This window comes from Homo sapiens, chromosome 15 (assembly GCF_000001405.40).
Source record: "Homo sapiens chromosome 15, GRCh38.p14 Primary Assembly".
Lineage (NCBI taxonomy): Eukaryota > Metazoa > Chordata > Mammalia > Primates > Hominidae > Homo > Homo sapiens.
This window is the reverse complement of record NC_000015.10, coordinates 45,356,861-46,510,293: the sequence shown is the minus strand read 5'-3', so window position 1 is coordinate 46,510,293 and position 1,153,433 is coordinate 45,356,861. Positions and strand designations below refer to the sequence as shown.

General features: G+C 39.9%; 7 protein-coding genes, 5 long non-coding RNA genes, 5 other non-coding genes and 5 pseudogenes across 56 annotated transcripts, besides 41 other annotated features; 8 read left to right on the top strand and 14 right to left on the bottom strand.

Moving 5' to 3' along the window:
• Positions 46,059–46,584: an enhancer, noted in NCBI's record as "OCT4-NANOG hESC enhancer chr15:46755908-46756433 (GRCh37/hg19 assembly coordinates)". NCBI's record gives its function as "activates a minimal SCP1, AML or CMV promoter by ChIP-STARR-seq in primed H9 embryonic stem cells {active_cell/tissue: H9 hESC(primed)}" and the evidence as "EXISTENCE:reporter gene assay evidence [ECO:0000049][PMID:30033119]".
• LOC124900371 (small nucleolar RNA SNORD11) lies at positions 158,549–158,632 on the top strand. Its single transcript, XR_007064823.1, has one exon. It is a non-coding gene; the product is annotated as a small nucleolar RNA SNORD11 (small nucleolar RNA).
• MTND5P40 (MT-ND5 pseudogene 40) lies at positions 168,595–169,040 on the bottom strand (annotated as a pseudogene).
• Positions 364,192–364,693: an enhancer, noted in NCBI's record as "H3K4me1 hESC enhancer chr15:46437799-46438300 (GRCh37/hg19 assembly coordinates)". NCBI's record gives its function as "activates a minimal SCP1, AML or CMV promoter by ChIP-STARR-seq in primed H9 embryonic stem cells {active_cell/tissue: H9 hESC(primed)}" and the evidence as "EXISTENCE:reporter gene assay evidence [ECO:0000049][PMID:30033119]".
• Positions 404,897–405,397: an enhancer, noted in NCBI's record as "H3K4me1 hESC enhancer chr15:46397095-46397595 (GRCh37/hg19 assembly coordinates)". NCBI's record gives its function as "activates a minimal SCP1, AML or CMV promoter by ChIP-STARR-seq in primed H9 embryonic stem cells {active_cell/tissue: H9 hESC(primed)}" and the evidence as "EXISTENCE:reporter gene assay evidence [ECO:0000049][PMID:30033119]".
• LOC100419366 (phosphodiesterase 8B pseudogene) lies at positions 409,920–411,091 on the top strand (annotated as a pseudogene).
• Positions 415,089–415,383: a silencer, noted in NCBI's record as "tiled region #14673; HepG2 Repressive non-DNase unmatched - State 24:Quies". NCBI's record gives its function as "represses a minimal TATA promoter and a strong SV40 promoter by Sharpr-MPRA in HepG2 cells {active_cell/tissue: HepG2}" and the evidence as "EXISTENCE:reporter gene assay evidence [ECO:0000049][PMID:27701403]".
• Positions 495,229–495,523: a silencer, noted in NCBI's record as "tiled region #1940; K562 Repressive non-DNase unmatched - State 24:Quies". NCBI's record gives its function as "represses a minimal TATA promoter and a strong SV40 promoter by Sharpr-MPRA in K562 cells {active_cell/tissue: K562}" and the evidence as "EXISTENCE:reporter gene assay evidence [ECO:0000049][PMID:27701403]".
• Positions 561,435–562,181: an enhancer, noted in NCBI's record as "NANOG hESC enhancer chr15:46240311-46241057 (GRCh37/hg19 assembly coordinates)". NCBI's record gives its function as "activates a minimal SCP1, AML or CMV promoter by ChIP-STARR-seq in naive and primed H9 embryonic stem cells {active_cell/tissue: H9 hESC(naive and primed)}" and the evidence as "EXISTENCE:reporter gene assay evidence [ECO:0000049][PMID:30033119]".
• Positions 579,225–805,099, bottom strand: LOC105370802 (uncharacterized). The gene is made up of 5 exons (NR_135680.1): positions 805,005–805,099; positions 661,563–661,713; positions 583,313–583,465; positions 582,230–582,363; positions 579,225–579,346 (listed from the first exon to the last, which is right to left on the bottom strand). It is a non-coding gene; the product is annotated as an uncharacterized LOC105370802 (long non-coding RNA).
• Positions 589,534–590,733: an enhancer, noted in NCBI's record as "BRD4-independent group 4 enhancer chr15:46211759-46212958 (GRCh37/hg19 assembly coordinates)". NCBI's record gives its function as "activates an origin of replication core promoter dependent on BRD2, P300/CBP, MED14 and CDK7 cofactors, and independent of BRD4, by STARR-seq in HCT116 cells {active_cell/tissue: HCT116}" and the evidence as "EXISTENCE:reporter gene assay evidence [ECO:0000049][PMID:35650434]".
• On the bottom strand, positions 637,844–646,277 carry LOC107984794 (uncharacterized). Its single transcript, XR_001751511.2, has 3 exons — positions 646,063–646,277; positions 643,958–644,063; positions 637,844–639,358 (listed from the first exon to the last, which is right to left on the bottom strand). It is a non-coding gene; the product is annotated as an uncharacterized LOC107984794 (long non-coding RNA).
• Positions 688,444–688,987: an enhancer, noted in NCBI's record as "NANOG hESC enhancer chr15:46113505-46114048 (GRCh37/hg19 assembly coordinates)". NCBI's record gives its function as "activates a minimal SCP1, AML or CMV promoter by ChIP-STARR-seq in naive H9 embryonic stem cells {active_cell/tissue: H9 hESC(naive)}" and the evidence as "EXISTENCE:reporter gene assay evidence [ECO:0000049][PMID:30033119]".
• Positions 795,089–795,383: an enhancer, noted in NCBI's record as "tiled region #13517; K562 Activating DNase matched - State 13:Ctcf". NCBI's record gives its function as "activates a minimal TATA promoter and a strong SV40 promoter by Sharpr-MPRA in K562 cells {active_cell/tissue: K562}" and the evidence as "EXISTENCE:reporter gene assay evidence [ECO:0000049][PMID:27701403]".
• LOC124900365 (small nucleolar RNA SNORD71) lies at positions 799,421–799,479 on the bottom strand. The gene has a single exon (XR_007064816.1). It is a non-coding gene; the product is annotated as a small nucleolar RNA SNORD71 (small nucleolar RNA).
• Positions 805,100–807,110: 2,011 nt separating the features above from the next.
• Positions 807,111–812,434, bottom strand: LOC124903484 (uncharacterized). Its single transcript, XR_007064617.1, has 2 exons — positions 810,659–812,434; positions 807,111–808,858 (listed from the first exon to the last, which is right to left on the bottom strand). It is a non-coding gene; the product is annotated as an uncharacterized LOC124903484 (long non-coding RNA).
• A 6,578-nt stretch (positions 812,435–819,012) lies between these two features.
• SQOR (sulfide quinone oxidoreductase) lies at positions 819,013–879,146 on the bottom strand. Of its 2 annotated transcripts, NM_001271213.2 has the most exons (11): positions 879,064–879,146; positions 878,275–878,367; positions 851,137–851,387; positions 848,169–848,339; positions 840,313–840,366; positions 836,493–836,687; positions 833,984–834,193; positions 827,633–827,816; positions 821,890–821,957; positions 821,077–821,255; positions 819,013–819,321 (listed from the first exon to the last, which is right to left on the bottom strand). In NM_001271213.2, exons 3-11 carry the CDS (start codon positions 851,368–851,370, stop codon positions 819,264–819,266), a joined length of 1,353 nt encoding a protein of 450 aa, NP_001258142.1. In that variant the 5' UTR covers positions 851,371–851,387; positions 878,275–878,367; positions 879,064–879,146; the 3' UTR covers positions 819,013–819,263. The 2 variants fall into 2 exon arrangements, with proteins under 2 accessions (NP_001258142.1, NP_067022.1); NM_021199.4 differs by lacking the exons at positions 878,275–878,367; positions 879,064–879,146 and adding an exon at positions 875,186–875,265.
• Positions 868,457–868,506: an enhancer, noted in NCBI's record as "active region_9369". NCBI's record gives its function as "activates an Ori minimal core promoter by ATAC-STARR-seq in GM12878 lymphoblastoid cells {active_cell/tissue: GM12878}" and the evidence as "EXISTENCE:reporter gene assay evidence [ECO:0000049][PMID:35858748]".
• Positions 872,495–872,554: an enhancer, noted in NCBI's record as "active region_9368". NCBI's record gives its function as "activates an Ori minimal core promoter by ATAC-STARR-seq in GM12878 lymphoblastoid cells {active_cell/tissue: GM12878}" and the evidence as "EXISTENCE:reporter gene assay evidence [ECO:0000049][PMID:35858748]".
• Positions 872,585–872,664: an enhancer, noted in NCBI's record as "active region_9367". NCBI's record gives its function as "activates an Ori minimal core promoter by ATAC-STARR-seq in GM12878 lymphoblastoid cells {active_cell/tissue: GM12878}" and the evidence as "EXISTENCE:reporter gene assay evidence [ECO:0000049][PMID:35858748]".
• Positions 874,494–874,543: an enhancer, noted in NCBI's record as "active region_9366". NCBI's record gives its function as "activates an Ori minimal core promoter by ATAC-STARR-seq in GM12878 lymphoblastoid cells {active_cell/tissue: GM12878}" and the evidence as "EXISTENCE:reporter gene assay evidence [ECO:0000049][PMID:35858748]".
• Positions 874,574–874,663: an enhancer, noted in NCBI's record as "active region_9365". NCBI's record gives its function as "activates an Ori minimal core promoter by ATAC-STARR-seq in GM12878 lymphoblastoid cells {active_cell/tissue: GM12878}" and the evidence as "EXISTENCE:reporter gene assay evidence [ECO:0000049][PMID:35858748]".
• Positions 875,126–876,121: an enhancer, noted in NCBI's record as "H3K4me1 hESC enhancer chr15:45926371-45927366 (GRCh37/hg19 assembly coordinates)". NCBI's record gives its function as "activates a minimal SCP1, AML or CMV promoter by ChIP-STARR-seq in primed H9 embryonic stem cells {active_cell/tissue: H9 hESC(primed)}" and the evidence as "EXISTENCE:reporter gene assay evidence [ECO:0000049][PMID:30033119]".
• Positions 875,144–875,313: a silencer, noted in NCBI's record as "silent region_6411". NCBI's record gives its function as "represses an Ori minimal core promoter by ATAC-STARR-seq in GM12878 lymphoblastoid cells {active_cell/tissue: GM12878}" and the evidence as "EXISTENCE:reporter gene assay evidence [ECO:0000049][PMID:35858748]".
• Positions 895,623–895,742: an enhancer, noted in NCBI's record as "active region_9364". NCBI's record gives its function as "activates an Ori minimal core promoter by ATAC-STARR-seq in GM12878 lymphoblastoid cells {active_cell/tissue: GM12878}" and the evidence as "EXISTENCE:reporter gene assay evidence [ECO:0000049][PMID:35858748]".
• BLOC1S6 (biogenesis of lysosomal organelles complex 1 subunit 6) lies at positions 900,578–923,171 on the bottom strand. 13 transcript variants are annotated; one of them, NR_132350.1, is made up of 6 exons: positions 922,498–922,734; positions 918,018–918,159; positions 908,887–909,060; positions 907,107–907,194; positions 904,780–904,866; positions 900,578–903,899 (listed from the first exon to the last, which is right to left on the bottom strand). NR_132350.1 is itself a non-coding variant. In NM_001311255.1 (5 exons), exons 1-5 carry the CDS (start codon positions 922,592–922,594, stop codon positions 903,780–903,782), a joined length of 534 nt encoding a protein of 177 aa, NP_001298184.1. In that variant the 5' UTR covers positions 922,595–922,734; the 3' UTR covers positions 900,578–903,779. The 13 variants fall into 13 exon arrangements, 3 of the variants coding, with proteins under 3 accessions (NP_001298184.1, NP_001298185.1, NP_036520.1); NM_001311255.1 differs by lacking the exon at positions 908,887–909,060; NR_132351.2 differs by lacking the exons at positions 908,887–909,060; positions 922,498–922,734 and adding an exon at positions 922,769–922,915 and having other exon boundaries at positions 900,586–903,899; positions 907,107–907,190.
• Positions 921,769–922,389: an enhancer, noted in NCBI's record as "H3K27ac hESC enhancer chr15:45880103-45880723 (GRCh37/hg19 assembly coordinates)". NCBI's record gives its function as "activates a minimal SCP1, AML or CMV promoter by ChIP-STARR-seq in primed H9 embryonic stem cells {active_cell/tissue: H9 hESC(primed)}" and the evidence as "EXISTENCE:reporter gene assay evidence [ECO:0000049][PMID:30033119]".
• Positions 922,856–923,115: an enhancer, noted in NCBI's record as "active region_9363". NCBI's record gives its function as "activates an Ori minimal core promoter by ATAC-STARR-seq in GM12878 lymphoblastoid cells {active_cell/tissue: GM12878}" and the evidence as "EXISTENCE:reporter gene assay evidence [ECO:0000049][PMID:35858748]".
• Positions 923,176–923,275: an enhancer, noted in NCBI's record as "active region_9362". NCBI's record gives its function as "activates an Ori minimal core promoter by ATAC-STARR-seq in GM12878 lymphoblastoid cells {active_cell/tissue: GM12878}" and the evidence as "EXISTENCE:reporter gene assay evidence [ECO:0000049][PMID:35858748]".
• Positions 930,316–930,516: a silencer, noted in NCBI's record as "peak2326 fragment used in MPRA reporter construct". NCBI's record gives its function as "represses an SCP1 promoter by STARR-seq MPRAs in K562 erythroleukemia cells {active_cell/tissue: K562}" and the evidence as "EXISTENCE:reporter gene assay evidence [ECO:0000049][PMID:32103011]".
• On the bottom strand, positions 943,251–943,520 carry DPPA5P2 (developmental pluripotency associated 5 pseudogene 2; annotated as a pseudogene).
• HMGN2P46 (high mobility group nucleosomal binding domain 2 pseudogene 46) lies at positions 953,564–999,158 on the bottom strand (annotated as a pseudogene). Its single transcript, NR_022014.1, has 6 exons — positions 999,089–999,158; positions 996,331–996,596; positions 994,402–994,521; positions 974,085–974,209; positions 963,127–963,214; positions 953,564–954,821 (listed from the first exon to the last, which is right to left on the bottom strand). The product of NR_022014.1 is annotated as a high mobility group nucleosomal binding domain 2 pseudogene 46 (transcript).
• Positions 960,640–961,839: an enhancer, noted in NCBI's record as "BRD4-independent group 4 enhancer chr15:45840653-45841852 (GRCh37/hg19 assembly coordinates)". NCBI's record gives its function as "activates an origin of replication core promoter dependent on BRD2, P300/CBP, MED14 and CDK7 cofactors, and independent of BRD4, by STARR-seq in HCT116 cells {active_cell/tissue: HCT116}" and the evidence as "EXISTENCE:reporter gene assay evidence [ECO:0000049][PMID:35650434]".
• Positions 961,156–961,464: a silencer, noted in NCBI's record as "fragment chr15:45841028-45841336 (GRCh37/hg19 assembly coordinates)". NCBI's record gives its function as "represses an EF-1alpha promoter that drives an FKBP-Casp9 reporter gene in an ReSE screen in K562 erythroleukemia cells {active_cell/tissue: K562}" and the evidence as "EXISTENCE:reporter gene assay evidence [ECO:0000049][PMID:32094911]".
• Positions 962,444–962,943: an enhancer, noted in NCBI's record as "H3K4me1 hESC enhancer chr15:45839549-45840048 (GRCh37/hg19 assembly coordinates)". NCBI's record gives its function as "activates a minimal SCP1, AML or CMV promoter by ChIP-STARR-seq in naive H9 embryonic stem cells {active_cell/tissue: H9 hESC(naive)}" and the evidence as "EXISTENCE:reporter gene assay evidence [ECO:0000049][PMID:30033119]".
• Positions 962,944–963,445: an enhancer, noted in NCBI's record as "H3K4me1 hESC enhancer chr15:45839047-45839548 (GRCh37/hg19 assembly coordinates)". NCBI's record gives its function as "activates a minimal SCP1, AML or CMV promoter by ChIP-STARR-seq in naive H9 embryonic stem cells {active_cell/tissue: H9 hESC(naive)}" and the evidence as "EXISTENCE:reporter gene assay evidence [ECO:0000049][PMID:30033119]".
• SNORA41B (small nucleolar RNA, H/ACA box 41B) lies at positions 972,915–973,043 on the bottom strand. Its single transcript, NR_145777.1, has one exon. It is a non-coding gene; the product is annotated as a small nucleolar RNA, H/ACA box 41B (small nucleolar RNA).
• Positions 987,347–987,836: a silencer, noted in NCBI's record as "silent region_6410". NCBI's record gives its function as "represses an Ori minimal core promoter by ATAC-STARR-seq in GM12878 lymphoblastoid cells {active_cell/tissue: GM12878}" and the evidence as "EXISTENCE:reporter gene assay evidence [ECO:0000049][PMID:35858748]".
• On the top strand, positions 987,539–1,030,688 carry SLC30A4 (solute carrier family 30 member 4). 5 transcript variants are annotated; one of them, NM_013309.6, is made up of 8 exons: positions 987,539–987,687; positions 987,826–988,330; positions 999,010–999,156; positions 1,019,413–1,019,566; positions 1,021,252–1,021,453; positions 1,022,662–1,022,767; positions 1,023,549–1,023,683; positions 1,024,977–1,030,688. In NM_013309.6, exons 2-8 carry the CDS (start codon positions 987,940–987,942, stop codon positions 1,025,129–1,025,131), a joined length of 1,290 nt encoding a protein of 429 aa, NP_037441.2. In that variant the 5' UTR covers positions 987,539–987,687; positions 987,826–987,939; the 3' UTR covers positions 1,025,132–1,030,688. The 5 variants fall into 5 exon arrangements, with proteins under 5 accessions (NP_037441.2, XP_016878049.1, NP_001307965.1 ...); XM_017022560.3 differs by having other exon boundaries at positions 987,539–988,330; NM_001321036.2 differs by lacking the exons at positions 1,019,413–1,019,566; positions 1,021,252–1,021,453; positions 1,022,662–1,022,767; positions 1,023,549–1,023,683; positions 1,024,977–1,030,688 and adding an exon at positions 1,007,328–1,008,246.
• SLC30A4-AS1 (SLC30A4 antisense RNA 1) lies at positions 1,010,246–1,061,940 on the bottom strand. 10 transcript variants are annotated; one of them, XR_007064611.1, is made up of 4 exons: positions 1,060,004–1,061,534; positions 1,033,985–1,034,215; positions 1,033,742–1,033,892; positions 1,010,246–1,013,181 (listed from the first exon to the last, which is right to left on the bottom strand). XR_007064611.1 is itself a non-coding variant. In XM_047433408.1 (4 exons), exons 1-3 carry the CDS (start codon positions 1,061,693–1,061,695, stop codon positions 1,033,751–1,033,753), a joined length of 528 nt encoding a protein of 175 aa, XP_047289364.1. In that variant the 5' UTR covers positions 1,061,696–1,061,940; the 3' UTR covers positions 1,031,715–1,032,198; positions 1,033,742–1,033,750. The 10 variants fall into 10 exon arrangements, 4 of the variants coding, with proteins under 4 accessions (XP_047289364.1, XP_047289363.1, XP_047289366.1 ...); XR_007064610.1 differs by lacking the exon at positions 1,010,246–1,013,181 and adding an exon at positions 1,028,767–1,032,525; XM_047433408.1 differs by lacking the exons at positions 1,010,246–1,013,181; positions 1,033,985–1,034,215 and adding an exon at positions 1,031,715–1,032,198 and having other exon boundaries at positions 1,060,004–1,060,186; positions 1,061,493–1,061,940.
• LOC124903596 (small nucleolar RNA U13) lies at positions 1,018,607–1,018,710 on the top strand. The gene has a single exon (XR_007064824.1). It is a non-coding gene; the product is annotated as a small nucleolar RNA U13 (small nucleolar RNA).
• Positions 1,037,562–1,038,251: an enhancer, noted in NCBI's record as "OCT4-NANOG hESC enhancer chr15:45764241-45764930 (GRCh37/hg19 assembly coordinates)". NCBI's record gives its function as "activates a minimal SCP1, AML or CMV promoter by ChIP-STARR-seq in naive and primed H9 embryonic stem cells {active_cell/tissue: H9 hESC(naive and primed)}" and the evidence as "EXISTENCE:reporter gene assay evidence [ECO:0000049][PMID:30033119]".
• Positions 1,050,687–1,051,265: an enhancer, noted in NCBI's record as "NANOG hESC enhancer chr15:45751227-45751805 (GRCh37/hg19 assembly coordinates)". NCBI's record gives its function as "activates a minimal SCP1, AML or CMV promoter by ChIP-STARR-seq in naive H9 embryonic stem cells {active_cell/tissue: H9 hESC(naive)}" and the evidence as "EXISTENCE:reporter gene assay evidence [ECO:0000049][PMID:30033119]".
• Positions 1,053,531–1,053,580: an enhancer, noted in NCBI's record as "active region_9361". NCBI's record gives its function as "activates an Ori minimal core promoter by ATAC-STARR-seq in GM12878 lymphoblastoid cells {active_cell/tissue: GM12878}" and the evidence as "EXISTENCE:reporter gene assay evidence [ECO:0000049][PMID:35858748]".
• Positions 1,053,786–1,060,593, top strand: LOC124903483 (uncharacterized). Its single transcript, XR_007064616.1, has 4 exons — positions 1,053,786–1,053,855; positions 1,055,170–1,055,277; positions 1,055,834–1,055,926; positions 1,059,743–1,060,593. It is a non-coding gene; the product is annotated as an uncharacterized LOC124903483 (long non-coding RNA).
• Positions 1,055,426–1,055,926: an enhancer, noted in NCBI's record as "H3K4me1 hESC enhancer chr15:45746566-45747066 (GRCh37/hg19 assembly coordinates)". NCBI's record gives its function as "activates a minimal SCP1, AML or CMV promoter by ChIP-STARR-seq in naive H9 embryonic stem cells {active_cell/tissue: H9 hESC(naive)}" and the evidence as "EXISTENCE:reporter gene assay evidence [ECO:0000049][PMID:30033119]".
• Positions 1,059,832–1,060,762: an enhancer, noted in NCBI's record as "H3K4me1 hESC enhancer chr15:45741730-45742660 (GRCh37/hg19 assembly coordinates)". NCBI's record gives its function as "activates a minimal SCP1, AML or CMV promoter by ChIP-STARR-seq in primed H9 embryonic stem cells {active_cell/tissue: H9 hESC(primed)}" and the evidence as "EXISTENCE:reporter gene assay evidence [ECO:0000049][PMID:30033119]".
• Positions 1,063,770–1,063,829, top strand: RNU7-5P (RNA, U7 small nuclear 5 pseudogene; annotated as a pseudogene).
• On the top strand, positions 1,068,416–1,076,825 carry LOC107987223 (uncharacterized). The gene is made up of 2 exons (XR_001751510.2): positions 1,068,416–1,068,513; positions 1,076,144–1,076,825. It is a non-coding gene; the product is annotated as an uncharacterized LOC107987223 (long non-coding RNA).
• Positions 1,076,826–1,076,953: 128 nt separating this feature from the next.
• COXFA4L3 (cytochrome c oxidase associated subunit FA4L3) lies at positions 1,076,954–1,079,684 on the bottom strand. Of its 2 annotated transcripts, NM_197955.3 has the most exons (5): positions 1,079,639–1,079,684; positions 1,079,462–1,079,524; positions 1,079,208–1,079,293; positions 1,078,162–1,078,222; positions 1,076,954–1,077,346 (listed from the first exon to the last, which is right to left on the bottom strand). In NM_197955.3, exons 2-5 carry the CDS (start codon positions 1,079,495–1,079,497, stop codon positions 1,077,278–1,077,280), a joined length of 252 nt encoding a protein of 83 aa, NP_922946.1. In that variant the 5' UTR covers positions 1,079,498–1,079,524; positions 1,079,639–1,079,684; the 3' UTR covers positions 1,076,954–1,077,277. The 2 variants fall into 2 exon arrangements, with proteins under 2 accessions (NP_922946.1, NP_115789.1); NM_032413.4 differs by having other exon boundaries at positions 1,079,462–1,079,684.
• MIR147B (microRNA 147b) lies at positions 1,077,165–1,077,244 on the bottom strand. The gene has a single exon (NR_030599.1). It is a non-coding gene; the product is annotated as a microRNA 147b (primary transcript).
• Positions 1,079,662–1,079,741: a silencer, noted in NCBI's record as "silent region_6409". NCBI's record gives its function as "represses an Ori minimal core promoter by ATAC-STARR-seq in GM12878 lymphoblastoid cells {active_cell/tissue: GM12878}" and the evidence as "EXISTENCE:reporter gene assay evidence [ECO:0000049][PMID:35858748]".
• Positions 1,085,194–1,085,693: an enhancer, noted in NCBI's record as "H3K4me1 hESC enhancer chr15:45716799-45717298 (GRCh37/hg19 assembly coordinates)". NCBI's record gives its function as "activates a minimal SCP1, AML or CMV promoter by ChIP-STARR-seq in naive H9 embryonic stem cells {active_cell/tissue: H9 hESC(naive)}" and the evidence as "EXISTENCE:reporter gene assay evidence [ECO:0000049][PMID:30033119]".
• Positions 1,088,879–1,107,958, bottom strand: AFG2B (AAA ATPase AFG2B). 7 transcript variants are annotated; one of them, NR_136646.2, is made up of 9 exons: positions 1,106,776–1,107,958; positions 1,104,789–1,104,974; positions 1,103,071–1,103,265; positions 1,099,764–1,099,922; positions 1,095,514–1,095,723; positions 1,094,485–1,094,707; positions 1,092,895–1,093,025; positions 1,091,612–1,091,737; positions 1,088,879–1,089,251 (listed from the first exon to the last, which is right to left on the bottom strand). NR_136646.2 is itself a non-coding variant. In NM_024063.3 (8 exons), exons 1-8 carry the CDS (start codon positions 1,107,862–1,107,864, stop codon positions 1,089,084–1,089,086), a joined length of 2,262 nt encoding a protein of 753 aa, NP_076968.2. In that variant the 5' UTR covers positions 1,107,865–1,107,958; the 3' UTR covers positions 1,088,879–1,089,083. The 7 variants fall into 7 exon arrangements, 2 of the variants coding, with proteins under 2 accessions (NP_076968.2, NP_001310569.1); NR_136648.2 differs by having other exon boundaries at positions 1,094,515–1,094,707; NR_136647.2 differs by having other exon boundaries at positions 1,103,071–1,103,232.
• Positions 1,107,126–1,107,275: a silencer, noted in NCBI's record as "silent region_6408". NCBI's record gives its function as "represses an Ori minimal core promoter by ATAC-STARR-seq in GM12878 lymphoblastoid cells {active_cell/tissue: GM12878}" and the evidence as "EXISTENCE:reporter gene assay evidence [ECO:0000049][PMID:35858748]".
• Positions 1,107,666–1,107,745: a silencer, noted in NCBI's record as "silent region_6407". NCBI's record gives its function as "represses an Ori minimal core promoter by ATAC-STARR-seq in GM12878 lymphoblastoid cells {active_cell/tissue: GM12878}" and the evidence as "EXISTENCE:reporter gene assay evidence [ECO:0000049][PMID:35858748]".
• Positions 1,107,826–1,107,985: an enhancer, noted in NCBI's record as "active region_9360". NCBI's record gives its function as "activates an Ori minimal core promoter by ATAC-STARR-seq in GM12878 lymphoblastoid cells {active_cell/tissue: GM12878}" and the evidence as "EXISTENCE:reporter gene assay evidence [ECO:0000049][PMID:35858748]".
• Positions 1,108,067–1,149,170, top strand: GATM (glycine amidinotransferase). 6 transcript variants are annotated; one of them, XM_047432385.1, is made up of 13 exons: positions 1,108,067–1,108,395; positions 1,110,699–1,110,748; positions 1,113,212–1,113,372; positions 1,129,735–1,129,810; positions 1,130,702–1,131,909; positions 1,133,475–1,133,693; positions 1,140,773–1,140,968; positions 1,142,034–1,142,224; positions 1,143,786–1,143,923; positions 1,144,084–1,144,248; positions 1,145,434–1,145,497; positions 1,146,278–1,146,394; positions 1,148,073–1,149,170. In XM_047432385.1, exons 5-13 carry the CDS (start codon positions 1,131,682–1,131,684, stop codon positions 1,148,183–1,148,185), a joined length of 1,431 nt encoding a protein of 476 aa, XP_047288341.1. In that variant the 5' UTR covers positions 1,108,067–1,108,395; positions 1,110,699–1,110,748; positions 1,113,212–1,113,372; positions 1,129,735–1,129,810; positions 1,130,702–1,131,681; the 3' UTR covers positions 1,148,186–1,149,170. The 6 variants fall into 6 exon arrangements, with proteins under 6 accessions (XP_047288341.1, XP_047288343.1, NP_001307944.1 ...); XM_047432387.1 differs by lacking the exon at positions 1,130,702–1,131,909 and having other exon boundaries at positions 1,108,067–1,108,355; positions 1,129,725–1,129,810; NM_001321015.2 differs by lacking the exon at positions 1,130,702–1,131,909.
• Positions 1,108,376–1,108,445: an enhancer, noted in NCBI's record as "active region_9359". NCBI's record gives its function as "activates an Ori minimal core promoter by ATAC-STARR-seq in GM12878 lymphoblastoid cells {active_cell/tissue: GM12878}" and the evidence as "EXISTENCE:reporter gene assay evidence [ECO:0000049][PMID:35858748]".
• Positions 1,108,456–1,108,505: an enhancer, noted in NCBI's record as "active region_9358". NCBI's record gives its function as "activates an Ori minimal core promoter by ATAC-STARR-seq in GM12878 lymphoblastoid cells {active_cell/tissue: GM12878}" and the evidence as "EXISTENCE:reporter gene assay evidence [ECO:0000049][PMID:35858748]".
• Positions 1,118,134–1,118,403: an enhancer, noted in NCBI's record as "active region_9357". NCBI's record gives its function as "activates an Ori minimal core promoter by ATAC-STARR-seq in GM12878 lymphoblastoid cells {active_cell/tissue: GM12878}" and the evidence as "EXISTENCE:reporter gene assay evidence [ECO:0000049][PMID:35858748]".
• Positions 1,131,402–1,131,481: an enhancer, noted in NCBI's record as "active region_9356". NCBI's record gives its function as "activates an Ori minimal core promoter by ATAC-STARR-seq in GM12878 lymphoblastoid cells {active_cell/tissue: GM12878}" and the evidence as "EXISTENCE:reporter gene assay evidence [ECO:0000049][PMID:35858748]".
• Positions 1,131,622–1,131,951: a silencer, noted in NCBI's record as "silent region_6406". NCBI's record gives its function as "represses an Ori minimal core promoter by ATAC-STARR-seq in GM12878 lymphoblastoid cells {active_cell/tissue: GM12878}" and the evidence as "EXISTENCE:reporter gene assay evidence [ECO:0000049][PMID:35858748]".

The window sequence follows — 1,153,433 nt, the reverse complement described above, 5'->3', positions numbered from 1 at the left end:
GTCATTCTTAGCATTCTTGTTCTTAGACAGTACTTATCTTTTTTTGACAAATAATTCTAGTTAGCAACCTGATTTTAGTATTCCATTCCCCTTTACAGAGAGAAATCCTATTTTATTTTTTGCTGACAATAAACCACAAGGTAAAAAAAAAAAAAAAAAGAATACTACATATTAGCAGCTTTATTCTTGTTCAGGGTGGTCCGTAAAATATAAGCAGTAGTCATTGAGAACATTTATTAAGAAAGCTCTTTAAAGATTATTTATATGCAAGTTTTTGTTAATACAGAGCTAAAAGGCTAGTCAAAAATTTCAGGAGCATTGGCCGGGCGCGGTGGCTCAAGCCTGTAATCCCAGCACTTTGGGAGGCCTAGGTGGGTGGATCATGAGATCGGGAGATTGAGACCATCCTGGCTAACACAGTGAAACCCCGTCTCTACTAAAAATACAAAAAATTAGCCGGGCATGGTGGCAGGTGCCTGTAATCCCACCTACTCTGGAGGCTGAGGCAGGAGAATGGTGTGAACCCTGGAGGTGGAGCTTGCATTGAGCCGAGATCGCACCACTGCACTTCAGCCTGGGCGACAGAGCGAGACTCCATCTCAAAAAAAAAAAAAAAAAAAAATTGAGGCGCATTTATATGCTGATTTTAGAATTCCCTCCTATTTGTGGCTACCTTTAGTTATCTTCCTTGTGATTATTGAGTAACTAGCACTTTTATTTATCAGTTTTCAGATCTGCTCCCCCTATTGCAGTTTTCCTACTCGAGGTGTAATTCTCTCTGTTGTTGAATTATCTTGTTTTGCTATGGTTACATTGTTTCCTGAACTCCTATTTTCTTCGTAGTCCTCAGCTGCAACTGCATTTTCAGTCTTTTGATAGAAGGAGGTCCCATATTGCTTTTCTTCCCTTCTTTCAGTCTGAGAGATCCAGCATCCCTCTTAGACCAAAGGTCCAATATAGCTACTCACATGGTTGGTCCCTTGTTTGGGAAGGCTGAAAACGTAAACTCCTGTGTGACCCGTCCCTCTTCATTTGGTTTCAGGCCCTCTCCACAAGTTCCCTCCAGGTGAGTAGTCAGATTTCTTATATGGAGACTAAAGGGTCCAAGAAGGAATGTTTTAAGAGGTCCAGGCAGAAGTTGCAAGACTTAGTATGATCTACCCTCAGGACTTCGTAAAATTACTTCTGCAGTATCCACTGGTTAATAAGTCCATAAGCTAGGCCAGATTCAAGGGGAGCATGATTAGATTCCACACCTAAATTGGAGGAATAGCAAAGTATTTGCAACCAACCATCTTTAATCGACCACAGATGTTTTGTTTTAGTTTCACAAATCCTGAAAAGGGTAAACATGTATATACGATAGATGGATTTGAAAATGAACTACAGAAGAGCTCTAACTAAAGGTGAAAGAGGTCCAGCTGTAAAAAGGGGAACAAAGCAATCATTTAAACTCTCCAAAGGCACTATTGTTGAGGTAGGATGGACCTGGGAGGAGAGACAGGCTTTTATATCCTTAATAGAGACCTCAGAGCTCATGTTCTTCAGGAATCATAAAAATAAGCAAGTCATGCAGTGACTTATGCCTGTAATCCCAGCACATTGGGAGGCTGAGGCAGGTGGATCACCTGAGATCAGGAGTTCGAGACCAGCTTGGCCAACATGGAGAAATCCTGTCTCTATTAAAAGTAGAAAAAATTAGCTGAGTGTGGTGGTGGGCACCTGTAATCCCAGCTACTTGGGAGGCTGAGGCACGAGAATCACTTGAACCCAGGAGGTGGAGGTTGCAGTGAGCTGAGATCGTGTCATTGCACTCCAGCCTGGGCAACAAAGCGAGACTCTGTCTCAATAAATAAATAAAAAAGCAAACAAGCAAGTCAGTCATATCCAAACCAAGAATAATGAGATCCATTAAAGGTTCCCCACATCTCTGAGGAATATCTCTTTTGTTTATCACATTATGGCCAACAGAAACCCAGGGACTCCACACAGCATGGACCCTACTAGTACTGAGACACCCAAACCCTATTGACTAAACACAGGTGCTGGCTGTTTTCCTACCAAATTTCATATTCTAGCACAGAACTTACTTTCAAATTTTTGAAATTTTGAAGTTTCCCTGCTCAGGGAACTCTGATTAAGTAGATATCTCATGTTATGTTACTTATACCTTGGAAGAATTATAGTTTTCTCTTTAGAGAGGAGGAGTAGAATAAAAATTTTAAGAAAGTAAAATAGAATAGATTAAGTCCCTTTTATCTGTAAGTTCTTCACGGCCTTTCCTCATTTCTGCTAAATGTGCTGTCCATACAAGAAAAATAAAACATTGGCCCACCTTCCAAGGAACTTTTCTTCCTATGTGGTTCTGACAATGACCCACATGCCCTCTCTTGAGCCCCACAGGGCAGGGCTGCAAATCTTTGTGAGACTGTAATTGATAGGAGAATATGAAGCTATACAGTATTAGCCCTTGTGATTCAAAATAATGCCCTTTACTTCACTGACATGATTTTGCTTGATTAAATACGTGAAACATGATTCATTTAATCATCTTAATATAAGGGACTCCAGCTTACATTCCTTCATTAGATTCTTAAAATATTCTCTGTAACAATAGATTTTACTCTGCCTGAAGAATCAATCACTAATTACTCTTTTTTTTCCTCATGGTAAATAAATATCCTAAATTTTTTTAAAAATCAATGCTCAAAATATTTTTAAAAACTAATTATATTGATCTTCTCCTATATGTTTTCATTAAAAATATTTTCATTTGAATTCCATTATTCCTTCAAGGCATTTTTTAATCTACTTTTAATGGTTTCTCACATGATGCATGTCACTGGTTTATACTAACATTCTGTCATTAGCTAAATAAATAGCTTCTCTTTGGTATAATTTGTTTTTCTGTAGTTAAAATCACATCCATAAATGCACCCTTTTCGGAGTTCAGAATTAGGTATTTTTAAAATAGTCAATATAAGAAAAGCAAATGGAAATTTATAGAACATTATCAATAGTCTATAACTTTACCCCCAAAAAATTCACTGTCAGAGAATATATTGGGTCCTAGATTTGGTTATGAGTCCTTCAAGTGATCTAGATGAAAATTCTGGAAGCTGTCTATTCAGTACTGAGACAAATGTTTCTAGGTTGTCATTAAGAAGTCCTTGACCTGCTAGAACCCCTTACACTCTGCCAATGGAGAGGTTAGTATATTAAAATCACACACAGAAGAAAGAGTTAAAAATTATGTTTTAGACTTTGAAATAGCTCTTAAAACTTATTTTTAATGGTAAAGTAAGAGGTTCAATCATTCTTGGACATTTTTACTCCATTCATAATCCATGATGTGATTTTCCTTTTCTGTCTGTTCATCTAAAATAAGCATAGCCCTTAGTTATGTGCACAAAGTGTTTTACTGAAGTGTAAGGAAGCTATCCAGGGAGACAATTTACAGGCATGCAACTTAGTTACAGATTTTAGCATGATATGGATCAGACAAATATGTCTTCTCAGTTTCAACTTACTTACTTAAATACTGGCTGGACAATTCATTCAAATATCCAACACATGATATTGGGGGCTTATTCTTGAGAACACTGTCTATATGCCTTGTGACATGGCAGAGAATAAGAGGGACCCTACATCCTCATGGAGCTTTCACATAGCACCTTTTAAAAGAAAGAAAACATTCCCCAGAAGCACTGCATACTCTAAATTTGACTTATCCTCAGATTCTGCAACCATAAACTGCTGGCCTTTAATACAGATAATCTCCCACTAACTACTGTTTCTTACCTTTTTTAAAAAAATTAAGTCTCTCCTTAACTTCAATTTATTTCCTCATATTTGACCAGACTGTAGTTTTCATCATATACCTTCTACTTATCCATTCTCTTTGGTTCATACCTTCTGCTTACAAGCTGTCTTTAAAGTCAAGCAGGGGAGTTCAAACAGCTACTAGTGTCATCCAGGTATAAGCTGAAATGTAGTTTCCTTTCTTACTCTTCCAGTTCAAACTAGGTGGTCCTTCTATACTTTACTGTAGTAACACAGAAAGGTATGGTGTGTCTAAAGCTTCTCAATAAATCATTTGGGGTACACAGGCAATAACCTAGGTCTCCTAATTCTAGCCTAACTCTTTATCAGATTTCATCTTCAAATTGGACATAATTTTTAAATCAACAGTTACATGTTTACATTTCAAACAAAACTATAAGCTCCCTCAAGCAAAAATGTTTTCATATATGACAAAAGGAACATAATGACAGCACACATATGATATGAGAGGGGAGTTTCTTCCAAACACCATTTTAACATCATGAGTTTTGTGATTGGCAAACTGATTAAGTGAAAGCTGATAAGCCCCAAACTGGAAATGCAACAAGGATACCCATTTGTGATTGGTTCATGTGTCAATTATATGTGTATGAACAGAAGCAAATAGCAACTCTATGACCTTCCTTCCCTTCCCCTCCTCCAAAAGAAAGAAAAGGTAAGGAAAAAGTTCCAATTCCAGAGAAATAGGAACTTCTAACTTATTAGTTCTATATGACAGGGGAAAGTAAGTCACAAGGAAAAACCTAATGTGGATGGCTCTACTGAAAATGTGTCTTATTAACTAAACTGGTTAATCATACTCCTCACCCCCATAAATATTGTAAATATCACTTACTCATCATATTCAGTAATATATTTTCAAGAAAAAATTGATTAATTATAGCTTATAATGACAGACACAGCAGTGGCCACCACTCTACTAGGTATTGCTGAGTTGACTTGTGTCTAGGATTCTACTTGACAGCTGTCAGGTACTCAGGGACTTTGGGTGACAGAAGACAGTTTTTACCTAAAACTTTCAGTATTTTCAAAAGTAATGAAGTTGTATAGAATATGTGACCTTGGCCCAAGGTATATTTTTCAAAAGTTCATCAATTCATTTGTCCCCAAGGATTTAATTTGTTTTCCCATAAGACAATGATGGCTGTATCTTATAAAAAAATCAAGTAGAAATTACTCATAGTAGTAGTATATTAAACTTGTTAATATTGAGTGCTATTATGGGATAGGAACAATTAGAGTTGGTGCAGAAGTATTTGCGGTTTTTACCATTACTTTCAATGGAAAAAACCGCAATGCAATTACTTTTGCACCGACCTAATAAAAAACTTCTCTTTTAAAACATTGGATAAATTGTTAACTTATATCACTGAAAAAAAATTTAGTGTGGAGATCTATATATGTAAAGTTTTCTTAGTTACAAATGAATGTAATCACAATAATGGAATCAGTACCAGCTACATAATTTCTGGGGTATGGCAAAATAAAAATTTTGGGTGCCTTATTCAAAAATTATTAATTTTCAATGCAGTGGCAGCTGACTCTTAAACCAAGCACAGGACACTGTGTGACTCTACAGTTTGCATGCCATGACTGTAATTTAGAGTTAAGTACCTTGCTATATACATGCAATTACAAGTAAAAATCTTTCATCTAATAGAAAAGTAGACACAGCTACTGACATTTGCACATGAAGAAATTATAGCACAGAAGAGCATAATATGTTTAGCTAAAGCTTCCCAGAAAGTCAGCACAAGTACTCAGACAATAACCTAGGTCTCCAAACACCAGTGCAACTTTCCGTTTACTTTATCAGATTTCATCTCCAAATCGAACTCCAATTTCAACAAATGGCAAAGACATTGTATGACCAATATACTCTGTTTCCCCTCAAAACATCACCTCTGGAGTCAATTCCAAGAATTTAATTGTATGAGACAAACAACAACTGTTGCTTTTGTGAATTACTTTTTGCCCCATTCAGAGTCCAAAACATTGCAGGATTGGGGAAATGAGAAAACTCATAAAGCACCAGCTCCTTTCTATCCAGTGCAGCTGAGAGTTGTAATTAATAACTATAGAGAGACTCACAGTCCAGCAGCACCTAAAGTAATAACTACTTTTATGAATATGAGACACAGGTCTCAGGGGATCTTGAGGAAAGTTTCTGCTCTATTGATAACATTGTCAGACAACAAATTTCATATTACTGAACATGTCCTATTTCAGGATATGCTGGAAAGGGACACTGTAGGAAACATAAATGTCAGAGGAAATAGGAATGCCTGTGATGCTCCATACACATTTCTTTGAGCAATAAAGGTGATCTGGCTTGGGATGTCATTCTTGGAGTGACAAGAAATTAGAAAAGCACCCATACCTGGGGAAGAACTTGAACATGTGCTAAGTACAGACAACATTACAAGAAAGCCCAAGCTATTGAAAGTATCGATTTCCTGGTAACTACCCAGTATGCTATCCATTCCTCATTCTTTCTTTCATATATCAGCAAATATTTGTGTGTCAGATCAGCTACTTAGCCACACAGACCTTTATAATAAAAGTCATGTGATTCATTGTACACAGGTATAGACTGAATGCAATTGTCATGTTATTTCATGCACTATCTCCGCAAATTCTGTCTTTCATTAATCTTACCAGCAAGTTAAAACTGCTAGTCAAGAGTTTTTTTAATAGATACTCATTAGAAAGGGAAGATTTCTTGACACGTAATCACATTCTTTTCAATACTCAATAAGCATTCTTTTCATCCTTTTCCCGTTTGCCCCAAGAATACTAGCTGGTGGTGCTTGTGGCTGTGGTGTTTATGCTGAGATAATTTTGCCACGAATAATCTTGCTTTCATTATTATTTTCACATCACTCTGGTATATCGACTTTGGAAACAAGACATCAGTCTATTTAAGCCATTCTGGTTTTAGTAGTGGTCTTTCCATGTATAAAATATAGTAATTCTCGATAGCTGAAAACGTCAAATCCTAGAAAACGTAGCATTTTCTACACATGATGTTAACATCATTCTCGAACAGTTGTTGGCCAAAGATTCATCCTAAATAGGTGATTCTGATGATTCAGACGATTTTATGCTCTCTGTTAAGAAGTAAAGAAAGAACTTCAGGAACAGTTTTTATATTTTATTTTCACATTGAAAATCAGATTTGCTTCAGCCTCAATGAGCGTGTTTATCTAAAATTAAATGAGCTCTGGTAGCGAGCTGCACTTTTTTTTCCGAATAGGAAAGGGGTTAAACTAGCCAACAGAAAGCTCCCACATTCTCCACCCCTTGTGTCTACTGCCCCTAACCAAGTTGTTTGCCCAACCCCCAGCTACACCCTCTATTTTCTTGACTGAAAGGCAAGAAGGGCATTTGCAGAAGCACAAGCATCTCTAACCAAGCCTTTCCAGCTGGAAATATCTCTTTGTCATTCAGAGAACCTATTAGTTTGATGATGTTCCTTCAGTGCTCAGTGTATGGAACACCAGCTAGGTGCTTTATGTACATTATTTCTGGATGTTTATAAACACCACACAAGGAAATGTCATTCATTCTTTAAAAGCTAGGTGGGGATAGAGATAGGCTTTGAACATAAAGATGTGAAACAACAGATATGTTTCGCAGCTTGGGGGAAAAACCTGAATTGTCAGTGTCGTTTCCTGGATGGGTGAAATTACAGGTAAGACTCTTTTTATGTATACGGATTTAGAGATTAAAATAGAATTTCAAAATTGTTAATTTTTTCTTATTGAGTTAAATTAGGTAAAATTTGTGACTTCCTCTATAAAACATCTCCTGACAGGTAACATATTCAGTAAAGATGTCAATTACTGAACAAGTGTTATTCTGTTGTTCTAATTTCATTTTATGTCTGTCTTCTACTAGGTTGTATATCTTTTGCTGTAAAAGCATATGCTAATTCTTGTTTTGTGCCTGAATCTGACCATATTGTATGGCTAATCAAATCCATAACAATAGCAATTTTAATAATGTGCTGACTCCTTTATTTAAAAACTTTTATTTTAGGTTCAGGAGTACATGTGCAGGTTTTTCAACTCGTGTCATGGGGATTTGTTATACAGATTATTTTGTCACCCAGGTATTAAGCCTAGCACCCAATAGTTACTTTCCCTGATCCTCTCCCTCCTCCCACCCTCAAACCTCTGGTAGGCCCCAGTGTCTCTTGTTTCCACCTTTCTGTCCATGTGTTTTCATGATTTAGCTCCCACTTATAAATGAGAACATGTAGTATTTGGTTTTCTGTTCCTGCCTTAGTTTGCTAAGGATAATGACCTCAAGCTCCATCCATGTTCCTGCAAAGGATCTTGTAATTTTTTATGGCTGTGTAGTATTCCATAATGTATATGTACCACATTTTTTTATCCAATCTACTATTTATGGGCATTTAGGTTGCTTCTATGTCATTGCTATCGTGGATAGTGCTGCAAAGAACTTACCCATGCATATGTCTTTATGACAGAACAATTTTTATTCTTTGAGGTATATTCCCAGTAATGGGATTGTCAGATTGAATGGTAGTTCTGTTTTTAGGTCTTTGAGAAATTTCCATACTGCATTCCACAATGGTTGAACTAGTTTACACTCTCACCAACCGTGTATATATATGCATTCCCTTTTCTCCACAATTCTGCCAGCATCTGTTATTTTTGACTTGTTAATAGTAGCCATTCTTACCAATGTCAGATGGTATCTCATTGTGGTTTTGATTTGCATTTCTCTAATGATCAGTGATACTGAATTTTTTTCATGTGCTTGTTGGCTGTATGTATATCTTCTTTTGAAAAGTGTTTGTTCATGTCCTTTGCCCACTTTTTAATAGATTTTTTCTTGTAAAATTGTTTAAGTTCCTTATGGATGCTGGATATTAGACCTTCGTCAGATACATAGCTTGCAAATATTTTCTCCCATTCTTTAGTTTTCTATTTACTCTGCTGATAGTTTCTTTTGCTGCTCAAAAGCTTTTAACTAGATCCCATTTGTCCATTTTTGCTTTTGTTATGATTGCTTTCGATGTCTTCACCATAAAATCTTTGCTAGTTCTTATGTCAAGGATGGTATTACCTAGGGTTTTTATAATTTTGGGTCTAACATTTAAGTCTTTAGTCCATCTTGAGTTGATTTTTGTATATGGTGTAATAAAGGGGTCCAGCTTCAATCCTCTGCATATGGCTAGCCAGCTATCCCAGCATCATTTATTGAATAGGGATTCCTTTGTCTATTGCTTGTTTTTGTCAGCCTTGTTGAAGATCAGATAATTATAGGTGTATGGCCTTATTCTGGGCTCTCTATTCTGTTCCACTGGTCTATGTGTCTGTTATTGTACCAGTACCATGCTGCTTTGGCTGCTTTAGCCCTGTAGTATAGTTTGAAGTTGGTTAATGTGATTCCTCCAGCTTTGCTCTTTTTGCTTAGGATTGCTTTGGCTGTTTGGGCTCTTTTTTGGTTCCATGTGGTTTTAAAATAGTTTTCTCTAGTTCTGTGAAGAATGTCATTGGTAGTTTGATAGAAATAGTATTGAATCTGTAAATTGCTTTAGGCAGTATGGCCATATTAACGATACTGACTCTTCCTATCCATGAGTATGGGATCTTTTTTCATTTTTTTGTGTCATCTCTGATTCCTTTCAGTAGTGTTTTGTAATTCTTGTTGTGGAGATATTTCACTTCCCTGATTAGCTGTATACCTAGGTATTTTATTCTTTTTGTGACAATTGTGAATGAGATTGTGTTTCTGATTTGACTCTCAGCTTGGCTGTTGTTGGTGTATAGGAATACCAGTGAGTTTTGTACATTGATTTTATGTCCTGAAACTTTGCTGATATTGTTTATCAACTGAAGTATTTTTGGGACTGAGACTATGGGGTTTTCTAGATATAGAATCAAGTCATCTTCAGAAAGGGATAGTTTGATTTCCTCTTCTCCTACTTGGATGCCCTTTATTTCTCTCTCTTCCCTGATTGCTCTGGCTGGGACTTCCAATACTATGTTGAACAGGAGTGATGTGAGAAGGCATTCTTTTCCAGGGCTGGTTTTCAAGCAGAATGCTTCCAGCTTTTGCCCATTCGGTATGGTGTTGACTGTGGGTTTGTCAGAGATGGGTCTTATTATTTAGAATATGTTCCTTCAATACCCAGTTTACTGAGAGTTTTTAACATAAAGGAATGGTAAATTTTATCAAAAAAAAGTGTTGAATTCTCACATCATATAAGACATTGTGTTCCCTCTTGGCATTTATGATGCTAATTCATCTTCATAATAACCCAATGGTTTGAATACTTATTATTTTCATTTTACTAATGGGAAAACTGAGACTTACAATTACATGCACACTAAATTTAGACTCTGCTTTCTGAGTTGATAAACCTTCAGAAGCGCCTTCCCTTTAAAAGCCTATGTTAGCTTCCCTCCGATTCCAGCAGCAGCAGAACTGAGACATAAATAGAAGGAAAGACTCAGGGACTTGTGAGGGTTCCCAGATACAATCCTTAGGGCTAAGTATACATCAGCAGGTCAAGTAATGTATTTGTGACTTGAGCACCAGCCTCTCTTGAGCTGTAGGATATCAAAAAAGCCCTGACCACGATGGTGGCTTGCAGCAGGGAGCTCTTCATCCCGCTTAAAAAGCAATATACTTGGACCATAAATTCTTAACATCCAGATTTTGTTTGCTACTTTTTTTTTTTTTTTTTTTTTTGAGACGGAGTTTCGCTCTGTCGCCCAGGCTAGAGTGCAGTGGCGCGATCTCGACTCACTGCAAGCTCCGCCTCCCGGGTTCACGCCATTCTCCTGCCTCATCCTCCCGTGTAGCTGGGACTACAGGCGTGCGCCACCATGCCCGGCTAATTTTTGTATTTTTTTTTTTTAGTAGAGACGGGGTTTCACCGTGTTGCCAGGATGGTCTCGATCTCCTGACCTCGTGATCCGCCCGTCTCGGCCTCCCAAAGTGCTGGGATTACAGGCGTGAGCCACCGCGCCCGGCCTTGTTTGCTACTTTAAAATGTCTCTTCTTCTTGCTATGTGGCAGAACAGTATGAAAGATGTGTTTCCATCTTTGTGTCTTGTTGTCTTTAGATTGCTACCACGTGTAGAATCATATCTGGGCCTGTCTATTTTATGTTATCCTAAGGTCTTTTGGTTTTAAACATTTCTCTTTGAATTACCACTTTAGCAGAGAAGGGCCAATCACCCAGTGGATGGATGGCTCAGTTTTGTTGTACTCTTTTCTATACAGTATTATGTTCTAGTCTTATTTTAACACTTCAACCTGAAAAGAAGGAAAAAATATGCCTTTACTACTTCTTTCTTTCTTTATCCTTTACTACTTCCCCAAAGGAAGGAGAGGCTGAAGTGACTGGTCAGAACTCAGTATTGAATGTCATTTAAAAGGCATCCAATCATCAGTGGGATTTTGCTTCCAGCTTTTGCCCCCGGGTGCAGCATTCACTCTTCTGTGTCGGTGATGCAGGTGCAGGCATACCCTGAGCAGAGCCACCAGCCTCCTCACACTTGCAGTTCCATCTCAGATTGGGGGATGGTGTGTGATGCATACTTCCCAATCTTGTCCATGTGACCTGTAGGGGAAGTAGATTCAGAGTCGTCTCCACAAACTGCACAAATGGAAAGGAGTAGGGCCATCTACTTTGGCTTACAGGCTCATTGTCTCTGAAGGAAAAAAAAACATGTATATATACATATATCTCTCTAGAAAAGTCCTACACCTACACCTGTTTGTATAAAAGATGTTAGGGCCAGGCACAGTGGCTTACGCCTGTAATGCCAGCACTTTGGGAAGCCAAGGCAGGGGGATCATTTGAGTCTCTACAAAAAAAATTAAAATAGAAGGTGTGGCTGGTAAAAAATAAGGTTGGTCCTTTATTTCCCACTTGCTTATTTTTCATTTTCTTTTGTTGTTGTTGTTGTTGGTGGTGTGTGTGTGACTATCAACCCCAGAAAGCTGTAATGATATATAATAGGATTTCAGTGTCAAAACTCCACCTTTGCATGCATAACAACTCATATTTCTTTTCTCTATCTTGTAACACTCCAGAGATAGAGGGAAGAGGAGAGGTATTCAGAAAAAGGGCAGGGATTTGAAGAGACAGAGGGTAATTCTCAACTCAGCCTTTAAACCAAGATGTTTCCTTCAGCTCAGCCACCCAGGTTCCTTCCTTCCCTTGGCAGATGTGGCAGATATTGCTAGTTGCCCACCAAAGTCTTTGCTCTCCAAAGTCTTAGCTGACCCCTGTGCAGTTAACTAGAGACTCCACCTCTTCCAGCCCCGCTGTGGCCAGGTGATGGAGCCCTATGGCATATGGGCCACTTCTGGATCTTGCTCTTATGTGGAGCAAGTCTGCTTTCTCCTTGTCACTCTCCTCTGCCACTGGCTGGCATGCAGGTATGATGGCAGAGGGAGGTGCCTGGGATCCAGAGATCAAGCGTATTTTGAGAAGAATAGAGCTTCCCTGGCAGCCTTGAACTTCTTATGTTTAAATATTATGTGAAAAAAGTAAGTTTTTATAATCTTTAAGCCATTGTGTCTTGTATTTTTTTTTGTTGCATTAGTTTGGAGTCTACCCCAACTAGTACAAGTAAAGGGGTTCTTCAGTAACCTGGCCTACTCTTTTTCCTTGCATTTCCTTTACCCCAGTCCCACATTACACAGATTCTAGTTCACAACATAGTTTTCAAGATGCTTTTGACCATGATACAATTTGAGGGCTAAATCCCGTTTTATATCTAGTCATAAAGAGATATGTATCCCTTCCTCTTTACTGATGTTCTTCTAAGCTGATGATGCCTTCCCATCATTATAAAAACAGAGCTACTCATTCAATTTTAGCCACTTTATTTTTAATCCTTACCAAAAGTAAATAAAATCTTCTGGATGTTTATGAGTTCACCTTTGCAAATAAAAGTACAGAGTGATGGATGGTACTTAACTCTCATCCGTTAATAATTTGAACATTTTCTTTTTGTCTGTCGTGGCTGCCTTCATCAGTTTCTCTGTGGTAAATACATGTGCTCTTCTGGAAGATTTTTCACTACAGTGCATAGCAAACACTTTTCCAAAGAGAATGCCAAAGGAAAAAAATCCACAATATAAATTTCCAGACATTGCAGAAACTGTGGAAGGTAGGGTTTGGAATTCAGAGACTCGAGTATTTTAAATTTGGCAGATCTGTGTTTAAATATCACTTATTATCTATGAATATGGATCACGTTTACCTCTCCAGACCTCAGCTTCTTATCTGTGAAAGAGAAAAGCAATAGCGCCTTATGCAGATCAAACGACCTAATACAGGTAATGTGTGCTTTGTAGAGCAGATGGCCCCTGGCTGATACATGATAGCCACCTTCTTACTGTTAGTTCCTCTCTCTGTAGTTAATGTCTTGATTATTTTTTAAATTTGTCTTCACAGATAATTGACAGTCCATGTATTTGGAATCAGTGTCTGAAGCCAAAATGTTTGCCTGATTTAGGGAGAGTGAATGTTTTGTCAAGTCATTGGGGCCAACTCCAAATTCACAAAAACAACACAAAATGCTTTCTGAATTGTAAAGTGCTAATTATGCACCCTATTTATGATAATCTTACAAAGTCTCATTACCTACAGCAGTCACAAAGCATTCATCTCATTTCCGTTTAGGCTGGGAGAATTACAGGAAGGCCTTTTCACTCTTTCTGGAGTTTTCTGTATTTGATGACATTTCCCTATCTTGCTGCAAAACAGCAGCTGCAATTAATTACTTTTTGAATCAACTAGAGGAAAGTTTGTAAGTTTTCTGCTGCCCTCTGTCAATTCTGGCACAATGAATTCTTTTTTAGAGTTTCCATACAACTTGCATTTTAAGCATGTCAAAGAGAACAGGGCCTGAACATAAAATGGTAGGATGGGTGACCATTTTCTATTTAATATTTTTCCCAGAAAATGCAGCACTATAATAATCAACTTGGGATCCTAATGTTTGCAATTAACAGATTTTTTTCACTTTTAAGAGAAGTCTGAAACTTTGTAGAATTTGTTAAGATGACATCGTTTTATGCATCTAAGAGGATAATAAAAATCTCAACCACTTTGGGCTTGCCTATACTGACCTCATCATTTTCCAAAGTTTCAATCATCTGAAAGTGAAATACAATTAGCAAGGAAAATCCCAACCTGAAAGTTCTTGTCAGTTCCATTTAGTCAATAGTTGCAAACAAATACTGCTTCCCTGTTTGGAGGCTGTGTTAAGTGAAATGTCTTGCATTTATTATCTTTTCAAGTATTCAAGTGATAGAGAATGTGTCTGTCTGTGAATGAACACTTGAAAAGAAAACTTAACAGATGTTGCTTGAGCCTATTGTCATAATAGACACTGGAGCAAGGTGGAGGTAATTCTGCCAAAATTTATATAACCCTAATCAGGCAATCATTCCCTAGTTGATAATTTATAAACTTTTTCAGTTGATATTTTTGAATATAGGCTTTATGTAGGAAATCTAGTATTCTACAAATTCACTTTCAACAAAGTGATGTTATATATATTTTATTGAGTATATATATGTATTTCAATAGTTTGGGGGAAGAGGTGATTTTTGGTTACATGAATAAGTTCTTTAGTGGTGATTTCTGATATTTTGATGTACCCATCACCCGAGCAGTGTTAACTGTACCCAATATGTAGTTTTTTATTTCTCACCCCACTCCCACTCTTCCCCCCAAGTCCCCAAAGTCCATTATGTCATTCTTATGCCTTTGCATCTTCATAGCTTAACTCCCACTTATAAGTGAGAGAAAACATACAATATTTGGTTTTCCATTCTTGAGTTACTTCACTTAGAATAATGGCCTCCAGCTCCAGCCAAGTTGCTGCAAAGGCCATTATTTTGTTCTGTTTTTTTGACTGAGTAGTATTCCATGGTGTATATATATACCACATTTTCTTTATCCACTGGTTGGTTGATGGGCATTTAGGTTGATTCTATATTTTGGCAAGTGGGAATTGTGCTGCTGTAAACATGTGTGTGCATGTGTCTTTTCCATATAACTTCTTTTTCTTTTGGTAGATACGCTGTAGTGGGATTGCTGGATCGAACGGTAGTTCTCCTTTTAGTTCTTTAAGGAATCACCATACATTCCCACCAGCAGTGTAAAAGAGTTCCCTTTTTACCACATCCATGTCAACATCTATTATTTTTTTATTTTTAAGTTACGGTCATCCTTGCAAGAGCAAGGTGGTATCTCATTGCGGTTTTAATTTGCATTTATCTGATAATTAGTGATGTTGAGCATTTTTTCATGTTTGTTGACCATTTGTATATCTTCTCTTGATAATTGTCTATTCATGTTCTTTGCCCACTTCTTGATGGGATTATATGTTTTTTTTCATGCTAATTTGTTTGAGTTCCTTGTAGATTCTGGATATTAGTCCTTTGTCAGATACATAGTTTGTGAATATTTTCTCCTACTTCCTGGGTTGTCTGTTTACTCTGCTGATTATTATTATTATTATTATTATTATTATTATTATTATTATTATTTTTGGCTGTGAAAAAGTTTTTTAGTTTAGTTATGTCCCATCTATTTATTTTTGTTTTTATTGCTTTTGCTTTTGGGTTTTGTCATGAATTCTTTGCCTAAGTCAATATCTGTAAGAGTTTTTCTGATGTTATCTTCTAGAATATTTATGGCTTCAGGTCTTTGACCCATCTTGATTTGATTTGTCTATAAGGTGAGAGATGAGCATCCAGTTTCGTTCTTCTACATGTGGCTTACTGTTATCCCAGCACCATTTATTGAATGGTGTGTCCTTTCCTCCCTTTATATTTTTGTATGCTTTATCGAAGATCAGTTAGCTGTATTTGGCTTTATTTTTGGGGTCTCTGTTCTATTCCATTGGTGTATATTCCTATTTTTCTGCCAGTACCATATTGTTTTGGTAACTATAGTCTTGTAGAATAATTAGAAGTCGGGTAATGTGATGCCTCCAGATGTTTGTTTGTTTGTTTGTTTGAGATGGAGTCTCCCTCTGTCGCCCAGGCTGGAGTGCAGTGGCGCCATCTTGGCTCACTGAAACCTCTGCCTCCTGGGTTCACGCCATTCTCCTGCCTCAGCCTCTCGAGTAGCTGGAACTGCAGGTACATGCCACCACACCCGGCTAATTTTTTGTATTTTTAGTAGAGACGGGGTTTTACCGTGTGAGCCAGGATGGTCTCGATCTCCAGACCTCTTGATCTGCCTGCCTTGGCATCCTAAAGTGTTGGGATTACAGACGTGTGCCACTGTGCCTGGCCCAGATTTGTTATTTTTGCTTGGTATTGCTTTGTCTCTGTGGGCCCTTTGTTGGTTCCAAATGGATTTTAGGATTGTTTTAACTAGTTCTGTGAAGAATGATGATGGCATTTTGAATTGCAATGAATCTATAGCTTGCTTTTGGCAGTATGGTCATTTTCACAATATTTATTCTACCCATCCATGAGCATGGGATATGTTTTTGTTTGTTTGTGTCATCTAAAATTTCTTTCAGCAGTCTTTTGTAGTTGTCCTTGTAGAGATCTTTGACCTCTTTGACTAAATGTGTTTCTAAGTATTTCTTTTTATTTTTTCACAGCTGTTGTGAAAGAGACTGAGTTATTGATTGATGTCAGTTTGGTCATTGTTGGTGTATAGCAGTGCTACTCATTTTATACATTGATTTGGTATCCTGAAATTTAACTGAATTCATTGATCAGGTCTAGAAGCTTTTTGGACGAGTCTTTAGGATTTTCTAGGTATACAGTTATATGATTGTCAAATAGAAACACTTTGACTTTTCCAGTTTGGATGCCCTTTATTTCTTTCTCTTGTCTGATTGCTCTGGCTAGGACTTCCAGTAATATGTTTAATAGAAGTGGTGAAAGTGGGTATCCTTGTCTTGTTCCAGTTCTTGGGGGGAATGCTTTCAAATTTTCCCCATTCAGTATGATGTTCATTGTGGGTTTGTCATACATGGCTTTTATTAATTTAAAGTATGTCCTTTCTATGACAATTTTGTTGAGGGTTTTTATTTTTAAGATGCTGGATTTTGTCAAATGCTTTTTCTGTGTCAATTAAGATGATCATATGATTCTTGTTTTTAATTCTGTTTATGGGATAGATCACATTTATTGACTTGTATGTGTTAAACCATCCTTGCATCCCTGATATTAAACCCACTGGATCATGATGTATTTTATTGTCTTTTTGATATGCTGCTGGATTCAGTTAGCTAATATTTTGTTGAGGATTTTTGCATCTATGTTCATCAGGGATATTGATCTGTAGTTTCCTTTTTTTTTGTTTGTTTTATTATGACCTTTCCTCATTTTGGTATTAGGGTGATACTGGCTTCATAGAATGATTTAAGAAGAATTCCCTCTTTATCTGTCTTTTGAAGTAGTTTCAGTAGGATTGGTACCAATTTTTTTTTTTAATGTTTGATGTAATTCAGCTGTGAATCTGTCTGGTCCAGGAACTTTTTTGTTGGCTTTTTTTTTAATTACTGATTCAGTCTTGCTGCTTGTTATTGGTCTGTTCAGAGTTTGTATCTTCCTAATTTAATCTAGAAGGGCTGTATATTTCCAGGAATTTATTCATCTCCTGTAGATTTTCTATTTTATGCATATAAAGGTGTTCATAGTATCCTTGAATGATCTTTTGTATTTCTGTGGTATTGGTTATAAGATCTCCCATTTCATTTCTAATTGAGCTTATTTGAAACATCTCTCCTCTTGTCTTGGTTAATCTCACTGGTGATTTACCAGTATTGTTTATCTTCTTTTTTCATTTTTTTCATTTTTTTTTATTTTTTGAGACAGAGTCTCACTCTGTCACTCAGGCTGGAGTGCAGGAGTGCAGTGGCGCAATCTCTGCTCACTGCAACCTCCACCTCCTGGGTTCAAGCGATTCTTCTGCCTCAGCCTCCCAAGTAGCTGGAACTACAGGCACACACCACCATGCCTGGCTAATTTTTGTATTTTTAGTAGAATCGGAGTTTCACCATATTGGCCAGGCTGATCTCAAACTCCGGACCTCGTGATCCGCCCACCTTGGCCTCCCAAAGTGCTAGGATTACAGGCATGAGCCACCATGCCCAGTCTTGTTTATCTTTTCAAAGAACCAGATTTTTGTTTCATTTATCTTTTGTATTTTTCTGTTTCGATTTCATTAAGTTCTGCTCTGATCTTTGTTATTACTTTTCTTCTGCTGGTTTGGTTAAGTTTATTATTGCTTCTCTAGTCCTTTGAGGTGTTACATGCAATTGTTTATTTGTGCTCTTTCAGACCTTTTGATGTAGGCATTTAATGCTATGAACTTTCCTCTTAGCACCACTTTTGCTGTGTCCGAGAGGTTTTGATAAGATGTGTCACTATTATCATTGAATTCAAATAATTTTTAAAATTTCCATCTTGGCTTCATTGTTAACGCAAAGATTACTCAAGAGCAGATTATTTAATTTCCTTGTATTTGCATAGTTTTGAGGGTTACTTTTGGAGTTTATTTCCAGTTTTATTCCACTGTGGTCTGAAAAGATACTTAATTTAAATCTCTTAAATTTATTGAGATTTGTTTTGTGGCCCATCAAATGGTTTCTCCTGGAGAATGTTCCATATGCTGATGAGAAGAATGTATATTCTGCAGTTGTTAGACAGAATGTTCTGTAAATATCTGTGAAGTCCATTTGTTCTAGGGTGTAGTTAAGTCCATTATTTCTTTGTTGATTTTTTGTCTTGATGATCTGTCTAGTGCTGTGAGTGGAATATTGAAATCCCCTGCTATTATTGTGTTGCTATATCATTTTTTATATCTAGTAATAATTGTTTTATAAATTTGGGAGCTCCAATGTTAGGTGTATATATATTTAGGATTATAATATCTTCCTGTTGGACTAATCCTTTTGTGATTATATAATGTCCTTCTTTTTTTGTCATTACTGTTTTTGCTTTAAAGCCTGTTTTGTCTGATACTGTTGTTTTTTGTCATTACTGTTTTTGCTTTAAAGCCTGTTTTGGTTTCCATTTGTGTGGAATATCTTTTTCCACCCCCTTTACTTTAAGTTTATCTGACTTCTTATGTGTTAGGTGAGTCTCTTGAAGATAGCACATACTTGGTTGGTGGATTTTTATCCATTCTGCTCTTCTGTATCTTTTAAATGGAGCATTTAGGCCATTTATATTCAATGTAATTATTGAGATGTGAGCTTTGAGCTTCTTGTATTTGGATATCTAGATCTCTAGCAAGGCTAGGAAAGTTTTCCTCAATTATTCCCTCAAATAGGTTTTCCAAACTTCTAGATTTCTCTTATTCCTCAAGAACACCAATTATTCTTAGGTTTTTAACATAATTCCATATTTCTTGAAGACTTTGTTCATTTTTAGAATTTTTTTCTTGTCTTTGCCTGACTGGGTTACTTTGAAAGCCTTGTCTTCTAGTTCTGAAGTTCTTTCTTCTACTTTTTCTAGCCTATTGTTGAAACTTTTCACTGCATTTTGCATTTCCCTAAGTGTGTCTTTCATTTTCAAAAGTTGTGATTGTTTTTTCTTTATGATATCTATTTCTCTGAAAAGTGTTTTTTGTATTTTTTTTAATTTTCTACATCTTGTGTTGGTTTTATGAATTTCTTTAAGTTGGTTTTCACCTTTACCTGATTTCTCCTCAAGTGGCTTAATAATCAACCTTCCGAGAATTATTTTTCTCGCAATTCAGAGATTTCTCCTTCCTGCTTTCCTGGCAGGGGAGCTGAGGTAACTCCCACTCTTAAACTTGACAAAACTTTAGCACATCTAATTGAGAGCTCCCCCAGACACCCTCATTAAGGCTGGGACCTTGGCCCATCACTGAGTATCACTATACCCAACTGCCTTAGCTACAACCAGTGCCTACCCAGGGATACCTCCCCTATTGGCCTGAAGTCTGAATTGTCAACTCAGTAAATAAAACACTGGGAAAAAAATAAGTAAATAGACAAAGCATACACCATGAGAGAATGAGATAAGCTTCAAGAGACTCCTGCCATTCCAACTTCATAGGAGACAGTGAATTCACCCACATACCAAGAACATAACTACTGCAACCATTATTGGGGGATACCAGTGCACAGAGACTCTCTATAACTAAGGAACTCATATACAGACTTCAACCCTATAAGCACCAAGAATAAAGTTAGGCTAAAATAAACGTTAAATATCCTTAATAGGGGCCGGACTTGGTGGCTCACACCTGGAATCCCAGCACATTGGGAGGCCAAGGCAGGCCGATCATGAGGTCAGGAGTTCAAGACCAGCCTGGCCAATATGGTGAAACCCCATCTCTACTAAAAATATAAAAATTAGCCGGGCATGGTGGCACACACCTGTAGTCCCAGCTACTCTGGAGGCTGAGGCAGAAGAATGAGGCGGAGGTTGCAGTGAGCAGAGATCACACCACTGCACTCCAGCCTGGGCGATAGAGCGATACTCCATCTAAAAAAAAACAAAACAAACAAGCAAACAAAAAAACCCACACAGTCCATTCAAGAACAATTTGAAGAAATACACTATTCAGATGAGAAGGAACTAGAAAAGTAATTCTGGTAATATTACAAAATGGGGTTCTATAACATCTTCAAAAGATCATACTAGCTTCCCAGTGATTATGTTATATATTTAAGAAGGCAACAGTTGAGGTGAAGTCACTTTCTCTAATATAGTCCCTTCCTTAGCATGCATCTTGTACCAGCTCCACATTAACAGAGAACATTTTTTAGCTTCCTAGGTAATAGAGGCTGGGCCAATCCAAATTTCTAGACAATAATATTGTGAAAATGTGAAGTCCTAAGAATAGTATGGCTGAGTCCACATAGAAAAAGGAAGTATTATATAAAAAGGGGTTGCAAGTATAAAACCTTAGTTTCCTACAAGTGAGTCAGAACTTAAAAATAGTCATGTTTACCTTTGTTCTTTCAATTTGTTCTTTCACTTTAATAGTAGTAAAACAAGATGCCAGAAGATGACTTAATGAGTCTCAGATTGACTGAGGTGTAAATACTATGGTTTATCAGGGAGCCAAACTTGAATGAGACAAAACCCGTCTAAATGCTGATTTTCAATGAAAGTGATTCAAAATCTGTTCCAGAAATCCTGGAACACTTCATGAATATAATAAGAGATCAGAGTGTTAGGAAAGGACTTTGTGAAAGAGATTTGTGAATACAGTCCTTTAAAGGACCTGTTGCCTTGGTGAACTCTCAAATGGCCACCTTCAGTGTAGGAGAAGCAAGGTGTCACTTTCTAACTTCAAGCTTAGAAAGGGAGCCTCGAAGGCATCAAAAGATAATTTGCAGAAAATTAACTCTCACTCAAATGTATAGTGTGTCAATAATTTATTTAACTCACTAATGAGTAAACCCACCTAATGACAAACCTGGTTCAAAGAAAAATACGTATATATCTACATACATATAAAACACACACACATATATTTTTTCAGTAGAGAAGCAAATGCCAGAATAATATTTTAAAGTTAGACGGAATATTATATAGTGTCCTATAGGGCAAAAGTGTCATAATCATAAATCATCTTCTCTACGAAAAAATCTCATTTGCATTCCTACTGATTAAAAATAATTTGCAACTGATCAATATTCTATAAGTTAATATCTGACTTTTTAGAGCCTGAGTCCTACTTATCAGCAAATGGTAAGTCAAAAATATTATCTTTATCTAGAGTGACAGATGACCTTTGGACAGGTTGGTCAGACATTCCTCTGATATAAATTTGAAAGGGCACATGGTAATCTTTTTGCCTTATTTATAAGTTTTAGATAACGTTCCTTGATAAGATGATCACTCAGAGTGCTTTGTAATATATTCCCTACAGTTAAAAGATAGAGTTATATCTCTACAGTTAAAAGATAGTGTCTGATTCCTGCCTGAAGAAGCTAAAGTGAATTAGGGATGGGGTTTGATCTCATCTCTGAAAATCCAGAAGGCAATCATCAGGTAGACTAATATTGGTGGCAGAACCAGTTTAGTGCTACTGCACTAAGAGGGTCCTGAACCCCCAAGTGCTGCAGATGTGTTTTCCACCATCTAGAGTAGGTCTTGTGGTGGAAGGAGTAAGTGCAGCATCCTCTTGGTTCTGATCATATAATCTTCTGGATGGGCTAAGGGGCATTAGGAGAAAGGCTGAGGTTGTGCTGCTGAATGCTCAGGGACTCAATTAGAGGTTACAAGAGGCCATCTGAGAGACAGATACATCTGGCTGATCATGGCAACTACAGCAAGGGGGACCAAGCAGGCTACCATGGCAGTGCCACAAGAGCACCCACAAGATAAAGATCATCATTGGCTGGGCATACCCAGGGTCACTAACTTTAGGCATTTGCCAGGCTAAATATTATATAAATAGTTAATGAATATTCTTGACAAGACAAGTAAGAACCGGCCTACTGACTCACCAGCATCAACCACCTCCCTGGAAGGAAAATAGAGAATGTGAATATGAAGAAATTAGAGAACAGAAGTACCTTACACTCCTGCTCTTGGAGACTTTCAGCCTGAAGTGGGTTCAATCAAATCTTTAACACTAAGTCAAGTTTCAAATTTTAACTTTTATGTGAGACTGGACATTAATTTTATTTAACTTCTGCATTTTGACTTTTGTGATTAAAAATGGCTAGATTTTTTGTTTGTTCATCCTTAATATAAATGGGAAGAGTAAAGTCATAGGTATGCCCAAATTTTCATCTAGAGGAAGGGCTAGATTATATACCTCTAAATAAAATTTAAAAGAGATAATGGGAAGTAGAAATAAAAGTGCATTGTGGTTACCATCTACATGTTACACATTTTAATGTAAATGTTATACTTAAGAACTGGTGAACAGTTTTTCCTTCTAAGCTTATATGGAGGCTTTAGACTTGAACCTCAAACTCATATGCCTTCCCATTTCCCATATGGCTCTGCACCTGGGACCACCAGTGAGTCATTTGTCTTCCTCAGAGCTCTGTCTGGCTCCAGCAAGTAACCCTTAGACTCTAAAGCCAAGCTTTACTCCCGATCCTCAAATAATAATTAAGAGTAGAGTTGGTTTTGAAAATCTATAAATAATTTAAGCCCTGGGAATGCTAATTTCAAAAGTCAACTGGTTTGAATGTCCAATCTCTGAAGGCACAACAATTACTATAGAGCTATGTATAAACTTAAATGCCAGATTGCTGTGAAATTTTGAGATACAACAAAGATCATTTGGAAAGAGGATTATAAAAAAGATGACTGTAGATTACTCTGATGTCCTTGTCAGAACTCATTGAGAAGAGGTGGTGGATGCCACCAAGGTCCAGAACAACACTGACATTCCTGGGTCTCCATAGACACTACCTGGGAGTGAGGAGTAAGAACTAGCCCTGTCATTGTTTGAAAAACAATTCTGAGAATGAATCTGGAGACAGTCCAATAAAAGGTGAGAATGAAGTGTGGAGGTCAGCTGATTAGTTGACAAAGGGCAAAAGGATCCTCAGTACAGTGCAGGATAAACCATTCTGACACATTCTATATCTGAGGATGCAGCATTCACTACTACAGTTAATTTTCTACAGACCAGACCCAGTTAATTGATTTAAGAAGTACTGGGCCTTTTCAATGTGAATGTGAACACCTTGGTCAAGACAGCTGGGAAAATGGGCTACATTCACTATTGTATAGTGCTTAGTGGAGCCAATGGTGCACTCTATATATGAGTGAGTTCAATAGTTCAGCCATCAAGGATAGACCAAAGGATTTATTCATTAGTTCTGGACCCCAGTGGATGAAAGTTATCCCCAGAGACATTAACTCCCTGTATTCCAGGTTGTAAATGCCTGTTTGATGGATGGGTACCACAAAGACTGCAGCATGAGAGAAGATCAGGGATAAAATAAACTACTCCTAGAGGGAAGACACTGTCATCATGAAGTGAATGGCTGAAATCAGAGGGGAGCTGTCAGGATATCTGTCTGGACATGGGAGGTATACAATGAAGCCACAGCTAACAGTTTAATGGGAGAGTAGATATTAGACAAACTTAAAAAAATTTGAAGTCACCAATTATAATAAAGGTTAGAAAGGAAAATAAATAGGGTCTATGATAAAGAAACTAGAAGAGAGGGAGACCTAATTTTGATGGAAAAAGTCAGAAAAAGACCTTGCTGAGAAACCAGCCTATACCCTGAGTTCAAATTACAATAGTGACAGAGGTCATCTAAAGGCTCTTCCAGTTTACAGTCTATAAGCTATGAGAGGAAGCAGGATGTGCAAGGTTAAAACCTTTTTCCAGCTGCAGGGACAAATATAGGATGCCATTAAATAGTGTCTAGGAGTGCCAAATGGGCCCCCTGATACAGATCAGACCCCTCAGTGCCTGTCATAGTATCTAGAATTTTAGCATTATTTCATTCTCCCTAGTTCTGTGTGACACAGTAGAAAACTTATTTTAAAAAACCAATTTCAGTGCAGTTTATTAGTATAATTCCATATGTAGGGTGGGAGGTTCCTATAACTTTCTCTGTTACTATTCCTGGAGATAAGAAATATATTAACAGATTATTCTGGTTCAAGACAAGACAGAACTCCACATCTCAAACCACTCAATTCCTTACAGTTCTTCCCAAGAAACTCAGAAAAAGGAATACTTTTCCTCAATTTTGCCAAGCATCATAACAGATTTTCAATTATTTTGCTTTTGGAAAGATCTAACATAAAGTTTTCCAAATGCATTTCCTCTATTACTTAAAATATGTTTTTAATTTATTTATATTCAACTCAACATGTTGCTTAATAAAAGCCATTTGATGTCCAAGCCAAATTTTGAAGATTATTGTATTTTTCCTCAAAAAGCTTTGAAGAGGAAATTTTGTTCTGCCAGAACAAAATAGAACTGGACTATTGAATAAAGGTAAATTTGGTTCTATTATCTCTCAAGAACAAGAGAATTGAGGGGTTAAAGATAATTAAAAAATAACTGCCCTTGATTACTGGCTATAGGAACTTGCAGGGTCTTTTAAACTCAAAGGAAAAAACATTTAAAAAAAAAAAACTAGTGAAAAACTATGCTAATTTTAGGGAAGTCAAAAGCTTAGCTTTAGAAAAACGTATTAGTGACTGAATTCAGTTTACACATTTAGATTTTTGAAAAACAGGTGAAAGACTTTAGTTCCAGCCAACTGGCTTACTTCTTATGCCCTGAGGAAGAACAGATAGATGGAAGAGTCTAAAGGTGTTCACTGGCCAAGGAGAAAATAGACCTTGAAATAGATCACTTAGTCAGACCTCTCATTATTTTAACTACTACTCAGCATAGAATGGCACAACACAGATAATAAAGTATTATGTTCCCAAAGGCAACTTCTTGAAAGGCTAGCTTGGCAGTTGTTCATTTCACCTGGAGACTTCAATTCAACATTACAACAAATGGAGTCTGGCATGGAGCTGTGAGAGGTCGCTAATTTATTAACATCAAGAGGCAAGTTTTAAAGGGACAGTTGTCCTTTCTGCTCATAATACTTCCGGAAAGGTCAGAATCATTTACAGTCCCAAAAATGTGCAAGCAAATAACTTGGATTACACAGTAATGTAATTCCTCACATTGATTTGGTGAGCCCAAGAAAATCCAAATAACAGAGCAGTCACAAAATTGTGAGATATTTTTTCATTCAGTATCATTCTGCCTGAAGGTTCCAATGTATCTCATTATCCCTTCATCCCCAAACATTTTTCTAGATGTCTCAATAGTGAAGGACCACTGATGCTTAAAATATATGCCCCAAGATTGTGTTGTCCAAAATTATTTGTTAATAGTAAATATTTATTATTTAAGCTACCCCCAAGCTACCTCAGCAATAATTTTTCCAACATATGAGCCTACAGAAAAAGTTTGTTCTCTAAGGTTTAGATCTGTAGTTTCAACTTCAACTTAAAAAAAATCAGAAATAAACCTCTAAAGTGAAAGTCTAATAAATGTGAAAAATTATCTTACTGTGGATAGATTTATTGTGTTCAGATTTATTGAATTTTAAAGGCACAGAACTCTACAGATTAGATGCCATTGGGATTATTCTTGGCGCTTTAAGAAAAACGCTGGGTCGGGATTAACTCAGGGAAAATAAGCACAATGTTCTAGATTTTGAGAACACTGACAGTATTCTTATGAGGGTTAAGCCAAGGTAATTCATAGGCTAGCATCACATAAAAAGATCATATTTCTGGATTTTCAAGGATGCTGTGGGGGCTGAAAATTGGCTAAAAGGAAATTCACTGATTCCTCAATTTTCTGCCAATTTCTAGCTCCACTCTTTCCCAAGTTTCCTCTTTTGCATTATTTCAATAATATTCTTAGCCACACCATAAACACTGTTGTTTGTCTTTTCATCATACTTCATCACACTTTGTAAGGCAAAACTGCATCCCTCATGCAGCCCACTCTTTGCTTTCTCTCTCTTTCTACTCAAGTGATCAAGTGCCCCACAATGCAGCCTATTGATATTATTAGAAATTTTAGTTCAGTGGCCTCAAAGGAGCCATCAAAGCTGTTTGGCAATCCTACCCAGTTCTCTGATCTCTTGCTGTCTCAATTCTCTACCATCTTCCCTCTGCACACCATATAAACGCATGCATGCACACACACACCCACATGCACAAACACACCTTTTTCTGTCTTATTGGTACAATGGAAATAATAATAGTTCTTCCTAGCTTTCTTGGAAGAATTAAATGAATTGTTACATGAAGCTTTCAGAACATTACCCAGAAAAAATAAGTGCTACATTGTGTTACTTGTTGTTAAGACTACTATTATGATTATATACAGTTGCTTACTCTACATTTCTATTGTCAGGTGGATTAAACTCGAGGCAACATATACTGGCTGAATTTATGAAATTTCCCAATAAACATTCCACATGCTCCTAGTTCAATGAATTGCACCAGATATTTTTGATCCTCTCTTCTCTCTCATAAATCCTCACCCTGATAGACATTCCATTATGATAGCAGTAGTGTGGTATCTTAGATATTAGACTACCTCTCAAAGACTCCTTACCTTCTCCATATTCCAGCCTCATTTTTCTCCTTCCAGATCCTTGCACAATCAAAGCTTTTGCAAATACTGCATCTTCTGTTTATGATGTTATTTCTCTACCTGCTCAGATCTGATCTTAACTTCTTCTTCTCTTTTCTTCCACTAGAGCATAATCTTTGTCCTTTCTCTAAGTCCAGTATCTTTTTTATATCTTCTCTTAAAAGCATGCTGTTTTTCTTAAGAATATTGTTGGTCTTAAGTTAAGCATTTGTTGGTCTCATAATGTGATTATCTTTTATCTAGACTATAATATCTGTAGATTGGACACCATATCTGTTTTTGCTCACCATAATATATGCAGAGCCTAGTACAGCTCCTAGTGCTCAGTTGAAGATTAAAATATATATTTTTAATAAATGAAATAAGGACTGTTTGGAATAAGAAAATGGAAAGCCTTTTAGGCATCATAAAAACCAGAAAATATATGCAATAGAGAATAGAAACAAAAATAAAATCAATGAAGCCAAAAGTTGGTTCTTTGAAAAGAATAACAAAATGGTAGCATCTTTAGCTAAAATAAGCATGAAAAAAGGGAAGAGACCCAAATACTAACCTGAGGAATGAAAGAGGGAATATCACTACCAACTTTATAAAGTAAAAAAGAATTCTAAGAAATTACTTGCGTTGTATGGCAACATATCAATTTATGTAGATGAAACTTTACAATTTCTAGAAAGACACAAACTCCAAAATTGGCTTAAATAAAAATAGAAAATCAGAATGCATATAACAAAAGAATGAATTAGTAATTTAGAAACCTTTCTCCAAAAAGCCCAGGCCCAGATGGGCTTCAATGATAAATTCTAGCAAATATTTAAGAATTAAACAAATATGTAAACAACTCCTGCAAAATATAAAAGAGAAAAGAGTACTTCCCAACTCTTATTGTTATTATTGCCATAGTACTTACTAGACAAAGACATTTAAAAAAGAAAACCGTAGAGCACTATATACCTTATGAACACAGCTGCAACAATCCTCAACAAATACTAGCAAATTGATTCCAGAAGCATATAAAAAAGATTACTCAGGGACAAATGTATACCCAGATGTGAAAGAATAAATTTGGGCCCTCTACCTCATGTCATATAAAAATTAAATGGATCAAAGACCTAAATGTAAAAGGCAAAATGTTATAATTATTTGAAGAAAACATAGGTGTAAATCTTTGACCTTGATTAAGCAATGATTTCTTAGTTATGATACCCGTTTTAGTCCATTTGTGCTGCTAGAACAGAATGCCTAGGATAGGGTAATTTATAATGAACAGAAGTTTGTTGGCTTATGGTTCTGGAGGCTGGGAAGTCAAAGATCAAGGCTGTGGTATCTGACAAGGGCCTTCTTGCTGTATCATCACATGGTGGAAGGTGGAAGGGGATGCAGGGACAATCTTTGTGTCCTCACATGGCAGAAGAACAAAAATCAAAAAGGTAAAAGAGGGCCATTTTTATAATGACATTAGTCTCGCCCATGAGTGAGAACCCCTCATGGCCAATCACCTTCCAAGGCCCCCACCTTCTAACACTGCCACAGTGGCAACCAAATTTTGATGTGAGTGTTGGAGGGGACAAACATTCAACGCATAGGAATACCCAAAACACAAGCAAACGAGAAAAAAAAAGTAGATAAATAACACATAAAAATGGAAAACTTTGGTGCTTCAATTAACACCATCAAGAAAATGAAGACAATCTACAAAAGTGAAGAAAATATCTGTAAATAATATATCTGACAAGAGACATACACAGCATATAGAAAGAATTCTTACAAATTAACCATAAAAAGACAATTGCAATTTCAAAATGAGCAAAAGACCTGAATACACAGTTCTCCAAAACTATATACAAATATCCAGTAAACACATGAAAAGATGTTCAACATCATCAGTTGTTAGCAAAATGTAAATCAAAACTATAATGAGATGCCACTTTATAACCATTAGCATGCTTAAAATAAAAAAAAATACATGCAATAAGAAGTGTTAGAAAAAAGAGGGAAAAATTGGAACCCTCATGGGTTGTTGATGGGAATTTCAAGTGGCACAGGCACCGTGAAAAACAGGCAGTTCCTCAAAACTTTAAACATAGAATTTTCTTATGACCCAGCAGTTTCACTCCTAAATATATGATCAAGAGAATTGTAAGCATATGTTTACATAAAGAGTTGTACACAAAATTTTGTAGCACCATTATTCATAATAGCCAAAAAGTAGAAACAGTTCAAATCTCCATCTCCTGGTAAATAGATGAGCAAACTGTTGCATATACACACAATGTATATTTAAATTTTAAAGATATCAATTGAACAAAGTGTAAAAGGGAACATAATAATGATTCCCCCACAAAACTGCATAGTTGTTTTTTAAGTACTCGGTAATGCTTGGATGTCTGGATGTCAAGGATGTCTGCTATTACTACTTCTATTTAAGATAGTAGTGAAGGTTCTAGCCAGCAAAACAAGGCAAAAAATAAAAAATAAAATCATCCATATTGGAAAAAAATAACTAAAACTTTCTTTACATATGACATAATTATCTATGAAAAGAAACTCACAGAATCTACAAAAATGTTACTAGAACCAATAAGTAAATTAGAAAATTTATATTGATACAATGTCAATATAAATCAGTATAATCCTGTGCTTTCAACAAAACTGAAGAAATGCTTAATTGAGTTAATAGCTGATAGATCATCAGAAAACAGACTGGTGAAGTTAACAGTAATGGACCAGTGTTGATTTCTTCATTGTGACCATGTGTACCACAGTTATGTGAGATGTTAACAATGGGGAAACTGGGTAAGGGATATTCAAGATCTCTCTGTACTATCTTTGTAACCCTATGTAAATCTAACACTATTCTAAAATAAAACGTTTATTAAAACAAAAAAATCAATATAAATCAAGTAGAGAATAGAACAATAGAAAACATAAAAATAAAACTGAGTATGTTTAATGACAAAATTGGCAAACTTTTAGCTAGACAAACTAAGGAATAAAGAGAGAGAACTCAAATACCTAAAATCCAAAGCAAAAGAGGCGATATTACAACAGATGCCTCAGGATCATAAGGGACTGTTATGAAAAATTAAATGACAACAAATTAAATACTCTCAAAGAAATGAAAACATTTCTAGAAACATGCAAGCTACCAAGACAATCAAAAAGAAAGTTTGAACAGACCAGTAACAAACAAGATTGTAGTAGTAGTCAAAAACAACCCAACAGAGAAAAGCCCAAGACCAGATGGCTTCATAGCTGAATTCTACCGAACATTTAATTCCAAACTCATTTTATGAAGCCAGCATCACCCTACTACCAAAACCAGACAAATACACTACAAGAAAAGAAAACTACAGGCCAATTTCTGTGATAAATATAGATGCAAAAATTCTCAATAAAATACAAGGAAATGTAATTCAACAACACATCAAAAGATTATACATTACAACCAAGTGAGATTTATCTCTGTGATGCAAGGTTGGTTTAACATATGCCAATAAATAAATATAATACACCATATTAACAGAATGAAAGATGAAAACCACATAATCATTTTAATACATACATAAAAAGCATTTGAGAAAGTTCAACAGTTATTATAAAAATTCAACAAAATACGTATAGAAAGAAATTTCCTCAACACAATAAAGGCCATTTATGAAAATCCCACAGCTAACACTATAGTCAATGGAAAAAAACTAAAAACTTTTCTTCTAGATTCGGAATGCGGCAAAGATGACCTCTGTCACCATTTCTACCCAACTTAATACTGGAAGTACTAGCAAAAACAATCAGAAAAGAGAAAGAAAGTAAAGGCATTCAACTCAAAAAGGAAGAAAATAAAGTAATATTTTCATTTGTAAATGATATAATCCCGTATATAGAAGACTTTAAAGAATCCACATATACACACACAGAGACACAAGTACACAAACTGTTAGAACTCATAAACAAGCTCAATAAAGTTGCAAAATACAAAGTCAACAAACAAAAATAAGTTGCATTTCTTTACATCAACAGTGTTCTACATGAAAGGAAATTGTAAAAATTGTACAATAGCATCAAAAAATTGTAAAAATTTAAAGAGCTGAACCTGCAATATCTTCAAGGTATGCCTGTATGTATGTGTGTGTGTGTGTGTGTGTGTGTGTGCCTGCGCGTGTGTATATATACACAACATATATATATAATATATATAGTATATGTATATATGTTATTCAGCCTTAAAACAGGATATTCTGCCATTTGTGACAATATAGATGAACTTAAAGGACATTATGCTAAGTGAAATAAGCAAGACACAGAAAAAAAGCACTGAATAATCTCACTTATATATGGAACCTATAAAAGTGAAATGCATAGAAATAGAGAATAGAACAATGGTTACCAAGGGTGGGAAGGTGGGGTAAATAGGATGATATGAGTCAAAGGGTACAGAGTTGCAGTTATATAGAATAAATAAGACTGCTGGGAGTTAATAATGTACAGCATGATGACTATAGTTAATAATATTGTGTTGTATACCAGAAATTTACTAAGAGATTTCACGTGTTCTCACCCTACATGCATGCATGCACACACACACACATGCAAACACACACAAAGGTAACTGTGAGGAGATGAGTATGTTAATTTATTTGGCTGTTGTAATCATTTCAGTGAGTATATATATATTAAAATATGTTATACAATTTAAAATACAATTTTTATTTAAAAAACAATGCATGCTTGAAATTTGGTAACCAAGTAGACCTTAAGCATTCTCGTCACACACAAAAAAGGTAACTATATGAAGTGATGTGTTAATTAGCTTATTGTGATAATCATTTCACAATGTTTATGTACATCAAAACATCACATTGTAAACCTAAATGAATGCATCCTAATCAAATATATAATTTTTATTTTCAATTATACTCAATATAACTGGGAAAAATTAAATCCCATTTTTTATCAGTGACCAAAAATTTGATATTGAAGTGAAAAAAATGCCACTTAAAAAATATCAAAAATGTAAAATATCTAGGAAGAAATTTGATAGATGATGTGAAAGAACTGACTGATATAAGCTAAAAAACATTTATGAAAGCAACTGAAAATCTAAACAAATTAAGAGACGTGTTCATGGGTTGGAAAACTTAATATTATTAATACATCACTTCTACCATATTGATATATAGAGTCAAAGCAATGAAAATTAAAATTCCAGCAGGTATTTTTTTAAAGTTGACAAGCTAATTCTAAAATGCAAAAGAAATGCAAAGAATTTAGAATTACCAAAACTTTAAAAATAAGAAATTTGTGACACTTTTATTATTTATGATATAGTTAGAGTATCAAGGCAGTTTGATCCTGATATAAAGACAAATAGACCAATATAATAGAATAATAATCCAGGAATAAACCTATGAATATATTATCAAGTAATTTTCCACAAAGACTCACAGGTAATTTAGTAGAGAAAGGATACTTGTTCCAATAAATGATAATGGAAAAATTAGATATCAATATGCACAAAAATTAACTTGGATCCACACCTCACACCATTGTCAAAGAAAACCAAAGCTGGAAACTAAAGGGATAAACAGCTTTTATTCAAGAACTATAGTAGGTCCTCACTTAACTTTATTGATAGGTTCTTGGAAACTGTGATTTTAAATGAAACAACATAGAGCAGCTCCTCAAATGTCATTTTTTTCAAGTTGATGAGAGAAAAATCTGGTTTCATAATATGTCCATAGGTCCTTTTGCTTAAAGGTGCAGTTTCCAAGAACCTATTAACAATGTAAGTGAGGATTTACTATATTGCCATAGAGAAAAAGAGACCTCGATGTAGAACTGAGTTCAATTCTGAATACAACATTGACAAATGGAGCCAAGGAGTCAGGGTGTGGCTCAGTGGATGGAAAATTACTAAGGGAAAATTACTAGGGGATGGTTGGGGATGAGGAATTTAGTCACTTATCAAGGGTGATCAGAAATTGAGAGTGGGGGATTTTCACTAACCTGACTTGGCAGGATTCTTACTAAAACTGGGTGATTTGGATTTCGGCCCAATAGATGTACACCAAGGTCAAGGCCTAGAGATCCTGAATAAAGTTTGGTCAAGAGAGCATCTTTGTTGCCATATAGAAAAATTAACTAAAAATGGATTATATTTCTAAATGTAAAAACTAAAGTTATAAAATGTGCAGTAGTAACACATAAGAAAAAATATTTTTGACCTTGTGATAAACAGTGATTTCTTACATACACCAACAAAAGCACTCTGTAAAAAGTAAAAAAAGATAATAAATTGAACTTCATCAAAATTGTGAACTTCTGCTCTTTGAAAAAAAAATGAAAAGGCTATTCACAGACTTGGAGAAAATATTTGCTGATCACTTATCTGATGGAGGATATATATATATATATATATATATATATAAAACCTTTTTTATATACATATCCTATACATAGTGTATAATACACTACATAATACACTATATAACTTACAGTATATTATACACTATGTAACTTATAGTATATTACATAAATTATATATTTAAAAACTCTTAAAACTCAATAGACTGTACAAATTATAATACAATAAATTGGAAAAAAATATTGTATGTCAGAAAAGAAATATACCCAGCTTCAGATAAGCATATGACAAGATGCTCAGCATAATTTAGCATTTGGGAAATGCTAATTGAGACCATAATATAATACCAGTGCATATTATTAGAATGTCTAAAATTTAAAAGACAAATCATATTAAGTATTGGAGAGAATATGAAGAAACTAGAACTCATAGACACTGTTGGTGGAAATACAAAATGGTATGACTACTTTGGAAGACAATTTGGCAGCTTCTTAAAAAGCTAAACATACATCTACTATATGACCTGATCATTTCACTCCTAGGTGTTTATCCAAGAGAAATAAAAGGATATGACCGCAAATGACCAGTACCCAAATTTCCATAGCAGCTTTATTTGCAATATCCACACACTTAAAACAACTCAAATGTCCATCAGCATGTGAATGGATAAGGAATGTAAGTGGATATCCATAATATAAAATAATATCCTGCAACTAAAAGGCATAAGCTATTGCTGTATGTAATAACTTGGATGTATTTCAGAATAATTATTCTTAGTGAAAGAAGCCAGAGAAAAAATACCTGCTGTATGATTCCACTAATACAAATTCTAGAAATTCAAACTGCCTATAGTGACAGAAAGCAACACAGTGTTTGTCTTAGGATGAATGTGGATATGAAGTGGTGAAAGGGAGGCACCGTAGGGTCACAAGGAAATGATTGGAATGTGTTCATGATCTTGATTTTGGTGATGGTTTCACAGTTGTATGTGTGTGTCAGAACTTATCAGACTGTATACTCTAAACATGTTCAGTTTATTGCACATTAATTATACATCAATAAAATGGCTTAAAAACTATTATGAAGGATTTGCTAGAAGGTTATACTGAGGATGATTGTATCAGACAGAGGCGTCATTTCTAGTTATGTAGCTGTACATTTCAAAAAGGTCCAATAAACTCTTGCTTTGGTGAAGATCTTTTTTTTTTGGCCTGAATTCTGGGGTTTATTTGTGTTAATGGCTGCTGTTTTTGATAATATGTTATCATTTTGTGCTTATTTTATTTGTATATTGTTGACATTATTTTAATTATACTTACATAGTTGTATACTTAAAATATAATTGTACAACTGTGTTATTTCTCCAACTTGTAACATGGTAGATAGAAGTATACTAAATGTCAACATGGCAGTGGGAGAGGCAGGAGATGTGGTGATGATCAGATCTCTTTGTTTGTAATCTCAAAGCCAGAACTTTAACACTATTGAGTGGGCAAGAAAATCCTGTAGGAGGATTACAACTTCATGTTATTGGGGGCTGAAAGTTTCTGTCATACTTCTGTTTTTTTTTTTTTTTAATTATACTTTAAGTCCTGGAGTACATGTTCAGAACGTGCAGGTTTGTTACATAGGTATACACGTGCCATGGTGGTTTGCTGCACCCAACAACCCGTCACCTACATTAGGTATTTCTCCTAATGCTATCCCTCCCCTAGCCCCCCAACCCCAACAAGCCTGGTGTGTGATGCTCCCCTCCCTGTGTCCATGTGTTCTCCTTGTTGAACACCCACTTTTGAGTGAGAACATGCGGTGTTTGGTTTTCTGTTCCTGTGGTAGTTTGCTGAGGATGATTTCTAGTTTCATCCATGTCCCTGCAAAGGACATGAACCCATCCTTTATTATGACTGCATAGTATTTCATGGTGTATATGTGCCACATTTTCTTTATCTAGTCTATCATAGATGGACATTTAGGTTGGTTCCAAGTCTTTGCAATTATGAATAGTGCCACAATAAACATACGTGTGCATGTGTTTTTATAGTAGAATGATTTATAATCCTTTGGGCATATACCCAGTAATGAGATTGCTGGGTCAAATGGTATTTCTAGTTCTAGATCCTTGAGGAATCTCCACACTATCTTCCATAATGGTTGAACTAATTTACACTCCCACCAACAGTGTAAAAGTGTTCCGATTTCTCCACATCCTCTCCAGCATCTGTTGTTTCCTGACTTTTTAATGATCGCCATTCTAACTAGCATGAGATGGTATCTCATTGTGGTTTTGATTTGCATTTCTCTAATTACCAGTGATGATGAGCTTTTTACCACATGTTTGTTGGCTGCATAAATGTCTTCTTTTGAGAAGTGTCTGTTCATATCCTTTGCCCACTTTTCTATGGGGTTGTTTCTTTTTTTCTTGTAAATTTGTTTAAGTTCTTTGTAGATTCTGGATATTAGCCCTTTGTCAGATGGATAGATTGCGAACATTTTCTCCCATTCTGTAGGTTGCCTGTTCACTCTGATGGTAGTTTCTTTTGCTGTGCAGAAGCTCTTTAGTTTAATTAGATCCCATTTGTCAATTTTGGCTTTTGTTGCCATTGCTTTTGGTGTTTTGGACATGAAGTCTTTGCCCATGCCTATGTCTTGAATTATATTCCCCAGGTTTTCTTCTAGGATTTTTATGGTCCTGGGTTTTACGTTTAAGTCTCTGAACCATCTTGAGTTGATTTTTGTATCAAGTATAAGAAAGGGGTCCAGTTTCAGTTTTCTGAATATGGCTAGCCAGTTTTCCCAACACCATTTATTAAATAGGAAATCTTTTCCCCATTGCTTGTTTTTGTCAGGTTTGTCAAAGATCAGATGGTTGTAGATGTGTGGTGGTATTTCTGAGGCCTCTGTTCTGTTCCATTGGTCTATATATCTGTTTTGGTACCAGTACCATGCTGTTTTGGTTACTGTAGCCTTGTAGTATAGTTTGAAGTAAGGTAGCATAATGCCTCCAGCTTTGTTCTTTCTGCTTAGGATTGACTTGGCTATGCGGGCTCTTTTTGGTTCCATATGAAGTTTAAATTAGTTTTTTCCAATTCTGTGAAGAAAGTCCATGGTAGCTTGATGGGGATAGCATTGAATCTCTAAATTACTTTCGGCAATGTGGCCATTTTCACTATTGATTCTTCCTATCCATGGGCATGGAATGTTTTTTGATTTGTTTGTGTCCTCTCTTATTTCCTTGAGCAGTGGTTTCAAGAGGCTTATAGGAACCTAACCCTGTATTTCCTCTAGGAGCAGTGATTCAATGTTTGCTAATTCAGTGTTTGTGACAATTTTATAGAACCAAAGTAATATGAATAATGAGAATCAACTGTATGCATATATACAAAGATTTATAATTGACTTTACATACACACACGTATGACACATATTCATATACATGTATAAATGTACATATATTGTGTGTGTGTGTGTGTCCAACCACACACACATGTATATATAATAACTGACACCACAAAAAGTGACTTTGTTTTTTTTAATCCCTGAATCAGTTTACATGCTGTAAATTGCATGGATAAGTTTATGAGAGACAAAGAAACACTCTTTGACATTGGTATTTTCCCAGGAAATCTAGCCCTCACGAACACTGCTTAATGATACCAATTCCAACTGAAGGAGCAGTGAGGTGTTATTAAAACAAAGAATTGAGGATGGAGAATTCTGCCTGCTTGGCTCAGCATCAGCATTCTGGCCAAAGAATGTTTATCAGTGCCTGAGTGAAGGGGTTAGAAAAATAAAAGGAATGACTGCCAAGGAAAAAAATAATAATTAAAACCTCTTAGTACAATTATACCCCCCATTCCCCAAATCAGAATATTTTTACATCTTTCTCATTATTTTTGGTATGTATTGGTGCCCTTCCTTATGGCCCTCAGCTTTTCATATTTCAGATTAATTTAACTGAATTCCCTGAGGTAAAAAGCAAAATTCTAAGAAGATTTCACAAATAAAGTTGTTTTCCTGAGTCAAATGAAAACAGGACATAGAAAGAACTAAAGATGAGATACAGTAAGAAGTATATAGCTTAGACTTTGGGCAAATAAACTAGAAAATAAAAGAGATATTGCAAGCCGAAGTTACATGGTTTTCCTTCCATTCAGAGGAGGATCCTGGCCAAATTTGGATTTTTATTGAAATTGTCTTTTAGATTTTCTATGCTATCTTCCCTAGATAACTACTGCTTTGTGAAGTGATGTGTGAGTGAGGACTCAAAATGTTTAGCCTTAGAATTATGCAGTTCAGTGTGGAAGTCACATGTATATTCTTCAGGCTGATCGCTAATCTTTGTCCAATTCCCATGTAAAAATGTAGTCCCACACCAAGGCCATACTCTGGACTTTAGGAGAGTTGTTAAATGTAAACAATAACTGCCAAAAGAGTGCTGTAAATCTATTCCTTACCTCTTTAGAGAATGAGGACAGCCATCTATCTTTTTTAAATTATATATTCAGGAATTTGATTTTAATTTCAACTACCAAGAGCACTTGCAAAATTGCAGTCCTGCAGTACAACCATTCTCAGCTACATTAAGTGGCAAGAACAAAAGTGCACTCAGTGTGCATAGATACTCCTAGTCCCATGACAAGCTCTGCATACTAACAGGGTTGTCCCTGCCTCTGCAGACATAAGAGGACTCATGACAAATGATGTGCACCAAGAGACTGACAGCTCATCTTCTCCCATGCTTGCCGGCTGCACTACACTGAAGAGCTGGCTAGCAAGCTGGTAACACACACGATGCCTCCTCTCCCCATAACATGTTCCCCATCATTCCTCTGATTCCTTCTTTTGTAGCAATTGACCTTGTCCAATATTCAAAGCTCTTTTAAAGTTAATGATGTTGGACTCTGGAAATAGTCTTCAAACATATGAAAGATTATTACAAAGAGAATGATGGCCAGTTGCTTCCCATCTCACTGGAGGATAGAGCTTGGGCTGCTGCCATTCACTGCAGAAGGACTGAATAAATGTTTCTTTATCATGAAGATGATGATGGTTATGATGATAAAACCACAAAAGGCATAAAGAAAACCTGGACTGCAATTGGAGGAACCTCATTTTGATGAAATAAATGTCCTGACATCGAAAATTCTGAATCTAGTTGCTGATTCAAATTTACTCTGAATTCATTCAACAAGACTTTGCAAGGCATCAACTGGTGAGACCCAAGGAGCACTGTGATAGAATGCAAGGAGTACCTAAAATTATGTATCAAAAATCTGTCTTTGCCAAATTGATTTACAACTTATTTTAAGAAACGGACTTTTACACGTGAAATCGTTAAGCCATGTTTAAAAATAACGTGTAATTACTGCACAAACTATATATGAGTTGAGGCAGTTTGAACAATTAACAGAGACTTCATTAATGAGGTGAAGCTTTAACTAGGCCTTGTACATAGAATTAGGTAGTAACTTAAAAATATGTATTCATTTGATAAATATTTATTGTATATCTATGATGTTCTGACACTACAAGAAACAGAATGAATAATATAGTCAAAAGGTGTGTTTGAGATAATAAAATACTCTTTCATTACACAATTAAGGAAATGCTGTCTGACCCTTATCCTCTCTGGGTAGGCACTTGTAGCAAATTGTGATAGAACCGGAAACAGTATCAGTTTCTACATCAGCTCAGTACTTCTCTATGAAAACCATATCATTTGCCTTGCCTTTGTTTTTCATCCACCATAACTATCAACCTGAAGACAAAACAAAACAGGAAATATTTTCATTCTTAAGAGATTAATTCCTATTCAGCAGACTTTTAAAAACTTGTTTTCTTGAAAAAAGAATACTATGTTGTGCATTTCCTATGTATGGTTAAGAACTTTTTATGTTTTTTAAGTGTATTATCTTGGCAAAATGTGTACAACGAATCTTTAGTGTGCTTGCCTGGTTTGTTTATTAGTTACAATTGTTAAATTCCAAGTTATTTTATACTAACTTTACTGACCTCAGGAACTCTTAGGTTATACTTTGTAATAAGTTGTATTTTTTTCTTTCTGCTCAATAGTGAAAGCAAAGAAAAGAAGCTAAGTATGAGGTATTTTATTGAGAGCTAGCATACATAGGGGTTAAGAGCTTAATCTCTTGAAGTCAGACTGATTTGTCGTCAAATTCCAGTCATAGGACTTTCACAACTGTGGGCAAGTTAATCTAGGTGGGCCTCAAATCTCTGTTCTGTTAAATAGAAAAAGAGTGTACCTAATTCATGGGATAGTTACAAAGATTAAAGTAGCTAATGCATGCAAAATAATTAACAATGTCTAGCCTAAAGTATATTCTCAGTAAATGCTAGTTATTAAGAGCCTTGAAAATGGAGATAACTTATGTCCATGTTTGGCTGCTAAATTGGTGTTGGGATTATCGGCCAGGTAATTACAGTCAGGCTTATGACAAAGGCCATCAGTTGTGCATGAAGTTATATATGCATCTAATTGAGCACGCATCTGTCAGGAAAGAAAGATGAGTAGGAGACTATCAAGAACTGCTCTAACTTGAACATCTGTTAATTACATATAAAGCAATTGAGACTTTCGCTAGATTTTTTTCTCTAATCCTGAAACTAATTAATGCTCATAATAAAAATCTTAGAAAACACAAAAATATAAAGAAGTCAACAAAAATCAACCATAATAACAGTATTCAAAATCAACAAGTGTGATGAATTAACATTGATATTTTCCTGTGCATACATATATAATTTTTGTGCATATAATTTATAAAATTTATATTTTAAACAAACATTAAGGAATTCAGCTGCAGAAACACATTTTATATTCTGCTTTTTTATATATTATATACTTAGATATTAAATAGTACTCAAAAGTACAATTGATTACATAATACCCCATTGAATGATTTTGATATTAACATTTTTATACATCATTTCTCATGATTTTCTATAAAGAATGCTAAAATAAATATTCTTGAAAATAAATTATATGCATACAGGTAAACCTCTCTCCAGAAAATGTATGCCAATTCTCTCATTACTGAATAAGCAAGTGTTTTTTCCCTAACTCACTGTCCTCCACACCACAGCTCATCTTCATTCATCATAGCTGTAATAATAATTATTGACAACCACTAGGGACTTACCCTGTGGCAGGCCCTATTCTAACTGCTCTATAGGCATTATATTTTTAAATCTTCTCAACAACACTGTAAGGCATATTCTAATCATTCCTGTTTTACAGGTTAAGAAGCTATGGCTTAACCAGATTAAGTCCAAGATTCCACAATTAGAAATAAAGTTGGGATGTAAGTCCCCAGGCAGTGTGACTTCCATAGACTGTGATTTTCACCAAAACACAGTATTATTTTTCCATAGCATTCATCAATATTATCCACTAAAATGTTTCTATTAATGTGAAAGACAAAAAAAATATTGTTTTTACTTTACGTAATTTTATTAATAAGGCCAATATTTTTTCATAATTTTATTTTTTAATTTGTTTATATTTTGGATATTTCATGTGAATTTTTTATTTATGTTCCTTGGTGTCTTCATCATTTAATTATGAGGAGTACTTTCCTCTGAAGGCTAGATTCTAAAATTACATATTGAATGACTCTCTTTGAGGTAATAATAAATATGGATTTTCAAGATGGTGACACATTCAGTTGCATTAATTAGGAAAAAATTTTGCTAATTGCATTCTCTGGTGAGCATTGGACTTCCTGTCTGCCAATGTGTATTCCATTTTATAGGTCTTTTTAGATGTTCTCTTTGGTTTGTAATTGATGGATTTCTTGGAAGCAAAAAGCCACTGGAGATTTAGTGAGTGTGAAGTGGTGAATATTGAAAGCATTTTAAATATTGATATGAAAATAAATCTCCTAGCAGGATATCTTTTTGTTCTGCTGTTTCTGGAATGAATATATTAGTTTAAAAATTGTGAGCATTTAACAGATGTGAAAGTGCTAGTCTTTGGGCTGTTAACAGACTGTACTCTGCCAGATTTGTTGGTAGCCTTTCCATATTCTGAAAATATTAGAGATATTTATAACCATAGTGATATTTCCAAATGCTTTAAATAATTATGTGAGTATACTCACATAATTATTTTCAACTGCAGCAATACTCCCAAAATAGAAGAAATTACTACTCTTAACGGGGTATGTGGAATAACAGTTTTATTTGAGAGCAACAATGAAGAGCATGGCCATGAAATTTGGATGCAATAAACAAAAGAAAAGAAGTCATGCCCTAAGTATCTTGGGGCAGCAACTTGTGAGAAGGCAAATCAATGGCAGGTAGAGGCTATTTAGCAAAGCTTGCTAATATAGATTCCTCTGGTACCATCACTAGGATGATAAGGGCCTAAAGTTGTCTTCAGTGGTTAACCTTTATTCTTCTTGGTAGGGATTGAGGTGAAGGGACAGGATACCTTTTTTATTTTTAAATCTATGTCCTGCTTTCAGAAAAATAGAAGGAGAATGGGGACCTTTTTTGTACTTGCTTCTTAATTGCCTTTGCCTCAACAATCCTTCATATTTTAGAGTAAATATTTAAAAAGGAACAATTATTCATATGTTACGGTTTTTCACTCCATAAATTTCCTGATACTCTAGTGGGCTGGTACTTCTGCATGGGGAAAAAATTCAAATTTTGGGGGGAACTAAAAATCAAATTTTGAGAGAAGAATAATAAAACAAGAATGGCAGAAACTCAGATCTGAGACCTAAGCAAAAAATTATTTCATAGAACTCTACTCAGTAACTTATTATACAGAATTTCCATATACACAGGCAGCGGTATGCTGCTCAATTTTTAAAAAGAAACTTTGTGGAGAAGAAAATAAAATTACTTATACTGTTTGCTGATTTCCATGGTATAAACTGTCACATCATGGCAGATCTCAAGCTATCATCGTGATGTCACTGAACTGAAGTTAGGAAGACATATAAGCATTTGTCTCTCACAAAGTTGGTAGAAACTTGCTTTAGCACACCACTGAGCAGAGACCACCATGAAATAGAGACTGAGCACAGAGAAGCCCCAGTTAGAAAAGTGCACCAGTTCTTCCCATCAACCATTTACTGTGGATAGTTCCTTCAGGAGGAAAACATCTATATCTAGTATTCACTTTATCCCGTTGTAGCCACTTATCCTGCAAATTAGAGAAAACAGCAACACAAGTGACATGAGTTCTTGGACCCAGAGCAGCTGTACAACCAAAGTCTGGTTCAATCCTTGACAGGGCAACGTACAGTTTACTGCTAGCTGCCTCTTTGTAATGAATCAGCAAAAGCAGTTCTCGAAAACCTAGCATCTTTCATGTTGCAAACCCACACACCAGAAAGAGATGTAAAACCAACATCCATGGGTATTATACCGGATATCTTCCATGTATATCTCCAGAGTCACTCTACCTCTCTTCTTTCCCTATGATTCAGACCTGTGTGAACTCCACCAACAGGCTCCGTTGCTCTCTGGCTTACCATTGGGTTGGGCCAATGGTGAAGGTGACAAGATTTCTTAGGGAGAAGAGTGACATCGTAATATTCCCCTGACTCCCTCCCAGGGGTTCCCTTAGGCTAATTACATCTTTCTTCCAAAGGTCACAAGTCCTATCAAGTACACTTCTGTACATAGCTGCTGTGTCCCCAGATTCTGATAATGGCTCCTTGTTCTCCCTTCTTCAGGCTAAAAACTAGTAAGAGATCCTCATTGTTATTTGTACTAATCCTTTTGGTTTTTATTCAGCATGCCCTAAACCTTGATCAGAATACCCATAGTTCACTCAATAGTTTTTGAATACACTATTTTTTTGTTTTGGCCAGGACTCTAGCTGATGCTGATAGGAAGTGTGGAATTATGATGCAAGTAGTAAGCAATTGTATGTATACTAGGCACAGCAACCTAAAAGAGAAAGTCCTTCTTATAGACCTGTTGATCCCATATATATCTTTATAGTTATCTGAATTTAATCTACTCCCAGGGGTGACCTGGCAAATGGTCCACAATCAGCTCTTAAGGAGAAAAAAAAAAAAAAAAAAAAAAAAAAGCCCTGATTTGTAACAGTTCCCACATGCAGCGGTGTAATATTCCTACTATGGTGAGTTTCAATTTACCAAAATAACTTTCTGAAGGAGAGATGGGAACAGATATGTAATGCTGTTTCTCACAACCTGACAAGAGCAAACTGCCAACTCCAGCTCTTTGGGGCCTATTCCCATCTGTGGTCTTATCTTTTTTGGTTCTGCAATACAATACCATATAGTACAATACAATACAATACAATTCTGGTTTGGGCTTTCCTGTTTTATCTTACTTCCTGTTTTTTTTTTTTTTTCTCCAAGTATGGACCAGGTTATATGAGGAAAAACAAATCAAGGCTTCATCTACCATAACTCCTCATGTATCTGATATGCTAACTCCTGCCTTCCTGTCTTCTAACTCCTCATGTATCTGATATGCTAAGTCCTGCCTTCGTTTCTTCTTCTAACTCCCCATTGCCTCTGACTATACTCTTTTGATCACTGGGATATCTGAGATATTGTCTCCCCCATGAGCACCAGAGACAAACACTTTATAAATCCCAACCAATGAAAAGATAACAACCATAAAACTTGGCATCTGATTTTGCACTTGATAGAGGGTACAATGGGTGGCTATTATATACTCAGGCTAATGCAATAGAGAAATTTTAGCTTCAGCCCGTTAATAGTTCCTTTATGAAGCAAGTCTCAGAGAAGAAAAGCAGAGCCCAAAGCATCTTCTCTCCCCTTTGCCTGAACAAGAGCTTGGCACCCTCCTGAAGGGACAGAAATAGAAATGTATAAGCTGTGGTTCATTTCCCAAAGGTCATGGGACCGTAGAGACTGGCTTTTAAAGTCTAGTTTGAGACACCTCCCTCCCCTTACCCCACACAATATAATTTACAGACCTGCAGGCTGCAATAAAGGTTAGAATCTCTGAGGGATTGTGGAGGCAGGGTCACAAAGTACCCAGGGAATATTCACTGTACCTTTATGAATAAGAAAATAATAGGTTGTTAATTCACAATGGAAATAATAATCCTGAATATTACAGGGAAATAATGTGTATTGTCCTCCAAATTCTTTCACAATAGTCAGAAAACTGAACCCATCCTAGAAAAATTTGTTATTTATTTTATAGGTAATTCTTTTCTCCAGTTGCATCAGTTCTGAAAATCATAGTTAAAAATTGTATTGGCAAATACGCCGACCCTCATCATCATTGTGATTCTTCTAGTGGTTCCCTGTGATCCAAATGATCAAGACATGATAAAGACAAGCCATTGTTTTTGGGGGGTGGGGTGGGGGAAAGACCCAGTCTAAAATAAATGTAGTCCAAAATACTAAACACTGAGAAGAAGAATACACCTTGACTCTTAGTCTTCAAAAAGTAGAGATATAATGAAATAGATTGTAGCCTAATGAGATATTAGGACACAGTTTGATTCACATGGAAATGGAACAGGCATGAAATACAGAGAAGGAAAGAGGAAAATCTTTTTTTTTTTTTTTGAGATGGAGACTTGCCCTGTCGCCAAGGTGGAGTGCAGTGGAGCCATCTCAGCTCACGGCAACCTCCACCTCCTGGGTTCAAGCGATTCTCCTGCCTCAGCTTCCCGAGTAGCTGGGACTACAGGTGTGTGCCACCACACCCAGCTAATTTTTGTATTTTTAGTAGAGATGGGATTTCATCATGTTGGCCAGGATGGTTTCAATCTCTTGACCTCAAGTGATCCACCCACCTCAGCTTCCCAAAGTGTAGAAAATCTTAATGGAAGAAAGGACACCTGAACTGGGCTTTCAAGGAAGAGAAGACCTCTCAATCAGTAAAAGAAGAAAGAAAACTCCAGATGGATGGAAAAGCATTTATACAGGAGAGGATCTGTGAAATATCAAGATGTATGTGGTGAGTTATCAGTAGTTTGGTATTGTGAACATGTAAACTCAAAGCTGAGTCTAGAAAGGAAGGAACCAGAAGGATTTATATCCTGTAGGTCAGTTTATTTTAAATGGAGTTTATAATCTCTAATAGGGGATACAAGGATCAGTTGAGTGTTTAAACTTCAAGTCATGTTTTCTAAATATCTATTCACAAGGAAGTCATAGGTCAGCTGTCACTTGAAGTATTTAACCCTGAATGAAGAGACAATGCTCCTGAACATAAAGAGAGGGCAAGAGGAATTGAAGCCTCAGTCATTCTTTTATCTTAAGTGATTATGTAACTTACATGTACCTAGTTACGTAGATTTACTACATAAATATCTGATAGTAGTGAAATACTTAAAAAATGAAGTGATTAGAAAGAAGATTCCTGCAGAGAAACTAGGTTGAAGATAATACTAATCATGCATGTACTTGTATGAAACAGTAAAAGGAGAGAACTGACACATTTTCTATTTCTAAAAAAACTGTCAGCCATATATCAAATTGAAAAAGCATATTCTAATCAGCTTGCACAAAATAGGGCCTAGAAACAAAAATTATCAATAAAAGTGTCACTGGTAGAGGTTCATGACTGCAAGCTGTCCAGGTTCTTGGCATTTGGAACAAAGAATTGGACAAAACGCCCAGCAAAGCAAAGAAAGAATGAAGCAACACAGGAACGAAAGCAGGGATTTATTGAAAATGAAAGTACACTCCACAGTGTGGAGTGGACCCCAGCAGCAGCTCAAGAGCCCAGATACAGAATCTTCTTGGGTCCAAATATCCCCAAGAAGTTTTCCATTGGCCACTTCATGCTCACCTCATGTAAATGAAGTGGTAGCCGGCAATCAGTCTGATTGGTTGCAGAAAGCAGCCAACCAGAGGCTGAAGTGAAGTTACAAATTTATACTTATATGCAAATGAAGACTCTGTGGTCAATCAGTCTGATTGGTTGTGGACAACAACCATTCAGAGGCTGGAGTAAAGTTACAAAGTTGCAAACGAAGACTCCACCCGCACTCAGTATGATTTTTTGCGGACAGCCAATTTCCCATCTGCAACGCAGAAAAGGTCAAATGGACTTGAAAGCCCCTGATCTTTTTGTTACTTAGGAATGCAGAGTTAGGTTTTTCCTTTCAATTTAGTTCTAGGAAGTCAGCATGAAACAGCCTTAGGTTCCCTGCCTCCGGACCCTATTCTCCTCCCTCAAAAGGATTTGAAACATGGATTTACATTATTATACGTGAAGAGCCTCGTCCCAACTGCCTGTTTTCCCTCACTGGATTAGCTCATGGATACTATGAAAACATCCTGATAGGCACCAAAACATTTACTAACTACGCACCTGGATCATGGGACACATTATACTTGTTTTCTTGGTAACAGAAGTCATTTATACTCAAGCCAGTATTTACAAAGTTTTACTAACATTTCATAAGGAATAAGGCCTGTAGGTTGTACTGATGCCAATTTCCCAGTTTTGATATTTTACGTTATACTAGAGTTATGTTAGATGTTACCTCTGAGGGAAGCTGGGTGAAAGGTACCTGGAACGTCTTTAGACTATTTTTGTAAATGCCTGTGAGTCTATAATTATTTCAATACTAATTTTCTAATGGTTGATATATATGTGTATATATATAAAAATATGAATATATAGGTGTGTATATATAATATGTATGATTTATATATGTGTATGTATAATGTGATTTATATATGTGTATATATGTAATATTTGTGATTTATGTATATATGAAAGCTGACTTTAAGTTTTCTTACTTAATGGCAAAAAAAAACAAAAAACAAAACAAGAAGCCATATACCATTGGAGTAAATAGCTGTTTTTCTCTTTATAGTAAAAATGACTGAAATAAAACATGAAAAGCAATATGGAAATAAACTCAAATGTGTTGCTCTATCAGCAAAGATGTTGAGAAGACACAGACAAAATACTGCTGAAGGTTTGAAGGAAAAAAATGCAATAAATTATGCAGTGAGTAAGGTTTCCTATAGAGTTGCAAAAAAATGCAGATGTTTCTAACAAGTCTCCGATTTGGCATTTGTTGCATTCTATTTCGATAATTAAATACATGAAAAAATTTAGATACAAAAGAAACTCAAACTAGGGCATATAAATTCTCAACAAGAGATTTTTTATTTAATAGTAATAATAATAGTACACAATAGGAAAATCTGTTATAAGTAACCACCAATATAGTCATTGTTTTGAATGGAATTCTTAAAAATTCCAAGATTATTTATAAAATTAAAGAAGACATTTAAATATAGTAGAATCTTGTAATTCTTCTAATGTATGGGAATGTCCTTATACTGGCCTGTCCTGATGTCAAAATGACAATTGTCCTGCACAGCTATATAGTCACCACAGGACATATAATACTTATATGTAGGTCAAACTCAAGAACCTGAGCTATAGCACAGAGTATTCATAACATGACAGTCGATTGGATTTTAGCAAAACAGATTTTTCCATCACATTAAATTAATGTTGTTAATTTGACTTTTATTGATTTTATAGCTTTTCTTTGTATTTAATATATAAATTTTTTTGGTCGTATTTTTGTATAACAGTTATAAACAGATGAAGATTATACCTAGCTTTATGCTCATACATACTTAAGTAGCAAAAATCATTACAGTTAATTTTCAAGATCTGGAAGTATTTTGTTTTACTCTTTAAAAGGAAACACATATTACTCAAGTTTGAGAAACACAACTCAAGTCCTTATGAATGCTCCTAAGCCCCAGGTTAGGTTTTGTTGGAATCAAGCAACAGGTAGCAACTTGAGTGGAAGGCAAGAGACAGGTAGGGGTTAGGGAGGGAAGGAAACACAGAGCCCCTTCAAAAGCAGAAGCAGCACTAAAAAGGTAGAATGATACCAATGGGAAATTTTACCAACTACACTCCTTTGTCGTGATCCAGTGCTAAAGACAGGGTAAGTATAGCTGAGACCCACAACGGCACCAGTCACACAGATACTTGAGCAGTATACAAAGACAGACAAAACAATGACCTCTTCTATGACATTGGGTGCAGTTCCATTATAGGCCCACCTTGTGTGAAAACTCAGTGGCCTGTATTAAGCCTTCCAAACTGAGAAGTAAGACAGTCTCATCTTGAGGCAAGTAAAATGGATGCCTCTTAGAACCCAAGACTCCAGTGCTTAAAACACCAACTGTGCAAGAGTTGCAGTACAATGGCACCTCCCTGTATCTGTGGTTTCAGTTACACATGGGCAACCCTGATCTGAAAATATCAAATGGAAAATTCTAGAAATAAACAATTCATAAGCTTCACATTTCACACTGTACTGAGTAGTGTGATGAAATCTCCCGCTGCCCCACTCTGTCCCTCCAGGGATGTGAATCCTCCCATTGTCTAGTGGATCCACACGGCATTTGCTTCCTTCCTGCCTGTTAGTCATTTAGTAACCATCTTGGCTATCAGATTTTTTTTTAAAAAGCCATGGTATCTCTAGAGTTTGATACTATGTGTGGCTTTAGGCCTCTATTGGGGGTATGGAAACATATCCCTCATGGATAAGGGAGGACTACTGTTGTGACTTTAATACATTTCTAAGTGAAAATCATAATTATTTCAGGATGGTAAATACAGTGAAGCTTTTTTATTACAGGCTGAGATGAGGTCAGGATTAGGATGTCTCAAACAGAAATTTCTTCCCTCGTGTTCTCTCCAAAAAAGAAGGGTGTGCAAATATTATTACAAGGGAGATACTTATACACATAAAGAGTGTAATAACCACTACAAAATGCCTGAGAAATATTGAAGTTTTTATGATTTCTAAAGCAAGACTCTTATCCAATTGGCCGAGAGACAGTAGAATTTCCTCTCATTTGTCAGAGCTTCAACATAAGTCTTTGTCTCCTTTGTGCTCTTCTGATGTGGTCCTTTTCATTATCATGCTTGATGTGCTCCCAGTCTCTTTCCCAGTGCAGCATTCAGCAATCTTCCAAATGCCATTCCCGGGTTCTGTTCTGCCTTTCAATGACTGACACCTGGGTGGCAGATGGCACAAATAGCCCACTATATATTTCCTGGATTGATGAAGAAATCTGTCAGGAACCTGACTGCATTGGCCTGGTGCCTCGTGACAAAAATGTCTGCTCGGGGGAGTGACAGTGACTGGAAATAAGTTTGATGAAAATGATCTGGAGCTCGTTGAGTTTCAAATGTTGCTTTTATTCCTTCCCTTCCTTACATTTACACATCCTTGGATTTTTGCCTTGAAAACACATTATAAATAAATTGGACACCACAGTGTCTTAAAGCTCGGACATAATCCACTTTTTCCGGGCACGCATTTTGCCTGGGACAGATGCACTTCTTAATTCGCCATGTCCTTCTGCGTACCAGGCTTGTCTGACCATATGTGGACATGGATTTTCACATCTCTATCATGAGCTCGATTGCTCTAGAGTGGCGAGGAAAACTGATCTGGCAGGCTGGATACCGAGAATGATCACAAAGTCAAAGTCCTAGCCTCATATTTAAAATAAATACAGAGTTTTAAAAAATAGTTTAATTTAAAATATCCAAATGTTACTAAAGAAGAACCAATTCATTGGCTCATTAGATCAGAAAAATCTACCTGTGAGACCTGTCAAGGAAATCCTCTGTGCTCGTTTTCTTAGTCAATAAACACATAACATTTGCTGCCAGATGCCAGGTATATGATAGAGCCTGAGTATTGCCTTCTCCTGGAGATTCGTATGCCCTTCCCTTTACCCACCTCCCTCCCAGCACTCTGAGGATGTCTCAAGTTCTCTCTGGTTCTGAAACAGATATTAGTATACCTGTGTCATGATGCCTTTCTTCTATGAAGGACTAGCATTACCCCACGGAGGCTGAGATTATCTGCATCATGAAGCTATTGGAGTTTAAGTTTCCCAGGGGTGCCTGCATGGGCCTCTTCCTAAGATCTGGAAGGGGCCTTAGCAATGTGTACCTGTTTTAAAAATGGAAGGTATTTCTGTATTACATTTCTTAAAAAGGGATTGCCAAGTTGTATGAGTTTTTAGCCCCACAAAAGCTGGATATAGCCTCATGTAGCAGAGAATGGTCATGAAAGAGTAAAACACCCACACTTTCCCCCAAGCTGCTTGTAACTAGAATATTGGAAATAACAGGAAGAAGAGCCCACTTTAGTGTACGGGAGAATGTCTTCCTTTCAGACGAGTTAATGCCTATAGTGCCTTACTAGGAAGATGGTAAATCCCACAAAGCTGAAAAAATAAGCATTTCTAGGTAGACAGTATTTACTGGGGGCATTCCAGATTGAAGGAAACATGAAATGGTTCATATTTCCTAAAATCCCTGTCAGCTGTTGTTACACGCAATAGCATTTGGGAACAGAATAAAAAATGCAGGTGAGTTCTGAATAGCTGGGGAAGAAGGGGCTGAAATTAAAGTCTGACTTTTGAACAATAACAATTGTCAAAAGAGAGCTTGAGAACTTCTATGATTAGTCTGACGGTATCAGCACCTAGATGTTCCCTGATCAGCAAGATCCTGTGTGGGCCTTAGAGAGATCATTTGTCCCTCCAGAATAAGGTTTTCCACAATGTCCTATGAGGACACATTATGTAGCACTTAAAAGCACTGGTTTAGTATTCGACTGAAGTTCAGATCTTGGATCTTCCACTTAGCTTTGTGATACAGCACAACTTAATTTCTTAAAGCCTCAATTTTCTCATCTGAAAAGTTACAGTTATAACAAAAAGTCATAACACCTACCCCAGTGAAAGGTTAAGAAGACTAAATGAGATAATGTATGACACATGGAATATCCCTAAGGAATGTTTATGATGGCATGTTTAAGGCTTTCTAACAATAGAGCTGTTTCTGTGTGGCCTCTGTCACTCACTGAAAATATTTATGCTTATATTGGCTTTATGTAATCTGTACTTAGTACACACCACAATGTAAAGAATTAATTTGTATTAACAATTTTTTTAATGTTTTGTAAAACCCAAAGATAGAAGCAAACTTCCAGGTATTTAGAATAAGAGAAAACTGTACAGTGTGGAGAAAATTACTTGTAGTGACCATTCTGGTTCATGACTGAGTACACTAGGTAGCATGCCACACACAGCAGTGCTCCAGAAATCTACCCTCTTGGATTCTGAAAGTCCCTCACTGTTGAAGATGATACTAACGATGCACGCACTCAAGTAAAACACTAAAAGGAGAGCACTGAGATGACTTATAATTCTTTTTTTTTTTTATTATTATACTTTAAGTTTTGAGGAACATGTTCAGAACGTGCAGTTTCGTTACATAGGTATACATATGCCATGGTGGTTTGCTGCACCCAGTAACCCGTCATTTACATTATGTATTTCTCCTAATGCTGTCCCTCCCCTAGGCCCCCACCCCACAAAAAGCCCCAGTGTATGATATTCCCCTCCCTGTGTCCATGTGTTCTCCTTGTTCAGCTTCCACTTATGAGTGAGAACATGCGGTGTTTGGTTTTCTGTTCCTGTGTTAGTTTGCTGAGAATAATGGTTTCCAGCTTCATCCATGTCCCTGCAAAGAACATGAATTCATCCTTTTTTTATGGACACATAGTATTCCATAGTGTATATGTGCCACATTTTCTTTATCCAGTCTATCATTGATGGGCATTTGGGTTGGCTCCAAGTCTTTGCTATGGTGAATAGTGCCACAATAAACATACGTGTGCATATGTCTTTAAGGTAGAATGATTTATAATCCTTTGGGTATATATGCAGTAATGGGATTGCTGGGTCAAATGGTATTTCTAGTTCTGGATCCTTGAGGAATCTCCACACTGTCTTCCACAATGGTTGAACTAATTACACTCCCACCAACAGTGTAAAAGCGTTCCTATTTTTCCACATGCTCTCCAGCACCTGTTGTTTCCTGACTTTTTAATGATCGACATTCTAACTAGCATGAGATAGTATCTCATTGTGGTTTTGATTTGCATTTCTCTAATGACTAGTGATGATGAGCTTGTTTTCATACATTTGTTGGCCACATAAATGTCTTCTTTTGAGAAGTATCTCTTCATATCCTTTGCCCACTTTTTGATGGGGTTGTTTTTTTCTTGTAAATTTGTTTGGGTTCCTTGTAGATTCTGCATATTAGCCCTTTGTCAGATGGATAGATAGCAAAAATTTATTCTAAGAAAGCTGTTAGATCTCATTTTTTAAAAAAAATTGTTATCAGATTGCATAAGATGGCAGCCTAAAAACACAAAATTATCAGTGAGATCCTTTAAAAGATAGATTTATAATTATTATTATAAATGAAGAACCTTGTTTAAGAGCATATTTTCTATTGGCTGATTAACTAAGGGGTAGTATCCAGGCATTAGGAATCAAAACATTTAAAAGCCAAGCAGCCAGAATGTAATACATGCAATTATGTTTTGAGATTTTTTTTTCTTTACTCAAGCTAGTATTTACAAAGTCTCATGACAATGTAATAATGGAGAAGGTCTGTTTTGATATTTGATGTCATACTAGAGGTTTATGTTAGATAGTAGCTTTGAGGGAAGCTAAGTGCAGGATATATGAGACCTATCTGTACTATTTTTACAAATTTCTATGAGTCTATAATGATTTTAAAATAGTAAGTTTTAAAAACTCAGCTTTTTTATGTATTATATATTTGGGTTTCTAATAACATTTCAGTTGAGAAAAGAATTTTAATCTAGCCAGAAATCCACTCTGTACAGAACAGTGCTAGTCTTCTATGTAGCAGCGGCACTGCCCCATGGTATTTACATGTAATTGGAACTCGATTTGACTATAGCCAGGCAGAGCAGAGTCATTCAAACCAAGGCCTAGAGTGATTTGTAAATCGCTAATTGTATTTAGGGCTGTTTGTTCTCAGATATCATTTCTTTAGGAAAAAGCACAGTTAGTCAGTAGTCCAATGTCTAGAGTCTTTGTTTTGTTCTTGACACCAAAATAAAATATTTAGCCAAATAACCTATTCTGCTCTTCTCCATGACTATAACATTGGCCACAGGCAAACGTATGGAGTAATTAAAGGCTTTCCTTAGTGCTCCTCTCCCAGATGCTCTATGCTTGCTTGTGCTTAAGCATATGCTATTGCAAAAGAGAGAAGAGCAAAGGAAATCTTGTAAGTCACCATGTTGAACAGCAAAGCCTCAGACCCTCAGTGGCTGGGAGCAGTGCCTTCTCCCAGTTCAGTGGACTTAGGTTATGGCAGCTATTGCTATAGTTACTGTCAGTGAAGTTACTAGGAAATCTGTATTGAAGTGTGGGGGTGGGGATGAACTCTAGCAACTCATGTTTTTGACAATCACTGCAAATCAAGGCATTGTAACCTGACAGCAAGAATTAGCCTGTGGGATGTTAGTTCCGCACCATGCTCTCTGCTCTGTGTTTCCTTAAGAAGCTCACAGAACATTTTCCACATGGCATCCTTCTGTGTGGCTTCTTTTTCTGCTGTATCTATAACTGGTTGATATAGCTCATGCCTTTCAATTTGCGGCTGCTACTTGCTTTATAATAAAAATTGTAGCTTTTTGCTTGGTTAGGTTCCTGATCTTGTGTTATTCCCACAGGTTTTTGGCATCTCATGGTTAAAGCCCACATTTCTTGGATTCTTCCAAGTTATTTCTGCTCCAAATTCACAGCTAAGTGGGTGCGAAGTCACTCATATAGAGACAGGCTGCTCCTTTATTATCAGGAGGAAACAACACTGGAAGAACGGGGTGGCTTTGCTGGGATTCAATAACCATTCTCTCCATATATCACCCACCTACACTGCAACCTTCGAATTCAGAAATTACTTCTCTGCATAGGCCTGCCTTTGGGGGTTCAGGAGTATACCTCTGCAGACATGTACTTGGTGTAATGTTTCCCAGATTTCTCCCAGTGCTTCAATAAGGTGAGCAGACTACCAATTCTTATTAGGATTTTGGTAATTGATAGGAATAAATGTGCTATCAGTGCCTTGTCAGGTGCCTCCTAAATTTTTTCAGTTTTCTTTTTCCTTGGAACTCATTTAACACACTAGCTGAGGCTGGTGTAACAGGTAATTTTAGTCAACAAGATTCTCTCTGATATATTTCCAATAATAGCAACCTGTTCCACATTAGTGCAGTCTTTCCCCAGACAGCCCTGTTGTAGTGTGGCAGGAAAACCCAGCACTGGGAAGAGCAACCAGGACCACAGTCTTCCATGTCTTCAGTCTTACTTGTGAAACCTGCATTCCTGGAGGCTAGCAAGAGGGAAAGAACCACATGCATAGATCTACCATAAGGTGAGATTTACTTTGTCATTTAAGTCCTCACAGTAAAATATTTTAATGGATGTGAGACGGCACATAGGGCTGGAACTGAAAAACATATTTCAGCAAAGTGTTCTTCAACCTCAGAGTCCTAAGGGATTTCAAATTCAGGGGCCACAAGGCTGCAGTGGCATTGCACACACAAAGTAGTATCTTACCAGACCTGAAATGCTCTGCTCTTGATTCCCCAGTCTTTTATACTTGAGGTTTGCATCTCCATCCAGAAGAAATTATGAAATACATTTATTCACTACATCTAAAGAAATGTTTTTAAACATTGGATTCTTACATTTCTTTGAACACATCCAAAGGCAGCAAGGCTTTATCTAGAGCTGAGGTGTGAACACAGATTCAGTGTGCAAGTATTTCTGAATATACCTATGCCTCCAGTTCTTCAGCACTGGGGAAACTCTATTTCCCCAAGAGAGGAAAAACTCTCCCACGTGCACATGTTGACTGTGTGATTTCTGCAATACCACTGTGCTTGCCAAGTTCTCAGGGAGTTATACATTCGGCTTTTCATTTATCGTTACAAAACTAAAGGAAGGGGATACACCCATAGTCTCTTGGTGCCACTCTCAGTCATGCTAGTGCTGAGGAACTCAGATTAAAGTAGAATATCTAGAAGCACCAAGGTGGGGTGGAGGAATAATTTCATATAAGCAAAATACAAGGTAGAATGGATGATGAATTCTACAGAGAACTATAAATTTACACCCTAGGTTCACCAGGAAAAATGCCTCAGTTCCATGACTTTCCCCATGGATATTCTTGCTTTCTTTTCCCTTTCCTCTTTCTCTTTCCTGCTTCCATATATTGAAGAATATTTTGTCAATATGTACTAGAAAACTTCTGCAAAAGCTTACTACTCTTTTTTTAAGGTAAAGTTATCTAAAAGATGATGCTCTACTTCTTTTAGAGGTATACTGGAACAAGTCTCCATATATTGAAGATTATTTCATCAACACTTACTAGTAAACTTCTACAAAAACTTACTAGCTCTTTTCTTTTAAAGAAGGTCTCTAAAAGATGATGTTCACTTATTTGAGAGGTATCTTGGAACAAGTGAGGACTGGCTCTGTCAGAGCCCTTGCCCCATTTTCCTTGAGAGAAGCACCCCAATTACTTCAGAGCCACGGTATTCATGGCCCTGGGCAGTGGCTCATGCATCAGTCTCCTTCTCTTCTTTTCTAGCCTCCATTACAGTAAGGAATGGCCACAAGATCTAGTTCTATCAAATGACATGTCTGCTGGGATGACAGTGGGTAGGGGTGGGGTAGGGTTGTTTGGGGAAAGTGCTTGCTTATAGTTTCCTAATTAAAGGGGGGAAAAGTTCCAGGTATAATTTTTTCTCTCTTCCCCTTCTTTCTGCTTGAGTGCAGACATAAAGCTAAGTCTACAGAAGTCATCTTGTGGTCATGATGTGGAAAGATAAAATGATGGCCAGATTAATCACAGAGATGCCAGCTCTGATGTCATAGGTCACCAATATAGTGCAATCAGCTGCATCCCTTGAGACATTTTGTATATAGAAACACCCTTTATTATTTAATGTTAGCAGTCAATGGTTTCTAAATCATATAAGATACCTTCTCTTAAAGGGTCAACAGTTGGGAGGCCAGTCCAGATATTCAATAATTTACACCCATTTGTGGACATTTAGATTAGATAAGAGTAAACTTCATCAGAAACTGACCAACTCAAAATCATCTCAAGAAAGTCTGAATTTTAAAAAATTAAAAGTGAATTACCTGTCTACTTTTCTATCCCATAATTCACTTGTCTTAGAATGGGCTTTTGGAGGTAATTATTGCCCGAAGTGGGCACTTGAATATTATATAATTTTGGAACTAGCCCACAAAGATCCCACAGTTTCCTAGTATTGGGGAGGAAAGGTAATATTAGGCAGTGTGCCCAGCTTAATATTTCAAGGACTCATGACCCCCTGCATTTTAATAAACTCAATGGAAGAGAAGAAAAGAGAAGGGATTATCACTGGGAATTTTATTCTTTTTTTTCTTCATGTCTCTCCTACACCACAGGTAAGGAGCTGAAATACACCCTTCTCATGTTTCTCATCATGATTTCCTTGAATTATCATTCCTGCCCTTTCATAACCATTTGCAAAAAAAATCATCACTTAGAGATGAATATGGCAAAAAGGAGAACATTCATTGTCTGCTTCCCTGCCTTTTATCCTTTGCCCAAGAAGTGGATGGAGACAGATGATGAAGAGAAGGGTAAGAATAGACTGAGGACAGAAGATAAACTATAATTCCCTGAGGACTAAGAAAGGCAGCACATGAATCTCTGTAGGAAATGAAATAATTAAGAGAAATTGATAGGAGGAAGAGAGGAAGTGAGGGATTAAAAGGTTCTTCTGCACTTGGAGGAGGGAGAGTCTGCAGAGTTTATGAAGATAGAGAGGTGTAGAAAGAACAAGGGATGTTAAAAAAATATTTCTGTGCACTATTTGGAGAAATTTTTTAGTCTTAAGGATTTCAAGAAAACATTTGAGTTACTTGTAATCTCTGTTTTCCTCAGTGCAACACCATCTGAAATTGCTCTCACAGCAATGCATCCATATTTAATATTTAATACATAGATTCACAAAATGCAATTAATAGCCTAGACCAATAATTAAGTGTACATGTAAGAAAATGTTTTAAACAATTCACTAAGAAATGCAGAAACTAACCATTAATAAAAAACATCAACAAGAGCTAGAATCCCAAGATGTCATAGTGGAAAGGATGATACAGATTAACATGTGCACTCTACCGATAAAGAAGCTGAGGCCAAAACAGGTTAACGGACTTGTCCACAGTTATTCCCAAGGTTTGCCCTCAGTTCCATGGCATGATCTTACTGATCTGGTTTTTGTAACATCCACACATCAGCTATCAGTTCAGGACTGAGGGTTGCATTTTATACACATTAGGCCAATGGCAGCTACAAGAAACTATGAGTGACATTTACTTCAAGAAGAATGGAAGAAGTAAATTACAGGGAAAATGCAGTTGAATTTGGGTATGACACCTGTCAACAGCAAAGGAAACATGCACCCATCTTCCATGACACCAGGAAATGAAACTAAAATGAAAGACAAAGCTGTTCTCTAGGTGCTGTCATCCAGCCTGGTTTTCCAAGGCACGTAAATGCTGACTGCACAATCTGTGAATGCAAACAGTTGTGCAGAGTTGCAGAGTAGGCCTCTATTGCCTTTCTCTTACAGATCCTCAACCTTGAACCCTTTATAAATCTCTAGATGCAGTAAAATGCAGGCTAAGGTGAAAATATGGCATTTACTTGCTGAAAAAGATAATGGTAGATGATGAGGGAACTCCTAGGTCTTTACATCCAGACATAGAGCACCACGCTGTATGTGCTTTAACCCTCAAATAAAAAACAAGGAGAATGGAAAACCCACAAGCACTAAAACCACTTTAGTTACATGGTGCTAGGCAAGATGAATAAGGCAAAACTCCCTCACTCAAAATTATGTTAGGAAGCTATGAGCATTAAAGAAAGTTAAGATCTGTCTAGCACTGATGGCATTATGAGAGCAGAGGCCTAATTTTCATAGAATGAGAAAGAGGGTATCTCCATTTGCCATACATGCAAGCAATTCCAATGACAGCTCAGGAGCACTCCCTTGTTGGATTTTGCAACTCATGGATTCTTGATATTTTGCACAGAGACTTCTGTAGAGTGCTACATTTTATAATTTTACAATTTAACCAACATTTACTAATCACCTCCTATGTGTCAGGCACTGTGTTAGATTCTGGAAAATTTCAATTATTGTTCAGACAATATCTTGTCTGAATAGCATATTTAGGACAGCTGCATTTAGACTGGCGAATTTGAACTTCTGTTCTCTGCAATATGGAGAACCAGACAACCTCAAAGCTTTCCGAGAACAAAATACCTAGAAGTACAGGCTAACACCCATTAAATACTTAGCTGAGCTCACAAGGACAAAAAAGAGGGAATGGAAAACCAGAGCATTGAGCTTATGTGTAATACAAGAATTATACTGTGGTTTTTCTGTCAAAATATGGCAGAAACTATTAGTGTTTATCCATAGTCACGTGTTTTTGTATATTTCTCAGCCTCCCTTGCAGTTAGGTTGACCATGCGAGTGAGTTCTGGCCAATGGATGGTGGGTAGGAGGGATTATCCCTAAATATAGCCTATTCACACTTCTACACGCTCTCTCCTTCATCCATGTTTCTGGAAACAAATGAAAATAGGGAAGCTATGTCTTGGAAGGCATCTAAACCCCCAATTGCTACTTAGAGAAAAGTATCCAAAAGAGATGCTCAATCTTTATTGAATGATATGTGAACAATCAACTTATGTTGTGTTAAGCCTGTAAGATATTGGGGTAATTTGTTACATCAGCTGGCATTAATTACTAAAAGATAAGGTTACCTAAATTTGCAATTTAATTATCCCACAAAAATAGGAATTGAGACTCTGAGCCTTTGTGAGAAAGTGATGCCAAGCTATAACCCCTGAATAATGTTCATATAATCTAGAAAAGGTAGAGATTCACAAAAATTCATCACAAGGCGACAATAATGAAGCTTTTTGTTCTCCACCTGAGCTGTGGCTGGAGGAATAATGACAAAAACATCAAAGGCTTTCTCTAAACTTTGATATCCTGGGCCTGAATCTCACATGGGTTTGGAGTTAAAATGTAACCATGTGGTACAGGAATATCCCAGTTAAAATTTAACATGAAAGAAAAACCTATGAAAACCTAGAGCAGAGAAAATGATAAACACTCTAGAAAGTGTTTATAATTTTCTAGAAAGTAATTTTCTAGAAAGTAAATATAAGCTACAGAGAACTTCCACAGTTAAATTCCCACAGGAAAGAATTACTCATGCACACTTACAAAATACACCAGGAAAAGCAGTTCTTGTGTCATTCACATCAGCCGAAGTCAGTAGACACAATAAACCACACAATCAGACATTCAAAAAATTAGGTAGCTAAGCTATAAGATAAAGCTTATTAACCATTTATGATCAAAATAAATAAAGGCATGCAAGAAAGAGAAGAAAAAATAACGTGTGGTGGTTGCTGCGAGGGACTACTCAGATTCTCCTTTGGAAGTAACATACTTATATTTCCCCAGCTGCTATGAGGGCTTCCAGAGTAGGACTTTGAGCTATGAGTCCTCTTTGTAGGTTGCCTCAAATAAATAAAACTGCGTCACTCAAGGTCACACCACCTTCTAGGGGTGCCCTACTTCCAGTGATTTATCAGACAGATGATAACCTAACCCCCTGGTCCAATTCAGTATAAATCTGAAAAGCCATTCCATCTCCAGAGCTCCCCGTGGCATCAGCTAAGCTTTCGTTGGGACTGTCATGTAGTTCATCTTCTCACTCTTTTCAAACTCTGTTTTGTATCTCTCCCTTTTGCAGATGTTGGTCCCAACCACTACTTAGCAAATGTCCTGCTTGCTCATCTAATTCCGAGAGTCTGCTTCTTGGAGAACCCAATCTGAGATACCATGGAACCATTAAAAAAAAAAAAGAATAAACAAACATACATTAGCCAATTTGAAAAATCATGAAACAGAAATCGTATAAAAGAAAAATAGGGCACAAAAAAAATCAAAGGAAAGGTTAAATGACATGCCATACACAACTAAAGGGAGAAGTAAAATTTTAAAATTTTACTAATTAGAGAATTAGTGATATTTTTAAAAATTAAGAATTAGGAAAATGGATATGAAAACATTGTCAAGACCATGTGTGTTAAATACCTTCTATCTGTCCCTCTCAATCCACTTTACACCCTTCTTCACCCTGTTTTTTACCCTGAGATGCTGACCTATACTGTAGGATGACCAACTATCCTGGACACAGGACTTTCATTGCAAAGACTAGAGCAGTCTCAGGCAAACTTGGATGCTTTCTTTTCCTACCTGTATGAACTATATGAATGAGCTCCCTTGCCCTCTTGCTTTGGGTTGGAAAAAAAGAGAGAGGCATATTACCTATGAATAAATGACAAATGCACTGACAGTAAATTTCACAATGGCAGTAAGTTCATAAAATAATACATGCAAAAATTATTAAAGAAAACAATCAATCACTCAAGACTAAAGACAGAGTTGTAGATGTTTGCTCCCAGCCATGATGATGTAACGAGGAATGCCTTAACCTTCCTGACTTAAACAACAACAGAGCTAGAAAAAAATACATAAAATAATGGTCTCCAGACATTTCACAAGAAGCAGCACATGACTAGGATCCTTAGTACTAAAGAAGGAAAGCAAATGAGAGGAGCCTGACAACTGCCCCACTTTCTGCTTGGAGGCAGTTTCTAGGCTACAGCGCGGGGAGAAGTGGCCCCAAGAAGAGCTTGGTAGTATTTGTGATTTGAAAAGATACAGATTAGAGTTTGTGGAGGCCAAGGAGGCTCAAATTGAGGGGCAATGGAGAGGAGGTTGCTTCATAGAAAGCGGCAAGCTACAGAGAATCTGTAGAAATGGCCCTTCAGTCCTCTTTGAGTACTGATACGCACATACATTAGGTCTTGGAAAGAAACAGCAAAAAGCAGCAGACTAAACAATTCTTGAAATTCTCAGGAGGCTGGAAATAAATCATGTTCTGACCAGTCAACAGAAAAAGATCCCATAATATAAGCGGCTTCAGGTAGAGTCTCCACAGAGGTATCACCCTACTAGTGAGACTAAATTAACCTGAAAAGAAAGATGGCATTGCAACTTCGCTAATATAACTTAAAAGCAAATGTATGAATGACCCAAGTGATTTCAAGTAGTTGTGTGCCAGAATACAGACAAATACTACTTAAAGGAATACATCAAAATCTATCACCCAACAATGCAAAATTCAAAATATATGCTATTCAATAAAAAATTACAAGGCAGACCAAAAAAGCAGAATAAAAGAACCAAAAGCAGGAAAAAATATCAATCAATAGAAAAATGTCTCCAAACGGTAGAAGTGATGGAGTTAGTAGAAAAGAATATTGAAATGGAGACTCTAAATATGACTCACAAGTTTAATAATATAGAAGACAACATTAAATTAAAAAAGAAAGAAATTGAAGATATAAAAATAATTTCTGGAGGTAAAAATTAATATTTTTATTTCTTGAAAAAATAATTGATTCCTTAAAGCAAAAATAGTAACTATCTATTAGGGAGTATATCCAAAAATGCTCTGGTAGAAATAAAAATTATGTATAAAATTATTTGCAACTGGACTCTGGACTACACAGTGTATGAACCTCTAAGAGTCTAAGCTTTTTTAGCTTAAGACCTAGAAAAGAGACTGACTGTATTTATTTAGGCTAGGCTTCCTTTTTCATTGGGCCTAACCAAGTCCTGTTTAGTATCTTCATATTTTATTTATTTTACAGTTAAAAAATGGAGAGTCCATTTCTCTAAAGCTTAGCAGTTATTAACAGCTGTCATTATTGAATGCTTAGAGTGTGCCAATCAAGAGATTTTCATGATTTTCTAATTTAATACTCACTCATCTAGTGAGATGTACACGTAAACTTATCTTCACTTAGGAAGCCAACGCTAAGAGCTGTTAAGGCATTTATTCAAGATTTCACATATAGGCAGTAAAACATAGGCCTCTCTGGTTGTACAGCTGTGCTTTTGCAACCACTCTGCTGTGCTAACCCCTAAGAGGAGAACTGACCTAAGCCATTCACTGTGTGTGACCGAATTTCCTCTTTGCCTCAACTGATGACGGGTTTCCAGAAGGTGGGCAATCCTTAAGAAGAAAGTTTTCAGGTGTCTGGGCCTACTCTATTGTCCACAGAGAATGAGAAAAAAGAATGAGTATCTATTAGAAAAGAGTGAGTATATTTTAGAAACCTAAGTTGTATATAATTTAGAGTTTCATATGTTCTTCAACCCAACAGAGCTATTTTTCTTGGTGTGAAATGAGGATGAAGACCATAAATTCAAAATGTGGGACTAACCTTTATTCTGTTTCTGTTTATTTTTATTTTCCCATCTATGTTTTAAATCTGTATCCTGTATTATTTTGAATCATCCACTCTGTATAATACAGAACTAGACATTAAAGAGAAGCCACAGAAACTTAAAAAATATATATGTGCCCATCAAAAAGTGGGCAAAGGACATGAACAGACACTTCTCAAAAGAAGACATTTATGCAGCCAAAAAACACATGAAAAAATGCTCACCATCACTGGCCATCAGAGAAATGCAAATCAAAACCACAATGAGACACCATCTCACACCAGTTAGAATGGCAATCATTAAAAAGTCAGGAAACAACAGGTGCTGGAGAGGATGTGGAGAAACAGGAACACTGTTACACTGTTGGTGGGACTGTAAACTAGTTCAACCCTTGTGGAAGTCAGTGTGGCGATTCCTCAGGGATCTAGAACTAGAAATACCATTTGACCCAGCCATCCCATTACTGGGTATATACCCAAAGGACTATAAATCATGCTGCTATAAAGACACATGCACACGTATGTTTATTGCGGCACTATTCACAATAGCAAAGACTTGGAACCAACCCAAATGTCCAACAATGATAGACTGGATTAAGAAAATGTGGCACATATACACCATGGAATACTATGCAGCCGTAAAAAATGATGAGTTCATGTCCTTTTTAGTGACATGGATGAAATTGGAAATCATCATTCTCAGTAAACTATAGCAAGAACAAAAAACCAAACACTGCATATTCTCACTCATAGGTGGGAATTGAACAATGAGAACACATGGACACAGGAAGGGGAACATCACACTCTGGGGACTGTTGTGGGGTGGGGGGAGTGGGGAGGGATAGCATTGGGAGATATACCTAATGCTAGATGACGAGTTAGTGGGTGCAGCGCACCAGCATGGCACATGTATTCATATGTAACTAACCTGCACATTGTGCCCATGTACCCTAAAACTTAAAGTATAATAATAATAAATGAAATAAAAGCCAGCTTGAAAAAGAAAGAAAAAAAAGGAAAAAGGTTTGAAAACTTTAAAAAAAAAAAAAAAAAAAAAAATATATATATATATATATGTGTGTGTGTGTGTGAATTATTTTTGTAAGTTATTCAGAGTGTTGTAAAAGTAGGGCAATATTTACTCTTAAGACTAAATATTCAGAAAATATACTGATACTTGTCAACTAAGGTAGAATGTAATTGTGGTAATAATGGCTTCCGCATTTTCAGAGCACCTTTTAGTTTCTGAAACCTATGACTTATTTCATCTGATTTCTCCCTTACAATAGGCTAGTGAAGCCTAGATAAAAAATATTAATATCTTAATATCTCTACTTGGTAAATGAGAAAACTAAGTCACAAAAGATCAAGAGACTTGTTCCAAGTGACACAATTAGTAAAGTGTTGTCTGGCTGGAATTCAAATCCATGTCTCTTAGTCCACATCTGAGTTTCTCTCAAAGCACTGTACTGCTTTCTTGGTGGCTGAGGTAACTTTGGATTCTGAGCTTGTTTAGATTTTCTGATGGGTTGATTACATTCACATTGGTTAACCTACTCATTTTCAACTCGGTATTAATGGATTATCCATAATTAGTAGCATGTTCATTTTCATAAACTTCCTTATGACCTGAAAAATATTTTAAATTCATGTCTTTTGCCCACTTTTTAATGGGGTTATTTTCTCTTTGCTTGCCGATTTAAGTTTCTAATAGACTCTGGATATTAGACGTTTGTCAGATGCATAGTTTGTGAATATTTTCTCCCATTCTGTAAGTTGTCTGTTTACTCTCTTGATAGTTTCTGTTGCTTTGCAGAACATCTTTAGTTTAATTAGGTCCCCCTTGTCAAGTTTGGTTTTTGTTGCAGTTGCTTTTGAGAACCTAGCTATAAATTATTTGCCAAGGCCAATATTCAGAAGAATATTTCTTAGGTTTACTTCTAGGATTTTTATAGTTTGAGGTATTACATTTAAGTCTTTAACCCATCTTGAGTTTATTTTATGTGGTGATAGGTAGTTCATTCTTTCTGCATATGAATAGCCAGTTATCCCAGCACCGTTTATTGAATAGACAGTCTTCTCTCCACTGCTTATTTTTGTTGAATTTGTCAAAGATCAGGTGGTTGTAGATGTGTGGCTTTATTTCTGGATTCTCTATTTTGTCCTATTTGTCTATGTGTCTGTTTTTGTACCAGTATCATGCTGTTTTGGTTACCACAGCTTTGTAACATAGTTTGAAGTTGGCTAATGTGATGCCTCTGGCTTTGTTCTTTTGCTTAGGATTGCATTGGCTATTGCGCACTTCTTTGGTTCCATATGAATTTTAGAACAGACACTTCTCAAAAGAAGACATACAAGTATCCCATAAACATATGAAAAAAATGCTCATTATCTCTAGTCATCAGTGAAATGCAAATCAAAACCACAATGAGACACCATCTCACACTAGTCAGAATGGCTTCTTTTAAAGTAAAAAAATAACAGATGTTGGTAAGGCTACAGAAAAAAAAGAGACAATTATACACAGTTGGTAGGAATGTAAATTAGTCTAGCCACTGTAAAGAGAAGTTTGGAAATTTCTCAAAGAACTAAGAGTTGAACTACAGTTTGACTCAGCAATCCCATTACTGGGTATATACCCAAAGGAAAATAAATTGTTGTACCTAAAGGACACATGCACCCATATGTTCATCATAGTACTATTCACAATAGCAAAAACATGGAATCAACCCAAGTGCCCATCAACAGTGGATTGGATAAAGAAAATGTGGTACATATACACCATGAAATATTATGCAGCCATAAAAAAGAATGAAATCTTGCCCTGTGCAGCAACATAGATGTAGCTGGAGGCTATTGTCCTAAGGGAAATAATACAGAAAGATAAGGCAAAATACTACATGTTCTCCCAAGTAGGAGCTAAGCATTGAGTAAACATGGACATAAAGATGGAAATAATAGACACTGGGTACTACTAGAGGGATGAGAAAGGGAGGTGGGGGAAGGGCTAAAAAACTACCTATGGGTATTATGCTCACTATCTGGGTGACGGATTCAGTCATACCCCAAATCTCAGCATCATGCAATATCCCTTTTTAACAAACCTGCACATGCATCCCCTGATTTGCAAATAAAAGTTGATACAGAAAAAAAACATTAAATTGCTTTCTGCAAGCAATTTCAAGGTAATCAAAATGTCTTTGATGAATAATAAGTGACAATGAGAAGAAACTACTATATTTTTGATAAATTGTATGTGTTAATAAGTGAGGTAATTCACCCACCACCTGGGAGGTGGTGCTGTCATCCCCACCCCATGGGCAAGGCTGGGAATCCAGAGTCCTTCAGTAGTTGCCTAGGATAAATCCCCTTTGCAAACATATATCTGGATTCAACATATTCTTGCTGGATTCCTGAGCCCATGTTCTTCTCATTCTACCACAAGGGGGTTAGAATTGAATTTTAGACATGGTATTTTGTGACTATGATGCTTATTTTTCAATAAATGTTGTACACATTCTTTGACTCTATTTTTAGAATTGGTTCTAACTTCTGCTATTTTAAATGAAACAATAAAGCTTGTCAGGAGGTATTAGTCTTCTTAAATGTGGGAGTGTTATAATATTTTAATACAAGAATCTACTCACTTGACAACTTCATTTATCTGAAATATTTTTAGTACAAATTAGCAGAAATGGTACTAAATGTACAATACAAAAGCATGCTATTCATAACACACTAAGTCATTTCATTATCTAGAACTCATTGACAGTTTGTGCGCATTTATAGCAAGTACAGTGATTTTTACTTTCCAACACGTAGAAGGTTAGAAACCTTAAACTGGCAAACAGAAAAAAGCTATAAAAAGTGAGCTGAGAGTCATATAAAGATGTAAATAATTGCTGAATAAGAAGGTTAAAAAATTGCCAAGATTGATACAAGTATTTTACATACGGTAGCATATTGGTTTCATTTATGGAGGGTCATGTATCTATTTATTTCTTTATTGAAAAGTTTTATTTCATAAACCCTAGGCCTGAATGTATCACTATAATAATAACTGATGTTCATAATAACCATGAACAATTTAAACAGAAAAGTTAAAATTGAATCACAGACTAGCAAGGCTGGAAGAGATCTTAGAAATGCATCATGGAGCTAAAGCTCTCATTTTTCACATGAAGCTACTTAGTCTCAGAGAAGTGAAGTAACTTCCCAAACCTTCCTAGCTTGTCCCTGGAGAGTTTGGCAGAGCTAAACTCAGATAAATTCAGATAGCCAGAATGCTCACCACACTGCCTCCCTTTTCCAGTGGCATTATGTATTGAGGTTGCTGTTTAGAAAGTGCATTCCACAGTGATCAGTCTTCACAAAGACTTCCATTTAAGAAAAAGTTATTTCTTTTGAATATTGGAGCCTGATATTCAAAAGAAATATCTACTGAGTTCCTGTTATTTCTAAAAATCACTTCCATGGAACACCCCATACCCTCAGGAAATGAGGTAAATGTGCTGTTGCTGTATGTTAAATTTTTAACTACCAGGGACAAATAGGTCACCCATTTCTTGCTCCTTTTGACTAATCTCTATGGGCCTCTGTTACAGGAGAAAATGAGATGGAGAATTTGTGACTGAGCAATACACACTTTGGTCCTCTGAAATGGATGGACGTGACTTAATTTTCTCACAGCAGTCTGAGGGCATCAACTAGAAATGAAGGAAAGGTCAAGATGAGAAAGCAGAAATAATTAAAATAAAGGGAAAATTAACCTGAGTGCCAGGGACTCATCACTGAAGTTGAAAAAGAAAGCAGGCAGAGTAGAGGAGAAGCAGGATTGGAATCACATTAATATTAAATAGGAAGGAGATACAGGAGGGGAGCATGAGGGAGGAAATGAATTCCAAGAAGTATAAAACACATTTAAAAAGCTTAGATTATTTTCTGACTATGGTTAGTTATTATAAAGGCTTTGGTAATTTAAAAAGAGAGAGAAAGAGAAGAATGAGAGAAAAGGAAAAGATGAACTAGTTGCTGCTCTGCCTTTGAAGGCTAAATTTTCTAGATCTTCATCTGAACACATATTCCCTGTTCCAATCTGTCTGTCTCCAAGCTCCAAACCTCCTGACCTGAGGCAAGACCTAGATTTCAGGAGTTAGAGAAATGGCTCCCAGCCAAAAATGCCATCAGAGGTAGGCACATCCTGCTCAAGTGCTCTGGCTCAGATCAGCACTCCTAAGTTTTCCGCAGCACTTATTTCAGTAAAGTGTCACGTACCAACAACTCAAGCGGTGGCCAGAGCCACAGGCATTTCTGATGGAGATCAGGCTGAGTCAGAGCACATAAATCCTAAAGGAAAGTGACACGCTCTCGGCACTCAGAGGTTGCAGTGCTAGTATTAATACTACACAGAGAGACAGACAGTATTAATACTACACAGGAGAGAAAGAAGAGAGCATAGGTAGGAACCCAGATTCTACACCACTTCAGTTTATAGGGATGGTCTGAATGTTCAAATATGTGAGGTAAATTCAATTAAAATTACCCGGCTGTTTAAAATGGCCTAGCTGTTCAAGTTGGTTACAGTTCTATAATCTCTCTTCTTTCGTGACTTCATCACTTCTACCCATAGGTTTTTCTCACCCTGAATTATTCCCTATACAAAAAACAAAGAAAAGGAATAACAACTTTACTTAGCTACTTTTCTTCCTCTGCTCCACTGGAAAACTCTCTGAAAATGTACTTAGCTTCTCCTACGGTCTCCTTACACAGTCTAATGCCTCTCCTATCTCTCAAGCCTTAGCTCTCGGGTTTCAGCACCATTATTCCACTGCAACTGCTTTTGCTTCAGACTGTCTAGTCTCTGCTCAGACCTTACCTAACAAGCCCCTTCAACAGCAGAATGATATTGGCCATGACATTTTTCTTGAAGTTCTTTCTTTTTTAATTTCTCTATTATTCTGGTTCATCTTCTGTCTCTTTGATTGATATTTCTCTTTTCTGAAATTCCTCTTTTCACGCCACCTACCAGGTGTTGAAGTTCTCTAGAGTCCAGCCCTTTGCCTTCTTCCTCTCCACCCATTCACTTCCATCTGTCAATGCTGAAGGAACACTTTGGAATGACTTCATCCACAAGCTGATAGGAAGATGATTCAGAAATTCCAGGTTCCACATTCAGACAGGACAATGTCCAGAGGAGAAAAGAAACTGTTTTTTTCTTGTAATTTTTTTATGAGTCAATACACATTTCTTCAGAAGCTAGTCAACAGAATTCTAACCTCATTTAATGGCCAGAATGGAATCACATGACAACAAATATTTATTGAACCAATGACAGACAAGAAGAATGGAGCTTCTACGGTGGCTAATACTGCCCATCTTGAGAAGGAATTATATTTGTCACCGTCCTAGTCGGAGAGTTTAATAAATGATGTTTTACATAAGTACAGTTTAAGTATAGGAAAACCACAAGAGATAGTAGAGTTTTCTGGTTGTAAGGGCACCCTTGAAGTGGGCAGGGAGGTTTGCCACCCTTAGATGTGAAGGAGAAAAAGGGAGACAGTTGTGTGAGGACATTCCCTGAGTGGAAATTTGGTCTTTGGCACAATTTCTTTTTGGTTCAATTTGTGGATCTTTTGTGTGTTGATTTGTAATATAATCTTGTATCCAGCATATTGATAGATTTGGTTTGAATTTTAATAGTTTGTCTATAGATTTTTACGTGTGTGTGTGTTTGCGTGTGTGTTCCTGTATCTCATCATATCTGCAAACAATCACATATTTATTATTGCTTCCAATCTGTATACACCTTATTTATTCTTCAAAATTTTCTGAATTGGACAGAATTCCTGTGCTATATCGAAAAGTATACCTCATAGCAGGCACCCATGCCTTGTTCCAACTTTAAACAGAATGCATCTAATCTTTCCCCATTATGTTTGTTACTTTCTGTGGGTTTTTATTAGATAACCTCATCATCTCCTTGCTATTCCCAATGGCTCTTCTTAGTTTAATCCCTCGTTATCTCTCCCTGGGAATATTGCAATAGTCTCCTAACTAATTTGTCTGCCTCCAGCCTCATACCCCACACATTCGTCTCCTGCATTGTGATCAAGGTAATATTTATGAAATGCAAATCTGATCATGACTCTACATGCTTACAATTTCTTATTAGCCTTGCAAGATGTATATAACACACAAGTCCAGGTTCCTGAGGAAAAAAAAGCCAACCCTCCCATATCAGTTAGAACTTCATCTCACGTAACTTCCTGCTAGAGAGAAGAATATAAGGTCTCTACAAAATAAGAACACCTTAATGTTTACCAGAAAAAGCTTCTGCCTCTTTCAAGCCTAAGTTGTCACTACTCTTCACAAACAGCCTTCTGAAAATGGTGTTTTGTAAGATATCTCTCCTCTATTTTTACCCCGAGTTCTCCTCCCTTAGTTTTCACAAGGTATACCCTCATCACCTGTGATCATAAAATCTCCACTCCATTACCAACAAAATTTGATTCTCAAATGGGTTTTAAGTTGTACCCTTATATGTCAGGAAGCCTAAGATTTTGATATGCAAAGGAATTGAAATGTGACAGCAACACAGACACAACTAACTAGTGAGAATTCTACCTTTCCTTTCTTGGTAAGCAGTATGGTTTTAGATTAAATGTTAAGGTTTTGGTTTTGGTCTTTTTTCCACAACACTCTCCTTCTAACTTAAGCTGTTTTCACAACCCCCTTTGGCATGTTAAGCTTCTATAATATCAACATATGGACATTTCCATAATAAGCTATACTAGGTCAAGCCTCCTCTGTTTTCACATGTGTGTTCCTATGCCTGCCTGAATTATCCTTTCTCTGAAAGCCTATTCTCTTACAAACCTCACTTTATGTCATTTCTTCCTGGAAACTTTCTCTTCCACCCCAAGGAGTAGGGGATCCTTTTCTCTGTATCATTTCTATACATTTTACATATTTTACTGTACTTTTTATACTATATTATAACTTCTTTACTGGGATTGTTACACACAATTTGACCCAAAGGGAACTTTCAACCCTTTTGATGAATGAATTAATGAGTGCATAAATGAATGCATGAATATCTTAATGAGTTTTTTTGAGGCACAGATCTGGCAGAGTTCTTGGCACTAATTCAATATTCTATATATGTTTCTTCTTCATTGGTTCACTGGGCAACAGCAGCAGGTCTCTCCCATGCAAAGCCATACCAATACCACCAAGAAGACCTTCAGAAGCATAGCAGCCTCAGTCACTCAGGGACATACCAAACTGAGTCCTGGAAACATTCAACTTCTCTTCAGTCTTTGCATTGCCAGCAGCTTTATTATTCTGGGAAATTAGAAAACTGATGCCTTAACCACTGCTGAGGAGCTCCCATTTTAGAATAATCTAACTGGAGAAGATGAAAGCCCAGAGCAGAAAATGCCACCTGTCCTGACTGTGGGGTGGGGGACTGTCCTAAACAACAATACTGTTTAGATGATTGGGAGCAGGTGTGCTAGGGAAGCTACCAATAACTAAGAGCTGAAGTTTCTAACTCTACACTAGCTTTGGAAGAGGAGAAGCCAGACACTGTACTAGAAGAAGTGTGCCAGTCTCATTTAATTATCACAACAGGCCTGCAAAGTCAATATTATTCCCATTTTATAGATGAGGACCCTACAGCTGAGTGAAATGAGCTCATTTAATGAAGGTTATGTAGATAGTAACTTTCTAAGCCAAGTTACAAAATTAGGTCTGGTCTTATTCCAAAGAATTCTTTGTTTTATTGATGTTATTTTCTTAACCCTTTACTACGAAACACTTTTATCTGAAAGCAGAAGTGGCTTCAGCCCTCACCGTCCTCACAACCACCCCACTCCCCAGCATACCTAAGCTGGCAGCCTGCTTCAATACATCAAATTATTTCTATAAAAGAGAGAACTCAGCAAGCATTAAATGCCAGATGTCATCAAACTGACCACCCACCTCTATGTATCAAGAAGCAAGAACCAGAACAATTAGATTATGGTGATTGATGTCAGACTGAAAAAAGAGGCAAGAAGATGATACTTTTAAAAGAGGGAAGCTCTAGTTTAAAAACAACATGAATCAGAATTTAAGCTAAACTATAATTTCTGTAATTTAGTGAATAAAAAAGAAATTAAACTTCTATTCATGTCTAGCTCCAAAAGGTTTTGATTGTCATATTACATTTTCTGTTGCATAGAAATACAAAATGAGGGATTCATTCTAGATTTGTAATAGTAATTCAAGGCTATCATGTGAAAGAAGTATTTGAAAAAAAAAAGAGTATTTGTATTTTTGCTGGATCGCAGTGGCAGAACTAAAAACAATAAATGGAAGCTTCAGGGATCATAATAAAAGAAAACACTCTACTACGAACAGAGCTGTCCAAAGGTGAAATGAGTTACTTCAATGAGACTGCCTCTGCAGAGATTTTCAAGGGTAACTGGGACAGCACTTAACTGGGGCATTTCAAAAAGGTAAAAGTCTCCAGTTGGGTAGGATTACATGATGTCTAAGGACTTTTCCCAATTTGTTATTCTTTTGTTTTAGAACAGGTGAAAAGATTTCCACTTTCTCTGCTATTGTTTACACATCTTATATTTATTTGGAAATGATGTACTACCATATTAGCCATTTATTTTTGCATGTACTTGATTTGTGCCTATAGCCTCTATGTTGCCTCTCATTAATGTTGAATGTTAGGAGAAGGTGTTTATCAGTGTTAACTAGCTGCACTTGACTTATTCTGTATTATAGTGGGCATCACACATCTTGAGTAAGTCTATTGCTAGGCTTAATTAAATATTTATAATATATAAAATAAAACTTGTATCATTCTGAGCAAACTATCACAAGGACAGAAAACCAAACACCACATGTTCTCACTCATAGGTGGGAATCGAACAATGAGAACACTTGGACACAGGGCGGGGAACATCACACACCGGGGCCTGTCGTGGGGTGAGGGAAGAGGGGAGGGATAGCATTAGGAGATATACCTAATGTAAATGACAAGTTAATCGGTGCAGCACACCAACATGGCACATGTATACACATGTAACAAACCTGCACGTTGTGCACATGTACCATAGAACTTAAAGTATAATAAAAATAAATAATAATAAAAATAAAACCTGAAGAATCCAGGAATAAAATTGTTCTTTAAAAAAAAAAACTCATGCCATAATATTTATTTTTGAAAAAAATATAAAATCCATTTCTACTGACATATCATTGGACATTACCCTAGTTCTTACCTTGCTTTTGAAAAATCTCTGTTTACACTTGGCAATTAATAAGCCTCTTGGTTGCTTATTTTCATAGATTCACATAAATACTAAGGAGCATAAAACTTTCTTCATCTTATATCTTCTTCATAAAAATGATAAAATTTAAATCAAGTATTTAAGTGCTACATATAAAGCCACATTCTGCTTTTTAAGGACAGAATTTTATTTAAAACTCTGTTTCCTGGTTCTTAACTATCCCCCTTTCCCATTTCTCTGTCTCTTACTTTTTTCTCTCTCATGCAGGCATACCTATGAGATATTGTGAGTTCAGCTCCAGACCACTACAATGAAGTGAGAGTATCTCAATAGAGCAAGTCACACAAACTTCTTTAGCTTCCCAATGCATATAAAAGTTTGTGCTATCCTGTAGTCTACTAAGTGTGCAATAGCATGTGTCTAAAAATAATGTACATACCTTAATTTTAAAATAGTTTATGGCTAAAATAAGCTAAGGATTATCTGAGCCTTCAGAACGTGATAATCTTTCTGCTGGTAAAGAGTCTTGCTTCATTGTTGATGGCAGCTGACGATCACAGTGGAGACTGCTGAAGTTTGGGATGGCTGTGGCAATTTCTTAAAATAGGACAACAATAAAGTATGCTGCAGCAATTGACTCTTCCTTTCACACACATAAAAAATTTCTCTGTAGCATGTGATGCTGTTTGGTAGCATTTTACCCACAGTAGAACTTCTTTGAAATTGGGGTCAACCTTCTCAAACCCCGTTGCTGCTTTATCAGCTACGTTTATGCACAATTTAAAATCCTTTGTTGTCATTTCAACAATGTTCACAGCATCTGCACCAGGAGTAGACTTCATCTTAAGAAATCACATTCTTTGCTCATCCATAAGAAGCAACTCCTCATCTTTTCAAGGTTTATCATGAGATTGCAGCAATTCAGTCACATCTTCAGGCTCCATTTCTAATTCTAGTTTGCTTTCTATTAATATTTCTACCACATCTGTAGTTACTTCCTCTAGTGACAACATCTTGAACCCCTCAAAGTTATCAATGAGAGTTGGAACTCCTTCCAAACTCCTGTTTATATAGATCTTCTGACCTTCTGCCATGAATCACAAATGTTCTTAATGGCATCTAGAATGCTGAATCCTTCCCAAAAGGTTTTTAGTTTACTTTGCCCAGATCCATTGGATAAATCACTACCATGGCACATATACGATGAAATGTATTTCTTAAATAGTCAAAGTTGAAAGTCAAATTACTCCTTGATCCATGGGCTGCAGAAGGGATGCTGTGGAAGCAGGCATGAAAACAGCATTCATCTCCTCGTACATCTCCATCAGAACTCTTGGGTGACTAGGTGCATTGTCACCAAGCAGCAATATTTTGAAAGGAATCCTTTGGTCTGAGAACTAGGGCTCAACAGTGGGCTTAAATTATTCAGTAAACTACTCAGTAAACAGATTTGCTGTCATCCACACTTTGTGATTCCATTGATATAGCACAGGCAGAGTACATTTAGCATAATTCTTAAGGACCCTGGGATTTTCAAAATGGTAAATAAGCATTGGCTTAACTCAAAGTCACCAGTTGAATTAGTCCTTAATGAGAGAGTCAGTCTGTCCTTTGAAGCTTTGAAGAAAGGCATTGAGTTGTCCTCTCTAGCTACAAAAGTCTTAGATATCATCTTCTTCCAATAGAAGGCTGTTTCATCTACATTGAAAATCTATTGTTTCACTGTAGCCACCTTTATCAGTTATTTTAACTAGATTTTCTGAATAACGCTATAGCTTCTACATCAGCACTTGGCTGCTTTACCTTGCCCTTTTATGTTATGGAGATTACTTATTTCCTTAAACCTTATAAACCAACCTCTGCTAGCTTCAAACTTTTCTTCTGAAGCTTCCTCACCTCTCTCAGCCTACACTGAATTGAGGAGAATTATGGCTTGCTCTGGATTAGGCTTTGACTTTAGGAAGATAATGTTGTAGCTGATTTGATTTTCTTTCCAGACCAATAAAACTTTTTCCCTATCAGTAATAAGACTGTTCATTTTCTTATTAGTTGTGTGTTCACTGGAGTAGCACTTTCAATTTTCTTCAAGAATTTTACCTTTACATTCACAACGTGACTAAATGTTTGACACAAGAGGCCTAGTTTTGGCCTATCTCAGCTTTTGACATGCCTTCTTCACTAAGCTTCATCGTTTCTAGCTTTTTACTTCAAATCAGAAATGAGCAACTCTACCTTTCACTTGAACACTTACAGGTCATTGTAGGTTTATTAGTTGGCCTAATTTCAATAATGCTGTTCTCAGGAAATAGGCAGTCTGAAGTAGAGAGAGAGAGAGAGAGAGAAGGAAAGTGGAGCAGTCAGACACACATGACATTTATCAAGTAAGTTCATTGTTACAGCACCCCAAAACAATTGCAATGGTAACATCAGAAATCACTGATCACAGATCACCATAGCAGATATAATAATAATAAAAATGTTAGCAATATTGTGAGAATTACCAAACTGTGACAGAGACACAAAGTGAGCACATGCTGTTGGGAAAATGGTACCAACAGACTTGCTTGATGCAGGGTTGCCACAAACTTTCAATTTATATTAAAAAAAAACACACAATATCTTCAAGGTGCTATAAAGCAAAAGGCAATACATTGAATTAATTATTGTATGTGTGTTTATGTGTTTGTATATATATGTGTACATGATATAGTTTGGATGTTTGTCCCTTCCAAATCTCATGTTAAAATCTCCCATCCCAGTGTTGGAGGTGGGACCCTGTGGAAGTGTTTGGGTCTGTGGGTGGACCCCTCATGAATAGCTTGGTTCCTTCCCCACAGTAATGAGTGAGTTTTGCTCTATTAGTTCACAAGATAGCTGATTGAAGAGCCTGGCATTTCTTCACTTCTTTCTCTTATTCTCTCTCTTATGTGGCACACCTGCGGAACATGAGGAAAAGCTTCCTGAGGTCCCAACCTGAAGCAGATGCTGGCACCATGCTTCTTGTACAGTTAGCAGAAGTGTGAGCCAAATAAACCTCTTTTCTTATAAATTACCCAGTTTTAGGTATTCCTTTATAGGAATGCAGAATGGACTAATACAGTACATGAGTACATATACATACATGTGCATACATATATGGCTATATAATATGTAATTATATTCCTATGAATATATGCATTTCATATATCACTTATGAATTATAATTTATGTAAATTAAGACATACATTATAATGAATACAAAGAGTCAGAATTGGGATATCTTTGTATGTTTTAATTTTTTTTAAGTTTAATATATAATTTTTAAAATATTCACTTCCATTAACACGTATTTAACTTTTATTGTGATCTTTGGGCTTAATTATTGACAAGGCAAATTTTTTTGTCTTATTAGAGCTTACGATATTGAGATGAAGAGAGACAATTAAAAGTCCAGTATTCGTATTGGTGATAATTCCTCCAATAAGGGAAGTCAAAGTATATTAGAGAATTACCTAACTTGGGCCCTGAGAGGTTGGAAATGGTGCCAGTAAGGTTTCTAGGGGAAGGGAGGCTCAATGGAAACCTGAAGGGTGAATGGCAATGAGTGAAGGCAAGAGGCCTAGAAACTCACATGCGGAAGTCACAAAAGAAAGATAAAGCAAAGAGTATTCAAGGAACTGAAAGAAACTAAGTATAAATGTGCTAGAAGATTGAGAGAGCAAAGTAAGTGGGCATGAAAGAGTATAGACAGTTATATCAAATATTAAACAAGCAAACAATAAAGCCACAAGATTCACTCCACAGTTTAAGATTCTTGGTGAATTTTCACATGTATCCTTTACATGCCTATGCTCTCCAATTTCCCCAAATTCAGCTAGCAACATTTTCTGTTTCATTAGCTCCGAGAATGGTGTTGCCCTCCACCCAGTTGCCCCTGCTTAATTTCTACACCTCATCAGGTCTGCAAGACCTTCCAATTTTTCCTCCTAAATGTCTCCTGTATCTTCAACTTTCTCACACGTTCATAATTACTGCTTACTTTGTTTATCCTTGTTTATTGCAACAGCCAAGAAGCCTTCTTGCTTTTGGTTTATCCTTTCCCTTGCCAATTCATGCCTATGGTAACATCTACTCAACTGGAGGCAGAATGGTGCATTGTGGAGAGCACTGGGATTGAAGAGGAGAAAATGAGAGGTCTCCCACCAAAATTCTGATGTGTGACTAAGAGTCAGACTTCCTAAATGTGGTTGACATACCCAGCCGAATATGGTATGGAAAACATGAAGACAACATCTCTCCAATGTCTCTTTTCCTACATTCAACACCACTACCACCACTCCCCCCACCCCACCCCCACCCCCACCCCCACCACACACACATACATATTTTGGTTTCTAGGAATAGCTGTTCCTGGGACACAGCCCTGATAAGAAGTCCAAGAATGGTGAGTTTTGGCATTGAGTTTAGCAGCAGGCACACTCTAGATCTTCTCTGTCAGCTTTTTCCTGTGATGTTGACAAACCTTTCTAATGGGTGTAAACACAGTTAGGAAACTGTTGGCAGCCTCGGAATTGGCAGCTTTCTATAAGTGAGACTTTATAAAAATCATTACTTGGTTTACTAAAACCAAGTGATGCCCATTGTCCCTTCTGCATTTCTGCATTCTATGACTTATGGTACCAAAAAAGGCAACTAGAAACTTAAACAAGGGAATTGTCGGCCAAAGGATATAAAATTCTGGCTGGACGGGAGGAATAAGTTCAACAGATGGAGCGTACATCATTGTAATTATTATCACAATATACTTATGCTTGAAAATTGCTGAAAGTAGGTTTTAAGTGTTCTCACTACAAAAAGAAAAGCATGCAAGGTAATGCATATGCTAAATAGATTGATTTAGCCATTCCACAATGTATGCATATATCGAAACATCACATTTTACACCATAAATATATATGATTTTCATCTGACAAATAAAAACGATACAAAAATGCAAAAGACGGTATCAGGAAGGTTATTCACATTCTGAGTTACTAGGAATGTTACTTAGATACATTGTGAATTTTTCATCCTTAAGACAATCGCAAACCACCACAACAAAAATCTTTGTGGATGGGCTGATACCACCACTAGTCTCAAATGATTGCCTTTTTAGCTCCATTTGTCTCCCAATATAGACAAAGTTATTTTCTGTGTTTCATTTTTCCCCCTTTAATTCTCAACTGAGCTCTCCTTCTCTGGCTCAGAAGAAGGACAGAAGACTGTGAAATAACACTACGCAACAACTTCTCAGAGAAGCACTTGGTGACCATAAGGCATAGCCAGCAAGTAGGATAGCACATAAAAAGTTGGCCTTTACTTAGAACTGATTTGAAGACGATGTATTTAAAATCACACAGTTCGTTAGCATTTCAGAGGGATAGCTTTTTACTATGACTGAGTCATAAGACTGAGTCTAAGTAGAGCATAGTGTTTCCTGAGCCTTTTAGTGCCTGTGCTAAAGTGTAAGCCTGGTTTCCATTCTGCATCTTCATGTTTCATGTGATTTTCTGCGATCATACTGGCTGTTCTTTCAGAAACAGTACCAGGAAAAAAAATTAAACTTCTCATGGAAGATAGATTCTGTGTATGTAGAAGCATGTTCCAATCCACTTTTTAAATGGCAAAATCTGCCCTTTTAACTTGTTCAATTCCATGGGTTTTGTCAAATGTACACAGTGATGTTACTTCTGCTACAATCATGATAGGAAATATTTCCATCATCCCAGAAAGTTCTCACATGCCGCTTTGCAGTCAGTTGCCTCCTTCCACCCATGGAACCCTGGCAACCACTGATTTCTTTTCCCCTTTGCTAGCATTTCATATAAGCAAAATTATAGAATATGTAACATTTTGTTACTGGCTTATTTTATGCTTTATACGATGCTTTTGAGTTTCAATCATGATGTGAATATAAAGAGTTTGTTCCTTTTTATTGCTGAATTGAATTCTGTAGTATATGTAATCCAAAATTTGTCTCTTCTGAAGTTGGTCAACACGTGGATTGTTTCCAGTTTTTTATTATTATGACTAAAACTGCTATCTGTGAACGTTCCTTCACAAATCTTTGTGTGAAATTTCTAGGTAATTTGGTAAGTGTGTTGAATTTTGTATTCACACTAGTTGTTCTGCATCGTTGCCAACACTTAGAATTGTCAATCTCTTTTATTTTAGCTATTGTAGTGAATATATAGTGACATTTTATTGTGGTTTGAATTTTTATTTTTCTAGTGACAAATGATGCTAAGCAGCTTTTCATATGCTTATTTTCCATCTGTATCTTTTAGTAAAATGTCTATTTCTTTTTTTCTTTTTTTATACTTTAAGTTCTAGGGTACATGTGTACAACAAGCAGGTTTGTTACATATGTATACATGTGCCATGTTGGTGTGCTGCACACATGAACTCGTCATTTATGTTAGGTATATCTCCTAATGCTATCCCTCCCGCTTACCCCCACCTGGCAACAGACCCTGGTGTGTGATGTTCCCCATCCTGCGTCCAAGTGTTCTCATTGTTCAATTCGACCTGAGTGAGAACATGTGGTGTTTGGTTTTCTGTCCTTGTGACAGTTTGCTCAGAATGATGGCTTCCAGCTTCATCCATGTCCCTACAAAGGACATGAAGTCACCCTGTTTTATGGCTGCATAGTATTCCATGGTGTATATGTGCCACATTTTCTTAATCCAGTCTATCACTGATGGACATTTGGGTTGGTTCCATGTCTTTGCTATTGTGAATAGTGCCGCAGTAAACATACGTGTGCATGTGCCTTTATAGCAGCATGATTTATAACCCTTTGAGTATATACCTAGTAATGGGATGGCTGGGTCAAATGGTACTTCTAGTTCTAGATCCTTGAAGAATCTCCAGACTATCTTCCACAATGGTTGAACTAGTTTACAGTCCCACCAACAGTGTAAAAGTGTTCCTATTTCTCCACATCCTCTCCAGCACAGGTTGTTTCCTGACTTTTTAATGATCGCCATTCTAACTGGTGTGAGATGGTATCTCATTGTGGTTTTGATTTGTATTTCTCTGATGGCCAGTGATGATGAGCATTTTTTCATGTGTCTGTTGGCTGCATCAATGTCTTCTTTTGAGAAGTGGCTGCTCATATCCTTCACCCACTTTTTGATGGGGTTGTTTGATTTTTTCTTGTAAATTTGTTTAAGCTCTTTGTAGATTCTGGATATTAGCCCTTTGTCAGATGGGTAGATTGCAAAAATTTTTTCCCATTCTATAGGTTGCCTGTTCACTCCAATGGTAGTTTCTTTTGCTGTGCAGAGGCTCTTTAGTTTAATTAGATCCCATTTGTCAATTTTGGATTTTGTTGCCATTGCTTTTGGTGTTTTAGACATGAAGTCCTTGCCCATGCCTATGTCCTGAATGGTATTGCCTAGGTTTTCTACTAGGATTTTTATGGTTTTAGGTCCAACATTTAAGTCTTTAATCCATCTTGAATTAATTTTTGTATAAGGTGTAAGGAAGGGATCCAGTTTCAGCTTTCTACATATGGCTAGCCAGTTTTCCCAGCACTATTTATTAAATAGTGAATCCTTACCCCATTTCTTGTGTTTGTCAGGTTTGTCAAAGATCAGATGGTTGTAGATGTGTGGTATTATTTCTGAGGGCTCTGTTCTGTTCCATTGGTCTATATCTCTGTTTTGGTACCAGTACCCTGCTGTTTTGGTTACTGTAGCCTTGTAGTATAGTTTGAAGTCAGGTAGCGTGATGCCTCCAGCTTTGTTCTTTTGGCTTAGGTTTGACTTGGCGATGCGGGCTCTTTTTTGGTTCCATATGAACTTTAAAGTAGTTTTTTCCAATTCTGTGAAGAAAGTCATTGGTATCTTGATGGGGATAGCATTGAGTCTATAAATTACCTTGGGCAGTATGGCCATTTTCACAATATTGATTCTTCCTATCCATGAGCACGGAATGTTCTTCCATTTGTTTGTGTCCTCTTTTATTTTGTTGAGCAGTGGTTTGTAGTTCTTCTTGAAGGAGTCCTTCACATCCCTTGTAATTTGGATTCCTAGGTATTTTATTCTCTTTGAAGCAATTGGGAATGGGAGTTCACTCATGGTTTGGCTCTCTGTTTCTGTTTTTGGTGTATAGGAATGCTTGTGATTTTTGTACATTCATTTTGTATCCTGAGACTTTGCTGAATTGCTTATCAGCTTAAGGAGATTTTGGGCTGAGATGATGGGTTTTCTAAATATACAATCATGTCATCTGCAAAAAGGGACAATTTGACTTCCTCTTTTCCTAATTGAATACCCTTTATGTCTTTCTCCTGCCTGATTGCCCTGGCCAGAACTTCCAACACTATGTTGAATAGGAGTGGTGAGAGAGGGCATCACTGTCTTGTGCCAGTTTTCAAAGGGAATGCTTCCAGTTTTTGCCCATTCAGTATGATATTGGCTGTGGGTTGGTCATAAATAGCTCTTATTATTTTGAGATATGTCCTATCAATACCTAATTTATTGAGAGTTTTTAGCATGAAGGACTGTTGAATTTTGTCAAAGGCCTTTTCTAAATCTATTGAGATAATCATGTGGTGTTTGATTTGGTTCTTTTATATGCTGGATTACGTTTATTGATTAGCGTATGTTGAACCAGTCTTGCATCCCAGGGATGAAGCCCACTTGATCGTGGTGGATAAACTTTTTGATGTGCTGCTGGATTCGGTTTGCCAGCATTTTATTGAAGATTTTTGCATTGATGTTCATCAGGGATATTGGTCTAAAATTCTCCTTTTTTGTCATGTCTCTGCCAGGCTTTGGTATCAGGATGATGCTGGCCTCATAAAATGAGTTAGGGAGGATTCTCTCTTTTTCTGTTGATTGGAATAGTTTCAGAAAGAATGGTACCAGCTCCTCTGTGTACCTCTGGTAGAATTTGGCTGTGAGTCTGTCTGGTCCTGGACTTTTTTTTGTTGGTAGGCTATTAATTATTGTCTCAATTTCAGAGCCTGTTATTGGTCTAGTCAGGGATTCAGCTTCTTCGTGGTTTAGTCTTGGGAGGATGTATGTGTCAAGGAATTTATCCATTTCTTCTAGATTTTCTAGTTTATTTGATTAGAGGTGTGTATAGTATTCTCTGAAGGTAGTTTGTATTTCTGGGGGATCGATGGGGATATCCCCTTTATCATTTTGTATTGCGTCTATTTGATTTTTCTCTCTTTTCTTATTAGTCTTGCTAGCGGTCTATCAATTTTGTTGATCTTTTCAAAAACCAGCTCCTGGATTCGTTGATTTTTTTAAGGGATTTTGAGTCTCTATCTCCTTCAGTTCTGCTCTGATCTTAGTTATTTCTTGCCTTCTGCTAGCTTTGGAATGTGTTCGCTCTTGCTTCTCTAGTTCTTTTAATTGTGATGTTAGAGTGTCAGTTTTAGATCTTTCCTGCTTTCTCTTGTGGGCATTTAGTGCTATATATTTCCCTCTACAAACTGCTTTAAATGTGTCCCAGAGATTCTGTATGTCATGTCTTTGTTCTCATTGGTTTCAAAGAACATCTTTATGTCTGCCTTCATTTCATTATGTACCCAGTAGTCATTCAGGAGCAGGTTGTTCAGTTTCCATGTAGTTGAGTGGTTTTGAGTGAGTTTCTTAATCCTGAGTTCTAGTTTGATTGCATTGTGGTCTGAGAGACAGTTTATTATAATCTCTGTTCTTTTACATTTGCTGAGGAGTGCTTTACTTCCAACTATATGGTCAATTTTGGAAAAAGTGTGATGTGGTGCTGAGAAGAATGTATAATCTGTTGATTTGGGGTGGAGAGTTCTGTAGATATCTATTAGGTCCGCTTGGTGCAGAGCTGAGTTAAATTCCATGGATATCCTTGTTAACTTCCTGTCTCATTGATCTAATGTTGACAGTGGGATGTTAAAGTCTCCCATTATTATTGTGTGGGAGTCTAACCCTCTTTGTAGGTCTCTAAGGACTTGCTTTATGAATCTGGGTGCTCCTGTATTGGGTGCATATATATTTGGAATAGTTAGCTCTTCTTCTTGAATTGATCCCTTTACCATTATGTAATGGCCTTCTTTGTCTCTTCTGATCTTTGTTGGTTTAAAGTCTGCTTTATCAGAGACTAGGATTGAGACCCCTGCATTTTTTTGTTTTCATTTGCTTGGTAGATCTTCCTCCATCTCTTTATTTTGAGCTTATGTGTGTCTCTGCACGTGAGATGGGTCTCCTGAATACAGCACACTAATGGGTCTTGACTCATTATCCAATTTGCCAGTCTGTGTCTTTTAATTGGAGCACTTAGCCCATTTACATTTAAGGTTAATATTGTTATGTATGAATTTGATCCTGTCATTATGATGTTAGCTGGTTATTTTGCTCGTTAGTTGATGCAGTTTCTTCCTAGCCTCAATGGTCTTTACAAGTCGGCATGTTTTTGCAGTGGCTGGTACCAGTTGTTCCTTTCCATGTTTAGTGCTTGCTTCAGGAGCTCTTGTAAGGCAGGCCTGGTGGTGACAAAATCTCTCAGCATTTGCTTGTCTGTAAAGGATTTTATTTCTCCTTCACTTATGAAGCTTAGTTTGGCTGGATATGAAATTCTGGGTTGAAAATTCTTTTCTTTAAGAATGTTGCTTATCGGCCCCCACTCTCTTCTGGCTTGTAGCGTTTCTGCCGTGAGATCTGCTATTACTCTGATGGGCTTCCCTTTGTGGGTAAGCTGACCTTTCTCTGTGGCTGCCCTTAACATTTTTTCCTTTATTTCAACTTTGGTGAATCTGACAATTATGTGTCTTGGAGTTGCTCTTCTTGAGGTGTATCTTTGTGGTGTTCTCTGTATTTCCTGAATTAATTTCAGTGTTGGCCTGCCTTGCTAGGTTGGGGAAGTTCTCCTGGATAATATCCTGCAGAGTGTTTTCCAACTTGGTTCCATTCTCCCCATCACTTTCAGGTACACCAATCAGACGTAGATTTGGTCGTTTCACATAGTCCCATATTTCTTGGAGGCTTTATTCATTTCTCTTTACTCTTTTTTCTCTAAACTTTCCTTCTCACTTCATTTCATTCATTTGATCTTCAGTCACTGATACCCTTTCTTCCAGTTGATTGAATCGGCTACTGAAGCTTGTGCATGTGTCACATAGTTCTCTTGCCATGGTTTTCAGCTCCATCAGGTCATTTAAGGTCTTCTCTATACTGTTTATTCTAGTTAGCCATTCGTCTTAATCTTTTTTCAAGGCTTTTAGCTTCTTTGTGATGGGTTCGAACTTCCTCTTTTAGCTCAGAGAAATTTGTTATTATTGATTGTCTGAAGACTTCTTCTCTCAATTCGTCAAAGTCATTCTCTGTCCAGCTTTGTTCCATTGCTGGCGAGGAGCTGCATTCCTCTGGAGGAGAAGAGGCACTCTGATTTTTAGAATTTTCAGCTTTTCTGCTCTGTTTTCTCCCCATCTTTGTGGTTTTATCTACTTTTGATCATTGATGATGGTGACGTACAGATGGGGTTTTGGTGTGGATGTCCTTTCTGTTTGTTAGTTTTCCTTCTAACAGTCAGGACCCTCAGCTGCAGGTCTGTTGGAGTTTGCTGGAGGTCCACCCTGTTTGCCTGGGTATCACCAGCGGAGGCTGCAGAACAGCAAATATTGCAGAATGGCAAATGTTGCTGTCTAATCGTTCCTCTGGAAGCTTTGTCTCAGCGGGGCACCTGGCTGTAGGAGGTGTCAGTTGGCCCCTACTGGGAGGTGCCTCCCAGCTAGGCTACTCGGGGGTCAGGGACCCACTTGAGGAGTCAGTCTGTCTGTTCTCAGATATCAAACTCCATGCTGGGAGACCCACTACTTTCTTCAAATCTGTCAGTCAGGGACGTTTAAGTCTGCAGAAGTTTCTGCTGCCTTTTGTTCAGCTATACCCTGCCCCTAGAGGTGGCGTCTACAGAGGCAGGCAGGCCTCCTTGAGCTGCAATGGGCTCCACCCAGTTCGAGCTTCCTGGCTGCTTTATTTACCTACTCAAGCCTCAGCAATGGCAGGCGCCCCTCCCCTAGCCTCGCTGCCGCCTTGCAGGTCTATCTCAGACTGCTGTGCCAGCAGTGAGCAAGCTCAGTGGGCATGGGACTCTCTCAGCCAGGCACAGGATATAATCTCCTGGTGTGCCATTTGCTAAGACCATTGGAAAAGTACAGTATTAGGGTGGGAGTGACCCGATTTTCCAGGTGCCATCTGTCATGGCTTCCCTTGGCTAGGAAAGGGAATTCCCTGACCCCTTGTGCTCCCCAGGTGAGGTGATGCCTTGCCCTGCTTCGGTTCATGCTCCGTGGGCTGCACCCACTGTCCTGCACCTATTCTCCGACAGGCCCCAGTGAGATGAACTCAGTACCTCAGTTGGAAATGCAGAAATCACCTGTCTTCTCCATCGCTCACACTGGGAGCTATAGACTGGAGCTATTTCTATTCGGCCGTCTTGGAACCTCCTCTTAAATTTCTCATAAATATTTAATTGGGTTGTTTGTTCCATTTGATTTTTAAGTTACAAAAGTTATTTATGTGTGTGAGCAATTAGATTTAATTGTTTTAGATAAAATCTAATACAAATTTGAGTTTTAAATAACTACTGAATAATGCCATTTTCCAATAATTGTCATGTTACTATTTGTATTGCAAATCAAATTATTATTATTTTGTTTTATTTTGTTTTTTGAGATGAAGTTTTGCTCTTGTTGCCCAGGCTGGGGTGCAGTGGCATGATCTTGGCTCACTGCAACCTCCGCCTTCCAATTTCAAGCGATTCTCCTGCCTCAGCCTCCTGAGTAGCTGGGATTACAGGCACCCGCCACCACGCCTGGCTAATTTTTGTATTTTTAGCAGAGATGGGTTTCATCATGTTGGCCAGGCTGGTCTCAAACTGGATCCGCCTGCCTCAGCCTCCCAAAGTGCTGGGATTACAGGTGTGAGCCACCGCGCCCAGCTGACACACCAAATTATTTTTAACTTTTTGTTATAAATTTTCTAAAATAAAGGCATAAAAAGTAAGTAAAATAGTACACGGAAACCCCACGGACCTATCATTCAGATTTTACAAATATCAACATTCTGCCATTTGTGTTTTTCCTATGCTTTCCACTATTTTGTATCTACAGTTTGAATATCATTAGTAGTATTAGTGACTTTAATTTTTTTATTAAGGTAAAATTCACCTATAATAAAATATGCAAACATGAAATGTACACTTCAAAAAACTGAATAGAACTGAGTAACCCACAATCCACACCTCATCATAACCTAGGGCCTTCTTGCCTCTCCTGAAAGCTTTGTTGTATTCCATTCCACTCGTACCCCCTTATCCCAAACCAGATAACCAGTATTCTGATTTTCTTTTTGCCTTGGATAAGGTTTTCTTGTTGTAAAACTTTACAAAAATGAAATCATTCAGCATGTACTCTTCTTGTCTTTCTTTCCCCCTACACATTATTTGTGAGAATAATCCAGGTTGTGGAGTGATTCAACAGGTCAGTCATTGTTGGGTAGTATTCTGTTTTATGACTATACAATAGCTTGTTTATCCATTTTTCTGTAGATGTGCATTTGAATTGTTTCCAGTTTGGGGCTGTAATTGTTAAAGCTGCTGTGAATATTCTGCTCTAAGTATTTGTGTAGACATATCTTTTCATTTTTCTTATATATATATACCTAGGAAAATAAAACTGGGTCAAAGGATAGGCAATTTAAGAGAAATTGTCAAACTCTTTTGTGAATATGGTTACATGCAATCCTACATTCTTACAGTGTGACCGTTCCAGTTGTTCACATCTTTGCAATATCACTGTTGTTAGTCCTTGGCATTCTAGCCATTTTATAGGAATTCAGTGATATATCATTTTAATTTGCTGAGTAATTTTTCATGTGTTTATTGGCCATGTATATAACTTAATTTGTGACTTGTCTGTTCATGTCTTCTGCCCATATTTTGAACTGTGGGAATTATGAATCTATTCTGGAAACAAGTCCTTTGTCAAATATATGTTTTATAAATACATATTTTTGAATATTTCTTACACTCTGGCTTGCCTATTTATTTGTTTAATGTTTGTAATATTAATAAAAATATTCTTATATGCTATTGTCTAAGGGCATTATAGATTTGGACTTTCTGTTTAGGCTTCTGAGCTATCACAAATTAATTTTTGTGCATGATGTGACTAGGAGCTGAACATTTTTGTTTTTATATGGATATTCCTTTGATCCAGCACCATTTATTGACAAGACTGTCATTTTCTTATTGAACTAAATTGACATCTTTATTGAGACTGAATTTGCCATTAAACATGGGTTCATTTGGACACTCCATTCTGTTTTGTTGATTTATTTGTTTATCTTTGTGATGGTGCTATGTTGTCTTGATTAAATTAACCTAGAGTAATTCTTAGAGTCAAATAGTGCAAGCCTTGCAGGTTTTTTCCTTTTTGTTTTCTCTAAGATTGTTTTGCAAATACTAGGTTCTTTGCATATTCATGTACATTTTAATACAAGCTTATCGGTTTCTATAAAAATGGCTGTTGGAATATGATTGAGATTAAAATTTAATGTTAATTTGGTGAAAATGAATATTTTTAAAAATTATATCTTCCAAAGTATAATTGATGTTTTTCAGCACCTTTGAGAAGTTTCCAGCCATCATTTCCTCAAGTTGTTGTTGTTCTGCTCCATTCTCTCTTGTCTTGACTTCTGGAACTCAAATTACATGTACATTAAACTTCTTGTTATTGTCCCACAGATCTCTGAAGCTCTGTTCAAGTTTCTTCCATTTTTCATTTCTTTGTTCTTTTGATTAGATAATTTCTACTGATATATCTTCAAGTTTACCAATTCCTTCTTCTGCTATCTGAAATTTGTTTTAAGCCCCTCCAGTGAATTTTTCATTTCAATTACTGTATTTTGGGGGTCTATAATTCCCACTTTGCTCTTTTTTTATAGTTTTTATTTCTGTGCTGAGATTCCCCATCTGTTCATCTATTACACACATATTTCCCTTTAAGAACTTAAACATATTTGTAAGAGCTGTTTGAAGTATTTGTCTGCTCACTGCAACACCTGGTTTACCTGGAGGTTTGTTTCTATTAATTGTTTCATGAGTGAGGGTCACATTTTCCTTTATTTTTACATAGCTAATGATTTTTATTTGGATCTAGGACATTACGAATGATGCATTTTAAAGATTCTGGATTTTGCTGTGTTTATCTGGGGGGGAATGATTTTAAAAAAATATTCTAGTAGGCAGTTAATTTGATAGTCAAACTCTGTCTCTTACACTGGTATTAGCTGACTCTCTACGCAGTAATTTTAGCCTCCACCTGCTGCTTTTATTCTGGCCCCCAAGGATCTTCCCTGTAAATATATAGTTTACTGGTTAGCCAAGAGTCTGGGTAAATTTTGGACGCTTGTTTTAGGGATCATCTCCTTAGTCCCTTCACTTTCCAGATTTCCTTCCCAAGCATTCTGACCCCTCTGACAACCCAGAACTATATTCTGTGAGACCTCAAGCATATAGAGTTTTGTGTCTTTCTACTGTATTTTTTTTTTTTAGGCAAATAGCCACAAAATGGTATGTTTCACCTATTGCAGCTTATCTTTCAAAAGCAGTCTTCTCTAGTTTCTGCTTGTTTTTGGTCACTGCAATACCTTCAAATAGTTGTTTGTTTGCTACTGTTTTTGTTTAGGTTTAATTATTGTTACTTATGGGAGGGTTGACATGATCAAGCTAATCCATAGAGGCCAAAACCCTAAAACCTTTATTTTTGAACCTAAAGGCTAGCAATTCAGGATCGTAAGGGTCACAGGGTTTAACAAAATGTGTTTAACAAGCATTTAACACATTTTACAAAACACGAATAACACAGGAAGAGTCAGAGGGACTTGTTTGCCTTTTTTTGTGTGTGAATTTTCTTCAACCATGCACAGAAGAAATTTTCTTGGTTATCCTGTGTACTTTTCCTGAGGCATTTTGCTAAAGAATTAGGACAAATCTGATGAGGACACACTTTGTTTGGAAATAAGATTATGGCAACGTATTAAACCCTGCCAAACACCAGTTATTCCCCACCCTCTGTTTCTCAGGCATAGAGAACTAAAAGAAACAAGGTTATATGAATTCAAGTCTGCTATTGTAATTGACAGGCATGACCTAGCTCACCATTTTAAGTCCCCAAGCATGTGAAAAACTGACATAGAAAAGATTGAGACCAGCTGTTCTTTTTGCTGAAGACCTAAAAAGAAGAAATAGACAAACTGCTACATTAGAGATTAACATCATCTATGTAAGAAAATACTTCTCAGTGTTGGAAATGATTACATTCCTCAGTGTATAACCAAAGGCACTGTCTGAAAGAGAGAGGAGAGAGAGAGAGAGAATGTTATTTCTCTGAAGGGAGACATCTGTGCTTTAAAATGACAGCATATGCTTTTATCTTTTTTGAGTTTTTAATCAACACTGTCATAAAAACTTGTGCCAAAATTTTTAAAGATATTATTTTCAAATGGGCCTTATTTTCCAAGATGCATAAGGAGCACTCAGCATAATAACGTGACTAGATGACACATCTCAGTTATTTAGAATTTTGGACCCCCAGATTTCCTCAAGAAAAAGGGTATCAATAATCTCTCAGATCTACTTCCACTCCCCAAAGCACAGTATAAATATATAACATATAATTAGAATTTAATAAATACTTGAATGCCAGTATGTTCTAAACATTTTTAAGCCTATATGCTGGAAAAGTAAAGACTTGGCATCAAGATAACTAATTTCAAGACCCAACTATGCCATGGAAAGGCAGGGCAATTAAAAGATATTTCTCTGTGCTGTTACTGCTCTGTGCTGTTACTGCTCTGTGCTGCACTGTGGATGGAACTACAGATGCCCATGGTCATGGGATGCTACAATTTCCAGTAGTTCCTAGGATTGAGGAACACAAAATGCTGCTTAGTCAGATCTGTAAATATCACCATTCCTCTGCTAGACACTTCCCATAGGCTCTCAGTAGTATATACTAAATCACCAGGGTTAAATTACTTATGTACATGTGGTCTAAGTCTGACTGGCCATTTTTGACATGTGTTCTAAAGGCTTATCAAGACTTGCTTTTTCCTTAATACAAGTTTATTTTAGCGAATTAAAGGGGAAATGGTTAAATGAAAAACAGCTAAAGCCTGCATTTTGCTCTATACTGTGTTAGTTTGCTAGGGCTGCCATAACAAAATACCACAGATTGGATGGCTTTCACAACAGAAATTTACTTCCTCGTAAGTCTGGAGGCTGGAAGTCCAAGGTGAAGATGCTGGCAGGGTATGATTACCTCTGAGGCCTTTAGCTTGCAGATAGCGTCATTCTTGCTGCCTCTTCACATAGTCATCCCTCTGTGTGTGGCTCCAGTGTCTCCCTCAGAACCGAATTTCCTCTTATAAGCACACCAGTCAGATTGGCTTAGGGGCCTGCCCTAACGGCTTTGTTTAAATTTAATCACGTCTTTGAGAGCCCTATCTCTAAATACAGTCTCATGGGTTAGGGTCCACCTATATGACCTCCTTTAACCTTAATCTTGTAAAAGCCCTATCTCTAAATATAGTCATATTCTGGGGTACTGAAGATTAGGACTTGAACATATACATTTTGGGGGGCTGGGGGACACAGTTCAGTCCATACCAGGCACCAAATCTATCATTAGCCATTTTGGCACAGTCGAAAACGTAACTACTGCTCTATCAAAGAAAAGGTACACAACTCAATTGACTCCATTAAGAAACTACAATAAAATCTATGCTCATCCTTTACTCATCCCCTATTATATCTTCTGAATCTTCTCTGGCCTTTCTTGGCAAAGAGGAAACTTCCAAGCCAAGTTTGTGATGAGTGAATGAAGTCATAGATCACGTAAATGATGAAAGCCAACAGCTTTTACATATCAAATGGAAAGAAATGATACAGGAAAATTCAAACAAAACAACACTAAGTAAAATAGTAGTAGAGAAAACTATTTACATATCGTAGTCCTATACATTACCTTATAGGATTGAGGTGAGGATTAAATGAGTTAATACATGTAGAACACTTAGAAAATCAGCTGGCAGAAAGTAAGTGTTCCATATACAATAGCTTATTATTCCTGGTATCATATAAAAATATTTTAAGATTTTTACCATTTACCTGACTGTCTTTCTCTGTACCACAGTACCTGACCTTTCTCTGTCATTCATCCTCCAGATTTCCTTGTACAGCCTCCTCTTTGGAATTCAACATCTCTATTGAGGCAGGGGTGTTACAGGTGAGCCTGATATTCTAAGTCCAGCCTATTTATGAGACTTGAGAATTTCCTTAGAGGTTGCTTTGTGATTGAAATTGAGAGGAATACTTCCCTTCAGCGAAGCTATTGACCAGTCTGTCAGATACACACCAGACACAAAGGACTTGAATTACACAATTGTTTGGGGAATGCTCCTGCAGCCTGTAGTATCATTAGTTAGGAGGAAGAAGTTCTTATATTAATCAAGTCCCCTAAGGATGTTGACAAGGATAATAATTCTTTCCCAATGTACTGTTGTAACTCTCAATTGTTCCATATTAAAACAAGAGAGCAAAAAGGCTTTGGGAAAGGATACACATTTTTAATAGAAGCTATAATTCTGTGTGAAGGGTTATCTGAATAGTTTGCCCAAGAAATGAAATTATAGCACTTCTTCTATTGATATAGCAATTGAGGGAATGAAGCCAAAGTCCTATCATCCCTTTCCATAGAGGTTTGTAAGGTTACAGTTAACCCTGTGTAATTTCTGTCCGTAAGTCCAAAGGCTTTTTCTTTTCTCTGAAAAGAACAAACTGATGCTATTACCCTTTGCTTAATCTGACTACACAGCCTTATACAAAATAAAAGGCATTGTAGCCAGTGAATCCTTGCAGATATTAATATTTTTAAATAAATGACAAGTTATAAACCTAAAGAATATATAGCCTCATGAGTAAACTTAGCTGGGTTGGATAGTACAGTTAATACAGTTTATCTGGCATCATCCTAACTCTATGAGATACATAAAATGGTGCTTCAGTTTAGTTAAACATATCAGAAATGTCTAATTGCCTGGGTAATTTTTGGTCTCTTCATCCTCTAGAAAATTACCAGAGGCTTAAGTAGGAATGAAGTTGGTTTTAGTTTGATCCCTCCAGAGAGCAGGACTATGCTTCCTTGTTTAACAATAACTTCTTTTGAGTACCTAGCCACTGCTGAATCTCACGGAGAAATACAAAATCCCTAATCAATTTTGAAGAAGACTTAGACCCAGAAGATAGCCAATTAATGCATTTCAACTTTCCAGAAAGCCTGAGTACAAGCAAGTAGCCCCCAAGGCCGCAAATAATGATTGCTATTTCCATCTTCATCCAGGAGAGAAAAAGCTAGAAACAGCCTCCATTTCAATAGTGTGTTGGGCCACTGGTTTTTATCACCTACGTAAGAGTCACTTGCAATTCATGTACAGGATCATAACCTCTTATAGCTATAAGGATCCATAGAGAAAAATCTAATCCAGTCCTCTCATTTTACAGATGAGCAGACTGAGGCCTGTAGAGGTTTAGAGACTCGTTCAAGGTCACATGCTTATTAATGGCTCAGGAGGGATATTGATCAAATGTACTATTGCTAAAAGATGTGGAAAACAGCTGATTCTGCTTAGGAGCTGTATTAGTTTGTTCTTATACTGCTATAAATATACTGCCAGAGACTGAGTAATTTATAAAGAAAAGAGGTTTAATTGACTCACGGTTGGTTCTACATGGCTGGGGAGGCCTCAGGAAACTTACAATCATGGCAGAATGGGAAGGGGAAGCAAGTCACATCTTCCCACGGCAGCAGGAGAGAGAGAGAGCAAGGAAGCTGCCACTTATAAGACCGCCAGATCACCTGAGGTCAGGAGTTCGAGACCAGCCTGGCCAACATGGTGAAACCCCGTCTCTACTAAAAATACAAAAATTAGCCAGGCGTGGTGGTGGGTGCCTGTAATGCCAGCTACTCAGGAGGCTGAGGTGGGAGAATCGCTTGAACCTGGGAGGCAGAGGTTGCTGTGAGCCGAGATCGCGCTATTGCACTCCAGCCTGGGTGACGAGAGAAACTCTGTCTCAAAAAAAAAAACAAAAAAAAACACCAACATGTCTCATGAGAATTCAAACTCACTATCATGAGAACAGTGTGGGGGAACCACCCCCATGATTCCATCGCCTCCCCCCCAGGTCCCTCCCTCAACACACGCGGATTATAGTTTCAGATGAGAATTAGGTGGGGACATACAGCCAAACCGTATCAGCAGCATAAATATTTCCTCTTCAATGTTACTTACACTGTTGTTTGTAGAAAGTATAAAATTATATTTTAGCCCAGCTGCCACCAGAAATAAACTAAAAATTAAAATTAAAACCCACAGATTTTTGTTTAGAATTTGATGCTGTTTTAAGCAAAACAGTATTTAAAATGACTCTGCTAATAAGTGTGTCATGCTTTCTTCTATGAGCAGGAAGAGTGGGAGTGGGGAGAAAAATGCTTGCCAAGTTCATGGAGAAAAGAGATTGCTGGGCCTGGTGTGTTTTCCCCTCCAAGGCAGAGAGAGCCACTTTCTCATTTTGAAGAGGATTAGTGTTTCCTGGCTTTCTAGACTTGAGGCTGCATTCTCCCTACTCTGTGGCTACAGCAGATTTGGGACACTGGCTGGTGTCCAGAATTCCAGTCCCTTCTTGTTTGTATCCCTGTTTAGGTTGGAGAATAGGAAGGATGCAGCAAGACAGAGGGAAACGTTGACTTGACTGTTACAGCCAAATAAATAACTATCATATCTGCAGTGATTGCAGTGAAATACTCAGGCAAAATTAAAAAGATGTACATATATATTTATATTGTAAAAACCAGCATCTCGCACACAGAGCAGCATTACAAATTAATTGAGCCAGTTTGTTTTTTGGTATCATGTTAGTAATGAGGATAGCAGGATATTCTACAGATTTAGAGAATGTTGATGAAGTGGAGACCTTGTAGAAAAGCAACGTGCTGCAGAGTAATAGAGTCTTGGCTTCTCTGTTCCTTCCTTAATTAAATTAGAACTTTCATTTAAGAAGAAAGAGAATCTCAGTCTCATGTTTGGTCTCAAGTAAGCATGGAGGTTGGAATGGTACTATGAAGGTGAAATCTTACCTTCATTGTTGCCATGTCCACTGCCCCTGTGCATATGCTGCCATTGATCAGCTGGAGGAAATCTTCTCTGTGGGGAGAGGTCAGCAGTTGGCAGAGCACAGGTCAGTGCGGAAAAAGCAGGACATTATTGCAGTTGCTCCATTGCATTACTTTTTCAACTATAAATGAGGCTCCTCATTAATGAATCATGCACACAGATTGCTAGGGTCTCAGCATTAATTGGCACTAATGGGAACATCTTATGGTTGAAGGAAGAAGCTGTGGGAGCCATTTTCAGTCTGATTTGATTTGGAAGAAAACTCAGGCAATTTACATTTTCCATGAAATTTTAGGGCAGCCTTATACACCACATTTTCACTCCAGACACCAAATAGTTTGCTGAATATCTGCAGAAAAGTCTACCGAATTCTTCATGAGAAAGAAGGATTACCAACAAGTGCTTCAATGAGATTTGCCTTCCCCTGCCAGGCAGGGCACCTACAGAGTGTTTGAATCTCCTTGTGATGGTACTATGCGTGCTAAGGCCTAATGCAGTGTATATAATTTGTTTTATTCATTTGAGATCATTCAGCAGGGATTCAGTGCAAGTTAGCCTGGAGGATGTTTTGTCCAATACATTTCATTTAAAAATGTGTTCTCCCATGATAATGTACTGTTATTCCAACAAGATAGGTGATGCAAAAGTTTAATCTCAGCTGTCTTGGAATGTTTTGCCCCTTAAGAGGAACTGATATGTAACATCTCTTTTTTAATCGCAGAGTCTCTTGTAATTGGTTTTGTGATATATGTTCAGCATTGGAGAATCAATGCTAATAGTGTTGGTATATTTCAGACCTTTTCAGATCATAGAACAAATGGGTGAATCTCACTTTTCAGAATACCCTAAGCCAATACCCTAGAGTGGGATTAGCAATAGCATGCCTGCCTTCAGGTGGATGCATCTACCCAAGGCACCCTGCTTGCAGCTCCCACTTGCTCCTTCAGTTGGGTACCCTTGTGCAGTATACAATCTGGATAAGATACATAATAGCCTTAGAATCATCCTCGTGATCACTAATACCTCTCTAATCCAACACTGAGTCTGTGGGAGGAAACTGGAAGCAAGATAATCTTATAAAGAAAAATGTAGGGCTCAGAGAAAAAAGATATGGAGCAAGCCTATGAGGCAGACACAATGATGATATAATTTTCAGTAGAGGAGAATGTGATAGAAAACTTGAGATTCATGTCAGTACTACAGTTGATCTACTGTTAGAAGTAAATATTTGCTTTAGGATCACATAATTTCTTGCTGGAAAAGAACTTAGGAATCATCATTTAATCCTACCCGATCATTTTACAGGTAAGAAGTCATGTGTATAGCTCAGTGCTACATAGCTAGCTAATGATGGAGACTGTGCTAGAATCCAGCTCTTAGGACAAGAGGTGTAATTTACATTCTATCCTGCCAAGCTAAATGCCACAAGCACAAACCCACCTCTCAGCTTCAAGAAGTGCCTTTAAGCCTGACTTTCTGCTAATAGGTGACTAAATCCATGCTTACCCTATCTTTAGCCTTCCCAACTGTTAACTGAAAATTAATAGTTTCAATTCTTCTTTCTCTGTCTTTGTGTTTGCAAAATAAATAATAATCTTTTAATATAGACTTTCAAGGATAGTTGATATTCACTGATGACAATGAAATGGCATTCCCCATCAAGTAAGAAGTTGTGTTAACTGACCTCTCAGTTTCCTAACATCTCAAGATCTAGTTTTACTAGCATGGCGACCTCTTTCTCTTTTGCTTATTTAGTTACCCTTCCCTTTTATACTCAGGTCTTTCTTCAGGGGCAGTACCAAGACCTATCTGATATAGTACAAAAGCAAGGTTAAAGATGTCTTCAGCCCACCAACCTGCACCCACATCGCCCTCCCCTCTACCATATACATCACATGCACACACACACACAGATACATACTTGTGATTACATATAACGTTGTGTTGATATTTTGGATGTCACAGTACATCGTTGTTCATCCACTCTAGCTCCTTAAATTAAGTCTGGTAGGCCCAATTAGAATTTGATGCTGTTTAAGTAAAGCTGAGCCTAAAATAACTCTACTGATGGGGGTCTTATGCTTATCTCTGGGAGCATCTTCTACACATGACTGAAGCAGTGATGAAATTCTGAGCAATTGTCAGACTCACAGTCACCAGGAAATGCCAAACCAGTTACTGTATCTAAGAGGTGTATAAAAGATGGCTGCTGTGTCTCTGCATGCTGAAAAGAGAGGAACTGTGTCTGGTTGGCAAAATTAAAAGAAGATGCCTATCATCAAGAAAACAAAAGCTTTCCTCCAACACCATCTGGCATAAGAAAAGTCTGAGTTAATAGTAAAATAGCATCTTGTGCATTTTAGCTTTCTTTCTAATGTTTCCTATGTTTCCCCGCTTTTAGATGAGACCAAAATGATAATATTAGCTGCATTCATCTATCCATTCATCCAAATCCTCACTCTCTGTAAAGTACGCCATATGTGAAAGAAAAGTTTAAAAATACATAAGACTTCTGTTTTCATCTACTTCCATAAATAAGCACTATAAATTATGGCTAACCACCAAGTAATATTATTGAGCATCTGCTCATGGCATTTAAATGTCTAAAGGGGCTAAGGTTGTTTAGCCAAGAAAGGAGGAAACCAGAAGTAGCATTTGTGACAGTCCATTATTCAAAAGGCAGTAAACAACTGTTTATCATGCCCTCTTAGAAAGACATAAGAGAAAAGAAGCTTGCAAGCATAAGAATTTCTTGAATATGAAGTGTCCAATAAAACAATGAAAGGACTCTTTCTACTTCTCTATATTTACATCTGTAACTATAACCATTTCTATGATTACATACATATATCCATATAAAATCATAAAATCAGGATGCTCCAAAAGAAAAATTTGGGTAGGATAATCAGAGAGCTGTCTGAGGATGATGTTACATATATATAAGTTATCTAGTAACCCAATTTCTCAATCAATTATTCATGGGGTAACTAGCATGTTATTAGGCCAAGTGCTTTAAAGGATTATAAAAAGTTCAAAGTGTAATACCTGAACTGAAAGAGTTTATAGTCTGGTTGGGAGACAAATTGAGTGGTTAAAGCAGTGGGCAATACAATGTTATTCATAGTTATGTCATCTATCAGTTGTATAGTGTAGGTGGCAATATTGCAGGTGTTCTGAAAATAGCAGGCTTAGATTCATTTTCACTTCTTAGAATAGTCTGAGGGCAGAAAAATATGAACTGATTTTTGAAGGATCATATTTTTGTATGTGAGAAGAGGGAGAAGAGACAACAGAAAAGAGGGAAACTGAGAAAAGGTGGTAAAGTAGAAATTAATAAGGTATTTTTATAGAGTCAGTAAACATGTAGATTTAACCAGATGAGAAGGAATGCATTAAGGGATAGTGGGGCATAAGTTCTAGCAGGTAGAGTGGGAGAATCCACCATAGTGCCCTCCCCACTTTTTGGCTGGGACAATGCCCACACATGATGCTACCTCTCACTTCCAGTCATTTATACTCTTAACTGAACAATCTGCACTACCCAACTTATTCCTTACCTTTAATCTCTCAGAACAACAAATATCTAACCAGATGGTCCACATAGGAGGGCACTGGAATCAAAATCAATTTAATTGTTGTATAAGACTGTGCTTTGTATTCTCAAGGTAAAGGCAGAGGACTGCTTTTCAACCCGTTCTTGCCATTATCTGCTACTCTCTCCTTTCCATTTCTTCCTGTTTTTGTTGTTGCTCCTTCATTCATTATTAATTCAACAGGTATGTTAGCTTCTATTTTGTCTCATGCTCTGGGCTAGGCATTGAGAGTACAGAGCTGTGTAAGACACTCTTTTTACCTTCAAGATGCTTTTAGTCTAGCAAGTCAAACATGCAACTCCAGTAGAGTCGGATGCATGTTATGTGTTGCAGCACCTCACCAAGCTCCTGAGGAGGGTCATCTAAATGTAATGCTGAAAGAAGCAAGGAAGTAAAGGTGGTTAGAGAGTGGAGTCTGCTCCAGTCAGGCAGCACAGTGGTGAAACCTAAAGTGAGAAAACACAGTGCACATAGAGAACCACCAGAACTACACTGTGGGCTATAGTGTGATAGAGGACAGATATGCGAACAGGAGGTTCCTGCAATCAGAATCCCATTACCATAAGTCTTTGATAATTGTGTTCAGTCATTGACTCACAGGGCACATATTTAATGAGTACTTCTTGTGTGTCAGGAATTATGCTAGAGGCTAGACATAGAGCTCCACACAAGACACAGAGCTACCTTAAAGAAGCTTTCGTTCTAGCTATCACGCAGAAAATGACAGTTATTGATGATTCTGATGGACATGAAGGGCCACATGATTCATCTCAAATTCATTCTATAACAATCTCTCTGCCTCTGATCTCCATTACTCCTATTCCAGACTCATTTTTTTATTTTAATTTTCTTTTGAAGTTCATAGGAGGTCTGTAGAGTTCTATTATTCTATAATCTACTCTTTATTTTATTCATAATCTTTGTATGGTTTAAACAACCAAAATGAACATATTTCCATTAATGTTCAGAAATATCTTCTTCCAAATAAATTACATAGATGCATGTACTGAGGTTCATTTTATTTTTAAACTTGCAGAGAAGTCTGTAAAATTAAGCCTAATATTCAATAATTTTTAATGAAATAGAGAGCAAAACATTAAAAATAGATGTTTAAAAAGATAGTGTAGCTATTGTTTGTTATCCTTCAGTCTATTTCCCATCATCCAACGCCCAAAATAAAATGTAAAAATACAAAAATAAATATAAAATTAAGAAAATAACCTTAATAATAGAAAAAAATTTACAAGAACATAAAGGATTTATCTCAACAATTTAATTCAGCATTTCTTCAAGGAGGCAGGAATTTGTCAGTAAGCAAGTCTTTGCTAACAGTAAGTTCCTGGAGAAGGATGACAAGCTGGCTGAAACAAATAAAACAGTAATAACACGACTGAGAAAAGGGAAATAGAATTCTGGAGCAAACAGTAGTAAAAATGAATGAGATAGTGAAGACTAAATAATAGAAATGCTGAGAAAGCAATGTTTTGGGATCGAATGCAACAAGGAAATTAAATTCAGAGAGAGATAAGAAATGAGAAAGAGAACAAGTACAAGTTGTCTTTTTTTCCTCTTGTTCCTTTATCCAAGAGAAATAACTGTCAGCTACAGGTCATAAAACTTTATAGACTAATGCCCTCTGACCTCTGACCCTGTGCTTTATTTCCTCTGAACAGAAGTCTAGTCCTCCCTCCTCCTGAGAAAAATGAGGCAACATGGCTGGGTGGCTTCTCCCATCCATCAGGCAATGAGATGTGTCTCCAGGTCTCAATTTGCCATCAGCAGTCTTGCTCCAGGCCAAGTCAGGACTGGTTTATACACCAATACAAAGATTCAACAGACGCATTTTCCTTTAAAAAAAAAACCCACCATATATAAGATATATATAAGGCATGTATGTCTTATAAATCCTTTCCACTGCACCACAGAAAGGAAGCAGTTTCCAATTTAATTAACAGTCTTGAATTGCTGAGAGTCAGCAGAACAAGTTCATAATTGGGCAGAGGTGATCTGTCCCACTTGGAAAAAATAAAAAAAAAGTTTCCTAAATGTAAAGGAAGAGTTCTTTCATTTGCATTGAACTGTTCTACTTGGCAAATGGAAGCATCCATTTGTAAATTAGCACATTTCTACACACAGGCCATCAAAGAAGTATTTCCAGAAGAGCAAGTGATAATTAAACAAAGTATACATACCCTCTTTGATGCCACTTGAAGCTGCAGGGAGACTGACTGGAGTCTGGGATGGAACCAGGGTAAATTGTTCTTTTGTGGAGCCAAGACTGCTGGTAGCCAGAGTTGGCTCTTGCTTTCGGGGGCAAAGGAGACTGAGTCATCTCCCTTCATCGAGCTGATTTGTTCAAAAGGCACAAGAAGTTCCCAGGGATTTCATGCTTCTTTGAGGCAACCTGTATTTCAGATGGATGGGAAAGGGGGTGGGGGCAGTGAATTTTGTTGCTAGGTCTCCCAGTGACTTGCCAAAATTTTGCCTGTTTCTTTGTGAACCTGGTAACCACCCCAGCTGGGCTCCCCATTACTCTAAGCAGGAAAGGGATGAATATGCCCAGTCTTTTTCAGCTTGCAAATGTGCCCTGGTGAGGGTAAACATGGCTGTGTTTGTTCACCCTGGGGAACAAGTCAGGCACGAAGTCCCTTTTGTTCAGCCTAAGAATGATCTCCCTTCATCTCAAGTTCCAGACGGACTGGTGATTTAATCTGGAAATGTGAAAATGAATCCTACCTGAGAAGGACAGCGCTTTCTAAAGTTGCCCGGGAGTTGGCAAGGTCTGTCTGAAGACCTTGGGAAACACAGGGATGCAGGTGATGCCTGGGAGAGACCCACTTTGGTCTGTGTAAAGTTCCATAAAGGGAGTCTCCCAAATACGCAGGACAGCAAGCAGCTGGTCCAGTAGCACCTCTGGTTTGAAATAGTTTTAAAAAGATCATGAGCTGCAGGAATGAGATATATCTTAGATGCCCTAGGAATAAAAAAAAGTATAGCCATGATTAGTATTTCAGTGTATGTTTCCTGAATGATAGATGCAGAAAAAAGAGCAGAGCAATGGGTGTTTCTCTTTTCTTCATGATGATAGAGAGTACATGAGCCTTGTACATTGTTGTGTGTGTGTAATGTGTGTGTGCATCCATGTACAGAGTTATATCTGGTGCCGGGGTGAGTTGATAAAAAAATAAGCTATCACTCCTAACTTCAGTGGATTTTCAGGAAGAGAAAAAGAGTATTAGAGTTGTATGACTATAGTAAGGGGCAAATACAAATTTCGTACTGATGAGTACCATGTAAGAGAAACAAAGCGCTCTGGGGGTTTAACCCTGGAGGAGATCATATTTCATCAAGTGAAATGAGGAAAGGCTTTATGGTAGACATGGACTCTATGCTCAACCTAGATGTGTGGGGAGGATTTCAACATATGGAGAAAGGGGATGGAAAAAGGGCATTCCACTAATCGGGCAGAGGGAGGACAAACATGTCCATGTGGGAAAGTGCAGAACATGCTGGTAGAACAATGTGGATTAACTGAAGCATCCCATTCTTATAGAAAAATAGTAAAAGATAAGAATGAACAGTCATCTTGGGGCCATATTAGGAAAAGCCTTAAATGTTAGGCTGAGTGTTTGGTTTTTAACTAAATAGAGAGTAAAGAATCTTTGAAGATTTTTAACATAAGAAGTGATATAATTGAAAATGCATTTTTCAGAAATAATGGGATATATTAGAAGGAGATTGGAAGCTGAAACCCATGAGACTAACTTTTCTAGTCATCTAATCAAAATGTAACAAATCTCTTATATTAGGATTGTAGAAGTGGAAATAGTAAAAAAAGAAAAAGTTTGCAGAAACTCTGAAAGTAGAATCTACAGACTTGACCACTCGTCGGATGTGCCTGGCAAGAGGGAGAAAATAGTCAGAGATGGTGCCTGGATTTCAGGCCCAGGAGATTAGAATAATAATGTTGTCATGGAGAGACAAGAAAGTCTGGAGTCTTGGAAAATGTTGAGTTTATTTTGGAGTGCATTTGGAGTGTACTAGCTAGAAACAATTAGAAATGCTCAGCAGGCAGCTAAATTACAGGAAATAGGCCAGGGCTAAGATATGGAATTGGGAGTCCTTTACTTAGCAAATTGTTAGCAAGTCATTTATTTAGAAAATCCACTATGTGCCAGGCATTGTATGATGTACTGGGATTACAAAGGTAAACAAGATTCATGGCTTCTGATATCTAAGAGCACTTACAGTCTGCTGAGTGATGCAGACAGGTGAACCCACCAGTCTCCTGCAAACTGATAATTGTTTGGGGTAAGAGAGATAAACACAGGGTGTTATGGCATCCAGAGGAGTTTCAGAACATGTTACTTACACTGTGGGGTCAGGGAATGATCCCAGAGACAAGTGACCTCTAAGTGGCAGGAGATCGAGGCAGTGAATTGGGAAGAGCATCCCCATGCAGTGTGGAAGCTCAGCTTAGAGTGACAGCAAGGTACAAATGGGCAGAAAATAGAAGATGAAAAATAGTAAGAGAGAAGGCTGGAAAGATGAAGCCAATTATTCAGAGCCTTAAGGTTACATTAAGGAATGTAGACTCTATCCAGAGAATCATAGGAAGTCGCTGACTGGTGTTATCCTAGTTTAATTTTGTAAAAATTGCTCTGCAACAATGTAGGAATAGAAAGAAGGAGGAAAAACACAGGGCAGTGAGATTCAGGAGACCTGGTCTTGAATAGTATCAATGTGGACTGAGAAATATGAATTGACTCAAAAGATAGAGGTACAAGTCTTCATGATTTCTTTTGTGGAGTAGGGGTAGTGGGAGAGAAGGGTCAAGAAAAACATCTAGTTTCTTCTTGGCTACAAGGTGGTTGGTGTTACCATTCACTAAGTAACGAATACAAAAGTAGCTAGGAATAGTGTTTGTGTGTGTGTATGGGTGTGTGTTTAATTTGATTTGTAGGAAGAGACCCGGTCTTGTGATGCTAAATTAGAGATTATATTTAAAGGGAGATGTCCAGTGGGCAGTTGAATATGTGTTTGATGGGTATAAGAGAGGTCAAGTCTGAGGCTACAAATTTTGAAGGCATTATCATATAAATGAAAAGTGGAACCTCAGAAGAGTATGTACTTACTAGACACATTCCCAGGCAAATACAGGAAAGTGCCAAGATATATCCCTGAAGAATATCCATATTTAAGGGATAGGATGAGAAGGAAGAGACAACAACAAAGGCTGGGACACTTTTACCAGAGAGGTAGGGGGAAACCAGAAGACAGTCTGTGTTCTAAAATACAAAGAAGGAATGTATCAACTAGGACAATGGGTTAACTGTAGTAAACATTGCCAAGAGGTCAGTGGAGAAGCCTGTATTGAATATAATGGAAAGGAATCATTAGTGTCTTAGGCAAGAGCAGTTTCTGTGGGCAGGGAGGAGAGAGGTCAAGATGTAGTAGGTTGCCACAGTGAAGATTCTAAAAGGTCAGGGAGCTTCAGTGGGACTGGTCTATTAGCTATGCCAGAAAGTTGAGTGGTGAGAACATAGGCCAGACAGCAAGGGTGAGAACTGAGCAAGTTGGTGGGGTGAGAAGGAGGTGGAAGAAAGGTGTGGGGACCACTTGCTCTAGAAATTCCGGGGGGAAAACAAGGACAAAAACTTTACTTAGAAGATCCATGGAACATGTTTGTAGGCAAAGAAGAAAGGGTCAGTAGAGGTGGAAAAATGGAAAGTACAAAGGAGAAACAGAGAGGAAGAAGCATTAGGCAGGCAGTTGGCGGGAACTCAGGTTTTAATGAGACCTCTCTCCTTGCCCCCTCATTCCACTGTCACACACACACACACACACACATACACACACACACATATACACACACACACCGAAGTCAGGAAGTCAGGGCCTTAATGTAGTGATGCTGTGGATATTTCCTTTTTTTAATCTCCTAAATACTTAAAATTTAAGAGGAATAACAAGCAGCACAGTCTGTGGAATAGACAGGAAGCATCAGAGAGTTGAGCCTAAAATACCCTAGCATAATACACCCATTGGAAAGGCATTAGCAAACGTTTTTTTGAGAATGCAAATGTCCTTTTGAAGGGTTAAGGTCCTTGGACTCTGAATCATGTACTTCTTTATATAAATGATATCAGCTTTGATGAAAGAAATACTCTTGGTCATGGTTATGGGAATGGGAGCCATGGGAGAGTGAAGAGTGATTTAAGAAAATTTGGGCAGGGTAAGAAGAGAGGAAAGATTATATCAGTACAGTTCAGCTGTGCCTCCCACCCAGGTAAACACCCTTCTCTCCTCTTCCTAAAGCTCCTCTTGCCTTCCGGTAATAATCTTTCTTTCCATTTTCATTGTCATTTACTGACTAGCATCCAGGTTATTAAAAACAAAACTGTTCACAAAATGTTTCAAATAGCCTAGTAGCAGAAGCAGCTCAGTATCCAGGACTATCAGTGGGATCTGGATTCTGACATTTGGTTAAGCTCCCTGAAAGTAGCTAGCACAATGGACATACTTTATGCCCATCATGGCAAAACAACCAGAAAGATACCTGGCTTCAACCTAGGCTCACCACAGGGTAACTGTAGAGCTTCAATATGGATATTATGATAGGTAAGGAGGTTAAATATTTTGACTATCTTTTCTCGGGGGTTGGGGGGCAGGGAAGAAACACTGGCTGGGTGCTGTGGGTCACACCTGTAGTCCCAGCATTTTGGGAGGCTGAGGTGGGCAGATCACTGGAGTTGGAGACCAGCCTGGGCAACATGGCAAAAGCCCGCTTCTAGAAAAATGCAACAAATTAGCTTGGCCTGATGGTGCACACCTGCAGTCCCAGCTGTTCAGGAGGATGAAGTGGGAGCATCTCTTGAGCCTGGGAGGTCAAGGCTGCAGTGAGCTGAGATCGCACCGGTTGCACTCCAGCCTGGGCGTTGGAGTGAGACCCTGTCTCAAAAAAAAAAAAAAAAAAAAGAAAAAGAGGAAGAGCATGCAGCGTTCTTTCTTTTAAATGTAAATAAATAGCTAATTAATCCCAATAGTTTCTTTTTCTTTCATGATTAGCTCCAGGGACAGGAAGCAAGGTGTCTTAGTTTTCAGAACTTTTCACATTTTGAATGCTCAGTAAATACTAAGAAAGCAATCCAATATGTGAAAATAAAAAGCTAGAATAAATCTGTCTCCTTTCTTGAATGTTGAGCCTTTAAGCACTCAGCAGGGAAGAAGCATTTATTCTAATATAGAGACAAAGCGTTGTTTGTTACAAACAGGGGGGAAAATCGAATTAAAAGTGGGATTTATGAAGCCCCTGCTTTGGCATGAGCAAGATAGCAGAGTTGATACATCCGCCCTAATGCCAAAGGCATGGAGGCCTGATATTGGTGATCATAAGCCAGTTTCTAGTCTATTGGCTTTCTCATCAGAGGAGGTAGTTTAATGTCCTAAATTCAGCAGTAAATATTAGTGAATAAACTTAAGTAATAAGGCCTGAACTTCTTTTGCCTTCAATGCTTACATAAAAATGTCTAAAACTTGCCAAAGTAATCAACTGAAAAATGAAAAACTTCAGTCATACTGGTTGTATCATGCAGAACGAAAACAACCAATTGGCTGAGTGATCTGACATTTAAGCCTAGCACCTAATAATCAGATCCAGTCAGACTATTTCTAATGACATCCATGTCATTCTTTAAAGGAAATGAAATCGTGTAATGACATATTCTCCTAGATCTCTTTGTTGTTGTTCTGTACACCTCCCCCAGAGTGTGCAGGCTCTGAATGGCCTGCACACGTGTCCCTTTGTTTGACAGCTACCCTGAGTCTATGGGTCCTGCTTTGTCTGGGTTGAGAGCCACAGGTGCCCTGCTAATAATACCTAATGTTTACTGAGTGCTTACTAGATGCTGAACTCAGTATTAAGCACTTTAACTCTGTTATCCTTTTTTTTTTTTTTTTTTTAAGACAGAGTTTCACTCTTGTCGCCCAGGCTGGAGTGCAGTGGCAGGATCTCGGCTCACTGCAACCTCCACCTCCTGGCTTCAAGCGATTCTCCTGCCTCAGCCTCCCCAGTAGCTGCGACTGCAGACGTGGGCCACCATGCCCGGCTAATTTTTGTATTTTTAGCAGAGACGGGGTTTCTCCATGTTGGCCAGGCTGTCTCGAACTCCTGACCTCAGGTGATCCACCCGCCTTGGCCTCCCAAAATGCTGGGATTACAGGCATGAGCCACCATGCACAGCCTCCGTTATCTCATTCAGTTCTCACAGTATCTCTGCATGGTATAAATTAAGAAATTATTGATGAAGAAATTATTGACTCAATAATTTCCCTTTTATAAAGTTATTATACTGATATTACTACACATATTATGCACTACAATATGTGTACAGAGACGTTTACCAACCTGGCCAATATGGTGAAACCCCATCTCTTCTAAAAATACAAATATTAGCCGGGCGTGGTGGCACGTGCCTGTAATCCTAGCTACTCAGGAGGCTGAGGCAGGAGAATCTCTTGAACCTGGGAGACAGAGGTTGCAGTGAGCAGAGATCATGCCACTGCAGTCCAGCCTGGCGACAGAGCAAGACACCATCTCAAAAAATAAAAATAAAAATAAATGTTTACAGTAATAATGTTTGTGGAAAAAAGGCATACTGAAGGCCTAAATTTTCGTCAACAGAAGACAGGTCAAATCAATGTTGGCAAAAGAATGAGTAAGCAGCTGGGAAAAGAATGAGGCAGTTCTATATGCACTTTAATGGAACCATTTCTAAGACTTATTATGTGAAAAAACAAGGTGCTGAATATACATAGATATGTCAAGTGTGCATTGACTATTTCTGTGAAGAGACAAAGCAGCTAGAAGAATTTGATAGGAAGGTGTAACTCCAGAGATGGTGCACCAAGGGTCTGATACATGAGAGAAACTTATCTTTATTTTATATAAATATATTTATATATATGTGTATATATATAATATATATGTGTGTGTGAGTGTGTGTGTGTGTGTGTGTGTGTGTGTATATATATATATATATATATATATATATATATATATAAAATCGATATTATTTACCCAACCTCAGAAATGGGTGTTTTTATTTCCATTCTAAGGAAAAGTAGCTGAGTCTCTTAGAATTCACTGAATTGTTCAAATGCACACAGCTAGTGAATAGCAGAGCCAGGATTTGAATCGAAGACAGTTTGATATATAAGCCTTACATTTTTATAGTATATTATTTTTCTTTCGAAATCCACAATGGAATAAGAAAGCATTTTAGTTATGTTACAAAAATAAACTAAATTTTAACAACAAAGAATCCCAATTTTAAATTTGTTCTTTATGATAAAATCTGCCTGCTTCAATGATTAAATATGAATATAAATTCAACCATAGAAAAATTTTTCTCCACTAAATAGTAAAACATATATATATAAAAGAATTTTTTTCTGAAAACCCCAACTATTAGGTTTCAACTAAAACCATTTCTAAAATCAAGTCGTAAAACCAAAGAAGCAGAGAAAGGCAGAACCAGTTGTGTGCTGGAGGTGGTTCATACTGGCTCAAGAGAGCCAACCACTAAATTTTGAGAGTCGATTATTAGAGACTGACATTATTTTAAAACCAGTTATATAAACCTACAAGTAAGTAAATTATATTATAAACAAAGGTAATAAAAATTCATTACATCTTAATTAATTTAATATTATCTATGCTCTTTAGGTTATTTACATCTAACCAATCACTATGGTAGAAGTATTATATAACGGCATACTGCTGTGAATCTCTTCCCAATTCTCCCTTCAGTGATGTCACATTGAGAACTCAAAATCAGACTTGATGATAATATTTACACTGAGGAAAGCAGCAAAGGCTAAAAATTAGAGCTTTTCTTTCTCCAGAAAGCTGATTGTTAAATAATTATGAAGCACACCACTGGACTCACTCCTCCTTAATAGCGTAAGTGTATAACTTTTGCAATTTTCAGCCTTGTAATGAGGGAAAAGAAAAACAAACTTGTGACTATTGCAGTAAAAGATGACTACTAAAAAAATCTAGCAATAGAAAATTGGCCAATGACTTCTGTGGTTGATTCTGGAAACTATGTTTCCATCTATCTTTTATCAAATATACCCGTGTAGGTTCTTTTAAAAAAAGAAATGAAAAAAGAAAAAAAAGGCAATTATTTTTATTTTTATTTATTGATTTTTTTTGAGGCGGAGTCTCGCTCTGTCGCCCAGGCTGGAGTGCAGTGGCGCAATCTCGGCTCACCGCAAGCTCCGCCTCCCGGGTTCAAGCCATTCTCCTGCCTCAGCCTCCCAAGTAGCTGGGATTACAGGGGTCTGCCACCACGCCCGGCTAATTTTTTGTACTTTTAGTAGAGACGGGGTTTCACCATATTAGCCAGGACGGTCTCGATCTCCTGACCTCGTGATCCACGCACCTCGGCCTCCCAAAGTGCTGAGATTACAGGCACTAGCCACCGCACCCAGCCAGCTTCTCTTCTTAGGACTCATTGTTGGCAGTCACTTTTATTGGCATGTACTGATGATATATCTTGATGGAGGTGGGCAAACGAGTGAGAGGAACTGGGAGCACAATAGTTTCATTAGCAAACACTAAAATGGCTACCAATTCTCCCTTTAACACTTCTGGCACTGGGTGGCAAGTCCGTCATCATGACACATTAGCTGAAGAAGCTCATCACTGTGGGGCAGTGCCCGGCCTTTTTTTTTTCTTTTTTTTTGAGAGGGAGTCTTGCCCTGTTGCCCAGGCTGGAGTGCAGTGGTGCGATCTCAGCTCACTGCAACATCCGCCTCTGGGGTTCAAGCGATTCTCCTGCCTCAGCCTCCCAAGTAGCTGGGATTACAGGCGCCCGCCAAAACGCCCAGCTAATTTTTGTATTTTTAGCAGAGACTGGGTTTCACCATGTTGGCCAGGCTTGTCTTGAACTCTTGAGCTCAGATAACCCACCCATCTTGGCCTAGCAAAGTGCTGGGCTTACAAGCATGAGCCACCATGCTCAGCCTAAATATTTCATTCCTAAATAAAGATTGTACTTCTAATTTATAATCTCTTCTCAAGAAATTACGTGTGGGGTCCACAGAATGGAGGTTTTGTAGATGGATGTATTCTCTGTGTTATCCACATTTGCAGACTTTAAACCAAAACAAAAAAAAGAATAAGACAAAGGAGGAATAAAAATGTTTTTTTCCCTCATAATAAAGGCAAACTTCTTATTTTCTGGAACACAATGGTAAATAAAGACTTCAAAGATTAAAATAATTTGCAACCCAGAAAGCAATCATAATGGAAACCAGTTTCAATGGAATTACTAAATGAGAAATAAATCTGCAAAGACAGTTCTCTATAAGATGTAGTAATGCGTGGCTATCGCACCTGCGAGGAATATGGGGAAATTTTCTAATGGACTATGGGATAAAGGCTTGGAATCGTAAAATATTTATAAAAGGTCAAAAGAAAAAAAGCCTAAAAACATGTTAAAAACTTAGTGAGTGTCGGCTGGTCATGGTGGCTCACGCCTGTAATCCCAGCACTTTGGGAGGCCCAGGCGGGAGGATCACGAGGTCAAGAGATCAAGACCATACTGGCCAACATAGTGAAACCCCGTCTCTGCTAAAAATACAAAAATTAGCTGGGCGTGGTGGTGTGTGCCTGTAGTCCCAGCTACTCGGGAGGCTGAGGCGGGAGAATTGCTTGAACCCAGGAGGCTGAGATTGCAGTGAGCCAAGATCACACCACTGCAATGCAGCCTGGTGACAGAGCGAGACTCCGTCTGAAAAAAAAAAAAAGAAAGAAAAAGAAAAAGAAAAAAAAAATAGTGGGTATTAAGTACATAAGACAAATGGTCTTATTGATAAACCTCAGGCTTCAACATTATTCTTTTTTTTTATTGTACTTTAAGTTCTGGGGTACATGTGCACAACGTGCACATTTGTTACATAGGTATACATGTGCCATGTTGGTTTGCTGCACCCATCAACTCGTCATTTACATTAGGTGTTTCTAATGCTATCCCTCCTCCAGCCCCCCACCCCCCAACAGGCCCTCCCTGTGTCCCTGTGTCCATGTGTTCTCATTATTCAGCTCCCACTTGAGTGAGAACATGCAGTATTTGGTTTTCTCTTCTCATGTTACTTTGCTGAGAATGATGGTTTCCAGCTTCGTCCATGTCCCTGCAAAGGACATGAGCTCATCCTTTTTTTGTGGCTGCATATTATTCCATGGTGTGTATGTGTCACATTTTCTTTATCCAGTCTATCATTGATGGGCATTTGGGTTGGTTCCAAGACTTTGCTATTGTGAACAGTGCTGCAATATACATACATGTGCATGTCTTTATAGTAGAATGATTTATATGATCTTTGACAAACCTGACAAAAACAAGCAATGGGGAAAGGATTCCCTATTTAATAAATGGTGCTGGGAAAACTGGCTAGCCATATGCAGAAAGCTGAAACTGGATCCCTTCCTTACACCTTATACAAAAATTAACTCAAGATGGATTAAAGACTTAAATGTAAGACCTAAAACCATAAAAACCCTAGAAGAAAATCTAGGCAATACTATTCAGGACATAGGGATGGGCAAGGACTTCATGACAAAAACACCAAAAGCAATGGCAATAAAAGCCAAAATTGACAAATGGGATCTAATTAAACTACAGAGCTTCTGCACAGCAAAAGAAACTATCAGCAGAGTGAACAGGCAACCTACAGAATGGGAGAAAATTTTTGCAATCTATCCATCTGACAAAGGGCTAATATCCAGAATCTACAAAGAGCTTCAACATTATTCTTAGAAAAAAAAATTAAGTTTGGTAAATGAAGGGGCTTGGTTTCATCTCTGTAGAATCAGCTTTCATCAACTCCCTGCTGGTATGTCATTTGCTTTAAAGAAGAAATGTTACATATATTTATACATATTTTAATCCATTCTGGCCTTTCACATCCTCAAAAGGGAGGTTTTTCAGTTAGGGTATTTGATTGCTCTCCAAGGACAATAGCATGTATTGAGAGACATAATTAGGAGATACCAGATCAAGCTGATAGCATCGAAGGATAACTCCCTAGTCACACAGTCACGTTTTTAGAAGTTGTTCTGCTGACTGAGGTTCACTGATGGCCTTACTAAACAGAAATCTAACTTTTTAATTTATAAGACAGCCTTAAAGGAGCGTAGGTGAAGTTTCTTAACTCAGAAAAGCACTTGTTCTTGATTACTAGGCATGATAGCTCAGGGACAATTACATTTGTACTATGTATGCAAAGCCTGCCCCAACCTCTAGGCAGCCTAGTCACACATGTTATGTGATTTCAAAGAATCCAAAAGAATCCTCTCACTTTAAAAGAACTGATACAGACTTCAGTCTGTTATTCTTAAAATCCACACTATTTAAATTACTGCACTGAATGAATTATTGCCTCCAAGAAAAAGTCTTGAAACCAAGATAGAGCCTTAAATGTGTTATTTATTTTGTAATTGACATATTGTTATTTTACATATTTATGGGGTACAATTTGATGTTTCAGTACATGTATATGTTATATAATGAGCAAGTCAGGGTAGTTAGCATATCCTTCATCTCATGAATTTATTATGTCTTTGTGGTAAGAACATTAAAAAGCCTCTCTTCTAGCTGTCTTGTAATAAACAATACTCTACTGTTAGCTAGGCACCCTGCTGTGCAAAAGTACAGTAGAATGTATTCATCCTGTCTAACAATAACTTTCTTGGGGTTTTTTTTTTGTTTGTTTTTTTTTTGTTTTGCTTTGTTTTTTGTTTTTTGAGATGGAGTCTTGCTCTGTCGCCCAGGCTGGAGTGCAGTGGCACAATCTCGGCTCACTGCAGCCTCTGCCCACTGGGTTCCAGTGATTCTCCTGCCTCAGCCTCCTGGGTAGTTGGGATTATATGCACATGCCACCACACCTGGCTAATTTTTGTATTTTTAGTAGAGATGGGGTTTCGCCATGTAGGCCAGGCTGGTCTTCAACTCCTGACCTCGGGTGATCTGCCCACCTCAGCCTCCCAAAGTGCTGGGATTACAGGCGTGAGCCACCGCACCCAGCCTATCCTATCTAATAGTAACTTTCTACCCATTGACAAACATTTCCTGATTCTCCTCTCCTTCTCCCCCTCCCTAGTCTCTGGTAACCACTCTTCTACTATCTTTTATGCAATAAACTTTTCAAAAAAATATTTTACATAAGAGTGATATCATGCAGTATTTGTTTCTCTGCCTGGCTTATTTAACAGAACATAATGTCCTCCATATTTATCCATGTTGTTGCAAATGACAGGATTTTATTCTTTTTATGACTGGATAATATTCCATTGTGTATATATACCTCATTTTCTCTATCCATTTATCCATTATTGGAAACAGGTATATTCCATGTCCGGGCTATTGAGAACAGTGCTTCAGTAAACATAAGAATGCAGGTATCTCTTCAACATACTGATTTCGTTTCCTTTGAACATATACCCAGGAGTGGGATTGCTAAATCATTTGGTAGTTCTATTTTGTATTTTTTAAGGAAACTCTAGACTGTTTTTCATAATAGCTCTACTAATTTACATTCCCACCAACGATGTATAAGTGCTCTCTCTTCTCCATGTCTTTGCCAACATTTGTTTTCTTCTTTTTGACAATACCATTCCAACTGAAATGAAGTAGTATCTCATCATGGTTTTCATTTGCATTTCCCTACTGATTACTGATGTAGAGCATTTTTTCATATACCTGTTGGCCATTTGTATTTCTTCTTCTGAGAAATGTTTATTAAGGTCTTTTGCCCAGTTTTTAATTGAGTCATTGGGGTTTTCTTGCTGTTGGGTTATTTAATATATATTCTGGATATTAATCCCTTGTCGGATATACAGTTTGCAAATATTTTTGCCCATTCTGTGGTTGTCTCTTTGTTAATTGTTTTCTTCACTATGCAAAATAGTTTCTTTTATATATTATTATTGTCTGTATTTGCTTTTGTTGCCTGTACTTTTGAGATCTTATTAAAATATCCTTGCCCAGCCCAATGTTGCAAAGCATTTTGCCTATGTTTTCTTCTAGTAGTATCATAGTTTCAGGCTTTACATTTAAGTCTTCAATCCATTTTGAGTTGATTCTTATATATGATGAGACATAAGGGTCTTGTCTCATTCTTCTACAGGTACATATCCAATTATTCCAGCACCGTTTATTCAAGAGACTGTCTTTTCATCAATATGTGTTCTTGGCACCTTCATCAAAAATCAGTTGGCTGTAGGTGCATGAATTTATTTCTTGGCCCTCTTTCTGTTACATTGGACTATGTGTCTGGTTTGCTTTTTGTTTGTTTGTTTGTTTTTGCCAGTACCAAACTTTTTTTCTTTCTATAGCCTGTAGTATGTATATATTTTGAAGTCAGGTGGTGTGATGCCTCCAGCTTTGTTGTTTGCTCAAGATTGCTTTGACTATTTAGAGTCGTTTGTAGTTTCATATTAATTTTAGAAGTTTTTTTTTTCTATTTCTGTGAAGAATGTCATTGGTATTTTGACAGGGATTCCATTAAACCTATAGCTCTTTTTGGGTAATATGGCCATTTTAACTATTAATTATTTCAATCCATGAACATGGGATATCATTCATTTGTACCCTGTTTAATTTCTTTCATCAATGTTTTATAGTTTTCACTATAGTGATCTTTCACATCCTTTGTTAAGTTTATTTCTAGGTATCTTATTTTGAGGAGTAGCTATTGTAAATGAAATGGTTTCATTGATTTCTTTTTTCATATAGTGCACTATTAGTGTGTGGAAACAACACTGATTTTTGTATGCTGAATTTGTATCTATCCTGGAACTTTACTGAATTTATTATTTCCAACAGTGTTTTCATGGAGTCTGTATAACTTTCTACATGTGTAATCATGTTCTCTGCAAACAGGGACAATTTGACCCTCTACTTTCCAATTTGGATGCCCTCTATTTATTTGTCTTGCTTCATTGCTTTGGCTAGGACTTCCAGTACTTTGTTGAATAGAAATAGTGAAATTGTGCAACCTTGTCTTGTTCCTGGTCTTAGAGAGAAACTTTCATCTTTTCCTCATTCAGTATGATGTTGGCTGTGGGTTCATTATTCATGGCCTTTATTATGGTGAAGTTCATACCTTCTATACCTCATTTGTTGAAAGTTTTTACCTTTAAGAAACGTTAAGTTTTGTCACTTGCTTTTTCTGCACATGTTGAAAAGATAATATGGTTTTTATCTTTTTAAATTTATTTTTTTAAGTTTCAGGGAATGTGTGCAGGATGTGCAGGTTTGTTACATAGGTCAACATGTAAACATGTGCCATGGTGGTTTGGTGCACCTATCAAACCATCACCTAGGTATTAAGCCCAGCATGCATTAGCTCTTTTTCCTAATGCTGTCCCTCCTGCCCTCCCCCAAGAAGCCCCAGTATGTGTTGTTCCCCTCCCTGCGTCTATGTGTTCTCATTGTTCAGCTCCCACTTGTAAGTGACAGCATGTGGTGTTTGGCTTTCTGTTCCTGTGTTAGTTGCCTGAGAGTAATGGCTTCCATTTTCATCTATGTCCTTGCAAAGGACATGTTCTTGTTCCTTTTTATGGCTGCATAGTATTCCATAGTGTATATGTATCACATTTTTTTTTATATCCAATCTATCATTGATGGGCGTTTGGGTTGATTCCTTGTCTTTGCTATTGTGAATAGTGCTGCAATGAACATACACATGCATGTATCTTTATAATTGAATGATTTATATTCCTCTGGTTATATACACAGTAATGGGATTGCTGTGTCAAATGGTTTTTCTGGTTCTAAATCTTTGAGGAATCGCCACACTGTCTTCCATAATGGCTGAACTAATTTACATTCCCACACCAACAATCTAAAAGCGTTTCTATTTCTTCACAGCCTCATCAGCATCTGTTGTTTCTTGACTTTTTAACAATCACCATTCTGACTAGCTTGAGATGGTATCTCATTGTGGTTTTGATTTGCATTTCTCTAATGATCAGTGATGTTGAGATTTTTTTCATATGTTTGTTGGCTGCATGAATGTCTTCTTTTGAGGAGTGCCTGTTCATGTCCTTTGCCTACTTTTTAATGGGGTTGTTTGCTTGTTTCTTGTAAATCTGCTTAAATTTCTTATAGATTCTGAATATTAGACCTTTGTCAGATAGATTGCAAAAATTGTCTTTCATTCTGTAGGTTGTCTGTTCACTCTGATGATAGTTTCTTTTGCTGCACAGAAGCTCTTTAGTTTAATTAGATTCCATCTGTCAATTTTTGCTTTTGTTGCAATTGCTTTTGGTGGTTGCATCATAAAATATTTGCCCATACCTATGTTCTATATGGTATTATCTAGATTTTCTTCTGGGTTTTTATAGTTTGGGGTTTTACATTTAAGTCTTTAATGCATCTTGAGTTAATTTTTGCGTATTTGGGTATCACCTGGTTATCACCAGTGGAGGCTGCAGAACAGCAAAGCTTGCTGTCTGCTCCTTCCTCTGGAAGCTTCATCCCAGATGGGCACTGACCTAATGCCAGCTGGAACTCTCCTGTATGAGGTGTCTGGTGACCCCTGTTGGGAGGTCTCACCCAGTCAGGAGGCACGGATCAGGGACACACTTAAGGAAGCAGTCTGACTGTCTCTTAGCGGAGCTGGTGCAGTGTTCTGGGGGAAGCCCCCCTTGTCAGGATCACCCAGACTCTTCAGAGCCAGTAGACAGGAAAGATTAAGTCCACTGAAACTGAGACTTTGGCCACCCCTCCCCACAGGTGCTCTGTCCTAGGGAGATGAGAGTTCTGTCTGAAAGCCCCTGGCTGGAGTTGCTGGAATTCCTGTAGGGAGGCCCTGCCCAGTGAGAAGGGATGGATCTGGGTCCTACCTAAAGAAGCAGTCTGGCAACAATTAGCCACAACCACTGTGCTATGCTCTGAGGATTAATGCCCAGTCCAAACCTCCCGGTCTCTCTAGCACTGGCTGGGGAAACTGCTCACTAGAGCCACAGTAATGGTGGTCTGGTTTTTGTCTTTTTCCTGTTAATGTGGTATGTCGCATTCATTGAATTGCATATGCTGAAGCATCCTTTTATCCCTCCAATGAATCCCACTTAATCATTGTGAATAATCTTTTCACTATGTTGTTGAATGCAGTTTGCTAGTATCATGTCAAGAATTTTTGTATCTATGTTCATCAGGGATGTTGGCTTTTAATTTTTGTTGTTGTGTTATGTCCTTCACTGGTTTTGTAATCAGGGGAATGCTGGCTTTGTAAGATGAGTTTGGAGGCATTCCTTCTCTTTAACTTTCTGTAATAGTTTGAGGAGAATTGTTATTACTTCCTTTTAATTGGTAGAATTCATCAGTGAAACCATCAGATTCCGAGTTTTTCTTTGACGAAAGACTTTATTACTGATTCAAGTTCCTCACTCATTATTAGTCTGTTTTGATTTTCTGTTTCTTCATAATATACTTTTGGTAGGTTGGATCTGAGAATTTATCAGCTTCTCTATGTTAACAACTTTCTTCGTGTGTAGTTCATAATACTTAAACAACAATGGTATAGTTGCTAATAATAGTCTCAGGATTCTTTGTAATTTTTGTGATGTCAGTTGTAATGTCTTCTATAATTTCTAATTTTATTTATTTAAGTCTCTCCTCGTTTTTAGGTCTTGCTAAAGGTTTGTCATTTTTATCTTTTCAAAAAAAAACTCTTCATTTTATCGCGCCTTTGGATTACTTTTGTAGTCTATATTTCCTTTATTTCTTCTCTGAGCTTTACTACTTTCTTGTACCAGTTTTGTGGTATTCTTTTTTAGTTTCTTGAAGTGCCACATTAGGTTGTTTATTAGAAATCATTCTACATTTTTGAAGTAGTCATTTATTTCTATGAATTTCCTCAGCTGCTTTTGCTGTGTCTCATAGGTTTTGGTGTGATGTGTTTCTATTCTCATTTGTCTCAAAAAACTTTCAAGTTTTCCTCTTAATTTTGCTATTTACCCATTGATTATTTATGAGCATGTTTTCTAATTTTCATGTATTTGTAAACTTTCTGAAACTTTTCCTGTTGATTTTGTTTTATACCATTGTGGTTAGAAAAAAAATACTTGATAGGATCTTTGTTTCTTAAATTTGTTGAGATTTGTTTTGTGAACTAACATATGTATCCTAGTGAATGATCCATGTGCAGTGGAGAATAATGCATATTCTGCAACTGTTGGATGAAATTTGCAAATGTCTCTTAGGTAAATTTAGCCTATACTGCCATTTAAGTTTGAATTTATTTGTTGATTTTCTCTCTGGATGATCTGTCTCTTACTGAAACAGGTTTCAAAGCTCCCTAGTATTATTGTATTGCAATGTATTTCTTCCACGGAATCTAATAATATTTGCTTTATATATTTGGGTGCTCCAGTTCTGTTTGGGTGCATGTATGTTTAAATTATTATATCATCATTAAATTGATCTCTTAAAGTTTATTTTGTCTGATATAAGTGTGGCTATTCCTTCTTGCTTTTAGTTTTTGTTTGCAAAGAATATCTTTTTCCATTTCAACACTTTCAGTCTGTCTTTAATGGTGAGGTGAATCTCATATACGCAGCATACAGTGGGGTATTTTTTTCTTTTTAATCCATTCATCCATGCTATATCTTTTAATAGGAATTAATTCAATGATATTATTGATAGGCAGGAAATTACTTGTACCATTTTATTGTGTTCTGGTTGATTTGTAGATCTTCTGTTCCTTTCTTTCTCTCATTGTTTACCTGTTTGGTTTGGTTTTCTGTGATGCTAAGCTTTGTCTTCTTTTTGTTCTTGTTTCTATATTTGCTGTCATTTTTTTTTGTTACCAGAACAGAAAGAGTTGTGTGTTTATAATAAACTATTTTAGGCTGGGTGCCATGGCTCACACCTGTAATCCCAGCACTTTGGGAGGCTGAGGCAGGCAGATCACAAAGTCAGGAGTTCGGGACCAGCCTGGCCAATATGGCGAAACCCTGTCTCTACTAAAAATACAAAAATTAGCCAGGTGTGGTGGTGTTCGCCTGTAGTCCCAGCTACTCGGGAGGCTGAGGTAGAAGAATCGCTTGAACCCAGGAGGTGGAGGTTGCAGTGAGCCAAGATTGCACCACTGCACTCCACCCTGGGTGACAGAGCGAGACTCCTCTGTCTCAAATAATAATAATAATAATAATAGACTATTTTAAGCTGATAGCAACCTAACTTTGATTGCATAAAAATACTATAGACATTCACCCTCTATCACCAACAATTTATATTTTGGTTGTATTAATTTACATATCTATTGTGTGTTCATTTGCCACTAATTGTAGCTATTGTTAATTTGGCCTTTATTCTTCATACTAGAGGATTGAAAGCTTTACATAGCACCATTACGGCACTGGAGTATTCTGAGTTTGATTATAAATTTACCTTTAAATGTAAGTTTTATACAATTACATGTTTTGCAATAGTAATTATTTTCTTTCTACTGTTAGTTGTAGCACTCCCTTAAGCATTTATTGTATGGCCAGTCTTGCAGCAGTGAAGTTCCTCAACTTTTGCTTATCTGAGAAGGTGTTTATTTCTCCTTCTTTGCTGTACAATAGCTTTGCTGAATATATTATTTGTGGCTTAGAGGTTTATTCTTTCTTTCTTTCACAGCTCTGAATATATTATCTCATTCTCTCCTGGCTTGCAAGATTTCTGCTGAAAAATCTACCCAGTGTAATGAGGATTCCTTATATGTGACTTGATGCATTTCTCTTGTCACTTTTAGAATTCTCCCTTTATATTTGATGTTTTTATTATAATGTGCTCTGGAGGGATATTTTGAGGTTGAATATAATTGGAGATTTTTGAGCTTCGTGGATCTAGTTGTTCATATCTCTCCCCAGGTTTGGGAAGTTTTCAGCTTTCATTTCATTAAATATGTTTTCTGTGTTAAATATTTTTCTTTTTCTATCTCTTCTCCCTCTGACATTTCTATAATGCAAATATTTTTTTCACTTAATGGTGTCTCATAAGTCCTGTAGTGTTCTCCATTCTTTTTTATTCTTACTTCCTTTTTAGCTCTGTGACTGGGTTATTTCAAAAGACCTCTCAAGTTCAAAAAATCTTTCCTCTGCTCAATCCAGTCTGTTATTGTAGGTTTCAATTGCATTTTTTATTTTATCCATTGACATCTTCAACTCTGAGATTTATGTTTCATTCTTTATTATCTCTGTCTCTTTGTTGAACTTTTCATTCAGATCGTGAATGGTTTTCCTGATTCTTTCGAATTGCTTGTCAGTATTCTGTTGTATCTTGCTGCATTTCCTTAGGATTATTATTTTGAATTCCTTTTCAGGCATTTGTAAATAACCTTTTCTTTGGGGTCTGTTAATGGAGAATTATTGTTCTCCAAAATTATTATTCCTTTGGAGGTGTCAGGTTTCCTTGCTTTTTCATGTTTCTTGTATCCCTATATTGATGTGTGTGCATTTAGTAGAACAGTTACTTTTTTCAATTTTATAGAGTAGCTTCAGTAGGGAGAGAATGTTTTTTCTGTATATGGGTGTTAGGGTGTTGGTTAGGTATGGTGGTACATTGGCTTTGGTTTGGGTGGATTCAGTCATGTGGCTCTGTACAGCTTCTTCAGCCATAATCCTCATCGGTGATGTCTGTAGTTGCTTCAGTGGCCTAAGCTATGGGAGTTTGTGATGGTGGTGGCACAGTTTTGCAAAGAATTTGGGCACTGGACTGATTGCCAGGCCAGGCATGAGTGTAGCAGGATGGCCGGCTGTGCAACAGGCTCTCTGTGGGACATATGTAGGCACAACCAGCTGTCTGGCTGTGCAGTTGATTCTGTGGTGAGTGGGGCTGCTGCCACATTGTCTGTCAGGCTGGGCAAGAATTGCGGACCCAATGGTCTAGCCGTCTGTGTGGCAGTTTCTCTGGGGGGTGGGACCACCATTGCATTGACTGTGAGGCTGATGTGGGTGTGTATGAATGCAGTGGGCCAGCAGCTGTGTGGCAGCTTCCCCACTGTGCAGGTGCACATGTGCCCCAGGAGTTTGGGTGCCACTTGGATTTGGGGTCTTGGTTATTCCCTCAAGCCAGGAAGCTGGGGTCACGAGGCTGCAGCCACCCACATGAACATGGTGGAATGATGGCAGGATCTTTGGGATGGAGAGAGAGTTAGCAGCTACTGGCCTCGAGGGCAGGACACATTCTAGCAGTGGGTCTCTCGATATGGCAGTGTGTCATAGGAGCTTAGGTCATGGGAGTGGGAGATGTAAAATGGGCTCTTACTCTCAGGCAGTGCAGCCACACACACTGTCATCAACTCTCCAAACAGGATTCAGGGCCTGTAAAAACTGGGGGATTCTCCCGTAGCAAGTATTCTTAGCACCTGTGACAGTAATGGGGACCACTGACAGTCTCCAGCTTAGCTTTTCCTCATACGATGTACTCCTTGGCTCAAGTCAATCCTAGTGGAGAAAGAATGTGGCAGAAGCAGGCTGCTTTGTGCTCCTCGCTATGGTGCTATCCTGCACTTCCACATCCTATGGGGACTTTGCTGTTCCTCTGGTGCTTTTCAACAGGCTTTTTCAGTCACCTACTCAAAATATAGTTGTTTATTCATTGTTTTGTTCCTTTTATGGGAAAGGGGATGAGCGCCAGGCAACTTTTCAGCTATCTTGCTGACATCATTCTTTTAAATGTGTATTTAAAGAAAGAAAAAATAAATAAAGGCTGCGGAAAAAAGAATTAAGAATTCACTTTAAGAAGCCGGAGAAAAAGGACACAAGAGTAAACAAAGAAAACAGATAGGAAGAAAGTATAAATAAAAGAGCCAAAATTAATAAAGAAAAAAGGTCTAAAAGACACTGTAAGCAAAGAATAAAGACAAATGATAAATTAGAAAATATTTGGAATTCATGTTACAAAAGGCTTTATTGGCAATCACAAAAGCGCAAATTAAAACAAAAAAATTAACTTATTATTTCACATCTTTCGCATTGACAAAATTTTAAAAGTCCCACAGTAACAAACTTTGGTAAGGTTATGGGATAATGAGAAATTCACATACCACAATTTAAATTGTACAAACACAATAGAAAGCAATTTGGTGACCTTATAAAGTCAAAAATGCCATTCCCAGAAACTCAACAATTCTACCTTTGGTCAAGTTCTATAGCATATATGTTCAACAGAAATGTGCAAGGATAATCATTTCTTAATTAGAAGTACAAAAGAATTGGAAATAAATGTTTATCAATTTAAGAAGACAAAAATAATGTGTTATACTTTCACAGTAAATATTACATAGCAGTTAAAACAAATTCACTATTGCTATCAATGCAAATGTATATTAATACAGATAATTTTCAAAAATGTAATTTTCAGGGAAGAAAGAAAAATATGGAATGTATTTACAATAGGATGTAATTTCCATAAGGTGTAAAAACGTGCACCCTCTGTTTATTAAAAGTACAAAATCATGGACAGGAAGATATAAAACTCCAGAACAGTACTTACTTTATGGGGAAGGGAAAAAGAAAATGGCTTTGTAAAGGGATATACAGGAACTTCTATTAAATGTGGCACATTTTTCTTTAGTAAATAGGGCAAAATGGTAGATTTAAATAAAACTGGCAGTGGTTTCAGGATATTTGTTTTAATTTTCTCTAGACATGTCATGTGAGTTGTAAATATGTCATAATAAAAATTAATAAGAGAATAAAATGTACTCTTTAGAGCATCTTCTAAAGTTATTTTAATAAGAAATCTTTCCTTACTCCTTTGAATAGAGATTAATAATAGAATTTTATCTGATTTGGTCATGAATTTCTATATTTTGTTAAGTTCATAGTTTTAGAAACAACTATTTGATGTTAACAAATCATATTTTTATCGTTTTTTTTTTTTAATTAGAAATGGAGTCTTGCTCTGTCAGCCAGGCTGGTGTGCAATGGTGCGATTTTGGCTCACTGCAACCTCCACCTCCCAGGTTCAAGTGATTCTTCTGCCTCAGCCTCCTGAGTAGCTGGGATTACAGACACCTGCCACCATGCCCAGGTAATTTTTGTATTTTTAGTAGAGACGGGTTTTCACCATGTTGGCCAGGCTAGTCTTGAACTCCTGACCTCGTGTTCTGCCCACCTCATCCTCCCAAAGTGCTGGCATTACAGGTGTGAACTACCGTGCCTGGCCACTTTTGTCTTTAAAACAACTTCAAGCAAGTTGCCTTTCCCTCCAGAGAAAAATATTTATTTTATTTATAGAAGAATAACAAGAACACGCTTAAACACACAAACAGCCTCACACCTACATAAACAAAACATACTCACATATACACACATATGTGAACACATATGCACATGCCTACCCACCTATATACATGTTCATCCACACACATACACATATTCCTAATTTCTCTATAGCAATGTGGTATTTACTGCACATTATTTTACATAAAATTGTATAACTATTGTCCTTTAAAAAAACACAAACAAAAAAACCTTTTTTATCTTAGGTTCAGGAGTATATGTCCAGGTTTGTCTTAGGTAAACTTGTGTCAGAGGGGTTCGTTGTATAGATTATTTTGTCACCTAACTACTAAGCCTAGTATCCAGTAGTTGTTTTTTCTGATCCTCTCCCTCCTCCCACCCTCCAGTGTCAAGTAGGCCCCAGTGTCTGTTGTTCCTCTCTTCGTATCCATTTGCTCTATTTACCTGCATCTAGAAGTGAGAACATGTGGCATTTGGTTTTCTGTTCCCGTGTTATTTTGCTAAGGATAATGGCCTCCAGCTCCATCCATGTTCCTGCAATGGACATGTTCTCATTCTTTTTTGTTGATGTATACATATCTGAGTGAGTTTGATTCTGTTTGTACTGCAGAATCGTAAGACAGTTGTGATGAGGTATGTCTGTGGTATTGCTGGATCATGTGCTCACAGCTAGAACACCATTGGTTTCTTTCACAATTCTACATTCATTTTGAAATTTAATTCGTTTTACCTCAAAACCTCTTAGATCTGAAAGTTTTGAAGGTCATCCGAGCTGCCAATTCTGTGATAAGTGCTTTGTCTCCTGACATTTCAATTTACTCACTTTTAGTAATGTCTATAGGCTGCATTCATTTTAGCATTAACATACACTTCCTTTTCAGGGAGGAAGGAAACAAACTACCCCTAATGATTTATGACTTAGAAGTTTGCATATGCTGCATTGGGAATCAGTTTTAATAATAATCTTCATGATACTATTTCATTTATGGTTCACATATAATATGGCAATAGCTCAATTCCTGTATGTAAACAAAATTTGGCATTTAACAGAAAATTAAAGTATTAGGAAATGAGCTTTTTCTTTTTAAAAATGGGCCATCTAATAAGATCTATTTGTTGAGCTGATATTGCTTCTAGTGATTAAGTTAAAAGTTTTGTGTTGCCTAAAGTGTTTCTCTTGTGGCGAATGATTGAGAAAATAATTATAATGAGCTATGTCTTTGACAGAGTCTATAAACACTGAGATGGCACCACATGATTAAATTTATGTTCAGATTGTAGAAATCGTTGCTGCTTAAGAAGAGAACAAGCATATTGATCTTCGAGAGTGAAATAAGGCAAGATGAAAGGAATAATTAAATCTGGCGGTATTGGTGTTCCCATCCATAGCAATACAATTATACAAATTACATCTCTCCTCACCTTGCCCCTCCTTCTCCTCCTCTTTAAGTTTAAACTCAAGACCTCCTAATCAAATGTTTGTTGTAAAAAAGATTTTGTTTTTATTTGCCTTGCTAAATCAGTCTGTTTTCAACAGAAAAAGGTTTTGGTGTAGTCCCTGAAAAATTTTTTCTTGTAATTCCTGTTTGAGGTGGAAACATGAAGAATGCTTAAGCCTGTTTTAATCATTTTGCATGACTCCTCTTTGGTCCTGAAACCTTATGACTAATATAGGCACTTGGGGAGGTAAACAATGAACTCATTTAGGCCAGTAGGGTACAATTTAACGCCAAGGCAGTCACTGAGCTACTGTAGGGTGGTAGGTGAACATCTGAGGTTGTGAATTCTTCAAGATAAAAAAAATAATAGTAATAATAAAGAAAGCCCTATGGGTCTAAGCCAAGCTTTGAGATGAAAAATTCAGAATGCCTCTCTAGTAACTCTCATGTACTAGATTTCACCTAAAATGTCTAGGAATGACTCAGAATGTATAAGAAATTCTGGGAGATAGATAGATCCTTTTTAAAAAAATCTAGGCTTCCCTTTGATTGGGAAAATGACTCAATTTAGAGGGAGTTACCATCCCTTCTAGAGGCAGTGGGTTGGAGGGTCCTTCTGTTTGAACACCAGGATCTCCCTTGTAAAGCTGTTCTGCTCGCTAGTCTTTTACTCTGAGAACTACTCACTCTCTTGTCTTGTTAATATTGCAATTTCATGTTTCTTCTGCCTGCTCAGCAGTTAATTCAGTTGAATGTCAATCTGCTCCTTCGTATAGGTAGATCTACCAAGGTATGATACCAGTGTGATGCTAAGTTAATGTTCACAGTAACCATGACGCAAGCCTTCATTTTTACTCAGATCTCATACATTGATGGCACTTTCCATATCCTCATTTCTCTTGCATCTGGAAATTTCTCCATTGGTCCCCTTCATACATCACTGTTTGTTCATCACTGTTTCTGGAACATGATCCCTTAATATGCTCCATGAAAAGTAAACTAACTATGGAAAAGTAAATTTGAGAAATAGTGCAGTCCAGTCAGTCCTGCACTGTTAAATGTGGTAGCCACTCACTATGCACAGCCACTGAGTGCTTGAAATGTGGCTAGTTTGAATTGAGATGTGCTGCAACTTCAAACTACACACTGATTTTGAACACCTGCTATGCAGAAAAATATAAAATGTCTCAATAATTTTTACATTGATTAAATGTTAAAATAACATTTTTGATATACCAGGTTAAGAAAATATTATTAAAATAAATTTATAATTTTTTTATTTTGCCTTCTGGAAAATGTGGCTCACATTGTAAATAACTGAGAAATCTCCAGAATGGCACCACTGTGGTCTCTTTTGGAAATCTACAATGTATAATTACATAATAAGAGTTCTGAGAGGTCTCACAATAATAAATTCTGTTTAACTTGGTTAAAACCTGTATTTCCTGTACCTCATTGACCATGGGATTTATTTTAACATAAGAATTATACATACTCTCCAACAGCTAGTAGTTTAAATAAACCCACTTTGGAAAACAGTGTTTAAGGCTCAATGCATGAGAAACCTTGATTCTATTTTTCCTATTTGGCATGCTTCCTGATTCTCAGTAAGATACAGAGGGCAGGGGTTTGACAGTACAAATGCCTGTCTGTTTAGTCCAGATATCACAAATACGCCTGGTATTCCTGATATTAATATAAATTAGTTACTTATACTTTCACAGTTATTTTTGTCAATAAAGCTAAGTGGAATTCAAATTCATAAATGTGCTAATGGCTCTTCTCCATCATGAACATTAACCTTCATTTGGGATTTGGCAGGGTTGAATACATATGTAAATGTAATGATTTGATAGCATAAGAGAATGGAATTTCTACTATCTTCATAATCATAATAGGCACTTAAAACCTTGTCTGTAGTTATCCTGAATCATAGGAAGAAGTGAAATAGTCAAGAGCATGGTAAAGAGGACTAAAGAAGTAATAATCATAAAATATTAATTTTGAAACAATTTTCATATCCCAGCACTTTGCTGAGTACTTTATTAGCCCCATCTCAATTAATTCTTACAATAACTTTATTAGTTAGAGATACATTCTCTCCATTTCACAGACAAGGAAACTGAAGTTTGGAAAAGTTAAGTAAATTGATCAGAGTTTCATAGCCAATAAATTATGGAGCCGTGAACTCGGAGCCTATATCTTAATTGCTGTGACAATTATATGGTAGCATATGCATGTATAAACCTCCTTCCAGGGAAAACCCCCAAGGACTGAAAGGGAGCAAGCTGTGTGTATGTGGCCAGGGGGAGAAGGGGGACTTTCAATTTCTTTTTCTCCTTTATAAAAATCTGTGCAATATTACCACAAATATGTCTTCATGTTGGTTAGGAGAAGGCCAAAAAATATTTATTTGTAACCCTTAGACTTTTTTTTTTTCCTGGAACCTCCCCATTAATATTAAACAATCTTTATCTACACAGGCTACATTTTCCCCAGACAGACCAGTGTTCGTGTACATTAGATGAGAAAAATGGCTGATTTCAAAACTTGCAGTACAGTGAATATGCCTTGTCTTCTCTCACCGTATTGCTTTGACAAATGCTGCTCTCTCAGCTGAGAATGAGTAAGGAGATAAAAAAAGAAGCAAAGACAAACTGTTTCCACGAATCCCATCCCAGATGTCACTGCCTTCAGGGACCTTTACCTAAATCAAATCATCCTCTACTCCAAGCTGGCTTACATGAGCCACCATCACCACAATGGGTATCTTTAACCTGATGTATTTTGCCTTATGAAAAAAAACCTATCAATCATACTATTTTGAAATGTAACAGTAAGATGGGCCTAGTAGTAGTGTATTTGTCACCTGCATCTAAGCTCTCTTTTAATGTTTAAGAAATGTTTTTCACATAGTCACTTATAAGAGTAGGTAAAAAGTAGAGCTTGCTTCTTTACGATACATTACACCAGTTGTGTTTGGTGTCTTTGGAAGATTTGGATGTGCCCAGACAGAGTGGTAAGCCTCAACAGAGAATTTCAAATAAGGTCTGCAATGTTTGAGACAGAAGTCATGCCCATTTGAAAAAGTTACAAGACTTTGTTAGAGTCAGCTCTTCCCCTTGTAACTAGACATATGATTATGGGTTAATTGATGATTTTATGTACTGGGCAATTCACTGTAAACTAGATTTCATCTATACACTAGCCAGCAAGTCAGGGCATCCCTGAATCACTCCATCATCATATGAAAGCGGTACAAAGAAGGCCTGGCTTAGGCAAGTCCTGAAAGCATAATTAGTTTGCATGAGCAGAAAGCTTTTGACCCAGTGCAACTGACCTTACCACATAACCAAACCTCCTTCAGCCCCTACCTGTTGGTTATTCCCTAGACTAGTTGATTGAGAAAAAAACATTTCAACCCAATTTACATGTGATATCACAGGTTAGGTTCTCCAGAAGTAGATGCTGAGATGGAGTCTGGAATGCAGAATGTCTATTAAGAATCAATACCTGCTAAAGGGAGAGATGAAAAGCAGGACTGAGCACAGGAAGAAGTCAAATCGTGATACAAGATACACAAAACTTGGTCAACCCCATGGAGAACTTAAAAGCATATTCATCACCATTACCCTGCTTTGGGCCCAGATAATGAGGCCTTTATATTTCTACTTCAATCAGTCATTGAACATGGGCTGCTCTGGAGAAAGTTAGTTTTGTCGTTGGACAAGATGGCTCTTGCACTTGAGGCAAACCCCGAAGGAAGTGACAACTGAAGCCTGTCTGATGATAGGTGAGGCAACTGATTTTTTTCTTAAAAGATAATGAAATAAATCCTTCTGATGAGGCTGAACTTTGAATAGTATATCTGATTGTTCACTCTTCCTTGAAAGAATTAAGGCCTCAGTGAAGACTCTGCATCCTGAGATAGATAACAAAATTGAAATATTGGTGTCAAAGTGGCTTAGTGGAGCATGGATGGACCTCTTGGAATGGGCTAAAAAATGGAAGAAACTTTGTTCTGATATGACTGTTCATTAGAAGGCCTTCTTGGTGGTGAAGGCTTTCAATAATTAGGCGGCTTTCAATAATCAACATCACTCTCCTTGTGAATGTTGGTCAGCCTCTTTCCATAATCTCTTTTACCCCTAATCAATAGGCTCAGAAACAAAGCAGCCTTGGTGTCAAGGATAAAAGTGATGTAGGAGCCTAACATTATAGGCCTCATCTCCCTAAGGCTGACCTGTTTACTTCCACTCATAAGTAATCAGTCAGTGAGTAGCAGAAACCAATGTGGAGTGGCCTCCCTTACACTCCCCCTTCAATATGGGATACTGTCTCAAAGGAGCCAGGCATTTATTGAATTTCAGTTACACTGGATCCTTGACATGGAAGGGATGGAAACTGGGTATTTGGTGACTGTTTTGTTTTCTCTACACACGATACTAAAAAGACATATCACCAAGTGAAGAATCACAGAATGCCCTATTAAACATTGTGGTACATCACAAACATTGCTTCTAACCAAGGAACACTCACTTTACAGGAAATGAGGTAAAGACGGTAGACTTAGAACTGCATTCTCTAAAAGCAGCTGGGCATGGAAAACAATGGGATGGCCTATTAAAAGACTCAGGCGCTATACCAGCAGTAAATTCTCTGAATGATTGATTACCTGGTATATAATGCTATTTCTCCCATCACCAGAATATATGGGTCTTGGAACCAGAAGTTGGAAGTGGGAGAGGTCCTTCTTACTATTAGATCCAGTGAGCTAATGATTTCCTTCAAAAAATTAGCTTCCCTTGCCCTGTGACTTTGGCTAAAGTTCTCAATTCTCAAAGACAAAATGTTTCTTTCCATCATGGATCTCTTATCTTGGCTGACAATAAACAGGAAATAGGTTTGCTGCTACAAAACGGAAAAGAGAGGAGAATGAATAGGACATATAAAATCCCCATAATTTTTTTTCTAGTGGTAAAATTGAATGGAAGGCAACAGTAAATCTATACAAGCAATACCACAAGGCATTCGGATACTTTAGTGATAACAGCTTGGTCAGAGAACCCTAACCAACAGAAGAAGTGGCTGAAAGCAAAGGGAATGTAGAATTGGTGATAAAAGAAGGAAATCGTGGCAATCAATTATTGCCTCTAGACCAACTTCAGAAATGAAGACTACAGCTCTTACTCATATTTCTTTCTTGCTCTGGTATATAATTAGAAATTTTAACTTATTTTTCTCTCTCCCTTTCCCCTCTGTCTTATACAGTGTTTTGGATGGTAGTAAACTTTCCAGTCTAGTCCATAATATCTGGACTTGTGACAGAACTAAAGGAGAATGGACATCAGCCAGTGATCTTTGCTTGTTGCTAGAAGCAAAAATCGTGAATTTTAGTTCTGGAAAGAGAGTAATATGCTTTATGGCTGTAGGAGAGATTTTTGCATCATTTTGCTGAAAGCACTTTTTTAAAAGTCCAAGTGTTCTTATTGTAACAGATTGACATGTTCCTGGAAAACTCATGTCCTGAAAAATCATTTTCAAATAAATACAGGATTTATCAAAAATAGTTTGCGACAAACACTGAAAACCTATGCCATTTGTAACCAAAGCAATCACAATCAAAATAAGTATCCTAGTCCAATTTAAAAAGAAAGATGTTATAATTCTTAATAAAATTTTTAACTAGAGAAAATCTTATACTGTTTTAAGAAAGTTACATATAAAAAAGGATCAAGTTTGCTAACTTATAAAGGCATGGGCAAAATGCACAAATGTTGAGCAAAACCATTCAATAAGCACTTGATGAGCACAATACATGTCCAGAATAAAAGAAAAGGGAGTAATCGGAATGGACACTGTGTATAATTATAATATTGTGCTCCTCCACAGTCTTCTGTGTTCAACTGTGTTACTTGATGGCACAAAACATTTGTATGGTGAGAAAAATCATAAATAGATCAATGAAACTTTTGTATTATACTGACATCATTCCCATATCAACCAATCGTGTAAGCTTATTTCTTTATAGACATACATGTTATCAAAGCAGGCTGTGTAAGGAAAGAAGAGTGCACATTGATTTAGAATAACCAAAATCAGAGATGTACTGGATATTTGTCACTGTGATGGTCCTATACCATTTTTAAGTTTGGAGAACTCTACAGAAGCTGAAAATTTCAGCTTCTGTAAAATTTCATTTTCCTAGCTTCTCTTGGACCTAGAGCAAGGCACATTACCTAGGCTCACCAGCAAACAGACCCACACTAACTTTTAAAGCAAGACTCAGGAGCAGGTTGTTCAGTTTCCATGTAGTTGAGCGGTTTTGAGTGAGTTTCTTAATCCTGAGTTCTAGTTTGGTTGCACTGTGGTCTGAGAGACAGTTTCTTTTACATTTGCTGAGGAGTGCTTTACTTCCAACTATGTGGTCAATTTTGGAATAAGTGCAGCGTGGTGCTGAGAAGAATGTATATTCTGTTGATTTGGGGTGGAGAGTTCTGTAGATGTCTATTAGGTCCACTTGGTGCAGAGCTGAGTTCAATTCCTGATATCCTTGCTAACTTTCTGTCTCATTGATCTGTCTAATGTTGACAGTGGGGTGTTAAAGTCTCCCATTATTGATGTGTGGGAGTCTAAGTCTCTTTGTAGGTCTCCAGGGACTTGCTTTATGAATCTGGGTACTCCTGTACTGAGTGCATACATATGTAAGACAGTTAGCTCTTCTTGTTGAACTGATCCCTTTACCATCATGTAATGGCCTTCTTTGTCTCTTTTGATCTTTGTTGGTTTAAAGTCTGTTTTATCAGAGACTAAGATTGCAACCCCTGCCTTTTTTTGTTTTCCATTTGCTTGGTAGATCTTTCTCCATCTCTTTATTTTGAGCCTATATGTGTCTCTTTGCGTGAGATGGGTATCCTGAATACAACACACTGATGGGTCTTGACTCTTTATCCAATTTGCCAGTCTGTGTCTTTTAATTGCAGCATTTAGCCCATTTACATTTAAGCTTAATATTGTTATGTGTGAATTTGATCCTGTCATTATGATGTTAGCTGGTTATTTTGCTCATTAGTTGATGCAGTTTCTTCCTAGCATCAATGGTCTTTACAATTTGTCATGTTTTTGCAGTGGCTGGTAGCAGTTGTTCTTTTCCATGTTTAGTGCTTCCTTCAGGAGCTCTTGTAGGGCAGGCCTGGTGGTGACAAAATCTCTCAGCATTTGCTTGTCTGTAAAGGATTTTATTTCTCCTTCACTTATGAAGTTTAGTTTGGCTGGATATGAAATTCTAGGTTGAAAATTCTTTAAGAATGTTGAATATTGGCCCCCACTCTCTTCTGGCTTGTAGAGTTTCTGCACAGAGATCTGCTGTTAGTCTGATGGGTTTCCCTTTGGGGGTAAGCCGACCTTTCTGTCTGGCTGCCCTTAACATTTTTTTCCTTCATTTCGACTTCGGTGAATCTGACAATTATGTGTCTTGGAGTTGCTCTTCTCGAGGAGTATCTTTGTGGCGTTCTCTGTATTTCCTGAATTTGAATACATAATTAAATGAAGGCAGAAATAAAGATGTTCTTTGAAACCAATGAGAACAAAGACACAACATACCAGAATCTCTGGGACACATTTAAAGCAGCGTGTAGAGGGAAATTTATAGCACTAAATGCCCACAAGAGAAAGCAGGAAAGATCTAAAATTGACACTCTAACATCACAATTAAAAGAACTAGAGAAGCAAGAGCAAACACATTCAAAAGCTAGCAGAAGGCAAGAAATAACTAAGATCAGAGAAGAACTGAAGGAGAGAGAGACACAAAAAACCCTTAAAAAATCAATGAATCCAGGAGCTGGTTTTCTGAAATGATCAACAAAATAGATAGACCACTAGCAAGACTAATAAAGAAGAAAAGAGAGAAAAATCAAATAGATGCAATAAAAAATGATAAAGGGGATATCACAACCAATCCCACAGAAATACAAACTACCATCGGAGAATACTACAAACATCTCTATTCAAATAAACTAGAAAATCTAGAAGAAATGGATAAATTCCTCGACACATACACCCTCCCAAGACTAAACCAGGAAGGACTTGAATCCCTGAATAGACCAATAACAAGCTATGAAATTGAGGCAATAATTAATAGCCTTCCAACCAAAATAGTCCAGGACCAGACGGATTCACAGCGGAATTCTACCAAAGGTACAAGGAGGAGCTGGTACCATTCCTTCTGAAACTATTCCAATCAATAGAAAAAGAGGGAATCCTCCCTAACTCATTTTATGAGGCCAGCATCATCCTGATACCAAAGCCTGGAAGAGACACAACCAAAAAAGAGAATTTTAGCCCAATATCCTTGATGAACATTGATGCAAAAATCCTGAATAAAATACTGGCAAACCAAATCCAGCAGCACATCAAAAAGCTTATCCACCATGATCAAGTGGGCTTCATCCCTGGGATGCAAGGCTGGTTCAACATACATACAGAAATCAATAAATGTAATCCAGCATATAAAAGAACCAAATCAAACACCACATGATTATCTCAATAGATGCAGAAAAGGCCTTTGACAAAATTCAACAGCGCTTCATGCTAAAACTCTCAATAAATTAGATATTGATGGGATATATCTCAAAATAATAAGAGCTATCTATGACAAACCCACAGCCAATATCATACTGAATGGGCAAAAACTGAAAGCATTCCCTTTGAAAACTGGCACAAGACAGGGATGCCCTCTCTCACCACTCCTATTTAACATAGTGTTGGAAGTTCTGGCCAGGGCAATCAGGCAGAAGAAGGAAATAAAGGGTATTCAATTAGGAAAAGAGAAAGTCAAATTGTCCCTGTTTGCAGATGACATGATTGTATATCTAGAAAACCCCACTGTCTCAGCCCAAAATCTCCTTAAGCTGATAAGCAACTTCAGCAAAGTCTCAGGATACAAAATCAATGTACAAAAATCACAAGCATTCTTATACACCAATAACAGACAAACAGAGAGCCAAATCACGAGTGAATTCCCATTCACAATTGCTTCAAAGATAATAAAATATCTAGGAATCCCATTTACAAGGGATGTGAAGGACCTCTTCAAGGAGAACTACAAACTACTGCTCAAGGAAATAAAAGAGGATATAAACAAATGGAATAACATTCCATGCTCATGGATAGGAAGAATCAATATCGTGAAAATGGCCATACTGCCCAAGGTAATTTATAGATTCAATGCCATCCCCATCAAGCTACCAATGACTTTCTTCACAGAATTGGAAAAAACTACTTTAAGTTCATATGGAACCAAAAAAGAGCCTGCATTGCCAAGACAATCCTAAGCCAAAAGAACAAAGCTGGAGGCATCACGCTACCTAACTTCAAACGATACCGCAAGTCTACAGTAACCAAAACAGCATGGTACTGGTACCAAAACAGAGATATAGACCAATGGAACAGAACAGAGCCCTCAGAAATAATACCACACATCTACAACCATCTGATCTTTGACAAACCTGACAAAAACAAGAAATGGGGAAAGGATTATGTATTTAATAAACGGTGCTGGGAAAACTGGCTAGCTATATATAGAAAGCCGAAACTGGATCCCTTCCTTACCCCTTATACAAAAATTAATTCAAGATGGATTAAAGACTTACATGTTAGACCTAAAACCATAAAAACCCTAGAAGACAACCTAGGCAATACCAATCGGGACATAGGCATGGGCAAAGAGTTCATGTCTAAAACACCAAAAGCAATGGCAACAAAAGCCAAAATTGACAAATGGGATCTAATTAAACTCAAGAGCTTCTGCACAGCAAAAGAAACTACCATCAAAGTGAACAGGCAACCTACAGAATGGGAGAAAATTTTTGCAACCTACTCATCTGACAAAGGGCTAATATCCAGAATCTACAAAGAACTCAAACAAATTTACAAGAAAAAAACAACCCCATCAAAAAGTGGGCAAAGGACATGAACAGACACTTCTCAAAAGAAGACATTTATGCAGCCAAAAGACACTTGAGAAAATGCTCATCATCACTGACCATCAGAGAAATGCAAATCAAAACCACAATGAGATACCATCTCACACCAGTTAGAAAGGCAATCATTAAAAAGTCAGGAAACAACAGGTGCTGGAGAGGATGTGGAGAAATAGGAACACTTTTACACTGTTAGTGGGACTGTAAACTAGTTCAATCATTGTGGAAGTCAGTGTGGCGATTCCTCAGGGATCTAGAACTAGAAATATCATTTGACCCAGCCAACCCATTACTGGGTATATACCCAAAGGTTTATAAATCATGCTGCTATAAAGACACATGCACACGTATGTTTATTGCAGCACTATTCACAATAGCAAAGACTTGGAACCAACCCAAATATCCATCAATGACAGACTGGATTAAGAAAATGTGGCACATATACACCATGGAATACTATGCGGCCATAAAAAATGATGAGTTCATGTCCTTTGTAGGGACACGGATGAAGCTGGAAACCATCATTCTCAGCAAACTATGGCAAGGACAAAAAACCAAACACCGCATGTTCTCACTCATAGGTGGGAATTGAACAATGAGAACACCTGGACACAGGAAGGGGAACATCACACACCGGGGCCTGTTGTGGGGTGGGGGGAGGGGGGAGGGAAAGCATTAGGAGATATACCTAATGTAAATGACGAGTTAATGGGTGTAGCACACCAACATGGCACATGTATACATATGTATCAAACCTGCACGTTGTGCACATGTACCCCGGAACTTAAAGTATCATAATAATAATAATACAAAGCAAGACTCCTAATGCAAGAAAGCAGAAATGGGGAGGAACTCTTTCAGATGATGTCAGCAGTTGCAGCAAGATCAGGTTGCTTAGGGTAGCAGAGGCAGAGGTGAAAGTAGCAGTCTCCAGTGACCAATACCAGATGTATCTCCAGGATAAGACACAGGGTCTACTGCTTGTGTTCACAACATTGATGTTCTTGCTGCTTCTACAGTGATGTCATTTTGGACTTGTTTTTTGGTGTTTTGACCTGAATCTGATTCTCTTGTTATTTGGTAGATTCTTTGAGCTACTTCATGTCCTCTAGTAAATTTTTTCCCACTTATCTTAGACAGCATAGCTTTTGTAGCTTGCAACTAAGAGCTTTTACTGTTACAGTCATCTAGACTCTGAAGGATTTTAGAGGAAGGGTTGTGCCTCTTATCACAAGAGTACATACTGTTGTACCTGGAAGGCAGAAACCACACAATATAATGCTCGTCTCACAAGTAAATGAATAGATGACATTGATATGAGAAATATATTTGCCATAAAACCAATGAGATTCAGTAATTACAATAACAACTAGTACATCAGACTTGGAAGAGCATTAAGATATTAATATAATCCTAATAAGAGGTATTCTAATAATTTTTCTAAATATTTCTACAAATAGTAAACCTTTGCACAAACAACAGAAAGTATTATCTTAGATAAACATTTGCTGTTAGAAAATGTATTTTAATACATTTTATAAGAAAATAAAACTGACTGGTTATTTGATTTTTCTGCCTGATGCTAAGATGTTTGTCATAGTTACCTTCATTATGGTTTGAACTCCCCAATATATTCTGCTGCCATTTTTGGAAGTTTTAATTAATTTATCAGATTTTAACCCCTATCAACTAAAGAATAGTGACTCCCTCATAACTGCATAACCTTAGCATTCCATGGAAAATTATATGGACTCTAATGTTCTTAACACTTGAAACTTACTTCTGATATTCTCATTTCTGTGGGTAAAACAACTAAAAAAATAAGAGAGTTCAGCCAGGTGCAGTGGCTCACACCTGTAATCCCAGCACTTTGGGAGGCCAAGGTGGGTGGATCACTTGAAGTCAGGAATTTGAGAACAGCCTGACCAACATGATGAAACCCTATCTCTATTAAAAATACAAAATGAGCCGGACATGGTGGTGCACACCTATAATCCCAGCTACTTGGGAGGCTGAGGCAGGAGAATTGCTGGAACCTGGAAGGCAGAGGTTGCAGTAAGCCGAACTCATGCCATTGCACTCCAGCCTGGGTGACGAGAGTGAAACTCCATCTCAACAAATAATAAATAAATAAGTTCATGATTGTAGCAGAAAGTAAGAGGAATTAGTGAGATTATTTATAGGTTATTGAGGGTTGACATTTACACGCAGAATTTCCTTGTATTTTAATTTTGATGATTGAAAAGCAGATTGTATCTAATCGGGATCAGATGGCTTCTGCAGTCTTCCTTCAGTATTCCAGCCGGAGGAGTTTGGACAAGCATTAAGAAGTCAGTATCTCAAATCTCTAAAACAGAAATGGTTCAAGGTAAGAAGACAGGTTAGGGAGGAATATGAAAGAAGTTGGGCTACAAGGGTACATGCTGAGCTGCTCTAAGCTGCTCTTTTGCACTCTAGCAGATAGCAGATGCCTATATGCTCCCGAATTAGCTCTTTGTTTCACACAACACAAAAAATAAGATGCTATTATTGTCATTTTAATCTTGACAGCAGATAAAAGGGAAGATTGTATATAAGCAACACACTTTTCTCTAAGCTTTTTTTCCCCCTCAAAAAGGTAAAGTAAGAGAGAACATATATGCATTAATACAATATATTCATTTTGGAATTGGATTAAGAAAAATCACTGGACATCACTTTGTTCCTACCAGTGTAGGTTGGAAGGTGCTTTAGTTAAGAAATTTCCCAGGCTTCATTCTACAGGTAAATGTCTTAGATTGCTATGCCTCCATGAAAAATAGAGAAATGAAAGAAAGAACAGACCTACTGTCTCCACACATGGCTGACAGTCAATTTTCTACTATACTTTTCATTTTAAAGTGTGCATATTGAGATAGTTTCCAATGCATTTCTGGGAGAGCTATTACATTTGATCAGGTTCCATGCTGGCAAACTGCAGTTTGGAGCCACCAAGGATCCCTCAACACTTTACCATCAGCTGATTAAATTGGTCTCAATTTCTACGGTTTTATACTTGAATTGATGGACATATTATCTCACACTTGTGAACTCTAGGAGTCATTATAGACTCTGAGGAATAACATAGGGTTCATATAAAGAGTGAAATGGGTACAAGGGCCCACTTAAGCTGATATTCATCCTATAAGGGTCTTCCCAGGACTTTGGTTGATTCCTCAGATTTGGAAATATCTGAAGGAGGCAAACTGGTTTGAAATTCTTCCTAGATATCCAAAACTACTTGGGACCAAATGCTTTTGTTCTATATGCAGTAAGCTAGGCACCAAGGGACACCCCAAAGAAGCACAGGTTCAGTAGCACAGGTTTGTCTGAGTGGCAGACAAAATAATTCAGAAACTTTAGAGGACGTACTAGTCTGGCTGAAGCAGAGGAGGAGAGCCTGTTTGACCCCGTCATTGCTCCATCCAGATGCTCTAGAATCCCTTTTACCCATTCTGTGTATCCAGCGCCAAGGTTGGGTGTGCTTTAATTATAATGCTTTTCACCTGCAACTGTCTTCAATGGCCTAGCCTTAGACAGCTAAAACAGCTTTGCCTGCAGTGTAAAGAATCAAAAATATACAGTAATTTGCACTGCCAATAACTTCTTCCTGGGAGAAGCCAACAGTCAATGATTGACTCATGTGGGAGTATAAAAGCTCAGCCTCCTTCTATGAAGACAGGACAAATTTGAGGTATAATTTATATTCCAGAGCTCCCCACAGGATCAAGTGGGGTGTGGAACTCGTTTGCCCTCTTCCTCTTCCCTCTACTGCTTCCCCACTTTCTTACCAGTTTTCCTGAGAACACTTCTTAACAAATCATGTGCTCAGGAATCCTTGTCTTAAGGCTTGCTTCTGGAGACTCTGACATAATGCACCTTACTGGGGAGTTGGGACTTGCTCTGGAGCCTGAATAAGAAATAGGATTGGATTTGGAAGGGAGAAAGGAGAAGAGCCCTATTCCTGAGAAGGTAAAATGAACAACATGAGAAAAGGAACAAAAAGGCTTCAGTCCAAACTGGTGTGGTGTACTGGAATACAGTGAAGAGAACATTACACTGGATTATAATTGGGTGGTTGTGAAGTCTGGCCTTTTAGTGTAGCCATCACGCAAATAGTGAATATTTTACCCCATGGGTAATTTTTCACTCTTCTCCCACTCTCTCCCCTTCTGGAGTCTCCATTTCTATATTTATATCCATGTATACCCATTGTTTAGTTTCCACTTACAAGTGAGAACATGTGGTGTGTGACTTTCTGAGTTATTTTCCTTAAGATAATGGCCTCCATTTCCATCCATGTTGATAAATAGATGTTCCATTCTTTTTTATGGCTGCATAGTATTCCATGTTGTGTATGTACCACATTTTCTTTTTATCCAGTTCTCCATTGATGGACATTTAAGTTGATTACATATCTTTGCTATTGTAAATAGTGCTGCAAGAAACATATGAGTACAGGTATCTTTTTGATAGAATAATTTCTTTCCCTTTGGGTATATAGTACTGGAGATTGCTGGATTAAATAGTAATTCTATTTTAGTTCTTTGAAAAACCTTTATACTGTAGTTTAATCTGCATTTCTCTGATGATTAGTGATGCTGAGCTTTTTTTTTATATGTTTGTTGGCTGCTTGTATGTCATCTTTTGAGAAATGTCTGTTCATGTCCTTTGCCCACTTTTTGATGGGGTTGTTTTTTCCTTGTTGAATTGTTTGATGCCTTTTAGATTCTGGATATTAGCCCTTTTTCAGAGCACAGTTTGCAACTATTTTTTTCATTCTGTAGATTGTCTGTTTACTTTGTTGATTGTTTCTTTTCCTGTGCAGAACCTTTTTAGTTTAATTAAGTCCCATTTGTCTACTTTTATTTTTGTTACATTTGCTTTTGAGGACTTGGTCATAAATTATTTGCTTAGGCCAGTGTCCAGAAACATAAAACTCATGATTTAATCTGTTTTACTTTCTTCCAGAAAACTGGGGAGTCAAAATTCTAAGTACTCAAGTTGTAAAGATGTCCAAAATTAATCGTATTAGTAGACCTAGATGAGAGAATTTCTCTTTGGGCCTTACTGCAGTCTAGAGAAGAGATTGCTCTACAGCCAAGGGGCATGGTCAAATTAAAGTTTGCTACATTTTTTTTTGTCTTGCACATAACTGGAAGTGAATGCTAAAAACAAAATAAATTTTTAAAAAACTGTTTAATCTTTAGCAAGGCAAGCAAGTACGTTTATAAGTCTAGCCCCATGCTACATTTTAAACCTTTCTGTTTAACTACTCTTCTCCATGCACATAATTGGTTCATCCTTCACTGAGCTCCTTGTCAGTATTTGAACATACTTTACTACTTCACACCCTCATGCTGCTCCTCAAAATGTCCTTCTATCCCTTCTCTGCCTGACACACTTCTGTTCATTTTTCAATACCCAGCTCAAATGGCACATTTTCTACCTTATCGTACCTTTTCACGTAGTTTTTTTTTTATTTCTATCTTTATGGGGTTTTGTTTTTTTGTTTTTTGTTTTTTTTGAAATAGGGTCTCACTGTGTTTGCCTAGGCTGGAGTGCAGTGTGTGATCTTGGCTCAATGCAACCTAGAGCCTGGGATCAAGCAATCTTCCCACTTCAGTATCCCAAGTACCTGGGACCATAGGCACACAGCACCATGCTCCACAAATTTTTTATTTGTAGTAGACGTGAGGCCTCACTTTGTTGCCCATGCTAGTTTTTGTGTTTTATTAGCACTTGGCATGTTCTTTAATATAACACTTACATTGCCTTTAAAAGTTAACAAGTCCCTAGGATTCTAGGAAAAAAATGTACTTATTTTTGTTTTGTTTCTCCTCCCTATTGTAGTGCCTGGTACACTCCTAGAGCTCCATAGGTATCTGTGGGTTTTGAAATGAACTGTATAAATTTGGATTAATAAAGTGGGGCCAAATTACAAAAGCTCTTGGACAGTAAACTAATTTGAATTATAGCCTAAAAATATGATGAGACACTTAGGATTAAGTGAGTGAGAAAATGTGCTGAATATTTGGGGAGAGCGATAAAGCCATCACGATCTGCTCCCTGTCTTCAGCCTCCCCTAACACACAACTAGATCTAAACAGCGATGGTGTAGTGTGTTGGTAACAGTATTAGCCAGAGAAGTGGTTGTGCAAACTGGTCAATACAATTCTGATTAAGCATTGGTTATTTCACATATTTATTAACATATTTGAGAAGTGGTTTCCTGAAAGCATAATGGTTAAGAACAAGGAGTTTTAATATGAGAGATTTAGAGTGAAATATAGACATTGCCAATTACAACTGTGTGACTTTGGACAAGCTATTTTTCATTGGTGAAATAAAGATAAAGGCACTGACCTCATATGTTTGTTGCGAAGAACAACAAACACTTTGCCTCAAATATTAGGTACTATAAGTCACAATATGATTGAGGCTTTCTCTGACAAGTATACTCCATTTTATCAGGGGCCCCCAGGATATCCCATTCAAAATATACCAGCATTAGGTTATTCCATATGCAGTTAAAAATGGGAATTCCAGATTAAGGGATAAACCACATAGAGGCATAAAATACATGGCATGCTCAAACAATGAGTATCATGACTCCTTCATCTACTCCTATCTCCACATCCCTTCCCATAGATTGAAGCAGTGGCTAATCTAGGCCTAAACTCCTCAAACTTCACTCTCCCCTTAAAATACTATGGGATTTCTGGGTCTCACTGAAATATGAGAATATCCCCAAGTCACTAACTTGTTTTCAAGTGTTCTCTGTTAATGTCCAGCAACATGGTAAAGTAGTTTCTCCTGCTTCTTTCTGATCAGAAATTTTACCTGGGATCATGGAGATCCACACCCTCGATTTCTTCAACTCTTCTTCAGCCAGCCCATTCTACACTACAAGGATTGTACTCATAACTGCTGTAGAGGCCAACTTCACCTTGCAGGTTCTCCATCTGGGATTTCTAACTTCCTATTGCACAGCACACACCCATGCACAAGTATTAATCACACGTGACTGATCCCTCGGGTAGAATTTTTTCTATTCTCTGCTACCGTTAATGTAGGATTCACAACAATTTTTTATGCATACAAAAGAAACCTCTACCATACTTAATGAGAAATACATATGTTATTCAAAATCCTTAGGGATAATAGGGACATATATGAAATAATTGTTACATAACACATATGTAGCATTTCACTCAAAAATTAATCACTAGTCGTTCAATGTTTGTGCCCAAGATTCCTCACTTTCCACTACCAGCACTTAACTCTGTCTACTAACAATAGCTTCTAGTTCCTCCTTGTACCTCTGGTAGAATTCGGCTGTGAATCCATCTGGTCCTGGACTCTTTTTGGTTGGTAAACTATTGATTATTGCCACAATTTCAGCTCCTGTTATTGGTCTATTCAGAGATTCAACTTCTTCCTGGTTTAGTCTTGGGAGAGTGTATGTGTCGAGGAATTTATCCATTTCTTCTAGATTTTCTAGTTTATTTGCGTAGAGGTGTTTGTAGTATTCTCTGATGGTAGTTTGTATTTCTGTGGGATCGGTGGCGATAGCCCCTTTATCATTTTTTATTGTGTCTATTTGATTCTTCTCTCTTTTTTTCTTTATTAGTCTTGCTAGCGGTCTATCAGTTTTGTTGATCTTTTCAAAAAACCAGCTCCTGGATTCATTGATTTTTTGAAGGGTTTTTTGTGTCTCAATTTCCTTCAGTTCTGCTCTGATTTTAGTTATTTCTTGCCTTCTGCTAGCTTTTGAATGTGTTTGCTCTTGCTTTTCTAGTTCTTTTAATTGTGATGTTAGGGTGTCAATTTTGGATCTTTCCTGCTTTCTCTTGTGGGCATTTAGTGCTATAAATTTCCCTCTACACACTGCTTTGAATGCGTCCCAGAGATTCTGGTATGTTGTGTCTTTGTTCTCGTTGGTTTCAAAGAACATCTTTATTTCTGCCTTCATTTCGTTATGTACCCAGTAGTCATTCAGGAGCAGGTTGTTCAGTTTCCATGTAGTTGAGCGGCTTTGAGTGAGATTCTTAATCCTGAGTTCTAGTTTGATTGCACTGTGGTCTGAGAGATAGTTTGTTATAATTTCTGTTCTTTTACATTTGCTGAGGAGAGCTTTACTTCCAACTATGTGGTCAATTTTGGAATGGGTGTGGTGTGGTGCTGAAAAAAATGTATATTCTGTTGAATTGGGGTGGAGAGTTCTGTAGATGTCTATTAGGTCCGCTTGGTGCAGAGCTGAGTTCAATTCCTGGGTATGTGTGGCGATTCCTCAGGGATCTAGAACTGGAAATACCATTTGACTCAGCCATCCCATTACTGGGTATATACCCAAATGACTATAAATCATGCTGCTATAAAGACACATGCACACGTATGTTTATTGCGGCATTATTCACAATAGCAAAGACTTGGAACCAACCCAAATGTCCAACAATGATAGACTGGATTAAGAAAATGTGGCACATATACACCATGGAATACTATGCAGCCATAAAAAATGATGAGTTCATGTCCTTTGTAGGGACATGGATGAAATTGGAAATCATCATTCTCAGTAAACTATCGCAAGAAAAAAAACCAAACACCACATATTCTCACTCATAGGTGGGAATTGAACAATGAGATCACATGGACACAGGAAGGGGAATATCACACTCTGAGGACTGTTGTGGGGTGGGGGGAGGGGGGAGGGATAGCATTGGGAGATATACCTAATGCTAGATGACGAGTTAGTGGGTGCAGTGCACCAGCATGGCACATGTATACATATGTATGTAACCTGCACAATGTGCACATGTACCCTAAAACTTAAATAATAAAAAAAACAAAAAACAAAAAAAAAAACAATAGCTTCTATAGCTGCCCTGACCACAGTCCTATGCACCTTTCTTACTTTCTGGTTTCTCTGTAGCATTCACTATTTATTACTCACGTGTTTCTTTCCTTCAAACAGGCATCTTCAAACCCTTGTTTAAGAAAATATTTAAGTTTGTAAAAGATCCTCCAGTTACCAGGATCCACCTGCCTCAGAAAACAGACAAGGACTTGTAATTGGCACTTTTTTGAATTAGCATTATTGTTTTCTGATCACACAAAGACAGATAAATAATAATGCAGGGATATTAATGGGTAAGCTATCAAGAAGTTCAGGGACTATATGTCAACAAGCCCCTGAGGTGCTTTTAGTCTGTTTGAATTTGCTCAATTTCTCCAACTCTCAGAAAATTTTCCAAATTGATTAGGTCATTTCTACCTATAAGTAGTTTCATAACATGAAAAGCAATATGCCTAAAACTGAATTTACCTTGAACTGAATTTACCTTACCCAACTTGCTCTCCTGATCAGTTCTCATTTCTAACACTTCTATTTTTCCTTAGTAGTTCATGTTTGAAAGCTAAAAACAATCCTTGACATACTTCTATACTTTATTTTTCATATCCAGTATGTCATTGGTTAATTCTTTTTCCTGAATGCCTCTCAATGTGAAGTCCTTTCCACAGTCGCTCTGCTAACCTATTCAAAACCCTCTATACCTTCTGCCTGAGTACTACAAACTCTGCTAATGAGTCTACCATCTTGCAGTTCTTCCTGCCCATCATTGACAGATGATTCTTAATATCATTTCCCTTTTCAAGAATCTCCAATGGCTCCCATTGCTTAATTGTTGAATTAGTAAGAAGAGTTAGTATCATTAATTATTGTTTAATGACTGATTCAAACAAGCAAGAAAAATGATATTGGAAGTGGGTTTGGCCCATCACAGGAATGTTGAGGTATCAGTATGTTGTACATATAATTAATCATCTTCTAGAAGTACTTGGTCAAACAAGAAGAAAAATAAGAAGTATGAGAAGAGGAGGAGGAAAGAGAAGAAAAATAATGAATAGATTGGGGAGAAGAAGAGGAAGGGAAGGATGGAGACAGAACGGATGAAAGAAACTCATCTAAGGCTATTATATAATTGCCTCTTTCCAGATTGCTTACTTCCTTTGAACATCTGGATTTCTCTTTTTGTGTAAGTCCAATTTTTAAGAAAAAACAAGTTCGTTCTAAGTAAAAACAAAAAGTAAAATTTATAAAACTAAAGAAAAAGCAAATCACTTGGCTTGACTTTAATGCTTTCCTGGAAAATATTAAACTAAGATAGCTCTATTCCAATTTTCCAATTTAGAAACAGGAAATAGAAAAATATTTTGTGGCTTTCTCATAAAAGACAGAACATTCTGTATATTTGAACCCTGCATGGCTCAGATGTGGTGCTTAACATGTTTTCTTTTTTCTAAGATTTGTTTCTACTACCTTTGCTTATGTGTGTTGATTAGTATGTCAAAAAGAATATCAAGACTGAAGAATGGTAGTCTCTATTTAAGGCATCTTATTGGTGCAAGAAAAAGAAAGTAAACAACTTTAAAAGTGAAAAGCAAGCTTTCTCAACTAATCTGTGTTTTTAGGAGTGAATGCAGAAGCATGATTGAGAGTGAAATTAATGGTCAGAATTCTTCAACCAAAAATAATTTTGTTTTAAAGAATAAAAAGTAATAACTGCTGCTGCTTTTAATATTGAGCTTGGCTCTTTAAGTCGCCCAGTAGGAAATCCATCGGGATATAGACCCTAATGTGAAGGAGTTGAGTTAAGGTCGTTTAATTAAATTTAAAGATTTTCTTACCCATGGGAAAGGGCATAATTAGCTGTTTTCTAATGCATTTGACGTGAAGATGCTTGAATCAGCACATAATTGAATGTATTAATAGAAGTAGCAAATTCTAATTATGAGACTTAGTTGTTGGGGTAGGGGAAAAAAGAAGTTATTCATTATTTATTCGAGAGAGTTCATACAAGTGTAGAAGAGGAGGAGGAAAAGAGGCAATTACCAACTGTCCCAGGTCCACAATCGTGCAGCCTCACATCGTGGTTCTTAGGAGAATCGGGCAGCTGAAGGCGTGAGTCATTTTGTTATTCCCACGAAAGATCTCAATCTGCATGCCAAATAAATTACCACTAAAAATAGAGTGAAGCACTCACAGCAGAATGTACCAGCTGGACTGATGCCTGCATCACAGATTAACTCTGATATATTGGGCTTTGGTATGTTGCTGTGATGTTTCTGAGGGCACATATATCCAAATCTACACACTAACAAGCTGTTCTCAAATGGAGTTCTACTGAGAAAGTACTTGGGTTGTGTGGTGCTTATGCAAGTTTGAGTAAGACGTGGTTTCTTTTTAAAGGAAAACAAGTCTCATGAACTCTCCAAAATTATTTTAATATGTTAAATACTTACACACAGGTAAAAACTATGCACTTAAATATAAATTCTTATACTTATCAGCTCTTGTACAATTAAAACCACGAAGAAATTTATAAAATAAACAATGAACCAGTAAAATTCAAATCAACAAATTTGTGTGATAGATGATACTATTTTGTTGATCTCCACTCAAAACCCAGATAATGATATTGGCTACTACGATAGAGATTCTGCTGAGTTTATCATGCCCAACCCACTGTGTTCCTTGTGGTGACTCAATTCTCAATCACTCTTTTTTATTTGAACTAATGCAAAACTGACCCTTTTATTATATGGCATGAGGGCATTTGGCTTTCATTTGCATTAACATGACATTTAAATATTAAGCAAGCTTTTTTTCTTATTACTCCTAGGTAATTAATGTAGTATTACTGATCAAAATAAACTAAAACATAAACTCAGATGCTGAGTATAGTGATAGTATGTTACATTATTTTGCTTTCTTAGCAGATATAGAAACTACTATTTTGTTTCTTCTGATTCATACATGCATTCATTGACTCAACAAAAAAAAGAGTGTTTTCTATGTATTAACTACTGCAAATAATGATCATGCTGATTATGATCAATGCTGCACAATCCCTGGTCAAGGAAAATTTTTAAAACTTTAAACTTGAATGTTCAGCAATAAATTATATATCCAAAGAGCTACAATTTGTGGCTACATTAATAGGGTTAAGAAAGTATGAAAGTAGCAGAGCACATCTCACTGGACTGGGAAGTGAAGCCCAAATTAAAAATAATTACAGACACAAAAAAACCCTTCAAAAAATTAATGAATCCAGGAGCTGGTTTTTTGAAAAGATCAACAAAATTGATAGACCACTAGCAAGACTAATAAAGAAGAAAAGAGAGAAGAATCAAATAGACGCAATAAAAAATGATAAAGAGGATATCACCACCGATCCCACAGAAATACAAACTACCATCAGAGAATACTACAAACACCTCTATGCAAATAAACTAGAAAATCTAGAAGAAATGGATAAATTCCTCAACACATACACCCTCCCAAGACTAAACCAGGAAGAAGTTGAATCTCTGAATAGACCAATAACAGGCTCTGAAATTGTGGCAATAATCAATTGCTTACCAATCAAAAAGAGTCCAGGACCAGATGGATTCACAGCCGAATTGTACCAGAGGTACAAGGAGGAACTGGTACCATTCCTTCTGAAACTATTCCAATCAACAGAAAAAGAGGGAATCCTCCCTAACTCATTTTATGAGGCCAGCATCATCCTGATACCAAAGCCAGGCAGAGACACAACCAAAAAAGAGAATTTTAGACCAATATCCTTGATGAACATTGATGCAAAAATCCTCAATAAAATACTGGCAAACCGAATCCAGCAGCACATCGAAAAGCTTATCCACCATGATCAAGTGGGCTTCATCCCTGGGACGCAAGGCTGGTTCAATGTACGCAAATCAATAAATGTAATCCAGCATACAAACAGAACCAAAGACAAAAACCACATGATTACCTCAATAGATGCAGAAAAGGTCTTTGACAAAATTCAACAACATTTCATGCTAAAAACTCTCAATAAATTAGGTATTGATGGGACATATCTCAAAATAATAAGAGCTATCTATGACAAACCCACAGCCAATATCATACTGAATGGGCAAAAACTGAAAGCATTCCCTTTGGAAACTGGCACAAGACAGGGATGGCCTCTCTCACCACTCTTATTCAACATAGTGTTGGAACTTCTGGCCAGGGCAATTAGGCAGGAGAAGGAAATAAAGGGTATTCAGTTAGGAAAAGAGGAAGTCAAATTGTCCCTGTTTGCAGATGACATGATTGTATATCTAGAAAACCCCACTGTCTCAGCCCAAAATCTCCTTAAGCTGATAAGCAACTTCAGCAAAGTCTCAGGATACAAAATCAATGTACAAAAATCACAAGCATTCTTATACACCAATAACAGACAAACAGAGAGCCAAATCATGAGTGAACTCCCATTCACAATTGCTTCAAAGAGAATAAAATACCTAGGAATCCAACTTACAAGGGATGTGAAGGACCTCTTCAAGGAGAACTACAAACTACTGCTCAAGGAAATAAAAGAGGATACAAACAAATGGCAGAACATTCCATGCTCATGGGTAGAAAGAATCAATATCGTGAAAATGGCCATACTGCCCAAGGTAATTTATAGATTCAATGCCATCCCCATCAAGCTACCAATGACTTTCTTCACAGAATTGGAAAAAACTACTTTAAAGTTCATATGGAACCAAAAAAGAGCCCGCATCGCCAAGTCAATCCTAAGCCAAAAGAACAAAGCTGGAGGCATCACCCTACCTGACTTCAAACTATACTGCAAGGCTACAGTAACCAAAACAGCATGGTACTGGTACCGAAACAGAGATATAGATCAATGGAACATAACAGAGCCCTCAGAAATAATGCCGCATATCTACAACTATCTGATCTTTGACAAACCTGAGAAAAACAAGCAATGGGGAAAGGATTACCTATTTAATAAATAGTGCTGGGAAAACTGGCTAGCCATATGTAGAAAGCTGAAACTGGATCCCTTCCTTACACCTTATACAAAAATTAATTCGAGATGGATTAAAGACTTAAACGTTAGACCTAAAACCATAAAAACCCTAGAAGAAAACCTAGGCATTACCATTCAGGACATAGGCATGGGCAAGGACTTCATGTCTAAAACACCAAAAGCAATGGCAACAAAAGCCAAAATTGACAAATGGGATCTAATTAAACTCAAGAGCTTCTGCACAGCAAAAGAAACTACCATCAGAGTGAACAGGCAACCTACAAAATGGGAGAAAATTTTTGCAACCTACTCATCTGACAAAGGGCTAATATCCAGAATCTACAAAGAACTCAAACAAATTTACAAGAAAAACAAAACAACCCCATCAAAAAGTGGGCAAAGGACATGAACAGACACTTCTCAAAAGAAGACATTTATGCAGCCAAAAAACACATGAAAAAATGCTCACCATCACTGGCCATCAGAGAAATGCAAATCAAAACCACAATGAGACACCATCTCACACCAGTTAGAATGGCAATCATTAAAAAGTCAGGAAACAACAGGTGCTGGGGAGGATGTGGAGAAATAGGAACACTTTTACACTGTTGGTGGGACTGTAAACTAGTTCAACCCTTGTGGAAGTCAGTGTGGCGATTCCTCAGGGATCTAGAACTAGAAATACCATTTGACCCAGCCATCCCATTACTGGATATATACCCAAAGGACTATAAATCATGCGGCTATAAAGACACATGCACACGTATGTTTATTGTGGCACTGTTCACAATAGCAAAGACTTGGAACCAACCCAAATGTCCAACAATGATAGACTGGATTAAGAAAACGTGGTACATATACACCACGGAATACTATGCAGCCATAAAAAATGATGAGTTCATGTCCTTTTTAGTGACATGGATGAAACTGGAAATCATCATTCTCAGTAAACTATCGCAACAACAAAAAACCAAACACTGCATATTCTCACTCATAGGTGGGAATTGAACAATGAGAACACATGGACACAGGAAGGGGAACATCACACTCTGGGGACTGTTGTGGGGTGGGGGGAGGGAGGAGGGATAGCTTTAGGAGATATACCTAATGCTAAATGACGAGTTAATGGGTGCAGCACACCAGCATGGCACACGTATACATATGTAACTAACCTGCACATTGTGCACATGTACCCTAAAACTTAAAGTATAATAATAATAAAAATAAAAAAATAAAAATAATTACAACAAAATAATGATGATTCTTATTACATTTCACTCATACTCTTGAGTGCCTGATACGTGCAAGTCATTGGTTGGGTGTTATCTTGTTGAATCTTCACAACAAACTAATGAGATAGTTATTATTTTCATCATTTTATAGATCAGGCAATTGAGATGCAAAGGCATGCAATTAGTATTAATAGAGCTAAAACTGTAATGGAAGCAGAACAGCTCCAAAATATGTGTGTTTAATTACACTTATACATCAAAGAGTTGATATTTGAATTCTTTATAATTAACAAATAGAGAATTGAGCACATACAATATATCAAGTGGTCTTGGATGCTAAGCCTAGTGGCTCACACAGTAATAATGCATTATATAACATGATGTATAATAAATTATATCCCCTATACATGTATATGTTATAAAACTACTGATACATATTGTTATAAATTTAATAATACTGTGGTTAATTTTATGTGATATTTGTAACTTGGCAATGCAGGCCTGGACTTTAATCCTTATGGTAGAATTGGAAATGGAAGAAGGATGAGATATTCCTATGTATTTTACTTATTTATGTAGTCATTTGTGTCATTTACTTTAATAATTAATGCCACTTTGGAAAATTTTGTTTAATATTTCTTCTACTTCCCCTTGTAACCCTGTTAATTGGGAAATATGAAAACTTAAGAAAACTTATATTTCTGCTCCGAGATCAAATGGTATTTTATTTAAAAGAACAGCATGAAATATGTCTTTGTGTCTATCATATCCTTCCATACTACTAGACTTTAGACTACTATGAAGAATTTGCTAGCACCCTTGAGGATCAGCACTGGCCCTACTCCTTGAAGGCCATATATAAGTATAATGTCAGAGTAGATTTGGCAGGCTTTCTTACACAGTAATTGGGGGTTATAATTTAACTGATGCTTGATTTTGATATAAACTGTGTAATCTAAAAGAATAACATACATATATACATACACAGACATATCTATATCCTGAGCATGCCAATTTCAACTTACCAACACACACCCACACACATAGATATAATAAACAGTGAGCAAGTAAAATTCAAATCAAATTTGTGTGATAGATACTATTTTGTTGATCTCCACTCAAAACCCAGATATGATATACATATATATCATATATATGTCAATTTCAACTTACCAACACATACATACACACATATGTACATATGCATGTATACATATACATTCATGTACATATATACAAGTATATACATGTACATATATACAAGTATATATATACAAGTATATATGTACATATATACATATATAAACACATGCATATATATGCATATATACATATATGTATACATGTATATAGACACATACCTGTATATGTAGACATATATATATATATATACACACACACACACACACACGTACCAACATGTACATGTATATATATATACAGGTATGTGTCTATACACATATGAGATATGTGTGTGTATATATACATATATGTGTGTATATGTGTATATAGACACATACCTGTATATATACATGTACATGTTGGTATATACACACACACATACATACATATATATATCTCTCTCTCAGTGGACTTGGTTCTTTGGTGTCTCATAGATTCCCAAGATCACTGTTTCACAAAGTTTGATCTAACATTGGTGGATGATGTGCCTTCATTTTATCTATTGGCCTATAACAAAGAATGTAAAAGAAATAGTGCGTTATTTCACATGGAAGTCAATATAAGGTGTAATTTGGTTAATATAAGGTGTAATTTTATAATGTAGTTGGCATTCTAATAAAAAAACTTCATCATATTCTTTAACTTTTAGGTTCAGGGGTACATGTGCAGGTTTGTTAAATAGGTAAATTGCATGTCACAAGGGTTTGGTGTACAGATTATTTTATCACCCAGGTAATAAGCATAGTACCTGCTAGGTAGTTTTTCAATCCTTTCCCTCCTCCCACTCTCCACCCTCAAGTAGGTCCCGGTGTCTATTTCTGTCTTTGTGTGAATGTGTTCTCAATGTTTAGCTCCCACTAATAAATTAGAACATGTGGTATTTGGTTTTCTGTTCCTATGTTAATTCACTTGGGGTACTAGCCTCTAGCTGCATCCATGTTGCAGCAAAGAAAATGATATTGTACTTTCTTATGCCCACATGGTATTCCATGGTGTATATATACCACATTTTTTTATCCAGTCTACCGTTGATGAATATGTAGACTGATTCCATGTCTTTGCTATTGTGAATAGTGCTGCGATGAACATACTCACACATGTATCTTTATGGTAGAATGGTTTATATTTCTTTGGATATATACCCTATAAGGGATTGCTGGTTGGAATGGTAACTCTGTTTTAAGTTGAGAAATCATGACGCTGCTTGTGACAATGGTTGAACTAAGTTACATTCCTATCAGCAGTTTGTAAGTATTTCCTTTCTCTGAACCTCACCAGCAACTATTATTTTTTGACTTTTTTGTAATAGCCATTCTGACTGGTGTGAGACAGTATCTCATTGTGGTTTTAGTCTATATTTCTAACGATTAGTGATGTTGACATTTTTTCAAATGCTTGTTGACTACCTGTATGTCTTTTTTATTTTGTAAAGTTTCTGTTTATGTTCTTTACCCACTTTTTTAATGGGGTTGTTTTCACTTGTTAATTTAAGTCCAGAATAGTATTTCCTAGGCTATCTTCTAGGTGTTTTCATAGTTTTAGGTTTTATATTTAGGCTTTAATCCATCTCAAATTGAGTTTTTAACGTGGTGTAAGGGGTCCAATTTCTATTTCTACATATGACTAACCGGTTATCCTACCACCGTTTATTGATAGAGTGTCCTTTCCCCATTGCTTGTTTTTCCATTTGTTTGTTTCCTCTCTGATTTCTTTGAATAGTGTGTGTAATTCTCATTGCAGAGATCTTTCACCTTTCTGGATAGCTATATTCCTAAGTATTTTATTATTTTTGTGTCTATTGTGAATGAGAATGTGTTCTTGATTTCACTCAGTGTGGATGTTGTTGGTGTACAGGAATGCTACTAATCTTTATAGATGGATTTTGTATCCTGAACTGTTGCTGTAGTTGTTTATCAGATCTAGGAGCTTTGGGCAGAGACTATCAGGTTTTCTAGGTATAGAATCATATCATCTGTTAACAGGCATAGTTTAACTTCCTCTCTTCCTATTTGGATGCCTTTTATCTTTCTCCTACTTGATAGCTCCGGTTAGGACTTCCAGGACTGTGTTGAATAATAATGGTGAGAGAGGGCAACCTTGTGTTGTTCCAGTTTTTGAGGGGAATGTTTCCAGCTTTTGCCTATTCGGTATGATATTGGCTGTGGGTTTTTCATAGATGGCTCTTCTTATTTTGAAGTATGTTCCTTCAATGCCAATTTGATAAGGGTTTTTAACATGAAAGGATGTCGAATTTTATGGAAAGCCTTTCTGCATCTATTCAGATGATCAAGTGATTTTTGTTTTAGTTCTGTTTTGTGATGAATCACATTTATTGATTTGTGTTTATTGAACCAACCTTGCATCCCAGGGTAATGCCTATGTGATCATAGTGGGTTAGCTTGTTGAAGTGCTCCTGGCTTGAGTTTGCCAGTATTTTGCATCAACGCTTATCAACAATATTGGCCCGAAGTTTTCTTTCCTTCCTTGTGTCTCTGCCAGGTTTTGGTGTCAGAATTACGCTGGCCTCATAGAATGAATTAGGAAGGACTTCCTCTTCAATTTTTTGGAATACTTTCAGTAGAAATGGTGCCAACTCCTCTTTATCTATCTGGTAGAATTTGGCTGTGATTACATCTGGTCCTGGGCTTTTTCTGGCTGGTAGGCTTTTTATTACTGTTTCAACTTCAGGACTCATTATTGGTCTGTTCAGGGATTCAGTTTCTTCCTGGTTCACTCTTGGGACATTGTAGGTTTCTAGGAATGTATCCCTTTCTTCTAAGGTTTTCTAGCTTGTGTGCAGAGAGGTGTTTGTAGTAGTCTCTCAGGATGTTTTGTATTTCTGTAACATCAGTGGTAATGTCCTCTTTGCCATTTCTGATTGTGTTTATTCAGATCATCTTTTATTCTTTATTAATCTAGCTAGTGGTCTATCTTATTTGTTCTTTAAAAAAACAGCTCCTGGAATCACTGATCTTTTGTTTTTTTTGCATCTCAATTCCTATCAGTTCAGCTCTGATTTTGGTTATTTTTTTTCCATTGCTAGCTTTGGGATTGGTTTTGTCTTGTTTCTCTAGTTCCTCTAGGTATGATGTTGTTAATTTGAGATCTTTCTAACTTTTTGATGGGGACATTTAGTACTATAAACTTCCCTTTTAACACCATTTTAGCTGTGTGCCAGAGATTCTGATATGTTGCATCTTTGTTCTCATTTGTTTCCAAAAATTTCGTGATTTATGCCTTAATTTCATTGTTTACCCAAAAGTTACACAGGAGCAGGTTGTTTAATTTCCATGTAATTCTATGGTTTTGAGCAATTTTCTCAGTATTGATTTCTATTTTTATTGCATTGTAGTCTCAGAGTGGTGGTTGGTATGATTTCGATTTTCTTTGAATTTGATGCAGATTGTGTTATGACCACTTGTGTGGTCGATTTTAGAGTATGTGCCATGTTCAGATGAGAAGAATGTATATTCTGTTGTTTGCGGTGAAGAGTTCTGTAGATGTCTTTTAGGTTCAGTTGTTCAAGTGTCAAGTTAAGGTCCTGAGTATCTTTGTTGGTTTTCTCCTTTGATGATCTATCTAGTACTTTCAGTGGGGTGTTGAAGTCTCCCACTATTATTGTGTGGTTATCTAAGTCTCTTTATAGATCTCTAAGAACTTGCTTCATGAATTTTGGTGCTCCTGTTTTGGGTGTATATAAATTTAGAACAGTTAGGTCTTCTTGTTGAATTGAACCATTTACCACTGTGAAATGCCCTTTCCTTGTCTTTTTGGTCTGTGTTGGTTTAAAGTCTGTTTTGTTTGAAATTAGAATAGCAACCCTTGTATTTTTTTTGTTTTTCATTTGCTTGGCAGATTATTTGCTATCTCTTTACTTTGAACCTATTCCCTATTCGTGTCAATGCATGTGAGATGGTTCTCTTGAAGGCAGCACACCATTGGTTCTCACTTATTTATCCAACTTGCCACTCTGTGTCTTTTAATTGGGTATTTAACTAATTTACTTACAAGGTTAATATTCATATGTGTGGATTTGATCCTGTCATCGTGTTGTTAATGGTCAATGTCTTAGTGTCAATGGTCTATGTACTTAGGTGTGTTTTGGTAATGACTAGTATCAGTCTTTCCTTTCCATATTTAGCACTCCATTCAAGATCTCTTGTAAGTCAGATCTGGTGGTAACAAATTCCCTTAGCATTTGCTTGCCTGAAGAGAATCTTATTTCTCCTTCACTTAAGAAACTTAGTTTAGCTGAATATGAAATTCTTGGTTGGAATTTCTTTTTTTTTTTTTTTTTTTAACAATGCTGAATATAGGCCCAATCTCTTCTGGCTTGTGGGGTTTCTGCTGAAAGATCTTCTGTAGCCTGATGTGGTTCCCTTTGTAGGTGACTTGCTCCTCCTGTGTAGCTGTATTTAACATTTATTCTTTCATTTCAACCTTGGAGAAATCTGATGACTACATGTCTTAGGGATGATCTTAACACAGTATCTCATAGAGGTTCTCTGTATTTCATGAATTTGAATGTTGGCCTCTCTAGTGAGGTTGGGGAAATTTTCACAAATAATATCCTCAAATATGTTTTCCAACTTTGTTTCATCTTCTTTCAGTGATATTACTGAGTTGTAGATTTGGTCTCTTTATATAATCTCATACTTTTCAAAAGTTTTGTTCATTATTTTTATTTTAAATTCCTTTTTTATTTTTGTCTGACTTAGATCAGAGATCCAGTCTTTGAGCGCTGAGAATCTTTCCTCAACTTCATCTATCCTGCTATTAATACTTCCAGTTATATTATAAAATTCTCTATCAGTTCAGTTTGGTTATTTCTTATAATGCTCATTTCATCTCGCAGATTCTGCATCATTTTATTGTAATTCTTAGATTCATTGGATTAGGTTTTGACTGTGTTCTGAATCTCGAGGATCTTTGTTCCTAGCCATATTCTGAATTCTATTTCTGTCATTTCAGCCATATCAGCCTGGTTAAGAACCCTTGCTGGGAAACTAATAGTCATTAGGAGGAAAAAAGACATTCTGACATTCTGGCTGTTTGAGTTGCCAGAGTTTTTGAGCTAGTCCTTTCTCATTTGTGTGCGTAATGTTCCTTTAACTGTGGTGAAATTTGAGTATGGTCAGTTGACTTCTATTCTGTAGGTTTTCAGAAGCGCAAGGCTTTGTGCAGGGTCTTTGTAGCTGAATTCTTGTCCTTTGTTTCAAAGGGCACTATATTAGCAAAGTATTTTTAGTGCTGACATTTAGGCTGTGAATAGTAGATGGCACTTAAGTGTAATTACCAGTAGGTAGGTTTTTGCTTAGCCATATGGCTCCTCTGTATTTCCTCAGGGCTGCAGCCATGCTCCGTCTCAATGTTCTGAAAGTGGGGACTTCTTTCTCAATCAAGTGCTGCCTGCAGATCTTGGCTTGGCACTTTTGTGCTGCATGCCACTGTCCTGGGGTATGCTTAGGCTTTATGTTTCCTCTCCAACTTGGAGGCAGCAGGGGAAGATAGTTTGCTAGTGGCTGTGGCAGAGGGTCTTTCATTTGTCTCTTGGGATTCCAGCCCAGAGAAATTCACAGCTGCTACCAATCAGTGCAATCAACACACAGGTAGGGCAGCTGTGTTGTGGACCCAAGATGGTCAGCGGGGAGGACCTGCCTACTAATAAGCAGGGGTAATGGGGGACTCATCGGGGAGACAGACTGGCCTCTTCTTCTTAGGCCAGCTGCAGCTTGCTAGAGGTATGGATAAAGCACTCAGGGTCTTTGTTCCTTCCCCAGTCTGAGGGCAACCAGGGCAATACCAGTACAGAGGGACTTTCAGTTGACTCTGGGAGCTCCACCTCAGAGAAACATACAGCCACTGCTACTGACAATATTCAGCCAGGAGGTGGGGCAGCTGTGTTGCTGGCCAGAGCCAGGGACCCCACTTGGTGAAAAGCAGGTAGTCGCGGGCTTATGGGAGAAGAGACTGGACTCCTTTCCTTATGGTGACTATACTGGAAGCACGAGTAAAGCCCTCAGTCTCTTTCCCTAGTCCAAGTGCAGCAGAGGAAGATCTGCTGCCATAGCAATAGCAGAGGGGCTGTTGGTTGCCTCTGGGAGTACCACCCCAGACAAAGACAGAGGCACTACCAGTGGGAATCCTCATCTGAGGGTAGGGCAGCTGTTCTGTGTTCTGAGCCAGGGGTCCCGTCTAGTGTAGAGTTGGGAATAGGGGCTCATTGGGAAGAGAGCCTGGGCTCCTCTCCATATGGTGGCTGTGGTGTGCTGGAGGTGCCACCATAGCAACCAGGGCCTTTATTCCTCCCCCAGCCCAAGGGCAGCAACGATGGTACCACTGCAGCTGCAATGGCAGAGGGGCTGTGGGTTGTCTCTGGGATAAAGACAGAGCCACCACCAACTGAAGTGTTCAGGAGGAGGCAGGGTAGCCGTGCTGGAAACCCAAGTCGAGAGGCACTGTCCAGGGAGGAGTAGCAGGATTGGAGATCCATGTGGAAAATAGTCTGGCTGCTTTTCCATAAGGTAGCTGTGATGTGCTAGAGGTCCACATTAGTTCCTAATCACCGAACTCTCTTCCAAGCTTAAGGGCAACAGGAGTGAGGGCTGCAGTAAAATAGTGACCTGCCTGCTCACTCTGAAAGCGTCATCCCAGGGAAGTGCAGAGCTGCTACCCTACAAGAGCCCAGGGTGAGGATGGCTGGGATCTCAGCCTGGGAGGCCCCACCCAGGTATCCTTTCAACATAAAAATCATCTTTCAGCTCTCAACTTCCATATGCATATTCAAGGATTCACAGAGAAAGCAGAGTATTGCTAGTAGTCAGGATCTCAAATCCATGTTGGAAAATAATTGTACAACTTCAGAACAGGGAATTTGCTATGCTAGACTTATCAGAGAAGTATTCAGGACATAGGTAGGATTTGAAATAGGCCCTGAAGTAAGAAATATGATGGAAAAACAAATTTCATTTACTGATCATAAATGTACTGTGAAAAAGATCATACAAACAAATGGAAAAACATTCCCTGCTCATGGATTGGAAGAATCAATATCATTAAAATGGTCATGCTGCCCAAAGCAATCTAAAAATTCAATGTTATTCCTACCAAACTACCAAAGTCATTTTTTTCACAGAATTGTAAAAAACTATTCTAAAACTCAGATGAAACCAAAAAGCCTGAATAGCCATAGCAATTCTAAGTAAAAAGAACAAAGGCAGACACATTATACTACCTGATTTCAAACTATACTAATAGGCTACATAACAGAAATAAAAATGGACATACAAAACAGACATATAAACCAATAAAACAGGACAGAGAACCCAGAAATAAAGCCACACCTACAGCCATCTAATCTTTGACAAAGTTAGCACAAATAAGCAATGAGGAAAGGACTTCCTATTCAATAAATGGTGCTGGGACAGCTGGCTAGCCATATACAGATGATTAAAACTGAACCCCTTCCTTTCACCATATATAAAAATCAACTTGAAACAAGTTAAATATTTAAATATAAGACCTCAAACTATAAGAATCCAAGAAGAAAACCTAGGAAACACCAGTCTGGACAGCAGTCTTGGGAAAGAATTTATGATTAACTTTTCAAAAGGAATTGCAGCAAAAACAAAAATGGACAAGTGGGACTTAATTAAAGAGCTTCTGCACAGCAAAAGAAATTATCAACAGAGTAAACAGACAACCTTCAGAATGGGAGAAAATATTTGTCAATAGTGCATCCAACAAAGATCTAACACCCAGAATCTATTAGGAACTTCAAGAAAACAAGCAAAAAACAACCGCATTAAAAAAATGGGCAGAAGACATGAACAGAAACTTCTCAAAAGGAGACATACCAGTGGCCAACAAACATATGAAAAATATGCTTATCATCGTCAGAGAAATGCAAACAAAAACCACAAGATACCGTCTCACAATAGTCAGAATGACCATTTTAAAAAAGTCAAATACCAACAGATGTTGGTGAGGCTGTAGAGAAAAGGGAACACATACATTTTTGGTGGGAATGTAAATTAGTTCCACTACTATGGAAAGCAGTGTGAAGATTTCTCCAACTACTTAAAACAGAACTACCATTGGACCCAGCAATCCCATTACTCGGTATATACTTAGAGGAATAGAAATCATTCTACCATAAAGATACATGCGTGCAAATGCTCATTGCAGCACTATTCACAATAGCAAAGTCATGGAATCAACCTAGGTGCCCATCAACAGTGAATTGGATAAAGAAAATATAGTATATATACACCATAGCATACTATGCAGGCCTAGAAAAAGAATGAATTTTTGTCCTTTGGAGCGACATGGATGCAGCTGGAGGCCATTATCCTAAGCAAATTAATGCAGGAACAGAAAACCAAGTACCATACATTCTCACTTACAATGGGATCTAGACATAAGTATTCATGGACATAAATATGGCAATGATAGATACGGGGACTCGTAGAAGGGGGAGGGAGGGAGGTAAGCAAGGGTTAAAAAACTCACTGTTGGGTACTATGATCAGTACCTGGGTGACAGGATCATTCATACCCCAACCTCAGTATCATGCAATATACTCATGTACCAAACCTGCATATGTACCCCCTGAATCCAAAATAAAAGTTGAAAAAGAAAAAAAATAAATAAATAACAAATGAATGTACTATGAAGAAGAGAAATAAATTCACTTTCTTTGGCTAGAAATTAATAGTAGAACTAATAATAAATATCTGAACTTGTACATTTTATCTCAATCACAATAAGATTGGCTCTTAAGAATAGGGTCCTGATTCAACTATGATTTTTATTTGTTTGACTGATTTCCTTTTGGATAATGAAGGTATCTTTAGTCACCATATCTTCTGAGACATTTGTGGAAAAAAAATTTTAACAAAAGAATAATGGAAATCTGAAGGCCTGGCATGGTAGCTCATTCCTGTAATCTCAGTTCTTTGGAAGGCTGAGACAGGAGGATCGCTTGAGGTCAGGAGTTCAAGACCAGCCTGGGCAATACAATGAGACCTCGTCTCTGCAAAAATAAAAAATAAAAACTATCCAGGTGAGGTAGCACACATCTGTAGTCCCAGCTCCTTGGAAAGTTGAAGCAGGAGGCTTGCTTGAGCCCAGGGCTTTGAGGGGTGACCTGAGACAGGATTAATGGCATCAAACTGAATATAACCTGTTTGGAAAACAGAACGTTTTAGCATTTCCTCTCACTTTATACTTTACCACAATTAGAGGATGCAAGTTGGGAAATCTGCATCATAGTTTCCCTGGAGAAGCAAAAGGATATAAAGAATGAAACAACTTACATAGTGAGATGATTAGAAGAGTAAGAAAACCATGCAGAAGCCCTGAAGTATCAGAGCTACATCTTCGCAAAATGGCATGGCATTATACTCTAAGAAAATTTTGAGGCTTAATTTCACCCATTATCAGGTAAAATCAAAATTATTTTAAGCAGTGATTATCAACATATACAATTAATAAGATTAACAATTAATATTTGGGTGTCTTTATTTTGTTCTAGTCTTTCCCCCAGAACAGTATCACTATTCATTATAAATGGTTCAAGGATATAATTTGTCATTTTAACATGTAATTTTTTGTTGTATTTATAAAATTTGAAAGTATGAGGAAGTGTGGATTCTAACACTAGTCTCAGTTAACTATGGTTATAACCATATCCATTCATTTGGACCATGAAGTGTTGTAAAGCTATCACTATGCACCTGTTGATAATTTATCTGAATTGCAGACACAGCTTGTGGGAAGAGGAAAAGTATCCATATTTATTTGCTTGGCAAACCCAAAACTCAGAAAAAATACCGATAGTCCTTATAGAAATGCTATGGCTGTATGTCTAGCATGATACTATAAACAAATAGGTGATTACCTAAAGCCCCCATGGCCAACAGGACTGTGAGAAATAAATTTGGAGGTGAGATTACATGGCTGACTTGGATCCGCTAGGGAACATACAACTCTCGCAAAATTATGCAGTGAGACTTTGAGTGGTAGCTTTGGAATAACTAGTACTTCCATTTTCGACATTTGGCTATTTTAAACCTAGCTTTCTCTGATACCAAATGCCTGAAGGGTTCTACAAAAACATTTAACATATTTTAAATGCAGTAGCTTTACAAATACTTGATAATTTTTTACAAATACTTGATAATTTAAATTATAAACTTCAGATACACTTCATAACTCCTTCACAGCTCTGAATTCCATACTGTATCTGGTTTTGTTTTATATATCATCTGAAATTTAAAGACACTTTCATCATGTTTGAAGTAAAATAATTAATGAAATGTACACAAACAGTATTCTCTAAGGCATTTCTAACCAATCATCAAGGATGGCATACAACATGTTTCTTAAAAGTGTTATGATAGCATATTATTCTAAATTTGGTTACTCCCAGAGAGTCTAAAGGAACATTACCAAAGGATATAGCTCAATGAGTATGCAGCCTTAAATAACTGAATAATTTAGTTATGATTTAACCCAATAAAATCACTGTCCTAAATTACCATATACTATGTGGCTTTTCTACCAAGAAGTTCTAAGGTGCATGGGATAAGTGTGAAGAAGCAGTCTTACGTACGGCATATTGTCCCAGACCTCTAAGCCCAATTTGCCCCCAAATTCAGTACTTAACTCTGATGAAGTATACTGAATCCAAAATATTGACATCCTCATTTTAAAAATCCCCATAACTTAATATCAATAAGCACATATGATGAGTTATGAGATAGCAATCTAGTAATTCCAAGGCCAAATTCTTATAGCAAGCTATGCATATTTCTAATGCTGATACTCACTCCTGTGTTTTGCATGCTTGACCTTGTGCAGTAACTCCTTAGTGCAAGGTCAAGCACCTCACTATGTTGTTTCAAAAGAAGAATCCATTAGGCAAATTGGGCAAAAATTTGTTGGAGGAAACAAACAGAAGCAGAGTCTGAGAATGGTCTGAATGGAGGAGTCATGGTTGGAGTCAGAGAGCAATGAGAAAACCCAGAGATCATGAAAAGGGCTGTGCCTACTCTGATCTAAATAAAAAGAGATTTCCTGACTTTTAAGAAAATCTGCATTTTTAACACCATTATTTTATCCTCATAATACTACATTCTAGATTCTTAAGGAGGAATGAACAATACTCCTCTCCCAATTTTCCTATCTGTATAACTCACCAACTTGACATAATATACATCAAGGAATTATTTTTTCAAACAGTAAATTATTGATCCAGTGACCAAAAGAAGTTCCTAAAAGAGTTTAACATTCACCCAAGGAGTAATTTGTTATACTGGAGAACCATGGAAGAACTTTCTAAATCAGTGTGATTTACAGAAATACATATTTTGTATTTATATTACATGAGCTGAAAGTACCACGCTGGCAATTCACAGAAGCTGTCTTTATAAACAAAGTGAAGTGTCTCCCATCAATTCCTGCTAATGCACAGTAATGAGAAGCAAATCACTCAATCACCAGCACAGAAAAATAGAGTACCATGGTCCATATTCAATAGCCCCAGAACAAATTATAAAGGGCTAAGTAGGGTGGGGTGAGGCTCAGTATTGGGAGGTTTGTTTTTCATGAACAGAAGGTTTCATCACTATTTGGGGTGCCAACTAAAACTTGTGTGGCTGAGAGGCAGAGATCATTTCCTGTCCAGCCACTATTCTATTCTGCAATTCCATCCATTTCAGGAACCTCTCCTAGCAAGCTGTGAGCCTTTCTTCTCCTGGCTATGATGTATCCTAGCGTTGATAACAAATTGCAGCTCTTTCACAACCCATAATATCTTTTCAATGACCAAAGCAAATCCATACTCATGTAAGTGTGCCTCTTCCTAGGTAGATGCTGAAGTAAGGTACACACAGTTAGTTATACCAAAGTCTCACCTACACAGTTAGAAGCCGCCATTATTATCTCCTCAGACTGCTCCAAACTCAACAACCTCAATAAGTTCTGTTTCCCAGTCAACCCTCTAATTGCTTTTGTTGTTGTTGTTGTTTTATCTCATTTCCTCTGGATCCCATCCAAGTTCTCTATTTCTTAGCTCAATAATAGGGTTAAAATGAGTCTCACTACAATAGCAGTCAAAAGCAACATGAACTATGCTGGAGGAATCACTTCATATTTCCAAAGCCTGCCTTTTAGAGCTTGGATTGAATGGCGGGCATGTGTTATTGACTGTTACCTCATATTTTAGACCTTATACAACCATGTTTATATATAACTTGACTGAAAGAATCACATAAGCTTGCATTCAAGTTCCATTTGCCAACCCCAAAATGTTTTTTCAAATTCTTCCTTAATGAATTATACTTTACATGTCAATTGCAATATCAAGCTTAATAATGTATTCAGTTTCTAAGGATATTTAAATTTTAATTAATTTGTGTAGGGTCCTAGTCTAAGTTGGTATTATGCACATTAAGGAATATATATGTCTCATTTATACATATACCTAGTTGTATAAAATATAATAATTCATTTTTAAAAACTAGAAGTAGCCAAAAATCAGACTCATGGAATCTTATAGGTGGAAGAACAGTACGTCATATTGTATTCTTTCAGAGACTTCAGTCTAGTTGCCTTAGTTTTCAAACAGGGAAGACAGTAAACTCTGTGATTTTAGAGCATATAATTCAACCCACCTTGACACAGATACTATAAGCTTGACACAGATACTGTAATAAGAAAATAATTAAAAATATAGTCAAAGATTACTCAAATTGTGCATTAAACATATTCATCACATAATTACAAAGGAAAAAATTATAAATCCCCTAACTAAAATTTCCAACTGGAGTCAGCCACTTTTTAAAACTTAACGGAAGGAAATCTTCCATATGCAAATATTCAGTGGATTGAATATTGTATATCACATGGACTACAGTGGAAAAACCTGAAAGTATGACCTCAGTCAGATAATCAAGGTTGGCATCAATAGTGATAACTCATGTTGATAGCATGTACACCTGATGTGATGAAAATGTCACTTTACCTGTTTGGTCTTCTTCCCCAAAACCCATAACCTCAGTCTACTCATGAGAAAAACACTATGCAAATCACACTTAGGAGGCATTCTTCAAAATATCTGACCATTAATCCTCAAAACTGTCAAGGTCATGAAAAACAAGAAAAGTTTAAGAAACTGTCATAGCCAAGAGGGGCCTAAAAAGATAAGATCACTAAATGTAATGTGGTATTTTGGATGAGTTGGAACAGAGAAAAAATTAAGACAAAAAAATTTGAACATAGTATAGACTTTAACAATAGTGTATCAATATTGGTTTCATCAGCTTTAATATGTACATGATAATGCAATATGTTAATAATAGGGGAAATTGGGTGTAGGGTATATTGAAAGTCTCAGTACTATCTTCACAACTATCCTATAAATCTAAATATATTCTAAAATGAAAAGTTTATTGAAATATTAAACATGTGCACGCACGTGCACACACACAGTGCATTTCACCACTGCTACAGATTGACATCGACACCTCTCCTCGACAACAAACCGTTGAAGTAAGAATGTTGTTTTATTCATCTTTGTATCTCCTACAGATATTTAGGCCATGCCTATTAATACTTACAGAATAAATGTCCATGGAATTGAAAGAGAAGATGATCTAATGTCCAGGGTCAAACTGACTGCACAGTAAGAAAACAAAAATTTCTGTTAAGATGCACTTTTCCCACTCCTAGCAATTATTGCAGAATTTATTCTTACCTTGAGAGAAAGACCCATAATGGTGGATTGAAATTGGGGGAAAAAAAGAAGAAAGAATGAACACAGGGTAGCAGCCACACCACTAACAAATGAGACATATAGGAATCTGTCTCCTAACTTACAAAATTACCTTAAACTCCATCACTTAGTGCTTCAAAGTCAAAAGAAGAAAAACATCTTAAAGAAGATAACACATATACTTACATTTGAAGGTTGTTCTGAGGATTAGGTGAGAAAAATATACGTGAACGCCCTTTGAAAACCACCACACGATCAAAAAGCAATTCCTAAATTTCCCCAGAGGTGGAGCACCTGAAAGTCATAGTGGTCCTTGGAGACCAAAATGAATACTGATGTACTGAATTGCATTAGAGGAACCATTTTATGGTAAAAAATATAACAATGTGATGCAGAATGATATAACCATTAGTATAATGCACATGCACACACACACACACACAAATTAAACTTAGTTCAATTGTCTCCTAGTAATTTTTGCCATTATTATGCACCTGCTATTTTGTGATCCTGTTTTCTTGTATCCTCTTAATTGTGTGTCTTCCCCACTAAACTATTACCAAGTACCCGTGTCTTGTTAATTCTTGTATCTTGAGAAAAATAGATTTGGGCACATAATAGACATTTATTCAACAAATATTCCTGGAGCACTTACTGGAAATCATGAGATCTAGTAAACAAAAGATTAAGATTCTCATTCTTAAAGTACTTACATGCTAATTCTAGCAGGCTAAAAGGCTAGAAGGTGATAGATGCAATGGAGAGAAGCAGAGCAGGATAAGGGGGAATGGGAGTTAGAAACAGGTTGTAGAATTAAGCAGAGTGGTTGCACTGTGAATGTGAGGTTTGAGCAAAAACTTGAAAAAACTAATGATTTCAACAAACCACATATCTGGGTGCTAAACATTCCAGGCAGAAAAATAGGGCACTATCCCTAGGTGCAAGCTTGCCTGTCATGTCAAAAAGCAGCCAGGGAGCCAAGGTGCCTGGGGCAGTGTGAGTGCAAGCAAGAGGAGTAGGCAAGGCCAGGATGACCAGGCCAGGGAGGGCCTTGCAAGCTATGATAAAGACTTGTGCTTCCCTCCACAGTGAAATGGGGAGCCACTGTAGAGTTTTGAACGAGAGCCACATCATCTGAGCTACATTTTTACAGGCTCACTCTGGCTGCCATGTGGCCACTACATGGTGGCAAACACAGAAGCAGTAAAGAGACCTGTTCGGGGTGGTTGCCATAATCTGGTGGCTCAGACCAAGGTAGTAGGTGTGGCCATGATGGAAATTAGTTGGATGATAAATATATCGAAGTACAGCCAAAAAATTTTATGATGGATTCAACAAATACTTTAAATGGATAAATATTGGGCAATATTCATTAGCAGGCAATCATCATCAAGTACCAAAGGCTTAATAACAATTTATGGGCAAAAAAAAACACTTAAAACAAAAACCATATTTGTTAAATTAGCATGATATGTATTAAACTTATATTATGTAGACAATGACTATTTTATTTCAGCCTCAGAACATTGACACCCAGCTTACTGACTCAGGGTTTTTCGGGGAGAGAGTTTGGTAACCACTAAGCTACCTACATGTGTGAATGTTGATACTGATACTGAAACTAATTTATGACAGGTGCTGTGAGGGAGTATCTCACCTGTTCAAAAAAATATCATTATCTGATTTCAGCCTTACACTGGAGAGTACGTCAGAGCCAGCCAGGTGGAAAGGCTTGCCGTGCTAAGCCCTGGAGTTGGCTCTGCTTAGTAATTGATACCATTTTCTGGCACTAGTTATTTTTATAAAGATATTAGCAAAGAAACAGTAAAATTAAAGGGCTTCATAATCCTCAGCACTCATCATCAACTTCTGAAATATGATTGCATGTTAGCTCTTACTGTTACTGTACAAAAGCACTTACTCAAAGGTAGGGAGGACAAACTCTGTTAATAGTAGTAAAGGGGAGGACTATTGCCTCTTTCGAGACTGTGGCATCCCTTTTCCCAAAGCAACAGGAGTTATAGAAATCTCCTGAATCTCCTTTTTGCTGAATTTGGCAAGAAACGGGTAGGTATCTTCCAGGGTGTGTGAGCAAAATATGTCCCTAGAAAGGTTAACAAATGAGTGAGAGGTGACTCCTGTATTCCTTCCTCATTCTTCTCCTTTTACATATTTCTTCCCCCTGCTTCCAGTGGCCTCCCAGGGATCCAAGCCTGCTCATAGGAAATTAAATGAGGTTAGTGATTAACATTTCAAAGTGAATTTCAGTCACTACTTGCCCTCCATCTGGGGAATGCACGTTACAAGCTTAATTTGTGGAATAGCAGACTTTGTATCCCTCTTAGCCATCAGGTAAGGGTGCTGTTTTATTTACCCAGGGGATCTGGGGAGCATAGCATGTTTCCTCAGGGGAGAGGAGGAGGATTTTGCTAGTTGAGGCATGTCCAAGCTCCCCAGATGAGCTGCCTAGCAGCAGCAGCCTTCCCTGCCTCATTCCAGGTCATGCTGTGAATATGAGGACACCAGTCCCATGACAGAGCTAAATCAGAAATCAAGAGACTAGTAATGCTTGCTAGACCCCTAATTTTCTCTTTATAAAATAGTATCACTCTATAGACACCCTGCCTCACAGGGCCTTTTTGAAGACAAATGAAATAATGTCATCTCTTCAATGCAAGCCTGTCCCCCAACAACTCAATGAAAGGTGCTATGTATAATGACCAAGTTCTCTTTTCAGCTGAATTTAGAAACTCCAGATTACAGTGCTTCCTATGTTTATTCACAGTGGCGTCTAATTTTGCACAGGAAAGTAAGGCCTAGGCATTTGCATTTTTCCTCTTGGTTCCACTCTCCCGGCCAAGAAACACATGAAGAAGGGTCTTCACTGGCCCAGAGCCCCTGATAGGATTCCATTCATGCCCGCCACTCACTGACAGAGAAAGCCCCCCACCAGAAGGCTCCGCTCTCATAAAGAGCTCTGCCTGATTCAGGAAGACGTGGCTTTTTGTTCAGTACCATAGGACCTTGTGTGACACTCCACGGCCCGGGCTAGGGGCTGTCACAGCAGTCTTTCACAATTCAAAGAGCAAAAGAGAATAGCCTGCCTTTGAGTGTCAGAAATGTGGGAGAGGCAGGAATCAAATCATGAATAAATAAACAAAAACACCAACAGCTGTGATATTTAAAACAGACAATCACTATAACAGCAAATGACAACCCTGCAGCCTACAGAATCTGCTAATAAATTGTCTGCTGTGAATGTTATTAAAGATAAACTTATGAGCCATGATTATTCAACCATTAAACCTAAGTGGAAATCAAAGGAAGATGTGTGTCAGATGATGTTTTTGGTGCCACGTAGCCTAGGAAAATTACTCATCAAATCTGAATCCTGATATCTCTGTCCTCCAAGGATTGGTCCCTTGAATTTTTGGCACTGTGTGCAGAAGCTGTCTTTTCTTTTTTTCCTTTAATTATAATTTTAGTTTCAAATGTGTGGCTTTTTTATTTCCAATAAGCTGTTGTGATAAACACATCTCATTATCCATGGAATAAAGGGAGTGCCATTCAATTCAGCAGGGGCGTATCTACAAGAAGGAAAGAAAATAAGACTTTCCCCACAGCCAACGTGCTGATGAGACAACTTTTGGCCCTGAGGGACTGATGCTGAACAAGCTCTCAAGAAGTCTAGATTGTGGGGAGCTTAGTCAATATATTAGCTAATTTAACTGAACCAGAATTTAATTTCAATTCAGCAGTCATCATATTCACACTTCACTTTAATCTCAAGCTCTATTATTAATATTACAGTCAGCAACACAGTTAATAGGAAGAGTGGGTCTGATACGGTGGTTCATGCCTATAATCCTAGCACTTTGGAAAGCCAAAGTGGGAGAATCTCTTCAGGCCAGGAGTTCAAGACCAGCGTGGGCAACATAGCAAGACCTCTATCTCTACAAAAAAGTTAAAAAAAAAAAAATGCAGCTGTAGTTCCAGCTCTTCAGGAGGCTGAGTTAGGAAGATTTCTTGAGCCCAGATCTGAATTCAAGGCTGCAGTGAGCCATGATTGCAACACTGCAGTCCAGCCTGGGTGACAGAGAAAGACCCTGTCTCAAAGAAAAAAAAAAATAGGAAGAGTGGCATATTACGGAAGAAACAAAATTATACAATAAGATTCCTATCTGAGCATTCTATTTTGAAGACATAAAAGGATGACTTAAATTGAAAATAATTTTCAGTTAATGTCCTGAAGAATATAATTATATGCAGGATGCAGAACATAGTGAAGTCAGAGCTACTCAGTCTGGTAGTTTTTAAGGAATGACCTCCAAATGTCTGCTTGATATTAATATTTCCCAGGCATTTTGAATTAGGAATTTGAAATAAACTTCAATAATGAAGGTGACAGTTTTTTAAAAAAAATAAGAAATACAACATTAACTGGTGAATATGTACAACCTATACTGGTAAGAGGTTAAGGGGATAAAGAATGTGTAAGAGGTTAAGGGGATCAAGAATGAATAAGATACCTTTCTGTCATCCGGCATTTATTGTTTTGGGTTTGGTTTTTAGTTGATTTTTATCCCCTTTCTACCTTGCCCACTTTAACATCTCTGTGTGATGTAGAAGAGATTTGCTGATGTTGGGTGTCTCCTCCTCCGCATTCTCATGTATGTAATAAATGTACCTGCTGGAATACATATTATGTACTTGACAGACTTTGAAAGAACAAATTAATAAGTGGACTAAGTACTTGGATGCTGGCCTAAATCTCAAATTCTTCCATGCTACATCATAATTGGGAAAAATAAATACGGTATTTATAACACAAATGAAAAGGAAGTGAAGAGACCAAGCAACAGCTGTGTACAAATACGGGGTACCATGGTACTGTGTACAAGTACCATGTCCAGGTAGGAAAGAAGCCCACATAAAGCCCAGACTGGGCATTCAGAACATTGACGTTGGAACTGCAGGGTAACACAGAAACTACACAGAGTGACATTGGCCCTGAATCTAGGAGGCCTTCAAGAAACTAAGGCAGTAATTCTCACATGTGGCTTGATATCAGAACCACCTGAAAAGATTTTGTTGATAACATTTTGTGTTATAGCACAGATTACTATAAATAATCTCAATTACTACCCCTATGTCTAGGGTTAGTAATAGCCCCTAGACATAATGTGAAGGTTTGGATTGATAGTTTATTTTATATTAAAGGGTAGAAGTGGATGAGCAGGAAAACTCCTGCTACAACTATAGCGCTGGAGTGGAGTAGATCTGAGACTGGGGTTGGGCCTTCTGTGGCTGATGGAAGTCAGGGATGGAGGCTGAATTGAGCTGACTTTCCTGCTGCTGGTAAGAGAAGGCTAATTAATGGAAGGGAATTGGGGTTTTTTTTCTTTAAATTCAAACTCCCAGATCACCTCCCCAACCAGTTAAATAATATGGGAGAGCCCCAATAAATCTGCTTCTGTATTTGAGAATGACTGCTGAACAAGCAACATAGCCTCCACTTGACTGTCATCTACTCTATGAGCTGCTTTGTGAGGGGAATGAAGTCCCTTGGAGTGGCCCTGCTACCATTATTTCTGCAAAAACAAGGTTAGCCTAAACACCCACCTAGTAACATAATTAAAAGAATATGCAGAATGAAGAACTCTGCTCAATCTCTGAATATCATAAAATGAAAGTGGAGCCAAAATAAACCTCTTCAGTTTCAATGCATAAATGCTACAATATGGTTGAGGAAATAATCAAGAGCTTTTCTTTTATACGCTGGGTATCTTTATAATGAAAGTTGACTTGAAAGAACTAGAGCTATATGCTGTATCTAAAAAGACTCTCCTGCTCCCAAGTATCCAGCAAGCAATCTGAAATGTTTTCATTTTTGTGACTTTAGAGTAGAGTGTGCCCTGGTCTTATGACAGATGTGTTTCTTAAAATCCGTGCAAACTTGGAATCTTTTCATTAGTTGAAATGATGGGCTTGCTATCTAAAGAAGACATAAAATAGCTTATTTTTTGAATTAAAAAATATTTAAAGATCCTAAAACCACCTCCAAATGTGTCTGTTTTCACGGGCTTTTACATTGTAGAACTGCATAATGGCTATCATGTTATTATGCTATTCTCAAACACAAAATCAAATACAGCAAAAGTCTGCTGCAACCTAGAAGTTATTTAAAAATGGTTGCACTGAAATTTTGGAAATAAGAATACATCTGATTTATGAGAAAGCCAAGTTGCTAAAAATGTAATTTAACAACTGCTATTATGTGCTAAAATCAATAATTTTTAATGTGGACACATTAACATTTTGAAAATGAAAAAGAGTGATTTATATTTTGTAACAAATATGACAAAAATTTAAACAAATATTTATAACAAATATTTATATAAATATAATTTTCAGAAATATGTTTATCATAAAAACTTCCATTTATATGAAATTAACTGAGCAACTTAATTGCATCCTTCTCACTACTGACTTTTTAAAAAAAATCATATATAGTAAACTGTGCAATGAAGCAAATATTTACAAGATCATTGTCCCCATTTTACAGGTAGAGGAAGTAACTTCAGGGAACTTAGGAGTTCTCTCTAAGATTACACACAAAATCAATAACAGAGGTAGAAATTCATTTCACATTTTCTGGCTCCCAAGTCATTTCCATCAGACCGTGGATGCAAAGAAACTGCTTGCAAATGTTAATGAAGTATTTGTTTTTGCTCCATAGAAAGTAGAGCCAAAAATGTCATTTTGTAGGTCCCAGAAGTGAATTCTCAGCTAAAAATAGAATTGCCATGAATTTTCATCCAAAATTTAGAGTATATTTAGTTCAAACAGTCAGCAATAATGTCCTTTGCCTACAGTGGTTTAAGAAAAAAATAAGTTTCCTAACAAAGTTCTCCTTTGCTTTGAGCACATGGCAAGTCAATTGCTCATTGGGTGAAAGGAAAGAAGGACACATCACCTGAGGTGACTGTTTGTACAAAAAGCATTACAATGAAGAAACAATTGTAGCATGTGTATTCATCCGTTACTATAAAGAACTGCCTGAGGCCGGATGCGGTGGCTCACACCTGTAATCTGGCACTTTGTGAGGCCAAGGTGGGTGGCTCATTTGAAATCAGGAGTTTGAAACTAGCCTGGCCAACATGGTGAAACCCCATCTCTATTAAAAATACAAAATTTAGGCTGGGCGCAGTGGCTCACACCTGTAATCCCAGCACTTTGGAAGGCCGAGGCGGATGGATCACGAGGTCAGGAGATCGTGACCATCCTGACCAACACGGTGAAACCCCGTCTCTACTAAAAATACAAAAAAATTAGCTGGGCGTGGTGGCGGGCGCCTGTAGTCCCAGCTACTCGGGAGGCTGAGGCAGGAGAATGGCCTGAACCCAGGAGGTGGGGCTTGCAGTGAGCCGAGATCGTGCCACTGCACTCCAGCCTGGGCAACAGAGCAAGACTCTGTCTCAAAAAAAAAAAAAAAAAAAAAAAAAAAAAAAAAACCCCAAAATTTAGCTGGGCATAATGGTGTACGCCTATAATCACAGCTATTCAGGAGGCTGAGGCACGAGAATTGCTTGAACCCAGGAGGCAGAGGTTGCAGTGAGCAGAGATTGTGCCACTGCACTCTAGCCTGGGTGATAGAGACTCTGTCTCAACAAAAACTGCCCGACACTAGGTGATTTATAAAGGAAAAAGTTTTAATTGACCATAGTTCAACCTGGCTGTGGAGGCCTCAGGAAACTTACAGTTGTGGTGGAAGGCAAAGGAGAAGCAAGGCACCTTCTTCACGAGGTGGCAGGAAGAAGAATGAATGCAGGAGGAACTACCAAACACTTATAAAACCATCAGATCTCATAAGAACTCACTCACTTTCATGAAACGAGCTTGGGGAAAATCACCCCCATGATTCAATTACCTCCACCTGGTCTCTCCCTTGACACATGGAGATTATGGGGATTATAATTCAAGGTGAGATTTGGGTGGGGACACAAAGCCTAACTCTGTCAGTGTGTTTGTGGGAATCCCTCATCTTAACATCATAGGTGAACAAGATGGGTGTCAGATTGTTCTTACTGAATAATCTGTATTCAGTACAGATTTTTCTGTACTGGAGTGCAGAGTACTCCAGTACTCTGGAGTGGAGAGGTGGGCAGGAAAAAATTAAGACCTGCACCAGAGCCTGCCACCTTGCCTGAGGTATTTGGTACATGATTTAGGGAACGTGCTTATTCTCTACCTCTTATGTTTCCTTTTATACAAGAGATTATCTGTTAGCATTACAATCCTGGTCTCCCTCCAATCTTCCACTCTACTCTTGGTGATTTTGGAAGGAGAAACAGGACAGGCATAGCTGAAGCCTTCCTCTCCTCTTCATCTTCTGAGTGGGCCTGCCACAGAGATGATGGGCTCCTAATTGTGCTTGACCATGTCTAAGCCTGTCCACTGAGAGGTCCTATCCCCTCACTGGAGATGTCTCAGGTTGATTCTCTGAGAACCAAATGCTGAAAGAGAGATTATTAGCCTTTGGGATTTTAATAGGGGTCTTCTTTCCTAGTTGCAGACAAGGCCAAATTTCTTATGTCAATTTCTAAGGCCACATAAGTTACATACAAGAAATTAATGCATCCATGTTTCTCATAAACTTTCACTTGGAAAATAGTATACTTAATGTAAAACTTATGAAAGAATTTGGTAAAGGGTAAGTATCTGCTCAAACAGGTATGGTGACCATTAAATATATAATCACATCTGTAGAGCCACAACAATTCATCCATGGTGCTGGAACAGCTAGATAAAAATATGTAAACGAGTAAATTTGGACCTGATCTCACAAGAAAACTTAAGTGGAAATGGATCATAGACCTAAATTTAAGATCTAAAACTTATAAAACTCTCATAAGAAAACATAAATCTTTATAGCCTTAAGTTAGGCAATGGGTTCTTAGATATGACACCAAAAGCAAAAGCGACAAAGGAGAAATAAATAAATGTTCTCGGCAACACCATTTATAATAGTCAAAAAGTGAAACCCAAGTGTCTATCAACCAATGAATGAATAAAATGTGGCATATTGATTCAATGAAATATTATTTAACCATAAAAAGGAATGCAATACAGATACACGCTATAACATGGACGAACTTTAAAAACATGATGCTAAGAAAGAGGCCAGACACAAATGGCCATATATCATATAATTCTACATAATTCTTATCATATAAAAATATTCTATATTTAATATAATTCCATCATGTATTCTATTATATGAAATGTCCGGAATAGGCAAAGCCATAGAGACAATACAGATTAGCGGTATCCATGGATTGGGGGTACTAAGAATGGATATGTGATAGCCAATAGATATGAAATTTCTTTTGGGTGTGGTAAAAAAGTGTTCTAAAAGTAGATAATGGTGAGGGTACCACAACTCTGTAAATGTACAAAAAACAATTGAATTATACAACTTAAAAAGGTGAATTTTTGTGTATGTGAATTATATAATATTTCAATAAAACTGTTTTTAAAAACTGCATTCATAAGTATTTGTAAAGTGTGTCACTGAAACAACATGTGAAGGTTTGTTGCAGGGATATATTGCATGATGCTGAGGTTTAGGCTTCTATTGAACCCATAACCCAAATAGTGAAGATGGTACTCAACAGGGAGTTTCTCAACCCTTCTCCTCTCACTCTCTCCTTCCTTTTAGAGTCCCCACTGCCTATTGTTGCCATCTTTATGTCTGTGTGTACCCAATTTTTAGCACCCATAAGTGAGAACATGTGGTATTTTGTTTTCTACTTCTTTGTTAATTCACTTAGAATAATGGCCTCCAGCTACATCCATGTTGCTGCAAAGGACATGATTTCATTCCTTTTTATGGTTGCATAGTATTCCATGATGTATATGTAGCAAATTTTCTTTACCCAATCCACTGCTGATGGACACCTAGGTTGATTCCATGACCTTGCTATTGTGAATAGTGCTGTAATAAACATGCAAGTGCAGATGTCTTTTTGGTAGAATGATTTATTTTTCCTTGGGTATACACCCAGTAATGCAATTGCTGGCTCAAATGGTAATTCTATTTTTGGTTCTTTGAGGAATCTCCAAACTGCTTTCCACAGGGGCTGAATTAATGTACAATCTCACCAACAGTATATAAGTGTTCCCTTTTCTCTGCAATATCACCAAAAAAAACTGGCTTTAAAAAAAATTTAATAATAACCATTCTGACTGGTATAAGATGGTATCTCATTGTGGTTTTAATTTGCATTTCTCTGATGATTAGTGATGTTGAGCATTTTTAAAATATGTCTCTTGGCTTTGTGTAAGTCTTCTTTTGAGAAGTGTCTGCCTTTTTTTTTAAATAGAGACAGAGTCTCGCTATGTTGGCCAGGCTGATCTTGAACTCCTCAGCTCAAGTGATCCTCCTGCCTTGGCCTCCCAAAGTTAAGGGTGCTATTTAAGTTCATTATTGATTCTGGATATTAGACCATTGTCGGATAGTTTGTAAATATTTTTCCCCATTCTGTAAGTTGTCTGTTTATTCTGTTGATAGTTTCTTTTGCTGTGCAGAAGCTCTTTAGTTTAATTGGGTTCTAATTGTCAATTTTTGTGTTTTTTTTTTTTGCATTTGTTTTTGAGGACTTAATCATAAATTCTTTGCCTAGGCCGATGTCCAGAAGAGCACTGCCTAGGTTTTCTTCCAGGATTTTTAGTTTGAGATCTTACATTTGAGTCTTTAATCCATCTTGAGTTAATTTTTTTACGTGGTGACAGGTAGGGGTTGAATTTCATTCTTCTGCATATGGCTAGCCAGATTTCCTAGCACCATTTATTGAATAAAGTGTTCTTTCCTCATTGTTTACTTTTGTAGACTTCATCAAATATCAGTTGGTTGTAGATGTGAAGCTTTATTTTGGGGTTCTCTGTTTTGTTCCAAAATCATCATACAAAAAGCAGTAGCATTTCAATACGCAAATAAAATTCAACCTGAGAACCAAATAAAGAATGTAATTTCATTTACAGTAGCTGCAAAATAAATAAAAGACCTAGGAATACACCTAACCAAAGAGGTAAAAGATCTCTATAAGGGAAACTACAAAACACTGCTGAAAGAAATCACAGATGACACAGAAAAAATAGAAACACATTCCATGATCATGGATTGAAAGAATCAATATTGTTAAAATGTCCAAACTGCCCAAAGCAATCTACAGATTCGACAAATTTATATCAAATTACCAATGTCATTTTTCATAGAATTAGAAAAAACTATTATAAAATTCACATGGAACAAAAATGGAGCACAAATAGCCAAAGCAATCCTAAACAAAAAGAACAAAGCCAAAGACATCACGTTTCCCAACTTCAAACTCTATTACAAGACTACAGTAACCAAAATAGCATGGTAGTGGTACAAAAATAGACACAGACCAATGAACCAACTGTTGAATAGGACATAAATCAGCAAGGAAAGAAATAATTCACCTGAATGCATTTAAGAATACTAATAACCCATGGAAACCTGATCATACACATCTCCTAGCTTTTTGGTAAAAGCTCTGACACCTGAACCATTTGTACTCAAAAATGACTTTGAGAGTCTCTGGTTTAGGGCAAATTGCATGATAAAACAAGTATGTTTTACATACAAGGCATACAAAAGCCTTAGTCTGTCATTCAATGTCTTACCGTGTTAAGCCCATCTACCCAAGCTTATCTACCAATTTCCCTATTTAATATTCTTTGTTTAGAACTGTATGCCTCAGTATTTCCCATCCATCTCATTATTTACCACCTGTTTGTTTTTCTTATGCTGCTATAGTCCCTGAAACACCCTATCTTATGGTCACTTCTACTTATCTTTCAAAGCCCTTCTTAAATGCCATCAACTCTATGGAGCCATTGCTCATTTTCTTCAATGAAATGTGTTTCCCTTCTACTTTGCTTCACAGTTTACTGTTTCATATTAATTATTTGTAAGTGTATATAATATTTTCTCTCTTTTTTTCTCAAGTTCTAATATTTTAATACATCTTCTGTGTTGGGATCTAAGTACTTTCACATATATTACTTGTAATTTAATATCAAGTGAAAATTAATTTGTTTTGCCTTAGGTTCTTCTTTGACATCTTTCAGTACTTAATTCCTTAGTTTGTATATGTTTGTATTTGGCATACCGGTTTGTAAGACTTCATCCATTCACGTAGTCCTTCATTCAGGCTTTGTAGTCAGACAGATCTAATTTATATTCTATATTGGCTGTGACAATTTCTTAAAATAAGACAATAGTGTATATTGCATTTTGGAAATATATGTAACCTAAATAATTATTTTAACAGATATTCCCAATTGTTTATACATTTCTTTTTTTTAATTTTATTATTATTATACTTTCAGTTTTAGGGTACATGTGCACAATGTACAGGTTAGTTACATATGTATACACGTGCCATGCTGGTGTGCTGCACCCATTAACTCGTCATTTAGCATTAGGTGTATCTCCTAAAGCTATCCCTCCCCCCTCCCCCCACCCCACAACAGTCCCCAGAGTGTGATGTTCCCCTTCCTGTGTCCATGTGTTCTCATTGTTCAATTCCCACCTATGAGTGAGAATATGCAGTGTTTGGTTTTTTGTTCTTGCGATAGTTTACTGAGAATGATGATTTCCAATTTCATCCATGTCCCTACAAAGGACATGAACTCATCACTTTTTATGGCTGCATAGTATTCCATGGTGTATATGTGCCACATTCTCTTAATCCAGTCTATCATTGTTGGACATTTGGGTTGGTTCCAAGTCTTTGCTGTTGTGAATAGTGCCGCAATAAACATACGTGTGCATGTGTCTTTATAGCAGCATGATTTGTAGTCCTTTGGGTATATACCCAGTAATGGGATGGCTGGGTCAACCGGTATTTCTAGTTCTAGATCCCTGAGGAATCACCACAAAAAATCTAGAAGAAATGGATAAATTCCTCAACACATACACCCTCCCAAGACTAAACCAGGAAGAAGTTGAACTCTGAATAGACCAATAACAGGCTCTGAAACTGTGGCAATAATCAATAGCTTACCAATCAAAAAGAGTCCAGGACCAGATGGGTTCACAGCCGAATTCTACCAGAGGTACAAGGAGGAACTGGTACCATTCCTTCTGAAACTATTCCAATCAATAGAAAAAGAGGAACTCCTCCCTAACTCATTTTATGAGGCCAGCATCATCCTGATACCAAAGCCGAGCAAAGACACAACCAAAAAAGAGAGTTTTAGACCAATATCCTTGATGAACATTGATGCAAAAATCCTCAATAAAATACTGGCAAAACGAATCCAGCAGCACATCAAAAAGCTTATCCACCATGATCAAGTGGGCTTCATCCCTGGGATGCAAGCCTGGTTCAATATACGCAAATCAATAAATGTAATCCAGCATATAAACAGAACCAAAGACAAAAACCACATGATTATCTCAATAGATGCAGAAAAGGCCTTTGACAAAATTCAACAACCCTTCATGCTAAAAACTCTCAGTAAATTAGGTATTGATGGGACGTATCTCAAAATAATAAGAGCTATCTATGACCAACCCACAGCCAATATCATACTGAATGGGCAAAAACTGGAAGCATTCCCTTTGAAAACTGGCACAAGACAGGGATGCCCTCTCTCACCACTCCTATTCAACATAGTATTGGAGGTTCTGGCCAGGACAGTTAGGCAGGAGAAGGAAATAAAGGGTATTCAATTAGGAAAAGAGGAAGTCATATTTTCTCTTTTTCTAGAAATATCTCAGTGGTTGTCCAATGAGTGAGTCAGTGAGGATGGAGATTGCCCTTTACTCTATGGCATTTGGAGCATTCAAACTTGCTAAGGCAGGCATACAAATGTTTGTTGATTAGACTGGACTACCTGAAATTTAGTTTTTCATCTTCATTTACATGTGTGGAGATGGAACATTATGTTTAATTATTTGACATTTTAAAAAATCAGTACTTTAACCTATTGAATTGTCCCTTCATACTGAATTTACTAAACAGGAACATTATGTATATTTATATTATATATAAATATATTAAATTTATATTTATGAAAATATAAATTTTCATACATTCATATTTATGAAATTTTAGGGTGGAAGATAAAACATGTTTCCTACTATAGCAACATTCAATTTATTCAGCATCGTGCTGAAAGAGAATCTTCCAGGTAAGCTTCCATAAAAGCTTACCTCTTTGAGTTCCAGAATTTTAAATTACTTTTATACATTTAGAAATGAGAATTTTATGAAATTGCAGTGCATGTATTGATATGTAGCAAGAGAACTATTGAATTGGAACAATTTGACCTTAAGCTACCCTTTTATTGAGGAGTTATCCTCAAAATCATTGTACTATATTAAGCATAGAACCACAATGATCACTTATCACCTACGTTGACTGGCAAACCTTTGAACTGAAAGGTAAGTCCACTGAGCTCCCTGCCCATGACCTATATGTCTTTATATCCCATTTGCCACATATTTCTTCATAGAATGTCATGTCTCTGAGACCAGGGGAGGCAACTTCCATTTCTCTGTGCCAGTTTCATCGTGCTTCCATGTGTGCAGAACACCAGTTTTTGCTGACTTTCATTTTATAAAAAGAAACAAATTACCCATTAAAAGGAAAATCCTGCTTTTCAAAAGGTTGAATAATATAGATTTTTTAAATTTTAAATAAAAATCCAGCTGGTTAAACTGAAGCCATTGAAAAGAAGCTTAATTGAGGAATATTTTTTGGCTCTGAGCCCATCATCTTTTCATTTGATTGTAAATTGGATACAATTTTATTCACTTCAAACTCTTGTCTTTCAGTATTTTATTCCACTGAGACCAGTAAATAAGTGTTAATAGTCATGTTGAGCTCAGTTAGACTACTTCCTTCATTTAAATTACCCATTTTGGTTGTTGTATTATTGCCAGCCAGCATTTTGCTTGTTGACATTTTTATTGAATGATTGTGCAATAAATGTTGATAACTTCATATACTGTTTTGACCCTTCACCAATCTTTTTTTATCTGTCATTTTCTTCACCTGAAATATGCTCTTCTTCCCCCATGCTTTTATCATCCATCCATGAAAGCATGCCCTTTTATTCTCCTATAAAATTATGTCAACTTGTGTCCTTTAAGAATCTTTCCAGAGGATGTAACCTCTTATCTTTAAGGTAATATAAGCCAAGCAGATGCTGTGATTCCTTGATGGAAGAGAGCTTTATCTTCTTTCTTTGTCAAACATTGTTTTGTTTTTCAAAGGGAGTGGAAGACAAAATTGTTGAGGTGTGGAAATGTTCAAAAGCAATAAATAATTGCTTGTAGAAAAACCTGCATTTTCTAAGCTTTATGCTTTGTCAATTTAAAGCATTTGCTAAGGAAAGCAGCTGTTAAGTAATATCAACAATTGAGATCTGTTTTTCATGCCCACATTCTTTTCCGTCCAATTTCCAACTGCATTTCTATCTAAGTTTAGGACTTGGAGTCATGCTCACAATTCAACTCCTTTATTGCCCTCAAAGAGTCTTTATTCATATGAAATATTCAGAATTTATTTTGTCATATACTATATGTAGGGAAACAATGTGGAGAAACAATGATGAACATATTGGAGATACTTTCAATAGGTTGAATAGAAGAGGAATACAACACAAGAGTGGGCCTGGGTAGAGAGAGGATGTGCCTATCTTGTGGAACCTGGGGTTTCTCTCGGGTATCCAAATGGAGAGATCCAAAATGCAGATAGACATACAAATTTTTCTCTTAGAAAAAATAAATTTTGGTAGACATATAATAACAAACATGTATTGATTACTTAGCATATACCAGGTACTGTTATAAATATTTTATGTCTATTAACTCATTTGATCTGTACAATATCACTGTTAGTTTAGAAGACATAATTATCTTTGTTTTCAAATTATGAAACTAATCTGAAACTCAGAAAAGTTTAACAATTTGCTGAATGTCACTGATAGCTAGTGATCTAGTTGACATTCTAAGTTAGGCAGTCTCCAGAGTGCACACTATACTGTGCATTTTCTCTGTTTCACGTAAGAATTATTATATAAGCATATAGAGAATAGTTGACATTGTTGCAATGAATGTGATCACTGGAATAGTGAAAAAAGTGTATGTCAGACAGAAACTAAGGAACACCCAATCTACTGATGGTTCCCTGTAGTCTTTAGGTTTACCTTCCATTCTGGCAGCTCCTAGTCATTGATGTCTGCTCTCCAGGACCATCCATCTGGGCAGCTTTTCCTTGTACAAGTACCTTACAAACAAATCCAGGAACTATCTCCAAGCCTGCTTTTGAGAACCTGAATGGACTTGAATTTGCACTCTAAACCACATAAATTAACCCTTATGATAAACTTTAAGTTGACTATTAATGGAACTTTCTTCCCTTTCCTACTTTCCATTGTATAGCCTTTTCCAGACACGCAAAAACAATGAATGTGATCAAGGTCACACATCTCTCTCTAAACTATCTCTTTTCTGGGATGCTTTCCCCCACTTTCATCTTCCTATGCACCAAAACACCTCTTGCCTCTCCTGAAAAACATACTCTTCAGATAGCCTTTTTACATAAATCCCTAATCTACTTCCATCTTACTCTCATTATAAATCACTATGATTGCACAATACACATAACCAATTCTGTGCAGATGCTGGAAACAAATGTTTATCTGTTTCTCTAATTTTGTTTACAAATGATCAGAGAATGGTGTACTCTAGTTCATCACTGGTTCAAGTTACTAGAAATAAGAAGTCTATCCCATGCATGAATGGACAATTGTCTAGTATTAAAGTTCAATATAGTCTCAAACTTAAACTAGACTGAAAATAATTTAACCTTCCTTTATTTGATTCCGAAAACACTTTAGGGTTTTGCAGAGTTCCAAGGTTATCATTATCATGGTCTTATATATGTATAAGTAATAAAGATTTCCAGCCCATAAGTTATCAGATTAATCAACTTTTACTGCATTTCTTTAGGTTTGCCTCACCTTTTCCATTATATTGTAAGATCTTTAAGAGTCAGAATTATGCCTATTTATATTGCACTTCACATAGGACTTTGCCCAAATAGGTGCACAATTCATATTTTTATCGTGTGGACTGGAGCTTAAAGTGCACGGCAAGATTCTAATTTTAATTTTTTATCTTCCTCTTTACTATATATGTCAGAATTTAACCTACTTTTCCAATCCATAACTATAAGAAAATAACAAGCAGTGACCACTGTCACTGACTAGTGAGTAATACTTAAGTATACCTCTACTATACATCATACAGTAGAAACTAGCACTTTTCACTAACATGAAATTCTCCTCTATTTATAGTCACATAGGGTGGTTGTATAGTCCTGAGGCAAAATTAAGCATGGCTATACAACGTGCTTGGGCAATGAAATATGGATAGAAGTGCCAAATGTCACTTCCTGTTAGAATATTTAATTCTGATGCCCTACTCTTCAGCTCTTCCCTAGACATGAGGATTCTGAAATTACCTGTTGATGTAGGATTGTTACAAAATTGAAGCAGCTGGAACAAGAAACATATGGAGAATACTTGCCTTCTAGAGACACTCAGACTGAAAGCAGGCAATGCGTAAGCAAAAAGATAAAAATTTGTTATGTAAAGCCACTTAGATTTTGAGGTTACTGTGTTATCACTGCATAACTTAGCATAACCTGATATAGTACTTACTTTATAAATGTCTTATGTATCTTTCCATAAACAGTACATTCCTTCAGGTCAGGGACCATGTCTGAAGCATTTCTTTACTCTCAATATTATAAAAAGATAGTTTTTACTAGGCTGTCAAATAGTATTTGTGGAATAAATAAATGAAAAGCAAATAATCTTTGTTCCTATAGAAAATGTGATATTATCCATTTGACCATTTCTTTCATTTTATCCTGTAGAATTAGAGTTTAGCCTTAGAAATTGGCAGGCCTACTACAGTTTTGTCAGTAAAAAGTTTTTCTTAAAGCTGCTTATTAAATGTATTCCCAACTATTTTGTATTTTTAAATTTTTTTGTTTTATATATTTGTATGTTTTTAAATGTTATTTTTAAATTTTAATTATTAGACTAAATATTGTAATCAAAAGGCAGATATTGTTAAACTAGCTCAAAAAGCAAGACCAGCTGTATTCTGTCTGGAAGAAATATACTTTAAGTAGAAGGATACAATAAGTTGAAAATAAAAGGAAGAAAATAAGTGTGTACAGTCAAAATAAGAATATTGGATGGGTTATATAAAGAAAAGAAAAATAAGCCGGATGCAGTGGCTCACGCCTGTAATCCCAGCACTTTGGGAGGCTGAGGCAGGTGGATCACAAGGTCAGCAGATCGAGACCATCCTGGCTAACTCAGTGAAACCCCGTCTCTACTAAAAATACAAAAAAAAAAAAAAAAAAAAAAATCAGCCGGGCATGGTGGCGGGCACGTGTAGTCCCAGCTACCCGGGAGGCTGAGGCAGGAGAATGCTGTGAACCCGGGAGGCGGAGCTTGCAGTGAGCCGAGATCACGCCACTGCACTCCAGTCTGGGCGACACAGCAAGACTCCGTCTCAAAAAAAAAAAAAAGAAAAAAGAAAAAGGAAAGAAAAATGTGTTCAATAAATTGTGCTAGAAAAAACTAAATATCTTTATGGAAAAAACTGAACTTTAATAGTTACCTTATACCATAAACAAAAATTTTCTAAAAATAGAGGTAAATGTGAAACTAAACCTCTAATACTACTAGAAGAAAATATAGGAGAAACTCTTTATGAGATTACAATAGGCAAATTATTTAGATAAAAGCTAAAAAATCATGAATCATAAATTGGGTAAAGTGAACTTCATCAAAATTGAAAAATTCTGCTTTTTGAATTCCCTGGTTAAGTAATTGAAATGTCAAGCAAAATGATGAAAAAATAAATAACAATCTCTATATATAACAGTAAGCTGGCATCCAAAATATATAAATTATTATTTCAACTCAATAAGAAGTAACAAATTAAAAATGAGTAAAATATTCGACCATACACGTCACAAAAGATGACACTCAAATGTTCAATAAACACGGAAAATATGTTCAACATCATTAGGGATAAGGGAAATGAAAATTAAAATCACAATGAATGATCACTGTCAAATTGTTAAAATAGATGAAACTAAAAAGACTGATAATAGCAAGTGTCAGTGAAGATATGGAAAAACTGGAACTCATAAAATTTTGGTAGGAATGTAAAATAATATCTGCTTTTGAAGAAGTTTGGTGGCTTCTTATAAAGTTAAATGTATGCTTAATATATGACCTAGAAGTTCTACTCCTAGGTAGAGGGATTTATTGAAACATATCAGCAGAAATGAACCATATGTCTACACAAGACATGTACAAGAATGTTCATGGCAACTTTTTTATAATAGCCCAAAACTGGAAACTACATAAATTTCAATAAACTGAGGAATTAATAAACAAATTATGATATATTTATACAGTAGAATAATACTCAAAAGAAGAATGAACTTCTAACATATATACAAAAACATGGATAAATCTTTTTTAAAAAATCTTTCTGAGTGAAAAAGGTCAGATACCAATGAGTAAATGGTCTATGGTCCATTTTAATGAATTACAGAAAATACAAGGATAATCTATATTGACATAAAGTAGATCCGTGGTTGCCTGGGGTCAGGGTTTGGGGGAATTGGCAGGAAGGGTGCATAAGAGAACTTTTCAGGAAAGAAAAAGTGATGAAAAGTGCTCTATATTTTGATGGTAGGAGTTGCCACACAGTGTATACATTTGTAAAAACATCAAAACATATACTTAAAATCTATGTGTTTTATTGCATATAAGTAATACATCCATAAAGTTAAATAAATAAAAATACCTCTCAGAAATAAATATTTAGGAATATGTACTGTTAATATTTCTGGAAATTAAGGATAAAATGGGAGTGTCTCCTCTCATTCCTAGTGATGAGCTAGCAACGTATTTTCACCCCAAACTCACAAGTTTGGGTTTGCTAGTCCAACGACCTTATCTCCCAAGGGAAGAATCCCCTAACCATGGTTTCATTAAAACTGAAATCTGATACTGCCACCAGGCCACTTTGGGGTTCTCATGCCAACAAATAAGCAAAGAAGGGGGTTACCTTGCCAGCTAGACTGATGGATCTTGACTTTCAAAAGTGAAATTAAATTGCCCCTACAGGTGATACACTGAGGAACATCTTAATAATTCCATGTCTTATGGTAAAAGTTAATGTAGAACTACACAATGCAATAAATGTTAGACTGTCAAAGGTCCACACCTTTCTGGAGTGAAGTCTTGGGTTACCACACCAGGCAATAAAACATTAACATCTGAGGCCCTTGCTGAGAACAAAGGGAACATGAAATGGACAGTGAAAGAAGATAGTTTTAAATACCAGCTATGACTATGTGACCAGTAATAGAAATGAGAAGTGTAATAGTTATTAATGTCTTCTATATTTTGATATAAACAAATTGTGAATATATTAATCATTTGTTTTTCCCTTTTCCATTTCCCATAAGATATGTTAATAGTAGTTAACTTTATATCTCAGTAATTAAATGCAAATATGCTCATGTAGAAGATTAATGAACATCTCCCAAAGATTGATAAAAGGACTTTGTATCTTATTTTGGAAGAGGGTTGGTGAAGAGATTAATAATAAACAACAAAGCTGTTTTTGGATGCCATGTTAACAAAGAATGGAACATCATGGCTTTCCCTGTGTTAATTTAGCTAAACTGGAACTAAGTGTCCCAGACTTTTCTTACCCGTATAACAATGGTTTAGAATTGGCCATTCACCTTGTCTGCAGGATTTGGAAGGCAGAAGTGAAGAAACAATGAATTTTTTGCTCTGAAGGCTAGTGCAGGACACTAGGCACTGTGACTGCTCATGTAGACTTTTATTGATCTACTGGCTCACTTTATTGACGTGGACAGAACCCAAATCCACAACTACTGTAGCTACCTCCAAAATCTTTTCCCTCAGCTTCTCCAAATTCTGATCCAGAAACACATGGCAAACTGTGTAAAAAGACATTAGCTAATTCCACAGGTTACCAGCATTATTGAGGCTGAAGGTGATGAGAGACAGATGTGGACTCTAGATTGTCTTTCTGTGTTCCTGCTGGTTTTTGCTCCCCACTTCACAACAAGCTTTCCTTCCTGGCTACTTACCCAGTTTACCTAATGCCTCTCTCTACCATGAATATATTTATGATTTTCTAGAAATCTGCTATTAATAATGTAAAAGCTATATTAATTTAATAATACTGTATAGTAAAAGCAACAATTAGTAGCTAGGAAGAGATTTCACAACTCTCTGATGTCATTTATCATTTGAAAAGTTAGCATGTATTTCATGTGTTGCAATACAACCATTGGATAAAGACCTCATTTTTCAGGAAAGGCTAGAAAAGGAGAGAGGGAGTGTGGAAGAGTACTTGATACCTGTTCTAAAGATGGGAGACATAGGACAAATGTAAGTGTCACTAGGAAGAGTGATCACAGGGCTAGGACTATGGTGAAACACATAGAAATCAAATCACTAGATGCTATATAAATTGGTATTGCATTTGCCATGTTTATATAGTTAATGGTATTTACCAATACATTACTCAATAACCATTTGAGAAGATCCCCTTAAGAACTATAATTCATACCAAAGTCCAAAGGAAAAATGTTTCTCCAAAAAAACTGATAGAACTTTTTTTTTGTATTATGAATAAAACTTATATAATCAATTATATCTCATTCTCTTTTACTCTGGCCACTTGGAAGCTCTATATCATTTTAAAAATTTAATTATATAAACTATTTTTCTTTCTGTTCTATATTTTCTTGGCCTTTTGTCAATAAAGTTTTGAAATTATGACATATAGTTTTATAAGATACCTAAAATATTAAAAATAAGAAAATTAATTCATGAATGAATGGATTAAAAGCAAATTTAATAGACATTTTTGAAATAAATATACCAATATAAATAATTAAATTAATATTGTTAATACTAAGTGTATATCTGCTTAATTCATTTTTTATTAGTAAAGCATCTTAGTCATTTGAGACCATTTTAGCTAATCTATTTCACTTAGAGTAATGCATTCTACAAGACATATTAAAAATTACATTTAATGGTAGCTAAGTTTGACACTCAATCTTTTCCCCTATGTCTACAGTTTCTTTCTTGTAGGCATATAATAGAATTATTTCAAACCAATAGATTACTTTCAGGGAGGTCAATCCTAGGCACTGACAACTTATGGCATGGTAGCCCTTTTTTTATTTACAGAACATTTAATATATTTTAATTTTTAGATGTTATTCAGTGTTTGGGTTTTTATTGTATGATACGGTTAAGACAAGATCTGAAATTGAGGAAAATATTAAGATGTAGACTACAGTCTTATAGACAGTTCATTTCAATCCACATATGATGGCAGTTGTCTGTTCCACTGTAAAATTATTGTGTTTTCCACATCAGTGTTACTTTAATACGTGAGCTCTAAAAGGAGTGATATCATAGTGATTCCTGATTCGACATGTCCTAGCACCATTAGCATTCATACTAAATGAGTGCTATTTAACTTAATGAGAAGTTCATTTCCTCTGTCCATTTACTGCCCCTTTAAGTGCCTATCTTCCTTCCTAAGCCTGCTGCAAGGCATGTAGGTAGCTAGCAAATTGAGAAGTTAAGAAGATTTGTATTTTATATGCCTTGAACTGAATTGCTCTTTACTGGCATTCTAAAAGCAGAGGGACCTACAGTCGTGTCATATTTTCAGTCTTCTTTTCTCATATCTTAGCAACTTCCATAATATTCCTACCAAAGTGGTTTATTCAGTAATATATAATAACTTAATTGTCAACTTTCCAGCCTCATTTGTGTTTTGATGAATTATTCGAGTTTTTTAAAGGAATGAATGTTTGGGTACCATTGTTATGGCTGAAAGGAAACCATGGTACTTTGTCACATCTCAGGTAGATGTTGTATTGCAAGTGTTTGAATACTTTTTAATATTGAGATGATTGAAGCTCACAATAAGAAAGCACAAATTCTAAGAAATTATATAGCTATTGAGATGAAGCTGCCATTTTCCAAAGCAGAACACCCATTTCTTGTCATGAAATTTTATTCAAGATGCTGAACTGCACACCACAGAGAATGAGATATCGGCAAAGGAGATGCTATAGAAAACATAACAACAAAAAATCCCGATGGTCTCCTTAATCATATAAGCCACTGGTGAACAAAAAAGCACTGTTAAGATTGCTTCAGAAATTAGGTCGTGACCTGACTTTTTGAAAAATAGCGCAAAGTAAATTGAAAACATAAATGGATACATGTTTCTGAGAGAGGCTGGGAGAACTGCCTTTCAGTATAAAGAAGATGAAGGATGTTTGTTCCATCGAAGACAAACATTAAAATTAACGACAACAGTCCTAAAAAGGATGAATTATTTTAGAGTATATATCATATATTCATCTCATCAGTATGTATGTAAAGAGTGTGACTCTACTCACAAAATAATTTGACTGAAATGGGGAAAATCAAGCCAGGAGCGCATACAGTTCATTCAGAGGTGCGTGTCTGCCCTGACAATGTGAGGACCTGAAGGAGATGTGGTATGTCCATGACAGCTTGCACACATAGCAGTGTTATCCTATTGTGCCTTACCAGATGACTTTGTTTTTCTCTCGAGGGTCTTTGCTCTATTCTAGCTTGATGGCTCAGCTTTCTTTCACTGATGCTGGCCCTCCCCTTTTTGGCCTTTTTCACCACCTGTCTGGCTCCAGATTTATGGATATTTTTCCCCAGCTCCAGCCTGAGACTGCTGAATTAGCACAAGGCATAGCCCAACTAAAAGAAAACTCCCTGGCCTTCAGCCTCAGGTGTCAGGATTCAGCACTGCTTACAACAGGAGCCAACTACTGTATTGTTTATTAACGTTTTGACCGTTTTTGTGCTTATTGTTATCTAAAGTTTCAGCAGCCTAACTGGGAAAACAATGCCTGATCCCTTGAATGTCGCTGTCACCAGGTGCCAGGCAAGAGCCAGGTGCTTCAGTAGCAGTAATAGAGCAGCCTGGTGACTTTGGCATTTGCATGAACTAGACTCATTAAGAAAATAGGAATTAAAGATAATAGTTTCAGTCAACTACAAAGGTTAGAGAATTTACAAACCAATATTCTAGTCCACATGATAATAATTAAACCTAAAATATTGACTAAAAAGAATCACAAAGTTTCCTGATACACAGGATGTTTATAAAGTTTGCACTGTTTAAATTCTGGATGATTCAGTATTGTGCCAAGTAGTTTTTGTTCTGTTTTGTTTTGCTTTTAATCAGACCGAGCTCAGAACTGTGACCCTACCTTAGGACTCTGCCACTTAGAGCTGGCTTCATTAAGGGACTTAAGCTCCCTGAGCTGTAGTTTCTACATCTCTGAAGTTGAAATAATATCTATTTTTTAGAGTTGTTTTCAGTATTCAAGATAATATTGATAAACTAGCACACATTAGACACTAAATAATACATTTAGTTTTAAGAAACTAAAATTACTGTAGCACACCATATATTTAAGCATGCATATACGTAACATTTTTATGTCTCTGACATATGTAACACATAAATGCTTAATACTTTTAAAAGGCTTCAAATATAATAATGGGCTTGCCCCGAACAGCCACACTCTCTGATGTTTTGTCACTTTGCATCTTTCTCCCTTCTCCTCTCAGCTGATGAGAAGTCTCTCTAGGTTCCCTAGGATAAGGAAGCTTAAAGCCTCAATTCTTATGAAGAAAGAGAAGGAAAATAGGAAAACCTCTACATTCTTTAATACATCCTATAAAGGATAAATAATTTTTAAACGTGGTATTGTCTTTTCCAATCTGATTTATTCAACCTGAAGTGACATTAACATAGAAAGATCAGAGAGCAGTATGATTTAATGTAAAAACCAGCTTTCACCCCAGACTAGTCTTCACTTGAAATACTACTCTCTTTCTTGCTTGCTGTTTCAAACTTTCGTCTGCCTTTATAGCGTTCGACACATGGTGCTGCCCTGGGGATGACTGCGTTCATGTAAATTGTGTCACATTGGCTGAATTCCTTTCATGACATAGCCTCCATCATAAAATTGGAATAACCAGATAAAAGTCATCCTCATTTTCCTTGTGCTGATAAATGCTTTGATTTCACAAACCTATTGTTAACTGCCAGCCTCTTTACGTTTTCCTTAAGAAGTCTTTTGTCCCCTCAATTTCCCTGTATATGCTGGAATTGCTTACTTAACTAACATCATTTTTAAGGCTTTTTTAGTTTAATATTTTATTGTTTTAAATGTATTTTAGATACTTAATATACTGATTATCAGTATATTTGCATAGTTTGAACTTACTCTGCATACAAATAGACCTCAATTATTAAAAGGTGGTTATGCAAATTGACTTGTTTCCAAGATAGTCTGTCTAGGATCCCTTTGGTATTTCCCAGACAAAAAGAAGTATATCTCCATGTGTAAAAAGCCCCCTAAATCCAGATATGATCAGACAAGCTAGAAAAACTGACTATATCAAATGAGAATTTCAGCTTTAGGAGTTGAAGCTCCTCGTGTGTGTGTGTGCACGCGTACCTCTCTCTACAACCCTTAACATAACAGCCGTTCCCTTCACAGCTCCTCCTTCTCCTCAAATACTCAATGAGAGCCTCAAGCTTTCTCAATCCAAGAAGACCTCAGTACTTCAGACTTCATGTCATTTATTCTTTACGATAACTGTGAGATAGGTTATATGATCCTCATTTTAGAGATGTGAAAACAAGGCTCAGAAAGTTAAAACACTTGCTTAGGTGAAATAATTATCATGTAGCAAAGATTTTAACTGAGATTTATCTAGAATTGAAGCTCACATTAACTCCATAAAATAGTATTTATCCAGGAAAGATCATACAAATGTTGGTTATTTTCATTTAGGGAAGCCAAAAAGTGGGAAATGAACTTTAAAGAGAATAGAATATGGACATTCACAAATGGGGAAAAATACATCTTAAAAAAGAAAGCATGTAAGCACAAAAACTAATGTGGAAATGTTTGAGTCATAAATGAAGAATAGCAACCCTTCTATCTGGTTATTTTTTCTAGTGTGAAGAAGAAAATTAGAGACATTTTTGGGAAAGAATGCTTGGGACAACCCAGAAGCCTTAAAATGACAGGCTGAGGAGTTTGAACTTTATTCCACGGGCCATTGGGAACCCGTGGAGGCATTTGAGAAGATGGGTACATTTCAAGAAAAGCTATGCGGAAGAGTTTCATAACGAAGAAATATAGGAAAAGAGACTCAAGCTGGGGAGACCATCTATCCAGTTATCAGAGTGGTTAGAGAATAATAATGGGATGGAGATCATGGAAAAGAAGGGAAGGAACACTTGCAATGTTAGAGAAGGGTTAAACATGGAGTAGAAGGTTATTCTAAACAACCCTCCCCACTATGTTTTCCTCAATTGCCCATGATTTGTGTGCAAGTCCTAGACATTATTTAGCAGTTGTAAAAAGTAAAAACTAAATTTTGATCAAGAAGCACTTAGAAAGTTTGGGCAAATACTGTAAGGAGATAGCACCGTTCTAGCTCAAAGTGACTTATATTAAAAATACATATTATCTTCCTGGAAATATGGGGTAAAGGTAAGCAAAAATGAAGTTGACAGGTGAATCTATACAATTAGCTTGATATATTTTAAGCTGAAGTTTCATCATTGGAAAGAAAAAGATGTTCAGTGGAAAACTTAGAGGGCTATTATTGAGTGAGATATTTGGAAGGACATAGAGTCCAATACTCTCAGTTAGGCTAAGGGTTTCTCTCCAGCTGATCACCTCATGCCTGTACTTTCTTTCGCCATTAAAGATAAAATAAAGTGTGAATAAAATTGAAACCACACATGTAAAGCAAACACAATTTAGATAAAAGGCAATAATGTAGTATAAAATAAAAAAGATAAAATAGCAATCTAAAAATTCAGAATAGATAAAATATAGTAAGAAAGGCAAGAATAAAACAAAAAAGATTAAAGAAGATTAAAGTAAATAAGCAAATACTGACTAAAAGAGTATAAGAAGAAGATAAGCTATTTAAGGTTGACAAATTTAGCTAAAAGAATATCCTTTTTAAAAGGATAGGAAAAGTACTACAGAGTTCGGACTTCACCCTTGGGACAGACTGACCTATCAGTTTCCAGCAGTCACCCTGACACATATCCTCCTTCTGAGCCTGAGCTTGGCTCTAAAGGGTCCACCGCCAAGAGACAGAGGCCCCTGAGAGATTGTCCTTTAGAAAGAAGCCTTTCATTTCCAACACCTGGGCTCCTTTACATATTTGGCAAACTGTTTTAATAAGCACAATTCCAGCCAATTTTTTCTACCCAGGTTCTGCAAGTTAGCACAGTCTCTCTTACACGTAACACAGAGATAAGACAGATGGATTGAGAATATTCACCAGTTAATTTAACATGGGAAACAAAGGAACGGTAGCATTGGTGAGAGGCCCAACATTAGAAGTGTCCATCCACGGCTATTGCTGGTACCAAGATTTTAAAATGTGAGATATGTTCCCTTCTTATGTGTGAAGCCATTAATACTGAAAGAGCAGCTTACAGATAAATCACATGGAGACAAATCAGCAAGAACCACTACTAGAAAAACATTTGTGTCTCTAGTCAATTTGATTGTTGGAGAAAACAATACTTACGTTTTATGAATTTCACTAGTAAATTCCACATAGTCATTGAGGAGCCATGACTCAAAAATTCTGGTTGATTACCAATCATACGATAAGGCTGGAACTCTTATTTGGTCAAAGAAATACTAAAAGCGATCAACTTGGTGGCTGGTTGTAGTTACAGCAGAGAGTGAGGTGTGCCTCTGGAGCCAGCCTGCAGACCTGGCCTGTGATTCTGCCATTTCCTGGCTGGATAATCCCTGGCAAGATCCTTCACCCTTCATATACTCAAGTTCTTCATCTGTTACATGGGGATAATGCTATAGGGTTTTTACAAGGAACAGATGCATTAATCCATGCAAAGTGGTAATGTGCATAAAGCCTGGCACATAAAATGTGCTCGTAAACATTTGAGATTATTGTTATTATTCTGATAGCAAGGGCTTGCTTGATGTTTGGAAAAGATGATAGCCAAAATACCTGGATTTCCTCAAAGAAATGTCAAAATGCAGAGCAGCTAAAACTAATGAGAAAAACAAAAACAAAAAACAAAACAAAACAAAAACCACCTCAAACCGCACACAAAGCTTCTAACACCAACACCTGACTTTTCTTAAGAAAATTTTGACAAAATGTCTGCAAAAGATAAAAGGTACACAAATAATAAGAACTAGCACTTATGGCATACTTACTTTGATCCAGATGCTGTTTAAGCATTTTACATTCAGCTTACTGCTCCTAATAATAATATCATAATGTAGGTGTTACTATAACCTATTTACTGATGAAAAGCACAGGGCGGTTAAGTAACTTGCCCAAGGCCAAACAACCAGTTTGCAGAGGAGCCAGGAATCAAATACAGGCATGAGGCTGCAGTGACTGCTTAATTAAAACTTCTGAGAGAATTCTATTATTCCAATGAAGTAAAATTAAATTTTCTCCTCTTCCCAGAAGCCCACATCTATTGCATGGATAGCCATGCTTTTCTATAGCTTAATTTCCTCTAGGATTCTTTAGTTGAAACTTACATTTCTATGAGCTTTAATGGTGTGACCCTTGGTTTCTTTCTTCTCTCTCATTCTCCCTTCCTGGGCTATGTGTGAGTCATAGCTAGAGCTAGAAGCCAAAGGGAGAGAAAAAAGACTAAATCTCGATTAAGATCTGTATACCAAAAACAGATCATCTTTATTTCAAAGCCTGTTAGCTTAGAGTTTTGTTAACTTTAGAAATGTATTTGGATTAAATATATGTATAATACTTACACATTATTGAACAAGATTATTCTGCAATCAACATCATTCTGTTTATAACATATATTTTCAATATTGTTTAAAAATGAATTCCGACTAGTCAGCTCCAGACTTCACCTCACATTTTCTCTGTCTCAATTTAATTGACATTTGTAATAATTAAATCCATTTGCTTTTCAGCAATCCCCACCCTCTCCTGACATCCATTCTGCAGACATAAAACTATAAAACAAAACCTTCTGGAACAAAACATGAGGGAAATAATGGATCCAGGTTAAGCAATCAGCTATGAGCAAGATACCTTTGAGAAGTGTAAAGAAAAACCAGGTAAGCAGAGAATACACCAATTTGGAATGGGATAAGATGGTGACATCACATAGAGGGGCTACGGCACAGAGGTAGCAACAGAATATTAATCACCATTCCTTCCCATTGATGTATGGGCCAAGGTTCCAGGGGCCCCACAGAACTAGAATTGCAAAAGCACAATGCAGCACTCCCTAATCAATTCATAGGGTGACCTCACAGCATCAGTCAATGGAGGTTAGTGGTCATTTTCAATTCACTGTGAAAGAAGAGCTTTTAAGGAAGACCTTAATCAAATGTAATTAGTCTGGAGGGTGATGGACGATCCATTTAGCCAAGCCTATGTGAAGTAATATAAAGTAACCTTAAGTAGGGTTGGCCTTGGGGCATCTTATTTACCAAACCAAATTCAGTTTGATTTTATGCTTTGTTCAAAATGATGTTGGAGCAATTTCTCTCCTTTACTTACCTAATGTGATCCTGACCCATTGCAGTGACCAAAGACGTCCCTTGGTTTTTCTCTCCACACTCTACCTTATAGTTTACAAAGTGAACTAAAGCACAATTACTCTAACAACTCATATCATTTTCTTTCTGATGCCTTGTTTCTGATAAAAAGTAAATTTGGAAAATACAGAGAATCCCATAGAAAACAAACACCACCACCCAGAAATAACTCCTGTTACTATTTTGATATATGGCCTTTCAGGTAGTTTTCTTTGCCTTTTTATAGGTTAACAATATAATGAGGTTTTCTTTCCTGTGCTGTCTTATTTTGAGTCTTTCCCCACTTAGAGAAATCCACAGGCCTCCAGGAGAATTGGAGTTCTTAGAGCAGGAAGGCAAAGACACAGTAAACTAGCAAACTTTAGTCAGCTTGATCTACTAAATAGGCAGTTAAGATGAAAGCAGAAGACTCCAAGGGGAGCTAGCCATACGATTTAAGACAAAATAATGGATTGGAAAGAGAATAGGAGATGTGAGTTGTCCTCCCCTTAGGAGATGGATTGAGGGTCACTGGGGAGTTGGGACCTGCAGATGACCAGACTAAAGGGACCATGTGCAGGACAGTCATGTCAGGATCAAGGGAATACTAAGCCACTCTTCCCCCTCCTCCTCCTCTTGTTCTAGCACCTCATAGAAGCTGAGCCCATATGTGCTGGCTTCCTGTGCCTGCAAGCCATGACCTTGTCATGTGTGCTGAGTAGACCTTTTGGCCAGCCTTCTTACTTTTGAGATAAGGTCTTCCAATTATAGTAGAAATCAGTTTTGCTAGCCAACAGTGTCCCCAAAAAGAAACATACAAAGCCTGCATTTTCAATTCCCAGACAAGGGGGAATAACTGACATTTTAATATCGGGTTGTGATTTTTATGATGCTAACTGGATGTCTTTTTTGTTACTGTAAAAGGACTTTAATTTCCTTTGAGTTCCTCAGAAAAAGCAAATCCTGAGGCATCCCTTTATATCTGAAGTATTTTGAGATCTATATTTTTTTTCATTTAAACCTAAGATCACTGGATTATGACTTTAATCAAAATGAGACAGATGAACCACTCAGAACTTCACAGTGTTTCTGCCATCACCATCACATTGTGCCTAAGCATATTATTCTGAGATCTGCAAAAGATTTTGAATGTGTTTGACATACAGTAACAAACATCAGGTTGACAGACATATGGTAAAAGGTATGTATGGTTGCACATGGAGAGAGTTAACAGCATCATTTGCTCAGCCCCACACCCCTTGGGAAACAGTCAGTTCAGTTCTCCTTACAGCTCAGGCAAATTGGTGCTCCATGCGAGAGAAGAGCTCCCTTCACCCTGACCCACGTTGCTGCAGTAATCACAGTAATCACATCCATCAGCTCCCGTGCATTTCCCTGTAGGGTGCCCATGGGAGTGGAGGGTGCTGGCTTATTGCCTCTCTGCTGCTTCCCCAAGGGGCAGCCTGGCAGTGGTTGCTGCCTAGCCAGATGGGAGCTTGCTCCTGGGAAAGTAAACAAACTTATTTTCTACCTTGAAAAAGAGAGGGTCAGGCTTTATTTTTCTAATCTGTACTGGAAAACAAATGCTACTGTTTCTACTTTATCAATGATGGTGTAATACCACCAAATGTGTAAGACTTGTCCACATAGCCTACAGAGCATTAGAGTCTGAATTCAGAAATTCCCAAAGCCTGATTTCTGGTGAGCATCTTGAATCCTCCTGCCAGTTATATCCATGGTCACCATTCCTTATTTCCTTCATTCACATTTTATTCCTCTGCATAACCCCTGCACAGGGCAGCTGCTTTATTAATTTTCATTGACTAAATAATAAATCCAAGTGTGGCCCTGGACGTGCTACTGTCTCTCTGGGACTTATTTCCCATCAGTAAATAAGGGGTTGGACTAGATAATTTCTAAGTTGCCTTGAAGCTTCAAAATCTTCTAAGGTTCTGCCACTAGCAGTTTACCTGTACTGCCTGGTTTTCTGCCTGAGCTTGCTGTCTTCCCTGAACCAGTACAGGTGGGCACTTATAGTGTGTGGCCCCCAAACCTTGGGCTTCATCTATAATACTGTACATTCAGAGAGAGAATTTTCCAACTGAGGGAGGGGAGCAGGGCAGGACACGGAAGTCTGAGAGCAAATCAGGACAGCATAAGCAAGACCAGAGCAGAGGAGAGAAGCCATCACTCGCAGGAGCCATCCCAACCCGAGGGGTTGCTGTGGTCAGGGGTGCTTCATCAGGGCTCTGTCTGGCTCATACAAAATTCATTCTCTAGTTTCCAAATCACTTGCTGATACTAATTTGACTTTCCAATACCAAGAAAGAGATTAGGCTGTGTAATCAATGGAACAACATATTTTATTTCATCAATTAAAATTATGGTTTAAACTTTGTGGTAGGCTAATTGGCCCCCAAAGATATTCAGGCCTTAATCCTTAAAACCTGTGAATATTACCTTTTATAGAAAAAGTGGCTTCGTGGATGTGACTAAGGATATTGAGACAGACAGAGAGATTATCCTTCCTTATCAGGGTGGGAGCTAGGGAGAGGGATATTTGACACAGAAGATGAAGGCAATGAAAGCATCTTACAACACAAGTAAGATGCTACACCGGTGGCTTCAAAAATGGAGGAAAGTCTGGGCGCAGTGGCTCACACCTGTAATGCTGGCACTTTGGGAGGCTGAGGTGGGCAGATCACCTGAGGTCAGGAGTTCGAGACCAGCCTGGCCCACATGGTGAAACCCTGCCTCCACTAAAAATACAAAAATTAGCCAGGTGTGGTTACACATGCCTATAATCCCAGATACCTGAGAGGCTGAGGCAGGAGAATCACCGGAACCCGAGAGGCAGAGACTGCAGTGAGCTGAGATCACACCACTGCACTCCAGCCTGGGTAACAGAGCAAGACTCTATCTCAAAAAAAAAAAAGAAAAAAAATGGAGGAAAAGTCCAGGAGTCAGAGAAGGAAATTAATTTTGGCAGCAGCCTCTAGAAGTTGGAAGAGTCAAGGAATAAATTCTTCTCTGGATCCTCCAGAAAGAACAAGCCCTGCTGGCACCTTGACTGTAGCCCAGTGACACTGATTTTGGGCTGCTGGACTCCAGGATTGTAAGAGAATAAATTTGTGTTGTTTTAAGCCTCTAAATTTGTGTTAGTTTATTACAACAACAATAATAAACTAATACAAACATAAACTCCCTTGTGATATTAGTACCAATAGTCCTTTGTCTAAGGGTCTAATTGCTTTGAGTTAGCCTAAAAATGTTTTAAAAATCTAGTTTCTGGACACACAGACCCCGGACCATACACAGCGGAAACCTTCTAAGAAACCCACTGCCCTCCCAAGCAACACCTTTAATTTGGATTCACACTTTCTTTCAAACTGCAGTAGGATGCAGTTTCCCCTACTGTGGCCTCTGAAAAATACATCAGTTGGTTGATTTTGCATGTAACTATAAGGCATCTAGTAGGGTTTGAAAAAAATAAGCCAAAATAAAGTATCGAGTTCACATACTATTAATGGCTGCAGCTACTGTCATTCAAATGCAGCTATTCTCCCTCACTTTCTTATTACAGAATGCCCTTACTAATCTTCTACAGGTATCAATGCCACCCAGCCCTGTCTGGACTGGATGCTAGTCTGCTGTTTCTTAAACCTTAATATGCATTATATGCAGTGAAATCACCTGGGGATCTTGTTAAAATGCAAATTCTGATTCTGTAGGTCTGAGGCAGGACCTGAGATTCTCAATTGTAATAAGCTCCCAAGCAATGCCAGGACTGCTGGTCTACAGACCACACTTTTAAGTAGCAAGGTGCTAGATCATACTCTGGAAGTTTTAGCCTAAGGTGGATTTAAATTGGCACTACCAACAAAGCCTTGTGATATTCCCAAACCCTTGCAGAACTTACCTTGAAATACTTTTGCTGGATGCCGCACTCTACCTAGTGCACCGTCTCTGGTCCTGGCCTGCACGTTAAGTACTTCCTTTGCATGCCTCTATTCAACATAACACCCTTGAATCCCATCCTGGTCTTCAGAGAATTTTTTCCTTATGATGTGGGCACTGAACTTGTAAGAATCTCTTCTGCTTTTCCTGAATGTCAGTGTTTCTTCAGTCCCCTGAAATCTTACTCTAAAATGTTTCCTTTATCCTGTTCACCTGCACCCCTAGGTTGCAAAGACTTGCTCAGTCCTTAAATAAAGGCTTTTTCTACTGGTTTGGGTCCACGTCTAATGAATCTATGCCTAGACAGGGCCAGTGTCTCAGGAGCTATCAGGGGCCCAACATCCTGCCATAGCTGGCTTACCTTTGGTGGCTCCCAGCAATATCTTAGAGCCTATTTCCATCCCTTCCTGTTTTAAAACTACCACTCCCTGTGGCATCCCCTGTTGATTTCAGTTTCTGATCTGAGTAATGACTATAGTCTTTGGTTAATTTATGAAGGACACACAACTGGCATACCCTGCACCCCATAAAAGATCAAGTATTTTCTCCTCCACCTGCTACATACAGGTTCTCCCATTTGGTTCACTTCCTCTAGCCTCTATCAAAGGGCTTCCCAGCTCTCTGCTGCCCTCTCCTGGCATTCTTTAGCACTGTGCTCACATCAGCGCTTGAAGAGCCAAACCAATGGAATCACAGACCCTTGATCTGCAAAGACCTAGAAAGGTAATCTAACTAGCAAGCTGAACTGGGCATCTACTACTTTTATCAGCATTTTCTAAGTAAGAATTTCAACAGAAATATAGAAGGATCACATCCTTAACAGAGTTTCATTTCTAACAGAATGAAAATCACAAGAATAAGAATAGAGGAGAGAAACTTTAGAGTAAATTTAAAGAAGAAAGAGGACCCCAGTTTGGCTAAACTAGTGGTTCCCAGGTCTAGCTGGAAAGATTTCAAGAAATATTGTCCTCTGGGTCCTACTCCAGTTCATTCCTGATTACTTATATTTTTGATAATCTTCCTAGTGATTCTAATGACTGTTAAGAGCTCCTTGTTTAGACTATAAAATATGAGATATGAATTAAAATCTGTCATATTATGGAAAATATTAAATGACACACTTACATTTTATAGACAATTTTTGAATATTTGTAAAGAGCAGCAGACCTCACATAAAAGGGTGCTTTGGTTTATACTTTCAGAGTACAGATCCTCCTGACCAGACTTTGTTCTCTGGCCTACCGCCATCCTTCTGTGCTTGTCCAGCCTCCTGCCTCATTAAGTGTTTTGCACTATATCTTTAATGCTGACCCCCACAGAGGATCCATGGCTCCTCCTGACTAGGCACTGCCCCTTCACCCTAGTACTACAGTCTTAGCCCACTCAGGGAAGCCCCCTACCACTTCATGCCCTCCAAGCAACACACCCTTCCCTCTCGGACTGTGCTGCCCCCTGTTCTGTGGGCAGACCCAGATGGTGAAGGCCTGGGGTGGGGGAGACAAGTGGAGCTACACTAACAAATGATACAATGAGGCTCTCTAATACTGTTTTCTCGGATACTCCTAATGTTGCTTCTATCTAATAATATGTTCTGATTCTATAAAAGCTATTGTCTCTCGCCTTGGCTGGAGTCTTTCCCATCCTATCCTACTTATCATAAGTACCACCCTTTCCCAAAAGACTTTCCTGACTGCTCCACCTCTCCCTAGTCAGAGTCCACTTGTACTTGTCTTGTGTACCATTATTTCGCATTTAACATGCTTTAATTTTCTTTCCTTCAAGATATTCAAGTTCTCTATCTTACTTAACATGTTGTATTTTTAGTTGTTACACTGCAAGTCTCTCTCATCTTTATACTGCTTTATTGCGCTGGAAAGGCAGACCACGATGCCTTGCACACAGTGGGTGTTCAGTTAGTATTTACTGATTGGATTTCTTCCAAGCGTCACTGGCTCAATCCTTAGAAATAAAACCCCAATCCTGGTAAATCTGTCTTTCTTGGCCACTTGGCTTTTTCCCTTCCAATTCACCAGTGCTTACCCAATAATCTCTTATTCCTCAGAGGCTAGACTCCACGTTTCTTACCTCCTTTGGCACCCATTTCTTACTTCTTTTGGATGATCATTTCTATCCTTTAGCGAACCTCAGTGTGCTTTTTCTCCTTTCCAGTGTTTACTCTGCTTAGCTAGAAGATCACTGGCAACTTTGAATTTGCATTTTTAATCAGGCATTGCATCATATTTTTACTCTATTATTCTTAGTTCCTGTTGCATTTAAGCTACTGCGGGGTATATGGGTGAGAGCATAAACATAAATAAGAAAGCAATTTGCCTTACTTCATCTTCTAAAATCTCTAAGCGTTAATTTTACATAAAGCAATATCACTTTGTCTTCCTTTCATAGAAACGTTGCCTGCTATTTTTAAGGTAAAAATAAAGGCTCTCTTAGGGCAAAACCTACCTATTCCAAAGCCCCTTCTGGAAACAAATATTATTTAAATTCAGTTAGACCTTTTGCCCAAGGTACACCTTCCAGAGGAAATGAAAGCAGTACACTTCATTTGGCTCTGCTCCCCATATCCCTATCCTATAATTCTTGTCCATTACAGCTTATTTCTGACCCTGGGATGTTGTGTGTGCTTCGTACATAGAGAAATCTGATCCTCACTAAGCTGTCCAACTCCAGGCAAACCCCAGCTCTGTGATTATGGCAGGGAACTGCTATAGCCTGCCAGGTTTCTCTGTTGCAGGTTTACTTCCTGTGCAGTGGAGTCCCCCTCTCCCAGGTGTCCACACAACCAACTGAACACCCTCAAAGTTCCCTGCATTTAGGGTCTTTGCTGCCCTCTCCTGTTGTCCTTTGACAGACACACCAACCCAGGAACATCAGAAGTGAGCTTTCGTCTCTCTCTTCTCACTGCTGTCTCACTCCCATGTCTGACAGCCACTGAGTGATCTCCAAACGAATCTGAAAATGTGATCGTCTGAAATGGAATTCAAATTCTCTCTGCTCTTCAAATTAGCTGAGAATATGAAATGACCTCCCAAATCCTAAACAGAAAGGCAATGGGATGCCCAACAATGTGGTTAGTTGTTAGGGGTTTGCAGGGAGCTGAGAGAGGCAATGAGTATTAAGGCACAGGCTCCTCCAGCTCTGCCAGTTACTAGCAGGATTTCCTTCTGCCAAGTTGTTTTGGCCACTTATGCTCCATGTCCCACATCCACAAAATGAATATAACATTACCTCTGGGCCATTTCAGTAAGCAAAATCCCAAAATAGTTAGCACTCAGATGATGCTTATTATTGTGTCAGGCACCGTGCTGAGAATTTGGTGCATTCCGTCTCTTAATCTTCATAACATCCACGAGAGATAGAGACTACCCCAATCTCATTTTACAAATGGAAAGACTGGCTATGGGGGTACTTTTTTAAAATGTTGCAGTGTGTTGTATTTGACTGAGATTTTGACTTAATACAACAGAAGCCGAAGCCAAGAAAAATAGCCACATAGTGAATATCTAGCCAAGACGTCAGGGACACAGCGGGGTGACTGGTGAGGTGGAAGGGGAATGAGCAGCAGTGGGAGTCACATAGGGAAGGGCTTGGATGGGGCATTGAAGAGCACAGCTGGCCTCAGCCTTCCTACATCTGAATCTTATTTGGCCAATTATTAGCTAACCTCAGGCACTTAACCTTTCTGACCTTTGTAAACTGGAGATAATAAACAAAACCTGCCTCACTGGAACTATTACAGGTAAAACACCTAGCAGAATGCTGGGTAGACAGTAAGTGCTCAATTAAAGGCTAGCTATTGGCTTAATCACTTATGAATCTGCACAGTTTTTCTCTCAGTAAGGAAGATCAAAAGTTGCAATCCTAGCAAGTTATTTAATGTATGAATAAAACTGGCCTGTGTGGTATGATATTTTTAAGGATCCAAGGAAACTAGCAGTTGGCTGGAAGCATAGTTCAGGGTTCCTAGAATGTAGAATGACAGAGTCCAGGACTGTGGCAGGTGGCTCCCAGGAAGACCAGGGACTAGGAGATGAGTCGAAGGGAAGAAAGATAGAAAACTGCAGTTTCCTTTCTTTTATGTCCCTTTACTTACTGTACACACACACACACACACACACACACACACACACACACACACAAAACGCATATGTGTGTCTCCTTCTATGGCTGAACAGATTAGCTTTTAGCCTCATCCCTCAGATCTGCTGCATGTTCTGGACAGCACTTTAACCTTCAGCACTACCCCTAGCACATGCCTGGGTCCTTCTTGCCTTGCCAGCGCGGCAACACAGAAGGTGCCAAACAGCTAATAACAGCAGGTATTGCCACTTCACTGGGGGACATGAGAGTCAATAATCAGCAGTTGCAACAGTGCATGACCCTGGATGAGGACCATCTGTCTGGCAGGTACGGTTTAATTGAACTAATTCTTAAATCAAAAATTAGCACATATTGGATGGCTGAAGGCCAGCTAGCCAGCTCCCTCCATGTCTCACTTCAGAACAGGGACAGAGAAGGAGGACTTGAAGCCTTCTTGAGCCATTAACTTTACCAGAAGTTATTTTTCTTAATCCGTTTTTCTGTAGTGTTCCTTAAACAGATGAGGAACAGTGTGCTTATTTCACATGTATAAAGGAAGAGAGAGAGTGGTGCTTTTTTATCTACTTCACAGACTCTCCACTACTAAATGGAATTCCTTAGAAAACATCTAGGTCCACTATCCAGAATGGAGGACGATCCTGTTGGCTGACTTAACTTTCCTGAAGAAGAATGGGAACATGGGAATAAAGGGCTCAAGAGAATAATGTCTCTGGACTTTAATAGGAAATATGCAGTTGAGTGACCTTCCTCTGGCCATAGTTCAAAGTACCACCAAATTGGACGCTATTTTCCTGCGTACTGTTTTCATTTTTTAATCCAGATGGGCAGGCACTGTGGTCTTGAGGAAACAGTTCTTCATTCTAGATTTCTGCCAAATTGGAGCTGAACCAGCAGCTTGAAATTTGCATCATCTCTATCAGTCTTCTCTGACACCTTCCTCAGAAACTTTTGGAATCATTGCCTCTAACTCACGTCCTATATTTTGGCTGGAACTTCATTTTAGAAAAGACCATCGCCTCTCATGAACACCAGACTTTGTTCTTTCTGTGTGTGGCTTTTTTACATTTCCTGGCTGAACAACCTATGCTTGACAGGAAGACTTCATCTTCCCTCCAGCTAAGTTAAATCATTAGAGCAATGTCAAATTTAGAAGCCTCCATTTCTTACCATTTTTAAAAGATGTATTTGTTTTAACTGTTCTGACTAAAATAATTTTTTTCTCATTCAAGTTTTATTAATTCAGAAGTGTTTCTCTGATTTTATGGTTCTTAAACTACATTGGACTAAACACACAGCTCCAGGATTCGATACATCTTAAATATTAAGGGCAATTTCCCACTTCAGAGCAAAGAGAGAGCCCTGAGTCAGATCCTTGCCTTTCTCACTTTCTGGAGGCCCAGAGATTGTCTTTATTCCTAACAGTAACTGTGACTGAGTCCCATCTGTGAGCCAAACTAGGCATTCATTCATTCATTTATTTATGAGACTGAGTCTCGTGCTATTGCCCAGGCTGGAGTGCAATGGCAAGATCTCAGCTCACTGATACCTCTACCTCCCGGGTTCAAGCGATTCTCATGCCTCAACCTCCCACGTAGCTGGGATTACAGACACCCGCCACCACACCCAGTTAGTTTTTGTATTTTTATTAGAGGCAGGGTTTCACCATGTTAGCCAGACTGGTCTTGAACTCCTGCCCTCAATTGATCCACCCTCCTCTGCCTCCCAAAGTGCTGGGATTACAGGCGTGAGCCACCACGCCTGGCCCGAACTAAGTATTTTAATCCTTTCAGGTTGCTATAGCACAATTCCATAGACTGGATAGCCTATAAACAACAGCAACTTATTTCTCACATTTCTGGAGACGGAAGTCCAAGGTAATGGCACCAACAGATTAAGTGTATGGTGAGGACCCATTTCCTGATTCATAAGTGGTGTCTTCTTGCTATGTCCTCACATGTGGAAGGAGCTAGCTAGCTCTCTGGGTTCTCTTTTATAGAGACACTAAGCTCATTCATGAGGGCAGAGCCATCATGACTTGATCACCTCTGCATCTCCTAATACCTTCTAATACCATTATCTTGGGGGTTAGGATTTCAACATATGAATTTGGGGGGTACAAACATTCAGAACATAGTATTCCACTCCTGACTCCCCCCAAAAATCTCATGTCCCTCTCATATTAAAAATATGTTCATTCCATCTTAATAGCCCCTGAAGTCTTAACTTGTTCCAGCATCAATTCAAACAACTTAAATCCAGAGTGTCATATAAATATCATCTAAATCAGAAATGGGTGAGACTCAAGGTATGATTCATCCTGAGGCAAACTGCTCTCCAGTTTTAATACTGTGAAATCAAACAAATTATGTGTTTCCAAAATAAAACGACAGACACAAGACAGACATTCCGATTCCAACAAGGAAAAACAGGAAAGAAGGAAATTGTGATAGGTCCCAAGCAAGTCCCAAACCCAACTGGGCAAGCAACATTAAATCTTAAGACTTGAGAATAATCTTCCTTGCTTTCATGTGTTGTCTTCTGGACACACTTGGACAGAAGTTAGTCTCCTCTGGCTTAGCTGGGCACAGCCCACACTTCTCCTTTTATGGCTTCCAGTTGGGTGGCTTGCAGTTGGGTGCCTGTATCTCTCCCAGGCTGGAATCCCAAGCAAGTGGCTCTTCCAGTCTGGGGTCTCTGGGGTAGCACTTCCCTCATGGCTATACTAGGCACTGTCATAGTTGAAGACTCTCTGCAGGGGCCCTGCCCTCTCAGCAGCCCTCTGCCTTAGTTTAGTGCTTGAGGCTCTGAGAGCTCCATCCTTTGAAATCTAGATGGAGATAGCCATGTCTTGCCAGCTCATGCACTGTGTGAAATGGCACCACATGGGTGTTACCAAGGTTTTCTGCCTGTACTGTCCTGAGGGGCAACCACCACTGCACCTAGGCCAGCTGGAGCTGGAGCTGAGATAGTGAAGAAGTGCTTGGTGGAAATCAGGAAGCAGAACTTTAAAAAAGCACTGGACAGTGAGTCCAAGGTTCCATGGGCCCCTCCTTTGAAACTGTTCTGCCCCCAAGGCTCTTGCACATTCGTCCTTTGATGGGACTGGTGGCCTCAAAGATCTCTGAAATGTCTTTGGGGTCATTCTTCCAGTGTCCTGATGACTAGCACTTGGACAATCTACACTAATTTCCTTATCAAACAGTTGTTTGCCCACACCTATGGGTTACTAGCTGGGTTATTCATCCACTGGCTCTTGTTTAACTTTGGCCAAGGGCTGTTCCTAGGAGGTTAATTCCTGACACTTCTGAACTGTTCTGTGCATGAGCCACATGCACTCCTGTAATCCAGTAAAGCTCTTGAGCTGAGAGTTGCAGGTCCTTTCATAGGAAGCCAGAGTCATGTAGAAGATGGGGATGGCAGTGGGAGATGGGCGGGACGATACCAGCACCTGCTTGACACTCCCCTGCCTAAGATCCTTCCGTAGGTTTTCCACCAACTTAAGATTTAGCTAAGCTCCTTCTCTTTGCTTACAAATTCTGTCTCCTGTCTAACCTTGTAAGATTATCTTCTACCCGACTCCCAGACAGCGATACCCACTGACAATGTCACACTCTGTCACACCTTCACTCATCTGTCTAGGTGGTTGCTTCCACCTGGGTTACCCTCGTTAGGCCTAATGAACACATTTTCTCCTTCAAGACTCCGTTCATGAGCTCTCTCTTCTCTGACGCATTTCCAGCAGTTAGTCTCCTCTATTCCCTGTGCCTGCATGTTAACATGTACTGCATTGTAACAATGGTCTTTCATATTTTTGAAATATATATATGTATTTGAAATATATATGGTTATATATATTACATATAATTACTTATATATTATATATTATCATATATATTATAAAACAAGTACTTCTTAAGTTTAAACAGAACAAAAATGAACAAAAAAATGCACTGAAACTCTACCTCAGAGAGATAAATATCTTTAATAATTTGGCAAACATGCTACCAGACAATTATGTATTTCTTCACAAACACATGCTCACATACACAATCACATAAATTTATTCAAATATGATTTTCTACTATTTTTGTAATTTACTTTTATTTTTTACTCAACAGTATGTCACCCTCATCTTTTGAAGACAGTAAATGTAGATCCACACCTTCATGTGTAATGGTTGGATGTATTTGTTAATATATGCTGTAGTTTGTTTATCCAAGTCTCTATTTATGAGTCGCGTAAGCTATTGTCTGTTGTCAAAAGTCCCGTAATAGGTGGACCTAGCAGGGAAATTGCTTAGTTACCTGTATGTCTCCCCCTGTTGGCAGCTCCAGGATGGTGTCTTTGACTGCTCACACCCGCTTTCTTCTAAGGAAAGATCTTTCACTTTGGCTTAGCAGTTTCTGTGTCTTTTAAAAATCCTTTTCTATAAGGCAGAAGTATCCATTAAATCATATACTTCATCACCTATTACCTAATTAAATCAAGGAAAGCCTCACAACACCTTAGAACAATGGGTTTTAAACACATTTGATCATGACTCGCTTTAAGAAACATATTTTTATCATGAATCAGTATGTGCTTTTACACAAATAAAAGTTTACAAAATGATGCTCTTACAGCACACAATGTATTCTGATATTTTCCATTCTATCTCATTTTAAATATATATTTTTAGTGAATATGGTATTGTATTTATTTATTTAAATGTGGATATAACTTTCTAAATTGACTTCATGAGTCACTATCGGGTTGCAACCACAGTGTGTAAGACACTCATGTAGGATGCCAGGTGGAAGACTGCTGAGGCTTGTTATTACTGCTGCCATTTTTTTTTTTTTGGCCTTACAGATTCACTATAAGCATACAACCCTGAAATAATATTTTCTTCTCCTAGCTGCCCAAGGTTTTATATTTTAAACACCAATCTCACTATCACCACTACCACTAGGTAACCACATACACATCTATTCTCGTTGACAGAAATGGCTTCCAGCAATGAACTTTTGAGGGATTATACTCATGTGCCAAATAAAATTATGACATTGTATGTGTGAGTATGTACACATACACACAGAGGTGGTCCAGGTGAGGCAGAAACTGAAACATAGGAAATAGAGTCCCTATTCATAAAGTGAGTGCAGTCTAATGAAAAAGGGATAATACAGTTTCAGATAGATTGAAACTCCTAACACGGTTCTGGGTCTGTGATTTGTGATGATGTCAGAGGCCTCAAGTCAGGATCCAAGCATTCTAAGAAGGCAAAGCTACCCTCTATCCAGCACAAAGGACAAACTGTCCAGGTCCAGTTTTCTTCATTATTGGGAATTCACCTCACCTCCCATCCACACTTCCAGCATAAGAAAGCAAATCTTCTATCAATTCCCCTTCATGAGGACCAAGGGGTCTCCGTGGGATACCTCCTTTCCCCTACCAACTACGTGAACCTCTGACAGGACTCTGCCCACTTAAATCATGAGCCACTCCCCTGCTTTCCTTTGTTACCCGAACCTACCTATCAGAAATTACTTTCCAGAAAAGACATTTGGAAGAATTATAAGAGTGACAATCACATTTTCTTTTTGGCCCTTTTAGCTTTATTTTCGAATGACAGCCCTGAGAAGTAGGGGTTACAGGTGAATTTATCATTTTTGTTGATGTTACTCTATTAGATAACAGCACCAACCAACCATCTGATATCTCACATATCCCTTTTTTATCCTAGCCACCTATAAGTCCTCAAAAAAAAAAAAAAAAAAAAAGCACTAGGATTCAGATCTTGGGTTCCATGCCAGCAGAAGCACTGAAACTTTGGGAGAAAAAGTACTATTCCAGAATCGGAGCTTTTAAAATGTATTTATTGCTGACTTATGCAGCTTCTTGGTTTTTCCTATTTTAATCAGGTACATAGCTGATATGTTTGTATAAATGTATCATTTTATGTAATCAGTTGATAATTGAGTATGCTGTGCTTCTCAGATGGCAGGGCACAATTCAAGGTTCTGTGAGGAATATAAAAAAGAATGTATTCTTGGCTCTCAAGAAAAAGTACTGCAGGAAGAACAGGGTGCATGTATATGAAAAGAGAATGTACAGCAATTAGCACTAACTACAAAATAAGTCATTTAGAAAATATGTTCTCTAGGAGTTCAAAGCAGGTTTTATAAATGTGGGCTCTAGCTAGAGAGGTAAAATTTGATGTAGATCTGCAAGATAGGTAGCATTCAAATAGTCTGTTGCCTGAAGAATAGATCCTGGACTGCTAAATACAACAAAATAACCATGAGGTAATATGGTAGGGTTTGGGCAGCAGTGAGTAAATCCTTCAGGGTTCCAGAGCTACCCTGGAGGTCAAGTTTAGGACTGGACCAAATCAGTCTATTCAAGACCCAATATTACTGCATGCTTAGATCATAAACACATAAATAAATCCTTCGATTTGCAGTTTGTCACCTTGTCCCCCATTTTTGATGAATTTTTTGAATGCCACCTCTAAGCATGTATTTCCAAAAGCTCTCCAGACAGCAATCTATGTTGGGTTGGCTCAGTGCAGAGCATTCTGTGGAATCCACAGCTAATGAGTGATTGGAGAGCAAATGTGAACAGTGATTGAATGGTAGTCACGTACAAGCTCACTTGATACTGCTTCAGGGACCTGCAATGTTGTTTTTAAATCCCTCGGCTTTTCCTTGATAAATTAGTTACAGTATTTGTAATATGCAGCCAATAGTCTAATTATAAGAATGTTTATCTCTTGCATGCGGAAGGCAGGATAATGTGAAGGAAAGCACATTGGTTTCGAAATTGGAACAGACCTCGATTTTGCAGTTAACTCCCTGTGGAAACTTGGGCAACTCACTTATTCTCCCTGAGCAAAATTATCTCATCTACAAAATGGAGGTAATACTTTTCAATTCGCAGTGAGTGTGAGGATCAATTTGAGGACACTATATACAAAAGGATTTTATAAACTCTAAATCACTGTATAAGCCTAGAGTATGACTGTTTTTCCTCATCACTACCAGACTAATTTATTAAACTGCTAATTGGTGATGTTACAGAAATTCATCATTAACATTTTGTTTCATCAAGTTCTAGAGCAGTGAATCTGAACTTTATTTGATTGTAAATGTAAATGAAGATAACAAAAAAGAACAATGATGATGACAGCTATTACTTATTCGTGCTAACTATATGGCAGGCACTATCATAAAAGTTTCACACATACTATATCACTAATTTTCATAACGCCATGAGGTAGGTTCTACTATTATTTCCACTTAGCAGACAGGGATGGCAAGACACAGAGAAGTCATCCAGTAAATAGAGGAGCTGGACGGATTCCAACCCAGGCAGTTTGGCACTAAAATCTATGTTTTAAACAACATCCTCATCCCTGAGTAAACAGACGCTCAAATTTCATAGTTTCCCTGAAGATCTGTGGATTACAAATTTAAAGCTCCCACTTTGCAGGAAAATAATTGTCCACAGTTAGTTTTCTTCAGAATGTATGGTTCAGTTACACATATTTTTTTTTTCGTAACACTGCAGCTGTATTTCAGGAGAAACACACATATAGAGACCTAAAATGGAATTTCCTATTCCTCACTTCTACCTTCCCTCCTTTTTATCCTGATTATATGTGAACGCCTGTGTTTGAAAATGTGAACACTAGAGATCAATGTGCTCCACTCTTTCCTGCCAGCCTATGAGGTTCTCTTCTATCAAGCTGGCCAGGTAACTCCTTGCTGAGAACAGCATGAATGTTCACAATGCACTGCTGCTCAGTCCTTAAAAGTGAATATTGTTTGGATGAACGTCGTCCTACTTCAGAAATCAAAGAGCCTCCTCCAGAGTTGGCAGCCCATAGCTCTTAGGAAATCTAAACAGCTTCCCTAACTCACAGGGAAACCTGCTACCAAAAGAAGTACATATGGAGCAAATGTACAGTGTTGCTCAAAACGGCCATCCTAGATAACAATTTTCAGTTGGCAAACTCCTTCCCAAAATGTTCACTCCAGGAAAGAGATGCTTAAGAAGGCAGATACGTGAAACCACCACTGTATGCCAAGGTGCCCTGGAAGATGTGTGAGGCCTCTGACGCCGGGAGGCCCCAGCTAGAACAGGGATTCTGAGGTCACAACTTTCATTCCAGAAGTCTTTCTTTGGATTGCACGTAGCTCATTCTTATATATATTTTGTGGAATGAGAAAAGAGAAGATTTCAGCAGCATATAGCTCAACACTCCTATGAAGTCATTATGGAAGAATTACCACACTCCAGAGTGTCGGCTTTTTACCTTGACAACATTTCCCTAGGTAACATTAAAAATATATCATCTATAAAATTAAATCACATTTGTTTTAAATGTTCTTTCTTGTTCTCACTTTTTCTCATGAAAAATAGAGTGCATTTAATTGTTTGTGGGGAAGTTGGGAAAGAGATGGCAGATATACCCAACAAGAATGAGGATTAGGAAAGCTAACATCATCATCATTGTGTTAACATTTGCACACATTATGTTATTTTATCCTCCACATAACCTTACTGGGGGGACACTATTATTTTCTTATCATGAGAAAACTGAATCACAGACAGTCTGAATATCTTGCCCAAGGTCACGTAGCTGGTTATTAAGAGTGTTTGAACCTAGGCATTCTGGCTCCACAGCTACTACACTCTACTCTCAAAACCAACATACTGCTTCTTTTTTGAGATGGAGTCTTGCTCTGTCACCCAGGCTGGAGTGCAGTGGCATGATCTCATCTCACTGCAACCTCCACCTCCCAGGTTCAAGCAATTCTCCTGCCTCAGCCTCATGAGTAGCTGGGATTACCAGTGTGTGCCACCACGCCTGGCTAATTTTTTTTTATATTTTCAGTAGAGACGGGGTTTCACCATGTTGGTCAGTCTGGTCTTGAACTTCTGACCTTGGGATCCGCCACCTCAGCCTCCCAAAGTGCTGGGATTACAGGCGTGAGGCACCGCACCTGGCCAACATACTGTTTCTAAACAAATATTTATAAATTACTTACTCTGAGCATGTGAATCGGAGGAGGAAAGAAACAAATCCTTATTGCATACTGACCTAAATTTAACATTAAGTTGAATGACATAGATAGTTTTATCCCTATTTTAATTCCAGTTTCATTGTTTTCTTTGCAGAAATAAAAAGCAGAGGTTAAAGAATGTGCTCAAGGTTACTCTGTAAGGAAGTAATGGAGCCAGAATGCACGGACCATCTGGAACCCTGATACCATCAGGAACACAAAAATGGATGCTAATCAAAGAAGCCTCTTGATCTCTTGATCTTCCTGCTGCCTCATTTCTTTATTTAATAGCAGGTGGACATCCACCTCAGAGAGGGCTGAGATACAGGCAGCTGTGGCAGAGCCATCTGGCAAGATTCTGCATGGCCCTCTGTTTCATGCCCTTATTTTTATTTATTTATGTTTTCTGAAACAGAGTCTCGCTCTGTCGTCCCAGCTGGAGTGCAGTGGCACTATCTCAGCTCACTGCAACCTCCATCTCCCCAGCTCAAACAATTCTCCTGCCCCAGCCTCCTGAGTAGCTGGGATTACAGGCATGTGCCACCACGCCTGGCTAATTTTTATATTTTTTTTAGTAGAGATGGGGTTTCATTATGTTGGCCAGGGTGGTCTCAAACTCCTGACCTCAGGTAATCCACCTGCCTCGGCCTCCCAAAGTGCTGGGATTACAGGCATGAGCCACTGTGCCTGGACTTCATGCCCTTATTCTTACTGTAACTTTAAACTGGCCTCTGAATTTGGACTTGCTTGGACCTCCAAGCTCCTCCTTGTCTTCCCGGCCAATCCAGCCCTCAGAATTGCTAGCTGGGTTTGTTCTCCAGTCATTTCCTAGTTTCCAGATATCTATTCTCATACTGCTGTGGACTCCAGTCCAGCACTAGGCCACTCCCTCATATTCTCTTCCCACTTACAAGGCAGGGTAGAGAACATGGAATCTGAAAGTTGATCTCCTCCCCTGGAAGCTCACAGCATAACCAGAAATTCAAAACGCAGATTTGCGAAACAACAGATCACAATACCAAGACAGCTTGTAAACATTGAGAATGTGTGAAGATTGAACAAAGAAGCAGAGAGTTCAAAGGAATTCAACATAAATCTAGGCTATTTTCTAGGAGCCTGGTGACAGCTGAGCTTTCCTCTTACTGACAAGTCCAGAGCAATGCAACCTCCCCAGTGGCCAGAGTTTTGACTTTCAATACAGATTAGCTAACTACCGACCAATGAACAAGCCCATATGCTTTTAGCAGGTAGTATGCAAAAGAAGCCCACAGGGCTTCTTTATTTATTTAGCTGGATAATGCGTCTCCCTAGGATCTGTGCAGGGAGGATAGCTACTTCTGAGGATGCAATGACATGGCTTTTAGCTCAAACCTTGACATGCCACCCCTCCCTCATTCCTTTTCTTACCCCACAATCATTACCTTAAAAAGAATTTTCACTTTAGAAAGTGACCTTGCTGGGCTGAAGCTTGAAGTTTTAAAAGCCCCCTAAGGTTTCATTTTGAAAAGTCATCATGGACTTTAGATTGACTTTCTCTTGAAGGCAGCTTAAACCTTGTTCATTTGGGAGCACAAAAGAGAAGGTTTAGGAATCCCAAGGCTTTAATTGCCAGCTGTCTTATTTCTCTGTTCACATTTTTTTTCTTCTCTCCAGGAAGACTAAGATGAGTGAAATAATTTCTTTCTTTTTAGTTATCATTGTAACATTCAGGTTTTCCATTACTGTCAATTTCTTGAAACTTGTCTCATTAGCATTTTCAGAAGAGTTTAAAAAAACCTTTCATCAAGGAAAAAAACGTGCATGATATCTAAATGCAAGTAAGTTGTCACGGGATTTCATTGACATAAATTTGTCCTCTCTTGTCTTCATTTCTGCTTTCTCAGTTCCTCTTTTGATATCTTACAGCAAGCTTGTCCAACGCAGCCCAGAATGGCTTTGAATGAGGCCCAACAAAAATTCACAAACTTTCTTAAGAACATTATGAGATTGCTTTTTGGGATTTTTTTTTTTTTAAGCTCCATCAGCTATCGTTAGTGTTAATGTATTTTAATGTATTTTATGTGTGGCCCAAGACAATTCTTCTTCCAATGTGGCTCAGGGAAGCCAAAAGATTGGACACCTCTGTTTAGAGCCTAGGAACCATACCCATGGCTCTTTACAGACTTGGAAATAAGTGCCCTAGATTAACAAATAAAGCATCTTAGAAGCAAGGTGTAAAGACGGACTGTGGGGCTTTTATACCCCCTAAAACTTCTAAGAACAAAGAAAGAAATGCCAAAAAGCCCAATAGAAGCAACAATATAAATAACAAAATAACATTCTAGAGGAAATCAACCCATGACTACAGGGTTTTCTGCAAGCTTCACATATTTTGTGTGTTTTTAAAAGAAGGAGAGCTGGGTTAGTGAGCAAACCTAAGGAGTCCTTATTGCCAATACAACTAGCAGGTAAGAGCTCCCTGGTGTTACACCTCAGTGATGGAGATTAATCAACTCTTTATTTCTCCTAACCCAAAAGTGCTTTTGTAAATGCACATGGATTAGCACTAAGGAGCTAATTATCTTATAAGCTGAGATCACTTTTCCAAAGAGACAAACTCTCCCAGGATCTAGAGCAGCAGCCTCTTTTATAGCATTTCCTGGAAATGGAGACATTGACTTGGAAGTTGCATCAGCAAATTGAGCATGCATTCTCCTGTGGGAACATTGCAAGTTAGGAAATGTGGGTCTCGTATGTGGCCACAGAGAGAGAAGACATGCAGACTGAATGGTTTTCAAGCCAAAAATGCAGAATTGGCAAAATCTAGAGTTGCTCACTCCTTATCTCCTAGGTGATGTTTTCTTCCAGCTCCATTTGTTAGAAATTGTGTAGTACCCACAGGACATAGAAAGTATTGTTTTAAGAGAGCCAGCATTTTTGAAACAGGAAAGGTTCCCTTGTCCCCCTTGCAGGGCATGCAATGGGGGTGTGGCTCACTTCTTCAGTGCCCCGCTGCTCAAACCTCTAGGGGAGCATACAGATGGGCAGGCTGTGGGGCTCCAATCCCACGGCAGTGTCTCGGGGTGAAAGTTTACAGGTGAAGCCCCAGTGGGCATGTATTATAAGATGCTCTTTTAGTTTGTCGTCTATAGGCGGCTTGTATTAACCAGCTCAGTTAGACCCTCTACCTTGTCACAAGGACAGAAGGTTTTCTGTATCCCGGGTTCTTGCCTTGGTGTACTGGAAGAATCGGATCACATGTGGGCTTGGAGAATGAGTGCAAAGTTTTATTAAGTGGAAGTAGCTCTTAGCCAATGGGGGAGCCAGAAGGGAGATGGTTTTCCCCTGGATTTGGGCCACTCAGCAGCCCCGGCTCGCCTCGGACTGCCCTGGCCGAACTCTTCCTCATCCTGCCAGCTGATGGCCTGTCAGTGGGCCAGCCTCTGTCAGTGTGTTCTTCTGCTCACTAGCTTCTCTCGACGTCCTCTCGACGACCACTTGTTTCTTCTTCCACAGATGTGTTCCTCTGGACATCTGGCCTCCTGTGTGAGTGCTTGCTAGGGTTTCATGTTTTTATAGGCCCAGGATGCGGATGTGGCCCACCAGGGTGATCTTGGGAAATACAACATTTGGGCAGGAAATTCCTGTCCTCACCTAGGCCCGTAGGGGTGGAACCCTAGCCAGGGGCCCGCCTTTCTCTACCCAGCACTTCCCTTCCCCCTCTTCCTTATTATTTAAAGGGACCATGCTCTTCCCTTCCCAGTACTCTCGTATCATTTTGACTGGAAATTTCTGCTCTACCACTCTACTGCAAGAGAGAAGGTAGAACCTAGAGTACGAGTTGCTCACAATCTGAGATGAGCAGCTTCCTAGGCAGGGCTTTCTAAATGTGGTGAAAACAGACATTGAAGAGGGCACCTGGTTTTAAGCCTCTGTCATTTCACATACCCTTTATTTACAAACTCTACTTTTTGTATGCCCATTGAAGTTTTACCTTGTTTTGTGAAAGAAATTATTTTGTCTAATGAGGTTTAAAAAATCCATCTTCTGCAATCCATCATAGGCTTCTAAATTTTTTCCCCTAATTCAAAAAATATTCATTGACTACTTGCTATGCTCCAGGCATAGTTCTAGACACTGAGGAATCATTCATGAACAAAATTAACCAAATCTCTGCCTTCAGGGAGTTTCCAGGCAAGGACAAATTACAAAACAAATAAATTATTAAGTTATTTGATGTATTAGAAGGTGATAAACATTATGGGAATAAATGAATCCTAAAAGGAGGTTAGAGAGTTGAGGAAGGGGAAGGTTTCATTTCAAATGGGGTGAACAAGACAGTTTCACTATAATGATGACATTTGAAGAAGGAGAGGGAATGAGACATGTGGCTACCTGGGGAAGGTGGGGTGCGGGGCAGTGCGGGAAATGATCTAAGCAGAGGGAAAAGTACAAGCAAGCACCCTGAGAAGAGTTCATGCCTGTAGAACAATGCATGAGGGGGAGATGCATAAGGGGTCACATTGAACTTGGTAGCTCACTGTGAAGGTTTTGACTTTTTATGTGAAGTAGGATGGGACTCCTTGGAGAGTTTTCATCAGAAGAGTAACATGATCTGACTTAATATTTTTAAAAGAGCTTCTGGCTCTAATGTTAAAGCTAGACGCTAAGACGATAGAGGTCAAAACATGATTTTGTATTTTTCTGGCAATTAAGATAAAATACATTAGGTAAAATAAATTGGGTGGGCAGGCATGCAGGGTTACATCTATATAATCTGTCTTCAAATGCTTGTCTTGACTTCCCAGATGCAAATCTTTTTATAAAGTCACCCTTCCCTCTTAAATTTCCCAGAGTTTGAACCTGGATCATTCTTTATCAGAATAATATAGTTGTACTTTTTATTGCTCTTGAAAAATTAAAAGAGCCTATAACCTTAAGGCCTTTTTCTTAATGCAGAAAAGTAGAAGTTTTAACTAGTTTCTCTAAATGCCTAAGAATATAAGAAGCATTTTGAGACAGCTAATGACCTGTATAAGATAAGATATCTTAAGTGTTCTGGCACAGATATTCCTAAGAACCCAATTTGCTAACAAATACAGCAGTGGCCATAATTCTATAAATGGGAATAGTGGTAGGGAACCTAGTGGTCACCATCCCATTTTACAGATGGAGAAGCAGCCCAAGCTCACACAACTAAGAAGTGGCAGAGTTGAACTTCAACTCTGCTCTGTCTAGCTAAAAGCCTTTCACCAGTGGTTTCTGGCTAGAGTATTCTGCAGCTTCTTTTGTAGGAAGCTTATTTTAAAGCATGTCAAGAATCTAAATTAGCTTCTTATTCCACATTCTACACTTCCTTAGGAAACAAACTTTTATTTCTCCCTTTAAATAAAAAAAGCAAAACAAAAAGACAAGGGGTATCATTGGCCATCATAATGGGGAGAGAAGTTGGAGACAGAAAGGCTAAAATCAATCAAGCTGAGAGGCCTGAAAACTAATGCCTGTCCCATGGTCCCCTCTTAAATTGTCTAGTCACAGCACAGGACAGGCACCACATGCCAAGTAACATTACCCAAAGATGAACCAAACCTGAAAAGGCAGCTGACTTTGCCTTCCCCAGTGCTAAAACTTGTTAAAGGAATTTACTAAGTCTCAGAGGGTGTGAACTGAAATAATCTCCTTCATCCTGAACTGAAAGAAGTGATAAAAACCAAGAGACAGCCAATGGCCTGGGTAGGGAGCAGTTGGCTTTCAGAAAATAAATTGAACACGTACAGACAACTCACACTTCCAACAATTCCCCTCTGAAGATGCAGGTGTCCTTCTGGGTAAAGTCCATCAAACCTGACCTTTAAAAAAACAGAATGATTGGCTAATTATCATCAACTGTTTTTTAAATCAATCTGTCAGAATTCAAATAGAGCAATTTTCAGGGTATTCTAAAAACTGAATTTAAATAAAAAATAGCAATTATTTCAGAATGACGGTAGGAGTCATGGTGGCCCTTGCAGTACCTGTTGCAACCTTGTGTGGGAATCATTCCTGAGCCTGACTTTCCCGCTTGGGACACAGAGAATGCAAGACCAGGCAGGCAGCTGCTGATTTGGTACCAGTCACTTCAGGAAATCAAAGAAAGCTGGAAAGTTGTTGGGAGCTAGTTTTGCTGGAGAGCTCTCAGAAAGAGGCGCCCATCATGACTGCCCTGGGGTTTGCTTGAGAAGTAACCAGACTCCCAGAGCAGGGGGAAAAGAGGCACCTGACCTGAAAATAAAGATTTGAGGCTCTGAGGAACAGTTTCAGGTGCTGTAGAAGGGAGCAGCAGGTTCTAGGGGAACCAAAGGGTTCAGAGAAGCAACCTCCTCTTCCTGCTACTGCCACAAAGACTCACCTTCAAGGGAATGTCTTGCACTGCCTGAACATAAAAATTACTCTAAGTAGGAAAAAGTGTGTTTATTCTCTGAAAAAAGAAAATTCACAATATTGAGTGCTCAGATTTCTCCCTCTCAGGCTGTCATCTATATGCACAAAGTGTTTTGACTTTACAGTTAAAAGAAAATCCCAAGGGTAAAATAGTTTTTACTTTTTTAAGACACGTGTTTTCTATTTTTTTCTCTTTTCTTGTGTTAAAGTTGGAAATGAGTTACGAAAAAAAGAAGTACTTGTTTATTTCCAGATGGAGTGGGTTAAAGAGAGAAAGGGAGGAGCTCACCAGGATTGATATGGGGACACTGGGTAGCCTCCGGACACCTCCAGAAGAAGGGATTATTGAGAAAGTATATTATATATTTAAAAACATTTTCTTAAACACCATGGGGGAAGGGGATGAGGTTGGGGAATACGTTTTTACTTCTAAACAACCATGTATTCCAGAGTTGTCAAATAAACATTATTTTTATTTCACTCAAATCAGGTGATTTTTTCTGTATTGTCTAATATAATTTTATGTATACATAGGCAAATTTAGAAAACAGAATTTTTCAAGCTTAAAAGCTTTTTTAAGCACAAATAACTTTTGAGACAACAAAGATACATTTTTGTTTTCAAAGACAATTCGTTATCAAATTAGCAAATATAAAATATTAACAATAACATCAACTATTGATGAGGCTACAGAGCACTGTCATTTTTATTGATGATCATGTAAATTGGTAGAACCCTTTAGAAAAGCGCTTTTGTGAAGTATATCAACAGACATAAAAACATGCATCTCTTTTGGCCATGTTCCACAAGCAATTTATCCTATGAAAATAACTTTAAACATATAAAGAGCATTATTTAAAAATGTGTTTATAGCAGGACTTAAAAATAGTAAATAAATGCAAAAAATATATAACTCTGAGGGAATTGTTAAGTACTTCAACTTGTTACTGTAATGCTCACGAATCTTATGTGAAATACTTTTGATATGATGTTCAGTAATTTTTTTTAAAGCTGACTTCTGATTTGACTTTTGATTCTGGCAGTATAGTGCAACAGACCTCCTCAATAACCATTCAGTAATCACTGAAAACAACAAAAAGTCTAAATATTCTTTTTTAATTTTAATGATTCTTCAGAGACCAAAAACAAGTAAAAGAGGCAATCCCTGCTAAGTAAGCCAGTATGTAGCCCAGCATTTACTCTAATTGCATCTGCCAAATCCTGGTGACCTTGAGCTTCTGATTTAAGAGCTGCCCAGGGTCACAGAGTATGGGAGACAGGAGATACAGCCTATGACCCACTGATGGAAGAGAATCTAATGGGAGATTCCAACATTAATCTGTAATCCCAAAGGTCTACACTCTTATCTCAGTGTAAGAGTAAATGAGAAACAGACTCATTCTGCAGAAAAGTAAACAGCAAGATGAGGATAAATAAATCTCCCTTCAAAATATATAACCACAAGCCAGTTTTCACACAGGTTTATGGTCAGAAGTTATTTGAGTTATGAACTGGCAATACACCAGTCAACATGAGAAGCAAAGAAAAACTCTTCTCTGAAGGGACTCAATCTCAAACCAATTCTTAGACAATTTCTACAAATAAAGATTCAAGGAATATGCACTTACAGCAAAATATCACAAAATATCATGAGGAATTTCCAACCAGAAACAACTAACTTCAGACTCAATCTTGCAAGGAATTAAGATATTATCAAACAAAATATACAAAAAGAATGCTAACATATCCAAAGAAAAAAAGAAGCTTAAAAATATAAGCAAGAAAGAAAAAAATAATACAAGTCATCTAAACAGATGTGACTATAACTAAATTGAAATTTCCAGAAATAAAAATGTAATCACAAAAATGAAAACTCCAGTGGATGGGATAACTGATCAGATGTGACTAAGGGGAAAAAAATCAGTGAAATAGAATACAGACCTGAATGAATTATGCAAAATGCAATAGAGTAATAAAAGTAGAAAATGTGGAAAGGGATTAAGAGACACCGAAGACAGAGTGAGAATTTCTAATGTATGTCTAATTAAAGTTTCAGAAGGAAATAATAAAGAGAATTTGGAACAAGAAATAGTTTCAGAAATAATGACCGAAAGTTCTCATAACTTTTAAATAAACAGTGATCCTCACCTTTGGGAAGTTCAAAAAATCCCAGGCAACATAAGTAAAAAGAATTCCTTTTCTAGATATAAATCATAGTGAAACTGAAAAACTTCAAAGGCAAAGAGAGGATCTGTAAATCAGCTAGAAAGTAAAGACATTTCTACAAAGGCCCTGTAAACAGCCTTATTGTGTGATTTTTCTATATAAGTAATAAAAAACAGAAGACAAATGGTATCTTTAAAATGCTGAGTGAAAATAATTCTCAACCAACAATAAAATATGTCTTTAAATTATCTTTCAAGAATAGGAAGTAAAAATAACATACCCAGGTTAACAGAAAGTAACAGAATTGACTACCAACAGGTTTTACTAAACATAATTCTCAAAGATGAGCTTCATGTCGAAGTTACAGCAAATGAAAAGCCTCCAATATGGAAAGAAATGGTAGGCAAGTATTTCTGTAAGTATGTAGCTAAATCAGAACAAATACTGATTGTATAAAATGACATCTCCTTTTCAAATTAAAGAAAAATCAAACCAACTACTGGCAACAATAGCATATAATTTGAGAGAAGATCGACTAGATCTGAAGCATTCTAATGTCTTCTTATTGGGGAAAGAGTTAAAAACACTCGTTAGCCTTCGATTTTTTTTAAGTATCCATGTTAAAATACCTGGGGTGGATTATGGAAAAAGATGGCCAACTAGATGCTACCAGGAGAAACATCTGCCACCAGGGGACTGAGACATCAGGAAGACTGGTACACTCTGAGCAGATCTTTGGAAGGAAGGAGGGAGGACACAGACATTGGGCTGAAGGGAGAGAGAGCTGGGAGGCCTGCATGGGGTACTTTGCACTGGGACTCATTCCTGGACCCTAATGACGCCTGGGGAAGGAGTGACTTGAACAATCAAGGAGTGACCTGCCCTCATATGAACCTCTGGAATCCTACCAGCAAGAGACCCCCACAACCCCCACGGAAAATTGAGCTGGCAGGGAGAGCTGCTGAGAGAGGTGGTAGGGGCAGGACTCCAGCCTGTGCAGAGCCCAGAGGGTTTGGTACAGGAATGTCTGTAGAGGAGCACAGCCAGTGATGCACATCCCCCAAAGCTTGACATGTTCCTCTAGGAGACTCGCCTTGGGGGCACTGTTGGACCTGAACAGAGCAGGGTGGTCTTACCTATGAGATGGGACCAGACTGATCTGAGTGACCTCCTGTCTGCTGGACTCTTCCAGGGACTCAGCCTGTCCAAGCCTTGCTGAAGCGCAGCCTTGGATGCCCAACCAGGATGCCTCCTGAGGTCATGCATCATAGGTCCTTTGCCAATGTACTGCGGCTGACCATCACAAAGTTCCAGCAGAGTGGCCCCCACTGATGCATACCAGGCCACCCACACCCTCCCTCTTCCCATTGCAACCTCCCCCATACTGCTTTGCTGGCATGCATTTGCCCATGGATACTCCCCAACAAGAAGAAGGACCTTGCCTCCCCTCCCATGCCAGCGTGCATGTGCACCCTACCATGCCACTGCTGCAGGCATGAGCTCACCTTTCCCCTGCTGGGTCCCTATTACTGGCACAGACATGTACATGGACACCAGTGGCCTCATCCCCTGACCTGCACTGCCACCACAAATGTGAGCATGAAGGCTGGTAGCCCTACACCTGCCAGCATCCCACCATCACACAACACTGCCACTGGTGCAAACATGCACACAAAGGCCAGCGGCCTCACCACTAACCCAATCTTGGCCCCTCCAGTACCAGGTTCCTAATCTCAAGCCAACAAAGATAGAGGCCTAATACTAGCCACTCGGAATTAGAGAATGCAGCCCAAGAGGGCTGAGCTGAGCCTGGGCCCCCTAAAATCTTCTAGAAATGAAGCCACTCAACTGAACCCACCTTATACCACAATCAAACCTTGAGGATATCAAATAAGATAAAAGAAAATACAAAAATCCATCCAAAGGACAGCAATTTCAAAGACTTCAGGAACATCATCCCACAAAGATAAGAAATAAATAGTCCAATAACTCTGGAAACTGTGGAAGTCATAGTGGCTAATTACCTCCAAACACCCGCACTAGTTCCATAGCAATGGTTCTTAAAAAGGCTGAAATGGCTGAAAAGACAGAAATAGAATTTAAAACATGGACAGGAATGAAGATCATAAAGATTCAGGAGAAAGTCAAACCAATCCAATGATTCTAATGAATACAATAAGAGTATACAGGAGATGAAAGATGAAATGGCCATTTTAAGAAAGAACTGATCTGATAGACCTGAAAAACTCCAAGAATTTCAGAATACAATCGCAAGTATTAACAGCAGAATCAACCAGTCTGAGGAAAGAATCTCAGAGCTTGATAACTGGTTGTCTGAAATAACTCTGTCAGACAAAAATTAAAAAAAAAATTTTAATGAAGAATGAGCGAAACCTCCAAGAAACATGGAATTACGTAAAGATATGAACTATATGACTCATTGGCATCCTTGAAAGAGAGGAAGAGAAAGCAACTTGGAAAACAAATTTTAGGATATCATCTATGAAAATTTCCTCCACCTCTCTTGAGAAGCCAACATTGAAATTCAGGAAATACAGAGAACCGTTGGGAGATACTACACAAGATAAGCACCCCCAAGAAACACAGTCATCAGATTCTCCAAGGTCAAAATGAAAGAAAAAATGTTAAAGGCAGCTAGAGAAAAGGAGCAGGTAACCTACAAAGGGAACTCCATCAGGCTACCAGTGGAACTTGCAACAGAAATCCTACAAGCCAGAAGAGACTGGGTGCCTATATTCAGCATTTTAAAACAAAAGAAATTCCAAGTAAGAATTTCATCCATATCAAACTAAGCTTTCTAAGCAAAGGATAAATAAGATCCTTTTCAGACAAGCAAATGCTAAGGGAATTCATTACCAAAAGACCTATCTTACAAAAGGTCCTGAAGGAAGTGCTAAATGTGGAAAGGAATGACTGTTACCAGCCACAAAAAAAATCACAACTAAGTACATAGACCATCAACACAATAAAGCAACCACACAAACAAGTGTGTATAATAACCGGCTAACAGCATGATGACAGGATCAAATTTGCACATAACAATATTAAGCTTGTATGTCAACAAGCTAAATGCACAATTAAAAGGCCCAGAGTGGCAAGTTCGATAAAGGAGCACAACCAAATAGTATGCTGTCTTGAAAAGCTCCATCTCACATGCAACAACACTCATAGGCTCAAAGTAAAGAGATAGAGAACAATCTACCAAACAAATGGAAAACAGCAAAAAGCATGGGTTGCTATTCTAATTTTAGATAGAACAGACTTTAAACCAACAATGTTCAAAAAGGACAAAGAATAGCAATATATAATGGTAAAGCGTTAAATTCAACAAGAAGACCTAACTATCCTAAATGTACATGCACCCAAAACAGGAGCACCCATATTCATAAAGTAAGTTCCTAGAGACCTATGAAAACACTTGGATAACCACAAAGTAACAGTGGGAGACTTCAACATCCCTCTGACAGTGTTAGACAGATTATCAAAGCAAAAAGCTAACAAAGATATTCAGGACCTGAACTTGACACTTGACCAAATGGACCTAAAGACATTTACAAAAACTTCCCACCCAAAATCAACAGCATGTACATCTTCTCATCTGCACGTGGCACACACTCTAAAATTGACCACACAATCAGCCATAAAACAAGCCAAATAATCCCCAGCAAATTAAAAAAAATCAAAGCAAGCACACTTGGATCACAGAACAATAAAAATAGACATCAATACTAAAAATAAAATCACTCAAAACTATACAATTACATAGAAACTAAACAGCCTGCTCCTGAATGACTCTTGAGTAAACTTTTACTGTTTCATTGAAGTAATTCTTTGAAACATATGAGCACAAAAATACAACATACCAGAATCTTTGGGACACAGCTAAAGCGGTGTTAAGAGGGAGGTTTAGAGTGCTAAATGCCCACATCAAACAGTTAGAAAGATCTCAAATTAATAATGTAACATCACACCTAGGGGAACTGAGAAACAGAAGCAAAACAACTCCAAAAGGTAGGATAAGACAGGAAGTAACCAAAATCAGTTAAACTGAAGAAAATTGAGACATGAGAGAACAAAAAACCAACAAATCCAGGGGTTGGTTTTTTTGAAAGACTACTACTAGACCACTAGCTAGACTGATAAGAGAGAAGATCAAAATAAACACAATAAGAAAAGACAAAGGGGACATTACTACCACCCCATAGAAACAAAAAAAACCCTCAGAGACTACTATAATTACTTCTATACACACAAGTTAGAAAACTTGGAAGAAATGTATAAATTCCTGGACTCATATAACCTCCCAAGATTGAACCAGGAAGCAACTGAATCACTGAACAGATCGATCAATAACAAGTTCCAAAATTGAATCAGTAATAAAAATTCTACCATCCAGAAAAAAATCCTAGGACGAGAATGATTCAAAGTCAAATTTTACCAAATGTATAAAGAGGAGCTAGTACCATTCCTACTGAAACTAAAGAAAAATTGAGAAGGAGAGACTCCTCCCTAACTCATTCATTGAGACCAGCATTACCCTGATACCAAAACCTGGCAGAGACACACATTAAAAAAAAAAAATTTAGGCCAATATCCTTGATGACCATAGATGCAGAAATCCTCAACAAAATACTAGCAAACTGAATCCAGCAGCACTTCAAAAAGTTGATCTGCCATGTTCAAGTAGGCTTTATTACTGAGAAGCAAGGTTGGTTCAACATATGCGAATCAGTAAATGTGATTCATTATGCAAATCAGTAAGTGTGATTCATTGTACAGACAAAAATAAAAATACAAACTACATGATCATCTCAATAAACGCAGAAAAGACTTTCAATAATATTCAACATTGCTCCATGTTAAAAACTGTCAACAAACTAAGCATGAAGGAACATACTTCAAAATAATAAGAGCCATTTATGAAAAACCCACAGTTAACATCATACTGAATGGGCAAAAGCTGGAAGCATTTCTCTTGAAAACCAGAACAGGACAAAGAGGCCCTCTTTTACCACTACTATTCAGCACAGTACTGAAAGTCCTGGCCAGAGCAATCAGACAAGAGAAAGAAATAAAAGGCATCCAAATAGGAAGAGGGGAAGTTAAACCATCTCTCTTTACAGATGATGGTATGATTTTATGCCTAGAAAATCCCATAGTCTCTACCTAAAAGCTCCTTGATCTGATACACAACTTCAGCACAGTTTCAAGATACAAAGTCACTATACAAAACTCAGTGGCATTCCTATACACCAACAACATCCACGCTGAGAGTCAAATCAAACACACAATCTCATTCACAATAACCACAAAAAAAGAATAAAATACCTAGGAATATAGCTAACCAGGGAGGTGAAAGATCTTTACAATAAGAATTACAAAACACTGCTCAAAGAAACCACAGATGACACAAACAAATGGAAAAGCATTGCATGCTCATGGATAGGAAGAATCAAGATTGTTTTTTTTTTTTCTTTTGAGATGGAGTCTCGCTCTGTCGCCCAGACTGGAGTGCAGTGGCACCATCTCAGCTCACTGCAAGCTCCGCCTCCCGGGTTCACACCATTCTCCTGCCTCAGCCTCCCGAGTAGCTGGGACTACAGGCGCCCGCCACCATGCCTGGCTAATTTTTTATATTTTTAGTAGAGACGGGGTTTCACCATGTTAGCCAGGATGGTCTCTATCTCCTGACTGTGTGATCCGCCCACCTCGGCCTCCCAAAGTGCTGGGATTACAGGCGTGAGCCACCGCGCCTGGCCAGGAAAGAATCAAGATTGTTAAAATGGCCATACTTCCCACAGCAATTTACAGATTCTATCAAACTGCCAGTGACATTCTTCACAGAATTAGGAAAAACTATTTAAAAATTCATATGGAACCAAAAGAGCCTGAATAGCTGGAGGCATCACATTACCTGACTTCAAACTATACTACAAGGCTACAGTAACCAAAACAGCATAATACTGGTACAAAAACAGAAACACAGACCAATGGAACAAAATGGAGAGCCCAGAAATAATGCTGCATGTCTACAACCATGTGATCTTGAACAAAGTCAACAAAAACAAACAATGGGAAAAGGACTCCCCATTCAATGAATGGTGTTGGGATAACTGTCTAATCATATGCAGAAGATTGAAACTGGACCCTTTCCTTTCACCATATATAAAAATATATGCAAGATGGATTAATGACTTAAATGAAAAAGCTAAAACTATTATAAAAAGCCCTGGAAGATAACTTAGGAAATACCATTCTGGACATAGGTGCCAAAAGCAATTGCAGCAAAAACAAAAATTGATGAATGAAATCTAACCAAAGAGCTTCTGCACAGCAAAGTAAACTATCAACAGAGTAAAAAGACAACCCACAGAATGGAAGAAAATTTTTTCAAAGTATGCATCCGACAATGGTCTAATATCCAGAATCTATCTAAAAATTAAACAAATTAACAAGCAAAAACAATCCCATTAAAAAATGGGCAAAGGACATGAAGACACTTTCCCAAATAAGACATGTACATGGCCAACAAGCATATGAAAAAAACACTCAACATCATGAATCATTAGAGAAATGCAAATCTAAACCACAGTGAGATACCATCTCACACCAGTAAAATGGTCATTATTAAAAAGTCCAAAAATAACATATGCTGGTGAGGTTGCAGAGAAAAAGGGAATGCACACATACTGTCGGTGGGGCTGTAAATTAGTTTAGCCATTGTGGAAAGTAGTTTGTTTATTTCTCAAAGAACTCAGAATTACCATTCAACCCAGCAATCCCATTGGATATACACCCAAAGGAATATAAATTATTCCACCATAAGGATACATGCACTTGTATGTTCATTACAGTACTATTCACAATAGCAAAAACATGGAGTCAATCTAAATGCCCATCAACATAGACTAGATAAAGAAAATATGGTACATATACACCATGGAATACTACACAGCTATAAAACATAATGAGATCATGTCGTTTGCAGCAACATGGATGGAAAGGACATGTGAAGGCCACTGTCCTAAGTGAACGAATCCAGCAACACAAAACCTAACACTGCATGTTCACCCTTATAAGTGGGAACTAAACATTGAGTACATATGGACACCAAAAAGGGAATAGATACTAGGGCCTACTTGAGGGTAGAGGGCCGGAGGAGGGTGAGATCCTACAGTATCTCCTAGTCAGGATGGTAGGTACATATTCTTTGAGTTATTACTATCCTTTAAAACCTTCAAAAGACCATGAATATTATGAGTATTTAATACTTAATTAAAGTAAGTATAGTTTAACCCTTTTCCTGTTTGCCCTGAGAACACTTGCCAGTGATACTTGCAGCTGCAGCATTTACCCCAAGATAACTTTGCCACAAAATATCTCACTTTTATGATTATTTTTGCATTATTCTAGTATATCAACTTTGAAAACAAAAGACATCATTCTATTTAGAGCATTTTGTTTTTAGTAGTGGTATTTACACTTACAAAATATAATTTTCAATCACTGAAAATGTCAAATCTTAGAAAACGTCGCATTCTTACACGTGATGTTAACATTGTTCTCGAACAGTTGTTGGCCAAAGATTCATTTGATGAATCTGATTTTTCCGAAATAGATGATTCTGATGATTCAGACAATTATGATGCTAGTTCTGTTTAGAAATAACTCCCATTACAGTTTTTGTCTTTTCACATTGAAAATCAGTCAGATTTGCTACAGCCTCAAAGAGTGTGTTTATGTAAAAATAAATGAGCTCTGGCAGTGAGCTGCACTTATTTTTTTTTTCTAAACAGGAAAAGGGTTAAAGCCTGTATAGAAAATTGTATATACAATAGAAATACAATTACATAACCCAAATAGACAAAGAGGAAAGACTGAAGAAATTTGCCAAAATGCCCAAAAGAAAAAAATCAATTAAGGGGTAAGGCCAAATGGGAATTTTCCCTTGATCTATTTTTCCTGTTTTACAAATTTCATATAATACATTAATTTTATGATGACAAAGTAAAATATTGTTTTAGTTCATTCTATAGTTATATTACATGATGTCACTAAATCTGATGTTTTTTAAAAAAGCATTTATTTTCTAGCCACCATAAAATGTTTAGAAGAATAGCAAATTTATTAGTAGCACCTCTGAGTAGCCCTTCTGAGGATCAAGGATGCTACATGCTCCTGCTCCATAACTGAAGGGTAAATAACTCCACTAGCATCCCATGAAATGTTGTTCTTGAAAGTTCCTGCTCCTTGCGGCCCACAACCAACCACTTATCTTGGCAAGTCTGACAGTTCATCTTTTGTAATACCTCCTGCCTCCATTCCTCCTTCCCCATCATTAATGAATTCTACCCCGAGTAACCAGGTTGTTCTCCCTACCCACCTGCCTGAAATCATGCTATGTTCCTTAATGCTTCCTAACCCTGAAAACAGCTTGGCTTATTCACTGATTCCAAATACATGCACAGAACCTCTCCACCACCCCAAGGGCTGTGCCGTGCTTTTCTTACTGGCTCCTCTCCACACTTCTGTCCTTCCAGGATTGGCACAAACTTCACCTTCTCTGTAAGTTTTTAGACCAACCCAGACTCCACTAGATTTTCCCTTCTTGAAACTTCCATTTTTGGCCTTTATCTTTTGGTGCTTTGTATTAAAATTACCAATATTTGCTCGAACCTGTTTTTTAATGTACTTTTTGTACTTAATTTTGGCTCTCAAGTTCTAAGCATTCAATGCCATTCATCTATTCACAATTCTCAGCCTAGCTAACCTATGAGCACCCATCTTTCATGCTTTAGCATGGTATTTCTACACTTATCAGAAGTTTTGAAATTCTGAGGTTTTCTCTATGATGTAGTTCAACTCCAGGCTAACCTTTACGAATCAGTTGCAAACTGTTTACACTGAAGACAAGTATAGGGGGCATATCTTTAACTCATCTAGGGAGTGAGGACTGCAGGAGAACATCCCCAAAAACGATGCTACAGAAAAAAAAATGTAGGAGAATAAGGATTTGATTTCAGGATGAGGATGTAGTCCCTCATTCAGATTCCCACAAAACATACCTACTCACTGAACTAACTACCCCTCCTAGGCAAAAAAAAAAAAGAAAAAGAAAAAAAAGAAGAAAGAAAGAAAAGAAAGAAAAGAAAAGGAGAAAGAGAAAACAGTAGCTTCCCCCATTAGAGTAAGCCCTGAGCAGTTGGCTCTTTTGCCTAATTGATAGCAGGAATTGGCTTGAAGTCCCATGGAAGAACAAATTTATCACATCTCTTTAATCCCTTAATTGTTGTCAAATTTCTGAAACAAAAATACTGTAAATACTGTCCAGAAATCTAGCTAGCTCAATTTGGAGTTCACTTACAGCTAAGCAGACTGAAGGTACTTGCTTGACCATAGCTTAAACTACTGATCTTTCACCAGACACTGGACTTTGGTGGTAGCCAGCTAACCAAACTCTAAGTGTCTATCATCTGAAGCAAGACAAATCAATGAATTTCTATAAAATCTCTTTAGGCAACCAGATAAACATTTTAATTCAATGATCAAATGGAACATTTGGTTATAGAATAACCTATTTGGGGAAAAGCCAATGGTTCTCAAGGGTATTGTACTCGGACCTATTTAATACCACCTTCATATACAGCTGCACACCAAGGGAATGCACAGATCCTTAGGGGAAAAAATAAATTCCTCTCTTTTCCATTTGTCAAAGAACAAATAAGAGTAGCTATGAGGGGCAGAGTCTTTTACCATTCTCTTTTAAATAATTAATGGCATAAATGCAGCTGCTATTCCTGGATGACCCTAGTCAGAAGCATCTCAGTCACTGCCTTTTACTGCTCCGTCACCTGAAAGGGGTGGAGCTGAGAAGTCATTAGCTGTCATGCATCTGAAACCACCTGGAGCTGTCAAGCCAGCAGCTCTCCATCACAGCTCTACAGTAAGGACACAGCTATTTTTGTCCATTAGAGATCATTTTAGTTCTTGTCTGTAGTTCAGGATAACTGAACTATAAAATATTATTTTATCTTGATATAATATATGACCTTGTCAAATTGTTCTACATAGGTAAGTTGCCTTTTAAAATAACGAAAACCAGAAGAGAAATCTTTGCATGGACTTGCAATCTATCCAAGTCTCCTTATAGACACAAAGCCTGCCTGCTTCCTGCATATAAAGGACTGGGGCTGAGTACTCTTCCCTCTGCTGGTCTTGTACCTAAGTCACTGCATAGGACATTAATTTTCACTGATGCTTGGAGTCAAAACGAGGGCCAGGGGGCAGTACTACACTATGGTTAGGTATGAGAAATACCTTGATGTCCATTTTGCATGCCCTCTACTCTTCACCAAAAGCACTGTTTATAAATTTAAGAGTGGGCTTTAAAAGGCAAGGTAACAGGACTAGTTTGGTGGGAAGATAATGTCGAACTTTCTATATTCAGTCTCAAGGCATGTGTGTTTGCTAATGAGAAGTTTATTAAGTCTTTTACGTCCATTGCCCCCTTTAATCATCCTGTAAAATAGACAGGTCATCTCCTTTTCTGCAGATGAGAAAACTAAGGTAAAGTAACTTGCTCAAAGTCAGACAAAACAGTTGCTGATGAAGGCAGATTCAATCCTAAATTTTCTGACTCTCAAACCAGTGCTTTTTGCACTAGAGTATCCTACCCCTCTGTACCTTATATTGTCTCAATAATGCATGTGGACCTGCCATCCACCATCCATGAATTTATGCAGACACTTTTATAATTTTCAGACTTACAACATAACCAACTCATACCAACTTGGAGTAACTAGTTCCATAAGACTGGAAAAATGGAAAGCAAAATTTTTCTCCTCCCTCCCTCCCTCCCCTTCCCTCATTCCCTCCTTTCCTTCTTTTATTTTATTTGAGGGGGTGTTAATGTATTGCTCAAAGGAAACCTTCCTATTTCTAGCACTTCCCCATTTCTCCATTTGAGAAAAATGTTTGTGCTCACTCACTCCACTTTTTATAAATTTTTATCACATCCCTTCTCAGCCTTTGACTCTTCACACTGTTCAAGTTTTCGCTCAACCATACCTTGCCACCTCTAGCCCAGGGCAGATGCAGCTTAGATTGGCAAAACCTATGTGACAGGTCATTATCACTGACTGCTCTACTCTAAGAAACTTGGAGTTAGCTCAACACAAACAGCATTTCTGTTTCCAGCTCCTTCATTTAATCCCATGGGTTCTTTAGGTATATATAAGGCTTTTCTCTGTTTAAGCGTAAACCTCTTTCGGGTTAAGGTAAAGTTGTATTCCTTTCTGCCTCTTCTTACAGCATCTAGTCTAGTGTCTAAAAACTCAGCCGCTAAAGAGTAAATATTTACAAAATGAACAATTATCCCTTTGGTTGCACTAGGTTCTCCCATCTCTTTGGCCATTTTAACATCTTTTTTCAGAAATTCTTTGATTTCAAGGTCGGAAGCTTTAGAGAGACTTTGAGGTGTCGATTGTTGTTGTTTTGTCCACAGGTATGGGTGCTATATTCCAGCTTACTTCTAAGCCCTGACTGACAGTGTCTGGCATCTTACTGGACTTTATGACCACACGGCTTAGATAGGTTCATAGTGACAGGATTAATTCTCTGGTGCATGGTTAATAGATCAGAACGTTTTGGTCCGTAACACATATCTACACAAATAAGTATTTTCAAAAGTGTTTTTTCATATTTCTCTCACAGACATTTGTATGCTATTTTTCTTCCCATTTCCATAGCCTGTGAGATGTTCCTACCGTGTATTCCAGCATCCCGCTGTTTCACTTCATCAATAGAGTGTCACACATAAACATATAGATCACAAGACATTCCCTTCTACAGATAATTTATCACACTCTCTACAGAGAAAAAAATCCATATTCCATTTAACACCAGGGCTCACATTTCCTTCCCTAAATAACCCATTTGCCTCTCCATTTGCCTGAGACTAAAAAAGATGGGTTGGCTCTTACCCTTCAATAAGTTGTAACTTCAACCTATCTTCATTTAAATTACCCAAATAGAGCAGGCCTATCATTTTATCCTCACATTAAGAGGGTTATCATTTTTATTGTCTTGAGTAAAAATATATAGTACTATCGACCTGGATTTGTAGAAAGTTCTTCTCAAGTCACTCAAATCCAAATATTCATGATAGAAAATGCATCTGATAATTGTTAGTGCCATTTTTGACAGATGTTCAATAGGTAATAATGATCTGCTGCTTTGACTAATCCAGCCAAATCAGCAGCTTTAGACAGAATCCAAAGGCCAGTTTGGGAGCTCTGCCAATATTTATTCCAAGGGATTTTAACAATATAAATCTTCAACTAAAGAGAGAGTGAGAGAGACGTGAATTATCAGACTCTTTTGCCAATAACTGAGCATAGCATACCTAAAAAAAAGAAAAAAGCTGGACAGAAAACAAAAGCAAAACAAAAAAAAAATATGGCCAGCATAATCATCCGTAGGCTCAATATTTACCAGTTTGTGTGCCATCTGAGCGATTTCCTTTCATCGACCATGCACATGGCATTTTTATTCTCAGGGGACATTATCGCCATGACAACTTTATCAGACTAAACAGTGAAATGCAGCTCTTGGAGTGATCTCAATTTGGGCATGGTTTAGAATATTATTTATGTTATTCTTTTATCAACATCCTTGGTGTGCCCAACAGGGATGAGGACATTTTTTAAATGACTATTAAAATCACAATAAAAAATGTAAAAACTTTACAAAGAGAAAAGAAATAAGCCATTAGGCTGAAAAATGGGCAATCAAAGGAGCTATTGTGCCTGGCAGATGGAGAAGCAGCAGGTGCTGTGGTGTGACGGGACCTTGCTTCCCATCATGTACGCTCTACAATGATGCAGGCTGACAGGGAAGGGAATTAATGTGTCGGAGCAGGTACTTTCTGTCCATTAGCTGATTCCCAATATGTCCTCACAGACTGCTACCAGTGGCTCTTTGATAAAATGGCTTACAATGCACGGCTCCAAAAGTTGTATTGGGAAGGACAGCTGTGAGCGACTCTCCCTTCAATGCCTCAGCTTAACAGAGTGTGAGTGACCAAGTAAACACTTCTCCACCCCAAACTGGGATTAGTGATTTCAGTCCATGAATAAATTATTTGACTACAGCTGCTATGAATACATTATTGTGACCAAGGGCCACAAGCTCTCAGTGTGGGCGATGGATGGGGACACTGATGAGGAGAATTCTCAAGGTAACAAATTAGCTTTCAAACAAATGAGACTTGGAAAGGCCTGAGAGAATGCTCACCTCTCTGCTTTCAGAGAAAAAAAAAAGCCAAATTATGAAGCAGCCACGTGAATTGGAGGGTCAGTTTAGACAGACATAACACATTAAATGTGGTAAACTCAGATACTCTGAGGCTTTGTCATGTGTCAGGCTGGTTTCCTATCTTTTTTTTCTTTTTATCTTCCCATTTTTTTCTTTCCTTTTTAATCTTGAGCTTATGTTCCAGTTCTGCACACAGTCACCTGTGAAAACTCAAAATGAGACTGAAATAGAAACAGGTTAAAATAAAATGTGTACAGTTGATAAGATTAGCTCTTTCCATATCTTTGTCCAATAAACTAACTGAATTGCCAAATTGTTTATTAGCTTTGGCTAAGACAACCAAGACAACTGGATTAAGAAATGATAGACTTTTTGCTTTCTTTCCATTTTCCAATCTGAATTGAAAAGCCAGGGCTAGCTATCCCACTCATGATGTTTAGTTATCAAAGGAAAGATGAGCATGGATTGGCATTTATGTTAAAACGTTGGAAATTACGTACACATCAAAGGAATGTTAGCAATCTAAGGACTCAAATCTAGCCTTCCTCATCCCCTAATATAAATAAGGGACATGTTATTCTACCTCAAAAAATCCTGTATTTTTTCTGCATAGCACTTATTACCTTGTCATGAATAAATACTTTTCATTTAATATCTGTCAAACCCCACTAAATTCTGACATGAAGAGGAAAAAGATGTATATATCTTGCTTACCATTGTATACTCAGCACTTAGCAAAATACTGGTCCCCTGGTAAAAGCTCAGTAAATATTTGTGGAAAGAAAAAAAAGAATAAAGGAAGAAGATGAATAAAGTGAGAAAAAAAAAAAAAGGAAAGAGACCAAGGGAGGACCCAAAGGATGAGGAACAATCTTCAGCATCTCTCTATTTTTGCATGTCTTCTTTAGCACCCTCTATAAAAGCCTTCAACTCCTTGAGATGCCTAAACAAATTCTACATTTTTTAAGGAGGAAGAAGAGAAAAGGAAGAGGAAGAAAATACATCTAAGTTGACAATGATAGGATAGATATCATTGAATGGCATCCAAGGACATTTGGCAGTTCAAAGACAATAGCCAGGTATTTACAGCCTTGGTCTTGAAATCAATTTCATAAAGAGATGATGGAAATCAGAATATTTTAGTCAGACTGGAGTGGGTTTTAGCCTATTCAGAGACCATACCCAGAAAGTTTAAAATTATCCTTGGATGTCTTGTGGTTCTTATCACATATGTTTGGAATGAACATCCACATTTTATACTGCAGGACATTTTATTCAGATCAGATCACTCTTATTCACGTCCCTACTTAAATCAAATATGAGTGTATTGACTACATAGGATTATACAATGATAACCCATGTTTTAAGAGACAGGGTCCTGCTGTGTTGCCCAGGTTTGAGCGCAGTGGCTATTCACAGGCAAGTAGTGATAACATATTTTAAGTGTTGAAGTAAAACAGTGGATACTATGAATCTGGTGGGAATTGTGCTACCAATGATAACAACATCTAAACTTCACAGCACCTCATAGTTTCCAGAATGACTTAATATTATTTTACTTAAACCTTATTAAATCTTTGAGTGAGCACTTACTAGCCATGTCACACAGGTAATTACTTAACCTCTCTGTCCCTTAGTTTCCTCTTCTAAAATTATATTAGGTTGATCAAAGATTAAGATAATGCATGAAAAATACTGTGCTCAATACATGCTAACCATTATTATTATCATTAGTAAGTAGCACAGATATCACCAACTCCATTTTATAGATCATAAAAGAGCCTCAAAACGTTAAATGATTTCACTGCCTGTTAAGTGGTGGCCTCAGAACCTTCATTTCAAATTCTGAAACCATCTCACTTTGTACTATGCCAATTTGACTCTGAACTCTACTTGACTTTAAGACCTAAGTTTGAGGATATGTGGCCCCATTGGAACAGCCTTCATTACAGGATCCCAGGGACAGCAACTTGGTATGGAGCCAATGCATCATGCCAGCAGTGACAGGGTCCTGGAAAGCCAGGCCTGCTAAAGAGGTCACTCAGTATCAAGCGCTTCCCAAAGCCTCCAGAGAACCTGACACTTTGGCTTTCCTTCTTTTTACTTTCTGTCAGTTTCAAAAGAGACAAGCTTCTAGGGCTGAAATTGATGTGCCTGTGTGACTATTCCATGCTGCTGAAATTGACAGAGGCTGAAACTGATGAAAGTAACCAATTTGCCAATTTCAGCAAAGGGACCACTTTGAAGGCAGAGATTGACTAAATCTACATCTTTCCACTTGATCAGAAAATTTGATTTTTTCCTCACTTTACAAAAAGTTTTGTGTTTACTCTCAAAAATTATTTTGGACTGTTCTCTAGACACAATTTGAATTGGCCTGATAATTGAAGCAGAAGGTCAATTCCATCAAAATTCAATCCAATGTATTGTTTTGCAGAACTATGTTTTACATTGGATTGATTAATCATTTTATCCAAAATCGTTTTTAAAAAGTTGCAAAATGCGGAATCTAAGTCCTGCTGCTTGTGAGTTTTGATACATTCCATGAAAACCACATAGATTTGATTTGCCAGTCAAAAACCCAGTCAAATCACTCCAAAAATCACTATTGCATTTTTCAAATATCTGATTTTGATAGATATTTTTTATTTTAACTGACATATCCTAATTGTATATATTTATGGGATGCATAATAATATTTCAATATATGTATGCATTGTATAATGATCAAATCGGGGTAATTAGCAAATCCATCATCTCAAACATTTATCATTTCTTGTGGTGAGAGCATTCAAAATCCTCTCTTCTAGCTGTTTTGATATATACATTATTGTTAACTGTAGTCACCCTACTATGCAATAGAACAGAGAACTTATTCCTCCTAACTGTAACTTTGTGCCTCTTGACCAATCTCTCCTTCTCCCCACCTTGAGAGATTTTTGATTGATTAAATCAAAATGATTTGTAGAGGTTTAGAAATATACTAGGGGAAGCAGGTTCTATTTACCAGTTGTATGACATTGTCCAAGTTACCAGCCTTTGATTCTTAGCCTTTTCCCCTGTAAAATGAGAAGGTTGGACTACAGCTGCATTTTCCAAAGTGTGTTCCTTAGAAAAGTACTTTCATGAGACATTAATAGGTATAACAAAAGAAATCATGGGTGAGTAGCTTTGGAAAACACTAGTTTAATATGTCTGTTGACAGGAAGACTTTCTAGAGCCTGTATTATCTCAACCTGTTTCATGGATATGAATCTCAGTCACAAACTCTGATGCATAATAAAATTAACTATGCTATCTAGATCTCAACCTGCCAAAGGTGATAATCTTCTCTTCAGTAATGTTGGGGTCTTGATTCCAGAATCTTCACAGATATGGGTAGCCTATCCTGTCCTAAGTCATCAGTCCACCAAGTTTGTTTCTAGAGTGGTCTACATTAGGGATCAGCAAGCTTTTACTGTAAAGGACAAGACAGAAAATCGTTTAGGCTCTGCAGGCCATTTAGACTGTTGTAACTATCTGCTACTTCTCAGTTCTATCATTGTTTTGTAAAAGTAGCCATATACAATATGTAATATGCACAAAACTTTTTAAAACAGTTTTAAGATATAAAAACTAACCTTAGCTTGTGTCCTATAGAAAAACAAATTCTGGGCTGGATTTGACCTGCAAGCTGCAGTTTGCCAGCCTCTGGTCTACATGGTTGGTTCCAAGACGCTCTGTGCCATGCTTGCAAGATTTCACATGGTCTCATCTACCGGAACATACCCACAGCCATTCCTTCTTAGAGGTCCTACCACCACATCATCTCTATTCAGGGAATAGGGTACAGGCTTGTTTTCTTCTAAGACCTCCAGACTTCTCTAAGTGTTCACTACCTTTCACCTCCTTCTCAAGTGTCAATTAATTCACAGAGAAATTAGTCTCCTTTCACATTTTGACAATAACTCCAAACCTTCCTCTCTCTTTGGATTATCTCTGCTTTCCATCCTTCATAAATCTCCCTGAGACAGTGATAACAGGACCTAATTCCATGGGAGGAACTGGAAGCTACAGGATAGAAAAAAGTAGATTAAGTGTCTTAAAATGCCATCCGTATCGTTAGGATGTATTATGAATCCTCAAGGCAATGCGACATTTTCCAAATGGTTTTCACCATGTAACTATTTTTCAGGTAATCTTTTGGAAGAGTTTTCCAATGGCTGCACTTTGGGAAACAATGGCTTACAGTGTATTTAACGTTCCACATAGCCTTATTACTCTCACTAGGACCCAGTGCCCTGCAGGAAGAAAGGATCACAGATTAGATGTGGGCTGATGTTGCTATAAATCTAGGAACAGTATTTTATCTCCAGCCTTTTATTTTTCTACAATAACCCAAAATTATCTCATGTATAACAACTTTGGCATATTTGGGAATATGTTTTGGTATAACAAATGTCAAGATGTTCATAGTTATTACTCTCTTATTGCCTCTTATGTGTTATATTATAGCTAGATGGTTGGAGGTATGGATGGTTGGACGATGAATAAACAGGATTTCTCCACTTTTACTGCTTTTGTCTTCAACTTCTTTTGTAAGTCACTGCTTGATTTAGCACAATTGTCAAATATTTCTTTCTGAAGGAAATTAATTGTCTCCAACTAGATATCCTATATGGTCATTGTGACTTCTTTATAAACCCTTAATCTGCACTCAGAAGAATGCCTTTAAAATGCATGTTCCCTGAACCTTTGGGTAGGAATACAAGAAACCTAGAAGCAATCTCATTCTTGAGATTACTTCTTTGTTTTCTGAGGCATGATTTATTTCGGTTATCCTATCTTCTGATCCCTATTCTCTCTCCTAGTCATGTCTCCCCTTCCCACCACCTATATATAGAAACAAAGCATCTGTGTCTCTCTCTACTTCCTTATAGAACTCAAAGAGCTCTCTACATCCTACAACCGCAACTTTGTGTAGCTGACTCCAAATGTAAATTTATTTTTCTGAACTCCCAGCATCTAGTTTTTTGATTCATTCATTTAATATTTATTGAGTACCTACTAAGTGTCTGGCTCTATGAGAGATATAGAGTACACGATGTGAGCAAAAAAAGACGTGGTCTTCTACTCCATGGACCTTAGTGCCTAATAGAAGAGGTAGATATTCCACAAGTAAACAAAAATATACTTAAAAATAGTTCAAAATAAGTAAGTTCTATGAGTAGAATAACCAGCCATTCTTTTTTGCATATTGCTATCCTAGATTTAGTTCTGAAAGAACTGCATCCCAGACAACCCCCCAGTCCTGGGCAAACAGGAATAGTTTATCACTCTAAATGGGTAAAAACTAGGTGCTATGAAAGAGAGTAACAAATAGCATATACTTTCATGCCTAAAAAACCTTTCTAAGGAATTATCATTTAAGCTGAGAACTGAAAGTTAGGAAAAAACAAAACCAAATAAATAAATAAATAAAGTCATACGAAGAAAGAAAGGAAAGGAAAATCCAAGCAAAAGGAATAGTTTATTTGCCAAAAGCTTGGGATATTTAGAAAACTGAAAATAAAAAGCTATTTTAGCTAATGCATATTGATCACGGTAGATGGCAAGTTGAAATAAAAAGTGAGAGGCGGGAATGACTTACATCATAGATCCTGCTAAGAAGTCTGGGTCGTATCTAAATGTAGTAGAAAACCATTGCCTAATTTTAAAAGAAGACTTTCGAAATATTTACTGAGCCCCTGTTTTTAGCCTAGCCCATGGCCACTCATGGATACCCCAAAATATTAATAATTCTTGCTTCAAGATATACACAGGCTATCAGATGAGACCATTCTTGACGTAACCAACTGTAATAGGGGGAATCGAGTGCTAAAGCAGGATCAACAGTGAGAAAGGAATTCCTAAGTGAAGTAAATGGCTTCACCTATTCTTTCCACCTAAGGAATTTTTCAGGCTCTTCCTCTGAACTTCTGCTTCAAATTCTCCAACAGTCGTTTAGTTTTTCCATTTGCGTACAATGTTCTCATATGTTTGTCTGCTTAATCTGAGGCCAATGGAGTGGTAACCTGGGTTGATAATCTCTCTAGTTAATTTACAGTTCTCTCCAGATACAGGCTTTTGGTTGGCTTCTCTTGACCCCACCCACTATATCCAGCGCAGTAAGAGATCCTCTTTCTACACACTCCAGGACCTCATCGAATACTGCAGGCCATGTTCCTCCAGGAAGGGAAAGACAGTCTAAGGCAATAACCCAAGGCATGCATTTTACATCTGCAGGTGCAGTCACAGCCCATCTACATGTCGATGTTTGAAACTTTAAAGAAAGTCCAGTATCCCTTCATGAAAACCTGTAAGAGATGCTATAGACTTTGACTTCTGGCTCAGGTCTTATCTAGGAATGATGCATTTCATCAGCCTGCATAAGCAACTCTGCAAAAGAGAATGGAGTTTTTGACAGACATTTTCATGCCATGGAGTGAATACTCCATCATAATGAGGCAGAGTGTGGTTGTTAACTGCTGTGTTATTAGCACAGGGAAATCAAAATTACTTCTCATCATTTGTCCCATGTGAAAAATACCCTCATTTTAAATGTCCCGTGATTGCTCCCAACCAAGTCCAAGGATCAGAATTGGTCTACAAATTTGCCTTTAGTTAGTATGATAATGAGACTTCAACTGCACACCAAATAATTGTATTTATTAAAATGTATGATTGTGCATTAGTGAGTTCAGTACTATTCAGGAGGTCTTGAAGCCATAACTTACAGCCTCAACTTCACCTTCTTCTATACATTTTACTTTTAGAAACTGTAATTTAAATGCAGATAGCTATATAAATTTCAACTCCTGACCTGAAATATTTTCACCAATGTATGCTATGATTAATTGGCACTTCAGAGCTCTGTTTGTTCCCTGGGGATCCTCTGTTTTGTAGCCGGTGAGACAGAATGATAGCCTCTTCTCTACCAATACACACTCTCTGCAGCATTCAAAAAGTAACATCTCACAGCAATGGTGGGCATTTAATCTTGATTCTCTATCACAGCTTGTTTTTAAGTTATATCCAACAGCCAGCGAAGCTCTCGCTTTGTGAAGGCCACTCTCTCTGAGTTTCGAGTTTCTCAGTCACTTTCCTTTTTATTTTTAAAGGTGAAACTCAGAATCCCTATGTCCATCACTGCTGAGTGTTGACAAGCCACAAACACTGACAGTGACACTGACAGTAGTTAAAATGCAGCTGGTTTAATGCTGACATATTGCTGTCTTTGAGGGCTGGTTGATATGTGTTCATTTATAATCTAATTGCATGTCCACTTTTAAAAATCAGCTCCCAGTGTGGAATGGATAAAAATACAATTACCAAATGATATGCGTAATCATTCAGTGCTGTTAGTCCTGAAAGGTGATATTGCAGTGACATTGAGAAAATTAGATCTATTCTTCATACAATTATATAGATACACTTTCACTCTAATGCCATTCTAATTGGGAAGGAGCATTGAAATGTGAAGCTGGGTGCATTTCACTCTCTAATCATCACTGAGGAACTCATTCTTAAGATAGGTTTCTGGAAAAACACAGTTGCCAGAAAGCTTTGATAATCCCAAATGTTCATCATTGATTTCGTGGTAGGTAAAGCTTGTTTTCCTCCTATAAAACCTAGATTGCTACTGAAAGCTCACTAGACATAGAGATTTGAGTGAATGCTTGCAATATATTTAATATATTTCTATTTTTGCAAAGAAAAAATCCATATGAAAATGCTCCCCTTATTTTTACTTCTGCATGTACTCTCAGAATGTGAATAATTGCTGCCATATTTTACAGGTTGGTTGGAAGGCTCAAGTTTTATAATAAAATGTGTAAGCTCTTTTGTAAAAGTAACATCTAAACATATCCGTTATTAGGTTGGTGCAAAAGTAATTGCACCAGTTACAAAAGTAATTGCACCTAATTACTATTATCAGTTATTAATATTATTGCTGTGATGATGGTCATGATCATGATGATTGCTCAACAGGTGTGAGGACCTAACTTTATCAATTTGTTGGCTTTGTGGACCATGCCTATAGAAAATTTGAAGTCAAATCATATCTCCAGCCTTAATTCAATTGGGTCCCTGTTGTACAAGGCAAGAATGTCTGGACATATGTGTATTTATGAAGAATTCTCCTTCATTCCTTATTTTTGAAATCATATATTTATAGAACCATATTATACCCCATTAATTATTCTACTATTAAATTATACACTCTAAGAAGGCAAGAACTGTGTCTCTTCAAAGGCATTGAAAAGCATAGCCACAGACTATCTGAACAAATGAGTTAACACCTTTATAACTTTTCATTCTTTATGAGCTTATATTGCTTTATGTCACTGAGCACAGCTATAATAACTGCTTTAAAATCCTTGTCTACAAATCCCAACATCTGAGTTTTCATCATGGTATAGGTCTCCATTACTTGTCTTCCTTCTTGAAAATGAATATCTTTTCCAGATTTCTAAATTTTAAATTATATTCTGGCTAACTATGAGAGCTTTTGTGGAGACTCTGGATTATATTATGTTCTTGCAAAGATTATTGATTGTTTTTGTTGCTTTGGCGAGTAACTTGACTTGCCTCAAACTAAAATAAAACTCTCTCTTCGGCAGCAACTCAAATATCAGTTCAGTTCTCTTATTCGTAGACTGGCTGTTTGCAGTCTTCCCTGTGAATGTATAGTTCAAAAGTCAGTTAGAGATTTCCACAGACTACACACAGAATGTGTTGCTTACCTTCTCTAGGGCTCTTTTCTTTTCCAGGACTTCCCCTACCTACCCTTTGTATGACTGTGGTTGCCCCAATTCTGTCTTTTGGTTCTTTATGCCAGAAATACCAAGGATTTCTATAGAAGTTGTTAGCTGCTCCATGTATGCTGGCTTCATCCTACTCTCAGGCTAAAAGCAACAAAAAATAGGAAACTCATGCTATGTCATTTCCTTCATGCAAATGTTAACATCTCTTCAGAATCTGTCTACTCTTTTTCACTCTACAGGGTCTTGTATTTTCCAGAGTTTAATCTGTAGGAGGGTTTCTTTTGTAATATACATGATAGAAATTAAATTCAAAAAGGTAATAATGACTTGTCAAACTCCACAGAGCTGATTTTAATGCTGTAGTCATAACCATAAAAACAAACATAGCAGCCAGGCACAGTGGCTCACACCTGTAATCCCAGCACTTTGGGGGACCAAGGTGGATGGATTACTTGAGGTCAGGAGTTTGAGAACAGCCTGGCCAACATGGAAAAACCCCATCTCTACCAAAAAAAAAAAAAAATACAAAAATTATCCAGACATGATGGCATGTAGCTATAATTTCAGCTACTTGGGAAGCTGAGGCATAAGAATGGCTTGAACCCAGAAGGTGGAGGTTGCAGTGAGCTGAGATCGTGCCACTGCACTCCAGCCGGGGTGATGAAGTGAGACTCTGTCTCAAAAAAAAAAAAATAGCCATGTATTAATAGATATTATCACTTTTATTCTAATGTAAGATTTCTTTTACCCCAGATTACTACCTTCTCAGTCAATGCAGCTTATTGTGAGTGGCTTCCTCAGTTTAAGCATACACTAGAATAAACTTTAAAGATGTTCCAATGAGGTCCAACTGCCTGAAAAATGCTTCCTTTTGTTACTGAGGCTTAAATTCAAAGTTTATTCAGTGACACAGTAGTAACTCCTAAACACCTAACCAACAGTTAGTGGCCACCAATTATGAACATATAGTGATATTAGATGTGATAGATCACTATATGTGAACATACAGTGATATTAAACCAAAACAACAAGCACCAACAATAAAATAATTTACACCCACTTCTCAATTTTTAAAAAAGTACTGGCCTATGAAATCTAAAAATCGAGGAATCACTGCATATGATCTTAGTGAGAAATTTTACCGACTTAATTTCCTTTCTTTATAAATTGAAATGTTAGATTAAATCATCCTCTTGGGCTCTCAGAGCTCACTGATTTTATTCTACTGTGTTCACAACGACACAGATTACCATTTGGATTGCCCTATCCAGCTTGCAAGTCTAGAAAAGACAAAGAAAAAGAGACAGCAAAACTGAAAGTTTGTGAATCCATTGAAAAGTATCCTTAGCTTTTAGGATAATCATCAAATAATCTTTTCCTAATTTTTCTGTTTTCAAAATGCTATGGGGCTGCTGTGTATATACAGTCATAATCATTGTCTTCACTTTTGGTTTTCTAGGAATAAATTTTCCTGTATTGGTGATTGGTTCATTGCATGGGGGTTTAAGTAACTGATGTTTTTCATTAGGAGATGGCTTCTTGGTTCTTCCTTTTCTGCTAGTTTCTTGCATTCTCTGAGCATCTGGTCAACAAATACATATCAGTCATTGGATTGAAAAAAAACTAATGATGTAGGATTTTTTTTTCTCTGTCACTTTGCAAGCGAGGAACCCCCAGCCAGCGACACCCCCCACCCAGGCCTCACTAGGCCATACCGGTGTGCCCCAGCTCGCCTGTGTTATAGCTTGTACCTGAATTCGGCAGTTCCTGAGCTCTTGTACCACACCCAAGAAGCATGAGGAAACATGGGACGTTGAAGGATGAGGAAGGCAGAGAAGAATTTTACTGGGTGATGAAAACAGCTTTCAATGGAGATGGGATGTGAGGTTTATATTCATACACGAAGGTGGGAAAGGGTCTGGGGCCTTTTATGGACTCAGAATGGGGAGTGTGTGCTGATTAGTTTGTGAATATGCAAAAAAGGTTAAAGCAAAGACACCACTCAAAGGTGGACATGACAGTGTAGAAAACCAATGAGGAAAGGGGAGTTATATGTAAAATAGGTGAAGGGTGGGGATAAATCAGAGGAAAGTGCACCAAACAGGAAGGCAAGTTCTCAATCTGGTCCAAGGATTTCAGCTGTAGCTTGGCTTTCAGGCTTTAAACTGTCTTCAGCTTGGAGGCGGAGTTTTACCAGGGACCCGCACCATCTGCCTAGGCATTTGGCTGCCTCCTGCCACTCTCACTAAGAGCCATGCTGATAAAAGAATAATACATTTGCCAAATCCTAGGATTAGACTGATCACTCTAATTTATAGCCATGTACTTAGAGGGATATAGTAAAATACTCTCATAACTTGTAGACAATGGTATCCCTTTGAGAGTCAAATTATAAGTTCAACATTTAGTGGATGAGTCAGGCTATTCTCAGAAAGAGCAAAACTAGTATATATTTTCTAAAAGATGTAATTTTTAAAACAAATCTAGCCTTACAGTAAACACTATTTATTGAAAGCATATTCTTTGCTTGGGATTTTAGAAATATTATTCTCAAATAACTTTTTGAATTAAAGGGTAGTTTAATCTCTGTTTTTCCAGTAAAAAACTGAATCTCAGAGAGGATTTGTAATTTGTCCAAGGTCATTTGTCTGGCCAGCATCAAAGTCAGAATTAAATGTCACTTTGTTTCTACTCCTAAGTTCATATACTCTTTTTGGTTGTTACAAGGGCTCTCAGAAAGGGGCATTTTTGCCCCCAAAGTAAAGTGACAACATTGAGGCCTGATTTCTATGAATCTAGAAAAGGAAGAGCCAAATGAGCTTATGAGAGTTTATCAGGCTTTTTTATGGCCTCAATATCACTCAAGTTTATTCAATCTTCTTTGCACTGATCTCTTGCATTTCAACTCTGGACCTCCAAACTATAGGCCAAGCCCTTTTTCACATCATAGGCAAAAGTCATAAAACACTATGTCCTTGGCATTCTTACTTTGTAGGCACTGGTATTCATCCTATAACTTCTTCTAGCCTTGGAATCTATTTCTCAGAAGGTTGCTTATCTTATCTGTGGCATCTTTTTTAACTGCTTTCTGGAACTGTTGCCAGACTCTGCCTCTTTTGTCTAAACCTGAGCTTCAAGTCACAGTCATTCTTCAGATGACATGCACTTCCAACCAATGGAGAAACAACTCATTCTGAACCAAGTTTACCTAGACCAACCCCTGAGACTATAGCCGCAGTGTCTCGTCCATGCTGCCAGACTAATCTTTCTTAAACGTAAATCTTATCTTGACCTCTAGGCCTGTATCCTCATTTGCAACACAGGATGGTTGAAATAGATTATCTCTAGGATTACTTCATGCTCTAAAATTGCATAAACTCCTCTCATGTGTAAGTGTGCATCTTATTCTAGTATTGTCTAAAGAGTGGGTGAGACAAGCTATGTTCTTTTAACAGGCTTTCTTTGCAGAAAAGTTTTACAGAAAAAAAAAAACACTTTTCACTCAAGGTGTCAATTAAAATCTGTCACAATACAATTTCAATATAGACTATTTAATCACAGAAGTTCTTTTAAGTGACCTTGTCATTCCCACTCCATTTGATTTGTTATAATTTACATCTTTTGTACTAGAAAAGAGAAGTGTTTTTCTCTGAAGATGTTTTCTGAGCTTAGTGGACCCATGGGAAATGTAGAATTCCTTGTGAAATGCAAACACTGTTCAATTTTATTTCCATTTTTAAGGTTACTGTAGTGACAGAATGCCCCAAAATCTTGCTGTTATGGCATTTTATTTCAAGGAGTAATGCTACAGGAAGATAATTTCAGAAAAGTGATACGAACGTGATATCAAAGTTTCCCAGAAGTTGTCTATCCTTCCTTGAGAGTGAAGTTATCCCACATTATCATCTCTTCAGCTGAGGATTTTCTCCCAGGAACCGTGCATTGTTGGATAGGTTTAAACTTATTCAACTTGGTACAGAAGACAGTTTACCATGAGTTGATTCAGGCATCCCAAGTAACTATTTTTTTTATAATTTATTTCATCCTAATGCCAGGGTTCTTCCTTGATTTATTATATATGATTCAGTCATAGCATAGAGCAAACATCAACTAGTCAATCTGATTAATAACCCTATGTTTTCATAGTTGACAAACCCAGCCCTCACACGTGTGTATAACATTAATATATGTCTAACTTTACTATATATAACATTAATAATATGAAGAATCATTTTCAATCACTTGACATAACCCATTCCCTAAATAGACTCGATGAACATCCCCTCATATAGAATTCAATTTGTGAATATAATTTTTAAGTATCATCATCTCTACCATCTGGATTAGGTATTACAAATTAAATTTTAGAGAATTGTGATGTCAGTATTTAAGAGATAACTTATGAAATTTAAAAATACTATATAAATAAGGGCTGGCTTAAAGAATAGGAAAAAATTAAGTCAGCTTTCAAAACTGTGTTTCCCTCCTCAAAAGACCAAATTGCTTGGCTGAATGCAATGTTTATCTTTATTTCATTGGTTTGCTTATTTTTGCTAAATTATTTTTTCTTTCCTATTCTTTTTCCTCATCTCATTCTTGTTTCTTAAACCCTCAGTGCCCTTTGTCCACCCCTTAGTCTGCTGTAGTTCTATTTGATTGAACTAAAATACCACCTTTTTAATCAAGTTTCTCTTGCCAAAAGGTAGAAACTTCCCATGCTGTCATTCGGTATTTACCACTTCCTAGTGGTTTAGGTACTTTTGTCATGTTTCTATATTTTCTCTAATTAGGCTATAAACTCCTCAGACAGTCCCACTTCATATTGCCACATAATACAAAGCACAATGGTTGTGTATCTGAGGGGTATCTAGAGAAATTAGCATATGCAAAGAGGTAGATGTGGGAGCTGGAGGCTTATCCTACATTTTCTTAATGCAATCACATCAACCAATTGTATCAGGTTCTGAACTCTAGGGTCTTAAAAATAATGAAGAGGCCTATTATTTAGGTCCATTGAGTAAAGACAAACTCCTAGACCCAAATGAGAATATTCGTACTGTTCACATTAAATCTCTTATGGGTCCCCTTATCTTGCCCAACCTTATTTAGGCTGATGCCATCCGAAGTGGAATCTCACTTAGCATTAGTTTATTTAATCTAAGGCACACTCATATCAAGAAGGGTTCAACTGTGATGAGAAAATCTTGCTAGCATTAGTAATTAAAATATTACTATGGTCAGGGTTTTAGGGTTTTCAGATTAATGTAACATAGTTACCTTTGCTGAGTTTACTCTGCTGCACATTTACAAACAAACTGGGCTTTTTGTTCCCTTCTTTTCTCATTTACTAAGGCATATTAACCTCAAATAAGACTTCACGAAATTTCCTAAAGACCTTAGCACATAGTATGTGCTCCGTAATATGTAGTCATTAATTAATTTACACTATTTTTCTTGTTATTTGTTACATATGCATTCAATAGTTCTTATATTACTCACTTGGTGCAAAAATAGAATGAGGGGAGTGGCCAAGATGGCCGACTAGAAGCAGCTAACGTGTGTGTCTCTCACGCAGAGGAAGGGAAGGGGCGAGTAAATACACCTTCAATGGAAACATCCATTGACTCGCATTGGGACTAATCAAGGAAACAGCTTGACCCACGGAGAACAGAGAAAAGCAAGACAAGACGATGGCCGACCTAGGGGCGACATGGAGCCAAGGGAAGCTCCCCACCAACCCAGGGAAGTGGTGAGTGAATGTGTGACCCCGGGATCCCACGCTTCTCCCACGGATCTTTGCAATCCTCAGGTCAGGGGATCCCTTTGTGAACCCTCTCCACCAGGGCCTTCAGTCTGACATAAAGAGTTGCATGGAGTCTCGGCAGAGCAGCAGCTCAGGTACGTGCAGAAACCCAGGAGTTCTAAATTCAGAAACCCAGGAGTTCTACTTCCAGGCATCCTGGCAAAAGTAGCTGCAACTACAGCAAGGCAGGAGGTTAGATCCTGGTACATACCTCTAGGAAACAGGCTGAATCCAGGGGGCTGAGCAGCAAAGGTCTGCAGGCACCACTTCCATGGCACCTCATAGGATAAGACCACTGGCTTGGAATTCCAGCTAGCAAACCAGTGTTGCGCCTCTCTGAGATGGAGCTCCAGGGGGAGGGATGAGCTGCCATCTCTGCTCTTTGTACAATTTAGCCATTACAGCCTTGGGCTTTGGGAGTCCAAACCAACCAGGGGTGAAAGGAATCTCCTAGCACATCACAGCTGCTCTACCGCAGTCTGTTCTACATGGTCAGACTGCTTCTTTAAGTGGGCCCTTAATCCTGTTCCTCCTCACAGGGCAGGACCTCCAAACTGGGATATCCAGCTACCCCTACCAGTGTTCTCCAGCCAACAGGGATCTAAATTCCTCCTGGGACAGAACTCCCAGAGGGAGGGGAAGGCTGTTTGGGTGCCTTAGTCATTTCAGCCTTCAGGCTTCAGAGTGTCCAAGGCAACCTTGGGCTGAAGCAGACCCCCAGCATAGCACAGCTGCAAAAATTTGGCCAGGCTACTTTTTTAAGCCAGTCCTCAATCCTATTCCTCCTAACTGAGTGAGACCTCCCAACTAGGGTCTCCAGCCACCTCCTACAGGTGCATTAGGGCTGGCAACAGGCCCATACCTCCCTGGGACGAAGCTGCCAGAGGGAGGAGCAGGCTGCCATATTTGCTGTTTCTCAGCCTTCACTGGTGACACCTCCAGGTACTGGAAAATCCGAGGCAACTAGGGACTAAAGCGGGCCCCCAGCATAGCACAGAAGCCCTATGGAAAAGTGGCCAGACTGTTACATGGGTACCCATTCCCATATCTCTTCACTGGGCAGGTCCTCCAGGCCTGATCTTCTAGCTACCCCCCTCACCAGAGCTACTGAACAAGTAGCAACCTGGCAACTCCCTGGACAGAGCCTCCAGGGGCACCTGAAAACCTCTCTGCCACTGCCTCTGCAGTGGAACTGTCCTTGCTACCCTCAGACTAACAAAGGAGCAAAGACCCTAAGTGCCTTATCCATACCTCCAAAAAGCTGCAGTTGACCCAAGGAGAGGTGGTGAGTCTGTCTCCCATGGCTCCAACACACCCCCTACTACTTGTCACCAGACAGGGAACCCCTGGCTTACAGCACAGACCCTCCACCATGGGTTGATTGCACTGAACAACTGCTAACCCACATGTCTGTGGGGTGGAACCCCCAGGAAACAAGCAAAGTGGTGGAGCAGCAAGCCAGCTGATGTGCAGATCAGAGGGTTTGGTGCAGGAGCATCCGTAACAGAGTGTGGCCAGGGACAGCCATCCCTCTAGGCTTGACTTGCTCATGTAAGAGACTTTAGCCCTAGGGGAATTATTGGACCCTTGTCTCTGCAAGACAGTCTTGTATATCAGACAGGGCTGTTCTGACCCGAGCACTCTTTGGTCTGCTGGTCTCACCCAGGACTCCAGCCTGGCCACACCTGCTTATGGGGCAGTCTCAATGCCCTGGGGACCTACACCCTAGCTTCTGTGCCAGTAGACTGTGCCTGACCAGTGGAGATCTCCAGCGAGGAGGCCTCTACAGTCACACACCAGCCTGCACATTCCCTCCCCATACTGCAGCTTCCCCAAAGCCCATGGCAACTCCCTACATCACTTTGCTAGCACATGTCTGCCCAGGCAGGTTTTACTTTACTTTCCCCGCCAGCACGCGGAAGTGCAGTATGCCCCCAACCGCCGCTGACCACCATTGCAGATGGAGCTTTGGCGAACACAGAGCCAGCAAGCCCCCACTAGCACCCTGCTCTTCTACTAACACTGACAGGGGATCATCTCACAACTTGAGCAATCACTCCTGCTTGTGGGGCACAGAGAAGGCATCCAGACCTGCATTGGCCAGCACCCTGCCCCAAACCAACACTACCTCCAGTGCAACGGCACACACAGTATCCAGCAGGGGTCCTCCACTCCCCTTACAACTGCCTTGCCTCAGCCAGTGTGGTGAATGTCCACAGAGAGGCAGGAATCCCTGCATTCACTAGCAGTCAGCTGCAGCTGCCACACCTCGGTCCCCCTTGTGCAGTAGACTGCAAAACTCAAGGAGCCAGAGAACAAAGTCAGGGCCCAATACAAGTCCCCCAGAGTTAGAATTAGAAATCAAGACTAAGAAATTCACTCAAAACCATACAATTACATGGAAATTGAATAACCTGCTCCTGAATGACTTTTGGGTAAATAGTGAAATTAAGGAAGAAATCAAGAAGCTCTTTGAAACTAATGAGAACAAAGATACAACATACCTGAATCTCAGGGACACAGCTAAAGCAGTGTTAAGAGGGAAATTTGTAGCACTAAATGTCCACATCAAAAAGCTAGAAAGATCTCAAGTTAACAACCTAACATAAGAGCTAAAAGAACTGGAAAACCAAGAGCAAACAAATCCCAAAGCCAGTAGAAGACAAGAAATAACCCAAATTAGGGCTAAACTGAAGAAGACTGAGACATGAAAAACCATTCAAAATATCAACAAATCCAGGAGATTTTTTTGAAAACATTAATAAAAGACCACTAACTAGACTAATAATGAATAAGATACCATCTCATGCCAGTCAGAATGGTGATTATTAAAATGTCAAGAAACAACAGATGCTGATAAGGCTGGGAAGAATTAGGAACACTTTTACACTGTTGGTGGGAATGTAGATTAGTTCAACCATTGTGGAAGACAGTGTGGCAATTCCTCAAATACCTAGAGGCAGAAACACCATTTGACCCAGCAATCCCGTTGCTGGGTATTATATCCAAGGGAATATAAATAATTCTATTATAAAGATACATGCACATGTATGTTCATTGCAGCACTATTCACAATAGCAAAGACGTAGAATCAACCCAAATGCCCATCAATGATAGACTGGATAAAGAAAATGTGGTACATATACACCATGGAATACTATGCAGCCATAAAAAGGAATGAGATAATATCATTTTCAGGAACATTGATGGAGCTGGAAGCCATTATCCTCAGCAAACTATTGCAGGAACAGAAAATCAAACACCACATGGTCTCACTTACAAGTGAGAGCTGAACAATGAAAACACATGGACACATGGCAGGGGAACAACACATGCTGGGGCCTGTGGGGGGAGTGGGGGAGGGAGAGCACCAGGAAGAATAGCTAATAAATGCTGGGCTTAATTCCTGGGCGATGAGTTGATCTGGGCAGCAAACTACCATGGCACACATTTACCTATGTAACAAACTGGCACATCCTGCACATACCACGGAACTTAAAAGTTGAAGGAAAAAAATAGAAGAAAACACAGAGATCCAAATAAACACAGTCAGAAATGACAAGGTGAATATTATCACCAACTCCACAGAAAAACAAACAACCATCAGAGGATACTATAAACACTTCTACGCACATAAACAAGAAAATCTAGAAAAAATTGATACATTCCTGGACACATATACCCTCTTAAGACTGAACCAGGAAGAAATTGAATCCCTGAACAGACCAATAATGAGCTCTGAAATTGAGGCAGTAATACATAGCCCACCAACCTAAAAAAACTCAGGACTAGACATTCACAGCTGAATTTTACCAGATGTACAAAGAGCTGGTGCCATTCCTACTGAAATTATTTAAAAAAATTGAGATGGGATTTCTACCTAACTCTTTTATGAGGCAAGCAGCATCCTGATACCAAAACCTGGCAGATACAAAAAAAAAAAAAAAGTAAACTTCAGGCAACTATTCTTGATGAACATCAGTACAAAAATCCTCAACAAAATACTGGCAAACCAAATTCAGCAGCACACCAAAAAGCTTATGCACCACGATCTAGTAGGCTTTATTCCTGGGATGCAAGGCTGGTGCAACATACACAAATCAATAAATGTGATTCATCACATAAGCAGAACTAAAGACAAAAGCCACATGATTATCTCAATAGATGCAGAGAAGGCTTTTGATAAAATTCAACATCCATTTATGGTAAAAAAAAAAAAAAAAAAAACTCTCAATAAACTAGGTATTGAAGGAACATACCTCAAAATAATAAGAGTCACATATGACAAATGCACAACCAATATCATACTGAATGGGCAAACGCTGGAAGCATTGCCTTTGAAAACCAGCACAGGACAAGGTTGTCCTCACTTACCACTCCTATTCAACATAGTATTGGAAGTTCTGGCCAGGGCAATCAGGCAAGAGAAAGAAATAAAGGGCATCCAAATAGGAAGAGGGAAAGATAAACTATCCCTGTTTGCAGATGACACGATCCTGTATTTAGAAAACTCCATCATCTCAGCCCAAAAGCTTTTTTTTTTTTTAATTTTCTTTTTTTTTTTATTTTGAGGCTGAGTCTCACTCTGTCACCCAGGCTGGAGTACAATGGAGCGATCTCAGCTCACTGCAACCTCTGCCTCCTGGATTCAAGCGATTCTCCTGCCTCAGCCTCCCAAAAGCTTCTTAAGGAGATAAACAACCTCAACAATGTCTCAGGATACAAAATCAATGTGCAAAAATCACTAGCATTTGGCCAGGCATGGGGGCTCACGCCTGTAATCCCAGCACTTTGGGAGGCCAAGGCGGGCGGATCACCTGAGGTCAGGAGTTCAAGATTAGCTTGGACAACATGGCAAAACCCTGTCTCCACTAAAAATACAAAAAATTAGCCAGGCATGGTGATAAAGAAAATGTAGACTGATAAAGAAAATGTGGTACATATACACCATGGAATACTTTGCAGCCATAACAAAAGAATGAGATCATGTACTTTGCTGGGACATGGACGGAGCTGGAAGTCATTATCTTTAGCAAGCTAAGACGGTCAAAAAATCAAATATTGCATGTTCTCACTTATAAGTGGAGTAAATGATGAGAACACATGGACACGCAGAGGGCAACAATAGACATTGGGGCCTACATGAGGTTGGAGGATGGGAGGAGGGGGAGTATCAAGAAAAATAACTAATGAGTACAGGGCTTAATACATGGGTGATAAATATCTACGTAACAAACCTGCACACGTACCCCTGAACTAAAAATAAAGGTTAAAAAAATAGAATGGAATCCTGACTTTGAAAAGATTATAGTCTAAAAAAGAGGAAAATGATTAAATAATAGCAATTTAAAATTCTAATAGCAAGTCTTTAAAAAGACAAAACATATCTATTTTTTCTTAAACCTTTATCAAGACTTCACATAAAACTGCATTATTTAAATTTACAATTTGATAAGTTTTGACATATATGTATGAATCCATGAAACTATCTCCATAAACAACACACTCATATTCCCAAAAGTTTCCACCTGTTGTTGTGTAAGCCTTTCCTCCCACCCTTTTAAACCCCATCTATCCCACAGACAACCAATGATCTGATTTCTGATGCTACAGATTACTTTCTGTTTTCCAAAATGTTATATAAATGCAATTATGAAGTAGGTATTCTGGCATCTTTCAGTCAGCATAATGACTTTTGGATTTATCCATGTTGTAGCATATGGAGTTCATTTATTTTTATTAATAAGCAATATGTCATTGTATGGATATGCTTGAATTTATTTACTTGCTGATGAACATTTGTGTTTTTAGCTATTACAAATAAAACAACATTTATGAACTCATTTTTTGTACAGAAATGTGCTTTCAAGTGTTTTGGATAACTACTTAGAAATACAATGGCTAGGTTATATGATTCACTTTTAAGAACTCCCAAACTTTTTCCAAGTGGTTCTACCATTTCACAAGCCCACCAGCCCTACATGAGAGTTGTAGTTGCTCTAGGCTGATCAGTGTTTCTAATTTTAGCCATTCTAGTAGGAGTATACTGGTAACTTCTTTTAATTTGCATTTCTCTAATGAATAATAATGCCAAGGAAATTTACATGTGCTTATTTGCCATCCGTACATCTTTTTTGGTAAAGTGTCTGAGCAAATCTTTTGCCAATCTTAAAACTGGCTTATTGTTTGTGTTCTTATGAGCTGTAAAAGTTCTTCATATATTCTAGATATAGATCCTTGTTTGGATATACATTTTGCAAATGTTTTTCCAGTCTATGAAATGCTTTTCATTTTCTTGTCAGTGTGATTATGTGTCTATAGCTAAACACTTGATTCTGTTCCAATGAACTATCATCTATTTTTATACTAGGGTCTGGATCACTGTAGTTTTTTTGTTTTGTTTTTGTTTGTTTGTTTTGAGACGGAGTCTCACTCTGTCGCCCAGGCTGGGGTGCAGTGGCACAATCTCGGCTCACTGCAAGCTCTGCCTCCTGGGTTCATGCCATTCTCCTGCCCAGCCTCCCGAGTAGCTGGGACTACAGGCACCTGCCACCACGCCCAGCTAATTTTTTTATATTTTTCACTGTAGTTTTATAATAAATCTTGAAATCAAGAGGTATAAGTCCCCCAAATTTGGTCTTCTCTTTCAATTATTTTGGCTACTTCAGCAGTTTCTTTTGATGCAAATTTTAGAATTTGTGAATTTCTACCAAAGAAAAAACCTGAATAAATTTTTACTGGAATTGCATTGAATAGATAGACATATTTTTAACTTGGGCTTTCTGGTTTTTTGTTTTTGTTTTCTTAGTGTTGAGGTCTAAGTGTTATTTGTATACTTTGGATACAAGTTCTGTATCAGTTATGTGGTGTAAAAACATTTTCTGTTAGTCTGTGTCTTGCTTTTTGATTCTCTTAACAGTCACCTTTGCAGAACAGAATTTTTTTAAGTTTTGATAAAGTATAATTTATCCATTTTTTTCCATGGATCATGCTTTTGGTGCTGTATATTAAAAAAAAATAATAAAGCTTTGCCAAACCCAAGGTCATGTAGATTTTCTCCTATGTTTTCTCCTAAAAGTCTATTTGTTTGGTGGTTGTTTTGAAATAGGGTCTCACTCTGTCACCCATGCTGGAGTGCAGTGGTGCCATAATAGCTCACTGCAGCCTCAAACTCCTTGGCTCAAGCGATCTTCCCACCTTAGCCTCGCAAGTAATTGGGACTACAGATGTGGGCCACCACGTCTGGCTATTATTTTCTATTTTTTGGGGAGACAGAGTCTCCATATGTTGCTCAGGCTGGTCTCAAGTTCCTGGCCTCAAGTGATCCTCTCATCTTGGCCTCTCAAAGCATTGGGATTGCAGGCATGAGCCACTGCATCTGCCCTCTAAAAGTTTTACAGTACTCATTTTATATTTAGATTACTGATCATATTTTGAGTTATTTTATGAAACATTTAAGTCTCTGTTGAATTCTTTTTTTTTTTGCATTTGGACATCCAATTGTTTAACAGCATTTGTTGAAAAATGAACTGCCTTTGTTCCTTTGTCAAATATCCATTGTCTGTATTTGTATGGATTTGTCTCTGAGCACTCTATCACATTCCATTGATCTATGAGTCTATTTTTTGACAATACCACTCTGCTTGATAACTGTACAACTTTATAGTAAAATGTGAACTGTCAGTCCTCCAACTTTGAAACTGACTCTAAACTTCAATTTCACAATATCCATAAAATAGGATTTTGCCAGGATTTTGATTGGTATTACCATGATCAATTCCTATTAATGTAAGGGGTTGCCTTAATTGATTTTTAAATATAATACTAGTTTTGCATAACTGGAATAAATCCCACTTGGTCCTGGTAAATAACTGTACATTGTTGGATTTGGTTTGCTGAGGATTTTTCTATCTGTGATCATGAGAGAAACTGGTCTGTGGTTTTCTTTTCTTGTAATGTCTCTATCTGGTTTTGGTTTTATGGTAATGCTTGTCTCATAGCAATGAGATAAGAGATGCTCCTTCTGCTTCTATTTTCTTGAGGAGATTGAAGAGAATTCGTATCAATTCTTCCTTAAACCTTTGGTAAAATTCGCCAGTGAAACCATCTGGGCCTGGTGTTTTCTTTCTTGAATTATTGTTCAATTTCTTTAATAGACACAGACGTATTCAGATTATATAATTCTCCCTGTGGGATTTTGGGTATTTCGTGTCTTTTAAGGAATTGGAATATTCTATTCATCACATTTGTGGGCATGGAGTTTTTCATAATATCCCTTTATCATCCTTTGATGTCTATGGAACAATAGGAATGGTCCCTTTTTATTTCTAATATCAGCAATTTGTATGTTCCCTCTTTTTCTGTTTGTGTTTGTTTTGGTTTGGTTAATCTGGCTAAAATTTAACCAAGTTTATTTTTTATTTATTTATTTTTTTTCAAGACGGAGTCTCGCTCTGTCACCCAGGCTGGAGTGCAGCGGCACGATCTTGGCTCACTGCAAGCTCTGCCTCCCAGGTTCAGGCCATTCTCCTGCCTCAGCCTCCCAAGTGGCTGGGACTACAGGCGCCCGCCACCATGCCCGGCTAATTTTTTTGTATTTTTAGTAGAGATGGGGTTTCACCGTGTTAGCCAGGATGGTGTGTACCTCCTGACCTCGTGATCCGCCTACCTCGGCCCCGCAAAGTGCTGGGATTACCGGCGTGAGCCACCGCGCCTGGCCCAAGTTTGTTTATCTTTTTAAACAACCAACATTTGGTTTTATTGATTTACTCCAATATTTTCTGTTTTTAATTTCACTGATTTCCGCACTAATTACTCTAAATTCTTTTCTTCTGCTTCTTTTAGGCCTAAGTTTCTTTCCTTTCTCTGGTCTCCTCAAGTAAAAGTTAGACATGATCTATAAATTATTTAAATAGGGTTGTAAAAGTCTGCAAGTCTAATAGTGGATTTGTCTATTTCTCTTTGCATTCTATACACTTTTGCTTCACATACTTTGATTCATTGTTATTTGGCACAAATATATTAAGGGTTGTTATGTCTCCTTAGATAATTGGCTCCTTTATATTATCCTCTCTATATTATCCTTTTTATTCTTGATAAATTTCTTTTTCTGAAGTCTGCTTTGTCTGAAATTAATATAGCTACTCCAGCCTTCTTCTGATTAGTGCTAGCAGGATCTATCTTTCTCTATCCCTTTACTTTTAATGTATCTGTGTATTTATATTTAAAGCATATTTATTATAGACAACATATAATTGGATTTAATTTTTAGATCCACTCTGACAATTTCTATTTGATAATGTATTTAGACCTGCACATTTACAGTTATTATTTTTATAGAGTTGGTTTATCTACCATGTTTGTAACTGTTTTCTATTTGTTATATTTTTTCTTTTTTCTCCTTTTTGTCTGCCTCTTCTGGTTTTAACTGATCATATTACATGTGTCCATTTTCTCTCCTCTGTTAGCATATCAAATACAAGCATACAGACACACATACACACAAATTTGTGATTGTCATGGAGTTTGCTATATACATAAAGCATTTAAGTTCACTCTCGAATAACATTACAGAGCTTCACACAAAGGATGGAAGGAAGGAATTGGGAATACACTATTCTAAGGTAACTGTACTTATAATCGTGCATTCCCAATTCCTTCCTTCCATTGTTTACTATTATATAAATTTGTCAAAAATAATGTCTGTGTATTGCTCCCCAGATTGCTTATTTCTTCACTGCGTGCTGAGACCCATTCGCTGCAAGACCCACGAGGGCCAAACTCAAAATTTTTACATATCCAGTTATTTTTAAAATAGTCAAACAAGCAGATTTTTAGTCATTGAGAGACTGCTTGCTTTGCATATCCAATGAAACCTCACCTCACATTTGGTGGCCACTGACAAAAGCAAGCCTGTGGTTGTAAGACCCCAAGCTGCTAGGCACTTTGGAGTTTTCTGACCTACAGAATCCCTTCCTTGTTGCTGAGTGACATCACCTGGATAGTAAGTCTTCTCTCCATTTTCCCTCTCCTCAAAATGTTTCCTTGTTCTTCTCCCCTTCTAAGTAGCCACCCCCATGCTGTAATCTTTGGACAGATTCCTGCTATAAGAGGCTTCCCCAGCAAGCAAACCTGTTAAAGTGTTACCCGTTAAAGCTTGTGTGTGCTATTGCGCTCGTGGTAATATAGGTTTCCTAGATCGTCCTCCACATTAGTTGAATCCCTTATATTTTGCATTGCTGTCATTCATTCCACTTATCCATATTCTATAATTACCTAATATATTGTTACTATTATTACTTTGAACAGTAACGTATTAGATCAATTAAGAATTTTAGAAAGAAAAGATTTTATTTTACCTTTATTCCTTCTTAGATGCTCTTTTCTTTATGTAAATTTGTTTCTAATCTGTATCATTTTTCTTCTCTCTGAAGAACTTTTAGTATTTCCTGCAGAAAAGTTCCATTGGCAATGAATTTTCTCAGCTTTTTGTTCGTCTGATAAATACTTTATTTCTCCTTCACTTTTGAAGGATAATTTTGTTGAATATGGAATTCTATATTGGCATGTCTCTCAGTAATTTAAATATTTTACTCTCTTCTTTCTTGCATGATTTCTGAAAAGAAGTCTGGTATAATTCTTATCTTTCTTCTTCTAAAGTGCACACCTGGCTGCTTTTAAGATTTTCTTTTTTCTTTAGTTTTCTGCAGTTTAATACAATATACTTAGGTGTAAAATCGGGAGGTTTTATCCTTGTTTGTGCTTTCTAAGGTTAAGTCTCTACTGACATATCTTCAAGCTCACTTATTCTTTCTTTGGTCAGGTATAGTTTACTAACAATCCCACCAAAATATGTCTGTTACAGTGCTTTTTTTTATTTCTAACATTTTCTTTTGATTTTTTTGTTAGTATTTTTAGCTGTCTCTTTACATTACTTATCTGTTCTCGCATGTTCTCTATTTTACCGTTATAGTTCTTAACATATTAATCAGAGTTATTTTAAATTCTGTTATCCTTCTTGGCCTTTTGGCTAAGATCAACTGAAATTCTGTCTGATAATTCCAAAATCCATGCCATATCTGAGTCTGGATGTGATGCTTAATTTGTCTTTTCGTGCTATGCTTTTGCTTGCTTTTTAGCACACTTCATAATTTTTCAGTTGAAAACCATTTAGTACATAACATGTAATATGATCCGAGGTAAATAGGCCTTTAATGACAGGTCTTATGCTTATCTGGCGAGATAGGCCTTGTTTAATGTTTGCTATAGCTGCAGATGCCAGAGCCTTCAATTTCCTCTTGTGTTCTTGTAAATTGGCTCCTATTCTGTCTTTGGGTTTCCCTAAAAATGCTCTTAAATAAGAGTCTGAGCCTTGCAGTTCTTTCAGTGTCATCCATTGTTATTTTATTTTATTTTAATTAATTAATTTAGAAAAGGAGTTTTACTCTTGTTGCCCAGGCTGGAGTGCAATGGCATGATCTCGGCTCACTGCAACCTGGGACGCCTGGGTTCAAGCGATTCTCCTGCCTTAGCCTCCTGAGTGCTGGGATTACAGGTGTGAGCCACCACACCTGGTTTATCCATTGTTATTTTATATGGGAGGCTTGTTGTGATGGTAAGGTATGGAGAAGGGGGAAGCAGTCCGTCATCCTATGATTAAGTCTCAGTCTTTAAGTGGGCCTGTGTCACTAGTGTGATCTTCACAAGGGTTTCTCAGCTTCCCCCCCTCCTCCCTTAGGTATGAGAGAAACGCTTACAGAAGGGTGAAGTTGTGTAATTTCTATTCCCCCACCTCAGATAACGTTCTGGTAAAGTCTTTTCTCTTGCTGAGCAGACCTTTAGAACAAAGTATTATGGCCGTATCTCAAAAGTTTTACTTATTTCCTCCCCTGCCAGAAACATGAAGGTTTTTCATGGCTCTTCATCATGAGTACCTCCAAGTAAAATCCACAAAAATGCAGGCTTCCCAGATGTTTCTCACTCTCAGACTAGACCATATTCAGCCTCCAGGGAGTCATCAGTTAGTATTTTTAGTCTTCCTCTCAGTTTAGGCCTCCAGTAGCTTCTGTTCCATTTGGGCTGTGACTCCCTGTGTTTACGTGTATTCACCTCCAGATTTCTGGTGGCAGTCTGCCTTGAGACCTCAATTATCTCATGGGCCCAAGAAATTCAATGATTTTCAGTTTGTTCAGCTATTTCCTGTTGAAAGGTCAGGAATAAAAGTTTCAACCTCTTTATGTGTCAAAGCTGAAAATAAAAGTCCCCTTGATTTATTTTTGAATGTTAAAACAATCTTGCATTTCAGGGATAAAGCCCATTTATTTATGATGCAGTATCATTTTTATATATTGCAGGATTGGATTTGTGAATAATTTTTCATTTATGTTCATAACAGACACTAGTTTGTAGTTTCCTTTTCTTGTAATGTTTTCTCTTGTCTTGATATCATCGTAATATGGCTTCACAGGTTTAGTTGAAAAGTATGATCTCTTCAATTTTCTGAAGGGTTTTTATATGGAATCAGTACTATTTCCTCTTGAAATGTTTTGTAGAATTCACCAATGAAGTCATCTCAGTCTGGAGTTTTCTTTGTAGGAAGTGCTCAGCTATAAATTCAATTACTTTCATACATATAAGGCTATCCAAGTAATCTATTTCCTCATGAATATGCTTTCATAGCGTATATCTTTCAGTAAAGTCCATTTCATTAAAGTTCTTGAACTTATTGGCATGAAGTTGTTCACAATCATTCATTATTATTGTAGAATATTTATAAATATTAGCCTTCATTTTTTCATACTGGTAAATTTGTTCCCTCTCTCCCTCCTCTCTCTGTCTCTCTCTCTCATTTGTTTCCTGATATGTCTGGCTGGAGATTTATCATTATATTGAAATTCACAAAGAACCAGCTTGTGGTTTCATTGATTTTTATCTACTACTCTTTTTTTTTTGCTTACTTTTTTTCCTTTGATTTCTACTCTTTTATTATTTCTTTCTTTTGCATACATTGAGTTTAATTTTCTCTTTTTGTTTCTATTATCATTAGGTGGAAGCCAGAGCCATTGATTTGAGACCTTTCTCCTTTTCTATACAGGTAGTTAGTGCCATAAACTTCTGTTTTACTTTAGGTGCCTTGTAAACATTTTAATATAATACGTTGTCATTTTCTTTCAGTTCAAAATACTTTGTAAGTCCTCTTTTGATTTCTTATTTGAAGTAGGACATATTTACAAGTATTTAATATCATTTCCAAATAGCTTATATCACACAGACCTCTTTGATATTGATTTCTAACTTAATTCCTTTGTAGTCAGAGAATAGAGTTTGTATGATTTGAATTATTTCAATTTATTGAGACTTGTTTTATGACCCAGAACAAGGTTTATCTAGGTAAAATTTTAAAGTACACTGGTAAAAAATGTAAATAAATAATTATTTGGCTGTCTTTTGTGGAATGTTCTATAATTTTTAATTATGTCTAATTGGTTGATGGTATTGTTTAAGCCTTCTATATCCTTAATAATTTTCTGCTTGTTCTATCAATCATTGAAAGATGAATGTTGTAATATTTTACTCTAATGGTGCCTGTTTCTCCTTGTCATGCTACCAGATTTTGTTTCATGCGTTTTCAAGCTTTATTATTAGGTGCACATACATTTAGAATTATTATGTCTACTTGATGAATTGAACCCATTGTCTATGGAAAATTCCCTCTTTATCCTCAGTAATATTGTTTTCTCTGAAATCTACTTTGCCTGGTGTTTTTTTTGTTTTTTGGGTTTTTTTTTTTTTTTTGAGGCAGAGTCTCGCTCTTTCACCCAGGCTGGAGTGCAGTGGCACAATCTCGGCTCACTGCAAGCTCCGCCTCCCGGGTTCATGCCATTCTCCTGTCTCAGCCTCCCAAGTAGCTGGGACTACAGGCGCCTGCCACCATGCCCGGCTAATTTTTTTGTATTTTTAGTAGAGATGGGGTTTCACCATGTTAGCCAGGATAGTCTTGATCTCCTGACCTCATGATCCACCCGCCTCAGCCTCCCAAAGTGCTTTGCCTGGCATTAATATAGCCATCCAAGTTTCCTTTTTATTAAAGTTAGCATGACCTATATTTATCAATCTTTTTTCTTTTAACCCATTTCTGTTTTAATATTTAAAGTTAGCTTCTTTTTTTTTGAGATGGAGTTTCACTCTTGTTGCCCAAGCTGGAGTGCAACGGCACTATCTTGGCTCACTGCAACCTCCGCCTCCCGGGTTCAAACAATTCTCCTGCCTCAGACTCCCAAGTAGCTGTGATTACAGGCACACACCACCACACTCGGCTAATTTTTTGTATTTTTTTTTTTTTTTTTTTTTTTTTTTAGTAGAAACAGGGTTTCACCATGTTAGCCAGGCTGGTCTCAAACTCCTGACTTCAGGTGATCTGCCCGCCTCGGCCTCCCAAAGTGCTAGGATTACTGGTGTGAACCACCACACCCAACCTAAAGTTAGCTTCTTACTGGTAACATGTATTTGGGTCTTCATTTTTTGTTCAACCTAAAAATCCTTACCTTTTGCTTGGGTTAGGTTGTTTAGGCAATTTATTTAATATGATTATTGTGATAATGGTGTTTAAATCTACCCTCTTGATATGTTACTGTTTTGTTTTTTTCCATTTGTTAGTTGTTTCCCCTTTTTCCTTCTTTTTTTGCCTTTATCTCTGCCTTTTTGGTTTAAGAGCTGTAATTGTACTTTTGGTTTTTGAGTCACTGCTTTAAGGTTTATAATACACAATTTTAACTTATTATAGTCTATTCTCAAGTAATATACCACTTTGCATATAGCAGTGTACTTTCATTTCTCCCTTCCTAGAATTTTGGCTTTTGTGGTGTCAAAAAACAAAATTTCAAAAATTGATTTTTGAAGATCTAATTGACTTTTATTAGCTATTCATGAACCAGGCAGCATCCAGTCTATAAGCAGACATAAGCCCCACCGGGAATGGCAGAACAGTAGATTTTTGTAGGGACCTTGATCAGGAACAAGGAAACAATATAGTAGAAAAAGCAGATTGGTTAATATCAAGTTACTTCAGATTACTTTCCTAGTGTGGGTTAAGGCAGGAAGGGTTCCTAATCATGCTGGTTCAGGTTGCCTGGGTCTCTTTTGATTGGTTGCATGAATCTTTTGCTTTTTGGAAAACTAGCCTGTTTTTAAGTTCAATTTGGTTATGTGGTGCCTAGCACCAGTGACTCCATTCTGGTCTGCTGGAGCTTAGTGCAGGAGCTCAATCCAAAACAGTGGCCTCCCACAAATTTTATTTAGAGTTGAAATACATTTTATTTTTACATATATTATAAGCACCACTATACAATCCTATTGGTTTGCTTTAAATAGTCAACTACTTAATAAAGATGTTTTAAAATATTTTTTAAAATTTTATATTTCCTCTCATATTTAGCATTTCTAGTGCTGTTCATTTCTTAATGTGAATCCAGATTCCATTTGATATCATTTTCCTTCCGCCTGGAGAACTTCCTTTACTATTTCTTGTAGTGCATATTGACTGGGGATAAATTATTTTTTTTTAATGTATGTAAACCTTTTATTTTATCTTCCTATCTCAAATATATTTTTGCTAGTTGTAGAATTCTAAGATAATCATTGCCTCCTCCCAACACTTTAAAAACTTTGATCCTTTGTCTGCTGGTTTGCTTTGTTTCTGACAAGAAGCCTCTTTTCATTTTTACCTGTATTCTTTTATACCCACTGTGCCTTTCTTATCTGGCTGCTTTTATGATTTTCTCTTTATCACTTATTTTAAATAATTTGATCATGATGGGTCTTCATGTAATTTTATTCTAGTGTCTTGTGCTTGGAGTTTGTTGAATTTCTTGGATCTGTAGACTTACAGTTTTCATCAAATTTGGAAAATTGCAGATTATTATTTCTTCTAATTTTTTTTTCTTCTCTTTCTTCTCTTTTGGGATTTCAATTATACATAGAGTAAGCTGTCTGAAGTTATCCTACCACTCACCAGCATGCCATTCTGTCTCTCTTTCATTTTTGATACATTCTATGATTATGTCTTCAAGATCACTAATCTAACCTTCTGCAATGCATAATCTGATAATCTCAGTATATTTTTATTTCTAGGAATTGTATTTAGATCTTTCTAAAAACATCTATATCTCTGCTTAACATGCTAAACCTTTATCCTCTTGACTATTTAAATGCCTTTACTACTAATTCTATTATCTGTGTCATTTCTGGGTCTTTTTATTAATTTCTTCATTATGAATTGTAATTTATTTGTATTCCTGTTAATTTTTTATTAAATGACACACATTATGAATTTTACTTTTTGAGTGCTGTATCTTTTAATTCCTATAAATATTCTTAAACTTTATTATGGGATACAGTTAAATTACTTGGAATTATTTATTTTCCTCTCCAATCTTGCTTTTTAAGCTTTGTTTTGCTGTAACTAGAGCTTAAATACTCTGTTCAATGCCTCGAGAATTATGAGATTTTTCTTTCTGGCTATGAGGCATGTGAAATATTCCTGACCTTATGCAAGCTGCAAGGATTTTTTCCCTCTGCTTGTCTGATACAGCTTTGTTCTTGGCCTCAAGTAGTTTCCTCACATACATGTGCTGATCACTACTCAGCTAATGACTGAACAAGTGCCTTCTGCAAATTGATGGGACTCTCTCCATGTATCTATTTTCTCTTCCTTACCCTGTCTTTTTAAAGTATAACTACTTTGGCCTCCTAGGAATCCCAGCTTCATTTTTTTTATTCGGGAACACTGTTGGGTTCTGCCTATATTTTTCTCTCTTAAGTTGCAGCCTGGAAACTCTCTCCAAGAAGTAAGTCAAGGATAATTTTAGGACTGACACTATTTCTGCTCTCAGTAGCCATTATCCTGGCTGCTTAACATCCAATGCATAAATGTGGTCCCTTATGCCCAACACATTTCTCTTTATCTCTTTATTCATAAAGTTAGGGTCAGGTTGTTATAAAATCTATCTCATTTTTTAATGTTCTACAGCCTGGTAATGGATACACCAGAACTTGGCTTGGAGAGAGATTTTCCCATCTCACCTTCATTAGAATCCTACCACTACTCTTTGATATGGACAATTAATCTATTCCCCATCTCATTTAAATAACTAGCTAAAAGCAGTTCTGCGATAAAACTACCTCATAGCACTGCCCTACTACCTCTACTTTTCTCCCAACATCCTAACATTCCAACAAGAGATTGTCCATGAGGTCCTCTCATATAAGAATTCTAGCACTTTCTCCTCCACCTTGTGTGGGAAACCTTCCTTAGTCTTGGGTAAGCCACCTGGATGATATGTGATTTATATTTAAAGGTGTAAAGCAATTAGTTCAACCATTGTGAAAAGCAGTATGATGATTCCTCAGAGAGCTAAAAGCAGAGCTGTCACTCGACCCAGCAATCTCATTGCTGAGTATCTACCCAGGAAAATATAAATCATTATACCATAAAGACACATGTGCACAGTATGCATTGCAGCACTATTCACAATAGCAAAGACGTGGAGTCAACCTACATGCCTATCAGTGACAGACTGGATAAAGAAAATGTGGTACATATATACCATAGAATACTATAAAACCATAAAAGAGAAGAAGATTATGTCTTTTGCAGGAACATGAATGGAGCTGGAGGCTATTATCCTTAGCAAACTAACACAGGAACAGAAAACCAAATGCTGCCTGTTCTCACTTATAAGTGGGGGCAAAATGATTAGAACTAATGAACACAAAGAAGGAAATAACAGACACTGGGGTCTGCTTGATGGGGGAGGGTGGGAGGAGGGAGAGGAGCAGAAAAGGTAACTATTTGGTACTGGGCTTAATACCGGAGTGATGAAATAATCTGTAAAACCCCCGTGATACAAGTTTACCTATGTAACAAACCTTCACATGTACCCTCGAACCTAAAATAAAAGTTAAAAAATAAACAAATAAATAAAGTTGTAGAGCCAGTGCCAGTAGATGATCCATTGATCTTGGGTGTAGAGTGTTGCTAAGGGAAATGTAATCTGTTAACACCTTTCTTACATGAGCTGCTTGGAAAACAGTGAATTGAATGTAAAGAGATTCTTTGCAATTGTGTAAATAGCCTTATTTGATTTCTGTAGTGATGTGATTAACAAGTGCCTGCTTTACGACTAGATGGTTACTTTTGTTTTCCTTAGTATTCATTAACATAAAGAGAGGCTGAAACCTAAAGGACAGCAGAATGTCTTTTCACTTCAAGAATGACTTCCAAACAAAATACATAAACTGATTTTACCCTTGAGTCTTACTTCATGTGATATGATGAAAAAATTAACACCCAGACTTAGAAAATTGTTGTAAACAAAGGAGCTATCTTTTAATTTTTCTAATTTAAAAAGAAGTAAGGAAGAAATTAGAGAAAAAGATTAAGGATGAGCAAGCTTCACTCTAGAGGAGTCATAAGCCTTGCAGGTGGTCATTATGCAGGGTTTCAGAACATTTTGGGGTCCAGGTAATCATGTCATTGCTGGATTTGTGTAGTCCACAATTTTCCCAAAAGAGAATGCTTGTCTCCTCATTTGCTTCAGCTGTTTTCAAATAGGCATATCCTCAGTGCTAATACATTTCTGATTTTAGAAGTTCCTATTTGGATTTGAACCTGGATCCTACTGTCCAAGTTTCACCTACACTTAACACTTTTCTTTCTAGGAGATAAAATGCTATCTGATTTCATGACTTAACTATATGCTCTTTGGGAACAGCTACCTTTTCTCATAAACATCTTTGCTGCTTGCAGTGCCTACCAAGTCCTTTGCATATAGCTGAATTATTAGTATCCAAATGATTTTATGTCAAGTTTGAAATTACTTGACTTTAGCTTCAATTTTTGCTAATTTTTAAATATACGTGTGTTTTAACAGCAAAGTAGCACGTCTGTGTGTGTGTGTGTGTGTGTGTACTTGATAAATAAGCAGATGAAGAGTGTGTCATGTATCTTCAATTTGATCCTATAGATCCACTTTCTACCCATCTCCAAAATGTTCTTCACCCGGTAGGGCTGCCTGTTTGGGTTATATCACCAGGTTCCTCCTATGCCCCTCCGGCTTCTTTGTGGGTTTGGGTAATGGGGCACATCAGCAGGAGACAGGAGAAAGGTTCCAGGCACCCACATATGGAAAACTGAGGTAAAAATTGTGTATGTGAGGGAGGAGAGTAGGTCCTATGGGTGCTATGAGGAAGAAGAAAACCCCTTACAGGTATTCTCTAGAATGTCCTACTTCATCACTAGGCATTACTACAATATCTTGGGAAAATTTCAAAGCTAGTAACAGAGAGATTGTCTGCCTGAAGCCTGCATCAGGATACATGTAAGACAGACCAGTCAAGCAATGGAAAAGTGACAATTTTCCATCTATTCTGGGTATCCTACCATGATGAGCTTAAGTTCCAGGAAGGAAACTGAAGAAGACTTTCTTTTACCAAGTTTTGTTGGAGGGGTTTAATAAACTTGTTAAAGAAGCACTGTCCAACATTAAATATACTATCCAAAGACTTTCTGAAAACTAATCTATGTGTCATAATTGCATACTGTGTAGACATTTTCATTGTCAATCAAATAAAAATGTATTTCTTAGGTTACCTTTAGAGATCTCAGAATAAAAAGACTCTTGCGAACCCAACAGAGTATATGTAACAACATGGAACAAAAACATTAAGGTCAAGGAAGACCATACGAACAACTCAAAAAAAAAGCTACATGAAAACCTAAACTAATTCAAGTATTCTCTAAGACAAATAAAAATGTGGGAGAGGAGCAGGGGTAATCAGAAACAGAAATCTTGTGATGATGGTAACAAGGAAAATAGGTGAAGGTCTTACGAATTGGTGGAGGACCCTTAATCCCTGAGACCCATGAGTCTGGATTAGGGGCAAAAGACTGGCCTAGAGATGCCCTACATCATTTCTTGCTGTGGAAAAGCAGAGAAAATCTGGATACCAGATACAAGTATCTGGATAACCACCTCATCAGGAAACACACACACACACACACACACATGGGAGGAAACAGCCATAGCCAATTGTAATTGGGCATTCCCCATGGCTCTCATCTTAGACAGGACCAATTATGACAATCTAGTTTAGTCTCTAATAGCAGTGATGAATGCCAACTTGAAATAGTTATTAATGGCTACCTGGAAGGGGAACTTGATAACCAGAAAGCCTGTCCAGGCCAGTGGGAATAGTGTCATTCTGAATTAGGGACATCTGCCAAGAATAAAAAGCAGGTCTTTGGTGGTGTTTTCCCTTGATAAACATGCTATAGTATTTCCGTATATTAACTGCCAGGGAAAGGGGGAAGAATTTCATTTAAATGTGTGGATATGTCTTCACTTTGCTGTTGAAATTCATTTAGATAAGAAGGAATAGAGTTTTTGATAAACCTCTCCAAGCAGTGGCTCTTCTACTGCAGTCCCTGTCCCACCAGGAGCTCTCTATGTGCCCACTTAGTAGGCATCTTCACTCTTACATGTTGTTCCTTTCCCAGACTTGTGGTTTTATTTGACACTTAAATGGAATGAAAGAGGCAAAAGGAAGAGAAGGCGACTGCAAGGATGAGAAAGGAAGAAAGAAGGTTTGCAATACACATGTATATAAGATAAATGCTTTCACATAATATCTCATTTTATTATTCCACTTTATGCATTATAGTATTTTTCACTTCAAAAATGACAAAATTAAAGATCAGATAACTTATCTATAATTCCCAAGATCAATGGGTTGACAAATGAGAGCTCAGGGACTAGAACTCATTTGTTGTGTTATTTTCCCCTATTACTCCACAGCCAACATTTTTTCTCCTGTATTATATTGCCACATTTTTTACACTCAATATGACCTCCTTCTGTTTCTCTTTTTCACTCCTCATTTTACCCAAGCTCCACTTTTGCAAATTAAGGTGCCGTGAGAAAATGTTGGGCAAGCTTCAGATTGGAACTAAGACTGATATGGTTTGGCTGTGTCCCCACCCAAATCTCATCTTGAATTGTACTCCTGTAATTCCCATGTGCTGTGGGAGGGACCCAGTGGGAGATAATTGAATCATGGGGGCAGTTTCCCGCATACTCTTCTCGTGGTAGTGAATAAGTCTCACAAAATCTGATGGTTTTATAAGGGGTTTTCACTTTTGCTTCTTTCTCATTCTCTCTTGCCTCTGCCATGTAAGAAGTGCCGTTTGCCTTCTGCCATGATTGTGAGGCCTCCCCACCATGTGGAACTGTGAATCCATTAAACCTATTTTTCTTCCCAGTCTCGGGTATGTCTTTATCAGCAGCATGAAAATAGACTAATACAAAGACTTAGCTTGTAATTCAAGAGTGTACTATCTTATTCCCTTTATTCTTTCACCCTGATGGGAAGCATTAATGTTCAGATTCCATACAAGTACGTCTGAAGTATTGCAAAGCAGTATGAAAAGACATTATATGGAAATCCAACCAGATTCAATAATTAATAAAAATGGGGGCTCTATTAATAAAGGTAGAATATTTAAAATGGGAAAAAGAGTAAGTTCTACCTTCTTTCCTACAGGTCTGGCCATGCCTGAGAATGACGTTGTATTAAGAATCTCTCTTTAAGATGAAAAGAGACAACTTAGCATCTAGTGAAAAATGACCAGATGAGTTAAGACTTGGAAGTCATGTTATATATGAGAAAAATAATATTATAATAATAATAAATAGCCTAGGGATTTTTAAGCTATAAGACAGATATCATGAAAATTAAAAATAAGTATCTTAAAGTATGTAAAAGGGCCTAATGTGGGAGAGGGAATTGACTTGTTATGTTAAAACAAAGTATACCATGAAATAATGGGGTGAGGACACAAACATACTAAGGTGTCTGAGAGGTTTAAAGATCCTTCATTAAGTAGAGAGCTCCCTGTCCCCACAGACAGTCAAGTAGAGACTGAACTAACATTCAACCATTCTATTGCAGAAGGGAATTTAAGCATCAGAAGGTAGATAACCTGTAGATCTTTCTTTCAACACTGAGTTTCTAGGGCTCTTTATGGTCCTTACTACCGTTAATGATATGTTGTGGCAGGAATTCTTCCCAGCATAGGGTTGGAAAAATTGCTTATTTATATCCACTGCCAATTACTTAGGAGCATCCTGCACACAGTACTTGCCCAATAATTGTTTTTTTTTTTTAAGTCAAAATGCTAAAGTTCCCTGCATAAGGCGCAAATGTTCTATATAGAATATAGTACATAAACTTTCAGGGGGAAAAAATCACTTAGTTACATGGCAGCAGAGTGTGCTCTCCAGTGGGACTCTCTCCAGCTGAGTTGTGACCACCTGCCAGTCGTAGGTGAAAATGTGCTATTATTCACAAAAAGACCACAAACCTAGTGAGTTTCTCAGCATGCCAAGAACCTGGTAAATTAGTTCTGAATACTGAGGAACTGCATTTCCTTAATTTGCCTATCACTTAAACCTTCTTCTGTCACACTGTAAACCTAGGAGAAAAAACACACTTTCTCCAGTATCTCAGTTCCCACTGGACTGAGATCAGAGAGAAAAGTGAATAGCAAGGTGAGGGGGAATGATACTTAAGACAGAAATCTGAATGTAGCAGAAGAAGGAAAAACCAGTTCATCCCAATTAAAAAAATTTCTTTAATGTGTAATTTCCTTCTTTTTACTTGCAGGCAGTTTTCTGAAGGTGCACATTTAGCTTTCAGGGTAAACGTAAAGCTTGAAGCTGCAGCTCTGCACTGAAGCTACTGTTATTGTGGCATAAATTAAATAAGGGAAACATGGAGATTGATTTGGTTTTCTCCTGGAATAAGACCCCAGGGCTCCTCCAAGGTTGTGTAAAAGGCTGAGGAATCTGTAGTACAAATACTTTAATTAGCTGACAGCATGTGGGATGAATTACATTTCATTTCTGTTTAAGATGCATGTATAATAAAGGATTTGTTTCATTTTTTACAGTGTAATGGATGGATAGAGGAGGAGGATATCTTAGAAATTTGTTCATTTAAAGCAGTGATTGCAATATTATACCGCAAAGTGGAATATGACATGAAGAACACTGTAGAGAAAGTGCGTAGGAGCCTTCAGATTCTGTGGATTCTCTGTACCTTTGCCCTTCTGGCTGGTTATGAAGCTCACATCTCACCATCTAACAGCTCGAGAACTTCTGGCCCCACCTTTGGCCCTTGCCATCTTTTGCCAGCAAGAATTTAACAGCCTCTTAATTGGTCTGTCCGCCTTAGGTTTTATGTTTCTACATCCTTCCTCCTTCCTTCACTCTATAGGCAGCGTGTTCCATCAATAATGATAAGACTGGGCTCTCCCCTATTTAAAAACTTTTCAGTACCACCCTATATGATAAACTTCAGGCTCTTTCACATGAACTTGAAATGCCCTATCTGGATCTCCAGCCTCAGCCCACTTCACTGCTTTTCTTGCACATGAGGCTTCATTGGCACCTAACTACTGGAAATCAGATGAAATCATATTCTTTCTCTCTGAATTTGTCATGCCATCCATCTCCCTCCATGTGCCCTCCTGCCTCCTGTGTGGATAAGCTGCACTTCAACGATGCCTCCATATGACTCTGTAAGTACTCTACCGAAGTATTTCTACCATGTCATGAAAAGTGCACGTTTATGTGTTCACTCCCCATTAGATGGTGAGTTCCTTGAGGACAGGTTTCAATATATAATCATCTTCGTGTTCCTAGTCGGTAGTACAGGACAGAACAATAATCAAATGCTTATTGAATGAGTACATGAAAATATATTTCCCTCTATTACTTCAACAGGATTATAGCAAAAGTAATGTTTTACCAAATATTCAAGTGAGGCAGGTGTAAAAAAGTCACATACTAAAATGTGGCAAATGTTTGCAAGATAAAATGCCACTAAGAATTAAATTGCTGAGTAAGAGACTTGGGTACTAATTATCCACTATAAGCACAGGTGCTTAACATTTCACTTAATTGTAGCTATCATCCAAAATGCTTCTTTGCCCTACCTATATGCTGGTTTAGAGAAACTGACCATTTATCTATGAATATTTGAGGAGGAGGAAGGTGTCTTGCACTACCAGATCTCACTCCAGCTTCTAGCCTCACAAACACCATCACGCACAGACATACCTTTGGGATTATGTCAAAATGGAGATTCTGAGTCCGCAGTTCTGGTGCAGTATTTGGGACTTTGTGAATCTAGCAAACTCCCTGGTGATGCTGATGCTGATGCTGATGCTGATGCTGCTGGTCCTTGGATCTTACTTTCAGTGGCAAGAATTGCAAGCACTTTAGCTCCATGCAGTGTAAGGTGGCTTTCAGGGAACTGAACACCAAAGTATCTACTGCTGTGCATATAACTATACTGATAGTTTCTTTCATCCTATGTGAGCATATAAGTGGATTTAAGTTAATTTGTGTACTCATTATTTGATGATCAAGTATTTTTTAATGATTAAATAAATTCTAAATATTGCAGGCAGGGTTTTTTTTCTCATAAAAACTTCAGAAATTTTCATCTTATTTTGTTTTTATTATGTTATATTATTTTGCATTGTCATTTTTGGCACCAAGCCTACCTTCCTGACCTGTGAGCCACAAAAGAGGCCTCCCTAGACTTAAAAGTCATATAGACCAACCACCAAAAACCAGTCCTGGCAATGTTTTGAGAAAAGTAACGTTCAATATAGAAACGTAAGAGGAAATGACCAAAAAATAATAATATGCAAGACAATAAAGAAAAAAATAATTCAAAAAGATTTTTAAAAACTTTGAAAAATCTAAACCAGATATAGATCAACAGAAAAAAAATATTGAAAAAGTCTAAGTCTAAGAAGCAAGTAAAGTCGAAATGTTGTTTAGAAGGTTGGTGCTTTAAGAGAAAAATTACTCTAAATATGTGAGGACAGAGGCCCCCCAGAAATAAAAAACAAATTGAGTGAGCTAACCTCCAACTTTCTTAATGTCTTAACTTTTATGTTCAGGGGTACATGTGCATGTTTGTTACGTAGGTAAACTTGTGTTACAGGGGTTTGTTGTACAGATTATTTCATCATCCAGGTATTAAGTCATTAGTTATTTTTTTGATCTTCTCCCTCCTCCCACCTTCCAACCTCCAGTAGGCCCCAATTTCTGTATTTCCCCTCTCTGTGTCCACGTGTTCTCATCATTTAGATTCCACTTGTAAATGAGGACATGCAGTATTTGGTTTTCTGTTCCTGCATTAGTTCACTTATGATAATGGCCTCCAGCTCCACACACATTCGTGAAAAGGAAATGACCTCATTCTTTTTTATGGCTGCATAATATTCCATGGTGTATACGTACCACATTTTCTTTATCCATTCTACCATTGATGGGCATTTAAGTTGATTCCATGTCTTTGCTATTATGAATAGTGCTGCAATGAACATACACGTGCCTGTGTCTTTATAATAGAACAATTTATATTCTGTTGGGTACACTTTCAATAATGGGATTGCTGGGTCAAATGGTAGTTCTGTTTTTAGGTCTTGAGGAAAGGCCACACTGTTTTCCACAATGGTTGAACTAATTTACACTCCCACCAACAGTGTATAAGAATTCCTTTTTCTCCACCGCCTTGCCAGAACCTATTATTTTTTTGACTGTTTAACAGCCATTTGATTAGTGTGAGCTGGTATCTCACTGCAGTTTTGATTTGCACTTCTCTAATGAACAGTGATGTTGAGTTTTTTTGTTGGCTGCATAAATGTCTTTTTTTGAAAAGTGTTTATCTCCTTTGCCCACTTTTTTGGTAACCCTCATAGATTTGAGAAACATAGAAAATAGTCCTGCACAATAGAAAAATAATAACAGTGGCTGCACATGTTGCATGACTACCATCAGGCACAGAAGCTTTAAGTACATTACGTACCTTATCTCACTTAATTCTCTTGACAACCTCATGGGGTAGGTACTATTACTAAGGCCAGGTGAGTAGAAAGAAAGAAAATTAAAATGCTATTCAACAAGTTCGCAAAATCTCAAAGGAGTAAGAATCACTTTTTTCTTTAAATGGTCCTTTCTGGAATTCCATAAGAATCTTTCATTTTATTAAATTATTGAGCCAATAACCAGAAAGCACATTAATAAGGATATTACATGTATTATTTAATTTTCATAATAAGCCTGTGAGTTAAGAATTACGTTATTTTTATTTTACTGATGAGGGAACTGAGGTTTAGTGAGGTTGAGTACCTGTTCACTCAAATAGTAAGAAAGAGAACCAAGACTCAACATCCTTGTTATGTCAGTTAGTTTACAGTTTTATATTTTTAAAGGCTATATTCTTTAAAAAATAGTGTACATCCTTTAAAAATTCGTGGATATCCTGGTGTGCAAAAGTTTCCTTAGGTATATAGTGTTAAGTGGTACTGACAGATCATAGGAAATAAGCATGTTCAACTTTACTATGAAATGCCAATCCGCATTCTGCAGAAGTGTTACAATTTATACCCTCATCAAAAGTGAACAGGAGTTTCTGTGGCTCCACATTCTTGCCAGCACCTCATACATTCTAATAGTTCAATTTTCTCTATTTTTCATTTTTCTACTGGGTTTTATTTTCCTTTTTTTCTTTTTCTTTTTTGATTCACAGAAGTATCTAGATATACTACACACTAATCCTTTGTTGTTTACATGTATTGCAAATATCTCCTCCAAGTTTGTAGCACTTTTAATTCACTCTCTTTATGGTATCTTTTAGGAAAGAGAAATCATTGGCTATTTTCCTTTATGTTCTGTGCTTTTTGTATCTATTTAAAGAAATCTTTCTCTACTAAAAGGTCCATCAGTTGCAAGGTTTTCTTCTAAACATATTATAATTTTTCCTTTTATCTTCCTGAATTTGGTTTCCATGTGGATGTGAAGTAGAGATCTGTGATATATATTTTCAGAGCCCCATCCATGCTCCTTCGGCCCTCCCAACTCTCTCCCAGAGCTCTCCCAGAACTTTAGGGAAGAAGAGTTCTACATTTGGTTTTCTACCTTAGGCATCTGATTGAGGGTATTCTGTGGCTACTGAAGCAGGCTTGGCCCATACAAAGAACTGTCTGAAAAAGGACCAAAATCCCAAGAGTGACCTTCAGCCTAAGAAAGAAAAGCATCCCAACTTCTTCATATGTATGAACTTCCCCACAGTGATGACCTCCTTCACCACAATGATTACTAACTTTTAACATGCATTTCTTCACCCCCTGAATGGGACAATTGTAAGGTACTCTTTGTAGTGTCTCTGAGATTCACAGTAGACTTGAGCCTTTGTTCCCCACATTAGCCCTTGTTAATAAGTTGATAGCCAACTTATTAACATACATTTTATTATTTTTCCCTCTAATTGATTTCCTCACTCACTGACTTGCTTCCTGAGATCACCTCCCAAATAAATACTTTTATTTGAATCCTTGGTTCAATTTCAGTTATTGCAGTAACCCAAAATGTTCTAGAAAGCAAACCTTCAGGTTGAGATACTATAACTAGGTTACTTACCAGTCATATGGCAAAGGGTTTCCAATGCTGTAATAAATGGGATAGTAATGAACACTTTTATTCTTCAGTATCACTTTACTGAGAATCTCACCTATGTGGACTGGGAGGAAGCACAGGTAAAAGAGGAAACACTGACATATACATATTTCCATATATATAAATACACTATATATATAAAATATATATATGCAGTCTACAAAAGTTCTACAATTTACACACACACACACGTGTGTGTGTGTGTGTGTGTATCTCTGAGGATAGTGAGGTTGGCTGGGTTTTTTCAACTATATTGGAAGGATGAAAAAATAACAGGCTCATGTCACCCAAATATTAGCTTAGGGCCTGCTACGAAAGCAGAAGGCCTCTATTGTATCTTTAAAGAGACCCTTATCTCCTGCAGCCAGAAGGCAGAATATGCTCAAAACAGGATTCATATTTGATCGTAAGGATGGTAGGAGTTAAGAAGAAGCTGAATTAATAGCCATTGCAAGTCTTCTATGTCAAAAATAGAGTCCTGATAAGGCAAGTCTCGGAGGGAGATATCTGAGCTCCCAGATTGCTCTGAGCGCTATGGGCCAGCAGAAGAAGACACCTCTTCCTTGCTAGAGAAGAGCAGATTCCGTAACTTGAAAACCACAGAAAGCTGATGATTCACAAGATGAGTTTGCTCTCCTCAATGCAAACAATTAAATAAAATTCAATGATACAGTTAATTCAATGTCTCACCTTATTGATTATATCTAGGTTCCTGGAGCCAGTCCAGATACACTGCTAGAATGGCACCTTGCCACTTGGAAACAATGCTTCCACGTCAGTAGCTCTCAAAGTGTGGTCTACAAATCTCTACAGATTTTACAAAGCTTTCTGGGAGTCCACAAGGTCAAATGATTTTCAACCTAAGATGTTCTTTGCCTATTCTGTGCTTGGTTGACATTTCCACTGAGAGTACCAAAGCAATGGTGTATTAAATTTCTGGTGCCTTCGCAAAAAAAGCAGTGGCACCACACTGTACTAATATTCTTCATTGCCAATATTTAAAGTCAGTTTTTCTAGGGTTTTACTTGATGAAGCAGTCAAAATCATTATTAATTTTTAAAATCGATCCTTGGGAACATGTCTTTTTAATATTCAATGTGACAAAATAAGAAGTATGCATAGAGCTTTTACTGCATACCAAAGTATGAGAGTTATATCAAGGGAAAGCACTTCTGAAATTATTTCAAAATTATTTCCATAAAGGGGCTGAATAAGCCCCTTTAAATGGAACAACACTTTGCCTTGAAATAACAACTGACAGGCATATAGTGGTTATTCAGACTTGGTTATTTGGCAGTCATTTTCCCAAAAATGAGCGAATAAGCCTGTCAAGTCAAAGAAAACAACTGATAAATTGTTACCAATGATGAAATTGGAGGCTTCAAGTAAAAATTAGAACTGTGGCAAGTTTCTGTGTTACACCTTGAATTTGACCCACTTCCCAGTACTTGAAGACTTTTTAATGAGACTGGTGATTTTATTAAAGTGACTTTTAAAATATTGTAGAATGGAATACATCAACATTTCGAAGGTCTGTATAACTCAGTGAGCTAATATTTTCCAAATGATCAGTGTATGATGTTACAAGACCATGCATAGCTAAAGAATTTATTTAAGGTGCAAGATAGGCCAGTGAATTTTAATCCAGCAGAAAATGAAAAGTTCATGGAAATTATTTCAGATTCCATATCAAAGCTGTACTTTAAGAAACTACTACTTGCCAAGTTTTTGTGTAGTATTGAAGAATATTCACAACTATCTGAAAAGGCTATTACAGTATTCTTCCCTTTTCCAACTACATATTTTGTGAAGCTTCATTTTCTACATATATGTCAGCCAAAACAGCATTTAAGTACAGACTGAATCCAAAAACAGAAAAATCTAGATATCTTCTGTTGAGTTTCAAAAGACATGCAAAATGTAAATGAATGCCACTGTTCTCACTTCTATTTTATACTTTAAAAAATTCGTAAAAATATATTAGATATATTAAGCTGTAATTATTTTGTTACTTTAAAATGAATTAACACAAATATATTTTAACATTTCTCAGTTTAATTTCTAATATGATAAAGTTTCTCAGTTTAATTTCTCAGTAAAATTTCTCAGTTTAATTTCTAATATGGTCAGGGGGTGATGAGGGGAAGGAAGAGCATCAGGACAAATAGCTAATGCATGTGGGGCTTAAAACCTAGGTGACAGGTTAACAGGTGCAGCAAACCACCATGGCACATGTATACCTATGTAACAAACCTGCACATTCTGCACATGTATCCCAGAACGTAAGGTAAAATAATTTTTCTAATTTATAAAAATATATTAGATATGTTTACCTGTAATTGACTTATTTTGTCATTTTAAAATGAATTAAGACAAATGTATTTTAATATTTTCGTTTAATTTCCAATATGGTAAATATTGGTAGGCATAACCCACATAGGCAAAAACTATTCACAGTTCTCAGACATTGTAAAAGTGTAAATGGGTCTCAAGACCAAATAGTTTTGAGAACTGTTAGCCTATAGTAAATAAAGTGTAGCTCCTGAAATTTCCTTGTCAGTATACAAAAGAAGGAGTTAGAAAACTCAGAGAGGAGGTATCCTTACTAAAATGGATTTGTTATATAAAATCAGAGAATCACCAGTTCACTATGTGTCCTGGGAGGGAGCAGAGGACACTAGAATTTATTAAAGCAATAAAAAAATGCACAAGTCGGGGAGGCACAGTCTGTCCCCTGTAGGCTTGAATGAATGATGGAGGATACCATTACAAACTAGGCTCCCTAGTGTCAATATGGATGATAGAATTCCAGAACAGCAGAGTCCAAATTATGCTACGTAACAGTCAGAGGAAAGGTGGAGATGATTATGTTAATGGACAGCAAAAGAGAATGGCAACCATGGCACCTAACCCATTGGGATCTTCACTATGGCTAAAATACCATGGTATTCACAGGAGTGAAACCGATGGAAAACAATTAGAATGTTGCTTGACTTATGTAATTTTTTAAAATGCTTTGAGATGGAAAACAGAAGGCTGATATCAAGTGATGCAATCTAAAAATCACAAGCTGTTTCCGGACTTGAGCCAGTTCTTAGACACAGAGTCCATCAATTGAAGCAGAGGTCAGACACTCTTAAGGAAGGACCCTGCATCCCCACAGTAGTATGTACAAAATATTTCCCCAGTCCTTACCCAAAAGGACTTACATGCATTTACACAGGTAACACTGGAAAAAACACGAAGGTACAGGTCTTTTGAGAGCTATTGAATACAGGGTTTGAGGTGACAGCAATACCAGAGTCCAAAAATGCCAGCGTTCTCTGTAATTAGACAGGGGCCAAATGGAGAATGTGATCAATGGAGTCCGGGACCAAATATATATAAATCTACCACACACTGGGTCCAACTGGTCTGCAGACCACTCTTTGTTCACTTCCCCAGTGCCTGGATGAGATAAATATATTTAGGAGCTAATAGAACCCTCAACTTATTTTCCAACCTGTGAAGTAAGAGCCTTTTAATAGAAAAGGCCAAACTGAAGCAATTGAAACTACATTACCCTAGTCAAGACTCAGTTGTAAGCAATATCATAACCCAGCTAGATTTCACAAAATAGTGCAACCCTTGAAGACTTAAAGGAGGTAGGGATGATAGTCTTCAACATATATCCCCGTTTAATTCACTAGTATGGCCCTGCAAAAAACAGATGGATATGGCAGATGGTGATAGACTACAGTAAACTTAACAAATGGTAACCCCAATCATACATGCTGTGCTAAAGATAGTATCTTTACTAGAGCAGATAAACACAGCCTTCGGTTTCTGGTAGCAATTAATTTCCTCAATGTGTTCTTTTTAATATGCATCGGGACGGAGTATCAAAAAGTTTACATATAACCTGCAGAGGCCCTGGTTCCCGCAGGTGTAACATTTCTATCAGAGTTATAGTAAGTATTCAAATAAACTTAAAACCATGACTGCCATCTGATTGTTGTGGACTTCTTCTGTCATTGAACCAACAGGTAAAAGAAAAAGTTATTATACTGGATATAGTAACCTAGCCAGTAAATATGAAGTAAATATAAGCAGCAAGGATTTCTACTTTATGTTAGACGCAAAGAGAAATATGTCAAAAACTCTGAGGATTCTCTGGTGTATCTCTTGGTTCTTACATGCCTGGTGACAGTAGTAAATGAGAAACTGTAAAAAATGAGATTGACAAGGGCAAGGTAACTAGAGGTCAGACCCTGAAGGGATGAAGATCTCTTCCTCTCTATTGGACAACCAATGTGCAAAAGCAGAAATATTAGATGAGAATAAGGGAGAGGAGATACTGAATATTAATTTCATTCTCATAATTGACTCCATGAAAGTAACCATATATTGTCTCACTGCATTCCTGGGGATGTTTTTGTTTTTTAAGATTGTAAAAAATCAACACCTTGAAGAATCAAAGATAGAACATAGTGGATTTAAAGTGAGGCACAAAGGGAACTGAGTATTAAAATGATGCATTGCAGTGCTATAGGAGCCCTGCTCATACCCGTTTTTCCTACCCAAAAGGTCCCATGAAGCTTTATTGAACAATTTCTGTATACACCAACAATGGCATACCTCAAGTGTCTGCATCTCTATGTCTGAGATTTTTCTCCGACTGTGGAAACATATTCAGCCTGTGCACACAAGCAGGACAGAAATTTCAGAGAGGTCATGAATGACCTGATGTGGTTCTAAAGATGATCACAAATTCTTTAATACTCCTATCATCAAGACGTAGAGTCTGTTCCCTTGTCCCTTGTGTCTGGGCTGGCTTTGATGACAAATTTGAAGTAGAAGTGACAATGCATGACTTCTGAGGCTAGGTTAGCAATGCCTATGCAGATTCCACCTTTTTGCTTGAGATCAGACTTCCAGGATAGGAACCCATATGGAAAGATGAGAAATGGGTGTTCTGGTTGCTAGTTTCCACTGACTCCAACCTCTGGTTTGCCCTCAATCAAGTGGCAAATATGATGAAAGAAGCCTCCAGGTGATTCTGACCCCTTTTTTCGAGTCACCCTCAGTCATTTGAGTCCTCTTAGTTAAGTCTCCAGTCACTGTGAAGCAGAGACAAGCTATCCCCACTATGCCCTGTCCAAATTCCTACTGATAGAGCCTGTGAGTATAATAAAGAGAGCTGTTTATTTCATGCTGCTAAATCTTAGGGTAGTTTGTTTCGAGCAATCAATAACCCGAGTCTACCCCTGGGAATAACACTTAGCTAATGAAGGATAGGAGTTGGCCAATTAATATCTCAGCTTCTTTATCCTTTACATTTTGACATGTGTTCTATAAAGTGTCTCGGGGGCTTATCAGAAGGATTGAGTCCCCATTGCTTTTAGAAGCAAATGACTCATAAACACACCCATCATTTGCTTTCCTCTGTTCCCTGTCCTACTTTCCCAACCTCTGACTCTGCTTCTTCAGATTCATCTCTCAAATAACTTGCACCCAAGTCCTTGTCTCCAGGTCTGCTTTTGCGTAAACCAAAACTAAGAGTGGATCCAATTTTTTGTTGTTGTTTTCTGGTTGTGCTCCTGAATGGACTATAAAGGTACCCTATGCCATTTGTTAAAAACTCACTATCTCCCTTCTGACCAGTAGTATCGCTTCTGTTCCCAAATCAACCACCTCTCTATAATTAAGTCTCCTTTTGTGATATCTGTTTTATTCCATTGATCTATCTCTCACTGCACCAATATTAAACTTCCCTATCAGTTAGGGTCAGTCCTCTCATCTCTTCTTATTCAAGAGCATAAGCAAATATTCATATTTACATATAAATTTTACAATAAGTCAAGTTATACAAAAATACATATTGGGGCATCTATTGGGATGGCATTTGGAGGGAGGAGTTTTAAAAATGTACACATTTTAAAACCACTACATTGTGCTTTGCCAATCCATGGACATAATATACCTCATATTTAGATTTTCTAAAATGTCAAAGACGTATAGTTTTTTTTCATAAAATCTTAGAGGTTACTTTTAGGTTTATTCTGAGTACATTAAATGAGTTGGTGCTTTTTTCAAATGATATATTTTAAAGATTCTCATTTTCTATTTTTGTTTTTGGTATAGAAATGTAACTTATTTTTGCATAACAAACATTTGAAAACAATCTTGCTTTGTTCTCTCATTGGTAGCTTCTTTTGGACTTTCTAAGTATATAATCATGTCATTTGTGTGTTAATCAAGGTCTCAGCAGGAACTAAATGGCACCCTAAGACTGGGTAATTGAGGAGAACTTTTGAAAAGTTTACAAAGTGGGGCGAGGCTTAAGAAAAGCAAAAATTCATGATACAAAAACCAGAGTTAGTAATCTAGGGACCTGGGTAGGTGGTTGATTTGGGAACAGAAATTGTACTACTGGTCACTAAACCTGAAGGGGCAAAGAAGGGGACTAATTACATAAATTTCAAAAAATAAATATGGGGAGGGCCACCTGGCAGGATTCATGGCCTTTGTTAGAGGGACAAAGGGAGGAAGCCAGGAAAACACATACCCCTACCTTCTCTCCCCACTAACCCTCTAATATCATACTGGTGTGTCATATTGGCTAAATTCAAATAAGTGCCAGAAAATAAACACATTGATACAATTCATTCAGACCAGTCTTCTAAAACACAGAGTAAAACAGAGTGGGTGGAATGAGGATGCAAAGGGGAAAATGGAAGGTAACCAGCCCAATCTGCAAAGATTGACAATTTTATTTCTACCCTCCCAGTCCTTGTCCTTCGGATACAAATTGTTAGTTAATATGCCTATTATGTTTTTTAGCTTTATGAGGAATAATTGACCAATACATATTGTATATACACAAAGTATGCAACATGATTTGATATATACATACACGCTGTGAAATGATTATTCCAATCATTAACATTAACACATCCGTCACAACCCTTGGTTATCATCGTGTATGTCTGTGTGTGTGTTGAGGGGTTGGTAAAGACACTTAAGATCTACTGTCTTGGCAAATTTTAAGTATACGTACAGTATTATTCACTATAGTCACCATGCTGTACATTAGATCTCCAGAACTCATTCATTATATAACTGAAAATTTATACCCTTTGAGCAATATCTCCCCTATTCTCCCACCCCTACTTCCTGACAGCTATCATTCTATTCTGTTTCTGTAAGTTTTTTTAGATTCTGCATGTGAATGAGATCATACACTATTTGTCTTTCTGTGTCTGGCTTGTTTCACTTAGCCTAATATCCTTCAGGTCCATTCATGTTGTTGCAAATGGCAAGATTTACTTCTTTTTAGGGCTGAATAATATTCATGTGTATGTGTGTGTATCACACTTTCCCTATCCATTCATCCATCTATGGACACTTAGGTTATTTCCATTTCTTGGCTATTGTGAATAATGCTATAAGGAAAATAGAGAAACAGGATATCTCTGAGATGCTAATATCATTTCCATTGTATAAATACTCAGAAGCAGGGTTGCTGGACTATACAGTAGTCTTATTTTTTTTAGGAGCCTCCATACTGTTTTCCATAATGGCTAATGCAGTGCATAATAGTGTACTGCACAGGGTTCCCATCTTCTCCTCACCTCTGCCAATACTTGTTAGGTCTCATCTATTTGATAATAGCCATCCTAACAAGTGTGAGGCAATATCTCATTGTGGTTTTGATTTTCACATCACTGATGATTAGAGATGTTGAGCACCTTTTCATATACCTGTTGGCCATTTGTATGTCTTTGCAAGAATTTCTAATCATGTCCTTTGCCCATTATTTAATCAAGCTATTTCTTTGTTTACTATTGAGTTTATGAGATGCCTAAGTTTTGATGGGAGGAATGATGCCAGCCAAAATGTATATTATATGCATATGTATGTGTGTGTGTATATACACACATTTCTGTACATATATATTTACTAAAAAAACTTCCCAAATGTAATGTATTTAAATCAACTGAATCTGACATCATGTACCCTTAGATACTAAGCGAAAACTATAGGCCCTGTAGAAATCTTAGAAGTATTTCTAGGGAAGTTAACCCATAGAGTTAAGAAATGGTCAATTTAATATTAAAACATGGAAAAACACTAATACAATTCAGCACACAATGATCTATCCCCAAAACATTCAAAGATCATAAGTGGCAGTCATTTGGCAGTGTGAAAATTAAATCATACCACTAACAATTGAGTTTCCATTTTTAGGAAACTTTGAGACCTCATAAAAAATATACAAGTTATACAAGCTTTCTGTTAAATTTTAGCCCCTTGTGACAATATCATAGGAAGGCTTGGAATATTCCAGGACTGTTAGGTAGTGAAATAGTTGATCTCCCTCCAAAATACCTAAAAGCTTAAGACTAATCTTAGAGGAAGTGTCACAGGTGGTCTACCAAGATTAAAATGATTCTATGTCTTTATCAATGACTTGGTAAAGACTTTGAAAAATATATTCATCAAATTGCTAATGTCCTTAAATTAAGAATTACTCAGGTATAAAAAGACTTAATACACTTTAATCTTGAAAAAATTGGGGAAAATATTTTTGAAAAAGCTGAAGTTTAATAGTTGCAAACATAATATTGTCCACTCATAAATATACACACACACATACATATACATATGTATACACATACACACACATTCATGTATACATATATATACAGATATAACACATGAGGAAAATGATGAGGCACAAGAATAGAAGGAAATTTCCAGGGGCTCAACTTATTTCTCTCCTATAATGCACAGTGTGGGTATAGTTGAATATAAATTTTTATAAAGCATACGGAGAATCAGGATTACGGGAAAAAGATATTGTTTATTAGAAAAAAGGCAACTGGAAAGATCATCAGGAAATTTTATGGAAAAGTTTCAGATGGAAATAAGCAGGGTTTCTAGAAACTACTATAGGAAGTCAGCTCAGAGAAGTGGACGGACTTGTAAACTCTAAAGTTCATCTGTCTTAATTCAAATAACATTTCCACTAGCACTGCCATCTCACCTCAGAAAGACTACTTATGTTCTGGAAGTTTCAGTTTCCTTATCTATAAAGTGGTGATAACAAATTTAGCTATATTGCAACACTGTTATAAGGGAATGAATGGTATAAAAAGTGTAAAGAGCTTAGGACATTACCTGGCATCTAGAAAGAGCTATGCTAGAGGAAATCCTCCTAAGAGAGAAAGGCTGTGAAGCTGGACTGATACCAGAAGCTCAAAGACAGGCAGGTGAGAAATCTTAATCCCATGGGATTAGAGACAGAGAACCATAAATCTGTGGCTCCAGGGAACATTCTAAGTATGCTCCTATGATGCATATTGTACCTAACAAGCAGTGGATTAAGGGGCTTCATTAGGAAGACATGGCCAATTCATAGGAGGCATTAACACATCTCTACTTGTCTTTGTAAGGAACATTTTGATAAATTGCTTAGGATGAGGGGCAGAGTAAATACTTCACTGCCCCCCAACCTCAAACAAAGGGTAGGCCCAAGGAACGACAGATGACAGATGACCAGTAATTTGCCATCAAGGGGATGGGACTGGCAGGTCCACCTATCCATCAAGTGGCTATTTCACTGCATGGTCTGTGCCTATTTGGAGCAGAATTGCTGAAGATGATAGAGAGGAGAAAGACTGAGATCAACCAGGAGCACCATCCTTTTCCTCTGTTTCCTCATAAGTGCATGGCCTTTTCACTTAATAAATGCTGTTCAAATTTGCAAAGAAGATTTGCTTGATAAAATTCCAAATTACTACATTTTTTAGGATACTCTTATGTCTTGGTCTGGTTCTGACCACAGAATACATTTTCCTGGGGCTGAATGTTACCCCGTCATATTACCTAGTTCTGCTAGTTCTAGGCTTGTTCATCCTTTATGAACTGAAGGACATTCTTGGAGAAGAAATGTAGGAAAAGAAACACAAAGAAAACAAATCAGAATATTTAAAAGTTGCCTCCCTTAAAAGAAATGTAGTAAGAGAAGAGAGGGAAAGAAATAATTCAAGTATTTAGGAACGCAGTTTTCATGTGCAGGCTCTTTACTTTCTTATCAATGGAATCTTATTGTCCTCTTGCTCACTAAAAGTCAAAATCCCGAGTCTGGAAGGGGGGTCTTGATAGTTCAATTTTTACCTTCAATGCTGTAAGTCAGAGAGACTGACTTATGGTATAGAGACCATACAGAGAGACCTTCAATGCTGTAAGTCTGGCTAGAGAAAAATTAACGGTCTTCCAGCCACCATTCAGCCTCCAGGAATAGGGTGATATCCTTCAGGAGCATGTAGCTGCTTCACCAAGAGGACATCATGAAGAGTTTGGGAGGCTCTTGGGGCTGCTTTGGAACAGAAGTTCAATCATTCTTTGCATTTGAGCTTTATTTATATTCCCTAATATTAGCCACTCTCCTGTCCTTGGTACTTTTTCATTAGTGGGAATACAATCTATGTCTGGGCTTATCATCAGTAAAGCGAAGACTTGGTTGTTATTGAACCAAAGCTTAAAACAAACTTCCCTGTGGCTACCCATTAAGCCTTTTTAATAGTGTTACTCCAAGGTACTAAGTCTACTATTACTAGAAAATTTTAAATCCACATAAAGCACCTTAACTTCAGCTTTCTTGTTTATAAAATTGAAATTCTGGAACACAAAATAGATTTGTGAACTCCATTTTGCAAAATACCAAGGTTCCTTTTTAGGAGCTTCAATTACGACAGCACACAGAGAGTCTCCCAGAACACTTCCCCCAAAGCAGCTCTGCCTGTGTCAATTTTAAGATGGCATTTAATAACATGATTCCACTGCTTAAAAATAAAGTTTGAAAATACTAGACTAGAAGATCCCTAAAGTTCCTCCCAGTTTAGGTATTCTTTTGTTCTATTAATTAATTGGGGACTTTTTAACCAGAGAACAGAAGGCTAAGATGTGACTTGATTCACATATTCAATAGTTCCCCCAATTTATGAAAGAGAAGCTTATTGGCTTTTTCAAGTGCACAGGAGGGCCAACATGAAATAAATAGGCTTAGATTAAAAGAGGTACATTTCCATTTCAATTTAAGGCAAAGACATGACCATCATGATGGTGAACAAGGAAAATGGAGCAGGTATCATCAGCCTGGAAGAATCAGAAAACTTTTCTTCAGCTGTGGAGTCAATTATTTTGAGAAGTACATCCTGGCCACATGATGAGAGAGGTCAATAACTTTTAAGAAACTGATAAAGGACAGAAATAGTTCATATTTGATTCAAGGACCAATCTAAAACCTAACTGCAGAGGCAGCTCACTGCAATCTGATCTTTCTGTGGAGTTTATTAATGTTGTCTGGATGCAAATAACATGTGCATGCTTGATTCATATGCAAAACAGATATGGAGGTAGTGGTTCTCAACCTTGGCTGCAAATCAAAATTACCTAGAGAGCTACAAAAAAATACGTATGCCTGGGATCCACCCTAGACCACCCAAATGAGAATCTGTGTAGGGAGTAACTTTTTGTGGGGGCTACAAATCACAAAAGCACAGATTTTCATAACCAAGGAGAGAAGTTGCAGTCCAGGCTGGCTTTAGTATTTTGTATTAAAGACCAAGAAACCAGCTGGGAGACAAGTTGCAGAGAATGGTGTTCAAAGTTGTGGGAGAGAATGTCTGTGTGCTGGGAGAAAAAAAAAATGAAACGTGTTGATTTAGTTGATGATCAGGGAAGAGTATGAGGGAAATGATAAGAAAACATAGGAAAGGACATCAAAAAAGATAGAAAAGGGTCCTTGGTAAAGTAATAAAAGTATTGTGAAGAAGCTACTTTGTTAGAGGGTGGCAAAAGAGAGGCAGCCAGAACTTAAAGAGAGGGGAAAACGGGAGGAAAGTGTAAAACAGCTTCACCATGAAAGAGCCAGGCATGGAATGTTAAATGAGAAGACAGGTGAAGCAGAGGAAAAACTGAAGATGAGCCTTGCCTGGCCCAAAACCAGTGAAGGGAGTGAAAGCTCATGTAAAAGAGTGCTGCCCAGAGATCAGGTTGACCTCATGTGCTGGAGGCAAACAGGCTGCCTTGAGAGTAAGCCAGCGAGTTGACAGACTTGTTAAAGAAAAAGGGACAGGGACATGGATGAAGCTGGAAACCATCGTTCTCAACAAACTAACACAGGAAGAGAAAACCAAACACCACATGTTCTCACTCATAAGTGGGAACTGAACAACCAGAAGACATGGGCACAGGGAGGGGAACATCACACACCGGGACCTGTCGGCGGGTGGAGGGCTAGGGGAGGGATAGCATTAGGAGAAATACCTAATGTAGATGACGGGTTGACGAGTGCAGCAAACCACCATGGCACATGTATACCTATGTAACAAACCTGCATGTTCTGCACATATATCCCAGAACTTAAAGTATAGTAAAAAAAATTAACATCAAAAAAAAAGAAAGAAAAAGGGACAGAGTAAAATGTCTCCTTAGGAACCAAGAACCTGATGCCAAGGAAATAACTAAGGAATAGCACCTATTGAGTCACTTGTGTGAAGAGATCCTAATAAGAAAAGACAGATGGTCTAGAAGTGCCAGCTGCTCTGAACTCACCAAGAGAGGAAAAAGGTGGGTGATTTTAAAGCCTCCTTAAAGTCTAAGCCCAAGGAAGGAGCAGCATTCTCAAACATCTAATTTTGTTGAGAGATAAATGTGTCCTTGGCAGTTCCTCAAGGAGTTCAAGCTCCTCCTATAAGCTGGTCTGTGTGACTATGGAAAAATTGATTCATTGGCTCTATTTTCTAGGGAAGATGCTTAGCCCACGGTAGCTGAAACTGCTTTTTAATAAAGGGCGTTCATTATTCCTCCTGGAATTTTCTTACAAAACTGGAAATTTGTAGGTAGCTTAATGTGGTATGAAGTTATACTAAAGTGGGAATCAATGGACATTTTTAGCCCTGAATTGCCTTCTTTAAAGGGAATTTCCTGAGCCTTTCCTTTAGACACTAGGACATGGAAACAGTGTGGGCTTGGATTCAGTCTTGTCTCCTCTGGCCTTGGCTACCTCCTTTTCCTTCCATTTGCCCTTACAGGTATTTCCATCCATTTGCCCTGAAAGGTACCTCCTGTCACTAACGTGTCAGAGATCAGTGGTTCTTCACTAGTTATAACTATCTGTCTCTTAGCACACTACTACGGACAGATCTCCAGGGAGCAGATTTCTTATCCTGATCTCAAATAGATGAATTTCAGAGCATCCTATAAATCATAGTAGATGTGTACGTTAACACAAGCCTGTGCATATGCACCTTCTGGGAAAAGGATCCACAGCTTTCAAGACTCCAATAATAGCTTTTGTGGTTATTGTTTCAAGTGAGTAACAATATCTACAGTTGCCCTGAGAGTCATTCTAGATTCTATTTCATGAAAATTAATGAGGTTGAGCCCCCTCTTACAAAAAAAAAAAAAGGAAAAGAAACTGATTGAAAGAAGTTAAGAATGGGACCCATTGACTCTTTATGTGTCTAAGAAAAAGGCTCCAAGTTACTGATAAACATGGTACAGGCTTCTTTATGACTTTTCTATATAGGCCTTCCTGAGCTTTTTCTTTCAGAAAATAAGTTCTTGCTGACCTGATCACAAAACATTGTCAAAAACATATTTATTTTCTCCTGAAACTTGAGCATGAAATACATAGTTTGCCTCTCTCTATTCAGGGGTTCTGATACTAAAAATAGGGACTGACAGACACAACTCTGAAGTATAACAGGTGAAGAAGAGTAAGTCGAACAGTTAAAATTTAAAAGCAATAATTATCACTTAGAACAATATTCTTCATCTTAGTCTTTCAGGGCCATTGTTAGGTAATGTTAAGTATAACTTTGTTTCCTATAATAAACTTTTAGATTTGAAATAGAGGTTCTTTTCCTCACAGCATTTTGTCCTCACTTTTCTATGACAGGACAGAGGGAGCTGCGGGAGCAGTGCTAGAAGTGAATGGGGTAGAGCCACCCATGAGTGTGTTAAGGAAGCTTTAAAACAGCACAAACAAATTCAAACACTTAGGGCAACTCAAATGCTAGGTTACCTATTTTGACTCCTGTCTGAGTCATTACTGTGGTCCAGCACAATCAGTTTTCTTAAGGGTCTGAGATCCCCAAAGTAAGCCAAGTGCAATAGCCCTGTTATGGGAATACAGAGAAGAGACTCCTATCCCTAACTCAAAGAATATTCTGCATTAACTAATTTATGCAGATTTACCCCAAGTTCAATTTACTCATACCAGTAACCATGTGGAAGGTATTCTGGGTAGGTCCTATAACATGAGGTCCAGTCCATGCTTATTACCTTGATGGAAACTAGATACTAAATGTGATCAAACAGTATCTCTGCAGAGCTTTCCTTATCTTCTTGGTGACAGATGGTATGATAAAACTATCTTTGTATTCTTAGAACAAACCATGCTCAGTCACTATGAATATAGTCGTCCCCCAGTATCTCCAAGAAATTGGGTCCAGAACTCCACAGGGATACCAAAATCTGAAGATGCTCAAATCCCTCATGTAAAATGGAGTATTTGCATGTAACCTACACACATCCTCCCACATACTTTAAATAATCTCTACATTTATAATACCTAATACGATGTAAGTGTTATGTAACCACTGTATGGTTTTTATCTGCATTATTTTTTGTTTTATCGCTATTTTTATTGAGATTTTTTGTGAATATTTTTGATCTATGTTTGGTTGAATCCACCGATGCACAGCCCACAGAAACAGAGGGCTAACTATACACTGACTGGCAAAGATATTTCATCTTACCCTGCTGATTGGGTTGCTAATAATGTAAAGCCTCCTCATTTACTCTTGGTCTACCTCAGTTTACCAACTTTTAACTTTCCCAAAAGGGAAGAATTTAGAAGCAAAATTTTTAAATGTTTTAAATTGTAATCTAGATGTGACATTTAGCATCTTCCTGATTTGGGGGTAAGAATCCAGGCTTACTCTAAACCTGATAGTGTCTCACATGAGCATTATTTTCCCTTTCTCTGTCCCCAGTGCTAACTTCCCTTCTGTAATTTTCCATCTTTCTCCCTCAGGCCTCAACCTTTCTTAAGATTCTCCTCTTAGGATAAGAAACCTCTATCTTCAGTCTCTTCTTGAGTGCTAATAATTATGCTTTAGGCCACAGTCAATGAAGTTCATGTCTCTGGTTTCTGCTTGTACTGCTGTGGTGGAAGTTTAAGTTTGGTCCCAGTAAGTGTTTCAACTCCATTTCTACATCTCAATTATGGCTTCAATAATTCCTACCTAATTTTTTAAAGGCAAATATGTTACTACTTTAATTTTGTCAACCATGCAATCTAGACTCAAATGTATAGTCTTCTTACAAATAACTTTGGTTCTTCACCCTCAAGATGAAAGGTTCACTTTGGGGACTAATTCTTGCTGTAAAAGTCGTGCATTCACCGACATATCTTTACCTGAGCCCTCTGGAATAAATAGGATGGCTCATGTGGTCTCTGACACCAAAGTGTACTCTTCCATAGCAGTGTGTACGTAGTCTAGGAGAATATTTTACCTGCCAAAAGCAAGGGTAAGGCAGAGAACAGAAGAAGTAATTATGTCCTCACAACAATGAGCACCAGATCAATGAATAAATTTCTCATGGGCGTTCCCTCTTCCTCATATCTGGCCAGCTTTCCTGTATTCTCACCTTCTTATCTCTCCAGACTCTTCTGTTTCAGAAGCCATATTCTTCCCTTATCTGTTCTGTCTTTCCAAGTTATGATTTATAATGTATGCCAAAGGCTTGGAATCAAGCCAGAGGAGGACTAATGAATACATAAGAGCTGAACACAACCTCCCAAGGAGTTGAAAATGGCCTTTTTTGGCTCTTCCAAAAGGCTTTTTAAAAACTTTGCCTTGTGCATTTTTAACAAGGATTCAAATTTGGATCAAAATTCCATTCCACAAGCCTCTCAATAGGCAGGGTTTTAATATGACATTTGTGTGCCTGTTTTTCTGTATAACTTGTCCAAAAATTGATCAAAACTGGCTGCTTATTACACAAGGTGCAATCTTCCACTCATAGGTTTTATGCTTACTGAAGAGACACGAGGAATTCAGTAGAATTACATTCATAACTTACAGATCCCAGAAATACATTTACCTGTCACTTATCTTCTTAGTAAAGACTACTAAAAGAGAAAATAGATAAGGGACTTGAAGTTTATTCTTCTGCTTCTGTGGGTTTTGCAGATGTCCACAGCTCTCTACCTGTTGCCCATCCTAAAATAGCAGTCAATGAGTACTCAGGGTTCTCACATAAGAATCTGAGTGGCACTGTGCACAGACAGTAGAAAAGGTCTACATTGCCTTATCTTCCCTCTCAATCAAGGCACAGCATTCCCAACATGTTCAACAATGTTCTGTTAAGTGGTTTTCCAATTGTGGATCCCCTTGTGAGTCATTAACAATGGTACTAGAATTTTATTTTTACTCATAAGGTATTATATAGAAACTGGCTACCCCTTCATCTGAATGCATTCAATCTAGAAATGCACGTACTAATCTTTCTTCCCTCAGCCCCCTCCTCAAAAAAATTACTTGGGTAATTTTTGAGGTGTGTCGGTCACTGGTTGTCAGTCAATGAAGTAGTCTTTCACCACAGACATGATTTGGATTCTAGACTATCTGTAAGACATAAAAACAACAGCTTCCATATAGAGATGCCAATTTGAGCTTGCCATTATCTGCCAATGTTGTCCAATGACTCTGTACTCCTCTGTCCTAATAGCTGTTCCTACCCCAAATATCAAAAATTAAACAGTCTTCTCATGCCCTTAGAATTTTGTGTTTTGTACAGAATCAACTGCTTCCCCCAGCTTGTTCAGAGCACGGCAATCCTCAGTATAGAACACTGCTTGAGATAAATTGTTCTGGTCTCAGTAGGGCCCTCCATATCTACTGGGAGAAAAGCAGACTCTGTCTAAACTGGATAGTGAAACTTTTCCCTCTGACGGTCTTATGCAATTAGGAGTTTTCCCACAGAACTTTTCTCAGTCCTCTCTCCATCTAGAAAAGCAATGATTGACTTGGGGTTTCAGTTACCTGAAGTTCATTCTTTGTGTGGAACCATGCCCTCAACTCCACTGAGAGGAAGAATTCTCATTCATCAAGTGAATCAGATACATTCCATACATAAAGAGCTTTGCTCTTCCAGAATCTTGCTGAACAAATTATGGTCCAGGTAAATTACACTTTGCAAATAATGTGATTCCATAAAGCCTAATTCCATTAGTCACTGGAAGGCTTTCTTGATATGTACTGTTCATGCTGAAGAAAACTCTCTTGAACACATAAATGCTGTTTTATCTTTGCCAGCCATGGAGATATTATAACTGTTCCTTAATTTTAACATAGGGGCACTGAATGCTCCCTCTATGGTTTGAATACGTCCCCTAAAGTTCATGTGATGGGAACGTAATTGTCATTGTAACTATATTAAGAGGTAAAGATTTAAGATGTGATTAGGCCATGAGAGGTCTATCCTCATGAAGGGATAAATGCTGTTATTGATGAAGTGGATTAGTTATCACGAAGTGGGCTTCTGATAAACGGCAAAGTTCAGCTCAAATTCTCTCTGCCTCACATGTTTATGTGCCCTTTACAATGGGATAATGCAGAAAGAGGGTCCTTACAAGATTTAACACTTAATCTTAGGCTTCCCAACCTCCAGACACATGAACCAAATAAACCTATTTTATTAATTACTCATTCTGTGGTATTCTGTTATATCAACAGAAAATGGACTAAGACATCTCCCCACTTTCATTACATGTTTAGATACTATTGATAGACATGTCACTCTGAATCTGTGCTATTTGAACACGAAGGTGTGCTTATGAAGGTGTGCTATTTCAACAAGAGAGATAATAGTGAATAGAGTTTTCAATCACCCATTGGTTGCATGAAGTTCTGGGAAGAAATTATTTATTCCCTAATAGTACTTGGATACTGCTTTGAAATATGTCAAAATGTCAGTTTCTTTCCAAATAAAGTATAAAAGTCTTGGTAATAGAGCAACAACTTACCAATAATTCACTTGGGAAATTCTGATCTTACTGAATTAATATCATAGTTTCAACCTTAGAGTAATAAGCTTGAGTTTTCTCAGCTATTATCACTGAAAAGTCACTTGAAGAAATGTAACTTTTTAAAAATATTTGATGTTATGAACTAATGTTTCTTTTCTTTTTTTTTAAATTGTGACAATTTTATTTGGGCAGGTTTTATCTCATTAAAAGCAAAAAAAAAAATTGAGTAGCTTTTCCTTTGGACAGCCTGAAAATTTGGTTCAAACTGGTTCACACTATACAAGTTATTGTACATTATATTTCGAGACATATTGAGTAGATGTGTTTCTAACTTTTACTTTCATTCAATACTGCATCAAGATTTAGAAGAATTGCTGGCTAACAGCTGTTTCCTGTGAACAAAATAATATGCACTGGCTTGCAGAGGCAACCTCTTGCTCATCTAGCAATACCATCAAGTGCTTCAGACCTGGCTAAAACTCGGTACTTATTTCTACACACTTTTCCAAGTCTTCACTATGGCTCACAATAGTTCAAACACATAGGAAAAGAAATCACAACTGTTTTCATACGACATGAGTTTTCAGTAACAAACAGAAGTCACTGAAGGGTTCTCCCCCCGTAAAGCTTATTGATAGCTAATTTGTATTCTGAACCTCAGTGGGTTATGTCTCACTATAAAGACATACCTGAAAGTACAAATGTTGCTTGATCACTTACCTTATCATTGATAAGTGATATTTTGCTAGTAACTCATCCTGATATTTCTCTGAGCACAAATGTTTGCCACTAACTCACTACTGATCCTACAAAGTTCTTAGCAGTAGGGACACCCATCTGTTTTTCCTATGCCGGGTGTATGTAAGGGCCTCTGGTTTCAGATTTTCTACCTCTTAGGACAAAATTTAATAATTTTATGCTAGAAAACATTATTATTTTACCTAGAAAGAGTCAAATGGCCTACCAGAATGTTGTGCCTTAATTGAAAATGGTGTAAAAGCTTCTGAGACTTTATGCAAACTTCTTGACAAATAAGGAGCTGTGGGCAAACTGCCAATCCAACAAAACTCAATTCATAGTTTTATTTCTTACCACCTTTTTGGCTGCTTGAATTAAGTAATTACTCATTCTCTTGCCTCAGCACATAAAAACTGACATCTTATACTTGCATTAAAGGCCTGTTAAATATTTCTTAATGATGTTCTAACTTGTAGGATTTCATTTTCATTATTATGAAAATGTCATAAAATATTTAATTGGCAGTAACAATAACAAGCATACTTTAGTGGCAGCTGTGTGCTTGCATGTGTGGATGATGACTGTTTCCAAATGTCTTGATATGGTTTGGCTGTGTCCCCACCTAAATCTCATCTTGAATTGTAGTTCCCATAATCCCCACATTTTGTGAGAGGGACCTGGTGGGAGGTAATTGAATCATAAGAGCTGTTACCCCCATGCTGTTCTCATGACAATGAGTGAGTTCTCATGAGATCTGATGTTTTTACAAGGGTCTTTTCCCCCTTTGCTCAGCACTTCTCCTCCTGCAACTATGTGAAGAAGGACATGTTTTATATGTTTTTGGACATAGTGGTAGTAGAACTGCAGAGACTAAAGCAAGGCTTTTAATGATTTCTCAACAGTTCCATTCCTATGCAACCAAGACGTTCTAGGGTCCTGATATTTGAGATCCATGCCTTCCCTGAGCACTCAAACTAGAAAAGTGATAAAATTAGGACAGAACATTTCTTAATTGATCATTGCCTTAAGATCACAGATGTGGCAAAGCCATGACAACTCATTTCTCAAACAGGATTGGGAAGTGGATGCTCACACACAAGCCTTGTATGATCCCCCATAAATTCCTGATTTCTTGCCCAGAAGAAAATAGAGAATGTCCTCTACAGAATCAAAGCTGCTAGAATGAGGCTTTCCATTAAAGACCTCTATCCTTAACTTTTTCAATGGATACAAGACAGATTTTTGTCTTAGCTATCACAAATGATACATTCTTAGAGTATGGATAGTCTAATTAAGTAGGTATCCATCTTCAGAAGAACCATATAATATGGAAACAAAAAGGTATCTTTCTATGGGCTTTTTTTTAAAAAAAAAAATAGGATATATATACATATGTCATCCTTTTTTTATTTGAATAGGTTTTTGGGAAACAGGTGGTGTTTGGTTTAAGTTCTTTGGTGATTTCTGAGATTTTGGTGCACCCATCACCGAAGCAGTGTACACTGAATCCATGTGTAGTATATTATCCCTCATCCCCCCAACCCTTTCTTCCAAGTCCCCAAAGCCCATTGTATCATTCTTATGTCTTCACGTTCTCATAGCTTAGCTCCCTCATATTAGTGAGAACATACGATGTTTGCTTTTCCATGCCTGAGTTACTTCACTTAGAATAGTGGTCTCCAATTCCATCCAGGTTGCTGCAAATGCTATTATTTTGTTTCTTTTTATGGCTGAGTCCTATTTCATGATATATATACGCCACATTGTCTTTATCCACTCCTTGATTGATGGGCATTTGGGCTGGCTCCATATTTTTGCAATGGCGAATTGTGCTGCTATAAACATGAGTGTGCAAGTATCTTTTTCATATAATGACTTCCTTTCCTCTGGATAGATACCCAGGAGTGGGATTGCTAGATCAAATGGTGGATCTACTTCTAGTTCTTTAAGGAATCTCCACACTGTTTTCCATAGTGGTTGTACTAGTTTACATTCTCATCAGCAGTGTAAAAGTGTTCCCTTTTCACCACATCCATGACAACATCTATCATTTTTTTTTATTATGGCCATTCTTGCAGGAGTGAAGTGATATCACATTGTGGTTTTGATTTGCATTTCCCTGATAATTAGTAATGTTGAGCATCTTTTATATGTTTGTTGGCCATTTGTATTTCTTCTTTTGAAAACTGTTTATTCATGTCTTTCGCCCACTTTCTGATGGAATTGTTTGTTTTGTTGTTATTGATTAGTTTGAGTTCCTTGTAGATTCTGGATATTAGTCCTCTGTCAGATATGAAGATTTTCTCCCACTCTGTAGGTTGCCTGTTTACTCTGCTGATTATTTATCTCGCTGTGCCCAGGCTTTTTAGCTTAAGTCCCATCTATTTATCTTTGTTTTTGTTGCATTTGCTTTTGGGTTCTTGGTCATGAAGTCTTTGCCTAAGCCAGTGTCTAGAAGAGTTTTTCCAGATTTTATATATAATTTGATTATGCATATAATCAATTATAATTTATATATAATCTTATTATTCCAATCACATATATATACACAATCCAATTGGAATTAAAATACTTGGAATATATATGATTAAATTATATAATCACATATGCATGATCAATTTATATAATACCAAATTTATATATAATATATAATCAGATCATATATTATCTGTATATAATATTAACATTTTATATATTCCTAACATGATCTCACTTTAAATTGTTCTTAACTCACTTTAATATGAGGACATCACTAACTTCATAAAATAAATTAGGCCTCTAGATCCTTCCTACTATCACAGCCTTTACCCCCAGGTCAACAAACCAATGTGTAGATTCTGTCAAGGCTAAATACAACCATTCCTGTAATATGTAAATATTAGGGGAAAATAACCAAAATATAGGTCTACTGCAATTTGGACTTGGATCAAGACTCAATCAAATAACATGTACAAGCCTCCTCTTACAACAGTGGAATATGGTAACATTTTTTGTTTCAAAAAATCATTGTTAAATTATCCAATAACTAAACATCCTAGAATAACTGATATCTGTTGTATATTCAGTCTCCTTTGCAGCTCCAAAATTATTACTAGTGAATCATGAACCTGCTTTTGGAACATGGCCTTCTTTTGGCACATGGCCATTTTGTTGCAGGAGCAGATGAGGAAATAAGGCTCAACACACCTTGTGTTCAAAGCTGGCTGATAATAGTCTGTTTTTCTTATTTTTAGTGATCATGTCTAAGTAGGTTACAAAAAACAGCAAACTTCACAATCCTTATTATTACTGCCTCTCTGGCATTCAAGTAATAGGTTTGCTGTCACTTCCTCTTCTATCTATATATCATCATAATCCACCCAAAGGTCAACTCTAAGTATTGGAATGCTGTTAGAAGAATTATTATTACTCTCATCAATTGGGGCTTCTTTTACTCTCTTATCATCAAATGATCTAATATCTGTACTCATTTCTGTGTTTCTGCTTTCTAATAACACTTCTGTATAAATTGATCTAATATGAGTAACCCCAAAGGTCTAGAAAGAGACGTTTTTGAATACAAGTATTTTGAGAATTGATGCCAAAGATAATTGTGAAAGGAGAAAGAAAGTGATGAGAAAAAGCCAGTGTAAGAATACGTTTTTAAAAAGATCAATCTGGCCAGTGAGGTGTCTTACTTGATCAGAATCTTCTGAGATTGATAGAGGATAAATCCCAATACAGTTTGACTACTGGGGACTAGAATATTGATCCACTGACTCCTGTCTCTAATTGGTCAAAATTTCACCCCAATCTTATTAACTTCATACTTCCGTGCTATATTTGCGTGAAGGCACATCAGGTTCACTTGGTGTCAGAAGGCCCAAGAGCAGAAAGTGGAAAGAAGCAGGGCATATAACTTGAAGTAATGGGTAATGTGCTCTTAACAAGAAATAAGTCTGAGTTTCCACAAATGTCTACTACAACTGAGGTCAAGAAACAAAAGAGATATGACAAGGAACACTAGGATTATCTGCACAAATGGGTAACTGAGTGGGGAGAGCTATCATGAATGTAAATGTGATAGTGGAGGGTCCCACATATGTTAACGGCCTAAAAATATTACACAAGATTCTGCACTGGAGGTTTTTCTGAGGATTCTTAAGCATAACATTGCCCCTAAATTTATGAATGAACCCTTTAAGGCTGATGTAGTCCAAGTGTGAGGATAAGGTCCATCACTTATAACACAGATGATCTAGCCTATTAAGATAAACAAGTCAATTAGGTTAACAACTTTTTAATTTATTAAATGTAAACACTGAATTTAAATATTATTTGGCTCATAGGGTGTTTGAAGTTTTATAAAAATCAATTCATTATGGTCTACTGACAGTTTGAAGCAGAAACAATAGTCAAGTTTAAAGTTGCCTACCCAAAAAGAGTCACACAAATGGCCAACATGTATATGAAAAGGTGTTCAACATTACTAACCATCAGAGAAATGTAAATAAAAAACTCAGCGAGACATCACCTCACACCTCTTAGGATAGCTATTATCCAAAACAAAAACAAAAGATAACAAGTGTTGGCAAGGTTGTGGAGTAACTGGGACCCTTGTACACTGCTGGTAGGAAGGTAAAATGTGCACCCACTATGGAAAACAGTATGGAAGTTTCTCTAAAAATTAAACATAGAACCACTAAATGATCTAGAAATCCTACCTCTGAGTACATACCACAAGAACTGAAATCAGGATCCTGAAAAAGATAGTTGCATTCCCATGATGTTCATTGCCTCATTACCCACAATTGCCAAGATATAACCTAAGTGTCTATCAACAAATGAATGGATAAAGAAAATACCATAAAAATATATATATTACACATATACAATGTATGTGTATGTGTAAAAAATAAAATAGTATTCAGCCTTAAAAAAGAAAAAAATCCTGCTATTTACAACAACATGGATGAACCCAGGGGAAATTATGCCAAGTGAAATAAACCAGGCACAGAAAGACAAATTCATGCTCTCATCTACATATGGAATCTGAAAGAGTCAAACTCATAGAAACAGAAAGTAGTTGGGTAGCTGTCAGGGGCCAGGAGTGTGGAAGATGGGGATATGTTAGTCAAAGGATACAAACTTGCAATTATAAAATGAATAAGTTCTGGAGATCGAATATACAATATGGTGACTATACCTAATAAAGAATACTTGAAATTTGCTAAGAGTATTTGCTAAGAAAGATCATAAGTATTCTCCCCCTCACCACACACACACACCACAAGGTAATTATGTAAGGTGATGGATATATTAGCTTGATTTATTTCGTAATGTATATCAAAACATGTTCACCTTGAATATATATATTTGTCAATTATACCTCAATAAAGATAAAAATTCAGACTGACTTTGTCTTTCGAAAGACCTTTGTCTTTCGATATGTCAGTTTCTCTGACTGCATAATCACATGTGGCAATAACACTGCAAATCTACATTTGAGGCCATTCATAATTGATGCACAGGCTAAAAGGACCCAGAATGATGGTCTCCAGATGGAGTGGAAAAGGAATGAATGCCTTAGAGATAAAGCTGACTTTGATTAGCCAAGAGGAAGCTTTTTGGCAATGACTATGGTTAAGTTCAAGTCTACAACATAAAATTCCTCCCACTTCCTGACTTGTCATTCTCCTATATTCTACCCCACAAGAAATGTAGAGGTAATCTTTCAATACTTTGTCTACTCTTTCAGCTGAAAGTACTTAAATTTTCCAAACTTCTCAGTTAAAGAATCTTTACCAAACTCCAACTAAAATGGGTTTATCTTGATTCTGCTATTACTCCTGATTTTGGACCCCTTTATTAGTCTCCTTTAGCTATGTTTATTTCATCCCATCTTGTCTTCACTCTACCAATCTACAAGGTGATGTCATTTGAAGAGTAATAATATTGAACATATAATATTTACAACTTCTGAGTTAGTAAAACACAGATAGTTTTGTATCATTATTTTTTTCCAGGCAGCTTACCGATAAAAGATGTGGGAAGATGCTTTCATCAAATGGAACAGAATACTGTTATGTAAGTACACTGTACAAAGCTCTTGAATGTCTTCCAGAGGCATAGCACAGAGATCAGTCCTGAAGTTTCCTATCCAAAAATAACGCAACCTAAATTATTCTATATCTTCTGCTTAAGATGACTCTTCTCATGAATGACAAGGGAAAGTAAGGAAGCCCATTTCCTTTTTATTTTACATTCTGATTAACAGTAATAAAAAGTAAATTTTTCCTCAAATAGTTTCTAAAATACAAAAATACAAAAAGTGTCAGCAATTATTAAGAATTTAAAATAAATAACTTTAGGAAAAAATCTTTGTAAACTACAGACAAACTTACGGTGACAAACGGTATTACAGGACATATAAAGAAAAGAAAATGAAGTTAAAAAATAATAAATCATATACTGAACCTATATACTAACCTAAGAAAAAACTTAAGTGAAGTGAACTAAAATTAACTAAGTGAAATGAATTCAAACCAAAGAAAATAATTTGAATGAACTAAATTTAATACAATTTAACTTTAATGCAACTAATGAATAACTACATAAACTTCATAAATTAAACTAGATTAAATTATAGGAGGAAAAAAAATGTTACCTACTTTGTAACTCTCCCATCTGGAGTTACCCAAAACAAGTGCTCACAGGTCTGGAGCAGAGTATGGTTACTTAAACCACAGAAGGAAAGACGCCCAGAGAACCGTGAACTTGTAGCCAGATCTTATCTTGGGCCTTCCCAAGAACTTTTGGAGCAGCCCCTCCAGGTCCCCGTCAGCACCTTTGTCTGCGGGAGAACCTGGGAGCATTCCTATTCTGCATCTCTAGCAGGATTCATGGCAGATGGGCCTCTTTGAGGTGGTCAAACAAGCTTTGTGGTAAGGCTGATGTAGCGATGGCAAGGAGGAAGGTGCAGCCACAGCGCACCCCTGAACAGGAGAAACACAAGCATTAGAGCAGCGCTGATGGTGGCAGTGACAGGAACAAGAGCAGCAGGAGTGTCAAGAGGCCAGAGAGGAGCCCGGAACATGATTGCAGGAAGCTTGGAGCCCAGGTGCAGGCCAGGGCTGATGCCCTCATGGGCCAGCAGGGTAGCCAGACTGAGCCCACCAAGTCGCTGTCAGAGAAGCAGAAGTGCAATCGTGTCCGGAGTTGGTTCCTTCTTGAGTTCGTGGTCTTGGTGACTTCAAGAGTGAAGCCGCGGACTTTCACGGTGAGTGTTACAGCTCTTAAAGGTGAGGAGGACTTAAAGAGTGAGCAGTAGCAAGATTTTTTGAAAAGAGCAAAAGAGGTCGGGCACAGTGGCTCACGCCTGTAATCCCACCACTTTGGGAGGCTGAGGCGAGCAGATCATGAGGTCAGGAGATCGAGACCATCCTGGCTAACACAGTGAAACCCTGTCTCTACTAAAAAAAAAACAAACAAACAAAAACAAAACAAAAAAAACACACACACACACAGAAAAAATTAGCCAGGCATGGTGGCGGGCACCTGTAGTCCCAGCTACTCAGGAGGCTGAGGCAGGAGAATGGCATGAACCTGAGAGGCGGAGCTTGCAGTGAGCAGAGATCACGCCACTGCACTCCAGCCTAGGACAGAGCAAGACTCCATCTCAAAAAAAAAAAAAAAAAAAGCGCTAAAGAACAATGCCACCACGGGTGGAAGGGGACCCGAGCACGTTGCTGCTGCTGGCTGGGGTGGACAGGTTTTATTCCCTTATTTGTCCCCACCCATGTCCTGCTGATTGGTCCATTTTACAGAGTGCTGATTGGTCCATTTTTCAGAGCGCTGATTGGTCCATTTTATAAACCTCTACCTAGCCACAGACAGCTGATTGGTACATTTTTACAGAGTGCTGATTGGCACATTTTACAAACCTCTAGCTAGCCAAAGAGTGCTGATTGGTGTGTTTTACAATCCTAGCTACAGCGCACTCATTGGTGCATATTACAATCCTCTTCTAAGACAGAAAAGTTCCCCAAGTCCCCACCTGACCCAGAAGTCTAGCTGGCTTTACCTCTCACAGTGATAGTCTCCAGGCTGCTGCCAGTTCCAAACCCAACCCAGGACATGGCCTGTCACTACATAGGGAGGATACCTGCCTTTGGGGTAGCCTCCCAGGCCAACTCTGAAGGTTGCTATTGGCATCCTGCAAGGAGACAGCTGTGGCAGGGCCACCTAGAATTGTTCCCATTTTGTGTCAGAGGACAGACTCCAGGCATTTGTGCCACATTTGTCCCTTGATACATTCTAGTAGCTGATTCAGCTTTTCATCTCACATCTCTCCCAAACATGAGGGATAATTTCCATGATGGCATGCTCAGCAGTAAAGCAATGTTGAGCTTCTTCCTCCATCCTCCTTCAATCTATGTGTCATACCTCCTCAACCCGGTCTTTCTTTATCTACAGACTTCATCCTGGCTATTCAAATCTTCTGCAGTTGCATGGGAGCCTCTGACTAGGAGGAAAAAGATCTTTGACAGGAGACAAGTGTTCTTCAGGAGCACAAAAAGAAATAGGATCACACGCCTATGAACACTAGGATGACCTATTGGAGCATGAGGCCTGTGCATTACAGTTCTGGATAACAGCAGATCACGTAAAAAATTTTGCAGGAGGTAGAAATAAAGTCACAACCTATTTTCATGTATTGTATGACCTGTAGGAGCTAATGCTAATCATCATGATCTGCTGGCCTTTCTTAATTTGGGGACTCCTGGGGACCTGTGGCTTTTTCAGGTCCATGAGATCTCTTCCTTCAGCTTTCAAATTCTGGGCCAGGCACATTATAGCTCTGCAGAAAAAGACACCAGTTTCTCCTATAGGTTACCCATTTCATAATGGTTGGAAGTTGTGGAAAAGTGATATACTAGCTTATCTTTACAATTCCTCTGCTGCATATTTACTTTTCAATTCCAACTGCCAGACCAGCTGACCTAGAGCATATTCAGGTGCAACATCACTTTCAGGGGCAACAGCCTGGTATAGAATTCTCCAGAGCTGCTGTAATTGTACAAATTCTAATCCCTATGGTAAATTCCTTCTATATTGTTTTTACCAACTCTGCTTCTGCAATCACATCTTGACTGAGACAAGAGACCACACAAAAACCAAAGCACAAGGGGCTCCACTGGGGTGGGAAGACGGAGGCTTTTTTTCAATCTTAGGGATAAGTCTGCTTCAGCCCTGGGTTTGGTCCTGCTTATGAGTTGGATGTGTGAATGAGCTTTCTGGCCTCATTTGAAATTTTATAAGCATCCTTATTCCGCCAAGCATCTCACAGAGGACTTCTATGTGTATACTTCTTGGATGAGAAAATTTAGGGCTGACCTATCCCTTCTGCCAGGGGAGAAAGCCAAGAATTTTCTACAGCCTATGAGAATGAGCAGCAGAATAGTTCTTCCCAGCTTGACTCAAGCAACTTCTCACCTCTAGCTCAAGTTAAAAAAAAAAAAAAAAAAAAGAAAAAAAAATCTATCTGAATTACATTAGATTACATAACTTTTACTAACACAGAAGTGACATATAATCTACACCCTTTTATGACTTCTCAAAAGTCAGCACCTTCTATATTGGTGGAGTGAAGATACATGGAATGTAGTAAAGGCAGCTCCAGGTAATTAAGCAAGTGGCCCAAGATCAGGGATAGTAGCAGAACCAAGATAAGAATACTTGGGTTAAATATTTTCCCACCAGAACATTTGCCTTATGACACAGAAAATTTTAATCACTTTAAGGTAGAAAAATTGAGGAGGCAAAGATTACCTTTCCAAATATTTGTAGAATTAAATACATATTGACAGTGAGTTGCCTCCTGCTCATAGTACCCGAACCAAGAAAGGATCATGTGTGTGGAAGGGGAGGTGTTTCAGTGACTTAAGCTCAACCATGATTGTAAACAAAAACCTTCCTCTTAACTATCAAAGGCAAATTTATTGATAAAGTAATCCACTCCGACCCATCATCCTGGGGCCATTTAGTCCTTACCACTATTTATGAGGGGCTCAAATATGTATTTGAGCTGTTATTGCTAAGTGAAATTATGTAGTTGGAAATATTGATAGATTGAAGGACAAAGGTCATTAGAAAACTTTAACAATTATTATTTCTGATTTTCACTACTAGTAGACCATTGTGAGTTTATTTATTTATTTATTTATTTATTGAGACAGAGTCTTGTTGTATCACCCAGGCTGGAGTGCAGTGGTGCGATCTCAGCTCACTGCAACCTCCACCTCCTTGTTTCAAGTGATTCTCCTGCCTCAGCCACCCAAGTAGCTGGGATTAGAGGTGTGGGCCACCATGCCTGCCTAATTTTTGTATTTTCAGTAGAGACAGGGTTTCACCATGTTGGCCAGGTTGTCTTAAACTTCTGGCCTCAAGTGATCTGCCCACCTCAGCCTCCCAAAGTGCTGGGATTACAGGCATGAGCCACCGTGCCTGGCCAATTTTTATAAATACTGCAACAACTTTATGAGCCATATAAATAGTATTTTAATTATATGTTTATATTTAACAAATTAAAATCTGTTTTAACTCATTTATTCATCTTTATTGTACGGAAGCCCTGTATTATGTATGATGAGCCTGGTCTCCAAGCATAGACCGCATCAGCATTAAAAGACTCATCCACACATTTAAGGGCAATGTTGTTCTTAAGAAGCCTCAGAAAAAAAAAAAAAAATCCCTGTATGGAAATTTACATGGTATTTGTAGGCCCTTAACAGACATGAAATCCTCCTTCATCATTTCTGCACTTATGGTTGCCTTGTCTGCTCAGTTATCCATATGTGCAGATAAGCCTGACACTCTTTGTCATGTTCCATCTGCCCACTTGATTTCAGCCTTCATGGACAGTTCATGGATATGCACACTCATATCTTGCTAAGAGCACATTACCTCAAGTATCCACTGTGCATATTTCCTGGACCTTCTAATGCCAAATAATCCCGCTGGGTACTTAGGTAAGTACGGCAGAGACATGCACAGTTAATAGCTTTGATGAAAACTTTTGACTCATTAGAGATAGAAGTCATGGATAAATGTTCTGGCCTCCAATAGACAAAGTATTTATATTGGAAGGTATCCTGTGTGATTCAGAAGATCCTGCTGGGATTGAGCCCTTCATTATTCACATTGATCGCCTTAAAATTACATTATTCCACTGGCTTTTCCTCAACAGTTTCTTCTCCCTCCATCTTCTTTACTTGTACCACCTCTCAAATAAAATAATTGTACTCATATCCCTGTCTCAGAGCATACTCTTGAGAGTTACCTATACTAAAGAAACTGGCAGCAGAAGTAGTGCTAGAAGGTAGACCTTGAGGATTATACTCAGACACTGGATCATTTGATGGTCATAGAATAAGGGCCCCCTTACCTGGAAATATATGTTTATAATAATCCTTAGCACTTTATAGCATTCCAGTACTTCTATTCTTATGGGTAGTGGATAAGAGTGGTCAAGAGGCAGAATTAGAAGTAACTACAAACTTACCACTTGAATGACATAGAAGTAATTATAATAAAGATTGTAGAGTTCACTGCTTTTCACTGACTTATAAGTCTTAAAAAAGACAAAAGCTCTTGGCAGCCAGCTATGAACCCAGTGTGTGCTGTGCCACATGGTCTACATAGTTCTTCACCTCTGGCTGCCACAGGGCAAATGGACCAAAAGTAGGTCCAGAATTCACAAGTACAGTGTGGCTGCAAAAGTGACTGAATGCACACAGACAGTTCTACTTGTTAAAGGCAAAGTCAAAAGATGGAAAAGATAGAACCATTATAAGTAGTATGGGGCTTTGAGCAGACAAACCTGAGAACCCTGAACCCCTATTTGTTCTGAACCCTCTCCATATCAGGAGAGGAAGCAACAAATGTCAAGTCTATGTATGTAGCTCCTGGATCCTTTGCAAGAGAATATTTGTCCTCAAAACTAGCTTTGCCTTTCCTCATCATCTCTAACTCATTAACTAGGATCAGGGTTTTTTGTTTTGTTTTTTTTGTTGTTGTTTTTATTGTTGATTTTTTTTTTTTTTTTGAGATGGAGTCTCACTCTGTCACCCAGGCTGGAGTGCAGTGGCATGATCTTGGCTCGCTGCAAGCTGCGCCTCCTGGGTTCATGCCATTCTCCTGCCTCAGCCTCCCGAGTAGCTGGGACTACAGGCACTCGCCACCACGCTCGGCTAATTTTTTTGTATTTTCAGTAGAGACGGGGTTTCACCATGTTAGCCAGGATGGTCTCGATCTCCTGACCTCATGATCCGCCTGCCTTGGCCTCCCAAAATGCTGGGATTACAGGTGTGAGCCACCATGCCCAGCCAGGATCAGGTTTTACCAAACCTTCTGTAGGGAAAAAAAGCCCCTTCTTTATGCTTCCAGCTTTCACCAAGATTTGGGAACATTACTTGCCTCTGGTCCCTGCAGTTCTGAGGATAACTTTTTTCTGACCTTGCTTGCCTGTGGGTATCTTAACATCTCATTTTGATTTAGTTGGCTATGTTGTGTGATGGCCCTTTCCATAAATTCTTTTCAGAATCTGCCTTCTATTCCTAATCTAGATCCTTAGTGACCTAGAGTTTGATATTAGAAACAGCCTCAGCAAATAGGCCTTCAGCTGGGACTTGGGAATTGTGTTGCTTGGTATATTAAGGCATAGATAACCTTCTTCCAGGAAGATAGTGGGACACTGGTAATCTGAAGCATTAAGTGGCATAATAATTCTTCAAAGCAGTACTGGTAAGTGTATATAAGGGAATGTCATTGTAGAAAAAGGAGTTAGGAAATCCTCATAGCCATTTGACTACAATGGAGCAATGGTTAGTATGAAGATTATAGACTGCCTGCCTCTGAATGTATTTTAAAAGCCTACTAAAGGGTAACAGGCTAGAGGCTAGAGGCTTGATTTTCGTAACTGAAGTTACTGGTGGAGAATCTCCGAAAAATTTTTTATAAACCATAAAGGAATCTTATTATATGTTGCCACCAGCAAAACATGGTTGAACATCATGTCTAATACCTAATTGTACATCACGTGGAGTTGTATAGCTGTCAAATCCATGCCGATATTAGGGTATTAGTTAAAATAAGTTGGTATCTTGAAACTTAGCATGCAAATATTTGATTAAACAGAGGAGGTTGGAGCTATGGTTCTCTAAAATCCCTCTGAAACTTGTTTTCCTGGAAAACAACCCCTCCCCTATCTAAGGAAACCAGCCTCCATCTGATTAAAAACTTTGAAAGACCTTATGCTAGGTCACAGACAAGTCTCAATACATTTAAAATATTTAAATCAGAAAAGGCATCTTCTCTAACCCTAATGGAATGAAACTAGAAATCAGTAACACAGAAAACTGGAAAATCCACAAAAACTTAAATTAGGTGGAAATAAAGTCAGCACTCCTAAGTAACCAGTGGGTCAAAGGCAATGATATATGTGAAATTAGAAAATATTTTGAGATGAATTTTTCTAAAAAACATGCACAACATACCAAAACCTAAAGAATGCGACAAAAGTGGTGTTCAGAGGGAAATTTACAGTGGTAAACACTGATGTTTTTAAAATGAAAGAAAATTTTGAATCAATTACCTAACTTTATACCTGAAGGAACTAGAAAATGCAAAAACAAAACAATTTTAAAGCTGGCAGAAGGGAGGAAATAATACAGATTGGAATGGAAATAAACAAAATAGAAAATCAAAAAAACAATAAAAAAAATCAACAGAATCGAAAGTTTGTTCTGTGAAAAAATTAACAAAATTGATAGACCTTTAGCTAGGTTGACCAAGAAAATAGAGATAAGACTCAAATTACTAAAATTAACAATGAAATTTGGGGTATTACAATGGCTTTACAGAAATAAAAAATATTATTTAAAAATATGAACAGGCCTAGAACAAGTAAGCAAACTGAATCCATAATCACAAAGAAAAGCACAGGACAGATGTCACTTGTAAATTATGCTAAACATTTAAAGAAGAAATAACACCAGTGCTTCTCAAACTCTTCCAAAAATTAGAAGAGGAGAGAATAATTCTCTTTCTATAAGAGTGGCATAACCTGATACTAAAGTCATATAAAGTCATCTCAAGGAAAGAAAACTATAGCCCAATATCTCTTATGAATATAAATGCAAAACTCTCAACAAAATACTAGCAAAACAAATATAACAGCATATTAAAAAGAAGTATACAGAACAAGTGAGATTAATCCCAGGATTTCAAGAGTGACTGAATGTATGTAAACCAATCAATGTAATACACTGCATTAATAGAATAAAAGGGAGAAAATCGCACATAATCATCTCAATTGATACACCAAAAGCATTTAACCAAATCTAACACCTATTTATGATTTTTTTAAAAATGCAAAAAACTATGAATAGAGGGAACTTAGTCGTTTAAAGGGCACTTATTAAAATTGCATAAATTACACTAACATTACCTTCAATGGTGAAAGACTGAAAGCTTTCATCCTGAGATCAGGAATAAGACAAAGATGTGCACTTCTGCCACTTCTATTCAACGGTGTACTGGAAGTTCTATCCAGAGCAATTAGGCAAGAAATGGATATAAATGGCATCCAAATTGGAAAGGAAAAGTAAGATTATCTCTGTTCACAGATGACGTGATCCTATATATAGACAATTCTAAAGAATGCACAAAAAAAATTAGAGCTAATAATCAAATTCAGCAAAGTTGTAGATACAAGATAAAAACACCAAAAATTAGTGGCATTTGTATACACTAGCAATGAACAATTCAAATATGAAATAAAGAAAACAATCCCATTTACAACAGCATCAAAAGAAATAAAATACTTGGGGAATAGATGTAACCAAGGAGGTGCAAAACCTGTACAACAAAAACTGTAAAACATTGCTGAGATAAATTTTTAAAAACCTAAATAAATGGAAAGAAATCGAAAGTCCACAGGTTGTAAGACTTAAAATTGCTACAATGGCAATATTACCCAAAGCAACATATAGGTTTAATAGAATTCCTCTCAAAATCCCAATGACCATTTGGGTCAGAAATGGAAAAGTCTTTTCCAACATATTGGAATTGCAAGGGATCTCAAATAGACAAAATAATTTTGATAATGAAAAACCAAGTAAGAAGACTCACACCTTTTAATTTCAAACCTTACTACAGCCCAGAAATAAATCCAAACATACAGGGTCAACAGAATGTTGACAAGGGCACCAAGAAGACATGGTGGTGAAAGGATAGTCTGTTGAATAAATGATGCTGGGAAAACTAGATTTCCACACGGAAAAGAATAAAACTGGATCATTACATCATGCACAAAAGTCAACTCAAAATGGATAAAAGACCAAACAATAAGACCTAAAATCATAAAACTCCTAGAAGAAAACACAGGGGAAAAGCTTCCTGACGTTGGTTGCCTGTGGTATTTGGATATCACTCCAAAAGCTCAGGCTCAGGCTACAAAGGCAAAAACAAGTAAGTGGGGCTATGTCAAACTAAAAGTCTTCCTCACAGTAAAGGAAACAATTAACAAAAAGAAAACGCAGCCTGATTGGGAGAAAATATTGCAAACCATTTATCTGATAAGAGAAAAAATACTCAAAATATATGGGTAACTCACACAACACAATTGCAGAAAATTCACCCATTTTTTTTTAAAGAGGAAGGACCTAAGTATATATTTCTTCAAATAAAACATAAAAACAGCAAAATTGCATGCGAAAAATTGCTCAGCATCATTAATCAGATAAATGCAAATTAAAACCACAATGATGTATCACTTCATACCTATTAGGATGGCTATTATCAAAAAGACAAGAGATAACAAATGTTGGCAAGGCTGTAGAGAAAAGGGAACACTTGTATACTGCTGGTGGGAACACAGATTGATGCGGGTTTTATAGAAAACATTATGGAGGTTTCTAAAGAAATATAGAACTATCATATGACTCAATAATCTCACTTCTAGATATATATACAAAGAAAATGGAATCCCCATGTTGTAAATATATCTGCACTATCATGTCCTTTGCGGCAAATCACAACAACTGAGATAGGGAAACAGCCTAAGTGTGTGTTGACAGATAAATGAATGAAACTATATGTGTGTGTGCGTGCATGTGTGTGTAAGTAAAATATTATTTGACCTTAAAAAAGAGATTCTAACATTTGCCACAACATGGGTAAAACTGATGGACATTAGGGTAAGTGAAATAAGCCAGACACAGGAAGAAAAATACTGCATTATCTCACTTACATTTGGAATCTAAAAAGTCAAATTCACAGAAACAGAGTAAAATGGTGGTTACTAGAGGCCAGGGGAAGGGGTATTGGGGAAATGTTAGTCAAAGGATGCAAAATTTCAACTGAACAGGAGAAATAAGTTCAAGAGATCTAGCATACATTATAGTAGGTATAGTTAATCTATTATATGCTTGAAAATTGCTAAGAGGGTAGACTTTAAGTTTTCTCACTATAAAAAAAATTGGTATGTGATGTAACACATGTGTTAGTTTGGTTTATCTATTCCACAATGCGTGCATATACCAAATGATAATGTAATCTCAATTGTCTATTTTTGTTTTGATTGCCTGTTTTTGAGGTTTTACCCAAAAAACTTTGCCCAGGCCAATGTCCTGGAACATTTTCCCAATGTTTCCTTCCGTAGTTTCATCATTTTAGGTCTTAGATTTAAGTCTTTAACCCATTTTGATTAAATTTTTGTGTAGATGAGAGATAGGGGTCTTTTACTCTTCTGCATGTAGTTAACCCGTTTTCCCAGAACTGTTTATTGAAAAGACTGTCCTTTCCCCCATTGTATGTTCTTGACAGCTTTGCCAAGATGAATTGGTTGTAAATGCATGAATTTATATCAGGGTTCTCTATTATCTTCCACTAATCTATTAGTTTGTTTTTATGCCAGTAGTGTAGTTTTGGTTACTATAGTTTTGTAGTAAATTTTTGCACAGCAAAATAAACAATGAACAAAGTAAAGAGGCAACACACAGAATGGGAGAAAATAGTTTCAAACTATATATCTGACAAGAGATTAATAACCAGAATATAGAGGGAGCGCAAACAATTCAATAGCAAAATAATCATCATCATCATCATCTGATTTAAAAATGGGCTAAAACCTTAACATACATTTCTCAAAAGAAGACATATAAGTGGCCAACAGCTATACAAAAAAAAGTTGAGCATCGCTAATTATTAGAGAAACGCAAATCAAAACCACAGTAAGATATCATCTGACCCCAGTCAAAATGGCTTATATCAAAAAGATAGGCAAAAACAGATGCTGGAGAGCATGTGGAGAGAGAGGAACACTTGGACACAACTGGTGGAAATGTAAATTAGTATAGCCATTATGGAGAACAATATGAAGCTTCCCCTCCACCAAAAAAAAAAAACCTAAAAACAGACATACCATATCATCCAGTAATTCCACTGCTAGGTGTATATACCTAAAAGAGAGGGAATCAATATATTAAAGTAATTCCTGCATTTCCATGTTTACTGTAACACTCTTCACAATAGCCAAAACACGGGATCAACCTAAGTGTCCATCAACAGATGAATGGATAAATAAAATATGGGATATATGCACTATGGAATATGATTCAGCCATAAAAGGAATGAAATATTGTCATTTTCAGCAAAATGAAAGGAACTGGAGGCCAATATATTAAATAAAATGAGCCAAACACAGAAAGCGAAATATATCATGTTCTCACTCATTTGTGGGACCTAAAAAAGTGGACCTCAAGAAGATATAGAGTAGATTGGTGGTAACTCAGGGCCAGGAAAGGAAGAGGAGGATAAAGGGCAAAAAATGTAAATTAATAAATATATAATTTTTAGCACCTTTAACATTATTATATATACAGTTTAATGGTAATGAACTGTATTATGGTAATAATAAACTGTACAATGGTAATAAACTTAATTATGTATGTATATTTTACCTCAGTAACAATACCGTCATGTTGCACATCATAAATATATACAAATTTTACTTGTCAATTAAAAATAATTTTAAAGAAATTTTCTATAAATTAGAAAATTTTAAACCAGTATGGTACTGGCATAAAGATAGGCACATAGATGAATGGAATAAAACATATAATAAAGAAATAAATCTATACGTCTAAGGTCAATCTATTTTTGACAAGGATGCTAAGATCATTTAATGGGGAAATAATTGTTTCCTCAACAAATAGTGCTGGGACAAATTGACATCCATGCAAAAGAATGAAGTTATACCCTTATATAAAATATATATACTATTACACAGAAACATATACATAATATACAGATATAAAAATTAATTTAAAATGAATCAAAGATCTAAATTTTAGAGCTAAAACTAAAGCTCACAAAAGAAAACATACGGGTAAATCTCCATGCCCTTGGACTTGACAATAGATTCTTACATATAACGCCAAAAACGAAAGTGACAAAAAATAGATATAGCAGACTTCACCAAATTAAAAACTTTTGTTCACAAAAACACGTTATCTAGAAAGTAAAAATACAACCTATGGAAGAAAATATTTGCAAATCTTCTATTTGATGAGCCTAGTTTACAGAATATATAAAGAACTCCTATAACTCATCAACAAAAGCACAAACAACCCAATTGAAAAACAGAAAAAGGACTTGAACAGACACTTTTCTAAGAAGATACAGGGGAAACAGACAAGATAGCTGAATAGAAACACCTCCACTCTGCAACTCCCACCAAGAAGGACAAAAATGACAAGTGAACTCTGCACCTTCAATTGACGTACCAAGGTTCTCTCATTGGGACTGACTAGGTGGTTGGCATGACCCACAGAGAGCAAGAAAACCCAGAGTGGAGTGAGGGCCCACCAAGGAGCTGCACAGGGCAAAGGGAGCTCCCTTCCCCAGCCAAGGGAGGTGATGAGGGATTGTGCTACCCCTCGCTGAAAACCATGCTTTTCCCACTGATCCTTGTGACCCATGGATCAGAAAGACCCCTCATTAGCCCATTCCACTAGGGCTTTGGGTTTCAAGCACAGAGCTGTGAAGACTCACAGCAGCTGCTCAGGTGAGTGACCATTTGAGCAGGCACTAAGACACAGGAGTATTTGAATACTCCAGCTCTAGGAATTCCTGTGAGGCAGGAAAACCATCAAGACTTATGGGAAGGGGGCTGAAGCCAAGAAGCCAAGCAGCCTGGCTACCATGGAACCCCACAAGCTAAGACCCACTGGCTCAGAATCCCTGCCACCCAGCGCAGCAGGCTGGAGACTACCTGAGAAGACTGAGTTCCCAGTGGGGAGGGGTGGCCGACATCACTGTGGCTCCAGTTGGCCATTTTTCCCTGCTGCTGGTGCCAGTGAGACTGGAAAGTCTGGACCAAGAGCAATTCCCCACAGCGTAGGACAGTGGCTGAATCAGTTCAGGGTCACACTGCTTCTTTAAGCCAAACCCCAGTCCACTTCTCACTAAGTAGAGCCTCTCTGTGGGAATTTCAGCATCCCCAGCCAGGGGTTTATGGGAAGAACTCTGATATCCCTGACAGGAGCTCCTAGGAGAAAAGATGGCTGTGGTATCATGGATCAGTGGTCTTAGTCTTTTCTGCCTGCTGGCTCTGGAGAGTCAGGAGAACCCAGACGAAGGAGATTCCCCGCAGTGAAGCACCCCTGCTCCACCAAGTGGCAGCCAGACTGCTTATTTAAGCAGGTTCTTGATCCTGCTCCTCCTGACTGGGTGAGACCTCCCAACAGGAGTCTCCAGACAACTCATACAGGAGCATTCTAGCTGGCACCAGGTAGATGCATCTGTGAGACAGAGCTCCCAGAGGAAGAAACAGGCTGCTATCTTTGCTAGTCCACTGGTGATACCTCCAGGGGCAGGAGGGACCAAGATGAATAGGGTCTGGAGTGGACCCCCAGCAAACCACAGCAGCCCTACAGAAGAGGGGTCTGACTGCTAAAAGAAAAACAAAAGAAAGCAACAACAATATAAATGACAAAGACTCCAGAAAAACCCCTTTTGAAGATCAGCAGCCTCAAAGGTCAGCAGCCTCAAAGATCAAAGGCAGATAAGCCCATGAAGATGAGAAAGAATCAATGCAAAAATGCTGAAAACTCAAAAAGCCAGAGTGTCTCTTCTCCTCCAAATGATCATAATACATCTCCACCAATAGCACAGATCTGGGCTGTGCTGAGATGCATGAATTGACAGAAGTAGGCTTCAGAAGATGGGTAATAATAAACTTCATTGAGCTGAAGGATTATTTAACTCATTGCAAAGAAGCTAAGAACCATGATAAAACATTACGGGAGCTATTAACAACCAGTTTAGAGAGGAACATAAATGACCTGATGGAGCTGAAAAACACAAGAACTTTACAATGCAAACACAAGTATCAACAGCCGAATAGACCAAGCAGAAGAAAGAACATCAGAGCTTGAAGACCATCTTGCTGAAATAAGGCAGGCAGACAAGATTAGAGAAAAAAGAGTAAAAAGGAATGAACAAAACCTCTGAGAACTATGGGATTATGTTAAAAGACCAAACCTCCGACTGATAGGGGTACCTGAAAGAGATGGGGAAAATGGAACCAAGTTTGAAAACACACTTCAGTATATCATCCAGGAGAACTTCCTCTACCTAGCCAGACAGGCCAATATTCAAATTCAGGAAAGCCAGAAAACCCCAGTAAGATACTCAATGAGAAGATAAATCTCAAGACACATGATCATCAGATTATCCAAGGTCGAAATGAAGGAAAAAACGTTAAGGGCATCCAGAGAGAAAGGCCAGGTCACCTATAAAGGGAAGTCCATCAGACTAACAGCAGACCTCTCAGCGGAAACTCTAAAAACCAGAAGAGATTCGGAGCCAATATTCAACATTCTTAAAGAAAAGAATTTCTAATCTAGAATTTCATATCCAGTCAAACTAAGCTTTATAAGCAAAGAAGAAATAAAATTTGTTTCACACAAACAAATGCTGAAGGAATTCATCACCAGCAGGCCTGCCTTGCAAGAGATCCTGAAGAAAGCACTAAATATGGAAAGGAAAAACCATTACCAGCCACTACAAAAACACACTGAAGTACACAGACGACTGACACTATAAAGCAACTACATGAAAGAGTCTGCAAAATAACCAGCGAGCGTGATGATGACAGAATCAAATTCACAAACAACAATATTAACCTTAAATGTAAATGGAATAAACACCCTAATTAAAAGACACAGAATGGGAAGCTGGATAAAGGGTCAAGGTCCATCTGTGTGTTGTATTCAAGAGACCCATCTCACATGCAAAGACACATACAGACTCAAAATAAAAGAATGAAGGAAACTTTACCAAGCAAATGGAAAACAGAAAAGAACAGAGGTTGCAATCCTAGTTTCTGACAAAACAGACTTTAAACCAACAAATATTTAAAAAGATAAAGAAAGGCATTACATATGGTAAAGAGGTCAATTCAACAACAATTTAGTATATATATGCTAAATATATATGCACCCAATACAGGAGCACCCGGATTCATAAAACAAGTTCTTAGGGACCTACAAAGAGATTTAGCCTCTCACACAATAATAGTGGGAGATTGTAACACCCCACTGTCAGTATTAGATCATCAAGAAAGAATATTAACAAAGATAATCAGGACTTAAACTCAGCTCTGTATCAAGAGGACCTGATAGGTAGCTACAGAACTCTGCACCCCAAAACAACAGAATATACATTCTTCTTGGTGCCACAAGGCATCTACTCTAAAATTGATCACATAATTGGAAGTAAATCACTCCTCAGCAAATGCAAAAGAACTGAAATCATAGAAAGCAGAACATAATGCAATCAAATTAGAACTCGAGATTAAGAAACTCACTCAAAACCACACAACATGAAAACTGAACAACCTGCTCCTGAATTACTCCTTGGTAAATAATGAAATTAAGGCAGAAATCAAGAAGTTCTTTGAAACCGATAAGAAATAATAATGTACCACAATCTCTAGGATGCAACTAAAGCAGTGTTATGAGGGAAATTTATAGCACTAAATGTCCACATCAAAAAGCCAGAAAGATCTTAAATTTACACCTTAGTATCACAACTAAAAGAACTAGAGAACCAAGAGCAAACAAACATCAGAGCTGGCAGAAGACAAGAAATAACCAAGATCAGGGCAGAACTGAAGGAGATAGAGACATGAAGAACTGTTCAAAAAAATCAATGAATCCAGGAGCAGGTGTTTTGAAAAAATTAGCAAAATAGACTGCTAGCTAGACTAATAAAGAAGAAAGAAGAGAAGAATCAAATAGATACAACAAAAAATGATAAAGGGATATAACCACTGACCCCACAGAAATACAGACAACCATCAGAGAATACTATAAACATCTCTATGCAAATAAACTAGAAAATCTAGAAAAAATATATAAATTCCTGGACACATACACCCTCCCAAGACTGAGGCAGGAAGAAATTGAATCCCTGAATAGACCAACAACAAGTTCTGAAATTGTGGCAGTAATAAATAGTCTACCAACCAAAAAGAGCCCAGGACCAGATCGATTTACAGCTGAATTCTACCAGAAATACAAAAAGGAGCTGATACTCTTTCTTCTGAAACTATTCCAAACAAATGAAAAGAAGGGACTCCTCCTTAACTCGTTCTATGAAGCCGTCATCCTCCTGATACCAAAACCTGGCAGAGATACAACCAAAACAGAAAGCTTCAGGCCAGTATCCCTGATGAACATCAATGTAATAATTCTCAATAAAATACTGGCAAACCAAATACAGCAGTACATCAAAAAGCTTATCCAACATGATCAAGCTGGCTTCATTGCTGGGATGTAAGGATGGTTCAACATATGCAAATCAATAAATGTAATTCATCACATAAACAGATCTAAATACAAAAATCACATGATTATCTCAATAGATGCAGAGAAGTCCTTCGATAAAATTCAACATCCCTTCATGTTAAAAATTCTCAGTCGGGCACAGCGGCTCATGCGTGTAATCCCAGCACTTTGGGAAGCCAAGGCAGGATGATCACCTGAGGTCAGGAGTTCGAGACCAGCCTGACCAATATGGTGAAACCCATCTCCAATAAAAATACAAAAATTAGCCGGGCATGGTGGTGGGTGCCTGTAGTCCCAGCTACTCAGGAGGCAGAAGTTGCAGTGAGCCAAGATCATGCCATTTTCACTCCAGCCTGGGTGACAAAAGCAAGACTCAATCTCAAAAAAAAAAAAAAAACCTCTCAATAAACTAGGTACTGAAGGCTGAAGGAACATACCTCAAAATAATAAGGGCCATTTATGACAAACCCACAGCCAATATTATACTAAATGGGCAACAGCTGGAAGCATTTGCCTTGAAAACTGGCACAAGACAAGGATGCTCTCTCTCACCACTCCTATTCAACATAGTATTGGAAGTTCTGGCGAGGGCAATCAGGCAAGAAAAAGAAATAAAGGGTAATCAAATAGGAAGAGAGGAAGTCAAATTGTCTTTGCTGATTACATGATCCTATATCTAAAAAATCCCTTTGTCTCAGCCCCAAATCTTCTTAAGCTGATAAGCAACTTCAGCAAAGTCTCAGGATACAAAATCAATGTGCAGAAATCACAAGCATTTCTATACCCCAACAACAGTGAAGCTGAGAGCCAAATTGTGAATGAACTCCCATTCACAATCGCTACAAAGAGAATAAAATACATAAGAATACAGCTAACAAGGGAAGTGAAGGACCTCTTAAAGGAGAACTACAAATCACTTCTCAAAGAAATCAGAGAGGACACAAATAGAAAAATATTCCATACTAATGGATAGAAAGAATCATAGCATGAAAATGGCCATATTCATTATTCAGGAAATACATTTCTTAAGGCTATAGCTGCCATAGATAATGATTCCTCCCATAGATAGGATCTGGAGGATCTGGGAAAAGTAAATTTAAAACTTTGTGGAGATGACTCATCATTCTAGATGCCATTAATAACATTTGTGAGGCTGGGAGCAGTGGCTCACGCCTGTAATCCCAGCACTTTGGGAGGCCAAGGCGGGTGGATCACAAGATCAGGAGATCGAGACCATCCTGGCTAACACGGTGAAACCCTGTCTCTACTAAAAATACAAAAAATTAGCCGGGCGCGGTGGCGGGCGCCTGTAGTCCCAGCTACTCTGGAGGCTGAGGCAGGAGAATGGCGTGAACCCGGGAGGCAGAGCTTGCATTGAGCTGAGATCGTGCCACTGCACTCCAGCCTGGGCGACAGAGTGAGACTCCATCTCAAAAAAAAAAAATTTGTGATTCATGGGAGGAGGTCAAAATATCAACATAAACAGGAGTTTGAAAGAAGTTGATTCCAACTCTCATGGATCACTTTGAGGGGTTGAAGACTTCAGTGTAGAAAGTGACAGCAGATATGGAAATAGCAAAAGAACTAGAATTAGAAGTGGAGGCTGAAGATATAGGTGAATTGCTGCAATCTCATGATAAAACTTGAAGAGATGAGCAGCTGCTTCTTATGAATAAGCAAAGAAAGGTTTTTTGAAATGGAGTCTACTCCTGGTGAAGATTCTATGAACACTGTTGAAATGACAACAAAGAGTTTAGAACATTACATAGACAAGGGTGGTGGCTTATACCTGTAATCCCAGCTATTTGGAAGGCTGAGGCGAGACGATCACTTGATGCCAGGAATTTGTGGCCAGCCTGGGAAATATGCAAGACCCCATCTCTAAAAAATATAGAATAAATAAATAAATAAGAATTTATAATATTATATCAATGTAGTTAATAAAGCAGCAGCTGAGTTTGAGAGCATTGACTATGTTTTTTCTATTCTAATTTTGAAAGAAGTTTTACCATGAATAAAATATTATCAAATAGCATTGCATCCTGCAAAGAACTCTTTTATGAATGGAAGAATCAATCTATGTGGCGAACTTCATTGTTGTCGTATTTGTAGAAATTGTCATAGCTACCACAATCTTGAGCAGTCTGATCAGTTAGTGACACTCAGCATTGAAGCAAGACCCTTCCCCACAAATTGCTGAAGTCTCAGATGATGATTTTTAAGCAATAAAGTATTTTAATTAATGTACATTGTTTTTTTTTGACATAACGCTATTACATACTTAATAGACTACAACATAGTGCAAACGTAACTTTAACATGCTTTGGAATGCCCAAAATAATTGTATAAATTTTGTGTTAATTTTGATATTACCAACCATTAGATTCACGTTATTGCAGGGGTCTACAACTGAACCTGCAAGTCCAAGGTATGCCTGTATATAACTTGCCAACTAGCACATGAAAAGATGCCGAACTCCTGTAGTCATTAGGGAAATATAAATCAAAACCATAATGAGATACTGATTCACACTGTCAACCTACAAGAAAGAAACTGAGGCAAAATTAATATAAGTAGAGCGTTTTTTGGGGCAAAGCTTGAGCACTGCAACCTGTGAGCATAGATTCGAGTTGCCCTCAATATACTCAATATACAATTAGCAGTAGTTACAAGTGAATTTTTAAAGGTTTAAAAAAAAAAAAACAGAGACAGGGAGTGGACTGACACAAAGTTGTTCACCAGGAATTCTCACTGGTTTACAGAAATAACATTGATTAGTGATTGGGTATATGTTAAGTTAAGCTATATGATGTGGGTTATAGTGTCCAGTATGGCATTATCAGGTTAATTTATAGTTACTTGTGGCAATAGCCTGCAGTTTCAAGAGATGAATACATAGCTGAAAGCAAGAAGTAGAGCATAATTTTAATCTCATTTTAATGTATATGTGGACCTGATAAGTAAAATGACTTGTATTCTTCAGATAAAAATTTCTTTCTTTTCTTAATGCCCACTAGGACTGCTAATTTTTAAAGAGGAAAACAAGTGTTGTTATGTAAAGAAATTGAAAACCTCATACATGACTAGTGGAAATGGAAAATAGTGAAGCCACTGGAAAACAGTTTAGCACTTCCTCGAAGTTAAACATAGAATTACCATGTGACCCAGCAATTCCACTCTTAGGTATGTACCCCCAAAGGACTGAAAACAGGTATTCTAACAAGCTGCTATACACAAATATTTATAGCAGCACTATTCACAAAACATAAAAGGCAGAAACAACCCAAATACCTATCAACTGATAAAATGGATAAACAACTTGGTGTATATCCATATAATTGAATGTTGTTCAGCCATAAAAGAGAATAAAGGGCTAATACATGCCACAATATGGGTAAACACAGAAAACATTATAAGTACCCACAATGGTTAGGGTTTCAGTTCTCTGTTCTTGACCATATGAGTTTTAATAATCATGAGAACTTGGCCTACTGCATTGATGACTCCTTGCTGTAGCTCTTTTGGGGGTTATATAAACCTTTGGCTCAGCCAGGCCTAAGACATCCTCTCTAGGGGATAAGCTATCATGGAATTGAATATGGAAGGCTATGGCATTCCTTGTCAGAATTATATTTTTTAAGTTAATAACTTGTATATAAAACCTAGGATTTCCAGGAGATGGACCCATAATATAAGAGTCATTCATGAGATAGAACAAATCCTGGGCCCTGCCAACTTACTTGGTGGGCAGGGACAAAAGCAGTGATTTCTTCATAGAGATATTGTTAAATCTCCTGTCAGTTACCTTTCATGACTTTAACAATGCATTCTACATTTTAAGGTAAGATATATAAAATATTTTCTCACCCTACCCATTCTGGACCTTTTTCTCTACCCAGTATAAAGTTAGCACTTGTCTTAGCTCATTATGAGTTTTGAGGAGGGCAGGCTGGAAGTGTACCACTTCCCATTCAGCATGGTCCTTTGTCCTTGGTAAGATCAGGTATTATAAGATGGATGATACCATGTGTTTGCTCCCTGGGTGGGTGTGGCATAGAGTGAAAAACTGAAATAACAAAAGGTAGTAGATTCTAATAGAATAGTGAAAGAAGCATGAAGTGAAGCTGTAGGCAAGCATCTTGTTTATATAAGACCTACTATATCCCTTCTGACTCCAAGCTGAGTCAGTTTCTAATAGCCAGGTCTAATCCCATCATTGGTTTCCCTCAATGGTGTATGTGTACATTTTTTAAGTTCTTTGTCTCGCTGGGAAGAATCATGTTGTATTCCTCACATCATACTTCTCTCTAGTGATTACCAACCATGATGAACTTAGGAGAGAGACCATCAAGAAGGTAAAATCTTTGGTGATATCAGTGGTGATATCGCTGAAGATTGGTAAAGTAGAGAATCTTTGTATGTAGATAGCTCTATAGGACAAAAGGTGAAAGGCTACCTAACACTATCTGGAAAAGGCTCTGAGATATTCCAATCTAGAGGTGACCAAATATCTTAAGATGAAATGATTTATAAACAGGCACTAATACCAAGAACACCCTATGTTTTACCATAGAAAGATCTGGTTTGAGATTTTTGTTTCAAAATGTGGTAGTATAATTTGGGACCATCCAGTTTAATCTCAGATAGATTTGTGAAAATACATAATAAAATTAACTATTCTGAACTAGGTATTTTTAAAGAGATTGTTTAGTCAAAGCATTTATAGCCCTGAATGTGTGTATGGTAGAGATCAGAGCCTGGGGTCTCTAGCTTAATAACAAAACTGTACTTGTACCATTTAAATTTATACCAAAAAAGGAATAAACATTGCCCCATCTACTGAATAGATTAACTTGCTAGATGGCTAAATTTTTCCACTAAACCTCATTATATACCTGAGAGGACACACGTCTATTTTGGATAAAGCTAAAACTGTGTCACTAAGTGATTTACCAGAAGTCATTAAGTGGTAATGCTAAGATTAAATGCAAATGCTTTCAATTATACCATTATCATGTTCAAGTATACAGTCAGCTTTTTGTTCATGCCACTGAAGGCTTTTCAGTAGATTTGAGACATTGTGTCAACACTGGAGGCCAAACAGCTTGACTGGTGGCCAAATTATCAAATGCTGGTCTGCAAAGTGCAATGGAAACAATTGAAAAACAGAGAAAGGTTCCCTACAAGTCTTGGTAAAAGAAGAATTAGACTACTGTTGTTACAGTAAGAGAAGGATCAGTTGGAGGTGGTCATCATTGACAAGGCAAAGAGGCTGGTATCAGTGAGAGAAGAGATGGTTGACAATCTATTTGGAAGGTAATGAACAAGTCTAGGTCTCTTCATCTGTATAATACCGATGTTACTCCCATATATAAATAATAAACTCACCATCTAGTCCTAAAACTAAAGCATCGCTAATTAATTACATATACACATTTTCTTACCAAATCCCGTTTTCCTGACGTTTCTCACCATAATCACTCTTATGATCTTCATTGTACCCTTTCTTTTGGTTTCATAACATATGCCTAAGCAATATTTAGTTTTGCTAGTTTTAATGTTATCAATAAATGATATGCTATGCAATTGTTATGGATTTGTTTTTATTAACTTCCAAGTTATGTGTAGCTTTACTTCAATTATTTTTATTGCTGTATAATATCCCTTAGGTTTTGCATTTATTAAACATTTAGTATTTTCTTTCATCAAACTTTCTGTTCCTACAAGGAATGTGAAAAAATAAACTCTACATTTAGTCCTAGGGAAAAAAAGTCCTAGATCATGACAAAGTTTCCATTTAACCTGATATCTACACAGACACAAACATACCTGATGGAGCCAGTGACATTTTCTCATAGTTCGCAGTTTGAGATAGGAAGCTTAGTTAACCTGTTGGTTATTTGGAGCTCATTTTGGAAGGATATAACCCCAATCCTATACTGTTCTCTAGTTTTGACACATTCAGAGGTTTACATTGATCTCAGCATGTATTCCTGTCTCATGGGTTGCTTACTATAGGGGATGCAAGTTTACTAAATTACATGGATGTATTTGTTCATTCTCACATTATTATAAATAAATACCTGAAACTGGGTAATTTATAAAGAAAAGAGGTTTGATTGGCTCATGGTTTCACAGGTTGTGCAGGAAGCATGATGCTGGCATCTGCTTGGCTTCTGGAGAGACCTCAGGAAACTTCTAATAATGGAAGGTGAAGGGGAAGCAGGCACGTCTTACATGACTGGGGAAGGAGGAAAAACATGAATTTTCAAATGATATCCCTTTAAATCTGGCATGTAATTAAGCTAATTTATAGCATCTAGGGAAATGAACGTCCTCATAAACTCAAAATTAGATGTGGGCGATTGGAAGACTGGCTCAGTCAGTTGTGCTAAAGACCCTATAATCTACATGATTTTATACCTAACACATTAATATACAAAAAGACCCTTCCACCCCAATCAATACCTGCAGGTCTGTGATAAAAGTTAAATTAATCTCCCTTTCCTTCTACCCGAGTATTTTTTTTTTTACTGGGACTCACTTCTGAAGATTCACTTCTACCATCCATATGCCAGAACCCATGCAAATTTTTATTATGATAGTTCAGTTTAGGAGTTCACTGTAGCCTTTTAAAGTTCAGCAGTTACCAAGAACATCCTGTTTTGCTTGTACTTCCTAGGCATTCTTTTAAAAATCCTTACAAATAAACCTCATTGGTAGATGATTCTTGCTTTTATTAAGGAGGAAGCTGAAGTTCTGTTACTAAGTGATCTGCCCAAAATTACTCCACCCTGTAGATCTTCCCTAGCTATATGCTTCTGGGCTAGAATCTATCATTTATTTCAGGAAATATTCGAGTTCAGGAGATATGAGTTCATCTGCTCTGCTATTTAGCACTGGCCTTGAGAACTTAGACAATGAATCATGGCACAGGATCTATCACCCCACAAGAAAAATTACATCACTACATCATCCTAATTTTCCAAGTCTTTGGGGAGGCAAGAGGCAGAGTTGCCTGTTCAGATTGTGATGTTGTGCCAAAACGATACAACCTTGACATTTCATTGAGGTAAACAACTTGGCAACGGGATCAAAATGAGTGCAAAACTGACCTTGAAGGAAGTCACCATGTCTGAACAAGCATCTTGGTACAATCCTTTGAGCAAGTCCCAAGCGAGTTCTTAAGAATAAACTGTGCTTCATTTCTAAGAGAAAAAAAGTGCTTCTAACGATGGAAATCCCTCTCTACGGAGAGAATAAGCCAGGGGCAAAGACTCAGATACTGACAGACACCAGGTATTTGAAAGCTCATGGCACCTCAAAAATAAAAAAAATTTCAAAAGTATTCCAAAGCCTAAGGCTGATTTTAAAGGTTAGTGTCTTAAATGTAAACATTAAATTGCATTATATTTGTATTAAATTGTATAGTTTATAAAAGATTTGCAGGATCTGCAAAGGCAATACTGTTACCAAAGGCAGTGGGGTCCATAATGGGTATTATGTTTAAAGTGGATTAGTGACTTTTAATTTCCATCTGTAGGTATTTTTCTGACTTGACAATTTATTGCCAGTATCTTTATGCCAGCATAAAATCTCTATTTGAAGTTCTTCCGTTATGTGAGGTCGAAAGAACCAGTGCTTGTAGGGCATCACAGCCTCTACCTTAGTCTATGTACCCCAGGAAGAAAGCCCAAGACAGGTCATGATTCCATATTGTTTTCTGGGAGGGCTTTCCTGAGGAAACAGGGGTGAAGGAGGTGGGCCAGTGAGGCAGAAGAGGAAGAAAATCTAAGAAGGGCCAAATGCCCTGGCCTTATTTGTCTTCATTGTCATCTGGAACACTCCCTTTTCCAATGAACCGACAGCCTCTTTGATTCTATACGGCCTTTGGTGCTACCATAGACATTGACCAGGAGGCAGAGATTTAATGAAAGAAAAGGAACACCCTTTACCATACTGTAGATATCCAGGGTTCCATTCCTCTGGTGACCCTTAGAGGAACCATGTGGAACACACCTCAGATCCTTTCCACTGAGGGACAAGGATATTAAAGCATTTATCAACCTATTCCCATAACTCATTGGTTGATGCTCCTGACCTTTCAGACTGTAACTATAAGTAGACTGAGGAGACTTCTATGGCTTCAGAGAAAGCCCTAAAGCAAGAAAGCAGAGTGCAACTAATAAGCATGTGCAATAAGTTCAATAAGTATAAAAGTTTGCACCAAAGCTGTACTTAAATAAGGGGATTGAGGGATCAGGGATCAATTCACCACAATATTCTGCTATAAACCTGCAGAACAAATGTGAAAGAGGGACTCTGGCTTTAACATATGTTTGTTAGCTGGGAATATCTAGGTTCTTGGGGGCTGCCAGTAATTATTAGAAATGCAGGAAAACTTTCTCATGTGATTTAGGCAAATGGAGCTCTGGATCATTGCCTTTTCTCCTCTATGATGTAGACAACATGCTTTACAACTAGCCCAAGCAGGATTAGGCTTTTGAGAGGAGACAGGGCCATGGCACCCATGGTATGGATCTATTTGTTGAGCAGGTAATGACAAGAGAAATTCCCCTGCAGGTTGTTAATAAAGTTGTCTGTTTCAACTGAGTTCCTTTTCTATATTTAAATTCAACAATAATTACTCAACACCTGCTATGTGTCAGGTCCCATATTAAGTTCTATATGGGGTTCATATTATATTCTATATTAAGTTCATATTATAAAGGCTAGGTTATTTCAAAAGTAGATGCAAGCTACATTTTATAGAGGAAGAGGCTGCAGCTGTGTCATCAGGTAATTTATCCTATGTGACAAAGATTATCATGGTTTTAGCACTTTTAAGTTATAAAGCCATCCTTGTTTCACAGACTCTGAGAATGTAATGTCTTAATATGTAATTATTATGTAGTCTTCAACATAATTTTGCTTTAATTATAATAGTTAAACCTAAATAAATCAAAGGACTTTTTTAAAAAAAATAAAAACTGTAAACAGCAAAATAGGTTTCAGGCTATTTTCAAGTTTGTACAACAAATCTTCAGGGGACTATAGCTTGCTTCCCTACTATGTAACAGAGGAATTTTTTTCTATATATTTATGAAGAAAGTGACCCAAACTTAGAATCTGAACTCCAGCAAGTCTATGTCTCCTGCTTAGGAGACTATTGGCCTAATCCTTGATTACCTAGGATGAAATGCATTTATAGGCCCAACAGTGAGTGGGGTGAAATGGGAAGATTGTAGGCAAGGGAGAAAACATCTTTCTTGGCATCTTGCTGATAGAATGTTCTCATAAATAATAAACTCTGCCTATGTGTGGACATGTGTGATACAATGCTGGCTGCCAAGTATAGATTTGAATGTAATGGCAGAGGAGAAGTGAGTACTTGCTTCCCAAAATGGAAGGCCCAGTGGACACAAAAGAGCAATTCTCCACAAAAACATCTTAAGCATGGTGGTAGTTGACTGAAGATGAACCTCTGGATATAAACTCCCTACATGGAAATCATATAAAATGTGAACAGGTAGAAAGGGGGAAAATATACGGTCACAAGCTTGGCCCTGATTTTTAGAGATGTGCACCCCCTCAAGCTGTGATGTTCTAGTGGCAGGTACTCAGGTAAAAGAAGCCAGAGTTTCCTCTTTTTTCATAAAACAAGCAGAATTGCCAGTTGACAACAAACTCACTCATCTTAGAAAGCTGTGATTGGACCTCAATCTTGATGCATCGATTACTCCTAGTTCAAGCTGCATATTGAGCATTATAGGATGATGTGGAGGCTTGAAGATGGCACCCTGGCTAACTAATACCATAAGCAGCTTTCCAAGCTCTATGGGAACTTTGAACAGAATGATGTTACATTTCATTCCAATTTGGGGTAGGGGAAAGTGCCGACACTTAACAGCAGAATTTCTGACACTCTGGGAAGTTGGCAGTAACAATAGGTACTTATTTCTAAGTAAGGACCTCATGTCTCAGAATGATTATGTTTACCTCCAGTAACAGAGCTCTGATATTCCTCTATGCAGCTTTTAGTGCTCTAGAAATGGACTGAAGATCCTCTATTATCCTTGTTATTGGTCACTCCTATAGGGTATTAAGCACTATTTGGGGTCTTGATCCCATCTAAATGCATGCCTTCACATAGTTCCAAAAGGGAACAATAAGGAGTGACATCAGCAAGATAGCACAACGCGACCTTCCAGCACTCATTCTCTCACAGAAAAATTAATTCAAACAACTATCCACACATAAAAATACCTTCAGAGGAGCTGAGGAATCAAGATAAGAGATTAGAGCACTGGAGTGTAGCAGAGAAACAAGAGAAGATACATTAAAGAAGGTAAGAATAATAGTTTTATATTACCATGTAAACCCCCCCACCCAATAAGCCCAGGCAGCACAGCCCAGAGAGAGATACCCACTGAGTAGAGGGATGAGAGTGAAGTAAACACTAGACTTTGCTGTTGAACCCAGCACCAGGCCTGCCCCAGTGAAACCCAGAAACAGGCCAACCCCACAACCCCAGGCCTGAGAAACAGAGATCAAGATTCCAGGCACAACTTAATGATGCTAGGCCAGCTCTTGCCACTTCAGGCTCTAGGCAGCCTCCTGCAGCCTCAGGTTTCAGGTCAGCCTACATGGCCCCAGAATCCATGCCACTGTCTACCAGGCCAGCACTTGCAGCTCACCAGGCCAGCAGCCATTGGACCCAGGAAACAGGCCTGCCACAGGGGACCCAAGTTCCAGTCTTGCTCTGGTGGATCCAGGTACTAGGCCATCCTCTAAGGACCCAGGTGCCAGACCAGCCTACCTGCTAATCCAGTGGCCAGGACAGCCTGCTGAAGGGCTGCAGCCACAACCCGACCTGCAGATTCTGCCAGATGCCCTTCCCAGAATCTCTGGACACTGAGTGGAGAAGGGCTTTCCCTGCCAAAACCAGGATGTAAACTGGAATAGATGCCTACTTCTTCAAATGCGCAGACACCAATGCAAAGCCACACAGATTATGAATAAACTGGGAAACATACTGCCAAAGGAAAAAAAAAAGATAAAGAATCAGTACTTAGCCCTAAAGAAATGTACAAACTGCCTGACAAATAATTTAAATTATCTTCAAGAAACTCAGTGAGCTACAGGAGAGCACATATAGAAAACTAAACAAAATGTATAGTTCACAAGAAAAAATAAGAAATTCAACAAAGAGAAACAATTAAAAAAGAAACAAAGTTCAGGAGCTAAAGAACAGAGTGAACAAACTAAAAAATTTCATTGAGAGCTTCAACAGAAGACTTGATAAAGCAGAAAAAAGAATCTGTCAGCTTGAAGACAGGTCACTTGAAATTACCCAATGAGACCAAGGGAAGAAAGAATGAAAGAGTAAACTAAGCTTACAGGGCTTACAGGACACCATCAAACCAGCCAAAGCATACATTACGTCCCAAAGGGGCAGATGAAGAGATAGGGGCAAAAAGCTTATGTGAAGAAATAGTGACAGAAAACTTCCCAAATCTGGAGAGATGAATATACAAATGGATCCATGAAGCCCAAAGAACCTCAAATATAAAGAAATCTTTACTCAGACATCATAAAATTGTCAAAGACAAAGAATCTTGAAAGCAGTAAGAGAAAAGTAACTCATCACACACAAAGGAACTTTCATGAGACCATCAGCAGATTTTCAGTGGAAACCATCCAGGCCAGGCGGACATGGGATGATATATTCCAACCGTGAAAGAAAACAACTGTCAATTAAGACTACTATATACAGAAGGCTGTCCTTCCAAAATGAAGGCAAGATAAGGACTTCCTCAGACAAACACAAGCTATGGCATTTCACCATCACTAAATCTGCCTTATAAGAAATGCCAAAGGAAGTTTTTCCAGGTTAAACGAAAGGATGCTACCAACACAAAAACAGATTAAAATATAAAATGCAAAGTAAAAATAGGAGTATTATCAAATTCAGATTACTCTGATACTGTATTACTTATGTTTGGTATTAATCACTTTTATTGTGTTATAAAAGCTAAAAAACAAAAATAATTCTAGGCACAATAACTGTGGTAATGGGAAGATTGTATAAAAAGATGTAAATTGTGAAATAAAAACATAAAAAGTGAGGGGAGGAGAAGTTAAAGTATAGAGTTTTTGTACACAGTCAAAGTTAAGTTGCTTATCAGTTTAAAATATGGTTACCCAATACTATAAAAGATATTTCTGTGAGCTTTAGGGTAACCACAAAGAAAAACTAAAGTAGATATGCAACAGATAAAGAAATCAAAGAAAGCCGCTAGAAATAAATAAATTACAAAGTAAGACACTGATACAGTTTGGATATTTGTCCCCTCCAAATCTCATGTTGAAATTTGATCCCTAATGTTGGAAGTAAGGCCTAGTGAAAGGTGTTTAAGTCAGAAGGGCACATCCTTCATGAATGGTTTAGCGTTGTCCTTGCAATAATGAGTGAGTTGCCACTCTATGAGTTCAAGGAAGAGCTTGTTGTTTTTCAAAGCCTGGCACACCCTTCCCCCCTCCCTTGCTCCCTCTCTTTCCATGTGACACACTGGTTCTTTTCACCTCTCAATATGACTGGAAGCTCCCATAAGCCCTTACCAGGAGCAGATGCTGCTGGTGGCATGCATCTTATACCGTCTTCCAAACTATGGGGAAAACCAGTCTCTTTTCTTTATAAATTACCCAGCTTCTGTTATTCTTTCACAGCAGCACAAAACAGACTAACAGACACCAAGAGAGGAAGAATAGAACAAAGGAACTACAAAACATTAAAAAAAAAATGGAATAGGATGTTATTTCCTACCAAAAATTACATTAAATTTAAACAAATTACCCAATCAAAAGAATCAAAGAGCTACCCAGGAATTAAAGAACACATTGAGTAAGCAAAAGTGATTTATGCCACACATAAGTTACCCAATCAAAAATTACCCATTCATACAGTAGCTAAATGAATCTTTAAAAAAGATCCAGCTATATGCTGCCTATAAGATAGTCATTTTTAGGTTTAAGAACAAATATAGGCTGAAAGTAAATAGATAGAAGGAGATATTCTATGCAAATCATAACCCAAAGAGAGCATGGGTAGCTATATTAATATCAGACAATATAAAAGTGAAGTCCAAAACTGTAACAAGAAACAAGGGCATTATATAGCAATAAAAGTGTCAGTTTATCAAAAGGATGTAACAATTTCAAATATATGTCACCCAACATTGGAGCACTTAATTTATAAAGCTAATATTAATATAACTGAGGGGAGAAATAGACAGCAATACGATAATAGTAGGGTACTTCAATACCTCACTGTTAGCAATGGACAGATCATCCAGACAGAAAATCAATAAGAAAACAGCAGACTTAAACAACACTATAGACCAAATGGCCCTAACAGATATATAAAGAACATTCCATCAAACAGCAACAGAAAAAATTCTTTCCAAGTACACATGAAACATTCTCCAGGTTAGATCATGTTAGGCAACAAAAATGTCTTAACAAATTTAAGAAGACTGAAATTATATCAAGTTTTCTTCCCAACTATAGTGGCATGAAACTAGAAATCAATACTCGGAAGAAGATTGGAAATTCACAAATACATGGAATTAAAAATATACTCCTGAACAATCAATGGGTCAAAAAAAAGAGAAATAAAAAATATATTAAGACAAATAAAATAGAAAACACTATATCCAAACTTTTGGTATTTAGCAAAAGCAGTTCAGAAGGAAGTTTGTATAAATGCCTGTATTAAAGAAGAAAGAAAAATCTCAAAGAAACAACCTAAATTTATACCTTAAGAACTATAAAAAAGACCAAACTATGACCAAAGTCAGCAGAAGGAAGGAAATAATAAAGACCAGAGCAGAAATAAGACACGAGAAAAATAATGGGAAAAAAATCAATGAAACTGAGTTTTTTAAAAATAAAATTGACAAACCTTTAGCTAGACTAAATAGGTAAACAAAGAAGACTCAAGTAAAATTATAAAAGAGGAGATATCACAACTACTATCACAGAAATACAAAGAATCATAAGAGACTACTGTGAGCAATTATATGCCACCAAATTGAATGACATAGATGAAATGGAAAATTTCCTAGAAACATACAACCTACCAAGATATCATGAAGAAAAAGAAAATCTGAGAAGACCAAAAATGAGTGGGGAGATTGAATCCATAATCAAAAATCTCCCAACAAAGAAACTCTCAGGACCTGGGGACTTCACTCGCATATTTTATCAAACATTCAAATAATTAATGCTGATCCTTCTCAAACTGTTCCCCAAACATGATGACTGGAAATACTTTCAAATTCATTTTAGAAGGCCAGCATTATCCTGATACTAAAGCCAGACAAGGACACTACAGAAAAAAAAGAGTTATAAGCCACTATCCATGATGAGTATACACACAAAAATCCTCAACAGAATACTAGCAAAATGAATTAAACAGGACATTATAGCAATCATAGTATATGATCAAGTGGGATTTATTTCTGGAACGCGATGATGTTTTAACATACACGAATCAATAAATGCAATACACCACTTTAACAAAATGAAGTATAAAATTTATATGATCATCTGATAAAGAAAAAGCATTTGACAAAATTCAACATCATTTATGACATAAATTCTCAACAAATTAGGTACAGAAAGACTTGTACCTCAACATAATAAAGGCCATATATGACAAACTCACCACTAGCCTAATATTTAACAGTGAAAACCTGAAAGTATTTCCCCTAAAATCAGGAACAAGACAAGGATCCCCACTCTCACCACTTCTGTTCAATGTATTACTAGAAGTCCTGGCATGAGCAATTAGGTAAGAAAAAGAAAAAAAAAAAAGGCTTCCAAATTGGAAAGGGAGAATTAAAATCTTCTGTTTGCAGATGACATATTATATACAGAAAACCCTGAAGACCTTACCAAAAACCGTTAGAACAAATGAACAAATTCAGTAAAGTTGCAGGATACAAAATCAACATGCAAAAATCAGTAGTGTTTCTATATGCTAACAGTGAATAAATTAAGAAAACAATCTCATTTACAATAACATCGAAAATAAAATTTAATTCTTAGGAGTAAATTTCACCAAGGAAGTGAAAGATCTGCATACTGAACACAATAAATATTAATAAAAGAAATTAAAGACCCAAAAAATGAAAAGATATTCCATGTTCAAGGATTGAGTGAATATTGTTAAAATGGTCATACTACCCCAAAGCAATCTAACCCCTATCAAAATTCTAATGAAAATTTTCACAGAAATACGAAAAAGTATTCTTGAAATTCGCAATGCTGTGACACTTGCCTCTTCTGACTTTCAAATTTCTGTAACCCACCTCAGGATTATTAGGAGCTTATAAGCTGCTTTACAACATTAACAACTGCCATAGTCGAAGCAAATGTTTGACGCACTGGTTATAAGGTAAAATCTAGGGCCTGATTTCCCCATTCCCATCAAGCGACATCATGTGGTTTCATTCCAGAAATAATGGTTTTCCTTGCAGAGTTCAAAGAATTATTACAGTAAAACCCTACAATTTTGTTGCCATAAGATAAATTCATTTTGTCTAGCTTCACTAGAGTATTTTGTAGCTCTCCAACAAAGTGATCCTGTCTAATAGCATTGCTTCCTTGGGAACTGACATTCCTGAATCTATAACAGATTCATCACTGGCAATGCTGTCAAGCTACACTGAGTATAGAGGCCAATATGTAGTGAGCAAATAATCCACTAAACTAATTTCTTTTGCAAAAGACTCATTAACTAAGAAACCAAAATTAAAAGGCTATAGCAGTCATAATATTTGGAGATAAAATAGCTATAGACAAGGAATTACACATGAAGTCCAGGCAGATCAAAGCTGATGCAAGTCCCCTTCCTAACAGAAAGTTTGGGGAGTAGAGGCGGGGTGGGGTACAGCTCTGGTATGACTTAGTAGAATATTGCTAGGCTATAAGGAATTAAAAAAAAAAAAAAAACCTATGATTGATTTCTTTTTTCGTCAAACTTCTGTTCAGGCTGTTTTCTGTGATTCAACATTAAATGTTGGTTTGAAATTGTAAAACATAAACCAGGCTGCTAGAGCTAAAAATTAATCCAAAAAGAAAACAAAGCATCTATACAGAATACGCAAAAACTAACCAAGACCTGGCTCAATTCTACTAATTCTTCATCCCTTAATTTCTCATTGAGAAATCAGAGCATTGAGAGGTTGTAAGTAGAAATGGAGATGGTCTTGTTTGAGTGGCATTGAAAGATGAGCCTGGAAGAGGAATTTTGGTGCAAGTAGTAATTTCAGAGATGATACCAAGATGCTCGAGTAAGGAAGCAGGGAGAGTGAAACAGTGAGAGAGGGAAAGACAATGAAGTGTTTGAGAAATTGGCGATTCACTTTTTCAGCCACTATACCCCTTCTCCATGATTCTTTCATGTCTGCAAGATGGTTTTCAATTCCCCAGTAGAAAGTAGGATCCTACTCTAACCTTCCTTGAGGTAAGCAAAGTATTCCTGTTTTCTCACTTACACTGACCTTGGTGCTGAAACAGAGTTCTAAGCAGAGGAAAGGAAGGCTTCTCTAGGAACTCACTTCCGCACAACTGATACTGTATGCTCTCTTCTGTCCCCAAAGAATAGGAACAGTTCCTCTGGGTTCTGTCACTCACTACTCAGAGCAAGCAGAAAATACCTGTCCTGAAAGTTCTGTGATATTAAAATATCACCCCCTTAAATTTCACTGAGGTACTTAACTGAGCATGAGGGTCAATGTGAGAGAGACTGACTTTGAGAATAAGGCTCAAATGTGACACAGGTTCTAACCTGGAATCTAAATGAGGCCCCTTCTTCAGACGTGAGACTGTCATTCAATTCATAAAGTTCCTAATGTTGGTATGCTCTAGTCCAGGGCCAAGATCCTTGGGCACTGACAGAAGCCAGGGTCTCTTAATGTTTCTGAAGTTCTAACTATGTCAAACACAATACAACAAAACCTAGACCTCATTTTGTAATCCTGTTTCTTCATTCCTTTATTCTAAGTGTTTATATTTAATGATGCTATTTAACAGTATAGTTCATACTATACTGAATATATGAAACTCAATTTTGAGTCTGAATCCTGATTATAGTTGCTTAACAGTATTACAATATAAACTAAACCTCTTGAGCTGTTTTCTCAGAATCTGCTAAAGCTTGAAGTCCACAGAGCAGGCAGTCAGGAAGGGAAGATAGATTTGAAGTTGGAGAAATCAAGAACAAGCTGATCTCATAAGCACAAGCTGGAACCCCACAAGGACAAATGAAAATCCGTGTCAGTTCTTGCTGCCTCTGACCTTGGTGATGAGGATGTCCTGCAGAATCCAGGGTCCTTCACAGAATTAAATACACATACCTAATCCAGGACTTACAGAAGCCAAAGAGGAAACCAGGGAAAGGTAAAGGAGTCACAAGCCCAGCTGCTGCTTTATGCCAAGGAAGAACGTCAGCAGATAAGCAATGACATGTGTAAATTACACAGTGGTTGCTGGTTCCTCTCTGCCCTCTAAATATCCCAAGATTCTCCCCTGTGGCCCATTTTTTTTAACTGGAAACACACAAGAATAAATTATGGGAAATATAGCCTAGCCAAATACACACTACAAAGCCAGCACAGAACTAAACACATTTAATTCACTTTTTAACACCTTTAATTTAGGGTTTCTTTTCTAGATCCAGTGACATTAATGTCTTTTAGTTACCGATTTACCTGATCTAGAGGTAGGTTTTTTTTGTTTTGTTTTGTTTTCTTCAAACAAGTGTTAAACTATTGTGCCTCTAGTTCATATAATTGCCTGAAAGAGAAAGTTATTCCTTGAATTCAAAGCTCATCTATTCCCTCTGTTGGGAATCTCCCAAAGATATGCTCATCCTTCCCTCAGATCAGAACCCTATTGATGTATTGAGGATGTGTCTTTCTTATTACAATTAACCCTGTTCCCCACCAAGACCTTCAGATATTAATCTTTCATCACACCAGCTGAATGTAACACATACTCCCCTATTCAGAACTGAAGTGACTCTGTATCTGAGTTAGGAAAAAATCCCAAGACTTCCCCCTCCACTGGAGCTTGGTCCTTGTGACTTTGTCTTCTCTTGATACCCTCGACGTTCCCTACTCCAAAGGTACACTCATGAAACTGCCCAATGGCCTAGGCGTCACTCAAAAGTGCTGCCCTCAGAGCAGTTTATTCATTAACCAGTTTCCATGGTCTACTTCTGCTCTAATGTGTGGCTTTTGCAGTACTACAAAATACTGCAGTGTTTATTTACTAAGGCCCTAAAAGGCCATCCTAGTGTCATCTATTAGGATCGGTGGCCCTATTTCCCCTTGTTCTACTGAATATCGGTACTTGATGCTTCTCAACTTTCTGATGTTTCTATTTCTTTATATGATCTGTGATTCTGATTCGTCAGAAGAGGAGATAAGTATAGAGGATGAGGTCTATTGCTAAACATGGCGTGTATGTTTCAGGTTTGTGGAGCACTGAAAGCAATTTCAGTAGCAAGGCAATGTTGAGCTAACTCTGCCACCTGTCTTTCCTGAATTAGTCTATCCAGCATGAAGAAGGTATGTGATAGAAATGTGAACCAGCTCTTTCAGTGCTTGAGAGGATCATGTGAATTGAGGAATCTGTCTTAGGCAGAACTGTGTCTGTCATTTGGAATAACCTTGACTTTAGTGGCTTAACCACTAATTACTCAGGATAGAACGATTTAACCATAGGAGCTCTAAACACTGAGCAATGCAGATACGATAACAAAAGCTTCCATTAACTTTTCATTACATAAATTTTCATGGAGCCAATATACTCACATATAGAAATGGAAGTGGATGTTCATCTCAAGCAAGTTGTTCTTCCAATATTATGTATGCTACCCATACATTAAGGCATAGCAATACCTAGGAGAGGCAAACAGTTTCCACTTGCCTACTGTCTGAGATTAGCTTAGATTTCCTCAGAAGCAGATCGTGAGACAAGGTCTCAGTTACAAGTGGTTTACTTGGGAAATGTTCTCAGGAAATACTAGTGTAGAGATATAAGAAAGGAAAGGAAGGAAACTACTAATGGCACATAGCATATAAGTTACCACTGGGGAATTCTGTGAGTTAAAGAAATCCAAGGTGGGTCAGGCAGGCATGGCCTACCTTGAGTGCCTCTACTGTGCTCACTCAATGGCTAGGAGGAGCCCTGGGGAAGACTGGACGTGGCATGGATACCACCATACATCCAAAGCTGTGCAGTGCATGCTCCCCCACTACCAGCAATTAACAAAGGCACGTCTGAGAAAAATACCTCCATGGCATCTGTTCCTCATTTAATTATTGAAGATATGGCAATTCATGATATGGCAAAGAATGTGTTCAAGATCTAGGTGACATTCAAGTATCAGCAGTTATTTTATTACCTTTGGATCTTCAGAGAACAAATCTCTGTTTTTAGGGTGTGATGTCTATCCAAAAGGCCATTGTACTTGACTATCTCAAGACCTTAGCCCTAACTATTCCTCTCCACCCACCTTCCTAAACCCAAATTGACCCACTATCTGCTATGCAGTGGCCCCAGTATTGCATCATCTCTTGTGATTAACTCAATGTCAATTTCCTCATACTTTCTGAGAATATAAATGGTGAAAAATTCTGGGAACAAAATTGAACTTTGAACTTCTTCAATCTAACCCATAAAAGCTTTAAGCTATTGTTCCCTGAAGAGCAGTCATCTTGAGCTGTTCTCTCATAAACGTGAAGACTTGAGATAACCGCTTGGTGGGTTTTTCTCCTTCAACCATTCTCTGGCATTCTTTTTCAGTGTTTTTAAATAAATATGAGATGGCATTAATTTTTAAAGAATAGCTGTTTTACCAAGATTTGAATGGATGACAAAAAAAAAAAGAATCCTCTCTGGTAAATTTCAGAAGCATTGATGAATTTGGAAGTTACTTTATAATGTATAAATCTCCATTCCCTCTGCACCACTCAAATTGGAGGAGGGACACATAAAAGTAACCACCAGAAGTAAATTTTCCTTGAACTTAGTCAACACGTATTTTGGTAGTTTCCTCTCCAAAATTTTTATTCTGAAACCCAAGTAACATAGGACATCAGAAAGACAAAATCTAAAAGTGCTGGAAGAGCATATTATTGGTGGCATAGAAAGTTTTTACCCCACTTTATTTCTCCTCCTAGCAGTTTGTATTTTAACATCTCAGGCCTCTCTGCAGTGTGAAGTTGATCAATTTCTGTCATTCATTTAGTTGAATAAAACCCTCTGGGTGTTATCTATCATCAAATAAACACTTCTTTATAACTGGATCATCCTGACCCAGGAGAGAATTGCAGGTTGAAATCCCCATGGCCTCTCTCTGACTCATTTTAATAAATGGAAAGGACCATTTCCCCCGTCCCCACCCTGTCAAGCTGCATCCATGTTTTAACACCTGCTTGAACAAAGCAAAGCCCAGTACAAAAGGAGATAGAAGTGTCTGAAGATTATCTCTATTTCTTGCTTCACTCTCTATCCTGATTTAAATTGTGTTTGATTTTACACAGGTTTATTGAACACTTGAGATCATAGGGAGAGTTCCGTAAACACGCTATAAATTTTCTTTGATCCCCTCCCTGAAAATCAACACAAATTACATAATACCTGGGACAAGATCATTATAGAGATTACAAGTATAGTTTTTGCTGGAAGATTGGAGATCAAATATCATAATTCTATATAGTTCAGTATAGGACTGTTCCATATATGTAAAAGGAATGAATAAAACAGAAGAGATGATCATACAGGTAGGAAATTGAAGACAGACTCTCTAGTCTGGTAGACAGAAACACCATTTAAAAATGTAAAATCATTTCTCTCCTTGGGAAGCAGACATAGTTCTAAGAGGTGACTGCGGGACTTTTGATGGGGTGGAGGAGGCTCAACTAAAACTACCCTTCAAAGATACTTAACTAGAAGTGCATTTTCTCTGCAAATACTGCTCCACTAAAAAGTCACCTATCCTCTCTTACTGCAAACCAAGTTGCCATCCCAAACCCTCGGTATCCTTGGTGCAACTGTAGAGTATCTATACTTTCTAAAATAACAGTGAAATAGCAGTGGCCTGAAGAAGCATTCTAACTTCAGTGTACAGTAGATTTCGGTGTGCCACATCAGCCGTTACCTGAAGGTAGCTTGTTGAATATCCTTCAGAACATTTTCCTCAGTGAACTTCTCATTAAGCAATAGCTGTGATGATCTCAGAAATAAGAAGGAACCAATGAGGTCAATTTAGTTGCATAGAAAAATTATATTTTTAATAATGTCTTTAGTGCATTTTTGGTTCTTTTACTTAGACACCGTCCTTCACAGACAACAACTTGTATATAAAGGAATATGAATTAGTCCTCTGAATCAAAGTCATTAGAAATTTGACCTCAGCCCTAAAGAATTAATTTCTCCATTTTCAAGGAAAAAGTTAAGCCAGTTGATGAGGCTTTTGGCCCAGTCATGCTGCCTTCCTCAGTCCTCTAGGCCACGTGATCCAAGGGAGCTCACCTTGCTATGTGGGATGTAGATAGAGAGGCTGTGAAATTTCATGGCAAATTAAGGAGAGAGAGAAATATTACAAACACTGTCTCTAAGAATTTTGTATAAGTTGTTGCCTGTAGTTGGGATTCCTTTTAGGTCAGTGTCATTGATGCCATGTGCATTCCTAGAAAGTCCAATGACTGATTCCTGATGGCCTTTACTCAGTATTGGGTCATCTCAATGTAGGGATCATAAAAGATGGTACTAAGTGTTCTCTAACATTACTGGTATTATTGCCTATTTCATTCAGGGGTAAAGCACTGGTTTCAGGCTTGGTCCCATTTAATTCCTAGACAGATTTTTCTTCTAAAGCAATAAAAAGTTTTCCTTGATTTTTTTCTGACAGGAAATTACTATTCATGGTGCCTTAGGAAGGCACTTATAGGTTGGAAGTGGACTTATAAAAGTGGGCTTAGGACCCTGACACCTCTCTATTTCTAGATATTTAGTAACAAACCTCAAGATTTTCAGATGCCTTGTGTGCTGTGAGAAATGCAAAAAAACTCCCAGCACAAACAATTCTGTCCAATCTCCCACACCAAAAGAGTTGGCCAAACTGTAGCATGGCCTCTGCTAGCCTAAGATCATATGTATAAGAGGAATGAGCCTCCCTTGAGTTCCTGCCTGGGAGAGGTCAAGACTGCCAAAAAAAATTTTTTTACTGTTTGTTTCAGCCAATATCTAGAGATAGGCTTCTAATCTCTCTTTTCTTAGGCAATTTACTTTCGAAAACACACAATTATAAATCCTTTCTCTGTCTCTTTGACATGTATATGTATAGTCCACAACCCAGGAATGGCTTTCTCAAGAACCAGGGAGCCATTCTTCTGAAATGTAGTCATCAAAAAGAATAGGGCTTCTGGTGTCCTTGTCTCTGTGGAAGGATAAGAGCTTAACTTCAATAAGCACCAGTTTGCAGACACAGATAACAGAGAGACTAATCACATTTCTTAAAGTCTTTCAGTACTTTTCCTTTAGCACACTCTACATTTAAAAGGCCTCCTGCCTTTTGCTTCTTAGGATTGAGGAATTAAGCTCAGGTTACACTGAGGTCTCTCCCCTATTGCAATAGTACTGGATAAAATCTATCTTACAGTGGCTGGCTTTGTTTCTGTTGGACAGCTGATTCACTGTATTAAAACAAGTAATCTAAGTGTTTATTTGCCTTGACTGTGCTATTATTAGAGTATGCTTCCATGGATAATAAAACTAAGACAAATATTGATATCATGTTATTTATATGGAAAGAAGAAAGACAGTGCTAGGGAAGTGGGAAGGTAATCGAGGGAAGTGAAAATAACTATAAAGGGCCCAATCATCCACTGTGATACTGGCTAAAAACCACAGTTTAATAGTATAGGGGAGTTATGGGAGATGCTATGCCACATTTCTCATGTCTCAATTATTCAAGCAAAGAAGTGAGAGAGCTGAGCTATTTGTATCTCCTGCCTGTCAAAAGTTAAAGGCTGCATGTACCGAAACAGATGTTAGTTCCCATGAATAGCGCAGGTGATATGTTCCAAGATCCCCAGTGGATGCCTGAAACTGCAGATAGTACTGAGCCCTACACATACTACATTTTTTCCTATACACACATACTAATAAGGTTTAATTTATAAATTAGGCACAGTGAGAGATTAACAATAAAAATAAAATAGAACAATTATAACAATATACTATAATAAAAGTTATACAAATATAGTCTCTTTCCCTCTCTCTCTCTCAAAATATCTTATTGTACTCTACTCACCCTTCTTCTTGTGATCTGTCAATCTAATAACTGTGATGGCTACTGAATGACTAATGGGTGGGTAATGTACACAGCATGGATATGCTGAACAAAGGGATCATTCATGTCCTTGGTGGAACAGAGTGAGACGGCATGGAATTTTATACTGCTACACCAAACAGCATACAATTTAAAACTTGTGAATTATTTCTGGAATTTTGTATTTAATATTTTCAAACTATAATTAACCATGCGTAACTGAAACCAAGGAAAGTGAAACCATGGATAAGCGGGTACTACTATAATTCCTACCTTCTGGTCATGTAGGAAAATTTGTTCTTGATGGCACAAGGACAGCATTCTGAGAATAAAGCAGGTCCTGGCCATTGGAAATCAGGCTGGCATGCATAGAAAAGTCAATGTGATCAAAGAGGTGTAGGGAAAATATCTGCTATACTGGTTATAAACAGAAACCTAAATATTGAGATGCTTCCCTACCTGCCCCCATGAATATCCTGCAGCTTCATCAAAAAATGTGGGAAACTAGAAATTTATGCATGTTACTCTAGAAACTCCTGCACGTTACTCTAGAAACTCTAGGGCAATGTTGAGTCACTATATTCTAATATCAACAGATCCATCACAGGCATCCTAGTTAAATAAGAACTATTTAAATCTACATAAAAAAAACTAAACTAAAAATTCCACACAAAAAAACTATTAGAACTGATAGACAAATTCAGCAGAGTTGCAGGATGCAATATGAATACATTAGTTACATCTCTATACAAAATCAGTTACATCTCTATATAGTAACAATAAAGACTCCAAATAAGGGATTAAAAAGCAATTTCACTTATAATAGCATTAAAAAATTCTCCCTGCCCTTAAGAAGGTACTTTGTAATATTCTCCTCCCGCCCTTAAGAATGTACCTTGTACACCTATCCCAAACCTATAAGAAGTCATGATAATCCCACCACCCTTTGCAGACTCCTTTTTCGGACTCAGCCCGTCTGCACCCAGGTGAGATAAACAGCCTTGTTGCTCAAAAAAAAAAAAAAAAAAAATAGCATTAAAAAGAATCAAATACTTACTAATTAACTAAGAAATCAAATGACTTGTACACTGAAAACTATGACTGCTGAAAAAAATTAAAGGAAACATAAATAAATGAAAAGATAATCTATGTTCACAGATTATGAAATTTAATATTCTTAAGACACCAATACTACCCAAAGTGATCTACAGATCCAATGCAATCCCAATGATTTTTTTTTTTTTGCAAAAGAAAAATCTATCCTAAAATTCCCATGAAATCTCAAGGGACCATAAGCAGCAAAAATATCGTGAAAGAAGAAACAAAATCAGAGGATTCACATTTCCTGATATCCAAACTTTCTACAAAGTCAGTAATCAGTGTGGTTCTGGCATAAAGACATATAGACCAATCAAATAAGTTGAAAGAGTCCAGAAATAAACCCTTGCATACATGGCCAAATGATTTTTGACAAGCGTGCAAGATCATTCAGTGGGAAAACGACAGTTCTTTCACCAAATTATGCTTGGAAAACTGGATATGTACAGGCAGAAGAATGAAGCTGGACTCTTACAACATATACGAACATCCATAACATAAGAGTTCAAAGTATAAAGTCTTTTTTTTTTTTTTTTTTTTTTTGAGATGGAGTATCACTCTTGTTGCCCAGACTGTAGTGAAGTGGCACGATCTCGGCTCACTGCAACCTCCGCCTTCTGGATTCAAGCGATTCTTCTGCCTCAGCCTCCTGAGTAGCTGGGACTACAGGTGCCTGCCATCATGCCCGGCTAATTTTTTGTACTTTTAGTAGAGACAAGGTTTCACCATGTTGGCCAGGCTGGTTTTGAACTCCTGGCCCCAAGCAATCCGTCTGTCTCAGCCTCCCAAAGTGCTGGGATTACAGGAGTGAGCCACCATGCCCAGACAAAAGTATAAAACTCTTATTAGAAAACAGGCGAAAAGGATCATGACGTTGAGCTTGGCAATTATTTCTTGGATATAACATCAAAAGCACAGGCAACAACAACAAAAAATAGATAAAATTAAACTTCATCAAAACTGAAAACATTGTGCACCAAATGACACTATCAGCAGAGTAAAAAGGCAACTAACACTGGAGAGAAAGTATTTTCAAACCATAGACCTGATGAGATTAATATCCAGAATATATAAAAAACTCCTACATCTCAACAACAAAAAGTAACAGCCCAATTCAAAAAATGGGCAAAGGACTGGAATAGGCCATTTCTCCAATGAATATATACAAATGACCAATAAACACATGAAAAATGCTTGACATCATTTATCATTAGGGAAATACAAATCAAAACCACAATGAGATACTCCAGACCCTTTAGAAGGGCTAATAATGGAAAAAGTAAAAGAAAAAAAATAGTATTGGCAAGGATGTTGAGAAATTAGAACTCTTGTGCACTGCTGGTGGGAATGTAAAATGGTGCAGCCATTATGGAAAATGGTAGGCTGGTTAAGAAATTAAACATAGAATTGCAACATGATTCAGCAATCCCACTTATGGTTATATTCAAAAAATTGAAAGGAAGTATTTAAACTAATGTGTGTATATCTGTATTCATAGCAGATTTATTCACAATAGCAAAGAGACAGAAGCAACCCAAGTGTCCATCAATGGATTAATGGATAAATAAAATGTGGTGTACACATACAATATAATATTATTCAGCCCCGAAAAGGAAATTCTAACACATGTTACAACCTGGAGGAAACTTGAAAACATTACAGCGAGTGAAATAAGCCAGACACAGAAGAACAAATAGTGTATGATTCCACTTATGTGAGGCACCCAGATCAGTCAAATTCATAGAGGTAGAAGTAAAATAGTGGCTACTAGGGGCTGGAAGGAGGGAAAATGAGGAATCCTTGTTTAATGAGTACAGAGTATCACTTTGGGAAGATGAAAAATTTCTGGAGACAGACAGAAATGATGGATGCACAACAATGTAAATGTACTTAATGCCACTAAGCTGTACACTGAAAAATAGTTACGATGTTAAGTTTTATGTTATGTATATTGTATCACACACAAATACACACTATGTATATATGTGTTCTCTACTATATATAGTGTGTGTACATATATATGTATATATGTGTGTATATATACACATATGTACATATATATGTAAATATGTGTGTATATATACACATATGCACACATGTGTATATACATATGTATATATAACATGCATGTATATGTACACACATGTATATACATACATGTATCATACATATACATACATGTATATACATACATGTATATATACATATATACATACACATATGTGTATGTATATATGTATATTTCTGTTGGGTGGCACACATTTCACCAATGAATTCCTTAACTCTCCAGGATGCTGAGACAATCAACTTAGTGGTATTCTCTAGGAAGATGACAATAGTCTGGTCCATCAGCATCAGTGCCATTAACTGCCCTAGGTGTAAATTTCCAGTTGTAGGTAGCAAAGGAGTGGGCCATGCCAAAGATTAATTAACCAATAATCCAAAACGAAGGAAGTAATTGTAGAGAAAGTGAGAGAGAGGTGTGAAACAAGAACTTACTAAATTGCAAGTGAATCAAGGGCTGGTTGTGCCTGGTGGCTTGTTAAGGTACTGCTAGGTTGTAAAAACAGGGATCCTTTAAATCCAGAGAGATATTCAGTTAATTATACATCTTTATTCATAACAAAGCATTTTCTCAGAACCTTATGTATGGTCCAATATTAGTTTTGGCTTGAACTGGTAAAACAAAAACTGAGCTGCCAACACAAAGATTGAACTTGGGTAGTCAGGAAGCCAGTGGGAAAACCAAGTAGCAACACAGAATACACAAAGTGCAAGGAAAACCTGGATTAATGTATTGGTTCTTCATCAGGTAATTTCTCAGAAAGCCAAGACACTTACAGGCTGTAGAAGGGAAGTAAAGACTGTGTGACTAAATTGGGAGGCATTGAAAAGGACACCCGAGACAGACAACTGAACGCAGATAATTGGCTTGGGAGGTGATCCCAGGATGCCACAGGGGTGGCAGCAGGGAGAACAAGACAGGGAAGAAGAGACAATGAAGACTGGCGCTGTGAGCAAACAGAGTTCAAAGTTCCTGGGAACTTTCAATGTTAAGGACATTAGGATCCACTGACCAGTCTTGTGTTGAAGGACAAACAGATTCAAGTGTCAGGCAAGCTCATCCAAGTGGACCATGGCATAATAAATATTCTATCAACTATAAGTTAATTCATCATTCTTAAATATCTTAAAATGTTTCATTGTCTCCTAAGAAGAGATTTAGTGGGTCAATATTTATTATCTGCTTCTAATTTCTACCTCAACCTTCCATATGAGTATAATAATGACAAGGCTCACCTTGTGTAACATCGTTGGAAAAGGAATAAGTCTATATCTTAGCCCTATCTCTACACACAATAGGAGGCAGTGTTCTACAAAATTGCCAGTTTGTTACCTGTTTGGCTTAGAAAGACTCATGGCCACTTAAGATGTAATTGTTTGTCCCAGCAAAACCTGACCTTTAGGACGGTGACCTTAAACAGCATTTTCAAAAAAATCTAAAAGTTGCTAATCAATTTCTCTTAAAAAATAAAAAAATAGTTATCCCAACAAACTAACAAACTTAACATGTTTTTCCCCAGGCCCACTATTTTCTTGATCAAAGTCCACTCTCCAGCTGAAATAATTTCTTTTAATATCTTCTTCCTGTTTGGTGAAAACACCTTAAAAAATAAAGTACCACCATAAGAATTGTATGGGAAACCTAAAAAATCATGTTGCCTACTCCTGGTCTCTCCATTCTTGTCCATCCATCTTCCCTTTGTCCATCCTCCAACATAGTTCTCACTTCCTAATCTACATTCTGTACTTATTTTGGGCAGCATTTGGGAACTCCGAGTCTCGGTACTGTCACTGTCTTAACACGTTAAAATTGGAAGAGTAGGTGAAAATGGAAGTAAAATTAAAGGAAGATACTCTAGAGTCTGGGTAACTAGAAACACTGTTTTAAGATATAAAATAATTCCTCTGATTCCCATACAATGGCAGCTCCAAAGAGTGACTATGCAACGGTAGAAGAATCTTACCTGAAATTATCCTTCTAATAAACCAAATGTGTTCTTGCTCTACAAATACAACTTCATGAAAAGCCACCTTAGTCACTTCGGCTGTACACCAAGTTACCAATCCAAATCCCCAGTGCCCTTTATGCAATTATGGAGCATTTATACCTGCCAGAATAACCATGGGATAGCTGTGGTATGAGAAATTACTCTGAGCAGAATGTGGGGTATCTTCCAATATTTTATAGCATCTGTGACCTGAAGATTATTCTAGCTTTTCAAGTATCTTTCAGGATGTTTTCCTTCCTAAATCTCTTATTAACCAATAGCTGTGATAACCTCAGAAATTGGAAAGTATAAATGAAGTCAATCTACTTGCATAGAAATTATATTTTTATTCATGGTTTTTATGTGTTTTGAGCTCATTAAATTAGACCACCAATCTTCACAGACAGTAATTTGAACACAAAGGGTTACCAGTATGTTTGAACTGTTCTCTGTTTTCTATGGAATGTATTTAATAGAAAGTTATCCTAGTGTATGGAATGTACTGAATGTCTGTAGAGCTGTCTTGTTATTTGAGGCATTCATAGCTACATAGGTGGCTCTGTAAGCTAAACCATGCAGATACCCTTGGGTCATGGGATAATGTTTTCTTTTCTTTTATATATACAGTTTTTATTTGAAGTCTGCAAGTATGGACAATATAATGCAAAAAGTTACGGAAAAATCAATGTCAGCATCATCTGAGCTCTTTCCCCCTAATGTAATCATGGCATTTGGACAACAGGTTTCCAAGCTCATCAGTGGTTCTTAAATGTCAAGTGCACCCTACTTAATCAGTACCTAACCCTTTCCTTGGCTCAATGAACTGCTAATATGTACCTTTACATATTAAAAATTTGTCTGTCCTTCCATATACATACTAACTGGATCATTTCATTTTAAATTTTTGTGGATACATGTTAGGTGTATATATTTATGGGGTACATGAGATGTTTTTAAACAGGCATGCAATGTGAAATAAGCAGACCATGGAGAACGGGTTTCATTCCTCTAAAGCATTTATCCTTTGAGTTATAAACAATCCAATTACACACTCTAAATTATTTTCAAATGTACAATTAAATTACTATTGACTGGCCGAGCATGGTGGCTCACGCCTTTAATCCCAGTACTTTGGGAGGCCCAGGCAGGTGGATCACCTGAGGTCAGGAGTTTGAGACCAGCCTGGCCAACGTGGTGAAACCCCATGTCTACTAAAAATACAAAATACAAAAGTTAGTGGTGGACGCCTGTAATCCCTGCTGCCAGGGAAGCTGAAGCATGAGAATCACTTGAACTTAGGAGGTGGAGGTTGCAGTGAGCGGAGGTTGTGCCACTGTACTCCAGCCTGGGCGACAGAGTGAGATTCTGTCCAAAAAATAATAATAATAATATACTTATATATATGACTATAGTTACCCTGTTGTGCTATGAAATAGGTCTTATTCATTCTTTTTAACTATCTTTTTGTACCCACGAGCTATTCCCACTTCTCCCCTGCCCCTCACTACCTTCCCAGTCTCTAGTAATCATCCTTCTACTCTCTATGTCTATGAGGTCAATTGCTTTTATTTTTAGATCCCACAAATAAGTGAGAATATGCGATGTTTGTGTTTCTGTGCCTGGCTTATTTTGGTTAACATAATGATATCCAGTTCCTTCCATGTTGTTGCAAATGACAGGATCTCATTCTATTTTATGGCTGAATAGTACTCCATTGTGTATATACCACAATACTTTATCCATTTATCTATTGATGGACACAGGTTGCTTCCAAATCAGGTATTATATAAATAGTGCTGCAACAAACATAGGTGTGCCAATATCTTTTTGGTTTACTGATTTCCTTTCTTTGGGGTATATACCAGGGATGGGATGTCTGGATCACATGGCAGCTCAATTTCTAGTTTTTTGAAGAAACTTCAAACTGTGGTTGTATTAATTTACATTCCCACTAACAGTGAGGGTTCCCTTTTCTCCATATCCTCACTAGCCTGTCTTTTGGTTATAAGCCATTTTAACTGGGGTGAGATGATATCTCATTGTAGTTTTGATTTGCATTTATCTGATGATCAATGATGTTGAGCACGTTTTCATATGCCTGTTTGCCATTTGTATGTCTTCTTTTGAAAAATGTCTATTCAAATCTTTTGCCCATTTTTGTATCAGATTATTAGATTTTTTTCCTATACAGTAGTTTGAGCACCACGTATTCTGGTTATTAATCCCTTGTCAGATGGGTAGTTTGCGAATATTTTCTCCCATTATGTAGGTTGTTTTTTCACTTTGTTGATTGCTTCCTTTGATGTGCACAAGCTTTTTAATTTGATGTGAACCCGTTTGCCCATTTTTGCTTTGGTTGCCTGTGCTTATGGGGTATTGCTCAAGAAATGTTTGCCCAGACCTATGTCCTAGAGAATTTCCTAACTTTTCCTTGTAGTTTCATAGTTTGAGGTCTTAGATTTAAGTCCTCAATCCATTTTGATTTTTGTATGTAGTAAGAGATAAACATCTAGTTTCATTCTGCATGTGGCTATCCAGTTTTCCCAGCACTGTTTACTGAAGAGACTGTCTTTTCCCCAGTGCATATTCTTGGCACCTTTGTTGAAAATGAGTTCACCATAGGTGTGTGAATTTGTTTCTGGATTCTTTATTCTGTTCCATTGGTCTGTGTGTCTGTTTTTATGCCAGTACCATGCTGTTTTGGTTACTACAGCTCTGTAGTATAACTTGAAGTCAGATAATGTGATTCTTCCAGTTTTGTTCTTTTTGCTTTGGAAAGCTTTGGCTATTCTGGTTTTTTTGTGGTTCCACATAAATTTTAGGATGGTTTTCTCTATTTCTGTGAAGAATGTCATTGGTATTGTGATAGGGATTACATTGAATCTACAGATTGCTTGTGGTAGTATGGACATTTTAACAATATTGATTCTTCCAATCCATGAACATGGAAAATTTTTCCAGTTTTTGGTGTCCTCTTCAATTGATTATTTCAGTGTTTTACAGTTTTCATTGTAGAAATCTTTCACTTCTTTGGTTAAGTTAATCCCTGGATATTCCATTTTATGTGTGGCTATTGTAAATGGGATTACTTTTTAAATTCCTTTTTTACATTGTTCACTGTTGGCAGGTATAAATGCTACTGATTTTTGTTAATTTTGTATCCTGCAAGTTTTCTAAATTTATCAGTTCTAATCGTTTTCTTATGAGGTCTTTAGTTTTCATCAAATATCTTATTATTTGCAAACCCAGATGATTTGACTTCTTCCTTTCCAATTTGGATGCCTTTGTATCTTTCTCTTGTCTGATTGCTCTAGCTAGGAGTTCAAGTTCTATGTTGAATAACAGTGGTGACAGTGAGCATCCTTGTTTTCTTCCAGATCTTAGATGAAAGGCTTTCAGTTTTTTCCCATTCAGTATGATACTACCTGTGGGTCTGTCATATATGGCTCTTATTATGTTGAAGTATGTTCCTTCTATCCCCGGTTTTATGAGGGTTTATTGTCGTGAAACGACTGTGGATTTTATCAACTTCTTTTTCAGCATCAATTGAAATGATCATATGGGTTTTGTCCTTATCACATTGATTTGCATATGGTGAACCATACTTGCATCCCAGGGATCTATCCTACTTGGTCATGATGATCTTTCTAATGTATTGTGACATTTGGTTTACTAGTACCTTGTTGAAGATTTTTGCATCAACATTCAATACATCAAAATGTAGTGGGTTTTTTTATGTGTCTTTTGTTTTGGTATCAATAATACTGGTCTAGTAGAATAAGTGTGAAGTATTCTCGCCTCTATTTTTTGGAATTGTTTGAATAAGATTGGTATTAGTTTTCCTTCAAATGTTTGATAGAATTCACTAGTGAAGTCATCAAGTCCTGAGCTTTTCTTTATGGGATACTTTTTATTATGGTTTTGATTGTGTACTATTTATTGGTCTGTTCAGGTTTTGAATTTTTTCATGGTTCAATCTTGGTAGGTTTTACATGTCTAGGAATTTGCCCCTTTCTTCTACATTTTCTAATTTATTGGTGTGTAGTTGCTCATAATAGCCACTAACAATCCTTTGAATTTCTGCAGTATCAGTTGTAATGATAACTTTTTTACTTCTGATTTTAATATTTTCTGTTTTTTCTTAGCCTGGCTAAAATTTTATCAATGTTGTTTAACTTTTCAAAACAACAACTTTTTGTTTCATTGGTCTTTTTTATTGTTTTTTCATAGCAATTTCATTAATTTCTGCTCTGATCTTTATTATTTCTTTTCTTCACTAATTTTGGGTTTGCTTTTTCTTTTCTAGTTCTTTAAGATGCATTATTAGATTGTTCATTTGAAGCTTTTCCTCTTTTTCAGATGTAGGCTTTTATAACTGTAACCTTCCCTCTTAGTAGTGCTTTTGCTGTACCCTATAGATTTCAGTATATTGTGATATTATTCAAATTCCTTCTCAATTTTATTAACCTGCTGGCCATTAAGGAGCATATTATTTAATTTCCATGTATTTGTATAGTTTCCAAAATTCCTCGTTAATTTCTAGTTTTACTCCATTGTGGTCAGAGAAGATGCTTGATATAATTTGTTTTTTTAATATTTTCAACTTGTTTTGTGACCTAAGGTATGGCCTATCCATGTGCTGAGAAAAAGAATGTGTATTCTGTGGCTCTTGGATGAAATTATCTGTAGATAGCTATTAGATCTATTTTGTCTATAGTATATTGGGACTTATCTCTCTGTTTAGCTCTAATAAGATTTTGTTTATATATCTGGGTACTATCTTCTTGGTGAATTGACCCCTTTATCATTATATAGTGACCTTGTCTCTTCTTAGAGTTTTTATCTTGACATGTATTTTCTCTGATACAATTATAGTGACTCCTGCTTTTTTGATTTCCATTGGCATGAAATATCTTTTTCTATCCCTTTATTTTCAGCCTATGTGTGTCTTTATAAGTGAAGTATGTTTCATGTAGGCAACAGATCAATGGGGCTTGTTTTTTTTAATCCATCCAGCTAGTCTATGTCTTGTGATTAGAGAATTTAGTCCATTTACATTCAACGTTATTGATAAGTAAGGACTTAACTCCTGCCATTTTGTTGTTTGTTTTCTGGTCTTCTCTTTTGTCTTTCTTTCCTTCCTGTCTTTATTTAGTGAAGGTGATTTTCTCTGGTGATAAGATGTAGTTTCTTGCATTTCATTTTTTGTATCTACATTGTATCTTCTTTGGTTTAAAGTTACCATGAGGTTTGCAAATACTATCTTACAACTCATTTTTAACCTGATAACAAGTTAACAGTGTTTACATAAACAATCAAAAAGAAAACTAATAAAAACTCTACACTTTAACTTTGTCCTCACAATTTTTAACTTTTTGTTGTGTCTATCTTATTGTACTATGTCTTCAAAAGTTGTTGTACTTATTTGTATTTGGTTCATTATTTAGTCTTTCTAATTAGGATAAGAATAGTTTACATACCACAGTTACAGTGTTATAACTAAAACAGTGTTTTTCTGTGTGTTACTATAACCAGTGAGTTTTGTACCTTCAGATGATTATTTGTTGCTCATTAATATCCTTTTCTTTCTTAGTGAAGAATTCCCTTTAGCATTTCTTGTAGCACAGGTCTGGTATTGATGAACTCCTTCAACTTTTGTTTGTCTGGGAAAGTGTTTATTTCTGCTTCATGTTTGAAGGATATTTTTACCAGATATACTATTCTAGGGTAAAAGTTTTTTCTTTCGGTACTTTAAATACAACATGCCACTCTCTCCTGGCCTGTAACGTTTCTAATGAAAAGTCTGTTGCCAAAAGTATAGGAGTTCTATTATATATCACTTGTTCCTTTTTTCCTGCTGCTTTTAGGATCCTTCCTTGAACTTTGGGAGTTTGACGATTAAATGCCTTGAGGTAGTCTTCTTTTGTTTAAGTCTGCTTGGTGTTCCTTAACTTTCTTGTATTTGGATATTAGTATCTTTCTCTAGGTTTGGGAAGTTCTCTGTTATTATGCCTTTGAATAAAATTTATACTCCTATTTTCTTTCTCTACCTCCTCTTTAAGGCAAATAACTCTTAGATTTGTTCTTTGGAGGCTATTTTATAGATACTGCAAGCATGCTTCATTTTTTTTAAAATTTTATCTGCTCTGTGTATTTTCAAATAGCCTGTCTTCAAGCTCACTAATTCTTCTGCTTGATCAGTTCTGCTATTAAAAGACTCTGATGCATTTTTCAGTATGCTGATTGCATTTATCAGCTCCAGAATTTCTGCTTGATTCTTATTTCAATCTCTCTGTTAAATTTATAGGATAGGATTCTGAATTTCTTGTGTAATCTTGAATGTATTTGAGTTTCCTCAACACAGCTATTTTGAATTCTGCCTCTGAAAGTTCACCTACCTGTTTCTCCAGGATTGTTCCCTGGTGCCTTACCTACTTTATTTGCTGAGGTCGTTTTTCTGAATGGTCTTCATGCTAGTAGATGTTCTTCGATGTCTGGGCATTGAAAAGTTAGGTATTTACTGTAGTCTTCGCTGTCTGGGCTTATTTGTACCTGTCCTTCCTGGGAAGGCTTTCCAGATATTTAAAAGGACTTGGGTGTTGTGATCTAAGTTATATCTGCTTTAGGGGGCACCCCAAGCCCCAGTAACATTGTTGTTCTTGCAGACTCATAGAGGTACCACCTTAATGGTCTTGGACAACATCTGAGAGAATTATCTTGATTACCAGAGAGAGAATGTTTCTTTTCCTCTTTCTCTTTTTCTCTTTGTTCTGAGCACCTAAAGCTGGGGAAGACATAACACAAGCATCCCTGTTCCCATGACCACTATGACTGCACTGAGTCAGACCTGAAATCAGTAAGGCACTGGGTCTTGGCAAGATCTGCTGTAACAATTCCCTGGCTAACACCTATGTTCACTCAAGGACCTGGGGCTCTACAATGAGCAGATGGCAAAGTCAGCCAGTCTTGTGTCCTACCCTTCAGGAAGGTGAGGTACCCCAGGCTCTAGGTAGGTTCAGAGGTATCAACTAAGAGTCAGGGACTAGAGTCAAAAACCTTGGAAGTCTGCCTAACATTCTATTCTACTGTGGCTAAGCTGGCACTCAAACCACGAGAAAGTTCTTCCCACTCTCTCCTCCTCTTTCCAATGGAAGAGGGGCCTCACCCAGTAGCCACCACTACTGCAGGCCAGGAGGAGTACTGCCAGACTACCAATGATGTTCCCTTAAGGCCCAATGGCTCTAAAGACAGCTTGTGGTGAATGCTACCTAGGACTCATCTTTCAGGTCAGTGGGCTCCCATCTGGCCCAGGACAGGTCCAGAAATGTCATCCAAGAGTCAAATCCTTGAATCAGGGACCCTAAGAGCCCACTTTGTACTCTACCCCTCTTGGCCATGCTGGCACCTAAGGTGCAAGGCAAAATCCCCTTTACTTTTTCCTTTGCTTTTCTCAAGCAAAAGGAGTTTTGCCCCATAGCCACCACAGCTGGTAATGTGCTAAGTCTCACCTGAAACCATTAAGTCTCAGAGGCTCACCAAAGGCCCTCAATGTAGTACCTGGGTATCTCTGCTGGTTGTTCAGGGCCAAAGGGCTCTGCAATTAGCAGATGACAAATGCTGCTGGGACTGGGTCCTTTCCTTCAAAGCAGCAGCTTCCCTTGTGGCCCAGAGGGTGCTTAAAATGTCTGGGAGCTAGGGCCTGAAACTGGGACCTCATTACTCTGACTGGTGCCCTATCCTGCTGTTGCTGAGCTGGCATTCAAGATGCAAGACAAACTCCTCTCCACTCTTCCCTCTTCTCTCCTCAAGAGGAAGGAAGGGGTCTCTTTTGGAGCTTCAAGTTCTGTAGCCTGGGGTTAAAGAAGGGGTGATGCCAACACTCCCTTGGCTGCCCCAGCTGGTGTCTCAGTATGTCGCATGTGGAGCCACTGGGCTTTCAGGAACTTTTCACTCCTCCACTGTTTCTGAGCCTAGTACAGCACTAAGACTCACCTAAGAGTTGCAGTCCTTATGATCTAGACTGCCTTTCAAGTTTACTTGGAGACAGACAGCACTATATCCCTTGGTGGCAAGGACTGTGGGAACTCAAGTTCTGACCGTGGGGATCAGTGGCTAGGGCTGGTTTAAATTACCCCTCTGGCTAGTATTGGTGTAAATGCTGCCTCCATGGGAGGGCATCAGCTGTGTTTGGTCTGGTTTTCCTTTTCGCTCTAAAATGACAGCACTGAGATCAGTGCATCACAATTGCTGTGTTCTCCCTCCCCAATGCCCAGAGATGCTCTCCATGCCATTCAGCTGCTACTAAGGGATGAGGGAGGGGTGGTATCCATGATTCACGACTGCTACTCTCAGTGTCTCTGATATAGGAGTTAAGAAATTACTTAGGCAGATAGTGAAGAAGAAATGAAGTCTTCAGTAAGGTTTTCCTTTAATGAAAAGCAGCCCCCAAATCATTTTCTTTTCTAACAAAGAGCAGCCTGTAAAAACAAGCTACAGACATAGACAAACAAGCTGGAAGCTTTCACGGGTGAATGCTGGCAGTTGTGCCACTAGGAAACGGCTACCTGGGAATAGCCATGTTTGAGATGGTGGCTCCATCTTCCCTTTTTCTTTCCAACCACCTGTGCAGTAGGGAGAAGATAATGTGGTGCTGGCCAAGTGGAAAGCCCATTTGCATAATAAAATTGGGGTGGGGTGGCCAGCTTCCCTGCAGGCTGTGTAAATGTCACACCTGGTCCAACCAATCTGTGGACCCTATGTAAATCAGACACCACCCCCTGAAGCCTGTCTATAAAATCCGGTGCACCCCACTGTGGGCTGGAAGTCCCATTCAGGTGCCTCTCTCTTTCACAGGAGAGACAGCTGTTTTCTTTTTTCTTCTGCCTATTAAACCTGCACTCCTAAACCGACTTCTTATGTCCACATCCTTGATTCCCTTGGCGTGAGATGATGAATCCCAGGTATTTATCCCAGAAAACAATGCCACTGCACTTCTTTCAGTGATATGAAGTTAAAACCAGATACTATGAGTGTCACCTGAACTTTGGTTCTTATGAAAGTATATTTTCTGTGTAGGTAGTTGTTAAATTGGTGTCCTTGTGTGGGGGACAATCAGTGGAGCCTTCTATTCTTTCATCTTGCTCCACCTCTTGGGATAACTTCTAATAGACTTATCAGATGTATTAGGTATTGAAACCTAAGAAAAGAAATACAGCAGTGAAAAGAGGCAAAAATGGGAGCTCAGGATGTTTCTGAATCATTGGGCGTACCAGAGCAGAACAAGTTGCTAAGTAAGGAAAGAAACAATGAATGATGTTGTAGAGATCCTCATATGTTATAGGATGTAGGTATTATAGGGAATTATTAGATTTAGTGTTCTTTGAACTGATTAGCAGCCAAATTGCTGCCACGTCTCTAATCTATTAATTCAGATCACTTTGGAATCTATCACAGTCATGGACTCTAGGTGATACTGAATTCGAAATACTCCATTATAAAATCTTACTTTTTCCATAGGAACCTGGGACAAAGGGGTTATCTAACACACCCTTTTTGATTCATAAAAATACCAAAACACATGTAATTTTCCTGTATAAAAATGCAAATTATACTCAAATCTAAGAAATACTCAAATCTAAGAAATCTTAGATCTTAAGGCAAATACTCAAATCTAAGAAAAAATTTAATGTTACTGTGGGGCTAGTAGTCTATAATCAGAGGGTTAACTTTTACTCAGTTGTATTATGCCTTCAGCATGAAAGCCACATGCACCCAGGTAAATGGTATCTCTTTTAGAGGCAGTCATAGAGGTTTCCATCAATTTCTGTAAGAACCAGACATTGATGCTTGCAAAGAATACAAGGATAAGTTTTAAAATAAGACAGCTAACGCTACATAAAAGTATTTCTTCAGATGGGTCCTATAATATACATCGTAAGTTCTGTTCTGCAGTGAAGTAAGGCTACCTTTATTTAGTAGACAAGGGAGAAAATGAATAAATAGAAATTAACAATGAACTAACCTGGAAAAGCTGACAAAGTGTTTATAGTACAGGCAGTAGTTGACTAAAAAGACTAAGATTAAGTGAGTTTGTAGTTAGATCAGAATAGTTTTCAGACCATTTCCTCCCCAAGTTGCCCTACGCAGGATTTCGTGTGTGTAGCTTGGCAAGATACTAAAAGACTGTAGAGGAAGATGAACAAATTCCTTTAAAGGAACAAGAGTATACTTCAGGTGGTAATGTAATAGGGTGAAAACTACAGGCGCAGGTGAACACAGATGAATAGGCTGGATGCAATAAAAGATCCATGTGGATAAAGTATTGCCTGAGTGTACTGCAGTCACAGTGAGGACTGAATCTGTCGTGGCAATTCCCAGTTGTCACTTCAGATAGTGTTAGAATGTCTAGAAAGTGTAAAATGTGGAATTGATATTGAAAAGGGAGACTTTGAAGCCATAAGTCATAACATGTAGGAGAATCCCAATGTGACCTAATTGGCGAGCAGTGTACAGGCAAAACCGCTTATATTAGATATATAGGTTACAATCTTAGATTTTCTTATTTATAAAAAAGTATACATTACAAAATCCAAGGGGCCAAATTTTCAATCCAGCAATTTGAGAATCCTGAATAATTTACATGTGTTCCTTCCATAGCCCATCTTTCTCCCTATAACATAACTACATCCTGAACTGTATTGTTCACTTATATTTGAAGGAAATATAATAAATTCTCTAAAATGAATTTTAGACATCTTTGTTCAGTGGACAATTTCTATCTACTCTTAAAAATTGAACAATTGGGCTGGGCATGATGGCTCATGCCTGTAATCGCAGCACTTTGGGAGGCCAAGGTGGGTGGATCATCTGAGGTCAGGAGTTCAAGACCAGCCTGGCCAACATGGTGAAACTCCATCTCTACAAAAATACAAAAATTAGCCAGGCATGATGGCGAAAGCCTGTAATCCTAGCTACTTGGGAGGCTGAGGTGGGAGAATCGCTTGAACCCAGGAGGCAGAGGTTACAGTGAGCTGAGATCGTGTCATTGCATTCCAGCATGGGCAATAAAGGGAGATTCCATCTCCAAAAACAAACACTGAAGAATGGAATATTGAATAATTTTTTTAAAAGGTGATTTTATTCCATGACATATAAAGCTTTAGTACAGTTATTTTAATCGTTTGTAATATTCTATAGCTGCGTGTCTTCTACTATGTTCTTCAGTCAAGTTTCTCACAAGAAATCACAGGGCATATGCTCTACTACTGTTCACAAATGCAAAGCAAATATTTATAATTGATATTGCTCTAAATCTTGAACTGAAATACACGTGTGTGTATATATAACACATATATTCACTTTTTCCTGAAGGGAAATAGAAGCATTTTTTTTTTCTCATAGAAATCTATCTCCTACATGAGTAGTTATTTTAGGAAATACTTCCAGCTCACTTGGGAAGTGTATACTTTAAATTCTATACAGGGCTCTACTCTTGCAGAACTACAGGTTGAAACTGATCTTACCATGCACTTTTACTCATTTTTTTCTTAAGGACATGTAGTAGAGATTAATCAGTCAGCTCCCTATTTGCAACCAGGCTCCCGGGGAGAAGGCCATGGGATTAATTGGTAAATTTTGCGGAATGCAACCTTAAAGTTTTGTGCTGTCTCTAAGCAGTGCCAGAAGATGTGGTGCTGGTATTCATATCTGGTCATCTTTGTGCCCTCTTCTCCATCACCTTTGGTCTTGACAATAACCTCAAGAAAAGAACTTCGGCTTTCTTCACAATAAATTACTGGTGCCACCTACTACCAAAGAACTTGCTTCAAACTGCTTGGAAATAGGGGTAGACTCTAGAGGTGTGTGAGTGGGGGAGAGACTGCAGGGTGGTGGAAATCCAGAAGAATAGAGGATATTACAATTAACTTGCTCTGATACTTGGGCTGTTCTTGGGCCTGAGAACCTGCTTAAAAAGACAAAAGTTAAACCATAGGACTATTAATGCTGTATGCTCAATCTCTCCTCAAAAAAGGATCCTTGCTTTAAGATTTGAATTCATTTCTAATGTCTCATTCCAGATCTGTTTATGCATCTTACTGAGGCTGTTCATTAGAATCCAGGAATATAACATGAAAAAAGCAAAAGGATGATTTGAAATTCTGAGGGTTATTATTTTCTTTTTATAGTTTATTTTTATTGATACATAATTGATGTACATATTTTCAGGATATTGTGTGATAATAATAATCTATCATATATTTCAAGATGGCTAGAAGATAATAATCTGAAAGTTATCAGCATAAAGAAAAGATAAATGTTTAAGGTGACGGATATCTCAATTATCCTGATTTGATTCATTCATATACATATTATATGAATGAATCTGAGGCTTATTTTAAAATTTAAGCACTTACTATCTAGAAATTAACACACATACAATTTAATAATTCTATAGCTTGTAGAATATATGTAAGTTATTTTTAAAAAGACAGTGGGATCATAGTGATAAGATTAACGTTGCCTTAACAAACTTTATCTTCTACCTACTTGTAAGTATATTGTAATGATGTAAAACCATTTTGAAATAATGCCTAAATTGGGAAGGTTCATATACATTGTAAAAAGATAAGCAAATATTTGCTGTGTATCAAAAATAAGGAAATGGATATTAAATGGCATCCCAGTTTAATTAAATACTATAATCTCTTGGGTGGCAAAAAAAATTTCACTGGGGGAGTTCCTTAGCTGTCTACCATACTAAGCCTTATCTAAGACAACTCTGTTCAACTCAGTTAATTGTTGGAAAGATTTTTTAAGTGGTATGTCACCAGCAATGCCATCAACTGCTCTGGATGTAGAATTTCAGTTGTATGAAGCAAAGAAGTGGGCCTATGCAAAACATGAGTAAACGTAGAAAACAAAATGAGAAGAGTAGAGAAGATTACAAAAGTAAAGATGAAATGAGAGGCAAATGTGGGACAAGCTGTGATTGAATTGCAAGTGAATCATGGGCTAATCCTCTCTAGTGGCTTCTTAGGGTACTGATGGTCGGGAAAGACAAGTTAACTTAAAACCAAGATCATCTTCCAGTTGACAATTTATCTTTATTCCTCATACTGCTTTTGTTCAGAAACTTATCTGTGGCCTAACACTAAATTTTGACTTGAACTTGTACAATTAAATTGAGTTGCAAAACTGAAAATGGGCAGAGCAGTCAGACAGCCAGAAGAAAGGAGCTATACAAAATAGTCACATATTAAACAAGGCCTGGTTTAATTTTATTGACTCATTATTAGGTAATTATCAGGGAGACAGAACAGTTACAGGCACTATAAATGGAATAGAGGCTAATTTGGGTGGCACTGAAAAGCATGCCTGAGAAAGGGACCTGAATTGTTTGGAAAGCAATCCCAACATCTACAAGGGAGAAACAGTGAGTATGACTCAGAGATAGAAACAAGGAAGAGTGGCTAAGTGAGTAACAAGAACTCAATCTCCCCAGAAATCTTCAGTGTTAAGAACATTAGGACCCGCTGGTCAATCTTGTTTTGAAGAACAAAAAGCTTCAAGTGGCAGGCAAGCTCATTTCAATCAACCATGGGGTCATGAATATCCTATCAGCACTAAGTTAACTCATTATAGTTAAATACCCTAAACTTGCTCAGCACTTCTTTTTTTGTTTTTTTAATTTTTGTAGAGACAGGGTCTCACACTAGGCTGCCCTTGAACTCTTGGGCTTAAGTCATTATCCTGCCTCGGCCTCCCAAAATGCTGGGATTACAGGCATAAACCACCACACCCGCCTTCAGTGCCTCTTACAACAGCCTTTTAAGGCAATTGTTTTGATTTTTGTTTTTGTTTTTGTTTTGTTCTTTTTTCCTGAAAAGAGATTTAGTCGGTCTGTATTTACTTATCTTTTTTCTAATTGCTACTTTAACTTTCTGTTTGCATACAAGAATAGCAAGCTGCTTCTTATGTGTAACATCTTGGAAAATAAATAAATCCATATTTCGGCTTAATCTTTACATACACAGTGATGCAGTGTTTTGCAGAATAGTAGGTCTTTAACCTGTTTAAATTATAAAAACAGATTTTCAGTTGTGTTCAGTTGTTTGTTACAGCAAAACCTGGTCTTTCAGGTGGCATTTTTAAACAACTGTTTCTCATAATGTAAAGGCAACCTGAAAATGAACATAGTTCTCCCAGTGAACTCTCAGTATTCTTCCTCAGGTCCATTATTCAGCTGAAATGTACAGGGGCTACATAAATATTAACTTCCAAGATGACACAGTGAGAATTTTGGTGAACATCCTCAAAAAACCATGAAAATAATGGCAAAACTACTAATTAACCACTTCAGAATTCTGGAAATTAACCAAAACTACAGATTTGAACTGAAAATCATCTACCCCAGAGCAACTACTAAATGATAAAACAATGGTGCCTGCTTTTAAAATTTTTTATCTTTTCACAATTTTTAATTTGGGGCTATTCCACTTCCTTCTCTACCCACTTTATTGATGCAGTAGTAATAAAAGCCAGCAGCCTCACATTTAATGGAGGGTACTTACCTCTTTTGAAGCTGCTTGGATGAATCACCCAGAGAGAACAATGTTTTATTCTAATCAGAAGCTTCCAGGGAAATCTCTATTCCCAGGTTATTGTTTCTATGTTATTTTTCTCAGAGCTCATCTCAAGGGAGAAAAAAAATAAGTCCTAACCTTAAGGCATTTACCAAAAATAATAGTAATCTGCTGCCAATACCACAGCTGCCTAAGGCTGTGATTTCAGTTGCCGTAAAATAAGAGCCTGTCCAGGAAAGAGTAAATCCAGGAAAACTAGATGGCAAAAGGAAACTTTTAAAAGCTCAGAAATATTCCTGAGAATCTGAATAGTGCCTGAGAAAGGAGAATTTACTCAGCTCTCCTGTAGCTCATGTTAAGATTCTGTGCGAGGAGAAGATTAAAAAAACTTTAGGTTGAAGACATGCCTTCTCACATAGAAACTGTGTAATAACAAGTCAATACATCAGGAAGATAAAATAATTATAAACATATGTTTCTAAAAACAGTATCAAAATAAATATAAAAATTGACAAATAAAAGGAGAAAAGTCAGTATTTGGAAACTTCAAGATCTCAATTTCAAAATGTATAGAACAATTTTGCAGATCAACCAAAAAAAAGAATGCTTGAGCAACACTATAAAATAACTCAACATAGCAGACATTTATAGAACACTCCACCCAATAAGAGCAGAATACACATTCCTTAATCACAAATGAAACATTTTCTCAAATACTCCATATGCTAAGCCATAAAACAAGTCTTAACAAATGTAAAAGACTTGAAATCATACAAGCACGATCTCTGAACATAATGAAGTTGAATTAGAAATCAACAACAGAAAGAAATTGACTAAATTCATAAATATGGACAAAATAAACAGCACATGAATATGTGATTCAAAGAAATCATAGTGGAAATTATAAATACTTTCAGATAAATAAAATAAAAACACAACATAAAAGAAACCATATGCCAACAACAAATCAGATAATGTACAGGGAGTGAAAAATTTAGAAAGATACAAACTACAAAAACTGATCAATAAGAAATCATCTGAATAGCCACAAAATTGTCTATACTAAAAAAGAAATATTTCAAATTAATAACCTAACATTTCACCTTAAGAAATGAGAAATGGAGGGGTAAACTAAACCAAAATGCACAGAAAGAAGGAAATAAAGAATAGTGTGGAAATAAATGAAGTAGAGCAAAATAAATGAAGTAGAGCATAATAAAAGAGTAAAGAATATCAACGAAATTCAAAGATGTTCCTTTTAAAAGAACAAAAAAGAATACCAAGCTTTAGCTAGATTTCAAAAAAAAAGAGATGAGTTAAATTACCAAAATCAAAAGTGAAAGAAGGAATATCGCTACCAATTTTGCATAAATAAAAAATCATGAGAGTTCTACAAGCAGCTGTATGCCAACAAATTAGATAAATTAGACGCAGTGGAAAAACAGATAATTTAAATAGACCTATAACAAGTAAAAATATTTAGTCATCAAAAAATTTTTCATAAAGAAAAGCCTAGACCCAGATTGCTTCACTGTTGAATTCTACCAAACATTTAAGGCAGAATTAATATGTATCTTTCAAAAACTCTTCCAGAAAGTATAAGCAGAGGAAATACTCCCAATTCATTCTACAAGGCCAGTATTACCTTGATACCAAAACCAGACAAAAACATCACATGAAAAGAAAATGACTTGTCAATATTGCTAATAAATATAAATACAAAATCCTAAACAAAACACTAGCAAACCGAATATAGTAATGTATAAAGAGGATTATACACCATAACCAGTGTGATTTATCCAAGGAATGCAAGATTTATTTAACATCTGAAAAACCAATAAATTATATTATACAACATTAACAGAATAAAGGACAAAAACTACATGAGCATCTCAATAAACACCGAAAAAAAAAAAAAAGCATTTGACAAACCCAATACCCTTTCATGATAAAGATACTCAACAAAGCAGAAATAGGACACTGCCTCAACCTGATTAAAGGAATCTATGAAAAACTTGCAACTAACATTATACTGAATGGTGAAAGACAAAAGCTTTATCCCTAATCAGGAGCAAGACAAGGATGTCTGCTGTCATTGCTTCTATTCAACAATGTACTAGAAGTTGCAGAGATGGCAATTAAGCAAGAAAAAGAAATAAAAAGCCTCCATGTTGGAAAAAAAGATGATTATTTCTATCTATAGATGACACTGTATTCTGTTTGTAGATGACATTATCTTGTAAGAAGAAAATCCTAAGTAATACACTAAAGCACTACTAGAACTTATAAACAAGTTCAGCACAGTTGCAGAATACAAAATCAATATGACCCAGCAATTCCACTTCTAGTTGCACATGGAAGATAAATGAAAATATGTGTCCACACAAAAACTTGCAGATAAATGTTCACATTATTCACTATAACCAAAAAGTGGAAATAACCCAATGTCCATCCAATGAAGAACAGATAAAGTGGTATATGCATACAATGGAATATTATGTAGCAATAAAAAGAATGAAGTAATGATACATGCTACAACATGAATGAACCTCAGAAACATTATACTGGCCGGGCGCAGTGGCTCACACCTGAAATCCCAGCACTTTGGGAGGCCGAGGCGGGTGGATCACCTTAAGTCAGGAGTTTGAGACCAGCCTGGCCAACATGGTGAAACCCCACCTCTACTAAAAATACAAAAATTAGCCGGGCGTGGTGGCAGGTGCCTATAATCCCAGCTACTTGGGAAGCTGAGACAGGAGAATCACTTGAACTTGGGAGGCAGAGGTTGCAGTTAGCAGAGATTGCACCACTGCACTCCAGCCTGGCAACAAAGAGTGAAACTCTGTCAAAAAAAAAAAATATATATATATATGTATACACACACACACACACACACACAGACACACACACACAAAGTTAAAAAGCTAGCCACATGGGACTACATATAATTCCACATATATAAAATGTCCAGAATAGGAAAATCTATAGAGACAGAATAGTGATTACTGGTTGACTTAGACTGATGGAAAGAAGAAATGAGGAATGATTACTAATAGGGTGAGGATTTCACTTTTTTTTTTTTTTTTTTGAGATGGAGTCTCACTCTGTCACCCAGGCTAGAATGCAATGGCATGATGTCAGCTCACTGCAACCTCCACCTCCCGGGTTCAAGTGATTTTCCTGCCTCAGCCTCCTGAGTAGCTAGGACTGCAGGCGTGTGCCACCACACCTGGCTAATTTTTGCATTTTTAGTAGAGACGGAGTTTCACTATGTTGGCCAGGCTGGTCTCCAACTCCTGACCCTGTGATCCACCCATCTCAGCCTCCCAAAGTGCTGGGATTACAGGTGTGAGCCACCATGCCAGCCAATTATTTTCTAAATTTAGATAGTGGTTATGGTTGCAAACTATGTAGCAATATTAAAAATAATTAACTGGAGATCCTTTAAAAGAAGCAGCACACCACTGTAAATTCTGTGAAATGTCACAGGATACTTGGGGTGTCACTTCATCAGCTGGAAACCTCTGTGGACAGTGGTGCCTTCACCCAGGTTTTGCCGGGGCCTGCTGGGCTCTTTCAGCCCACTTGGCCTGTCAGGCTGCACTTGCTTCATGCTACCAGCCTGGATCCCATGCCTGCCAAGGGCAAGCCAGGCATGGAGCAGTGAGGGGTGCGTGAGCAAGCAAGCAAGCTCAGAGTCCAGCCACTGCATACAGCCAGGCATGCCTGCTGCAGTGGAGTGAGCAGTTCCAGGTGCTGGGCCCCTGGGAGGCTGCAGATGGACCAGGTGTACCACAAACAGCTTCCACAGCTGGCACTGGGGAATGCAGTGGGGCACTGGGGAATGCAGTGGTGCCCAGAGGCTTGGAGATGCCAGGAACCACAGAGCCCCAGAGAGAGTGTTACAGCCCTGGCTTGGGAAGTTCCTAAGTCTGGGCTCCCCAAAGGGCTGCAGTTCTTCTCTCCTCCTCTCTTCTCTCCCCATCATTGTCCACAATATGGCAAGTAAGGGGCATGTTTCAGCTCTGTTTCTGTTACAGCTCTTTAGGCCCTGTCATTCAGCAGGTCCCAAGTTCTTCTCTAGCATCCAGGAAGAAAGAGGTAGTGGATAAGTGGAGGGAGAACAAGGTGAAGAGGTGCTTTATTGAGCTACAAAACAGCTCAAGGGAGACCTACAGTGGGTATCTCCTCTCTGCAGGTAGATCATCCTGTCATCTGCTCAGCTCTCAACAGAGAGGAGACCCACAGTGGGTAGCTCTTCTCTGCAGGCAGATCATAATATCATCTGCCTGTGTCTGGCTGAGTCTGGGGTTTTTATGGGCTTCAGAGGGGAGGAAGAGTGTGCTAATTGGTTCATGGGCAACCATGGGTGGACCTGAAAAAAGAACTGTAAGTTCTCACTCTGGTCCATGGAATTGGCAGCACAGCCCCCAGGCCTGAGGCCATCCCTGGCCTGAAGGTGAGGTTTCACTGAGGACCTGGCCCTTTTTGCCCAGGAGCCTGTCTGCCTCCTGCTGCCATTAACCTGTCATCCACGGTGCCCATTGCACCCAGGCTGTTTGTGCTGAGGGGTGCCTGCAGGCCCATGCTAAGCTGCCCTCAACCCCCACCTCAACCTCCCTGCCATGCTTGTCAGCACCCAACATCTGGAGGGGGCCATGGTGTCAGGGGACTTGTATGTCAGCACTGCCCTGAGTGTGCACACACCTGGCCAAGTCGTGACAGCACCCAGGCTCAGCCACTTTACTCCAAAATCAGAGTTGGCACCAGGAGTTGGGAGAGGCCAGGCAGCGGGAGCAGACATTTCTGAGTCTGTGGTGACAGGGGGAATTCCCAGGCTCCCAAGAGTGCAGAGATGCCTGGGTCTACAGCTGCAGCTGGGCAGCTGTAGCTGCATCCTGGAGGGCAGGGCTCCTGCCCCTCCAACTTAGAAGGGGATGGGGCTTCTGCTTGTTTGCAGCTCCTGCTGGGTCCATGGAGTGTGCAGCCCCAGCCATGCCTCCCTGACTGCAGCTGGTATCATGGCAGCAGCCACTCCAGATGGGCCACTGCTGCCATTAATCCCACCTCTGAGGAGGTTCATCTAACTTCCATTAGGATAGGGATGATGACTGGTCTTAACTGCTTTATGCTGACAAAGGAGCATTGTTTTGTTGGGGGGAAAATATCAGTCAGATCTTCCCTCAGAGGCTTATCTACAGGTCTCCAGTAAAAGGGAGCCATCGTGTGAGGTACCATTTGCAACACCATTTGGAGTTTGACGGTCTGAAGGCAAGAAGAGACAAACCAAGTTATTAGAAGACATGGATCAAAATGAAACAAGGGGGTAAGGACAGCTCAAAAATCCTGAAGCTGCCAACATGCCCAGAATCAGAATATTGTTCCAGATTTTGACATTACCCATCCCTTTCTGTCTTCTGAGCTTCAGTCAGAAATCACTGGTTGGTTCACAGGAATAAGCAGGGTTAGTCTAAAATGCAGTCCAAAACATTAAAACAACTAATGAGCACCTGTCAAAATTCTATAGCTGATTATAAACTATATTTTGAAGAGGATCAAAACAAGACAACAATTGTCTGTGAATGACAAAATGTCTTAGGTAGTCACACTCAAAAACATGACTGACAAAGAAATTCAGTTATTTCTGTGGTTTACAACAACATAATAACCCTAATTATGATTGATAGCATATACTCAGAAATTTGAATTTTAGAAGTCCCATACAATTTTGGAATATATAGATATTATTCACTAAAATATAGCCTGAAGATTAAACCTTTTTTATTTTGACAATCCCATGAAACTAAACATGTCAAATAATCCTGTTTACCTCTCTTTTGGATGCTCCAGGGGCCCTCTGTAGCATCCCAAAGTTAGGGGTCAGAAAAGACAATTTTGAGACTGAAATTTGATTTTAGGAAGCCTATCAAATATGTTAAAGTTTTAAAACACTTGGTATTATTAAATAACAGATCAGTGACTTAAGAAACCCTTGCTGTACTTTTATTCCCAATGTTTAATTTATGGAAAAACCAAATAATACCCTTTTGAATTTAGTCAATATGTTCACACACAGTATTTTTTTTTTTTTTTTACAAGACTAACTTTTACAAACCTTCCACTACTTGTTTAAACTTTTGGCTTTATCTTATATAATTTAAGACAATTCTTTAACCATCTAAGCAAAAATTTTCTTATGTTTTACTAAATACACATTTACTTTCCTTACACACCTTCCAGGTCAATCTATTTTCAGTCATCTCAATTACATGTTATAATGTTAACTCTTAGCAATTTTTAATTCTGGTGTAAAACCTGATAAGGTATTTTAGTTAGGTACTAGGTGTGGATAAGGTCTGATTCTTTTCAGCATAGCTAGGGGCGTGGTTAACTCCTACATCCCTAGGCCTTGCCAAACTGTAAAGCAGGCAAGTCAAACAATTTTCAAAAGCTAAAGAAGCAGTTTATGATCTTAAAGCATTTAACAAACCTGGTTTTTGACCTGTGTAATTTAGACTACATTTACATTTTGAAGACATTTTTATTTTACCAATAATCTTTGAAGCTGTTTTTATTTCTCAAAGATTAAAGTCATATGAACTAAAAGGCATTACAGCTTTGTTTTTCTTTAAAAATATTTGATCTAAGTGATTTCTTTTCTTTAAGCCAATCAATTAGAGGTCTCTTTTTATATAAAGACCACACAACATGTATATAACTACACAGACAGACAGAAGTAGATCAGTACTTGTAAGTTGTTTCATTTGCCAATCTCTTAATTGGATTACTGGCCTCAGAGTGGAGCCCCTCAAGAAACAGGCTAGGAAAACATGCAGTTTCTAGGGCCTAATAAGCAGGCGTAGCTGGAAGACAAAAACAGATTTTGAGAGGGATCCATTGCCCCTAATTCTTGGGGTTCCATGAGGAAAACAGAGGTTTTTCCCAAAATGGGGTCAGTGGTGCCTTCTGTTTTTCCCAAGGAGTCCCAGACCATCAGAAGTTATCATGGGGCCTTCTCATGTGTGCATTAAGAGTGGCAAGACAAAATGGAGAAAAATAATTCAGTCAACCGAGAAGAAAAATACCAGAAAAACAAGAACCGCTAATAGACATAAAGGCTTTTTAAATATACCTATAGCTTGGGTATTTACCTTTAATTAAGCTGACTTTTAATCATAGCACTCTTTTTTAAGGAGTCCTTTTAAATCTCTTGTTACCCAACCTTAGCCATACCAAATGGCCAATACCTCTGGCTTTTGAACTTATGGAGGGGCAGAGAACACAGTGAATTTTTATCATTCCTACAACCAGTTTGCACAGAGAGAAGCCAGAAGTCCGACTGGGAAAAACTTCATGTCAGGCTTCTGGGTTCCCTTCCCCTGAGCTATGGAGCCCCATCAACCCCGGAGTCCTGGAGTCCTGTGAAGGGGGAACAGACAAAGAAAAGTCCTTCCTCAAGAGATTGGGTATGTCTGACGGTCAAAAATGTTCCAGTGATTCAGGATGCACTCAAGAGGAGTGCAGGCAGAGGATGATTGGTTACCCGTTTGCAAAGACAGCAAAAGGCAACCCTTTGTTTCTTTCTTTTTCCAGTGAATACCTGGGGGTACATGAAGGACAGAAAAGAAGGTGTCCCCTTCTTTCTTCTGACCTTATATATCCCCAAGTCCTGGCAACATTTGCAGGGAGTTTCTCTTCATAGGCACCACAGCTGTGAATACACTGAGTTACACTGAGGCCAGCCCACCTCAGAGTCTCACCCAAGGTCCATAGCATGTTTTATCTGGTTATTGCTGCTGATTATACCAACTGTAAAATTAAGGCAAAGACTCAGACAAGATTGGAGGACTTCCTACCAAGAATGAAGTGGGCAAAGGTTATGAACAGACACTTCTCAAAAGAAGACATTTATGCAGCCAATAAACACATGAAAAAATGCTCATCACTGGTCATCAGAGAAATGCAAATCAAAACCACAATGAGATACCATCTCACGCCAGTTAGAATGCAATCATTAAAAAGTCAGGAAACAACGGACGCTGGAGAAGATGTGGAGAAATAGGAACGCTTTTACACTGTTGGTGGAGTGTAAATTAGTTCAACCACTGTGGAAGACAGTGTGGCGATTCCTCAAGGGTCTAGAACTAGAAATACCATTTGACCCAGCGATCCCATTACTAGGTATATACCCAAAGGATTATAAATCATTCTACTATAAAGAGCCATGCACACTCATGGTTACTGCGACACTATTCACAATAGCAAAGACTTGGAACCAACCCAAATGTCCATTAATAATAGACTGGATAAAGAAAATGTGGCACATATACATCATGGAATACTATGCACCCATAAAAAACGATGAGTTCATGTCCTTTGCAGGGCATAGATGAAGCTGGAAACCATCATTCTCAGCAAACTATCACAAGGACGGAAAACCAAATACCACATGTTCTCACTCATAAGTGGGAGTTGAACAATGAACACATGGACACAGGGAGGGGAACATCCCACACTGAGGCCTGTTGTGGGGTGGGGGACTGAGGGAGGGATAACATTAGGAGAAATACCTAATGTAAATGATGAGTTGATGGGTGCAGCAAACCAACATGGCACAGGTATACCTATGTAACAAACCTGCATGTTGTGCACATGTACCCCAGAACTTAAAGTATAATAAAAAATAAAAAATAAAAAAAGAATGAATAGGCATATTATTTCTCTCCAAATAGATTTGAAGTAAAAGGTAAACAAGATTTATTGGGTTATCTCCTGGCTTGATGTGTAGCCAAGAATAAGGTAAATTTAATTATGAGAAACAGTCTTCAAATGATACATATTGTTATGTCACATCCTTGGAATAGTTACAAAACTCAATCTCATTTCTATGTCTTTACTGTATTCCAGATCTGTTCAATTATGGGATATATAGGAGGTCTTCTACTACATTCGTATCAACATCTTCCGTTTCTAATAATTCTTCGCTTTATATGTATACATGTTTATAATATGGGCTTATGACTTCATAACCATGCTATAACTTAATGTATTTTGTCTTAGGGACTGCTATTATAATATTGACAACACTACTTTTTAACAGCTTCCTCAAGTTATAATAGACAAATAAAAATTGTATATGAAGTATACAATGTGGCAGAATGTATATATATAGCTTGATTATGGCAATCATTTCACTAATTAACATTTCTATCACCTCACATACTTTTTTGTAGTAGGAAATTTTAGTGCTACTCTCTTAGCAAATTTCAAGTATACAATAGATTATTATTACCTGTAACCACTATACTGTACATTAGATTTCCAGAACTTATTTATTCTGCATAACTGAAACTTTTTACCATTTGATCAGTATCTCTTCATTTCCCCACCACCAGCCCCTGTCAACCACCATTCCACTCTCTGCTTCTATGAGTTTGACTTTTATGTATTTCACATATAAGCAAAATTATTGAGTATTTGTCTTCCTGTGCCTGGCTTATTTCACTTAGTATAATATCCTCCAAGTTTATCCATGTTGTCACAAATGACATGATTTCCTTCTTTTTCAAAACTTAAAAATATTCAACATGTGATATATATTTAATGTATAGGTGTGTGTGCCTATGTGTTTTTATATAGATATAGATATATAAATATATAAATCACATTTCCTTGACCATTCATCCATCATTGGACACTTAGGTTGATTCTATATCTTGGCTATTATGAAAAATGCTGCAGGAAACACTGCTTTATTTTTAGTTAATCTCTTTGCCCATACCTTTATTTTTAACCTTTATCACTTGGTTTAAGTCTTTTTTTTTTTTTTTTTTTTTTTTTTTTTGAGACAGAGTCTTTCTCTGTCGCCCAGGCTGGAGGGCAGTGGCGCAATCTCAGCTCACTGCAAGCTCCGCCTGCTGAGTTCAGGCCATTCTCCTGCCTCAGCCTCCTGAGTAGCTGGGACTACAGGCGCCCACCACCATGCCTGGCTAATTTTTTCTGTTTTTAAGAGAGACAGGGTTTCACCATGTTAGCCAAGTTTAAGTCTTTCTTTTAAAAGATGTGTAACTGGGCTTCATTTTCTTAAGCCAGTCTGGCAGTCTATCTTTGAAAAAGAGAACATATATTCAGTCTGGTATATTTAATATAATGACAGTTTTTTCAACTTCGTATTCTTTGTATTATTTTTCCTAATATCCTTCTAGTTTTATCAATGTGCTATTCATTACATACTTTTCTATTTCATTAATACTTAGCATTTTCCCCCCACAATCAGTTGTTTATATGAATATGAAATAACAGAGCAAATAGTTATTACCCAAACCCAATAAGACCCACAGAATTTTTTATTTCCCTTACCCTTTTTTTGCTGCTGCCTCTTCTCATGAGAATTTTCAATGTTTTTACTTCACCTTTTTATTATAGCCATCTCCCTCAACCCCCCATGACAACTTTTAGATATTGCTAAAACAGTTTAGTAATTTCATGTCTATGGTTACACTTAAGTTTGTCCTTATTTTGCATTTATATTATATATTCCCAGATATTCTATTATCTATTTAGATTTAATTATATTTCAAGTTATACTATTCGCCACTGTTTCCCCTATGCATTTTCCCCATCTATGTCTCTGTTTCTGCTCAGTGGTTTGGAGATTCTTCTCAAAGATTTTTCTCAGATCTATTAAATGTATGCCCAAATTCCAAGATTATATCTCCTTTTATTCTCTGAATTAAAAGAACTGCAAACCAGGGCTCCTATGTGAAGCCAAGATATTCTGTTATTAGTCTGGAAGCTAGGAGAAAGTGACATTGCATCTACACTATTACCATTTGTTTCTTTTCTCTTTGTGAGTTACTTGGTTTTTCTACATAGAAGCTTTTGAGAGTTTTTACTGGAGTTCAAAAAAGTTTTATTAAAATGTGCATAAGTGGATTATTTTATCATGAATCTATCCTGGAATTTAATGAGTCCTTTTAATCGTTGAACTTAGTTCAGTCTTTATTTCATGGAAAATTTTTTATTCAATAATTGCCCTATTACTTTTTTATTCAACATATCCATGTTAATGGTACATATGTGTCTACCCCTAATTGGAACTTTTATTACTTGTAAGTTAGTTTCATATATGTGTATATTGATAGATACACACACACACATGTGTTTGTGTGTGAGGTGTATGTATATATTTATGTGCATATATATTATTTTTGAAGTCTTATTTTCTTTCATTTCTAGCTATACACATATATGTATACATACATATATAATGTATAATGAAAGAGATAATGAGAAAATAAAGGTAGTTAACAAATAAAGTCTAAATATGAGAGCAGGAGGATGCTTTTTCTAATTTTTTCCTGCAGTGACAGAGTAGGCACAGCAGATAAACAAACTAAATATTTGATAGTTAGGGTAGCTGACCTTCAAAGATGAGTCAACTCTCAGCCAAGGCAGGTCTATTAAGGGTAGTTCCCTGGTTGGGAAAACCTAGAAATGTGACACATAGGATATGTATATCTGGGTAGATGCCCCTGAAAATTGTGGCCCTGCAGACTTCCCTAAACCCTCAGGGCCTTCAGAGTCAGTGCAACTCACCCTATGGAGCTAGTCTACAACCACATGCCCACTTTGGTCAAGTACTGTGTAATCCTCCTCCATACATGCTATAGCAGCTCCCATCAGAAACTTTCCAGAAGCATATGATTAGTATTATCCCATTTTAACATGGTTGGGAATACCAGTGACACAGAAAATAAAGAGATTACCATACAGAATGGTAAGAATCAGCCAGCATGTGCTAGCCAAGGAAGTTCCTGTAGGATTGGATTTTGAAAGTTCCTGATCAAGAAAACTGGAATATAATACTAGATAAACATAACTGATTTGGGTGCACAGGATTCAGCACTTTTCCAACTGTCCCAGGGAATAGGGAAAACTCATTGCTAAAATGGCATTTACATTAGAGCAAATGATGACCTATGCTGAGTAAAGTTGAAATGCCTGAGTTGCCATGGTAGATTATGGAGTGCCTCATTATATCCTGGCAAGAATGAATCTTGAAAATGACTATATACTACTGCAAACTTAGCCAAGTAGAAACCATAACTGTGGCTGCTGTGCTGGAGATAATATCTACATCAGATTAATGGGTAAATTATGTGCAGCCATTGATTACATGAATGTGTTTTTTCCCTATCTAATTCATGAAAGAATATAAAAACAGCTCTTAGCAAAACTTCATTCACATGAGGTGAACAATAAAATACATTTATAAACTATAATAACTCTCCCTCACTGTCATAATCCAATCAGAAGATAGCTGGGCCATATAAACATGTGAAAAACATCACATTGATTCATTTTAATCATGCCAACAAGCTGATGAGGCAAGATGTGTAAGAGGTGGCACACTGAAGGCCTTGGGTAAGAACTATGTTCTCTGGAAAGCAAGAGAGGAACCCTTCCAGGATTTATCACATTGTTATTTTAATAAAGTATCTAAGTGATATACAGTGGTCAATGATGTTCCTGGATTATCTCCAAACCAAAACATAAATTGCTGCATCTTGCATGACCTGTTACAAAGAAGGGAGCACAATGTCTGGTCTGCCTCTTTGGGTTTGGAGGGTAGCATATATCTTCAGGGATATTTGTCTGGCCTATAAACTGGTGACAAAATGCCTACCAGTTTTAAGTGGGACCTATAACAGAAATGTGCTCTTTTGCAGGTCTAGACTGTGATGTAAGCAGCTTTACACCCCTTCAGTCAGAGAATTCAGCAGATCTGATGGTGTCAATGTTATTATAATAAAGGTTTATTTTACAGTTTGTGGAAAGACCTGGGCTTCTGAAGCAAGCAAGGTCATATTATCTGGAGAAGAGAATTATATGCCTTCAGAAAATGGTTTCTGGTCTTTTACTGGGGCCTGGTATAGATGGAAGGCATTATCACAGAATTCCAAGTGACTATTTGTCACTGTCACATTAGTTATGAGCTGGGTTATATCTTGCCCATTAAGTCACAATGGACTGTTGCTCAGCTTGTCTAACCTCACAAAATGGACATGGTATATTCTGAATTGGGCTCAAGAAGGAGGGGTACTAATACAACTTATTTTTGCTCTCTAGTTTTGACCTATACCAAATGTTAGCAAGTATATGGAGCAAACTTTTCTCTCATGCACTGCCCATGGGAAGATAAAATTGCACAATCGCTTTGGTAAACAATTTGGCAGTTTCATAAAAAAAGTTAAACATACACTTACTACATAATTCAGTCTTTCCAAACACAGGTATTTATCCAAGATAAATGAGAGCATATGTCCATACAAAGACTTGTACATGAATGTTCATATCCGCTTTATTTATAGGCAAAACTAGGAACCAACCCAAATACTTAACAAGAGGTGAGTAGATAAACCAATTATAGTATATCCATACAGTGAATACTATTTAGCAATATGAGGAAATTATTCACATAGCAACATGGATAAATCTCAATATAATTATGCTAAATGATAGAAGACATAGTTTTTTGAAAGTGTGTATACTGTATGATTCTAGTCTCGAAAATGCAAGTTAATATATAGTGACAGAGTAAATCAGTGTGCAAGAGGGTAATATGATTTTCTGTGTCTCCACCCAAATCTCATCTTAAATTGTAGTTTCTATAATCCCCACTTCTTGTGGGAGGGACCCACTGGGAGGTAATTGAATCATGGGGTCTTTAACCTCATGCTGTTCTCATGATAGTGAGTTATCGTGAGACCTGATGGTTTTATAAGGGGCTTTTCTGTCTTTGCTTGGCACTTCTCCTTCCTGCCACCATGTGGAGAAGGACTTGTTTGCTTCCCCTTCCACCATGATTGTAAGTTTCCTGAGGCATCCCCAGCCCTGCAGAACTGTGAGTCAATTAAACCTCTTTTCTTTATAAATTACCCAGTCTTGGGCAGTTCTTTATAGCAGTATGAGAATGAGCTAATATAGAGAGATTGCAAAGTGAAACAAGGAAGCTTTTAGCAATGATGAATATGTTTATGATCTTCATTGTGGTGATAGGTTCGCTAGTGTATATATTTGTCAAAACTTACTAAATCACATACACAAAATATATAAAGTTTGTTTATTGTATAATGAGGTCTTAATAAGCTGTTTTTAAAAATTAAATATAGCAGAAATTTAGAAAATGGTGATTAGTAGCATAACAGGAAAAGCTGTTTCTTTGCTTAAATTTAAGTCAAGTGATGTCACACTGACCAAATTTGAAGATAATGACCATGTTCAGGTAGTTTTTCTCATGGGACCTATTAAGAATGAGATGAATAACCAGTAATTAAACAAAGGAAATGAGGCTGTTTCATTTATTCTGGCACTCCATGCCGGACTATGTCAAAATACCTCTATTTGACACACTAAGGCCCTCTACAGTTCTCAAATCATTCCTCCATCTCATCATAAGAATATGCATAGAAGCTAAGACAGAAAGGAAATAAGCTATGACCCAGATAGTTCCACTAGAGATCTTAGAAATGAGGGGAAACCAAAATCAAAACCTGAGCAAGCACCCCAATGCCAGGCTGGTCCCAGAAGAGGTTGTCCCCCACGGACCCCAAGCTTCAGGCCCACTCCAGCATCCACATGTTCTAGACCTACACGCACATACCAAGGTACCAGGCCCACCCCAGTGATCTTCCATGAACCCAGATACAAGGGTCACCTGATCACAGAAATAATAACCATGCTCTCCTTCCCAAAGCAAGCCTGACCAGGGTCCCAAAATCTCTGGGTGCTACTGCACCCAAAATCTCTGGGCAGGCTGACTGGTTAAGGGATTTCCCTCCCAAAGCCAGTCTAAAGACTAGAAGAGGTGACTACTTCTTCAAATGTATGGATGGCAATGCAAGGCCACAAGGATCAAAAATAAGCAGGAATACTTGATATCACCAAAGGAAAAAAAATAAAGCACCAGTAACTGATCTTAAAACAATGGAGATCTACAGATTGTCCTATAAAGAATTCAAAATAATAATCTTAAAGAAACTTGTGAGCTACAAGAGGATATACATAGACAACAAAACAAAATCAGGAAGACAAAAAGACAACTTCAACAAAGAGAAAGAAACCATGAAAAGGAACCAAACAAAAATTGTGAAGCTGAGGAACAAAAGGACTAAACTGAAAAATTCCATGAGCTTTAACAGACTTGATCAAGCAGAATGAAAGTCAATGAACTTAAAGACATTTGAAATTACCCAGTCAGAAGAACTAAAAGAAAAAAGAGTGAAAAAGAGTGAAGAAAGGCTATAAAACCCATAAGACATCATCAGGTAAACAAACATATGCATTATGCTTTGTTGCCAGATGAAACAAACCAAGAAGAAGATAGCTTATTTAAGGAAAGAATGGCAGAAAACTCCCCGCATTTAAAAATGGAAATGAACATCCAGGTCCATGAAGTCCAAAGAACTGCAAATACATTGAACATTCACCAGGACTTTGTAAATAAATTGTGAAAAAAGGCAATAATTAAATTCTGAAAAGCCAATGATGAACAATTTTGAAAGCACCAAGAGAAAAGCAGTTCATCACAAACAAGGGACCATCCATAAGACTATCATCAGATTTGTCAGCAGAAAGCTCACAGGCCAAGAAAGCCTAGGATGACATATTCCTCATGCTAAAAGAAAACAAAAAAACTGTAAACCAAAAACACTTTATCTAGTAAATCTTTCCTTCAGAAATAAAGATTTTCTCAGAAAAAGAAAAACAAAGGTATATCAATAGCATTTGATTTTTCTTACAAGAAATGCTAAGATTGTCAAACTGAAACAAAAGAATGTTAATTAGCAATATGAAAAGTAAATTTTAAAAGCAACAAAAAAGAAAAAATAAAAGAAAAATGAACCAATAAAGTTAAAAAAAAAAGTAAATTATAAAACTCACTGGTAATGGCAGGGGTATAGACAAATCCAGAATACTCTTATACTGCAATGGCAATGTGTAAATAACTTTTAATATTAGTTTAAAATATTTTAAAGCATTAAAAATAACTATAGCTATAATGATTTGTTAATGTATACCTGATATATAAAAGATATAACTTGTGACATGAATAACATAAAACATGCTGGAGATAAGAATAGAGTTTCTGTGAGTGAGCAAAAATTAAATTATTATCAGCTTAAAATAGACTGTTGCAACTATAATTTGTTTTATGTAAGCCTCACATTAATCGCAAAGGAAAAACCTGTAACAGATGTACAAAAAAAAAAATAGAAATCAAAGCATACCACTAAAAAAAAACATTGAATAACAAAAAAAAGACAGCAAAAGCAAAAGAAAGGAACTACAAATTAGCCACAAAACAATGAGCAGAATGGCAATAACTCCTTACCTATTAATATTTCTTTAAATGTAAATGGTTAAATTCTCTAATAAAAGTCATAGAGTGGCTGAAAAAATAGAAAAAACAAGGTCTAATAATCTGCTGTCTCCAAGAGACTCATTTTAGCTTTAAGAAATGCATAGTCTGAATGAATGGAAAGAGATATTCCATGCAAATAACTAAAAGGGAGCAGAGATGGTTGTACTTACATCAGACAAAATAGACATTAAGTCCGAAATTGTCATAAGACACAAAGAAGGTCATTATATAACCATAAAAAGTTAATTCATCAAGAGGATATAACAATTCTAAATATATATGCACCCAACATTGGAGCACCTAATTTATAAAGCAAATATTGACAGTTTTAACTGAAGGGAGAAACAGATAGCAATACAATAATAGTAGGATAATTTCACTTTCAGCAACAGAGAGATCATCCAGACAGAAAATAAGGAAACATCAGACTTGAACAACCCTATAGATGAAAGTAACCTAGAAGACATACACAGAATATTCCATCCAACAGCAGAAGAATACACATTTTCCTCAAATGCACACAGAACATTCTTCAAGATAGATATACGTTGGGCTACAAACCAAGTCTTACTACATTTAACAAGAATAATTATATATCAAGTATTTTTTCTGACCACAGTGATATAAAACTAGAAATCAGTAACAGGATGATAATTCAAAAATTCACAAATATAGGCCAGGTGTGGTGGCTCACACCTGTAATCCCAGCCCTTTGGGAGGCCAAGGCAGGTGGATCCCCTGAGGTCAGGAGTTCAAGACCAGCCTGGCCAACGTGGTGATACCCCGCCTCTACTAAAAATACAAAAATCAGCCAGGTGTGGTGGCAGGTGCCTGTAATCCCAGCTGCTCCAGAGGCTGAGGCAGGAGACTCACTTGAACCTGGGAGGTGGAGGTTGCAGTGAGCCAAGATCACACCACTGCACTCCAGCCTGGACAACAGGAGTGAAACCCTGTCTCAAAAAAAAAAAAAAAATAGACAAATATGTGGAAATTAAACAACACATTCCTGAACAACCAATAGGTCAATGAAGAAATGAAAAGGAAAATCAGAAAGTATCTTGAGATAAACTAAAATGAACACATAACCTACCCAAACTTATAGAATGCAACAAAAGTAGTTCTAAGAGGTAAGTTTATAATGTAGAAATAGATGCCTACATTAAGAAGAAAAGTCCCCGAATAAACAACCTAACTGTACCCTTAAAAGAACTAGAAAAAGGGCCAGGCACAGTGGCTCCCGCCTGCAATTCCAGCATTTTGGGAGGCCAAGGCGTGTGACTCACTTGAGACCAGAAGTCAAGACCATTCTGGACAATAAGACAAAACCCTTTCTCCAAAAATTAAAATAAAAATAAAAAATTAGCCAGGCATAGTGGCGCACACCTGTAGTCTCAGCCACTAGGGAGGCTGAGGTGAGAGGATCACTTGTGCCCAGGAAGCAGAGGTTGCAGTGAGCTAAGACCATGCCACTGCACTCCAACCTGGGTAACAGTGTGAGACCCTGTCTCAAAAAGAAAAAAAAAAAAAAAAGAACAAAAGAAGCCCCAAATCAGCAAAAGGAGGACAATAATAAAAGGACAAATGCCCCAAGGCTCACCACACTTCTCTAGGTGGCTTTGGCCTTTGTTGACGTCAAATCTGGACAGAGCAGGGCAGTCTTGCCCCTGGGATGGGGCCAGTCTGACCTGAGCATCACCCTGTGTGCCAGCCTCTCCCAGGGTCCCTGCCTGGCCATGTCTGCTTCCAGTGCAGCCTTGGACACCCAACCAGGGTACTGTCTGGATGCCACAGCCATAACTCCTTCACAGGCATACCACACCTGACCTTCAGGGAGCTCCAGCTGACAAGCTTCTACCACTTTACCAACACACATGCACACATAGGCGGACCTCACCACTGCTCCACTGGAACATGTGTATGCACACCCCACCATGCCATTGCTGTCAGCATCAGTGCTCATGTACAGATGCCACCAACGAATCCCCACTGGCACACAGGCACCCTGCTGCCCTTCCCCCTCCAATGGGAATAGCTTGCTGCCAGCACATGCCTGCAATGCAGACATTGCTGTCTCATTCACACATGGAAACCTCAACCCAACCACATCTGTGCCCTGCCCCAGCTAACACACAAATGCTCCACCATGCTGCTACTACTTCTGGCACACTCGAATGTGCAGATGTCACTTCACCTCAATGCAGATGCCACCACCATATCCCCTCAGGAGAACACATGCTGCCCGCTCTACCACTGCACAGACTGGTGCACACATGCATGCAACATCAACCCTACCCTGCCCCCATCAATGCCCTGCACCCGCCAACATGCATGCATTCCACCACACAGTGCCACTGCTGGCATGTGCAAGCGCAGACCCCATGGCCACTGCCCCACCAAAGCACTTTGGCTGGCACCCCTCATCGAAGTGTTGTCAGCAGAACAGGAACACCTCATGCCTTCCAGTGTGGCAGCTGGTAACTTGAGGGGTCTGAGAACAAAGCCATGGGCCTGGTACCAGCCCCTCAGGTTAAAGCACGCAGATCAGGAATGTTGACATGAGCCTTAGCCCCCTGAAATCTTCCAGAAAGGGTTAGTTGATTGAACCTGTATTTTCCCAGTTAAACCCTCAAGGGCATCAAAGACTACAAGCAAAAAAACCCTTACAAAGGACAGAAACTTCAAACATTCCAGGAACATAGCCCAAAGAGAAAGAACCAGCACAAGAACTCTGGCAACTCAAAGAGTGTCTTCTTACCTCCAAATAAGTGCACTAGCACCCCAGCAATTGTTCTTAACCAGGCTGAAATGCCTGAAAACAAAACAAAACAAAACAAAAAAGACACAGAATTCAGAATCTGGATAGGCATGAAGATCGTTGAGATTTAGGAGAATGTTAAAACCCAATCCAAAGATTCAAAATAATCCACTAAAATGATACAAGAGCTGAAAGAAGAAATAGCTATTTCAAAAAAGAACCGAACAAAATTCATAGAGCTGAAAAACACACTACAAGAATTTCATAATACAATCAGAAGTATTAACAGAGAAGACCAAGCCGACAGAAGAATCTCAGAGCTTGAAAACAGGCTCTTCAAATCAACTCAGTCAGACAAAAGTAAAAAAAAAAAAGAAACGAAATGAACTATAACCTCTGAGAAATATGGGATAATGTAGAGACCAAACATATGACTTATTTCTGTCCCAGAAAGAGAAAGCAACTTGGAAGTCATATTTGAGGATACTGTACAGGAAAATCTCCTCTACCTCACAAGAAAGATTGACATTCAAATTCAGGAAATGCAGAGAACCTCTATGAAATACTATACAAGACAACTTTCCCTGATACACAGTCATCAGATTCTCCAAGGACAACATGAAACAAAAGCTATTAAAGGTAGGTACAGGGAAGGGGCATGTCACCTACAAATCCCATCAGACTAACAACAAACCTTTCAAAAGAAACCTTGCATGCTAGAAGAGATTGGGGGCCTATATTCAGCATTGTAAAAAAAAAAAGAAACTCCAACGAGGAATTTCACATTCAGCCAAACTAAGCTTGATAAGTGAAGGAGAAGTCAGATCCTTTTTGGACAAGCAAATGCTAAGGGAATTTGTGACCACTAGACTTGCCTTATAAGAAGTCCTTAAGGGAGTGCTAAACATACAAATGAAAGAGCATTACCAGCCACCACAAAAACACACTTAAATACATAACCATTGACAATGTAAAGCAGCTACACATCAAGTCTGCATAATAACCAGCTAACAATATGATGACAGGACTAAATCCACAGATATCCATATTAATCTTGAATATAAATGGGCTGAACAGCCCACTTAAAAGACACCGAGTGGCATAGAATCTTTGCCCAAAAACTCCTAGATGTGATAAACAACTTCAGCAAGGTTTCAGGACACAAAATCAATGTACAAAAATCAGTAGCATTTTACATCCAAGCTGACAGCCAAGTCAAAAACACAATGGCATTCAAAATATTCACAAAAAAATTAAAATACCTAGGGATACAGCTAACCAGGGAGGTGAAAGGTCTCTACCATAAGATGAGAAAACACTGCTGAAATAAGTCAGAGATGACACAAACAAATGGAAAAATATTCTATGCTCATGGTTAGCATGAATCAATATTAAAATGGCCATATTGCCAAAAGCAATTTACAGATTCAATGCTATTCCTGTCAAACTACCAGTGACATTCTTCACAGAATTATAAAAAACTATACTACGATTTATGTGGAACCAAAAAAATAAAGCCCAAATAGCTAAAGCCATCCTAAGCAAAAAGAATGAACCCAGAGTTATCACACAATCCAATTCAACTATACCATAAGGCTACAATAGCCAAAACAGCATGATACTCGTACAAAAACAGACACATAGACTAATGGAACAGGTTAGAGAACCCAGAAATCAAGCCACACACCTACAACCATCTGATCTTCAACAAAGTCAACAAAAAAAGCAATGGTGAAAGGACTCCCTATTCAATAAATAGTGCTGGGATAACTGGCTAACCATATGCAAAAGATTGAAATTGGATGTTTACCTTTCACCACATATAAAAGTCAACTCAAAATGGATTAAAGACTTAAATGTAAAACCTAAAACTACAAAAACCTCTAGAAGATAACACAGGAAATGCCTTTCTGAATATAAGGCCCGGCAGAGATTTCATGACAAATACACCAAAAGCAATTGCAAAAAAAACAAAAGTTGACAAGTGGGACCTAATTAATCTAAAGAGCTTGTGCACAGCAAAAGAAACTAACAACAGAGTAAATAGCCTAAAGAATGGGAGAAAATATTTGCAAAGTATATATGTAGCAAAAGTCTCATATCTAGAATCTATAAGGAATTTAAACGAATCAACAAGCAAAAACTAAAACACCCCACTAAAAAATGGGCAAAGGACATGAACAAACACTTCTCAAGACATATGTATAGCCACTGAGCATATGAAAAAATGTTCAGTGTCAGTAATCATTAGGGAAATGCAAATTAAAACCACAATGAGATACCATTTCATACCAGTCAGAAGGGCTATTATTAAAAAATAAAAAAAAACCCATGCTAGTGAGGTTTCAGAGAAAAAGGAATGCTTATACACTGCTGGTGGGAATGTAAACCAGTTCAGTCACTAAAGGAAACAGTGTGGAGATTTCTCAAAGAGCTTAAAACAAAACTATGATTTGACCCAGCAATCTCATCAGTGGGTATATACTCAAAGGAATATAAGTCATTCTACCATAAGACACATGTACATGTATGTTCATCACAGCACTACTCACAGTAGCAAAGACATAAAATAAACCTAAATGCCCATCAGTGGTGAACTGGATAAAGAAAATGTGACACATATACCTCCAGTATTCTGGATAAAGACTATTACACAGCTGTAAAAAAGAATGATATCATATTCTTTGCAGCAACATTGGTGGAGCTGGAGGCCATTATCCAAAGCAAATTAACACAGGAACAGAAAACCAAATACTACATGTTCTCATTTATAAACGGAAGCTAAACATAGTACACATAGACATACACAAGTGAACAATAGGCGCCAGGGCCTATTTGAGGGTGGAGGGTGAGAGGAGGATGAGAATCAAAAAACTACCTATTGGGTACTATACTTATTACCTGGGTGACAAAATAATGTGTATACCAAACCCCTGCAACACATGATTTACCCATATAACAAACCCACATATCTACCCCTTGAACCTAAAATAAAAGTTGAAAAAAAAAATAAGATGCATTTCCAGCAAATACTTTTCACATTATGGAAAAAAGTATTAAATATTCTGCCTCACTTGTTTTAAAATTGTGTGAACATTCTTACGCTATATCTTATTAATACTAGCATTTCATGACATTAAAATAAAATTCTAAAATGTAAAAAAGAAAATGGGAGAAATAAATGAAATAAAGAGACTAGAAAAAACAATAGAAATAATAAATGAAAATTAAGACTGGGATTTTTAAAAAAGATAAAGTTGACAATTTTTAGCAAGACTAAGAAAAAGGAGAAAATATTCAAATAAGTGAAATTGTAAATAAAAGAGGGGACATTACGATTGACATCACAGAAATACAAAGGATCAAAGAGACTACTATGAACAGTTGTATGTCAACAAATTGGATAACCTAGAGGAAATGGATAACTTCCTAGGAACATACAACCTATCAAGATCTCATAAAGAAATAGAAAATCTGAACAGACCAATAACTAATAAGAAAATTCAATCAGCAATCAAAAGCCTCTCAATAAATAAAATTCCAGGGCCTGAGGGCTTCACAGGTAAATTATACCAAATATTAAAGAAAGATGTAATGCCAATCCTTCTCAAACTCATACAAAAAAAAAATTAAGAGGAGGTAAAAAAATTCAAATTCATTTTATAAGGCCAGCATGACTCTGATACAAAACCCAGACAAGGACAACACAAAAAAAAATTAACGCTGATGAATACAGATGAAAAAGTTCTCAACAAGATACTAGAAATCAAATTCAACAGTACATTAAAGGGGGCATACACCATGATCAAGTGGGACTTGTCCTTGCAACATAAGCATGATTCAACGTACAGGCATACCTCAGAGATATTGCAGGTTCAGACCATAATGATAAAGCAAATATCACCATAAAGTGAGTCACACAAATTTTTTGGTTTTCCAGTGCATATAAAAGTTATATTTACACTATACTGTGGTCTATTAAGTGTACAATAGCAACATATTTTAAAATGTGCATACCTTTTAAAAAATGCTTTATTGCTAAAAAATGCTAACAACCATCTGAGCCTTCAGTGAGTCACAATCTTTTGCTGGTGGAGGGTCTTGCCTCAATGTTAATGGCTGCTGACTAATCAGAACAACGGTTGCTGAAAAATGGGGTGACTGTAGCAATATTCTTGTTTTAATTCTTTGGAGATAGGGTCTTCCTGTGTTACTCAGGCTGGAGTATAGTGGCGTGATCATAGCTCACTATAACCTCAAACTCCTGGGCTCAAGTAATCCTCCCACCTCAGCCTGCCAAGTAGCTGGAACTGCAGGAGCGTGCCACCATGCCCTGATTTTTTTAAAATTATTTTCATAGAGATGGGGCTCCCTACAATGACCAGGATGGTCTAAAACTCCAGGCTTCAAGTGATCTTCCTTCCTCAGTTTCTCAAAATGTTGAGATTACAAGCCTGAGCCACCATGCCCAGCCCTGTAGCAACTTCTTAAAATAGAACAACAATAAAGCTTGCCACGGTGATTGACTCTTTCATCTGAGATTTCTCTGTGGCTTGCAGTGCTATTTGATAATATTAATATTTTACCCATAGAAGAATTTCTTTCAAAATTGGGGTCGGCCCTCTCAAACACCACTACTGCTTTATCAACTAAGTTTAGGTAATATCCTAAATTCTTTGTTGTCATTTAAAGACTGTACACATCATCTTCACCGAGAGTAAATTCCATTTCAAAAAACCACTTTGTTCATTCAACTCCTCATCTTTTCAAGTTTTATCATGAGATTACAACAACCCAGTAATAGCTTCAGGCTCCGCTTCTAATTTGAGTTTTCTTGCTATTTCCACCACATCATCAGTCACTTCCTCCACTGAAGACTTAAACCCTTCAAAGTCTTCCATGAGAGTTGGAGTCAACTTCTTGTTCATGTTGATATTTTAACCTCCTTCCATGAATCATGAATGTCTTTTTTTTTTTTTTTCTGAGACTGTCTCACTCTGTCACCCAGGCTGCAGTGCAATGGCATAAACACAGCTCTCTCTAGCTTCAACTTCCCAGACTCAAATCAACCTCCCGCCTCAGCATCCCAAGTAGCTGGGTCTGCAGGCACACACCACCATACCCAACTAATTTAAAAAAAAAATTTTTTTTTTTTTTTTGAGATGAAGTCTCGCTCTGTCACCCAGACTGGAGTAGAGTGGTGCAATCTTGGCTCACTGCAACCTCCTTTACCTGGGTTTAAACAATTCTCATGCCTCATCCTCCCCAGTAGTTGAGATTACAAGTGCATGCCACCAGGCCTGGCTAATTTTTGTATTTTTAGTAGATACAGGGTTTCACCATGTTGGCCAGGCTGTTCTCAAACTCCTGAGCTCAAGTGATCCTCCCACCTTGGCCTCCCAAAGTGCTGGGATTACAGACGTGAGCCACCAAGCCCGACCTATTTTTTAATTTTTTTGTAGAGATGGAGTCCCACTAAGTTACCTAAGTTGGTCTCAAACTTCTGGACTCAAGCGGTCTTCCCACCTTGGCCTCCCAAAGTGCTCAAATTGCAGGAATGAGCCACTGTGCCTGGTCATAAACATTCTTAATAGCACCTAGAATAGTGAATCCTTTCCAAAAGGTTTTTAATTTACTTTGCCCAGATTGATCAGAAATATCACTGTCTAAGCCAGTTATAGACTTAAGGAATGTATCTCTTAAATAACAAGACTTGAATGTCAAAATCCTTGATCCATGGAATGAAGAATGGATGTTGTGTTAGCAAGTATGAAAACATTAATCTTTTTGTACATCTCAAGCAGAGTTCTTGGCTGACCAGTTACATTACCAATGAGTAGTAATATTTTGAAAGGTATCTTTTTTCTGAACAGTAAATCTCAACATTGGGCTTAAAATACTCAGTATACCATGCTGTAAACAGATGAGCCGACATCTAGGCTTTGTTGTTCTATTGGGTACTATGTTCACTATTTAGGTGATGGGTATCTAGAATTGCAAACCTCACCATTATGCAATATATCCATTAAAAAACCCTGCACATGTGCTCCCTGAAACTAAAATTTTTTTTTAATTAAAAAAAGAAAGACAGTTACAGCTTTGCTCTGGATTAGGTTTTTTCTTAATGGTTTGTTCTATCCAAACCATTAAAACTTTTTTCATATCAGCAATAATGCTGTTTTACTTTCTTATTATTCATGTATTCACTGGAGGAGCACTTTCAGTTTCTTTATTATAACTTTTAGGTTCAGGGGGACATGTGCACTTTTGTTATATAAATCAACTTGTATCATTAGTGTTTGGTATATAGATTATTTCATCACCCTGGTAATAAGCATAGTACCCAACAGGTATTTTTTCTGATCCCATCCCTCCTCCCACCCTCCATCCTGAGGTAGGTCCCAGTGTCTATTGCTTCTCTCTTTGTGTCCATGTGTTCTCATTGGTTAGCTCCCACTGATAAGTGAGAATATGCAGTATTTGGTTTTCTGTTCCTGCATTAGCTTGCTTAGGATAATGGCCTCTGGCTCCATCCATGTTGCTGCAAAGGACATTATCTCATTCTTTTTTATGGCTGCATAGTATTTTGTGATGTATATGCACATTTTCTTTATCTAGTCTACCATGGATAAGAATTTAAGTTGATTCCCTGTCTTTGCTAGTGTGAACCATGCTGTAATAAACACACATGTGCGTGTGTCTTTATGATAGAGTGATTTATATTCTTTTGAGTATATACCCAATAATAGGATTGCTGGGTTGAATAGGAATTATGTTTTAACTTATTTGAGGAATCACCACACTGCTTTTCACATGAAAGAAATTGAAATTTACTTTTTTAAATTAATTAAATTTAAAAATTTTAAATTTAAATTTAAAAAATTTTTTAAAAATTAAACATTTTTAATTTAAATTAAAATTAAAAGAAAATTTTAATTTCTTTCAAGAAATTTTCCTTTGCTTTCACAACTTAGCTGTTTGAAACAAGAGGCCTGCTTTTGGCCTGTCTTGGCTTTCAACATGCCTTCTTCACTAAACTTAATCATTTCTAGCTTTTAAAGTGAAAGATGTACAACTCTTCCTTTCACTTGAACACTTAGAGGCCATTGTAAGGTTTTTAATTAGACCAATTTCAATATTTTTGTGTCTCAGGGAATAAAGAGAGGAGAGACAGGGGAACATCTGGTCAGTGTAACATTTAGAACACATACAACACTTACCAATTAAGTTTGCTGTCTTATACGGGCATTATGGGTGCGATTCATGCCACATCAAAACTATTATAATAGTAATATCAAGATCACTGATCACTGATAACAGATGTAATAATAATGAAAAAGTTTGAAATATTATGAAAATTCCCAAAATATGACTGAGAGACACAAAGTAAGCACATACTATTAGAAAAAACGGTGCTAATAGACTTACTTGATGCAAGATTTCCACAAACCTTCAATATGCAAAAAAAAAAAAAAAGAAAGAAAGGAAAAGGAAAAAAATCAGCAAACTACAATAAAACAAAGCATAATAAAACAAGGTATGACTCTACATAAATCGAAAAATGTAATACATTAAGAGAATGAAGGATAAAAATTATATGATCATCTCAATAGATGCAGGAAAAGTATTTGACAAAATCCAATATCCTCTCGTGGTAAATGCTCAATAAATCCAGTATGGATGGAATATACCTCAACATAATAAAGGCCATATATGACAAGCCTACAACTTACATCATATTCAACAGTGAAATGCTAAAAGCTTTCTCCCTAAGATCAAAAATAAGACAAATATGTCTACTCACCACTTATGTTCAACATAGTACTAAAAGTACTAGCCAGAGCAGTTAGGCAAGAAAAATAAAAGTCATCCAAATTAGAAAGAAAGAATTCAATAATCTCTGTTTGCAGATGACATGATCCTACATATAGAAAACTTTAAAGACTTCATCAAAAACTGTTAGAGCAATAACAAAACCAAATAAAGATACAAGATAAAAATCAACATAAAATATTAGTAGCATTTGTATATAATAACCACAAACTATTCAAAAAATAAATTAAGAAAACAACCTCATTTCCAATATCATAAAAAATATATAGGAACAAATTTAGCCAAGGAAGTGAAAGATCTGTGTACTGAAAAGTTTTGACTTTTTTTTTAATTAAAGGAGAGACAGATAAATAGAAAGCTAGCCAGTGTTCATTGATTTTAAGGATTATTATTGTTAAAGTGTTCATACAATCCAAAGTGATCTACAGATTGAACGCAACCCTTAGAAAAAGGATAGAAAAAAAGAATCCTAAAATTCATGGGGAACCTCAAAAGATCCCAGAATAGCTAAGGTCATTTTGAGCAAGAAAAGAAAGCTGGAAACATTATACTACCTAATTTCAAAATATACTACAAAGCTCTAGTAATCAAAACTGTATGGTATTTGCGTAGAAACAGACACATGAACCAACGGAACAGAATAGACAGCACAGAAATCAATTCACACATTTACAGTCAATTGATCTTCAACAAAAGTGCCAAGAACACACAATGGGAAATTTATAGTTTCTTCAATAAATGATGTTAGGAAAGCTGGATATCTGCACCCAGATGAATAAAGTTGGACATTTATCTTATACTTTATACAAAAATCAACTCAAGATAGGTTAAAAACTTTAAAGTAAGATCTAAAACTGTGAAACTAATAAAAAAAAACACAGAAGGAAAGTTTCTTGACATTGATCTGGGCAACAGCTTTCTTCATATGACTCCAAAAGCACGGGCAACAAAAGTAAAAAAAAGAGAAATGAATTGCATCCAACCAGAAGCTTCTTCACAACAAAGGAAACAATTAATAAAGAGAATATCGACAGAGTGGAAGAAAATATTGACAAACCATACATTTCATAAGGGGTTAATATCCAAAAAATATGGAAATTCTGTAACTCAATGGCAAAAAACAAAATAAAATAACCCAATTTTAAATAAAGACAAAAAAACCTGAATAGACATTATTTCTAAGGAGACATACAAATGGCCAACAGATTTATGAGAAAAAAAAAAGTTCAACATCTCTAACCATCAGAGAATTGCAAATTGAAACCACAATGAGGTATCAGCTCATACCTGTTCAGATGGCTATTATCAAAAAACAAAAGACAAATGTTGGCAAGGATGTGGAGAAAAAGGAATCTTTGTACACTGTTGGTGGGAATGTAAATTAGTATAGCCACTATGAAAACAGTATGGAGGTTCCTCAAAAAACTAAAAACAGAACAACCCTATGATCCATCAGTTCCACTTCTGTGTATTTATCCAAATGAAGTAAGATCAGTATCTCAAAGAGGCAAAGTGATACCTGCAGTCCCTTGTTGATTGCAGCACTATTCACAATAGCCAAGATATGGAAACAATCTAAATATTCATCTGTAATCTGCAGATGAATGGATAAAGAAAATGTGCATATTAGGGTTCTCTCAAGAAACAGAATAGACTATATACAGATATAAGAGAGAATTTATTATGGGAATTGGCACACACAGTTTTAGAAGTCAAGAAATCCCTTGCTATGTCATCTGTAAGGAGCAGAACCAGGAAAGCCAGTGGTATAGATCCGTCCATGTTTGAAGGGCTGAGAGCCAGGGAAGCCAGTGGTGTAACTCTCAGTTCAAAGCCAAAAGGAAGCATTGGTGTAACTCATGGAGTCTGAAGGCCTGAGAACCATGGGAGCTTTAAGAGAAAATGAATGTCTCAGCTCCAGAAAAGAGAGAAAATCTGCCTTTACTTGTTGGATGATGCCTGCCTCCATTGGTAAGGGCAGACCCTTTTAACTCAGTCTACTGATTCAAATGCTAATCACAGACACAGAAAAACATCCTCAAAGACACACCCAGAAATAGTATTTTACCAGCTCTCTGGGTATTCCTTAACCACCCAGTCAGGTTAATATATAAAAGTAAACACATATATAATGTAATGTTACCCAGACTTTAAAAAGAAAGAAATCTTGCCATTTGCCTCAATATGGATGGATCTGGAACACATTATGCTCAGTGAAATAAGCCTGATACAGAAAGACAAACACCATATGTGAAATCTAAAATAGCTAAACTCATAGAGGCACAGAATGAATGGTGATTGCCAATGACTGGGGGAGAAAAAGATATGGAGGTGATTGTCAAAGAATACAAAGTTTTAATTATACAAGATAAATACATTCTGGAGACCTACTATACAGCATGGTGTCTATAGCTAACAATACTGTATCACATACTTAAAACTTTCTAAAAAGGTAGCTTTCAGGTTAAATGTTCATACCAAACACACACACTTAACTCTCAAAATAATAACAATGGGGTCAGGAGGAAACTTTGGGGTAACAGATCTATGGCCTTGATGATAGTGACAGTTACAACATCATTAAAATTTATTCCAAAATCCATCATTAAATAAGCATTTGTATATATTAAATAAGTAAATTTTTTGCATGTCAATCATACTTCAGTACAGTGGTTAAAAAAATTGGGCCTGGCATGACTTCGAGGTCTATGAACTTTTGCTATGCCAGGCTGTCCAGTCTTTAAAAGAATATTGCCTTCCAAGCCATGTTTGAGAAGTCAATTCCTTAAGTGTTGTAACATTGTGGCAGCACTCTAGAAGTCAGTCTCCAATATGACATCTATACACACAAAGAGTATGACTTAATATTCCGAGGTCCAAATAAGGTAGTGAGTTCACTGAAAATTCAACTTCTTAAAAATACGGACCCCCTCGAAATTGACCCTGAAGGCCAGATGAGAAGGAGAGGAAATGAAACTCAGACTGGTTTCTGCTTTATGAAAATAGCAACAGTAAACTAATTAGTTTCAGATTTTTCTAACCCAGTTGAATAGAAGAGGATGTCATAAGACAGATGAAACATGTTTTAATTTCAATGCCAGCCCAGAAGGAGGAAAAGTTGTTTATCTAAGACTACTGGAATAAGACCAACAGTCCAGTTTGGCCCTTTCCATCCACTATTTCAAAGGATACATACATGAACAACCCACATGTAAAGCCATAAGCCCTGTGGCCACCTGGAGAGACCCACCACCCATATACAACAGACTCCATCAGTGCTGCCCACAAGGGTGTTTGGAAACTACAAGACCTAGGAATTTAGATTTCTAGAGTATTCTGTGGTATAATTTTGCAGGAGTCTAGAGGTGTTTTGGTGACAGGTTCTGAAGTGAGATCAATTCATCCTATGATATACCCCTTTCCCAATGCTATAGGACAATGGGACTAAGCCTCACCTCAGATACACTGGTTCCTCATTGGGGTTTTAAATGTAAACAGGTAGACACATCAGTTAGACACATCGCCTGCTTGGGTATCCATAAGCTCATCTCAGGAGCCTGATCAATCCCTGCTGGAACTAGACAGAAAAGCTGCTGCTTTCTATGCCTAGCTGCAAGCCATGTGCCACAGCTGCAGAAACCCATGAGACAGCATCATGGAGACAAGAATATTGAAAGGATTTGTAGACTGACAGAAGAGCTTTACCTGGTTCTTAACTACTCACTTCTTACATACATGGCAAATAAATGATAATAAAGGAGAGAAATCTGGATGAAATATAGACATGAGGGACACAACAAATGTTCCAGAAGATATCATAAGGGAATAGAAGTAATAAGCAAACAGACATACCCTACTCTATGACAGCATAAAAATTAAGAGCCTGGGAGTAAGACTCCCTTTTTTCCTCTTTCCCCAAGCCACCAAGAAGAATCCTGTACATGTTTCCCTAAAGAGGGGAGTGGGGGGAGGAATTTTAGAGAGATGTTTATTATTTATTTGTAGAGATTAACTAGGCCTTTCCCGCCCCGCCAAAAAAAAATTTGCAGACCAAAGACAGAGGGGAGGGGAATAAAAGCCCTGGTAGTGAACAGAAGGAAATAGAGAAAGGAGCCAGAGAGATGGACAGCTGGAGGAAGCAGATTTCATTATGGACCATGGCTTTCCACTTAAGGTATTTCAAGAGAAGAGTAATTACAAAGAATAAAATTCATTGCTTTTGCTTCTAGAATTGTGCCTCCTTAATATGTAACTATCTTAAGATTTGAGCCATGTTAGTCTGCAACTTAATTCAGGTTTCCTATCATCTGTCCCTTCATCAGTCTCTTTAATCTGAAAGAGATTTCTGAGAATGGCCTTCATGTTCATTCTACTTTATTATTTCTGACAATTTTTCAAATGTACAGGTTTATTTTCTTGTCCCCTAAATTTAGCCATTTTATAAACCATATTTCTTCTCTTACTGTGGCATAAAGTTCATGTTTTCTCAAAAGTGTAATATTGAATAAGAATCATAGAAAATAGATGTTTCAAATGTTTAAAGTGGCACGTGGTATATGCCATCTATGTTCCAGACTAGAGAGACATTATATAGTCCCTGACTTAATGGTTTTTACTGTCTATTAAGTAAAATGAGGAGCAATTACTAACTACAGAAATGAGAGATATGAGTGATATTAAAGGACGCACGGAACACTATGGGAAGACACAGAGGGGATTTAATCTAGCTTCGGGAGACACTCCTCATCTCCCTGGGAAGGCCTTCAATAAGTTGAGTGAGTAAATGAGTTAGAGTGCTTTATTCTCAAACTAGTACTTTCAGGAGAATGTCTCTTTTCACATCTCCTTATCTTCGCTGAATCTAACTTTTGCCTGCTAAAGCCTAAATCAAAGAAAAAAGATAAAACCATTTGTTAACTACAGCTGTTATTTTTTTAAAAAATTTTTAATTTAAGGGTTAAGGGAGGCATAAGAAAAGAACCCTGAAAAAAGTCTAATTTTGTATAATAAATAGGTGACCTGAATCTTCCTGGATGAAATAAGACTAAGTCCTGACATGTTCCAGCATTTTAAATCTTTCCCACATTCTTCTGTGCTATTAAACTAGTTGACATTTCTATTAGCGCTCCAGCCTGAGGGAAGCAAGTGTACAAACTGCCTTTGACTACATGGCTTTCACTATTTGAAGATTCCATGTCAAGGGTGACTGGTTTTCCTAATCCAATTTGTTAAACCCTCAAATGACATCCATAGTTTTCCTCCTTCCAAGTGCCCATCCATATCAGGAAAAGCCATCACTGGTTTGAACTTAAAAGACTGAGCTCCCCTTTCCCTAAGTAGCCATTGCTATTTTTTTAATTTAAATTATTATACATTAAGGAGTACATGTGCAGGCTTGTTACATGGCTAAATTGCATGACGTTGAAGCTTGGGGTCGCAACAATTCTGTCACTCAGGCCATAAGCATAATACTCCATAGGTGGTTCTGCAGCTCATGGCCTCCCCCCACCTCCCCTGTATAGTGATCCCCAGGGTCTATTGTTCTCCTCTTTATGATCATGTGTATTTAATATTTAGCTCCCACTTGTAAGTGAGAAGTTGTGGCATTTGGTTTTTTCTTCTTGCGTTAGTTTGTATAGGATAATGGCCTCCAGCTCCATCCATGCAAAGGGCATGATTTTGTTCTCTCTTATGGGTGCATAGCATATATGTACCATTCTGATGGCTAATATTGAGTGTCAACTTGATTGAAGGATGCAAAGTATTGTTCCTGGGTATGTCTGTGAGGGTGTTGCCAAAGGAGATTAACATTTGAGTCAGTGGACCACAGAGAAGCAAGACCCATCCTCTATATGGGTGGACACCATCTAATCAGCTGCTAGTGTGGCTAGTATAAAGCAGGCAGAAGAAAGTGGAAAGAGTGGACTTGCCGAGTCTTCCGGCCTTCATCTTTCACCCATGCTGGATGCTTCCTACCCTCGAACATCGGACTGGAAGTTTTTCAGCTTTTGGACTCTTGGACTTACACCAGTGGTTTGCCAGGGGCTCTTGGGCCTTTGGCCACAGACTAAAGGCTGCAGTGTCAGCTTCCCTACTTTTGAGGTTTTGGGACTTGGACTGGCTTCCTTCCTCCTCAGCTTGCAGACAGCCTATTGTGGGACTTCATCTTGTGATTGTGTGAGTCAATACACCTTAAAAAACTCCCCTTCATGCATATATCTATCCTGTTAGTTCTGTTGCTCTAGAGAACTCTAATACAACCATAGTGTATATGCATCACATTTTCTTTATCCAGTCCACATTGATGAGTACTTAGGTTGATTCCATGGCCTTGCTATTGTGAATAGTGTGGTGATAACATATCAGTGCATGTGTCTTTCTGACATAATGACCTATTTTTCTTTGGATAAATATTCAGTAGTGGGATTTCTGGGTCAAATGGTAATTCTATTTTAAGTTCCTTGAGAAATCTCTAAACTGCTTTCCACAGTTGCTTAACTATATTACATTCCTACCAACAGTCTATAAGCATTCCCTTTTCTCTGCAGCCTTGCCAACATCTGTTGCTGTTTAATGCTTTAATAATCACCATTCTGACTGGTGTGAAATGGTATCTCATTGTGATTTTAACTTACATTTATCTGATGATTAGTGATGTTAAGCATTTTTTCATGTTATTGGCTGCTTGTAGGTCTTCTTTTGAGTAGTGTCTGTTCATGTCCTTTGCCCATTTTTAAATTAGTTTTTGCTTAAGTTCCTTGTAGAGTTGGATATTAGACCTTTGCTGGACACATAATTTGCAAATATTTTCTCTAATTCTGTAGGCTGTCTGTTTACACTGTTGGTAATTTATTTTGCTGTGCAGAAGCTCTTTAATTAGATTCCACTTGTAAATTTTTGTTTTTGTTGCAATTGCCTTTGGGGATCTACCCATAAGTTATTTGCCAAAGCCTATGTTGAGAGACATATTGCCTAGATCATCTTCTAGGATTTTTTGAGGTCTTACATTTAAGTCTTTAATCCATCTGGAGTTAATTTTTGTGTATGGTGAGAGATAGGGTCCAGTTTCATTCTTCTGCATGTGGCTAGCCAGTTATCACAGCACCATTTATTGAATAGGGAAGCCTTTTGCCATTGCTTATTTTTGTTGATTTTATTGAAGATCAGATAGTTGTAGGTGTGTGGGTTTATTTCTGGGTTCTTTACTCATTTCCACTGGTCTATGTGCCTGTTGTTTTTTATCAGTACCATACTGTTCTGATAATTACAACCTTATAGTATAAAGTCAGACATTGCGATGCTAGGATTGCTTTTGGCTATTTGGGCTCTTTCTTGGTTCCAAATGAATTTTATAATAGATTTTTCTAATTTTGTGAAAAATAATGTTGGTATTTTGATAGAAATAGCATTGAATCTATAAATTGCTTTGGGAAATATAGCCATTTTAACTATATTGATTCTTCTGATTCATGAGCATGAAATATTTCTCTATTTGTGTTGTCTCTCATTTCTTTCAACAGTGTTTTACAGTCTTCTTGTAGAGACCTTTCACTTCCTTGTTTAGATGAATTCCTAGGTACTTTATTTTCTTTGTGGCTACTGTAAATAACATTGTGTTCTTGATTTGGTTCTCAGAATGTTATTGGTGTATAAAATGCTAGTGGTTTTTGCACATTGATTCTGTACCCTAAAGTTGACTGAATTAATTTCTCAGTTCCAGAAGACTTTTCACAGAGTCTTTAGGGTTTTCTAGTTATAGAATCGTATCGTCAGCAAAGAGGAATAGTTTGATTTCTTCTTTCCCTATTTGGATGTCTTTTATTTATTTCTCTTGCCTGATTGCCCTGGCTAGGACTTCCAGTACTATGTTGAATAAGAGTGGTAAGAGTGAACATCTTTGTCTTGTTCCAGTTCTGAAGGGGAATGGTTTCAGTTTTTGCCCATTCAGTATGATGTTGGCTGTGGGTTTTTCATAAGTGGCTCTTGTTATTTTGAGGTATACTTATTATTTTATAGGTATATTCCTATTATTATTTTGAGGTATACTTATTTTATAGGTATATTCCTATTGATATTAATCTGCAACAAGGCAGTGGATACTCTTGACTTCTTTCTCATCTCACTTGTTACATGATGTCAACAACTTCAAGGAATGCACTAGATGTTGTAGTATTCTTTTTACCTTCTAATGCTAATACAGGATTTTTTCTTATTTTCATCTCTGGTCACTTAAGTGAGGTTTTGTTAGGGGTGGGGATAGCATTTCATTCCTGAGTTCAAGTCGTCTGAGAACCCAAGAGCCTCAGTGGGCTAGTTTAGGATGAATTTACAAGTCAAGTTCTGTTTTCCATGTTCTCTTTCTTCTGTTTTATACATGCCTGCTGGGTCCTTTTTCAGAACTTTGAGCAAATTCAACCATTTATCTATACAAAAGGACAAAAGATCAGTTCTCCCCTTTACCATGCACAGTGGGATAGTAAGGGAAGTAGAGAATGCACTTAACCCCATCTAGACTGATGGCCCCCCACTCTGTGAGCATGTTTTTCAAATACTACTATACTGCCCTTGCTCTCCAGGCCCACAATCTGCTAGGGCAATCAATTTCTAGGAAAGTGATTGACCCATTTTTCCCTGCTAGTCAGGTAAGCAGCCATAGCCTTGGCATATAAGTTCTCTATCAAAGAATTCAGAAACTTTACAATGGCTTGGTTAATTGTAAAATGGGGATAAATCTTCCTTAAGAATTGTCAAATGGGGAAGGGAGACATGGATATTACCACTATGTGACCAGAAACATAACGGGCACTAATTTCTTATATGTATCTTACAGGCTCAAATCTAGTATTCTCCAGGTCACACTGCATTCCTAGGTTCAAATTCAGGTTATGCCTCCCTTTTGTCTCCCTGTGTCCTACTTCATAGGATAAGAGGGTTGCATTTTTTTAAGAGAAGGTAATAACTGAAGCAAAAGGGTAACATCGCAGCGTTCATCGCATTTCTTTCTGGGAATCCAACCTGCAACAGATTCTGAGATGGAAATTAGCAGACAGAAGGTTTATTGGGGAGTACTTTTGGGATCCTCCAGTGTGGAAGGGAAGCAACTGGAACTAAGCAGAAGGAGAAGTCAAGCTACAATGCCGTCTGGGTCTAATATCACAGCCAGCCCTGTGGGAAGATCTAAAGATAAAATTATTCTGCAAAGCTGCCCAGAGCTGGAACAAGAAGATTGGGCCTTTTTATATTCCTGGACAATAATTTATTGGATGCAGTCTATCCAGGAAAGAGGCATGACTTTTAATAAGCCACAATTCTGCCTCTCTGGGATTCCTCAAGAAGGCTGACAGCAGAGGACTCTACACCCACAGCAATCTCCACAGCTTGAGAAGTTGGTCTTTCATTACTGGAGGAGGATCTGAGCAACATATGACAGTACTCACCACACTGCTCAATATATATCTGAGAGTAATTTATTTTCAAGTTTCCAAAAATTTGAACTTGTAGTCTAAGACAAGTATGTCATGTCTGTATGCAAGCTGAAATATATGTGAATCTTCTTAACTGAAATTATTTCTTAATCCTGATTGGGACTATAACCTTTATATATTCATATGTACTCTTTATGAAACCAACAGATATTCATTATTATCCATGCATATCTATTCAAAATGGAAAATTATTAGGTGATTTTTTTTTTTTTGAGATGGAGTCTTGCTCTTTCACCCAGACTGGAGTGCAGTGGCGCTATCTCAACTCACTGCAAGCTCCGCCTCCCAGGTTCACCCCATTCTCTTGCCTCAGCTTCCCAAGTAGCTGGGACCACAGGCACCCGCCACCACACCTGACTAATTTTTTGTATTTTTAATAGAGATGGGGTTTCACCATGTTAGCCAGGATGGTCTCGATCTCCTGACTTCATGATCCACCCGCCTAGCCCTCCCAAAGTGCTGGGATTACAGGTGTGAACCACTGTGCCCGGCCAGTGATTCTTCAAAACAGTTTTCTTCTGAGGACCTCATTGGTGTTCAGGCATGATCTTTTTAAAGCTGTACGTAATTGAAGGAGAGCTGGTAAGGAGAAACATTGTTTCCCTATGCCATAGTAATGAAGTTAGATGTTTCCTAAATAATATAGAGTAGTGGGGGCAAAAGATCAATATGGACCTACTTAGCTATTAGCAATATTGAATTGTAAAATATGTAGTAGAGGCCACTTTTATTTAGTTTTAGAATAAAGGGAAATCACTGCAAACAATTTTAGGAAAGACTTTAGAAGTAGGACCCTTGAAAAGGCTGTGGGAAATGTATAGCATCCATTTAGAGGCAGGTAGGGTGATTTTATAAGTGAAGGCAAAGCTGAAAATACTCAAGAGTATTCTGAGAAATAAATACAGCTACCTGGTGGATACAGCTACCTGGTGGATGCAGCTACCTGGTGGAAACTGTCTGTGGAGTATAAGCAGGAAGAGGCTGGGACCAGATGATCATCTCTTCTATCCCCAAAACAAGAGACCAAAGGTTTAAGAAGATGACATCATTGATAAAAGGAGTGTCTTACCAAATTTAACACAACATAGTATAGAATAACTTATATATGGGAGTGAGACAGATTAATAAGTATATAATGTCCAGGCATGAGAAATCGGCCACAATAATATCAGTGAAGATTAGAATGGGAAGATACAAGATGACCTGTGAGGAAATGTAAGGCCACTTTATCCCCATTTAGTCCTTTAGAATCTAAACTAAAAGAATCTATGAATTATATCATTTAGTATGATATAGCCTATGGTGCTAGCACACTTAGTAATAATGAATCCTTCATAGTGCTATTAGCTTATTGGAGCCTTTTGGCCTATTTCTTAAGAGCTCTAGCTTCCGTATCTATAGTAAAAATTCATGTAGGTTAGGTAGAATTTTTCACCAGTACCCCCAGCATACCTTGCCACAAAAATAGCAGAATAGAAAGATCTAGCCATCCATATCCTACATTTCTATAATTTCATGTAGTGTGGAAAATTATTTTCTGAATGTAAAAATGTTGGCTGTATTATAATACAAACTTATTAAAGATTACTAGTACACATGAACTGATTGAACCATTGTACAGTTTAGTCCATACATATTAATAGTGATAACATTCCAAAGAGCCCTGAAATGTAACAAGGTCTTATGTCATCTCATAACAAATAATTGATCTCTGAGAATTCCAAAACTGAATGTGCTAGAATATTGGTTTTCTACAAATCCCAGTCAGCTAAAGATGTCACTAAAAACAAGATTATAAGAGAAATTTTTAAAATTATTACTGACAAGTAGGATCAATTTCCTTGTATATTCAATTCCTGGCTTAGCTCTACTCATGTGATATAAAAGAAAAGGCTCTAGCCTCCGAGATAGAACACTCTACTTTTCCATTCTCCCACACTGTCTTCACTAGATATATCCTAAAATAAGCTGACCAAACTTTCTAGACTTTAACAATCTCATCTATAATAATGAGGACAGTATCTGTAGTAATTTGAGCAAGACAAATTTATAAATTAATTTTTATTAGACCAGCTATAATTTGAAGTAGCAGATTGCATGATAAAATCACTGAACAGGCATGTATCTTAGATTCCATTTTCCTGAAGACAGAGTCTAAAAGGAGAGAAAATAGTAACTTTACAGTGGAGAAACCTGATAAACAAGATCTCAGCCAGGTAATCAAGATCAACATCAATAATGATAATGAAGCAAGATATTTCCCTGACTCCACTGCAGAACTCACAAAGGAAGTGCCTCATTTACTCAGCCCACAGCTCTCAACTCCTTGTGGGAGGGAACATGCAAGCAAATGAAGCAGGAACTGGAGTGCACGGGCACAGGAACTAGCCAGCCACTTTGGCACTGACAGAGGTGAACTCCACTCACTGGGACCTGCTGTGCTCCACCCCTTGCAGGAGGGAGCATGCAGGTGAGCAGGTGCAGGAGCTGGGACAAGCACTTTTGGGTGCTGGCAGCAGCCAACTCTGTGCAGCCCCTGCAGCAATGTCTGGGGGAAAGGGGGGTGCCCGTGACCCCTGAAGCCCCAGAGGGAGTGTTATAGCGCTCTTTTAGCACTACTATCCATGGATGGCTTAAATGTTAACAGCTCAGTGGACCCTCTGCCTTTTTGCATAAGGCAGCTGCCTTCTGCCAGTAAGGGGAAAGGGTCAGTGTGACAGACTTTTGCACCTGCACTCATGGTTGCCAAGTTCTTGTCTGGCGCCCAGGAGAAATGAGGTTGTGTGAACAAACTGAAGGATGAAAATGTGGGGAATTTTATTGCTAATGGAGGTGGCTCTCAGTGGGAAAGGGAGCTGAAAAGGGCATGAGGCAGGAAGGTAATCTTCCCCTGAAGTCTGGCCATCTCCGGCCAGATTCTTCTCCAAAGTTGTCAAGCTATCCCTCTGAAGTCAAAGTGCTTCTCTTTGACATCAACCCTTAGTCATCTCAATGTCCAGCTGCTTCACCTCTCTCTGCCAGCTGAGCCTGGGGTTTTTATAGGCACAGAATGGTGGGGCAGGGTTGGTCCATGGGTGGTTGTGGAAAAGGCAGCATTTAAGCAGGAAAACAGGGATGTAAGTTCTCACTTCAGGCCATGGTCTGAGGCTTTTTGTCTTGAGGATAGGGCTTCACCAGGGGCCCACTCTTTTCTGCCTAGAATTTCTCTGCCTCCTATCCCTATCAATAAGTCATGTTGATAGCATATGCTTTTTATATGATGTGATGAAAATGACACTTTACCTCTCGTCTTCCTCCCCAAACTCCTTAACCTCAGTCTAATCATCAGCTAAACATCAGACAAATCTCAATTAAAGGACACACTAGAAAACATCTGACCAGTACTCCTCAAAACTGTCAAGGTCATCAAAAACAAGAAAACTCTAAGAAACCGTTTTAGCCAAGAGAAATCTAAGAACACACAGAAATAAAATGTAATGTGGTATCCTTGATGGAATCTAGGGCAGGGGGAGAGTGAAAACATTAGGTTAAAAACTATGAAAATCTGAATAAACTAATTTTAATTAATAGATCAATTTTAGCTCATGAATTATACATACCATACTTATCAGATGTAATATATTAGTAGTAAGGGAAACTGGGTACAAGATGTATGAGAACACTTTGTAATACCTCTTTTTCTTTTTTTTTATTATTATACTTTAAGTTTTAGGGTACATGTGCACAATGTGCAGGTTACATATGTATACATGTGCCATGCTGGTGCTCTGCACCCACTAACTCGTCATCTAGCATTAGGTATATCTCCCAATGCTATCCCTCCCCCCTCCCCCAACCCCACAACAGTCCCCAGAGTGTGATGTTCCCCTTCCTGTGTCCATGTGTTCTCATTGTTCAATTCCCACCTATAAGTGAGAATATGCGGTGTTTGGTTTTTTGTTCTTGCAATAGTTTACTGAGAATGATAATTTCCAATTTCATCCATGTCCCTACAAAGGACATGAACTCATCATTTTTATGGCTGCATAGTATTCCATGGTGTCTATGTGCCACATTTTCTTAATCCAGTCTATCATTGTTGGACATTTGGGTTGGTTCCATTGTGAATACTGCCACAATAAACATACGTGTGCATGTGTCTTTATAACAACATGATTTATAGTCCTTTGGGTATATACCCAGTAATGGGATGGCTAGGTCAAATGGTATTTCTAGTTGTAGATCCCTGAGGAATCACCACACTGACTTCCACAATGGTTGAACTAGTTTACAGTCCCACCAACAGTGAAAAAGTGTTCCTATTTCTCCACATCCTCTCCAGCACCTGTTGTTTCCTGGCTTTTTAATGATTGCCATTCTAACTGGTGTGAGATGGTATCTCATTGTGGTTTTGATTTGCATTTCTCTGATGGCCAGTGATGCTGAGCATTTTTTCATGTGTTTTTTGGCTGCATAAATGTCTTCTTTTGAGAAGTGTCTGTTCATGTCCTTTGCCCACTTGTTGATGGGGTTGTTTTTCTCTTGTAAATTTGTTTGAGTTCATTGTAGATTCTGGATATAAGCCCTTTGTCAGATGAGTAGGTTGCAAAAATTTTCTCCCATTTTGTGGGTTGCCTGTTCACTCTGATGGTAGTTTCTTTTGCTGTGCAGAAGCTCTTTAGTTTAATTAGATCCCATTTGTCAATTTTGGCTTTTGTTGCCATTGCTTTTGGTGTTTTAGACATGAAGTCCTTGCCCATGCCTATGTCCTGAATGGTAATGCCTAGGTTTTCTTCTAGGGATTTTATGGTTTTAGGTCTAATGTTTAAGTCGTTAATCCATCTTCAATTGATTTTTGTATAAGGTGTAAGGAAGGGATCCAATTTCGGCTTTCTACATATGGCTAGCCAGTTTTCCCAGCACCATTTATTAAATAGGGAATCCTTTCCCCATTGCTTGTTTTTCTCAGGTTTGTCAAAGATCAGATAGTTGTAGATATGCGGTGTTATTTCTGAGGGCTCTGTTCCGTTCCACTGATCTCTATCTCTGTTTTGGTACCAGTACCATGCTGTTTTGGTTACTGTAGCCTTGTAGTATAGTTTGAAGTCAGGTAGTTTGAAGTCAGGTAGCGTGATGCCTCCAGCTTTGTTCTTTTGGCTTAGGATTGACTTGGCGATGCGGGCTCTTTTTTGGTTTCATATGAACTTTAAAGTAGTTTTTTCCAATTCTGTGAAGAAAGTCATTGGTAGCTTGATGGGGATGGCATTGAATCTATAAATTACCTTGGGCAGTATGGCCATTTTCATGATATTGATTCTTCCTACCCATGAGCATGGAATGTTCTTCCATTTGTTTGTATCCTCTTTTATTTCACTGAGCAGTGGTTTGTAGTTCTCCTTGAAAAGGTCCTTCACATCCCTTGTAAGTTGGATTCCTAGGTATTTTATTCTCTTTGAAGCAATTGTGAATGGGAGTTCACTCATGATTTGGCTCTCTGTTTGTCTGTTGTTGGTGTATAAGAATGTTTGTGATTTTTCTACATTGATTTTGTATCCTGAAACTTTGCTGAAGTTGCTTATCAGCTTAAGGAGATTTTGGGCTGAGACAATGGGGTTTTCTAGATATACAATCATGTCGTCTGCAAATAGGGACAATTTGACTTTCTCTTTTCCTAATTGAATACCCTTTATTTCCTTCTCCTGCCTGATTGCCCTGGCCAGAACTTCTAACACTATGTTGAATAGGAGTGGTGAGAGAGGGCATCCCTGTCTTGTGCCAGTTTTCAAAGGTGATGCTTCCACTTTTTGCCCATTCAGTATGATATTGGCTGTGGGTTTGTCATTGATAGCTATTATTTTGCGATATGTCCCATCAATACCTAATTTATTGAGAGTTTTTAGCATGAAGGGTTGTTGAATTTTGTCAAAGGCCTTTTCTGCATCTATTGAGATAATCATGTGGTTTTTGTCTTTGGCTCTGTTTATATGCTGGATTACATTTATTGATTTGCGTATATTGAACCAGTCTTGCATCCCAGGGATGAAGCCCACTTGATCATGGTGGATAAGCTTTTTGATGTGCTGCTGGATTCGGTTTGCCAGTATTTTATTGAGGATTTTTGCATCAATGTTCATCAAGGATATTGGTCTAAAATTCTCTTTTTTGGTTGTGTCTCTGCCGGGCTTTGGTATCAGGATGATGCTGGCCTCATAAAATGAGTTAGGGAGGATTCCCTCTTTTTCTATTGATTGGAATAGTTTCAGAAGGAATGGTACCACTTCCTCCTTGTACCTCTGGTAGAATTCGGCTGTGAATCCATCTGGTCCTGGACTCTTTTTGGTTGGTAAGCTATTGATTATTGCCACAATTTCAGCTCCTGTTATTGGTCTATTCAGAGATTCAACTTCTTCCTGGTTTAGTCTTGGGAGGATGTATGTGTCGAGGAATTTATCCATTTCTTCTAGATTTTCTAGTTTATTTGCATAGAGGTGTTTGTAGTATTCTCTGATGGTAGTTTGTATTTCTGTGGGATCGGTGGTGATAGCCCCTTTATCATTTTTTATTGCATCTATTTGATTCTTCTTTTTTTCTTTATTAGTCTTGCTAGCGGTCTATCAATTTTGTTGATCCTTTCAAAAAACCAGCTCCTGGAGTCATTAAATTTTTGAAGGGTTTTTTGTGTCTCTATTTCCTTCAGTTCTGCTCCGATTTTAGTTATTTCTTGCCTTCTGCTAGCTTTTGAATGTGTTTGCTCTTGCTTTTCTAGTTCTTTTAATTGTGATGTTAGGGTGTCAATTTTGGATCTTTCCTGCTTTCTCTTGTGGGCATTTAGTGCTATAAATTTCTCTCTACACACTGCTTTGAATGTGTCCCAGAGATTCTGGTATGTTGTGTCTTTGTTCTCATTGGTTTCAAAGAACATCTTTATTTCTGCCTTAATTTCGTTATGTACCCAGTAGTCATTCAGGAGCAGGTTGTTCAGTTTCCATGTAGTTGAGGGGTTTTGAGTGAGTTTCTTAATCCTGAGTTCTAGTTTGATTGCACTGTGGTCTGAGAGATAGTTTGTTATAATTTCTGTTCTTTTACATTTGCTGAGGAGAGCTTTACTTCCAACTATGTGGTCAATTTTGGAATAGGTGTGGTGTGGTGCTGAAAAAAATGTATATTCTGTTGATTTGGGGTGGAGAGTTCTGTAGATGTCTATTAGGTCCGCTTGGTGCAGAGCTGAGTTCAATTCCTGGGTATCCTTGTTGACTTTCTGTCTCGTTGATCTGTCTAATGTTGACAGTGGGGTGTTAAAGTCTCCCATTATTAATGTGTGGGAGTCTAAGTCTCTTTGTAGGTCACTCAGGACTTGCTTTATGAATCTGGGTGCTCCTGTATTGGGTGCATAAATATTTAGGATAGTTAGCTCTTCTTGTTGAATTGATCCCTTTACCATTATGTAATGGCCTTCTTTGTCTCTTTTGATCTTTGTTGGTTTAAAGTCTGTTTTATCAGAGACTAGGATTGCAACCCCTGCCTTTGTTTTCCATTTGCTTGGTAGATCTTCCTCCATCCTTTTATTTTGAGCCTATGTGTGTCTCTGCACGTGAGATGGGTTTCCTGAATACAGCACACTGATGGGTCTTGACTCTTTATCCAATTTGCCAGTCTGTGTCTTTTAATTGGAGCATTTAGTCCATTTACATTTAAAGTTAATATTGTTATGTGTGAATTTGAACCTGTCATTATGATGTTAGCTGGTTATTTTGCTCATTAGTTGATGCCATTTCTTCCTAGTCTTGATGGTCTTTACATTTTGGCATGATTTTGCAGCAGCTGGTACCGGTTGTTCCTTTCCATGTTTAGTGCTTCCTTCAGGAGCTCTTGTAAGGCAGGCCTGGTGGGGACAAAATCTCTCAGCATTTGCTTGTCTGTAAAGTATTTTCTTTCTCCTTCACTTATGAAGCTTAGTTTGGCTGGATATGAAATTCTGGGTTGAAAATTCTTTTCTTTAAGAATGTTGAATATTGGCCCCCACTGTCTTCTGGCTTGTAGAGTTTCTGCAGAGAGATCCGCTGTTAGTCTGATGGGCTTCCCTTTGTGGGTAACCTGACCTTTCTCTCTGGCTGCCCTTAACATTTTTTCCTTCATTTCAACTTTGGTGAATCTGACAATTATGTGTCTTGGAGTTGCTCTTCTCGAGGAGTATCTTTGTGGCATTCTCTGTATTTCTTGAATCTGAATGTTGGCCTGCCTTGCTAGGTTGGGGAAGTTCTCCTGGATAATATCCTGCAGAGTGTTTTCCAACTTGGTTTCATTCTCCCCGTCACTTTCAGGTACACCAATCAGACGTAGATTTGGTCTTTTCACATAGTCCCATATTTCTTGGAGGCTTTGTTCATTTCTTTTTATTCTTTTTTCTCTAAACTTCCCTTCTCACTTCATTTCATTCATTTCATCTTCCATTGCTGATACCCTTTCTTCCAGTTGATCGCATTGGCTCCCGAGGCTTCTGCATTCTTCACATAGTTCTCAAGCCTTGGCTTTCAGCTCCATCAGCTCCTTTAAGCACTTCTCTGTATTGGTTATTCTAGTTATACATTTGTCTAAATTTTTTTCAAAGTTTTTAACTTCTTTGCCTTTGGTTTGAATTTCCTCCTGTAGCTCGTAGTTTGATCGTCAGAAGCCTTCTTCTCTCAACTCGTCAAAGTCATTCTCCATCCAGCTTTGTTCCATTGCTGGTGAGGAACTACAATCCTTTGGAGGAGGAGAGGTGCTCTGCTGTTTAGAGTTTCCAGTTTTTCTGCTCTGTTTTTTCCCCATCTTTGTGGTTTTATCTACTTTTGGTCTTTGATAATGGTGATGTACAGATGGGTTTTTGGTGTGGATGTCCTTTCTGTTTGTTAGTTTTCCTTCTAACAGAAAGGACCCTCAGCTGCAGGTCTGTTGGAGTTTACTAGAGGTCCACTCCCGACCCTGTTTTCCTGGGTATCAGCAGCGGTGTCTGCAAAACAGTGGTTTTTTGTGAACCGTGAATGCTGCTGTCTGATTGTTCCTCTGGAAGTTTTGTCTCAGAGGAGTACCCAGCCGCGTGAGGTGTCAGTCTGCCCCTACTGGGGGGTGCCTCCCAGTTACACTGCTCAGGGGTCAGGGACCCACTAGAGGAGGCAGTCTGCCCGTTCTCAGATCTTCAGCTGCATGCTGGGAGAACAACTGCTCTCTTCAAAGCTGTCAGACAGGGACATTTAAGTCTGCAGAGGTTACTGCTGTCTTTTTGTTTGTCTGTGCCCTGCCCCCAGAGGTGGAGCCTACAGAGGCAGGCAGGCCTCCTTGAGCTGTGGTGGGCTCCACCCAGTTCGAGCTTCCTGGCTGCTTTGTTTACCTAAGCAAGCCTGGGAAATGGCAGGCGCCCCTTCCCCAGCCTCGCTGCCGCCTTGCAGTTTGATCTCAGACTGCTGTGCTAGCAATCAGCAAGACTCCGTGGGCATAGGACCCTCCGAGCCAGGTGCGGGATATAATCTCCTGGTGCGCCATTTTTTAAGCCCATCAGAAAAGCGCAGTATTCGGGTGGGAGTGACCCGATTTTCCAGGTGCTGTCTGTCACCCCTTTCTTTGACTAGGAAAGGGAACTCCCTGACCCCTTGCGCTTCCCAAGTGAGGCAACGCCTCGCCCTGCTTTGGCTTGCACACAGTGCGCTGCACCCACTGACCTGCACCCACTGTCTGGCACTCCCCAGTGAGATGAACCCGGTACCTCAGATGGGAATGCAGAAATCACCCTTCTTCTGCATCGCTCACGCTGGGAGCTGTAGACCGGAACTGTTCCTATTACAAATCTCCCGTAATTCTAAAACTGTTCCACAAAATAATGTTGTTTTTTTTTTTTTTTTTTTTTTGAGACAGAGTTTCACTCTTGTTGCCCAGGCTGGAGTGCAATGGCACAATCTTGGCTCACTGCAACTTCCATCTCCTGGGTTCAAGTGATTCTCCTGCCTCAGTCTCCCTAATAGATGGGATTACAGGCAGATGCCACGACACCCAGCTAATTTTTGTATTTTTAGTAAAGACAGGGTTTCACCATGTTGGTCAGACTGGTTTTGAACTCCTGACCTCAGGTGATCTGCCCACCTCAGCCTCCCAAAGTGCTGGGATTACAGGCATGAGCCACCATGCCCGGCCAAAATAATTTATTTTAAAACAAATTTAATTCCTCATACTAAAGCTCAAACTGTTGGTATAGGACTCTACAAAATACCTTAGAAAGAAAATCCCTATTATGTGGAGCACCTCTCCTACATCACTTCAGATCCTTTAGAATTCTTTCAGCCTCACCTCTCATTCTAGCCCCTAATAACACTTCCGTATGGGCTACCCCCACTTTAGCACAGGTGCACGTTTACTGCATCTCATGGCATTCTTTCCTGCCTTGCATTTCTTGGACATCATTGCATGAAACATCCAAGAGAACCCACGTAAAAGGAAACTTAAAGGAGTCATTCAAACAGACTCTTAGGACTAGCTGCATGTGTCCTTGCCAGTACATTGACTTCTAAGCCACAAATGAGAGACTCTGAGTCCATAAATTCTCCCTTATTGAGCCTGTTCTCCCCTGTGTTTATCAACCAGGTATTCATTCTGCTTTAGGCATCCTTGTAGGATATGCCCTAATGGTCCACCCAAGGTACAGGAAAGCTTCTGTGTTTATCTACCCACTCCCATTTCTCATTGATGAAGGTTATCCCAGGAGCATTTAGCACCAGCATTTCTTGGCTGCTCTGCACATGGGTTTAAACCAACTTCAGAGGTACTAAAGAAACCCTTCAGGCAGAGAAGCAAAGAGATACAGGTACTGAAATGGTAAGCTGTCATTGTACATGGAAACTTCACCACAGTTCTGGCTGAATTTAGAGGTGCATCTGAAGTTATAAAGTGGGACTTTAACAAGGTCTGCTCGTCCAGGGTTTTAATCTTCCTAGGCTCATTGATCCCAGAGTCTTCATCTCAGATCTCAGGGACCTAAGCTTTACCTATTAAAGAGCTTAAGATAGGAGACTCAGATGCTACAATTTTATTGGAAGGATGATCCTAGAGAGCAAAAGTGAGTGACAAAGGGAATGAAGCAGAAAAGGAGAGAAAGACCAGTATAAGCACATGACTGATGGCCGAAGCCCATAAGACTTTTCCTAAAGTGCCATGTGAAATGTGCCCAGGGATATTGCATGGGTGGAGGAACAAAGGGGAGCCAGTGGGTAAATGTTTTACCAGTGGGAATGGGCAAAGGTTTGCCCTGCAGAGTGTTAACTCTCTGCTCTCCCAGCATGAATATGTGAGGGCTCCAAGAAGGTCCCAGGATGGAAGGCAAGATGTTAATGAAGAGCTAGTTGCTATAGCTATAGTTGATAGAAGACAGGTGACTTGGAGAGGATGAAACTGGTGTATGACATAACAGGTGTATGACCAGGAATCCAAGCAATATAGAACTACAATATCAGCAAGAACATGGAAGATGAAGGCTGAGATGTATTAGACTTTTTTCTATCTTTCTCTTCCTCCTGAACAATGCAAAGTCTAAGATCAATTTTCCTCTAGGTCAATATTCATGTAAACACATCAAGGTGAGCACTAAAATACTACATATACAATCAATAAATTCCGAACTAGAAAAGGGAAAAAGAGAATAGAGATCCAATCAATCCAAGAAGTCAAGAAAAGAATTAGGAGAGACAAAAAGGTCTTAAAATCCATACAACAGTAGAATCACCAAATGCAATGATTAAACACGCCTTTAAAAGACAGATAATCTGACTGGCTCTTTAAAAGAAATTGTTATAAGCTGATTAGGAAGAGATACACCTAGCAAATACTAAATTTAAAAATGCCAATGTCAAATATTCACATAAGATTGAGTAGTTGTGTATCAATCAATATGCAGTGTTTATCTCCAACAATGCATTTTTACTAATGGAAAATGTACTATGAATTTGTGTGCATATAACAAAACCTCAGTATAAAGCAAACACTGGTAGAAGATTTCATTATGACTGTACATTTGTCAATTTTTCTTTAGATTTATATTATAGTTCTCCTAAATAAATTGGTAAGTACAGGATTTGAACTGTTAACAATTTATTCCAATAAAAATATCTATAACATTGCAACTAAGAATAATTTGATTCATATATATATGTATTATTTTTATTCACATATATAAAACATTTTTGGTTTTCAAGTTGATATATAGACCATGGTCTGACTGCAATGCAATTAAGTAAGTTGATGCAATTTTCCACAATTTCAAAAATCTTATATTATTTTGCCTCCTTTTATGTTTAATGAACCCCCATGTACTCATCACACAGCCTCATTTACTAATTCAGACAATTTTGTTTCATCTATACCCCACTTACTTCCCTAGTCCAATATTATTTTGAAGCAAATCTAATAAATCAACTCTCAGAAGCACACACTGAAATATTCATGAATAAAATAAGTGCTGTAACCTATAGGGTTTTTAAAATTCTGGTATCCTACAAGTCTGCTTTTGTAACTTTTTTGTTCTTTGCAAAGACTTTGAAATAACTACGGATGGCCAACAAAGAAAAACTCATTCAACTGATTTCTGCTTCTTTTTATTTCTTCCTTTCTTCTAATTTATGCAGGTAGGGTTTTTGTAGTCTGAGATTTTTTAATGTTTTCAAATATTTAAAAGTGAACTTATTTTCAAAATTAAAACTTAGATGTAATGCATTTAAAATGTAAGAAACTACTAAGAAATATTAAGAACCAATTTACAAATGGTTTTATTACTTGTGCCTTCGCTTTGTTTTTCAAGTGACCAACTTCTAGCTAAATGAAAATGAAAAAGGATAACACGATTGAGATGATGCTCCATCATGAAAATATAGTGAACAAGTTTGTCCCTGTCATCTATGTTTTCAAATCTACTGGCATAATTTATTCCCATGTCTTGATAATTTTCTGGTATGTAGAAAAATGGAACTTACCAATAATAATAAATATTAATGTATATATTTGAGAGTCTTATATGCTAGGCACTCTTTTAGGCATGAGAAACCAGCAATAACCAAGACTCTGCTTTTTGGTTATAGGAGACATGTTGGTATGGGATGGGGTAGGGGTAGGATCATAGCAAGCAAACAATATCCCACTAGGTTCAAATGGTTTGATAGGTAACTTTTACCATGAAATCTTTACATTCAGTCTTTATATCAAGTTCATACTCATTTTAAAGACATGGTTCTGTTACTTAAATTTGAGTAGCATCCCTTCTTTTGTAGTCTCTCAAACTTCAGATCTATAAAATATTTCTATAAACATATGTACAAAAAATCTTAGATTGTTACTAGTATTTATGATAGATAATACATCAAAACTGAATAAAGCGTACTGTGAATGTGCAAAGAAAGTTAGGTATCAGATAATATGCACAAGTACATTAGACTAAGATTTAAAGAGAACCATATTCTTATTTCAATAGGGTCACAAAAATCTCGAAGAAAATATAATGCACAGTCAGTACTATTCTATTAATAGAAGGGAACATAACATAATAAAAGGTGTCTACCACAGAGCATCTCATGATTAATGGTGACACTAGTTTAGAAGCTATTCTACTGAAGTGAGGAGCAAGGCATAACTCCTAGTGGTCAACATTGTACTAGAGCTTCTATTTAACTCATTAACACAAAAGAAATTAGGTACAAAGAATAAAAACAAACAAGGCTCTCTTCTGGAGCTGGGACATTCATCTTCTCCTGCCTTCCAACATCAGAACTCCAAGTTCTCCAGCCTTTGGACTCAAGAACAAGCTCCTCCTCTGGTTCTCAAGCCTTTGGTCTAGAAGTGGGAGTCACACCGTTAGCTCCTCTGGTCCTCAGGCCTTTGGACTCAAACTGATGTTAGATAATGCATGTGGGAGTTACACCATCAGCTTCTCTGGTCCTCCAGCTTGCAGAGAGCATGACATGGGACTTCTTGGCCTCCACAATCACATTCACAAAGTTCATCATGATTCAGGAGACAATTATTATACAGATCCTCATTTGTTCAGATACAAAAGAAGGAGGGAAGAGTCCATTGATGTGAATTTGATATCTCCTTGAGGCAGTGATGTACTAAGCCTATAGAATCATTACTATCTCTCCATGGCAGAAGTCCACTCCATGACTATTGAGTCTCCCACCACAGGGATTATAAATATTATCAGCACAGCCCAAGAAAACACCCAAGTCATGGTAACAGAAGCCTTAGATAGGGTTTAAGAAATTTTGCAAATCACAGAACTGTCCTCTTCATAGCTGACCACTAAAGATGAAGACCCTCAAAACCAGTGATCTTTCTAGAGGTCTGATGACTGATGCCTTGGGAAGGTTTTCAGGAAATGAGTATGAGTTTACTATGAATATGCACCAGAGTTGCAGTCACCTTGTGATGCCACTAACCATCTATATCAGTCCATTCTCACACTGCTATACAGAAATACCTGAGACTGGGTAACTTATAAAGAAAAGAGGTTTAATTGGCTCACAGTTCTGCAGGCTGTACAGGAAGCATGATGCTTGCTGTTATCTGCTTGACTTCTGGGAAGGCCTCAGTAAACTTTCCATCATGGCAGAAGGTAAAGAGAAAGCAGTCATGTCTTACATGGCCAGAGTAGGAGGAAGACAACAAGAGGGCAGGTGCCACATACTTTTAAACAACCAGATCTCGTGGGAACTCTAACACAAGGACAGCACTGGGGGGTGACGCTAAACCATTAGAAACCGCCCCCATGATCAAATCACCTCCCACCAGGCCTCACCTCCAACATTGGGGATTACAATTGAACATGAGATTTGGTTGGGGACACAGAGCCAAACCATATCACCATCAATGATGATCTCCTTTACATTGCTTAATTACTCGATAATAAAGAGAGTTAGGATTTCAACATCTTTAAATTGGAGGTTGTTACACATAAAAGGCCATTGGTTGACCTGGGCTTAAAGGCCTTTTTCTGGTTTGGAATATGTGAATTTTAAAACTGTTCTGAAACCCCTCTTCAGGCCTAGCTCCAAGTCATTGAAGCCAACTACCACTTGTCCAAAGTCTACCATAACTCCACCATGCTGCAGACATCCTGCATGCCACTGCTGTCCTCCTTGGTAAGGAAATAATTCGGGTAGAATTTTGATATCATGATCTAATTACCTGCCTGGATTCCAGATCTAATAATTCAATCTTAGTAAATATATTAGACAAACAGCTATTTTACAACCAATTTAACAGAGCTTTTTGAGCTACCAAATTGTTTTGGTATTATAAGGACATGGCTCTTTTTCTTATTCTCCACTCCCTCAAATAGCTAAAATAATAATTTATGGCATGGTTAAAAAAAAAAGAAAGAATAAAGAAACAAGATGAGTGATTGCAAATGTTATAATTACCACAAAGAACCAATAACTCCTATGAGTTCTACAGGTTTGTCTCTAAACTTTATTAAAATCAAATATTTCTATATTTTTGCAAAAATAAAGTAGAAAAATAAAAGAGAATAAAAAAAATACCCTTCTCCCTCTCCCTCGTCTCCCTTTGCACGGTCTCCCTCTGATGCCAAGCCCAGGCTGGACTGTACTGCCACCATCTCCACTCGCTGCAACCTCCCTGCCTGATTCTCCTGCCTCAGCCTGCCGAGTGCCTGGGATTGCAGGCGTGCCACCACGCCTGACTGGTTTTCGTATTTTTTGGTGGAGACGGGGTTTCACAGTGCTGGCCTGGCTGGTCTCCAGCTCCTGACCACGAGGGATCTGCCAGCCTCAGCCTCCCGAGGTGCCGGGATTGCAGACGGAGTCTCACTCACTCAGTGCTCAATGTTGCCCAGGCTGGAGTGCAGTGGCATGATCTCGGCTCGCTACAACCTCCACCTCCCAGCCGCCTGCCTTGGCCTCCCAAAGTGCCGAGTTTGCAGCCTCTGCCCAGCCGCCACCCCGTCTTGGAAGTGAGGAGCGTCTCTGCCTGGCCGCCCATCGTCTGGGATGTGAGGAGCCCCTCTGCCTGGCCGCCCGCCCAGTCTGGGAAGTGAGGAGCCCCTCTTCCCGGCCGTCATCCTGTCTAGGAAGTGAGGAGGATCTCTGCCTGGCCGCCCATCCTCTGGGATGTGGGGAGCGCCTCTGCCCCGCCGCCCCGTCTGAGATGTGAAGAGCGCCTCTGCCCGGCCGCGATCCCGTCTGGGAACTGAGGAGTGCCTCTGCCCCGCCGCCACCCCGTCTGGGAGGTGAGGAGCATCTCTGACCGGCCGCCCCGCCTGAGAAGTGAGGAGCCCCTCCGCCCGGCAGCCGCCCCGTCCGGGAGGTGGGGGGATGCCTCTGCCCGGCCGCCCTGTCTGGGAAGTGAGGAGCCCCTCTGCCCAGCCGCCACCCCGTCTGGGAGGTGTACCCAATAGCTCATTGAGAACGAGCCATGATGACGATGGCGGTTTTGTCAAATAGAAAAGGGGGAAATGTGGGGAAAAGAAAGAGAGATCAGATTGTTACTGTGTCTGTGTAGAAAGAAGTAGACATAGGAGACTCCATTTTGTTCTGTACTAAGAAAAATTCTTCTGCCTTGGGATGCTGTTAATCTATAACCTTACCCCCAACCCCATGCTCTCTGAAACATGTGCTGTGTCCACTAAGGGTTAAATGGATTAAGGGCAGTGCAAGATGTGCTTTGTTAAACAGATGCTTGAAGGCAGCATACTCCTTAAGAGTCATCACCACTCCCTAATCTCAAGTACCCAGGGACACAAACACTGTGGAAGGCAGCAGGGCCCTCTGCCTAGGAAAACCAGAGACTTTTGTTCACATGTTTATCTGCTGACCTTCCCTCCACTATTGTCCTATGACCCTGCCAAATCCCCCTTCTCCAAGAAACACCCAAGAATGATCAATAAATACTAAAAAAAAAACAAAAAAAAAACCTAAAAGATTTAATATTAGCTTTGCTCCTAAGAATTTTAAGGGAAGAATTATATTGCTCTTTTGTTAACCTTATTAAAACTTTAAAGGGAGAGAGGATTTTGAGTCTTCTCATCCATTACTATGAAACCTGATGGTCAATGTTCTCCCACAAATAAATAGTAAATTAAATGCGATTTAGTTCTAAGAGGATTTTTCATAGAACTAAACATGCTACTTATAAAATTCACATAAACAAATTAAAATAGCGTGTTCACTTTTAAAAAATAAGGAAGGCATTTGCCATACCTCATAGAAGATTTAAAATAAAGCCAGAGTAATTTAACTGGTATGGTCTGAGTATAGACTGTGTATGCTGCAGTAGAAGGGGCTTGGAAGTGGTGATAACCAGACCGATAGCACCAAACATAAAGCACAAAAAAGGCTTAAATGTATGGTATCTACAGAGATGGAAACACTAATTAATGGAGGAGAACTACTCAGTAAATCTCAGATCCTTACCTCCCATCATAAAAACAATTATTGAGATGGACTGAATAGTTTTTTTTTTTTCAAAGAATTTTCCAGGAGGCCTAAGTCTGAAAAAAATTAAAAACAAAGAAAACATAGGCAAATATCTTGATTAACACACACTAGGAAAGGGCTTCCTAGATAAACCAAACAAAGTTAATTAAGGAAATGTGTTTAAACTATTTGCTTTTTATGTAATACGTGCAATTACTGTGAAATGTAAAATATACAAGCCACAGATCAAGGGAAACATAATTGGAACAAGAACACTAAAGGATCAAATTCGTGTAATTAAAGAATTCCTAGAAACTGATAAGAAAAGGCAACCAGTAGAAAACTGGGCAGAAATGACAAGAAAAATTAATAAGAAAACATCAAAATGGCCAGTGGGCATAAAAGACCTTCAATCCAAGTATTGATCGAAGTAATACAAAATAAATTTACCTTGGGATATAGAGAGACATCAGATTGACAAAACTGAGAGTTGTAATTTTCAGATTTGTTACCAAACTACTAATAGGACTATAAATTGGCACAGCCTTTTAGGACATATTGCCAAATTGCTTTCTCAAAATTTGCTTCTGGATCATGGAATACATGTATTTTTGCTTCTAGAAACACTTTCCAGAGAATCTTATGGGTGTCTGTACAAGAATATATATGACATTTATCACAGTAAAATGTACAATAGTGAAAAATAGGAATCCACCTGGATGTCAATTTTAAAAAATTGATAAATTGGGCTATAATCAATTTCTCAGTAGATATGTTTGTGTGACACACCTATGTGTATATTTACATACATATTTATATACACACAAATATACATATGATAGGTATATAAACATGGATAAGGTAGCTCTTTAAAAACTAAATGGGAGAAAGTAGGCAGGAGGAAGTAAGTGCCAGAAGATACACAGTATGAGAACATTGATGTATTTTTACAAAAGCCAAGTATACTGTTTAGTCCATATTTTTATAGATTTACTATATAGATAATCATAAATATAGGATTCTTCTCTGCAAAAAAAAAAAAAACAAAAAATCACTGTGACCAAGAAAACCATCTGGAAAACCATAGAGAAAATGTGTTTAAACTATTTTCAACAAGCTTATGCAAAGATTTGCTTCCATGAGATATGTTTCCATGTAAAAATACCAAGACTTCCCACACCAAGCTACAAGTACTTATTTATATACCCCAGAAAGTTGTAATTCTAGAACTGATGGTCACCAAAGAAAGCTGCTTGGCTTCGGGCCCTGACAAATTGCAAAAACATCAAGAGAAAACCACTACATATAGGGTTCTAGGTGTCAGAATTTGAGAAAGTATAAGAGAGGAATGGAAAGCAACTTCTTTCCTTTCTATGAAACTTCAGAGCTGAAAAAGTATTGACAATGAAACGTATGGATTCCCAAGCACAGGCTGACAGTTTTCATTTCTCATAGAGCACTTCATGTGAAGTAACCTGACAGCATTTGCAAGATGGTTTCTGAGCTGATCCGACCAGCATTTTTGTACTCACTCCTTCGACCATTAATGGAGAAAGAGAAATTGTCTTGGAAAAAGTTGTAGAACTAGGGTGCAGTCAAGCCAGAACTAAAGTTAATTTCACTAAAATTAGAGATAGTACCCCACCATACCATATCTAGAAAGAAAATCCCTTCCTCTTCAACACTTCCCTTTACCATGCGACCCCTGCCATTAACTTCTCAAAAGTAAATGCTGGCACAAAAAGTACAGTTTCCTGACTGCAACCTGGCAGGAAGTCCTTCCTTGAAGCAGGGAGAAGGAGGGAGTTTTCCCATGTCTACCAATCACAATAGATAATGCAAACAGCCTTTGGCTGTCAGCTCCTTCAAAGTCTGCCTTGGCTGCAAAGAGCTGCCTTGCCCGCAAAGAGCTGCCTTGCCCAAGGTCATTCTCTTCCCCAGAGAGCTCACACCTGGAAATTCAGTAAAGAAATATAAAAGAGGCAATTCCTTCCTGACTTATGCAACTCTGATGTGCAGTCGTTGCACCAGAGCTCTCTGCAAGGTTAGCTAAAGCTCTGTTGGGCCTGCCTCTCATTTTTATTTCTTCCTCTGCCCAATCATGCCTCCTTCACTTTTCTTTCACAGGTATTGATTCCTAATAAATATAACATACCCCAAACTTCATCTCAGTGTTTCCTTTCAGAAAACCAAAACTAAGAGAGTTGGTATTGAGAACAGTCAGAGAGTGGGTGATAAGATGGGGCTTTGGAGCTAAAGCACTGCTGGCTGCCTGGCTCACAATGAGGACCCCATCACTGGCAGTAGATGGAACACAAAGACAGCCTCTAGAACAAGATGGCAGTCAGTTGTCAAAGCTGACAGCATAGCCCAAGGATATACTTGGTTGAAGAGGGAAGAAAGAGACTATGCCACAAAGGACCTGCAAAGTATAGCCAGAATGCATGGGCAGAAATCAAGGGCATACACATGAGGCTGAATTATAACAGTGCTGGTTTAAGGGGGCCAGAATACCCCCAAGTCAATAAACTCTTCACTCCATCTCCAGGGAGTTAAAATTGGGTAAGAAATATATTGACATGGGAGAGATACACAGTTTAACATCTTAGCAAGAATTCCAGGAAATAGTATGAACTTGTTACTACCATGACTCCTAGAAATACAGAGAAAAAATGGCCTATGCTGGAGAAGCAAAATCCTAGCTTTTACATGGAAGATGGTTGAAGAATGGATTAAAATACTTAGGAAAGGCAGCATGGTAGAATGGCTATACTATATTCACTTGAAGACCTGCCAGGTGATATACTCCAGAAGAAAGCTCATGGCAGACACCATTTACTAATACCAGAAAAAAAAAATGCTATTGAGAAGGGCACCAGCCTCATTAAGATGTGAAACAGCAGCTTTACACTATACATCAGGCATGATGTTTGGAAATGTTGTTACGGAACTTGGCTTAGTTATGGTAAAGGGGATAAGACCCCAAAACATAGAAGCCAAGCCAAAAGGCCACAATTATCATGGTGAGTGGAAAGACTGGAGTGGCAATCAAAGGGACCTAACTCACAAAAAACTGTGTTGATGGTTGATGGAACATAGCAACCACCCTAGGAGCAAAACAGGCGGGCAGCCAACAAGGATACTACTCAACTTGTACCAACAAAGGAAATAAATGATGGATGTCAAGGAGTCTGAGGGAGGGCACCCCATTAAAAAGTCATAATTCATTATGCAATTTCTAGATGTGAACCAGTTTTCAGACCCAGTCTGTATTATGAAGATTCCTACAAAGTCTTAGGTACTATACATGGTAATATTTGATTATTTTCCCCAAAGGGTCTTTTGGCCATTTACTCAAGGAAACTAAACATTGAGGAAAAAGAGAATTCCCAAACATTTTAAGGATTGTTTGAAAATGGGTATGAATTGACAATGAAACCTGGAAGCCCAAAGCAGTATGATGGCCCTCTGTTAGAGTTGAAGCACATAAGGGCCAGATAATAAATGGCTAATGTCCACTTTACAATGGGTCAGCTTGATCTGCAGACCTATATGGTGATCATCTCCATACTTCCAGGATACATAATTGAACTTAGCATGTTTGACAATTGGTGAAACTTCTATATTAGGGTTGCTGCTTTCCCCTGTGAAATCTTTAATCCTACAGGCTACGTGGAAGCTTCTAAAACTGCCCCACCAATAGCCAAAGGGGTAAATCAAACACAATATTTCGTCTTCAGGAAGGGGACAGTGCAAAGTTGCTGCAGGGAAAGGTTCTGATGCCCAAAGTGCTAACACTTTCATGCAAAACATAGCAAGTATCTCATTGAATGGTAAGCTATAGTTGGCTCAAGGGCACTTTGGCCTACTTGTATCCAGGAATTAGAAAGTAAGAAAAAAGTCACAATCTTGGTAGAGGAACTTGACCCTGATCATGAGGAGGAGTTAGGACTGCTTTTACACAGGTGGCCGACTTGGGTACTTCTTGGAACTGAGTTGCCCAATTATCACTATAAATGGAAAAATTCCTACAACCCTAGCCAGAGAAGGGCATGGTAATCATGGCCTCAGTCACTCCAGGGGAAAGTCTCTGAAGAGTTTAATAGTTACCCCAGACTTAAATTGTTGCTTGATATGGTTTCCATACATTCTAGAACCTAGAACATAATATTGTATTGACTTCTTTTTGCTGAATTTTAGATTGGTTCCTGGCTATCATTATTTTCCATGACTTAATGGTTAAAGTATAAACATGGATTTATTTGAAAAATTATGACTTTCCACAACACCGCACCTCATACGTAAAAGCAGCCAGTAGGATTTTTTATTTATTTTTGAGACGGAGTTTCGCTGTTGTTGCCCAGGCTGGAGTGCAATGGCTCAATGTCGGCTCAAGGCAACTTCCGCCTCCCGGGAGCGATTCTCCTGCCTCAGCCTCCCGAGTAGCTGGGATTATAGGCATGCGCCACCACGCCCGGCTAATTTTTTGTGTTTTTAGTAGAGACAGGGTTTCTCCATGTTGGTCAGGCTGGTCTCGAACCCCCGACCTCAGGTGATTTCTCCCCCACCCCCCCGCCGCCTCAGCCTCCCAAAGTGCTGGGATTATAGGCATGAGCCACCGCGCCCGGTCACCTGTAGGATTTTGTTATTCAGAAATACAGTCCCTCTTAAGTAGGGTGAACCACAAAAGTGAGCCTACGTTCTCGCTTATTTCTGTCTCCTCTCTTTGAAGGTCACTATAGATGCAACTGGCAACTGGGACCATGACATCTGTATAAACACTGACCAGCAATTTATCTTTCTAGGATCAGAATGGGGAGGCAGCGCAGCTTGAGGAAGAAGGGCCAGGAGATAAACAACACACATTCAACTGAGGCCCCCTAGTGGCTGAGGAAATGTTAATCAAATACTTTTCCAGACTAATTTCTACCAATTTCGATAGAAGTTTGGTGGAAACGCTGCTATCTCCACCCCATATTTCGTTCCATGGATCCTTACCATTTGCTTTCATTCCCGTTTCTACCCTTCCAACGCAGATCTGCACATTCCTGGGGCATCCTAAACATGTCTGAAGACCTACTGAATATTGAGTCTAAGATCATCTCCCCTTGGTACTGGAAGTAATACAAATAGTGTTATCTCTACATTTATTTCCCCAGGCTCTTTCTATAGGTTTAATAGACAAGGATGATATACACATTTCATACTATTTGAAAATCACTTCCTGACTACACTTTTACATACTTGAAAATGGATTCTCAACTTCTTTTGCGTGATTTCTATCTAACTTTGTCATTTGGGCTTCAATACACTCCATACATTCACTAGGGTATTATAACACAGTAATTTTATCTTTAGTGTACTGTTGTGGACTTTAATAGCTAGATTTCTAGTTCAAACAAGGATTCAATAGAACCTGTGCTTCAACCTGAATGGAGTTTGACTGAACAACCCTAATTTGCCATGAGGAAAAAATATTGAGTGCTATAGCTTCAAATGGTAACATATTCAGAAGATGAGATTTCTTGTGCAAATGATTTGTCTCCAAAAGTTTACCAACTTCTGCTTAAGAGCAAATTTCAAGGGATAAAGTAATTTTTAAGGTATTGATCTTTAAGAAACATTTCCTGTATTTTAAACCAAGCAAATATATAACCTAAACATCTAAAGATGTATGTTCTATGAATACTAAGTTACAGCATGATTAAAGACACATTCATTGTCAGTGATTTCTATATTTTGCAATAGCAGAGGGAGCCATAAAAGGGGAATGGAGCAATACAGCCTATATTCTAATACTTGTCAGACTTCTGCCAGGCAGTGATCAACAGTAAGGATTCCATGACAATGTTACCATGACAATCCTAGGAACAGACAGAATGGAAATGAAAGAGACTCTAGACACTGATAACAGGACATCTACTACTCCCCCAAGTCCTGCCTGATCAGTAAACCAGTAACCTCATGTTACCAAATTTTTAGCTTAGTGGTTAGTACAGGTGAACATTAGTGAGTTATGATCATTCTAAGTATTCTTCAACCAACTAAGAACAACACTACAATACGTCAAAGTTACATGTGTTTTCTAGATCAAGCTAAAATGTAAAGATGATGTAGGTTCTCTGAGAATTCACATTTTACTCTTACTGTAAATGACTATCCTGTAAGTGTTTAATGCCCTTTCCCTACCATTCTAAGAAAATAACTGAATCCTTATTAGCATATGTAGGTGAATGGTTAATAGTACATAAAAAAGAACTTACTTTATTCACAATTTGTTAATGAATCCAAATCATTTTGAGCATCAATGCCTCAATCAGTGTCTTTCAAAATCCATCTCAAAACTTCCCAACCCACCATAGCCCCTGGGGATTTATGCCCTCCCTAAACCATCACTTATGTGTCATGACAGGGTACACATTACAACTAAAGCTCCTTGTGGATCCCGGCATCTAAACTGCAAAGAACATCAAATGTCTAAGTGAAATTTGTCACTTGATATTTTTGGACCCACATCATCACACAGTGTTAAACCTGAGTGGATCTGAGGTCATCTAGTTTACTTACCCTCTTCACATAAAGCTTCTTTACATGTAAAGTAAGTGACTTTCCTGGGGTCAAAAGATCATTGCACAGCAAATGTATGCTAGAAATATAGACTCTTGGCCCTGAATAGATGGCAAATACTTCATTGTTTCTGGATCAGATCTTATGGAAGCAGCCCTCTGTGTTACCTGATGATTTTTGCAATCCATGACTATGTCAACATGCTACGGAGATGAGAAACAAATTTGCTTTGATTTTATACACTGTTTGTGGCACAGAGATTGGTCACCTGCTTTTCCCAGCCCAGTTTGCAATGCCAGATTTATGGCATTTTTAAATTCTGCCTGCTAATTCCTTGCTACTCTGCTTTTCCAAATCAAATTCAGTCAGACTTATCTAGCTCTGTCTGAATGTGTCCCTTGATTGAGTGATGTTAGTTCAAGAAAAAACACTCAAATCAATTTAATGCAAATTCCCATTCACAGCCTGGTTGACCCATCAGGATACTGACAATAATAGATTGGGGTACTTAATTCCTAAGGCATGTGACTCATCGAAGGCTTAGTAATCAATTTCCATTGCTGCGACTGCATAATTCATCTTTGGTGCTCTTAAGCTCTGGAATACCAAGTGTCTGTTCATTTTTTTTAAGGCCTACACATTCCTTCCGAATAGCAAAGCCCTTTTCGTGTCTCTGCAATCATTTCCTTATCTAAATTTCCATATGCCACCCTGGCAAGGTGTCCCACCTGTGAAGGCTTTAGATCAATAAAAATAATTGGCATGTTTTCCCTCCAGTTGCAGATGCCTGAAATAGATTACATGCTGCTCTAGCAGACAATAGGAAGATGAAATGGAGGCTGGTCACTGCCTCTATCCACATTAGCTATTAACTCTCTACAGGACAGCCAGTAGGGATTCTTATAGTTTGAACCCTGTTTCCCAAGATCCCCAATCTGTTTTATTCTCTAAGCATTAAAGTGAATGGGAAGCATATACAAATAGGCAACAAGCAGATGTCCTTTCCATTTCAAGAAAGGCATGCTGTGTTCCATCCAGACTGTACCTGCATTTGTCATTTTTTGTGTCTCTTTTCCTGTGACAAAAGCCTTATGTTGAGATCAGATTATGCCCTGGGAATTTTCTTTGGCAACTAGGTAAGGTTTTGTCTCAATTCTTAACTCTACAGGCAAGAAAATTGTTAAGTCAAATAAATCTGTAGAATAGAAGCCATTGTTTTACTAACTTTTGTCTACAGGAGCCAAGTGTTTACCCATAACTTTGATTTTCCTGAGGCAGGAAACTAAATTAGTCATGTTTCCTCTATGTACTTGTATTCCCCAGATACCGAAGACTATATGCACCACCAAGTCATTCATGAGAGCTGCAGTAGACATTCCATTCAGGATTATGTTTCTGTCACTTTCTGAGCAAATAACAAAAGTATTAAAGGAGCTAATCATGCCTCTGAAAACATAGTATTTCCCTTGGCCTTATCTCTTCTGATATAAATCTGTGTCCTCTCATTTTATAGAATTAAAAATCATTTATAAGAAAATAATGCCTAAAAAGAATTAGAAAAAGATAAGGATGTTAGTGAATGTGTAAGCTTACGCTCTATTCTGAGTAAGTCGCAAGAATGTGAGAAGTTGGAAAAAAGTACTTGTAGAAGTATAAGGAATGAGAGTACTTCTCAAAGTTGGGTGGATGCCATTAGCAGGAAATGTTCTTGCAGTAGTAACCCAGCAGTAATAAATATATATATATTTATGGTTATATAATAATTTATATATTTACATATATTTTATATATGTTGTATGTTTATATATAAATATATAACTTGTTTATATTTACACACATATGTATATAAATATATTACACATTATATGTATCTATGTAGTATATACATTTGCTTTATAACACATATGTATATATGTAATTTATATACACATATATACACATATATACATGTGTGTAAATATAAATATATACACATTTATATATTTATATATACACATATTTACATGCATCTATATGTAAATATATTTTATGTGTTAAATCATATATATAACATTCTAAAATTTAGCTAGAAACAAACTCCTTCCTCATAAAGCTTACAATATAATAAGTATTCAATGATAAAGCAGTCTCCTATACATATACATTTGTATATCCTATATAGACATTATTAATTACATTAAAATGTTTTCACTTGCCTTTTTGGTTGTTTGGAATTGAGTATGATAGACCCTTTTTTCCATTTTTACAGAAAAATAACAGTGCATTCATTTTAATACTACATATGGAATACATTGTACACTCGTGCTTTAAGACATCACAAGTTTGTACATATAAACTTGTGGGATAAACTTGTAAATATGGGGTTGAACCAACATGTTTGTTTGAATATGAGTGTGGTATTGACTGTATACATAGGTTCATTCTTTTGTGCATTAAAACTGATATTCTATTCTGAAGATGTCAGTCTTTAATCTTAGTAAGGAAAAACGAACATAATCAGCTACCCTTTAAAATCATGTAAAAGCCTAAAACTACAAAAGACTCAAATTTATGTTACTAAACAACAGAGACTATATAAGACCCTAAAATTTTCCAGAGGGGAGAAGTAAGTCACAAAAAAAAGAAATGAGAATCAGAATGTCTTTGGAACTCTTAACATCAACACTAGATATATGAAGGCAATAGCAAAATATCGTCAAAATTCTGACCCAAAAAAATGGTGGTCTACCCTCACACTTGATTGGTGGTTTGCATAGGCAGAGGAATCCAGGTTGAAAAAGACATTTTCAGACCTGGAACTAAAATATACCTTTCATGCACTTTGTCTCAGGTACTAATGAAGGATGCATTCCATCAAACCAAGGTTGTAAACAATGATGACAATAACAACAGTAAGATTGTTGTTATTCAGGAAAGAGGAGCTTTCCTGAATGAAAAGAGGAGCTTTTGATTCAGGAAAGAGGAGCTTGAACATTGGAGAGCAGAGAAATGAAGTCTCAGATGAGTAATAAGTCATGCCCAGAGAATAATCAATCCTGACAGTGCTAGAGAATAGAAGGCTGCAAGGGGGAAGTTATCTAGGAAATAAAAAGCACACTAGATCTCAATTTTTGATTTAGAAAAAACAGTTGGTATTTGACAGCTCATTTGAACTTTTTAGAAAATAGATACATGGAAAACTAAATATTGAACAATAAGAGAATCGTAATTATAGTATACTACCTGGCTCAGCAGAGAGGAGTATTTCTGTAGTCATACTGTAAATGCCAACTGAATTTGACAAAAAATGTATGATAATGATCTTGAGAAAGTTACAAGATTGTATAGACTAATGTCAGGGATAGGCAGTTGGACTAATTCATCAACATCCACAATAGGATGTAATATCCTAACTAATAAATCAAGAAATAAAACACATATTATTTACCCACACGGAGGTGAATTTCAGATGCAATGCCAAGAGTTGGAAGTGGTTCCCTCTAGGGTGCACTAATAAAGTGGGAGAGACCAGGTAGAGAAAAAGATCATTGTTTTTTTTCTTGAATCTTTTAGCACTACTTGACTTTTTAACTCCACAAATGTATTACTTAGATTAATGCTGTATTAATTTAATTTCAGACATTTTGATTGAAAGGATCCCCCAAGTACTGAGTAGGAAGAACAAAATTTGACTTATACCTAAACACAACGAAAACTTTATCTTATTTGGATATCTAAATTATACCAACTTTCAGGAAGAAATTTCTTTATAAGTAATAATCCTACTTGGTGTCAGATTTTTAGCAACAATGTTTGTCCATTGTGTCTTGTCTTGTTGCTGTCTTTCCATTCAGTGCACTGAAGTTCTGAGTGAAATTTTTGGACTGATGATACCTTCACATGTGAGTGACAGTTTGGCTGTGTGTGTGTGTGTGTGTGTGTGTATGTGTATGTGTGTATATCCCTTCAAACATTTATTGAGTTACAAACAATCCAATTAAACTCTAAGTTATTCTAAAATGTTCAATTCAGTTATTATTGACTATAGTCACCCTATTGTGCTATGAAACAGTAGTTCTTATTCATTCTTTCTATTTTTTGTGCCCATTTATATTCCTACCTTCCCCCCACCCCACCCTCCGCTACCCTTCCCAGCCTTATGGTAATTATCCTTCTACTCTCTATGTAGTCTGGCTGTGTACAGATTTAAAAGTTAAGGTACTAATAAGAAGCAGGCACACTCAATGAGATATTTTATGAACAATCCCCGTTATTGTACTTTCCTCAAAATATGAATGGGATATAAGGGGGAAAATGCACGGGGTGGGGCATGCAGTATTCTCTGGATTTAAACAACAGGGGGAAACATTCCACCCCCAGGCACAAAGCATCATAGAAGAAGAAGATCGTTATGAGTACCCAGAAAAGTTAGGCAGAAGAAAATTAATAGGCTATATTAGACCTTAACACTTGGAAAATTCTCCTTTGAAGCAACAATGTTTCAATAATCTAAGATTGTCTGCTTCTGTAAGAATCCATTCATATTAATTGGTTTTAAAAGAACATTTGCATAATATGATAAATGTCATTCATTATCTATGGGTTGAATCTATAAACCAAAGCATGGAAGACTTAGTTATAATTTATTTTTAAATCAAGTTTTGACATTTACAATCTTTTCTGTAACTATAATTAACAGATTTGGTAGAAGAGGTAAGAGGTTGGGTAAATTTAGTAAATTCTTCATTTTTTCCAGCAGAGACAATACATTGTCTAAATACTCTTTTATTTCTTGACTTAGCAGCTTTAAAGTTATGATGCAAACATAAAATCAGTATTACATTATTGCCTCTTGGTAGTAGGACTGGAGCTGGGGAAGTCTTGAAATTCAATTTTCTATCTTTCTGTAGTGTTTGAATAGTAAACCAATGTATACAACACAGTAAAAACAGTGTTGAAAGACCAGTAAGGACAGCATTGCACTTGTCCAGGACAAAGATATAGGAGGCAGAGGAGTACTATAGAGCAAGCCAGGCACAACTTCATCTGATGTCTCCAAGCACTGCTAGGTTTTAAAAGTTTTCTTAGTACCCTGGTCATCAGTGTAAGAAGCGTCAGGGAGCAGGAGTAGAAAGAAGATAAAAATCCTGGATTAATCCTGGTTTAAGCCTGAAATGATCAACTTATTCAATGATTTGAAGTGTTTAGAATATTTTATATTCATACCTAATGGGGACTCAATAAGGTAAGTTCAGTTCTAAACACACACACACACACACACACACATATATGACTGCATGTTTTCAATTTGTTGTGGCCTGTGAAATTCATACCTGTTACACTTAGGAAAGGTGACTAGATATAAGGTACATGAATCAGAATGAAACAAGAACAAAGTGGGCAATGTAGAGAACCAGGAAGAACACAAATGCCTGAGCTTCTCAAGTAAGCAACATAGTATAATAATGCACAGACTAGTGCAACCTGTAAGCATGAGTATATCATCTCTTCTTATCCTATGAGCCCCAACAAGCCTGTGAAGCCACCTTAAGGAGTAGCCTTTCCTTTTTAATGAAGTATATATCAGTTTCTTCATATACATCTTATGAATGCAGACCCTCTGAGAGCCTGAGAAATAAAAATAGTATAGATGCAGGTTTAGACAAAGTTCAGTTGCTGTCTGCTCACATTCAGCCATGGTAGAAAGCACTGGATTCCAGTTCTAAAAACACATGCTGGTAATGGAGAATAAATTGTGGCCTAAGACTGCGAATGCCTGTCAGCTACTATATTCCCTAGAAATGCTTCCTGCTACAAGAAAATCCAATGTGGAGGTGAATTTTAAAATAGAGTTTTATTTTTCTCACACAATAAAAATTCTAGAGCTTAGGTCAACATTGATGTTATGACCCAGGAATTTTACTCATCCATCTTTAAAATGTTGGATTTTGTCCACAAGCTTTTCAGTTTGGTCTCCAAGCATCCCATTTGAGTTCCAGACAGAGGAATGGGGAAGGAGCAAAAGACCTATTGCTCCTAAGGCTTTGCTGAGGATGGCTTCTCCTTCTGAAAGAAAAGACCAGTGTTTCCCTATAAATCATAATTTATCAGCTGGGTAAGAGCCTAACCTCCCCAAAATCATAGATGAACCCCTACCTGCTCCCCAAAAACTAGGAGTTCCTTAGGAGTCAAAAAGACGTTTGTAGGGAAGCAATATATCCTCTATGCTTGTCTTTTCTAACTCAAACCTGATGAACAAATATTTCATATTCTATTAAGGTGACTCAAATTTATATGTAGGATTTTCCCCAGTTTTCTTTTCCAGTTAAGAACCCCAAAACGAATCTCTAATCGTAATTCATCTTATTTATTGAAACAGTGACATTTGAGACAGCCAGTAGTGTGGTTGACAGCTAGCTAAGAGTGATGTGGGTTCCTGGAGTGAGCCGAGAGGGTCTGAGGCAGAAAATTACAGGAAGGGGAGTTAGTGGAATCAATATAGGTAGATGCCAGGGAATCTTCTTTCTGAAAGCGGGTGAACAGCTATTATACCCTATCAATATTGCTTTATATCCCCTGCAGGAAGGAGGGGTAATTGTTACACCATGTAAATTACTGGAAACTAGTATTGCTTTGGCATAGTCACACATTTTTTTTTTTTAAAAAGGCAAATATGGCTATTGGCATAACCTCCTAGTATATCTATAGCTAAACCAATAGCATTTTGCTGACAGTGAATCTCTTTTGAAAATCTAATAGCCACTTGCTATAACTTTATACTCGAAGTCAATGAGTTTCAGGATTTGAATTGTGAGCTTTCAGAAACCCCATATGTAATATTTTTCATTACATTAAGTTGAATGCAGAGAGATATGGGCGAGTTTATAATGCTGTGTAAGTGCAGTCTTGCTTTTTGATGGAGTTTCAACAATAGAACTAGTTTATTACACCCTGGAGCTACATCCCTATTTGATATGGTAGAGTAATGAGATTTTTAATACTTATTAACCTCATGAATTTTGCAAACTGATAAAATTGAAGAAAGGAACAAGTATTGCATCGCTAACACTTTATTCAATGAGTCTGTGTCTAATATGTTAATATTACTGTTATCTCCTTTTGAAAGATAAAATAATTTTGAGCTATTCTTGATTCTTTGACACAAATCCTTCTGACCATAAAGAATCATTATTTGCATTCAACTTGGATACAAGTCTTAAAACAAAACCTTACGTTCTTTAAGCTAAAAAATACACCTTCCTTTTTTTATGACTAACAAATTCTTAGCCGGTGCCAAAATAAATTTTTAAAAAGTATTTTATATAAAATATTTTGCATAAAATATTAACTTGATCTTCTGCTTGCATATCCCAATAAAAACTTTTACAATTAAAGAAACAAGACTTAGACTAGATAACATCCAATGTTTAAGCACTTATGATGTACCAAAGTCATAAGGGACTTACAGAAACAAAATGTTCACAATGATCCTAAGATGCAGATATATTTTGACTCTCAAGCCTCAGTTTCAGTATCTGTAAAATGAAGAGGTAATTTTACAATGTCGTATGGCACCAGATAATAAATGACAGAGCCTTGTTCAAAAGCTCAGCTTTCCTAGACTCAACAATTGCTTTGTGCTGATACTATGGAAACAAGACCTCTCCCTCCATCTGTTAAAGACTTAAAAATGGAACTTTGCTTCTTAGGTTTCAGAGTTAAATCAAGGAAACCAAAAAATCTGTAAGCCACAGGAACCAGTACAAATTAATTTGTCCTGGGATAATCAAGAAAGGAGTCACAGAGTGTACTACACTAAAAGAGCTTTAAAAATGAGTATGAGTACAAGTTAGTCTGTAATATTCTCCATACTACCTGTGCTATTGAAAGTGTGGCTGTAAGAACTGCTTATAATTTTTGTTCCAACAAGTGTGAATTCTCTAGAGCAGCACTATCTAACAGAACTTTCTGCAATAATGGAAGTGCTCTGTATTTGTGCTGTCTAAAATGGTAGCCACTAGCCACATGTGGCTATTAAGTACTAGAAATGTGGCTACTGTGACTGAGGAATTTTTAATTTTACTTAATTTTAATTAATTTAAACATAAGTACCCATATGTGGCTAGTGCTTCCCATGTTGGGAGCACATATCTAGAGTTATTCAAATATGGCCTGTTTCAATGCCTTGACATTAGACTAAAGGTGGGAGAGACAGACGGATACCTAGGTGGAAAGTAATGGGTATGAAGGGAGAGGCTTAAACAAGAAGATATTACATGCTTGCTAATGACTCATAATCATTACCCTGAAGGCAGTAATGGTTAGTGGAGAATATTTAACATTATTCCTTTTGAGATTCCTTTAGAAACTTTGAGTATTTTATGTGTGGATAGACACATGACAGATAGGTATGATAGATAGATAGATAGATAGATAGATAGATAGATAGATAGATAGATAGATAGATACAGAGAACTTAGTTTAAGCAATATGTTATGTTGGGAAGACGTTTTATTTATTCAGCATTTTTATAAGAAGAGAGCATTCCTGTATCTATTCTTGCCAAATATTAAAAAAATTACTGACACTTGTTTAAATAGTACTATTGCAATAGGTGTCCAGACTACCACAATAGAAGGGAAAAATTGGGCTAAATCTGAATATAGTAGACAACTGAGGATTTATAGCCAAGAAGCTGGGGGAAAGGGAGGCACAGGATGGAAAATAAGATGAGATGTCAAGGATAAGAAGATTCTTATTAAACCAACTTAACAAGATTCTTGCTGAAGGCAGGCCAGGGTGATCAATTATCACCTAGGGGATGCTGGGAGCTGAGGAATTTGAGCAGATATCAAGGGTGATCAGCATCCTACTCCTCCCTCAATGACTGATTGCCAGCTTGCTGATCATTGTGTCACTAGAGCACCTAACACATAGTGCTAATGAAAAATGCTGTGAGTGGTGAAAAGCTTATTTTTACAAAAAGTTGAATGAAAGAAAGAAGCTGTGATTCTCCACCATGCAGCTTTGACATACCTACCTTTTAGGGTTGCCTTGTGAATAAGAAGCATTTTAAGGATGACTATCAGAGACCCGCCCCCTTTTGCCCCAGCCTCTGAACAAACCGTTTCTTGTTTTTTGTTTTGTTTTGTTTTGTTTTCTTTTGGTGAGACAGTGTCTCACTCTGTCTCCCAGGCTGGAGTGCAGTGGTGCCTTCTCGGCTCACTGCAACCTCTGCCTCCTCAGTTCAAGCAATTCTCCTGCCTCAGCCTCCCGAGTAGCTGGGATTACAGGCACCCCGCTGTTTTTTTTATTTTTAGTAGAGATGGGATTTTGCCATTTTGGCCAGGCTGGTCTCAAACTCCTGACCTCAGGTGATCCACCCACTTCAGCTTCCCAAAGTGCTGGGATGACAGGCGTGAGCCATCACACCTGGCCAAACCTCCCACTTTTTATTCCTCCTCCTGTTACCAGCTCAGCAACTGTTGACTTTATTAGTGACAGCTCATCTCAGCTGCTTCATTGTCTCTAATATTAAGTTCCTAAAAACTTCCTGGCCACTAGGATTGGCTCATTTTAAATAAAGAAACAGGCTACTTTTGTTTTACATTCCCTTGTAGAACCAGCTTAGTGTACAAGGTTAGAAATTAATGGATGAAATATTCATTTTCTATAGCAGATATTCATAAACATGTACTCCCATAGGATACACAGAGCTTTTCAGAAAGCTGTTTAGAACACTTTGTGGCAACTAGTTTACACTGAAGCCAAGCTGGTGAGGATAAATATTTGAGGCCATATTAAAACCTAAAATCTTTAGAGGGTGATACATAAACTTACAGTGGATTAAAAAAATAGTTTGCTTTAATTGTGAATAATGGCTCGGTAGCATTGTAATTTGGAGTAGGGGAGGAAACGGCTGTAGTTTAGAACCAGACATATAATGAAATATCTCTGTATCCTCGTTTTGCTCAAACACTAAAACATGTGGTCAGAAAAAAATGCAAAAGCCCTGAGCAAGATAATGGGATTTCTCTTAATTTGATTTGCTATGGAGAATGCTGGCCTATTTAATAGATCCATGTGGAGTTGCTGTTTATATTTTGGTTTCTAATTAGCATAGTCATTCTGAAGCCTCTAGCTGACTTCCCCGTCCATCTAAATCTAATTTGGCCTTGAGGAGGGTTATTAGAGCAGCACAAGGAGCACAAACAAAGGAAAATGTCTGCCAAACAGCAGGCAGGCTTAATGCATCCGGGGCTAGCGCCGAGGCCAGCAGCCAGACTGGTGTGCGGCGCTGCAAACAGCAGGAGGGGTCTTGCCTGGACAACAAATCAATCACCAGTCTCTCTCCTACCCAACCAAGCCTGCCTCACCCCAGCCTGTGCTGCCTGGCCAAGGCAATTTCATAATGAAAAAGGGATGATATTGAGGGATGTGAAAGCTATAAAGAAAAGATTTAAAATTGATTTTGAAAGTTTCTAAACTAGGCCATAGAATGGATGGTCTGTACTGAAGTAAATGCTTAGTCTCCCTCCTAAAACTCCTTGTAAAGAGTGACATTTCAATTTTCCCTGGCTTTGGGGAGCTTGATTTTTTTTATGGCTCTACAACTCAGCCTTTGAGAAGCACCTTCTAGCAGTGATAATAAAGTATACTGAGTGGGGATATGGACAACATTGATAAAGAGGCACTAATCCTTATTCTCTGTGAAAAATAGTCTGAAAGTAGATTCTATCCCAAAGGGGAAGAAAGAAGAATGCTAAACATGACTAGCAGTGACCTATTTTTCACCAAGCAATTGGAGCGCACGTACATTTTGACTAAAATGTTGTTCATCGAAAAGAGCAAAGGACTTCAGCTCTTTATAAAGGGCATGAAGTACAAACTTAGTTTTATGACGACTCTAAAGAGGAGAGATAATAAAGTTATTTGGAGAAGATTTAGGGGGTCTAATGGCATTGATCTGGCAGGTCCCCTATAGGATCTACATTTGTAGTTAGTGATTTGTCTTAACTGGTTTCTACAACCTTTATAAAGTTGGTAGACGTAGCGTTTAAGGGCTCAGAGAGCCTTGTTCATAAAGGTCTGCAGGAGCACTGATGAGCATAACTTATTGCAAAACTTTCCCCTACTGTGAGGAACAGAATGCTAATGATCTGAATCTGTTCTTTAGCCAGAACAGTGAGAATTATAGCTCCCCCTAGAACACAGGGAGAAGTCTCTAGAATTAAAGTTTGAAAAATGCACTTTTGTCACATTCTGCGTATTGTTTAAATACATGTCCATCAACAATTTATTGTTTTCTGACACTATTAAGAGTTGTAGACACATGAGCTTCACATATCCCTGAGAAAGAGAAATCAGATAATTTTTTAATTAAAAGAAGGTTTGCAACTCATAGGAAATTTTTGCAGTCATGAGAGTGCAGAGGGGAGGTTAGTGAAGAAAAAAGAGATGGAAGCATCTTTTCTAGACAATTATAAATGAAGGAGGACAGAGATTTCAGATGGAAGGTGAAAACATTCAAGATCCTTTGTCCACAAAAATAGTGGTAATATGAACTAAGTACTCTACTGAAAGCTCAAAAACCTTTCCTAATTTTGAACTATTTACTCTTTCTACTCTCCCCTGCTTCAAAAAGAGTTTGCTTCAATCTCACGACCCAGCTGCCCATAAGATAAGGTCAGTTTCCTCACTCCCCTCGGCACCTGTTTCTTCATTAGTCAAAAATTGATTGAATGAATCTCTAAGTGAGGAGGGCCATCTTATGGTGATTTCTCTTTTCCTCTTGATCTCTGTTACAAGTTAAAATGTCTCAAGAGTCAGGCCTATGCTCTCATTTGCTTGCTTCTCACACATTTCCTTAGAAGATTTCTCCAGCAAGTTCAAATACCATCTACAGGCTATATACTAAGCTTTGAGATGCCTGTAACTGTGAGTAGAAATGCCAAGTAGGTGATTAGATAAATAGGTCTGTCAGAAGACGTCTCTATACCTAAAGAAAATATACCTAAAATGGAAACCATAATCTGCTCTGCCATCCCCAAGGGTCAATACCCATAACCTACTCCTCTAGATTCCCAGGCTCAGCAAGACAGCAGCAGCCACTGTTGCTTATGTCAGGAATCTCCACTTAACTCTCTCAGAGAAAGTCTTGACAATTTCCCCAAGCATCTCTGACCTCTGACCACCACCTTCCCCCACCCCACCTCACCAATCCTAGCTACGTCACCTCCCATCCAGACCACTGCACTGGGCTCTAAAATTGCCATTTCTCAGCTCATTCTCTACACAAAATCAGAGAGGCCTGTGCAGTATGTACATGAACCATCACTCGTCTGTTTTAAAACTTTTGGTGGCTCTTGGGGATTTGAACATTTATCCTAATTTGTCCTCGATAACCCACCTGATTTCGTCCTGCCAAACTCTCCTTTTCCATCGTCCCTTGGCTTGGTATGCTTCCTTCACAGTGGCCTTCTTTCAACTCCTCCAACAAGCAAAGGTCTTTTCCACATTGTTCAGTAGTTTGTCTCTAAGGAGCTTCCCAATCCCCCTGCATCCTTCCACCTTTCATTAATGCAACAATTAGTGACCAGTATATAATAGTTGCTCATTAAAGCTGTTTTACAGGTTTTTAATAAATCCAAGTCCTTACTTTCATTGCACTTATAATAATAAAGTAACTAAAAGCTTCGTCAGATGCTGATTAGTTCTACATAAAAAATTAACACAGACTGAGAGAGACAAGGAATGACAGAGAGAGGAAGTGCTGTCATTTTACACTGGGTGATCAGAAAAGGCCTTGCAAAGAAGGTCTCTGACAGAGACATGGAAAGCGTGACAGTGAGCTAATCAGCCATCTTGGTAAAGCATTCCACACAGAGGGAACAGGAAATCAAGATTTGCAGTGGATATACAACACAGCAAGGAGGCCACTGTGGCTGGAACACAGTGAGAGGCAGAGGGCAGTAGGAGACAAGGTCAGCAAGGTGGCTTATTGATCAAGTCAGGTACACCGATGGCTACAGAACTCTGAAAGGCAGATCTCTTGCCTCAAAAGTTAGAGCAAACTCTGAGGAATAATTTATATTCCAGTCACTTACTAAGCAGAACACCTTATAGGGGAGAGGAAGTAAACTCCCAGGCACTTCTGGCTTTCTATACCTGCATTCTGAGCATCAGCAAATAGCTGTTTCTGAATAAGAATTGCAGGCAGAGGCTGTTGGAAGTAAGAGCACACCAAAGCTAGGCAAAGGGCACACAGAAACAGCAAAATATAGCAAAATGAATCCGAGGGGAACTGGGTGGAGCACTAACAGTTTCCACTACAGACAAGGTTTCCTTGCTTTCTGGTGTGACAAGAGGTTTCTCACTTAAAGAATGCATGATTCTTGACAGAAATCCCTGAATGCATTTCTTTGGCAGAAATTCAAGCTTTTCTTGGGGTATGAAAATGGACCTCAAATACTTAGATGCCATTATCTAGGCAGTGGGGATGCTTGTGATTACTGGATTCTCAATGTGTAGAGGTTTTAGAGGTAGGGAACAATTTTTTTTTAAGAGAGAATACATTGTTTCCAATTCAACTACTAGGAGAGACAGACCATCACATCCAAAATGGCAAGGTACAGCTAGTCTGCCATATCAAAGTCTACCCATCTCCCTCAGCAAAACTGCTTTTTCACCTCCTCTCTTTTCTAGGCCCTCAAACAAAAAAAGAGCCAATTACCCACTCTCTTCTCCGCAAGTAAATAGAACTTAATTGTATCTCAACGGCCCAGGTCCTCACAGAGGGAAAGGCCTTCCATGCCTCAAAGCTTACTCATCCTCCCAACTGAGATGACACTGGCCTGCTCTCATGATCTCAAGGTGAAGTAGTCACAGGTGGATTAGGACCTCAAAGATGATGAAGTCTGCTTTGCTGAGGGGAAATATTTAAGATTTAGCATTGGGCTTCAATGCACAATAGTCACAAAATCCGGGTCAAGGGGGAAAAGACTAATTAAACTGTTCATAGCTAGTTTCTCCTGGAGTTTCCCTCAGGAGAGAAGCTCTTACGAAAAGAGTTATATGTTGTCTTTGTGGATGTGTGCCACCACACAACTTCATTTAGTAAAGATAGGCTTGAAGCTAAAAGATCTCAACCTGCTCTCTACTTATAGTCAGTATGAAGCTGGATTTTCTTCCTGCTTCAGTGTGGGTTGAAACCTACATACAAAAACAGGAGTTCACAAGCTCTGAAAGTTTAAGGAGAAAAGAGTTTCATATAAGCAGCATTTGAACATGAATGAGATTGTCCTGAGAAATGTGTCAGTGCCATTCCTAGGAAATGAATGTTAGCCTTTTTCCCTTAAGCCAATCAAAGAGGAACTAGACCCACAGAGGAAGAAAAACTATTCCACACTCACACTGCCTTCCCTGGAATTAGCCAACTCACTCCGAGCAAGCTTGCTTGTTGGAAAAGATGACAATCCTAAAGGTTATCTTTCAGAGGGGCCCCAGTTTTCCAAATTAGACTCAGAATTATATGTCACCTTATAGTCTGCTTCCCAGGGAATGTGACCTGCCACAAAGATTAGCAGGCAGCAGGCCTATTATTGAGTGCTGTTGGGATCCATGCCCATGGGAAGAAATAAATGGGCTAAAGTAGAAGTTGACCAGCAATGCCAGCAAAATGAAGCCTGGCCTAAAACTGTGGGGCTTTCTGAAACTGGGATGATATTTCAAAGATTTCCTGAATTGGACAGAGAGGTCCAGGTCTTTATAGCCCTATACAGGTCAACCGTTGGATACAGGCAACTTCAGGAAGAGGGAATGAGCTTCAGTAAAGAGGCTGCCTTTAGCTGAGAAAATCCTGATGGGGCTGACAGCTGAAGGCTGTGTTCGCACAACACTTCCAGCAGCTCAAAGTTTTTTGTTCCTACAGGGGAATTTGGATCCCATTGTCCACCTTATTAGCTAGTCCCATAACCATGGCTGGTCTCCAGGGCAAACAGCCTCTGGCTTATGGGAATAATTTAGGTAAGAGGTGTAAACAAACCAGAGCATCTTAAGTCCTACATCATGCCTAGCCCTTTCAGCTTGAGCCTTAACATGACAAATCCTTCCTCTAAATATGTGGATGTAAATTGTGTAGATGACCAGACAGAAAAACTGTCATTCTCATCGCGTTGATATCTGCTATACTCTGCTTCCCCACTTCTCATTCCACTCTTTGTCCCTTCCTCAGATCCCCTTCTAGAACCCTCTCCCTGCATAAAGAAACTCAGTAAACCTGAAAAATTTGCAGGGAGTAAATATAACTCTCAAAAGTAGCCTAATCCCTCATTTAATTAGAGAATTTTAGAAAGGATATTTCTGTTATTCTGAACTACTCTCTAACAAAGCCACAACAATGAGAAATTAGCAGATTCAGGGTAGGTGGGAAGAACACTAAATCCTGTTGAATTTTATTAGTCAGATAAAGAATGATGAGACACAGAATAAAAGGGAGAGGCTCTCAGCACATTTCTCCAACCTTCCTGCTACTCTCAGATCCCCTATTGAAGTTTGTTGTCATGTCCTCCTGGGTTCTTGGTACACTGTAGTGATAATTTGTTTACATCTTAAGAGGATGGCTTCCAGAATCTGGCTAAGTAATTGGATATGACACTCCAGCAGTGTCATATGGAAAAGTAGACTAAGTACTTATTTTTTCAAACATTAATTAGGTGTCCTTAAGGGATCTCAAGGAGAACGAGAACCTCCATAGGCAGAAGAGCAAAGGTCAAGACTTGCAAAGTTTATTATTTTTTAGCTGCATTAAGGTTTACTTGAATAAAAATTGTATATATTTATAGTGTACAAGATACTGTTTTGGTTTATGTATACATTTGGCATATGCAACAATTAAATCAAGCTAATCAACATATCATTTCACATATTTATTTTTTTCATGGTGAGAATGTTAAAGACATACTCTCTTTGCAGTTTTCAAGTATGTATTATTAACTATAGTCACCATGCTGTACAACAGATCTGCAGAACTTATTATCCTGTCTAACTGAAACTTACATCCTTTGGTCAACATCTCCCCATTTCTCTCTCCCCTCTCCAGCCCTGGTATCCACCATTCTATTTTCTGCTTCTATGAATTCAGCTTTTTTGGATTCCACATAAAAGTGGGATCATGCAGTACCTGCCTTGCTGTGTCTCACTTATTTTACTTAGCATAATGTCCTTTAGGTTCATCTATGTTATTGTAAATTACAGGATTTCCTTCTTTTTTAAGGCTGATTAGTATTCTATTCTAATAGTATATATACAATACGTATAATGCAATGCACATATATAAACTAAACTAAATTTGGCCTGAGGATACCTTCATACTCAAATCCTTACAAAACAAACTGCAACCTTAGGACATTAATAAACTGAAAACCTGACACACAAGTATAATTTTATAACAAATATCTTAATGTCAGTCACAGCAGCCAGACATCAGTCAATCACAGGTGGCCAACTGATTTAAATAAAGCAAAATGCCCAGCTATAACCAATTAAGCTGTCTCTGTATCTCACTTCTGTTTTCTTCGCGCAAATGCTGCTTAATCATGTTGCAGGCCAGAATTCTTAGAATCTTGTTCCGGTTATAAGGGCTTCCCAATTCACTAGTCAGTCTTTGCTCAATTAATTTACGTTAAATTTAACCTGTCTAAGCCTTCTTTTAACAGATTGGCAACCCAGAGAGGACCCAAATCAAAACTCCAGTGACCTCCAGGAGCACCCAGTAACCCAGTGAAGGTACCCCACTGGGGCCCGTTGTGTTCATTTACCTTTTGCAGCAACCGGAGGTCATGGGTGAGTTTTCTCTTGGATTTCGGGCTCTACTAGTTTGTCTTTTGAGCTATTTTTTTCTTATTTCACTGGACAGGGTCTAGGATTGTAATGAATTTGATAATTAACTTGATTCGATCTAGTTAGGAGGCCTTAGGTAGGTGTTTTTGATAATGGGTTTGTCACAATCCAAGGAGTCTGGGACTCCACCTTCTGGGACTTCAGCTAATTATATATATAAGTTATGAGCCCAGAATCTGGGCTCATCATTTTTTAAAATTATTATTTTTTTAATAAATGGGCTAGCCTTACTAAGAATGACTTAGAATTACAGTGGCCACAGTGGTAAAGTCTGACAAAAATAGTATGCGTTTCTTAATTGGTAAGCAGAGGCATCTAAAAAAAATTACATAATTCAAAAATTGCCTCCCTAAAGGTTTTCTCGCAGAAAGCCAACGAAAAGCTTAACCAGCAAAGTGAGAACATGGCAAAAGAGGATTGTACCCTGACTAAATTAACATCAACTGCTCTATACTGCAATATCCTAAGTCCACAACCTTTTTGCTCAATTACCTTTCTACCTTGAGAATAACAAAGTGGGGGTTAGACAAGTGCTTTACAAAGTGAAACCTTCTTATCAACCAGGCCTGCATGCTGTAACCACTTCTACCCCATGGTCTAAAGCTGAGCTAAGAATCATCAGAAGAGATATTCCTAATCCAAAAGAAAATCCTTAAAAATTTGCTGAGGAATTTATAATCCTCATAGGAGCTCATGATCAAGAACTCTCTGACCTTTACTCTTTATTCATTGATACTGGGACTCGGTGAAGCTCAAAAATGGATGCCAGCGGTAGAATAGAAAGAACCTGAGGATATTAAAGAGCCTTTCAAAACCTCCTCAAGAGACAGCCCAGGGCTGGACATGGTGGCTGATGCCTGTAATCCCAGCACTTTGGGAGGCCGGTGGATCACCTGAGGTCAGGATTTTGAGACCAACATGGTGAAAACTCATCTCTACTAAAAACAAAAATACAAAAATTAGCCAGGCATGGTGGCGCATGCCTGTAATCCCAGCTACTCAGGAGGCTGAGGCACAAGAGTTGCTTGAACCCAAGAGGCAGAGGTTCCAGTGAGCTGGGATTGTGCTGCTGCACTCCAGCCTGGGCGACAAAGCAAGACTGTCTCCAAAAAAAAAAACAACCAAACCAACCACCTGATTGTTCCATCATACAATCTGGCAGACAAAAGAAAAAAAAGGATAAACCACTTACTAAAAAAAATTAACAGTACATCTGGATTACAATGCTATAAGGGGTTTATAGAAGCCCCTTATTATTTTTCCCAGGCATTATGTCCGGACTTGACAACCCTGCAAGTACCCATAAATTCTACCCTTATTCAGAATGTAGAGGATCTGTTGCTATGCTGTCCCACTAAAGAATGTTCTGAAATTGACTTCTTACAGCAACTCACACATAAAGCTCACAAAGTTTTGATAGAAAAAAACTATCATTTTTAAGGGAAATAGTCCACTATTTAGGATATGATCTACCTGCTGAAGGAATTTTTCTCTCACCTGAGAGAATAAAATCTATTCAGGGTTTGTCTAGGCCTACACCTAAAAGACAGTTTAAGAGGTTTTATCAACACTTGCAAGATACTGCCTATCTTAAGTCCCAAATTATTCCCTAATAGTCTCACCATTGCATGAGCTAAGAATGCGGTACTAGAGGCTTTATCTTGGGAAGATAGTTAGTAGCAGACCTTTGACCAAATGAAACTGGGCTCCAAATTTTAGGACTTCTAAATTATACTAAATCTTTCACCTTCATCATGAGTATACCGATCAGGCATTAGGAGTTCTTACCCAAGAATGTGGGCGGGGGGAAACACAGACCTATCACACATCATAGCCTGCAATTAGACCCAGTAGCTAAGGCATATTCCAACAGTTTAAGAGCAGCAGTACAGCCAGATTGGGAGAGATCTAATCTGAGCTGGTTTTAAGGGGAATAAACTTTCTTCACAAGTTCTACATGCTGTGGAAAGTTTATTTAATTCCAGTCAAACTGAACATCTTTTAGCACACGGGCTAACATCTCATGAAATTCTCTTTTGTCTCCTGATCACCATCTAAAATGCTGCAACTTACTCCTGCTACTCTACTACCTCTACCTGAAGACAAGAAAGACCGCAATTATGTGAGTGATATAGTATCAGAATTAATGACCCTTCATATTTATTTATAAAATTCTCCATTAGATAATCCTACAGTAATACTTTTTGTTCATGAGTCTTCTGCCAAAAACTCAGAAGAAAAAATATAAGGCAGGTTATGCTGTTTACAACACAAAATGAGTTAAAAGAACTCCTCTCCAATTTAAATCAGCTCAACTTGCAGAGCTTTTTGCACTTACACAACCTTATCACATAATTAGTAAATGTTTATACAGATGGCAGATATACTTTTGAAGTAGTTCATTATTTTAGCCTGTTATGGAAAAACAGAGGGTTTTTCACTTATAATGGGACCCCCCCCCCATACAAAATGGACTCTAAAAAGATGAACTCCTTCTTGCTATCCTGTTTTTACCACAAATTGCCATTATTAAGATTAAAGCCAATGCCGATAAAATCAAACCTGAGTATCAAGGGAATGCCCTAACAGATTTTTGTGCTAAATCGTCTAGTGCTGAAACAGGATGTACAAGTTGAATGAACTTCATAAGACTGATCCAAGTCAACTCCCTTATGATGACTTATTTAATAAACAATGCCATGCATCAGATTTGGAAAAATAAAATTGGTATCTCAAAGGAGGCAAATTCAATGTTAAGTGTGAACTCACAGATGGCCCAGATGGTTGCTTGGTCCTCCCTGAGTCCCTAAAGCTTTCATTGTTAAGAGCTTTGCACTCCACAACTAATCATGGATCAGGCAAGATGACCCAAATTATTAAAAAATATTGATGTGGTGATTATTCTAAAATTGCAAAATGGTTTATTAACCAATGTTTGGTTTGCTAAACCCATAATCCTGGGAAGACAATAAAAACTTCAGATGGTATATTTCTAGCACCTGATGAATGATTTAAACATTTACAGATAATTTTCATTCAATTGCCACCGGGAGTGGGAAAGCAGTATGTTTTTATAATAACTTGCACATTTCTGGATAGATGCTTTCCTGTGTAGGAAAGCTGATGCTATGACAGTAGCTAAGAACTTATTAGAAAATTAGAACATGTTTCCTTTATGGGAGTCCCTAAAGAAATCTCCAGCACCAGAAGAACCCATTTTTATTGGGTAAATTATAAAGCAATTAAACAAAATATTGTGAACACAATAGCATTACTATTGTCCCTATCATCCTTAGACTTCTAGAAAGACCAAAAGTACAAATGGCATTTTAAAATGGAAACTGACCAAGTTAACAATCAATTTGGTTGCCTTGGCCCAAGGTACTACCATTGATTTTAATAGCAATCAGATCCACTCCCACTTGGAAACACAGATTGACCCCATATGAAATAAGGTGTTAGATATAGTAAGTTCCTCTTCAAAGGTTTAATTTCTGACTTCCTTGTTCTTTGTTCTTGAGATCAACTTCCTTGTCCCTTCTAAGCCACCTGCTCTGTAAACAACTTCTCCCACCAGTCCCAGTCTGTAATTCACATAATCTTCCTTATTTGGAAAGAGTCCTCTTTTATTCCTGGCTACTCATTCTGTAAACTGTCCCTCCTGCCACAACAGCTCTTCCTGCCAAAACTACCCTTCCCACCTTTGCTGCACCCTGACATGCCCAAACATGCTTTGTACCGTAATGAACAGCCTCTCCCTTGCAGCCTAATTAGCCATGTTCAATTTTAAACAGTAGCCAATCAGGTCAGTTTAGATTATGTGGTCCAAGTTCAGCCAATGGGGGCAGGACACAGAGGCAGGGGCTAACTGCATTAGGGATGAAAAACCCCTTCTCTCGTTTGTTTGGTGTACTCTTGCAGCAGCCAGAAGTGCGAGCAGCACCCTTCTGTATAAGTAAATTTGCCTTGCTGAGAAATCCTTTGTTTGAGTGCTCATTTTCCTCGTGACTCCCAGCTCTTGTTTCTAACAAAGGGAAGGCCTGTGTCCTTAACAGAACCTCATATGTCTCCTGCTCTCCTAAATTCTTGGATGACTAAATACTGAATGGCTTTAATACATTATGTCAAATAGTATTTTCACCAGGTAAAACACTATTCCAAGTAATATACCGTACTACATCAGGTAACAGAATACAGTAATATATTACACCAGGTATTATACTATACTTCCATGATGTACTGACTAAAAACAATCAAATCCTTAATATACAACCTGGAGGCTGTGTCTTCTAGAAGTGACATCAGAGAAAGACTGACCTTGAAAGGGTCATACCACCACCCACACTGAGGTAAAGCTTTATGGCCTCAAAATGTGGGTCCACACCTCATAACTCAAAAGGACCCCTCCAGACTCTTTGAACTGTACACCACCTATTGGACACTTTAAAGTAGAGCTGACCAGAGTTTTTCCCCAGAAGCAGACAACGCCATGCACACAGACAGCTTTCCCAAGATCTCAGATCAAGACTTTTTCTGCCATCATGAAGACAATTTTTTTCTCCCTTTTTCCTATTTTCTGCTATTCTAATCCTTTTTCTCTCCTCAAAGGAAAATTCAAAGAAGCATAATCCATGGATGGCTTAGCAAAGGCTTATACTCTAGCAAGAAACTAGAGCAATTGTTGGGTTTGTATGCTAATGCAGAGAAGCAGTAAACAGTTCCATTAATACCAGTGCCTGTGTTTCCAATGAGCCACCCTGAAACCCTGAAGGGAGAGTAGAAGCCTATTCATGATACTGTAAACCTCAATACTATTTGCTTGCCTACATTTATTAGAAGCAGTACCCTGACCTTCCCAATTAATTATTTCATCACAGTAACAAAAACTCTTAAAAGAATGCCATGCAGCTTTAAATTTCTTCTTTGCCCAAGTTGGGATCTTGTGTATGGTGCTAAACAAGAATCGAGGTTTCACTTATCTTTTCCCTTTTTTTACTACAACAGTTTAATTAAAGAAATAGCTGACACTGTTCTTCCTCTAGACACTGCCACCAAAGAAAGTAAGAAAAAGAACACATGATATGTTTGTGAAAACTAATAGTGGTTGGTTTGTGGGCATTCCAAATGGTGATCTTAGCTCTTCCAGACTTTTCTTATTTATTTGAGATGGAGTCTCGCTCTGTCACCCAGGCTGGAGTGCAGTGGTAGGATCTCAGCTCACTGCAAGCTCACCTCCCAGGTTCATGCCATTCTCCTGCCTCAGCCTCCTGAGTAGCTGGGACTACAGGTGCCTGCCACCATGCCTGGCTAATTTTTTTGTATTTTTAGTAGAGACGGGGTTTCACTGTGTTAGCCAGGATGGTCTCGATCTCCTGACCTCCTGATCCACCCACTTTGGCCTACCAAAGTGTCTAATTTCTATGTTTCTTTTAGTGGGTCCAAGGTTACCATGACTTGTGGTACCAGGCTAACTATGAAAATGAATACCTCTTTAAATCAGACTGCTTTCCAGCAAACTATGGTCCTAAGTCACCACAATAACCTCAGCAAAGACTATGACAGTAGGACTCGAATACTGTTGAACTGTCTGTATTGTCTGAAATTTGATTTTATAAATTTTGATTGGTTCAGTTCATAGGGACTCCTATTAAGAAGTACACGTCAGTCTTTTCATCATCCTCTTGATGGTTATAATAGTACCCCTGGGGTACACTGTATCCTCTCAAGTCTTCAAAGTTTGTATGCAGCCATTCATGTAGTGTTGAATGGTCTTTGATTAGATCAGCAAGAACATAAATATTCAACTGATGCACATCATGACTTTTAGATTCCACACTAAGGCTAAATAAGTGTCTATAATGAAGGCAGAGAGTGGTATTAATGTCTGAGGTTTTAGACAATCTCTTGGAATTGAGGGGTGGACCAAAAGTGGGGAATTGTTAAACTAAATTTGGCCTGAAGATGCCTCTGTACTCAAGCTCTTACATAGAAACTGCAATCAATTTAGTACATAAATTAGCTGAAGCCTAATGTAGGAGTATACTCTTGTAACAAAGTTGAATCTTAGTCAATAACAGCAGCTGAGCTTCAGTCGATCACAGGCATCCAACTAATCTAAATAATGCAAAATGCTGAGCTATAACCAATAAAGCTGTCACTGTACCTCATTTCTGTTTTCTGTCCATAATTGCCATCTAGCCATGTTGGAGGCCTGAGTTCTTAGAACCTGTTCTGGTTCTGAGGGCTGCCCAATTCACGAATCATCCTTTGTTCGATTAAACTGTAAAATTTAACTCGTCTAAAGTTTTTCCTTTTAAATCTATATTATGTATGTGTAGGTATGTATGTATATATATACATACACATGTTTTATATAATATTTTCTTTTTCCATTCACTGGTTGATAGATATTTAAGTTTATTCTATATCTTGGTCATTGTGAATAATGCTGCAATGAATATAGGAGTGCAAATATCTCTGACATATTATCATTTCCATTGGACATATTCCCAGAAAAAGAACTGCTAAATTACATGGTAGTTCCATTTTTAATTTTTCAAAGAATCTCCATGCTGGTTTCCTTAATGGCTATACTAATTTACATTCCCACCAACAGTGTAAAAAGGTTCCCTTTTCTCCACATCCTTGCCAAAACTTGTTAACTTTTATCTATTTGATAATAGCTATTCTGACAAGTGTGAGGTCATATACCAATGTGATTTTACTTTGCACTTCCCTGATGATTAGTGATGTTGAGTATTATTTCATATTCCTGTTGGTCATTTGTATGTCTTTTTATTTGAGCAATGTCCCTTCATATGCTCTTTGTCTATTTTTAATTAGATTGTTTTCTTGCTATTGAGTTGGAGTTTCTTACGTATTTTGGATATTGACCCCTTATCTGATGTATGGTTTCCAAATATTTTCTCCTATCCCCTAGGTTGTCTCTTCACTAGGTTGTTTCCTTCACTGTACAGAAGCCTTTTAGTTTAATGCAATCCCATTTGTCTATTTTTGCTTTTGTTGCCTGTGCTTTTGGAATCATATCCAAAATCTCTATGCCAAGTAGAAATTTTTTTGTTATCCTCTAATAGTTTTACAGTTTTGGGTCTTACGTTTAAGTTTTAAAGCCATTTTTCTATGTCTCATATATACAGAGATATGAGATACCCATTTCTGTATGTCTCATACCTCTTTGTATATATGAGACCTACAAAAATGCCTCATAGTGAGAAAGGTACAATTTTTTTCTCCATGTGGATATCTAGTTTTCCCAGCCTTATTTATTGAAGAGACTGTCCTTTTCCAATTGTTTGTTCTTGGCACCTTTGTCAGAGATCAGTTGTCTGTAATTACATGAATTTATTTCTGAGCTCTCTATTCTGTTCTAGTAGTGTATATGTGTTTTATGTCAATGCCATGCTGTTTAATTACTATAGCTCTGTGGCATATTTTGAAATCAGTGTGATGCCCGCAACTTTGGGGTTTTTGCTCAATATTGCTTTGGGTATTCAAGGTCTTTTGTAGTTAGTTACAAATTTTAGGACAATTTTTTACTATTTTTTGAAAAACGTAATTGGAATTTTGATACGGATTGTATTCAATCTGTAAGTCATCTCAGGTAGTAGGGACATTTTAGTAAAATTCTTCCAACCCATGAACACAGGATATTTTTCCATTATTTGTGACTTCTCCAATTTCTTTCATCAATTTTTGTAGTTTTCAGTGTAAATATTTTTCATCTCTGGTTACTTTTATTTTAAAGTATTTTTGATGCTATTTTAAATGGGATTGTTGTCTTGATTTCTTTTTCAGTTAGTTCATTGTTAATGTATGGAAATGCTACAGGTTTTTGTATGTTAATTTTGTATCCTGCAACTTTATTGGATTTGTTGATTAGTTTAACAGTTTTTTTGTAGAGTATTTAGGGTTTTCCATATATAATACTATATCATCTGCAAACAGATAATTTAACTTCCTCCTTTCCTATTTGGTTATCTTCTACAGTCATGAACCAGGTAATGATGTTTTGCTCAGTGATGAACCACATATATTGCATTTCTATAAGATTATAATCAAGTTGAAAATTTTCTATCACCTAATTATTTCTATCACCCAGTGATGTCACAGCCATAATGTCATAGCACAATGCATTACTCATGTGTTTGTGGTGATGCTGGTGTAAACAAACCTACAGTACTTCCAGTCATATAAAAGTACAGCACATACAATTATGTACAGGATATCATACTTAATAATGATATAAATGGCTACATTACTGGCTTATTTTTGTACTATAGTTTTTATCATTATTTTAGAGTATACTCCTATTTTACATAAAAAAGTTAACTATAAAACAGTCTTGCACAGATCCCTCAAAAGATATTGCAGAAGGCAGCATTGTTATAGGAGATCACAGCTCCATAAGTGTTATTGCCCCTGAAGATCTTTCAGTGCAACAAGATGTGGAGGTATAAGACAGTGATATTGATGATCCTGACCCTATGTAGGCCTATGCTAATGTTTGTGTCTTAGTTTTTAACAAAAAAAATTTAAAGTAGAAAAAAATTAAAAATAGGAAAAATCTTATAGAATAAGAATATAAAGAAAAAAATTTTGTACAGCCATACAATGTGTGCTTTAAGCTGAATGTTATTAAAATAGTCAAAAAGTTTTAAAAATTAAAAAGTTTATAACATAAACAATTATAGTAAACTAGGGTTATTTATTAAAGTATTTTTATAAATTTAGTGTAGCCTGGATGTGCAGTGTTTATAGGGCCTACAGTGGTATACGATAATTTTCTAGGCCTTCACATTTACTCACATTCACTCTGACTCACCCAGAGTAATTTCCAGTCCTGCAAGCTCCATTCATGGTAAATGCTTTATATAGTGTACCATTTTAAATCTTTTACATCATCGTATTTTTACTGTGTCCTTTCTATGTTGAGACATATAAGTACTTACCATTATGTTACAGTTGCCTGTAGTATTCAGAACAGTAACATGCTGTACAGGTGTGTAGCCTAGGAGCAAGAGGCAATACTACATAGCCTGGGTGTATGATAGACTATACCATCTAGGTTTGTGTAAATATTCTCTATGATGTTCACACAATGACAAAATCATCTAATAACACATTTCTTAGAACATAGGTTTTTATGTCATGAGCAACTGCATTTCTTTTATTATTTTGAAACAGGGTCTCACTCTGTCACCCAGGCTAGAGTGCAGTGGTGTGATCATAGCTCACTGCAACCTTGAACTTCTGAGCTCAAGGGATCCTCGCACCTCAGCATCCAGAGTAGCTTCAACTATAGACACATGCCACTGTGCTGGACTAATTTTTTTTATACTTTTTTTTTTTTTAAGCAATGGAGTCTTGTTTTGTTGCCCAGGCTTGTCTCAAACTCCTGGGCTCAAACAATCCTCCCAAAGTGCTGGGATTATAGGCATGAGCCACCATGCCCAGCTGTATTTATCTTTACTGCCTAATTGCTCAGGCTAGCACTTCTATTACGTTGAAAAGAAGTGGTAAAAATTGGCATCTTTGTCTTGTTCTTGATCATAGAAGAAAAGCTATTAGTTTTTCACCACTGAGTATAATATTTGCTCTGGGTTTTGATATGTAGCCTTTATTGTGTTTAGGTGCATTCCTTCCACACCAATTTTGATGAGATTTTATCGTAGAAAATGTTGAATTTTGTCAAGTGCTTCATCTATTGAAATGATCATATGGTTTTGTCCTTCATTCTGTTAATATGGTGTATCATATTTGTTGATTTGCATGTGTTGAACTATCCTTTTATGACAGGAATAAATCTTACTTGACCACAGTGAGTGATTCTTTTAATGTACCATTGAATTTGGTTAGTGTAACTTTTCATTTAAGCTATAAATATGGGGCTTTTCAGAAGTTTTAAGCAACAATTTAGAGGCCATGCATTCATAGATTCCTCTTACTTTTCTCTGACATTTATAATTACCATGCTTCAGACTTTTTACTTCCTATGAAAACCTGGGAGTGGATTCAAACTCTCTTGAGATGGGAGGTATAACCCTACAAAGGCAAGGGTGACATGAAGTAGAAAGTGAAGGAAAGCACATACAAGGGGGTTATCAAACTGATAACAATTTCACAATAAAGTAGGACCAGATATTGAGTCCCATGATAAATCTTTCAGACAGACCATGTGGAACAAACCTCCTCCACTCAGGATGAGCCTATGAATAAGAAGCTAGAAACAGAAGAGAAATGATAAATCCCATTCCTTTCCTCCTTCCAGTGAAGTCTGCCCTATGGGATGATAACAACACCACGATTACAAGTTATTTTCCAGACACTCTGTGCAGACACTGTGCAAGCCAAGTTTTACAACCTACCAGCATTGTGCTGTTTCAGAGTCCAGAAGTGGTAGTAGGAGTCATAACCTCTACAGATCCAGTTAGGTTGGATCTAGATGCTTAAATCACTGTGGTGCTCAATAAGGAGATCACAATGAAGGGTGTCCAAACTCTGACGCTCATTCTAGTGAAGGCTGAGAAGGGGTGGGGTGGGGGTGGCATTAGTAGGTAAGAGATTGGCAATGGCTTTTAACCACAATGACTCCTAGTCTTCCTACTGAGAAGTGGCCAAGTCCTGTGTAGGTTTGATAAAGACAATATTAGGAGAATTAAAAACGGGTTTAGTACAGCCAAAAATCTAAGGATTGGGGCACAAAATTTCCTCAGGAATACAGGATTCACAATTCTCTTCACCAGAGACAGATGCCACGCACATCAAGCTCCAGCAGGCTATGAAATTCTTCCTGTACGTGAGACCTGAAGTGTGCAGCAGTCACCCATTGAGTGAGCCATGTTTCAGCTGCCAAGGCAACTAACTTCCCACCCAGCTCCGCAACTTTAGCCCTCTAGATTAGATGAAAATCCATAATACAATGTTGTCCAGTTAATAAATACCTACAATAAGGAAAGATTGTAAAATAAATGATAGAACCTGGTCATGGGATGGAAATTCTACCCAAAAAGTAGCATTTAACCATATTTGCTATTTATGCTGAAAGGAAAATTTCTGACGAACTAGTAAAGGTCAGTTTGTAAATTACATAAAGCATGGATTTCAAAACTAGACACTCTATTGATAAGGGGCATATATGATTTTATAAAGAAAAATAAACTTTTGAGGAAGTTTTAGGCTGGATAGTCCTGTTGAAAAATTTTATAAAATTCTCACCTGACTTTGCCCTGGTAGGTGAAATCAGTATTTCTAAGTATGGTACCACGTCTTTGAAGTGACATTTCCTGGAGATGTGCCTGCTCTGCTCTTGGAATACTTAAGATTTCTTTGCTTTGCTTTCAACACCCTAGTTAAACTATGGATATTCTCAAACAGTTTGCTTGCCTAGGACACTGGGATGGTGCTTAAATCACTGGCGTTTGACAAGCTAATGCTGCAGAGTGGGGAAGCAATAGGAACAAAATTCTGATATGTGTTTGTATGTATTTTGCTTTTCTCCATTTTTATGTTAACCACGCAAGAGATCAGAGCACCATCTTGGTGGAACAATAACATTGCCCTGCCTACCTAAAGCAAGGTGGGTTTTAAAAAATGCATTCCATGTTTTTCCTTGACATTACACTAAACAATATCTTCGTGCATGTGTGAGTGCCATAGGCACTCACCACAGCTGTTCTTGCTATGAGGCTGCCATGAATCTCTTGACCGATCACAGTCAACACATTTAGTAAACCATGGTAGAAAGACACAGCACAACTAGATTCAGACTATTAGGTAAGCCAGCTAGTTACTCATTCATATTTAGCAGGTTTTCACAACCATCTAATCTTCCCAGGACATAGTCTAGTCCACCTCCTAGGTAATGCTGTATCTCCACATAGTATTGGTTGCCTATACTGGGATGCTGCAAAGAGCTCTAAATAATGCTCAGTGGCTATTAAGTTTTCTGGTGAGACTTTTTCCAGCACTACATTGGAAAGTCAGAGTAGCAGCAAACTGCCATGCAGATGTCTCCCGGTGGGTTTGACTACCGGTTCATGAAATAATCTCAAAGTATTTGGAGAGAAAGGCAGACCATCTCTTCTTTTGTGCCAAATTTTCTAGGACTCGTGGTTTCTTTTGGTCCAGGTGTTAAGCCACTGCCATAGGCAACCCTCAGAGCTGGAATAGATCCCACTCACATCCAAAATTTAAATATCGAGACTGATGACACACGCAGGCACGAAGAGGGTATGAAAAATCTGATTAGTCACACAATGAGGCTTCCTGAAAATGCTGAGCAAGCTCCCAAGCAGGTCCCAAAATGGCTTGAGATAAAACAGGCAAGGGAGAATGGCTTGGGTTGTACTGGGGTTAGAGAGTGGTGCTGGGGTAAGAGTTTTTCCATACACAGGCTTGGGGTTATGTGACTTAAATTTCCTGCCGGCATCAAAGGAGAAAGCATGCAGGCTTTGTTACTGATTTGCCCAGGTGTAAGGCAAGGAAGGAGGGAGGGGGAGAGTGGGAGGGGGAACTTTTAGGCTATCAGCAGTCAAACATCAAAAATGAAGTCAGACTCTTGACTACAACTTACTCCAGATTTTTGATAACTGAAATGTGCCATGTTTCATTTAATCAAATTTGAACCTAAATAAGCCATTACTATACTCCAAGAGGCTTTGTGGTCTGAGGCCAGTAAGGGAGGTGAAAGTTCTATTGACTACCTTGTTCAACACTCAGTGTTGTATATTTTGTGACAAGAAATGTGTTCCCTCTGGTTATTATTTCTAGAATATCAACAGAAATGAGGAATGTCTTGATGAGGCCTTGTATTGTGACTTTAATATGTACAGGGACATATGTGAGCTTGATTTATACTTTTGCTGTCTGTGAGGCAAAACATTTCCAGAGTTTTTATCTCAAAGGAGGAAATTTTGGAAAAGGAATTGTTGTTGCTACCATTGGCCAGAGCAGATGGCCTTACCACTGGCAATGGCCCAAGAATCTATAAAAATGTACAAATGGGGTTGTTGGCCAGCACATCCAGTGCTTAGATGACAGCCTGAAGTTCAGCCAATTGTGCTGACCCTTGGGTCCTGTCCTTTATCAGAGATGTCTAAGTTAAAAAGAAAAAGCAGCGGCTCTCCAGTGAGCTCTATCACATGTGATAGTGACTGCCATCCCTGAAGTGTGTGAAGTTCCTCTGCTGTTCACTCAGTTGATCCCAAGGGAATGCCCGAAGTAGCCAAGAGGTCTAAGGGTGGTGGCCTCCTCCAGCCTTGGCACCTGGCAAGGGACTGAGGACAGGAGAGGTCACCCTCTCTTCCAGTGGCCTCTCCTATGATGTGCCAGGGACATGCCAGGAGACACAGATTTGGCTCTATCCTGTAGAAACCATTTCCGTTTTATGAAAGAATCCTTGGTGGCCATGCTGAGCTTGTGGGGTGGTACTTTCATGACCTAACACATAGTGATTGGCAGCTGAGTACAGAAGTTCATATGCTTGGGGCCTATGATAGCATCTATCTCCAGAAGAGGCCAGTAAGTGATCAGCAGTTGCCATTTCAGGTTAATGACATGAGACCAAGGAAGACAGTCTCTCGCACCAGAACTCCATGGGTAATTTATGGCCATTATAGGTGGTCCCGAGATTACAGGAGGCACAAGGGGAGGTTGCCAATGCCTCTACGGTATGGGAGTCAATTGGGAAGTACCTGCTGTGTTGCAATTTGGACAGATTCCAGAGTCTTTTGTTATAAAGGGCCCTATTCAAGGTGAGCCAATTTATGAATAACATAAATGGGCTTAAGTAAAATTTGTAAATGAGGAATACATTGCCTTCAGTGCTCAAGGATCCCTAGAAGATGTTGAGCTTATTTTAAAATTGTGTGTGGTAAGAATGTCAATAGCTGTTTGACAGTGTCAGGAATGGAGTGATTTTCAGCTTACCAAATAATGATCACGAATTTAACTTAGAGGGGTGGGACTTTGCACTGTGTATAGATCAATGGCCCATTCTCTGTTGTGAGCTCCTCTGTCAGTGTCTGTATGTACTGAATGAGCATAGTAAATGTACTTCCTCAGATGAGGATGTCATCAATGTGTTATACACCATGTACCTATGCTCCTGGAGAAAGTTGAATGTGCCTGCAAAGACCGTATGTGATTTCAGACATTTGCCCACTCAAAGGTGAAGGCAAACTGCATCTGAAAGTCTATTGAAACAGGCAATAAACAGAGTGTATTAGCCAAATCTAGGATGCCAAGTATTTACCAGTTGCTGATTGGATGGAATTAGTGATTTCAATAGTAAGGTTGTGGTAATATACTATGAGGTGCCATTCATTCTCTCCAAGTTTAATAACAGGCCAAATTGAACTGTTAAATGGAGAAGCTTTAAATAGATCTTCTATGATGGGTTTCAATCCTTGAAGGCTCTGTCTTAATTTGGATTGGAACATATTAGCCATTTTAACTAAAAGGAGAAGGCCCATGGGGTTACTTTAAAAAAAAAAAAAAAAAGTCTTGCTCTGTCGCCAGGATGGAGTGCAGTGGTGTGATCTCAGCCCACTGCAACCTCCACCTCCTGGGTTCAAGTGATTCTCCTGCCTCGGCCTCCCAAGTAGCTGGAAATACAGGCGCCTGCCACCACACCCAGCTGATTTTTGTATTTTTAGTAGAGACAGGGTTTTACCATGTAGGCCAGGATGGTCTCGATCTCTTGACCTCGTGATCTGTCTGCCTCGGCCTCCCAAAGTGCTGGGATTACAGGCGTCAACCACCGCTCCTGGCTGGGGTCACCTTTTATCAAGCAAAGATTTCATTTGATCTTAATTTGTTACTTGTTGATTCAGAGTGTTCAGATCAATGTGCGATATATTAGGGCAATGAGTGCTGTGACATTGAGGAATTTAGGCAAGGCAATAGTTCTGATGGTTAAGGTGAAACATACCTGTTTGTTATCCATTATATGTTCAGTAAATGCCCTAATATTATAAGGAATACCTTGTTTAAATGTACTAGGATCTCTAGGTAAAACACTAATTTGATCCCCAGGATAGATTAAGGACAAACATTTACAAATTGATTCACAGTAGCAGATGTTAAACCTAATTCAGAGCCTACATTGTAGAGGCACAAAAGCAAATCAGTAGCCTTTTTACTGCATAAATGATTTTAGTAAATTTTGGATTTCAAATTGGATCAAATTGTGGGCCTCTGAGGTTTGTTTCCTTCCTTTGTGTTCATGTTTTGTTTTGTTCTATTTTGTTGGTGGTTCTATTTTCTTGGGGCAAGGGGGGAGGTACCTTCTTTATCCATTCCATAGTTATGTTTTTTTCCTCCAAAAAGACACAAATCACCATCATCATGGTTATGGGCCTCCTTTATAGCAATGCTTTTTTTTTCTTTTTTGAGATGGAGTTTCGCTCTTGTCACCCAGGCTGGAGTGCAGGGACGTGATCTCGGCTCACTGCAACTTCCACCTCCTGTGTTCAAAGTGGTTCTCCTGTCTCAGCCTCCCGAGTAGCTGGGATTACAGGCACTTGCCACCACACCCTGCTAATTTATTGTACTTTTAGTAGAGACAGGGTTTCACCACGTTGGGCAGGCTGGTCTTATACTCCTGATGTCAGGTGATCCACCTGCCTTGGCCTCCCAAAGTGCTGGGATTACAGGCATGAGACACCGCACCCGGCCAGCAATGGTTTCTTTATTGGGTTTAATGACTCCAGACTTAAGTCAGGCTGGAATTAACGTCTTCTTGACTGTGCCACACAACTGACATGGATGCTTTTTCCTTATAACCCTAAGGATAAGAATCTCTGTTTTGACAGAAGCGTCATCAGTAGCAACAACAAAGACATTTTATAGGATCTTAATGAGCCATTTACTTTTACTAAACTTAGCATACCACATAGTAACTGTTCTTCCACATGAGTGACCACCTGATGGGCGCTATATTATACGGGGCATCAGTCTTTCCACTGAGTTATCTATAGAACAGAGGAAATGCCTGCTTGAAATACACAACCAATAGCCAGAGAGTAAGAGTTATTCTCCTGAGTCCAGCATCAGTCACAGCTTATGTTGGAATCAAGACACACAATTTAATCTGAGACATGCAGGTAGGTCCAGATCAAGAGACCCAAGTCAGGTCCTATAGACCCCTAATTGTGTCCCCACCAAAAAAATTATATGTTAAAGTCCAAACCTCCAATATAACTGTATTTGGATATATGGCCTATAAGGAGGTAATTAGAGTTAAATGCGGTAACGAGTGTAGGGCCTTGATCCAATAAGATTGTTGTCCTTATGAGAAGAGATACCACAGAGCTCACTCTCCTTCTCTCTCTTTCCATACACATTAAGAAAAAAAAAACATGGGGGTGTAAAGTAGCCATCTAAAACCTAGGAATAGAGTCCCTACCAGAAGTTGGACCCAGCTGGAAACCTGATCTTAGACTTTTCTAGTCTCTAGTACTGTGAGAAAATAAAATTCTATTGTTTAAGCCACTCAGTCTGTGTTATTTTATAGTAGCCTGAACAAACTAATACAAAAGGCCATGTTTGAAAGGGCCCAATCTCATATTCCTGTCACTAAATGTTAATTATTGAAACTGCAAATTTAGGTCAGACTAATCTATGAGAGATTTGGTAGAACTCAGTAACACAAAGCAGCGTAGCTCAGAGTACAAGCTGGCAAGCAGGCAGCAAACAATAATATGACTTGAACAACCTGCTAGCCAGCAAGTATCAGAGTCAGTTATCAAGTCAAGGCAAGAAAAAGAAGCATCCCTGGTTGTGGTGGTAATCATTATCTAGGAACCTTGTTCACTGCACCAATTGTCATAGTCACCTTGCAGAGCCAGGATGGACCACCAAAACCAACATGTGTCAGGACTGATGAAACCACACACACAACCTAAGAGGATACAAAAAGTTTATTATTCACATAATGAGGCTTTCTGAAGGAAGCAGGGAGGACCCCCAAATGGATCTGAAAATAGCTTGAGAAAGCAGGGCGGGAAGGTTGGCTTGGGTTTCATTAAGGTAAGAGGGTAAGGCTGGTGTGTGGATTTCCAGGCATAGGCTTGTGCATGTGTGGTTTCAATATCCTACCAGCACCAAAAGAAGGAGCATGTGGGCTTTCTTATTAACTATCCCAGACGTGGGTCAAGAAGGAAATAGGAAAGGAAGGAATAGGGACTTTAAAAATATTAATAGTTAAATATCAAAAATTGAGTCAGACTCTGCATTATACAAGCTATCAATCAATATTGTATCCTTTGCTGTAATACCTCAAAGATATCTAAAAACAAGTTACTTCTTCAGTGTAATACACTACATCAGTAGGTTAAAGAAAATCACATGCTCATATCAATAGATGCCAAAAAAGTATTTGACAAAATTCAATAGATGTCAAAAAAAATTTTGACACCCATTCATGATAAAAACTCTCAGAAAAGTAGGAATAGAGGAAAATTTCCTCAACTTGATAAAAAATATCTCCAGTTAACATAATAATACTTAATAATGAGAAACTATAAGCTTTCCCACTAAGATCAGGAACAAGGTAAGGATGTCCCCTCTTGCTACTCCTTTTCAACATTGTACTGGTAGTCCTAGCTCATGCAACAAGACGAAAAAATAAAATAAAAAAAAAAAGGCATATAGAATGGCAAAAAGAAAATACAACAGTCTTTTTTTTAGCAGATGGCATGATCATCTATGTAAAAAATCAAAAGAATCAACAAAAACCTCCTGAAACTATTAAGTGATTGCAGCAAGGCTGTGGGATATAAGGTTAACATATGAAAGTCAATTGCTTTCCTATATATCAGCAATAAACAAGAATTTGAAATTTTAAAAATCCATGTGTATTATAAATATACAAAAATATACTTAGTTATAAATCTAACAAAAAATGTACAAGATCTATTTAAGAAAAGCTACAAACTCTTGAAAGAAATGGAAGAATTAAATAAATGTAGGGATATCCCATGCTCAAGGAGAGGAAGATCCAATATTGTCAAGGTGTCAAGTTCTCTCCAAGTTGATCTATAGACTCAATGCACTCCTAATCAAAATCCTAGCAAGTTATTTTTTAGATATTGGCAAACTGATTCTGAAGTTCACATAGAATGCAAAAGACCTAGAATAGCCAACACAATATTGGAGAAGAACAAAGTTGGAGAACTAATGCTACCCAACTTCCAGACTTATTATGAAGCTACATAATCAAAACAGTGTGATATTGGTGAAAGAATAGACAAATAGGTCAATGGGGCAAATAAAAAGTTCAGAAGTATATCCACATAAATATAGTCAACTGTTCTTATAAAAACAACACAATGGAGATAAAATAGTCTTTCAACAAATGATGGTGGAACAACTGGACGTCTCCACATATAAAAAAAAATCTAGACACAAACCTTATACCCTTTACAAAAAATTTATTTAAAATTGATCGCAGGTCTAAATGTAAAATGCAAAACTATAAAATTCCTAAAAGAGTTTAGGATAAAATTTAGATGACCTTAGATTTAACAATGACCTTTTAGATACATCAAAGGCATGATTCATTAAAGAAAGAATTGATAAGCTGGGCTTCACTAAAATTTAAAACTTCTGCTCTGTAAAATATATTGTGAAGAGAATAAAAAGACAAGCCACTAAGTGGGACAAACTATTTGCAAAAGACATGTCTGATTTAAAAACAAACTGTTATCCAAAATATACAAGTAACTCTAAAAACTCAACAAGAAAACAACCCAATTACAAAATAGGCCAAAGACCTTAAAGAACACCTCACCAAAGAAGATAGACATCAAGTAAACAACTGAAAAGATGTTCCACATCCTAGGCCATCAGGGAAATGCAAATTGAAACAATGCTTTTAGAATGGCCGAAATCCAGAAGTTAGACAATGCAAATACTGGCGAGGATGTGGAGCAAAACGAACTCTCATTCACGGCCAGTGGGAATGCAAAATGGTACAGCCACTTTGGAAGACAGTTTGATGGTTTCTTAAACTGAACATACTCTTACGATACAATCTAGCAACGTCACTCCTTAGTATTTACCCCAAATGAGTTGAAAACTTATGCCACACAAAAACCTGTACATGGATGTTTATAGAAGCTTTATACATAATTGCAGAACTTGGAAGCAACCAAAATATCCTTTAGCATATGAATGGATGAAAAAACCATGATACATTGAGACAATGGAGTATTATTCAGCACTAAAAAGAAATGAGCTATCAAGACATAAAAAGACATGGAGAAAACTTAAATGCATATGACCAAGTGAAAGAAATCAGTCTGGAAAACTCTCTACTGTGTGATTCCAACTATATGACAAGCTGGAAAAGGAAAAACAATGAAGACAGTAAAAAGATCAGTGGCTGTCAAGAATTGGTCGGGAGGAAGAAAAGAATAGAGCACAGAGGACTTTTAGGACAGTAAAACTATTCTGTATGAGACTATAATGGTGGATGCATGCCATTATAAATTTATCCAAACCCATAGAATGTAAAACACCAAAAGGTAACCCTAATGTAAACTGTGGACTTTGAGTGCAGATGATGTGTCAGTGTAAATTTATCAATTACAATCAATTTACCACGATGGTAGGGAATGTTGATAATAGGGGAGGCTATGCATGTAGAGGAACAGGGAATATGGTCTGTGTACCTTCTTCTCAATTTGGCTATGAATCCAAAACTGCTCTAAAACAAAAAGTCTTTAAAAATTTTCAGCAGTCAAGGGATAAAATGGCCAACCAGACACAGCTAGGAAGCACCACCCACACTGAGAGACCCCAAGGTTTTGTGTAAACCAACATAATTTGGACAGATCTTTAGGAAGAAAACACCAAGACCAAGAGTGGATAAAGACATGATGCAGATGCTGAGGCTGAGGAGACAGAAGGCTGGGAACCCTGCATGGAGTAGTCAATTACTGGGCCTAGTTCCCAGACCCAAACAGCTCCTGGGGAATGGGTGAGTGAAAGAACTGTGGGACTGCCCACCCTCATCAGGAACCTTTAGGATCTTGGCTACAGGGAGCCCCACATCTGCCAAGAATGTTTGAACTTACAGGGGAGTCTGTTCAGAGAGTAGACAGAGGTGAGTCTTCAGCCAGTGCAGAACCAGGGTCTTTGTGCACAGTGCAGCTGCAGCTGAGCATGGTCATAGGAACCCATTCCCCAGGGCTGCCCATATCCCTCCAAGAAGCTTTAACCCCAGCTGATCACTGAGCCAGGAACAATCACAGCCAACCTCTCCAGTGGACTGGGGCACATCTGTTTTGCAGGTCCTCCTGTCCCCCACCTCCTCCCAGGGCCCCTATGTGGCCACCATGCAAAATCATGTGTACAATACAGCCTCCACTGCCCAACCTGGATGCTTTGCTCTACCTGATTATGTTCTCAGTGACCCAGAGCAGCCTTAAAAGAAATTCCAACCAAGAATTTTGTTTCCTGCCAAACAAAGCTTTATAAGTAAAAGAGAAATAAAATCCTTCTCAGACAAGCAAATGGTTAGGAAATTCATTTCAACTAGACAAGCCTTACAAGAGGTCCTTAAGGGAGTGTTAAACATGGAATGGAAAGAACATCTACTACCACAAACACACACTTAAGCATAGCCCAAAGTCACTATAAAGCAACTACACAACCATATCTACATAACACAACGTAATTGTGTGTTGTGTGCTAACACAATGACAGGTCAAAATCTCACATTATCAATACTAATCCTGAATGTAAATGGGCTAAATGCCCCACTTAAAAGACAGAGTGCCAAGCTGGATAAAAAGACAAGACCCAACTATCTACTATCTTCAGGAGACTCATCTCATGTGTAATGACACCCATTGGCTCAAAGTAAAGGAGTGGAGAAAGATCTATCATGCAAATGGAAAACAAAAAAGCAGGAGTCACTATTCTTATTTCAGATACAACAGACATTAAACGAATAAAAATTAAGAAGGACACTCCATAATGACAAAGGGTACAATCCAACAAGAATACTCAACTGTCCTACACATATATGCACCCAACATTGAAGCACCTAGATTCATAGAACAAATTATTCTTGGCATACAAAAAGACTTAGACAACCACACAATAGTAAGAAACTTAAATATTCATACTGACAGCAATAGACAGATCAAGGCAGAAAATTAACAAAGAAGCTCTGAAAGTCAACTTGATACTTGACCAACTGAACCCAACAGACATCTACAGAACACTCCACGCAACATATACAACATGTACATTCTTCTCATCTACATACAGAACATAGTCTAAGATTAACCACATGCTCAGTCATAAAAAAGTCTCAATTTTTAAAAAAAATTTAAGTCGCACAATGCATCTTCTCAGACAACAATAAAAATAGAAATCAGTATCAAGAATATCTTTTCAAATTACACAAAAGCATGGGAATTAAACAACTTTCTCCTGAATAGCTCCTGAGTGAACATTAAAATTAAGTCAGAAATTTAAAAAAAATTAAATCCATAAAAATAGAAATAAAACTTACAAACTCTCTGGGATGCAGCTAAAGCAATATTAACAGGAAAGTGTACAGTGCTAAGTACCTTAATCAAGAAGTTAGATCTGAAATTAACAATCTGACTTTACCCCTAAAGGAACTAGGAAAAAAACAAACCCAAAAGGTAGAAGGAAAAGAATAACTAAAACTATAGAAGAAATGAACAAAATTAAAATGCAAAAATCTATGCAAAAGATCAATAAAACCAAGAGTTTATTATTCAAATACATACACAAGATTCATAGATCCCTGGCTAGATTAACAAAGAACAAAAAGAAGATCCAAATAACTACAATCAAATGACAAAGATAACATTACAACCAATCCCACAGAAATACAAAGATCCTTAGAGAATACTATGAATGACTCTATGCAAACAAATTAGAAAATCTAGAGGAAATTAATCAACTCCTAGAAACACATGATCTCCCAAGATGAATCAGGAAGAGACTGAAATCCTGAACAGACCAATATCAAGCTCTGAAGTTGAATCAGTGATAAAAAAGAAAACCTACCAACCAAAAAAAGTCCTGGACCAAATGGATTCACAGACGAATTCTACCATACATACAAAAAAGAACTGGTATCAGTCCTACTAAAACTATTCTAAAAATTGAGGAGGAAGGCCTCCTTTCTAACTCATTTTATAAAGCCAGCATCGGCCTGATACTAAAACCTGGCAGAAACACAATGAGAAAAGAAAACTTCAGGCCAGTATCCCTGCTGACCATAGACACAGAAATCCTCAACAAAATACTAGCAAGCCAAATCCAGCAGCATGTCAAAAAGTTAATACACCACAATCAAGTAAGCTTTATTCCTAGGATGCAAGGCTAGTTCAAATACACAAATTAATAAATGTGATTCATCACATAAATAGAAGTAAAAGCAAAAATCATATAATCATCTCAATAGATGAAGAAAAGGCTTCTGACAAAATCCAACATACCTTCATGATAAAAGCCCTCAGAGTAGGCATCAAAGTAACATATCTCAAAATAAGAAGCATCTATGACAAACCCATAGCCAACATCATACTGAATGGGCAAAACGTAGACCATTCTCTCAAGAACTGGAAAAAGACAAGGATGCCCACTCTTACCACTCCTATTCAACATAGTACTGGAAGTCCTAGCCAGAGTCATCAAGCAATAGAAATAAAAGGCATCCAAATAGATAAAGAGTAAGTCACACTATCTCTCTTCACTAACAATATGATTCTATGTCTAGAAGCTCTTAAAGATTCTGCCAAAAGGCTCCTGGAACTGATAAATTTAATACAACTTCAGGATATAAAATCAATGTACAAAAGCAGTAGCATTTCTATACACCAGTAACATCCAAGCTGAGAGTCAAATCAAGGACACAATCCCACTTGCAATAGCCACAAAAAAGTGAAATACCTAGGAATTCATATAACCAAGGAAGTGAACTATCTCTACAGGAGAATTATAAATTACTGCTGAAAGAAATCAGACAACACAAATAAATGGAAAAGCATTCCATGCTTATGGATAGGAAGAATCAATATTGTTAAAATGGCTCTCCTGACCAAAGCAATGTACAGATTCAACACTATTTCTATGAAACTACCAATATCATTCTTCACACAATTAGAAAAAACTATTTTAAAATTTATATGGAACCAAAAAACAGCCCAAATAGCCTAACGAATCCTGAGCAAAAAGAACACAGTTGAAGGCATCACACTACCCAACTTCAAACCAGACTATAAAGCTACAGTAAACAAAGCAACATGGTACTTTCTGCAAACCCAGACACACAGACCAATGGAACAGAATAGAGAACTGAGACATAAACTCAGACACCTAAAACCCTCTGATCTTTGACAAGGCTGACAAAAACAAACAATAGGGCAAGGACTCTCTATTCAATAAATGATGCTGGGATAACTGGCTATCCATATGCAGAAGAATGAAACTGGATTCTTACCTTTCTCCATATGCGAAAATTAGCTCAAGATGGATTAAAGATTTAAATGTAAGATCTCAAACTATAAATATGCTGGAAGAAAACCTAGGAAATACCCTTCTTGACACAGGCTTTAGCAAAGAATTTTTGGCTAAGTCCTCAAAATCAATTGCAATGAAAACAAAAATTGACAAGTGAGATCTGTTTAAATTAATGAACTTCTGCACAGCAAAAGAAACTGTCAAGAGGGAAAAGAGACAACCTACAAAATGGGAGAAAATATTCACAAACCTGTGCGTCCGACAAAGGTCTAATATATAGAATCTATAAGGAACTTAAATAAACAAGCACAAAACAAACAATCCCATTAAAAATTAGGCAAAGGACATGAACAGGCACTTCTCAAAAGACATACAAGCAGCCAACAAACTTTTTTTTTTTTTTATACTTTAAGTTTTAGGGTACATGTGCACAATGTGCAGGTTAGTTACATATGTATACATGTGACATGCTGGTGTGCTGCACCCACTAACTCGTCATCTAGCATTAGGTATATCTCCCAATGCTATCCCTCCCCCCTCCCCCCACCCCACAACAGGCCCCGGTGTGTGATGTTCCCCTTCCTGTGTCCATGTGTTCTCATTGTTCAATTCCCACTTATAAGTGAGAATATGCGGTGTTTGGTTTTTTGTTCTTGCGATAGTTTACTGAGAATGATGGTTTCCAATTTCATCCATGTCCCTACAAAGGACATGAACTCATCATTTTTTATGGCTGCATAGTATTCCATGGTGTATATGTGCCACATTTTCTTAATCCAGTCTATCATTGTTGGACATTTGGGTTGGTTCCAAGTCTTTGCTATTGTGAATAATGCCACAATAAACATATGTGTGCATGTGTCTTTATAGTAGTATGATTTATAGTCCTTTGGGTATATACCCAGTAATGGGATGGCTGGGTCAAATGGTATTTCTAGTTCTAGATCCCTGAGGAATCACCACACTGACTTCCACAATGGTTGAACTGGTTTACGGTCCCACCAGCAGTGTAAAAGTGTTCCTATTTCTCCACATCCTCTCCAGCACCTGTTGTTTCCTGACTTTTTAATGATTGCATTCTAACTGGTGTGAGATGGTATCTCATTGTGGTTTTGATTTGCATTTCTCTGATGGCCAGTGATGGTGAGCATTTTTTCGTGTGTTTTTTGGCTGCATAAATGTCTTCTTTTGAGAAGTGTGTGTTCATGTCCTTCGCCCACTTTTTGATGGGGTTGTTTGTTTTTTTCTTGTAAATTTGTTTGAGTTCATTGTAGATTCTGGATATTAGCCCTTTGTCAGATGAGTAGGTTGCAAAAATTTTCTCCCATTCTGTAGGTTGCCTGTTCACTCTGATGGTAGTTTCTTTTGCTTTACAGAAACTCTTTAGTTTAATTAGATCCCATTTGTCAATTTTGTCTTTTGTTGCCATTGCTTTTGGTGTTTTAGACATGAAGTCCTTGCCCATGCCTATGTCCTGAATGGTAATGCCTAGGTTTTCTTCTAGGGTTTTTATGGTTTTAGGTCTAACATTTAAGTCTTTAATCCATCTTCAATTGATTTTTGTATAAGATGTAAGGAAGGGATCCAGTTTCAGCTTTCTACATATGGCTAGCCAGTTTTCCCAGCACCATTTATTAAATACGGAATCCTTTTCCCATTGTTTGTTTTTCTCAGGTTTGTCAAAGATCAGATGGTTGTAGATATGCGGTGTTATTTCTGAGGGCTCTGTTCTGTTCCATTGATCTCTATCTCTGTTTTGGTACCAGTACCATGCTGTTTTGGTTACTGTAGCCTTGTAGTATAGTTTGAAGTCAGGTAGTGTGATGCCTCCAGCTTTGTTCTTTTGGCTTAGGATTGACTTGGCGATACGGGCTCTTTTTTGGTTCCATATGAACTTTAAAGTAGTTTTTTCCAATTCTGTGAAGAAAGTCATTGGTAGCTTGATGGGGATGGCATTGAATCTGTAAATTACCTTGGGCAGTATGGCCATTTTCATGATATTGATTCTTCCTACCCATGAGCATGGAATGTTCTTCCATTTGTTTGTATCCTCTTTTATTTCCTTGAGCAGTGGTTTGTAGTTCTCCTTGAAGAGGTCCTTCACATCCCTTGTAAGTTGGATTCCTAGGTATTTTATTCTCTTTGAAGCAATTGTGAATGGGAGTTCACTCATGATTTGGTTCTCTGTCTGTTGTTGGTGTATAAGAATGCTTGTGATTTTTGTACATTGATTTTTTATCCTGAGACTTTGCTGAAGTTGCTTATCAGCTTAAGGAGATTTTGGGCTGAGACAATGGGGTTTTCTAGATATACAATCATGTCATCTGCAAACAGGGACAGTTTGACTTCCTCTTTTCCTAACTGAATACCCTTTGTTTCCTTCTCCTGCCTAATTGCCCTGGCCAGAACTTCCAACACTATGTTGAATAGGAGTGGTGAGAGAGGGCATCCCTGTCTTGTGCCAGTTTTCAAAGGGAATGCTTCCAGTTTTTGCCCATTCAGTATGATATTGGGTGTGGGGTTTGTCATAGATAGCTTATTATTTTGAGATATGTCCCATCAATACCTAATTTATTGAGAGTTTTTAGCATGAAGGGTTGTTGAATTTTGTCAAAGATCTTTTCTGTATCTATTGAGATAATCATGTGGTTTTTGTCTTTGGTTCTGTTTATATGCTGGATTACATTTATTGATTTGCATATATTGAACCAGCCTTGCATCCCAGGGATGAAGCCCACTTGATCATGATGGATAAGCTTTTTGATGTGCTGCTGGATTTGGTTTGCCAGTATTTTATTGAGGATTTTTGCATCAATGTTCATCAAGGATATTGGTCTAAAATTGTATTTTTTGGTTGTGTCTCTGCCGGGCTTTGGTATCAGGATGATGCTGGCCTCATATAATGAGTTAGGGAGGATTCCCTCTTTTTCTATTGATTGGAATAGTTTCAGAAGGAATGGTACCACTTCCTCCTTGTACCTCTGGTAGAATTTGGCTATGAATCCATCTGGTCCTGGACTCTTTTTGGTTGGTAAGCTATTGATTATTGCCACAATTTCAGCTCCTGTTATTGGTCTATTCAGAGATTCAACTTCTTCCTGGTTTAGTCTTGGGAGGGTGTATGTGTCGAGGAATTTATCCATTTCTTCTAGATTTTCTAGTTTATTTGCGTAGAGGTGTTTGTAGTATTCTCTGATGGTAGTTTGTATTTCTGTGGGATCAGTGGTGATATCCCCTTTATCATTTTTTATTGCATCTATTTGATTCTTCTCTCTTTTTTTCTTTATTAGTCTTGCTAGCAGTCTATCAATTTTGTTGATCCATTCAAAAAACCAGCTCCTGGATTCATTGATTTTTTGAAGGGTTTTTTGTGTCTCTATTTCCTTCAGTTCTGCTCTGATTTTAGTTATTTCTTGCCTTCTGCCAGCTTTCGAATGTGTTTGCTCTTGCTTTTCTAGTTTTTTTAATTGTGATGTTAGGGTGTCAATGAAAACGCTCAATATCACTTATTAGGGGAATGCAAATCAAAACTACAATGAGATAACATCCCACACCAGTCAAAATGGCAATTGTTAAGAAATCAAAAAACAAACAGATGCTTGTGAGGCTGCAGAGAAAAAGCAACACTTACACTGTTGGTGGAAATGTAAATTAGTCCAGCCATTGTGGAAAGCAATTTGGAGATTTCTCAAAGAACTTAAAACAGAGCTCCCATTTGACTGAGCAACCCCATTACTGGGTATATACCCAAAGAAAAATCATTCTACCAAAGACACACGTACTCGTATGTTCATCACAATGGTACGTACAATAGCAAAGACATGGAATCACCCTAGGTGACCATCTGTGGTAGAGTGAATTGGGTAAAGAAAATGTGGTATATACACACCATAGAATTCTATGCAGCCCTAAAAAAGGACAAAATCATGTCCTTTGCAGCAACATGGATGCAGCTGGATGCCATTATCCTAAGTGAATTAACATAGGAACAGAAAACCAAATGCTGCATGTTCTCATTATGAGGAGGAGATGAACATTGAGCACACATGGACATAAACATGGGAATAATAGGCACTGCAGACTATGAACAGAAAAAGTAGGAAGGGGGTCATGCCTGGAAAAACTACCTATTGGGTACTATGCTCAGTACCTCTGTGATGAGATTCATACCCCAAATCTCAGCATCACGCAATATACCCATAAAACAAACCTGTACATGCACCCTCATATCTAAAATAAAAGATGACTTAAAAAAAAGAATCCAGTTGCAGCAACACACCAGGTCCAAAAAAATTGTTTAGTAGTCAAACATCAAAATAGAGTCAAACTGATAATACAAGCATCCCTGAGTACAATATCCTGTGTTATTATACCTCAAACATGTCTAAAATCAAGCAATTTCTGTTACTAATTTGGGTATTAACCATTATAGACAACATTCTGTGACCATCAGTCAGGAGCAACCAAGGATCATAAAGTAGTATAGGTTATGTCAGATTCCCATTGGTCACCCATGTCCACATGCATTCCCAAGTATTTCGAATGACCTAAATGTGAAATCTATAATTCCTGTACTCAGTGCCACCTAGAACTCCACCATTTTATAAAGCATTACTCCCCATACTTGAGGTAATAATTGCCTCTCTTCTGCTAATGGCTAATCTGAGCCACCACCAGTGAGGTTCTTCCATCCTAGCCCATATTGCCACTCTATACATATTAACTGAATTACCACCTTGGGAATCTTATCTCATTTATTCACATCTACAATAATTCAATATAGCACCATGACAAAATTCAAATAGCAAGTGATAAATTCTATTTTCATAGTGACATTAACAATAACATTCATCATTCATGTTGCATTTTACTATAACAAATGGGCTAGGCTTCATCATCAGAATGTCTGTCTGGACTTTAAGCTACGTAAGTACCTTTAGTCAGGCTCATGCATACTCCATAAACAATGTGGGATCCTATTTGGAGATGATATTAATTAAGGAGTTCTTTTTATCATTGTTATTTTTATTAGATGTTCCTTCTGAAAATTCTTATAAGAGTAATTCCTTCATAAAATTCTTATGAGAGTAAGCCCGAGTAGGGTAATCAATGCTTTCAGCCAGTGGATGATATTAAATATGTTTGAAATCCTTAGAAATGAATATACTCTCATCATTGAATCCATAAGCTTTCATCTTGCACAACACCACAAAATTTCTTGTAATAAGCATTATCTACTCCCCCACATATGACATATTTCCACAATACTGGCCTTATGGGATACTGTGGCCACCTTAGAAATGTATTTACTTTTATTAAAGAATAAACTATTATTAAAATCAGAGACAGAACCTCATAGCAGGTCAACAGTTACTCCTACCTAAAGATGTTGGCAGCAACACTGTAATAAGCAGAATTCCAAGATAGTCCCCAAGATTCCCACCCCCTGGAGTACATACCCTGTATAATTCCTACTCCTTGAGTGTGGGCAGAACTTGTGAATATGAGGAGATTTCACTCCCATCGTTACATTAAATTATATGGCATAAGTGAATGGATTTTAACAGATGTAATTTAAGGTTCCTAATAAGTGGACTTTGAGTTAATTGAAAGGGAAACTATCTTGGGTATACTTGTCTTGAATCAGGTGAGAACTTTTTACAAAAAGTTCTGAAGTTCAGACGTAGAAGAATCAGAATCAAAGCAGGAGATACTCTCTTCCTGGCAATGGAGAAGCAAATTTCCATGGTGCAGAAAGGGCCACACGGTAGGGAAGAACAAACAGCTTCTAAGAACTGAAGGCCTTCAGGTCTCAATCACAGCGAATTGAATTCTGCCATCAACCAGTGATCCTGGCCTCAGATGAGCTCACAGCCCTAGCCAACAACTTGATTTCAGCCTGATGAGACCCTGAGCAGAGACCCATATAACCTATGGTAGACCCCTAACCCACAGAAACTACAGGATAATGAATTTGTGTTGCTTTAAGCCTCTAAGTTTGTGTTAATTTGTTGTGCAGCAATAGAAAACAAATGCCATAATTCATGTAGACTTAGTCTGTAACTTCAGAATCATACTCATCTTCAATGTTTATACCTGGATCTATGGCAGAGGCAAATTTGTCTCTTTTTATAATGACCCACATTCCTCAGAGCTATTCAAGCTACCAGAAATCAATGAGAAAGATTAATAATCAATAATGGTGAATGGTGACTTCACTGAAATTACAATTCCTGTCACAAGCTTTTGTTCAGACTCTGCAGGGAAGAGGAGAAGATAATGAATAAGATGCCTTCATTTGGTATCCACGGGCCACAGAGTCAGGAATGGATTATAAGTACTTGACAGAAAAGCAAACTGCAAATGGATTTAACAGTTGTTTCTTCAGTGGTGTTTGGAAGCTCCTCAGCCACTGTGAAAAAAATTTCCTACAGCTGGCTTATTTATCTGGAATTATTGGCACAGGGATAGCTGGTAGAATGGGTTCCAAAAGGAAAGCCTTTGCAATGGTAAAAGCATAATCTCAAAATATAAAGGGAGAGTAGAGCCATCTGCTTGATGGGTCAAGCAGTGTATTAATTATCTATTGCTGCATAACAAATTTCTCCAAAACTTAGCAGCTTAAGACAATAAAACTGTGTTATCTCTGAGGGTCATAAATCCAGAAGTCATTTTGTGGGGTCGTTCTGGCTCTGGATTTTCTATGAGGTTGCAGTCAAGCTGCACCGGAGCTGCAGTGATTTGGAGGCTTGATTGAGACAGAAGGATTTGCATCCAAGCTCACTAACTTGGCTGTTAGCAAGAATGTTCTGTTTAGACCTTTCCATAATGCTGCTCACTAAATGGTAGTTGGCTTTCCCAAAGTGAGTGACCTAAGAAAGGCAATCAGGACAAGAAAGGGTATCAGGAGAGGAAAGGAAGAGAGAGAAATAAAGATGGAACCACAGTATATTGTATAACCTAATCTTGGAAGTGACATACTATCACTTTTGCCATATCTAGTTTATCATAAAGACAAACCCTGGTGCAATATGGAAGGTTACTAACTACACAAGGGAGTAAACACCAGAAGGTAGGGTCACCAGGGCCATCTTGGAGGCTGGCTACTACAGGTGGGGAATTTGGACCAAGATTTTAGTCTGGTTCATACACTTCACGACCTGGCACCCCACCAAAAATCAGAATACAATCCATATATGTGAGGCTGAAAGTATTCCACGGGGTTGGTACTTTGGAGATCCCACTACATTGGGATAAAATGTCCAAGGTACCAGCAAATACAGATTTCCAATGCCTACCTTCCCCTACTATTGATTATCTCTCTTTAACAACCCTCAAATTATGTGGTCATTTGGGCCTTCTCAGCTGGGAGATATGATTTGAGCATCACAACTGATGACCTAAAATATTCTCACTAACTGCTTGGATATGTGTATTGTCCTGCTTCAATATCTGACTGATAAAACCTACTTTGGATCAATTTTACTGACTTAGCCAGGGTTTCCCACAAAAACAGAACCTGAGAATGTGTTTGGGAAACACAAGTCCATGACCTCAAGGGAAAGAAGAAAGTGAAATGAGGCCCGGGAACAGGCGAATCATTGTGTTGGCTGCTACTTCAGGACAGGTCACAGAAGGCTGCTCATGAGGCAGGATCTGTTAGGAAAATATGCAGGGAGAAATCACACCTGAGCGGGGTCAGACTCAGCAGCAACTGAGGCGGAGGGAAAGGTTCTGAGAGATGGCAGCACCAAGATAATCTGAGGAGGCACATGAAACCCACGTCAATTATACCCAATTGTCTTATTTGTCCCTATAATGAGACTTGGAAGAAAATTCGCCAACTAAGCAAATCTGTGCTTCTCACACTCTAGCCCCCATCCCTAACTGTTCATAATGTGTGACTAGATTCCCTGGGACTATTCTCCTACCACTGCTCCTCTCTGACTTGTACTGGCCTCTGCTTTCATTGCTGGGATAGGATGATCTTAATGGTGACTGTGATAAGGAAACGATTTGAGGGCAAAACCTAAACCCTAAATGAGATAGGCATGTGGCAGCTGAGAGATAAAAGGGAATAGTGTATGAAGTGATTCTCTGATTTTTCTTTCATTTAATTCCACAAAGTTGGTTCAACACAGACTCAGCATTTCCCATTCAGACCCATTAAGGTCCTTCCTCACAAATAACGTGAAGATCTTGCCCAAGGGTGGTTCCTGCACGTTCTTGGTCTTAGATGCTTCCCTTAACCAACAGCTTGAATGTGAAAATTCTTCTCTGAGAAGGATTTTACACTTCTTGAAAAGTGCTATTAGCCTTCACAGAGACAGAAAACAGTTCTCCGAAGAACAGAGTATCAAGATGTATCTATCCCTACATCAAAGACAAATTTGGGGGTTTCTGTTTTATTATAGTACACAACAGTTCAGGTCTTTAGGAACAATACTCAAATGTTTCCATTTCAGAGATAGATTTTCTAAAACAAAAGCCTATAATTAGGTGGCATCCACGGTTCAATGGAAAAAATCTACTCTATAAATATGTTTCGACAATAATCTCTTAAAATAGATGCTGATCAGCTGCTCTTGGCTTTGAAATAGGTTCCTACAGTTCATCCCATATTGCATGCCTCCTTTCCAGAATAGGAGAAATGAAGTCCTCATTTATAGAGCTTGCCTACTTCTATAGACAGCACACTGGGTCCAGATGCAAAAACAACTGCATTTTCCCCTTTTCCCAAAATCGAGATCCAAGCTACAATCTATCCAGTATCTAGAATTGAAGGTAGTGCATGGCATCCTGAGTTGTTGTGGCAGGAATAGAGATGCACAACTCAGATACTCCTTCAAGAAAAGATTTCTCACCCAGCTATGAGGAGTATAGTTAGCTGACACCCTCCAGCTATTTACTCCTTTACATTTTTGAGCTATCATTTTTTCAGGATGGATCCAACCAATAACTGAGTAAGACTGTGGTAAAAATGGTCTAATCATTTCACCTCTAATGGACAAGTTTTTCTCTGAAACTCTGAAACTTCCTACTTGGCTGGCAGAGACCTTGAGAAGCATTATGGTCTGACCTCCTTTGTCAATCCTCTTTCATTTTTCCTTTCACAGATATTACTCCTCAGTAAACCTTTTGCATTCCTTAACACCATCATAGTGTGTGCTCCATGGGGACCCAACTTACACAATAGTATCAGATGTGATCTGAGAAACCAGACAGGCTATAAAATGGGATTTGGAGACTGGATCACCTACTGACTGGATGGCAACAAGGACCCTGTGGAGCACAGATAGTCCCTGGAACCAGATAATAGCACAAATGCTAACATGTTCACTGGTAATAACTTGAGAGAATGTTTTGGTGGAAAAGAATGTCCTGGCAGTTTCAATGATTTAAGCATTTAAAAATGGAAATAAAGCAATTCATACTAGTACAATAGAATTAGCTCATTACTTGACCAGGCATGGTGGCTCATGCCTGTAATCCCAGCACTTTGGAAGGCCAAGGAGGGTGAATCACTTGAGGTCAGGAGTTCAAGACCAGCCAGCCTGGCCAACATGGTGAAACCCTGTCTCTACTAAGAATACAAAAATTAGCCGGACATGGTGGCACATGCCTGTAATCCCAGCTACTCTGGAGGCTGAGGCAGGAGAACTGCTTGATCCTGGGATGTAGGGGTTGCAGTGAGCTGAGATCAAACCACTGAACACCAGCTTGGGTGACAGCAAGACTGTTGCGCAAAAAAAAAAAAAAAAAAAAAAAAAGGAATTAGCTTGTTATTGAGTTGCATTGATACCCTTAAAAGGTATAATTTAAAAAAATGAGAACATTGAAAAACAAGTTGTGAAGACCAGAAGGAATCTTTTTTAGATTTAAAAGATGGCTTATCTGATACAATGGAAGAGCAAAAGAAAAAGATCAAACTCAGGATTCAATAATAAAAGTCATACAACTTCAAAACTGAATGTTTAGCCAAGAAGCAGGTCTGTTGCGAAAGCCTGAGACACGAACGATGAGGACAGCTGGGTGGTTGTACACAAAGCTTTTGACAAACCAGACTGCTCTGAATCCTTAGAACTTGCAGAGCTGCCTCTCCTCCCATTAAGAGTTAGCAATCCCTTCCTGTGTGAAGACACTTTAGAGACCCATTACTTAGAAGGCAACAGACACCCCTCTAAGGTTTTACCATCACCTCCCTTTCTAGCTGCCAGATCAATAACTTACGGTATGTTAACACATCTGGAGATGTGCAGAAGAAAGGATTGATATTCCAAAGAAGCTGCAAAAACATCCTGATGGTATCCAAGGAGTTCAAAGTGGACATGGACTTTGAGAATGTGTGATCAAAAGGCCTGGAACGTAAGACTAAGTTAGAGTTTATTGACTCAGGGAGCACCATCTCAGGATATGAGATTTTGACGGTGACAAGTACTCTAGGGGGTAGTGTAAGTCACTGTTAGACTGACCCCTAGAAGACTGGAGAAAATCATCATCCAAGCTGGGTGAACTTGTGATGTCTGAGTTTCCATGCAGATTGTAGAGAAAGGAAGGTGACGGCTCAGATGTGGTATACAATACTGTTTTTATAGTTAACATTACTATAATGTGGACTTAAACATTTGTTAAGAGGGTAAATCTTAAGTGTTCTTACAACAATAAAAAATATTTTAAAAAAATAGGTAGAAGTCTCAGGAAAGTGGACATTGCTGGAATTAACCCATTATATGAGACCAGAAGACCCACTAGAAAATTAAATTGCATGAGAAGACTGAAAAGGCACACTATTCACCAAGGTCATCAGAAATGTGCTAGTAAGGAGACAGCAGCATCACTTAAAAGTTCAGCCAGGGTTGACAGTAGGAGAGGTTGTTGTAGAGCTTGGCTTATTGACAATAATGTGAGGAAGGAGCCCCTAAGCAATACAGGCTAGCTGGCAGCACACTTAACTCCCAGAAGCCAGGACATCTCAATTACCACAACAGCAAGTAACCTCACTGGTATTTTTTTGGCAGTGTCCCCAACCCAAATTCATCTTGAATTGTAATTCCCATAATCCCCACATTATGGGAGGTAATTGAATCATGGGGTCAGTTACCCACATGCTGCTGCTCGCGTAATAGTCAGTGAATTCTCACGTGATCTGATGGTTTTATAAGGGGTTCTCCCCCTTTTGCTTGGCAGTTCTCCTTGCTGTTGCCATGTGAAGAAGGACATGTTTGCTTCTCCTTCCATCATGATTGTAAGTTTCCTGAGGCCTTCCCAGCCATGCTGAACTGTGAGCCAGTTAACCTCTTTCCTTTATAAATTACTCAGTCTCTGGTATGTCTTTATTAGCAGTGTAAGAATGAACTAATACACTCATGGTGACAGCCAACGAGGCTTGACCCACAGAGTGGTGGAGATAGTTAGTAGAACATGGCTCCCTATGGGGAAAATGGGTGGGAACCCAGTGAAAATAATGAGTGAAAATAAAATACCAAACGAATGAATGACTAGAAAGCTAAAACTTATCACCAAATAAAAAATTAAAATCCCTTGCCCAGTTTCCAGACTTAAGCCAGTTTTCAAACAAACCTATAACCTGATAACTAAAATGGCAGCCAGGTCACAAGGACAAAGGACCCTGAAACATTATAGCAAATGTATACTGAAATTATTCCCCTGGTCTTTTCCAAAATTGAACAATGCTATTTACTCAGATAACTGCACAATGGGGAAAAGAGAACATTCTGACAACTCAGACCTTGTGTGTCCTATGGCTCTCAGAAAGTCCTTGATACTCAGAGACCTGAAGCACTGTCATAGCTCCCATTTAGAATGAGGGAATAAAGAGTATAGGTATTAAGTGAAGTCCTGACAAAAGTTCAGCTTATGGTGAATCCACTGGATCCCTGAACACATTCAGTGGTCATTTCTCTAGTTACCTACTGTGTAATTGGAATTGTATACCTAGCAGTTGAAGTAACCCTCACTTGGTCTTTTGCTTTTCCACTATTATAGCTGTTCCCCCATAAGCCAACTGGAAGTTTCTGAAGCTATCCCCTCCCAACTCCCTAATCAAGGTAGTAAATCAAGAACAGTGTCATATTTCATGGTGTGGTAGGTGTGGTAAAAACTATCAGAATTAAACATACAAAGGATGCAAAGGTGGTGGTTTCTTTCATAGTTTCCTTATATTCCTCAGCTGCCCCCTGCAGACACCAGATGCAATCTATAAAGTGACTATAAATGACTATAAATCTATAAAATGACAAGTTCAACCAAGTGATAGTCCCAATCATAATTTTCATGCTGGTCATGGTGTCATTGCTAGAGCATTTATGTGATATTCAACTACTGATTTGGAAGTGAGTTATTTTATATCCCAAACAAGAATGTCAGACACAGTTTGCCTTCACATGAAGAGACAACCATATACATTCACAACAGAAGATCCAGTGTTTCTAAAACAAAGATATGCCATCTGCAGCAAAGAATTACCTACTGTTTGATAAACAGCTGTTGGCACGTTTCTGAGCTTCAGTATAAATGGAGTGCTTGACTGTGGGATACCAAGTGCCCATACATCCAGAAATGCCCATAGAGAGCTGTATACTTCTGGCATCCTCCAAGTCATAAAACTTGGTCAGCTCAGAGGAATACATAGTAATATAGAAATGACACATTCAAGACCAAACATGAGCAGGACCAAGAGCACATGCAACACCATGAGCAGATAGCCCAGATTCCCACATCACTCACCACTACTGTACCCCTACTGCACTTTGACAAGATAAATAAGGAGGGAAAATTATGAACTTGATTTATGTTTGGGTTAGCTCAGTACATGCTTGCAAGACAAAAAATAGACAGCTGTTTCACTCAGGAATGGCCTGGCAAGACAGTACAGATAGAAAATCCTAGTGGGCAATGCTTTAAAAGTACACCTGGCATCTATTTTGTGTGGAAGGTAAAGTGGTCCAAGGTTATAATATATGTAGGAAAAATAATGGGAAGATCAAAGAAAAGCAAGTCTAGAAAAGAGGCATGGAGAGACATAGTAATGTGCACAAAGTTATAAATTTTCATATAACATTTATGCCCGCCAAAAAGGATTCACCTTGGAAGAGGCACTACACAATTAAATAGGCAAAATGACTCAGCCTGTTGATATCACTTTTGTCAGCAGCCACCCAGTGCTGGCATGATAGAAACATGAATGAAATGACCATGGTAGCAATGAAAGAATTTATGTTTGGACCCATTAGCACAGATGTCTTTACCAGAGTTGATCCTGCATCTGCCAGCTCTGATGTTCCACATGCCAGTAACAGAAAACAAAGCTGAGACCCAGCATGGCACCATTCCCTGAGGAAAACAATTGACCACTTGGTAATGAGTTCACTAAAGTAGGCCACTGCTATCCTGAAAATACTATTGAATTGCTCTCACATGAATAGACTTATTCCAGGTGGATTTGCCCTTCCAACCTATGGAGCCCCAGCCAGCAGGAGCTCCGGTGATTTACAAAGTACCTGATCCAAAGGAATGAAATTCCATAGAGCATAGCATCTGGCCAATGAGCTTACTTCACAGCAGGGGAAGTGTGTGAGGGGGCCCATGTTCACAGGATCTATTGATTATATCACATCCTGTACCACACATCTGCTGGCCTCAAAAAATATTGGAATGGTTTGCTGAAGGTACAGCTGAAGCACAAGCTCTGAACAAATACTCTGAGAGGATTGAATGCCTGTTTTTGGCACTGTGTCCCAAACAGAAAGAGTATATGGGCCCTGGAACCAAAAGGTGAAAGCAGGAATGACTTAATTTGCAATGACTATTGAACCACTGGAGGACTTTGTGTTTTTACCTCCATAATTCTCAGCTCTGCAGAATTAGATTTTCTGCTCACCAAAAAGGATACAGTCTTGCTGGGGGACACAGAAAGAATCTTATTGCACTACAAGATATAGCTGACTCCTGAGAACTTTGAACGTTTTGTGCCCATGAATGAGCACACAAGAGGAGTCACCATCTTGGTAGCAATTGATCCTAAGAAGCAGGATGAGGCATGATCACATTACTCAAAAGCAATAGAGAAGAATGAAAATGTAGGGAGGAATATGTACAGAACCCAGGCAATCCACTTGGGCACCTCTTGGTATTCCCTTGCTGACTTAGCTCAAGCTGCTATAACAAACTACTGTAGACTGGATGACTTAAACAACAGACTTGTATTGTTCACAGTTCTGGAGGCTGAGAAGTCCAACATCAAGGAGCCAACAGATTAGATGCCCGGTGAGGGCCCTTTTCCTGGATTTCAAGCAGCCACCTTCTTGCTGTGTCCTCATATGGCAGAGAGAGAGAAACAAAACATTGTGATTTCTCTTCTCGCAAAGGCACTAATTCTATTATGAAGACTGCACTTTTGTGACCTCATATAAACCTAATTACCTTCAAAGTCCTCACCTCCAAATACCACCACATTAGGAGTTAGGGCTTCAACATATGGAACTGGGGCAGGGGGTACTGAGTACACAAACATTTAGTCCATAGCACTTGCCTAATTATGACAGTGAAGGAATGAATACAGCAGTCCTAACCTGAGAATAATATTGGTTACCAAGGGCTCAGGGCCCTCAGGAATGAAAGTTTGGTCACACCAGCAGGTAAATCACTGTCTCAGTCTGTTTCATGTTACTATAAATAATACCTGAGGCTGGGAAGTTTATAAAGAAAAAGGTTTATTTAGCTCACAATTCTGCAGGCTATATAAGCAGCATGGTATCAGCACCTCCTTGGCTTCTGGTGAGAACTTTTGTGCTGAGACGGTCAAAGGGAAAATAGGCACTACATGAAGAGGGACCAGACTCAAAGGGCAACCTGGTTTTATAACAACTCTCTCTCTTGGGAACTAGTCCATTCCTAGGGAATTAATCCATCTAGCCAGAACAAGAACTCACTCACTACTGCCAGAAGGGCTCCACGCCATTCATGAGGAATCTGTTCCCATGACCCAAATACCTCCCAACACCATCACATTGAGGATTAAATTTCAACATGAGACTTGGTAGGGATAAACAAATCATATCCAAACATAACAATCACCAATCCCAGCAGAGATAACTAAAGTTGAAGAAAATTTAGGATGGCTGGTTGAGGAGTGAGAAAATGAGTATCAGTTGCAATCCTGAGACCAAACTGCAGTAACAGGAGTTATACTACGGTCCACCAACCTTTTTTCTCAGTGTGAGTGGTTCACTGGAACCCTGGAAAAGTTACTCCAAATAGGCATGGAGAAGTAACTCTATGGCATAAATGTGAAATGTGGCTGTGCTGTGCATATTTTTCTTCAGGAACTTACTCTAGCCAGATGTGAGAAGTGTGGCTAGCTGACAGCCTCCTTCACATCCACCTCAGATTTTGAGCTGAGATCAGGCTCTTCTCAGGTGTTAGCCCCGGCCAGTGACTGAACAAGACTATGGTAAAAGAACCTCCTCTATCCAACAGAGGACTCTTCTAATGGGCAAACTTTGCTCAGAAGCTCACCATTGGGCTTGCAAAGACTGTCAGAGATTCATCTTGGTCCAAGATAAATGGATGATAGAATTGGGCTTCCTCTGCCCAATCCTATCTCTTCCCTTTTCCTTTCATGGGCATGACTGCCCAATACATCTTTTTCACTCCTATAATTTCTTCCCTGCCTCTACTGTCCAAAGGACCCAAATAACACATTTGAAAAGTGGCTTAAGTTATAGACAATTGTTATTTATTATTCAGTTCCATTGATCACCCAGTTTCTTCTGTCCTTGGTTGTTTGTCCAGGGATCCAGGGCCCACCTATCTTCATGAAATTAACCCTGGAGCCACCACACCTGAACCTGCCCTTGAAAAGGCCGAAAACAACTGATATCCCTGGACTCTAGATATTCTAACTTGTACCAAGTGGCTTTTAACCCTTCAAATCCTAGAGTTTCTCCTTTACTACAGATGTTACCCTTCTCATAAGAATTAACAAACCTAGGGAACTATATCTTCCTATAAGAAGTAACAAACTTAGGGAATCTACTTTGTCTCCCCCTATCAATATTATTCTCAGAAGCCTGAACTTAAGCATTTCTGCTAGCTCTTCCTGAATTCCTCTGTGTATTGTCAGGGCTTCCATGGCTTTAAGTCAAATTCTCATCTACCCCAGTCACCAGAACACTAGTGAGTATCTTGGAAATTGCCATTTTCTCTGTTCCTTTCTCAGTATCTCTCCTGAGCAGCATCATTCTACTTTCTTGTTTTGCTTTGGTTAGGAAATCAGTCGGGGGTCTCACCTTAATTTATCAATAGAAGCTTCAGCTAAAACCTTATTATATGTAGCCTCATCTACCATTTCTTCAAAATGGATCTGCCTGTATCTCTTTGATCTATTGTTCGCTTACATCTCTCCTTATTTATGCTAGGGGCTATTTCATAAGATGAAATCTTTTCAGGCCTTTGATATGTAGTGGAAAACCTCAGTACTCCTTGCAGATATTTTCAAACTTTTTTAAGTGTAACTAAATGCTTTAGATTAATCAGGCCAAAATTCTGAGCTATTCTGTTTCATAATACTCAGATGCTGAAAAAATGCTCATAAACTGATATGGAAAAGTAGAAGTTGATAATGGTGGCCCTTAAATACTCAGTATTTAAGGTCGCATCCTCCCTTGGCCACAGGTTTAAAAGATTTTAAAAAATGGTACACCTGTATAGGGTCCTTACCATGATTATTTCCTTGGGCTTAGTAAAACAGTAAAACTACATCTTATTTTGGGGTACCACGTGATTTTTCCAACACACAGAACAGCCTTCCCTGCTGGTTGGCCCAACATTTGGGCCCATCTCTCTGAAGATACACTCAGGTTTGGAACTGTAGAGGTGCTTTCCTAGCCAAGGCTTGAGATAGACTGGCCATGTCTCTCACTGCTCACTCATCTTACAGTAAAATTTTTGAGGAAAAAAAATGAGCTTAGAGATCACCTTCCAGATTGCCACATTTTAAAAATTAATCTTAGGTTTGAAGGTTTGCAGAATAATCAGTTTTTTCTGAAACCACTAACAAGCCTGCATTGATGTTTCTTTCACATTTTGCCAAGGCATCTATACAATTTAGAGTGCATATTCGATTTTGTCATGTTCACAGTTCATTAGCATGCCTCAAAACCAACAAGGATTTTGGTACCCATAACCATTCCTTTCTAGCAAAATCATGTAACTTCTTTGGCCCCAAAGTTAATTTGTTCTGCATTTAGGGGTAGTAATTTTTCTATACACAAGATGTATACTGTTCTAAACACAAACAATATTATACTTAATGGCATAAGATTGAAAGCATTTCCTCTAAGGTCAGGAACAAGACAAGGATACCCACTTTTGCCATTCCTATTTTACATAGTACGGAAGTCTGTGTCAGAGCAATTAGGCAAAAGAAAAAAAAGGCATCCAAATCAGAAAGGAACAAGTCCTTCGGTTGCCAATGACATGAACTTATATCTTATACATAGAAAACTCTATAAAGACTCCACTAAAAACACTGTTAGAACTAATAAATGAATACAGCAATGTTGCAGGATACAAAATCAATACACAAAAATCAGTAGTTTCCATACATTAGCAAGCTATCTGAAAAAAAAATCAAGAAAACAATCCCATTAACAATAGCCACCAAAAAATTAAAATACTTAAAGAATAAATTTAATCAAGGAGGTGAAAGAACTATATAACAACTGTGAAACATTGATGAAGAAAATTGAAGAAAAAAACAAATACAGCCATGAGTTGCTTAACAACAAAGATACATTCTGAGAAATGCATTAAGTAATTTTGTCATTGTGCAGACATCATATAATGTACTTAGACAAACCTAGATGGTATAACCTACTACATTCTAAGGCTATATGATATAGCCTATTACTCCTGGGCTACAAATCTGGATAGCATAATGCTATACTGTAAGCAATTATAACACCAATGGTAAGCAATTGTGTTTCTAAACATAAAAAAGTACAGTAAAAACATGGTATAAAAGATTTAAAAAAATGTATACCTGTATAGGGCATAAATCGAGGTCACAGAACTGGAAATTGTTCTGGGTGAGTCAACGAGTCAATGAGTAAGTGGCAAGTGACTGTAAAGACCTAGGACATTACTGTACACTACTGTAGACTTTCTAAACACTCTACACTTCGGTTTTACTAAATTTAGAGAAAATATTTTTCTTTCTGCAATACCAAATTAACCTTAGACTAGGTTTGCTAAAACCAGCATCACACAAACACCTGAGTAATGAATGCATTGCACTACGGTGTTACCATGGCTACATGTCACTAGGCAATAAAAATTTTTCAGCTCCATTATAATCTATGGGACCACTGTCATATATATGGTCCATCATTGACCAAAACATCATTATATAGTGCATGATTGTAAATGGAAAGGTATTCCATCTTCACGGATTAAAAGAATGTTGTCAAAATGTCCCTACCACCCAAAGCAATCTACAGATTCAATGCAATTTCTAGCAAAATCCCAGTGACATTTTTCAAAGAAATAGAAAAAAAAAAAATCCTAAAATTTGTATGGAACCACAAAAGATCCCAAATAGCGAAAACAATCTTGAGCAGAAACAAAGCAGTAGGCATTAAACTATCTGATTTCAAACTATATTACAAAGCCATAGTAATTAAAACAGCATAATATTGGCATAAAAATAGACATATCAACCAATAGAACAGAACAGAGAGCCCAGAAATAAACCCACTTACTTACAATCAACTGATTTGCAACAAAAGTACCAAGAACACAATGGGAAAAGGACAGTCTCTTCAATAAGGGTGCTGAGAAAACTGGATATCTATATGCAGAGCAATGAAATTGGAACCTTATTTCACACTGTATTCAAAAATCAACTTAAAATGGGTTATAGATTTAAACATTATATCCAAAACTGTCAAACTACAAGAAAACAACATAAGGGAAAACAATCTTGACATCAGTCTTGGCAAAGATATTTATTTGACCTATTTGACTGCAAAAGCACAGTCAATGAAAGCAAAAATATATAAATGGTATTACACCAAACTAAAAATCTTCTGCACAACAAAAAACAGAGTTAACAGAATGAAGAGACAACCTACAAATTGGGAGAAGATATTTATAAGCCATATGTATGATAAGAGGTTAGTATTCAAAATATATAAGGTACTCAAACAACTCAATCACAAGAGAGCAAATAATCCAATTTAAAAAATGGGCAAAGGCATCAACAGTAGATTGGATAAAGAAAATGTGATACATATACACCATGGAATACTACACAGCCATAAAAAGAATGAGATTATGTTCTTTGCAGCAATATAGATGTGGCTGGAGGCCATAATCTTAAGAAAATTATCACAGGAACAGAAAACCAAATACTACATTTTTTCACTTATAAGTGGGAGCTAAACAATGGATTCTAGTGGACATAAAGATGGCAATAATAGACACTGGGGACTACTTGGGGGAGACGGGATCAGTAAGGGTACAAAAACTAACAATTGGGTACTATGCTCAGTACCTGGGTGGCAGGATCAATCATACCCCAAACCTCAGCAATCACGCACTATAACCCAGGTGACAAACCTGCATATGGGTCCCCTGAAACTGAAATAAAAGTTGAAATTGTTGGGGGAAAAAAAAAAAGGCAAAGGACAAAGAATGTAAATAGAGTTTTTTCAAGGGTATATGAAAAAATACTCAGCATCTCTAATCATTAGGGAAATGCAAATTAAAACCACAATGAGATACAACTTCACACCTGTTATAAATGGCTATTATCAAAAATATAAAAATGTTGGTGAGGATATAAAGAAAAGGGAACTTTTGTACACTTTCAGTAGGAATGTACACTCATGCAGCTATTACGGAAAACAGCATGGAGGTGCCTCGAAAACTTAAAAATAGAACTACCATACAATCTAGCAATCCCACTTGTGGGCATATACTCAAATGATTTGAAATCAGTATGTTTAACAGATACTTGTAATCCCATCTTCATTGCAGCTTTATCACAATAGCCATGATATGGAATCAACCTAAGTGTCCATCAGTGGATAAATGGATAAAGAAAATATAGTATATATACACAATGGAAAATATATATATTCTGAATGAAAAGGCCCCAGTAAAGAAGGAAATTCAGTCATTTGTGACAGCAGTATGAACCTAGAGATCATTAGGCTAAGTAAAATAAGCCAGACACAGAAGGACAAATACTACATGATCTCACTTACGTGTGGAATCTATAGAAATCAACCTCATAGCCACCATTCTATCCTCAGCTTCTACCAGAAGCCGTCTGGAGGAAATGGGAAGATGTTGGTTAAAGAGTGCAAAGTTTCAGTTAGACAGGAAGAACAGGTTATTGGTAATACATTGCATAGCATGGTGACTATAGTTAATAGGGTAGATTTCAAAATTGCTATTGAAATAAGTTTCAAATGTTCCTACACACAAAATAAGTTAAGTATTTGGGGCGATAGTTGAGTTACTTGGCTTGATTTAATCATTCCTCATTGTGTTTGTGTATGTATGTGTATGGATAAAATAATTACTTTATACCCCATAAATATGTATAATTTCATTGTATTTGACAAATTATATAAATAGTTATATAAATTTATATATATTTATACATTTTATATATGTATTGTAGTATATATTATAGTATATTCTGTATTATAATATATAATATCTAAGTATTATAGTATAGGTATTAGTATATTATATATCATAATATATTATATATGTATTATAGTGTAGGAGGTATTTGAATCTCAGTATGGTATACATATTAAAAACTTTTTTACTTTTAAAATTTTGTTGTAGTTGATAAATTTTATGTATAGATAATATTATGTATATATAATATATAATTTAACATATATTAATTATTTTAAATAATTTATTTAAATTTACATTTAAATAATTTATAAATTATATTTTAATATATATTAATTATATTTTAATATATATTAATTATATTTTAATATATATTAATAATTATATTTTAATATATATTATTATATTTTAATATATATTAATATATTATTATATTTTAATATATTAGTATGTTAACACATATTTTATTTATAATTTATAATTTAAATAATATACAATTTATTATATATTACATAATATACAAATTATTATATATTACATGTTACATGTTATATGTTTTATATTACATATGTTATATATGTTATATGTCATGTATAATTATATATCATCTATAATTTAACATACTATATATCATATAATCATATATAGCGTAAGTCATATATCATATATTATATATCATGATGTATAACACATATCATATATATTACATATATTACATATATATGTATGTATTACATATATTCATCTATATATGTCATATATATATCATGACATATATGTGATATGTGGTATGTTATAAATTATAATATATATTATATATATTAAATTATAATTATATATTAAACTATAATATATATTAAACCATAATATATAATATTAAACTATAATATATATTAAATTATATATTATATATACATAAAATTTATCAAAACACAACAAAATTTTTAAATGTAAAAAAGTATTTAATATGTATACCATACTGAGATTCAGATACCTCCTACACTATCAGGCCTGAATTTCTCATTTCCTAGCCCAAACCTACCTAATATGAGGCTCTCAACCTTTCTTCTCTTTGGCTCTTCTTCCTAGTGATTCTCAGTTTCAAGTGGGGAGAAGGGCATCTCACGTTCTCCTGCGTGAACAAGCCAGGAAAGCAGCCTGCTTTTCTTGTCCTGCTGCTTTCAGTTGACATCTTGGCCTCAATTTCCTAAACTGAAATCCTTGCAGATAATCACCTTTAAAAATGGCAAGGATGGTTAATGGGCACAAACAGTAGTTACAAAGAATAAATAAGAACTAGTATTCAATAGCACAACAGGGCTACTACAATCAATAATTTAATAGCACATATTAAAGTTACTAAAAGCGTGTAACTGGATTGTTTGTAACACAAAGGATTACATATTGCATGCCTATATCAAAGTATCTCATGTACCCCTTAAATATATACACCTAAATTGTAACCACAAAATTTAAAAATTAAAATTAAAAAATGGCAAATAAGTATGTGGGACAGAGAAGTAAATAATTGCTTTAACTCATTTTATCTTCCCAACCTATTTTTTAATCTCCATTCTCATTGCCTTTAATTTGATTCAGGCTCTAAGCATTTGGTCTATTCCAGCTATCTTCAGACTAGTCTGTTAACCTTCAGACTGGTCTCGTACATTCTCTAGACTTTTCAGACCAATCTCCTCATTGAGACAGTGAGACAGTATCTTTCTAAACTTGATTCACTCTTACCTTGCTTAGCAAAAGCAATTTCTGTTGTTGGTTCAAGTGAATAATGGCATTCTCTGGGAAATACTTGTGGGCCACTTTTGTGGGACTGAATCAGACAAGCTCTAATCCCTAATCCAGCAAGTTCTTAACTTTTTATAAAGTAATGAGTTCTACTTGAAGTATTTGATAGCAAAAACAAAATGCTAATTTTGAGAGTTAACCATGTGTCGTTTACTTTATCTTTCTCATTGAGAACTTTAGGATCCTTAGTTTTATGTCCAAGTTCCTTATATAATTGTTCTTTTTGTTCATAGTTGTGTATACTGAGGCAATTTTATCTGTATGTTAGCTGTAAACCCAGACTGGCATTGACCATTTGCATAGAGATCCAGGGTTATTGATTATGACTTTTTTGGCCTTTCCATGATCTGCAGAATTAGGAAGTTTTCTACTTACTGAAAAAAAATAAATAGTTGGGCAATGTATTTTACCTATCTTAAAAAAAAGAGAGGCAAATTAATTTTTATATATTCATAAATGGGGAATGCATTTAAGGGGAAAGAAGACACTTAGTCACAGAATGCAGACCTTTGGGCTATGACAAGCTCAAAGTTACAATGACAAGCAAAGACTCTAGAACTGTTCAATGTGTAGTTGGAACTAAAAAACAAAGGCACTGAATAGCATCTGTGAAAGCCTATAGGATATGAGGCATTGCTAAGTAGATATAATGCAGACATACTGATAAAGTTGAAGATTCAGTTTCTGTCCAAAGGTTAACTGTTGGTATAAACACAATAAAAGAAATATGAAGGGGGCAGCAGCATCCAGTTGTATAAAGCTCAGATAATGTTTTACAGTAAGATGATATTTGAATGGGTATTGAAGAATTAACAAGAATTTATAAGGTAAAAAAGTAGAAGCCATTCTAGGTGTGTCAAATGGTATTAGTGCTATAAAAACACCTAACACTTTCCAGTGAGTTGTAAGCAAACTGGACCAGAGCAAAAGTTCCAATATAGAAGTACTCCAAAGAGATTCCCTTATACAAGACTGTTATACAAGACATTGAATACAAGAATAAGAAGTTTACCTGGTGCCTAAATATCTCTGGAGGCTTTGAAAAAGAGGTGATCAGAATCGTACTTCGAAGAGATTAACTTGAACAATGATGGAAGTGTTCTGTAGGGGTGAGTGAAAAGAATAAAGAACAAGCAGTTTTTTTGAATGGTAATAAGAAACTAAAGATGATTTCTGGCAGTCCCTGAGGTAGTTCTTCTCAATTTCCCAGTAAAAAAACAAACAAACAACAACAATAAAAAAAACCTATAAAGGCACAAAGTCTACTTAGAGACAAAATCTGCCAGCATAGAAGTAGATATATGCCTCAACCCTCCCCCACAGTCTGCCCCTAGGGTAGAGATAAAAGGTATATATACAAGATTATTAATCAGTCAGCTCTTTGCCTTAAAAAGCATTACCTATCAGTACTATGTCCCTCTTGGCCCTCTCATCAGTATCTCTTTCCACAAATATTCAAAAGCTGTAACTCCAAGAAAACGATAGGACAGGAAATGGAAGTGTTGGAACCCAATTACACAACTGTAATCTCAGCATTTTCCACCAGCTGGGTTTTTCACCTCTCTTGCCTACAGTGTTTTGATAGAAGTGATATTTCCCTGAATATAAAAAGGCCCAGAACCATGCAGTGAAGGTAGAATGAGACATTTCCTATCACTACTGAACTGAGGTAAAGACAAAATTTTGAAACACTAACAATTGGATAGGGAGCTATGAAGGTTGCTTCACTTCCAGCTGTAGATCTGACATGCGGATTTGAGTGAGGCTCAGTATAATACACCCAACACATTTAAATGCATCTTTAGTCAAGAAAGTTCTCATATTGGTTTTCTTCCGTCTAGCCACTGAGAAGCATACACAGAAAAGACATATCATTATAAGCCTAAGAGAAATAAACTTCCTAAAAATTACTTTCTACAAAACTTAGAAAAGTATTTTAGAAAAAAATGCTTGTCATCTCCGCTGAAATGCATGAAAATATGGTCCCCAAGGAATGGGAACAGAAAGTTATGAGAAATACATCAAGTGAAATGAGAAAAAGAATTGAGAGAAAAACTTAAAATGCAGTAGAGTAATTTGAATCTACATTAGGAGAAAAGACTATCATTCATGCTGAAGATAATAGAATCAGTGATATAGAAGACACACTTGATAAGTTCTCCCTGAATGCAGCAGTAATGAGTCAAAGTAAAATGTCAAAGTGAGGTGAGAAATTAGGTATTCATCTTATATTTTCCACTTCTGTAATTACAGATCTTCAGGAATAATAGCACAATAACAGCAATAGCAAAATAAATAAATGAATAAAATTTTCCTAAGATAAAAAACTTCATATGGGATTAAAAATTTTCTCTAAGGGCCAAGTAAAATTAGAAGACTAATGTTTATATATATGCTAGCAAGATTTTAAACTGCAAAATCTTGGACAATTGTGGGACAAAAGGAAAATATAATTTAAATGCTGGTTGCATCTACTTCTTACTGGTAGATAATTCAACCTAAATTTGAGAATTTTTTGGTGATGGGTAGTGAAATTGCTTAATTAATTTTTTGTTTTATCTGGGAAATGACCTCGATAGGCTTCTCTGAGTCCATTTCAAAGTCACACATATATGGGATAAACTCCAGACACAAGATAATTGAATAGAGAATTATTTCTGATAAATTCACCCAAAAAAAACATTCCCAGAGGTAATATAGAATGTGAAAGAGAGGTAGAAACATTCAAGAAACCCCAACATATGTCTAACAGAATTTCTAGGATATGAGAAGAGAAACGATATTCAAATATAAGGCTAGAAGGAGAAGAACAAAGTTGGAGATCAGAAACTTCTAAATGTCAAGATATACTATAAAGCTACAGTAATCAAGACAAGATGATACTGATGAAAGAAAAACAGATTAACAAAATAAAGAGCCCAGAAATAGACTGACATAAATATTGTCAACTGATCTTTAACAAAGGAGCAAAGGCAATACAATGGAGGAAAGATAGCCTTTTCAACAAATGGTGCTGGAACAAATGAACATCTACATGCCAAAAAAAAAAAAAAAAAAAAAAAAAAACCCTGAATCTAGACACAATTTTACACTCGTTATTTAAAAAATCAACTGAAAATCGATCACAGATCTAAATGTGAAATGCAGAACTATAAAACTTCTACAAGAAAACAGGAGAAAATCTATATTACCTTGGGTTTGGAAATGGCTTTTCAGATATACCAGCAAAAGCATAATCCTTGAAAGAATAGATAAGGTGGACTTCATTAAATTTTTAAATTTTAGCTCTGTAAAAGACATTGTCGAGAGAATAAAAAGACAAGCCACAGACTAGAAGAAAATATTTGCAAAGGACATATCTGCTACAGTACTATTATCCAAAATATACAAAGAACTCTTAAAACTCAACAGTAAGAAAACAAACAACCTGATTAAAAAATGGACCTATCAGAGTGAACAGGCAACCTACAGAGTGGGAGAAAATTTTTGCAATCTACCTATCCAACAAAGACCTAATATCCAGAATCTACAAGGAACTCCAACAAATTTACAGAAAAAAAAAAGCAAACAACCCCATTTAAAAGTGGACAAAGGACATGAACAGACACTTCTCAAAAGACATTCATATGAAAAAAAAGTTAAAAACGTGAAACATGAAAAAAAAAAGCTCAACATCACTGACCATTAGAGAAATGCAAATCAAAACCACAATGAGATACCAATGAGGGTCCCACACCAATTGCATCAGAAGCCCAAGCATGAAGCAAGAGATTCACAGCGCAGTTGGGAAGAGGTGATGTTGGTGCAAAGCAGATCAGAGTCAGTGTGAAATTGCTGGACGCAGACATTGCTGGAATCAGAAGTGAGGCAGAGATTATGTGAGACTTTGCATGATAGGGGTCTGTGCATTCTTGCGCATTTCTTAGCTCTGTGTGAGCAATATTTAAGTAGTCATTACATAAAATCTATTGAACCTATACAAAGAAGTGAACACACTGTGATGAGTTGGCTCCTACCAAGTAAGGCCTGGGGGTTGGTCCTTTATGGTTCCCCAGCACACATCTTAAAATAGTTCCTTTGTGGATAAACTCTCTTTGAATTATTCTATTTTGAGTGTGCCATCTGATTCTTGTTAGGACTCTGACTTTAAAAGGTAGAGCATTGCTCTCATGAAATAATGAAGAATATCCTTCACACATCATATTGACTCACAACTGTTCCTACAAAGAGTGTGTGGATCTGATTCAACTGCAACTTTGTTCATGCAGCAATACTCTTCCTTCTCATACTCATAACTAGTGTTCTGACAATACTAATCCCAGTGCACCTTTTTTCAACTTAGTTATCATTGAAAAGATTTCTCCTTGATACCACAGCCCACAAAATGAGTTTTTAGTGACAAGACAAAAAGCCTTACCTGGCATCTTCTTCATGTGCCACACATATGCTGAATTGGTGTTGTCCAGCTTTATAAAAGCACATTATCTGCAAGCACATAAGTGATGGTAACTGCTTTTCCTCATTGTATGCCATTGATAAGGCAATGCCCAAAATGTCTTTAATTTTAAAAAATGTGCCTATAGCTTGTCCTTTCACTATGAGCTTTATTTGTCAACTTCATGCGTGGTTTTACAAGTTTCTTAGCTCTAATGGGTATTCCACTTTTATTTTCTGTCACTATTATAACTTTGATTGATACTTGTGATGTTTTGATCTCTCTTCTGCCTTAGTAGCAATTAATCAATTTTGTACTGAAAGCATTGTTTTATGCTTTTCTTTAAAAAAAAAAAAGGCATTTGTTTGCTAGAAGAGTCATTGTTCTTTGCTTAGAAAAGCATGTAAAAGCTTTGAGTTTTATGAGAATTTCATAATACTGTACTGTAGCTCCATCCATTAAAATCAGTATTTGGATTCTTTCTCATCTTTCCTTGGTTTCCTATGGAAAATCATTGCACTAGCCAAATCACTTTTTTAAGTAGATGCTCATATTTTATATTTAATGTAGTACTATTTAGTATTTACATGCTCAGCATTATTTTAAGTTGTAGCATTTGTTCTTATTTTATCACTACTTCATTTTGCTTCAATTTCTTTATGAATTTTTAAAATTGTGAAATTGCAAACTTTAGTGAATTATATCTATAACAGTAAGGAGAAATTACCATTTGTTTTCACAGATAAGTACTGCATAATTGTGTCCTTAAATGCAGTCCACCTTAGCACATGTGCAATTTATTAGTTACTGTCACCTATGTTAATGATATGTATTTTATATTAATTTTTATAATTAATCATCTTATATGTAAAATTTGTGAAATGTATGAGATAACTAATTAAAAACACAAAACTTTCTCATAGACTACTTGAGGACACCAAGGAGCACCAATATTCTGCTGCCATACCAACAAACACTGCACTAGAAAAATAGGTTAGAAATAGGGTTCTGAAATTTTAATCCTAGCTTTTCCACTTACTAGCTGGGTAACCTTGGGCAAGTTACAACACCTCTAAACCTTAGATACTATTACGATCTCTATTCTACAGTTAAGAAGCTGACTTCATCGGATGCTATGTTATTGTTTTCTTTTTATTATTTTTTTGTTTTTACCCTTACAGTAATGCTTGGTACATATGCAATGTCTGTTTATGTGCCCATGTATGCACTACAAAATTGCATAATAGCCCAGCACCTCTTGACTTGTAAACCAGAGTAAACAACTGAAAAATCTCAGTGGTTTGACATAACAAAGTTTATTTCTTGCTAATGCCATATATGTCCAATGCAGATCAAAAGGTAGAATCTGCTCATCATTGTCACTCTGGAATATAGGTTGATGAAAAAAATTTCTCAATACTTTAGAATCAACATGGCAAGAGCATAAAAATATAGAAAATCATGGCTTGGCTCATAAAATTTGAGCCTGATCCTTCTCACATCCACACACATTTCACTAAGTAAAGCAAATCATGGCCATGCCTAATTTCAAAGTTTGAAGAGAAGTACAATTCTACCAAGTCCCAGAAAGAGAGCCAGAGTATCTATGAATCTTAAGGTAAATTGCTCAAATGACAATTGTGTATGGATAAAGAAAATGATAGTCAATAATGGAGAAATCGTTACATAAAGAGATTTGTCTCAATATATTTGACTTTTTTTCACTTTTCTGAATATCCAACATTTTCCATACAGATTATACCAATAGTATAGTCATAGTCATAAAAATAAAGTTACACTGCCATTAAATGAAGGTTTCTTTGCCTCAAGACTTGGCCTGAGTTGCCTTGAAAAGAGCCTGAGTGCAGGACATTAATTAGGGAGTATAATCCCAGGGAGTGGGATTTTAGGGAAAACGAATGAAATAAGAAAGTGGGAGTTTAGCCCATTCTCACATTGCTATAAAGAAATACCTGAGACTGGGTAATCTATTAATGTTTAATTTTTCATTGGCTCACAGTTCCACAGGCTGTAAAGAAAGCATGATGCTGGCTTTTGCTTCTGGGGAGGCTTCAGGAAGATTTTACTCAGAGCAGAAGGCAAAGCAAGAGCAGGCATCTTACATGGCCAGAGCATGACCAAGAGAGTGAGAAGAGTGGTGCTGTACACTTTTATACAACCAGATTTCATGATAACTCACTCACTCAACCATCAGGAGAATAATACTGAGGGGATGGTGCTAACTCATTCATGAGAACTCTTCCCCCATGACCCAATCAATTCCCACCAGGACCCACCACTAACATTGGGAATTACAATTCAGCATGAGATTTGGGCAGGCACAGATCCAAACCATGTAATTCTGCCCGTGGGCCATCCCAAATCTCAAGTCCTTCTACATTTTAAAATACAATCATGCCTTCCCAACAGTTCACCAGAGTCTTAACTCATTCTAGCATTAACTCAAAAGTCCAAGTCCAAAATCTCATCTGAAACAAGGCTAGTCCCTTCTGCTCATGTGCCTATAAAAAAAAAAAAAAAAAAAGGTTAGTTACTTCCAAGATACAATGAGAGTATAGGCATTGGGTAAATACTCCCATTCCAAAAGGGAGAAATCAGCCAAAAGAAAGAGGCTATAGGCCCCATCCAAGTCCAAAACCCAGCAGGGCAGTTATTAACTCCTACAGTTTCAAAATTACCTCCTTTGACTCCATGTCTCACATCCAGGGCACACTGATGCAAGGGGTGAACGCCCAATGCTTTGGGCAGCTCCACCACTGTGTCTTTTTAGGGTCCAGCCTCCTGTGGCTGCTCTCAAGGGCTGGTGTTGAGTTTTCTGTAGCATTTTCAGGCACAGGGTGCAAGCTGTCAGTGGATCTATCATTCTGGAGTCGGGGGGACAGTGGCCCTCTTCTCATAGCTCCACTAGGCAGTGCTCTACTGGGGACTCCGTGAGGTTTCTAACCTCACACTTCCCCACTGCACTGCCCTAGTAAAGGACCTCCATGAGGGCTGTGTCTCTATAGCAGGCTTATGCCTGGATATCCAGGCTTTTCTATATATCTTCTGAAATCTAGGCAGAGGCTCCCAAGCCTCAACTCCTGCATTCCGTACACCTGCAGGCTTAACACCACATGGAAGCCACCAAGGTTTATGGCTTACACCTTCTGAAGCAGCAGCCCAAACTGTAACTAGGCCCCCATTTAGCCACAGCTTGAGCTGGAGCTGCCAGGATGCAGGGAGCAGTGTCCCAAGGCTGCACAGGGCAGCAGGGCCCTGGGCCTGGCCCATGAAACCATTCAGTCCTCCTAGGCCTCCAGGCTTGTGATGGGAGCGGCTTCCCCAAAACCCTCCAAAATGCCTTCAAGGCCTTTTCCCCCTTGTCTCTGCTATTATCATTTGGTTCCTTTTTACTCATGCAAATTTCTGCAGCCTACTTGAATTCCTCTCCTGAAAATTGGGTTTTCTTTTCCACCATATATGTCCAGGCTGCAAATTTTCCTAACTTTTATGCTCTGCTTCCCGTTAAAATATAAGTTCTAATTTCAGGTTATTTCTTTGTTCATGCCTATGAGTTTAGACTGCTAGAAGCAGCCAGTTCATATCTTGCACACTTTGCTGCTTAGAAATTTCTCCTGCCAGATACCCTAAATCACTACTCTCAAGTTCAAAGTTCCACAGATCCTAGAGCAGGGCACAAGGCAGACAAGCTTTTCACTAAAGCATAACAAAAGTGACTGCTCCCATTTCCAATAAGTTCCTCATTTCCATCTGAGACCTCCTCAGCCTGGCCTTCACTGTCCATATCACTACCAGCATTTCAGTCATAACCATTCAACTAGTCTCTAAGAAGTTTCAAGATTTTCCTCCTATTCCTGTCTTCTTCTGAACCAACCATACCCATTACCCAGTTCCAAAGTTGCTTCCACATTTTCAGGTATCTTTATAGCAATGTCACACTCCTTGGTACCACTCATTGGTACCAATTTTCTGTCTTAGTCCATTGTCATACTGCTATAAAGAAATACTTGAGACTGGATAATTTATAATGAAAAGATGTGTAATTGGCTCATGGTTCCATGGGGTTTACAGGAAGCATGATGCTGGGTTCTGCTTCTGGGGAAGCCTCAGGGAAATTTTACTTATGGTGGAAGGCAAAGCAGGAATAGGCATCTTATATGGTGGAAGCAGGACCAAGAGAGCAAGGGTGGGAATCTATACACTTTTAAACAACCATGTCTCATAATTTACTCACTCACTGTCACAAGAACAGCACTGAGGGGTTCATGCTAACCAATTCCTGAGAACTCCACCTCCATTGTCCAATTACCTCCCACTAGACCCCACCTCCAACACTGGGGATTACAGTTCATATCAGTTGGGAAAAACAATACAAGAATATATTATCTAGCACTACAGGCAACTGGTGCTTGCACTCAGGCAACTTTCAGAACTATCCACTCAGTGGACAAAAAATATGGCATTTATCAATCAAGTCCTTTCTCCATTGCTCAAGGTAGCACCACAGACAAACTCTCCTGTACTTCTGATTTATTCTTGCAAGTGTGCACTTTTGGGAACGACAGCCACAGGCATCCCATGTAGTGGCATCAGGAGTCCTAGGATATGAAAAAAATTGAGATTCAGTGAAATCATATCGGCACAAAGCTGGCCTGTGTGGAACTAGACATTTCAGCAGTGACTGGGATAAAAGGAGACACCAATAAGTCATTAAATTGTGCACAAAAGGTGCCAAATAGAAACATACACACACACACACTTACATGCATGGGTAGTGGCATGGGAATAAGCTCACCTGTGGGCTTGTATTTTTACTTTTGTCTGATTCACATATTGAATGATCCCAGTAGATTATTGTTTTTGTTAAATGTATATGAAGTGTATATGAAATGTATATATGAAATATTTAAGATTTAAAAAATACAATGAAAGGCTATTTATCCAGAACAAGTGAAGCTGACCTTTCTGTATTAGTGATATTTCCAAAGTCTACCCCTTTTAGCCGAAAGGGCTTGGGGTACGTCTTCAGATCTGCTGGAGCCTGGCCAAGGATTTCTCAGATCTGCACTTCAATCTGAGGCTCTTCCTTCCTAAGCTACTTTTCTTACCTCTCTCCTTTTAAAAGTTTCAGACCCGTATTGCAGTCTGAAGACTTTACTCTCCTACTTCTGCTTCCCCTTCTCTTTATTCTCTACAGGTGTTTTCCCTAATAAATCTCTTCTACATATGAGGACCCAAACTGACACAAGCCCCAACATCTAGATGAATTCTCGTTTTTTTTTTCCTTCTACTATATAAATTAAATTATGTAGTATACACTTTCTCTATTGTAATTCAATGCATTGACATAATGGTTCTTATTTTAACATTTTGCATTTAATAATCAGCTTCAAAAATCCTGAAATCACAGTGATCACACTAGTAATGTACATTATTACCTGGACTTTTTTGTGTGGTAAAGATTAGGCTTCTGTCACTCCACTAATTTCTCATTTTTTACAGAGAGAGTACATTCCATATATTATAGTAACGAATCCATTTTAAGAAAGACTTATAAAAATTGAATGATCATTTGATCTGAGAGTGTTCTAAAAAACAAAGGTGACATTCACATTAAGTTAAAAGTGTTTATATCTAACTTTGTATGTAGAGTTAAAGATTATATATATTATATGTATAATATCTAAATAGTAAAGTGTGAAATTTTGTGATTGAAAGATTGAAAGAATGAGAAGTACAATAAATATTTCTCACTGTCATGTAAAATATAATAATATATAGATTCAAAGTGTTTGCTTAGAGCTATAAGAAAATGAAACATCCTAGAATATAATAAATGTTTCATCAGGAACAGTCCTTCCAAACCCATGAGACCTATACTGAGATGGACCCTGGTAAATAATCTCATGTTACTTAGCACTGATAGGTTCTCCATGAATAAAGTATGGATTAATCCAATAATCAATAGAATTCCATTGTGCACTGTAATTTTGTCCCCATCCATCTCCAGGTCTCATATATATATATGAATATATGGACCCTCTGTTTCCCCCTTTAAAAAAAAAAAATGAAAGCTAATCATTCCCAGGGTTCAGGAATGGATTTAGTAACATTTAATCAATCTAAAATCCCATCAGAAATGAACAAGCATATTTGATCAATACAAGTCTGGTTATAACTTACCAGACATTAAGTCCAGTTTTTAGAATAAAACAAGAATACTGATCTCAATTTCAAGAAACCATAATTTAACAACTGTCCCTTATTGAGTATTTACTGTGTCAGGCATTTTGCATATATTGTATCCCCTAACTCCCAGTGTAGGGTACAAAAAACTACATTCCTTCTCATCTAATTAAATATAACATTTACCATACTACATATACTCTGAAAAAATACATGTGTATATATGTGTATATATGTATATGTATATGTAAATATATGTATGTACATATGTAAATATATGTGTATATATGTATGTAAATATATGTGCATATATACACATACGTGTTTGTATATACACATATATGTGTGCATATATACACATATATGTATGCATATATACACATGTGTGTATGTGTGTATATATATTGTGTATATATATACACACATATAAACACACATACACACACAGGTATATGTATATATAGGTATATATGTATATATGTATACATAGGTATATATACACATACTTAGGTATATATAGGTATATATACGGGTACATATAGGTATATATACGGGTACGTATAGGTATATATACGCATATATAGATACATATACATATATATACGCGCCTCTATAGGTACAAATACGGGTACATATAGGTATATACGCGCCTATAGGTACATATACGTGTATATATAGGTATATATACATATATAGGTATTTATGTGTATATATAGGTATATATGTATAGGTATATATACACATATGTGTATATATATACACCTATATATAGGTATATATAGGTATATATAGGTATATATCTATATATACACACACACACACACACACACACACACACACACATATATATATATAAAAACCCAGAATAGCCAAACAATATTGCAAAAAGAAGAACAAAGCTGGAGGGCTGGCACTTCACAATTTCCAAACTTACAAAAAATCTACAATGATCAAGTAAGTTTAACTGGCATAAGATTAGACATATAGAAAAATATATCTGAATTGAGAGGCAAGAATTAAACTCTGATCAATTGATTTTCTACAAGGTGACAGACAATTCAGTGGGGGAAAGTAGAGTCTTTTTAACAAATGGTGCCAGAACAAATAGATAGATATCCCGATCCAAAAGAATAAATTTGGACCCCTATCTCACATCAGATTTTAAAAATTAATTAAAAATAGAACAGTTCAAGAAAGCTGACTAGAATCATCTGGCATTGTGTCCTCCACAAAGAACATAGTAGATAATCACACTTCAAATAGAGGATCTAAGAAATAACACTGGAATTCAACAGAGAAATGACAGGAAAAACCTAGGCATAAAAGGAGAGGAAAATGAGGCAGCCAGCCCAGCCAAGCTCATCTGGAGTCCTGTAGAGAATCCCCAGTGCAAGTAAAACATAAATGACAGATCCCCAACGGTCTACCTTCCCACTGCAGACTCCTACAATCCTAGCCACAGGAGAACCCTCGATGCTTGCAGGCCTTGAGACTACAATAGAGAGCTGCCATGAGTTTGCACAATGGCATTGCTTCAGAGAGGAAGCTCACACTGGGTCACACAACCCCCCCTCCAAGACCCAAGCAGCTGCAGTGTGGCACCACTTGAGGAGCCCAGCCCCCACCTTGCATCTTGCCCTGGAGCCCAACAGACTCTGCGCATCTCCCCATTCCTGGAGCCCCCACTGACACCTGCCTGTGTCCACCCAGAATACTGGAGTGACATGACACTGGTTAGACACAGCAGTACAGCCGGGTAGCCAACATAATGTCCTATACTCTGGGAAATAGGCAGTGCAGCGCACTAGGGAGGCTGCCCTCAGGACACAGGATGCTGAAGTGTGCGTTCACCAGAGCCTGAGAGCTACTTGCCTGAGGCCACTGCCACTGAGAGCAACCTTATTCCCCTAATCTCAGCAGCAAGGATGCAACACATGCCCTGAGGATAGGCTCTCCCCACACACCACTGCCCCAGTCGCTGCCACTTGAGCATGCCACCCAGGAGCCTGGGGATAGCCCTGCTCTGCCCACCATAGCCTGCATCTGTACATACCACTGGAGGACCTGAGGGCAGGCCTCCCCAGCCTGGTATTGCCACCATTACTGCCATCACTCACACCACACACACTGCCTAGGGGCCCGAGGACCTGCACACAAACCCCGCCCACTGCTGTCACTGCTGGCACCTAAGTAAGCCACTTGCAGGCCAAGGAATTGGCCTGATACCACTGACACTGGTACCCACATTCACTGCACAGAGGCCCAAGAACAGGCACACTTGGGCTTCCACTGCCACCACTGAGGCCTAAGGATTGTCCCATCTGGTGCCTGGGTTCCCAGCAAAGTCTCACCACAGTCTGTATTAACAACTTCAGCCTAAGCCACTAAGGAAATCACAAACACTACTGGTACTGTTTACAGTTGAAAAATCAGAGACTACACTACGGCATGCAGCCAGAATCAAAACCAAAGTACCCTACCCATCCAATGTTATAGATGGGTCTACAAGAAAAAGTGCTCCCCTATGACAGCCAATCCAAAAAATTGAAAGAAGCAACTATTATACCAGATGTACAGATATCAATGTAAGGACACAAGAAATTTGGAAAAGCAAGGAAATATTACACCTGCGAAGGAACACAATGATTCTTTGTAACTGATTCCAGTGAAAAAGAAATTTATAAAATACCAAAACAGAATTCAAAATGATACTATAGATGCTCAATGAGATACAAGAGAACACAGATAAACAATATGAAGAAATCAAAAAAGTTAGAATCTGAATGAGATATTCACCAAAGAGATAAATATCATTAAAAAAAAACTAAAATCCTGGAAGAAGTCAATGAATAAGATAAAAAATACAATTGAGAGCTTCAACAATAGACTAGATCTAGGCAGGAGAATTCCACAATGTAAAGACACATATTTTGAAATAAGCCCATCAGACAAAAAAAAGAAAGAAAAGAAAAGAAAAAGGTAACATAAAAAGATGGAGAAAGCCTATGTGAGAGATGGGACACAAAAAGTTACCAAATGTACAAATTTTAGGCATTCCAGGTGAAGAGAAGGGCAAATGCATAGAAAACCTATTTAGCAAAAACAATAGCTAGAAACTTCCTAGATCTAGAAAGCGATTTAAACATGTAAATACAGGAAGCTCAGAGAAACCCAAATACATACAACTCAAAGTTTTCTCCAAGGCACATTATAGTCAAACTTTCATAAGTCAAATACAAAGAATTCTAAAAACAGCAGGAGAAAACTTTTTCTGGTCACATATACCAGAACCTACATCAAACTAACAGTAGATTTTTCAGCAGAAACCTTACAGGCCAAGAGAGAATTGGATGACAAATTCAAAGTGCTGAAAGAAAAAAAAATAAAATTTTTGGTTGACAGATATACTATAAAAGTAAAGTTAACCTTCAAAAAAGAAAGAAAAAAATAAAGTCTTTCCACAACTAACAAATGTTGAGGTAATTCATCACCAAGAGACCAGCCCTACAAGAAAAACTTAAGGGAGTCCTCACTTGGAAGTAAAAGGATTATATCTACCACTATGAAAACACATTACAGTATAAAACTCACTGTTACAGCAAACACAAAGAAGTGAGAAGACTCAAATGTTACCACTTCAGAAAACCACAGAACAAAAATGATAAACAATAAGAGAAAGAAACAAAGGATAGACAAAACAATCAGAAAACAATTAATGAAATGACAGGAATAAGTCCTTACACATCAATATAACCTTGAATGTAAAAGGATTAAACTTTCCCCTTAAAAGATACAGACTGGCTTAATAAATAAAAACAAAGATTTGACCCAACTATATGCTACCTAAAAGAAACCCACTTCACTTGTAAAAACACATAGATGAAAGTGAAGGGATGAAAAAAAAAATTCCATGCAAATAGAAACCAAAAGCAAGCAGGAATAGCTACGCATATCCGATAACACAGATGTTAAGTCAAAAGAAATAAAAAGAGACAATGAAGGTCATTATACATTGAAAAAGGGATCGATTCAGGAAGATGATATTAAAAATCCTAAATATATATGCAGATAACATTGAAGAAAACATACGTAAAGCATGTATTATTAGATAAAAAAGGAAGAGATAGACTCCAATACCACAATAGTGGGGGACTTGAACACCCCACTCTCAGCATTAGACAGATCATGTAGATAGAAAATGAACAAAGAAACACTAGATTACAATTTTCCTTTTATCAAATGGACCTAACACACATCTACAGAATATTTCATCCAACAGCTATAGTATATACATTCTTCTCCTCAGCACATGAAACTTTCTCAAGGATAGACTTTATGTTAGGCCACAAAACAAGTCTCAATAAATGTTTAGAAATCTAAATTATACCAAGTATCTTTTCTGTCCATAATGAAAAAAAGCTAGAAATAACAAGAGGAAATTTAGAAATCATACAAATATATAGAAATTCAACATGCTCCTGAATGACAATTTGCATCAATGAAGAAATTAAAAAGAGTTATAAAATTTCTTGAAACAAATGAAAATGGGAACATGACATACCAAAATCAATGTTAAGAAAGCAAAAGCAATGTTAACAAGAAAGTTTATAGTGATAAATGCCTATATCAGAAAAGCACAAAGATTTCAAATAAACAACATAATGATGCACCTTAATGAACTAGAAAAGCAAGAAGAAACTAAGCCCCAAATTAGTAGACAGAAAGAAATAATAAAGATTGAAGCATAAAGAAAATAGGGGCTAAAAAATTATAAAGGATCAACACAACAAAAAGTTGATTTTGGGAAAGACAAAATTGAAAAACCAATAACTAGACTAACTAGAAGGAAAAAAGAAAGAAGACTTAAATAAATGAAAACACAGATATTAAAACAGATACCACATAAATACAAAAGACCATTAGAGACTACTATGAATAACTAAATGCTAACAAACTAGAAAATCTACAGGGAATACTTCAATTCCTGCACATACAAAACCTACAAAGTTTTAATCAAGAAGACATAGAAAACTTGAACAGATCAATAAGTAACAACATTAAATCACTAAAAAATATTTCCCAACAAACAAAAGCTCAGGATGGGACTGAGTGTGGTGATTCACACCTTTAATCTCAGCACTTTGGGCAGCTGAGGTGGGTGGATTGAGGCTGGGAGTTCAAGACCAACCTGGCCAACATGGCAAAACCCCACCTCCACTAAAAACACAAAAATTAGCCTGGTGCAGTGGCATGCACCTGTAGTCCCAGCTACTCAGAAGTCTGAAGTGGGAGAATTGCTTGAACCCCAGTGATGGCTGCAGTGAGCCAAGACTATGCTACTGCACTCCAGCCTGGGTGACAAAGTGAGACTCTGTCTCAAAAAAAAACAAAGAAAAAAAAGAAAGAGAAAGAAAAGCCCAGCATTGGATAGCTTCACTGCCAAATTCTATCTAACTAATAAAGAATAACTAATTTTCTTCAAACTATTAAAAAAAATTAAAGAGGAAGGAATTCTCCTTAACTCATTCTATATGGCCAACACTACCCTAAATACCGAAACCATACAAAAACATAACAAAAAATAAAATTACAGGCCAATATCCCTGCTGAACATAGATGCAAAACAATCCTCAACAAAATACTAGCAAACTGAATCCAACAAAACATCAAAAAGATAACACACCATGATCAAGTGGGATCTAACCCAGGACACAAGATGGTTCAAGATACACAAATCAATAAACATGACCCATCAATAGAAATGAAAGACAAAAATCACATAATCATTTCAATAGATGCAGAGAAAGCATCTGATAAAATTCAACATCACTTCATGATAAAAACACTCAGCAAAATCAGCTTAAAAAAATACCTCTATATAATAAGGCCGTATAAGACAAACCCACAGCTGACATAATGCTGAATTGGGAAAGTTGAAAGTCTTTCCTATAAGAACTGGAACAGGACAAGGATTCCCACTCCAATTCACCACTCGTATTCAACAAAGTACTAGAAGTCCTGAGCAATAAGGCAAGAAAAAAACTAAAATACATCCAAATTGGAAAAGAAGTCAAATTTTTTTCTTTGCAGATAACATAATCTTATATTTAGGAAAATCTAAAGACATCATTAAAACAAACTCTTCCATCTAATAGATAAATTCAGTAAAGCTACAGAATATAAAATCAACGTACAAAAATCAGGAGAATTTCTCTACACCAATAATGAACTAGCTGAAAAAGAAATCAAGAGGCTTTCCATTTACAATAGCTACAAAATAAATAAAATGCTTAGGAATAAATTCAACCAAGGATGTGAAAAACTTCCACAAGGAAAACTACAAAACACTGATGAAAGAAATGGAATAGGACACAAACAAATGGAAAGGCATCCCACACTCATGGATCAGAAGAACTAATATTGTTAAGATGACTATACTGTTCAAAGTGATCTACAGATTCAGTGCAATCCCTATCAAAATATCGGTCATTTTTCACTGAATTAAAAAACAATTCTAGAATGTGTATGGAAACAAAAAAAAAAGAAAAAAAAAAAGAAAAGCCCAACTAGCCAAAGCATCTGGAGTAAAAAGAGCAAAGCTGAAGGTATCACACTACCTGACATCCAAATATATTACAAAGCTATAGTAGCCAAAACAGCATGGTACTAGCATGAAAAGAAACACAGAGAAATAGAACAGAATATAGAACCCAGAAGTAAAGTCATGTATTCATAGCCAACTGTTTTTCAAAAAAGGTGCTAAGAACTTACATTATGGAACAGACACCTTCTTTAATAAATTGTACTAGGCAAACTAGATACTCACATGCAGAAGAATAAAACCAGACCCTTATTTCACACCATATATGAAAATCAATTCAAGATGGATTAAAGACTTAAATGTAAGATCCAAAAGTGTATAACTATTGGAATAAAACATAGGGGAAACACTCTAATACATTAGTCTAGGCAAAGATTTCATGGTTAAGACCTCAAAAACACAGACAACAAAATCAAAAATAGACAAATGAGACATATTAAACTAAAAATCTTCTGCACAGCAAAGGAAACAATCAACAGAGTAAGGAAGCAACCTACAGAATTAGAGTAAATATTTACAAATTATTCATCTGACAAAGTATTCATATTCAGGGTATAAAAGAAATTCAATAAACTCAACAGCAAAAAAAGAAAATCCCATTAAAAAGTAGACAAAGGACATGAGCAGATGTTTCTCAAAATAAGACATATAAATGGCCAACAGGTTTATAAAAAATTCTCAACAGCACTAATCATCAGCAAATACAAATTAAAACCACAATGAGATATCTTACCAATAAAATAAAAATAACATCTTTATTATTGAAAAGACAAAAAATAATGCATTTTGTCAAAAATGCAGAGAAAAAAGAACTCAAACACCATGGGAATGTAAACTAGTAGAGACCCTATGAAAAACAATATGAAGATTTTTTAAAAACTAAAAATAGAACTACCATATGATACAGCAATCCTATTATTTATCCAAAGAAAGGGAAATCAGCATATCAAAAGAGTAATTGTACTCTCATATTTATTGTACTCTCATACTATTTCAATAGCAAAGATATGAAATCAATTTAAGTGTCAATCAACAGACGAATAAAGTAAATGTGGTATATACACACAAAATGGAATATTATTCAGCCAAAAAAAATGAAATCTTGTCATAAGCAGCAACATGGATAGAACTGGACATCATTATGTTAAGTGAAATAAGCCATACACATAAAGACAAATCTCTCATATTCTCACTCACAGATGAGAGCTAAAAAGGTTGACCTCATGGAGGTAGAAAGTATGATAGTTACCAGAGGCTGGGAAGAATTTAGGGGATAGAGGGTAAAGAGAGGTTAATTAATGGGTACAAACATACAGTTAGATAGAAGGAATAAGTTCTAACATTCAATAGCATATTAAAGTGACTACAGTTAACAACAACGTATTGTATATTTCAAAACAGTGAGAAGAGAGGATTTGAAATGTTCCTAACACATAGAAATGATAAATGCTTGGTGTGATATATATCGTAACTATCCTGTCTTGACCATTACACATTCTATGCATGTAGCAAAATATCGTATGTATCCCTAAAATGTGTACAAATATTATGTATTAGTAAAATAAAAATAAATTAACTCTAAATAAAGTCCACAGACATAGTGTAAGAGTTAAAATTATAAGTCTCCCAGCAGAAAACATAGGAGCGAAAATATGTGACCTTGGATTAGGCAACGCTAGATTAGGTATGATACCAGGAAGTCAGACAAGCACAAGTAACAAAATTAAAATTATATAAAATTAACTATCAAAATAAAACTTTTGTGCTATAAATTATAGCATCAAGAAGATGAAAAATCAATCCACAAAATGGGAGGAGATATTTAAAAATCATATATCTAATAAGAGTATCCAGAATACACGAAGACTCTTACAACTCAATAAGATAAATAATCCAATTTAAAAATGGGAAAGGGAGTCGAATAGACATTTCTTCAAAGATATTATACAAATGTCTAATAAGCATATGAAAAGATGCTCAGCATCATTAGTTATTTGAGTAATGCAAATCAAAACCACAACAAGAAACCACTTCACATGAACTAGGATGGCTAATTAAAAAACAAAAAGAAAGGACAATAACAAGTGTTGATGAGAATGTGGAGAAACTGGAACCATTCTTTATTTCTGGTGGTAACGTAAAATGGTGCGACAATTTAGCCAATAGTTTGGCAGTTCCTTAAAATGTTAACATAGTGCTACTATGTGATCCAGCAATTCTACTCCTAGGCACATATCCTACAGAAATGAAAAAATATGACCACACAACAACTTAAACACAAATGCTCATAGCAACATTATTCATAATAGCCAAAATGTGAAACAACTCGAATATTCATCAACTGAAGAGTACATTTTAAAATCTGACATAAGGTTTATTTTTAGGATGAACATATTTTAAACTTACATTGTCGTAATGGTTGCATAATTGTAAATAAACTAAAACCGGTTGAATTGTATGCTGTAAGTGAGTGAATTTAATGGCAGGTGAATTATATCTCCATCAGGATGCTTTTTTAAAAAGGAGGCCATATATTAACAAATGATTAGTGATGGATATTGTAATTACTCCAATTTGATTATTATACTATTTATACATCTATTGAAACATCACATTGTATCCCATAAATATGTACAATTCTTATCAAGTATGAATTAAAAAAAATTTTTAAGGAGGCCATGCATGAAAGCAGTTTTAAATTTTCACAGATTACATAAAGAAAGGTATATTTTTAATCCTCTTTGCCCTAGAATGCTCTGAGGAATTCTCCTGAGAGGATAATCAGAGCACTCTCTGCTTGGAGATATTGTTTCACTAATTACATATTCAATTATTATTATATCTTAGGCTGCTAATATACCTTAGCAATGTCCCAAGATCAATGAAATTGGGCATAATTGTTTCTGGGTTTGGGGGAATTCTACTGGTGATGTCGTGAAATATATATTTGGTATTCATACTCATTTCCTGGCACAGAACTCTTAAAAATCTTGGAATCCCTGGCAAGATGAGTGTTTTTTACATGCTACTGAGAAGACTGGTGGCTGAAGATAGCCTCAGGATGTGGGCTGGTCACCAGGAAGACCAAGGAATGATTAGAGGTTTGGGACTTTCAGCCTGACCCCACAACCTCTTGGGAGAGTAGAGGGGCTGAAGGCTGAAGTCAATTACCAATGTCCAGTGATGTAATCAATCATGTCTACATAATAAAGCCTCCATAAAACCCCAAAAGGACAGGATTCAGAGAGCTTCTAGGTTGGTGAACGCATCAGCATGCTGGGAGGTGGCACACTCCAACTCCAGGGGCACAGAAGCTCCTGCTTTCACGACCCTCCCAGATTCAGACCTCACTTTATGTATTTTCATCTGGCTGTTTATCTGCATACAAACTGGTAACATCAGCACTGTGAAGTGTTTCCCTGAGTTTTTTTTGTGACTCTAGCAAATTAATTGAACCTGAAGAGAAGGCCATGGGAACCTAAAATATATAGCCAGTTGGTCAGAAGTGTAGGTGACAGCCTACTACTTGTGACTGACATCTATAGTAGAGGGCAGTCTTGTGGAACTGAGCCCTCAACCTATGGAACTTGACATTATCTCCAGGTAAATATTGCCAGAATTGAAATGAATTAGAGGACACCCAGCTGGTGTCCACTGGAGAACTGGTTGGTGTGTAGAGTTTTCTCCCACACATCTGGTATCAAAATTGTTGTGTTAGGTGGTGTGTGAGTGGGAAACCCACTCTGGTTTTTCATAACTTCAAGTCTGCTCTTTCAGGCTCCATAAAGCTTCAATTGAATAAACAAAAATTCCTACCTTGCTTCCCCACTGACTCCCATGCATCTCTAATACTACGATATGCAAAGTTGAGGTTTTTAATAAAACTGTATTCTTTTTTCACAAAAAGAAATTGGCTATAATTGTACTAAACAAAGACCTACCAGCCTGGACTTCAGGAAATCGTACCTCTGGTGGAAGCAATCTGTCCTTGAAAAGCAGCTGTGTAAACGTGTAGTTTTATGTACTTTCTCACAGATACAGTACTAGCATTGCAAAAATTACTCTTCTAGCTCTTTGGTGGTGTTCTATGGTGGGAAGAACATGGGTTTTGAAGTCATGCCTGGTTTCAAATCCTTGCTTTGACACTTACTAGTTATATGACCTTGGGAAATTTACCTAACTTCTCAAAGCCTCTGTCCGTCATGTCTACTGTTTAATACAGGAGATAAGGGAAGTCAACTGTGAAGACATATGTAAGGCAGGGGGCACAGAGGTGTCAAAAACTATTCAATGTTCTACAAATCCTCCCTTTCCATTTCAAAAGGACAGTAAATTTCTGAGTAGAGATAAAGTAGCAACCTTTTCTTCCCTGTCCCCTCCCATCCAATACACACATCCCAGAAGTACTTAGAACCCAGTAAATATTGTTGACTTAATTTTCATTCACTACAGATCAAAGGGTACATATCAAATCAATATTGCAGTAGTATCACCTTCAACTCTGAGTGTCCCCAGATTTACTTTCCAGTCCCAGGTCTTACTTCCAAGCAGGTTTCTTCTCTGAACTCACAGAGTGAGCTTTGAGTAGAATTACTGCTTAAGTGTTTGCCCCTTCCTTGAATTCTAACATGAGTAGGGTAACCCTGTGCATGTCTAAACCTCCAATTTATCTTGCCCCTGCAGCAAAAGAAATTGAGCATGAGACCAACTCAAAATCCCTTTACTGAATTTCTCTATGGCTCATCTTAATTATAGTTGCACAAAGCTGATTTGCCAGGCACAGAAGAGCAAATAATAGTACATCATTTCCACCTGTTTAGATTTTGGTTAAAGTAGAATCATGGATTGAATGCTTTCTTCTTAACTATTTCTTCCTGGTTGCAAATATTAGAGTCTAAAAATATATTTTGCATTCCTAGTTCATATTAGCATTCTGACCCAATCACATAAAATCTGAAGTTCTGAGTTAGGTAGCTCTGAGCTATTGATGATCCCATGATCCCTTTTAATGTTCAGAGTGCTGAGGCACCATAATGATTTGTTTACAGTTGTAGAAAGACATACTTAAATCAGGATTCTTGGCAAATACCTGTTATTTTAACATGAGAATAAGCCCCATGGCCTGGCAGAGAACCATACAGTGTTCAGAACTCAGTCAACTGAGAGGAGTTATAAAACCTAAGTGTTCCTTAATAGACCACATTTGCCAAACACACCTCAACTTGATAATTCATTTATGAATTAAGCTTAATTAGCATAGCAATAAAGAAGTGCTTGAAAGGCATTTTGAATAAATTTGACTTTTGAATGGTATTACTACTATCTCTCTAAGCACATCAAAATCTTGTATTCAAGAAAGAAAAGTAATGGCAAACAGGCATATGAAAAGGTGCTCAGTATCACGGATCATCAGAGAAATGCAAATCAAAACTACAATAAGATATCATCTCACCCCAGGAGAAATGGCTTTTATCCAAAAGACAGGCAATAACAAATGCTGGCGAGGATGTGGAGAAAAGGGAACATTTGTACACCGTTGGTGGGAATGTAAATTAATACAACCACTATGGAGAACAGTTTGAAGTTCCAAAAAAAAAAAAAAAAAAAAAAAAAAAAACCTTGAACTACCATATGATCTAGCAATCTTGCTGGGTATATATCCAAAAGAAAGGAAATTAGTATATCAAAGAGATATCTGTACTCCCATGTTTGTTGCAGCACTGTTTACAATAGCTAAAATTAGAAGCAACCTAAGTGTTCATCAACAGATAAACGGATAAAGAAAATGTGGTACATATACAAAAAATGGAGTACTATTCATCCATAAGAAAGAATGAAATCTAGTCATTTGTAACAACATAGATGGAACTGGAGGTTATTATGTTAAGTGAAATAAGCCAGGCACAGAAAGATAAACATCACATGTTCTCATTTGTTTGTGGAATCTAAAAATCAAAGCAATTGAAGTCATGACAAAGAGTAGAAGGATAGTTACCAGAGGCTGGGAAGGGTAAGGTGATAGAGGGGAAGTAGGGATGGTTAACAGATACAAAAAAAAAATGATTAGAAAGAATAAGATCCACTATTTAGCATAACAGGGTGATTAAAGTCAATAATAACTTAATTTTAAGTTTTCAAGTAACTTAAACAGTGTAATTGGAATATTAGTAACTCATTTATCTTTTGAGTTGAGGGGATGGAAAAAAGCACATGCTATAAAGACAGTGGATCCCCCCAAAAAAGAAAAAGTATTAGCATTAAATGATTTTGTACTTGTACTTTTTCATCTTGTTTTCATGACTAGTATATTTTAAAGATAACATTTCCACTTACTTTTAAAAATGTTATTGTCTTATTGACTTGTTTCTCCTTTGGAGTTAGATTGTTCGCTATCTGTGGTAATCTTTCCACGAAGAATTTTGGTCATGTACTCAGACTCTTATTTGCCAAGATGAAAATACTTTTTCAATTACAAAAGGTGATTTCAACAAAAGAAACTTTGAACATGATATCAGTAGGTATTGCTGTGTTACAAATCATCCAAAAACATAGCTTAAAAGTATCATATTTATACATATGTAACTAACCTGCACATTGTGCACATGTACCCCAAAACTTAAAATATAATAAATTTTTAAAAAGTATCATATTTTATACTGTTCATATGTTTATAGGTAGAATGGGTTTTTTATGGTTTCTGGTATATTCATAAAAGTGTACATATTCTGCTGTGACTTAAGTAGGCAGTTCTGCTTATCTGGCTTGATCTTCTCACAGTTTTGGGGTCCACTGGCTGCCAGCTTATTCAGAATGGCCTCAACTCCTCTCTGCATGGTCTCAGTGGACTCTCTCCCTGGCAATATTGTGAAAACATGCCCAGGCTAATCAGATGGAAAATGAAAGCAGACACATACAAGGCCTCTTGAAGCCTAGGTTCAGAATTAACCTTTTGTCACTTTTGTTTTAGCCAATGAATGTGGCAAGCCACAAGCCAGCCTGTTTCAAGGGGTGGGAAAATTGCAGCTCCTCTCATCAGTAAGTAGAGTCTGTAAGTAATATTGCAAAGGGTATGGATACAAGGAAGAAGAACCTACTTCGAGCATTGGCTTCACACTGGGTACTTGTCCTTGAAAGTACCAAGATAAATAAGACACTATACTGTGGCATCCTTGAAGTCATAGATTGTGAAGAAATTAGGAACCCAACTATAATGATGTGGGTCAATGTAAGAGAAAAGGGAACCATGGAAGACTTCAAGATCTGGTCCTAATGCCTCTTCTCCTGTGAGAATTAGCATTTTAACAGACTGTGGGGAGCAAAGGCACAAGGCAAGAACTATGTGATGTACTTAGAAAATTCCACAAGCACCAAGTGTGTGTAGGATGGGAATGTGAGGGGGCATATCATTTCACTGGAAGACCTTAATTTATCCCATACCTGCTTTTCCAGCCTTTTCTCTCACTGAAAAGGATAGGTTTTAGATCTCTATTCACCACCCCTCCGCCCCACCAAAAAAAAAAACCCAGACAAAATGAGTTAATGGAACTAATTAGGAAAAATGTTAGGATATACTGGAGAGATAAATATAAGGAACAAGTTTTGTTTGTTGCTTTGTTTTTACCATTAGATTATTTAAATTACCAAATCTCCTTCAACTCTTATGAAAACCATCTGTAAAATCAAACCCTTTAATAAAAACTTAAAGTTGGTCCATTGCAATAAGTAAGCACTCCTGTAGGAGACACCATTGGTTGTCTATGCTGTAATAAAAGACAAAACCTACAAAAAAGAAGGTGGATGAAGAAGTTTACAATGCCAGATAAGCATTTTCTCACTCCCCTGTTCACTAAAACATGGGCATGGGACCCACTCCAGTCCAGATTTCCCTGAGAATTTACAGGAGGCTTCCGGGAAAGTTTTCCTTCCTAGTTCAAAATCAAAGAATCTATTGTGGAAAAAAAAAAGTTTTATTTGGCCAAATGTTGTCTACCTGCACTATCTGGAATTGTTAAAGCCATCTTATAGCCATAAAGTGAGAATTAAGCCTAAATGAGATTAAGCCTCAATGCTAACAATTGTCATGGGAAAATATTAAATTTTCTCATGGGCTAAGCCAGGGATCAATAAATGAAAGGTTGGGTGAATGGTTTTAGATAAGTAGTTCACAGATTTAATGTACTTTGTGTGTGAAAGTTCATCACTGAAAAGCCCATGTCCTGAAATCTTTGCATGAGGAAATTCCTAGCTTAGAATCTTGTCTGCCTCCATAGTCCATGAAGCATGAACAAACATTTATAAACAAAATTACACAAAAGCATATAGGTTTTATCAGTGTGCTGTCAATTACATACTGCCAATCAACTTATAATTCAGCACCAATTTTATAGATATGCATTATAGTATCTTTGCTTCTTAATCTGCTGAAAGTATAGTGTATCATAAAGAAAATGAGGATAGGAAGTCAGACCTGAGATTAATTCCTTATTCTCCCATGTTGAACTATCCATTTATTTAATACATATGTATAGAACCCTCATGTGTCAAAGCACACTGTTGGGTACTAAAAATACATGGTAAACAACAATGATATGGTCCACATCCTCCTGAGACTTGCAGTCCCATGAGAAAACTTACAGTCCAGTCAGGCAAGAGAGAAAACTAAAAGGCATCAAAATTGGAAAAGAGAAATGAGCAATTAAAAATTATTTTAATGTTTATCAAGACAAACTAATACACTGGAAAACAAATTATGGGGTTAGAAAGTCATTAAGATTATCAAATACTATTATGAAAAACTATACACTAATGAGCTGGAAAACCTAGAGTAAATGGATACATTCCTGAAGTTCGAGTCAGGAAAAAATAGAAAACCTAAACAGTCCAATAATGAATAATAAGATTGAATCAGTAATAAAAACTTTCTCAAGAAAGAAAAGTCCAGAAACACAAGGCTTCACTGCCAAACGCCACCAAACTCACAAAGAAGAACTAATATCAACTATCCTCAAATTATTTCCAAAAAAATCAGAGAAGGGAATTCTCTTCGACTCATTCTACAAGCCCAGCATTACTCTGATACCAAAACTAGACAATGATGCAACAAAAAAAGATAACTACAGGCCAATACCCCTAATGAACATAGATAAAAAATCCTCAACAAAATACTAGCAAAACCAAATCAAACAGCACATCAAAAAGATGATATATCATGAGCAAGTGAGATTCACCCCAGGGATGCAAGGATGGTTCAAGAGATGCAAATAAACAAACATGACACATCAACAGAATGAAGGACAAAAATCATATAATTATGTCAATAGAAGCAAAAAAAGCATTTGATAAAATTTAACATCCTTTCCTGATAAAAACTCTCAGCAAACTAGGAATAGAAGGAACATACCACAACATAATAAAGATCATATAAGACAAACTCACAGCTAACATCACACTGAGTGGAGAAAAGCTGAAAGCCTTTTCTCTAAGAACTGAAACAAGACAAGGATGTCCACTTTCACTACTCTCATTCAACATAGTACTCAAAGTCCTAGCCAGAGCAATTGGGTAAGAGAAAAAACTAAAAGGCATTCAAACTGGAAAAGAAAAAGTCAAAGTGTGCCTCTTGCAGATGACATATTATATCCAGAAAAACCTAAAGACTACACTAAAAAACCTTAGATTTGAAAAATGCTTCAGTAAATTTACAGAATACAAAAAAATCAACAAATAACAGTAATATTAATATATACCAAAAATGAACTGCCTGGGAAAAAAATTGAGAAAATAATTCCATTTATAATAGCTATCAAATAAAATACCTAGGAGTATATCTAACCAAGAAGATGGAAAACTACTACAAGTTAAACTACAAAACACTGATGAAGGAAATGGATAAGGACACAAGTGCAAAGATACGCCATGCTCATGAATCAAAAGATTATTGTAAATAATGATGAGTTCATGTCCTTTGTGGGGATATGGACGAAGCTGGAAACCATCATTCTCAGCAAACTACCGCAAGGACAAAAAACCAAACACTGCGTGTTCTCACTCATAGGTGGGAATTGAGCAATGAGAACACATGGACACAGGAAGGGGAACATCACACACCGGGGCCTGTTGTGGGGTGGGGGGAGGAGGGAGGGATAGCATTAGGAGATATACCTAATGTTAAATGATGAGTTAATGGGTGCAGCACACCAACATGGCACATGTGTATATATGTAACTAACCTGTACATTGTACACATGTACCCTAAAACTTAAAGTATAATAAAAAAAAAAAAGAATATTGTCAAAATGGTCATACTGCTCAAAGTCATCTACAGATTCAATGCAATCCTTATCAAAATACCAATGTCATTTTTCATAGATACATTAAAAAACAATCCTAAAATTCATATGGAACCAAAAAAGAACTCAACTAGCCAAAGCAATTCTGAACAAAAATAACTGAGCTGGAGGCATATTACCTGACTTTGAAATATATTACAAGGCTATACTAACCAAAATACCATGGTTGGTATAAAAACAGATGGAACAGAATAGAGAACCCCAATCCACATATTTATAGCCAACCAATTTTCAACAAAGGTGCCAAGAACATACGTTGCAGAAAGGACACCCTCTTCAATAAATGGTGCTGGAAAAATTGGATATTCATATGCACAAAATAAAACAAGATTCCTATATCTCACCATATACAAAAATTAACTCAGAATGGATTAAAGGCTTAAATGTAAGACATGAAACTGGAAGACTACTAAAAGTTTACAGAGGAAACACTCCAGGACACTGGTCTAGGAAAAGATTTCATTAAAGAAGACCTCAAAAACACAGGCAACTAAATAAAAAATAGATGAAACTATATCGAACTAAAAATCTTCTGCACACCAAAAAAAATCAACAGAGCGAAGAGACAACCTACATACTGAAAGAAAGTATTTACAAACTATTCATCTGACATGGGACTAATATTCAGAGTATAAAAGAAACTCAATTTAATGGCAAAAAAACAAAATCTCATTAAGAAGTGGGCAAAAACAGAATGGCAAAAATGTCAAGAAACAATAGATGCTGGGGAGGCTGTGAAGAAATAGGAATACTTTTACACTGTTGGTGGGAATTATTTCAACCATTGTGGAAGACAGTGTGGCAATTCCTCAAGGATCTAGAACCAGAAACACCATTTGACTTAGCAATCCCATTACAGGGTATATACCCAAAGGAACACAAATCATTCTACTATAAAGACAGATGCACACACATGTTTATTGCAGGACTATTTACAATAGCAAAGACATGAACATACCCAAATGTCCATCAATGATAGACCAAATGAAGAAAATGTGGTACATATACACCATGGAATACCATGTAGCCATAAAAAGGAATGAGATGATGTTCTTCACAGGGACATGGATAAAGCTGGATGCCATCATCTTCAGCAAACGAACACAGGAACAGAAAACCAAGCACCACATGTTTTCACTCATAAGTGGGAGTTGAGCAATGAGAACAATCAGACACTGGGAGGGGAATGACATACACCAGGGCCAGTCAGGGGACTAGGTGGCAAGGGGAGGGAGAGCATTAGGTCAAATAACTAATGCATGCAGAACTTAAAACCTAGATGACGGGTTGATAGGTGCTGCAAACCACCATGGCACACGTATACCTATGTAGCAAACCTACACATTCTGCACTTGTATCCTGGAACTTAAATAAAACACAAATAAAAAAATTAAATGTGGGGAAAGGAAAAGACACTTCTCAAAAGAAGACATACACATGGCCAACAGGTGTATAAAAAATGCTCACCAGCATTTTTTCACTTATTCAGTAATAAGGAAAATACAAATTAAAACCACAATGGGATATGTTGGACCAGTCAGAATGGCTATTAATAAAAAGATTAAACAAAAAAACAGATGCTATCAAGAATGCAGAGAAAAAGGAACTTTTATACACTTTTGGTGGGAACATAAATTAGTAGAGACACTATGGAAAACAGTATAGAGATTTTTCAAAATACTAAAATTAGAATTACCATGTGATCCAGCAATCCCACTACTGGGTATTTATCCAAAGGAAAAGAAAAATAGAATAACAAATGAATACCTGCACTTCCATGTTTATTGCAGCACCATTCACAATAACCAAGATGTGGAATCAACCTAAGTGTCCATCAACAGATAAAGGGATAAAGAAAATATGGTATATGTACAATGAAATATTATTTGGCCATAAAAAATGAAATTATGTAATTTGCAGCAGCATGGATGGAACTAGACATCATTATGTTAAGTGAAACAAACCAGGCACAGAAAGACAAATATCATATGTTCTTACTCACATGAGAGCCTTAAAAGCTAATCTCATGGAGATAGAGAGTAGAATGATAGATACCAGAGGCTGGAAAGTTTGTGTGTGGAGAGGGATGGGGGATAAAGATAGGTTGGTTAATGGGTACAATCGCACAGTTAGATAGAAGGAATAAGTGCTAATGTTTGACAGGAGAGTAGGGTGACTGTAGTTAACAACAAAGTATTGTGTATCTCAAAACAGACAGGACTTGAAATGTTCCCACCAGATAGAAATGATAAATACTTGAGGTAATGGATACCCCAAATACCCAGACTTGATCATTACACATTCTATGCATGTAACAAAGTATCACATGTACCCCAAAAATATGTATAAATAGTATGTATCAAATAAAAATTAAAAAGGGTCATCCTGGGGAAATGGTATTTAAGTTTGAGACTGTGGGCTAAGTTATTTAAGGTTGTTTGTTACATGTAAATTGGAGAAAACTTACAATGTACACAGGATTAAATAATGGTTCAGCATAAGGCTTTGGGGAGAAATTCATAATTATTGTTTGTTTTGCATGTACTCATACTTAGTCTATTTCAATTCATCCTACCTGGTCCTAATAGCTTTCTTGGATGTCTCTTATTACATTGTATGCTAGGTGTTCCATAAATGTTCATTGAATAGAACTACCTTGCCTTGTTTACTAATCTAATAAATTTAGCTTTGGCTTTCATTTCCATTTGAAATGTAGAGGCTATGTTAAAGGCACAAACAAGAAAAAACTGCCTGTTTTCCCATTGTAGTTCTCCTGTGAGCTCTGAAATTTCATCAACCATTATGCAAGAAATGCTTAACCGTGAAAAATTAATAAGACTTTTATGCAACTCTCATCAAAATAGGGTAAGAGTGGGAAATTTTTCATCAACGTGTTATTGAGAAGCTCACATTTTTATGTACAGAATAAAGAAGGTTACTTTATTAATTGGCTCAATGAAGAATTATTTGCAGTATTCTCAGAGCTATAAGATGTACCCTACATTTAGCCTGGACCAGCTTGTCCTGGCAGGTTAAGACCTTATCTTCTTAGTGAGAGATGACTGTGGTTTATTCAGAAGGCCATGACCCTGATCTGCCAGCTCAAGAGACCAGCAAAGATCCTGCCATAAGCTATAAAGGGCCTTAGATGTCATGTTGAAGACTTTGGGCCTTACCCTGTAGCAGACTAAATTTTTAAGTAAGACAATGAAATGATCACATGTATATGTTTCATTCAGATAATTCTTTTCGCACTGAAATCCTTGTCTCAGGATCATTTTCTGGGGCAACCTTGCCTAAGGCAATATTGTTTTCACAGCCAGTTCCTAGAAGAAGTGATACCAGGAAGCACTGATAGGGGAATTAAGAGGTAAAACTGGGAAGGCATGTCAGTAAAGGATACATTATTGAGAAGGTTATTATTGTAGGCAACTAAAGTTCAAATCCACAGGTGACTTCTGAGAGATCAGGTAAAAAACCCATCTGAGTATTTATTAGCCAGCTGAGACAAGGCAGGTAACCCACCCCACCTTCGACACATGGAAATAAAGGAAAAATCTTGAGTGTCTTCCAGGGAAATTCCAGGCCCCTAGCTAGCCTTTAGAATAAATGAGCAACTAATAAGCAATAAATTATTAATAACTTAAACAATAGCCTTCTAAGCAAGTCAGAGTCACAAGGTGTTTTGGATCCCAATAGAAACTAAAAGACGACATTGTAACATGTGGTTCTGGAGTTGTTTTTAGAAACCTGGGTAGACCTCAGATAAGGGAGAACTGAGGACTGAACTCTTGACTGCTGTTCTGTATTCTAAATTTCTTCCTAAGCGACCTAGAGAGTCACACTGACAGACAAAACCTTGACGTTCCTTTCTGCTGACCCCACGATTTTAGACAAAACACCTTGCTTCCTTAATCCATTGCAAATCTGAAAATCTCTGAATCTGCCTACAACCCATAAGATCCTGCTTCAAAGTATCCTGCCTTTTTGGGCAAAACCAATGTGACTTTGTCTGTAACCTGTCTCCCCACCTTTAAAAACCCATACACATAAGCTATCAGGAGTTCAAGTCTTAAACATTAGCTACCTGATTCTCCTTGCTTGGTGACCTGGCAATAAATGCCTCAATTTCTCTCACTGCAAATATCATTTTCAGTGTTTGGTTTTGCTGCTTTTGGCAAGCAAGTGGACCCAAGTTCAGTTCATAATACAACTTTTTTTTTTTTTTTTTTTGAGAGAGAGTCTCACTCTGTCACCAGGCTGGAGTGCAGTGGCACAATCTCGACTCACTGCAACCTCTGCCTCCCAGGGTCAAGCGATTCTCCTGCCTCAGCCTCCCAAGTAGCTGAGACTACAGCCAATTTTTGTATTTTTAGTAGAGAAGGGGTTTCCCCATGTTGGCCAGGATGGTCTCAATCTCTTCCCCTCATAATACAACTCTTATTGATCAATGGCTGAGGGCTGTTCCTGGGAGTGCTCACCGCCCCCACCCCTCAGCCCTTTCCGTCTGCCCATGGCACAGACTTAGCTGTCTGCAGAGGCTGGAAAAAGCTCTGGGGGAGAGTGTCAGGTGCTTGCTGTAACAAGCCCTTGGCAAGTATAGAAACAGTTTAAGTGTTAAGGGGATATAGCAGGGCCCTGACAGCATCTGCTACACATCTGTAAATAAGTAAGTTATAAGACCGCTGCTCTTGTCAGATGAGAAATAGTGAGTACTTCAGCCATAGCAGTGGCAGTGGGAATGGAAAGAGGAGGAAATGTTTGGAAATGAATTTAAGAAAATCAACAGAACTGGCAACCAAAACAATAATAGTGATGAAGAAAAGAGTCCAAAGGAACTCCCAGGTCTCTAACTTGAGTGTTAGACTGGATACCATGATCTAGTTTAGGAAACAGAGGAGAAGCCCTCATCCTGTTCCCTGAATGTATGTTAAGTTATAGGCACATCATATTTGAGATAGCTGTCTGTATAGCAAGCTGAGTTTCCCAGGAAGTTGATTCTGGGGTGGAGATTAGCATATGGAAGGCTTATTAGAGAGTGCACTTGGAATCAACTCACGGTGAAGGGAAGAGAAAGTAGCATAATTGAGCAGAGGAGGAAGGTGGGCATCGATGCAATCTCAAGGAAGCCTCAGCCAGCCCTATGACAAGTACCAAAAATGGAATTACCCTCAGAGTTGTACCCACTTTTGTGGGGCACTTATACCCCTATATTGAGCATTCATTGGAAGGAGGCTGACCCAAAAAAGGGACGTGACATTGAGTGAGATAACTCTTCAGCCAACACAATCCCTAAAGATGGCTGACAGCTGTCAATACTCTCATAGCTGGAGTCATGGGTATTGTATTCCAAAACAGGAATGTGGACAACGCATGGCAGCATCTGCCACAGGCAGTGTTATCAGATGTGTCCAGTTGGTATTTGATGCATAGATCTAGTGCAAAGAAAAATCAGCTGGCAACACATTTGGAGAGTTCTCAGTTTAAAAGAGTGTCAGTAAGTAACTTGGGCAGATGGTATAGAACAGAGTTCTTTCTGGAACACTCCAAATATGATTACTCTGTGGTAAATAATGGTAACTTTCCTTGCTTAGAAAAAGGGCAAATAATGTCATTATAACACCATATAGTGGGTTATAGATTATCTGTTGACAATAAAACATAGGGAAATGTAATTTAATTGCTTCATTTCAAAGGTGGATAAGTAAAATAGTAGAAATGTTATGAAGAGCATAAACATATATAGTAGGAATAATGTTTTTCTCTTGGTGTGTATATGAGAATCATAACAAAAGAAATTACCCAATTTTTCTGTCAACTTCCTTTTCATATTAGATAAGGTCTATAAAAGTGTGATTAAAGAAAATATGGTTTTTAATACTCATGACAAGTATAGCAATTTGGAACAAAAATGTGAAATGTTTATCTAATAAATGCTATGTTCCACATGATGAAAAACTAAAAGTTAAAAAAAAGGCAAAAATACTAACAAGTATAAATAGTATTTCCCAAGGACAACCTAGCCAAGGGTATAAAAAAAAGAACTGAGATCACTCTAACTAGTAAAACAGTTTCCCCTGGTACTTATCATCCTCTGATCTTCCCAGGGTCATTGACACTTCTTTCTGAAAATCTCTGCAAAGGAAGTATAATACAATGGGCCAAAGTGCTGATTTGGGAGTTAGACTGCCTCCTTTTCCACTTGCTAGACCTGATCAAGCTATGTGCAAGTCTCTCAACTTCTCTGTATCTCAGTTTTCTTATCTATAAAATGAGGTTAATAAAAAAAACACCTGCTTCTCAGTGATACTGCAAAATGCTTACTGGCATATAGTAATCTTTCAAAAAGTTGTTATTATAAGTCATTGCTATTATTTGGCTGGAAAGACCTGTGCAAAGCTACATGGGTGCCTTCCTTTTGCACTCAGAGCTTGTCAGAAAAAACAGTCATTGGCAGACCTCCTACCAGGGAAACAGGGCTAAAGTCCTCAAGATGCCAAAACCACTTCTGTTAATGTCTGATGCTGGTGAACAATTAAATTTCATTGTGCCAAGAAGTAAATATGAATTCCACATCTTAACTTCCCTATGTGGCAATAACCGAAACAGAGACAACCTAATAAAGCACCAGTTTTCCCTTTTCGCTCAACTCAGGCATCATAAATTGTGGTAACTCTGACTAGGAGGCTCCCCTGTGAGAGTCTCCATCTCAAAGGTTCAGTGGGTTTCATACAGTCATCCACATTCAACACCAACTGGCTTGCAGCTGCAAAGCAGCCTTGTGCGTGTGAAATATATCTTACAGCCTTAGTGTGCTAAGTCACAGGTATTTTATTCTGTGAAAGAAGAAATCACAAATGACCAAAGATCTTGATGCTTCCCTTTCAGGAGGTTCTTCCTGACATCAACATCTACTAGTTTTTAAACTAAACTATATGTCAATATGTCCATACCTGCATCTGGAGGAGGGAAGACAGAGATGGTGCCCAGGCATTCCTAAGCAGCACATCCCTGCCTACTACCTTTGGATCCCCTAGAAAGCCCATTGCTTACAGGGATGGTCTTTTCCAACTTACAAAACATACTTTCCACCCTCTTGTATCCACAGAGATTTTCTTTCTCCCAACTTTGTTTCACACTCTCAAATCCAAGTCACAGACACCCTCCACCTACCCTATGACTGAAGAGGAGTTGTTCAATCCTCCCTTCAGTGAGTCTTCCTTAGCGGCCTTCCTCACTTCCTCTGGCAAGTACAGTCCTGGAAGACCTTCCCTCACACAGCTCTCCAAGTATTCCAGAAGTGCCTGAATCAGAAAGTCAGTCCAATATAGGCACATTCTGTTTTCCTGATTCAAAAGAAAAGAATCAGGAAACTGTTATAGGGGGTTAGGGGGACATGAGATTATAAAATAAATGGAAGCAGGAACAGAAATGAACTTGGCAAGATTTCTTCAATGGTGGTGTGAGAAACTCTGCAGAGCTTTTCTCAGAAAAACTATTAATGATGAAAATTATTAAGAAAATTAAAATTTCTAAAAATTTCCAGAATACAGCAAGTGTATGAATGTTTATTCAAGAAAATCCATTAAATCTCTATAAAATGATGACAGTCTGTCACGTTTCAATTATGACAGGCTCCTTTACCCTTCCCCCTGCCCTCAGCTCTGTGCTATGAAAGCTCTACTCTGGATGTACACAGCCAAGAAAAAGATCCCTCTCCCTTCCCCAGCTCCCAGACTTCTTCTACCTAGCCTTCACTTATAGGGTAGAAGTCTACTCTGGGTGTGGCAGGAAGAGAATGCTAGCTCTGATTAGCCTTGCATCAGTGGACCTTTCATACAGGAAGAGGTAAACCAGGAAGACCAGGAGCTACTGCTCTTACCATCGACCTGCTTGCAGAGGAGGGCTATCACTCTTCGAGAAGCAGGCTACAGTCCCTGCCCCCAGAAGTAATGACACAGAATTTCTACCATGGGGGAGAAGCAGGCAACAGCAACAGAGAGCTCAAAAGTTTTCCCTAAGGGAATTGGTTTTAATTTGAACAGAACAGGGAATTTCAAGCAAAGGATAATGTCAAAAAATGGAGATTTGGGACCAGATATGGTGGCTCAGACCTGTAATCCCAGCACTTTGGGAGGCTGAGGCAGGTGGATCAACTGAGGTCACGAGTTCAAGGCCAGCCTGACCAACATGATGAAACCCTGTCTCTACTAAAAATACAAAACTAGCCAGGCATGGTGGTACCTGCCTGTAATCCCAGCTACTCAGGAGGCTGAGGCAGGAGAATCACCTGAACCTGGGAGGCAGAGGTTGCAGTGAGCCGAGATCATGCCATTGCACTCCAGCCTGGGCAATAGCAAAACTCTATCTCAAAAAAAAAATAAAATAAATGATGAGCAATTAATAAGTGATGAGCAATTAATCAACTAGTGAATTGGTGGGTAGCTCTGTGATAGCAACAAGCAAAATCATAGACCAAATCATTTAGCAGAGAGAATCAGATAAAGATACAGCTAAAAAGAGATCTCCTGAGGGGGAAACAAGCCTCAAAGACTACCTCTGCAAAGTGGCCAAGAATTGGCTCAGACTGTGGAACAATTTATGTTTTAGGATATTCTTGAAAACATTAGAGCAATCAGTAACTACTAGACGCTAACAACTGGGTGTGAAACCAATAGAGGCAAACCAGATAAAAGCTTAACAGGGAGATCAGAGAAAGAGACACTCAGAGAGTGGCTAAAACCTATGTCATCCTTGGAGTGGGAGGTAAGGGGGTCAGAGCAACTATGCACATTCCCAAGGTTGTACCTTTTAAGAAGCAACATTGGAGGCTACACAGTTTGGAGGAAATAAACTTCATTAAGATAATCCAGACAAAGTCACTAAAGAAATTAACAAGCAAAAAAGCAAATAACAATTAGCCCCAGAGAAGTAGTAGGAAAATAAGTATCCAGAGTTGCTTTCAATCAAAATATCAAGCTTTCAACCAGAATTTATGAGAAATACAAAGTACGAAGAAAGTGTGACCCACACAAGAAAAAAAGGGCAACAGAAATAGCCTTTGAAAGAGCCCATATGCCAGATTTAGCAAACAAAGACTTAGAGGCAGCTATTATAAATACATTCAAAGAACTAAAGGCCGGGCGCAGTGCCTCAGGCCCATAATCCCAGCACTTTGGGAGGCCGAGAGGGGCGGATCACCGAAGGTCAGGAGTTTTGAGACCAGCCTGGCCAATATACGGAAACCCGTCTCTACTAAAAATACAAAAATTAGCTGAGCATGGTGGTACACACCTGTAATCTCAGCTAATGGAGAGACTGAAGCAGGATAATCACTTGAACCTGGGAGGTGGAGGCTGCAGTGAGCTGAGATCACACCACTGCACTCCAGCCTGGGCAACACAGTGAGACTATGTCTCAAAAAAAAAAAAAAAAACCCAAAACAACAAAACAACAACAACAACAACAACAAACTAAGGAATATAATGCTCCAAGAAGTAAAGGAGTATACAATAATGTCTCATCATAAAGGATATCAAAAGAGATAGAAATTATTTTAAAAGAACCAAATGGACATTGTTTTAGTTGAAACATACAACAACCTAAATACAATAACCTCAAGTATATAGAAATTAACTATATACTTGAGATGTCAGAAAAAACATCAGTGAACTTTAAGTGATGAATTAAGATTATGCACTCTGAAGAACAGGAAAAAAAAGGCAAAAAATGAACAAAGCCTCAGAGAAATGTGGGACACCTCTAAATATACCCACATGAAAGTAGTGGGAACTCCAGGGGGAGAGGACAGACAGAAATGTGCAGAAAAGTATTTTAAGAAATAATAGCTTAAGATTTCCCAAACTTGATTAAACACATTTATCTATACATGCCAGATGCTCAGTGAAATCCAAATTACATAAATGCAAATATAAAATAGATGCATCAGAGTAAAAATGTTAAAATGCCAAAAGAAAATCTTGAGAATGAAAAAGAACTTTTCACATACAAGGGAAACTCAATAAAAAATGTCAACTGACTTATCAGAAAAAAAAAAAAAAAAAAAAAAAGGAGACCAGAAGCAGTGAGATGATATTTTCAAAGTGCTGAAAGAAAAAGGAAATGTCAACCAAGAATTCTCACCACTCTTATTCAATATTTTCCTAAAAGTGCTGGCAAAGACAATATGACAAGAAAAGGAAATAAAAGCTATACACATTGTGAAAGAAGAACTAAAACTATTTGTTCACAGGTGATTTTATTGTCTATGTAAATAATTCCAAAAAAACATTGACAAAACAGCCCCTAGAATAAATGAGTATGTCAAGCTTAAAGGATACAAAGCTTAATACGTAAAAGTCAACTGAATGATCAATTCAAATTTGAAATTAAAAGCATAATGCCATTTAAACTGGAACAAAAATTCAATATTTAGACATAAATCTAAAAATTACATATGAGATCTATGTGAGGAAAACAAAAAAAAATTTTTTTTTTTTTTTTTTGAGACAGAACCTTGCTCTGTCTCCCAGGCTGGAGTGCAGTGGCACAATCTCAGCTCACTGAAAGCTCCACCTCCTGGGTTCACACCATTCTCCTGCCTCAGCCTCCCAAGTAGCTGGGACTACAGGTGCCCGCCACCATGCTTAGCTAATTTTTTGTTTTTGTTTTTGTTTTTTTTTTTTTAGTAGAGACGGGGTTTCACCATGTTAGCCAGGATGGTTTCGATCTCCTGACTTTGTGATCTGCCCAGCTCAAAGTGCTGCCTCCCAAAGTGCTGGGATTACAGGCGTGAGCCACTGCATCCAGCCAAAAAAGCTAAAAGACTTTGATGACAGAAAACAAACATCTGAAATAAATGAAAAGATATTCCATATTCATGGATACAAAGGCTAAATATTCTTAAGATGTCAATTCCTGCCAACTTGATCTGCAGATTTAATACAAACCCAGTCAAAATCCCAGCAAGTTTCCTTGTAGATATGGACAAACTGATTCTAAAGCTTATATAAAGAGGCAAAAATCCAAAATAGCTGATAATAAAGACAAACAAAATCAAATGACTAACACTATCTGACTGCAAGATTTACTATCAAGCTAAAGGAATCAAGATAGTGTGGTATTAGTAAAAGAACAGACAAGTCAATGGAACACAACACAGAGCCCAAGAATAGACCCACACAAATGAGGTCAACTAATATTTGAGAAAAAAAGGAAAGGCAATCCAAAGGAGAAAAGATGCTTTTTAACAAGTGGTGCTGGAACAATGGAATTTTTACAAATAAAATAAATAAGTGAATCTAGATACAAACCTCATACCTTTCACAAAAATTAACTCAAAATGGATGGTAGACCTAAATGCAAAACACAAAACATAAAATTCCTAGAAGATAAAACAAGAGAAAATCTAGATGACCTTCTCCTTGGCAATGAGTTTATAGATACAATACAAAAAACCAATCCATGAAATAAACTATTAAAAATATGAATGTCTGCCGTTTTCTGTAAGATACTGTTAAGAGAATCAGAAGACAAGACCATACTGGGAGAGAATTTTGCAAAACATGTATCTTAAATTGAACTTATATCCAAAATATATAAAGGACTTTTAAAACTCAGTAAGAAATCAACCCTATTAAAAAGTAGACAAAAACTCTGAATACGTATCTCACCAAAAAAGATATAAAGATGGCACAAAGCATGTTTTTAAATGTTCAACATTATATTTAATTAGGGAATTGCAAATTAAAACAATGAGATACCACTACACAACTATTAGAATGACCAAAATCCAAAATACTGACAACACCAAATGCTGGCAACAATGTACAGCAGCCGGAAACTTATTCAATGCTGACGCACCTGCAAAATAGTACAGCCAATGTGAAAAATGGTTTGTCATTTCTTACAAAACTAAACATACTCTTATCTTTCAGCAAACATGTTCCTAAGTATTTACCCAAATGAGTTGAAAACCTCCACACAAAAACCTGCATGCAAATGTTTATAGCAACTTTTCTGATAATTTCCAAAATTTGGAAGCAATCAAGTTATCCTTCCATAGATAAACTGGTATGTTAATGCAATGGAATATTGTTTAGCCATATAGCTCATTTAAAAATAAATGAAAAGACATGTAGGAAGTTAAAATGTACATGGCTAAATGAAAGACGACAATCTGAAAAGACAACACACTGTGTGATTCCAACAATAAAATGTTATGGAAAATGCAAAAAGGTAAAAAGAGTGGTGGTTGCCAGAGCTGGAGAGAGGTCAAGGGAGTAGAGATGATTAGGGGATTTGCACAGATGATTTTTAGGGCAGTGAGACTATTTTATATGTTATGTGTTACCATGATGGTGGATACATGACATCATGCATTTGGCAAAATCTGTAGAACTGAAAACCACAAAAGGTGACCCCGATGAAAACTACAGGCTACTTTTAATTCCAGGGTAAATGTGTAGGATGCATAGGTTTGTTACATACGTGAACATATGCCATGGTGATTTCCTGCACCTATCAACCCATCACCCTAGGTAGTAAGCCCAGCATGCATTAGCTATTTTTCCTGATGCTCTCCCTCCCCCTGGCTGCCCAGTATGACAGGCTCCAGTGTGTGTTGTTCCCCTCCCTGTGTCCATGTGTTCTCGTTGTTTAACCCCCACTTATAAGTGAGAATGTATGCTGTTTGATTTTTTGTTCCTACGTTAGTTTGCTGAGGATAATGGTTTCCAGCTCCATCCATGTCCCTGCGAAGGACATGATTTCATTCCTTTTTATGGCTGCATAGTATTCCAAAGTATATATGTACCACATTTTCTTTATCCAGGCTAACATTAATGGGCATTTGGGTTGATTCCATGTCTTTGCTATTGCGAATAGTGCTGCACTGAACATACGCATGCATGTATCTATATAATAAAATGATTTCTATTCCTTTGGGTATGTATCCAGTAATGGGATTGCTGGGTCAAATGGTATTTCTGGTTCTAGGTCTTTCAGGAATCGCCAAACTGTCTTCCAGAATGGTTCAACTTATTTATATTCTCACCAACTGTGTAAAAGTGTTCCTATTTCTCCACAACCTCATCAGTATCTGTTGTTTGACATTTTAATAATCGCCATTCTGATTGGCATGAGATGGTATCTCATTATGGTTTTGATTTGCATTTCTCTAATGATCAGTGATGTTAAGCATTTCTTCATATGTTTGTTGGCCACATAAATGTCTTCTTTTGAGAAGTTTCTGTTCATGTCCTTTGCCCACTTTTTGACAGAGTTTTTTCTTGTAAATTTAAGTTCCTTATAGATTCTGGATATTAGACTTTTGTCAGATTCCAAAAATTTTCTCCCATTCTGTAGATTGTCAGTTCACTCCAATGACAGTTTCTTTTGCTGTGCAGAAGCTCTTTAATTAGATCCCATTTGTCAATTTTGGCTTTTGTTTCAACTGCTTTTTACATTTTTGTCATGAAATCTTTGCCCATGACCACGTCCTAAATAGTATTGCCTAGATTTTCTTCTAGGGTTTTTATGGTTTTGGGTTTTAAATTTAAGCCTTTAACCCATCTTGAGTTAACTTTTGTATAAGGTATAAGGAAGGGGTCTGGTTTCAATTTTCTGCAGATGGCTAGCTAGTTTTTCCAGCACCATTTATTAAACAGGGAATCATTTCCCCATTGTTTGTTTTTGTCAGGTTTGTTGAAAATCAGGTGGTGTAGATTTGTGGTCTTGTTTCTGAGCTCTCTATTCAGTTCCATTGGTCTATGTGCCTATTTTTGTACCAGGACTGTATTAGTCCATTCTCATGCTACTAAGACATACCTGAGACTGGGTAATTTATAAAGAAAAGAGGTTTAACTGACTCACAGTACAGCATGGCTGGAGAGGCCTCAGGAACTTATAATCATGGCAGAAGCGGAAGCAAACACAACCTTCCTCACATGGCAGCAGCAAAGAGAAGCAAAAGGGGGAAAAACCCCTTTTATAAAACCATCAGGTCTTGTGAGAACTCACTATCGCAAGAACAGCATAAGGGTAACCATACCCATGATTAAATTATCTCCCACAGGGTTCCTCCTACAACACACGGGGATTATGGGAACTACAATTCAAGATAAGATTTGGGTGGGTACACAGCCAAACCATATCAAGTACCATGCTGTTTTGTTTACTGTAGCCTTGTAGTATAATCTGAAGTCAGAGCATAATGCCTCCATCTTTGTTCTTTTTGCTTAGGATTGTCTTGGCTATACAGGCTTTTTTTTGTTCCATATGAATTTTAAACTAGTTTTTTCTAATTCTGTGAAGAATATGACCTCAATTTGTTTACATCTGCAAAGACCCCCTTTCAAAATGATATCACATTCATAGTTATCAGGGTTAAGACTTCAACATATCTTATTGGAGGACAAATTTAACCCATGACAAAGAATATCTATTAGAAAAAAAACCCCACAGATAACATCATACTTAATAGTGAAAGAGTAAATGCATATCCCCTAAGATCACAAACAGGATAAGAGTGTCTGTTCCTGCCACTTCTATTCAGATTTGTACTATAGTTCCTAGCTAGGCATATAAGGCAAGAAAAAAGAATGAAAGACAGCCAGACCTAAAAGGAAGATGTAAAACTATATTTGCAGATGACAATTTTGTATGTAACACAATTTTAGGAATTCAATAAAACACTAATAGAATGAATAAACAAATTTAGAAAGATTGCAGGATACAAGGTCAAAGTATAAAATCAATTGTATTTCTATGCACCGGCAATAATCTAAAAATGAAGCAAATCAATTCCATTTACAATAGCATCAAAAAGAATAAAATATCTCCAAAAATAGCAAAATAGTTCAATACCTGTACACTGAAAACTACAAAACTTCATTGAAAGAAATTAAAAATATAAATAATTGGAAAGACATTCCATGTTCATGGATTGGAAGACTTAATATTGTTAAGATGGCAAAATTCCCCAAATTGATCATTTTCAACATACTGTTATCAAAATCCCAACTGCTTTTTTTTATTTTAAACAAATTCTGTAAGTCATGAGTCCGGGCAGAGTTTATCTGAGTCTTTTACTCATAGTCTCACAAGACTTCAAACACGGTCTCAGCCAGACTGCATTTCTTTCTGGAGCTTGTGTTCCTCTTCAAGCTCATGTGGTTGATGGCCAAATTTAGTTCTTGTGGCTACAGGACTGAAGGCCTCAGCTCCTAGAGATGATCCACAGTTGCTTACCACATGGCCCTCTCACAACATAGCAGCTCACTTCTCCAAGGCCAGCAGGAGAATCTCTCATGCTAATCTGCAAAGATATGTCTTATAACCACAGGTATGTGTATACCATCTTATTTGTTATATTTATTGAGTAGAAATAAGTCACAGGTTCTGCCCACACTCAAGTGAAGGAGATTATCCAAGGGTATAACATATTGTGAATTTCTTTAAAGGCAAGACATCCCTTAGAGTTGTCTCACTTGTTGAGCAAGGAGGTAGGAATTATCTGTCTACCAATTCCTATTTGTCATTGGTATGGATGTTCCTGGAGTTGTTATCTTGCTAGCATTCCTGGCCAGGTCCACATTGAGCAAAGTGCATCCAGAGGAAGCCCTCAAGTAGTGAGTCCCATTGCTTAGAATAAGCCTTCAGCATGTTTGAGAACTGTGAGGGCCTACAAGAAGTTAGCTGGATACTGATAGCACCTGCTGTACTCCTATAAGAGGAAAAGCCTCAGATGAACTTAAAGTTGGGGGTGGGGGGCGGGGGGTGACAACAAATTCAAATACTTTAAACATCTATTTTCTAAAAGATACTTCAAATATCAGGTATAAATACAAAAGGTTGAGATTATAGGATATGGACAAAATACTTGTAATAAATGTATGAAAGTTCTATTATATAACAATAACTATGGTGCTCATAATGTTTAAAGCTTTTGATTTTTTAAAAATCCAAGAAAGTCTTAAAAAAATACTAAGCAGAAAACTTTATAACACATTCCCAGACTCCAGGCCTCATCCCAGGTTTTTGGCAGAAACCTTCCCTCAGAGGTGCTGAGCAAAGGTTATGGTGAACATGCCAGAGTGCCACAGGAGAAAAAGTAGGAGTCATAGAAGTCTTCAGACTTCCCTGAAACTTGAAGAGATAGAAGTTTCGTTTTATGTCTTCCATCTATCAATCAGTCTCATATGCAAGGTACTTGGTTTCCCCTTGGGGTTCCTCTTTTCTCTGAATACTAATTTGGTCTCCAAAAGGAAAAGTGATGAATTCTAGACTATGTCCTTTGGAGTTGAATCCTCTCATAGTCATACCTTAGCCATACCTTTCCCTGGGATTACTATCAACAGAAGCATTTATGGCCAGGGCTGGGTTAGTACCACATCCTCACTGCTCACTCCCTGGTGTGCATTAATAGAACCAAGAATGACATAGCAGTCCATGAAATGGATAAATATGCATAGGTTGATGTCCTGGCTCTCTCAATTACAGACTGTGTGACCTTAAGCAAGTCCCTTAACTGCTTTGTCAGATAGGTTTTCAAATGGTAATAAAGAGATTGAATGAGTTCTTAGCTCTCTTCACACTAAATGTCCTGAGCTCATCAGGTCTCTCTAGAACAGCACCCACCTAACACATTTCTGTGATGATGAAGATGCTATCTGTTCTGTCCCATACAATAACCACTAGCCATACTGAGCAGTTGGAAGAAGGCGAGGACTAAGGAACTGGATTTTTTAAATTCCAATTGATTTAACTTTAAATAGCCACATGTGTCTGGTGGCTATTGTACCAGACAGTACAACTCTAATGACAAAAGGATGGGTAGAGAGAATATTTTCTTACTAATATGCAATCAAACAGTTATTTCATTTTGTTATTCATAGAGTTGTTACAGGGATTAAATGAAAATACATGTAGAGAACTTCAAACAATACCTGGTCCATAGCAAGCACAACATAAATGTTAGCCTTTGTATTAGTCCTCTTATTTTATTAGTTGGTTGTTAAATTTTAATTACTAACTAGCTTATTTTTGGCTTTGATAAGATAAACAGATTTATGAAACTCTGAGCAATTATCCCCTTTGGCTCAATATTTATCTGGATGGGAAAAGGAAAAATGGGGCTTATGAGTATGATAGAAACAGTTAACCAATTTCTGACAATTTAACTTAACCGGCAGCATAATCCCAAAAATTTAGACTTGAATTTTCTCTTTATAGAGTAGTTTCCATTTGTGATATTTTTTGTATAATTTCAGCTCCATTTCCTCTGAGCCCTTAAAGGGTCTCAACCTCCTTTTCTGTGGCTTGATAGTTTTACAACCACTGAAAATAGCTCATTTTACCTCTTGTTAGGTGCCCTTCCGAGCAAGATAAGATGGCTAATTACTTATGCCATTAACCAAACGCAATTCCAGCTAATTGACAAAAAATATAGCAGCAATTTTTGAAGAACAAAGTTGTATGAAATACAAGGTCATACTTCAGAAGTTTGTCCCCAGGAACAAAGAATTCTAAACATTTACTGTCTTCCTGCAAATTCTGCTAAAATCTATGCCTATTATATGATATCCCAGAACTATGGAGCTTCATTATTTAACCAAAATTGAGGGTGTCTGCTACGTACAAGAAGCTCTGCTAAGCATCATGAAGGAAACAAATGTATCTAAGATGTAGTCCCTGACTCTCAAGATGCTTGCATTCTCTCTTCTACTTATAATGCTTCGGTGGGTCCCCTTAACCCCTAGGATGGTATACCTAGCACAGGCCATAATCCATGGTGCTATAGCCCCAGCTTTCCTACCCAGCCTGTCTCCTCCGATGGGTCCCATGTTTCAGTGATGTGAGAATACTCTGTGCTCTTTCATCAGTGCCCTCCTGCAGCACATGCAAGAACTAACCCCCACATCACTCAACCAACACTCATTAAAGGCCAGTCTCATTTTACCCTGACACACACACACCCCATTCATTCACCACTTCTTAAATCCTTACATGATTTCTTCTATGATAACTGCCCCAAAGCCTTTCTCTTTTCTTTCTGCTGACATTGCAGCTTGAGCATAACAATATGGCAATGGCTGTGATGGAAATAATGTTTTGTGAATCATTCAACCTTGAAATCGTAAGTTCCTTGAAGACAATGACCAAGTCTTCTCATTTTTATAACCTCAGGTCCTAGACAGAGGAGGTTTCCAGAGTTTACTTAATAACTATAAAAATGAGATTACTATATGATTGAACTAGATTGCAAAGCAAAATATCACAAGATACATTCAGATTTTCAAATAAATTTCCATGGGAATTTAAATGGGATATAGGTTCATGTAATAAGATGTATCAGAAAAATTTCATCATTTTTGCTTAAGGTGACAACTAAATCAGTCCCTGAAGTTAAAGGCAGAGATGAGAAGGAAATCATATCACACATGGCAGACAGGATCTAAGAGGTAACCACTGTTACCAATATTTATTTACTCACTCCATGACCATCTATTTGCTGAGTGCTTTGAGAAATCCAGGGAGAATGCATAATTTCTGTCCTCAAGGATCTCTAGATGTAACAGAGCAGATAAGAGTCTCTGTGTATTCTTATATAGAAGGATATACTTTAATATGTTATATTTATATTTATATAATATCTATAAGCTTATATTTAATGTAATATATGATACAAGCACATTCTGAGAATGCCATTCAAAAAAAAAATTCAGGTTCTTCCTTCAGAGAGCTCAAAAGATGACATAATACACAGGCTAGGGGAAAGTGGATGACAGTTTTAGTCAAGCAGACACCTTCGAGATGGGATTATTTGTGCTTTTTGCAACCAGAATGTGATGTAAAGTGCATACAAATCCATTCAGAAGTCATTGAAGGAAGAATAGCAAATTGGAGGTTCTTCTATCCAAGCTGTGGACACAGAACCCTGGGACAGTACAGGTTCCCTCAACTGCTTCCTTCTTTCTCTTAGTCAGCATCCCACCCATGCAATGTTGCGTTTCAACTCCTGGATTCAGATGAACTGCCATAGTGCAGAACATGAATCTGACTCCCTGAGCAGCTATTGGTGGGCTAGTGATACAGGAGCCTTAACACTCTCCTTAAGGACCAGAGGAAGCAAAAGACAACAGAAGGCAGGCAAATAAGTCTCTCCTTTCTCTCCGCAGTGAAGTTATCAGACGTGAATTTCTGAGAATGTTTCGCCAAGCTTCAGTTAGGTATTTATTTCTCAATCACCTGTGACTGGAGGATTTCTAGAGGTATATTTAGGGGTGACTGCCAAATGACTCAACTCAGATTATCAGTAAAAAATTCAAAGAATGAGGGCAGCAAATATCTTAGAAGAATCTGCAATGGAATCCTAAGGACAAACACCTCAAAGCAATGTTCCCATCTCATATTCATGGTCATCAAGTTACTTACACACAAATTCATAAGGAGAAAAAACAAACTGGAAATAAAGACTTACCTATTCTCTGGGCGCTATCATTAACGCAGCTAAGTATGATGCCCACCCTATTAGGTCCTAATGCACTAAACAGATTAACCAATCTGAAAAGATCATTTTCATTTACCAAAAGAATTCAGAGTTTAAACTGCACTTGGGTATTGTTTCTGTTTATTTGCCTCAGACTCTGCCTCAGGCTCATTGAACACTGCTCAACAAAAAGAGCATCTCAGTACAAGTTCAAGGCAAAATCCCAACTTTAGGAAAGTATTGACAACTCTTAAAAAACTAAGAAGAGCAGGCCTTAAATTCTGCCTCCACTGTGGAAAGAGCAAGTGACTCTTTTACAATACTATTGTCCCAAGAGGTATGTTAGCAATAAACATTACAGGAGTCTAGTATCACTTAGAGTTCCTTGTTTCCAAACTGCATACTAAAACAGCCAGAAATTGTTCCTTCTAACAGTTCGATCAACTCTATTTTGAACAAGAAGATAATCTGAAACCCCTATTCTGTGTCTTCTTGAATGGTCATCAGAATAGAAATTTTGTGCTGCTTCTACCATGCACATACTTTTATTTTTTAGATTTAATTTCTTTGAAATGAAATAAGGTATAATGAAATTAATATGTTTTGGAGTCAGAATTGGACTTAGATTCTAGATCTGCCTCTTAATTGTTATGTGACTGACAGCACAGGTCCTTCAGGAAGCAGAACCTAGTGGGAAGAATGAAGTGTTAACACCTTACTTGGGAAGTACAAGACTGTAGGGGTAAAAACGAAGAGGAAAGACGTGAACAAAGTGTGATGTGATACATTAGGAAACTGGCTACTACCCACAACAAGCTGGGAAAAGACAAAGCAAATTAAGTGACAAGTTCATTCCTTTGGAATGCAGGGCTTCTTTAGGCAGGTTACCAAAAAAAAAAAAGAAATAGAAGAGTCCACTGAAGGTGGAGGGAAAGATGGAAATTTATGTTCATCTTCCATTTTTCATTTCCCATTGGTCAATATTTACCCCATGGGGAGTTAACTGGCCTACATTTCTAAATCGTCTCATCCAACTACTCAGCAGTCACTTAGGAGGTGGGATCCCATTCCCAGTGGTGTGTTTCATCTGATGTTCGTTTTCTATTGCTGCTTAACAAATCACCACAGATTTTCTTCTTAAAACAACACGAAGTTATTATCTCTGTTTCTTTGGGTCAGAAGACCAGCAGGATCTAGCTGGGTCCTCTGCTCAGGGTCTCGTAAGGTAGAAATCAAGGTGTCAGCGGGCAGCATCTGCATCTTTAGGCTTGACTAAGGGAAGATTCACTTCTCACCTCCCTCGGGTTGTTGACAGAATTCATTTCGATGTGGCCATATGACTGAGGTCTCTGATTACATGCTAACTGTTGGTGTGGGACCACTTCAGCTCCTAGAGGCCTCTCTTGTCTCTTGGCCATGTTGCCCTCCTCACAGCATGGCCATTTACCACAGGCCAGCAGAATAAGCATTTTTCTGATGCCTCCTCACCTTCTCTTACAGGACTCCCCTTGCTATAGACTGAATGTTTTAGTCCCCCACAAAATGCATATGTTGAAACCTAATCACCAATGTAATGGTATTAGGAGGCAGGACCTTTAGTAACCAAATTAGGTCATGAGAGTGGCATCTTCATGAATGGGATTAGTTCCCTCATAAAAGGTACCCCCATGGAACTCCCTCACCACCTTCTTCCATGTGAGGACACAGTGAAAAGATTACCACATGTGAACTAAGAAGCAGGCCCTCCTCAGACACCAAATCTGCCTACACCTTGATCCTGGTCTTCCAGTCTCCAGAACTGCAAGAAATAAATGTATCTTGTTTCTAAGACACCCAGCCTATGACATTCTGTTATAGCAGCCCAAATGAACTAAGACATTCCTGATTAGTTAATAACTTCCCTTTTGATTAACTCAATGTCAGCAGATTAGTGACCCGATCATGACCATGCTATCCTATCATATTCATAGGCTCTGCCCACACTCAAGAGGAGGGTATTATACAGTGTGTATATACCACATGCAGAATCTACAGGTCATTTTAGAATTTTGTCTGCCACAACTCAGTTCCAGCATAGGAAGGGTGGCCAGGTTGTTGGACATCAAATGAGAGAGAAAGAATAAGTTCGGCAACATGGGGAATACAAAAAATGTTTGTATACTAATACACTGACCTTGATCAATTTTTTTTTTAGTATTTTCTTCATGTTAAAGGTTAAAAAAATAACCGAGGCTAAAAATCTTTCATCACTGGTGGGAGGAAGTATTACACTAGGGTTCACATTAGCTATCATTTATTTCTGTTTCCTTTATGCCAAACACTAAGACGTGCCCTCCACGTGCATTCTCATTCAACCACTTTCTATCTCAACAAACCAATGAGTTTGGTCTTCAAGCCTCATTTTACAGATGAGAATATCCATCTTGGTATTACTGCCTACACTTCATATAACCTACTTAGCACAGGTCTCACATAAAAGCATATTTTGAATAGTGGCTATTTGTCTAAAAATTTTTTGGTGAATCATACTTTTCTATTTGTATAAAATTTAATCGATATGTGCCAATAAGAATCCCCATCTCTCACCCACCAAAAAAAAAAAAAAAAAGAAATAAATCAGATAAATTTTCAGAAAAACTTCTTAAAAGTAGCTTTTGGCTTTTTGTGTTACTATTTTAAGCATTAAATTGGATTTTATCAAAGGAAATAAGAGTTTAATTTCACTAATGTGTATGTGTTTTGATCCAGTAAATGTGTACTATCTTTAACTGTAGAGATAAGTCTTTCTTGCATCTATGTTTTTTTCCCCTTGATCCTACCCAAACTCAGAACAGACTTACTTCCAAAAGAAATAGCATGTATCTTTCAAAAATACAAATTTAAAATAAACAATGCATCTTTTTATTCCTTTTAACTATAGAGCTGCTGCTGCCTCACTCGTCTTCCCCACTAAGAGTCAGGGTTTACCAGTTTATCTCCTCAGTGTCTATTCCTATCTTTCTCCTCCTTGCCATTGCTGTTGTCATGAAAATAAAAGCAAAAAAAAAAAAGGCACTAAAATAGCCAGTTTACAGGAATGAGATCCAAAGGCGAACTATATTTTAGCAATATTCCTACCAGAGAATTACTACAACTCAGTGCCCCTTAGCCATTTTCAAGTGAACAAACCAGTCTCCAAACAAAACATATGAAATGAAATCTATGAGAACGTATCAGTCAGTTTGAGGTAGGTTATGCTGTCATAATAAACCCTCAAACATTCTCAGTTTCTTACAATAGCAGAGGTTGATTTCTCACCCAACTTTGCCATTTCATCATGGGTCAGCTGTGGCTTTGCTCCATGAGTCTTTATATCAAGCTCTAGACTGATGAAGTAGCCCATAACTGGAATATTTCTCATTTTGTGGGAAAAGTAAAAGAACTGCAAGTAAAACACCAAGCAAAGACTCTTGCTTGTTCAGAAGATACACCCATCATTTTCACTCATTGGCCATTTCACTTTACTGCAATTCAGATAGCCAGGCCTAACATCAACTCCTTCCTTAGTGGGGAGTAGCAAATATTTTAAACAATAGAGTTTAGTATGGTAAATCATATTAATGACATAAATATAAATTGCTCTACCACATCAAAGTAGAAGTAATATCATATTACTTTGTATATCACCAATGATTCAATTCCCCAAATCAATGACTTAGACTTTCTACCAATTTTGGTACATCGGATCCTTGAGTTAGGTCTACTTTTATTTACATTAAATCCTGACTGATAATCGAAGATCACAGCTCAATAGCACAGGGTGTAACTTCCAGAGAAAACAGCTGCCTGACAACTATGGGGTAAGACCTCTCTGTCTAGCACTGTTGATCTCCCTAGGGTCCTACAAGCCCAACTAGCCACTGCCTATCCAGTGTGGTGCATTCAAAGTCAGACAACTCTGCTGTCAGTTTCACTCTCTATGGCAAGCTTACATATAGGGGACATTAAGACTCACAAGACAATACCCAGGTTACAGATATACAGGTGGCCAAATATTCTTGTGATTCAGCTACTTCTAAGGTGTTGTTTTTAAGCAGGTTCAAGTCTACTAGTGTACCTATAGAACTTGATAGTGTGATCTTCCAACTTTGAGAAACACAGTATCACAGAAAAAGTAGCAACACTCTTCACCCCTTGTAGCACTATACCTTTATGTCTCTGGAATAGCACCTCTTAATTTTCAATGAAACTTGTAGTAGATGCTGTGGTATACCACTCAAATCCCCCTTCAGGATTAAGATGCTCATTCTCCCAGCCACAAGTGGGGTTGGCTACTAATGGCTAGCATCTGTGTCCATATACAAGCATTGCCTTTGGCTAAAGAAAGCCACAAATGATACTTTTCCTCCCCAGAACAATCCACATTCAGTAACTGATTGATGTGCTAGTACAAAATTCTGGCCCTTTACCTAAATCAGGAAATTTCTGAAGGATCATTCTTAGGTTTTTAGTTCCCCATGAGATTAGCTGAAGCTGCTATTGCAACTGAATTGCCACTCAGTTTCTCCCAAGTTCCATTCTGCATTCATTGTTTCCTCAAATGTGTGGATCTAGAGAGCACTTCCAATAAACATACTGCATGAAAATTCCAATGTTTCAGGGTCTGTTTCCCATGGAACCTGATCTGCAACAGTTGATACTGGAATTGACCCCACAAAGCAGACTCTAAAATGGATGCTTAATCTGGATCACTCCCTGACCAGCTGGCAAAGAAGACTTCATCATTGGTGGTAAGAGGAGTATAGATTCCCCCTGGTTTGCTGTAGTGCTGCAATCATTAAAAACTTTCATGGGCCATGAACTAATTGGGAAGGGAATGCACTATCAAGTGCAATATATGAGGCATTTTAGAAGTATACGGGAAGTAGTTATTATATGGATTATAGAATAGTTGGCTGTTGCTGGGTATACTCACTGCATTGAGGAAATCAATGGAAGTCTGAGGATCATTAATCACTAATTTAAGACAAAACATGAAGCCAGAGGCTCTCCTTGACAACATATAAAGAGACTCTTATCTCCTGCAGGCAGTGAGAAGACAAAATGACGATCTGGTCTAGATCTTAATTGTAGTGAAAGAGTAAAAGAACTCCAAAAAGAGTTGAATTCTCAACCTCAACAAGTCTACTTCAAGATCAGGGCTTGATTGAGAAACAGTCAACCAAGACACATGGAATGAGGACATCTGGGTCAAGGCACTCAAAAATCTTGAATGCCTTGATCCATCTAAGATTTGTGGGCCTGCAAAAATAGCCTGCCCACTACTTTGTGTTAAAGACACTCATCCCTGAGGAGTATGAGTCCTGGTCATCATTTCCTTCTTAGTCCATAGCTAATGGCTCACTCACCATCAAAACTGGGCAGTACAGTACAATGAGATTTCCCCCAGTGAATCAGCACACATTCTTTCCTGCCCCTTGTAAAATCAGCCTTACCTCCTCCTGGTGATTATGGTCAACTATGTCTGCCAGGATAATGACTCCTTTCCTTGCCTCCTCTTTTCTTGGTGTGGGCCTGAAATGTCTGGTCAGTAGCCATAGCTTTATTAGTATTTTTGCAGCATCCCCTGACAGAAATGCTTCCACTCTAGTAACCAGGACCCCCAAACTTGTAGAACCTTCCTCACTTGCAGAACAGGAAGCACAAATTCCCTAAGTGGACACTGGGAGTGAAAGTAAGTGCAACTACTCCTACTTAGACTCCTGGGTTTCCAAAGTCCATAGATTCTACCTTTTGGTTCATTGCCGGACATTGTGCCAGGTAATGGTCATTAATTTAGGGTATATACTGCAGTCTGAGAAATGCCATCCTATTCTTACAAGATATCATCTCCATACTGGCTCCTCAGCTGCATCCTAAGCTATTTTTTCCATTGGTCAAGCCATCAGGTTCTGAGTGATGTGGTAGGTAATAGGAACAGTGAATCTCATAGCCATATGCCTATGGCCACATCTCTTTTGCTGTTACATCAGTCCCTTGGTCTGGGATAATGTTACGATGAAATACTCTTTGTGTTCAAAGATCTTGCTGCTGGCTGAGGCCCTAAATAGAAAAAAAAAACTCATGCCTACAGTATCTCTCAATTAGAGTCACAGTGGATCACTGTTCCTTCCATGGTAGAAGTGGTCTCATGTTATTGTTGCTACCAAGTTACTATTTTATTTCCTCAAGGGATGAGACCATGTCCGGGGCCTAGCACTAATCTTTCTTGCTGGCAGGTTGGGAATATGGTGGCAGCAGAAGCTAATTAAAATTGGTGAGCAGGAGCCCGTGCTGTTGGGACCATACATACCCTCCACCCCTGCCATCATGGCTACTCCTTCAAGTCCCCAAGCACATGAGTAACCACTGACATAAGTTGGTTGATGTTAACCAAGTCACTCTGCCTACTTAGCTATTAACTCACTTCTGCAACACAAAGATCTTCACCTTTCATGCCAACTACTTTAAGTCCTCCTACATGCATCTTCCCCAGATCTCTTTTTCCCTGATCTTTCCATCTTTCTCCTGCTAGGCCTCTGAATAACCAACAAAGCCATCTTCTATTGCCCATGAATTAGGGCCTTTAGTAAGCCATCTTGACCTTTATTAAGCCTTAGTAAGATTTAGTAATCTCACCCTTTAGTAAACCATCTCGACCAAAAGACGTGCTAACCAAGGGTGAGGAATTTCTAAAAATGAGTATTAGAAGAGTGAGATGATGACTGTCCGTGGGATTGTCAAGATCATCTCTAGCTGCAGGAGCTGTAGTTTATCCCACTAATTTTCCTTTTATAAGTTTCTCCAGGAAAGAAACAGAAAAGAATCCTGGAGAAGCTCTTTCACAAGTGATATGAATTTACTATACAAAGTGAGTCCAAGTGGCACAAACCAAGTGGATCAAAACCAAGGCATGCATTTCCCTAGATACTGGAAATGTGGTTGCTACCATAGGCTCACAGTTGTATTCTGTTTGGGAATTACACTTGCTAATGGAATCTGCTTTGGTCAAGATGGCATTCACTCTACAGATTACCCAGGCAGGGGCACAATGTCCTGGTCTCTTTGCCACAGTTTGGGACTTCTCTGAAAGACCATCCCAGCTACAGAGTTTCTCCTGTTATTGAGACTGGTGTTGTAACTGTATCACTATTCAACTTTTCCCAGTGACAGTCCTGCTTTCTATGCCCCTTTACAGGTGTTCCCAAGAGCATTCTCCAATAAACCTTCTGCATACAAATGTTACAGTCTTGGAGTCTGTTTCCCAGGGTACTCTACCAATGACAAGCCTAGGCTGTTTAACAACGGCCTCTTTTGCGATAATCTACTTCTCATTTGTAATCTCTTCTTTCCATTCTTGACATAAATGGAAGATTTCTGAAAGCCAAGGTCACATATCAATAGTTAAATTTTCAGCAAATTGTACCCATATCCACTCCTTCTGGAGCAGAGGAATTCGAGTCCTAAATTGGTAGTGTTCAAAAGGGCCCCATGGTGGCTTAGGCTAATTCCAAGTAAGACAGCTTGCTAACTCAGCAACAACCAAAAAAATATATATCTTAAGAATGTCTAAGAAATTGGCCACTGGCCAAGAAGAAACAAATCTCATACATCAAGAATATAACCAAGCTGGGCCAGAAACTTCACAATAGAACCCTAAAAGTCAGCAAAATAGTCCAACAGAGGCCGGGCGCAGTGGCTCACACCTGTAATCCCAGCACTTTGAGAGGCCAAGGTGGGTGGATTACGAGGTCACGAGATTGAGACCATCCTGGCTAACACGGTGAAACCTTGTCCCTACTAAAAATACAAAAAAAAATTAGCCAGGTGTGGTGGTGAGCACCTGTAGTCCCAACTACTCGGGAGGCTGAGGCAGGAGAATGGTGTGACCCGGGAAGCGGAGTTTGCAGTGAGCCGACATCACACCACTGCACTCCAGCCTGGGCAACACAGTGAGACTCCATCTCAAAAAAAAAAAAAAAAAAAAAAAAAAAATTGTCCAACAGAGTCATTATAAATAGGGGCTTACCAGAGGGGGCTGGCTACAATATCAGTGAAAAGCCAACGTCACTGATGAATATGAACGGGGACTGACTTGTATAATTGACTTTGAGCTACAGAGGAGAAAAACTGGAAATTTTCTTGGAACAAATTCAAACACAAAAATGAACACAGAGTTTCAATCTGTTGGACTGATTTCTGACTTGTCCTTCTTAACCACTAAAAACGTCAATCTCTTCACGCTGCCAAGTTGACAATGCAAGTATCCAACTGTAGGAAGTAAACATGGAAAGAAAAAGAAACGAAACTTTATTTGATTTGCTTTTTTTTCCTTTTCCACATATTAATGAACTGATAGCAATCTTCCTTTTAACGTTGCTACTCGACGGATAAATGTTTTCTGATGGTTATAACTTCTAAAGCATATCATCTGACATTATTTTATAGGATATATTGAGTGTATAGCTAAGCTCAGTGATGTTTTAAATTTGTATACTCTTGTGCAGAAATCACCCAGATAAAAATATAGAGCCATCACACTAGAGAGCTGTCTCATGCCTCTTTCCAGCCAACAGTGTAACACCCACCTTCCATCCACTGAAGGTAAGAATTTTCTAAAGTCTGTCAATCCCTCTTTTAAAAGAAATCAAATCAAATCCAGAACCACTGTTCCTAAGATCTGGGTTCTCCTTACCATGGTTTGGGGTAGAGAGAGAGAAAAAGGGTAGACGGGGCTGAGGAATAAAAGTTTGAATACGCTTCTATGAAAGAAAAACTAGGAAAAGCTCCCATTTCTTCTTCCTGAGTCTACAGCAGTAAGAAACACACCCAAGTTAATTTTTTTTTCTTTTTTGGAGACAGTCTTGCTCTGTTGCCCAGGCTGGAGTGCAGTGGCATGATCTCGGCTCACTGCAAGCTCCGCCTCCTGGGTTCACGCCATTCTCCTGCCTCAGCCTCTGGAGTAGCTGGGACTACAGGCACCTGCCACCACACCTGGCTATTTCTTTGTATTTTTTAGTGCAGACGGGGTTTTACCGTGTTATCCAGGATGGTTTCAATCTCCTGACCTCGTGATCTGCCCGCCTCAGCCTCCCAAAGTGCTGGGATTACAGGCATGAGCCACCACGCCTGGCCTAATTCTTAAAGAATGATCCTATTTCATTAAATTTTTATCAAGACAGCAAACTATCTTGCTGTATTATATTTCGTTTCTTCATGAAATGAACAAAAAATACATCCACCAAGTTAAACAACAGAAAATAATTAGCCAGGCTTGATGGTTCACACATGTAATCTCAGCACTTAGGGAGGTTGAGGCAGGTGAATCACTTGAGTCCAGGAGTTCAAGACCAGCCTGGCCTAACCAACACAGTGAAACCCCATCTCTACTAAAAATACAAAAATTACCCAGGGTTGGTGGTGGCCACCTGTAATCCCACCTACTCAAGAGGCTGAGGCAGGAGAATCACTTGAACCTGAGAAGTGGAGGTTTCAATGAGCAGAGATGGTGCCACTGCATTCCAGCCTGAGCAACGGAGCAAGACTGTCAGAAAGAAAAAGATAAAGAGAAAAAAGAGAAGAGAGAAAAGAGAAAGGAGAAAAAAGAGAAAAAGAAAAAAGAAAGAGAAAAGAAAGAAAAAGAAAAGAGAAAAAGAAAGAGAAAAAAAGAAAAAGAAAAAGAGAAAGAAAAAGAGAAAGAAAAAGAGAAAAAGAGAAAGAAAAAGAGAAAAAGAGAAAGAAAAAGAGAAAAAAGAGAAAGAAAAAGAGAAAAAAGAGAAAGAAAAGAAAAAGAAAAAGAGAAAGAAAAAGAAAAGAGAAAGAAAAAAGAACAAAGAAAGAAAAGAAAAAAGAAAAAGAAAAAGAGAAAGAAAAAGGCAGCAAGGAGAGGAAAGGCAGCAAGGAGAGGAAAGGCAGCAAGGAGAGGAAAGGCAGCAAGGAGAGGAGAGGCAGCAAGGAGAGAAGCAAAGGAAGGATTTCAAAAGAAAAATCTTAGCTTTGTAAAAGAAACAAATATGTCAACAATAGCAAAACTTGTGCATTCGGTGAGGACTCAAATACCATCATATAAGCTAAATGAAGTTGCATCACTTTCAGCTTATTTTCTGAGTGGTTAACTAGAATTAGTTGTGTAATCACAGGACAAAAGAAAGCTTAACCTTTAAAAGCACATGCTATAGCTTATAAAAGGTCATGGATTAGAGTGTGAACATATCACTTGAATTCGTCCCTGGTGTATTGGAAAAAGAGGTAGAGAAGGGAAAGGAAGTAGGGGTGAAGAAGAGTTGACAAACATACTTCAAGGCAAGTTTGTACCAACTTCCTACCAAAAAAGCATAAATACAATAATATATACATTTATATATTAACATAAAAATATATATTATACAGACATATATATATAAAGTATATATATGTGCGTATATAAAGTATATACAAAATACTTCTCATTTTCTTCCTCAAAGCTATGACACTTTCCATTCCATCTCCTACTGGAGACATGCCCTGATGTCTCACCTGGACAGTCCATTGCTTCTTTCTTATTCTGTGACTCTCTCTGTCCAAGCTATTCTCTTTCCCAAAACTTCAGAGGTAGCTGAGTTTGAGACCAGCCTGGGCTACATGGAGAAACCCTGTCTCTACTAAAAATATAAAAATTAGCCCGGTGTGGTGGCGTGCGCCTGTAATCCCAGCTAACTCGAGAGGCTGAGGCATGGGAGGCAAGGCTAAGAATACTGTCTGCTACCCTAATGGAAATTATTAGCACCATGATAAAATTCTCCAACCCTTATTTCTTTCTATTTCCAAATTACGGAAGTTCTCTGGGGAACTCCCATCAGAATCACCTTGCTTTTCAGCCCAGGCCTTGCCTTTTGTGTCTTTCTTCAAGAATCTGGAATATTTATTTTCACGAAGAATAGGAAGGTCCTCATATATTTCCCTCATACATTCCATTTCCTTTTGTTGTAAGTTGGGTTCCCAAAGAAGCAGACTCTTCTTTAGAGTTTAGTATTCGGTATGTTTTTTAGGGAGTGCTCATGGGATCAACACAGGTAGAAGAAAGGGTAAGAAAGCTAGAGTGGACAGAGGGAGAAGTTGAACTCACCAGCAGCCTCAGCCACCTGGAGTTCTGGAGGGAGCTCAGGAGAGGGAAAGACCTGGCAGAGCTGTCCCAAGTTGAGCCAAAATGGCTTGGTCTTCATACTCTCACCTCGATTCATCACTGAATGTAGGCCACCTGCATTAGTCAGGGTTCTCCAGAGAAACAGAACAGAATGTATACCTACACGTATGCTATATATACAGAAAAAGAGATACAGAGATTTAATTTAAGGAATCGATTACTTTATTGCAGATGCTGGCAAAATCCAAAATCTCCCAGTTGGTTTGCAGGCTGGAGACCCAGGAAAGGGTTACGGTTTGAGTTGAAAGACTATTTGTTGGAAAAAATCCCTCCTTCTTCCAGGGAGGTCACTCTTTCTAAGGGTTTCAACTGATTGGATGAGATTCACATTATAATGGGTAATCTGCTTTACTCAAGGTCTAGTTAATCTCATCTTAAAAAAAATATCTTCAGAAACAGAATATTAGACCAAATATCTGAGTACCATGGGCTAGCCACGTTGACATATAAAAATTAACCATCATATCACCCAGAAAGAGACACGACGTTGAGAAGGGTGGCTCTTTATGGCTGAGACAATCCCTGAAAGGGCTGACAGCTGAAAAGTCTGCTGACAGCACTCCCAGCAGCTGGGGCAACGAGTCCTTCCTCCAAGTGAGACCTGGAGAGTGCATGCCTGTGTTCATCACTCAGATGAAGTTGACTAAATGTATTCAACAATTAAATTTACAATTTTAAAACCTTTTCAACGTATGTTTCAAAGCAAAGTTTTTGTTTGTTTGCTTTGAGACAGTCTCACCATGCCGTGTAGGCTGGAGTGCAATTGCGTGATCTCAGCTCACTGCAACCTCCACCTGCTAGGTTCAAGTGATTCCCATGCCTCAGCTTCTCCAGTTAGCTGGGATTACAGGTGCACTCCACCACACTAGGCTAATTTTTATATTTTTAGTAGAGACAGGGTTTCTCCACATAGCCCAGGCTGGTCTCAAACTCCTAGCCTCAATGATCTGCCCACCTCGGCCTCCCAAAGTGCTGGGATTACAGACTTGAGCCACCGCGCCCAGCCTTCAAAGCAAAGTTTAATAAACATATATGAAGATATAGAAATTAAGCATACATATGCCTTTTTGTTCAAAAGAAGTGATTAGGTAGAAGTGTTTTAAATATCTGAAATTTTTATTTATATATGCAGTAAGCCACAGTGTCGTGTCTTGTGTCGATGCTACACAGCACAGTTACCAGCACTCATCCACCGAGCCTCCCCCTTAGAGCTAGCTTACATCTTTTATCTCTTTCAGAGCCAGATACAGTAGCTTTTTAAGGTGGCTGGGGTGAAAAGGGGAAAATAGACAATTTAGAGAAACTTATTCTGTAACATACATAATTATTTGATAATAGCTCCTGAAGTCAACTAGTGACTATTGTTTAAGAATAACTTGTCAGAGTTCAGAACAGAAACACAAATCTATAGAGAGCCTATTTTCTATCTCACTCATTTTCTGTTTTTCTCCATATCGTACATTCATTGCCCAGCAATGAACATACTATACAGAGAGAGCCAATTAAATATTTACTGAAGTTTCTGGAGGAAAGAGAGAGGGAAAAACAATCAGTATGGGGAAAAGTGAGATTTCTACAGCCACCCTGAGGATAGTCAGATGACAGAGATAAGCCTTGTTGGCAGCATTTGAACCTCTGAATAAAAAAACAAAGTTAATCCTAAATTTTTCAGTTCTTTAAGTCTATGATTTTTTTCTATTTTGTACTTTTCATGAGATGTATCATACAAAAGAGATGCTAAGATACATGTGATATTTAAAGACAATTATAAAGCAAACACCAATGTAACCACAAATTAAGGCAAGAAATAGAATATTACCAGCACCTCAGAAGGCACCTAAGTGCTTCTCCCACCTGCCTATGCACAACCAGTTGCTTTGACTTTTCATTATTTCTTCTGTGTTGCATAGTTTTTGTTTCCCTTCCAGATCTACTGGCCATCCTTTACCTTACTGTATACGCCAGTAAAACAAAGTTTATGAATTATATTGACAGATTCTCTCTTGTCCTCTGGTTTCTAGTTGAGTGGGACCAAGAAGAGGTACCGGAGGAAGATTAGAAAGGGGGCAGGAAATGTTTTTGTCACCCCAGTTTAGAGCAATGTCTGACAGCAGCTAAGTCTCTTTTTGGTTTGCAGCTCCTGAAAGGCACAGCCCCTCCCTCTGTGATTCCCGTGCTGTCATGGTTCTATCTTCTATCTGAACAACTCAGCATCTGGTCTCTGGTAATAGTACCTTCTTCCTACATCCCTCCAGCCTACGGAGGTCCAGCTGTCGCTAATCTCTGGTAAAGTCCACTATCCCCTCTTTGGCTTAACTATTCTGTCGCCCATGTAATCATTTCCCTGCATTTAATTGCCCTATCAAAATACCTAGAATGGTTTTCTTTTTCCTGACTGGACTATGAAATTAAGAGAAAAATTAAAATGCTTTCTACAACATCAAAGCTTTCAACATTTGATCACCAATATGTTAATCAGGATAAGGAAGTTTCTCCTATTTATGGTTTGTTTTCCAGTTTTTTACTTGTGGTAAAATGCACATAACATAAAATTTACCATTAACATAAGATTTACCATTTTAACTACTTCTAAGTATATAGTTCAGTGGTGTTAAATACATTCATAATGTTGTGCAACCATCACTTCCTCCCATCTCCAGAATTCTCTTCATCTTGTAAAACTGAAACTGACTCCATAATCATTGAACTCATTTCTCCCTCCCCCTGGCAACTACTATTCTACTTTGTCTCTACGATTTTGACTACTCTAAGTGCCTCATATAAGTGGAATCACATAGTATTTGTCTTTTTGTGACTACCTTATTTAGCACAATGTCCTAGAGGTTTATCTATGTTTTCACATGTCAGAATTTCTGAATATTCCATTATGTTTATACCACATTTTTGTTTGTCCATTCATCTGTTGATGAGCACTTATGTTGCTTTCACATTTTAGCTTGTGAATAATGCTTCTATGAAGATGAGTATACAAAATATCTCTTTGAGACCTTGCTTTCAATTCTTTTAGGTATATATGGAGAAGTGGTAATTCTATTTTTAATTTTTTTAGGAACTGTCGTGCTATTTTCCATAGCGGCTATATTATTTTACACTCCCACCAATAGTGCATAAGTGTTTCAATTTCTTCACGTCTTCACCAACATTTGTTTTCTGTTTGTGATAGCAGCCATCCTAATGGATATAAAGTAGTATCTCATTATAGTTTTAATTTGCATTTTTCTAATAATTAGTTATACCAAGTACCTTTTCATATGCTTACTGGCCATTTGTTTATTTTCTGGGTTTTGTTTTTTTTTTGTTGTTTTTGAGACAGTTTCACTCTTGTTGCCCAGGCTGGAGTGCAATGGCACGATCTCAGCTCACTGCAACATCCGCCTCCCAGGTTCAAGTGATTCTCCTGCCTCAACCTTCCCGAGTAGCTGGAATTATAGGCATGTGCCACCACACCCAGCTAATTTTGTATTTTTAGTAGAGATGGGGTTTCTCCATGTTGGTCAGGCTGGTCTCGAACTCCCGACCTCCAGTGACCCGCCCGCCTCAGCCTCGCAAATTGCCAGGATTACAGGCGTGAGCCACCACGCTCGGCCTGGCCATTTTTATGTTTTCTTTAGAGAAATGTCTATTGAAATTTTTGCCCATTTTTTAATCAGGTTGTTTGGTTTTAGTTGAGTTTTAGAGGTTCTCTATACTGAATATTAATCCCTCTCAGACATGATTTGCAAATATTTTCTCCCCTTCTCTGGGTTATCTTTTTACTCAATTACTGTTATAGATTTTTTAAAGTTTTTATCATGAATAGATGCTGAATTCTATATTTTACTATGTCTATTGAGATTTTCATATGATTTTTTTTCTCCTTTAATCTGTTAATAGAGCAAATTACATTAGTATTCTGTTTTCCCCCAAAGAATACTAGGGGAATTGAAAGGGAAATGAAGTGATAAGGAAATGAAACAGGAGAATAGCCTGTCCAAGGATGCCCTGGAGGCAATAGAGAATACGCTATACAAGGATGCCCTATCAAGTTGGCCACCTCTAAGGGTAACTGATGCTCAATCCCATTGAGCATTCTGAGAAGCCTGATGAATTTACATCCACTGAGGGGATGAAAGGACCAAGTATTTATCAATCCTCCAAAGGGGACCTCTCATTGGAAAAAATGCCACCCAAAATATTAACTCCTTCACTTTCATGTGGTACAAGATGAGTGCCAGTAGGTTCCCACAAGCACCTCACATTGAAGCGTCAGAAAAAAATCAGGAAGCAAGAAAAAATATCCAAGGCTGAGGTGAGGTGCTGTCAGGTTGCAGCTATGCAAATATGATTAAAGCCTGTGTGGCACTGTCTCCCTAACAACGGTTGGAGTAAAAGGTAGGGCCAGAGGATTTGAAGTAGTGCACAAAAGATGTTTGATGTTAAATCAATATTAAATGTTTAAACCTTACTTTCTCATTACATATTTATCTTTTCTATAAATTTCTATTTATATTGTGTTCTTATTCCATTTCTCTTAATTTTTTTCTCATCCTTAATAGGTGGTATCAAGGTTATTCTGACAGTATAAAAATAATTGGGGAAGTAACATATTTATTTCCCAAAAGAGTTTTAGGTTGAAAATATTTCTTCTGGAATGGTTAAGAACTCACTGATGAATATATATGATTTGGAATTTTCTTTGGTTTTAATGATGGTTTCAGTTCCTTTAATCATTAGGTAATTATGTTTTCTATTTCTTCTTGGGTTTTTTTTTTTTTGGTAAGTTGATTTTTTAACAGAAATATTTTCATTCTTCTAAATTTTCAAAGTTAGTGGCATAAATCTTTTAAGAACTAGAGGATCTGTAGTGATGTTCCTTTAATCATTTCCGATACCATTAGTTATGCTTTCTCCCTTTGGAAAATAATTCTAATAAGGTCAGTCATGAAACAAATTATGGAACTTTTAAATCCTCTCTATTATGTTCATCTTCTATTTCGGCAATATTTACTCTTAACCTTATTTATATCTTCTCGATTTTTAGGTTGGTTTGACTATTTTAATTTTTTAAACTTTTCTTGGAGTTTAGGTAAAAAGATGTATTAATTATAAACCTTGTGTCATGACGCTATTTTATATACTCTATTTGTCCTGCTTTTTCTATATCTTTTTTCCCTCTTTTCTTCTTTTGAATTATTTTTCCTTTTTCCATTTTTCTGTCAACTAGTTTGTACTTCTTTCCATTTCTGTTCTTTTAGTGGTATCCTAAAAATTGCATGTATCTTCTCATAGCATATTAATCTGTATTTTTTTTTTTTGAGATAAGTCTTGCTCTGTCACCCAGGCTGGAGTGCAGTGGTACAATCTTGGCTCACTGCAACCTCTGCCTCCTGGGTTCAAGCAATTCATCTGTCTCAGCCTCCCAAGTAGCTGGGATTATAAGCATGCACCACCACACCCAGCTAATTTTTGTATTCTTAGTAGAGACAGGGTTTCACCATGTTGGCCAGGCTGGTCTCAAACTCCTGACCTCAAGTGATCCACCTGCCTTGGTCTCCCAAAGTGCTGGGATTACAGGCATGAGCTACTGCACCCAGCCTCCCTTCTCCTTTTTACTCAACTCTTTTGTTATTGCCATCATGTACTTTGATTCTATATTTTAACCCAATTAAACGTTAGTAAATTTAAGTAATATTGTGTAAAACTAACATTTCACTTTTTTGGTCTTATTTCTTTCAATAACAAATTGTCAATATGGAATTATTTTTCTTCCACCTGACTTTCGAAACTCTTTTGTCAGGGACTGCTGATATGAACTGTCAGGGTCTTTGCTTGTCTGAAAATATCTTTATTTTGCCTTTATTCTTTTTTCTTTTCTATTTCACCTTCATTCTTGAAAGGCATATTTGAAGGTATAGTATTTTGGAAGATATATTTTTCAACTTATTATGGATCACATTCCATTGAATGTGATTATTGTTATCATTGAGGAGAAAGCCTACTAACTACCACTCATTGGAATTAATCTTTTTTTCTGCCTGAAGATTTTGTTTGCCTCTAGTTCTCTGTGGGTTCACCATGAGTCTAGAGCTTAGTTTCTTTTTATTTATTATGCTTTGGGTTCTTTGGGCTATTTGTGTCTTAGTTTTCTGGAATTGATGAAAGATTCCAAACGTATCAACTGCTATCTCTTTAAATATCAACTCTTCCTCACTCTGTCTCTCCTCTCCTTTTGGGGCTCTAACTAGAAGTATGTTACAATTTTTAACTCTATGCCTTAAGCCTCTACTGCCCTCACGTGTGCTTTCCATTTTTTGTCTCTGTGTTGCACTTCGGAAAATTTCTTTTGACCTGTCCTCCAGTTCTAGTATTCTAGTAATGAGAACATTAGTATGTTCTCATTCATTACCCAAGTTTCATCTGCTATTAGGCCCATCCACTCAGTTTTTTCATCAGTTTTACTGTGATGTAATTTATCATTCACTGAGCTTTAAATTCAGGCTATTAAATTTTTTATTTCCTAAAGTTCTATTTGGTTTACTTACAAGCTTGTCACTTTTTATAGTTTGATTCATCCTTAGATTTTCAAATCTGTCTACTTTGTTGTTTTATAATCAGTGTTTATTAATTCTAATATCTTTCATTTCTGTGGGTCTGTTTCTGCTGTTGCTATTGTAGCAGATGCTGTCTGTGCCTCACACCTACCCCTCAGACCTTTCCATGTGCTCTGGCTGACTCAACTGCCAACATCTGTACTCTGTACCTGGTGGCCCTTTTTGTCAGAACCACTGCAAGCTGTGTTACCAATCTGTGTGGCTGCCTACAAGTGCCAAGGAATTCACAATATCAATCCCCACACTGGAGTAACCATCAACCAAATAATGAACCGCAAGTGGCATATAAAGGTAAACTGCCTCACCTTTCAGGTGGTATTGAGATGTGGGTTTTATACTACACTTCCTAGAGTTTACTCGTGTGTCTATTTTTGTTGTTGTTGTTGTTGTTGTTTGTTTTTTGAGACGGTTTCACTCTTGTTGCCCAGGCTAGAGTGCAATGGCATGATCTCAGCTCACCATAACCTCTGCCTCCCGGGTTCAAGTGATTCTCCTGCCTCAGCCTCCCTAGTAGCTAGGATTGCAGACACGTGTCACCATGCCCAGTTAATTTTGTATTTTTAGTAGAGATGGGTTTTCTCCATGTTGGTCAGGCTGGTCTTGAACTCTGGACCTCAGGTGATCCGCCCACCTTGGCCTCCCAAAGTGCTGGGATTACAAGCGTGAGCCACTATGTCTGGCCGTGTCTATTAAGTTCTAACTACTCACTTTTGGTTTTATTAGCTGCCTCCCTGTATCACTTCTCCATTTCCTGGTTAGTGTCATCTGCATTTCCCAAATAAGACATGTACTCATAACCCTATCTGGGAGACTGCTACAGTGAAAACCAAAATTAAGATAGTTTCTTGTTTGCTTGTGTGCTTAGTTACCCAGAACTGTAAGTTTGTCATTTAACTTGGACATTTTCTGAGGAACTTCTTTCAGGGCCTAGGACATATATACATTTATCCAAATATTTGAATTTGCTTCTGCCAATCTCCAACTATTTTCTGGATCAAAGTGATGCAAATTTAAGCTAGCAATTCACTTAAGGGCCAGCCAGTATATTGTTCAAACTTCTCATTGCCTTTTAACTCCCTGCTCTGCTCAGTACAAAAGTAAATTTCCCTGCAGTCCCCTGGGAGTAGAGATCTACTAAAGATTTAATTCTGGATCTCCTTTACACTGAAGAGTGATGTTTTGAATCTCAGCTTTATTGAGGGAGGGTCTCTCATTAGGTGCCCCATCTTGGGGAAATGCCATCTTTTGTGATTTGATAAATGTTATTTGTCAAAACAAGATTTAATGTTCAATTTACCTCTCTGGGCTCCCACCTTTTTGATATTAACTGTATGATTTCTCACTATCATGGCATCTCTAACACTTTTTAGAAAATGTAGTTAATCCAGCATTTTTACTTGCTTTAAGTGGAAAGGTCAGTTTAAATACCTAACTATACATATTATCAGAAATTGAGTTCTATTCCCCTTTGTGGACAGCCAACTTGAGATAGGTTTCCCATCACTTGCACATGAGAAAGTCCTAATACATTCAGATAAGGAGATGTGACTACTCTTGCATCCAAATGATGTGCTAAAATGACTGGCTAAGTGTAGAAGCGATGCTACATTTTTGTCACTTGATCATTCCTTGAAGCAAAACTTCTCAGAACTTGAAGTATATTGTTTCTCTAGTATATTCTGTGCACATGTTTCTGTCACTTTGTGAGTATTACTGGGTTATATTATCAATTCCATCTAACTATATAAGCCATAAAGACCCTCGGGACTATGAACCAGACTCATTCATTCATTATTCAGTCAAAAAATATCTTTTTATTATGTTTTGTACAGTCACTAAAAATACAATGACAAAAGCAGCCCTGGTCCCTGCACTCATGTAGGTCACATACAGATGAGTAAAACAGACATAATAAAACAATCACATAAGAAAATGCATAGACATGTTGCTATGAAGTGCTATGAGAGTGTATAATATCGGAAAGTGTCCTAGCAGGCAAGTCAGGAAAGGCTTCTAAGGAAGCAGCAATTGAAGTTGTTAGCTTTGATGGAAAACATTTGACTTTTTTAAAGGAATTAAAATTTTAAAAAATTCTGAATTATTTAAAAAAAAAAAACAATTTTTGCACATGCGGGTCCCTAGACTGATTAAGCTGGAAACCAAGGAAATTCTTTTAACTCCTGTCCATATCAATAAACTCTATACGGGATGCTTTCTAACCACAGGGTCATGCCCTAACTATAAGCATTCATCTTATTAAAAATATCCATGTTATCCTAGTATTTTTTATTTTAGGTGAAATATAATTGGCCACAAGTTATTTACTAGCCAAGCTTAAGAAACTGGCTTAATTGGAGAACTCAAGGAACCTCTTGTTGTAATTATACCTGAAACACTAATATGTGGTGAGCATTATTTTTTGGACATATTTTTCAATGAAGTGTTTAAGATTTATGGGGTCATTTTTTGTGATTATTTCTGATGTTTTCAGACTATATTTACCATTTTCAGAAGTCAAAACAGCAGCTCTAACTCACTAAATCATTCCTGCACCTCTCATAATTCACTCTGCAGGGCACTAACTGAACCAGAACCATTCTGTGTTTTCATCTGCAAAGAAAGATCTACGAAGTAGAAAACTTTCAGTATTTGAGCCAAAGTAGGGCAATTCAATTTTTTATAAAAGTCACCTTGAATTTTCCAGTCTCCCAATATATCATTTCTCCTCACTTCACCAAACTCTCTAATTCTGTAGAAATTCACTTTAAGAGGTGCATTTTAAAATAAACATTTAAAATATCCCAGCTTTTTTTCTTCATATTAATCCTATAAGCTTAAAAATGTAATTTACCTAAATCAAGACTTAATTCCCAACTGTGACTATTCCATTGATAAATGCTTTTATTATGTTAGACACATAGCATGCAGTACAATTCCAAAATAAACTATGCAATACTGTCAGCTGTCTAAAATTTAAGACAATGAGTCAAAGAATCAATCTGCATTCACATAACATATTGTATTTGATAACATTAATTTCAAATGAAGATTGATTTTGATACTTAAGCTGATGATATTTGTCTTTTCAATTTCATTAATGCCATATTTTTATAGTATTAAGCAATAATTTGCCAAGGTGTTGGAACACATTTTATTGAAAATTATGTAAATGTTTGTCAATTATAAAAACCATTTGCATTATAAAACTGTTCTTCATATAATTTTGAGAAACCTTTCAAAACCATTGTTCAGTAACTTCTTAAGGCTACATCTCATAGAAGTTTTAAAGGTGGATATGTGTGTGTTGATACAGTTTATATTAGTTCTATTTCACATCACCTGAAAGAAAGGTCTATAAATCAAGGAAGAACAAATATATTTCACAAAGAGAAATGTAACTAACAAGCTGTTCATTTCTGGTTTGTCTTTACCTTAGAAGAACAGGATGAGTGACCAAAGTAAACCTCCAATAATCACGTGACTGCTAATGTTAACCCATTTTTATGTGACAAAATACTTTATGATGTTCTATGTATGCTTTCATGTCTCCAGCACAGAGATCAATACGTCAGACTTGAAAGGAAAAATTTTAAGATATCTCCCCGCTCCACTCCTGAGGCCTCATTTCTCTCTACTTCATCTCCAGTTTTTCTCAAAATGATTGGAAAGGTGTAGAAGGTGACTGGAGGGCTCGGCCGAGTTCAAAGCTAGGCTAGAGTAATGACTACAACTCTTAAATGTGTCTATTAGAAGGAAATTAAATTCACTAACAAAGAGGGCTTACCGATTTTAAACCTTTCTATTACTGCATTCAAATGTCTCTACTTCCACAGTCATGTGTCATATACCTATATTTTTCACCTTACCAATATGTAGGGGAACTTGTTACGTATTTAATAACATTTAGACCAGGGGTCAGCAAACTTTCAGAAGCATTAATCCAAGTAATCATTATCCCTTCTTCTGTACAACTAAAAATGGGGTCAGAAACACCTACAGGTATTCTTGGCTTCAGCCTTGAAATTTTTTTTAATTGTAAGTTCTAGGATACATGTGCAAGATGTGCAGGTTTGTTACATAGGTAATCGTGTGCCATGGTGGTTTGCTGCATCTATCAACCCATCACCTAGATATTAAGCCCAGCATGCATTAACTGTTCTTCCTGATGCTCCTCCCTCCCTCTCAAGAGGCCCGAGTGTCTGTTGTTCCCCTCCCAGTGTCCATGTCTCTTTGTTCAGCCCCCACTTATAAGGGAGAACATGCAGTGTTTGGTTTTCTGTTCCTGTGTTAGTTTGCTGAGGATAATGGCTTCCAGCTCCCTCCATGTCCCTACTAAGGACATGACTTCTTTCCTTTTTATGGCTGCATAGTATTCCATGGTGTATATGTACCACAGTTTCTTTATCCATTCTATCACTGATGGACATTTAGGTTGATTCCATGTCTTTGCTATTGTGACTAGTGCTACAGTGAACATACAGTTGCATGTGTCTTTATAATAGAATGATTTTTATTCCTCTGAGTATATACCCAGTAATGGGATTGCTGGGTCAAATGGTATTTCTGCCTCTAGGTCTTTGAGGAATTGCCCCGACTGTCTTCCACAATGGTCAACCTAATTTACATTCCCACCAACAGTGTAAAAGTGTTCTTATTTCTCCACAGCCTCGTCAGTATCTGTTGTTTCTTGACTTTTTAATAATCACCATTCTTACTGGTGTGACATGGTATCTCATTGTGGTTTTGATTTGCATTTCTCAAATGATCAGTGATGCTGAGCTTTTTTTCATGTTTGTTGGCCGCATAAATGTCCTTTTGAGAAGTTTCTGCTTATGTCCTTTGCCCGCAGCCTTGAAAGTTCTGAGCCCATGAATTCTCCCTATCTTCTCTACATCTGGGCAACTAGGCAGTTCTCATAATTTCCACTTAAAAATACAATAACCCCACCTGAGGTTATTCTTTAAGTCTTTACCAAATAGATTTTAAGTTGTTTAATTTTTAATGTAATTATACTGAGCTCTGTTCATGACCCAAGTTGTCCATAAACTGTTCACTGCCAATATAGGGCTCCAGAGGGCCCTGTGGTAAAAGTACCTGAAGACGAGGACCCTGAAACAGGAACAGGAGGGCTGATTGAGGATATCCCACAGGACCCAAACCAGGCTTCCCCTACTTGACAATCTTGTATGGGCTGTGGCACTTAATCATCTCATTGTGCCAAAATATGCCAGCATGGACCAGGATTATTTTTTAAACTGAGTACAGTAAAACTGTTTTGAATATGGATCTTATGTATGACTGCTTGCTTTAGAAAGAGCTATGAGATGGTCATCAGCTTGGTTCCTTTTAGGGAATGAATAGGGAAAAGGTGTGGACATGTGATTGTTCCATGAAAGATAGACTATTCCATTTCAGTTGGAAGGTTTCATTTTCAAAATAAACTGACTATTCAATGAGTGAATGGTGAACATAACAGATAAGAACTTTACCAATGACAATGTGTTAATAATAAGCAAACATTAAGTATCAAGTGTCAGACACTTCCCTAGGCACTGGAGTCACAAAATAGACAAAAACTCCTTCCCTCATGAAGCTTACATTCTAGTGGGGAATAATAAAATACTGTATTACAGAGTGATAAATGCTAATGAGAAAACATAAGGAAGAACTCAGATATGAAATCTCAGCAGGGGTTTTGGCATTTTAGATAAGATGTTCATGGAAAACCTCAATAAGAAGGTGGCTTTTGATTCAAGATCTGAATAAACAGAGACCAAACCATACTTCTTGGAGAAGAGAACTCCAGGCAGAGGGAACAGCAGTATGAAATCCCTAAGGCAGGACTGTTTGTGTAGTGCACATGGAGTACCAAGGAGATCTGTGAAGCTGATTGGAAGGAACAATAACGGTAAAATTCAGAGCCTGTGTTATGATTTGTAAAGCCTTATATGATCAGGCTCCTTACATAAAGTAGAAAGTCCCTGGAGAATTTTCAACAAGGTGTGACATGATCTGACATTTTAATATTATCAGTCTGGGAAGCCAGTGTATTGGAAAGATTATAAATATGGATATTAAATCACTAAGAATTATAACAGGAGTAGCATTAAAGAGTTAACTGAAAGCTAAAGTAATCAAAAAAAAGTAAGAGGGAGTGGGCTAAGATGGGAGGCAGTAAACAACTGCAATAAAGAGAGGTAGAGGAAAATAGAGTCCAATTACTTGAGGTTCAAGGCTGAGTGTTTTATGAGGGGAAAAAAGAGATCTGGAAGGGGATACGAAGAGGAAGTATGGCACCTTCCTGACCTCCAGACTCCTTGGTAGGGTGGATGTAAAAGACCACAGAGGAGCCAATAAGAGCAGAGCAGTTTTCAGTTAGAGCAAGAAAGTGAAGACAACTTTCTCAGAAGAGGCTCCGCATAAAGGTTATTTTGATCATGATTGACCTTGTGTTCCTAGGAAAAAAGCGTAAGAATTTCAAGAGGTGATGAGGTGAGGGAGACAGGTCAGAGGAGGTGGTGGAATTATATGGGGAATGAGCAATGACCTGAGAGTCCTAAACATGTCACGTTGCACAGGGGTAAGGAATGTGATGGAGTTTTTGCTGCTGGTCCCCAGGCAGATAGCAATGGAGAAGTTGTGAGTGTTGAGAGCAGGTTGGGGAGGGAGTCTTTCCAGGAACAGAACTAGTCCTAGACTTCTAATTCACTCCACTGAAGGAAGTACACCCTAAAGAAGGGTGATCTTTTTTAATGTAGGCTCACTCTGGACACCCACTGTCTTAGTCCCTTTCTGCGACTATAATGGAATACCTGAGACGAGGTAAGTTTAAAAGAACAGAGATTAATTTCCCCATAGTCCTAGAGGCCAGGAAGTCCAAGAGCCGAGGTGCCAACACCTGGTCCAGTGAGGGCCTTCTTACTGTTTCCTCAGGTAACAAAGTACAAGAGTAAGCTAGCCAAATGCTTCTGAAGACTCTTAAGGGCTTTAATCCCATTCACGAGGGAGGAGCCCTCATAGCCTAATCATCTCTTAAAGGCCTCACCTCTCAATACTATCACATAGGCAGCACCAGAATTTTAGAGGGGACACATTCAAACCATAGCAACTGCCAAATGGCAGTCTGTAGGGTTCTGACCCGCTTCTGACTCTGCTGATGGTGGACTGCTGAGAGTGTGGTCTTACTCTGGCTCAGGCAAGCAAGCAGCCCCTGATAAATGCACGATGCTGAGCCTGCAGCCAGAGCCGACAATGCCTTGACTCCTGCTGATGGCAGTCTGTGGAAGTGTTCCTATTCTGAAAGTCTGGAGACCTTTGGATACCTGATGAATGAGAGGTTGAGGATAACTTTAGGAATATTTCCTCATTAAAAACACATCCTATCCATTGAGCACTTGTGTGCCAGGCTCTGTGATAGCACTTGATAGACATTCTCATTTAATCCTCCAATACTCCCCTCCTCAGTTTGATATTGTCCCTTTTTACAAATAAGGGCATTGAGGCTCAGAGCTTTGTGTTCCAGTAACCCATAAGTAAGGATTTGACTGCTGGTCTGAATGTTTCCAGTCCTTGACCTCATATTACTATTCTCCACCACCTCCTGGCTGAGAGATCACAAAACTATTGCTTAATTAAGAGCTGTCAGTTACTGAGACAACCTTTACCAAAAGTAAACCACGAGGAAATTATTCTTAGCTCTGATGGAAGCCTGTTGCAAAGGTGGATTTGTGGGCACCTCTGTGGATAAATACCAGGAAGCATTACCTCAAGTCCAGGGTCTTAACTTTCAGTAAACTGCAATAATCAAAATCCTTCATTTGAGGGCCTAAGGATGTCAGCCAGTCTCTCTGACCCATTCATTATACACCAAGATCTGGGAGAGAATCTACAGCCTCTATACCCACCTTAGAGAGGTGGCTCCTAGCACTAGAGAATCTACCTATACTGACGGGATAAAACAGGGAGCTGACATAAAAAACTAGGTCCAGATCAGCAGAGAAAAATGAGCCCCCATAGTAGCGCAACTCTCCTAGCTGCCCTCCCTTTGAATGGTCTAGGGTGGCATCCTGGGAATTAGAATTAGAAAATTAGTTTTCTGCAAATCAAAACCACAATGAGATACCATCTCACACCAGTAAGAATGGTGATCATTTAGTCACGAAACAACAGATGCTGGAGAGAACGTGGAGAAACAGGAATGCTTTTACACTGGTGGTGGGAGTGTAAATTAGTTCAACCATCGTGGAAGACAGTGTGGCAATTCCTCAAGGACCTAGAACCAGAAATACCATTTGGCCTAGCAAACCCATTACTGGGTATATACCCAAAGGATTATAAATCACTCTACTATAAAGACACATGCACACGTATATTTATTGCAGCACTGTTCACAATAGCAAAGACTTGGAACCAACCCAAATGCCCATCAATGATAGACTGGATTAAGAAAATGTGGCACATATACACCATGGAATACTATGCAGCCATAAAAAAGGATGAGTTCATGTCCTTTGCAGGGACATGGATGAAGCTGGAAACCATCACTCTCAGCAAACTAACACAGGAACAGAAAACCAAACACTGCATGTTCTCACTCATAAGTGGGAGTTGAACAATGAGAACATATGGACACAGGGAGGGGAACATCACATACCAGGGCCTGTCAGTGGGTGGAGAGCTAGGGAAGGGATAGCATTAGGAGAAACACCTAATGTAGATAACGGGTTGATGGGTGCAGCAAACCACCATAGCACGTGTATACCTGTTTAACAAACCTGCACATTCTACACATGTATCCCAGGACTTAAAGTATAACTTTAAAAAAAAGTAGTCAATTTTCCTTTCATATTAGGACTAACTACAGTAGCCCTTGCAAGGTGCTGATCAGAAAGGTAGTGTGGGACTAGGCTGTCACCAAAAAAGCACAAGGTGCTACTCAGTTCTGGTCTCCTGGTAGTAGGGGAAAACAAGCATCTATCTGGTCTAAGTTCAGTTAGCTATAGATGATGAAGACATGCTAACCTCAGAGTTAGGCTCAGCTGAACCCTGAGCCAATGATGACCGAGGTTGACAATATACTAATAGACACAGCCAACTACCCCACAGCAGACAATGCAGGAATACAAAGGCAAAAACTTATTGAACACGGTCTCATTAAATGGTTTAAATATTATCCTGTCCCAATAACTACTACCTTTTTTTTTTAATGTCTTTCAGTGCCTTTTTACCACTTCTTTTATTAACTTGCCAGTTCACACAGCCTACTTGAGAAACGGGAAGTTTCTAGATTCAGAACAGCTCACTAGTAGCCTTCTTCCCAACCCATTTTTAGGACCCTGAAAACACTCTAGAGAAGAAAACAGTTGCATGCTTTGGTTAAGCAGATGTTTTCTAGAAACTTGTCTAGGAACAGGATTTTTCTATTAATACACCAAAAATTGAGATCCATTTCTAAGGGAATGATTCTGACCCCAAGATGTCACTGAAAATCACACAAAGAATATAAAATGCTATTTAACAAAGTAACTCTGGTAAAATATTTATAACGTAAATTGTAAACTACACTAAAAAGGTGGTACTTTAGACTACGGGAAGCCAAAGTGACTGCTATTGAGATGTGGGCATGAGGCCTCACTTCAGAGGTACACTCAAGAATTTGTTTTACAAAAAAAAAAATGCTCAGATAACTAACTACGTTGAACAAATGTTCTTCCCGTTCAGTTCCCCCGGGTGCCTGAGAAGTCATTATTAACTCTCCTTGAAATGTTCAGGTTACATACACGATTGCATCCACTTGATGGGATTGCAAATCGGTCTTAAATAGCCCAAAAGCTTTCTCTTTTTTTTTTTTTTTTTTTTTTTGACTCTTCAAGCTAATTAGACTAAAGCCCTCCCCCAAATTTACTGGTTTCAGAATTCCCTTAATCCAGGTGTTAGAGCCTTAAAGGAATGCAAAATACTTCCCAGGTGCCCCAAAATGTTCCTTCTCTTTAATCTCAGAGTTGTGGAACCAAGCCAAATCTCCTGCAGTTTTTACAAGTATGAGGATCTGGAGGTGCTTTGGCAGCATACAGATCTGGATTAGAATTCTGACCCAGTCCCTGGTCAGCCTTGCTCAGCCATGCCCCACCTTATATTTCTACAAAGAAGATAATACATTTGTCATAGGTCTGTTCAAGAAAAACATGTATCATAGAATGCCTGACACTTAGTAGATGCCCAAATGTTAATTGATTAAATTCACTTATTTATCCTGAAGGTCATGACCAGAAGTGTCAGAGGGGCATGGCATAAATGGGTCAAGGAGGGCTGATGGGCAGGCAGCACTTAGCCCCCTAAAGGGGGCAGCTGGGGCTCACTGCTACCCAACTGCTTTCTGGGGAAGGTGGCTCCCATGTTAAGGAGACATCTGCTTTTTCCTTCATTTTGTCAAGTCTGAATTTTTATGTCGAAAGTCACAATTTAACTATTGGCTTAAATCTTTTTTAAAGTACTCTGCAAACACAAAACACACCTGCTAGACCAATTTTAGCTGTGGACCATCAGCTTGCAAAGCCAGCTTTATATGTTTTAACTTAACCAGAAAAATAAAAGCAATAAAGAAAAGAGGAAAGATGATTCCATAACACAGAAGGAAGTACATTTTATTAACATGACCTATAGAAAGGAAGGTTGTAAACAACGTTGCTAAAGAGAAATAACTTAATGAAGGCAGTTTTTGCACTACAGACTTTTGAAACCACATATATTAATAATCAAAACTAAAGAAGTTGTTTTTAAACCTGGCTGCACTATACTTCGGAAGCTTTTTAAAAATGCCAGTGCCTAGTCTCTACATTCAGAACTTCTCATTTAATTGACGTGTTGAGACCCACGCAATGTATATTTTTTTAAAAGCACCTCTTCACCTCCCTACCCCTCACCTCTACCCTGGGATTTTTAGCCAAAATTAAGAACGAAATATAAAGCAGTGGCTCTCAAACTGGCTGGGTTTAAAGCAAAACAAACAACAACAACGATAAAAACCTGTTTCTTAGACTTACAGAATCAAAAAAACTAGTTACTGGAGGAAGGACCCAGAAATTTCCTTCGTTAATTTGCTCCCCAAATGATTCTGATGCAGATAGCCCCATAGACCACACTCTTAGAAACACTTGCTAATGTTTGGGTTAAGAAACAATGCCTTCATCCTATTTAGCCTGTCCAGTATGTGCACACTTTTTGACCCGAGTATCACTTCATAAAATTAGAAATGCAAATCAAACAATGATACCATCTCATGCCAGTCAGAATGGTGATTATTAAAAAGTCAAGAAACAACAGATATTGGCAAGGCTGTGAAGAAATAGGAACGCTTTTACATTGTTAGTGGGAATGTAAATTAGTTCAACCATTGTGGAAGACAGTGCGGCAATTCCTCAAAGACCGAGAGGCAGAAATACCATTTGACCCAGAAATCCCATTACTGGGTACATACCCAAAGGAATATAAGTCATTCTATTATAAAGACACATGCATGTGTATGTTCACTGCAGCACTATTCACAATAGCAAAGACGTGGAATCAACCCAAATGCCCATCAATGATAGTCTGGATAAAGAAAATGTGGTATATATACACCGTGGAACACTATATAGCCATAAAAAGGAACAAGATTATGTCCTTTGCAGGGACATGAATGAATCTGGAAGCCATTATCCTCGGCGAACTAACACGGGAACAGAAAACCAAACACTGCACGTTCTCACTTATAAGTGGGAGGTGAACAATGGTCACAGGGAGGGGAACAACACTCACAGGAGCCTGTCAGGGGAGGGCAGGAGGTGAGGCGGGGGAGGGAGAGCATTAGGGAAAAGAGCTAATGCATGCTGGGCTTAATACCTAGGTGATGGGTTGATAGGTGCAGCAAACCACTATGGCACATCTTTACCTATGTAACAAACCTGCACATCCTGCACGTGTACCCCAGAACTTAAAATAATTTTTTTTTCATGGAGGTATTAGGAAAAGGCTAGAAATTTGCTCGCCACAAAGCATGGTAGGACTGATGTTGAAACTAACTAATGATTTCAGCGAACTTGAACAAAGGCAGTAGAGTAGTAACAAGGACAATACAAACGTAATAGAGAATTGGGCAGTTGTTGGTTGGTAGCCAGAGGTCCTTGCCAATACAGGGAACACCAGGAAACACAAGCATCAGACCATACTTGCCATCAGGCAGGAAGGCAGTGGCTTTTTCTAAGAAAGCCACCCAAATGCAGGACCCACACAAGTGGGAGGGAGTGAAGGACGGAGGCGGTGCCAGGGGCTGCAGGAAGCAGAGACAAGGCCAAGGAAGGCAGACGGTAAAAGGTAGGCTAAAGGAGCACAGCCACCCATCGGCATTCATGACAAGGCCTGGGTCTTGGTGGGATCTTCAAGCAGAAACCATAAGTGGGAAACTGAGGTAGAACTTGGTTAAAAACAAATATATACCTAGTTGCTCCCCTAACTAAAGTTTCTGAAGTATTTTTCTCCTAGTTTCCCAGCACCGTTAGTTGATTATGAGGTTTCTGGTTGGTTAGGAATATTTTGAAAAGTAAACGGACTCTGTTTATAATTCACAGGCATGCCACATTTTTATTACGCAAATAATTCTTAAAAGGTTTGCTTTCAGCAGTTATCTCAATCAACATAATTAGTTGAACACTAGCTGTGTAAACTAAGCTACGACCTAGGTGTTACAGTGTGAGACAAAGGAAATGAAGATATAGAGAAACTTGCCCTGTACCCCACCCAGCACCCAGCCCCATCAACCATAAATGCAATTGAAAATAAACAAGAGGAAAATGCAAACTCCCCACTGTATTGTGTTCTTTATAATACTAATGCCAAGGTTGTTCAGGCAGCACCAACATGAATCTGAGAGACCCTCAACTGATTCCCAGTTGCCGAGTCAGGAAATGCTTGACTGTGTTTCCCGGAGTTCTGAATGCCTTAAAACAGAAGCCATTTTCCTTACAGGAGAGACAGGATGGAATCTTTCTCTCAATTGAGTTATATTTTTCCTTGCAGACACCAAAGCAGTGCTGCTTATGCTCAAAGATCTCTGAGTTTTTTACGTGAAACTACCGTTTTTACCTACAGTTCACCTATCTTGCACAGAACTAGGAGTCAAGAGGCAAATCCAGGTGATTGCCAGGATAGGACGCCCGGGAGGGATTACTCCTTCCCTCAGGTGACTCCAGATTAGTTACTGGTCAGAGACAAACATCCTTCCTGGGAGGCTCCCATGACATCTGTGTAATAAATTCGGGTAGGTGTGTCTATTAGTCCGTTCTCACACTGCTATAAAGAACTACCTGAGACTGGGTAACTTATGAAGAAAACAGGTTTAATTGACTCACTGTTCCGCAGGCTGTACAGGAAGCATGGCTGTGAGGCCCCAGGAAACTTACAATTATGGCAGACGGTGAAGGGGAAGCAGTCACATCTTACCATGGCAGAGCCGGAGAGAGAGTGAAGGGGGTTGTGCCCTACACTTTTAAACCATCAGATCTCGTGAGAACTCACTCACTATTATGAGAACAACATGGGGAAAATCTGCCCCCATGATCCAATCACCTCCACCCAGGTCCCTCCCCCAACATTGGGAATTACAATTCAGCATAATATTTGGATGGGGACACAGAGCCAAACCATATCAGTGTGCTTCCTCAGTTATGTTCACATGATGGACACAAATTATGCATAAACTGTACTCACCATCCCCCACTCACACCACCACAAAGAGAAGGGTTATCACTTAGTTTTGCTGTCGAGTTCACAAACAAGATATACAAACTTTGCTAACTGCAAATAATCTGGAAAAAGTTTAAGGCAGAGAATATATGAGAGTTGAATCGAGTTATTCAAATATGTTTCACATGTGCGCTGGAGCCTACTGGCTATTTGCTTTCTGGTTCTTTCAGATGTATAGCTTCCTCCATTTCCTTGAATTTTCTCATTCCTCTCAAAACCAGCAGGAGAGCCATTGCTTTGTGTATCTGGTTTTTAAAAGACTCCTTTCTTGCCTTTGACATGGTTACTGCGGTTTCCTAGTCAGGCTTTGAACTGACTTTTCACATGAGCAATGAGATGCTGTGTCCCTTTGAAAAAATATGCTCTCTTTCAAATTACTGCAGTAGCTCTCAGACTCTAGTGTACACTAGAATCACCTGGGGGTGCTCGTTAAAACAGACTGCTGGGCTCCATCCCCACAGTTTCTCATTGAGTAGGTCTGGGGTGGGGCCAGGCAATTTGCATTTCTAACACATTCCCGAGTGACACTAAGGCTGCTGGTCTAGCACTACACTTTTAGAACTACTGCTATAAACCAGCATCAAGTTCCTATGGGTTTCTGAGCCAAGTGGTATGTCACAATCAACACACAAATGGCATCAGGAAGCTAGCATAAGGCATATGCTTGGCTTGTGCATATTTGGTCCCCTCAGAAAGTGTCTCACCTTGAGCCTTCACTTCCTAAGGCACTGTTTCCATGTCTCCTGCCGCCTTTTGTATATGCTGGCTTTGGTGGTGAGAATTAGAAAAGGATCCTTCAGTAGACTTTTCAGATGCCTACCCAATTATCACCCCTCTTCATCTGTTGAACCCAGTGGCTTGAAAAATCTTTAAAACAAAGCTTTAGTGCTGTTTTCAACAAGCTTTACAAAATACAAAATAGCAGACTGCCAGAACAGCCAGACTAAAGTGACAGTAGGTCCCTGGCATCTGCAGGGTCAAAGTGCCTCATTGTCCTACCCAATTTAGTCACTGTTGAGCTCTCCTCATACCTAAGGGGTTACCCAGAACCCCTTAAGGGTTGTTAGAAAACTACTTGTAAAAATAAAGTTTGGATTCAAACTTGGCTTTTTTCAGTTTATCCTAGCAGCCACGACTTTTTAAATAAATTTTAAAACCCCATTTAGTCTCTGAGTAATTGTAACTATATGTTGAGATAAACATCTAGACAATACAGAAATGTTTATTTTTCAAGCAGCAGACATTTATGCTTTGCTCTTGTCCAATTAAACCAAAGGTTTAATGATGTAAATGTGGTCTGGGGCTAAGATCCAATGGAGGGACAATTACAAAACTGCACTATTTTTTAAAAATCACCTTCTAAGTAACCTGGAGAATAGACTTAGTGCTTGAACTACAGGAATCTAGGAAAAGGTGATAGTGTAGAGTTGAGAAATTCTGGCATGATATGATGTCATGTATGTATAAAGCCTTATATTGAGAAAAAAGAGACCAGGCATGTGAAAGAACATTGTGCAACCCATTTGCCTGCGGCAGCCATCTTTGCTGGGACAGGTTCATAGATGCTGTAGATGATTTGCAGATGCTGACTGAGGTTTTCCAAAAGATCCTCTTTCTTTCAGCATCTTCTCTGAAACTATAACTGAATCAAAGACTTACAATATGTTCAACATTCAACAAATATTTATCTAGAATCCACTATGTGCCAAGCACTTAATTAAAACAATACACATACTAACATTTGTTACCACTTAATTTATGTTTTATTGAAAATTCTCTGTTTTACTAGAAAGCCATTCTCCGCCATGACACAATATATCCATGTAACAAATAAGCATTTTATCCCCTGGATCTAAAATAAAAACATTTGTAAAATAAAAAATAAAATTTTCTCTGTTCACCTTAGATTTTAGCACTAGAAGAGTCATTCTAGGCAAATCTAGAACAAGCGCTAGACTACTCACAAACTATCACCTGGGGGAAATCAACCGGAGTTTCTGCTGTCAAACAAAAGACCAGCTGTACCCCACCAGCAGTTCCCAACCTTGAGCACACATCAGAATCTCCCACAGGACTCATTAAACACAGACTACTGGGCTCCAGACCCAAGTTTCTGATTCGGTAAGTCTGGGGTGGGGCCTGCGAATTTGCATTTCTAATAAGTTCCCAGGTGATGCTGATGCTGCTTGGTCCAGGTACCATACTTTGCCTAGAATATAATGATTATTGTCTATAAGTTCTCTGTCTTGCTGGGATGCCCCTTTCCAGGCCCAAGAGCAGAACATTTTTGGGTTTGGGTTTGTTTTTGTTTTGTGTGTGGCTGTTGATGTTTTCAGGTTGCAAGTGTCTTCAGCTCTAAGTCTGTATATGAGTCAAAAAGAAAACTAGGGAACTCATCATTCCCTAAGGAGTCATTCTTGAGCTCTCTAGTCAGCCTCCCTTCTTTTTCTACCCTTCAGAGTCTCATGTTTGCTTTCTCTAAAAATGTGCAGGCTTAATGCTAAGTGAAGTAAGCCAGACACAGAAAGACACATACTGTATTATCTCACTGATTTGCAGAATCTTTAAAAAGTCAAACTTAAAGAAATAGAGAGTAGAATGGTGGTTGTCAGGGCTTGGGGATGGGTAGTGCAGAATGGGGAGATGTTGACCAGAGGGTACTAAGTTTCAGTTAGTAATAGATCTTGAAATACGTTTTCAAGATCTATTGCACAGCATGGTGACCATAGTTAATAATCATGTATATTTCAGATTTCTAAAAAAATACATTTTAAATGTTCTCACCACAAAGAAATACACATTTGAAGTGATGGACACATTAATTAGCTAGATATACTCATTCTACAATGTATATCAAAACATCACATTGGACCCATAAATATGTACAATTATTCATCGGTTTAAAATAAAAATTTAAAAAACTTGAAAATGAAAAACATCCAGGGTATTTATCTGTACTTACCAGGAGAATAGGGAAAAGGACATCTCCATCTTCCTGGAAGCAGAAGTTTCTGGACCGCACTTTGAGAACCACTCCATTAGATGATCTCTGCATCCCTTCCAGTTCTACCCTTTATCATTATACTTTTTTATTTATTTTTTCCTTTTCAGTTGACACATAATAATCATACATATTTATGAGATACAGAGCGATATTCTGATATATGTATACAATGTTTAATGTTCAAATCAGGGTAATTAGCATAACCATGCCCTGAAACATTTATCATTTCTTTGTGCTGTGAACATTCAAAATTCTCTTCTAGCTTTTTGTAAACATATATCATAGTTAGCCTTATTCACCCTACAGTAGTGCATAACACCAGAACTTATTCCTATCTGGCTGTCATTTTTTTGTCCATTAATCAATCTCTCCCTGTCCTCTCCTCCCCAATCCCCTTCCCAGCCTCTAATAACCACAATTCTACTCTCTACTTCCATGAGCTCAACTTTTTCAGCTTCCACATATGAGTGAGACGATATGATATTTATCTTTTGCTTAACATAAAGTGTTCCAGGCTCATTCACGTTGCCAAAAATCACAAGCTTTGATTCGTTTTATGGCTAAATGGTAGTCCATTGTGTATATATACCACATTTTCTTGTTATTATAATTTTTAAAGTGTCTCTGTGAATTCATGAAACACACGGTAGAGCAAACACTCAGCAACATAGAGAAGTGATAGGGCCGGCTCTCTGGGCCTCTCTGTATCCTTTCCTGTGTTCGGATTAGCACCAGATTGATTGGCACTATCAGGTGTGAGGTCTGAGGAGCATCTGCTAACTCCCAGCTGCCAAGCTTCACCTACCACACCTGTGCAGACCGTGCCTCCAAACAAGGATTCTGGTTTCCACTATTTGCTAACCTGAGGCCCATCCTCTGGGGCTTCTTTCTTTTTTTTTTTTTTTTTTTTTTTTTTTTTGAGACGGAGTCTCGCTGTCGCCCAGGCTGGAGTGCAGTGGCGCAATCTCGGCTCACTGCAGGCTCCGCCCCCTGGGGTTTACGCCATTCTCCTGCCTCAGCCTCCCGAGTAGCTGGGACTACAGGCGCCCGCCACCTCGCCCGGCTAATTTTTTGTATTTTTAGTAGAGACGGGGTTTCACCGTGTTAGCCAGGATGGTCTCGATCTCCTGACCTCGTGATCCACCCGCCTCGGCCTCCCAAAGTGCTGGGATTACAGGCGTGAGCCACCGCGCCCGGCCGGCTTCTTTCTTATCAGGACTGATCTGCTAAACCTTTCTATGAATGGTAAAGGTGAGTGCAAAGTGACCATCTACCTCCCAGAAAACAACTTTACAGGAACTTTATTCCTCCTTAACTCAGAGGAGAGATTAACGATGGTTTCGGGTATTTTGAATTGTCCTAGTCAAAACTGGCATCACTTCTTGCCTGGTTTTCACAGTGGCTTCCCAGCTGCTCTCCCCCATACACTGACATCCCCTTCTAATGGCCTTTCAGCCCCCCAAAATCTCGGTGACCTTCTCAAAATGAGATTCGCATGGCTTGCTTGGAACATGTTCATGATGTAGCTGTTAAAACAAATGGTGAAATACATGGTATGTCTGACATGGCCCTGCCCACTGGTCAGTCTCTTCTCATACCACTCTGTGTCCCCTGTGCTCAGACACAAAGACCTGGGTTGGCTTTCTCAACAGCTTCTTTGGCTCTATACTCCTTTCTACTACTGAGCTTTAGCTCTTAGTGCTCATTTTCCCTGAAATGCATTCCCTACTTAGCTAGTTAACTCGTACTCATTCTCCTTCAGATATAAAATCAAGGCTTTTCCTGATCACATAGGCCTGGCCATGCCCTGCTGTTACTCATTTATGCATTGATTTTCCTTCATAGCATCTGTAATCAAATCATCACAAAATTTGTTTCTTTATTATACATGTTATATCACCAGCACCTAGCACAATAGCTGGTACATATGGCATGTTCAATAAATCTCTTGAATGAAGTACATTTGAGCAGGAGAAACTTCCTCAGAAATATCACATCTTAATCACATGTGCTACAAAAAAAGAAAAAAATATATTTGTTTCACTTCAATAATGCCCAGCACAAAGTAGTCACTCAAACATACTGAAAGAGATCAATGATTTCCATATTTTATTTCATTTGCTAAAGAACTAACAGAGTGCTCAATACTCAACATAGCGGATTTTTGCCACTTACAAGAGCTCTGTGTAGAGACCTTGGCTAATCCCTCAACACATGAACAAACCCATAGCATATTATTTACTCCACAAAAGTGTGGTTCAGTGATGACAGATAAGCCTTTAACTCCTCATGCTTCAGTGAAATGACTGTTCCGCCTTCTGACTTTAAGTTGTATTTGCATAGAGACTCAGTCATGAGTTTCCTAGGCTTATCCCCAACCACAGATAACTGCTGGTTAAGCATTCACTAAAGTTTTGTCTTTTATTTGATGAGCCATTGTAGAGTGAACCAAAGCATTCACTGAAAATTTATGAGTCACTTTTTTTGTTCCATCGAGCGCATATGGTAAAGCTAGCTCTGGTCAAGGACAGAATGCTAGCTAAAAATAATTTGGAATAAATTAGACTGTTAAATTCAACCAAGAACCAACATTTTTTCACTTTGTCCAGAATCACAGACACCATAACGTGAATAGATATCTACCTAGAGCCTCACAGGTGCAAAATTCTTAAGAAGCTACAAGCCTCAGACTAAATCATAGTAATTATTTATATGTGAACAAAATCCCAGTTCACTTATTTAAGTGTAATTTGCACAAACTATACAACATCAGTTAAAATATATTTGCAGCTACTTTTTAAAGAAAACCTGTTTTGAGACATTGCATTTATAGAATTGAGCTAAAAGATTGTCAGATATTCATAGAACAAAAACGAATTTTATGTAATATAAAACACATGCAATATGACTACTGCAAGGGTAGTTATTCAAAGCTACATGTCAGTGAGCAAAACTGACTTGGACCACAAGCAACTTCAACCAATCAGAATTTTTAAAATGCCTAATCACAAATTGTCACAAAGCCAGAGAAATGTGTATGTGCCAACTATCAGAATTTAGTAACTAAGCTATAGTAGTAGCTGCTGTAGTGTCTCATAAACAACATAAGTCAATTGAAAAGTAAAAGCAATCAAAACATAGCTACCTAAAATTGGAAAAGAACATAATAAGGCCAGAAAGTTTGAACTGGGTCATGCAAAAAAAGGATGAAAGGCAATTTGAGAGAAATTACTTTGAACAAACTCAAGGATAGGTAACAGGTATCATTTTAAGTACCCAATTTGATGTCTTGGTGGAGACTGCCTAGAGAGGCTCAGAAGATTTGTGAGGCAGGGGCTGAATTTAGCAGGAAAGAAAAGCTAATCAACTTCCAATATCTGTCATGGGCTTGAAAGAAAAGGCTGGTGAGACACATGCCATATTTTGCTGACCTTAACCTAGGATCTCTCTGGTTTTAAAGCTACTTCTGACTCCTCCTTGTCTGAACCAGCAGAAGCAGTTGGCTTTATTTGGAGTGATATTTTTCTCACACACACACAAATTAAAGTTGTTTTTTCACTGTAACAAAATTTCTAGCTAAGGGAGCTAATGCATAGCAGACAGTCATATCCCACTGAGATGCAGCAAGGTTTACCAGGCAGCTAAGTGGCTTGCCGCTGCCCAGCACCTCACAACATGATCAGTTCTAGACCCTGCCTCAGCATTTTCCAAATTACTACACAGGCCTTTAGGGTCACTCACTATCAGTTAAAAGTGTGGTGGTTAAATGCATAAATGAGGCTCAGAACTTGGTTTATGCATGTGATTGTTTGCTTCTAGACATAGCCTTTGATACAAGTTGATAGTTTTAACTGGGAAAGTAGATATAGATGAATACACCTGTAAGTAATGCCAACTATGCAAATGTGAAGAAAAGAGCCCTTTATAACTGGGCCTTGAATGATTAGTAGAATTTTGAAAGCAGATTGGTGGTTTAAAAAAGTAAATATTTCAGCCTGAGCAGCCCTGAAGAAAATGTTTTTGATCTTAGTTCCTGCTGCTCTCTCCAAAGAGTCTCTGGGTACTTTACCAATAGCGTCATGCACCACATGACAATGTTTCAGTCAACAATGGACTGCATGTATACTGCATATACAACGGCAGTCCTATAAAACTATAATGGGGCTGAAAAAATCCTATCCCCTAGTGATACCACAGCCATCACACTGTCATATAGCACAATGCATTATTCACGGGTCTGCGGTGATGCTGCTGTCAGTAAACCTACTGCGCTGCCAGTCACATAATAGTACAGCACATACAACTATGTACAGTGTATAATACTTGACAATGATGATAAACTACTATGTTACTGGTTTATGTATTTACTATACTATACTTATTTTAAAGTGTCCTTCTACTTATTTGAAAAAAAAATTAAAAGTTACCTATAAAACAGCCTCAGGCAGGTCCTGCAGAAGGGATTCCAGAGGAAGGCATGGTTATCATAGGAGATGACAGCTCCATGCATGTTACCATTCCTGAAAACCTTCCAGTGGGACAGGTTGTGAAGGTGAAAGACAGTGATATTGATGATCCTGACCCTGTATAGGCCTAGGCTAATGTGTGTGCTTGTGTCTTAGTTTTCACCAAAAAAAGTGTAAAAAGTGAAAAAATATAAAATAAAAAATTTAAGAAATAGAAGAAAAGCTTATAGAATAAGAATATAAAGAAAAAATATATTTTAGTACAGCTACAAAATGTATTTTAAGTGAAGTATTATTACAAAAGATTCAAAGAGTTATTTTAAAAGTTTATAAAGTTACAGTAAAATAACATTGAATAAAGAAAAATTATTGTATAAATTAAGTGTAGCCAAGTATATAGTATTTATATTCTACAGTATTATACAGTGATGTTCTGGGTCTTCACATTCACTCACTGCTCACTCACTGACTCACCCAGAGCAAGTTCTAGTCCTGCAAGTTCCATTCATGGTAAGTGCCCTCTACAGGTGTATCATTTTTTATCTTTTATTTTGTATTTTTACCGTACCTTTTCTATGTTTAGATACACAGATGCTTACTATTATGTTACAAGTTGCCTTCAGTATTGACTACAGTAACATGCTGTACAGGTTTGTGGTCTAGGAACAATAGGCTATGCCATCTAGCCAAGACGTATAGTAGGCTATCCCATATAGGTTTGTGTTAGTACACTCTATCATGTTCACACAATGGCAAAATGACCTGATGACACATTTCTCAGAACATATCCCCATCAGTAAGTGACATATGACGGTACTACTAAAAGCTTGGTTTATGTTAACTCTACTCTTCTGCTTCCTGGCTGTGTGAATTAGTGGATGTCATCCTAGGATATGCTAGTGAGAGAAAAAGAAACTGCAGAGCTAGAAAACCACTGCTGTGGCCAATGATTCTCTTGCTCATTTTTCTTTTTATGGATTTATTTATTTTGACTTTTAGGTTTGGGGGTACACGTGAAGGTTTGTTATGTAGGTAAACTCGTGTCACAGGGGTTTATTGTATAGATTATTTCATCACCCAAGTATTAAACATAGTACCCAATAGTTATTTTTTCTGCTCCTCTGCCTCCTGCCACCCTCCACACTCAAGTAGACTCCAGTGTCTGTGGTTCCCTTCTTTATGTTCATGAGTTTTCATCATTCATCTCCCACTTGTAAGTGAGAACCTACAGTATTTGGTTTTCTGTTCCTGTGTTGGTTTGCTAAGGATAATGGCCTCCAGCTTCATTCATATTCCCACAAAAGACATGATCTTGTTCTTTTTATGGCACATACTATTTCATGCTATATATGTACTACATTTTCTTTACCCTGTCTGTCATTGATAGGCATTTATGTTGATTCCATGTCTTTGCTGTTGTGAACAGTGCTGCAATGAACATTCACATGTATGTGTCTTTATGTTAGAATGACTTATATTCTTCTGGGTGTATACCCAGTAATGGGATTGCTGGGTTGAATGGTAGTTCTGCTTTTAGCTCTTTGAGGAATCGCCATACTGCTTTCCACAGTGGTTGAACTAATTTACACTCCCACCAACAGTGTATAAGCGTTCCCTTTTCTCCACAACCTGCCAAGTTTTCTTGACTTCCACAGCGAGTGAAGCCATGAATGTGATGTACGGTGTACTGTGCTTCCCAGTATACTCAGGACAATGAAAAGGAATAGCACAAACTTAAAATATTAATGACAGGCCAGAGGCCCCTTTGCTGATTCAAGATTTAAGGCATTTTTTTTTTGGTTGGGTCAGGACACAAGGGCTTCAAGTGTTCCATGCCACAGAGAAATTTTTGAGTGATCTGCATTAGCCTTGCTAGTTAGAAAGACTCCCTGCCTAATCACAGATAGTTGCCCGGAGCAGCTCCCGCATGGATGACAAAAGGCCTCAAACCTGCTTGTGTGTGTCTGCTGTATGCTGAAGCAAATCCAGTGCTTGTGGCCAAGAAGAATGGGATGCAGTAAATTGCTTTAGTATGCTTCTCTGACCACAATCGGTAAGTTAATTTGATTAGTGACAATTTTAATGATCATATTTTCTATAAAAACATGGATTTTCGGGTAGCCTTTTGTGCTTTGCATTCATTTCTATTAAAATCTTGGCTAAGTGCACAGTTTGACGTTAAATAGTACCATCTTAAGACGGGTTCTACTGAAGCAGGGCCTGAGAAACGGACTCTTGTGCATTCAACTGATTTTTGAGGGAAGTTTCTTCAGGAGAAGGGACATCAGGGAAACAGAATAGGAAAGGGGAACAAAGCAAAGCTGGAGACCAGCTTCAGCCTGACCCCTGGGGAAGTTCTAGACAAATATGGCACCACAGAGTTAGTTGCACCTTGAGGGAAGAAGACTGGCCTTTGTACACATTTGCCAAAGTCATTAGCCAAGGTGGCTGGGTGTGATGGCTCACTCCTGTGTTCCCAGCACTTTGGGAGGCTGAGGTGGGTGGATCACTTGAGGTAAGGAGTTCAAGACCAGCCTGACCAATACGGTAAAACCCCATCTCTAAAAGCCCAGGAGGTAGAGGTTACAGTGAGCTGAGATCACACCATTGCACTCTAGCCTGGGCAACAGAGAGAAACTCTGTCTCAAAAAAATAAAAATAAAAATAAAAACAAAGTCATTAGCCAAAGTCAGTTCTCAATAGGGGATATCTGTGATAATTATCAACATTCAACAGCAGCTGGGGGATCTGAGTGGGACACCCACAACACCCACTATAGGAATTTTCATTGGCAACTGGTCACTTATGACTATTTTATTAACCAGCTGATTTCTCCTACTTTACCCTCCGCCTTTCTAGTTCAGGTGTTGACAATCTTTTACATAAAAGTACATATTTTAGGCTTTACAGGCCATATATCATCTCTGTCACAACTACTCAACTCTGCCGTTGTAGCACTAAAGCAGCTATAGATGATCCATAAACCAAAGAGCCTGCCTATGTTCTGATAAACAATAATATTAACAAAAACAGGCAGCAGATCAGATGTGGCCTGCAGCCGCTGACCCCTGCCTAGTCCATCTCCTGCCTCTCCACTTCCTGACGTATTTCCTTGACTACTCGTCTATGCTCTCTCTCAAACATAATCTCACATGTAACCACATGGAATTTTTCTCTTTAAGTCTGTACCTCCTCCTCTCCCTCTTCCCTATTGCCTCCTGGTCTTCTATTTTCTCTCCTATTCCTTTAGTTATCTTCTAACTCACCGGTATATCCATATATTCTAAAATGCAGTCCTGTCAGGCTGGTCTTCCAGACTACAGCAAAAACATTGTACCCACTACCCAGTAACAAATTCTGTACTCATTCCAAATGGCTGCAAGAATCCTGGGTCTTCTGTTTGTCTTTCTTCAGTTTAGCCATTTCTTTGGTAAAATGAAGATTGGTTCATGTTTTATCTGATATATTTTGAACAAGAAAAGGTATTGATTTTCAATCAATCTGGTTGCCCAAACTAACCTCATGCCCTCCTCAAGGTGGACCTAAGAACATTATATAATCAATATTCAGAAAAGCAATCAGACACAGCAGGTGGAGTTTTCTGTGAAGCAGAGATAAGTTTGTTTTCCATGTAGAAGGCTCTTTTATCCCCCCGCTTTTAAGGTTGCTTCAGTCTCCTAGAACCCACTTCTTCATGTGACTGCTCTAAAAGGAATAGTCTAAAATATCTTTCCACTGGCAGGAGGGATTCTGCCAGAGTGGGGGTCTCAGAGACAAGAAGGCATAGAGGCCCAGCAGAAATCTCTAGATTAATAGTCTTTATAGTTCTGTCTTAGTTAAGGCCAATTTGCCAAAGTAAGAAATCACTTGAGAGTGTAGCTGTGGCTACAAACTAGACAGTTGCTTTCATAGAAGAGGACCCAAAGCAGACATTCTTGGGGACGGGGCGGCAGCCATCACTGTAGCAGCTCGTAGAGATCTCAGATAAATCTCCTAGACTGACACCTGGGGCAGTAAAGCAGTTGGAGGTGGGGATATGCAGAAGGGTGATGGATACAGGAGACACATTCACTCAAAAACACCAAACTACAGGAGGCCGAGGCGGGCAGATCACAAGGTCAGGAGTTCGAGACCAGCCTGGCCAACATGATGAAACCCCATCTCTACTAAAAATACAAAAATTAACTAGGTGTGGAGGTGGGTGCCTGTAATCCCAGCTGCTCAGGAGGCTGAGGCAGGAGAATTGCTTGAACCTGGGAGGCGGAGGTTGCAGTGAGCTGAGATCGCGCCACTGCAGTCCAGCCTGGGTGACAGAGCAAGACTCCATCTGGACGAAACAAAACAAAATAAACACACACAAAAAAAAAACTACAAGAGCAACTTTACTTCTCATGGGGAAAGTCCCAGGGGAAAGAAAAATTGCCGTCATTGAAAGATGTCCTCAATTACTGATTCTAGAAGTCATCTTGGTGAGGATAAGAATTCATCTTAGGGGCTAAGGCAGGTTCACTTCTGAGGTACAAATTACGACAGCAATTATGTATCTGATCCCACTTGGAACAATAGGTCTTGGACTTAATTGGGGATAGAAATTCATTTCTGGAGTGTGGGAGGCTCAGCTCACATAGGGAAGTTCACTTTGGGCCTAACAGTATGGAGAAATAGTAGGAGGCAGGGCATTCACTATCCTGTATTTGTTTTCCTTCTTTCTTCAGTATTCAGTGAGGGTTGGGGACTATCACTGCTAGGAATGCAAAGCTGTAAATTTTACTTATAGAATTCTTGTCATCTGTGAGGTAATAAGGAAGTAGCTTGCTTGCCAGAAAGTAGGGGTATCTTAATTTAGATTCTCCCAGGAATAGATCATGAGACAAGGAATAGAGAACAAGTCATTTATTTGGAAGGTGATCCAATAAACCATGGCAGGGAAGTGGGAATGAAACAGAAAAAGGAACGTATCAAGCCAGCTACCACTGTGGGCAACTACAGCTTCATCCCACTGGGAAACTCTAGATATCCATGCAGTACAGACAATTCAGAGATATCCCGCTAAGACATTGATTAAGAGCTGATTATGGGACATTAATTCTGTGGCACTTCTAGCCTAGCTTGGGCACAAGCAGTGCACTCCAGCTGCTTTAGACAGCCCTCCAGTAAAGAAAGGCACTTGCTAACAGAAGTAAGATAGGGAGTAACCACAAAGCTAAGGCCCACGAGGATATGGAGGGTGCACCAATAGAATCTCTTACAGGGTATGACCCTGGATCTCAAAAGTGTAGGTTCTGGAAAGAAATAGCATGAATGCAGAGTCCAAAATGGATATAAAACATCTTGGTTTCCCTCTTTTGGAAGTTCACAGCACGTGACCTGGACACTAAATGGAAGAAAGGCGTCAAAAAGACCTAGAGAAGGGGATCCTATCATCTCAAACTTAGAAATGTTATTGAAAGAAGGGGATGTTTCAGAGTTATACATATTTTCCTCTCCCCTCTCTCTCCCCACCAAACACGATCATTTTATAGTGTAAGAGTCTTTTGTCAGAAGACCTATTCCATTTGAACCTTAAATTCAACAGCAGTACACTAGACAATGGGTACCAATTAGCCTGGCCCTTTGGAGAAACTGAAACTCTCTCTCTCTCTCTCTCTCTCTCTCTCTCCCCTTCGCTCCCTCCCTCCCTCCCCTCCTCTATCTCTCCCCACCGCCCCCCGCCATTTGTCCCTCCCTCCCTTATTTGTTTTCTCTATTTATTTGATTCCCCCAAATATACTGCATCTCTATGGTGGTATCTGGTTGATAGCAAATTGGAGTTAGAGTCAAAGATATCTGCTTAGTACTGGAAACACTGCTTTGCTTGGGAAATACATGCGCACAAGGCAATATGTACTTAGATTGCAAATATTTAGTTTAGTAGATTCCAAGTATCCTGACAGCTCTTCAGAACTTTGGAAATATGAGAGACTTGATATTGAGGTAATTTCTGGATTTACCAAAGAGCAGTGCAATTTTCCATAAGAAATACCTCAAGCTGCAGCTGCTGAAAAAGAGATCCAGGCATAATTCAGATACCAGGACACCACAGAGCCAGGATGGACCCAAAGAAAAACACAATTAAAAGGACAGCGCTTTGGCAGGGCGTGGTGGCTCACGCCTGTAATCCCAGCACTTTGGGAGGCCGAGGCGGGTGGATCACGAGGTCAGGAGACCGAGACTATCCTGGCCAACACAGTGAAACCTCGTCTCTACTAAACTACAAAAAATTAGCTGGGCACGGTGGTGTGCGCCTGTAGTCCCAGCTACTTGGGAGGCTGAGGCAGGGGAATAGCTTGAACTCGGGAGGCAGAGCTTGCAGTGAGCCGAGATTGTGCCACTGCACTGCAGCCTGGTGAGAGAGCGAGACTCTGTCTCAAAAAAAAAAAAAAAAAAAAAAAAAAAGGGACAGCACTTCGGCTGGACACGGTGGCTCATGCCTGTAATCCCAGCACCTTAGGAGGCCAAGGCAGGCGAATCACGAGGGTCAGGAGATCGAGACCATCCTGGCTAACACGATGAAACCCTGTCTCTACTAAAAATACAAAAAATTAGCCAGGCGTGGTGGCGGGCACCTGTAGTCCCAGCTACTCCGGAGGCTGAGGCAGGAGAATGGTGTGAACCCGGGAGGTGGAGCTTGCAGTGAGCTGAGATCGCGCCACTGCACTCCAGCCTGGGTGACAGCGCGAGACTCTGTCTCAAAAAAAAAAAAAAAAAAAAGGATAGAACTTTGTACATTTTTTGTTAGACCTTTAATTTCCTCCTAAGAATAGGAATTAACTTTAAAAAGAAGATAATTTTTAGGATTAAATCAAATAAAGACATCAAGAGACAGTAATAGGAACTGATTTATATTCCCAACTAAAGACCCAAAAACCTGGACAAAATATATGAAACCACAGTTTTCAGATATTAAACAACAAAGTAGCAGTGTAGTGATCCCCAAGAGAAGAAAAGCAAATAAGATGAGCCCTTCAACTTTACCAGTTTACTGTTTGAGAGTGATTTCAGGCCACAGTGCAAGGAGTGAAAACACAAAGCCCAGCAATCTCCTTGAGTTGAGAAGATGGAGACTGGAGATCAGAAGACAAAGTCACCTAGAATTTGTGATACAGAAAACAAAAATAAGGGATATGCAAGAGGAAGAACTCCAGATTTCTACAAGGAGTTCCCTACAGTCTTTGGCTAAGTAAAGAAGCACATGTGAGACAGGGAAAGAATCAATGGAAAAGAGTATGAAGAGCAATTCCAGAAGTCCACACACAGATTGGAATCATTTATGTTCCTACCAGTCGCAGTGTAAAGATATTTATTACAGCACAAGGTACATCATGTAGAAGAATATCACCATAGCAGTGAGCTAACTTGGTGCTCAACAAAATAATAATCTAGACCCACAATAACAATGCTTAAAAGCAAAATTCAAAAAGATCCAACTGATTCCGAGTAAATTAATTGCACATCAGAATAGAATCCATAATTATTTAAATAAAAACAACAAAATTCAGCAATCAATAAAATAAAAAACAACGTAAAATTACAACGCCAACTATCCAATCAAAAATTATGAGGCATGCAATGTGGTAGAGAATTTTGACCTACAGCCAGCCAAAACAAAAAAAAAATTATAAGTAGATCAATAAATGATTGAACCAATGGAACTACATACAAGAACATTAAAATGGCATTATAAATATACTGTATATAATTAAGAAGATAAAGGAAAAAATTAGCATAATGAAGGCAATGAAAGATAATTTTAAAAGATACAAATACGTTAAAAGTGATAAAATACAAAAACACACTAATCAAAGTAAAAAAGGAAACAGGGAAAATATTTTAGAATGAGAAATATTGCCAACAAAAAAGGGACTTTTATAATAATTTAAAAAGTCTTGGCCGGGCACGGTCCTCATGCCTGTAATCCCAGCACTTTGGAGGCCGAGATGGGCGGATCACTAAAAATACAAAAAATTAGCCGGCCTGGTGGCGGGCGCCTGTAGTCCCAGCTACTCTGAAGGCTGAGGCAGGAGAATGGCGTGAACTTGGGAGGCAGAGCTTCCAGTGAGCCGAGATCACGCCACTGCACTCCAGCCTGGGCGACAGAGCAAGACTCCGTCTCAAAAAAATAAAAAATAAAAAATAAAAAAAGTGTCCATTTACCAAAAGTATGTGTTTTTATTTTTTAGGGCTACCTTAACAAAGTACCATAGACAGGATGACTTAAACAACAGAAGTTTATTTTCTCACAATTCTAGAAGCTAGGACTCCAATATCAGGCATCGTCAGGATTTATTGTTTCTGAAGTACCTCATCTTGGCTTATAGATGGCCATCTTTTTTACAGGGTATTCCCTCTGTGTGTGTCTGGGTCCTAATCTCTTCTTATAAGGGCGCCATTCATATTAGACTGCAGCCCACCCTACTGACCTCATTTTAATTTAGTTACCTCTTTAAAAACCCTAACTCCAAATACAGTCACATTCTAAAGTACTGGGAGTTAGAACTTTAATATCTGAATTGGGCAGAAGGAACACAATTCAGCTCATAACAGTACATAACAATCCGAAATATACATGCACTCAGTAACAGAGCTTCAAAATACATGAAGCAAAAACTGAGAGAACCGAAAGGAGAAACAGACACATCCACAATATAGTTGTCACTTTCAATACTTCTTTCTCAGTAATTAATAAATAAAAACATCAATGAGGTAATAGAATGCTTAAACATTATTATCAATCAAGTAGGCCAAATTTACATTTATTAAGTAGTCCATCAATGACCATAAAATATTCATTCTTTTCAACTACACATGGAGTGTTCATCAAAATAGGCTGTATCTTGTACCATGAAACTAATTTCAACCAATTTAAGAGAAGTAAAATGATACAAATCATGTTTCTGACCAAAATAGAACTAGAGATAATAACAGAAAGATATCTTTTAAAAACTCAATATTTTTAAAACAACTAAAACTTTTCTCAACAACTGCTTGTGTTAAAAAAGAAATTACAAGGGACACCATGTCATAAAAGAGATCATGTCCTTTGCAGCAGCATGGGTGGAACTGGAGACCATTATCCTAAACTAACTAACACAAGAACAGAAAACCAAATGCCACATGTTCTCACTTATAAATGGAAGCTAACCATTAAGTACACATGGGCACAAAGAAGAGAGCAATAGACATTGGGGCCTCCTTGAGGATGGAGGATGGGAGGAGGGTGAGGACTGAAAAACTACGTATCAGGTTTATCACCTGGGTGATGAAATAGTCTGTACACCAAACCCTTGTGACATGCAATTTACCTATATAATAAATGTGCACATGTACTCACGAACCTAAAAATCTAAAATATATATATGTATTTTGAGATGAAGGAAAATGAAAACACAGCATCACAAAATTTTGGGGATAGAGATAAAACAGTGCTTAGAAGAAAATTTATAGCACTAAATGTCTGTATTAGGAAGGAAGGTCTCAGGTAATTTAAATCTCCAACTAAATCAACTAGAAAATAAGAGTAAATTTAACCCAAATAATTAGAATAAAGTAAATAAGGATAAGAGCAGAAATCAATGAAACAGAAAAACGTAGAAATTGAAAAAAACAAAATCAGACACTTTCTTAAGATCAATTTTAAAAACTGATAAACGTCTAGTCAGTCTTACTGATTAAGAAAAACACAAATTGCCAATATCAAGAATGAAAGAGGAGTCATTACTACAGATCATATAGTTATTTAAAGGATAATAAGGGGTTATATAAGCAACTTTATGCCAATACATCTGACAAAGAAAATGAATATTTGCCATTTAATCCACAAACTATCAAAGCTCACTCAAAAAGAAGGAATAACCAGAGTAGTTCTGTATCTGTTAAAGAAATTGAATTCTTACATCAAAACTGTCCCACAAGTAAAACTCCAGCCAAATAGCTACACTGATGTATTCTACCAAACATTTAAAGAAGAAATAATACCAATCCTTCCCAAACTTCTTCAGGAAATAGAGGAGACAAACTTCCCAAGTCATTTTTTAAAAATTTTTAATTTTTGTGGGTACATAGTAGGTGTGTATATTTATGGGGTACATAAGATATTTTGTTACAGGCCTGCAATGCAAATAATCACATCATGCAAATAATCGCTTCATGTATTCATTCCCTCAAACATTTATCTTTTGTGTTACAAACAATCCAATTACACTCTTTTAGTTATTTTTAAATGTATAATTAAATTATTATTGACTTTAGTCACCCTGTTGTTCTTTATCCATTCATCTGTTGATGGACATTTAGGTTGCCTCCAAATCTTCCAAGCCATTTCATGAAGCCAGTATTTTCCTAACATAAACCAGATGAAGACATCACAAAAAAAATTAAAAATACAGAAATGAAAATGAAAAATCATAAACATAGATGCAAATATTCTTAAGAGAATATTGGCAAATTGAATCCAGTAATATATTTTCAAAAATACATCATGACCAAGTGGAATTTATCCTAGTAATGCCAAGTTGTATCAAAAGTCAGTCAATATAATTTGCCATATTAACAGACAAATAAAAATAGGTCATGTGACCATCCTAATAGATGTGGCAAAGCATTTGAAATAGACCAACATTTATTTGTGATGAAAAGCTCTCAGCAAAACAGAAATAGAAAGAAATTTTCTGATAAAGAGTGTCTATAAAAACATATAGCTAGCATTCTACTTCATAGTGAAAGACTGAATGTTTCCTCCTAACATCTAGAGGGAGACAGAGGTGTCTGCTGTCACCAGTTCTATTCAATGTTATACTAGATGCCCTAGCCAGAACATTAAGGTACAGAGAAGAAGAAATAACAGAAGAGGAAAGAGAAAGAAGGGAGAGAAGAAAAAGCATACAGATTGGAAAAGAAGAGGTAAAACACTATGGTGCAAATGACATGAACATCTATGTAGACTAGCCTAAGGAATCTACAAAAAAAAAAAGCTACTAGAACCAAGTGAGTATAAGATTGTGTGATGCAAGGTCAATATGCAAAACCAATTGTATTTCTTCTATATAATAGGAGTCAACAACTGAGAATTAAAATACCATTAAAAGATGTAAAATAGGGATACATTTGGCAAAAAAATTAAATTTGTACATCAAAAACTATAAAACATTGATTAGATAAATTTTTTTAAACTTAAATAAATAGAGTAAAACTTCTGATCCTCATGGATTGGAAGTCTCAATAATGTTAAAATGTTGATTCTCCCACAAGTTGGTATTCAACACAATCCCTATAAAGTCCTAGCAGCTGTTTTGCATTTGTTGCTTTTTTTAAAAAAAAAAAGATTCTAAAACTTATTTGGAAATACAAAGGACCTAAAATAGCTACAGTTTTGATAAAGAAAACATAAAGTTTGAGACTTCCTTGACTTCAAGATATATTATAAAGCCACACCAGAGACTAGAATATCGTTTTAAAGAAGCAGACCTACACATATTTAGCCAACTGATTTTTGACAAAGTTGTCAAAGCAATTCAATGTGGAAAGAACAGTCTTTTCAACAAATAGTTGGAAACAATTGAATATTTATATGTAAAACAAAAAAAAGAAACTTGACACCTTATTACATCCACAAAAAATCTTATAACATTACCTTATATTAATATTACCTTATAAAATACACACAAAAATATTAATTAAAAAATCAATATGATCTAATAGATCATAGACCTAAATGTAAAACTTAAAACTATAAAACTCTTAGAATAAACCACAAGAAAAAACAAAACCAAACCTTTATGGCCTTGGGTTAGCCAAGATTTTCTAAGACCAAAAAAGCACAATCCATAAAAGAAACACTGATAAACTTAACTTCATAAAAATAAAAACTTTTACTCTTCAAAAGATATTAGTAACAAAACTTTTAAAAGGTTACAGACTAAAAGAAAATATTTGCTGAAAACATATCTAATGAAGAACTTGTATCCAGAACAGAGGTTAGCAAATTACAGCCCCTCCGCCCCCACCCCCGCCCCCATCTTTGTCAGAAGTTTATTATCTGTATTATCTGTGGCTTCTTTCAAGTTAAAATATCAGAGTTATGTAGTTGCAATCCAGACCTTATGACCTATAACCCTAACATATTTACTATCTGACTCCTAAACAAAAAGTTTGCCAACACCTGAGAATATTTAAAAAACTCTTACAACACACTAAAAATAAGACGACTTGATTTTCAAAATAGGTAAAAGATTTGAATAGACACTTCACCTAAAGAACATATACAAACAGCAAATAAGTACATAAAAATATGCCAAGTATCATTAGTTGTTAGGAAAATGCAAATAAAATCACAATGATATACCACTACACACAGCTAGAGTGGCTAAAATTAAAATGACTGACAATATCAAGTGCTGGTAGAGATGTGGTGCAACTGGAATTATTCTATGCTAGTAGGAGTACAAAATATTACAGCCACTTTAAAAAAACAGCTTAGCAATTTCTTAGATCATTAAGCAGATACCATTTGAGTATCCAGACAGATACCTATTTGCCTTTTAAAATGACATCCTTTAATAGTCATTGTATACTTTTAACAAGCCATTTCAGATAATTCTACAAATGCAGGGGAAAGATGATTTTAAAACTTCGGGAAATATAACCAAGGATGGAATCGGCAATAAAATCATGACAGTCAACCCCTCTGTAAGGCTGTTATTTAATAACCTAAAATCATCCAAGATGGCACTTCTAGACACGTTTTCTCACTTTTTTTAGTCTCTTCTCTCCAGGAATTTGCTGCAGGAAGCGATTAAAGCTGGTGATTTCAATAGGTAGTGAAAGCAAGTGGTTAATGGCAAGGAGCTATCAAGATTTTCCCTCTTCTGCGCTGTCCTTCCCTGAGCTGTTGTTTCAGAGTGGTTAAAATCAACCACAAGCATTTTCCCAGGTGCAAACATCAAGCAGAACACTGTGATCAATCCTGAGGATTCCATATACTCCTGTCACTGAGGTTTTTACAATGCAATAATTGATGTTTGAAAAACTGCTCAGTAGTCTACAAGATAGGAAGATATTATTATCATTACCTAGGTGAGGTAACTGAAGCTCAGAGAGGTTGCGCTGCAGCAAAGATGACCCAAACAGTGCTGTGACTTCAAGCAGATTTTAGCTCTTCTATCCATAGCTCTTTCTATCCCTTGACAACTCACCAGCTGGGAGGTAGATTATGTTAGCACTTACCAGCTAATAGCTTACAGGTGAGCCAAAATCTTGCCCATAAGGTGGCTGGCTGGAAATTATGTGACCAAATGAGCTGGATGGTCCACTCTCAGCAGTGAGCAGCCTCTAGTCTTTATCTCATCGTGCTGTGTGGGCTGTAGTGTGAAAAATGTCAGGAGGCACTGATACGTGTTATCTGGCATTGATGTATTAATCTTTTTACCTTTGTGTTCTACATTTCAAAGGAGTGATATTCATACCTTGAACTATTAGGATTTAAAGAATTCAAAACCTCCGAACCCCTCTCTCCATAAGAACTTGGAATCAGACCTATTGCGGAGAATTCTAGCCCAACCCAAAGGGATTGGGTAGACCAGAGAGGCCACAGGAAGGCAGAATTTGCACATTGCTAATCCCTATACCTTCTTCCCAGGCACTCCCATAGCACCCCACATTTCAACATGTCACACAGGCAACTGCGCTGAATTATAATGTTCTGTTTCCTTGTTGATTTCTCCTGCTAAACTGTAATCTTTTTTAAGAGCAAAAGATCATTCACTACTGTACCCTGACTGTCCAGCACAGTGCCCACACTGCTGCAGTAGTCTCTTAACCAGACTCTGCTGTACTATTGCCTTCCTATGACCTTTCTTCAAGTTTGAGTAATGTATTTAAAATGGAAAACAAGTCAGGTAACCCCCCTGCTTAAGACCCTCCAATGGTTGAAAATGATCTACATCTTGATTGTGGTAGTGATCATATGACCATAGGCCTTTATCAAAATTCATAAAACTGTACATCTAAAAGGGGTAAATTTTACTGTATATAAATTATATACCTCAATAAACCCAACTTAAAGTTTTAAAAATTAAAATCTCCTATGGATATCATTGTTCTTAAAACAAAATCCAGGTTCTCTACCACGGCTGACATGGCTTAATGACTCACGGTCCCACAGGAAACAGATGACATACTCAAATTAGGAAAAAGTTGTAAATAGTTCATGGAACTCTCCTCAAAACTGGGCAGACGGGTCATGAAGCTACACATATAGTGGGGTGCAGGTAGCACCCAGGCCTGAAAGGAAGGTACGGCTACTGTTACCTGGAGACAGAAACGCTGCGTGGAGCTGAGCCTTTCAGTTAAATATGAGAGCCCCCATCTCCTGCTAGGAGTCCTCATTGGCAGGATCCAAACAGAAGGCAAGGGGCAAGAGCAAGTCACGCCCAGGGCCATAGAACAGGGTGGAGGGTGGAGCTAGAGAGGAAAATGGAGAGATATCAGTAAATAGTGATAAATGGTCTGGCCCCTCTTTCCTACTACAACTTCAAATGCACCTCCCTCCAAAAGCCATCCCCCTCCCACACTGTGATCCAATCACACTGGCCTTTTCCTGTCCACCGTAGGCCCTGTACAGTTACCTATCTCTGTGCCTGAATTCCCTGCCCCTAGATCTTTGCAGTTGGCCTCTTTCTTGACATTCAAACTGTCCTCTCAATCAAAAGCAAAGCCTCTCCCCCAACTTCTCCTTAGCACTCATCTTGGTTCTTCCCAGGCAGAAGTAATGCTTACCATTACTTTTTTAAATAAAAAAATATATATTGAAGTCATACAACATGATGTTTTGATATACATATACATAGTGAAATGATTACTACAGTCAAGCTACTTAACATACTCATCTTTTCACAGTTACTTTTTTTGTGGTGAGTGTTTTTGGGGAACCACAGTCAATGGCGCAGGGTTAAAAGAATTTGCCAAGACAGTTGTAGCTCAAGGAAGTCAGATTTATTAGAGAAAGTGAAAAAATACATTGCCAGAGAGAGAACGGACAGCCTCAAAGAGAGAAGCCAATTGCCAAGAGACAAAGGCTTGCTGGAGATTTTATAGGATAGTGTTTATGCTGTCTGTCGAAGAGGGCTTTGTGCAATATTGATAATGCCAAGGTTGCAGTGAACTGACTTGCAGGTGTCTGGTGATAGCTGGATGCAGGAAGATTGAGAGTTATTTGCACAGGAGGGCTGTGTCCTGAACCATGAAGAAAGGTAAACTTGCAGTTTATCTGTTTTCTCTTTTTGCTTTCTCCTGCTCCCACAAGCCTAATTCCCTTTCTCTACTTAGGACTCTACAGTGAGAACACATAATATCTACTTTTTGTAAATTTCCAGTATACAATACAGTATTAACTATAGTCATCAGGCTGTGCATTAGATCTCTAGGCTTATTCACCCTATATGACTGTAACTTTGTAACTTTGTACCCTTTGACCTACATCTCCCCATTTCTTCACTCACACTCCTGGTAACCACCATTCTACCCTCTGCTTCTATGGATTTGACTTATTTAGATTCTACATATAAGTGAGATCATGCAGTATTTGCTTTTCTACACATTACTTTCTCTCTCTCCAGCACCTAGAAGAGTGCCCACACCAAGTGCCTACGTGTTTGAAAGAAGGAAAGAACAACAGTGGTCCTGCTGCCTTGTCCCTGAGTGGCCATTCTTCCTGGCACAGCTGGGCAGAGTGCGGGAGTGTTCAGACTGGGGAGGGAGGATGATGTAGGTAGGGGATGGGAGGCCTAAGTGAGTGAAGCACCCCATGTACGGTGAGGAAGTCAGGGCTAGAACAGACAGATATACCCAGGATGCCCAGAGATTCATGGGAAAAACATTTCTTTAGCTTGTTCAAAAGCAGCAGAAACCACTCTCTACACATTAAAAAAAGCATACTAATTTACGTTGCATTCCCAGCCCTCAATCAACCGTAGAGTGTACAATCTGATTGAAAGAGCCCGATCAAGGCCATTTTCTCTAAAGAGTGGATCCACACGGGTCAAATCATGTGCATTCAATACATATTTGACCAATATTCTGATTCACTGAACTCCACCAGGGAAGAGACAATCTCCCTCTCTAAGGGAAAAAATAAAAGATCCTGAGAAAAATAGTCTGTGGTTTCTTAGTGCAGTAACATTTAGTCACTGAGCTATATAGCAAGTTAAAGGTCTTTTAACCAAGTTGATTTAAAATAAATATCTATGCTTTCCAGAAAGCAGTGTTTTTAGGTTATTCTTATGCCTTATTTCTGAAAACAGTTAACTGAGGCAATTTCTTTTTAATTAAAAAATGCATTTGAAAAAAAAATTACTCCCAACCAGAGCCTGCTTATTTCTTGCTGCCTTTTTAGCTATTATTTTCCTTTATCATTTTGTAGGCGAAATGACACGGCAAAATTTTTTCCAGCATTTACTCAATTTTGTTCAGAGCCACTAAATTTTATATACAATCATATTCCTCTTTTGCTACAGAGAAATCTCATGAATTGCAAAAATGTGAACATTTTGAATTAGAATAAAGATTTCCTCACATCGTTTTCTATATATGGAATCGTCTCATTCTCATCATTCCCTGGTTTTAAAAGAACTGACTATCCCAGATATTGACTGGAATTTTTCTTCATGTAGTTTAGAAGACAACATTATTGATTACACTGGGCTTTTCTTATTTACCACCTTTTCATCTGTGATGGGCCATATGGGTATTCAGTGTTTAGTTATGTGTGTCTAAACTCTTTGAGAAAGACAGTTATTTGTCAGGCTGCAAATACCTAGAGAGCCCATAACAATTTTCTTTCAACAAGCAATCGTTAGGCTTCTTCTGGCTTGGAACGATACGACCCCAGATCCTCCTGGGTGGCACACATGGTCAGAGACAAAATGGCATTAAGAGACTCTGGACCTGACTTGGATAAAAAATGTAGCCCCAATCACCAAAGAGGTCAATTTGTCGGGCAAGATGGCTGCAGCTCCACTCACAAACCCTACTTTTCTTTTTTAAATGGTATGTTTCCTTCCCAAGAGGCTGTCCAAAGAGGAAGACAGGGATGCACACCCAGAAAATGGCCTCGATCGGGTTCTTTCAATCAGATTGTGCACTCCACGGTTAATTGAGGGCTGGGAATGCAACATAAATTAGTTCCACAGCTTAAAATAAGAGAAGTAGATAGTATCTCCATTTTTCAGAGAAAGAAATGGAGGCTTAGAGACGTGAGATAACAAGTGGCAGAGCCCAGATCTGAGTCCCAAGTTGCACCCTGGAGCCCATGTTTGCCCCACTGTGTGAGCAGCCAAGCTGACTTCCCCAGACAATGGGGATCTGCAGCACCACGCAAGGGAACTAGGTTATGACAACTAAGACTCCAGTTTCCAACCTCATGGCCTCTGAAATTCCCTAGGGAAAAGTTTCTGCTGCTGTTCACCTATCCTACTGATAAGGACAGCTACTTAATGAAAGTGAGAAATTATGACTCTACAGCTAGTCTGTCACCTGATGTCCCAGAGAACAGGCTTTTTGTTTGGGAGGAGCAAAAATGACTACATCCTAGAAAAGACCACTCCTGGCCGGGTGCGGTGACTCACGCCTGTAATCCCAGCACTTTGGGAGGCCGAGGCAGGCGGATCACCTGAGGTCGGGAGTTTGAGACCAGCCTGGCCAACATGGTGAAACCCCATCTCTACTGAAAATACAAAAACTACCTGGGTGTAGGGATGGGCACCTGTAATCCCAGCTACTCGGGAGGCTGAGGCAGGAGAATCGCTTGAACCCAGGAGGCGGAGGTTGCGAGTGAGCCGAGATCGTGCCACTGCATTCCAGCCTGGGCAACAGAGTGAGACTCTGTCTCAAAAAAAAAAAAAAAAGAAAAGAAAAGAAAGAAAGAAAAGACCACTCCCAAAGAAATGATATCCTGCCTCCACACCTCCACCACCATCACGAAATTAACAGTACATGTATTCCCTTGGGATTCATCACTCATATTTGAGCATCTACTTTGTGTCAGGTGCTACCAGTGCTGAGGATATAGCAGTGAGCAACACATGTTTCCTCCCTCAAGAACTTGAGGCAGACCAGTGGGGATGACAGAAACAGGTATCACAGTAATGGTGGACACATGGAGGGCCATCTTCCCCAGCTTATTTGGAGAAGGGTGAGAGGGGCTGACACAGGAAGTGATGTCTAAAAGGAGACTGGAAAAGCGAACAGAAGCTCAGTGAGGAGAGAGCAGCTGGGATTGCAGCAGCATGGGTCAGGAAGAGTTCTAGAAAACAGCAAGGACAAAGGTCTGGAAATAAAAGAGAGCCCAGGGAGTTCAGCGTGGGGAGTGGAGAGAAGTTTAGTGATGCTGGAAAGATGAGTTGATGTTAAGTTATATATGGCATCTGCAGCCACAGAAAAAGATTGGGGCAGTGTGGTAGGAGGACAGGATCTGACATCCTGAGCTGGCACCTGAATCAAGGCTATCAAATGGAAACAACAATTTACCCACCTCTAAGCAATGTGGTGAGGAGCTACTGAGCTAACCCATAGAGAATGCTGTGTATAGTGCCTGGCCTATACAAAGTACTGGGTAAAAGGTAGCTATTACCATCATTGTTATTTTATTCTGAGGGTCAGGAGAGCCATGGAGGAGTTTCACAAAGGCAAAGACCATCAATTTACGCTTTAGAAAGGCTGTTCAGGCCAGGTGCCTGTAATCCCAGCACTTTGGGAGGCCAAGGTGGGTGGATCACCTGAGGTCAGGAGTTCGAGACCAGCCTGGCCAACATGGCGAAACCCTGTCTCTACTAAAAATACAAAAAAAATTAGTCGGGCATGGTGGCAGTTGCCTGTGATCCCAGCTACTTGGCAGGCTGAGGCAAGAGATCGCTTGAACCTGGGAGTTGGAGGTTGCAGTTAGCCAAGATCGCTCCATTGCACTCCAGCCTGGGCAACCGAGCAGGACTCTATCTCAAAAAAAAAAAAAAAAAAGAAAGAAAAAAAAGAAAGAAAGGCTGTTTAAGGGACAGTGTGGCAAACACATGTACAAAGGACAAGGCTGAAGGCAGGTGAAACTAACAAGGAAACTCTTGGGCAAGAAACCAATCCCTTCCACATTTCATAGCACAAAGTCAATATTTAAGAATGCCAATTGACTGTACCCAGTAAAGGGAAAACATTTTTTGAGTGCAACATTAAGATACCATCCTCTGTTCATACCTACATGTACTATATATTAGACATAAATTTTGATATCCAGGAGACAAAAGCAAAAGGACCTAGAGTGTAGGGAACCATAGGATGGGGAAGTGGAGGGATCCAGAAGAGCAAGACCACCCTAGATATTTGGGAAGGGAACATTTGGCAGTAGGGTGGGAACAGGGCAGATGGGGCAATGGGAGGTGCTCTCGAACTATATTCTGTCTGCTTCACAGTTTTGCCTTACAGATCTGCATCTTACTGCCTGCTTTTTCAGAAACAGACACCAATTGTCACAGGCTGGGTTCCCCGGCAGACATCTCATTGGCGTTTGTGATGCAAGACACTTATTTGTTAAGAGTCAACACCTGTGAAAGAAAGCATGTGGAAGCAGGACTGAGGAATCAGGAAGTTGCTGAACTGCAACGCAGGCCTAATAAAGTCTTCAGGAAGCTGGCAGGAGGCTCAGAAATGTGTATTGCCAATCTGAGCTGCCTGGTGGGCTGAAACCTCCCTCAGTTATGACAGACCATCCTAGAAAAGGCAGAAACCTGGCCAAGTGACTGTCTCTAGCTGAGAGAGCCCAAAGCAGCTGACAGCTGGAAGCAATCTTGCTGACCACACTCCCCAAAGCCCCACAGCTAAGCAGACGTCCTTCTCAGAAGGACAGCACATATCTGTGTCTACCACACTTTTCCTTCCTACCTTCTGAGAATATTTTTTGAAGAAGGTTTATTTTACTGCTGTCTTTTCCAGGTTATCTTAACTCTGGGATCTTTTCTAAAGAATCATTCTTGTCAGACTGAGAGGCACTTTGTGTTGGAAAACATTGCACTATATACCAATGAAAATTGCATGTTGTAAAAAGATGTGTATTTTGTTCTATGTAAGTTAACTTTGTTAATATGCAAGGAAGGAAGGATCTAAAGAAGTATCTGTCACTCCTTTGACTATAACAGTTGATTCAGTTGATCTGGTTATTTAGAAAGATGCTGGTCCGTGCTTCATAGCTCCTCAGGCCTCCTTCCTGATAGCACAAAGTTGGGCAAAGAGAGGACCATCTGGCCAGGTGTCATGGCTCACGATGCCTGTAATCCCAACACTTTAAGAGGCCGAGGCAGGCGGATCACTTGAGGCCAGGAATTTGAGACCAGCCAGGACAACATGGTAAAACCCCATCTCTACCAAAAAAAAAAAAAGAAAAAAATTAGCTGGGTATGGTGGTGCATGCCTGTAATCCCAGCTACTCAGGAGGCTGAGGAACAAGAATCGCTTGAACCCCAGAGGCAAAGGTTGCAGTGGGCTGAGATTGCTCCACTGCTCTCCCACCTGGGCAACAGAGCGAGATGCCGTCTCAAAAATAAATAAGTAAATAAAAGGACCTTCTTAGAGAGAAAAACTAGCCCTCAATAAAGTTAATCAGTTTTAGCTAGAGCAAACCAGCTAACATTAAGAAGTTGGTCTCTGGCTATAGCTGAGATGTAGATGACACCTAGACAGCAGGGGTGGGAATGGTTTGAGTGTGACCCTCATCTGCTCTTCACTTAATTTAGCCCATGGTGTCAGTACCCAGAGGTCTAGCTCCCAGTTAATACCCTTATCTAGTCCATGGTAGCATAGTCCCAAACTGTACTCTCTAAATTGCTATGATTTATTACCCTGTGAGTCTTCTCCAACCCTCTACCACCATCCCTACTCACTTTCTCTTTAAAATATTCACTAACTAAAATCATTCAATTGGATAGAAATGCATTTTGTCCTGTTCTTTATTGTAAAAAACAAAAGTAAAAAAAAACTTTTAAAAAAAGAAAACTAAAAGAAGTGCCTTTCTGTTTATATGGCTCTTGTCTAATTTCCTAACCATCACCCACAACTCCATTTTGTGGTAGTATTTTTCTTCATTCCACACAGTGATATAAAATGTCGGTGTTGATGAGTCATTTTTCCTCTTCAACTTGTTAACTTCTACAGAGTTCTTATCATGCCAAGCATTCCTTCACAAAATAAAGTCCACAACAGATGACTCATATACCTCTTATTAGAAAGAAAACATCAAAAGGATGAATAAATAAATAAATAAAGCAAGTAAGCAACCATAATCCACTACCTGCTTAGTGTTAAGAGGACTTCTCAAGCGTCAGAACAGCTTTACGAAACTCACTGCTGAATCAGCCTTGGAGGGAGAGGTGTGGCCGCCCAGCCCAGCTGATGCATGGGAGCGGGCTGTACTGGGCTTTTCAAGAGCGGAGAGAGGAGGAGAAACATCCCTATTTTTTTACTATTAGTATTCTTAGAGATTTGCTTATTTTACTTACATGTGAAAAAAAAAATTAACCATAGGTCTCAAGAGAGAGACAAAAGGGAATACACATTATACTCTAATCCTGGCACTCCACCATCATCCAGAGCAATACAAGCTATGGAAGACAAGGACGAGCGGAACACAGATCCAAAGACTCGCGAGTCATGCAAAGACAGAGGGAGATTTTCTCCAGTTTCTTGAATTATTTCTGTTTTAAAATATTCAGTAGCAAGACTCATAGCAGAGTATCCCTTGCCAGCTACGCCACAACTCTATCAAATGGTCTTCTGGTCTTCCAGGAATTGATTTTGATCTGCTCAGTAATGCTTAGACCCACATAAAGAAAATAAAACTAATGTAGGCCCCATGGAAACTTCAGGGAACATCCCCCAGGCATTTATTACACCAACAGTGCAGGTGCACAGTGGCATAGCAAGAAGCTCTGAGACCACAAGCAAAATATCAGATAGGCTTTTTTAATTTTAAAAATAAATAGACCCCTAGCTTTGTGCACTAAAGGGGTTTGTTGAGTAGTATTTACACCTGTGGAGAGAGCAGAAGGTGTCAGCCGAGAGAATCAGCGTTTTTCTCTAACTCTAACTTGATTTCCATTATTTTTGCAGTGTCCTCATGCAGGCCAGAGACCCCAGGGTGTTTTATTCAAGCTGTGCAAACAATACCAGGAAACAGGCAACTCTAAAAAAATGTACTGAACTTAAAATGGGGGAAGTGCCTGTTCTGGCTCTCTTGAGCTCCTTCATTTGAGAGGAAACTCCCACAGTGTGGACAATGCACTGGCCTTGGGCCCTGGAGCCCTGGCCTCTGGCTGGGTGGCCTTGGACAAGTCACCCAAACTCTCTGATTCTCTCCTTCTGTAAGATAAGCATGGTACCACTTCAGACAGAGACTGGTGTAAGGATCAGATGGGAAGGTAAGTAGAAGCATTCTAAACAGAGTGAGAATAGGAAATATTATAGAGATTTTAGATGTTCCTTGTAATTTAAGTAGTTCAAGTGAAGTTGGTAGAATGGGGAGAGTAGTTTTCAGATGCTCCATCAATGTCTAAACCCCAAAGCTTGAATCTTGAGGACAGATGTAGCTACACCAATATGCTTGGTTTTCTTCTTTACTTCTTCCTGCCCTTTTAATCCATCCTCTTCTATTCTGGAATTCCAATCCTTTATAGTGCCCCACATTTCCTTCCCAGCCCTATACGTTCTTATTAGTTAATACTGCAGTGTGTAGGCCAATTTCATGATGTTCTGATAATTATGATGTAGTGGATTAGCCTGAGCTGGCTGTAAGAAGCTGTTACCTGTTGAATTCTGCAGGAAGCAGACTTCTTAATGAGAATTCATGGACAGGAAGGTTGTTAGTGCATATTCTTGGAAAAAGAAAGGAAAAAAAGCCAGACTGGGTGAAAGGAGAAGTTTGGCTGTAATGTAGTTTCAATGAAGGCCTCCATGAACCCTATGGAAAGTTTTTTTTTTTGTATGGGGGCTCTTCAGTGCTGTCCATGCTTTCAAATCCCCATAAACATCAGTCATCAGATGTAGGCAGCCCTCACAAGGGGCATGGCCTTCAGTTAAGGCAATAAGAAGCTGACAACTGAAGTCTTTCTTCCATCAGAACTCTCAGTAGCTGGGGGAATAGATCCTCCAATTCTGATATGAGATCTGAGTAGTGCATTTCAATAGTCTTCCCCAGAAGCCACCAAGCCACCATGAGTGCATCCACCCTTCGCTGAGAGGTTGATCTGACCCTTTGCTCTTCCAGGTGAAGGAGACTCATGACTATGTCATGGCATCAGACAGCATTTGAAGCAGAAGGCTCAAGCTAAGTGACCAGGAAAGACCAGGCAGAGACAAGTCTAGGAAGTTCTCACTATCTGAAATGAGTAGAAAGTTTATGAACCAGAAGAACAAAGTCAGAAGGATTACCTAGGTTTCAGGAACCAAGACTGCCAAGGTGTAAAGCACCAGGTGTAAAGCACAGGAGGAAGGCCCAGGACCAGCATCAGGAAGTGAACCCAGAGGGCAGAGGCAAGTTCTTCCCTCACTGTTGGGGACCAGCTGAGTGCCAGGCCCCCAGCTCCTCTTCTCCAAACCTTCCTGCTGTCAGAAACATAAAGGGCACGCAGATATTCATTTAACAAATTCTTCATATGAATTTTTAGAGCAGAATAATGGTTAATCTCTGTTGGATAATGTGCTTCCCCTCATCAAGATGAAAGCTGAATAGGCCATTGTGATTTTCCTCCTCAGCCTTGGATTCTGGTAATTTTCAAGTTAATTTCATTGTTGATTTTCAACAACCATCTTGTCACAGAAACCTGGTAGAATTTTCCTTCTCTCTTTTCTCTGCCTCTTTGTATCCTTATTTCTCACACTTCCTAATGTAACAGGGTTTTTTTTAATCCTTTAACTATCTGAAATCCCTAACTGGGCATGCCTAATAGGCATCCCTATTTTATAACTAGTGGCCTCTTGCCTGATCCTAGTCACAACTCTGAACAGGGAATGTAAACTGCACCTACTGGGGAGATGCATAACCATGAGCTGAGAATTTCTAGTCAAGGATGAGGACTAAGGTTGTATTTACTCTTCTTAATTTCCTGAAATTATTAGATACAATCCAAAAGAATAAAAAATGAAGAAAACTGCATCTAAAATGAAAAATAGAAAATGGCTACAATTCCCAACCCCAGGCTGTGAAGAATACTGTCAAAAGATAGTAAACCTTAGACCCAAACCAGAGATAGTGAAAAACAATTCATACCTCCTTGAGTCTTAATAAGAATGCAGATTTCTTTGAAAATAAGTGGGAGGGACCCATGGGTCCCAGCTTTACCTAGAACGATGAGAAGGAGGACCATGAGGCCATTTGAGGTGGAGGCCATCCTGGAGAAGAGGGGAAGGGTAGAGGAGTCTTGTTACACACGGATGAACAGAGGGAGAACAAGGACTGAAGAAGTACTGTTTTCACCTTTGCTTTTTCCGAGTAAGACTCCTATGCTGAAAACAGCCTGAGATGAGGCAAGGAGGAAAAAAGACCAGAAATAGCAACTAGCTTTGAACTTGCTTACAACATCCAACTAAGCAAAATAAATTAGTACAGAATCATCAAATAGAAGACCTATGAGCCATGGAACTATGCTGCAAATTCACATGGATCCTCTGGCTGGCAATCTGCTTACCTGGAGAGGGAGAGAAGGAAAAGATTACCCCCAAAATTAGAACGATAATTCTAACAGTGATGCTATGATATATATGAAATAGAAGACAATAAAACTACTACCCAAATTTTAAAAACCATTAAAAGCAGCAAGAAAGAAAAAATATATATCTGAAATGCAATGATGTGTACTTTTTGAGACAATTAGGCAAAATGGGGGAAAAAGGACAAAAGAAGATGACAAAGAGAAGATTAGAGATGTGGAAGATGAAAGCAGTTACCTAATATAGAATTGTTATTTTTCGATAAGAGAATGGAATAAATAAGCCCTGAAAAAAGTTCAAAATACAATAAAAGTTGGCAGAGATAAAAGAAAGCCCTAAATCTGCAGTCGCAAAAAAACACACTATGAATTAAGAAAATTTGCAGAAAAAAATAAATCCACTATCTACACGGAAAAAGTAGTCACTTACAAGAGGATAAGGGTCATCAGGTTACTACATTCATTCTCAAGAGGGATGATATTGCCTTCAAGGGGACAAAAATTTATTATTGGGGGAATGAAAATAATATTAGATATTATAATAGTTTGTGGCCTTCTAGAGGACCATAATATATAAATAAATATAGAGCATATCTGTAATATTAAAGGATCTTTGGGTAAGGAGCAATGATGAAAATAGAAACACTGTGTTAGCATGATACATCCACAGAATATTCAATTCCAGGGCAATGTTTACAGAGTCTTCGGAAGACATAACCGTACCCCAACAATTTCAGGCCAACCAATTATCAGCCATAAATACGGTCCTTAGACATGCATATGCAGTCAGGACCTAACAACCATAAGCCCTCATGAGAAAAACGGATACAGAATGAGCCCCAGCCAGCCAAAAGATGACCCAAAGTAAAGAACCAGAAATGGGGAAGCTTTGATATTTAAGGACTGGCGGTGAACAATGGAGCCATTAGAATTTTACAACATTTAATATGTTTTGTAAACTTTGACATTGTGAAAATAAAGAAATTAAAAAGCAAGGTAGTGAGATATGGGTGATGGATGAACAAGGGCATTTATTTCCCTGTATTTCATAGCAAGGAGTCAATAGAGCTAGCCTTAAAAAATATTTACAGTCATAACAGTGACCCCCAGAGGAACTAAAAACCAGATTACAAATCTCTCAAAATGTCAGTAGAAGGGGAGCAACAGAACCAAAATAAAGAAGACATAAACCATATAACCAAAGATGGGAGATTGAAGATGGAAAACTATGGAAGCATTAGAAAGAGAAAACCCCTAAGATGACAGGATTGAAACACACGTTATGAATGTAATATGTATGTTACATGTGTATGTGTAAATACAATAAATTCATCAAAAATTATCAAATTGGATTGAATAAACAAAAACTAGCTGTATGCTTTATATTATTCAAATAGTCATTCATAAAGGTTATAGGTAAAATTATTCATATTACTATTCTTTTTTGCACTTATTTACGTCTTTGCCAGACAGAATTCAAGGCAAAAAATATATTAAACAAGGCCAAAGCACAGTTTATCATCACAAAAACATTCAATCTAGTGATATCAATGAAGACATCACTAATGTTACATTTTACATTCTAATTATTATAACATAAGAATACATAAAGTGTAAAATGCAGAAAATTTAATGAGAATTCTTCAAATAGAGGAGGATTTTGATTTATTTCTCTCAACCTCAAATAGGTTAAATACTCAAAAATTTAGTGAGGATATAAAGAATCTAGAATCTAATTCATTAAATTACATTTTTATAATTCCACATCCTTAAAAAGAGTATAGAACTGTTTTCAAATACTTGTAAAAATATTTACAAAAACTTGGCTATATATTGGGCACAAAATAAACCTCAAAAAACAAATTGTAATAATAGTAATGACCATGCTGTCTGGTTATAATGCAATAAAAGTAGAAATGAGTAACAAAATGAATCACCTGAAAATGCTAACTCATTCTCTAACAATTTATTTAGTTCATGATTCTGTTATTGGCTCCAAAGTTGCAGAATATCTAGAAAATAATAATATTAAATGCACTCAGTTAATAATAAACCATAGTAAACAGCTAAAGCTGTTAACAGTAGAAAAATTGAAGTTCTATACTTATATTACTAAATATTACTAAATAAGAATTCAACTCAATAATTTAAAAGGAATTAAACCTAAGGAGAGCAGAAGGAAAACATTATTTACAATAAAAAGAAATGCATATGTTATAAAACAGAAGACAGAAAGTAGAATTTATCAATATAACCAAAAGGCGATTCTTGGCGGGGGAAGTAATATACATAAATCAGCAGTTAGCCTAAACAAAAATTAAAAAGGAGAAGGCACAAACACAAATAATAACAATGAGACTAAAGGGAGAAAGAAACCTCATCTGCATAAGATATTAAAAAGAATTATGAGTACTTTGTAAAAACTCTATAAAAATAATTTTGAATTTCTAGATGAAATAAATATTTTCTAGGAAATTATAACATCCAAATTGAAAGTATTCTTGATTTATTTCATGACTATAGATTTATCATCTTTCTCTTCTAAGTCAAAGAACAACTACTCCCCACACATCCTACACCCAAGAAAACTAGGTCAAAAAAGATTCAAAAGCTTTTTTTTCCAAATCTCTAAAGAACAAATAATGTGGTATTATTTCAACCCTTTCAAAGCATAGAAAAGAAATACACTTTCCAAATTCAGATCAATTTTGCTAGTTAATGACAATGTAAAAGTCTCTAATATAACATAGGTAAATACAGAACACGAAAAAATGTACCATGACAAATAGGGCTTATTAAGGAATGAAAGGGTTTTTCAACAGCAATTAAAGGCCATGGTCTTCCATCTGACATTGATTACTCCTTCGTTGGGCCAATCTTGTCACTAATCCCCAGCCCTCTAGGTTCATTCCTTACCTGTCTCTTCCCATCATCCCCCACCATAGTCTATACTCCATCTTGTTGACAGAGCTTTCCAACACACATGTCTGTATTTTGTTTTTCCCCTACTTACACTCCATTAGAGATTTTCCACAGCCTTTGGGATAAAGTTTAACTCCTTGATCACAGCACATGAGGGAGGCTCTACCAACCTCTTTAGCCTTGTTTTCAGCCCACACACATGGGGTTGATCCTCTAGCCATTGCAAAATACTTGGAGATCCTCAACTCCTTTTACTTTTTCTTGACTCTCTGTTTTCCCAAGTGCTGTTTCCTCTGCCTAGAACACTTTTCTTCCTCCTCCTATGCCTACTCAGGCATCATCTTCCACTCAAAGAAGGCTTCCCCAGTGCCCCCACTAGGCTGTGTTGGCTTACTTCCCCATCTTTCTAGTAGCACCTTGTGCAGACCTCAGTGGAACTCATCATCATGAATGGGAATTGTTAGTTTGAATGGCAGTCTCCCACTCTACACCCTAACTTCCTTGAAGACAAAGAGCTTTCTATCTTGCACTGAGCATATGCCTGGCATATGGAAGACACTAAATAAATACCAAAGGAATGAGTACTTCCGATTCTGGTAGAAAATCATCTCCAGATCAGGAAAGTCACTGCAAGTGGTTAATGAAATCACCCAGAAATGGGATTACTTTGGGGTCTCTGCTTAAAACTACAATATGCCAGCTTCAGACCATAAGAGATTTTTTTTTTCAGGATTGTCAACATGTGAGAAATAAATCACTATCTCAGAGAATGATGTGTTCTCATGAGGTGTCTTCTTACACATGGGAGGATTAGAGGTAGAATTTCGTAGTTTGAAGGTGATAGAAGGCTAAATACTAAGTAACCCATCTAAAAACTCAGTTTGAAACAAGCACAGATTTATTTGCCATCACTGCATAGCAGCACATCTGTACACCAAGGTCCCCGATTTGCCATTCTAGAAGAGGAGCTTCACACTCAGTATATCACATTGTGGTTTGTTTTGTTTTGTTTTGTTTTGTTTTGTTTTGTTTTGTTTTTTATTGAGACAGCGTCTCACTCTGTTGCCCAGGCTGGAGTGCAGTGGTGCAATCTCAGCTCACTGCAACCTCTGTCTCCTGGGTTCAGGCAATTCTCCTACCTCAGCCTCCCAAGTAGCTGGGATTACAGGTACCCACCACCACGCCCAACTAATTTTTGCATTTTTAGTAGAGATGGGGTTTCACCATGTTGGCCAGGCTGGTCTCAAACTCCTAACCTCAGGTGATTTGCCCGCCTCGGCCTCCCAAAGTGCCTGGATTACAGGTGAAAGCCATACCACCCAGCCATCACATTGTTTTATATTGCAGATTTTATCATCAATACAGGGGAGAGACCACTGCTCCCCTGAAGCTGCTACAGTGTTTCTCAGCAAGGTTTCAATTGTATTTCTGGGTCCTACATTCTTGAACATTCCTAGTTCAACCACAGCTCCAATAGTATATATTTTATAACATTATTTTCATCTTGCAATTTTATTTAAAGACTACTTTCAAGCTTTTTGGGAGAAAAACGCTTGGGAGTTGCACTGATGTAGTGTAACTCATATTTTACATATGAGGAGCAGGATGCCAGATAGGTTAGGTGAGTTTGCACACACAGTTAGTTATTAAAATCCAGAACCACAATATAAGTACTTAAATTCTAGATACAATGTTCTTGTTTTGGGGAGGATAATACTTGTAGTCATTTCTACTTTGTTACAAGTCTATCACAGCCCAAAAGTCTAATTCTTTTGATGTCTAATTCTCTTGATAGAGCATCAGCTACTTTTATTCAATTAACTGGCAGGGGAGGGTTTTCTATTTTCTAAAATATTACTCAAAGACAACACTTTTGTGAAAGTTGTCTCCACCAAAATAGAGTCACTGATGTTAAGAAAACCCTGACAAGCAGAGCTGGGAAAGGCCATGAAGAGAGGGTTCTCATGCTTGTATGCCTGATATCAAAAACTATCACAGACTGCAAAAACCACAACCCTGCACAAACTGCCATCACAACCTTACATAAAAAATGCTTCTGCAAAGACATCTGCCTAGCAACTGCTTGTACAACCTCAGACTGGTGTCATCCTTGTTATGGGTCTTTGTAGCCAAGGACAATTATTTGAAAACAGTTATCCAATCCTCTTGAGTTTTTCCTTTAAATGCCTTTATCTCCATATACCTTTCTGAATATGCACATAGTTTACCATGGCATGTGTATTTCCACTGCAATTCTTTATTTCCTAATAAATATCTTTTATTTTAGAGAGCCTCTCTCTGTTCATTGTTTAGGTTGATGTACATGGTATCAGAAATGGGACCTGAAAAATATCACTATTGAAAGGAATCGGTGATTCCTGGAAGCAATGCCCAGTACTCACTTGAGCCTTTTGACCTCCCTGCTTCCATGGCTAGCCTTTTCTGCCCTGCTGAGTCTTCAGTCTGATTTACCCTCCCTCTTTTTGGTAGAGGATTTTTTTATATTATTTGGGATCTGGTTTGGATAAGGGCACCTTAATAAAGGACCATGCATCCCTTCTGCGATAATAAAAAGCTTTTTGTCCTTTCTGGAATAAAGACGAGTGACTCAGGGGATAGAGTAATCTTGGTTTCTACAAAATTTACATTCTGTCTGTGGGTCATCTCTTATCTGGTTTGCACACCAGTTTAATATTTTGTTCAATCTGCATACGTGGGTTAAAACTTTCCAAACACTCTCATCTTGGTTTCTTTTGATTTGGTTTGGCTCTTTTCCCTTGCTTATTTCTGAAAATATCCCAGGAGCAAAAATAAACATTCTAAATGCTGAGTGCAGGATGGCTAATTAAAAGCCACTAGGGTGACTGCCACCATCTAGAATGTCAGTCCAAACCCTGACATTCTCTGAAAGGACTTATGAGATTTTCATTGCTTTTGAGAGATTAATAAGAAATGGAATGGGATTCTCAAACACTAAGGCATGCCAGGTTTTCCACAACTCCTGTCAGGTACATATTATGGTCTGTTCTTGTGCCCATTTTTAAACCAATGGGCAAAACTACATCAAAGAAAATTCAGAGCTCAAATGGTCATTATACTAAAAACCTGCAATTATGGAGTTAACATGTAGCGTTTTCTAAATTCTCATCTATTTTTTTCTGCCCACTTTGAATCTGCTGACTCTTTGACTGGTGTTGAGATAAAACTCACTGCTTATGGCATTTCAGCCAAGATTTTAAAAAAAAGAAATCTTAAAGGCCTTTCACATTCATGGCTTTACAAATTACAACAGCTCTATGGTAACCAACAACCTAGATACCTTTTAGAAATACAAATTTAGGTTTGACTGACTAACAATTGTGTACGATGACAAAACAGGTAATTTAAAACTTAATAATCTAAAAAGAAAAATAAGTAGATAAATGTTTACAAAAGTCAGGCTCTCAGATCAAACAGATCAAAATCTTGGGCTCAGAGCTATAATATAAGGTATCTCTGTCCAGCATAAAAATTTTGCTTTTTCCACAATACAGAGGCCAAAAAGAAAAAGCCAGGAAAAAAACTACTAAAAATTTTCCCCTCCCACATTTGCTAATTAATCAAGCCAGACCAGCAAACAAAAGATATATTTGTTACCAGTTCAAGGCTACTTGAAAATATTGTTTTTGTTGTACAATTCAGCCAGTCCTAACTAAAATGTAAATAATTTGAAATTTAACCATAAGCTCATTTGAAAAAAAAAGGAGTGGTAGGGAAAGAGTAAAAGAGATTTTTAAAAATCAAACTAACATGGAAACTGCTTTACCCAAAATTTTGGTTCACAGCCTTCATTAGAGTCCCGATCAGGGCAAATAAATTCTAGCCATGTGAATGGGCATAAATTTTGTCAGAAATATAATTTGGATCCAATTGTCTTTTATAAACTGGTGAGTTTATAATTACCATCTTATTACTAAAACTCTAAAATGAAAGCTATAAAATCTTTGTGTGTGTCTCTCTCTCCACATATATATGTGTGTGTGTGTGTTTATATGTATTTACCCATATGTCATATATTGTGTCTACATGATAAAAACTGGTGTAGTCATACAGAAATCACTTAAGGAATTCTATTTAGACAAATGAGCACTCACATAAAATATAAGATATATAATAATTAACTCAAAGTCTTTTTAGTTCACATGACTTAAGAAAATATTTAATAATAAGCTGGTTTTTAAATTATTGGTAAAATACAAATAGAAATCTTCAAAATTGTCAGCATACTTTTTTGCCTGGGTTTATTGATCAGTAAGTTTTATATCTGTCTCTGTTAGATGTTTCAAGCTACCAGACTTTGATTCAAAGTTTATAAAACTATAAAAACCCAGTCTAAAACAGAATTATCTTTGTTTATGTAATTTTTATGGGTAAAACTAATTTAATATTGCTGGTTTAATTAAAACAGCTGTATCTCCTGAGGTAGCAGCAAGATACCCATATTTTTAACTTTAAGGTTCTTACTTAGGTGAACATCTGATATTCACATGCTATAAAAATTGTTAATAGGGAAGTAACTTGAAATGGTGACTAACTTTGCCTAACCTCTTAGTTCTCATAAACAATCTAGGTAAACTGCTAAAAATAAATAAATTAGGAGAATGTAAATAGTATAAATATCTATAAATGAACTCGTCATGTAATATGAAACTTTGAAGATATGTTATATTATGTTAAATTAAATAGATATTCATTAAATGTGTGAGTCATTTCTAAATATGTGTTTTGGATGAGAAAAAGCTTTAAGAATGGCATAAAGATGTGTTCTTTTTCAAAAAAATAATAATTTTGTCTAATTCAGAAATTATTTAAAGGTCGTTTTAAAAGGCACAGACTAGAAATAAAGCAGCAAGGAGGAGAGAGAGAGATGTGAAGAAAGTTATGACTATAATGATGTATTTTCGGTAAGGAAGGTTTAAAAAAAGAGAGTATACTTGTATATGACAAAGAACCTCATGTTGTACATTTGTGTCCTAAAGTAAAATGACTGGGTACTTAAGAAAGAGAAAGTAAAGGATAAAGCAGAAAGTCCTGAGTAAGTTGTGATAGGGTATGTGAAAATGAAATTTATGAAAGGAATTGTGTTTGTGATTCAGTTGGTTATAATTAAAAGATAATTATTTACTTCTTTCTTTCTGAAGATTAGCTTTGATGTTAAAAAGACATTAATACAACACTTACAAAAAGATCCCCTATGCTAGAACAATGAGGTTTTCTTAAAGTATTGATTTGCTTTTAATAAAATTGCAAGAAGGTTTGATGTTTAATTCTGAAAACTCTTTCTTTGACAGCCATCTTCTAAACTACAGGCAGTTTTTATTTCTGCCACATTTCTTCCTGAGATATTTTTAATTTCCCTTATTTCATGTTGAAAATTCAGCTGTCTTCCTCCATCCCCTTAAAAAGATATATCTTTTTACTTGGCTGGGTGATAACTTTCTCCTTCTGCCTTTTCATCAACTCCTGTAACTCTTTCTCTCTGGTTTCAACTCTACTTTCACAGCCTCATGCCGAAATGTTTATATTAAAGGCCTAGAAGTGCAGTATTTTCTTCCAGTATAAGTTGATCATGTACTCTTGGCTTTTCTTGATAAACCTGAATTGTTCTATGTAATGAGAAAACTTCCCATGCTGTTAACTAAGAGCCATGTATTCTCCTGCTCAAGGTCTAGTTTTCTTGTTTACTTTCCTCTATGACATAGTGTCTATGCATAACCCTAGACACAGTCTTTCTGTGTCTGATTAAATTCAAGTACCCTTTGCATAGGGTTGGACATCTAAATGGGCTTACCATAAAGAGAAGCAATCACGGTGTACAAAGCTTTTCTTTTCCTTTCTGGTAACTGGCCTAAAATTTAAAAAAAAAAAAAAAAAAAAAAAAAAGACTTTGTTTCATCAAGACAATTTCCTGTGTTGTCTTTACGGAAACTGAGCTTTAGCAGAATTAAGACTTTTATAACCACGTAACTTTCTGTATTGCTTCTGAAGTCTTTTTAATATCACTCTGGTTAAATAAATGGCTTTTATTTACGGTGACCTGTGATTCTGTTTTGATCAAGTGCTTTGATCATCTTGACATCTTTGGCAGGTTTTCCCAGTATCAAAATCCTAAATTAAGTATTTGGGGCCTAAAATTAACTTTGGGATTTTCTAGTTGTGCCCCTGAGAGTATCAAAGAATGTATCTCTCATCTTGCAGAGATGTTAAATGATTCGGCTTATTTGATAAATTATATGGAAAACATTGTCAAACAATAAGTAATACTAGATTTTCTTTCCACTACATTTATGGGTATGTCAATATACAAATGTTCCAAAAATTATATATGTTTATTAATATCTAATAGATTATCAGTCATATTTTTGTTTTTTTGTAAAATGGTATTGGGATGGATATGTTATTAATTTATTCTAAAGATTATGTGAGAACTAAAAAGGTCTGATAGTCCTGATGTGACACCGTCAGTCATGATTCTGGTTTTTATCTTAAAATGCTATATGTATTAGAAACATCTAAGTGTCCTTGTCAATTGGGAACATTCATCAGATTTTTAACCATGACTAAGTCTTTTTATTCACAGTTATTATTTGAATTCTTCTTTAAAAGCATCTATAGTCCAAAATTGTATTTTATGGAAAACATTCTAACAAGTACTCTTGAAGACAGATTTCTGATCACTTTAACACCAATGGACTAAATATAAATTTCCAGAATTCTAATAAATAAACTGATGGGTTTATGAAACTGCTAATCAAGATTAAACAAAAAATTGATTACATAAAATTAAGTATTTGATAAAGATGTTTTACTGACTTTTATTTAAAACATTTTTCATTCCTTATTTAAATGTTTGGTTTTCCAGATCTAAGAAAACTTTTTTCCCATAAGCTATAATTTAAAACAATTTGGCAAAGTATACTTTTATAAATAAAGGTCAAAGTACTTGCTTTTTCTCTCTGCTTGACTCTTCTAAAATTCAGAAACTATTCTTGAGTATTCTTATTTTTACTACATAAGTTTAATGAAAAATATGCTGTCTCTTTATGGGGAGGATATAACTGGAAACACTGGCCATATTAACAAGGCTTTGACTAAAATGTCATATTTAAGACCGTGCATAAAATGCCTGGCTTCAAGAGTTCCTGGCCTTAGAGTGAGTGAGTAAATTTGTCACTTCCTGGCAGGCCCAAGAACCTTATCACTGTGAGCAAAATCTAAAATCTATCTTGGTTTGGCTTCCTAGGTTTTTAAATCTGAGATTCTTATATGATCAATGTGGAAAGAAAAAGTTAGATTTCTAAAAAAAATAAGTAAAAGAACTATAATACACCCGTTATTAGATTGTAGCCCTATGCATTATTTTCAAGTGCTTGTTATCTACTTGTAGACAGGACTAGTTCCTGAATTCTAATTTTCTCCAATATTTGGCTACAACTCTCCAAGTGAAAACAACAAAAAATTTCTGTTCCTACAGCCTTATAAACTGAAACTAGACAAGTTTTAAGGAACAAGCCTTGTGCCTCTTGTATGGGGCACACAAAATTTCACCACACAGCCCAATGCGACGACCAGAGACATTCAAACTACAAATCAGGAGGAGATGTTGTTTTCATGTGGTAAACAGAGTCTCCCAACATGTTGGGATAAGACTCCATGTCATAATGAGACTTTTACCCTTCTTAATGCTATCTTTTTCATTTGGCAGGGTAATGGTACAATCAAAGTTTCACAATCAATGGCTTCTGCTGGTAACTTCAGAAAACCTAAGACATACTTTAGTATCGATTGGTTAAATAAGAAAATGTCTGTACTATTGCTAGTACTACATGCTGTACCTGGATAAATTGCTGTGGAAAAGTTGAGACTCATACACACAAAATAAGAACACAGGCTACATGGTTACAAGTCTTAACTAATTCCCTATCATGATTTGATTTATTCAATCGGTTGTCCTTAAGCCTAAATTCATGACTCAAAACCATTATGCAAACTAGAATTGTCATATGACTATTAATTTTACTTTGCATTTTCCCTTTTTAAACTTTGTATCTGTTACTTGTTAAATGTTTTGCAGAAGTACAACTCCTAACAAAACAATGCTGCCCCAGCACTTTGAGATGATAACAAATGACTATAGAACAGACAAAACTGAATTTAATAATGGATTCCAGGTAGCCTTAGTCCGACAGCCATTCTCTTCAAGCCTCCCTTGTTGCCTAAATGTGGCTAAAAACTTTTGACACTGGCTTTTAGTTGCCAAGCACTCCCCTCAATGTAGGACAAGACCAGCAACTAGACAGGTCCATCCTGGCATCAAGAAACATCAAAACCTAAATACAGAATGATTGATCAGTGATGCTTTTGGAGAAAGATCTTGATCAAAAGGGGGAAATGTGAAAGTTCTGAGAATCAAAATGGAGTCCAATGTTACAATAATCCTGGCAAAAAGAGCTGCGGAAGGCCATGAAGAGAGGGTTCTCATGCTTGTATGCCTGATAAAAACTGTCAGGAAAGACTGCAAAAAAAACTATAGCCTTGCAAAAAAGGCCATTGCAACTTTACACACAAAAAAATGCTATTACAAAAATATCTGCCAGCAAGGCCGGACACGGTGACTCACGCCTGTAATCCCAGCACTTTGGGAGGCCAAGACGGGTGGATCACTAAGTCAGGAGATAGAGACCATCCTGGCTAACATGGTGAAACCCTGTCTCTACTAAAAATACAAAAAATTAGCTGGGCGTGGTGGCGGGCGCCTGTAGTCCCAGCTACTCGGGAGGCTGAGGCAGGAGAGTGGCGTGAACCCCAGGGGGCGGAGCCTGCAGTGAGCCGAGATCATGCCACTGCACTCTAGCCTGGGCGACAGTGAGACTCCGTCTCAAAAAAAAAAAAAAAAAAACAGCCAGCAACTGCCTGTCCAACCGCAGACCAGCATGGCCCTCGTTATTGGTCTTTGTAGCCAGGGATAATCATTTCAAGACAATTATGCAACCCACCTCATTTGTTCCTTTAAAAACCTGTGTCTTCCCTTATCTTTCAGTATAGGCATATGGTTTACTGTGGCATGTGCATTCCCATTGGAATGCTTTATTCACAAATAAATAGATTTTATTTTAGAGAATCTCTACGTGTTTGTTATTTTGGTTAACACTTTAAAACCTAAAACTAACAAGACAATATACATAGTCAGATGATGTTACAGGACGCATAGCTCAAGCAACCTGGAAATTGCCTAGCAGATTTCTACTCTAATTAAATCAATTGTCCATAAATCACAAAGCAAATTAAAATGCAATGAAGAATGATGCAAGTTAACTTCAGGGTCAACCATTGTGTTTATACCAGCACCATCTGTGCATCTGCTCACTAATTAGACTCTGTATTGGTCAATATTTAAATAGCTGGGCAGCCCTACCATGAAGATCATACACTTAAAGGTAAATGAGTTGTGAATGCAGGAGCCACCAACTGCTCTACGGAAGAATCTGCGTTCTGTAGAATCTGTGTGGATTGCTCTTACCACATGGGCTATGGAACCTCAGTCTTCAGAAAATTGAAGATGACATCAAAACATATAATCTCCAATCTGCATTGGAGCTAAAGTGAAGTTATCACATGTAACCACAAACCAAGTCACCTCCCCAAGGTACCCTGGTAGAGACTTCAGTTATACTTTCAGATCTTCCAGGGCCATCCTGCAAAGTTTCATATAGCTATGGATGAAGTAGAAGATAGCACTAAAGGAAGTATATTATAGTGAATCTCCTATACTATTTCAGTTTTTACCCCATACACACTAGATCATGCCTTTTGTGTGCTAGAAAAACATGATGAAAAAATATCCTACTTTGCTTTTTTCAAAACTCATTACAATGTCATCTCTTGCCAGGTCTTATCTTACCCAAGTTAAATATCTTAGGAGGCAGTTATTTTTCTCTCCTTTTGTATGTAAATTATTATACTCTTTTTAATAATTTGTGTTTGTTTCTTGACAGAGAGCAATTTTATATATCTCTGGAAGGAGAAAGGGAAGGAGAAGAGGAGAAAGGAAGGGAGGCAAGAAGAAAGGGAGGAAGGGAGGGAGGGAGGAAGTAGCTATTGAGTCATCAAGATGAGGTCAATGTGGGAGACACAGAAAAAAGATACAGACCAGATGAGTTGTGAGAGGATTGCTCTTACCATGTGGGCTATGGAACTTCAGTCTTCAGAAAATTGAAGATGACATCAAGACATATAATATACCTTCAAATTTTGTTCTGTATATGTGTACATATAGTAAATTATATACCATTTTTATTTCAGAGTATAAGCTCAAAAGGATTTGTTGAAAGTGAAAATGTCTTTATAAAGCCCCAAGTTAATAGATCTCCTTAGGGAGGGTAATATACCTGGATAGACTTTGCCTATTACACTCACAATTCTAGAGCTGAAAGTGAGCAAAACTCCTAGTGCTTCACCTGAGTCTCCATCCTTCCCCTGTAGATAATCTTTTCTGAGTATATTACTCATTTCATGAGATTTTGTGCAGAGCCAGATGTGAGCATGTACAATCTGGTCTACCTATCAATCTGGTACTGGCTAATGCCATTTCAAGAGGCAGTATCCAGACAGAAGGCCATTGTGAGAAGAAACCAGGCCTAAGACATAAAGATGGAAATAGAAACCAGTGGTTAGATTGGCCCCCGTCTCCAAATTGACAATCCCAAATGAAAATGCTAACAAACATGTATTGAAATTTCACTTGAGACTAATTATGTACAAAAGTTTGAAATTTATGGGTTACAAATAGGAGATGTATTAAATGTGTTGGAAAATAACGTTTAATCAAAAAGCACTGAGTGAGTAGCAAGTATAACTCAATGAATAAAATTCTTAAACATACACCTAGATCATACAGTTTGTGCTCAAAAAACATTAGAGATCATGTTCAAACCCCTAATTTTACCAAAGGAGAAAACAGGCTCTGAGAGACTTCCCTTGGGCTAAGATCTTTGAGTTAGTGCCAGAATGGGATTTCTAACTCCAGCTTGAATGCTCTCTTTTTTCCACCCATCTGAGAGAATTCATTTACTATAAATCATTTTTAAAATACAACATGAAAACATCATTATTCAGTATTTGAGAAGAGTAACATGAGGTTTACAAGCCTACTTTACAAGGGGTTTTCTTTTTTCCACGTAAAAACAACTCTATTACAGTTAATTGTTTTTATAAAACCAATAATAGGTAATACTCACCATTATACACTATAAAACAGTGTACATACAATTGTTACATTCAGTAATATGTGATGTTCTACATGTAGCCATTTGGACTTTCTAAAGTTTAGTTAAATAATAAAACACTTGTATCATGACTGTCTTTCAATCCTTCTCTAATGATGTAAAATGGTTATGTTTCATAAGAATAAGAGGTGGAAAGGTTTTCTTGACTGCTTCTTATTTACTAATAGCAGATACTGTCCTCTTGTTTAATGTAAGCAATAGCACAAACAAAAAATTCACTTAAGATTCTAAAAAATAAAAAGACCCTGCACAAACTTTAATTGCAAAAGGACCCCAGAGAACGAGATCCTTAACTCTTATTATTTTCTTCCTTGAAATAAGTTTCTGTCTGAAAACCCCATTTTCACTCCTGTTGTTTATCTCCTCCTTTCTCTCCTCAACTTCTCATGTACACTCCAACCATAGAGGCCATTTGCTGGTAGATATCATTATTCCCTAGAATTCTATCAGTTAGGATGATTGAATCTGCAAATAACTTAAATCCCTTAATCAAATAAACTTACAGAAGAAGGAACTGTATTATTCAACATGTGCAAAGACAGAGTAGTTCCAGGTACCCATGGTTAGCACTCAGTGACATTATCAAAGACCCAGGTTCTTCCCTTCCTAGGTATAACTTCCTCCTAAGTCTGAATCCCCTCAGGGTTCTAAGATAGCACTGATTGCTACTGACAGTTGTGTGTTTGCTTGTTCATACTGGTTATGGATGTAACACAAGTACCTTCCAATTTGGCAAACTTAGATCTTATGCCCACTCCTGGACCAACTGCAGTTCCCGGGGGAATGTCACAACTTGATTGACTTAAAGTCTAATCAATCAAAATTTCCATTTAAACCTAAAGATGGGGTGAATAACTGAAGAGATCCAAAGTGCTCTTATCCAATTAGAGTTAGGTAATGGATTTAGTTTGACTACTAAGTGTCTGCCTCAGTAATAATTTAAATCAGTGTGCAAGCAGCCAGAAATCCAAGCTGCCCTAGGTACACCTTAAATGCTCCTACCTGTACCCCATCATTCCTCAAGATTTCTTTCATCAAACTTCCAAAATAATATAGCAGCTGGGGTAAGAGGGAAACTGGCATAAATTACTGTACCCATTTGCATGCAATTCCTGCTTGTGGTTGGCAGAACCCCTTCCTCAATTTTTTGGATGGCATACATAGCAGACCCTGCTGAATCCAGCTATTTGGGTTTATGTAAATTGTCATTGCACATTAGAATACTGATGCCTTTGAACCACTAGCACACAGATTAAATTGGACTTTCCAGGAGTGGAACCTGAACATAGGTAGCTCTTAATGCTTCCCAGGTGATTCTAATATACAGTCAGGATTGAGAATCACTAGTGTACTAAACATTCTGATTATCTGAATTTCTCAGTTAATGTCCCTGAGTTGTCTAGTTATGGCCCCATACTTTGAATTCAGTTCCTTTGAAATTTACCTAGATGACTTAAAGCATAATCCATTTAAATAAAACATCATCTGTTGTATAACAACTACAATTTGGGGTAAGGACACTGTGTCAGCTTCCTTTTGGAGAATGCTGCTGAATCAATAGATGAATGCCTGAACCAAAATATTATATAGGCATGAGGCATTTTATATTGCTTTCTGTCTATTTCTGGATGTAGCGTATAACATATACTGGCAACATTTCATTTTTATATTGTAACGGAATCTCCATAGGCTTATATTGAAATTGGTTTTCTGCTGTAATCTCACATTTTAACAGCCTCTATAGACCTGCTCAGAAACTGACTCAAAATTGTTGAGAAGAATATTTGGCATCATAATTTTTTTAAAATTATACAAATGCTTCTCCCTCCCCCTTCCAAACCAACCATGAGAGATATTGAAGTACTGTTATAACTGCAATGGAAAGTAAATACTTGACATGTTCAATAGTTATTTTACAAAAGCTAGAAACTGTTTTTCCTCCCAAGTGCAGAGTCTTCAGTCATGCTCAGATTTTTAATAGGATTTTGACATTCATTTCAAATGACGGAGGAAAGAGATTTAATCACTTGTTTTCTTTGAAAGTAATACTATAGGCACAGGAGCTAGTCAAAGCCCCTAAAGCATCAGGTTGGTGACCTTCTCCTTGTCACATTCAGGCTGCCTTCCTGATCAACCAAACCCACTCATTTTCTCATATCCACTCGCCAGCCACCCTCAGTGCCATTATCAGTTGCCTTAGGACCTATAAGATTCAGAAGGGAGGCAGCCACCTGCTCCTTCTGGTCATGATCTTCTCTGTGAAGTCTCTCCGGGCAGCAGGAATCTCACTTCTGATCCCATAGTTTCTCTGGGGCTCTGCTGAGGTTCAAAGTGAGATCCACCACTTACTATTTATGGGTATTTTAAACAACCTCACCTCTACAAATCTCACATCTGTAAAATGTAAACTTTACCTCCTGGTGCCCTTGGGGAGATAAAATGGGGTAATCTATGGACTGTGCTCACTCAGCACAGGGCATGGCACATGTACGGTCTCAGATATTAGCTGCTGTGAACACACCATGGCTGCTGCTGATTGTTGGCACCCCAATGTGGCTATTCTGTGGGATGTCTGGCATATCTCTTTGTTTTTCTTGCATCCATTTTCTCCTTTGTATCCCCATTGCTGCCACCCTACCTCAGGCTTTTGTATCATACATACACTAACCACGGTAGTCCCTCCTTATCTTCGAGGAATATGTTCCAAGACCCTCAGTGGATGCCCGAAATGGCAGGTAGTACCAACCCTGATTGCTTTCCATCAGAGCATGTTTCTGTTCATGTCTTCCACCAACAAATGCAGTTCCTTTTCCATCTTAAGCACTTATCATGCACTGTGGCCATAATTTTTGCAGTTTAAGGTATGACAGACTGCATGAATTTCTTTTTCCTTCTTCACAATTTCACAGATAGATTTGTTCTTACCATAGGTCTTAGCAACCTCAGCATACGATGTTTTTCTTTCCTTATTAAGTTGAGAACTTTCACCTTTTCACTGAAAGGAAGCACTTTTTACGGTTTTTCTTTGTCATATCTGAATTACCAGCATCACTACTCTTGTGCTTTAGAGCCATTATTAAGTAAAGTAAGGGCTAATTGAACACAAGCACTGTGATAGTATGACAGCCCAATAAACCAGACTGCTTCTAAATGACTAGAAGGCATGTGGTGTAGACAGCATAGATACACTGACTGGACAAAGGAAGGATTCAAGACCAAGCAGGAGATTTCATCATGCTACTCAGAACAGTATGCAATTAAAAACTTATGAACTGTTAATTTCTGAAATTTTCCATCAGTATTTTCAGACCGAGGTTGACCACAGGTGACTGAAACCACAGAAAGTAAAGCTGCAGATAAGGGGAGATTACTGTACAGCCACAGTGTCCAGAATAGTCCTTTTCCCACCTCTAGCTGCTCACCTCTCTTCACCCACAAGAGGGAAAAAACTGTCCACTTTATCATGTCACTCAAATCTCCACAATGTGATTCCTCTCACCTCTCTAAACCCTACTCATGTTCATTAAAAAGTGTTTTCTGGACTCTTCAATGCAATTCTTCAAAGCTGTATTCTTGTCCTTGCTCTCCTGTGAGACTTCCACTAAGAACCTCAAGTTGAACGAAAGACCACAGATGCAGATTAACACAAAACGACCCTGTTGCCCAAATGTACCCCTTTTTGTTGTTAGTACAGTTTTTATCCCCCACTTAGAACCAGATGGAACACACTATGGAATACACTTTAGGAAATGCTCTTTCAGAGAAATAATATCGCTAAAAATCACAGGAACCTAATATGCTCCATCTCCTGGTTCTCATGCCTACAGAACAAAGGGCCAGTGGCTTAGGAGAGGGAGTTCAGCCAAGCCTAATTCGACACCATCTTGATAAGCCAAGCTTCCATGAGTCTGCACTTCTGTCTCTGATCTCTTGAGGAGAAGGCTTTGGGAGAGATGATAGCATCATGTGAGATCATCAAGCAATGACATCCGACATCTGATCCTTCAATAACACAGAAAGGGTATGGGCTTCCGCCAGTCACTCTCCAAACTCCCCTCTCCCATTGCCTTCTCAGTGTAAACCTTGCTTGTTGCTTGAGTTTGAAGTGATTCACCTCATTGCTGCTCCAAGATGCACCAAGCATTGTTTCTATTGCAGTTAGACAAATGAAATAGCCCAGAACTCTGAGAAGAATGCTTTGCTATTGGGTGCAGAGACTGGTCTAAAAGCTAACAAAATGCATGCTCCTCTGCCACTTGTATCTCCATCAAAACATGCAACTCTGTAAACAAGAGAAGGGGGCTTGTGCTCACAAAGGGGGCCCTTACCACTCCTAATTAGCAGTCTGAGTCTTTTACCTGTGGCAACAGAGGCTCCATTAAGGATACCTGTTCTCCTCATCTCAGTTCCAAGTCTAAGTGTACAGTGGTCAGTGTAACTGCAGTCACTGTTTCATAATGCAATACAAATAGGGAGAATGTATAATTTATCAACCAGACTGGAACACTTTTGAAAGTGAAAGGTGGTACCAATTGCAATTATGCCAGGACAACAGGCACAAAACAGAATGGTCCTGGGCAAACTAGGAATCACATTACTAAACGTGCAAGGCTGTGGTTCCTAGAAAATGCTATGGGGACAGTATTCTCTGTCCTGAGTCCCCAGAGATGAAGATGACATGACCAACTGACAGAACAGGTGCCCCTATTGCTTTTGCCACCACCACGCAGGCCTTTTCTGCTAACTGATGTCTGAAATGGAAGTCCTCCACCACTCCAACCTTCTCCTCCAACATCATTCCTCAGGACAAAGGGGAGCTGGCTTCTCTGGTTTGCTTCCATCTTTGCCCATCTTATTTACTCAAAGGAAAAAAGGAGTTCCCTTGGAAATTAAGTCATAAAACCAACTAACTATTCAAATTAATAATTCCAAAAATATAGTTTGATTTGTGATAGATACACAAAAAGAAAAATCTAACTTCCCGACACTCCAGAAATGAGGGATTCTGGTATCAAGAACAGGTGGAAAAATTAAAGAAAAAAGATTTTAAGTAAGCAAAACATATAAAAATATGCTAAAATATAAAAATGACTTAAATGGTAAAATTTGACATGATCATGAATGAAATAGTTAACTATTACAAAGATAACAGGTCTTTCTAAATTAATTGATAGGCTTAATACAATGTCCATCAAAATTGCAACAGAATTAGGAGATGGAGCAGTTGTGCCAAATGGTTCTAAAGTTGATATCTATAAATACATTCTTTTGTTCAACTTTGTCTTTAGTATTTCCATAAATGGAGGATGTCCAACCTTTACAAATATTAGAATGTATTAAAAATTATAATGCCTAAAATATTATAATACTATTTTTAGAAGTAAATATTGATATACATCTAAGAACCAAGCACGTGGAGGTGATTTTATTAATCAAATTATGAAGCAATTATTACAATAGTTGTTGGAAAATTCATTTTTGAAAACAAAAATTCTAGATCCTCAGATCAGACTACAACCAAATAACCAAGATGTATGGAAAATTTAGGTGTAAAACTGAAACCAAAACATAAATATATATTCATATTTATTTGATTTCTCAGTGAAGAAGGATTTTCCATACATTAAAACAATGGAAGAAATCACAAAGGGGAAAAGCAGATTTGGTAACATAAACCTCTTAAACTTCTACAAGTCAAAACATCATGAACAAAATTATAAGTCAAGATCTGAACATATTTGTAAATAATGGACAAAAGAGTTGCATCAGTTATCTATTAATACCAATACTGCCTAACAAGCAGCCCAAACCTCAGAGGACTACAACAATGACCATTTATTGCTCACAGTCTAGAGTCAGCTAGGGGTCAGCAAGGTGGCTCTACGGTTCTTGACTGAGTTCACTCCCATGTCTGGGAATCAGCTAAGGTCAGTTGATTATAATGGCCTCCATTCCTTCCCATGTCTCTCATTCTCCAGCAAGCCTGGCATATACTCTCAATGATGGCAGAGGTACAAGAGGGAAAGCGGAAATATGAAAGGTTGTTAAAGAGTTAGGCTCAAAAGTGGCACACAATCACTTCCACCTTATTTTATGGATCAAAGCAAGTCATGTGAAATGGGATGTTGACTCTGCTTTTATGGGAGGAAATTGAAAGTCACTGCACAAAATGTTTAATGAATATAGGAAGAGCTGAAAAATTTGGACCATTAATGCAATTAGTCAATGAAAAAATAATCTTATCCAATTGATAAGCAGGCAAAGGGCTCAAGTAATCACAAAGAGTAGCTATATAGAAGACAAATAAAAATATAAAATCTCAACTAAAATAAATGGAATATAATTTTAAAGAAATAAAATGTAAAATAAGGTGTCCTAAAATCTAAAATTAGTAAAATTAATTTGATAAGCCCCAAAAATATAATTTTTAAAATAAGAAAACATATTATTTCTCCATCTATTTTCTAATTTGATGATATTTAAGGAATGGAAATTGGAAACTCACATGGAGTTGGTACAAGCACGTATTAGCACAACTTTTCTGGACAAACACTGGGTACCATGTGTCAAATGTGTTTCCTCCATTACCTGTAACTTAAAGGAGATAAATATCCCCTGAAGAGGTTTGCGAAAGACTGTTGTCAAGCCATCATAGCAACACTAGTCTACACTACAGGAATTTATTAATGATTGAGAGAGAGAATGGACGGATGGAGATGGGAAAGCAAGATACTGGGGCAAGAATGTGAATGAATGGTTCCCCTAATACAGGCTTTCCATGAGTAGAGAAGAGCACTCCTCTTTTTTAGTAGAAGACACTTTGGTTTCTTACTCAGCATCCATCCTTCCTTTTTATCCTTCCTAATGGAACCTTAGGTTCTGTCTAGGCATTCACTGCATTCCCTAAAATCCTGATAAATGTAAGCCAATTGGGACATGACAGTTTCCCAACAGTAACTGCCGGCTCTGGCATGGGCACATGACCTAGATGGGCCAATCATACCAAAGCTCTTTTTCCCGCTGGTTTTGAATAAGGACACATGTACCCTGATCACCATTGGTGATCATTTTGCAACCATATGGGGAACAGTCCTAGAAGGAGGCAGAGCAGGGAGATAGAACCAGGGCCCTTAGTACTATCGTTGAGCCTCTGATCACCATGTCTGGAGGCTGCTCTGCCTCTGGGCTCCCAAGAATGTGAGCTGTCTCCTTATTGTTTAAGTCAGCAGGAGTCCAGGTTTTCTATGACTTGCGACCAGGGCATTCTAACCCATACACCTCCCCACACACATACACTTTCTCCTAGAATCCTCTCATTCCAAAACATGTGCAGCCTTTGGAACTGAAATTTCTCTTTTTATAGTGCATTTTAGTGATTTATTGATGAAGCATTAGAAAAATAGGTAGAGAAGTATATTTTTTTACTTGGTCCCCCTCTAACTAGTACATGTGAAGACTGTGATGTACAGAAACCATCTCTTCATGTGGAACTGAAATTTCTTTATGGACTTCAGAGCATGATACAGAAAACCTCACTTGGTACTGCTGCCTTCCTGAGGGAAGCACCAGGATGTCAGACACACCTGCTTACTGCCCTCCACTCAGGTGCTGGAACCACATTTCACACACGCCTGGGAGAAAGTAAATGTAATGGTGGTGGCTTGCCCTCCATGGATCTATTTGTGTTTAGAGATACAAGCCTGAATCTCAGACCAAGTCTGTTTTATGAGACCAACAGGGCCTGGCTTGATGCTGTATCTCCTACCATATATCTGATTTAAGGCAAGTCTTTTTTGTGTTCGATATTACTTAGCTATGAGAATACTACTTGCCTCTCTACTAAAGATGGTTACAGTCCCAATATTTCCTTATATGAGAACCAAAATGCTGAAAGATGTGCTACAGTAAATGTCTCTTATAAAGATACAAGTTGCAGCTTTGCTCTCTAAATCACAAGTTTTTAAGCTCCATTATAGTGATTATGACCTTTTATTTGAAATGTTCTTGAGATTTTTTCAAAGCCATATCTATATGATTAGATGTAAAAAGAATATTTCAACACAGTTTTAATAGGACATGAGGGTCCAATAAAACAGATGTTCTGTAGATATGAGAAAGTTCCAATTATTGGTGCCTTTTTCAACATTTTTATTAAGATTGTATTGAGTGTTAGCATTGAGTCATAAGCTATTCCTATAGCACAAATGAAAACTTCATCAATTTTGACCGCATGAGAATGCAAATTCTGTTCTTCCAAGTATCTTAATGAATAATTAATATCATGTTCAATGATCTGGCTGCAAGCACCAATCAGCCAGCCAAAATAAATTGGATTTGTATTGAAGAAATATTTCCCCATGTTCATCAGAAAGATTACTGTTTCTTTTAGGGAAAGCCTATAATAGTATGAAATGAAGCCCTGTTGGAATACCTTGCTGCTATCTGCATAAATGATTATTCCTTTTTGGAAGTACTCTGTCACAGCACTAGCTGATCTTAAAGACCTATTTGTAAAACATAAGTGTTAATAACAACAGAAATTACAATGATTTTTGTGGAATAAGGTACACATCTCCCTTTTCTTCTTTTTTGAACCTACATTTCCAGTGCTTTGGATCCAAGGGAAGCCCTTCATAGCATGATAGTTGCCAAAAACCCTGCCCAGTGCACTTTCTAATCATGTTGTAGCTTCCATGAATGAAAAGAAAGACTGGAGAAATGCTGAAAAAATGATTTCTACATTTTTCAGAATGATAATGTCTATCAGAGCTATGAGCTCAGGAGAGCAAGTGATCATCAGGTTTCACTGCAGAAGTCTGAAAAGCATAAAATATCTAAATAGAAAGCACACACAAAGCCCATTTCATGGAATCATCTATCTGGTTTTTGAGTCCTCATTACAAAAAAAAAATGCTATCAAATAGTCATTTTTGTCAGTGGCACTTATGGGAGACACAAAAGACCTCAGAGCCCACCTTCCTCTTCTGAGGACAGGGTGGTACTTGGTGATGATAATAATATTGATACCACTGAGTAAGCAAAGCAATTTGGAGGGGTTAGAGAGAGAGTTGGAGTTTATATACTTAGAGAAAGAATTATGTCTGTAGAGGTAAGAAGAGCTAAATATATGATTTTAAATTCTTGTTACTGGAAAATTATAGGTGCAAAATGCTGTAAGCAAATATATCCCACTATATACTAAAGTGTGAATGCAACAATCTATGCAATTAACTAGATAATAATGATGCTAAACCGATAATTTTTAATTAAACTTTGTTATAAATGTATCATAAATATTATCAAGTTATCAGTTTAAAAAAAAAGGCAACAATTAATCATGAAGCAGTGTGTCTGGGACTTCCTGTGAATTTCCTAATTTCTACCTATAAGTATGCACAATAGGAGTTTTGCCATGCTGTCAATTACTGAGTACCATTTGTTAAATTACTATTCCTCAGTAAGCTGAAAAGTGCACACACTTTAGTTTATGAATACTGAAATGTAATAACTCTTACTTGAGACACCTTCTGTTAGTGACAAAGATAAAAGTCAATGGAATTGAATCCTCTGAATCCTCTGGATGGATGCCCTGTGAAGAAAGACCTGAATTTTGCATTTGTTTTTGACCCAGCAGGAAGATCTTTGCGGACTAGCAGTGGGTCACAGAATATAGTTTGCTGTAAAGACAACCTATTCCTTGGTGATCTTAAATGTAAAATCAGAACTCCGTGAAGATGAAAGGACTTCCTCTCTTCCATTTACTTCTATCCCCTCGTCTTAGCTGTCTCATATTCAGACTGAATAAAACTACTCTAAACTTCTTCCACATGGCAGCCTATTAATTAAAGAGGGCTAATTTTGTCCCTATGAGTCTTTGGTCCTCCAGGCCATGCATTCCCATGTCTTTGGTCATGGCTTAGAATTTCATCACAGCCTGGTCACTCTGCCCAATAGCAAATCTGGTGCTGAGTTGAATGGCTGAGAAGGAGACAGGGAGAGAAAATACTTGGCAGAAAAAGTGGCATACAAAATAAGCACAGAAAAATAGGAAAAGCACCTGGTAATCTCACGACAGAGGAGATGGGGAGAAAAAATACTTGGCAGAAAAAGTGGCATACAAAATAAGCACAGAAAAATAGGAAAAGCACCTGGTAATCTCATGACAGAGTAGAGGGGGAGTGATCATCCAGGCAGTGAGCACATTAGCCTGCCAGGAATGGAAGGTCCTTGGGAGGAATAGAGGAGGTGGTGCTGGCAAGCTAGGCTGGAACCAGATAGTGTCCTGCCCAGCTGAGAAATTTGGACTTTACTCTGGGAAGAAGCCAAGAAGCCTTTTGAGCACAGGAATAAAATGTTCAAAGTAGTATTTTAAGAACATTAAATCTGACAGCAATCTAAGGCTAGCCAAGAGGCAAGACATTCAGTTAGAAGACCACAAAGCGTTAGTGATTATGGGCTTGGACTCTGGAACCAAACTGCCTGATGTGGAATTCCTGCTGTGGCATTTACTGTGTGAACTTGGACGAACTGCTCAGCTACTCCAAGCCCATTGCCACAATTGCCAAGTAGGTATAGTAATATTACCTACTTTATAGATTTGTTGTGAGGATTAAATGAGTTAATATGTACAAAGCACTTAGTATATGACATTATCATCTAAATTATCATTATTATTATCATTATAAAGCCACACTGGGTATAACATAAGATCCTGAAATGGCATGATGATAAAGGAAATGTAAAGGAAGGGACGTATTTGAGAATTATTGCAAATGATATTTCTTACCTTCCTCCATTGCCTCCCTTTGTCTTGCCTCCTCTTGCTGGTCAAAGATATAGGTTTGGGTCTAACTACATGTGAGAGTATAAAGTCATGAAAAAACGTGTTTGAGGCCGGGCACAGGTTCATGCCTCTGATCTCAGCACTTTGGGAAGCTGAGGTGGGCAGATCACTTGAGTTAAGAAGTTCGAGGCCAGCCTGGCCAACATGGTGAAACTCCATCTCTACTAAAAATACAAAAAGGAGCCAGGCATGGTGGCACACGCCTGTAGTCCCAGCTACTCAGGAGGCTGAGGCACAAGAATCACTTGAACCTGGGAGGCAGAGGTTGCAGAGGCCCTCCAGCCTGGGTGACAAAGTGAAACCCTATCTCAAAACAAAACAAAATTTGTTTGATAGACAGGAAATAAATTCAATTTCTGTCAAAAAAATCTAAACATATCCATTAACTTGTAGACACTTTACAGAAAGGGTTATATCTGTACAGACTATATCCCTAAACTCTTGGCTCACATAGAAACTCCAGGATTATCCCAAGTGTCCTATTCACCTCCTCCAGCTATTCTCAGTCTACAGTCTTTCCTGAGCCAGAGGCTAAAATGCTGAACTCATATGCTCAGATACTGATATACCTCCAGTGGTTTTTTTGTTCAAAATGTAGAGTTTCAGATTCTAAGATCACAGGGTTTGAGGTTCTAAAACTTCATCATCATTTTCCATTAATTAGACAATTTAATTTTCAACTTACCATCTGGGAATTAGGGTTTAAATTATTAAAACTAATTTATTAACATACTACCTTTAATTCCTCATAAAACAAAAATATTACATATAAAAATGTCCACAACTTGCTTGTATCTCTTTGTCATCCACATGTCTACTTCTTGTACTGTTAGAATTGGTAAGTTTACATGGCCTAAAAATTAAAAGGAAGGTTTCTGATGAGTTAATTATATTCAACTCCTAGAACCTCAAGCCCTCCCTATCCTTCATACCCAAGAATGAAAATGGCATTGGAAAACATAGAGTTAATTTTTATTAGTTTACGATATTATATAGTTGGAGAAATTCCGGGAAAAAAGAAACCATTGGACTTAACATGTAGAAATGTCAATTTAAAAAGAATAGTATCACAGTGGCTCTAGAGGAAAGGAGAAGTCATGTGTTGACTTAGGAAAAGCATCTAACAAGAATACCAGATCTCTTGTGGGTAAGAGGATTAAGTATGTTTATTTAAACACATTTGTTCTATTTTAATATTATGTGTTATCAGTATACTGCAGATGTTTTACTATACTAGTGACTGACATCTGTTTTAAAAAAATAGACATTCTGAACTACTATTTGGACTTGAAAATACTGAGAAAGAGTTGTTCCTACCAAATTCGACCCATGCAGTTTTCCATTTCTCTACCTTTTAATACATACTTTAGATTCATACCTTAACTGGCTGTTCATTCGCCATCACCTTTACCTTGCACCCTTCTTTGGACACTTTTCTGTGGCATGCATGTGCCAACTCATGTGTTCATCTTACACCATGGACTTTATAGCAAGTCAGCACAAGATGGACACAAAGTAATAGCTAATGGATGCTTTTTGTCAGTAAAAAAAAAAAAAAAAAAAAGCCTACACAAGACTTGCAACTACTCCATCTTGTGTCTCTGGCTGTCCTGCAGGTCCGACCTTTATCAATGACTAACCACAGGGCTTCTATTAATGAGGATCTGGAAGCTTGGAACAGGACAAATCTTGCCTTAACCCAGGAGCTAAATCAAGCAATCCCTAGAGGTAACTTCAGTTCCTAAGACCTAGTTTCTCTGACTCCATCAATGATTCATCAGACCATTTCTGGGGGTTTTAACACTTAGTGGTGGCACAGGAAGGCTGTATTGTCTAGGTGAAGTCTGGGGGCTCTGCTCAGCACTTGGCCAAGTTTGGTCTTCTATGACAGGAAGCCTGGAGCTGACTCCAGGTTCATCAGTAAAATAAGGACAGTAATAGAATCTAATGCATAAGGATGCTTTCAGTACTCAGTAAGATAATCCACATAAAGAGTTCAGCACAGTGCCTGGCCCACAGAAAGTGCTCAATAAGTAAGCAGGGATGGCAGAGCCAAAAATAAATCTCTCCCGAGCTCGTGAAGTGTCAGCATCTGAGATTTTAAGAGTCAAACTGTGAAAACTTGGTCTGGATCACGGAACTCTAAGGAAGGACTCTTTAACCTAATGTGACTTATTTGAGTTATTGTTTCCAGAAAGAGGCCTAGAACCTATTTTCATTCTTTATCCATCGAGTTGAACACAAGATGGCTACAGAGTAGCCACTACATTGTCTAGAATCTTGCTCCTTCCCTACTTCTTCAACAACACTGTAAACTGGTTATTTTCTTCACCTGTTAAATAGAAAAACACAAATTGGAGAGGGATAAAATGAGCTTCCCAAGGCCTCATTTTGGGAAGCTCCCAAAATGAGCTTCCCAGACACAACTGGAGAGTGGTAGAACCAAGGTTCTCACCCAGGCTGTGTCTCTAGAATCTTAACCAACATAAATTGTCAAAACTGTAATTAATAAAAAGTAATCATCAACTCCTTCCTTGGAAAGCTGAATCAGAATAATTTGCCTGTTGTTCTTATGCCTCAGGCTACAGAAATCTGGTTAAGATGATAGATAAGGACAATCTTAAAGAAGGGAGACATTTAAAGAAGTAATGTGCAGCCTATATGGAGAGGAAGGTGTTCTTTTTTTTGAGACAGAGTCTTGCTCTGTCACCTAGGCTGGAGTACAGTGGCATGATCTCGGCTCACTGCAGCCTCCACCTCCCAGGCTCAAGCAATTCTCCTGCCTCAGCCTCCCAAGTAGCTAGGACTACAGGTGTGCACCACCAAGCCCAGCTAATTTTTTTGTATTTTCAGTAGAGTTGGGGTTTCACCATGTTGGTCAGGCTGGTCTCGAACTCCTGACCTTAAATGATCCGCCTGCCTTGGCCTTCTAAAGTGCTGGGATTACAGGCATGAGCCACCGCGCCCAGCCTCGGAAGGTGTTCTTATCAGACGCTCAGCACTAATTTTTAGATGATGGTAAGAAGAGGGCAAGGTAGGATGCAGAAAAGCTTATATCCTAATTTGTGGGTAGATGCGTGTCACTTGTAATCTCACTTCCTGCTCCCTAACTGGCAGACTGGTTACCACATATCCCACGGCAGCAAAGCACACACACAGATTCTGAAGTCTGAGACAATCATTTCTATTTGTCATACCCTGAGGATGGGACTGGTATAGAAACGTTGGTTAACTTACAGAAAGACAAGCATAACATGCAAAACAGAATAGGTTCCTGGAATACTAACATTAGAAGGGGCTTTCTAAATCCAGTTCTGCCCTTTCTTTCACAGGTAAAGCACCTAAGACCCAAAGAGGTTGAGCCACTACTTGCCCAAGTTCACATAGGAAGTTGGCTTTAGTCAGGACAAGAACCTGGTACTCCTGACCTGATATCTCAGTGCTTCTTTACTACACCTAAGAAACAAGAGGCCAGGCACAGTGGCTCATGCCTGTTATCCCAGCACTTTGGGAGGCCAAGGCGGGTGGATCGCTTGAGGTCAGGAGTTCGAGACCAGCCAGGCCAACATGGTGAAATCCTGTCTCTACTAAAAATATAAAATTATCTGGGTATGGTTGCACACACCTGTAATCCCAGCTACTTGGAAGGCTGAGGCAGAAAAATCACTTGAACCCGGGAAGCAGAGGTGGCAGTGATTCAGGATCATGCCACTGCACTCCAGCCTGGGCAACAGAGCAAGACTCCATCTAAAAAAATAAAAAATAAAAAAATAAAAATAAAAAAGGCCAGGCGCAGTGGCTCATGCCTGTAATCCCAGCACTTTGGGAGGCTGAGGCAGGCAGATCACAAGGTCAGAAGATCCGAGACCATCTTGGCTAACACAGTGAAACCCCATCTCTACTAAAAACACAAAAAATTAGCCAGGCGTGGTGGCGGGTGCCTGTAGTCCCAGCTACTCACAAGGCAGAGGCAGGAAAATGGCGTGAACCTAAGAGGCGGAGCTTGCAGTGAGCTGAGATCGCACCACTGCACCCCAGCCTGGGCGACAGTGCAAGACTCCGTCAAAAAAAAAAAAAAAGGAACAAGAAAGTGACTCGAAGGCAAATAAATAAATAAATAAATAAATGGTATCAAATTCTTTTCTTTCTTGCCCTACCTTTCTCTCTCCCTCTCCAACTCTCTCTCGTTCTCATTCTCTCACTCTCTCACACACGTACACATGCACATGCACCTACATACACACATATTACAAATAAAGATGAATAAACACATTTACTAGTGAGACTGGCAGATATTAACCAACCATAGCAAGAAATTTTGAATATCTACCTGTCAGCAACACAGTGCTTCAGCAGAAAAAAAAAAAAAAAAGCCATAGATTCTAGGGATTCCAGGGGTCTAACAACATAATATGATGACCAAAGGCCCAGACATCATCTTTCCTTTTGTGTCCAGAATTGGTGGGTTCCTGGTCTCGCTGACTTCAAGAATGAAGCTGCGGACCCTCATGGTGAGTGTTACAGTTCTTAAAGATGCTGTGTCCAGAGTTTGTTCCTTCAGATGTTCAGATGTGTCCGGAGTTTCTTCCTTCTGGGGGGGGTTAGTGGTCTCACTGACTTCAGGAGTGAAGCTGCAGACCTTCGCGGTGAGTGTTACAGCTCTTAAAGGCAGGGCGTCTAGAGTTGTTCTTTCCTTCCAGTGGGTTCGTGGTCTCGCTGGCCTCAGGAGTGAAGCTGCAGACCTTCGCGGTGAATGTTACAGCTCATAAAGGCTGTGCAGACCCAAAGAGTGAGCAGCAGCAAGATTTATTGCAAAGAGCAGAAGTACAAAGCTTCCACACCGTGGAAGGGGACCGGAGCGGGTTGCCGCTGGGGGGTAAGGTTGCCTGCTTTTACTCCCTTATCTGGCCCCACGCACATCCTACTGATTGGTCCATCTTACAGAGAGCTGATTGGTCCATTTTGACAGACTGCTGATTGGTGTGTTTACAAACCTTTAGCTAGACACAGAGTGCTGATTGGTGCATTTACAATCCTTTAGCTAGACAGAAAAGTTCTCCAAGTCCCCACCTGATTAGCTAGACACAGCGCTGATTGGTGCAATTACAAAACCTTTAACTAGACACAGAGTGCTGATTGGTGCATTTACAATCCTTTGCTACACACAGAGTGCTGATTGGTGCGTTTACAATCCTTTAGCTAGACACAGAGTGCTGATTGGTGCATTTACAAACCTTTAGCTAGGCAGAAGAGTTCTCCAGGTCCCCACCCAACCTAGAAGCCCAGCCAGCTTCACCTCTCAATGGCACTGGCAGCGGGACTTTGCGGCACCTAGCCCGGGCACTCCAGCAGCCCAGAGGGAGCTCCTACCCCTATCAAGCCCAGCAGGTGCGGGACGGCCGCGCAGAGTGCTGGGCCTGCCAGCCCGTGCCCACCCAGAACCCGCACCAGCCTGGCCTGCGAGCTCCGTGCACAGCCCCGACTCCCTGCCGTGCCTCTCCCTCCACACCTCCCCACCAGCAGAGGGAGCTGGCTCCGACCTCGGCCAGCCCCAGAGAGGGGCCCCCACAGTGCAGCGGTGGGCTGAAGGGCTCCTTGAGCATGGCCAGAGTGGACGCCGAGGCCGAGGAGGCACCGAGAGCCAGCGAGGGCTGCTAGCATGTTGTCACCTCTCACTTTTACGGCAAGAACCCTCGTTAGAGTATTGTGTAGTTTGTTCCCCAATCTTCAAAAAATAAGAAGGTTATTGAGCTGGAAAGAATTCAGAATCAAGCAGCAATGATAATTAACTTTATTGTGTAGGATCTACTTTCCTTCCTGTTAAATTGAATCAAGGCTAGAAAAGGAATGGCTTGAGCACCTGATAGATTTGGGTGCCAAAAGTGAACTGAATGAGATGGATAAGATTTGAGATGTCAAAAAGAGATTTAGGTGTTCATAACAAAAAAATGCCCTGGCCATCCCGATAACAATGCTCTGGAGAGGCCCACAGAGGAGACCTGGAATCTTCTTCCATCTGGAAGTACTTGTTCTCCCAAAGAGACACAAGGAGGCTGTGCTGGGGGAGGAGTGGAAGAGAGGGGTTCCTGGCTGCTCCATTTTCTGGGCACCTATGGAGTCAGGCACCAGAAGAGAGCAACATGGAAGAGTCAGAGGAGCTGCCCTCACAGGAGGACGGGGACTGATGAGGAAACTCACCTCTTGAGAGTTGATACTGATGATGGCTAGTGAACACTGTGAGGAACTGTGCCAGATGGCTTCGTTCCTGAGAGGAGCGACAGGAAGGGAAGGGCAGAAAGAAAATGTGTGACCTGCAGACTGCAAATGCTGGAGCTAGACTAAGGTTCAAGACACTACCCCCTCTCAGCCCATATGCCTCCTCCTCAACAGAATGGTCGTGTGGCTTAGGAACTCTCTGGGTAACATCCAAAACACACCAGAAAAGCACCCTCTGGGCCCTGCTAAACATAGAAGAGGAAAACAAACATTTCAGTGTTCATATTACAGACCTTAAACCTAGTCCTCCAGTACTTGTTCCCTCATCCAACTCTCTCTTCAATCCTAGAAATAGAGTCTGCGTCTTTATCTTTTTACATGTGAAGCTCCGAGAGTTTGTCCCTTGACCAAAGTCAAAAAGTTGGGAAATGATACAGCTGAAATTTGAACTGTTATTTGTCTGGCTCCAGATTCTATATTCACTGAGATAATTAGCCAGGTGGATTTTTAAGGCCCTGAATCATTCGCCTATGTTTACTACCAGAATATGTGTTTCTATGTGTTCTTTTCATTTGAGGCCCAAAAGAAAATAGGTAGCAAAGAGAAGACTGTTTTAGAAGATGAGATACAAGGCTTTTTAACACAGATGGAACTTCTCGAAAGTGCTCAGATTTTTTAAGTTAGCTCTCTTGGGTGTTCTTTTTAATATGCATGTCACACTTGATAAGGTGTCAGCAGGAAGGAATCATGTAATACTTATGGCAGACATCTGAAGAACATAATTGCTCCAGCTGACATGTGTGACTGCTCTTTCATTATCATGTCAAGAGGACAGTTCTGCTTATAAATTGTTTGCGGTGAAAATAAAATAGGAAGCACTTGCTTAAACTTTATTATAGCCTTTTAGAGAACATAATTATAATTATAAAGTGTTCTTCCTTGGTGTGAATATTTTATTTGTTCTTCAGAGGACTTCTTTTAAGATCAGAAAAGGCAATGTTTTTTCAGCTGAAGATGTTAAGGCTAAAAGTTCCATTCATGGAAACTTTACTTGAATGTTCAACTTTACTTGAATGTTCAATTTGAATGTTCAACCAGAATGTTCAGAGTTTCTGAAAGGCCTAAGTATACAGGGCTTGCTGTGCACCCTTGCAGAGATTAACAATATCCTAGCATGTTGCCTTGCTGAAGTTCCCCTAGGATATCAAGGCCTCAAACTAATCTTCAGGACTAGCAACAATCTACAGTAGAAATTATAGTAGGCTGGGCGTGGTGGCTCATGCCTGTAATCCCAGCACTTTGGGAGGCCGAAGCAGGCAGATCACAAGGTCAGGAGGTGGAGACCATCCTGGCTAACACGGTGAAACCCTGTCTCTACTAAAAATACAAAAAATTAGCCAGGCATGTTGGCGGGTGCCTGTAGTTCCTGCTACTCGGGAGGCTGAGGCGGGAAAATGGCATGAACCCGGGAGGTGGAGCTTGCAGTGAGCTGAGATCGCACCACTGCACTCCAGCCTGGGCAACAGAGTGAGACTCCACCTTGAAAAAAAAAAAAGAAAGAAAAGAAATTAAAGTAAAAAAATATATATATATTTATTATAGTCAGGACAAGGACTGCTCCAACTCCCCAGAAAAAAAACAGCCAAGCCAGGAAGAGACTTTCACACCTGCTAGTGATCCCCAGAATAGGTAACTCCAAAGATCAGATGTTGGGTCCTCAATGTGAATCAATTTCAGATTATACTCAGTATTCATACAATCTTAGGAATTAGAAAGGGCTTGGAGGCTACCTTATTCTTTTTTTTTTTTTTTTTTTTTTTTTTTTGTGAGATGGAGTCTCGCTCTGTCACCCAGGCTGGAGTGCAGTGGCACAATCTTGGCTCACTGCAAGCTCCACCTCCTGGGTTCACGCCATTCTCCTGCCTCAGCTTCCCGAGTAGCTGGGACTACAGGTGCTCGCCACCACGCCTGGCTAATTTTTTTGTATTTTCAATAGAGACGGGGTTTCACCATGTTAGCCAAGATGGTCTTGATCTCCTGACCTCGTGATCCGCCCGCTTCGGCCTCCCAAAGTGCTGGGATTACAGGCGTGAGCCACTGTGCCCAGCCGGAGGCTACCTTTTTCAGTGCATCATCTTGTAGATGAAGTGATTAAGTTCTGACAGATCATGTGCCTTGCCTGCAGTTAAACTGCCTACCAGGGACAGAACCAGGAAGCAGACCCAGGGCTCCTAACTCTAGCTCTAATCATCTTTCATCTAAAGATCATGAAGCACTGGATACCTGGGAGAAGACAAAGGGGGAAACAGGAATCAGGAAAAATATGAAATATGTCTCTGAGACCCCTCACCTTTCTATTCTGTTCTCTGTGTTCAATAAAATGAGAAGATGGAAACGCATGTGGAGGGTTTCTATGGAACCAGCATTGTAGTGGTGTACATCATGCTATTTGCATTATGGTAGGAAAAACCAAGTAGAAGCCTCTAAAACTGCCCCAGTCTTAGCCAAAACAGTAAGTCAAAAACAAACAATATTGTATCCCAGGAGGAATTTCAAAGATTCATATTACCCTGAAAGACTTAAATGAAATAGTGGCACTTTCCATCAAATCTCCTCTCAATGTTTTGGCACCTGAGAAAACCAGATGAAATGTGGCAGAGGAGAGAAGACTACCATAAGCCTAATCAGGTGTGAGCTGCAAGTGCAGATGCTATTTCCGGGTATGGTGTCTTTACTAAAGCAAAACAATATGGCCTGGGGCACTTGCTATGTCACTATTATTCTGGTAAATGTATTTTTCTCTATCTCCATCAATGGAAAGCATAAAAAGTAACTTGACTTCACATAGTAGGAACAGATTTCTACTTTAACTGTCCTGCCCAAGGGCCAACCTAACTCTTCTGTTCTCTGTCAAAACATTATCCACAGGAAACATGAGCATCTTGACATTACACAGAACATATTAGTGTTCCTCTACATCAATGACAACATACTTAATAGACTAATGTGGCAAATACTTTGGATGTCCTGGAAAGGTACATTATGGTGGACGGTGCAAGGAAAACCCTATGAAGATACCACAGCTTGCCATGTTAGTGAAGTTTTAAGGAGTGCAGTGGCCTGGGGTACACCATTACAAGCTGGGGGTAGTATATATCACATTCAAAAATATTATCAGTGTATTTCATACCTGCCCCATGCATCAGGTGACTTGGAGACTGACAATTTTGTGTGGGATGCAGGCTGTGGTGCAAGTTGCCTTACCACTCAGGTCGTATGACTAAGGTGCTAATGTTACTAAAGATAACCACAGCAAGATATCTTGGATGTCTAAAGTCTTTGGCAAGCCCAAATTGGAAAGGCAATGTACAGATCCCTAGTATTTCTGAGCTCAGCCACACCTTCTGCAGCAGAAAACTACTTATCACTTGAAAAATAGTTCTTGGTATGCTGCTGGGCCTTGGTAGAGATAGAGAAATCATGATAAAACAAGTTGAACAGAGTGCTTCCAAAATCCAAAGAGACCATCAACTATTTAGTATAGGAGGTAAGCGTTGAACAGAGTGCCTAGACTTGTATCGTTTTGCTACAGTTTCTATTCCCTTCAAACTTTATATTCTATAAAAATTGAACTTGCCCATAAATGAAAAGATTTCAAGGTGCTCCTGCCCCCTCTTGCACTGCAGGGTAGTGGGAAGACCTCCTAGAAGTGGCAAAAGTAACTGGGAACCATAATGGGTTGGCCAAAATCTCCAAACTATTGTATACCTTGCTAATATCCCTTCCTTCAGAACTCATGCACCACTAATTGTCTAAATCAAACAAGATTACTTTTTATTTTATGGTATTCTATGATATTTTACTTATTTATACAGACACAAACATACACACCCCCATAAATATGTTTTGTCTTCCTGTCTAGACTGAAAGGCCTACTTGAATGCCCCTTGTAGGGTCCTGATTCAGGCTGAGCAGGTACCAGTGTGTGATAAAAGTTTGTTGCTTGACTGCTGGGAAGGTAGACCTTCTCATTGTTCCTTCTTGCCACACTCAGCTTGTTCATTTCACCTGTCCAGATTCACAGCGAAGCATGAGCTACTTGTCTCCAGTATTTTTCCCCCCACAGTTGCATGGATGCTTCTTCTCTAATCAAATAAGACTTTTCTAAGGTAAAGAAAACTACTGCTTTGTGAGGAAAAATGCAAAAGAGCCCCAGGGCCTCCTAAGACTTCATAAGATACTCTGCTCTGCCCTACAGCTGTCCTATCTGCTCTCGCTAGCCTGGGCACCCTGCCTTCCTTGTAGATCCTTGTGTTATACACCTTGGGAGGAATCTGTGTAATTGTGTGGGGTCAGGGAGGAAAACCATCAAAGTTGAGGAAAATGGCAAAAAGCCCCCCATGCATGTTCAATCCAGACATTCTATGGTCCACACCTAGCAACTGGGATAAGCATTGATAGTTTACAAGTAAATGATATGGAGTGGAAGGAAAGTTTCTTCCACATAACTCCACATTTTCCTGTAATCAATATTCCTGGTCTATTTCAGCAGTGTTCATGTCACAGACTTCCTGCCTCCAAGACTGGCTCTTGCTCTTGCTATATTTGCTCTCATCATTTTCAAAATTAAAGGGCTCTATTTTTATTCTAGACCTGTCTTCCTCCTCCTGTTACCAGATTGCTTGGAATATAATCTGTCAAGAGGGAACAAAACCTGCTTTCTCCACCCTCAGTATCACTAAGCCTCTCATCATTGTCGACCCAAGTGGACAACAGACTTGCTTTGCATATATTGAACTCTAGGCATGATGAGGTCCCTGGGGCTCAGCATGTGCGGTAGAGTTTCTTGCCAACATTCTGGCTAACTTAGGTTTCCCTTTAGTAAAGGATTCACCACCTAAATAGCCTCATCTTTAAGGACCTACAAAAAAACAATCACTCTCATGGGTTTCCTTTAACACCAGGTATTTTTAATCCTTGGAGAAAAAATTTTAAGAACTTCAGCTCTGCTACTCTAAAAGCAATGGTAATTCTCAGAAATACTGTTTCAATAATTAGATAACAGATACAATTAGAGCTGTATTATCAAGCGTTAAAGGTACAATGTATAAAAATGCTCCCTACTCAACTAAAGAAAGTTCTGGCTTTTGGCTGAAACCGAGTACACCTACCTTGTTGTATGTGAGGACAATCAGCATCCACTGAAAACCTTGTTGTGGATGAATGGCAATAAATCTTGGATTCATTGGAACTCTAAATATGCCAGAATTTTCGGAGCCCAGAAACTTTTTCAGAAGAAAAGAAAATCACAATGAAACATGTCTCATCTAGACCCTCTACATAAACACATTTTTTCTCTAACTACAGATTTCATGTTCCCTTCAATGTGCTAAGAACTGTTCTAGGTAGGTTTATCTGGTTGCAGGAAATAGAAACTCCCTCAAATTACCTCAGGTAATACTGGACTCATGGAAAGAATGCAAAAGCACAGGACCCCCAGCTGTGATGTGTTCACAAAACAGTAGAGCTCTCCTCTCTGTGTTCAGGATGCCACTAGATGCAGAGAGATGATTTTGACTTGCTCTATCTCAGAGCTTCTAGACCAATGAAATCCTGGAGTTGGGGGGAAAAAAAAGAAACCTGTATTTAACTACCTTTTAGAACTGAGGCAAGATAGTGCTCAGCAGTTAAGTACTTGGGTTTAGTAGTTATTCAGAACTGGACTCAAGTTAAGCTCTACTACTTACTAGCTGGTGGTTGTCAGCAATTAATTAAAATTCTTATTATTTCAATAGGTTTTTGGGAAACAAGCAGTGTTTGGTTACATGAATAAGTTGTTTAGTGGTGATTTCTGAGATTTTGGTGCACCCATCACCCAAGCAGTGTACCCTGTACCCAATGTGTAGTCTTTTATCCCTCACCACCCCCAACCCTTTCCCCTGAGTCCTCAAAGTCCAATGTATCATTCTTATACCTTTGTGTCCTCATAGCTTACCTCCCACCTATGAGTGAGAACATATGATGTTTGGTTTTTCCATTCCTCAGTAACTTCACTTAGAATGTTAGTCTCCAATTCCATTGAGGTTGCTGCAAATGCCATTATTTAGTTCCTTTTCATGGCTGAGTAGTATTCCATGGTATATATGTACCATGTTGTCTTTATCCACTGATTGATGGGCATTTGGGCTGGTTCTGTCTCTTGCAATTGCAAATTGTGCTGCTATAAACATGTGTGTGCAATTATCTTTTTTGTATAATGACTTCTTTTCCTCTGGGTAGATACCTAGCAGTGGGATTGATGGATCAAATGGTGGATCTACTTGTTTAGTTCTTTATGGAATCTCCACACTCCTTTCCATAGTGGTTGTACTAGTTTACATTCCCACCAACAGTGTAAAAATGTTTCCTTTTCATTACATCCATGCCAACATCTATTATCTTTTAATTTTTTAATTATGGCCATTCTTGCAGGAGTAAGGTGGTATCACATTATGGTTTTGATTTGCATTTTCCTGATAATTAGCAATGTTGAGCATTTTTCCATATGCTTGTTGGACATTTATATGTCTTCTTTTGAGAATTGTCTATTCATGTCCTTAGCCTACTTTTGATGGGATTATTTGGGTTTTTTTCTTCCTGATTTGTTTGAGTTCTTTGTAGAATCTGGATAAGAGTCCTTTGTCAGATGTATAGATTGTGAAGATTTTCTCCCACTCTGTGGGTTGTCTGTTAACTCTTTTGATTATTTCTTTTGCTGTGCAGAAGCTTTTTAGTTTAATTAAGTCCCATCTATTTATCTTCGATTTTGTTGCTTTTGCTTTGGGGTTCTTGGTCATGAAGTCTTTGCCTAAGCCAGTGTCTAGAAGGGTTTTCCTGATGTTATCTTCTAGAATCTTTATGGTTTCAGGTCCTAGGTTTAAGTCTTTGATTCACCTTGAGTTGATTTTTGTATAAGGTGAGAGATGAGGATTCAGTTTCATCGTCCTACATGTGGCTTGCCAATTATCCCAGCACCACTTGTTGAATAGGGCATCCTTTCCCTACTTTATGTTATTGTTTGCTTTGTTGATGATCAGTTGGCTGTAAGTATTTGGCTTTATTTCCATGTATTCTATTTGGTTCCATTGATCTACATGCCTATTTTTATACCAGTAACATGGTGTTTTGGTGACTAGGGCTTTATAGCATAGTTTTAAGTTGGGTAATGTAATGCCTCCAGATTTGTTCTTTTTGCTTAGTCTTGCTTTGGCTATGTGGGCTCTTTTTTCATATGAATTTTAGGATTGCTTTTTCTAGTTCTGTGAAGAATGATGGTGGTATTTTGATGGGAATTGCAATGAATTTGTAGATGGCTTTTGGCAGTATGGTCATTTTCACAACATTCATTCTACCCATCCATGATCATGGGGTATGTTTCCATTTGTTTGTGTCATCTATTATTTCTCTCAGCAGGGTTTTGTACTTTCCCTTGTAGAAGTCTTTCATGTCCTCGGTTAGCTATATTCCTAAGGTTTGGTTTTCTGTTTTTTGGTTTTTTTTTTTTTGGCAGCTATTTTAAAAGGGGTTGAGTTCTTTATTTGATTCTCAGCTTGGTCTCTGTTGGTGTGTAACAGGACTACTGATCTATGAACATTAACTTTGTATCCTGAAACTTTGCTGAATTCATTTACCAGTTCTAGGACTTTTTTGGATGAGTCTTTAGGGTTTTTGAGGTATATGATCATGTCATCAGCAAACAGTGACAGTTTGACTTCCTCTTTACTGATTTGGATGCCCTTTATTTCCTTCTCTTGTCTGGTTGCTCTGGCTAGGACTTCCAGTACTGTATTGAAGTGGTGAAAATGGGCACCTTTGTTTTGTTCTAGTTCTCAGGCAGAAATGCTTTCAACTATTCCCTGTTCAGTATAATGTTGGCTGTGGGTTTGTCATAGATGGCTTTTATTACCTAAAGGTATGTCCCTTCTAGGCCAGTTTTGCTGAGGGTTTTAATCATAAAGGGATGCTGGGTTTTGTCAAATGCTTTTTCTGCCTCTATTGAGATGATCACATGATTTTTAACTCTATTTATGTGGTGTATCACATTTATTGACTTGTGGATGTTAAACCATCCCTGCATCCCTGGTATGAAACCCACCTGATCATGGTGGATTATCCTTTCAATATGCTGTTGGATTTAGTTTGCTAGTATTTTGTTGAGGATTTTTGCATCCATGTTCATCAGGGATACTGGTCTGTAGTTTTCTTTTTCATGTTATGTCCTTTCCTGGTTTTGGTATTAGGGTGATACAGGCTTCATAAAATTACTTAGAAAGGATTCCCTCTTCTCTATCTTTTGAAATAGTGTCGGTAGAATTGGTACCAATTCTTCTTTGAATGTCTGATAGTATTCAGCTGTAAATTCGTCTGGTCCTAGACTTTTTTTTTTTGGTAACTTTTTAATTACCATTTCAATCTTGCTGCTTGTTATTGGTCTGTTCAGAATTTCTATATCTTCCTGGTTTAATCTAAAAGGGTTGTATATTTCCAGGAATTTATCCATCTCCTCTAGGTTTTCTAGTTTAAGCCCATAGAAGTTTCCACAGTAGCCTTGAATAATCTTTTGTATTTCTGTGGTGTCGGTTGTAACATCTCCCATTTTGTTTCTAATTGAGCTTATTTGGATCTTCTCTCTTCTTTTCTTGGTTAACCACACTAATGGTCTATGACTTTTATGTATTTTTTCAAAGAAGCAAATTTTGTTTTGTTTCATTTATCTTTTGTATTTTTTTGTTTCTTTGATTGTTTCCATTTCATTTAGTTCTGCTCTGGTTTTCGTTATTTATTTTCTTATGCTGTGTTTGAGTTTGGTTTGTTCTTGTTTCTCTAGCTCCTTAAGGTGTTACTTTAGATTGTATATTTGTGCTCTTTCAGACTCTTTGATGTAGGCATTTAAGGTATAACCTTTCCTTTTAGCACCATTTGTGCTGTATCATGGAGGTTTTGATAGGTTGTGTCATTCAGCTCAAATAACTTTTTAATTTCCATCTTGATTTCATTGTTGACCCAATGATCATTCAGGAGGTCATTTAATTTCCATGTGTTTGCATGGTTTTGAGGGTTCTTTTGAAGATGATTTCCAATTTTATTCCATTGTAGTCTGACAGAGTACTTGATATAATTTTGATTTTCTTAAATTTACTGAGACTTGTTTTGTGGCCTATCATATGGTCTATCTTAGAGAGTGTTTCATGTACTGATGAATATAATGTATATTCTGCATTTGTTGGGGAGAATGTTCTGTAAATATCTGTTAAGTCCATTTGTTCTAGGGTATTGTTTAAGTCCATCGTTTCTTTTTTGACTTTCTGTCTTGATGACCTGTTAGTGCTGTCAGTGGAGTATTAAAGTCCCCCACTATTATTGTGGTATCATTTATCTCATTTCTTAGGTCTAATAGTACATTTGGGAGCTTCAGTGTTAGGTGCATATATATTTAGAATTGTGGATATTTTCCTATTGGACTAGTTAGTCCCTTTATCATTATATAATGTCCCTCTTTGACTTTTTTAACTGCTGTTGCTTTAAAGTTTGTTTTGTCTGATATAAGAATAGCTACTCCTGCTCACTTTTCATGTCTATTTGCATAGAATATCTTTTTCCACCCCTTTCCTTAAGTGTATGTGAGTCCTATGTGTTAGGTGAGTCTCTTGAAGACAGTAGAAACTTGGTCGGTGAATTCATATCCATTCTGTATCTTTTAAGTGGAGCATTTAGGCCATTTACATTTAACATTAGTATTGACATGTGATGTACTATTCTATTCATCATGCTATTTGTTGCGTTCATTTTCTTTTTCAGTGTGCTGCTGTTTTATAGGTCCTGTGAGATTTATGCTTTAAGGAGGTTCTATTTTGGTGTATTTCAAGGATTTGGTTCAAGATTTAGAGCTTCTTTTAGCAATTCCTGTACTGCTGGCTTGGTAGTGGCAAATTCTCTCAGCATTTGTCTGAAAAAGACTGTCTCTTTCATTCATTTATGAAGCTTAGTTTCACTGGATATAAAATTTTTGGCTGATAATTGTTTTGTTTAAGGAGGCTAAAAATAGGACCCCAATCCCTTCTAGCTTATAGGGTTTCAGCTGAGAAATTTGCTGTTAACCTGATATGTTTTCCTTTATAGGTTACCTGATGCTTTTGCCTTACAGATCTCAAGATTTTTTTCCTTCATCTTGAGTTTAGATAACCTGATGACTATGAGGCTAGGTGATAATCTTTTTGCAATGAATTTTCCAGGTGTTCTTTGAGCTTCTTGCATTTGGATGTTGTTATGGTTTGCTGTGTCCCCACCCAAATCTCATCTTGAATTGTAGTTCCCATAATCCCCACATGTCATGGGAGGGACCCAGTGGGAGGTAATTGAAGTATGGGGTGGTTTCCCCCATGCTATTTTTGTGATAGTAAGTTCTCATGAAATCTGGTGGTTTTACAACGGTCTTCCCCCTTTGTTCAGTTCTCATTCTTCTCCTTCCTGCCACCATGCAAAGAAGGATGTGTTTGCTTCCCTTTCTGTTATAAGTTTCCTGAGGCCTCCCCAGCCCTGCAGAACTGTGAGTCAATTAAACCTCTTTTCCTTATAAATTACTCAGTCTCAGACAGTTCTTTATAGCAGTGTGAGAATGGACTAATACAGTAAATTGATATCGGTAGAGTGAGGTGTTGCTATAAGGATACCTCAAAATGTACAAGTGACTTTGGAACTGAGTAACAGGCAGAGGATGGAACAGTTTGGAGTGCTCAGAATAAGATAGGAAAATATGGGAAAGTTTGGAACTTCCTAGAGACTTGGAGGGTTCAGAAGACAGATGTGGGAAAGTTTGGAACTTCCTAGAGACTTGTTGAATGGCTTTAACCAAAATGATTATAGTGATATGGACAATGAAGTCCAGGCTGAGGTCATCTCAGATGGAGATGAGGAACTTTTTGGGAACTGGAGTAAAGGTGACTTGCTATGCAAAGAGACTGGCAGCATTTTGCACCTGCCCTAGAGATCTGGGGAACTTTGAACTTGAGAGAGAATGATTTAGGGTATCTGGCAAGGAAATTTCTAAGTAGCAAAGCGTTCAAGAGGAAGCAGAGCATAAAAGTTTGGAAAATTTGCAGCCTGATGATGCAATAGAAAAGAAAAACACATTTTCTGGGAAGAAATTCAAGCTTGCTGCAGAAATTTGCATAAGTAATGAGGAAAATGTCTCCAGGGCATGTCAGAGACCTTCACAGCAGATGTTGAGTGCCTGTGGCTTTTTCAGCCACATGGCGCAAGCTGTCAGTGGACGTATGATACTAGGGTCTGGAGGAATGTGGCCCAGAGGCCTAGGAGGGAAAAATAATTTTGTGGGCCAGGCCCAGGACCCCCTGCTGTGTGCAGCCTCAGGACTTGGTGCCCTGGTTTTCAGCCACTCCAGCCATGGCTAAAAGGGGTCAAAGTACAGCTCAGGCCATTGCTTCAGAGGGTACAAGCCCCAAGCCTTGGCAGTTTCCATATGGTGTTGAGCCTGCAGTGCACAAAAGTCAAGAATTGAGGTATGGGAACATCCACCTAGATTTCAGAGGATGTATGCAAACACCTGGATGTCCAGGCAGAAGTTTGTCACAGGAGCAGAGTCCTAGTAGAGAGCCACTGCTAGGGCAGTGTGGAAGAGAAATATAGAGTTGGAGACCCCACACAGAGTCCCCACTGGGGCACTGCCTAGTGGAGCTGTGAGAAGAGGGCCACCATCCTCCAGACCCCAGAATGGTAGATCCACCAAAAGCTCGCACTATGCATCTGGAAAAGCCACAGGCACTCTAGGCCAGCCTGTGAAAGTAGCTGAGAAGGGCCGTATCCTGCAAAGCCACTGAGACAGAGCTGCCCAAGGCTGTGGGAGCCCACCTCTTGCATCAGCATGACCTAGATATGAGGCATGGATTCAAAGATCATTTTGGGTTTAATGACTGCTCTATTGAATTTTGGATTTGCATGGGGCCTGTAGCCCTTTAGTTTTGGCCAACTTCTCCCATTTGAAATGGGTGTATTTACCCAACGCCTGTGTCCCCATTGTATCTAGGAAGTAACTAACTTGCTTTTGATTTTACAGGCTCATAGGTGGAAGGGACTTGCCTTGTCTCAGATGAGACTTTGGACTTGGACTTTTGGGTTAATGCTGGAATGAGCTAAGATGTTGGGGGACTACTGGAAAGGCATGATTGTGTTTTAAAATGTGAGGACATGAGATTTTGGAGAGGCCAGGGGCAAAATGATATAGTTTGGCTATGTTCTCACCCATATCTCATTTTGAATTGTAGTTCCCATAATCCCCATGTCATGGGAGGGATCTGTTGGAAGGTAATTGAAGCATGGGGGCAGTTTCCCCCAAGCTATTCTCATGATAGTAAGTTCTTATGAGATCTGATGGTTTTATAAGGGTCTTCCCCCTTCACTTGGCTCTCATACTTCTCCTTCCTGCCACCATGTGAAGAAGGATATGCTTGCTTCCCCTTCCATCATGATTGTAAGTTCCCTGAGGCCTCTCCAGCCCTATGGAACTGTGAATCCATTAAACCTCTTTTCCTTATAAATTACCCAGTGTCGAGCAGTTCTTTATAGCAGCATGAGAATGGACTAATACAGATTTACAGATCTCTAGCAAGGCTGGGGAAGTTTTCCTCGATTATTCCCTCAAATATGTTTTCTAAATTTTAGATTTCTCTTCTCCCTCAGGAACACCAATTATTCTCAGGTTTGATTGTTTAACGTAATTCCAAAGTTCTTGGAGGCTTTGTTCTTTTTTATTATTATTATTCTTTCTTTTTTGTCTTTGTGGGATTGGGTTAATTCAAAAGCCTCATCTTCAAGCTATGAAGTTCTTTCTTCTACTTGTTTGATTCTATTGCTGAGAATTTCCAGTGAATTTTCCAATTCTGTAATTGTGTCCTTCATTTCCAGAAGTTGTGATTGTTTTATATTTATGCTATCTATTTTACTGACAAGTTCTCCATTCATATCCAGTATTATTTTTTTGATTTCTTTAAGTTGGACTTCACCTTTCTCTGATGGCTCCTTGATCAGCTTAATAGCCGACTTTCTGAATTCTTTCTCTGGCAATCCAGAGATTTTTGTCTGGGTTTGTATCCATTGCTGGTTAGCTAGTGTGATCTTTTGGGAGTGCTAAAGAACTTTGTTTTGCCATGTTATCAGAATTATTTTTCTTGTTCCTTCTCATTTGGGTAGACTCAAGGGCTGCTGTTTAGATTCTTTTGTCCCACAAGGTGTTCCCTTGATGTGGTTGCTCTCCCCCTTTCTTCTAGGGATGGGGCTATCTGAGAGCCAAACTGCAGTGATTGTTATTTATCTTCTGGATCTAGCCACCAAGTGGAGCTACTGGGCTCCAGGCTGGTACTGGGGAATGTCTACAAAGAGTCCTGTGATGTGATCTGTCTTCAGGTCCCTCAGCCGTGGATACCAGCACCTGCTCCAGTGGAGGTAGCAGGGGACTGAAGTGGACTCTATGAGGGTCTGTGGTTGTATTTTTGTTAAGTTATGCTGGTTTTGTGTTGGTTGGCCTCCAGCCAGGAAGTGGTGCTTTCAAGAGCACATCAGCTGTGGTTGTACAGGGAGATACAAGCTTGCCCTAGGGTCAGGCAGTAGGTGGGCCATATAGCTCCCAGGAGATTATGTCCCTTGTGTTTGGCTACCAGGGCAGGTAGAGAAAGACTAACAGGTGGGGCAGGGTTAGGTGTGTCTGAGCTCAGACTCTTCTTGGGCAGGGCTTGCTGTGGCTGCTGTGGGGGATGGGAGTGTGGTTTTCAGGCCAATGGAGTTCTGTTCCCTGGGGATTATGACTGCCTCTGCTGCAACACACAGGTCACCAGGGAAGTGGGAGAAAGCCAGCAGTCACAGGCCTCACCTACCTCCCACGTAGCCCACAGCCTGAAAGGCCAGTCTCACTCCCACCATGCCCACCCAGTAGCACCAAGTTTATTTCCAGGCAGCCTGTGAGCAGAGCTGAGAACATGCCCTAGGCTACAAGCCTCCCAGCTGAGAAAGCAAGCTGACTCACAGTTCCTCAGCTGTCCCACGGAGCCTGCAGCAGCAATCCACCTCCTTCAAAGGGTCTGTGGATTCTCTCGGCTTTCCTGGCATATTTCTGTGGTAGTTCTTGGAGCAAAAGTTCATTATGTGAGTCTCCATATGTTGTTCTGTCCATCCAAGTGGGAGCTGCAAGTTAGTCCTGCCTCCTATCTGCCATTTTCCCTCAGTCCACTTCCAACTAAAATTATGTAAACCAATGAATTCTCTTCTAGAAAAAATGAGAATTGAATAAAATTATTTAACCAAATAGCTCAGTCATAATAAGTATTCAGTAAATGCTAGCTGATTTTGACTATAAAATCTAGTTTCCTAAATTTACAAATGAGAAATATAAGGCCAGAGAGGTAAAGTGAACCAGCTGAGGGTATATTATCTGCATACTTATATAGATAGATCTTGAACTGCAAACAGTGAAACACAATAATTGAGTAAAGTCTTTCCTTTGAAAGATAAAACGCACTCCTTGTCCTATGTTATCGGCAAATAAATAGATGTCCCAAACAAGAAAAAGTAAACCACATCTGTGAGTGTTTTCTGTTTCCCAGACCCTGACCAGAGACAAAGTGGCAAACAAACATATGAATGAACCATAGACCTGTCTTAAAGCACTTCAAATTTACTTGGACAGACAAGGGATAATCTTAATTAACTAATAAAGCATTTTCCTAAGCAAATGCCAGATACGTGCAGCAGGTCAAAGTGTTGTCTAAGAATGAAGGAGTGAAACATTTAATCCCCCAGAACAGTCAGAGAAAGCTTCTTGACAACACTGTTTCTTTTTTGTTTTTTTTTGGCGGGGGGGGGGGGGGGGGGGGGGGGTTGTATTTTTTTTTTTTTTTAAAGACGGAGTTTCACTCTTGTTGCCCAGGCTGGAGTGCAATGGCGCAATCTCGGCTCACCGCAACCTCCGCCTCCCAGGTTCCAGTGATTTTCCTGCCGTGGAGTTTCTGAGTGGGCAGCCAAGGAAAGAAAGAAGGAAAAAATATGAGCAAAGGCCTAGAAGCAGGAATGCATTTAGTTACTGGAGAGGAAGTCATCAAAGTCTTCATTTTCCATCTAATTCTGGGATTTCACAGAAATGTCATCTTTGTATTGTAAAATCGACTTACATGACATATTTTGAGAAATAAAATTTTGTTTCATTGAAGGATTATATTTTAAGTCCTTTCCCATTACTTTTGGAACATTAAACACTCTCATAAGTGAATGTAAAATGTAAACTATAAGTAACCCAGGGATAAAAAGTGTACATGCAAATGTAGCAGTCTAGTGGTATCAGGAATATACTGTCCTTTATTGTCATTAAACATTCCCTTTTTAACAATTAATTTGCTTAATACGCCTCCTCCTTTTGAAATAGATCAATTATAAAAATACATTTTAATCCATCTTCTTAAATTCCAAATCAAAAGAAGTTGGCTCCACTGGGAAGATGGTATGGAGACAGTGGTGAAAAAATGTGTTATTGGGGAACAACACATGTGAAAAGAAAAGAGCAAAAGTGGAACTGGTCTAGCAGAGGGGTCAGACAATGATATCTGTCAAAGTATCTGCCAGCCTCGTGGGAGCTCTGGCATCATGCGTTGGGTAGAAATGGCAAGACCGTTGTGGCACAGTCTTGCTCTGTCACCCACAGGGGCCACATTGAGAAGAGCATGACCTCAGCTCAAAAGTTGAGGTGAACTGGAAATAGTCAACAGCTGGACACTTCAGAGAACCACATTTCCCCCAGCTGGGATGTGCGCCCTTTCTTGAAGAGAAATAGAACTGGCTCGTTTCTATATCTGCCACTTTTCAGCCCTTGTGTTGCATGGTTCCATTTCTCCAAACAAGTTTGAGAGGAAGTTCCTCCAGGGTTATTGTAGACCTCTTTACCCAAGGAGAAACTAAAAGGGATGTTAATGAGACAAACCACAGCCTTATTGCTGCAGTCAGACACAGAACCACAGCTGATAATTACTTCCTCCTCCACTGTGCATTTTAAACTCCCTTTACCCTCAACTACCAACATTGCTGGTCTTTGTGTCTTACCTGCTGGTGTGACCCAAACCCTCATTCCTATGAGTAGATGTGGCATGTGGGCCCCATGTCACAGTATCTTTCTCAGATGAGGTTAGCTGCACTTGTCTGTTTATAGACACAACTGGGCAAGGGAGAACCAAGAGGCACCCAAGTGGATTACCTGCCCGTATTGTTTAACAATAGCCCCATCTCCTGTTATTCAGGTTCAGTTACCCTGCCAAGATGGTGGCTATTCTCACCTGCTTCTCCCTGAATATGAGGGTCAAACAGGTCTCAGAAGTTAGCCATAGCTTACAGTTGAATGGGACCTTGTGTTTCTCCTGGCAAGTGTGCCTTTTTTGAAAACAAGAGTTCCTTCTCTAATGTTTCAGATCCTGGAGTTTCAGGGACAAGAAGCAAAAAGCCCCCTCATGTGTCACTTGGAATGGTGGTAAATGGGGCAATTTTTGCTCCCATCCCTTAGCTCCTGGTCCTATGCATTCTTTCTTTTGGTAACACAGCACCATATAGAAGCCTCTAATAATGTGTATGTACTGCATCCTGGAGAATGGCACCACATCCTCAGAGTATTGCTCCAACACTTCAGCAACTGTTCCAACACTCTACTAGGCCAGATGCTTCTGGATGATGCAATACATTAAATACCATAAGTTTACACTGAGGAAAGTGCGGCTGGTACAACTGTGCTGAGTCTGGGCTATTTGCTCATGAAGGCTTCTTGTGTCCCCTGGTCTTGCTTGTTCTAAATCCTAGATGTACCGCTTCCAGCTTACAACAGGATGCTGCTGGGTACACCTGATTTTATGAGTTGGTGATTCACCAGGACCTTATACATCATAGGAAATTCTGAACTCATGGTCATGTAGTGCCCCATGACCAAGTATTCTGTCTTTACAAGGAATTATTCAGGTGCCAGGAGTTATCTTTCAAATGGTATTATGGCCTTGCTGCATAAACTCAGGAATCTGCATTTTTATTCTCATACTAATAGGGTTTGCTGGATCAAATAGCCCAAGCAACAGAGCTGCTTGTGTTGCTACCTGGACATATTACAGATGCCTTTCTTGTTTTGGGCCCCATTTAAAGAAAGCAGCCTTTCAAGTCACCAAGTATATGGGCCCAAATACCATTTCTAGAATAGAAATACTGTACCTTCAAAACCCCATTGCTATCAATAAATTAAGTTGTGTGGTAGCCCCTACCATCATCAGACCTGGTCTGCAAAGGACAGCCAACACTGAAATGTTTTAATGATGCTGGTATGCCTTTAACCAGTGCCTTCCTGGTGGCTTTGGTAAATGGTATGTGTCTTCTTGCCCTCTCATGGAACATAAACCTCTGGTGGATTTTCTGGCCTCACGTAGTATCTCCATTCCAGCATGCCTGCTTCCCTGACACTTTCATTCTCTTACTGCAGTATTTACAATGACAATTCTGGTATTACCACTTCACTCAGTATAGATTTTCATTTTTCTCTTGCTTCTTGAAGCCTCACTAGTCAGTTTGCACTGTGCCCTGGAGTCTTTGCCAAGACATCAAATCCTTCATTCTAAGGGTGCCTCCAAGCCAGTAAACTCATCCTTACCCAGTCTTATGTTCAAGAACCCTCAAACTCTAGTACCTTGGGTGCTGCTGGTACATGTTGGTACATGCTGACTAGGTCATGTAACTTTTTTGGAGTATAATACCTTTCTTCCTTTATCAGATCCAGGACATCCCAAACTGGGTCATGCTGTGACTTAACACTAATATAGGCCTGGCAGCCAAGAGAATAGGTGAGGCCTTATCTTGATGGGAATGTGGCAGGGCTATTACCTTGCAGAAGATGGGCTCCATATACATCACCTAGCCTACAATGGCTTCTCACATAAAAGAGGAATGTATTATCTCTTTTTTTTTTTTTTTTTTTTTTTTTGAGCTGGAGTCTCACTCTGTCACCAGGCTGGAGTTCAGTGGCACCATCTTGGCTCACTCCACCTCCTGGGTTCAAGCAATTCTCCTGCCTCAGCCTCTCAAGTAGCTGGGATTACAGACACGTGCCACCACACCCAGCTAATTTTTATATTTTTAGTAGAGATGGGGTTTGACCATGTTGGCCAGGATGGTCTCGATCCTTGACCTGGCGATCCACCCACCTCAGCCTCCCAAAGTACTGGAATTACAGGTGTGAGCCACCACACCCAGCCTGTATTACCTCTTAATAGGGGAAAAGGCAACCTCTGCAAGCTCTAAGAGTCCAGAGGAGTCTGGGAAGCTAACATTTGGGAGGCAGCCAACAAGTTGTCCCTCTCCCACGCATTAGAATCTCAGTTTTCTTATCCAAAGCCCCACCCCTGGCATAATATCTCTGCCTCAGCTCTGTAACCAATGGTCTTTGAAGCTGAGAACTGTATTTAATCCTGAGTTTGGCCTTTTTCTTTTCTCCAAATGCCAAAGATAAAGGCCTATTTGTAAGCTACCAAATAAGACTTGTGACTTTGTTAGTTTTCAATTTTTAACTGCCTTCAGCTTTTCATTATTCCTCTACCAGGCATTAATACAACTTAGTAACAATCAGCCAATTTTCATTTTCCTTGTATTGATTATTTCTCCTGTACTTTTCAAATGCCTTAATCATTGCATTGGAACATTCTCTCAATTCACCAGAGAAAGTTTTTGCAATCAGGCCAACACCTCATGCCAGAGATTATCTGCGCCCTCCTCATACCACCTGGGATACCACCTGGGATGGTGATCTCATTGCCAGCCAGGCTGTGAGTGATCCAAGCCCAAAACTTCATCTTACCACCTGTTTTCTTTGAGCATTCCTGGAACCACCATCAGTTAGGTCCTCTGGGAATCAGATGCTGAGACAGAGTTAAGAATGCAGACAGTAGATTGAAGCGTAACATCTGTGAAAAGAGACAGGAGGAGGGGGGACTAGGTAAGGGGAGATAGCAAACCATAATCCATATTAGACCAAGTCTCAGCCAGCCCACTAAGAATCTCTGGAGCAACAACTGTCCATTACGGCAGTCCCAGCTCTGAGACTGAAGTAGACTTGAAGAAGAAAACCACAGAAGGTTGCCAGGAAACCAGACTCCTTGCAACTAAGGATCACGTCCTTTCTTGAAGGGGGATCTAAGCAATGCATCTCTATGTCTGCCATTGTGATATGTAAAATAATAAGACTTTACCCCATATGTGTGCCTGAATATATATTAATCTAATTAAGGCTAGACTGCCCCTAGTGAGTATTTGGACAAACTCTGCATGGCTTAATGAAGGCCTGAACCCTCACTCATCTCCAGAAGCCTCTCAGTTCCCCTCAGTTCTTTCCTAATGTGTGCCCAGATATCTTCTTGGTATCTCCATGTCAAAAGAGATTAGGCATAATCTTAGAGAGAAGCAAGTAAATACACCCCTACCTTTGAAACCATGTCTTATGTTTTTAACTAGCCTGCTCTGAAAAATAAGTCAAATGGCCTACAATTGAGTCAACCAAAGAAACTAAGTCATGGCTACAAGTTCTCCAATCAGACTCCAAATGTAGAACAGCTCCCACATTGGCATCTTGCAGGTTACACTGCATTGGTTATAGTAGAAACTGCTGAAGATAAAATCGCCTAAACTCTGACTGTATCATGTTTGCAGAATTTCTGAGAGTGGATAGAAAATTCCACAATGCTGATACAAGAGTAGTGAAGATATTCATACTACAAGTTCCTGCTTAAGAGCTATTGCTTGATGGAGTAGTTCCTTAGGAGCTAAAAACAACATTATTTTCTAAGAACTGCCCCATTTGTTGCCATTTTGGGAAGGCATTGGACAAACATTTTCCCCCCCGAAAAAAAGTGAATTTCTAGCCCATAAGACTCAAATATCTTCTCCCAAGGGGAATTGTTGCTGATTTAAGAATGTGTTCAACCTGGATAGGAGGAGTATCTAGGTGTAATTGAGTTCAATGCTACTGTTAGCAAATAATGATCTGGTCCAGAAGTGTCTGAAGGTGCACCCCAGAAAATGAAGAAAGGTGTGGTGATCCCTGGAGGAGATGGAGGTGAAATAACTAAAAAAAAGATAGGAAACAACACATTTAGGGATGTCGTGTGGCCCCACAAAGGAGCAGAAGTCAAGAAAAAGATGGGGAGAATCAGGAATTGGCTAAATGCAGTGCCTCTTAAGCTCAGAAGAACCACATGGGCCACTGACCATGAACATTCCCTGAGTGTCTTCACCTCAGAAGTTGAGATCACCAACTAAGCTGACAATTGAAGGGACCAGGAGGAATCACTTTTGTCCTAAGGTGGAGTAAAATGAGTAGCCACTTCCCAAATTCCTAAAGACCACAGAGAGTGAGCTCCCTAGGGCTCTGGGGACAGAAATAAGTCCAAATATCAAGGAAGGCAGTGACCCCAAGTTTGTGGCAGAAAATGCAGCTCAGGACTGGCCACATACCCCGTGCACAATGAAAGTGCAAAAATGAAAGGGTGAGGCCTCTTGTTCAAACCAGACTCCTTGCAACTGAGCAAGATGCAACAACAGGGCATTAAGCCAAGTGCAGGGTCTTCTGGGCATCCCTGAAGAAGTTGGTTATATTAGTTATTTATTGCCAGAGAAAGAGAATTAGGCTCTATCTTTGAAGAAAGGAACATCAAAGAATTTGTGGACATATTTTTAAACTTCCAGAGCTGCCCTCTGGTTGGAAATTATTTACATTCCCCCAACATGCAAAATGAACTCACCTCCCAAGAACCCTCAGAACTCTCATCCCTTTATGCCATCAACTCAAAATGCAGAACCTTGCATCCAAATCAAGTCTAAGAGTGTGTGACCCAAATCTGTTTAATTATCTATTACTACATAACAAATTGCCCTAAAATTGAGTGGCTTAAAGCAATAAACATTTACCAGCTCACAGTTTCTGTGGTCAGGAATCCAGCAGTAACTTAACTGGGTGGTCTAGCTCAGGAACTCTCATGAGGTTGCAGGCAAGATGTCAGTGAGGACCACAGTCTTCTGAAGGCTTGACGGCAGCTGGGCAATCTACTTCCAAGATGACTCATACACAGGACTATTGACAGGAGGCCTTAGTTCCTAGCCACACAGGTCTTTCCGTAGAGCTGCTTAAGTGGGGAAACAGGTTTTTCCCAAAGTGAATGATCCAAGAAAGAGAAAAAGAGAAAATCAAAATGTCTTTTATGTCCTTATCTCAGGCATCTCAGTCACTTCTGCCATATTCTACTTGTTAGAAGCAAGTCACTAAGTCCGCCCTCACTCAAAGGGAGGTAATTAAGTAAAGAAGGGCTATCAAAAAGTTTGAAGATTTATTTTTAAAACCACCACACTGACCAATTCACTACTTAGAGCATTATTTAATTCAAGAATACTTTCCTATAAGAATATTATTCTGAGTTCATGTCCTTTGCAGGAACATGGATGAAGCTGGAAGCCATCATTCTCAGCAAACTAACACAGGGACAGAAAACCAAACACCACATGTTCTCACAAATAAGTGGGAGTTGAACAATGAGAACACATGGACACAGAGAGGTGAACATCACACACCGGGCCTGTCAGGGGTCAGGGGGAAGGGGAGGGAGAGCATTAGGACAAACACCTCATGCATCCGGGGCTTAAAACCTAGATGATTGTTGATAGGTACAGCAAACCACCATGGCACATGTGTAGCTATGTAACAAACCTGCACGTTCAGCACATGTATCCCAGAACTTAAAGTAAAATAATAAAGTACATAGGTAAGGTTTTTTAAAATGATGAGATACAAAAGTGATACAATTTTGAGGCAATATTAACCTCCATATCTGGGTAATCGTGTCCAATAGAGATTACAAAAGTCACAAACAGGCAATGTAGTATAGTGGAAAGAACACTAATCTTAAAATCAAGAATCTTGAGTTATAACTTTGGCTTTGCCATTTTCTACTCATGTAAAAATGGACAAAAAATTTGCCATGTTTAATCTCCTTGTCAAAGAAAGAGAGAGAGAGAGATTGTTATCTGCACTAAATTTCTCACAGGATGTTCTAAGGAGCAAATAACATGTACCGAGAGCCTAAACTGCATTTCTACAGTGATCTTAGCGATCTAGCAATGTGTTTCTAGGCATGTAGAAGAAGCATATAATTTAGGAGTTAAAATCTCCCAAGCAATCAGTAAAACATACCCGTCAATTAACCCCTCAAGCCGTAATTGGACGGAGGAAGGCAAGATTTCCAATCAATCCCACAGCTTCACTACTGGAAAAGAACTTAATCCCCTTTGTCAGTTTTACTTGAAAAATCCTGGGTTGAAAACCAGAATCTTGAGTCTTGGGATTCTTGAGTCTTGGGACTCTTGAATCTTAAAGCTACCCCTGGACCCAGTAACTGTGACCAGGTAGGCACAATTTTGTGATTTAAAATGTAGCCTGTTTAGATCATTTGGAGCCCGTGATGTGTAAGGAATTGGTGGCCCCTACACACATTAGAACCCTGGAAATGGAGAGATAGGCATTTCCAAAAGAAGAGGCCTGGATATTTGAGAAGAAGAGGAAAAGAATTCTGGGCAAATAAAACAATAGTTGTCCTTTTCAGAAAAAAAAAATAATGAAAGCTCAGGCAAAGTAAAAAGCTGAGGTCATTGAAAGGAACTGAACATATAAGGCCACTCCATCCCATGCCCTACTTTCAAGGTAAGAAAAATTGCAAGAATATGTTCCACTGAAATTTGACCACAAATTAAGCAAAGCTACTGCCATCCTAATACGGGTAGTGTGGAGTGAAAAGTGTCTAGGGCAAGGAAGAATAACATCAAGCCATGGAAAGGGAGCCTCAGGGGTCAGTAATGCCCTGAGCTAGCCAGGTGACACAAGCATTCAGGGGCACTGAGGGCGAGTCTCTGGATGAGATTGGAGGTATTTGGGAACAAAGACAGTAGAGACACTGCTGGTAACTGCTGTGAGTCATAACAAAATCCTTTAACATTGATTTATGCCTCAATTACATTGCCTAGGCTGTTGTTGCTTGGGAAACCATTGACTACTGAAATAATAATGCCAAAGAGCTAAATCAATTAAAAGTATCATTTTCAAAGTGATAGGGAACATCTATTAAAAGGAGGCAGGAAGGAATCAACATTTATAGAGCAACTACCATGTCCCAGCTCTGAACAAGGAGTATTATGTTATATCTCATTTAATCTTCAGAAGCCATCTATGTGAGTGCAGAAAGTAAGCTCCTTGAGGGCTGAGTTTTTGTACATTTTGTCACTGCTGTATCCCCAGCATCTAGAACAATGCCTGCAACTTAGAAAGCACTCAATAAATATTTGTTGAAAAATATGAATGAATATAATTATCTTTGTTTCTCAGATGGAAAAACTGAGATATAGATAGAATAATTAAATTGCTAAAAGTGACACAGCTTGCCAAGATTTTTTTTTTTTTTTTTGAGACAGAGTCTCAGTCCATCGCCCAGGCTGGAGTAGAGTGGCACAATCTCGGCTCACTGCAAGCTCTGCCTCCCAGGTTCACGCCATTCTCCTGCCTCGGCCTCCCAAGTAGCTGGGACTACAGGCGCCCACTACCACACCCGGCTAATTTTTTGTATTTTTTAGTAGAGACGGGGTTTCAACGTGTTAGCCAGGATGGTCTCGATCTCCTGACCTCGTGATCCGCCTGCCTTGGCCTCCCAAAGTGCTGGGATTACAGGCGTTAGCCACCGCACCTGGCCTAGCCAAGACTTTTTAAACCCAATCTGTGTATATCACAGCCTACATCCTTGGAAGTCATTTTCTGCTGCAAGAGAACTTGCAAAAAAATTCTGACTTCATTTATCATTTAAAATCTGCACACTTCCAGAAAGAATTGGAAGGACCTAGTACACGACTTGCCACACTATTTATTTCATCATTCAGAAAGTTTAGAAAATAGGTACTCCATATTTTGATCAATAAGAAAGTACTAGCTCATGAAACAGTTGTGATACAAATCTTAAGAACCATACTATATGACATAACAAATGATGAGAAGTTTGGTATAACTGGGTGTGTACCCTAGACACTTCCTGAATATAAGTGAAATCCCAGGGTTAGACTGTCTAAAGAGGGAAAAAGAAAAAAACTCCAACTTCGGCGATTCCCAAAAAAAAACAATCAAATAAAAACTACCAAGACAAATTTACCTGGAGAGAGTTAAACGGGTAAGATAAATAAAACAAAACAAAACAAAAAAACACTGAACTCTGCCCCAATCACAGGAAACTGCAGCCTAGCAAGGAGTTACGAGTAATAGCACTTTGCCTCTGAGAAGGGGCTAGGGCGTGAAGAGAGACCCCAGGTACAGCCATGCAAGATTCAATGGAAGTTGACTGGACAGGAATTCTGAGAAAAACCCTGCTGCAGCCTCAGAGCCCACACAGAATACAACTATGAGCAGTTTAACAATGAAGAAATTTGAAGTCCATGGTGTACTGAACATAACTGTAACAACAACCCAAAAAAACAGCTGGAATGTTGGCTGGATTAGCTCAAGCACCCCACAGTAAAAGCATAACTTAAGAAGAGAACTGCCCATTTTCAGGCACAAATTTTGTTCTCTTCAGTCTCACTATTTTACACACAATGTCCAGGATTTGATTTTTAAAATATGAGATACACAGAAAAGAAAACACACACACACTCATATATTGTCCGGAAATAAAGTAATCAATCAATTTTTTTGCTAAATATATATATATATATATTTTTTTTTTGAGACGGAGTCTCGCTCTGTTGCCCAGGCTGGAGTGCAGTGGCGCAATCTCGGCTCACTGCAAGCTCTGCCTCCCGGGTTCATGCCATTCTCCTGCCTCAGCCTCCCAAGTAGCTGGGACTACAGGCATGCGCCACCACGCCTGGCTAATTTTTTGTATTTTTAGTAGAGACAGGGTTTCACCGTGTTGGCCAGGATGGTCTCGATCTCCTGACCTCATGATCCACCCGCCTCAGCCTCCCAAAGTGCTGGGATTACAGGTGTGAGCCACTGCGTCCGGCCTTTGCTATTTTTTTCATACATTTTTCTTACACGTTGTTATAAACCTCACAATTCCTTTTAATTTATCTAGCTTTTCTTATACATATAATACCATGGAGTAACCAAATAGTATATGATGAGATGCATTTTTTATCAAAATATTTTAACTAATAAGTAAAGAATAAAGAGTAAAATGTAACTACCTTGCTACTCCCAATAAACTAATGGATCTGGATACTGAATATCCACCACTGCTAGTGTTGCAAAAATATAATCAGACATGATGTGCCTTTTGATGAAAGATTGAACAACCTCCTATAGTCTTGCTAGAGATTGATCATAAATCTGATAAATACTTTGCATCAGCTGCCAACTTGCAGGAAATCCAAAGTAAAGGGGAGCATGATGAACTGCACCCTAAGTATGCAATGAACAGAATCCACACTATGGGTAATGCTACAGGTCAAATGCCCCAGGTTTTTCAAATGACAAATGATAGGGAAAATAAAGTTATGAAGGGTGCACTGTAAATCAAGAGAGACTTAAAAGCAAATAAAAAATGGGTAAGACTAAATTACAGTGTCTAGGAATATAAGAAAAGTCCAGTGGGTGACCATTTTTGAAAGAGCAGGAGGCTGGATATTGTAACAGGCACATAGAAGACTTCTGGGGTCAGTGATACAGCTCTGTTTCCTAACCTGGGTGATAGTTACAAGAGAACTTGCCTCATAAATAAGTCATTAAGCCACACATTCGTATTGTGTGGCTTTCATAATCTGTGCTTTCATTTACAATAAAAAGGTTAACAAAAAAAAGCAATGTGATTTCAGAGCTAGGAATGAAAAATATTTATATAAATGTTGGAAAATGAGGATTGACAAATGATAGATCCTGAAGAAAGACTAAAATCCCCAGTAATAAATTCAAATCATGAATATAAACAAGAAAAAACAGACTCACTACTTGGGGCACAAGAATTAATGTTACAGGTTTCTAAGATAACAGAAATGAGAGGCATTCTACATTCTATCTTCACTTAAGGAGTGGGATCTTTGGTTCTACTTAACCAAAACTGTTCTCTCTGTTTAGTTCAAAGTTCCAAACTAGTAAAAAATACTCCTGAAGAATTAAAATAAACCTAATAAAAGAGGTTTATTTGGCTCACAGTTCTGCAGGCTGTACAAGAAGCATGGTGTCAGCATCTGCCTCTGGTCAGGACTTCAGGAAGCTTCCAATTATGGAAGAAGGCGAAGGGGGAGCAGGTGTGTCACATGGCAAGAAAGAAAGCAAGAGAGAGACAGCAAGAGAGATGCCAGGTTCTTTTAAACAACTAGCTCTCACGTGAATTAATAGAGCGAGCACTCACTCTTGGTTCTAGTCTTGGAACCACACCAAGCCATTCATGAGGTATCCACCCTCATGACCCAAACACCTCCCACTTTACAAAGAACTAGGGAATATTTTTACTAGTACTACTCACACCCTAAGAATTCATACTTCCAGATTTAAATAAATTACATCTCAGGGTACAAAAGTAAAGTGATCAAAGGAATGCTGTCAACCAGCTCTGAGGAGTCACAGAGAGGGACTCACTCCCCTGTTTAGAATGGCTTGTTTAGGATCTACAACACTAGGTTAAATTGGAAATTAGGAAGGTCTTTGGACAACTACTTAAACTATGCAACCAAACTTCCTGTTATATGTATTTATATATACACAATAGCGACACATGAAAGTTACTTGTTGAGAGCCAAAGCATCATAGTCACTTTCCCTAAAACAAGAGAGCTAACCATTTTTATCTTTTTCATCGTTGTAGCCACGTATTTGATTCATTAAATGCTAAATGGTGACATGAATACATACATTGTAATTCTTCAGATATTAAGCATTTAGTGCTTTTAGCTTTCATTTTCTCTATTTGACTTAAGAAACTTGATGATTCCAAACGGTTAGTTAACACCAACATTTATAGCTGTAATTATGATTTTTAAAAAATATTATTTGTATTCTCACAGTGTAGAGTAAGAGAGTAGAAGTCAGAAAACCTGGTCTCAGACTGAACTCTATCATTAACTCATTTTTTGACCCTGGTTGATTGAAGCACTGTCTAGGAAAGAATTCAGTTTTCCCATTGGAAAACATAGATCCTGGATTATATCTGAGGCTCAAAGAGAGTATTTTCACTTCAATAGAGGGCTCTGGGTTTTAACAGCTTCCCAGAGTTCCAAGGAAACAAGTTTCTAATGGTGCCATTTGGGGGCTTGTGATTGGTATTTGGCATAAGAGACCACATCCAGTTTTCTTCTCTGCTTCTGAGTTCAGGACTCCTAACCTATACAAGTCAAACCCAGGCTCCTAACAGCTTGGATTAGGAATAGATAGATCCACCAGGAGAAAGCCGTAAGGAATCATGGATATAGGAACTCTCCCTTTGAAATTGGTTTATTTAAAGCCCACATGTTCGCTTTTCACTCATCAACGTGGCAAAATTACAAAGAAGGACAATGCCTGGGACTGATATAGCAATGGCTGATGATTCACTGTCATATACTGTTGGTGGGAGAGCCGAATTGGTGAAATTATTTTGGATGTCAATTTGGCAGTATCTATTGAAAGTTTACATGTCATGTCCTCTGACTCAGCAATTTCGATTATAGGAATTTACCCTATTTTAAAAAGCTACATATGGACATAAAAATATGTACGTGAGAGTAGGTTTTCTGGCCTATGTATAATAGTGAAAAGCTGAAAGGAACTCAAATGCAAATCAACTGAGGATGAGTTAAATAAAATTCAGTATAGCAAATAATAAAATTCCATTCACATTAAAAATAATGAGAAGAATCTATATATACTATATTAGTCTGTTTGTGTTGCTATAAAAGAATACCTGAGGCTGGATAATTTCTAAAGAAAAGCAGTTTATTTGGCTCACAGTTCTGCAGGCTTTACAAAAAGCATGGTGCCAACATCTGCCTCTAGTCACGACCTCATGAAGCTTCCAATCATGGAAGAAGGCAAAGGGGGAGCCGGTGTGTCACATGGCAAGAAAGAGACAGCAAGAGAGGTACTAGGCTCTTTTAAACAACTAGCTTTCATGTGAACTAGTAGAGCAAGAACTCACTCTTGGTTCTAGTCTTGGGACAAAACCAAGCCATTCATGAGGGACCCGTCCCCATGACCCAAACACCTCCCACCAGGCCCCACCTCCAACACTGGGGATCAATTTTCAACATGAGATTGGGAGGAGACAAATATCCAAACCATATCATATACTGATATGATGATGTTCATAAAAAATTGTTATTAAATGAAAATTGCAAGTTGCCAAACAAAATGTAAAGCATGGCTCTACCCACAAAACTGTAAGTGTTTATGTAGATATCTATACATATTCATGCATGTGTGTGTGTGTGTGTGTGTGTGTGTGTGTGTGTGTGTGTTACAAAAGATTACATAGACATAGAGAAAGTCTGAAAGACTAGGCACTGCAGCGGCCATGACAATGTGAGGCTGATCCCAGCCAATGAATAAATGCAGTAAGAATACAAAAGCAGGTCCATTTCTGGGAGAGGCACAACTCCTGACACAAGACTTTGCCTCAAAGTCTGTGTCTTTCTCAGTGAAACTTTCTCAAAACTGCATTACTATCTAAGACCTTCCTTCCTTCTCTCTCTCTTCACAGGCCTCAGGTCTGCATTTCAGTCAGATGACTCTCCTCCTCTCCCCTGACTCACTCTTCATTGTCCTTACAGGTGTTTTCATTAATAAATCTCTTGCATGTCTAACCAGATTGGCATCTGCTTCTCGGAGTACTCAGACTAAAACAAAGCTGACAGTGGTTGCCTCAGAGAAGTGAAAGTATACGTAAATGTTTGCTGCAAGCATTATTACTTTTGCAAATTATTTTTCTTAAAGATCCAGAAATAATAGGAACAGCAATATAAAATGTGTGTGTTTAAAGTGAGTCTGTTTTTGTCACGAGCACACAGGAACATATGCACAGACTCACATACAGGTATTCTGGTACTCTATCAACAGAACAGGTAATGACTCCATCTAATGTTTGAACAGCACTTTATAGTTTTTATTCTCATTAGACCTCTCCCGTGACCTTGGCAAATAGGTAGATCTTCATGTTATGAACCTCTTTTTACAGCAGAAGAACTTCAGCTCTCTGAATCTTAGACCTCCTAATCCAACTCATTCTTGGTTCTAGTCTTGAAACAGCACTAAGCCATTCATGAGAGATCCACCCTCATGACCCAAACACCTCCCACTAGGCCAGTGTCCTTTCCCATTCACTAGGTTGCCTCTCTGTCCTGAAGAGCCCAGGGAACCTGGATGTGAAGCTACACCCCTAATGAACCAGCATGCAGCAGCTACACCCCTAATGAGCCAGCAGGCTGTACACAAAGCTCACTTTGACTTGGCGGCTCTGGGCAAATGTCCTGCATCAGGCCCACCCTTCTTGTCTGCTTGGGTCTGTTTGTGTTAGAGGATGTACTAACCACGGGGACCATCACAGCTCTGCAGAGTTTTGAAAAATGTAATTATTAGACAAGATGAATTTTTAGCAAGCAGGTTCTCATAGCTCTGTTGAAAAGTACTGGTACTTTAAATCTTTTCTTAAACTATTCCTCTCCAGGTGGTTAGCACCAAGTTGAAAGAAAGCCAGGCTGGAATTCCTTTCTTGAGCACACGGTAAACAGACATCACACAGTCCTCTATTTACCAGGGCAGGGATTGCCAACTGACTGTGGTCTGGAAACCTTATCTGCTTTGTTCCCTTCCCATTGCCCCAGCATTTGCAGAAGAGGAACAAACTTCTAGGTTCCTGGACTTGCCTGAGAACCAGGCCTGCAAACATGCACCGCCAGCTCCAGATACTCTAGGCATTGATTTGTGAATATTGTTATCATTATTATGGTCATTTTAACATTGGCAAATTTGGTCCAAAAACATATGGCTTTTCAAAAATTAATGTTTGTTGAGTAGTTACTACGTGTCAAGCACTGTTCTCAACACTTGAAACTTGAATTCTCACAACCTCCCAAAAATCGGATATTATTGTCCTGAGGCAATATCAAAAAACCTGAGACCAGAGAGGTTAAGTGACTTGTCCAAAGTCACACAGCAATAAGTAGTAGAGCCAAAGTTTGAACCAAGGCCATGTGATTTCAAGTAAACTCGTTTCATAAAACTACTTATCATCTGAGAAAAGCCAACTCTTAAAAAAGTAGTTTTCTCCCATGTATGTTTTCTGATTTCTCTTTCTCTTCCCCACCCCAAGAGAGGCAGCTGTTCATCTTCTTTTCCCATTATCTCTTTCACAGTGATTTTTTTTTTTTTTTACTCTATGGAAATCTCGTTCTCAAGGCATACTTGAATTGAGACATAATCTACATTCTGACTGTACCCTGAGAAAGGGAGGCAGGTGTTGACTTGGCATTGAGGGCAGACCTGATTCAGACAAGGCGAAAGGAGAGACCAAATGACTTAGGAGGAAACAGAAAGGATTCCACGATGGCACAGAGCCTGGGACAAGCTGAACCAGGTTATGACAGAGTAAGTACTTGTAAGTTCTCCTAATGCTGTTTTAAACTAATAACTCAAGATTTTAAAACTATTTTGAGATCTATGTGCTATCATCTCTAGAAGTGGCCTAGGAAAATGGACATAAGAAGTTGGAGAGTGGGCCAGGTGTGGTGGCTCACGCCTGTGTAATCCCAGTACTTTGGGAGTCTGAGATGGGTGGATCACCTGAGTTAAGGAGTTTGAGACGAGCCTGGCCAACATTATGAAACCCTCTCTCTACTAAAAATACAAAAAATTAGCCGAGCATGGTGGTGGGCGCCTATAATCTCAGCTACTCAGGAGGCTGAGGCAGGAGAATCTCTTGAACCCAGGAGGTGGAGGTTGCAGTGAGCCAAAATCGCGCCACTGCACTCCAGCCTGGGCAACAAGAGCAAAACTGTCTAAAAAACAATAATAATAATAATAATAATAATAATAATAATAATAATAATAAAGAAGTTAGGGAGTGGAACGGGGGGGTGGAAAACTACAGCATCATAAATGAGAAGTAGAAGATAATTTCAGTGTGGGAAATGGAATTTTTCTTTACTGGAAGGTAGAAGATTTTTCAAAAATTATAGGCATTGTAAGTAGAATCAAGAGCTAGCACCACCAAATCAATCATACACCTATTCAGAAGGCTGCACTAATTTTCCCCAGCCACCCTTCTTGGAGAAGACCAAACATCTGATGTCTTCTGCCGAGGAGACAGAAAACGAAAGACTGCCTGCACCAATACCTACCACCTCCAACCTAAGAAATTCTTCAAGTCAGAATCCCAAGGGGTGAATAATCATCCGATTTTGATGTTAGTTCTCCATTCTTTCCAGAGCAAGGAACCATCTGAGAGAGGAGGGGTCATTCCTCTGATCAGGAGGACAAGAAGCCAAACAGAAGCTGAAGAGTGTTCTCTAAGGACTCTGAGACCAGTGGATGGCCTAGCTAGCACAATCGTGCCTCCCTATGCACTCACTCATGTAGCATCAGCTATGAGCATGGCGTCAGAATGTTGGGACAAGCTAAGTACTTGGGGCAAATAGTGCCAGCTGCTGGCCTGAGCACCCATAGGAAAAAAGCAAGAAGAATGCCAGGTAACATTGCACCCAGGCTTTGATGGGTCACTAGGGTCAGTAGCCCAGGAGGAAGTAAAGAAGGGAGACATGAAAGTCAATGGCTAACGTGGAGATAGCCGCTTTATTTCTTCTCCTCCCAAAGACACAAACCTGCAAGGAGGTTTGTGATAACTCCTGGGGACTGTTTTTGATATTTAGCATGCAGGACCTTCTTGGCTCTGCTCTGCACTAAAATGGCATCCCTGGATGACTAGAAAAAAAGAAATGTGTACCAGGGAAATTCAGCGATAGCCTAGTGAAGCCAAGGACCAGGGATGAGTGGTTCAAAATTTTGCAAGTTTCTAAATGACCCAAGAAATTAATAAGAAGAAAATCATTTCACATGACCACTCCTGCCCCTCCAGCTTTGGTTTGTTTTGGTTTGGTTTTCTCAGATGGGGTTAACAGTGTTATCTCTAATTTGGTTATCCATAATAAAATCATTTGTGTTCTTTTAAAGGGCAGGGTCTCTCTGGAGGAGACAACTCCCTTCACAGCCTGAATAGTGGAAATTTTGCCTACATGGGGACAGAAGCCAACTTGTGAACCATTTTAGGGGCTGCAATGGGATGTGTCTCAACATAAGCATTTCAGATAACAACTGATTCACCTGCCCCTGCCTGTACTTCCCTGACACTGTCACAGCTGAAAGGCTCCTTCCTTCCCTCCCTTTCACCATCCTTGCCTCAGAATGTCCACTCCTTTACTGCTGTGGCCCCAGCTAAGCTAGCATACTTTCTTAACCATGAAATTTTTCAGAGTAGTCTTCAATTTAAATATTCAATTGTTCCTATAAATCATAAAATTATGCTGGAAGTTGCATTATGTCCACATCTAAATTTTGTCTCTTTTATTCCCTCTTAGACCCAGAAACAACAAAAAAACTTCTTGCCAGACTTTTTGTCCCAATTTTTATTTAAAAATAAACTATTCATCCATTACCAAAATATCTAGGTCTTGTGCACCAAAAATTCACGTGAATGCCATAGTTTCTTCTCTCCAAACCCATGATAGATACTCTTAGTGGAAGACAGAACTCAGAATCCTCAAAGCAATATAATCTTCAAGGCTAAGAGTCATTGTCCATCAATTATTCATTTGTTCTAACTTTTGAAAATTTATTTATACTAAGATTTTATTGTCTGACAGATTAATGTAGTGCCCCTTGCAGGTGTTTCTTACCTAGATATCTGTATGTCAAGATATCTGTATTTTAGATCTCATCCTGCACAGTAAGTGCATTTTAAAAAGAAGACACCTGTGTGGATGTGGATAGTCTCTTTATCCAAGTACTGCACGTCTAACTATAAAATTTCAGAAGTTCAAGTAGATAGGCAAAACAGAGCTGAGGGCTCTCCTGTGTCTTCAAACAGAATAAAGTGGGAAACCCCAATTCCACATGTGCCCAAGACAATCCCAGTGTGTAAGTAAAACAAGTTCTTCAAATTGGGACATTGTATGTCTCAGAGAAATAAAGTTACTAATTCATGAATCCACCTCTTATCTATTATAGAATACCAAAGATGTAAGGTACTCGACATTCACCAGGACTACCTAGTTCTCTCTGGTGGCCAGAAATGTTCAGAAAGAATGGAAATGTACTCCTACTCCCTACATATTATCGCACTGTCAAAAATGTGTGCACACATGAATCATGCCCATAAAAGATGATTTGCAGATGTATTTATTATAACTGAGCTATTTCAGAAAATGTTTGGTGTCTAGGGGATTATTTTAAGGATGATAATTAGCATGCATGCACCACCTTCAGAAGTGCTTCTGTATTAGCAATGCTGTTTAATTTCTGAATTTATAATGTCACATTTTATGACTTCAAATAAAGATTGAGACAAGACTCAAAGTTGGCTGCCACTTCTAAAAAGCATCACTGAACTGTCTGAGGACAGTTTAAAGGGGTAATAATAGTAACATGAAACTTTTTGTTCAATTGCTGTAATTTTCCATTATAGCCCCAATTTCAAATATTGAATTTCAGGCTAGAGAGGGTAGCCTGGTTCCTTAGTAAACTTATAGAGTGGGTGATTTTTGTAATTTAAATAAAAAGTGTAGTAGACTGTTTTCCTTTGAACACAGACAAAAAAGGCTGGTTGCCAATTCTGGACTGTATTAAATGACTGTAAACCATCAAGATGGTATATTCATAAGCTTTTTCGTTTTCATCATAATAATGAGAGGTGAAGCCAGCTGGACTTCCTGGGTCGAGTGGGGACTCAGAGAACTTTTCTGTCTTACAAGTGGTTTGTAAAATGTACCAATCAGTGCTCTGTAAAAACACACTAATCGGCACTCTGTACCTAGCTAGAGGTTTGTAAAATGCACCAATCAGTGCTCTGTAAAAATGCACCAATCAGCCCTCTGTAGCTAGCTAGAGGTTTGTAAAATGGACCAATCAGCACTCTGTAAAATGGACCAATCAGCACTCTGTAAAATGGACCAATCAGCAGGACATGGCTGGGGACGAATGAGGGAATAAAAGCTGACCACCCCAGCCAGCAGTGGCAACCCTCTCGGATCCCCTTCCATGCTGTGGCAGCTCCGTTCTTTCGCTCTTCACAATAAATCTTACTGCTGCTTACTTTTTGGGTCCGTGCCACCTTTAACAGCTGTAACACTCTCCGCGAAGGTCCACGGCTTCATTCTTGAAGTCAGCGAGACCACGAAGCCACCAGAAGGAACAAACACTGGACACAATAAGAGTACAAAAATGTAAAGCAAACTCTTTTTTGTGCTTTGACTCCCAACTTGGAAGTATAGAGGTAATCACAAAATCTAGGTCCTATTGCTCAGCACACAGAAAGCCAATCACTGAGACAATGAGTATTGCCATGGAAGAAGGATTTATTTGGGTGCTACAGCTGAGGAAAATAAAATATCAGTCTCAAATCCATCTCCCTGACTGTCTAAAACTGAGTGTTTATATAGCAGGGAAAAACTGTAACTGCATGCAGGTAAACAGGAATTAGGGAGGAGTAAGGAAATCATGAGCAATGAGGGCTTTGGCTTCCAGTTGTCTGGATGTGGTCGTCTGGCGAGTTTCAGTTCCTTCATACTATCTGGGAGGCCTGATGATTGGTTTCCTGAGAAAACTCAGATAAGACAAATACAACTTTCTCAAGTTTTATGACGGGGGTGGGGGGAGTCAATTTCTATGTTTATTCAAAAAAAACCATAAACAACAGTTCTATGGGACAATTGAGCTGGTTTCAATTTTATTTTTTTAAAAGTGTTTAAGTTAAATGAATGCTTGATGAAGGAATTAGACCTCCAAGGAAAATCAATGGTTTGCTAAAGTTCGCCCAGCTAGCTAGAGTAGAACTTGGACTTCAATCCAGGCTTGTGAATCTTAAAAAAGATTGCCAAGGGGTTGCAAATGTTAATATTGTAGCAACACAAGAAAGGCATTTTTTTATATGTTCTAAGCCATCTTCACACATTGAGTCCCAGAACTAATGGCCTCCCCAAGTCAAGAATAATTTCATAGGCTAGGTACAAGATCTCTTTTGCTCTTTTTAAAGAGAGGTTTTTGGGTTTGTTTTTGGCTCATTGCTTCTTTTTATGCCTTCTGAAGAACTAGGTTGAAGAACTCCTCCACAGGAACTAGGAGCCAGGACACCTTTGTTTAAAACATTGCTGTGGAGGAAATAAAACTAGGGGTGTTACCAGCTGCTCTGAAGTTATGCCTCTCAAAGGTATGTGATCTGTTTCCACAGAGCTCAGCTCACCGGTTTGCAGAACAATTTGGTACTTTCATCGGGAAGAGTGATTACTACATTAGTAGTTGCTGGAAACAACTTCTATTGTCCTGATTATTCTTTGTCAAGAATTCCTTGTAATCAGATCAGTGAAACATTGTTATCCTAGAGCAGTCCCCTCAGGATCACTCACCCTGTTATCTGTGAGCTTGTGCAGAGGAGGGTTTAGCCTATACTGTTTGAACACAGAAATACAAGTCATCCAAATTGCTTCAGTTGTTCCTGCTGAAAATGACATCCTTTTACCCATTTCCTCCACCCACTGAACCCAACTATCAGCTGAACAATATTGAAGTGCGAAGTCAGTGGGCCATGTAGTCGGGTTAATATGTACATGTTCGGTTAGATAAGCAAGCAGCATGCCCAGGAAACCTAAAAGTATCTTTCATTCCCAAACAGCAATGGTAACAAAGATGATGGTTAGAGGAGAAAAAAGTTATTAAGTTATCAGAGGTGGTTGGTCAGAAAGGCTGTGCTTCCTGAGTAGTCAAAGATTGTCCATGTGACTCAACTGAAACAAAGAGAAGCAGCATTTCAGAACACTTCTAAGACTTCCTGGAGAGCCGAATAAGGACAAAAGGCCAAGGATACGCTAGGTCAAGCAATCAGAACTGAGATTTGGGTCCTAAATTCCACACTTTGATACTGTGTTTGCCTAATGCACACTTGCATCTGTGCACTACTTGTCTTTCAGCACACCATGAGAGATGTCCATCTTGTTCCATTCATGACATCCTCAAGACCACAGTTTAGCAGGTTTTGTTGTACTCTAAGAGCCTGCATGGGGAATATGTTGTTTTGTTAAGACTTGACTTTGGAGGGTGGAGGAGCTCAAAGGAAAGTGAGTTCAGTTTCCAGGCCAAGGCCAGAGGGAAGAGCTTCTCACTTGGAAGCAGCAAAGGAAGAATCTCTGGCTGGGCCACCAGAGCCTTACCCAGTGAATTAATGTCATGGCCCGAGGAGGCCAAGGCCAGTGAACCAGCCATCTCTCACAGGTTGGTGATCCAGTTAGTTCCATCCATCACACCATTTATTTGCTCCAGAGAAATGTTTGGCAACTCTTTGTTGTATAGTTGGGCATCCCCCTGCCAAAAAAGAACATGAACTTGACTCTGTAATCCAAATCATTCAAATTGCAGAGGCACAAGCTTTACCCATCAGATGTGCGTGAGCAGGTTAACCATGACTGGCTTGGATCCCTGAAACATGCCAAGAATGATAATAGAATAATAGTAGCAAACACTTATTTGGCATTTATTAGATGTCAGACACTGTTCTAAGCACTTTCATATATTAACCTCTCTGGGCCTCACTTATCCCATATGTAAAATGAGACTGATAATAGTACCTGTGCCCTTGAGTTATTATAAGGAGTAAATGGGTTATAAAATGTGCCCTGTTTAACACCTTTCTCAGGCCCGTCATATGGCAGGTGGGGATGTTACTACTTTTTTTTTTTTTTTGCAGACAGAGTCTTACTCTGTTGTCCATGCTGGAGTACAGTGGTGTGATCTTGGCTCACTGCAATCTCCTCCTCCCGGGTTCAAGCAATTCTCCTCCCTCAGCCTCCTGAGTAGCTGGGACTACAGGTGCACACCACCACGCCTGGCTAATTTTTTGTATTTTAGTAGAGACGGGGTTTCACCACATTGCCCAGGCTGGTCTTGAACTCCTGAGCTCAGGCAATCTGCCTGCCTTGACCTCCCAAAGTGCTGGGATTACAGGCATGAGCCACTGCACCAGGCCATTATTACATATTAAGAAATCAAGCAGTTTGATTCTAGAATCTTGGCTTTTAGCCACTTATATTAACCACGTGCCTAACTTCTGTAAACTTGACATTTTCATATCTGTCCTACATGCATATGTCAAACACACCTCATTCTAGACAACCCAATAATATGTCTCAGTCACGTTGCCTTGTCCTCCTGCCTCTCTTGTCAACTGACCCCCCCCACTCCCTTTACCTGGAGAAGTCCCCCTCCCAGGTTATGCTTTTCAAATAAAAAACAACCAACCCGGAGCTCACAGCCCCAAACCACCTCTTACTGGGCTCTCACACTCCAAGCTACTACACCCCTGCCCTAATTACCCTATGGCCAAATACCAGACAGGTAGGGATAGCCTCTATCCCTCAGAGCCCATTGAAATTATTAAACTAGCCAATCCTAAGTCAGTTCACCTTGCCTCACCCAAGCTTTTCCCAAGGAAAACAACAAAGGCTCTTGCCCACTGTTCTCCCCTCTTCCTCTGCCTCCTGACTCATCCCAGGGCTTCCCCATGAGGCCCCCGTGGTATGGCATGTCCCTTCCTCTTGGGAACTGCAAGTGATAAACTATCTTTTCGGGTTTGTTTGTTTGTTTGTTTGTTTGTTTGTTTGTTTTTACATAATTTTATTATTTTTTAAAAGAGCATCCTAGTAAATTTCTCCATATCTGCACAAGTATTTTTTTGGATAGATTACCAGATGTGGACTTCACAGCTCAATGGTATATGAATTTCAAATTTTGGTAACTTACCTAAAACTTTACTTTCCAAGACATGATATCAATATATAGCTTCTCTGCCCTTTACCATTAATCTATACTAGATTATTAATTTTTAAAATCTTTACTGTTAGCTGAGAGAATATGGATAAGTAAATTTAAAGTATATTAATGTGATGTAATACTATATCTGAGCTAAAATGTGTCCGGAATTGGTGGGTTCTTGGTCTCACTGACTTCAAGAATGAAGCCGCGAACCCTTGCAGTAGTGTTACAGCTCTTAAGGTGGCGCGTCTGGAGTTGTTCGTTCCTCCCAGTGGGCTCGTGGTCTTGCTGGGCTCAGGAGTGAAGCTGCAGATCTTCGCAGTGAATGTTACAGCTCATAAAAGCAACGTGGGCCCAAAGAGTGAGCAGTAGCAAGATTTATCGCAAAGAGCGAAAGAACAAAGCTTCCACAGTGTGGAAGGGGACCCGAGCGGGTTGCCCCGTTTCTTTTTTTTTTTTTTTTTTTTTTGAGATGGTGTCTCGCTCTAGTTGCCCCAGCTGGAGTGCAACAGCACGATGTCAGCTCACTGCAAACTCTGCCTCCCTAGTTCAAGTGATTCTCCTACCTCAGCCTTCTGAGTAGCTGGAATTACAGGCACCCGCCACCATGCCCAGCTAATTTTTTGTATTTTCAGTAGACATGGGTTTTTGTCATGTTGGCAGGCTGGTCTTGAACTCCTGACCTCAGGTGATCCACCCACCTCAACCTCCCAAAGTGCTGGGATTACAGGCGTGAGCCACCACGCCCGGCCATAAACTATCTTTTCAATGGCAATTGCCTCTTGATCTGTTGGCCTTACTATACTCAAATTTTCTATTGATACACATGTTGAAAAATACCACTGTACCCAGCAAAAATAAGTTCCTATGAATCAGACCAGGAATGCCTGCTGTGTACTCAGTTCAATTCATCTCTGAAGCCTTTCTTGCTTCCCATGATTACTGGGTGGAATGCCAAAGAATCTACTTTTGTATGAGAAGAGCCTGGGGATACTTCACTAAATAGAGGTCCATATCCTTGGCCTCATCTTATATTGGTGTTTCCTTCTCACAGAGCAGGTAGGACTCCTGTTTTAAAGTACAGTACTACTAAGGTTGCTGTACATCTTCAAAATACACAAAGATATAAAACATGCAAACATTCCTGTTCTAGGAAAAGAAACTATTAAAATTTTGAGATTTCCCACTGGATGTATTTGGGTTAGAAATTCTTCTTGCTTAGGACAAAAAACCAAACACCGCATGTTCTCACTCATAGGTGGGAATTGAACAATGAGAACACATGGACACAGGAAGGGGAACATCACACTCTGGGGACTGTTGTGGGGTGGGGAGAGGGGGGAGGGATATTATTAGGAGATATACCTAATGCTAAATGACGAGTTAATGGGTGCAGCACACCAACATGGCACATGTATACATATGTAACAAACCTGCACATTGTGCACATGTACCCTAAAACTTAAAGTATAATAATAATAATAAATAAATAAATAAATAAAAACATATGTGACTGAGGTTACATAGCAAATAAATGACAGAGCTAGAAAAAAATAAAATAAAAAATAAAATAAAATGATGATTAATGGAACAACGAGTAGACCTAATGACCTATCCTGTACATTTTGATTTAGGCAGATGATTAAACTAAATGGTCTCAGATAAAAAATAAATAGTATTGAAAAGAAATGATCAAAATGTGATTCTTACAGTTCTTCAAACTTTGTAATAGAAGAATAAACATTAAAGAAATTACATCAAAAAAAAAAAAAGAAATTCTTCTTGCTTGATACTTACCTGGATGGGTAGAAATGAATCTAAAAACCAGAGGGAAAAACCTACTCCTTGGTATCCTACATAAGGCAAAGGAAAGTTATGATTGAATAGATGAAAAGCCTAAGGAGGGTATTAAACAGGGTCAGAATGTTACTCCACTTTCTTCCAGCATAACCATCGGACAGCCCCCACAAAGGCTGGGTCTCCACAATGGGCTACAGACAAAATCCCCAGAGTAGATGCCAATATGCAAACCAGCTCAAAATCCCAGAAGTGCTTGAGCCATGTTCCAAATTCAGAGGAACTCGTTATATAAGGAATTATCTGACAAAACAGATAATGTCTGAAGATAATGTGACATAGTATTTGATAGGAAACAAAACCTGAATAAAATCCTTTGGCTACTCTCTGACTCTAGATGTCTTAAAATGTACATCTCCTTGTAATCAGAAGAATCAAAGTACAGTCACGCCTAAGGAAGGAGGTCCTCCTTGTATTGACAGCCATTGAGACAGCCTGCCTGTGGATACCTGGTGCAGAATGACACACTAGCGAATTTTAAAATCATAGTATCACTTCAAGGCAATTTGCTAAAATGAAACATTGAGACCCCACCACATCTAACTCGCTTCCTCATTTAAGTAAATTGTATTTATGAGAAAATGCTTTATTTGCATCAATGGCATATGCATTGGATGCCAGATTTATCTCAATTCAAATATGCATTTTAACATTGTAAACATATGGTTACAATTTCCGTGGGGCTGTTTAGGAACTTTTTATGGATCAAATCCTTAGTCCTGACATCCCAGCCAGGTTCAGAGATTTTTTTTAACTGTTGCAAAGCTCTTTACTTCCTAAAGGCTCATTTATAACAGGAATTTGGAAGTGTTTATATGCTCTTTGGTGTTGTCTATAATTACTTTCTCAGCTGAAGTGGTAGTAAGGAGGGAGATCTAGATGGAGAAAGGAGATGAGAAGAGGCTGAATAAATAAATAAAAGTGTCTTATGGGGAATCTCTTTCATCTCTCTGGTCTTGTAATTTTCTTTTTTTTCCCCAACTATAATTGAAAAAATGAATGCCCAAGTTCTACCACAGATATTAAAAGGAAAATGGCTGGGTTTTTTTACGTGGGTGTCCTAGGCTTGAGGTTCGAATAACCACTATGTAAAGGGCCATGTCCAGAGAGGAGATTGGAAACAGCGATAACTGAGTTTTGTCTCCATGGTCACTTAGACACACTTGAGAAAACTATTTCACTTTACCCCAGAGATTATGAAAAATAGCTTTTTTAGCCTTCCATTATGTGTACGTTGTATGAATGAGTTCAAGATAGGGTACTCGAACGCCTGTAATCCCAGCACTTTGGGAGGCCAAGATGGGCAGATCACAAGGTTAGGAGATCAAGACCATCCTGGCTAACATGGTGAAACCCTGTCTCTACTAACAATACAAAAAATTAGCCGGGCATGGTGGTGGGCGCCTGTAGTCCCAGCTACTCGGGAGGCTGAGGCAGGAGAATGGCGTGAACCTGGGAGCCGGAGCTTGCAGTGAGCCGAGATCTCGCCACTGCACTCCAGCCTGGGGGACAGAGCAAGACTCCGTCTCAAAACAAAAACAAAAACAAAAACAAAACAAAAAAAAAACAGGTTACTTGAAAGTAAAATTGCTATTCTGAGGGTTACTGAGATAATACTCGAAACTTGCACTATGTGATGTACCTTCATGAGGAAAAGCTTTTTGTAATCCAGAAACTCTGGGCTCAGACTTAAGTGGTATTTGGCTAAAAATTCACCAAACTTGAAATCAGTGAAGACTTCTGGGACAGTGGTCTTTCTTTCTTTTCTTTGTCTTTCTTTTCTCTTTCTTTCTTTTCTCTTTCTTTCTCTTTCTTTCTTTCTTTCTTTCTTCCTTCCTTCTCTTTTTCTTTTTCTTTCTTTCCTCTTTCCTTCTTTCCTCCTTCCTTCCTTCTTTTCTTTTCTTTCTTTCTCTTCTTTCTTTTCTCAGAACATTCCATTCTGCCTGACAGAGCTCAGATATCTCACTCCTCTCACTACATTTGCCCACCCCCTGGATTGCATCTACCTACAAGGTGCGGAAACACAGTGAGGAGCCCTGAACAGCAAGCAGGCAGATGGGAACCACTAGGCAGCAATCTCTGACGACACACTGCATTAAAATGTGGCTACTGCTTACAATAACCACACGGCACTTTTTCATTCACGCATCTGTGATGCTTATAAAGGTATGATTAACATTTTTAATGATGCAAATGTTTATATATTGTATATAAACTATATATTACTATAGAAGATTTTCAGGTATGTTTTTAAATTTTAAAAGCAAGCTTCTGAACCATGGATATAATATCCTACCCTTTTTTTTTAAGGCTAGGAGTTACTTATATACACGTTTTCTATGTATCAACTATTACTGGAAGCATACACAAGAAACTGATAACATGGTTGCATCAGGGAAAGAGAACTGGGCAACTCATGGTCAGAGATGGGAGAGAGGCTTACTTTTCAGGATATACCATTTTGTCCTGTTTATCATCTACACATATATTCATAAACCAGAAATTAATAGAATATACATACAAATAAAACAATAATTCATATAGTCTAGTCTCAGAACAGGATCATCTCCAAAAAACGCAGCAGACAAAAGAAGTAATTTTGGAAAAACTCAAGTGTTTTATTTGTATTTATTGAATACATAGAGGTGGCTTGTTTCTCTCTTCCACTTCCCTTCCCACCCCATTGCCTTTATCCCCTTTGTTTTGAAATTCTCTACAAAACTCCACTCCCAAGCCTAGAGCCCTGCACCTCTATCCTTTCCCTCCTTCTCTTTTCTCCAGATTTTACATGATAAATCCACACTAAGCTGGACTGTGAACTCAGGATCCCACTCACAGGGCAGGGAGGGGAGAAAACTGGACAAACCCGGAAACCTATTTAATGAGGCAGGGAATGGAACAGCAGAGGCACAGCTGACTGGTTAACTTTTAATCCCATTTCACAATGTTTATTGACCAATCAGGAGAATTTGACAACTGCAGCTCTGGAAAGCTGGAGTCAGGATACCTGGGCACAACCTGCATTGTCTTCCCATGAGGAATGGCCTTGCCAGTAGTGCATCTAGCTAAAGCACCAGGAGAGCTCTGTGTTCATAAATACACCCTTAAATGCTACACATCAAAAATGGTGAGACATAAACATACATACTTATGTTTATATATTATGACATTGTGATGCATAGTAAGAAATGTGTGTTTTGGCTTTCATCCCCATTTCCCAAAATGGAGCTCCTAAACCTTTGTAATTTGCTGACTGATAGGGGTACTAGATGCATCTTTTGTTCTAATGTTTGGTCTTTGACCCAGGTTCCTGACATAATGCTCCTAACCCCTTGGAATTTACTAGGAGACAGGAGCATCTTTTGTTCTAATGAGGTGACTCTCTCGGTGGAGTCCTGGATGGGGGCTGATCACCAGAAGAACCCAGCCGTGTTTAGAAGCTTGGAGCTTTCAGCCCCACCCCCGGTCCTCTAGAAAGGGGAGAGAAGCTGAAGAATGAATTAATAATCAATCATGCCTACATGATGAAGCCTCCAAATGAGACGGGAGAGTTCCCTTGACCCCTTCACGGGACTTGTGACAGGGGTGTGGCTCACTTACTCGGCTGCCGCCCAGCTCAAACCCCTTGTGGGAGTGGGAGCAGGCAGGTGAGCGGGTGCCGAGGCTGGGCAAGCACTTTTGGGCTCCGGCCCCAAAGCAGCATCTAGGGGTGTGTTACAATTAATGCTGTTTTAGCACTTGCCATCCACAGATGGCTAAGTGTGAACCAGCTCAGTGGAGAGTGAGTGCGACAGCCTTTTACACCCTGCCCTCTTGGTACTCAGGCTCTTGTTCAGCATGCAGGAAGAACCAGGTCACACAAACAGTTTGAAAGGTGATGAATGTGGAGGATTTTATTAAGTGGTGGAAGTGGCTCTCAGCAGAAGGTGGGCTGTGAAGGGGATTGTGTGGGAAGAAAATGGTCCTTCCCTGAAGCCCAGCCATCTCCGGCCAGGCTCCTCTCTGAAGTCATGCCATCTGAGGTTAAGTTGTGTCTCTCCCTAGTCTCAGATGCTCAGTTGCTTCTTCTCCTCTCAATGTTCAGCTGCTTGCTTCTTTGCCAGCTGAGGTCTGGGGTTTATATGGGCACAGGATGGGGGGCAGGGAGGGCCAAAAAAGGCAACATTTGGGCAGGAAACAGGGATAACTGTTTTCACCTAGGGCTGCAGTTTCCAGACTTGAGGGTGGGGCCTTTCCCAGGCAACCACCCTCTTCTACCCAATATTTCCCCACCTCCTGTCCATATCACAAAGAAATCCTGAAGTATGGGGTTCAGAGAGCCTCTGGGCTTGTAAATAAGAAGGCATCCATGTGCTGGGTGGGTGGTGCATCCCAACTCCACAGGGAGGGAATTTGCTGTGCTCAGGATCCTTCCAAACCTCGTCCTGTGTGCCTCTTACCTATCCCTTATCATATCCTTGATTAAGTAATAAGCCAGAAAATATACATGTTTCCCAGAGTTCTGTGAGCCATTGCGGCAAATGATCAATCCCAAAGAGAGGGTTACAAGATCCCTCCCCCAGTTTATAGCCAATTGGTCAGAATTACCAAAGGTCTGGGCTTATGACTGGCGTCTGAAATGGGGGGCAGTCTTGTGGGACTGAGCCCTTAACCTGTGGGATCTGACTTTTAACTCCAGGTAGATAGTGTCAGAATTGAATTGAATTACAGGACATCCAGTTGGTGTCTGCTGGAGAACTGGTCAGGATATTTGGGGGAAAAAAACACACACACATTTTGGTGACCAGAGTGTTCTGTGTTGTGATGAGTATCGAGTACAGTAGAAGAAAACAGACAGTTTGCTTCATTTGTGGTTTTTTTCCCCATTATACACACACACACGTATGATATATATAAGCCTCAAGTATAAAGAGGATGGTGTTGCAACTGAAAATTACGCTTCGCAGATCTGGGAAGACCCACTTTTGGTGGACAACATCACTGCTAGCCACACATCCTCCCACTGGGGGTTGCAAGGTCTGGGGAAGCTGGGTTGAGAAACAGAGTGTATGCTCTGACTCTGCGTGGCCTGACTCTCCCTCTAGCTAATTTTTGTATCCTTTATTAAAAAAATTGATAATATGATTTACTTTAGAATGTGTACAGGTGTGTGTGTATGCCAATATGAACCTTACCTGAGACACTGCACACAAAGAAAGGTGACCATCACAAAGTCAATGAAAGTTTAAAAAATATATTTCAAGACAAACTTTGGCAATACCTCTTGAGTCTCAGTTCAGATAGTAAGACTCTACTTATCTAGGCCTGGTGGCATGTCATTTCCTACTATGGACCAAACTGCCTCATGCAATTAAAACTTGATGCAATGAAACATTAAAGTCTTATAATTAACACTCTTAATTCTGATTCCCTACTCACAAGACAGTATTATTTATAATGTAGTTTTCCACACAATAAGCTACAGACAACACAAGTGTTTGGCTCTTTCTACAGTTCTATTTCTTATTGCAAATTAATTCACTGGTGTTCTGGTTTTATACATCAGTCTCTATAAGCTTGGTTAAATGTGAGTCTGCCCCCTGATAAATTTTTCTGCATTTAGTGAGCTGGGAAAAAAAATGGGATTCTCAGTCTGAAAGGCTGGGCCCTGGACAATAACAAATTCTCACTTTCGGGGGGCTTCTCAGAAGATAGCGTATAAGCCATTTTAAAACTTATTCTTTGTGAAGAGTGCATCTTTTAAGCTTTTTTTTTTTTTTTCAGACAAAGTCTCACTCTTGTCCCCCAGGCTGGAGTGCAAAGGTGCAATCTCGGCTCATTGCAACCTCTGCCTCCCGGGTTCTAGCAATTCTCCCGCCTCAGCCTCCCGAGTAGCTGGGATTACAGGCGCTTGCCACCACGCCCGGCTAATTTTTGTATTTTTAGTAGAGACGGGGTTTCGCCATGTTGGCCAGGCTGGTCTCGAACTCCAGACGTCAGGTGATCCGCCTGCCTCGGCCTCCCAAAGTGCTGGGATTACAGGCATGAGCCACCGCGCCTGGCCTAAACTTTTAAAAATACATATTTATAGGCCGGGTGCAGTGGCTCATGCCTGTAATCTCAGCACCCCAGGAGGCCAAGGCAGGTCACCTGAGGTCAGGAGTTTTGACACCAGCCTGGCCAACATGGTGAAACCCCATTTCTACTAAAAAATACAAAAATTAGCTAGGTATGGTGGCACGCACCTGTTATTCCAGCTCTTTGGGAGGCTGAAGCTGAAGAATCACTTGAACGTGGGAGGCAGAGGTTACAGTGAGCTGAGATGGTGCCATTGTACTATATATAGCCTGGGAGACAGAGCAAGACTTCATCCCCAAAAAAAAAATTTTAATAAAAATTAAATAGAGTATATATTTATAAGTAATGGACTCTTGTAGAAAGTTTAGAGAAAACATAAAAGTTAAAAGAAGATAAAAATCAGTCATACAACCAACTTTAGATAACACTATTAAATACTTGATATATTTCTTCCTAATTTTAATTTTGTGTGTGTATCTCTGTAAATACATGCAAAATTTAAATTATACTAGAAATAGCTTTGTAACCTGTTAATTTCACTAAACATAATATTCTGAACCTTTCCTATGCCATGAAATATATTTTTAAAACACCTTTAATCAATCCCCTTTTGGATATTTAAGTTAATTCCAATCTTTTGTTAGAATAAAACATCCATTGATTAATATTTCATCTTCATATATAATTCTTTACTCACAGCTCTGAATATTTATTTAGAGTAAATTTCTAGAGGGAATTATTGACTCAAAAGGTATGAACATTTTTGGTGCTTTCATCTCTATTGCCAGATTACACCCAAAAACTTGCTGACCTGATTTTTAATAATATCAGCAATTTTCCTTTCAGTACCAGAATGAGAATTTTGCTAGTCTCTCACTAAGAATGAACGAACAATTACTATTTTTTAATGTTTCACCAATGTGAAAGGCAAAATTTTATATTTGCTTTGTAATAACTTGCGCTTCTTTTATACTTCATGCGTCTGAGTATTTATTCCAATATTTGTGGCCACTGTAATTCTTGTTTTGTGGTTTTGCTCCTTCCTGCCCTTGATACATTGTCTTCTTGAGATATTCACCATTTTATATACTGATTTGTAAAATCACTTTTATATTAATCCCATGCTGCATGTTGAATCTTCTACCCAGTTTATTTCATTTAGATTAGTTATGCTTATGGGAATTCCTTCTGGATAGATGGAACTTTTAGATTTTTTTCTTTGGTTTAGAGATCTCAGTCAGCACCCACCTGTCCCCACTTTCTTCTGAGTGAATCTGCAGTCAATGGCTCCTGCTGCCAAGCACTGGTGCTTTACACCAATGACACCCCTTCCTTACGGGTCACAACTGGTGGATGAGGGGCATGCACTTGGCCCACAGACAGCTTCTCCATAGCGTGACCTGCAGCCTATGCCTATCGCACAGCCCAACATAATAGCAGAGATGTGATTATACATGGAGATAAATTTCTGTCTCTCACAGCTAGCAAGTAGGGCCAGATCTGAAAGTAATAGATTCCATGAAAAAGAGTTGGCAAGCCAAAGGAATGTGCAAGCAGAGGGAGGCATGATCAGAAACAAACAGAGGAAACAAGCGACCACAGAGAAGATAAAGGATAAATGTGAGGATAGAGGCAGTGCTGCCCTGAAAGAAAGCCCACAAACCCTATCAGGTAGACACAGAAACCAAAGTAGGCCCTTTATCTGCTTTGGTTCCTTGGAATTTTATATTTCCAAGATGAGGCCCCATGTAAGTATATGATTCAAGCCCACAACTTGAATTTGAGATGGCTTTTTATTTCCCCCTTGCATACAGAACAATCATTCTAGAACAGTGGTTCCTAGCCAGTGGCGATATTGCCCCCTAGGGAAACTTTGACAACATCTGGAAACATTTTTGATTGTCATGAGTGGGGGGCTGCTATTAACATCTAAGAAGCAGGCACCAGGAATGATGCTAAGCATTCTACAATGCTCAGGCCCCCACAACAAAGAATGATTTAGCCCAAAATAGGAATAATTGAGAAACTCTGTTTTAGAACAAGTGTTCAGATTTTTTTGTAGTTTCCGTCTTTGCATTCATGCTTAGAAAGTCCTTCCCTACTCTGTGATAAGACAAATACAGTAAGTCCTCACTTAACATCCCTTGATAGGTTCTTGGAAACTGTGACTTTAAGTGGCACAATGTATGTCAAACCCAATTTTACCATAGGCTAATTGATATAAACAAAAGTTCAGTTCCTATGGTATACTTCTGGTCACGAAAACATCACCAAACTTCTAAGACCCGAAACACTTCTAAGATTAAACATTGAAATAAATGTGAGCTCGCCTGTAATCCCAGCACTTTGGGAGGCCAAGCTGGGTGGATCACAAGGTCAGAAGATCAAGACTATCCTGTCTAACACGATAAAACCTTGTCTCTACTAAAAATACAAAAAATCAGCCGGGCGTGGTGGCGGGCGCCTGTAGTCCCAGCTACTCTGGAGGCTGAAGCAGGAGAATGGCGTGAACCGGTGAGGCAGAGCTCGCAGTGAGCCGAGATCACGCCACTGCACTCCAGCCTGGGTGACAGAGTGAGACTCTGGGAAAAAAAAAAAAAAAAAAAAAAGAAGGAAGGAAAAGAAAAGAAAAGAAAGAAAGAAATGTGAGCTATACATATATTTAAGAAAGATTAATAAAAAAAAAAAAAGTAAGGGCTGGGCACGGTGGCTCACGCCTGTAATACCAGCACTTTGGGAGGCCGAGGCGGGCAGATCACAAGGTCAAGAGATCGAGACCATTCTGGCCAACATGGTGAAACCCTGTCTCTACTAAAAAGTACAAAAATTAGCCGGGTGTGGTGGCACGCGCCTGTAGTCCCAGCTACTCGGGAGGCTGAGGCAGGAGAATCACTTGAACCCGGAAGAGGGAGGTTGCAATGAGCCGAGATCGCGCCACTGCACTCCAGCCTGGCAACAGAACGAGACTCCATCTCAAAATAAATTAATTAATTAATTAATTAATTAATTAATTAAATTTTTAAAAAGTAAGGTAATTATTTACCCACTTATCAGGGTTTTGAGTGGCTGGAGCCTATCCCAAGAGTCCAGGATTCAAGGCAGGAACCTACCCTGGACAGGACGCCATTCCATCATAGGGTGCACTCACACACAGCCACGATCGCTCAGACTGGGACAACATAGACGTGCCAATTAACCTAATATTCATATCTTTGGGATGTGGGAGGAAACCGAACTATCTGGAGAAAAATCTAGCAGACATGGGGAGAATGTGCAAACTCCACACAGATAATGGCTCCAGCCAGGAATCGATTTTTTATCTCATCAGCATTGTAACAAAATGACTATTCAAGGACATGCTGTATTGACCTATATTATCTTCTATTTCTATGATTTAATTTTTAATGTTTCTTTTTCTTCAAAATTTCTAGTAACAAGAAAGCCTTGTTAATGGCAGGGAGATCAGGAAACTAACTAAACTTACAAAACAGGTCACAATGTCTTCATGCCTATGATTAGCATATATCACCAGAAGACAGTGTGGCAGAGAGTCTCACCAAGTTTTTTTTTATTATTATTATTAAATCTACTCTTCTGTGAAGGTGAACTGGAGAGTGTGAAACTCTGTATTCCCCCTAAGTGGAGAGGCAAATGCTAATAAGTTCCTTAGCATTGTACTGAAAATATAGAGCCTACTTGCTACAAAGTTGGTGACATACGGGATACTGTATTCACTCTGCCAACCAGAGGTTCAAAGTTGAAACACTGGGGTAGGCTTAAGATGGTGGTACTCATGGAATTGGTGTCAGTACACTGGTCATCAGTCTTACTGGGCAGAAGTCTCTTACTCCATGGGATTTTTAGAGAGGACACAAAAGCATGAAAGTAGGAGGATGCTCTGAAAGAATGCCATGAAGAGAGGAGTGGAATGTGCATAAGCTTTGGTAAAAGTTTACTCTTTTGAGCTGGTCTTCAGATGCCACATCCTCTGCTCCTTCCTTGTTGCCAACATTATGGGGTCCATAAAATTTCCCAAGATTCTGCAGGGCAGATGGCTTCCATCCTCACATCACCATAACAATCCATATTCCACAGTAAGTAACAAGCATGATTGAGAAAACAGATGCAATGAGCCCGCCAATGCAATATATGCCCCTCAACCTACAATTCTTTGTCCTGGGAGGAGTTGGCTCATCTGGAAATTTAGTTGGTAACTTGTAACAGACTGCACGCACGTTAGCCTTACTCTTCCAGAACTCAGATTCTCTTCTCTGTGTCTACCCTGAATCAAAGATTAAATCATTTTATCTTTCACTGATCTGGAAAGTGGAAAAAAATAAGGCAATTTTTGCCCAGTTACTTCAGCTTCCATCCCCATTGCAATGTAAACTGCAACCTAAGCAGTTCTCTGAAATCTCAATAGCAGCATTTTTCTGATCTGCAGTTGCCAACAAATTATCACCGTGACTCTATTAGGACTTCTGTCTCCTTTCTCTGGCCCCTTAGAACTCTGCATTCTTGTGTTCAGTCTTTCTTTTGAGCATTCCTTCCTTGAACACCAATACCTTTAAGCCTAAACACCCTCACTTCCCTAGTACCTAAGAGCTACGTTAACACACATAAACCTGGGTATGTGCAAAACATCCACAAGAAGAAAAATGAATAACTGCAATATGGAATACAACATTTTTCACACAAATGGTAACCACCAATGCCATAATTGGAAAGTGTGCCTCTAAACAAAAAATAAGTGGAAGGAAAGAAGATTAAGGCCCACCCTGGACCTATCTATAAGACAAAATATGCTGACTCCAAAATACTAGCCCTGAGAAAATTATTAGAATAAGTGAATACGTATTCACTAGCAAGCAATCATAATTCAATGAGATTATTTATTAAGAGCAGAGGTTCCTTTTTTTTTTTGAGATGGAGTCTCAATCTGTCACCCAGGCTGGAGTGCAGTGGTGCAATATCAACCTCTACCTCCCGGGTTCAAATGATTCCCCTGCCTCAGCCTCCCAAGTAGCTGGGATTACAGGCATGCACCATCACGCCTGGCTCATTTTCGTATTTTTAGTAGAGATGGGGTTTTCCCATGTTGGCCAGGCTGGTCTCCTGACCTCAGGTGATCCACCCACCTCGGCTTCCCAAAGTGCTGGGATTACAGGCCTGTGCCCAGCCGAGAGCAGAGATTCTTAACTTTTTCCTTGTGCAACACTATCATACAGACCAAGTGTTGGCTAACCAGTTCTATAAAGGGCCAGAGGGTAAACATTTTAACCTTTGCGGTTTATTAGGTTTCTTTTTTAACTACTCAGTTCTACCATTATAACACAAAACAGCCACAGACAATACGGAAATGAAAGAGTGTGGCTATGTTCTAATAAAACCTTTTTATGGACATTGAAATTTGGATTTTGCATAATTTTCACATCTCATGAAATATTATTCTTCTTTTGATTTTTTTTCAATGATTTAAAAATCTAAACACCATTCTTAGCCCAGGGGACATACAAAACTGGCAGGAAGATAGATTCAGAACATATAACATGGTTTGCTGTAGTTTGATGTAGACTAACATCTATTGTTCACAAAGCGATTCTCCAAATGCCTCATTGAGAAACACAGCTTAATAATGTCCAATTTTCCTTGCTCGGTTTACTGAGCAACCTTCTCCTGATCTGTTTACATGTGATGCTTCCTTCTGGTAAATTGATTCAATCAAAAACCCAAAGAATTAATTCTAGGGGCAGAGTTCTCTCTAGTCTTAATAGTTTATCCCTTGTTCCCTTGAGTTCATATAGCCATTCAAAGGTCTGGCATCTCATAGCTGAAGGAACAAAGGGTGCCATGTGGAGGTAATAGCAACTATTAAATCCTCAGACAAAGCAGAATCACTCAACATCATTACTGTAAATTCTAGCACATCACTGTCAACTCAAAGTCTAAATTAAGATTTGAGCATTGAATCAACTGCTATTCTGATTAGTAATTATTATAGACACATAAATTATAACCACAAAACTTATGGACCCCAAACAGCTAAACAGATGCACAGAGTCAACATGTGCTGAGAATGTACCTCTAGGAGAAAGGGAGAATTCCAGCACCCACATTGCCACAGTGGAGACAAAATGGAAAATAAACATCTAATAAGCAAATAGCTACTGATACAAACATACAAGGATAAGTCTCATAAAATTAATGGAAGCACAGTTATCCCCAAAAGAATTGTATAGTAAATAAGAACCTAGTTTAATCTGTGCCATCTTGTTCCTACTGCATAGTTGATCAATCATGGAATAATATGAAGATCATGATGCCCCAGACCTCACCTTCTGGATGGTAAAAATGGGTCCCATTACTAGTTTTTTCTCATTTTTGTCCTCCTGCTCAGTCAAGCCAAACTTATATGCGTCTCACTTATTAAGATAAAATATTTTTCATGAGGCTTCTGGGAGCCTCATTCAAATGAATTTACAGTGTGTCCCATCAGCCCTTTAGACCCAGCATGCTGGAATCCTGACACAGTGGGAAAAAGTAAACAAAATGAGCAAAATTCTGAAATTGATGGCAAAGCTGAGGTTCAAACTTAAGCCACTGAATCTAATTAGCTCTATACATTTGGGACAAATTATTTTACCTCCCTGTGCCAGGAAGCAATAGAGAGACCTAGAGCTTATCCAGTTCAGCAATTTTTAAGCTCCTCTATAGCGAAAGAATGTGTGCCGAAAATGTGGTTTACAATGAGATACCATCTTACACCAGTCAGAACGGCTTTTGTTAAAAAGTCAAAAAATAACATATTGACAAGGCTTTGGAGAAAAGAGAACACATACAGTATTGATATGAATGAAGATTAGTTCAGCCTCTGTGGAGAGCAATTTGGAAATTTCTCAAAGAACTGATTCAACCCAGCAACCCCTATTGGGCTGATATGGTTTGGATATTTGTCCCACCCAAATCTCATGTTGAAATGTGATCCCCAGTATTGGAGGTGGGGCCTGCTGGGAGGTGATTGGGTCATGGGGGCGGATCCCTCATGGATGCCTTAGCACCATCCCCGTGGTGATTCACTGAGTTCACGTGAGATCTGGATGTTTAAAAGAGTATGGCACTTCCTCCTCTCTCCCTCACTCCTGCTCTTGCCATGTGATGTGTCTGCTCCCACTTCACCTTCTGCTATGAGTAAAAACTCTCTGAGGCCTCCCCGGAAGCTGAGCAGATGCTGGCATCATGCCAGTATTTCTTTATAGCAATGCAACAATGTCCTTCTACGTGGGTATACGCCCCAAGGAAAATAAATAGTTCTACCAAAAAAAAAAAAAAGTGCCCGTATGTTCATTGCAGCACTATTCCCAATGGCAAAGACATGAAATCAACCTAAATGCCCATCAATGTTAGTGGATTGAATAAAGAAAATGTGGTACATATACACCATGGAATATTACACAGCAATAAAAAAGAATGAAGTCATGTCCTTTGCCCCAACATGGATGCAGCTGGAAACCATTATCTTAACCAAACTAACATGGAAACAGAAAACCAAATGCCACGTGTTCTCATTTATAAGTGGGTACACATGGATGTAAAAGTGGGAACAATAGACATTGAGGAATACAAGAGAGGGGAGGAAAGGAGAGGAGGACGGGTTGGAAACAACCTACCTATCGAGTGCTATGCTCACTATCTGGGTGGTGGTTTCATTTGTATCCCAAACCTCAGCATCACACAATATACCCATGTAACAAACTTGCACATGTACCCCCAATTCTAAAATAAAGGTTAAAAAAATAAAATGTGGTTTAACACAGAACCCCAAAATGTAAAACTGGAAAAGCATACCTGCTCTGTTGAGAGGAGGTCAAGAGGGCCAAGAGCCCTGCACACTCTGCCTCCCCGTAGTATCTACAGCGGCCCCCAAAGCTCCTAGACCTTTGGGGAGCAGTTTGAAACCACTGTTCTTATGCAGTCCTCTCATTTTACAAATGAGGAAGCTACTAAGAACATTAAAAATGGCCCCACCAGCAGCCAAACAATGATGTTCCCAACTGAACATAAACAGTGAATCTGAACAATGCTCACACAAGGCCACTGCTGCTACGTTTGGAAAAAGACAGAGACATGGCCACTCCACAACCTCAACAATCACAAAACATCCCCTCTTCTGACTAACACAAGTGACTTCTCCTAGCCCAGCTTTAATCCATCAGCCTCTTTGATAAAATGTATTAAGATACCTGGTCACCAAGTTGACCCTCCCTCTTGACACAACACAACCCGAAACCAGCCTCTGCTCTCCTAACCCCTCGTGAAAATCATCCAGCATAAGCCTGAATCCTGTAAGGGGGCCCCCCACAGTTAATCTCTGGTGTGTCCTTCCTTGCTACTGCAAGCCCCGTTAACCTAACTTTTTGTTTTTACTCCAGGTGTGTTCCTAATGGTCCTTGGCTTTAATACTACCCAGTTAGCATTCTAAGCTATGTCCTCAAGAAAAGCAGAATAGCACCAAGATTTGGCTGAGAGAAAAACAAATAGGTGAGCTCCTAGAGTCGTAAATAAACATGACAGAAACAAACAGAAGCAAATTCTGATCCTTAACAGACAAAATGCTATTGATCTCTGCACGTTTAGCCAGGGGGCAACTGCTTGACGGTGACTCTTAGGTGGAAGGAGACCCACCAGCAACTCTGTCTGAATGCTTTGTGCCACTCACAACAGCCAGCACAGCACCCAGTGTGGACAGAATCCCCTCAGGAATGCAAAAGCACAGAGATGAGCCAGGCACCTGGAAAAGGCTGTCATTATTTAACCCACATTAGCTTCACAGAAATTCAACGATATGTCAATTATATGCTTCTACAAACAAAGCATACTATGATAAGCATCATTCTGGGTTGGATATCAGCACACAGCACATGCAGAATTTTCAAGTCTGCCCCAACACAAACACAAAGTCATAGCAATTTCCATGCTGGTCCTGAAATGAAGGCTGCGATTTTCTTTGGGCCTCACAGATAGTGTAGATTCAATAAACATTTCTTGAGTTGGATTTAATTGACCAGAATCCTCCTTAAAGTAACCACAGTTGAGCTGGAACCAACCTTGGGTTCAATATGTGGTGTCCATGGACTAAGAGGGGAGGTTTTGCCCCATATTACTTTGCCAATGGTATTCATGGTAGTGGTTGCTGTCATCACGCCACTCCCTGGAGCCAGTGGGAGCCCCGCCCCTTCTGAGTTGGGACCGGAGCTCATGCCACTGCAGCTGTTCAAACTTCAGCTGCAGACCCAGGCCTCCTGCTCTAGGGAGAAGGTAGCAACCGCCTAACCTGCAGCTGTGGATCCCAGCCTCCCTGTGCTCTTGGGGGCGCTGGGAACAGGCAGGATCTGCCCTCTCAGGTGCAGCTGCAGCTGCAGCGCCTGCAGCCTGCAGATCTGGGCCTCCAGCTCCAGGAAGCTGGCAGAGCCGGGAACAAGCAGGAGCCCTGCCCCTTCCGAGCTGGCCAGGCAGAAGCTCCCGGGTGCAGCTGCGCCCACCCTCCCAGGCACAGGACTGGGGCGTCTCTGCAGCCTGCACCCTCCAGTGCCCCAGGGAGGAACCCCCGCCTCCCAGTCCCTGCAGGCTCAGGGGTGTCTGCTCCTACTGCCTGGCCTCTCTCTGCTCCTAGCACCTGCTCCATTCTCAGAGCGGGGTTGGGGCCAAGCCCCAGGGCCATGAATGGCAGTCAGAGGCAGACAGAGTCCTGGGTGGAAGGGGGCGGGGTCCCCAGTAAGGCCCCACTTTCAGGCCAGGGAGGGCCTGAAGGCTGTGGGCTGGACTACCAGTCCTGCTAACCGGAGTGGGGACTCCTGGTGCCTCTTCCAACCCACCTATGGCCACCCATGGACCAATCCGCATGCACTTCCTTCCCTCTGAGGTCCATAAAAGCCCTGGGCTTAGCCAGAGGATGAAGAAGGCAGAGAGACTACAGGACAGGACGACCAGGTGCGGAATGGAGTATCCTCCCTGCTGACAGCTGGAGACAATGAGACGGCCAGCTGCAGAGAGGAGCTACCCTCTCTGCTGAAAGCTTCAGAGACTTGCAGAGACTTTCAAATGACTTGCCTGTGGAGAGGAGCCACCCTTTCCAGGGGCTCCTCTCTGCTAAGAGCTGAACGCTCAACGGATGACCTGCCTACAGAGAGGAGGACTTTTTATGCCTACTTCAGTCCTATTTGGGCATCATCAGTTTTTAATTAAGATGGAATCTCGCTCTGTCACCCAGGCTGGAGTGCAGTGGCGTGATCTCGGCTCACTGCAAGCTCCGCCTCCCAGGTTCACGCCATTCTCCTGCCTCAGCCTCCCGAGTAGCTGGGACTACAGGCACCCGCCACCATGCCCGGCTAATTTTTCGTATTTTTAGTAGAGACGGGGTTTCACTGTGTCAGCCAGGATGGTCTTGATCCCCTGACCTCGTGATCCACCCGCCTCGGCCTCCCAAAGTGCTGGGATTACAGGCGTGAGCCACCATGCCCGGCCGCATCATCAGTTTTCAGTGCCTCTTAGTGTGCTTCTTTCCAGTGCCGCCACCTGCCGTGAGTCTCTGCTCATCCTTCAAGGCCAACACTGAGATGCCACCTCCTCTCTGTGCTCCCTCTGACTGCCTTCTCCCGAAATACAGTCCACAGAAGCAGCAACTGCTCTCTTAGTTTTCCAAAATACCTTATGTACTCATTGGGGCTGGGTGCAGTGGCTAACAACTGTAATCCTAGCACTTTGGGAGGCTGAGGTGGGTGGATTGCCTGAACTCAGGAGTTCAAGACCAGCCTGGGCAACATGGTGAAACCCTGTCTCTACTAAAAATACAAAAAATTAGCCAGGAGTAGTGGCACACACTTGTAATCCCAGCTACTTGGGAGGCCAAGGCACAAGAATTGCTTGAACCCAGGAGGCAGAGGTTGCAGTGAGCCGAGATCACGCCACTGCACTCCAGCCTCGGTGACAGAGTGAGACTCTGTCTCCAAAAAAAAACAAACAACAACAAGAAATACCTTATGTACTCATTGGACTAGACTTACTTATTTTACATATCATCTCCATGACCAAGCTATGGTTTTTCTTGAGAGTAGAGCATTATATGCATCTTTGATCTCCAGATATATGGAAATAAATTTCGTAAACATTCTATGTGTTAGATCAAATCGCCTTCCAAATTTGTGTTTTGGCATACATTGAATGATTTCCCCTTCAAAGAAACAGAGTGATTGTGTATAAAGATACTCATATGCTGCTATTTCAACCCAAAGATGTAGTGTTTTTGTACATGGCAGAAACGACTATGGGCTTCATAGCCAGCCATCCTATCCCAGCAAAAAGGGCCCAGGAACAACCTCCGAACTTGCCAAAGAGCAAGTATGGCTTCCCAGGCCAGTCACAGGCTGTTCAGTCTGAAATATTTAGAGTGACTTTCACACAGTAGGATTCTCCTCCAGATGCTCTCTAAGAGAAAAACACTTGTAAATCTAAACCTGGTGCAAACAGCCAAACCTATTCAGTGAGATTCTGTACCTCCTCTGCCACTTCACACCAACACCTGCTTTCTAGAACTTGGAGTCTGCACACTTTGCCTACTAGTTAGGTCCTGACGAAGTCTATCTCCTCCAGCTTCACTCTAAGCAAAGTAACGTCTGTTTCCCAAAGAGGCAGTTTAACTTCGAAATGTAGCAGTGAGGCAATGGAAACTTACCAGCTGCATTTGGACTTCATACTGCACAGTGCCACCTAGCCTTGATAACCACCCTCAACCCATCTCACTCTGTAAAGTGTTTTTTCTTCTAAAACTCAAACGATGTTAAAGGAATGTACTCCCACACCCTAACTAGAGAGCAGCCATGAGAAGCCAGTCTACTCCCACATGGTTATGCCCTATATCCCAATAGCCTGTACTCACAAGCTGGAGCTGATTCCCCAAAAGAGAAGCACGATATATAAGTCACACTGTTAGTTTTTGTTGGTATATACTGGAAGCTCACTCAATGAATGTTCTCCATATGACATTCTCCATATTCTCACATGACAAGAGAAGTTCTCAAAACTTCTATTAGGGTACTTAAAATTTAGTAGTACAGTTTAATTATTTGTGTCTCACCCAACAGACAGAATACTCTAGAAGATCAGAGAATCAGTTCATACAATAAACATGTATTTGCATCCCAAGTGCCTGCATCTGTGCACCTGTTCTTGGCCAGTCCTGAGGACAGTTCAGAAGACAGAAGAGTACATTCCTGCCCTGGAAAAGCTTATTGAGAAGCAGTAAATTCCTTAAGGCCAGAGTTCTATACTTTGGAGCCCCAGTGCCTAGGACAGACTAGGCATTCAAGAAATATTTACTGAAATGAAAATTTATTTGTTTGAATGCAAACTAAGGATCAAGTAAGAATCTCTCTCTGGAACAGTAATGAAGCTATTCTACCTAATATAAGCAACAGTCGTCAAGTCAATTGTCTTGACACTTGCTTGACGTCAAGTCTGAGAGACATTTTCATTCCATATCCTTCTTGACCCCTGAGCACCATCCTTTGATGCTCTTGTCCCTTTGGCCTCTCTTCTCATTTTCTCCTTTCCTTCCTGGCTACTTCTTCAGTTTGAAAATGGCACCCCTCTCTTCATCTCATCTTAAAATGATTTATTTCACACGCTAAGCTTCCTACTTTTCTGATATTTACCCTCTCTCTGGAAGTATTGCTGCTCCAATCTCTGTCTTTGATTATGTTTTTATTTGTTAATAATTCTAAAATCTGTATTTCTAGTTCAGATCATTCTTCTGAGCTTTGATATCCAACTACATCCTGGATCCACACTTGTCCATCCTACAGGCAACTTAAATTCATCATGTAAAAGACGTGGCCCATCTTCTCCCCTTTCCTCCTTTTTTTTACTCCCACCCCAAGATGGTTCCTTCTTCTATATTTATACATTGTCTTAATCCATTTGTGCTGCTATAACAAGGTACCATAGACTGGGTAATTTATAAAGAATAGAAATTTATTGGCTTAGAGTTCTGGAGGCTGGGAAATCCAATATCAAGGCACTGGCATCTTGAAAGGGTCCTGCTGTATCATCTCATGGTGGAAGGCAGAAGGGTAAAGAAGCGAAAGGGTGCCAAATTCAAACTTCTATAATGACATTAATCCCACGAATGAGGGTACAGCCCTCATGGCCTAATCATCTCTCAAGGGTCCCACCTCTTAATACTATTACAATGGCAAATAAATTTCAACAGATTTGTTTTTGTCCTTTTTTGATGTAGGCACTTACAGCTATAAAATTCCCTCTTACTACTGCTTTTGCGGTATCCCATAGGTTTTGGTATGTCGTGTTTCCATTATCATTTGTTTCAAGAAATTTTTCAATTTCCTTCTTAAATTCTTCATCGACTCACTGGTCATTCAGAAGTACATTGTTTAATCTATATGTATTTGTATAGTTTCCAAAATTCCTCTTATTATTTATTTCTAGTTTTATTCCATTGTGGTCAGAGAAGATGCTTGATATTATTCCAATTTTTTAATGTTTTAGGATTTGTTCTGTGACCTAACATATGGTCACAAAACAAATGATCCATGAAAATGATCCATCTGCTGAGGAATGATCCATGTGCTGAGGAAAAGAATTTGTATTCTGCAGCCATCAGATGAAATATTCTATAAATATCTGTTAGATTCATTGGGTCTATAGTGCAGATTAAGTCCAATGTTTCCTTGTTGATTTTCTGTTTGGAAGATCTGTCTGGTACAGAAAGTGGGGTGTTGAAGTCTCCAGCTATTGTTGTTCTGGGGCCTATCTCTCTCTTTAGCTCTAATAGTATTTGCTTTATGCATCTGGGTGATCCAGTGTTGGGTGCATATATATTTAAAATTTCTATATCCTCTGGCTGAATTGACTCCCTTATCATTATATAGGTGCCTTCTGATATGGTTTGGCTGTGTCCCCACCCAAATCTCATTTTGAATTCCCACGTGTTGTGGGAAGGACCCAGTGGGAAGTAATTGAATCATAGGGGGCAAGTCTTTCCCATGCTGTTCTCATGATAGTGAATCCACCAGATTGGATGGTTTTAAAAAGAGGAGTTCCCCTGTGCAAGCCCTCTCTGTTTGCCTGCTGCCATCCATGTAAGACATGATTTGATCCTCCTTGCCTTCTACCATGATTGTGAGGCTTCCCCAGCCACATGGAACTGTAAATCCATTAAACCTCTTTCTTTTGTAAATTGCCCAGTCTTGGGTATGTCTTTTTTTTTTTTTTTTTTTTTTGAGACAGAGTCTCACTCTGTCGCCCAAGCTAGAGTGCAGTGGCGTGATCTCAGCTCGCTGCAAGCTCCGCCTCCCAGGTTCATGCCATTCGTCTGCCTCAGCCTCCCAAGTAGCTGGGGCTACAGGCACCCACCACCACACCCAGCTAACTTTTTGTATTTTTTTTTTTTAGTCGAGATGGGGTTTTACCATGTTAGCCAGGATGGTCTTGATCTCCTGACCTCATGATCCACCCGTCTCAGCCTCCCAAAGTGCTGGGATACAGGTGTGACCCACTGTGCCGGGCCAGGTATGTCTTTATTAGTAGTGTCAAAACAGGCTAATACAGTAAATTGGTACCAGTAGAGTGGGGTGTTGCTGAAAATGTACCCAAAAATGTGGAAGTGACTTTGGAACTGGGTAACAGGCAGAGATTGGGACAGTTTGGAGGGCTCGGAAGAAGACAGGAAAATGTGGGATAGTTTGGAACTTGCTGATAGTGATATGAACAATAAGGTCCAGGCTGAGGTGGTATCAGATGGAGATGAGGAACTTGTTGGGAACTGAAGCAAAGGTGACTCTTGTTATGTGTTAGCAAAGAGATTGGAGGCATTTTGCCCCTGCCCTAAAGATTTGTGGAACTTTGACCTCGAGAGAGATGATTTAGGGTATCTGGTGGAAGAAATTTCTAAGCAGCAAAGCATTCAACAGGTGACTTGGGTGCTGTTAAAGGCATTCCATTTTAAAAGGGAAGCAGAACACAAAAGTTTGGAAAATTATCAGCCTGACAATGCAATAGAAAAGAAAACCCCATTTTCTGAGGAGAAATTCAACCCAGCTGCAGAAATTTGCGTAAGTAACAAGGAGCTGAATTTTAATCACCAAGACAATGGGGAAAATGTCACCAGGGCATGTCAGAGATCTTTGTGGCAGCCCCTCTTATCACAGGCCCAAAGGTTTAGGAGGAAAAATGGTTTCATGGGCCAGGCCCAGGGTTCCTCTTCTGTGTGCAGCCTAAAAACTTGGTGCCTTGAATCCCAGCCACTCTAGCCATGACTAAAAGGGCCCAAGGTACAGCTCGGACTGTTGCTTCCGACAGTGGAAGCCCCAAGCCTTGGCAGCTTCCATGTGGTAGAGTCTGTGAGCATACAGAAGTCAAGAATTGAGGTTTGGGAACCTCCGCCTAGATTTTAGAAGATGTATAGAAATGCCTGGATGCCCAGGCAAAAGTTTGCTGCAGGGGCGGGGCCCTTATGGAGAACCTCTGCTAGGGCAGTGCAGAGGGAAATGTGGTGTAGGAGCCCCCATACAGAGTCCTTACTGGGGCACCACCTAGTGGAGCTGTGAGAAGAGGGCCACCATCCTTCAGACCCCAGAATAGTAGATCCACTGACAGCTTATATCCAGTGCCTAGAAAAGCCACAGACACTCAACATCAGCTTATGATAACAGCCAGGAGGGGGGCTATACCCTGCAAAGCCACAGAAGTGGAGCTGTCCAAGGCTGTGGGAGCCCATCTCTTGCATCAGATTGACCTGGATGTGAGACATGGAGCCAAGGAGATCATTTTGGAGCTTTAAGATTTGACTGCTCCACTGGATTTCGGACTTGCATGGGGCCTATAGCCCCTTTGTTTCAGCCAATTTCTCTCATTTGGAATGGCTGTATTTATCCAATGCCTGTACTCCCACTATATCTAGGAAGTAACTAACCTGCTTTCGATTTTACAGGCTCATAGATGGAAGGGACTTGCCTTGTCTCAGATGAGACTTTGGACTGTGGACTTTTGAGTTAATGTTGAAATGAGTTAAGACTTTTGGGGACTGTTGGGAAGGCATGATTGGTTTTGAAATGTGAGAATGTGAGATTTGGGAAGGGCCCGGAGTAGAATGATATAGTTTGGCTGAGTCCCCACCAAAATCTCATCTTGAATTCCCATGTGCTATGGGAGGGACCCGGTGGGAGGTAATTGAAACATGGGGACAAGTCTTTCCTGTGCTGTTCTCATGATAGTGAATAAGTCTCACAAGATATGATGGCTTTAAAAAGTGGAGTTCCCCTACACAAGCTTTCTCTCTTTGCCTGCTGCCATCCATGTAAGACGTGACTTGATCCTCCTTGCCTTCTGCCATGATTGTGAAGCTTCCCCAGCCACGTGGAAATGTAAGTACATTAAACCTTTTGTAAATTGCCCAGTCTTGGGTATGTCTTTATTAGCAGAGTAAAAACAGACTAATACACCTTTTTTGTCCCTTCTTAGAGTTTTTGTCTTGAAATCCATTTTGTCTGATATAAGTATAGTGACTTCTGCTCTTGTTTGGTTTCCCTTGGCGTAGAAAATCTTTTCCCATCCCATTATTTTCAGTCTATGTGAGTCTTTATAGGTGAAGTGTGTTTATTGTAGGAAAATGATCATTGGATCTTGTTTTTTTAATCCATTCAGCCACTCTACATCTTTTGATTGGTGAGCTTAGTCCATTTAGATTCAATGTAATTATTGATAAGTAAGGACTTATTCCTGCCATTTTGTTATTTGTTTTCTGGTTGTTTTGTGGTCTTTCTTTCTTTCTTGTCTTCCTTTAGTGCAGTTGATTTCCTCTGATTATATAATTTAGTTTCTTGCTTTTTATTTTTTGTGTATCTGTTGTATGTTTTTTGGTTTCAGATTACCATGGGGCTTGGAAATACTATCTTATAACCCATTATTTTAACCTGATAACTGCTTAACACTATTTGCATGAACAAACAAGCAGATGATGAAGATGGCACATAGGAGGCAAGACTAACTTGAAGCTCCCACTCAAATGGACAGAACAGCAAGTGAAGACTCATATCATAAACTATTGCTCCAAGAACTACCACAGGAACATACCAGGAAAGCCAAGAGAATCCAAAGACTCTTCGAAGGAACTGGATCACTGCTGCAGGTTCCCCGAGATGCCAAAAATCTATGAGTCTGCTTGCTTTCTCAGCAGGGAGGCTCATGGTCTGAGGTAAGTTTTCAGCCCTGGTCACAGGCTGCCTGGAAATAGACTTGGTGCTGCGGTGGGGAGGCATGGTGGGAATGAGACCAGCCTTTAGGACTGCAGGCTGCATGGAGGTGGGGTGAGGCCTGTAACTTCCTGCTTTCCCCCACTTCCCTGGCAATCTGTATGACTCCGTAGAGACAGCCATAATCCCTCTGGGAATATAGCTTCATTGGACTGGGAACCACACTCCCATTCCCCACAGCAGCCACAGTAAGCCCCGCCCAAGGAGAGGCTGAGCTCAGACATGCCTATCTCTGCCCCCACCTGGTGGTCTTTCTCTACCCACCCTCATAGCTGAAGACAAAGGTCGTAATCTCTTGGGAGCTCTATAACCCTGCCCACCACTTAAGAAACCTGAATACTTAACCACATGTCCCTAAGGCAAATTTGCATCCTCCCTATAGGACCACAATTGATGCACTCTTGAAAGCACCACCTCCTGGCTGGAGGCCAATCAGGTTTGGTTGTGTTTAGCACACTAAACAAAACACAACCAAGGACCCTCACAGAGTCCACTTGACTCCACTGCTATCTCCACCAGAGCAGGTGCTAGTACCCATGGCTGCAAGACCTGAAGATAGATCATATCACAGGACTCTTTGCAGACACAACCCAGCACCATCCCAGAGCCTGGTAGTCGAGCCCTAGCTTGACTGGGTGGCTATATCCAGAAGAGCAAAAACAATTACTACAGTTCAGCTTTCAGGAAGCCCCATTCCTAGGGGAAGCGGGAGAACACCACATCAAGGGAGCACCGCGTGGGACAAACAGCAGCCAGGCACAGTGGCTCATGTGTGTAACCCCAGCACTTTGGGAGGCCAAGGTGGGTGGATTACCTGAGGTCAGGAGCATGAGACCAGCCTGGCCAACATGGTGAAACCCCGTCTCTACTAAAAATACAAAAATTAGCTGGGTGTGGTGGCATGGGCCTGTAATCTCAACTACCCAGGAAGCTGAGGCAGAAGAATAGCTGGAACCCGGGAGGCGGAGGCTGCAGTGAGCCAAGATCATGCCACTGACTGCACTCCAGCCTGGGTGACAGAGCGAGACTCGGTCTCAAAAAAAAAAAAAAAAAAAAAAAAAAGAATCTAAACAGCTAAACAGCAGCACTTGAATCCCAGATCTTCACTCTGACATTGTCTACCCAAATGAGAAGGAACCAGAAAAACAATTCTGGTAATATGACAAAACAAGGTTCTTTAACACCTCCAAAAGATCATCCTAGCTCACCAGCAATGGATCCATACCAAGATGATATCTCTGAATTGCAAGAAAAAGAATTCAGAAGGTCAATTACTAGGCTAATCAAGGAGGCACCAGAGAAAGATGAAGTCCAATGTAAAGAAATCAAAAACATGGCACGGATATGAAAGGAAAATTCTTTAGTGAAATAGGTAGCATACATAAAAAACAATTACAACTTCTCAAAATCAAGGACACACTTAGAAAAATGTAAAATGCACTAGAAAGCCTCAGCAATAGAATCGAACAAGCAGAAGAAAGAACTTCAGAGCTCAAAGACAGGCTTTCAAATTAACTCACTCCATCAAAGACAAAGAAAAAAGAATTTTAAAAACTGAACAAAGCCTCAAGGAAGTTTGGGATTATGTTAAACATCCAAACCTAACAATAGCTGGTGTTGCTGAGAAAGAAGAGAAATCTACAAGTTTGGAAAACATATTTGAGGGAATAATCAAGGAAAATTTCCCCAGCCTTGCTAGAGATCTAGACATCCAAACACAAGAAGATCAAAGAACATCTGGGAAATTAATCACAAAAAGATCATTGTCTAGGCACATAGTCATCAGGTTATCTAAAGTCAAGACAAAGAGCCATGAGGCAAAAGCATCAGGTAACCTATTAAAGGAAAACCTTATCAGATTAACTGCATATTTCTCAGGAGAAACCCTACAAGCTAGAAGGGATTAGGGTCCTATTTTTAGCCTCCTTAAACAAAAAATTATCAGCCAATAATTTTGTATCCAGTGAAACTAAGCTTCATAAATGAAGGAAAGAGACAGTCTTTTTCAGACAAACAAATGCTGAGAGAATTTGCCACTACCAAGACAGCACTATAAGAACTACTAAAAAGGATCTCTAAATCTTGAAACAAGTTCCCAAAATACACCAAAATAGAACCTCCTTAAAGCATAAATCTCACAAGACCTAATTCAACAGTAACACAATAAAAAAAAAAAAAAAAAAAACACATGCCAGGCATGGTGGCTCATGCCTGTAATCCCAGCACTTTGGGAGGCTGAGGCAGGTGGATCACGAGGTCAGGAGTTCAAGACCAACCTGGCCAAGATGGTGAAACCCCATCTCTACTAAAAATACAAAAAAACTAGCCGGACATGGTGGCAGGCACCTGTAATCTCAGCTACTCGGGAGGCTGGGGCATGAGAATTGCTTGAACCTGGGAGGCAGAGGTTGCAGTGAGCCAAGATCACACCACTGCACTCCAACCTTGGCAACAGTGTGAGATTCCATCTCAAAAAAAAAAAAAAAAAAAAAAAAAAAAAAAAAAAACACAAGGTATTCAGGCAACAAATAGCACAATGAATACAATAGCACCTCACATCTCAATACTAATATTAAATGTAAATGGCCTAAATGCTCCATTTAAAAGGTACAGAATGGCAAAGAGGATAAGAGTCCACTAACCAACTTTCACATGAAAAAATGCTCATCATGACTGGTCATCAGATAAATGCAAATCAAAACCACAATGAGATACCATCTCACACCAGTTAGAGTGGCAATCATTAAAAAGTCAGGAAACAACAGGTGCTGGAAAGGATGTGGAGAAATAGGAATGCTTTTACACTGTTGGTGGGACTGTGAACTAGTTCAACCATTGTGGAAGACAGTGTGGCAATTCCTCAAGGATCTAGAACTACAAATACCATTTGACCCAGCAATCCCATTACTGAGTATATACCCAAAGGATTATAAATCATGCTACTATAAAGACACATGCACACATATGTTTATTGTGGCACTATTCACAATAGCAAAGACTTGGAACCAACCCAAATGTCCATCAATGACAGACTGGATTAAGAAAATGGGGCACATATACACCGTGGAATACTATGCAGCCATAAAAAAGGATGAGTTCATGTCCTTTGTAATGACATGGATGAAGCTGGAAACCATCATTCTGAGCAAACTATTGCAAGGACAGAAAACCAAACACTGCATGTTCTCACTCATAGGTGGGAACTAAACAATGAGAATACTTGGACACAGGGTGGGGAAAATCACATCCCGGGGCCTGTCATGGGGCGGGGGGATGGGGAAGGGATAGCATTAGGAGAAATACCTAAAGTAAATGACGAGTTAATGGGTGCAGCAAACCAACACAGCACATGTATACATATGTAGCAAACCTGCAAATTGTGCACATATACCCTAGAACTTAAAGTATAATTAAAAAATACAAAAAAAAAAAAAAAAAAGAATTCACTAACCAACTTTCTGCTGTCTTCAGGAGACCTAACACACAAGGACTCACGTACACTTAAGGTAAAGGGGCAGAAAAGATGTTCCATGCAAATGGACACCAAAAGTGAGCAGGAGTAGCTAACTATTGTTATATCAGACAAAACAAACTTTAAAAACCAACAGCAGTTAAAAAAGATAAAGATGGACATTATATAATGATAAAAGGACTAATTCAAGGAAAATATAACAATTCTAAATGTATATGCACCTAACGCTGGAGCTCTTAAATGTATAAAACAATTACTACTAAACCTAAAAAATGAGATAACAGCAACACAATAATAGTGAGGGACTTTAGTACTCCACTGACAGCACTAACAGATCATCAAGACAGAAAGTCAGCAAAGAAACAATAGACTTAAACTATACCCTACAACAAATGGATTGAACAGATATTTACAGAACTTTCTACCCAACAACTGCAGAATATACATTCTATTCATCAGCTCATGAAACATTTTCCAAGATAGACCATATTACAGACCACGAAATAAGTCTCAGTAAATTTTTTAAAAATCAAAATTATATCCAGTACTTTCTTAGACCACAACGGAATAAAATTGGAAATCAACTCCAAAACAAACTCTCAAAACCATGCAAATACATGGAAATTAAAGAACCTGCTCCTGAATGATTGCTGAGTCAGCAATAAAATCAAAATGAAAATTTACAAATTCTTTGAACTGAATAATAGTGACACAACCTATCAAAACCTCTGGGATACAGCAAAAGCAGTGCTAAGAGAAAAGTTTATAGCATTAAATGCATACATCAAAAAGTCTGAAAGAGCACAAATAGACAATCTAAGGTCACACCTCACAGAACTGGAGAAACAAGAACAATCCAAATCCAAACCCAGCAGAAGAAAAGAAATAAAGATCAGAATGAAACTAAATGAAATGAAAACAAACAAACAACAAAAATACAAAAGATAAATGAAACAAAAATCTGGTTGTTTGAAAAGATAAATAAAATTGATAGGCCATTAGTGAGATTAACCAAGAAAAGGAAAAGATCCAGAGAAGCTCAATTAGAAACAAAATGGGAGATGTTACAACCGATACCACAGAAATATGAAAGATTATTCGAGACTACTATGAACACCTTTATGGGCATAACTAGAAAACCTAGAGGAGATGGATAAATTCATGGAAATATACAACCCTCCTACATTAAACCTGGAAGATATAAAATCTCTGAACAGACCAATAACAAACAGCTAGATTGAAATGATGTTTTTTAAAATTGCCAGCAAAAGAAAGTCCAGGACCAGACAGATTCACTGCTGACATCTATCAGACATTCAAAGAAAAATTGGTAACAAACCTATTGACACTATTCCAAAAGATAAAGAAAGAGGGAATTTTCCCTAAATCATTCTATGAAGCCAGTAATACTCTAATACCAAAACCAGGGAAGGACATAACAAAAACTGAAAACTATAGACCAATATCCCTGATGAACATAGAGGCAAAAATCCTCAGGAAAATACTAGTTAACTGAATCTAACAGCATATCAAAAAGATAATTTGACGTGATCAAGTGGGTTTCATACCAGGGATGCAGGGATGGTTTAACATATGTAAGTCAAAAAATGTGATACACTACATAAGCAAAATTAAAAACAAAAATCACATGATCATCTCAGCAGATGCAAACAAAACATTTGACAAAATCCAGGATCCCTTTATAATTAAAACCCTCAGCAAAATCGGCTTAGAAGGGACATACCTTAAGGTAATAAAAGCCACATATGACAAACCCACAGCCAACATTATACTGAACAGGGAAAACTTGAAAGCATTCCCCCTGAGAACTGGAACAAGACAAGGATAGCCACTTTCACCACTTCCATTAAACATAGCACTGGAAGTCCTAGCCAGAGCAATCAGACAAAAAAAAGAAATAAAGGGTAAAAACTGTCACTATATGTTGAGGATATGATCATATACCTAGAAAACCCTAAAGACCCGTCCAAAAAGCTTCTAATATTGGTAAAGGGGTGCAGCAAATTTCAGGATACAAAATTAACGTACACAAATCAGTAGCTCTGCTATATACCAACAGCAACCAAGCTGAGAATCAAATCAAGAACTTAACCTCTTTCACAATAGCTGCAAAAAAAATTTTTTAATTTAAAAATTTTTTAAAAACTTAGAAATATACCTAAACAAGGACGTGAAAGACCTCTACAAGGAAAACTACAAAACACTTCTGAATGAAATCACAGACAATGGAAACACATCTCATGCTCATGGATGGGTAGAATCAATATTGTGAAAATGAGCATACCGCCAAAAGCGATCTACAAATTCAATGGAATTCCCATCAAAATACCACATCATTCTTCACAGAATTAGAAAAAAAAATCCTAAAATTCATATGTAACCAAAAAAGAGCTCACATAGCCAAAGCAAGACCAAGCAAAAAGGAATCACATAACCCAACTTCAAACTATTCTATAAGGCCATAGCCACCAAAACAGCATGGTACTAATATAAAAATAGGCACATAGACCAACGGAACAAAATACAGAACCCAGCAATAAACCCAAATACTTACAGTCAAGTGATCTTTGACAAAGCAAACAAAATATAAACTGGTGAAAAGACACTCTATTCAATAAATGGTGCTGGGATAACTGGTAAGCCACATGTAGGAGAATGAAACTGGATCCTCATCTCTCACCTTATACAAAAATCAATTCAAGGTGAATCAAAGACTTAAACCTAAGACCTGAAACCATAAAGATTCTAGAAGATAACATCAGAAAAAGCATTCTAGACATTGGCTTAGGCAAAGGCTTCATGACCAAGAACCCAAAAACAGATGCAACAAAAACAAAGATAAATAGATGTGACTTAATTAAACTAGAAAGCTTCTGCACAGCACAAGAAATAATCAGCAGAGTTAACAGACAAACCACAGAGTGGGAGAAAATCATCACAATATATACATCAAACAAAGGACTAATATCCAGAATCTACAAATAACTCTGTTGTAGCCCCAATCCCTGTTGGACTGAACAAAGGGGGGCAAATGCGGGAATAAAGGTAAGGACAAGAGAGTATATTTGGAAGAAGGGGTCAGGGGGCTCCTTTCTTCTAGTGAACAAGGGCCCTGAGCTTTTAGAGCCCTTCGTATTTATTGAGTAAAGGAGATAGGGAGAAGTGAGGTGGTTGTCAGTCAGTTGCTTGACTCGGTGCAGGCTTGCACAACTGCATTCTCTGAACAGTAGCCTCCAGATGTTCCAGTAGATAACCTCAAGGAGCATGGCACCAGGGAGTGATTGCACTCTGCATACCCTCTGGTGGCAGGTGCAGATGTGAGTTTGCCCACATCCTGCATTCATGATAAACAGTTTGCTGTTTGATCATACAGTCTTCAGTGGAATGCTGAGTTGGTCACAATCTAACTTAATTAAATTAGAAAGCTTCTGCACAGCACAAGAAATAATCAGCAGAGTTAACAGACAAACCACAGAGTGAGAGAAAATCATCACAATATATACATCCAACGAAGGACTAATATCCAGAATATACAAAAACTTAAACAAATCAGCAAGAAACAAACAATCCCATCAAAAAGTGGGCTAAGGATATGAATAGATAATTCTCAAAAGAAGATATACAAATGGCCCACAAGCATATGGAAAAATGCTCAACATCACTAAGTATCAGGGAAATGCAAATCAAAACCACAATGCAGTACCACCTTACTTCTGCAAGGATGGCCATAATAAGAAAAAAATAAATAAAAAATAAGAGATGTTGGCAGGGATGTGGTGAAAAGGGAACCCTTTTACACTGTTGGTGGGAATGTAAACTAGTACAACCACTATGGAAAAGAGTGTGGAGTTTCCTTAAAGAATGAAAAGTAGATCTACCATTTGACCCAGCAATCCCACTCCTAGGTATCTACCCAGAGGAAAACAAGTCATTATATAAAAAAGATACTTGCACATGCATGTTTATAGCAGCACAATTTGCAATTGCAAAAATATGGCACCAACCCAAATGTCCATCAATCAAAGAGTAGATAAAGAAAATATGGCCGGGCGCGGTGGCTCACGCCTGTAATCCCAGCACTTTGGGAGGCCAAGACGGGCAGATCACGAGGTCAGGAGATCGAGACCAACCTGGCTAATATGGTGAAACCTCGTCTCTACTAAGAAAAAAAAAAAAAAAAATTAGCCGGGTGTGGTGGTGGGCGCCTGTAGTCCCAGCTACTCAGGAGGCTAAGGCAGGAGAATGGCGTGAACCTAGGAGGCAGAGCTTGCAGTGAGCAGAGATCGCGCCACTGCACTCCACCCTGGGTGACAGAGCGAGACTCCGTCTCAAAAAAAAACACACACGCAAAAAAACAAAGAACGAAAATATGGTGTATATGATACCATGGAATACTACTCAGCCACAACAAGGGATAAAATAATGGTATTCACAGCAACCTAGATGGAATTGGAGACTATTATTCTAAGTAAAGTCACTTAGGAATGGAAAACCAAACACCATATGGTGTCACTAATAAGTGGGAGCTAAGCTATGAGGACACAAAGGCATAAAAATTATACATTGGACTTTGGGGATTCGGGGGAAAAGGGTCGGGGGTGGTGAGGTATAAAAGACTACACACTGGGTACAGTGTACACTGCTCAAGTGATGGGTGCAGCAAAATCTCAGAAATCACCACTAAAGGACTTATTCATGTAGCCAAATATCACTTGTTCACCAAAAACCTATTGAAATAAAAAAATAATTTTCAAAAAAAAAAAAAAACAAGCAAAAAGAAAACTAATAAAAACTGTACAGTTCAGCTTTGTCCCCCCACTTTTTAACTTTTTGGTGTTTCTCTATATATATCTTATTGTACTGTCTATGTCTTGAAAAGTTTTTGTCATTATTTTTGATTGGTTTATCATTTAGTCTTTATACTTAGGATAAGAGTAGTTTCTACATCACAGTCACAGTGTTATAGTATTCTGTGTTTTTCTGTGTACTTACTATTATCAGTGAGTTTTGTACCATCAGGTGATTATATATTGCTCATTAACATCATTATCTTTCTGATTCAAGTATTCCCCTTAGCATTTCTTGCAGGACATGTCTGTTGTTGGTGAAACCCCTCAGCTTTTGTTTATCTGGTAAAGTCTTTATTTTTCCTTCATGTTTGAAGGATATTTTTGCCAGATATACTATTCTAGGGTAAAAGTTGTTTTCCTTCAGCACTTTAAACATGTCATGCCACTCTCCCCTGGCCTGTAAGGTTTCCAGTGAAAAGTCTGCTGCCAGACATACTGGAGCTTCGTTACATGTTATTTGATTCCTTTTTCTTGCTGCTTTTAGGATCCTTTTTATATCCTTGATCTTTGGGAGTTACACTATTAATGCCTTGAGGTAGTCTTCTTCGGTTTAAATTTGCTTGGTCTTCTATAACCTTCTTGTACTTGGATATTGATATCTTTCTCTTGGTCTGGGAAGTTCTTCATTAGTATCCCTTCGAATAAATTTTCTACCCCTATCTCTTTCTCTACTTCCTCTTTAAGGTAAATACCTCTTAGATTTGCCCTTTTGAGGCTATTTCTAGATCCTATAGGCATGCTTCATTCTTTTTTATTGTTTTTTTTTCTTTTGTCTCTTTTGACTGTGTATCTTCAGAAGAATAGCCTATCTTCAAGCTCACTAATTCTTTCTTCTGCTTGATCAATTCTGCTACTAAAAGTCTCTGTTGCATGCTTCAGTAAATCAACTGCATCTTTCAGCTCCAGAATTTCTGCTTGATTTTTTTGAATCATTTCAATCTCTGTTAAATTTATCTGATAGAATTCTGAATTCCTTCTCTCTGTTATCTTGAATCTCTTTGAGTTTCTTTAACAAAGCTATTCTAAATTATTTGTCTGAAAGGTCACACATCTCTGCTTTTCCAGGATTGGTCCCCTGTGGCTTATTTAGTTCGTTTGATGAAGTCATGTTTTCCTGGATGGTGCTGATGAGGCAGGAAAACAGGGTCTGGAGGAAGGGAACATAAGGTCAATTCACACTTCAGCTCTAACAGGAAATATCTTCTGCATAGGGCGTATACTGTAAATGACTTTGTAACTTTACTTCGTCCTCTCCATTTACATAGGGCATACCCAAAGTAACCAGTGGAATCCTCTAGGGGGTATTTAAACTCCCAAAAATTCCGTAACAGGGCCTTTGAGCCCCTATGCTTGGGCCTGCTCCCACACTGTGGAGTGTACTTTCATTTTCAATAAATCCCTTTATTCCTTCCTTGCTTTGTTTGTGCATTTTGTCCAATTTTTTGTGCAAGACGCCAAGAACCTGGACACCTTCTACCGGTAACACGGACACTAGATATTCTTCAGTGTTTGCGCATTGAAGAGATGGGTGTTTATTGTAATCTTCACTGTCTCAGCTTATTTGTACCCATTCTTGTGAAGGCTATCCAGATATTTGAAAGGATTTGGGTGTTATAATCTAAGTTGTATCTGCTTTAGGGGACATCCCAAGCCCAGTAGCACAGTGGTTCTTGCAGACTGGTGAAGGTACCACCTTGATGGTCTCGGATAACATCTAGGAGAATTCTCTGGATTTTCAGGTAGACACTCTTGTTCTCTTCCCTTACTTTTTCCCAAAGAAATGGGGTCTCTCTCTCTCTCTCTCTCTCTCTCTGTTCTAAGCAACCTAAAGCTGGGGGTGGGGTGACACCAGCACCCCTGTGGCCACCATCACTATGACTGCACTGGGTGAAGCCAGCACAGCGCTGGGTCTCACCCAACACCTGCTATAACCACTCCCTGGCTACTCCATATATTTGCTCAAGACCTGGGGCTCTATAATCAGCAGTGGCAAAGCCAACCAGGCCTATGTCTTTCCCTTCAGGGCAGCAAGTGCCCCTAGACCCCAAGTTTCATCCGGGAGTCAGGTACTAAGGTCAAAAACCCTAGAAGTCTACCTGGTATTCTACTGTACTGCATCTGAGCAAGCACTCAAACCACAAGATGCATCCTTCCCACTCTTCCTTCTCCTTTCCAAAGGCAGAGGAACCTCACCCCATAGCCACTGCTACCACTGGCTATGGGGAGTACTGACAGACTACTGCTGTTCCCTTAAGGCCCAAGAGTTCTTAAGTTAGCTTGTGGTAAGTATTGCCTGGCCCGGGGCTCACCCTTTCAAGGCAGTGGGCTCCCTTCTGGACCAGGGCAGGTCCAGAGATGTTGCATAAGAGTTAAGTCCCAGAATCGGGGACCCCCTAGAGCCTACTTGGTCCTCTGCCCGACAAAGTCCCCTTTACTTTTCCCTCTGCTTTTCTCAAGCAGGAGTTTCACCTTGTAGCCACCACAGCTGGTAATGTGCTGAAGCCAACATCTGAAGCCAGCAAATCCCAGAGGCTCATCCAAGGCCTCAATGCAGTACTTAGATATTGCTGCTGGTTATTCAGGGCCCAAGGGCTCTTCAATTAGCAGGTGATGACTGCTACCAGGACTGAGTCCTTCCCATCAAGGCAGTAGGTTCCATTCTTACCCAGGATGTGTCTAGAAATGACATCCAGGAGCTAGGGCCTGGAACAGAGGCCTCATGACTCTTACAGGTGCCCTATCCTGCTGTGACTGAGCTGGTATCCTAGATGCAAGACAACGTCCTCCCCACTCTTCCCTCTCCCCCTCTCAAGCAAAAGAAAGGGATCTCTCTTGGAGCCATGAGCTATGCAGCCTGGGATTAGGGGAAGGATGATGCCAGCACTCCCATAGCCATCCTGGCTAGTGTCTCAGTAGGTCACATGCCCCCCAAGTCCACTGCCTCTGGGCCTAGATCAGCTCTAAGACTCGCCTATGAGTTGCAGTCCACATGGCCTAGACTGCCTTTCAGGTTTATTTAGAGCACAGAGCACTTTAGCCTGCAGTGGTGAGGTTTTCTGGAACTCAATTTCAAACCACTGGGACCGGGAATTCCCTTCTGACCAGGGCCGGTTTAAATGCTCCCTCTGTGGGAGGGCGTCTGCTGAGTTCTGTCTGGTTTTTCTTTCTGCTCTATAACAGGACAGCACTGAGTTCACTGCCTCGCAATTGCTGTGCTCTCTCTCCCAGAGATTCCAATTTAATCACCCAGAGAAGCTCCTTGACCATGCTGCGGCCGCTGGAGGTGGAGGAGGGTTGGCATCAGCAATTCACAACTGTTTTTTCTATCTCTGCAGTGCCTCTGTTAGTAATATAGAGTTAAACCAGGTACTATGAGGGCTAACCTGATTTTTGGTTCCTATGAAAATGTTTTTTCTGTGTTGATAGTTGTTAACTTTCTGATCTGTGGAGCCTTCTATTCCACCATCTTGTTCCACCTCAGCCTCAACATGAGTTTTGGAGGGGACAAACATTCAAACAATAGCCTGTGTCTTGGAGAACTGTACCACCATTCCCCATTCCCCCACACCAGAAATCCTGGAGTCATTCTAAGCTCCTCCTTTGTTATCATCTTTCATAAAACAAGCCACCAACTAGGTATTTCTCAATTTCTCTCTTCCTCTCCATCCTTCCCAACACTCAAATTAATTTGTTTCTTATTTGAAACAGTCCCCAGAGGGGTCTCTCTGCCTTCATTTCCTTCTACCTTCTGCTACATCTGCTAGAAGAAAATCTTCCTAAAATGCAAATCTAAGTACATCATTCCCTGCTTAAAACAACTTTTTCAGCCATCACCCACACCCATTCCACTGCCTCTGAGATGAGTAGAAACTCCCAAGCACGGCACAGGTGGCTCCTGCCTTTCCGCAACATCATCTCCTGCAGCACCCCAGCCCCATTCCCCAGCCATGCTGACTTGCAGTTCCCCCTTGGTGGGTCAGGGCACCAGGAGTACCCTTTCTCTCCTACCTGCCTAACTGACACTGTGTTCCCCAAACAGCTCAAGCATTACCTCCATAAAACTTCTTCTGTCCTGATCCTCCTCCAGGCTAAATTAGACGCCCGTCTTCTGACTCCCATTCTACACAAAGAAGTTCAGTTCCGCTCTATGTGAGACTATTCGGAGCTTCTCAACTCCAACTACACATTAAAATTCACCCAAGCACCTGAGAACGCAACTGCAGTGATTCCAATTTAATCAACACAATTATCCTGTGCATGGGGCTTGGTGCTTCTCAAATGGTAATGTAAGGGCCAATCACCTGTGGATCTTTTTAAGATGTAAATTCTGATTCAGCAGGTCTGGCTAGCATCTGAGATTCTTCATAATTAATAAGTTCCTAAGTGATGTAAATGCTAGTGGTCCATAGAGCACACTTGGAGGAGCAAGGGTGATAAACTGTGACAGTGGCTGGCCATCCATAGGCAATAAAGCTGTTAGTAGCCAGAGCAACTACAAAAAGACTCCTCCTTTCAAGGAAAGACTTTGCTAAAACAACATCCATAAATAGCCTGGCTCCAGGAAAATGTATGAGTATCTGTGATAACTGTAAAGCCAGGGTTTGTAGAAGCTACTGTCACCTAAGGATCTAAAGTTCAGAGAAGAAAAGTGACTTGCCCAGAATCACATAGAGAGTCAATAGCAGAACAGAGGTCCCAACTCAGGACACTTGATCCTCATTCTGTACACTGTTCAGTGTACTCAGTGCCTAGGGAGAGACATCAAAGATGCTACTGCATTAGGAAAGTAGCAGGAGGGACACAATCAAGACTGGAAGGACCCAACTAAGAACTTCAAAAGAGATTCCAGCCAAAAGTTGCTGGTGGAGATAATGAGGAAACTGACCACTTCAGTCCAAGTTTAATAGATGTGTATTGGGTCCCTGAATGGACTTAACCTTGTCCAAGTATGGTGAATGATGCTGGAAAATGTATACTGTGGAACTCTGGACTATTCTGATGCCTCTTAGCACCTTGAAGGCAGCAGGAATGAAGACATAATTTTATTACTTCCAGCACCTAGCACACTGCCTCACACATAGAATTCAGCCCATGGATATCTGTGAATAAAGCCTAACCAGTGAAGGCCTTGGCTTTCTTTGCTTGGCAAATACTTTATCTGTCTGTGTTGTGGCCAGCCTCCTTCCTACAGGATGACATGGTACCAGCCAGCTGCTGAACTGTCCCATGTAAAGATTGCCTCAAGTTTCTGGGTGGGGGCTGGATCAAGTAGAAGTGTGATACAATGCATGATTCCAAGCCCTTCCCACATGCGCCTCTAAGATACAAAGGTTATAGGCTTAAACATAGTAGTGTTCGTTCTCACTTAGAGAAACAGGCAGAAGTCAAGGAGTTTTATTAAGTTGTCGGGGAGGGAGGAATTAGAGATGAATTTGTTCTCCTGCCAGAAAAATTGTTTTCCAAAGACAAGAGAACCATTGAAGGGTAAGCCACATTGCCTAGAGATTGAGAGCATGTGCTTAAGAATCAGATAGATCTGAGTTGTGTCATCTCTGCCACAGACTCATCATTTTGGGCAGGTTACTTAACCTTACTAAGCCTCAGCTTCTTCATCTATAAAATAAAGAAAATAAGTAACTTTCTATGAGGATTGCTGTAAGGATTAAATGAGGTAATTGTATAAAGCACTTAGCATGTGTCTATGGCTCTGCAGATGTTAAATAATAATAGCTCAGCAATAGCACTGCAATAAACTGAATGTTCATGTCCTCCGAAAATTCATATGTTGAAATCTTAACCCTCAAGTTGACGGTATTAGGAGGTGGGGACTTTGGGAGATGAGTAGGTCATTGTGGGGAAGCCCTCATGAATGGTATCAGTGCCCTTATAAAAGAGACACCAGAGAGACCCTAATCCCTTCCACCATGAGAGGACAAAGCAAGAAGACGCCATTTATAAACCAGGAAATGGGCCCTCACCAGACACTGGATCTGCTGGCATCTCAGTCTTGGGACTTTCCAGCCTCCAGAAATGTGAAAATACCTTTCTGTTGTTTATAAGCCACTCAGTTTATGGTATTTTGTTATAGCAGCCCACATGGACTAAGACAAGCACCACTGGAGAAAGCCTTCCATGCCAGTTGTGGTTGCACGACTAATTCTAGAAACAAGGTTGTGGCCACCATTTATAGCTCAGATTTCTTTCCTTGCTAGATTATGCAAAGACTGAAAAAATATCTTCCCATTCTTGTTTTTTTTTAAAAAAACAAAACAAGAAAATTTTTTCTTGTTTAATAGTTTTATTAAAAATTGTATTAAAATTTATTTTTTAAAGAAAATAGGGTTTATTATTTCATTCTAATTATCTTAATCATATTCTGTTTGTGGTGAATAATAACACTTAGGTAGGATCACAATGCAGCTGAAGAGGGAATGGACAGTAATGGTAGACAATAAGTAGAGAGACTGATGAGCACTCTTGCACAGACACTGAGATGTCTTTCCACAGAGTCATTCGGTGTCTCTGCCAATTGCCCCTCCACATCCACTCTCCATCCTTCACTCAGCTCCCTGCCTGGAGGCTGACCTGTCCTCAATATATCAGCATGGCTTGTGTACCTTCTGGCTGTGGTTGGGTTTGGCCATTGGAGGTCCCATACGGGAAATAGGAATACGGAAACAATGAAAGCAAGATCAGTATTTACCTGGATCTCTCCCTGCAGGGTAGCCTCAAGCTGACTGTGCCCCTTGATTTAAAATCGTTTAATCGTCTCAATGTGGTTGACTCAATGTGAGTCTCTCTTTTTTCAGTTTTCAAAAACCATCCTCTCTTCCATCCCTTTGAAACTACAGGTGATAACAGTTTTAATGCTACAAGATTTGGGTTGCTGCACTATAACTAGTGGTTCTCCTCACCAATACTTTTATAATAGTCTCTTTATCAGTGAGCCTCATTGGACTATATTATTTTCAAAGGATCATCCATTTCCTCTTGGAACCCTGTGCTTTGGGTCACTTCTATGTCAGAAGTAAAGTGAACATCCACAGACATGCATATGATAGAACATGCTAGGACAGGTATCTTTGTACATATAGGAAGAGGAGTGTGTGCATGGCAGCAAGGATGAAATGGATTGGAGACAGCAATATAGATGCCCAACATGCCCACTTCCCCATCTACCTTAAACTACTCACCCATGATCTAGACCTTTCTTTGCAAAAGAATGTCAACTGGTTGAGCAAGGTTAGGTTCAACCATTAACAACCTCTAGTTTAACCTGGTGGGACTGTTCTGCTTCCCTAGCTGGGAAATCAAAACTCAAAAATGTGTTATCTGCATGCCTGGGAGACAGAGAAGTGCAGATGTTCAGAAGGCTGAGTAAGGTTAACAGTAAAGAACTAGAGTGAGGAGAATAATGTGTTCCTGCCTTTCCAGTCACCTGTCTTTTGCACCAAGCCTGCCCTTCCTGGGTCCAAGTCATAAAATTCTGTCAAATCTCTACACGTGGGAAATTAAATGCATCTCTGGTCCTTATTCAAAAATAAACAAGAAAATAATACACCCCTGTTTATGCACTTAGTGAATACATGTTATGATTAGCAGTCCAGATGGTAGCAGAAGAGGAGGTGAGCCTGCAAATGTGACCTCCACACTCAACATAAAGATGCTTGTCCTTGAGTGTTGCCCAGTGATCTTGTGCACTAGGCAATCACACCTGAAAACCTTCATCTAAACTAAAGTCATCCCGCTTCTTAGTAGAAGGGAGATCACTCAGAACCAATAAGTCTCCTCAAGTCTCCAGCATCCAGAGATAAGGCCTCCACAGCCAGCGCAGGCAAGGTAAAGAACTACAGCTCTCTCACTGTGTCCTATACAAAAGATGATAAAACATCCAGAGAGAAAAGGAAGGCAGGGTATCTCTGAAAAGGCAGGTTGTGAGAGAGCAATCAAAACACTATGTAGGGGAAGAAAAGGAAGTGGAATTAGGGCTGCAGGCCTCTGCTCCCTAAGCTGGGAGGACAGTAAAGTTCACCCCAATTCCATTTCAGTAAGACTCTTTTTAAGCATCTCCAACTCTTCAATTCTCTATCTTCAATAGCCTTTTCATCTCTCAAGGTCCAGATCAAATGCCTTCTTCTCTGTGGAGGCTTCTCACTCCCAGTCAAAATTAACTGTTCCTTTCTCTACATGCTTTAAAGCACACTAACCCTCTCTTTAGTACTCTATATGTTGTAAGATATGTACGTGTTTGCCTTCCCCAAATCATCTGTGAGCTTGCTAATGACAGGGATCTGTCTCAGTGATTTCTGAGTAAAAACAGGCCCTGGATCATAGTAGAAGAGTATTAAATGTTCACTGAGTTTGACAATAACAGACTTTTGCTACCAACAAGAAATTGACCAGCCCTCCTTCCTTCACCTCACCTCAGCCCCTTTTTCCAGGTATGTCACTGGTGGGAAAATAAGGGTGTCAGCAATACATGTATAGCTGACTGTCACCCTGTCTTATCCCAGGTTGCTCCACTTTTTGAAGCAAGCTTCCCTTCCACAAGACAAGGGCTTGTGGGAACAGAAGTGGGTAGGGGTCTGGGTGCTGGAAAGAGTGAAATAAAAAAGAAGAGAAAGACAAAATCAGGTGTGTTATCAAGCTGGTTCTTTCTTGGGCAATGGGGTTCCCTCTCACTGGGAACACTCTGAAGAATCATGTAGAAAGCACCTCAGAATCATCCCCTGAAGAGAAAGAACAGGGGAGAATGTATCCATATTACCCATTACCTATTGGCCAAGAGCTGCCTATTAGATCTTACCTTTCTCACACTTGATGTGTGTGGCTATGAATGACTGAGCAAATTTCTGCAGGTATCCTAGGTGATGGTACTAAAGATGCCCCAGGACAGAAAGCAAGTGATAAATAGTGCAGCTGAGGTGAGACAGGGTCAGGTTACACCTGAACACAGATGGCTGCCAAAGCAAAAACTAGAATAAAAAAGTGGTCCAAGAGAATCTGAGTGGGTGCACAAGAAGCATTTGATACACACATGCTATGATAATTTTATCAGCCTTTTGTCATTTTTATCCATCTTAGAGAATGTGTCACTAATTCTAGGATTAGTGATTGTTAAATTGTGTTAGGTAAAAAAATAAAAAAATTATTGGCTGATATAACTAGGATTTTCCCAAGTCTCACCAGGCTGCAAGTACAAAGTCATGATAAACATTCAAATTTCAATGGCTCTAACCCTCTATCTAGCCCTCTAGCTTCCTGCGACCTTCTCACAGTTATACCTCCAAGCCTCCAGAGGGCACGGCACATACACACTTAGAAATCAAACTGTCTGTCCACCATGTTCTTCCTCTCCCATTCCAGCCCCTCTTCTGTAGGTCCTTCTGCAAGCAGTCAAACCAAGCCCACCCCAAGACTGCACCATGTTACCTTCCCTGCTCCCAAATCTGCCAGACCCTCCAGTTGCGAAGATAGCACATTTCTTCCCATTCTCCCTGTGCAGGAGCTATACTGTGGTTCATACAGACGTGGGAATATGCTTCTGTACCCCAGTCACACTGGGCTGGGAGAGTACATGTGGTGCTGCTACTGACCAGAGGCTCAGTCATGGAAGACAGTGTCTTCAGCTTCAGCCCTAGTCCAAGGAGCTGGCCTACTCTCTCCCCCTTGTTGTCTCTCCCCAGGGTCCACCACCAGCAACACAGCTCACACAAAATGGCCTCCTTCCTCCTCAAGCCAAAAGTATATACCATCATGCAAATAAATTCAAAAATCCCAGCTGCTGGCAGCCCATCTCAGCAGTGCACTGGACTTGCCTGGGCAGATCTGAACTCCAGCAGTGCCCACAGCCACAGCAGAGGCCATATCCTCACTACCAAAGCAACTATCTGAGAGCTTCTATAAGCCAGCTGTTGTGTGCATTGTGGCTTAGAATTCTGAGGATACAGTTTAGCACTGAAAACTTCTAAGGCTTTTTGTTTTGTTTTTTCCCTTCTACTACAAAGTGAAATCCCACCAGATGTGCTGAGTAGCTTTTATCCTGGCATTCTTTCACATTACTTCACTTTAAACAGAAATGAGGTTTTTGGTTAGAGAAGGTACCTAACCTCAAAGACCCATGTAGTATGAGTAACTCTAAGGCACAACAGGTTTCCTGGGATATGTTTTTAAATGACAAAGTTTCCTAAAAGTAAACTCAGTGGACATTCAACATCAGTCCTCAATTGTGGCTATTAAAAAAAAAAAAAAAAAGGCCAGGTGCAGTGGCTCACGCCTGTAATCCCAGCACTTTGGGAGGCCGAGGTGGGCAGATCACGAGGTCAGGAGATCGAGACGGTGAAACCCCATCTCTACTAAAAATACAAAAAATTAGCTGGGTGTGGTTGCGGGCGCCTGTAGTCCCAGCTACTCGGGAGGCTGAGGCAGGAGAATGGCGTGAACCCAGGAGGCGGAGCTTGCAGTGAGCCGAGATTGCGCCACTGCACTCCAGCCTGGGGGACAGAGTGAGACTCCGTCTCAAAAAAAAAAAAAAAAAAACAAAATGTGCTCACAGTGGCATGCTACAGCGTGGTCCAGCTATTTGAAGAACAATAGCTGATGAAAGCCAAAAGCAAAAGAAAATAGCAATAAAATAAGGTGGCATGTTGACAGCTGAGATCTAGTATGACATCTGTGGGTGGTGCTGTGGCTCCAGGATTAGATTGTTCTCACTTCAAAAGAGACATCCATGAACTCTGTCAATCAGCAACTCAGTCATACATACATAAAACATTTTCCCCTACCACACTCTGTTAAAAAAAAAAAAATCCTTAAAGATGACGCTAAGGAAACATTGTGCAGATCATATATGTCCCAGTAAAAGGCAGCATTTTTCTCCTTGACTAACTTACAAACAGCTTCAATTTTTATCCAACATTTATTGTGCCTCACTTTTACAAAAGGAATTCAATTTATTATTCTCCGTGGACTTCAAATAAAAAAGTAACATCAAAGTCTAATAGAAAATGAAAGCTCTCATTCAGACATTATTTTGTTTTCCTCCCCCAAGCAAATATTTGCACTTGCTGGAGGAGCTTATGCTGATGTGTCTCTAAATTGAATGTATTTTTTTTTATGAGAAGGTAAGTAGCCGGGAACAAAGGGACACAAAACAGGGTTCCCCTGTGCTCTCTTCCAAGTGACCTCCAGCCCACTGTGCGGATGGCATGTTTAAAAGGAAGATGATTTGGTCTCCATGGAGGCTCAGTTTGTGGCCTTTGCTTTGGCAGATTGACAGCTGTGCTAAATGATGTTGAAATTACATGTAATAGATTTTAGATTATGACTATTGTCCACTAGGGACTGAAGTGCCCCATGCAGTGAGAGGAGGCTGTTAGGTGATCTTAAGCTTCACTCGACAGTAAAAAGGCATGAGTTTTTCTTATTTTAAATTGACCTTTTTGTTTGTTGAGCGAGGCGGTAAGTAACAAAGTAGTTTAATTAGAAGCCGCAGGTCCAGAATAACCACTGTCACTCTTCTAGAATGAAATCCAAACATGTTCAATACAATTCTGGCCACAATTCTTCCCCCATTGTAAAGCTAAGTATACAAGAAATGCTCAATTTTTCAGTGCCATAATAGCAAATTAGCATAGAATTACCCCCAAACTGGCATTTGGAATTGTATTCTTTGTAGGACTAGTGGGTCACTGACTTTCTGCAGATACTGATTGATTGACATGCTTGACTTTTGTATGTATATTTGCTTAGTTTTCATGAAGGAGGAGAATGGGATTTGTATGAGGATGCTCAGGAGAGAGGAAAGCAATGGAAAGAATGCTGGTGTCAACCGCCAAGGAAATGGAATAGATAAGGAAGGGCAGACTTGAAGCTGCGCACAATTGAGATGGGCCTCCGGAGATTCCCAGAAATAACTGGGGGAGGCTCTGAGGAGCTGAGTGCCTGTATGAGAAGCAGACATGTCATATCTGGAAAATGTGCCGTAAAAACAAACAAACAAACCATATGTGTACTCAAAAATTGGGAGGCTGGGAGACACAGGTTATCCTATGTACCCAGGTTTAAACAGCATTCTTTTTGTCACATTACACATAACATAGCTTATACCCTGCCTTTTTCCTTTTAGAGAAAAGTGTGTTTTCTCAATAATTAACACCTCTGCCCAAATGACTCGAACCTCTTTACAGGAAACAGTTTATGAGGCAACTGGATAAAGAAGTAGGAAGAGGACAGGAGGATAAAATGAGTTAGAAGGATATTTTACATTTCATCAAAATATAAAATAGCACTTCATGTTTGTCTCCTCCAGTGTACCATCACCAGCACCCCAAAATAAAGCCTGCATCATATGGAGACAGGCCAGTATATGTATCGGTTCCAAAAAGACATTTCAAGAACTGTGATCTGAAGTTCATCCACAGTCAAGGTAGGCTGTTCATGATGCAGTCTAGTCACACCCAGGAGAAGTCTGGAGTCCTGTGGCCCAGAGCCAACAGCATCCGCACCACCTGTGAGCTTGTCAGAAATGCAGAATCCCAGGCCTCACTTAAGACCTACCACATCTGCCCTTTTACAAGATCCCAGGTGATTCATGTGCACATTAAAATTCACATCCAGCTTAGATGACCACCCTTTAAAGGTATTGGGAAAGGCAGAAAGGGAAAACTTAAAATAGAGAAGAATTCTGAAAATAATGAAGGTGGTATCTCTCCTTTAATTTCTTGCCTCTCGCACTAAGAAAGCAGCTTCCCAACATGCAAAAGAGCATGTGTGTAAGCAATAAAGGGAAATAAGATACATATATATATATATATATATATATATATATATATATATATATATATCTGTTTCTCTTTACAAAAAAAAAACACAGGAGAGATTAATCAGGAAACACTGAATCTGGTTATTTATGAGGTATAACAGGAGACAGTGGGGTAGAAAGGCTATAGGGGAAACTGATGCTTCTCTGGATATACCTTTTAGCATAGCTTTAACTTATGGAGGCATGTTTTACATATTCAAAAAGCAAAATGAGCCAGGCACAGTGGCTCACACCTGTAATCTCAGCACTTTGGGAGGCCAAGGCGGGCGGATCACTTGAGGTCAGGAGCTCAAGACCAGCCTGGCCAACATGGTGAAACCCCGTCTTTACTAAAAATGCAAAAAAATTAGCTGGGCATGGTGGCGCACACCTGTAATCCCAGCTACTCAGGAGGCTGAGGCAGGAGAATTGCTTGAGCCCAGAAGGCGGAGGTTGCAGTGAGCCGAGATCACACCACTGCACTCCAGCCTGGGCGACAGAGGAAGACTCTGTCTCAAAAACCAACAACAAAAAAAAAGCAAAATGAAATCAACAATGATGGGAAGAGGAAAATAAAACCCTAAAACCTAAAGCAAACTAAAACAAATGAACCAATCGTGTTTCAAGTGAATACCATAACCATAGTGAAGGAGAAAAAACAAAACAAAACAAAGAACTAATCCAAGTAATTTATGAACGTAGTATTTTTGACTGTATACCCCTAGTCATAGACAAGATTGAGGTTAGAGAGAGCAACAAACAAATCCTGAACTCTTTTTAATACATTTATTACTTATACAGGTATTGGCAAAACAATTCTGAAACTATTTTAAATGCATTATAGAACTAAACAGATGAGTAAATGTATTGATGTTGTCCACAGCCAAGGGTTAATGCCTGCTTGAGACACACTAACGGCACAGGGTAAGAGTTGCTCCCCAGAGCCTAGCATCAATCATGATTTACTCAGGAATAGAGACAGAAGCAGTTTCATACAGACACACAGAAGAGAAAGAGAAGTGAAAATGGAGTCAGAGATTAGGGTAATGCAGCCACAAGCCAAGAAATACCTACAGCCACTACAAGATGGAAGAGACGAGGAACAGATTCTCCCCTTAGAACCTTCTGAGGAAGTGTGGCTCTGCCCACACCTTGATTTTAGACTTCTGGCCTCCAGAACTGTGAGAATACATTTCCGTTGTCTTCAGCCATGAAGTAGGTGACAATTTGTTACTGTAGCCTCAGGAAAGCTGCAAAGTGGGTATATTATTATCTTTACTTGCCAGGTAAGGAATGAGAGGCATGAATAGGTCAAGTAACCTGCCCAAGGTCAAGAACTAGTGAACAGTGAAGACAGTACTAGAACCCAGGAAATCTGAGCATAAAGACAGCCCTTATAACCTCTATTTCATACCCTTTCTATCAACTAGTGCTTAAAGAAGATAACTATATATAGTAGATATCCTTCCATGTTAAAATGTGATTAAGTAGAAAAGCAAGTTACAGCACTCTATGTAAACATAATTTGGTGAGTGAGCATGGAATCTCACCTCAATAAAAGTTCATAGATTTGCTGGATAAAAAATTATAAGAAATAAATTCCTAATTGGGCTCAGAAAACAGAAACATTCCCAATAGGCAGAAATTAAGAAGGAACATAAATCCAAACTGATAAGCTTGTGAGCAAGGGCTGGAGTTTAATATCCATGAGGGTGCAAGCAACTTAGTTTCAGAATGCACAAGGAAGGGAGTAGGAAGTGAAACCCTCAGATAAAGCCAGGATTCCTGAAGGGCTGTCCCTCAGTAAAGTGGACTAGATAGACTCCCTGATTAGCTCAGAGAAGGAACAAAGAAGTTTGTCTTTATGGGGAAACAGTCCTCCATTAGAAATAGCAGGCCCAGGCCTGTTCCACACATGTACATGGGCTCTGAATTTATAAAACCCACATGGTACAGGAACTTCCAGCCAATAAATTAATGTAAAAATGGGCCCCATATAAGTGAAACCCTGGAGCTTCTAGCAAAAGCAAACACAAAACTGTTTAGAAATAAGACTTCTAATACCTAAAGGATACAGAACATTCTAAGACATACAGACACACACACAAATAAATAAATTCTGACTGAAAATAAGCTGACAATAAAAAATTACAAAACGTAGTAGAAAAAGAGTTACCATAAGGAAGGGTCAGCAGTCATTGCAAAAGGAAAGATTTGTATGATCGATAACATAACAACCTAAAAGAGATTGTTAAATAATTGTGGTTTCAACTAAAAAGATTTGAAACCATAAGGAAAGGACAGGCACTGTGCCAAAAAAAAAAAAAAAAAAAAAAAAAAAAAAAAAATGAGATAACTTCTAGGCCAGACACGGTGGCTCACACCTGTAATTCCAGCATTTATGGAGGCTGAGGCAAGCAGATTACTTGAGGTCAGGAGTTCGAGACCAGCCTGGCCAACATGGCAAAATCCCGCCTCTACTAAAAATACAAAAAGTAGCCAAGTGTGGTGGCAGGCGCCTATAGTCCCAGCTACTGGGGAGGCTGAGGCAGGAGAATCTCCTGAACTCTGGAGGCGGAGGTTGCAGTGAGCTGAGACCATGCCACTGCACTCCAGCCTGGGCGACAGAGCAGGATTCCATCTCAAAAAAAAAAAAAAAAAAAGAAGGAGAGAACTTCTAGAAATGAAAATGATGTAAAACTCAACGAACAGGTTAAAGAGTAAAAATGGCTGAGAACACAGATGTAAAAAAAAATCATTCAAAATGCAGCAATAAGAGATAAAGATATAGAAGATATGAGAGATACTTACATAAATTTAACACAAAAGAAAATAAGAGAGAGAGGTTAAGAGAGTTGAGAAGTTTTAAAATACATCTCATTTAAATTCCAGGAGAGAAATTAGAGTATGAGGTAAAAGCAACAATCAGAATAAAATGTCTGAGAATTTATGAGACTTGATGAAAGACAGGAGTATCAATCAGAGTTTAGGCAGAAAGCACACTCAAACCAGGTAATTGAGAAAGGTTTTTTAATAAGGTGACTTTTTTTGTTGTTGTTTTTGACACAGTCTCGCTCTGTTGCTCAGGCTGGAGTGCAGTGGCGCAGTCCTAGCTCACTGTAACCTTGAGCTCCTGGGCTCAAAGAATTCTCTCACCTCAGCCTCCCAAGTAGCTGGAACTACAGGTACTGTTTTTTGTTTTTTGTTTTTGTTTTTGTTGTTTTTAGAGTCTCGCTCTGTTGTCCAGGCTGGAGGGCAGTAGCACGATCTCAGCTGACTGCAACTTCCACCTCCTGGGTTCAAGCTATTCTCGTGCCTCTGCTCCCGAGTAGCTGGGATTACAGGTGCGCCACCATGCCCAGATAATTTTTGTATTTTTAGTGGAAAGCTTTCACCATTTTGGTCAGGCTGGTCTTGAACTCCTAACCTCACGTGATCCACCCACCTCAGCCTCCCAAAATGCTGGGATTACAGGCGTGAGGCACTGTGCCTGGCTTTTTTTTACTTTTTGTACAGATGAGGGTCTCCCTATGTTGCCCAAGTTGGTCTTGAACTTCTGGCCACAAGAGATCCTCCTGCCTCCACCTCCCAAAGTGCTGGGATTACACGCGTGAGCCACCATACCTGGCCTAAAGCAACTATTTTAAAAGGTGAGAGCAAGGCAAAGGGAAAACAACAAGGGACGGAGGGACCACTGAGAGCAAGGATTCGAAGAGGCAAGGGGAGGGAGAGGCCACCAGAACTCAGAGAAACTGTATGAAGGTTGTCCAGAAGCATAGCTGTGCCCTCAGTGGAGGGACGCATCCAAGCCCTGGTAAACTAGCCGGAGGGAGCCTGGAGAATAACACCTCCACCTCACTCTCCTCACACCCTGGGAGCTTCTGCAGGTGCCTCTCATAGATGAAACTGTACTGAAAGTCAAAGGGCCAGGAAAGATGCAATCCATCCATTAGCTTTCTGGGTTCAGGGCCTGTAGGTGAAGACCCCTTTACCTGAACAGCTCCCTACTATAGCTGTACGGTACTTACCAGTTTTCCATAACTCTGTCCACCTTTATAGATAGTCCCTAGGCATTGTAAATAGGCAGTGTGCCATCTGCTTCCTGCAAGGACTTTGACAGCCTTTATTGATAGGCACACGCACACACACACACGTGTTATATAAGTGGATAGGAGAAGGGAGAGGAAAGAGAGAAACAGGGAGGGGAAAGAGAGCAAGAGAGAGAGAGAGGAGAGACTAAAAATAAGTATACCAAAGTGCAACCATTTTGATCTTTGGGTTTATTTTCCTTTTGCTTACTATATTTTCTAATTCTTTTATAGTGAACATGGAGTATAATGGCACAAAAGATAGATCTTTTAATAATACTGAATCTGTCAAAATTGTGGATTCCTAACCGATTCATTTGCTACTAGACTGACATCATCCCTAACTCAGACTCCCTGTCAGAGCTAAAGACTAAATCAGTGATGTAGCTGTGGGGAAAAAAGAGGGGAGGATTCAAATCAAGTATTAGGCAACAGTTTGTAAGTAGTGAATTATCTTATAAACAGGGTTATATGTATCCTTGCTTAAGCTCAGTAAAATACAATCTCTAAAAAGTGCATGGCTGAGTTTGTGAAGTTGGCATCCAGGCCTGTGAAAGGCAACAAGAAGTCCTATGCAGCCTAGATCGTAGCTTAGGTTTCAGACATGTAAAAATAAATTTTATCCTCATGATTCAACCTGAGGAAACTGATTTTAAAAAAATAAAAACAAAAAAATAAGTTTTGTATTTAAAAAACAACAATAAAATTACATCTCTGACTGTCTAGAATCCTTCAAGAAATGAGGAGCTGAACTTTTACCTTGGCCAAAATTGAAGATGGACATTATGTTCATAAATGCTTGCTAGATTTTTTAAATCTACACACACAGCTAATCATTGCCCGAAACTCAAATATCCATATGATGGAACTTGAGGTGAAATCTGGCTTTTGATGGATTAGAAGGCAGGTCCTCATTTCATCTCTTGCTTCTGTTGCTACCTGGAATGTGACACATTCTTGATTACAGCACAATAAACGGGCTTGGATTCAGAGGAAATAGCGCCATCTACTGCAACACCACTCAAATACTAGTTCACTGTGCTTTCCCCACAAGCCTTTCACTTCATTGTTCTAGCTCAGACTAGCTTGTGAGAATTAACAAGATTTGGGTTGGAGGTTGGAGGGAAGGGAACCATGGCCACAGGCCAACACTTAACTGTATTAAAAATCCCAAGTCTTTAGTGAGAATTATTTGTTATTAACATTGTAATGCTATTAAGCAGGGATAATTGATGGAAGCCATTTTACGAGGCACTCAAATGCAAGTGTCAATTTCTTGGCATTTATATGAGAAATGACATCATCAGCCCAATTCTCTGATGAGGAGTGCAGGAGGATATAAAAGCCAGTAGAGACAGTTATGAGCCCTTGGGTCCTTAACAGCAGCTGCTACTTCCTCACGCCCCTACCCATACCATTGGAGAGATTATTATACCCAAGTCCTACTTTCGTCCTTTATCTGAGATAGCAACTCACATTCAGGTGAGGGAGACAAGAGGAGGCATTGCAGCTACACATATGTTCATCTTAAATTCTGCAAAAAGTAGACTTTTCTACATCTGAAGCAGGACAGAATAATAGGCATAAGTTCAGAGAGCAGGCAAGCCATGGGACTTGGTGGGTCAGGCAGGATCACAGAAGATTCCACTAATAATTGACAGATAGCTTCACAAGAGACCAGCTGTCGGCCCCGTATGAGATGAAATGCAAATACAGCTGTCTTTGGACTTTGGCTCAAACCCTGCTTGGCATGCAAATGCACATGTACCTCTTCCAGCTCTAAAATTCTATGGCAGCTCACTTACACTTACATTAAACCGTGTAATAAACAGAAAACCTGGCTCAGAGCAGCATCAAAACCAGAGTCCCCTGGCCTTTCTCACTCCTTCTTGAATTCCTACCCCATCACTCTGAAGGCTTGAGAAGTTTCTTGCTCAACAGCTACATCTTTGGGTCTACAGAATTGCCTAACTGTATTATTCCTCTTGCTGGATTCTCTTTATTATAAAACTAGAATCTTGGGGGTTGGGGAAAAAAGCCTCAGTGCCTCCACAAAGAAAGTTAATATCTATATTAAGTAATTATTAATGCCACATTTCACACCTTTCACCACTTGGTCTTTCATTCTTCCTGCCCAGTTAAGAGTCACCTCACACTCACACTTTCACCCATTCATTTGTTGGTTTTTCAAACCATCTATGCTAAATTCTACCATCTGGCTGTTTGAGTGCAATGACCTAGTAGCTGGGTTTTATGGATCTCCAACAAAGAGTGAAATACACTGTATTATGTGAGCAAAGTCTTAGACTGTGAATTGGCATGATGCCTTGCTACTTTTCTTGACTCATCTTTGGGTGTTTTACCTAGGAGTAGACTTTGAAGAGTCTATCACACACCCAATGAATCTGCAGCTTGACCTGGTGCTCCTGGCCACTTGTCCATTTCCACATGGGAACAGTTAGACAGAATCACGTATACACTTTTGGGGGTGGGGAAACAAAAACTCAAAAGCCTTCAACTTTCTGTGGTGCTCGGCAGTCCTTCTGGATGTCCCTTTCTCATTCCTCACATCAGCAATTTCTTAAACTTTATCTGCCTTTCTAAGTTTCTTGTCTCACCCCCTCCCTCCTTCTGCACAGAGGGGAAAATGAGGACTTGAGAACTGAGCTCCTTTCATTTCCTCCTCCCCCATCTCCATCTCTTTGCCCCCACTCCTAAACACATCACTGTCCCTGTGACATGTTCCTCCTTTTATCCAGGACTAATCCTTTCACCTGAGCTTCCAGCCTTAGAGACTTGACTCCATCATCATCATCTCTCATGCTTCTCCATCTCTAGAATTTTTTCATTCAGGAGTCTCACAGTTCTCAAATGTGAAAGGGAAAAAAAGAAAAAGAGAGGAAGGACAGAAGGAGGGAAGGAGGGAGGGGAGGGGAGGGAAGGGAAGGGAAAAAAACTTCCTCAAGACAACATCTCCTCTGATTTTCACCAAATCTCTTTCCTCCCCACACAGACAAAATACCCAACAGAGTATGAGGTCTATTTGTGTCTCCATTTCCTCACCAACTGCTCTTTCAGCAACTCAATGCCATCCTGATTCAGCTTCCACCACTGCACTTAAACCTAACTGAGGTGTATTTGTGCCATTGTATGTGTGGTGCATCACACCTGCCTGGTTTATGGTGAAAGCGCCATGAGTGTTAGCATAGAAACAAAACCTCTCTGGCCAATCTCCTCCTAATTGGTAAACCAAGTGGGCACTTTCCAATTTTTCCTTCAATTGACTTTTCTCCACCAGCAGTGCTTCCTCAGACATCTTCTCCCACACTGGCTTCCAAGTCCTTTCCCTCTCCTGAAGTTTCTCCTACCTCTGACTCCATGCCTTTAATCTTCATCTCTTGGCTATGTACTCTTGCTGGGGACTTCAGCAACTCTCATAAGAGCAATTACCATCTATATGATCATAAATGTAACATGGTGCAGTGATGACTTACAGTCTATACCTGCATCCCAGAACTCTATTATTTTCATTCCACAAACATAATAAGTTCTTACTATGTGCCAGTTTAATAGTCCTCCCCATAGGAACTCTCCATTGAAATGATCCACAGGCATCTAAACTCAGCATGTTCAAAACTTAAATTATTGTGCCACACACACACACACACACACACACAGTCATATTATTCTTCTGTCTTTCCTTTTTAAGTAAGTGGTACCACCCATGCACCAAGTCAACCAAATGAGAAATGTAGTAACAATCTTAAAATCTCTTTTCACCCACACCTACATCCAAATAGTCACCAAGTCCTGTGGATTCTACCTCCTAAATTCCCTAGAATCACTCCCCTCCTCTCCAGTCCACTGTCCCACCTCAGTTAAGCCTCCACCCTTTTTCACCGGCATTACTGCAAAGTCTCTTAATTGGCCTCTCCTTTCAGTCTTAGTCTCGGCCAAACAATTCTCCACACTGGCCTTTCTAAAATAAATCTAATAATAGCACCTCTCGGTCTTAAAAAATTCTGTGGATCTCTACTGGCCTCAGATAAGATCCAAACCCATAAAAATGCCAATGATCCAGCTCCCAGCTACCTATCTAGGATCACATCTCAACACCCCACTCTCCTACCTATATTCAGTGCCTGTGGTTTCCCATGCTCCCTCACTCTTTCATAACTCGGTACACACTGGTACCTCTACTCAAAGCCTCTTTACCCTCTTATTGTCTATCCAGATTTGTTCACACTCCCAGACTCAGATCAACTGTTGTGTCCCTAGAATATTTCCTCTGCCTTTCCCCTCACATCCCCACTCTGAATTACGTGCTGCGTTCTTGGGAATTCCAAAGCATTCTTTGGAATGTTGATACTTCTCTCTACCCTGGCACTTATCACACTTTCTTATGTTTCGTATCCTCTACATTGTAACCTGCTTGAAGCCAGGAATCATTGCTACTCAGTATCTCCAGTCCTATCTCAGTGCCAGGAACATAGTAGATATCCAGTAAGTGTGTGTTGAATAAATGCTTGTAGAATGGAAGATTTACAGTAAAAAGCTTCCCCAGGCTTCATCAGCTATGGACACCAATGAAGTCATAGTCACAATATTAACTCAAAGCCCACTCTGGCCCCCAGTCCTTTCATGTTAGATCTCAGACTCTGCAAATACACACACACAGAGAGAGAGAGAGAGAGAGAGAGAGAGAGAGAGAGAGAGAGAGAGAAGGCTGTGCTCAGGAAATTGCTTACACATGATTCCTTCAGACTGCAGGAGCTTCCCACTCCACTTGACCTCAGCACAGTCTCCACTGGTCACTGATGCCCCTTCCTGGCACCTGCACCGATGCTGCGAAGCCTTCATGATGGTGGTCTTCAGCAAAAGAGAAGAGTAAGTGAGCAGAGAAGAAAGCTTATCTCCTCTGTCAGAGATGGCCCAAAACAATGCAGCTTGTGCCTTGATTTTTTACACACCTTTGGATAAAACATCTCTTTCACCACTAATTTGCACACCCCTGCTCTGCATGGGGCCCCAGATAAGTTCAGTGGAGGTTGATGTCAGATAAATCTGAGTGATGGACACAGAGCTGACTCAGCCACTTTTCCTTTCCAACAACGATGGTATTCTTGACAGAGGAAGCTGATCTGCCTGGATCCTCTCTCCTTCTGCATTAGTGTTCAGTGCCCCACCACTCCCTGCCCAGGGGTTCATTGGATACGGCTGATTTTCACCTATATTAAGCCGGAAAACTGTCCCTGCCACACCCTGCCTCACACACTGTGCTGGCACAGGGCACATAATAGTAAGCAAGGCAGACATGCCATCATGGAGGCCACAGAGCATAAAGGTGAGAGACCGAGTGCTGGAGCCAGGCCACTTGGGTTTACCCCTGGCTTTGTCACTTTCTAGCTGTGTGACCTTGAGCAAGATACTTTACCTCTCTATGCCTCGGTTTTCCCATCTGTAAAATGGTGATAATAGAATACCTAATTTATAGTGTTGTTAGGACGAACAAGTTAAATCATGTTAAACACCATTGCCTGGCACATAGCAAGTACTCTATAAAAGTTAGCTGGTATTATTATAGCCTAATGGTAGATAAAAAACAAAATAGACAAATAGGAAAAATAATTACTGATTATAATATGTGTCACAGAGAATAACAGGAATGGTGAGAGCAGGTCGTTTTAGGCAGAGCCAGAGAAGACTCTCCAAGGAGGTAATTTAAGTTGAGACCTTAAGTTCGAGAAGGAGCCAGCCACAGCAATAGCTGGGAGAAGAAAATTCCTTGCAGAGGGTCAGAAGGAGCAGCAAGTGCAGAGTTCCCAAGACAAAAAAGAGAGCTTGGTGAGCCCTAACAGTAAGAAAGGGTCAGAGAGCTGAGCAGACTGAACAAGGGGCAGATGGCACAGGAAAAAAGGAAGACCAGATTGTGCAGGGTTGATGACTGCAAGAGAAAGTTTGGAGTTCATTCTATGTTCAGCGAAAAGCCATTGGAAAATTTTAAACCTGAGAGTGACATCTAATCTACATGTTTTAAGATTATGCTAATAGATTGAAGGTAAACAAGAGTAGAAACAAGAAGAAAATTAGGAGACTATCGCAGTCATCCAGGATAGAGATGAGGGTGACTGCCACTAGGGGGTGGTGGTGGAGATATAATAAATAAATGGTCTAGGTCTAGTGTTCTCTACAGAGAAGATGCAGTGGTCTTTGCAATAAGGCAGAGCTGGCTGGAGCATTAAAAGTTAAGAGAATGTGAATTAACCTGTCTTACTATAACCTGAAAGAGAGAGATGTTTTTGTTTGTAAACATGGTGTTCCGTGAAAGACAGACCATCACTATTGTCTACAACACAAAGCAATGATTTACTCAGTGTCTGCAATGTAGTCTAGCTCTGGATTTGGTAGAAATGACTTTGTTCCAGGATGGAAGCACAAATATCTTCTTTTCTCCTGATACATATCTCAGCTCTTGTTTTTGAGTCATTAAAATTATTTTTACAAATATTCTAAATAATAAGAAAGCAAACAAAATAGGCATTAGCTTCAATAATCATGCAAGAATTAAGTTATATACTTTGGGTTATTTATAAAGCAATAGATTTATATTTTACAGGTTATAAATGTCTTGTATTATATAAGCCTTTTTGTACTAAATATATATACTATATTAAAATATTATATAGAAATTGGAAAATTTTTATTTTACATAATTAATTTTATAATAATTTTCTTTTATAAATATTGATGATTATATACATGATTTTTTAATGTCACACTCTTAGTCAAGAATGTAGCCCCAAAGGGAAATAAAATTTTCTTCACGAGAATTTTTAAAAACTTACTTTGGCAAAATGTGGCCTGCTTATAGTCTTGTATTACACTATTTCCTGGCACAGGTCCACACACAGAATAGATTTTAAAGGCATGTTTTGGTATCGTCTTTTCTCTGCTCTCAACCAATGAAGTTTTCTCTCTCATAATCTCTCGTCATGAAAAAGTAGGTTCCATCTAAGAAAAGTATTACCAAAACACTTCAAGTACAAAAAAAAAAAAAAAATCATGTCAACGTATATTTATCAAACAACTAATAAACTTCTTCCTCTATCCACTCCCAAAATCCATTTATTTCATCCCAACTAAAATTAAAGTACATGTAGAATTGTGCCAACTAAGAAAGTAACTCATGTCTTAAAGAAAGTGGAAGAGAGCTATAGTCAGAGGGAAATAAAGGAAAATAAAAGAAGCCACCCAAACTTAAAGGCCACTTCTCTCAGGATGGCTTTCAAGACAAAAGCTCAAGGGAATTAACATTTGTTGCATATAAAAACTTAGGGAACATAAAACACTAAACTAATGTGAAATTCTAACCATCCAGAGAACAAGCACATTCAGAAAATGGAAAGCATGATACAGTGAAGAGAATAAGCAGAGCCAAGCTTGGGAGGTAGGATAGATTTTGTGAGAAGTCAGGTTAATTCTTAATTGGTCAATGCATGGAAGAAAACTAGCAGATGGGAAGCCAGCCAAGGGACTCAAGGTTAAAAGCATTAAATAAAACACTTTGAGTAAAATGGTAATCAAACAATAATTCACAAGTAATTTGGCTGATTAAAAATGTCTGAAAGAGGCGGCCCTCAACTCCACTGCTGAGCTAGGAATTCCATATACTGAGCTTATAAGCATGAAAGTTGGGGTGAAAGCTGCATGTCTCCAAAATGGTCGTCCTTCATGTTTATGTGTAGAGGATGATCTCTTTCTGGGCTGGCTGAGTTGGTGTCCAAGGATCTATTTTACCCATTTGTTCAGTATCCAAGATGGTGAGCCTATCTGATTATCTAAAACACTGACTCCTAGGGCCAGACTGGAAAATGGCCAAATCCTTCGGGGAAATCACAAAATCCAAATGAAAGCAGATTCAGAATGGTTATTTTTAAATGTGGCACATCATTTCCATAGGCCAAGAAAAATATCAGGTTAGAGAGAAGAGTAAGAGTGCAGAGGGATGTGGCACCATTAGAAATCCCAACAGAGGCCAGGCACAGTGGCTCACAACTATAATCCCAACACTTTGCGAGGCCGAGGTGGGTGGATCCCTTGAGCTCAGGAGTTTGACACCAGCCTGGGCAACATGGCAGGACCCTGTCTCTATTTAAATATATACATACCTACACACATACATATATATACATACACACACACACACACACACACACGCATATATTTCTTTTATATATATGTACGTATATATTTCTTATATATATTATATATATTTGAAATCCCAACAGAATGTACTCTTCCCCCAAAAGTTTTGAAGAAAGGCCCAGCTGGCCTCCTGCTTTTGCCCGTGTCCCTGCAAATCTCTTCTTAACACAGAATGCAGGTAATTCTATTAAACATAAGTTGGATTATGCCCTCATCTCCTCTAAACCTTCCAATGACTTCTGACCTCCTTCAGAGTAATTTCCAAACCCTGCAGGACCGCATGTGATGCTAAACAGTAAGGCCCAAAGCAGAAGCCTCCACAGAGCATTCTCCCCTCTTTTTGTCTCCCCAGCATTCATATCTCCTTCTAGATTGGGGGAAATCCCTCCCCATGGTATGGTTCTTCGTAGGAGGCAGGACATGCAGTGGTGGAAGAGAAATTGTCCCCTGTCCCCACTCTCTACCTGCTGCAGAAGAGTCACAGGACCCAGGCTAGGCCAGTCCAGTTTGGTTTTTGCATCATTCCTTTGAGATTCAGACAGACAATTTGCAGTAATGAAATCAAAGATGCGGTGGCTGTCACGATGTATATGGTGACAGCAGTGCCACCAGCAGCAAGTGTCCATCTCCAGCGGTGCCCACAGGAACATCCCAACTGGACCATTCTTGTGTTCTTGGCTGCTGACTTCCCTTAGCTCCTGCTTACTTTCTGAGCACAGTTCAACAGCCTCTCCTTTGATTCTGAGAGTTACTATGGCCTTTCAGTAAGTTTTTTTCTGCTTAGATTAGCCAGAATCATCTTCTATTATTTACAACCAAGAATCATAACCATTAAGATGAGCTTTGTAGCACACTGATGAATCTTTGAATACGTGGGCAAAAAGGACTAGGGTCTAGTACGGTGCAGAAAGCCAACTTGCTCTGCATAAAAAGTGAATAGAATTGAGCTTCTTGGGGTACTCAAGGGGAGGTGGCCTGCGTTGGAGTCTTAAAGGAAAGAAAGGAGTCTGAGTCCTGCAGTGGGAACCTGTGCAAGAAAGGGACCAGAAATTTTTTTTTGTTTTTTTTTTTTTTTGAGACGGAGTCTCACTCTGTCGCCCAGGCTGGAGTGCAGTGGCGCAATCTCGGCTCACTGCAAGCTCCGCCTCCTGGGTTCACGCCATTCTCCTGCCTCAGCCTCCCGAGTAGCCGGGACTACAGGCGCCCACCACCACTCCCGGCTAATTTTTTGTATTTTTAGTAGAGACGGGGTTTCACCGTGTTAGCCGGGATGGTCTCCATCTCCTGACCTCGTGATCCGCCCGCCTCGGCCTCCCAAAGTGCTGGGATTACAGGCATGAGCCACCGCACCCAGCCCAGAAAAAAAATTTAATAAGCAACAAGAGGAGGGGGAAAGGAGAGTGAAATGGTTAAAAAAAAAAAAAAAAAAAAAGTCATCAAAAAAGCTCTCCTGCCCAGCGTCTTATCTGTCCATGATCCTTTTATTACCAGAACTGTTTTTTGTGAAGGTTAGCCTCAAGCAGGATGTCATTTGCCAGAGCTACATTTAAAAAACAAAATTAGGACCTAAGTTAGTCTGACTTAATTTTTTTTAATACAGTAGAATATGGGGCACGTATTCTGCTTGTACAGGACTATTGATGGGCTTTCTTGTTTGGCTGAGTAATTAATGTATTTTATGGCTTGCTGGGCATTATTCAGAGATCAATATACTGAAACTCAAAACTTTGGAATAATCAACAAGAATGTTATATTTATGAGGCTTATGAAGTTAATAACAATAGGAATTCCATAAGCCCCACAAGGAAATCACTGTGTTGTTCCCATCTCCTCTCCTGGATTCCTCTCCATCCCTGTCTCTCTCTCTCCTTCCCTCTGTTACTAGTCTCTTCTCCATATTTCTGTCTCCCTCCATCTCTGTGTGTCTGTCTGCATCTCTCTGTTTCACCTTTGTTAATTTCTCTTCTCATGTTCAAAAGGGTTTATCGCATCTCAGAAATATTTATACAATATAGCAAGATAATATAAATTCAAAGTAGATGAGAAAAGAAAAACCAAAGAAAAACACAAAGGTCAGAAGTGAGACTAACACAAAAGTGCACACTGTGAAGTCTTACTCACAAGCTACGGGTGCCATCAATTTTGCTCTACACTCTCTAGCAGTCATTTCAAAGGTGGAAATACAATTCAATGTTCATAAGATAAAATTATACCAATTGCTCATGCTTCCTAAATCTGCATAATAACATAATTTATGAAAATGATGCATCACAATGACACAATTTGTCAAAAAATTCCTCCACCTCACAAATGGCCCTGCCACACTTAATAAGCGGAAATAAGTGGCAGCAAGTTCAGTCACCTTCCCCGGCTGGAAAAGCTGGTTTTCCAGTGCACCTGATGGGAGTATTATTTCTCACAGCAGGTAATAAATTTGTAGAATTCATTACCCACAGGAGAAGGTGCAGGCAGGAAATAGAAATGGATTCAAAAAGGGTTGGTCAAATTTATAAATGGTGAAGCCATAAATGGCTCTTATTTCCTTTGTATTCAATAATATTTTATGCTGTGATCCGCCCCACCTCTTTACTGGCTATCTTAAAATGCATCCTTGAAGCTCCTTAGTTCTCTCTCTGATAGGATTTCTGATGGTATATATAATATTTGATGTATATTTATTCCTATATAGAAATATGATTTTTATTCTCTGTTGGTAGGATATATTCAAATGGCATTGGCTTTGTTTAAATATAGATAAAATGGGGCCGGGCACGGTGGCTCACAACATGGGAGGCCGAGGCGGGCAGATAACCTGAGGTCAGGAGTTCAAGACCAGCCTGGCCTATATGGTGAAACCCCACCTCTACTAAAAATACAAAAAATTAGCTGGGTATGGTGGCGGGTGCCTGTAATACCAGCTACTCGGGAGGCTGAGGCAGGAGAATCGCTTGAACCCAGGAGGCGGAGGTTGCAGTGAGCCAAGATTTCCCTATTGCACTCCAGCCTGGGCAATAAGAGCAAAACTCCACCTCAAAAAAAAAAATAGATAAAATGTTTTAACAGTCTGTACATTTTCAGTATAATTTGTAATGTTATATAACATATAACTAAATTAATAATTCCAGCACTATAGTCCCAACTTATACACTACTCTAGAACAAATTAATTACGCTTTGACACCCCAACAGAAGTAAACCTGGCCCTGGGAACATTTGGGAAGCTTTCTTATTGCTCAAGGCCCAAAAGGGAGTGAGGATGGTAACTGGGTTGGATTAAGCATGAGCAGCAGGACTTTGCATGGGCAAGGGTGGGTTGGGGCTCTGTTGTTTTCTGTAGCAGCTGGTACCTCTCTTCCTGTGATCCTGCCTGCCTCAAAGAGGAGGGATACGTGCTCAGTCTTTGTCATTGCTGGGGCTCAGATAATGTACCCCAAAATGTGCTGCTTTACTATGCTAATTACCTCAAAGCGAGGGCACTTTAGGAACAGCAAATATAGGAGGAGGCTTTCTCTGAACTTCCCTATCTTCCTTGAGACTGAATTTTTCAGAAAGAATTCAGTGGTCCTGGATCCCTTCCACAAAAATGTCATCATCCAGGGGAGACTGACTCATATCACAGGAAAGATGACTGGAGGCTAACAGCACACCCAGGTGGACTTTTTCACAGGCTATCACCTGTTCTTTGGGCCCATGTATTTTCTCCCCAAAATTATTTACTCTCCCGTAAGTTGCTTACATTCCTGCTCCCCTCTTCCCTATAAAAAGGGTACACAAGCTTCTAAATTTCATTGGGTTATTGAGGAGTCACTTTTCTTTCCTGTAATGAGTCCATGCATGTAATAAATTTGTATGACTTTTCTCCTGTTAATCAGTCTAGCTGTCAGTTTTCATAGACTCAATTTCCAAACCTTCAGAGGGTCGAGAGAAAGTCTTTCTGTCTCCTACACTGAGAACCAGCATGACCGCTGCCAGTACATCTCCAGAGTCACCCATCAATGTGCAATGTGGCAGTTCTGGGAACCAGACACCCAATCAGACAGAGATGGACATTGGATACTCTCTTAAAAGTCTTGGGCCATAAAATTGAGAGACAGGACCCTGCTGGGCTTTAGGCAACTTTCTTCTCTCCAATTTGGGGCAATTCTGGAGAATTTAGCCAGGGTCTGAGTGGCTGTGAAAAAGTAGCCAGAAAACACAAGTTTCATTGGCTCTTCAGACAAAGAACTTCAGGGGACCTAGGAAAGGAATTGCTACTGGGATGTTTTGTTTATACCAGGGACACTGAGGCTCAGACTGGTGGGGCCTTTGGCAATCTTGAATTCTAAGAGTTGTTTATTGGGATTTAGAAGTGAGAATGAAGGTAATGAAAGTAGTTTTGCCACATTGATGGTATGCTGTGTGTTGTGTTGGGATTTTAATAACTTACTAACACAGCAGAAGCACGTCACATCCCCTAGGCACAGGCCAAGAAATAGAGCCCAGATGCCTACCTGGGTCTGCCTTCCCCTTTGTGATGCTGCAGTTTGCTCAGAGTCCCATTGGATAGGGTCCTTAACTCCTCTGCATCTTCCTTCTCATCCATAATACTGGGCAATTACAATATATGATTATGAAGATCCCTTCCGGCTCCAAGCTCCTGTCTCTGTGGCCGGGGCTCAGGAGTCTACTGGTGTAAACAGCAGTGCTGAGTCACCTGTCGAGGGCAGTCCTGATGCTCCTGCCTAGCTGCCTGCTAAGATCACACGATGCTCCTAAGTACCCACTTTTCTCCTTTTAGCAAGAAAACAACACTCATCTCACCAGAATATTCCTGATGAAATCTAAAAGTATGACTATACATTAACATTTGTACTAAGCAAGAATCATCTGAAGGTCTTCAGGAACCTGCCAGGAGAGAGTTGGGAGAGCAATGTGGGCTACTCCTTTTCCTTCTCTTTAAAACAAGGGTGAAAATGACACCTATCTCTAGGTGTTGATGTTTAGATCAAATGAAAGGGCATTTAGCTATGTCCCATGGACATGATGCTATGCTATGAATACCATGGTGAGTGCTGGTGCTACTGTGAGGTGGCCATGACTATTATTGCACAGAAAAAAAAACTAAAGTTCAGAGTGGTAAAGAAAATTGCCCAAGGTTACATAATTTGGAAGTGGTAGAACTGATTTTCACATACACACAAATTTGACTCCAAAACTCATGCTCCTGACCAGTATATATTTATGAGTTGTTTGTCTTTGCAGCTGTCAATGCGTGGGGACTTTACAGTCAGTATAACACGGATTTAAAAGTTGACTCTAAATTTAAAAGTGGTGACCTTGGACAGCCTAACTAATCTTACTGGAGCTTAGTTTCCTCATCCGTGAGGATTAAATGAGATTATTTGTGTTAAGCACCTACACATGGTAGACCTTCCAGATTGTGGTTTTCTATCTGAGCTTGTAATGTCCCTAAAGCAGACCCTGAGGAAAGGGTTTGGATGCAGTAGTTTATTTGGGACATGGTCCTTAGAAGTACCACTGAGGAAGTGGGGAAAGTGAGACAGAGAAGGGAGAAAAGTAAATAGAAGGTATGCTAGTGGCCCAGTAACCACTATGAGCAACTGAGGCTCAAACCCCCAGAGACCATGAGAAAATGTGCAGAAGCCAGCTCAGAATCATCCCCCTAGAGCAGTAGCTGGAAAACTTGAGTGTGCAGCAGAATCACCCGAAGGGCTTGTGAAAACACAGATTGCTGAGCCCCATCATTAGGGTTTCCCTGTCAAGAGGTGGGGGTGGGGGAGACATGCATTTCTAACAAGTTTCCAGGTGAGGCTGATACTGTTGTCGAGGGGCCACACTTTTGAGAACTGCTTCACTAAAAGATTGGAGGCTGGGCACTTAGCCACTGACCCACCCCCTACTGAGATTATCCGCTGTTTGAGAATATTAACTCAAACACATGCATTCCCAGGTTGGCCTGCAGTGGCAAAACAAGTGTGAGCAGTGCCAAAGCACCCTTTAAGGCAGATCAAAGGAGAAACAGGTGCGTATAGGTAGAAAGCTGTCAGCATGCTGGCAGCTGTCTCTCACAGCTATCAATGAGCCCAGTTAAACTGAGGGGATAGGGACGGGGCATCATTAGCATCTGCAGTGCTTTCTCTACCCTATTGTTGCTGCATTTGTGGCCATTATTAGTCCGTAAACTGAAGGGCTGCAGTCTCGAGGTCGTTGGTTGAAAAATCCCTGAACCAAGTGGTTGTGAATGTGAAAAACTTCCTCAGTCTGAGGATAACAGCTGCAGGAAAGGACTCTTGCCTGTCAGACACTTCTTCAGCAAATCCAAGAAATGAAGAGGAAAGGAATGAGGCCAAGTGCAGAGCAGTTAACCATGAGGGACTCTTCAGTGTCCAGCAGACCCACTGTGTCTCAATGCAAACTCCTGACCCCACCAAGTCACGTCCCTGCTGGAGAGAGGACGCGTTTCACATGCAGATCATACAGAGCACAGGGCTGTCCCACATGCTCTTTGTGCCCTGTGGAGAAAATGGCTAGCACTGGTGATAAAATGGGACTGCTCCATTATTTGGTTCCGCATGTACACTTAATTGTCAACATCGCCATCACTTTAACTGCAAATAAGCACAATCTTATTGCCCATCAATTGTTTGATGGGAGGAAAACGGGCTGTTTGGAGGTGATGTCGAGATAAGAACCATCATTATTATCTTTTTATATGAGGTTTCGTTTTCATTCTTCACTTCCCTTGCCATCTCCTCAGTGATTATATTTTTCCACAAATTCAAAATTGAAATACCACAGTCAACACAAAATATTCCAGCATTCATCTGAGTCCTGAGGCTGTCATTTACTAATTCCAGATATCTGTAGTAGGAGTTTTTTAATCTTTCTCAAAGAATTTTTATATCTCTTAATCTATTCATCCTCATAACAATGCCTTAAGCTTAAAGAGTGGCAGAAATACTATCTGCAAATGAGGAAACTGAGGCACAGAAGAGCAAATTGACTTGTCTGGGAACTGACTGGTGGTGATAACAGCTGATTTCCACTAATCTGCAGAGGGTCATGTTTAGTTTCACTCATGTGGCTAGAAATAACTAACCAATGGGTATAAAGAATTCCCCATATTTACTCTGCCCTTTATTCAAGCAGTAGTAGAGCTCCCTGCTCATGGCCCCAGAAAAGGTATGTTATTCAAAAACATAAAACTAGCCCTGGAGAACTCCATGGGTTTCCAGAGGAAGCAGGAAGAAAAGTAGAGGAGCAGAGAAGGAGTCTTAGAGAGGGGCAGCGGAGACAAAAGACAGCAGAAACATGCAAGAATACCCTCCCCTTCCCCCGACTAGAAAAGGACTCTGAGATGCAATAGGAGTGGAAAGAGAGGGCTGTGTTCCCAATCAACAGGGATCTAGATACCACTTTTTGGCACTGGAGCCAAGAAAGAAGCAAGACACTGAGAGAAATGCTGCAGGGAGTGTGGCACCCGAGGCATAGGGCCCAGAACTCAGCAAAGATTTCCAGAGCCCCAGCATATTCAGGAAGTAACAGAGTCCAGCACCCAAAAGGACCATCAGGACAAAGACATAGTAATAATACCTGGAATCTTGACCCAGGCCCATGAGGCAGAAGCCAAAGGGGGCAGGGTTAGAGGAGGAATCTTCAGAACAGCCAAATACTAAAAAACCATCAGAGGAAAAGCGGCTCTAGATTATAGGTTATAGAGTAACTGACATTCCACACACCTGAGTTTAGGGCTGAGACTCAAACATACGATAATCTTCTTGGTGCCAGCAGCATTCTCAAACAGTTGCCAGGGCAGATCTTAGGTAAAATGTTGGAGCAGTGAGGATTTCTCTGGACTCCTTCATCCTGAAATGCTGGTGCCTCACCCAGAGCTTCCCTCTGCTGCCCCCTGGTTCCAAGCACATCTTCCAATGTCCTCTCTCAGGACACACTTCTACTACCATCGTTAAAACACTACCCTGTAGTTCCAACTAGATTATCTAATAATCATTCTCAGTCTTCTCCCCACCCCAACCCCTAAGAAGTGTAACACACAAAATACAAATTCCCTCAGAAGCAGTAAAGTGCTCAGCATGAATTCTCAGATGAGAACATGGGGGTGGGGAATAGAGGAATCTGAATACAATGTTAGGAAAAGAGGTGAGGTTTGAGCTTTTTACGCTTACCAAAAGGAACATTAGTTTGAACGCCTATCACATGGCATAAAAAGAGCATTTTCAAAATCTGGGCATGGCCATGAGAGTGCTGTAGACACGTGAGCTAGGCAGGACAAAAGATTCAGAACCACTATATTACATTAATGCATAAAAAGCTTTGAAATGGTGGAAAGCTGGGAGAAGACGGTAGATCCCAGCTCTAGACCACTTACATCTGTGTGAGTTAGAACAAGCATCACAAATCATTGCTATCACAGATGACAGCAATTGTCATCATCATCACCTTCATTATCTCATCATCTCATCATCATCATCTCTACTGCTAATACAGTTAATACTTATTGAGAACTTATGGAATGGGTATTATTTTAAATGCCTTTCAGCTGCACACAAACTGTTTATAGTATGTATTGTTTTATCCCTAATTTGATAAGAGGAAACTAAGGCACAGGGAGGTTAAGTGATTTGCCCAACAAGATGATAATTTGCAGAGACAGCAAGTCCTGTAGTGTGAGATGCCAGCTCTGAACCACCCTGCTTTACCAGGGATAGGTGTGTTAGAAAGATTACATGAGATAATCTAAGACTGTGTTACATGTATTATGTGGCTATGCAAAGGGGATATAATCATGAGAGAACCAAGTTGCTTCCCAATTCATGGTGTACTAGTCAGGGTTCTTGGTTGCAAATAAGAAAGGTATCACTGGTAAACATAAGAAGAAAAGGAATTTACCCAAAGGATATTGAGCAACTCAAAGAATCACAGAAAGCCCGGCAAACAAGGTGTGAGTGGACACTAAGTGCAGTGAAACATAATGAAGACCCTACCCTAAGAACAATCTGCTCAGGATCCAGCACTAGCACTGTTGACTCTAGCCATCAACCATGTCTCTGCAGGGCTTTGCTACCCCTAAACAGTACCATGCTCCTTGACTCTAACTTGGTCACAGCCACTAGGAATAATGGCTCTCTGGCCCCCTCTCCTTCAAGTTCTAAGGATTCAATCAGAAATAGTTGATTGGCCACAATTAGGTCATAGGCCCACCTTATGTCTTGCTAGATATCTGTAACAGTCAGCTATTGCCACAATAATGCAGCATATCAAACCACCCCAAAACTCAAGGGCTTTTAACAACAAGCATTTATTCTTCTGTCTCACTACAGGTGAGCTATGGTAGCTCTGCTTCAGACTACAGGTCTGGATCAAGTGTGCTCCACGTGTCTCTCATCCTCCTTGGGCCAGAGACTATAAGGGGCATGTTTTTCTCGTGTACAATGTCATTAGTGCAAGAGCACAAGCTGAAACACATGATGATGCTTCTTGAGGCCCTGGCCCCAAACTGGCATACTACCACTTCCACCTGTATTCCATGGGCCAAAGCAAGTCATGAGCCCAATCCCAACATCAGTAGAGTAGAGAAATACACTCTCCTCACTGTAATGGGAGGCACTGCAAAGTCACAAGACAAAGGGCCTGGATGTATATAATTCTAATGAGGGAGGTGTAGAATATTGCAAATTCACTCTACCCTATGATCACAAAAGAAGGAGCCCATTTCCATTTCTTCAAAAATAGAAAGGGTGCTTAGCTTCTAGTCAGCTAAGATTTTAAAAATTCACTATTCGTGTTAAGGGGGAGGCCTTCTGAAGACAAGGGGTCCTCAGGAACCTCAGAGATGAGGACTCTTTCCAACTCTTTTTCCCACTTTCCATGGTAAGTTACAAACCCAGCACAATGTCCAGCTTAGGGTCAAGCTTCTATTTGAAGTTTTTGAAGATGAATGTTTATGCGGTATGTTTCAGCTTATTATACCGATGATTGTGTTATTTCCCTGGATGATTTTTTCAATTTTTATTAGAAATGACAGCTCTTTTATTAAAAAGCAGGAAATATCATATTAAAGAAAAATACAAGCAACAGTTATCAGGTACTAAAGGATATGAAAGTTCTATCTTGTGAAAGAGAGGAACTAGCGGTATCTTTAACGGATTTGCAGTTTGAGTGTTTTATTAAATCTGACACCAAGCCTGCAATTAAGACCAATTATTTGGTCATAGTGTCAGTTCCACTTAAAATGAGAAAGTTTGTGATGGCAACAGTTTATTTTTAATAACTGATTTCAGAGAAAACCATTTTGTGATCAATTGCTACTTCCTGACCTCCTGATCTCCAAATAAAAGACTTGTACCTGTGGGGTTACTTGCACGAACCCACCCCAGAAGAGCAGTCACTAGATGCTATTACAGGCTGACAGTGAGTTATATATTCACTCAACCATTCATCCATCCTGCTACACACAGATGCACCTGGTGGGTGCCCCTGCGGTAAGTGCCTTCTATTCATGCTGCATTCAGACAAAATGCTGAGCCTGAGAACTCCTACCCACGCCACTGAGAGAGCCTTCATCCTCTGAGCAGGAAGAGATTTCACAGATGCTTGTGTTCTGGTGATTATGTGTGAGGACATGCATCCTTCCAGGTGTATTAATCAACGCCCTCTTTACTCATTTAATAAAGCCCTACCTAGACGGTTTTGTTTGATTGTCTGTGTGTTTTTGGATTTGTGGTTCTTGGGGTGAACAAATGGCTCTCAGGTTCCAGGAATACTTCCAAGACAGCGCCTCACCCCTCACAGGTTAGCCCATGCCACTGGGCGAGTAACTCCAGATATGAGGTTGCCAAACTTAAATTAGCCCATGCCACTGGGCGAGTAACTGCAGATAAGAGGTTGCCAAACTTAAATGGGGCCACTTTTTAAAAATTCACATTTTTCCTATTCCAAGGCACAATCTCCCACAAATTACACTGAGGTAATTTAGGAATTTCATGTTTTATCCTTTGTTATCCTCCCCTTCTACTTGTAGGGCACTTGGGTTTAATAGCATGTTCACCCCCTTCCCTACTTTGGGGCTGTTTGCATGGTTTGGCTTCTTTTGTTCTCTTGCTCCTTTAACTTGCTATTATGATTCTGGAATCTAAACAATAACCCCCAAAATTCAGAAAGCATAAATTTAATACATTTTTACCATCTAATCCACCAAAGTTTCTGATAAATAAGGTGTCTACATTCAGCTTTGGCATAAAGAATGACTACTGGCAAGAAACTAGACTGAGGTCATCATTTTCAAATTCTGTCAGTTTTGATGGACTGGAAGAGCTGAGAGGGATGGGGGAAGGAGGACATTGGGGAGAATAGTGTATGTTCTTATTTAAACAGACAAGCAAACAAAGACAGAGAGGACCTTTAAACCTTTCGGTAAAGGCTTCTAACTTGAGGCAACACATGTCATCCTCTGTTTCACGTCCTGAATCTCACTTCAGCCCGCATACAGCTGCTTTAGGAGACAGAGACTGAAATAGAAAACCAGCCGTGGTGATGAAATGTGACAACCTGCTTCAGAAAGGACATGTTTGATGTGTTTTCCAACTGGATGTTTCTAAAATTTATGGCAGTTTCAGACAAGATTTCCAAAGAAATCCTTTCTCTTCCTCATTTCAAGCTTCTAAATCTATAATACCCTTATCACCACTGCAGAGAGTCACCAGAGAAAAAGTTTCTCCCCAACAGGTTTTACAAATTACCTTTCACTCTTCAGATGTGTCGCTTCTCGGAAAACCCATGTGTCGCTCATCTTCCCAGGCAGGACAGCCCCTCTTTGCGGATATATTACTTGCCTCCTCAAGGCCTCAGTTTCTTCATCTGTGCAATGAAGAAGTTCAGCTAAATAATCTTTAATGCCACCTCAACATGTAACATTCAGGGGCTCAGATTTTCACAGCAAGCTTGAAAGCATTTTGAAGGTTATAGTGCATCCTTAATAAGTAGGGAGGGACATTCTAGAAATATGAAAAAAAGACATGCTTTAAAAACAAGGACTGAGCTTCCAGTAATGGCCAAATAAAGATTCTACCAGAATAAACACCCTTACAGACAGCTACTGTAAAATATGGACACATTATAAGAAGCAGCTACATGGAGGCACAAGAGGGTGATGGAAGGCAGGTAGAGTCTAGGGAGGAGTCCATGCACCAGGGAAGACATTACATGGAGTAGGTACTCCATGCTGCTGCTTCTAGCCTGGGGGTAGGTTCAGTTAGCTTGCATGGAACAGCAGGTACAGTGAAAAATAAACACATTTTTTCTGGCCTTAGAAATCTGAGTACTGGCCGGGCGCGGTGGCTCACGCCTGTAATCCCAGCACTTTGGGAGGCCGAGGCGGGTGGATCATGAGGTCAGGAGATCGAGACCATCCTGGCTAACAAGGTGAAACCCCGTCTCTACTAAAAATACAAAAAAAATTAGCCGGGCGCGGTGGCGGGCGCCTGTAGTCCCAGCTACTCGGGAGGCTGAGGCAGGAGAATGGCGTGAACCCGGGAAGCGGAGCTTGCAGTGAGCCGAGATTGCGCCACTGCAGTCCGCAGTCCCACCTGGGCGACAGAGCGAGACTCCGTCTCAAAAAAAAAAAAAAAAAAAAAAAAAAAAAAAAAAAAAAAAAAAAAAGAAATCTGAGTACTGAGTCCAGGGCAACCGCAGTCACTGAAGAAAAGGGAAATTTGGGAGGAAAAACAGCCAGGAGGGGGATACCCAAATTCTGCCTGCCCACATCTCTGGCTGGCTCCTGAATCACACATGCATGGAGCAGACTCAAAGCACCTCAGCTAGAGGTAAAGAACCTAAAGAGAGTTTGGAACTGGTTAAAAACCAAAAATAGTTTGGAGCTCATATTTAACCAGGTTAATTGTGTGCTAAAAGGAAAGAAACATGACTCATCAAAAGAAATTAACAAAATCCAGTATCTACAACATGAAATTTATTGTGTACATTACACAATCAGAAAGTACTCAAAATATAACAAATCAGGAAAAGTGGGAGCCCTAACATGACAGTCCCAGAGGAGCTGGAGCAGAAGGCTGTGATATTTATCCTACTGTCTCCCTTCCCGTGAGGTCTGGCTATGTCAGACCATTCCACAATATTTTAAATGTTCACCCTTTTCATACTCCTCCATCCCAAAGCCATTCGACTTCTCAAAACTTTGCATTTAATGAGCTCTTAATTCCAGGTGATCACAAGAGATTGTTTCACCACTGCGTGCCCTGTGCTACCAGAAGACCATTCCCTAATACAAAGGGATTTACCATCTTTTTCCCCAGTTACCAAGCCTAGATTCCCCAATTTTCCCTGATGATCTGTTACTTACCATCTTCTCCCAGTACCAATATTGTACCAGTCAAGTTTCTTGACTGCAAACCATAGAAATGAATTCTAGCTGATGAAACAGATAAGAAACTTACAAGGAGGAGCAAAGCAGTTCATAAAAGTGACAGGAAGACAACCTCCTGCTTCCAGCCATGGGAGAATAACAAGAAATCCATTTTTCCAGCATTATTGAGATATAATTGGAAATAAAAATTCTATATATTTAAGGTGCACAACTTAATGTTTTGATATATGTATACATCGTAAAATCATCACAATCAGGCTAATTAACATATATATCACATAAAACCATTCTTGTGTTTGTGTGTGTGTGCAGGTAGTGAAAACATTTAAGATCCACAAAGTTTCAGCTATGCAAGATGAATAATATACAGCAATATGACTATAGTTCACAACATTGTTTGTATACTTGAAATTTGCCAACAGAGTAGATCTTAAGAAATCTACTTTAAATATAAAAATACAGATCATTTAAAAGAAGATGGAAAAACATGCCATGAAAACATTAAGCATAGAAGGCTAGAGAGGCTATATTAATATCCGACAAAGTCAACTTCAGAACAAAGAGTATTTTGAAAAATAAAGAGGGGCATTTCATAATGACCAAAGGGTCAGTTCATAAAGAAGTGATGAGGAACTGAAGAACCAGTCTTAGAGCATAGATAGGAACCATGAGAGCTTTGGTCGCAAAGCAAGGGCATATTCAGCCAGGACAACAGCCGGGCCGCCTGCATGGAACGCTCAACAATGCGGTGGTTTCTGCTCCCATGGTAGCCGTTGCCACTGCACTTGCAACATCCCACCTCTCTGTGTGTAATCTCTAAGTATCCCCCATGTCTTCAGAGCTATATCCCTCTCAGATTCAAGTCCAGAGCAAGAACATCTGATATAGTTTGGATGTGTGTCCCTGTCCAAATCTTATGGTGAATTGTCATCCCCAATGTTGGAGGTGAGGCATGGTGAGAAGTGATTGGATCATGGGGATGGATTTCTCATGAATGGTTTAGTACCATCCTCTTGATACTGTCCTCACGATAGTGAGTTCTCGTGAGATCTGGTTGTTTAAAAATGTGTAGCACCTCCCCACTCTTTCTCTTGCTCCTGCTTTGGCTCCTCCTTTGCCTTCCACCAAGATCAGAAGCTTCCTGAGGCCTCCCCAGAAGCAGATGCCACTATGCTTCCTGTACAGCCTGCAGAACTGTGAGCCAACTAAACCTCTTTTCTTATAAATTACCCAGTCTCAGGTATTTCTTTATAGCAATGCAAAAAAGTGGCCCAATAGAGCATCCAATGGCAAAACCTGCTTGATGTACCCTAGATTTTGTTGCCAAGGAGCAGAAGGAGGAAATATCTGCGTCCTTCATTTCTAACATGAGACAGGGCCTGGCTTATCAACAATATTAAAACTTTAAGGGACACCCACAACAAGAATGAGATTTAGATGCTGGACTTTCCAAAACAAATAGCAAGTAACTACCTACAGTAAGTATTTCACATTGACAGGCAATTTGGATCCGTAATTTTCTTTTAATTTTTGACCAAGTAATTCTATTTGTAGAAGTTATCCTTTGAAAAAAATCAGAAATAAGCACCAGGATCTAGGTACAAGTAGGTTCAACTGAAATAATATTTATAATGATGCAATCCCAGAAAATTAAACTCTGGTATAGATGAGTCAAGTTCTCAACAGGAAGAGATAACATTACAGGGTATTCAAGAGAGTGTTTACAAAGATGCGTGTGGAAAAACGACAACAGACAGTGTAGTAATCCTGGCTGAAACTCCTTAGCCTAAAAGGATGAGGGGAGGAATAGTTACTGGACCTCAGAAGGAGACAACCCAGTAGAGTGCCTGGTGGAAAGACCTAGCCAACTTGAGGTGACCTGCCAGGGAGAGAGTCAAAGAAATAAAATACCTGCCCTTTATCTCCTTTCTCCCTCCCTCTCCTCCCATCTCCTGTCAGGGCTTCCCATTTCCCAAATCCAAGATGAAGCTGAAAGGCACAGGAACTCCTTGATGTTGTCCATGAGTTCAGCCTCCAGAGGCAAAGAGCCAGGTACAGAGGCTGGAGTTACATGGACAGCGGATCTGGAAGGACGAAGGGAAGCAATTACATTCTACATGATTAAATCTGCAGGCAACGATTAAAAATTATGCTAGAAGACTATTTAATGGTAAAAGGGAATGTTCCCAACATGATACCAAGTGAAAAACAGTATTCGAACCATCTAGAAATTATGATACCAAATCAAAAATAGTGTTAATGTGTGAGGTTATGTGTATTCACTCTTATTAAATGTTTTGTTTTCCAAAATGTCTATAAGTAATGCATGTTATTTTTAGAAGAAAATATATAGTTAACTAAAAAGATATTCCAAGTAATAAACCTATGACAATGATAATAACCAAGACCCCTATGAAAATGAAAAAAGAAGTAAATAGCATGTTTCTGTGGATGTGCCACGTTTGGTTCAACAATCACTGACCCTTTGCCACATACCAGGCACTGTTCTGGTTCCTGGGCACACAGTGATAGAATAACTTTGTCTTTGGGGAGCTAACCTTCTCAAAGATGGTATGAAACTTTGGATTGGAGAGTGGAACTAGATGGGGAAGAACAGTGGCTGGAGTGTAGCTGTCCACAATGGCATTCAATGCAAATTATCAGTGTTTATCATGTCCATAAGCCTCATGGAGACACACACAGAGGTGGGTAAGAGCTGAAAGCAGCTGGCTAGAGCATGTGCTAAGATTCTGCCTCATGTTGAAAAAACACAAGGATTGGAAATGTTTTCAGCATTATTGCTGCTCTGGGATCTACATCAAAAGTGCTACATCTGACCACAGTATGATAAACAGGGAGACCAATCTTCTAAAAGAGACTCTTACAGAACGAGTACTTGATACAAGGGGAAGGCAGACAGAATTACATTTATGTTTTTCTTACATCATAGGTATTCCATATATTTTATATTGATAAAAACACCAAACAAAGAAACTAAGCCTGTCACATCTGTTTTTAAAAATGGGTAATAACTATAAATGCAGTCCTAGGATTGAGATGTCCAATAAATGTGATTACTTACCCCAAACCTTTTATAACACCAAGAATTAGATACATTTTTTACAAAAATTATAGGCTACAGAAACTTTATGGTAAAAGCATCGGGAAGAAATTAAGCAATGAGTCATAGGACCATGTAAAGACAATCAACCAGAACCAATTTTCAGGCTTCTGTCGGGCTGTATTTATGGTATGTTACAGCTGGGTCAGTCCCGTTAGAATAAGGGCCATGCACTAAGTCCTAATTATCATCCCAAAATGCCTGTTAGTGGGACACAGATCAGCTTGGTGACCAAGTGATATGTGTGATTACATGAAAGAGCCGGTGCAGAGGCCAGAGGCACTGAGGGCAGGTTTGGACATTAATAAAAGGAAGGGATATGGTTCATCATCCCTCCCGGGTGCTGCACATCACTTTCAGTCTTTAAGTCAAGACATCAATGAGACAAAGGATGTGCCTTTGGCTGAAAGGATACTTCAATAGGTCTATCACCACACTGAGACAAGAATTTTTCTGTGTTGTATGAGGTTTGGGGTTTTTTCTGTTTTTTGTTTTTGTTGTTGTTTTGAGAAAAGGTCTCGCTCTGTCATCCAGGCTGGTGTGCAATGGTGCGACCTTGGCTCACTGCAATCTCCACTTCCCACATTCAAGTGATTCTCCTGCCTCAGCCTCCCTAGTAGCTGAGACTACAGGCATGCGCCACCCTGCCTGGCTAATTTTTGTATTTTTAGTAGAGATTGAGTTTCACCATGTTGCCCAAGCTGGTCTTGAATTCCTGGCCTCAAGTGATCCACCTGCCTTGGCCTCCCAAAATGCTGAGGTTACAGGCATAAGCCACTGTGCCCAACCGAGGTTTGTTTTAAATCTGGATTTTACAATGTTAAAAAAAAAAAAATCCACAAACCATGTAGACTTTCTGAAAATTATATGAGTTGATAAATTTTTCTTAATAGGCTCTAGATTTTTTTAATGAGAACTATTTTGCATGTGTTGGATAATTTTGTTTAAAATATAGCATAGACATAGTACAGCTCTGGAACAAACCACCTGAGTTCAAAATCTATTGAGTTACACTGTGAACTTGGGGAAACTATGAATTTTCTGTGCCTCAATTTCCTCATTAAAAAATGGAAATAGTGACAGTAATCTCTTCATGGGATTGTTATGAGGATTAAATGAGTTAATACACTTCCAAAGTGCCTGGCACATACTAGATACTTTTTTCATATTAGCAATCGCTATTATTTAAAAGTCATACTACAGAGAAACCACATGGCATTAACATCTCAAAATCTATTTTAGTCTTTATATTAAAAAGCATTATCTTTTGAGTGACTTAGAACATTCTAGAAGACTTCAACTTTCATCCAGGTTGAGACTGACTTTTATTATCTTGAAGAGTCCAGTAAATGATAATATTGTGGGTCCAAATCTAATTTGATTTGAGAACAAAAAAGGCAGAATTCTTTTTATTAATGCTTTTATAGAACTTTTATAATAGATGTTAAGCTACTCCTACTTATAGGTAGTAGAGATAGTAATCCATGATAAAATTTAAGAGACCTCCAAAAACCACCTGCCCACAAAATATCTCATGCACTTATTTAAAAGACATTTATACAAAACTGAATGTGATCTGACCTTGCCCTTGAGAACTCACAAAGCAGGGAAGACCAATCCACAAAAGTAATTATAAAATTAACTTGATGTTTAATAAAAAGAAAGACAATGTACAAATTGCCTCCTACCATCCATTGGTGCAATATATCATGAAAGACAGAAATAACTACAAGAAAAATGAGATTAGGTGGTTATTACCAAGGTGCATTGATGCTCCTCAGAAATAAACTAGATGCTAAAGGAAATTAACAAGCAATTGGAAACCAAGTATAAAAGCCAGAGGAGGCTGGGCATCGTGGCTCACACCTGTAATCCCAGCACTTTGGGAGGCCGAGGCGGGCGGATCATGAGGTCGAGAGATCGAGACCATCCTGGCTAACACGGCAAAACCCTGTCTCTACTAAAAATACAAAACATTAGCCAGGCGTGGTGGCGGGTACCTGTAGTCCTAGCTACTTGGGAGGCTGAGGCAGGAGAATGGTGTGAACCCGGGAGGCGGACTTGCAGTGAGCCGAGATCGCACTGCACTCCAGCCTGGGTGACACAGCAAAACTCCGTCTCAAAAAAAAAAAAAGAAGGAAAAGCAAAAGCCAGAGGACCTCTTTGGTAACATAAAAAGTCCTTATCTCCTGCAGTGCAAGGACAGAGAACAAGGATTAAGGCCAGGGTTTAATGGTCCAAGTAACTAAACTTGCCCAAGAAATGCAGATTTGTTATGTCAAGCTCAGGGTCCTACTTGAGAAAACCTAGGACCTGACATGCCATAGAGACATCTGGAAGGATGTCCAGAACATATTGACTCCATAGACTCCTCTAAATTTTCTGAGCCTGCAAAAATAACCCACCTTCCCTACTAAATGCTAGCACTTCCCTTTCCACCTCATTCTGGAAGACAACCCAAAGACTTCTTCCCAGCAATGCTATAAGATTTGCCCCACCACCCCTCCTGGCCTTTAGGCCTATAACTATAGTTAAATCACAGCATTACCCAGCTGAGAATATGCTGGGCCTAATAATGAAGGAAAGGGGTTATACCCCCAAAGAGCTGCAAATTTAGCCAGCATGTTCTATCACATACCAGCATGTACCAGGGTAGTACATTTGGGACTGGATTCTGATGGTGCTTAATCAAGATGACTGAAACATAAACTTAAAATAGGGAAGTGTTCATTCACTTGAAGTTGGGTCTCCCAAGAAACAGAATTTAACACCTTGGCAAGGACCCCAAGAGATGGTACAAGCTTGCTATGAAAATGGCTCCTGGGAACATGAGGAAAATGATTGTGCTCCCTGATCAAAGTTGTAATGCTGGGAATGCCATGGCAAATGGTAGAGGAAGAGATTTAAAGACTCATGGAAGTGGTTAGCTGAAATGGAGATACTATGTATGGCCAGAAGCCATGCTTAGTGATTACATTGCATTGAAAGACCCACAGGACACACCATTTACCAAGACTATGTGCCGGTAAATGTGCTGGTGAGAGGGGTACCAGTACTAACATGCCGTTGTGATGCTCCTCTGTAGGCCAGAGGTGATGGTAGGAGAGGCTATTATGGAGGAGAGGCTATTATGGAACTTGGCTCCCTACTACCAATGGAGATGATGGGACCCCAAAATAATAGAGGACAAATGGTAGTGGTTAACAGCTTAAAAATAGAGGATTATAGTAATGGTAACCAGTTAATGGCAAAGTTGGCATGGCAGCCAAGAAGCCTGAACTGTAGAGAGTTATATGGATGGTTAGTAGAACACTGAATCCTTAGAGGCAAAATAGATGAGTACCACTGAGTTTGTAGCAGCAGAAAAAAATAAAAGATGAATAACTAGAAGACTAGGGTCACCTCGTCACCCCAAAAAAGGCATGGTATCTTATGCAGTTCCCATACCTGAACAAGTCTTCAGATCTAGAACCCATTGACTAAAGAGGCTGCCCAGATAGCACAGCACGTATACACTAACTATAATGATTGCTCTGATCCTTCCTCCAAAGGGACCTGTTGCCACTTATTGGGGTTAAACCACACTGGGGGAAGGAGAATAGGCAGGACTATGAGACATAAGGTTTGAAGACCTGAGCTGATACCTGGAGATCTGGAGTGTTACCACGAACCCCTGTTAGAGTGGGGACATATGGATGACAGGTATATATGGAAACAAAGCCAAAGTCTGGCCTATAGTGGATCCACTAGGCCCACAGATTAACCTGATGGTCATTTCCCCAGTGCCAAATGTACAGATGTATAGTTAGCAGTTGCATACATCAGAATACAGAAGAGGAGAGGTGTTGTGCAGGGAAGGTGAAAATTAAAGCTACTTTTTTTTTTTTAAACATAGAATCTCACTCACTCTGTCACCCAGGCTGAAGTGCAATAGCATGGTCATAGTTCACTGCAACCTCGAACCCCTGGGCTCAAACGATCCTCCCACCTCTGCCTCCCAAGTAGCTAAAACTACAGGCGTGTGCCACCACACCTGGCTAATTTTTTTGTTTTGTGTTTTGTAGAAACAAGGTCTCCCTATGTTGCCCAGGTTGGTCTCAAACTCCTGGGCTCAAGTGATCCTCCACCTCAAGTGATCAGCCTCCCAAAGTGCTGGGATTATAAGTGTGAGCCACTGCACCCAGTCTAGACTAACTCTTAAAGATCTAAAGTATCAAAGAGTAGTTGCCCTCATAATATCTCTTCTTTTTTTTTTAAATTATTATTATACTTTAAGTTTTAGGATACATGTGCATAATGTGCAGGTTAGTTACATATGTATACATGTGCCATGCTGGTGTGCTGCATCCATTAACTCGTCATTTAGCATTAGGTATATCTCCTAATGCTATCCCTCCCCCCTCCCCCCACCCCACAACAGTCCCCAGAGTGTGATGTTCCCCTTCCTGTGTCCATGTGTTCCATTGTTCAATTCCCATCTACAAGTGAGAACATGTGGTGTTTGGTTTTTTGTCCTTGCAATAGTTTACTGAGAATGACTCTTCTTAATTCACCACTCTGGCCCCTAAAAAAACTACATGGATCGTGAACAATTGATGTAAACCAGGAGTTGGCAAATTTTTTCTATAAAGAGACAGTAAATATTTCAGGTTTTATGGCCTATACAGGCTCTGTCACAAAAATTTAACTCTCCCACTACAGTGTGAAAGTAGCCACAGACAGTATACAAGCAAATTAACATGGCTGTGTGTTCCAATAAAACTTTATTTACAAAAAAAGGCAGCAAAAGCTATAATTTGCTAATCTGTGATGTAAACTATCACAAGCTTGACCCAATAGTAGCCCAACTGGAGCCACTATGTCAGATATGGTATCTACTAGAGCAAATTAACACAGCATCATATACGTGGTCTGGGGCTATTGATTTGGTGATTGAATTAATAGAAAGAATCATTAACAATTGCATTTGTGTAAGATGGACATTATTTATTTACTATATTCCCCCAGGACTATATTAACTCTTTGTACTTTATCATACTACAAATCAAAAAATCCGAACCATCTGGACATCTCATATTACACTGATCCATCACATGGATAATATGCTGATTGTATTACATACACAAGAAGTAGCTATCACTTAGACTTTGTAAGACATATGCACTCCATAAGTTGGGAGATAAAGCCAGAGGCCACTACTTTAGTAAAAGTTTAAGAGAATAGAGATCAAGGACATGTTGGGGCATCCCTTCCCTAAAGTTAAAAATAAGTTATTGCCTCTTGTACTTTCTACCACAAAGAAGGAAGCACAACACCTGATGAGCTTTTTTGGGTTCTGAAGTCAGCATATTCTACATCTACAATGTCCAGTTCAGTAGCCATTGGCCACATGCAGCTATGCAAGTTTAAATTTAAATTTAAATTTTAGTTCCTCACTTGTACTAACCACATTGCTTAATAGCCACAAGTCGCTAATGGCTACCACATTAACAACGTGGGTATAGGATATTTCCGCCATTGTAAAAAGTTCAATTGGAAAATTCCATACACCCACGAATAAGGAATATTGTTCCAACCCCTATATCTGGTGACCAAAGAGCAGCCAGCTTGGGTGGAGCCCACGGCAGGAAGGAGTTCTGCAGCAGATGCAAGCTACAGTGAAAGCAGTCCTGCCACATAGGCCATAGGATCCCACAGACCTTGTGGTCATGGAGGTATCAAGGGTGGGCAAGACATCTTGTGGAGTTAGTGGCAAGCTCCACTGGAAGAATCACAGTACAGTCCCCTGGGATTGAAGAGCAAAGTTATGCCATCTGCCCCTGAGGTTAGGGGTAAGATTAGAGTTGTGATACAAACTGAGGACGGACTCTTGTTACAGCTGTGGTAGATGCCACAAGCTTGGGTTCTAGAACTAGGCCATGTCATCTACCCCAGAAAATTAGATACCATTTGAAAACCATCTCCTGGCATGCTACAGGGCTCTGGAAGAGCTGGAATGCCTATTGGTCTTGCTCATGCTCATTCCAGGATATACCACTTCCATGTTACAACAAATGGCTGGGCCTACTCGGTCTTAGGTTTTGGCAGCTCTGATAGAACCTAACTAATGGTGGAAAGATCCAGACACATGGTCACTTAGTGTTTCATGGTGAGGCATTCTTTCTGCACCAGGTATAGAGGTGGGTCTATGGTCACAAATTCCACTTGTCATATCCTATTCTACAACTACCCAGAGCTGCAGGCCTGACACAGTATTTGATAAGCCTACTGAAGGCACAGGGGAAGTGTCATCTCAGAAGCAAATCTCTGAAAGAATGAGATCCATCATCCAGGATGCCATATTGACATTAAATCAAAGAACTTTACATGGCACTGTCTCCCGAGTAGAAGGAATACATGGGTCTGGGAACCAGGGTGTTGAAATAGGAATGACTCCCCTTACCATTACTCCCAATGACCTACTTAGGAAATTTGGGTTTCCTGTCCCCTCTCTAGAGACCAGATCCCTATCCCTATAGAGCATGTAGGGCATGTGCTCTACAGGGATAGAGAAATCTGGTCTCCAGACAGAGGACACTTACCATGGGAGCAGCAAAAGCCCCATTGAACTATAAGGTACTTCCTGGACACTCTGGGCTCCTTATATTCAAAGGCAAGTAGGCAAAAAGAAGAGTCACCATCCTGGTAGGGTAACTGTCCCTGCTCATGAGACTAAGGTAAGACTATTGCTACACAACGGGAGCAAGGAAGAATATGAATGAATCACACCCAGTAATTCATCTGGGCATCTTTTGGTCTTCCCTTGCCCAATTATGAGTTAAATGAGCAGACATAACAATCCTTCCTGAGAAGGGCATGGCTACCAAGGTCTCAGACCCCTCAGGATCTGGTTCAAGCCACTGAGCCTAGAAGATCTGGTCATGAGATTGAGAGGAATCTAGAATGAACAGTGGAGGAGGGAGACAATGAATATCAATTCCAGCCCCAAGAACAACTGCAGCGACAGAGACTGTAGTTCATCCTACTAAACTCCCTCTTCTAAGTTTTCCATCAGAGAGAGATCCAGGTATCCAGGAAGAGCTGCTCCCCCAAAATATATGAAGTAGAGCTAAGGAGGCTGTGGATTGTGGTGGACCAGAGATGCATCACCCAGATCTCCCTTCAAGGAGGGACTTGCTGCCCAGCTCTGGAGGAAATGAGAACTCCTTTAGGGTGTGCCTCAGCTTCAGAGAGCTACCTTGCCCAAGATCATGTCCTTCCCTGGGACAGCTCACATCCAGTGACTGAGAGAGTCAGGCACATAAAGCTTCAGCCATTTCATCCCTACATAGGACAGTTCTGAGAGGTTGATGTTGGCTTTTTCAGGTCTGAATTGCCATTCAACTTCTCCCTCTGTCCAATCTTGCTTCTTTCCTCTTCCTTTCCAGGTGTTGATCCCCAATAAACATCTTACACCTTGAACTCCATCTTACTATCTTCTTCTAAATAACCCAACCTGCAACTCTGTGTGTGTGTGTGTGTGTGTGTGTAGGAGCCTGCACATATGGTACAACCCAGCTGAATGTGATGATATAGGTAAAACATCTTCCTCTTTCCCCTCCAACAGCATCCGGAGAAATTATTCTTGAGCTGACAGGTGCATTAGTCCAAAAAACACTTACCTCAGTGGACCATAACTATGCCAGGCTGCAGGACCACCAGCGTCCATGACAAGTGTGTCCGCATTACTGCAAGTCTTTTGGTAGTGGTCAGAAAACAACACTGGAGCAATAACATGTGGCAACAAGAGCAACAATGGCCAAGATAATGGAGCTGTTCCACTGGCTGCACAGGTTTTCTGGTCCTTTCTCCATGGCAGGACAGTGACAAAGACTGACTCCTAAAGTTAAAAAAATACCCTTGGGATGATAGATAGATAGGTAGATAGATGATAGATAGATAGATAGATAGATAGATAGATAGATAGATAGATAGATAGATAGATAAAGAGAAATGAAAGAGAGATATTCTTATGTATTAGAGCCACAAATTAATTTAACTTCAATTTTAAAAGTATTGTTAATTCATTTGTACCTCCAAACTGATTAAACAAAACATGCTGACTACAACTATTAAACGAAAAAAGATTACAGAATAGTATGCTTAGTATAAACATACTATTATAAAATATGTCTCAATATGTTCATAGAAAAAAATTGGAAAGCCAAAATGTTGCTAACAGTTATGTCAGGATGGTGTAATCACAGGTGATTTTTATTGTACTTTCCTTATCTGTACTGCCCGAATTTTCTGTGTTGACTTTGTGATTCGGTAACAAGGAAAAAAAATTATCGTTTTAAATTTACCTAAGCAATGAATCTGTTTTCCCTTGATGTCTTTGCTTTTTTTAAGAAGCAGTGTGCATTCTTTTCCTAAGAAATACAAACATTTCTCCTTTCTTTCATTTTAGATAATTAGAAGACAGCTGCCAGGTTGGAGACCATTTCAGATGTCAATCTGCAAAGTTGTATGGAAAGGCAGGAAATAAGCCATGGAACATTTTAATTGCCTTCATAACCTGGGTTACAGGAAACAGGCATCTCCTTCATGATTTCTGCTTCTGAGAGGAGGGTGCTGTGGCCAAGGGCTTGGATGCTCACAGAATCTCCCATCCCCTTCCATGAGCATTATTGAAGAGAAGATACTACGGAAGAATTGTGGGAATAAACACGGTGTCATTCATATGCTCTGTGAGCTCATCTAAGGGTCCAAGGTGCCATCCCTTCTGCAGGATCACTAGCAGCTGTCCATGTGGCGCCAGCTCAACCATCTCTAATGGGGAAATCAACAACTACTGAGCAGTCCTACTGGGATATACAAGTACCAAGTATCAGACACATGAATCCAAAATGAAATTTGCCACCCTCCCTCCCAGGAACAATGCATTTTGATGTGTCCTACCATTACTCCTACCCTGACACTTACCCACTAGACTAGAGCATGTGAGTGACCCTGTCTCATTTTGCTGTATTACCAGCAACTAGAATAGTGCAAATAATACAGTAGTTGCTCAATACACACCCGTGGAACTACTATTTAATGAATAACAGGTGCCCCAATGATTTTCTTTAAAAATCCAGGTCACTTGGTAAGTTTTTGTCTTTGATCAGCTTGTCTATTCAATTTCTGCTGCCCTTCTTTTGATTGTGACCCTGTGCTATCTTGGAAGCAGTTGGTTTCTGTCAATTCTCTTTTTGCTAATTATCTCAAAGCCCATATCCAAGGTCATCTATTTCAAGGATCCTGTTTGGGTGTCAACAGTCTATGTATAGTCATATTCTTCTGTTAACCTGCCTAAATAAGATTTGACAGAAAAGGGCATTTTTGAAACTTAAGGGTGAAAGAGTAGCTCAACACAATAGAAGCTCAGTAATTTGAACTAAATGAAGGGAAGATCAGTCTGACAGTGAAAAGTACAAATTATGAAATCATTTTTTAATAGAGGGTTACTGTTCTCAAGTAGAGGAAGATTAGAGACCAAACTAAAAAATGTACCTTTAAAAAACATGATGATATATTACAGTTGGGAAGAGTGTGGGAAAGACAAAGGCAACCTGAGGCAGAAAGAGACAACTAGGCTGGAGCTAGGACACAGGACACCAGGAAAGACTCACACATTAAGAACATGGCTTCTCTGTAGAGGTTGCTGAGCTATCCAGAAAGATGAGCAGCCGCTTGGGAAAAATGAGACAGGAAATGACTGCCATGTTTTGACCTGACTGACCTCCTGAAGTCATGACCGAAATAAATGCGGGGTTCAAAGCTAAGCAGGCATCACTCTCTGCTGTACTGAGGACAGAGAACTGTCAACGGTACATTTTTTAGTTTGATCTATAATCCTCCTCTACTTGAGAACAGTCAGCAGTGAGCACTTAACAGACGTCCAATGCAAGCATCTGTGCAATGCCAAGCTCTTGAGGGACGACGCTGGCCATTCGAGAGTCTGCCATAGGGCCTAGGCTGTTCACGTAGGCCCAAACTCCATGAGAACTGAGAACAAACACTATTTCTCATGAAATCCTGAAAGAACCAAACAAAACCGAACAAGTTATAGTGAGATACAGTCAGACTACAAACTCCTAGGCTTTGTGGATGAGCGTCATCTCAGAAGCCATCATGGAGGACACGGAACTCAAGTGCAGTCATATGGGTGGAATTTGGTTAGACAGAGAAGAGGAGGGAATCAGGTTTGGTGGGGAAAACAGTGTGAGCCCAGCCTGGAAGTAGGGATGGATGCGGGTTGTGCTGGGCATGAGAGCTGAGGAGACAGAGTGGAGGGGCTGACAGGTAAGAAGGCCCACCCACTGAGTCGGGGAGGGACTGTTAAGCAGTCACTGTGGACTAGGCACCGCTCACAGCACTGCAGATACAGTAGCAAACAGGCAAAAAAGGAGCTTACCAGGAGCCAGGCCAGCCACTATTTACAGTGATCTTACGGGAAAATTGGTAGTGAAATGAAAAGCACACATAACAAAATCCAAGGGGGAGAAGTATGAATAAATCACCCCACTCCTCCCAAAAAACAAGTTTTGTCCAGCTGGTATTAGCCAAGGAGAGGCAAATGGTTATATAAACTGGAGGAAACAACTATCTCTGCCATTGCATTTCTTTACAATCATGAGTAACCTGGCAAGGTTGGTGAATCAAAGTGAAAGAAAGGAGGAAGTGAGGGTGGAAAAGAGCCTCCAGAATAATTACACCACTGTTAAAGAGATCACCAAAAAAGAATAAATATACTACTGATTCTTTTTTTTTTGAGAAATGCTGAATCATGCCTTAAATTATAACTCTATTTACTTATGAAATTATTAATGTGTCAAACATTTGCAAATCAATCTAGTTTCTAGGAAGAATTTCAAATTGAATGTTTTCTCATTTGCATGGAAAAGCTCCTTGTAGGATAATCTAAGTAAGAATAATAATACATCTTCAAACATTTTGATTCCTATCTATTTCCTTCTCTTCTTACCAAAATAGTTAATGACAGATTCATTTCAATTTTCAACTGCAAATATTATTTTAGAAAGCTGCCACCAATGTAAACATCTTCATTCACTTTCCTTTAAATTGCACCATTTTATTGAATAAATTATTCAATGTCAGGGACCTAGACAAGGGACCACATTACTCTGAAAGAAGTAGAAATATTGTATTAGAGACTGGCAAGCTGTCATGTCTCTATTGGCCAATTGGGCATGACCCACCACCCCTGCTCCCAACCTCAGCACCTACCATGTTCCTTAAGCTTCTGTGACTGAATCATAAGTCTGGAAAACTCAATTTGGTAAGTGTGGGAAGACAGATCTTAATTGAAAAATTCATTTCTAATGAAATGTGAGGTGGTAAAAGATTGGGCTGGGAGGGTAGATCATTTGAGTCTTCATTAGTAACACCAATTCATTTTAATTCAGTGAAGCACATAATTGGCATCAAGCTTCTCAAGTTCACCACACATTCCTGTGCTTGGAATCCCTAATATTTTAAAAACTTTTCTTATTTGGTAATAGGTGTTTTAATAATTTGCATTTAAACACAAGAATACTTGTAACTGGCTTATGCTAATTCTAAGTGTGTTCAGTTTTATTAAGCCAGTGGTATCCACCGGCCAGTGACAAGTCTTTCTAAGCCTTAACTTGAATTCCCTGTAATTATTCTGCAGTCAGCTAAGACTCCAGCAAAGAGATGAATGAGGCCCCTTGAGATTACTGCACCTTGAATAATCAGAGGCAGTCCACGAGGTCAATTACTGTTTCAGTTTGTTCCATGGCTGCTGCATGTAAATCCGTTTACCAGGAGCTTAGAGAAAGACTTGATGGCATTTGTTTCATTGGCTTTATCTCTGCAACTGCAGCCATTCTGCCATGCAAGACCCTGAGGGCTCAAATGGACCATCTCCATGGGAAGTGAGGGAGCTGCAAAAGGGCTGTGTTTTTGAAAAGGAGAAAAAGGAAAACTTTCTCTTATTCACAGGATGGAAGAGAGGCAGAATTGTCAGTTAGTGAAAAGGGCTTAGGACTGAGAGTCCAGAGATGTGAGTTTTCTAATCCTCCTTAGCTGAGATAACCACCCAGCCAATCACACCAAGACAAGTTTCTTTTGGGATCGTGTAGCAACATGCAAGTCTATACAGCAAGAGATACAATGTAGGGTAGCAAACAAGAAGTGCTAAAGAGAAGGGCAAAAAGCAAGAGAAGGAAATCCTATCATGAAACTAAAAACAAACAGATAAACAGGTAACCCTTGAAACTCTAGTCAGTGTAGAAACTAACACACCAATATCTTCATATAAGCTGACAAAATGTGCACAATATTTACGGTTTAAATTTATGATAGCCTTTTAATACTTACTGGATGTCATTGAGGATATAAAGATAAATAAGAACAGTAACACTTCCCAATCTTACAGGATCAAAGAAGAAAAAGATATACACAAACAAAAATTGTTAGTTAGCAAATGATGTGGATAAATATTATTCATTCAAATAGGTTTCAATAATCTTGCAGAATTCAGGGAGTAAACTTGAGAACTCAAAGATTTCCAGCCTAGCTGTGCAATAGAATTATTGTGTTTATATAGCATTTTTGAAAATACAGGTGCTTAGGTCTCAATACAAACTTCAGAGGGTTGACCCCTGGAATCTATATTTTTAACCAGTCTTCTAGGTCACTTTTACTTAGTCACCTGGTATCATAGCTTTCCCATTTCTAGAAAAAGAATTAGTGACACCTGCATTAATCTTCCAGACAGGGAAATGGGAAAACTTCCTTAGTCAATGCAGAATCTAGACTAACTTAATCCCAATTCACTTTATCCCATTACTCTGCTTTTTGTAGTTTTTCCTTAAACTGAAGCACCTTTTCTTTGATATAGCCAGGGAAATAAAGGAAGGAGAGGAGGTGTCATATTCTCAATTTTAATGCATATTTCTGTGAGTGTGAGGAATGCTCAGCCTTCAGCACTGTAGAAACGGCCATAAACATAAAACACACATCTCAGGAAAGTCACAGCAAACAGTGAAAGTTCATCTCACAACACCTCCCAAATAAAACTGCATATGGCCTGCTGGGACAATTGAATATCCACCTGCAAATGAATGAAACTGGGCCCCTACCTCACACCATACACAAAAACTAACTCAAAATAGATCAACAATCTAAATATAAGAGCTAAAACTATAAAATTCTTAGAAAAAAATAGGAGTAAATATTCATGGCCTTGGATTTGGCAGTAAGTTATTAGATATAGCACCAAAAGCACAATAAATGAAAGTAAAAACATAGACCAATGGGACTTAATCAAAATTTAAAAATGTGTGCATCCAAGAAGACTATTTTAAAAGTGAAAAGCCAACCTATAGAGAGAAAATATTTGTAAATAATATATCCAGAATATATAAAGAACTCTTACCACTCAACAAGAAAAATGCAAATAATCCAATTTTAACAAAGGGCAAAAGACAATAGACATTTCTCCAAAAAGATATACAAATGGCCAAGAAGTATATGATAAGATGTTCAACATCATTAGTTATTACATAAATGCAAATGAAAACCACAATGAGATACCACTTTATACCCATTAGAATTGCTATGATTTTTTTCAGTTTAATAAAAACGATGTGCCCCTTCTGCTACATGAAGATGCAGCGAGAAGACACCGTCAATGAAGCAGAGAGTGGGCCCTTGCTAGACACTGAATGCTCATTGATCTTGATGTCCCAGCCTGCAAAACTGGGCAGAGGTCAGCCCAGTGTATCTGTCCTTGGAATCTACAATTACTTTTGAAAGAAAACTATTTCTGGGACCTCCAGCAAACTCCAACAGACCTGCAGCTGAGAGGCCTGGCTGTTAGAAGGAAAACTAACAAACAGAAAGGAATAGCATCAACATCAACAAAAAGGACATCCACACCAAAACCCCATCTGTAGGTCACCAACATCAAAGACCAAAGATAGATAAAACCACAAAGATGGGGAGAAACCAGAGCAGAAAAGCTGAAAATTCTAAAAACCAGAGTGCCTCTTCTCCTCCACAGGATCACAGCTCCTCGCCAGCAAGGGAACAAAGCTGGATGTAGAATGAGTTTGAAAAGTTGACAGAAGTAGGCTTCAGAAGGTCAGTAATAAGAAACTTATCTGAGCTAAAGAAGCATGTTCTAACCCATCGCAAGGAAGCTAAAAACCTTGAAAAAAGGTTAGACGAAGGCTAATTAGAATAGAGTGTAGAGAAGACCTTAAATGACCTGATGGGGCTGAAAACCCAGTATGAGAACTTTGTGACGCATGCACAAGCTTCAGTAGCCGATTTGATCAAGTGGAAGAAAGGATATCAGTGATTGAAGATCAATTAATGAAATAAAGTGAGAAGACAAGGTTAGAGAAAAAAGAGTGAAAAGAAACGAACAAATATGGGACTATGGGAAAAGATCAAATCTACATTTGATTGGTGTACCTGAAAGTGACAGGGAGAATGGAACCAAGTTAGAAAACACTCTTCAGGATATTATCCAGGAGAACTTCCCCAACCTAGCAAGGCAGGCCAACATTCAAATTCAGGAAACATAGAGAACACCACAAAGATACTCCTCGAGAAGAGCAACCCCAAGACACATAATTGTCAGATTCACCAAGGTTGAAATGAAGGAAAAAATGTTAAGGGCAGCCAGAGAGAAAGGTCGGGTTACCCACAAAGGGAAGCCCAGCAGACTAACAGCAGATCTCTCGGGAGAAACCCTACAAGCCAGAAGAGAGTGGGGGCCAATATTCAACATTCTTAAAGAAAAGAATCTTCAACCCAGAATTTCATATCCAGCCAAACTAAGCTTCATAAGTGAAGGAGAAATAAAATCCTTTAAAGACAAACAAATACCGGCCAGGCGTGGTGGCTCACGCCTGTAATCCCAGCACTTTGGGAGGCCGAGGAGGGTGGATCACAAGGTCAGGAGATCGAGACCATCATGGCTAACACAGTGAAACCCCATCTCTACTAAAAATATAAAAAATTAGCCAGGCGTGGTGGCGGGCGCCTGTAGTCCCAGCTACTTGGGAGGCTGAGGTAGGAGAATGGCGTGAACCCGGGAGGCGTAGCTTGCAGTGAGCCAAGATCCCACCACTGCACTCTAGCCGGGGTGACAGAACAAGACTCTGTCTCAAAAAAAAAAAAAAAAGACAAGCAAATGCTGAGAGATGTTGTCACCACCAGGCCTGCCTTACAAGAGCTCTCAAAGAAAGCACTAAACATGGAAAGGAACAACCGGTACCAGCCATTGCAAAAACATGCCAAATTGTAAAGACCATTGATGCTATGAAGAAACCACATCAATTAATAGGCAAAATAACCAGCTAACATCATAATGACAGGATCAAATTCAAACGTAACAATATTAACCTTAAATGTAAATGAGCTAAATGCCCCAATTAAGACACGGACTGGCAAACTGGATAAAGAGTTAAGATCCATCAGTGCGCTGTATTCAGGAGACCCACCTCACATGCAGAGACACACATAGGTTCAAAACAAAGGGAGGGAGGAAGATCTACCAAGCAAATGGAAAGCAAAAAAAAGCAGGGGTTGCAATCCAAGTCTCTGATCAAACAGACTTTAAACCAACAAAGATCAAAAGAGACAAAGAAGGCCATTATACAATGGTAAAGGGATCAATTCAACAAGAAGAACTAACTATCCTAAATATACATGCACCCAATACAGGAACACCCAGATTCATAAAGCAAGTTCTTAGAGACCTACAAAGAGACTTAGACTCCCACACAATAATAGTGGGAGATTTAAACACCCCACTGTCAATATTAGACAGATCAACAAGACAGAAGGTTAACAAGGATATCCAGGACTTGAACTCAGCTCTGGACCAAGCAGACCTAATAGACATCTACAGAACCCTCCACCCCAAATCAACAGAATATACATTCTTCTCAACACCACATCACACTTATTCTAAAATTGACCACATAATTGGAAGTAAAACACTCTTCAGTAAATGTAAAAGAACAGAAATCACAACAAACTGTCTCTCAGACAACAGTGCAAACAAATTAGAACTCAGGATTAAGAAACTCACTCAAAGCCACACAACTGCATGGAAACTGAACAACCTGCTCTTGAATGACTACTGGGTAAATAACGAAATGAAGGCAGAAATAAAGATGTTCTTTGAAAACAATGAGAACAAAGACACAGCATACCAGAATCTCTGGGACACATTGAAAGCAGTGTGTAGAGGGAAATTTATAGCACTAAATGTCCACAAGAGAAAGCAGGAAAGATCTAAAATCGACACCCTAACATCACAATTGAAAGAACTAGAGAAGGAAGAGCAAAAATTCAAAAGCTAGCAGAAGGCAAGAAATAACTAAGATCAGAGCAGAACTGAAGGAGATAGAGACACAAAAAATCCTTCAAAAAATCAATGAATCCGGAAACTTGTTTTTGAAAAGATCAACAAAATAGACCATTAGCAAGACTAATAAAGAAGAAAAGAGAGAAGAATCAAATAGATGCAATAAAAAATGATAAAGGGGATATCACTACCGATCCCAAAGAAATACAAACTACCATCAGAGAATACTACAAACACCTCTATGCAAATAAACTAGAAAATCTAGAAGAAATGGATAAATTCCTGGACACATACACCCTCCCAAGACTAAACCAGGAAGAAGTTGAATCTCTGCATAGACAAATAGTAGGTTCTGAAATTGAGGCAATAATTAATAGTCTACCAACCAAAAAAAGTCCAGGACCAGATGGATTCACAGCCGAATTCTACCATAGGTACAAAGAGGAGCTGGTACCATTCCTTCTGAAACTATTCCAATCAATAGAAAAAGAGGGAATCCTCCCTAACTCATTTTATGAAGCCAGCATCATCCTGATACCAAAGCCGGGCAGAGACACAACAAAAAAAAAGAGAATTTTAGACCAATATCCCTGATGAACATCGATGTGAAAATCCTCAATAAAATACTGGCAAACCGAATCCAGCAGCACATCAAAAAGCTTATGCACCACGAACAAGTTGGCTTCATCCCTGGGATGCAAGGCTGGTTCAACATATGCAAATCAATAAATGTAATCCATCACATAAACAGAACCAATGACAAAAACCACATGATTATCTCAATAGATGCAGAAAAGGCCTTTGACAAAATTCAACAACGCTTCATGCTAAAAACTTTCAATGAACTAGGTATTGATGGAATGTATCTCAAAATAATAAGAGCTATTTATGACAATCCCACAGCCAATATCATACTGAATAGGCAAAAACTGGAAGCATTCCCTTTGAAAACCGGCACAAGATAGGGATTCCCTCTCTCACCACTCCTATTCAACATAGTGTTGGAAGTTCTGGCCAGGGCAATCAGGCAAGAGAAAGAAATAAAGGGTATTCAATTAGGAAAAGAGGAAGTCAAATTGCTTCTGTTTGCAAATGACATGAGTGTATATTTAGAAAACCCCATTGTCTCAGCTCAAAACCGCCTTAAGCTGATAAGCAACTTCAGCGAACTCTCAGGATACAAAATCAATGTGCAAAAATCACAGACTTTCCTATATACCAGTAACGACAAACGGAGAGCCAAATCATGAGTGAACTCCCATTCACAATTACTACAAAGGGAATAAAATACCTAGGAATCCAACTTAACAAGGGATGTGAAGGACCTCTTCAAGGAGAACTACAAACCACTGCTCACCGAAATAAAAGAGGACACAAACAAATGGAAGAACATTCCATGCTCATGGATAGGAAGAATCAATATCGTGAAAATGGCCATACTGCCCAAGGTAATTTATAGATTCAATGCCATCCCAATCAAGCTACCACTGACTTTCTTCACAGAATTGGAAAAAACTGCTTTAAAGTTCATAAGGAACCAAAAAAGAGCCCACATTGCCAAGACAATCCTAAGCCAAAAGAACAAAGCTGGAGGCATCACGCTACCTGACTTCAAACTATACTACAAGGCTACAGTAACCAAAGCAGCATGGTACTGGTACCAAAACAGATATATAAACCAAGGGAACGAACAGAGGCCTCAGAAATAACACCACACATCCACAACCATCTGATCTTTGACAAACCTGACAAAAATGAGCAATAGGGAAAGCATTCCCTATTTAATAAATGGTGCTGGGAAAACTGGCTAGCCATATGTAGAAAGCCGAAACTGGATCCCTTCCTTACACCTTATACAAAAATTAACTCTAGATGGATTAAAGACTCAAATGTAAGACCTAAAACCATAAAAATCCTAGAAGAAAACCTAGGCAACACCATTCAGGACATGGGCATGGGCAAAGACTTCATGTTTAAAACACCAAAAGCAATGGCAACAAAAGCCAAAATAGACAAATGGGATCTAATTAAACTAAAGAGCTTCTGCATAGCAAAAGAAACTATCATGAGAGTGAACAGGCAACCTATAGAATGGGAGCAAATTTTTGTAATCTACCCATCTGACAAAGGGCTAATATCCAGAATCTACAAAGAACTTAAATTTACAAGAAAAAAACAAACAACCCCATCAAAAAGTGGGCAAAGGATATGAACAGACACTTCTCAAAAGAAGACATTTATGCAGCCAGCAGACATATGAAAAAATGCTCATCATCACTGGTCATCAGAGAAATACAAATCAAAACCACAATGAGATACCATCTCACACCTGTTAGAATGGTGATCATTAAAAAGTCAGGAAACAACAAATGCTGGAGAGGATGTGGAGAAATAGGAACACTTTTACACTGTTGGTAGAAGTGTAAATTAGTTCAACCATTGTGAAAGACACTGTGACGATTCCTCAAGGATCTAGAACTAGAAATACCATTTGACCCAGTGATCCCATTACTGGGTATATACCCAAAGGATTATAAGTCATGCTACTATAAAGACACATGCACACATATGTTTACTGCAGCACTCTTCACAATAGCAAAGTCTTGGAACCAACCCAAATGTCCAACAATGAAATGATACACTGGATTAAGAAATTGTGGCACATATACACCATGGAATACTATGCAGCCATAAAAAGGATGAATTCATGTCCTTTGCAGGGACATGGATGAAGCTGGAAACCATCATTCTGAGCAAACTATCACAAGGACAGAAAACCAAACACTGCATGTTCTCACTCACAGGTGGGAATTGAACAGTGAGAACACATGGACACAGGGCAGGGAACATCACACACCGGGGCCTGTTGGGGGGTGTGGGGCTGGGGAAGGGATAGCATTAGGAGAAACACCTAAATGACGAGTTGATGGGTGCAGCAAACCAACATGGCACATGTATACCTATGTAACAAACCTGCATGTTCTGCACATGAACTCTAGAACTTAAAGTATAATAATTTTTTAAAAAATGTGTTGGTGAGGATGTGGAAAAAATAGTACACTCTTACATTGCAGGTGGGAATGGGGCTGCCACTATAAAGAGAAAGTTGGCAACTCCTCAAAAAGTTAAACACAGACTTACCATACAGTCCAGCAACTTTTCTCCTAAGCATATACCCAAAAGAATTGAAAAGGTACCTAATACATTTTTTTTAAGTAGCAAATAAATAGCCCCCTCCAGTATGTGACAAAAGCCTTTTTAAAAACTTAATATCTTTCAGAGACTAAAGCTTAGGCAAATAGATCAATGGAATTGAACGCAGAGCTCAAAAACAGATAGACTGATTTGTGGACATTGATTTAAAATAAAGGTGGAACCGCAAAGCAATGGGCAAAAACCAAAATTGTTACTAAAGGGTGCCCAGACAATGGGATGTACATATTAGGAAACAATGAAATTTGACTCCTACCTCATTCTATGCAAAACTCAATTCTAGGCCGACTGTAAACCCAAACGTGAAAGGCAAAACAAAGAACAAGTTTCCAGAAGATGATATAAGAGATTGTTGTCCTCTTTTATGGACTAAATGTCTATACCGTCCCCATCCCCCACCCCAAGGTTTCACATGTTGACATCCTAACCCTCAGTGTGCTGGTATTAGGAGGTGAAGCCTTTGGGAGGTAACTAGATAATTTGATGGGATTCGTGTGCTTATAAAGTGCTTTCTAGCCCTATTTCCTCCATGTGAAGATACAAGAAGCACCAGAGCCCAGCCAATCTGGCACCCTGACTTTGGACTTTCAGCCTCCAAAACTGTAAGAAATAAATTCTGCTATTTATAAGCCACAAGTCTATGGCACTTTGTTATAGCAGGCAAAACTGACTAAGACATCCAAGTCAGGCAAAGTTGTCTTAAAACAGGACGAAAAAACAAAAAAAGTAATGGAGAGAGTAGGAAGAAAAGATACGTTTGACTCCTTAGGCATTTAAGAAGTAATGTTTATCTAAAGACGCTATGAAGAGAGTGTAAAAGCAAACTAAAGTGTAAGAAAATATATTTGCAACACATTTTTCAACAAAAGCCTTTATCCATAATATAGAAGAACTCTTACAAATAAATTGCTTAAAAAGTCAAATAACCAGTAGAAAAATGGGCAAGGGATTTGAGCAAGCACATCTCAAGAATATCAAAGTGGCTCAAATACATGAAATGGTGTTTAACGTCGTTGTTATTGGAGAAATACAAGGTAAAACCACAATGCAACCACTGGAATAGCTTCCTGTTTTTTTTTGTTTGTTTGTTTTTTGGTTTTTTTTTTAATATATATATCAAGTGTTAAAGAGAATGTGAAACAAACAGGAATTTAAATATACTGCAGGTGGAAGTGTTAATTAGAACAATCACCTTGGAAGACTTTGGCACTATTTACTAAAAACGAACATACTCAGAATTTATGATCCTGCAATTGCACTCCTAGGAATATGCCTGACAGAAATGCACACACCTACACACCAAAAAAGCACATATGCTCTTAAGAAAATAGCAACATTATACTTGAGTCCAAATGGTAATAACCCAAAATGTTCAGCAACAGTAAAATATATATTTATAGAATGAAATAATATACAACAATGAAATGAGTGAACAATGTCCATGTGAAGCAATATGGTTGAATCTCACAAACACAAATGGAATGTTGATTGAAAGAAACCAGAAACAAAAGAATACACATAGCATGAGCCCATTCATGTGAAATTCAAAAACAAGCAAACCTAAACTATGGTATTAAAAGCCTGGATCATGGTTACCTTTGGGAAGTAAGTAAAGTTGGTCATTGACAGGGGACACAGAGGGAGTGTTTCTAGGGGCTGGCACTGTTTTCTTTCTTGAGCTGGATGGTGATTACATGAGTGTTTGTTTACAATGATTGGCTGAGCTTTACACTTCCATTTTGTGTACTTTGTGTACTTCTACTTATTTTTTTAATGGTACAAACAGCTTTTATTGGTTACAACAGGAAGTAGAAGAGAGCAGAAGATACAACAGCTCCCACTCCTGGGGCAGCATCCATAGATTCAGTAGCCACCCTTTAAAAGCTAATTTTTGTACTTTTCTAAATGTACAAAACATACATATTTGACGATAAAAAGTTATTTTACAAAGTAACTGATCTTTAACCCAGCAATTTTACTTCCAGAAATTTAACCTAAAGAAACAAGTTGACAGATGGATAAAGATATAAAAGATACTTATTGTAGTGCCATTAATGGTAAAAAAAAAAATTAGAAATAACCTAAAGATTCAACAATAGGATGTTGGTTTCATAAATGAGAATATATCCACACAATACATAGGATACATTTATTAAAATTATTGCTGTAGATCTATATTTGTTCATGTGGAAGAATGTCATTTCTTAAAATTTTTTTTCTAGCTTTATTGAGGTATACTGACAAACAAAATTGTGTAAATTTATGGTGTACAACACGCTGATGTTATATACGTATATATATTTTGAGACAGAGTTTTGCTCTTGTTGCTCAGGCTGGAGCGCAATGGCACCATCTCCAGCTCACCTGAACCTCCGCCTCCTGGGTTCAAGTGATTCTCCTGCCTCAGCCTCCCGAGTAGCTGGGATTACAGGCATGTACCACCACACCCGGCTAATTTTGTATTTTTAGTAGAGACGGGGTTTCTCCATGTTGGTCAGGCTGGTCTCGAACTCCCAACCTCAGGTGATCCGCCTGCCTCGGCCTCCCAAAGTGCTGGGATTATAGGCGTGAGCTACCACACCCAGCCACTATATATGTATATATTGTGAAATGATTATCATAATCAAGTTAGTTAACAATTTTATCACCTCACCTACTTACCATTTTTGTTTTGTGGTGAGAATATTTAAGATCAACTCTCTTTGCAAATTTCAAGTATACAGTACAGTATTTATTATTCCCTATTGTCACCATGCTGCTCATTTGATTTCTGGAATTTATTCATCTTATAATTGAAAGTTTGTGGCCTTTAACCAACATCTCCCCATTTTCCTCACTCTCCAACCCCTGGCAACCATCTCTTTTTCTGTGAGTTCAACTTATTTCGATTACACATATGTGGGCATTATTTGTCTTTCTTTGTCTGACTTATTTCACTTAGCATAATGCCCTGAAGATTCATCCATGTTATCACAAATGGCCGAATTTATTTCTTTTTATGGATGCATAATATTCCATTGTATATGTATACACCACAGTCTAGGAAATCTAAGGGAAAGCACCTTGACATTAGTCTTGGCAATGTTTTTTTGGATATGATACCAAAAGCACAAGTTACAAAAGCAAAAACAGACAAGTGGGACTACATCAAACTTAAAAGCTTCTGCACGATAAAGGGAACAACAAAATGAAAAGGCAAGCTACAGATTGGAAGAAAATATTTTTAAACCATACACCAGATAAGGGGTTAATATTCAAAATATATGAGGAACTCACACAACTCAATCGGGGGAAAAAAAAGTTGATTAAAAAATGAGCAAAGGACTCAAATACACATATTCTAAAGAAGACATTAAAATGGCCAACAGACAGGTACATAAGAAGGTGCTCAATATCATTAATCATAAAGGACATGCAAATTAAAACCACAATGAGATAGGATGATGGGATGGCTATTATCAAAAAGACAACAAGTTTGGTAAGCATATGAAGAAAAGGATACCTCTGTATACTGTTGGTGGGAATATAAACTGATTCTGCCATTATAAACGTTCTTCAAAAAGCTAAAATCAGAACTACCACGTGATCCAGCGATCCCACTTCTGGCTATATACCAGTGGCTAGAGGAGGTATCTGCACTCCCATGTTCATTGCAGCATTATTCACAACAGGGACGACACGGAAACAACTTCAGTGTCCATCAACAGATGAATGGATAAAAAAATTGTCATTATATTAAGTGAAGAAAACAATTTTTAGAATAGGATAAGTAATCAAATCCTAATTTTGGAAACATATGCATATAAAATTATAATCAATAATTAGTAATAATTGTCACTGTTTCTATATAGTATAATTCTGATGTGTTTTTCTCATTTTTCTACAAATATAGATTACTAAAGTTATAAACACTGTGTAACAAACATTAAGAAAGATATAAAACATATTTTTCTTATTTAATCTTCCCAAAAACCTAGCATGATAAAGCAAATTATCAGCATTTTGCAGCTAAACAGACTGAGAAGTAGATATACAATGTCAAAGAAAAAGTTTTCAAAGTCAGTACTTAACCAGTGTCTGCCCGGATCCCTAGCAAACACTCCTTTTTACCATATAACATAGTGAGGGTATATTAAGAGGAGGTTTGATAACAAGGCTTTGAGCCCAAATCTCTTCATTCTGTTTTAAAGCAAGAATTTCTATAAGCTTATAAAGTAACACACAAAGAACAGTTGAAAAAATTAAAACCATGATAGATGCTAGTTGTGATGTAAATAGGGAGTAACAATAATGACAACCACTACCATTTATTAAATGATTGCCATGTGCTGAGTACTGACTATTGTCTCATTTAAGTCTCATTATCCTACAGTAGGTCGATTGCATAATGTGCCCAATTCTTCATCTCTCCTTTTATCCGCATTCTTTGCATGTAACTGTATTGCATCCCATTCTGAGTTAAGGCTCAGCCATGTGATAAACCTGGTCAATAGCATATTAGCAACCACAAAGCAATCAGAGGCTTAAAAAGTGCTTCTGTGCTTCTGCTTGTTGCTCTTGCCCCCTTCCACCACCACAAGACTACGCCTAAGCTAGCCTGCTGGAAGATGAAAGACGCATGGAGCACAGCCAGTCACGTGAATCATCCCAGATGAAGCTATCCTTGATTAACCAATAGCCAGTCAACACCCAGAAAAGTGATCAAGCTGTGTCAAGATCAGCAGAGCTGCCTAGCCAAACCCAGGTGACTCCAGACACATGAGTAATAAATGCTTGTTCTATGCCACTGAGGTTTTGTGGTTGTATGTTATGCAGCTTTATTACAGCAAAAGCTAACTAATAGAAACCCTATGAGGTAAATAGTACTATTATACTCCTATTTTACATAGGAGGGAAACTGAGGCTCAGAAAAGTCACACAGGAAGTAAGTGGTGGAGTCAGGATTTGAGCCCAAGCTTGTCTTAATCCAGGGGAATCGCTTTTAATTACCATACCATCTGTCTACCTACCTACCCACCTATCTATATTGCCTCTACAAATGCACTCCCAGCTATAATTTTTAGTGGAGCTCCAGCAATGCATATATCCATATGTGCGTGTACATACATGTATGTGCATCTTTCTCCACAGCTACTCACTGACTGAAGATTTTAAATTTGGAAGCAGTATTTTTGACTAACCCAAATATCTTAGCTGTGTTTGGCACTTTTAAAAAGCTGACTGGTCATAGTCCTTGTAGTTTAAACCAACAATTCTGTGCATACGGACTCTGGTATTTTTTCTCTCTCTCCCACATGCTGTCTTACGTAGTCCACAGGCATTTAATTTCTCACACATGCCTTCAGTGCTGACATGGTATCCCAATATTAATTTGTGTGCTTCAAAGATTTATCCTAAAAATGCTGATGACACCAACAGAAAATGTAAAATTTGACCTTCACTTACACAATGATTGGCGTTGACTATAATTCCTTATGAGGTTTCACATAACCTTATGAGGTTTCACATCAGCAAGCTGATGTGTGCAGCTAGAGTACATAATCAGTTGTTTTGTATCAAAACTCACCTTGCAGTTGGATCAAGGAAACAAATTCTCATATTTAATGGTCAGGAGAATCAGTTATTAGATACACAGTAGTCAACTTTCAACAGCCCATGTTGAAGATGTGCAGGGATGGTAAGTAGTTAAAAGATATATCTACTCAAAGTTTTGCTCTCTAACCATCTCCTTCTTGGAGTCCACTTTTGCTTTGTTGAAAATTAAGGTATGTTAAACTTGCTGACATAAAAGACAAATGTATTTGATGCTAAAAAATCTGGATGGAGAATGAAAACTTCACTCAGCTCACAGACGCTTTGCCCCACTTTTCCTCCAGGCAAACTTGCCTGACCTAGGGACCAGTCCATTTCCCTATATTTGTGTTCAACTTGCTTGCTTCACAGTGATGTTAACTGACAGGTAAGTTGTTAATTTTTAATAACATTTACTTATTCATTCAGCCTCATTTATTAGACACTCACTATGTGCCTGGAACTCTCCTGAGCAATAGTGAACAAGGACAAGTTTTCTTTTTCTTAGAGCTTATTTTCTAGTGCCATATCTCATGAGATATACATAATTTTAAAAGAAAATCTTACGGGGGGAGGCACTCATGTTGAATTACAATACCCTTTACATACATGGATACACATGAAAGATGATTTAGTGTTCAAAAATAGGATTTCAGATCACTAAACCAACCCCAAACCCCTCATGCCCCATGCTATCCCACACACACGGAAATTACGAATGAGGTAACAGATTATGTGACCTTGAACAAATCTCACAACCTCTCTCTTCCTTAACACATGGCAAAACCAATACTAGAACCCAGGCCTCATGAATCCCACCATATTTCATCCCCGAAAGCCAATTTCTTTGGGAGTTTCCTGCTGTTGTTACCCTTGTGGCAGCTGAGAGGTCATCTTGGAAAAGCATCTCTCCTCAGGCCCTCACACCTGCTGTTTCCTCTGCCGGGACGACTCCCACTCCTCCTTCAAGCCTACCAGGGAGCTTCTTTCTGAACTTCCAGACCAGGCTGGGACCCTGCCCTGTGGGCCAGCAGCAACCTACCTTCCCTGCGGGCATTGCACCTCACTCGTAACTACTAGTTTCCGATTTGTCTTTCCCCAATAGACTGTAAGGTGTGCAAGGCCCAGAACCTGTCTCTCCCCTGTGCCCAGCATGTGGCAGGCATTCTGGAAAGATCCGTGAATAAATGAAACTCTGATTTAATTTACAAAGGCAGTTAGTGAGAAAACTGGGATGTGTTCACAGAATTTGACATGATAGAACACTCTAAGAATACAATAATCCTACATCTTCATTTTAAAAAGTAATAACAGTAAATTTGATTATGTTTTTTGAATAAAAGAAAATAGAAGGCTACCCTCTTTGGTCTAAGTGAGGAAATATGTTCTCCTTCCAACCCTTTTCTTCTCATTTTCATATAGTGGCCCCACCCAACATCACTACCTTCTTTTTTACTAATGGTAATAGACACAAAACAGTCCTTTTCCTTCCCCTCACCCAGAACAATGCAGAAAAAGGATGTCTTTATCTGTTTTTATGTTGCTGTAACAGAATAACACAGACTGGGTCATTTATGATGAAAAGAAATGTATACCTTACAGTTCTGGAGGCTAGTCAGTCCAAGGTGGAGAGGTCCACGTCTGGCAAGGGCTTTCTTGCTGCGTCATTCCATGGTGGAAAGCAGAAAGGCAGGAGAGACAGCAAGAGAGGGGCCAACTTGCTGTTATAACAAATCTACTGCTGGGTGCGGTGGCTCACGCCTGTAATCCCAGCACTTCGGGAGGCCGAGGTGGGCAGATCACGAGGTCAGGAGATCGAGACCATCCTGGCTAACACGGTGAAACCCCATCTCTACTAAAAATACAAAAAATTAGCCAGGCGTGATGGCAGGCACATGTAGTCCCAGCTACTCGGGAGGCTGAGGCAGGAGAATGGCATGAACCTGAGAGGTGGAGCTCGCAGTGAGCCGAGATCGTGTCACTGCACTCCAGCCTGGGTGACAGAGCGAGACTCTGTCTCAAAAAAAACTAAAAGAAAAAAAAAAATCTACTCTTGCAACAACTAACCCACTCCCCAGATAATGACATTAGTCCATTCATGAAGACAGATCCCTCACACCCCAGTCACCTCTTATTAGGCCTCACCCCAAAACACCATTACATTGGGGATTAATTTTCTAACACATAAACTTTGGGGGACACATTCAAACCATAGCAAAGTGTCTCCTAGCCTAGGAAAAAGCAATTTCCTCTTAGGTTCTAAATGAGAGGAGAATAGACGATACAAAATGGGGAAGCGTTTTCCCTCCAAGCCCGAGGATTGCACAGTCCTTGGGGTGGAAGAAAGACGACAGAGAAACACAGATGGCATGCTGGCAGTTGGATGAATTAATGTGATTGCATCCCCAGTAATGTTTCAAGTGAGATATTCATGTAATTCATGCAAATTCAGAAATAATTGAGGTTCATGTTTCCAGGATAAAGTCATGGCATTTTGCTTTTACCTGAACTACCCCAAAAAAGGGTCATTTTTATTATTCCATATTCAATTATTCATAACCACACACTCATGGATTTTAGAACCATAAAAGGTCAAGCCTCTTTGATTCTGCAATTGTTTTCTTCTGAAGTCAGGGAGCAGTCCATGAATATGCACGCGCACACAATACTGACACTTCCCTCACTGTTCATTAACAGTGTGTTCACTGTGTATTTCAAAGTCAAATAAATAATACCTGTCATGAACACGAATTTTTAATATCTCCTATATTTCATTTTAAATGAAATGTCAAAATGATGGAAAATATTTCCATGGAAGTTTGGAAAGGGCAGCATCTCACCAACGCGGCATTGTGAAACCCCGCACTGGTACAAAACATTGCTAAAGCAGTACCACCGCCGCTGAGATCAGATTGTTTTTTGGTATTTTACTGCCTTTGTCATCCTGTGGTAGCTGGGAAATGTCAATGTGAAATTTGTTTGCCAAGTCAACATGCTTTTTCGGGGCTGATGGGAGCCACTGTCCTCTTTTCATCTGCAAATGGATGCCGTTTATTTACAGCCTGTTTCAATTCCCTGCTTTTTGGCTCGAACTGCATTTTATTTGTGTGCAATGATCCTCTTAGCATATGTGCCCTTTGTTCCTCTTCATTCTTTAAACGCTGCTTCCCAATTTTAATGGCAAGGAAATCAAACAGCTCTGACCTCCCTTTTCTCTCCGACGCGCAATCAGAATTCCTTAATTTCAAGCTCCCATCTACTCTCCCAGAAATAGCCTATTTCCTTCCTCAGAAGTTGATCCCCGGAGACTGGGTTAGATTTAGGTCAGAACAATGCAGAAATTGGGAAAGGAGGCAGGGAATGAGAGCTTGTGGTGGCCAGAGACGACCAAGAGGGTCCACAGCAGGATTTCTCATCCTCACCACTGTTGGTACTGGGGACCAGACCATTCTTTGTTGTGGGGCTGTTCTGGGCACTGCGGGATGTTTAACAGCACCCTCACCTCTACCCACTAGATGCCAGTAGCACCCCCCACCAACTAAGTTGTGACAACCAAAAATATCCCTGGGAATGGGATTAGGGGTAGGGAGGCAACCTCCCCGCACTCCTTGTAAATCACTGATCAACCAGTACAACTGGAAAGGATTGTTTGCCTGATGTGTTTTCTTCTCTCAGCACTAAAGAAGGCAGGAGCCCCAGGAGCTCCTGCAAACTGCACCAGAACTGCAATGTGGAGCCTCCCTAGCACCCTAAGAAGCATTCTTCACTACCTGGAGAGTCTATGATTCAGCTGTGTAGACGTGGCCTGAGACTATGGCCATGACCATCTACCATTCCCATCCTTTGAGCCAAAAGCAGTCTTCTGGTCTCCAACCTAATAACATCTACCTCATCACATTTAATGTCTTCGTGTGTCCCTATCCTTCTATTGCCCCACCCCTCTAAAGAAGATTCTAACTTGTCCATCATCAGGCTCCTCTGCCTGAGTGCTGGGAAATGACAGGGGCAAGGGGGGCAAGAGCTAGGAAATTGGAGATGATGATTTATGTCTTCTCCATGATGCTCAAGACATAACAATGAAAAGTCCTGAGCTATTCTCTTAGATGTGTGGCCACGTTTTTTCACCCTGATGCTGTTCTAGGACTGAACAACGTGGATGATGGATTTTATAATTATTATATTTTATTCCGATGGAATTTAATTTATATTAAAAAATTGTAAATGTTATCTCAAGTGGGGTAGAAGAAAGAGATACTGTAATCCTCATTTTACTAATGAGGAAATTGAGGCCTAAAGAAGTCAAGAAATACCCTAAAAGCAAGCATTGGCACTTGCTGTATTAGTTTGTTACGGCTGTCAAAACAAAATACCACAGACTGGATGACTTAACGAACACAAATTTATTTTCTCACAGTGCTGGAGGCTGGAAGTCCAAGATCGGGGTGTCAGCAGCGTTGGTTTCTCCTGAGACCTCTCTCTTTGACCTCCCTCTCGCTGCCTCTTCACGTGGTCTCTGTGCACAGGCATCTCTGGTGTCTCATGTGTGTCCAAATTTCCTCTTCTTATAAGGACATGAGTCAGATTGGATTAGAACCCAGCTAATGACATCATTTTAATTTCATTACCCTTTAAAAGTCCTTTTTTCTTTTTCTTTTTTCTTCAACTTTTATTTTAAGTTCAGGGGTACATGTGCAGGATGTGCAGGTTTGTTACATAGGTAAACATGTGCCATGGTGGTTTGCTACACAGATCATCCCATCACCTAGGTATTAAGCCCAGCATCCATTAGCTATTCTTCCTGATGCTCTCCCTCCCCACACCTGATGACAGGCCCCAGTGTGTATTGTTTCCCTACCCATGTGTCTATGTGTTCTCATCATTCATCTCCCACTTGTAAGTAACAAAATGTAGTATTTCGTTTTCTGTTCCTGTGTTAGTTTGCTGGGGATAATGGCTTCCAACTCCATCTATGTTCCTGCAAAGGACATGATCTCATTCCTTTTTATGGCTGCATAGTATTCCATGGCATATATGTACCACATTTTCTTTATCCAGTCTATCATTGATGGGCATTTAGGTTGATTCCATGTCTTTGCTCTTGTAAATAGTGCTGCAATGAACATACACGTGCATGTATCTTTATAATAGCATGATTTATATGTCTTTGGTTATATACCCAGTAATGGAATTGCTGGGTCAAATGGTATTTCTCCCTTTAGGTATTTGAGGAATCACCACACCATCTTCCACAGGGGTTGAACTATTTCATGCTCCCACCAACAGTGTAGAAGCATTCTAAAGGTCCTTTGTTCAAATACAGTCACACTTTGAGGCACTGGGGGTCAGGGTTTCAACATTTGAATTTGGTCATAAGGACACAACTGAGCCCATAATACCTGCATTTCCCATTTCCAAGTCTACTCTTCCTACTTCACAACATTACTTTGGAGCCTAAAGTTTCTCAGGCACACAGTTGAGCATGTGATGTGTGTGTGCGTGTGTGTGTGCGTGCGTGTGTTTTAAATTCTCTGTTTATATGTTAGATTAGTATGTCTAATGTGTTGCAAAGTTTTCATTTTCATAAGAAGGCTCAATCTTGACAAACTTCATGATAAACTTTACCCATTGATAAACTTCTCCACAAGGGACAGTATGTTAGGAAGCTTGCAGCCATTCCAATGGATATTCTGCAGAGCCTAGACTCTCGAGTTGAGGAGAGGGTTTGAAGGGTGTGGTGGTGATGGTGCTAGAACTGTGTGTTAGGTCTTCTGTGCAGTAGCACAGCTCCTGCAAAGGAGTAGGCCTGGGGGACAAGGGGATGGTGGGAATGAATGTAGCCTCTTTGCAGTGAAGTGAGAGTCAGAGAAAGAAGAGAAGTTTCTACAATTGCTTTTTTTGTCAAAGCTTCAGTGAGTTCACCCCACAATAACTGAATGTGATTGTTGGACACAAAATTAAAAGAAATGCGAAGCCTCCCTTCCCCCAACACACATCCCAAAAGGGAAGAGAGACAAGCAAGAATATCATTTCTACATTTTCCATTTATTCCACCGCAGTGCACTGCTTTCTGAGAAGCAGAAATCCAGGCTCTGCAACTTACCTTGATCAGATCACTTACACAGATTCTATGGATGAAACTTAAAAAAGGTAATGCCTGCCCACTTGTCTCACAGGGAAGGGCCCAAATTAGATACCAGATGCAAAAGCACTTGCAGATGGTAAGGTATTTTATAAGGCATGATGATATTGCCAAGTGGATGAGAGATTGACTTTCAGAGAAAAGGAGAGTCATACTAGATTGACCACTGCAGTGGGTTGAATAGTGTCTCCCAAAAATTCATGTCCATCCAGAGCCTCAAAATGTGATCTTACTTGAAAATAGGTCCTTTGCAGATGTAACTAAGGATCAAGATGAGACTATACTGGAGAGAGCAAGCCCTACATCCAATGAGTGTCCTAATAAGAAACAAGAAAGGACACACAAAAACACAGAGATGAAGGGGATGCAAAGACAAAGGCAGAGGCTGGAGTTGGGGCAACTGAAGCATCTTGAGCCAGACTGTCCATAGCCTCATAGTGCAGGTTGTGGATTGCCACTAGCAAACCCCAAGTCCTCTACAAAGAATCAGGCACAAATTGAAGAAAGCTTGATCTTTCATGCAAGGGAGAATCACAATTAAACAACCACCACAGTAGTCTGAGTATGCTAAAGGTTTCAGTGCATGCCCAGGTTTGGAGGATGGTGTTCTCCCTTTCCACTTTCTAATTTCTGGACCTCCAGGCTAGAGTAGCAGTCCTTCCCTGAATGCTTCAGACCAAGGTGTCCAGAGGAAAACTGCAAAGCCCCAATGTGACATTTAAACTGCTAGCAGAATCCCATTTGTCCTTTGTACCCTGCCACTCCCCTGTGAGCAGACACCTTTAGAGATGCTTAAGGCAAGGCTGCAAGGGCTTATGTGCATAGTCTCCCTTGCCCAACTCCTACCACAGGGGAAGACTGGGAAGTTATGAGATTTTCTGTGTCCTAATAACACGATCTCACATGGAAAGGGTAAAATCAGATTTATTCTGCATAACTAGCCAGTGTGTAAGGTAGAAAAAGAAACATGTATTTGGCAACTAGTCTTTGCAAGAACTTTGCACATGAGCCAGCCCAGCATCTGGCACAGACAGTAGAAGCTCCATAGTAATAGAACCATTGTAAAGGAGACATACTATGGACCAGGGATGGAGGAGAAAATTGGGAAGCAGTGTGTCAGAAGCAGGAGCCATGAAAATGTGTGTGGAGCTGGAGAAGCAGAGCACCCACAATTAGATGGCAGAGGGAAGAAGCAGGTGGTAAATGAAAATAACAGAGAAAAAAGGTAAGAGACCCAAAGAGTCCTGTGTCAACAAAGCTACAGGAGGACTGGTCCAAGTTCATTTAATGAGAACTTGAAGGATTAAATGTTCATCAACAAGGAAAACTTAAATCTTTCCCTCTTCTGAAATCAAAGGTCTCCTTCTTTTAATGATTTAAAGAACAGCTCCATAGGGAGGCCAGTGGCTGCCACCCATCTGCACAGCCCACAAGGACAGATATCATTTAGCCAAGAGAGGAGACACAAAAAAATGACCAGCTATCTGGTTTCAGGCAATGTGGAAGGCAGAGTTGTGTACACAGGGGTTCCCAGCCTTTTCCTGAAAACTTCTTTTATAAATCTCCTCTACCCAAATGAGCACCATAATTTGCCGTATTTTTCACCACCAGACAATCTACATTTGTTGGGCCACTGATTATTTGTTTACTCCATTTTTTTATTAATCGTTGATACACCTTGGAACCACACACAGCATCTGATCAGTGCTGATAATCACAGTTCCCACACTCAAGCAATAGAATCCCTGGCAAAAACCAAAGAAATGTGTGTGTTTTCTAGCCCACACAGCCATTGCAGAGAGAAATGTATGATTTCCATCTGACTTTTAGAGATTCATAAAATTGCTCATGGAGTCTCAGCACGATATGCACTGACCTCTAGGGTCAAAGAATCCAAGGCTGGAAACCACAGATCCACTGTGATTTTCTCTGGAAGGTAGATGACCGGGAGGTAAACCTGTAAAGTAGTTTTCCCTCCATTGCCAGTCTCTATGGCTTTTTCTCTTCCCGTCATCTGCCCCCTTCAACCCTCCTTTAGATGTCTAATACCTCCCCACCATGTCAGAACATTGATCAATTTTGTTCTTTTCCCTTTTTGATAACATTGTTACATAGATCAGATAATACTACAGAATAATACAAAAGACACTCAAATTCTTAAAAGTTAGATTTTATTGTTTTCCACATCATAATTTTTTTTCAGTTGTAATAATTATAGTAGTGCCTCAGTCTTAAGATACAAAGAAAGTCACATTTGTTTTTCTCAAGATTGATCCAACTACAGCATTACCTCCTAAGAGCTCCCAATTTTCCTGTGGTTGGTTCAAAGTCTCCAGGAACACAGTCCAGAAAGAAAGGCCCTTAGACTTCTCTCTGAGCAGGATGAAGCCTGGTGTCTTTTTCAGCTGCCTTCCCAGCCAGCCCTTGCTTTCCCTGCCTCAGAGTAGTGCTGTCAAGCCTTCTTCAGACACTGATGGTCTGCGAAGCTTTGATTAAGCAGATCCCAGCTCCACTCCCTCCATAGTAAGTTCTCTGGGCTCTAAATGCCACCACAATTAATTACCAACCAGCTCAGAGCCCCATGTGGTCAGTCTCTAAGATCCTGCTGCCTCAGAGGCATTTTGCCAGTGTACATCCAAGCATCTACCCACCCATCTATCCATCCATCCACTCACCTCTCTGCCCACCCATCCAACTATCCACCCACCCATCCAACTATCCACCAATCTATCCACCCACCCATCCTTGTGGAACTTGCAACTGCACCTCCACTCCCAGCAGTGTCTTTTTATGTCCCTGAAATCAAAATGTTCCACCATGCCCTTAATAAGGCTGTAGACACACAGAGGCCTGTTTACTCCTGTGAGGGTCAAGGGGTGAAGAGAAAAAGAGGAGGTTGGTGGGCAAGAAGGGAATTCCTCCACCTCTTCCTAAGGAGGTACCCACAGACAGGAGAACTTATTGCTACAGCAGGAAAAAGCAAAATCAAAGTTAAGTTTTCAGCAGGTCACCCACACGCACACCAGATATGGACATCCTACTGTCCTGACTTTATAAAACTTCATGTGAAATTATTCATACATTTTCCAATATATGTTAAAATATATATTCACTGTAGAAATTTAAAAAATAAAGACAATTAAAATTATCTTATGTAATTCTACATAATAATAAGGTAAGGAGGCATGGATTAGTATAAAGAAGCTCAAAATGGGATTTGCTACTGAAGCCACGCTGAAGAGATCACCACTGGACAGCAGCTGAACTGTGATTCATGTGTAAGATTATAACCTCTCATCCATAATTCTGATATCCAAACATCTCTGAAAACCAGAATATTTCCTGTAATTTTCTGTAATTCATTTGACATCAAAACCTGACCCGAACTGACATGTGACTATTCATAAATATCTTTATTTAACCTACTTAGTGTGAATATTCATATTTTGCTACAGAAATAGCGGTGTATTTGATCATAAGGTGCTTCCCTAAGCTCTACTGCATGGAAACATATATGTTACATTTCCAAAATTCAAATGCTTTGGAATTCTGAAACCTACCTGCCCCAACTTTTAGAATAAGAGATTATGAACCTTTAATATCCCTGTCTTTAAGGGACAACCTCTGCCAGGAGAAAGGGGAGCTAAAAACACTCATTACTTCAAGATCTTAAGCAGGTTATTTTGTTTTAACACTGGGACATTTCACAAGGCCTAAAACTTAAACCACTAAAATGCAAGGATTTTCATCACTGAGATTTGTGCTTTTACCTCATCTTTGAACTCTTCTTACCTTGGAGCCTTGGGGAGGGGGTGAGATTCAATGATAGGAGGACGATGAGGGTTGAAAGTCAGGGATAGAGTGAGGGTTAAGGCATCACTTGACTTTTTTTTTAAGTTCAATAATTATTTTTTATGGTCACCAAATAGATATGAATATCACTACAGCAGCTAAATGGCCATATCAAAATGTCATAAGCCCCATGAGAGATGGAAGAAAATCTTCATAGCTACTAAAGGAAAAATTATAACTGCTCCCAGGAGGTCTAAGACCCCTGAGAGATAAATGGCACCCATGAGTTCGGGCCAATGAAACACCTTCAACCCATAAGTCAGAACTGAAAACCCACAGGCCTGCTTTGTTTGGATAGCACAGCATTGATAATCACAGGTTTGGTTTTGTTTCGTGTGAATGAAGAGCTTGCCACTTAAAACTTAGAAGTTTTCACATAAGTACCTTGGTATCTGGGCCAGGCATGGTGGCTCATGCCTGTAATCCTAGCACTTCAGGAGGCCGAGGCAGGTGGATCACCTAAGATCAGGAGTTCAAGACCATCCTGGCAAACATGGTGAAACCCCGCCTCTACTAAAAATACAAAAATTAGCCAGGTTTGGTGGCACATGCCTGTAATTCCAGCTACTTGGGAGGCTGAGGCAGGACAATCGCTTGAAACTGGGAGACAGAGGTTGCAGTAAGCCAAGATTGTGCCATTGCACTCCAGCCTGGGTGACAGAGAGAGACTCCATTAAAAAAAAAAATGTATCTTGGTTTCTGGATTCTCTTGAGAAAGCTGAAGACCTGGTGACACTGGGCCTGTGCTCATGCATGGCAACAATCTAGAGCTGGGAACGAGTGGCTGCATCGTCGTCAACAGCCATCATCTCTTCTCTTCACTGCAATCTCCACAAGCCCCTAGATTCTCCTGGGACATTCACATAGTCCCTGCTGGCATCTGACCACCCTGGGGCCTCTGGGGCATATGCTGTTGGTTCTGGGATGTGCCAGTGACCCACTGGAGTTACATATGACTGTGTAACTCCATGACACATGACAACCTGGGAACAGTGGCTTTCTCAACAGAGGATACTGACAGCCTTGTGTCAAAGCACATGTCTGAGCAGTCATGACTAGTGAAATGGCCCAGAGAAATCACAAAGGGAAGAACTGAGCAGTACTGGGAAGTCAATGAAGATTTTTTGCAGGAGCCAAATAACAAGGTTGGCGAGCAGTGGAGGCAAGGACTCACTTGAAAAGAACCTTAGGGAACAATTAATATAATTATTTCCATTAATGAACAATGTGTTGCTTTTTTCCCAGCCAGATATGGGAACCCTTAATATTCATAGTATACCTACTAACTACAGGTATTTTACCTATGTTGCCTGATTTACTCTTTATAACATCCTTCGGAGGCAGGTATGATTATGCCCATTTTAGAAATAAAGAAACTGAGCCCTAGAGATTTTAAGTAACTTACTCAAGGACACTAGCTTATAACTGTTACAACCAGGATTCTAACCTAGGTGTTTATGACCCTCAAAATTAATTCGCTTTTCATTACACCACTAGACCCAATAGCAAATGTTTATCTTTGCCCACTGAGAAAGTAATTACCCAACTAATCAAAGCATCTTAACTGTATCCTCTCTCCTCTTAAAAATAACTACTCTCAGAATCCGACACTGGCCAATTATACCTTAGTGTAAATTTAAGTCATTTTGGAGCCTTAACAGAGACCTGAAAGAGGTAACTATTCTGGGGAAGAAGAGCATTTTCTGGTATCACTAAAATCACAATGGCATTTTTAACCATACTTAGCCAAACTTGCCAATATGATGTGGGAGCCATGCTCAGGGGCCATGTGTCTGTTTTCTCTATTAAACCCTGATCAGTGTAGTCACAGCCTCCTGGCCCGGGGATGATTTGGAGAAGGACAAGGCATGGACTTTTCAGGCAATGCAAAAATCTCTGGCATCCAAGGACCTACCTCATGATCTGCAAAAACTCAATTATTAATGTGAGTATATGAACATCATTTTGTTGTGATTAGATTTCAGTTTAATTTAAATTTTGTTAAAGCCACAAGGGAGCAAAGAAGCAGTCTCGTGAAATAAACGAGTCAGTCTCGGTTTTATTTTTCATGTTTGCAAGCAGGATTATTGGCAAATCTTATCAGTCAGGTGGCAAATTACCAAGAACTACATTAAAAATGTGTGTAGTCATTTTCATTTTTGAAAGATTCAAGACTATAAATAATTAAATGCATTAGACATCTGTTATTTATGAGCTGAAGTGACAGTTTTAATTTAGTTCTTCATTTAGCTGAGCCTGACGTATTGTGACTCTAAAAGAAAACACAGGAAATATCTAAAAATGACATCTTTTGGAGCCTGCAGTGACCATAGGTGCAAATCAAAGCCTGGTTATTTTCACTTCCCTTCAAAGCCTGTCAAGACACAATCTTCATTCCAATCTTCATTTGTGACCTTGCGTTGTCTGTCCTCGAGAATTCTCATTGGCTGAGAGACCAGCCCCGCATCTGCATCTGCTAGCTTCACTATGTAAATCAGGCAGCTTAGTAGGAGCTGTGAACATGCTGCCAATTAATTATACATGCAGAACTAAGTCACTAGATCAGATCTATGGACCACTTTCAGGAAATGCCAAAGAATTCAAACTGCCTGCCCTTTCCTTTTGCCGTATCAGAGAAGGGCCGTTGTTTGGCTTTCCCAAAGATGTATAAAACCTCATGGATTACAGAAAAGAAGAGGCAAGACATGGATACAGAAGGTGTGATTGGGAGGCCAAGGGATGATATGCTAATAATTAAGCTGCACAGTACTCACTAACTGAAGTCATCCTTGGAAATGTAGGCTCCCCAGTCACACAGTCCCACAAACCCACACACATCAGCCGTGTGCCTGGTAATGAGATGCCTTTGGATTCCTGGCTCTGAGGAAGTGCAACTTTCTTCAGGTTGGAGCATTCTGGAACTGCGGTGAATCCTGAAGTGACCCCAGCCTCAAGTGATGGGAAATCACATCACCTTGGCCTCCATCAGAGTGGCTGGAAGTGTGACAGGTCCCATTACCTGTGCTCAGCCTGCGGAGAGTCATGCCATTTGATTGAGCAAGGGCTATAGTTTGGAAACAACTGCAATATTTAATGTTTGCCAACTGATTTTAATATGTAGGTTTGTTTATTTGTAGTTGATTGATTTTAAACAATTTGCCTTGTGAATTTTTGTTTGCACAAGCACTCCTAGGAAAAAGGACCAGTGCAGAATTAGGTGAATTCTGAGCCCCTGGAATTGGTTAGCAGGCTAACACAGATTTATATTTGGGCATCATTTGCAACCATATTCTACTTGGGGAAAGGAAGGCCAATATTTTGGGTTTTTTCCACATACAAAACATAAATCAGGGAGCAAATCAAAGCATTTCAGCAGAAATGGTGTGCACAAAGTAAAAACTCCTCTGGCTCCCAGCTCCTATGTCTTTCTAAATCGCCAGCTGGGGCCCCTTTGCCCACCCTCAGGCCCTTGGGCTGATCCTGTGGTCAGAGAAATAAAAGGACCACTGGTGCTCAGGAACTCACATCCGTTGAATCAGGGGGCACTCTTGCCCAGTCCTTGGATCCCAGATCCAGTGCTGGGACTCCTACTTGCCTTACTTCTTACAGCAAACAAAAACTTGCCTGGTCTACCAGCGTCCATGTTGTCTGCAGAGCTCTTGAATTCTTTCCTTCAACTCCTTCAGTTCCTCTGGAAGCTGGAATCAGGCTTGCCTGACCTTCTATGCTTAGTTCCCCAGAAACTGGCGTCCTATCCTTTAAACCTACTGCCAATAATAAAGTCACACTCTGTGATTCTGCCAGCCTGGATGTCTGCCAAGATCGTCCTGAGGCTCCCCAGGCAACACCCTCAGTCCACCAGCCAGGACAGCTACCAGGTGCCTTTGCTGAAGCTCCCAGGGTCTTTCCTCTGTTCTACCCCTGTCTGTTTATCCCCTTTCCTCCCAGCCTCTGGGGCTGGCCCATTCTCAAAATGGCATCCCAGATCTGATTTCTAAGCATTTGGCTCTCCCCTCAGCTCCATCCAGCCTGATTGGCAGCTCTTCAGGAATTTCTGACTTCCCCAGCTGCTAATCCTGCTCCTCACCCAGCTCTGTATTCCCCTGCTCAAATTAATCTAGGCAGGAGCTGATTCGGCTTGTAATGCGAGGTTAATTACAGAAGTGATAACATTTCTAAATAAAATAAGCTCCTCAATTTTAAAAATCTAAATTAAAATAAAACCAGAAGGAAATCATTCTTGGATATAAAGCACAACCCTAGCTCCTGACTCCTCTTTTCATCAGGACTAGCTTCATGGATGTACAGCCTGCACAGTCACCTAGGGCCCTGCACTTGGTTTAATGCTCTGCTCTTCCTACCTGGAAATTCTTAATTTTATCTTTGAACTTGCATTTTGAGAGTGAAGTCCGAGGGGACAATGGAGCCTGCACTGGGGCAGAGACAATATGCTCCATATGCATGCTCCATATGCACGCTCCCCAAAGTTCCTTGCTGCCCCATTAGCACAGAGCTGTCTCAATGCCCCATGAGTACAGATTTGCAGTGGACACACAAAGCATCAGCAAGACTCAAAGTTAGAAGCAGATGAGCATGCTAGGTCTACCACTCATTATGCAGGGTGCTGACAGCTCCAAGAGGCCACACTTCCCTTCAAACCAGAGTTTGCTTTGAACACAGAAAAGAGGCAATGATGTTCTAGGAAACATAAATGACCAAGGAACCCTCTCATATCCTCGTGTCACTTACTTGTGTTACTGTCTGAGACCAGCTTGGCCAAAATGGTGAAACCCTGTCTCTACTAAAAATACAAAAATTAGCCAGGCATGATGGCGCACAGCTGTAATCCCAGCTACTCGGAGGCTGAGGCAGAATTCCTTGAACCCGGGAGGCGGAGGTTGCAGTGAGCTAAGATTGCGCCACTGCACTCCAGCCTGGGTGACAGAGCAAGACTCCATCTCAAGAAAAAAAAATGATGACTTAAAAGAAAAGGAAAAGAGCAGAGAATCCATATTTCCTTTCCTTTCCATCCTTTCTTACTCCTCAGGAAAGCAAAGGTAGAGAAGGTCAGTGGAATGTGCACATATCACAAAGTGAAATAAAAAGTTGAGTTAGTTGTGTGCAGTATGTCTACTGTTCTGGTAAGAACAAAACATACATGTATTCATGAGCTACGAAATACAAATTGTGTAATTTCAGTGATTCTGCATATGAGTTGCATGCTTCTTATATTTGCATTTAAAACTAGCATTGCACAATACTAAGTTGCACAGTATAATTCATGCTAATAATTTAAAATCTCAATTGTTCTTTACTTAGAAACACATTAAATAGCAAATAAAAATTACCATGACAAGTTGTGGGAGAGACAAGTTGTGAGAGAGACCATGGAAGAACAGAAAAAGCTTTACATTTTAGTACTTTGCACATCACTTTTTTGGTTTTTTTGAGCAAAAGGCAGAATTTTCATTTCACACTAAGCCCCACAAATTACATACTTGGGAGCTGGCTAGTTGGGCAAGTTGAGAATAACCTCCTCCGGCAGCTCAGACTTCAGGAAGGCCGTCTGGGGCAGCCTGCTTCTCCAAGCCTGTGTTCATCTCCACATCTGCATCTTCCTTCTGGGCCCCCAGTGCTGTGGTTCCTCTGCCCCTGGGTTCCCAGCTCTGGTCTGATAGGCTGACCTTGAGTCCTTACATGGCTGACTCTGGTTTGGCGCAATTTTAACCTCAGTCCTAACCCCCAGGCCACTGATGCCTGAGACCAAGCCCACACCCCTTCTCCACCACTGCTCACCCACTCATCACCCTGTTCTTCTACATCCTCCACCCTGCCAACCTCACTCTGTAGCTTTACCTCCCCAAACAACCCTGCCCTCTCAGAGGGCCCTCATCCAAGCATCAGAGCCAGTTCCTGGCCACAAGACACTCTCTATTGGTTCAATTCCTCTCTTGGATCTCCTGTCACCAGGGATATGCCACTTGGCACTGCCTAGCCCTCTGTCAAACTGCTGACCTCTGCGGATGATCAGAGCGTTGGAGGACAGGGGGCTAATGCCAGCTGGGGCCAGCCACCATAGCAAAGGGATGGCGGCTCGGCCCCATGGGAGCAGCATTATTGTCCCACAGACATTACCAGGTTGTCTTCTATAGGAACAAAGTCCAATTGCTCAGGGCAGGTTACATCAGCAGCTCTCCTCATTAGAACCACCTGAGGAGCTTTTACAATAATAAAAAACCAATGCTGGGGTCCCATCCCCAGAGTTCTGGTTGAATTGATCTGGGGTGGGACCTGACACTGGTATTTTTGTCCATCCCCCTCAAAGAACTCCAGTGCACACCCAAGGCTGAGAACCAATCATAACACAAAGAGCTGAGCTGGAGCTGAGAAGCAGAGCTCAGAATGGAAGATGGGACCGATGCGGCCACCCCAGATCACTGCCTGCTTCTACCTCTTGTGTGGCAATGAACCTGTTAAACAGAAATAATATTTAATCTTGCCATCCACACCGTAAAATAGGATTACAGCAATACATGCCTCACATTTGCCTAGTGACCGGACGGTGCCCCAGGATTCCCCACTTTTTTTCTGTCCTGACCAAGAAATACAGTGTACCGTCAATGCTCTGTTGCCTGGGCAGCTGCATGTTCTTCCCTGCAGGCTTGAACCCAGGCTGGAGCCCTGAACATTCCCAGGCTCCAAACACCAGGCTCTAAACACCAAAAAGGTGTTTAGGTTGTTGTCCAAAACATAAAAGAAACTAGCCCCAGCCCTGAGCCAAATTCCTTAAACCCTCATGTAAACTCCATACCCCACTCCCTAGCTGGAACATACCTCGGTAGAACAGCCCTTTCTCACTGTCTGTGGCAAGGATTGCTGCAGCACTCCGTAAGTTCCCCTAATAAATGCTTTCGACTGATCACCCTGGCACTGAGTGCCTCTTTCTTTGGAATCCTAAACGACTCCATTTAGGGATAGTTTGGGGCACTCCCTTGTGGGAACTCCCCTGATGCCACTTTTGGGGTGACTGCAGCCGTGGGTTCAGTGGAATGAAACAGTGACAAATATTTTTATAAATGAATATCTTACTAAGACATAAACCCAAATTTGTCTATAATTATTTGTTTCCTATTTTATATATATATTCACTTATTTGTTCAAAGAGAATTGCTTCTATCAAAGTATTATCATCTCTTGACTGAGCAAACTGCCCGACCCTGTTCTTTAATTTGAAACATTCTTGTCCAAAACTTTAAGGAGACTGATTGTGAAAGTGTACATCTTCTATCTTGTCATTAGCTTCTCGTTTTTTCTTCTTTTTCTTTCCTCCTCCCTCCCTTCCCTTTCTCTTGCTTCGGCTTCCTTTCATTTTCTCTGAGTGACTCACATTACAGGAGGCTTGTCTCAAGGTATCTATCCAATTCCTGGGCTGATTCCGCTATTAAGTGACTCTGCTGAAAGTGATGAGTTGGCCATCTCCCGGGGCAATCCTATCGCTCAGCCTTCTCACGAGTCCTGGGGAGCCTCAGACTATCCAACGCAACATTTTCCCTGCAGCATCTATTATTTTGGCTTCTCTTTCTTCCTTGAAAATAATTAGGTTCCAGCCTACTTATAATATCCCATTTGATATCTAGAGAAAGTTTTCTGATTTCCTCTCATCCCATTCTTACTGACTAAACCTTACTTCTTTGCAAAGCAGGCAGTTTTCTTCAAGACCCTCACATGCCGTTTGTGTGCAGCCGGCTGTCCTATCCCACAAGGCCACCCCACACTCCCAGCTAAGGGTCTTGGCTCTCCTGGCCCTTACCCAGCAGTCCCTGTCTACAGTGGCCTGATCCCTGGCTACCTCTTGAGGCTGCTGGCAGGTGGAGGCAGGTGGTCAACCTGAGGATTGAAGACAAGGGCAGAGAGCCTCAGGGCAGGCTTGGGCCTCCACAGGCAGTTAATGGGGTCAGAAGAACCCTTTTCTCTCAGAGGCGGTGCATCCCCAGTCAGCCCAGACTGCCCTTAGGGTAAGGAGCAAAGTGTGACTCCTTCCCTTTCAAGCCTGCAGTTGAAAATGCAAAAGGTTGTTAGCAGAAAAGGCCACAAGAAGGGTATTTGTTTTTCTTGCTATAGCTTTTTCCTAATTCACAAGCTGACAGGCACATGCATATGTTCCAGATTCACACACTCCATATTTATCTCTTTAAAATTGTACTCTCTCAATTTGCTCTATTTTTTTTCCTTCCCATCTCCCACCTTCCTTTAGAAACAATCACTGATTTTAGCAGAACTGGAGTATATACACTCTTTATTTTGAAAGCAATAGTTGAAACATTTTAAGATAATTTGTGATCACTGAGGAAAATAAAAACTCCTCTATCAGGATCCACCCTCTTTTTGTTGTTGTTGTTGTTGTTTAGACGGAGTCTTGTTCTGTCGCATAGCCTGGAGTGCAGTGGCGCGATCTCGGCTCACAGCAACCTCCACCTCCCGGGGTCAAACGATTCTTGTGCCTCAGCCTCCTGAGTAGCTGGGATTACAGGCATACACCACCACGCCCAGCTAATTTTTGTATTCTTAGTAGAGATGGGGTTCAAGTGATCCGCCTGCCTCGGCCTCCCAAAGTGCTGGGATTATGGCGTGAGCCACCGCACCCAGCCCCACTCTGTTTTCTTAAATAGACTTTATTTGTTAGGAGCAGTTTTAGGTTCACAGCAAAATTGAGCAGCAGGTCCAGAGATTTTTCCAGCACGCCCTGCCCCCACACATGCACAGCAACATCTCTCCACTAAAGCGGTACATTAGCACTTATAGGAACTAGCTGGGTATGTGGATGGGGCACATACCCTTTAGCAACATCTCTCTGCCAAAGCAGTGCATTTCTTATGACTGATGAGCCTTCATGGACACATCACAACCACCCAGAGTACACAGTTGACATTAGGGTTCACTCTTGGTGCTATACACTCCAGGGGTGTGGACAAACATACAATGACACGTATCCACCATTATAGTACCACACAGTAGCTTCACTGCTCTCCATTCTCCATGCTCCATCTATTCAATCCTCCCTCTCCCCTATCCCTGGAAAGCATTGACCTTTTTCACTGTCTCCTTAGTTTTGCCTTTTCCAGAATATCATATATTTGGAATCATACAACGTGCAGCCTTTTCAGATTGGCTTCTTTCGCTTACTAATAGGCATTTGAGGGTCCTCTGTGTCTTTCATGGCCACAGGTTTACCTGTGATGGGAGGCCCCTGTCTGGGCACTGAGAGCTCTAGATATTTGACTGGTCCTGGGAGACACTGTATGAGTAAAGAACACAGACTTTGGATCACAGACAACCATGTTGTGTGACCTTAGACAAGCCTCAGTTTTCTCATCTGTGAAACAGGGGAGGAAGAGTAGAGGGTAACACAAAAATAAACTTCTTCAATTCATGGAAAGCATCCTGGCACTGGAAAAGTTTGGTGTTTGTTGTATGCTTGAAAATAAAATACATACTGTTTTTAATGTGAAAAAACAAAATAAACTTCCTCATAGTTGTTAAATGAAATAAAGTATATAAAGTATCAAATATCTCCTGGGACTTAATAAATTCTCAGCAAATGGCTGGGAAGCAGCTCCCTAAAATAACTCTTTAATTACAAAGGAGAAAATAGTAACTTGTGGAAAAACCTGATAGATGCCACCTTAACCAAGTTACTATCACAACCAATAATGAGACAATCTGACATTAAGTAGCTCCTGGTGTGATGTACTTCTATTATATTCCTGCCAAAAATGCATGAAAATCTAATTATGAAGAAACATCAAAAAAACCCAGATTGAGGGACACTCTACAAAATAACTGGCTTGTACTCTTCAAAAATGTCAGTGTCAAAAAAGACAAAGAAAGGCTGAGGGACTGTCCCAAGCTAAATGATTAAGAAGACATGATAACTAAATGTGATGCATGATCCTGGATTAAATCCTGGACCAGAGAAAACAATAGCTATAAAGGACATTATTGGGATAATTGGTGAAATTAGAATATGGAAAGTGTATTAGATAATAGCATTATTGCAATGTCAAATTTTCTGAATTTGGTCATTGTACTGTGGTTATGTAAAGAACATCCTTGTTCTTAGGAAATGCATGCTGAAGTATTTGTAGGCAAAGGAGCAGCAGGTCTGCAGCTTACTATCAAATGGTTTAGCAAAAATAATAGCTTTATATAAACAGGTAGATTGAAAGAGAGCAAAAGCCAAGGTGGCAAAATACTAACTGGTGAGTCTGGATGTATTCAGAAGTTCTTCGTGTGATGATTGCAACTTTTGCTTGAAAATATTTAATTATTTTAATAGTTGTATATTATCTTTAAATTTCAATTTATCCTTCATATCTCCAACCTGGAACCTTGTGAAGTCATCCTAACTGGTCTCCTATCTGCAGTCTTTTCCCTCCTCCAATTTATCCTTTATGCCATCTCCAGAGTATCAGCAACATATAAATGTGATCACATCATTCACTTGCTTAAAAACCTTTAACGTTCCCCAAATGCTGAGGAAGTCCCTTTTCTTTACTTTCCTCAAACCATCTCCAACACAAGGCAGCTGTGTGTGGAATATTTCTCCTGCAACCTTATTAAACAAACCATAACAATACTTCAAATTAGATATTATCTCCATTTTATAGATGATAAAACTGAGGCTCAGAAAAATAAGTGATATGCCCCAGGTGATGTGCTAGTAAGTAATGATGCTCAGATTCATCTAACTCTCAAGTTTTTGCTACTTCTACTATCCCCTCCCATGACACCTCATGCTTGTTTAGCATATAGAATCAAAGGAGGTAAAAATCTTTGAGGTTTCTTTTGTTACATAATTCTCAGATCCTGCAAGCAATTAACAAGTTCTGCTTGCAGCTTGTATATTCCTTAGAACTAAAATCAGAAACAGTCCTTGGATGCAGACACCATTATTGATAAACCTAACCACCAAGACCAAGTGTCCCAGTGCATCATTCCTGCTAAACCTGCTCTTCACACGACTAGGCAGAGGGAAGAGTCTGAGATAGATTGCTTCTGAATGTTTGAGTGGATAGATCTCAAATAGAGGGGATGATGAGTGTTCTAAAATGTGCAGAACCATGAGGAAATTCATGAGATATCATGTAAAACTTACAAGTACTCCAAGTCTAAACTGTGAGTTGCAAAATTAGTAGGCTACTGTTGACTGTGAAGGTAACCTGTTAATGTTGGCAGCTCTGGATAAAATTCATTATTCTCAATGCGCTTCAGATGCTTGTCTGTAAACATTGTATCACCTCAGCATGCAAGGGACACAAGGCCATGACTGATGCTGTGAAGGTTGTTGGCTATCATAGTCTCATGAGCACTAAACGTAAAATAGTAAAGCTATCCAAAGATTAATTCACACCTGTGGCAAAGAGTATCCTTGCACTTGACAGTAGCTTATATCACTAACGAGGGGAGGCAGGACTAAACATGCCACCTTACTAAGGCCTTGCAATAACTACTCTTCAATGAAGGTAAACAAGTGTATCTGCATTAGTTATCTATCATCTATTGCTGCATAACTAACTGCTCCAAAATTTGACAGCTTAAAAAAGCACATATTTGGCTGGGCATGGTGGCTCACGCCTGTAATCCTAGCGCTTTGGGAGGCCGGGGGTGCAGATCACAAGGTCAAGAGATCGAGACCATCCTGGCCAACATGGTGAAACCCCATCTCTACCAAAAATACAAAAGTTAGCCAGGCGTGGTGGTGTGCGCCTGTAATCCCAGCTACTCAGGAGGCTGAGGCAGGAGAATCGCTTGAACCCAGGATGCAGAGGTTGCAGTGAGCCAAGATTGCGCCACTGCACTCCAGCCTGATGACAGAGTGAGACTCTGTCTCAAAAAAAAAAAAAAAAAAAAAAAAAGCACATATTTCTCACAGTTTCTGTGGATCAGAAATCCAGGAGCAGCTTAAATGAAGACCCTAGCTCAGGGTTTCTCACAAGGGTATAGTCATCTCAGAGCTCAACTGGGGGAAGATCCACTTCCAAGTTCAGTCACATGGCTGTTATCAGGATTCAGTTCCTTGAGGGCTGTTGGACTAAGGGCCTCAGCTCCTCTCTGGCTGCTGACCCAAAGCCTCCCTCGGTTATATGCTGTGTGGGCCTCTCCACACAGAAGCTCACAACATGGCAGCTGGCTTCCCTCAAAGGAAAAAAGCAAGAGAACAAGAAAGGGCAAGCAAGACAGGAAGCCAGTCTTTTTGTAACCTAACCTCAGAAGTGACATCTCATCAGTTTTCCCACATTCTATTCAGTAGAAGCAAGTCACTAGGTCCAGCCACACTCAAGGGGAAGGGATTGCACAAAGACATGAATATGGGCATTAGGGCTGACTGGAAACCAACTTAGAAGCTGCTACCACTGTGTCACTGGACGTGCAACAGAAGGATTCAGGTCAGCACCTCAGGCCTCAGTGCTGACCCCTGCCCACTCTCTCCATCAACAGCAGCTGCTCAGTCCTGGATGACGCATTGGTACACTAGCAGGACCTGCTCCAGAGGAGGTGGGCTTTTGTTTCTGTGGGGTTGATTCCACTTTGCAATATTCCCTGAGATCTCAGTTCATCCTAACAGAGCAACACTACAGAAAAACAAACACACACATTTGAGGTGAGCAGATAAAACAAAATGACAACATTTTTTCATCCTTTTGAATGCAGACTAGGTATGTAACATCTCAAAGAATGAACTCCACAAAAGTGGTGAAAACAAAAAGATCCTTTAAATATCAGATGAGAGTCTTGAGTGCAAGCATTGCCTAAAACAGAAACTAATTGTACAACCTTTGGCACATTATTTAACCTTTCCTCACTTACTAAAAGAAAAAGAAAAAGAAAAAGACTTATCTAGTCCAACTTTCTCAAAGACTCCCTCCAGCTCCTTCTCAAGGAGAAAAGTTTCTCTCAACCCCTCCCTTAGGGGACCAATGTCAAAAGAGGTCATTTGCCCCCTTCCCACATACTCCCAGGGCATCCTGGAGCCCTGGTTAACAAATGCATTTAAATTCCCACCGTAGCCAAAGGCTTTTTTGGTGGAGCCAGGTTATTCTGGATCAATACATGTGCCAGGACATTTTTAAGCCATTTAATTGGTATTCAAATTGATGGCCCAGATTCCTTATCCTTCACGGAAATGGATGCTGGATGGTGCACAGGATGCTGAGATATCCTGTGGAGGGTATGCTTTGAAAAAGCTCTTGCAATCTCATCACTCCCAGCAGTCTCACATATAAAATGTTTGATAGCTGACAATTTAACACATCCAACCAGAAACAAATCATCATTGTTATGCATCACTGATGGGCCATCCACTAAGCAGATGTGTGAGAATTTGTGTTGTAATTACCTACAGAAGAGTTGCCAGCAGCTATTGCCCCTGAAAATTTTTTCAGGCACACAGGCATATTTTATATCTATTGTCTAATATGCTGGGAATCAAAGGTACTTTGGCAGCAGTATTAGCAAACCAACTATCTGTAATAACCTATTTGGTGTCCTGAGTCTCAAACCAGTACTCTTCCTAATTACTCTTAACTCCTTAATTTTCACTGTTTGTCTTAGTCTGTTTTCTGTTGCTATAACAGAATATCTGAGACTGGGTAATTCATAAGGAAAAAAGGTTTAATTGGCTCATGATTCTGGAGCCTGGAAAGTCCAATATCTGGTGGCCACATCTGGTGAGGACCTCATGCTGTTTCAACTCATGGTGGAAAACAGAAGGGAAAGAGGTAGTGTGTAAAGAGACCAAACATGAGAAGCAGCCTCCCTTTATAATGACCCACTCTCGAAGTAACAAATCTAGTCCCACAAGAGCAAAACTCACTCACTCCTATGAGATAGCATTAATCCTTTCATGAGGGTAGATTCCTCATGACCTAAACAGCTCTTAAAGGTCTCACCAACTCTCATCACCCTTACCCTGGGGACCAAGACAACATGACTTCTGCTAGGGTCAAACGATATTCAAACCAAAGAACTGTTTATCTTAGGTTGCAACTATATTTGTGTGTGTGGTTTTTTTGTTGTTGTTGTTTGTTTGTTTTCGTTTTTGAGATAGTTTGGCTCTTGTTGCCCAGGCTGGAGTGCAAATGGCATGATCTCGGCTCACCGCAACCTCTGCCCCCCGGGTTCAAGCGATCCTCCTGCCTCAGCCTCCTGAGTAGCTGGGATTACAGGCAAGCATCACCACACCTGGCTAATTTTGTATTTTTAGTAAAGATAGGGTTTCTCCACATTGGTCAGGCTGGTCTCGAACTCCCAACCTCAGGTGATCCACCTGCCTTGGCCTCCCAAAGTGCTAGGATTACAGGCGTTAGCCACTGCACCCAGCCACAACTATATTTGTAAACCACCATAACTTGGAAGGGGTTATTAAATGGCCCACCTCCTGGCCTCTACCAGTAGCACCCACGCCTTCCCCCTGACAAAAAGCAATAAAAACCCCTGCCTTTAAATTATTAGTATATGCAATGTATGTAGAATCCTTAGTGTTTATATCAAAACTTGGAATGTGATAAGCTACACTAAACTGTCCAATGGTAAATAAACTCTTCTCAACACTCCCCACACTTCTATCCCTCCCCACCACACTATCAAGGCCTGTCTGTTTGTCCCAGTGACCCACAATTGCTATCGTAGATTCAAATAACTCTGCACATTCTCTTTTTAGATTTCTTTTATCTCTATTCCACTCTACTCTCTCCCTCCCCAGGCTAAATCAAGCGTTCTCTTCTCTTCAGCCATGCTCTTATCAGAAGAAAGATTCTTTGAGTCCATCTGCCTCTCAGATCCTGCCTCCTCTCCCCTTCTACTTCGTCTCCTAAACTGAAACCTACATTGCCCCCTTCCCATGCCATCCAAAGAAGACCACTGCTTCTCCTACTCACTCCAGTTTGAGAAACCAGAAGGAAAAATCCACATATTTCTCCCTTCTTTGTCTACTTCACCACCTCCTCTTGTATCCTCTTGAATCAATTATTCCATGTGACCTCTCCCCTATGTTCTTCAGGACTTTCCAAACTTTGCTCCCATCATTGTAGCCAATATACCCTTCCTTCATCCTCAGAGATGTGAATATCTTCATGGTCTTGAAACACCCCCAATGGTCTCCCTTGCCTTCAAACACCCTCATGTATTGTGTGAGCATGAGCCTGTTTTATCTCCAAAACATCAAAGCGTAAGCCCTAGCTCTGAAACTCCCATCCAACTGCTACCTCTGCCTAGGGCCACAGTCCCCTCTCTTACTGAGACTGTTTTGAAGCAAGTATTCAGCCCCATTCTCCACTCAACCAGTCCCCTCTGGCCTGGCTAGTTCCCAAGATCAACCACTTCTGATCAACCGCCACTTAATTCTGCTTTTACTAATAACCCAGGATCCAAATTGCTCTTGGCTTTCCACCCACTGAGACCCTACTTTGTAAGAGAACCAGCACTGAAGTGTGATTTTGCCTGGTAACATTAGACAAAGTCAGGCTGTCTAATCACAGCTGGGTCCCAACTAGGGGTGAAGGGTTGGGTTGCAAGGCACTTCACCACCCCTCAGTTGCACCCAGTCATTTTCATTCTGCTCATCCTCGGTCTCACCCTCTCACTCTCAGAAAATGACCTCAACTCCTATTTCACTGAGAAGAGCTACCTCTTATTCCTCCCTCGATCTACTCTGATCTCTCTCCATCCCCACCTTCACCAACCCTCAACCCCAAACCTATCCCCCATCTCCCTGCCAACTTTTCCCTCCTTCTCTGAAGAACAAATTACTTTCCCATGTGGTTTTTGCCCAAGATGTTTGCATAGTTTGGGCTGGCAACTGCTTGTGCCAGAACCCCCAACCCCAGCTGGTTGAGTTACAGAGCAACCATCCTTTCACTACTGCAAAAGAAAGTGGTGAAAGCAGAGATTGCAAGCTTCTATGAAAAAGTAAGGGCATCCCACAGCATGCCTGGCCTCTTTCATCTTGCCATAAATGCCACTAGTATACAACAGGGGACTCTCCAGTGCGGGGACCAAAGCCCAGGCTGGGAATTTGTAATAAATAGATGCTGGTTTTGAAGTTGTTGGGTATTTGTTTACCACGGAAACATTCTGGGTTTCCTACTCGGGTTTTTTTTAGCTTTTTTTCTGTGTGATTATTGCTGAAAATTTTGTTGTCTTGGTTTGTGCTAATTTAAATTCTCCTTTCCTTTATCTGGATTGATTTATTATCTATTTTTCTAAATTCAAGCTTCTTTTATTTTCTTTTTAAAATATTTTTCTCTTAATCCTCTTTGTTAAAGTATTAACACCCAAAAGAACATTCTTAATTCCTTAATCTTGTACTTAAGCTTCAAAACCATCTACTTTTATGTTTTTATTGTTTCTCCCCATGGGGTTTAGTCTGTTATCCTCTTAATCTTTTATCTCTTTCACTTTGATGTATTTAATCTTTTACCTTGTTGGTTTATATTATTTCATCTTTTATCTTAAATCTAATTTACTTATTATCTTGTCATTACTTTTTAATTCTTAATTTCTATTTTGCTTTTTAACTTTTATTCACAGTGTCTTAATTTTTTAACTTGGATTTAATTTTAGCTTTATTTTTTCACTCCTCTCATTTTCTTTTAATAATTTCACTCTTCTGTATTCTTATCTTAAAACTTATTTATCGTATCTCTCACGGTGGCTTTATGTCTTAACCTTTTATCTGCACTGGGCTTTTATTCTCTGATTGTAATATTTATCCTGCTCCTTTCCCTTTACCTTTCTCTTACCAAGTATCAATGCTTTATTTTTAATATTCTCTTAAACTTCTACCCTTTCCTCGTTATTTTGCTTTTCTCTCCTTTCTTTTTTCTCTTACATTTGTATTTATTTTATGACTTGGTTTAAAAATCACTAGCAGGAGTAAGGTTAGAAAAATCTCATTTCCCTCACGGAGAAATTGTAAAGCTTCTCTTTCAGGGTGTTCTCCCTTACTGCTGCCCCCGTGGTCCCACACGTCATGTACTGCTAGATTCCTCAGCCCTTTTAAGGAGATTGGAGACACCCTCATCTCCAAGGTCAACATTCTCAGTGATGGGGGTGGGGCAGTGGACACAACATGTTTACTAAAGGGCATTGCTTCCTGACATCTTACACTATCCCGTATGTGTTTTAAATTCATGTTTGTGGACATATTTTTGGATTGGGGGGCTGCCCCAAGCCTCAGCCTACACTAAAGCATATTAAAAGAAATAGTCCTAGAAAACCAAACAGTGAGGGTTGTTGAGGACGAGGCTTGTTACGTTTTTGAGGGCCCATGATAGCAACATTATCCTGAACTTGGCACCAAGAATAGGAATAGTGACATGGGTTCTTCTCTCTTGCATTAACTGCTCATGTTTCTCTTGTTGTGTTGGCTACTAAACATCTTAAAGGCTGGGCACGGTGGCTCACGCTGGTAATCCCAGCACTTTGGAAGGCTGAGGTGGGCGGATCACTAGATGTCAGGAGTTCGAGACTAGCCTTGCCAACATGGTGAAACCTCGTCTCTACTAAAAATACAAAAAATCAGCCAGGTGTGGTGGTACACACCTGTAGTCCCAGCTACTCAGGAGGCTGAGGCAGGAGAATTGCTTAAGCCCAGGAGGTGGAGATTGTAGTGAGCTGAGATCACGCCACTGCATTCCAGCCTGGGTGAGAGAGCAAGACTCTACCTCAAAAAATAAAATAATATAATATAATATCAACATCTTAAAGCCAAATGTATGCCCAAGCCCCAGGCAAGTTCCCTTGGACAAGGCAGGCAGTGTGTGCCTAACCTCCCATCCCACTTCATCCTACCTTTCTCTCAACTGCAATTTTCTTGTTTGTTTGTTTGCTTTTTGAGACAGGGTCTCACTCTGTTGCCCAGGCTGGAGTGCAGTGGCACAACCACGGCTTACTGCAACCTCAACCTCCCCAGGCTTAGGTGACTCTCCCACCTCAGCCTCCAAAGTAGCTGGGACTACAGATGTGCACCACTGCACCTGGCTAATTTTTGCATTTTTTGTAGAGATGAGGTTTTGTCATGTTGCCCAGGCTGGTCTCAAACTCCTGGGCTCAAGCAATCCTCCCACCTTGGCCTCCCAAAGTGCTGGATTACAGGCATGAGCCACCACACCCAGCCTTCAGCTACAATTTTCTAACCTACTTGTATTTTACTCTACTTCATAGTGTTATGTGTATATATATTTTTTATTTTTTATTTATTATATATATATATATATATATATATATATATATTTTTTTTTTTTTTTTTTTTTTTTTTGAGATGGATCTCACCACTGAACTCCAGCCTGGGCAACAGAGCAAGACCCTGTCTCAAAACAAACAAACAAAAATTGTAGCTAAAATCAAGAGAGAGGTCTTGAGAAAGAACTGGAGCCACCTAAAAAGCTAAATAAAGCCAGGGTCCTGATTGATACATTCTCATTTCAAACATTAATCTCATTAGGATCTTAAGATAGAATACATCCCTAATTTAAGTTTTAAACATATGGTCATCATGTGCATTATGGGCTTCAAGAAGTACTGATCACTCAGTGACCAACTCAACCACAGCTCTATAACCCAGCATTCAAAGACATAGATGAACAAACCCCAAATCATTATTAATTATGCATAAAGATGATAAATGGGGTCTCATTTCATGTGTTAACATGAATTAGTGGGAAGGGGCTGCATAGAACAGAGTACTGAGAAGAATTGTAGGGCTATATCTGGGCTCTGCAGGAATAAATTCTGTGATCATCTAGACATGTCTGCACAGAATGGGGAGTAGCAGCATTTGAAACACATAGGTGTCTTTTCAGGATATGGTTTTACTATTACTGCTGTATCACCGTATGCCATTGGTGTCTTTCATAAATACCTTTTTAAAACATTAACACATGAAGACCTACAATGACTCTTGCACTTTGTGCAAATCTATTTCCTTGAGTCAGAGAGTTTTTCAGATCAACTAGATCAAGGAACTGAGCTGAACTGAGGCTTATGATCTTGAAGCCATCAATACAGAGCTCTGGCTGAATCAAACTAAACTTCAAGCTCCAAGAACTTCATATACTCATAAAATCTGTATTTCTTTTAATATGGAAACACCAGAGTGATTTTTAAATTTTCTTTAGCAACAGAACTCTTCGTTTAAATTAAATCTCACACAAAACCATACACAGACAAAAGTAGATTTGTTCTTATTAAAGAGAGAAATGCCAGAGGCCCACCTTGCCTTTGACCTTCACCTCAAGCATCTCATCAGGTCTCTGAGATCTGGAGGGCTGTTTGAACACTAAGAGGAAACCGCTTAGATTGCTTGGGGCCCTATGTAATTGTAGCACTATAATATTGCGATCAATTAACCAACTCTTTTACCCTGATATTCTCAATTATGTTGTGAGTCAACCCCATTCATGCATCCAAACAGGAGGCATCCATTGCCTGAAGGAGGATTCATCCCATGGAATTGCAGAGCCAAATGGTCACATGCTTAGCTTTTGTTTTCAAAGGCGAGGTACAGGTTGAGTTGGTCTGCCTGATGAATGCTGGGCTATACTACGGCAAAACTGAACCAGAAATATCAGTGGATTGGCACAAGAAAAGTTATTTGGGTTGGGCCTCCCCATTCTAGCTTTTAGCAACATCATCTGGAATACAGATCCCCTGAAGGTCAATAAAGAGAGGAAGAGAGAATGGAGAACTCACACTCACTGTTAAATTCCTCAGCCTGTATATCAGTCAGCTAGGGCTGCCATAATAAAATGCTGTAGACTGGGTGGCTCAAACAACAGAAATTTATTTCTCACAGCTCTGGAGGCTGGAAGTCCGAGATCAAGGTGTGAGAGATTTGGTTTCTCCGGAGGCTTCTCTCCGTGGCTTGCCGATGGCCACCTACTCTCTGCATGCTCACATGAAGTGTGCAGATCCCTACTGTTTCTTTCTTTTCTTATAAGGACACCAGTCAATTGGATTAGGGCCTCACCATTATAACCTTAATTACTTGTTTAAAGACTGTCTCCAAATACAATCCCATTGAAGTTAGGGCTTCAATGGGGTTGAGGGGATGGGGTGAGACAATTCAGTCCCTAACAGCCTGGAAATATGAAATACTATTCCCATTCAAATTGTATTGGCTAGAACAGGTCACATGGCTCCACCTAACTACAAGATGGGCTGGTAAGTTTCAACTTCACTTGTGCCAGGGAGGAAAGGAGAACCAGGTATGAGTGAGCACTAGCAATTTTTACCTCACAAGAATATGGTGAAAAGATTTAAGAATATATGTGATTGGGCACAGTTGTTCCCACTCCTAGAATGACAGCAATGAAAGAAAAGTGATGAGGGCAATTCACAAAGGGCCTTTATTTGGAGAGACCATGTGGACAGAAACACAGACAGCATCCAGAGATACACCCCCACGCCCCACCTCCTCTAAGCAGTCACCCCCAGCACCAGGGAGACAAACAGAACTGAGTCAGTGCTACAGATAGTCAGATACTCCAGACTCCATTAGTGTTCTACATGGCCAGAGCTGAGGAGTCACAATAGTCATCCTTCCCTCTGGCATCTGGGCAGGACCTTTGATCAACAGTAGCCAGCACACTGCCCAGTGACCATCCACAGGACTGATGCCCACGTGAGCCCCCAGACTTAGTCATTATCTGACGACTCCAGTGGACAATCCCCCTCCACACACATTCACTCATAACGTAAGGTTCTCAGAGATCCAGAGGCAGAGAGTAGGGATGGTGTAGGAGGGTGGTGGTACCTGGTTCATGGTACTCTGTTACAGCAACAGAAAACAGACGAAGACAGGTCAGTACTCTTTAAATCTTTCTAGGTGGAGGGAAAGAACCTTCATCAGCCATCCTCCTCTCCTGTGGGATTGGAAAAAACAGCTCAAGATTTCCCCTCAGGCCAGGGCAAAACTGAACTAACCTTCTACTTTGAGAGGCACCAAACTAACTCCTGTTAACTCAAGGAAAGCCATAGAGCCATCTACTGGTCACAAGTAAAAGGAGGAAGTCATCTAAAAACAACACAAAAAAGTAAAAATATTCAAATTCATCTTTAATAACTTCACAGAGAAATGTGATAGGAAGCATCCTCTCATTCCCTTCAATATAAATACATGAGAATATTTTCTTAAATATAAGAATATATAAGAGACACCTGAAGTCAGATATGCCTTTAGTAAATGTGTTTAGGGAATTAGCATTGTAATATACTAGGAGGTCATCTAGTCCATAGTTCTTAGGTGCTCTTCAATTCTCTCAATTCTACATGTTCAAAATCTGTAAAAATAAGACACGAAGACACGAATTCATTTTTTAAAACCTGAAACCTGCAAGTTTAATTAAGGAATTCGAGATCCTGCAGTTTGGCTGACAAATGATATAGTCAGCACCCAATTTTCTCCTATTAGGTGATCTGCAGTACACAATCAGAGCCGCTAGGCCAATTTTCCTGAATGGTCATAAAGGTTTTTAACAAAGAAAGAGCTCCAAAAACTTGGGAATGGGATGAGGGCAATAAAGACTTCATTCAACCAGGGGCCCACTTTAAAGGGCAATATTGGATTGAAAAATTGAGCTACATCAGTTAAAGCACCAAACGGCCTTGCTGCTTAAAGATAGCTGATGAGTCATGTTCAACTCAACCTCCCCCTAACCTCCAGAGGCCTAGAATGTGACTCTAATGTAGTTTCTGCTTCCAAGTACAAAACCCAGACAAGACGCCCCGGCAAAGTCTCGGAAGAAACACCTTAGGGTCATTTTCACAGCCTATGAGCATCATTCCAATGCCCAGCCCGAGATATCATGCAGGGTACGGCGAATGCTACATTTGAGCACAGAACGTCTGACCTTCCATTTAGGGTCAGAAATTGGCTAATCTGTTTCTCAGACTTGCTCCACAGAAACTAAACCGACAGATCACGTTTAACTAAAACGATGCCAGACGCCATCCGTTCTCCAAAGAAATCTTCGAGACACGCTGGCCACATGCATCAAGTACACAGCGCCACCTACAGCATTATTGGTGCAATTCACCATCGCCCTCTTCACCGGCCGCACTGGTATCGCAGATACAGCCTGAGAGAATTGCTACATCAGGCAGACAGTATCTGACCTAGACTTTAAACGTCACAGGTATTATGTTTATTTGGGGATGAAAAAAAAAAAAAGAAAAGAACGTGCGATAGCAGGGAGGAGGCTGCGTTGATTGGTTATATGCCTGTCTGCTTTCTTGCTTGTTTCAGGCTAACATCATTGAATTCTAACATGGCAATTCTTTTTTTCCAAGATCTGCTGCAGGGAAAATCATCATGGCACATGTTTACCTATGTAACAAACCTGTACAGCCTGTATATGTACCCTAGGAACTTAAAATATAAAATAAAAAATAAACTTCAAAAAAGATCTGCTGCAGGAATTCACCAGGGTGTCAAATCAATCAGAAATAACCATCAAGAGCAGTTGACATGAAAATATGATGTGAAACTGTCATTCAGTCATCTGCCATCTATGAAATTAGAAAATAAAACCCTAGCTCTAGAATCCTCAAACTTGCAGATGCTGCAGTGGCGTGAGATCATAGCCAAAGGTTCTAGAAAAAGTCACAATCTTTTCACTAACTTCTAAAAGTCCGCCATATTTCCCATCTCTCTCATCTTCACGGGTCCTTTTATTTATGTTTTAATTCAAACTGATCAAGCATCTACTATGTGCTACAGAGATAAGATAGAAAGAGGAATAGATATATATATTATATATAATTATAATATATATAATTTATTATATATATAAATTATAATGCTTCGCAGTATAACTTTATCACTTCAATATAACATGCTGTATATACAGACCCATGTTTTCTACTTGCTTTTTGTTGTTGTTCAGAGAAGGATCACTGGGTCTGGGGCAATCAGAGAAGACGTCATGAGGACTGGAAAACCTTATTTCTTGAAGTTCAAGCTCAAGTATCAACAAGGAAGAAAATGCCAAATAGAAGGAATGATATGAGCGAAGGAGGTGTGAAGGTAGGGAAGTTCTAGATGTGCCCTGTGTAAAATATCGCTTGTGCATCCACACACACAGGTAGAAAGAGAGATAGACACACCCTCAATCACGCACCATTCACTCTATCCCCTTACTCTGCTTTATTCTTTCTCACAACATTTACTATTACCTGATGCATATGTATTTGTGTGATTACTGTCTCTTTCCAGGACAAGCTCCATGACAGCAAGAACTTCATTTCATTCACTGCTCTGTCCTCAGTGCCTAGTTCAGTGCCTGACACATTGCAGCTTCTAGATAAGTATGGAAAGGAGGAAAGGAGGAAGGGAGGAAGGGAGGGATGGAGGGATGGAGGGAGGGAGGGAGGAAAGAAGGAAGGAAGGAAGGAAAAGGAAGGAAAGAAGGAAGGAGGGAAGGAAGGAAGGGAGGGAGGAAGGGAGGGAGGGAGGAAGGAAAAGGAAGGAAGGGAGGGAGGAAGGAAAAGGAAGGAAGGAAGGAAAAGGAAGGAAGGAGGGAAGGAAGGAAGGAAGGAAAAGGAAGGAAGGAGGGAAGGAAAAGGAAGGGAGGGAGGAAGAAAGGAAAAGGAAGGAAGGAAGGGAGGGAGGGAGGGAGGGGAGGGAGGGAGGGAGGGAGGAGAGAAAAAAGAAGGGAGGGAGGGAGGGAGGATGAGAGGATGAGGAGGTGCTCATAACATCCACGGAGAAACACATCAGAGAGTCTTGGGAAACTTGATGGCCAGGGCAAATGGGGACAGAGTGGGGAGCGTCTTGAATGCTGGATGAGAAGCTTGGGTTTTTTCCTGCTTCTTCAAAGATGCCAGCATGGTCAAAAAATAAGGACAGTAGCTATGCTTTTAGAAGATTAATCTGGTGCAAATATTGGATGAATTTTAGGGAAATGAGACTAGAGGTAAAATAGCAGTTACTTTAAAATAGATAATGATAGTGATGGGTTACAGCCATTCAATAAAATGGGAATCAATGAGACCTTAGCGTATAAATAATTAAATAAATAAGTACGAAGTATAAGGTGGGTTTGGAATATCTTGTTTCAGAAAGTAAAGAAGTATTCAAAGATTGATACAGACGTGTCAAAAGGACTTGGGAGCCAGCCTGAAGGGAGTTTCACTGGCCAAATTTGGAAAATTTGACCTTTGAAATAAATAATGATAGTGATGATTTACAATCCATTGGATAAAATGAGAATCTATGAGGCCTTAAAGATATAAATAAACAAGTGGGTGAGAAGGGAAAGCCCTTCCTTACAGTGAATGCCAACTAATAAAAGTAGATAGGATGACAGAAATGGGAGATTATAGATCTTATTCTATGATGTGGCAACCATGATAGAGGAAGATGTCAATAATTGCTAAGGATGGTGGGTAAAGGTTCAGTGAGGAACAGGATATTGGTACAATGCCAGAATATCTCCCTACAAAATACTCATTAATCACAATGGAAAAAACAGTGGCTTTTTGGAGGAGAAATATGACAGAAACCAACTTGACAAAGTGGTCAAGGTAACACCAAGGGAAGAATCTACATTCTGCATCAGGAAGAGCACAGCATAATTTTCTGGAAGTCTTCCAGGAGTGCACGGCTTGAGTCTGGCCATGAGGACACATCGGACAGACCCAGGTCAGCCTTCAAAATCAAAAGTCATGCTATGGTTTGAATGTGTCCCCAGAAGTTTATGTGTTGAAAATATAATTCCCAGTGGGATTATATCTAGACATAGGTTTTTAGGCGGTAACTAAACTTAAATGAGATCATAAGGATGAGGCCCTAATTCAGTAGGACTAGTGGCTCTGTAAGAAGAGCAAGAGAGACCTGAGATGGTATCCACTGGCCCTCTCACCATGTAAATGCCTTCCACCTCCATCAAAAGGGGGCCCTAGACCTCAGACTTCCCAAGACAATGAACCCAAGACATTTCACTATGATTTGTCAAGAGCGAAGATTAAAGAAAAAAGCAGGGGCCAGGCATGGTGGCTCACGCCTGTAATCTCAGCACTTTGGGAAGCCGAGGCAGGTGGATCACTTGAGGTCAGGAGTTCAAGACCAGCCTGACCAACATGGAGAAACCCCGTCTCTACTAAAAATACAAAATTAGCCGGGCGTAGTGGCGCATGCCTGTAATCCCAGCTACTCAGGAGGCTAAGGCAGGAGAATCGCTTGAACCCGGGAGGCAGAGGTTGCGGTGAGCTGAGATCACACCATTGCACTCCAGCCTGGGCAACAAGAGCAAAACTCTTTCTCAAAAAAAAAAGAAAAAAAGAAAAAGAAAAGCAAAGAAAAGAAAAAAGGCCAGGAAGTTAGTAACATTTGTAGATAATCAGTGTTTATCAATGGCTTCACATTGATTTACAGCCCACCTCCCTCAAACTAAAACTTGAGGACTTCTCATGCAAAGCACTGCTTTCATGGAGATAGCATAGGGCATTTAGACCAAAACTTGGATTCTAGCTTTAGCGCCAATGCTTGCCATGTGGCATTACTGTAGTTGCCCCCCAAGCCTCAGTTTCCTTACTTGTAAAATGGATATGACAGTAGCAACTTCAGAGATAAAATATGCATAAACCAATCCCATCTATTTTATAACTAGTGAGTGTCATTGTTCAGAAATCAAACATTTTAGCACTGAAATATGCAGCTGGCTGTAATCGTGGAATGACATTGCTCTGCCTGGTTTTACTGGCTTGAATTTCTGACAGTGCTTCCAGCTGCCTAGTTTTCCATTCGTCCAGTCCTATTGTTTACATGGAATGACACCCAAGATTTCCTGAAGCTTATGGCTTTATTTGCACTTCTGGCTTTGCTGACTCCCCGTCGAGTGCTGTCAGCAAAGTGAGCAAGAGCAGCCCTGGGCTCATCAGCCACCAGCACTCTTGCCTTATTAGGAATGGTGGCCCTGCACAACAGGACCCATGGCGGCCAAGAACACACAACCTTGCTTGCAAGGGAACACCAGACAGATGTAACATGAGGAACGTCCTATTAAAACAACAGGGGGAAGGGAAGTGTCCCTCAATAATGTCAAGGTTATAAAAGACAAAGAAAGGCTGTGGAAATGTTCCAGATGAAGGAAAGCTGAAGAAACAGGACAACTAAATGCAGCCTGACCCTACAGGGGATTCTGTGCTGGAGGGAAAAATGCTGGAAAAAAACATCATTAGACCAACTGATAAAATTGGCATATGAACAGTAGATTAGATAACATATTGTATCAGTGTAAATGTGTGAGGCTGACAACTGTGCTGTGGTTATATAAGAGATCATCCTTTGTGTAGTATTTAGTACTCCTGGTATTATAATTTAGTATTTGGTATAATGTAGTATTGAGGATTAAAGGCCATGATGTCACTCACCTTTAATTCCAAAAAAAAATGGGAATGCATATATAATATACGATAGTATAAATAAATAAATATTTATATATGGATATACATCTGTATCTATATATAAATATGTATGTATATATATTCCACAAATTTAGAGAGATAGGAAGAAAGATAAAGAACATGAACAATAGGGCCGGGTGCAGTAGCTCACGCCTGTAATCCCAGCACTTCGGGAGGCTGAGGTGGGCAGATCACGAGGTCAACAGATCGAGACCATCCAGACCGACATGGTGAAACCTCATCTCTACTAAAAATACAAAAAATTAGCCGGGCGTGGTGGCAGGCGCCTGTAATCCCAGCTACTAGGGAGGCTGAGGCAGGAGAATCGCTTGAACCTGGGAGGCGGAGGTTGCAGTGAGCCGAGATCGCGCCATTGCACTCCAGCCTGGGCAAAAACAGCGAAACTCCATCTCAAAGAAAAAAATAGAACGTGAACAATAAAGCAAATGGGAGTAAAACATTCCAATGCGTGAATCTGAGTAAAAGGTATATAAATGCTCCTTGCACTATTTTATGTTTGCAATTTTTGTAAGTTTGAAGTTATTTCCAAATAAAAAGTGGAGAGAAAAAAGAAAGCAAGAAATGGTCATCCTGCTGCCTGCTGCCTGCTGCTGGGTTCTCAAGGAGCCAATGGACAGGAAGAATTAGGCATTTTTGGGCCTCATCAGTGACTTCCTCTGTGCCTCAACCTCTGTTAACAGTAACAATCACTTGCATAAAAATAGCTAATCCTTTTATAGTGCTCTTGTGCAATTGAGGCACTGTTTTATATACCTTATGTATATTAACTCATTTAATAGTGGTTCACACACGGTGATCCTAGCTGATATGTTGATCCCAGTTCTAATGAGAAAAGAGTATAAATGAGTAAGCCAGTAACTGTGATCCTCACCTCAGCCTGTGACGAAGGGAGGTCACCTTGGGCAAGTGATGGCACCAGGACTCACAACCAGCTCTTCCTCCTCCATGTTTCATCCTCTTTCCCCCCCCCGGTGGTTCTCGACCCTAGGAGAGTACCTGTCATCCCTTAAGAGGCTTTAAAAATACAGATTCCTGCTCTGAGACATCTAGTGTCCCACTGCACACATGCTACCAGGCCTGAACTCCTGCTTCCTCTGGCCTCCTGTTCTCTATGGAAATACCTGCATTCAGAGTCCCTGGATGTCTCTGGGGGCTCTATCTAAGGGACATCTACCACAAGCTGATTCCAGCTGAGGGGACAAAGGCCCACTGGCCATTGCATCCTCCTTTAGGCTGCCAGGCCATGTGGTGCGTGGTGGGTCCAGAGAACCCTGTGCTGGGTGCTAGTATCACACTTTCTCCACTGTGAAATGGGCTCTCATCTGAAAAGCTGTTACATGGAACCCCATGTCAGTAATCAGGTACTCTGTGAACCCTTGGATGATACCAGCAAAGACATAGGAAGGGCAAACTGATGGTATCTGATGGAATCAACTCCAAAAAAGAATCAATCACTGTCCCCTGCAGGGTGAGAAAGGCCTGATGGAATCAACTTGCCAGCAAATGTCTAGCTAGACTCTCCAAGAAGTAGGACCATACCAAGGGGTCATCTTCGTTCTCTGCCATCAACAGGTCGGGTATTCAGCAGTGGCAGTAACTGGATCAGCTTTGGTCAGAGGGGGCCCTTGCTGTTGGCCCTCTACAGAGCCTCTATCCCTACTACCGTAACTCTTCCAGCCATGGGCCCGTGGAGTGAGCATCAGAGGTGTTTGAGCCAGAGCAACTCCATCTTGAATAGGGGCTGGGTAAAATAAGGCTGAGACCTACTGGGCTGCATTCCCAGGAGGTTAGGCATTCTAAGTCACAGGATGAGATAGGAGGTCCACACAAGGTACAGGTCATTAAGACCTTGCTGATACAACAGGTTGCAGTAGAGAAGCTGGTCAAAACCCACTAAAAACAAGATGGCAACAAAAGTGACCTCACTGCTCATTATTCACTAATTATAATGCATTAGCATGCTAAAAGACACTCCCACCAGTGCCATGACAGTTTACAGATGCCATGGCAACGTCAGGAAGTTAACCCATATGGTCTAAAAAGAGGAGGAACCCTCAGTTCTGGGAATTGCCCACCTCTTTCTTGGAAAACTCATGAATAACCTGCCCCTAGTTTAGCATATAATCAAGAAATAACCATAAAAATAGCCAACCAGCAGCCCTCAGGCTGCTCCACCTATGGAGTAGCCATTCTTTATTCCTTTACTTTCCTAATAAACTTGCTTTCACTTTATGGATTAGCCTCGAATTATTTCTTGTGTGAGATCCAAGAACCCTGTCTTGGGATCTAGATCAGGACCCCTTTCTGGTAACATGAGCACTGGAGTGACCAAGGGCAGAGGCTGGCAGGCGTCTACCAGACGAGTCGTCTTGTCCACCCGGTTGTTGAGCGACTCCTCTGCTGTGCTCACCCTCAGCCGGGTATTGATGGCCAGCAGGGAGATCTGAGTGCTCTCTGCCCACTCCTGTAGGTTCATCCACACCTCACCCTGACTCTTGCTCTCAGATCTTCCACTCCTGCTCTTTCCAGACTTGCAACCAAATCAGTCACCACTCCCCAGGAGTCCATGTAAGCGACCTCGGGCCCCTTCTCCCTCCATACAAGATGGACAAACAAGGGTACTGCTCACAGCTCTGCTCATTAGGAAGACTCCCTCTCCACTGTCCTTTAAAGCCACTCTGGAGTGGGCAGCAGTCCATTTTCCACTCCTACCAGCAGACCCAAGCTTTTCTGCAAGCATCACAGGGAACCCCCTCTGGCCCCATGCAGCCATGATGTGAGCTGGGGAAGGCATCAGTGCAGCAGAGGCAGATGCCCCAGGGATGGGGGCCAACTGTTCATGTAACACAGTTGCCAGGCTTCAGCCCAAACACCTCTAGACAGAATCTCCAGGTGAAAGTCTAGAAAGCCCTATTTTGAAAAAGCTGATTGGGATGTGCCACCAGGTTTGGTTACCAGAATCGTGCAGTTACCCAGCATCAAGGCCCAGTAAGGATACACAGAAAGGCTTCAGTGCATAACGTAGACAGAGTGTGTGCCCTGGCAGAAAGAATCAATGGATACAAAATGCCTCAATGAAGATTTGAAAACTATCACTTTTAAATCAATTGACAATTCAAAACTAGATTGTTTACTTACAGATGGGGCAGTCAGAAACAGCCTGTACTACTCCTCTATAAAAAAATAAGTAGAATTTTGGCCAGGCACAGTGGCTCACACCTGCAATCTCAGCACTTTGGAAAGCCAAGGCAGGGCGGATAACTTGAGGCCAGGAGTTCAAGATCAGCCTGGTCAACAAAGTGAAACCCCGTCTCTACTAAAAATAAAAATAAAAAAATTAGGCCCGGCGCGGTGGCTCACGCCTGTAATCTCAACGCTTTGGGAGGCCAAGGTGGCGGGGGGGGGGTGCGAATCACAAGGTCAGGAGATCGAGACCAGCCTGGCCAATATGGTGAAACCCCATCTCTACTAAAAATACAAAAAAAAGTTACCCGGGCATGGTGGCACGCACCTGTAGTCCCAGGCAGAAGAATCGCTTGAACCTGGGAGGCAGAGGTTGTAGTGAGCCCGGATCACACCACTGTACTCCAGCCTGCGCAACAGAGCGAGATTCTGTCTAAAAAAAACAAAAAGAAAGGAAAAGAAAAAATTAGCCCTGCGTGGTGGTGTGCACCTGTATGTAATCCCAGCTACTCAGGAGGCTGAGGCAGGAGAATCGCTTGAACCTGGGAGACTCAAGTTGCAGTGAGCTGAGATCACACCCCTGCACTCCAGCCTGGGCAACAGGCAAGACTCTGTCTCAAAAAAAAAAAAAAAAAAGAGGTAGAATTTAGTTAAACATGCAGAGAGACTACAGAAATTAACACCAGTGACAGGAAAAGCATGAGCAAATACACAGAGGTGAATGAGGCTTCAATCCTAAGTGTAACCAGGGAAAGGCAGAACCCAGGAGTAACCTGGAGGAAGCTCCAGGGAAGCTTGCAAATGCATGTGCTCATACACACCCCATGTGGCTTCCCAGTCACAACTCACCACAGCTGCTCATAGTTTTACAGTTTCATGCCATGTGTATTGATGACCAACGTCTAGATTTTACAAGATTCCCACATTCAAAAATTTTGCTTCCCGTTAGACAAGATGCAGCATAATTTTCAGTTCCAGAAATGTTCTCTTCCTACCTACAGCCCATATTCCCAAGGCTGCCCATCCCCTGAAATAGATAAATAAACAGAAAACAAGGAGGAAGAGAGAGACAAAAAACAAGTAAGGAAAGGGAGAGAGAAACTGAGAGGAGACAAACAGACTGAGAGGAGAGAGAGACACTGGGGAGGAGGAAGACAGAGAAACAAGATGTTTATGTGGGGTTTTTACATTTGTGGAAGGTGCCCCTGAGGAAAAGCGGGAACCACAGGACAACATAGAATAGAAAGGGGAAGAGCGCCCTCTTGTGGCTCTGACCTGACCTTGTCTCTTCCTAGCCACGTGACCTGGGCAAGTTACTGCTCCTTAAGCTTCAGTCCCCCGTAAAACACGGGTAAAATGCGCTCCCTCAAGATGGTCGTGAGGATTAAATGAGAAATTGGATCCAAAATGCCTAACCCGATGTCCGCCTCAAAGAGCTCGATCAATTGTAGTTATTAATGTTATTTTTATTACGATTGTGATTATGGCAATGGGTGAGCAAACTCACCTCAGCAGGAAATGGTATTGCCCTCCTCCCAGAACCCGTAGAATTTAACCAAAAAGACCATATTTAACTTCGAATTACTTTTGTTTCCTACTCTTACCCTTGTGTACATTAAATCTCACCTACCGAAAACATAAGCCCCACGTCTCATTTACAGCTTGTCTCCCAAGCGTCATGTCTCACGCTAGAAATTAGAAATCAGTGTTAATCAGCTTTGCTCACAAATGCTTTATAATTAAATATGGGGCTGAAGTAAAATAATAACATCTTCCTTTCTGTACATTCGTATAGTGGCAAGCACTTACCTTATATTATCTCACTTGCGCACTCCTTTGTTTAAGAGATGTTTATTGAACACCTCAGCCGGAAAAGCAAAGCCCCTGCTCTCCGAGGCTCGGCGTGGAGGAGACCGAGAGCCGTCGGGGGACTGGGTGCCGTAGCGGGGGGCGGGGGGGGGGGGGACCGGTTGCCTTGGCGGAGGCGGGGAACCGGGTGCCTTGGCGGAGGCGGGGAACCGGGTGCCCTGAGGGGACTGGGTGCCGTGGCGGAGCGGGGGGACTGGGTGCTGTTGGTGGGACGGGGGCGGTGCTGGGTGCGAGGGACGGGGGCGGTGCTGGGTGCGAGGGACTGGGTGCCGTTGGGGCGGAGGTGGGGGCGGGGAACTGGGTGCCGAGGAGAGAGAACTGGGTGCCATAGAGGGCCGGGGTACCGGGTGCGGTGGAGTGGCCGGGTGCAGTGAAGAGGGGGCCCAGTGCAGTGGGGAGACCCAGTGCAGTGGAGGGGACCGAGAGCGACGCTGCAGCACAGCAGCGTGAGCTGGACTTTAAGGACTGTTGTTCCCTGAGAGCGCAGAAGAAGAAATCTTTCAGGTCTGTAGTTAGCTCTGGGAAGGAGTCCAGAAGGATGAATAGGAGTTCGCCGAGCGGAAGGGGTGGAGCATTCCAGCAGGGGGAAAGCGCCTGGAAAGAGAGCGCACGGCGCCTCTGGAAGCTGTGGTCCTTGTGCGTTGTGGGCTGGTGGGAAGGTGGCTGGAGAGGCGAGCAGGGGCTCCTGGAACCGGGGGTTCGGGCCCCTTTACTCAGCGCTGACAGTGCGCAGGTGGTAAACATTCACAGCGTGGCGTTACTTCTAACTGGTCAAGCCAAGCGTTTCTAGGCACGGCCTATAAAAGGCCAGGAAGGACCGAGACCCCTCAGGTTTCGCAGCACGCAGGGGGCGTCCGCAGCCCGGGCTCCAGGAACGAGCCAGGCGCTTTCGCGCGCCCTCTCCGCGTACCATTACTTGCACGGTTCTGTCACAGAACCCACTGACAAGCCCTGCGACGTTGAAAGGGCTGTCGTAAGCAGGTGCTGGCAGGAACCATGGTGTTCTCTGGCAAAAAAAAAAAAAACAACAAACCCACCTATCCTCTCTGGAGGAGCAGCAGTTCCCTTTCCTGGCCAGCAGGATGCCGTGCCAGTGTCCTAGGGGACCCTCTCTGTGAACTCGGGCTCCCTTAGACTGGAAGCTCCTCCAAGGCTGGAGCCCGTCTTACTCACCTGAGGAACCTCAGCAGTCGGCCAGGCCCCATGCGATTGCTAATTGTAGAATGAATGAATAAATTAACACTGTTAATGGAGAAGACAGGATGTGTCCACCTTCCTATCCTTGTAGTAAATGTGGGTTTTTAAACCCCACACCTACACCCATTCTCGGTCCATGTGGCTCACACATGGCTGACCTAATCCTCTCCTTCAAGGATGAGCACATGACTGGTTCCGGGAAGCTCACAAACCCAGCTTGAATCCTCAAAGTTCTCACCAGATTTTTACTGTTAACAGAAAAGAGGCATTGTCTCTGGGTCTGTGGGCTCTAGACCAGGAAAGTCTAACCCTGCCCAGGCCCACTTGGTCAACATATGAAGTGAGTCTACCTGAGAAAGAAACCAACACAAAGAAAGTCAGAGCTGAAAGGTCAAGAAATTAAGAAATTAAGCTTCTTGATCCACCCATGCTTGATCTCCTTCCCAGACTTCCTAGATACTTAAACCAATGAAAGTTTTATTTTTATTTATTTATTTCTACTTGGCAAGTGAAATAATTTAGACAAATACATTTCTCCCCTTTCCTTTACTACCTAAGCAGAAATAGGACAGTGCTGAACAGGAAAAGAACTCCGAAGTAATACTGACATCGACAAGTTCTCCCAAGACACTGGGAGAGATTTCAAATCTCAGTTCTACTTCTCCTTTGCCATGTTATCTTGCAAATGTGTCAGGACTTTTGACAATGAACATGTTGTTTCTAATCATAAATAGCAGCCATTTTCTAAATTTGTAAGTTGAATTCTAGAAAAGTTTCATCTTAACCACAACCATTCAAATACTTTTTTAATCAGCTTGAGCTACTATAACAAAACACAACAGACTGGGGTGGCTTAAAGAACAGAAATTTATTTTCTTGCAATTCTGGAGGTTGAAAGTCCAAGATAAGGTGCCAGCATGATTGAATTCTGGTGAGGGCCCTCTTCTTAGTTTGTAGACAGCAACCTTCTTACTGTATTCTTACATGGCAGAGAGAGAGAGCTCTCTGGTTCCTCCCGTTATAAGGACACTATTTCTTTTGGATCAGAGCCCTACCCTTGTGGACTCATTTAACCTTAATTACTCCTGTAAATGCTCTATCTCAAAATACAGCCACATTGGGGTTGAGGGCTTCAACATATGAATTTGAGAGAAATACAAACATTCAGTCTAGAGCAATTACCATGTTGTTTTTACCATTATTGATGTTTAAGCACCTGCAGTATTGTATTTGCACATAAAAATAATTGGAAGGCATTCCTCATTTAGAAGACAATCGTTAACTAGTAGGATGTAACATGGATTAGTAGGCTGTAAGGATGGATTTGTGAGCTGGATTACTACCAAACTGGGGGAAGTAGAGCTAATAAAACCAACTTTGCTGAAGTGAAAAGTCACACAACTGAGGTCCTTGAGTCTCTGCCCAAAGAAAGATATAGGATGGGGAAGAGTTTTCTGCCAGATCTTGCTAAATTTCACAGCACAGTCCCCAGTCAACAGTAGGGAGCATGCTCTGGAGGAAGGTGAAGCTCTGACTGACAATAAGCCAGGTGGAGGCGGAGGCCTGGGCTGGTCAGCACCTGCAGTCCTAGCACCCTTTCCCCCTATCCTCCATTGCTCCCTGCTCCATGGGCATTAGGTGACCTCTCACCTCTGTAATGAGGCTCCTCCCCAGGGTTTCCTTGGTCTCCTCTCCACCCCTTTGCGTCTCACCTCCTCTCCCTCCAATCTACTCTCCTCACTTGGTTACTTTGCTTCAGGCCTCTCTGGCATTCACAAGACCATGCATGCCAACAGGGCGCCAGGCCAAAGAAATTGCCAATGCTTTCCAGTTCCTGGAAGGTCTCCTTGAAACCTACCAAAGGAAGATGTATAGCTGTGTTAGCTTGTGAGCTAGATATCCATCAGCCATGGCAAAATCTGTTCATCCCGGGCTCAGAATACCAATGTTTTATGTCAAAAGTACTTAATGGTTTTACTCCATGAATCAATGTAAGTACAGCCCCACTGGGGCAGGTGGCTGTGACTCAACTCCACAGTTGGCAGGGGGTTGGGAATCTAACCTCCCAATAGGGCCTCCCCTCCTGTCCAGAATCTTCTTCTTTTCTTCTTCTCATCCTCTCTGTGGGTATCACCACAATTCATCACTGTCACCAAAGCCTGGGAGTCCTCCCAGACTCCAAATCCCTACCCTCTCTAGTCACCCCAAAGCCCCGGGCTTCCCTATCCCTGCCCCTTCTATGATCACCAGTGTATCAAGAGGAAAAGCTGGAAATGTACATCAGTTTCACTTAGTGCCAGCCAATGAGGGGCACTCGTGACAGATGGGAAGGCAGATGAGGAGAAGCCCTTCCTCCTCTGGTGTTGGTGGACATCTGCATCTGCAGACATGAGGCCAGCATAGGTTTCTAAGCGGTCTCCTGCAATCACATATTTTGATGTGGCTGATCCACAGCCAAGATCACTGGGGCCAGTATTCCTGCAGTTTATTCAGCCCCCGATATGAAAACCAACAGTAGTTTTCCACGATTCTTGCTTGTTCCCCTAGAGTTCTGTAAACGTTGCCATCCCAATATTCCAGGAGTCAGCAAGCTCTTTCTGTAAAGGGCCAGAGAGTAAATATTTTAGGCTTTGCAGATCATATATGGTCTCTGTTACAACTGCTCAACTCTGCCTTTGTAGCAGAAAAGCACCCCAAACATCACATAAACAAGCATGACCATGTTCCAATAAAACTTTATTTATAAAAACAGGCCACTGGTTGCACTTGGCTCAAAGGTCATGGTTTGCCACCCTCTACAATATTTAATTCTTCTCCTTAAGCTATTTATAGCTTAACGGGACCCAAATCTAAACAGATTTCTGTTTTCCTAACTGACAGGATATCTTAAATATCTATGGATTTTTTCCTGCCCTTAGTACCACTGCCTTAGTTCAAGCCTTCAGCATTTTAAAGTGAGTTGGCCCTGGCATTTGTCACTCTGTCTGGGGTCTCCTCCCTTGTCTATACCTCACTCATGTGGCTACAATCTCCTGTCATTCCTCCATAAACTCTCGCAATAGCTTGGCATCATTTTTAGGTTACCTTGGGTCCGCCGGGGTCCCAACAGGAAGCAGATGACACAGTCAAATTAAGATAATTCAAAATGGGCTGGTTTACAAATGAGGGGCCTAGGTTTAGGGGAACCACAGGCAAAGAGTAGTCGCTCGGGTTGATAGCAGTGGAGCTCTTTCCCCTCCAGGCCCAGCAGGACAAAGGCAGGGAGCAATTTCCAGAACCCAAAAGAGTGATGGAGAGTCAAGCTTCTCTAATGATCTGTGCTGAAGGACCAGGTTTGGGTTTCTACCCTCTTTGTGTTTGATTTTTTTTTTAATCCTATTCTCCTCAGACTAGTGCTTTGGTAACTTACAATAAAAAAACTATTAGGAAACAATGAGATGAGAAAACCCACAGAGAGTACAAGCCCTAATGTTTTTAATTACAAATTAAGTATCCCTTAATCTGAAATGCTTGGGACCAGAAGTGTTTTGGATTTCAGATTTTTTCAGATTTTGGAATATTTGCATCTACTGTGCATAATAAGATATGCTGGGGATGGGACCTAAATCTAACATGAAATTCATTGTATTAGGTGTACCATTACCCATAGCCTGAAGATAATTTTGTACAACATTTTTAATAATTTTGCTTATGAAATAAAGTTTTGATGGCAACCTATCACATGAGGTCAGATATGGAGTTTTCCATTTGTGGCATCATGTTGGCCCTCAAAAAGTTTCAGATTTTGGAGCATTTAAGATTTCAGATTTTCAGATTAGTGATCCTCAACCCATATTAGATTCAAAAGATAAAATTCTCTATCAAATTGCTATAAGGATTTATAAATGTATATTCTTTTTTTCTTTTTCTCTTTTTTTTTTTTTGAAACGCAGTCTTGCTTTGTCTCTCAGGCTGGAGTGTAGTGGTGCGATCTTGGCTCATGGCAACCTCTACCTCCTGGGTTCAAGTGATTCTCCTGCTTCAGCCTCCCGAGTAGCTGGGATTACAGGCACCCACCACCACACCCAGCTAATTTTTTGTATTTTTAGTAGAGACGGGATTTTGTTCTGTTGGCCAGACTGTTCTTGAACTCCTGACCTCAAGTGATCCACCTGCCTCAGCTTCCCAAAGTGCTGGGATTACAGGCATGAGCTGCTGTGCCCGGCCATAAACGTATATTCTTAACTTCCGTTCTTCCCTCATCATGGGGCCAAGACAGCACTGCAGGGAGGGAGCCAGAGTAATAAATAAAAAGGCCAATCTTACTCTCCTCCCTCTCTCCCATCTCCTACCAACACCCTCCATTGGCCAAACCCAACCAGAAACCAGATAATCAGGAGAGGACATTGATGCCATACCTGTTAGCCTCCCGGGGCACAGGGCAATGTGCAGAAGGTGAAGGGCAGGGCTGAAGGAACAAAAGCAACAGAAAAAAATGCAGCCCAAGGGCCTTCAAAAGACCGCTTCCCAGCCTGTCTTCATGTGGTCCAGTAGTCCACCCCTACCAAACTAACTCTAGGTCCTGCATCCCCTCACCTCTACCCCTTTACATATACTATTCCCTGTGCCTGGGAAGTTTCCACTCCTCTTTGGCCAAGTCTTGCTCTTGGTTCGGGACCATAGAGATAATAATGGTCTGGCATTGCTCAGAACATCTTTCTTCCAATGTCCTTCTTTGGGTAGCAAACCACTCCCTTAGATATGAAGTGGGCAATGACAAAAATTTAGCTAATTCGTTCAGTTATTCAACAAATATTTACTGAGTACCTTACTGTGTGCCATATATACTATTCTAGGTCCTACTAATACAGCACTGAACAAAAGATGACAAATCCCTGTACTCATTCTGATAAGGAAAACACATTTATTTATCAGGTGATAATTATAATCCTCACCTAAAATTGATCTATGAACACTTAGAAAGCAAAGTTTGTTGCTTTCCTCCAAAGAGACCAATCAGAGAGGTCGTGAACATAGCCCTCTTCCCTGGCCACATTGCGAAAATGTGTCTATAGTAGAAGAGTGACTCAGAGATGGCCAGGGGTGGTGGCTCACACCTGTAATCCCAACACTTTGGGAGGCCAGAGGTGGGTGGATCACTTGAAGTCAGGAGTTCAAGACCAGCCTGACCAACATGGCGAAACCCCATCTCTACTAAAAATACAAAAATTAGCCACGCATGGTGGTGCAGGCCTGTAACGCCAGCTACTCCAGAGGCTGAGGCACGAGAATCACTTGAACCTGGGAGGCGGTTGCAATGAGTCGAGATGGCACCACCACCTTCAGCCTGGGTGACAGAGTGAGACTCTGTCTCAAAAAAAAAAAAAAAATGACTCAGAGGGAAAAAGAATTGGGAGATGAAAAGAGAGAGCGCTGTAACTATATTATTTGACTCCTGGATCCAGCCACGCTTGAAGTCTACCCTTAGCTTTCCCAGTTACATGAGCCAACAAATTCCCTTTTTTGCATAGGCTTATTTGGGTTGGATTTCTGTCACTTACAACCAAATGAGCTCTGACTAGTTTGGGAATTCAGCTCAAACTTCCTCTTTTTTTCCCTGAATGTCTGATATAAGCCAGTGGGATATTCTAAAATATGCTATCAGAACATACAGATGGGACATCTATCTTGGCAATTCACATGATGGACACATAAGTAACCAAACAGATCTCATTGAGGGCAAAGGCTTTCCTCTATAAATCCCCATAGCCCTACCTATATTAGATGCACAAGAAGTTAAATGTTCATGGGAGTGACTAATATGACATTTTTTTATTCATTGATCCTCTATAACAAATAGCATTTCTAATAGTATGTCTCTATGGTATGTATGTTTTCTGAGGGTTTTTTTTTGAGACAGTCTCACTCTGTCGCCCAGGCTGGCGTGCAGTAGCACAATCTCAGCTCAGTGCAACCTCCGCCTCCCAGGTTCAAGTGATTCCGCCTCCCGGGTTCAAGTGATTCTCCTGCCTCAGCCTTCCAAGCAGCTGGGACTACAGGCGTGCACCAGGACACCCAGCTATTTTTTTGTATTTTTAGTAAAGACGGGGTTTTGCCATGTTGGCCAGGTTGGTCTCAAACTCCTGACCTCAAGTGATCCGCCCTCCTCAGTGTCCCAAAGTGCTGGGATTACAGGCATGAAGCCACTGCACCCGGCCTCTATGGTATATATTTATATACCCTGGAAAGAGGAATTGATTTGCGATAAAGAGAGGTTGAATACAAAGGGCCTTCCATAAGCTAAACCTGTCAGAGTCCACGCACCTTGGGTCAGATGGATTTCACTCCAGGAAAGGAGCCCATCTGTTTCTATGGGATATCTCATTACAAGTCACGAGGAAGCAGCCAGTCAATTTTGATTGACCTGAGGCAATTAATAATAGCTTAGAACTAGAACAGTACTTGGTATTTGATTAGCATTATGTAAGAAGTATTTGACATATTTAATCTCCATAATAACTCAGCAAGGTAGATGCTATTTTTGTCCCCAATTTATAGATAAGAAAACTATCATGCCTGTAATCCCAGCACTTTGGGAGGCCAAGGTGGGGGAATTGCTTGAGCCTAGGAGTTTGAGACCAGCCTGGGCAATATAGATCTTGTCTCTACAAAAAGTAAAATTATCCAGGCCTGGTGGTGTGCACTTGTGTTCCCAGCTACATGGGAGGCTGAGCCTGGAGGATCACTTGAGCCCCAGGAGACGGAGGTTGCAGTGAGTCAAAATCACACTACTGCACTTCAGTCTACACAACAGTGAGACCCTGTCTTGAAAAAGGAAGAAAGAAGAAAAACAAAGAAAGGAAGAAGGAGAAGAAAGGGAAGAAGGGAAGGAAGAGAAGAAAGGAAGAAGTGAAGGAGGAAAGGAAATGAAAAAGAAAGAGAAAGAAATAAGAAAGAAAGAAAGAGGAAAGAAAGAAAAGAAAGAAAGAAGAAACAAAGAGGAAGGAAGGAAGGGAGGGAGGGAGGGAAGGAGAAGGAGAAGAAGAAGAGAAGGAGGAGGAGGAAAGGAAGGAGGGAAGGGAGGGAGGGAGGGAGGAAGGGAGGGACGAAAGGAAGGAAAAAGAGAGAGAAAGAAGGGAAGGAGAGAAAGAGAGAGAGCAAGAAAGAAAGAAAAAGAGTGAGAAAGAAAGGAAGCGAATCACTTGAGGTGAGGAGTTCAAGACCAGCCTGGCCAACATGGTGAAACCTCATCTCTACTAAAAATACAAAAATTAGCCAGGCATGGCTATGGGGGCCTGTAGTCCCAGCTACTCCAGAGGCTGAGGCAGAAAGATCGCTTGAATCTGAGAGGCAGAGATTGCAGGGAGCCGAGGTCTCACCATTGCACTCCAACCTGGGCTACAGAGCAAAAAAAAAAAAAAAAAGGAAAGAAGGAAGGAAGGCAGGCAGGCAAGAAGGCAGGCAGGCAGGCAGGCAGGCAGGCAGGAAGGCAAGAAGGCAGGCAGGAAGGCAGGCAGGAAAAAAAAATTAGCCAGGTGTAGTGGTCCATGCCTGTAGTCCCTGCTACTGGCAAGGCTGAGGCAGGAGGATCAATTGAACCTGGAGGGCAGAGGTTACAGTGACCCGAGATGGCGCCCCTGCACACCAGCCTGGGCAACAGAGTGAGACCCCATTTCCAAAAAAAAAAGAAAGAAAACTAGGACCTAGAGAGTTGAAATGGCTTGCCCTAGACCATACACTCAATGAGAAGCAGATCTAGGATTCAAACCCAGAGGCCGGGTCCACACCTGCACTTTTACCCACTACCCGACATTGGCGAATCTGTAACACTGGGAATTTCCCAGTGCTGAAAGTCTGAAATGAGGCAGAGAGATGTAAGGGTGGCAAGTAACAGAATCTGCATGCCCTTTGACTAGTGCAAGGATGCTGGAAACCCCTGTCATGATCCCATTTCTGCAGGACTGATAGAAATTTCTAGTTTCAGGGGGAATTATATTTGTGAATGCTTTGTTGGATTCCTAGAGTTAACAACAGTAGCTACCGTCTAGCTGTCAAACTGCTCAGAGCTTTCCCTTGATTTACTTAATCCTCATATGAACTCAGTGGAAACGGTATTATTACCCATCCTACAGGTGAGGAAATGCTGACTAATATGCTTGAGCTGGACACTCTCAGGCAGTAGTCGGTGGGAGAGCCAGGATCCAAATCCAGGTCTGGGGCTCCTAGTCCTCTGTTCTATCGGCTGGTCTTCAAGAAAACCCGACACAGCTGGTACCTAGTATACACCAGAGGACCTGCCCTTCTGCAGCCTCTATTCTACTGTAGGCCTGGGAGTGGCCCCCAATTGTACCTGAGGGATGCAGTCACAGGAGTTTTACTTCATGCAAATATGGAAAGTTATGACCTAATTTAGGATTGTTTATAGCATGCTACACTCCAGGGAAATTACTTTTAAAAAATCCATATTGAGGGAGAAAACTGCCTGGTATTTCACCATCCGTCTTCTTCTCAATTGCTTCTTGTGACCTTTCTACCTATTGCCGAATGTTAACCTTGACTTCTTCCAGCATATAGACATGCAATTTTCTTAGCTACTTGACAGTTAACCTAACCGGAGAAATATAGTTTTCCTTAATCCACTCAAAAGCCTTCATCTTATCCAAAGCATTTCTTCCCTCCCTGAGATGATCACAGGGGGCCCATCCTGAACAAAAGCTTTGTGGTCTTAGGATGTGAAGGGGGAACTTTGTTTTAATGTCGGAACAGTTAACCACTGCATTTAAAACCAAAACATCCAGAGGAGCTACTTTTATACATTGCATTACAAAAGCCACCTTTCTCAAAAGGAATAATATTCCATGTCTTTTGAGAAAGGTGTCTTTGATAATTTCTCCTGCAAGGTTGTTGTAAGAATGACATGAGAAAAAGACCAGGCGCAGTAGCTCACGCCTGTAATCCCAGCACTTTGGGAGGCCGAGGAGGGTGGATCATTTGAGGTCAGGAGTTTGAGACCATTTGGGCCAGCATGGTGAAACTCCATCTGTACTAAAAATACAAAAAAAAAAAAAAAAATTACCTGGGTGTGGCAGCACAGACCTGTAATCCCAGCTACTCGGGAGGCTGAGCCTGGGAGGTGGAGGTTGCAGTGAGCAGAGATTACGCCACTGCACTCCAGTCTGGGCAACAGAGTGAGACTGTCTCAAAAAAAAGAAGAGTTGCATGAGGAAAATATCTAATGCTGATTATGTACCAATACCCTACTTAGCACATGACATATATATGTTACATTAATTGGTTAATGAGCAGTTTTCTCAGCAGGCACAAACGCCCTGTGCTCCTTGAGAGATTGCCCCGATTACCTCCTCTCCACAACCAACCACTGGGTCTTCAGTGTCTATCTATTAAGCATAAGACGCTAGGCCACAGAACACTACTTACAATGCCATCCTGTTTCAGTTTTCAGAAACTTGATATGTAATCATATTAGGTCAATTGAGAGACATCAACATGTTACTAGTTATTATAACTGGGTGGCAAATGTGGAAGTGATTTTTAGTCCTCTTGTTTACACCTGTTCTCTAAATTCTTTACAAAATTTAGACAAGGAAAAAAAGCATTTAAAATGTTAATATCAGCTAGGCACGGTGGCTCACGCCTGTAGTCCCAGCACTTTGGGAGGCCAAGGCAGGCCAATCACCTGAGGTCAAGAGTTCAAGACCAGCCTGGCCAACATGGAGAAACCCCATCTTTACCACAAATACAAAAATTAGCCCAGTATGGTGGCATGCACCTGTAGTCTCAGATACTTAGGAGGCTGATGTAGTAGAATCACTTGAACCTGGGAGGCAGAGGTTGCAGTGAGCCGAAATCGGGCCACTGCACTCCAGCTTGGGTGACAGAGCAAGATTCCCTCTCAAAAAAAAAAAAAAAAATACCCAAAAAAAATCATATTAAATCTCAAACTCTGTGATCCCCAAGTCAACTTAAGCCTAGCCTACTTCCCTGTACCCCAGTGGCCCCTAAACTACAACCTCAGCTCTGTTATTACACCCACAGCTCATCCAGGGCTAACACCAAAGCAGGAATTGAGAAGGAAGAAGCTCTGGAGAAAAGGGGTGGAGGGTTTAAAGAGATTCCCCAAGTCGGCAGTCTCAGCACCACGTCACTTATGGACCCTGAAGGCCTGAGTTTGGAGCCCTCTGTAGGATGGGACCTACAACATCCTCCCCACCCCAAGGTAACACCCTTGGAAAAATCACTATCCTTATCCCTACCCTGGTCTTACCTCCTCTTCCTACTGCCCACTCCTAATTATGGCAGCAGTGCTAAGGGAAGCCCTCTCCCTTGGCACCCCACATTTGTGGATAAGGTTTCAAAGGCTAAGCTTTTCTGGAATTCAGCACATTTTGTCTTTCCCAGCTCAGGGGAAAGAAAACTGTCCAGTCATGGTCACTGCTGTCTCCAGCTTTGGCAATACAACCTACCCAGCATAATGTGAACCTGGAATCAATTCCCTGATGCTTGAAGGTTTCCTTCAGAATGCATCATCGTAAACAGACCCAGGAGGCTCGAGGTAACTCCACAAGGGATTTCAAAGTTACTCCACCTGGAGCCTCAGCCATTCTCTGAATCACAGCCCCATTCTCTGAAAATGCAGAAACTTACCTTGCCAGCACTTTTGTCTACATCCAGGGAGAGAGTCCCAACTGGATTATCCCCAAGCCTTCCTAGACCCTGCAGGGAAGAACCATTAGAGGTGAACAGCCCCCGGCTCTCCCTGACCTCCATGCCTGAGAGAGTGAGCAGCCCACCAGGAGCCAGGCGGCAGCAGTCTCGGGCAGGAACTCCATAAAGGGATGGAGTTTCTTTGCCAGGACTCAGAGAACAAGGCAGACTAATCCTACTCCTGCTTGTCTCATGAGCACCATGGAAAAGCCAATGAGGTGACAAGTCCTGTATTAGCACCATTCGTAGCACTACTCTCCCATTCTGGGACTGGGGGGTGGAGGGTGATCCCCAGAGTGCTTGTAAATCTATTGTCTAAACTGCGACATCTTGGAGAGCTAAAGGGGACACTATTTAGTTAAGCCAGGACAATAGGTATTAAACAGGACTATCCCAGGCAAACCAGGATGTGTGGACACCCTAGAGAACATCTTCTACCCCTGTCGCCAGGTTAGCGGCCTGCGGCTAGAGCAGTTAGTGCCCTGCCCTCCCCCAGATTGTATGCCACTGAAGACAGTCTACTTCTCTAATCAAGCCAGGACCTCACTCAACAAGCTCCCTTGGCATCCCAGGAAAAGAAGAGGAAACTATCACAGGCACCACAAAAATGTGGACAGGGCCCTTATTTGTCTGGTTCAACACAGTATATACCCTGGGCCAAGAATAGTACTTAGCAGGTAGTATATGCTCAATAAATATTTGTTGAATGAGTGAGTGAACGCCCAAAGTTTCTAACATCATCGAGAGAACGCTAGGAAAACAGACTTGGCAATCTAGTAACACATAAAAGGGTTTGAACTCTAACCTTATAAAAATCTAAGGCATTGTGGTGGGGCATGGTGGCTCACGCCTGTAATCCCAGCACTTTGGGAGGCTGAGGTGGGTGGATCATGAGGTCAGGAGATTGAGACCATCCTGGCTAACACAGTGAAACCCTGTCTCTACTAAAAATACAAAAAATTAGCTGGGTATGGTGGTGGGCGCCTGTAGTCCCAGCTACTCGGGAGGCTGAGGCAGGAGAATGGTGTGAACCCGGGAGGCGGAGCTTGCAGTGAGCTGAGATCGCGCCACTGCACTCCAGCCTGGGCGACAGAGCGAGACTCCGTCTAAAAAAAAAAAAAAAATCTAAGGCATTGTATAAACTGCTATGCCTTTCCCTTTGGGGGAGTTTATAAATATGAAATGTTCACAGCTTTAAAATGCCAGATTGAACTGAACCTGTGAACTTCTACAATAAACTAATGGAAAACAAATTATTTTTAAGCCACTGCTGAACTTCAAATAAACTGGAACTATTTCCTGCAATATCTCTAGTACAAACTCATTCAAAACCTTGTTAGCAAAATTGGGACTGAATCTAGCAAATGCTTGGTATACACATCAGGATTCCTCTAACCCCAGTCTCACTGTGTGTAGGTTCCCTGAGAAACAGGTGCCTGGAGAGAACTAGGTTTGCAGGAGATTTAGTGGGGGAAATGGCTAGGAAGCATAAAGGAGACGGAACAGGAGAAGGCAAGGCGGGCCTTCACACCACCGTGAAAGATGGACACGTATGAAAACAGAGGGGGAAGGAAGGAGGACTGGATAGAACCTCAGACGCAGCACAGTTCTAAGGAAGTTTCAGCCAGGTTGATGGGGGGTCCTGGAGCTAAAGTTGTCCAGTAGAGAAGTCCCACATTCCAAGGAATGGGCCAGCACTGGCACCCCACCATGTTCAGTCTCTGGCTGGAAGAAAGTATGGCCTTAGCATAAACAGGGTGGTGGAACAAGAGGGGTGGCAGCTGGGCTCTTACTCCACAGTGCTCCCGCGGCAGGAGTTCTAAGCAGCACATGTTCAGGGCTACTGCCCACTATGTTTGAAACAATATTGTCCCTGGAATGACCCTTTTCAGTGAATCCAAATAGGCTCTGTGAAATTATGCCAGCTGTCAGCTGAATACTCACAGTAGATAACATATAAGCTAGCCCACCACCACCATATTTTTCTCCCAAGTGCTGGAACTTTTCATCCCTATCAGCCAAGATAAAATTTTCTCATAGAACACAATCAGTGACAAACTTTTATTCAGAAAATAAAAGTATTATTTCATTTTATTATTCCCAAAGAATCAAGCCCATCATGAGTAGCCCACATGGTTGCTGTTCAAAGGTACTGAAAAGGGAGGCATTTGGTCACCATTACCCATCAAGGAACTCTTTACAAGGATAGGTTCCAAGTCCTTCGTGCTGCTCTTGGTCATTCAGTGACTGCAGTTTTGGCCCAGAAGCCATCCAAGATGAGCAAGTGCTGAGCCATCCTTAACTCATACCTAGATGAAACAACTTGCGCAGAAACGCTGGTCCTCCCCAGTAACCCCTGTAAGAAATAACACAAAAAAATGTACCTGCAGCAAGAGAGATGGGGCGACTTCAGTCAGGAGGATGCTGAAAGGGAAGCCAGGCTGCTCACAGAGCATGTTCATCAGCACGTAAAGCAAGATTGTCTAGTGAGTTGGAGAGATCCCATGACTAGGAGGGGACAACCTACTTCCATTCCTAAGCTTTGACAAAGACTTGCTGTGTGAGCCTGGATGTGCTAACTCAATTTGGCAAATGTGTCTAAAGCCTCTACTACATGCAAACTGCTACTCTTTCTGCTTTCATTACCTCATAATTAACTGTAGGATTTTGCAATCTTGGCCCTATTGATATGTTGGACCAGATAATTCTTTGCTGTTGGGGGCTGACCTGGCATTATAGGACGTTTAGCAGTATCCCTGGCCTCTGCTCACTAAATGCAAGTAGCACCCCTCCAGTTGTAACAACCAAAAAGTGTCTCCAGAAATTATCAAATGTCCCTGGGGCAGCAAGGGGTAGGAAGATCACTCTTGGTTCAGGACCACTGATGTAGACACCCAGATTTCTCTCTCATATGGGTTTAGAAAAGTCAAAGGAGGTCATCAGCTTTTAGAATGCAGAAGAGTGGCTGGGTGCAGTGGCTCACACCGGTAATCCCAGCACTTTGGGAGGCTGAGGCAGGTGGATCATTTGAGGCCAGGAGTTTGAGACCAGCCTGGCCAACATGGCAAAACCCTGTCTCTACTAAAAATACAAAAATTAGCTGGGCATGGTGGTGCATTCCTGTAATCCCAGCTACTTGGGAGGCTGAGGCAGGAAAATTGCTTGAACCCGGGAGGTGGAGGTTGCAGCGAGCTGAGATCACACCACGGGCAGGGCAAGACTTTGCCTCCAAAAAAAAAAAAAAAAGGAGGAAGAGGAATTACTCGTTTTTATTACTCTATTTACTTATTGAATCCCTACTATGTACCTGCCTCTTTATGTGTTATCTCATTAACCTCCATCTTGTGAGGTAGGCAATGTTACTTTCATTTTGCAGATGAGAAATTTAAACACAAAGAGTGTTTAATTAAATTAAACAGAACTTTCCCTGGGACACACAGCTATGTATGTCATGCTAATAGCATGACACTGCTAATGGCCATAATGACACTGCTAATGACTTCTGCCATGCTAATAGCAGAAGTATGACTCAAATGCAGGTCTGACTCCAAAGTCTGTGCTCTTACTCACTGTTTGGTTTCTCCCATAACAATAAAAACAAAGGTAAGGGGCCAGGAGCGGTGGCTCATGCCTGTAATCCCAACACATTGGGAGGCCGAGGCGGGCGGATCACTTGAGGTTGGGAGTTTGAGACCAGCCTGGCCAACATTTAGTAGAGACCCGTCTCTACTAAAAATATAAAAATTAGCCAGGCGTGGTGGCAGGCACCTGTAATCCCAGCTACTCAGGAGGCTGGGGCAGGAAAATTGCATGAACCCAGGAAGTGGAGGTTGCAGTGAGCCAAGATTGTGCCACTGCACTCCAACCTGGGCAACAGAGCAAGACTCTGTCTCAAAAAAAAAAAAAAAAAAGTAAGGTAGCAGATGATAGAGTACTTGGTATGTGAAAGTGATTTACTATTATTATTTATCCAGCAGCAAAAGAGGGCCTAGAGCATGGAAGACAGAACACTTGGTCACTGCTAATAATGAAGAAAAGAGGCTGCATCCCCTTTGGGTGGAGATGTGCTACAAATCCCTTTCCTCATCCAGGAACCAGGCAGTGCACTTACCTTAGCATCATATTCCAATACAGGAAAGGCATCAGGTCAGCTTTCATGAGATACATGGAAAGGCGCTCTTTGCTTTGATCAAAGGGGAAGGTTTCTAGCGGCTCTGCTTTGTAGTCAAACTCAGCAAGAATCACACGGTTGTAGCCGGTCACCAGTGGACATGATGTGTAGCCATCATACTAAAATTGTAAATCAGACTGAGTTGGAAAGTAGATTTTTTTCATGGTACTATATTAACACTATAGAATTTATTATTTGCTGTGAGTGCTTATATATTTTTTCTTTTCTGTATATTCTAGCTTTTTGTACTGTGAAAAATGTAAATTATATTACAAAAAAAATAGTACTAATGGCAAAAACAGAAATGCCCATATTGGAGACACTAATTAAAAAAGTGCAAAACTGGGCCAGGCGCGGTGGCTCACACCTGTAATCCCAGCAGTTTGGGAGGCCAAGGCGGGTGGATCATCTGAGGTCAGGAGTTTGAGATCAGCCTGACCAACATGGAGAAACCCTGTCTCTACTAAAAATACAAAAAATTAGCCAGGTGTGGTGGCACATGCCTGTAATTCCATCTATTCGGGAGGCTGAGGCAGGAGAATCGCTTGAACCCAGGAGGTGGAGGTTGCGGTGAGCTGAGATCGTGCCATTGCACTCCAGCCTGGGCAACAAGAGCAAACTGCATCTCAAAAAAAAAAAAAAGAAAAACAGAAAAAAAGAAAAGACAGAAAGTGCAAAATTGTGGGAAAACACTACTTTTACACAGAATGGAAGATGATCATTGAGACAGTGATTCTTACAAGGCATACAAACCTTCTTTGTTGGTGTTTGATTCTTCATAATTACAGAAATTGTCCTATCAAGTATTCCTGACTGGGCAGCTATAAGAGAAATGGGAAAGTCAGAAAAATGTAAGCATCAAGGTTTTCCATGAAAACTAATTTGCAAATAACTTTAATGTAAACAAGAAGATTCCATTTCCCATCCCTCAAGACTGTGACTAGAACATGACCTTCTTACTAATTGAAATTCTGACTACCGGAGGGGGTTCTTTAATTCATGGAAGGCCTGCGCATGTGTTTCCATGGGTTTGATACTAAAGAGCCGACTCCCTCCAGTGTGGCTGTAAGGAGGGACCTACCCCAAATCCACTGCCTCTCCTCTTGGGGTTGAGGCTGTCAACTTAGTCTGTGTGTCCACTTAGTCAGTGTTCTTGACCATGTGGGTTATCCCTGTGTCCCTGTTCACAGGCAGTCTGGATTGGTAGCCCCAGGCATTTCCAATAAGACAAAGCAGGCCTTCCTCTCTACCGGACTGTCCTGGCTGAGGCAGGACCAGGTGGATATAGATACAGATATAGATATAGATCTGTGGATATAGATATAGATCTATAGATATAGAGATACAGATATATAGATCTACCTGTATTTCCATCTCTCTGTCTCTTTCCTAGATAGACAGACAGACAGACAGAACGACAGACAGATACAGATAGATACATACATACATCGGGATTTGTTTCTGTTTTTCTTTGGCAAGAATGGGGAGACTGCCTTTTTTATTAGGAAAATGTTCAAATTCCATCGTTTTGTTTCATGCATCTCATCACACATGCTATTTTTTTCCCGCTGTATTTTTAGAGCAGATATCACATCAGTTCACTCATAAATCTCCTGTCTGTATCTCTGATGGGGAATTTTCTTAACACAAACCCGCAGTATTTTCGCACCCCCAAAATATTAGTAATAGTTTCTTCATATAATCTAAACCCAGTTTGTGTTCAATGTTGAATAATTAAGACTGCCCAGATGGGCATGGTGGCTCATGCCTGTAATCCCAACACTTTGGGAGGCCGAGGAAAGTGGATCATTTGAGGTCAGGAGTTCAAGACCAGCCTGGCCAATATGATGAAACCCCATCTCTACTAAAAATACAAAAATTAGTCAGGCATGATGGTACACGCCTGTAATCCCAGCTACTCAGGAGGCTGAGGCAGGAGAATCGCGGAGGTTGCAGCAAGCCGAGATGGCACCACTGCACTCCACCCTTGGGGATAAAGTGAGACGCCACCTCAGAAAAACAAAAAAAGACTACCCTTTTAAGGAGACAGCAGTTTGTGGCCGAGCATGGTGGCTTACGCCTGTAATCTCAGCACTTTGGGGGACCAAGGTGAGCAGATCACAGGAGTTTGAGACCAGCCTGGCCAACATGGTGAAACCTGTCTCTACTAAAAATACAAAAAATTAGCCAGGCGTGGTGTCGCTCCTGTAATTCCAGCTACTCAGGAGGCTGAGGCACAAGAATAGATTGAATCCGGAGGCAGAGGTTGCAATGAGCTGAGATTGCACCACTGCCCTCCAGCCTGCATGACGGAATGAGACTCTGTCTCAAAAATAAAATAAAATGAAGATACAGCAGTTTGTGTCTCTAGAGGTAGAACATGGGATTCACGTTTGAGGAAAGATGGGTTACCTTTGTATTATAAAATGCTTATTAAAGTGGTTATTTTGCAATCTCCCAAATCAGGGGTTAGCAAACTTTTTCTGTAAGAAAAATTGCAGGCCTTGTGGGCCCACGGCAAATCAAAGATATTATATAATGAGAAAAAACAAAATTTCCACCATACAAAAACAGGCAGTGGACTGCATTGCCCCATAAGCTATAGTTTGCTGATGTCCAAATCAAAGAAGCAATGATTTTTTTTCTAGAATGGGTGAGGGTCACAAAAATGAAGAGTAAACAACTCTACTTAAAAATATTAAATGAGGCCGGGCGCGGTGGCTCACGCCTGTAATCCCAGCACTTTGGGAGGCTGAGGTGGGTGGATCACTTGAGTTCAGGAGTTCAAGAACAGCCTGGCCAACATGGTAAAACCCCGTCTCTACTAAAAATAGGAAAATTAGCCAGGCGTGGTGGCAGGTGCCTATAATCCTAGCTACTCAGGAGGCTAAGACAAGAGAATTGCTTGAACCCAGGAGGCAGAGGTTGCAGTGAGCCAAGATCGTGCCACTGCACTCCAGCCCGGGCAACAGAGCAAGACTCCATCTAAATATATATATATATATTAAATGAGGCCAAGCACAGTGGCTAATGCCTATAATCCCAACATTTTGGGAGGCCAAAGCAGGAGGATCGCTTGAGCCCAGGAGTTTGAGACTTGGGCAACATAGGGAGACCCTATCTCTACAGATAACTTAAAAATTAGCTGGGTATGGTGACACATGCCTACAGTTCCAGCTACTTGGGTGGGGGGGTGGGGGTTGAAGTGGAAGGATCACTTGAGCCCAAGAGGTCAAGTCTGCAGCGAGCCGTGATCACTCTACTACACTCCACCCTGGGCGACAGAGCGAGACCTTGTCTCTAAAAAACAAAAAAAAATTAAATGGCTATATTCACTGTGGGCAAAGCAACATCTCTAAAGATCATATTTCCCTTTTGGAAAACTGTGTTCCTTTTTGAGGGCCATAAAGAGTTTGGAATCTGGACTGAGAACACTTGAGGAGGCCACAGCAGCAGGACATCAAGGCCAATGGAAAAGGAGTGGAGACATCCAGTGGGTGCCACCACAGAGAGGTGAGGCCTGTGGAGCCAGGAAGCAGTCACTCAACGTCCAGGCTTAAAGTGTGCATGGGTGCAGGCGTGCGGGACTTGGGTTTTTGCCCTGTATTACAATCCCCTTCTATCATGCCCATGCCTTCAGTTAACTTTTGTTAAATGCCACATCCTGATCTTAGCTGTGCTGGGAGTAATTAAAGGAGCATCCTGGGGCAGAGAGAAGCAGAGAAGGGGACATGAGCTCCGGAAAGCCAGACTCAACATGGCAAGATGGGTCTCGCTCACAATCGCATAAGGGTCTGAACAGAGGATTGGTGGCAAGTAAACCCAAGGACAGATTTGTGGAAAAAGTGTAGCATTGCCTTGGGATACTCAGAGGATTTGGGGAAGGGAATCTAAGAAGAAATGAAGATCTGCTTGGGAACAGCTAGTACTATTGTAATTTGGACATTGAAGAGAAGAGTAAATAGACTTTCACACAGGTGAAATATTAGCTTGGTGCAAGTAACTGCGGTTTTTGCCACTCCTCTTAATGGCAAAAATTTAGAGACATTACTCTTAATGGCAAAAACCGCAATTACTTTTGCACCAACCTAAATAGCAGGTAAAGAGCACTCATTATGGTACTGTTTGAATAAAAATGGTTGGAAACAACCCAGATATAATTAAGAGTGGACTCTTTAAATAAGCTCTAGAGCAACCATAGAATAGGTTGCAGATTGTAAGACACAAATGTAAAAACAATGGGGATGCTCCCTCCATGGTTGGGGGACTGTGAAAGCCACGCAGATGCACTGCAGGACTGGGAACAAGACTTTCCACTTAGAATATTTTTGTTCAGTCATATTCAGTCTTATCTATCTGGAACATCGAATTAAATATTTGTTTGAAGAAGGCTAAAAGCTGGGTAATCTGGGCCTCACATCACAGGTAGTTTCACCACATAAATGCTGCAGGCTTACATTAAATGAGTGTCATTTCAAAGTATCACCCCACAGACTACCTACAAATTACAAAGAGAGAGAGAGTACTTTTACAATGAAAAAAAAAGAGAGAGAGAGAGAGAGAGAACACCCCTTAACCCAGTGAGGAAGTCTAGCTTCACTAAAGACAAGACAAACTAACATGACAGGCTCCTGAGGTGCCACAGAGGGAGGTACACAGACTCAGGTATGGAGATTTTTGCCAAAACATATAACCTGAATCTAACCGTAAGAAAGCAACTAGACAATTCTAAATTTTGGGGTATTCTACAAGGTAACTGGCCTGGAATCTTCAAAAATGTCAATGTCATGAAAGTAAAGAAAAAAATGTCAGAAGGCCTGCTCTATATTAAAGGGAACCAAAGAGGCATGACGCCCAATGCAGTGTGTGATCCTTGACTGGCTGGTGGATTTAAGGAGGGGCTGGGACAAAAAAGGACATTTTTAGGAAAATATACATAAATACAGGCTGGGCGTGGTGGCTCACGCCTGTAATCCTAGCACTTTGGGAGGCCAAGGTGGGCAGATCACCTGCAGCCAGGAGTTCGAGACCAGCCTGGCCAACATGGTGAAACCCCATCTCTACTAAAAATAAAAAAAATTAGCCAGGTGTGGTGGTGGGTGCCTGTAATACCAGCTACTTGGGAGGCTGAGGAAGGAGAATCGCTTGAACCTGGGAGACAGAGGTTGCAGTGAGCTGAGAGTGCGCCACTGCACTCCAGTCCAGGCAACAAGAGTGAAATTCTGTCCCCCCACCAAAAAACAAACAAACAAACAAACAAACAAAAATATATATATATATATGTACACACACACACACACACATAATATATACATACATAATATACATATATACATAAATACGATGAAGCAAATGTCACAAAATATTAATAATTGGTTAATACCTGAAGGGTATATGAGTATTATAATTTATTTCAAATTTGTATAGGTTTGAGATTTTTTTTTAAATAAAAAGTTGGAAGGAAATTAATATTAATAATGAAAAAGACACTCAGTGAGTTTCCTAGATGGTCTACCTTGAGGTTGAAATAGTCAGCAAAAGTAACACAATCTGTTCCACAGGTGTCTAATTCACACAAAACATGACCATACTGAAGGTCTTGTGTTTTATAGCATCCAGAGAAGACAGTTCCTGTCAGTAGAGGACAGAATCTAAAAGGCAATTCTCCCCATCACTGCTGGTGCAGAACATCGAGGTGAAGAATTTAGTTTTCCAGGCTGAGGCCTTAATCGTGTACCACTCAGGGCATGCTCCACTGTATTTGTCTTAACAGGACAATTTTCTGGTCTGCAAGCTTTCATTGACTTCCATGTGTTTTCTGGGAAAACAAATGCTCCTCGAGCTTTATGGTGTTTCAGGCAGAAGAAAAATAGCCAACCTGCCTGGTGTCAGAGGCAAAGATACCAGGGATGCCAGTATGGCAGTATGAGAAGTAACAGAATTCAAGAGAGCTAGAAAAGTGATGCACTCTAAGGCCCCCTCTTCTGACAACAACCCCTCTGACCTAGAAAAGGTAGATAAGATCATGCTACTCTGGGGCAAAGCACTCAAAAGGTATTTTTTGCTGTATATGACACTGGGTTCATTGACAACTTGCTTCTGTCTTAGGAAGGCCTTTTTTTTTTTTTTTTGAGATGAAGCCTTGCTCTGTCACCCAGGCTGGAAAGGAGTGGTGCGATCTTGGCTCACTGCAACCTCCACCTCCCGTGTTCAAGCAATTCTTCTGCCTCAGCCTCCTGAGTAGCTGGGATTGCAGGCGCCCACCACACGCCTGACTAATTTTTGTATTTTTAGTAGAGACGGGGTTTCACCATGTTGGCCAGGCTGGTCTCAAACTCCTGGCCTCAAATGACCTGCCTGCCTGAGTCTCCCAAAGTGCTGGGATTACAGGCAGGAACCACCGTCTCTGGCCGATGCCAAGCTTGTGTTTTTGTTACAATCATGCCTTGAGGTGACATATTTTTGAGAAAGGGAGAAATGGAGCTGGTTGACTTACCTACTGCAGCAGCGGTCTTTGACGTAGGAAGGTTGGTGCAGTCCCCAATCCCAAACACATTTGGGTACCTCCTGTGTTGCAGAGTTTCTTTATCCACATCCACCCAACCAGCAGCATCAGCCACAGGACTGGTCTTGAGGACATCTGGTGGGCTCATTGGAGGTGTGACATGAAGCATTTCATACTACACACAAAGAGAGAATCCACATTTTCATTTATTCAATATTTCTACAGCTCCACAAGCTCTCCCCCTACCTTCCTTACTCTATACACTGTGCTATGGCTGCATGGAGCATTATACAATCAGCACTTGTACCAGTCCACGCCCTCTCCAAGATCTTATGTGTTCTCCTGGGGAATGGTGATAAGCTAAATAACCATTCTCTCAGTTGACGTGATCTCCCCATACAGAGACCAAGAGAGCCCTGTGGACACACGTACGGGTACATGAGATATTGGAGTAAAGCTCACTAATATTCTGAAAAAATCCATTGATGTTTTTATTAGTACTAAAATAAGGGGGTGGTATATTTCAGTTGCAGTCTCCCTGACCCTCAGCTGTCAACTTGCAAAGTTTAGCACCTCAGCGTTATTCTGTAAGGTGATGCTCAGCATCCCTTAAACTTGTAAAGGATATGTTAGGAGCTGGTAAGAAAGCATCATTCCCAAATATGTGTCAACTTCAAAACACATAAAGGAAACTGTCAGAACACCAATTTAAGATGAAAAGGGGTGGTAAAAATATTAGCTAGCACTTTGGAAAAGGAGCAAGGGGTCTGATTCAGTACTGGATTTACTTTTCAGTGCAGAAGGCAGGGGTGAATTTTTTTCCAAAACACCGTATCAAGGTTACCTTTGGTAGTGGTGCACTGACCCATCCTAATCACTTTTGAGGGCTCATTTAATTTTTTTGTTTATGTAATATTCTTTCACGTTTTGTAGTTGGTTCTTATTATTCTTTTTATTTATTTTTAACAAACTCCTTCCAGCAAATTCATCAATTTGCTAGTGGGTCCAGTTAAGGACACATTGATTGAAATGTTCACGACATGTCATTAGGGTAAAAACTTAAGCAGTTGAAGACAATTCCAACCTTTTGAGATAGTCAATAGCCCTTCATTTCCACAAGAAGTCCAATGTTCCCATGCCCTCCGAGAGGCTCAGCAGTCACTGATGGCAATGGGAATTAGGAAGATGACTTGTACTTATTACAACTCTCAGACAAATATAAGCTTAATTAACCTCAGGGAAGGAGCACTGCAAATGGCTGCTGCTCATCTGCAGGATAACCTTGGGTGGAGGGTGGCTCTTGGGCACATGGGTCCCTGAGGTCAGGTCTGTTCATGAACGTTGAAACTGAATGCATGTTTGCAGGATAATGGATGAAATGGTCAACAGCTATCATCTACTAAATTATTAATCTCCTGTCTGCATTTCTGCAGTCAACTAGAACTACTTTTGAGACAGTGTTTCACTCTGTTGCCAGACTGGAGGACAGTGGCTTGATCATAGCTCACTACAGCCTCGAACCCCTGGGCTCAAGCAATCCTCCTGCCTCAGCCAGGAGGCACGCACCACCACACCCAGCTAGTTTGTTGTTGTTGTTTTTTCTTTTATTAGAGACTCGGTCTTGCTCTGTTGCCCAGGCTGGTCTCGAACTCCTGGGCTCAAGCAATCCACCTGTCTCAGCCTCCCAAAGTGCTGGGATTACAGGTGCAAGCTACCATACCTGACCTAGAACTACGTTTTTGAACTGAGGTCTAAACCTTACTAGAGTCATCTCGGTGGAGTTAATGTGTTTGAATTTCACAAGTACACACAAATTCCACAACTCTTTTCTAAAAGAAAAGCTAAATACTTTCATATAATCATCATAAAGGTATGGAGTTTTACCTGAGCTAACATCCTACAAAAGGGTCTACTTTATGGATTTATTAGAAATTAATGGCCAGGTGCAGTGGCTCATGCCTGTAATCCCAACACTTTGGGGGGCCAAGGTGGGCAGATCGCTTGAGCTCAGGAGTTCGAGACCAGCCTGGGTAACGTAGTCAAACCCCTCTCTACCAAAAACACAAAAAATTATCTAGGCATAGTAGCACATGCCTGTTGTCCCAGCTCCTCAGGAGATTGAGGTAGGAGGATGGCTTGCTTGAGGCTGGGAGGTGGGGGTTGCAGTGAGCCAAGATGGCACCACTGCACTCCAGCCTGGGTGACAGAGCAAGATCCTGCCTCCAAAAGAAAAAAAGAAATAAAAAGAAATTAACATTGGGCCAGGTGTGGTGGCTCACACCTGTAATCCCAACACTTTGGGAGGCCAAGGTGGGCAGATCACTTGAGCCCAGGAGTTTGAGGCCAGCCTGAGCAACACAGCAAAACCCAGTCTTTAAAAAAATACAAAAATTACCCGGGCATGGTAGTGCATGCCTATAGACCCAGCTACTCAGGAGGCTGAGGTAGGAGGATTGCCTGAGCCTGGGAAGTAGAGGCTGCAGTGAGCCATGAGCCACGGTTGTACCACTGCACTCCAACCTAGGTAACAGAGTGAGACCCTGTCTACAAAAAAAAAGAAAGAAAGAAAAAAACAAACAAACAAACACTGGCACTTAGTTGTAGCTTGTTCATTATCTATCATTTATTTCTGTAACTGTATAGGATAAATAACTTGGTCCTCCTTCATTAACATACATAGTCCAATCAGTGTGGTGGTTTTCAAACTTTAATGTTTATTAGCAGCATTGGGGAGACTTGTGGAAAATACAGGTTCCCAGGCTACACCATGCCAAGATCCCAATCTAGTAGATCTGGGTAAAGCACGGGAATCTGTACTTTAAAATCTGCTAGTGATTCTGATATGTAAAATCTGTGGATCACATGCTTACAATCTCTGGCTTGAAGGAACAGGTTCATTTACAAAGAAAAATAGAATGCTATTATTTGGACAAGTCACTTCATCTCTTTGGTCTTTAGTTTGCTTATCCATAAAGAAATGCACTAGACTAGACAATCTCCAAAGTGTCTTCTAGTTCCTCCGCCTCCCAGGTTCAAGCAATTCTCTGCCTCAGCCTCCCAAGTAGCTGGGATTACAGGCTCCTGCCACCATGCCCGGCTAATTTTTGTATTTTCAGTAGATACAGGTTTCACCATCTTGGCCAGGCAGGTCTCAAACTCCTGACTTCGTGATCCACCCGCCTCGGCCTCCCAAAGTGCTGGGATTATAGACTTGAGCCACCACGTCCGGCCCAATTCTTCACACCAGTTGTTTTCAATCCTGGTTGAACATTAGTCATTAGGGGAATTTTTGAAACTCCCCATCCTCAATCTGCACCCCAAACCAATTAATTAAAACCTCTTATAAAGAGGCCAGGCATCAGCACATTTTAAAAGCTCCCTAATATGTAGCCAGGGTTAAGAGCCACAGCTTTACATCCTTCTGGTGGATTTTTTGAAATTCAGATTTTAAGAGTGGAACTAAATATCTGACCTGAAATCCTATAATTCAAAGGGGACACAAATATCTTCTTTAATTACAAACCCCTTAGAAGAATAATAACCATTCATTTATCCACACCCCTACCTACAACCTCAGCTATCCAGAGGACAGCTGGGAAACGAAGTACTAACAAAGTTAAGTTCATGCACTCAAGTTCATACACTTTGCTCATAAAAGGATGCTTCGGGCTCTTACTCATAGCTCATTTTAGTGAAAGCCCAACTTGGGCTCACTCAAACGGACTCTCTCAAATGGGCTCTTTTGTAAAGTAAAAATGAGTTCACTCATATGAGCTCTCACTCATAGCCCATTTGAGTGAGGCCATTTGAGGAGCAGCAATTTAAAAAAGCTAAAGCTGGAGGGACCTCCCAAAGTCACTAACAACGGCCTGACAGCCAGGAAAAAGGAAAACTACAAAAAGGACACACAAAAAACAAACAGCAGTAATTTGAGACCCTTTTATAAAGTGATAACTAGCTCCAAACATTCCAGTAGCCTCTGTGTGCATAACTACACAGGAGCTATTCAAAATGATGACCCTGAGCTGCTGCAGATAGATACTAGATGAGCCTGGGACAACCTGTGACACCAGAAAGTAAAGGAAGTGCTCAAACACATGATGGGGCATGTCACAGGGACACAAGAGCCAGCTGGAAGGGAAATCTACTGACCAAATCCAAAACAATTTGAGCACCATAATAATTAAAAACAATAATGAATGATAACACTGTAAGAAAAAATATAGGAACTCATGAGTTCATACCAATAGTTAATTAACTAAGAAGCAAAGACTCTCGCTGAAAGAATGCCAAGAGCTTACTGGTAAATGTGCAGGAAATGTCACAGTTAGCAAATCACCATTTTGCAACCACCATAGTAAAGATTTGATTAGGCAAGGATCATCAATGGATGCTAACTCTAGTGGGGAGACTTGAATGAGTAGACTATTTACATGGTTTTAAAGTGTCTTCCCACAGACTTCTTATTAGTAGCAAGGGAGAAAACAAATTGTAATTATCCCCTGGAAAAACTGGACCACATCTTGACTGCTGATCAAAATTAACATCACCAATGAAGGGCAGATGAACACTGTATGCTTGCAAATGTGATACCTTAGAATGGCACAATGCTTATGCAATGTTCCAGTCTAACAAACAGAGCCTGAGGCCAGGTGCGATGGCTCATGCCTGTAATCCCAGCACTTCAGGAGGCCGAGCAGGTGGATGGCTTGAGGTCAGCAGTTCGAGACCAGCCTGGCCAACATGGTGAAACCTCGCCGCTACTAAAAATAAAAAATAAAAAAATTAGCCGGGCATGGTGGTGCACACCTGTAGTCCCAGCTACTCATGAAGCTGAGGCAAGAGAATCGCTTGAACCTGGGAAGCAGAGGCTGCAGTGAGCTGAGATTGCACCACTGCACTCCAGCCTGGGTAACACAGCGAGACTTCGTCTCAAAAATAAATAAATAAATAAATACATATCAAAGCCTGAAACTAATCACAAGAAAACACTGACAAACTCAAAATGAGGAACATTCTACTGAAAGAAAAGTGGTGGGGGAGAGGGCTGTATTATTTCAAAATATCAACGTCATAGAAGACAAAGAAAAGCTATAGAAACATCACAGATTAAAGGAGGCTAAATAGACCTCACAATTGAATGTAATACCTGACTGTAGCCTGAGTCCTGCACTGGAGGAAAAAATGCTACAAACACAGTTGGGCCAATCAACTAAATTGGAATACAAATAGTAAGTTAAAAAATTGTATCTGTGCTAAATTTCCTGAGTTGATAATGGTACTGTGGTTATGTAAGAGAACACTTCTATTTTAGAAAATTAACACTAAAGTATTTGGGGCTAAAGAGAGCTGATGCATGATATATGTAAATTTCCTTGGAAAAACTAGATATGGATGGATAGATAGATAGACAAAGGCAGATAGAAGAAAGAGAGAAAGAAAGAAAGGAAAGAAGGAAGGAAGGAAGGAAGGAAGAAATCAAATGATAAAGCTAAAGCAAATGGTAAAATTCTACAAGTGAATCTAGGTAAAAGCTACATACAATTTTCTTTGTACTATTTTTATTTTGTAACTTCTCTAAGTTTGAGATTATTTCTTTTTTTTTTTTTTTTTAGACGGAGTCTCACTCTGTCACCCAGGCTGGAGTGCAGTGGTACAATCTCGGCTCACTGCAGCCTCCGCCTTCTGGGTTCCAGCGATTCTCCTGCCTCAGCCTCCCGGGTAGCTGGGATTACAGGGATGTGCCACCACGCCCAGCTAATTTTTGTATTTTTAGTAGAGATGGGGCTTCACCATGTTGGCCAGCCTGGTCTCGAACTCCTGACCTCAAGTGATCCACCTGCCTTGGCCTTCCAAAGTGCTGGGATTACAGGCGTGAGCCACCATGCCCAGCCAATCCCTGTTTTCTTCAACTACCCACAGGGTTACTTCCTGCTCACAAGCAGGACTGTTTCTCACATGCCACCAATTGAGACAATCACCAGATCTTGCATTCGAGGAAGCCCTCCCTTACCTCTACACAGTAACCAAAGTTGTGGAATATTTTTGGCTACCTCAAGTGACTCGATGCCAGGAAAAGTTGAGTCAAAGGAATAGGACAAAAATTCACTTGGCACCAGCTAACGACACCTTCTCACCTCCCACTGACACAGCCTCTTACATCTTTCTCTTCCCCAACCATTTTGGCCTACCTTCTTGCCCTAACACTTCCCTAAGATGCTCATTTCACCCAGTCTTCCCCAGCACACAATGATGGCAGATAGGGTGGTGTGAGCCCCCATGTATCTATGGCACGTTTCAGCAGACAACGCTTCATGCTGACAGCTTAGCCTCACCACTCACTGAAATCACTTGGGTCTCTCCTGGTTTGTCCAGGTTCTCAAATACAGCCTCTTGTTTATCGGCTCGGACTTCAATGAGGTTTTTCTTGTAGTTAACAGTGAGGTTCCGCTCCTGGATGATCTCCTGCAGGGCATCTGCATACTTCTTAACCCCGAAAATGGCTCCAAGAGAAGTGTTGAAAATGATATTGGCCTTGGATCGCTTCCCTGTCTGAGAAAAATAAGAAAACCATTCACACCAAAGCATGACTGCAGCTGCCTTTTTTTTTTTTAATCCAGACAAGAATTAAAACCCTCAGCAGGGACCTTGCTAGCTTTTGCCACCATTATGTCCTGGCAGAGCAATGGGTAGACCAATCCACTGCCTCCTCCTTATGTTCTGCCCATGACATACAACTAAGTACACACTTGAGTTGGGGGCTGAGGTGGGCACTGTCCAGCTGAAGGCCAGAGGTGAAGGTTAGGTCCAGGTCAAGACAGAGTAGAGTAGAACGGAATGTTTATTCATATATTCATGTATTCATTTACTCAATAAATATTTAACAAAGTTCTAGAGTTGGCCAGATACTGTCCTAGGTGCTGAGGGAACAGCAGTGAGCAAAACTGAGTTCCAGCCAGGCGCAGTACCTCACACCTGTAATCCTAGCACTTTGGGAGGCCGAGGCAGGCAGATCACCTGACGTCAGGAGTTCCAGACCAGCCTGGCCAACATGGTTTGAGACAAGCCTGTCTCTACCAAAAATATAAAAATTAGCTGGGCATGGTGACAGGCGCCTGTAATCCCAGCTACTCAGGAGGCTGAGGCAGGAGAATGGCTTGAACCCAGGAAGCGGAGTTTGCAGGGAGCTGAGATTGCACCATTGCACTCCAGCCTGGGTGACAGAGCAAAATTCTGTCTCCAAAAAAAAAAAATAAACAAACTAAAAAACAGTAACAACAAAACCCTGAGTTCCTACCTTCTTGATATTGTTCAGAGAGGCCAATATTCTCCCAAATGCCTAAGATCAGAGAGGCCAATATTCTCCCAAATGCCTAAGATCTTATGGTACTCGAACCTTCCTCGTAGGCCATCTAAGACTTGGGAGAAAAGAGTTACACAAAGAAGTTTCCAGGACGGAAGAAACAGCTGGTTTCTTCTTCTTTCCTTTGCTCGGCTCCTTTCATGATTTGCTCACCCGGATCTCACCATTTGAAGAATTCAGGTGGGTAAGTGTCTCAAAAGGCTGTGCCAGCCCTTTATGACCCAGAATGAACTTTCTTGGGGTCAGAAATGATTACTGGAACTGCCTTTAATTCCCTACCTCACAGGGTTGTTGCAGTTTACAGAGCTCAGGGGAAGGTCTTGATCAGTCCCAGCCTCCATGAGCACATTCAACCACTCCCCAGCCCGTTCTTCCCCACCCTTCTTCCCATCTGTCCCCATACACGACTAGCTGCTAGAAATCCTGCCACTGTCTCAAGCCAAACCGCACTTTGGTAAACTAAATGTCAAACCCCAGGCAAGAGCAGGGAGGGCAAGAACAGCTTCCCTTACAAGCTTAAGCCAGGTGTACTTGAGCTGCAGACAACTGCTCTTACACAGAGAGCATTTGGAGAATGCTGAGAAAGTCTCCTCCTGCCCAAATATCTCTTTTCATGAAGGTTTAAAGTTCTATGAGAACATTTTTTTGCTTTTTAAATTGGCATTTTCCGTATCATATTTTTTTAATGTATACCCAAGGGACAGAAAATATTCATGACCTTAAACTTGAGTGGAAGTAGTGGATAGCATTATGGATAAAAATGAACAATCTGCAACTAATTGTCTAACTATATGGAAATATTTAAACAGTCTCTAACATATCTCTCCAGTAGACTTTTTTTTTTTTTTTAAGACGGAGCTTCGCTCTTGTTGCCCAGGCTGGAGTGCAATGGCACAATCTTGGCTCACCACAACCTCCGCCTCCCAGGTTCGAGCAATTCTCCTGTCTCAGCCTCCCCAGTAGCTGGAATTACAGGCATGCACCACCACGCCCAGCTAATTTTTTTTGTATTTTTAGTAGAGACGGGATTTCTCCATGTTGGTCAGGCTGGTCTTGAACTCCTAACCTCAGGTGATCCACCCACCTTGGCCTCCCAAAGTGCTGGGATTAGAGGCGAGAGCCACCACACCCAGCATCCAGTAGACTTTTACACACACATTTAAAAAGTATGTAACAAAGACTATTTAATATTACATAATACAGCTAAATTTTTCATGTACACTATGACTGTAACCATATTTAAGTATACAGAAAAAAAGCTGGAAAGCCATGTCAAATTGAAAACTGCAGCTTTATTAAAGCAATTGGATCATGAGTGATTTTCTCCTCTTTTATATTTTATAAACTTCCAGTTAACTAATTTTGTACACATGTAATAAAAATTCCGAGATAAAAAAGGGATTACAATAGAGATAAAATGGAATTCTTGCAATCAGTGAATTAGCACTGTCCGCCCTGCTCATCTCTGTCCCCAGAAAGGAAGCATACCTTCCTGAAGTAGGCTTCTGATAAGTACATGATCTTCTGAGGGGCTCCAGCACACTTCACTGGAGTATTTGGGAAGGTGAAGATGGCATTGCCCTCTTTGAAGTCCTGCAGAGCTTTCCATGTCTTCTCTACAGTCTTAACTGAATAATTCGACCCTATTTTGGGATGAGCGAAACCTTCAGGTAGGCCTTTAATCTGCAACAAAGTACACAAAAATTATTTTAAACAAAAGTGCAAATGTCTTTAGAGTCCTTGTTCTTTGCCATTTCTACAACCTTTCAAATATTTCAGTACTATCATTACCCTCCAATACCCACATGCCTAGAGCAGGCAGGTGGGTGAGGGTTCTAAGACCAGAGCTGTGGCACCTGTAGTCACCTGTCAAACTGCAGAATGGGCTCAGCTCAGAGGAACCCTTCAACTCCCTGGCCTTGAGAATACAATTTGAATACAACTTTTCCCACCATCGGAGTGAGGACAAGACGCCAGCCAGCCTTCCTTTTAGGAGACCCAGTTGCCTCACTGGAAAGAACAACTGGCAGGACCAAGAGCCATTTATATCATCAAGAATAGCAAACTTAAATCACTCTTTATCAGGTTGTACCAGACCAAACTCTAGATAAAGGCACTAAAGCCAGGTGCCTAAAAACATGGACTTTAGGATCCCACATACCAGTTTGAGTCCTGGCTCTTCCACTTACTAGCATTGTGACCCTGTGTAAATTACCTAATACTTCTAAGCCAGTAGGTCTCCAAGTGTGGTGCTCAGACCAGCAGCACAAGCACCACCTGGGAACTTGCTAGAAATGCAGATTATCAGGCCCCACCCTAGACCTACTGAATCAGAAACTGGGAGCAGGCCCAGCAATCTGTGTTTTAACAAGCCCTCCAGCTGATTCAGATGCACACTCAGGTTTGAGAATCCTAACGTTCACCATCTGTGAAATGGGGATAAGGTATCTGCTTCACAGGGTTGTAGGCAGAAGCAAATGAGGCCATGCATGTACAGGACACATGCACATGGCAAATGTCCTGTAAATGTTAGCTGATTATTGCCAATAAGATCAACTAGACACCTATTATAAATGTTAGAAGGCTCGTAGAGTGCAATGAAGATGTCACAGACTGAGTTAAAGAGACTTAAGCCTCAGTTCTCAGCAAGAGCAGGTTCAACTTCAATCATCAAGAAACAGTCATCAAGATGGCCTGGTCCTTCAGAGCCTCCCCAGCCCATTCTCTGGGCCACCTCCAAAGTCACTCCAGACACTTATCCCTGAGGTCTCAAGGAAACAGAGTCCTCTCATCTCCTCAGTGGCCTGAGTTCATTACTTATCACACTCAATGTTAAAAGCAACTATTTGTTACTGTTCACCCCTGTTACAGTTAGATAGTAGTAACATTGGCAGTCTCAATAATAATATCATTATTATTATAAAATCACCTTGCATTTAAATGTTTTCAAAGTTTCACATCAATGCTAACAATGGATATTCACTATGTACTTCTGAGGGAGGCAGGGGAATATTAACCCCTAGAATGGATGGAGCCCTGCCCAGAATCTTAAAGAACCAGACACCAAGGCCTCTGCCCACCTGCCTGGGGGTCTTCGCACAGGACCGCCATACCTTCTAGTTCCCAAAGCAAATCTCACTATCCAAGAGATAAACAAGCAGAAACAAGCAGTTGATGTCTTATCACCTTCATTAGTTTTCTCTAGTTTTAAGAAGCTGTCGTTGATGGAAAAGTTGCCGTAAAGTGGTAACCAAGCTCCTTTCAGGAAAACCTGCGTCAAAAAGGGTGGTTTTGACCCCTCATCTAGTCAGAGTTGCTTCCCTGGGAATTCTGAAGCAGAGAGAGCTAGAGAGGAGGGGAGAGAGGGAAAGGGAGAGTCAGGGAAAGAGATGAGATGTGACTCCTCCTTTGGCTTCCAGCAACAGGCTGTGCACTGGGGAGCCGTGGACTATCCTATCACACAGAGTAGACCGGCAGGCAGGACGGCCTGCTGCAGAGACCCTGTGAAGCTGGCCTGAGAAAGAGGCTAAGAGAGATGGACAAAGAGAGGCTGCCTGAGTCCAACAGAACCCAAAGTGGAGATCCAGCCCTGCCAGAGGCCCAGCTACATCCTTGCCCTAGTGTTCTAGAAACATCTCAGTATTTTCATCAATGATCTCTACTTTTTATTTACACCAACCTGAGTAGTTTCCTTGAAATTGCAATCAAAGAGTCCCAAGTAGCACAGTGACCATGGTTATTACATTCCCTTAGCCTCAGTTTCCTCATCTATTAAGTGAAGATAAAAATGCCTCCCTCACAAGTAGTTGTAAAGAATCAATTTTTGATTCCTGGCTGGGTGCAGTGGTTCACGCCTGTAATCCCAGCACTTTGAGAGGCTGAGGCGGGTGGATCACTTGAGGCCAGGAGTTTGAGACCAGCCTGACCAACACAGTGAAACTCCGTCTCTACTAAAAAAAATACAAAAATTAGCCGGGCATGGTGGTGGGCACCTGTAATCCCAGCTACTCTGGAGGATGAGGCAGGAGATTGCTTTAACCTGGGAAATGGAAATTGCAAGTGAGCTGAGATCACACCACTTCACTCCAGCCTCGGTGACAAGACTCCATCTCAAAAGAAAAAAGAAACAATATTTGATTCCTACCATGGTTCCTGGTATGTAATAGAGATTCCATAATAATGGCTACTTTTAAATATCTCTGTGACTTGGTTTGCTACAAGAGGCTGCTATGAACTCTGAGCACTGGCCTCTGCAGTGCTTCTCACATGACACTGGGGCTTTGGGAAGACAGTACCATGGAGACGCATTGCCTTTGCTAGGTCAACACTGTGGGGGCCTTTTTGGAAGGTATGGCCCCCTTGAAAGTAGTTGTAATAAACACCTTTCTCCATATCGTCTACTTCATAGCTTGTCTGTCATTCTAACAGACTCACGACCCATGGCACCATGACTCAAAACCATCTTACAACATTCACAACAACTTGTAGCTTCTCTGAACTTTCCCACAACACAACCCAAGACATTTTCACTACCCTTCCCCTGGACATGACACAATTCAACACACTTCAAAGATTCTTACTGGGCCAACTCTGTTGAGGCCCTTGCCCAGGTCACATTCCTGAAGCTTGTTACCCGGTTAGCACAGATGTTTCCTGTACTCCAACTATTTATCTGTAGTCCCCAACAACCTTCTGGAAATGATAATATTTACCGATTTACTCTGCTATGTTTTAGAAAAATGAAGTTGAATCTCAAAACTTTCAAATTGCATCTGGCTCCCTAGCTCACTGAAAACGGGGATCTGAGGAACTTCTGAGTGGCATTTCCATTGCATCGGTTACTTCACACTAAAAACCCAGTATCGACACAACAAAACCCAGATGTCCCTCCAGCAACAGACGAGCTAACTGCTGGTGTTCCACCCCTTAAAGTCTGCTTTAAAATTTATAATCTAAACCCTACTTCCAAAGCGGAATGTAATCTTCAATACAGCCAACTCTGTCCCACATAGAAAGACATGTTTCTTACAAATGTGGAAAGAAAACTGCTGTTTTGCAAGAATTAATCATTAAGGCATGAGCATGCTGAACTCTAATTAAAGCTTAAAGCTAGAACATATGGTTATTATCGACAGAATCTTAGAGAAGACTTCCTTAAAACTGTAAAAGGACTGCCAAGAAATAAAACCAGAAGAGATTTTCTTAGAACCCCTTTCTTGTCAAAATGAATATAATAAAGCAACTAAATGCAGCATTTGCTCTTGGCATAGATAAGCCAGCGTAACACAGAAACAGTTTCACACGGTACCTTCTCATAGTCCAGCTGGATTCCGAGAGCAATAATAAGATATCGGTAGGAGATCTGCAACACAAAAAGACATTATTTTAGACCAGGACTCAAGAAGCATCAACTCAAGGACTGACTCAGGCCCCAGATGTGGTTCCATGTGGTCTAAGGGAGGCAGGGAAATATTATTAGCCCATAGAACAGATGAGAAAATCGAAGCAGAACAAGGTTGGGAGTCCTGCCCAGGTTCCCATTTTTTAATCTGAATGTCTTGGGGCTGGGGGAGGTGGGCAGACTGGCAGGGAGGGATGCGTGTCCACTCCCATCATGCCCTCTGCCGTCTATGCCTCACACCTCACTGCTTCACAAATATTTTGTAAGCTGCCTAGCCCCAGAAAGCTTGAGACAGCTATGTGTTTACACAGTGAGAGGCCACAATTATTTGTACAGTGCTTGTATTAACACTTTTTCATATTGAGAGGTAAGAGAAGGGCTTCCTAATCTTAAAAGACAATCCACTGTCTAAAATCTATGGGGTAGGCCAGGCACAGTGGCTCACACCTGTCATCCCAGCACCTTGGGAGGCCGAGGCAGGTGGATCACTTGAGCTCAGGAGTTGGAGACCAGCCTGGGCAACATGGCAAAACCCTGTCTCTGCAAAAAATACAAAAATTACCTAGGTGCGGTGGCATGCACCTGTAGTCCCCAGGGGGGCTGAAGTGGGAGAATCGCTTGAGCCTGGGAGGTGGAGGTTGCAGTGAGCAGAGATCACACCACTGCACTCCAGCCTTGTTGATAGAGTGAGACCCTGTCTCAAAAAAAAATTAAAAAAAAATAAAAAATATATATATAAAAAATATATATTAGTATATTGTATATTAAAAATAAAAAACTAAAATCTATTGGGTAATATGTGAGTCCCAAGCAAGTCTGACCTGTCATGTGGATTGGACCAATATCGTAATTGGGAGATTGCTCTTTTGAGCAATCTCAAGGTCATTGAAAGGCTATGACATAGTGTACCTGATCTTATTTAATGACCTGTATGGGATGAAAAAAGTCCCTTCTTCAAATACGGGTATTGTATGCATAAGTAGCATGATGGAAATGTGGGTTTAGGACAAAGAGGAAGACAAGTTTAGGCCAAAAAGTGTAAACAAAGTGGCCGTAAAGTACAAGAACTTGCCTAGAAAACTGGAGTTAGGAAATGATTGCAGTGAGACTCAGGAGCCCAGAAAGAAGAAACAGGTGGTGATTACCATGATCCTGTACTAAATGGCAGAGCAGAGCAAGCAACCCGAGCGAATCGCAGTTGGAGAGAGAGGACTCCAAGACCTGAGAGTGCTTGGCTCTGGCTGAGGAGCCAAGGGAAGTAACGTGCAGTCAAGAGGCCCTGCCCTGGCATCCGGGAGCTTCAGCCCCAAAGCCACCTCCACAGCAGGCTTTCCCACTATGACACGATCACCCTCACCACTGGCCCCTCCCAGGAGCTCCCCAGCATAGTGTGCATGAGGCTTCCTAGCACTTGTTCTCCCCAGCACACTGACCACTCCTAGAGGATAAAAGTTATGTCTTATTCCTTACATTCCTAGAATCTAGCACAGTCACTAAATTAAAGTGAGGAACTCTGTAATGTTTGGTGGGTGAATGGATAGATGAATGATTTCAGTTGCTTGTGAAAAGTACAATTTCTCTAAGTGGAAGATAATATAAGCATTTTCATCTGTATGTTTTGCCTATCCATAGAAAGATGATGTCTTGGCCAGTGCAGTGGCTCATGCCTGTAATCCCAGCACTTTGGGAGGCTGAGGCGGGTGGATCAAAAGGTCAGGAGTTCGAGACCAGCCTGGCCCACATAGCGAAACCCTGTCTCTACTAAAAATACAAAAAATTAGCTGGGTATGGTGGCGGGCGCCTGTAGTCCCAGCTACTCAGGAGGCTGAGGCAGAAGAATTGCTTGAATCCAGGAGGTAGAGGTTGCAGTGAGCCAAGATCACGCCACTGCACTCCAGCATGGGTGACAGTGAGAGACTCTATCTCAAAAAAAAAAAAAAAAAAAAAGAAAGAAAGAAAGAAATAAAGAAAGATGATGTATTGAAATTCCATCTTCTGTAGGAAAGGGCACCAGGCCCGTTAAATGGCCGGCCAAACCATGTTGAGCAATCCGGGCATATTAGGTAAGAGCTAGCATGGGGTCTGGTAGTGATGATCTACAGGTGAAACATATGACCACTGGAAACAAGAGGAGCTTTTGGTTTGTGCAGGCCACCACCAAACATGATGCAAATAATATTGATTATGCTCTATTTTATTAGAGCATAATATTCATTATGTCTAAGGACTAAAAACATGCCAGCTTAAGATTATGGGGAAAAAATCATTAAGAGAGAATAAACCCTCCATAGCAAGAAAGCAAGAAGAAAACCTCAAGCCTTTTGAATGAGTTCAAGTTTTCAGGTCAGATGACCTAAACCCCCAGGAACAGCAAAAGCTTATAGACAAGACTTTTGAGCAGTTACGCACAACAGTGTAGACCTTGCCAGAAGGCTGAATATCTGCAAGTATTCTCATATTACACAGGGGTCAGAAGACGTAAACTCTGACACGAACATCTTAGTAAATAGGCTATTAATCCTTTGCAAAACTCTAGACTCAACTACTAAATAGACATTTCATAGTAATTTTTTAAAAGATTAGCTGGGCATGGTAGTGTGTGCCTGTAGTCCCAGCTACTCAGGAGGCTAAGGTAGATCGGCTCAGAACTCTTGAGCCCAAGAGTTCAAGGAGCAGTGAGCTGTGATCTCACCACTGCACTCCAGCCTGGGCAACAGAGCAAGGCTGAAGGGAGAGGAGGGGAGGGGAGGGGAGAGGAGGGAAGGGGAGGGGAGGGAGGAAGGAGACAAAGAGAGGAAGGGAGGAAGGAAGGAAGGGAGGGAGAGAGGAAGGAAGGAAGAAAGGAAGGAAGGAAGGAAGGGAGGGAGGGAGGGAGGGGGAAGGAGAAGGAAGAAAGAGAGGGGAGGAGAGGGGAGAAAGGAGAGGAGAGGGGAGGGGATGGGAGAAAGGAGAGGAGAGGGGAGGGGATGGGAGAAAGGAAAGGAGAGGGGAGGGGAGAGGAGGAGAAAGGAGGGGAGGGGAGGGGAGGGGAGAGGAGAGGAGGGGAGGGGAGGGGAGAGGAGAGGAGGGGAGGGGAGAGGAGAGGAGGGGAGGGGAGAGAAGGGGAGGGGAGGGAAGAGAAGGGGAGGGGAGGAGAGAGGAGAGGAGGGAAGGGGAGGGGAGAGGAAAAGGAGCACCAACATAGGTTCACAGATGATAAGCCTGCTGCTTTCAATCAGCAATCAAGAACTGCTGGCATATAGTAGATACTCAATAAATATATCCTTTTCCTTTTTATGTATTCTTTTAAAAATAACAGCAACATTTATTGAGCATTTACTCTGTGCAAGGTGCTGTTCTAAGTGCTTCATATGGTTTCATTCATTTAACACTCACAACAACTTCATAAGGTATCTAGGTACTATTATTATTATTATTTTACAAATGAAGAAACAGACACAATTTGCTCACAAATATTTACTGAGCACCTTCTATGTGCCAGATATTGTGCTAGGTCCTGGGCATAAAACAATGGACAAGAAAGATACACTTCCTGCCCTTCAGGAACTCCATCTAGTGAGTGAGATAGGCATTACCAGATAATGACACAAATAATTACTAAATCACAGAATGCTGTGATAGCACATCAAGGGATAACCTGACCTAGTCTGGGAAGTCAAGGAAGGCTTGCCTGAAGGAGTCATATCGAAGCTAAAGATGAGTAGCAGTTAGCTAGGGATAGAGGTGGAAGCAGCATGTGCAAATGTCCTGGGGTAAGAAAAAGGCTGAGGCATTTGAGGAAATAGGAGGCCAGTATGGCAGGAGCAGGAACAAGGAGAGAATAGAACCAGGTTAAGCCTGGAGAAGGAGCAAGGACCAGTCTACACAGGGCCTTGAGATGTGTTTCAGACAAACACACCCCCGGATCAGGGAAGAATCAGAGACACACTGAGTCTGGGTTTCAACAGTGCCTTCAGCTCAGTCTTTCACCAATAAGGTGGGAAAGTGTAAACTAAGAATGGAATGGGCTGGGCACGGTGGCTCACACCTGTAATCCCAACACTTTGGGAGGCCGAGGTGGGCAGATCATCTGACGTCAGGAGTTTGAGACCAGCCTGGCCAACATGGCAAAACCCTGTCTCTACTAAAAACACAAAAATTAGCTGGGCGTGGTGGCACATGCCTGTAATCCCAGCTACTCGGGAGGCTGAGGCAGGAGAATCACTTGAACCTGGGAGGCAGAGGTTGCAGTGAGCCAAGATCACACCACTGCACTCCAGCCTGGACAAAAGAGTGAGACTCTGTCTCCAAAAAAAAAAAAAAAAGACAGAATGGAATGATTTGGTCACTTGAATAATATTTGCTAAAGAAATGTTGACTAATTTTGTGCAATCTAAAAAAGCTCTCTAGTGACATGTTACAGAGTTAAAACTTTGAACTTATATGAAACCACCTGTGAATAACAGATAGAAAAATTGCTAATGGATTGACAGAGTCATAAATCCAAAAGACCCAGATGTGTTGGGAGGATGAATTAAAACCAGCAGGATGATTTCTCACATGAGATGTCATGTGTATTTCTGATATCTGGCTATGAAGTCGTTTTGCTTCATAAAATCTTGGAAGAAAGTCCCACTACATTGCACCAACTTCTCTGCCCTAAAACAAGACACTACAGCTTTCCTAAGTGTCTAACCTTAGGAGTAATAGGTAGGACTCAGCAGTGAGAACACCTAGTAGTGCCTGTCATTCCCAAGAGATGAGTAAAGTATATGGTCCTTGAGATGAGCATGAACCCAACCACCGAAGGCTCTAAAGCTCTTCCTGTAGCTTGAAGGGGTCCAAACAATGAGGCAGGCCCTGCTGTACCAAAGAGATGCTGTGTGTGATATGAGAGAGGTCTCCTGGCCCTGTGTTCAGGAGACTGGCAAGGTAAGAGAGCCACCAAGCTCAACCTTGTGATTGAGAACAATCTTGAGTGTAATTCAGTCTGGTCTCCCGGAGACATTGAGAAAAATAAGAAAGTTCTGAACTAGTAACAGGACAAAAGCCATATATAAAAATTTTAATTAAAATAAATATATATGCATATAGGTATTTGCTTATATATATTCATTTCTGCCTTTAGGTAAAATCAATAACAACTATACTTTTTCAGGATGGGGGAAGCCTGACTTGATCGTGGGTCATGTGAAAAGGGCCCAGCAATTTGCACCGACCTCAAGCCCAGCATGAATCAGCACCGTGGTAACTGTCACGAAAAAGGCAAATGCTAACTTATGCAGCATGAGATCATGGGAGAGAATGGCTCCACGCTATTCTGGGCTGTTCTGTAAAGTTGCCTTCTTTCCAGGCACCTCTTTCATGGGGCACTAACAAGCCAGATGGTGTTTAAAGCAGAATAAAGAGGGGGCTGGGGGGACTGGAAACCATGAAATGTGAGGAAGAATTGAGGGACATGAGGATGGGGGGGACACATATACCTAGAGAAAATTTACATAAAACATAAGAGCCATCTTCAAATAGCTGAAGGGTTTCTCCACAGAAAAGAGAGAAGACATTCTTCTCTCATACACAACAGGACAAAACAAGGAATAAAAGTATTAAGAAAGGTATTAAGTGTATTAAAAACAATAACATCCTGGGTGTCCAAGAAAGAATACAAAAAAAGTTACAGGAAGGTGGATTCTGGCTCAGTGAAGACAGAACTTTCATATAACCCACGTGTCTAAAAAGATGAAGAGTTAACTTATCAGAGAACTCCTTGGCCATGGACTATGTAAATACCAACCTATTTTAAATTCAATCCCCCACCTCCATGTGCCCCAATACCAATTAGCTCCAAATCAGCTCTATTTTTTTTCATGAATAACCATCACATTCTAACATACTATATAATTTACTTATCATGTCTATGTTGATTGTATGTTCTCCCTGACTAGAATATAATATCCAGTTCAATAAGAATTTGTGTCTGTTTTTGTTCACTACACATATCCTTAATGCCTAAAACTGCACCTGGCTTATAGTAGATGCTTAATAAATATTTGTAGAATGAATGAATGGAGGCCAGAAAGCCAAGGATCATAAATGCTATACAGCAGGTACTCTTTTTTTCTTTTTGTGTTTTTTTTATTTTTTTATTTTTTGGAGACAGCTCTGTCACCTAAGACGGAGTGCAGTGGCGCAATCACAGCTCACCACAGCCTTGAACTCCTGGGCTCAAGTGATCCTCCCACCTTAGCCTCCCAAGTAGCTGGAACCACAGCACACACCACCACACCTAGCTAATGTCTTAATTTTTTTTGTAGAGACAGGGTCTTACTATGTTGCCCAGGCTGGCCTTGACCTCATGGGCTCAAGTGATCTTCCTACCTCAGCCTCCCAAGGTGTTGGGATTACAGGTGTGAACCACCATGCTCAGCCAAAGCAGGTACTCTTGATCAGGGTCCAGGGAAAAGCTACAGAAAATCTCTGAACTCCCTAAAAGCAAATGCAAAATCTGATACATAGGTGCATTTTTCTAGAGAGGGCTTTCATCTGGTACCCAGAAAGATCCATGACCCAAAAAAAGCTTAACAATGCCTCAGCAGGCCGGGCACAATGGCTCACCCCTATAATCCCAACACTTTGGGAGGCTGAGGCAGGTGGATCACTTGAGGTCAAGAGTTCGAGCCAGCCTGGCCAACATGGTAAAACCCCGTCACTACCAAAAAATACAAAAATTATCCAGGCATGGTGATGCGCACCTGTAGTCCCAGCTACTGGGGAGGCTGAGGTGGGAGAATCGCTTGAACCCAGGAGGTAGAGGTTGCAGTGAGCCAAGATTGTGCCACTGCACTCCAGCCTGGGTGACAAAGTGAGACTCTGTCTCAAAAAAAATAATGCCTCAGCAGATGAATCTCTGTTGGAGGAAGGGTTGGACTTGAAAACGTTTTAGGATCCTCACCCAACTCTGATTCTACAATTCCGTGAAAATGCCAGAGTCCCAGTTGAAGGGGGAAGGGGCAGAGGATTAAGACCAATAACACCTTGTGAGTCCAAAAACCACAGGAGCCTGGAACAGGTCAGAGCACGGTGGCTGCACTGCCTGCCCCTGCCCTGGGCTCAGCAGCAGGTGGGGGAAAAGAAAGCTGCAGATGGCTTCTGAGCAGGCCTTCCACCATCCTGCTCTTATCACCTCAGTCAAACATGGGGCGGCCACTGCTGAAAAGCTTTGACCCCTGAGTGGTGAGGGTGGGAGACTTCTAAAAGGTGCTGAGCAGTTGTGAGCCTCAAGCTCCAGCAACAATTCTCCTTAGCGCTGGCATGAACCTCAGAGTCACAGGATTCCCCTACAGTTCTGGTAGAGCGCCCCCCAGGGTGGCTGGATGGATATTTTCCAGCATCCTATTGTTCTGGGAGGCTAGGCGACCGGTAGAAAATCTGATTGCTTCAGAAAAAGAGAAGGAGGAAGGTGCTTGCTATTTTAACATGTAGCAACGTATAAACAAATGGTCTGATAAACATTCAGGTGCAAGATAGTATACTAAGCAATAGGGTGCACAGTGGGTGTTCAACAAATACTTATCTTAGTTGTTTATTAACTCAATATCACTCAGTCCTTCCATCTATCCTCCACTTACCACATACCCTGCCATCTTGTGTAGTATTCAACACACATACGTTCATGCACACACATGCATATATACCGCTCTTTCAACACAAGGCTATCCAGTTTAAGATGGCTGCATATTAATACAAGCTGTCAGATTAACAAAAAATCTAAAGGCCTCAGTGGTTACCTTCTCGTCGTCATCTGTGTGAATGCAGTTCTTGTCTGGGTTCAACTCAGTCACTCTAGCTTTGATCCATTCTACACCAGATGGAATCACACTTGCCGTGGGACGACCAGATGAGGACAATTGTTTGGCACCAGCACCCACCAGTGTCCAGATTGGCTGGTAGAAATGTCTCTGAGAAACAAAGTATTTGAAGATTTATTGCAATTTGACACTGATCAAAAGGGGTCATAGCTAACAGTATGGGCTAGATTCTTTCAATCACTCCCTCCTGACCTTTAGAGCATCGTATGGAAAAGTCTCCACAAAGTTAGCTCCGTCTATTAGGCGTCTCCTATTATGGTAAGCTCTGAAGGACAGTCACTCCACACAAGAATTCTTCCAAGATCATCAGAAAAGCTATAAACTATCTTTAGTGACCACTGCATTATGTATTGCTGAAAGTTGATTTGGTGTTTAATATGTACATGTTATATGCACGTGCATATCTACACACATATTATGGATACTTCATGTGAACAAATATTTTAAAAATTAAGCCCAGCAGCCTAGATATGGTTCCTCAGGAGCATGTGGAGACAGTGGTAAGTCTGGAAAGTTTACAGCCCCTTCCAGAGGTCCTCTAAACTTCATTAACTTCCAACTGTGTTTCCCAAGCCCAGTGAGGGCTGTGTTTCCTGAACAGCCCTTCTTCTACTTTCTCAGAGACTCAGAGATTTTACACCAAAGACAATAAGTACCAGATCCTACTCCACAATGCAATGCATACCCAAACTTTCACTATCTTCTGGAGTTTTCTTGCTTCAGATGGTCCTTTTTTTTTTTTTTTTTTTTTTTTAAGACAGAGTCTCGCCCAATCACCCCAATCACCCAGGCTGGAGTGCAGTGGCACGATCTCGGCTCACTGCAACCTCCACCTCCCAGGTTCAGGCGATTCTTCTGCCTCAGCCTCCTGAGTAGCTGGGACTACAGGCATGTGCCACCATGCCTGGCTAATTTTTGCATTTTTAGTAGAGATGGCATTTCACCATGTTGCCTAGGTTGGTCTTGAACTCCTGACCTCAGGTGATCTGCCTTCCTCAGCCTCTCAAAGTGCTGGGATTACAGCCCTGAGCCACTGTGCCCAGCAACAGTCCATTCTTGATCTAAGTTAGTTGTAAAAGTTCTGGACATAGGGGCAAAGGGCAGATTTGTTTAATGGCCTCTAAGAATTCCAATCCACTTAGAGTAGACTGGGGACCAAGAGCTCTCAATATTGCCAAAATGCCTCAAAGTAGCTGGCCAGCACTGCCAAAACCCACAGAGAGGTGAAGAGGACACCAGGAATGACTTTGCAATCTCCCTACAAGCAATAATGTGATCCAAGAGGGAGGAAGACAGAGGTCTCCATTTATGAGAGCTCATCAATGGCCAGTCTATCTTGAACAGTAAGAGGAGCAAAAATACAAGCTCAGATTTTATTTTTAGACTATGAACATCAGCTCCAGCTATCACTAAATCAGACTCAGCAGGGAAAGTACCAAGCCTGGGGCTCTGGCAGCTCCTTCCAGAAATTCCTGTCCTGTACTTCCTCACGGGGCAGGACAAACTTGATTCTGGCCGCCTGAATTGTGCCCAGGTCCCAGAAGAGCCAGTCTCCTTACAAAGAGAAGCCTGACTGGGAGACCCGCCCACGCATTAGCTAAAATACAACATATACCAGAAACAGTAGCCACCTGACACAGCTCTCAGACCACTGTCATTTAAAGTGAGGTTCCTGAATTGAACAGACGTCACTTTAAAAAGGAAAATGATAGAGACTGCCCCCTAGTTTCCTCTCAAATCATGGCCCTGGTTAACATCATTCCCTGCTGGGGACAAATCTTGAAAAGGAGTATGTCTTCCTTGTCCTGTCCTCCCCCTGAAACAGGCACCTGATCCATTTTGCTTTTTCCTCCCAAGGATACAGCTCCCAACCAGTACATGCCTAGTTCCACAGGAAACATTAGGCAAACCACCAAAAATCTTGAATATTTTTCTGAAGCTTTTGGACAATCTTAACATGTTTTTTGTGAGACAGCGCCTTACTCAGTCTTCCCTCCTAGTGTCAGCTACCTTTTCTCCCTTATAATCTGCCCTTGCATTTAAATTTCTAAGCCCACTGACAGCTTTCCAGAGGCCTTCCTGCTCCCCAACTCATCATCCCTTCTCCAGACAGGAACAGATAGGCAAGTGCAGTGGCCATTGATTTTCCTCTGGGCAGGAGGTTGGCACTGGGAGAGTGTCATGGGTTGAATTGTATCTCTCTCAAAGAAGGATGTTGACGTTCTAACCCCAGTACCTGGGAATGTAACCTTATTTGGAAATAGGGTCTTTGCAAATGTAATCAAATTAAGATGAGGTCATTCTTGAATAGAGTGTGCCATAAATCCAATGAATGGTGGCTTTATAAAAGGGTCATGTGAAGACACAGGGACACAGAGACACACAGAGAACATTCTGTGAAGATGGAGGCAGAGAAAGGAGTGGCACAGCTACAAGCCAGAGAGTGGCAAGGATTTCAGGGTAACCACCAGAAGCTGGGAGAGAGGCATGAGACAAAGCCACCTGCCCATCCCTCTCACCCAGGCTGCAGAGGGAGCATGGCCTTGCCCATAGCTTGGTTTCAGGCTTCTAGCCTCCAGAACTGTGAGGGAATAGATGTCTGTTGTTTTAAGCCACCCAATTTGCAGTAATTTGTTATGGCAGCCCTAAGAAACTAATACAGAGGAGAACACTAAAAGCCAAGAGATCTGTTCTCCCTCTCTCTTTCCCTCCACTTCCTCCCAGTCCTTCTGGATAGGCTGCTTTCTGTGCCCAGGAGAAGCCCTAACCTGAACATATGAAGACCCATTGCTTGATAGTCATATCCAACCCCAGAACACACACACACACACACTCACACACACACACACGTACACACACACCCAGGCCCTCAAAAGGGGAGGCTTACCTCACTGGGCTCAACAATGGCCACATTCTCTGCACCCACTTTCCTCTTCATGCGGGCAGCCATGGTGATTCCGCCACTGCCCCCACCCAGCACCAGCACCTCATAATGGTTCCTGGCCGCATGGCTGGCCCCGGTGTGCAGCTGAAGGGGGCCGACCTGCTGAGTGCCCAGCCTGAGCAGGCAGGCAAAGAGCTGGGCACGGGGCCCTGATACCACAGCCACCAGTGGCACCATCTTCAGGCAGGATCAGGCTGGAAGGGAAGAGACAGGGCTGTGAGTGCCAAGGTAGAAACCATCGTGGGACTGAAGCGTTTTCTTTCCAGGAGGAAGGGAGGCCGGCATCTGGCCCGCTCCAGCTGGTCCCCATCATCTCTCAAGACCACTTTCCCCACTGGCTGTGGTCCCAAGGTCTCCTGAGAGCACCCAATTGGTAGCTATCAGTTGACTACACTTACCATTTCTCCCCTTCCGCCTACGTTCAGGCTATCGAGGACTTTGTTTGAATCAGGTTCCCCAACTCTTTAAGTCCTTCCTAATAACCTGTCTGTACCCATCCTTGTCCATCCGTAAGATCTAGGGCACCATCTGGTTGTATCCAGCTGTTGGCCCATTCTCCACGGAGGCACACTCCCCAGTGCTTTCTGTGGATTTTCAGTCCATTAAAACTGATATACGAGTCCACAATTAGAGACCTACAACATTCCTTGCAGTAAAAGGCACCTGAGACCTTGTTGAAACAGAAACCGTCTAGCAAGAAACCCACCTTCTGCAACTCAGAGTACCCACCAGGGCAATCAAGGCCTCAGCCCCCATCCAGAGGCCTCCTGGCTCTGCTTGCCCAGGGAAATATAATGTAATCAAATCACTGGCTACCGACACACAAGTGAAGGCCCTCCACACCTCTAGCAATTTCAACCAAACGATTTTAGAAAGCCATAAAAGGAGCCCTGCCTGGTATCATAAAGTTATATTTTATGGAAGGAATCTGTATATGCTGCTGACTAGTCTTTTATTACATCCAATTCAGTAAACAATTTCTCCTTAATAGTTCCTCCGAGAGACTCACTTTACCTTTAAGAAAACCTGTTTCTACTCTCAGCAGTTAGTGCTTTGGCAGAGAGGAAATTAAGGCTTCTCAAAGACTGACCTTTGCTTTACCCCACACACAAAGCTGGCCTGACATCCAGGACTCCATCTACTTGTAAACCTTGAGTGGCTCCGGCTCATGATATCTCCCTCCCTGGGTATGACAGTGCCCCAAATCCTACCGTCAAGTCCAGTTCTTAGGGTTCACCACTGCTCCAAGAACCCTTTATTAAAATGCAAGTGTCCAGCTGGGGACTAACACTTCTAGCTGCTAAGGTTACTAACTACTTAATAAAATGACTTAATTATATCATTTCCATCCTCCCGACTGGAGAAGAGGAAGCCTGCACAAGGGGATTAGAGAAAGCTGGCAGGGCAGAGGAGCTACAAAAAGAAAGAAAGGCCTTGGAGAGGGGGAAAAATAATAGGGAATGGGAAAGAGGAGCTGAGGGGCTGTTAAGATTAACTTAATTCCAGAGTTTTGGTGCCCCGACAACTTCTTCAATATTTCAGATCTGAGAAGCAACCTAGAGCTGTAGGAAGGGGATTTGGAGGCCCACGGTAAGTAGGACAGGCTCATACAGTGTTTCCAGGAGTCTAGAGTCAATAAAACCCTTCTGGAAACTTACCCTTTGACCCTGCATTTCCATTTCTAGGAATCTAATCTAAGGAAATAACCTCTAATACTGAAGAAGAAAAACCACTACAAAGATGTTTTTCACAAATGTATTCATAATCTGGTCACCCCTCTACTAATTGGTTTGTGGATTAGGGCTAATTATGTCCTGGGGACAGAAAAAAAAAAATGCAGGCTCCACACGGGCCAGGGAAGGCTCAGGTCACCACTTTAATATGGGGGCAGAGAGCAATGCAAATATCAAAACACTGGGGAAAGGTTAACTAAAATATGGAACACAAGATGATTTCTGAAGTCTTTTAAAATTATGTTCATAAACAATATATAGACCAGGCGTGGTGGTTCACACCGGTAATCCCAGCACTTTGGGAGGCCAAGACAGGTGGATCACCTGAGGTCAGCAGTTCAAGACCACCCTGGCCAACATGGTGAAACCCTGTCTCTACTAAAAATACAAAAATTTTTAGCCAGGCGTGGTGGTGTGTGCCTGTAATCCCAGCTACTAGGGAGGCTGAGCCATGAGAATTGCTTGAACCCAGGAGGCAGAGGTTGCAGTAAGCTGAGATCATGCCACTGCACTCCAACCTGGGTGACAGAGTGAGACTCTGTCTGAAAAAAACAATAAAATAAAATAAATAAAAAATGTTTACATCATGATCAGGATACAAATTAGAAATGCAATATTCTCTCAACTATGTAAGAGGAAATATATTAGAAAAAACAAAGCCAAAATTTTAACACTGGCAAGTGGTTTTCTCTGGGTTTTAGAATAATGAGTGATTTTGATTTCTTCTGCTTTTATGTATTTTATAAAAGTCTCTACTATACACATACATTAATATTGGCTGGGCATGGTGGCTCACACCTGTAATCCCAGCACTTTAGGAGGCTGAGAGAGAGGGATCACCTGAGCCCAGGAGTTTGAGACTAGCATGGAAAACATGGGGAAACCCCAACTCTATTTAAAAAAAAAAAAAATTAGCCAGGCATGGTGGTGCACCCAGCTACTACCAAGGCTGAAGTGGAAGGATCACTCAAGCCCGGGAGGTGAAGGCCACAGTGATCTGTGATTTCACCACTGTACTCCAGCCTGGGAAGAGAGGGAGACCCTGTCTCAAAATAAATAAATAAAATTAATATTAATAAAATCTTCCTTTAGATGATAATTAACATTTACAAAGTCCTTTACATAAGCATTTAACTTGTGAGTTGGCTACCACCATCATTCCCATTTAACAGATGGTAAAACTAAGGCAGATAGCAGTTAAGTGACTCTCAAAGTTATATAGCCCATGGGTGGACTGTGATTTGTACCCAGGTATTTTGGTGTGAGAGCCTCTACTTTAAACCACTACACCATACTATCTCTATGATCTTTAGAACAATATGTCTCAACAGCAACAAAACAATGCTTGTGTGATAATGTTAAACGGGGAAAAAAAAAAAAATAGGCCAGGCACGGTGGCTCACGCCTGTAATCCTAGCACTTTGGGAGGCCAAGGCGGGCGGATCACAAGGTCAGGAGATCGAGACCATCCTGGCCAACATGGTGAAATCCCGTCTCTACTAAAATACAAAAAAAAATTAGCTGGGCATGGTGGTGTACACCTGTAGTCCCAGCTACTGGGGAGGCTGAGGCAGGGGAATCACTTGAACCCGTGAGGCGAAGGTTGCAGTAAGCCAAGATTGCGCCACTGCACTCCAGCCTGGGCAACAGAGTGAGACTCTGTCTCAAAAAGAAAAAAAAAAAAAAGATATACTTTCTACAACTTCCCAGAAAAGGGAAACCATTTTTCATGATACTGATACCTAAATATTAGCAATGGTTTTAATGATTATAATTATTTTCCCTCTTCTTTGTATGTACTTTTCACAAATTTTCTTTAATACACTGTACATTTTAAATTTTAAAAATTACTCAAATAGATTTTTTTTAGATTGAAGAGAAGAAGAAATCACCAAGTAAGATATTGATGTTTCATACGGAAGGAAGAAGATATTTTATGGTGTGTACCCAGTCATCACATCCTGCTTTTCTTTCTAAATGTCCACAGAATGATAGAATCACAGCAAAACTTCTCACTTTCCAGAAAAGAAAAATCATGTTTTTCATGGTCCTGACACTATATCTATCTCCATGGGAAAAGCCCCATAGGAAGCGCCCCATGGGGCAGGGGCAGGAGGAGCAATCTAGGAGGAGGCCTGGCTAAGTTTCTGGTTTCCAGCCACCCTGTCTGAGGTTATTTGGCCTCCAAGTGATACAAGAGTTAAGAAAAATTTACTTAGGCAGATAGTGAGGGTATGGAAGTCCTCGGTAAGGTTTTCCTTTTAATGAAAAGCAGCCCCAAATCATTTTCCTGTCTAACAAAAGCAGCCTGTAAAATCGAGCTGCAGACATAGATGCTGGCAATCATGTTCAAGATGGCGGCTCCATTTTCCCTTTGCTTTGTCAGCCATGTGTACAGTAAGGAGCAGACAAGATGGCCCCAACTAAGGGGAAAGTTCATTTGCATAATAAGATGAGGGTGGGGAGGCCAGCCTTCCTGATGCACTATGTAAACATCATACCTGATCAAACCAATCTGTGAGCCCTATGTAAATCAGACACCGCCTCCACCAACCTGACTATAAAATCTGACATATCCACCACCGGCCACGTCTTTCCACTCAGAAGACCCCTCTCTCTCAATAGAGAGAGTTGTTTTTCTTTCTCTTTTCTCCTGTCTATTAAACCTCCACTCCGAAACTCCTTGTGTGTGTCCATGTCCTAAATTTTCCTGGCGCAACACGATAAACCATGGGTATACACGCCAGTCAATGTAGCCACTTCACTAGCTCCCTTCCAGTCTAATACTTCATGGTTCCTCTCTTGAAAATTTACACAAATATTTCCCTCACTCAGCCAAGAAGGCTACTTCTGCTTTATTTCATTAATTATCCATAGCCTATTCCTGGATTCAGTATTTATAAATAAAAAGTCCTCTGAACCAGATTTATTGACATCATTAATAGTCATGAAGCAGAATGTCCTGGCCTTTGCAGTCAAATTTCACTTTCCAACTATAAGAAACAACTTCACAAACACAAAAGAATGTGTTATAAGAAATGTCCAAGTTTCAAAATGCCCAAAAATCTCAATTACTTTCTAATTCTAACAATGTAACATCACCTAAACTTCCAAATCAGAAAACCCAGAACCATAATCCAACCCTGCCTATAGAGAAGGTGGAGCATGATGCAATGTCAAAGACCAGAAACAAACCAGGGCAATAATGCAGAATCATAATTTTTTAATGCCACTTTTTTTTTTTTTTTTTTTGAGTCTCACTCTGTCACCCAGGCTGGAGTACAGTGGGGAGATCTTGGCTCACTGCAACTTCCACTTCCTGAGTTCAAGCGATTTCCCCATTTCAGCCTCCTGAGTAGCTGGGATTACAGGCACAAACCACCATGCCTGGCTAATTTTGGTATTTTTAGTTGACACAGGGTTTCACCATGTTAGCCAGGCTGGCCTCATGTAATCTGCCCGCCTTGCCGTCCAAAGTGCTGGGATTACAGGCATAAACCACCCCACCCAGCCTAAATGCCACTTTTAAACCATGGTGTAATATAAAACATATTCTGTCTTTGTTCCTGGTTCCCAGCTCCAAGTTCCTAAAACTCTTGGGATTACCTGAGTGATGGAAGTGTCATTTGTTTTTCATAATGAGTCCCTGAGTTTATGCTAGTAAGGTGACTCAAGGTGGGATCCCTAGATGGCTTCAGGAGGGGGCTGGTCACCAGAAAAACCAAACACGTGACTACGATTAGAGGGTTGGAACTCTCAGCCCCACCTCTAACCTTGGGAGGGAGAATGGGGCTGGAAATTGAGCTCTATAACAAGACAAGAGCTTCTGGGTTGGTGAACTCACTGATGTGCTGGATGGTGGTGTGACCGGAGAGGGCCTGTAAGCTCTGCACCACCCTGCTACCTTGCCCCATATGTCTCTTCCATATGGCCATTCCTGAGCTGTATCCCTTATACTAAACCAGTAAACTGAGGTAGAGTGTTCCCCTGAGTTCTTTGAGTAGTTCTAGCTGATTATAGAACCTGAGGAGGATGGATCATGGGAGCCTTGGGATTTGTAGTCAGCTAGACACAGGTGTGGGTCCCCTTGGGGCCAGCAGCAGATGCCCTGCCTGGCTGGCGTCTGAAGTGAGGGCAGTCTTGTGGGACTGAGCTTTAAACTACGGGGCCTCCACTAACTCCGGGAGCTAATGCCACAATTGAATTGAATTATTGGGCACCTAGTTGGTATTGATTGGTATTGAAAAAGAGAACATATATTTGATGTTAGAAGTGGCATCAGAAAACATCACTTAGGAACCAACAGTAATTTCTGACATTGACCTAAACCAAGTTTATAGCAACAAGCAGAGAAAGATAAAATTGAAGGAAGCAACAGCCACACAATCTTTCTTTTTTCTTTTTTTTTTGAGGCGGAATCTTGCTCTGTCGCCCAGGCTGGATCTCGACTCACTGCAACCTCCACCTCCCAGGTTCAAGCAATTTTCCTGTCTCCGGCCCCCACGAGTAGCTGGGATTACAGGTGCCTGCCACCACACCTACCTAAGTTTGTATTATTAGTAGAAATGGGGTTTCACCACGTTGGCCAGACTGGTCTTGAACTCCTGACCTCAAGTGATCCACCTGCCTCGGCCTCCCACAATGCTGGGATTACAGGTGTGAGCCACCGTGCCCGGCCAGCCACACAATCTTAACGAGAAGGCAAAAAAAAAAAAAAAAAAAAAAAAAAGGAGGCTCACGCCTGTAATACCAAAACTTTAGGGAGGCTGAGGTGGGCGGGTCACTTACTTAAGATCAGGAGTTTCAGAACAGCCTGGCCAACATGGTGAAACCTGGTCTCTACAAAAACTAGAAAAAAGTAGCCGGACCTGCCGGCGTGGTACCCCGTGCATGTAATCCCAGCTACTGTGAAAGCTGAGGCACAAGAATTGCTTCAACCTGGGAGGTGGTGGTGGCTGTGAGCTGAGATCACACCCCTGCACTCCAGCCTGGGCAACAGAGTGGGACTCTGTCTCAATCAATCAATCAATCAATCACTCAATGGAAGATCAAACTGGACCCTAAAGTCAGCAGAGAAGAAATAGAAAACTGAAAACTTCTGTCAACAAGGAGCATAAATCTGATATGATTTCTTAGTCTCCTCAGAAGATAGCCTGAAACATACAGCTTTTTTAAGAAATAAGAATTAACTACCGGCCGGACGTGGTGGCTCACGCCTGTAATCCCAGCACCTCAGGAGGCCAAGGTGGGCAGATCACTTGAGGTCAGGAATTTGAGACTAGCCTGGCCAACATATCAAAACCCCCTGTCTACTAAAAATACAAAAATTAGCCAGGCGTGGTGGCACACGCTTGGGAGGCTGAGGCACAAGAATTGCTTGAACCCAGGAGGCGGGGGGTTGCAGTGAGCTGAGATCATGCCACTGCACTCCAGCCTGGGCAACAGAGTGAGAGTCTGTTTTTAAAAAAAAGAAAGAAGAAGAAGAAGAAGGAGAAGGAGGAGAAGGAGAAGAAGAAGAAGAATTAACTACCAATGATACAGGAGAATGCAGCCACTTCATCTCTACATTCTTACAAGATGAAATACACTTAAAAATCAAGGCCGGGTACGGTGGCTCATGCCTGTAATCCTAGCACTTTGGGAGGCCCAGGTGGGAGGATTGCTTGAGGCCAGGAGTTTGAGACCAGCCATAGCCAAGATGCCAAAACCCCATCTCTACCAAAAATACAAAAAAAAAGAAATTAGACGGGCATAGTGGCACATGCCTGTAGTCCCAGCTACCTTGGAGGCTGAGGTAGTGAGAGGTGACAGCGTGCTGGCAGCCCTCGCAGCCCTCACTCGCTCTCAGCACCTCCTCGGACTTGGCATCCGCTCTGGCCATGCTCAAGGAGCCCTTCAGGCCGCCACTGCGCTGTGGGGGCCCCTCTATGGGCTGGCAGGGGCCAGAGCCAGCTCCCTCTGCTTGCAGGGAGGTGTGGAGGGAGAGGCGCGGGCGGGAACCGGGGCTGCCAGCGACGCTCGCGGGCCAGCACGAGTTCTGGGTGGGCGTGGGCTCAGCAGGCCCCGCACTTGGAGTGGCAGGCTGGTGCCACAGGCCCGGGCAGTGAGGGGCTTAGCACGGGCCAGCAGCTGCGGAGGGTGCACCAGGTCCCCCAGCAGTGCCGGCCCGCAGGTGCTGCGCTTGAATTCTTCTCCAGGCCTCAGCTGCCTCCCCACAGGGCAGGGCTTGGGACCTGCAGCCCGCCATGCCCCAGCCCCCCAGCGGTGGGCTCCCACACGGGTGAGCCTCCCTGATGGGCGCCGCCCCCTGCTCTGTGATGCCCTGTCCCATTGACCGCCCAAGGGCTGAGGAGTGCAGGTGCGCGGTGCGGGACCCGGGGGCAGCTCCGCCTCGGCTCTGGCACGGGATCCACTAGGTGAAGCCAGCTGGGCTCCTGAGTCAGGTGGGGACTTGGAGAACTTTTACGTCTAGTTCAAGGTTTGTAAAGGCACCAATCAGTACCCAGTGTCTAGCTAATCTGGTGGGGACTTGGAGAACCTTTATGTCTAGCTAAGGGATTGTAGATACACCAATCAGCACTCTGTGTCTAGCTCAAGGTTTGTAAATACACCAATCAGCACTCTGTGTCTAGCTCAAGGTTTGTAAACACACCAATCAGCACCCTGTCAAAACGGACCAATCAGCTCTCTATAAAAACAGACCAATCAGCTCTCTGTAAAATGGACCAATCAGCAGGATGTGGGTGGGGCCAGATAAGGGAATAAAAGCAGGCTGCCCGAGCGAGCGGTGGCAGTCCTTTCTGGTCCTCTTTCGTGTTGTGGATGCTTTCTTCTTTTGCTCTTTGCCATAAATCTTGCTGTTGCTCGCTCTTTGAGTCCACACTGGCATTACCCTTATGTGCTGTAACACTCACTGTGAAGGTCTGCAGCTTCACTCCTGAGCCAGGGAGACCACGAACCCACCAGAAGGAAGAAAGAAACTCCAAACACATTCGAACGTTAGAAGGAACAAACTCCGGACACGCCGCCTTTAAGAACTGTAACACTCCCCACGAGGGTCCACAGGGTGATTCTTGAAGTCAGTCAGACCAAGAACCCACCAATTCCGGACACAGTAGGAGGACGGTTTCAGCCCAGGAAGTGGAGGTGGCAATGAGTCAAGATCATGCCATTGCACTCTAGCCTGGGCGACAGAGCCAGACCACATTGCAAAGGCTTAAAAAAAAGTCAGGCACAGTGGCTCGTGCCTGTAATCCCAGCACTTTGGGAGGCTGAGGCAGATGGATCACTTGAGGTCATGAGTTAAAGACCAGCCTGGCCAACATGGTGAAACCGCATCTCTACTAAAAATACAAAAATTAGCGGGCTGTGGTGGCACATAACTGTAATCCCAGGTACTTGGGAGCCTGAGGCAGGACCCCCACTTGAACCCGGGAGGCAGAGGTTGCAGTGAGCTGAGGTCACGCCAGCCTGGGTGACAGGAAGACTGTCTCAAAAAAACACACACAAAAACAACAACAACAAAAAGCATTGCCCATATCCCACCTTCTCATTTCCCCTTACCCCAGCAATTCTTAAAAAATGAGGCCAGGCACAGTGGCTCACGCCTGTAATTCCAGCACTTTGGTAGGCCAAGTCAGGTAGATCACCTCAGGCCAGGAGTTTGAGACTAGCCTGGCCAACATGGTGAAACCCTGTCTCTACCAAAAATACAAAAAAAATTAGCTGGGCATGGAGGCAGGTGCCTGTAATCCCAGCTACTCAGGAGGCTGAGGCAGGAGAATCAATTGCTTGAGCCAGGGAGGCGGAGGTTGCAGTGAGCCAAGATTGCACCACTGCACTCCAGCCTGGGCAACAGAGCAAGACTCTGTCTCAAAAAAAAGAAAAAGAAAAACATCAATAAATAAGGTAAATTTAACTTTCATTTACCAAATGGCACATGCAATATATTTTATAATCAAATAGTATTATGCTTTTAAGTTAGATTAAAATTCCTCTATTCTAAATTGATTGTGTCCCTCCTTCAAAGGATGGGAATGAATGCTTTGATATGACTGCAGTCTAACTGGAGAAGTAAAGTCCCTGTTGATTGAAAGATAAGACAGCGGACTGGGCATCCCCTACTTCCATCACTGGCCCCTAGTTCCAGACCTGGTCTGGACAAGTCTTTGGGACTTCATACCTTTCCACTACAGCCCTTCCTGGACAAGCAATACAGACTGCCTGTGTCAAAAGCTTCCTAATCTTATGTCACATGACATGGTTTGTGAGCAGCCAGGGCACCTGGCAGAGTTCAAACAGAGCTGCTGGCTAAGCAAGAATTACTCAGAGCATTCTTAATGAAAGATTCACCAAGCCAAGGATTGTCATCAACCCTTCAGCTATTTTTGCTTTTGAGGACACAGTGGGTCTTTGATTTACAATTGTTTCCTCTCAAGCCTAGGCCAGGCTGGGCCCACTCTGCTTTGGGTTTCAATAACCACAGGGCCAACCTTTAACAGATCACCTTTGTAGAACACTTCCAAAATCAAAGAGGAAAACAGTCTAATCATTAAACAGTGTCCAGCTCTTGTTGCCTACTCTGTTCTTCCCGCCAGACCTGGCCCAAGCTTACTGTGAGCTGTTGGTCTGGATCTCTGTAGCTTCCTGTCTCAGGGCACGAATGAGCACTGTGTACACGGCACAGGTCAGGCTTACACCTGGTGCCCAGGTGGAGGGACTGTTGGAAAACTCCTCCTCCTCCTCAACTAAATCCTCCCACTTGGGCTTTCTGGGCGTATTTAATTAATTAAGTCAGCCCTAATGCTATTATCAGTTATTTACACCTCTTAACCAAATATTTTCTTATTTCAAATCCAGAAGACAGGATTTGGTAGGAAAATAATCTATTCTGGCTGGGTGTGGTGGCTCACGCCTGTAATCCCAGCACTTTGCGAGGCCAAGGTGGGCGGATCACGAGGTCAGGAGATGGAGACCATCCTGGCCAATATGGTGAAACCCCGTCTCTCCTAAAAATACAAAAATTAGCTGGGTATGGTGGCACATGCCTGTTATCCCAGCTACTGGGAAGGCTGAAGCATGAGAATCGCTTGAACCCAGAAGGCGGAGGTTGCAGTGAGCCAAGATCGTGCCACTGCACTCCAGCCTGGTGACGGTGGCGCAAGATTCCGTCTCAAAAAAAAAACAAAAAAACAAAAAAACAAAAAACTATCATTGAAATAATAACTAACATTTATTGTTTACCAGTTGTACTTGTGCTGTCTCAAAGACTCCTCATAACCTTATAAATAAAATCCCCATTTTACAGATGATAAAATTGAGGGTTTGAGTAGAGATAGAGAACTTGCCTAAGGTCACATGACTAAGCAACAGAACTTAATTCAAACTATCTAATAATTCAGGAAAAATGCCTGTTGGCTGAAATTATTTTATTTTATTTTGTTTTTGAGACAGTCTTGCTCTGTCACTTGTCGCCCAGGCTGGAGTGCAGCAGCATGATCTCCACTCACTGCAGCCTCCGCCTCCTGGGCTTAAGCGATTCTTGTGCTTCAAGTCTCCCGAGTAGCTGGGATTACAGGCACCCACAACCACGCCCAGCTAATTTTTCTACTTTTAGTAGAGGCGGGATTTTGCCATGTTGGCCAGGTTGGTCTCAAACTCCTGGCCTCAAGAGATCCACCCGCCTTGGCCTCCCAAAGTGCTGCGATTTACCGGCCTGAGCCACCGGGCCTGGCCCAAGCTACTTTAAATTTGAATGAAAATAAAATAATCCCAGCACTTTGGGAGGCCAAGGCGGGCGCACTGCTTGAGCTCAGGAGTTCGAGACCAGCCTGGGCAACAGGGCGAAACCCCATCTCTACTAAAAGTACAAAATTTAGCCAAGCGTGGTGGTGTGCTTCTATAATCCCAGCTACTAGGGAGGCTGAGGCAGGAGAATCACTTGAACCCAGGAAGAGGAGGTTGCAGTGAGTGGAGACTGCCTCACTGCACTCCTGCCTGGGCCACAGACAAAGACCCTGTCTCAAAAAAAAAAAAAAAAGTTAAAGTAGCTTGGTTGAATCCCATGGAGTGAGGTGGGAGGTGAGAGTGAATATATGTTTTGTTTTGTTTTGTTTTTTTCTAACAGAGTTTCACTCTGTTGCCCAGACTGGAGTGCGGTGGCATGATCTCGGCTCACTGCAACCTCCTCCTCCCGGATTCAAGCGATTCTCCTGTCTCAGCCTCCTGAGTAGCTGGGATTACAGGCGCCCACCACAACACCCAGCTAATTTATATATTTTTAATAGAGACTGAGTTTCACCATGTTGGCCAAGCTGGTGTCGAACTCCTGACCTCAGTTGATCCACCAGCCTCGGCCTCCCTGTTACTAAATTTTAGCTTACTAAATAAACTGAAAAGAAAGAAATTAAGTTTTTTTGGCAGAGAAGGGCAAGGTACAATAATAGTACTGATTTAATTTTTTAGGAGTCTTTATCTTTCAGAAATATACACCGAGATTCTTATAGTTGAAATGACTCGGAATTTGCTTGAAAATATTTTAGGAGGTGTAAGTGGGTAGGGGTGTAGATGAAACAAAATGGGCCATGAGTTGGCAATAATTTGAAATCAGTGGATGGATATATATGGGCATTCCTTGTGGCAGTCTATTTTTGTACATGTTTGATGAAAGTTTACACAATAAAAACTTAAAATGAGTGAATGAATGAAAAATTTAAAAAAACTATGTCAGAGTGAACACTGGTTTTGCTCTTTAGTCACTGAAATGTTAAGGTTTGGGCATATTTCAATAATAGCAAGATATTAGCAATACAAGTAATAGCAACACAACTTATAATCATACATCCTCCCATGTGCATAGAGCTTTACAATTCACAGGGCCCAAACCTGAGCCCACACCGGAAGTATTGATATCACTTTACAAATGGGAAAACTGAGTTCCAAGAGGTGAAGTCACTCAAGGGTTTCACACAATGCATCAGCAGCAGGGCCAGAGCTAGCATGAATTCTTTTTCTGACGAGCAACTTTTTCTGAATATCCTTTGCAGCAGCAATGCAGGCATTAGCAGGAGCTAGCAATTCAGAGAAGGAGCAATTCCCAGTCTGCACCTTCCAGCTCCAGGGATGGCCTCTCTGCTGCGATAGGGCAGAACAGAAGAGTCCTGCATCTCTGGGTGGCCCCACATGCTGTCTCCTAGAGGGGCCGGCCTCTAAGCAGGGGCAGATCTGGGTTTTATGGGCATTGAACCCTATACAATTTGGGGCTTCAAATCTGGGGTTTCATAACCCAAAATTACCAATACAAAATTAGATACAATATCCAATATGTATTTTGAATGAGAAAGTAAATCACAACAAATACCTGTATCCTTGGTGAGTCAGGACCCTTTGTTCTGCGATCTCTTTTAGAAAATGTATCAGAAATACAAACATAGCAATGCTTGCTAGTTACAAGCTGGCTGCCTCCTGGAACATGGGAAAACTCCCTGCACCCACAGCCAATAAAGGGTCAAAACAAGATTTAACTGGAGGAGGTGAAAGGAATGAGGGAGGCAACCAAAGCAAACATCATCATTTCCCTATTACATGAAGGACATTCCTGGAAACTGGCTCACAAGATTATAGAAGCTAAGTCCCAATTCTGTAGTCAGCAGGCTGAAGACCCGGGAGAGCCTATGGTACAGTTTCAGTCTCAAGGCCAGCTCAAGACACAGGACAAGCCATGTTTCAGTTGACTCTCAACACAGAAGAACATCCGATATCCCAGCTCCAAGACACTCAGGCAGGCAGGGCTGATTGTCTCTCATTCACGGGAGTGTTCGCCTTTTTGTTCTACTGAGGCTTTCAGCTGATTGCGTAAGGCCAACCCACATTGGGGAAGACAATCTGTTTTGCTCAATCTACCCATTCAAATGTTACTCTCATCCAGAAACCCCCTCACAGGCACACCCAGAATACCGTTTGACCAAATTTCTAGGCACCCCATAGTCCAGTCAAACTGGAACATAAAATTAACCATCACACCCTCTGACTTAAACTCTAAGAAGGCGGGTCTAAATCTGGAAATACCTTAAAAAGGAAATTGTTACTGTCACCTGATTAGCATGACTTTGGTTGCCAAGAAAATGCCAAACATTAGCCCATAAATGAGATCCTTAGCATAATCTCCTCTTAATCCAAAATACATGCAAGTAACGTGTCCAGTAATATTTACAGCACATATCAATGGCACTGCATTAGATACTTCATGAAACCAGGAAGGCAACTGACTGTTTCCCCTTCCTGTCAATATTCTGAATCCTGCTGTATTAATTCTGTTTTTCATTGTCTGTATTTTTTTATGGTTTGACATTTTGGGGTCTTGCTAATCCCAGAGACTGCCCCTCCCAGGACTAGCTAACTCTGAGAGATGGTAAATGGCTTGCCTGGCTTGCCTATGACCACACCTTTGATATGTAAACCAATCAATCCAGAGCCATATTCTGAACCACCTCCTCTATTTGGCTTTAACCCTGCAAGAGGCAATTTTCCCCTGCCCTTATTATTCCAGGGCCAGGCATCAGACAACTACAACTATAGGCAGCTCATGAATCCTGGAGCACTCTAAAATTATTCAAACTAGCCAATCCCAAACCTAGCCAGCCCTTTCCCCTGCCTCACAATACAGTCTTTTGCCTGTTCTTTCCCCTCACTTTTTCTGCCCCTTCACCTACGCAGGTGCTTTCCCATATGGCCCCATGTGAGGTGTTATGCCTCCTGTTTCTAGGGAACTGTGAGTAAGAGCTTCTTCCTTCATGGCAGTCACCTCCTGATCTGTTGGCCTCACCATACTTGATTAAAACAAATCCCAGGTACGTTGTAATACATCTAGATTAAAATGCATGTGCCAACTATTCAGTCAGATGGAAGCTTTTACATGTTTAACACATTTTTGCTCGGCTTCTTCTCCTCACATATCCACTAAACTGTCAGGCGGCATCTTAAAAGCCAGGCGCGGTGGCTCATGCCTGTAATCCCAGCACTTTAGAAGGCCGAGGCAGGTGGATCACTTGAGGTCAGGAGTTTAAGACCAGCCTGGCCAACATGGTGAAACCCTGTCTCTGAAAAATACAAAAATTAGCCAGGCATGATGGCGGGTGCCTGTAATCCCAGCTACTCAGGAGGCTGAGGCAGGAGAAACGCTTGAACCTGGGAGGCAGAGGTTGCAGTGAGCCGAGATCGCGTCACTGCACTCCAGCCTGGGCACAACAGAGCAAGACTCCGTCTCAAAAAGGAGAAAAAAAAAATACGCCGTCTCTATGCCGTCTCTAAAATGCAATTTAATTACATAGTACCGAAGAATGTTACAATTTGTGGGTGATTGAGCTAAATTTTTATAAATTTTTGCAACTAAATAACATAGCTACAGTTTGAGTTTTTAAGGCAGTAACCGCTCTAGAAGAAGCAGCACGTGGCCTTCCTTTCCTTTGTCATATACTATCCTCCATTCTATTGAAACTTAAGATATCTTCTCCACCAAGAAAAATCTTCACATCTATTTTATCCATTTAACCTTGATAAAGGAGGGCATCAGCCAGAAGTGCTCAGAAAAGAAGGTGAGAAACAAGTTTTCTGCAGCATATAAGTCTATGTGCAAATTCAGGTTTATACCTACACTGAATTTGTCTCAATCACACAGGGGCTAAGTTTGCAGAACTGAAAATCAGGAAAGATAATCTAAGCTGAATTTTTATTAGGAGAATTTTTACCTGCGCAAATGATATACGATTAAATTACTTACATTTAGCTATGCTAAATATGTAAGTGTATCTTTGTGAAATAGACTTACATGAAATTCGCATGGTCACAATTCTGCTGCTGTTTAAGAATGTTTCCAGGCCAGGCATGGTGGCTCACGCCTGTAATCCCAACACTTTGGGAGGCTGAGGCAGGCGGATCATGAGGTCAGGAGATTGAGACCATCCTGGCTAACACAGTGAAACCCTATCTGTATTAAAAATACAAAAAATTAGCTGGGCGTGGTGGCACGCACCTGTAGTCCCAGCTACTTGGGAGACTGAAGCAGAAGAATTGCTTGAACCTGGGAGGCGGAGGCTGCAGTGAGCCGAGATCGCACCACTACACTCCAGCCTGGGTGACAGAGCAAGACTCCATCTCAAAAAGAAAAAAGAATGTGTCCACAAGTATTCATTGAGCGCCCACTGTATGTAAGGATGCAAGCTGAGAGACAGCAATTTCTCCAGGCCTGACCCCCTCCCACTCTTTTAGCTAGGGCATTGAGGCTTTACATGGGAAAACAAAGTTCTGGAAAGTGATCGCACAAAGGGGCAGCTTTGAGTAAGAGAATCTTCTGGTGTTGGAACAAATTAACCCTCCTGTTGGAGGAGAAACAAAACCAGTTTCACATGGGCTAATTTTGACAAATCAGTTAGGAGACTATTGGAGTGGTCCAGGTGTGAGCGATAAGCTCCTGAATTAGGTGTTAGCATTAGAAATGCAAACAAAGATTCAGATAAGATAGAGGCTGGGAAGAGAGAATAATTTCGGAAGACGTGGGAAAGGCTTCTGGAAGAAAAAAAAAAGTCAAAGTTGACATCTAGACAGCTGAAGAAAAAGGAATTATGTGAGCAGAAAAAGGGAAGTTATGTCAGGGACCTGTTCGGGCTACTTTTGGACAGTTGGGTTCAAGATTTTGAAAGGAGAATCACTTGCAATGAGAATCTCCTAACGGTGGATATAAAGGAGGGCAGTCTAGCGCTCTGGGAAGAGGGAGAAATGAGATTGGATAGGCATGTGTTACTAAAGTTTAGGTCTGAGAGCTTATTCCCAGACAATGGCAATTTGATCTAGGAGTCACAAAGCAGCAACCTGCAGGCCAAGTGCAGGCCAGAGCTGTGTTTTGCTTGGCTCACAGTGCTTTTCTTGAATTTTGAATTAGTCATCAACATTAAAAAATTTGGAGATCTCGACAAAAAATATTCCAGATTCTTGGCCTCTAACACTAAGCCCACATTCTCACATGGAAACTCTTGGCTGGAGCTGAGCAGTCATTGGTCTTCTCCACCATGCACAAGGTTTCAGTTCACTCCAGCCCCACTCAGCCTATGTTGTTCATTTGTTACCTGCTCAGCCCTGGTGTGCATTTCAGCCTGTGGTTACTGCTAATGGCAGTGAGAGCCCTTGGAAGGTCTTAATAAAACTGGATTTATAAAGAGTCCCCAGGGGAAGCTGAGAGGATGAACTGGAGCAATTCAGTTGAGTTCAGCATTTTTGATTGTTTACTAAATGCCAGGGATTGTGCTAGGCACTGCACAGCCAGTGATGGGTAAGAAGAGTCTGTCTGTTATAACAGGAAAGACCAGGAATATGAAGATCCATTAAGCGGCTGTTTCAGAAATTCAGGCACAGTGAGGGTGGGGTCTGAATGGGAACAGAGATGAGGGGTGTGAATGTGAGACACACATTGACATTTTTGCGACAATCAGCTATAGGGGATAAAGAAGAAGGAAGAATGTGAACGATGACATTATATCCACTTGTTCAGGTGAATATAATGAAGACAGGATGTGAGCAGCAATACTAGAATTACTCAAAGTGGAGTAAAGGTCCAAGGCACTGTGAGGGAGAAGGAAAGCACCCCCCTTGAAAACTGAATGAGTGTTGTTCCGAGAAAGGATAGCAGCTGTGCTCTTCCTCTTGGCACACCTCTGCTTGAGTAATGGCAGTGCTATTCTTGCCTTGTGTGTTCAGGAACTGGATTACTATACTGTTAACAAATAAAGAAAATGGAGCAATCTTCACTTAGCCCTGCAGGGCCATGTTGAAACTCTCCCTCTGGAGCTGTTATAAATCCAAACATTTGTTTAAATATTAAGCTGTGAAGCAAGTACACCAGTAGTGGGCCAGGACTGAGTCACTGGGGAAATAGGAACAATCTATATAGCTCTCTGATGATTCAAGGACTGGGAGCTGCACTGGGGTTCTTTAGTTCCCTCACTCTTCAGGGGCAAAACTGTAGGAATTTTCTTTGCAGAGTTACTGATTAAGAGTTGCTAATGAGGACTTTACAATGAAACAGTGGCTCCCTTTGCTCCTGAGAAATTTCCTACAAATTATCCTGACCTATCCTTATTTTACAATCAGAGAATGCATTGTAACAAGAGAACTGACAATTTCACCAAACCAATACAATTGCTAAGCAGAAAACACAAATTATATTTACATAAGGAAAATGCTTGCATTCAGATTCCAGGAAAGAAAAAATATGTCAGTCAATTGGATTATTTCAAATGAAAGTTAAGAGTTTTGACTGAATTATATAGGGGGAAAAAAAATGAAAGAACACCTTGTTTTTCTGCTTGCTGTAGCCAGTGGGAGCCTGACTTCTCACATTCTAGTACATAAAGAAGCACGACTTAGCTCCCCTTCAACCCCACCACTCATAGTTGGCCTCTGGTCAGGTAATTTTCAGGTTTCCTTTCTAGTCTGTATATGCCTGTGTGTGCCCATCTGCAGACTGTAGGACATGACTCACTGGAAAAAGAAGCCTGAGGTGGAATCAGTGTACTCCCAGTCACACAACAGGGATGAACTTGTTTTCCTGAGTTTGTTAAATGACCACATTAAAATTACTCATCAGCCTCAGGAGCATTGGGATTTCCACTCAGAGTCTCACATGCAAGGAGTTCACTGTAAACGGGACTGGCCATTTCATTCAAGTATATCATTCCTTGGAATCCAGTGTGTGAGGTCTTACCATAATGAGAAAACACTCTTTAATTTCAAGGTATACATTTGCTATTTGGACATAGTTGGAGAGACTCTAAACTCAATCCTTTAATAGTTGAGACAGAATGAGGTGTAGACAGCTCACGTCTCTTCTGTGTCCAGCTAGATGACAATGACCCGTTCCTGGTGAAGCTTTGTCTGAGGGCATATCAAGAGTCAAGAGACCCAGGACCACAGTCCAGGGAGTGCTAGGTACAGCTCTTCCTGACCCATTTTGGGCCATGCTTTCTTCATCAATGGAATAAAGGATCAGATTGGGTGGCATCAAAGGTCCCCTGCTTCTCTAAAACTTTGCTATCCTCTAAATGAGAAAAGGAAAATGGAAGTTCACAAGCAGGCTTTCAAATGGGGACGCTTGTTCTAATAACTCCTTAGATTGATCAGAGATGTGAATTTTTGTGGCAAAGAATAACAAGGCTTTAATAAGCAGGTCTGGAACATAATTAGAATGGAAACCATTCCTCTCAATCTCTCCCCGCAAGTCCCCAAATCATTTGTGGAAGTGTTGATATGTGACAGGCATTGTGCTATGCACTTTACGTAATTACTCACAAAAACCAGAGAGGTGGGAATTATTATTCCCATTTTATAAGTGAGGAAATGGAGATTGTAAGACCATGAGATAGTCATTTACCATTTTGAGTCCATTTCCCTGAGTGTAAAATAAGTGGAGGTGTCTAGTTGCCATTAAAGACCTTTCTTACTCAATGATTCAAAACAAGCTTAGATTTGATCACCTAGACCTTGAAAGGCTCATGATTTTCCTCCAAACTCAGATGGCCCCTCATCCATCTCAAGCATCATTTATGTGCTCACAGAAACACAAAACCACATTTACTAGACCCAGCACTGTCTTGAAGAGCTCTCACAATCTATACTCCAAACATGGTGGTTGTTAAAACACATCATTTTCCTATGGAGACATCATGGGCTACCTTAGAACAAATAGCCAAAGATATAAGAAAGTTATCATAGAGTGAAATCACCACAATCCCCACTTCCAGAAGCAGCCCTCCCTCCCAGAAGTCAGGAATTGGTACCAGGATACAGACATAGCCATTTTCTCTCCATTCATGTAGCTAGGGCCAGAGCTGCTGGTTCCCAGCTAGGTGGCATGAAAGTTCCCTGAGGGCTGGGCTAGGGCCAAAACATGGAGATTCATTATGATCAGAAGGGAGTCACCCCATGGTATTTAAGGATGATCATAACATCATCACCCATCACCCACCATACATTTACAAAGTACTTACTATGTACATGGCACAACAGCTAACCTAGGTCACTTGCTGAAGAGGCCAAGTTTTTCTTTTCCTAACAGTCAAAATCATGAAGCTGAATATGGCTTTAACAACTTCAGGCAAGATCCTAGGGACCACACAGGGTGTCTGTAGAAGGAAAGTACATGGGAGACTCTTCTGCATAGGTTGGGTAAGAGATCCTAAGAGCAAGTGATGGACATGTCGGGATCATGACTTAAAAGAGATGGTGCCTAGTTGTAGCCATTTTTTTTAAACCTATTGTCCATTTGGTAGAACCAGTTGTATTAATTTTCTAGGGCTGCCATAACAAAACACTATAGACTAGATGAAGTCTAGAGAACAGAAATTTATTTTCTCAAAGTTCTGGAGATTGAAAGTCCAAGACCTCAGTGCTGATGAGACTGGTTTCTCCTGGGATCTCTCTCCCTGGTTTGCAGATGGCCACCTTCTCAGTGTGCCTTTGCGTGGCCTTTTCTCTGTGCACATGTGCTCCTGACGAGTCATCTTCTTATAAGGATACTATTCATATTGGATTAGGGCTCCACCTTAATGACCTAACTTAATTTTCCTTTTTTTTTTTTCTTTCTTTCTTTTTTTGAGACAGAGTCTTGCTCTGTTGCGCAGGCTAGAATGCAGTGGCATGATAATCTTGGCTCAATGCAACTTCCTCCTCTCCGGTTCAAGCAAGTCTCATGCCTCAGCCCCCTGAGTAGTTGGAATTACAGGTGCACACTACCCCACCCAGCTAATATTTTGAATTTTTAGTAGAGACGGGGTTCCTCTATGTTGGCCAGGCTGGCCTCAAACTCCCAGCCTCAAGCGATCTGCTTACCTCGGCCTCCCAAAGTGCTGGGATTACAGGCGTGAGCCACCGTGCCTGGCTAATTATTCTTTTATTGAGACAAGGTCTTGCTATGTTGCTCAGGCTAGCCTCGAACTTCTGAGCTCAAGCAGTTCTCCCACCTCAGCCTCCCAAGTAGCTGGGGCTACAGGTGCTCACCACCACTTCTAACTAAGGCACTATCTCCTAATACAGTCACATTCTAAGATCCTGGGGGCTAGGGTTTCAATATATGAATTTGGTGAGTCCATAACACCAGTATTTGCCCTTCCCAAAGTTACAGACATAGATAGTCCCAGTGTGTTCTAAATTTCCGAGGGTTTTTTTGTTCTGTTTTGTTTTTTTCCACAAAGTTCTCTACCTCCTGTCCCAATTTAGCACTTTCTCAATGTAAATCACAGGGATGGTTGGCTAGATCTACTTTTCTTTATTATTATTACCACCTACATCTGGGGATTACAAAGATTTTTAAGGCTGGGATTAAGAAGCAACTAGTTGGCTTCCAGCCAGGTCTGGGCAGCTTTCCATAAGCTATCCAAACTGCTCCTATTTACCAAGTCTTCAGAGTCAAAGAGGAGTTATATAGTAGATAGTGGAGCAGGGAAACGTGAAAGGAGAAGAAAAAAGTACATCTATGCCCAGAAATGCCTTGTCATGGGTCCGTCTCCATTCTTTATAAGACATTTCCTGTGTTACAACACATCGGATTAACAAAGCTAGACACAGGCAACATGGAGGAGAAACTGTTCTGCAAAGGAATCCGGTTTCCTTTCAACATTCAGTTTCATTTTCACTGGCAGAACACCAGCCACACAGACACGCACACACAGACCCTGGGCCCTGACTGACATTTCAAACACCCCCGTTCCAAATGTGTTTATATATTTTTCCAGCCAGAAAAAAAGCCCCAAATTTAAACAAAGTCATTTCCCAAACCACCAGCTGTCTCCTTAATGAATTTTGTTTTTTGGACTTAGTCACAAGCAACCCTTTCTGACCCACTTATTCATTCAATAAATAATGAGTACCTCCCCAGGCTTGGGGATATAAGGCCATAAGCTTGGGAGGGATACAAATAAGTTCTGATAAATGGTATCTACTTCAGCCCTCTACACTAAGTGCAGTGCTGGGTGCCTTAAATACTTGGGAAGGTGTTATTATCTCCACTGTACAATGAAGAAGCTGAGGCGAAAAGAAATTCAAAAGCCAAAGTTAAGCTGGGTGTGGTGGTTGCTTTGGGAAGCAGACAAGGGCAGATCACTTGAGGTCAGCAGTTCAAGACCAGCCTAGCCAATATGGTGAAACCCTGTCTCTACCAAAAAATACAAAAATTAGCCAGGTGTGGTGGTGGGTGGCTGGTGTAATCCCAGCTACTAGGGATGCTGAGGCAGGCGAATCACTCGAACCTGCGAGGAGGTTGCAGTGAGCAGAGATCACCTCACTGTACTCCAGCTTAGGCGACACAGCAAGACCATGTCTCAAAAAAAAAAAAAAGCCAAGGTTACAATGGGCCTTGGAAATGTCAATGGAAGTGTCAAGCCCAGAAGCCAAGTCATTGGGTCAGTGCCCTTTCTACTATCAGAGGATCTTAACCTGGACCCAAAAACTTAGATGGAAAAGTATTTTACATCTTTATTTTTACGGATATTTAATATTTACATCTTTTATTTCTCTAGTATCTAACTGAAATTTAACATTTACTTCAATTATGTATGTAGCCAACAAACCACAGCAGTATTGGCAATACTAAGACTTTGTCACCAATAGAAATCACAGATATTGGCCGTGCGCAGTGGCTCATGCCTGTAATCCCAGAACTTTGGGAGTCCAAGGTGGGCGTATCACAAGGTCAAGAGATCGAGACCATCCTGGACAATATGGTGAAATCCTGTCTCTACTAAAAATACAAAAATTAGCTGGGTGTGGTGGCACACACCTGTAGTCCCATCTACTCGGGAGGCTGAGGCAGGAGAATCACTTGAACCCAGCAGGCGGAGGTTGCATTGAACCGAGATCGCGCCACTGCACTCCAGCCTGGTGACAGAGTGAGACTCCGTCTCAAAAAAAAAAAAAAAAGAAGAAAGAAATTACAGATATTTTCTTATATTACAAGTATTACCTATATCTTGAAATAATTGTTTATGTTCTTTACTACTTCAAAATTATGGTAACTATTTAATCCACTGCTAGATCTTGTTATTTAATAACCTTGTTATTAAATAACGCATTCGTTTTTTAAAGACATATATATTACCATATCATAAATTCTTTTAATGTTTTGACATGTGTTTTGCAATTGGTTTCCTTTATAATACTCTTCCTTTTGTTTTATACCTTTAAAAAAGCATTGTTCTGGTCCAGCGCGGTGGCTCACTCGTGTAATCCCAGCACTTTGGAAGGCCGAAGTGTGCGGATCATTTGAGGCCAGGAGTTCGAGACCAGCTGGGCAACATGGTGAAACCCGCCTCTACTACAAATACTAAAATTAGCCAGGTGTGCTGCGCCTGTAATCCCAGTTACTCGGCAGGCTGAGGCAGGAGAATCGCTTGAACCCGGGAGGTGGAGGTGGCAGTGAGCCGAGATCGCGCCACTGCACTCCAGCTTGGGCGACAGAGCAAGACTCTGTCTCAAAAAAAAGTATTGTTCTGAGAGTCTTTAGCCTTCCCAGAAATGCCAAAGGGGTGCACAGCACAAAAATGGAACAGAGCCCTGCATTATAGCAATGGGCAGCGCAGGCAAAGCCAGGGGCTCTGTTCAGCGTCTTTGAGCAAAAAGCCAGGTTGGAATTTTGATAAATAAAAGAGACAGATGAAGAGGAAAGGAAATGAGCCCAGATTCCACCAGAAGACCCCTTCTCCCTTTCCACCAATTCCTGTTCAGCAGGTGCCCTAAATCCTCTCCCCTTCAGGTTTCAGCTGCAGCCGACCCCTCGAGCGCCCCCTCTGTCCCACGCGCAGTGTCGGTGGATGACTGTGTCAATCCCTGGCCCCCGGACGCCGAGCACCCACTCCCGCTCCAGGACGGTGCCGAGTGACAGTCAACAGGTGGAAGGCGCCAGAAACGTCCACACACCAAGACCACGGATACTTCGGTTTTTAAGCACCCCTCGCGGGTTGGCCTCTCCGCGGCCCTGAGGCTCTGACACTCTGAGAAGGAAGCAAGAGTCCCAAGACCCGGGTTCCAGACAAGGGCAGCAAGAGCTGCAGGTGTCCGGAGTTGAGGAAGCAAAGTTTGGGGCGCGGCGCACCGGGTCTGCGGAGTCCCAGCTGCGGAAACCGAGTTAAGCTAACAAACAGCCTCAGTGGTGGTCGCTGTCCCCGCCCAGTCTCCCTCCGCTGGCCCAGGGCCAAAGATCGGCCGCGGATGCCTCTTACCCGGGCGTGAGCGGAGCCTTCGGTCACTGCGTTGGCGCAGCAAAAACCTTCGCTCCCTTCTGGGTCTCAAGGCCTGGACTGGGGCCCCGCCCGCCTGCCATCCGGGCGGAGGCTGGAGGCGGGGAAAGCGAGGCTCCCCCCAGGAAAGGTCCCGAAAAGTCCCGCCGTGCCCCGCCCGGCGCCGCAGCCCAGGCACCATGGTCAGTGAACACACCAGGGCGTTGAGCGCTCACGGGGCACAGAACCAGGAACAAGCGTCCATCCGGCCTGGGGTGCTGCCGGCTGGACAGACTCGCCCCTTGCGCGCCCTGAAGGGCGGCCCCGCAGGCTGGGGCGCACAGGCGGAGGACACCGAGGCCACCTGACGCTTCCGCCCCTGGGTGCCAACAGCGTTTTGTAATCAGGGCAGGCAAAAGCGGAGGCGGGGCGCTGTGCAGAGAGGCTCTGGCTGTTCCCACTGGGTCCTCCTATGTGCCCTGGGCTTCTCACCGGGTTCACACAGCTGCCCAGAAACACAGGTATTCCCGCGCTCATTTCACAGAGAAGGTGACCGAGGTTCAGCTTTGGTGTGCGCTGGAGCCCTTCCTTCAAAACGCGCAGGCAGGGGTAAGCTGGCTTCCAGCCACTGGCCTCCACAGTGTCCCATCCCATATTCATGACTGGACATTTTCAGTTGGCGGCTCTTTCCAGGTTGATGTAAAGTCTCAGTGAGTGGTTCTCCACCATATCAGATTCAGTAACCCTTTTTACAATAAATACAGGGTGTCCCAAAAGTCTCATAACCTGAGAAGTGCAAGTGCTAGAAGCTTTCAAAAAAACAAACAAAAATAAACCCTTGAAAGTTTGAGTTTCTTTTACACTTATTTGGTTTTATGAATTTTGAATATATATATATATATATATATATATAGTTGTTGTTGTTGTTTTTTGAAACAGAGTCTCACTGTGTTGCCCAGGCTGGAGCGCAGTGAGTAGAGCAATCTCGGCTCACTGCAACATCTGCCTCATGGGTTCAACCAATTCTGGTGTCTCAGCCTCCTGAGTAGCTGGGACTACAGGTGTGTGCCACCATGCCCGGCTAATTTTTGTATGTTTCAGTAGAGATGAGGTTTCACCATGTTGGCCAAGCTGGTCTCAAACTCCTGGCCTCAAGCGATCTGCCCTCCTGGGCCTCCCAAAGTGCTGGGATTACAGGCGTGAGCCACCATGCCCAGCCTTGAATATTATTTTTTTAAATGTTTTCAACTGATACTTTCTATCTTTAATCAAAGAGACTGACTGTATCTATGGCAAAATCATCATGAACAATACAATACAAACGCAGACTGTAGACTTTTATTGGTAACTCAATTCCATCTGCAGCATTGCTTCTGTGACATGATTTTCTTCTTCTTCTTTTTTTTTTTTTTTTTTTTGAGGCGAAGTCTCACTCCGTCTCCCAGGCTGGAGTGCAGTGGTGTGATCTCAGCTCACTACAACGTCCACCTCCCGGATTCAAGTGATTCTCCTGCCTCAGCCTCCCGAGTAGCTGGGACTACAGGCATCCACCACCACCCATGGCTAATTTTTGTATTTTTAGTAGAGACAGGGTTTCACCATGTTGGCCAGGCTGGTCTTGAACTCCTGACCAAGTGATCCACCCACCTTGGCCTCCCAAAGTGCTGGGATTACAGGCGTGAGCCATCGCACCCAGCCAACATGATTTTTTGAAATGGCAAATAACTCTGGTAAAGAAGCTCTGAACAAAACAAAGTATACTCTTTTCTTCCTTTATTCCAATAGAAACATTCCTGGAAATTTTAGTATGAAAACCATGCAAAATGCTTAATGTTTATAATTATCTGAACTAGAACCTAAATAACTTTACCAAAAAAATGGTTTTTTGCATACTTGAATGTTGGTGCAAGGCACAGGACACCAGAAATTGTGCAGGACTCTGGACAGTTAATTGGGTTTTTGGTTTTTTGGGTTTTTTTTTTTTTAATTGAGACAGGGTCTCACTCTGCTACCCAGGTTTGAGTGCAATGGTGCGATAACAGCTTCCTGCAGCCTTGACCTCTGGAGCTTAAACAGTCCTCCTACCTCAGCCTCCCAAATAACTGAGACCACAGGCATGTGCCACCATGCCCAACTAATTTTTTTCTAAATTTATTTATTTTTTTTTTTTGTAGAGATGGAGATCTCACTACATTGCCTAGGCTGGTCTTGAACTCCTGGGCTCAAGCCATCCTCCCGCCTCAGCCTCTCAAGGTACTGGGATTAGAGGAGTGGGCCACCATGACTGGCCAGGACAGTTCATTGTTATATGGCCCTGTTCACATAGCAAGGGAGGTTGGCTTCCTTGGTTCCCACTCTCTAAATGCCAATAGACTCTCTCCCAAATTTATGACAAATAAAAAGTCCCCTCCTATATTTCCAAAATGCTTCACCCCACTTCCCAGTCCCATCACCCTCCACATCCAAGCCAAGAAGCCCTGGTTTAAATGGGAAGGATGCAGGCGGGAAGGAGTCACAGGAGATGTGCTGCCTGCTGGGTGGTTTGAGATTGATGGCTGTGGAACCAGATTCAGAGTTAAGAAACATGTCCTGGGCTGGGTGCGGTGGCTCGTGCCTGTAATCCTAGCACTTTGGGAGGCTGTGGCAGGCAGATCACGAGGTCAGGAGTTCGAGACCAGCCTGGCCAGCATGATGAAACCCCGTCTCTACTAAAAATACAAAAAAATTAGCCGGGCATTGTGGCACGTGCCTGTAGTCCCAGCTACTCGGGAGGCTGAGGCAGGAGAATTGCTTGAACCCAGCAGGCGGAGGTTGCAGTGAGCCAAGATCGTGCCACTGCACTCCAGCCTGGGCAACAGAGCGAGACTCCATCAAAAAAGGAAGGAAGGAAGGAGGGAGGGAGGGAGGGAGGGAGGGGAGGGGAGGGGGAGGGAAATGTCCTGAGCATATCCCACATGCTGAGATCCTCCAGTGTATGTATTCTACTATCTCACTCAAGAGCCCTCCTTCCAATGCAAAAGAGAATACTTCAAAGGAGAACAGAAGTTGTAACTTGCCCATCAGACAAGGAAGGGGACTGAGAGTTGACTCACTTACTCATGCAGTCATTCTTTCATCTGGTGGATATTCTCTGAGTCCTTGCCTTCTGTGTCCAGCAAGCCCTGTGCCCGCTGTCTAGGCATACACTGTTGAAAAAAATCAGACTTGATTCCTACCCATGTGAAGTTTGCGAGGAATGAAAGTGCACTTGGGGATATGGGAAACTGAAAGAAGTATCATTAAAGGATGGGAAGAAGAAGTGATAGGAGGAGCTAGCACTAAGAGGAACACACCCCAATTCAAGAACATCCGGGAGAAGGAAAATAAATCCAAATCAGGGCTCTGGGAAGATTTGCAGACACGTGGGCAGGAAGGGCTGGCAACAGGAATGGGTGGAAATAGAGAATGGAACAGTGAAAGGGATCCTTATCACAAGAAAGGGAAGGCTCAGGAGGAAGATCAGAGCAAAGAGGCTGATCCTCCAGTACTGTCTTTCCTGCCCGATCAGCAAGCCCCACCCTCATCCCTTCCCTGCTGCAAATGCTTCCTGGATGAGTAGCTAGAGAAACAACTCATACCCTAGCCTCCCCAGCAAACCCTCCCTAGCTGGGACAGTAACCCAGCCAAGGCTTCACAGCTAAGCAATGAGACTTGTGGGAGAGCTGGGAATGAGTTCTTGCTATGCATCAGGGAGCAAGCATCACATGGTGTTTCATCCTGCCAAGCCACAGGGCAGTCTCAGAACCAGATAGGCAGATGAACAGGTTGTATTAATTTGTTTTCACACTGCTGATAAAGACATACCCAAGACTGGGAAGAAAAAGAAGTTTAATTGGACTTACAGTACCATGTGGCTGGGGAGGCCTCAGAATCATGGAGGGAGGCGAAAGGCGCTTCTTACATGGTGGCGGCAAGAGAAAATGAGGAAGAAGCAAAAGCAGAAACCCCTAATAAACCCATCAGATCTCGTGAGACTAACTCACTATCATGAGAATAGCACTTGAGAGACCAGCACCCATAATTCAATTACCTCACCCTGAGTCCGTCCCACAACACCTAGGAATTCTGGGAGATACAATTCAAGTTGATATTTGGGTGGGGACACAGCCAAACCATATTACAGGGCAATACTTGGGTTTCATGCCTCGTTTTTAAAAGACAGCCCCAACACCTCCCAAACATGCTGTTTTCCTCACAGCTAATCTGCTTATCAAATAATAACTAAAACTACATCAGTCTACAGGGTAGCTGGAGTAACCTCATCTGTGTCATTGAAGGTCAAGTTGTTGTTGTTTTCAGACAAGAAGCACTAATGTATATGGAGGTTCTATCTCAATCAGCATTATCGGTTGCAAGAAAGAAACCAGCTCTGGATGCCTTAAGTAGAAAAGGGACATTAGGCTGGGCACAGTGGCTCACGCCTGTAATCCCAGCACTTTGGGAGGCCAAGGCAGGTGGATCACGAGGTCAGGAGATCACCACCAGCCTGGCCAAGATGGTGAAACCCCGTCTCTACTAAAAATACAAAAATTAGCCAGGTGCAGTGGCAGGTGCCTGTAATCCCAGCTGCTCGGGAGGCTGAGGCAGAGAACTGCCTGAACCCAGAGGTTGAGGTTGCAGTGAGCTGAAATCGTGCCACTGCACTCCAGCCTGGGCAACAGAGCGAGATTCTGTCTCAAAAAAAAGAAAAAGAAGAAAAGGGACATTAAAAGGCTCTCAGGGATTCACAGAACCATTAAAATGATGGGTAATGATGGGAGGAGAAGTGCACAGGAATGAGGACAGCTGTGGATAATCAAAAAGCAGAATGTCCACCTTCTTTTAGTAGAAACAGCCTGGCTACCCCCAGGATGCTCCCATGTCATCACAAATTACTGTAGAATGAACGACACAAATATAAAGAGAGTGAGAGTGAAAATTCTCAGTGGGAGTTTCCAATTGACCAACTGTATGTCAAAGGCCAGCATTGTAGCTGTCAGAGCAGGGAGAATATACTTGGCCCCCTTACTTCTGCCAGAACTATTATGATGGGTATTCCTTCAAAAAATGGAAAGGGGGATTGAATACTGGCAGCAGCAGATGGGGAAAGAAAGATGTCTACTATAGGCTCCACAAATATAAGATCTTCTTATCATATACTTTTTTCTACATATATAAACAAAGTGGTATAATAGTGAAAATTGGCTGGACACAGTGGTTCATGCCTGTAATCCCAGCATTTTTGGAGGCCAAGGTAGGCACATCACTTGAGGTCAGGAGTTCAAGACCAGCCTGAGCAACATGATGAAACCCTGCCTCTACTAAAAATACAAAAAAAAAAAAAAAATTGCCAGGTATGGTGTCACATGCCTGTAATCCCAGCTACTCAGGAGGCTGAGGCATGAGAATCACTTGAACCTGGGAGGCATAGGTTGCAGTAAACCGAGATCGTGCCACTGCACTCCAGCCGGGGCAACAGAGCCAGACTTTGTCTCAATAATAATAATAATAATAATAATACTCAGTCCTAGAGCCACAAAAGGTTCTGCTAAATAAATGTATACTAGAGTGCGGGAGGGCAGGGAGGGGTGTGGCTCAGGCAGGCTTAGACTCTACCCAGAAAGGTCTCCTAGGACATAAGAAAAGTACTGGATCTAACATCAAGTCTTTCTCAGAAATCTGGTCTCAAATCGCGTTTGGGGCAATTCTTTACACCTGAATTTTGTCATCGTTAAAATGGAGATAAGGCCAAGTGTGGTGGCTCATGCCTGTAATCCCAGTACTTTGTGAGGCCAAGGCTGGTGTATCGCTTGAGCTCAGGAGTTTGAGACCAGCCTGGGCAACAAAATGAGACCCTGTCTCTACAAAAAAATGCAAAAATTAGCCAGGTATAGTGGCATGTGCCTGTGGTTCCAGCTACTCATGAGGCTGAGGTGGGAGCTGGCTTAAGTCCAGGAGGCAGAGGTTGCAGTGAGCCGAGATCACACCACTGCACTCCAGCCTGGGCTATAAACCAGACCCTGTCTCAAAAGAAAAAAAAAAAAGGAAAGAAAAAGGAGTTAAAATATTTTCTCCTACTTCAAGAACTACCTCAAAGATATGCCAAAAGAATAAACATTGTGTCTCTTGGGCCATAGAATACCTCAGAGCAAGTGGGACTGTGGAGACCAAAAGTTATCTTTGTGTTTGCACATCATCACTCTAAAAGAGAATATATTAATTTGTCTCAGTTAGCTGCAGTAATAAAGTACATATTTTGACTGGGCACAGTAGCCCATGCCTGTAATCCTAGCACTTTGGGAGGCCGAGGCAGGAGGATCACTTAAGCCCAGGAGTTCACGATTTTCAAGATTACCCTGGGCAACATGGCAAGACCTCATCTCTACAAAAATTCTAAAAATTATTTTTAAAAATATTAGCCAAGGCCAGATGCAGTAGTTCACACTTGTAATCCCAGCACTTTGGGAGGCCAAGGCAGGCAGATCACCTGAGATCAGGAGTTTGAGACCAGCCTGGCCAACATGGAGAAACCCCATCTCTACTAAAAATACAAAAATTAGTCGAGCATGGTGGTACACGCCTATAGTCCCAGCTATTCAGGAGGCTGAGGCAGGAGCATCACTAGAACCCAGGAGGTAGAGGCTGCAACGAGCCAAGACTGCGCCACTGCACTCCAGCCTGGGCAACAGAGTGAGACTCTGTCTCCAAAAAATAAATAAATAAATAAAAGTAGCCAGGTTTGGTGGCGCATGCGTATGGTCCCAGCTACTTCAGAGGCTGAGGTGGGAGGGGTGCTTGAGCCCAGGAGGTCACAGCTACAGTGAGCCATGATGGCACCATTGCACTCCAACCTAGTTGACTAAGCAAGATCTTGTCTCAAAAATATTGTATGTTCCAGGAACAGCTTACATATAGCTTGTGGGAGCCAGGGTGGGCAAAAAGCATGCCGCTACAATATTGAGGATGTGTGCTCTGCTTGCTGATTGCAGCTTCTGATCATAAAGATGCAGACAAAGAGGCAGGTGGCCATGTTGTTGCACCTGCCCCCCCACCCCGTTGCAACCTCCTTTCCCTCAAGCTGAAGTGACTTTCAAGTGATTTAAAGATCCAGTACCCCTTCCTCACCTCTTCATTTTTCTTTTTTCTCTCTTTTAATAGCCAGACATTAAAGACTAGGACACTCAAAAGCAACTGTATATATGGGGAAAATTAGAAAGTGACTGTGTATTCTCAAAGAAATGCATAGATTTAGGAAAGATCTGAGAAGACCCTAAGCTGACACCTTAGCTGATCTTTGCACAGAGACAGCCCACAACAATTAACAATAAAAAATAATAATAATAAACAGCAAATTCTGGGAAAGGGGAAAAATATGATTTCCAGAGTTAACACATTATTAGATTTAAATGTCCAGTTTTCAACAAAAATCACAAGGCATACAAAAAGAATAGAAAAGTATGGCCCATTCAAAGGAAAAACTAAATCATTATGAACTGTCCCTGAAAAAGACTTGATGGCAGACCTACTAGACAAACACTTTAAAACAATTATTATAAAGATGCTTAAAGAACAAAAGGAAGATGTGGAGAAAATCAAGAAATCAATGTATGAACAAAATGAAAATATCAAAAAATAGATGTAAGATCTAAGCCAGGCACAGTGGTGAATGCCTGCAGTCACAGCCACTCAGAAGGCAGGGGGGTCACTTGAGACCAGCCTGGGAAACATAGCAAGATCCTGTTGAAAAAGAGAGAGAGAAAGAATGAGAGAGAGAAGGAAAAAGAGAGAGAGAAAGAGAGACAGAGAGAAAGAGAGACAGAGAGAAAAAAGCAACCTTAAAAATAATCTAAAAAGAAATTTTGAAGATCAAAAGTACAATAACTGGACCAGGCACAGTGGCTCATGCCTGTAATCCCAGCACTTTGGGAGGCCAAGTCAGGCAGATCACTCAAGGCCAGGAGTTCAAGACCAGCCTGGCCAACATGGTGAAACCCCATCTCCACTAAAAATACAAAAATTAGCCAGCTGTGGTGCCTGTAATCCCAGCTACTCAGGAGCCTGAGGCACGAGAATCACTTAAACCTAGGATGTGGAAGTTGCAATGAGCTGAGATCATGCCACTGCACTCTAGCCTCCCACTAGTGAGAGAGATTCTGTCTCAATTAAAAAAAAAATAGTACAATAACTGAAATGTAAATTCACTAGAGGGATTCAAAGGCAGATTTGAGCAAGCAAAAGAATCAGTGAACTTGAAGATAATAGAACTTGAAGACAATAGAAATTATTAAGTCTGAGGAGCAGAAATAAAAATTACTGAAGGAAAGTGAACAGAGCCTAAGACATCTGTGGGACACCATCAAGCAGATCAACATACACATTGTGGGAGTTCCAGAGGAGAAGAGAAAGAGAAAGGAACAGAAATAATATCTGAATATATAATGGCTGAAAAGTTTCCAAATGTGATAAAATATATAAATACAAACATACAAAAAGCTCAACTCCAAGAAAGATGAACTCAAAGAGACCATACTAAACATATTATAACTAAAATTTTGAAAAACAAAGACCAAAAGAGAATCTTGAAAGCAGCAAGACAGAAGCAATTTGTCTCATACAAGGGATCCTTGATAAGATTATCAGATTTCTCATCAGGAACTTTGGAGGCCAGAGAGCAATGGGCCAATATATTTAAAGTGCTAAAACAGAAAAAAACTGTCAACCAAGAATTGTATAACCAGCAGATCTGTCCTTTAAAAGTGAGACAGGAATTAAGATATTTCCAGATAAACAAAAAAACGAGAGTTTGTAACCACTAGATCTCCCCTGTAAGAAATTCTCAAAGGAGTTCTTCAGAGTGAAATTAAAGAACACTAGACAGTAACTCAAAGTTGTATGAAGAAATAAAGATCTCAATAAAGGTAAATACATGGGCAATAATAAAGGTTAGTATTGTTTTAACAGTCTTAATTCCACTATTTTTTTTCTACATGATTTAAGAGATGAACACATTTTTAAAATTATTAGCCTAAAAGGTAGTGCTATAGTTTGGATGATTTTCCTCTCCAAATCTCATAATGAAAGTTGATCTCCACCAGGTGCAGTGGCTTATGCCTGTAATCCCAGCACTTTGGGAGGCCAAGGCAGGCAGATCAACTGAGGTCGGAAGTTCAAGACCATCCTCGTCAACATGGAGAAACCCCATCTCTACTAAAATACAAAAATTGGCCAGGTGTGGTGGTGCACACATGTGGTCCCAGCTACTTAGGAGGCTGAGGCAGGAGAATTGCTTTAATCCAGGAGACAGAGGTTGCAGTGAGCCAAGATCACGCCACTGCACTCCAGCCAGAGCAATTGAGTAAGACTCCATCTCAAAAAAAATCTCCAATGTTGGAGGCAGAGCCTGGGGCCTAATGGGAGGTGTCTGAGTCATGGGGCAGATCCCTCGTGAATAGATTAATGTCCCTTTTAGCCTTCTTTGTTTCCTCTCAACTACCCTTTACTTTTCTCCCTCTTTTTTTTTTTTTTTTATACTTTAAGTTCTAGGGTACATGTGCACAATGTACAGGTTTGTTACATAGGTACACATGTGCCATGTTGGTTTGCTGCACCCATCAACTTGTCATGTACATTAGGTATTTCTCCTAATGCTATCCCTCCCACAGCCCCCCACCCCCTGACAGGCCCCAGTGTGTGATATTCCCTGCCCTGTGTCCAAGTGTTCTCATTGTTCAATTTCCACCTATGAGTGAGAACATACGGTGTTTGGTTTTCTGTCCTTGTGATAGTTTGCTTAGAATGATGGTTTCCAACTTCATCCATGTGCCTTCAAAGGACATGAACTCATCCTTTTTTATGATCGCATTGTATTCCATGGTGTATATGTGCCATATTTTCTTTCTTTTATTTTTTTTTAAAGATGGAGTCTCACTCTGTCACCCAGACTGGAGTGCAGTGGCACGATCTCGGCTCACTGCAAGCTCTGCCTCCCGGGTTCACACCATTCTCCTGCCTCAGCCTCCCAAGTAGCTGGGACTACAGGTGCCCGCCACCATGCCCGGCTACTTTTTGTATTTTTAGTAGAGACGGAGTTTCACCATGTTAGCCAGGATGGTCTTGATCTCCTGACCTTGTGATCCGCCCGCCTTGGTCTCCCAAAGTGTATGTGCCACATTTTCTTAATCTAGTCTATCATTGATGGACATTTAGGTTGGTTCCAAGTCTTTGCTATTGTGAATAGTGCCACAATAAACATACGTGTGCATGTGTCTTTATAGTAGCATGATTTATAATCCTTCGGGTATATACCCAGTAATGGGATCGCTGGGTCAAATCATATTTCTAGTTCTAGATCCTTGAGGAATTGCCACACTGTCTTCCACAATGGTTGAACTAGTTTACAGTCCCACCAACAATGTAAAAGTGTTCCTATTTCTCCACATCCTCTCCAGCATCTGTTGTTTCCTGACTTTTTAATGATCATCATTCTAACTGGCGTGAGATAGTATCTCATTGTGGTTTTGATTTGCATTTCTCTGATGACCAGTGATGATGAGCATTTTTTCATATGTGTGTTGGCTGCATAAATGTCTTCTTTTGAGAAGAGTCTGTTCATATCCTTTGCCCACTTTTTGATGGGGTTGTTTGTTTTTTTCTTGTACATTTGTTTAAGTTCTTTGTAGATTCTGGATATTAGCCTTTTGTCAGATGGGTAGATTGCAAAAATTTTCTCCCATTCTGTAGGTTGCCTGTTCACTCTGATGGTAGTTTCTTTTGCCATGAAGAAGCTCTTTAGTTTAATTAGATCCATTTGTCTATTTTGGCTTTTGCTGCCATTGCTTTTGGTGCGTGAAGTCCTTGCCCATGTCTGTGTCCTGAATGGTATTGCCTAGATTTTCTTCTAGGATTTTTATGGTTTTAGGTCTAACATTTAAGTCTTTCATCCATCTTGAGTTAATTTTCATATAAGGTGTAAGGAAGGGATCCAGTTTCAGCTTTCTACATGTGGCTATCCAGGTTTCGCAGCACCATTTATTAAATAAGGAATCCTTTCCCCATTTCTTGTTTTTGTCAGGTTTGTCAAAGATCAGATGGTTGTAGATGTGTGGTGTTATTTCTGAGGCCTCTGTCCTGTTCCATTGGTCTATATATCTGTTTTGGTACCAGTACCATGCTGTTTTGGTTACTGTAGCCTTGTAGTATAGTTTGAAGTCAGGTAGAGTGATGCCTCTAGCTTTGTTCTTTTTGCTTAGGATTATCTTGGCAATGCGGGCTCTTTTTTGGTTTCATATGAACTTTAAAGTAGTTTTTTCCAATTCTGTGAAGAAAGTCATTGGTAGCTTGATGGGGATGGCATTGAATCTAAAAATTACCTTGGGCAGTATGGCCATTTTCACAATATTGATTCTTCCTATCCATAAGCACGGAATGTTCTTCCATTTGTTTGTGTCCTCCTTTATTTCATTGGGCAGTGGTTTGTAGTTCTCCTTGAAGAGGTCCTTCATATCCCTTGTAAGTTGGATTCCTAGATATTTCTCTTTGTAGCAATTGTGAATGGGAGTTCACTCATGATTTGGCTCTCTGTCTGTTATTGGTGTAAAGGAACACTTGTGATTTTTGCACATTGATTTTGTATCCTGAGACTTTGCTGAAGTTGCTCATCAGCTTAAGGAGATTTTTGGGCTGAGAAGATGGGGTTTTCTAAATATACAATCATGTCATCTGCAAATGGAAATTTGACTTCCTCTTTTCCCAAATGAATACTCTTTATTTTTTTCTCTTGCCTGATTGCCCTGGCCAGAACTTCCAACACTTTGTTGAATAGGAGTAGTGAGAGAGGGCATCCTTGTCTTGTGCCAGTTTTCAAAGGGAATGCTTCCAGTTTTTGCTCATTCAGTATGATATTGGCTGTGGGTTTGTCATAAATAGCTCTTATTATTTTGAGATGCATTCCATTAATACCTAGTTTATTGAGAGATTTTAGCATGAAGGGCTGTTGAATTTTGTTGAAGGCTTTTCTGCATCTACTTTTCTCCCTCTTTCTTACTCCAATTCTCTTTTCTCTCAATTATTTCTCACCTTTTTCTTTTTTCTTTTTTTTTTTTAAATGGAGTTTTGCTCTTGTTGCCCAGGCTGGGAGTGCAATGGCCTGATCTCGGATCACCACAACCTCCACCTCCCAAGTTCAAGTGATTCTCCTGCCTCAGCCTCCCAAGTAGCTGGGATTACATGCATGTGCCACCACGCCCGGCTAATTTTGTATTTTTAGTAGAGATGGGGATTCTCCATGTTGGTCAGGCTGATCTCGAACTCCCGTCGTGACACGTCTGCCTCAGCCTCCCAAAGTGCTGGGATTACAGGCTTGAGCCACCGCGCCCAGCTGATTTCTCACCTTTTTCTTCCAAATGTCTCTTCCTCTCCCGGGAACCTCTACCGCAATCCCATGTCCAAAATACAATCAGCCTTGTCAATCAGGGGAGAAGCTATGGTAAAAATGGGATACAAATTAAGTTTAATCTCTGTGTGACCTGCACTGTACATTTGAAATCAAGTCATTTTATGGGTAAGTAGTATCCAGCTGGGATCCAGGAAATAAGAAGCCTAAATTGCTTTTATTGGTGGGAAAAAGAGATTTTATGTTGGAGGGTTTGTTACATACAAGTGTGAAAAGATAGCAGAATTAAGGCTCTGTGTTAATCCATGTACTCTGAGAAGCAGGCATCAAGACAGAGCTAAACATACAAGGATTTTTAAGCAAATTCTTAGGGAGAAAATGAGAGGGAGATGGTTGAGATAGCAATCAGCCTACAATGCAAGTCTGACCTCAAAAGAACAAGACAGGGACGAAAAGTTGAGTGGAAGTTTTGTATACAGCTGTGTACTCTAAGGAAGGCTTAGCAAAACTGTCAGAGCCAGTCTTAGAGAAATCCCTTATTTTCCAGGCAGAATCAGCTTAATGAGAATGTCACCTGTATAGTCACACAGGGCCAATACTTGGCTTAATCCTCTGCTGCTGCCATCTTAAATTTTTTCATCATATTTGACAAGGGGCCTGCATTTTCATTTTGCACTAGATCTTGCAAATTATGTAGCCATCTCTGTTCTCAGGAATGGGTCTGCCTAGTATCCTTGCTGAGCTGTCACTGGGCTAGGAGTAGCCCATGGGAAGCATCCTCAGTACAAACATAGCAGTACACTTCAGAGCAAAGTAACTGGGGCCCAGAAAATGAGGTTCCCTGTAGCTGAAGGTCTGTGAGGCATGTTCTAATGGCCACCACAATCTACCCCTTGAGCCGTATAGATGTACTTCTCCACACAGGTGCAAGGAGCAGCTACTCCATAGTCCTCATGGGCCTTCCTTCCTAAGGGGCAACTGAGCAGAGGGGGTTGGTTGGATGAATTACAGTCCCAAGATCACCACAGTTGATCACAGGACCACAATTAGTACTTACCTTCTCCCTCTTCCACTATTCATTCTAAATCCCCTTCACCCTCAGCTATCGCCTTGGCCGGTCTTGGTGGCTTACCTGGTGGTGTAACCCAAACTTTCATTCCTGAGGGGTCTGAACTCACGATAATCATACTCTTCTAAGGCTGAGGTTGCCGCGTCTATCTATTCACAGTTATAATGGGGCTAGGGAGTACAGGAGGTACCCAAATGAATCACCCGAGTTCCACACATCTTCCTCCTTGCCCCATCTTGTAAATGAACTTACCTCCCCCTAACGATCACTTCAGTGCTTTTGCTAGTATACCAGCTCCTCTCTTGCCTGCTGGTGCCTGAACACAAAAAGTACAAAGCACCCTGTCAGCAGCCACAACTTATAGTTCAGTGGCACCTTTATTATATCCCTGGCAAGAGTGTGTTCCCTTTGAGAATCAGGACCTCCAATCATGCAGAGCCTAGAGTTGCAGAGAAAGAAAGCAGAAAATCCCCCAGTGGATCACTGGGGAATGGTAGTAAGTGGGTCACTGGAAACGATGGTAAGTAGGGCCACTTCTCCTTCCACCCCTTAGTTTCCTGACCCTTGTATCCTTCCTACTAGGGAAGTAGAACCATAGAGAGGTCACTGATTTAATAAATGCACCGTGTCCTGAAAGATGGCACTTCATTATTTCACATCCTTTCTCAGAGCTACCATTTCAGTTGTTACTTTAGAAGACCATCTCAACAATCTATAAGGCCAGTTGCTTCTGGGTGGTGCAGTTCATAACACAACCAGAGAATCCCATGGTCAGGACCCACTCCCACACCTCCTTCACTTGAAGTAGATTCCCTAGTTGGATGCTCTGCTACGCAGGATTCCACAACTGTGGATCAAGCATTCCCTAAGCTTCCAGATGGAAGTGCTGGCTGAGGCTCTGTGGGCAGAAAAACCATACAATATTAATTTACAGTTTGCCTTAGAGTTATATTACCCATCCCACCTCCTATTATAAGATAGTCTGAGAGATCTGGACCTCTTAAACATCCAAGAACATATCACATTGATCCATTACACTGAGATGACATAAAGCTCATTAGACAGGACCAGCCAGAGGGGCAAGTATGCTGGAGGCCTTGATGAGATGCGTGCATTTCAGAGCGTAGGAGATAAACCCTGTGAAGAGTCCAGAACAGGCCATTTCAGAAACATATTTGGAGGTCTCGTGGTTGGAAGTATTCTGGAATAGCCTGTTCTAAAGTAAAAGGCAAATTGATGTATCTTCTAGCCCTGTTTTGAGGAAAGAAGGCAGTGCCTTGTAGGCCTTTTTGTGTTCTTGAGACAACATATTCCACCCCTGGGGGATATATTTCTGGCCCATGTACTGGGTGACACAGAAAGCTTCTGGCTTGAGTGGGGCTAGAACGAGAAAGGGTGCTGCAGCAGGTCCAAGCCATAGTGCAGTCAGCTCTGCCAGCAGACCCCCATGGTGTTGGAGGTGTGAGTGGTGGGAAAAGATGTAGTGTGACCACTGAATGGATCTGCAGGCCTCCTGGGCCCATTGTAAACTGGGCTTTATCTAGCACCCCATTTTTTAGTTGGTCCTCCTAAACTCTGCTCTAACAGCAGGGCTATGATGCTTCTTTGGGTCTCTCAGTATCAGTGCAACTCAGACCCTTTGTCCAATAGTTTTTTTTTTTTTTTTTAGCGGGAGGGAGTCTTGCTCTGTCGCCCAGGCTGGAGTGCAGCAGCACGATCTCGGCTCGCTGCAACCTCCGCCTCCTGTGTTCAAGCGATTCTCCTGCCTCAGCCTCCCAAGTAGCCAGGATTACAGGCGCCCACCACCACGCCCAGCTAATTTTTGTATTTTTAGTAGAGACAGGGTTTCACCATATTGGCCAGGCTGGTCTCAAACTCCTGACCTCAAGTGATCCAGCCTCAGCCTCCCAAAGTGCTGGGATTACAGGCATGACCCACTGCGCCTGGCCTGTCCAATTACTTTATAAATGTCTGATTATTCCCCCTTCAGTGTATAGTCACCCAAGAAAATGGCCATAGGTCCCTTTGAGGAGACTAGGGGAATCATCACAGTATATGTTTGCCATCATGTTGCACGGTTCTTCCTTCAACCACCTCTCCAGTCCATGTATCCAGATCTAAAAATTAACTTAAGTCTGGGAACTGGGCAAGGGAGCCGGATTTTTATTGAAATTACTGCCCTCAGCCTCTTGCTCCTCCAATTTGCTTTAAAAAAATAAATAGATCAGGGATCAGTATATGATGGCCCAGGAGCCATTGATGGCCTGATCTAGTCAATCATCTATTTTTCATAAACAAAGGTTTGTTAAAACACGGGACACTCGTTTGCTTACATATCGTCTATGGTTGCTTTTGTGCTACAACAGCTGAGCTGAGCAGTTGCCACAAAGAGTGTATGACTTGCAAAGTCTAAAATATTTAGCCCTTTACCTGAACAGTTTGTTGATCCCGTTATAGATGCTAAAAGCATCCTTGTTGACTGCCTGCCTGTTTTGCTTCTAAGTGCAAAATAGACACTACGCTCCATTAACCATGTCCACAACCCCCTGCTGGTAAAGCCCAGTGATTGTCACTCAAACCCTGCCTTTTGGTGGGTAAGGCAATTAAAGCCTCCTGGCTCCTGGCAGTTAAGTGCCACCTCCTGGCCCCCATCATGCCCACAGATGCTGACAAGCTCAGATTGTAACCGCCACTCCTACCATCAGCACGGCCTGCAGAACTTCTTAGTGATGGTGCCCTTCTCATCAGTGCATTTCGATGGCTGGGAGAATAGTGTATCTTGTGTGCCTTCTCATAGGACATATTCTCTGGTGGGTCTTTTGGCCATATATATATATTTAATATATAGAATATATATTAAATATATAGAATATATATTTAATATATATTCTATATATTTAATATATATTATATATTCTATATATTTAATATATATTATATATTCTATATATTTAATATATATTATATATTCTATATATTAAAATATATTATATATTATATATTATAAATATTAAATATATATTATATATTAATATAATTAATATATATTTAATTATATATTTATTATATATTTATATATTTCAATATATATTAATTATATATAAATAATATACAATTATTATAATATAATTTGTATTAATATATTAATATATATTAAATATATAATATAAAATATATAATATATATTTAATATAATATATTATATAATATATATAAATATATAAATATATATAAATATATAAATATATATTATATAATATATATAAATATATATAAATATATATATTTAATAAAATATATATATTTAATAAAATATATATATTTTTATATATTTAATATATATAATATATATTTAATATATATATTATATATATTAAATATATATATATGGCCAAAAGACCCACCAGAGAATATGTCCTATGAGAAGGCACACAAGATACACCACTCTCCCAGCCATCGAAATGCACTGATGAGAAGGTTACCATCACTAAGAAGTTCTGCACGCCGCGCTGATGGTCAATATTAAATTTTATATATATATTAAATTAAATATATTATATATTTAAACATTAAATTAAATATATTATACATTTAAATATATATTTAATTAAATATATATATATATATATTTTTTTTTGAGATGGAGTCTCGCTCTGTCACCTAGGCTGGAGTGCAGTGGCGTGATCTCAGCTCACTGCAAGCTCCGCCTCCCAGGTTCACACCATTCTCCTGCCTCAGCCTCCCGAGTAGCTGGGACTACAGGCGCCCACCACCCCGCTCGGCTAATTTTTTTTTTTTTTTTTTAGTAGAGACGGGGTTTCACCGTGTTAGCCAGGATGGTCTCGATCTCCTGAGCTCATGATCCACCCGCCTGAGCCTCCCAAAGTGCTGGGATTACAGGCGTGGGCCACCGCTCCCGGCCTATATTTTCGATTTTAAAATAAATATAATACCTTATTACAAAAATAGAGATGGGGATTCACCGTGTTGCCCAGGCTGGTCTCGAACTCCTGAGCTCAAGCAGTCCACCAGCCGCAGACTCTCAAAGTGCTGGGATTATAGGTGTAAGCCGCTGCGCCTGGCCCGGCCTTATATAATATAGTCCTTCAAACACGTCCACTTCCTTCAGCCTCTTTGTTCTTATCTGTACTATCTGCCTGAGTGAAGAAGTAAAGGAGGGTTGGGGAGAAGCATTAAACTACCAAGCAGAGCTTCAGCAAGGCTAACAGGGAGTCCTTGAATCAAAGTCAGAGAAGTCCCATGTCTTCCAGGAATAGACCTGTCTTAGTATCCCTGCCGGCCTTAACTATTTGCTAGGAGCAGCCTGTATAGGAAGCATGCCTGGGTGCAAATGCAGATAGGTCTCAGTACAGCAATGGAGCCCTTAGGCCATTTTGTTCCCTGTGGCTGGAGGTGTGTGAGGCACATTCTCCTGGCCACCATAGGAGCCAGAACAAAGACCAGGATGGGTGTGACACAGCCTGATTTAAATGCCAGTCTGCGTCTTTAATAACAGGTCTGACTTGTAAAGTAATACAAGCTGCTGCTCAGGATGGCACTGCTTTCAGGAGTGTCTTTTGAGTCAGTAGAATAAGACGGCTCCCAGGCAGACTGCATAGGGACAAAGTGATTCGTGTGTGCCTCACCTCCTCTCTCCTTGCTATTATACTTGCAATCCAAACAGGAAAGAAGTACTTGCCCTGACTCAGAAGCAGTCTATTCCCTGTTCCTCCATTCTGAGAGGGTGAATTGACAGATCTTAGGATTCCTCACTTGAGGCCTAGGCTGTGAGGTGGTTAAAGGCCAAAAACAACCCACCTGCAATGAGTGCATTTGCCTGGAAGCTGCAATTGCAGCAAGAGCCATTGATGTCACAGTACGTTAATGCCAGTAAGAGTCTTAGGGATCACCTCCTGTCTGTACATTTATCCCTAAGGGAAACTAACTTTCTCCAGTGATAAAAATTTCGCTTCTAGTACTAGCTATGCTCTTTCTTCAAAGCTATGAAGGTGCAAAATAGATGGAGCTGAGTGGTAGGCTACAGACCCAGAAATGCAGGCCCAGGAAGGCAGAATCAAGGATAGATTTCTCCAGATGGTGGTGGGGATGAAATGTCTCAAAACAGCCCTGCCTTAACGGGAATGTCCTAACCATCCCGCAGTTGTTAATTTCTCCTAGCAGCTTTGTCTTCCTTCTATCAGCATCATTGTTATCTCAAGGAGACGCTCCTGAGCCAAATCTCACCCAGTTCTAGTCTCACTGTTGCTCATTTCTATCCCTAGAGGTGTGGAGTTTTACCGGCTGTCTAGAATTAAAGCAACCTTGCAGGAAAATAACAGTTCTGTGTATCCTCACCACTAGGCTCTCTCCTTACAGAGAAACTCATGCCTTCTTCACTTTTGTTCTTCCAATATCATCAGACTGGATAAAGAAAAATAGCAGATAGATTGGTGTAGCCCCATAATTCCCCATTATGGATATAGTTTTATCAAGATATTTAAAGTAAAACTCCTAAGGTCAATTTCTATCCCTACTCCTAGGGTCTCCAACTTAAGAAAATTCACCTTTTTCCAAAAATCAAATCCCAGCCCCACCACCTACACCTGTGTGATCCTGGGCAGTTATCAGACCCAATGCGTCTCAGCTTCCTCACCTGTAAAATGGTAATAACAATAGTTACCTCCTAAGGTTGCTGTTATGAGATAACATGTATAAAGCAACTGAAATATAATACACGCTCAACAGAGCTGGGGCTCTGAATTTTAGGTTTGAGAAGGAGCTGACATAGATCTGGTATTAAAAATCTAGCCAAATATGAGAATAAGAAAAGAAATTGGACGACATGAAGGAAACACGCAGCAAAAAAATAAGGGAAACACCCAGGTGTGTGGCCGAGAGGAAGATTACATCTCTGTGCTGGTCATTGATATCTTCGTCCTTGAATTCCTGGATTAGCAGACATGGAAAATACATAAACTCCTAAGTAGGATCCTTATTATTAAATTAAATAATGTACATTAAAACATTTTGAAAAATATAACTTACTAGAATAACCTACAAGACAGTGATATGCTTATAGTTGCAATAAACAGAGATCTGTTAGGCACAGGAGGGCGGTATGGTAAAAATGTTTGTGAAAATGTGGAAAACAAGAACCTTAGCCTAGAACCCAAGAAAAGTCTAGCGCCCAAGTCTCACAGAGCCCATACAGGCAAATTGGCTCAGGATCCAAGGCATTTTGAGGGAGCTGATTACTTTGTCCCCTTTCAGAAGCAGAAGTTCATCAACCTCCTACTCATCTCCACTTAATACTCATCTACTCTGTCAGTATCTGTGTGCCCTCTCACTTATTTAATTACTAAAGGGTTGACTCTGACTATTCTAGTGCATATTCCCCAGATGGTAATTGACTAAGCCATTGAGATTCCCTGCAGTCTCCATCTAGGCAGAGTTTCTCCTGCCAGGCCAATTCATCACTGACTAGCCCGTGGGTTGGCTACTCTTGGGCCAGGTGTCCACCCCATATCCAATCAGTTAAGGCCTGACATTGTAGGCTCAGATGAATAAAAGCATGGAAACACATGGGATCCCAAAGATCCCAGCAAGATCTTTGGACTGGAATGTTTTTCTTAAATGACGATTCTGAGCATGGCTGTTAATAGATGACAGATGAATTGATCATTAATTGATCAAAACCTCAAGCCTAACATCAAACTGGGAGACTCAAGAAGTTAGAAAATATCTTAAATCCTATAAAATGTTTCAGATAGATTGCTTTCAAGCATCTCACTGTTTAAACAAAGGTCAGACCATACAGAAAATCCTAATTTGCCTAAAAAGTTATAGTTAAAAAGGCTTAGGCCAGCCAGGAGCAGTGGCTCCCACCTGTAATGCCAGCACTTTGGGAGGCCGAGGCCAGGAGTTCGAGACCAGCCTGGCCAACGTGGCAAAACCCCATCTCTACTGAAAATACAAAAAATTAGCCAGGGGTGGTGGTGGGTGCCTGTAGTCCCAGCTGCTTTGGAGGCTGAGGCACAAGAGTCGCTTGAACCCGGAGAAAGAGGTTGCAGTGAGCCGAGATCGCGCCACTGCACTCTAGTGTGAGCAACAGAGCAAGACTATCTCAAAAAAGAAAAAAGGCCTAGGCCGGCCAAACTTCATCAGACCAATTGAGACAATACTAGAATTTGTAGAACTGGGAGAACAATACCACAAGATGGCAGCATTATCCCTTTTGTGCCTTGTACTGTTAAAAAGTCTGAGAGCCAGATTATCTGTTGAGCCTGCTCTCAATTGGCCCACCTCTTTCCTGAAGCTATTTTTAAGAGAACTGAGCAGCCCCTAGTTGATGGAGAATATATAAATCTAAATAGACATGGCATCTATTTTTTTATCCTCCAGTTCACTCATTATCTCTGAGCTCATTTGATTTCTAAAATCTCAGGACCTGTTATCATTATTTTTTAGTATAATTAAATACATAATTAGGCATGGAAGCAGTGGCTTGTATTATCCAAGGATTACAAGCTCCTTAGCCATGTCTGAATTGCAGAAATTCAATTTTTTAATTGTAACATTCTTTATTTGTCATTTATGTAATCCAGTTTTTCGTTATAACTTTTAAAAATATATGTATATCTCTTTCCTACAAGATTCAATTCAAGCCCAAAATACATACTGAAAACCAACTATGAATGTTAATTTTATGTGGGAATTTGGGTAGGCCATGGTGCCCAGTATCTGGCCAACCACCAGTCTAGACGTTGCTGTGAAAGTATTTTTAAATGAGATTAAATTTAATTCAGTAGACTTAAAGGAGATTGTCCTCCATAATAGTGGGGGCCTCATCCAAGCAGTTGAAGGCTTTAAGAGAAAAAGACTGAGATCCCCAGGGAAGAGGAAATTCTGCCTCCAGACCGCCTTTGGACTCAAACTACAACATCGACTCCTCCCTGGGTTTTCAGCTGTTGGCCTGCCCTACAAATTTCAGACTTGCCAGCCCTCACAATAAGCTATAGACCAGGCACCGCACCATGGAATACAAAGATAATTAAGAAATATCTTGGGCCGCGCACCTGTAATCCCAGCTACTTGGGAGGCTGAGGCAGGAGAATCGCTTGAACCCGGGAGGCAGAGGTTGCAGTGAGCCGAGATCGAGCCACTGCACTCCAGCCTGGCAACAGAGCAAGACTCCGGCAAAAAAAAAAAGAAAAGGAAAGAAATATCTTTGATCTCATGTTAGGAAAACTCCCTACTGGAACCAATAATTGCCTCCATAAGTGGAGGGCAAGCTCAGACCAAAGGAAGAGGTAGACCACTCCAGGTTGGTAGGTAGCCAAAAATTTATTCAGGGGGAACTTACATAGAAGGCAGTCTTGGGCAGCAGCAAGACAAGGTACATCTCAGAACTTGCAATATACACCTAACCTTTCATACCATGAAAATGAAAGTGCACAGAAAGTCTCTGATGACATGTTAAGCCATCTGGTTGCTTTCTTAATCTATTTACTCTAGTTACCTTCTATCTCTTTAATTCCTACTTACAGGGATTGTTTGGGTTCCCTACAATGAATGTTCCTAAGCATGCTGGGCAGAGGGTGGGACTGCAGGGAATGGGGTAGGGGGAGGTTCCAGGCAGCAGCAGTTCACTGCTTCCTATGACTCACTTCAGTCATATACCCAGAACGCATCTGAAAAACACATGAACACATAACTAATACTGTGTTAAGACAATGTATTATGAAAATACTGTGGGAACACAGAAAAATAAATTCTTTGGGTGGCAGTGAGAAAAACTGTAAAGAGGTGCCATTTGACTTGCAAAGAATAAACAGGTCTCCAACAGGCAGACATTAGAGGCAGTGGAAACCCGATGAGCAAAAATAGATGTGCAAAAGGTGGCAAAATAAGTAGTCCCCCATGTAGATATGTGACTTCGAGGTACTAAGATATAATATCCAACATTTGAGCTCTTACTATTTTGTTAATAAGGGCTTTTATATAGATATCATGAAACTTTACATCCTTATCAAGTTACAAGCTCTTAGAATCCTAACTTCACGATTTTAGAAACTTAGGAACACAGAATTTAAGCAATTTGTCTAATGCCCCAAATCAAGCAGGAACATGAACCAAAGCAGTCTGACTTTATTTATTTATTTATTTAGGGACAGGGTCATGTTCTATCACCAGGCTGGAGTGCAGTGGTGGGATCATGGCTCACTGCCTTGACCTCCTGGGTTCAAGTGATCCACCCACCTCAGCCTCCCAAGTAACTGGAACTACAGGCATGTGCCACCACACCTGTCTAATTTTTTCTTTTCTTCTTTTTTTTTTTTTGGCAGAGATGGGGGGGGGGGTCTCACTATGTTGCCCAGGCTGGTCTCGAACTCCTGAGCTCAAGTGATCCTCCTGCTTCAGCTTCCAAAAGTGCTGGGATTATAGGTGTGAGTCATCATGCCCGGTTTCAATCTGACTTGAGTTCATAATCCTAAACACTATATTACTAAGGCCCTATGTGCTTTAAAATTTTAAATGTTATAATCAAAGGGGAGCCTAGGAACCTTCAGGTTTATAGACATATTTTTGTTTCTTAGTATTCCCTCGTCTTTTTTTTTGAGACGGAGTCTCACCCTGTCACCCAGGCTGGAGTGCAATGGGGCGATCTTGGCTCACTGCAACCTCCGCCTCCCAGGTTCAAGCGATTCTCCTGCCTCAGCCTCCCAAGTAGCTGGGATTACAGGCACGCCCTACCACACCTGGCCACTTTTTTGTATCTTTAGTAGAGACGGGGTTTCACCATGTTGGCCAGGCTGGTCTCGAACTCCTGACCTTCTGATCCACCTGCCTCGGCCTCCCAAAGTGCTGGGATTATAGGCATGAGCCACCGCGCCAGGCCTGTATTCCCTTGTACTTTTTAACTCTCTCTTCTAATGGACTAATAAAAGTCAGGCCTAAAAATAAGAGTGAAAATCATTCTCAGAGTGATTTTCAGCCCATCCTTATCAGGATTTGAACATTGCAGGCTTCCTAGAGCTCATTAGGAATATATTTATGGTCTAAACCAGAATGAACAGCTACAAACTTTTCCTCCGTTTACAATAAAGTGACAGTAGGGGGCGACTTTTTGTTACTTTTAACCAAAAACAGGTGGATTCTGTTTATTCTTTACAGAAAAATAGGTGGATTGTTTATTCTTTACAGAATAAGCCTCCCTTATTCAGGGTACGTACATGAAGCATAAATTACCTTGACCTTCCACGTTGGTCTAGGCCTGTTCTTTTCTCTTTCTCAATCACCACCCCCATCCCATCCCAAATTTTACCCACCTTCTCTTTGATTGCCCTTCTTTTACAGTGTGTTTCTTTGGAATTTTTGCTTTAAGTGCTTTTCAAATTGCAGTCATTAGAACTGTCTCTCTTGACTACTCACTTCATTCTCCTACAGGTTTTGAAAATAAACCTAGTCTCACTCAAATGCTAACCTGAAGACTAAATGGAATCTGACCTCATACATACAAACTGAGGTAAAACAGTAGGAATAAACTTGTAACCCCAGCACTTTGGGAGGCCGAGGCAGGCAGATCAAAAGGTCAGGAGATCAAGACCATCCTGGCTAACACGGTGAAACCCGTCTCTACTAAAAATACAAAAAATTAGCGAGGCATGGTGGTGGGTGCCTGTAGTCCCTGCTACTAGGGAGGCTGAGGCAGGAGAATGGCGTGAACCCGGGAGGTGGAGCTTGCAGTGAGCCGAGATCGCGCCACTGGACTCCAGCCTGGGAGACAAAGCGAGACTCCGTCTCAAAAAAAAAAAAAAAAAGCATCTCTCAAGCCATGCTGGATGCTGCGGACCAGGATGCAGTGTCAGACATGGGAGTTATTGTCCACATCATTGAAAAGGACAAAATCACCACCAGGATTGAAGGCCTGAATGGACTAACCCTGTTCGCAGAGCCCACTTTTTTTTTTTTAATAAAATAGCCTTAAAAAAAAAACTTAAAAATCTGACCTAAAATATACTATCAGTTGGAAATTTTCATTTTTTGTAAGTCGTACATGCAGGGATCCTTTTGAAGCACTTTCTACCAAACTACTAACAGTGGGTATTATTTTTGTTCTCAAAGAAAAGTGAAAAACTTTATGAAATTGGTTTGACTAGAATCTTTTCACACTATCATATTTATTTATTTATTTATTTAATTTTTTTTTTTTTTGAGATGGAGTCTCGCTCTCGCTCTGTCGCCCAGGCTGGAGTGCAAGCACACCACCACACCCTGCTCATTTTTGTATGTTTAGTAGAGACAGGGTTTCACCATGTTGGCCAGGCTGCAGGCTGGTCTTGAGCTCCTGACCTCAACTGATCCAACCGCCTCGGCCTCCCAAAGTGTTAGGATTACAGGCATGAGCCACCATGCCTGGCCTCTATCCCTTTTTTTTTTTTTTTTTTTTTTTTTTTGAGACAGGGTCTCACTCTGTCGCCCAGGCTGGAGTGCAGTGGTGTGACCTCGGCTCACTGCAACCTCTGCCTCCCAGTTCAAGTGATTCTCCTGCCTCAGCCTCCTGAGTAGTAGCTGGGATTACAGGCATGCACCACAATACCCGGCTAATTTTTGTATTTTTTGTAGAGACAGCGTTTGCCATGTTGGCCGGGCTGGTCTCGAACTCCTGGCCTCAAGTGATCCACCCACCTTGGCCTTCCAAAGTGCTGGGATTACAGGCATGAGCCACCGTGCCTGGACTTTCTATCACCTTTCTAAAAGAAATTTCAAGAGTGGACCCATAATTTTGTGACACAATAGATGGAGAACATTAAGAGAAAGATAACAGGTGAGAAGAGAAGAGAGTAGAATGTTTGAAATAATGTACATGAAGGGGAGTATATAGCGCTGTGCACAGAAGGATGCTTGATAAATGACATCAGATAATTCAGAGACCTTTTTTTATTAAATGTGTAAAAAGCAGTTCTCATCTTACAAGCTCAAAATCAGACGAATGTATGAGGGTGTATAATTGTTATATTTATAAACTGTATCACCCAAAAACTCAATGAGGACACAATCTATATTACATTCAACATTTGCATATTTACATGATACTTACTGCAAAGTAAATACAAAATGAACTCCCATCATTTTAGTTCAGAACACAGGTGATATAATTTCAAAACAAAGGCAATTTTTTTCAACAAAGAACAGAAGTCTCCCAAGTACCAATTCACTATTTTGCAGAAAAATACAACACTAATTATAAGATTTCCATTCCAGTTTAGTCAGTAAGATACGTTGTTTGTTTGTTTGTTTGTTTTGTTTTTAGAAACAGGGTCTCACTCTGTCATACGGGCTGGAGTTCAGTGGTGCGATCAGAATTCACTGCAGCCTTGAACTCCTGGGCTCAAAGAATCTTCCCACCTCAGCCTCCCAAAGCACTGGGATTACAGGTGTGAGCCATCACAGTCTAGTAAGGTATGTTTTTGTTACTGAAATACAGCTAAAGTTTTGGATTTTAATCACCAAAATAACAGTACTTCTGGTTTACAATTGACTTTAAAATAAAGGATACTAATATATATTTATTTTCACATTTTTTTTAAATCTTCAAAACTGAAATACAATTCTGAAAGTATTTGTGCCTTGTCATTTGTTCAATAAATTTGATTTGTTTTTAAACAGGTCACAAAAGTTCAATTAGCTAACCAGAATTCTATATCTATTGCCTGTCTACTGGGGTTCAGTCTTAAGTCTGACTATATCAAAAGCAGCAGCTCAGAATTTATTTCATAAAATTAATCCCAAGAGTTACTGGGTAGCTTTTAAAGTATTTCATCGCTTATAATACAACTCACTAGATAGATAGTCTATACTAGTGACTCGTGACATCAAAATTATCTGGAGAGTTTTTTAAAAAATACGTAGGATCCACATCATAACTACACTAAGAATCAAGAATGTCTGTATTTTTTTTAACGTTCCCAGGTTATAATGCTATGCAGCCTAGCGTGGGAAACCCCAACGTACCACTAAGCCTGTGGTTCTCAACTTTTCAGGTGCACTGGAATCACTGGGGGAAACTTTAAAAACAAAAAGCAAAGCAAAACAAACAAAGAAAACAGATGTGCTTCAGTAGATAGAGAATTGTGTGCAGGAACCAGCATTTTAAACAACCACTGCAGTTGGTCCCAAATGACTCAGAAACGCTGTACTACCTTTGTCAGATATCATATTATAATGAGTACATTCAGCAATTTAGGTGACATTGTCTGCAAGCCCTAATGAATCCTGCCCTAGGCAGTTTTAGCAAGTGTTTGAGGGCAACACTCAGCCTTTCAAATAAAATATATTTATATTCTTAAATATTAGGTCAAAGTCAACTGAATTGTGAGACCATCATTCATTAAAGAAGGCAAATGCTCTTTTCCAACAATTTAAACCTTTAAACAAACCAGTTCTTAGCCCTCAACTTAAACCTAATGCTTTCTCTATCGTTAGCCTGATATGTGATCAGAGGTAGTGATTCCATCTTACCAGAAATGTATTGTGGATTATAAAAGATACCATTCATACATCTTCACAGGCTCTGTACAGTCCCTATGTAATGGAGATTGGAGACCAGTTGGATATTAAATAATACTGTAAAACAGTAAACAATACACTCTTGATTTTAAACAATGAAACCTCGTATTTCCCTCAAACAATAAATTCTTACATATAATATCCAGAAAAAAATTCTAGAAAACACTAAAGGTATCACGCTGCCTCTTTTGTGAAGCTATTTACTAATTTTTCACCATCCCTGTAATTATCTATAAAGTGGGTATTTGGTGTACATCATTCCACTTCAAGAAATTTTTTTTTCTTTTTTTTGGAGACGGAGTCTTGCTCTGTCACCAAGGCTGGAGTGCAGTGGCACGATCTTGGCTTACTGCAACCTCTGCCTCCTGGGTTCAAGCAATTCTCCTGCCTCAGCCTCCCAAGTAGCTGGGACTACAGGCGCACGCCCCCACACCCAGCTAATTTTTGTATTTCTAGTAGAGACGGGGTTTCACCATGTTGGCCAGGATGGTCTCAATCTTTTGACCTCATGATCCACCCGCCTCGGCGTCCCAAAGCGTTGGGATTACAGGCATGAGCCACCGCACCCGGCCTCACTTCAAGAATTTTTTACAAGCACAGAAACTATATCTCAGTGTATGATAACTGTTACTATAATACTATATTGTATTATAAATATACAAGCTCATTTGAGTGTGTGATAGCTCCACTACCTCCACCAAGCTTTAGGAATATATATAATCTACTTTGAACCCAAAAGCCACAGAAGCAGTGACAACGACGCTAAGAAGCAGAAAGAGTATATGGTTAGTAGAAACTATCTGGCATCTTGCTCACCTGAACTACACCTAAAGTGCTGTTATTTCCCGTACATGCACTTTTCCATTATGTTCTTCACAAAGGCTCACCTCTTTTCCATAAGCCACCATGCCCAGTCCACAAACCAAATTATTTTTAATGTTCAACAGAAAAGAAAGGTAGCAACAAGTTCCTTATTTTTGTTAATTCCTTGTTTCTTGTAATAAAGAGTATCACTTCCTCTCACCAAAAAGCTATAGAGCTTCTGATGAAATTCAACTGTTCAAAAGGTTTACCTCTTTTCCAGGGGTAGGTGTGATTAAACAGCTGGCATTTCTTCTTAACAAAGTAATGAAAAGGCAATTACTAAAAAATCAGCATTGTATTACCAGAAAGGCAAGTCATTTCATAAAATAAGAACTGGAGAGTTTTAAATCCATATTCATTAAGAAGCTAAAAAATTCATACTAATTTTTAACCACTTAGAGTTTTGACTCACAATAATCAAACCACTTTCCAGTTTATAAATAATTCAAGATCAAAATAATAAATTTTAAAATTAAGCAAAATTTGAAAAACTTACATATAAATATCAAAAACCATGCAACATGACGTCTGCTACTTGGAAAAAAGGCATGGAGACACAGTAATACCGGAATAAGGATTTCAACATATGACATAATGGCATAAGGCACTACCTCAACTTCAGTCTACACTTGAGTCATCATAACCCAAATATGGGACAGGAGAAGAAAACACACAAACACAACTTTTCACATCCTTTTGGCTGGTCTGGCAGTTAACTGCTTTTCTCTTTCAAACTCCTTCTCTCGTTGCTGCTCCCTTTCCAACTCTTCTTTTTGCCTCTTCTGCTGCAGTTTAAGTGCTCTTTTCTGTGTTAAAAAAAAAATTTAAAAACCAAGAGAGCAATCAGGGGTTACAGGTTTAGCCTAATTTGAAAATAACAGTGCTCTGCTTTGAGGTAATTCATTCACACTAATAAACTTCATCTTGGACATTTAAATTTGGGATAATTTAAGGTCCCTTTGATTCAAAAAAATTTGTTGCTCTAAACTCTTATTAAATGAGAACTGTAGGGCATATCCAGAGAATCTAAGCCTATCAGCCCAGCTATTAGTAAAAATGCTCAGAGTGCAGTTGAAAAAAAAATGATATTTTTAAGGCTGCACGCAGTGGCTCATGTCTGTAATCCCAGCACTTAGGGAGGTCGAGGCCAGAGGGCTGCTTGAGCTCAGGAGTTTAAGACCAGCCTCGGAAACGTAGTGAGACCCTGTCTCTAATATTTCTTAAACAATGACATTTTTAAAAAGAAAACAATGTACCATGAATGAATTATGCTATTGTATATGAGGGTATAAAAGTCAAAATATGAATACTGGCCGGGCACAGTGGCTCACGCCTGTAATCTCAGCACTTTGGGAGGCCAAGGCAGGCGTATCACCTGAGGTCAGGAGTTTGAGACCAGCCTGGCCAACATGGTAGAACGCTGTCTCTACTAAAAATACAAAAATTAGGTGGGTGTGGTGGCGGGCACCTGTAATCCCAGCTACCTGGGGAGCTGAGGCAGAAGAATCGCTTCAACCCCGGAGGCAGAGGTTGCAGTGAGCCGAGATTGCACCATTGCACTCCAGCCTGGGCGGCAAGAGCAAAACTCCGTCTCAAAAAAAAAAAGAATACTGAAAAAAAAAAAAAACAACAAAAAACAATTAAACCTCTACTTTTGTAAAGAATGTGAAAGAATTTTCAACTCACTTTTAACTTTGATGTTTTTTCATGAAGCATCAGCATCTCTTTTCTTATATTCACCAACTTGGCATGATAGTGTTTAGCCTCAGCAAACTTAACATGGAAAAATAAATGAAAAGTCAAGTTAAAATAGACTAAAATATCAAAATGAATAAATAAGGCAATATATAAATGATAGTTTGTGCTTCCTAAATTGGTCAAAATTTTTACAGCCTTATCTTCACATTTTAATTCCAAAATAAAGATTTCCTTATATTGTTAGTAGGATTTGAAAGACATTTGATTTAGTTCAGATTGACAAAAGTGTTACTAAACATAAAATAGACATTTATATTAAGATGGGCATAGACAATATTTTGCTTTAAAAACATATAATTCTAAAATTTCAGATAAGACTATCTAATAATGCTATCAGTTTCATTTAAGAAAAGTAAAACATTCTCTCTGCCTTTACAAGAGACAGACTGAGCCAGAGCACATGAAACAGTTTAAGTGAAGTGTCTGCCCATAAGGAAAACCCAAACTGTGGCCACAGAGCCCTGGACAGAAAGGACTGTGGACAAGTTTAATCCATTCCTTGGGCTGCTTTAGTCAGACTAAGCAGAATGATCTCTGTGAGGACACTTTCCTTCTTGAGGAGTCTTAAGTACAGACTTTACAACTCAGCCAACCTGCATAATCTAAAATGAAGTCTTATGTCAGGAGAAGATGGGAGGATGATGCAAGCCTAGAGATGTCAGAGAGAAGGAGAAAAGCACCCTATTTTCAGACAAGGTTACAGAAAGAGAAGAAATGAAAGAAATGTCAGTAGAGAGATTCACAGCCTTAATGTAGCTGCAAGTAAAGTCATTGTCTGATTAGCTCAGAAGTTACAGTGCCTTTTTACATATCCTGGGCCTTCCAGTTTTCAGTTCCCAGATGATAATAAAAACTACTCTTGACTAAGAGAAGAAAAAAGAGGAAGACTCCATCCTGCCCCTTCAGACTAAAGCAACAGTATTACATCTGCTTGGTTAATTCATTCAACATTCATTCATTCAACAAATATTCCTTCTGTTGCAACAGGATTTCAGTGGGGAACACAAAAATAGGTCAGTGTAGCCTTGCCCACCTCCCTCGCAAGAAACCAGGAACTACTGGGCAGATGGCTCTGTATTTACTTCCACAGGCCTCTAATGCCAGAGAATATGAACTTTGTTTTTAATTGTTACAAATGGAAAACATTAGTAAACCATCTTTGTCCAAAGAAAAGTCCATTTTTTTGAGGTATGCATGAATGGCTACAGTCATGTAAACCCAGCTTCTTTTTTTCTTAATAGAGATGGGGTCTTGCTACGTTGGCCAGGTTGGTCTTAAACTGCACGCCTCAAGTAATCCTCCTACCTCAGCCTCCCAAAGTGCTGGGATTACAGTCATAAGTCACTGTGCCCTGCCCACAAACAAAACTATTTTTAATGTTCATCAGAAAATAAAGGTAGCAAAACAAGTTCCTTTTTTTGGTTAATTCCTTGTTTCTTATAATACAGAGTATCACTTCCTCTCATCAAAAAGCTATAGAACTTCTGATGAAATTCAACTGTTCAACTATTTATATTGAAAGATATAACTGATCATTCTCAAAGCGTCCACTTCAGCCTATAGCATTAATTTATTATAGCATTATGAATATGCCATATAATTAAATAAAATGCTAATTTAAGAAACCATGTAATTGGTAAAGAGAAATGCACTTTCTTTAAAGAAAAAAAAAATGGTACCCCAAAGGTTCATTACTTCCAGTTCGCTCTTTTTGTTTGTTTGTTTTTTGAGACAGGGTCTCCCTTTGTCACCCAGGCTGGAGTACAGTGGCACAATCACAGCTCACTTGTGGCCTCGACCTCCTGGGCTCAAGCAATCCTTCCACCTCAGTTTCTGGAAAAGCTGGGACTACAGGCATGTGCCACCATGCCCAACTATTTTTCTAAATTACTTTTTGTAGAGATGGGTTCTCACTATGTAGCCCAGGCTGGTCTTGAACTGCTAGGCTCAAGCAATCCTCCTGCCTCAGCCTCCCAAAGTGCTGGGATTACAGGTATGAGCCACTATGCCAAGTCTAAGTTCTCTTTTCTAAGTCTTCAATTATAAGCAGATCTATTCCAAATGCACAAATAAGTTAAATTTCCTACTATAAATTCAACATTTGAAAGATAACAATTCAACACAACAGAAGTTCAATCAAGGTTTCTTGTTAAAAAGACAAATTCTAAGCTTAAAATCTTAGCTATTGCTTAGCTAAGTCTTAGCTATTGCTAAGACAAGATGTCATTAAATTACATCAACTAAATCATACTTACCAAAGCATTAATATCCAACATAGAATGACATTCTTTAAATTTTGAAATCTCTTGTTCCAGTGTGTCTAACAATACAACTTGGTTCTGTCTGAAACAAAAACACACAGCCAAGACAAACTCTACATATTTAAAGTGCCGGTCCATTAAAAGGAATCATATTCATCTTGGTTAATGGTAACAGTTAGTTAAGTAGGAAATGTATTAACTCTCTAAGGTTTATTTAATATAGAATAAGATTTTTCAAAATAATATTCTAAAGCCACATTCTGATAACTAAATGTGTCTTTTATTCTTGCTTCAATTTCTAATAACTAAAATAATCCAATCATTTAAAAGTATTTTATTACTTGTTACTTTTAACAACTCTCTGTATTATTCCAAAAAAGAAGTTTTTTATAGTATTTTGCCCAAGAAGTTCAATGTTTTATATATCTTAAAATTGCAACATTCCCATAAAGGAAATGAGGAACAATGGTTTTTCAGATTAGAGGTGAGGAAGATGAAGTATCAAGGGATAGTAAGTCAAAAAGAATAATTAAGCAGTAAGATGAAAAAAGCACAGGACTGGAAATCATAGCTTTCCCCGGCCAACAGCCAGTTAGCTATATGATCTTAGAAATTCAGTTTATTTCTCTGGCCTAAATCTCCTCATTTACAAAGTGAGAAGATCAGACCAGATAATTTCTAATGTTTCTCATTACAATTCTAATTCAAAACTCATTGAGGAAGAGAAGCCAACTTCCTTGATATTTCTTTACACATCAATCAATGTTAGGATCACAGGAATAAGTGACATTAAAAGGGTCACCTACCTGAATATTTTAAAGAATGCTACAAAGAAAAATATGTCATTTGCTTGTAAAACTGTGCTATCTAGAGAATAATGATAAAAAAAAAAAAGAAATAACAACGAACAGGCTCAGGGCAATTACAACATCTCTACTATCCAGCACTGAGTCTGGCATACCCTACAGGTCATAAATTTGTCTCTTGGCTGGGCACAGTGGTTCATGCCTATAATCCCAGCACTTTGAGAGGCCAAGGAAGGAGGATTGCTTGAAGCCAGGAATTCAAGACCAGCGTGGACAACAAAGCAAGACCCTCTACAAAAACAAAAAAAACACACACACACACAAAAAATGAGCTGGGTGTGGTGGCACACACCTGTGGTCCGAGCTACTTGGGAGGCTGAGGCAGAAGGATTGCTTGAGCCCAGGAGTTAGAAACTGCAGTGAGTTATAATCACACCACTGTACTACAGCCTATGTGACAGGGTGAGACCCCATCTCTACAAATATAAATAAATAAATAAATAAATAACTTTGTCCCTCCAGCTTGGACTAGAGATCACAGAAAGTGAAATACAGAATGGATGAGAGGAAAACCCAGCAAGTCAACCATCTGAGATACACAGGACAGCAAAAATAGGCTGTTAGAACTAGAAAACAATAGAAGGGGGAAAACAAAAAAATCAATGAGACAAAAAGGTGGTTCTTTAAAAGATCAATAAAATTGATAAACCTCTAGTGAGACCAATCAAGAAAAAAAAACCCCAAAGTATTAGTATTATTCATGAAAGAGCAGTAATCACCACTGATCCCATGACATTAAAAGGATAATAAATGAATATTTTCAACAACTCAGTGCTCATAAATTTGATAATGTGGATGGAATGGACTAATTCTTTGAAAGATACAAACTACCAAAACTTATACAAGGAGAAACAAAAAGTTTATGTAGGCCTATATTTATTAGACAAATTGAATCAGTAAGTAATAACCTTCCAAAAAAGACAGTACCGGGACCAAACGGCTTCACTGGTAATTTTTACCAAACATTTAAGGAAGACGTGATACCAATTCCCCACAGTCTCTTCCAGAAAATATGTCAGTCCTCCTTTATCTGCAGTTTTGCTTTCTTCAGTTTTAGGCACGTACAGTCAACTGCAGCTGTGCTATATCATCACAAGAAGGGTAAGTACAGCACAATAAGATATTTTGAAAGAGAGACCACATTCACTTAACTTTTATTATAGTATAACTGCTGTATTTTATTATTAGTTATTGTTGTTAATCTCTTACTATGCCTAACTTATAAATTAAACTTTATCATAGGTATGTAAGTATAGGAAAAAACATAGTGTATAAAGGCTGACATCCATAACCTGAAAATCCAAAATGTTGCAAAACCTGAAACATTTGGACAATGAATGACCCACCTGACCTCATGTGATAAGTCACAGTCAAAACTCTTTGTTTCATGCACAAAATTATTTAAAATATTGTATCCACTAGGGGTCTTGGAACATATCCTCCTTTGGATAAAGGGCAACAACTGCAGAAGCAAAAGGAGCACCTCCCAACTCATTCTATGAGGCTAGCATTACCCTAAAGCCAAACCAGATAAAGATATTACAAGAAAGAAAAACTATAGACCAGTATCTCTCATGAACATCGATATAAAACTCCTCAACAAAATATTAGCAAATTGAATCCAACAATGTGTAAAAAGAATTACATACCACAACCAAGTAAAATTTCTGCCAAATACGCAAAGCTGGTTCAATATTCAAAAATTCAATCAATGTAATCTACCACATCAACAGGCTAAAGAAGAAAAATTACATGGTCCTATCAATTGATGTAGAAAAAGCATTTGACAAAATCCAGCATCTATTCATGACTATAAACCATCAACAAACTAGGAAGAGAGAGGATCTTCCTCAACTTAATAAGGAATACCTTGAAAAACCTGCAGCTAACATTTAGGGTGAGAAACTACATAATTTTCTCCTAAAACTAGAACAAGCTATGTCCCCTCTCACAACTCCTATTCAACATCATACTTTTTTTTTTTATTATACTTTAAGTTTTAGGGTACATGTGCACATTGTGCAGGTTAGTTACGTATGTATACATGTGCCATGCTGGTGCACTGCACCCACTAACTCGTCATCTAGCATTAGGTATATCTCCCAATGCTATCCCTCCCCCCTCCCCCCACCCCACCACAGTCCCCAGAGTGTGATATTCCCCTTCCTGTGTCCATGTGATCTCATTGTTCAATTCCCACCTATGAGTGAGAATATGCGGTGTTTGGTTTTTTGTTCTTGCGATAGTTTACTGAGAATGATGATTTCCAATTTCATCCATGTCCCTACAAAGGACAGGAACTCATCATTTTTTATGGCTGCATAGTATTCCATGGTGTATATGTGCCATATTTTCTTAATCCAGTCTATCATTGTTGGACATTTGGGTTGGTTCCAAGTCTTTGCTATTGTGAATAATGCTGCAATAAACATACATGTGCATGTGTCTTTATAGCAGCATGATTTATAGTCATTTGGGTATATACCCAGTAATGGGATGGCTGGGTCAAATGGTATTTCTAGTTCTAGATCCCTGAGGAATCGCCACACTGACTTCCACAATGGTTGAACTAGTTTACAGTCCCACCAACAGTGTAAAAGTGTTCCTATTTCTCCACATCCTCTCCAGCACCTGTTGTTTCCTGACTTTTTAATGATTGCCATTCTAACTGGTGTGAGATGATATCTCATAGTGGTTTTGATTTGCATTTCTCTGATGGCCAGTGATGATGAGCATTTTTTCATGTGTTTTTTGGCTGCATAAATGTCTTCTTTTGAGAAGTGTCTGTTCATGTCCTTCGCCCACTTTTTGATGGGGTTGTTTTTTTCTTGTAAATTTGTTTGAGTTCATTGTAGATTCTGGGTATTAGCCCTTTGTCAGATGAGTAGGTTGCGAAAATTTTCTCCCATGTTGTAGGTTGCCTGTTCACTCTGATGGTAGTTTCTTTTGCTGTGCAGAAGCTCTTTAGTTTAATTAGATCCCATTTGTCAATTTTGGCTTTTGTTGCCATTGCTTTTGGTGTTTTGGACATGAAGTCCTTGCCCATGCCTATGTCCTGAATGGTAATGCCTAGGTTTTCTTCTAGGGTTTTTATGGTTTTAGGTCTAACGTTTAAATCTTTAATCCATCTTGAATTGATTTTTGTATAAGGTGTAAGGAAGGGATCCAGTTTCAGCTTTCTACATATGGCTAGCCAGTTTTCCCAGCACCATTTATTAAATAGGGAATCCTTTCCCCATTGCTTGTTTTTCTCAGGTTTGTCAAAGATCAGATAGTTGTAGATATGCGGCATTATTTCTGAGGGCTCTGTTCTGTTCCATTGATTTATATCTCTGTTTTGGTACCAGTACCATGCTGTTTTGGTTACTGTAGCCTTGTAGTATAGTTTGAAGTCAGGTAGTGTGATGCCTCCAGCTTTGTTCTTTTGGCTTAGGATTGACTTGGCGATGCAGGCTCTTTTTTGGTTCCATATGAACTTTAAAGTAGTTTTTTCCAATTCTGTGAAGAAAGTCATTGGTAGCTTGATGGGGATGGCATTGAATCTGTAAATTACCTTGGGCAGTATGGCCATTTTCATGATATTGATTCTTCCTACCCATGAGCATGGAATGTTCTTCCATTTGTTTGTATCCTCTTTTATTTCCTTGAGCAGTGGTTTGTAGTTCTCCTTGAAGAGGTCCTTCACATCCCTTGTAAGTTGGATTCCTAGGTATTTTATTCTCTTTGAAGCAATTGTGAATGGGAGTTCACTCATGATTTGGCTCTCTGTTTGTCTGTTGTTGGGGTATAAGAATGCTTGTGATTTTTGTACATTGATTTTGTATCCTGAGACTTTGCTGAAGTTGCTTATCAGCTTAAGGAGATTTTGGGCTGAGACGATGGGGTTTTCTAGATAAACAATCATGTCGTCTGCAAACAGGGACAATTTGACTTCCTCTTTTCCTAATTGAATACCCTTTATTTCCTTCTCCTGCCTGATTGCCCTGGCCAGAACTTCCAACACTATGTTGAATAGGAGCGGTGAGAGAGGGCATCCCTGTCTTGTGCCAGTTTTCAAAGGGAATGCTTCCAGTTTTTGCCCATTCAGTATGATATTGGCTGTGGGTTTGTCATAGATAGCTATTATTTTGAAATACGTCCCATCAATACCTAATTTATTGAGAGTTTTTAGCATGAAGGGTTGTTGAATTTTGTCAAAGGCTTTTTGCATCTATTGAGATAATCATGTGGTTTTTGTCTTTGGCTCTGTTTATATGCTGGATTACATTTATTGATTTGCGTATATTGAACCAGCCTTGCATCCCAGGGATGAAGCCTACTTGATCATGGTGGATAAGCTTTTTGATGTGCTGCTGGATTCGGTTTGCCAGTATTTTATTGAGGATTTTTGCATCAATGTTCATCAAGGATATTCAACATCATACTTTAAGTCCAAGCTAATACAGCAAGACAAGAAAAAGAAATAAAAGGTATACAAATTGAGAAGAAAGCAATAATACTGTCTTTGTTCCCAGATGATTTCCTATGTGGAAATTCCCAAAGATTCAACAAGAAACCTCCTGAAACTAATAGGCAAGTATAGTAAGATTTCAGGATACAAGGTTAATATACAGAAGTCAATTTCTTTCCTATGTACCAGCAATGAATTTGAAATTTAAAAAACAATACCATTTATAGTAGCTCCCCATCCCCAGTGAAATATGGTGGTACAAATATAACAAAATATATACAGGAGCTATATGCAAAAAGTATAAAACTCTAATGAAAAATATCAAAGAAAATCTAAATAATAGAGAGATACTCCAAGTACACAGATTAAAAGACTCAACTGTTGTTGTTCAGATAGGGTCTCACTTTGTCACCCAAGCTGGACTGCAGCGGCATGATCATAGTTCACTGCAGCCTTGAACTCCTGGTTCAAGGGATCCCCTGCCTCAGCCTCCCAAGTAGCTATGACTACAGGTGCACACCACCACGCCAGGCTGACTTTTTAAATTTTTTTGTAGAGACAGGGTCTCATTACATTACCCAGGCTGGTCTCCAACTCCTGGCCTCAAGAGATCCTTCTGCCCCAGGCTCCCAAAGTGCTTGGATTACCAGCATCAACCACCACACCCAGCCCTTCAATATTTTTTAAGATGCAAATTATTTCCAACTTGATCTAAGGATTCAATGCAACCCCAATCAAAATCCCAGCAAGTTATCGTATAGATATCAACAAACTGTTTTAAAGTTCATATGGAAAGGCAAAGACATAGAAGAGCCAATACAACATTGAAGAACAAAATTGGAAGACTCACAGTACCCAATTTCAATACTTATTATAAAGCTACAGAAATCTGGCCAGGCACAGTGACTCACTCCTGTAATCCCAGCACTTTGGGAGCCTGAGGCTGGGGATCACCTGAGGTCAGAAGTTCAAGATCAGCCTGGCCAACATGGTGAAACCCCATCTCTATAAAAAATACAAAAATTAGCTGGGTGTGGTGGCGCGCACCTATAATCCCGCTACTTGGGAGGCTGAGGTGCAAGAATCACGAACCTGAGAGGCAGAGGTTGCAGTGAGCTGAGATCGCCCCACTGCATTCCAGCCTGGGCAACAGTGAGACCCTGTCTCAAAAAAAAAACAAACAATGACAACAACAAAAAGCTACAGAAATCAAGACAGCATGGTAATGGCAAAAGAACAGACATACTGATCAATGGAACAGAATAGAAAACCCTTATTAAATAAACCTACACAAAAACAATAAACTTCTCTTTGACAAAGGTGCAAAGGTAATGCAGTGGAGAAAGGATAGTTTTTTCAACAAATGGTGGCCAGGTACAGTGGCTCACACCTGTAATCCCAGCACTTTGGGAGGCCAAGGCAGGAGGATCACTTGAGCCTAGGAATTCAAGACCAGCCAGGGCAATATGGTGAAACCCCATCTCTACAAAAAATACAAAAATCAGCCAGGTGTGGTGGTGTGCGCCTGTGGTCCCAGCTACTTGGGAGGCCGAGATGGAAGGATCACTTGAGCCCAGGAAATGGAGGCTGCAGTGAGCTAAGGCTGCGCCACTGCACTCCAGCCTGGGCAACAGAGTGAGACCCTGTCTCAAACAACAACAACAACAATAAATGGTGCTGAAGCAACTGGATATCCATGCGCAAAGAAATGCATCTATTAATAGACACAGACCTTACAAGCCTCCACAAAAATTAACTCAGAATAGGCCGGGCGTGGTGGCTCACACCTCTAATCCCAGCACTTTGGGAGGCCGAGGCAGGCGGATCACCTGAGGTCTGAGACCAGCCTGACCAACATGGAGAAACCCCGGCTCTACTAAAAGTACAAAAATTAGACAGGCGTGGTGGTGCATGCCTGTAATCCCAGCTACTCAGGAGGCTGAGTCAGGAGAATCGCTTGAACCCAGGAGGCAGACGTTGTGGTGAGCCGAGATCGTGCCATTGCACTACAGCCTGGGCAACAGGAGAGAAACTCCATCTCAAAACAAACAAACAAAATTAACTCAAAATAAATCATAGGTCTAAATGTAAAATGCAAAACTAGAACTTCTAGAAGAAAACACAGGAGAAAATCTAGGTGACCTTGGTTTGGTGATGAGTTTTTAGACACACTACCAAAAGCACAATTCATAAAAGAAAAAACCGACTATATTTTTTCTTATTTATTAAATAAATTTATTAAAATTAAAAACTCCTGCTCTGCAAAAGACACTGTAAAGAGAGTAATAAGACAAACCACAGTCTTGGAGAAAATATTTGCAAAACACATAAAGGACTCATATCAAAAATATACAAAGAACTCTTAAAACTCAACAATAAGAAAAACAATCCAATTTTAAAATGAGCAAAAGATCTGAACAGACACCTGTTATCTAACAAAGAATTTGTCTGATCTTTGTCCCAGGTTTCTGGCACAGAGCTTCTAAAATCCTTGGAATTTTCCAAGTGACAGAAGTGTCTTTGTTATCCATGAGCTCCTTGGATCACACCTGAGTTTACACTAATAAAGTGACTCATGATGGGCCCCTAGAGCTTCAAGATGGGAGGCTAATGAAAAATAACAAAGAAAGAACTTCTAAATAATAGAGACATTCCAAGTACATAGATTAAAAGACTAAATTTTTGTTGTTGAGATAGGGTCTCACTCTGTCACCCAGGCTAGGGCACAGTGGCATGACCATGGTTCACTGCAGCCTCGAACACCAAGCTGCTGAACACACTGATGTGCTGGCAGCGGGGGTTTCCTCTCACTGGGAGAGGAAACAAAAGTTTTGTGTTCAGGAACCTCCCAGGCACTACCCTGTGTGTCTCTGCATTGGCTTGTCCTGATCTGTACCCTTTATAATACAACTATAATTTTAAGTACAGTGCTTTCCTGACCCATAAGTCTGGCCACTCTCAAAGAAGGTTCCAGAGAATGTGGCTGGGCACAGTGGCTCACACCTGTAACCCTAGGACTCTGGGAGGCCAAGGTGGGCAGATCACTTGAGGTCAGGAGTTCAAAACCAGCCTGGCCAACATGGTGAAACCCATCTCTACTAAAAATACAAAAAAATTAGCTGGGCGGAGTGGTGCGCGCTTGTAATCCCATCTACTTGGGAGGCTGAGGCAGGAGAATCTCTTGAACCCAGGAGGCAGAGGTTGCAGTGAGCCGAGATCCCACCACTGCACTCCAACCTGGATGACAGAATGAGACTCAGTCTCAAAAAAAGGGAGAAAGTTCCAGAGAATACAGTGGGGCAGAAAAGATGACTCAACTTCATTCCCTTGAAGCTTTGTATAATTTACAGTAAATATGCTGACAATGTTTGTGAAGCCTTAATGCAGTGTCTGAGGAATGATTATCTGAGAGAAAAGCTACTTCCTTACAAGTTCCAAGTGTGAATTATCTCGAAGGGAGCTCCATGGAGGCCACTGACAACTGCACCTCTGTGGCTGCTTTAGGGGCCTGGATCCCAGAACCTTGTTTTTTTAGTTTCCAATGTTCTTAAAATGATAAATACATATAAATGAATATTTATAACCTTTCTTATATATAAAGCTAAATTTTTTTCTTGGTCTTCCTTACTCATTGTTAGCTACAAAATAAACTTAATCCCTACCTACCACTACCTTCTCCTTTACTTCTCTGTGGACCTGTTTCTATAATGGTGAAGAGGCTTTACCAAAGGTTTGATGGCAGAGCCAGGACTAGAATCCAGGTGGCTCTCAGTCCAGTACTCTTTCCCCTATATCTTTATTAATAGTGAAATTTGTGGAGAGATGGGGAAAAGAGGAGGAAATACTCTCTTTTTCCTTTCTCTGAAATTTGTTTACCTTTCCTTAACAGTCAAGAAGCATATTAACTACTAATGCATCATATTCAATAGCTAATTCTACTACTACCTGTGTAATCTTTTTCAAATTACTTAACCTCTCTGAGCCTCAGTTTCCTCAATTGTAAATAAGGATAATACTAGATACTTCATAAAGTTGGTGTCAGGAGTAACTGAGATATGTTAAAGTGCTGGGCATATAGTACATATAATAACAAACAGTAGCTAATTTTACTATCATCGTCAAAATAATCATTGTTGTCTGGGTGCCTAAGAAGATAAGTAGGGGCTATTCGAAACACTAAATTTTAGACAATATCATCATCAATTAAACTCTGCAATTAAAACTTGATTCCCAGCTTCCTGCAAGTAAAGTATTTTTCAGATATGTTCGCTTGCAGTTTCTTACCTTCCATCTATCACACCTCATACAACAACAAAGATTGATTGGCATCAAAATATAAGGTATATCGCGCGCTAGGGATAAAAAAAATCTTGTTTGGGATTAGCACAAAACTGAGAAGGTTGCCAACTCCCTAACTATAGTAGTACACATGTAGTCTTAGAATAACCCAGTACCACTTTTTTTTTTTTTTTTTTTTTTCGGAGACAGAGTCTCACTCTGTCACCTGGGCTGGAGTGCAGTGGTGCAGATCTCAGCTCACCACAAACAGCCCCCTGAGTTCGAGCGATTCTCCTGCCTCAGCCTCCCAAGTAGCTGGGGCTACAGGTGCACACCACCACGCCCAGCTAATTTTTTGTGTTTTTAGTAGAGACAGGGTTTCGCCAGGGTGGTCTAAAACTCCCGACCTCAAGTGATCCGCCCGCCTCAGCCTCCCAAAGTGCTGGGATTACAGGTGTAAGCCACCACACTTGGCCTCAGTACCACTTTTATATGCATTTAGCACCTTAACACTAAGGATTATAACATTACTTATAATTATAAAATAAGCACAGTTATTATTCCTCTCCTTTTGCCCTAATAAAGGCCTCTTAAGTAAGTTTTCAAAGGGTAGGTCTCAGAGCAGCAGCAGTTTATAGCCAGTGTAAAGCTGACCACCACAGAAAGAAATGACAGACAGGCCAGCCTGGGCTATCCAGAGAGGTCCCGACCCAGGAGGAGGCAGAAGCTGAGTGTGTTGTCTGTGGATGGGAGCTGATAAAGCCAGAGTATATGTTTTTGTATACTGATCCCACTCTATGGGTTCTGTTCTATCTTAAACTGTTTTCTTAACATATCCTCTAATCTTTACTTACTAGTAAAGTTATCTACTGGGAATGAAACAGATCATCTCAGAAAAGATACTTACAGATCTCTGGCAACTTATTTGAACCAGCAACTGAAAACAAGCGTGACTTTTATGGAGGCAATTTTTCAACTCTACTCAGAAACAGGTGTATCTCCACCTGAACAATCCCCAATAGGCAATACTTTCATAAAATAATGATAAATGCCAAACCTAATCACAGATTCTAGGTAAGATTTAGGAGTACTTCTTAGAAGAGATCGAACACCCTAGGAGTATTCATTTCACTTTTTACATTTAGAATACTATGTACTCCTCTATTCCCATCTGCTATCAATAAAGATATAGACATACTCAATTATAATTGCATGTTAAAAAATATTATGTCTTAACACAGTATACAATTATACAAATTGTGACTATGCCACAGAGGAAATGAGTGTATATCTGGTTTTTTATTAGCTTACGTGAGTTCCTGGAGGGCTTGTTTTGATCTCTGCAGATCTGGCAAATAATGAGAAAGCAATCCTTCTGCCAGTTGCTCCACTGCTTTGTCTTCTATAGTCAAGTCCTCTATTAACCCTTCATCTGGAGAAGTGTCACTTAAACCTGTCCCCAGCAAAAATCAAATTTAGGAACCTTTTATTTATTTTATTTTTTTAGGCTGGTCAACTGAAGCAGTGGGATTAGAGAAGGAACAAAGAAATCTGTAACTGGTTGTGATCAATTAGTTGTAAACACCACTGCACTCTGACCAGCCGGAACCTTTCAAATTGACACAGCTAATAAAAGGAGGTTGGGGAGTAGCAGGTAGAAAGGAGCCCACAAATGGGGTTGAGGGCACACACACAGTCTCCCAACCACAGGTATCCTTCTTTTCTTTTTAAACTTTTACCTCTGAGCTTCCTCTAAAAAATGAGTCATGAATGTTCAAAAAATGTTTTTAAGTTACTACTATAAGGTAAAGTCTATGATAAATGAACATTAACATACACAAAATTCTGTATCTTTATATATTTTTCAGGGCAGAGGACTTATAGTTTTCACTGGATTATCAAAGGAGTCTGAGGGCCAGGGGCAGTGGCTCACACCTGTAATCCTAGCACTTTGGGAAGCCAAGGTGGGAGAATTGCTCAAGCCCAGAATGGCTGGGCACGGTGGCACACACCTGTGGTCCCAGCTATTCAGGAGGCTGAGGTGGGAGGATAACTTGAGCCCAGAAGTTCATGGCTGCAGCGAGCTATGATCGCACCACTGCACTCCAGCCTGGGCAGCGGAGCGAGACCCTGTCTCAAAAAAATAAATAGATATAAAAATAAAAATAAAATAAAGGAGCCTGAGGCCAAAACGTGGGTAACGGTCACTGAACTAAAGCATTCTTGCTTTCAAAAGCATGAAGAAATTATATAAACAAAAATGCAATGCCTAAAATAAAGTATGTTTTCAATTCTATGGAAACAAAAATGTAGGTCAACATCGATTTTGATATAGTTCGATATGTTATTTACATGTAAAAGGAGGGTTGTGTTATTTGTTAGGGAGGAGAAGAGGGATTTTCTAAGAATTTCTTCTCTCTTAAGATTCAGCAACTTAATTTACCATAGAAAATAGTGTATAATCATTGTCTTGTGTATAAATCTAGACCTGATGCTGAGATCAATGCCTCATCACTTTCCTTTGAATAATAAAAGTGTAAGCATTGTGCCAGGTATTCAAAAACATCTAAGATGAATATCAATCACCATTCCTACCAAGAAAAATACAATTTCTAAATAGGGTTTAATGGTTTGTAAGATGGAATCACTGATTTATAATCAGAGAAAAAAAAGTAAGATGGTCACTTTACTAAAATTATACACTAAAATTATGATTAATATTAAACTCTGAAACATCTCTCTTCAATTATAGTCTGGTAACCATCAGTAACATCAAATTACATCACTCTATAGAACAGTTATCACAACACATTGCTTGTGACACATTTCTAAGTACAATTTGTGCCACAGATTTAAATTTTGGCAAAATTGAGAAAAACAGTCTTGGCACAGTGGCTCATGCCTGTAATCCCAGCACTCTGGGAGGCTGAGGTGGGCGGATCACTTGAGGTCAGGAGTTTGAGACCAGTCTGGCCAACATGGTGAAACTCCATCTCAACTAAAAATATAAAAATTTCCCGGGCGTAGTGTTGTATGCCTGTAAGCTCAGCTACTCGAGAAGCTAAGACACAAGAATTGCTTGAACTTGGGAGGTGGAGGCTGCAGTGTGCCAAGATTGTGCCACTACACTCCAGCCTGGGCGACAGAGCAAGACTCTGCCTCAAAAAAAAAAAAAAAAAGATTGAGGAAAACAACATGCTATCATATTCGAAGTAAGCTTTTTGAAAATCAAAATAAAATTATATAATTTTTATTTTAACCCTACGAAACACATGAACAAACTTTGGACTTCTCAAAGTTGCAAGGCAACATTCAAATAGGTAAGAGCTAACTAGAAACTGAAGCACTCCACATATAAAATAAAAATACAAAAACCAAAAAAAGAAAAAATATAGAGAGAGAGAGAGAGAGAGAAAAGTGAAGCACTTAGGGATATTAATGTACCAACTGTATAGGAAGTGAATAAATTATATCCACCAATTATGCCGTTGCTTAAGGCTTGATTAAAATAACAATGCAATCAGCAACTTTAAGTATTAATAAATATAGAAAACAATTTTCTTAATGTTTTATGATAGGAACACCCCAAAAAAGGGCATTTCAACTTTAAGGAATAACAACTAATTCACTTCGCTTAACAATATATACATACATTTTAACTCACAAACCCTCCTCCCACCCCAATGTTCTGGTTAATTATTGGATGAGTCTCAGTTACTCATTTTTTGTTTGTTTGTTTGTTTTGTTTTTCTCTCTTTTACCCTCTGCTTCCAATGGTTAAGAAGTCACTCAAGTTTTTATATATATTTAATTACTAAGTTCAAGGTGCTTTATTGTGCGAGAGTAAAGAAGAAGAAAGGGAGGGTCCTTATTCTATTCATACGAGAAAGGTTTGCTGAACATCTATATTATGTACCAGGTTCTGAGATTACAACAATAAATAAGGCAAGTCTCCTTCCCTGGAAGGGCACAATACGAGCAATCACAGAATATGAGAAGTGAGGAATCACAGAAAATGAGAAACAGAAAATGTTATGGAAATTCAGGGGAGAGCGACTTTCATTAGGGAAGTCTAAGAAAAATTCCTAAAGGAAGTGTGGACACTGAGCTAAGGCTCAAAGAATGGATGGAGTTTTCATTTCTCTTTGTCTATTCGAGTGTTACTCACTGTAAAAACTTAAAACACTACAGAGGGAGGCACAAACTGAAAAGTAAAAATACTTCTTCTTACCCTCTAACTCCAGCATGAGCTACTCTGGAGTTTCTCACAGAGCCTTCCAGAAATTGTCTTTGCGTATCTATGCATATATTATTTTTATGACAAACGAAATATTACTCATACCATTCTGCAACTTTTAAAACATATATCTTAGGTATCTTTCCATACCAACATATAGGGATCTACTACATTATTTTTAGCAGAATAGAATTCTACCATAGTTTGTTTAACCAGTCCCCCATAGATGGATTATTTAGGTTATTTTCACTTTTTGCTATTTCAGACAATGCTGCAGTGAGCTTCCTTGCTTATCTGCATATTTGTGTCACTTTCTGTAGGATAAATTCTTAGAAGTAGACTGTTGGGACAAAGAGTTTATGCATTTTTTAAACAGACATTGCCAAACTGCCCTCCTAAGAAATTGGCACCAATTTCCACTCCCACCAACAATCTGTGAGGACTATTTCCAAATGGGGAAGAAATCTATGGCAGGAGTGGAATGGATGCAATATGGGTAAAGAAAGCAGCATGAGGAAAGGCTGGAATACAGTACAGGATACTTCTGGAGAGGCATGGGGCATATGCAGCATAGCAATAGTGAGCTTTAAGACCGGAAGGCCAGTAAGGGCCTCTAAATGCCAAGTTAATGGTTTGGACCTTTGTTAATAAGTAGTGAGGAGCTATTTAAGGTTTCTGAGTTCAGGAATGACATGACTGAAGCTTTATCTTGGGACAGTGATGTGACAGCAGCGGGACAGATGCGTTGAAAGAGTAAGACTGGAGGTGAACCAGCCTTTCAACAGCTGTTTTAAAGGTGAAATTACAAGGAGATGGAATTGTATAGGAGAATCCCCTAGAGGTGGAAGGAGAGAGAGAGGAAAAAGTCCAGAGCAATTTCAAAGTTTCAAGTCAGAGTGACCTACCACCATTAACAGGATGAGACATGTTTTCATTTATGTACATGCCTTACGTGAGATTAGTGCAAAACAGCCACGTCAAAGTATCCAGCTAGCAGATGGAGAAGTAAACAAGAGTTAAGAGAGGGGCCCAAGTTTCAAATACATACAAAGAAGTCATATTTATAGAAGCGACTTAATGAAAGTGTGAAGAGATCCTTGAGGAAAAGCATGAACAGGAAAGTGCTGAGAGCACTATTTGGGGGTAACCCCTATATTTCTGAAACAGGAGGTAAAAGAAAAAGCATATCCAAGGAGCCCTGCAGCCTTTCTCATCTAAGGCCTCATCTAAACCACAGAACACAGAAAATGCTCTGAGTGACCATTTTCTCAGTTCTCCCAAGGATGGTACATAAATAGTACCATTTTGGGTGCACAGCAAGTTAATTCATTCCATTCAATGGATGCCTTAGGGCATTAGAGCTTAAATCCCTCCTGGAACTCGGTCGAGAAGACTGCTGCAGGAATAGGGATGAAGTAATATCACCGAGCTGACCAAGCATTTCATGAGTGGTCAATATTATAGGATACGTCACCTCTCTGAATTATAAGCTGATCATCTTTCTGGTAAATCCATCCCCCACCACTGCCGTATGACAAATAACCAATGACGTACCGGAGTCAACACATAAACTCAGAATGGCTTCACCATCAACCGCCTTCAATTGCACCCCCAATACAAAGCTTCCCCTCGGGACTTCAGTTCCGCCCATTGCGCTGGGCAGAGGGGCCGGCGCGGTTCCCCATTTCTGCACTCGGGGCAGGGCCCGGGGGCCGCAGCCGCCAAAAACCGCTTACTCCCCCAGGGTTTCTCCGGAGTTCTACTCACTCAGGTCCCCGCCCCTCACACCCAGCCCGGGCCGCGCTTCCCACCCGATAGTACGTACCAGGCGTCGGCTCCCCGGCCTCCAGGCAGTAGGGTGGCCGTGTCAGGGCCCCGTCCGGAGACGACGGCCCAGGGACACTCATGTCCCTCCAGCTGGGAACACAGGGAAGAAGCAAACGTGTGGCTCGTCAGAAGCAAGGCGGCACCTAACGACTCCAGCGGCTGGCCGGACAGAAGAGATTGTCGCACCCGGAAGTGACGGGGGCGAAAAAACTGCGGGCTTCGATCACGCGCTCGAGAGTTGGCTCTGCCCCATGGCGTTGTGGGGACCCCGCGCTGATATCGTCGTCTGGCCCCGGACGCAGTGTCAGCGGACTCAGCAGTGTGGGGCTCGAGTCCCTGCGATCCGATTGGTGGGAGCTGGGGGAGGACGGTGGTCGGTTTGGGCTGCTCACGGGGTGGGTCACGAAGACCGGAAGAGCGTTGTCTTTGTTGGACGCGGGGGAGCCGTCAGGCTTTCTTCACTGAAGCTAGGGAGAAAACAGGACTTTCAGCCCTCACGCGGCACAGCTTTTTAGTGTTGTCTCCGTGTTTAGGGAAAACCTTCAGAACAGGGAGTGCTCGCTTTCCCTGCGATTTGGACCATTAAAAAATTCGATGCCTAGGTCTCTGCGAGCCTCAGCCTTGCTAACTAGGGTTTTGCCACTTTTCCGGGCTCCCCTTGTTAAGTGTAGATGAAAGATTTAAGCCCTCCGTTGCAGCAGCTACTGAACAAATTCGGCCAAGTTATCAGAAACTGCACTTGCTGAGATCCTGTGGAATGATCTCATGAATTCTGTTGGAAAACACTTAGAAAAGGGCATAGGCAGCTTTGGACCAAAGAAAACGATTTAGCTCTGCCATCTCTAGCTTATACCCTCTCATCTCAACTGTAATGGTGGCCTCCTAATGTTGCTCCCCAATTATGCCTGTTCAGTTTTCTCAGCTGCAACCAAAGCTTATTTCAAAAAAATAAGAATTTGCAAGACTCAGAAACTTGCACTGGTTCCCCATTGCCTTTATCAGTGCATTCACACACTTTCCTCTTTGGGCCTCTTTTCCTCTTAGTATTAGCTCCTTCTTATTAACTCTGGTAGGCAGAATACTAGCCCCTCAAAGATGTCCACAGCCTGAACACCAGAAGCTGTGAATATGTTAGCTTGCATAGCAAATGGGAATTAAGGTTGTTAATTACCTGGTGTTGAAATAGATTATCCTGGAATCGCTTTAACCAGGGAGGCAGAGGTTGCAGTGAGCTGAGCAGCTCCACTGCACTCCAGCCTGGGCGACAGGGCGAGATTCCATCTTAAAAAAAAAACATTATCCTGGATTGTTCCAGTGGGCTGATTGTAATCATAGGGCCTCCAAAACTGCAAAAGAGAGTCAAGAGTGACAAGTAACTATGAAGAATGATTAGAGAGATACAACATTGTTGGCTTTGAATATAGAGGAAGGGAGCCTCCAGCATTGTGGGTGACCTCCAGAAGCTGGAACTGGTAAGGAAACATTCCCCTGAAGCCTCTCTAATGCTCTGATGACACCTTGATTTTATCCTCATGTGATCAATGTTGGACTTCTGACCAACAGAACTGTGAAATAATCTGTGTCTTAAGTTTGTGATAACTTGTTATAACACCAATAATAATGTACGGTATACCCTTCAAGACATTCTTTATTCCATGTGAGCATTCTCCTAAAATTATGCCCTTTCATGTCTGCAGTGCTCTTGCCTATGCTTCAACCTGAAATATTCTATCCTTTTGTAAACCAAAAATAAAATTATAAACCCCACAACTGACTGATGGACCCCCTGCCCCTCACCTCTTGGCCAAGGGCATTCCAAAGTAAACCTGAAAATCTAGTTATTCCATCATCTAGATGGAAGTGGGGATGGGGGGGTTAGTCCCGGGGGTGGGTCGGACATGGCTCATTATACCCTCCTCCCTTTGGAATTCAGGCTGAGCTGAACAGCATTCACATGAAAACAGATCTTAAGACTGCCAGACTTTTTCTAGCTTTTCTAGAACTTTATTTTTGACACCAAGCCAGCCTGACTCTAGTATAGCATCACGACAGATAGCAGGCCCTGAAGGAAATTGAATTATTTAACCCCAAAATATATTCCTTTGACATATTTTTAAATGGCCCTGCAAAGCTGTATCTTGTGGGGGAAAACCTACAGTCTGTAGAAAAGCCCTGTTCCTTTCCAGGTGTTTTCCCTTACCCAGGAGGGAATTAACCAAGTCTGGCACCTTTTTAGGTCTGATAAGAGCTCTACCAGAGGCTTCATCTGCATAATAAAACCTTGATCTCTGCCAGGGACAGTGGCTCACGCCTGTAACCACAGCACTTTGGGAGACCAAGGCAGGTGGATCACCTGAGGTCAGGAGTTCGAGACTAACCTGACCAACCTGGAGAAACCCCCGTCTCTACTAAAAATACAAAATTAGCCAGACGTGGTGGTCCATGCCTGTAATCCTAGCTACTTGGGAGGCTGGGGCAGGAGAATTGCTTCAACCCAGGAGGCAGAGGTTGCGGTGAGCCAAGATCATACCACTGCACTCCAGCCTGGGCAACAAGAATGAAACTCTGTCTCAAAAAAAAAAAAAACCTAGGTCTTGGGCCAGGTGTGGTGGCTCACGCCTGTAATCCTAGCACTTTGGGAGGCCGAGGCAGGCAGATCACCTGAGGTCAAGAGTTCGTGACCAGCCTGGACAACATGGTGACTAAAACCTTGTCTCTACTAAAATTACAAAAAAAAAAAAAAAAAGCCAGGCATGGTGGCGGGTGCCTGTAATCCCAGCTTCTCGGGAGGCTGAGGCAGGAGGATCACTTGAACCTGGGAGGTGGAGGTTCCAGTGAGTCGAGATCACACTATTGCACTCCAGCCTGGGCGACAAGAGCAAAACTCTGTCTCAAAAAAACAACCTTGGTGTCCACAACCCCATATCTTAACCCAGACATTCTATTGACTCCAGGTCTTTAGATAATAACTTAAGTCTTTTTTGTTTGTTTATTTCCTAATATAGAGGTAGAGTCTCCGTATGTTGCCCAGGCTGCTCTGGAACTCTTGGCCTAAGGCGATCCTCTCACCTCAGCCTTCCAAAGCACTAGGATTACAGGCGTGAGCCACCACGCCAGCCTGATAATCTTTGAATTGCCTGTGACCCTGAAGTCTCCGCTTCCAGGTGTCCCGCCTTTCAAGACCAAGCCAATGTACATCTTACATGTTTTGATGAATGTCTTAGGTCTTCCTAAAGTATATAAAACTACACTGTAGCCTTGTCAGAGGCATTTGAGCCAGAGCAACTCCATCTTGAATAGGACTGGGTAAAATGAGGCTGAGACCTATTGGGCTGCATCCCCAGGAGGTTAGGCATTCTTAGTCACAGGATGAGATAGGAGATCGGCACAAGATACAGGTCACAAAGACCTTGCTGATAAAACAGCATGTGGTAAAGAAGCCAGCCAAATCCCAACAAAACCAAGATGGTGCCAAAAGTGACCTCTGGTCATCCTCACTGCTCATTATTTGCTAATTATAATGCATTAGCATGCTAAAAGACACACCCACCAGCACCGTGACAGTTTACAAATGCCATGGCAACATCAGGAAGTTACCCTATATGGTCTAAAAAGGGGAAGAACCCTCAGTTCCAGGAATTGCCCACCCCTTTCCCGGAACACTCATGAATAATCCACCCCTTATTTCGCATATAATCAGGAAATAACTATAAGTGTAATCAGTGAGCAGCCTAAGCCGCTGCTCTGCCCATGAGTAGCCATTCTTTATTCCTTTACTTTCTTAATAAACTTGCTTTCACTTTACTCTATGGACTCACCCGAATTCTTTATTTTGCGAAATCCAAGAAGTCTCTCCTGGGGTCTGAATCAGTACCCCTTTCTGCTAACTGCCTGACCACCTTGGGCATATGTTCTCAGGATCTCCTGGGGCTGTGTCATGGGCCATTGGTCACTCACATTTGGCTCAAAATAAATGTCTTCAAATATTTTACAGAGTTTGACTTAATCAACATTTTCAAAGTCCTACTTTTCAGCTGGGTGCGGTGGCTCACACCTGTAATCCCTAGCACTTTGGGAGGCAGATCAGCTGAGGTCAGGAGTTCAAGACCAGCCTGGCCAACATGGTGAAACCCTGTCTCTACCAAAAACACAAAACAGCTGAGCGTGGTGGCACACGCCTGTAATCCTAGATATTCAGGAGGCTGAGGCAGAGAATCACTTGAACCCGGGAGGTGGAGGTTGCAGTAAGCCGAGATAGCACCACTGCACTCCAGCCTGGGTGACAGAGCAAGACTCTGTCTCAAAAAAAAAAAAAAATCCTACTTCTCTTCCAAGGCTCAGTCTTAAAGCCTTTACTTTAAAATCATTCACAATCCCACTACTCCTTTCATTCAGAAGTTACGGTAATAACCCTTTATCAACTACAAAGCATCCTGCTATTTTAGCACTTAATCCGTTCTTTTTTTTTCCCCCTTGGTAGAAACGGGTTTTGCTGTGTTGCCCAGGCTGGTCTCAAACTCCTGAACTCAAGCGATCTGCCAGCCTCAACCTCCCAAAGTGCTGGGATTACTGGCATGAGCCACCATGCCTGTCCACTTAAATTATTCTGTATTAGTTATTTCCCTTGTCTCCCTCTATTAGATTGCAAACTCCGAACATACGCTCTTATTCACAGAGAATCATAATAGGTTCTCAACCAATATTCAATGAATGAAGTAAGTATTGATTCTCTAGCCCCATTTCCAGATATCTATAATCTGTAAAGTCTGCGTCACACAATATGACATTTGATAAACTGCCTGGCAACCTTAGTTGGTTGTTAGCATTATCTCCTAACTAGATAGTAAAGCCATTTAGAATGAAGCCATGTCCTATGGGTTGCCTGTACCTCTTTATGTCTTAGCACAGTATTAACCATATTACATGAATTTGAAAATACTGGTTATTTTTTATTATTATTTAAAATAAAAACAAGGTCTCACTATTTGCCCAGGCTTGCCTTGAACTCCTGAGCCTGAGTGATCCTCCTGCCTCAGCCTCCCAGTGTTAGGATTACAGGTGGAGCCACCACACCTGGCCAAAATACTGGTTATTTAAATTCAGTGGATGAAATTAAATGGTGACACCCTGCCAATTTTTAATTATCTTCTATTTTGCTTTACAGAACAATTCATGTTGGAAATTTGATGATCTTTTTCAGCATTTTAACTTTACTTAATATGACAAAAACTAATCAGCTAAATAGACAAGGCGGACTTTGTACCAAACCCATCTTGCTTTTCCCTTTCTCCTTTTCCCTCTACCCCCACAGATTTCAGCTCAATGCATCTGTTAGAGGCATTCCAAGCAGAGTGACTCTGTCTTGAACAGAGGCTGGGTAAAATGAGGCTGAGACCTGCTGGGCTGCATTCCCAGGATAGGCATTCTTAGTAACAGAATGAGACAGAAGGTTGGCCCAAGATGCAGGTCACAAAGACCCCGCTGATTAAAAGGATGCAGTAAAGAACCTGGCCAAAACCAAGATGGTGACAAAAGTGACCTCTGATCATACTCACTGATCATTATACACTAATTTTAATGCATTAACACACTAAAAGACACTCCCACCAGCACCATCACAGTTTACAAATGCCATAGCAACGTCCAGAAGTTACTCTATATGGTCCAAAAAGGGGAGGAACCCCCAGTTCCAGGAACTCCCCCTCCTTTCCTGGAAAACTCATTGAATATCCACCCCTTGTTTAGCATATGATCAAGAAATAGCCATAAGTACACTGAGCCAATCAGCCCATGCCACTGCTCTGCCTATGGAGTAGCCATTCTTTTTTATTTTTTGAGACGGAGTCTCGCTCTGTCGCCCAGGCTGGAGTGCAGTGGTGCGATCTCGGCTCACTGCAAGCTCCATTTCCCAGGTTCACGCCATACTCCTGCCTCAGCCTCCCAAGTAGCTGGGACTACAGGCGCCCGCCACTATGCCAGGCTAATTTTTTGTATTTTTAGTAGAGACGGGGTTTCATTGTGTTAGCCAGGATGGTCTCGATCTCCTGACCTCGTGATCCGCCTGCCTCGGTCTCACAAAGTGCTGGGATTACAGGCGTGAGCCACCGCGCCTGGCGAGTAGCCATGCTTTTGTTTGTTTACTTCTCTAATGAACTTGCTTTCACTTTACTTTGTGGATTCATCCCAAATTCTTTCTTGCATGCGACCCAAGAACCCTTTCTTGGGGTTACTAACACATCAGGTGTTTGTTGAATACCCTTTGTGTTCCAGTCTCTGTGAAATGGCTGCTATATGCTTAACATAACACTGCATGTGGCACAGAGCTCAAAAGCAAAATACTAGAATTTGATTGCAAGGATGTAAATACAGTTTGTTGATTTATATCTCTTTTAAAATGCCTTTCATCGCTCCCATTCCCTTTTATGCACCGAAGTTATAATTCACTCCAAACATCTGAATATCTAGAACTGGAAGGCATTGTAGGGGGTAAAAGTAAAAATCCTGATTCCTGTCCACCAAGAATTTATATTCTACCATTTAAACATAGTAGAATTAGTGAGCATGACAATAAAGTGCTGAATTATGTGGAACAGGACCTGGAGGAATGTAAAGGACATGATGTCATCTTAGTTTCCTATGGCTGGTGTAACAAATTACAAACCTGGTAGCTTAAAGCAACACAGTTTTATGTTTTTTTGTTTGTTTGTTTGTTTGTTTTGAGACAGAGTCTTGCTCTGTCTCCCAGGCTGGAGTACAGTGGCACCATGTGTGCTCACTGCAAGCTCCGCCTCCTGGGTTCACGCCATTCTCCTGCCTCAGCCTTCCCAGTTGCTGGAACTACAGGCGACCGCCACCACGTCGGCTAATTTTTCGTATTCTTAGTAGAGGTGGGGTTTCACCCTGTTAGCCAGGATGATCTCGATCTCCTGACCTCGTGATCTGCCCGCCTCGGCCTCCCAAAGTGCTGGGATTACAGGCGTGAGCCACAGTGCCCAGCCAACAGTTTTATTTTCTTATAGGTCTGGAGCTTAGAAGTCTAAAATCAGGCTCAGTGGGCTAAAAATGAAGGTGTCAGCACAGCTGCTTACTTCTGGAGGCTCCAGGGAAGAATCTGCTTCCCTAGAATTTCGCCTCTTCCAGTTTATAGAGAGGCTGCAACTTTTTTGTCTCATGGCCCCACATCACATGGCCTTTTTCCCCCTGCTTTCATTGTCACATCACCATCTTTCCCACTCTGATCCTCCTTCCTCCTTTATATAAGGACTCTTGTGATTACATTAAGCCCACCTGCATAATCCAGGATACTCTTCCCATCTCAAGGTCCTTAATTTAATTACATCAGCAAAGTCCCTTTTGCCATGGAGGCTAGCATTCACAGACTCCAAGGACTTGAATATGGACGTCTTTGGGGGGGCATTATTCATCCTATCACAGATGTGCAGTTGTATAGTGTACAAGTGGAAAGTAACTAGGGAAAGTTTTAAAATTTAATAGAGGAATTGGGATTTAAGCCATACCTTAAAAGACAGGTAAAATGTAATCTGAAGAGAAAAATTAGTAAAGTCTTTCAGGCAGGAGAAAAACATCATGAGTAGCAAAAATATACTTCAGATTCAAGGGCCTCAAGGCACTAACTGTCCTCTGGAGAATACAGCAGTGACACAGATTAAATGGTTAGTAGGAGGACCTAATAGAGAAAGGTGTTGCATAGTCTGTTAGACCAAAAGAATTTAAGAAGATAAAAGAACATAAAATGTAGCTCTGAATAAGTTAGTTCAAAGAAACTATATCTAGAAAGTGTTAAACACTTTGTGTGTGTGTGTGTGTGTGTGTGTGTGTGTGTGTGTGTGTGTTATATTCATAGCAAAAATAAGGCCATTGGATTTCAAGGACTATGAAATGCAAAAGAGGAAGAGCAAATATAATGCAATAAATAAATCAAAACTTTATTCACCTTTCAGTTTTGCTGTTTTAAATGTTTCTATATCCTTTATTTTTTGCTGACCTAAAGGGAGAAGGTGGGTAAGAGATTCAAGTAAAGAAAAAAATATTAGTCCATGAATATTTTTTATTCCTTTTATGGATCAGATGTCCTATATTTAGAATGTGTTTGACCTACTTCTCTCACAGGCATTTATTTCCACCCTCCCATTTATCTCTCTTTTGATCTTTTTCCAAAAACAGAAGAAAGTGTTGGGGGAAGACAAAGCAGGGGGTGGCGCAAAATATTTCAGTAAGATGTAGGGACTGGCCGGGTGCAGTGGCTCACGCCTGTAGTCCCAGAACTTTAGGAGACGGAGGTGGGCAGATCACTTGAGGCAAGGAGTTCAAGACCAGCCTGGCCAACACAGGGAAACCTCATCTCTACTAAAAATACAAAAAATTACCAGGCGCAGTGGCTCATGTCTGTAATCCCAGCTACTCAGGAGGCTGAGGCACGAGAATCACTTGAACCCGGGAGGCGGAGGTTGCAGAAAGCAAAGATCGCACCACTGCACTCCAGCCTAGGTGACAGAGCGAGACTCTGACTCAAAAAAAGAAAAAGAAAAAATAAAATAAAATAAAAAGATGTAATTACCAGGGCTGCAGAGAAAAAGGGAGGAGAAGGGGGAAGATACACAAGAGAAAGATATTACAGCCCATGACCTTATGCTTCTATTGGATAGATGTTGAAAATATGAACACATTCATATAGGCTGATGCTCTTGCAAAATAATTAAAAGGAAGGGAAGAAATTGTAAGTAGAAAATCAAAGAAATTAATTACTAAAGAAAAACAGTTTACCATTTTGCCTATGGTTAGCCACTTTTTTAAAAACCACTTTTCACTTGTATTTACATAAGAAATATTCTTTCACATTAGCAAAGTGCTGAAATACTTCCACCCACTGTAACTCTGCTACACTTTCCACATTCATTCCTTGCATTATATAACAAACATATTTTTACATGGATTATTTCACCAACACCTCCTCCTAACTCTGCCACCAAAAAGTTTTGCAAAATATATGCAGAAGTCAAAAGCAATGGCTTTTGAAATTTTTAGAAAATGAACACAATTACTAGAAACATTTTATTTTAGTGATCATGGCTCACTGAAGCCTCAACCTCCCGGGCTTAAGCAATCCTCCCACCTCAGCCTCTCAAGTAGCTGGGACCACAGTCAGGTACCACCATGACCCAATAATTTATTTTAATTTCTTGTAGAGATGGTGGGGGGGGGGGGGTCTCCCTGTGTTGCCCAGGCTGGTCTCAAACTCCTGGCTCAAGCAGTCTTCTTACCTCGGCCTCCCAAAGTGTTGGGATTATGGGCATGAGCCACCATGCCCAGCTGCAATATCTTACATAAGCAAATACAAGCCAAGTTTTGTTCAAACTTCTATTTTCTTTTTTTGAGACAGGGTCTCACTCTATGCCCAGGCTGGAGTGCAATTTCACAATCATGGCTCACTGTAGCCTCAACCTCCCAGGCTCAAGAGATCCTCCCACCTCAGCCCCCCCAAGTAGCTGGGACTACAGGAGCGCACCATCACACCTGGCTAATTTTTATATTTTTTTGTAGAGACAGGGTCTCACTATGTTACCCAGGCTGGTCTTGAACCCCTGAGCTCAAGTGATCCACCTGCTTCAGGCTCCCAAGTGCTAGGATTACAAGCGTGAGCCACTGCACCCAGCCCAAACTTCTATTTTCATATAAACACTAAAGTAATTTTTTTTGTTTTTTTGAGACAGCGTCTTGCTCTGTCACCTAGCCTGGAGTGCAGTGGCACGATCTTGGCTCACTGCAGCCTCTGCCTCCCAGGTTCAAGCAATTCTCCTACCTCAGTCTCCCGGGTTCAAGCAATTCTCCTACCTCAGTCTCCCGTGTAGCACCACCACCCTGGCTAATTTTTTTTTTTTTTTTTTTTTGAGACGGAGTCTCGCTCTGTCGCCCAGGCTGGAGTGCAGTGGCGGGATCTCGGCTCACTGCAAGCTCCGCCTCCCGGGTTCACGCCATTCTCCTGCCTCAGCCTCCCAAGTAGCTGGGACTACAGGCGCCCGCCACTACGCCCGGCTAATTTTTTGTATTTTTAGTAGAGACGGGGTTTCACCGTTTTAGCCGGGATGGTCTCGATCTCCTGACCTCATGATCCGCCCGCCTCGGCCTCCCAAAGTGCTGGGATTACAGGCGTGAGCCACCGCGCCCGGCCTAATTTTTTTTTTTTAACATATTTTAGTAGAGACAGGATTTCACTATATTGGCCAGACTGGTCTCAAACTCCCAACCTCAGGTGATCCACCTGCCTCGGCCTCCCAAAGTGCTGGGATTACCGGCATGAGCCACCACGCCCGGCCTAAAGTAATTTATTAAAATAAGAGATTGAAATTCAACTTGCCTTATCTCTTTTATGTTATTCGAGGGTCACTAGAGAACTAGAGGTATGATATCAGATACTACTGTACAGTCAGGGCAGGCTAGGCTGTGGTCCTGTAATAACCTTCACATCTCACGACTTAACACACACACATCTATTTTATGAAGGACTCTGCTTCACAGTCTTCACTCAGAGACCCAGGCTGACAGCCTCCACCACAAGGAGGAACACCCCCAGTCATTACCATGGGAAGAAGAAACATGGCAAATTGCACACTAACTCTTGAAGACTTTCACCCTTAAGGTGACAGAGGTTACATTTCATTACCCACAGCCAGCCACATGGCTACACCCAACATCAAAGGGGTGGGGAAGCATTTTCCTCACAGGTGCTTGGGAAAGGAGAAAAACAGAAAGTGAATAGCATCAGTGACTATCACAGGTGCCAGCAATTAGAGTTTTCTTCTATTAGAGTCTTTCTTCTTGAGGCAATCTGAGAAAAGTCAGGTTTTTTTAGAATGGGATTTTTTTTTATAGACTTTTTTTTTTTTTTTTTTTGAGACGGAGTTTCGCTCTTGTTGCCCAGGCTGGAGTACAGTGGTGCTGCAGCTCACCATAACCTCCGCCTCCCGGGCTCAAGTGATTCTCCTGCCTCAACCTACCGAGTAGCTGGGATTACAGGCATGCACCACCATGCCTGGCTAATTTTGTATTTTTAGTAGAGACAAGGCTTCTCCATGTTGGTCAGGCTGGTCTCAAACTCCCAACCTCAGTTGATCCACCTGCCTCGGTCTCCCAAAGTGCTGGGATTACAGGTGTGAGCCACCGTGCCCGGCCTAGACTTTATTTTTTGGAACAGTTTTGGGTTTACAACAAAGTTGAGCAAAAAGTACAGAGGTCCCCTATGTCCCCTGCTCATACACACTCATACCCCTCACTACCAACATCTCCCACCAAAATGATTCACGTATTACAATCAATGAACCTACATTAATACATCATCATCACTCAAAGTCCATAGTTTGCATTAGGATTCACTCTTGATATTCCCCATTCTATGGGTTTTGACAAATGTATAATTGCATATATTCACCACTGGAGTGTCATACAAGATAGCTCCACTGCCCCAAAACATCTGTGCCCACCTATTCACCCCTCTCTCCCTGCAACTCCTGGCAACCACTGATCTTTTGACTGCATAGTTTTGCCCTTCCCAGATTGTCACATAATTGGAATTGTATAGTATGTAGTCTTTTCAGACTGGTTTCTTTCACTTAGTAATATGCATTTAAGCTTCCTCCATATCTTTTCATGGCTTAAGAGCTCATTTCTTTTAGCACTGAATAATATTCCATTGTATGGATATACCACAGCTTGTACATTCACCTACTGAAAGACATCTTGGTTGTTCTCAAGTTTTGGCAATTATAAATGAAACTGCTATAAACGCCATGTGCAGATTTTTGTGTATACGTAAGTTTTCAGATCAGTTGGGTAAATACCAAGCAGTGAGATTTCTGGATCATAAGGTAAGAGTATGTTTAGTTTTGTAAGAAACTACCAAACACTCTTCCAAAGAGGCTGTACCATTTTGCATACCAACGTGCAATGAATGAGGGTTCCTGTTGTTCTACGTCCACACCAGCCTTTGGTGGGGTCAGTATTTTGAATTTCACCCATTGTAATGGGTGTGTAGTGGTATTTCATTGTTTTAATCTGCAATTTCCTAATGGCATATGATGTTGAGCATCTTTTCATATGCTTCTTTGCTATCTATATATTTTCTTCAATGAGATGTGAGTTGACATCTTTTACACATATTTGAAGCAAGTTGTTTGTTTTCTTATCACTGAGTTTTAAGAGTTATTTGTATATTTTGCATAATAGTCCTTTATCAGACATGGTTTTTTTGTTGTTGTTTTTTTGTTTTTATGAGACGAAGTCTCACTCTGCCACCCAGCTTGGAGAGCAGTGGTGCAGTCTTGGCTCACTGCAACCTCTGCCTCCTGGGTTCAAGTGATTCTCATTCCTCAGCCTCCCAAGTAGCTGGGATTACAGGCATGCACCACCACACCTGGCTAATTTTTGTATTTTTAGTACAGACAGGGTTTCACCACGTTGGCCAGGCTGGTCTCAAACTCGTGACCACAGGTGATCTGCCTGCCTCAGCCTCCCAAAGTGCTGGGATTACAGGTGTGAGCCACTGCACCTGGCCTATCAGACATGTTTTTGAAAATATTTTCTCCCAGTCTATGGCTGGTCTTCCCATTCTCTTGATTTAATTTTTAAAATGAACATTAGAAAGCAACTTAGGACAGTATGTCTCTATAGAAAGAGGGCAGATTTTCAAATTACTCACAAAAGCACATGACCAGTTTTGACATTTATAGTCAGGGACACCTTTCTGAGGTATACCTCCATAGAAATGATAGCAGCAGCGACTCATCTAAAGTGGCCATTGCCAAGATGCCAGCTACAGCAGGGAGGCACTGGGTAGTTCCTTAAAGGAAAATACGATCCATGGAGCAGGCAGGAGCCCTGCCCTTCGGCTGCAGACCCAGGGGTCTCTGTGCTCTTGGGAGCCCAGAGCCAGCTCTCTCCCAGAGCCCCCTGCCAGCACCTGTTCCTGCTGCCTGGCTTCTCCCACTGTCAGCTCCTGCTCTAATCCTGGAGCAAGGTTGGAGCCGAGCCCCGGCATTGTTGCAGCCCAGCCAGGGGGCTCATGCTCAGGGCAGTGCTGACACACCAGCCCCCAGCCACATCAGTCCCCTCCAGACTTTGGGTGATGAGGATCATGGGAGGGAAGCCGAGGGGGACTGCACGTAGCTCAACACTGGCCTGCAGGCACCTCTTGGCACAAACATCCTGGGTGCCAATGAATGGCCGTGAGAGGCAGACAGGCTCCTGGGAGGAAGGGGGTGGGTCCCCAGTGAAGCTCCACTTTCAGGCCAGGGAAGGTCCTACCAGTCCTGCCCACCAGAGGGGGAACTTGTGGTGCTTTTTCCTGAGCCCACCTATTGCTGCCCATGGACCAATCAGCATATACTTTCCCCACTCTGAATGAAAACCATAAAAACCCCAGACTCAGCCAGAGCAGGGCAGACATCAGGATGGCCAGCTGCATAGAGGAACTACCATCTCCGCTGAGAGATGAACATTTTTGGGGATGACCTGTCAGCAGAGAGGAGCCATCCACTCCAGGCCTCCTCTCTGCTGAGAGCTGCACACTCGATGGGACGACCTGCCCACAGAGAGGACCTGCTCACCGCGGGTCTCCTCTGAGCTGTTCTGACCCTCAGTAAAGTTCTTCTTCGTCTTGCTCACCCTCCACTTGTCTGCATACATCACTCTTCCTGGACATAGGACAAGAACTTGGGCAAAGGCACCACCACCCACAGAGGTTTCCAGCCAGAAAAGCAGCACCTCAAATATCCCAAGAAAAGAAATAGCAAAGGGCTAAAGTCAAAAGATTTGTTTCAAGCCCAGCTAAGATAATCATTAGCTGTATTAGATTTTTGTCTAACCAACTAGCAAGTAGAGAAGTCCAGACCTTCCTAAACAAACAAAGGAAGTTTTGATCAACTGAGCTTGAAAGTCCGGGGGCTGCTCTGGCTTCAAGGATTTCTATGTCTTCTCCTCAGCCAAAATAGGAATCTCTCCCTCTCTCTCCCTTTGATTCTCCACTCTGCTTTCTCCTATGTAGCATTCACTCTAGGAGCTCTCTCAATGTGATAGGAAAATAGCTCCAGGGTTTCATGATCCTTACATCTCCCAAGTGAAGTCAGTGCGCTCCTAGCATTCATTTATTTCAATCCCTTAAAAAAAAAAAAAAAAAAACTCAAAGCCAGGCACAGTGGCTCACACTTGTAATCCCAGCACTTTGGGAGGCTGAAGCAGGTGGCTCACTTGAGGTCAGGAGTTCAAGACCAGCCTGGCCAACATGGTGAAACCCCGTCTTTACAAAAAATACAAAAATTAGCCAGGTGTGGTGACGCATGCCTGTAATCCCAGCTACTCGGGAGGCTGAGGTAGGAGAATTGCTTGAACCCAGGAGGCAGAGGTTGCAGTGAGCCAAGATTGCACCACTGCACTCCAGCCTGGGCAACAGAGCAAGACTCCATCTCAAAAAAAAAAAAAACACTCAAATACTTGGATTACATGCCCACCCGTATACCAATCTCTGCATCTAGGGGAATATAGTGGACCCTGATGGGTCAGTGTGGGTCACACATAACAGACAGAGGCAGAGCCCCTTGACTGACAGACCTGCTAGGAGTTATAGAAAGGCACTGGGTAGTTCCTTAAAGGAAAAATCAGAGTCCTATTACCAAAAAGAGGAAGGAAATTGGCCCAACCAAAACAACAGATGTCAACTATATCAGTTATGAGATTTTAGTCAAGTCACTTACTCTCTGAACCTGTGTTTTTTTCATCAGTAAAAGAGGCATGATAATGATAATACCAGACCCATTACTCGGTGTAGTTCTTGTAAGAATCAAGCACGCATTATATGAACAGGATTTGTAAACTGCTGCAAGACACTATTGTAAATAATAGCACCCACTAAACGAGCATTTATTATGGCTAGAAGAAATAGTATTATTTCTGTTATTAGTGCCTTGGATACATATATTCACTAACCTTAATGTGATCTCTTAAATAGACTTTAGGTTTCCTAAGTAACCATTCAACCTTAATTTGGCTTCTTATGTAGACTTCTCTGTTGAAATAAGAGGGACTAAATGACTTAAATGAATATCGGAGGGCTTGGCAATTCTATGTTTTATTAAAATTCATTTCTTTTATACAAATCAACTTCATACAATAGGCAGTTTTTTAGTGGTTAATATCAACTGGTTAAGCTGGCAACTGAAGTTGCAAACCTGCAAAATTAGAAGATCAAGCTGTGAGGGATAGAGAACATCACCAATACCAGTGTTCTGCTTCTATTGGCAGGTGGGGAATCTTTTTTATTTTTTATTTAGTATTATCAAATCTGACAGTAAATGAATATCCGTAATATTGAGTGTTAATCATTTGAAATAGTATCAGTGTTTTTGAACTATTAGTAAAACTAGTCACAAATGATGATTCATTCAAATAACTTTAAATATTATTCAAAAGACAGCGATTCTTCTTCCACTTTGGGGTTTTCACAAAATTCATTTGTTAATCTTACATGTAGATATCAAAGTAGCCATCAGTCATTATTACTTTATTCTCTATGTTATGGAAAAAGTGTGATTTTAATGACCATAGGCATCATATATTATTCCAGGACTCAGCTTTCCTTTTAGGATAGATTTATTTAAATTAGCTAGGAGATAGATCATGCTTCATTTAAAATTGCTAAAATAAGTACTTGCATTAGCTATGCAAAATAGTCCTTTTTTTACTTAAAATGTTCTCTTCAAAGTGTTTCAGTTGCTAAATGTGAATTATTTCCAAAGATTCTCCAGACCAAAAGGTGAGATGATATTTTAAAAATTCAATTTCCTTATAATGTAATGAGGTCAATAATACAAAGAGTTCAGAGTCTCTGATTCCTTTTTCAGTTTAAAAATGCCAGTGGATCAAGTAATTTCTAAATTATTGCCCTAGTCTTTGGACTTCCTATAAATTTCTTGTCAACATTTTTTGAATTTACTTAGGAAAGTGCTGTCTTTAAAATTAATTATTCACTTACCTTCATTTTAAAGTATTTTTTCAAAACTGCTTATTTGATGTAGTAGATGAAAGGGTATATTTAAAGGCATTAATTTTTATTAACAGCTAAATATCTCAAGATGTCATTTTTCCCTCTAAGTTTTCAGAAAAGTCTCTATTATGTGCTCCCAGAGAGAAAAATAGACTTTAAATTAATTTACTTAATAAAGAGATAAATATAGTCTGTCTGTATCTCATCATAAACTTAGGAGAACTAATCCCTGAATGCCAATGACTACTGCAGGATTTTATCAGTCCTGGTTTTCCTCAGTCCCACCGTCACCTTCCCTGCTCTGCCCCATACCACAGGGGCTGGCTTTCCTGGTCCCTGTGCCAGCTTGCTTCCAGCTGAGTTTGGCCAATGGGAGGCACTAGTAGAGGTTACAGGCTGGGAGATTGGAAGGGGGTGGTAAAGAAGAAATCAAGGTATTTCTCCTTCCTTTTTGCCTCAGAAGGCAACTGGAGCAATGACTGGCTCTCCCATCTGGCCCCAGCTCCCAGTTGGAGAGTCCTGCTGTGAGTCCAACTTTGTCAGATATATCAGGCAGGGTCCAATGAGGAGAAAGAATGCACACAGTAATTTAAACAGGGAAAATTTAATATAGAAATTTAGGCCAGGCACAGTGGCTCACACCTGTAATACCAGCACTTTGAAAGGCCAAGGAGGGAGGATTGCTTGGACCCAGGAGTTCAAGACCAGCCTGGGCAACATAGCAAGGTCCCAACTCAAAAAATAAAATATAATTAAGTTAAATTAAATTTTAAAATATAGAAAGTTATTCACTATTAGAGAGATATTGGAGCAATGCAGTAAGAAAGATAATTCTAAAGAATACAAGAATAGCAGATATAAGGAGCAGTCACAACGTTGGGACTGAGATAAAGCATCCAAGTAAGATCTCTGCAACCTCACCAAGACAAAAATCCAGATCTTGTTGGAGATGGAATAGTGTTGGTTCACTAGATAGTGAAGCTGAGGTGCCATGCCAGAAGCACTTGCTGAGGTACTAAGACAAGCTATCTGCAGAGAGATACCAAACCTTGCCACCCATTGCAAAGCTACCTTAGGTGATGCTGGGGAAACTCCCCATGGGGAGGTACTGTGTGCTGCCAGCTAGGAAATACTGCAGGAGCTGGGCACTACAGAAGCCATGTGTGTTGCAGGAGCCAAGTATTGCAGATGCTGTACATACTGCAGGAGCACCGGTGAGAGGAGCACACGGAAGTCAGGAAGAGAGAGAAAAAAACGTTCCTCCTGCAATGTCTCTCCAGCACCGTCTACCAACAAAGCTTAATATCATGCCAGAAGAGAACTATTTACAAGGCCTATATTAGTTTGCTATTGATGCATAACATATTACCGCAAACTTAGTGGTTTAAGCAACACAAAGTTATTATTGCACAGCTCCTGTGGCTTAGGAGTCTGGCACATTTTGTCTGGGTACTCTGCTTAAGGTCTCACACAGCTGAAATCAAGGTGTCAGCTGGCTACATATTCATCTGGAGGATCAACTAGGAAGTGATCCACTTCCAAGTTCATTTAGGTCATTGGCAGAATTTAGTTCCTTGCAGTTGTAGAACTGAAGACCTTGTTTTCTTGCTGGCTGTCAACCAGGGACCACTCTCAACAACTAGAGGGTACTCTGGCCATGTCACCCCCTCCATGGGCCCTCTTAACTTTGAATCTCCTCGCCCAAGAAGAGTCCTCTTTCTCTTTCAAGAAAGCACCTGAGTAGGTCAGACCCACTCAGGAAAACCACCCTTCGATTAACTCAAAGTTAACTGATTTGAGATCTCAATTATATATTCACCTTTGTCATCTGATGTAACCTAATCACGGGAGTAAAATCCATCATGTTCACAGTCCCATCTATACTCACGAAAAAGGGATTATATAGGACCTGTACACCAGGAAGGTGAGAATCTTGGGAGCCATCTTAGAATTATGACTATAGGCAATGAAGAATGGATTTGGAGTGAAGAGACAATAAATTGACGATTGGCATACCAGGTAACCCCTACCCCTGGGTTCCAGGAACACCACCTCTTCTCCAGCCGAGGGGACAGTGGCTGCCTGTCATTGCTAATCTCTGGATTGCCTCACCATCCCCTGTTGATTAATAATTATCAAGAGTAACAATTCTCTATCATAAACTCTATTTTCAAATACTCAGAATAATTTATGTCTTCCTAGTTAGAACCTTACTAAGACAAAGTTTTGCTAATATCTTTCCACCCAGGTAATGTTAGCTAAAACCATAAAAGTGGCAATGTCTGTAAATGTAACTGGGGTCTGTACTACCTATGTGATAGCTGTACCCCCTGTCTGAGCCTGCCTGTACCCAGTCCAGATGTACCACTTCCCAAGTACAATGGGTTGCTGTTAGGCGTACCTGACCTTATGACTTGGTGGTTCAGAAGCTAGCTCATAATGGGCCCTTCTGGCCACATGGATACATATTACATAATCAGATGCTCCATTTCTGTCAAGGCCAGTAGCACACCAGAAGCTGAGTTTTAAAAGGTCTATAAATTCTGTGTAGATGCTGGGCCTTGTTCCAGATCCTGGGGTCTATGTGGGCTTGCCATAAACTGCACAAGACATCTTTTCCCACCACTGATACCTCCAACATTATAGGGGCTTCTCAATCTTAAGACCAAGTAACAGTGCTGCCTGCATCACAGGCTGGACCTGCTACAAAGCCATGTCTTGCTCTGAAAAGCTTTCCATATTACACCATAAATGAGCTGGAGCTTGGTACATGCTGCCACCAGAACATAGAATTCTACCAGGTATTGCGTTTCCTTCCTGGTGATGGGAGATACAAGCTCAACAATGTATCCTTTACTTCAGAGGGGATGTCCTAGCATGCCCTCCACTAGACCTCTAAAGATTTCACTGATGTCTTGGAACACTGAATCTTCATAGGGTTTCTCTCCCACTCTCTGGAGCACAAATTTTTTTCCAAGGCCACCAACATGTTGGCGATTTCTTGCTCATCCAGTTCAATGAAGTCATAGTTATAATAAACCAATGTGATAATCTGCATCTCCAGGTGATCTAAATGTCTTTCTACTACATTATGTGAAAGGACGGAAAAGTTAACATAGCCCTAGGGCAGAAACATAAATTAATACTTATTGTGTCCATTCCCACATGAATGCAAACTGATTCTTTTTTTCTTCTTCTGTTTTTTTTTTTTAATTGAGATGGGGTCTCACTCTGTTGCCCCGTCTGGAGTGAAGTGGTGCAATCTTGGCTCACTGCAACCTCTGCCTCCCAGGCTCAAGCCATCCTCCCACTTCAGCCTCCCAAGTGGCTGGGACTAGAGTTGTGAGTCACTACGCCCGGCTAATTTTTCCATTTTTTTGTAGAGATGGTGTTTCACCATGTTGCCCAGGCTTCTCTTAAGCTCCTAAGTTCAAGGGATCCTCCCACCTTGGCCTAGACCCATCATCTCACAACCATCTCCATAGCCCTCTTTGTATCAGACTCCTCTGGAAAACAGTCTATTTTTTTCTGCTTACTATGATAATCTCACCCACTTTGCACGTGATGGTTTAAGTGCTACTACCTAACCTCGGTTACATGATAGGATCCTACCATGCCCCTGTCTATTACGGAGCCCAGTTTTACAATGGCATATCTTACTTCTGTGGCCCTGGCCTATAGAAGATCACTGAGTTTCTCAATGATTCTGGTGCCCCCTTTTACCAGCGCATTCCTTATCCCTTTAATAGATGGACTATCATCTGGATTCTTCTGCAGAACATAGCAGATGGGTTTTCCAGATTTATATATCTACTCTAGAGAGCACATATCTCTGAGCCCTTTACTCCTTTACTATGTTCCAAAGCAGTCTGAATTTTCTACTATATTTCTTCTAAGCTTTCTCAAAAACTATCTTGACAGCAAGTTAACACTATTTCCCAAGGTGTTAAATCCTGTGTTATGGAAGAGTGCTCCCTTATCCATAAATTCTTCTTTATCTCCACTGATCCAGCCTCTTTAGAATCCAGTTCCATATATTCACTCCCAGCTCCTGCCAATACATACTAGCTATATCTTGCAGCTCTTTTAGCCTGTGATCCATGTTTCCCTTAGCAGCTAAGGGAGGTGGTAGGGTACAGTGTTCCCTGATCCTAGCATTAGTCTGGTGGCCAGGTGGGGAAATGAGAGTTGATTATGGGAATGGATGGATGTGGTCTTATGCATTATGGGGATGATGCAAGGCAAAGGCCTCTATGTCATTTTTTAAAACTATTTACAATTTATTTAAAACTATTTAAAACTTTATTCTTAAATTAGCAACATTCAAAAAAGATATTCACAACTGGAGTCAGAGCAAGTGCAGAGACCCCAAAACAGATGGTTTTTCCTTAATTCATCAGACTGGAGCAGAGTTTAAACCAAGCTGGAACCACTCAGCCACGGACTGCAGCATCCACTTGGTCCAGAGCTTGTACAAATAGGAGCCATAAACCACGACCTCAGTGAGGTCTGAAGATTTCAGAGCCTTCAACTCAAGCATGGCCTTACTCACCTGCTCAGTGTAAGGGATCTGTGACCCTACTGGGCCATATGTGACTTCCAGCAGCTGCGTCTAGGCCTGAAACACCTCTGGATCTTCCAGGTCTTTGGGAACTTTCACCCACAGTGAGATATTTTTACATTCTGGGAGAATTCCCATCTTGCGACCCTCACAACCAACCACTCTCCTGCAGAAGCTAGGCCTAACCATCTACATCGTTTTAAGTAAAGTGGGATCATCGGCCTTTCACAGGAAGGACTGAGCTGCTTCTTCAGACCCAGAGGGCCAAGGGGAATCTGAGGATTCAAGATTTTCAAGTTTATCAACCTGGATTTTTCCATCTCAAGTTTCAGGATCCCACTCCCTCCCAGTAAAGACACTGACATTGATGTAACACACTTGGCATGGCTGAGGATTCACTCTTCTATGTATTTTTTTAATTTTTTGAGACAGGATCTCACTCTGCCACTATCGTGACTCACTGCAGCCTCGACCTCCCAGGCTCAGGTGAACCTCCCATCTCAGCCTCCCAAGTAGCTGGGACTACAGGTGCACACTGCCATGCCCGGCTTATTTTTTGTAGAGATGGGGTTTCGCCATGTTGCCCAGGCTGGTCTTGAGCTCCTAAGCTCAAGGCATCCATCTGCCTTGGCTTCCCAAAGTGCTTGGATTACAGGTGTGAGCCACCCACAGTGCCCTGCCAATTCACTCTTCTTTTTTCTTTTTTTTTTTTTTTTTTGAGACGGAGTCTTGCTCTGTTTCCCAGGCTGGAGTGCAGTGGCGCAATCTTGGCTCACCGCAACCAATGCCTCCCAGGTTCAAGCGATTCTCCTGCCTCAGCCTCCCAAGTAGCTAGGATTACAGGTGCCCACCACCACGCCCAGCTAATTTTTGTATTTTTAGTAGAGACAGGGTTTCACTATGTTGCCCAGGATGGTCTGGATCTCCTGACCTCGTGATCTGACCTCGTGATCTGCCTACCTCAGCCTCCCAAAGTGCTGGGATTACAGGCATGAGCTACCACGCCTGGCCACCAATTCACTCTTCTATGGAGCAAGTTTAGCTCCTGTTTTAGTCCTGGGCCTTTTCTTCAACTTTTGCTGCCATCTGACTTCAAGATTTGAGAGTCTACTTATTTCCTGCCTAGGAGACCCTCTGGCTTTCATATTTCATCTTTGCATTAGTCCATTTTCACACTGCTATAAAGAACTACCTGAGACTGAGTAATTTATGAAGAAAAGAAATTTAATTGGCTCACAGTACTGCAGGCTTAACAGGGAGCATGGCTAGCCTCAGGAAACTTACAATCATGGCGGAAGGTGAAGAAGAAGCAGGCAAGCCTTAACATGGCAGGGCAGGAAGGAGACAGAACAAGTGGGGAACTGCCACACACTTTTAAAACATCAGGTCTCATGAGAACTCTATCATGAGACAGCACTGGGGATGGTGCTAAACCATGAGAAACCACCCACATCAAATCGCCTCCCACCAGGCCCCACCTTCAACACATGGGGATTACAATTTGACATTAGACTTGGATGGGGACACAGAGCTGACACTGAAGCAGCTGGGATTACAGGTGCCCGTCGCCACACTAGGCTAATTTCTATAATTTTTAGTAGAGTCAGGGGTTTCACCATGTTGGCCAGGCTGGTCTCGAACTCCTGACCTCAAGTGATCCACCCACCTCAGCCTCCCAAAGTGCTGGGATTACAGGCGCGAGCCACTGTGCCTGGCCCCAAATTCCCTAATATGACATTCAAGGGCCATCACAATCTGGTCCCTACCTAGTTCGACTATTGTTCCTCGACATTCACTGATGTTCTGCCTGTTCTGATGGTTATTTTCTAGATACAATGTGCACTTCTGTATCTTCGTACCTTTACACATACTGTTCCTTCTTCCTGGAGTGCCCTATTTATCCTCTTTCATTATCAGAATTCACTGTCCAAATCCCAAGTCATATATTGCCTCATGTAGGAAGTCTTTCTTAGTACCACTACAACCAGAATTAATGTCTCCCACCAGCCTTTGTTTATATCTCCAATAAAGTCATTTCCATAGTCTACCCTGTATTACAGTTACTAAGTTTGTGGCTATGTTTCCCACTTGGTTGTGAACTTGTTACAGAAACGCCAAGGGTTCGGTCTAGGTCCTGTTGCTCACTGTATGGAATGTCAATCACTGAGACAATGAGTAGTTCCAGGGAAGAGGCTTTAATTGGGTGCTGCAGCAGAGGAGAATGGGAGATAAGTCTCAGATATGTCTCCCCGACCACTAAAATTGGGAGGTTTATGAAGCGGGGAAGTTGGGGAAAAAAGGAATTAGGGATGGGTAGAGAAGCAATCATGATGGATAAGGGGGTCTGGCACCTCATTGTGTGGATGTGGTGATCTCATGAGTTTCAATTCTCTGCCTGAGGGTCAGTTTCCTGAGGAAGGAACTGAGGTAAGACAAATGTAAGTTTCAAGTCTTAAGACCAGGGAGAATCAATTCCTACATTTGTTCAAAAACCATAAATATTAGTTCTCTGAGACAATTGGGACAATTTCAAACTCTTTCAGGATTTGCACTGTCAAGATTTCACTCATCTTTAGATGTTTATTGCCTAATCCAGTCTCTTTCCCATGGTAGGATTTATATTAGAGTATATATTCAGCTGCTGTAACAAAGATCAAGGTAACAATGGTTCAAACAAGGCAGAAGTCTATCTGTTCACACAGGGACATGGGGTCCTGGTAGCTTGTAGCTCTGTCACCCTTTGGGTACTGGCCTCATCTGTATGGTCCCAGAGGGCCCCAGCACATCCCCATGTCAGGAAGCAGGTTGGAGAAGGGTTGGAAAGAGAGGACACATCTCTGTGCCATGACCTGGAACTGCATGTATCACCCCCACTCAAATCCCAAAGACCAGAACTTAGTCACGTGCTAGTCTTAGTTGCAAGAAAGGCTAAGAGATGCAGTCTTTCACTGAACAGCCACGAACACAGGTAAAACATTGGAAAGATGGGGAGTATTGATGGCTGGAAAGCAACTAGCAGTCTTGCTACAGAATCAGTGGGTGTTTGCTTTTAAAAGTTACATTAAAAAACATGAACATTCATTTCACTGACAGAAGTATGCTGGAAGATTGGGAAAGAGAAAAGGTAAGACAGAAAAAAAGACACAGTTGGAACAAGATAGCAAGATAGCTGCTGAGCAACAAAGAGAAGAGAGAGATGAGATGAGAGAGAAGCAAGAAAGAGAATCAGCATGCCCTGCCCCATTAGCATTATCAGGAGAAGCCCCTGGCTGTTTGGAGCCCAGTTCTCTCCCAATAGGATGGCCCTATATGCCTCAGCAAGGACTCCTTCAAAGTCACTTGAGCCTACAATAGGATTCACATTTCTGGTGTGTCAGAAATAAGAAACAACTCAGGATTGTCACCACCAACAATTATTCCAAATAACTAGGTATCTCAACTGTTTAGAGTCTTCTTTCTTAAAAAAAAAAAAAAAGGTAGAAAAAAACAACAACAGGGGGTCTCGCCTTGTTGCCTAGGCTGGTCTTGAAGTCCTGGCTTCAAGTGATCCTTCTACCTTAGCCTCCCAAAGTGCTAGGATTACAGGCATGAGCCACTGCACCCAACTGAGTTATCTTTCTTTTAAATACTATTTGCCCAAACCTTCTCCAGTTTCGGGAGTTGTGGGTGCGTCTTCCGTTTCCTTGCCCTTTTCCTTCCTCCCTTCCTCCCTTTTATTTGAGGGGAGGAAGATGGCAAGGAATGGGAAGATGAACCCACAGGAAAAACTTAAGGAGAAATTGCTAGTCCTCCCTGCTTATACCATATTCTCTATATTAACCAAATTTTAAGTCTAGATTTGTTAGTGGGACTATGGGATTGCCAATGTCCCTTTCTTAATGTAGTATTTCTCTCTTTATTCCTTCCTCCACATTTCCTGTGCTACAAATAAATTAATATTCCTAGTCATTATATTGTTATAAAAGTTAAACATATTTCTTTCTTTCTTTCTTTTGTTTTTGAGACTGGGTCTTGCTCTGTCACCCAGGTTGCAGTGCTGTGGCACAATTATGGCTCATTGCCCTGCTGACTTCCTGGGCTTCTGTGATCCTCCCACCTCAGCCTCCTGGAGTTGCTGGGATTACAGGTACACGCCACCATGCCTGGCTAATTTTCTTGTGTGTGGGTCTCACTATGTTGCCCAGGCTGGTCTCAAACTCCTGGGCTTACATGATCCTCCTGCCTTGGTCTCTTAAAATGCTGGGATTACAGGCATGAGCCACCATACCCAGCCCTTTTGTGATTGTCTTGTTTCACTTGGCATAATGTCTTCAAGTTTCATCCATGTTGTAACATGCATTAGAATCTTCTTCCTTTTTAAGGCTGAATAATATTCCACTGTATGTATACACATTTTGTTTATTCATCCACCTATGGGCACTTGGGTTGCTTCTTTCTTTTGATTATTGCGAATGCTGCTGCTATGAATATGGATGTACAACTATCTGTTCAAGTTTTTGCTTTCACTTTTTTGGGGGTCTATAATCAGAAGTAGAAAGCCTGGATCATATGGTAATTTTATGTTTAATTTTTTGAAGAAACACCACACCGTCTTCCATAGCAGTTGCATGGTTTTTGTTGTTGTTACTGTTGTTTTGGTTTTTTTGGTTTTTTTTGAGATGGAGACTTGCCCTGTCGCCCAGGCTGGAGTGCAGTGGCACAGTCTTGGCTCACTGCAACCTTTGACTCCCGAGTTCAAGTGATTCTCCTGCTTCAGTCTCCCAAGTAGCTGGGACTAGAGGCATGCGCCACCACACTCAGCTAATTTTTGTATTTTTAGTACAGACATGGTTTTACCATGTTGGCCAGGCTGGTCACGAACTCCTAACTTCAAGTGTTCAGCCCACCTCCGCCTCCCAAAATGCTGGGATTACAGGCATGAACCACCATGCCCAGAGTAGTTGCATGTTTTTACATTCCCACCAATGCACAAAGGTTCCAATTTTTCCACATCTTGCCAACACTTATAGGTGTGTGTGTGTGTGTGTGTGTGTATAATAGCCATTCTAATGGGTGTAAAGTGGAAAGTAGTAACTCCTTGTATGCAGATTTTTTAAATAGATAGGATCTTGCAATGTTGTCCAGGCTGGAATATAGTGGCTATTCACAGGTGCAATTATCACCCACTCCTCAAACTCCTGGGCTCAAAGGATCCTCCTGCCTCAGCCTCCCTATTAGCCCAGACTCTACAGGCACATGGCACTGGGCCGGGCGTCCTTGTGGTTTTGATTTGCATTTCCCTAATAATTAGTGATGTTAAGCATCTTTTCATGTGTTTATTGGCCATTTGTATATCTCCTTTGAAGAAATGCCTATTCAAGTCCTTTGCCTGACTTTAAAAATTGGGTTGTTTGGTTTTTTGTTGTTGAAGTATATTTCTTCTTTATATATTCTAGATATCAATGACTTATCAGAGCTATGATTAGCTAGCACATATTTTCTCCCTTCTCTGGGTTGCCTTTATAATCTGTTCATAGTGTCCTTTGATGTACAAGTTTTTAATTTTGATGGAATCTAATTTATCTTTTTTCTTTTGTTGCCTATCCTTTTGGAGTTATAGCTAATAAATCATTGCTAAAATAATGCCACAAAACTTTTCCCCTATGTTTTCATCTGAGTTTTATAGTTTTAGTTCTTATATGTAGGTCTGTAATCCATTTTGATTTGCTTTTTGTATATGGTGTAAGGTAAGGGTCCAAATTCTTTTTTTTTTCTTTTTGCATGTGAATATCCAATTTTCCCAACATCATTTGTTGAAAAAGACTATCCTTTCCTTACTGAATGGTCTTGACACTCCTGTCAAAAATCATTTGACCATATTTTTGAAGGTTTATTTCTGAATCCACTGATCCATATGTCCTTCTTTATGCCAGAACCACAGTATTTTGATTATTATAGCTTTGTAGTAAGTTTTGAAGCTGGAAAGTGTAAGAAGTCCAACTTTGTTCTTCTTTTTCAAGATTGTTTTGGCGATTTGGGTCCCTGGAGATTCCTTATGAATCTTTTTTTTTTTTTTTTTGAGACGAAGTTTCCATCTTGTTGCCCAGGCTGCAGTGCAATGGCACAATCTCGGCTCACTGCAACTTCCGGCTCCTGGGTTCAAGTGATTCTGCTGCCCCAGCCTCCAGAGTAGCTGAGATTACAGATATGCACCACCACGCCCGGCTAATTTTGTATTTTTGGTAGAGACGGGGTTCTTCCATATTGGTCAGGCTGGTTTTGAACCCCCAACCTCAGGTGATCAGCCCGCCTCGGCCTCCCAAAGTGCTGAGATTACAGGCATGAACCACCGCGCCCGGCCTCCTTATGAATCTTAGGATGTATTTTCCTATTTCTGCAAGAAATGTTTTTAGATTTTTTTTTTTTTTTTTGAGAGCTGCTGGGGTTCTCACTGTGTTGCCCAGGCTGGTATTGAACTCCTGGCCTCAAGCAATCCTCCTTCTTCAGCCTCCCAAAGTGTTGGGATCACAGGGGTGAGCCACCATGCCCAGCCATTGTTAGGATTTTGACAGGGATCACATTGAATCTGTAGTTCACTGTGAGTAATATTAACATCTTAAATAAGAAAACTTTTTGGCTGGGCGTGGTGGCTCACGCCTGTAACCCCAGCACTTTGGGAGGCCAAGGCAGGTGGATCATTTGAGGTCAGGAGATCCAGACCAGCCTGGCCAACATGGTGAAACTCTGTCTCTACTAAAAAATACAAAAATTAGCTGGGCATAGTGGTTTGTGCCTGTAATCCCAGCTACTCAGGAGGCTGAGGCAGGAGAATCGCTTGAACCCAGGAGACGGAGGTTGCAGTGAGCCAAGATTGCACCATTGCACTGCAGCCTGGAGGACAGAGTGAGACTCTGTCTCAGAAAAGAAAAAAAAAAGAAAACTTTTTGATGATGAAAAAGTTCTGTATCTTATGATGATAGTTACATAACTACATGCATTTTTCAAAGTTCAAGGCTGGGCATGCTAGCTTACACCTATAGTTCCAGATGGGAGGCTGAGGAAGGAGGATCACTTGCAACCAGGAATTCAAGAGTGGCCTGAGCAATGCAGTGAGACCCTGATCTCTACAAAAAACAAAAACAAAAACAAAAGCAACAAAAAAAAAACAATTAGCCGGGCATGGTGGCACATGCCTATAGTCCTAGATACTCAGGAGGCTGAGGTGGGAAGATCACTTGAGCCCAGGAGTTCAAGGCTGCAATGAATTATGATCATGCCCCCGCACTCCAGCCTGAGTGACACAGTGAGACACTCTCTCTAAAAAAAAAAGAAAAAAAAAAAAAGTTGGGGGCGGTGGCTCATGCCTGTAGCACTTTGGGAGGCTGAGGCGGGTGGATCACAAGGTCAGGAGATCAAGACCATCCTGGTTAACACGGTGAAATCCCGTCTGTACTAAAAATACAAAACATTAGCCGGGCGTGGTGGCGGGCGCCAGTAGTCCCAGCTACTCGGGAGGCTGAGGCAGGAGAATGGCGTGAACCTGGGAGGCGGAGCTTGCAGTGAGTCGAGATAGCACCACTGCACTGCAGCCTGGGTGACAGTGCAAGACTCCGTCTCAAAAAAATAAAAATAAAAAAATTCATTGCACTGTACACTTGAAATGAGTACATTTGATTGCAGGTAAAGGATACCTCAAAAAATTGATTAAAAACTTTAAAGGCTGGGTGCAGTAGTTCACATGTGTAATTCGAGCACTTTGGGAGGCTGAGGCAGGAGGATCCACTTGAGCCCAGGAGTTCAAGATCAGCCTGGGCAACATAGCAAGTCCTTGTCTCTTATTAAAAAAAAAAAAAATGTGGCTGGGCACGGTGGCATTCACCTGTAGTCCCAGCTACTCAGGAGGCTGAGGTGGGAAGATCACTTGAGCCCAGGAGGTCAAGGCTGCAGTGAGCTGTGATCCCACCACTGCACTCTAACCTGGGTGACAGAATGAGACTCTGCCTTCCCCCTGCAAAAAAAGATAAAAGGAAAAAACTTTAAAAAGATATCCTGAGCCTGGGCAACATAGCAAGATTCGTGTCTCTACCAAACATTTAAAAATTGGCCAGGCATGGTGGCACACACCTGTAGTCCCAGCTGTTTGGGAGGCTGAGGCAGGAAAATTGCTTGAATCCATGAGTTCAAGTCTGCAGTGAGCTATGATTGCAACGCTGCACTCTAGCATGGGCAACAGCGCGAGACCCTGTCTCAAAAAATAAATAAATAAGTAAAAAAAAAGAAAAAGAAAAAAGATTTTGTGGACTATGTGCTGGAGAAGCTTGTGTCACTGTGTATGGGGGAGAAAAAACACCATTAAAAGCCTGCTCTCTCTAGCCAAAAGACTCAAACAGGGCAGCCCAACAAGACAGAAAGCTGAGCACTGAGTCACAAGACATAAGATCTCTCTCTATGGCACCAACACAATTTACAGCATCCTCCCTTGACTTTTGGGTATTGTATTCTCTGACATTCTACCTTTTCAACCACTTCTTCTAAATCTATCCTAAGCCTTAGTGTCTTCTAATTATCAATAGGCTTCAGCCTCACTTAAATGAAGTGAGGCTGGTGAAAACCTGGTGCCCAAAATGTGAGTCTTCAACCAGCTACATCCTGCATCCAAACCCAGAAGCAGGCTCTGAATTATGCCTTCATCTTTAGGACTCCTTGCATTTGTTCATGTAGTCCACTTAACCTGAAATGCTCTTCTCCATCCATCAAAATCCTTCTTAACCTTCAAGTCCCAGCTGATGGACTCTACTCAGCTTTCTGAAGTCCCTCAATCAGAACACACTGCTTCTTCCTCTGTGTCCTGGGCTTCTAGCACAGAGGGTCAGAATGAAACAAGCCCAGGACACAGAGGAAGTGAATCTGTTTATTTTATTTGCACCACCTGCCAATGCCCTAGACATATATTTGATGGATGAATAAATGAATAATTTGATCTTTGTAAAGACTTCCACAGGAGACAAATTAAACATGGGAGATAAATGTGGTCCCTAAATATATGCACAGGGCTGAGAAGATGGGGGAAGCCTAAAAGTAGATGTTAGGTGTAGATCTCAAGGTGTTCTCATGGGAGGAAACCTAGAGGTGCTGGTGAAGGGTTGTTGGGTGGGTACATTGGTGGGGGTGGTAGAGGACTATGTAGAGATAAAATAAAAGATTCGGAATGGCTGATATTTCAGGAGATGGAGGGGACAATGAGAAAGGGTGACCATGCCTGTGACCAGTTCTTGCCTTTTGAATAGGTACCCCACCCCACACATACCTTCGCTATTTTTATTTCATATTGTTTCTTTAAGATTTCTTCATAAAACAAAAATACTCCTGAGCATGCAGCTTCTATCAGCTACATTTTAGTTACCAGTTGAGCCAGTATGTGAAAGCCAACTCCTGTAGGAAATACAGTGTGATGGTCAGCTTTATGTGTCAATTTATCTAGACTACAGTCCCCTGTTATTCAATCAAACACTAATTAAGGTGTTTCAATGAAGGTAATTTGTTGATGTGAATTAAATCCATAATCAGTTGACTTTATATAAGAGAGATTATTCTAAATAATCTGAGTGGGCCTGATTCAATCAGTTGAAAGTTTTTAATTGCAGAACTAAGGCTTCTCTGCAGAAGAAGAAATTTATCTGTAGTTAACAGCTTCAGCTGGTGTCTAAGAGACCAGGCCTGCTCTTCTAGGGTGTCTTGCCAGCTGCCACCATCACATAAGCCAATTCTGTGCAAAAACTCTCTTAATGTATACTTCTGGCTGGTTTTGTTTGTCTGGTTGAACCCTGAGGGTTGGAGGTTCAGCATAAGGAGGCTTGCACGGAGGAATAAAGGAAGAGAATCAGGCAGCAAAAGGAGTGCTGGTAGGGGAGTTGATTCGATAATTTTGCCCAAGGCAGGTATTATTTGGGGGGGCGGGGGAAAGAAGGGCAAAAAAGACAGGAGCCAGAGGAGACCAAGAATTCAAGAATGAAGGTGGAAAAGGTGAGGAGACTGGCTATCCCACAGACTCACTCTTCTTCAGCAACTTCAGTTGTTGGCAGTGCAGGAGTGAGGGAAAGGAGGATTGACTTTCAAATGGGATCTATCTGCAGACTGCTTGAAAGTTATTCTTCAGACAGCACAAGCTCACTTTGCCTTCTTTGTGCATTTCTTTTTTTTTTCCCAAGCCAAACTGTATCCAGCTTTATTAAAGATAATTTCCATAAAGAATCATGGTATTTTGGGCAGGACATGGGCAGACAATCGTTAACAGTATACAACAACTTTCAAACTCCCTTCTTCAATGGACTACCAAAAATCAGAAAGCCACTGTAAAACCCAATGAAGTCTTCATCTGATGCTCTGAACCGGCAAAGTTTAGTGAGGGTTGACATTTCACATTTAGCATGCTGTTTCATAGCTTTTCATGAACCGACCCTGGCTTTCAGGAAGTGAAAGGAAAATGACAGAATTTATCTGAAGATCCACAACCTAGAAACAGGAACCACTGCTCTTTTGAGGGCAAAGTCCAGATTGCCTGACACACTGGTAACCAATTATTGGGGGTCAGGTCCCAGAAGATGTCTGGGTTTAAGGGATTTAAGTCCATTCTGAAAGGTAGAAACAGAGAAGAGGACATAAAAAACGAATTTGTTTTTCCATACCACAAGGCTTTTATACCAAGGTGGCCATGTGTATCAAAGTCAGGGAATCCCTCTTCCTGGGACCCAAGAGGAAGTCTCTCAAAACCAGAAGGAAAAGGTGTTTTCCCCACATCAGTCCAGCTTCAGGGGCTTTCTATTAGTGACATATGGCCCTTCTCCCCAAAACAACAATGAAGTATTCTGTGTACTAACATAGCTTAAAAAAAAAAAAAAAAGCTAAACAAAATCTGCATTTTTATAAAACTTGATTAAAAAATAGTATTTCAAACTGTACAGTCACCAGAAGTACACAGTTATCAAAAATGCACACACTTCACTTGGCATCTCCAGCACCTTTAGCTTTCTGTGCCTAGTCTGTTTTGGCATCTCCATTTTCTGCAGGGTTATTCCCCTCCTTGCCAGCATCAGCTTTTCCCTTCTTCTCTGTAGGTACCTTCTCTCTCTTCTTTGCAGAGGCCTTTCTGGGCTTCGGCTGTGGCTTTGGAGGAGCAGGTTTAGCAGACAACCTTGTGGATCTTCTCTGCAGTTCCTACTTAACCTTGGTTTTATCTCCTTTAGCATCCCCTTCAGCCTTTCTCTCGGGCAGGGTGGCAGCGACAGTGGTGGGACATAGGCACTGGGCAGTGGAGCACGGGCTTTGGTCGGTCTAGGGGTCATCGCCTCTTCTTCTTCACACTGCTCTGCTTTGTGCATTTCTATTCTTTTTTGTAGCCAGAGAAGTAAATGCATATCTTTGCAACTAACACTTCCAGACTCATCTGCAAAATCAAGTGCACTAAATAAATAAATAAACAAATAATCAATCATGGGTCCTTTTTAGATAGTGTTTCCCCCCAAATACCATGAATAATTTCAGTAAATTTTTGATAAATACTAGTAGGTATTGTAAATTAAATGTGTATTTTAATAACTCAGATGCAAGAAGATCTAAAGCTGGAATAAATTAGATGTTTGGATAAATATACACTTAGGTCAGCTAATAAAAAGATGGCAATGTATGTGAGCTTTAAAAGGAAGAAGATGGCCCTTGACTCTGGTACAGCCTTCAAGGGACTAGCAGAAGTCAAGTGCATGGGCTTGACAAAAACCAGAAATAAGCAAAACATTAGAGATCCAAAACTTGGCAAACCTATAATTGTAAGTTGAAAATAACCTGCAATTAGATGAGAAATGTAAAAAACAGGCTAAAATTTTTCATATACAAATTAAATAAAAAGAAATAAGTTGAGAAAAATTTGAAAATCTTTGTGGTAAAAATTTCTTCTGAAAGCAACAAACTATAATATACACCATAAATGGATAAATCTCAAAAACATGCTGAGAGAAAGAAGTCCACACTAAAAAGTGTACACTGTGTGATTCCTTTTATATAATGGTGTAAAACAGGTTAAAACTCATTTGCAGTGGAAACTAATCAAAACAATGGCTAGCTCTGGGGGAATGGGGATGCAGAAAGGGATTGACTGGCACGGGTAAGAAGGAACTTTCTAGGGCAATTATTAGTCATCAGGAAAATACAATTAAATGCAAATTAAGACTATGATGAATTGCCACAATTAAGACTACAACAAATTACCACAATTAAAACTATGCATAAGGATAGGCATATACATCAGTAGAATTGAGAGTCCAGAAATAAATCCATACATTTATGGTCAGCTGATTTTCCACAAAGGGATCAAAGCAACTCAGTAAGGAAGGAACAGTCTTTACAACAAATGGTGCTGGGACATCTGGATATCCACATGCAAAAGAATCAGTTTGGACCATTTCTTCACATCATGTACAAAAGTTAACTCAAAGGGGTCATACACCTAAATGTAAGAGATAAAGCTATAAAACGCTTAGGAGAAAACACAGGTGTAAATCTTCGTGACTTTGGATTAGCCAACAATTTCTAAGATACAATATCAAAAACACCAGCAGCAGCAACAACAGCAACAACAACAACAAAAAACAGATAAATTAGAATTCACCAAAATTAAATGAAAAAAAAAAACCCACCTGACAATACCAAATGTTGGTGAGATGAGAAATGATCACTCATACTTTCCTAATGGAGGTGTAAAATGATATAAACACTTTGAAAAATTAGCAATTTCCTACCAAGTTAAACATATATCTATCCCATAACCCAGGAATTCCACTCTTAGCTCTTTACCTAAGAGAAACGGTGAGTACCTATGAATATTCTTACAAAATTCTTTCTTTTTTTTTGAGATGGAGGCTTGCTCTGTCACCCAGGCTGGAGTGCAATGGCACAATCTTGGCTCACTGCAACCTCCGCCTCCCAGGTTCAATCTCCTGAGTAGCTGGGATTACAGGCACCTGTCTCTACACCTGGCTAATTTTTGTATTTTTTTATAGAGACAGGGTTTCACCATGTTGGCCAGGCTGGTCTCAAACTCCTGACCTCAAGTGATCCACCAGCCTCAGCCTCCCAAAGGAAAATTATTTTTATGAAGAATGTTGTTGACTCAGTAGCCCCAGTGCAAGGAAGTTTCTCAAGCAAGATGACAGCAAAGAAGCTCTGGTGGTCCCTATTTGGGGGAAGAGTTCAAGCTTAGGATATCTCTTTGGAAGTCTTTATCAAAATACCCAGCTATCAAGAAAAGTCAGTAACCGCTTTTATTTTTTTTTAAAGAACTTATCTGATCTTAGAAACTAAGCAGAGTTGGGCCTGGTTAGTGCTTGGATGGGAGATCTCTTGGAATACTGAGTGCTGTAGGAAGGCCAGGCATCGTGGCTCACACCTATAATCCCAGCACTTTGGGAGGCCATAATGGGAGGATCACTTGAGCCCAGGAGTTTGAGACCAGCCTGGGCAACAGAGTGAGATGCCATCTCTACAAAAAATAAACCAAAAATTAGCCAAGCATAGTGACATGCACCTATAGTCCCAGCTACTTGGGAGGCTGAGGTGGGAGGATTGCTTGATCCCAAGAAGTTGAGGCTGCAGTGAGCCAAGATGGGCACACTGTACTCCAGCCTGGTCAACAAAGCAAGACCCTGCCTCAAAAAAAAAAAAAATTCACTGCAAAGAGAGAAAAAAGAAAGATAAATTGACCCCCATAATTGTGCTTAATCTGGCCAAAAGTTGAACTGAAATGGGATTATCGTTCCTGTTCTGGTTACCAAGTATTACATAACAAGCTACCCCAAAACAATTTTGTAGGTCATGAATTTAAGCAGAACTCAGTTGGAGAATTCTGTTCCATGAGGCATTGGTGGAGGACACTTGGCATTGATCTGGCACGTAGAGTGGTGTGGCGGGTCCAAGCTGGTTTCCCTCGTATTTCTGATATCTTGGCTAGAAGACCAGGCTAAACAGGGATTACTGACCACAGCATCTACACATTGCCTCTCTAGCACAGTGGCTCAGGGTAGCTGGACTTTTTATGATGACAAGAATCTATCAACAAATGTCCTAGTTAACAAGGCAGAGGCTGCATGGTCTTCTGTAACTTAGGCTTGAAATTCACATAGCAACACTTCTGCCATTCTCTATTAGTCAAAGCAGTCATGAATCCACCCAGATTCAAAGGAAGGGAATATAGATCCCACACTCAATGGAGAAATGTCAAAGAATTTGTGATCATCTTTTAAAACCATTACAATCCTACTGGAAGATCCTTTAATAAAACACTGTACAGGCCATGTGCCCTGGCTGTCATAAGAGCCAAGTATAAAGGAAAGAAAAGGTATAAATAATCTGGTATTGCTGGGGACAAATCTGGGCTGGGGACAGAAAAAGGAAATATTTTGCTACAAGTTCCTTGTCTTGCCTATGATTCCTGGTACACCACTATGGAAACACTAAACAATCAAAATTGTACTGCCAAGCAAATCTTTTTTTGCGGGGTGGTGTTGGGGGGAACATTTTGCATGGGATGGAAAAGAGAAGTAAGGCAGGGAGTCTTCATTCTCTAACCCTGTAGTCAGTGAGCATTAAGTATCTTTTTGTTATTAGGACTAATAAAATAATAATGTTATATTTATTTGTATATTGCTTATAATTTTCAAAGGCTTTCATGTAGGTTATCCCATTTGATCTTGGCAATAATACTGTGGGATTAATATTATTAACATCTTCATGATACAGATGAAGATGCCAAGGCTCAAAGTCAATAATTTCATTGCCAAGGTCTCAAAAAGGTTATAGTAAGTACCAGGGTAAATCAAGACCCAAAGTCCAGAATTCCAAAGTGTGGTTCAGATACCTTGTTACAGTCATCAAATATTAATTCTAGATTTGGGGATTTAAATCCCATGCATTCTGGTGACAAATGCTCAAAACCAAGCAGAGAAAGGAAATCTAACAATATAAAAAGAAACACGAGTCAGACTTTTGGTCAGCTCTGTGGTGACGTTAAGGCACAAGAGTGGAGTGATTTGATTCATAAACTTCCCTTCTGCAACAATACCATGGAGCACAGAACCAGTGAATTTCCTCACTACAAATCAGTGTAAGATCCTGACTCTCATACATAACACGATACAACCACATTTGGGCTCTTTCATGGCATGAAAAGGAAAACACTCAGAATCACTTTAGCTTTGAACCTGCAGAATCATCCATATACATTCATATTCAATGCACATGCTTCTTGAAAAAAATCAAACAATATATAGAAGTATAGAAAGTGTCAGGCCTCTGAGCTCAAGCCTGCATGTATACATCCAGATGGCCTGAAGCAAGTGAAGAATCACAAAAGAAGTGAAAATGGCTGGTCCCTGCCTTAACTGATGACGTTACCTTGAGAAATTCCTTCTCCTGGCTCAGAAGCTCCCACACTGAACACCTTGTGACCCCCCGCCCCTGCCCACCAGAGAACAACCCCCTTTGACTGTAATTTTCCACTACCTACCCAAATCCTATAAAACGGCCCCACCCCTATCTCCCTTTGCTGACTCTCTTTTCGGACTCAGCCCACCTGCACCCAGGTGCTTAAAAAGCTTTATTGCTCACACAAAGCCTGTTTGATGGTCTCTTCACACGGACGCATGTGACAGAAAGTAATGGGCCCGGCACAGTGGCTCACGTGTGTAATCCCAGCACTTTGGGAGGCCGAGGCAGGAGGATCATGAGGTCAGGATTTCGAGACCTGCCTGGTAAATATGGTGAAACCCCATCTCTACTAAAAATACAAAAATTACCTGGGTGTGGTGGCACACACCCGTAGTCTCAGCTACTTGGGAGGCTGAGGCACAAGAATCACTTGAACTCAGGAGGTGGAGGTTGCAGTGAGCCGAGATGGTGCCACTGCACTCCAGCCTGGGCAACAAAGCGAGACTCCATCTCAAAAAAAAAAAAAAAAAAAAAAAAAAAAGAAAGTAAATAAAGTCTCTCCTCCCTACTCTTTATTCCTAGACTTTGGTATATATCCTTCCAGTTTGGTGTGCGAGTTTATCTACACACACACACACACACACACAAATTTGAAATAAATAGTATTATTCAAGTATCATTCTGCAATGTGTTTTTCTTACTTAAAATTTGTATAGAGGTATCTCATTTTTTTCTATTGGCTACATAGCATTACATATGACTAAGCAATCACTCATTGAAAAAATATTTTTTACTTCATTTTATTTTTCTATTTAAAAAAATTTTTTTAGGCCCAGCACAGTGGCTCACGCCTGTAATCCCAGCACTTTGGGTGGCTGAGGCAGGCAGATCACAGGGTCAGGAGTTCGAGACCAGCTTGGCCAACATGGTGAAACCCCATCTCTCTACTACAAATACAAAAATTAGCTGGCCGTGGTGGCACATGCCTGTGAACCCAGCTACTTGGGAAGCTGAAGCAGGAGAATTGCTTGAGCCCAGGAGGCAGAGGTTGCAGTGAGCCGAGATTGCGCCACTGCACTCCAGCCTGGGAGACAGAGCAAGATTCTGTCTCAAAAAATAAAATAAATTTGTTTTTAATTTATAGAAGTAACATTTGCACATGTTTGAAAAATTTAGACTGTACCGAGTTGTCTTAAATGAAAAACAAAAGTCTCTTGCCACCCGTCTCCACAACACCCACTCTCCACACCCATTACCCAGAAGATTTATTAATAGTTTGTTTTTAAGTTATATTGTTGATTACCATTGAATCGGTATATGTAATATATTTGTTTTTCTTGATTTATTAACTGTAAATATTATCTATTGACTCATCACAATAAAAAATTAGGAATGGTTTAATGAGTTCAACACAGAATGAAATATGGCTTTTGGCTATGAACAGTCTCAGCCTGAAGCTAATAATGAGTCATTTTTTGTGGTAACATAACTTGGTGGCTATAACCAATATTTTTCTTACAGAAATATCATAGGCTGGGCACAGTGGCTCATGCCTGTAATTCCAGCACTTTGGGAGGCTGAGGCGGGCGGATCCCTTGAGCCCAAGAATTTGAGACCAGCCTGGGGAACATGGCAAAATCCTGTCTCTACAAAAAGTACAAAAATTAGCTGGGCGTGGTGGCATATGCCTATGGTCCCAGCTACTCGGGAGGCTCAGCTGAGCCCAGGGAGGTCAAGGCGACAGTTAGCCGAGATCACGCCACTGCACTCCAGGCTGGGTGACAGAGTAAGACTCTGTCTCAAAAAAGAAAAAAAGAAAGAAAGAGATATCGTAGCTCAAAGCTCAGTAATAATTTGGATTTAGATACAGATGAATTCCTCCAGGAGATGGAATATCTCAGTTCACATCATGGCTCTGCTTTCAATTAACTCTGTGACTGTGAACAAATTACTTAACTTCTCTGTGCCCTAGTGTCTTGTCTCTTTAAATAGAAATAATAGCTATCTCACAGATCTGAAGGAGGATGAGATTAAACCATGGTTTTGAAAACAATTTGTAAACACAAAGAAGATTTTGCTTTAGCCACCTCTGTTATTCCAGGAGGCTGGTGTTGGGCAAACGGGCAGAGAGGTTGGGCCACAAGGTCGAGAATCCTCATACGGTCCTGCTATTTCCTCAGGTTTTGAAGGGGCTGTGTCGTCTGCAGTATAAACCTGGGGTTCGTCGTCACGTGCCAGGAAGATTTAGGACACGTACACACATGAGAAGTTTAGGAGCGGAGGTTTAAAAGGCAGAAGAGAAGAGAAAGAGAAACAGCTTCCTCTACACAGAGAGGGATCTCCGAGCAAAAAGGAACAGCTGGTGGTGAATGCACCAAGTTTTATAATTCAGTTTGAAGAGGCGGTATCTGATTTACATAGGGCTCACAGACTGGTTGGATCAGTTATGACGTTTACGTGGTGCGCCAGGAAGGCTGGTCTCCCCACCCTAATCTTCTCATGCAAATGGACTTCCCAGTTGACCTGCGCCATCTTGTCTGCTCCTTACAATACACGTGGCTGGCAGAGAAGGGAAGATGGAGCCTCTGTTTTGAAAATGCCTAGTCCTTAGTTCCTGCTAGCATGCACCCGTGCAAGCTCCCAGTTTGCAGGCTGCTCTTTGTTAGAAAATGATTTGGGGCTGCTTTTCATTAAAAAGAAAAGCCTTAGGAGGACTCCCATGCCCTTACTATCTGCCTAAGTAATCCCTTCTTAACTCCTATGTCAGTTTCAGCCCCTAAGATATCTGATGGAATGGAAGTGCCAGGAGTGGAAGATGAACCAGCAGTTAGGTTAGCAGTGTCTGTCTCTCATGTATCCCAAGAATGACAGTTTCTAAAGCAAAAGCAGAAGCTGGAAGCAGCAGAAATAGATGCCTTTTGCCATTGGTGGTAGCAATTGAGGCACCACTCCTTTGGCTTGGAGCAGGACTGACGTACCTGATATAGGGACAGGGAATGTGATGGGAGAAGCCTATGAGTGTAGGCATCAGATGTCTAGGTGTTTGAAGATCTGTCCTTTCTGTTCCTAGAACTAGATCCTGGGACAGAAGAGCAGAAGGGGAGAGATGGCTACAGATGGGCCTATGTCATTCTCTTGGGTGACTACTACAGTCCCATGGCATGAAAGTCATATGGGAGAGCTCAGACCCCAGAAGTCTCTACCCTCTCTCTGCTTTCTTGAGGTTAGTTTTCATTCTCTAAAAATGATCTTTCATTCACTGATTCGTAGACACACAAGGAAAGTTTGTCCACAGGCCAGGTGCAGTCGCTCACACCTGTAATCCCAACACTTTGGGAGGCTGATATGGGAGGGTCATTTGAGGTTAGGAGTTCGAGACCGGCCTGGCCAACATGGTGAAACCCCGACTCTACTAAAAATACAACAACAAAAAAAAAAATTAGCAGGGCATGATGGTGAAAGCCTGTAATCCCAACTACTCGGGAGGCTGAGGCACAAGAATTCCTTGAACCTGGGAGGCAGTGGTTGCAGTGAGCCAAGATTGCACCACTGTGCTCCAGCCTGGGTGACAGACAGAGACTCTGTCTCAAAAAAAAAAAAAAAAAGTTTGTCCTCTAATTAATCTAAACATTTCCATGAGAATGCAGCTGCTAGAGTTCCCTTTGAGAGACAGTACTAGCTGGATTTCCTAGGCCAACTAAGAATTCCTAAGCCTAGCTGGGGAAGATGACTGAACCCACCTTTAAACACGAGGCTTGAAACTCAGCTTACACCTGACCAATCAGGTAGTAAAGAGGGCTTACTAAAATACCAATTAGGCTAAAAGCAGGAGGTAAAGAAATAGTCAAATCATCTATCATCTGAGAGCACAGGGGGAGGGACAATGATTGGGATATAAACCCCAGGCATTCGAGCAGGGAGGGGCAATCTGCTTTGGGTCCCCTCCCCTTGTATGGGGGCTCAGTTTTCACTCTATTAAATCTTGCAACTGCACACTCTTCTGGTCCATGTTTCTTCCGGCTCGAGGTGAGCTTTCGCTCACCATCCACCACTGCTGTTCGCTGCCATCGCAGACCTGCCATTGACTTCCCCCCCTCCAGATCCGGCAGGGTGTCCTCTGCGTTTCTGATCCAGCGAGGCACGCATTGCTGCTCCCGTTGGGGCTAGAGGCTCACCATTGTTCCTGCACAGCTTAGTGCCCAGGTTTGTCCTAACTGAGCTTAACACTAGTCACTGGGTTCCACGGTTCTCTTCTGTGACCCACGGCTTCTAATAGAGCTGTAACACTCACCGCATGGCCCAAGGTTCCATTCCTTGGAATCCGTGAGGCCAGGAACCTCTGGTCAGAGAACAAAAGGCTTGCCACCATCTTGGGAGCTCTAAGAACAAAGACCCACCCGTTAACACCTTGTTGAGGGCAGCATTTCACAATTCTGAAGTACACTCCCTTGTCAGACCACAGGCTTGTTCATGGTGGACTTGATCAGATTAGGTTTTGTTTGTTTTTTTTTTTTTTTTGATGGAGTTTCACTCTGCCGCCAGGCTGGAGTGCAGTGGCGCTATCCCTGCTCACTGAAACCTCCACCCCATGGGTTCAAGCGATTCTTCTGCCTCAGCCTCCCAAATATCTGGGATTATAGGTGCCCACCACAACGCCTGGCTAATTTTTTGTGTTTTTAATAGAGATGGGGTTTCACCATGTTGACCAGGCTGGTCTCGAACTCTTGACCTCAGGTGATCCACCTGCCTCAGCCTCCCAAAGTACTGGGATTAGAGCAGATTAGGTTTTAATTGTGCTATGTGCTAGATAATGGACAGCACTATGTGAGATATGGTTGGTATGAGGAGGGAACAATTGTGAGGCACTCCTCAAGATTTGCAGATGAGAATGAGAATCACTTAAACCTGAGGTAGGGAGGATGCAGTGAGCCAAGATCGCACTACCGCACTCCAGCCTAGGCGACAGAGCGAGACTCTGTCTCAAAAAAAAAAAACAAAAAACAAAACAAAACAAAAAAAACCATTTGCAGATGAGAGAATAAGCCACTCTCTGAAGGTTATTTTAGCAAGAATTCAATGCAAAGGAGGGAATCAGTTATCTGTTGGAGTAAACTAGGAGGCTGTAAATGAGCAATCAAAGAGATTGGGCCCCTCAAAGATGCTCTGTGAGTATTTTGGGGGAGGCAGGATTGTACTGAAGTTGTAATTTAGTAAACAGAGATCAAATCAGTTTTTTCTGGAGAAAGACATGAGAACAAAAACAGGTAGTTACGTCATTTTATACAGATAGTAGGTACTATCATTTGAATACGGTCCCTCCAAAATTCAGATGTTGCCAAAATGATAGGATTTTTGTTTTGTTGAGACAGGGCCTCACTTTTTTGCTCAGACTGGAGTGTAGTGGCATGATATCGGCTCACCGCAACCTTCGTCCCCAGGCTCAAGTGATTCTACTGCCTCAGCCTCCTGAGTAGCTGGGATTACAGGTGCACACCACTACTGCCTGGCTAATTTTTGTATTTTTAGTAGAGACGGGGTTTCACCATGTTGGCCAGGCTGCAATGTGATAGTTTTAAGAGGTGGGGCCTTTAAGTGGCAATCAGGCCATAAGAGCTCCTCCCTCAGGTTTGGGATTAAGTGCCTTAAAAAAGAAGCTTCGGGCAGCATTTGGTTAATTTACCCTTCCACCTCCCCTCCAGAGGATGAGGCCCTCACCAGACAACCAAACCTGCCAGCACCTTGATCACGGACTTCCCAGCCTCCCAAACTGTGAGAAATAAATTTCTGTTCTTTTTAAGTTGCCCAGTCTAAGGTATTCTGTTATAGCACACACAGACTAAACCAGTAGTGCATTAATCTTTTGTGCTTGGATCCTACGGCTATCTGCCCTTGCTAGGATTGCAGGTGGACCCAGAAGTCTTAATCAAATTAGTTTTCTAGGTTGTATTTCTGGTTAAGGTAACTTGAATAATCAGGCCACCTGACTGTTTTATTTTTTTCTGTAAATTACTGTCACTTTCTTTAGATTTTTAAAATTTATATTAAGAAAAATTTCAGGCTGGGCGCAGTGGCTGACGCCTGTAATCCCAGCACTTTGGGAGGCTGAGGAGGGTGAATTACCTGAGGTCAGGAGTTCAAGACCAGCCTGGCCAACATGGTGAAACCCTGTCTCTGCTAAAAATACAAAAAATTAGCTGGATATAGTGGCTCATGCCTATAGTCCCAGCTATTGGAGAGGCTGAGGCCAGAGAATCGCTTGAACCTGGGAGGCAGAGGTTGCAGCGAGCCGAGATCACTCCATTGCACTCCAGCCTGGGCGACAAGAGCAAAACTCTGTCTCAAAAAAAAAAAAAAAGAAAGAAAGAAAGAAAGAAGTTTCAAACACGCAAAAGTGAATATATATAATTAATACTGTGAAATACCCTATAACTAGATTTAATCATTATCAAGATTTTCCTACACTTGCTTCACTTTCTCCCACTTTTAAAAACTAAACTAAACTATTTTAAAGAAACTTAAACAAATTTACAGAAACAAACAAGTCCATTAATAGGAACAGACACTTTTCAAAAGAAGACATACATGTGGCCAACAAGCATATGAAAAACAGCTCAACATCACTGACCATTAGGGAAATGCAAATAAAAACCACAGTGAGATATCATCTCACACCTGTCAGAATGGCTATGGTTAAAGTAAAAACATAATAGGTACTGTCAAGGTTGTGAAGAAAAAGAAATGCTTATACACTGTTGGTAGGAGTGTAAATTAGTTCAACCATATGGGAAACAGTGTGGTGATTTCTCAAAGATCTAAAAACAAAACTACCATTTGACCCAGCAATCCCATTACTGGATATACTCAAAGGAATATAAATCATTCTATCATAAAGACACATCCACACGTATGTTTGTTGCAAGACTATTCATAATTGCAAAGACATGGAATCAACCTAAATGTCCATCAGTGGTAGACTGTATAAAGAAAACATGGTATATATACACCATGGAATACTATGCAGCCACAAAAAAGAGTGCGATCATGTCTTTTGCAGGGACGTGGATGGAACTCGAGCCCATTATCCTTAGCAAACTAATGCAGGGACAGAAAGCCAAATACCACATGTTCTTACTTATAAGTGGAAGCTAAATGATGAGAACACATGAACACAAAGAGGGGAACAACACACACTTGGGCCCACTGGAAGGTGGAAGGTGGGAGCAGGGAGAGGATCAGGAAAAATAACTAGTGGGTAGTAGGCTTAATACCTAGGTGACAAAATAATCCATACAACAAACCCCCACGACAAGCGTTTACCTGTATAACAAACCTGCACGTGCACTCCTCAACTTAAAATAAAAGTTAAAAAAAAGAAAAATTTCAAACATACAAAAGTATTCTAGGTTTTTAAATAAGTAAAAGGAAAAAAGTGAAGAAAATAATATAATGAATATATATAAGGTATAATGAATAGTATGAAATACCCTATAACCATGTTCAATCATAATCAAGATTTTCCTACACTTGCTTCACTTTCTCCCACTTTTATAAACTAAACTATATAGCCAGGCGTGGTGGCTCACACCTGTAATCCCAGCACTTTGGGAGGCTGAGGTGGGTGGATCACCTGAGGTCGGGAGTTCGAGACCAGCCTGACCAATATGGAGAAACCCTGTTTCTACTAAAAATACAAAATTAGCCGGATGTGGTGGCACATGCCTGTAATCCCAGCTACTTGAGAGGCTGAGGCAGGAGAATCGCTTGAACCCGGGAGGCAGAGCTTGCGATGAGCCGAGATCACACCACTGCACTCCAGCCTGGGCAACAAGAGCGAAACTCCCTCTCAAAAAATATAAAAATAAAAAAAAAAATAAAAATAAAAAAACTAAACTATATTAAAGAAAATCCTAGACCCCTCCCCACTGCCATGGTGTAAATGTTTCTGTCCCCCAAAATTCATATGTTGAAATCCTACCCCACCCAGATGATATTAGCAGGTGGAGCCTTTTTGGAGACGATTAAGTCATGGAGACAGAGCCCTCATGAGATAAGTGCCAAGACCCCAAGAGGCCCCTAGCCCCTTATACCATGTGAGGACAGAGGGAGAACACAGCCATCTCTTAAGCAGGAACCAGGCCCTCACCAGACATGGAATCTGCTGGCACCTGGATCTTGGACTTTTCAGCCTCTAGAAATGTGAGCAAAAAATTCCTGTTGTTTCTAAGCCACCAAGCATATGGTATTTTGTTGTAGCAGCCCAGGCTGACCGAGATAACCATTCACTTTAGTGTGGATCTCTAAAACATATGAACACTTTCTTGCATACTCACAATATTTTCCTTTGTATTTACTAGTTTTCGTAAGCTAGGTTAGTGGGAGATGAAGGCACTCTCAGGCTGTTAATAAAATCAAGTTTCAGACTCTGATTTCACAATGAACTTACCAAAGTAAAGGCCACTTTGTGAGGACTCTTCTAATCACCAGGATTCCTCTGTCTGAACATGTTTTAAGGATTGAACAACAATCCAGGCCCCCCTTGCTTTTCACATGTACAAGTCTATACACACTTGTGTGCAAATGCATTCACCATGCACACTGATATGGTTTGGCTCTGTGTTCCCATCCAAATCTCACCCCATTATCCCCACATGTCAAGGACAGGACCAGGTGGAGGTAATTGGATCATGGGGGCAGTTTCCCCCATGCTGTTCTCATGATAGTGAATGAATTCTCATGACATCTCATGGTTGCATTAAGCATCTGGCATTTCCCCTGCTTGCACTCACTCCATCCTGTTGCCCTGTGAAGAAGGCACTTGCTTTTTGCCTTCTACCATGACTGCAAGTTTCCTGAGGCCTCCCAAGCAATGTGGAACTGAAAGTCAATTACACTTCTTTCCTTCATAAATTTCCCAGTCTTGGGCATTTCTTCATAGCAGTGTGAGAACAGACTAATACACACACACAAACACATGCAAAACCAAGGGAAAAAATGAAGTAGGCTGGGCCCGGTGGCTCACGCCTGTAATCCCAGCACTTTGGGAGGCTGAGGCCGGTGGATCACCTGAGGTCAGGAGTTTGAGACCAGCCTGGCCAACATGGTGAAACCCTGTCTCTACTAAAAATACAAAAAATCAGCTGAGTGTGGTGGCGCATGCCTGTAATCCCAGCTACTCAGGAGGCTGAGGCAGGAGGATCGCTTGAACCCAGGAGGCGGAGGTTTCAGTGAGCGGAGGGAGATCACACCATTGCACTCCAGCTTGGGCAACAAGAACAAAACTGCGTCTCAAAAAAAAAAAAAAAAAAAGAAGTAAACCCCTTCTTAAGCCCAGTAAATCAGTTTAAATCTTTTAAAAAGCATAACTTGAATCTACTGTCACAATTCTGGTAGGCTGTTGAGATGAGTGGATATGCTACCTACACAGAGAACACAAAATGCAAAGGTTAACATCTATGCTGGCCAATTTTTTTTTTTTTTTTTTTTTTTGAGATGGTCTCGCTCTCAGGACCTGATTAGAGTCAGAAACTTGATTTTTTTTGGCAGCCTGAGAGAGCCTTTATCTTCCACTAACCTAGCCTGCAGTGAGCTATAATCATGCCAGGCTGGAGTGCAGTGACTCAGTCATAGCTCACTGCAGCCTCAACCTCCCAGGCTCAAGTGATTCTCCTGCCTCAGCCTCCCAAGTAGCTGGGACTACCACATCCATATGCTGCACCACCATGTCCATATGCTGGCCAATTTCTAAAAGTGGCTTCAAAAAGAGTAAATAGAACATCAGAGATATAGGAAAACATCAGCTTCTGGAGAAGGGAACTGAAAAGCATAAGGTACCACAAACAGGCAGTATTTCATGCCAGGGCAAAATTCTGCTGGTTTTGCCTTATCATTCCTATCTTGCTGTGTAAGAATCTCAATATCTTCCCCTGCCTTCCTCCATCATACTCATGTGCCCAGGGGAATGACTTCACAGGAAGTTCCTTCCTTTCCCTTCCTTTCTCTTCTTCATCCCTACCCTAACCCCCCAACCCGCCAAATGCCTCTTCCACTAACTCCACAATGTCTTGATTTTAAAAACTAGGGACACATTTCTTTGGTCTAAGACATGTTTAGCACATAGCATAGCATCTGGCATACAGACTCTTTTTTTTTTTTTTGAGACAGAGTTTCACTCTTGTTGCCGAGGCTGGTGTGCAATGGCACGATCTCAGCTCACTACAACCTCCACCTCCCGGGTTCAAGCGATTCTCCTGCCTCAGCCTCCTGAGTAGCTAGGATTACAGGCATGTGCCACCACACCCGGCTAATTTTGTATTTTTAGTAGAGACGGGGTTTCTCCATGTTGGTCAGGCTGGTCTTGAACTCCCTACCTTAGGTGATCCGCTGGCCTCGGCCTCCCAAAGTGCTGGGATTACAGGCATGAGCCACCACCCCCGGTCAGTATACAGACTCTTAAGGAATATTGAATGGATGGGTGGATGGATAGATGGATGGATGATTACTGTTTTCAATACAAGGATAATACTTCAAGACCTACCCAACTTCTGATGGAAGTGCAACATGACACTGAGGGGCCATTGGCAAAATTGGGTAACTGGTCATAACAACTGGCTGTATACTCAGGAGGTTGGAAAAGCAAAAATATGACATACATACCCTCCCCACCACCATTATGAACCAACAAGCCTAAGAAAGGAGGAAAAAGGTCAGAGTGAAAAGACAATGGGCACCTGACTCATACAAACCTGATGCAAATCTTGATTCCTAACTGTGTGACTTAGAACAAAATATTTATAAAATTTCATTTATTCCATGTACACAATGGGAACAATAGTGTCTACTATGAAGGATTGTTATAAGGATTATATTAAATAGTGGGCTGGGCGTGGTGGCCCACACCTGTAATCCCAACACTTTGGGAGGCCAATGTGGGTGGATCACTTGAGGCCAGGAGTTCAAGACCAGCCTGGTCAACATGGCAAAACCCTGTCTCTACTAAAAATACAAAAAAAATGAGCCAGGTGTGGTGGCGCATGCCTGTAATCCCAGCTAATCAGGAGGCTGATGCCCAGGAATCCCTTGGACCCGGGTGGTGGAGGTTGTAGTGAGCCCAGATTGTGCCACTGCACTCCAGCCTGGGTGACAGAGTGAGACTCTGTCTCAAAAAAAAATAATAATAATAATTAATTAAATAGTGTGTGTAAGGTTCCTAGCACAGTGGGCTCAAAATATTATAATTTTTATTACATGACAATATTTATTATCATTTAGAAATTTATAAAGGGAATCTGGAAAATTATGGTTCATTTGTGAAATAGGCAAGCTAAATAAATAAAATTAATTTCAGAGAAGACTGTCAAGATGATATCTTTAAAGAGAAAATCTGACAAATTTCTGTGAGGTTTTTACATGTTTAAGTGGTTAAAAAAATGGAAAAGTAGATAAACAACAGCTTAGTATTACTCACCTAGAAGCCTTAATAAAACCTTGGACAGGTTTCCAAAGGACAGGCTAATAATAAAAGTTGCGTGAAAGTGGAATGTTTTGTGAGGCAATAAGGAACTAGCTCAGAAGCAAAAATAATGGGTGGGCCTGTTGATTCAAGGTAGGGGAGGGAACTAGAGGCCCAAGTGACAGTTCCTGGGAAGGCAGTGGATATATGAAGGGCACGGTAGTCACATCTCTAATTCTGGATTTCTCGATGGAAACTGTGCAGTTCTCAACAGAAAGATGGAGTCCTGTGCACTTGGGGGAATCTGGGCAAGTGATACTTGGGTGTCAGGCACCCACAGAATGGACCTCAATAATAGGAAGGGAGAAGGAGACTAATGTTAATCTAGTAGTGACTAGATCAGGCCATGTGCCAGGCACATTATCTCATTTAAGTCACCATAACCCGACACTAGTTATGTTATTACCTCCATTTTACACAGAAGGACACTGAGGCTCAAAGAGATCTTATAATTCATCTAAGTTCACTCTGCTAGTAAAGGGAGGGAACTCTCATAGGCATCAATGCCCCAGGCAGCAGGCTGTGGCCTACTGGGTTGCTTGCTGACCACCTAACTCTGTGCCAGGCACAGTGCCAGGTGCAGAAGATACAGTGGTGTGCAAAGATACAGTCCCTCACTCTCTTGGAGCTTAGAGTCTAATGAGAGTTAGTAGCAGCCATTAGTCAAATAATGCCACTAATGAAGATAACATTACAAAGTGAAACATGTAACAAATTGACTCATCTAGACTTTGGGGCATGATGGGTGCCATGCAGGAGAGTGGCTCTAGAGAGCTTACCTAATTAACTAGCTAAAAGAATGATGAAGAAAGGTATTCCAAGTGGAAGCTGCACATGAAAAGGCCTGTGCTCAGAACCCCAGAAAACACAAGTTTACTGCAGCTACACTACAGCTCAGAGGAAAGAGGCAAGTGCCTGAGCTAAGCGTGGAGGCATGGAAGAGGTTGGAGACACAATCAGATTTCCATTTTGAAAGGTCCAGTGTATTTTCACAGGAGCCACTAAGATGCTTGAACAGCCACAAGCAAGCATTCTGGTGGGTTCCGGGGCCCCAGCTATACCTGGCCCAAATGAAGGCAGTTGGGTGGTATAAATACTGCTGCCTTAATAGTACATTTGAGGGCCGGGCACCGTGGCTTATGCCTGTAATCCCAGCACTTTGACAGGCTGAGGCGGGTCCATCACTTGAGGTTAGGAGTTCGAGACCAGCCTGGCCAACATGGTGAAACCTGTCTCTACTGAAAATACAAAAATTAGCCAAGGATGGTGGTGGGTGCCTGTAGTCCCAGCTACTTGGGAGGCTACTTGTGAGGGCAATAGGGTGAGAGTCTGTCTCAAAAAAATAAAAAATAAATAATAAATAAAAGAAAATAGGCCAGGTGCTGTGGCTCACGCCTGTAATCCCAGCACTTTGGGAGGCTGAGGTGGGTGGATCACGAGGTCAGGAGTTCAAGACCAGTCTGGCCAATATAGTGAAACCCTGTCTCTACTAAAAATACAAAAATTAGCCAGGCATGGTGGCTGTAATCCCATACCATGGGCACCTGTAATCCCAGCTACTTGGGAGGCTGAGGTAGAGAACTGCTTGAACCCAGGAGGCGGAGGTTGCAGTGAGCCGAGGTAGCGCTACCTGGGCTCACTGCACTCCAGCCTGGGCAACAGAGTGAGACTCCGTCTCAAAATAAGTAAATAAATACATAAATAAATTTTTAAAAACAGTATATTGGGAAGTGAGGATTGATGAAACCAAGAGCCTAAGTCTCAGGCATCTGTGCTAGGAAAGGACATACTAACATGTGTAAATGATCTGGAGGACAGCCTATGCGATAAAACCTCTAACAACACTTCTACGCAGATAGGTCTAGATCAGGGGTCAGCAAATGCTGGGCCAAATCGCGCCAGTGCCTGTTTTTGTACAGCCTGCAAACTAAGAGTGGTTTTTACATTTTTAAGTGGTTGAAAACAATGGAAAGAAAACTAATATTTTGTGACACATTAAAATTATATGAAAGTCACATCCCAGTTTCCATAAATAAAGTTTTATTGGAACACGGCCATGCTCATTTGTTTATTCTCTTTGGCTGCTGCTACAACAGCAGAGTGACTGACTGACACCTGAGGATTGCTGCAAAGCTAAAATTATTATTATTATTATTATTTTTGAGACGGAGTCTTGCTGTGTCGCCCAGGCTGGAGTGCAGTGGAGCGACCTCAGCTCACTGCAAGCTCCGTCTCCCGGGTTTACACCATTCTCCTGCCTCAGCCTCCCAAGTAGCTGGGACTACAGGCACCTGCCACCACGCCCGGCTAATTTTTTGTATTTTTAGTAGAGATGGGGTTTCACCGTGTTAGCCAGGATGGTCTCGATCTCCTGACCTCGAGATCTGCCCACCTCGGCCTCCCAAAGTGCTGGGATTACAGGCGTGAGCCACCGCGCCTGGCCTAAAATTATTATTTTTTAAAAAGAACAAGAAGCAGCATTATTCAAATACTGAATTATATTTTTTTCCAAGTCTTCTTAATTTGTTTTGAAATGGATCATCTCCTGCCAAACAAAACTACAGAATACATCTTGTGTCTGTCACACATATGCCTACTCTCTGTTTTGCTAAGAAAGAGGTGTTTAATCCTCTTTTCTTTCCCACAGAGAAATGCAACAACTGCTACCATAAGAAGAGCTGCAGACCAATAGTGGTGGAAGTGAAATTATTTATTATCTGGCCTTTACAGAAAACGTTTGCCAATTCCTGAGCTAGATAATCAGAAGAGCCTATAAATCTGACCATGTGATCTGACAATTGACAAATGAGCTCTCGTGGGAGCAAGTGCAAAATAATGCACTTTGAGATAAAAATATCCAAACTATTTACAAAAGGAAGACAGGCCTATGAGCTTTGAGGTCACAACTCAGGACTAAACACAACTGGGAGGATTAAAGGCAGCTAGAGTAGTAGTACGTGAATGTCCTCCCCTAAATTATAACAATCAGTACACAGTAGAGGGGGTTGGTTATCTGTGGGCCTCACCTGATGTGGGCCTGGGGAAAAATTTCCAGGAAAACTAAACTAGGATTTTCCATTTTCACTTAAAAATTACACATAGGAAGAGGCAGAGGTTGCAGTGACCCCAAATGATGCCACTGCACTCCAGCCTGGGCAGCAGAGCAAGACCCTGTCTCCAACCAACCAACCTTTTTCTCCTTTCAAAACTTTTGTTCTAGGCTGGGTGCGGTGGCTCACGTCTGTAATCCCAGCACTTTGGAAGGCCAAGGCAGGCGGATCGCCTGAGGTCAGGAGTTCAAGACCAGCCTGGCCAACATGGTGAAACCCCGTCTCTACAAAAATACAAAAATTAGCCAGGCATGATGGTGAGTGCCTGTAATCCCAGCTACTTGGGAGCCTGGAGTGGAAGAATCACTTGAACCCGGGAGGTGGAAGTTGCAGTGAGCCAAGATCGTGCCATTGCACTCCAGCCTAGGTGACAGAGGGAGACTCTGTCTCAACAAACAAACAAACACACAAAAACCTTTGTTCTAGCTCTAAGGCAACTTGGCTTCTCATATCACTGGTCCTGTGAAGGGGGCCATGCAGGGAAATGGCAAAGGTATATCCCCCAGGATTATGAAGATAACCACAACAGTGATCTGCTGAGTCTCTTAACGGCAGTTGTTTAGCATGCATTAGCTTCCCCAGCCTGACCCACAGGTGTCATTTCCACACCTGCAAAGCTGCAGAACTGACCTGGGACCTTGATGGCTCTAGCAGGGTTCTGACCATGGGGGCCCTGCCTGGATGTGGCTGGCCTCCCTCTTGGACAACTCTGACCTCTTCCATTTTCATGTAACAGGAGTCACATCCGGAGTTCCCTGAGAAGACATAACCCAGACCAGTGTGCTGCAGGGCCCAAAAGGAACAAGGTGTCTTTCCCAAATAAGATTCTCTCCCCACCCAGAAAAGACTCCACCAATATCAGGGTCCCAGAACCTAGTCTAATGCCCAGGTAAATTAGTCCTAGTAAACTGAAAGTCCCATGTCCTGGGAACCCCCCTCACTTCCAAGCAAACCAAGTTGGTCACCTGCCAGACAGGTTCCTCATTTACAATAGGCCTCTTATCCTACTGTTCCCCAGGGCTCACCTGGGGCTGCTCCACAGTTTCTGCTGCCCCAAGCCCAGCACTCAGAATATTCAGAGCTGCTCCTTCTTGGGAAGGGTAGAGGACAGCATGGGCTGAGGGGGTCACTGGGGACAAGATTGGGATCAGAGAAGATCAGGAGACTAAGGAGAAGGGGTTCCCAAGGAGCCCCAGCTGTTAGAGAGTTGGATCTAAGACTCTGTCTTTAATGCCTGCTTGTGCTTCTGTTCATACAATGCGGATTAAACAGTTACCGGAATCAGGAAAGTTTTTCAGTATTTACATTGTTTAGGGATAAGGAAGAACTACTAAAGGGAAGGCTGCCTTAAATCCTATTGCAAATGAGCAGAATGTAAATTATTCAAATATAAATAACAAAAAGGAGGGTAAAACTGTTGGTCACTATAAAATAGCTGTAATAACTGCAGTAATTTATATTTAATTACCATGTGGCATAGGGATTATGAGACACTGCGTCATGCATATCATACACCAAGCTCTTTGTGATAAGGGCAACAAATTCTGCTCCATTGTGTGTGCTCTTGGGGTCAGCTTAAAATCACTAAAGATAAAATTTGGCTTAGTCTTGGGATTTGCTTCAGGGAACACAGGCAGTTCAACAGCAGGTGAACTTGTTACATTTGATTCTGGGAGGACCAACATAAAGATACCCCAAAAAAAATTAATGTCATCTTTATTTGTAAGGGAATTCTGGAAAAAGTTCAAAGTACTTTGCAGATTTTAATCTAATTAATTCTCACAATGACCCCTCAAAGGAGTTTATACAATGGCCCTCATTGTTTGAAGCCACAAGTTACTAGAGGCCACAAAAGAGTCACTTTGTCTGCAGTTGCTTCTTTGTCCTGGCTTGATTCGTAAATGTTATAATGTTCTTTGAAATAGATATAGTATAAATATGAACTAAGAGTGTATTAATAATCACTGATCTTATAAGACACATTGATATCACCACTTGAAAAAATTCCTTAGAAATGGCCTTACACTCCAGCTTAAAGAAATAGAAATGTTTATGTTAAAGGAGAATTTAAGGTTATGGATAAACTCTCTATGATTAAAATATTTGCGTATATTTGTCCATGAGTATTTACTGGGTTCCTGCTGCAAGTATGAGATCAGGTGCTATGGCTGCAAAAACAGCTTAGGATAGGAATGAAGTAACAATGTGTGGTGGAGTTCTAAATAAGTTCGAAATAAGTCAGAATGCGTCATTAATAAACCAAGGACTGGGTTTAGCAATCCTAAGAAGAGACGAATGTAAGTGGAAAATTCTTTCTTTTTTGAGACAGAGTCTTGTTCTATCGCCCAGGCTGGAGTGCAGTGGCGTGATCTCGGCTCACTGCAACCTATGCCTTCCAGGTTCAAGTGATTCTCATGCCTCAGCCTTCCGAGTAGCTGGAATTACAGGCGTGCACCACCACACCCGGCTAATTTTTTTGTATTTTTAGTAGAGATGGGGTTTTACCACATTGGCCAGGCTGATCTTGAATTCCTGGCCTCAAGTGATCTGTCTGCCTTGGCCTCCCAAAGTGCTGGGATTACAGGGGTGAGCCACCACCCCCGACTGAGAATTCTTGATGATTAGCATTTGTCCATACCCTTGCTTTGTAGTTTAGTTCAGGTGGCATGGTCTTTAATGTCTCTTTCTGGTAAAGCGGTAAAGGAAGATGCTTTCACATACAAAATCTTGTTTGATTCTTACAGTGTCCCAATGAAATAGGTAAGACAAACATTATTTTCCACTTTTTACAGACAAGAAAATAAGCTGAACAATTATTAATATTACACTGCTAGGGGTCACAGTGAACGGATTACAAAATTAGATGCTGAATCAGTTTCTCTGAGTTCTCTTGTGGTGCTCCTGTCTACGATGAAACTCCCAATGTATTTCCAAGTTCAGCCTTCCACCCTCAACTTTAAGCTCCTCTAGCCCAGCCACCGCCTCAGACTCTGGGGCTGGTATCCTAACTCCCAAAACCCCTTCTCATCTTGGACCTCCTATTCCTGCTAATTTCAGCCAGATATGCTTAGAGAAATCCATAGGAACATTTACTTTAAAACTAAGGGTCTCAGTTTGGCCGGGCGCAGTGGATCATGCCTATAGTCCTAGCGCTTTGGGAGGCCAAGGCAGGCAGATCACCTGAGGTCAGGCATTCGAGACCAGCCTAGCCAACATGGTGAAACCCCATCTCTACTAAAAATACAGAAATTAGCAGGCATGATGGCACATGCCTGTAGTCTCAGCTACTTGGGAGGCTGAGGCAGGAGAATCGCTTGAACCCAGAAGGTGGAGGTTGCAGTGAGCCGAGATTGCACCAATGCACTCCAGCCCAGGCAACAAGAGCAAAACTCTGTCTCAAAACAAAACAAAACAAAACAAACAAAAAAAAAAAACTAAGGGAAAGCAAAAAACAAAGCTATGAGAACAATGAACTTGACTAAATTTCGGTTTTGGCTGGCAGGTTGGTTTGCCTTACGGGGTAGATGGGCTCTTGACCCTCTCCTTTATCTCCTCCCTGTCCAAAAGGGGGCCTTTGCCATCCTTGGGCAATTCTCTTATCTATTTTGGGTCCTTCTCCTTCTCTTTCTCCTCCCTGAGAGGAGGTATTAAATTGAAACTCCAGCCACTCTGTCAGAGGCATTTAAACCAGAGCAACTCCATCTTGAATAGGGGCTGGGTAAAATAAGGCTGAGACATACCGGGTTACATTCCCAGACAGTTAAGGCATTCTGAGTCACAGAATGACATAGGAGGTCGGCACAAGATACAGGTCATAAAAGACCTTGCTGATAAAACAGGTTGCAGTAAAGAAGCCGGCCAAAACCCACCAAAACCAATATGGGGATGACAGTGACCTCTGGTCATCCTCACTGCTACCCTCCCACCAGCATCATGACAGTTTACAAATGCCATGGCAACGTCAGGAAGTTACCCTACATGGTCTAAAATGGAGAGGCATTGCCCGACACGGCAGCTCATGCCTGTAATCCCAGCTCTTTGGGAGGCTGAGGCAGGTGGATCAAATGAGGCCAGGTGTTTGAGACCAGCCTGGCCAACATGGTGAAACCCCATCTCTACTAAAAAATACAAAAATTAGCCATCCTGAGCGACAGAATGAGACTCTGTCTAAAAAATAATAAATAATAAAAAGGGGAGGCATGAATAATCCACCCCTTGTTTAGCATATAATCAATAAATAACCATAAAAATGGGCAACCAGCAGCCCTCAAGGCTGCTCTGCCTATGGAGTCGCCATTCTTTATTCCTTTACTTTCTTAATAAACTTGCTTTCACTTTACTGTATGAACTCGTCTCAAATTCTTTCTTGTATGAGATCCAAGAACCCTCTCTTGGGGTCTGGATCAGGAATCCTTCCTGGTAACAACTCATAGAAGGAATAAACTATTACACTCACTGTAGTTGTGTATCACATCACTAACCCTTGTTCCACGCATTCAACAACTTTCATCCCCTCCTGAAGAAGATAAGGGGACACATTCTAAAACATCCTATAGGAATCTCCTACGGCCACATACTCCAATAGAGATGCATTCTTGGGATGGGGAATACGCAGAATTTGAACCTCAACCAAGTAGCATCTTCTCCCATATTTCACTTTTAAAAAACTTTTCCACTTTCTTTTTGCTCATTTTCAATGGGGATTTCACAGGATGATGCTGAAGTCTCAAGGTTCTGGCAAGTCATTGATATATGAAACAGGGATCTCTCCTGACATGCTTCAGAGTCTAGATGCTTTTCTATAGAGCATTCCATTTTTGGGCAGAAAGAAACTGAGCAGATAGTGTGGGGTAATGGTTAAGAGATTGAGCTCAGAAACAAAGCTAATCCAAATTGAGTTCTTGCTCTGTTTGCTAACTGCATGATCCTGACCAAGATACTTAACCTCCCTGAGACTCTATGTCTTCATCTACATAAAAAATAACAGCTTGGGGCACATGTCCTCAGGACCTCCTGAGGCTGTGTCAAAAGTAAAAAAAAAAAAGGAAAATAAAAATAAAAATAGCTGGCATTGATTGAACGCATACTGTGTGCTAGGAATTATATGTGCTAAGTTTTACATGCTTTACTGGCATTATCTTATTTAATCCTTAGTACAACCCTTGTGAAGTGGGTACTATTATTATATCCATTTTATATGTAAGAAAATTGAAGCATAAAGAGATTAAATAGTTTGCCAGAGACCATACAACTATAAGTGGTGAGGCCAGGACTCAAACACAATCTGTCTGACTCCAAGACCCATGCTTTCAATCACTACCTTCATTACAGTGATGTGGTAATGACTAAATGAGCTAATGTAAGTCGGGTGCCCTCATAGTGCCTGGCACACAAGCCTTAAGTATCCTAGCTATGATATTATTTTCAGTAGGTTTTTTTGTTTGTTTTGTTTTTTTAATGAGATGGAGTCTTGCTCTGTCGCCTAGGCTGGAGTCAATGGCACAATCTCTGCTCACTGCAACCTCCGCCTCCCAGGTGCAAGAGATTCTCCTGCCTCAGCCTCTCAAGCAGCTGGGATTACAGGCACCCGCCACCACAGCCAGCTAATTTTTGTTGTTGTTGTTGTTTGAGACAGAGTCTCGCTCTGTTGTCCAGGCCAGAATGTAGTGGCACGATCTTGGCTCACTGCAACCTCTGCCTCCCGGATTCAAGTGATTATCCTGCCTCAGCCTCCTGAGTAGCTGGGATTACAGGCGCGCACCACCAAGACCTGATAATTTTTGTATTTTTAGTAGAGACGGTGTTTCACCATGTTGGTCAGGCTGGTCTCGAACTCCTGACCTCGTGATCCACCTGCCTCAGCCTTCCAAAGTGCTGGGATTACAGGTGTGAGCCACCAAACCCAGCCCTAATTTTTGTATTTTTAGTACAGACGGGGGTTTCACTATGTTGGCCAGGCTGGTCTCAAACTCCTGACCTCAGGTGGTCTACCCACCTCAGCCTCCCAAAGTGCTGGGATTACAGGCATAAGCCACAACACCCAGCCATTTTTTTCAAGAGATATCTGGACCAGAAAACAAATTTTGACATAGGAAATTTTATGCCCATCCCTTTCAACTGCCCCAAGGTATGTGTCTTGCAATTCAGTTGACAGGCTTCTGCTATTGCCTAAATCTGCATATTACGAGTTGCCTGGTTGAGAGACTAGCTAAATGGTTGGCAGCCTTTTCCATCTGCCATGCAAGAAGTTATTCAGGCTGGGCTTGGTGGCTCGTGCCTGTAATCCCAGCACTTGGGAGGCTGAGACAGGAGGATCACTTCAGCCCAGGAGTTCAAGACCAGCCTGGGCAACATAGTGAGACCTGCCCCTCCACCCTGTCTCACTAAAATAAAAAATAAATAAATTCTTCAGACTAGAAAAACGTATGAAGTCTCTTAAAAAAGAATGGCATACTGAGCAATAGCTAGCAAACAGAATTGCAGGCAGTACCGAGATTATAAGTGTGCACTGTTTCAAAAGTTCATTTGTCTATTATTATAAACTCCGAGTGCGTAGAAATAAGGTTGCAAATTGTAGTTACATTCCAAGCCTATTTGCAGAAGTCTATGTATTTAGCCCATTTTGAAGCTCAGTGATAGAAATCATGCCACTAGTCTGAGGGCAGGCTGAGGAATAAGAGCCCATGTGATAAAGGAATAAGAAAAGTGTCTTTCCTGGTATGCAGGAAAACTGATACATAACATATTAGTTATCTATTGCTGTGTAACGAAGTATCCCAAAACTTGCCATCTTAAAACAAACATTTCTTATCTCATGCAGTCTCTGTGGGTCATCTGAGAATGGCTTAGCTGGGTGGTTCTGGCTCTGGATTTCTCCAGGTTTTAGTTAGCACTGCCCAGTCTATAGTTATCTGAAGGCTTAGCTGGGACTACAGGGTCCACTTCCAAAATGGTTCACTCACATGGCTGTTGGCAAGAGGCCTCAGTTCCTCATCACACACGCCTTTCCACAGGGCCACTTGAGTTCCTCATGACACAGTAGCTGGCTCCTCCTAGTGCAAGCGATCCAAGTGTGAGGATGAGGAGGCAGCTGCAATACCTTTTATGACCTAGTCTTATAAGTCACACAGAGTCACTTCTGCCATATTCATTACAGGCCACATGCAACTCATTTAGTGCAGTCCACGCTCAATAGGAAGGAAATTAAGCTCCACCTCTTGATAAGTAGAGTATCACAGAATTTGTGGATATACTTTAAAATCACCATATAGAGTTTTTGTTGTCCTCCCATCACTTTCTCCAGGTACCCAGTGAGAAAAATAATAAAAACAAACTGGGAGGCAGAACTGCAGCCCTATTCAACAAAGCTTGCTGTAAGTACCCAAAACAATTCACGCTCTTTCCTTAACTTTTCTTAAAAACATTTATCCAATTTCTTTAAATGGAATCTTCTTTGAAGGATTTATACTAAAGAGAAAATGATCACACTCCTAAAATATTTTCTTTATCCGTTTGTATCTCTCATTAGTAGAATTTCAGACAGTATAACAAAGTGAAATTCAAAACAACTACAAAAAAACCTACTCCCAAACCCGGTGGATTAAAATATTTGGAGTTAGGAAAGCAACCCCCAGTAAGATCTCTCCTTTCAGCTGATTATTACCAGAGTGCCCTGGTTAACCAGGAAATAGTTTTCCCTTCCTGGTCTAGGGAACATGGAATCTCTGATCTAGGTTTCCTACCTTGATTCCCGTGGCTGCAGCTCTGTAGAAATATGATGGGCATTTAAATCCGAGGAGTCATATTTAAAGGAGTTGATTTCTTGCATCTGAGGCATACAAGATTCTAAAGTGCCATTTCAATCTTCAGAGGAAAATGACGTTTCATGTGACTTTTTATTGTATTTTTTGTAACTTGAAATTTGGTAATACATGGGGACTGTTATAAAAATACAACATTCATAAACACTGGATAGGCCGGGCGCGGTGGCTCACGCCTGTAATCCCAGCACTTTGGGAGGCCGAGGTGGGCGGATCACGAGGTCAGGAAATCGGGACCATCCTGGCTAACACGGTGAAACCGCGTCTCTACTAAAAATACAAAAAATTAGCTGGGCGTGGCGGCGTGCGCTTGTAGTCCCAGCTGCTGGGGAGGCTGAGGCAGGAGAATGGCGTGAACCCAGGAGGCGGAGCTTGCAGTGAGCTGAGATCGCGCCACTGCACTCCAGCCTGGGCAACAGAGTGAGACTCGGTCTCAAAAAAAAAACGCTGGATAAATAGGAGTTTGCCCTACAATTCAACTCAAGTAGAAGCTAGGGGCTGGACCTTTAAGATGAGCTCTCCTGACAATGTTGTTGTTTTTAACCTAATTTGAGTCAATCCAATTTGAGAATACGATGAAAGCTAAAAGACTTATCCCAGAAAATATACATGTCCTCAAAATTTTGCACATAAGTTTAAGGCCTCCCAAACTCCCTAAAACCCACTCAGAAAATCTAGATTAAGAATCTCTAAAACAGCCAGGTGTGGTAGCTCATGCCTGTAATCCCAGCACTTTGGGAGGCTGAAGTGGGTGGATCACTTGAGGCCAGGAGTTTGAGATCTGCCTGGCCAACATAGTGAAACCTCGTCTCTACTAAAAATAGAACAATTAGGCTGGGCGCGGTGGCTCACGCCTGTAATCCCAACACGTTGGGAGGCCGAGGCAGGTGGATCACCTGAGGTCAGGAGTTCGAGACCAGCCTGGCCAATATGAGGAAACACAGTCTCTACTAAAAATACAAAAAATTAACTGGGGGTGGTGGCAGGTGCCTGTAATCTCAGGTACCCAGGAGGCTGAGGCAGGAGAATTGCTTGAACCCTGGAGGCGGAGATTGCAGTGAGCAGAGATCGTACCACTGCACTCCAGCCTGGGCAACAAGAGCAAAACTCCATCTCAAAAAATAATAATAATAATAAATAATAACAATAAAAATAGAAAAATTAGCCAGGCATGGTGGTGCTTGTGTGTAATCACAGTTACTCGGGTGGCTGAGGCATGAGAATTGTTTGAACCAGGTAGGCAGAGGTTGCAGTGAGCCGAGATCACACTACTGCACTCCAGCCTGAGTGACAGAGCAAGACCCTGTCTCAAAGAAAAAAAAAAAACAAAACTGTAAGATTTTGCTAGGGGTGCATATTGCCATTCCATTGTGATATTATAATTTAGGTTTAAATCAGAAGCTACTACAGAATTTAAATATTGGCTGGGCATGGTGGCTCACACCTGTAATCCCAGCACTTACAGGAGGTTGAGGCAGGAGGATCACTTAAGCCCAGGAGTTCAAGGCCTGCCTGGGCAACATGGCAAAAAACCATCTCTACAAGGAAAAAAATACAAAAATTAGCCGGGCATGATGACAAGCACCTATGGTCCCAGCTAGTCAAAAGGCTGAGGCAGGAGGATAGATTAAGCCCAGGAGGTCAAGGCTGCAGTGAGCCGAGATCGCACCGCTGCGCTCCAGCCTTGGCAACAGAACGAGACCCTGTCTCAAAAAAACAAAAAACAAAAAAGCCACAATTATTTCTTCTTCCTCTTTTTTTGGTTTTGTTTTGTTTTGATTTTTAAAGATGGGGTCTCCCTCTATTACCCAGGCTGGAGTACACTGGCACAATCATAGCTCACTGCAACCGCCAATTCCTTGGAGGCTTTAAAAAAATTTTTTGGAGAGACGGGGTCTCAATATGTTGCCCATGCTGGTCTTAAACTTCTGACCTCAAGAGATCCTCTCCCCTTGGCTTCCCAAAGTGTTGAGATTACAGGTATGAGCTACTGCATCTGGCTGTTTTTTGTTTTTTTTGTGAAACAGACCCAATAGCCAAAAGGACACCTCTATAGGCACACCTTGTTTTATTGTGCTTCACTTTCTCGCACTTGTTAGATATTGCCAGTTTTGCAAATTGAAGGTTTATGGCAACCCTGTGTCAAGCAAATCTGTCGCCGTCATTTTTCCAATAGCCTGGGCTCACTTCATGTCTCTGTGTCACCTTTTGGTAATTCTCTTAATATTTCAAACCTTGTCATTATTATTATATCTGATATACTGATCTGTGATCAGTGATCTTTGATATTACTATTGTAATTATTTGGGGACATCACGAACCTTGTCCATATAAGATGACAAACTTAACTGATAAATGTTGTATATGTTTTGACTGCTCCATTGACCAGCCGTCCCCCTTCACTCTCCCTCTCCTTGGCCCTCCCTATTACGAGACACAATATTAAAATTGGGCCAGTTAATAACCCTACAATGACCTCTAAGTGTTTAAGTGAAAGGAAGAGTTGTATATCTCTCACTTTAAATCAAAAGCTAGAAATTATTAACCATAGTGAGAAAGGCATATGGAAAGCTGAGATAAGGATGGGCATGGTGGCTCACGCCTATAATCCTAACACTCTGGGAGGCTGAGGTGGGAGAATTGCCTGAGCCTGAGCAGTAGAGGTTTCAGTGAGCCATGATTGTGCCTGTGCACTCCAAAAAAAGGAAAGAAGGAAGGAAGGACGAAAAGAAGGAAGGAAGAAAGGAAGGAAGGAAGGAGGGAGGGAGGCAGGCAAGGAAGGAAGGAAGGGGAAAGGAGGAGGGAAGGGGAAGGAAGGAAGGGGAAAGGAGGGGGGAAGGGGAAGGAAGGAAGGGGAAAGGAGGGGGGAAGGGGAAGGAAGGAAGGGGAAAGGAGGGGGGAAGGGAAGGGAGGGAAGGGAAGGAAGGAAAGAAAAAAGAAAGAAAGCTGAGATAGGCTGAAAGCTATGCCTCTTCTTTTTTTTTTTTTTTTTTTGAGACGGAGTCTTGCTCTGTCGTCTAGGCTGGAGTGTAATGGTGCGAGGCTCACTGCAACCTCCGCTTCCCAGCTTCAAGCGATTCTCCTGCCTCAGCCTCCCAAGCAGCTGGGAGCTACTCGGCACATGCCACCACACCCAGCTAATTTTTGTATTTTTAGTAGAGACAGGGTTGTCTCTACTATGGTAGAGGTCCACCATGTTGACCAGGCTGGTGTCGAACTCCTGACCTCAGGTGATCCGCCTGCCTCAGGCTTCCAAAGTGTTGGGATTACAGGCGTGAGCCACCATGCCCTGCACTATGCCTTTTCTTACCCAGGTTGTGAATGCAAATGAAAAGTTCTTTTTTATTGTTTGGGTTTGTTTGTTTGTTTGTATTAAACTTTTATCACTTGACTCTGGGAAATGGGAAGGTTCTTGAAGGAAATTAGAAATACCCAGACCAGCCTGGGCAACATAGTGAGACCCTGTCTCTATTTAAAAATAAATAAATTAAATAATTTTTTTAACAAAAAAGAAAAGTTTGAAGCTAGCAGAGGTCGGTTCATGAGATTTAAGGAAAAAAGCAATCTCCATAACATAAAAGTGCAAGAAGCAGCAGCAAATGCTGATGGAGAAACTGCAACAAGTTGTCCACAAGGTGTAGCTAAGATCATTAAAGGTGACTACAATAAACAACAGATTTTCAATACAGGGGAAACAGCCTTCTATTGGAAGATTCCACCTAGGGCTTTCATAGTTAGACAGAAGTTGATGCCTGGCTTCAAAGCTTCAAAGGACAATCTTACTCTCTTGTTAGAGGCTAATGCAGCCCGTAGCTTTAAGTTAAGGCCAATGCTCATTTACCATTCCGAAAATTCTAGGGCCCGTAGGAATTATTCTAAATCTACTCTACCTGTGCTCTATAAATGGAACAAAACCTGGGTGACTGGCCGGGCGCGGTGGCTCATGCCTGTAATCCCAGCATTTTGGAAGGTCGACCCAGGTGGATCACCTGAGGTCGGGAGTTCGAGACTAGTCTGGCCAACATGGTGAAACCCCATCTCTACTAAAGATACGAAATTAGCCAGGCGTGGTGGCACATGCCTGTAATCCCAGCTACTTGGGAGGCTGAGGGAGGAGAATAGTTTGAAATCGGGAGGCAGAGGTTACGGTGAGCCGATATCGCGCCATTGCACTCCAGCCTGGGCAACAAGAGTGAAACACCATCTAAAAATAAAAATAAATGAATAAAAAAGAAGAAATACCTTTCATAAGGCTATAGCTGCCATTGATTCCTCTGATGGACCTAGGTAAAGTAAATTGAAAAACTTCTGGAGAGGATTCAGCATTCCAGATGCCATTAAGAACATTCGTGATTCATGGGAGGTCAAAATATCAATATTAACAGGATTTTGGAAGAAGTGGATTCTAACCCTAATGGATGATTTTGAGGGATTCAAGACTTCAATGGAGGAAGTAACTGTAGATGTGGTGGAAATAGCAAGAGAACTAGAAGTGGAACCTGAAGATGTGACTGAATTGCTGCAATCTCATAAAATTTGAACAGATGAGGAGTTGCTTCTTATAGATAAGCAGAGAGAGTGGTTTCTTGAGATAGAATCTACTCCTTGTGAAGATGCTGTGAACACTGTTGAAATGGCAACAAAGGATTTGAATATTCCATAAACTTAGTTGATAAAGCAGAGGCAGGGTTTGAGAAAACTGGATTGACTCCAATTTTGAAAGGTCCACTGTGGGTAAAATATTATCAACCAGCATCACACGCCATCAAGAACTCTTTCATGAAAACAAGTCAATCAATATAGCAAATGTCATTGTTGTCTTATTTTAAGGAATTGCCACAGCCACCCCAACCTTCAGCAGCCACCATCCAGATCAGTCAGCAGCCATTAACAAGGAGCAAAGACCCTCCAACTAGCAAAGAATATGACTTGCTAAAGGCCTAGATGATTGATAGCTTTTTTTTTTTTTGAGACCGAGTTTTGCTCTTCTTGCCCAGGCTGGAGTGTAATGGCGTGATCTCGGCTCACCACAACCTTCGCCACCCGGGTTCAAGCGATTCTCCTGCCTCAGCCTCCCTAGTAGCTGGGATTACAGGCATGCGCCACCATGCCCAGCTAATTTTGTATTTTTAGTAGAGACAGGGTTTCTCCATTTTGGTCAGGCTGGTCTTGAACTCCCCATCTCAGGTGATCCGCCCGCCTCGGCTTCCCAAAGGGCCGGTATTACAGGCGTGAGCCACCACGCCCAGCTGATAGCATTTTTTTAGCAGTCATGTATTTTATTTACTTGTTTATTTTTAGAGACAAGGTCTCACTCTGTCGCCAGGCAGGGGTGCGGAGGCACAATCATAGCTCACTGTAATCTCGAACCTCTGGGCTCATGCGACCCTCCTTCCTCAGAGCAATTAACAAATGTATATATACTTTTTCCTTCCTCTCTCCCAATATTTTAAATTAAGGTATGCACATTGTTTTAGACATAACGCTATTACACGCTTAATAGACTACATTATAAACATGATTGTATTTGCACTGGGACATGAAACATTTGTGAGACCTCACTTTGTCATATTGCGGTGGTCTGGAACCAAATTCGCAGTATCTCCAAGGTATGCCTGTACTAGATTTTCTATGCTTGAGTTTAGTCCATATCGTAAATACCTTGGAGGCAAAAGGAACACGGCAGAGAGCACAAAGAGGACAATACATATTTGCTGAAAAACAGTAGGACACAGAACTGCTGACGACGACAGCCTTGCCCTCTCCAGTTGACTGCAGCAAATGTTGCCAATTTGCCAGAGACAAGCAATTCGAGGAGAGAAAAGCTGCTTGCCTTTTCAGTTAGCAAGAAAAGTGCTGGGTTTGTCTTCTGCCGAGCACCCGCAACCCAGATCCCGACCCGAGATTCCTGAGACACACTTTCGGTGGAGGGAACTCCTAGCAGCAACGCCCAGCCCCCGGCGTGACCCTCCGACCGCACTTGCCTCCCAGCCTGGGAAGGTGGAAGAGGCCGCCCAAAGTCCCCTCAGTTGGCCAGTGAGTGACCCCTGGGCGGAGGCGGCGCAGTGGCCCCCAATCCAGCCTCGGGGCGAGAGGCGGGGCGCGCCGCGCGCCCCCGCCCATCGCGGGCGCCCCAGCCCTGCGCGCCAGGCCTGCGTGTCCTCGCGCCGACCCCTCCCTCGCGCGCCTCGCCCGGCGCACGCGCGTGGCCTCGCGCAGGGCGGGGAGAGGCGGTGGCTGTGGGCGTCCGGCCCCGAACCTGTCAGACCTGGGGAGCCGGCCTCCAGCAGCGGGCGCGGCGGGCGCGAGCACGACCCCACTCTCCTGCGGCCGCGGGTGGAGCAGCGCGAGCCCGCCTCGCTGAGCCGGCCGGGGGCGGGGAGATGAGTTGCGGCCCCGCGGCAGCGCCCCAGGTATTAAATAGATGTGCCGCCCCCTCGCGGAGCCCCGGCGGAGCGTCGGGGTCGGCCCTGCGACCCGCCGCCAGCGGCTTCGGAACTTGAGGACAGGGTTGGGCGCCTTTAATTTATAACGTGTTTCGTTTTCCACAGGATGGGGAGGGACGCGCGGCACTGCCCTCGAGAACTGGCGCTCCGGTGAAGTAGGCGCCGCCGGCCGTCCGCCTCCCCCAAGCCGTTCCGCACCGCGGCCGCTCAGCCTCTGCCATGGCCGGCTCTGGCGCGTGGAAGCGCCTCAAATCTATGCTAAGGAAGGATGATGCGCCGCTGTTTTTAAATGACACCAGCGCCTTTGACTTCTCGGATGAGGCGGGGGACGAGGGGCTTTCTCGGTTCAACAAACTTCGAGTTGTGGTGGCCGATGACGGTTCCGAAGCCCCGGAAAGGCCTGTTAACGGGGCGCACCCGACCCTCCAGGCCGACGATGATTCCTTACTGGACCAAGACTTACCTTTGACCAACAGTCAGCTGAGTTTGAAGGTGGACTCCTGTGACAACTGCAGCAAACAGAGAGAGATACTGAAGCAGAGAAAGGTGAAAGCCAGGTTGACCATTGCTGCCGTTCTGTACTTGCTTTTCATGATTGGAGAACTTGTAGGTGAGTTGTGTTGCCAACTCACTTTCCGTTTACCTTTCCTCGAGAGTCTTTGTCAAGCTGTAGTTACACAGGCTTTGAGGTTTAACCCATCTTTTCAGGAAGTTTGTATTTATCAAGACACTGATCTCATGTGAAAAGGCCACACGGTTCCAAAGTGCAGCTCAATCTAAGTACAATATAAACTCCCCGAGATAACTTTGACTTTCTCTTCTAGTTGTTCAACCACTGTCATCTACCGTAAAGTTAAGGACGTTATCTTCATTGTATGTCATGTAACTTCCTCTTTTTACAAAGGTCTGGTAAAATACCAGGTTAATTTTCGCAACGTTTAAAATAGTAAATGATCGTAAATAACTTAAGATCATAGAATTTTACAGTATGAAGGGACCTTACTGAACACCTGCTCCACCTCCTTTTTTTTTTTACATGTAAGGATTTCCAGGGCACAAACCAGTGGAATAAGTCGTGAGGGCCACTTAGGGAGTTAATGGAAGAGCCACATCTACAGTCCCAGCATTTTTTTCCTCTACATTTGACCTAAGTGGTTTCTTTTATACGATTTCCTTTTGTATTTATAGCCAAGAGATTTGCAAAATTAATTACCAACTAACATGAAATTTTTGCCTCGTAAGAAGGGCCTGAAATGAACCAGAGGACTCCGCCAAAGTTCTATGAGCCTGGTTTTCTTGTTCATTTTTTAATTATACGAACAATCCGTTCTCAATATAAGATACATTCTTAGTTTAGAGGTTATTTTCAATCACGTCAGTATAACTACTAACTTCTCAGTGACAGTTTACAAAGTGACATAAAAGCAGGGAGATGATTCTTACATGTCATCTCTTAAATGATGAACCATGACAAAAACAGGTGGCAGTCCAGATTTAAGATGTTTGACTGGAGGGTTCTATGTGGGAAAAATTATATACATTTCCTACCTTCTTTCATAACACTCCTCCCCAGGGCTCGCTTCAGCCATGCTGGTCTTCTTTTTCCTCTTACAACTCACAAAGCTCTTTTTGCCTCTAAGGCGTTCAAAGTGGCTGGTCCTTCTATCTCAGTGGCTTTCAAACATTTTTTGACCTCACTGTAGTAAGAAATACACTTCACATTGTGACTCATTTAGGCATGCATGCATACATATGTATGAGAATATACACAGGTCACATGTGTATAAATATATGTATAACTGAAACAAAAGTTTTCCTTCATGTGATGTATCCTAATAGTTTCTTCAATTGTGGTCCCAGCTCACTAAATGGATTTCGTGTGTCCACTGCAGTAGGTCAGGGCCTTAGCTTGAAAAACACTGCTTTACATAGACTGCCTTTCCCAAATCTTTTCTTGGCCAGTTTCTTGTCATTCGTGTCTTATTTAAAAAGACACCCCGGCCGGGTGCAGTGGCTCACGCCTTTAATCCCAGCACTTTGGGAGGCCGAGGTGGGTGGATCACCTGAGGTCAGGAGTTTGAGACCACCCTGGCCAACATGGTGAAACCTTGTCTCTACTAAAAACAAAATACAAAAATTAGCCGGACGTTGTGGTGGGCGCCTGTAATCCCAGCTACTTGGGAGGCTAAAGCAGGAGAATCGCTTGAACCCGGGAGGCGGAAGTTGTGGTGAGCCGAGATTGCGCCACTGCACTCCAGCCTGGGCAACAGGGTGAGAATCCGTCTCAAAAAAAAATAAGTAAATAAAATAATAAATAAATAAATAAGTAATAAAAATTAAAAAAACCCACACTTTTGAGAGACCTTTTCTGACTGACTAAAGTAAATCTCTTTTGTTCCCTGTTCCCTCTCCAACTTTCAAAGTCCTCAGCATCTGAGATATCTTATTTATTTACTCATTTAATATTACCTGTTTCCACTGAAATACAGGCTGAATTCCTAGCACCTAGAACAGTGACTGGCACAAAGTAGATACTCAATAAACTTGTTGAATTAATTCATTTTTATTCTGTTAGATAATTATAAATGCTTGAGCTGTAAAGAAATTAAAAGACAGGAGACAACCTGTGCCCCAGATAAAGCACCATGGTCTCAGCAGACTGAGATTCGGTGACTTGCCCAAACTAACACAACTAGAATATTGAGTCATTCAGGTTTAATGATTTTTGAAGTTAACGTTGAATATTTGAAGTTAAAATAACAATCACAGCATCCCCCCTTAAAATGATTAATAATTCAGAGTTTATTTCACCTAAGTAAAAATCATTAAGATATAATTGTCTTGACTTCTCACTTCTGAAATCTGTTATTTGGTAAATGTTGTTTTATGAAAGCCACAATAAGTATTTCCTTTCAAATACTGACTTTATTGTCAAATGTGGAAATATTTTGTTAAACAATACAGAGATGATAGTAGTACTTAGGGTAAGCATTAACAATATTATTCAAAATGTTATATAGAGTTCAACTGTATACAATAGAGCATTTATTAAAGTGTGTCCAAAGCGCTTATAAATAAAGCATCTTCGAGGCAGGCGGCTCACTTGAGGTTAGGAGGAAAGCAGACTGGCCAACATGGTGAAACCCCGTCTCTACTGAAAATACAAAAAAATTAGCCAGGCGTCATGGCGCACCTGTAGTCCCAGCTACTGGGGAGGCTGAGACACGAGAATCGCTTGAACCTGGGAGGTGGAGGTTGCAGTGAGCCAAGATTGCACCACTGCACTCCAGCCTGGGTGACAGAGTGGGACTCTGTCTCAAAAAAAGAAAGAAAGAAAGAGAAATAAAGCATCTTATGTAGGAAGTATGGAGAAATAAAAAATGAAGCAATTTGGCCAGGCACGGTGGCTCACACCTGTAATCCTAGCACTTCTGGGAGGCCAAGGCGGGTGGATCACTTGAGGTCAGGAGTTTGAGAGCAGCCTGGCCAACATGGTGAAACCCCATCTCTACTAAAAATACAAAAATTAGCCAGAAATCGCTTTAACCCAGGAGGCAGAGGTTGCAGTGAGCTGAGATCATGCCACTGCACTCCAGCCAGGGCAACAGAGTGAGACTACATTAAATAAAATATATTTTTAAAAAATGAAGCAATTTGGCCAGGTGTAGGAAGTATCTTATGTAGGAAGTATGGAGTAATAAAAAATGAAGCAATTTGGCTGGGTGCAGTGGCTCATGCCTATAATCCCAGCACGTTGGGAGCCTGAGGATCGCTTGAGCTCAGGAGTTCAAGACCAGCCTGGCAACATGATGAAACCCCCTCTCTACCAAAAAAAACCAAAAACTTAGCCTGACTTGGTAGTGCGTGTCTGTGGTCCTAGCTCCTCTGGAGGCTGAAGTGGCAGGATCGGTTGAGCCCAGGGGGTGGAGGTTGCAGTGAGCTGAGATCCGGCTGCTGTACTCCACCCCAGGTGACAGAGTGAGACTCTCTCAAAAAGAAGGGAAAAAAAATGAAGTAACTAAATGAGCTGAGATAGACTTGGTTGGCTTTACCACTTACCTTGCTCTGAGACCTTCGTAAAGGTCCATTCTTTTCTCTTCTCTTTGGAAGTGTATTTTGAGTACTTACACTATGTGCCAGGCACTGTGCTACATGTTCTGAATGTACAATGGAGAACGAAACTATTATGATCCCTACTATGTGGAGAATTTAATGGAAGAGACAATCATTAAACACGTAAGTAAATTTAAAATTTAGATGGTCCTAAGTACTAGGAAGAAAAAGAACAAGGTACTATAAGACATAGTAACCAGTAGGACATAGTTTATGCATGGACCAGGTACATTTAAGCCAAAAAAAAAAGAATAGTAGGAGTTACCCAAACAGAGTGAGGGAGTTTTCCAAGAGAAGAGAACAGCATGTACCAAGGTCCTAAAGCCTTCAATTCTTCGAAAGGAATTAGAAAGAAGGCCAGTTTGGCTTCAATGTGTAACCATGAGGGAAAGAGGCAGGAGGAAGAGATCAGGCAGGCCCTGGTAGGCCATGTTAGATGAGTGTAGTTTTTATTTTAAGTGCAATGGAAAGCCAGATAAGGGTTTTTTTTGTTTTTGTTTTTGTTTTTATTTTGAGACGGAGTCTCGCTCTTTCGCCCAGCCTGGAGTGCAGTGGTGTGATCTCGGCTCACTGCAAGCTCTGCCTCCCGGGTTCGTGCCATTCTCCTGCCTCAGCCTCCTGAGTAGCTGGGACTACAGGCGCCCCCCACCGCGCCTAGCTAATATTTTGTATTTTTAGTAGAGACGGGGTTTCACCGTGTTAGCCAGGATGGTCTCAATCTCCTGACCTCGTGATCTGTCCGCCTCGGCCTCCCAAAGTGCTGGGATTACAGGCGTGAGCCACCGCGCCTGGCCAACCAGATAAGGTTTTAAGCAGGAGAGTAACAAGATGGGATTTACCTTTTTGAAAGATTACTCTGCTGTTATGTGAAGAATGGATCGGGAGTTCGAGACCAGCCTGACCAATATGGCGAAACCCCGTCTCTACTGAAAATACAAAATTAGCCAGGCATGGTGGCACGTGCCTGTAATCCCAGCTACTCGGGAGGCCGAGGCAAAAGAATCACTTGAACCTAGGAGGCGGAGGTTGTGGTGAGCCGAGATCACGCTGTTGCACTCCAGCCTGGGCAACAAGAGCAAAACTCCATCTCAAAAAAAAAAAAAAAAAAAAAAAAAGAATGGATTGGAGGGTATATTCTTGGAAGCAAGAATATGAGTCTGTGGTTAGAAGAGAGGTCAAGGTAGAGAGAGATGAGTGTATATAATGCCGTAGGAATAGGTAAAATTACCTAGAGAGCCCAAGTCTCTAGGAACTCCAACTTTAGAAGTCAGGCAGAGGGAAAAAGGTGTTCCAAATTTTTTTTTTTTAAAAAAGAGAGTATTTCAAAGTGGAAATAAATAGGTTGAAACTGTTGAGAGGTCTAATTAGATGAGAACTAAAACATCCTTTGGATTTGGTAACAGAGTTACAACTGCATTTTTATTGAAAATGAAAATGCTTAATTGAGAGTGTATATAAACTTCTAGGTAAAGATGGCAAATTGAACTCATGCATCTAATTTTGCTTGTTCCTGATGCCTCTCTTATACGATAAACAGATTTTTTTTAATGGAGTCTCGCTCTGTCACCCAGGCTGGAGTGCACCATCTCAGCTCACTGCAGCCTCTGCCTCCTGGGTTCAAGTGATTCTCCTGCCTCAGCCTCCTGAGTAGCAGCCTCCACCTCCCGGATTCAAGTGATTCTCCTGCCTCAGCCTCCCAAGTAGCTGGGACTACAGGTGCACACCATCACGCCCAGCTACTTTTTAGTATTTTTAGTAGAGACGGAGTTTCAACATGTTGGCCAGGCTGGTCTTGAACTCGTGACCTCAAGTGATCCGCCCACCTCGGCCTCCCAAAGTGCTGGGATTACAGGCGTGAGCCACCATACCTGGCCTCTTATACAATAAAGAGATTTTTTTAAAAAAAGATATAAATTCACACATATGAGGAAAACTGGAGAGGAAAAGATAGCAACAAAAATTTTGGAAACTGGAAAGGAAACAGATAAAGAACTAACTGACTTAGTAGACCCAAGAAAGCAAACACCTAAGCCAGCAGTGGGGAAGGCTGAGAACCATCACAGTTTATACTACAGCAGTGATTCTGAAGCTTTAGTGTGCATCAGAATCATATAGAGAACTTGTTAAAACACAAAATCCCAGGGGATGCTAACACTACTGATCCAGGGACCATATTTTAGAACTACTGCACTAGAAAATCCTAAGTAAGCTCCAGATTGGTTGTACCAGGTACCTCTGGAAGTGTGGGTGAAGAAGGCAGCTAAAATAAGGAAAGCTAGTTAAACCTATTTAAAAGCCAGTCAGATATAATAGTAAAATTGTATAATTAGTATACTCAGAGATAAAAGATCACGTATCCATGAAGCAAGAACAGACTACTTTAAAATAGAAATTCAGGGTGGGCGCAGTAGCTCATGCCTGTAGTCCTAGCACTTTGGGAGGCTGAGGCAGGAGGAACAAACACTTCAGCTCAGAAGTTCAAGACCAGCCTGGTCAAGGTGGCAAGACCCTGTCTCTACAAAAAAAAGAAACAAAGAAAGAAAAATAGTAGGGCATGGTGGTGCTTACCTGTGGTCCCAGCTACTTAGGAGGCTAAGGTGGGAGGATCACTTGAGGACAAGAAGTTGAGGCTGCAGTGAGCCAAGTGTTTGTGCAATTGCTCTCCAGCCTGGGTGACAGAGTGAGACTCTATCTCAAAGAAAAAAAAAAAAGAAAAGAAATTCAGGGTAACGAAAAAAGCTTCTGCACAATAAAAACATAGTTGAAATTTCTATTATTTATTATTTATTTATTTATTTATTTATTTTTGAGATGGAGTCTTGCACTGTCGCCCAGGCTGGAGTGCAGTGGCGCCATCTCGGCTCACTGCAAGCTCCACCTCCCAGGTTCATGCCATTTTCCTGCCTCAGTCTCCCAAGTAGCTGGGACTACAGGCACCCACCACTACGCCTGCTATTTTTTTGTATTTTTGGTAGAGACGGGCTTTCACCGTGTTAACCAGGATGGTCTCCATCTCCTGACCTCGTGATCCACCCGCCTCGGCCTCCCAAAGTGCTGGGATTACAGGTGTGAGCCACCACGCCCGGCCGAAATTTCTTTTAAACTCCATAGAAAAGTTAGAAGATAAATTAAGGGCTGGGTGCAGTGGCTCATGCCTGAAATCACAGCACTTTGGGAGGCTGAGGTGGGAAGATCACATGAGCCCAGGAATTCAAGATCAGCCTGGGCAGTATAGTGAGAGCTTATCTTCACTAAAAATTGAAGAAAAAAAAAAAGCCAAGCACGGTGTCATGCTCCTGTAGTCCCAGCAACTTAGGAGGCTAAGGCAGGAGGATTGCCTGAGTCCAAGAATTCAAGACCAGCCTGGACAACATAGTGACACCTTGTCTCTAATAAAAATTAAAAAAAAAAAAATTAGCAAGGTGTGGTGGCACATGCCTGTAGTCCCAGCTACAAAGGAGGCTGAGGTGGAAGGATTGCTTAAGACCAGGAGGTCCAGGCCACAGTGAGCCACAGTTGTGCCACTGCACTGCAGCCTGGACAACAGAGCAAGACCCTACCTCAAAAAAAGATGAATTAAGGTACTCTCTCACAGAGTTGAGCAAAAAGATGTATAATTGGAGAGAAAGGGCAAAAACAATTTAGAGGCCAGGCACGGTGGCTCATGCCTGTAATCCTAGCACTTTGGGACGCCAAGGCGGGCAGATCACCTGAGGTTAGGGGTTCGAGACCAGCCTGGCCAACATGATGATACACCATCTCTACTAAAAATATAAAAATTAGCCGGGCGTGGTGGCGCATGCCTGCAATCCCAGCTACTCGGGAGGCTGAGGCAGGAGAATTGCTTGAACCCAGAAGGCGGAGGTTGCAGTGAGCTGAGATTGCACCACTGTACTCCAACCTGGGTGACAGAGTGAGACTCTGTCTCAAAAAAAAAAAAAAAAAAAAAATTGGAATATCAATCTAAACTCCAAATAACAGGAAGGAGTTTGAGAAAGAAAGCAAAGGCTACGAAATCATCAACACTATAGTTTATGGTTTAGGAAGTTTTCCCATAGCTGGAGGATACACATTTCTATAATTTTTTTTTTTTTTTTTTGAGACAGAGTTCCACTCTTGTTGCCCAGGCTGGAGTACAATGGCGCAATCTCAGCTCACCACAACCTCCACCTCCCCGTAACCTCCGCCTCCTGGGTTCAAGTAATTCTTCTACCTCAGCACCCGAGTAGCTGGGATTACAGGCATGTGCCACCATGCCCAACTAATTTTGTATTTTTAGTAGAGACAGGGTTTTTCCATATTGGTCAGGCTGGTCTCGAACTCCCGACCTCAGGTGATCTGCCCGCCTCAGCCTCCCAAAATGCTGGGATTACAGGTGTGAGCCACTGTGCCTGGCCACACATTTCTAGATTGAAAGAGCAAATTGGGGGAAAAGAGATCCATTCCAGGGTAGACATTGTGAAATTTTCTGAACACAGAGAACACATCATTGCCTACCTCAGGAAGCCGCAGTGTTAGTTGCCTCTGATTTTTGACAAGCATGGGAAGATGGGGGCTGTTCATACAGGGCAAGCTTCAAGTGTCCAGTCAAATAAAAACATCCTTGCACGTCCTTTAGGGAACTACCAGCAGGTCAAATAATGACAGTTCTCTGGGAATGGGGCATTGAAGGAGATCCAAACTCATTTTGTATCCTCCAGTGGCTGCCAACCTGAGGTTTTCACTGTGATTGTGGCCTGTTGGTTTTCAAGGCTACCATACAGCTGGAGGACAACAAATGGGTACAGCGCAAATTAAAACACCATGAAGATAACTGTTCTTGCTGATATTCAGCTATTTTTCTTGAATAAGTGCTATGTGTATAAGCTTTTGGCTAATTTCCAAAGTTCTGAAAAAGCTGATTTTGACTATTTTTGTCCATGTTTTCATTCTTTTTGTGAAGATGATTTTCAGAGGTCCTTACTTTTTTTTTTTGGCTGATGTCACCAACATGTAGCTTTTTAAGTTTAGGTTAATTAAAAGTAAATAATTAAGCCTAGGCAACATAGCAAGACCTCATCTCCTGAAAAAAAAAAAAAGATAAAAAGATTAGCTGAGCATGGTGGTACATGCCTGTAGTCCCAGCTACTCAGGAGGCTGAGATGGGAGGATTACATGAACACAGGAGGTTGAGGCTGCAGTGAGTTATGATCACATCACTGCATTCCTGCCTGGGTGGCAGAGCAAGACCCTGACTCTCTAAAAAAAAAAAAAAAAAAAGTTTAATTAATTAAATTCCTTAGTTTCACTAACCATTTTTCTTTTTCTTTCTTATTTATTTTTTGGTAGAGATGGGGTTTCACCATGTTGCCCAGTCTGGTCTCAAACTCCTGAGCTCAGGTGATCCGCCTGCCTCAGCCTCCCAAAGTGTTGGGATTACAGGCGTGAGCCACTGCACCTGGCCCCATTTTTCTTTTTTTTTTTTAGTCAATGTCTCACTCTTGTCACCCAAGTTGGAGTGAACTGGTGCCATTATATAAAGCTTACTGCAGCCTCAGACTCTTACACTCAAGCAGTTCTCCCACCTCGGCCTCCCAAACAGCTGGTATTACAGGCATAAGCCACTGTGCCCCAACCTTACTAGCCATTTTTTAAATGCTGAAAAGCCACATGTGACTAGTGGCTACACCATTGGACAGCTCAGATACAGAACATTTCTATCATCTCAAAGTTCTATTGGACAGAATTGCTTTAAGGAATTATCCTCATTATAAAATGATAAGTATGCTAAAGCTCAAAAAAATTAACTCATTCAGACTTTCTGAGATTCCAAAACTTCATGTTGTTTAACACCAACCTTCTCTTGGTGCTTTCCAGCTTTTTCATGCCGGGGAATACATAAAAATGCTATTTGTATAGAGCACTCTGGGGTAAATGGATGTGACTAAAAGATCATCAGCCCCTAGTCTCCTGCTCTTGTCTCTACACACCCAGCTCAGGAATGAGGAGGATCAACAGCTCAGCACACTTACCTGATCATGCAGTTCTGCTGTACATTATAACAGTGATTCTCGAAGTGTGGTTCCAAGACTTGAAGCATCAGCATTACCTGGGAGCATGTTAGCAATATACATTCTCAGGTCCCATCCCCATCACCATCCCAGACCTACCGAATCAGAAATTCTGGGAGTAGAGTTAAGCAGTTTGTAGTTTAACAAGCCCTCCAGGTGATTCTGATACACATAAAAGCTTATTCAGTGAATAGTGCTAGGAAAATTGGTTGTCCATTATGGGACAATACAGACACACAATGAAACAATGTATAATATATATATTAAATGCCTGGAAAATCGATAACAAAAATTGTATCCTAAATACTACCTTTTGTACCCCTCTTCAGAGATGTTGCTAAGTGAATCAGTTAATTTTTACATATTTTATATCGAACTAATGTACATTTTGTAGGTTTTCTCAGTTTAATTTTATGTTCCAACGCCCCTCAACAAGTGAACACCCTTCTTTTCTTCAGCTTTGTTGTAATATTTAGATATGGTTATTAATTCACTAATAGTAGAATTAGTAAGTTAAGCAAAAGCTTCAGTACCAAGACACAAAATCACTATATATTTGCCTTGTGGTTCTTAACTTTCTAAAGGTCATTGACTCCTTGCAGCATGTGTTACTAGAAATGGATATTCTGGCTGGACACATTGGCTTACGCCTATAATCCCAACACTTGCAAGGCCGAGGCGAGTGGATCAGTTGAGGTCAGGAGTTTGAGACCAGCCTGGCCAACATGGTGAAACCCTGTCTCTACTAAAAATACAAAAATTAGCCGGGCGTGGTGGCACGTGCCTGTAGTCCCAGCTACTCGGGAGGCTGAGGCAGAAGAATCACTTGAACCCAGAAGGCAGAGGTTGCAGTGAGCTGAGATTGCACCACTGCACTCCAGCCTGGGCAACAGAGTGAGACTCTGTCTCAAAAAAAAAAGAAAAAAAGAAGTGGATATTCTCACCAGAAAAATGAACCTATATCTAATATTTTGAATGAAATTTCAGAATACCTTGATTTAATTGTAATGGGATAAAGATTTAGTTAGAAGTTCATGTTTTGTAGGATATTGCATATTTCTAGTTTGATTGCTTGCTTTTTTAAAAAATTAACTTGTTCCTTTTTTCTCCTACTTGTAACTCTAAGGTGGATACATTGCAAATAGCCTAGCAATCATGACAGATGCACTTCATATGTTAACTGACCTAAGCGCCATCATACTCACCCTGCTTGCTTTGTGGCTATCATCAAAATCACCAACCAAAAGATTCACCTTTGGATTTCATCGCTTAGGTAGGTAGTTGGTGTTTCTTTTGCTTTATAATATTTTATAGTAAAACCACAATGAACTATAACCCTGATTAACTGAACTCGTTCCAGTGATATCTTGTTTGAACAAAGCAAATGAAAATAGATAAACAAAATTTATTCAGAAACATCTTTTCCAGGGTACATTTAGCCTAGTCAGCTAAACAGTTTACACATATAAAATTATATGATGATCATTAATCTTCAAAGGTTGCTCCCTATGTCCTGAAGATATCATCAGAAAAAAGTTTACTTTCAGTTTATTGAACAAAGCAAAACCACATGGGTTTAACCCGTTAATGAGCATTAGCTTCTCTCTTTTACTTCAGGTATTTCAGCCAAAGCTACCATAGCTTAGATTTTAAGCAGAGCTATCACAGGTATAATGTATGCTGTGTGGCTGAACTTGACTGCAGCCATCGTATCAACATAATTCTGCAAATGCACACATTTTTATTTGCCTGTTTTGAACAAATTTTAATGTTTAATTATAAAGAGTTAAAATCATACATTGCTATCTACACAGCTCTGCTTCTTACTGTATTACTGTTTTTAAATTTTTTGCTTATTTTGAAAATATGTATAAAATAATTACCTGAACTATTATATGAAGTAACATTTACCCAGATGTCAGACTCAAAAGTAGAACCCAAAAGTTGACATTTAAGTAGCTTCAGCAAAACTTGCCTCAAAGAACTAGAGTTAATATCTGATAATTTCATTTTGTAGGAACACTGATGCTCCTGGCTAATATATCAATCAATTCCTCATCATCTTTTTTATTTTTTAGCCTAAAAAAACTTAGACTGTAGATTTTTTGTTTGTTTCTTTACCTATATTTTCTTTGTATTTGTTTTTTGTTTTTTGCTTTTAAGACAGAGTCTTGCTCTGTTGCCCAGGCTGGAGTGCAGTAAACTTTTTGTTTCTTTACGTACATTTTCTTTGAATTTATTTCTCGTTTTTGCTTTTAAGACAGAGTCTTATTCTGTTGCCCAGGCTGGAGTGCAGTGGTGTGATCTTCTTGCACTGTTGCCCAGGCTGGAGTGCAGTGGTGTGATCTTCTTGCGCTGTTGCCCAGGCTGGAGTGCAGTGGTGTGATCTCAGCTCACTACAACCTCCACCTTCCAGGCTCAAGTGATCCTTCCACCTCAGCCTCCCGAGTAGCTGGGACTATAGGCGTGCACTAGCATGCTCAGCTAATTTTTGTGATTTTTGTAGAGACAGGGCCTACCTACAAGGGGGTCATCCTTTGCCCAGGCTGATGTCAAACTCCTGTGCTCAAGCCATCCTCCTACCTTGGCCTCCCAGAGTGCTGGGATTACAGGTGTGAGCTGCCATGACTGGCCCACAGCATCCAGGACCTCTTACTTAGTGACTGGGTCTTCTGGTGCAAAACTTGACACTGTACCTAAATGGTGATATTCCAAGTAGCTATCCAGGTCATCAGGTTGGAAAATTATCTAGCATCCCCACCCCTCCGTACTCTCAGCTACTGTACAAAAGAGCTAAAGCCCCAAGTGAAGTTTTTCTTTTGTTAAGCTACTGCATAATGCATGTGAATGTGTTCCTGGCCAGGCACGGTGGCTCACGTCTGTAATCCCAGCACTTTGGGAGGCCGAGGTGGGCGGATCACCTGAGATCAGGAGTTCAAGACCAGCCTAGCCAACATGGTGAAACCCCATATCTACTAAAAATACAGAAATTAGCTGGGCATGGTGGTGCACGCCTGTAATCCCAGCTACTCAGGAAGCTGAGGCAGAAGAACTGCTTGAACCCGGGAGGCGGAGGTTGTAGTGAGCCTAGATCATGCTGCTGCACTCCATTCTGGGCGGCAGAGTAAGACTCTTGTCTCTCTCAAAAAAAAAAAAAAAAAAGAATGTGTTCCTAAAGGAAACTCCACTGCTTCTCAACATATTATATAGTCATTTGTTTACTGGTTGCCTTAGGATTTTTAAACAGCTTCAAAATTATTTTTAAACATTAATTTTTTTGAGATTTAAACACCTGCAGTTAAGATCTAAGATGTAAACATATCATCATGGAATGGGAATTTTTTTAACACTGCTTGAGAGAGTACATTTATATAGTCCTGTGGTTCTTAAACTCTTTTAGGTTATAAACCCTTTGGAATTCTGATGAAAGCAGTGAAACACTCCCTCAGAAACATGCAATAACAGAACACAGAAGATGCTACACATATAAGTTAAGAACCCATAATAATGAAACTTCTATTAAATATTAAAGAAGTACTTAGTGTTTGTTCTACATAGTCACTTTGCTTCTTCATAAATAAATACTATGTAAAAATAAGAGACAATAGAACTGACCGGTCCTATTGTGTCTCTGGAATTTTCTATAGAAAGTCAAATCTTTCCCTTTCCTTAAAAGTACTAAGTTCCAAGAAGGTAGACCAGACAGCACCATTTGATTCCTGTCTCTCTGAGAGTCCATTAAGATAAAAACATAGAGGTACCAAAACACCAAAGAGAATTACATGATTGGGTTACCAGTAAACACATTTCCAGAAATTTTTGGAAGTTGTAAAGTACATATGAGTGGGTTGAAGGAGAAAACAAGCCAAGAAGCAATGTGTAGAACATACTCTGAACTAGGAACTGGACCAGCCCAACAGATCTTAAGGCTTAGGGACAGAGATGAGCAGAAATGAGAATTGGGGCTGAAAACGGAAGATTAATTGAATAAGTGGGAAGCCGTTCCCAGTGGTCACTATGCCCCTACCTCCCTTCTTACTCCTACCTCTACTCAGGCAGCCTACACTTTCCGCCAAGTAAAACACCACATAGTTCTTCTAGAAAGAAACTGAACAAAATGTTCAGGGAAAACTAAGAATTAGTGTGGAAGTTGATGCTCCAAAATAAGTCTTACTTTTACCAGAATTCAGATTTCTACCACCTCATATCCTGATTCTCCACCTACTCATCCTAAAGGAATATAGTTATCCTCTGCCCTGCCCTACACCCCATATTAATAACCATTTTAGGCTGGACATGGTGGTTTATGCCTGCAATCCTAGCATTGTGGGAGGCTGAGGCAGAAGGATCCCTTGAACCCAGAAGTTCGAGACCAGCCTGGGCAACATAGGAAGACCCTGTCTCTACCAAAAAATATTATTTCAATTCATTTCTGGCTTATCCTTCCAGCATTTCCTTTTTACAAAGGATAGTTTCCCTATCCTTCTGCCCTAAGTATGAATAGACAACCAAGAATCTTCCAGCATGTGGGAAAAACCAGCACCATGAATTAAAATGACCAAAACTAAACTAATAGAAAAATTAACCCTAAAGGAAAGAGAAGTAACTTAAAGAACCAGGAGAAGCTGGGCATGGTGGCTCATGCCTGTAATCCTATCACTTTGGGAGGCCAAGGTGGGCGGATCACTTGAAGCCAGGAGTTTGAGACCAGCCTAGCCAACATGGTGAAACCCTGTTTCTACTAAAAATACAAAACCTAGCTGGGCATGGTGGTGCCCACCTGTAATACCAGCTGCATGGGAGGCTGAGACATGAGAATCACTTGAACTTGGGAGGTGGAGGTTGCAGTGAGCCAAGATCAAGCCACTGCACTCCAGCCTGGGCAACAGAGTGAGACAAAAAAAAAAAAAAGGAAAAAGAAAAGAACAGAACCAGGAGAAAAGTTTTTAAATTATCTTATTAATATGCTCAGAATAATAAAACAGTAAAATGTTTTGGAAAAATAAATACAAGAAATAGCTCTTTGAAATTAAAATTATTCCTGAAATTTATTATTTATTTATTTATTTATTTATTTATTTATTTATTTTTGAGACAGAGTCTCACTGTGTCACCCAGGCTGGAGTGCAATGGCGCGGTCTCGGCTTACTGCAACCTCCACTTCCCAGGTTCAAGTGATTCTCCTGCCTCAGCCTCCAGAGTAGCTGGGATTACAGGGGCCCGCCGCCACTCATGGCTAATTTTTGTATTTTTAGTAGAGACGGGATTTCACCATGTTGGCCAGGATGATCTGGATCTCCCGTCCTCGTGATCCACCCGCCTCGGCCTCCCAAAGTGCTGGGTTTATAGGCATGAGCCACCGCCCCCAGCCAAGCCTTACTATTAAGAACCTCAGAAAAATAGAACTTAAAAAATAAAAAGAAGTAACCACTTAATGCATATGGTATTTCTTTTTGAGGTGTTGAACATGTTCTGGAATTAGTAGTGATGATGGCTGCACAACCTTGTACATGTACTGAAAACCACTGAATTGTACACTTTAAAATGGTGAATTTTGTTACATGAATTTTATGTCAATTTTTAAAAGTCATCTAAAAAAATGAAAGGGAGGGAATTGTTAAAGATATAGATAGATAGGTATTTCCTGAGCTAAGAAGGTACTCAAGCTTCACACTGAAACTTTTGGGATCTTCTTTTTTTTGTTGTTTTGTATTCTGAAATATTATGAGGGGATATCTAGATATAGACCTTATTTCACTTATTCTGCTCTATGAAATAATGGTGGAAATTTGGAAGAAAAAACTTAGTTTGCTTGAGGAAGATTCAAAGATACATAGAATTTGATGAATAAAGCTGTAAACCAAAGCAGTTGGTGTCCCTGAGTTCCACAGTACCATTGCTTCAGAGTAATCTCTTGAAGTTCTATGGGGAGAGATATATTTACATTTGGACACACTTAAGTAGGGTAGCTCTTGTGATCTCTAATTCCAGACTTGGAGATTCAGGTCCTGAAAACTTCACAGAGGGAATCCCCACAAGAAGCTTGGTTTGTTACCATTCTTGTTGAATTTTGTTTTGTTTTGATGACATGGTGGGGTGGGACAGGGATGGGTTTTTTCTCTGTTGATTTATTTTGTAAATATGCAAAACATGTTGCAAAAGTCAAATTTTATTTTATTAATTTATTTATTTGAGAGTGGGTCTCACTCCGTTGTCCAGGCTGGAGTGCAGTGGCGTGATCTCAGCCCCCTGCATCCTTGACCTCCTAGGCTCAAGCAATCCTCCCACCTCAGCCTCTCGAGTAGCTGGGACTGGGACTGGGACCACAGGCATGCACCACCATGCCTGGCTAACTTTTGTATTTTTTGTAGAGACGAGGCTTTGTTTCCCAGGCTGGTTGCAAACTCTGCAGCCTGTTTCCCAGGCTGGTTTTGAACTCTTGAGATCAAGTGATCCACCCGCCTCGGCCTCCCAAAGTGCTGGGATTACAGAGATAAGCCATCATGCCTGGCCAAAAATTATTTTTTAAAAGAAAACACAGAGAAGTCTTGCTTTCATTCCCCTCCACTCCATCTCCCCATACCATTCCATAAGAGTAGACCCTTTTAATTGGTTTCTAGCCTATCCTTCCAGCACTTCCTTTTGAAAACATAAGCAAATACATATATATGTTCATATCCTGCTTCTCACCACCCTTTTTTATGCAATAGGCAGTATACTGTATACTCAACTCTAGACCTGGAGGCAGTGATTCTATATAGAGTTCCACCTCCAGATCACTTTATAACAGTACATAGAAGCTTCTGGTTTGAAAATGTCAGAGCTTAAAGGAGGAGAACAACCACTTAACTATTCAGATAGAAGTAATATTCCCTTGCTCCTTTTGAATAAAAATTGAAAACAGGATATTGTCTTGGGATTCTGCATGAGGAAGCAGAAAATTAGATTTCCTGGGAATTTCTTCTACACTGAAGAATGAAATTTTACACTCTATCTGACAATAGTAAATATCAAACCATAGCTTAGCTGTAATTGCCATTTTAGTTGTTATATGGATGTGTTTCTGCTTTAAAAGATCACATTCTCTGTAGGCTTTAGATTGGTTTATATTTATTTATGGACTATTGATTGTAGCCTTTTTTTTTCTTTTCTTTCTTTTTTTTTTTTTTTTTAATTTTTGAGATGGAGTTTTGCTCTTGTTGCCCACGCTGGAGTGCAATGGCGCAATCTTGGCTCATTGCAACCTCCACCTCCCGGATTCAAGCGATTCTTCTGCCTTAGCTTCCCAAGTAGCTGGGATTATAGACGTGTGCCACCATTCCCAGCTGATTTTTGTATTTTTAGTAGAGATGGGGTTTCACCACGTTGGCCAGGCTAGTCTCGAACTCCCGACCTCATGTGATCCTCCCACCGCAGCCTCCCAAAGTGCTGGGATTACAGGCGTGAGCCACCATACCCGGTTGATTGTAGACTTTTGATTGGTATTTACAAGGACCCATGAGAGGCAACAAAGAGAAGTTGTCAAGAGAACAGACCCTGAGACCAATAGTTTGGCTCAAGCTCTGGCTCCCTAACTTCCTACCAGTTTGACCTTGGGCAAGTTACCTAACATCTTTGTGCCTCCATTTTCTATTTGTAAAAGGAAACTAATAGTAGTGCCTACTTTATAATAGAGTTATTACAAATATTAAATGAGTTAATATTTGTAAAGTAATTAGAAAAATGCCTGGCACTTCAAAAGCAGCCTTCATTTATTCTTTGGAAATAATTTTAAATGAATTCAAGGTTTATATGTAGCTTTTAGGCATATATACATAAATGTCACTGTAAACTGCAGAATATCCGATCTTTAAAATTTTTTGGTTAAATTTTATCATAATATGGTAACAAATCACATTTATTGCTTTTAGGTGTTAGCGATAAAACAGAGTTTGTCAGTTTTAGTCTCTTATGTAATGGAACAGAAATACGATGAGCCCAGTGGGAGAAAGCAGGAGGAGTTCTTGTCCGTCTCTACTTATACTTTTTGTTTTTTTTAAGTTACTAAATATTTTTGACACTGATTTTTGCTTATGAATAGTTTTGAAGTACCAATGAAAATGGGTTCTCACCCAAGTGAGAATAGTTTTGCTAAAAAGGTAGAAATAAAAGAAATTGAAGGAGCAATTCTACTTGATGGTAAAACAGTGATGTTGTTATATGCTATTCACATTTTAGTTTTCTCCTCTTCCCATTAGTTCTTTCTGTACAGTTTAAACTGAATCTGGAATTTTCTTATAGAGAATTAGCTTTACATGATCAAGTACTGTCTATTTAGTTACTCTGGAGGCTATTACTTCCCCTCTCAGTTCCTCCAAATGGTCTGGAGTGAAGAAGGAATCATTTTTGTTTCTTCTGTAACCCAAAGATTAGCTATTTTTTCTTGTTTTTAAATTTTTATTTATTTATTTATTTATTTATTTTGGAGACTGAGTTCCACTCTTGTTGCCCAGGCTGGAGTGCAATGGCACGATCTCAGCTCACCGCAACCTCTGCCTCCTGGGTTCAAGCGATTCTCCTGTCTGAGCCTCCCAAGTAGCTGGGATTACAGGCATGTGCCACCACACCCAGTTAATTTTGTCTTTTTAGTAGAGATGGGATTTCTCCATGTTGGTCGGGCTGGTCTTGAACTCCCGACCTCAGGTGATCTGCCCACCTCGGCCTCCCACCTCCCAAAGTGTTGAGATTACAGGCGTGAGCCACCATGCACAGCCTGTTTGTTTTTTTTTGTTTTGAGTTCATGACTTTTTTTTTTTGAAATGGAGTCTCCCTCTGTCACCCAGGCTGGAGTGCAGTGGCTCGATCTTGGCTCACTGCAACCTGCCCCTCCCAGATTGAAGCGATTCTCCTGCCTCAGCCTCTCGAGTAGCTGGGACTACAGGCGCCCACCACCATGCCCAGCTAATTTTTGTATTTTGGTAGAGACGGGGTTTCACCATATTGGCCATGCTGGTCTCGAACTCCTGACCTTGTGATCCGCCCGCCTCAGCCTCCCAAAGTGCTGGGATTATAGGTGTGAGCCACAATGCCCAGTGAGTCCATGACCTTCTAAAAGGATTAGCTTTTATTGAATAAAATATTAAATGAGGAAATGAAAATTAATTTCAGGTCTTCTTTTGTCCTGTTGATCTAGGGTAAATAGTTTTACTGTGCCTTTGCTTCTCCTTCTGTAATAAAGAGTTTTTAATATTTACTTATATTGTGGTTAATGTCAAATTACAGCTGATACATGTATCTAATTTGGATTATCTAGTATTCAATAAAAGTATATTACACATGTGAAGGTGTATAGAAACTGATAATAGACAAACAGGCAGATGTATTTCTGAAATTCGTGTGTAAATTATCTTTAGATGAATGGAGTCTTTTTTTTTTTTCGAGACACGGTCTTTTTCTGTTTTCCAGGCTGGAATACAATGACACCATCATAGCTCACTGCACCGTCGAACTCCTGAGCTCTAGAAATCTTACCCTCGCAGCCTCCAGAGTAGCTAGGACTGCATGCATATACCACCATACCCAGCTAATTTTTTAATTTTTTGTACAGACATGGTCTTGCTTTGTTGCCAGGCTGGTCCTGAACTCCTAGCTTCAAGCTATCCTTCCACCTCAGTCTCCCAAAGTGCTGGGATTACAACCATAAGCCACTGCACCAGGCCTGATGAATGGAACCTTTTAAAGTCACTAATAGTCCAGGCACTGTGGCTCATACCTCTAATTGCAGCACTTTGGGAGGCCAAGACAGGAGGATCACTTGAGCCCAGGAGTTGGAGACCAGCCTGGGCAACACAGGGAGATCCCGTCTTTATAAAAAGAAAAATTAGCAGATGTGGTGGCACACACCTGTGGTCCCAGCTACTTGGGAGGCTAAGATAGGAAGATTGCTTGGGTCCAGGAGGTTGAGGCTACAGTGAGCCATGTTCGGGCCACTGCACTCTAGCCTGGGTGATGGAGCAAGACCCTGTCTCAAAAAAATAAAAAAATATAGGCTGGGTGCGGTGGCTCATGCCTGTAATCCCAGCACTTTGGGAGGCCGAGGCTAGTGGATCACCTGAGGTTGGATTTCGAGACCAGCCTCACCAACATGGAGAAACCCCATCTCAACTAAAAATACATGTGGCACATGCTTATAATCCCAGCTACTCAGGAGGCTGAGGCAGGAGAATCGCTTGAACCCGGGAGGTGGAGGTTGCGGTGAGCTGAGATCATGCCATTGCACTCCAGCCTGGGCAACAAGAGTGAGACTCTGTCTCAAAAAAAAAAAAAAAAAAGTAAAAAGTCACTAATATATAATATGTAATAAACAATTGTTTTTACAATGAAATCACCCGTGTTTGATTTATTTATGAGTTTGGATTTTTTAAAAAAAGGATTCGTGTCTGTGAATGATAGTTAGATATTAGTAGTATCATCCTCTATGTCATGTTCTCATAATAATTTATATGTGGTTAGCAGCATTTATCACATCTTTTATAGCTATTTTTATGAAACTCTGTCTCCTAGATGATGAGTTAAATAGGGACAGGAACAGGTAATATTAAACTCTCTGTGTCTGGCACTAATTGTTGGATAGGTGTGGTGGCTCACTCCTATAATCACAGCATTTTGGGAGGCCATAGTAGGAAGTTTGCTTGAGCCCTTGAGTTTGAGACCAGCCTGGGCAACAAAGCGAGACCCCTATCTTTACAAAAACTTTTTAAAAAATTAGCCAGCCATGGTGGCATGCACCTATAGTCTCAGCTACTCAGGAGGCTGAGGCAGGAGGATCACTTGAGCCCAGGAGGTCAGGGCTGCAGTGAGCTATGTGCACGCCACTGCCCTCCAGCTTAGGGGACAGAGCAAGACTCTGTCTAAAACAAGACAAAAACATAAATTTGCGTATTCAGGCTGAATAAATAAGGGCATGAAAGCTGTGGAACAGACAATTTAGAACAATGCATAATCCTTAAATCATTTGTTTTGGGAGTAAATGAAACCAGTTACCAAACTCAGAGTAGTGGTGTTTTTGTAATTTGGGACTAAATATTTGGAACTTGAAAACATTTTTCCATAATTTTTTTTTTTGAGATGGAGTTTCGCTCTGTTGCCCAGGCTGGAGTGCAGTGGCACGATCTTGGCTCCCTGCAAGCTCCGCCTCCCAGGTTCACGCCATTCTCCTGCCTCAGCCTCCCGAGTAGCTGGGACTACAGGCGCCTGCCACCACGCCCAGCTAATTTTTTTGTATTTTTAGTAGAGACGGGGTTTCACCATGTTAGCCAGGATGGTCTCGATCTCCGGACCTCGTGATCTGCCCGCCTCGGCCTCCCAAAGTGCTGGGATTACAGGCGTGAGCCACCGCACCTGGCCACATTTTTCTATAATTCTAAAACTGTGGTCATGTTCACAGAATAGACTATAAAAATACTCACGCCTGTAATCCCAGCACTTTGGGAGGCCGAGGAGGGTGGATCACCTGAGGTCAAAAGTTCAAGACTAGCCTGGCCAACATGGTGAAACCCCATCTCTACTAAAAATACAAAACATTACCTGGGCATGTTGGCGGCCGCCTATAATCCCAGCTACTTGGGAGGCTGAGGCAGGAAAATCACTTGAACCTGAGAGGCAGAGGTTGCGGTGAGCCAAGATGGTGCCATTGCATTCCAGCCTGGGCAACAAGAGCGAAACTCCGTCTCAAAAAAAATAAAAAAATAAAAATAAAACAAAAACATATAGATAGATAGATAGATAGATAGATAGATAGATAGATAGATAGATAGACAGACCCTTAACATAGCTGGATAGTACTGTTGTACTGGTTGTACACCTGACTTAAAGGTCCATTTTGGGTATAGAAAGAAATTTGTCAGAAGGGAATTTTTTCTTCCTTATCTCAGTGAGGGGCTGATCCTATTTGTTTGCTTTAGTTCTTACCACTTAGAACTTCGTGGCTAAATCATCTTTTGTTCAAATCTGAGATCCATCTATATGACCTTTTGGAGAGTAAGTTACTCTCTTGAACTAGAAGTTTCTTCTTCTGTAAACTAGGAATAATATTTGTATTGCAGAATTGTGAAAAGTAAATAATGTGGTAAGGAAAATAAAGTACCTAACATGGTTCTGGCATAGAGTAAATTCCCAATAAAAGTTAGTTTCAGCCTTCTGTTTTTCCTTCCCTCTTCTACCTGCCTGTATATCATCTTACCCAGATTTTTCATATCTCTCAAGATGCTCCATGCTCCAAAATGGCCTACCGTTCTTCTCCCCCAGTCAGAATTCTTAGCTAAATTGTAGGAAAAAAGATGATTCACTCTGATGATTAAATAACAGTTTTTCAAGACATGCTCTTTAAACTCATAAGTCTTTGGTAATTTATTTGCAATGTAACAGTTCATTTTAGCAAAAATCAGTCAAGGTGAAAGAAGGGTAGTCTTAGATTTGTGGGATACAGTGGCTATTCCAGGAGTCAGTTCTGTTCTGTTGCTACTTTTCCTTCATGTGAGACCATAGATTGTATAAAATCATTCAGGTTTTTATTTTTCATCTATTTTCTTTCATTATTGTTTTATAATAAACTACAATCAGCTTTTTGTAGGAAGATGGAGAGCAGGTTAGGGGCCATATGCGAGTTATTTTTAAATGCCTGGATTTATTTGATTGTGGGCATGCTATCTTATTCTGGAAGGTAATACAATTTTGAATGTAATGAAACCACACTGTAGGAGAAATCCCACAAGTTCTCAGGAGGAATAGCATTCTTTTCCAGACAAAGAGGAAATGCCATTCTAAAGAGAACAGGCTCCACCCGCTTGCTTGCTTTCTGCCTCTATCCTTCTATCCTTCTGTCCTTCTGGTGAAAGTAATTGACTATATTTATATGGTTTTTTTTCCAGACGGTGGGCTGAAGAGGTTGTGCGAATTAGATAAAGATAATGCTCATGTGAAAGGACTGTAGTAAGCAGAGTTGTTTGTATTTGAAATAAAAAGCAAGATTTGCACTATGGTAATAAAAATCATCAGCCTGAGCCAGACACAGTGGTTCACTCCTGTAATCCCAGCACTCTGAGAGGCCAAGGCGGGCAGATCACGAGGTCAGGAGATTGAGACCATCCTGGCTAACATGGTGAAACCCCGTCTCTACTAAAAATACAAAAAAATTAGCCAAGCATGGTGGTGGGTACCTGTAGTCCCAGCTACTCGAGAGGCTGAGGCAGGAGAATCGCTTGAACTCAGGAAGCAGAGCTGAGATGGTGCCACTGCACTACAGCCTGAGTGACAGAGTGAGACTCCGTCTCAAAAAAAAAAAAAAAAAAATCAGCCTAGGCTCATGGCTAAGTGACAGTATAGGATAGATGTCTTTCCTAATGATACATAGTTTTACTGAGCAGAAACCCTGGCAGAGCTGGCTAGATGATGGATTGTCCTGGGTTAGGTACCTGGTTACAATGCTAATTCCATGTAGTTGGGATTTTTTTATCCCCTCTTGCTCTATGGATAGAAAACTATTTAGCTAAGAAGTCTTCCCGCAAACACACAGCCAAAAATAACCTATAATCTCCTAGTTAGTGATTCATTTTGACAACTTCCTCCCACCACTGACAAAAGTTATGCCTATTAATTATTCACATCTTAGAATTTAATCACATCAAATAAACATCTATAGGAAAAGAATAAATTCCTAGAACTTCCTAGGGATGGGAGTTTTTATTGAGGCTGAAAGAAGACATGAGTGAGGTAGTCCACGCTGGATAGCTAGACGTCAGCTTGAGAGTAGTAGGCATCTTGGGTGTGTTGTAGGGGGAGCAATAAGCAGAAGTAGGAGATTATTTATAATGGAAGGGGAGATCGAAAGACAAACTTTGGAGTTTAGCTTGCCATTCTGGTGGTGACAGTGGGCCACTGAAAATCCTCTATGATGTCTTTAGCCTGAGTTGAAATACAAATACAGGTTGAGCATCCTTAATCCAAAATCTGAAATGCCCCTTTGAGCATCATATTGGTGCTCAAAAAGTTTCAAATTTTGGAGCATTTCGAATTTTGAATTTTCTCATTAGGGGTGCTCAACGTGTACTAGTTTAGAAGTCCTAGGCAAATCCAATATAGCCCACTCTTTTTCCTTCTGTTTCCTTCCTATCCTCTATTGGAAGAAGGTAGAAAAGAAAAATAGCACAAAAGGAATTAGAAGAGAGGATATAGCTCCACTCTCCTTCCCTATTCATTTTTATAGACCTCTGAAACCTGTCTTCAGATATTTGCTATATATAGTTTTTTTAAGCAATGGAAAGACAAGTGTTACATAGTTTAAGTGAAACTGTAACTGAGTTTTGTTAAGTGAACAATACTCATTATTGGCATCATAGCATTAGCAAAGTTAACAGTTATGGTAGGCCAGTACATTTATACAACACCCATGAAAATAAATATGTTTGGGTTGTGTGTGGTTTACATAGTTGAAGCAAATATTGTTATAGTGCCTCATAGTTACTTGTTGAATGAATGAATAATAGTATAGGTGGGGAAATAGGTAGTACATATGTATACAAACATAAAAATAATAATAAATTGTAATAAATCCTAGGAAGAGAAAGAATAAGGTACTTGATGGAAAATAACAGAGGATGACAGCGAAGGAATCCAGTGTTTTTCATGTGAACCTTGAAAACTCCTAGTTTTGGCAATTTATTGATGTTTTAAAATATGCAGTAAACAATTTTCATATAGTACTATTAAAACTTGATAATCATCTATGTTTTCTCCTATTTATTTTTTTCTTTTAGCATTTATTAGCCATTCAAACTGTTTATTCTCTATATATGAAATTCAGGGTGTATTTTAGTTTTTATTAGATCATTGACTATAAACATTTGTTTGTATTTCAGCCAAATGAAAAGACCCGTGATCTTGTAGCAAATACACATATTAACTCATCTTACTCCCTCCTCTCATGCTCCAGTTCAGCCAAGTGGAGTGATTTAATTATGTATGTGTAGACTTAGCTGGCAAAATATGTTTTAAAAACTATATTAGGCCGGGTGCGGTGGCTCATGCCTGTAATCCCAGCAGTTTGGGAGGCTGATACTGGCATATCACCTGAGGTCAGGAATTTGAAACTACCCTGGCCAACATGGTGAAACCCCGTCTCTACTAAAAATACCAAAAAGTTAGCCGAGCATGGTGACATGTGCCTGTAATTCCAGCTACTCGGGAGGCTGAGGCAGGAGAATTGCTTGAACCTGGGAGGTGGAGGTTGCAGTGAGCCGAGATTGCGCCACTGCACTTCAGCCTGGGTGACAGAGAGAAACAAAACAAAATAAAACAAAACTATATTAATGGTTTTGTAGTATTTTCATAAAAATCTTTTTTTTTTCTGAGACAGGGACTTGCTCTGTTGCCCAGGCTGAAGTGCAGTGGCATGATCAAGGCTCACTACAGTCTTGACCTCCTGTGCTCAAGCTATCCTTCCACCTCAGCCTCCCGAGTAGCTAGAACTGTAGGCATGTGCTACCACACCTATTTATTTTATTTATTTATTTATTTATTTATTTATTTATTTATTTATATTTTCAGAGATGGGATTTCACCATGTTTCCCAGGCTGGTCTCAAACTCCTGGGCTCAAGCAATCTGTCCTCCTCAGCTTCCCAAAGTGCAGGGATTGTAGGCATGAGCTACCACATCCGGCCATTTTTCAAGACTTTTAAATGCTAAATTTCTATTTTGATTGAAAGATGACCATTCAAGTTCACTTAAAGTGGCTGAGGTGAGAGGACTGCTTGAGGCAAGGAGTTTAAGACCAACCTGGCCAACATAGTGATACCCTGTCTCTATTTAAAAAAACGAATTTACCTAAAGCTAATGGGGTGGTAGCTTTCACAGAAATCCAGAATTTTAATTGTGAAAGTTCCTGAGTCTCTTTTAAGAAAATGAAATAGTAATCCGAAATTTACTCCTTTTGTCTTGGAAAACTTTATTGTAAGTTATGTGACCGAAGACCAACCCAGAACAAGAATGAGAAAATTGGAGCAGGTCATAATTTGGTTGTTGATTGAAAGCTTCCCTCTCTCTTAAATGGGGGAGTGGGAGGGAGCGGAATCTTGCCCGTTTTTATCTGCATTCCATCATGTTAAGAATATTATGAAGGAAAAATTTTTAAACCCTAAGTTAGTCCTATTTATGGTATTTCACCAAAGCTTAATGTATTCAAATGAAAGAGCTTTTTGTTTTATCAGAATAAATGATTATATTTCTGCTCTTAGAATTTTTAGTTAGATAGTATTGTCTTTGCTTTATACTTCCAATTATAAATCTCAGCCCTAACAATCTACTTAAAAGTTTACTTTTTTTCCCTTTTGCATTTATTACTACTCTATCCCAGAAGACATTTTGGGATATATGTCTATATCCCAGAAGACATATAACTGTTATAAAAGATAACAGACTAGTGTCTTTGCTTTTCACCAAGGGAACAACATTCCTTATTAATGAGGCACATTCCTTATTAATGACTAGAAAAGGGATATCATTGATAGCAGTATCTTAATATGCCATTTTGGGAGTTTCTAGAAATCAGCTGAATTCCATTACTGTTAACGTAGGCAGGTATTAGAATCTCTTATCCTTCTCATGTGAGTGAAAACTGTGGCATAGAGAACTGACTTTTCAGCTGCAGGCTGCCAGAATATAGTGGGCCTTGTAAGGGTGGGAGTCCTTCTGCCAAGGAGCTCTGTTCATGCGCTGTGTTTGACTTTCATTTCACTTTATCTTGAATGTAGGTTTGCCTTATCTGAGAATTCACAAAAAGGCGATTTTTAAGTGGTTTAGTAAAATCACTGGAGTGTGGGATTTGCCAGATTTAGCATACTCATAGGATGCCTAATATATCTGAAATACTGCGTAGGACATACTTACACTAAAAAATTATTTGTTGTCTGAAATACAAATTTAACTGGGCATCCAATATTATATCTGACAGACCTACTAGGGTAACTATAATTTATCATCCAAACCAGAACAGTTTTGAGAGTGAAACGGGGCTCTATTCATAATTATGCCAGAACAGCAAACATAAACTAGGACTATCCCAGAAAAATTGGAAAGTATAGACAACCTAATTATATAAGGGGTTTTGAAGTAATTTTTAATTATGAATTTTAAATTTTCATAACCAAGCACATCTCTATGTCATTAACTTATGTGGCTGTGAATCTTTATAAGTGTAAAGTGTATTGCTTTGTAATTTTTTTTTTTTTTGAGAGACAGGGGTCTCACTCTCACCCTGGCTGGAGTGTAGTGGCACTGTTGCAGTTCACTGCAGCCTCAAACTCCAAGTGATCCTCCCGCCTCAACCTCCCAAGTAGCTGGGACAGCAGGCATATACCACCACACTTGGCCAATTTTGGGGGGAGAGACAGGGTCTCACTGTGTTGCTCAGGCTGGTCTTGAACTCTTGACCTCAAGTGATCCTCCCCCCTCAGCTTCCCAAGTAGCAGGGATTACAGGTGTGAGCCACCACGTGCTTTATAATTTTTATATTAAAATTTTGATTAGGGCACCTTAAAAACTATGGTGAGCTAACTGCTAGCTTCAGCCTTGGTACTTGGTTAAAGTTCTCCTGGTGGTAGGAGGCTACCACAAGCACATGAGATTCTACAGTTTCGAATTTTTAAAATTATTTCTTCTTTACAGTTTTGTTTTGTTTTGTTTTGTTTTGAGACAGAGTCTCGCTCTGCCACCCGGGCTGGAGTGGTGCAGTGGTGTGATCTCAGCTCACTGCAACCTCCACCTCCCAGGTTTAAGCAATTCTTGTGCCTCAGCCTCCTGAGTAGCTGGGATTACAGGCAGCTGCCACCATGCCCAGCTAATTTTTGTACTTTTAGTAGAGATGGGGTTTTGCCATGTTGGCCAGGCTGGTCTCGAACTCCTGACCTCAGGTGATCCGCCCACCTGGGCCTCCCAAAGTGCTGGGATTACAGGTATGAGCTACCGCACCCAGCCTCTTTACAGTATTTTTATATGTGTACTTCACCATCAGCAGTTATAACTTTGACAAGAAATCCCTTGTGTTTTTTTTATTTGGCTTACACCTTCTCTTTTAACTTATTTACTTTTTGTTTTTTGGGGTATTAAGTAATAACCTATTATTCATATTTAGCTTCATTTTCTTAATTGTATAGCCTTTTATCATCTTCCCTTGCTTAACCCTTGACTAATTTCATTCTAAAAAATCATCCATAAATATTTGAATACCTGCTATCAATGTGAACTACTCTCCTAAGTACTACAGTAAATATGACATGTAATAAGACTTGGACCATATCCTCAAAGAGTGTATAGTCTGTACTTAATATAGAGGTCTCTCCATAGCTTTGTATATTTCATTTGGTCTTTTCTCTTTTTCAGCTTATATCTCTTTTAAAAATATATTAATCTCTTTCAAAGTATGATTATCTGTATGTTAGAAATAGGTGTTCCATGGTTTTTGAATAGAAATGGTATGTTTTTGTTTTATTCTTATATCTGTTCTGTTGATGCATAGGTTTTTATAGGAGTGTTTTTTTTGTTTTTGTTTTTGAGACAGAGTCTCACTCTGTCGGCCAGGCTGGGTTGCAGTGGCATAATCTCAGCTCACTGCAATCTCCACCCTCCCAGGTTCAAGCAATTCTCCTGCCTCAGCCTCCTGAGTAGCTGGGGCTACAGGGGCCCGCCACCACGCCCAGCTAATTTTTGTACTTTTAGTAGAGATAGTGTTTCACCATATTGGCCAGGCTGGTCTCGAACTCCTGACCTTGTGATCCGCCCGCCTCGGCCTCCCAAAGTGCTGGGACTACAGGCGTGAGCCACCATGCCCAGCGGTTTTTATAGGAGTTTTAACTACATTAGGTGTCTTCAGGAAATAGCCTATAATTGCTAGATAATTTTTTTGTGTTATAATTTATAAATTGAAATGAAAATGTGTCAGAGTCCAATATACTTAACCAACTTTTGAGCAATGAGTTGTTCCACATAACAGTTTTCCAGATTATTTTACCTATTAACACTTACAGGATTAGTGTCAGGTTTCTCTAAAGGAAAAATATTCCTTAAATTATTTTCTTCCTTTTATTGTTTGAGGGTTAACGCTTGTTTCATATAATAATGTTAATTTTCACCCAGGCTGAAGTGCAGTGGTGTGATCTTGGCTCACTGCAACCTCCTCCTCCTGAGTTCAAGCGATTCTTCTGCCTCAGCCTCCCAAGGAGTTGGGATTACAGGCACCCACCACCATGCCCAGCTAATTTTTGTATTTTTAGTAGAGACGGGCTTTTGCCATGTTGGTCAGGCTGGTCTTGAAATCCTGACCTCAGGTGATCCGCCCGCCTTGGTCTCCCAAAGTGCTGGGATTACAGGCATAAGCCACCGCGTCTGGCCTTACTGTTTTTAAATGTACTTCACATTGCTCTTTTTGTTATTTTGAAAAGATACAAAATTATTTTGCTTCATATTTATATAGTAAAAAACTCAAATGGTACAAAAGCATATATAGGGCAAGGTCATCCCTGTCTCCCAGCCACCAGTTCTCCTCACCCAAGATAACTAGTTTTTTATGAGTATTTTGTATAATCCTTCTGGAGATTGCATTTACAGGTGATTATTTATATATTCTCTTTTTTCTTTTTTTTTATACAAATGGTAATGTATCATACACAGTTGTGTACTTTGCTTTTTTTCACATAACACTATGTTTTGGGCATTATTCCTTACCAGAATAAGCTCTTTTCTTCTTTATACATGCATAGTATTCCACCTTACAAGGTCCCTACTAATCACTTTTTTGGTTGTTTCCAATAATTTGCTATTATATACAACGTTTAATTAATAGCCTTCATGAAGGCATGAATATTTGCATGCCTTAAGAAAATTTTTTTAGTCTAAAGGTAATATGCATTTATGGTAAAAACTTAAAACACTTTAAATATTACCAAAAATAATGCAGTGAAAAATAAATCCCCTAAACTTCTAGTACCACTTCCCAAATGTAATACTTTCTTGTGATTATCAATTTGTTTGATTTTTTTTCTTCTTTTCCTTTTTTAAAAAATAAATGGTTGTGTGGTATCCCCACTATATATGTATAAATCATAACTTATGAAGTTCCTCTTTGGTGGACATTTAGGATGTCTCCAGAGTTTTTTTTTTTTTTTTTTTGGATGCTACAGACAATGCTACAGTGAAAGCCTTGTAGATATCTTTGCACACATGCAGGTGTTTCTATCAAGTAGAGTCCTAAAAGTACAATTGTTAGATCAAGTAATGTACACATTTTAAGTTTTGATTAGTTTTACCAATTGGCTCTCTAAAAAGGTAATACTATTTGATACTTCCACCGGTAGATCCTTGCTAACTCTGGCTATTATCAAACTTTTGATTTTTAAAAAAAGTTTGCCAATTTAATAGGAGGAAATAAATCTTATTCCTATCTGAATTTCATTTATTATGACTGATTTTGAGAATTTGGCCATTTCTGTTTATTATGAATTTTCTTATTGATTTTTTTTTTTTTGAGACAGCTCTGGAGACCAGGCTGGAGTCCAGTAGCATACGGTTCACTGCAGCCTCGACCTCCTGGGTTTAAACAATTCTCCCACCTCAGCCTCCTGAGTAGCTGGGACCATAGGTGCTCACCACCATGTCCAGCTAATTTTTAATGTGTTTTTTAGAGATAGAGTCTTGATCCTCTTGTAGTTCATGAGCTTGATAATTAGGTGTTCACATACATGTGTGAGACGTGCCACCCTGGAACCTTGTTACAACGTTGGCACATTACCCATTTGACATGAAGGGAAGGGAAAAACCAAGAGAGACGGAGTCTCACTATGTTGCCTAGGCTGATCTCAAACTCATGGGCTCAAGTGATCCTTCCGTCTCAGCCTCCCAAAGTGTTGGAGGATTACAGGCATGAGCCACCACACCTTACCTGTTACTGACTTTTGAGTGTACTTTTTTCTATCAAGAAATTAGTCTGTGATCACATACGTGACAAATATTTTTTCTCATTTTGTCATTTTCTACCTTGTGCATGGTCTGTAAATATACATAATTTGACCCTGGAGAGAGAGGAGTGGAGGGTAGGGAGAGGTAAGGGTAAATTAGTGGAGGATCCATATCAGTCAAGCTGCTAACCACTTTTTTTTTCTGTAAGTGCTAAACACATTTTAAATAAGAAAAATGATTAGCCAGGTGTGGTGGCATGTGCCTATAGTACCAGCTACTTGGAGGCTGAGATGGGAGGATCACTTGAGCCTGGGAGATCAAGGCTGCAGTGAACCATGCATGATCAGGCCACTACATTCCAGCCTGGGTGACAGAGTGAGACCCTGTCTCAAAAAAATAAATAAGAAAAATGACGTGACAGAAACAATAGAGGGCTTTTATCTCCTTAGAGGAAAGAATATAAAAAAGACTATATAATATTTAGTTGGTATGAAGTGTAGTAACCATGCTGAAAATGTATTTGTTATATGTGTTTTTCCCTCTAGAGGTTTTGTCAGCTATGATTAGTGTGCTGTTGGTGTATATACTTATGGGATTCCTCTTATATGAAGCTGTGCAAAGAACTATCCATATGAACTATGAAATAAATGGAGATATAATGCTCATCACCGCAGCTGTTGGAGTTGCAGTTAATGTAATGTAAGCTCTATTTTTTTCACATTAATATTTTCAAGTACTGTGAACTCAGAGACTATTGCATATGCATTCAGTAATATTCAGTGATATTTTGATATTTTAAAAATGATATAACTCATTAACTTTTCTGATAAATGAAACACTATGGACGTTATAAATTCCTCATTAGTTTGCCCAGGTATATTGGAGATTGAGTCAAAATCATGAATTTAAGTAGGACAAAGTTTTTTGTTCTTGTTTAACTTTTAGAATACTTTTGTGTTAACTAGATTTTTTTTCTTAAGCTATCAATTTTTTTCCCTTAAAACTTTTTAGGGAAGAAAGTTTTGAAAGTTTAAGTTAGGCCACATACAGTGGTTCACACCTATAGTCCCAACAATTTGGGAGGCCAAGGTGGGAAGATCACTTGCGCTCTAGAGTTCAAGACAGCCTGGCCAACATAGTGAGACCTCATCTCTTCTAAAAATAAAAATTAGCCAGGCACGGTGGCTCGTGCCTATGGTCCCAGCCACTTGGGAGGCTAAAGTGGGAAGGTCACTTGAGCACAGGCAATCAAGACTGCATTGAGCTATGATTGGGCCACTGCACTCCAGCCTGGGCAACAGAGCAAAACCCTGTCTTAAAAACAAACAAACAAAAAATAATAAAGTTGAAGTTAACAGATTTAATCATTTAGACCAGAGTCAGCAATTTTTTTTCTGTAAAAGGCTAGATAGTAAATATTTTAAGCTTTGAGATCTATATATTCTCTTTCAAAGCTACTCAACACTTGTTATAAAACAAAAGCAGCCACACTTAGCATGTAAACAAATGAACATGGCTGTGTTCCAATAAAACTTTATGTACAAAAAAAAAATCAGTGAGCCAAATATGATCTACCAGCCACAGTTTACCAATCCCTGCCCTAGTGGCTTCTATTTGTACTTAGAATGAAATGAATTTTTTTCTAAATTTTATTATTATTATACTTTAAGTTTTAGGGTACATGTGCACAACGTGCAGGTTTGTTACATATGTATACATGTGCCATGTTGGTGTGCTGTACCCATTAACTCGTCATTTAGCATTAGGTATATCTCCTAATGCTATCCCTCCCCCCTCCCCCCACCCCACAACAGTCCCTGAATGTAATCAAATTTTTACTGCAGCCTTGTTAGTAAGACTCTGTGTACCTCTACCACTCATCTCCTAGCACTTTTGCTCACTTTATTCTGGCCCACAGTGGCTGCTTTCTTTTTTCAAGTACACAGAGCACATTTTCATGTTGGGGCCTTTGCTCTGCTATTCTTCCGCCTAGAACACTCTTCCACCACTTGCTCTCTGACCTCCTTCAGGTATCTGCTTAGAGAAAATCTGAGAGGCCTTCCCTTACCACTCTGCCCATCATCCTCCATCCCCTTACAATGCTTTATGTTTCTCCAAAGCATTTCACATTGCCTGGCTATACCTTATGTACTTATTTGTTGGCTTCTCTGCCTTCTCTACTAGAACATAAGCTCCATGGGGGTAGGGATATGTCTATCTTACCACTGTTTTGACCCAAGTACCTAGAACAGTACTGATAAATAATAGTTGCTCCAAATTTATTAAATAAATGAGTTCCATGTTACCTCATTAGTGTCTGACTAGTGACAAATGTTTTTGTCAATATTGGGAAAAATAATAATGTTTTCTTTTATTTTTAACAGAATGGGGTTTCTGTTGAACCAGTCTGGTCACCGTCACTCCCATTCCCACTCCCTGCCTTCAAATTCCCCTACCAGAGGTTCTGGGTGTGAACGTAACCATGGGCAGGATAGCCTGGCAGTGAGAGCTGCATTTGTACATGCTTTGGGAGATTTGGTACAGAGTGTTGGTGTGCTAATAGCTGCATACATCATACGATTCAAGGTAATATGATTGGTAATTTTTCTATTTTAAAATGTACTTAATTTCAACATGAAAACTAAGGCTGATTGTCATATCAGTATACTGGACACCAGTGCCAGTTCTATTCATTTTACATTGATGTAAGTTTACTTGACAATCATTATAGTTCTTTTGTTAGCAGTAAACAAAATGATATCACGTCACAGGGTAACTTATCTGTATTTGGCTTTTGTAGTGCCTTCACTGGATAAATCAATTTTCTTATTTATTTATTTATTTATTTATTTTTGAGACAGAGTCTCACTTTCTCGCCCAGGCTGGAATGCAGTGGCACAATCTTGGCTTACTGCAGCCTCCGCCTCCCAGGCTCAAGTGATTGTCATGCCCCAGCCTCCCAAGTAGCTGGGATTACAGGTACACACCACCATGCCCAGCTAATTTTTGTATTTTTAGTAGAGACAAGGTTTCGCCATGTTGGCCAGGCTGGTCTCGAATTCCTGGCCTCAAGTGATCCACCCACCTCAGCCTCCCATAGTGCTGAGATTACGGGCATGAGCCACCATGATTGCCCAGATAACTCAATTTTAAAACTCGTGATTGAATTACTAGGTAGTAAAATGTGCACTGGACTGAAAATCCAGAGATCTGAGTGGGTTCTAGTCTTGGCTCTGCCATTAATGCTTTGACCTTGAAAGCAAATACCTGAACTCTAAACTTGAGTTCCCTCTTCTTTATTACAAGGGGCTTAAACTAGTGGCTGCTAAAACTTTTTCCAGAGCTGAGTACAGTGGCTGTGCCTATAATCCCAGCTGAGGCTGGAGGATCAGTTGAGCCCAGGAGTTCAAGAGCAACCTGGGCAACACACACACACACACACACACACACACACACACACACACACTTTTTTCCAGCTTTGACACACACACACACACACACACACACACACACACTTACTTCTTTCCAGCTCTGATATTCTAGAACATTTAGAGATGGCACAAGGAACAATAGAACAAGTGATTACATTTCTGGAAATAGGTCCCATGAGGCAAGTAACGTAAACTGTCTAGGATAGAGTGAAGATGCTTTTCAATTACAATATCCAAGTTTTAAAGGTATTCTGTAATTCTGCTAAAGAAAATCAAGCAAGAAGGGACATATTCCTTGCTTTGCTTTGCAGTCTGTTTTATATTTGTCTATTTAATCATAAATTTTGATCTATTACCCTTTAGCCAGAATACAAGATTGCTGACCCCATCTGTACATACGTATTTTCATTACTTGTGGCTTTTACAACATTTCGAATCATATGGGATACAGTAGTTATAATACTAGAAGGTAAGATCTCACTATATCCTCATTATGAGTTTATTACTTCCCTAAAGCAGATTGGGAGTCAGGGGACATTCTGAATAGGAATTACATCTTTTGCTTTTTACTAATACCTTTTAGGCTATATAACAGTACCTTACATGTATGTAACATGTAAGAATTAATGAACTCTCCCATCTTTTACCCATTTGACACTTATAATAGCTAAGCAAAGTAGGTAAGGCAGATAATGTGGTAAATTATCCCCATTTACAAATAAGAAAATTGAGGTTCAGAGGGATAACATACTTTGGTTAAGGTCATGTTGCTAATAAACTGTGGCACTAGGACAAAAATGCAATTCTAGATTATGTATTAATTCCTTAATTCCCACTTAACTTGTGACTTTGTTGTATTTACTGCATTCTTCCCTTACTGATATTATGTGTAAGCATGAAAATAAAAGTTCTTAACAATAGGCTTATTATCATTATATGTTCTTTTCTTTTCTTTTTTCCTTTTTTTTTTCTTAGTTTATCTGTTAATGAAGTATTCTGGTTTGATTGGCATTCCTTTTTAGTGAGAATGAATATGTTTTTAAAGTATGTATTACCCTCTTGTATATATCTTACATTTTTAATAAAAATATATGTGTACATGGTTTATCTTGAAGTATTAATATTTTAAAGTATTTGTTTAAAGTGAATTTAGCAAAGCCATTTGTTTTCTTTGATAAATGTCATCGGTAATGTAAAAGTTCCTTTATTTCCAAAATAAATTTTACTTAGAAATTATATATTCCTAATAGGTGTGCCAAGCCATTTGAATGTAGACTATATCAAAGAAGCCTTGATGAAAATAGAAGATGTATATTCAGTCGAAGATTTAAATATCTGGTCTCTCACTTCAGGAAAATCTACTGCCATAGTTCACATACAGCTAAGTATGTTGCTGGTAGTAAATGTGGGCCTGGGGTTGGTGGACTTCTGCCTTTGAAACTAAACATCCCTGCTTATAATTATGTAGGAAGACTTTTCTGCTGAAAAGATTTGTTTTAAGACAAAAGCCTTTGTCTTTAAAAAACAAAGGCTTTTGTTAACAGCCTTAAACAAAAGGCTCTTTAAAGGGTAAGTTGCAGGTCAGTATTGATACCAGAACAATAATTTTCTATCTCTTTGAGATATTACAAACTGATTTTAACCTTCAGATTAAAGGTATTAAGAATATTTCCTGACTGGCATGGTGGCTCGCACCTGTAATCCTAGCACTTTGGAAGGCTGAGGCGGGTGGATCACCTGAGGTCAGGAGTTTGAGACCAGCCTGGCCAACATGGTGAAACCCCGTCTCTACTAAAAATACAAAAATTAGCTAGGCGTGGTGGTGCATGCCTGTAATCCCAGCTACTTGGGAGGCTGAGGCAGGAGAATTGCCTGAACTCATGAAGCGGAGGTTGCAGTGAGCCGAGATTGCGCCACTGCAGTCTAGTCTGGGTGACAGAGCAAGACTCCATCTCGGAAAAAAAAAGAATATTTCCCGGCCTGGCGCGTTGACTCACGCCTGTAATCCCAACACTTTGGGAGGCCAAGGTGGGTGGATCACCTGAGGTCAGGAGTTCAAGAACAGCCTGGCCAACATGATGAAACCCCATCTCTACTAAAAAATACAAAAATTAGCCAGTCGTGGTGACACGTGCCTGTAATCCCAGCTACTCGGGAGGCTGAGGCAGGAGAATTGCTTGCACTCAGGACACAGAGGCTACAGTAAGCCAAGATGGCGCCATTGTACTCCAGCCTGGGCAACAAGAGCGAAACTCCATCTTAAAAAAAAAAAAAAAAGAAAGAATATTTCCCATGCTCTTTTCTACATAGGAAAAGCTAGATTCTTACATTTTTATTTCTTCAAGTCATTTCACAGATTGATGCTATTGATGCTTTTTAAATCAAAATAATACATGCATGAGGTTTACTTTTAATGTGCACAAGATATTTTAATGACAGGTTTGTAACTGATGTCTGGTATTTTTTCTCTACCTGAGAGTAGACTGGAGAGGTTAGAATAATGAGAAGCCATTAAGGATGTGTAAATTGACCTACTTATCTAACAGAATAGCTTAGAGAGGGTAGAAATCAGACTAATAAAAATATATTCCCAGTATATTTCAGTTGTTTTTTTCCCTGTATCTTATTCAAGATGTAACTGTACAATGGATAGTAATGATATTTTCTTGACATTGCAGTTCCTGGAAGTTCATCTAAATGGGAGGAAGTACAGTCCAAAGCAAACCATTTATTATTGAACACATTTGGCATGTATAGATGTACTATTCAGCTTCAGAGTTACAGGCAAGAAGTGGACAGAACTTGTGCAAATTGTCAGAGTTCTAGTCCCTAATTTTATGTATTTTGGGAACTCCTGCCTTATTTATCCTGCAGTCACAGACTTGAGAGCAATAAATGCAAACCTAAATGAGAAAATGGAATCCCTGACAGCTGTGTCCGTATCAAGCATCAGTCTCTCAAACAGTTGCCCCAGCCTGACAGTGCTAGTCTCTGTTTAATGGTAAAAGGAGACTTTGCCATAATTTTCAGATGAAGATGTTTCCCAAACACTGTTTACAGAATGAGATGTGACTCTACAGATACCTCATAGAAGACAATCCAAGATCATACTTCATTAACTTGACAGAGTACGTGTCTTAAAGGAAGCATCAAGAATTCAATATTTGCATTTAAAAATACTTTTTAAGGCCATTTTATATTAAGCCAGTGCTGGAAAACTGAATTTTTTTTATTATGTATAATAATCTCGACACCCAGCTTCTGGAATTGCTGCTTTCTTTTTACAGAAATTACTACCCAACAGATTTCAGGAAGTACTAGTAGTTATCCCAAAAGTGGAATAAGCATGTATTCCTAAGTGTTTCAGAAATGTTTTATTTCACACATAAGTCTTAATGTTATTGTTATGATTATACTTTATAAACAACCTTTTCCAGATGCTACAGGGTTTTGAATCTCAAAGTTAACATTTTTCATTATTTGTAATCTTAGAACCAAATCTTTATTTATTGTGGTCACTGTTATTAAATGATTTAGGAAATACTTTCAATATTATTCTGAATGGCTGAAGTTAGTCTTAAACTCAAATTACTATATGATGATTTAAAACAAAATAAAAGAGCGAGGATGGGGGTTGGAGTTTCAGGTTTATGTCTTCCCGACATCACTTTTATCATTCATGAAATTGTCTTAAAAAAGCAAGAGACTGCAAAATGTAAACAGTAATCTTCTGTCCCTTTAAGAACTGCCAACAATTTGTACAAAAAATGTGGTACGTTGGTTCCTGCCTCCACTCCAGGTCATCTGTGTGTTTAGCCTTTCAGGGTAAACTCTAGAGGGTTCAGTTTATAATTCCCACCTTTCACATATAGTTCAACAACATTAATCCAGAGAGAATTTTATGTTTTATGATATGGGTTATGTTTTATTATATATTTTATGTTTTATGATATGGGTTAGGGATTCTCCATGGACTCCAGAAACCCTAAAATACAATTTTGAGGTTTTCCAATAATACCATAGCAGAAATGTCCAAGGGGTTGGGGGAAGATATTACTTTGAGAAAACAGAAATGTAAAGGATTTTTGACCTTATATATGTGTGTGGTTTTGTTTTTGTTTTTGTTCTTGAGAGAGTCTCACTCTGTCACCCAGGCTGGAGTGCAGTGGCGTGACCTCTGCTCACTGTAACCTCTGCCTCCTGGGTTCAAGTGATTCTTCTGCCTCAGCCTCCCAACTAGCTGGGACTACAGGTACACCACACCCAGCTCATTTTTTTGTATTTTTAGTAGAGACAGGGTTTTGCCACATTGGCCTGTCTGGTCTTGAACTCCTGACCTCAGGTGATCCGCCTGCCTTGGCCTTCCAGAGTGCTGGGATTACAGCATGAGCCACCATGCCTGGCCTGTATGTGTGTGTTTTAAAGCACTAGATAGGGATGGACATTAAATCTGTGTTGCAGGGAAACTAAACAGAGGTTTCCAAACTGAAGGCAACCTAATTGTAAATGCCTGTGTTAAAGAGGCAGCTTGACTGTTCATGTTTCATTTTGCAACCATTGGTTTTGAGATTATCTTTTATGCACATTTGGAGTCCCTTTTCAACAGTGACAGTTTCTTACACGAAGAATGGATATGGTTATTGGGCTCCTCTAAGAATCAGAGTAGGGTAACAATGTACCAGGCAAATTGTAAGTTGAAATTCTAGATAAGCATGCAGATGACTTACAATATAAATGAAGAATAGGAAACATTTTATCTTCTTACCAAGTACCTTACTATAAGTAAACCTAAGATAAGAAAACCCAGATTTACCTATAAGATTGTTGGGAGTTAATGGTGTCAATAAAAGGATTGATGGTCCCTCTAATGAAACCCAGTAGATGTTTGTTGAATTGAACTGAAAATTTATGTGGCCAGACACAGTGGCTCATGCCTGTAATCTCAGCATTTGGGGAGGCAAAGGTGGAAGTATCCCTCGAGGCCAAGAGTTCATGACCAGCCTGGTCTTTTGTAGAGACCCTGTCTCTACAAAAATATAAAAATCAGCCAGGCGTCGTGCACACCTGTAGTATCAGCTACTTGTAAGGCTGTGGCAGAAGTGCTTTAGCCCAGGAGGTTGAGGCTGCAGTGAGCCATGTCCACACCATTGCACTGCAGCCTGAGTAACAAAATGAGACCCTATCTCAAAAACAAAAAGGAAAAGAAAATATACATGATGGGATTCCTATTGTGAAGTCATTTAAAATAATGACTTGAATTTCTCAGAAATTTCAGGAGCATATAAACTATTTAAATCAAAATATTCTTACATATAGAAACCAAGTAAGAATAAATGAGAGATATTTCAGTGGACATCTGGACATATTTATGGACTTTGAGTATCTAGCAAGTAGAAAGGAAAAAAATATTCATCATACTCTAATCATTTTTTTATATCTATTGAGCTTGTTTCTTGTAAACTTTTCTTTATCTTATAAAGGCATATCTCGCTTTTGTATCGACCTGTTCCTTAAAAAATGTATTTGATAAAACAGGCTAAAATTCATTTGAGTATTGAAAAGAATTCTTTTTTTTTTTTTAAGATGGTGTCTCACTGTCACCCAGGCTGGAGTGCAGTGGCACAGTTGGGCTCACTGCAGCCTCTGCCTCCCAGGCTCAAGTGGTCCTCCCATCTCAGCCTCCCAAGTAGCTGGTACCACAGGCATGCACCACCACACCCAGCTAATTTTTTGTATTTTTGGTAGACACAGTGTTTCACCATGTTGCCCAGGCTGGTCTTGAACTCCTGAGCTCAAGTGATCTGCCCACCTCGGCCTCCCAAAGTGCTGGGCTTATGGGCATGAACCACTGTGCCCAGCCAAAAAGAATCCTTTTGTAAAATACAGAAACACTGCAAACCTTTGTAAATCTTTTTTTTTTTTTTTTTTTTTTTTTTTTAATGAGATGGGGTCTCCCTATGTTGCCCAGGCTGGTCTTGAGCTCCTGGGCTCAAGAAATCCTTCCACCTCGGGCTCCCAAAGTGCTGAGATTACAGGGTGTGAGCTACCGCACCCAGCCATGAAAACTTCTGTAAATCTTAACTATCGTGTTCTGCTTAAAGTGAGGTACACATAAAGTTTCCTGTGCTTTGTTTTTGTAGGAAAAAGTACATAGTTTGTATCTTTACCTTACGGAGTCTATGAGATTTGAGAATTTGATTTCACTTTTTGTAACTTAACCCACAGAAAAGGACATTAACTTAGCAGATAGGACCAAGGACTGAATGACTTCTGACAAAAAGCGTTTGGTCTATCCTTCACTTGTTGAGCTACAACCATGCATTACACTTCTCAGCTGAGCTCTCAAAGAGCTCTATGCCCTGTGAAAAGCAGTGGCTGAGTTGGATGAACACATAGCATTATTAATTTTGCACTGGGAAAACAGATTATGACAGGACCACAGACCACAATATAAAAACTTGGCAGTTCTTTGGTGTGATATATTTTAATTAGTATTTGCAAATAATCAGAGTTACTTGTGTACATAAACGTGTGTTTCACAACTATGGCCAGATGCAACCTTTTGGTCTGTTTCAGGAAAAGACCTATTATTCCACTAACAATTATGCTGCCTTAGAAACATAATGGGAGTGTAATTGAAGAAAGCATGTCTCAGAAGGTTTTGATATGCAGAACTGGAAGCTATTGTAATTCCTACATACATTTCCATTAGCTATGCCTTATGTAATGTGAGTGCAGATTTTTACAACTTAGAGTTCCCATCAGTGTTTTTTTGCCACATCACCGGGTTTCTTATTTTACTGTTTTCTTTTCAACTTTGGGTGCTTTATTTCCATTCTCTAAAACTAAGTTTCTTGCTCTTACGAGACTTAGTGTTCCTTTTGAACCCAGGTGTTCCACCTGACAGTGTTTGTCTTTCATAGACTTTCCAGAATAGACATAGTCAAGATCAGACACGTGAGCTTCTCTCTCATTTTAATGTGAGGAAAATCATCTTTCAGAGACAAGGCACCGCTTAGAAATGTATGTCCAGGTATGAAAGAACCTTTTTAAAATGGCTGGTTGTTCCAGATCCAGATTTCTCTGCACACTGGACTTCGTAGAGTAAGTGTGGTAGACAAAGAGACTACACTGCACAACCACCAGTGAATATCATTGCTAAGAAGACTTTGGGTCGTGTTTCTCAGCCACTCTCACAGCTTTTGTAGACTTATTTGATTTTGAAACAAGCAGTTAGCTAAATCTATTTTCCTTTTATGCATATATGTTAATTGGCTCAACTTAATATGGTGTTCTTACAGAATATGAGCCCATTTGAAATAAGGTTTTAGGCAATTTTGCTGTTGGCTCTGATTTGTATATAGCAAATTTAAAGTTACAGAGTGTTTCCTAGATAGAAGATTAGTTCATTTGGTTCATTTTGTCTTTGAAGCAAGCCAAGCTCATGAGCCAGTTGGTTATTTGTCATAAATGAACACCCATCACTATATGCTATGTTGAGGGGAGGCAAGTCTGATCTTCGAATAATTGATAAAGTTTAATATCTTTGTAGCCAAAATACAATTTGCAAACCCTAACTCCAGATGTGTCGTATGAATCTTGACAACCAGGTCTTGAGATTTGTTTTACTGATTGCCAATCAGGTATATTATTTGTGATGTTCGTGGGAGCATGCAAATTAGAAGACAGTGTTGTGGGAGTTCCTCAGTATTGAATTACATGTGTGCACTCAGGCCTGCCAGTCACTGAATTCTGACTTGTAAAGGGTTTAACCTGCTGTTCCAATCATTGAGGACCAATTTGCTTTTTGATAAGATTGGAAAACATTTATGGAGACTTTCCCAGTTAAATCTATGACAGTGTCCACTTAAATAGTGCAATTTAGTATATTCTCAGATAACTGCAACACAAAATTGAAATGTGCCAGTATGTCATCTTTCTACCTGGAAGATACTGTATATTTGGAAAGTTTATGCTTCTCTCAATAAATACATGTTATTAAATAAGCCATATCACAGTTTAAGAAATTGTATATACTTTATCATATGCCCTTTCAGAAACCAGGTATTTTGCATATGATTGATTTTAGAAAGATTTTGAAGCTGGGGTTTGTCCATGTTAATTAAGATCAAAGTATATATATATATATATATATGTGCTGTATTTGCAACTTTCACATTGTAATTTCCTATACACTTATTAAAGTATTGTTTTGCCATGTGGTTTATTAAATAAAAATGTACAGTCTCTTAAATATCTGCTCTTTTTATTAAGTAATATTAGTAGGCCTAAAAACATTGTTCTTAAAAGAAAATCTTTTATAATTATAATGTCATTTTATAATGCCCTCTTATATGTTTAAGAAATAAAACTGAAAAAAATCTTCTGGATAGTATGGAAAGATTAATTAAAAGAACCTTTCTCTTTTGGTATCAGTCACATGCAGTGACGCTACAGTCCCATCAACAGTGGCAGAAAGGAAATAAAGAAGCCACTGTAAAATAGACTGGTGAGGACCACCAGGAAGTCTGAGAGTAAGAGCCTGCTGACTCTCCAATCGTGTGGACCAGTCTACACTATACCTCCCAGGCCAAATCTGGCCTGCAAGCCTGTTTTATTTGCCCCAAGAACTAAGAATGATTTTTACATCTATTAAATCACTGGGTGCAGTGGCTCACGCCTGTAATCCTAACATTTCAGGAGGCCAAGGCAGCTGGATTGCTTGAACCCAGGAGTTCAAGACCAGCCTTGGCAACATGGTGAAACCTCATCTCTACAAAAAATACAAAAATTAACTGGGCATAGTGGCACATGCCTGTGATCCCAGCTACTCAGGAGGCTGAGAGATAGGAGGATCACTTGAGCTCAGGAGGTCTAGGCTACACTGAGCCGTGATGGTGCCACTGCTCTCTAGCCTGAGTGACAGTGAGACCCTGTCCCCATCCCCCCCCAAAAAAAAACAGTAAATATTTCATGGCATGTGAAAATTATATGGACTTTAAGTGAATTTCTGTGTCTATAAAGCGTTACCGGAACACACCACACTCATTCAGTTACGTATTGTCTATGGCTGCTTCCATGCTACCGTGGAGAGTTGCGTAGTGACATAAAATATTTACTATCTGGCCCTTTATAGGAAACGTTTACTAACCCCTGGTGTAGAGTGTTTTAAGACTATAACAAGCCGGGTGCGGTGGCTCATGCCTGTAATCCCAGCACTTTGGGAGGCTGGAGTGGGCACTTGAGGTCAGGAGTTTGAGACCAGCCTGGCCAACATGGTGAAACCCCGTCTCTACTAAAAATACAAAAATTAGCTTGGCATGGTGGCAGGTGCCTATAGTCCCAGCTACTCGTAAGGCTGAAGTGGAAGAATTACTTGAACCCAGGAGGTGGAGGTTGCAGCGAGCCGAGCCGAGATCACACCACTGCACTCTAGCCTGGGCAACAGAGTGAGACTCCGTCTCAAAAAAAAAAAAAAACACTATTAACAGCATATATGGATGCAGTGAAGTCTCCTAGAACCTGCTTGCAAGTTTTTGTGACTGGTAAGTCTGAAGCCACCTGAGTCACCAAAGGTTCTTTCATACCTTTACCTTTTTTCTCATTTTAAACTTCCTTTGGGTTTGGGGCAGAATATAAGAAAAGAGTAGCAAGATTTCAAATATTATTCATATGCCGTACGCTGTCACATCACTAGCAAAGCATTTTTCTTACTAGAACACCATGATCACCAGAATCATTTAAGTATACTTTTCAACATAAAAGCTTATTCAGTTGATTTTTAGATTTTTCACTTGTTATAACAAAAAGTTAAGAAAATAAAAATATGTGTAGAGTACCTTATGTAATTTGTGCCAATTGGGAGCTCACAAATGATGTTCTTTAAGGTTTTTAAGTTTCCTAGCAAAAGACAACAATATTTAATAAATATTGTAATAAAATATAGTTGTAAATATACTAGTATAGACTGAGCCTGTAATTCCAGCACTTTGGGAGGCTGAGGCAGATGGATCACTTTGAGCTCAGGAGTTGAGCCCAGCCTGGGCAACAATGGTGAAACCCCATCTCTACAAAAAATAAAAAAATAAGCCAGGCATGGTGGCACGTCTGTGGTCCCAGCTACTCGGGAGGCTGAAGCTGGATAATTGCTTGATTCTGGAAGGCAGATGGTGCAGGAAGCCAAGACTGCACCACTGCACTCCAGTGACACTGCAACAGAGTGAGATCCTGTTTAAAAAAAAATACATATATATGTATTATATATATATTATATATATGTATTATATATATATTATATATATGTATTATATATATATTATATATATGTATTATATATATTATATATATGTATTATATATATTATATATGTATTTATATTATATATATGTATTATATATATTATATATATGTATTATATAATATATATGTATTATATATATTATATATGTATTATATATATTATATATATGTATTATATATACTAGTAAAGATTGAGATGTTACTTATTATTTGATTGTCTACCTAGCTATTCTATTTTGATGTGTCATTTTTTTTGATCCATGTCAGATGTTAAATACTAATTTGGGGTAACAGTCTTACAAGCTCTTGATTATGCTAAACTTTAGTATATTCATAAATAATATTTTTTGGATATATTTCGACTTCAACTGTGGTCCCATAATAATTGCTATAAGCTATGAAATAGACTAGGCACAAATAGAAAGTATGAAGCCTTATAACAAAATATAATCTCTACATGAGTCATGTGTTTAAGATAGGAGGTTTTAAAATCCAATGTTATCACCAAAAATAACATTTTCAAGCAGCATTCTGGTGTAACAGGCTCTCATGTAACTTTTACAGAGCACTACAAATTAAAGTTTGGCCCATGGGTCTTACCCTATAAACATGAAGAGGATACTGTGTGAGTTATCAAATTGCTTCCATGTCTCCTGGACTTAAATTTTTTTTTTCTGGTTTGATTTTCAAATTCCTGTTGTCTGTGTTTCACTTGCCAGTTTCTGCACATTGGTTTGTGGTTAGTTGGTGTTTGTTTGTTTGTTTTAACACTTTTGTCACTTCAACAAAAAGCTGATGCTATGGGAAAAATGTGTATGGATTGGTTTTTCTCCAAAATATACTGGGCTATTTCTTGGTAAGAGAGTAGGATTTTTTACAGTAGGAAAATTTTAGAGACCTCATGAAAGCAAGGCTAGCCCTGAAGCAAGACAGACCGTCTCTGCTCCCTTGACTCTCCTAGCATTTGAAGATTTGACCCCACATCTTTTCGAGAGGAAACCTGCTAACAGCTTAAATGGTTACTGCAGCATTTACCTTTGAACAGTGATCACAGTGAATGTTGGACTTCAGTCAGGGCATGAAGGACTGAAGTGAAGGTAAGAAATGTTTCCTGGACTTCCATTCATTAATCTATCATACTCACCTGTGAAGGCTATGGGGCAATTCCTTGTTTCAACACGTTCTTTTTCAGTTTACAACTTGACTGGAGTTTCAGTGTTAGCACAAGTCTATTCCATCCTCTTTTTGCTTCTTTATATAAGAATATTTTCCAAAGTCCAGGATATTTTTTAAACCTTGAAACAAAGTGTTATATAATTTAGTGTATTAGTCATTGACGTGTATTTGGTTTTAGAAGTGTTTCTGATCTAGGCGTGGTGGCTCATACCTGTAATCCCAGCACTTTAGGAGGCTCAGGAGGGAGGATCGCTTGAACTCAGAAGTTCAAGACCAGCCTGGGCAGCATGGTAAAACCCCATCCCTACAAAAAATTAGCCAGGCATGATGGTGTGCACCTGTAGTCCCAGCTACTTGGGAGATCCCTTGAACCCAGCAAGTCGAGGTTGCAGTGAGCTGAAATTCTGCTGCTGCACTCCAGCCTTGGTGACAGAGTGAGATCCTGTCTCAAAAAAAGAAAAAGAAATGTTTCTCATCTTTAAGATACCATGATATTGAAATTTTGACATCTCAGAAAGTTGGTTCAGGCTGAGTGCGGTGGCTCACACCTGTAATCTCAGCACTTTGAGAGGCCGAGGCAGGCGGATCACCTGAGGTCAGGAGTTTGAGACCAGCCTGGCCAACATGGCATGGCAAAACCCCGTCTGTATTAAAAATACAAAAAAATAATCTGGGCATGGTGGCATGCACCTGTAATCCCAGCTACTCAGGAGGCTGAGGCAGGACAATCGCTTGAACCCAGGCGGGTGGAGGTTGTAGTGAGCCGAGATCACACCACTACATTCCAGCCTGGGCGACAGGGTGACAGTGAGACTCTGTCTCAAAAAAAAAAAAAAAGGTTCAAGTGGTTGGAAATGTTTTTTTCTTTTTCTTTTTTTCTTTTTTTTTTTTTTTTTTTAGTTTTCTTTAGGCAAGGTGTCACTCTGTCACCTAGGCTGCAGTGGTGTGATCTTGGCTCACTACAGCCTCATCCTCCCAGGTTCAAGAGATTCTTGTGCCTCAGCCTCCTGAGTAGCTGGGATTATAGGCATGTACCATCATGCCCAACTAATTTTTGTATTTTTAGTAGAAATAGGGTTTCACCACATTGGCCAAGCCGGTCTTGAACTTCTGGGCTCAAGCAATCCACTCGTCTTGGCCTCCCAAAGTGCTTAGGATTACAAGCATAAGCCACCGCACCCGGTGGAAATGGTTTTTTCTGAAGTAGATTGAGACTATTCCAAATGTCATCCATTTTACAATTATTCAACCAAGGATTGACCTATGAAGACCATCTGCCTGCCACTGAACATGCTATGAAATAGAACACACAATAGCAGTGGGTTTTTTTTTTTTAAGTTAAACAGGAAATAAAACAATGTTATGTTTTTGGAGGGCTTCTTGGGCCATAGCCTCACTCCTGTAGATAGAAGATCACACTTGTCTCCCATTAGGAATGGCTTCAGAAATTGTGACCAGGAGGATTAAAGTCCATCCTCTTGGTAATGACATGCAAAGTCCTGATCTGGTCACTGCTTACCTAGTCACCCCGCAGTTCCAGCCTTTCCCACCACCACTAGCCTACCTCCCATGTGTCAGCCATACCAAACTATAGGCAGCTTTTGGTTAACCAGGGAAATAATTGCTAACACTTATTGATCCCTGACTGCGTTCCAGACACTGCTGCGCACTTTGTTTGTTTGTTTTTTGAGACGGAGTCTCGCACTGTAGCCCGGGCTGGAGTGCAGTGGCGGGATCTCGGCTCACTGCAAGCTCCGCCTCCCGGGTTCACGCCATTCTCCTGCCTCAGCCTCCCAAGTAGCTGGGACTACAGGCGCCCGCCACCGCGCCCGGCTAATTTCTTTTTGTATTTTTAGTAGAGACGGGGTTTCACCGTGTTAGCCAGGATGCTCTCGATCTCCTGACCTCGTGATCCACCCACCTCAGCCTCCCAAAGTGCTGGGATTACAGGCGTGAGCTACCGCGCCCGGCCTGTTTTATCTCTTTAAGTTTACAACAAAAATTAGATACATTTCTGAAACACTCCAGACAATAATATAATTACAACTAAATGTGTTAATGGCCAGCAGTTATTATCACTTACAGAATATGATAATCTCCCCGTCAGCCCAGTGGTAGCACTGAGCTGGTTCACAACAATTCTAGCCTTGCTAATGACAGCTTGTTTTTTTAATAACAGACTATTTTTTAAATGAATTAATAAGGCGACTATTTTCAGCTTGAAACTGTGGGAGAGCTCACTTACTACTTTTTTTTTTTTTTTAAAGAGACAAGGTCTCACTGTCACCCAGGCTGGAGTGAAATGGTGGGATCATGGTTCACTGCAGCCTCGACCTCCCAGGCTCAAGCAATCCTCCTACCTCAGCCCCCCAAGTAGCTGGGACTGTAGGCATGTGCCACCATGCCCCCACTAATTTTTTGATTTTTTTTTTTTTTGGTAGAGATGAGGTCTCCCTATGTTGCCCAGGCTGGTCTTGAACTTCTGGGCTCAAGTGATCCTCCTGGGTTAGCTTCCCAAAGTGCTGGAATTACAGGTATGAGCCAACATGAAAGTGGCTGACACTACTTTCAAAGTATTAATGGATTTAAAATCAATAATCTTTATCTTCGTTGTTAAAATATTTAACTAAGTATATACACATACATTGGATTAAGAGACAGCCAGGCACAGTGGTTCACCCCTGTAATCCCAGCACTTTGGGAGGCCAAGGCAGGAGGATCACATGAGCCCAGCGGTTCAAGACTAGCCTGAACAATATAGTAAGACCCTGTATCTAAAAATAAAATAAAATGAAATAACAGACAGAAGAACTGGTTCTGGTCCCAGCTTTGCTAAATGTGTCTCTCTGGACAAGTTACTCTGTTTTGCTAGGCCTCAGTCTAGCTGTCTGTATAATGATAATAAATGTTGATTGAGTGTTCCACACTGTACTTGCCAAGCACTGTTCTAAAAGCTTTTTCAGCGTTAGCGAATTGTTAGCAACAGTTCTATGAATTATTATTACCCCGATGTACAAATGAGGAAACTGAGGCAGAGAAAGGTTAGGTAACTTCCCAAGGTTAGCTAATTAGTAGCAGAGCTGGGATTCCAATACAAATTGGTCTGGGTCAGCATTCCCACTCTTAGCCTTTATGGTGAGATTCTCCAGCTGGGACCAACACTGTCAATTATCCAGTGCAGAATTGCATGACACTCTTATAAGCCTCCTAAGGAGGCTGGGTGGCTGCCCCAGGCCATAGAGAGAACCTGCCTGCAGGGGAAGCTGTGTGGGTAGGGCGGATGTGAGTGAGGAGGGCCCGGTGGGAAGGAGCCTGCTCTATCAATAATGGCCCAACTGTATGTACACTTACTTTCACTCTGTCCCCATCTCTCCTAGAACTACCAGAGGCTTTCTGACTTTTTTTGCAAATAAAGACCCTGAGGGGGCTATGCTCTTACTGTCTCTTCTCTTGTCCACTTTGTTAGTGAGCCAGCATGGTAGGATATTAAGGAGAGGATTTGGATCCAGGCTACAGTGGGTTCAGTTTCAGCTGTATGAACTTAATAGATGTGTGATCTTGGGAAGGGTGGAAACCTCTCTAAGCCTTTTTCTTCAGCTATATAACAGAATAACACCTTGTGTTATAACCACAGGAGTTAGAGAAAACTCCACACTTTGAGACAAATTAAGAGTCCTTTATTAAGCCAGCGGCCAAAGAGACGGCTAACGCTCAAAATTCTCTCGGCCCCGAGGAAGGGGCTTGATTAACTTTTATACCTAGGTTTAGGAAGGGGAGGGGAACTCAAATGCAATAATTCTACAGAAGTAAAAAGATGCAAGAATAAAAAAACAAATGGTTACAAAGAGATAAACTATTTAAAAGACAAATGGTTACAAAAAGAGCAACGGTACCAGGTGCAGGGCTCTAAATCCTTCATTTATAATTAGTTATAGGGGCTATGCCAGACACGAACTCAGGGCTTTATGTTGTTATCTCCTTGAGAAAAATCCTGGGAACTTCATACATTGTTGGTGCTAGTACCTTATCAGTTAATTGGGCTCCTTTGAAATGCTGAGGATCTGTTTACACAGGTCAACTCCTTACGGAAGGGGGTTGGGTAAGGAGCCCTTAGTGTCTTGTAAATTAAGGGGTCAATTGGAGTTTGTCCGGCTTTCCCAGCTAGAGAGAGTCTTATTTACATGAGAAGCAAGGCTAGGTGACTAAAGAGACAAACAGGGAAGATTCAAAGTAGCAAGTTAGAGTAAAAACAAGGTTAGGCATTTCACTTGAACTTCATTCACAAGGTTGCTTTAGGGATTAACTAAAATAAAGCACATACAACATCTAGCATTAGCTGGGCGTCGTGGCTCACGCCTGTAATCCCAGCACTTTGGGAGGCTGACGCGGATGGATCACCTGAGGTCGGAGTTCGAGACCAGCCTGGCTAATATGGTGAAAACTCGTCTTTACTAAAAATACAAAAAATTAGCTGGGCTTGGTGACAGATGCCTGTGATCCCAGCTACTCAGTAGGCTGAGGCAGGAGAATCGCTTGAACCTGGGAGGCTGAGGCTGCAGTGAGCTGAGATCGTGCCATCGCACTCCAGCCTGGGCAACAAGAGCAAAACTCCATCTCAAAAACAAACAAACAAACAAAAACAAAACAAAACCACATCTAGCATAGTTCTTGTTACATTGTTTCTTTTTCTCCCACTCCTCACTCTGTGATGGAGAAAATTGAGACCCTCCCTACTGGACACATCTAGTTAATTTAGTCTAATTCAGGTAGATTCTCTCCTCAGGGACTAATCTAAGGATGATGTAAACCAAAAATAAAATTCTAAGGCCAACCATCTGAATGTGTTATATGACTTTTCCCTAGTTAAGCTACAGGCAGGGTCCTTGTCACACGACCATGAAAAATGAGGCTCGCAGATAATTTGAAGGGTGAGAAAAATGGGATTTATTGGGCAAAAAGGAAAAAAAGGGAAACAGGGACTCTCTGCAAAGCCAGGGTCCTGCTAGTGTGTGTCCTGCCTCGCAGACTGAATCCCAGGTACCATACCCCGGAACAAGAGAGAAAGACCAGGCTCCTTCCCTGCCAAGGGCGCTAACTTCCTACGGCTCCACCCCAGTGCGCATTTCTCCCAGTGTGCGGGCTGTCAGAGGTTCTGCCAGGGAGCCCTTCCCACCCAGCTGTCTCAAAGGGACTTCATTCTTGTCCAAGGGACTCATAATTTTTTTTTTTTTTGAGACAGGGTCTCTGTTGCCCAGGCTGGAATGCAGTGACACAATCTTGACTCACTGCAACCTCCACCTCGCAGGTTGAAGCGACTGTTCTACCTCAGCCTCCCAAGTAGCTGGGATCACAGGCATGCACCACCACACCCAGCTAATTTTTGTATTTTTAGTAGAGATGGGATTTCACCATGTTGGCCAGGCTGGTTTCAAACTGCTGGCCTCAAGTCATCCACCGGCCTTGGCCTCAAAAAGTGCTGGGATTACAGGCGTGAGCCACTGCACCTGGCCAGGACCCATAAAATTTAACCTGAGAGACTGGTTTAGGCGAAGACTGGAAGTGGGGGTCCTACACCCCTCATTATACTTGTCAGCATTTAACATTAACACATGCCTTAAGTCTGATCAAAAGCATTTACAGCCTATTCTTTCTGAAGCCTGATAACTGAAGGCTTCATCTGAATGACAAAACTTTGGTCTCCACAACCTCTTACTGCAACCCAGACATTTCCTTTCTGTTGCTCCCAGGTCCTTAGATAAACTCAACCAATATTCAACCATAAAAATTTTAAATCTACCTATAAACTGGAACCACCACCCACCCCTTCGAGTTGGCCCACCTTTCTGGACTGAACCAATGTATTTCTTTTTTTTTTTTTTTTTTGAGATGGAGTCTCATTCTGTCTCTCGCCCAGGCTGGAGTGCAGTGGCATGATCTCGGCTCACTGCAACCTCTGCCGCCCGGGTTCAAGCGATTCTCCTGCCTCAGCTTCCCAAGTAGCTGGGATTACAGGTGCCTGCCACCACCCCCAGCTAATTTTTGTATTTTTAGTAGAGATGGGGTTTTGCCATGTTGGCCAGGCTGGTCTTGAACTCCTGACCTCAGATGATCCACCCACCTCAGCCTCCCAAAGTGCTGGGATTACAGGCGTGAGTCACCGTGCCCAGCCTGAACCAATGTATTCTTAAATGTTTTAGATTGAAGTCTCATGTCTCCCTAAAATGTGTAAAACCAAGCTGTCCCCAACCACCTTGGGCACCTGTTCTCAGAATTTCCTGAAGGCTGTGTCATGGGCCATGGTCACTCATATTTGGCTCAGAATAAATCTCTTCAAATATTTTACAGAGTTTGACTTTTCGTCGACAATGGAAAGAAACTAACTGTTATCAGGGGGTTTATGCCAGGTCATTTCATATATATAGCCTCCCAATGGGGAAGAACTGACCCTGAGTTTGAATTTAGATTGAGTCAGTGTGACCTTAGATAAATTATTTGACCTCTTCAGGCTCAGTTTTTTCGTTGGTAAAGTGGGTGTAACTGAAATGCAGGTTGGTTGCTCGTCGCATGTACAGTCCAACAAGAGCAAGGCCAGATATTTAAAAAGTGAATTTATTGCAAAGCTGGTGTGAACTCTGAAAATCTGAGACAGGTCTGAGTTAATTTAGAAAGTTTATTTCGCCAGAGTTGAGGATGTGCACCGGTGACACAGCCTCAGGAAGTCCTGACGACATGTGCCCAAGGTGGTCAGAGCAAAGTTTTCCCTTTTATACGTGCTAGGGAGACATGCGACGTCAGTCAACATATGCAAGATGAACACTGGTTCGGTCTGGAAAGGTGGGAAGACTCAAAGCGGGGAGGGGGCTTACAGGTCATAGGTAGATAAGAGACAAACAGCATTCTTTTGAGTTTCTGATTAGCCTCTCCAAAGGAAGCAATCAGATATGCACTTATTTCAGTGAACAAAGGTCCCTAAGCAGTTCCCAGCTTGACTTTTTCCTTTAGCTTCATGATTTCAGGGCCCCAAGATTTATTTTCCTTTCACACTAGCTTGGGGAGGGGCACAAAGTGTCCTGCCTTCAAATGTGCTACTTCCCCTCTGGAGCAGAAAGGAGACACTTTGATAAAGTAAGAGGGGAATGAATAAGGGCAGGGGGTCCCACTGCTAGTTTGGTGCCTTATTTACCATCCGGTTGAGTTGGCACCTTCCTGGGCAGAAGTTGTAAAAGTGGCCAAGTGGGAAAAGGGTGTGATTTTGCTGTGCCCTCCTTGTGGATGAATGTCCCAAGGCAACCCTCTGGAGGTGAAAGTTCCGTGGTGGGCATGACTTGGTCTGCAAATCTGCCAACTCTCAAGAGAGATCTGTCTTGGAGCACACAGAAGAACTTGTCTGCAGGGAGTGTCTGGTGAGGGGGAGGTGAAAGGTTGTATTTGCATTTCTGAAGGGCTAAGTAGAAAATAGGGAACAGTGGGAAAGGGGAGAGAAGACAACTCATTTCGGGGCACTCAGTTACATGGGGACTCATAACATTAGCTGACTTCATAGGACTGTTGTGAGAATTAAATGAAATAATGCATGCAAAATGCCTGGCATATGTTAGTATTCAATAAATGGTGGCTATGGTTGTCATTATTCCTATTTAGGGTTCCTGAGCTTCCCTAGCCTCACTAGAAGCTTCCCTGGCCTCACCAGCTTTCCAAGCACCCTACTAACAGGTTCAAAACCACGAACTTAAATATACCAGTAGGACGCAGGGTCTGCTTCACAAACCATCACTCATAATCATCCCAGCTCCGAACATGTCATCAGCGCAGGAGTGACATCCTATCACAGCCCCTTCCCTCATCCTTCCACCAGAAGCCTATGGTTGGAGCTGCTTCTGCAGAATTAGGAGCAGAACCTGATGAGTCATGAGCAGAAGGACCTAAAAATTCTTAGGAAGCTTCTTGGTTCAATGCATCCACACCCACCCAATCATGGCCTAAAAATAGTTTTTCTCTAGGGAGAGACCTAACGAGAGATGTGTGTATGTCGTGTCACAGTGACAGAATGAGAGCTCGGATTGCTAGGGGTTTCTCAGGAGCTGAATCTTCCCCAACTGTTCCCCCACATCCCCAGGACAGGCACAGCTGTACTAGCACAGTACGTCCTCCTCCCCCACTTCCTTCACAATAAGCACCCCACACACACCTGAAACACCAGGTTCACCAACAACTACACCCCATCCTCCAAACTCACCTCCCTCATCCCTGTACCTGCTTCTCATTTTACAGGTTATCTCAGTAGGAGTGGGAAAGCCTCGATCCTTCACCAAACCCCACACCTCTCCTGGGGACATCTCAATGCCTTAACAGAAACCACTCCACTTTATAACTTTGCTTTGGATTCATCCTCCGATTTCTCAGCAGACTTCAATGTTGAACACACCCATGGCCCAACCAAACTGAGTCCATTAGACTACAAGAACCTTGAGGACAGGGCCCATGTCCATCTTGCCCCATCCCATCCTTAGTGACCACCACAATGCAGGGCACAAAGTGAACCTCAATAAATCTTTGCTCAGTGAATGATGAGCAAATAAATTCAGATTTTACAGAAGGAGGGGAAGTCTTTCCCTGTTACAGAATCACTGGATTAAAGAATATACTTCGGAACTGTGCTGTCCAATATGGTAATCACTAGCCACATTTGGCCATTTAATGTTAGTTAGAATTAATCAAAATTAAATTCTACTATATGATCTAGCCATTCCGTTCTTTGGTATTTACCCATGAAAAATTAAAGCATATGTCCAAAGACTCATATAATGATGTTCATAGCAGCTTTAGTCACAATGGCTAAAAACTGGGGAAAATATATTTATCCACAGATGAATGGATAAACAAATCATAGCATATCCACACAATGGAATACTGCTGGGCGATAAGAAGGAATTAATTATTGATAAACACAATGACATGGATGAATCTCAAAAGAATTATGCTGAGCAAAAGGGACAGACCAAAAAGAGTAAATACTGTAGGATTCCACTTATATGGAATTCTTAAAAACGCTCAGCATCGTAAGATGGGGCAAAAGTAAAATTCCAAAAAATGCAACCTATCATGACTGAAAGCAGGTCTGTAGTTGTCTGGGGATTAGTGGGAGCAGGGAAGGGTGGGAGGGAGGGATTACAAAGATGCAGGAGGAAACTCGTGTGGGTCCTGCACGTGTTCACTGTCCTGATTGTGGTGATGGTTTCACAGGGGTGTGCTCATGTCCCAAAACTTACCAAACTGTACCCTTTAAATATGTGCAGAGCGTGATATGTCAATTATATCTCAATTTAAAACAAGAGTTAAAAACATTCAATAAGTTTAGAAATTCAGTTCCTAAGTCACCCCAGCCACATTTCAAGCACCCAATAGTCATATGTGGTTAGTGGCTGCCATATTGCACAGCACAGGTATAGCACGTTAACATTATTGTAGAAAGTTCTGTTGAAAGCACTGCTCTCGAATCACAGAAAAACAGACGGGCAAGGGCCTCAGAAGCTATCTGCACAACCCTCCACAAAGCATAAATATCCAAAAATACAAAAATCGTGGGCTGTCCCTGTGACCCCACACCTATCCAGGCCTCAGGCTACCCTATGCTCAGCCCCAGCGGGGCTCACTGGGCTGCCTGGGCTCTCAGTTCCAACCCTCTGTGCTCCATCATCCTCCATTTCTAACCTTCCATCTTCTGATCTCTCCCAAGCTGGAGGAACAACAAACTAGGCCACCCTGACCTTTAGTCTACCTCTGGCACTGCCCTGCTTCCATCCCTCCTCTCACAGGCAAAGTCCCTTTTGTCCATTATGAGTCCATTCTCATATTGCTATAAAGAAATATCTGAGACTGGGTGATTTATAAAGAAAAGAGGTTTTTTTATTTTTGTTTTTGTTTTTGAGACAGAGTCTTGCTGTTGTCACCCAGGCTAGAGTGCAGTGGCTTGATCTTGGCTCACTGCAACTTCCGCCTCCCAGGTTCAAGTGATTCTCCTGCTCAGCCTCTCCAGTAGCTGGGATTACAGGCACCTGCTACCATGCTGGCTAACTTTTTGTTTTTGTTGTTGTTGTTGTTGTATTTTTAGTAGAGATGGGGTTTCACCATGTTGGCCAGGCTGGTTTCAAACTCTTGACCTCAGGTGATCCGCCCACCTCGGCCTCCTAAAGTGCTGGGATTATAGGTGTGAGCCACCCTGCCCGGCTAAGAAAAGAGATTTAATTGGCTCACGGTTCTGCAGGTTGTACAGGAAGCATGGCAGCATCTGCTTCTGGAGAGGCCTCAGGGAGTTTCCAATCCTGGTGGAAGACTAAGCAGGAGCAGGCGCATCACATGGCTGGAGCAGGAGGAAGAGAGAAGCCGGTAGTGGCTCAGTTCTAGTCCAAAAGGCTCAGAAGTAGGGAAGTTGACAGTGCAGCCTTCAGCCTGTGGCCAGAGGCCTAGGAGCCCAAGGCAGGCCACCAGTGCAAGTCACTGAGTCCAAAGGCTGAAGAACCTGGAATCTGACGTCCAAAGGCAGGAGGAACCACAGGAGAAAGACGGAAACCAGAAGACTCAGCAGGCCAGCACATCCCTCCTTCTTCTGCCTGTTTTGTTCTAGCCGCACTGGCAGCCGATTGGATGGTGCCCACTGCTATTGAGGATGGGTCTGCCTCTCCCAGTCCACTGGCTTAAATGTCAGTCTCCTCTGGCAACACCCTCAGAGACACACCCAGAAATCATACATTACCAGCCATCTAGGCATCCCTCAATCCAGTCGAGACATCTAATATTAGCCATCACATCCATCGATCTATTTTATTTATTTATTTATTTTGAGACGGAGCTTCACTCTTGTTGCCCAGTCTGGAGTGCAATGGTGCCATCTTGGCTCACTGCAATCTCCGCCTCCTGGGTTCAAGCAATTCTCCTGCCTCAGCCTCCCGAGTAGCTGGGATTACAGGCATGCACCACCACGCCCAGCTAATTTTGTATTTTTAGTAGAGATAGGGTTTCTTCATGTTGGTCAGGCTGGTCTTGAACTCCCAACCTCAGGTGATCCGTCCACCTTGGCCTCCCAAAGTGCTGGGATTACAGGCGTGAACCACCATGCCTGGCCCATCGATTAATATACTTTGGATTTCATTGTCTCCACTTCACCAAAATTTCTCCCCTGAGGTCACCAATGCTATTCCAAGTGACATAGCCACTGGACATGTTTCAGCCCTTTAAGTTACTAGATTTAAATTTTTTCTTTCTTTTCTTTTTTCTTTTTCTTTTCTTTTCTTTTTTTTTTTTTTTTTTTTTTTTTTTTGAGGCGGAGTTTCGCTCTTGTTGCCTAGGCTGGAGTGCAGTGGCGTGATCTCGGCTCACCACAACTTCCACCTCCTGGGTTCAAGCAATTCTCCTGCCTCAGCCTCCTGAGTAGCTGGGATTACAGGTATGTGCCACCATGCCCAGCTAATTTTTGTATTTTTAGTAGAGACGGGGTTTCTCCATATTGGTCAGGCTGGTCTCGAACTCCTGACCTTAGGTGATCTGCCCACCTTCGCCTCCCAATGTGCTGGGATTGCAGGCGTGAGCCACCACGTCCGGCCTTTTTATTTTCAATACGTGAACCTTCACGCGGTCCAAAAATCAAAGCAATCCAAAAAGACAGTGAATAGCTCATCCTCCTGCTCCCGTTGTCCTCACTGTCTGTCCCCTAATAAGTAACCACTTGTATTAGCTTCTTGGATGTCTTCTTCCAGAGTTTACATCCCCAAGCCTCTTCTCCGCCCACACACACACAAAGGAACGTGCAACACACACACCTCCTGCTAGCGGCTTTGCCCTGTTCACTCCAGAACCAATCTCAGCCTCTCCCAAGGCAGGACTTGCAGAGCTGCCTCTGGCTTCTTTGCAGCTGAGTTCTCACTGGCTCTGCCCGTTCTGACCCTGTGACCAAGGCGCCCTGGAGAACCTCCTTGCTTCCGCGCCTGCACTCTCCTGGCTCTCCTCTCACCTCTCTGACCACTTCCTCTGGCTCCCCAACCTCCTCCTGCTCCTTAAATGCTGGAGCCCTCCAGAGCCCAGTCCTTTCTTCTCATGCCCCATGCTCAGCCTGAGGAGGCTCACACCTTCCTGGCGAGGGCCCCTAGGGAAGCAGTAGCAGAAGGAGTGAGCATGTTTTCATCAAGTACAAGCTATTTGAGTTGCCGGGGAGCCATCTGCCTCCACTGTTGCCACCGCGGCCATTTTCACAGCTGCCAGAAAGAGAACCCGAGAAAGAAGGACTGTAGCACAAAGGTCACACTTGGTACTTTTATGGGCGTCCTTGTAGTTTCCTATATCCCCATATTTGCGGAAGCAGGACCTTTGCTTTCCTCCTAATCAGAACAGCAAAAGCAACTAATAAGCAAAAGAATCACAGAAAAGGGCTGGGCAAGGTGGCTCATGTCTGTAATCCCAGCACTTTAGGGGGCCCAGGTGGGTGGATCACTTGAGGTCAGGAGTTCAAGGTGGGTGGATCACTTGAGGTCAGGAGTTCGGTGATGGTGGTGGTGGTGGTGATGGTGATGGTGGTGGTGGTGGTGGTGGTGATGGTGTGGAGATGGTGATGGTGGTGATGATGGTGGTGATGATGGTGATGGTGTGTTGGTGGTGGTGGTGATGGTGATGGTGGTGGTGGTATTGGTGGTGGTGGTGATGGTGATGGTGGTGGTGGTATTGGTGATGGTGGTGGTGGTGGTGATGGTGATGGTGGTGGTGGTGGTAATGATGGTGATGGTGTGGTGTTGGTGACAGTGTGGTGGTGGTGGTGATGGTGGTGGTGGTGATGGTGTGGTGGTGGTGGTGGTGGTGATGGTGTGGTGGTGGTGGTGGTGGTGATGGTGTGGTGGTGGTGGTGGTGGTGGTGGTGATGGTGTGGTGGTGGTGGTGGTGGTGGTGGTGATGGTGTGGTGGTGGTGGTGGTGGTGATGGTGTGGTGGTGGTGGTTGTGGTGGTGGTGGTGGTGATGGTGTGGTGGTGGTGATGGTGGTGATGATGGTGGTGATGGTGATGGTGATGGTGTGGTGGTGGTGGTGATGGTGGTGGTTGTGGTGGTGGTGGTGATGGTGTGGTGGTGGTGATGGTGTGGTGGTGGTGATGGTGGTGATGATGGTGGTGATGGTGATGGTGATGGTGTGGTGGTGGTGGTGGTGGTGGTGGTGATGGTGATGGTGTGGTGGTGGTGGTGGTGGTGATGGTGGTGGTGGTGGTGGTGATGGTGGTGGTGATGGTGTGGTGGTGGTGATGGTGGTGATGATGGTGGTGATAGTGATGGTGATGGTGATGTGGTGGTGGTGGTGGTGTGGTGGTGGTGGTGGTGATGGTGGTGGTGATGTGGTGGTGATGGTGGTGGTGGTGTGGTGGTGGTGGTGGTGGTGATGGTGATGTGGTGGTGATGGTGGTGGTGGTGGTGGTGGTGGTGATGGTGATGTGGTGGTGGTGGTGATGGTGTGGTGGTGGTGGTGGTGGTGGTGGTGATGGTGGTGGTGATGGTGGTGGTGGTGTGGTGGTGGTGGTGGTGATGGTGATGGTGATGTGGTGGTGGTGGTGGTGATGGTGTGGTGGTGGTGGTGGTGATGGTGGTGGTGATGTGGTGGTGGTGGTGGTGATGGTGTGGTGGTGGTGGTGGTGGTGGTGGTGATGGTGTGGTGGTGGTGATGGTGGTGATGATGGTGGTGATGGTGATGGTGATGGTGATGTGGTGGTGGTGGTGGTGTGGTGGTGGTGGTGGTGATGGTGGTGGTGATGTGGTGGTGATGGTGGTGGTGTGGTGGTGGTGGTGGTGATGGTGATGGTGATGTGGTGGTGGTGGTGGTGATGGTGTGGTGGTGGTGGTGGTGATGGTGGTGATGTGGTGGTGATGGTGGTGGTGGTGGTGATGGTGATGGTGATGTGGTGGTGGTGGTGGTGGTGGTGTGGTGGTGGTGGTGGTGATGGTGGTGATGTGGTGGTGGTGGTGGTGATGTGGTGGTGGTGGTGGTGGTGGTGGTGGTGATGGTGTGGTGGTGGTGATGGTGGTGATGATGGTGGTGATGGTGATGGTGATGGTGATGTGGTGGTGGTGGTGGTGGTGTGGTGGTGGTGGTGGTGATGGTGGTGGTGATGTGGTGGTGATGGTGGTGGTGTGGTGGTGGTGGTGGTGATGGTGATGGTGATGTGGTGGTGGTGGTGGTGATGGTGTGGTGGTGGTGGTGGTGATGGTGGTGATGTGGTGGTGATGGTGGTGGTGGTGGTGATGGTGATGGTGATGTGGTGGTGGTGGTGGTGGTGGTGTGGTGGTGGTGGTGGTGATGGTGGTGATGTGGTGGTGGTGGTGGTGATGTGGTGGTGGTGGTGGTGGTGGTGTGGTGGTGGTGGTGGTGATGGTGGTGGTCGTGGTGGTGGTGGTGATGGTGTGGTGGTGGTTGTAGTGGCGGTGATGGTGTGGTGGTGGTGGTGATGGTGGTGGTGATGGTGTGGTGGTGGTGGTGGTGATGGTGTTGGTGGTGTGATGGTGGTGGTGGTGGTGTGATGGTGGTGGTGATGGTGTGGTAATGGTGGTGGTGATGGTGATGGTGGTGGTGGTGATGGTGGTGGTGGTGGTGATGGTGTGATGGTGTGGTGATGGTGGTGGTGATGGTGTGGTGGTGGTGGTGGTGGTGATGGTGGTGATGGTGTGGTGGTAGTGATGGTGGTGGTGATGGTGTGGTGGTGGTAGTGATGGTTGAGGTGGTGATGATGATGGTAGTGGTGGTGGTGATGTTGGTGATGGTGTGGTGGTGGTGATGGTGGTGGTGATGGTGGCAATGTGGTAGTGATGGTCGTGGTGGTGATGATAATGGTAGTGGTGGTGGTGATGGTGGTGGTGGTGATGGTGTGGTGCTGGTGGTGATGATGGTGGTGGTGATGGTGTGGTGCTGGTGGTGATGATGATGGTGGTGGTGATGGTGTGGTGCTGGTGGTGATGATGATGGTGGTGGTGATGGTGTGGTGCTGGTGGTGATGATGATGGTGGTGATGGTGGTGGTGGTAGTGGTGGTGGTGATGGTGTGGTGGTGATGATGGTGGTGGTGGTGATGGTGTAGTGGTGATGGTGGTGGTGGTGGTGGTGGTAGATGTCAACTGGGAGTACAGGGCAGGAGCAGCAGCTGTGACGGGGCTTGATGTGGATCAGCCTCTGGGCTAGCTTAGACAAGCTACCTCCGTTCCCACATTTGCACAGCGGGCTTCTGAGTAATATATTAATACAGTGTGATCAGCACATGACAAGTACTCAATAACTACACGTTTTCCCTCCACTCCTAACCCTCCCCATCTCCCAGGTATTCCTCCCCCAGCTAGGGTTAGCTGTCCTCCTCGCCAGATGGGTCCGTGGAGGCTCAGTGTTTCCAATAACTTTGCACCCTCTGCTGTCATGCTTATGCCTCTAGCTGGCAGGTACCTGGGGAAGCTGAAGCCTCAGGTACCACTTAATCTTAGCAACAATTAACGGCGAAGAAAGTGAGAGTTTTGTTCATTTTGGATACAGTTATTCTTTATAAACCAATGAAACAATAAATATGCCAGAAATTCCCAAATTATAGAAAAAATTCTATTCAATGAACAGAAGACAGCAAAACCAAAGAGGAATCATATTTAATAAATTCTGCTAAAAATATGGATGAATTGATGAGGAAAAATGAAAGTTGATTCATATCTTTCACTTTATGCTGGAACAAATTCTAGATTCCGATATTCTGTGGAACAGTGTAAAACACTAAGTAGGGGAGGCATAAAAAAGCATTTTGGAGCAGCCAGGTACGGTGGCTCTCAATTCTACTCCGAGCACTTTAGGAGGCCATGGAGGGAGGACTGCTTGAGGCCAGGATTTGGAGACCAGCCTAGGCAACATAGTGAGATCCCATCTCTACAAAATTTTTAAAACTTAGCCTGCCATACCTGTAGTCCTGACTACTCGGGAGACTGAGGTGGGAGGATCACTTGAGTCCAGGAGGTCGAGGCTATAGTGAGCTATAACTGCACCACTGCACTCCAGCCTGGGTGACAGAGTGAGTCTGTGTCTCTAAAAATATGTAAATAAATAAAAATTAAAAAGTTTTGCTCAAATACATTGGAAAAAAATCTGTATATGATATCCCTGTCTTGGAAATACACTGCATGCATTTGTCTCTTTTGTTCAGAGCTGTACAAGCCCCTAGTACCTCATAGTAGATGCTCAATAAATATTTTCTTCAATGAATAAATTACCATCGTTAAGGTTTTATAATTGCTGTAATAAAGGAAGGGATTTATTTTTGTCTAAATATTTTCCCAATTTATTTGACCATGGAACTCCTTCAGAAAAGTTTTCACACCCAAAGAAATAAGAGAAAATCAGTTTGGAAAACACTCTTCAGAAGAAAACAAACTTATCACAACTTGGAAAGAAATATATGTAATACTATGGGTAATAGAAAAAAAATGTTAGAGTTAAAAATGGAAAAGCGTAACCACAAGAACATTCAAGTATATTTCAAAAGAAAATAATAAAAATTAAGATTAAAAAATAGGCCGGGTGTGACAACTCACACCTGTAATCCCAGCATTTTGGGAGGCTGAGGCAGGTGGATCATTTGAGGTCAGAAGTTCGAGACCAGTCTGGTCAACATGGTGAAACCCCATTTCTACTAAAAATACAAAAATTAGCCAGGCATGGTGGCAGGCGCCTGTACTCCCAGTTACTCTTTAAACTGAAGCACGAGAATTGCTTGAACCCAGGAGCTGGAGGTTGCCGTGAGCTGAGATTGTGCCACTGCACTTACAAGGCCTGGGCAACAAAGCGAGACTCCAGCTCAAAAAAAAAAAAAAAAGAAACAAAAAAAAGTAACCATTAGAATGGAAGAAACTGTGACAACCTTGACAGATTAAAAAATTTACTAATATATAGAGATCAAATATAGTTACATAAAGAGAACATATTCGGCTGGTGCAAAAGTAGTTGTGGTTTTGGCATTAGTAGTAATTATGTAATTAACAGTAATGGCAAAGACCGCAGTTACTTTTGCATTTAACCTAATTGTCTGAATAGGCAAAGGCCACCTTGACCAGGCAGTGTGCATAAGAGGAAATCATTGTCAAGCATTTTAAAGGAAAATGTTTTGTTTCACTAATAACTAAAGAAATGTAAATTAATCCACTTTGGTACTACTGTTTTGCAAATGTTCAATCAACAAGCTCTTTAAAACCTACCATTTTGAAAGTCTACCATTGAATGACTTAGGAACGCATTTTGACGCGTTGTTGGGTGGCTATCAATTTAATTTGTGCAGTCTTTCTGAAGAACAATCTAGCAACATTCTTAAAATAGGGCATTAAAATAGTTATATCCTTTGGCCAAATTATTCCTCTTATGAAGATTTTTCCCACGGATATATTAAATTAAAAATAATTGCAAAAACCCAATTACTTTTGTACTAACCTAATAATTCAAGGGAGGGAAAAAACAACATCGAAGCAAATGTTTGCGTACGGCAAGAACACTCAGGGCGAGGAGAGGGAGGCACGCCCTCTAGTGGGGAGAATCCGAATTACCTGGAGGTGTTTTGGGGTTTGTTTTTTTGGTTTCGTTTTTTGCACCCTACACCTGCTTTTCTTCTTTCCCAAGTTTTCGATTTCTTCCCTCACTCTTGCCTAATTCTACTGGTTGGAAATCCCTTTCTACCATTCCATCTGTAACTTTTTTAAACTTTATAATTGAAGTGTTAAATTTATTTTTAAAATTTATTTTAAATATATTCCCAATCTCTGCCTTCATTCTCTAGGACTAAATGTACCATTATCCTGACATCTAGCACTATAAAATGTTTTTTCTGTTTTGACCTTTATATATGATTATGATTATTTTATACCTGGCTTCGTTTGCTCAACATTATGTTCATAAAATCCATCCATCCATATTGTTGCCGTTTGTAGCTGCAGATTCTGTTGGCTTGTCTGTTTTTCCGTTAGATATTCCACTGCATCAATATACTACCATTTATTTTTCCAGCCTATTCTTCGTGGGCATTTGAATTGTTTCCAGTTCTTGCTATTACCTGCCAATAATGCTGTTATAAGCAATCTTGTATGCTTCTTAGTGTCCATGGACTCACATTTTTGTTGAACATATATCAAGAAGTGAAGTTGCTATGACATAGAATACGCCTATGCGTTAACTGTTTTCTAGATAATGCCAAACAATTTTTCAAAGGTATAGCAATTTGCACTTTCTCCAGCAGTGTATGAGAGTACCCGCTGCCCCCATTTTTGCCAACTTGGCAGGCTGCAGTGCAGTGCATCTCATTGCGGTTTTATTTTGCATATTTCCCTTGGGCAAATTTAAAACAACTAAAGTGAGTGGCACGCCCTCTAGTGGGTAAAATCTGAATTACCTGAAAGGGTCTTTACAGCGTATACAGGCTTCCTGGGCTTTCCTCCGCCTTGTCCTCCACCAGTAGTCTCGAAGAATAAAAAGTTGAACATCTTTCATATATTTATGGTGCATTTGATATCCTCTTTTAGAAATTGCCCCTTTAAGCCTCTTGCTTATTTTTCTACTGATTTTTTAACAGCCCAATCGCTAAGATTTTTTATATTAAATTGTAAGAGTTCTTTATAGATTCTGACAAAGTGCTTTATTAGTTACATGTGTTTCTGCGCACGCCTTTCCACCTATAACTTAAATCAGCTGATTTTCACCTCTATTAACACGAGTCTCAATCCAAGTTCAATTTTGTCATATTCAAAATCGACCAGGAGATGGCGCCCTAGCCTTGCGTCTGAGCCTTCCACAGGCTGTGCCTGAATTTAAACTAAACCTCCCAAAATATTTTGTAAGGGATGCTAAAGAGATATTAAACTTTCAACCACTACAAACAGGTAGTATATAGCTAGAGCTGGGCCTCTTGGTGAGAACAACATATTAATCTTTTAGGGGAAAGTGACTGCTCAAAATAAAGAAATAAAAAGATCTTTATCACAAGGCAGGAAGCTGGGGTGAGGTTGCCCAGAAACAGGTGAGGACCCAGTAGAATCCATGGAAACACCCTCTGAGAAGTAACCTGCGGACCGATTAAGACAGTGGCACTACCTCGCAGGCCCTGGGACGGCTGTTTCACTGTTTACAAGGGCACCTGCCAGCGAAGGGTCTCAGAAGAGGGTAGAACAGGGGTTTGGTATTTTTCCACCTCCCTTCCCTTAGTCCTCTTTTTGGTTTTGTTTTCATTCATTATATTTTGTGACTGCTTAAAACTTCTGTCCTCCTGCTTCCTCCCAGCACCCCCGCCCCCCTTGCTGAATGAATGAATGGATGGCAAGGTCTTAGCCTTTTGATCTTAGAAATCAGTGCACATAAACCCCACACTCAAAGGAAGACCCCCAGGGAGAGCCCTACGTGTAGAGGAGGCTCCTCCAAGAGGGGGCTCGGGAGGGGGCTTGGTGGGCTGGGCTGGCCTGGCCTGTGCGCATGAGAGAAAGGAAAGGCATCTGCTGCCGAGGGCCATGAACAAGGGGCCGAGGCACACTGTGGGCATGGTGGGAAGGCGACCTCTTTTCTCCAACTTTCACAAGCGCCTGGCAGGAGCCACTACGTGGACATCGTGAGTGGTTCATCAGCAAGAATACAGGAACGTCAAGCCACAGATTCCACTCATTTCCTGAGGTAGCCAAGACAGGGTTTTTACCGCTATGAGTCACCACCCTCATGCCTCCAAGGCCTAGTGCAAAGACGAGCGCATGTGGAATGTGGTGAATGACGTCATCACTGCTGTTCATTCTCACTGTCCAGAAATGGCTCCAGGCTGAGTTGCACCCTCAAAGCTTTCCTCTGTTTCACCTCTGTTCAGACCCAATGCAGGCCCCTTGCAGCCCAGAGGAATAAAGAGATGCCTAGAAAGAGGCCGTGGCCACTTGTTCTCTTTTGTTTTCTTCACTGCGGAGGACTGAGCAAGCCCACTATCTGAGCAATGTGGAAATTCCAGCCCTCACAGGGCTTCACACCTTCAAGGGGAAGAACATTGCGCCATGAAACTTCCTTGCTCTAGGCCTGCCAGGGTAGGTGTCCGGGGGCTGGGTTCTGGGCCCGCACCAGGTCCCCAGGTCCAGGCCGCGAAAGAGCGGGTCTGCTGAGTGGGAGGGGCTGCCTGGGGCCAGGCTCTGCTCTCACTGGGGCTGACCCCACACAGGGATTCTGAGGCCTGCTGCCCACAACCTGCTGCCCAGACTGATGGTGTCCAGACAGAGGGAGGGTGACAGATGGATGCTGGGAGAGGGTACACAGCCCTGTGAATGCATCTCTTGGAGTCTGGGGTTTGGTGCCTCTTCCTTTCTTCCTGGTGCTAATGGTTTGCTGGATTGAGTTTGTACTGCTTGCAAGAGCTAATTGTGGAATTTTCAGAAATTTTGCAAAGCAGTTATTAAATTGTCATCATTTTAAAAATTAAATTATAACAACTCATGAGAAAATAAGTTTTGTTTTTGTTTTTGTTTTTGGGACAGTCTTGCTCTGTCGCCCAGGCTGGAGTGCAGTGGCACAATCTTGGCTCACTACAACATCCGCCTCCCGGGCCCAAGCGATCCTCCAACCTCAGCCTCCCGAGTAGCTGAGATTATAGGTGCATGCCACACACCCGTCTAATTTTTTAATTTTTAGTAGAGACGGGATTTCACCATGTTGCCCAGGCTGGTCTTAAACTCTTGAGCTCAGGTGATCCTCCTGCCTCAGCCTCCCAAAGTGCTGGGATTACAGGCGTGAGCCACCATGCCCGGCTGAAAATAAATTATTTAAAAAGCAATGAATACTGAAAACATATCACTTCCTAATTCTTCTAGTATGTTTTGCAGTTATAGATACGCTTGAGGCTACTCGTGTCTATTGGGTGTAGGGTGGAACTATCGTACGGCAGGTGCTGCTGCACACCTCTTCCCATTCTGCCTTCAGTAACATCTTGGTAGTAGCCTGAAATTGCCCGTGGTGGGAGTATTTGTGTCATAGAAATCAGCTAATGCTGCACTGCTTGCCCCCAGAGCCTGTTGTTATCCATTTAGCAGCACAGCACTGCACCTGGCCCACAGATCCCAGAACCTGAATGTGCAGCAGCTGGGACAGCCAGCCCCCGGCTTTCCACCTGCTCTGCCAACTCTGGACCTTTTTCTCAGCCAGACCAGAGGGGAGGGAAGCAGGAGCAGGGAGGCAATGGGAGGGAGAGGTGGTACCATGCCCAGGAAACACCCTTGAGCCCACCCAGGGCACAGCTGGGAAGAGCCTGGCTCACTTACAGGGTGGGAGGACTGATCTGGGGGTGGGGAGGAGGCAGGGGAAACCTGGGTTATGAGGAGGGTGACAAGGTTCATCTGCAAAAATGAAAGAAGTTCAGTGATGGAGCTGAGGAAAAGTGCGGCAGGCTGGCAGCAGGCCTTGTGACGACACAGCGGGGAAACCACAGGATTCTGCATTCTTCTGACCACAAGAGGAAGGTGAGCCAGAACCCAGCAGAAACGAAACCCCAAGGCGCTGGGCTGTTAGTAAAGTGCTGGCGCCTCTCCCAGGCCCCTGGTCCCCCTGCTGGGTAACAGCACAGGAGAAGAGGCAACAGGACTCCCGGGCCTGAGGTGGCCCTCCCAACGTGTCCCCAAACTTCCTGGCCACTTGATTCTCTGCCCCCTCCTTAACAGTTGTTTCTCCAGGTCACCCCCAGCCCTCCTCTCCACATCTCTGTGTCTTCTCACTCACACCTAAGGCTTCCAGCACCTTCTGGTTTATATATCAAGCTGGATGTCCCATGGGCACTCAGACTTGTCACCTCTCCTCCAAACCTGCCCCTCCCCTCCGATCTCATTTCGGGGACAGCAGCAAGCACCAGTGGCCAAACCTGGACGGTCTCCTTTGTTCAGCGACCTTCACGGCCCAGGGAGCCCCGCTGCCTCCTCCACACCCTGGGCTCCCCACATCCCTCCCTGCCTCAACCCAGCTCCCAGGCCTCTGAACACAGCTCACAAATGGAAATGACTTTATATTTTTGTTTTTTTGTAGAGATGGGATCTTACTATGTTGCCCAGGATATTCTCAAACTCTTGGCTTCAAGTGATACTCCTGCCTTGGCCTCCCAGATTGCTGGGATTACAGGTATGAGCCACCACACCTGGTCATGAAATGATTTTTTTCTTTTGGGTGCACTATGTCTATGACATTGCATTTACTAAACAGTAATTTCTCTCACCCTTCTGAAAACAAAGTTGTATACACAAATTCCAACCAGAATTTCATCCACTAAACACTAACTGAGCAGTTACTATGCTCAGAGTAGCTGAGCAGTTACTCTCACGTGCTAGGCATGAGAGCTGCAAAGGTGAACAGAGCCCGTCCTGGCCCACTTGCTGGGGAGAGTCCCATAAACAGACGATCAACCATAACAATGCCCTGAGGTAAGGATGACAATGTGGACGTGTACACCATCCTAGGGGCCACGGTGGGAAACCTGCCAGGTCTAGAAGCCTGGCGTCCTCCTGGCCACCTCTATCTCCCTCACTCCTTGCATCCAGTCACTCCCTGCACCCCTGGATCAAGTCTCCTTAAACTCTCAAATCTGTGCTGCCCCCTCATCTCCAGAGACACCACTGACTTTAGGTCTCAAGTGAACTCTCTGATCCCGGCCGTTCTCCACACCAAAGCCAAAAAGGGATTCATAAAGGGCAAAAATGAATGTGTCATTCCCCTATTTAAAACCTTCAGTGGGCCGGGCGTGGTGGCTCATGCCTGTAATCCCAGCACTTTGGGAGGCTCAGGTGGGTGGATTGCTTGAACTCAGGATTTCGAGACCAGCCTGGGCAACAGAGTGAGACTCTATCTCGATAAAAACAAAAATAAAATCATTTTATTATTATTATTTTTTTTTTGAGACAGAGTTTCACTCTGTTGCCCAGGCTGGAGTGCAGTGGCACGATCTCAGCTCACTGCAACATCTGCCCCCTGGGTTCAAGTGATTCTTGTGTCTCAGTGTTGCGGGAAGTCAGGGACCCTAAATGGAGGGACCAGCTGAAGCCATGACAGAAGAACGTGGATTGTGAAGATTTTATGGACATTTATTAGTTCCCCAAATTAATACTTTTATAATTTCTTATGCCTGTCTTTACTGCAATCCCTAAACATAAATTATAAAGATTTCATGGACACTTATTACTTCCCTAATCAATACCCTTGTGATTTCCTATGCCTGTCTTTACTTTAATCTCTTAATCCTGTCAGCCAAGGAGGATGTATGTCGCCTCAGGACCATGTGATAATTGCATTAACTGCACAAATTGTACAGCATGTGTGTTTGAGCAATATGAAATCTCAGCACCTTGAAAAAAGAACAGGATAACAGTAATTGTTCAGGGAATAAGAGACATAACCTTAAACTCTGACCACCAGTGAGCCAAACGGAACAGAGCCATATTTCTCTTCTTTCAAAAGCAAATAGGAGAAATATCGCTGAATTCTTTTTCTCAGCATGGAACGTCCCTGAGAAAGAGAATGCGCACCTGGGGGTGGGTCTCTAAACTGGCCCCCGCCCCCCCCTCCCCCACGGGCGTGGTTGTCTCTTATGGTTGAGTCTGCAGAGATGAAATAAACTCCAGTCTCCCATAGCACTCCCAGGCTTATTAGGAAGAGGAAATTCCCGTCTAATAAATTTTGGTCAGACCGGTTGATCTCAAAACCCTGTCTCCTGATAAGATGTTATCAATGACAATGGTGCCCGAAACTTCATTAGCAATTTTAATTTCGCCTCTGTGGTCCTGTGATCTCACCCTGCCTCCACTTGCCTTGTGATATTCTATTACCCTGTTAAGTACTTGATGTCTGTCACCCACACCTATTCACACACTCCCTCCCATTTTGAAAAATCTCTAATAAAAACTTGCTGGTTTTTGTGGCTTGTGGGGCATCACAGATCCTACCAATGTGTGATGTCTTCCCTGGACACCCAGCTTTAAAATTTCTCTCTTTTGTATCCTGTCCCTTTATTTCTCAAGCCAGCTGACACTTAGGAAAAATAGAAAAGAACCTACGTGATTATCAGGGCAGGTCCCAGGTTCAAGTGATTCTTGTGTCTCAGCCTCCCCACTAGCTGGGATTATAGGCCATGGCTGGCCAATTTTTGTACTTTTAGTAGAGACGGGGTTTCACCATGTTGGCCAGGCTGGTTTCAAACTCCTGACGTCAAGTGATCCGCCCACCTCAGCCTCCCAAAGTGCTGGGATTATAGGCATGAGCCACCGCACCCAGCCAAAATTCTAAATAATTAAAAAAAAAAAAAAAAAACCTTCAGTAGCTCCTGTTGGCCCTGGGATACCATCCAAACTCATTAGCATGGCTTCACAGCCCTTTCTGATCTAACCCAAATTAACATGAGAATTATTTCTTTTACTTGTTCCTGTGACACCAATTTAAGTGAACATTTGCTATGTGCTAGGCCAGTGGTTCCTGAACTTTTTGGCACCAGGGACCAGTTTCATGGAAGACAATTTTTCCACTGATGGGGCAGGATGGTTTCAGCATGAAACTGTTCCACCTCAGATCATCAGGCATTAGATTGTCATAAGGAGTGTGCAACCTAGATCCCTCCCATGCACAGTTCACAGTAGGGTTCAAGCTCCTAGGGGAATCTAATGCCACACTGCTGATCTGACAGGAGGCAGAGCTCAGGCAGTAATGCCAGCTTGCCCGCGGCTCACCTCCTGCTGTGCTCCTGGTTCCTAACAGGCCATGACTGGTACTGATCCTTGGCCTGGGGGTTGGGAACCCCTGTGCTAGGCATCGTTCTGGGTACCAGGATGCAGCAGTATACATACACACTGTACCCCTCGTGGAGCTTGTGGTCTAACAGGGGATACAGACACTAAACAAATAGCGACACAGATCATTACGATTGTGTGAGTGCAGGAAAAGGAACATTTTCCTGTCAACTCCCTGCTTCAGCCACAATAAACTACTCATAGTCCCTGCCTCCTGGCCCTGGCTCAGGCTGGCCTCTCTCCTTCAGTTGGCCAAGTTCTCCAACCCTCCTGGTCTCAGCTCAAGGTTCTCCTCTCTAAAGGAGTCTTTCCTGAACCTCCTAGGCGGTTCCATGGGATTCTGCTCCCACCCTGGGTCCTCCTGAGCCCAGCACAGGGCTTGGCATAGTAGATGCTCAGTAAATGTTTGCCGCACGAATGGTGAACAGGTCCTCTTAATCCATGTGTGAGTGTTTGCTTTAAAAAATAATAATTATAGAATTTTTTACTTTGATTTTATATCTTCACAAAAGGTTAGTGCTGGGTGCTAATAAAAGTAGAGAGAACCATTACTTAAAATAGAATGCTTGTGAACCCGAGGACTTTCAGGGACTGTGACTAAGATGTTGGGATTGAGGGGTCTCCAGGATGCCTCAGGCCAGCAGGAGGTGGGTGGGGGCTGAGGGGAGGTGAGCCGGCTGCCCAGCCTCACAGAGCCTGTGCTATGGCCACCAGCTCTTCTCTGGGCTCTTGGCCCAGAAGCCTGACTGACCTCCCACTGCCACCCTCTACCCTTCGGCAGAAGCCTGGGGTCTGCCCCTGGATTTAGCTCCTGTGGGCTATACAGTGCTGGGAGGAGAAGAGCAGCTGGGATCGGGATCAGAGGGGCCTAGGGCAGCTGTACCCTAGCACTTTTCCCAGGGCCGCCTCGCTGAGGCTGCTCCGCTCCTCTCTGCTGGGTCAGCAGAGGAGCTCCACTCCCCCACCTCCTCAGTACCTGCTGGGGTTTGAGGCTGTGTCAGGCTTAGGAGCAGCAAAGGAAGGTGAGCTCCGCCACCCACCCACTCTGAAAAGGCTGCTGCTCCCTCCAGAAGAGACTTTGTCCTGTCTGGGAGTCCCCACCTTCGGCCCCTTATCTATAAAATCCACACCGCTCCCTGAACTGCCTTCTTCCTTGGAATTACAGAGTTGAAAGATCACCTGGACCACTCCATTCAGTTTACAGAAGACGACACTGAGGTCTCGAGTGAGGGATTAAGTACCCAAGATGTCACAGCAGATAATGGCAGAGTCATGATTTCTAACAAACAAACAGAAGAAGCAAGTCCCCTGCCTGTCGTCAGCCGGAGCCCCTCTGCTACGCCTGCTCCCCTGTTTCCCATGGACTGCCTCATCTTTTGCCTCTAGTTTGAGCCTGAAAGTTACACCTCCAATGAATGAAACTCACAGGATCATTGGCATCCAGTCTTCCTCCTCCACACCCACTCTCGGCCACCTGCCCTTCTCATCCACAGGTGGGAGCAAAGCTTGGTCAACCTGATAGGCCTCTTCCAGGCAGGGACAGGAGAAGGGACGGCACAGCAGCTCTGAGTCAGGACTCCTTTCGGTAAGGCGTGGCCGCCAGGAAGGCCTGAGAGAAGGAAACCAGCCCAGGTGCGCTCTGTTTACCTTCTCGGCTCACAAACATGACCAGACCCTCCTTGGCTGGCTGGATGAAGTCCCAGCCACTTAGTCCAGCCCTCGAGCCTCTCCCATTCCAGCCACAGTCTGCCTGGCCAGTTCCATCCCCCTACGGCTTTCCTGGTGTACCACACCATCCTCGGATTGCAGCTCGCCCTCTTGGGCCTTTCTGGCCTAGCAGGTGCTGTTCCTTCAGCTCCAATGCCCTTCCCTGCCTCTCCACCCGGCAAGCTCCTTCTCTTTGTATCTTCTGCACTAACACTTCCCTCCTCCCTCCCCTTCCCCTCTTTTTCCTTTGTGCCCCGGTGGCACTTCTGAGACAATGTTACAAGCATAATAAAATAACAAAATCATGAATCTGTGTCCTCCTCCAGACTCTCCTCAATGACAGCAATTGTGTGTTTATCTTTAAATTCTCAGAGCCTAGTATATAGTAAGAACTCAATAAAGGAAAACATTGCTCAACAAATCAATATATGGACTCTGGATTTATGCCAGAGCTAAACTGGGAAGCAAGTTCTAATGTCACATAAGGATTCCCTTCTGATTCATTTGTTCATCAAATAGTTATTGAATACTGCTACGTGCAGAGCACAGTGTAGACAGAGTACGGGGAGCATGAGGCTGGGGTGGACTCGTTCCACTTTCAAGGAGTTTGCATTTTGAAAGTGCAGAAAAGGCAGAAAAGAATTTGAGTTATAAGAAATGGCTAGCATTTACTGACCACCACTGTTATAAGCAGATTATTGCATTTAACTGAACATTAACCCCATAAAATAGGTACTTTTATTGTTAGCCTCATTTTACAGATAAAAAGATTGAGGCTTGCAGAAGTGGAGAGATGTGGCCACGGTACAACTAGGAAGTCATGGAGGCAGGATTTGCACCCAGGCACGGCCTGGACCCCACCAGAATTAATGATGGTGGGGAAGCAATTAACTTTGCCTCAGGAAACTGGGAAGTCAAGGAAGGCTTCACCTAAGAAGGGGCGGCTGAGATGAGCCCTGTAGGACAAGCAGGATTTCCACAGACAGGAAAGTAGCACACCCCAAACTATAGAAAGATCTGGTATAAGACTTTTAGGGTTTAAATTAGTGGCCCTGAACCTTATCTGCACACTGCAAACACCTGGAAGGCTTTAAAAAGCATGGATGCCCCCAGGTCCTGCCCCGGAGATTCTGATACGATTGGTCCTGGAGGCTCTAAATGGGGAGGTGGGGAGGGGCCTGGTGTAAAGTGTATAAGGCGACACCTACCTGCAGCCCAGACGCTCCCTGGATGTTCCAGGTCCTGTTTGTGGAGCTTTCCTGTCCCCTTGGGAGGGGCCCCAGACAACGTGGGCAGGGCTGGTTCTTCCTCCTTCAAATTCATTCCTTTTCTGACCATTTGTGACCTTCCTGTGGCCTGGAGTTGTCGAAGACTCCTGGGGAAATTCCATGGTTTCCTTGCAAGGGGGCATGGGTTCTGTAGAAGGAAGGCACCCAGCTTGCAGTATGCAGGAGCCGAGACCTGCAGGTCAGAGTGAAGACAGCTGATTTGAGGACCCTGGGCAGGCAGCTTGTGTGCTACAGACCTGACGCGGGACAGGAGGGGCTGGAACCCCCCTCCTCTACATCCCAGCAGGCAGGCTCTGTGGGGCAAGGGTGGCTGTCAGGAGAGGGCACCTGGCTTCACCATCACACTGCTGGACGCCCTCAGAATGGTGACATCCCCCAGAGCCAGGGGAGCCAGGCCGTGTGGCTGCAATGGGCAGGGGCTGGATTTCCCCTACTCAGGCCCAGGCAGTGACTCAGGGACAAGTGTTGAAAGCAGACAGTGACCTCAGCTTCCTCGCCCACTGGGGAATGTCACCATGCCCCAGAGCCCCCTCAGGAGCAGACAGCCTGGGGTTCGGTAAGATGGAAGTTGGCAGCTTGGTGTCATGTGGGGCACACAGGACTCTTGCTCTCACCAGCTGGGTGCCCAGAGCTTCCTGTTCCTCATAGAAGTGACATGAACATCCAAGGAGGTGATGTTCATGAACACCAGGAAGGCGCAAAAACAATGACAACCTGTCAGTGCCTGCTGCAATCCATGTATTTATATATTATTGTTTTTCATATATTAATATAGTGTTCCCCTGTATCAGGTCTTATTTCCTTTAAAATTTTTTTTTGTTATTATAAATACCACTGCATTTTGTTTTGAAACACTCCTCAAACTGGCCAGGTGTGGTGGCTCATGTCTGTAATCCAAGCACTTTGGGAGGCCGAGGTGGGAGGATCAATTGAGGTCAGGAGTTCAAGACCAGCCCAGCCAACATAATGAAACCCTGTCTCTACTAAAAATACAAAAATTAGCTGGGCGTGGTGGCGTGCGCTTGTAAACCCAGCTACTTGGGAGGCTGAGGCATGAGAATCACTTGAGCCTGGGAGGTGGAGGTTGCAGTGAGCCGAGATCCCACCACTGCACTCCAGCCTGGGCAACAGAGTAAGACTCCGTCTCACAAAAAGAAAAAAAAAAGAAAGAAAGAAAGAAAGGAAAAGAAAAGAAAAGAAATACTCCCCAAAGTGAAACCCTAGGGTACAGTATCCAAAGCTCTGGCTTACCTATTGCCAGGTTGTCCTCAAAAAAGTTGGCCTAAGCTGCAGTGCTCCTAGCAGTATATGATTTGTACCTATTTCCTTATAGCTTTGCCAATGGTAGGTTTCATATTTTTATTTATTTTTGATAATGAATGGGTGTGCAGTGTGGCCTCCAAATAGTTTGAACGGACATTTATTTAATTTCTATCATTGCATAGAGTATCCACCTGCCTACTAGAAAAGGAGCTCCTGTGGGCCAGGCACAGTACATCACATCTGTAATCCCAGCACTTTGGGAGGCAGAGACGGGCAGAGACTGCTTGAGGCCAGGAGTTCGAGACCAGCTTGGGTAACATAGTGAGACCTCATCTCTACTATAAATTTTTAAAAATTATCTGGGCGTGGTGGCACACACCTGTAGTCCCAGCTACCCAGGAGGCTGAGGCAGGAGCATTGCCTGAGCCCAGGAGTTCGAAACTGCAGTGAACTAGGATCTCACTGCTGCACTTGAGCCTAGGAGACAGAGTGAGATCCTGTCTCAAAAAAAATGGAAGGAAGGGAAGGAAGGGAAGGATGGGAAGGAAGGGAAGGACAGAAAGTATGGGAAGGACAAGAAGGACGGGAAGGACAGGAAGGACGGGAAGGAAGGGAAGGAAGGAAGGTCGGTCTCTCTGGAATGTGGTCCCTACTGGATGGTAGGTGGGTGGATCAATGTGCAAGCCTTCACCTCAGGGATGCCTCCCTGAAGCCCAGGCAGGCCTCTTGCCTGTGCTTCCACAGTCGTGTGACCCTTTCCTTCAGTCACCTTCTCATAGCTGTCATTTTATGTGCATTTGGGAAACTGATTAGTTTATTTCTTCCCCCACAAGACTGTAACCCCATGAGGACCTACTGTTCTGCTCACCATTGGATCACTTATCACCTGGTGTGTGCCTGGCCGACAGTAGGCATTCATTTAAATATTTGCTGAAGTGTTACAGCTCTTTTAGAATTTGTCCAGCAGGCTTTCTGGTTTTTGCTGGAAAGCCCCCCTCCCCCAAGAAAAGTAATTTAAAAAATGAAATACATACATACATACATATATAAATATTCGTTGAATAAATGAATACTTGAAAATCTCATGAGTAAGTATCCAGAGCTCAACTGTGGTATGTATCTTTGCAAAAGAACTTGTCACTGGGCTTAATCAGAAACATTTAAGGAGGACCTACCACATGCCATGTACTCTGTAGCATGGGGTAGGGGGTCAGTTATACAAAAGTGAGAACACAAGGTCTATGCCCTTAAAAACACAGGCTGGTGGTGAGACCCACGCGTCTGCTGTGTCTGCTGTGGGGTTGTGCCCTGTTCTCCCTGTAAAGGAAGCTTCAGGGACAAGTGAAGCTGTTTACCCATGGTCATGGCAGGATGCAGCCCTCTGGGACATCCTAGACCCCAAGATTAGAACAAGTGTGGCCAGCCTAAGCCATAGTCTCCCACGGTCAGATGGCCAGTGACTTAGAACTAGAGAAGCGGGAAGTTTGGGCACTGGGAAGGATCTCGGAAATGCTCTAACACTTGGCTACATCCTGAACCCCCAGGCGCAAATCCCAGCTCTGCTGATTACAGGGCCATGGCAGCCAGGCAAAGCACCTGCCTCTCGGCATTCACTGAAAAAGCCTCAAGGGCTGTGGAGGATTCAAAGGTGGCTGGCGCACGGTGAGCACTGACACACGTTAGCTGGTGAGTGATTTCCCCAAGGTCCTGCAGAGCAAGAGGAAAACCCCCATCTCCTGACCTCGCAGCCGTCAAAACCATATGCTCGTAAAGCTTTTTGGTGTAAGTATTCCCATCAAGAGGAAGGAGATGTGTTTTTGTTTTTTTTTTTTATGCAAAGCAGCTTCAACTGAAACTGACCTCACCATGGGCGTCTGAGTTTGTTTTTGGAGAGGAGGGAGGGAATGAGCCAACTCTCCAGGAACAGCGGGGACACACCCAGGTTGCCCAATCCCTCAGGGCAGTGGAGCCAAGTGCCTCCCAGGCCCCTTTCTGGGCCGGAGGGCGCTGTGGGGTTGCCCTCCTCAGTGCCAGCTCCTCCACAGCCACGGGTCTGCAGGTGACAAACCCAGATAGAACCTTCCCCAGGATCAGCACAGGGTGAGGTTATCACAGGCAGGCCTGGAATGACCCTCAGACCAGCAAGAAGAGTCACATAGACCACATGTCTCTCACCACTCAGGATAGGGCGATGACTGTTCCCACTCACTCACGCGTTGCCTCTGAAGCTGCCCTCACTGCTTTTCAGGGCTCCTGGCTCATAATAATAATCCCGCCAGCCCTGGACACGTGCTGTCCCGCCTCGGCTTCCTTCTGATTTTCTGCGCAGTTCTTTCTCCAGACTGGCTCCCTTTCCATCTCTACTCCCTCCATAAATTGGGGCGCCAGGTGCCCCTGTGATGGTCTCTCAGCCCTTTCTTTCCTTCAGTTGTGTGCCTCTGGCTGGAACTCTGTCTCTTACTTCACCTCTTGGGGGACAGTCTGACCCACCCAGTAAACCTTTTCAAGCCAGGGTCTGGTGGGCTGAGAAGGGTGCTGTACCCTGCAAGTCCTCCAAGATCTAATCTCACCCCATCTGGTCCTGCTCTGCTTCCCGCTGATCCAACTGTTCTTCCTTTAGGGATAGAGAGGGCTTCAACACAAATGCTTCCTGACACCATGGCTTATAACATAAACTCTGTGCTTGGTTTCCTAAGCTTTGGCCTCCAGAGAAAAACCCTTTCTCAACATACTGCATACAACATATGCATGCTGGTTTTCAGAGCATGCTGTCAGCTATGGCTTTTGAAGCCTCTACATTGAAACTTTTTTTGTTCTAGGCCAGAGCTGCTCAGTCTTTACCTGTGTATAATAACCTGAGGAGTTTATGTGTCAAAACACAGATTTCTGGCCAGGCGCTGTGGCTCATGCCTGTAATCCCAATACTTTGGGAGGCCGAGGCGGGCGGATCACGAGGTCAGGAGATCAAGACCATCCTGGCTAACATGGTGAAACCCTGTCTCTACTAAAAAGACAAAAAATTAGCTGGGCGTGGTGGTGGGTGCCCATAGTCCCAGCTACTTGGGAGGCTGAGGCAGGAGAATGGCGTGAACCCGGGAGGCGGAGGTTGCAGTGAGCCAAGATTGTACCACTGCACTCCAGCCTGGGTGACAGAGTGAGACTCCATCTCAAAAAACAAAAAAACGAAAAAAAACAGATTTCTTGGCCTCATCCCCAGAGACTGAGATTGAGATTCAGTAGATGTGGGCTGTGGTCCCAGAATTTGCTTCCCTCTCAGGTAATGCTGATGCTGCCAGTCCACCAACTCCACCTGGAGCAGGACTGTCCTCGAAACCTCAGCCCTCACCCCAAAGTAAGGAATGCTCCCAGCTTAAAGTCAAAGGGGAGAAGAGGAATGAAGGAAAAGATGCAGGCAAGAAATATCTCACTTAACACATTCCCAAATACTGACCTACTCCACAGGTTTACCCTTGCAAAGTAATGAGTTCTTTGCAAAGCAAGGTTCTGAGAAGTAAGGAAATTTGCCCATGTCACACAGCTTTTGATTGGCACAGCCTGGATCCAAGTGCTAACCTGTCTGCTTGGTCCTGGCCCACTGAGTCACTGAATTCATGTGAGATTGATTGTCACTGGTAGAAACATCACCAGACATGGTGACATGGCTGGTGAGAACTGTCATCTCTGCTACCCACACAGTGTTCACAAATGCACGTGCAGCTATCTATACACCTGATAAATCCCACTGCTTCTCAGGTTAGGGTGCTGGGGTTAGTGTGTCTGAACAGTGGCCGGAGCAGCCTAGCTGAGAGAGGCATTCCCACGCTTGGGTCTTCCATGTCTGGCTTGATCCTGCCCTCCATATAGCATGACTATGACTGATAGGTCAGGACTGTCCTAGAATATTACTGACTGTGTGAGAATTCTCAAGCACCAAATGTTATAAGGAGTAGAAAGCTTTAGCACCAAGGGTTTAGCACTTTCTCAAAGTGTGGTCCCAGGCAGGTGCAGTGGCTCATGCCTGTAATCCCAGCACTTTGGGAGGCTGAGGCTGGAGGATAGATTGAGACCCAGAGTTCAAGACCAGCCTGGGCAACATAGTGAGACCCCCATCTCTAAAAAATATTTTAAAACAATTAGCTGGGTATGGTGGTGCACGCCTGTAGTCCCAGCTACTCAGGAGGCTGAGGTGGGAGGATCGCTTGAGCCTAGGAGTTCGAGGCTGCAGTGAGCTATGATCAGGCCACTGCACTCCAGCCTGGCTGACAGAGTAAGACCCTGTCTCAAAAAAAAAAAAAAATTAAAGAATTTTTTAAAATAAATAAAAAAAATTGTGGTACCCAGACCAGGAGCATCAGCTTCACCTGGGAACTTTTTCGAAACCCAAACACTTGGATCCCAGCCCTGACTACTGAAGCAACAACTTTGGAGTTAGGGCCCAGCAGCCCACATCTTAACATGCCTTCCAGGATTCTGACTCACAGCTAAGGTTTGAGAACTGCCGTTCTCAGGAGAGAATTAGCCAGATTCCTAGTATGGCTTGGGAGGCTTTGATTTGGTGGCATGGAGGGTTCCCTGCTCTCTGGGTTAGCTCTGACATTCACCAGTGGAGGAGGAGTTTGTGAAGCATATGGTGATAATCTAGCTGTGGGGTCAACTGCACACTGCTGCCTCAATCGGTTGCAGCCTTGCCCTGGAGGGGATTTATTGCCAGGATAGTCTTGCTGCTGTGGTAACTCTTGCATTCAGGCCAGGCCCTTCCTCTGTGGGGGATAAATTTACATCACTTAGACACTAGGTAAACTCAATGCCCTTCTCTGTTCCCCAGAGCCCAGGGAAGCCTATTTATTGTCACTGCAGTGGTAGACCGAATCACTGCCCTGGCCCAACTGGCCTTGGTGTATTTCTTTCTTTCTTTCTTTCTTTTTTTTTTTGAGTTTCGCTCTTGTTGCCCAAGCTGGGGTACAGTGGCATGATCTCAGCTCGCTGCAACTTCTGCCTCCTGGTTTCAAACGATTCTCCTGCCTCAGCCTCTGAGTAGCTGGGATTACAGGTGCATGCCACCACGCCTGGCTAATTTTTTGTATTTTTAATAGAGATGGGGTTTCATCATGTTGGCCAGGCTGATCTCGAACTCCTGACCTCAGGTGATCCACCCGCCTCAGCCTCCCAAAGTGCTGGGATTACAGGTGTGAGCCACTGTGCCCGGCTGGTGTATTTCTTACAATGTTCAGGAACTCCCAATTTTCTGTTTTAGGAAAAAAGTAAATTGAATGTTATATGTGGGGTCGGTGTGGAGGAAAAGTTAAATATTAAATTTGAATTCAATTAAACATGGACAAAAACAATGATCACCAATTCCCAGAACAGGTTGTGTGAGCCCCTTGAGACGTTCATCCGCACTGTTTCGGAGAAATCTCTATTTCAATCTATTCCTATACGTTAGTTATTGAAAAACAATAGACAATCACAAAACAAGTTCACCTTTTTGTGTTCCTTGAGCTCAGTCAGGAAGGGCCCTCATGACTGGGCCTCATGCCAAAAAACTAGTTACAAAGAAGCTAGAGTTCCAGACTGCGCCTAAGCTTCATGAGACCTCTCCTCGTCTGCACAGACGAGTGGCCAACACTGGAGCCCAGGCTATTGCTTCCCAGTCTGGTGGTGAATCGTCCATAGTCTGGTAAGTGTAAATATCTTTTCCCTTCTTCCCTTCCCATTGCAATTTGCTTATTCTATCAATCTGCTTATTAACTGTTTATTATTATATCATTTGCTTATTATATCTGCATTGCCATTTACATGGGATAAAGGTTGTTTACCCTTAAAGGTATTGTGTGTGTGTCTTTTCTTCTCCCTTCATGTGTTTCCCACACAGAAGAGTCAGGTACTTTATATGGTATTAAAAAATTATGCTAACCTCTGTTATTTCTGGAAGTGACACAGCAGGTAAATGTGGGTCAAATTTGTGTGTGGGGGGTGAGGGGAGGAGACATAATTCACATAAAATTCATCCTTTTAAATGGCACCACAAGAGAACTTTCTGGAGTGATAGAAACATTCCACAGCTAGTTTTGCATGACTATTCCATCAAAATTCTTCCTTAAACTGAACAACTGAGGCCTGTTCATTTTATTGTATCTAAACTACATCTCAATTTAAAATAGTAATTTTTAATTATCAAATTAAAATGCTATTTTAACTCAATTTAATTTTATGTAATTAAACATTATTATTTTTTAATTAAATAATTTTTAAATAATAATTTTAAAAGCAAATGGCACTACTTTTTAAAAAATCTGGCACAATTAAAATGTGGGAAACATACAGTGGTTGACTCAATGAAATAGTCTCCAAATTAATATGCAAACAATAGGTCACATTTGCCTTGTGGTGTTAGTTCATTTCTCAAATCCATTTCTCATTTTTGTTAAGGAGAATTGGGATAACCAAAGACATTATAAGTCAGGTTAACTTGCCTGCAGCAATAGAGCCTTAATATACACCAAGGAATAGTATCAACTTTGTGATCACACACTTTAGAAAACATCATATATATTACTTGATGTAAATACAAAAAAGTTGAGTTTTTTTTGTTTTTGTTTTTGTTTTTGAGACCAAGTCTCGCTCTGTTGCCCAGCCTGGAGTGCAGTGGCGCAATCTTGGCTCACTGCAACCTCCACCTTCTGGGCTTAAGCAATTCTCCTGCCTCAGCCTCCTGAGTAGCTGGGATTACAGGCATGCACCATCACGCCCGGCTAATTTTTGTATTTTCAGTAGGGACGGGGATTCACCATGTTGGCCAGGCTGGTCTCAAACTCCTGACCTCAGGTGATCCACCCGCCTCGGCCTCCCAAAGTGCTGGGATCACAGACGTGAGCCACTAAGACTGGCCTTATTTTTTTATTTTTTTGAGACAGAGTCTCGCTGTTGTTGGCCTGGGCTGGAGTGCAATGGCACGATCTCGGCTCACTGTAACCTCTGCCTCCCAGGTTCCAGCAATTCTCCTGCCTCAGCCATCCGAGTAGCTGGGATTACAGGTGCATGCCACTGCACTCAGCTAATTTTTGTATTTTTAGTAGAGACAGGATTTCACCATGTTGGCCAGGCTGGTCTCGAACCCCGTCCTGACCTCAGGTGATCTGCCAGCCTCAGCCTCCCAAAGTGCTGGGATTACAGGCATGAGCCACCATGCCCAGCCACTGGCCTTATTTTTTAAAATAGTATGCCCACTCTCCAAATAAGCAATAGGCTATTATACATGTAATATATGTAATATAATGTCTTATTATATATTCACCAAGTGAATGAGCAAGTTGGTTTTAACATGTCTGCAAGAATTATAACATTTGGGATTTTCCTTAATTTTATTCTAATTTTCATCTTAAAGCTAAGTAGTGTACAAACAGGCAACTGATATAGTCAAACATGACTAAGACAAAAACAAAAAACAGCCTTAGTTTCTACAGAGAAATGATGTAATTATCTGAGGCAATTTTCTAAGCATGGTAAAAAGACATTTTAAGGGACAATCATACTAGAAAAACTAATTCCATTCCGAGAAAGAAAATAAACTTTTATCTGAGGAATGCTTTAGTTATCAGGCCCAGAGAGGCATTGAAATGTGACAGAGTGTGACAGCAGTCACATCCTTGAGCTAAGTGACTACCTCTTGAAGCCATTTGCTATGTGGGCTCTAGACTAACGCCAAGCAGCCATAAAATGCCATACACTGGACACCATCGTGCATACCCTATAGTTCAACAATGTACAGTTAATCATTAATCAGTGTTGTTTCTATAAACCAAGGAGCACTCCTGTCAAACAACTTTGTCAGACCACCTTTTGTTCCCTTTGCCCTTAAAAACCTGCTTGCAGCAAACCCTGGCGGGAGCACTCTGCAAGGCAACTGGGAAGTGTGTCCCGGGCTGCAGTTCTCAACCTTGGCCCCAATAAATTCTCTCTGTTAATTTTGCCTCAGTGTCCTTCTTTAGGTTGAAAATTCCTACCGCTATCTTAGGTACATGCACTCAACTTCATTTCCTTATTCAAACCACAGATTGTTACTTTTGAATGTGAGAATATATGTAATTACTAAAATATGCACATTTATTTATTTATTTTTTGAGATAATAGTCACGCTTTCTCACCCAGGCTGGAGTGCAGCGGTGCAATCTTGGCTCACTGCAACCTCCACCTCCTGGGTTCAAGCAATTCTCAGCCTCCCGAGTAGCTGGGATTACAGGTATGCGCCAACACGCCTAGCTAGTTTTTTGTATTTTTAGTAGAGATGGGGTTTCCCTATGTTGGCCAGGCTGGTCTCGAACTCCTGGGCTGCAGTGATCTGCCCGCTTCGGCCTCCCACAGTGCTGGGATTACTGATTGTGAGCCACCATGCCGGGCCTTATTTCTAAGGAGATATGTATGTTTTTGTTATGTCTTTTCTGGTTGTGAGATCATCTATATGTGTTATGTGTGCAGGGGTTCTTATTTTAAGCTAGGTATCTACGTAGGTGAGAGTGAATATGGGATGCATTTATCTACAGCTGTGTGTGCACTCTGTCTAAAAGGTTTGTAACTGGGGCGTTGTGAACCAAAGATGGGCCAGGAGTCCTCGGGTATGCATAGATTTCAAACAGAGCTGGGTATGCATGGATTTGAAACACGCAATGCTCCCACTCATGGAATGTAATCCTAAACACATACGGCAGTTTTAATAGTGATAACCTCCTTTTTTTCAGACAGGGTCTTGCTTAGTCACCCAAGCTGGAGTGCAGTGGTGCAATCTCGGCTCACTGCAACCTCCACCTATTGGGTTCAAGCAATCCTCCCACTTCGGCATCCCGAATAGCACCACAGGCATGCGTCACCACACCCAGCTAATTTTTTTATTTTTTGTAGAGACAGGGTTTCACATGTTGCCCAGGGCTGGTCTCGAACTCCTAAGCTCAAGCAATCTGCCTGTCTCAGCCTCCCAAGGTGCTGTTATTACAGGGATAATCTTTTTTCTTTAGGAAGAAGGGAATACTTACTGAACAGCTAGTCCATGTTAAGCACCATTTTAGGTACTTTATAGCTATTATCTCCTGTAAGTAATCATTACTACTAACCTAAACAGGTATGAACTGGCCCAGTTTTTTTTTCTTTTTTCTTTTTTTGAGACAGAGTCTTACTTTGTTGCCCAGCCTAGAGTGCAGTGGCGCGATCTCAGCTCACTGCAACCTCTGCCTCCCAGGTTCAAGCAATTTTCCTGCCTCAGCCTCCTGAGTAGCTGGGATCACAGGCGCACACCACCACACAGGGCTAATTTTTGTATTTTTAGCAGAGATGAGGTTTCACCAAGTTGATCGGGCTGGTCTTAAACTCCTGATCTCAAGTGACCCAGCCTCACCCTTCCAAAGTGCTGGGATTATAGACGTGAGCCACCGCGCCTGGCCTGAACTGGCCCATTTTTTTTTTTTTTTTTTTTTTTTTGAGGTGGAGTCTCACTCTGTCGCAGGCTGGAGTGCAGTGGCATGATCTTGGCTAACTACAACCTCCACCTCCCCGTTTCAAGCAATTCCCCTGCCTCAGCCTCCTGAGTAGCTGGGACTACAGGCGTGCGCCACCACACCCAGCTAATTTTTTTTTTGTAGTTGTTATTTTAGTAGTATTTGTGTGGCCCAGCACAAATTTGTAAACTTTCTTAAAACATTGAGTTTGGTTTTTTTTTGTGATTTTGTTAGTGTATTTTATGTGTGGCCCAAGAAAATTCTTCTTCCAACGCGGCCCAGAGAAGCCAAAAGATTGGACACCCCTGGCAGTAGACTATTACCTCCTCCCTCAACTTAAAATCCTTTTCTGGTTCCTTTGTGCCTGGAAGATAATAGCACAAATGTCCTACACATTCCACCTACTTCTTTTTCTCCAATTATCTCTCTTAATATTAAAAATACTCTGTATTGGTCAGGTAGGATGGCTTATGCCTGTAATCCCAGCAATTTCAGAGGCGAAGGCAGGAGGATTGCTTGATGCGAGGAGTTTGAGGCCAGCCTGGCCAACATGCCGAAACTCAGTCTCTAGCCTATAGTCCCAGCTACTTAGGAGGCTGAGTGGGAGGATCACTTGAGCTGGGGAGGTCGAGGCTGCAGTGGGCTGTAATTGCACCACTGCACTCCAGCCTGGGCAATGAAAGTGAGACCCTGTCTCAAAAAAAAAAAAAAAAAAAAATTCCCTGTATTAATCTACTCCAAGTTTCCAAGAGACACCATGCTACTTTAGGTGGCTCTGTCTTGGTAAAAATGTGCCTCTACTTCAATTGCCTTGCTGACTTGTAATGATGATGATTTTTTTTTTTTTTTTTTCAAGAAATCAGCCGAAGTAGACTTTCAGGGATCCACCTTCTTTGGGAAGCTTTCCTTCATACCATGTGCCTACTCCTGTCCTTGCTTTATTGTCCTGGCATTGCTCTCATGCTGTTTACATGTGTGTATCCCTTTCCTAAGCTGTAAGAGCCTCAAGGCCAGCACAGCGTCTAGCACATAGTGAGTGCTCATCAATTGTACAACCTCTTATAAACTACATGAAAATACATCATTATTAGATTGTAAATAAAAAATTGTAAAGTCTGCATGTAAGAGAATGTTATCCGGGTAATGTTCTCGTTATCTGTAGAGATGGCCGTTCTATAAAAGCTGCTTTGGAGTCATTTTCATGACCACAAGTCAGTCAAGTACTCAGTACAACTTAGACAAATGCAACAAGTAAACCTTGGAGTAGATGATTCTGGATTTTAAAATACAGATATAAAGGATATTTTTGAGACAATTAGAGGAAAAAAAGGTGATATTTATGATATCACTATCATATTTATGATAGGTGATATTATTGAATGAATGTTAACTTTCTTAGGGATGATAATGGTATTCTAGTCAGCTACAATGTCTTTTATCTTAGGCAGTGAGTACATGCTTAAATTTTTAGGGAAAAAAGCCTCATGTCTGTAACTTGTTCTCAACACTTTTTTTTTTTTTTTTTTTTGAGACAGGGTCTCACTTGGGTTGCCCAGGCTGGAGTGCAGTGGTGTGAGATCAAGGCTGTCTGCAGCCTTGACCTCCCAGGGTCAGGTGATCCTCCCACATCAGCCTCCCAAGTAGCTGGGACCACAGGTGTGTGCCACCACACCTGGCTAATTTTTGCATTTTTAGTGGAGATGTTTCGCCATGTTGTCCACACTGGTCTCAAACTCCTGGGCTCAAGCCATCTGCCCGCCTCAGCCTCCCAAAGTGTTGGGATTACAGGCATGAGCCACTGTGCCTGGCCTCAACGAGTTAATTTTTGAAAAGCATACATACACAGGGAGATACAGCAAATGTGGCACAATGTTAATTGATAAGAAGTGTGAGTAACTTTCAACTTCTCTGCATATTTGAAAAATTTCAAAATAAAATGTTTGAAGGAAATGCTAAGAACACAACAACAAAACCCAAATCTTTTGAAATTTAAGCATCAACATTGCTTTTGGCCTCTCTCCCTCCTAAACCTGCAGAAAAGTACCTCCCATTGCCATGTTCACACCACCACATTTCAATCAGGTTTGTGTTTTAAAGTTGAAAGCCACAGTCATCCCTTGAAAAACACTCTATACTTTGCTCTCTTAGTTGACCAACCGTTAATTTTTATTTGTGCAAATGACATTACATTAGACTTTAGAAGCTTAAGCAAATAAAAATGTGCTTCCCAATTGCTACGTGTAATTCCTTGAGATCAACTATCAGAGACTTTAATCTGAGACGACTTGAGGTGATAAGGAAGCAACAGAAGTTGGCAGCAGTCTTGCTTTAATCCTCTCAGAGTTGCCAAGTTCCTGGCAAAACCTAGTTATTTGTTATTGCTGTGAAGGTAACGCTGGAGCCCAAAAAATGATACCCCAAATGAAGGCCGCAGAAGCAAAGTTTCTCTGCCCTCCTGTCTGTTGACCCTGATTCTTCCCCAGGTGAGCCATAGAAACTAGAATTCCTCTTCTCCAAGACCGGCCATAGAAGCCAGAATCCCGTTTCCTGAAAGCCAGCCATAAAACCTAAATATATTGCTCTTAAATTTCCCCCACCTTTCTATGTAACAGCTGGCCATAAAGAAATTAAGACACTCATTCCAGAGGGATCCCACCCCCACACCCAGCAGAAGGAAATGCTGCAGACAGGCCTTGGTGAGCTTCCCCATGTAGTCTATTCTGATAGCATTAGGACCATATCCTTTTTGTCCATATTTCTACATGTCCAATCATATTTCTACATCGACTTTTCATTGAACATAAGCATAAAAATGAACAGTTTTCCCTATATCTTTGGGTCTTCATTCTGAAGGCTACCATGTCAAGTAAACTATAAGTGTGTTATGCTTTTTCTAGTTAACCTGTCTTTTGTTATAGGGGTGTTAGCCATGATCCAATGGGGAGGGAAGGGATCACTCCTTTCCTCAAGTGATCAGGCAGTTGGATCACTTGAGGTCAGGAGTTCAAGACCAGCCTGGCCAACATGGCAAAAACCCTGCCTCTACTAAAAATACAAAAATTATCCAGGTGTGGTGGTGGTGCATGCCTGTAATCCCAGCTACTCAGGAGGCTGAGGCACGAGAATTGCTTGAGCCCAGGAGGCAAAGTTTATGAGATGGTGCCACTGCACTCCAGCCTGTCTAGTCTGGGTGACACAGCAAGACCCTGTCTCAAAAAAAAAAAAAAAAAAAAAAAAGTTAACGAACTTAGGTACCTACTTAGGAGAACCAAAAATATATGGCCACACAAAAATTTGTACATGGCTGTTCATAGCAGCATTATTCATAATAGCCAAAAAGTAGAAACAACCCAAATGTTCATCAACTTACCAATGAACAAAAATGGCATATCCTTACACTGGAAGAGTACTGTCAGAAAAAGTAATGAAATACTGATAATATAAACATGGTACAACATAGATGACTCTTAAAAACACTATACCAAGTTAAAGGAGCCAAACCCAAAGGTCACATATTGCCTGATTCCATTTACATGAGATGTCCAGAATGGGCAAATCCATAGAGACAGTTTATTAGTATTTCCCTGGGGCTGGGAGCAGAGGGGTTGGGACTAGGGAAATGACTGCTAATGGTACAGAGTTCTTTCTGGGGTAAGGAAGATGTTCTGAAAGTAGATGGAGATGGTTGCACAACTTTGTGAATACGCTAAAAACCACTGAATTGTTCAATTTAAATGGGTGAATACTATGACATGTGAATTATATCTCCATTTTTTTAAAAAAAGTTAATGAAAAGCAACTTTCTTCTTATTTCATTTTTAGGGACAGGCAGGGGAGCCCAGCGGCATGCTGGATATGAATGTATCTTCAGCCTTCAAGTTACCATTGGCCAGAGGGAAGAGTGGCCCCAAACTCTGAAGAGCGCTGGCAAGGCTCCCCATCTTCCTCTCCCTAGCCTCCACAGGAACATCACAGTATGGCTTGGCATTTTTTTTTTTTTTTTGAGACGGAGTCTCACTCTGTCACCCAGGCTGGAGTGCAGTGGTGTGATCTCAGCTCACTGCAAGCTCTGCCTCCCGGGTTCATGCCATTCTCCTGCCTCAGCCTCCCGAGTAACTGGGACTACAGGCGCCCGCCACCACGCCCAGCTAATTTTTTGTATTTTTAGTAGAGACGGGGTTTCACTGTGTTAGCCAGGATGGTCTCAATCTCCTGACCTTGTGATCTGCCCGCCTCAGCCTCCCAAAGTGCTGGGATGACAGGCGTGAGCCACGCGCCCAGCCTGGCTTGGCATCTTTAGGGCAGATCTCAGTATGCCTTGCATTCCAATTCATCTCCAGAATCCTACACTTCCTCCAAGGTCAGTCCTCATGCGAGTCTCCAACCTCATCCCCACTTCATTTTCCTCATTGTACTTACCATCTTTTATTCGTATCCCACCAAATTTTGGCTTTGTTAGCTATACTGCAAATAGTAGATGCTCAATAAACTACTAGTGAATGAATGAACTTGGAAAAAAAAGCTTACACAGAAATCTGTACTGGATGTTATTTAAAAGATGAAATTTCATGGTTCAAATGTATTTTTCTCCCATAAAAATATTTTCTCTTCCATTTAAATATATACCTAATCTTTGAGAAATCTTGCACAAATGGCATTTTATTAAAGAAAATCTAATTTACAAAGCTTTGTAAATTTTAAGAAAAACATTCATAGATCATAAACAAAAATTTCAATATGCAATATTCAAATTTACAAGAAAATAAGCACAAACTTTTAGACAGTGCAGTTATTGCTGCACTCCTTTAATTCCTTATCCAGAGCCCAAAAAATGTAGACAAACCCTAAAAATGTAGCAGAAGCATTTCCGCACACTGGTGTCCAGAATCTAGTTTGTGCAGAAATGTTTCCACTAGATTTATAGAGTACTCTTCAGAAGAAAGAGGCGAGGGCTCGTCATTTGGTCACCCTTTGGACATTTTGCAACTCTTCAATGGGTTTCCATTGTTGGTTGATTGTTATAAGCTGAAGAGAAAAAAGGAAAAAAAAAAAACCTTTTGTTAAAAATTTGACTTTCATTTGCATGTCCCTCTTTCGGATTTGTCCACACTCCCCTTTAGAAAAAGCATCACCATTGTGTTTGTACCTACCTCTTTCCATATCTAAAACATGCACAAAATAGTAATGTGAGCTGGTTTCTATCAGTCCATCTTTTTACAAAGCCCTTGGGCTCCTAAGTGTTATGAGATCAGAGGGAAAGATCAAACACATGTGCCCTACTTTCACTTAGCAGTATCCAGATTTTTTTTTAAGACAGTCTTGCTGTGTTGCCCAGGCTGGAGTGCAGTGGCACAACTGCAACTCACTGCAGCCTCCGCCTCCCATGTTCAAGCAATTTTCGTGCCTCAGCCTCTCCAGTAGCTGGGTTTACAGGTGCGTTCTACTACACCCAGCTAATTTTTGTATTTTTAGTAAAGATGGAATTTCACCATGTTGGCCAAGCTGGTCTCGAACTCCTGACTTCAAGTGATCCACCCGCCTCGGCCTCCCAAAGTGTTGGCATTACAGGTGTGAGACACCGTGCCTGGCCGGTATCCAGATTTTTAAGTTTGCCAGGTATTATGTGAGCCATAGTTCCAAAAGTGTATATGCTTCTCATGAGTGGATGGACAATGCTCCTGGCATAGAGTAGGCTCTTAAAATTTCCTCATTTTAATTACTCGATGAAGGCACAATTGATCTAAGTTACACAATAAGGGTAAGGTACTAAATCTATTTTGCTCACAAAGGTGCTAAGGTTTGGGCAAAATATAAATCATTTGTTTTTAATTTAACAATACCTTTTGAGGTACAGTAGGGTCCACAGTTTCCCAAGGTTCTGGATTTTTTTTTCGATCAAGGCTAAAATTAAAGAAAGCCAATTAAACATTAAAAGATGTGAATTTAAACCAACACTGATACTGGGTTTATAAACATGTTAGGGACAAAACCAGTCTCATACTAAGGCATGTGTCTGCTAATGATCAGGAACCATCAGTAGCAACTAAAATTGATTGAAAATTCTCTAAGGGAGTTTCATGGTGTGGCTCAAACATTAAACATCAGTTCCCCTAAAGGGTAGGAGGTCTGTATTCTCTTGATTGGGCTGCATTGGGGAAGGATCCCACAAACCAAATAACCATGGGAGTGAAACTGCCAAGCCAAGGACATGCAATAATGTTCTTATCTCAGTCTGTGGGAGGGGCAGGTTGAACTCTGCAGGTGGTGAACTCCAGGGCTCTAGGCTCCTCTGCCAGCGGTTAGAGGACTGCCCTCTCCAGCCCTGCACCAGCCTCCAACAGTTTCAAGTTTATCTTTTCCTCATATTCCAGGATACATGTTTTTGTTTTTTACTTTCTTCTACCCAAAGTTGAGATTAGGTTCATCGTAGACAACTGAATCTATCAATTCTACCACATTAGTAAAAATCTAATAAGCTAAAATTTAAAATTTTAATTAAAATGATTGTTTCATGATATATATCTCCCAAAACCACTGAAGAACTTTAAATTTCAAAACTTAAAAAAAAAAAAACAAGCTTTACTTCACTGCCAGAGAGTGGAGAAGGGCCAATGGGTAAAAGAATAAACACAAGAAATAAACTAATTTGATTAATATCATGGGTTTTTTTAAATTTTTTCTTTTTTTTTTCTAATTTTCATTTTCTGACCCATTGGTAGACAATATCATAAGAGTTTTCTGATAAAAGATGCTTTTTAACCCTGACTCCCAGTTCACAATTTGGCATTCTCATCCATGGGAAAAAAATAGGAAACTTATACATTTCATAAACTAAAAGTCATCCAAACACTGCCAAAAACGTTTTTATAAATTGAGACCTACTTACATCACATCGGTTTTCCAAAGAGAATACACAGCGAAAGATGAGGCTCCACCCGCCGCCACAGTCATGAACACCACCAAGGGAATGAGCTAACAAATAACAGGTGGAGGGGACACATTTGGACACTTCAATATGAAACATTTGAAACACAGCAAAACAACTGTATTTATTTTATACTTTGTTCAAAATCTGTGCCATCTTTTCATCTTTAAAAATGAAAACTTTAGTCAAGATTTTCAATTGTTTTTAAAACTTACTTCCTTCCTTTTCATCAGGAGTTGGAAAAAGCTCATGATGACTTCAGCGAAGAATTGCCAAATCTAGAAATTAAAAATCCAAAGTATTGATCGCCTGGTGGGCGCCAAACCGTCCACCGCGCTCCGCAGGCCAACTGCGGGCCGGCGCGTCCGCGTCTCTGCAGATGGGAGACTCACCTGGACGCCGGGCGGTGCGCACGGACGATGGTAACGCCCGGAACCGAACGGGCCGGCGGCCTCCCCACCTTATATATAGCGACCACAACCGCCCCGGGTGGGCCGGGCCAGCGCGCTCTGGTCACGCGCGTGGGGCGGGGAGCGCGAGGGACCTGACTCGCTTTCCCCGTTGGGCACGCGACTCCCGGGCGCCCCCTGCAGGACATTCTGCGGCTGACGTGAAGCGCCCGAACGCGGGCGCTGGCGCCCCCTGCCGCTCGCCGCGGTCTTCCTTACCTGCCGACCCCGGTCGCTCTTGGCCCCCCTAGGTGCTTGTGAGGAGTTTGGAGGTTTGGGGAGTAGGAGGTGGAACCCCCTAAGAGGGGAGCGCAGATAGCCGAGGCCTGAGGGAAAGCCAACCCTTCTAAAAGGGTATCCGGGCCTGGCGCGGTGGCTTAGGACTGTAATCCCAACACTTTGGGAGGCTGAGGCAGGAGGATCACTCGAGTCCAGCCTGGCCAACGTGACGAAACCACGTCTCTACTAAAAAAAATTAGCGGGCGTGGTGCTGCATGCCTGCAGTCCCAGCTACTGAGGAGGGCGAGGCAGGAGAATCGCTTGAGTCCAGGCCTTTGAGGTCGCAGTGAGCCAAGATTACACCACTGTATTCCAGCCTGGGCAACAGAGCGAGACCCTGTTTTAAATAAAATAGAATAAAACAAAATATTTAAATAAGCAAATAAACAATAAAAGGGGGTCCGGAAAAATGAGCTGCAGACCGGAGGGTCCCAGGAGAGGCTCCCAGGTGCAGGCGGGTAAATTAGAATTAATCCAATCACATTAAAAGCTCCAAAATGTGGTCTGTGCACCTATGGAGATCATTAAAATTAAATTGTAAAGTTTATTTCAGAATAACTCCCAGGGCGTCCTGACTTTTTCTGCTAAAAAAAAAACCCAAAAAAACAAAAACAAACAAATAAACACAATAAAACAAAAACCCGAGGTCGAGGGAGAACAAACAAAAGAATAAGCTGGGGAGGCTGTCAGGAGAAGGTCTTTCTGCAAACGACCCTGCCGGCTGGTTTAGTCTTTGGGTTCCCTCCTAACTCTCCTCTAAGCCAGCAACCTCACTTTGCAGTTTGCAGGCGGCTGCAATGGTAACAATTTCACAGAGCCAGGGGCTGTGTGTGTGCCAGACACTGAGCCAGATTCCCCTCGGCAAGGTGGGTGCAAAGTCTTATTAAGACTCAGAGAGGCTCTGGTCACGTCACTGGTAAGTGGCGGCGATGCCATCAGAACGCAGGTCTGTCTGGTGCCCAACACCATGGTTCTGTCTGCACCCCTCTGTTAAATACTGCAATAAGTAAAGGACCAGTTATTTTAAAACAAACAGTTTGAAGTTCAAGCTGTAAGTTAAAGTTAAAAGGCAACATCTTAACGTTCCCTGAAATTGGCTAGACCCTGCTGTGTTTCAACCCCATTTTCATTCTAAACCTGGGTTTTGTAGTCAAATGGACCTGAGTTCAGAGCCTGCCCCTGCTATACTTATTATTAATAGCTGACTTTAAGTAAACTACTTAACCTTCATGAGTTTCAGTTTATATATCTGCAAAATGGGGGCAAACCTGGCAGGGGAGAGAGTTGGAAAAAATGTTAGAATATATGTAAAGCATTCTGTCCTGCTTGTAGTAGGCACTCAACAAATAGTTACTATATGCAAAGATTTGGTTTTTTGTTTGTTTTGTTTTTTGAGCCAGAGTCTCGCTCTGTCACCCTGGCTGGAGTGCAGTGGTGTGATCTCGGCTCACTGCAACCTCTGCTTCATGGGCTAAAGCGACTCTCATGCCTCAGTCTCCTGGGCATCTGGGAATACAGGCATGTGCCACCACGCCCCGCTAATTTTTGTATTTTTAGTAGAGACAGGTTTTGCAACGTTGGCCAGGCTAGTTTTGAACTCCTGACCTCAGGTGATCCGCCCCCCTCAGCCTCCTAAAGTGCTGGGATTATGGGTGTGAACCACCACGCCCAGCCTCAAAGATTTGTTTTATGTAAGGCTGATCATAAATGTAGTTTCCCACTCCCTTACTCTGGCAAGCGTTCTTACTGTTTAACCCCAGAACTGTAACTAGAGACATTTGCTAATTGGATGGATCTACGTTATATACTTCAAAGAAAATTCAACATTAATTCTCCTTGGTTTGTATTACCTAGAATCAGAGAAGCCTTTTAATGAAAGACTTCTAAGGCTACTTCTGTCAGAAGATTCTACAAAAAAACCTCATGTTATTAAGAAACAGAAGTTTTTCTAGGATGGAAGGAAGGGAGGGAGAGAGAAAGAGAAACAGGACGAAGAGAGAGAGAAGAAGAAGAAATAAATTTTACATTAGTATTTCATGAGCCCAAAATTGAAATTAAAAATGTGTAGCCATTGCCTATTAATGACCTTAAACACAGAGCCGTGCTTTGCCAGTATCATTTCTTTTCAAAATGTAATGCAGTTTTTTAGTAGTCTAGGCATTATTCTGAGGATGGGGGCATAGCAGAATTAAAAAGAGTAGTAAGACACAAATCACTTACTTCAAGGTGCTTGCAATTTAGTAACTCTAAATAACTCTAATGCAAGGCATGATCTGTTGCCAAGACAGGTGATTAATTCTAACTAAGGGGGTCTGAGAAAACTTACCAAAGGTGGGGTATTTATTTGAATATACAAAAAGACAAATCAACTGTAAAAAGACATTTTGGGGGCAAGTGGGAAACTTAAATAGGATCCAGACATTAGATGATATTAAAGGGATATTGTTAAGTTTCTTAGGTGTGATAATAGTATTGCAGTTTATATATATATATAACTGCAATATATATATAACTGCAATAACTGCAATATATATATATCTCGGCTCACTGCAACCTCTGCCTCCCAGGTTCAAACAATTCTCCTGCCTCAGCTTCCCGAGTAGCTGAGACCATGGGCGCCCGCCACCATGCCCAGCTAATTTTTGTATTTTTAGTAGAGAGGGGGTTTCACCGTGTTGGCCAGGATGGTCTCAATCTCTTGACCTCGTGATCAGCCCGCCTTGGCCTCCCAAAGTGCTGGGATTACAGGTGTGAGCCACCGCGCCTGGCCGGCGATTATATTTTTTAAATGGCCTCTCCCTTTTTCAGAGCTTGTATGTGGAAATATTTAAGGGAGAAATATTATGATGTCTGGGATTTACTTTAAAATATTTCAACTAGGCCAGGTGCGGTGGCTCACGCCTGTAATCCCAGAACTTTGGGAGGCCAAGGTGGGTGGATCACGTAAGGTCAGGAGTTCGAGACCAGCCTGGCCAACATCTCTACTAAAAAATACCGAAAATTAGCCAGGTGTGGTGGTGGGCGCCTGTAATTGCGTAATCCCAGCTACTCCGGGGGCTGAGGAAGGAGAACCACTTAAACCTGGGAGGTGGAGTTTGCAGTGAGTCAAGATAGCGCCATCGCACTCCAGCGTGGGCAACAAGAGCAAAACTCCATCTCAAAAAAAAAACAGAAACAAAAACACTTCAACTAAAAAACAAATTAGGAATATTTTACAAAATAATAATTATTTAACGTAGGTGATAGGTATGTGTGGGTTTGTTGTACTCTTCCTTTTATGTATGTTTGGAAATGTTTAAAATAAAACATTTTTAAAATTCACAAATTATACGTAGTTAGTTACAGATATAATTTGCCCATATAACCTTTAAGATCTTATTCCTATTTGCAGCAATAAAAATTAAACCCAGAAAGCCACACTTTTCTTCCTTTTCATAATGCCTGGGTATATCAAGCTTTTGAGATATCAAAGTCAATATGTAGTTTGGTCTTTCCCTGATTCAAGAATTATAACACTGTGCTTTGGGTGACTCATTTATATTTTACAATTAATAATATTACGGCAAATGCAGCAATTTTGAATTATTTACTCAATAAATTCTGTTGGCCAGGTGCCGTGGCTCAGGCCTGCAATTCCAGCACTTTCGGAGGCAGAGGTGGGAGGATCACTCAAGGCCAGGAATTTGAGACCAGCCTAGATAACATAGCCAGACTCTACAAATTTTATTTTTTTTTTTGAGACAGAGTTTCACTCTTGTTGCCCAGGCTGGAGTGCAATGGTGCAATCTCAGCCCACTGCAACCTCCGCCTCCCAGGTTCAAGCAATTCTCCTGCCTCAGCCTCCTGAGTAGCTGGGATCACAGGCCCATCATGCCCAACTAATTTTTTGTATTTTTAGTACAGAAAGGGTTTTACCATGTTGGCCAGGCTGGTTTCGAACTCCTGACCTCAGGTGATCCACCTACCTCGGCCTCCCAAAGTGCTGGGATTACAGGCATGAGCCACTGCACCCAGTCTACAAAAAATTTTAATAATTAGCTGGGTATGGTGATGTGGGCCTGTAGTCCTAGCTACTTGGGAGGCTGAGGCGAGAGGATTGCTTGAGCACAGGAGCTTGAGGTTACAGTGAGTTATGATTGTGCCACTGCACTCCAGCCTGGGCAACAGAGCAAAACCCTGTTTCTTTCTTTCTTTCTTTCTTTTTTGAGATGGAGTCTTGCTCTGTTGTCCAGGCTGGAGTGCAGTGGGGTGATCTCAGCTCACGGCAACCTCCACCTCCCGGGTTCAAGCCATTCTCCTGCCTCAGCCTCTCAAGTAGCTGGGACTAACAGGCATGTGTCACCACACCTGGCTATTTTTTTTTTGTACTTTTAGTAAAGACGGGGTTTCACCATGTTGGCCAGGCTGGTTTCAAACTCCTGACCTCAAGTGATCCACCTGCCTCGGCCTCCCAAAGTGCTGGGATTATAGACGTGAGCCACTGCGCCCGGCCCAAAACCCTGTTTCTTAAAAAACTAACAATAAAAAACTGTCACCAAAACAAGTACAGTTGACCCTTGAACAACTTGGGGATTAGGGGAACTTACACACCCCTGCTCTCCACATAGTCAGAAATCTGCATATAACTTTTGACTCCCCCAATATTTAACTACTAATAATCCAGTGTTGACCAGAAGCCTTACTGATAATCTAAACAGTTGACTAACACATATTTTGCTTTTTATATAGGTAAAGTTCTTACAATAAAGCAAGCAAGAGAAAATAAAAATGAAGAAAATCATAAAAAGAAAATATCACTTTTTTTTTTTGAGACGGAGTCTTGCTCTGTCGCCTGGGCTGGAGTGCAGTGGGACGATGTCAGCTCACTACAACCTCCGCCTCCTAAGTTCAAGTGATTCTCCTGCCTCAGCTTCCCAAGTAGCTGGGATTACAGGCATGAGCCACCGGGCCTGGCTGAGAAAATATATTTCTATTCATTAAGCAGAAGTGAGTCATCAGAAAGGTCTCCATCTCTTCAAATTGAGTAGGCTGAGAAGGAGGAAGAAGAGGAGGGGTTGGTTCACTGCTTCAGTGTGGCAGAGGTGGAAGAAAATTCACATATAAGTGGACCCAAGCAAATCCCAGCACTTTGGGAGGCCAAGAGGCTGATCACCTGAGGTCAGGAGTTCGAGACCGGCCTGGCCAACATGGTGAAACCCCGTCTCTACTAAAAATAGAAAAATTAGCCGAGTGTGGTGGCAGGTGCCTGTAATCCCAGCTACTCAGGAGGCTGAGGCAGGAGAATCGTTTGAACCCGGGAGGCAGAGTTTGCAGTGAGTCGAGATCGTGCCACTGCACTCTAGCCCGGGCGACAGAGTGAGACTCCATCTAAAAAATAATTAATTATAAGAGGACCCAAGGAGTTTAAACTTGTGTTGTTCAAGGGTCAACTGTATGTGACTTAAGAACCTTCAGATTTTCTGCCCTTTTGCCTGAGGTTGTGAAGGCAAGACCCCAGAAAAGAAGTTTGTCATTCAGTTCTTTAGCAATAAGAACACTTCCCACTCCAAAATGTAATGGAATTCATAGCCTCACCACCAGCAACCAGAGGATAGACATGAAATTAGGGTCCTCCCTGCCCCCAAGCCCTGTGTACTGGCCAGGGTGCCCAGAAGGCACCGCCAGGCCAGTACTGCCTGGGTGACCAGGATGAGAAACAGGCACAGCTCCCAGCCCTTCAGACCCTGGCAGCCCCCAAAGCAGCCCACTCAGGACACTCACCAGCATCACCCTCTGTGGCTGCCCCGGAGCCCATAATCCCTTGGGGGGTCTTCCCCACCCACCTCCAGTTACCAGCAACTTGTAGAGCCTTTCTCTAGCTACTGCCACTCAGGCTTGCAGGGGCATGGAGACATGGCTGCTTGGTTCATACCCCAGGAATTTAGATTTTTTTTTTTTTTTTTTTTTTTAGGATGGAGTCTCGATCTGTCGCCCAGGCTGGAGTACAGTGGTGCGATCTTGGCTTACTGAAACCTCTGCCTCCCGGGTTCAAGCAATCCTCTTGCCTCAGCCTCCCGAGTTGCCAGGATTACAGGCGTGAGCCATTACGCCCAACTGTTTTTTTTTTTTTAGTAGAGACGGGGTTTCACCATGTTGGCCAGGGTGGTCTCAAACTCCTGACCAGCCTGAGTCAGGTGAGGTGATCCACCCGCCTCGGCCTCCCAAAGTGCTGGGATTACAGGCGTGAGCCACCATGCCTGGCCAGGAATTTAATCAGTCCAGCTCAGGCTTTTCTGAGAAAAATAGAAATTTCATTATTAAATATTTTTTGTTGACATTCTTTCTCCCTGTTCCTGATGATGGATGTGTTAATCCTGACCTCATCCTTCAGTGGCTGCCTTATGACCAGGCTTATAGCACTGGATTTGCTGAATTTTGGAGGTTCCAGGGATGTTCTATGTTGTTTAAGGTTAGTCAGCCTTAAGCAATAATGTGGCCCAGAAAGCAGTTTGAGTTCAGTTTATAGGGAAAACTGTTTACACTTCCCAGTATACCAGAAAGAAGGTGTTCAGAAGCTGGTGTTTTAATTTTCTCACAGATCAAGAATACAGCTTTTGGAAGTTGTCCAGAGCCATTCTAAAATCAGATTCGAACAGGATCAAAGAAATTCTTGATCTCATTTTGTCATCTATTGAGCATTTCAGTGAGAAGAGACACATAGTCTTTATGCTCAGGAAGCTTTCAATGTTCTGTTGAGAAGTTACAGTCATCCCTCTATATCTGCAGGGAATCGGTTCCAGGACCCCTCTCAGACACCAAAATCCACGAATACTCAAGTCCCTGATATAAAATGGTATAGTATATGCAGGTTGCCTACACACGTCCTCCTGGTTATACTTTAAAAAAATCTCTAAATTACTCATAATACCTAGTATAATATAAATGCTATGCAAGTAATTGTTACACTATTGTATTTTATTTGTGATTTTTTAAAATTTGTATTTATTTATTTGAAACAGTCTTGCTTGGTCGCCCAGGCTAGAGTGCAGTGGTGTGATTTTGGCTCACTGCAACCTCTGCCTCCTGGGTTCAAGCAATTCTGGGGCCTACCTGAGTCCCAGAGTAGATGGGATTACAGACCCACACCACCATGCCCCAGCTAATTTTTTGTATTTTTAGTAGAGATGGGTTTTTACCATGGTGACCAGGTTGGTCTTGAACTCCTGACCTTAGGTGATCTGCCCGCCTCGGCCTTCCAAAGTGCTGGGATTATAGGTGTGAGACATCACGCCTGGCCTATTTTTTATTGTTGTATTGTTTTTGTTTGTTTTTTCAAGTATTTTCAACCCACATGGTTGGCTGAATCTGCCCATGTGGAACCCACAGATGAGGAGGACTGACTTTAATTACAACTTAAAAAGACATCTTCAAATCAGCTCAGCCTTGAACAAGCATGGTTGCTAAATTACCAGCCTACTAGAAACTTTCTGGAAAAGAACAGGGGCCCACAGCTAGATGTCTGAGTTAAGGGGTTCAGGCCAGGGTTTGTCAGGTGCAGGATGGCTGCCTTGTTCAATAAGATTAATAACCAACAAAGAAAATGTATAGTAAGAATTCCAGTAAGTTTTCTAGGTATTTTCATATTACTCAAAAGCAAAGGTCAGTGTGTTATTTTAATTGAATATTTTATACCTACAAATCACGTTTTTTCTTTAATTATTCCCAGTAGTCCTGGCTGCACTCAGAAATAGGAAACTTTCCAATAACTGCTTAACGTTTTATGACTTCATACATTTCATGCAGTAGTCTCTCATCGTACCCTCTACTTCTTTTGAAGCACGTCTGACCATTGTAATTAATTCACTGACAATTTGTCTGATGCCTGCCTTGTTCACTGGACGTTCCAGCACCCAACTTAGCACCTTGTGGGTGGAGAATGGCCTAGTAAGATGTTTACCAGATATTGTTAGGTGAGAAGAACAAGAGTTATGCAGTATCATTCCTTTCTGGTTTTAAAAATTATCTATACATGCATGAAGGACTGGAAGGTTAAACACTAAAGGGTTTTTTTTTGTTTCTGTATTTTCTAGTATTCTAAATTATTCTGTAATAAATGAAAATAGAAATGTACATGTAACCTGTCTCTTTAAAAACTTTTAACTACTTACAACTACAAAACGAAAAATAGCAGTATAGTGGAGAAACCAGACAATACTGCCAACAAATGATCAAAATTAACATTATCAAGAAGGTACAGATGTCATGTGCCTTCAGCTGTGATACTCTGAGAATACAATGCCCCTATGTAGTGCTCGACTGGTAATACATAACCTGAATCTACCATGATAAAACATCAACTACAAGTCCAGGAATGAACTGCTCAATAAAATAATTGGTCTATACTCTTCAAAAATGTCAGGGTCAAGAAAGATTGAGACACTGTTTCAAGTTAAGAGGCTAAAGAGACATGGTGACTAAATGAAATGTGTGATCCTAGACTGGATCCTGTAATGGGGAAAATTACCATATAGGACGTTATTGTGACCATACATGAAATTCACTGGATGATAGATTAAAATACTGTGTCAGTATTAAATTTGCTGAATTTGGTCATATAATAACCTTATTTGTAACAAATACACACTCAAGTATTAAGGGGGGAAAGGGACATTATGTATATAATCTATTCTCAAACCACTCAAAAAAAAATGTGTGTATGTGTATATGTACAAGGGGTGGGGAAGACAGAGAAAGCAAATGTGGCAAAATGTTAAAGATTAGTGAATCTGGGTTTGAGCACATAAAAATTCTTTGTACTATTTTTGCAACTTTTCTGTAAGTATGAAATTATTTCAGGGTTTAATAAAAAAGCAATCACCCAAAACCAACCACCCCTTACAACAAAATCAACACACACACACTTTCTTCCTAAATTACAGTATTTTATTTAATATGCCTTTTAAAAATAAATGAGCCTTAGCTTATCAGGCACAAGTTTTTTTTGTTTTGTTTTGTTTTATTTATTCACTTACAGGAAATATAAACACAAATTCTAAAAGTGTGAAGTTGCAAACGACAGGCAAGTTCACATTTCAATTAATGTGAACTGAACAAGAGTTTAAGGTGATTTTTAAATACCTTCCACGTTAGAAAATCCTTCTTTCTTAAATAAGTTTTCATATAAAGCCAAGTCCTTGCAACTTAACGACGGTTTTACAGTCTTAAGTGATTTTAGAAAGTGCTCTTGTTTCACTGTAGTTGCGTCTAGTCCATTTTCTTGCAGAGCCAGCAAAGCAGCCTATTAAGAGACAAGCAATAGAAAACAATTTCTTTTGCTTTTTTTTCTTTGAGATGGAGTTTTGCTCTTATTGCCCAGGCTGGAGTGCAGTGGCACGATCTGGACTCACTGCAACCTCCGTCTTCTGGTTTCAAGCAATTCTCCTGCCTCAGCCTCCCAAGTAGCTGGGATTACAGAAGGCTGCCACCACGCCCAACTAATTTTTGTATTTTTAGTAGAGACAGGGTTTCACCATGTTGGCCGGGCTCATCTTGAACTCCTGACCTCATGATCCACCTGCTTCAGCCTCCCAAAGTGCTGGGATTACAGGTGTGAGCCACAGCGCCTGGCTTCTTTTCTTTTTTTTTTAACAATATATGGTAATACTTTAAACTCTGAATGGAAAATCTCAGCCTCACTTCATAGGATTCTAATTTTCATGTCACTAAAAACATTATGCTAAAAAGTTAAATAAGGTGATTAGAAATCCACTTTGCAGACCATAACCTCTTTACATTAATGGGAAAAAAGAAAGCATTAAATGAGAAGAAAGAAAAGGCAAGTTGCAGATTAATATGTATTTTATGAACCCATATGTATTTTTAAAGATGAGAGAATATCTTCCTGATCGTTAAGTAGGGAAGAGTCTTCAGCCAGCACTGATTATAAAGGAATAGATCAAACACATACCCTATGACCCAGCAATTCTCCTTGTAGCTAACTATGTTTACAAATAGACATAAATAGACACGGGAACTAAGAGACATGTACAAGGCTGTTCACAGCAGCATAACTCATAATAGCAAAAAAGTAGAAACCCAGATATTCCAAAATAAAAGAATGGATAAACAAATGTAGAATATTCATATACTAGAATATTATAAACTATGCTACACACAAAACTATGGATAAATTTCTTTTTAGGTTAAAGAACCAGACAGAAAATAACATATGCCACATGCTTCCATTCATATAAAGTTCAAAAGCAGACAAAACTAATCCCCACTGTTGTTAGTCAGGAGAGTGGTTCCCTTTTGTTTTGTTTTTTGTTTTTTTTTTTTTTTTTGGGGGGGGGGGACAGAGTCTTGCTCTGTCACCCAGGCAGAAGTACAGTGACACAATCATGGCTCACTACAGCCTTGACCTCCAGGCTCAAGTGATCCTCCCACCTCAGCCTCCTGAGTAGCTGGGACAATTTTTTAAAAGTTTTTGTAGAGACAGGGTCTCCCCATGTTGCCCAGGTTGGTCTCAACTCCTGGGCTCAGATGATCCTCCTGCCTTGGCCCCAACAAAATGCTGGGATTACAGGCATGAGTCACTAAGCCCAGCCAATAGTTCTCTTTTGGAAGAAGGTAGGTGACAGAGGTTGGGAAAGGGCCCAAAGGAAGATTCTGGGGTGTTTATAATGTTCTATTTCTTGACATAAGTAGTGATTATAAAAATGTGATCACTTTAATTCAATGAACTGTACCCTTATGATCCGTGCATTTTTCTGAATGTTATATTTAGTAAAAGTTTACGAAAAAGGGTATCTTAGAGTGGTTTACAAGGACCCGTGTGTCCTGGCCATTGTCTACTCCTTCAGCTTTTTTTTTTTCCTAAGAGACAGAGTCTCACTCTGTCACCCAGGCTGGAGTGCAGCGGCACGATCTCATCTTACTGCAACCTTCGCTTCCCAGGCTCAAGCAATCCTCCCATCTCCCCCTCCCAAGTAGCTGGGACTACTAGTCCCCCACGTAGCTGGGACTAACACCACATTTGACTAATTTTTTATTTTTTCTAGAGATGGGGTCTCACTGTATTACCCAGGCTGATCTTAAACTCCTGGGCTAAAGCAATCCTCTCGCCTTGGCCTCCCAAAATGCTGGGATCACAGGCACGAGCCACCACGCCTAGCCCACTTCTTTCGCTTTATTTCTTGCCATTCTCCACTCTAAGATTCAATAATGTCACACCATCTCTTATCTTCAATCCTTTGCACATTTTATTCTCTCCACCTCAAACATTCCCCCTTCCCTTCTTAGCTGGCTAACTCCCGATTTGTCCTTCCAATTTCAGTTTATACATCTCCTTTCTCAGAAAGCCTTCTCTGATGTGCCAAATCTGGGCTGGTGTCTTTCCTAGGTGCTCCCACAGTACCCTCTACTTCCGCAACTCACTACATATTTTCAATTGCCAACTCAGTATTAAGATTTGCCTCTCTGCACCACCCTCCTCACCACCCCACACTTACAATAAGCTGTGTGAGGGATGGGGCCACATCTGTCTGTTTCACATCACATGGTACCACACAGGCTTTTAGTAAATACTGCTGAGTGAATGAAGATTTGAAAAGATGCAGAAATGTTTTGAACCACAAATTTCTTCAATAATTAACTTACTTCTGTGCAGAGGTTTCTAAGATCAGCTCCAGAAAAAAAACAGGTTTCTGCTGCGAGGTTTTCTAAGGAGACATCAGGCCCTATTGGCATGGTTTTTGTACAGACTTTTAAAATAGAAAGCCTGCCCTGGAACAAAATAAAAAACAGTATTTTAAATCTTATAACATTTATGTTTGACACAATGATTTATTAAAATATTTTTAGCTTGAGTTTCCTTTCACATTACCGAGAAAATATATATAGGGGTTAGAAAGACTAAGTCATCAATGGCTTATATGACAATGGTAAAAATAACGACATCATAAAAAACTTATGAATCTTTTTTTTTTTTTTTTTTTTGAGATGGAGTCTCGCTCTGTCACCCAGGCTGGAGTACACTGGCACGATCTTGGCTCACTACAACCTCCACCTCCCGGGTTCAAGTGATTCTCCTGTCTCAGCCTCCCAAGTAGCTGGGATTACAGGCGCCTGCCACCACATCCAGCTAATTTTTGTATTTTTAGTAGAGATGGGGTTTCACCATGTTGGCCAGGCTAGTCTCGAACTCCTGACCTCTGGTGATCTACCCGCCTTGGCCTCCCAAAGTGCTGGGATTACAGATGTGAGCCACCACGCCCGGCTAAATCTCTCTCTTGGGTACAAATAATACTATCAGACATGGCTTAAGAAGCAAATACATGAATTATCAGATACAACTTAAAGGTATAATAGATATTAAATTTTATTTTTCTATCCCTTCAAAACTTGATAAAAGCCCAAGGAACAAAAAAATTCACTCTGTGCCTTTCACCCTCCCTGTCAGTGGCTCTGGATGTTAACGACAAAAAATGTACTGGTTGACCATGATACACTGCATAATCTCTGTAATCTCAGATTTCTGCACCGTACTTTACGGACAACAAATTTACTGGTTGACCACGATACACTGCATAATCTCTGTAATTTCAGACTTCTGCACTGTATGATAAGGATGCTGACTCAATCTTCAAAGCCCTTTTAACACTTTAGGATTCCTCCACTCTAGTTGCAAAATAACGCTGAGTAGACTCAGTATTTAGAGTCTGCCACAACACAAAAAATAACCACCATATATTTAGGCTTATGTTTCTCTGTGAACAAGATCAGAGTATCCAACAAAGGAAGATCAAAATTATGATGTCATGAAAGGCCACCAGGCAAGGAAGAAGGCGGAACCCAGGGTAAGTAGAACACCATGGACACCTATATCCAAGTTGGAATTCAATTCTGCTGAGCTCACACAGAGTAAATGTGTAAATGACTACCTTGTGATCTGGAGGTGGGATATAGATGATCTTATCTAATCTTCCAGGTCGTAACAAAGCAGTATCTAACACATCAGGTCTATTTGTTGCTGCAATAATCATGACACTTCGGTTAAAAACTTCTTGAAACTCTGAGGGCAAACACACAACACAAAGTAATGTCAATCAGTTGTTAATAAGTTTTCTAAAAATTATAAATCAGAAGGTCTATTTAAATTCAAATAGGGATATCCTTTTCTTGGGACCAGAATGCTTATATCCGCTTTCCAGACCAGCTTCTTGATATCAAGATATCCCAGAAACAAATCATTAACCAAAGAGCTACTTTGTGTGCATGGCTAAGGGAGTAGCTAAGAGAAACATTCTCCATATGAGAACCTATGAAAAGCCTTATCCCAAAGGGGAGAACACTCATCTGGTGACTTGAGTGCACCTGAGCCTCCAATGAAGGCTTACACCTTAAACAGGCTACTTAAAAAGACAGATACTTATGACCAACCGGTGGAGATATATGGCTACAGAAAGTCTTGACTCTCATATCCCTAAAGAGGAAGATTTACTCGACCTTTTATTTTTCTTTGAAATGACAATCTAAGTTGCAGGTGCGCAAATCCTGGATAAAGAAATGTCTAAAAGCAGACAGAGAAAGGCTTTACATATACTAAGCATTCAAAATCATTTGTTGAATAATCAGGCAGCTCTCCAGTGACGTAATCCCTCAAAGTACAAAGTTCCCTATATTTGCAAGTATTTTAGCAGATGCTGGGTGAATACCTGTCAGATGCTATAGAAGGAATTCCTGCATTTTGAAATGATTTGATTAGATAACCTCGTGGATACCTCCTAATTCTAGTGTGACATATTCCTAAGGAGTGTATGCAACAATTCCATATGACAATTTTTAAAATAGGAAAAGAATGAGAACGAGAGAGGAATAAAAGAAAAAGTATCAGGGACAATTTAAGGATACCAAACTCATCTGGAGAAGAGACTCAGAAAGAGGGAGGGGACTTCCAAAGGCCATTTTAATTCATTAAAACCAAAGAAACTCATTCCTCAAGAAAACTGGAAATGTTCCATTACTAAGACTATTGGAAATAATAATCTCCTTTGTTTTTCATTCATTCATTCATTCATTCAGATATGGGGCCTTGCTATGTTGGCCAGGCTAGTCTCAAACTCCTGGCCTCAAGCAACCCTTCTGCCTTGGCCTCCCAAAGTGCTGGGATTACAGGCGTGTGCCACTGTGCCCAGTCTACATAAACATTTTTAGAAAGAAATGAATACTGGTTTTTAGGACATGCAAACAAGAATAAACTGCCTTCTCTATTAGCAATAAGTAAAATTATATTTCTCATTCTTAGGAAAAATAAAATTCACATTCTTATATTTAAGATAATTTATTATAAAATGTACCTCACCTTTCCTAGCCAAATCACAATTTTTATTAGCTCTAAAAGTCCTAACAAAGTCAAACTGAAATTATATAAATCCTTCTATGAGATGAATTCAGCATAGGTAAAGCTATAGCATATATGCATTATATTTAATGTTGGCCTGGATTTTAGGTGCATTCTGGCTAATAAATACCTCTTCATTTTTTCAGCTCCTTGTATTTACCCTGTTGACTTGATTTACTTCCTCTTCTCTCTATTGTCTTAAGTCCAACACCATCTAATTCATTCAGGAGAACAGAAAGAACTCGTTCTTGAACATCACATCCTGTCTTGCTGGCTGAGCGAGCTCCCAAGATTGAATCAATTTCATCCAAAAACAAAATTGCTGGAGTGCTTGCTCTTGCTTGTCGAAATATCTTTTGTTAGGAAAAAAATATTAAAAAGCTATATGTTATACATTAGTCATGTGATATTACTATTTATAATCCTGTTTTTTTTTTTTTTTTTGAGACAGTCTTGCTCTGTTGCTCAGTTTGGAGTGTAGTGATGCGATTTCAGCTCACTGCAACTTCTGCCTCCCAGGCTCAAGCAATTCTTGTGCCTCAGTCTCTCGAGTAGCTGAGATTATAGGGTGCGCTACCACGTCCACTTAATTTTTTTGTATTTTTAGTAGAGACGGGGTTTTGCCACGTTGGCCAGGCTGGTCTTGAACTCCTGGCCTAAAGTTATTCACCCGCCTTGGCCTCCCAAAGTGCTGGGATTACATGCATAAGCCACCATGCCTGGCCACTATTTATAATTTTTAAAATAGATATAAAAAAGATTCTGAATGTCTATGAATTGGGGAATGAGTAAATAAAACAAGAAACAATGGAGTATTATGTAAGAGTTAAAAACCATATTTTCAAAGAATACTATAAATTTCAAAAGTAGTAATATTAAGTTTAAAAAAGCAGGATAAAGCTATAGATATATAAAACCTACCTTTGATTTTATTTAAAACAGAAAAAAAGACAAAGGAAATTCACCAAAATGTTAACAGTAGGTAGGAGGATTATGAAGGATTTCATATTTACACTTTCCTATATTTTCTAAATTTTTCAATAAACGTATAAATTTTTTAACTGGAAAAAACACTAGTAATATTTTTAAAAAGGTTTGTCCATAAGAAATGAAATAAAAATTCAAAAGTAAATTTAAACATATGGGGAAATAAACAAACCTGAGACAACACTTTTTCTGAATCTCCAACAAACGGTGAAAACAGATCAGCTCCACTCACTGAAACGAAAGAGCAGTGACAGCTTGTGGCCAGGGCCCTCACCAGAGTGGTTTTAGCACATCCAGGGGGCCCATAGAGGAGAACTCCCTTTGGTTGTGTCAGGCCCATTCTAACAAATTCCCAAGGGAATTTCAGAGGCCACTCAATGCTCTGAAAGTACACAAAAAGAGAAGAGTTGTTTTAGTATAATAATAAAATGTCATATCATCCAGTAAATTCATTTCTTCATTTAACAATTCTCAGCCTCCTATTATGAGCTGGAAACAGTCCATTCTCCACACTGCAGAGATCTTATCATTTGAATCAGGTGATACCACTTCCTGTTTAAAATCCTTCAATGATTTACTATTAGAACTAGAATAAAATCCAAATCCAAACTCCTTACTCGCCACAGCTGACAAGGCCTTATATAATCTGACTGTCTCCTAAACACTTAGTTTGTTCCCATCTCAGAGCCTTTCCTTGCTTTTCTCTCTGCCTGAACGTTCCCCAAGATCTTCGTGTGGCTATCCCTCATCACTCAGGTCTCAGCGCAGGTGTCAATTCCTTGGAGTTAGTCTTTCCTAACTACCTGGTTAAAGCGGAACCCCCTCCTCCTACTCACTCTCTATGCTACTGCCCATCCTTTACTTTTAAAGCAAGTATTCACTATTATTATTTTTCCACGTTGGGTTTGTCATTCTGCTCTGCTAGAACGTAAGCAAAGCTCACCTCAAAATCCCCAGCAGCTAGAATGACACCTACCCAAAGGAGGCACTCAGTAACAGTAAACCGAATAATGAATGAGTCCTCATTACCTTTAAGGTAAATGGTTTTTAACCACTTTAATCATTATTTTACAGATGCAAAAAAACTCGGGCCTAAAAAAAGTTAAGTAATTTGCCTAGGTCTTACTGCTAATGAGGTGGCAGAACCAATACTGACCCCAGACAATGTAATTCAAGAGCACCAGCAAGGAGCAACGGTGTTGAAGTGGAGGTAGGAGTCAGATCACAATAGGCCTTGAAAGCTTTAGTCTGCACTGAGGAAGCAGTATGGAGAATGGACTGGAAGGAAATTAAACTAGAGGCAGGGAGACCAGCTACAAGTTTCTTGCAATGATTCAGCCTACAAAAATAATAAGGCTGGAGTGTCACAAGCAGTGAAGATGGTGTGGAAGGGATGGATATTTGAAACATAAAACAGAATTGTACTTTACATAGGGACAAAGTTCTGATGCTATGCCTTTAGAAGACAGATTTCTGACTTAGGGGATGGGGTGGCTGGCTGTATTAACTGAGGTAGGGAATCCAAGTGTGGGGGCAGAGCTGACTAGCTGAACTTTTTACATGCTGAGTTTGACATCCCTGGGGTTATCCAGTAGGCAGGCAGTGAAGTAGTTCTGATGATCAGAAGAAATGTCTACTCTAGATATACAGATTTCTGAGTCAACAGTTTTCAGGGATGCTGTGGACATCAAGATCATCATAAAATCACCCACAGCTCCAACAAGAGGAGGACTCTGGGAGCCTCTTGAGCACTAACATTTAAGGGAGGGGAGAGGGTGGCCAGAAAGGCAGAAAAGCTTAATGTCTCAAAGCTAAGGAAACAGAGTGCTTCCAACAGGAAGGTGTGGTTAATTTCTCTCATGCATCTTGTGAACATTAAATGAGACAATGCATAAAAAATATTGGCGCATATTATAAATGCTCTTATCCATGGACTCAAAAATTCTAGGGTTCACTGGAGATAGATCTCCTGGTTAAGATGAATAAATTATAATTATTACTTATATATCAGTCTGTTATGTGTGTGGTTAGAGAAACCTAGTTCATTAGGGCAGGATCACATGTAGGCGAATTGGCAAAATCAATTTCTGAAACTGTAACGCAGGTGAGAGGATCTGAAGAGTTGCGTCCCACAGCTTCCACTGTGAAATCCACTATCAGGTAGCCATATTGTTCATTTCAATTTTGTGCTTTTACCAGTCCCTGTACTGCATCCATTTAACGTCTTTTAGATCAGAGATCCAGGCAAACTAAGGCCTTCCACCTTTATTTGGTACAGCCCAAACTAAGAATAGTTTTTACATTTGTAAATGCTTGAAAAAAAATCAAAAGAATATTTTCTGACATGTGAAAATTATATAATTTCAGTGTCTATACTTTTATCAGAATACAATTACTAATTTACATATGGTCTACAGCTGCTTTGGTGCTACAACGGCAGAGGTGAGTGGTTATGACAGAGACTGTGGATCACAAAGCTTAAAACATTGACTATGTGGCTCTCTCTACAGAAATCTGTTGACCCCCGTTTTAGATTATAATTTTTTTTTTTTTTGAGACGGAGTCTCACTCTGTCCCAGGCTAGAGTGCAGTGGTGCAACCTCAGCTCACTGCAACCTCAGCCTCTTAGGTTGAAGCGATTCTCCTGCCTCAGCCTTCCCAGTAGTTGGGATTACAGGCTTGCGCCACCACACCTGGCTGATTTTTGTATTTTTAGTAGAGACAGGGTTTCACCATGTTGGCCAGGCTGGTCTTGAACTCCTGACCTCGTGATCCTCCTGCCTCGGCCTCCCAAAGTGCTGGGATTACTGGTGTGAGCCACCACGCCCGGCCTATAAATTGTTTTTGTTTTTTTGAGATGGAGTTTCACTTTTGTTGCTCAAGCTGGAGTACAATGGCGTGGTCTTGGCTCACTGCAACCTCCACCTCCCGGGTTCAAGCGATTCTCCTGCCTCAGCCTCCTGAGTAGCTGGGATTACAGGCATGCGCCACCACGCCTGGCTAATTTTTTGCATTTTTAGTAGAAATGGGGTTTCTCCATGCCAGCCAGGTTGGTTTCTAATTCCTGACCTCAGGTGATCTGCCTGCCTCGGCCTCCCAAAGTGCTGGGATTACAGGTGTAAGCCACCATGCCCAGTCAAAATTGTTTTTTAATTTTTTTTTAAAGACACAGGATCTCGCTCTGTTGCCCAAGCTGCAGTGCAGTGGTGCAATCATAGCTCACTGCAGCCTCGATCTCCTGGGTGTCCTGGGGTCAAGCCTCAAGTGATCCTCCTGAGTAGCTAGGACCATAAGCACGTGCTACCACACCTGGCTAATTTAAAAAAATTTTTTGTAGGCCAGGCATGGTGGCTCATGACTATAATCCCACCATTTTAGGAGGCCGAGTTGGAGGACTGTTTAAGCCCAGGAGTTCAAGGCCAGCTTGAGTAGCACAGTGGGACTCTATCTCTACAAAAAATTTAAAAATTAGCCAGGCGTGGTGGTATGCACCTGTAGTCCCAGCTACTTGGTGGGGCACTGAGGCAGAAGGACTGCTTGAGCCCAGGAGTTCAAGGGTGCAGTGAGCTGTGTTTGTGACACAATACTCCAGCCTGGGTGACAGAGCAAACATGTGTCAAAATAATTTTTTTAAATAGAGATGGGGAGTCTTACTTTGTTGCCCAGTCTGGTCTTGAACTCTTGGCCTCAAGAGATCCTCCTGTCTCGGCCTTCTAAAGTGCTAAGACTATAGGTTATACACTTTTTTCCCCCCGGACACGGTTTCTCTGTTGCCCAGGCTGTCGTGCAGTGGTGGGATCTTGGCTCACTGCAACCTCTGCCTCCCGGGTTCAAGTGATTCTCCTGCCTCAGCCTTCCGAGTAGCTGGGATTATGGGCACCTGCCAGCATGCCCAGCTAATTTTTGTATTTTTAGTAGAGACGGGGTTTCACCATGTTGGCCAGGCTGGTCTTGAACTCCTGACCTCAGGTGATCCACCCACCTCAACCTCCTAAAATGCTGAGATTATAGGTATGAGCCACTGCGCCCAGCCTTAGATTATAAACTTATTTTTTTTTAAATAGCGACAAGGGCTTGCTATGTTGCCCAGGCTGGTTTTGAACTCCTGAACTCAAGCAATCCTCCTCCCTTGGCCTCCCAAAGTGCTGGGATTATAGACATAAGCCACCACACCCAGCCTTAGGTTATAAACTCTTTAAAGCAAAAACAAAGAGAGGGTCGAGGTGGGAAATTATAAAAACCAGTTTAGACATCCACAGAAGTCCAATTAAATAAGGACTGAAAAGCAATCATTGGATTTAGATGTTAGGATCACATTAGTGATAGGAGCAAGAGCAGTTTCAGCGCAGTATGTTGTCATCATAAATGCACAGAATGTTAATCTGTAATATCCTACTGGATTAAGTAGATTATCTGTCTTACCTGTTTTAACTTCAGTTTTACATCTTCAAGGCCACCAATCTCCTCCCAGTCAACAGGCTTGATATCCATTAATCCAATGACGCTTCGAAACGATGAGGGCTGAATATTTTTAAAAGCTTCAAGGAAGTCTATTTCATCAATCACAGGATTGTCCTGGTTCTGAAGAAATACACCCAAAAAAGCAAAATCAAACCAAAAATTAGGTTGGTCTTTTTTTATAGCACAATTTGTTTTTAAAATCTTCTTTTGGATTTGTAAAGTTATTTTGTTATCATTATAAAAACAATTTATATACATAGTACAAAGAATTAAATGTCTCCCTGCCAATTCCTGCCAGTAATTCTTCCCCGAAAGATGTCAAGAGTTTGTGTATTTTTCCAGTATGTTATGCTAGTAAGCATACATATATCCTTTTAAACAGATACACAAATGGAACCATACTATATCAGCCTGTACTTTTCTTCTTTCACCTATCTTAGAGAGCTTTTCATGTCAACTAACACAGTTCTACGTCATTCTTTTTGACAATTCCATAATACACTACTGAATTTACCCCAACTACACCTTTCTGACAAACGTTAGGTCATCCCCAGTCTTTAGATATTAAAAACAAAGCTGCAACTGAAAAAGTCTTTGTGCTCATGTTCAAGTATTTGTTTATTTTGAGACAGGGTCTCACTCTGTTACCCAGGCTGGAATGCAGTGATGTTATCATAGCTCACTGCAGTCTCCCAGGCTCAAGTAATCCTTGCACCTCACCCTCCGGAGTAGCTAGAACTACAGGTATGTGCCACCAGCCTGGCTAATTAAAAAAATATATATATTTTTTTTTTGTAGAGATGCGGTCTCCCTATGTTGCCCAGGCTGGTCTGGAACTCATGGGCTCGAGCGATCCTCCCACCTCAGCCTCCCAAAGTGCTGGGATTACAGGCATGAGCCACCATGTTCAAACTCATGTTCAAGTATTTTATGTAATAATTTCCTCAAAGTAGAATTACTGGGTTTACAAGTACACACATATACAATTTTGACAGCTATTACCAAATTGTCCTCTAAGGAAGCTGCAACAATTTATTCTTCTCCGATAATATGAAGCTGTGTTCTCTCCACACCTCTCCAGTACAGACATTATCAAACTCTTTTTTTTTTTTTTTTTGGCGGGGTCTCACTCTGTCACCCAGGTTGGAGTGCAGTGCTGTGATCTTGGCTCCCTGCAGCCTCCGCCTCCTGGGTTCAAATGATTCTCGTGCCTCAGCCTACCGAGTAGCTGGGATTTATAGGCATGAGCCACCACACCTGACTAATTTTTGTATTTTTAGCAGAGACGGGGTTTCCCCATGTTGGCCAGGCTGGTCTTGAACTCCTGACCTCAACTGACCCACCCATCTCAGCCTCCCAAAGTGCTGGGATTATAGGTGTGAGCCACCGCACGTGGCCCATTTCCAAACTCTTAAATGTCTGCCAATATGACAGGAAGAACCAGTACTCATTCATTACTGTGTTAACTAAATTTCTTCAATTCAAAATGAGGTAGAGGGAATATTGGAATTAAAAAAATCGCCCGTCTTGCAATCATGATAGTAAAGGCTGTTATGAGCAAGAATTGGATGCTATGTTGAGGGGAGTAAAAGTTTATTCATTTATGAGACAGGGTCTTGCTCTGCTGCCCAGGCTGGAGTGCAGTGGCATTGAGGCAACAGCTCATTGAGCCTCGAACACCTGGGCTCAAGTGATCATTCTATCTCAGCCTCCTGAGCAGCTGGGACTACAGGTGTAAGCCACTGTGCCCAGCCTGAAAGTTTGATGAGGAGCAGGATATCTCAAAGTGTCTCCCCACAGATTTCTCATTAGTGGCAAAGGGAAAAATAGCAGTTCCACAGTGGAGAAACTGCGCACTGCCTGAACTAGTTGATAAAAGTTAGCATCACCAATGAGGAACCAATGTACACTCTGTGCCTCTACATGTGAGGCTCTAAGGACACAACACTATACATCACCATACTGTGGTGACATATGGGAACATTTCTGTTCTTAGGAAATAGACATTAAAATGTTAAGGGATAAAGTGTCATGATATATGCAACCCATTCTCTCAAATAGTCCAAAATAAATAAATACTATGTGCATATAAATACATATATATGGAGATGACAGAGAGAGAGAGAAAGAGAAGAGGAGAGGGAGCAAGGAGAGCAAAAGAGAATGATAAAGCTTATTTGGCAAAAAGTTAAAAATTGGTGAATTTGGATAAAGGGTTTAGTGGAAGTTCTTTGTAACTATCTTGCAACTTTCCTATAAGTTTTAATTATTTCAAAATAAAGACAATAATTTTAGAAGAAATCAAGGTTGAACATCTTTCATGTTTATTGTCATTCCTTTTATTGTCAACTACCTGTTCATACCCCATTACCCATTTTCTCTTGGACTGTTGGTCTTTTCTTACTGATTTGTAAGATTTGTTCATTCCCTATCAAGGAAATTGGACTAAAAGTATTTTTCCTAGTCTGACTACTTTATAGTATTGTTTTGCCACCCCCAAATGGTCAACTCAGCAAATAATCTCTTTTTTGGCTATTAAGGTTTATGTTATGCCTAGAGAAGTCGTCTTCACTCTCAGGTTATATTTTGGAGACTCTTTACATTCTCCTTGATCATTCTAGTGAAACACATTTTTTTTTGTTAGTTAAAAAGTCCTGAAAATTTTATTAAAAATATCTGTACTGTATTTATTAAAGTATTTGCCCTCTTATATCCAATTCTAAACATCTAGTTGTCCACAAATTCCCGTTTTCAAAAACAAACTGTCTTTTCTTATTTGTAAACAGATGTTAAGTGAATCTGTATGTATAGAGCTATTCTGTAAAGTATTCTCCCAAAAGTGTTAACAATTGTCATCTCTGGAAAGTGAGATTTCAGGTAGGCAGTTCTTTATAATTTTCTATCTTCATTTCTCATGAATAACCCTATTATATACTTAAAAAAAAGCCTTTTTAACTGGCTGATAGTATGTTAGGTGTCTGATGTCCAAATATTAACTAATCTTTAGGTAACACGAACTAATATTTGAAAATCTCATTTATAGTTCAAGATCATGTGTGTACACATTATTTTACTTGATTCTTTGGGCTTATACATTCTTTCCCCTCTGTGTGTGTCTGAGTGTTAAACTACAGTTCTAATCCTTTAATAGGAATACTTCACAAAAAGTTTAACAAAGTGTAAGGTATCCCTTATCTGCCCTGGTACAGGGAGAGGTAGCAGCAGCCCCTCAGCTGGTGGGGGAAAGAATAAAAGATGGAGCCAGTACCTTCCCAGTTGTCTGTCCCTTCATGCTTTTTGCCTTTCTTCCTTCCACTTCCCCTGGGTTGTTTCTGAACTCAGCCATCACCTGTGGTAACTACACCTGAGCAGGCCCCTCCTGAAGTAGCAGTGGGCTCCACCCTGGGACGACAGCAGCTGACTGGTCCACCTAAGTGAGAGGTGCTTATGGTCAAACCTGGAACTTCAAAGCAGAGGAAATCCTGAATGTAAATCTCCCTTCCCATCTCCTGCTTACTTATTGTCTCCCTCAAAAGACATCTATTCTCACATCTTTACACACAGAACTTTAAAACTTCAAGTAGTTTTGGTCTAAACCTACAAGATGAAGACTTAAAAGATCAACTAGAAGATCACATAACTCCTCCCCACCTTCGGTGTAACTGTAGAAATAAAGGAAAGGAAGTGAGGCAAGGTATAAATTATTTAGGTAAAAAGGTTTTTCAAAATTTAGGATAATAAATCATTCTTTTGCAGTTTAAGATGAAAAGACAATTTTGATGTTACAAATGAGATTGAAAACTCTGTTTCAGAATCCTTAGCCTGCTGAAATCAGTTTTTTCCTGAATGGGTTTAAGGATTCAGGACTATTTATTATATACAAAATACTGGATTTTACAACCAACAAAGTTGAAAAGTATTATATTTAATCTAATATCTTAAATATTGTTAGGAAATAGTCATGAATTACAGACCTGCAGATCAAGGACAAATTTAAATACAATTCCAAGTGCCCAATCTTCTCCTAGGTTAGAAAAGCTTATTTCTCCCACTAGATACTTATTAATAACAAAGGGAAAAACGGTATCTTGACAATGGAGAAATCTCACAGACACCACCTTAACCAAGAAATCAAAGTTAACTTCACCAGTGATAGAACAGAAACATATCATGTGCTGCCTAACAGATGCAATGAGAAAGACACAGGATCATTTCTATTATATTCCTGCCCAAAATGCAAAACCTGAATTGAATCATGAAGAAACATTAGTCAAACCCAAACTGACGAATATTCCACAGAATAACTGACTCTTAAAAAGTTATGTTTTCATAGAAGAAAGCCTGAAGTATGATTCTAGATTAAGGCCTATTTAGGTTAAGTACAAGTATTATGTCTGCGTTAATTTTCTCAGCTTGATCATCATACTGTGGTTAAGGTCCTTGTTTTTCAGAAATATACACTTACGTTTTCGCGGGTAAAGGGGCATCATGGATGTAGTATATGCTCAAATATTTCATTATATATATGTATATATATAAGGAAATACACATGAAGAGAGAATGATAAAGCAAATGTGGCAAATGTTACATTTGGAGAATCTAGGAGAAGGGTATATGGAAACTCTTTGTACTATTTTTGTAACTTCTAAGTCTGAAATTGCCTCAAAATAAAAAAATTCAAATTAAAAAAACTCTTTGATTCTTCTGGGGCCACACTATTTCTTGGCTGCTCTGGGCTTCAGCACTAGGGAGTTACTATAAGAGTAGGGAACAAATTCACTCAGTAGACCCAGAGGACTCAGCCCTTTATCCCCACCCTCAATCATATACTATTTATATAGAGTTGAGATGTAAAATGTATAAGCAACAGCTGTGGAAGCTATCAAATGTTCTAAGGAAAATGTACTCACCGCTTTTTTTTAACCCCCAAATTAATCTGTTACAATAATAGATTAACATAGATGTTCATAAATTAACACTTCTTACCTTCTCACTATGAAGGAGGGCATGCATGGCAGCCTCCCTACAGAGTGCTGTCAGGTCGGCACCAACATAGCCAACTGTCATTTCTGCAAGAAGGCCCAAATCAACATGACTGGAGATGGGCATCTTCGAGGTAATCACTTGCAGAATTTCCTTTCTTTGTTTAAGTGTGGGAGTCCCAATGACCACCTATATGCAAAGCAAAACAAAAAAAAGAAGAAGAAGTATATAGTTTAAAATATATTATTTTTAAAGTTGATCTCATGGATGGAGGTAGACAGCAGAATGATAGCAACCAGACACTGGGAAGGGTTGGGGGTGAGGGGATGAAGACAGGTTGGCTCATGGGTACAAACATACAGTTAGGTAGAAGGAATATGTGTAATGTTTGATAGTGTAGTAGGGTGACTATAGTTAACAATAATTTCTCGTATATTTCAAAATAGCTACTAGAGAGAATCTGAAATATTCCCAACACTCAGATAAGAAATGATAAATGTTTGAGGTGATGGATATCCTAAGCACCCTGATTTGATAATTACAAATTGTATGCATGTACCAAAATATCACATGTACCCCAAAACATGCACAATTATGTATCAATAAAAATAGATCAATTAAAAAAGAATTACTTCCAAAAAAATTTTATATATGTGTGTGTATACATATATATATTTTTTTTTTCTTTTTTTTTTTTTTTTGAGACACAGTTTCACTCTGCTGCCCAGTCTGGAGTGCAGCGGGCACCATCTCAGCTCACTGCAACCTCCACCTCCTGGTTCAAGTGATTCTGGTGCCTCAGCCTCCAGAGTAGCTAGAACTACAGGCATGTGCCACCATGCCCGGCTTATTTTTTGTATTTTTAGCAGAGACGGGGTTTCACCATCTTGGCCAGGCTGGTCTCGAACTCCTGACCTCAGGTGATCCACCCACCTCAGCCTCCCAAAGTATTGAGATTGCAGGCGTGAGCCACCGCGCCCGGCCAAAATAATAATATGTTTTTTATCCTGACAAACATGTACGACAATTTAGTGAACCACTTTGGAACTAGTACCGTGCACTTTACGTATACTTTAGATTCTGAATATACGAAAATCCTAATATTCCAGAGGAGTAACACTGGCTAGAAAGTTGCACAATGAAAATTCTATGTCATTTAACAAGTTTTTGTTATTTTTAAGAACACACAAAGTTCTAGAAGCCAGGTATAGATAGCTAGGTCCCTGCCCTTAAGGACACAGGTACTAGATAGTGCAAGGAAGAAATCCACTCAAGTCCTGAACTAACTGAGCTAAAAGTGTGTAATTATCATTTCTCTTTTGAATCCTATCACAAAATAGAAATATCAGTCACTAAATTTCAAACTGTTCTTTAGAATTCAAGTCAATTTAGGACCAAAGCTTAAAATAGGACAGCTCTGAATATTCAACCTCCCTGACAACTCAGGGAGCAGTTGTGGGTACCTCCTCAATTGTGGAATAGGATGCTGGTGTTATGACAAGGAATGAATAAATCCAGAAGAGTTAATGCCTGCTTCCATTTAGTTCTTCCCCACCTTCTCCCTTTTTATTTCAACACACTTACTTCTTGAGGCTATCCTTCTTTAAATTCTCATTCCAAAAAATGAGTTTAACACGCTTGTAGGTGACCAAAATTCTCTTAAGAATTAACATTACTGATTATAGGACCTGCACAACAAAATTAATCTGTAATGGACACCTCGCTTCCCAAAACAATTAGACTCTGGGGAAACAGGTCCTGACTCTCAGATCCTGACTCACAGGTCCTGACAATTTGACTCTGGGGAAATACAGGTCCTGACTCACAGATCATATATCGGCAGAGAACGTGTTCTCTGCATTGCAAAGAGCCCCAACTCCAACCTCACCGATGCTCAAACCTAAGAGGCAAACGCCTCCGGGGCAGCCAAATGGCGCCAGAAGCGGCCGAGGTTCCACCGACAGTGGGCAAACCCGCCAAGCCCATTCACCTCTCGGTCAAATCTCCCGGGCCTACGCAGCGCTGGGTCTAGAGCGTCCGGCCGGTTAGTGGCTCCCACAACCACGACCTCGCGGTCCCCACTGGCGCCGTCCAGCAGCGTCAACACCTGGGCCACTACGCGGCTCTCGGGTGCTCGACTGCCCCGCTGGGGACACAAGGCGTCCATCTCGTCCAGGAAGAGGAGGCTGGGTCCGCGGCTGGCCAGTTCCCGGGCGCGCTGGAAGACCCGCCGCACGTTCTCCTCGGTCTCCCCAGGCCGGGAACCCTGCAGCGCCGGGGCGCTGACTGCCAGCAGCTCCGCGCCCGCCTCGCGCGCCACGGCCCGCACCAGCTGGGTCTTGCCCACTCCGGGGGGCCCCGCCAGGAGCACCCCGCGAGGCACCGCTAAGCCCAGCGCGGTCAGGGCGCGCGGGTAGCGGAGCGGGAGGCGGAGGAGCTCCCGCAGCGAGTCGGCCGCCTCCGAAAGACCTCCCAGGGGCACCTCGGGCTGCGGCTGGGCTTCCGACGGAGGCTCCCCGCCAAGGCTGACGCGGGTACGAGGGGTGACCAGCCCAGCGGGATCGGGACTGGGCGTCCCGCCGACGATGTGCAAGGCAGCCACCAGGCCAGGAGCGCCTGGCGGAGCGACCACCACGTGGCCCAGGGAGATCGGTCGGTTTCTCAGCAGCTCCTGTGCCGCCTCCAGCACCGCGGCTGTATTCCGGGCACCGGGCGCGCCTGCCCGCTCTCGCAACACCGGCCACACGGCGACGCGCCGCAGGGGCGGACAGGGCACTAGGAGGAGGCGATTCAGGCTGAGACTCCTCCGGGATCTCGACGCCCCGACCGCCGCCCCGGGGCTCGCGCACAGCGGGTCCAGCTGCACAAAGCCGTCCGCTCCGTCCCGCCGAGGCCAGGCAGTGCAGAGGCAGGAGCCGCCGTCGGGTAGCGAGATCTTCACTGCCGAGCCCAAGCGCGCGCCCAGGGCGTGGAGGGCGGCCGGGCCCAGGCGGCAGCGCTGGGTGCCCCGGTCTCTAGCGTCTAAGGGTAGCAGCTTTAAGAGCGGCCCTTCAGGGAAGGGATCCGAGTCCGGAGCCATCGCACACAGATGAACCAGGCAGACGAAACCAGATTAGGAAACCCACCCGGCCCACAAAAAGCGGAACACCGAGCTCGCAGGCCGGAAGCAGATTGCGCGCATGCGCTAGGGCAGACTGCGTTGCTAGCAGCTGAGTGAAGGCCGAAAGGGCCAATGGAAACGTTAGACGACGCTCGGGCCTCTGGGTAGAGCGTTGGTGTCCGCTTTCGTGAAATCGAGTTGCCTAACCCAGAGCTTTCCCGAGATGGTCTTCGTTACAGGTGTCTGGGAGGCGGCTTAAGCTCACTTCACTAGGTCATTAAGCATGTACTTTGGTGGTTACATATATCTTGGAAGTCACCGGCTTTACATTCTGTTTTCCTGGCCTTCGAACTGGAGCATCAGTACTACCGCCGTTGGAATAGCAACCTAGAGACTTTGCTATTTTGTGAAGAAACTCTAACTATCCGCATGGGCACAGAATTTTGGGTGCTCTGGTGCAAATGTCTCAGGTGACTTGGCGTAACTGAGAATACAGCCTTGGGACCTTCGGTAATCGGGGTTCCAATCTGGGAGGTCCAGGCACAACCCTTCCTATGGGAAAGTACCAGCATAGTGGGAGGGAAGCACACGGTAGCGCTTAAAATCCCTTGTAGAGAGGAAAGAAGGAAAACTAGGCTACCTGATGGATTTGTAGCACACCAACAGTACATTTGTTCTGATTTCTGATATTCTTTTGAATATTCTTTGGCAACAAGTTAATCACTAAAGTTCATGCGATCAATGCTTACTGTCTAATTGGGGCACAACAGTACTAAGTCCTGTATTAGAGGCGATACCTATCTACGTTATTAAGACAACTGCCTGCTATTTTTTTTTTCCAGCTGCTTTCTGCCTTTCCCTTTCGCACAGGGAATTCCTTTTTATCAGCTGGAATACATTTTCTATCCCTCTTAATTGCCGTTAAAAAAGAACTACAGATACTCAAAGACAAGAAGATATACCTTGTTTTTATTTGACTTACATCTTCCTACCTCTATTTTCCCCACTTTCACTGCAACCCAAATTTGTGAGTTGACAAAACTGATATTTTAGAGTGCTTAAGTTGCTGGGAAGTTTTTTTTTTCTATCTATGCAAATAATCAATTACAGACTGTGTAGTAATATCTTATCAATGGGAAGTACTGTCAGATCTGGGATCTTAAGACCCATGCCAGTTCCTGATCTCATTCTGTCCAAACTTCATGGCAGACATGACAGACTTCTTGACTTGACAGTAACTTACCTGGTCTCAGCTGTACTTGTCTGCTTAAATCGATTCTGGAACAATTTAGGAATCAGAAAATAGCAGGAGGAGGTCTTGAAATGGATAAGTCACCCATTACTTCCTGTTTTCTTTTTTCCTCTTAATCCCATTGGCTTCAGTTCTTTTTGGTTTGGGGACTTTTAAATAACAGCTTTGCATTTTTTGAAATAAAAAAAAAGCCATCGTTTTTACCGACCCCTAAAGGTGTGAATTACATGCCTATCAAGTTATTTTATCAGAAGCCTGTACCTCATCGAGTTCCTTCTATTCAGCTCCAAGAAGCTTTAAGGATCTGGGAGAGGGAAAGAAGACTTACTGAGGACAGGATAACTGTCTTAAATATGTAAAGGGATCTCATGTAAAAGAGTTAGTAGATTTACTTATATTTACAGTGCAGAAATGGCCAAGAAGTAAAGGTTTAATGGAGTGGAATAACCAAAGCCAAAACAGGGAGCCAATAAAGTTAAATCGGCCTCAAAATTTTCTGAATTGGTTTAAAACAGAGGCACAAACTATGCTATTAGGAATATGATGAGAAGGAAACTACATGTTGCTTTTGGTTGGTCTAAGAGGTTGATTTTATACAAGGTCAAACAAGAACCCTCTGACCTTATAGAATCCATATGCACAGGAAATATTATTTCACTTCACTCTTTCTCTAAAAGATCCAGTCTTTACCATAGGTTGCAAACAAAAGCAACAAGGAATTCTGTTACTGGGCCTTCAGCTCTTATCCACTCACTCTGAGCAAAACTATAAATGTCTTTCCCAATCATCCAGTAAAATCCATTCTGTCCCTTTAGGTCTAACCATTTGCAACACTATGATTTCAGCCATCTGAACATCCATATTTATCATGCCATTCAATGACATAATCTCCTTGTGATAAACCATTCTTTTTATTTTTAAAATTTTATTTATTTTTTAGACAGTCTTGCTCTGTCACCCAGTCTTGAGTGCAATGGCAGGATCTCAGCTCACTGCAACATCTGTTTCCCAAGTTCAAGCAATTCTCCTGCCTCAGGCTCCCAAGTAGCTGGGATTACAGGTGCCTACCACCACGCCTGGCTAACTTTTGGATTTTTAGTAGAGATAGGGTTTTACCCTGTTGGCCAGGCTGGTCTCGAACTCCAGGCCTCAAGTGATCCACCTGCCTCAGCCTCCCAAAGTGCTGAGATTACAGGCATGAGCCACTGCACCTGGCCTCCTTGTGGTAAACCATTCTAATGGGAGTTGTGTGGCTCTTTTGCTTAGTTGTTTTTAATCTGACCAGAAATTTGTTAATTCTATGAATTGAAGAACATCAATTAAAGCACTAGAATTGAACCACTAGAGGGAGTCCAGAACCAACTAAGCCTGAAGGCTACAGGATTGTTAGGACGTTGGTGTTCTCAACTGTGGTTTCCACTCAATTTTCCCAGGATTCACACCTAGGTGTATGAAGCCATCTGTTGTCTCTATATATTATCTGGCTTAGTCTGTTCAGGCTGCTGTAACAAAATACTACGAACGAGGTAGCTTATAAATGACAGCAATTTATTTTTTACAGTTCTGGAGGCTGGGAAGTCAAAGACAAGGCACTGGCAGATTCCATGACTGGTAAGGGCCCCCTGTCTAGAGACAGCTCATTGTACCTGCACATGGTGGAAGGGACTAGCTAGCTCCCTCATGTTTCTTTTATAAGCACACTAATCCCATTCATGAGGGCTCCACTCTCGTGACCTAATCACCTCCCAAAAGGCCCTGACTCCTACTACCATCATCTCAAGGGTTAAAATTTCAACAAATGAATTTTGTGGAGGACACAAACACTGAGACCCTAGCAGTAACTGACTTATTTTCACATAATTTTTCACAAGCCTCAAGCTGTGTAAAACTCAGTTTCTAAGTTAAAATTTAATTTTTGTGTTAAGTATAAAAATGAGACTGTTCCTAAATCCAAAATTTAGTGGTAGGTCAAAATCCAAACCGATGGAATTCATCTTGCTATAGCCTAGAAACATTTCTAGCTTTAAATTGTTTCAAATAGCTTTGCCAAACAAAATCTTTTGTGAGATTTTCCCGAAAAGGTACATGTGACAAATGGTTTCTCTTTATGTCCTTTGTTACATTCAAGGTTACAATCTGTCTAATTTTTAATTAACTATAAAAATTCTTAATTAACTGTAAGTCTATAATTCAAAAGAAATAATTGGAATCTGTTTCTTTAGGATAATGATCATGCAATATTTTTGTCCCTTCAGCATATTATATATGTATATAAAAATATATTCCTGTATATGAAAAAAATCTAAAGAAAATGGTTAAACCAGTAGCATGAGTCATCTGTAGATTAAATAATGTTAATCTTTCCAGCATTTCCATTTTTGTGTTATGTTCAACCCTAATATATTTGAACATTAGCAATGACTATGAGTTGTAATAGATGAATAGAGATTTGTTTAGCCACCCTTGAAAAAGCATGATTTGCAAACACTTTCATCTCAACATGCTCATGTAGATGTAGTAAGTGACTTATTTCCACGGATAGCTAATATGCCGAACCTGTGTTCATAAAGTATGTAATGAAAATCCCCCTAAATGGGACATTGTTAAAATTGTTCTTTAGAATCTTCCATCTTTACTTTTTATCTTGTATCCAGGTTAGAATTAGTCTTTAGAGTAATTCTAGATATAGAATAAGTTATAGAATCAGAAGAAGGAGGATGAAAATATTTGCTGGATTTCAAATGACCTGCAGACTACAGTTCATAGAACATCATTCTGAAAGTCTGTTCTTGCACATTTTCAGGAAATTGCTTGATTCATCATTTTTTAGAAGTTAATGTTAAGGTAATTTTTCCCTATGATGTTGGTTCACACTTTTCAACAAACATAATAATTATATATTTATTAAAACAAATATTTATTGAACATCTACTTCTTGCTAGTTACTATACCAGAGGCTGAGTATTTGGTGGCAAACAACAACAATAAAAACACTGTAATCCTTGCCTTCATGAAGCTTATAGTCTACTGGGAAGTCAAACATTGAAGAAGTAAACAAGTGAATAAATCTGATAATTAAAGGTGATGAAAATTGCTTTGAAAGAAATAAACGGAAAAGGGCTACTTTAAACAGGTATTAAGGATAGGAAAAACAAAACAAATTGTTTTTCCTACTCTCATACACCACTCAGCCACTCAACACAGCACTTCTGACACCAGGTGTTGGTTGGGGAGTTCCCCACATATCAAGCAAATTCTCCCACAGATACCACCTGGGTGTCCTCTAATTCAATTCAATGCTGAGACTATCTACCTGGAGATAGCATCAGACTCCACAGGTTCAGGGCCCAGTCCCTCAAGACTGCCCCCCACCTTCAGATGCCAATCACAAGTTCCAGATTGTGACTTGTGCTTCTGACCAGGGACGGTCTGTAAATTGGGCTTCCCATGACCCCCTTCTTAGGTTCTATTAATTTACTAGGATGGCTCATGGAACTCAGGAAAACACATTACTTACATTTACTGGCTTATTAATAAAGGATGTAATAAGGATACAGATGAACAGCCAGGGGATACAAAGGGTGAGATCTGGAAGGGTCCTGAGTACAGGAGCTTCTGTCCCCATGGAGTTGGTATGTACCACATTCCAGGCACATGGATGTGTGTTTGCCAACCTGGAAGCTCTCTGAACCCCATAGTTAAGGGATTTTTATGGGGCCTTCATCACGTAGGCATGATCAATTATTAACTCAATTTCCAGCCTCCGTCCCTCTCTGGAGAATGGAGGTAGGGGCTGAAAGCTCCAAGTTTATGATCATGGTTGGGCTTTCCGGTGACCAGCCCTCATCTAGGAGCCGGGCAAGAATTGCCTTGGTAGAACAAAAGACTGCTCCTATCACTCAGGAAAGTCCACGGGATTTAAGAGCTCCATGTCAGGAACGAGAGTGAAGACCAAACATTAGAACCAAAGATTCTCCTAGCACCCCTGTAACTCAGGAAATTACAAGGGTGTTGGGAGCTCTAGGCCAGAGACTAGAGGCAGAGACCATATATATATTTCTTACTTCACAACAGGAAAGGAGAGAAGGTCTCTGAGGAAGTGACATTCCAGCTGAGACGTGAAGGATAAGTAGAAACCAAGCAGAAGAATTGGAAGAGGAAAGGGAAGAGGGAAAAGCCTGTGCCAATGCCCTGAGATTGGAATATGCTTTTTGTGTTTAAGAAATTAACAGAAGGTCAGTATTATCTTTACCATACTTATGGCTTTTTTTTTTTTTTTTTTTTTTTGAGACGGAGTCTCACCCTGTTGCCCAGGCTGGAGTGCAGTGGCGTGATCTCAGCTCACTACAACCTCTGCCTCCTGGGTTCAAGTGATTCTCCTGCCTCAGCCTCCCGAGTAGCTGGGATTACAGGCACAATGCTGCCACGCCCGGCTAATTTTTGTATTTTTAGTAGGAACGGGGTTTCTCCATGTTGGCCAGGATGGTCTCGATCTCCTGACCTCATGACCCGCCCACCTCAGCTTCCCAAAGTATTGGGATTACAGGTGTGAGCCACTGTGCCCAGCCCAAATACTGTATCTTAAGACTGACTATACCATACCTTTGGAAACTGTGTGCTGCCAGCTTATCTAAACATTCATCTACTCTTTTCTATTTCTACCATCAATAGGAATTTTTGTTACTTTTATTGGATCATTGCGAAAATGTCCTAATTAAACACCATCCCTCCAATCTCTCCCTAAATTGTAACTATATTAAACCAGCCAAGAAAAATCTCTTATACTTTGACTGGTTTGAGGACTATATCTGAGTTATATTAAATCTGACAATTTAGTTTATCTAAATGAATTATAGAGCTTTCAAACTTGTCTAAGCATTGACCCAGTATTGTGTAAGATCAGATCTTGGGGACTGAGCCAGAGAGAAGACCAGGCTCCAGGAACAAGGAAGATACTGTCCAGAAATGGTTTATTCATAGCAACTTCAAGGCAAGTTTATCAACTTTCCTCGATCGCTTTCCCTCCTCCAAGATAAGTATTCCTGCTCTGAGTTTCCTTGATACCCTGTGCGTACCTCTTAGAGCAGTTATCGTATTATGTTTTAGTTGTGGTATCCTTGTCTTTCTAAACCCTTTAAGGACAGAAAATGAGTCTTGCTCTTCTCCAGGTGCTCTGTACTTACCACAGTACCTAAAGGATTTAAGTGTAAAATCAAGATATGTTGAATGAATGAATGAGTAGCAGCAAGGCTGGATTGGTAAAATGGGACTTAGTCGTGGAAAGCTTGAATGCCATTTTTTTTTTATTCATTCTGTACCAGGAAATGTGCGGTAAATGGGAGGGAATGACATCCAGAGCACTATAGTACAATGGTGGACAGGGCAGAGTTAATGGTATTCTCTCCTCCAAGTAAATGCTTTACTCCAGGACATTCATTTATAAATCCTTAATGCAAATTTAACTTCCCTCCAGGAAGATGTATTTCACATCTTTAGTTCAAATTGTTCTTGTCTTAATCTGAGGTCCTGTAGCACTGTCCATACATTTATGCATCTAGTTGCATTCTGTTTGCATTGCTAGACAATTGTTTAAAGTGACTTTGTATTATTTTTCCAGTGAGATCTTTAAGTGATTTGGGAATTTGTACCTCTTTTTTCTAATCTTTTATAATTTTTGTTCCCCATCCCAGCGTTGAGCAAAATGCTAGGTGTTTAATAGTTAAATCTGTCTGTTTCCTCAAATACTAGAAATCCACTTAGTTTTTATTTGAATCTAGGAGAATGAGCTTGAAAAATCTAAAAAAAATTGGTTTGGGTTTTATACCTAAGGTATATTAGAGTTGAGAATTTTAGCCTGCTATAATAACTCTTAGATCTTTAGAACACTCAGACTTGTCTAGTAGTTGACCTAATATTAAATATGACCTGGTCTTGGGGACTGAGCCAGAAACAAGGCCAGCCTACAGATAGGATAGAGATTGTCTGCAAATGGCTTATTCATATTAATTCTCAGGTATCCATTTCATCAAAGTTTCCTCTAGTGCTTTGCTACACCCCATCCAAAAAATGGGATGAAGTCTTGATTTCTTCTTTCTAAGACACTAAAATCAGACAGAGGAGACAGAAATATCTGTTTGCTGCACCATTATTTCTCACTGATGGACAAGATCTTGCCAAAACAATGCAAGCCCTGAGAGACAGGGGAGAGAGAGATCTCATGACCTTTTAGCCTTGGAATGGGAGGGCTGACTCCAAAAGAAATGACCCGCTGGGTTCCAAAATAGCAAAACTGAAGACAAAAGGATGAAGATACGTGTTCTGAATCCTCTCAAACTGAGCAGATAGGGAACTTTGTTTAGAATAATTACATTATTCACCCCATCCTTGGTACTGAATGTTTCATTTGTCCATTGAAATGAAGGTCACTGTTTCCCTCCCACACCCTAAAATATGTGAGAGTAGCCATGAATGCCTAGGCATTTTTCAGAATTTTCTTTGTCCCACTTCTTTATAGACCTGCAAACTTTTCTGACTTTGAGTGAACTCAGTATGTTTCAGAACCATGAAATAGTGCCTGACCCGCCTGGTGCCTTTGGAATGAAGTTTTGGCAAACACACTACGCCCAGATAGAATTCAACAATTCTTCCTCTGGTTTTCCTCAACATGTAACCTTCCCACCTTTTTAGCACTTGGCTTAATTCTGCCTTGAGTTAGTTGTTTTCCTGTCTGTCTTTCCTCTACTTCAGCAGTCCCCAACCTTTTTGGCACCAGAGACCGATTTTGTGGAAGACAATTTTTGCACAGATGGGGTGTGGCAGGAGGATGATTTCAGGATGAAACTGTTCCACCTCAGATCATCAGATAGGCATTAAATTCTCATAAGGAACGCACAACCTAGATCCTCTGCATGCCAGTTCACAGTATATAGTAAGATTCACACTCCTATGATGATCTAATGCTGCTGATCTGACAGGAGGTGGAGCTCAGGTGGTAATGCTCGCTCAGTCCTGCTCGCCTCCTGCTGTGTGGCTTGGTTCCTAACAGGCTGTGGACTGGCAGCGGTCTGTGGCCCAAGGGTTGGGGACCTCTGCTCTACTCCCTCCTGATTGTAAGAGTTGATGCTATGTGTTAGTCATCTTTGATCTTTCATTCTACCTTCTTCCAGCAGGGGCTAGCATTGCTACTGGCTTGCTGTATGGTCTTGAGCAATTCATTTAACCTTTCTGAGCCTGATTCTTAAAATCTTTGAAATAGATTATTGTGAGATTAAGTGACATACTACAGGTTGAGCATTCCTAATCCAGAAATCCAAAATGCAAAATGCTCAGCATCAAAAACTTTTTGAGTGCTGACATGATGCTCAAAGGAAATGCTCATTACAGCATTTCAGATTTTGGATTTCTGAATCCAGATATTGAATCAGTTAAGTATAATGCAAATATTCCAAAATTCAAAAAAATCCAAAGTCCAAAACACTTCTGGTCCCAAGCACTTCAGATAAGGGATACTCAACCTGTATGATGTTCATTGTAATTATTATCATCTATCAGGATGTTATGAGATAATTTATAGAAATTTCTTTTGAAGGGTAAAAGCTCTATTGGCATGTAATGTAAGGCTCCAATAAACAGTAATAGCTACACAGATAGAGTACCAGGTACAGTTGTAAGTGTTTACAGTATGATCTCATTTAATCCTCCCAATAACCTTGGGAGGTTGGAACTATTTTTTTTTTTTAATTTATAGTTGAGAGAACTGAGGCGCAAAATGTTAAGTAGCTTTCCCAAGTTCACACAGCTAGTAAGTGGCAGACCTAGGATTCAAAACTAAGTGGCTTGGCTGGCTCCAAAGTTTCCACTCTGAACCACTACACTATGCTACGCTATAACCAAATCTGGCTTTGCAAACCACACCCACCAATTAATAGTTATGTGACCTTAGACAAGGCTTTAAAATTTTACACCTGATTTTAATCATTTGTAAAATGGAAATAAAACTAATACCTACCTCATAGGTTCATTTATCCAACAAATATTTCTTGAGCTCCTACCATTTGCTATATGCTGGGAATACCACAATATCATGATAACTAAATTCATGTAATGCACTTGGCTACTGCCAGGCACATATTAAGTGGTCAGTGTTAATTATTATTTTAATTAATAGTAATAAGCCAGTGACCTCTCTGAGACATATTTCCCATTACTTGGCTAGAGATTGTTCTATGTCATCACCATATAGCTGTTTTCTACTGATCCCCTAATTGTATTTTAAATTTTCAAATTGTATTTGAAAAAGAAGAAAACAGCAATACAAGTATCTTCCAGGGCTCAACAGAGTGGCTACTTTGAAGTGGATCTGATACATAATAAAGGCTAGGCAGGCATACAAAATATGCTTACTGCAAAGGAACATGAAGTACATTTGGTGAATGTGAAGATATGAAGATGATCAAATACAATGCTTTTGGGAAATTTATGGTGAGATCATCTTGGGAAACAAAGATGTGGCCCCACATTACATCCCTGGTGATACATAAAAAAACCCAGCATCCTACTTCTCAGAATCTATCTAGGAATGAATGGCTTGTTGTGGGTGCTCTTCTATGCTGTGCTTTGGTGCTCTCAGGATTCATCCTGTGTTTACCTACCCCACGTTCTGTGACAGCCAGAAGTAATTTGCTAGGTTACATAGAGACTTTATCTCTGTAGACTGCTGGTAATCAAATGAGATGATATGTATGAAATCATTTTGAAACATTACACACACACATGCACGCACACGCACGTGCATACACATGCAGAAAGTTTTCCACAAGAGTGTTGTAGTCACGTAGAGAGAATGCGCACTGTAGGAACCAGATACGGAAAGTACCTTCTTCCTCATTTCTAAGCTTGCTCTCAGCATCTTTTTCTTCCTTTCTGTCACCAAGTTTGCCTTCCTGTCCTGACTAGTTCCCCTTCTGCCCATTTCAGTTCCTAATAACAACAGTAGCTAACATGTGAGTGGTTATTTTAAGTGCTTTACATGTATTAATTCATTTAATCATAACTCTATGAGTTACATGCTATTATTATCCTTATTATATTTGAGAAAGCTGAGGTACAGAAGGGTTAAGTCACTTACACAAGGTCATACAGCTTAAATTGTAGGGTCAGGCTTTAAAGCTGGGTAGTTTGGTTCCAGAGCCCACACTCTTTATTATGATGGTATACTGTGTTTTACTCTGCCATAGGGCCTGCCACTGTCTGAGGTACACATCTGCCAACCTAAAATCTTTTGTATCCTTTTATTTTTTGTGTTTTTTTTTCTTTAGCAGAAGAACTTGAAAATTTTTTAGGCAGCAATTGGCAGTTTTTCTCTTTGCCTTCTACAATTCAATCAATGAAGCCAGAATCACTTTTGCCTAACACCAACTCTAATATAAATTTGTTACTCAGTTATGAGAAATGCAGAATCTTACCAAGTGGTATAATTCATGCTACAAACTTTGATCTTTAGTAATTGTCTGGGGCAATAATTCTGCACAGTGTTAACTAAACCACTGGCTAGCTTATACACACAAACAAATCTATTCAAGAAATGAAGTCAAAATCTCAGCTATTTTTCCTCTGCTGATTACTTGGTGTAAGATAACATTCAAGCTACTACTTGCTCAACGGTTAGGCACAAAGTTGGCAAAATCAGCTCTCTTCATGGCATTATAAAAAGAGATGAGCATTGTTTTTGTTGTTGTTGTTTTTTGAGATACAGTCTCGCTCCGTCACCCAGGTTGGAGTGCAGTGGCACGATCTTGGCTCAATGCAACCTCCGCCTCCCGGGTTCAAGTAATTCTCCTGCCTCAGCCTCTAGAGTAGCTGGGATTATAGACATGTGCCACCATGCCCAGCTTTTTTTTTTTTTTTGTATTTTTAGTAGAGATGGGGTTTCACCGTGTTGGCCAGGCTGGTCTCAAACTTCTGACCTCAGATGATCCACCTGCCTTGGCCTCCCAAAGTGCTGGGATTACAGGCATGAGCCACTGCTCCCAGCCAACGTTGTTTTGAAACGTATACAAAATACCTTTCTAAGGTATTAGAATAGAATGGTGAGAAACTAGGACTTCAACAGAACCTTGAGGTTAACTAGTTTGTACAAGTAGGCGTGGAGAGATTAAGTGACTTGCTCAAGGTTATCCAAGTAGTTAATGGTCAAGCAGTGATCTCCAGGTCAATTCTGATCTCCACATCTGCATTCATGGTGCACTTCCCTGAGCACTGCACTTCTGACTGGAACTGTCTCAGACAGGCTGTGTGGTCATCCATACAGTGATGTGAAAGACTTCTCATAGTTGAAAGACCTTTATTAGTTGCCCTAATAAAGGCACTGTATTTCACTCAGGAATCATATACTTCATTTTATATTTAAATAAGTAGATTCTGTGTATCTTATCAGCTTAATTTGAAAGGGCTAAGGGGTTGGCTACTATGGCTTAAATCCTAAAGGACAGACTTCTGCTTATGAGAAAATAGTAGCAGAAACAATGTTATAAAATGTGCATTGATGCTGTCCTAAAATCCTCAAGTGCAATTTTGGGGTAAGAAGCCTCAAGTTCTAGAAGTAGACCTTCTCTCCACACAACTGATGATAATACTAGCTTATTGTCATTTTGATGTGATCTGGATACCTCCTTTCACTGAATCAAAGGAACCATAGCATCAAAGGTCATTTAAGGAAAATAATTTTCATTCCTTTCTTTGGTTTCTATTAGAGGAATGTGTTTTTAATTTTTGTCACCTAGCTCCTTCTTTTTGTAATATTCAACTGTACTTAAAAAACAATCCATGTCTAAAATATTTTGCAGCATGAGAGAAAAGCTCCAACTGCCTTAGGAACTCACCAGCCCTGTCAACAGCCAGACCACAATATTTGGTGTGTGGGATTCCCTAAGTCCTTGCTCAGCATGTGACCTATGGACTGGCAGCATGGGTATCACGTGGGAGGTTGTTAGAAATGCAGAATCTTGGCTGGGCACAGTGGCTCATGCCTGTAATCCCAGCACTTTGGGAGGCTGTGGCAGGCGGATCGCTTGAGCCCGGGAGTTTGAGACCAGCCTGACCAACATGGCAAAGCCCTGTCTCCACTAAAAACGCAAAAATTAGATGGGTGTGTGCCTGTAGTCCCAGCTATTCGGGAGGCAGGGGCACAAGAATTGCTTGAACCTGGGAGGTGGAGGTTGCAGTGAGCTGAGATCACGCCACTGCACTCCATCCTGGGCAACAGTGTGAGACTCTGTCTCCAAAAAAAAAGAAAAAGAAAAAGAAAAAAGAAAAAAAGAAATGCAAAATCTTAGGCCTGAATCAGAATTTGCCTTTTAACAAGCTCCCCAAGTGATTCCTATGTGCATCCCTGGATGCCTTTGTAAGAATACCTATTGCTTCTTTCTAGTCTAGAAGTGAGGCTGAGACTTTCTGTACCACTACTCCAAGATACAAACCTTAAGTTAAAAACAAGAAGTCAGCCTGAGCAACATGGCAAAAACCCATCTCTGCAAAAAATACACAAATTACCTGGGCATGGTGGCATGCACCTGCTGTCCCAGCTATTCAGGTGACTGAGGTGGGAGGATCACTTCAGCCTGGGAGGTGGAGCTTGCAGTGAGCCCAGATTGTGCCACTGCACTTCAGCCTGGGCAACAGAGCAAGACTTTGTCTAAAAAACAAAACAAAACAAAAAACCCTGCAAAAACAAGAAGTCTTTGATTATTTGGGAGCATAGCTTCATTAATTTTGTTGGATAGTTATCAAACCATAGAAACTTGGATTGGAAGAAACCTTAGAGGTCATCAAGTTCAACCGTCATCACTGCTGTGAATTTCAGTATAATGACCAATTTTTGTAAAAAGGTTAAATTGTGTTCAGGATATTCTGTTCAAGAAGATGAAAAGTATTTAATTCATCTTAGAAAGGCAGCCATACAAATGGGAGAAGTTTATATATTTAAAAACTTTTAGTGTTAAAGGAAAAAGCTTCAGTTGTCTGGAAAGTTTATTGATATGAAATGTGTTGGCCATGATGATATCCCCTAAGGAGGGCTTTATCTTTTAAACTCATATTCCAACTATTTTATATCTGCCAAACGTTACTGTCTTGCACAATTATAACTTTAACTTCCTCCAACTAAGAAAATTATTACTTATCAAACTAAATTTTCCATAAGGAGAGGAAAAGAGATAAATCTTCCTTGCAGAAGAATTCCAAGCAATATATGTATGTAAACCCCTCTTCCTTTCCAGGGGAGTTGGTCTCGGAGACTCAATTCCAAAGAATAAAGTATGAAAAGGAAAAAACACCAACCAACTTTACAGAGGAAAAACCCGGCAGACACTACCTTAAGCAAATGACAGGGTTAATACCATCAGTGATATGAGAATATTACATACTACCTGATACGATACGATGAAAAGGGCACATCATCTCGGTAGTATTCTTTCCAGAACTCCATAATGCCAGTCCAATCATGAGAAATACATAAACCCAGTTCAAAGCATAGACTACAAAATATCTGATTAGTTTTCCTCAAAACTGACGAAGTCCTGAAAAACCAAAGAAAGACTAAGATACTGTCAGAGAGCAGAGGCAATCACAGAAGACATTACAACGAAATATAGTGTGGTATCCTGGATTGGATATTGGAACAGAAAAAGAATGTTAGTGGAAAAACTGGTAAGATCCAAGTAAAGTCTGGAGTTTAGTTAATAATGATTTACAGTGTTGGTAGCTTAGTTTTAGCAAATGTATCTTAGCTGTGGAAGACAATAACAGGGTAAACCAAAACAGGGCGATGGGTGTACAGGAACTCTGTACTATCTTTGTAACTTTTCTGTAAATCCAAAAACAGATAGAAAACAAAATTTCCCACAAACTCATGAAAATTATTTTAACATATTAAAGTACAGACAGACTTCCACAAGTTTAGAAGGCTGACTTGTGCAGAATACCTACTTAAGATATCCACACTTAATCAGTCTGGTATAGTACCTCACGCCTGTAATCTCAGCACTCTGGGGGGCTGACTGAGGCAGGAGGAGCACTTGAGCCCAGGAGTTCAAGACCAGCCTGGGCAACATAGCAAGATTCTGTCTTTAATTTTTTAAAAATTAATATAATCACACTTAAAGCCCTTCTTGAGACCTATAGCACCATTTTGCTAGACTTGGAAGTTTAAGGTTTTCAGATTTGAATTCCCAGAGTATAAAATCAAAGTCTGTTTTCCAAAAGTTCACTTAACTCTTGAAAAAAGAATTGCACTGAGAATTTATCTCAGCAGAGTGTGGTGAATTTGGATGAATCATTTAGCCTTGGGCCATGAGGTTATCCCAACTATAAAATAAGATCCCTCTTAGTTTTAAAATTCTGTAAATATGCCTCTCTCAAACATTGTAAATATTGTTTTAAAGTGAGGTACAAATTCCAAGGGAAAAAATAAAACTTTGACTAGGCAATTGATTCCACAAACATTTATTAAGTGATAATCACTGTGCTAAGTACAACAGGAGCTGTAGCCCTTGCTCTCCAGAGGTCTGGCGAAAGAGATATGTAAACAAGCTGTTACAGCCATGTATAAGTGCTCTAAAAAAAGTATTAACAAGGTGTGCTGTGGTACACAGGAAGAAGTTGCTTCATTCTTCTGGAGATGTTACAGAAGGTTTGGACATAAAAAAAAAAAAACAGGAATACCATGAAATAGTACTGTTTGATCTAATCAGAGTCAATGAGGGATTAGTCCTATACTAGTAAACATTTATCTTCATTGGCTGTTTGTAAATATCTGGGAATTACTGGATTTTCCCAGTGCTAAATTGGCTGCAGAGTCAGAAATTTGGTTGCTACAGAATTGTGCCAGAAAAGCACAAGTATCTCAAGTTGCAGATGCATTCTCTTGGGAATGTCTGAAATCTGTCCCCTGAAATGATTTAATTGCTGTCACATGAACAACATAACTTTCCAGAAAAGGCAGTGTGTTGGCTGACATAGTCTGTCATTACTAAATCAAGCCTTCATAAAAACCTCATGCCTCACAGGTCATTCCATTTCCATCTTATAGCTGAATATTTCTAGTTTAGCCTTTGCAATATATAGTCTTATATGGTCTTCGTATTCAGTTTTGCTTTTAAATTCTGAATAGCATGGTAAACAGTAATTTAGAGTTCCTAAGCAAAAGTTCAATATTGGACCCTACTTTGATTCTAAGCTTGCAAATTCTGAATAATTCTATTTGAACAGACCTTTCTTTAGCAGGGAGAACGTGACTATGGAGGACGTTTTGTCACTTAAATGACCATAAGTGGAGGAGATGAGTGCTTCCTCCTGGGATGTTGCCCAAGACAAGTAAGAATATTCGAGAGGGATGCAGAAAACTGGCTAATGTTACTTCTTCAATTCCCAGGGCCCAGCTAGAGAAGTGCCTTTTGCTGGGAATGATAATTCTGGAAAATTCCCTACCAGCAACAAGCGAGACAGACAGGAGCGAAATAGCAAGCACAGACTGAGAACTGGGCAAAGTGCACAACAGAGAGATAGGCAGAAGTGTCTTCCCACGCTAATCTCCCTGTTCTGCCAGATCACAGCGTGTATGGACATGAGAGGAGCCAGGTGGCTGTGGGAGGTTTTCTCCCAGAGCAGTATCTACAGTTTTCTTAGGGCAGAGCTGCAAGGGAAAATATCTGTGACAACAAGAGTTGTTTCTAAGCAGACACAGGGCCTTTTGCTTCTAAAAATAATAGCGATTAGGGTTTTTTTCTGATTATAAATGTAGCAAAGTCTCATAGAGAAAGGTATACAAATTGCAGAAAAGCAGAAAGAAGAATATAAAGGTTACCCATTACATCTCCACGCAAAGATTGTCACTATTTAAATTTTGGTAAATTTCTTTCCAGAATTTTATGTGCATACATATGTTCAACATGGTTCAGAGAATACTGTACATACAATTTCATATTCGGTTATTTTTCAGTTAATATTGTGAGGAAGCCAGAGATCACTTCCAACCCCACTTTTAGCTCTTAGTGGGCTTTTTAGCTGGATGTAGAGGCCAAATTGAGAGCAGGCAGATTAACAAGAGAAAAGCGTACAAATTTTATTACTTTTACATGTACATAAGGATCTCCACAGGAAAGTGAAGTGTGAAGAAGTAGTCAAAGCAAGATGCTTTTATACTTTTTTAGACAAGGAACAATAAATTTGAGTAGAAATGACAGGACAAAGACAATCTGGCTAGGGACAGTGAATTTTCTAGAGGAGTCACTAGGAGATATATGGTGGGGTATAAAACTGGTGAAAGATAAGAGTTACTTCATTAAGTATGTTTGTTTAGGTCCATTGTCAACTGCAATTCCAAGTCTCTGGTGATAAGAGCTGTTTTCTCGCCCTAGTATGGAGAGGGTACTCCTCCCAGAGAAATCTTTATTGCTTACTATATACAGAGAGACAGGTCAGCTTCCTTTTTCTAAGACTAAATTTTCTCTAATGTTTTCAACTCAAAATAATATGTCAACCTGACATATTTTAAAATGACACATCCTCCACATCCTAGCTTATTAAAAGAAAAACTCTCTTTAAACATTATTTAGTGGTGCATGTTCATCTTATGATGAAATTTATTTATTATAAATCCTAAATTTATTCATTCACTTAAGAAATATTAAGAAAAATGTATTTATTCATCTAAGACCCAAGCATTTTGCCAAATGCTGAATGTGTAATAATTTCCTTAACCATTCTTTAATTGTTGTTGGTCATTCAATCTGTTTCTTATAGCATTTTTTTGAGGCTTTAGACAAAAAGTGTAAATAGAGAATCAGCTTGGAGAAGATGTTTGAAAAAGTACTGGGAAAGGAATTTAGGCTACAAGAATGAGATGAGGGAGAAGGTCCAGTGACAGCTGCCTTCTTACCACTAAGGTGCCCCAAAAATATTTCCTGCAACACCAGGGATTGTTTATGGACAGTGGCATCTTCGTGGCACCAATATCATGTAACATAATGATAGAGATTCACTAACTTCTGCATCATTTCTGGAATTAGCCAATATGACTTCCTCACTTTTGGGCACTGTCTAGATACGCACTGTCTGACTAGCACAACCAGTGCTAGAGGCTGTTGGGTTAAGAAAGGGAAAGGTTGGCTCACACCTGTAATCTCATTTCTTTGGGAGGCTGAGGCAGGAGGATCATGGGAACCCAGGAGTTTGAGACCAGCCTAGGCAACATAGTATGACCTCATCTCTACAAAAAAATGTAAACATTAGCCAGGCAGTGATGCATATCTGTAGTCCCTGGTACTTGGGAGTTTGAGGTGGGAGGATTGCTTGAGCCTGGGAGGTCAAGGCTGCAGTGAGCTATGATCGCACCACTGCACTCCAACCAGGATGACAGAGGGAGACTCTGTCTCAAAAAACAAAGGAGGGGTGGGGAAGTGTCAATTTAGGGGAAATGTAAGGCACAGCTTTCTCAGTGGCGTGAGTGGAGCTATTTTAGCTACCACTAAAAGTCCGAGGGTTGTAATTAAGTCAGGATGAACATACATTGTATTTCCAGAACCATCCCAATGGGACAGACCCTTCTAAGGCAATTTCCCCTTCCTGCTGTCCCTTCTTTGACTACAGTGCAGGGAGCAACAGCTACCCCTATGCTAAAATACCTTCTCTTGCCTCTGTAGAGTTCCCAACAGAGATCTAAGCTATACCTGAGCTTGTTTAGAGGCCTTATACTAGTTCTGGACTTTCTATCTCTTTAGCATTCAGCTCTAGCTGACCCACATAAGTTCAGTTTGTCAAAGACTCATTACCATGCAGTCTTTATGGGTATAGCATTATCCTAAGAAGGACAGTTATAAATAACTCCCAGAAAAAACACTCAGAGATATCTTGAAATATCAAGATGGCAGCATGCGACACAATATGCAGCTTACAGGAGTGGTGAACACTGAAAGTAGTTGGACTACATGTATGCACCCTGCATCATGCAGTAGCTATTCTCCTGAGAATCTGTGAGAAAATCAAGTGTCCTAGAAGTTAAGGGCTCAGGCTTTTGAGTCTTAGAGGCCTGGATTTGAATTTTGGCTCTATTAGCCACTTGGCCACTGTTTCACTTAGGACAATTTGTTTAATCCTGTAGGGCTCGGTTTCTTCATCTTTGAAACAAAAATATTATAAGAATACCTCATAGATGACTAAATGAAATAACATGTGAAGCTCTTATCTGGCACATAGTAAGTGCTCAGTAAATAGTAGTTATTATTATTAGAGTAGAAATGATTTTAAAATTAATTGAAGCTGGCCGGGCATGGTGGCTCATGCCTGTAATCCCAGCACTTTGGGAGGCTGAGGCGGGCAGATTGTGAGGTCAGGAGTTCGAGACCAGCCTGGCCAATATGGTGAAACCCCATCTCTACTAAAAATACAAAAATTAGCCAGAAATCGCTTTAACCCGGGAGGCGGAGGTTGCAGTGAGCTGAGATCATGCCACTGCACTCCAGCCTGGGCAACAGAGTGAGACTACATTAAATTAAAAAAAAAAAAAGCAGCAATTTGGCAAATGGGTTGGCCTTTGCCTTTAAGTTTAGTCAGAACCTTAAGAAAGAGAATGGTGTTTACTGTTTTTAAATTCCAGAAGGGTATTTGAAGACTAAAGTAAAAAAAATAAGAAGATCCCTTGGAGCAGACTTCAAATGTTTCTTCCTCAGTTTTCTTAAAGCTGTATCAGTTTCAGTGCTAACCTAAGCTGAGATTATTTTAAATACTTGGAGAAAGCTGGCATTTAATTTAGCTGGAGCTAGTGTTTTGCAGTTGTCTTCCAATGAAAGAATCTACCTCATTGGGAGATGTTGAGCAGTAATAACACAGCTGTTCAAAACTAGTAAAAATCCTAAAATGACTCGTAAGGGACAGTGCAGAGGCTGCCTTCACAAGATTTTGTAACTCATTTGAAATCAAAGACTGCAAAGTACCAAAGAGGGAGCTCTGGTTATTCTAGCCTGGGCCATCAGAGTGGCATTGAACAATTGATTAAGGACTCTGGCTGTGTCAGGCACTGTGCTAGGGATATACTGGTGGGTAAAACAGACTCCCTGTCCTTAAGGAGCCAACAGCCATATAAGCAGGCAATTCCAGGGAACACAGGCTATTGTGGGATCAGGCCAGTCCCACAGCATTTCAGATTTAGAAAGTAAATTCCATCAGTTTACCTGGAATTGACTAGGTAGTCAGGAAAAAGAGAACATTAAGAAGGGAAACATAATTAGGAAGCAAGAACTGAGCTAGAACTCACCACACTCTGAGGGATAAGCTAGAATGTTTATTATTATTATTATTACTAATATTTTTGAGACAGAGTTTCTCTCCTGTTGCCCAGGCTGGAGTGCAGTGGTATGATCTCGGCTCAGGGCAACCTCCACCTCCTGGGTTCAAGCAATTCTCCTGCCTCAGCCTCCAGAGTAGCTGGGATTACAGGTGTGCACCAACACGCCTGGCTAATTTTTGTATTTTTAGTAGAGACGGGGTTTTGCCATATTTGCCAGGCTGGTCTCAGATGGGTTCAAGCAATTCTCCTGCCTCAACCTCCCGAGTAGCTGGGATTACAGGTGTGCACCAACACACCTGGCTAATTTTTGTATTTTTAGTAGAGATGGGGTTTTGCCATGTTTGCCAGGCTGGTCTCAAACTTCTGACCTCAGGTGATCCACCCACCTCAGCCTCCCAGAGTGCTGAGATTACAGGTGTGAACCACCACACCCAGCAGAATACTGATTTAATACTTTACAATGAGATCTTCATCTTTCCAGCTATCAGATCACTTGTGCTCAGCCTGCAGGGTAACTCCCCTATGCCAAGGTTCCCAGGGATGAGCTTGGTGAGCTCACAAGTTAGAGGAGGTGAATAGTTTTGAGGGATATTTCATAAAAACCCACAGAATTATTCTTGTCCTCAATAGATTTAACCTTTCCAGAGGCCAGAATATTCTGATTCCATCCTTAGGTAGATCTGGATGAACAGACTCCGATAGGTTGGCCACTCAGGCTTCCTTTTTAAAAACTCCATGTTGATAATCACACCCTGCAAATGCAGTCTTTTAAATATGTTTTTTGTTTATTAGGTAATTCACTCACGTGTTCAAAGGTACAATAAGGCTTACAGTGGAAAATCTCTCTCATTCCTGTTTCCTAGTCATCCAGGTCCCCTCCCCAGGGACAACTTAGGTTATCAGTATCTGTGTATCCTTCCAAATATATTTTATTGATGCAGCCCAAATAATATTTTCTAAAAAAATTGCAGCTTTATTTACATTCCAGGCATGAGAATATACTTTAGTCACCTTGTTTGAACTTGAGTAATACATTATTGTTTCTAATTTACTTTGAGAGATATCCTTCCCCTAAACTGTAGGTACAAATGTCTCTTAGAATAGGTGACTTCTGTAGATAGCTAATCTCATCCAGTGTATCTGTGTGTATATGTGTGTGCTTAACCAATTTCACAGAGTATCTGTATTCTTAAGTTCTAGGAACACCTTCCTCTGTACTTGTTTATGCCCTATGTACAGATTCTGAAGTCAACCATGATATAGAAATAATAAATTCTTACAACGGGCTCTTTTGTTGTTTATTTTGTTAATCCAATGACTTTACTTGCTTTTTTAATTTCAAGACACATTTCAAAAACTCTGTGCTTTGTTGGTTGGAACTAGGGAGAGTTGGGCATATCTCGAAAGCAACAGTGATGAGGAAGAATTGAAAAGCTGAATTTTTGCCATGCTTCTGGTATGTTTTCTATTCCCTGTCCTTTTAGACCCCTTTATACACACACTATCCTAAATTATGCCTTTAAGTTAAGCTACAAAGATGAACTACTATTAGACTTGAATATGCATAACGACTAGGTATGAGACCACCAAGATCCTAAAATTATTGGTTCAATCAAAGTATTTAATGGTATCTACTGCCAATAGGGGAAGGCAAGACAAGACTTCACAGTCTATTCCATTTCTTCTGAATAAGGCAGCAACTAAAGACCACGGAGTTGCCAACTATCACTATATAGATACTTTGCAGAGTTGGCCCAGTATTAGACAAACAATCTAATATGGAAAGCTTGTACTTTAAATTGATGAGGTCACTCTAGAAATTGTTACCAAATTTTTTCAAAAACAGAACATAGAAGAGAATGAAAAAATATAATTGTAGTGAATGAATAAAAGTGTGGTATAAAAGGGGAAAAAGGACAAAGAATGAAAGTAAATCAGAGGCATAGCAAAAAGGAGGAGTGAGTGCTTTGATTTGCTTTTATAACAGTAGGACTGGTTTGGGTGGCGCTATCCACACACTTTCTGCTGGATCCCAGGAGATAAGGGTATGCTCTTTGGCTATGAGTTTTTCATTATGTAAAACTTAACAACATCGTAAACTTCATTATTACCAGACACTCCCAATTCTTACATCTGCAAAATTAAAATAGTGCTTTTAATGGGTGGCAAGAGGATGTCCTCCAATCTCAAGCAGAAATGGTATAGTAATCTCAAGGGCTTGTTATGTGTACTTACTGTACTCTTCAGTTCTTTTCAGGAGAAGCACATCTCTGGCTGCCCTCAGTACACTAAGAGAATCAGACCTCAGAGGTGGCTGCATTTTATTGTTGGGAGTAAGTACTTTTTAAATTTTGAGAAATGTTAGAGATTTCCCAAAACCTCACTAGAAGTATGAAGCCTTGATTAGAAAGATAAAGGGATTTGGTTCCAGGTCACACAGCAAATTAAGTGGCAGAATTAAGTTATGAACCTAGACTTACTCCTTTCACCATATTATGGCATTTGGGGGCCTCCTTATTGCTAGAGTAGTAACACATTACCTCATATAGCTTTTTTTTTTTTTTTTTCCCCAGATGGAGTCTTGCTCTGTCGCCCAGGCTGGAGTGTAGTGGCTCGATCTCAGCTCAGTAGCTGGGATTACAGGCACCCACCACCATGCCCGGCTTTTTTTTTTTTTTTTTTTTTTTTTTTTTGAGACGGAGTCTAGCTCTGTCGCCCAGGCTGGAGTGCAGTGGCGCCATCTCGCCTCACTACAAGCTCCACCTCCCGGGTTCACGCCATTCTCCTGCCTCAGCCTCCCGAGTAGCTGGGACTACAGGCGCCCGCCACCACGCCCGGCTAATTTTTTTTTGTATTTTTAGTAGAGACGGGGTTTCACCATGTTAGCCAGGATGGTCTTGATCTCCTGACCTCGTGATCCGCCCGCCTCGGCCTCCCAAAGTGCTGGGATTACAAGCATGAGCCACCGCGCCCGACCTAGTTTTTGTATTTTTAGTAGACAGGGTTTCATCATGTTGACCAGGATAGTCTCAAACTCCTGACCTCAGGCAATCCGCCTGCCTCGGCCTTCCCAATTGCTGGGATTACAGGCGTGAGCCACTGCACCCGGCCTCATACAGCTCTAATGCCACGCATCAAGTTCTGCATGTACAATCTCTCATTTTGGCCTCTCAGCAACCCCCCATGTGCTAGGGACAGTAAATTCTATTGTTCTCACTTTGCAGATAAGAAGACTGCAATTCAGGAAGACATATAGTAGTCTATAAGTGATTCAGGACTGGAACTCAGTTATCCTAATTCCCTCTCGGAGGCTCTTTCCACCATGCCATCTGCTCGTCTGGTGCTTTCCATCCATGAACTCTGGAAAACAAGCTTGAGATACCAAAATTGAAAAGACAGCTCATCAAAAATGAATAGTTATAATTCTATAAGTACAAAAATGAAATACTCAAATCTCTTGCCCCCCCTCCTGCTAGGAGCATAAATGTTAACCTGAGTTCTCTAGCTCTGTACAAATCCACAGCAATTAAGACTGCACTGTGAGGGAAAATACTTTTCTAAAAAAGAATCCTGATCAAGTTGAAACAAAAATTTTAAAACATGAAATGGAAGGAACGAAACTGTCGTCCTCCCTTATTTCTGACCCACACTTGTCGATTTTCATGACGGAGTTTCTCAAGCCAGGGGCATATGGCCAAAGACCATGTGAAATGCCAGGTGTTCCAAATAACAACCGACGGGGTACTGGAAGGAAAGCACTGCCTCCCCGGGGAACAAATGGCCCAATTTCCAGACTTAGTTTTCTGCAGTCTCAAACCCGATGTTGCACCAAGAAACCACCTAATCTTTAGGTGGTTTCGTTTACCGAAAAATGAGGTGACTGGTTCAGTGCGCATATGTGAATTTAAGGGTAACACTGTACTCACGCTTTGCATATTTAAATTCTCAAATATTCACTTAATATATGCATAGACCATTGTCACTTCGTCAGAAGTCGCGTCCTGCCCAGTTGCGCGAGACTCCAACGGGCCTTCTTGCGACGCTCGGGTCTGGGTCCGGGTCCGGACGTGCAACAGAAGCCGTCAGTGGCCCCGCTGGCTAAAAAAGGGCAAGCATCGGAGGCTCGAGCCAGCGGCCGCGGCGCTTCCCGACAGTTCCTAATTCGGGGCGCTACGCCGGCCCCACCACCTGTTCCCGGCAGCCAATGGGGCCGCGGGGGGCGGCCGGGGCGGAGCGCGGCTACAAAAGGCCTCGGGCCCCGCGCGCCCGCCCACCCCGCTCCGGGCGCGCTCTCGGGAAGGCTTGGACCGACGCGGCCCAGAGGCCAGGAACATTCCGCGCGTGGACCAGCCGGGCCAGGGCGATGCTGCGGGTGCGGTGTCTGCGCGGCGGGAGCCGCGGCGCCGAGGCGGTGCACTACATCGGATCTCGGGTGCGTGCGCCACCGGCCTCGTCTGGCGGCCGCGTGACTCACTCGATCCTGCGGGCGGCGTGGAGCACTCGCTCGCTCCCTGCCCGGAGCCGCCACCTTCCCTCGCTTTCCCTAGCCGGAATTGCACGAGAGTGTCCCTTCTGGTATCCCTGGGAAGCTCAGCTTCAAGAGCCTTCGCAGGCTCCAGGAGCTGGGCGGCGTCCCCCAGTCAGGGGGAACTTGCGTTGCGGCTCCAGCCCTTGGGGTCCACTTGCTGTCTGCGCGTCCGCGGCCTGCTGGCCCACGGCGCAGGGGGCGCCGCCCCCCTCTACCGGACCTTGGTGCGCTGCACCAAGCTTCCCGCTCGGAGCAAGGGGTTGGGACGACGGAGGCTCCTCTTAGTAAAAGGGTGGCGTTATTGGGGTTCAGTAGCCTGAGTGGGCGTCGAGTTGGGGAGATTTCTGGAAAATGCGTGTGGGGTAGATGGATGGGGAGAAGAGGCAAGCAAAGTGGGAATCGGGGACGGGGAGCGAGCGACCAGATTCACTCCAAGTATAACATGGGATCCCACGTCTGGAGAGGAGTCGGGGCGAGTGCAGCCTGTAAGCAGAGTTTCTGCGCTCCCCGCCCTCGGCTGCCCTGGCAGCAGACCCTCCCATGCTTCTAGTACTGGAATCGCTCCGACATTCTGGCTTCCTCCCAGCAACTGGTTCCTGAACAGCTGTCATTCTCCGTCTTTCTTCTGCCTCCACCCGAGTTCTCCTCCTGCCCACTTCCTAAGGCTTTTAACAGAGCAGGATAGAGATTTGGGGGGTTGAGGTTTGCTCAGGGGTTGAGGGACCCTCCCTGCTCTAGATTTTATAGGCCATGCATTTTTAAAAGGCTTTTGAAGTTTTTAGATCTCCTTCTTATTTGTTTGAATTTACGCCTGAGCTAATCCTGACCTTGGCTAGGGTACTGTGGACCATCTGTAAAATGGAGCAGATGGCAGTTGCTCACTCTCAGAATTGAAGTGCCAAAGAATGCGAAGTGTATGTCAAAGATGAAAAAAATTTGATTTGAAGCTGGTTATTCTGAAAGATAAGGTCCTTTACAAATGTTCCCAACTTTTCATTTGTAAAAAAAAATAAATAAAAAGCCTAATATTGGTAACCTTTGATACTTAAGGGAAAAGGAGGTTCCGTCCCCAGCTGAGACTGGCGGGAAGTTTTAGAGCAGCTGTCTATGGTTTTCTGAGAGGAGGACTGACCCATCTGCAAAACAGTTGCTTAAAGCTTGAGTGCAGGAATTGCATTCTGAGATAAAGATGGGGGTGTATGGTAGCTGGGGACACGGTCTTCTGAGGAGTTTTAAAGAGTTACAGCAATTAATAGATAAGAAGACAATTTGTAGATAAACAAGAGGGTTAAAAAAATTATCTGTAATCCCACTACCCACCTACACACTGTTAACGTCTTGGTTTATGCTGTTCTAAAGGGGTTTAAGTGGCAATGTTATGCTGGATTTTTACTCCATCTCCACTTCCTCCTCTCTGTAAGTACTGATAGAGCAATGCAATACAATAATCTTTTCTTTGTTCTTGGAAGCTTGGACGAACCTTGACAGGATGGGTGCAGCGAACTTTCCAGAGCACCCAGGCAGCTACGGCTTCCTCCCGGAACTCCTGTGCAGCTGACGACAAAGCCACTGAGCCTCTGCCCAAGGACTGCCCTGTCTCTTCTTACAACGAATGGGACCCCTTAGAGGAAGTGATAGTGGGCAGAGCAGAAAACGCCTGTGTTCCACCGTTCACCATCGAGGTGAAGGTAAAGGAAGGCTATTCACATGTCTGAAAGTGCGCTCCCTCCTCACCTGCTGCTGCTACCCTCTGACTGCTTTCCCTTCAGCTTACTCCCAGACCTCTCAATCCAGTGATTAAGTTATCTTACTTGACACCTCTGTGGTATTTGACACTATTTACACCAATGATAATTGCTTCCTTCCTGAAGAGCTTCCTGAAGCTCTTCCCTTGGATTCTGAGAGAGCTTTTCTGGGAATAATAGTTCTTTCACTGTCCTCAGATCTTCTTCCGTCACAGCCTGTAATGGCAAGGTTGAACAGAATATTACTTTCAGCCCCCTTCTCTTAGCCATTCTCACAGCTACCGCTCCCACCTCCTCTCTGGTCCGGATCTCTGTATTGAACTCCTTCCAGATCAACGAGTTAAACTCCTTACGGGATATTGCCACAGGACTTCAAACTTGGCACATCTGGAGTTCAGTTGCCAGCCACCTGCTCAAGTGGATCCCTCCTCATTCCTGCCTTTTAATTATTGGCATTCCTATTTAATCAAGCTAAAACACAAAAGAATCATCTTTGATTTCTCCTTATGTCACGTGATGTAACAAGGCTTTTGTCAAAAATGAATCTTGCCTCATTCCTCTGCTTTGCCTCTCCCTAAAGGTTGGGAGCTCATCTGCTGCCTGGACTATTGCAGTTAACTCCTAACTGGTCACTCCTACTCACTCTTCTCACCAAATCACCTGGCAGCTGCAATCCAAGTGATTTTTTAAAACTCAGATGTGATCATGTTACTCATCCTGCTTCTTTTCCTCCTGTACTTTGCTAGGCGACCCCCACTACCCCACCACCCCCCGCATTGTTTAGGATAAAGTCTTCATGGTATTCAAGATCCTTCACAATCTGACTCTTGTCTGCATTTCCAGGATTCCCCATTCCAGTTATTGACTCATCTGTTAGTACAGCAGATTAGCAGGTGTTCATTTCTGGTCAAGTCCCTCTATCCTCTAATATTCCACCCTGGTTTTCAGCAGACTTTATAAGACAACCATATAAGGCAGCTAAGCTAGACTACTCACTGTTTCTTCACAAGCCCTGCATCTTTGCCCCTACCTAAGTCTCTTCCATCCATCTTCCTGTGCCCTTTAGTCTGTAGTTTAAACCTACCACCACCTAGCTTCAATGACACCTTTCACAAAGTCTTCCAGGATTTCCCTGGCAACAAGTAATATCTCTCTTTTTAAAAACTCCTAGTGGTGGCCAGGCGCGGTGGCTCACACCTGTAATCCCAACACTTTGGGAGGCTGAGGCGGGTGGATCACGAGGTCAGGAGATCGAGACCATCCTGGCTAACACGGTGAAACCCCGTCTCCACTAAAAATACAAAAATTAGCCAGGCGTGGTGGCGGGTGCCTGTAGTCCCAGCTACTTGGGAGGCTGAGGCAGGAGAATGGCATGAACCCAGGAGGCAGAGGTTGCCGTGAGCTGAGATGGCGCCATTACACTCCAGCCTGAGCAACAGAGTGAGACTCCATCTCAAAAACAAACAAACAAACAAAAACTCCTAGTGGTTTTTATCTGTAACGTTCTTATATCCAGGGCCTCTATGGGCTGGTGTTCAGGTTCTATACTGCATAAGGATTCCATATCTAAGGGACCACTTTCCACATTGTAGACACAGCCTAGACTCCTATTAATAATGGGTTACAAATGTATCTTTAGTGTCCTTAAATTTTTCCTGAATATTTACACTTTTATTTGTAAAGTGGATTGAGGAAAGAAGTTCTGTAACAGCATTGTCGTGGTCTTCAGAAATATTGCCTACCATGTACCAGGGCTCTAGAGGTATTAATATAAAAGATCTTCCTTTCTATTTGAAGAGATTTGATGTTCACATAGAAACGAAGACCAAGTATCTTATTCCAGTCGACTGACAAGGCAGTTGAAGTGCCAGGAAAGAGGAATGACCAAGGGCTGGCCAGTTAAGAAGTCCTCTTGAAGAAAATGACTCCTGAGTTAGACTTGGAAGACAGGGAAATAGAAAAAGTAATAACTTCTAATTGTTCTGAAACTATCTTTGGTTCTGATATTTGGAATTTGATGAGAAGATTAATTTATACACCATCCACATGTTTTTAAAAGGCATAGTAGTCTTTTTAAGTCTTTTCTTGAAAAGTCCCATCCCCTAACCATTTTAATTGGGTGAAATTAAAATTTAAATCCAAGCAATAATTTATCCTTCTACTTGTCTTTAAAATGATAGACTTTCATATCATGCGATTTTACAGAATCAGAATTCTCAGAGGTAATTTTGAGTTCTTTGTCACTTGATTTATGACTTTAGACTTTGTCATTTCATGGACTTGTGGAAAAAGTACCATGCTGAAGTCAGGAGTCTGGGATTAATTAGGTATTTGATAAAAACTTGATAGCTAGTCTCGGTTACTTAGCTATTTGACCTTGTACAAGATTCCACAAATTTCTGGGCCACAGTAAAATGAAGATATTAAGAGGTTTGCTAGTTTGCTATCTACCTAACAGGATTAAGGATTAATCTAAAGATAAAAGGTTACATGTTAAGTATTTTAAAGGACAACACAACAACTTATTATAGTTGTATGGATCCAGTTTGCCAATTACATTCCAAAGGTACTTTGTCGGTGTAATAGTTGTAGATATCAGTAACATTAGCAGTATTGATTTCATTCGTCTGGTTCTTTTTGTTTGTTTATTCTTCTTTCTCTTTCTCTCTTTGATTCTAGACAGGAAATAATGGTTATTTCTGTTTCATGCCATGTGCTAAGCCTGGTTTTGAGGGAGAAGAAAGTAAATCTAAGACATGCATGGATCCTAGCAAGCAAGGCCATGCCTCGTAGTAGAGAAGAATGACACATATATTAATCAGTTTGGGAACAATAAAAGAAAAAATAATGTAGTAAACTGTCCATAGGCAATCAGAGCAGAAGATGTTGGAAGATATAAGTACTAGAGAAATTTTAAGGAAAGGAATGTGGAACATAATTGTTGGGAAGCATAATTTTTTAAAGCTCTGTGACTTTTTGTTCTGCAAAATATAGTAAATATCTGCTATCAAATATATATATATATAGATATATATTTTTTTAAGATGGAATCTCGCTGTCTCGCCCAGGCTGGAGTGCAGTGGCGTGAGCTCGGCTCGCTGCAAGCTCCGCCTCCTGGGTTCATGCCATTCTCCCACCTCAGCCTCCCAAGTAGCTGGGACTACAGGTGTCCCCCACCAGGCCTGGCTAATTTGTTTTTTTTGTATTTTTAGTAGAGACGGGGTTTCACCGTGTTAGCCAGGATGGTCTCGATCTCCTGACCTCGTGATCCACACGCCTTGGCCTCCCAAAGTGCTGGGATTGCAGGGGTGAGCCACCGTGCCCAGCCTCAAATATGTTTTTTGTTTTGCTTTTGTCTTTTAAAAATAAAGCCCTTGATAAAGGACCTTTTATAAAATACAAGATTAATCAAGATTAGTGTAATATAAGCTTACAGCTGGATAAATACATTTCTGTTGTCATTTCTTAGCCTTCCAAAGACAGTATTTAAAAATTCACTTGGCAAACCTTTGTAAAGGGTTTTAGGCTTTGAAAGAATATAAAGGTTCAAGGAATGCAGACATACCTTTGCAACAGATTATTAAAAGCATCATATGCTAAGCGTCTAATATAGTGTTCATCATCTTGCAAACAACTTGGTGAATGATTGCTGGCTCATTTAGCAGGGTTATAAAGGAAGTGTAAACAATTTCTAGCTATCTCTTGTAAAACGTATTGTGCCCTGATCATTTGTACTTTGCCCAACCTTTGCCAGATTATAAACTCTACAAGAAAAAATCACATTTGTTCAAATAACCTTTTTCTCCCAGGAAGGTTTAATTTATCAAGGCAAGCTTCACCCTGCACAAATAGTCACGGAGGATACTTTGGAATGAGTCTGGCAAGACAGCATAACTCTGCATCTGCTGTAACCCAGTGTTAAATTTTCAAAGGCTTCTTGTCCCTAGTGGATTGTAGGAGATGTGCCTGGCATGAGAAGGAGGAAGTGGTGAATGGATGAGTAGTACCAGCATGTATCTGAGAGGAATATAAAGAGTCATTATTATCCTCTTTCTGGTTGCTGTTGCAGAAATTCCTAGGAGTAGAAAACAGTGGAGTGCTTTTATTTTGTTTTTTGAAAGGGTAGCTTGGTCTTTAAAAATGTTTAATGATGATAACATTTTTCATTAGTCCAGAAATTCAGCCTGCTGTTTGCCTATAGACCTTAGTAAAAGAGCTAATTAATGATTCAGACCCCAGGCGTCAGCAAACTTCATCTTTCTACCAGATAATAAGTAATTTAGGCTTTGCAGACCATCGGTCTCTGTTGCAACTACTCAACTCTCAGCTGTGCCATTGTAGTGCAAAAGCAGCCATAGACAATACGTAAACAAATGAATGTGCCTGCGTTCCTGTAAAACTTTATTTACAAAAACAAGCAGCAGGCCAAATTTGCCTATGGACCTTTTTTTACCAGCCTCTGTTTAAGACTTTCACTGGCATCATTCAGTTTTTCTAAAGACCTGTTTCTTGGCTTATTCCTTATTCACCAAGCTAGGTTCCAGCGTAACTGATGTGAACCTGGATATTGAACTAACCAGAGATGGGTCCACTTTCATATATTTGATATTTGTCAGACTGAGATAAAAATGGAAGTCGAGACACAAAATCTAGAAAAGATATTGTTTTTGACATTAAAGAGCTAAACATCTAGACATTTGATCAGTCTTGATGAGTAAAAGCCATTGGGACAATTTGAACTTGTTAAGCAATTCCAGTCTTAAAAGTTTTTGCACATCTAGTTAGAAGTGTTCAAACCAGTATAACATGGCCAAGTCCCATGATGTATTAGGGACACTCTTTGAGTAACAGTCAGAGAACTTGAGTTCTAGTCCTGCTTGTCCAGATAGCTAGCAAGCATGTGACCTGCCAGAGCCTCTTTCCTTACATGTGAAATAAGCATATGAGAACTTGCCCTGTTTCTTTGATAGGATTGCTGGGAAACCAAATGAGAATATCCAGCTAAAGTAGACACACTGTGACACACTTGAGCCCATTACCAAGTTTTACACCTTTCTAGTACTTATTGCTATCTGAAATTATCTGATTTATGGTGGAGACTGTCATATCTGACATGATCAGGACTAGTAGTTTGTCAGTTCATCAATTATATAAATAAACATTTTTAAAATACCTGCTTTAACCAGTTTTAAACAAAAATTTAAATTAAAACACTTAAAACATTTTTAAACTTAAAATATATCAATGTACATTGCTTTGCTAATCTTTTGATGAAGGTTCAAGGCTTTTTCTTAGAGTCTGGATTCTCTGATTGGCGTTCTGCTTCATTTAGCTTGAAAAATGGGAAGATGCATCACGTACATTTCTCAATGTATTTATGATTGAGAAATTGACTAAGAACTTAGACATTTGGAAAACAATCTGAATGCAGAATCTGTCTAGATTTTTACATTTTTGAAAACCAATATTTTGGCCGGGCATGGTGGCTCACACCTATAATCCCAGCCCTTTGGGGGGCCGACGCGGGTGGATCACGAGGTCAGGAGATTGAGACCAGCCTGGCCAACATGGTGAAACCCTGTCTCTACTAAAAATACAAAAAATTAGCCGGGCGTGGTGGCATGCGCCTGTAATCCCAGTTACTCAGGGAGTTGAGGCAGGAGAATCATTTGAACCTGGTGGGAGGCGGAGGTTGCAGTGAGCTGAGATGGTGCCATTGCACTCCTGTCTGGGCAACAGAGTGAGACTCCATCTCAAAAACAAAAACAAACAAACAACAATATTTAACAGCTGTTGCACCTACCCTATTCAACAATAATTTTTAGCAAACTGATTGAGCCATTTTAAAGCATTCAAATGTTTTCTCTTTAGTTGTCTTCTAAAATACACATAGCCCTGGAAACTTTCTAAATTTTTTTTCAGTTATTAAAAATTTGTGAATTTGCTTATCATATCACTTCCTTGTATGACAAAAAGACTTGAAGAGATGTGAGAGCTGAATGGATTAGAAAAAGGAGAGGTGTGGTTGGTATGAGGCATATTGACAGGGAATTACCAAAGGCAGATTTGCACTGTCACACAATTTTGGCAAGTGTTAATTCTGTTGAATGGGAAAATCAATAATGTTTTTTTTTTTCTTTTTCTTTTTCTTTTTCTTTTTTTTTTTTTGAGACAGAGTCTCGCTTTGTCACCCAGGCTGGAGTGCAGTGGCACGATCTCAGCTCACTGCAACCTCTGCCTCCTGGGTTCAAGCAATTCTCCTGCCTTGGCCTCTGAAGTAGCTGTGACTACAGGCACGTGCCACCATGCCTGGCTAATTTTTGAATTTTTAGTAGAAATGGGGTTTCCCCATGTTGGCCAGGCTGGTCTTGAACTCCTGACATCAAGCTATCTGCCCGCCTCAGCCTCCCAAAGTGCTGGGGTTACAGGCTGAGCAACCATGCCTGGCCAATAATGGGGTTTTAAGAGAAATAAAGCATATTTGAAAGTATGCTCCTGATCTTAACGGGGCAAAATATCTTTTTTTTTCCCTTCACAAAATATCTTGAGGTGCTATTTTCTAGACAGAATTCTGAGATGCATGGATAGCCCATGGTTTTGGCTTAGTATAAGTGCTTTTATTCTCTTATGCTAGTTTGTGTGTTCTCTTGTTTCATTTTATTGAGGCTCTCTAATAGAAGTGCTATGTCCTGTTTTGTCTGCAAAGCATGGCAAAAAAACTGGCCAAGAGGATTCCAAGTCTGTCTGAAGGTAAACATGCTGTTAGTGGTTGGCCATGAGATCTCAGGCAGGAGGAGCAAAAGGCCTCAAAATATCAAGATGTTTTAGAGTTCTTCATTCAACAGATACTGAGTGTCTGCCCAGAGGGCTTATGTGCTCAATGCTAGGGATCAGCACTGAACATGGAGTGGTTGGAGTCTCAATTCCAATACCTTATACAAAGAGCTGTTTACTGCCTATGAACCTATCATGAGCTGTATTTTTCTCCTGTAAGTATTGTGTTTATTTGCTTCTACTTCCAGGCCAACACATATGAAAAGTACTGGCCATTTTACCAGAAGCAAGGAGGGCATTATTTTCCCAAAGATCATTTGAAAAAGGCTGTTGCTGAAATTGAAGAAATGTGCAATATTTTAAAAACGGAAGGAGTGACAGTAAGGAGGCCTGACCCCATTGACTGGTCATTGAAGTATAAAACTCCTGATTTTGAGTCTACGGGTAAGTGATGTCAGATAACTAAACTGCCAGTGTCTGAATTTTCAATTTCTTTCTTAATGTGTAAGGGGAAAGCTCCAAAAAATTTCTTGGAGAGTCCTTTGCTTTGCTAGTTCTTGAAAACTTTAAAGATTTATTTAGGAATGGTTTGGTCCATGTTGATATGATTAAGATGTATACATTCTAAACTCCATTCCATCTCGTGGAATCTCCTTGAAATGACAAGTTTTCCTAAACTTTATAGCCATTTCCTTACATAATAACAGTGGATTCGTTTAATTTTCCTCAAGAACAGAAATTAAAAGGGGAATAGAAACATTTCCATTTTATTTTTAACTGACATTGCTGCATGACTGTTCTTGTGCCTTAGGTCACTGTTCTAATTTCTAGTTTTAGATTGATCCTTGGCTCAATTTTTATCTTGTGATACCGATAGTCCTTTAAGAGCTGTGTTTCTGTATAGCAAGAAAGGAGCTTACAAATGGTGAAAGCTTGGTGGTTCAAGATCTCTTTGTACAAGGACTTTATTCCTTCACTTTTTTTTCTTTTCTTTTTTTTCTGGGCTTCCCCCCCACCACACAATTCATGTTAACAATCTAGTATGTGTTATTCGAATTTTTTGCTATTTTCATATATATATACACACATGTATTTCTAGCAATTTTTTTAACCAAAAAAAGAGGTAATATTATATAGACATTTTTTGTTTGTTTGTTTGAGACAGAGTCTCACTCTGTCGCCCAGGCTGGAGTGTGGTGGCACAATCTCGGCTCACTGCAGCCTTTGCCTCTTGGTTCAAGTGATTCTCCTGCCTCAGTCTCCCGAGTAGCTAGGATTACAGGCACGTGCCACCATGCCTGGCTAATTGTTTTCGTATTCTTTTAGTAGAGATGGGGCTTGACCATGTTGGCCAGGCTGCTCTTGAAGAGGATCAAGTGATCCGCCCGTCTTGGCCTCCCAAAGTGGTGGGATTACAGGCATGAGCCACTGTGCCTGGCCCTATATAGACCTTTTTTGTCTTGGAAATTAACACTACTGAAGTTGTCATGGAATTTTTTGGTCTGACAGGTTTATACAGTGCAATGCCTCGAGACATCCTGATAGTTGTGGGCAATGAGATTATCGAGGCTCCCATGGCATGGCGTTCACGCTTCTTTGAGTACCGAGCGTACAGGTCAATTATCAAAGACTACTTCCACCGTGGCGCCAAGTGGACAACAGCTCCTAAGCCCACAATGGCTGATGAGCTTTATAACCAGGTGAGTCCCTAATTATAGGCTAGCTTATTACTAACTTTTCTAAATGATCCACAAAGAGTAAGATAGAGATTCTCTGATACCTTGTATATATTATGCATTTTAGAAACCGAAAACATCATCTTATTTTTAAAAAGTGATTATTTTATGATGAATATGATAAGAGTAAATGATCCTATGATAATAATAATAATGGCTAACACTTTTTGGTGCTTACCTTGTTCTGGGTCCTGGGTTAAACCCTTTATTTACATCCTCAATCCTGTTTGTTTTTCACAACAACCCTAATCATACTGTAGTATCATTCCATTAGATGGGGAAAAACTTGCCTACAGGTGTACCACTGTTCATTAGTGGAACCAGAAAAGTCACTAGACTGAAGTTCACTTTCTTCTTCTAGAAAAAGAACCTGATCTACAGTTCAAATTCACAGTAAAATGAAATGTATGTCCCTTATTAAATCAGTTACCATTTGATCTTTTATAGAAAAAAATTTAAAAATCAAAATAGCTTCTGGGTTTAAAGACAGAAATAAATAATGAATTAGTTTTGCCACTCCCAATCAAATTTGGCAGGGGAAACATGGCATCTCGTTTTATGGTATGAGTTAAGCTCGGGACCAAATTCCTTTTCTAAAAGAACAGAATGACTTCATCCTGTTTACTTTCCGTACGGTTCATGGAATATTCTCAGAATCAGTTACTGCCTCTGTATCACTTTTTTTTTTTTTTTGAGATGGAGTCTTGCTCTGTCACCCAGACTGGAGTGCAGTGGCGTGATCTCGGCTCACTGCAGCCTCTGCCTCCCGGGTTCCAGCAATTCTCCTGCCTCAGCCTCCTGGGTAGCTGGGATTACAGGTGCATGCCACCATGCCTGACGAATTTTTGTATTTTTAGTAGAAACGGGGTTTCACCATGTTGGCCAGGCTGGTCTCGAACTCCTGACCTCAGGTGATCCACCTGCCTTGGCCTCCCAAAGTGCTGGGATTACAGGCATGAGCCATCTCACCTGGTGTGTACCATTTTTTTCTAAGTACATAGTGCCCCTTCATCCTCAGGGGATATGTTCCAGACTCTCAGTGGATGCTGATACTGAACTCTATATATTTTGTTTTTTCCTGTACATATATACATACCTATGATAAAGTTTAATTTACAAATTAGGCACAGTAAGAGCCTAACAACAATAATGAATAATAAAATGGAACAATTATATAAATATACTTTACTAAAAGTTAGGTGAATGTGGTCTCTCTGTTTCTCTCAAAATATCTTAATGTTTTGGGACGACAGTTGACTGAAGGTAACTGAAACCATGGAAAGTGAAATCATGGGTAAAGGAGGACTGTTGTATCAGGAAATTACTATAATGCTAGTTTCTTGTTTTATTGTTGTTTTGGTTTATTTATCATGGACCCGCTTCTTTCCCAGGCATGTTTTAGTCTAGAACTGAGTAGTAATATTTTGGGAAATGATGTTAAACTAATTTTCTTAGTACTGTATGCCTTATGAATAATTTTCTCATGATCCAGTGCATTGTGTGTGTTCATTCTTGTTCCAATTAGGATTATCCCATCCACTCTGTAGAAGACAGACACAAATTGGCTGCTCAGGGAAAATTTGTGACAACTGAGTTTGAGCCATGCTTTGATGCTGCTGACTTCATTCGAGCTGGAAGAGATATTTTTGCACAGAGAAGCCAGGTGAACGCAGGCTGCCTCTGAAATTTCACACTATATTATTGTATTCTTTACTTCCAAATTAAAATATTTTCATCCTAAATTTTTTTCACCTTGAATATTTTTAGTTTTCTAGACATAGAACCAAATATTTATCGATCGTATGTCTTTCTTTTGTTTTCAGGTTACAAACTACCTAGGCATTGAATGGATGCGTAGGCATCTTGCTCCAGACTACAGAGTGCATATCATCTCCTTTAAAGATCCCAATCCCATGCATATTGATGCTACCTTCAACATCATTGGACCTGGTATTGTGCTTTCCAACCCTGACCGACCATGTCACCAGGTAAGAGATTTCTTGGGACTCTGGAAAAGCAACAGAATCTAGTAACTAAAATAATTGCCACTTTTATTTTAAGCACTTCCATGGTTCCTAATGGTTCTAAATGACAGATTCAGCAGTACTCAACATTATTATGATCAAACATTGGATTCCTTATGGCTTATTACAAGATGTCCACCATGCAGAAATATACATAGTTGACACAATAATTAGTATGGGATCATCAGACTTTGGCCACTTGCTGTTGTCAGAGCCTCAAGTTTGTGCATATGTGTGTATTTTTATCAAACGATGGTGTTATAACTTGCAACAGTGGTTCCACAGCAGCGAATTTTGGACAAGATCATCCTTGCATGGCCAGGGCAATGCCACTGGGCAGTGGTTGTATTCCCTCTACAGTGGGGTAGCCTCCCTTTGGCCAACCCTGCTCTGTAGGGAAAAGTGAAGCCACTGCACTGCAGCTGGTCTATCCCCTTCACCTGCAGCCTCCTACTTTCTGTCCATAGCCTCCTACTTCCAGTTAGGTGATGAGTGATTTTCTGTTACTTGCAAGGCTGCAGTACAACTTTTAAAAACCACTGTTATACTGTGTCACTGTTCATTTCTGTTTTTTATTTTTAAACCCGATGACCATGACTACTTATTCATTTCATTTTATTATCATTTATTCGTATAGTAAGTGGGTATGTGAACACAGGGACGGCTAAGTTGTAAAAGGTCACTAAGGACAATATGGTTCTTTGAGAATGCATAGCTAACAACTGTCTTTATACCATGGTCCTAGATACAAAATGATGGGCAAGAAGTAGAAGGACTGTGGGTTTGATGTAGTCACATTTTTGTTTTCTTGTAACTAAATAGGAAATTTTTCAATTTTTAAAATGAGAATTTCTTAAGGACAGTATCTTTGGTTTTTTAAGTCTCTGAAACCTGAGAAAAGTTAAGACTATCTTTAAAAGCTGTAACATTTCTGTTACTTTTTAACTTTAATCTGGGGATTTTATGTACATTTTTAATTAGGATTCAGACAAAATCACCCAAATGTTTAGAAATTTTAATTTCTTTCTTTTGGAAGCTGAGAAGACAGCTTCTCAAAGAGAATTATTACTGATAAGGGCTATTAGAGACTAATAATAATAATAGTATATGTAGATTTAACGGTTTTGGGGGTTTTTTTTGGTCTTACAGATTGATCTTTTCAAGAAAGCAGGATGGACTATCATTACTCCTCCAACACCAATCATCCCAGACGGTATGTTTACTTTCATACACTGTTAGACTAAAATAATTACTTTAGTGACCAAGGATCTTTCTCCTATAGAGAGCAGCCCAAATGTTAGCAGCTTAGAGAATGTGTTTCCTCAGTAAGGTGTGAAGTGGTGCTTGGGACTGTGAGCATCAGAACAAGGCTGGGACTTGTGTTTGCAACTTTTTCATCCATAGAAAATGAAGTAAGGAGAAGACAGAATAAAACAACATCACGTAAAGCAAGATATGACTTTTTTTTTTTTTTTGAGACAGTGTCTTGCTTTGTCACCCAGGCTTGAGTGCAGTTGTGCAGTCACAGCTCACTGCAGCCTCAAGACTCCTGGGCTCAAGTGATCTTTCCACTCCAGCTTCCTAAGTAGCTGGGACTACAAATGCAGGCCACTATGCCCAGCAAGTTATTTTTTTTTATTTGTAGAGATGATGTCTTGCTGTGTTCCCCAGTGAGGCACCATCTCTGGGCAATAGTCTCAAACTCCTAGGCTCAAGGAATCCTCCTGCCTCAGCCTCCCAAAGTGCTAGGATTATACCATGCCCAGCCAAGATATGACTTTTAAAAGAAAACAGGGTGAAATTCAAATGTATAATGAGTACAGATTGATTCATACCATTTATAGATAAATTGTTTTAAGATTAAAATAAATGTTCACATGGAAAGTGAACTACTGAAAGAACTGAGCTGTCACTTTAATATTCTTCACTTGTAAATCCTTGCTTTAAACAAAAATGATAGCGGACATGGTTTAACAGTTGTTGCTGTTTTTAGATCATCCACTCTGGATGTCATCCAAATGGCTTTCCATGAATGTCTTAATGCTAGATGAAAAACGTGTTATGGTGGATGCCAATGAAGTTCCAATTCAAAAGATGTTTGAAAAGCTGGGTATGTACAACAAATGAAACATGTTGTCATACATGAAAACGTTAAATGAGAAGAACTAAAGAAATGACATGCTAGGTTTGATAAATGGTTTGTCTAATTCAATTTTGATTCCTTTTAGAGGCACCAAGTTATTATTTCACAGAAAGTCAGTATTTTTATTTTCAACACACGTAGCCCCAACAAGTTGGAGATGCATCCTGAGCTCCTGAGACATCCCCTTAACAATAAGTTTATAAATCTTATATGACTTAGCCAACGTTTTGGTGCCCATGTGCAGAAAACCACCCCTTTGCAGGTGAGCAGATAGCTTGTTCAGCCCTTCTTCAAATAAGAAATCATTGTGGGTCCTTTAAAAGTGTCCTGTCATCACATATTTCAAAGGACTCAAAAGGGTACGGATGCAGAAGTGACTTTTATGTGTGATAAGCATAGTTAACAAAGTAGCGAAATGCAAGAAAGTGTGTCAGTAAATCATTCAGTTTTGAACTGAAGAGCAGGACCAGGTTTTACTTAAGTAGTTTACTTATCCTGATATTCAAAATTTAGACCAATGATTCTAGTATTATTGAGAAAAATGTTGAAGGGAAAGGATTTTCATATGAGCTATTATAAAGGGGTGTGTGTGTGTATTTTGAGACAGAGCTGTGTCGCCCAGGCTGTAGTGTAGTGGCGTGACCTCGGCTCACTGCAACCTACACTTTCTGGGTTCAAGCGATTCTCCTGCCGCAGCCTCCTGAGTAGCTGGGATTACAAGCATACACCACCATGCCTGGCTAATTTTGTATTTTTAGTAGAGAGGGGCTTGGCCAGGCTGGTCTCGAACTCCTGACCTCAAGTGATCCATCCACCTATGCCTCCCATAGCATTGGGATTATGGGTGTGAGCTACCATGCGCGACTAGGAAAGTCTTTCTGAATGGCTCATGCCACCTTCCTCTCCCTGGCTATACCAATGGACCCTTTAGTGACTTTGTAGCCTATCCTCCTCTCAAAATAATTAGCTCCTTGAGGAAGAATAATAGATTTTCTTTTTAAAACCCCACTATATCTAACACAACAGATTCTTCCTAAATACCATTGGTTAAATAGGCCATGCACATCATAGCCTTGTCATTACAGATGGTACCAGATTAAACTGATTGTTGGATTTGCTTTGGTACCTGTATAACCATACAAACCCAGATATTAAAACACCAGCTCTGTTCCATTGTTTCCTTATGGTGGCCTGGTGAAGTTAATCTGTATCAGATAAACTCTCCTTATATGTGAATATGTAAAGTCAGCTTTTTAGGTCAGCTAAATTTTGCTTTGCCTACTAAATTAACATGGTAAAATTAGAAACAGTCTGACAAAGTAGTTAATGTATAATTCTAAAAGGCCTTGAGATTTTAGTACTTGACCATTTTGAACATTTGGTAGGTACATCTGCTCAGTCTATTGACTTGTGAATAGTCAATAGAACAAAACTTCAGAGTTCTCTGTTGACTTTTTGGAGAAGATTTTATATTAGCAGATGAAATATAGTTGGTGAAAATAAAATTGGAAGAGAAAATACTATTCTGGGTTGGGTATCCTTAAGGATTAGAACCACAGGACTCCTCCAAGTCTGTAGGCCTACTTTCTCTATGAGAATCGTCATGTTAGTCCATCTAACTGACCTCATCTCTCTTTCAATGCAGGTATCACTACCATTAAAGTTAACATTCGTAATGCCAATTCCCTGGGAGGAGGCTTCCATTGCTGGACCTGCGATGTCCGGCGCCGAGGCACCTTACAGTCCTACTTGGACTGAACAGGCCTGATGGAGCTTGTGGCTGGCCTCAGATACACCTAAGAAGCTTAGGGGCAAGGTTCATTCTCCTGCTTTAAAAAGTGCATGAACTGTAGTGCTTTAAACAATCATCTCCTTAACAGGGGTCGTAAGCCTGGTTTGCTTCTATTACTTTTCTTTGACATAAAGAAAATAACTTCTGCTAGGTATTACTCTCTACTCCTAAAGTTATTTACTATTTGGCTTCAAGTATAAAATTTTGGTGAATGTGTACCAAGAAAAAATTAGTCACCTGAGTAACTTGGCCACTAATAATTAACCATCTACCTCTGTTTTTAATTTTCTTTCCAAAAGGCAGCTTGAAATGTTGGTCCTAATCTTAATTTTTTTTCCTCTTCTATAGACTTGAGAATGTTTTTCTCTAAATGAGAGAAAGACTTAGAATGTACACAGATCCAAAATAGAATCAGATTATCTCTTTTTTTCTAAAGGAGAGAAAGACTTAGAACATACACAGATCCTAAGTAGAACCAGGTAATTGTCTCTTTTTCTAATAAGGAATTTGGGTAATTTTTAATTTTTTGTTTTTTAAAAAATAACCTAGACTATGCAAAACATCAAAGTGAATTTTCCATGAATGTTTTTAATATTCTCATCTCAACATTGTGATATATGCTACTAAAAACCTTTTCATATACATCTTACCTCATTTCAAGTGAATTATTTTAATCTTTTTCTCTCTTTCCAAAAATTTAGGAATGTTTAGTGTAATTGGATTTCGCTATCAGTTCCCATCCTTAAGTTTTGATATTCAATATCTGATAGATACACTGCATCTTTGGTCATCTAAGATTTGTTTACAAATGTGCAAATTATTTAGAGCATAGACTTTATAAGCATTAAAAAAAACTAATGGAGGTAAAACCTAAATGCGATGTGAAATAATTTTAGTGTTGATACCGTATGTGTATTTTTATTCTAATAAACTTTTGTGTTCCAGATTGAATTTGGCATTGGTCTAGTCATTTTAGTATAAGTAAATTATAGGAATGTGGCTCTTGGTACAGAATTCTAATTCTCTAAAATAATCAACATATTCATCACAAAAGTAAACCTAATACATTCAGAAATGTTTAGCAAAGTCAGATTTTTGTTTGTTAATTAATTCACTCATTCAAAAATATCTGAATATCTTCTGAGTATAAGGAGTAATCCTAGGCCCCGGAAGGGAAGAGTCTCTGTTCTTAAGTTGCTGCATGTTTTTTTCTTGAAAAATCTGCATAGAATGTGTACTTTGAAATGAATCACAGGTTTCAACTGTACCCTTACTAACGCCTTGAACTCCTTTGCATCCTGGTGTTCCTTTTACATCCATTACAGAAACACCTGTTAGTCCTACACGTGGACTGAATTCTGCTTGAGAAATCTATCCAGTTGTTTGGATTGGTGCACATTAGGGTATATATTTGCAGGCCTAAATACTACCCAACAATTCTGCTGCACAGTTCTTTGCGTCCTCCTCAGTAGCTATTCCAAACCTTCACTACATTTTCTTAGCTGATCATATTGTTTCATTTTTCACAAAGGAGAGAGAGACCATCAGGCATTAGTTCCTTCAGTTTACGATCCCCTATAGATTTATACACATTTGCATATTCTGGTTAAGTTTCTTTCTCCTTTCCTTTACAGTAAGTAGTTCTCCCTTATCCTCAGGGAATATGTTCCAAGACCCCCGGTGAATGCCTGAAACTATGGGTAGTACCAAACCCTATATATACTATGCCTTTTCTTATACATGCAGACCTATGATAAAGTTTAATGAAGTTAATCTGGTGCAACACATGGCTGTCAGTCGGGAACATGTTTTCTCTTCATGTCTTGCAAACAAAAATGTAATGCCTTTTCCACCTTAACTAAGCACTTATCAATGCTCTGTGACCATAACTTTTGCCATGTGTAGTGCGACAGCAAAACTAGCATGCATTTCTTTTTCCTTTATCACAACTTCACAGATAGGAGATTCGTTCTTACCATGGATCTCAGCAACCTCAACATACAACTTTTTCTTTTCTTGTTGAGAACTTCCACCTTTCCCTTAAAGAAAGCCACTTAGGCTTTACTTTGGTATGTCCGAATTGCCAGCATTAAGACTTGCACTTGAGTCATTATTAAGTAAAATAAGGTTACTTGAATACAAGGACTGTGGTCTGATAACGAGGTGGCTACTAAATGACTGAAGGGCGGGTGGTATATACAGTGTGATACGCTGGAAGCGGGAGGATTCATGTCCCAGGTGGAGGGAGTGGAGTGGGCCAGTGCAAGATTTCATCACGCAGCTCAGAACAGCGTGCAATTTAAAACTTACGAATTATTTATTTCTGCATTTTTCTATTTAATATTTTTGGACCATGGTTGACCACTGGTAACTGAAACTGCTGAAAGTGAAACTTTGGATGAAGGGACTACTGTGCTACCTAAGCTTCCAGAGAAAAAAATCAGGCCTTCATCTCATTGCATGCATTTGCTTCTCAACCATGTATAAAGGGTCTTCTCTCGCTGCTACAGAAAAAGAGGTGAAACTTCTCACCAACTCTAATCCACACAACCGTCCTTTGATCCTAATCTTTCTCTTTTTTCAGAATTTGCTACATCAATTATCATCTTTCTTGTAACTCCAGCACCACCACCGCTCTGTGTGTGTGGGAGGGAGCTTTCCCCCTCAGAAAATAGTCATGCTCAAAACAATCCACAGTGCGGTCTACATCCCTGATCCGTGATCAAGGCCTTATCATGACAAAATGATCACTCCTAGTTTGAGAGCTACCACTTGCTTTGCAATATCATATAATCAAATAGATAATCAAAATGTACATACAGATTCCACACATTTTTAATAACCAGTTGGTTTGGACTTATACAGATAGCTCAACCAACCAAAAATTCTATCATAAGCTTTCTCATATATTTGAACTAACTTTACAACAATTCATTTGCCTACCTGATCTGTAGCAGTGTGTAGTATGTATCTGTTGAGTGATTACAAACTATAATTATTGTTGCTGAAGTCAAAATATGCTTCAGGCCAATCCTGCTCCATAGGGATAATATGCTGAAGGGAATTTAGTTCAATATCCCAATATATTTGATTGTTAATATCAATATTATAAGTTTTATTAGCTTCTAAAATATTAATTTTACCTCATGTGGTCTACCCGCCCCAGCCTCCCAAAGTGCTGGGATTTACAGGCATGAGCACGTGGTTTTATTCCTTCCAATTTTCTATTAACCCATTACTTTGAGGATGAAAAGTAATCTGATAAGCCTACTAAATGTGATGTTTTGGCCCCTAATCCTGTGGAAGTCTTATAGTTAATTATAAATGGTATCATAAAGGAGGAGACCTTCATGGGATTTTATAGGAAGTTGGAGGGACCCACAACTGCTCTCTTCAAACTGCCCAGGGTGTACAAATCCCAAGGCAGATACCAAGGCTGGAAGTAGTGTGAGGCCAGTGAAGTACTCACCATGTCCACAAAATTTAGGGGGACCAAAAAAACCTCGGTAATCCAGATAATAATAATGCAGTATTTTTTAAGCATCAAAATTAATGAAAAAATCCATGATGAACAAAATATCAAAATGTTAAATGAAGACAAGATCAGTATTACTGATGTTTCTTTTGCCTCAGGTTCCAATGTGGCTTGACACGGCACTGACTGTACCCAGGAACTAGAGGTGAAGTGGAAGTAAACCGGCCCTTGTGGTCCGCTATCCAGCTGCCATTCAAATTTTTCAGGTAGCCCAGAAAACCTCTAGCCTAGGTTTGGATGATACCTGATTGCACTTGACCTCCAAGATGTCCACTTGGCCCTCTTCCAAGTGTACTTTACTTTCTTTTCATTCCTGCTCTAAAGCTTTTTAATAAACTTTCATTCCTGCTCAAAAAAGAAAAAAAGAAAAAAAAAAAGACGATACCTGAAAAAATGTAACATTCATCTAGGCTTCAAATTATTTCTAACTATAAAATCTCAAATACAGAGTTCTCCACACAGTCAAATACAGACAGATGCAGGAGGAGAAAATATCCCTCTAGCAAAACAACATTCAAAAGACACATCCACAGGGACTCCAGATACCAGATCGTCAGACACAGACTATAAAGCATCAGCCTACAGTGAAACCCCATACCTATTAGTATAGTAGTCACTCCATTTCTCGCCTGTACCCCCAAGTCCTAGGCAACCAATAACCTACTTTCTGTCCCTGTCATTTTGTCTATTCTGGACATTTCATGTAAATGGAATCATTCAGTAAGTGGTCTTTTGTGATGAACTTCTATCGCTTAGCAAAATATTTTCAAGTTTCCTTCGCTCTGTAGCTCATATCAGTACCTCCTGTATTCTTATGGCCAAATGAAATCCCACTGTATAGATATACACATTTTATTTATCTATTCATCAGTTGCTGAATATTTAGGTTATTTCCACTTTGGGGCTATTATGATAAGGCTGCTGGGAACACTTACATACAAGTTTCTGCGTAGGCATATGTTTTCACTTCTCTTGGGGTATATACCTAGGAGTGGAATTTCTGGGTTATGTGGTAACTCTGTATGCCCTACAGAAAAAAAGTTATATTAAAAAAGTAATAAGAATAAATATAAGCCCACTATTATGCCAACTTAGTGTATGATTTGTATGATTCGTTTATATAATTATTTGTATAATTTTAGTATGATTTTTAAAAGGCAATGAAAATGATCGAAAGGATGAAGTGGCTCCCATGTGAAGACAGACTAAAAAGATTACAATTCAGTCTAGCAGGAGGAAAGTTGAGGAAGTTACAAAATCCAAATTATTAAAATTGCAGTATAGTATCTTGATCGATCAGTTAACTTCTGATTTAATTAACAACTTTCAAAGCACCTCAGTAAGGGAATACAACCTTGATTAAAGAAAAAATAGTTCGAGAACTAAATAACAAAGCTACATGGGAAGCAATAAACTTGTTTTTCACAAAGCAAATAATAAGTATATATGAATATTTATTAATTAACTCTTGAGAACCTACTATATGCTAGGCATCATGCTGGTGCCTTTAAAACATTCTTTATCTCATTTGACTGTTCTAAGAAACATCAAGATAGGTATTATTTTCCTTATTATAAAAGAAAGAAGAAATGGAGATTAAGTGCTCATGATCAAGTCGCACCTATTTTAACCGAAAGTCTTCTCTTAAATTACATCATTTCTTTCCTCCTTTTTAGAGC

Bases quoted from the DNA above. Each gene is read 5' to 3' on its own strand.
- SQOR (NM_001271213.2), bottom strand. From the start codon at position 851,370: ATGGTGCCACTGGTGGCTGTGGTATCAGGGCCCCGTGCCCAGCTCTTT. The intron at 836,688-840,312 runs GTACCGTGTGAA...ACTTTGTTGCAG, and splicing joins TCCAGCTGGACTATGAGAAG to ATTAAAGGCCTACCTGAAGG. The intron at 827,817-833,983 runs GTGAGTGGTGAG...CTTTGTGTGTAG, and splicing joins GAGAGACCCAAGTGATTTCA to TATGAAATGCTTCATGTCAC.
- BLOC1S6 (NM_001311255.1), bottom strand. From the start codon at position 922,594: ATGGGCGGAACTGAAGTCCCGAGGGGAAGCTTTGTATTGGGGGTGCAA. The intron at 918,160-922,497 runs GTACGTCATTGG...TGCTGGGGACAG, and splicing joins GAGTTTATGTGTTGACTCCG to GTTTAAGTGACACTTCTCCA. The intron at 904,867-907,106 runs GTAAGTATGATT...TTCCATGTTAAG, and splicing joins TGTTGGATATTAATGCTTTG to TTTGCTGAGGCTAAACACTA.
- SLC30A4 (NM_013309.6), top strand. From the start codon at position 987,940: ATGGCCGGCTCTGGCGCGTGGAAGCGCCTCAAATCTATGCTAAGGAAG. The intron at 1,019,567-1,021,251 runs GTAAGCTCTATT...TATTTTTAACAG, and splicing joins GGAGTTGCAGTTAATGTAAT to AATGGGGTTTCTGTTGAACC. The intron at 1,022,768-1,023,548 runs GTAAGATCTCAC...TATTCCTAATAG, and splicing joins AGTAGTTATAATACTAGAAG to GTGTGCCAAGCCATTTGAAT.
- SLC30A4-AS1 (XM_047433408.1), bottom strand. From the start codon at position 1,061,695: ATGCCCCCTTGCAAGGAAACCATGGAATTTCCCCAGGAGTCTTCGACA. The intron at 1,060,187-1,061,492 runs GTAGGTGTCGCC...TCCTTCTCTCAG, and splicing joins AGGGAGCGTCTGGGCTGCAG to GCCTTCCTGGCGGCCACGCC. The intron at 1,033,893-1,060,003 runs GTGAGTTTCATT...CTTTGTTTCAAG, and splicing joins GACTGGATGCCAATGATCCT to GTTTAAAAAATATCCTGGAC.
- COXFA4L3 (NM_032413.4), bottom strand. From the start codon at position 1,079,497: ATGAGCTTTTTCCAACTCCTGATGAAAAGGAAGGAA. The intron at 1,078,223-1,079,207 runs GTAAGTAGGTCT...CTTTAATTTTAG, and splicing joins CTTTGGAAAACCGATGTGAT to CCTTGATCGAAAAAAAAATC. The intron at 1,077,347-1,078,161 runs GTATTGTTAAAT...TTTTCTCTTCAG, and splicing joins ACCCTACTGTACCTCAAAAG to CTTATAACAATCAACCAACA.
- AFG2B (NM_024063.3), bottom strand. From the start codon at position 1,107,864: ATGGCTCCGGACTCGGATCCCTTCCCTGAAGGGCCGCTCTTAAAGCTG. The intron at 1,093,026-1,094,514 runs GTAAATACAAGG...GTTTGCCCTCAG, and splicing joins AAGTAAATCAAGTCAACAGG to AGTTTCAAGAAGTTTTTAAC. The intron at 1,089,252-1,091,611 runs GTAAGTTAATTA...GTCTCTTAATAG, and splicing joins TTAGAAACCTCTGCACAGAA to GCTGCTTTGCTGGCTCTGCA.
- GATM (XM_047432385.1), top strand. From the start codon at position 1,131,682: ATGGGGCCGCGGGGGGCGGCCGGGGCGGAGCGCGGCTACAAAAGGCCT. The intron at 1,140,969-1,142,033 runs GTAAGTGATGTC...TTGGTCTGACAG, and splicing joins TCCTGATTTTGAGTCTACGG to GTTTATACAGTGCAATGCCT. The intron at 1,143,924-1,144,083 runs GTGAACGCAGGC...TTTTGTTTTCAG, and splicing joins TTTTTGCACAGAGAAGCCAG to GTTACAAACTACCTAGGCAT.